General features: G+C 43.1%; 4 protein-coding genes across 20 annotated transcripts; 3 read left to right on the top strand and 1 right to left on the bottom strand.

Moving 5' to 3' along the window:
- The first annotated feature begins 78,385 nt into the window (after nt 1–78,385).
- Nucleotides 78,386–885,442, top strand: KCNIP1 (potassium voltage-gated channel interacting protein 1). 17 transcript variants are annotated; one of them, XM_039484937.1, is made up of 10 exons: nt 611,967–611,983; nt 622,979–623,059; nt 623,763–623,857; nt 848,114–848,238; nt 869,566–869,635; nt 871,499–871,569; nt 872,941–873,048; nt 878,492–878,596; nt 878,809–878,871; nt 885,156–885,442. In XM_039484937.1, the coding sequence occupies exons 4-10, from the start codon at nt 848,137–848,139 to the stop codon at nt 885,201–885,203; spliced, it is 567 nt and encodes a 188-aa protein (XP_039340871.1). In that variant the 5' UTR covers nt 611,967–611,983; nt 622,979–623,059; nt 623,763–623,857; nt 848,114–848,136; the 3' UTR covers nt 885,204–885,442. The 17 variants fall into 17 exon arrangements, with proteins under 17 accessions (XP_039340868.1, XP_039340867.1, XP_039340869.1 ...); XM_039484936.1 differs by lacking the exon at nt 611,967–611,983 and adding an exon at nt 615,776–615,920; XM_039484942.1 differs by lacking the exon at nt 611,967–611,983 and adding an exon at nt 615,776–615,920 and having other exon boundaries at nt 623,763–623,820.
- KCNMB1 (potassium calcium-activated channel subfamily M regulatory beta subunit 1) lies at nt 131,935–148,467 on the bottom strand. The gene is made up of 4 exons (XM_039484950.1): nt 148,276–148,467; nt 140,879–141,048; nt 138,303–138,498; nt 131,935–133,576 (listed from the first exon to the last, which is right to left on the bottom strand). The coding sequence occupies exons 2-4, from the start codon at nt 141,013–141,015 to the stop codon at nt 133,292–133,294; spliced, it is 618 nt and encodes a 205-aa protein (XP_039340884.1). The 5' UTR covers nt 141,016–141,048; nt 148,276–148,467; the 3' UTR covers nt 131,935–133,291.
- Nucleotides 885,443–948,268: 62,826 nt separating the features above from the next.
- On the top strand, nt 948,269–978,074 carry LOC120370595 (gamma-aminobutyric acid type A receptor subunit pi). Its single transcript, XM_039485608.1, has 9 exons — nt 948,269–948,324; nt 955,463–955,575; nt 959,662–959,729; nt 966,124–966,341; nt 967,172–967,254; nt 970,783–970,920; nt 975,192–975,344; nt 976,756–976,949; nt 977,772–978,074. Exons 1-9 carry the CDS (start codon nt 948,269–948,271, stop codon nt 978,072–978,074), a joined length of 1,326 nt encoding a protein of 441 aa, XP_039341542.1.
- Nucleotides 978,075–1,017,180: 39,106 nt separating this feature from the next.
- LOC120370221 (kazal-type serine protease inhibitor domain-containing protein 1-like) lies at nt 1,017,181–1,034,670 on the top strand. Its single transcript, XM_039484599.1, has 4 exons — nt 1,017,181–1,017,640; nt 1,031,237–1,031,397; nt 1,033,276–1,033,420; nt 1,034,540–1,034,670. The coding sequence occupies exons 1-4, from the start codon at nt 1,017,181–1,017,183 to the stop codon at nt 1,034,668–1,034,670; spliced, it is 897 nt and encodes a 298-aa protein (XP_039340533.1).
- Nucleotides 1,034,671–1,043,194: the final 8,524 nt, after the last annotated feature.

The following is a 1,043,194-nucleotide window of genomic DNA, read 5'->3' on the forward strand; positions in this document are numbered from 1 at the left end:
CTGATTATTAATTATTCTTTGCTTGACGGATTCCGTGATCATGAGAAAATATGGACCATGATGACGTCTCACACTAGAGTAAGGTGTTACTATAACTCCATAGTATGCAGAGACAAGGTGGATGAGGTAATATCTTTTGTTGGACCAACTTCTGATGGGGAGAGAGAGAGTTTTCAAGCTTACACAGAGCTCTTCTTCAGGTCTGGAAAAGAAAGAGGGGGAGGCAGCTATGAGGAGTAGTGTTAGTGGATTACAGCTGGTTGTAATAAACCATAAATTCAGAGTCTTTATTCAGATTTTTAGGCTATGTCTACACTATCAATTTGTGTCGACAAAAGTGGTGTTGACACCCAAAAGTTGACATAATAATAATCGCAGTTTCATGTTCACCATCATCAACAGTGTGATCAATGCACTGTGGGTACCCATTCCACAGTCCTCCTGTCACTAGGTGTTGTGGGAAAGCAGAGCGGATAGCAGCACATTTTGGGATCGGGCTCAATGTCCCGTAATGCATTGCTTTCTGTCCCAGCACTCCACAGGCTTCCAGCTTTCTTTCGTGGCATTTTTTAATGGCCCTTCTTTGTTATGCACCCTGGCATCTTTGTGAGAAGGGATGGACCCCGCACTGCTCATCTATGCTCTGTTAACTGTAATGAAGACATCACGATTAATTGCACTGCCAGCTGCGAAGTTCCTAACTGAGGAAGACTTGCAGGTACCTGACATTCTGCATGATATGGATAGGAGCAACTTTAGATTGGCATTCACAGAGCAGCTGCATAGGGTAGCCTGTCACTTTTCCACAGGTGAGGGTAATTCTAGCAGACATCTCACTGCTAAGGGTAAGCAGGGAAACGAGGGTACATCTACTCCATGCTTGTGGCTTCCGCCCTGCTCCCTATGCTGCTCACTTATGTGCCGATTTGGTCCCATAACAAGTGATTGCCAAATGGCATGGGAAAATTTCCTACAATGGGGGAAGGAACAAAGCTGGTCTGCCACGGAACCTTTTGCAGAGGATTAGCAAGTACCTCCAGGAAACTTTCCTGGAGATCTCTGGAGGATCGGCATGCATCAACAGCCTGTTCCACCATACTGATTAGCTACACAGGGAAATGTCCAACTCACAGAAACACAGCCAGCATCCCACATTTCTATGTCCTGAACCCACCTCCAGCACTACACAAGCCACAGCCACTTACCAGGTGTCTCATCTCCTGCTTCTTGCTCGCTGCTCAGACTGGCTAGACACCTCTGGGGTGGAGAACAGTTCCTGGCTGCCTGCCCCACCAGGAGCTGCACATCCTCATCTAACTCCACCTCTTCATCAATAACTTGGTCCTCTTTCTGCCACCTCTGTACCCCCTGAACTATCCACGGAGCTCTTTGCAATGGAGATGGGGTCACCACTGAGGATAGCATCCAGCTAATAACCAGCAGGTCTTAGGTGAAGCACCTGAGCGACGGTTTGCCTCCCTTGCCTTATGGTACATCTGCCTCAGCTCCTTTATCTTCACTCTGCACTGCAGTGTGTCCTGATCATCCCCTTTTCACACAAGCCTTGAGAAATCTTCCCATAGGTATCCCAATTCCTACAGCTCAAGCGCAGCTGGGACTGCACAGCCTCCTCTCCCCATATACTGATCAGATCCAACAGCTCTGCAGTGGTCCAAGTGGGAGAGTGTTTGCTGTGATAACCTGCCATGGTTACCTGGGAAGATGTGATCAGACTGCTCCATGCCAAGCCAGCAGGAAACAGAATTTCAATAATTCCTGGGCTTCTAAGGGGGAGGGGCAGATAGTAGTTTACCTGGCTGCAGGGCAGTGGAGTTCAAACTGCTGACCAGAAAGGTCAAGATGGACATTGTGGGACACCTCCTGGAGGCCAATTAAAGTGATGAAATCAAGCGTGGTGTCTACACTGGCACTTTGTTGACAAAGATGTAGAGGAAAAAGATGTAAATCTCTCATGAAGGTGGCTGTGTTTTGTTGCCAGAACTGGGCATTTTCCCCAACAAAAGTCACCTCACAGTGTGTACGAACTCACTGTTATGATAACACAGGTACAACAAAACTGTATATAGCTATAGCATGCTCACATGTACACTTCATGCTTTTTGCAGTATCCCTGCTGTGTTTAAAGACATCTGCAGTTTTCCTGTGATTAAGAGAGTTTGTGATAGGTGAATAGCACAGTGTAGCCAAGTAAAGGCAGCTGGACTGGAGAAACATAACTCCTGAATTTGAATATTCATCCATATTTTTGTATCAATGCAACTGATTTGCATTTAATTTTCTTTCTCTGTGTGTGTGTTTTGGTTTTTTTAAGAATCAGTGGAAAATGTTGATCACCCACTCCAATAGCATGCAGAGTACTGTCATCTGAAAGCTGGTCACATACACATATCTCTCATCTGTAATGTGGGAGAGAGCCCACGCTGCACAAGCAAAGGCCCTGACATAAAGGGACATTATTTTTCCTTTATTAACACTCATAGAATTGAAGCACATTTTCCTTCAATTCTCCATCATTTTCCAGTCACCTCATTGCTTAATCTGTTCCCCTTTCTCCTTAGTCACTGTTACCTACAGTCAGTGGTGGAATAACCACTGAGCCAATGGGGCCCGTGCCCAGGGGTCCTGGCCAATGGGCACACCCACACCCCAACCTGCTCCCCGGTAGGTGCACCAGGTGGGTGGAGTGGGGCAAACCCCTGCGTCCTGACTCCTTTTCCCTGGCAGGAGTGCCGGGGTGGGCAGGGGAGAACTGCAGGCAGAAGGGGTAGGGAGGGGCCCCTACTTGCTCTGGCCCATGGCCCTACAAAACCATAATCCACCTCTGCCTACAGTAGTGACCCTTCCCTTCCAATCATTCCTCATCTTCCCAACCTGCCCCGTACCTTCCAGCATCCTTAGTAGAGAAGGAGCAGACCAAGTCCAGTCCCAGTTAGCAGGAGAGGAGCTTTGAAGACCACTGGAAGGGGGAACTGAGTTGGTAAGACATGACCTCAAATCCCACCCAGATTGTGGGTGTTGCATTAGCTCTGCCTCACAAAATGGCAGATGAAGACCAGCAGACCCTAGAAATGTGGTACACAGAAGATGGAATCATAACTGTTCTCAGATGTACACACCATGCTTTGTAACTTTTTTGTAAAGAACAGAGTCTGGTGCAGCTGGTATCTCTACTTCACATTAAAGTGTGACTCTTTAAGCACTTGAAAATAAGGGCCAACAATAAAACTGTCTTCTCAGTTTGTAACTTCGGTGTGGTCGATATTACTCGAGACTTACAGTTTGGGAGCTGACAGTTTAGAAAGGAAGCACATGCTGCCCACACACTCCAGGGTTAAAGGAGCAGCAACACCTTCCACCCTCTCTTCGCAGCAGACAATTCCATCCACTGTGCCACCTTCTGTGTGGGAGGAAGGAGTCATTTCTAACTGCTTTCAGAATGATTTTTTTCTCATAATAGCTTGCTTTTCATTTCCACTTTCCTAGGTCCATGTGACTGATTACAGTGCAAAACAAAGTTTGTAGAATCGTGGAAACAATCTGAATTTTGTTTTGAAGCCTCTCCCCTTCCCAGTACAGATATGTTCCCTGTGCTACATTTTCTAGTTGACGATTTAGCGTAACAGAGCTTCCATCACTCCTCCTGTGGGACTGTTTCATATTCTGATACTATCTGACTAGATTCCTTCTTAATTTCATCCTTTTACTCCTAGCTATCCAGCTGCATACCACATTAAAGAATCCTTGGTATTTACACCTTTCAAGTAGCTGTACACTGTTCTGATATACGTTTGCCCATCCCTTAGTAATCACTAAGTCACACTTTGTGCATATGCCACTGCATTCAACTTTCATATTTGTGAATCCGTTCAGCATTCCAATCTCTTGTGTTGGCCCCTTCTGAGCTCTGCTGTTTCTTGATACCTTTCTGGTAATGTGATACCCAGAGTTGAATACAAAATATCAAGGAGCCCAAACAATCCAGCAGTTGGGTCCTGCAGTTCCCATTGACTTCAGTGTGCACAGGTGACAGGCTAATTAAGTTCCAGATGAGACATAGATGGTGAATGGGGAGTCTACATTTTCTCCATTGTATATGCTGACCTCTATCAAGCTTCACTGTAGATTGCGATTATATATTTTGCTGCAATTCCTTACACAGATTTTGTGCAGCTTTCAGTAAAACAATAGAGATCTGCAGTGCAGATATCAGTGAGAATTTTGCTTGCTTTCCTTTTTGGAAAAAGGACTGTATCCTCCATTTACAGATGGGGAATTGGACAAAGAAAGACTATGTGGCTTGCCTAAAGCTACACAGGAAATCTGTGGCAGAGCAAGAAACTGACACCAGGTCTTCTGTAGCCCAAGCTAATACTCTAACTACTGGACCATTCTTCACTTTAGCATCAAAATTCAGTTTCATCATCTGAAATGTGAAAATTCCTCCTTTCACAAGACTTTGAAGGTAAAGTAGCCATGTCATTGAAATCGTAAATCAAGCAACATTTTCAGGACCTGTGAGGTTGCACAAATACTAGTCTTAGGGTATGTCTACACTACAGGAGTAGTTTGATTTAACTTAGGTCAAATTTGTGGATTCGACCTGATGAATTCGAATTTGTGTATCCACACTAAGGACACTAATTCGACTTTGTGAGTCCACACTAACGGGGCAAGCATCGACATTGGAAGCGGTGCATTCTGGGCAGCTATCCCACAGTTCCCACAGTTCCCGCAGTCCCCGCTTCCCATTGGAATGCTGGGTAGAGCCCCCAATGCCTTCTGGCGGAAAAATGTGTCGAGGGTGGTTTTGGGTAACTGTCATCATTCAACCGTCACTCCCGCCCTCTCTCCTTGAAAGCGCCGGCGGGAACTCTGTTCGCGCACTTTTCTGGTCAGTGACAGCGCGGACGCCACAGCACTGCGAGCATGGAGCCCGCTGCGATCATCGCTGCACTTATGGCTGTTGTCAAGTCCTCGCACCTTATCGTCCACCTCTTCCACAGTCAGCTGCTGAGAAATCGGGCGAGGAGGCTCCGGCAGCGCGGTGAGGACGTGAAGTGTGAGAGTGGCACAGACCTCTCAGAAAGCAGGGTACGCCGCGCCGTGGAGATTATGGTGGCAATGGGTCACGTTCATGCTATGGGATGGCGATTCTGGGCCCGGGAAACAAGCACGGAGTGGTGGGACCGCATAGTGCTGCAGGTCTGGGATGAATCACAGTGGCTGCGAAACTTCAGGATGCGTAAGGGCACTTTCCTTGAACTGTGTGACTTGCTGGCCCCTGCCCTGAAGCGCCAGGACACCCGGATGCGAGCAGCCCTGACTGTGCAGAAGCGAGTGGCCATAGCCCTCTGGAAACTTGCAACGCCAGACAGCTACCGGTCAGTAGCGAACCACTTTGGCGTGGGCAAATCTACCGTGGGGGTTGCTGTGATGCAAGTAGCCCACGCAATCGTTGACCTACTGCTCTCAAAGGTGGTGACCCTGGGAAACGTCCAGGTCGTCATAGATGGCTTCGCCGCGATGGGATTCCCAAACTGCGGTGGGGCTATAGATAGAACTCACATCCCTATCCTGGGACCGGCCCACCAGGCCAGCCAGTATATTAACCAAAAGGGCTACTTTTCAATGGTGCTGCAAGCACTGGTGGACCATAGGGGACGTTTTACCAACATCTACGTCGGGTGGCCGGGCAAGGTTCATGACGCGCGTGTGTTCAGGAACTCTGGTCTGTTTAGACGCCTGCAGGAAGGTAGTTTCTTCCCGGACCACAAAGTAAGTGTTGGGGATGTGGAGATGCCTACAGTGATCCTCAGGGACCCAGCCTACCCGCTAATGCCCTGGCTCATGAAGCCCTATACAGGCGCCCTGGACAGTGACAAGGAGCTCTTCAACTACCGGCTGAGCAAGTGCAGAATGGTGGTGGAGTGTGCTTTTGGACGTCTCAAGGGGAGATGGAGGAGCTTACTCACTCGCTCGGATCTCAGCGAAACCAATATCCCCATTGTTATTGCAGCTTGCTGTGTGCTCCACAATCTCTGTGAGAGCAAGGGGGAGACCTTTATGGCGGGATGGGAGGTTGAGGCAAATCGCCTGGCTGCTGATTACGCTTAGCCAGACACCCGTGCGATTAGAAGAGCCCAGCGGAAAGCGCTGTGCATCCGGGAGGCTTTGAAAGCTAGGTTCCTCAGAGAGCAGGGTAACCTATGACTGTCCAGTCTCTTTACAGAGAAGCTGAACCTGCCCCTGTTTGAGTTACTATTGTCTTTTTTCAGCGGTTACATACCCCATTCACCAGGTTTCCCCCCTTCCAACAGACGTTTAAAAATAAAGTTATTGGAACATTTTTAATTAACAAAGTTTTCTTTACTAACAAATTCGCGTTAAAGGGTTCAAACAGGGACGCAGACTGTGGTGGGTATGGTGTGCAGTGATGTACAGACCGCTTCTACACTTGAGGACTGACAGGCTCCTGCTCCTACAGCGGTCTCTGGGGGGAGAACGGTTAGCGGAGGGTGTGCAGGAAGGGGTGGGTTTGCAGGAAGGGGTGAGGGGTGTGTGGGAATGGTGAGTAGGTGTAGGGGGATGAGGGCTCTTGCTGGGGCTCAGGGCATCGGAGAGGTTCATGGCTAGGGTGGAAGGGCATGGTAAGGGCAGCCTGCCTTGCCATTTGTGGATGCCAGGCGCTCGGACCCTGGGGCAACATACACCTCCCAGACTGACCTGGGGAAGCAGACACCTCGCAGAGTGACCCGGGTGCCTAGTGACTGCACTCTGTGTGTGACCTGCTGTTGATCCTTCCCCCATGTCTGTACCCTGTTAATGGTGGCTGTTCTATGCAATTAAGAAACCCCTCCCCCCCCTCACACAAAGTCTTCTGCAAAGAAACATGACGGAAACAGTAATGAACAGCAAACTGTTTTTAATACTCAACTACACAGTTGGGGGATGAAACTGGGATTTGGGATCGGGTGAGCCAGGAAGGGAAGCAATTCTCATACTTTAGGGAATGAGAGCTGTTTGGTACATGAGCGCTCTGCTGGGGTGGAGTGACAGTTTTCACGGCCCCTAGCACCCCTCCTTCTTGTGATTTTGGGTGAGGGGGGGACAGGACTTTGTGGCGGGGGAGGGTGGTTGCAGATACAGTTCAGGGGGGCTCTCTGCTCCTGCCTGCGGTCCTGCAGAACATCCACAAGGCGCCGGAGCGTGTCCGTTTGCTCCCTCATTAGTCCAAGCAGCGTTTGAGTCACCTGCTGGTCTTCCTGTCACCACCTGTCCTCCCGTTCGCTGTGTGAGCGCTGCTGCTGAGAGAGGGTCTCCCTCCACTGGCTCTGCTGGGCCGCCTCGGCTCTGGAGCAGGCCATCAGTTCAGCGAACATCTCATCCCGAGTCTTTTTCTTTCGCCGCCTAATCTGCGCCAGCCTCTGTGAGGGGGATGCCGGGGCAGTTCGGGAAAGAGCCGCAGCTGTGTGATGGGAAAAAGGAAGTGATTTCCTTCCAAAGATACATGTTTGCGAACACTGAACACAGTCTACTCAGTTTCTGTGAACAAGACCATACAGGGCACCTAATCTCATGTGTTCTCAGGACAAGTTCGAATTTTCGGCATTCGCTTTCATTGCCTGGGGTCTTGCACTGGAGATCGGACAAGCGGGGCAGGACAGCAGAATCCGTGTAGCAGCCAGGCCTGGTAAGCCGTAAACTTTAGGCTGCTTAACAGTTAATGGATAGCAGGGCCCTCCTGCTGCAGGCAATCTGGAAAGCATAAAGTCTGACCCTGTTCCAGCCCCTCGCGGCTGTCCCCGGGAAAGATCCCTGTATGCTTTTCCTCTGCAGCCTACAACACGTAGCTGTTAAACGACAGTCATTGTTATGCAAAGGAAAAGTCAAGCATTCACAATAGTAACATTAAAGTAATTCCCCTAATTAGATGCAGCAGTCGCCGAGTGAGATCACCCTGAGGCGGGTCTCCAGGAGAAACAGAGAGCGAATGCTGCGTGAATCCCTGCACAGACCAGGGCCCTATGCTGCCATGCTGGTCGAGGCGATGCTCCCATTATACCTCCTGATGGCCTGGCGCGGAAGAGTGTGCTTCCACGGAGCACCCAACAAGGCATCTCTCCCCAGGAACCTCCTGCGGAGGCTTTTCGAGTACCTGTCAGAGAGCTTCGTAGAACTGTCCCAGGAGGATTACTGTTCGATCCCTATATGCATAGACCTTCTTTTTATATAGTTTTTATTCCTGTTTTGTTAAAAAAGAAATGTTTACATGTTTATAGCACTTACCGACTGATCCTTCCCCTGATTCGGAGTCCGGGTTAATGGCCGGGGAGGGTTGGTAGGGGATCTCTGTGAGGGTGATGAAGAGATCCTGGCTGTCGGGGAAAGCAGTATTGTAAGCGCTGTCGCCTGCCTCGTCCTCCACAAACCCTTCCTCATCTTCCCCATTGGCGAACATCGGCGAGAAACTGCCCCTCGACACTGTCCCATCCTCAGAGTCCACGGTCACTGGTGGGGCAGTGATGGCAGACCCAGGGGCGGCTCTAGACCCCAGCGCACCAAGCAGGCGCTTGGGGCGGCCGTTTCCCGGGGGGGGCGGCATTTGGCTCCGGTGGAGCTCCCGCCGGCATGCCTGCGGCAGGTCCACCGGAGCCCGGAACGAGCGGACCTGCCGCAGGCATGACTGCGGCGGGTCCCGTCTTCCCGCGGCTCCGGTTGAGCTCCCGCAGGCATGACTGCGGCAGGTCCGCTCGTCCCGGGCTCCGGTGGACCTGCCGCAGGCATGCCGGCAGGAGCTCAACCAGAGCCGCGGGAAGAGGGGACCCGCCGCGGGACCGGGGAAGGGCGGCGCAGCGCTCCGCGCTGCTTGGGGCAGTGTGATTTGTAGAGCCGCCCCTGGGCAGACCCACCGAGAATGGAATGCAGTGCCTCGTAGAAGCGGCATGTCTGGGGATGGGCTCCGGAGCGTCCGTTTGCCGCTTTGATTTTTTGGTAGCCTTGTCTCAGGTCCTTGATTTTCACGCGGCACTGCGTTGCATCCCGGCTGTATCCTCTGAGTGCCATGGCTTTGGAGACCTTCTCGTAGGTCTTTGCATTCCGTTTTTTGGAGCGCAGCTCCGAAAGCACAGACTCATCGCCCCACACAGCGATCAGATCCAAGACTTCCCGGTCAGTCCATGCTGGGGCCCTCTTTCTACTCTGAGATTGCATGGACTCCTCTGCTGGAGAGCTCTGCATCGCTGCCAGTGCTGCTGAGCTCGCCACGACGTCCACACAGGAAATGAGATTCAAACTGGCCAGACAGGAAAAGGAATTCAAATTTTCCCGGTGCTTTTCCTGTATGGCTGATCAGAACATCTGAGCTCGGACTGCTGTCCAGAGCGTCAACAGAGTGGTGCACTGTGGGATAGCTCCCGGAGCTAGTAAGTTCGATTTGCATCCACACCTAGCCTAATTCGACATAGCCATGTCGAATTTAGCGCTACTCCCCTCGTCGGGGTGGAGTACCGAATTCGAACTAAAGAGCCCTCTAGGTCGAATTAAATGGCTTCTTGGTGTGGACGGGTGCACGGTTAATTCGAATTAACGCTGCTAAATTCGAATTAAAGTCCTAGTGTGGACCAGGCCTTAGAGTCCCAGACCGGTTTAAAAACAGAGTTTCATAGAGCTCTACTGGAGGGGTGGGGGTGGCTTACACTCCACCTGGTGGCCAAGGTACATAGCAGCCTGCCACCAAACAAGAAAACCGTTACTATTATTTTGAAGTGCATAGCTGCCACACTGGATTTTATTTTAACATATGTAGGTTTTAACATGTGTAAGGTTGGTGTATAGCACCTTCACAGATGATGTCAGTGCTATACACAACAGAAAAATCATAATCTCCACTGCACAAGAATATAACAGTTAGAATTAATTTGGTGTGTTAGATATTGACTTCATAGCCTACTTTGCAAAGAATTCTGCAACTTGTTTAGTGTTTAAGTGCAACAGAAACAAAGATACACAGACCTCGAGGAGCAGATTTTTCATTGCCAGTGATTTAGATTAGAACCATTAATTTTAAAGTAATTTTAAATCTGAAGTTGCTAAAGAGTGATTTATAGTACACACTTCATGCTGGATGAAGACAAAATGGTGAAAGGATATAAAAGGTTACTTACAATTGATGATACTGTATGTACAGATAGAAAACAGCAAATACAACTGTGACACATGGCTAGAAAGGGTTAAACATCCTGCAAAATAAATAACCCTCAAAAGACGTGGGGAGATAATTTTTGTGTATTTACATATGTGTGAGTAGGGTCGACAATGTAATCAACAGTCCCTGTCTATGCTGTATTCTGATAATTCAGAAATCAAAAGAACATCCTAGCATTTAAATGAATTGTAAACATGGGATATTTCTGTTTTCATCTCTCTTTGAGATGTATAGAAAGTAATCTGTGAATGGTGGAGGAACAAGCAAATTGCCTTATTTCCTTAATTCTATAGCTGAGTACTGGTGATGGACGTCCATCAAAGTCATGCAAATTACCTTTTGAACTCCAATTTGCAAAAAGAACATGAAATTAGATAAAAGATCCTTGGGTCCTGATTCTGTTATCTCAGATCTGCTTAGGCTTCATTAGGGGAAGTTTGAGTCACAAGACTGAGGTCCCAGTTATGCTGGTACGCCCTGAATATGATATTTGGACATTGGACTATAACCTATGAACTATTTCTAGAAGAACTCTTTACAACTACAAAGTTCACCATCTCTGCTATGAATCTGAATATAAAGAACTGAACTCATGTCTGTATGTATAGTGACCCTTTAACCATACTCTCTTGTTTTTTTTAATAAATTTGAGTTTAGTTAATAAGAATAGGCTGTAGTGTGTATTTGGGTAAGATCTGGAATATTCAATAAGCTGGGAGGTAATGTGTCCAATCCTTTGGAATTGGTAGAACCTTTTCTTTTATATGATGAAATAATATTTTCAGAAATTATCATATTTGACTTAGGTATCTGGATGACGGCCTGAGGCTGGATCACTTTAAGGGAACTGTGTTGTTTGGACTTTTGAGTAACCAGTAAGGTAATAAAGCAGCTGTTTTATGCTGGCTTGGTAAATCTAAGTATTGGAATATCCACCAGCTTTTTGCGGATTGTCTGCCCCATTCTTTGCAGTTCACCCTAATTGAGTGACCACAGCTGGCTTCCCACTAGGACTCCGGTCACAACAACTTACAGGTCATATTGCTGAAAGAGTTAAAGGACTGGGCTTTCCCAATATGAGATGGGGTGGTGGTTGTTATTAATGCCAATTAATAAATATTTATTATTTATTTGTATTATGATAATGCCTAGGAGCTCTGGTCATGGACTGGGACCCCATTGTGCTAGGCACTGTACAAACAGAACAAAAAGCCCCAAAGAGTTTTTATTCTAACTATAACTAAGCGAACTTTCTGCTCTCAGCCACATGAGACACATTTTACATGCAACATGGTATCTTTTCATCTTCATTGTAAAGATCTATTATTAATTGGAGCAGCTCCTTGCAAACCCACAGAGCAGTGGGACACAATAGGCACTAATACTAGTATTCTTGGACTGGGGCTGGAAGTGATTTAAGATGTACTTTTTTATTCAAAATGTTGAAAATGAATGGTTGATTTTTGGCAGGATGTGACACAGGCCATCAAATGTTCTGCCTAGGGTGACCAGACAGCAAGTGTGAAAAATCGGGACGGGGATGGGGGGTAATAGGAGCCTATATAAGAAAAAGACCCAAAAATCGGGACTATCCCTATAAAATCGGGACATCTGGTCACCCTAGTTCTGCCTCTGCCCAAATACAAGAAAGCCTAGCTCAAATGAAAGAATTGAGGAGTAGGAATCCTGGGTCTTAAACAGCAATGCTAAAATATTCAGTTTATGACCACTAGAGGGCCCCTGAACTCTATTCAGTGAACAGTGGCCCAAATATCTATTTGAAATTGCAAATATTGTGTTCCCCTCTCTCACTCTTTTACACACACACACACACACACACACACACAATCAGTTGGAATACAAACATATAAGGAAAGGTTCAAAGGAGAAAAGGGGGCTCAGGAATAATCCCCCAGGAATTATTTCTCTGCCTGATGGTTCTGTTACTTACATTTTTTTCTGTGCAAATATTTTAACTTTGAATACACTTAGGGTCATAGAATACCTTGCCATTTCTTTGTATTTTATTATGAATTATTATGATGATTAGTTACAAAACTCCTATTGCCTTCAGAGTGTTTTATTCATTGAATAATGGCAGAATATGGCATTTAGGGTTAATTTCTTTCTCCGTCTGAAATTCAGGATTTACAAATAGGAAGGAAACAAACTCTCCTGTTTTTATGTGTGTTATCAAAAAGGTTTGATGCGCTCTTCCATGGACATTTTTCTCACATAATTACTGTAAGCGTAAGTAAAAATCAGGAGACGGTGCACACAAGAAACTAGGCCTGGTCTCCACTACGATTTTAGGTTGAATTTAGCAGTGTTACCTCGATTTAAGCCTGGACCTGTCCACACAACAAAGCCCTTTTTTTCAACGTAAAGGTCTCTTTAAATCGATTTCTTTACTCCACCTCCGACGAGGGGATTAGCGCTGAAATCGGCCTTGCCGGGTCTAATTTGGGGTAGTGTGGACACAATTCAACAGTATTGGTTTCCAGGAGCTATCCCAGAGTGCTCCATTCTGACATCTCTGGACAGCACTCTCAACTCAGATGCACTGGCCAGGTAGACAGGAAAAGGCCCATGAACTTTTGAATTTAATTTCCTGTTTGGACAGCGTAGCGAGCTGATCATCACAGGTGACCATGCAGAGCTCATGCAGAGCTCATCAGCATGATGGGCACATTGCCGGGTCAATTTCTTGTTTTGATCCAGTCCATCTATCTTTTACATCTTAGGCTGGCAGCAGATGGGGCAGTACGACTGCTAGCCATCGTCATCTCCTGGGTGCTCGGCAGAAGACGGGAATGACCTGGCTGAGTCACTCCCATGCCCAGGTGCCCCTGACCAACCTCACCGAGGTGCTAAAAGAGCACCCAGGAGTACAACGATGATGGCTACCAATCGTAATGCACCATCTGCTGCCAAAAGGCAATGAGCTGCTGCTGTGTAGCAATGCAGTCCCATGTCTGCCAGCACCCAGGAGACTTACGGTGATGGTCAGCTGTGCGGGCTCCATGCTTGCCGTGGTATGGTGTCTGCTCAGGTAACCCAGGAAAAAAGGCACAAAACCATTGTCTGCCATTGCTTTCACAGAGGGAGGGAGAGGGAGGCCTGACGACATGTACCCAGAACCACCTGCGACACTGTTTTTGCCCCATCAGGCATTGGGATCTCAACCCAGAATTCCAATGGGCAGTGGAGACTGCGGGAACTGTGGGATAGCTACCCACAGCTACTCACAGTGCAACGCTCCTGAAGTCGATGCTAGCCTCGGTACTGTGGACGCAGTCTGCTGACTTAATGCACTTAGAGCATTTTGTGTGGGGACACACACAATCGACTGTATAAAAACGATTTCTAAAAAAACGACTTCTATAAATTCAACCTAATTTCATAGTGTAGACATACCCCTAGTTACACACTCAACTGGCCATTAGCTTATGCAGTTACCCAGTTAGTATGTGCAAGCACAATAAACTGCATGAAATATTAGTCCATTTTTGCACTTTAAAAGCCTACTTAACTGTTGTGAAACTTAAACCCCATGAGCCAGATCCTCAGCTGGTGTACATTGGTGTAGCTCCATTAACTTCACATAGCTATGCAGAATTACACTAACAGAGGATCTGGCCCGGATCATTCTATCTAGAGATTTGAAATATATATTGTTTTCCTTCTCTCAAGTTAAATTTAATATTTGGCATATATACAGAATTTGATCCATGTAGCTAAGTTTCATGAGATGCTAGAGCTGTGGCTGAGTCCCCCAATGGAATGGTCACCAATCTGTTGTAGTTGGACCCAACCTTTGGATCACAAGTGCATCCAAGCCAGCTGGGTCTGAACAGCATCCAGTCACTGTTTCTCACTGGGTCTCTAAAGTTACGTCTACACTGCAATAAAAGAATTGGAGCTGACCAGGGTCAGCTGACTTGGGTTTTCAGGGCTTGGGCTGCAGGGCAATAAAATTACAGTGTAGACAAACTGGTTTTGTCAAAATGGCATTTTCCCATGGAAAACTGCTTTGGTGAAAATTTTCTCACCAGCTGTAGTCCTTAGGCTTAGTCTGTGTTAGGTCGGTAGGTCCCTCTGGCCTGTATCTTTTTGTTGTCTGGAGATGATTTATATGGGGAGAGGGATCACTACTGGCCAGATCTTTGCTTTAAAAAGGTTTCAAAGAGTTCCCTCTGTCATGCAACTACCTGACCATCTTCAGAATCCCAGTCACATAGCTGAAGCCCAAGCCTCTTTAGGGACAACTGAGAGAACCAGTTTCCTTTAGCCTGTTCACTCTCTTTAGCAAACCCATTGTTCTGACACTCACCACCAATTACTTTTGTGTTAGTTGCTTCAGAGTGGTGTTCTGGTATTACAATAAGATGTCTTGGTCTGCCCTTTACCTCTCTAAGGGCTTGTCTATATGTAAAAATTAATCTAGTATAAAGTAAGGTGTGAATTTAAAGCAGATTAACTATTCATTGGTTTAATGACTTTGGCAAATTTGAAATAAGGCATTCTTATTTGGAAATACCTGTTCATATGGAGCGAGTCAGGATTCACAATGCCTGATAAATTCCCCATATAGGCGAGCCCTAACCAGTCACAGCTACACACTCTAAATGCAAACCAGTCTTCAAAATGGTGGGTACTGTGTCGAGGGAAGGTCACAATTTGTTACAGGTTTGTACAGACATATACCAGTCTGTCACACCTCATTCTCTTAAAATGGAAGCAAACTAAAGCTTATTCAATGGCTGAGAAATTTGACTACAAAAGAAAAATCGCTGAGCTGAATAAACTGTCTTATTGCTTGGATCATAAATACAGAGTTTTAAAAATAATTGTCACCCTTTCCTTGGGCTATGAAAACACCTTGTACAGTTGCATGGAGTTGCCTTTTAATTATGTAAAACATTGTGCAGTGTTGGACTCTTTTCATTGCTTTCTTACTCCATAAACGCCTCCAGTTATCCCTACCTGACAGGATACCATGCGTCACTATTCCTTTCTAAAGTTATTGCCATGCATCACTTGTGATCATTTGTGATGGGTTGTTCTGCTTTGTTGTATAACAATTTGTGACTTTCATCCTGGTGGAAAGAGCTAGATGGCCCTGAGGGATGCTGTGCTATACCTGTTCTGTGGAGGGTGGAGAAGCAGTGGCAGCATAAGATTCTGAACACTGAACTGCCAGTATAGGTTAACCTTAACTGGGTTGGGAATCAGCCAGGGCTGGTGCAACCATTTAGGTGACCTAGGCAGTCGCCTAGGGCACTAGGATTTGGGGGGCACCATTTTCTTCGGCAGCGACCACAGTGGCCAGATCCTCGGCCGCCCCGGTCGCCGCCGGCATTTAGGCGGAGGGAGCTGAGGCAGGGGGAGCATGGGGAGGGCTGCCTGCAGCAAATAGGGGGGGGGGCGGCACGCAGTGGAACTCCCTGCCCCAGCTCAACACTGCCCCCCCTCTTCCCCGAGCATGCTGTGTCTGCTTCACTTCTCCCGCCTCCCAGGCTTGCGGCGCCTAAGCAGATTGGCGCCACAAGCCTGAGAGGCAGGAGAAGTGAAGCAGCGATGGCATGCTTGGGGAGGAGGCAGGGCAGGGGTGAGCCGCTTCACTTCTCCCGCCACCCAGGCTTGTGGCGCCATTCAGCTTAGGTGCCGCAAGCCTGGGAGGCGGGAGAAGTGAAGCAGTGATGGCGTGCTCGGGGTGGAGATGGAGCAGGGGTGAGTTGGGGCGGGGGGGTGCCTCAGGGTGGAGGGGGGGAGTTGCCACGGGGGGGTGCCTCAGGGTGGGGGGAGCGCCTCAGGGCGGGGGCGCGGGGGGGGATGGAGGGCGCAAGGTGGAAGTTTTACCTAGGGCGTGAAACATCCTTGCAGCGGCCCTGGAATCAGCTATAAGGTGATGAGGTAGGTTAGTCTCCACACTGACTCCATCCTTAATTTCTCTTCTGCTACTGCCAGTTAGGATGGGATTTGTGGTATGGACACTTGTCTCCTCTGGAAATTGACTGAAGCCACTAACCTCTTTAGAACTTGCAAGAAAGCAACACATTTTTTTTCATTTGTTTTAATTTGATTCTCCTCAAACTTCTGACCAATAGTTCCTCCATCACAGAGCCTTTTAGACTCCCTCCCCCAGTATTAGACCAAACCATGAAGATGCAGGGGCAAGCTAAACTGATGGAGGTAAGGTGGGGATTTACATTAGGAGGAGATGTTATGAGGCAGGCCTGGGGTACATTAGGAGATTTGTGTGTTTGGGGGAAGGGAGTCACCCAAAACTGCTGAAGTCTGGTTAAAACCTTCCCTCCAACTTTCCCTTTTGCCCTCCATTTAACCCCCCTACTGCCTCCCCACGCTCCCCTGCCCCAGCTCCCTCTGCCTAAATGCCGGCGGTGACCGGGGCGGCTAAAGATCCAGCCACTGCGGTCGCTGCGGAAGAAAATGGAGCCTCCCAAATCCTAGCGCGGTCGCCTAAATGGTTGCACTGGCCCTGCTAGTAGGGGAATCACACCCTTAGCTCATAGCATAGACATAGTTTAAGTGAGGTAGATTAACATTAAACCTCCTATGAACAAATTATGACCTGCCATGATAAAAAGACCTGGGACTGTCCCATGTAGGGCCACAAAGCCACTCTGGATCAGAGCAATTTGTTCACATTCTTCCATGGTATGAGGATAATTACTTGAGAAGGGTCTGGCTCAAAGAATTTGGAGAATTTATGCTTCTTTGCCATTCAGTTAATTCTGAAACAAACATTTAAGATTCCATTTGGATACTTTGGAAACAAACAGGAGATTGATAGCTTCAGTTCATTACTCTTTCCTAGAAATAATGAAGAAAATACTTTATCACTATAATTTGGAATGCAGCCATTATGGGCCTGAGCAACCTATCCCTCAAAGGTCTTGGATTTTTTTCCATGTGCCTAAGTGCTTGGAAGAAAGCAGGATGTAAAGATTATTTCAACAGAACAGAATGGGGCAGATTCTGACCTTGGTCGCCCTAAAAAAGCATTCACTCTACAGTTACTCCTGATTTACACTGAAGTTACTGAGATCAGAATATGGCCCAATGTAAGTAAGTCATCATTACTATGGAACTTTATTTTTATTTATTACTATCCCAGGATATCGTAAAAGGAACAACAGATCCCAGCTTTATATACTATATAGGTGACTGCAGGGGTCTGATTAAATCACACACCATGAGTGTGCTGCAAGAGGGTCTGTTTCCCAGTGATTAAATTAGATTGATTATATTGGGCTGTTGGAGGTATGTTGCACATCAAAAATCCATTAGACATTGCTAACTGAGGCCATGATTCTGTAATTAGCCATGCAGGTGCACCCATGTACTCTCATGGAACCCCACCTCCATGGATAGAATAGCAGTGTCAGGCCCTGGAGCCAAAGCAAAGCAACCAATAATCATGAAACTCCTGGTTTAAGAGCTGGTTATGGAATCAAACTACTTTTACCAATGGCAAGAAAGCTTTCTAGTAAGTGTGTTAGGTAAAAAGCAAGTCCTTACTCACCTCTCCAGCACCCGAGTTTGTGCGGAGTTGGTATGGGGCTCACAAATCTGTCAGAGACCAGACAATTCGTTGATCAACGGGCTCACACCATCCTTAGCTTAAAAGCTTCGGAGTAAGTGTGGCAAGTTTATTAGGGGTGAGCATCAATATTTATACACAGAAGTAAACAAAGTGATTAACAGATCATAATGGTCATGCATAATCAATCAAGATTCTACAGGATAAAACAGGTTAAAATGTAAATTAGAAAAGACAAAGGAGGAGATGGCTGCTTATTGGGAGGGGGGGTGTCATGAGTAGTTCGCAGGTCAGAGCTTTGATTAAAAGTTTCAGATAGAGACATCAAGTCTGGGTTAAGTTTCAGTTCATAAAGAGTTCAGACTCAACATTCCTCCATTTGTAGCTATTGGGATAACTATTTACCAAAAGCTACACCCCATTTTAAGGAGCCAAGGGCCGCTTGGCAATTTCAGCCTGGGCCAACTCGAAGAGAGTAAGGCCTTTGGCTGAAGTAGAAAAAGAATAAACTGACCCACATGAGTTTATGAGGGAGGGAACACACTGAATACAGCAACACAGTATTATAAGGATTACTATGGCCCCAACAATACTAACATTATGTCTAAAGCCATTCGGTTTTGCAAAGCTAACTGGCGCAGCTGGGACATTTCCCCGGCCTGATTCTCAAATAGGGTCGCAGTTTCATTGGTTACCCTGAGATATCTGTTAATTGGCACTCCTGTTTTGTCCCATGTAAGATTGTGTTGGACTGGATCTTTTACTCTAGCCGGTGGCATCCAAGTCATATTAGCAGTGGTCAGGGGAATGGATGTGAAGGGGAGTCCCTGTTCTGCATTTACTGGAAATTGAGTACATACCCAGCAATTACTTCTATTTCCTAAAATACGAGTTTTAACCTCGTGGGAATATCTAATAAAAGCATTATCTTCATAAGCAGAAAATAAACTAAAAAGGCATAATAAAAAACATACAGTTGTCAGAATAAAAGGTCCTCTCATTTTTTTTCGAGTCAGTTTAAGTCTGATGTCTGAAAGAGGTAAGCTGGTCCACTGGTCAGAGGCAGTGTCCTCAGTGGTGGCAAGAGCTGCTGGTCCGTCACTGTGGTCCACTACGGCTGGCTTGACGTGGGAGTGGTGGATCCAGGATTTGCGTCCTTCCAGGAACACTGCAGTCTGGGTTGTTAAAAGAACCTGGTGGGGTCCAGTAAACCTCGGCTGGAGGGCGTCGCCACGAACGAACTTTTTGGCCCAGACGAAGTCCCCTGGTTGGAACGGGTGGATCTGTTCTTCCAGCGGCACGGTCTGGGAAAACTGTGAGGCTTTCCAAAGGGTACGGAGGCGAGCCTGTAGGGAGAGAAACTGGCACGCGGTCATATGATCCCCTCCCAATAGTGAAACATCAGCACGTGGTAGCGCCCCGCCTTTGAAAGGGGGATGTCCATAGAGCAGTTCAAAGGGGGATAATCCCAATACACGGGTTGGGCGAGTGCGAAGGTGAAACAGGACCAAGGGAAGTACCTGAGGCCACTTTAACCCTGTTTCCTGACAGTATTTAGCCAATGTAAGCTTAAGCTCCCTATTCATACGCTCAACTTTCCCGCTAGACTGGGGGTGGTAGGGTGTATGAAAGGAGTGTGAAATGCCCAGTCCTTGTTCTAAACGGCCAAGGACATTACCAGTAAAGTGGGGTCCGTGATCTGAATCAAGTATGAGAGGGATGCCAAAACGGGGTACAATGTCTCTAAGGAGGATCTTCGCCACTGTGGCAGCAGTACAATTAGCAGTAGGAAAAGCTTCGACCCATGAAGTCAGAGGGCAAACCAAAACAAAGAGGTGCTTTTTCCCAAAAGCCTTTGGCATATCTGCAAAGTCAATTTGAAGATGTTGAAATGGGGCAGCAGGCGGAGGTCTTCCACCCTTAATTTTGTTAAGAGGCAGAGCAGGTCCATTTCGCTGACATGTGCTGCATGCTTTCACTATTGACAGGCAGTAGGGTTGAATGCCTGGAGCATACCAAAAGCGAGCGATGGTGTCCACAAGGGCGTGCGTGCCGTAGTGACCCCCCTTATCATGGTGCCAGCGAACTGCCACGGGGTATGTGGAGCGAGGGAGGCAGGCTCGGCCATCCGGCATAAGCCAGGTCCCTTTGACCAGAGTGGCTCCGAGGCTCTCCCACGACTGTAGTTCAGCAGGGGGTACTGGTACGGGGTAAAAGCATACTTGCTATCAGTAAAAATGGTAACGGTCTTACCAGCGGCCAACTGGCAAGCTCGGGCCAGGGCGTAGAGTTCGGCGGCTTGGGCTCCCCAGTTGCCTGGCAGTGAGGCGGCCTCTTGAATCTCCCATTCAGAGGTGACTGCATAACCGGTGAAACGCTTGCCATTAACATAGAAGGAGCTTCCGTCCGAGAAGAGGATGCAATCAGGGTTGTCCAGTGGCACGTCAAACAGGTTGTTCCTTATCTGTAAGATGCTATGAACTACTTCCACACAGTTGTGCTGATCCTGGAGGACTGGCAGGTCAGGAAGCAAGGTAGCTGGATTAAGGGGCCCACACCTTTCAAAAATTAGGTTAGTGTCTTCTAGGAGTTCGGCCTCTAGCTGCTGCTGACGATGGGACGAAAAGACTTGGGTCGTGCCCCTACGCAGAAGGGCTGACAAGGCATGAGAGGTCCAGACCGTGGTAAAATGACCCAGGGTCAGGCTCTTTGCCTTTGTGATCAGCAGGGCAGCTGCTGCCAGAGTCCGGGTGCAGGATGGGGTTCCCTGAGCGACAGGGTCGATCTGCTGGGAGTAAAAAGCAAGCGGGAAATGGTGGGGCCCACTCAGCTGGGTAAGGACGCCACTAGCAATTCCGCCCCTCTCGTGGACAAAAAGGTGAAAGGGTTTGCTGTAATTGGGGGGGTGGAGAGACATGGAGGAGGCCACACTGTCCTTGAGTAACTGAAAGGCTTGGATCGTGTCTGGGAACCACTGCAAAGGGTCAGGAGCAAGGTTAGCAGTGAGTCGGTGGAGCGGTTTGCTCAACTCCCCGCAGGACGGCAACCAAGGGTGACAGAAGCCAATTAATCCTAAGAAACCTCGAAGTTGCTTCTTGGTGTTTGGCAGAGGGCAGTTTTGGATAGTCTTTATGCGGACTGGGTCCATTTGTCTCCCCTCTGGGGTTAACAGGAAGACAAGATATCGGACCTTCTGTGAGACCCACTGAATCTTGTTAGGGTCTACCTTGTGGCCTCTGGTGTGTAGGTATAATAAAAGTGCCTTACCATCGATGCGGAGGGTGGCTTCTTCGCGGTTACCTAGTAGGATGTCATCTACGTATAGGACTAACGTGGATCCCTGCGGACTGGTGAAGCCTTCCAAGTCGTGGCGGAGGCATTGGCTGAAAATCGTGGGGCTGTCTCTGTAGCCTTGAGGAAGTCGTTGCCAGACATAACTTTGTCCCTCCCAGGTGAAACCAAAGAGATATTGAGAGTCTGGGTGCACAGGAATGCTGAAAAAGGCTGATTTTAAGTCAATAACAGTGAACCACTCAGCATCCCAGGGGATTTGGCTGATGATAGTAGCTGGATCAGGAACTACTGCATGAAGAGGGACCACATACTGATTAATAACCCGTAGATCCTGTACAAAGCGCCAACAAATAGGGTCTCCGTCCTTTTTAGGAGGCTTTTTGACAGGCAGTATAGGAGTATTACAGGGAGTGCGCTGAGGGCGGACTAGCTTTTGTGCAGTGAATCCCTCGACAATGGGGCGGATGCCCTCCCGGGCTTCCAGCGACAGGGGGTATTGGGGGACTGACGGGGGGGCTAAGGAGGGCTTTACTTGAATTCTTACTGGCTCTGCCGAAAGGAGCAGGCCAACATCAGTGTCAGAAATTCCCCAGAGGGTTAAAGGCAAGTCAGTGAGGTCAGGGGAGAGAGAGGGGGGGGTTTCCCAATTACCCTGAGTTAGGGCCGAATCTCCTAACACTGTCATCAATAATCCTACCCCTTCAGGAGTGCAGGTTAAAGTAGCCTCAAGCTTACAGAGTAAATCCCGGCCCATCAAAGGGATCGGACAAGCTGGGGAAAAAAGAAAACGGTGAGAAAAACATTTATCAGCATAAATAACATTTAGAGGCAAAGTGAGTCCCAGAGACTGTGGGTTGCCTTCCACCCCAGTTGCAGTTTTAACCTCAGAGGATAGCCAGGGAGAGGGGGCATGATTTAAAAGAGAGAAAGTAGCTCCAGTATCAATGAGGAAACAGACAGGCAGTCCCTGGACTGAAAGGGTTAGATGAGGCTCTTTGCTGGGAGGGGAGAAAGTGAGGAAAGAGCCCGCTAAAGACATTAAGGAAATAAGACCATCACATTGTTTGCCTTCGCCCCCGGGGTACCGTCATTGAGAAGGCTGAGTTCGCTGCAGCTGCTGCTGTTGCCCGTAGTTGATCCAGGCCTGAGGAACGGGCTGGGCTGGTGGTGCAGGGATGTATTCGTCCCTGGTGTAAGTATCTGCGGATGCGACCGGACCCTCTGGGCGTCCCCAGGGGCATTCACGTTTAAAGTGACCGGGTTGTCCGCACTGAAAACAATTTCCTGGTGGCTGGGGTTGCCAGGACCCTCTCCCCCGAGCACCCTGAGATCCCCTGCCACGGCCACGGCTTCTGCCTTGAATACCACCGCGAAAAGCTAAAGCCATCAACTTATATTCTTCCTTTTTTCTTTCTTTTTACTACTTTCCCTTTCTCCCATGCAAAACTCCTCCCGAGTTGTGCCCCTCCATTTCCTCCTTATCCCTCTGCAGAGATTCCAATCTGGAGTCCTGCAGATTCCCCTCTGCACTCTGGAGAGAGTCCCCTTGCGGAGGAATAGGGGCAGGTGCAGTGGGGACCAACTGACGAGTTAAAACACGCCGTGGTTTACACCCTTCATCGAAATAACATGGAGGGGGTTCACTCTCGGAAGAATACCTGACTGCCATAATTTTTAAAGATTTCCACAGCTCTGCTGCTGTGTCCCAACAAAACCAGTAACATAACTGTCCCGGATGGTCTTTTTCGATCTGGCTCCTTACTCCTCTTAAGGCAGCCTGTTCGAAAGAGCCATACGAAGGCCACCTCATCTCCGGGTCGGCCAATACCGCGGTATACCCAGTCCAATTCCTTACACACAGTGTGTACAACTTCCTCCTAGACATTCCTGTCTGTACTGGGAGTTTCCCTTCATTCCATAACTTATTTACAATCCCCAGCGGACTCTCAAGAGGCACGCTAGTCCCTTGACCCATGGTGTCTGACAGGAGCCCTCCAACTGGCGTTTATCCTGCTGTCCAGTACACGACCCCTCAATATTGAATTGGCTGGGAGAAATCTCCCGTGGCGCCTGCCAATTCGTATGTGAGTGGTCTGACCACTGGACAGAGGCACCGCACCAGAAGGAATCCCGGACGAGCCCCCAAATTGTTAGGTAAAAAGCAAGTCCTTACTCACCTCTCCAGCACCCGAGTTTGTGCGGAGTTGGTATGGGGCTCACAAATCTGTCAGAGACCAGACAATTCGTTGATCAACGGGCTCACACCATCCTTAGCTTAAAAGCTTCGGAGTAAGTGTGTCAAGTTTATTAGGGGTGAGCATCAATATTTATACACAGAAGTAAACAAAGTGATTAACAGATCATAATGGTCATGCATAATCAATCAAGATTCTACAGGATAAAACAGGTTAAAATGTAAATTAGAAAAGACAAAGGAGGAGATGGCTGCTTATTGGGGGGGGGTGTCATGAGTAGTTCGCAGGTCAGAGCTTTGATTAAAAGTTTCAGATAGAGACATCAAGTCTGGGTTAAGTTTCAGTTCATAAAGAGTTCAGACTCAACAAGTGCAGTTAACAAATTTGACCAATGTGTGGTTTCGGGTTAAAATCATGAAAAATTCACTTTTGCTGTGAATTTTAGATTTTTTAAAACTTCAAAATGAAAAGGGAAATGTAGGGTTTCAAATCCAAGTGTACAGAAAGTTAACAAATGTTTGCATGAACCACTGTGACGTTTCATACATTTGTAATGCTCACTTCCATTTGTAACAAGTAAAAGGTTTTGAGTGTGACTGCTTCAAGACCACTAGATGGGACTAAACTCCAATGAATATTTCTATTTGTTTTACTTTATTTTTTTTCCTCCTGGATGTCAGTACACAAAAGAAAAGTGCAAGGAATGTTAATATTCAGCTGAGCTGGCTGAATAATGAGAAACATATTTATGAAAAAAGTATTTGGATAGAATATATTTATTTAATAAATAATATGCTTAATATTATCCAGCCATCTATAGAGCTGAATGAATGAGGTCAAAACTATTTGCCAATAATTAATTTGATAAAAATGCGAAAATGTGCCTAATGAATTATTCATGCCAAAAAATTTGATCAGCTCTGGTGATGACTATTAGAGGGTTTCTTGTTTAATACCAATAGATGGAGAAGATTATTTTCTTATGTAAACAGCCTTCCATGATACTGTGGCACTGTTTAAGTTCTGTACAGTTGACTGATGTCAGATGCTGAACATTCTACAATTGACATGAAGGAGTTTGTAACAGCCACTAACTCTCCACAGTTTTGCAGCTGTGGACAAGAAGGAAGAAAATAGTTTCAACTGCAGCCAAATTTGAAGTCTTTTCAGCTGTCTCAATGCTGCAAATGTACACTAGCCTGTCTGTGCATTAGGGAACAGGGGTTACTGTCCTAGCATAGTTTCAATTCTCTAAATATTTAAAGAGCTTGCTCAGCAATACAAAAACATTAATGATTTTGCAATGCTGCAAAAAAAAATTACTCAACTAGCTTACAAAAGTACTTTGTATCTGACACCTGTGCATTCTGGAGTCTTATGGAAATCCCCTGTTACCAGCCTTAAAGTCTCCACAAGTCAACTGGCAATTCATCTCACTTGCAATGTGGTACCCGCAAGAGTGCTTTGAGCAGAATAGTAATGTTTCAGCATCTTAGTTACCACATCAGAAGACACTGGCTTTAAGACATCTGAAAGCAGCTAGAATCCTCAGTGAAGCCTATTCCCGCAGCCTTCCCTACCTGGCACAGTCAGAGCTCACCCTTAGGGAGAAGAGGATAACTAGGATTAAGATGACTTGTATCTCTCTCTTCTCTCCCACACCCTGCAACAAATTAATAGTTGAGATAAGTAGGATCCCCCATCATTTGGTGTCTTGGTTGACTGGGCTTCGGTTAAACAGGGTTATGGTGTCTGTAGAAAACAGCAATATTGTCTGTTGCCAAGTGCTACCATCAGACTACTTGTGGTTCTCCAGACACTCATGCAACCGTGACACAAATAGCAGCAAGAGGAAACACAGCCCTTGGGGAAAGTTTTCAGTGCTGAAAGGGGTCTAGAAGGAGACCTTGTGGTGCCCTGGGAATAAGGAGTGCCCACCTCCTTGTTTTTATTTGGGGACCATTAAATGAATAGTCCTCACAGTACTTGAACCCCAGCAGTTTGAGAGGTGGCCAGATAAAGCATAGCTACATCTTCCTTTTCAAGGGCTCCAAATCATCCTCTGCTACTCCAGAGGCACTTCAGGAACTCAGGTGATTCAGGGCAGAAAGGTAAGTAGCAGATGAGGTCCAGGAACCTAGGTGGAGAGGCTCCTGGTGAGAAGATGGGCTCCTGTGAATGTGGTGCCACGTCCTCACTCATAGATCTCCTGATGGGTCCAAAATGCACAGATGTCCAGAAGAAACAAAGAACCACAGCTGACAAAGGGCCCACCAATGATGAGGCATAAAGAATTAGTTGGAGCCATTCAGTGTATCTACCTGCCAAAGATGAGTTTACTAGGTGGTAGCAACTCCTTGAGCTCACCAGAGTGGTGCAGGCCAACACGCTATTTAGGATGTTTTATTTTTCATGTTCTTCTCCTGTGATTAGCTAAGGCTTTCCAGAGAGGTGACTGAATAGATACTATTGCTTGTCAATATTGTCTGGTAACTTCCTTTGCTGATCTAGTGGCACCCAAATAAGAAGTAGGAGTTTCTCCTTCTTAATGGGCTCTTTTCACTGATTTTGGACCTGTATACATTTAATAGTATTACTGTACATATAAATGACTCCTTTTAATCTTATGGCTAATTAGTTTTGACTTGTGTGATCACTTTCACTTAATTACCCAGATTGGAATAGACCTCATCAGATGGCTGTCTCACTCCAAGCTGTATTATAAGACAACAAAGAGGAACTCTTGTAGATTACTTCCCCTCCCCCCTCCTTCCCCGAGCCTCCCAAGAACTACTTGACTTTGGGCCTGAAGCTACATGCTGCTGCTATCAGCTGGCATTTGGGGGCAGGCAAAATGCAGGATCAGCCCCTTTAAGAAGAAAGCCTTTACAACTGGAACTTCAATTTTCCCACTGCAGTACAGTGAAGCAAGTTGAGGCTTTCTTTTGCTTCCCTTCAAAAGCAGGTTCCATTGGGCCAAGCAGTTCTTCCTATAAACACGTGAATCCCTTTCATTTTAACAGTGGGGGTAGCCTCGTTCTTCTACTTCTAGCCCTCAACAAATCTTTAACCCTTTTGTTTCAGTCAGCGCAGTCTACCAATATGTCTCATTCATAACTTACATTTAACATGTTTTAAACAGTGGGTAAAATTTTCAAAAGTGCCTGAGTGGCTTAGGCACTTAGGAGTCTGAGTGTTCCTGAAAAGTCTGTTATGTGCTTTAGAAAATTTTACTCATTCTCTTTTATCTTTAACTTACAAGGGGCAGAACTTAAACCTCAGTTATTGGTAACCATTAAAGTCAATTTTATTGTTAACAATGAAGAAGAATGAAGGCATATGCTCAAATTACTGAGCTGTGGCTGTTCCTTCTTACCCCAGCTCTGTCAGAGCTGAAAAGTTCCTACTTAATATCCATCTGATCTGCACCTTTTCCACAGAGTCTCTAGTTGTTTCACATCCCCAAACGTAGCCCTTTTATTCCTAATTTAACTTGGACACAAGACGTCTGCCTCTACATTCAATCCTGGGCTGCTTGCACTGGTCCTGTTGGTATCCACTGCTAAAAGACCTCCCCACAGTCTAAGGGGAGGATCCACAGGTCCATGATACCAAATAATTACGGGGGACAACTAATGAGATAACAGGAACGGGAGTGAGGTCACAGGGCTAAACGAAGGGAACCTGACGGTGACACCGAGCAGAGAACCCTGGAGAGAGCCCACTGCTCCTCAAAGGCGTGAGCCAGCAGACGCCACCCAGAGGAACTCTGCCCAGATGCGTGAATGGATGGAGGAGTGGAAATAAGCCCCACAGTCGCAGGAAACCCTGTCGGCCAACCTCCTCTCCTTGGTTTTGTAGATGGCTATTTTGGCCACGGCTAGGAGGAGGTTGAGAAGGAGGTCCCGCGACTTTGTGGAGCCATGGACGGGGAGTGCATAGATGAACAGGTGAGGGTAAAAGTGCAATCAAAAACATAATAATATATCCAAGAGGAGCCGCAATAGGGGCTGCAACCTGGCACATTCCAGATATGTGTGCCAGGGTCTCCCTGACACCGCAAAAGGGCCAGGTGTCCAGGAGGGGAGTGAACCACGCCAAGTACACGCCCGTGCTCATGGCTCCATGAAGGATCCGCCAGTTAACGTCCTCGGTGGGCCTCGGGACCAGGGTGGAATATAGGCTGGCTCAACGGGGCTCCTCGGGACACGAGGGTGAGGACATGAAGGGTGTGGAACATAAGTGTGTACAAATGTTTTTGTGGTGGGGTCTGGAACTGGACCAGCTGCAACTTGTGCAGCCGGCTCACGGTAAAGGGGTGGGGTGGCCTGGTAGGTCCCCGGGGAAGAGGCCCGATGAAAAGGTCAGGAGGGCCTGGGGTGGAGAGTGGGTGGGGCGTGCCCTCTTGCAGGACCTGGTCGAGGAAGACCTGAGCAGTGGGTGGTAAAGCGGGCTTCACTTCCTGAAGTACACGCCGAGGAGTACGAGCGAGCATCGGGGATCCAGCCAGTCTCCCCAACTGTAGTCTAGGAGGTCTCTAACTCTGGGGATTTCTGCCAGGACCAACCTCTGGTGCACCGAGGGGGACTCCGCCACCTTCACGTGGAGCTGGGGGTTGTGTAGCAGAGGCTCTGTGAGGAGATCCACCCCCTCGGTGTCTGCCATGGACCTGGTGGCCGAAACCAGTTGCAGGTCCAGAGGAGGTCCTGGTAGAAGACCGGCAGCCCAGAGAGGTCTCGTGGAAGACCGCTCCAAGGGGGATAAAGGAGCTGCCAGTCATATTAGAGCCCTCAGAGATGGCAGAGCAAGGCGTGCACCAGTACACTCCACGCCAGACTACCTGCACCCTAAAGGAGCCTCTTCAGGGCCTGGAGGCAGAAGACATGGACCTGAGTGCGCAGGCAGGTAGGCTAGGTAGAGGACCCCTGTAGAGACCCAGGCAGTCCCAGCCAAAAGAACTCCAGAACCGACTTCCGGAGGTTGGCCAGGAAACCTGGGGCTGGGACCAGGGTGTTGAGCCAGTGCCAGAGCACAGACAGGACTAGTTGATTGAGCACCAGTGCCCTCCCTCGGAGGGAGAGGCACCGGAGTAGTCCAGTCCATCTCCAGAGCTGCTCTATCACCCTGTCCTCTAAACCTTGCCAGTTCTCCGGCGGAGATGGATGCGTGGCAGAAAGGTAAACGCTAAGATAGAGCAGCGAACCTGCACTCCAGAGGATGGCCTGAAGCACGGGTGGGAGGGAGCTCACCTGTCCCCAACCACCAGGCCAGAGCTCTTAACCCAGTTGACTCAGGCGGAGGAGGCCGCCGAGTAGACATCCCGGCAAGCCTCCACCCACACCAAGTTGCCCGGGTCCTGCGTACACCAACAGGACCAGTCGCAGCTCCGATTCCTGCAGCACCAACCCTGTCAGCCTCTGACAGAGGAGACAGAGGAAGGGCTTGATTGCCAGAGCGTACAGCTGACCCGAGAGGGGACACCCCAGCCGTACTCCTCACCCGAAGCTGACCAGCTCGATCAGGGTCCAGTTGAGCCTGACCAGACACTCTGCCTCAGCGTACAGCACCTGGAGAAAATCCACGAACTGGGGTCCGAAGCCGAACGCTTGCAGAGTGCTCAGGAGATACCCCTGGTCCACCCTGTCGAACGCCTTCTCCTGATCCAGGGACAGAAGGGCAAACAACAGACCATCCCCTATACCTGAGCTCCAAGAGATCTCGGACCAAATAGAGATGACCAGGACGGTGTAGGTCTGGTCTGGATAGACCACGTCTGCCAGCACGGACTCCAGACGCAGTGAGATGGCCTTCGCTACGACTTTATAGTCCGTGCTGAGGAGCGAGACGGGACACCAGTTATGAAGGTCACAGGGCTCCCCCTTCTTTGGGAGCAAGGTGAGCACGGCTCACCTGCATGACACGGGGAGGACCCCGCTCTCCAAGGACTTGGCCCAGATGGTGACAAGGTCTGGGCCGAGGACATCCCGAACATGCGTTAGAACTCCACGGTCAGTCCATCCATGCCTGGAGATTTATTGGTGGGCATGCAGCAGAGGGCTTCCAAGAACTCGGCCAGAGTGAGAGGCAGCTCTAGCTGGTCTCGGTCACCCAGGGGGACTGTCGCGAGTCCGTCCCAGAGCACTTTGCAAGCATCGGAATCGGTCGGATCTGGGGAGAAAAGGCCTGCATAGAAGGCCCTGGTCCTCCCGCACATCTCCGCTGGATCCATAAAGGGGGTGCCGTCCTCCGCCAGAAGGCAGGTGACGTGCTTCATGAACCCCCTCTTTTTCACTAGGGCGTAGAAGAAGCGGGAGCCATGATCCATCTCCCAAAGGAGGCGGATGCGGATCGAACAAAGGCACCCCAGGCCTGATGGTCCTCAAGGGCCTGGAGCTCCTCCCGCTTCTCCTGGCACGCTCCGCAGAGGGTTGGATCCTCAGGGCCGGCAGCCAGATGCCTCTCCAGCTCTAAGACCTCCCATTCCAACTGCTCTATCGTTGCATCCCTCCGTTGGCTGGTGCCCCAGGTGTAGTTGCGGCAGAAGAGCCAGGCGCGCACCTTCCCCACGTCCCACTACTGTCGTGTTGAAGGAAAGGCGCTCCTCCGTCCTCGCCAGGCCAGTCAGAACTCTCAGAAGGACACCACGAAGCCCACAACCTCCAACAAGCTGTTATTAAAGTGCCAATAGGCCAGCCCTGGCCTCTCCATGCAGAGAGAAGCCATCACGGTCACTAGGTGGTGATCCGAAAAGGGGGCCAGCTGGATGCTGGAGGAGTGGGCCTGTGAAAGGTGACAGCATGGTGACAGGGAGTGGTACTACTGATGGGCCTTCACACAGACGAAGGTGAACATCAAGACGTTGTCCGGGTGGTGATCACCCCAGACGTCCACCAGGGAGTGATGGTCGACAATCTCCTGGAGGACGTCCACGGCAGCCAGGCACTGTTTGGTTCCTTGAGGGTGATGTTAAAGTCCCTGCTGCTTACACTGGTGAGGGGCTCTTCCTCTGGCTATGTGAAGTAATAGATCTGTTCCTGTTTGTATTTCTAGCTTCCTGCTGTAGCAAGAATCCACAGTTTGTGACTAAAGTCATTGCTGTGGATAATTGTTTCTTTTCTCACCTCATTACCAATCTTCTCCCTCCTTGCAAGTCTGTGGCTTGTTCTGAGTAAATTGGGGCTTTTCCAGTATTTATCCTGAGAGCTTTAATTAAGAGAGACAATTAAAATCCCCCTCCTCTATGTCTGCTGGCTCCTCCGGTGGCGGTACCATCTTATTGCATGCTCACTTTTCCCACAGTTCAGTCCTATACGTAAGAGCTCTGTGCTCTTTATTTCTCACAATATAGTGCTCTGTGTCATTATCTTCTCTCCCTGTTCTTTAAATTCATATTCAGAGCACACTAGTGGGTCCTTCACTGTACCCATGATGCTTTTTGCAAAGTGGGAAATGCCTGAACTTGTCAAAAGGACCAAAAACCCTTCCATAGATGAGAATTTACTATCTCTACCAGTATGTCTGCGGGGAAACTTGCTGACTGACAGTACTGAGGAGTTAACTTACCTGCTGTTTCCAGTTGGAGTGGGAGTATTTCTGTTGGTGTTAATCTCTCTGGCCAGACTGAGTTCCTTGGGGTTAAGGAGCTCTTATCTTTCAAAAGCACTTAACATGCAATAAATGATATTAGCAGCTCTACACCATCTCACTAGGCATCTCTGCGCTCCACAGCAGTTCATAATGAAACTGTGTTAGTCCCAAGTTCCTCAGTTGAATGTCATTAGCGGCATTTGTCCTGTTCACTGTGGCATGCAGGCCTGAATTGGCTGATGAGTCTTTCATTACTGGGTTTTTATGCTTTGTTTCAGCTCTCTCTGACTGTGATTTGGAGAAGCTGGCAGGGCCTGAAAATGTAGTTTTATTAGTTTGAGATTGACTTAGCAGCAGCTGCTGGCCAACACTTCCTGTTCTGTTGATTGGTTCCTTCCATTATTCTATTTTCACACTTTAACAATGCTGTAAGCCTTGGAGATTCATTTCTTTTCTTGCAATATGCATCCCATCAACTCCTTTTCTAGATCATAGAAATTTAGGGCTGGAAGAGACCTCGAGGTCACTTAGTCCAGTCCCCTGTAAACCTAGACCATCCTGGACAGCTATTTGTCTAATCTTTTCTTAAAACCCCTCAGTGTTGGGGATTCCACAACCTCCCTGGGAAGCCTATTCCAGTGCTTAAATATCTGTAGAGTTAGAAAGTTTTATCCTAATGTCTAATCTAAATATTCTTTGCTGCAGATTAAGCCCGTTACTTCTTGTCCTACTTCAGTGGATATGGAGAACAACTGATCACAGTCTTCTTTATAACAGCCCTTTAACATATTTGAAAACTGTTATCGGTATCAGTCTTCTTTTCTCAAGACTAACTATGCCCAGTTTTTTTAACCTTTCCTCAGAGGTCAAGTTTTCTGAATTTTATGATTTTTCTTGCTCTCCTTTGACTCTCTAATTTGTCCACATCTTTCCAAAAGTTTGGCACTCAGAACTGGACACAGTAGTCCAGCTGATGTCTCCCCAGTGCCAAGTAGAGTGGGACAATTAACCTCCAGTGTCTTACATATGATACTCCTGTTAATACACCCCAGAATGATATTAGCCTTTTTCACAGCTACATCACATTATTGATTCATGTTCAATTTGTGATCCATATAACCCCCAGATCCTTTCAAGCAATATTATCACCTACCCAGTTATTCCTCAGTTTGTAGTTGTGCATTTGATTTTTCCTTCTTCAGTGTCAAAGTCATTTTGAATTCTAATACTGTCCTCCAAGGTGCTAGTAAGCCCTCCCAGCTTGGTGTTCTCTGCAAATTTTATAAGCATACTCATCACTTCATTATCCAAGTCATTAATTAAAATATTGAATAATATCGGACCCAGGACAGACCCCTGAGAAACCTCACTAAATATGCCCTCCCAGTCTGACACTGCATCATTGATAACAACTTTGAGTAGGGTACTTCAACCAGTTTTGCACCCACATTCTAGTAATTTCTTCTAGACTATATTTCCTTAGTTTGTTTATTATGATGTCATGTGGGACTGTCAAAAGCCTGCTAAAATAAGAAATATCACACCTTTTGCTTCTTCCCTATCCACTGGGCCAGAATTAGATTGATCTGGTGTGATTTGTTCTTGACAAACGATGTTGGGTATTACTTATCATCCTATTATCTCCTTGATTACTTAATGATTTGTTCCAGTATCTTTCCAGATAGCGAAGTTATGATGACTTGTCTATGATTCCCCAGGTCCTCTTTGTTTCTCTTACTAAAGATAAGTAATAATGTCAACAGAAGAGATGTTTCCTTAGCTGTAGTTAATTTATCTCTCCAACTGGTGGTAGCTAGGCATAACTAATTTTGTGCCTTAGCTGTCTGATTTTGTCCTTACACATTCTCGTAATAGAGATACTTGCTAGAATAACAAATTCCTTTGTAGACTTGAATTTAAAAATCTTGAAGATTGGGGAAAAAATTCTGAGATTTGCTTAGGATCTCCAGTTCAAGTTCAAGGGTGGGGGAACTGCAGGTGCTCACCACAAGTCAGCTTTTGGCCCTAAGGCCTGGTCTACACTAGGACTTTAATTCGAATTTAGCAGCATTAATTCGAATTAACCGAATTAATTCCGTCCACACCAGGAAGTCATTTAATTCGACCTAGAGGGCTCTTTAGTTCGAATTTGGTACTCCACCCCGACGAGGGGAGTAGCGCTAAATTCGACATGGCTATGTCGAATTAGGCTAGGTGTGGATGCAAATCGAACTTACTAGCTCCGGGAGCTATCCCACACTGCACCACTCTGTTGACGCTCTGGACAGCAGTCCGAGCTTGGATGCTCTGACCAGCCACACAGGAAAAGTCCCGGGAAAATTTGAATTCCTTTTCCTGCCTGGACAGTTAGAATCTCATTTCGTGGTTGGACATCGGGGCGAGCTCAGCAGCACCGGCAGCGATGCAGAGCTCTCCAGCAGAGGAGTTCATGTAATCTCTGAATAGAAAGAGGGACCCAGCATAGAGTGACCGGGAACTCTTGGATCTGATCGGTGTGTGGGGCGATGAGTCTGTGCTTTCGGAGCTGCGCTCCAAAAAACGGAATGCAAAGACCTATGAGAAGGTCTCCAAAGCCATGAGAGACAGAGGATACAGCCGGGATGCAACGCAGCGCCGCGTGAAAATCAAGGACCCCAGACAAGGCTACCAAAAAATCAAAGCGGCAAACGGACGCTACGGAGCCTGCCACCACTGCCCCACCAGTGACCATGGACTCTGACGATGGGACAGTGTCGACGGCCAGTTCCTCGGCGATGTTCGTGGACGGGGAAGATGAGGAAGCGTTTGTGGAGGACGAGGCAGGCGACAGCGCTTACAACGCTGGTTTCCCCGACAGCCAGGATCTCTTCATCACCGTCACGGAGATCCCCTACCAACCGTCCCCGGCCGTTAACCCGGACCCTGAATCAGGGGAAGGAGCAGTCGGTAAGTGCTTTAACCATGTAAACTTTTATTCTTAATATAACAGGAATCTGAAGTATGTGAAAAGGAGGTCTCTCTATATATGGGGATAGAACAGAAATCCTCCTGGGAGATCTCCACGAAGCTCTCCTGGAGGTAATCAAAAAGCCTCCACAGGAGGTTCCTGGGGAGAGCTGCCTTATTGGGTGCTCCGTGGTAGCACACTTTTCCGCGCCAGGCTTTCATGAGGTACTCAGGGAGCATTGCCTCCCCGAGCACGGCTGCATAGGTCTCTGGTTTGTGCTGGCTTTCACGCAGCATGCGCTCTCTATCTCCTTCAGTGACCATCCTCAGGGTGATCTCGCTCGGAGACTCCTGCATCTAATTAGGGGAATTACTGTAATGTTATGCCTGGTCCAAAGTATTTTTAAAAAATCTCCGGACAGACAGCGTAGCAGAGACTCAGCACGCTGCTGCGTGACAAGCGTAATGGAAAGCCAAAGAATCAAATGGACGCTCATGGAGGGACGGGGGACTGAGGACGCAAGGTATCCCATAGTTCCTGCTGTCTCCGAAAAGCATTTGCATTCTTGGCTGAGCTCCAAATGCTTCTAGGGTAAAAAACAGTGTCCGCGGTGGGTCAGGGCATAGCTAGGCAATTTACGCAGCCCCCCACCCACCCCCAGAAGTGAAAGGGAAAACAATCCTCTCTTGACTCTTTTACATGTCACCCTATCTTTACTGAATGCTGCAGATAGACGCGATGGTGCAGCACTCAACACCAACATCCTTGCTCCCCCCACGCTATGGATGGCTGATGGTACAATATGGCTGGTATCCGTCCTCATCATCAGCCTATTGGCACATGGGGCAGTGCAAAAGGACTGGTAACCATGCCGACTACCATCTGTCATGTCCCCCAGTGTCAGGTGAACCTAATTTTTCATGGTAGATGTGCAGTATGGCTGGTAACCATCGTCATCATAGCAACAGGGGGCTGAGCTTCATCAGCCCCCACCCTTCATGTGTAAAGAAAAGATTCAATTGCCCCTGGACTAGCAGCAGGATGCTGGGCTCCTCTCCTCCACACTCCTTAATGTCCTATCTGGACTATCATAGCAACTGGAGGCTGCCTTCCACTCATTTCTCACTAACAAGTCACTGTGTCTTATTCCTGCATTCTTTATTACTTCATCACACAAGTGGGGGGACAATGGTATGGTAGCCCAGGAAGGCTGGGGTAAGAACGGAATGAACAGGTGGTGTTGTTGCAGGAGCACCCCCTGTGAATAGCATACAGCTCATAATCTATGCAGGATCTGACACAGAGCAGCTGGGCTCTCTGATTCTCTGATACAGTGGTTCTCTAGTACACTTGCCCATATTCTAGGCAGGACTGATTCTATTTTTAGATACCAAAAAGGAGGAATTGACTCAGCGAGTCATTCCCAATTTTGGCTTTTGCGCCCCTGGCTAAGAGCAGCCAGGGGCACTTATGACAGCAGCAAATGGTGCAGTGCAAAAGGACTGGTAACCATGCCCATCTTATTACCAATTTATGGTATGGTAGATGGTACAGTATGGCTGGTAACCATCTCTGCTGTCATGCAAAAGCAAGAGCATGCTGCTGTGTAGCACTGCTGGACCGCCTCTGTCAGCGGCATCTAGTACACATACGGTGACAGGCACAAAAGGCAAAACAGGCTCCATGGTTTCCACGCTGTGGCGTCTGCCAGGGCAATCCAGGGAAAACGGGCTTGAAATGATTGTCTGCTGTAGCTTTCCCGGAGGAAGGGATGACTGACGACATTTACCCAGAACCACCCGCGAAAATGGTTTTTGCCCCATCAGGCACTGGGATCTCAACCCAGAATTCACTGAGACAGACTAGACTGTGTTCATTGTTCGCAAACATTTATCTTTGCAAGGAATTCACTCCCTTTTTCCCATCACACAGCTTCGACTGTCTCCAGACCTGCCACAGTATCCCTCTCACAGAGGCTGGCAAAGATTAGGCGGCGAAAGAAAAAGACATGGGACGAGATGTTTGCTGAACTTATGGGGTGCCCCCTAGACGAGGCAGACCAGCAGAGCCAGTGGAGGGAGACCCTCTCTCTGGACCAGCGCTCACACAGCGAACGGGAGGAGAGGTGGCGTGAGGAAGACCAGCAGGCGACTCAAACGCTGCTTGGACTAATGAGGGAGCAAACGGACATGCTCCTGCGCCTTGTGCATGTTCTGCAGGACCTCAGGCAGGAGGACAGAGCTCCCCTGCAGTGTATCTGCAACCGCCCTCCCCCGCCACAAAGTCCCATACCCCCCTCACCCAAAATAACCAGAAGGAGGGGTGCCAGAGGCCGTGTAAACTGTCACTGCACCCCAGCAGAGTGCTCAAGTACCCAAAAGCTGTCATACCCTAAATTTTGAGAAGTCCTTTCCTTCCCGCCTCACCCAAGCCCCCATCCCAGTTTCATCCCCTAACTGTCTAGTTGATAATAAAAAATACTTTTCTGTTAATTACTGTTTCCGTCATGTTCTTTTAGAGGAGACTGTGTTTGAAGGGGGGGAAGGGGGTTGGTAATTTGACAGGACAATCACCTTTACCAGGGTACAGACATGGGGGCAGGATCAGCAGCACGTCACACACACACTGCAGTCAGTACGCACCCTGGTCGGTATGGGAGGTGGTTTGCAGGTTCTGTGTGGGTGGGGGGGTACGTGACTTTGTAGCGGGGGAGGGGGGTTACAGATCTCATGCAACGGTCCCTGTCCTGGACCACAGAGCCACGCAGCAGAGGAATCTGTATCCGTCCTCCCCCGCCAAAAGGCCACATAGCCCTCGCACACAGAGTCCCAAAAAGGAGGGATGGCAGGCTCCGTTGAAACATCCAGTCTGGCACTGCAGACCGCTCTGGGAGCAGGAGCCTGTCATTCCTCGAGTTTACAGGCGGTCTTTACATCACTGCACACCCTACCCAGCACAGTCCGTGTCCCAGTTTCAACCCTGTAACGCAAAGTCATCAATAAAGAAACCTTTGTAAAGTTACAGTGGAACATGTATTTTATTTTTAAACGTGTGTTGGAAGTTGGGGAAGCGGGGTGGGCGGGGTATGTAACTGCAGATGCTAGTCAACAGTCACTTGGTAAAGAAACAGGGGCAGGTTCAGCTTCTCTGTAAAGAAACTGAACAGTCACAGGTCACGCTGCTCACTGCTCGCTGGTACTTGAAGAGTTCCTTGTCGCTGTGCAAGGTGCCTGCACAGAGCTTCACGAGCCAGGGCATTAGCGGGTAGGCTGGGTCCCCGACCATCACTATAGGCATCTGCACATCCCCAAGACTTATTTTGTGGTCCGGGAAGAAACTACGTTCCTGCAGGCGTCTAAACAGACCAGAGTTCCTGAAAACACGCACGTCATGAACTTTGCCTGGCCACCCGTCGTTGATGTTGGTAAAACGTCCCCCATGGTCCACCAGTGCTCACAGCACCATTGAAAAGTAGCCCTATTTCTCAGCAGCTGACTGTGGAAGAGGTGGACGATAAGGTGCGAGGAGTTGACAACGGCCATAACTGCAGTGGGATCCGTGCTCAAAGTGTTGTGGCGCCCGCGCTGTCACTGAGCAGAAAAGTGCATGAACAATTGCCCGCAGGCGCTTTCAGGGAGGGAGGGAGGGAGGGAGGGAGGGCGTGATTGATGGTTCAATGATGACAGTTACCCAAAGCCACCCTCGACACATTTTTCCCCCCAGCATGCATTGGAGGGAAATCCCAGAATTCCAATGGGCAGCGGGGAGTGCAGGAACTGTGGGATAGCTTCCCACAGTGCACCGCTTCCAAAGTCGACACTGGCCCCGTTACTGTGGACTCACACAGTCGAACTAGTGTATTTAGTGTGGATACACAACTTCGACTTCATAAGGTCGATTCCACAAATTCGAATTAAGTTGATTCGAAATAGTCTTGTAGTGTAGACGTACCCTAAGAGGAGAATGATTTAAGAATCCCAGTGAGGTCAGAAATTGGGGTGTAAGATTAGCAAATGAACTTTCCTGTTATGAATTTCCCATCCCCACTTCAATTGTTCTGCTTCCTTTTTGTTTTTCTCTCACCTGAGATACATATTTAGAAACTCCTCCCAAGTTGGTGGCTGTGCATTTTTGCTTCTGCTACAATGTGCAGAAAATGAAGGAATAAGACATCTTTCCTTTTTAATTTTATTTTTGCCATATATTAAATAGTGTGCATAGGAGTATAGTCTCCATTAGATTAGCATTACAATGGAAGTAACAAATAAAAATACTCAGAGGAGACTACGCCTCTTCATGTTAGTTGAACTAAGTTCTTTATTTAGTACTTCTGCCCACTTTTTGGTTGTTAAAGAGACTTTGAGAAAGGGGTATGAAATGGTTCTGGCACCGGGAGCTTTTCACTCAGAGAAACAGAATTCCCTTTCCATGGAGATCTGTGCTATTAAACTTGTGACCAAGGTTCGATGCCACTTTCTGTGTACTTCAAGGAACAGTACTTTTTCTCTTCACTGTTGATAAAGTAATGGGACTGCACCTCAGCTGGGGTAAAGTACTGTGCGGAAGCAGATGGTGCTACATCAGCTGAGGAGCTGGACTAATGAGTATCATTTGCCAGTTTATTAAGTGTCACTACCTCAGTTTCTCGTGGGATGAAGGTATTTGGAGCATTGTTTGACAGTACTTCTGTAGCAGGTTTCCATTTGTTGTATAAATGAGGGCATGCAGTGTACGTACACCATCATGCATATTGCTTTTAGTGCATTTAGGAGATGATTCTTCAAGCAAATGTTTGAACATTTGTAGCCTTCTCCTGTACACAAATGAATGCGCATATATTGTCTCTTGGCTGTTGAGCGCATTCCCATCTATTAGAATGGCTGCTCATAAACGGACTTTATTCACAGCCTAATGCATCAGGCCCCAGCAATAATGGGTCTAGCTAAGCAGTTTGCATAATATTACAAATGTGCTTCCTTCTACCAGATGTCTTTCCCCTGTACCAATGGTGAAGGATTAGCATCACGTCTCACCTTAGACTTGATAATACTGTTCACACTTGCATGTCCCCAAAAGAGGAACTGAAACGTGGAAGATATGGCAGTTTACAGGTACTTTCAATGATTGGCCTAAGACTTGCCTGCATCTCGGAAACCCTATCCCAAGGTAAGAGGCACAAAGGCAAACCCACAGCAGACAAGGCAACCCAGAAAAAATCCATCTCCTAAAGGTGTGTGGTGAGGGAGTGCCCAACAGACCCAAATCAGGATTGAGTTCCAGTTTTGTCCAAATACATAGGAAGACAGGAGCCCTTGGGTTTACAGACTACAAAAGCAAGGGGTCAAGTTGATGATCGATAAGCCTTGTGTATTTGTGGGAGGACACTTTATGGGGAAAGTCACCCTCTCTTAGTTGTTTTGTGTGCATTTGCTCCCCTTGGCTTCCTCTTCCTCAATCTTTTGTATGTGATTATTTTTGGTGGTGGGATAGGGCTCCTTTCAAGGGCTAAAGGATGTCTCTTGAGGCAAGTTCCCGTTTATTTGGGCAGGCTTGGTCCCAGTGACTAATTGAGAATGCTTGGGAGTTTTTTGAGTGAGAAGCCTTACTCATGAAATGAGACAATAATCCAAAAAGAGCAACCATTCTCTGGTCTGAGAACTACAAACCCTCAAATCCTTTCCTTTTTTATTTTATAAATAAGGCTTCACAGCTATAGAACTAGATGCTGCTCTGAGTACAGCTGTGAACCAAAGTCACTGTTAAATAGGTGTCATTCAGAGCAGAATTTGGCCCATTGTTTTCTTCCCTTTAGCAATAGCTTGAGATTATTTCTGTCAAAGACTGCACACTTTCAGTTCAAGTGAAACAAACCCTGACTTCTCTCTGTGCCATGTATTTTAGAGTATGAATGCAGTCCCCTCGGAGTCAAATTGCTTGATGAGAATTTGGCTTCAGATGACTTGCTCTGCCCTAAGCCAACCAAAACTGCGTTGATTAATACAAGGAGAGTGGGCTCCAACCTTTTGGAGGCTGATTTGGTTAGGAATCTTGGATTCATTCGACCCTGTCCCCCAAAGATCTCATTCTAAGGCAAATTATTTCTGTTCAGGTGGGATGTAGGTACAAGTGGAAGGTCTTCCTTAGGTGCAGTTCAGGTTGTGAGCCATTAAACTGCACAGCCACCTTAGCTGGGTACATATATGCAGCAAAAGCAGAGAGGTGGAGGCAGTTGGCACATGCTGACTTAGCTGAGAACTTGTGTATCCTATACACACCAGCTAAGCTCCAGGCCTGTTCTTCTCATGGATATACACCATTATTCATGTATTCATGATTGCTTTAGTATAGGTGTAGCAGGGTGGTCCCCTGCTCCTGCCCTGGGGGGTTTAAAAGCGGCCTGGCAGGGCTTGAGAGTGGTGGCTCTAAAAGCTGGGCCACACCCCATCAGGCCACAGCTGGCCCTATAAAAGGCCAGGGAAGCCAGAGGCAAACAGTCTCTCTCTGCCTTCAGAGGGAGATGGGCCTGGCTGTAGGGAGCTAGAGACCGGGTACCTGAGGGGAGCAGGGCTGGGGAAGGGCTGAGGAGCTGGGGAGCTCCAGCCTGGAAAGCCCCAGGCTGCAGCCTAGCAGTGGGCCAACAGGTTCTAGGGGTTGCAGAGGGCAGCCCAGGGGTAGTCCAAGGCAGCAGGTCCAAACACCTTTGCCTGTGATGAGTAGGCTGATACTGCAGTCTGCCCCAGAGTGTGGGGCTAGACAATGACTGGCAGTAGCCAATACTGAGGCAAGGTGCGGCTAGAGGGTGGGGGTTCCCCAAGGAGGGGAAACCCAGAGAGAAAGGGGTTACTGCTAGGGGGCAGCACCCCATGTAAAAGGGCACCGGGTTCAAGGTGGGACACGGGGGCCTGAAGACAGGCGGATCACCGGCCTGCAGAGGGCGCTCCAGCGCTGGAACTGAGCTAATTCCCAGAAGCACCAGTAGGAGGCGCCGCGGGGGTGAGTCTGACCCGTCTACAATAGGTAACAAATTTCTTATGCTTTTTGCTGTCTTTACTAGCAAATGTTTTAGGCTGGAAAATCCATTTGCTCAAATGAGCTCAAATGAACTCAGGTTTCCATTCACTCACACCACCAAGTCATGCCACATCAATACATCAATCTCTTTAAAAGTGAATATATAACCACACTTTCCCTCCATAAGAGACTGCATTAATTATACACTATAGTAATAATGATTTCAGTCTTCCCTGGGTCCTTCAGAGTTCAGGCCACAATTTTTTAACTAACAATCTATCAAAGTGCTTCTTCACAGGAGCTGCAGATTAGTAAAATAAAAGCAATCGACTCTAATTGTTTGGTAAGCGTATTGCTGTGCACACTCAGGCGCTGGTATTAGAGCACAAATAAATGCTCCCTCTATCCATATGTGAAAGGAACCTTCTATGTGAGACTCTCCCAACCCTGCGCAGCAGAGAGATGGGGGACAGGTATCAGCAGGCATGGCTGAGGAGTGGGTGAGCAGGCTGGGGGTGAACAACACACATCATCTTCTTGTCCAGCATTGTGGAGCCTAGAAAAAAAAGATAATACAGCGTGGACTATTGCTAAAGACAGCTATGGCCAGAGGGGGACCCTAGCAGTGCAGCTTCAATTAAGCTGTTTTGCCAGGGCTGGGGTGGGAGTAGACAAGCCTAGGTAGGAGTCACAGGTATTCTCCATAAATGAACCTAACCTGCCTATTATCCCTGGGCTTCCCTGGTGTTTGCAGACAGGCCTATGGGCTCTTTTGTTGTGGTGGGAGACAAATCTCTCCCTAACTGAATGTGAGTGAAGGAACTCTGTACAGGGGCAGAGGAGGTGGAGGTGGGGGATGGGCTCACAATGATTTCCCCTCCCTTAAGCTATCCGAGGGATAAATACCAGGGAGGGAGAAGAGTTATTTAACTGAAGTTAACCAATGTTGGCACCAGAACAAAAGGATATAAACTGTCCCTCAACAAGTTTAGGCTTCAAATTAGATGAAGGTTTCTAAACTCTGGAGGAGTGAAATGCTGGAACAGCCTTCCAAGGGGAGCAGTGAGGGCTAAAAACCTAACTTGTTTTGAGAATGAGCTTGTTAAGTTTATGGAGGGGGTGGGATGATGAGACTGTTTATGCTGGCATGTAGCTGATCTGCGACTGATTGCAGCAAATATCTCCAGTGGCCAGTGATGGGACACTAGATGGGGAGGGCTCTGAGTTACTACAGAGAATTCTTTGGCTGAGGGGTCTTGCCAAAATGCTCAGGGTCTAACTGATCACCATATTTGGGGTCAGGAAGGAATTTTCCCCTAGGTCAGATTGGCAGAGACCCTTGGATTTTTTTGCCTTCCTCTGCAGCGTGGGGCAGGGGTTAGTTGCAGGTTTAAACTAGTATAAATGGTGGATTCTCTGTAACCTGAAATCTTTAAATCATGGTTTGAGGACTTCAGTAACTCAGCCAGAGGCTCGGGGTCTATTTCAGGAGTGGGTGGGTGAGGTTCTGTGGCCTGTAATGTGAAGGTCAGCCTAGATCAGGGATTGGCAACCTTTGGCACATGGCCCATCAGGGAAATCCGCTGGCGGGTGGGGACGGTTTGTTAACCTGCAGTGGTCCACAGGTTCGGCTGATTGCAGGACCCACTGGCCGCGGTTCACCATTCCAGGCTAATGGGAGCTGTGGGAAGCGGCGCGGGATGAGGGATGTGCTGGCTGCCGCTTCCTGCAGCCCCCGTTGGCCTGGAATGGCAAACCGTGGCCAGTGGGAGCTGCGATTGGCCAGACCTGCGGACGCTGCAGGTAAACGAACCGTCTTGGCCCGCCAGTGGATTTCCCTGATGGGCCATGTGCCAAAGGTTGCCAATCCCTGGCCTAGATGATCATGATGGTCTTTTCTGACCTTAAAGTCTATGAGTCTATGAATCTGTGCTGCAGGCTCTACCGCATGAGGAGATCATCCAGGGCAAAGCACAGGCTTTAACAAACTCCAGGGAAATGCAATTTGCTGAAAACACTCACTAAGAAAGTGTTAGAAATAACAACTTTGTATGGAAAATACAATGAACTTTATGCTGTCCTCTGCCATCTAAGGCCTGCTATAAATTATTGAGCTAGACAGGCCAAACGACAGCTCATAGAGCCAAGAGTACTAGAGCACTGTTGAGGCAGAGAGTCAAAGGGCTGCAGGCAGATGGGGTGGACAGATATGGTATGCAGTGCTGTACTACTGTACCCAACTGATTTTTCAAAGCCCAGCTCTAGGTTTCGATGACTCTGAAAACTACTTCCGCATTGATTTTAGCAATTATACTTTCACCTTGCTTACCTGATTCCCTCATTTGTTGGTCTTTCCATGAAAGAGACTAAGGACCTGATCTAGAGCCACTGGATTGAATAGAAAGAGTCCTATTGAGTTCAATGGGCTTTGGAGCAGGCCCTAAGCAACTATTGTTTTCTCAAAAGGAATTAAAAAAGCAGAACGGTCTGGAAGAAGGAGTAAATTGCCTCTCACTTTCATGTGTCCAGTGGTTATTAAACTCCCTCTGCCAAACTGGTCTGGTGGAGGGATGTTTGCGGGAAGGACTTGCAAGGAGCTGATTGTAGGCAATAGACAAATGAGCAGCAAGGTGCCTCCCAAATCCATGAGTGAAGGGCATGTATTTAGTTGGAGAAGGCAAAGGGACAAAGCCACTGACGTTATTGTGCTGATGAGAATCAGCCACACCTACAGCAGGAATATATAGAGAGTAGGGCAGGTTGTGGGATAAAGGAGCCTGCTAGTCTATTGGTTTCCCGTTCACTGAGCTCTTCCTGGAGAGGAAGAGATGGTTTTAAATGGTTCTTTAAGTTGTAAAGACACCAGCTGATGGAAAACAGCATTACATTGTAAGCAGTGTAATATCATTGGCTAGGAAGTCTGACAGAAAGCTGTTAATCTTTGTGATTTTAGGGGAGCAATTTCATCCTAACTAGTAAATTTCAAAATAAATTTGTGAAAAAATAGTAAACAAGCTATAGATTTGTGAGGTGAACCAAAAACAAATCAAATTGTAATTTCAGGAAATGCTGCTGCATACACAGTTAGTTACATTCCTGTCTTCACACCTTCCAGCTTCTGGTTTTAGAAAGAGCTCAGAGACCCAAAGGGAAAAGCTGAATATTAAAGGGGGAAAAGATACCCATAATGGAGGGAAACAAATACAGCAATTGCTCAGTTCCATTTCCCCTCAGGCTGCCCATTGTTCGCTCAGTCCCAGTAGTTAATATTCATAAAGTACTTTGGAGATATAAATTGCTACACAAATGCTAAATTATATTGTCCATCTAACTAACTAATGGTAAATTACCTCCCTGATTTTCAAGCAATCAAAGTCTGAGAGGATCTGATCTACAATATTTTCTCGCTCTCATTTTCAGACTCCTGTTTGTTAGGCCAATATTGTGCTTGAATTAAAACTGGTTTGATTAATGAGCTGGCTCAGTATATGTATACCTAGCTTCCATCACACATACTGTACTCACCACAGCTTCAAAAAGCAAGTTGTTGAGAACAAGGCTTATATAGAGAGGGGGTAGGGTGTGTTCTGGTGTTCTAAAGAAGCAGCAGCATGCAAAAGATAGACTAGACTAGCAGTAGTTGCACAGATGTTTGCATGGTGCACTTATACCTTCTTCTGAAAGTTCATCACCCAATTCATGCTCAAAACATCTGTTAGTCTATAAGGTGCCACAGAAGGCTTATATAATACAATGTGTATATAATCCCTGAATTAGTTCTGAAATGCAGCATGTTGCATTTTCTCCAAGGATCCTACTTGCAAAGAAAGCAAATTGCTGAGATTATTGCTAGTCAAAGGTCAAGCAATGCTGAACTTTACAGGGAGAGGGCCATATGCAGCTCAGTGCCCTCTTCACATAAAGAATGTTCTTCATTATATTCCTTCCGAGCTCTGCATTATGGATGGAGGATGTACATCTAAAGATAAGAGAAGTATGTCTTGTTCCAGCTAGCACTGAAGAGGACTTCAAATTACTACTCTTACTATTTATGTTTCAATACTGCTTTGATGTCTCACCCAAGATCAAAGCTCATTTGGGTAGGTGCTGCACAAACAAGTAAAAGCTAGCTCTTCCGGGTGAAAACTTAATATCTAAAAAGACTAGGCACCTGAAGGAAGGATATATTCTTACTCCCATTTTACAAATGAGGGACTGAGTTCTAGTCCCAGGCTATGGATTGAGCTTTCGTAGGAATTAAGGACCATTGCAAACATCACCACCTTCCACTTTAAGTGCAAGGTGCATTTCTTTGACCTCACCCTTCTCTAATGTAAAGATGCAGCTGCGTGTGTGTGTTTATTTTAAAAAAAAAAAGAATCCCAAACAAAACATTTTATTTTACACACTTCCCTTGCTGCGAGGACGCCCGATCAACCACATGTTAAATATTCGTCACATTTCTTAATGTGCTACTGAAAGGTGCTCAGATGCTACAATGATGAACACAGGACAAGAACTTGTATAGAACAGAACTTGCCCAAGGTCTCACAAGAAGTATGTGGTGGAGCAAGTTTAACCCAGTTCTCCTGAGTTGCAGTCCAGCACATTAACCATGAGGCCATCCTTTCTCTTTGGTTGTCTTTATTGCTGTCCTGTGAGTTCTATTTATTTGTCAATAAAAGTATGGCAAACCTCTTCTGTTCCTTGAACAGTGGTTCTTGTGGGGACCAGGACCACTATGGTTTGCCAGCAGTTATCCAGGAGAGGGAAGAGGGTGGTGAGCTGTCCCTGTTCTGTCTTTTGCCTCTTTCAGAAGAGAATTTGCTTAGTCACTTGCCCATGTGGATTCACAAAAGGATTAGACATTCATATGGAGAGAAATGCAAACCTCATTAGCAGGGATCCTAGAAATCTGTTTGCCATGGAAAAATGGGGGAAAAACACTGATTTTGTGTTTTTACAGAGAATCTTTAGTTTTTACATGTGTGAAAAAATAAAAACATATTAACTATTAACTAAATTTTACTGAAAGCACCAGGGTCACTTATTCCCTCCTGTGGTTGATTTTAGAATGTGTTTTACATTTACAGTGGAACCCCGTTTACCCAATCTCATTGGGACCAGGGCCAGATCGGATAATCAAAACTTTGGATAATCAGGAGAACTGGCAAAAGAGCTTTCAATCCCTTATTTTATGATGGGGTGGAGGCTTGCGCAGTAAGTCCATAGTGGTGGGTGCTCAGGCAGTCAGCCCCTGGTGGGGCTGACTGCTGGAGCCCCAGCCACTGTCAGCTGCAGGCGGCTGCTGGTTTGGTTGATACAGTGAGTTGGACAATGGCTAAACTTGGTTCTACTGTAGCTCAGTAAAACATTGTGTTCAGCTGATACCTATATATATTGTGGCTAGGGAAACTGAAGTTCAGCCTTTCATTTCAATTGTGGAAAAATGCAGATTTTAAATCTTGAAAAACTAGGATCCCTGCTCATTAGAAAGGATGGAAAATTACAAGTGAGATACACCTAGCTAGCTCATAGAGCTGGAAGGGACCCTGAGAGGTCATTGAGTCCAGCCCCCTGCCTTCACTAGAAGGACCAAGATTCCCAAGTGGCCCCCTCGGGGAATGAATTTATAGCCCTGGGTTTAGCAGGCCAATGCTCAAAGCACTGAACTATCCCTCCCCTCAAAGCGCTAGAAATACTTTGTGCTTCAGAGTATAAATCGGTGACTAGTTGGCTGGGATTAGGATGAAACCTCCCACACTAGCAGTTTATTACATAATTCTCCTTTTCGGGAGTTTTACAACTTCTTATGAAGAATCCACTGCTGGTACTCATCAGACAGGACCACAACCTACATGGACTTTGCTAAAGTGGCTTCTTTTGCAGCAGCACCCGAAAACTTCTTTGAAGCTCCATTCAAGCAAATGTAGAGGATTCTGGGGTGCACCCCTGGATCATCTGGAAATGACTCAGTGAGGGTATTACAGTATTAAAGCACAAAGAACCCTGGTCTGAGCACAAAGGACACATTCATAGTCAAACATGCTTTAGGCACCCGTGAGAGATAAAAATAAGCACATTAAAGTAAAAAAGTGATCCTGAGAATGCAAAGAGATGTAATGTGAAAGTTAGAGACAGAATAAGGTTGAATAATACTAGTATACAATAGCTATTTGTACTCTATCAGAAACCAACCCTAGGAAAATATACACAGGAGCGGCAATTGATCTGGTTAACTCAACAAAAACACTAGCTATCTTCTTGTCATGAGACACTCTATGCCAGTGGTGGGGAACCAGCTGCTGGGGGCGCCGCACGTGGCCCGTCAGGATAATCTGCTGGCGGGTCGCGAGACAGTTTGTTTACGTTGACCATCCGCAAGCACAGCTGCCTGCAGCACCCAGTGGCTGCGGTTCACCATTCCAAGACAAAGGGAGCTGCAGGAAGTGTTGGCCAGCATGTCCCTGCGGCCCGCGCCGCTTCCTGCAGCTCCCATTGTTTCAGGAACAGCGAACCGCGGACACTGGGACTGCGGGCGGCCGTGCCTGCAGATGGTCAGTGTAAACAAACTGTCTTGTGGCTTGCCATTGGGTTACCCTGAAGGACTGTGTGCGGTGCCGCGGGCCGCAGATTGCACACCACTGCTCTATGCCCAGCTTCCCTGGGATAGTCTTAGCTCTCAGTGGTTTCTCTGAGGTCATGGTTAAGTCAAGATTTTGTCCCAGTTTTGGTACATGAGGAATGGGCTGCAGTTGGGCTCCAATACTCTACTCTGGAGTGGGCAGGTCTAACAACTGTAGAGGTTAGGTCAGGACATTGTGTGTGCATATTTTAGTCTGGTAACATTCAAATGAATTTTTAAGCTGTGGTTCATCCCAGGATGGAAATAAGGCTGAAGAGTGTATCTAATTATTTGAGTCTGAGCCGGGGAGGGGCTAAGCTGAAATCAATAAGAGGTGAGGGGACTCTGTGCATCCCAGCATGTTGCATGATAAGGCCCCCAAGGTCCATGGAAGTTAGGGTGCTCAGTACTTTGCAGGACCAGACCTTTGATAACCACCTCCCCCTCTTCCACCCCCAAGGCCTTATGCATGTCCATGGTCTCTGGTTTTTGAAGAACACACTCTGCATTCAGATTGGTGGAGAAATGGCAGGTCTTCAGAATGCTAATACATGCTTTATTGTTTGCTGTGCTTCATTCTGGATTGCTGTTTAGTTTTCTTGTCCTTCCCATTTCTCCACCTTGGTGAAATGAAGGATCCATGTGCTACAGTACATTGAATAATGTATCTCCACTAATTAAATAGCCTGAGTATTGAGCTTGTCACGACTATTTATTTATTTCTCAAACACAAAGGGCCAGATCCTCATCCGGTGCACAGCGGTGTAATTCCATTGACATTACACCAGCAGGGGATATACACCATAGTTGGATTTTGAACATGGAAGTGGCTTCTGATAGGTCAGGTTTAAAAGGAGTTCAAATGACATATAATGCACCTACATTTAGCTTTCACCTTCACAAAAGAACAATTCTGAAAAGCAAAATATGCTAAGAAATTGAATTAGGTGTCCTGTTGCTGGAAGCTTATGAACTGCCGCCCTAATGTACTGTAAGCCTGCTAATGAGGATGGAGTGCAATACTAGTGAGGCCTTGACATTAAAGGGGGAAAACAAATGATTCTGCAAGACTGCTGGTGTTGTGAACAAATGATCTGTATTCAAAAGAAAGCATAGAGCAAACATTAAACTTTAATGAAATAATCTCACGGGGGAGGTTATTTTCATGTAGCCAAACATTTTTCTTATTAACATAACACATGGTCACTTTTGCAACATACATAATATGCTGTTCATCATCCAGTTGTTTTCTGTAAAGGTTAAACCTGTTTGGAAGGGTAATCAAGTCAGTCAGGTGTACTGTTCACTTTAGGATGAAATCTGCCCATGGGCAGAGGGCCGGCTTAAGGTCTATGAATCACTTAAATCCCATTTTAGGCCACAAATGATATTTCTAAAGATTCAGAAAATAAAAAGCAGCCTTAATGTTTTGCATTAGCAGCATGTGTTTGGGGATCTCCGAGTTCTTAACGTATATTCATGAATTAAACACCATAATCCCCTGTGAGCTAAGGAGGAATTCTCATTCCATTTTACACACCAGAAAACATGAGACAGAGAGAGGTTTAGGCCCAACATTTCAAACTTTGCTGCCTCAGGACAGGCACCTCAGTCCATAGGTAGAAGTCCAGATGTTCTGAAGTCAGGGGATGCTGTGCATGCTCAACTCCTCTGAAAAGCAGATCATTGCTAGTAGTTGCCTTGCTGTAACTTGGGATGCCGCTTGTGTAGGGAAATCCCCTGGCGGGCCGGGCCAGTTTGTTTACCTGCCGCATCCTCAGGTTTGGCTGATCGTGGCTCCCACTGGCTGCGGTTCGCTGCTTCAGGCCGATGGGAGCTGCTGGAAGCTGTGCGGGCCGAGGGACGTACTGGCCACCGCTTCCAGCAGCTCCCATCAGCATGGAGCAGCGAACCGCGGCCAGTGGGAGCCGAGATCGGCCGAACCTGCGGATGCGGCAGGTAAACAAACCGGCCCGGCCCACCATGGGCTTTCCCTGCGCAAGCGGCGGAAAAAGTTTGGGAAACACTGGCTTAAGGGATTGGCCATGTCACACGGGGATAGACTGGGATCCTACCACGAGCTGTGAGCAAGGGTGTTTTGTTGTTCCAGGAGCAGATGAGGACCATTGTGACCGAGTCACAACATGGCCCCTTGGTTCTCCCCTTATTCCAGGGAGAAGTAATCTGACCCAGCCCCTTACTTAGTGCAGGTTACTGCCATCTCTGCATTGGGTTAGCCATGCTTCTGGCACACTGGGTGGCAGAGTTGAGGCTCCACCTGCCATTTGTCTCTGCCCCACCCACTCTCTGCCCATCTACTTGAGATGGCAAGTAGTGGCCCCACAAGGCTGGTTCCCTGTTACACTATGCCCTGCCACACAGGTGGCCCGTACAGAGGAATTCAGTTGGTCACAGGTAAGTAGCAAATGGAATAAGAAATCAGCAGGTCTGCTGCTCTAACCGCTAGGGGCTAGAAGTCAGCATAGCTCCATTATACCAGTGTAAACAGGGGAATGGTCCTGCTACTGTGGGGAACTCTCCTGGCTTCTGCACCACCCCGGTGAAATGGGCTAGTGGAAGGATCTGAGTCCTCACTCCCACTTCCTTACACAGAAGCCTCCCTGCCCTCGAGGACTCCCCTTCCACTCTCCTGTCTGGCAGAGTTCTCATAACCCCAACAAGGCTGGGCTCGGGATTCATCGGGGGCTCAACCCCCAACCTTGCTGTGGTCACTTAGGACAGGGGCTAAGGTGTCCCACTCCGGGGTGCTCTCTCTTCACTGGACAATTCCCTGACCCACTGATCATTACATATGATTTAAAGCAAATACAATTTATTTAATCAGCAATTAATTTTAAAAAGAATAAGGAAAAATGGGAAAGGTTAAAGGAAAGCACATCACCCTGCTCTGTGGCAGGGAACATCACAGACTGTGTCTCTGGAATGTCAGGGCAGTTCACAGTCTGTTCCTTGTAGGGCCCAGGCCTCCTTCTCAGGCCCTGGCTGTGCTGCAGGGATGCTGCGGGTTGGACACTTGCTCTGGTGGTGGCCACACACCTCCGGGCTTTGGGTGGTGGGACCCTTCTTCCCAGCGTCAGCCCCCCGTCAGGTTACGATCCCCCTCCCAGTCTGGCCTGCAAGGACCCTTGGCTGGTGGTGTCTTTCTGTGCTGGGCCCTTTGCCCAGGGTCCCCCCTTGGTTGGCTCCAGTTGCTCATCACACCTGGCTCCAGACTGCTCCAGCCCCAGCTCCACTGTTGTAACTCTGGCTCCACTTGGCCTCAGCACTGCTGCTGCTGCTCTGCCTCCAGCCCCCTGGGCTGCTTCTCTGGCCCCTCTGGCTCTGTGGCTTCAGCCCTGTTCCCAGCACAGGATCTGCTCTCCCTGGGCTGTCTCTCTGGCTGCAGCCCTGCTCCAGCACAGGATCTGCTCTCCCTGGGCTGTGCCTCTGGCTCTGTGGCTTCAGCCCTGTTCCCAGCACAGGATCTGCTCTCCCTGGGCTGTGTCTCTGACTCTCTGGCTGCAGCCCTTCTCCCAGCACAGGATCTGCTCCCTGGGCTGTTTTTCTGGCCCCTCTGGCTCTGGCGGGGCTCTGCTCCCCAGTTCAGTTCAGGACCCTTAGCTCAGCCCCACTCTGGGGCAATTCCAGCTCACATGGAGGACGGGACCCCCCTGGCCTCCTGACTCCCTCATTAGACTGCCCGCCCTGTCAATCAGGCTGACCTGGAGCATTGGTCTCTCCCCATTGTTCCTGGGGACTGTCAGTCTCAGGCTCCTGATTGCCCATCGACCCTTCCACTTTCTTTTGCTACTGGGAGCTAGCAACCAAAACACCTCCACAGCAGTCCCCTTACACCAGCAGAGGATTGGTCCAAGATAACTGCCCTCTAAAAGCCAAATATTTGTGGCTGTCACATTTTTTCTAAAAATATCCTTTTGCTCACCCCACTGTTCTCAGCTATATGCTTCCAGATTTTAAAACATGTTTTATTAAAAGCTAGAATGTGTGAGCTGTTACTTTGCACTTGATCAACAAACCCAGTCCTTTCATTTCCTTCCATTTTCCTCTCAATCACTCTTATCCCTGTGAGTGACAAAGCTCCTGACTCCTGGATATTGAATCCACACATGACCTTGCTACCCTCTGTCTTCACTTCCTCCTGCAATCATAACTGCTTTTTCTTTATTAATATTAAAATAAACCCGACCACTCACACTGGGAGTGCAGTTCGAATGCTGGATTTATGCTTCCACCTTCTTTCTCTCCACGAGCACTTGCGGTTTTTAAACATGTGTTTCAAAGTGCTGGTTTCAGTCTTTTAATGCTGATTTCATACTTCCCTTCTTACTTCCTTCTCTGTCACTCATGCACGCACCTAGGGTGACCAGACATCCCAATAATATTGGGATTGTCCCAATATTAGGGACTTTGTCCAATGTATGTAACTATATCCTCCCCCCGCCCCCACTCCAAAAAGTCTGGATTTTTCACACTTGCTATCCGGTCACCCTACATGCAGCACAGTTTGTCCTCAAAAGCTGCAAACCAAACATACACAGGATGGTCATCTGAACACAGGAGTGATAGGGATATATTCTGCAAGGAGCTGAATATCATCAGCACCTGCTCAAGTCCAGTGGGGTCTCTGGTTTTGGAAGCTACTCAACCCCTCCCAGGAGGCCTGAGAACCTTGTAGGATCTGGTTCTAAATTAATGAAATGTGCTATATGAGTACACAACACTTCACTGTTGTTCATTATGCAACATAATATATTTTCATTGCTGAAATAGGCTGTCGCTAACACATTTGTAGCTTTCCTGCTTTATGTCTGGGAATAACAGATGGTAAGTACATTTTTTGTCAAAACAGTTTTCTGTGAAAAATGCTATTTCAGAGAAACTGAAATTTCTCAAAAAATTGTATCAATGTGATGAAATTTTGCTTCATAAAAACAGGGGGGGTTGTTAATCTTGTTTTTATACTTTTGGTATGAAAAGTTTGAATCTTTTACTTTTAGATGACTTTGTGTTTACAAATTTATTTTATATTTTTTAAAAAATTAAAAAATAAAAAGGGTTGAGCTCAAAATGAAACATTTTGAATATATGAAATGAAATTATTTGATTGACTTGAAGTGATTTTTTCTGAATTCCTTTTTGCAAAAAATTGACTTATTGCCTTTTTCATCATGAGGCAAGGAGGAAAATAATTTCAAAACTCCATTATCTGATCAGCTCTACTGGTAATGCTATAGCAAGAGTTTAATTTTGTGCAATGAAAAAGACCCACGGGGGTGGGATTTGCAAATGGGCATAAAGCTCCAGCTCCTGGAGTCCGGTGATTTCAATTTCAGCTTTCCTTATTTATTCAGGGGGGTTAATTGATTTTTCATAAAGAAACAGGCAATGAAAAGTACAAAACCCCTCACTTCATGGGCTCACTAATAGAATTATGGAATTATGTAATTTTACATCTTGTCACAGCTTAAAGACCCGACAGTACAAAACCAGACAGTACTACATAGACATAACATGTTGGGATGGGAGTGACAGTAATAAAATAGGAGAAAACATAGTTGAATAAGGAGAGGAGAGGATTAAAGTTGTAACCCTCAAGGCTGAAGAGAAAAGCACAAAGTTAGCTTAGGCTCTAATTCGACAAATCACTTAAACACATGATTAAAATTAAGCACTTGGTTAATTACTTTGCTTAATAGTGGCCTTAAATGTTAAACCTCTCCTAGGCTGCAATGAGGACTCCTTAGCCACCTCTGAGGATCCATCTCAGTGTGTGTGATCTGAGTTTAGCCTTTACTTAAGTGCAGAGTGATTTCTTGGTGTCTGAGACAATGAGATGTTTTCCTTCCAGTCCTGTATGAGAAATGAGACTCTAAAAATTGAAAATGCCAAGCGACTGATTGTCTCCCCGTAGTTAGTATGGTATCTCTTTCTTTTAGCTATGTCATTAAATGAAACCATTACAAGCCGAGGAATGTTTTATAACAACATCATTCTTCTGATGGAGGTGCACATTCAGAACACTGTGAAAACAAACTGAACAGCAGCCGTAGATCTTGCCAAACCCCGGTCCTGCAGCTATTCATTCACAGAGAAGTTACACGCACTTTGACTCAGTTTCTATTTTAGCTGCACAGAAAAATCAATTGTGTTGGGTCAGATTCTTGGCTAGAATAAATCTAAGTAGCTCTATCAATGACGCGTAGGCTTTGTCTACCCAAAAAATGTAACAACATAGTTAAATTGGTGAAACTTTTTGGGATAACTAACAAAACCTTAGTTGTTCCATCAATGGTGCTAGGCTCATATACACCAGATGAGAATCTGGTCTATAGTATGGCCATCTGTTTAACCTGAATGAGAATGGAGTTTATAGCACACAATAGGAAACTCATGCTTGGAGGCATGTCACAAGGCAGGGTTCCCTCATCCTGGATTCTTACTGTAAACAGTCCTCTGCACACCAGTGGCAAGTGCAACACTAAGTCCTTTATTTACAGTGTGCTTTATAAATGTTCCCCCCCCGCCCCACAGCATATGACTTTTCCCCAAGTCTTTGCCTACTACCGAGGCACAAGGCAGATGGGAAAGTGAAGAGATCTCCTCTCTCTGAGATCAAGGGCTTCTCTGGCCCTTCCTTCCAGCCTTTCTCCTCTCCCATCTCTTCCTCTCTCTCTTTTAACCATCCTCAGCTGAGGAGTTGAAGCCCTCTGTTGATTTGTCAATCACCTGGTACATAATTAATTATCTCGTCACTTTGGCTCATGCAGGGACACTTATTAAACACACAGAATGGTGAGTCAGATGTAGGCTACTCACGCTCTGTCACAAGGCACAATATTAAAAATGAGAGCAGAAAGGAAGCTCAGCTAGTCAGTGGTCTCTGAGCAAATGTTCTTTTAAAGTTGAGATGCTTCATTAATATGTAAAGGCGAATTTCATGTGAGGTTTGAAACAAAGTTCAGATTTTTATGTTCTGGTTAGGTTAAATGAAGTTAACAGAGAGGAAGAGTTTATAACATGTACTGGCTTTAAGTAGAGAATTAAAAATTTACCTACTGTATTTAGAACACAGTCCTGTAGGAAGGTCGGCATAGTCTTGACTTTTAAAGCATGGATTAATTATTTGCCAGTTTTAAAATGTGGTTTATTAGGGCTTGTCTACTGTGTGTGGTGTTTAGCTGTGCTTGTAATTATTAGAACTGGGAGCACTGGCTGTTGGGAGTCTGAAAGGACAGGAAACAGGAAGGAGAGGGGAGGAGTTGAGAAGGCTGAGGGAGAGTTACAGAGGGTGCAGCAGCAGCTTGTTACAGAAGTTTCCACTGTAAAAATAAAGTCCTGTTGAAGTTGTTAGTAACTTGCCCGGTTGATACAACACTGTGGTGCAGCTGCAAATGCAGCTGCTGTAGTCCTTGAATGTAGACACTACCTACGCCGACAGGAGGAATTCTCCCATCCGTGTAGGTAATCCACCTCCTGAGAGGTGGTAGCTAGGTTGATGGAAGACAGCTGAACACTGTCTACCCTGTGGGGGCTAAGTTCTCTTAACTGTCACTCAGAGTTGTGGATTTTTCACACCCCGAGTGACATAGCTGGGTTGACCTAAATTTTGAGTGAAGACCAGGCCTTAGTCTGTACAATAGTGATACAAGTCACATCGCTAACATTGTATAAAACTAGATTGGACAAACCGTTTATCCAGTCCTGTTCTGTCCATCCTGCACTGGCAGTGTGGTGAACTTTCCCATCTCTAATTTCTGTGATCCTCCGAGATACTAAAAAGGACCTGTTCTTCCAGGTCACTAGGTAAATGTGGCCTATGTCAGTAGTAGTAAAAAGTAATTACAGGAAGGTGTCTGGTTGGATGGCCTACATGAAATTTTCTGGATTGGTCTCAGTGAACTTGCTAGTGATCAGGAGTTGATATCATTTTTGTAACAAAGGGTGTGATTGCCCCCGTACAGGTTTATACTCCAGTCTCAAAGAGGTGTACAAAGAGGATATAATTTTCCCTGCTTCTATTAGCAGCTAAAGGAAATTGCCATTTAGCTGAAGAGGTAGAAGCCTGAATTTTTTAGGAGCAGAAGGTCTGATTATATCATAAGTGAATAGATGAGGGACATGTGCATTGTGTCAGGATGTATGCAACCAAGGATTCATTGCAACAAAATAACCCATTTAAAAGGACGTGTGATGAACTAGAGGATTTATCGGATGATCCTCCAAGATACTAAAAAGGACCTGATCCTCCAGGTCACTAGGTCAAATGTGGCCTATATCAGGTAGTAAAAAGTAATTACAGGAACGTGTCTGGTTTAATGGCCTATGTGAAATTTTCTGGATGTGTCTCCGTGAACCCATAGACTCAAAGACTTTAAGGTCAGAAGGGACCATTATGATCATCTAGTCTGACCTCTTGCACAATGCAGGCCACAGAATCTCACCCATCCACTTCAATAACAAACCCCTAACCTATGTCTGAGTTATTGAAGTCCTCAAATTGTGGTTTGAAGACCTCAAGCTGCAGAGAATCCTCCAGCATGCTGCAGAGGAAGGCGAAAAACCTCCAGGGCCTCTGCCAATCTCCCCTGGAGGAAAATTCCTTCCCGACCCCAAATATGGCGATTAGTTAACTCGCTAGTGTCTATTACAGCTCTCTAATATCTTGTAACAAAGATAAAAATAACACAGTGAAGAACTGGCAAGTGCAAATTGCAAAATGAAATTAGATTTGCAAAAAATTAAAATGGGTAAATGAGTTTCCTCATCAAATTTACTGATTCCTAATTATACTCCCAGCAAGAGAGTAACAAGTTAGATCCAGCTGGCGTTTTTTAGCTAATGAAAATTACTAGCCCAAGTTTCTGTGAAAGGAACTCAGAAAGTGGGAAAGTAAAATGACATCCTAAAATTTTCTTCATACTTCAAATACAATATTGGAAGAAGAATGTTTGTCCTTAATATACACCTCTTCCTCTGAGTGACTTTACTATGACATTGACTGAAGGCAACTTGGTGTGTTCTGTCAAGTCCTCTCGAATGTCAGCGACTGTCCTCATCTGATCAGATTAGCATGGATTCAGTTTAGTCTTCTGAATTTCTTAAGCACATTTATTTTATTTTATTGATAGCACACATTCTAAATCAGTGTTTCCCAAACTTGGACACCGCTTGTGTAGGGGAAAGCCCCTGGGCAGGCCTGGCCGGTTTGTTTACCTGCCACGTCCGCAGGTCTGGCTGATCGTGGCTCCCACTGGGCACCAGAGGGGTTTGTTGGGGGAAAGTTCACTGGCACCGAAGACGACCAGAAGCCCCCAAGACTCACCACTGGACTGGAACTTTGCTCAGGCCTCCTGAACTCTGTGTGCTGACACATTGCTCAGTGTCTCCCCTTCCAGACTGTGCTACCACTGGGCCTGTGGGGCCTTGGTTTGAATGCAGCCCTGTTTTACTGCTCCCCCTATATTTCTCCTTGTTGTTTTTCTCCTCTCAGCTCTCTGTAAATAAATATCTCCCTTTGTTATATCCATTGTATTTTCCCTGTGGGTGTGTGTTCACCCTGGGGGGTTTGGAACAGGTGCCCTTGGGGTGGAAGGTATTTCTCCGGCTGCGTTCCTGCTCGTGCTTTCTCTTGGCCAGAGCTGCCTGCAGAGCAGACTCCATCTTGGCCACGAGGGCGCTAAAGTTACATCAGTATAACGACATTGCTCAGGAGTGTAGATTTTTCACACTCATGAGCAACGTAGTTATACCAATTAGACCTACCTAACAAAGTTAGGCTGGGAGCTGATTCAGACTCTGCCTTGCCCAGGATCAGGATAGCAAAAAGGTATCTTTAGACTCTCCTTTCCGCCTTGCCTCCTCACTACAGCTACATGACAGTAAACTCTGTGCAGCTGGGGATTCAGCTCTGCGCTTCCTACAATAAAGCAGGATTGACTGTTGTGGTGATGTGAGAGTTGTGTCTTGCAGGAAGACTATCAAGTATTTTTATTCATAGATTAACAGTTTCTGGTTTTTCACTTTCTCTTTCTTTGTAGCAACCCCTTAGATGCTTGAAAGCAGCAATTTCCTTCTGGAGTTTTCTCCTTTTCCATTGAACATTTATTTTGGCCACTGGCACTGACCATGTGCAAGTCACTTTGCTTCCCTACCTCTGTTTACCCATCTATAATGTTTACCTTGGTTCAGTTAATATTTGCAAAGCATTTTGCAATACTTGGATACATTATACTATTGATAGTGGTCTCAATTGTGCATTTCTCACTTAGTCCTGCTTACAAAGGCAAAATTCCCCCTGATGTCTCAATTGTAATACAGAAATAGGTTAATAACAATGTTATAACTAGAGCATTACAAAGGATAGAAATTTTGTTTCATGAAGGATTTTGAGATTGTGGAATTTGTTTTTGTTTTGATTCTGAATGACATCCAGAAAATATTTAAAAAAAAATTGGTTTGGGATTGATCTAAACAGCCATTTTAAAATGAAAAATCAAAATATTTCATTTTGGAGGACATGATTCTTGTCGTCTCATGTCCTCCCACTTCCGCCCCGTGAGTAACACAAAGCAAAATGAAAGCAGACAAAATGCAGAACACAGACTAACATTCTGTGTGACAAGCAGCCTGAAAGAGCCATCCTCTAATGGGGTCACTTTCAGGGCCAGCACTGTTAACCCTAGAGCTGGGGCCATTTTTCAAGATCCTGCATTTTGCAAATATCAAAACGGGACATTTCAGCCTTGTTTGGACTTTGTTCCTGGTTTTGCTCCTAAACAAAACTTCAGTGAAATCAACATGTTTTCATGAAGCATTTCAGTTTCAAGGGAATGCATTTTCTGATGGGGAAAATACTTCTATCAAAGTTTTCCCAACCAGCTCTAGTTATAGAGGTTTGCAGAACCTTCAGAGGGTTAAAACTAGCATTTCATATCCCTTCTAGTTTGTTCCCTTTCCATTTGACAAACATATCTTCACCGATGTATTTCTAACAAGCCCATGTGCTTTGACTGCCTTATTATTGTATCTATCAGTCATTAGGTCAGCTCAGTTCTGGGAAGTTGGACTTGTTGGTTAACATGTGCTTCCTTTGCTAACTGGATGGCTCTTTCTGCATCAGCAGAACCACTGCTGGAGAGTAAGATATTAAGAGCCAAATGCTAAAAGTGCAGAGAACTCCTTCCCCTACCCCCCATCAGCTAATGCAGTGTTTCTCAAACTGGGGTCGCCGCTTGTGTAGGGAAAGCCCCTGGTGGGCCTGGCCGGTTTGTTTACCTGCCCCGTCCACAGGTCTGGCTGATCGCGGCTTCCACTGACTGCGGTTCGCTGCTGGAAGTGGCGCGGGCTGAGGGACGTATTGGCCGCCACTTCCCGCAGCCCCCATTGGCCTGCAGCGGCGAACCGCCGCCAGAGGGAGCCGTGATTGGCCGGACCTGCAGATGGGGCAGGTAAACAAACTGGTCCGGCCCGCCAGGGGCTTTCCCTACACAAGCAGCGACCCCAGTTTGAGAAACACTGAGCTAATGGTTAATGAGAGTTGCAAGTACTCAGGAGGTGCTCTGTAACTAAAATTTTGACCCTAACAATGGCTATTGGGTTTTAAATTTTTCATTTCTTGGTGACCCTACAGCTTAACATGATCCATATTTATAATGAAATAAGATACCACTTCAAAAATCTGTCATAGTGCCTTAACTATCATCCCTTCAATGAGAAATTTCTGGTCACAGGACATGTGATAGACATCCAAAGTTGATCCATGCTGCTCTGTCACTCACAAGTAATGCAGTCAGTTTAAACTCATGTCAAAACCACCCTTATAACTAGAGTTGGTGAATAACTAATTTTCAGTTTGGTGGTAGTTCTGAAAATTTGAAAATAAATGGTTTGGATAGAACTAAATCCAAAAATGCCAAAAAAAATATGAGGAATTGAAAATGAAAATGAAATATTTTATTTGGGTATTTTTGAAGGCATTCTAGATTAACAAAATGGCTGGAGAAAGAGGGGTGGTGCCCAGCTTATAATTTTTGACCCAGTGGTTAGGGCATTCGTCTGGGATGTGGGAGACCCAGGTTCAAATTCTTCCCCTCCCTAACCACTGGCCTATGGGATGTTCTGGGGTGGGACTTAGCTGTTCCACTTTGTATAAGTGATTAAATATTCACTGGAGTAGAGCCTTGAACTTCGGTGTCCCCTCCTTGCAGATGAGTGCCATAACCAAGATGCTAAAGAGTCATTCTTTTTTTCTCCGCCTGGTCCCATGACTATTTAATTCTTACCCACAGGATGGGGTAAGATCTAGATGTGGGGATTTGATTTGGAGGGTATCGTATGGTAGTTCACATGTTAATTGTCAGAACTTTGTAGTGATTACTTTTTAAAATGTTGTCTAGTGCCAACAGTCTGAGATGGGTGCTAGAACACTGAAATAAATAGACTTTTGGCTAACCCATCAATATTGGTAATCGTGGCTCCTGCTCTGATCTCTCTCTTATACCTTCAGCTTTTTATCAGCATCAAGTATCTCATGAGATTTAATATTAGAACCATCAATCATAACATAACATTGTATTTCCCTCTATTGTTCTATGTCTAGAATGCTATATGCATATAAGATGCATAATGAATAAAATCTGGCTCCACTGAAGTCAGTGGGACTTGTGGAATGAGAATTCATTGTTAATTAACGAACAGGGAAGTCTCAACAACCAGGAATCCAAATAGCAATATGAGTGAATGTATATCTGGGCTTTTTTCCCTGCCGTGAATTTGGATCTAGTATTACACAGATATAATGTTGCATTTCATACTACCCAGCAAGTGGAATTATATCAAGGTTTTACTGTATTTATAATTATAAAGCTTTTATGCAGGATCAAGTGGTTTCCCACTGTCTTGTAATGTCTCAGTAACAGAAATCCAGTTTGTGTGTATTGTTGATTTGACAACAACCTGCATTTCTAGGATATATACTGATATAGTATGTGCACACTCCAGTGAAGGGTTACACAAACTAGCATTTTCCCAAGCCACACAATGATGTTGAAATGTATTTCTTTCTTGGGTTGTTCATAATTAATATTTTAAACTTCAAATCCTCATAAAGAATCTTGAGTTAAGATGGATTTTTTTCTCCCATCTTGTGAACTGTGATGTCTACATAGCCTTCCTTTGAAGTCCATTGTGTTAGGGTTACCTTCCATAATAGAGATTTGTAGATGCATGTCATTAAACTCAGCCAATCACTTGTTTCATTGGCACTAGATGCAGTGAAAATATTTTAGCTACTGAAACACTGAAATTCAAGACAGAATGGAAGTGAATAATTGATGGGATGGCATGCTGGTGTACGTTCAGCCACAGAGACTGCATATTCCTAAACCCTCTTCAGCTCTGAAGAATGCAGTGTGTTTCTGAAAGTTTATGTCAAGTGCAATTTATATGTTGAAGGAACAGCACTCATCCAGAAGGACTGTAAAGTGCTTCACCAGCTAACATATCTACTGTGCACAAGAGATCACTTTGGAGCTGTAAATGGCCAAGTAAAAGGGGAGAGAATCTGGTGTTCTCCCCACAACATTTTCAAAGAGGAAGGATGATCTTTAGAGGACTGGACTGGGACTCAGGAGAACTGGTCTTAGGTCCTGGCTTGGCCACCGACTTATTAGGTGACCCTAGACAAGACACAAATGCCTGGTCTACACGTACACTTTTCCCAATATACCAATTTTGGTCAGAGCCGTGGGTGCTGGTTTTCTTTCAGGCCCCAGTGTGAATGCAGTTACACTGGTATAAAGATGTCTTATACCCTCAGAGTTTATTCTCCTTCCTGAACGGAATAAGCTATACCCATATAAGCACCTTTTATAGTAGTACAACAGTGTCCAAATGGTGGGGGGGCGGGATTGGTGCTTTTATATCGGTATAGTTAAAGCAGCAAAACTTTCTAGTGTAGACAAGACCTTGGTCTATTTTAGGGCAAACTCCCACTGAGCTGCATGTATGCTGCAATAGTTAAAGCAGTGCAACTTTCTACTGCAGACAGGCCCTTAAGGGTAAAATTCTTGTTCCATTGAAGTCAATGGAAATTTTACTATTGGTTTAAATGGAGGCAGGATTTCACCCTTAATCTCACTTTACTTCCGTTTCCCAATAATTCTTTGTCTTGCCTATTTAGACTCCAATTCCGCAGGCTTATTCACACAGGTAGAGCCCTGTGGACTTCAGTGAGACTCTATGTCGGTACAAGGATCTGCCCCATGTAGGAGCCTGCAGGATTGGAGGCCTAGATGATAAGCTCTTGGAGGCAAAGACTGTCTCTTACTGAGAATTTGTCCCATACTAGGATGGTGCTTCTAGGTGTTACCTAGGTATAAACAGTGCTAATAATAATAATAATAATAATAATAATAATAATAAACAATTCTGAAATGGAAGATGCAGTTTCCTGCCTCTTAAATTATTTAAAATGGGAACAAAAAATGTTACACCAAGAAAAGGAAGACCATTCTGGGAATCCCTTCCTGTAGCCCATTGCTTCTCCACAACCAAATCTTCCAAGCCTTTTTAATACTGTGTCATGAAGTCATGTCGAGGTTCAGTTTTAGGATTTTGGAGGCCCAGTTTCAGGGAAAGAGTTTGGGGCTCATAACAAAGCATCAACATTATAAACATGCAGAAATCATATATTATCACAATGAGCTAGCAGCAGTGCAAAAATGCATCAAACACTCTTTACTAAGACAGGTTATTCCCTTTGCTCTCATCCTCAGTGCTCATTCCGTCACAAAGCAGTACAGAATAGAGCTAGGCAAAAATTTTTGACTGTACCTTTTTTGCGAAAAAATAAAATAAAAATGCAGATTTGGGTCACCCAAACCATTTTGTGAATTTGTGTCAATTTGGGCATTCTATCTAAGCTCATGCTGTAGCTCACAGCATCCTCCTGAAGCTTGCTCGTTTTGACAAAAATCAATATTTAATTCAGCATCTTTCAACATAATTGAGTGTGAAAGCTCTTCAAATCATGGAATCATAGCATTAGAAGGGTCCACAAGAGTCATCTAGTCTAACCCCCTGCCAAAATGCAGGATTTGCATCTCTTGCCGTGACCTTTATTCTACACTATGATGTTACCGTTAACTGTGTGCAAGGTGGAGTCAATAAAAATCCCCCATGTAACCTGTCACACACACACAAAATTATTGTTAACATGGTCAAATTAGGTTCAGCTGCAGCCGGGGCTATATTGAAGGGAGCAGTGCCCCAGGAATGCCCCAGCACTGTCTCCTTCTCAGACTGCACCACTCATTTTTAGCACTATTTTGATCAGCTCTAGGCTTCCCCCAGCTTGTAGTGGAATGGGAATAATAAGTGTCTTGAACCCACGAATATGTCCTCTCCACTTGCAAGGGCCATGTTTCTCTGTTCCCCTTCACCCTCTATTGTCACTTACACCAGAGTGTACCACATCATTACCAGTCTGATTTAATGGTGTTCTATGACCACTTGGCAGTGGGGTAAGTCACTATACAAGGTGCAGTGCAAAATAGAATCCATCCCACACACTTTAGACTAACTTCTTGCCACTAGTGGGAGTAGAGTGTGGTCTTGGGTTATGCCAGCCAAAGCCCTCTGTAATATCACTGGTGGAATCACACCCAGTAAAGTTCTTTTCAACAAAGTCTCATTTGGAGCAACTACAATAACAATCTAGCTGAGAGCTCGCCATGTGTTTCTCATTGATTTGGTCCGTGCAAGCTTAACTTTGCCTATTGAGCATCAATTCACATTTACTTTTTTAAGCCCCAAACTATCACATGCTGCAGTGCTGGAAAAGGGCTGATATAGAAGGGAACAGCCTACAGAGACTGAAAATCCAAATGGGATGGCACAATGTCAGTATTTTCATTAGGTTTCTCTGTAGATTCTGTTAGGTTTGGGGATTTTTTTTCTTTTCAGAGTCGATGACAGCTCTCATATTTTACCCCCAACTGATTCTTCCAGCTGGTCAGAAAGTCTTGACTCTTGGATTAGGAGTAACATGAAAAGAAACTCCCACAGTCTCTTTCTAATTGGATTTTACAGCCAAAACCCTGATGTTCAGGCATGTTTTCCAGACTACTTTTTACTGAGGAATAGCTGCAGTCCAGTAGATTGAACAACAGGGTAGAGGTTGGAAGACCCAATTCTATTCTTGTCTCAATGTGTGATCTTCTCTGTGTCTTAGTTTTACCACCAATAAAAAAGAACAGTGTTTATATACATGGAAAGTATTATTAGTGAGTCTCTGTGTTCAAATGAGTTCCTGAAAGTGTGATGCTCAAGGTTTAGTATATGTACTGTGAAGCAATGAGGTCAGGGAAACTACTTGTCCTGGCATAGTTTTGTAGTGTACAAATGCAATGCCTCATGGCTCTTGATTGGCTCTGGACATTAAGAGGTTTCAAGGCTGATGTCTGCTAAAGGAAGGAGAAAACCAGTGGTCAACCTATGACTCATGGTTTGGGCAGAATTTCATGTTTGGATTTGGTATCTCACTGCCCAAAGCCATCCACAAGTCTGACTTTCTGGTTCTTAGATTTTGAGAGGTGAGGATGTTCTTTCCAGTGATGGCTCCTAAACCCCAGCTGAGAGGGCTGGGGTGGGCCAGTTGGGAAATCTTTTTCCTCTCTCATTCTATTAAGACAAGAGGAGGAAGCAGTCAGAACAGTGATTTGGTTCCTTCTGCCTCCCTATGTGGATGGGAATGCAGCCTTGATACCCTGAAAGCAACTGCCAGTTGCTGAAGCAAACAATGGCCTCAGGGCCAGCTGTGGATACAAATTTAGAAGGCATAAAAAAGCTGGAACAGAAGATGGACTCAGATGCGCTTCATCTGAATCATCAGAAGGCCATTTTGGGAAAATTGATGGGTCTGTTAGGCAGCTGTCTGACAAACTGCAGGGTTTTCAGCTAGAATTAGAAAGCACTAAAAGCCATCATGCAGCACATGTGAAGGACACTGAGTACCACCACAGGAAAATTGGGAAGACCAATCAAAAAATAGTAAGCAAATGCTACAAGATCATGAGGACACCAAGGAACTCAGCCTACTGAAGCATGGCCAGCCATTTTTTAACATAAAATAAATAAGAAAGTGGATTCTTCCTCCCTTCCTCCCTGCTCACTCAATTTATATCAAAAGTTTTCTGAATCCCTCTGAAATTTTGCACTAATCTAAGCTCCCCCATCCCAAACAGTTGCTATTCTAACTGGTGCTGGAATTGACAATGAAACCATGGCACTGGTAGGTACTTTCTCTCACTGGCCTTTGACAATCTGTGTCATTTCTTGCCTCTCTGATAAATCTCAACAGCTATAATTCATTTTAAAATAGAAATGTCAAAATAGGATGAAAACAAAAACACAGCACCCCGTGCTTCCTCTGTTAATCACTGACTTTCACTCAAAGAGCTGCCAGCAGCAGTGATTGCTATGACAATACACAGAGGAATGTATGTGGATTGAGTCCTATAACTTACCAAGGGAGGAGATGGATTATCTGTCACTCAAAATTTTAAATAAAAAATGGCATGTCTTTATAAATTCTGCTCCATCAAGTCCACAGATTATTGGACTGGATGGAGAAATCAGTGGGTGAAATTCTGTGGTCTGTCTTATGTAGATGATTGCTGGGGTACCATTTGGCCTTAAAAACCTATGCAAGTCTTTCCAGTGACATCAATACAACTCCTCATATGAGTAAGGGCCATAGCATTAGATCCCTGACAGGAATGTTTTACTTCTCTTTGCCCAGTCTTTGCCACCTGCATGCTTCTTTGAGGACTACAGAAGGCCATAGGGATTCTCATACTGAATCACTCAGTGGTTCATCTGAGCCAGAATCCTGTCTCCAATAGAGGCCAATACTTCAGATGTGTCTGAGGAATGTGCAAGCTGCCTGCAGTAGGCATCTCTAGGATAACCTCCCCAACAGGGAAAGATTTAATCTGCCCTCTTTAGCTAGAAGTTGGCTTAGGCCTTCTGGTTTCTATCACCCTTGAGGTCCATTGCTATCTCCTTTCCAGGTAAATGCCAGTAAAACAGCCATACGTGCTATAGATAAGGAAAGACTTTATCCCAGGAGCCTTTGTAAATGAAAAAAGAAAGCTTTCAAAATTTCAGTTGCATCTGCTGAGCTTCACCTACACAAGGAAGGAATTCAGCATGGTGGTTGTGGTCAGATGGGTCCAGATGGGATATTGCTATATGCTGTCATTTGTTTTGCAGGTCCTCCATACTTCCTAAGATGCAACTGGAGGAAGGAGATGTTGGAAAGAAAAGATGACCACTAGTGACTTGTGCAGGAGTGATGCATCTTTGAGGTACAAGGCTTTCGATTTTGTTCAACATGAGTGCAGGAGTACCACTGAAAAAGGTACTGTGTGAGTCTCTCACTCTTTGGGGATACACTGTATTTGCATTAGCAAAGACAGCAGTGTGCAAAAATCTTCCTTATTATTGCTAAGTGAGTGCATTCTAAGAGAAAGCCAGTCAAGCTTCCTCCTAAAAGAAATAGAGCTTCGTTCTTCTATCAAGCACCTCTCTGTTTCTTTCTCTGAGCATATTTATTGGTAGATCTGGGAACCCATTTGAGGTGAGATTTCCTTGCTCCAAAATCACATAGGCATTCTTGAAAACCTCACCCTTGCCGGAGAGGTGAGGTCAGAGTGTATTTAAAGTGTATGCAGGAAATTTAAATGATTACAAAACAAAATGTAAATGCACATTAGAAGAAGAAAATGCATAATGCTCTGGCCCAGCGCACATACCACATTGCTGCAGCGTTTAGAAGGGGACCATCAGCTTCACTAACCTGGAAAAGGGACATCTGCTTTTCTAAATTTATTAAATTAATTTTCCAGGGTTAATTTTAAGCAATTTAATGAAGTTTTATGTAGAATTCCAAAAAATCAGGGGAGTTTTAAGGCTTTCGCTTTGTGTATACTGTAATGAGTATCACATATTGTACACATTACTCATTACAGTAGTAAATACTGTAATGAGAAATTTCTTTGTAAATGTTCCCTAGTGCACTTTAACGTAGTATTGTTTCAAAGAGTACTACATTAAAGTGCACTAGGGAACCTCTAGTGAGTAGCAGCAGGTTCTACATAGACCAATTAATGCGTAACACCTTAGTGCGCTTTGGAAATTACACTCATATAGGCTGCATTACTGCTCCATGGAGGCAAGCCTTTTGATACAAGTAACCATTTCTGGTGTTTATTGGATAAACACTAATTTCATTTTTTTTTCTTACTAGGGATACTTTTCAGTTAAAACAGAAACTCAGAAGACTTACCTGGAAATTACTAGCAAGCCATTTCCCAACATCTGATTCCCAGGAGCTGTGATTAAACTGCCCACCATTAACAGTGAGGATGGTCAAATAAATCATGAAACAAGCTTCACACTAAAAAATTACATTACTTCTGAGGCTTTGATCATATACAATGAAGGATCTCATAAACCAGCACTTTCACTACAAAGGGAGCAGGTCCAGCAGATAAAGCACATGACTGAGAGATTCAATAACATGCCTCTTAGTTCCATCTCTATCATTCAGTAGGTCCTGGAACAGGTGAATTTACTTCCTTGGGCCACAGCTTCCTCCTCTATATAATAGGAACAAAAATACCTACCTTGATGGAGCGTTGGCCGAGGCCTAACTTGTTAATGTTTGTGAAGGATGTACTTTGAGATACTTGGTGTATTTCCAGTGATTTCAGCGGAGAGATGTGTTGATTTACACCAGAAGAGGAACTGGCTCAAATTTTCAAAAACAATAAATAATTTTGGGAGCCCAACTTGAAGCTCCTGAAATGGGCCTGATTTTCAGAAAGTGCTGAACACCCAGGGCCAGATCATCAACATATTGTGGCACCGAACTCTTACAATTGGAGTTAAGTGACTAAATACCTTTGAGGATCTGGGTACCATCCTCTGACACCTTAAGCTGTCTCTAGTTTCCCACAAAATTCAAAAGCTGCTTTTGAAAATACAGGTTACAATGCATAATGGATATATCATCACCCAATTATGCTGAGCCAGATGGGGTGCTCTTGAGCTTTCTGAGATGCACCAATAGTAGCTTGCTTGACAGAGACTGAAAGGCTGTATCAGAGATGACCACAGTGCAATTGATTTGCCACTTTGGTTTGGGGAAACAATATTGTTCTGAGGTTGGGCCTACACACAATTTTTACACTAATGCAAAACGGTAGACAAGACGTGAGACACAATATATCTGTACAGAACTCCCAGTCAGGATTCAAGCTCATTGAAAAGTCTTCTCAAAATGAAGCAATTTTTCATTTTTCAAAATTTTCTGTGGAAATCAAAATTGCACAAGAGTTTCAGAATTTAGTTTGTGACTGAGGGAAAAAGAATTAATGGTGAGGGAAAAAAATAATCAAGAAAGATGACTCATGCTGCCATATCCTGTTTTACTGCACTTCTGCAAGTCCTCTTGTCTTGACCAGAATTTATTTTCAGAAATAGAAGTACAAGTTTTTGAAGCCTATTCAGATGAGTAAGTGGATAGCTCTCTCACTGCATTCAATGGAGCTTGATCTTTGTCTCGTAAATTAACACACTGCCATATCACGAATGGATGAAATGTAAAATAAAGTGTGAAGATTAGTGAATATCAGCCAGAGGTGAGGAACATTGGTGCGGGAGGTTCACTTAATCATAGTGCATATGACTAATATGAAAGTAGCTCATCATGTCATATGCCAAATCATAATCCTGTTTTATTAGAGTAAATGCGTTCTCGGGATACAAAAAAAACCTGTAAAATAGTTACATGTTATTAACATGGATCCCACAGATCAATTTCATTTAGATAAAAACAGATGGAGAGAAAATATTCGACCAAGTTTATTGATAATTATGGCAGTTTAAAAAAGAAATACTTTGTATAATCAAGACTCTCTAGACAGCCACATTATTGGATAATGTACAGAGCTACTGAAACACAACTGACATATTATCCATTCTCTTTTTCCTGCTTCACTCACGGGCAGCTAAAGCTACCAAGCATACATCACTGTTATTAGTTGTAAGTAAAATATATACGTGTAGATGCAGATCTATCTATAAAAATAGGCAAATACAGGAAACGGGGGGTGGTCCTGGGGAAAAGTGTGTGCTTAGGGAAAATCTGTACTACTCTTCCTTTAAGGGCCTGGGATCTTCTGGAGAGGGCAGGACAAGGCTTCCCTCTCCCCCAGATAAGCAGGAACATCTCTGGGAACAGGGGCTATGTGAATTCTGCCTCTTCCCTCAGACCAGGGACTAGACACCAGCAGGGGAAGTTGTTGCCTGCTGAGATCTCCCAGCGTAGGGAGAAAAGTACTAAAGTAAAGATGGGCCAACTGGGGAGAAGGTTGGAGGCCACAGCTAGCCTGAGTTAATGAGCACAACAAGAGGGAAAAGCCTGACAGGAAATCCCCTGAGCCCCACAAAGGAGAACTGGTAAGCCCCCTTCATCTAAAGGTGAACTATTTTGTGGGAGAAGCTGCTTAAACAAAACAAATTAGACCCCAGCATCAGGGGAGGAAATTGTTTAAAGACTTTGGTGGCAAGTGGCTTATTTTTGAATCCCAGAAGAGGGAGCTGAGGTGAGTGGGCCTGCAGGGCCATATTGTGCTACAAGAGGGTGTGCTGGATGGTGGTGCGCTGCCACAATATGTTATACCCGGGATTGGAAACCTTTGGCATGCGGCCCGTCAGGGAAATCCGCTGGCAGGCCAGGACAGTTTGTTTACCTGTAGTGTCCGCAGTTTCGGCTTATCTCAGCTCCCACTAGCCATGGTTTGTCTGTCTAGGCCAATGGGGACAGCGGGAAGTGGCGACCAGTACACCCCTCAGCCCATGCCACTTACCATGTACACCCCATGTTAAAACATTTTTAACGTTACATAGTTAAGCCCACAAAAGTTAGGGAATGCCAGAATTCAGGTTACCGGTTCAACATTAATTCACCCCCTTGTGCGTACACATTATGATATAGTCTTTAATTACATGATCACATACTATTTTTTCCACAGGTGTCCTGCCTCTTTCGCTGCATAGGATGGATGGTACTCACTGAATGAGCAGCTATTTAGTATTTTTCTTCTCATTGTTTAATGTGTGGCCCCAGGCCTTATCTACTGCACACTATTCAAACCCTTTTATGAAGACAGAATTAATAATTTCCTCCTGGGCTTCTCTCTGGTGCTCATCACTTTGGCATCGGAGTGCTACACAAATATTAATGAACCTATCTTCACAAAACTCCTGTGAGGGGAAGGGGTGGAATTATTCCAGTTTTACAAATGGGGATCTGAGTCACAGAAATTAAGGTAAAAAATCATAGAATCATAGGAGTGGAAGGGACCTTGACCTAGTCTCAGTCCCCTAGACTCATGGCAGGACTAAGTATTATCTAGACCATCCCTGACAGGTGTTTATCTAACCTACTCTTAAAAATCTCCAATGATGGAGATTCCACAACCTCCCTAGGCAAGGAAGTCCCATGACAGGAAGTTTTTCCTAATGTCCAACCTAAACCTTCCTTGCTGCAATTTAAGCCCATAGCTTCTTGTCCTATCCTCAGAGGTTAAGAAGAACAATTTTTCTTCCTCCTCCTTGTAACAACCTTTTATGTACTTGAAAACTGTTATCATGTCCCCTCTCAGTCTTCTCTTTTCCAGACTAAACAAACCCAATTTTTTCAATCTTCCCTCACAGGTCATGTTTTCTAGACCTTTAATAATTTTTGTTGCTCTTCTCTGGACTTTCTCCAATTTGTCCACATTTCCTGAAATGTGGCACCCAGAACTGGACACAATACTCCAGTTGAGGCCTAATCAGCGCAGAGTAGAGTGGAAGAATTATTTCTCGTGTCTTGCTTACAACACTCCTGCTAATACATCCCAGAATGATGTTTGCTTTTTTGGCAACAGTGTTATACTGTTGACTCATATTTAACTTGTGGTCCTCTATGACCTCCAGATCCCTTTCCACAGTACTCCTTCATAAGCAGTCATTTCCCATGTGTCTATTAATTTTGCATGGACAATTGCAGATGCGTAGGCCCTGATTTTTCAGAGTTCTTAGCCTTTGGACTAGACCAGTTTGCCTCAAATAGAAGATGTTTTTCTGGGGAAGATTCCCCTATTTCCCTCTGACTCTTCCACAAGGTCAAGATCATCACCTCCAACTCTCCATTGCCAAGCTGATCATGATCACTGTACTCAGAATATTTTCCACCAACAAACTATCAACATTTTCAGTATGTGCAGCTTAATATATGTTTACCCAGTAGTGTCTCTGTCCTTGGTTGTGCTGAGGAGAAGAGTGTTCTAGTTCCTCTCTCTCCTATCTGCAGCACACCCACCGCCTCGGACAAGGGCTTATCATTGGCTAAGGGGGAATATTATTGTGTGAACATGTTAAAATATCAGCAGTACCACAGTGGTGCAAGTGTGTTAGCTGGGTTTGAATTTAATGTGCAGGTTGCTGAATTGCCATCTAGTGGATATATTTGCTTCCCTCCTGAACATTCCTTCAGAGACTCTGCGCTGCTCTGCTTATCCTGCTACTTTTAATCTCCTGCTGACACGTGTGTATGTGATTAGGACAGACATAATGGCAGTGAGGACATACCACCAGGACATTGCCAGCCTCTCACAGCCAAGAGCTGTGAAGCTGAAACTGGTGTTTATTTGTATTTATGGTCTCATTCTCCAGGATAGGAGCTGAGCTATGAAACATTCAGGCATGCAGGGTACTAACCTCTGGTTTTAGACCTCAGGTTGGTTCAATTCCATCCTGAGGTCACAAGTCAGGAAGAGTCTGATGTTCTCATTCTAATCTGAATTACAAAATTGCCCGTATAGTTTGGCAAGACTTGCAAGTTTTTCTCAAGAGAAGCCCAGGACTGTGTGTCTGAACTTGGACCAAGCTGTGTGTGGGAAGCTTGCATGGCAAGTACCTCCAAGTGCTATGCTTGCCTCAAGAAAGGAGAGAGACTATTTAGGCACTGATCCTTCATTCTGCTCCATGTGGACAAACACCTTGGTGGGAAGTCGACGGGGCTCTGAAGAGGCATAGGTCTACCTGATTGAGGGATGTCCAGTGTTGGGATGTTGGTCAGTCATACAGAAATTTACTGCATTTGATGTACAACATTTGTGTGTGTGTTTTAGACCCGGAGGCTTTGCTCACAAACGCTGGCTTCTCTTGATTTATCACCTCTGGTTTAAAATTCTATTTTTGGCCATTAATGTCAATATTTCCCCATGTGCTCTTTGATTCCCTAGACTTCTGTACAAACAACTATGACATACATGACAGGCAGGTTATTACATAAAAAGACCATCCAATGAATGCATACAGCTTGGAGAAAAGACTGATAAATAGCAATCCACACATGCCTCTTAGCTGAGGAACATTGTCCGAGACCAAAGATAACTGTTGTGCTGTAAAAAACAAATGCAGTAATGCAAAGAAGTCTCCCCTTAATGTTCAGATGACTCCGGCTGATCATTCTGAATAGAATGATAGATAGATTGATTGAAAACGCAGCATGTCCATTATTTATCTACCTGTCTAGGCTGCTTATACCATGCTCATGACACTATGCAGCACTGCCTCCACTCTCCCCCAATCCCTGGCAGCATGGCTGCAATGGAGCTGCATTAGTAGTGCTTCCCCTGCCTCAGGGACTGTCCTTAAAGGGGGCGTGAATTCCTTCACATGCAAAGGGGGCTGCAGAAAAGCATGCAAGTTCACAGCCTGGTTCACCCATCCCTAACCCTGAGCTTACTCTCTAAGGAATCTGCTCTGTAGTTTAAATGGCAGGGATCAAATCCTATCCTGATATAAGCATGCTCAGCTACTCTAGAAATAAATAGAAATTGTAGCTGCTTAGGCCAAGGTTGAATTGAGCCAGAATTCGGTAAGTCTTTTATATATCCACAGAGCCCTTCCTTTCCTCCTGCGACCTCACCATGATCCTTATGAGCAGTTTGGGAATGTACAGTTTTCTACACATTACAACTGTTTTATGTTTCCTTGCAATTAACATTGATATAGGGCTCTGAGATTTTACATGTAGAAAACTAAACTAAGCATGTTTTTGTGTTAAATAGTTATATCCAAGAATGCTGTGTCACTGTACTACATTCTGTTATTAAGCATGTGGAAAATCAATGTAAAGGAAGTTAAAGGATTTAGTCTCAGTATTCCCTTGGTGGTTATTACATCAAAGCCATCAGGGAAAAATACCCTCTTTTACACTGTAAACTTGCCTTTAAATGTCCTTTCATCTCATACTGACCTCCTTAAGCCTCTGATCAAATAAGGAAATGTACAGTGTCCATATTTGGCTTATCAGTAATGGAGTATTGCAAAAAGTCCAGTAGGGAGATAAGGCCTTCGTTTCCTGAAGATATTGATTGCTGATCTTTGGAAGACTCTTATCCTCTATATTTGAATGGAGCACTTCACACAAGCAGCATGAGCCACCAGGAGCTGATGAAGTGCCTGCATCTGTACTGTACCATTCCTATTGTGGTGCTTCACCAGTAAAATCAGTGGAACAGCCGAGTGGGGAATTCAAGGCCCTACTCTCCCCCCCCCACACACACACACCGTACCTATCTTTTCTCATTCACTACAATGACATTGACTCCTGCCTCCAACTGGACACTGCTACCTGCCTTCATCATCCACTGGATACATTTTCAAACAAGTAGCCTTTCTTCTTGCTCCCATGCTGCTCCTAGCACCTAGAAGGAACATCTGAACAACTACCTCAAGTCTTCAGCCTCCTTAAAAATCTCCTTTGCTGTGATGCCTACAAAACCACTGGACAACAGGGCTATTGAGAACACTGCTTACTATGCTGACCAATACTGTCAGATTGTTTCCTTGTGCTCCTCTGTCTGTCTCTGTATCCACTATTGTCTCTTGCTTTATGCTTAGATTGTAAGTGCTTTGAGGCAGGTGCTTTTTGTTCTGAGTTTGTACAGCATCTAGTGTCCTGACCTCGGACTAGGGTTCCTAGGTGCTGCGGCAATACAAATCATACTAATTCCCTTTGCAATGGGGAATGCTCAATGGGAACAGAGCCGGTTTAGCAGCTCTGCACCACCTGCCTCTCAGCCCCATATGGAGGGAGTGTGCTGGGGAAAAAGGGAGCCTGCCTGGAGGAGCATTCTTATGCTCCAGATATTGCTACTATGTGCCCTTTGGCCCATGGGCAATGGGGCATATGTTTACAGGACATCTAGGCTGCTCTACCTTGTGCTGGGAGCCTGTTTAGTCCCCAGCTGGCCCCCAGAATTGTGGAGCTGCAAAAATGAAATAAAGCCACCCCTCTCCCCCCCATCTTAGGTCCTGAGACAAGGGCAGCTCTTGCATCCACAGGAGCCTACTGGTCATGGGGGATTCAGCGTTAGTATGTAATTGACTCCTTAGGATCCACTCTCCCTGCACAGTGTGGAGCATCAGATGCTCAATGCAGACATCTCTGAGATGATACTTTTTGCCCTCTAAGGAACTGGGACATCCCAGTGTCTATAATGGCTCTGGCTTGGGGCATGCTGCAGATTCCTTCCTCTTCAGGTTTAGCGGGAAATTTCAATGCACTGTTCCCCCAGCCATGCACTCCAGTTCTGGGTATGCTCCATTATCCCAACCCCACCTCTCAGCTGGCATGGCTTTGGAGATAGCAGTGGGATGGGGGAGCAAGTTGCACATGAGTGTTTTGCCTGGTAGCTATAGTGGAATCCCAAATTAATGGCTTTCTAAGCAGACCCAGATTTGCTCAGCCCAGCCCTGAAGTTAACACTGGATGCACAATGACACTTTAATTTGCTTTAAAAGTACATTGACATGTTGGATGCACCATCACGATTAACGTGATATCGTCTCTGGATGTAAGTGAAGGGCTGGTCTTTCACAGCCACTGGCTTTGGCCAGGATGCTAGCTCTGGTATCATAATACAGCACCTTCTTTTCTAAAATAAGCCTGAGAAATTGTATCACAATCTACATAAATGCAATTAAACATGCAACACATCTGCGATACAGAAATAGGCTAATTAATGACCTGCTGATTCCTTGATTTCCCTGTTGTGGTTTTATTGCTTTATTACAGCTTTTCTCTTTTATTGTTTTTATTTTGAAGAATTACAGGTTTGCTCTTCAGCCCTTCAAGCAGATTGCTGCTATGAAGCAATCGCTGGGTTATGGCAGGGAACAGGAGCCAGGAGAGTTGGCGTGTAATCCTGACTGCGTTAAAGACTCACTACGCCTCCTTCAGATAATCCCTTAGGCCTACATTTTGAAAGGCTTCCACTAATTTTTGCTGCCTCGGTTTGTGGGTGGGGTAGAGGATGTTCTAGAGGATAGGGGTCTAGCCTGGAGTTTGGGATACTGATATTTGAATCTTGCTTTGCATGGACTTTCTGTGTGAATTTGGGCAAGTTATTTAATCTCTGTGCCTCAGTTTCCCATCTGTAAAATGTGGATAATAGCACTTCATTACTGCACAGTAGTGTAGTGAGGATAAATATATAATAGATTCTATGATAATGGGGGCCCTACAAGTATTCTAGATAGCTAGAGAGAACCTGATTTTGGGGGCTATGAGCTGCAGCAGCTGCCATTAGAGATGATCTGTGCAGGTGTGTTAGAGACCAGGAGAGGACATAGAGAGACCTTTACCTCACCCCAATGCACCCAAAGAGTGAAGTCTGGCTAGCATTGTCAGTAGATCTTATTAGTCCAGGGGATATATCTGGGGTAGTGTGAAGATGTTCTGTGTATTGGACAGCACTGGGCTGCTACTCAGCGCACTACCTCCTGCCAATGCCTCCCCACAATGAAAGAGCAATTTGACTTTTGTGTACCTTGGGCCAGACTGCGCTAGGGTTAGGGTCACACCAGGAATAATCCCACTGAAGTCAGTGGAGCCACGTGTGGAATCAAGTGCAAGTCAATGTGATTAGGGTAGCTCAGTGGGGGTTTGGTAGGATTCCCTCCGGCACAGCTGAAACACTATAGGTGCTTCTCTCACTCAAGTACTCCAGGGGCACATATGTCCCTAAGTTGCCCATCACTGAAATGCAGCTGCTTCTGACATGGAATGCATCACTCACTAAACAGAACAGCATTCCAGGACTGGAAGTGAAGTGATCAAGTTGATCCTACAGATGAATTTTAAATAGAATGCAATTTCCCAAGTCAGAATATGAAGGGGAGGGACATGGGACTGAACAGCCCTACACAGGGGATAGAATAATGATGACATTGTGACTACTTATGGTGTTATTAAACAGTAGTATGCTTGGTTGTAAGTGTTTGCAAGATTGGGCACTTAGCCAATTGCAAGACTGTTGAGTCCATTGTGATCTCTGAATTAAAGACACTATATAAATGTCAGTATCAATATTCCCTTGAGGGAAAATCCAGTCCATCTGCTAGACACTTCAGTTTAAATATATATATTTTTAAATATAGGCACTTATATTGAAGGGAGAGATTTTTATGTGAGAGAAATTACTTTGCTGGCTTCATCTGTGTTGTGTAAAGTGTAATGGAGGAAAGAGTGGGTTCTTTGCTGAAATATTGTGTGGAATTTGTCTGAAATGTTGAATGTAAATTTTTACATAGTCATAGACATGGATTTGTTTATTATTTGCAACATCAGAGGCAATGAGCTTTAAAAAACATTAAATACAACTGAAACATGTGACATTAATAGGAAAGATCATTATTGTTTGGGGAAAGCAATCAGTACCTGGCAAATAGAAAAGAGAATGGACTCTTTGAGCAATAATAGAAGAGCAAGTGTTTTACATAACATTAACTTCACTATCTGAAAAAGAGACACTTTATTATTATTTTATTATCACTTATCAGATTTCCATTTCGAATGCACCTTCATCTTTTTGCATTTCCTTGAAACCTCGTTAGTGCTGCTAAAAGGAGCAAGCCTGACAGTGCTCAAGAAGTCTTATCAAACAAGTGCATCAGAAACACAGTCCCCCTGTCCATGTATTCTCCTCCTCCAGGAGCACCACTTCTAGGACTAAGAGAAAAGCTCAGTTTCTATTCCTACACAGAGCTTAGCCTCTCTGCTGAGACTGCTAGCTAGGGCCATGTTCCGGCAAGATACTCTGCATAGTTGTGTCCAGATCCACAAAAGGACTTAGGCACATACCTCCAAAATGTAGGTGTCACTGAGATCCTCACAACCCCCACTCAGCTGCCACTTAATAAAAGTCCCATGGCTACTTAAATTTCTGCTGCTGGGCATGCATACGACACCTAAAACTAGGCACCTGGGAATCTAGCTTATGCATAAACCCCAGTAGGATCCTCAAACTAGGTGAATATAGATGTTCCCCTACCTATCTCACATGTGGGACATGAGCTGCTAGACAGTCTCAAAGCATGCTTGGCTTGGCTCCACACAAATTCAGAGGGAGGAGATTTTCCTTTAGCTCCAGTGGTTAAGGAACTCACCCAATGTGGAGAAGATCCTGGTTCAATACCCCACTCTGCTTGACAAGGAGAGGGGATTTGAACAGGGTTTTTCTACCCATCTCTGTCTCTACTGGGCTGTAGAGTCCTACGCTCTTTCTCTATGACCCAATGCATATTTAATTATATATACAAAGTGGAATGGCTTTAACAGGAGAGTTGAGAGAGACCCATATCAGACTATCCCAGGGGTCAGCAGTGAGGATCTACTGAAGGAGATCAGTGATTATGATGCAGGGATTACTTGGTGGGCTTGTGCTAATATAATAATAGCAGTTTGTAAGACCCTAACTGCTCTGTTGTCTTTCTAATTAGGGTGTTTAAAATAGGGATTATTAAAAAAGAATCTCAGGATTTAAAAACCCCCACCTCTGATGCAGACCACTGAACAGCCATCAAATGGTAATAACTTGTAGTCCCTAGTAGTCAGGCCTGTCTTTGAGCTAATGACCTAGAACTAAAAGTTTCTACTCTCCACTCGTGAACCTAGCCTCAAACCTAATATACTTCCTATGTCCTTAAACATAGTGCTCCCTTCTGGTGGGGTAAACCTAGCTTGCACCTATTCAGGCAAGGAAGGGTTCAGTGCAATGGGTAGAGAGGAGAGACTGAGCTGCCAATTCTGGAGAAGGAGGACCCTTCAGCTGGACCTCAGTAAGGAGCAGGGACAAAGGAACAAGTCAGAGGGCGGCTGGAATTTCAAGTGAAGCAAGTACAGACTCTTGCTCTTTCCTGAAGCAAAGATGAACAAGTTGGTCATGTCCTGAATTCTACCTGAAAGGGAATTTCCACTACACTGCAAAGCCATTTAATGTTCCCTGAGTAAGAGGGATTATCTTTATTCCCTGCAGTGAGGAGCCATCTTTACATTTATTTTCTGGCGAGAATGTAGGAGTATGTTGTTTGATAGTTGCAGGCAAAGGTTTGCTTTCAGGTAGATTCCCTGAAAGAAAGGGATCATTTCATTATCCCAAGTGGAAGAAGCTGAGTGGGAGCAAGTGGCTAAGGCAATACTCTGTATAACACCCACCCACCCCTGGAAATAAGAAGACACTCTTAGTTTTTTAAGCCAGCAGGAGGGCTTAAGCATTAAATAAACCATAATGATGCCTGAGACTACTTAAGTGCCCTGGTGGGTTCTGAGCTGCTGAACTGTGCCACCTCTGGACACAAAACCTGTTTTTCCCTAAGTATTTCAGGCACATCAGAAATAATTGGTTGATTCAACCAAAGGAAGTGGCTCTTGCTGATGAATACACCTGCCATTCAGATAAGTGGGAGGCTTGCTAAGAGGGGGTGGAGTTATATGTTAAAGATAATACATAGCTCTAAAATGCCAACATCCTAGGCAGCGTTCTAGCAGGGAGCAGTTTAATCTCTGGGAAGCTGATGGTCACTCCGTTGCATTTTGAATAGTTGGCAAGCTGAGTAACATTTAGGTAGGCAGAAGAAAATCTGCATAGAGACTTTTCTGGGTGCACTGTTGCTTTATTATTTATAGCAAGTTCAATAAGGTAATCTCCACTACCCTGAAACTCATGCACAGCAGAGTCCAAACCTCTCAGCTTTGGTGTATGGGTAGGTTATCTGAAAGGAGCTGTACCTGGCTCTGACAAAAATAAAGTCAATAAACTTGCATGAGATTAACACAAGAAAGAGAGATCAAGCAAAAAGAGATGCACTTTAAATAGCAGCCTTTTTGTGCAGCAGTCACCACCCTTATGACTCCAGTATTAATTGCTGCATTACCACTGCCCTGTAAGACAGGCAGCAAAGCCTGGTAAAGCAAACTCCTCCTCTCTCTTGCTCTTTAGTGAGGTTTGCTGGGTGCCTCTGCTTATCAAGTTCCAATAGGGTACACTGATCCACAGGGCATAAAGTATATGCACATGCAGGGGAGAAGCTGAAGGGAAGAGCTATACCTTTAACAAAGGCAATACACTGCTTCCTCCTGTAATCATCCTTGAAAGCTTCATAGAAGCAAATCTCAATTAGGAGGCTGTGGTTCTGTGTCTGAGCCTAACACCAGAGTTTTGTGTATTGCACAAAGTGCCATCGAAGTTATAAAGGATTCTGCTTTTTCGTGTTCCTGGACTTTGCAAGAGATAAGATCCTTCCTCCACATTTGAATCATGAGTGGCTGTTCAAAGAGATGTAAGCACGGGATTGTTAAATTTGCCCAGACCATCTTTAAGATCATCACAGGCACTCTCAACAAAGGTAAGGAAAGCAATTTCCATTCACTTAGTTCTGCTTTGCTGTCAGCTGTGAAGGGTGATTTCTTTTGCATATTAGGAGATTTGATGTTGAGATTATTGGGATGTTCTGCTTCATTTCTGATAGGCAATTGCTTTTAAGGAAGTTGCTGTGTGCAGTGAGCAATGTAGTGATGCTGTGTAGCCTGATGTAATTGTTTCCAACTTCTGAAATGTAATTTATAGTCTGTTTCTGTATTGGTACAGCCAGACTACTGCATTCTAGTATGTTGTCAGTGTATCTTTTTCTAAAACCAATTTTGTGCAGTTTCAAGAAGCTAATGGTAGACAGTATTTATAAATAACAGGCTTCATGGCTAGATGGGTCAGTCTCTCACATGTGTAGTCATTTTCTGCTTGGATGTTTATAATATGCTTGTCCCGTAAGCATTTAAATAAGTTCTGTGGTTCAAAATCTAGGTCACTGCTTATCTCACACTTTTTTAGCATCTTTAGCTTGAACATCTTTACTTGTCTTCTTTACACACCTGATCATATGTAAGTGGAGCGCTAATAAAGCTATACTGTCATTTTTTTTAAAATGGCCAAATTCATCCCAGGTGTAACTCCAATAACTTCTGAGGTGTTGCATTGGTCAGAGTTATGATCTGGCCCCATGGGGATATTTCTCCCACTGCTCCCCTTCACTTATTTAAATTAACCACAGTCGTAGGTTATTCATACTTTTTAACTATTCATACAGGAGGATTTCTGCTCATGCTTCGCTTGCTATGTATATCTTCAGTAACTTGGACATGCACTTTAAAAGCACAGTTTATGACTTTTCTAAAGCTTTTTTGCATTGGGATAGCAAGTTTAGACCCATTTTAAAATCAGGTACGCTTGTAATTTGGTGATTCTAGTATTAATAATCTGTACAGTTATCTGTTCTTCTGTATAAATGTCTGAAGCTCTTTTTGATCTCTAAAATAGACATGGAACAGGGACATTATAAAAGAAGCACTCATTTAGTTTTCAGATAATTTTAGAAACCCTCAGAAGTGTCATATGGTTTTGTTTTTGTTTGGAAAAATGTGCTCCTGGATGAATATTTATGTTTCAGTTGTTTATTAGGAGAAAATGCAGTATTAGATGTTTTTTTAAATTAGTGCGTGCCAAACTGAACTACTGCCACAGCTTTGTTTAGTAGGGGCTAGGCAATTTATTCATTCTGCTCTTTATGTCTATGACAAACAGATACAAAAATGTAATAACTTTATCAAATTAAATTACTGTCTTTAAAAAGCAATCTGTACAAAACAATGCTCTGTTTCAACACCATAACATGCAGTGTATTGCTGTTTAAAATCCGTTCAGCTGAAGTTTACCTCTCTCCTTTTTTTAATTGCCCTCCTGCCACTTCCCTATTTTCCTAAGTCTGAAGATTGTTGAGCATCAAATTTCAGAGACAAGAGATTTTAAAAAAAGGAAGTCTGTCACAAATAGCTGTCAGACATCAGCTGTAACTCCTGATTGCTGCCAAGGTGCCCTTATAGAAAAGATTCTTGAAAAGTTTGTGGAAGAAGGGATGTGGTCAGAAAAGTCGCATGTTAACGTTTCTAATGCTGAAAGAGATGTGATTGTACAACACTTGAGTGAGCTTTCTCCACCGAATGAATTAAAACATCTGGGTTTACAGTTACTTTCTAATCTGTATTTCTGTTGAGGTAAAGGAGGTTTCCATATGGGTCTCAAAGTCTTGCAGCATAAGCCATTGACACTTGCCAGTTGTAGTCACCAAACTTTGTGTCATTCACCTTGAGCTGTCTTTCTTCAGGACAGCAGGGGTGAGAGATGATGAAACAGAAGCTTTGCTCTGATAGCCTATTTCCTAGCAGCTGATCTGGTGCAGCTTATCTAATGGGAACATCTCTAACAGCCTCTGTGCTTTTACTGCCTGCACAGTTTTGGCAAATGAGTAAATCAACATTAGTGAGCAAAACAACATGCCCCCTAAACAAATGGGACAAATAACAGTAGAAAATGTAGGATTATTTTTTTTTCTAAAAACCAGCAGCATTACTATCACTCTGCTTTTCTCTAGTGTAAAATGATGGTAATGCATGTTCTATTTTGCCCACTTCTTTCCTATAGCAATGTCTCATTTCAAAGCTTCTCAGACTAGATATTAATGATCCCTGAGTATTCAAAGAATTAAAAAACTTTAATCACGTATTTTCTTTGCTGCTGCTGCATGAGTTTTTGATTGGAAGATGTAGGCTCGAGAAGGAATAAACAGCATGAACAAGTTACTTTACATGGGTATCGAAGATCTGGTATAATTAAAGCTGCACATTTCCATATCATAAGCTAGAAAACTCCAACTAAAAAGAAAATGATTATGAAACTGGCTCAAAAGTTTTGATTAAGTCTATGTCAGCACTTAAAAAACAAAAAGAAATCTTGGAAGAAAAACACAGTATTCCTACCAACTGAATCCAGTCATGTAAGTAGAACCTAAAATGCATTTTTTTCAGCTTCCTGATTTTAGTCCTGCATTTTCTCCTATTCAAGAAAAGCGTCCTGTGTTCTTCCCTGCTTACCTTCACATTGTTTTAATATCTTATTTTTTCTCAACAGCTTGTACAATGAAGCACTCAGTGATGCTGTATAATCATTCCTTCCTTCCCACATATACTTGCCCCACAGGAGCATTCTATAGGCAATTGAAAGGGCAGAGGACATTACAGGGCTCATAAGCTGCATCAGTGGGATTCATCCCCTAGCTACCTGTCACTTCTGTTGTTGGTTTTGGTAGTAAGATTCTTTTCCTGACTGTCTGTGTTGAGAAATGCTGCCTGAACAGCCGCTATACAAGCTTGTAACCCTTCCCCTGCCAATACGGCCCAATGGGATTGCAGCAACACCTGGGATTGTGGGTTTTTTTACATTCACAGTAAGGAAACAGGCATGTTTATTGCTGTTGTGTTCAGGTCTGATAAAAAAGGTAGTTCGTCAGCGTAGCCCAGCCCAACCTGCCTTGGTTTTGTCCATGACTACGAACTTTTAAACTCCGAGCAGTCTCCAGTCAGTTGGAGCTGATAGCTCTGAAGAGCAGGGGTAATGGGTCCCCTGTCTGTCACCTAGGTAGAGGGTTCTTGTAGGGAGGGGTACTACTGACACCAAGCTGCCCAGCAGATGGTTGTGTTGGCAGGGAGGGCCTTCTTGAACCTCAGCAGAGAGTTTTGGGTGTGGGGACCCATGGGTTCAAGTAAGGGGACTGTGTGTGTGGGGTGGGGAAGCATGTCTCCTGCCCTGTTCATCTGCTGAAAGCAGAGGGAGAATTCCGTGTTCTCTCCCTGGCATGACACCGTAGCAACCTTTGTGGAATTGGTCTCACGATGGAAGAGGCACCAGGAAGCCAGTCTGCTTACATGTGGCTTGAATGCCAGAGGCACTTGCGGCACTCCTGTAAATAGTTGTATTGACAAAGAGCCACTTCAATTTTAGAAACACGGAGTCCTCTCATGCTCTCACCCAGCACACTGTTCTTGAAATAGCGTGAGACCCCTCTCCATCTGCTTCAGTCCTTGAAGGGGGTGAGGGGATTGTGTCACGGGGGCCCATTTCCACCAGCAGGACTGGCTCTAGGCACCAGCAAAGCAAGCATGTGCTTGGAGTAGCACAATTCTAAGGGTGGCATTCTGGCCATTCCCCCCCCCCCCCCCGTTTGGGGCGGCAAAAGACCTAGAGCCAGCCCTGCCTACCAGAAACCCCTGCCTGGGTCATGATGTCACTGTCTCTTTCCCTTCTTCCCTAGAGCCATTTGCTGGAGTGATCAGGAGCTCCCGCTTTGTCCCCTCTCCCAACTCTGCCCAAGCCTTCTCTTTTTTTTTTTTTTTTTTTTTAAACAGTAGCAGCGACTCTCACAATCTGCATGTAATCTGGAGGGAGAAGCCTGGGTTGCAGGAGGAAAGAGCATGAAGGAGGCACCAGGTGATCAGTCTGTGTGCACGTGGCTAGGAATGCTAAGCTCTATGCTTCTAGACACTCTGGAAATTGTTTTTTTTAAAAATTATACAGTTTAATTCAATGAGAATTGAGTCATCACATGTTATTACTCAGCATGTCATGTGTGAAACAGTGGCCAGGACTCACCCTGTCTTGGGTCACTTGAGGATGGTATGTATGGTTCTTGTAACCCAGCGTCCCTGCTGAGAGCCAGGACTGGATCCCTGAAGGGTTTCCTGTGGAGTGGAAGGCCTGTGCAACAAGTGTCCCGCTCCATGTCTGTTCCACTGGCTGTACATGAAGACATCACTGACATCATTTGGCCCCGTCGCAGATGTGAGCTGCTGAGTGGCCTAAAATGAGGCTGAAGCCAAATTGGGGGCTCTGGGATTTCTATTAGAGTGCTCTAATTCTTCTCACACAAGATGTGAGATTGTTTTAATGCCTGACGCGTCCAAGATTTTCCTTTGTAAAAGTAGATGAACTACTGTATGCTATCCCCCCTTCAACTCTCACTCCCTGATTTCTCTTGTTTGAGCCTTGCTAAAGGCTCTCATTTTTGTTTTCTTTTCCCATCTCCATTCTGCAGTGTAATTCCTCTGGATCTGGTAATTCGTCCACTTTTCATAGTTTTAATTGGAGCAGATAATATGGCAGTGCGACAATAAAGTCTTCAAACATCTTGCTTTCCCTGCAGACTCCCCACCACCAAGCAAATGCATTCTGAGAAATTCACTACCACAGTATACGTATGCATGCACAGTCAACATTCTCATCATATGGTGTGTTTAGTTTCCCCTCTCACATCCAGGTAGTGGTGGTTCTTCTGAGAGGATGTGAGGTGGCAGGCAGGGCACAAGGTGCCCTACACCAATGGTGAGCAACTTGCCATCACTGCCCTACACACATGTACCCACCACAGGAGCCAGTCACAATCATGGTGGGGGACACAGATATTTTGTAAGGTTAGGCCTTAGAAACTGTAAGCTGTCACTTTAAACACGCAGAGGGGTTTCCTGGTCCTGCTTTCAGGCAGGAGGCCCTGTAGGGAAATATGCAATCTGGGGCTAGCAGCAGTCAGTCTGCAGACAGACAGCCTAGAGTAAAGGGAGGAGGGCAACTTGAGCTTCTTTCTTTTAAGGAGCAGCCTGTTTTGTTCTCTCTGTTTTTGGATTCTTGTGTGCTATCATTCTGAATGCTAAGAAAGAAAGTAGTATTACATTGCAACCTTCTAGCATGAGTATTTTGTTTTTATCGAACTTCTATGTGTATGTGCTATGAAGATAACACTTCTGACCTCTGAAAAAGGGGGCTAGCTATGGTAGAGGCTTGGGATGGCATGCGGGAGATTGCACACTGCACCTGTTCAAAGTGTGACAGAGCTCCAGAACCACTGGAGGAATTCTGTCTGCCTCAGCAGAGTTCTCTGCACTGCTGTTGCTGACCCCACCCTCTGCCCCTCACTGTGGTTTAAAGCTGCAATCTGGCCCTTGAAATAAGATTACACTATTTAATATGTGATATCCAAAATATGTCCAAGCCCAGTTAAATGCAGTCGCTTCAGAGCTTGCTTATCTACATAGTTCTATGGAAATCCCCTTCCTCCCTTATTCAGCATTTCTACATCTACAGAGAGGAGGAGATTTTTCAGTTTATTGTTGGTTAGCTGTTTGTGATGGACTACCCAGTGTTTCTATGCTGCCCTGGAGCTGGGAGGGAGTGTGAATCCCATGGGTTAAGGAACTCATGAAATAAGTTTTGGAGAAAGATCAACAAAAAACGAGTGTGGGATAGGAAAGAAGAAGGAAAAACAAATTGTTAGTGCCCGTCCCATAGCAGAGCCAAAACACTTAAGTAGAAGCAGCCTGTGCTTCAGAGAACAATAGTAAACACACTATTGTCTTCTCACTCACATTAATGCTGCACTTTTTAACCCCTTTTGTTCTTCAAAATCCTTACAGAAGGAAAGTGGATCCAGAGATCTTATGAATAAAATGCATCCCAGATGAATATTACTAGAAATGCATGGACAGGATCTAACAGTCCTGAGAAATAAACAATCTATTTCTAAAAAAGAATAGTTCAGTGATTCCTGTATGTGATCAGAAGGCAATGAATGCTAATATTTGAGAAGAGCTCTCAGTGAGAGGGAGAATGCATGCATGTAGTACTGTATGTTAAGGAATTCAATACTTGTCCATGACTTGTGCAGGCTTCATTGCAGCTGTGACTGAGCCTAGGTCTACCCTAGATGGCTCTTCATAAACAGATGGGGCTTGATTTCATCCATCCAGTTGGTAGAAAACCCTACTCAGCCTCTTTCATCTACCGAATGTGGGGACTGGGTGGAACACTTCTCCACCTACAATCAGCCAACAAATTGTTTGAAATGTCAAAATTTGGTCATAAGCCTCACTGCAAAACAATATGAAAGCAGTGTCTCCTTCCTGTGGTTGACCACTAGGCATGGTGACCACACAACGCTCCCACTCACTTGTTCCCCACAGTGTGACATGTATCCCAATAATCGGTTTTATCTGTTTCCTTTAGTTTTTTCTTAGCATTTGGGAAGCTTGTGCCTTATGTCCACAGTGCAAATAACAGTTCAGCTTCCCCATATTCCTAATATTGACAAACATGCTGAGCCTGGGACTAAGAGTTACAAATTAGGGCTGGAATTTAAATATGAAGCAAATTAACAGAGAAGAGTAGTGTGGTGGGAGTTTTAATTTCACCGATTGTCAGTTAAATTACTTACTCTGAAAAGATGCTATTGTATAAATAAAGTCTAGTTTAACTTGAAATTGTTTGCCAGTTAAGTAAATGTGCTGATCTTTGTGTAACTGACAAGTTTATCCACAGATACTCTAACAGAAAACAAAAACTTGAATACAAACAATAAAACAGTTCTAACCGTGCTACATTCTATAGTTTGGTGCCAATCTACTGTGAATATTCAGTGTCCTAGAGACCTTTTTTAAACAGTGGGCTACAGTGCATAGCACACTGCTTCCCTGTGGGCTTAGTGTTCTGCAAGGAATTTTTTTTTCTTTGTTTACCCAAAAGCCATCTGTATTGATGTGTTAATTTTTCTTTTAATCTGTTTTACGTCTGGTATGCATAAAGTGGGGGCATAGATGACATTGAACATGCTACAGTTTAAGTGAGGCTATGGTTACTAAAAGGAGGTACCCGTCTGATGAATGGCTGCAGGTACAAGTAGATGACATTTTTAAAAATTACTTGCATTAACTGGGTAGTGTAGTGAATACACTTTAAAAATTCAAAGAAACCTACCAAAAAAACAAAAAACCTACCCACTGTAATTTACCTGTAGAGAGAACTGTAGCTTCAGTTATAACACAATATTTAATTCTAAAACTCTATTGCAAACTTAAGGAAATTTACTTCTCCACTGATAGATGGCTTTTCCCAGTGGAAGGGCATGCCAAGAGAGCACCTGGGTAGAAGACTTTGCACGAAATAAGGTGACTGTAAGGTTGTGAGTCTCTAGAATTGCAATGCATTGCTACAGTAAAGCTACAGTAAAATGTGCAGCAGCCTCTCTCCTGTTCATAAAGATTGCAGAACAGAAAGTAAATTTCTAAAACGTATTTGTTGTCTGAAACTGTACATGCCTTTCTTTAGTAAATTATCTTTGTGCTGCAGATTGTTTGCAGTTTGTTGCAAAATATAGTAGAACTTTGATTTTATGAATACCATTCTTATGAATGACCAATTATGCAAACCATTTTTCCCAATGACAAAGAAATCACACTACAAAAGTGACATTGATGATGAAGAGCAAAGTAACATCCCTTCATATTCCAATGCCTTCAATGCATTGGAAAACGCTTTTCCGTGGTCTGAAGGACAGGATGCAGTGCACCATGCTGCACTTATGCACTGTGCCAGCTGTAATTTTCAGTTGCTCAATTTTATGAAAGTTTCACTTTTTATTAACTCAGTCCCCAATTAGTTCATAAAATAGGGGTTCTACTACATTCCCAGTGTATCGTGTTAGTTGCCAAAGTCATGTGGTGATGGTTCTGATCCATGATTGCATGACTTACGTAATTAACCAATGTGGCGTGACCTGTGAATACTGTGGATATGCAACTGAAATTCTCTCTTGGTGCATATGTGAGTTTAAAATTAACATTAACAGAGTTCACCCACCCTAATGATAGGAGAAAGTGGATGCAGAGGGGTCACAAATACTGTGGAATCCAAACTCATGATCTAATTGGAATGAATATTCTTGTACAACTTCTTCCAGTATTTGTTCATCATTAATAAAATCCAATAGCATGCATATAAAATTGTGGATAAGTCTCCAGAATTTGACTTTCATTTCTCAGTTGATTTTAACTTCTAATTTAATTCTGTGTAATGACTGTTTCTCAACATTTCCTTTTCAGGGCATGTGGGTGGAATACCTTTAATGCTGATAACTAGGAGTTAAGTAATCTGAAGTTTAAAATAAGAGTGATTAATAGGGCTTTTCTAAATGGGAGATACAGTATAATAGCCTTATTACAGAGAGAGAGAATCTGTGCCACAGTCGTCTTGAGGTGCTAATCTTGTAAAGCCAAACCAGAGATGCAAGAGCATAAAAATAAAACGTTATGTGATTTACATAATTGCAACTAGGATAAGTTAATAAAATTTTCAACTATTGCCATTTAAAATCTGTTGAGGAGTTATAGACACTTCCAGTATATTTGGAACTCTGAAGATCTCCTGTGCAAAGTTATTTGGCAAAAGTAGAAAAGTGGCGCTGTGTTGTCTAATACTTTCTCCCAGTGGTCTTTGTTTTCTCCTCCCCCATTCACACACAGTTGTATTAATTTATACACTCACTTGATTCCATATATTTTCAGTAAGACTTCAGTTTAAATTAAATAATTCAACAAACAAAGAACAAATATAAGGTCTTCATGAAAAAGCACAGTGTGTGTGACTCTTATTGTATCAGCAACCTCTTTACAATGAGGCTGCCCTCTTTAAATGAGGGCATAACAGAAGAAAGACTGCTTAAAATTACTGTTTCCCCTTTGGTTGTGTTACACCACTACATACTCCATGACTTTTAGTTTTGGCTGAAATCATTTTACTCCGCCTTTCCGAGCTTGCTCTGTGGGGACTGGATTCTCCTGAATGATTCAAGAAGTTACTTTGCTCTCCTAATTGGCTTCAGTAACCATGTAGTCCTGCCTTTGTTTGATCTATTGGCAGCACTGGATTCTATCTTTCTCAATTTGGTTCACTTATTTCTTGTTTTCCTGACTGAATTTGATTTTTGTCATCGTAAGGGCTATAGAGAACAGATATGCCTTGAATGAGTAATAACTGTTAATTCCTCCTGACTCTCAAAAATTAGAAAAGCTGTCCATCTCTGTGTATCTCCAAACGGGAAGTAAAGTCAATATGAAAATGGTTCACATCCTGTGAAATGCTTTGTCTAAGCACGAATGTGGTCTTGTTTGAAGAGGACTGTTAGTGTGCACTAGGGCCTTTAAGTTTGCACCTGCAGCGTCCATGTAGGGGAGATACAGTGCAGCACTTTGGTGTATGCTGCAATTCACAGCCCCATAGCCTGAAACTTGATGCAATGTAGACATGCCCTAAAACTCAAATAGGGCAAACTCCCTGTTATCCCAAGAAATCCCACATGTTTTCACAACAAATTATAAACTATACATTTGTTTGCCTTATAAATCAAATATACCATGAATAATCTGTTGTCCCATCAATATGTCCTTCCTCACAAATTAGAAGCTACACATTTGTTTGCCTTGTGAGTCAACTCTATATCTCTCAGTATGTGAATAGTGTCTTGAATAATGTTGCAAGCCCTAAATAATGTGAAATTCTTATGTACAATCAGAAAATGTATGAAGTATGGTAATTAGATTTGGAAGATTATCAGGGATTTTGTTGGTTTTTAATTGTAAATAATTGCACTGTAGAAGTAATATAAATTGTATGGCACATGGAAAAAAGGAATATTAAAAATATAAACTAAAGTATAAATTTGGATTATTAAAAGAAATTTATTTAAAAAGGGTATCCCAGTGAATAATGTGGGCTAATATTGAAAGACAGTCTTGAAATTAATCAGACATAAAAAGCTTCCGATAAGAAAAGGACTGAAGAAATCTGTTATACACTGGTGTCATCTACTGGATACCAGTGGAAGCACCAGAGAAACAGTGATCCGAAATCTGAGCTCTCTGGCATGTGTCCAGTAGAAATCAGCAAGTGGCCCCCCTCCAACAAGCCCTGTAATCAGGGTATATAAAACTGAGGTCACCAATTGGATGGCAGGAGAGAGGCCACTTGAACATTACCTGTTAGGTTCACTCCCTCTGGGGCACCTGGCATTGGCCACTGTTGGAAGACAGGATACTGGGCTGGATGGACCTTTAGTCTGACCCAGTATGGCCGTTCTTATGTTCATATGTTCTTAATTTGGACTCCAAAGTTGACTAAACCCACAAGGAAGCTGCAGAATTCCCAGTGCATTTGATACCTGGACCAGCTGTGGGGAGAGTACTCTCCCCACATCCCACAGTTAAAAGGATAAAACAAATCTATAAGATTTAATTTCAAATATTATTTCTCCCTCTGTTCTTTAATATAAATAACTGAAGGTTATTTTGCTAAGTCTACACTCTAGCGTGCCTTGAGTAACCACAGTAGAGATTTTTAACTAATCATGCTGTCCTTTACATAAGTCATTTTATATTCATGCTCTCCTTTATATAAGTCAAAGTAAATTGGCCTAAGAGAGATTTGAACCATAACTTTAAGCAATTGCTTTTGATAGTCTAAACTTGTCCCTTTTGGACCAATCCACTCCAATAGCTGTCACCAGACTCTTAAAAAGTCCTTTAAGACAAGTATATCCTTACCCCTTAGAGGAAATACTGGATGGATGAACAATATGTTAGGTACTAAAGAACTGACGAGTATAAGAAAAGGCAATAAATCTTGGTGATTTGCATTGGTCATTGGTGTAAATCAATGATGGGCAGCCTGCAGGCCACATGTGGCCCGTCAGGGTAATCCACTGGCGGGCTGCAAGACAGTTTGTTTACATTGGCATGGCTCCCAGTGGCCATGGTTTGCTGTTCCTGGCCAATGGGAGCTGCGGGAAGCGGCTCAGGCTGCAGGGATGTACTGGCTGTCGCTTTCCACAGCTCCCAGTGGCCAGGAATGGCAAACCACAGCCATACCAATGTAAACAAACTGTGTGGTGGCCCACCAGCAGATTACCTTGATGGGCGGCAGGTTGCCCACCAATGGCGTAACTGCTGAGCCTCAACCCTAGTCTTTCACAATTTCTGGCAAGACTATATTGATGTTTTCTGTGCATACTTAGAACATTGGTTGTATCTACATTTGAATGGTGAACTATTGATTGTATATTGATGTGGTTCTGGATGAATTACAAAATTGATTGGTTAAGGATAACCAAATCTCCTGATTTGAGAAATACTGTTCAAGTTAAAAGTAACCTGAAAATAACCTAGTGTTAAATTTAGTAAACTAGTGCTCCCTGGACTAAATAAAAACAGGTAATCCTATAGATTCCATTCTAATATTGGCTATAACATAATCAAATTGCAGTTCTAATTTTAGATTTGAGCTCTAAAATCTAACTGGCATCTCAGCAACTTCACAAAATTGACCCCCTTTTATGCTTACATCACCACTGATGTTCTTCTATGTTAAAACAGATTGTTTTGACTATTTGAATGTATTCCATGTCTAATCACCTGGTGTACAGTTAAAATACAAGAGTTGAAAGTAGCCTCATATACAGGATCCAAACTAAAAATAGAAATAGGCATGTGATTTGCCAGGGATGCAATTTCTAGTACGCATGTGAGGACTGGAATGTCCATTTGCTTGGCCTAATTTTGTTGTTGTATATTGTCTGCATATTAAAGCAAGATGTAATGATGGAAGATGTTGTTTGGGGGTATTACTGTTAGGTGTTAATCCTTAAATAGCTCTCCTGCTTCTATTGATTCCCCTACTGCAATCCTGAAAGATGCTGTCTGCTCCTGATCTGTGTGTGCAGCTTGTCTTAACCTCAACAGGACTTGGGCTTGAGGACTGAAGGTAGCATGTTCGTGTCATTACTGCTGATGTCAGATACTCCTGTAGCTTCACGAAATCTCTAAGCCTCATCTCTGGTCAAATAATAACCCCCTGCTTTTTAATTTCAGACACAATTATCCTCTGATCATAAGAAATGGAAGGCAGCAGGAAGGCACACTGTCCTTACCTCACTAGCAAGAAATTGGGTGGTAACTTGTATTTATTTTCTCTTCTCACTATATATTTAACTGAACATTGCTAGTTTTTGCCCTTTTCTCTTTCAATCAAAACTCCATGAAATCCCATTTTGCTATCACATGGCTAGGCTAATGCGGTTTTCCAGTGTCTGTCTTCCATATTCCACCTACAGTGGTTCAAGAGTGGCACTGGATTCCAATCAAAGATAACTGAATTAAAATAACTCTTTTTGTTTGATTAGATATCGGTACTTACGTAGGGCCATAGGTACACATAGGAATAGAGAGCTTAGCCTAATACATATAAAATATGGATCTAATCGTATAATTCTTTGTGTTGAAGGTATTGGGAATTGAGTTTGAATAAGGTCCATGGCCTTGTTTAGCCCATACTAAGGGAAGGAGAGGTGTTTTTATACTGACAAAACTGGAAGGAAAGAATTTATATGATACTATTCAGTAGGTTTCATCACTTCTTTTCCTGTGTCTTGTGAGTGTTCTTTGAGTACTCCTGTGATACTCTGGGTGGCTCTTCCATGATTTGCCGTGTTCTTTACAAAACAGGAGGTGTCTTTTTCATTAGGGTACATCCAGTGCTTAATTTGTACTAGGACTTGTCAGGTTGAGCCCTGTCTCTTCTAGGCTTGGCAGTTAATAGCCCAGGCACCCGTGGGTGGCTTGCGAGTCCCTTTTGAAAGTAAAAACATTGCTTGAGCCTCGGTATCTAATTGTTTGAGCCTCGGGAACCTCTTTCATTACAAATTAAGCACTGGGTCCCCGTCTCGAAGAAACTCTTGTGTGAATGGCAGGGAACTTGGCATTTCAGTTTTGAAAACCAAGTTAGAAAGAGCTGAATCTCGCTTTTTAACTCTTGGTTTGTGTGTCGGTGTCCATGCTCAAAAGGGGTTTTATTTGATGAGATTTATGTCAAAACCTTGAGAATCACTGCATGAAAGGCACTATAAACATAATCCACAATGCAGATCTGGTAATTCAGGATGCTGTGCTGATTCCAATCAGCAATATGGCGAGCTAAGATAACAAAAGTCGTTTTTATATTCAAAAGGCCTGGTGCATGGAGTCATGGTGATTCTAATCACCCCTGCAAAGGCGAGGGAAGAAATGCTACTTGCATCAAGAACACACTGTTGCCTCCTGTTAAACGCTGTGCTTATCAGGCCGTTCCTGAATTCTTCTCCTGTTTTTATTTTTTACAAGTAGAAACACTTGCAAAATTAATGCTGCCTCTGCAAAAGCCTCAGCCCAAAATTGTTGTAGCTTAGGCATTAAGTGGAGGAATAAACAGCAGGATCACGTGAAGTCACAATTATCTCCTTGTGCCATTATAATTAGAGAGATGGGCCCCACTGCTGATCAGAATTAGTTGTTGCAGAGATAACTGTGATTGCACACAAAAAAGTGCATCTAATGTCAGACGAGTAATAAATGGCATGAATGGCTGAACTTCAGTAGCAAAGAGCTTGTTTATTGAAATGTCCTTAGTAATGGCAATAAAAGAGGGTAGAGTATAGAGAGAAAACCCTTCCTCTGAACCCATCATCTCCTTCCCCCTCCACAGAACAATCATCAGATTGGTTTCTAAGTGTTTTTGTTTTGATTGTCATTATAGCCTGTAAACAGAGCAGAACACAATTCACTTGTATGGATAATTGTCTATTCATGCTGTAAATATCACTGCAAGGAAACTGCCTTTAAATGTTTACCATTTTCTGCTTGCCTCCACAAGTAGCCTTATGAGAGGGAATGCAGCAGATGCGGGTTAAAAAGCATGTGAGTGGCCCCTGATATTGGTCTCCTGGAACACATTCTGTATGATCAGTGTGCTGTGATTAGGATGAGCCAGGGGGAGCAGGACCCAGGTGGAGTCGCTGTGGGCCAGATTTTCAGAAATGTTCAGCACTCTGCTCTTGTGATGACATTTTTGGCCAGACTTTCCAGAGAGCTGAGCCCCCCAATGTGCAGAACTCTTCTGAAAACCTGGCTCTTGTTGTAATGCTTTAATTGGAGCAGAGCTCATGAAAATCAAGCCCTGTGTGTAGTCTGCTGTTTTGCCAACTTCTGCATTAGATTTGACTGAATTGGGCATATGATGGGTGTCTGCCCCTGAGCAGTTACAGTCTCTGTCTGTCTTATCCCCTAATGCGTGAATGGACAGAGAAAGATAACAGGAGTGGCTGTACGAATGTAGGGCCGTTTTGCTACACGGAGATATGGATGTGGAAGGAATGCAATGCTTTCTCATGTAGAAGAGCTTGGGCTTTGTACACCTGTGCCCCGATATAATGCGACCCGATATAACATGAATTTGGATATAATGCGGTAAAGCAGCGCTCTGGGGGGCGGGGCTGCGTGCTCCGGCGGATCAAAGCAAGTTCGTTATAACTCAGTTTCACTTATAATGCGGTAAGGTGGGTTTTTTATGGCTCCTGAGGACAGCGTTATATCAGGGTAGAGGTGTAGGTTCTCAGTGCATCTTCGCACGGTCCTGCAATGTTGGTAACCCCACAAAGCTGCAAAAGTTTGGGTGTCAAGTTCTGCTGTTCCAGTAGGCTTATCTACAAGAAAAATGCATGGGACCCTGTTTATAATTGAGCATCTACAGTATAATACCACAAACTGAATTACCCAGTGTTCTCACTTTTGCTTGTATTTGATTTAGTTAACTTTGAAACTGCCTGTTCATGCATGGAGCTGTACAGGTTATTTTAGAACAGTCATTTCAGAAGCTCTTTGTTTTGACAATGACAATGAGACTTCATTAAATCCTATCGAATGTTAAATATTGGGGAATAAATCCTTTATGCTGAATAGAACAGATTACTCTTTCTGCCATTTTCAAATTGACAATTTTTCCAATACCCAGAAATACAGTGCACTTGCTGCTTGAGTAAGTTAAGGACAAAAATCTGACCTACACCAAAAGTAAGCAAAACCATATACGTGATACTAGCATAAACACAAACATTCTGCTAGATAAAACCATCTCATAGTCAACAGTGGTTCTCATTGCTTTTCATCTATACATTGTTTCCATTTTTTGCTTCTTGTGCTTTACTTACAGTCCTATGAACTAAATTTCTAAGACTTTTACATTTTAGCATAGGTAAGTCAGATGTACTGTTAAAAAAAAAGCGTATGTATTTTTTTATTGAGAACTTAAACCTATGTGACCGATTCATCCTTAATGTAAGCCTGTTAACTTCAGAGGAGTTAAACCATCAATGAATTTGGTCCATGGTATCTGTTTATTTCTAGTACTTCTAGTATTTGCTTTAGCTTAAGATATACACTGTTCAAAACCTCTTTGATATGTTTCACCTTGGTAGTAAATGGCATTAGAAAATCTTGCATAATGACTTGCCAATAGTCATAGCACCAGGAGTTGGAACTATTTTTTCTCTTTGTCTCATCACAAAATGTATCAGTACCACTAAAAAGGACCTATTCCCCCACCAGAAAATATGAACCGTGACCTAACGTTTCTCTGACAATGACCTAATGAGCAATTTCTTTGTATGAAACAAAATAATTTCTATAAAGACCACCTTTATAATGTACTGAGAGTTTCTATAGCCAGAGAGATAATTCTGCTTATTATGGGCTTTATGTAGTTTATTTAACTCCACTACACTTAAAGGTAACGTAACTGTGTATAGAAACAGGAGAAGTCAAAATGTAGAACAATGGCACAATCTAGGCTTCTCTTCCTCAATTCTTCAGTCTTCTTCAGACACACTCAGGCAGCGTATTTTTCTTTTGTCCCTCAGACAGTTGAACTTAGGGACTGGGTAACACATTACATTAAGTATCTATTCCAACAAGGAATCAGGTTTTGAATAATTTGGCATTTTAGATCCAAGTACATTTCTCCTAGACAGTTATTGACTCTTCATTTTTTTCTCATGTTTTCTGGAGCAAGGTGATTTTTGGACCATCGATCCATCTGAGTTCTAAACTAATAACCTCTTACTCTGTAGACCCTCAAACAATTTTTGCTGCAAATGGGCTAGATCCTCAGCTGATGTAAATTGGATAGACAGTGATAGACACCCCCCCTCCCCAAATGGAGAATGTGGCCCAATTATTTTTTACACTCTTCTTTTGATGTGACTAGCACTCTTTCTGTCAATGTCACTGGAGTTGACTTCTTACCACCTTCATCAGCTCTTTTAGGATTACTTTAGTCTGGCATCCAAAATCATGGGTTGTCTTTGAAATCCTTAGCCTAGAGGAGGCGGAAGGGGTGAAAAAAAAATCTGAGACATGCCAGAGGAACTTCTGGGAGACCATGTGATTCAAACTTTTGTCATACAAAATATAATCATGAAGTGTATTAATTAAAGGTTTCATCAAATCTGGTGGAAACTTTTGATTCAGTCCTGTACACGAATTTATACAAAATTTTGTATGTTAATGTGAAAACCATTAGCACGTGTGATGTTATATCAAGAAATTCTAATGTTTCAGTGACTGTCTCTAAAGTATGTAAACTAAAGAAAAATCTTCTTCCTCGATGTTCCGGTGCTCAAATATACTGTATAGATTTGTGTTCCATGCTGATCTCTGGAGTGTTCTGATTCCCAAGATAAATTAGACTGATGAGCTCTACTTGAAAATGATACGGCCAACTCAATTGTCCTACAGAGTTCATGACTCTCTGAATCTGCTCAAATGTTTCAAATTAAAAGCAGTTGAAAATAGTCCAGCTCATAAACAGAGTGGGAATCTGCAGAGTCGGATGCTACTGAGTGATGCTCATCCTGGGCAAGACAAGGCTTATAAACAAAATAGTCAAACCTTCCCTTTCTGGTTTGAAAAAGTTCTTTTAGATAAAGCCGAAAGAATCCTGTCCCTCTAACCATCTGGCCCCAAGACCTACATGTGCTTCCCTGATTAGGGAACAGTTGATTCAAGTATAGTAAATGTCCCGTATGTAAAATAAGTCCTTTGTGCTGAGAAACAAAAATGGCAAAGGGTCTGGAAAGTAAATTTAGTTGTTAAAATCTGCACTGAATAGGGACCTTAGTAGATACATGGTCCCTCTTCCATCTATGTAGGAGGCATTCATAACTTGGGTGCTTTTGTTCTTAGAGTGAGAGACTGGGGAAGCCAATCAGTGTTGCTTACAACACACTACTCCAAGGGGCATGTCTGGCTGAGGAGGGGGAACAACCAAGGCCCTGTTTTCCTGCACACCAGCCAGCATCAGCTAGTCTGCATGAGGGAAGAATTGTTCATGTTCCTCTCTGAAGGTATACCTAGCTGCTACTCTTCCTTCCCCAGTGCACAGTGTACTTGGTGTTCTCCATTATCATAATGCTTCCTTCCACAGTGCTCAGGTACTGAATGTGTACCGACCCCTCCTTTCTATTCACCCCTTCCTCCCCCAAATATTACCCCATTCCTCCAGTCGTTGAGCAGTAATTTAGCCCCTGGAATTCTAACTTTGTCTATTCTCTAAATGAAACACAATCAGATGCTGAGAAATACACTTTTTTTTCCTCCCCTGCATGTCTCACTCAAAAATGGCGGCATCAGTTCAGCTCAGATTTAAACTAAATGGTCTCTTCTGGGCCAAGACTAAATGTGGAAAGCTGTAGCCTGAAACAAAATTGAATTAAACTATTAATTAGCAACTGGCAAAAAGCAGTTAGAATCAAAGCTGGAAATCCAGGCTGACCTTCAGTGTGTTCTACCTACAGATGCTATTATGACTCCATCTAACCTTTTATTCCTAAGGTTTCTAGAGTGTGCTGCAGACTCTCTTTTCTTCCTATTAAAAAGTTGCATTAAATTCAGAAATATTAATTTAAAACTGTCTATTAAAATGGGCCCATTCATGAAATCCTTATTTACTCAAAACACCTTTTCATGTTATACAATTTAGTATTCATATGAGTTTGTCACGTGCAGTAGTACAAAACTGTTTGACTGCAGACCATTGACTACGAACCTCAGAGCTCTGTGTAATCAGGGAACTTGTGCAGTGTGCTGTTTGTGTGGTCTAGCTGCATTGTGGCATCTGTTTGTAAGAAAAGCACAGCATCCAACATGATCTCTCTTGAAAATCTGGCTACTTGGTGCCTAAATGGAGCTGAATTTACTTGAAAATCTGGTCCACAGAACATAGCACTAGTGATAAAGGCCAATTTTTTGGAAGCTCAGAGTCCAGGGCTGTCTGTCCTTGTGTCTGTTTATGGGCTGAAGATGCATAAGTTGATCCACAACTGTTGTATTTGGAGGCCTGGGAAATCCAAGGGCTCAGGACAAGATTTATCTAGATGTGTGTGGATTCTCTCCATAGGATTTGTTTCTCTTGTTTTTTACCTTTTATGCTTGGGCAGACAGTGTTCATTATATTCCCACTGATGTCTCTGATGTTACTATAGTGCAGGACTGTTCTCTGCACTTTCATTTAGTATCCGGTAGGGAGCTCCAGGTGTCTTAGTCATTCCCTGTGCATAACCATGTGTTGATTTTTTTTTAAGTTAATGTGAAAAGGCTAAGTAAATCTGCATCATCTCGCTATTAAAAAACTTGAGAACAGCCAACGGACAAGGACCGTTGGTGTCAGGATTCCTGTACATGTTTTGAGTACTGTTGCATTATATCTGATTAGCTGGTACTCAAACAAATTGATTGTTTCAGAGACACCCACAACTCAAACTTTGGTCAATTAATTCTTCCTTCAGTATCCACACTTCTGATTGGAATTCAATACAGTAAAAAAAATCATGCACTATTTTGACATTGGTTAATGTCATCATAGGAATGCGTAGTGCTGTGCAAATAGAACAGAAGAGGTCCCTTGGACAAAGAGCTTGAAAACTAGGTGAGCTACAACAGGCAAGGTTAAAGGGAAGACACTGAACACAGGGGAAGGGAAAGGTATCTTTACTTTTGAAGCTTATCCAAGGCTTCTCAGGAGCTCAAATCCTGGGCTATTCAGCCTTATTGTTGAATTCAAGACCTTAGGACAGGAAAATAGATTATAGGCTTGTGAGTGACTCTGCTGGCCACCAGAAGCAATAAAATTAAGACTGAAGAATGTGACAGTAACACATGCTCTTATAAAGATGGCTTAGCATTTGCAGCCAGAGAACAATTTGTACTAAAATCCCTTTTACCTATACGGGTGTTTGGCATTAGTGCATGGTTTCATTCTCAGGGGATTAGGCTAAATCAAATTTCAGCCATCACGGTAACATAATAGAGACCATGCAGACATGGCTCTCAGTGTAAATCTTAGGTACCATTGTTCAAAAGTGGCAAAGCCACTTGGGTGCCCAAGTCTCTATGAAAGTCAACAGGCCTTAGGAGCCTATTAGTGCCTCTTTGGAAAATGGAGCTCAGGCTTGTTTGCATGGTGTGCCAGAGTGGGGGCAAATTCTCGTCCGCACTAGCATGTTGCACACTAAATGGCATGTGTGGCCCAGGCTGGCACAGGCTCAAAGATCCGTAGTGTGCGTTAAGTTGGTACTATTTGAAATGAGACTGCATTAACTAGGGAACTGTAGTGCACACCAGCAGGGTCAGTCACATCCCTCTGGTGCTGACAAAGCACCATGTAAACAAACCCTAAGTCACTTAAGGCATTTTTGAACATTGTACCCTTTATCAGAATAGTCATAAAGTGAGAACCTTATTAGGCACAGTGTATCCAAGCTCACATGAGCTGCTCAGGCTGAGGAATCTGTCAGGATGTGAATCCAGAGCTGACTAACCTAGTCAGGGTGGCATTAGCCTGTACCCTGAGCACAGGGTGCAGAGGCTTTAGGGCGTGAGAAGTCTGTATTTGAGAAACAGACAGCAGCATAGTTCTAGACAGGAAACCATGAAGAAGTGCTGGCTGGCTGGTATGTATTGGTGGTGCCACTTTTGGCCTGAGCAGTTAGCCAATATTTGGGGCTTTGCTGGGTTGCTCCTGTTGGGAAGGGAGACAGATGATATGAGTCAGAGATTTCTCTGGTGCAATCCTGTTTGTTTGCAAAGAATATACACACAGTCCTGTTTCTCTGAACACAGTAGAAACAAACAGCAGGTGGTTATCCTTGCCCCCAATTTCCAAGCCTGCCTTTCTAATCTAGTCAGTCCTGTGCCCAAAGAGCTGTCTCTTTGCTACCTCTCATGGCCATACTCATGACTGCTTCTCTTGATTTGCGTTGCTTTCCATGTCTCACATCAGTCCTCAGGGAAAAGCTTCTTCTTTTCCCTGAGTTAGGCATTGTTCAGGCCTTTCCATGTAGACTGTGCTTTGGGCAGTGGCTTCTGTTTCAGCTATCTTACTCAATAAAGGAGCTTATTTACTTCTTCCATTTAGTCTGAATGAAGGGTGGCAAGTATGCCTATCTGCTCTAATGAAGTCTGTGATCACCTGTAGATCAGGCATGCTTGCTGGCAGCCATTATCACTTTCTAACACAACTGTATTTAACAGCTGTAGCTGTACCAGCTGTGACATGCAGGGTCCAGACATCCCAAAGGGATAACAGCAGGTCTGAACCCCAAAATGTAAGCAATTAAATCAACTGATAGTATATGTTGTTATTGTACTATAAAACTGTATCAGCTAAGGTCTTTTATGAAAGCTTGTTATGCTCTGAACTTGAGGGTCAGGACTGAGGTGATAAATCAGTGGATTTATGTATATAGAATAGTATGCTTGTGGCTGGTGGTACAATTTCAAGAACAACTCAGGACAGCAAGGGGCTCAAAAAACTAAGAGAGTTTCCATCACAATAGTCGGGGAGTGGGGCGGAGAACCCTTCAAACCATTAAAACAGGAGTGGTTTGATGTGAAGGATATCCAGAAACCAGGGGCCACCACTGAGGCGGGATGCTGTTCATGAAATGCTGGATCCCCGCAAAGACAGAGGGCACACTAGGAAACTGTTCAGAGGCAATAGGTAACTTTTTTTCTATTAGAAAAGGGAATTCATCTGACATACAATGTGAAGCCTAAAGTTGCATCTTGTTTTCTTGCGTCATTTGTATGTGTTTGCTTATCCTCACTGTTTCATCCTTGGATCCACGTTTTTTTCTGTTAAACAAACTTTTGTTTATTTTTACCCCAAGCAAGTCTCTCTTGGGCAAGCTGTGTGGAGTGTATCTGCCGAAGTGAACTGATAGCTGGGAGTCTTTTCACACCTTCAAGGGTGATGAACCAGAGATGAAAATTCTGAGTGTCTGGTCATAAAGAACTCAGGGTAGATGGATTTGGGGACCAAAAGGGCTGTTGGGGTCACACTGCAAGGAGTAACTGGGCTGGTGGAAGCCAGGGTGAGATTTTTATGCTTGTAGGGTGGCTACTGGTATCAGGGCTTGGAGCCATAGCAGCATGGCATTAAGTCACCCAAGGTTACAGGGCAGATGGTGACAGAAACCCTTACTGGGCTGGGTGATCCCCTAAACCATCATAGAGACCATGCTGGCCCTTGACAATGGAGGATTGGTATGATGGCCTAGCAGAGCAGGAAAGTACGTTAGGAAACCTGAGGGGGCAGAAAAGAGGAGACTGTGGGGATTGGAGAGGACGTGCTGAGCTAACCTAAGAACAGACTGCATGCAAAGCAACAGCTGTGCATAGTAGGAGTGTTGCATACCTTTCATTTCTGTGCTACACCACTCCAGTGGCACATCAGTATTGCATGGTGGAGTATGGAGATTATGGGGGCCCTTTGTGTACATCAGTCTTGGATGTATTCAGATGGTTCTGCCTATTGGGGAACAGCAATCTTGAACGTATACAGCAGCAAGTAGGCTTAATCCCCTTGGAACTGGGAGCAGTCTCTATAGGTTGAGATCCCAGGAGACCTGTATAGTTTCTGTGAGCATCTGGTCCTGAAAGCTGCTTCCAGCTGAATCAGGGCCCTAATGAAATATACAGCTGTTGTGATAATTTACCTTTACTGTTCTCACTATTTTTCTTCCCAAGTCTTTCTGCAGAAGTATTTTTCAATGCATCAGATGACTAAATCAGCTTTTCTTTCTGCATGAAAATGCAAGTACTGTATGATTCCTCTCCATTCCATTTTCTGTTCAGGAATTAAAGTTGTATGCAGTGTTGTGTAGCCTTGCCTGCCACAGGATATTAGAGAGACAAGGTGGGTGAGGTAATATCTTTTGTTGGACCAGCTTGTGTTTGTGAGAGAGAGAGAGAAGCTCATCTTCAGGTCTGGGAAATGTACTCAGTGTCACAGCTGCTACAGTGTAAGTAGTTAACACATATTTCAAGGAACCATTCAAAGTGAAGAGGCCTGTTAACACCCCTCCAGTCATAAGGGGACCAAAAAAAAAAGCTGGGAAGGTGGTTATATCGGTTATAGACTGTTGTAATAATACATTAATCCAGTGTCTTTATTCAGTCCATGATTTTAATTATCTAGTAAAGTTATGAATTTCTAAGTTTACCTACCTTGTCTCAGGAATTAAAGTTGGCATTTTCCTAATGGGAGTATCTGTAGCCCTTCAAAAAGCAGGGGATGAAGTCTCAAAAGGGAGTGAACTTTTTCTTACATAAGAAACCCTCTGATTTTTGGAGAGTAGGCACAAACTATAAATCAGTATGATCTTTGTTTGCTGCATTGAATTAGTGTATTGAAAAAACCACCAGTATATGGTGCAGTATTTCAAGCCCACACAACACAGTACATACAGTACCAACATATGGTTGCATGAGATGTATTCATGCTGCTGGAATGTTAAATGGAGATATTAACTTGAAGGTATTGTAGAGGCGGAGGCAATTAAGCAATTTTGATATCACTGCATGCATTTTATTGAGTGAAAAACCTGATATAACCAAAAGAATGGTCCCTTAATTTATTCCTCATTTTCAAACTCTTTTCAGACAAAGATAGTGATTCCCTAGCCATTTCCCTCATAGGTGAGTGTGGGCACAGTCATTCACTTTCTCATTACTATCCCTCCTTGGCATTCAAATTGCAAAACCTCATCTTTTATCTAAAACGAAAGACTCATATCAGCCTATTTGCATATTTTCTTTTCTAAATTCATTAGTTAGGCCTTTAATTTTGTCCTTGCTGAGTTTCCAGTAAAATAGTTTGAGAAAATAAGAAGTTATGGGCTGGAGTCATTTGTTTAAATGAATTCGTATTAATGCCACCAGACCCATGCTTAGAATTTCCCTGGTGAGAAGCTTCTAGACTCAGAGGGAAACTTTCGCCATCCCATGAGGCAAGATTTAGTTGTAATAAATATGAAGGGGAGGTGGGGGGGCTTATTGAGGCCACAGGATACAGACTGTAGTTCTGTCTGGCTCTCTAGGTCCCAGACTAAGGGTATGTCTACATTACGGGATTATTCCGATTTTACAGAAACCGATTTTTGGAAACAGATTGTATAAAGTCAAGGGCACACAGCCACACTAAGCACATTAATTCTGTGGCGTGCATCCATGTACCGAGGCTAGCGTCGACTTCCAGAGCGTTGCACTGTGAGTAGCTATCCCATAGTTCCCACAGTCTCCCCCACCCACTGGAATTCTGGGTTGAGATCCCAGTGTTTGATGGGGCCAAAAATTTGTTGCGGGTGGTTATGGGTAAATGTCGTCAGTCAATCCTCCCTCCGTGAAAGCAACGGCAGAAAATCATTTTGCACCCTTTTCCCTGGATTGTCCAGGCAGACGCCATAGCATGGCAACCATGGAGCTCGTTCAGCCTTTTTTCACTGTCACCGTATGTCTACTGGATGCTGCTGACAGATGCGGTACTGCAGCACTACACAGCAGCATCCCTTTGCCTTTTGCAAGTTAGCAAAGACGGTTACCAGTCATACTGTACCATCTGCTGCTTTGCAAGTTGACCAAGACGGTTACCAGTCATACTGTACTGTCTGCTGCTGTCATGGGTGCTCCTGACCAGCCTCAGTGAGGTCGGTCGGGGGCCCCTGGACAAAAATGGGAATGACTCCCCAGGTCATTCTCTTCTTTAAGTTCTGATAGAACAGATTAATCTCCCCATATAGAGATCAGATTCAGTATCTCCCGTAAGGTCCATGCTGGAGCTCTTTTTTGAATCTGGGACTGCATGGTCACCTGTGCTGATCAGCTCTCCACGCTGGCAAAACAGGAAATACAATTCAAAAGTTTGCGGGGCTTTTCCTGTCTACCTGGCCAGTGCATCCGAATTCAGATTGCTGTCCAGAGCGGTCACAATGGTGCACTATGGGATAGCTCCCGGAGGCCAATACTGTCGAATTGTGGCCACACTAACCCTAATTTGAAATGGCAATACCGATTTCAGTGCTACTCCCCTCATCGGGGAGGAGTACAGATATCGATATTAAGAGCCCTTTATATCGAAATAAAGGGCTTCGTTGTGTGGACGGGTGCAGGGTTAATTTGGTTTAACGCAGCTAAATTTGAGATAAACTCGTAGTGTAGACCAGGCCTAACTGAACAGCCTGTTTTATCTAGACTCACCACACAGGGTATCCCTAAGTCCTGGTCTTGACTAAGCAGTAATGGAAGGACCTGCTCATTTATGCTAGACAGCCATGAGCAGAATGGCCATTGTTAGAAGTGTGCACAATTTAAGATGCCCCTAACCTATGGGCTCTCTTCCCTGCACATACCAGAATAAAATGTCAAATGCCTATGACAACTGCTGGCCTTTGGCATTATTTTATGTTTATGTACCCAGCAGATGTGCTTGTGGAAGAGACATCAGTATCAGCTAGAGTCGGTGTTCATTGTATATTCATTTTCTTTCGGGAAGTGGTATGTGGGTAAACGGCATCCAGCTCATGACTTCCCCCTGCCCCATTTGCAGTATCCCTGTGTTGTTATGCTAGCTGATGATATAATACATGAGCAGCCAGGTGATGTCACACTGGATACTGCTCTTTTTGTTTTGACATCATTGTCTGGGTGAAATTCACCCCAGGGCAGAGGGCCTATTTTGAGGGCTTATGTGGGACTTTAAGTGGTGGGCTGGCTCTGCGCTGGTTCTCTGTGTAGAGAGTGAAATTCACCCTCTGCAGAGCTGGCTGTGAGTGAGGTCTCCACACTTGTCCTTCTGCATTAAGAATTCATTTCTGAGATTTCTACTCCAGTTCTGACCAGATGTATCAGATCAGCACTTTGCTGGGGATTAACATTACATGAGAAACAAATTTACAGGAAGGTCTTGACCCTATGTGTTGTGACTCCCTAGGCAAAGTGCAGCAACCTTCCAACTCCCTTCTCACCTGTGATGACCAACTCTTTCCACCGACACATACTTGTGCCCTGTCTGTGACCTCTCTCTCCAGCTCTGGCAATTCTCGGCTAAGTTGCTTGCAAAACTCTGTGTGTCTGGTGAGCTGCAGTCCTCAAAGCTGGATCAGGAATCAGGCAGTGCAGCCTTCCCAGTGAGGGGAGGGTCATTACTGAATTCATCTTCATTTGGTCCTGGCCCACTGTCACTGGAATTGCACAGAGACTAAGGGATAGCTATCTGGCTAGAGGGTGAGGTATGTGCATATGATATGGGGTTTCTGAGAGTATGTGATCCTAAGGCCATCACTGTAGGCACAGCCAAAGCCGACACATTGTAATGGGCTAGCCTTCCCCATTAGCTGGGCTGCAGGTGGGAGTAGTTTGAGAGAGCGGCTGACAGATAAGCATTGAAAGAGAGTCTCTTGTGGTGAGTGGTCCTTTCTGTCACCTGCTCTCACGAAGTGTCAGACCTCTGACTGCACTTGGATGTTTAGACAACGTGGTCGCATCTCATTCTTTCGGATATCCCTAATGTTACAATATGAAATGGGGTACCTATAATATAATTTACCTCCAATTTCTCTTTTTTTCTTGACTGTTCCAAGCAGAAATATACACTCCACCGATGCATTATTATGTTCCTCATTATAATTTTGCTGCAGAGGTTGTGGTGATTTGTGGCATCCCACTCAGTTTTATGCTTGTAGCATGCCTGGCTTCACTAAGGTGCATATTCATGCACCATGGAGTGTTCCATTTCCTACTGTGTTATGTTGCATGAGATGTTTCTCCTTCTGTGGTGTTCTCTTTTCCATGAGGCCTTGAATGAGTTAAAGTAAAACTGCTTCTTTAGCCCAGCTCACTAATTGCTCAAACAACAAAAACGCTTCTTGGCAAAAACAAATTTTGTGCTGTATTTGAAGATTAAAGTTCAAAATGACAGGGAAGAAAAATAATGCTATCATCAAGCCTTTTATTTTCCTCCTCTAAAGCTTTACCTTCAAATGTCTTTCACAGTCCGCTCAGGCTGAGAAGTGTTTCTTACCTTTTGAACTCCGACTGTTGAGCTGAGGAAACATTGGTTCGCTTTTTCTTTAAATAATCTGAGAAATATTGGAGCGAATTTATCCGTCACAGATGAAAATGCGATGTTTGTCTGTGTTGTAATCCATAAATTGGTTTATGGATCCAAAGTCCTTCAGGGAATGTCACAAATCCAAATGATGTGCTGGAGTGTTAGATTTTGCATTTAGATCTGAGTTAGCTGAATGATGTCTTTAAAAAAAATATATATATATATATATATATATATATATATATATATATATATATATATATATATATATGCATAGCCAGGTTGTTTAACACCGGCTACACATCTGAGGCAAATTAACAGTTGCAGTTATTCCATCTAGGCTAGCATGTAGAATAAATTATACTTAGGATATTTGTTGCAGACATGCCTGTTTTAAATAGCAGAATAGAGCTGTTGTGATGCAGCTACAGTCAACTTGACCCTGAAAAAGATTTAGGGGTTGTTGTGGATAATCAGCCAATCATGCACTCCCAGTATAGCATTTCGGCCCAAAGAGCTAATGCGATCCTGGGATGCATAAACAGGGGAATCGCAAGTACAAGTAGAAAGGTTATTTTACCTCTATATTTGGCACCGATTTACCTGCTGTTGAAATAATGTGTCTAGTTCTGGTGCCCGCAATTAAAAAAGGATGTTGATAAATTGGAGAGGGTTCATAGAAGAGCAATGAGAATGATTAAGGATTAGACAACATGCCTTATAGCAGGGATCAGCAACCTTTGGCACGTGGCCTGCCAGGGTAAGCCCCCTGGTTGGCCAGGCCAGTTTGTTTAGCTGCTGCGTCTGCAGGTTTGGCTGATCATGGCTCCCACTGGCCGCGGTTTGCCGCTCCAGGCCAATGGGGGTGGCAGGAAGCGGCGGCCAGCACATCCCTCAGTCTGCACCACTTCCCGCAGCCCCCATTGGCCTGGGATGGCAAGCAGTGGTCAGTGGGAACTGCAATCAGCCGAACTTGCGGACATGGCAGGTAAACAAACCGGCTTGCCCCACCAGGGTGCTTCCTCCAGCGGGCTGCATTCCAAAGGTTGCCAATCCCTGCCTTATAGTGATAGACTAAAAGAGCTCAATCAATTTACCTTAACAAAGAGAAGGTTAAGGGATGAACTGATTACAGTCTAAGTCTCTACATTGGGAACAATTATGTAATAATGGGCTCTTAAATGCAGCAGAGCAAGGTATAACATGATCCAGCGGCTGGAAGTTGAAGCTAGACACATTCAGAACAGAAATAAGGTGCATATTTTTATCCGTGAGAGTAATAAATTGGAAAAATTTTCCCAGGGTCATGGTGGATTCTCCATCACTGACCATTGTTAAATCACAATGGGATTTTTTTCTAAAAGATATGCCATAGGAATTATTTTGTGGAAAGTTTTATGCCCCGTGTTATACAGGAGTCAGAGTAGATGATCACAATTTTCCCTTCTGGTCTTGGAATCTTCAAATCCTCTTGAATCTGTGGGACCGGATTCCTTACTACACTGCTCCAGTTTTACATTAGTGTGCCTCAATTGATTTCAGGGGCATTATGTCAGTATAAAACTGGAGTGTCACACCCATAGGTTGCATGCATCTGGCGATGCACATTTTTTTTGGAGGACTGCAGAACTACAGGCATTAGAGGGGCTGACAACACCTGCTTGACTGAAATACCCAGTCACTATATAATTCCGGATCAGATGTAGAATTGGGATTACAGGCACTGAGAACTTGCTATAATTACAATAGTTGTGAGATTCAAATATTTACCGTTGAAATGTTTTTTTACTTAACTTGTAAGTTCTTTTGGCCAGGGACCATATTTATTTTCTGTTTGTACAGCACCTAGCACAACAGGGTCCTGGCACATGACTAGGGTTTCTAGGAACTACTGTATATAAATAAATAATAAGAATTACACTGAACAGCTAATACTCTTTAGGGCAACAACCAGATAATGGGTGATATGGTCAGTCTCAATTTTAAGAATACACCTTTAAATAGCACTATACTGACTCTGAAAGAGAATGGCATGCAAATGAGTCTTTTGGGGATGTTCTAACCTTTAAACGTCAAGTCCAGCAAAGCTCTCAACAGCACAGACCACGCAGACAGCCAGCTAGGGTTTTTTGTTTTTAATTGGCACCCCAAACCCAGCCACTCCCACTCCCACTTCTGTGGCTGTCCCGTGTCATAGAATCATAGACTTTAAGGTTAGAAGGGACCAATGTGATGATCTAGTCTGACCTCCTGCACAATGCAGGCCACAGAATCTCACCCACCCACTCCTGTATCAAACCTGTGTCTTCTGCCAATCTGCCCTGGAGGAAAATTCCTTCCTGACCTCAAATATGGTGCTCAGCTAAATCCTGAGCATGTGGGCAAGACTCACCAGCCAGACACCCAGGAAAGAATTCTCTGTAGTAAGTCAGATCCCACCCCATCTAACATCCTATCACACACCATTGGGCATATTTACCACTAGTAGTCAAAGACGAATTAATTGCCAAAATTAGGCTATCCCATTATACCATCCCCTCCATAAACTTATCAAGCTTAGTCTTGAAGCCAGATATGTCTTTTGCCCCCACTTCTCCCCTTGGAAGGCTGTTCCAGAACTTCACTCCTTTGATGGTTAGAAACCTTCGTCTAATTTCAAGTCTAAACTTCCTGATAGCCACTTTATATCCATTTGTTCTTGTGTCCACATTGGTAGTGAGCTTAAATAATTCCTCTCCCTCCCTGATATTTATCCCTCTGACATATTTATAAAGAGCAATCATATCTCCCCTCAGCCTTCTTTTGGTTAGGCTAAACAAGCCATGGCTTTGGGGTGACGGGGGGTTTGTTTATTTCTTCCAGTATACCCCAAACCAGAGGCCAGATGCTGCTGCCAGTGTATAGCTTTCCGGGGTCCTTCCCTTTTATAGGGCACCCTTCCCATACTAATAGCAGAGGCTGAAAGCCAGTGCATCTCTGTCCACCTATTGATCTGCTCAAGCCCAATAACTGCTAGAGTAGGAAAACTTCTTGCACCAGTCCTGACTCTTGGATAGGATACATGTTCTCATTGCTATTCTAACATCATGCAGTGAGTGCAAAAAGAAGGCAATAGCATTTATATTAAAAAAAAATCCTGCTATGATTATACAAATAGTAAACATTTACATTATCCAGGTCAATGAATGTATCTTAATCTGCCCATTAATCAGTATTTACTTTTTTTGGTGTTTTATACGTCTTTATAATACATTTTAAAAATCTCATGGGTTCTATTTTGGAAGACTCAAAACACTCTGGGAAAAAATGTGATTTTTCAGATCTCCAACTGACTTTAAGCCATTATGTTCACATCATGCCCCCACCCCTATATCAAGGCGAGCTTTCATTCAAATGTACAATTTTAATATATATTGTGCAGTGGCAGTGTTTTTATAAGGCTGGATTGTGTGTAGTTCATTGAACCTTTACAATATTGATGGTGAAATCTTGATGTGTAGGAGGCATTGAAGTACAATTGAGTGGTGCGTGTGCTGTGCAGAGCACTCCGTAAATACATGTCAGGACAGCTGATTACACACCACCTTTCCAAATAAATTAAAAAGTAAATTGTTGAGGATGCCAAACAGCAAGAATTGTCTAGATTAATGGCTGGGCTTTTTACTGTTTGGCTTTGTAAAGAATCAATGTGCTTATCTATTAGATGACATTGGGTTGGGATGCAGCTTTAAGTGAGGGAGACTGAGTACTGTCTGAATGATATCTCTGCTCCAGACCTCAGGAAGGGCCTGATTGATCAGCTTTGTTAGCCGTTTATTCGATTAACAATAAATGTCTTCTTCCAATTTAAGCTAATTGTTTTTTTGTTTTGTTTTTTTGCAATGCCTGTATGTGGATAGAGAGAGCTGCAGGCCCTTAACTTCCCTAATCAATCTAACTAAGGGTAAGAGCTGAAATCCTGTCTTTGTATGCAGAATAGATCAGGCTATGACCAGAATCTCTCTCCACTGGCAGCAGTAGGGTGAACTCCTGTTCCGAATTGGGCAAGACAGTCCTGAAAGGCAGAGTTCAACTCCTGGTCCCGGGCTGAATGATCCTGGGACAGTATTTGTCTTGGATTCCCTGCAGCACCGCTTCATGCCTGTCTGAGGCTTGGGTGGCACCAGCCTCTTCCTGGTGGGGGAAGGGAAAGGTGGGCCTTAGCCCCCTTTGCCATGAGATCCTGACCCCTGCTCCTCCTCCTCCGCCCTGAGGACCCACTCCTGGCCTGGCCAGGCCAGAAGCTGGAGCCTGTGCTGCTGTGGGGAGCACCGGACCCTGAACCTACCCTGGATGTATGGGCCAAAGGTTTTCTCTCAGGTACCCCAGCCCCGCGCCCAGGGCAGGTGGAAGATCTGGGGCTCCACACAACAGCTGGGTTCCCTGCGTGGTTCTTACCACAGCCTGGCTCTGGCTTCTAGCCTGGTTTGAGGGAGGTGGGGCTCCTGCATGTGTCCCACTTTTGCCTTTTGAAAAGGATGGTCACCTTAAAGCAGTAGAACAGTTAAATTCATATAAATAGCCAAGATTAAAATCTGGGATAAACTTGCAGGGATGCCACACTTAGATCAGGCATAACACAAACTGAATGTAGAACCAAGACATGCTTCAGATGGAAATGGAGACCATGGAAAGGTCCAGTCTTTCACCACTTGAGTAGTGCTTTTGACTAGTGGATTATCCAGGGGCTTCAATTAATCATGTTCTTAAATGCTTTGCTTAACTGAGGTTCCAATCCTTTAGGCACTCCAAGGACAGAACAGCCTTGGAAGTCAATGGAAGCTCTGCAGCTGGGTGCCTGAAGCATTCAAGTAGCATGTGTGTAGGGTGACCAGATGTCCAGCTTTTATAGGGACAATCCTGATATTTGGGGCTTTTTCTTATATAGGTGCCTATTAACCTCTACCCCGTCCTGATTTTTCACACTTGCTATCTGGTCACCCTACCTGTATGATGCATATGATCTATGAAGTTTAAAAAAACTTTAATAGTGCACAAGCAGCACTGACTGCTATAGTTAAGGGTGCAGAAGAGTTTCCATTCTGGACTGCAGCTCAGCAAAATGTTATGGGTCTGATGCAGGAATCACTTGGTGAAGTTCTCTGGCCCGTGTTATGCAGGAGGTCAGACTAGGTGATCACAGTGGTCCTATCTAGCCTTAATATCAATGAACTCCCTATTCAGTCATGTGGTAACTTTTTTAAACTTTCAGGTTTTGGGGATGAAAATTTTTATGATGCATCTGTGTCTGAATGTTTTGTTTTGTTTGTTTTTTTGTTTCAGCAGAATGTTTCAGCAGTCTTTGCCTATGAAGAGTGTGTGTGTGCACGTATGTGTATCTGGGGAGGTACTTCACTAAATATTTAAATACACATACACAAAACTTCATCTCATTTTGAATAGCTGTACAGCAGAAAAGGTCAGGTTTGGAAGTTGAATTTTAGCATGAAAATAGCTCAGACAGAAAAGTGCCTATGCTTGTTCCAGTGAAAGTTGGTTTTTAGTTTGTCAGTTTTATGCGTCTTTGATAGTTATGTACTAAGCAGAGGCAATAGTTTGTTTTTTTTCCCCTGCATTTACCAAAATTTAATAATCTTGTCAGATGATACAAGTTGGTATCCAGGCATTCTGGTAGCTGCTGCAACATGAATGGATGCATAAAGAACTGAGGAATTATGGAACTGTCCGGCAGTGACTCCATCGGTTTGCATCCTAAAATGGTCTTAGAATGGGGTGGGCTTTCTTGTCTTTCCCTCTTTTTGTTTTTTATTTGTTTTTTAAAATGTGACTAATGGGTGAAAAGTTTCACATGACATTTAATTTTTATACTCTTTGAATTTACTGTGTAGGTTATTTTGTTTTTGTTTTTCTGTTTATAAATTTGCAAAAGGAAGTATTTGAATTTGGGCTGTGGCTGAAATTTTTCCACAGCAGCTTTACTTTCCATCATTGACTGGTACTCGTCCCATCATCTAGCTACACAAAACTTGGTAATGAGGTGCATTCTGATTCGGTGCAACAGGTATGTGTTATTAAATTGGATGTAACGTCATGTTTTGCTGTTATTCATCATAAGTGAAAGCTTATGTGCTTTGCCCCAAAATCTGATTGATTGGGACTGAATACACATGAAATATTTTCCATCAGGAGCTACACTTTTGCATCAGATTTTATCCTAAAATGGGAAAAGGTGCATGTGCAACACTGATAGATGTAATCTTCTCTGACATCAGCTTCACTTCTAACTTCTGCCTTTGTCTAACACCCCACATCCGCTTAAGCATTAATTTTTGGTTTTTTTGTGTGCAGCATTTGGGTTGTTACATGCACACCACACTTAACATATATTCCCCACATTCAAGAAAATAAAAGTTAAGTTATCCAACAACTTATCCCTTCTACTCCACCACCCACAAACACACAGCTACTATTACCCCAACTATCGTACAACATGGATTTTGCGCCACAACCTTAACTTAACCCCTATAGAGATACCAGCCTTCCACATTAGCCTCTTTAGCTGTTCTTCTGCACCTGCCTCTTCACCAAACTACGTCTTCTTACATGACCAACTAGTGTACCAAACATCCTCAAAATTACTAGTGCTATGGGTAAGATCTTCTGGATGAATGTGGGATGAAGGGGGCAGAGTTAAGCAGTCTATAGCTTTCTGGTGAGTGGAAAACAGCAAAGATATTAGAAAATGTGTGTGTGGGAAACAGCAAACTAACTCACAATAACTCCACAAAATCAAAAGTGAGAGAAAATAGAACAAATGGAAAGAGGAAAACATGTACAGAAAGTGATTGTGCCCCTTATTTAGGAAAAGGAGAGACTCCATGCATGTTTCTGCCAGTGCTGCATTTAAACAGCAAAAATCCAAACAGTTTTATGATTCTGTCACTGTGCAGGACATGTTTTCCATTTAGAAGGAGAAACCAACATTAATTCTCGATCTCCTATACTGTGCCCAAGCCAAACAACAATAAAAGCACCGGGGAGAAAATAAACTCAAATTAAAGCCAATCAAATACACATTACTACACATCTGTGTCTTCTGCTGGGAATGTAGATTATTTTTTCCCCATGTCTAGTTGCTGTGTTACCTTTCTGTGTTTGCATTCAATACCTGGTCTCACTTCACTATATGTCAGATATTTTCGCCATGGGGAAAGATTACCATTCAAACAAAGCCATTGACTTGTGTTATCTGCTGAATATACTCTAACAGTTGCTTAACCCACTTGGCTCTACAGCAGTACTTTCATGTGTACTGTATGTATATTCTGTTGCAAGTGCTGATGAGCGCACCAATTTGCATATATAGAATGTCACAATAACTACCTGCCAGTGTTAAGTGTGAGAATAACCATTAAGAACTGATAATTAAAGGTGAATTGTCAATGAAGTGTTAAACTTGTTGACTAGAAAATGTTTATGAGGATCTCTAATCAGTAAAAAGAACAGGAGTACTTGTGGCACCTTAGAGACTAACAAATTTATTTCAGCATAAGCTTTCGTGGGCTACAGCTCACTTCTTCGGATGCATAGAATGGAACAATGTGTTTTTGTGGATACAGACTAACATGGCTGCTACTCTGAAATCTAATCAGTAACAAGCTCAGACTCAACAAGCAATTATTAAACATTTCTTTATCATGTAGAAATGTAGTGAAACTGTTTAATTTTTCATGGTAACCATGCCCCTCACATTCTATTTTGCTGGATTGCAGAATCTATGGAACTTTTTAATGGTCTTCATTACATTCCTTCTAATTTATTCTTTTTGGCCATATGTCTTTGAGAACATCTGCTCCATTTGGCTTCAGCAAATGAAGCAGAGTTTTGGCTTGCACAAGACTGGATTTGTTTTAAAAAATGTATGACTACTACTTACTCTTAGTGGAATGTGCAGGGTGGAAGGTCCTTGGATGTGCTGGGTAATATTTCTAGTTATAGAGGTTATGAACAGGAGTGAAATGAATCTCACTAGGTATTGCCAATTTGCATAATTACAAAACAGGACCAAGACTCTTGGAACAATGTTTTATAAAGTTTCATTTAACAAACATGTCAATTTCTAATGCCACATACAAATGCCTGATTTATTCAGTGTTAAAATAGGGAATATATAAAGGCAAACGTGAAGCAAAACTGTGGGCAGCATTCGATTAACTGATCGGTAAAATAAATACTATAAGAGATTAATTCTTTTCACAACAAAACACAAATGAAATAATCCAGCAGAAAGCCCAACTAGGCTTTAGGTCTTTACCCTGAAATTGTATCTCAAAATGTGGAATATTGTGGAATATTAAGTGATCAAAATCAAAACTTGGTCCAGCTCTGATGCTGGTGGTCATATCTAAAAGGTGGCAAAATGGCCTTCTCTTCTGCCTCCAGTAGGAGGTGGAAGCTGCATTGGTGAGTTTTCCATTGAGTTTTTCTCAGGACTACTCTCCCTCTTTCCTTATTGTTTGTATTCTGATACCACCCGGAGGTGCCAGTCAGGCATCAGGACATCATCATTATATTAGGGGTGTGTGTGTGTGTGTGTGTGTGTGTGTGTGTGTACGTACACACACAGGGAAATGAATGTGAATTGCTTTTCCTTATGAGACTATTCCTGTTTTCTCTCTGCAGTTCATGGTACATTCCTCCGCAACCCCTGATTATTAACTGTGGATACATTTGCTATATCATGCTAGTGACATTTTTGGTGGTTGTCACAGATTGTCTGTTACCAGTACTTCAGCAGGGACTGAATGCGGGGCTCCCTATAGGTCAGCCAGGCTAGTCTGGAGTTGATAGACGTGCGGTATTTTGGTGTTGTAGCCAAAGGCTTGGTGTTCATGGCGTGGAAAATAAATTGGCAGGAGTTACCATAAGAGCACTTCACAGGAGCATAATTTTTCATTTGTTCTGCTATAGTTATACAAGAGTGCTTAGAGGGACGTCTGTTAGTCTATAAAGTGCCACAGGACTCTGTCGCTTTCTAGAGGGATTAAAGGAAGAGCTCCAACAGTACATCTGCACATTACTGACATGCCTTTGTTTCTGTTTTGGTGCTTTACAGACACTTTACAATATATTGTTCAGCAGTGTCACAGTTCAATGCTTGTCGTGAATTTAACCCGTATGGCTTTTGATCTTCCTTGTAGACTCTATTTTCTCCATTCGCTTTTTGCTGCCAGCTAGATGGAGCATATGGTGGATTTTGTTTTAAACGGCACCACTGTCAGCTAAGTAAATTGTCAGGCTTTTGTTTTTAATGTTTGCCAGTTCTCTGCAAACCTTCCTCCTAAATGAGGCAAGAGCATGCCCCCCCCCATGGGTGGATTCTAAGAGCCTTGTTTCTATCTGCAATGGTGAGAGAGGCTGACATGGTCTCAAGTTGAATCTGACACGTCAGCCCTTAATTAGCCCTGTTTGTAAGGGGAAGGATGATTTAGTCCTGAAAGAGGCAGTTGGGAAACCAAGGAATCAGCAACCAGGTTTCATTGTTGTCAGCTTCACCCTTGGTAGCTGACTGGAATCTGAACCCACTAGTTAAGTATTGTGGTTGGTGCTGACAGATGCCATGTCTCTCTCGAAGGGTATGTCTACACTTACCGTGGATTGACGCTGCACTGATCGATCCACGGGAGGTCGATTTAGTGCAGGGGTAGGCAACCTATGGCACGGGTGCTGAAGGCGGCACGCGAGCTGATTTTCAGTGGCACTCACACTGCCCGGGTCCTGGCCACCAGTCCGGGGGGCTCTGCATTTTAATTTAATTTTAAATGAAGCTTCTTAAACATTTAAAAAACCTTATTTACTTTACATACAACAATAGTTTAGTTTTATATTATAGACTTATAGAAAGAGACCTTCTAAAAACGTTAAAATGTATTACTGGCACGCAAGACCTTAAATTAGAGTGAATAAATGAAGACTCGACACAGCACTTCTGAAAGGTTGCCGACCCCTGATTTAGCGGGTCTAAATCAACCATAGATTGCTCTCCCCTGACTCTGGCACTCCACCGGAACAAGAAGTGTAAGATAAGCCGATGGGAGAGTTTCCCCTGTCGACCCAGCGCAGTGTAGACACCGCAATAAATTGACCTAAGCTATGTCGACTCCAGCTACATTATTCACGTAGCTGGAGTTGCATAACTTAGGTCGACTTAACCCCGTAGTGTGGACCTGCCCTTGGCAGAGTGAGGTGGTGTTGGAAAGAGAGGGTGACACAGATGTGTAAGGAAGTGCAGCAAACACAGGATTGCACCTTGCATCTATTTCTCTTGCCTTAAATTCATTTTGCTGCTGTCCCTGGACATACAGTTTTATCGGTGTATTCATAAGTCCATTACTGTAAATGAATACTTTGTTTTGATTTGAGATCAGGAAGTGCTATCAACTAGATGCTTTGAATTTAATTTCCTCTTGTCATGCTGCCTCCTTTTATATTCTTGACATTTTAAAGCCACATAAAATATATGCTACAGGCATTGAATGAGGAACTCAAATGTCTTGAGGGATGATTTGCTGCATTTCTATGTAGATACATTCTTCATGAGTGCAAAGATAATCAGTGCTGATTTTCAGAGTGTAAAATAACTGAAGAATCACGTTGTTAATCATACCCTGGAACTGCACTTTTGGCATTTTACTTAAAATTTGGGGAAAAAAAATCTTCCTCTCAGCAAAATGAATGATCCATCCAGTGTGTTGGACTTTGCTTTTTGGCATATGCAGCAAGCTTTCCAGAACAGCTGTTTGAGAGTTTAAAGGAACGCCTAACTCATCAGGCCTAAAGTTTCAGAAGTGACCAGTAGCTTTGAAGACCTCATTTATTGGATACTTAGATTTTAGGACACCTGATTTTTAGAGCGTGCTTTCTAAATATCAGAACCCTTAGGTGTCTTCAACTGAGGACCCCAAACCATTAGTCACTATGAAAAATTTAAGCCCTGATTGCCTGTGTGATTTGTGTCTTATGCTTCTTGCTATCATGATTTATGTGCGCAGTAAGCCTTTTATACTGGGGCCAAGATGTTGACTTTATACTGAAGTCCATCAGTGAACGTGTTCCCTGGCAGAGTCACCAATCTCAACAAGTAGGCTAAGGATCTGAGCGGGCAGAGCTACTGAACTGCTTTCTTTAGTGGTGGGTTTTGACTGTGTACAACACACCTTCCGCTCAAGCTAAGCAAATAATTGATTTTTTTTCAGCTCGGTGGCTCAACCAAAAAATAAAGACATACGCAGTTTCTTTGGAACTGAAACTGATTGTTTTTGAGCTTTCTTGACAAAACAAAAAAAATTGCTCTGATGAAATGTTTTACCGTTTCCTAGGGGTTTTTCAGGGGGGTTTTGGATGTAATTGTTTACTGAATTCGACGGAATTTGCAAATAGATTTGGTACTCCATAACTTTACTATTTGCTGAAAACAAATTGAGCAAATTTACTCAACATAGAGCTGTGTACAGAGGAGAGGGGTACTGGTAAATTACAAGCCTCTGCCCCAAGGAACTTAGGCACAGTTCATGTAGCAACTGAGCAAGAAAACAAAGGGTTAATGGAGTAAAAGAAAGTAAAACAATTCTGTGTTTTCCACTTTGCCTTTCCTTCACAACAGGCAGCACATGCAGGAGGGTTTTGAATGATGCAATTGAAACAGATAAGACCAAATGATTTTTTTATGTCTCGTTGCCCTGATTTAATCTGTCCTTCTTCTCATGCAGAAACTGATGTTGAGATATAGGTGGATACAGTGTCAGAGAAGGTCAGATATCACCTTCCCTGATTTGCCTGACTCGTCCATTACATCTGTTTTGGAACACACAGTAACTTTGTGGTGTGCCTAGGATGAGACTGAACATCATACAGGAGGGCTTTAATTTTGGTGGTTTTGGCACTTACAATGTGTTCTTAAATTTTAGTTGAATGTTAATACAGAAGTTACTGCTATTTATTATTTGTATTATGGTAGCACCACTGTGTGCTAAGCACTGTCCACACATCAAGGAAGACCCATGTTCCTGCCCTGAAGAGCTCAGAAGCTATTACTAGAACTTGAATGTAGCCTAACACAGCTACCCCTCTGATACTCATCTTCCAGCACTCTTCCTCAACTCTGATCTGGACGTGGGGGAGAGGGTGTGGTCATCCTTATGGGTACAAGGTGAGATCAGTCCTTGTCCTCTCTGCTAAGACTGCCAACAGGGTAACACTACCTTTTGGGATGTGTACACAGAGAACACCAGCTCACTGCACCTTCTCTGCTGAATAGCTGTGAGAGCCTTCCACCTTCCTTTTTTTGACATGCCCAATATCTCACACCACGAGTTAGACTTATGCTATGCTGTATCCATATCTAAAGGTTATCCTCTCATTTTTGAAAAAAACCCACACATATGAGTTGCTCTTCATAATCTGGGGCTTGAAATGTGTGCCCATTAACTTTGAAGTTTGACCAGGTGGGGGAATATTTCTTAACCCAGAAGTTTTTGTTAAATTTTGTCATCTTTTAAAAAATAAACAGTTTAATTGTTTTAAAGAAAGCTTCTTAGGCCCAGAGATCCTATCATTTATCTGCTGCTCTACAGCTTGCAAATGACAATAGCTGTTGCTTCCAAGCCCAAAGGCAGCATAGACCATCATAGCGTATGTCCTTATATTTATGCCCATTCTTATATCCATTCTTATTATATAAGAATCCATAGGCAAAGCCTCATATCCCATGTGTTTCCTTATATCTGAATTATGAGAGAAGAACCAAGGAATTATCATTGGTATTCCTCAACTCCCCCGCCCCCTGTAAAACCCCATCCTATGAGGTGTTTCCCCCATACCAGCTCAGTACAATCAGTACAGTCTCCCTTGTGTTTAGCTTTCAGTGGGCTACATATTTTTCTATTTCTAACTAGATTGTGGGCGTGTTTGGGTACAGAGGAGCAGCAAGCTGGGTTTGACAGCTGGCTAGGAAACAATCGAGGTTTTGATAGCTAGCAAGCCCTGGAGGGTGGTTTTGTGTTTTGGAGCCCAAGAAACACATGAGGATTTTGGCACTGAGTAGGTAGGTGCGGTGGTGACTTTGAATTAGTGATGGGGGTGTTTTGAATCCCTTGACTCCCACCTCAGCAACCCCTGACAGAAATGAACTGCCCTCCAGCACCCCTGCCCTGTATGTGCCACTACATCTATCAACAGTAGGCAAATACTATAGACGATGTGATGCTGCTTCTGAAATTCAGCAATGAAACAATTGACGGTGTTAATTTTTTTTTAAAGTGCTGTCACTGGGTTTCAGCATTACTACCACGCTGAAGAAAGTGGGGTACTGATGCCTCTCAGCACTGTTTCAGGATGTTTGCAGACTGTGGCAGACAGCATTGCACCATTTTATATTTGGCTCACTTCAGAACCATAAGGGCAGAGAATTAATTTCCCATCTGTCTCCAGTGGCAGAACCACTCTCTAATATGCTTTGCTACAGTAGGACTTCAGCTCTCTCTACATTGGTGTTAAAATGGCCTGTAATTAAAATGCAGGCTTGAGTACACGTCCTGAGCTGTATTTATGCAACAAATGCTCAAGTGCCCCTTGGATTGACAGTTTTATGACTACAGAGCCAGCGTCTACAAATAGCTATTTTAATGCTAAATGAGATTTTCCTGAGACTTGCTGGCAGCATGGTGCTGGGAGAGACTTCTTGGTGCAGAGTTAATCCAGCCACCAGTCTCCATCCCAACATTTCTGAATGTACTGTACAGAGGGTCCTATCCCGTTTAGTTCTTCAGACCTTTGGTACACATTGATGACAATGGGAGTTCAGCCCCCTCCTTGAGGTACTCAACACCTTGCAGGACTGGGCCTATAGTTTGTGAAGCACTTTGTGGTGGAAAGGTGTCATGTAACTGTGAAATTACAGTAGCATCTAGAGGCCTCTTAACCAAAATCAAGACCCACTGTGCTAGATACTGTACAGACTCCTAGTGCAGGACAGTCCCTGCCCTGGCAAGCATGAAGTCTAAATAGACAAGACAAGTGAAGGGTGGGAGAGGGAACAGAGTTAGAGAGGGGAAGTTATTTGCCCAAGGGCACCCAGCAGGTTAGGGATAGAGTCCTATACAGTGCCTTGTCCACTGGACCATGCTGCCTCTCAAAGGATAATGCCAGCTAGCTCTTTGCTCAGGCTGGAGTGTATTTTGCTTTGCATTGTGCATTCCACTGTTCCTGGGAGGTGAAGACAAAGGTGGAGCCCACTTCATCAATTATTTGTTCCTGCTCAGGAGCAGCCTCTGAGTTCTCACCCTTTACTCAGTTTTTCAGCTGGGATGCCTGATTCACCAGGAGGTCAAGTGCCTGAACTGAGGTTACAGTGCAAGGATGGATCATCTAAGATTTGAACTGAAAATCCTTCCGACACTGTCTGACCTCTCCTCTGCCTTCCTAGACCTCCTGGCTCCCTTAATCTGTTTCTGTCAGCATTCACTTTGTGTTTCCTATGCTGGGATCCCAGGTCTCAGCTTTATTAACTAATTATCTTGTCTTATTTTGATACTTGTATTCTGAAAGAACACACCATTTAATTTCATTAAACTGGCACCCACTGTCCCTCTTTGGCCTGCAAGAAATGACAGATGCTAAGGTGCATCTCCATCACTTTGTTCAGCGGCTCTTTGATATTCAGCTGGCATCTATATTTCATGCAGGTGAAACAGTCTACAAATGTACCATAATAAGCTTTAAGTGGGGTTGAAGATGGACTGGAGGTTCGAACTTAGTTAAGGTGCCATGTTTGCCAGGGAAGGAATTGCAAGAGAGGAGAAGGGGAGAAATTCACAGGGGAGAAATCTAGACAGTAAGAAGTGTGTGTGTAATAGCGCTAGGGTATATTTTAGCTTTATATCCACTGCTATAGTTCAGATTCTGACAGCTTTTCCATTGTATGCCTCAATGCTGAGTGATTTATAACAGCCTTATAATTGTTCTGTGCTGTAACTTTATAAACAAGTTCACAGCCTAGACGCATACACAACAGCAACAAGGAAAAAGAACAAAATACACCCTGGCTGATTCTCCCTTTGTTGTGTTAATATAATTAAGTTCTGCTGATAGATTATTTAGGCACTTCTGTGGGTATAACTCACAACCAGCTTCATTCTGCAAAATTACCCTTTTGGTGGCACAATATGCAGCATTCTTGGCCCATCTGGTATCTTTAAAATAGGGATAATCTTGATAGTTTTTGTATTACACCTGTTTTAGAAAGGCTTTTGAACATGTTTTTGGATCAGTGCGCTTATTTTTAATGGTTCCCTTAGTCCAGATTTTCTCATTGTGGTTTCAATGGAGTTGTTACAATCTGTCTGGTAAATCTACATCTGCATAATATTTTTTTTTAAAAAAAAGGCTATAAAGCTAAATCCTCTTCCCTACGCCAAGCCCAAGAAATCAGGTCTGGCACAGTGAGGTAGAGTTATGCAGAGGCCAGGGAGAAGGAATCTTTATTCCTAGACATTGTGCAACTGCTATCACAGTGGCCAGTGGATCCTCTTTCTCACCCTGGCTCATCTCTTCCCTACATTCTGAGCATGGCTTCCCAAGGCACTCTGGGAATCTCTGAAGATCTTTGCTTTGCATATGTGGCACCTGCAACTTTTGCAGAAGTGCACTGGTTCTGCTACCTTTGTGGTTTACATCAGGCCCAGGTAGGGTTGTCAAGCTTTGTTGGACATATTCTGGGAGGTTTCATCACATAACATAATCTTTAATTCAAGATTATGTTTTTAATTCCTGGAGACTCCAGGAGGATTGGCAACCCTAGGCCCAGGGGAAGGAGAGAGGATTTGCCTGTAGTGTATGTGGTGGGTTAGGAGGGCAGCTCTGAATACCAGGCTGCAAAATATTTCAAAATTACATAAAAGGCAAAAGTGGGAGAGGTTAGTTGCTGGGTTGCAGCTCCAGGAAAGACCCGTAATTTGTTTAATGCATGCTCACTCTGTGTGTATCCATCAAGCCAGCATGTTTATTTAGGAAAAAAAGCATGCCATCTTTATATAGTGTTACAAGCCTTCCTAAGCACTGCTGAGCGCTGAGATCTTCTCTTTTTCTGCAGACAGCCTGCAATAGCATAGCTTCTTAACCCTGTCCTACCAATGTGCTTCAACCATGTCATGAAGATGCCACCTATGGGGTAAGAGGGGAATTCATCCTCTGTGCCTGTTCAGTCATTGGACTTTTTTGCTAAGGTTGCCATCATACATGCTAATTGTCAAGGAGCAATTGTCCACTAGGAATGAGACTGAGGCCACTGATTCACTTCATGCAGCTAGTAGATAGTAACTGCTGAACTGGGCATATCTGAATCAGTGACTAGAGAGAATATTAGTCATATCCCTGCATCAATCTTCCAAGACTGGCAGTCCCCTTGATCCTGTGATGTTTACACAGGTACCAGTGATATCAAGAATGGATTCCAAATTTAAAGCAAGCTTTTTGCAAACAGATCCGTTGATATTTGACCTACCTACACAGAGATCGCTCCAACAGAAGAATAAATTTTAACAATGGGATGCTTTAGCAAAACAGCCATGAAACAATGTACTCATCCAACATGTGTTTCTTTCCAAACATTTACCTTGCAACTGCTTCTGAGACATTCCTTTGGTACCTTGTGCAGTCTCATTGGGCTTCTAAAGTACTTGTATGAAATTATTTTTTAAAGACTAAGCAACACATTCAGAGCTGCCACATAACTCTCATAAATTTGATTGCATTTAGCAGTTCTGATTATTCAATAACAACCTGTGTTTTAAAATTACTTATGTGATGTGATTCATATATAAAAGACTTGAACATTTACAAGCAAAAGTAATTTTTAAGGATTTGTTATTGTGCTTAACTTGTCTTTCATTTGTTTGCTAAAATTGAGATGCTTCCAGGCCACATTTTCAAGTCCTTACTCCCCACAGTTGGCACCAGGTTTCAAAAAAGTACAGCACTCAACATGCTGAGCCCTAAACTGGCCTAGATTGTGGCTGCTGAATGCTTGAAAGTGTGGTCTTTAATATTCAGTATCACAGATACAGCCATGGAGGAAAGTAATTTGGATTAAAAGTATTCTTGTTTCTTTACTTTTGTGGCCAAGATTCTGTGGACGTGCCAATACACTGTCACTCCTGTTAAAGGGTTTGTTTTTTTTAAACCTGGTAAACGATATTTCTCCAGAAAGATATAGATAAACAAAAAGAGCTGTACTTCTGGTCTTTGTCTGACAGCATAATGAATATCCTTACTCCTACAGTAACATGGTTTCTTTGACAGTTGTCTCAAGACATTTTCACTGGAAGAAACTAACATTTGGAAAGCGGTACAGTACCTTGTGTTGTCATTTAAGGAGTCTGGATATTTGTATTTATTCATGAATACGTAAGACTTTTTCTTAGGAATGTGGGAAAGAGCAATTTGTCAATCACTTGCCTTTCAATGATCCATTGTCTCAGATTGAACTCAAATTTTCTTTATTGAGGAATCTTCATGTAGAGCATAATAGAAAATGAAGTCTTTTCCCCTTTAGTCTGTGTTGTTTTTCTTGACCATTCCTTGTCAGGGAAATGAAATGCAGTCCCCCTTAAATATTATGTTTCCTGCCTTTTTCCCTTTTGAACCCTTTTTGTGTGTTTGTTTTGAGAAATTCTAAAAAGGACACCTTTTTATGTTGTAACTACCCCTAACATGACTTCAGTACAACAAAAGTTAGCATAACTTAAGTACAACCACATAATGCAAGACAACCCTGTGATGGGTTGGGTCACAGATACCCCCTTGGGACTGCCACCTGATATGCTGAGACTACCACTGAGCCCATTTTCCCTAGCAGCTTGGGACTTCAGTACCCTGTCTCGTTGAACCAGACATGCTAGCCTGATACAAACATAGATCCAGGTCTGAACCACATCCCCCACAAGCTGCAGCTTTAACTGAAAATGGCTTAGAAAGTGCTTCTGTCTATAGCACCTAGATATCCAGTTCCCAACAGGATCCAAACCCAAAAGAAATCTGTTTTGCTCTGCATAAAGTTTATACAGGATAAACTATAAATTATCCGCCCTCTATAACACTGATAGAGAGAGATGCACAGCTGTTTGGCCCCCAGGTATTAATACTTGCTCTGGGTTAATTAATAAGCAAAAGGTGATTTTATTAAATATAAAAAGTAGGCTTTAAGTAGTTCCAAGTAATAACAGACAGAACAAAGTAAATTACCAAACAAAATAAAACAAGAAACATAAAAGTCTAAGCTTAATACAGTAGGAAACTGAATACAGTAGGAAACCTCACCCTCAGAGATGTTCCAAAAAGCTTCTTTCACAGACTAGAGTCCCTTCTAGTCTGGGCCCAATCCTTTCCCCAGTACAGTTCTTGTTCCAGCTCAGGTGATAGGGGATTTCTCATGACTGCAGCCCCCTTTGTTCTATTCCACTCCCTTATATATTTTTGGCACAAGGTGTGAATCTTTTCTCATTGGGTTCCCACCCCTCCTTCTAAATGGAAAAGCACCAGGTTTAAGATGGTTTCCAGTACCAGGTGACATGGTCACATGTCCTGTGAGACCCCCCAAGCCTTCATTCTTCCCGGCCTTACTCACAGGAAGGCTTCCAAGTAAACCGAGCCATCTACAGTCAATTGTCCTAGTTGATGGGAGCCATCAAGATTCTAAACCACAATTAATGGCCCACACTTTGCATAACTACAACAGGACCTCAGAGTTATATTTTATATTCCTAGTTTTCAGATACAAGAGTGATACATTCATACAAATAGGATGAACACACTCAGTAGATTATAAGCTTTGTAATGATACCTTACAAGAGACCTTTTGAATGAAGCATATTCCAGTTGCATTATATTCACACTCATTAGCATATTTTCATAAAATCATATAGAGTGCAACATCATGAATCCGCTGCCAACAACCCAAGCAACTCAAAGGCCTCACATTCTTACAGTTCATCTCTGTTTATAAATGCTTGTGGGAGAGTACATGTGGGAGATAGATTTGTATTGCAGTGATCCCTGAAGGTCCTTGGATGCCCATCTTGTACCCTGATCCTCAGCTTCTGGGTAACTTCCTCTGTGCCCGTCATCATGGGTTGCTACCTGAGAACAGCTGCTTCCCTTGTAGATCAATCTGCATTCCCCTGTGTGAATTCTGCGTCTAGTCTGTCTCACTCCAGCGCACCATTACCCTACCCAACATACTCCTATCCTTTAATACCACATGTGGTATTTTCCGTCCATCCCCTTTATCAGAAAGCATCCCCTTTATCTCCTCCAGGCTGGCTGCTTTTAGTAGCTGGCAGTTAGATAACACCTACTGGTATGATTTTTAAGTCTGTGGTGGAGGCAGTCACTGGCAGTGTGCTGGTCCCTTCATAGCTGGCTTCCTACTAGTATCTCCAAGTTTCCCACAAAGAAGGCAGCACTGTTGCTTTTTCCATATTGCAGGATGGTATGCTGAGTTAAAATGGAGCAGAGTACTAAATATTTTGTATCCAAAAAGCATTTGTCATGGTTACAGGATGAGCTGTGCTTTAGACCCCTTCTCAAGTGCCCTTTCGGCCTGGATCTCTGGGCCGCAGCCCTCCCATTTTCCAACCGTTTAGCCACGACAGGCTCATCTGTATGTGGTACATGCCAGAGAACTTCTCTTTGGGAATCTATGACCAGTGGTTGATTTAATGTGACTCAAAAAAGTTTAAACAAACCTACTGTTTATTCCCCCAAAGGAACATTACAAGCTGAGAAAAGGGTTAAAACAACAAAGGCCTATACACCAGGATCTTAGCTAAACCTTATCCTTTCTTTGCAAGTGTTTGGTAGGTTTCGCTCAGTCCAGGATCCCTACTTCTGAACTGGGAGAAATAGATTGGGCTGCTTCTATCTATCAGAGTCTCTGGCAGCCTCATCCCCACTCTTCTTTGCCCCCTGCCTCTCTAGGCAGGGTTTTTTTAGCAGTTTAGTGTCCCTTTGACCCAAAGCTCTGGCTTTAGGAAAATAAATATGCTAACCTGGCTGGAGCCAGGTAGCTAGGCATATTCCTGGTTAATATCCTCCATTGTTCTTGGGATTTTCTCTTAGAGGTATGTTATTTCTCTTAGTTTTGTTTCCTGCTTGTTCTCCCTAACGCGTTCCTTTGATTTAACTCCATGCAGTCAGGCAGAGCAATATCACCGGTGTCAGCGCATGATATTCATATGAATAATAGATGCTCATCTTACTCTCCACCGCATTAATCAAGCTCATTTGAGATTTTCTTTTAACAATGAATCTGAATCAATACGTATCATGCGATTGGTTCAGGTTTTTGCCATTATGCTCCTGCTGTTTTGCTAAGCAGCTTTTCTTGGCACTTACAGCATCTTGGTTTTTCCAGTTGGCACTTCTCACTTTGAATTCATTTTCCCAGCTGAACTGTGAATTATTCACTAGTCATTAAGAGTCAGTGAGGAGAAATACCTTTGTAAGCAGGCTGCACATAGAAATATCAATGCACAGTGATCACTGCTGGCTCTATCAGGGCTAGAACATGGATTGCTAAACAGATATTTCTAGGGATTAATTCTGTGGGGCTGTCTTTTGCAGAAACCTTAAAACAGAGAGGTCCCATCTTCTTTATATGGAAAACTTCAGACAACATGTTCCCTTGGTCAAAGTGTTCCCTCCCCACTCTTATGCACTATCCTGTATCAGCTATTGAACTGTCTCTCCCATTGTTGTGTGCAGTGTTGTTGTAGCTGTGCCGTTCCTAGGATATTAGCAAGACACGGTGGGTGAGGTAATTTCTTTTATTGTACCAACTTCTGTTGGTGAGAGAGAGAGAGAGAGAAGCTGTCTCTCCCAGACTATCCACCCTGGGAGTGGCTATGTTTCAGTGCTGCTATGTGTAGACAATAGAGTTGGACAAAGTTTGTTCAAAAGCCTGTTGATATGCTCAGCCCAAATAAGCTGCTTTACCAGGCTCCTGGGGAAAAGTGGGGCCTGTTATGTTAACACAGTTGGGAAACAAGGCGGCTGCCTCCCAAAGACCCAGTCCAAGAGTGGTTGAACCACAGGGGAGCGCTCAAGAGGGACTGAAGCACAGCTCGCACTGTGACCATGACACTATTACTCACAACGTTATCAGCCTTACTCCATGGCTTGTAGTTTTCTTATGACTATGCACATTCCTTGAGAGGTGCATAGATTATAAAGCCAGAAAGGACCATTCTGATCATCTAGCCTGATCTCCTGTGTGGCACAAGGCCATAGGACTTGCTTGAGATCAAGGGAAAGGAATTTTTTCATTGTTATATCGGGGCTTACTGCCACTCATCTCTTTTCTGTTTCAAAGCTCTGGTGTCTTTCAGAAATCTAACAAGCTATGAGATACTTGTCTCCTTCCCAAATGCTAATCACATAACAGCAATGCAAAACAATACCTGTTCACCTGAACTTGAAATGTGGAGTTTTGGTTACCGAATTGGTGACCGTGGCCCATAGTTATACCAAAACCTCAAATCAGGCAGGTTTCAACTGGTATTGGCTTCTGTTATGAAGTTTCTCCCATCCCTGCTATGTAATCTATTTTCTGGCTATACCGCCCATTGTGTTTCTGCTCCTGTCACAGAATGGTTTATCTTGCCGCATTAGTGTCCAGAAATACATACTTTAATACTGAAATCGCAGATATATGATTAAACTAAAAATTATCCTTAATAGAGAATTTATCATTTGTAGTTATTTTTGCATAACTGCCTCCCAGGAACTAAAGATGAGATTATGTGCCTATTCCAAATTTTCCTCTTCCTTCCACTTTTATGCATTGTATATCTCCCCTGTGGTGTTTTTGTTCTGCAATGATTGCCTCTGAATGTGGTTATCCTCTTTATGTCCTCTCTTCGCCAATCCTGTCACCTCATTCTTAGCCTTAACAGTTTTTTGAACATGCAAAACAGATTGTTTCATGCTCATTTATAGGTTGAATTCTCTTGCTCATGCAGTCTCTCAGAGCTGTTGGCAAGCTCCACTGTGTGATGTAAAACACACTTACTTGTATTGATTTTGGGCTAATTCCTAATACCAGCTTGATGACATGAGAGCATTCTTGTTGTGGATAGTTCCTTCCCTTTTTAGTGACAGGTCTCAATGTAATAGTAAATGCAGAATTATCATTCAAAGGCACTCTCTCTAACAAGGTCCCATGGGGATAACTGCTTGGCCTTATTCTATTTAATATTTTTATCAGTGACCTGGAAGAAAACATAAAATCACCACTGCTAGAGTTTGTAGAGGAAAAAAATGTGGGAGTGGTACATAATAAAGTGGAGAGATCAGTGATACAGAGTAGTGTGGATTGCTTGGTAAGCTGAACACAAGCAGACTCTATTTTAAAATGGCCAAATATAATGTTATACATCTAGGAACAAAGAATGTACACAATGCCAATAGGCTGGGGTCTCTACAAAAGACTTGGGTGGATGATCAGCTGAACATGAGTTCCCAGTGAGATGTTGTGGCCAAAAGGGTTAATGTGATCTTTAAATGTATACACAGAAATATTGTGTAGGAGTAGGGAGGCTTATTATCTCTGTATTTGGCACTGGTGTGACTGTTGCCAGAATATTGTGTCCAGATTTGGTTCCCACAATTCAAGAAGGATGTTGATAATTTAGGGTTCAGAGAATTTAGGGTTCAGAGAAGGGCCAAAAGAATGATATAAAAACTGGAAAATATGCTCTCGAATCACTCAGGGAGCTCGGTCCATTCAGTTAACAAAGAAAAGGCTAAATGGTGACTTGATCACAGTCTAGTACCTACATGAGGAACAAATATTTGATAATGGGCTCTTCAGTCCAGCAGACAAAGGTATAACAAGATCCAGTGGTTGGGAGATGAGGCTAGACAAATTCAGAATGGAAATAAGGCACATTTTTAATAGTGAAGGTGACTGGAACAATTTACAAAGGTTTATGGTGGATTCTCCATCACTGGCAATTTTCAAATCAAGATTGGATGTTTTCCTACAAGATATGCTGCAGTTCAAAGTGGAATTAATTCAGGGGAGTTGTATGGTCTGTGCATAGAATCATAGGGTTAGAAGGGACAGCAAGAGTCATCTAGTCTAGCCCCGTCCCAAGAGGCAGGATTTGTTGTGTCTAAACAATCCAAGGCAGATGGCTATCCAGCCTCCTTTTGTAAACTTCCTGTGAAGGAGCTTCCACAACCACAGGAGGTCAGACTAGATAATCACACTGGGCCCTTCTGACTTTGTAATTTATGAATTTTTTAGGGAAGGATTCTACAAAATCTGTGAAATGTAGCTCTGTTTTTATTAAAGTGACTGTGGACTTTGCAGTAATAAGCCACTAATGTAAGAGGCCAAATAGCCCTAGTGCTGTTGCAGCAGGAGGCATAGAGATGACTGTTGTGATTCACTGGAGAGTAAGAAGCTACAGCATCATAGCTGTGCAGAGGATAGAAAGATGCTTATAGAAGCTATAATGTAACTAGATAACTTGTCGATGTCTTGTAACACTTCCAGTTTCCACTGTAAGGCTGGTGGAACAATTATTAGGCAAAGAAAATGAACATCTAGATTTTTCTAATTAAATACTAGTTTTGAAAAATAACCCATGTATTTCACTTTTGCCAGAATTCTTTAAAAATAAGAACAGACTTCTATGATGCCATATGCTAATTTGTTTTTCTATGGCAGAATGTTGGGTTTCCATTCATTAAATCTGATCTGAAATACCACAACCTAAAAAGCAAAAGCCCATTCTGAAAATGGATGAGAGGCTGAAATTGGAGAGAGCCCACCACTAGTACACGTTAGTAATTTTGTAGTGAATAGGAATGGGATGAGTAGGCTGGTTCAGATGGAATTAGAACCTACCCATACATGCACCTTAATCTCCAGATGAGCACAGAGGAAAAGGTTCTGCAAAGTTGGGCTAACTCTGTGAGGATATGGATACTATATATGTTTTCTTGCATTTTTGTGGGGGAAGAGTTGATCAGCGGATCCCAGTTTGAGAAACACTTCCCTACTTTACAAATGTTTTGGTTTGTTGTATCCTTGGGGCAGCCGGTTTAGGAAGAAATCACTTGAGGCCAGAGAGCAGACAGCTAACCAAACCTGAAAACCCATGACAACCAAATACACAACATGGTTCATGTTAATTTAATGGTGGTGAGGAAAACATCTGGAAAATAAATTCATCCAGGCACTGAATAGGTACAGGCGGGCAGAGGCAATGCAAAGATCTTCCACATCCCCCTGACCTGGAGGGACCATCTCATTAAAAGTAAGAAACAAGTGCATTGTCCATGGAGATTTCATATTGACTTCCCCGACTGAAGATGCCAGCCAGGGTGTTAATGGTTAAGGTGTCTTTTGTGAACACTTGTACACAAGGTCTTGAACTAAGATCCCAACTCATGGTATATACATGAATAAGGAGTTGATGGTACTGACTTGTATTCAGCTGGTCTGCTTTTGAAGCAGTGTCCTAGAGATTAAAGCAGGGGTCGACAACCTTTCAGAAGTGGTGTGAGAAGTCTTCATTTAATCACTCTAATTTAAGGTTTTGCGTGCCAGTAATACATTAATATTTTTAGAAGGTCTCTTTCTATAAGTGTATAATATATAACTAAACTATTGTTGTATATAAAGTAAATAAGGTTTTTAATTTTAAATGAAGCTTCTTAAATATTTTAAATTAAAATGCAGAGCCCCTCGGACAGGTGGCACGTCCTGGGCAGTGTGAGTGCCACTGAAAATCAGCTCATGTGCCGCCTTCAGCACGTGTGCCATAGGTTGCGTACCCCGGATTAAAGGCTTGTATGTGGTCTTTGCTTCCTGACAGTGTACTCTTGTCACTGATCTACCAAGAACTTCAGAAAAGACATTGAGCAGGCTATAATGTGTGGAGATTTTTTTTTTATTGTTTCAGCATGCACCTTATACAGCAAACAGTAAGGAACTTTACATTTGAGTGAGAGTGGTTTTTTTTTCCCCCACTGGTGCTTGATGGTCTTAAAATCTGCAGCCTAGTCCTGATTTTTTTTTCTTTTCTTGTGATGCTGATATATCTGTTCACAAAATACATGATGAAAGGACAGATGCTTAGGGTTGCCAGGCATCCAGTTTTTGACCGGAATGCCTGGTCGAAAAGGGACCCTGGCTGCTCCAGTTAGCACTACTGACTGGGCTGTTTAAAAGTCTGGTGCGCAGCACAGCAGGACTAAGGCAGGCTCCCTGCCTGCCCTGGCTCCACACAGTTCCCCAGAAGTGGCCGGCATGTCGGCCCCTAGGTGCAGGGGAGGTCAGGGAAGCTCCATGTGCTACCCCTGCCCTCCAGCGCCACCTCCACAACTCCCATTGGCAGGGAACCGCAGCCAGTGGGAGCGGCGCCTGCAGACGCAGGCAGCATGCACCGCACAGAGCTGCCTGGCAGCGCATCCACCTAGGGGCCGGCCGCTTCCGGGAGCAGTGCAGAGCCAGGGCATGCAGGGAGCCTGCCTTAACCCTGCTGCGCCACAGACCAGGAGCCACCTGATGTAAGCGGCTGCCTAGCGGGAGCCCGCACCCCAACCCCCCTGCCCCAGGTCAGCACCCACTCCCACCCCCTAACTCCATCCCAGAACCCCCACCTACATCCAACCCCCTGTCGGAACCTCCTCCTGAACCTAAACTCCCTTCCAGAGCCTGCACCCCAGCCCTGACCTCTCTCCTGGAGTTCATGCCCAACCCCCACCCCAGGTCAGAACTCCCTCCTGCACTGTAACTGCCTCCCAGACCCTCCACCTGCACCTAGCCCCCTGCCCTAGGTCAGAACCCCCTCCCACACACTAACTCCCTTCCAGAGCCTGCATCCCCTTCTGCACCCCTACCCCAGCTCTGAGCCCCCTCCTGGAGCTCACACCCCGCAACCTCTCCCACTACAACCCCCTTCCCCAGCCCTGAGCCCCCTCCTGTATCCTGAACTCCTTATTTCTGGCCTTACCCCAGAGCCTGCACCCCCAGCTGAAGCCCTCACCCCCTCCCTCACCCCAACCCCCGCCCCAGCCAATGTAAGTGAGGATGGGAGAGAACGAGTGACAGAGGGAGGGGGCTGGAGTGAGTGGGAGGCAGGGCCTCAGAGAAGGGGCAGAAGCAGAGCCTTGTGGAAGGGGTGGGGCAAGGGTGTTCGGTTTTGTGCAGTTAGAAAGTTGGCAACCCTACCTGTGCTATCCATATCAAGAGAGCTAGTCAAACACAATACACATGGAATACTTTGGATTCCCATTGTATACTGCAGTGAATTGGAAACTGAGTAGAGAGCAGCAGTCATTTTCAGAGAACAGGCCATCAGTGTACGCATCAGAGCAGTCCCAAAAGCCTGGATTCTAGTTCCTAGACCTTTCTTTGCTGATGCAAATATCTTTGCAAGATGTGCGCTCTCTTTCTCCCCACTCCCACAAATCTCTTAAGCTCACATGAATTCACTGTACTCCTTCTCTACAGCTCCATGGGTCACACCACTTGCTCATTGTTTTAAGTACACAATCTTTACACATTTTTATCTTCTTTGGTGTGACTTTTTAATATTATATGTCAGATACAGGAGGAAAGAGAGCACTTTAAAAGGCAGACCTGGCATCTACTTCAAAAACTAAACCGAAGCAGAGACATAACTCCAAAAGCTAGTCTTTACAAAAATCCTGCATCTTTAAAAAGTACATATATATTTTTGTGGAGTGTTTAGAATCCTATAAAGTAAATGCTAATGGCTTGATTTTTCAGAAGGGTGACAGGGTTCATGCACGTTTCTGCACATATCTTTGTGTACTGTGTGCAATCAGCTCTTCTTCAAACTCAAGTAAAGGATGTTGTCGTGTATGTACATAGTTCCAGTAATTATGTAGGTGAAGTTGTTACGGAAGGATGCATTTAGATGTCTGGCCTCGACTTTCTGAAAATCAAACCCCAAATGTGCAACGTGCTCTTTGTCAGCAAACTTGAATGCTGAATTTTTAACCTACTTTCTGTAAAACAAAAAACATTCAAACCCCTCAAGAAACTGACTGATGCATGAAAACAAACAAAACAAAAAAATACCACCAAAAAAGCTTTGAATAGTTCCCATGCAATCCCTGGGATCCACAGATGCGTCTTATTTTATATCTAACTCATGGTAATCCATGGTATATAAACTCAGACAACATATCTCTTCTCTAGAACTCTGACCGCTGAACATGGTACATTTTAAGAATTGCAAAATACAGACTTAGAAGGCAGAGTGTGGGGAAAAGAAACTTCAGCTTGTTTTGTTGTGGAGCATTTATATGTTTGTTTTGTATTGCCAAGCAGAAAGTACAGAAACATATTGACTGACTTTTACCATGATGATAATCAGAACTCCACCAGTCAACATAAGGGAAGGCCAGAGGAAAGCGAAGAAAAGGCCCTTTGGAGGATATAACCTTATTAAAATGACACTTTTCTGTCTTTTTTCTGGGTCGTAATAACAAGGGAAAGTCTGATGATTTCGGAAATTTTCTGCGGCAGTTTCTATTAGCATTTTAACTTCTTTGTCGTTCTTCAAGTCTCGTGGAATATAGGAGCACTAAAAGGAGAAATCAAGATACTTGTTAGAGCAATTGTTCTACTGCAGGCTGTGCAGCGATGTGAGACCTTTCTTAAAACATCACTTAACTAGTTCAAACAAAAGATTATATGCAGATCTGAGAGTATCTCTAAATATTGTCTTGTTACCTTGTCCATCCCCCACCTATTTGTTGTGGTCTCCTGTCATACACTGAGCCCCCAATCCTGCAAAGGGTTACACACATGTGTAAACTCATGCATGTGAATAGCGATTTGGAGTTGGGGTGGAATTTCCCCCAAAGTCAGATTGGCAGGAACCATTTTTTGCTTTATTCTGAAGCATGGGATGTGGGTTGCCTGGTAGGATCATCTGGACATATCTCACCTAATCAACTCTCTACCGTTGCAGGGGCATCGGGCATTGGGAACACCTCAATCCCTCCTGTTCTCTGCCTACGGCACACAAATAGTTCAGTGTCCTGAGGACTGAAATGCTTTCATCTAACTAAAGACAGTGGGTTCAATATGAGGGGTAGCTGGGTGAAATTTAGTGGCCTGTGGAGGTCAGACTAATGATCTGCTCTAAAGGTCTATTCTGGCCTCAAGCTCTATGAATCTCTGAAAAGGTTTTATTGGAGCCAATGGGACAGCTCCTGCTCTTGGAGTAAAGCCCAGGCATAAGTTTTTTACAAAGCTCAGGGCCTTAGATTTTAAACATAGAGACAAGGGCTATACTTTTTCTGTGTGTGTACAACACCTAGCTCTATGGGCCCTGATCCCTGACTGGGGCTTCTGGCACTACCACAGTACAGATACCTTAGTTATACAGAAATTCCTACATGGGCTGGGCTGGAAGGGCAGGGACGGTGGAACAAAGGTATTTCACTGCTGATAGTGCTTTCACAGTCAAGAGTTAGGTGCTCCATGGCAGCAGTGGTAGACTATCTTGGGGTGCTGGAGTAGGCTAAATTCCAATTATCCAAGAGTACACGGCCAGTATTTGAGTTACTTCAGCGTGAGCCTCTCTCTGTAATTAGCGAAAGACGATGACCTACTTTTCCACTGGGGGAGAGAGTATTTTTAATCGGTTAAACTATGAAACAACTTTGAAGCTCTCTAGTGCAAGAAATAGATAGTGATCAGTGTTATTTTATTTGTATTAATGTAGCACCTATGGGTTCTAGCTGTGATTAGTACCCCGTTATGATAGGTACTAAATGCACACACACCCAGTGAAGGATAATCCCTGTACTGCAGAGCTTGCAGTCTAACTAGGTGAGACAGAAAAGAGTGGAGAGGGGAAATGAAATCAGAGAGGTGCATTTGCTTTCTCATTATAACACAGGAGTTCACTGGCAGGGTAGGGAGCAGAGCCCCATTCTTCTGAGTGTCTATCCATGTTCCTATCCATTGGGCTCACACTGCCTTTCAGAGTAAAGGTGTTGCTGGATTCTTAATTCAGCTGTCTGCTGAAAGCCATTCTTTGCCTCTGTAACTGGCTAACTTAATGGACAAGGGGCGAAAGCAGAGATCTGCTATCCTGGTGTACCTTCCTCATGGACAAGCAGGGGGCTTTCAAATGTAATTGAAAGTCTATTTAAAGAGGCATAAAATCCATTCATTGCTCTTAGAAGACAGGTTGGCAAAAACTGTGCTGACAGGCTTAATTTATTGAAGAAATTATACATCGGTTCAGGTTCACGATGTTTATTGCACCATTTCATTAGCACCCATTAAAGTGGGTTGGCTAAAATAAGAGCCCTTTACCCAAATCCCAGCTATGAGTTTGGAATGCTGACATTAAATTGCTGGAAATGCTAATTATTTCGGAGCATTAATCCACAGGCCATTTTGAGGTTCTTGCGTTGCTATTTTTTTCCATTTCTGTCATCTTGTTTTCACCTCCTGAGCTGATAGTGTTTGTTGATCAGTTTAGCCTAACCTGGCAGTAATTTTAAAATTTCAGCTGTAGAAATGCAGAAGCTTTATCCCAAAACCAATAACCTAAACAAATATAAGGTAAACAAAACGAGATTTTCCCCAAGCCAACAGTGACTACAAGACATTGAAAATCTGAAAGAAAATCCTCTATGTGCAAAAATAAAGTTGGCCCCATAAAACAATAACATTTATCTCACTGCAAATGAGATGTTTCAGGACTGCCCTTTGATAGAGCAAGGCCTGAAGAGGAATTCCAAGTTAATGTAGACAGGCTGAAACTAACCCCTGTGCAGAAATTCACCTTAAAGTCTATGTACCATTAAAGGTCCAGGTAAGTCTCATAATAGGGCTTAGCTGGGGTTTCTCTGGTGCATAAGGACTTGTTCTGGCCTCCTACAGAGAGATGAGTGTCACCCACTATGCTGAATATTGGACCCTAAGAGTCAACCACTGCTCTTGAACTTGCTCTCACAGCCTGCCTTATGGAAAGGAGAGTATTCAGTGCACTGTCCCTAAATGTCTGAGATTCTCTATAGCTGGAGTTTCACAGGGAGCAGAGAAATGTTTTCCCCAAAGCTAAAGGTTTTGTATGTTTACTTGATTTTTAATCCTGACATCTTAAATCCACCTCAAATCTGTGAGAAACATTTTAATATAAAAGCTAAATTGGCCACATTTTCAAGGACGCGTTGGCCAAGCCTATACATTTAAACACATTTTTTTCTTCTTGCTATCACTTGTGTGTGCAGCCCCTGTAATTGTGCCTGCAAGTAGCAATTCTGTACAATGAGATACTACATGTAGCTTTTCTACAACACTGATCTTAAAATTGCCATATGTTTGAACTACATAGGAATATAGACCTTGTATTTGCAAAGCTTGCAACAGCCTTTGAAGTTTGACCCTCCGCATTTCCAAACTCCAAACTATGTGCATGTTTAAATCCCATCGTGCTTCATAATGTTTAATATATATTCTTCAGCCTTGAAGTGGACTTTGAAGTGATGATTGACCCAAGCTGCTAAATTCAGATATGGAATTTCCCAGTCTTGGAAGGGTCAAGGGCACCTGGTATTTTGGTTTGGGTCCTTCTCTTATTTTGATGATATGCCAAGGAAATAAAAATCTCCTAAACTAATCCTTTCTGTTTTTCTTATGTGCACTCTTTCATAATTCTGTGCTTTTAACATTCAAAACTCACTCTACTCACAACACTCTTTTTCTTACTCAAAAGCAAGTACAAGACAGCATAATGGACTGAAGGCATATCTACAGCAATCCTACACTTTCTCCCCACATCTCACTTTAAACCATTCTGCAGTGTATGAAATGTCAGTCTTTCCATGAAACTGGCTGCTCATTCACATACCGTACATTCAGACACAGGCATTCTCACACACACATTTTTTGCTTCCTATCTTATTCTCGGATGGAATTGTATATTCCCTCTTAAAGCTAGCTTGCTGAGTGAGATTATGAATTTTCACTTCATATGCAAGAAATATTTCAGTGAATGTTCAGAAACTCACTACAGGGTGATATTTTGCTGTTTCTGTGGTTGAAAATGTCCCCCTCCCCCTTCACTGAAAATGGTGTAATTCTGGAGGTTTGGTTCAACTTGCTGTAAAGATGGGGACAAATTGCAGAATTCAGGCCTATATTCTGGTTTGGGTTTTGAACATCCTAAAGTTCAGGGGTGCTTGGATCTGAACATTTTGGTTTGCACCTGCCCCTTGAGATTTGAGAGCTTGTTTTTGTGAAAAAAAAAAAGCAGCCACCGAAATCTTCCCCCTGTTCAGGAACCAAATTCAACCCTCATCTTCTTGGCTGTTCTGAAATGGTTTCTTCGCTTCCAGTGGCAGGCTGGGGGTCCAGACCTTGCCATGATAAAACACTACAAGAGAGTTGATTCCAGACAGGTGCACAAGTGGAGGTATTGGAAATGACATGAGGACATGTTTCTTTGACTACCATCCCAGGTTTGACCAGCCAAGTTATTCACGACTTTGGACACTCCCTTGAAGTGAAGCTGAACTCCCAGCTGTCGTGGTTCCCACCGCCCTTACTGGAATGGAGCTCCACCACAATACATGGTGCAATCTCTGCACAGGTTTTGTTTCAGTAACACTCCCATTTATTCCAGGGTATTTCCAAGCTCAAATTTCTGTTGTGACAGTGGGTAGAAACAGTTGCAGATTACACCAAGAACAAACCCAGCTGCTGGATTAGGTGCCCACATTCCCAGATTATTGGCTTCCACCTTACGTGTACCAAACCCACTGGTGTTTCACATTCCCAAAGGCTCTGGGACTCCACCTTTTCCCCCTTCTACCTCCCACCTTATTTCCTGCAGTCCCCAAATGGGAGTGAACTTTGGGGCTTTGTGTTTTTAACCAGGGCCACATTTAACCTCAACCTACCCCAGGGTGGTTCAACAAACGCTTGGGCGAACCACACATGTTGATCTATTCCTCTGAATTGTGCTTCAGCTTGTAGAGATTTATGTATATTTTATGCTTATAAATGTTTAATAGTTAGTTTTGGTTGATGTAATTGCTTCTCAAATATTACCTTAAATATGTCTGATACCGCATTTATAATACATGCCAGATATGTCCTCACTCTGAATTTTTGAACATTTGCCTTGGTCTAAGCATAAGCATTGCCATGAAGAAAGACTAACAAGTCTGTGCTCTACTTTCAGTTAATTCACTAGTGCTTTGCGTGGTTATAAAAATAACCTGCTGAACCATATGTGACAAATATGGACAGGGATTCTGATGAATACATTTAAATCCCAGTACCTTGGGATTTCTTTCCTGTGTTTCTTCATTATGATAGAGCATAACTTCTTTTCCTGAGAAGTTAAAATCAACCAACACCTCTAGACAAGGATACTGGAAAATGTTTTCGTCACCTGCACCATTGTTGAATGAGCATTGGACTTTGTCCTTGATGTTGGTTTTGAGCAGTTTGCACGTAGTTTCTTCGGTCCAAACGCTATAAAACAAATCATACTGCTTTTAAATGCTTTGTTTACAGCTTTTTCACAGTGTGACTCTGTCCAAGCGCTGTTGACAAATTTTCCACCGTGGTGGTGTTTCATATGTCATTAAGCCGTCAGCAGTGTAGTGGGCTGGGGGTGTGAATGGAGCATGTATGCAAGTGCTCTGAGCCAAACCCAAACAGACAGACAGCATTGGTTGGGGTTAGAGGCGCTGCAGGGAAGATATGGATGTTGACTCATGCATTAGCCATTCATTGGATGGATTTAGAGGTAGATTTTAACTCCCGTGCTTGAATGTGTTGGAAGTTGCCGTCCCCCCCGGCCCCCAAAAAAAACAACAACAGAAAAACTAGGGTGGGTTTGTGTGAATACTAGTATTTGTTGGTAAATATTTTAAATGTGGATGCATGTGTTTTTATCTATGCACTTCCAGAGACCTGAATGAAAATTTGTCCTATGTTCTGAAATACAGTTTAGCATATTAGAGCTTTAGATCAGAGGTGGGCAAACTTTTTGGCCTGAGGACCACATCTGGGTATGGAAATTGTATGGCGGGCCATGAATGCTCACGAAATTCGGGATTGGGATGTGGGCAGGGGTGAGATCAGAAATGAGGAGTTCAGGGTATGGGAGAGGGCTCCAGGCTAGGGAAGGGGGCTGGGGTGCAAGGGTGGGTGAGGGTTCCAGATGGGGGTGTGAGCTCTGGGATGGGGCTGGGGATGAGGGATTTGGGGTGCAGGAGGGTGGTCTGGGCTGGGACCAAGGGGTTCAGAGAGCCGAAGGGGGATCAGGGCTAGGGCAGGGGGTCCAGGCTCTGGGCGGTGCTTACCTCATGCAGCTTATGGAAGCAGCGGCATGTCCCCTCTCTGGCTCCTATGCGGAGGCACTGCCAGGTGGCTCTGCGTGCTGCTCCATCCACAGGTGCCGCCCCTGCAGCTCCCATTGGCCACAGTTCCTGGCCAATGGGAGCTGGGGGGGCGCACTTGGGGTGGGGGTAGCATGTGGAGTCCCCTAGCAGCCCCTATGCATAGGAGCCGGAATGGGGACATGCCGCTGCTTCCGGGAGCTGCGCAGAGCCATGTGCGGAGTAGGGCAAGCCCCGGAGCATGAGGGCCAGATTAAAACATCTGAAGGGCTGGATGTGGCCTTCGGGCCGTAGTTTGCCCACCCCTGCTTTAGATGCTTCAGAAAAATAAAAAAAAACTTTGACTAATGTTGTCTGGTAACTCTCAAATCCTATATTTACTGGGGGTTTTACTTCTTTGTCTTTCTATTATAAGGGTCATTTGCATGATTGAATACACAGGAACTTTGCACGAGGCTTTCAGCAGCTTTTTTACTAAGCATTATCACCAAATGTTGTTAACAGCTGTGGCAAGCTAGGAACTTCATGGCTATCATTATGCTGCACGCCGTGGCCACTCAGATCTTCACGGTGACAGCAAGGATAAAACGTTATCAGCCTGATCCAAAAGCCCAAGCCCCCTACACTGGGCACTAAAAGAGGATTCTAGCAACAGAGGACTTGTGTGTGTGTGTGCATCTATGGATATAAATCCACTTACACAGAGAAGTCTGTCCACAAAAAAATCAAAAATACACATGCTTACTGATATGATAGATATCAAATTAGGAATTGAACTGGGGACCTCTAGACCCTAGCAGGGACTGCAACAAACATGTATGCTTTGCAGATTGATTGGGCATTTTTCCATGGTATGTATGTGGGAAGAGAACCTGTAATTAGTTCTGATGGGTGGGCTACACTAGTTTATTACAAAATGCTTCCAGTCGTTAAAGAGTTAAAGCTCAGGGCTGTGGACCTGGCTTATTTGCCAAAGGTCATACATTCTTGCTAGGGCTGGTTTGAATATTTTCATCTGAACTTTTTTTTAAAAAGGAAATATGGCTTTTGGATACCACACAACTATTGTATCTATTTTTGTTGAAGATTTGCAGTGTTTTTTGGTTAAACTGAAAAAATGTTTGTTTTCAAAACCAAAAGCAAAAATGTTCTCAGTGAAAACCCTGAAAAATTCCATGAGAAACGTTGACCAAAACAAGGGTTTTTTTCATTTTTTTTTCTAAACTTTTCACAGAAAATTAAAATGCATTTCTGGACCTGCTGTGATTCTAATCCTGAAAGGATGTCTTGCTGTGTCAGGTGCTTCCCCATAATTCTATTAACTATTCATGATTAACAGCTTCCCTCTCCACTTCATGCTATCTAAAATCCAGCTTGTAAGCTCTTTACGGCAGTATCCTTTGATTTGTTCTGTAAAGCACCTAAGCACGTTTGGGCTTCACAAAAATAATAACCAACAGCAGAAAAACACAGGCTGACGTTTATAACAAAAAAAGAACTGAAGTTACCTGTTTGTGTAGGATGGCATAATTGTGATCCCAATAAAAAAGTACATCATCACTGAGCATGCAACCATTCCTAGTCCCAGGCATAATGCCCTGGTCTCCCCTCGCTTCTGTGAGGTCACCAATTTTTTCCCCAACATGATTCAGTGTTATGGATTCTGAAATTTCTCGTTCTGGAGTGAAACATAAAAACAGGGGAAAATGCAACCAGAATCATCATAGATTTAGTGTTACATTTAATATAAACTCTTAAGAGGCTTTGATTCAAGATATTGCAAATTGTGAGGGGTTTAGTGAAACCTGATCCATTACATTCTTACTCATTAAAATTTACAAGGCAGTCAAGTAAGTCCAGTAAAAGAAAATACTGACTCCAAGTTTTTTTTAAAAAGGCTCCAGAGGTGATTCCGGCAATTACAAGCGAATAAGCCTAACTTTAGTACCAGGCAAATTTGTTGAGACTGTAGTAAAGAACAGAATTATCAGACATATAGATGAACACGGTTTGTTGGGGAAGAGTCAACATGGTTTTTGTACAGGGAAATCATGCCTCACCAATCTACTAGAATGCTTTGGGGGGGTCAACAAGCATGTGGACAAGGATGATCCAGTGGCTATAGTGTATTTACATTTTGAGAGAGCCTTTCACAAGTTCCCTCATCAAAAGCTCTTATGCAAAGTAAGCTGTCCTGGGATAAGAAGGAAGGTCCTCTCATGGATCAGTAATTGGTTAAAAGATAGGAAACAAAGGGTAGGAATAAATGATCAGTTTTCAGAAAGGAGAGAGGTAAATAGTTGTGTCTCCCAGGGGTCTCTATTGGCACCAGTACTGTTCAACATATTCATAAATGATCTGGGAAAATGGGGAAACAGTGAGGTGGAAAAATGTGCAGATGATACAAAACTATTCAAGATAGTTAAATCCCAGGCAGACTGCGAAGAATTACAAAGGGATCTCACAAATCTGGGTGACTGGGCAACAAAATGGCAGATGAAATTCAGTGTTGACAAATGCAAGGTAATGCACATTGGAAAACATAATCCCAACTATACATACAAAACAATAGGATCTAAATTAGCTGTTACCACTCAAGAAAAAGATCTTGGAGTCATTGTGGATAGCTCTCTGAAAACATCCACTCAATGTGCAGCAGCAGTCAAAAAAACAAACATGTTGGGAATCACTAAGAAAGGGATAGATAATAAGACAGGAAATATCATATTGCTTCTATATAAATCCATGGTACACCCACATCTTGAATATTGCATGCAGATCTGGTCACCCCATCTCAAAAAAGATATATTGGAACTGGAAAAAGAACAGAAAGGGGCAAAAAAAAGATTGGGGGTATGGAACAACTTACATATGGAGAGAGTAATAAGACTGGAACTGTTCAGCTTGGAAAAGAGATGACAAAGGGGGGATATGATAGAGGTCTATAAAATCATGAGGGGTGTGGAGAAAGCAAATAAGGAAGTGTTATTTACCCTCTTTCATAACACAAGAACTAGGGGTCACCAAATGAAATTAATAGCAGCAGGTTTAAAACAAACAAAAGGAAATATTTCTTCACACAACACAGAGTCAACCTGTGGAACTCTTTGCCAGAGGATGTTGTGAAGGCCAAGACTGTAACAGGATTCAAAAAACTAGATACGTTCATGGAGGATAGGTCCATCAATGGCTATTAGCCAGGATGGGCAGGGATGCAAAACAATGCTCTGAAGAGTCCCTAGTCTCAGTTTGCTGGAAGCTGGGAATGGGATGGGATGGATCACTTGATTACCTGTTCCATTCATTACCTCTGAAGTACCTGGCATTGGCCACTGTTGGACGACAGGTTACTTGTCTAGATGGACCATTGGTTTGACCCAGTATGGCTGTTCTTATGTATTGTACTGTGTGAAATACCCAGTTTGGCAAATTCAGTGCTACAGGGGGTCATGGACTATGTTCCCCCTAAGCTGTGCAGTTGGACGTGCCGACAGCATGTGTTAAGGTGCCCCCACCCCTGCTGCTTTGCAGCCACATTGCTCCTGCCCTCTGCCTTGGAGCCCCTGCTGCTCCTGGGACCCTCCTGCTGGTTGTGCAGAGCAGGGGGAGGGTTATGCTGACCTCCAGGTGTCTCCCCCGTACTTCATCTCTGCGGGGCAGGCGAGAGAGAACAGGGCTCAGGACTCAGAGGAGGAGAGGGTCTGAGGTCTGAAGCAGTGCGCGCGCACACACACACACACTCTCTCTCTCTCTCCCCCCACCCTTCCCACCTACCCCATCTCTACAGGACTCAGGAACAGCAGAGCTTTCAGTGAGAGTGCCTTAGAGAGACAGCACATGGTGTCTCTCAGAAACTTCCCCAGCAGCCAGCACACACCTTGTTTCTGTGACTCTCGCACTCACTCACCTCCCAACACATACTTGTATTATTGTTGTTGTTACTTCTTGGTACTTCCTGCAGTGCACATATATTCTGTGTAATTTTATTCTTTCCAAGTGCTGTTATTTTAGTTTTTTGACTAGTCCATGCATTTCATAACTTTTATTTCTCTTTTACACTTAAATTTGGAATGTTCTCCCCCTTTGTTAAATAGAAGTCTAAATGATAACCTCCCTGGTACTGATGATGATTGCTATGGAACTGCAGCAATTGAAATGAGTTCTGAAAATTACTGCTGTTCATCCCTATTCTCTATGCCAATTTAGCATGACTGATGTTTAGCAAATAAGAAAGAGCATTATGGTTGAAGTTCACAGTCCACAATATGGTTGAAGTTCACAGCTGGGAGTGTGTATATATATATATATATGCCATTGATGACCATCACCAGTATAATTTTTTTAATGGAAATATGGTGTAAACCACACTTGCAGAAATCATATTTTCAGCAGACTGATAGGATTTGCCAGGAGGTGGGGGGGGGCAGTAGAGAAGTTGGGTGGGGGAATAATCCAGCAGGCTGAATTAAACCCACATAGTCCCAGCCCTTTAGTTTGTTGTATGTGGATTATCCTTGAATCCATACGGCCTCATGCTGATGTCACAGAGTCTCTGCACAGGCTCAAGGGTTTGCCTAGGTGGAGTCAATTGTCAGCTTAGAGCAAATATCATCTAGTCAGAATTTAAAAGAGGTAGCTACTTACCATATTCATCAGTGGTGAATGGGCATAAAAAGGGTTGAGGTTCCGTTTTGGCAAGCCAATGGACCCTGATTCAGCAGAGCACTTAAGCACTTAAGGATATGTTTAAATCCATCCCATTCAGCAAATCGCTAAAGCACATGATTAAGTGCCATTGAGGTTTAACATCAAGGTGAAGTCAATGTCTAAGGCTGAACAGGTGCTCATGCACTTGGCTGATTAGGAATGGGCCGTTGAACAGAAATGCAAGAATTATTACACAGTGAAGGGCTAACCCATGTAACTGTTTTGTTGTTTCCTGCATTTTGGCCACAATCCTTTGAGTCACCCTTAAACGGGTCTCTCCCCCCCGCACCCTCCCTCTGAATCCACCGGACTTCAAAATGTCACTGCAGGAAGCATTGTCCGGAGAAGAATAAAAACCAAAACAATTGCTATGGTGGAAGGAACTTTAAAGATGCCATCAGCTTTTGAGAGGAAGAGCTGAAGAAGAATGTGATAATATTAGTATGTGGCTTTCTGTTTTAATTATCTTTCAATCATTCAGCCATGGCAGTATTGTCATTTGACTGGTTAATTTTGATAGTCAAAAGACAAGATATTTGGACAATTAAGACTTTGCTGCTGTTAGAAAAATAATTTTATAGCAGGCATTAGCATGGTTACTAACAACAAATATATTCTCCCATGTGATTTCAACATGTGTTGATGCTGGTATGTTGATAGCACAGCACACCCTGAGGTTAGTGGAACTGCGGGGGGTGGGGTGGGAGGAGGAAGGGAGTTTTTAGGTGTGGGACAGTTGCAAATATTGAACAAAGAGATGATTGGTGTTCTAAGGTCTCTTTGGGAACATAATTGTTCCTCATTGAGTACTAGCATTTAGTTGCAGTATGGAAGATTGTTCAGTTCAGTATAAAATTCCACACTAAATAGGTATTTAGACCCATTGTGAGCTCTGCTAGAGAGACCAGCTTTGAAGAGAATCAGTTCAATGAAGTTCAAGTACAATTTGCTGAGGTTCCTAATCAAAAAGCATGTTCTTCTTAAATTGACAAACTGACACACAAACCATACCTGATTTCTGAGGTGTGCAGCCATATGGGATTCAGACCTTGTGACTGCTATCAGATTTGTGCTCCCTTGTCCTACAAACCCCCCTCCCAGTCACACACATTTCAATGGCAGGACGCCGATGGAGCTGAATGAAAACCAGAATTTCCATCCTACAGGAAATTCTAACATTTCAACATTTGTTTTTATCCTGAAATGGGGCCAAGTTGAACCATCAATTTTTTTAACAGAACAAAAATTCCATAAAATTTTGACTTAGAAATGAAATAAAACATTTTGTTTTGAGTCAACTTGACGATAAACTGCACCATGCAGCTTGGGCAGAAGGGAGACTGTGGTGCAGGGCCGGTGCGTCCATTAGGCGGCCCTAGGTGGTGGCCTAGGGAGCCAGGATTCGGGGGGTGGCATTTTGTGCGCTCCCCACGGGGCGCACGGGAGCTTCCAGTTCTGCTCCTGTTGCGCTGCCGAAGAAGGACCTTCTGCCGACGTGTTGCGGAAAACAGCGGCAGGCAATTGAACAGCTCAATGACTGCCGCTGTCGCCTGCGGCATTTCGGCGGAGGGTCCTTCTGCGGCGGCGCAATGGGAGTGGAACCGGAAGCTCTCGCGCGCCCCGTGGGGAGCGCACAGAATGCCGCCCCCCGAATTCTGCCTAGGGCGCCAGAAACTCTGGCGCCGCTCCTGCTGTGGTGTAACATGGGAGATGTAGTCTGGCCAAGGAACCCCTGGCCCAGAGAAGCGAATGAGGACATGGGGAACCCAAACTGTTGTACAAACTGCTGATACAGCTTAATGATGCAGCAATGCTAAACAAAGTGCTTTGCTTTAGTTCAGTTAAACAACTGAAATGTTTCAATTCAGGTCATAGTGACCTCTCACAAAATATTTTGAGTTGATTTTTCTGATGGAAAGCCAAAAATTTTATGGAAACTGCATTTTTTACTGAAAAATCCTTTTGATGAAAAATTCTCAACCAATCACAAAGAATTCACCCATGAGGTCCTAACAGAGTCACTCCTCTGTCCTACCCCCCCACCCCCGAATAAAAAGCAATTTCCAGCGCCAGAATGTTGCCATTTGTGCCTATTAGCAGAATTGCAGTGGTTAAGTATCCATCCCAGTTATACTGTGAGACAATGCAGGAGACCAATCCCGTCATCATATATAAAACAAGAAGTTATTAACCAAAGAAATAATGCAATTATGAGAACTGTTAATCAGTAGCTCTGTCTCTTGGGATGTCTGCCACATCCATTAATTTGCACTTCTCTTGCACCTTTCATCTAATCATCTCAAAATATTTGCCAGTTTGTTTAAGCCTTATAGCACCTCTTGACACTAGATAGCTAATACACAGTGGTAAACTGAGGTACTGGAAGACCACGGGATTGAGCAGAATTACACAAACAGCCAGTGGCAGAACAGGAAATACCAGATCGCTTCACCTCAGTTCCCTTGTGTTAACTGCTGTATGATCCTGCCTCTCAAAATTCCCGAAGCAGTTCAGATCCATTTCTGCTCCAGCCCAAAACAAACAAATTATAAATTGTGCAAGGAATGTTAACAGGAAAGACTCACCTAAAAATATCAGACAGCACTGCTACAAACACCATGTGATGGGCCATTTGGATCTAACTAATAATATTCTAAATAGACCCTGACCTAATAGCCTCTAATTCCCCTGAATTACACAACACTCTGTGAGTTTGAACTTAATCAAAAAGCCATTTTGAAAGCAGTTTGTAAATAGCCATCTATTTATTATCTAAAATGTTAACTCTTTAACAGCCATCTGGTTTTATAGCCCTTGGAGTACTCTATTCTGGCCTGCATTAAAAAGAGAAGTGCCTCTTTCCCTGGCCTCCTAGGAAGAGGGCTCCATTTAATGACCTCAGAGAGATTATTGCCAGTTTATTGGTAAAGCAGTTCATGCATAGAATAAATAACAGGTAAATAAGGAGAGACAATCTGTATAGAATCAGAGCCATACATTCAGGTAGTTCGGGAGGGGGGGTTAACTCTTGACAGCAAAGCCATAGGAGCCTGTACAGTCACCAGCATCTTGAAATGGAATTATGGACCCATAATTCAAAATTTGCTGGCTTGTTTTTAGTTTATCGATTTTTAAATCAGTTTGGATCCTTTCTCTTCCAAGTACTCCTCTGACCTCCTGCCCTGCTCCCCGCCTCATGTCCTGTGCAGCTTCATGTGGTGTGTCCTGGCTTGGGTATTTGGACTGATGTTCAAATTTTCCTTTCCCTACTTTTGCATCTCCAAGCCCTCTTTTGCTTACTAGTCACTGTTAGGCGGTTTTGCCCATAATATTGAGAGTCACAGCAATCCCCATTCCTGAGAGACCCAATTATAACCCCTTGAAATCGAAAGTAAAAATATTACAAGAAAGCAAATGAAGTTTCTGATCCCATTCTGTGTATCTGGTATTTACAGTAAAGAGTGATGCTGAACCAAAGGAGAAAAAAGATAAAGTTTTACATCTCGCCACCATATAGGGCTCCTATCCAGAGACCTGGGTAACTATACCACTACTAGTTTATATCACGTTTGACATACGTGGGGTGTAAATTTGATCATGTGATTAAAGCATTGTTCATATAACAAGACTGGAGGAAAAAGCTGGATATTTCTTATGTCAAAAACTGTAAAGTAGGAGTGACATGTTGGAGTAACAACTGGGTAGCTTTGGTTTCCAACACTTTATATAATAATTTGAACAACTGCTCTTATTCAGTCTGGTATCTCTAATATATTTCTACAGTACTTCTTCTGAACACTCCCTAATATGATACTGCACTCCATTTGGCCATTTGAGACTGGGATTTTTAAAAAGTCTGAGAGAGGTGCTCAGCTCCCTTTAAGGCACCCAGCTCCCTTAAACTCTTTGAAAAGCCCAGTCACAGTGCTCCTGAAGCTAAGGACATTTGCTAATAAGTACTGGCCCTGAAAGAGCAGCAGTTTCCCCACATTTTGTTATTTACAAGCTATTAGCATCATGCGTATTGAAATATTCAAGTATATCTGAGAGAAGAAAACTAGATAACGACTTCCCCCTACCTTAAAAGTTAGCTGTGTGTCTAGAAGTGTTCCTGTATATTTATAAAATCTGTTTCTTCTCAAAAGACAAAACTGTCCCAGACATTCCTAAGGCAAAACTTTCTCACAGTGATACTTACAGTCACTGGCGAATGCTGCTCTTTCGGCGTCTTTAGCTCATGACATAGTTTCTGTTGTTTGACTGATCCTAGTAGGTGAAAACCTTTCCACACCAATGATAAAACAGCAAAACCCAGAGTTAAAAACTTTCCTTTCCAGGACTCCTCTGGGTTTGTTTTGCTGTAGCTGAACTCTGAGCTTATTTCCTTATTATGAAGATTCCTGTTGCCATAAATGGTAAGGTATGAACGGATGCAGTCCTCTTAAGATTAATTGCTGAAAAGCCACAATGTTCAGAGGCTTGACTCTCTTTTCCACTACAGCTCCTTTCTTGTGCTCTGGAAGTGTAAAGGTAATTCAGAGTAGGTCTGCTTAAGTTCTCTTTACACTGCCAGGGCACTAGAAATTGACTTTAGTGTAAAAGAGAACCAGGCCCTTTGTGTTCAATCTAAAAGCAATGACTTGCTACCAATGACAATTTAAAAAAAAAAAAAGATACATTACACCCATGGGCAAGAAAAGTAAAGTAAGTAACGACCCTGGATTTAAAACCTTATCTGAACTTATATTCACTATTCCAAAGTTAGCTAACTGCATTTAAGTTTTACTTTTGGAGTTAAAGGAGCCTGACCTTTTCTAAAGATCGAAATGTCAGGGTGATATGTAAAAACTGAGCACGTGATAACCGTTGCATATGCAATCTATACTCCATAGGTAGATGTCTATCTGGATCTCTACATGCACAAATGTAGATGCAGAATTGCAGTACGTGTGTTTAATATGCCACACAGTCATACTTAGCCTCCTGATATTTTGAAAATCAGGCCTTCAGAGAATTTAGACAAGTAATAAGTAACAGATTGATACAGAATGAAACTAGTTCTACACAGAACCAGCATAATGCAGACAGTAGTAAAACCAGCATTCCCTTCCAATGTGCCTGAGTCTTAATCTTGAATAGTCATGCTGAGTTGAAACTTTCAGGAAAAGTGCTTTAGTGGCAATAGTGGAGGCAATATTCTTTTTTATGTTGACACCTTATTGCCAGTAGGTCTTGAGTTAAGTCTTACTGTTCTTTCCATATAGGCCACAGAAAAGCCACCAGATGTTAATAGTTTTTTGTTTCCATTGATTTTGGTCAGAGTTGAGCTAATAGACAATGGAATTGCAGCAGTGTAAATCAGAACAGAGTTCAGCAAAATCAATTTTTTTTTGTAATGCTTTTATCTAGATCCCAGTGTGATGCTAGAATTTAAAGGACGAATGTGAGCCTTGGAAATATAAGCAGGGGAATATTCAGTATATATAGCTTCATTGAGACTATTACTGGATTACTGTGTGTAGTTTAGGTGTCAAAAAGATGTTGAAAAAATTGGTTCAGAAAGAAGCTTTTAAAGAATGAGATCTAGAAAACATGCTTTCTAGTGGGAGACTAAAGAAGCTCAAACTATTTAGTTTATCCAAGAGAAGCTTAAGAGGTGACTTGATGATGGTCTAACAAGTATCTACATGGAGAGGAGATTTCTGGTGGTAAACTACTCTTTAATATAGCAGAAAAAGTCATAACCTGCTTCATAAAGTAACAATCCAGTGGGTTGGAAACTGAAGTTATACAATTCGGACTATCAATGAGGTGCAAATCTTTAATAGTGAGGATAAAACCATTAGAAGAAACTTACTTAGAAAGATAGTGGATTCTCTATTATTTACCTCTTCATATCAAGACTGGATATCTTTCTAAAATACATTGTATAGCTCAAATAGAAGTTAAGGGCTTGATGCAGAAAAACACTGGGTGAGGTTTTTCCCCTGTGTTATGCAGGAGGTCAGAGTAGATAATCACAATGGTCTCTACAGCCTTAAAACAGATGAATCTTCACTTCTTGCTGTCTTTTTTCTCCTCATTCCAATCTCATCATGTCCACAGACTAATGCACTCAGGTTGATTTTAGTTGACGCATAGATTCACAGATTCCAAGGCCAGAAGAGCCCATTGTGAACAACTAGTCTGATTTCTTGTATAACACAGGCTATTGAATTTCCCAAAAAATATTTATAGAGCAGATCTTTTAGGAGGGAAAAATTCAATCCATACATGAAGGCAGTTCACTGCAAAAGCAATGGCAAAACTTGTGCACTTCCCAGGCAAAATACTGCTAGAGTGAAAAACCAAGATTCCACTAAGTGTAGCTGGGAATAGATACTCTTAGCATTTGACCGTGTAGCATCAGACTATTGTGGCCGTGGTTAAAGTTGACACCTTAGACTTGAATTATGCTGATGCTCTAGTTCCATTGTTAAAGGCTTCCTGTCCCCTCTTGCTCATATGTCTACGGTTGTTATGTGCACATTCATGTGTGGTACGGTCACACACATACACATACATTTTCCTATCTCAGTAGTACTGTATCTAAGTACAAGTAGGCATTGGAGACAGTATTGGAGCAAACAAAAACAAAATAAATCAATACAGGAGAGCTGGAAGATGATGGGATCAGAGATTCATATCTGATAAATATTCCAAAGTTGGAACACTTCTCTGAGACTTTATGGGGACTATGCACATGGGCAGACTGCTGTATCTGTGTGGAGCCCCATTGACTTCAGTAGTGCTCCTGGCAGGCACAGCCAGATCAAGCTTTTATCAGATCTGATCTGAACCTTTTTGGGTCTCCAGAATTGGACTGGAAATCTCATGAGATTTTTGTAAGCAACTGCCTCTGAGCTGGCTAGAAATACTGCATGAGGCCATTCCTGAGGCTTGCTGACACTTTTACTTCTGGTCCTGGCTGTAACTTGGTAGTGTGGAGGCAGCAAAAATAATGAAACAATGGGAAGAAGAGTTGTCCAAACTTTCCTGAACTTCCAATGTTCATTTTGGGTTCAGCTCAAGACACTTGCCAAGCTTCAGCTCAATTCTTGTTTTATCCCAGTTAATTTATCCCCTTCTAGCTGGAACAGAAAATGTGAGAAACTGGATGAGCTTTGATTGTTGTGAATTTTTCTAAAAAAGATGACAACTACAGCTGGAATGAGAAAAACATAAACCCTTAAGCTGTTTAGGGTTCTGGAGCTGGTGACTTCTAAATTCAGATCCCTCATTAGTTAACTGTCTAGTAAAAGAGAATTAGGTTAAAGATTGTATGGGGAATTATTTTCACTACACTGCTATGCTTGGAAGTTTAAAAGCTGTTCAAAGGGAAAAGCAGTGGAAGAGAGAAGGTGTGGGTGTTTGGATCAAAACTAGAGGAAGGAGGAAGCGCGTAAACATTAGCATGAAGGGATTTGTGAAATGTAAATAATGATATGATTGATTGGTTTTCTAAGTCTTTCCTGGCCAAAGGAGGAAGTGGCAGAGATAAGGAAAATAGTAATGCAAAAAACTTGCTTTGCCAATATTAACAGTTTTTCGCAGAGGGCAAACACACAAAGCCTTAGAGTGTACTGCCTTTGATCCAAATGCTGACTTCCCATTGTAACCAGTGGGAATTCCCTGTTCCTGTCAAAGGTGCTATGTGGCTCAGAAAACTAAGCTAAGCTAAGGTGGATGCGGCTTGATCTTGTGGGATGCTGAGTGTATGAATCTTTACTTCTCTTTAGTGCCCATATATTACAGTTATAATTACACCAGCAATACAGGGGAGGTGAGCATTTTAGCTAACACTTATTTGCATTTTCTTTTGATCCCTTAACATCTAAATAAACTAGTTGAACCATTCATTTTGGATGGTATGCATTAGGAATGGAGCTGCTCATAGAGTGTGTCAGTCTATCTGAAGCTAATCTTTACTTTTGATTTTTATTTGTATTTGCAATGTTGTTCTGTGGAATAACTTTCAGCTCAGTGGTTGCCTGCCGAGTGTTGCTTTCATTACTTGTGGTGTGTGATTGATCACTTGTCACATGGCATTGGTTCTGCTCACCTGCAGGATGACTGAAACTTTTTAAGCAGAAAAATAATTAATATCTGGTTTGAATTTTCATATGAACAAAAAATACTTGTGGGTAAAATGAATTAAACTTTTGTGATTCATTAATGTTTTGATGGAGAAAATTATTATGATTCCATGAGTCTCAGTGAACCAGAGCTGGCACGGTTATCTGCAAATATATACACACATTGGTATTCCTATTATATGGTCAGTTTTAGCATGTCTGTCACGCCAACCTCATCTCTTAACACTTACCTCATTTTATTTTACATATGATCATAATCACACACTTGTTGATGTATATATTGCACCATCACACGCACCATTTACATTTCACCTGGTTTAAAAGGAAGCACAAGAGGAAGTGCTGAGTAACTAATTTCTTTTTGTTTTTCTTTTGTCTATGATACCAAGGCCTGCATGGAATTTTTTTGCATGAGGGGGAGGGGTATAAGTTTTTCAGTGTAGTGAGTCTTAGGGAAGAGTTCATTGCTGAGTGAGATATATTTGTATGCCTTGTCTTGGGTCTGATCAAGTGACCTAGTATACTATACAAATACATTATCATAAATTAGTGTGCAGTGCTGGTTGTTAGTCCTGGTTGAAGTACATAACTAGTGTCTAAGGACCAACATAAATGCAATAGGTATTCCATAAATAGTAAACAAAGTCAAGTATCTCTTGCCGTACTATCAAGAGAATAGTACTCAGAAGTAAGGAAATGGCTCAAGTTGATAAGAACTGCCCATTCGTCCAGGCTGACCCTCCTAAAGAATTGTTTTTACACTGAACTGTAGGAACAGCTAATGTCTGTGTGGCCAAGACTTTTTAGTTAGTGTTGTAGTTTATTTACGGGAATTCTCCTAATGCCACTGAAGAGTCAGTGAGCTGTGAAATGAGAACCGTTGTTCAGAGCTTCATGAAGCCCTGTAAAGTTATTAGCTTTCCCCCTCCTAACTGAAACACATTAATAGACCGGATACAGAAAAGGAAAAATATATGGCAGTTGTCCAAGGAACATTCAGGCAACTTGAAAATGATCACTTAGTTGCTGGAGGGGGAAAAAGTTACCTTATACATGTCTCGATCAACGTAGTCGGCCAACATTTCTAACCCAGCCGTGTCGTGTTAAGCATCTAAATAAGTGAGTTGGCTTTCAGAGTTGTTGAGCACCCATAATTTCCCTGGGTTCTGTGTGGTGCTCTGCACTTCTGAAAATCAAGCCACATTTATGTGCATAAATATAGATTCAGGTGTTTCTCACTCGCGGTCAAAGTTTGGAAATTTTGGCTCCAGTGTTTTGATGATAGTTCATGTAAAGGTAAGATAACTTTGTAGTGATGATCTTACTCTGTGTAGATTTTGCACTTAGAAGAATGATATTCTCTCACTAAGAATTCACTTCTGTGTGAGAGGGGTGCTGGAACAATTTTTATAGTGGGAGTGCTGAGAGTCATTTAACTGAACTGTAAACCCTGCATATAATGGAAACCACTTCAAGCCTGGGATGTGGTAGCACTCCTAGCTCCAGAAACACTGTGTGATCATCTAAAATTTGCTGTACTCAAACAGCTGGAGGTACTCACTTTTTTTCAGGATCCAGGCCCACCCTGAATGTACATCACACCTCAAATCACAAATAAAATTCACACTAGAGCATATACTGGGGTCTGACTCCTCTCTTTGTTTGTACACCAATGTTATAGAATGTTATATTACCCATGGACTTCAGTAGCATTACTCCTCATTACACTGGTATGAGTGCGAAGATAATCAGGCCCTCTATATACTACTATTAATACCTAGCTCTTATAGTACTTCTCACCTGTAGATCTCAGAGCATTTTACAAAGAAAGTCAATATACCCCTATTACAGGTGGGAACCCAGGGGCAGGCACAGAGAGGTGAAGTGTCTTCCCCAAGGTCATTCAGCAAACCAGTGTCAGAATCCAGGAATAGAACCCAAGTTTCCCGAGTTTCTGTACTGCTTTGTCTACTTTGTGGGGAGGCAATTGCTCTTTGAGCTCATGGGTCTGTCTGGATTGGTGCTTTGTGGCTTTCACCATGATACCTACTGGTACCTAGGCAAGGGTATTGTCACACCTTGGCACAATATGTCCTTTCCCATCCCCAAATGGCACAAATTTCATGCCCCTTTCGCTACCATATTCCCAGCTGCACTGACAGTAACACAGTCGGTCTCTGTAATAAATTCTTAACACAAAGACAGGAATAAAGATAATGTTGCTTTGGTTTGAAAGTTGCAGTGTATCTTAGGCATACAACATGCAATTAAATATATCAGAATGCATCAAACTAAACTGAAGGGCATATGCTGAACTTTTACTGATGTTGGTGAGAGTTTTGTACAAAGACTGAGGGCAGCGAATGGCTCCAAATAAGCAAAAAGCTACAAAGAAACTACAGTGTTCATATGACTTCAGCTTTTTAATAATAAATAATAAATAATAAATTCTTAACACAAAGACAGGAATAAAGATAATGTTGCTTTGGTTTGAAAGTTGCAGTGTATCTTAGGCATACAACATGCATTTAAATATATCAGAATGCATCAAACTAAACTGAAGGGCATATGCTGAACTTTTACTGATGTTGGTGAGAGTTTTGTACAAAGACTGAGGGCAGCGAATGGCTCCAAATAAGCAAAAAGCTACAAAGAAACTACAGTGTTCATATGACTTCAGCTTTTTGCACACAGAGCTACTGGGATATTACTTGCTGAATACAAAATTCAGCAAAGCACTCTAGGGAATTTAGCAGGACCACCCAGAGGGGGGGGGCAAGAGGGGCAATTTGCCCCTGGTCCCGGGCCCCACAGTGGCCCCCACGAGAGTTTTTCGGGGGCCTTGGAGCAGGGTCCTTCACTCGCTCTGGGGGCCCGGAAAACTCTTGCGGGGCCGGGCCCAGGAGCTTCTTCCGCTCCCGGTCTTCACCGGGGGGGGCCCTTCCGTTCCGGGACCCGCCGCCGAAGTGTCCCGAAGACCCGCGGTGGGGGACCCCTGCCGCCGAATTACCGCCGAAGACTGGGCTGCACTTCGGCAGCGGGTCCCGCTTCGGCGGTAATTCGGCGGCGGGGGGGCCCCCACCGCGGGTCTTCGGGGCACTTCGTTGGCGGGTCCCGGAACAGAAGGGCCTCCCGCTGCTGAAGACCCCAGGCCCCTGGAATCCTCTGGGCGGCTCTGGAATTTAGTGTGCAGCTGCAAGGTTCACACAGACACTTAGCACATTGCAGGCTAGTGCTGGGTAAATTTAGACCCCAGTTTGCCTTGAACTAAGTGTTTGTGTAGACAAGCCCTAAGACTGTGTTTGCTTCTGTGGTTTTTTATTAGTTTTTGTGTTGGGATTATGACCAGTTTAATCCAAAGAGGAGAAGAACTCATTATGGACTGATTCATTATAACTCGGCCTTCGGTGCAGAAACATTATGAATGTTTGGTTCTATTTTCCGCCTGCTAAAAAAAATTGTTGCACCTGACCTTTCAGAAAGGAAAGAGTAAGAACTGTTTGTGTTATGAGGCAAATAGGAATTTGTGATTTACCTTGTCTATCACTTACTATGTTACCAACAGGCGGTCTCCATGGAAACTCCCGGGTGCTGCAAGAAGTGATGTGACTTTCCCCTCTGATTTCAAAGGAATAGATGACCTTGTGTGATGTTGGAGGAGGTACTGCTGAAAGTGGCCTCTTTTGGATGAGAAATAAAACCATAGTCCTGACAATCAGTAGTCATTAAAGACTTCATGGTGGGACTTGCAAGAGGACATAGGGCTCTATTGCCAATATTCTGTGTAAGCCGTCATCATATTGACAATTATACATTGACCCTACTGTTTCAAACCGGATGTAGCATTAATCTGCTCTTCCTGTTCTAAACTGTAGTGTATCTGGGGTAGGCCCAGCACAGCACATACATAATTTCTTTTCTTTATAAATAGCTTTAATTTTGAAATAAAATTAGAAACTGGGCAGGGAGGGGTTGGGGGTGATGTATGCAGAAAGCTATTGTATAGTGTTGCTATGTGCTGTTAAACAGCTGCTGTATTCAGTTCCAGAAGTGTCATAACATTATGTTGGTGGGTGAATTGTGGGGCCTCATTCATGTGTGTATGTGTCGATTCAGTAATCCTGGACCTGATTTTTCATTTTTTATTATTTTATGGGCCTCTCACCTTGTTGCCCACATTTTTGAAGACACTAATAAGGTGTATTTTTATGGCATCTTTTTTGTTGTGTTGGTATACTGCCTAGTTCTCATCAATGACTGGACCTTCCAGGCACTAACACAATACAAATAATAAATAATAGTAATAGAGCTTTTACTGCAGCGGTTTAGCTAGAGAGGAAGGATGGTCCTGCAGATGCAGCATTTTATCAGAAGGTCTGAGTTCTATTCCTGGCTCTTTCACAAACTTCCCAGGTAATCTTGTGCTCATAACTTAATTTCTCTATGGCTCAGTTCCTCATCTGTAAAATGGGGGTGATAAGTCTCCTTTTCCTTGTAGAATATTTGTGAGGACAGATCTGTTAACCAAATGTAATATGTTAATGTGGGTTTCTCAGATGATTTGGTGAACAGCTCCGCAGCACAGCCAATAAATAATGGCTTGCTTTCACATACTGGGCAGCTAAACAGGTAAGTGCTATAAAAAGTGTTTCAAAAAACGCAAGCAGGAAACAGAGGGACAGTTTGAGATTTTTTGGGGAAATCATTACTTCCAGAAGTAAGAGTATGATGTTAGTAATGTTATTTCTGATCAATGGAGCAGACTGCTTTCCTTTGAATTATGTAACAGAAAAGATTAGAGCATTATAAATATAAATTAGCTTGATGCCTGTTTGGTTAAATACAAGTTCCATACCATGTTTCACAGTTGCGACAACAAAGTGTGCTACACACAGGAAAAACATCATCTAATTCTCCAGGAAAATTCTACTCTGGGGTGGCATTTGTTCCTAGTCCAGTGCCAAGTTCCTCCAAGACGAAGGCTGAAAACGTTGGCAAAAATATAGTATAAAGCACTCTTTGTTCTGCTGGTTCCGTAGATCAAAGGCCACAATGTTTTTTATTTCCTGTCTTTCATCAGCACTTAAATTGTTGAAAGAAATTCAAAGGATATCCTTTTAACAAAAAAAGTTCCTTTTTCACACAAGTTAATGAAAATGTATGATTGTCATTCATAAATAATCACGTTGATCTTGCATTCCCTGGAGCAATAAATTGACTTTCAATGTGAAACCTCATTGTACATGCTTTTTAACTGCCTTATTACACACGTCTCATAAAATTAATAAGATTTCTTTGAGCTGTCTCTTCACCACTGGGAGTTGAAATCCACTACAAAGATAACATTGCCCAAAAAGTTAACTGCTGAGTTCTTTTGGAGCTTATGATAGAACTTCCACTGTGACTGCCAACTGGAATGCTCTTGATGAAACAGGCAATGAAGGTGATTCATTTCACTCTTGTGTGGATGGCCAAATAAGGCCTAAGACAACAATTATACCATGTGTTGAGGCTGCAGGTGGGGCCCACCAGTAAGCAGTCATGTCTTTTACTCCTTCGCTCCCACATCCCATTGATTGGGTCCCTGTGTTAGTCCACATAGGGCAGTGATGGGTGGCATCCCAGGAATAAGCCTTGTGCTCCACATTTACGCAGATACACTGGCCCTAAGTCACAATGAAAAGGTTGCAGAGGGACAGTGGCTGCTTTTATTCAAGGTCATAAGATAGAGGAGTAACCATTGTCTTAAGCTGCTAGTAATAGAAAAGAGGGTCAGTCACCTATAAGACACTGATCCAAGTCCAGTCCCGGTTGGCACTGACCAAAGGTGGCGTTTTGGTTTAATTCCAAGGATGGTGTCTTTGTTACGTGATTGTACAGTACCTAGCACCATGAGGCCCTGATCTCTAGGTGCTGCTATAATACAAATAATAACTCCTGTTCCTAGTAGAAACCTGTTTTGTATTACAAGAACTCAGAACAATTGTTAATAGCTGGCCACCCTTGTTGGTTGCCTTGGTGAAGCGGACAAGGATCAACAGTGGCTGGGCACAAACTTGAATCATCCTTTCACCATAGAGCTGGGTCCTCCAAGCAAGTTTTCAGCCTCTGTCCCCTGGAAGCATCAAGACAACCCTCCATCCTTAGCACTCAAGCGAACACTATGGCAATGTCTGGGGAGCAAGTTTACAGTACCGTCCAGTGGACTTGGATCATGGAGGAGGCATGGTCTGTCGTCTAGATGGCATATCCAAATCCCACACTTGGGGAGTACATTTGCTGTCGATATTAGCCCATGCTGCTACTTCTATGGCAAGAGAAAATTGAACCCAGCAAGTTGCCCCTACTCCACACCCGCAGCCTGCTTTGAGCCATCTTGCCTTCAAACTGCAGGATGGCTGTTGTCCCAGACGTGTAAACAAAACTGCTCTGCTCATCACTCCCGGGTTTTCCAATAAGACTACAACGTTCAACTATATTTAGTCCCTGTTGCAGACAGAAGCATGTCATCCTTGTGCAGAACTCTTATGGACATCGGTAGGAGTTGCGTGCCCATGCATGGAGAGAGTGCAGAATACTCCATAGGAGAGTTGCCCTGTAGAGTGGAGACATTTTGTCATGTATTTAATTTCATTATCCCTTATAATAATGTAAAACAATGATGAAGGTGGAGTATTAGGGTTTTTGCTCAGTGTTTAAAGGAGTCTTTTGCTGGTAAGCAGAATGAAAAGATGCTTAATTAGGAAAAATATTTTTGTCATTCTCCCAATTTAAAATGTGGAAGAATGAAAGATGTACCCAACTTTTGGTTTTACCACATCTTAAAAGTTTAGGCATGGTCCTTGTTTCATAAATGGATGTTTGTAAGCATAGAACTTCAGAGAGAATGTTTAAGGTGGACTGAATAGCTTTGCCCAGCTTTACTGTGCTTCTAACCATGGATGTGAGAATAAGCATGGATAACATAAAGACATCCTGCTGTGTAAGACCAGACTGAACCTTAGTTCAGGTTCAGAAAGTTCTGGTAAACATTTCTTGTGAATCTCTTCTTTACCTGTGAAAACAGCAGCAAATACTCGAAAGAAAGATTTTTCATTGGTGTATTTCTACTTGATCAAAAGCAGGAAGTTACTATAAATCTCATGAGTGTTTGAACTTGTGGGTGGAGCGATTCAGAAAAATAAAGAAAAAAAAAACATTTCAGGTTGACCCGAAATGAATTTTGTTTGAAATTTTTGGTGAAACAAAATAACAAATTTCATTTCATGTCAACCAAACTGCTTTAGCTGACTAGGAACAAAATCTTTCTTTTCAGTTTTGAGGTTTTAAAGATTTTTTTTAAATGATAATTGAATGAAATTGAGGGAAATTCCAAAAGAAACCATTTTGATATTTCCGAATATTTTTTACTGAAACACAAAATCAACCCAAATTTGTGAATTGTTTCAGCTGACACAAATATGCATTTTTTTCAGTGAAAAAGAACTTTCATTAAAAGTTTTGCCAAGCTGTACTCATGAGATTTCTAGCCCAATTTGACCAATAAAGTCCCTGATTCTGCAAGCTGCTCCATAAGGGAGAGGACCAATGTGCCCATGCAGGGCCCATTTGAAATCAGCGAGACATAACATGAGAAAAGCCTGAGCTTTGCATAAGCCTTAGGAGAATCGGGGCATAAAAGCCTGTTCCTTCCATGGAGGTTTTTAGGAGTTTTGCCAACCTAAGGAGGGAGATAAGATCAGGGTGACCAGATAGCAAGTGTGAAAAATGTGGACACTTTTTTGGGGGGAGGGTTGGAAGGGGGAATATAGATGTGTATATAGAACAAAGCCCCTAATATCAGGGCATCTCATCCCCGTAGATGAGGAGTTGAATATTTAATGCTATTTCTTCTTAACTGTCTTACTATCTACTGGATTACATGTAGTGGATGCTTGGGAATGAGCTGTATTTCCAGCAGCTTTTTTAGAAGGTAACGTGTAAATTGTAAGTTTTCCTTTTTCTACACATGAGCTCTCAGTGCAAAGTTGTTCTTTTTAACAGGAGCATGTGAAATATCCAACATTTAGTGCTGCATTTTTAGTGATCCCTGGACAGGCTCTATTCAAGATGAACTTAAAAATCCTTCCCTTAATATTAATAGTTTACTAATGGCATTTATGTATTTCACCAGAAGCTGGTATGAGGTTGTTTTTTAAGTCTCCTGGTGAAACCCCATGGCTCACTATATCAGGGCATTTTAGTGGTGAGAAAACTATTTAATCTTCATCTCTCCTTGTATTTGTGCAGAGGTTCTGCACTCCTTCTGGAGTTCTTTATGTTCTCAGTAACATTATTTTATCCCCCTCGAGTTTTTTCAGTCTGCTGTTGTTTTTTTTTAAATTTAATTTCTTCAATGAAAAAGTTATTTTCCAACTGAATGGAAGAACACTGTGAAGGATGAAAAGCACTCTCTAAAACCCTTGAATAATGCATATACATGATGAATTATGGTGAATAGCAGTGGATAGAAAGCTGGCTAGATTGTCGGGCTCAACGGGTAGTGATCAATGGCTCCATGTCTAGTTGGCAGCCAGTATCAAGTGGAGTGCCCCAAGGGTTGGTCCTGGGGCCGGTTTTGTTCAATATCTTCATTAATGATCTGGAGGATGGCATGGACTGCACCCTCAGCAAGTTTGCAGATGACACTAAACTGGGAGGAATGGTAGATATACTGGAGGGTATGGATAGGATACAGAGGGACCTAGACAAATTAGAGGATTGGGCCAAAATAAATCTGATGAGGTTCAACAAGGACAAGTGCTGAGTGCTGTACTTATGATGGAAGAATCCCATGCACTGCTACAGACTAGAGACTGAATGTCTAGGCAACAGTTCTGCAGAAAAGGACCTAGGGCTTACAGTGGATGAGAAGCTGGATCTGAGTCAACAGTATGCCCTTGCTGCCAAGAAGGCTAACGGCATTTTGGGACTGTATAAATAGGGGCATTGCCAGCAAATTGAGGGACGTAATCATTCCCCTCTATTTGGCATTGGTGAGGCCTCATCTGGAGTAATGTGCCCAGTTTTGGGCCCCACACTACAAGAAGGATGTGGAAAATTGGAAAGAGTCCAGCGGAAGGCAACAAAAATGATTAGGGGCTGGAGCACATGACTTAGGAGTAGAGGCTGAGTGCACTGTGATTATATAGTCTGCAGAAGAGAAGAATGAGGGGGGATTTGATAGCTGCTTTCAACTACCTGAAAAGGGGTTCCAAAGAGAATAGATCTATACTGTTCTCAGTGGTACCAGATGGCAGAACAAGGAGTAATGGTCTCAAGTTGCAGTGGGGGAGGTTTACGCTGGATATTAGGAAAAAAAATTTCACTAGGAGAGTGGTGAAGCACTGGAACGGGTTACCTAGGGAGGTGATGAAATCTTCTTCCTTAGAGGTTTTTAAGGTCAGGATTGACAAAGCCTTGTCTGGGATGATTTAGTTGGGGACTGGTCCTGCTTTGAGCAGGGGATTGGACTAGATGACCTCCTGAGGTCCCTTCCAACCCTGATATTCTATGATTCTATGATTCACACAGGACTGAGAATTTTGGGAAGTCTTCAGTGGACTTTGGCTCAGGCCCTTGGGGAGCTATCCCAATTTTTAGAATTTCCTGGGATATTGAAGGACAGTTGGATTTCATGATAGTTCTAGGGGACAGGTGAAGAGATGCAGGCAAAAGGCCAGATTCTGCTCCCACTGAGCTCTCCAAGATAGGACTTTTGCCATTTACTGAACTGCGTACATTACTGATGTGATTAGTCCGGTTGAATGTGCTTATTTTGAGTAAGGCAAGCAGGATTTGGCTCCAAAGAGGAATCTAAGAGTCCATCACCTATTACAGCATTGGTTTAACTGAAAGTTAAACAGAATGGGAAAAAAAAATTCAAGCGCTTATGGTACAAAGCCATAAAACAGGTCATACAGATCAATTACTATAGTAGCTCTTCTTTGACTGGCAGGTGTGTGAGTAGCTTTTGTCTGTGTGACAGTAACCAAAGGCAAAATTAGAGCAAATGGACCACATTCTGCTCTGTTACACCAGTCTGACTCCACTGTGTGTAAATAGAACTTGTAACCGCTGACCCAATGCATACATATATGCCAATGTATAACGTGAGAGACAAGGTGAGTACAGTAATATCTTTGGGCCAACTTCTTTTGGTGAAAGCAACAAGCTGTTGAACTACACAGAGATCTTTTGTTATTTCCAATAACTAATGAGATTAACCTTGTATTTCTTCTGTTCTCTCTGGATAAGAAACACCCTCTGCAGATGGCATCCCATGACATGTGGTCACTGTTTTAACAAGAGTTATACATTTGCAATCTGTTTCACAGAAAAAAATTACTTAAATGTGCCATTTTCTGTGCTGCCATAGCATCTTTCTTTTGCATTCGTAACATCGTAGGTTTTAAGGCCAAAGGGACCATTATGATTCTGTAGTCTGATCGTATGCACATCACGGGTCATAGAACTTCACCTGGAGATCCCTGCATCAAGCCCATAGCTTCTGGTTGAGGTGGAATGTCTCATTTAATCTATATTTAAATACTTCAAGTGAAGGAGAATCTGCCACTTCTCTAGCTAAGTTGTTGCTTTCTTCTCCGATACCAGCTTGAGCCACCCAGCCTAAAGCTGCATCATCAGCTGCATCACTCTCTTTCTTTTGCTGTTTCTGTCCATTGATACTGAGAAGACAATGCAGCAATATGCATTGGTCCAAGAAATAAGTGGGTCATGTATTTAATAGAAAACTTGATGAAGGCAGCAGATTTCTGTAATTTCTGTAATCACTTAAAAATTCTCTCTTGTCGGGCTCCAATATTTTACCTGCAACTTAGGACTGGTCAACACACAGAAATTGCACCAATTTAACTAAAGTTATATAGTAAATCAGAAAAATTGATTTAGTTCAATAGTATAATGTCTGTGGGAATAGACTGCGCCTAAATTAGTATGAAATGCTTTCACTTTGAAGCAGGGTAGCTGAAGTGAGTGGGGTAAAAGGGAAATAGGTGGATGATGCATAGATCTTGGGGGGAGGAACATAGAGTGCAGTACAGAAGAGACTGGTGGAGGCTCGAGGAAGCCTGTCTGTGTGCATGTGGCTAGAACATAAGATACAGCATCTCTGTAACTACTTCTCTTAATAAAGATTCAGTTTAGTTTTAGAAATATGGAGTCCTCTCATGTTATTACCCAGCACGAAGTACAGGAAACAGATGGGATTTAGGAGGAAAATAAGGAGGCTTTGGAGACGAGAGTGATGGATCAGTACCTGTCTCTTTGCTCATGAATAAGGGTCTCTGGAGGCAGATGTACTGCCAAGATAATTTTGATACTTGCATCTTCTCTTTTTGTGGACATGCATGTCTGGTACCTTCTCACCATGGTAAGCAGTGTTACTAGGTTCTCGGTTTTCAGAATCCACTGTTTCTTTTATGTATGTCATATTTTCTCCTTTCATTTATTTTAGTGCAGCTGATCCATTCCTGGCTGAAATTGACACCTTTTATGAGGATTCTTTTCATAGACACATAACTCTGGATTTAGTTCCTATCTTTAGGGAATAGAAACAAAGATGCATGTCATACTGCGTGTCAAAACCCTACAAGATATGGCGGCACACTGTTCATGACTGTAAATGCTAATATTATAGTGGGATGGCAGCAGAGTTAGGGTTGCTTGTTGGTATGTCATTCTCCTAAAGAACATTGAGTTGAGCAAAATTCAAACTTGTGAAAACCAACAAATGCAGAGATAGGGTTGGCCATGCAACCTTAACTCTGCCCTCTTTCAGAAATGTTCCAATATGCTCCATTAACATACATACTTTTACTCTGCCAATTCCACAGTTGGTGAAATATACAAGCACTTCACCTCCTCTTATAACCCATTCACACTCACCCACAGGATTCCATCTAACAGTGCTAGTAAAGGACCCTCCCCCCAAAAAAGGGGTTGCCCATGCCAAGTTCCTTTTGAGGACATAGTGACACGGGACCCATTGCTGGTTCATTATTATATGTCATTAACTTTTGTCAGGCCTGACATACTCAGTGTGTCCCAAATTATACTCTGCTTCTGAAGGGTGTCTTTTAATATATCACTGGAAGACTAATAACTCTCTGATCATTAATATTCATGTGTGATGTGTGTATCTTTGCAGTGTTCTAGAACTGTGAGTTATGATACGAAGAGGTCTGTGTTTTGCACCCTCCAAAGTGTGTGAGCAACAGGAAGAGCAGCATCTCTGCCTTCAGGGCAAAAGTAAGCCTGGCGGCGAGCGCAGCGCGCGCTCCCAGTCCCGCCCCGCCCCCTCTCCTTCCCCCCTCCTCGGCAGGGGGCGGCGGCTGGCCTCGGCGGGAGGCTCTCCCGCCGCGAGGCTGCGGCCGCCTGCGCAGCCGCCACGGCGGCCGGGCGCCCGGACCTGCGCCTGCGGAGGAGCTCAGAGCAACAGGGGCGAGGGGGCCGGACCCGGCCGCGGCATGCGGCGGCGCGCAGGCCCGCCCCGGTGACCCCCGTGGACCTGCCGCATGCAGCGCGGGCGAGCCAAGCCAAATTCCCCCTCCCTCCCAGGATGCCAGCGGGCGGCGCCCCGCTGGTGCCTAGAGCCGCCCCTGCTTCAGGGTCTAGTACACATAATTTCAGTGCAGATCTATGCACGTTGTATAATTAGCAGGACACAGGAGTTTTATTACAAAGGGTATTGTCAGTAGGAGCTGGAATATGAGAGCAGCCTAAGTATGTGTTATCTGCATGCACTCCAGGTACAGCGAGTGTGGGAAGTGTCAGGTGTGGTTGTACCGAATAGTGGAGGCAGGAGTTGGGCCTGCTAGGTAAAGGTGTGTTTGTGACATGAGAATGCGTGTGGATTGCTTTGAGGTGTGTGACAGAGCTGCTGTTGTGATGTGAAGAGATCTGTTTCCCCTTCTCTAATGTGCATGAGGAAAGGGTAGAGGGGCATTCGTACCTTCAGAATGCAGCATGCACCATTTCAGTGCAGAATTGTCTAGGTTATGTCAATAGCAGAGGGTAGGGCTTTTATAACAAAGGATGTTGTCAGCAGTGAGGCGGAATATGAGCAGATTCTAATACTTTAATGATGGGTAAGTAGACATATAGCTTGAGTTGGTATCCTGTGAGTTAGTGTAGGGGAGTTCTAAAAGGCACTGAAGTGACTCTTAAATTGTACATGTTGTGGTGTTCCTCCTGGGGAGCAGGCTAACTGTGAGTGTACACCGGGATCTGGAACTCCCTGAACCTTGCAGTGCCAGGGCTCCTGTGAGTATGTGCTATGTGCACGTTGAGGCATTGCTCAAAGAGTGGCGTGGACAAACTTTTTTGGGGGTCTTTTTATTAGTGTTAGATGGAATCCTGTGGGTGAGCGTGAATGGGTTGTAAAAGGAGGTGAAGAGCTTGTACATTTCAGCAGCTGTGGGGTTGGCAAAGCAAAGGTGTGGACATTAACATAGTATACTGGGGGCACTGCCGGGGCAACCTTAACTCTGCATTTCCTGACTTTTAGAAGTTTGAGTTTTGCTCAACTCTGCACTTGAAAGGGGATAACATACCACCAAGCCAGCTTAACTCTGCATTAAAGTAGTTTTTTGCCATTGAATTTACCATGTACTGTGCATTGAAGATAAAAAGCTCAGGGGTCAAGTCCATTCTCCATGTCTCATGTGACTACGTTGAAACTGATTGGAGTCTTAATGGGTGAACTTAGCTCAGTGATGCATTTATATATCCGTTTTCAAACAGAAGAAGCCCAGACTCTTTACAGACCAGGCTGGTGTTATGGCAACATACACAGTATCTCAGTGAATCTTTTTGTAAGTTTTCATACTTACTATATTGCTAATTAACACTTCCCAAGAGCATTTAATACCAACTCTTAATTTTTGGCATGAAAATGTTTTTGCTGTTGATGTGTTTCCAGCAAAAACAGCTATGGATGGTGATAGCAGTTGCATATGGGAACATCTCCACAATTTATTCTGGGCAGTATGATGGGAGGGGGGAATAGATAAAAACATGCTAATTCACTCCTCTAAGTATCCTTCAAAACCTGCACAGCTTGGCAGGCATCGTACCTTTAGGAATAGAGAAAACATTTAGGCAGGATTCTACAGACTTTGCAACCCCTTCCTGTATAGGGGTGGGTGAGACATGGAGGAGTGTGATGGGCTAGTGGATTGACATATGACCATTATGGCTTTGCAGTGATAATCTGGGCATAAAAGCCTGAATATACAGCAGTTGGCTGTACCTGGAGTTTGCCCCATAAGCCCCCTCTAGAATGCAGATAAGAAAATTACATGATTTCATGATGTCCTGTGGCTTCCTTTCACAGCCCTACAAGATAACATGTCCAGAGTTTTAAAAAAATCTGGACACAAATTGCAAGTGTTCATGGGAACAATATTAAAGAACCTGGATAGAATGAGGGACTGGAACTCTGGCTATTTATATACTGATATTATATGCTCTTATGGTATCAGCGCCAACTGCTTGAACATATTGCCTGAGATGCCAGCACCATGCTATCACTAGATGAAATTTGGCCTTTTCCAGTCTCCTTATGCTCTGTTTATGACAGTGATGCTGAGACCATATTGTGTCCCCTCAGCAGGTGCTGCAAAAAGGGAGCGTTTGCCATACCTATTGAGCCCTCCTCTTTCTTCTGAGCATTAGTACGGAGACTCCTACTTGATGTAGTTACACGTCTCATTCTCCACAATTGTGCCTCATTTTCTTTTGCCAAACTAATATTATGATAGTTACGACTATGAACTTGTCTACATGAACATTCAGTTTGCTGCAAGTTGGGGTGAAGAGATGGAAAGAAACTGCCATGTGTCACTCACAGCCTCATCCTCCTCTTTCATCCCAGTGACTGTTCCAGAGGTCATCAGTTTGGGTCTTTGGTGACTCTCCACTAAGAGTGATTGCTGATAGCTGCTAATGTTGGTCATAGGAAATTGGTGACAGCTGGGGTTCCAGGAAGCTTATGTCCAGCCCACATCTCTCTCTGTGCCTATTCTATTCACTGAACCTTTGAATTGCTTTCAGAAGTGGAAGCTTTCCAACTGGTTGTCCCACCACTTGATAGGCATTACGCTTAAATCACTCATCAGGATGTGAATAATTGTCATATCACAGTTTGCTTGAGTGAGGTCATGCGCTCCAGGACATGGCTGATTTCCCTGGTCTTCTCCTGCCACTAATTTGCTGCAGCTCTAAAGCATGTCGACACTGGATTGATCAACCCTTGGAATGCAAGTGAAGCATGTTTGCTCTCTCCCCTGCAATTGGATAGAATAGCTGTGGGAACTACGTAGGTTCTGGAACTGTAGTGCTTGCAGCTTAGCCCCTCTCACTTCTGTTGCTCTAAGGGACCCCTCCAAATAGAGCTTCTGTGAAGTTGTGGCCTGTTGCTCCCTCATCTGCCTCAGAGGGATGACATGAGATCCTAGTGGGCGCTGGCACTCTACTGGTGTAGAAGTAAAAAGGTTCCATTAAAAGAGTGATGGTCTGAGTTAGGCGAAAACCCAGTGGAAATGAGTCCCACATCCTCTGCCTGTACCTGAACAGTCAGTACATTTGTCATTGTGGAAGAGCTTCTCTTGTATGTATGCTGGTGACATGAGGGGCCTACTTGGTTAACATGCCCCTAAAAGCAAATGGCTTATAAAACTTGGATCATTCTTAAAACATGTCAGTGTTGCTGACTGCTAGTGCACTCTGGGGCATCTCAGCACATAGTGCAGTTACAGGGCAGCAGCAGGATGAAGAGGAGTCTTCCTTACTGATTTAGGAAGGGCATGTGCTATTGGGAAATAGACTCAATTTATTCACCTTTCCTAGAAGATGCTCAGGATTTAGGAGGGAGGAGACCTAATGGAAGACCTCAAATGGGCAGTACAAGCCACATAGCTGACCCCAGATGAGTGAGGAGAGAAATAAGAGCAGCACAGGGCCTTCTCCCACCCCAAAGACTGTTAAAAGTAAAGGACCTATGGGGGATCATTTCCATGCTTCAAAGCTGCTCTTTTCCTTTGTAAGTAGAAATATGCAGCAGGGCTCTTTCAGATCAATTAACTCCTCAGTTAATCAGCAATGCTCACAAAATACTCCAATTAGCACCAACAGAACTAGTAGTCAGAACTAGAATGGGTTGATTTTTGGGTGGGGGAGGAGGGTGCTTTTATGTAGCAAATAGCATTCTTCAGAAACAAAAAAATGCTGCAAAAACTGACCTGTTAAAACATTTCATTTTTTGCAAAATATTTAATTTTTTTATGAAACCCACTGTTCAGTAAATGAAGTTTGTATAAGATTTTGATTTTAAAAAAGTAATTGTTTTAGATATCTGTTTCAAACCCATCAAAATGGAAACCGCTTCAGAATTTTTAGATTAGTGACTTTTTTTTTTAAACCAGCTCTAACAAAAACTGTGTTGCTTACTGTGCAATGCACTGTATACACTATGATACAAATGAGGCCCCTGGATGGCAATGTTAATTATATGACCCCTCATCATGCCACTCTACTCACATGGACTTCCATGATTTTTTTTCTTTATTGCCCGTGACCTGTCCGTGACTTTTACTGAAAATATCCATGACAAAATTTACCTTTTAGTTATGCTGAGTAGATTAGATTTTACAGGAATGTTGCACCACAGAACAATATCACTTTCACCCAAGGTGCCTGATAATGTCTGACTGAGGCAGCACAGTACTCCAGGGGGGTGGGTAGGTGGCTATCCCCATTTTAGAAAATAATACTTGCCTGGGATCATAGAGTGAGTAGGTGGCTGGGCTGGGAGTAGAACCCAGGAGTTCTGTTTCCTAGTAACCAGCTGCACCTCCTATTTCCCACCTAGTCCCCCCACAAGTGTACTGCATATTTGTAGAAATACACAGGGACACTTTCAGAAAGAAACATGTTGGGCCTGTCTCAGCTCTGCAGTCAGCAGCACCAAGTCAGAGCCCTTCCATGCCTACCTGCTGCTGTGCTGCACAGGGGTCACTTTCACTCTAGCCCTTGATTCCATGAGTGCAGGGGCTTCCCACAGCATAATGGATGGTGTGTCTTGGATGGAGCTCACACTGCATTAGCCCCATAGGATAGGAATGCGACCTGAGATCCACCACTGAATGATCTCCCATCCTCAGTCCTGTGGTGAGACATGTTGGGAGCCATTAGGCTGGGACAGATGGCACAGAGAAACTCCACAATCTTGGGTATAGATTCCTTTGCCTCCCTTTCCTCACCCTTGTGCTCCTTTCTCCTCCTCCACCCCCAACCCCAGCTTCTCAGGCCATTTGCTATTCTGACAAAGTTCCTCCTCTACCTTGATGGGTCCTGTGCTTATTGGCGGATTTGCTCACCTCAGTAATCTTCCCCTCTGGTGGAACCCACAATCTGGGTCAACTCCTCCTGTGTCTGATCAGCAGTTGGGAGGTTTGGGGGGAACCCGGGCCCGCCCTCTACTCCGGGTTCCAGCCCAGGGCCCTGTGGATTGCAGCTGTCTATAGTGCATCCTGTAACTGCTGTGTGACAGCTACAACTCTCTGGGCTACTTCCCCCCCATGGCCTCCTCCAAACACCTTTTTTATCCTCACCACAGGACCTTCCTCCTGGTGTCTGATAATGCTTGTACTCCTCAATCCTCCAGCAGGTCTCACTCTCAGCTCCTTACACCTCTTGCTCCCAGCTCCTCACACATGACTTTCACTGACTAACTGGGAGGCTTTTAACTAGTTCCATCCAGCCCTTGATTGGCTTCAGGTGTCCCAATCAATGTAGCAATCTCCACTGCCTTCTAGAAAGAACTTAATTGGCCCCAGGTGTCTTGATTAACCTGGAGCAACTGCCATTTGGTTACCATGGTACTAGGGATTTGTTTAGCCTGGGGCTAACATACCTGTTCCTCTCTACTTTACTGTAGCCATCTGGCCTTGCCCCATCACACTATGTACAAGATTTTAATCATTCTGCAAAGCAGTTCCCAGTGCAAACCGCCTTCTCAGTGAGGGTGAAAGCCATTCTGATTACAGCCTGATGATTCGTTTACTTACTGTTTCATTGTCTCAAATGTGGTAAAAAGTCACATTTTCCAGATTCATACAGGGAAATGTACATACAGATTTAATGCTCTTCCTTGGAATCTACCTCTTTGCACGGGAGAGGACTGGGGAAACATAGAGAGGCTGGTAAAGTTCTGCAAGTCAAGCCTTTTAAAAACAAGATCTGAAAAAATTCCAAAACAGAGCCTGCAGGGATTTGGCCCTTTAATCTATACTCATTTTCTTTAAACCTCAGCAGCCCTTTTAAGTAGTGTCATATATTTTTATGTTCAGAAGAAGAATCTGCCTGCCAACTATGGGTCAAAAGCCTTGCTCATGAAAAATGCATGGTTAAAATTAATCTGATTTTTTTTCCCAATATTGCACTGTCTGTAGTGCATATGGGAGCTTAACAGAGAAATTCTGGCAGCATTTTTACCTTAGTTGTTTCGTTTGCTTTTCCAGCTCCCAACTTCCACTGCCTCAGCTACACATTAGTGAAATTTATTGGCAGTAATGGGTGGTTTCTGCCTCCATAATGCAGCATCTTTGGAGTTCAGCACTCCCTCCCTCCCCCATCAAAATATATTTCTGCCTCTTTCTCAGAGATGCTGAACATCTGCAACACTCATTGACTCCCAATAGGAGTGGTAGATACCACTGACAATTGGATTGTCCTATTTATTCCCTGGTTTTCCATATTAGAATATTTCACCTTTGCACAGGCTGAATATTTAACAAGTTGGTGCATGGACACTCTCTAACTGGGTCACTCAATGTGATGCTTGTATGAGGGAATAGCTCATCCAGCTCCTCTCCTATTCACTCACCAGAGCTTGGGCTCATGTGATGCTGATATTGCAGGGTAACTGAGGATGAAGAAAGTTTACACTGCTGACATGCCGGACCATATCAGGGACTAAATTGGTCCACTGATTACTGGCCTTGAAAAATCAAAGGTTCTATCTTTTTGGCAGCAATTTAGGCTTTTGAAGAGAAATGTGGGCATCTTTATAAGGGCTATAACAAAATACTTGAAATGAGCTTATCATAAAAGGGGGGAAATCCCCATACTGAGTACATTTACTTGGAGATTGGCCGACTAATTTGAAAACTTAAAAGGTTTAGGGTTTTTGAAATCTGAACCTAGTGCTGCACTTGTATTTTGCAAATGCATTTTTTATAATGGGGATTACTCAAAATACCGGATTTGCGGACTGCTGAATTTGAGTATTTCTAATCTGAAATTTGTAAATTTGGGCTTTATGTATAACTTTAATATGCTATTGGGAGATGAGGAAAAATACTCAAATGGTGGTGCAAAAACTCCAAATGCTCTTAATAGCTGGCACAATACTAATCTTAAAAACCTTTTTATGGGGTCCATAGGTTTATGGGAAAAATGCAAACATTGATGAGATTCTTGATAATACCAAATATACTGAAACTGCACTACTAACCATGCAAATGATACCAACATTTTTAATCCCACTGCTGCATGGTATTGAAAATTGCTGTTAACTTTTCTTCACCTTAGCTGGCATCTGAAAGAGACTTTCCAAGGAGATGCTATCCAATGGCTTTCAGAATTACAAGATTTAATTTGAGACACTTCCTGCTTCTAAGGAATATTTATTATCAATTGTTTATGAGCAAAAGAACTGGAATAAGCCCATTTGGGTTTAGGTGTATTTGTTAATTTTCCTACAGTACATATGCTAAGCTGCACCTGGTATCCTATGCTAGTGTCTTCAAGCAAGTGGAGAAGAAAGATTAGCTACAATTTGTAAAGAGAGATGTGGGTGTAAAATTTAATAGTGATAACAAAGGATCAGGCAGGAACTAGAAGAGTCCCAGCTGTATGGGGGAATGGAATAATCAATTGTAATACATTGCATATAATGAATTGTATTCTAGTATCTTCAGGGCAAGTTCACAGAGTGCTTAGTGGTGGCCAATAGAGAGCTGTCTGGTCACATGGTGCTGGCTCTACTGCCTTGCTTCCAGCTGCTAAGTTACATTAAATACGGTTAAAAACATATTAATATTTTCTTAATATTACTTTGTCACCTGAGCAAGTGCTGTGGTTCTCACCAAGATGCCATGTGATTGTGAATGGATGGAGAGGTGCTAAGGGATTCTCGCAGATGGGGCCACTGTTAAAAACACTGAGCACCTCCCACATGTGCCTATCTTATTCCTATCGCCATGTTAGTACAATGACACTTACTTCACCTGTTTTCAGATGCAGTGGTGCTTCTAATGAGAGAGACAGTTACTGTATAATTGTGGAGGAACATCTCTCAATCTTCTTATTTGGGGAATAGAGGGGAGTGTTGTGTACTAAGTCTACCAAGCATGTTTACAAACTGCCTCATTTTGTTAAGGATTCAGCTAAATGCTCTTTCATAAACCCAGTTATCAACTGGAAGAATCTAAAACATGCTGATGATTTTAAAAAAAACAACAATCTGAACACTGCAAGCAGTGAAGGAAGACAATGAGATTTGTGTGTGTATGTGCCTATCAAAAGGAAATAATACCAAGAGGATAAGCTTTCCTTTGAGAGCTCCCCAAGACTTGTTCAAGCAAGGATAACCTTCCACTGAGATATTCTTTGAGATGCTTTACTTGTTACTTGTTTGCTCTAATGCTGATAACTAGGATGTTTCTTCTATAGTATTGATTTCTTTTTTCAAATGTGTTCACTGTACCATTCTCAAATTCTAAGTGCACTGCAAAATTTAGCTGTCTTAATAAAATATTAAAATATGTGATGTTAGACATGAAAAGGTATTAAATAAGGCGAACAGAAATCCTGTGTCCAATTACCTTGAAAAGTATGAAATGTGCGGGGAAAAAGAGGCCTTGGTATCATCTCTCTGATCCTTCTCCATCACTTTCTTGAAGTGCCACTAGGACCAATCAGGTATCTAAAGCAACACCTTTTCTTCTTTGTTTTTCTGCCTGTCTTGTATTTCTGTATATTCTCTATCCTGTTGCAATTTCTTTGCTCTGCTGATTAGGCCTCAGCTGGAGTACTGTGTCCAGTTCTAGGTACTACGTTTCAGGAAAGATATGAACAACTTGGATAAAGTCCACAGAAGAGCAACAGAAATGATTAAACATGTAGAAAACATGACCTCTGTGGGAAGATTGAAAAAAATTGGGTTTGTTTAGTCTGGAGAAGAGGAAGGCTGAGAGGGGACATAACAGTTTTCAAGTACATAAAAGGTTATTACAAGGAGGAGGGAGAAATATTGTTCTCCTTAACCTCTAAGGATAGGACAAGCAGCAATGGGCTTAAACTGTAGCAAGGGAGGTTTAGGTTGGACATTAGGAAAAGCTTTCTAACTGTCAGGGTAGTTAAGCACTGGAACAAATTGCTCAGTGAGATTGTGGAATCTCCATCATAAGAACCGCCATACTGGGTCAGACCAAAGGTCCATCTAGCCCAATATCCTGTCTTCTGACAGTGGTCAATGTCAGTTACCCTAGAGGAAGGAACAGAACAGCTAATCATTAAGTGGTCCATCCCATTGCCCAAATCCAGCTTCTGGCAAACAGAATAGCCATTGATGGACCTATCCTCCATGAAATTATGTAGTTCTTTTCTGAACCCTATTATAGTCAAGCCTGTTATAGTCATCACTGGAGATTTTTAAGAGCAGGTTAGACAAACACCTGTCAGGGATGGTCTAGTTAATACTTAGTCCTGCCATGAGTGCAGGGGACTGGACTAGATGATCTTTTGAGGTCCCTTCCAGTCCTGTGATCCTATGAATATCTTTGAATACCAAATAGCTGCCTTAATGTAATTTGGCAAGAAAATCTTTGCAAGCTCCAGGCAATATTTTAAAAATTGTTTAAGACCAGTTACTGGAATTTTCTTCACATTATTCAGTCTGAGTTCTGAGAACTGCATATAGATTGCAAGGTATCAGCTGGGAGAAAACCTCTTGCCAGGTCTAAAAGGATCTGTTGTTTCACAGGGTTCTGTGTGTATCACTGTATGTCCATCTTACTGTTAGTATCATCTTACCATGTGTACTTTTTTTACACTGCTCTTTGGTGCCATTGAAGTACACTCTCTATAGAGAGAGAGTTTGTGGTGAACTCAGCACTGAACAAGCAAGCCTGAAAGCCACCATTCAGGAAAGTGTTTACCATGCACTTCTATCCAATACTATTCAGCAAAACATGTAAGCACATATTTAAGCATGTTCTTAACTTTAAGTTCCAATGACTTTAGACCCTTTAAGCTAAGCATGTTTTTAAATATGTCTGCTGAATAGGGATTCTTTACTGGACATCGGATTGACACTCCAACCTTACCAACAGCTAGCAAATTTATTTCTATTTCTCTTCCCTTTTATTGGGAACAAAGAGACAAATTATTCAGTCTTTAATTGACCAAAATTTTCCATGAAGCCAATACTGAATTAAGAATTACAGGATTTGGCTTACAGGCTTTAGGGACGTAGAGGAATCACACACTGATCATCACAAATGGCCCTTCTTGTATGTGATTTCAGCAGAGACCAGGCATTCAGTGGATCACGGAGGAGGTGTTCCCTTCTTCAATGCCGTGGAGGTGATGCCTAGGGAGGTTGTGGAATCTCCATCTCTGGAGATATTTAAGAGTAGGTTAGATAAATGTCTATCAGGGATGGTCTAGACAGTATTTGGTCCTGCTGTGAGGACAGGGGACTGGACTCGATGATCTCTCGAGGTCCCTTCCAGTCCTAGAGTCTATGAATCTATGAATCCTTTCCAAAACTGGGTTGATGTACACTACAGGGACAATGTGTGGGAAGACTGCTGTTGCTGTTGCCAGTGCTAGGGAGAAGCAGAGAATGGCAGGTTTTCCACACACAAGCAGCTCTACTAATTTCAGTCAGAGACATGCACAACAAACAGTGAGCAAGTCTGGTGTGAGTGTTCTTCCTGTGTAGCAGGTGAGGCAGGCTGAATTTTTTAGTCTGGTGGCAGTTCTGAAGAAAAAATTTGGTTTGGGTCAAACGGAATCTGAAAATGTTTGGAATGTTCAGTGAATTGCAAAAAGTCCATTTGGAGTTTGTTCCAGCGCGGAGATTCAAACCTGTGATTCTCACATCCCGGTTGAGTGCCCTAACCACTGGGCTAAAGTTTAAAAGCATGTGGGTGATGGGGGAGCAGCAACAGCATGTACACCACCCTTTCCTCCCCCTCTGGCCATTTTGTGACTGACCAAAACTATTCATATCAACTTCACAGTGTCAAGTCAACTCAAAAGGCATTTGATTGTCAAATAAAATATTTCTAATAGCAGGCTGTGTCTGATCACAAAGGGGCAGCTGCCTCTGCACCCAAGACAGGGCTTCACCATGTCAGGGTGAAGTACCCAGAAAACAAGCCATAACCGATAACAGCTGTGACAGTCGTAGGGTTGCTAAGTGTCCGTTTTTTGACTGGAACACCCGGCGGAAAAGGGACCTGGCGGCTCCAGTCAGCACCTCTGCCTGGGCTGTTAAAAGTCCGGTCAGCCATGCTGCAGCACTAAGGCAGGCTAGTCCCTACCTGTCCTGTTGTGCCCCGGAAGTGGCCAGGACGTCCAGCTACTAGGTGGGAGGGTCAGGGGGCTTCATGCACTGTGCCCGCCACAAGCACCAGCTCTGCACTCACAGTGGCCGGGAACTGCAGCCAATGGGAGATGTGGGGGCGGTGCCTGTGGGCGAGAGCAGTGCATGGAGCCTCCTAGACCCCCCGCCTACAAGCCAGACCTGCCTGCTGCTTCTGGGGCACAGCATGGAGGGAAGACAGGTAGGGACTAGCCTGCCTTAGCCCTGCTGCGCCACTGACAGGGAGCTGCCCGGGGTAAGCCCTTGCCTCAGCCCTGAGCCCCTCCTGCACCTCAACCCACACCCCCCTCCCGTACTCTTAACCCCTTGGCCCACCCCCAGCCTGGAGCCCCCTCCTATACCGCAAACCCCTCATCCCTGGCCCCACCCCAGAGCCCTCACCTCTCCCACATCTCAATCCCCGCCTCAGTTCGCAGTCCCCTCCCACAGTCTGAATGCCTCAGCCCCTGCCTAGAGCCCCCTCCAAACCCTCTCATCCCCAGCCCCACACCAGAGCCTGCACCCTCAGCCAGAGCCATCACCCCCTCCCACACTTCAACTCCTAGCCCAGAGCCCCTTCCTGCACCCTGAACCCGTCATTTCTGCCCCCGCCCCAGAGCCCGAAACCCCAGTTAGAGCCCTCACCCCAACCCCCTGCTCCAGCCCAGTGAAAGTGAGTGAGGGGAAATGTAGTGAGCAGGGGGTGGGGCCTTCGGGAAGGAGCAGGGCAGAGGGTAGGGGCAGGGCTAGGGTGTTCGGTTTTGTGGGAGTAGAAAGTGGGCAACCTTAGACAGTGGGATATATCTGCACCAACTCCAGTTTATATTGTGCCTTTCCTAGAAACATAGATTATAGTTCAACACCACTTGGTTTTAACCAGAACTCTCAGGGTACAGAAATATACACGACTTAAGCAGCCAAACTTTTATTGAATTTTACAGCTGAACATTGCAGATATTCAGGCTCTGTCACTGGAACCAAAATAATGAACTAGAGTTATAAATGCTCAAGAAATGACATTCTATTGAGAGTGGGAAGGGCCTCAAGAGGGTTAAGTTAGAATTCACTGAAGTGTCTGCTGCACTACACGCTGTGCAATTTAAGCACATGGGTGTGCTGCACAACTGCATTGCAGCAGGAGAGAGGCGTTCTGATCCCTTTTAATCACACTTTGAATATTGCCTCTGGGTTCCATGTCACATAAGAAAGGCAACAAATTCAATCATACCAATACTTTTGCTTATGGTTATTATTTTATACGAATTCTGACCGCCTTGTGCCAGGCACAGCCTGAACATACTGTGTTCCCACAATCAAGGATGGACAAAGAGTGGGGGGCACCAAGGGATAAAGTCATCTCCCAAAGTTGACACAAGTTCAAGCAGAGCAGGGAATAGGTCCCCAGTCTCGTGGGTCTCTGTGCAGTGCCCTGTCTGCTAGACCATCTGCTGCCTGGTTAATAGGCCTCCTCATCCCATGATCCAAAATTACAACACTATTTGAGAGGCCTTTGTTTCTCCCCACCCTCTTGCCATGTTCTTTCATTGTTAAATTAAGCCTGAAAATATAACCTCTGCCCCAATGTGATTTTCTCCCTTTATACATATCTATAACTCATAATAATTGTGGTTGTGGCCCAGCTCATTAGTGAAAAAATTCCCATAATGATGCTGGTTATCTGACCATGCAGTGAAGCCTTTACAAAGGTATGAGTCAGCTATAGATTCATTTGCAGAAACAGAAAAAAGTCTAATGGCACAAAATCCCTCTAGTGATCTGGGTTTTGTCATCCTGTGTCTTCACCCATCTGCTCGGGTGAGTTAATGTCTGAAATTCATTGCTTAGAAGTTGTGAACATCTCTGAAGGTTTTCTTTAATCCTTCCCTCCCTTCCACCCAAGCCATGAGCTTTAAAATTATTCTTTTAAAAGATGCTTATAAAAGGACAGTGCTGGTACTCAGATTGCTCTGTTTATCTGCAGAATAAATATGGCAGAAGCAGTAGCTGTGTTGCTAAAAGTATAGCCCATTGATTTTGACTACACTTCCAGTTCAATACTGACAATGTTCCAAAGACCGAATTACCAAGCTCTGCCATATTTAATGTCTCTAAACAAAACAGGTTGGTACAGGAAAGACAAAGTAACACATCACGAATGTGTCCGGGAAGTGAGCTGTCACAGCATGTTCAGTTCACCTTGCACCAAAGGAATGCCCCCTAAATACGACACCATACCCACTTGTGTCTATAGCAGGAGTTCTCAACCTGCAGTCCGCTTGCTGCATGTGTGACCCAATCAGCACACAGCTGCAGCCCATGTGATATCCTCAGGGACATACTGGTAGTATATATATTGTGTGGATGTGGCCCACATAACACAGAGAGAGCTGCTTATGAGAACCACTGATTTCTAGCATAGTTGCTTACAAGTTAGACAGCACTTTATATGTAACCTCAGATGCAACACACCAGCTTGTACCAGTTCCTTAACTTCTTGTTCTGAACCTTTCCTTATCTCTGGTTTAGATACTATGTTTTAAATCAGTTGCGTGTGTTGGTGTTAGACATTAGGATATAGAATGAATATCTTGCTTTTGACAGGTTTTATATTCACAAAGGCCAAAAGCTACATTTAGCTTTGCAGAGCATTGAGGGATATATCTCCCTTGACATGAGTGAGCATAATCAATTTAAAGTTAGGCTAATATAATGTATATAATGTTAATGTGATGTGTAATTCAGATTAATCTGGTGTGCAATATAACACATACATTGGCTAACAGCCATACCATTCCCCAGCCTGCCAACATCCTTCAACCATGTTTTTGAAGGGCCATTTCTTAGCCTCTCTGCTGAGAATGACAATTTGTGTGGTGCCGACACCAGTCTGCCAGGAAATGGACTGAGACCATGAATTCACTTCACATAGTTCATCAGCTGGCTGTTAGATGGATGATGAATTTTGGTCACTACTGACTGAGGCCTCGATCCATGCTGGCAGATCATAAGACCCACATACACTCTCACTTAAGTTAGCAGTACTCCATGTGGGTTATAGATCTGTTTCTGCAGATTGGGGCCTAAGGCTTCATTTGAACTGGTTTCTTATAGATGAAAGACACCATCTACAACAGGCAATCCTGGGAGCCAGTGCCCTACCAGAATTTTGTCAAATGTGCAACTGATAGAACTGTCTCTTTGGCTTGACACACCATTCTGTTTAGTAAGTGAAAACCTTTCTTTGTGTGAAGACCAGCTTTGCTTTAGCAATTAACCATCTGTGAAGCCATTACGCTCAATCCATCATTAGTTCACAGATTTACGAAGGTTCTAAAATGATGCCACAGTTTCTAAATAGCACTAACTTCAGAGCTGAGTGGGAACATAGGCCCTCCCATATTAGAATAGACCCAGAGTCTGTCTAGACTGGACTTTAACAATGCTTTTCTAGGAGGAGCCATCCTCCACCCAACCCTGGGCAGAAAGCACCGACTAGTGAATGAGGCACTAGAGTGGGAGTTGTTAAACTTGTTTTCTATTCCTGGCTCTACTACTGACCTGCTGTCTGAGTTGTCATCACTTCCCCTCACTGTGCCTCCATTTCCCTACCTTAAAATGCGGATATTGCTACTTGTCTTCCTTTGTAAAGGGCTTTCAGCTCGATGGGTGAAAGGGGCTATATTAGAGCTGAGTGGTAGTGTTATTGCAGATTTTGGCAAAGCAAAGTGGATGTTGGGGATATAATGGTCTCTGTACAGTTAGTGTCTTCTTACATTTCAGAATACATTTAAAAAAAAAGTTTTGCAATGAAATTAAGAAAAAAATAGTTCTGGTTGAACTTCTCCAAAGGTTTCCCTACATTTACATTCTGATGTCAGGCTGAGCTTGGGATAAGAATCCAATCTCTACATTCCTCCTGGGTCTTTAAAACTGGGTCTTCTAAGAACAGACTCAACAATATAGCAAAGGCACAGCTGATCACTGGTCCACTTGTTAGAAGTTAGTTCAGTCTCCGTGCCTATTTGCCTTTATGGAGGTATGGCCTATCTAGGCAAAAAAAAAAGAGGTGTGTTATCCAAATTTGTCCAAGCTTTTATCTGACATTTTACACACACAGATCTAGGGCACCAATGTGCTAAGTTACTGCTTTGGGAACAGAGAGGTATTTTTTTAAAGACGTGTAGGGAATAAAGTAAACTAGCTCATCCATTTGCTGAATCTGTTTAGAAGTGTCGTTGCCATCGCTAAGTAATGCTTTTAGTAGAGTTGGAAAAGAGAGAATTCCAAAGACATAGTAGTTAAGTGGTAGTTTGCAAGAGCTGCAGTGGAAACTACAACCTACTACCAAGTAAAAGTTCTAAATTCAAAAAGCCCATGCGGTTCCCACAGCTTCCTTAAAGCTATGTGTATACTAACCTTGGTACCTCACTAATCTCCACCACTGTGTTGCATCCCCCCCACCACACACACACACTGAGCAAATCTCCTGCCTAGCAGCATTACCTCTTCCTTAGTCAGGTTAAGTCCAGTCACACCTTTTACATCCCCATAGTTATTTTTCTCAAGCTGTCCGACAATAATGATGCTGCCTGAATGCGACTTGAAGTCAGACCTCAGCATGTAAAGGCTTCAGTACGTAAAGGTTTGTGCACTGACTGCTGGTGCTTCTCTCAGTTCCCCTTAGGGAGCCGCAGGCTCACCATGTGCTTTTAAAAAATTGCTATTATTATTCCTGTGCAACCTCTGCTGAAGTTACCTATTGATGCTCCGCAAGTTTCCTGGAGGGGGAGAAATGGAGAGGGAAGCACAGTGCGGCTGTGGCTGCTGTCTAGTGGTCTGCCCTTCGTTTTACTTTCCTTCCTTTTGTTTGGCCAGAGCTACAAATTCCTCACACTCCAGGGAAATAGGGGACTAGAGGCAGAGAAGACTTCCACTGTGGCCTACTTCTGTTCAATGGGTCTCTGCTTCTGGTCTGACTTCAGCCCATAATGTCTGATGCAATGATGCCTGACATCAGTGACCTGAACTATATGTTGTGAAACACTTAATCTAATCAGAAAACACTTCCCAATTAATTCTGAACCCACAGGGAGTGCTTGTGAGTGACTAGTTCATCTGAACATTGAATGGGGTGAACCTCTGTGTTGCTGGAGCTGTTTGTTCCTAGCCAGCCAGTAATACATAAAGTAATTAATAACTTTCTTCTTAGGACAATTAAAAATCATCCCTCCACTCATAGTTTCTTCAGCACTTCTTTGGAAGTACAACTTGATTGAGTAGTTCAAAAGCCTAACCCTAAGGCATTTGGAAGCTAGGAAGGTATGAACAAAAGTTAGGTTCTTATTTTACACCTCAGAAACTGCTTGATTTTGCCTAAGTCCAGCTGAGCTTAGGTGCAGATTCACCCTGCAGTATGAGGGCTGGTCTATACTACGAGGGGGGGTGATCTAAGTTACGCAACTTCAGCTATGTGAATAACGTAGCTGAAGTCAATGTACTTAGGTCTACTTACCGCGGTGTCTTCACTGCAGTGTGTCAGCAGGAGACGCTCTTCCGTCGATTCCCCTTGTGCTTCTTGAGGGCCTGCAATAATCCCTGACTGGGCCTGCAATACAAGTAATTAATAGTTTTGCTTTATCTTTTTTCTCTGGGACTGATTCCCCAGTGAAATCACAATCATGGCCCCGACTCGCTGGTGTGTCCTGGCTTCTTTGCCCCACTTCTCCAATCCCATTTGTCTATAAAAATGGTTTTGCCAGCCAATTAAGTTAGGTTTATGGCTGCTTTCTATTTCCTTAGTGGCACACAGTAGCCAGAACTGTAATGGTGAAATTAGCTTTTTAGAAGCAGGAGACAGTAAGTCCAGCTGGGTGTTACTCAACCTGATTGGTGAATTATTGATCAAATATTGGTTTATTGAGTTGTGTAATATACAGATTGTTCAGGGAGATAGAGCTTAGATGAAGGCATTTAAAAACTCATACAAATGACTAAAACAAGCACTGGATAAAGGTCTTAAATTGTATCCACTCCGTAAAAAGCCAAATTTAACTAGATCAGACCCTACCTATTTGCATCCAATGAAGAATCTTAGTCTTACAGTGACACTGGCTTATCTTTGTTTTGAGCAAAATCCAATTCTGCTGCCAGGAAGGTTTCTAGGATTAGATTATGATATAAGGGCTGTGCCCATGTGGCAAGGGTCAACTAGTGGTTATATGTCTCAATATATTATCTGCAGGGTTGTTGTAGCCATGTTGGTCAAACGATATTAGAAAGACAAGATGGGTGAGGTAATATTTTATTGGACCAACTTCAAAAGCTTGTAGGTATATTATGGTCCCCATTCCATAATAGAGCTAGATCAAAATGGGTTAAGGCTACAGATAGACAGCAAAGAATACTTCTCTGTGTACTAGATTTTATTTTAAGCAAGTCAGGTGCGCCCCCCCCCCCCTTGGGTTCTTTTGCCTGTTTTGAAGAACTGAAAAGGAGAACAAATGGGTTAAGATGCATCATCTACTAATCCTCTGCTGAGTGATTAGAAGTCTTGATATTTATGCTCTCATGCTTAAAACCATTTTATAGCGATTGCTTTTTGTGTATGAATATTTTATATATCCAAGTTGCATTCTGTATTGGTGTGTGGAAGCAGAAAACCAAATGTCAAATAAATAGACTCTGTTCAGGGACGTTAATGCTGAGGTTCAAATTTAAAAACAAAACAAAAACTGAGTGAGTTTGTGTTTTAAAATATTCTCTGTTGATCAATCTTGACCTGAATAACATAACTACTGGAGTGTGTGGCTGGTGTGCCTTCAATTGGTAGGCACTATTGTCAGTTTCTAGGGTCAAACTCCCCTTAAACCAGGTTTAACTGCCAGATCTACAACTACATAAGACTAGCATGTCTTATAAATACTTTCCCATAAAGTGTACAACAATTTATATCCTAATTTTAACTTTCAACTTCATTCAAAATTTCATATTGGGCAACATCAGGTGAACGTCTCAGATTCGCAAGCTCTGGCTGAAATTTCATATGCACAAGGTTTTGTGCACAAAGATTGGGGGGATGAACTTTTTTAGAGTGCCTAAATTTATATATATATATTTGCTATCCACACAGATAAACTTGCACATAAAACTCTTGGGTAAAAACCCCACAGGTGTACAGAAGTATGTATGGGAAATTACAAATGCAATTTTAGAGGCTGCTTTTAAAATGTCTTTTTATATATTTTTTTTTCGGGGGGGGTGGGAAACCAGAGCGCCTTCTATTGTCATGTGACCATTCTTACTACTGCACTGGAAGAGATAACAAAAATGATGTTCATGCAGTCTTGTGTGAAGAGAGCTCTATCAGCTTCCCAATTTAGCATGTATTAACACATAGAGTAGTAACTAAACTGCCAAATTTCAATTCAGCGAATCATTCTGGAGAGGATACCTGATTACTTAGCTTATTGCATAAACAAAAAGATACAGTAATGTTCAAATATTCCTTTGATTCCATCTCACAATGTGCTCTTTGCTGGTGTAATATAGGGGGTTTTGCTCATTTCATGGACATGCAAAACTGGCTCTTCTAAAACTTTCTTCCTGCGTTTGTTTATTTACATTTCTCTGAAAATGTTACTGGTGCCTGTAGTTTTAACATGCAAGCAGCACAGTAAAATTAAAAGCAAACAGATCATTGTCTAGGAACGATTAGATCAAAGGGAGTCACTTTAACGACGAACTGCATAATTCTGCAATAAGCCCAGATTTCAGTGCTGAATGGCCCTGCCAACCTGGCAGCAAGAGGCTTTCACTGTGCAAATAGCTCTGAGCTGTCATTACTTTGTTTCTGCTTCTATGAAATCCTCTTCATGCTTCCTGGTTCACCGTATGTGCTCTATATATTGAAACGAATAACTCAGTAGGTGCAGGGGTGGCACTTGGATATCTAGTGCTTTAGACTAACAAAATGTTCAGAACTGTTTCCAGGTGCTAACTAACCCAAATTCTGTGCTTTCAATACACCTTCCTCTATAGCACAAACCAAGCCCAGACACTGGTAGAATTGCTGGCCAGGTATCTCTCAGAAATGCTGAGGGATTACAGGCAAAGATTGAGATGCATTGGAAGAGGCACAGGGAGTGGGGCAGCTGAAATGGAATTTGCCAGTGAAGCTGACCATTTCATATGCTAATAAAACTGCCAATCAAAGCCTTCCCCTTTATTTAAAAAAAGAAAAGGGAGGGCAGGGAGTTCCAGATGGTGGCTGGCTTTTGTGAAGGTGCATGGAACGCAAGATGAGCAGTGCAAGGAGCCATCACCCCATGCGAGGGCTGGTTACAGTTGCTTTTCCAACACTCTTAAACACAACAACTTCACCCTGGTAGACCCACAGCTCAGCTCCCACAGGGAGTGGGTAGGAGACAAAGCCACAGACCTCCACTTTCCTATCTTCACTACCAGCAAATATGATTGGACACTGGGGGGAGATGCCCACACACCCTCCCTAGTAGCTGCGACATGTGACTGTGCCCAAATAGGCACATTCTTTCCTGCAACTCTCTGGTTTGGCTTTGGGTGAAATTCTCCCACTGCAACTCCCCTGTGTGGGCAGAGGTAGGCTGTGGAGCAGGCATGAAAGACGCTTCATTAATTTTATATATGGTGGCACCAGACTCTGCATCGGTTCTGCATATAGCTCAGCACAGTAGGGCAGGGGGCTTTGGGACAGGCCCAGGGAGGAGATGGGTGAGGTCAATAGGTCTGCAATTATAGTAATACCAAGCTCTTATAAAGTGCTTTTCATCCATAGATCCCAAAGCTCTTTACAAAGGAGGTAAATGCCATTAGCACCATTTTACAGATGAGGAAACAGAGGCACAGGGAGGTGAAATGACTTGCCTAAGATTACCCAGCAGGCCAGTGACAGAGCGGGGAATAGAATCCAGATCTCCTAAATCCCAGCCTTGTGCTCCTGTCTTGCTAGGCCATGCTGATTCCCCTACTTATACACATTCAGGGCCACAAATCTATGCACAGGAGGGATAGAGGAGCGGCCCCAGAGAGGCCGTGGAGCTGCCTTGTGGCTTGCTGGTGAATCTGGAGCTGGCTTCTGTCCCTCTGTGATTGTGTTAAGACAAGAGCTCCTTTATTCAAGTTTTGTGTAAATGAACATGTGTGGATTTCATTCAGAATAAAAGCGCTCATTAAAAGCAATAACAATGAATTCCTCAATAACTCACATCTGAACGAGGGACAGTTAGAAGGCAATAGACTGTTACACTTTATAAGCACTTCCTGGTTGCAACATACCAGCAGGAATATCATGATCATAAAGTTAGATGCTGTAGTTAAAAAACATCCTCAACTAAATTTACTTCCTGCTCTTCTGCCATGACCTGTCAATTATCCTTGCAAGGCTACAATAACAACAGATTTCACTTTTACAAACTGATCTCATATAGACGAACTCTGATTAAGCTATTGGGGAAACATCCAGAATATTCTACATACTAAGGGAGAGAAAGTAGCAGGGCAGCCTCGCTGAACTAACCTGTGTGTTTCTCACTGGAAATTTACAGTACAGTTGGTTCTGTACTTCAAGGCTTGCTCCTTCTAGAGACCTAAATTCTCTCTTCAGTAAAACGTTTTTCAGCTCTTCGTGCTGTTTTAGGCTGGGGAAGAAAAAAACTTTTTGCTATTGTAATTTTCTCCTCCCCAAAACGAAAAACTTAAACACAATCAATAGCCAGTTATATTGTATCTCAGGAATTGGATTTGTGTTGCCCTAGGGACAAGGACCAAACACAACAACATGCACTCTAAACATAAAAACAGCAAGCCTCAGCCCGTTGCACCAGGGATGGTTTGATTGATTTTTGCAGTGCAGTACACTGAATCATTTGCTATTGGGCTAAGCAGAAATAAATTTCCTGACTGTAGCAGACCTGTCAGAGAACCCAGTGGGCCACTGACCTCTGTAATGTGGTTAGGAAGTTAAGATATATAGGATTTAGCATTATTAATGTGCTAATTCCTCACAGCCATCCTAAGGAATGTTATCCACAGTAAGATTTTTCTTTATCTCTTTCTCTAAAGAACAGCTGAGTGATTTCAAGTTAGATGAGTTTGAAGGCCATTTCATTCTAGTGTTATCTTTGGATTGAAAGTCTTTTACTGAAGATGTCAGGGAAAAACTCACTCTAGGTTTGATCCAGATGGAGTTTGCTTCTGTTGCTGCTAGTCTCTGGAAACTATCTAGGCCTAGATGGGAGGGTCATCCCAATCACAAAAGAGGCTCCTCTAGAGGCTGCATTAGGTATTCTGTGCTGTTCGCTTGCTAGAGGCTGAGAGCTTGACTGTAGCAAGCTCAGTTCTCCTTGAAAATGATAGGAATTACAATGAATATGTTCAACCAGTGCTCTGCCATTCTAACAGAAATTGGCTGCAGAAAGCTGTCCTTAACTGCAGACATGGAGTGAGACAGCCTCTAGCTATTCTCCCTATACCTCTAGGTATTTTCAAGCTAATAGACGGTGGCGGTTGTTTGTTTGGCATTTTAAAAGCACTTAACAAATGTTCACAACTCCTCATGAGGATGGGTAAACTAAACCATAGCGGTCAAGTGAACTATCCAAGGCTTCACAGTTGGCGCCAGAGCTGGAAGTCAACTTCCTCAATGCCCCATCCTGTGCTCTAATCACTAGACTATTTTGCAACCCTACTAATGTGAGGGCAGAAGGCATATATAAAGAGACAAGTTCTCTTCCTGATGTTACAAGGAACAACTGGTTTAGGTACTTGTTGCTGAGGACATCAGAAATGTGTAACATTGAACACCCAATTCAGGCAGGGTTTTTTCTGGGTAATATTGTTCTGATCATCTAGAGTATTTGTTAGTTTCTAGTTTTTCCTTAGGGGAAGTAGTCAATATATTAATATTGCTGTAAGGAGCAGCCATATGAATAAATGTCATGTTCTTTCTATTTTTCCATTAGTCCTGGAAACTATAGATCAGGGGTAGGCAAATGATGGCACGCGTGCCGAAGGCGGCATGCAAGCTGATTTTCAGTGGCACTCACACTACCCGGATCCTGGCCACCGGTCCGGGGAGCTCTGCATTTTAATTTAATTTTAAATGAAGCTTCTTAAACATTTTAAAAACCTTATTTACTTTACATACAACAATAGTTTAGTTATATATTATAGACTTATAGAAAGAGACCTTCTAAAACATTAAAATGTATTACTGGCACGCGAAACCTTAAATTAGAGTGAATAAATGAAGACTTGGCACACCACTTCTGAAAGGTTGTCGACCACTGCTATAATTTATATGAGGGATCGGCAACCTTTGGCAAGTGGGCCGCCAGGGTAAGCACCCTGGTGGGCCGGGCCGGTTTGTTTACCTGCTGTGTCCACAGGTTCGTCTGATCGTGGCTCCCACTGGCCACGGTTCACCACTCTAGGCCAATGGGGGCTGTGGGAATCAGCGGCCAGCACATCCCTTAGCCCACTCTGCTTCCCACGGCCCCCATTGGCCTGGAGCGGCGAACCGTGGCCAGTGAGAACTGCGATAGGACGACCCTACGGACGCGGCATGTAAACAAACCGGCCCGGCCACCGGGGTGCTTTCCTTGGCGGGCCGCATGCCAAAGGTTGCCAATCCCTGGATTATATTTATACAGGTATTTGCTCTCCCCTTCAAAGTGAAAAAATCTTTTAAAATTAATACAATGTTTAATTCCCTGACTATTCAAGTAATATGTAATTGAGTTATTTTAGAGCAAAGTTCCTCAGTCTGTATTTCGTTAGAGTAATTTTTAAATATATTAGTAGAAAACAATTGCTTTTGCTAAATTTATTTTAAAAAAAAACTACAAACAAAAAATACTTTCAGATGGGATTTTCCAAAGTGCTCAGTATTTGCCCAACTCTCCCAATGGTAGAACTCCTATTAATTTCAGTGAGAATGGAATTAGGCTAATGCTGAATAAGTGTGAAAATCTCACACTTAGAGTATGACTTCTGTATCTGAAATATTTCTGTGAAGTCCTAAAGCTTATAGAAATGGAGTCTGTGCAAGAAATATAAATGTAAATATAAATCTGTGTCCAGGAGGGTTTACACAAATGCACATGTAAATCTGGTTAGTGTACATAAAGAACTAGCTAGGCAAATGTGCAAATGATTAGCACTTGAACCAGTTACTAAAATTCCCAGTAATGTGCCACAGCTGTCCATGTACATGTGTGTTGTATGTACCACCAATTATTATTTTATTATAATACCAAGAGATTTTAATTGCGATGATGACCTTACCGTGTTAGGCATCCTATGTGCACATAATGAGACAGGAGTTCTTCAGAACATAGACCATCTTACTAGACAACAGGCAAAGGATGGGAGAATGGAAGTGCTATTATCCCTGTTTCATTTGAGGGGAGCTGAAGCACAGAGAGAGTAAGGCGAGGTCTACACTGGGGGAGGGGTTGACCTACGATAGGCAACTTCAGCTACGTGAATAGTGTAGCTGAAGTCAGCGTATCTTAGGTCGATTTACCTGGCCATGAGGACGGCAGCGAGTCAACCGCTGCTGTTCCCCCATCGACTCTGCTTCCACCTCTTGCCACGGTGGAGTTCCGGAGTCAATGGCAGAGTGATTGGGAATCGATTTTATCGCTTCTATGCTAGACACAATAAATCAATCCCCGATAGATCGATCACCGCCGGGTAGTGTAGACGTACCCTAAGTGACTTGTCCAAGATCACATGGGAGGTCTGTGACAGGGCTGCGAATGGAATCCAGATTTATTGTGTCTCAATGTAGTGTCTTAACCTCCAGGACATCCTTCAACAATCCCTAGTATCGCCTTGGCAGCCTCAATACTAATAAGAAATGAGAGCTAACTGAGAAGTCAGAGGTTTTGAAATAATAGGAGCTGAGCTGAGCTTTCCTTAGCTATATGTCAATTCAGAATGTGGAACCAAACCAGTACAGGTGAGGCTCCAACTCATTCTGGTTTGGCTAAAAATATGTAGATGTTTCACCTACTGTAGATGCCAAAAGATAGTTCTGACCTGCACAGACTTGGAAACATCTTCAAGGCCACAGTCATGTCAATAAGGAAGGTAAATAGAGAAAGCATAATCCTCCCGGAGAGTCAAATGCTGTAACTAGAACTGTTTTTACTATTTGCTGACTTGTTCTACCTTCACAGTTTTTAATACCATTTTTGGAAACTACTCACCAACCTGTATCTCTGAAGGACACTCATTTGCTATGCTCATCAGAGGCTTGCACTGTCTGGGTTGTTAGAATTAAATCCTGCGAGGTGCAGAATGATGTCATCTCCAATCAATTTCAAAGGAGTTCCATATACCATTCTGGGAAACTTGAAAACAGCAATACTAATTTCAAGACAGAAAAGAATCCATTGAGGGTGCTCTTCAAAACTGAACAGAAACTAAACTGTGGTGGAACAAACCAAGGTTTGAAAAGTGCATTACTTTAGTCTCTACAGAGGGTAGTAAATCAACCTCCAAGCAAATCTCAAAGGTTTGGTCCATTGCCAGCCCCTGAGACTCAGTTCTACAGGGTCTGATTCATGTAGCCCACTTGAACTGGACACTAAACAAATTTCCCTAACTGAAATATGTCCTTGATGTATCATATACAGTATATATCGATAAATTAATGGTGGTTAAGTCCATTAATGGCTGTTAGCCAGCAGGGGTAAGGAATGGTGTCCCTAGCTTCTGTTTGTCAGAGGATGGAAGTGGATGGCAGGAGAGAGATCACTTGATCATTGCCTGTTAGGTCCACTCCCTCTGGGGCACCTGGCATTGGCCACTGTCGGTAGACAGGATACTGGGCTAGATGGACCTTAGGTCTGACCCGGTACGGCAGTTCTTATGTTCTTATTCTTACTAACCCATGAGGATTCCACCAATGTCCTTGAGAGATTATCCCATAGTTTGAGACTTCATCGGTAGAATATAATAAAATGTTCTCTCTAATTTCATCCAAATACTTCTGGTTATCCTCCAGTTAACACTGTAAAATAACCTCACCACAACCCAGAGAAACCTCCTTTCCTACTCTCAGGGGTGGCTCTACGAATTCCACCGCCCCAAGTAGGGTGGAGCGCCGGGCCGGGCGCCGGTCCCGCACCTTCGCGGGACCTCCCGCAGACGTGCCGCTGGTCCCGCGCCTACGGTGGAGCTTCCGCAGGCATGCCTGCGGGAGGTCCACACGAGCCGCGGGACCAGCGCACCCGCCGCAGTCATGCCTGCGGGAGGTCCAGTTGTCCCGCGGCTCCGTTGGACCTCCCGCAGGCATGACTGCGGAAGGTCCACGAGACCCGCCTGCCGCCCTCCAGTTAAAATGCTGCCCCACGCGCGCGCTGGGGTCTGGAGCCGGCCCTGCCTACTCTATCAGGTAGTAGAAATCTAGGATAGAAGGGTACTTTAGAGTGATTAACACTCTTGAAATGTTGGCTATCATAGCCTTCCACAATGGTTGGTTGTACTAGTTATTTAGTTCTTTATTTTCCTTCTAGTTATGATTAATATGATCCCAGGTTATAAAAGGCTTAAGGAAATGTAATTGATGACACACTTACAGGTGAAGATGTTTTATTTTTTGGTTTGGCAATGCTTGGAAATGAACTGACAGTAATAGGCAAGCACAGGGTCGGATTATGACATTCTGAGGCCCTAAACTATGTCAAATGTAAGAGGCCACATACCACTAAAAAAAAGAATTTATTATTTTCACAGAAAGGGCATTGTAAACAACGCAATATAAACATACAAAATAAAAAACCCACAGTAAATAAGACAATTTCTTCTTTGAGTAGTGTCCCTGTGGGTGCTCAGTTGTAGGTGTATGTGCGCCCTGGTGCCTCTAATCAGAGATTTTTGGTAGCAGTGTCCCTTGAGCCTGCGCATGTGCTCTTGTGGTCTGCCTCAAGGCTCTCTAGCATTGTGCAGAACCGCTCACTTTCTTCTCAAATGCCTTTCCTCTCTGTCATTTGCATAAGTAGTAGTTATTTTTATTTCTTTTGTTCTCCGTAATAGTTAGTTTCCTTTTTTTTTTAAACTCCTTCGGATTAAAAAAAAAGAGAGAGAGAGAGAGAGAGAGAAATAACTTTAGTTTCCTGCCCTGTCTGGGGCCTTTCCCCCCTCCCCCAGGCATTTAGTAGACTCTAAGTGTTTTCAGTTTTAAAAAAAAAGGGAAAAGAGGGGTAAAGATGTTTTTTTCTGGATTCCTCACTGCTAAAGGTGTCGTCCCCCCACCACCCTCACGTGCCTGGCTCTCCCTGCTCCAAGGGCTCCCAGCCTGGCTCTCCCTCTCCTGCAAGGAGTAGATTCCTGTAAGAGCCAGACACACTCATTGTGCCTGGGGGAGCTTCACAGAAGTGCTTCACCTGCCCCAGCTAAAAGGGAGAGCTGAAGTTAAAATTCCTTATGGAGAAGACACTTCAGTCTCCAGGGGATTCAGGTGCTGACCCAGAGCCTTTAACTTCAAAAGGGGGGTAGAGTGGTGGAAAAACCCAGCAGACTCCCCCGAAAAGGCTCATAAAAAGGGCTCTGAGTAGTTGGCCAGCCAGAGAGGTTCCCCAGTGCAGCCATCTCAGTACCGAGGGCACCAGCAGCTCTGAAGCAGGGTACCCAGAAGGGAACCTCTGCTGTGAGTTCCACTCTGTGGCCTGGAGAAGCCAGGGGCTCCCCCCCGTCAGGCTCTGAGACAAGACTACAGTGCCCTAAGGAGACAGACAATTACCGTACCGTTTCTAAAAGAGCAGCACAGAGAAACCCTTTGGTACCAGGTGCGACAAAACTCCCATCTAGGGAGTGTTCTGCGCCTTCCCAACCATCGGTTCTGACAACATACCACAGACACTCCTCTGCAGTACCAAATGAGCCCACGGTACCACATGAGCTCTGGGACCCTGGATACCTGTGGCCCTGGTACCCAGGGAAAGACAATCACCGTACATCTCTAAAAACCAACAAAACTTTCTGTCCCGCAACTGGAATCACTCTTGGCACCGGGCCATGTACCGCCAATAACCCAGTCAGTGCAGCCCTTACCCAGTGATGAGTCTGACAGTGGCCATGAGGAGGTCATTTTCCTTGCCCCTCAGCCCATGCTCGTCCTCCCCCGCCCATGGCTGTATTGCAAACCATGGGCGATGTATACACACATGTCGCAGCTGTCCAGGGTCTCTCAGAGAGAGTTCACCAGATGGTCTCCTACAGCCTGGCTGTCCAGAGTCCCTGAGCCGGGGTGGAGGAAACTTTTTCAGAACAGGAGGAAGGACTCGAAGGGGAAGCTACCCCTTCAGTGCACTTCTCCTTATCTTTAACAGATGAGACTGTACTGCCTCCCCTTGCATCATCACTAGGTGACGGTTTTAAGAACTTTCTGAATCTTTCCAAGATGGTGGCAGATGAGCTGCAAATTCCCCTACAGGAGGTGGCAGATACACATCACAGGTTGGTGGATATTCTGCACACTTCCTCCTCATCCAGAACTATCCTCCCAATTAATGAGGTGATTCTAGATCCTACCAAAGTCATCTGGCAGACACCAGCCTCCATAGCACCAACCAGCAACAGAGCCAAAAATAAAAATAATTAAAAAAAATACTACATCCGTCCCGAAGAAGCAGACTTTGTTTCAACATCTGCAGCCCAGCTCCATCATAGTGGATGTAGTTAATGCATGAAGCAAGCAACATAATGCCAACTTGACCCCATACAATTGGGCTTAACAAGATGGTGTATTTGTTGGCAACATTACTGTTTAGAATCACAAATTACCAAATGGTCATGACCAAATACAATTTATTAATTATGGGAAGCTCAGTATATTTCTAGAATATTTATTGGAGACACAAAATGAGCAGTTTCAGACTATTTCTTGAGAGGGTCACTTAATAGCCAGACTGGTACTAGAGAGAGCACTGGATGTAGCTGATACAGCTGCCTGCCCAGTCTCCATGGCAGTGGTAACCGAGGCAGGCTTCTTGATTACACCTTTCTGGATTGCCCAAAGAGCTGCAGAAGACTTCCAGTTTGAGGGCCCAAACTCTTTGCGAAGTAGACAGATTCTTCTCTCCACATCCTGAAGGATTCCCAGACCACATTACACTCCTTGGGAATCTACACTGTGGGACAGAAGAGAAGATATACCTCTCAGCCACAGCACAGGTCACAATCTCCTCAATACCCACTATCTCAGTGCTGTTACAAGCCATGGTGTAAGAGAACCAGGGCTCAAAAATGGAAGTAGTCCACACCGCAGTCTGCAACCTCTTAAATTGTCTCTTCTAAGCACTTTTGATGTGTTGGTCGAGGGCCTGAACAATTATACCTTGCAATATCAGCTGCCACCTACACACCTGTCACACCCCTTCAGAAATCACCTGGCCCTACTTCACACCTCTGACAGATGTGTCCTGGAGATAATTTTGAAGAGTTACACCACTTAATTGTACATGTATCCGACGAAGTGGGTATTCACCCACGAAAGCTCATGCTCCAATACTTTTGTTAGTCTATAAGGTGCCACAGAACTCTTTGCCACCATTCAATTAGTGTCCCTCCCCCATTTCAACCCTCCTTCCTTGCCCCCCTTCAGAATGACATAGTATATACATTTCAGTATACTTGTCAGATGTAAGAGTGGTGCAGTCCAAGAACAGAAATCTGTCATCCCTGTGGTGTATCCTTTATTAGAAACCAGCAGGCAGTTTACAGGAAGGGGAATAGATCATGGAGAGAGATTATGTGAAGTATACCACCCAATAAATGGTTCAATAAAGCACTAAAACAGTTTGTCTGAGAGTACACCTCAAGTGTTGTCTGAATCCATTTGGGTACAGATACCGAGCTATTTGGATCCAATCCCATAACAATCTTGGCAGCCTATATGCACCAGAAGTTTCATGTTGTTTCTAGATTTAGAATCACCTTGGGGATAAAACAGTCCTTTAACAAGTTTGAATTAATTTGAATTTAAACCTTGACACATATCATGTAATAGTTAAAAAACAAAAGGGCTGATTCTCAGCAGGTGTGTATTGGCATGGCTCCACTGGCTTCAATGGAGCTACAGTGATTTAGACCAGCTGAGGGTCTGGCCCATCATTTGTAAACGGTGGATATTAAAAGACATTTCAACTGGAGATTGTCCATTGCTGTAAAACTCTCATCTGGAACTGGATTAAGAACATGCTAAACATGAACATGGGTGTGCTTTTGAATGCAGGCTTTTAGTTTAGGTCTCTACAAAATCTCACAATTTTGGTCAATTTATGTAGCCTATTGTTCCTTGGTCAATATTTTTTTCAATGTAGTGTCTTCTAATTTGCATATGGAATAAAATAACTCATGTTGCAGACTATTTCAGCTCTATATGTAGTTTAATTGTATATACTAATGTTCCATCTTGAAAGTTTTCTCTTTTTCTGGTCCCTTAAATGAGTGGAACCTCCTAATTCCCCTCCCCCAATGTTATCTGGTATAGATTATGTCGGAAGTATGGTAAATGCAGGATTTTCACACTAAATTTCTTAGTTGGTTTGTATTTTCTTTGGGGTCAATTCTACATGCCTGAAAAACAAAAGCTTACATGGAATATAAAACAAATTCAATTCAGAAGCTGGATTTTTTCCCCCTTTCACCCATTTCAAAACCAGTAATATTTGCAGAATTTTTGTCAGTGATTTACTGCAGGTTGAATGAAAATGTTTATAATGCTTTTAAAATGAACCTCTGTTTTATTCTTTCATTTCTCTGTAGTCATTCCCCCCACTCCTTGATCTCTCAAGGTCAATGGTTTTTTTGTTTGAAAAGCAATTATGTTTTTTATGCCAACCAGTTCAGCATAATTAACAATGCTACTTGTTTTCGTTATGTATGAACAGGAGAATATGTAACTGGATTAGACTGAAATCTATAGGATTACCCACATGAGCAAAATTACATGTCTGCCAAATTATCTCCTCAGCTACACCTATTCAATCCCAGTACTTCAGATTATGCCATCCATGACACCTGTGAAACTCCAGTGTCTTCAGATTGTGCCCCTGCTGACATCTGTGCAAAGCTATGTAAAACAGATTAGATTGCAGAGACTGCACTGAGGCAAAGAAATAAAGTTAGATTAGTATGCAGTCATGTAGCTGAGGTACTCCAGGGTGATGAGAATTCCTAGATGACAACTGCTGAACCAACCTTTGAAAGGCAATCATAGTAAAAAGCTTCGAAGGCTGAAAAGCATAATGGTTTGAACCAACGATCTCCTTGCTTTCATGTTTTCAGTCTCTGAAGTAAGGGAGGGAAAATGAATAGGAGCACAGATAAATATCAAATAGAACTTTTAAAGAAATCTCTAATGAATTAAACACTCTCATCCAATCACATGAATGACTGGAAACAGGAAATAATTTGGAAGAGATTGCTGAAGATTACCTTATTTGTAGAGTATTAAGTAGCTTTCCAGCAGAGAACGATGCTAAAAATATCACCAAAAGTAGACTGTGGGAGAACTGATTGATTTAGAAAATTAGTAAAAGGGGGCCCCGATTTAACAAATTCATTAAGCATGTGCTTAGATTTAAGCATGAACTTAAACTGTTTAGATGAATCAAGGCCACAGTCTTTAAACTATAGGTCGCTAGTTTGTTTTACAGTTGCTTGGCTAGAGACTTTGTATTAGAAATTGACATGCTAGTCATTAAAGCAAGCACATAAAATAGATCTGGAGGTAAGTGAGTAAATAGCCTTCTGGGAGAGGCAGCAGGCACTTAGAAAAATATTCATTTGTAATTTGCAGGATGGAAGAGGTGCTTTTGTAGGCAGTTGTCTGGATCTTTTTCATGAAACATTTCTGGGTGCCCTTTGGTAGGAGGGGTTTGCAATAAAAGCCAGCTCCACAAATAGATTAAATTAAAGTGACAAATCCAAAATTGATGTCTCTACTTTCTCTCTTTTTGCTGTTTTTCCATTTCTTAAGCACCTTTCTCGGTCTTTGTCTCCATTTCCCACCATCTCATCAAATTTTCTTCATTTCCCCCTATTTTTCCTATTATCCTCTTTCCTTTCCCTTCTTTCTCCAAAAAGCAGCATCTCCTTTCCCCTCTTTCATTTTCTGTCCCCCTGTGACGGTGCACGACTCACCGCTGTGGCACCTCCTCCTGGTCGTCTCAGGGAATTAGCATTTCTAGCCTCCAGAGCGCCCTCTGCAGGCTGGTGTCCTGCTGCCGCTGGCCGCCATGTCCTTCCCAGGACCCAGTGCTGCCCCCTGGCAATATCCCCACAGTCTCAGGGACTCCCCACCCAGGGGAACCCCCAGCCCTCTATCTCCACTTTGCCTCAGTCGTGGCTACTGCCAGTCACCATCTAGCCCCCGCTCACTGGGGCAGACTGTAGTGTAAAAGCCACTCATCATAAGCAAAGGGGGTTTGGACTTGCTGCCTTCCTCTGCCTCTCAGTACCTCAGACCAGGCCCTGCAGTCTGGGGAGTTGCCAGCCTGGAGCGCTCCTGCTCCTCTGGCTCTCCCCAGCCCTGCTTCACTCCCAATACCCTTTCTACAGGCAGCCAGGCCCTGCTCTCTCCCAGCCTGAAGAGAGACTCCTCTTGGCTTCTGGCTCCAGCCCTTTTATAAGGGCCAGCTGGGCCTTCATTAAGCAGCTGTGGCTGCTTTCCAATCAGCCTCGCCTTTCCCTTGCCACAACCCGCTCCCAGGGCTGTTTTAAGCCCTTCAGGGCAGGAGCAGGGTAACCACTCCTCTACACCCCCATTTTTAACTGCCCATGCCCTTTGCTCTCTTGCTATCTATTGCATCTTATGACCTGATCACCATCTACTCTTGCATCCTCAGAGCTCACCTCATTGTCACTTGCTTTGATCTCACCTTATCCTCTTCAACCTTTCTTTTTCTTTGCCACTCCTGTGGGGCTCCCACCCCTCTTATCTGTTTTTTGCTGAGACTCCCAACTCCCCTTTTTTAATCTTCCTTGTGATGACCTGCTCCCCTCTTTCCCCTGCACATGCATCCGCTTGTGCGTGCATGTTCTCCCACTCGTACACTCTCTCTATCTCGCCCATGCGCTCCTGTAGAGATTGTATGAGGATAGTGAGAGCAAGAGAAGCAGGGCAGGACTCCGAAAAGGCGGAGAGGAGGTCAGAGCTGTGAGGTGTGGAATGGCTGAGGACAGGGAATGAATGAGGTAGAGGGGGAGGGAATGAGAGATACTGTTAGTAGGATATAAATTTGAGCTCAGAAGGCATTTGTTTCACACACAAATGAGGTGGCCCTCTGGTCTCCACCCTTTCACTTTCCCTCCCTGGGGCCCAAGAAAAGGGAGTCTTAGATGTAATTAATGCAATGGTGGCCTCACTCTTTTCATAATTTTTAACAAGTGCATTTCTTCTGCCCACAGAACACTTTCTTTTCAGTGCTATCTATTGACCATGGCAAAGAATGGTAATAAGACTGGAGACCAGACCTTGTGGACAAAATTTACAGCTGGTGTCAAAGATGCGAGGTTCGGGGGGACAAGTCTCACCAGAATTTTTTCCAAGTGGGATTGGGCCATTTCAGCTTGGTCACTCCCTTCTCCAGCTTCACAACTCCTCTCTGACAATGGATTCATCAGGAACCTATGTATTGACATCCAGGGGCACAACAATGTCTGTCTAGTCTAGTGTCCTTTATCAGAGTGTGCTGATATCAGGATTGATGACACTAGTGACTCCTAGAAGCCACAGATGATATTCTAATTGAGAGAAATCTCTTATTTTCCCCATCAAATTCGAAAAGCTATTTGCTGCCGGGTTTTTTTTCTGGCTCATAAGGGCTGGATGGCTCAGGGAACAGAAATAATAGCAGTATTCTCTCTTTTCACCATCTACTTGTACTCCAAGCCTCCCATTTGAGACTTGGGTCTGACAGAGGGCTAGATAGCTTGACCATCTTCTGGATCATGGTTGAAATTTAGAATGGGAAATGGAGATTAATCTGCCATTAGCCATCAGCTGTGTGTGTTGCTCTAAGTCAATGGACATCCTGCTACTAATTGCAGCTTGTCTTGTTGTTCAGCTCAATTGTTTCCGCAGTTCACAATAATACAAGCTTGCTGGAAAGCAGATTCCACTCTCATTATAATCAATTAATCATTGCCTTTTTCCAAATAGATTCCTACTGGATTTTTCTCAAAGCACTAAATAGAGCTATTGTCCAGCTGCAGACCAAATGTCAAGCCATGAAAGAGAGCCAGATGTATAGCGCACAAATAATTCTGCAGATCCAAGCACTTTCCTCATATTTTACACTCATCCAGATTTCACGTTTTTCTCTCACTCTTATTCATAATAGCCAAACTTACTTCTAAGCCCCAGGGGGCTGCTTCTGCTCCCATTGAAGGTATGGGAGTTTTGTCTTTGACTTCAATGAGAGCAGAAAACCATCATGGTTTTTAAATTGACTCGTGAAGAATTTTCCAGGGATTTCTGTTCAGGATGTGTTTTATCCTAAGGTGATGTGACCCTCTGATATCACATTTATCTGGATAGTTTGCTAGAATAGATGAATGGGGTGTAAGGGGTAATATCTTTTATTGGATCAATGTCTGTTGGTCAGAGAGACAAGCTTTTGATCTTACACAAAGCCCTTCTTCAGGTCTGGGAAACTCTGTGTACATTTTCTTGGTCTTACATTTGGTAAGAATATATGTTACTAATCCCAAATTCTAGGCCATATTATATTTGCCAGTGTCACTCAAACTGATAGTGTGATCATTGCATTGGAAGAATGGTTTCATAGGTACTCATTCTGTGTATTTTTTCTCTTAATAATAATAAATAATAACTACAACACATTGACTGTGAGCTCAACGCTCTGAAAGACACAGACGGAAGACACAGTACTTGCCCCAAGGAGCTTCCAATCCATGTTGTAGTGTATGAGTTTGACCATCAGTATTGAATGACACATTAAAACAAGTGGAAAATGATTGTGATGAGAAACCTTAATCATCTTGTTCCTTTTGCGTGTTGCTGCTGTTCATTTTAAGAGTCTTTCTTCCACCTTTACTCATGTTATGTAGAAACTTACTCTGTGTGTAACTCCTTTAAAATCAATTGGATTGTTGGGAATTAAGGTATTACTCCACTGTTCTCTGCTTTGTGTAGTCATTTACACCAGTAGAAAGTGGGTGTAAAATGCCAATAGTTTATACTAGTGTAAATGACTTTGCTACAGGGCAATGGAATACCAAACTCAGCATGAGAGAGGATGGCAGAAATTGGTTCTCTCCATCTTACAAAGTTACTGTGTTCCATATTCTCTAAACTTCTGAGATTGTGGGTCGTATTTAGCAGATTTAGAGTGCAGTATTGTGACAGCTATCTAGAAGATGTAGTCCCTTCTCTTTCTGTACACAACAGTTGTATGCCTGGGTTCCCCTGTATCACATAAAAAGTTAATTATTTGACTCAAACACACTGTAACTGATGTGGGCTTAGCACAGAACTAGATTTTTAGTTCAGAGAAGGCTTCATGTTAAACTTCTAAAATGTAGTCTGTTATGAGCCGGGAGAGTCGGGTGGGCAGTGAATATATGTTGATGGTTTGAATTCCCTGACAGTAGTGTATTTGCACTTCTTCTTTCTTGCACCGAGTACTTAGCAATTTAATATCTGCTGTTCTGCCATCCCTTCAGAAGTTTCACACTGTAACCATGCTTCCTTTCTAAAGGGCATGGACAGACAGACAGCGCTGATATAGTTATTCCTGTCTTTTAATTCCTGGCACAAGAGGACATTTACTTTTTGAAGGTTGCAATCTCCGACTCCACAGACAGCATTTTGTATGATTAATGGTTCTCCGGGAAGAAGTACTAAATAGATGCTGGGAAAGGCAAAGCCCAGTTAGTCTTTCTAATCTGGTGTCTGTTCTAAGCAGAGCCTTTCCTGTGCCTCTCTGAACTATCTTATCTCTGAATTTGTTCCCTGGTTGTATTCTCTTAGGTTATTCTGTCATCTGAAGACAGTCATACTTTCTGTGGAGGGGGTTGAGGGGTGTTTTATGCATGAGTTAGAGTGCTGTTTGCCAAATTTACTGAAATATATTCTAGAGAAGAGCAGACTAGGTAGGCCAAAGGGTTAGTCATGATTGTTTATGGTGATGTAAATTCAGAGATGTACTTATGCTATTTGTCTCACAAAGGCTTTTACTATGCCTTAGGGGATGCTGTGACTTGTACAAGCAATAGAAGTCAAAATTATTACTAAAAATAATATTACAAAGAAAACCACAACCAAAATCAGCAATAAAAGAGAGTGAGCTCATCTACAATCTTGTCTGTTCTGTGCCTCTTGTACACAGTTTCCAACAGACCCTCTGCAGCAGTAGTGGAAATGCTATATAAGTGAGAACACTGTCTGGCCCAGTGGTAGAACTCCAAGCATCCATCAAGACACAGATCACCAATGGTATCCCTATTGTAGAACTTAAACTAACATTGTTTGAAGTCAATTCCCAACCACTCTTCACCACATACCATTGTTGCTGTATGACTGATTCCAGAATGGGCATGTTTATCCAAAAAACGTGGATCATCATCTTTATGGAGAAGTCATCTAGAGTGTGATGGCTATCAAGCCAGTCATTTGTTAGAATAATTATAGATTTTTATAGAAGTTTTTCTATATACATGTAGAATAAACAGAGGATGACATGTTTTTAAAGAGTTTTTGAACCATGCTGTGTAATTCTATAGCAAGAATATAATCTCTAATAAATATTATAGGAATTTTCAAAATGTCGGTGGAAAGGTTACAGAGACACGATGGGTCAGGTAATAGCTTCTATTGGACCAACTGCTGTTGGTGAAAGACACAAGCTTTTGAACTTACACAGCTCTTCTTCAGGTCTGGGAAAGGTACTCAGAGTGTCACTGCTAAATACAAAATGGAACAGATTGTTTAGCATAAGTAGTTAATGCATATTGTAAGAGATCATTCTAGATGACGTGACCAATTAACACTTCTGTTTTCATAGGACAAAAAGTGGGGGTTAGTGGATTACAGCTTGTTTTAATACACCATAAATCCAATGTCTTTATTAAGTCCCTGATTTTTAGTGTCCAAAAAAACCTATAACTTTAAGCTACGGGCTTGTCTTTTGAAGGTTGTGTGGAGTTTATATTGAGGATGAGGATTGAGACATCAGATTGGAAGCAATCACTTTGTGAAAAGCGTTTGCCCTGGGTGATATGGTGTTTTTGTCATTTATCAATTTTCTACATGAGTTCATTCAAGAGCAGAGTGATTATCTCATTTCACCCACATAGTTGTTCCTGGGGCATTTAGTGCACTGGATGAGGTACATCATGTGTTGTGATAGACATGTGGAGGATCCAGGGATCTTGAAAGGTGAGTTGTGGGGGATGTTGATCATCATAGCAGTGGAGATATGTCTACAGAGTTTGCTTCTGAGCTTAGTAAGCTGAGGGGTTGATTAAAGGCCAGAAGAGGAGATTTGGGAAAGCATTCTTTCAGGATGTGGTCCCCATTGAGCATGGGCAGTAATTGTGTAATAATACTCCATAAAGGATTCTAGTGCACGGTGGTCTATGTTTGGTTGGAGGGTTGTGTGTTGGTGGGATTTTTTTTTCTGTATTTAAGCAGGTTCTTCGGGGGGTATTTAGATGGCTTGTTCCATGATGGAATCTACTTCTATGGTGGAGCCAGGGGCTCCAGAATGGGATGTGTGTGGCACCATCACTTAAAAAAGTGGGATAGCTATGCCCTCTGACTTTTTACTGGCTGTAAGGGCGAGCAATGGGAGTGGGTGGAGAGGAGCAAGCTGGGGGCAGGGTATTGGGGGACAGGTGGTGAGGGAGTGGGGCCTCGGGGAGAAGGGGCAGTGCAGGAGGCAGGGCCAAGGTTCAGGTGCCAGTGGTCCCCTCACACTTTTGGGGTGCTTCTGCTGCTCCTGGGTGGAGCATCCTTCTTTGATTAAGGCGATTTTAAGTGCATAAAGATATGTATTCCAGACTTTCTTCTCAAAGCATTTTCTGTGGTATGTGAGTGCATGGCTGTAGATAACAGATTTTTGGGTGTGTTTGGGGTGGTTACTAGATCGGTGACAGTAGGTGTGGTGATCCACGGGTTTCTTGTGTATATTTTTCTGTAGGGTTCCATTGTTGAATCTGATCATGGTGTCCTGGAAGCTGATGCTGGTGCATGAGTGTTTTAGAGAGAATTTTGTGGATGGGTGGTGGTTGAAGTTGTGGTGGAAATCTCTGAGGGAGTTTAGATCATCTGTCCAGATAATGAAAATATAATCTATGTATCTTATATGATTGGTTTCATAGTGCATTAGTCCAGAATGTTTCCTCAAGGTGACTCATTGAATGGTTATGATTTTCTGTTTAATTCTATGGAACTGTTAACTTGAGATCTTTGACCAGAATATCTAAAATTACAATGCGTAAAAGTAGAGGGTAATTTAGAAGTTAGCAAAACTCCAAAGTGAATTAATCAGGGGGGTTGCTCATTTAGCTCTGCACTGCCTTTACACATTATCAAAAAGGTTGCTTGAGTTACAATTCTTTCTTTAGTGTCGTGATAAACATCACTACTTCATCTTTGTCACATTTTACTGCAGTATTTTCCAAAATGAAACAAGAAAACACATAACATAATGATTGTGGGCTGGATTCTCGCAACTCTAGAAGCTACTCTAATAGCATATAGAGATCATAAAGGAGACAAAATGGGCTAAGGGAGAATCCCCTGGCATAGGTGCAGCACAGGGCTGGCATTGGTGGCTCATGTTACTGCTTTGCAGTCGGCAGTATAAGGGGAGTATTGGGATGGAGGGAGGTTGAGGAGATGTGGTGGTGTGCTTGTAGGCTAGCTCTTGGCACTATGGGAGTTCTGGACTGCAGAACAGACCATATGTTACACGGAGGGGTGTTTCAGCTCCTACAGCAGCCCATAATCTGGATGACATACAGGTGACACAAGTCCTATGCCCTCTCTTCCTGGACTGCACCATCCTTGCTGGGTGTCTTAGGAGATGCAGCACAGGTATCTAGCCTTGGTTATAAAAATCTTCTGCCCATGAGTGAATGCTGCATGTGCAACTGATCAAAAGGGAGTAAAAAACACCATTGAGTTAATACAGATCTAGGCTTCTTGAAATGAAGCCCAATGCTTTAATAATATTAGGTTGTTAAATAATCTTGGGTTCAAGTAGATCACTATTAACCAGCGATTAAAATTTTACAGGGCATTTTCAGTGCTAAGTAATCTATTGATTTTCCGTAGGATGAATGATACAGTCAGAGACCATCCTCAGTGCATTCCTCCACTTGCTGCTGTATACACGCACCTTATTTATAGCCCTTCTTGCAAGCAGAGACTCTTTCAGAGGCAAATAATATAATTAAAAGGCAATATACTAAAATCTGATGATGTGGTAGAGCTAGGGTGACCAGATGTCCCGATTTTATAGGGACAGTCCCAATATTTGGGGCTTTTTTTTTAATGTGGGCTCCTATTACCTCCCACCCCCTGTCCCGATTTTTCACACTTGCTATCTGGTCACCCTAGGAAGAGCTGAAAGTTAAGATTGCTGGGCTTATTACAATTTAGGGTCAGTTTGCCCCTAAACAGAGGTTGCAATAACTTGAGATTAAAAAAAAATTACTGCAGTGGTTTTCGGTACATCAGCAAAATGTAACTACAGTTTATTATAACATAACTGGAGCTTATAAGAAAGTGGTTGCAAATATATTGGTCTCCAGAATGTGGTACTCATTTCACTCCTGTTGTTTTCAGTGAGAAAACTGTGAAATGCAATGAGTAGTCATGTACAGCTTTACAGTCTGTAAAATGCACAGGATACTGGCATGGGAAGGGAGATTCACTGGTCCCATCTGTGCTTTTCTTAGAACTGTTCCCTGAAGTGGTTATAAACATGGCGTAGGGTATTTAACATGCTTATATATGAAATCATTGGTCCTCCCCTCCCCTGGCTCATCCTTTGTACCCCCTAGAGAGGCGCCACTACACTTTGGGAAATGCTGTTCAGTAGGATTTGATAGAGATGAGTCTAATAATGTCCCATAGAGAGAGTTCTGAAAAGCTGTTAGATGATGTGAAGGTAAGATAGGAAGTGTAGTGGGGCAGTTACCCCGCTCCTGAAGAAAAGGCTAGGCTGATTGGGGAAGCAGCCACAGATGGGGCATGGCCACAATCAGGCCACAGCTGGCTCTATAAAAAGGCTGTGAGCCAGGAGCTAAGTCAGTCTCTTTCTAGCAGTGGAGGGACAAGGACCTAGCTGCCTGGAAGCAAGGTACCAGAGGTAGAGAAGTGCTGGGGAAAGGCAAGAGGATCTGGGGAGCTCCAGCATGGCAACTCCCCAGGCTGCAGGCCTTGTTCAAGGCCTAAAGAGAGGTACTGGATGCAGGGAAAGGCTGCAGGTCCAACCCCCACCCCGCCTTGCCAGTGTTGAGTGGTTTATAGACTACAGTCTGCCTCAGTGAGCGGGGGCTAGATGATGACTGGCAGTAGCCACTGAGGTAAGGTGGGAATAGAGGGTTGGGGGTTCCCCTGGGAGGGGAGACCCAGAATGTGGGGGCACTGCCAGGGGCAGTACCCCATGGTAAAGCGGCACCAGGGTCCAGAAGGGACATGGAGGTCAGTGGCAGTCGAGATGCCGGCCGGGAGGAAGAGCTCCATACGCTGGAGAGCTAATTCCCAGGATGACCAGCAAGAGGTGCTGCACCAGTGAGTTGTCACTTCGCTACAGGAAGCATAGTAAGAGGCCATCATGGTTCCATCAGGAGCTCTTTAGGTACCTGACAATCAAGAAGGAATCAGAGAAAAAGTGGAAATATTGACAAATTTCTAAGGATGAATAAAAAAGAATAGCACACGCATATAGAGGCCAAATCAGAAAGCCCCTGGCACAAGATGAGCTAAATCTAGCAAGGGACATCAAAGGCAATAAGAGTGCCTATAAATACATTAGGAGCAAGAGAAAGATGAAGGAAAGTGTAGATCCACTACTTAGTGAGGAAGGAGAGCTAATAACAGATGACATCAAGGAGGCTGTGGTGTTTAATGTCTACTTTGTTTCAGTCTTCACTAAGGAAAACTATGCCCAGATACTTAACAATTAGTATTAACAACAAAGGGGAAGGTGCACAAGCCAGAATAGGGAAAGCACAGGTTAAAGAATATTTAGAGAAATTAGCTGTATTAAAGTAAACCAGGCCTGATGAAATTCATTCCAGGGTACTTAAGGCTGTAGCTGAAGCAATCTTGGAACCATTAGCAATTATCTGAGAGAACTCATGGAGGATGAGTGAGGTCCCAGAGGACTGGAGAAGTGCAAACATAGTACCTGTCTTTTAAAAGGGGAACAAAGAGAAGGTGGGGGTTTATATATGCCAGTCAGTCTAACTTTGATACCCAGAAAGATAATGGAACAAATCCATGTGTAAGTACCTAGAGGACAATAGGGTTCCTGGGTTGCAATGACCTCTCAGTGTGCCTTCCAGCCCTACATTTCAATGATTATATGAGCTTGTGAAGGGGAGGAGGATTCTACAGGTTTTTTGGAACCATCACTTAGAATTTTGCTGTAACAATTTTAACAAGGGGCTCCCATAATTTTTTGTCCTTTAGCCTGTGACAAATCCAGTTCTCAAAGGGTTGGGCCAGCCAGCACTTATACAGACAGGAGGCTGAAAGCAGAAGAGGTCTGCAAGGGAAGGAGTTTGAAGTCACTCCTTGGGAGAAGGGAGGCCTCTAGGAACAAGAAGGAAGTCCAGACGAAGAGTATGCATTGGGATCCTGCACTGGAGTCTGGCAAGAGGCTAGGAAGGGTGAAGTAGCCATGGGGAGTAGAGTGATCGCCAGTGGCAAACACAGGAACAGGCAACAGAAGATAGAAAGGCTGGATAGGAAATACCCCAAGGAAACAACCACAAGGGCAAGGACTCAACAGAGCTGCACTGCTGGTTGTAGGGTCCCTGGGCTGGAATCTGGAGTTGCAGGTAGGCCTGGGTTTCCCTGCAAACCACTGGTACAGGAGCGCAAAGCCCTGAGCAGGGGCTGAATATTGCCCAGAGAAGGCATTGGACAGTGATCCTGCTGGACTTGATAAGCCTGGAAGAGGTGGATCAGCTGGTGACCTGGCTGGAGGGTCAAGTTACCAAAAGGGAGGCTATCACAGAGTGAGCACAGAGAGTAGAAGGGGGCACTAGATGCCACTCTTTTCCTAGATCTACAAATGAGGAGGCGCACTAGCGGTGAGAGGGAGCCCTGTTACAGTTCCATATTTTGGAAATGTTCATATTTTGGTTTTGAAATCTATAAGGAGAATAATAACAGCAGAGCACAGTGTTTGCTGTGTCATTGGATGGGAGCTGTGATAAGTGAGGTGAAGACCTTCCATGAGCTACAAGCATTTCCTTTTTTGGAAAATACCTGCCATTTGGTGCAGACTCCTCCGCAGCACAGGTCAATGTGCGGGACAAGGGATACAATTTTCAAAAGTGATTTAGGGAGCCTAAATCTCACTGGAAATCAATGGGCATTAGACTGCTAAGTATGTAAGGGTCAGAGATTTCCAGAGACAGGCATGTAAAGATGTATACAGACATGGAGTATGAACTGGAAAAGCACCTAAGCAAGTTAGGTGCTTGCCTTAGGTGCCTAACCGGCTAAGGTTCTTTTGGAAATCCCAGTAGGTACCTAGCTGAATCTTTAGGCACCTAAATATATTTGAAAATCTGCCCCTACCCCACTTTTGAAAATGAGATTTTAGGTTTGTAAGTCACTTAGGGCCCTTTGAAAATTTCACTTTCAATCTTCAGCTAGTGCGAATTGGCATAGACCCTTTAGCATAAACAGGGATATGCCAATTTTCTCCAGCTGAAGATTTGACTCCGCAATAAGGAAGAGGTTGTCTCTGTCAGAGATGGCTGAATTCAGAGAGGAGTAAATGCCTTCAAAGACTGGGAAGTTTTACCCCAACCTTTTTCAATTTAGTGATGAATCTTTAACAAGGTGCTTTCAGAAATGCCATATAAATTCCTTTTTCGCATGCTTAGAGTAGCTACAACTCAAACTCCATTGGGGCTGACACCGATCTAGTAACTAAAAGGAGGTGCATTTGCATTAATAACTAAGTCTGGGAAGAAAGGAAGGGACCTTTGGGATCTGAGGCTGCTGAGAAGAATGTCTCAGAAAGTTTCTAAAGAAAATTACAGTACTGTACTTAAAAAAAGATGGGAGGGGAGCTTCTCCACATTCTCAGTGCTTAACAGAAACACAGCTTGATATTTCTGTGAACGCTCTCCTATTGCAGTTTGCTATAAGAAGGATGTGCTGTTATGACAAAGAATTTTATGTCGAATGCAGCCTTGAGGATCTCTCTCCACCCCCGTCTGTATTTTCTAAGGCTTACAACAAGCTGAATAGTATATTGGGACAGAGAAAATAATGATTATAACCCTATTAAAGTAACAAATCCCTTCAGCTTCCCAGTGGAGTTGACTAGTCAGTTTAAATATTGGTTTGGAAAAACTGAAAAAAGTGCTGAGGTAGCAAAGTTCCAGGCATGCCGCATGCTCTGCTAACAGTGTCCCCTGCTCTGCCCCCAAATTAAGGAAAGAAAGTGAGACCTCTAGAAATGTGCAATCAGAATAAATAGACTGTGGCTGTATTTTCACTGCGGCTGTTACTTTTTTAATTAACCTGCATGTTTGCTAATCACCAGACTGGAATGGAACTAGTAGGTGAAAATGTAACGTCCCCCTGGATGTCAGTGTCTCTGTCTCAAGGCAGTCTTCATGTGGAGACATTCAATTTGATCAGAGTTTCAGTGCTCAGGATGCTGATGAAGACACAACCTCCTAACACCCAGCCTCTCACTGCTGGAAACTCTTTCACGATGACGACTTGAACATTTTGCTTCATCAAATAACCATTGACCAGAGGTACAAGGAGCCATCTTGCACATTTAGGCTGAGATTTTCAAATACACCAATGGGATTTGGACACCCAGTGTGGGATTTTCAAAAGTGTCTAAGTGATTTGGAGATGAGTCCTAAGGTGAGATTTTCAAAGGCACAAATCGCAGTTAGATGCATAACTCCCATTGACAGTCAGTATGTGCTCTGTGAGCCTTTGAAAATCTACCACTGACTTTCAATGGGACTTGTGTGCCAAAGTCACTTAGATGTTTTTGAAAATCTCAACCCCTAATTCCCACTGAAATTCTTGGGACCTGAGTATCCAAATACCCTACGTGGCTTTGAAAATATCAGTCCTAAAGCCTGGTTCGGCCAAAGCTACATCCATAGAGAAATATCGGATTGATCCTGTCTCTACACCAGGCAAGATCCAAGTCAAACCTCTTTAACATTTAGGCCATTTGTGTTCTTTTGTCCTTCTGCAGCACATCTTTGTGATACTGGAGGTGAATTCACACTGTATGCTGGGCTAAGAGATCCTGATCATGCTAGATCCTGAATCCCTATTCCATTCCCATTTTAAAATGTTGGGTGTTGGGGGCTTCCTGTACCTCTGAAGAGCCTGATCCATCACTTGGAAGGAGGGTCTCAACTATGGGATCATTTCTCTTTGCTCCAGTTGGATGTTCTCCTTCCCTGAGGCTTTCATCCTCCTCAACAGCACAAAGCCTGTCAGACTGGGGTGGGACCATTCTGCTTTGTCCCGGAAAGTCTCATCTATGTACCTCTCTGTCTGTCTCCCTTAGCTCCTCCAGCTCAGCCATCCTGCTCTCCAAAGCCCATACACAGTCTCTGAGGGCCAGGAGCTCCTTGCACTGAATGTACACATACGCTACCTGCCCATAGGGCAGGTAATCATACATGCTGCATTGGGTGCAATAAACTGATGAACAGTCCCATTTATGTCTATGGGATTACTTTCTTGCTTAAAGTTAAACATGTGCTTAACCCTGGCTGAATGAGGTCTCTGGACAGCACCTCCCATTAGGTGCTGCAGAGAGAATAAACCATGAAGGAACCAGAATCAACAGTACTGAGATCCCTTGACCTCAAATAGTGTTCAGCATGAGCAGCATCTCCTGAATTTGATCCTGTGAGTTAAACCCTCAGCTGGTGTTAATCAGCACTGGCATACATTGAATCTCAGTGATTTACACCCGTGGAAGGACTGGCCCTTGTTGTTTGTGGTGGAGCAGAACATTGTTAAAGTGCTTACGTCAGCACTGGCAACCACATTGATTCTTTTTTTCTCTAAAGAAGCAAAATTGAGATCTTTTAAAAATCAGCAGTCACAATAGGCCATTGCTGTGCATTCTCTGTTTGTTAATTTAATGTATAGGGTGGCTAATGAACAAAACGATAGTGAACAAGCAAGCAAAAAGCAAAATTCTCTGTTTCATGCTGAGATATCAGTACTGGCATCACAGCAGTTAGCAACTTTCTTAGGCTATGGGTACAGTAGAGAGCTTTCAGTGGCACAGCTGCACTCCTGCTAACATAGTGCTGTCCACATGGCTGCTTAGGTTCATGTAACTTATGTTGCTCCAGGGAGTGGCTTATTGACACTCCTGAGTGACCTAAGTTATACTGAGATAAGTGCTAGTGTAGACATAGCCCTTCAAGGCTCTGTAAGTGAACATTGTGGACATCTGCCTGGGATCAGGCATGGGGCAGAGTTTGTTCTGAGACAAGGAGGATGGAGGAAGAAACATCTTCCTTGTTACCAAATGCAGATTTTTGCAGATAGATTCAGTGTATGTCTACATTGCAGTCAGAGGTGTGACTGCAGTATCTGTAGACATACTCACCTAGCTTCGAACTAGCTAGCTCATGTACCTATAGCAGTGAAGTCATGGCAGCACAGATTTTAGCATGGGCTAGCTTCTTGAGTACATACCCAGGCTCTCTGGCAGGCTTGTTTCAGGTGGCTATTTCACCCTGCCATGACTTCACTTGCATTGGTACCTCAGCTAGCTAGTTCAAAGCTAGCTTGGGTAGGCTTACATGTGCTGTAGTCACATGTTCTAGCTGCAATATAGGCATATACCTAGTGACTGATTTTTGTAAAGCACAAATGCTGTCATGGAAGTCACCAGGAAGAGAGCTTGCCATGAATTGAACTACACTTTACACTGTCTGAATACATTAAAAGCTGATCAGAGCACTACCTCCAGCTCTGGCAATCCATTAGCCAGTTGAAATTCATATAGCAAATAAACAGCACACTCCAGTGAAGCAAGTATGCAGTTCTTCAGAGGCACAGTACACAAACTCCCACCAGAAAAAGGTGTCTTAGTTTCCTCTTCTCCCCCTGCCCTCACCTTGCAACCCGCCCAGTAGCAGTTATTTGTCTGCCTTACAGAGAGATCTACTTCTCTCTTTTTCAATATTATTTAAGTCTCAAATAAGATTAATGGAATAAGATTCTCAGCTCTCTGTTCCCTTTGCCTTCTAATGACATTTGGCTTTCATGTACATCTAAACTTTTTTTCAGTTGTGGTTACTGATGTTTATTCCTTTTTACTCACCTACACTGTGAATGCAGAGACAAAGAGTTGGGATAGAGAAGGAAACATGAGACAAGGATCCTTTTTCATTTATTTCAAACTGGAGATGAGGCCACACTGCTAAAGTTCAAGCCCCATTCATTAATAATACTTTGAGCTGGTATTTTGACTTGGTCCATTACAAAGACATGGAGCTGTCACGATCTGCTGATCCCCAAACTCCTATGGTGTTGCTTGTGGATCTTCTTTATGTTATGGGGGAGACCTTGGTCTAAGAACAAACTCTGCCTATTTTTCAGACACAGAGGTTTGGATGAGTTCAGCTGAACTTTAAATGGACTTTTAGATGCTTATCTGAAATGCACCAAGAATTCTGATGTCTGGCCATCAATAGTTCTCATTTGGAATGATGTTCCCTCTAATATTTATTTCTAAAACAGGCATATTAACACTATCTTCCAGGTCTTCAGTTATCAAAAGCCACAGGCAGCCTTCCATTCCTGTGATCTCTGCAGCTGCTTGGCTTACTGAACTAGGAATATGTCTGGATTTTCTTTAAAAAATAAATTGGCCCCTGTAAATTGATCCCCTAACACCTCTCTAGCCGCTCCCCTGAGCATAATGTGGACAATGCTGAAAAGCTCTATATAACCGACACACTGTGAAAGTGTCACTAGTCCCTATGTTGAGGTATATTATTATTATTTATATTATGGTAGCCCTTATGAGCCCCGGTCATGGACCAGGACCACCTCATGCCATATGCGGAATAGTAAGATTGTCCCTGCCCCAAACTGCTTACAGACTAAGTCCCATGTTGATAAGATGCTTAAGAGTGGATAGGAGATGCTGCAGTTTGACATCAACCTTCTGACTGTGAGGTTTCTGAAATAAACTGCACAGCAAATTATGGGGGAAGGGGGTTCCAAAATATTAAATTCAGATTATTTGGAGGACTCAGAAGCACTGTAGCTCTTATTTTAAGTATTTGTAGTTTATAATTAGTAAGGCACAAAGGACGGGGCCCACAAAAAAGATAGAGCCATAAGTTGATCCTTTGGCCAGTAAAGTGGGGCTGGAGTTGTGGTGAGTTATATTCACTGCAATCCAGGCCTGGAATGGAAATGGTCCATCCTATACCCTCAACGCTTCTTGGTATCCTGCTCTGCCTGAAGCATTAGAGTGGGGAATGGACTCTCCAAACTGTGCCCCTCTGCATGCTGTGCCCGTATGCCTGCACCTCAGAAAGGGGGAGGCATTGCTGCAGAAAGGGGGGGGCTGTGATGTGACAGGCTGGAGGGGGAGAAGAATCAGAGAGGTGGGGAATCAAGATCTTTCTTTAACTGTCTGAATACGTAATGCACCAGTCATTATGGAACATAGGACCATTTTCCCCATAGGACATTTCTGAGGTTTTGTAACATACATCTGTGGAGAGAGAGATCTTTGGAAGGAAGAAAACTCAAAACCCTGTATGCTTCCTGAGAGAGCTCACGTTGGGAAGAACAAAACCCTCAGCATCCTTCCCTGTGCTCTCAGCAAGGGGAGACATGAACTCATCTCCTGAGCCAAGAAATGTCAGTTAATGTCACCTTCTCCATAGCTCCCAAGAGCTTTTTCCTGGGTACTGCCAGCTACATTGTCCCCATTAAAACAATGAGGAGTCCGGTGGCACCTTAAATACTAACAGATTTATTTGGGCATCATTCTATACACAGATACAAACAAGTTACACATCACTTCAGCAGGGGGGCCAACCTGGTTCAGATTATTACTTTTTTTTTATGTTAGCAAAGTCTTGACCATTACTTTAACCATCCATACACTCATGCCCCATCTGTCTGTTTAGTTGAAATAAATGACAGTCTTTTGGTAGTTTTTTTTTTTTTTTAACTTAATGTTAACTTAATTGTATATATAGTAAGTAGATGTATTTGACCAGTCTTTTATTTATAAATTTTTTTTTTTTTTTTCTTGATGCTTGGAGGTTTCTTTCACTGTATACAGATATGAACTGGTGTCTCAGTGGTGATTTTTTCTGCATCTTTGGTCTGTGGGATGCAAAAATAGTTTTTTTTTTTGTTTTTAGTGTGTAATAATAAGAACAATGTAATAGGGAGCCTTTTTATAACACAAGCTATACTTTTGCAATGTTTGTGTAGACATTCATTTTTTTTTGGTGCATTACTAATATTTCATAGTAAATATAATGCTTAACAGCTAAAATAAATGCTCACAATCTTCCATTTCTAACTGTTTAGAGCACAAACCTTATAACAACCATTTTCTCATTATAATATACATAAAAAAAAAAAGCATATAAAATTAAACCAACTATAAAATTAAACCAAAATAAATTTTAAATACAGATATATGCAAATACTTTGAGGGTATTTGAGGGAAAAAATAAAAAAAAATGTTAAAATTTTTTGGTTTTTTTTTATTGCTTTATTAAATTGTTATTTTAAACATCTCTCTTATATATAACTATATTTAAAAATAAAAAAAAAAAAAAAAAATAAATAAAAAACAAGAAATTTTTGTTTTGTTTATATTTACCTTTGTTGAGGTTGTAGGTTACATTTTTTTTTTTTGAATGAAATAAAAAAAAAAAAAAAAAAAAAAACTGTGATTGATAAAAAGAATATTTTTTTTTTGCAATTGCATTATTTTTTTGAGGCAGAAATATATAAAATATATTTGTAACTGAAACCTTTTTGAACTTAACCAATCTACTAAATATTATGGTATATATTTATTTTTTTTTTAAAGGGTATACAATTTGTTTTTGTTGCAAAAAAAAAAAAAAAAAAAAAAAAAAATAGTCACACAACACACATAGAACACAGACACAACACACACATACAACACAACAAACTTACAATTAAAAAAAATGGCGCAGAAATTATTCATAACTATACAATACAAAACAAAAAAAAAAAAAAAAAAAAAAAAAATTTTATTTATTTAAAACTTGTAGCATAAATTTGAAAAAAATATATTATATTTGCCAAATGTATTATATTAATTTACTTTATTTTTTATTTTTTTAAAAACTAATACGGAAAAAAAAAAAAAAGCCCATGTTTCAAATATTAGTTAGTGGTTGTTTCTGTTTTGTTTTGTTTGCTTTATTTTTTTTTTTTTTCTGAAAAACTAAAACTTTAACTTTTTAAACAAAAAGACTCCATACTCCATCAAGGTATTACAAAGGCAGCACAGCAGCAGCAGCAAGTTTAGCAACCGTCCTAACATATAAAACAAAAACTTAATTGGTGGTACAAACATTTAAGAAACAAGGTTATATTTTTAGATATGAGATCCATGAGGAGATTGGGTTGGGTGCCTGCCTAAAAAAAACCTGAATTTGTTTGTGTGTGTCTGTTTTGTGTGTTGTGTGCATGCAAAATGGATAGTGGTTTTTTTTGCTGCAGTTAACTCTGGGCAGCTCCATGTGTTATTGCATAATTTTAGGTTTTAACCGCTTAATTTTAGTTTTTTTTTTTTTGCATTCTTTTTTTTATTTACTCCCTGCGAGTCAGTCAGCCTGTCTCCTAATGTGCTGTGTGAAAACTGTCCATTTTTTTTTTTTCATTTGATTTAATTCAGTGTGAGAGTATTGTTTGCTACTCTCTTTCCTTCTGTGCACTTACTTGTCCCATAAGCTTTCATGGGTAAAAAACCTACTCCTTCAGATGCATGGAGTGAAAACTACAGATGCAGGCATAAATATACTGACACATGAAGAGAAGGGAGTTTCCTTACAAGTGGGGAATCAGTGTTGACAGGGCCAATTCAATCAGGATGGATGTGGTCCACTCCCAATAATTGATGAGGAGGTGTGGGCCTTCAGGTATTCTGGCTTTTGTCTGCTGACTGCTTAGATGAAGGGGACCAGTATCTTAAACTGAATCTGGCATTCAATGGGAAGCCAATGCAGTGAGCAGAGCACTGATGTGATCAGTTCTCTCTTCTACCCAGGAGTTGGCCTGTTCTGCATTGGACTAACTAGGGAAGTGGGAACCCTAAAGGAGGATAGACAGACCAAGGAGCATGGAAACAGCTGATAGACCACAAGGGAGATGGCCAGGAGGGAGGAATGGACAGGAGGAGACGCTTAGCAAGGTGAAGGAGGTACCAAGGGAGACCCAAACTGAGGGAGAGAGGAGAAGAAGAAGGGAGGATGAAGAGAGCAGACATGAGGGCAGAAAAGAATAAAACCAAAGAGGAGAGAAATAAGACCAGATGTTATCACTGTAGAGACTGCTCTACATGTCTGCAGCTTCCTCTCTTCCCCACATCCTATATCTGCCTATACTCAGAGCCTGATCCCTATATACTCTCAGTTCACTTTACATTGCCCTTGTTATATAAAAGGGCCTTACAATATACGAAAACAGCCTTCTGAGAATAGCTCTTGTGCAAGGCCTGTCTTGGGCCAGCAAAGAATTGTCATTAGGTTTCTGTTCTGGCTCTGCTCCCAGCCCCAGCATAAGGATCATAATGGGCTTTGGAAAGTAGACCATACGTTAGAGCAATCCTGATGGTGCTTTAAACTTACACTGGGAACCTGGCAGGCTAGTGGCTGCTCTAGAATACACAGCCACCTTCTCCCCACTCCGGCCCCCATCCCATGCAGGGATGTAGTAACAGAGAATTGGGGCCTAAGCTTCTAATGGCTATGGAAATCCTATAAAAGCATGAGCTACTAGTAACTTTGCCCACTGACTGCTCAGCAAGATTTCACTGGCTTCCCCAGAATCCTTCGCCATGATTTGTGTTGGAAATGTCCTCAAAACCTGGCATATATATTTAATGGTAACCACAGTTTGTGATTTTGATGTATGTGATTTGCAATAGATAAACTATTAAAGCTTGAACATCTGGATTTACACAGAACAGAAGCCTTCACCCTAAAAGATACTGAAACCAGCAGTCATCAATATGTGAGGGAAAGCTCCTGCATGTGGCTTCACTCATCTCTTCTTGTCTAATGGTGATAGTGGAAATTGCATCATTAAATAACCCTTTTAGTGGAGGGTAGGTATAGAGTGGCTACACAGGAGACCCTGCAGCAGTACAGCTGTGCCTCTGTAAGGTCCATAGTGTGGACGTAGCCTAAGGCTAACTAGTAGATTTAGCATTTGAGGGGGAGGAGTAAGAAACTACCAAAGAGATTTAAATTATACCTTTTTTTTAGCCCAAATTTTGAAATATGGCCTCAATTTTACTCAGGCAAAACTTTCTCTCTGAGTCTGAGACAGTTTTGGCTGTGAAATGAGTGTGATTCAGGATTTGGCCTTGTATGAATTAAATGAATTTAGTACTGGCTTGATGACGATAGTGACTGAAGTGCTCTTCTTGATCCAGAACAAGCAGAGCACAGGCAGCAGTAGCAACACATAAGCCTCCTATGTATTTCATCTCTACCCTCATCCGCTCTTTGGCCTCCATGTGAATATTGTCACTTAGTAACAATTGGGGATGTGGACCACCCGACGCCCTAGGAACTCACTCTCAAACTCGTTGTACAAAGGCCACTGAACCTAGGAGATCCCAATGGTTTTCACTCAGCAATCTGGAGGTGACAGGCTACCTTTCCCTTGTTGGTCCCTTGAGCCATCTCCTCCTCTACATCTGTAAGTTTTTAAAATAGCTGTTGTAAGTGCTCAGCCAAAATCCCATTCACAAGTGAAGAAATACACCCGATCACTGGGGCCTCAGAATTTCTGTTTGTGTGCAGTGACTGTGGGATCATTACAGCCTTGTTTTAGCCCTCTGTTCTTGGTTGCAGAGAGCCCCCCAGAATATCACCTGGAAGTGAACCAATGCTAAAGCAAGGCTGGCAATGGCAAAATCATTTAAATATAAATCTTTCGAGATTCCTTATTGTGGAAAAGATTGGCCGTCCTAACAGACACCAGCACATCAGTACTGACTCTAATACCTAATGTACTCATCTTAGTGAAATCCCATTAAAACTCCTCATAGGCATGATTGTTTAAACCCCTTGGCTGCTTTTTATAGATTTATAGGTGGAAAGTTGCTCCAGCTGAGATCATCATCATAAACATTTCTAAAGCAACACCAGTCCACAAAGCACTTCACAAGCTGGTACATGTGCCATCACATTTACCCCGGTATGGGTGACTCTAGTCTATGATGGGGCTAGCACCCTAAGGAAAGCAGTTACACTTGAAGCATGCTCACAAGCCCCACTGATATCCGTGGGGCTTTACCTTACCTTGCATATTAAAAATTAAGCCCATGCTTGACTGCTTTCCTGAATCAGGGACACAATTAACGGTTGGTATTTTTATCCAAACATCAGCCATCATCTTTAGTAAATTGGCCTTTGCTCCTCTGAGCCATTAGTCACCTTTGCAAAGAATAATTTTAACACTTCCATTTGCCCTGTGCTGCAAACCACTAATCTGATTTAAGGCAAGGCAGTCATCTGTTGCATTTGAATGTGCGTGATGATTTGTGATAATCTTGCTGCAAGCATAGGTCCGTTCTCAACGGCAATTGAGCTCCACATTGTTGATTTATTAAGAGTTTACTCGGCTTGAATAGTCTTGATAAATAGAAGGTAAATTAAAAAGTGATTAATTTGTAACACTAACATCAGTCATGGTAAAAATAATTATTAAAGAAAAAAAGCACCCACTCATTTCTGGCAGCTTGGCGGTATCATTAATTACAATAAATCAACATGAATGCTAGATCATGGATTTACTTTTTTGGGCTGGAAATGGGGCTAAAATGCTCTCTCTCTCTTTGGGAGTTACATGGAGCAAAAACATGATTTTGCACCATGTCATGGCTTAGAGACAAAGCATTTTGCTGAAACTGTGTTGATCAAATAAAAAAAAAAGTATAATGACTAAAGTAATTAATAGTAATTAATTAAACTTGTGAAATCTAAATAATGTTGATTGGTAAATTCACATTCAACTCTTAAAAGTAATATGGGGAGCTTCTGGACACTGATTTAGTTGGGGTTGGTCCTGATTTAGTTGGGGTTGGTCTTGCTTTGAGCAGGGGTTGGACTAGATGACTTTCTGAGGTCTCTTCTAAATCTATGATTCTATGACTGGTGCATCCTGAAGAGCCTTATTTTGTACCCCAGTGAAATTGGGAGGGAGGGTAAAGGTCTCTGGGCTCTCCTTTCCCACAAGGAAGACCACACTTTCCATACTAGCTTCTTTACCCTCCCAGAAGGGGAGCCAGGATCTGGTGGAGCAATTTCCCTACTATGCTGGAGGAAGTAGATTTGAATCCCAGCTGTCAGGCAGGAGGGAAGTCATCTAATTCAGTCATCAAAAGAGGTAGGGAAGGAGGAGCTGCAGAGTTTGCTTGGGGGTACTTCCCTCTTGTACCCCCATTATAGGGATATGGCCATCAGAGAAAGAGAGAGAGAGAGAGTATGTTGAGGGAGTGGAACACTGCCACAAAACTCCAGCTATTCATGCCAGATAGTAGATAGTCACACGTTAGACCCTCTCCAGGTAGGATTTGACTTATACTGTCTCCAGAACTGTAACTTAGGGGGGTCTGAAAAGGACACCTTCCCCTCTCACTATCCTCAAGGTTGCTCCAAGATCAGGTTCGTGGTCCCTGGTTCAGCACATAATATTCATGGTTCAGTGTGAGACACATATAGGGCCTTGTCTACACTGCTCATTTCCCCCCTTGTGTTTCCCAATGCTGCTACCACTGGTGCTGCTCCTCTTGTAACAGTAGGCATGGAAGCACTAGAATAACAAGCCCCAGCATCTGCTGCCACCCGTGTTTTAACCTGCTCTGAACTGAGTTAGAAGACACAGGGCTTAGGAACACCACTGAGGATCTAGACTCTGTCTCCCCTCACATTCCCATGGGTGGAGGCACTGGATGTAGAACTGATGTGCTGCATTAGGGTGAAGAAACTAGATTATTCAGTTTGTAATGTGTTCATTTCAATATGCAACATGTGTGATACATGCATTTCTGTGCAGAAGGTTCTGAATAATGTTCCCAACAGCCCCTTGTCCTTTAATGTCTGCTACAATACAAGTCTCTCCTCTTGTGGTAATGTGGCCTATCTATTTACCCTAATTGTGAGTGCAACTGTAAGAACCGCATGTATATTTATAAGATGTCACAATAACCTATAACAGCAGATATTGATGGGAAAAGGTGCGAAAGGGAGGCAGACTGAATTAGTCCAAACAAAAAGTCCCCTGATATAACTCAAGACTGGGCTGAGATCATGACTGGTAACGTGAGACCAAAAGTCAATGAACTAAAATTGGTATGTCCGATATTAGGCCTAATTGGTGGACTCAGTAATGAGGGGGTGGGCTGTTCTGCACGTCGCTCCCTTTTGGAACCCTTAAAGAAAGAGATTTTGGGAGGAGGCTGCAGGAATGAGTTTTACCATCACTGCTGCAACCCTCACCATCTGGCATCCTGAACCTTGTGTAACACTGTTTCATGTTTGACAGTGACTGGGTTATGTGAGCACCCTTAGACCACGTATTCCATCTAACTTAATACAACCCTACTCACAAGGCATGCCAAAATAAATTAAAATTCTTGGACCAAATTTTCTTCTCAGTGATGCCAGTGTAAGTGCAGAGTAACTCGACTGTAGGGAATGGATTATTTCAAGTATATACTATTGTCACTGAACACAATTTGGCTGGGCTCTCTATTTGCATTCATATATGGTTATGATATTTTATACCAGGGATCAGCAACCTATTGTATGCATGCCAAAGGCGGCACACAAGCTGATTTTCAGTGGCACTCTGCTGCTGGTCTGGGGTCCCGGCTGCTGGTCCCCTGCCAGCCAGGGTCCCAGCCGCTGATGTGGGATACCAGCCACTGGCCCAGGACCCTGGGTGCATTCTGAGGTACAGTGAGTCACAACTGCATTAGCAAGAGACCTATTGGTATTTTCTTTTCATGACTCCCTTCCTTGCAGTCTCAGTAGAAAAGCCAAGGGTAGCCAAAGGGTCTTCAAGGCTGGACTGCCCTCTCCCACTCTGCAGGCCAGCGTCAAGGCCCAGGAGTGTGGAAAGCTTTCTCCATGATGCTCTGCTGTACCTATTCTTTGGATAAAAAACAAAATGAAGAGTTTGACCTCCAGATCTGTCAGTCCATCACTTTGCAAGAGCACAACCTTCTTTTCATAACACTTTTAAGACCAATATTATAGTGATGTAAAGAAAATGCAAAAAAATTGATTGCATGTGTCGTTTAAACTGACATTAAAAGCTGATGGTTTGGTCTAGCCTAGTCAACTTACTCCCAAGTAACTTGCACACATGGCTACAATCTGTTGTAACAGGTGAGTGGCAGACATCTGTGCTGTCTTGAGGGAAGTAAATCTAGATGCATATGTTGAGAAGTAACATGGCATAGTCATGACATGCTATATTTTGCCCAATTTTCTGTCCTGTTGGGATCTATTTAGCTTTTTGATGTTTTTGTCTGCCCAGAGGTTATAGATGATGGTGTTTAGTCTGTGACTTAACTATTGCTTCCTTCAAGCATGCATGCAGATGGATGTATCCTGCTGTGCCAAGTTATATAAATTTTTAATTGTCACAGTAAAAATATTTGCTTTGAGTGGCTTTGAATGAGCTCCAGCCTCTGGGAAAGTGCCACTCTTCATTCTAATGAGGAAAGAAATCATCTGATTAAATCAAGCTCCCCATAGCGTGCGACCACTTCAATAAATGTTTCATGTTGACTGCATGATGCTTTTAAAATGTAACAGCTGCTTATGTAACCATTACATGGGAAATAAATAACCTCAGTTATTTATGACAATCAACACATAATTATTTCTTGCATTTTTATTACAAAAGATTCCATAAAAGTCACTTCTCGTTCCCCAAGTATATGTTTGGAAAGAGCTCGAGGCCATGTATGCAGTAGGAAATTTAGAGCAGTCTGAATCCATTCAGAACTATTTTATATCCAGAGATGCACAGGCTGCTTGTGAATTTTTTATGGAGAATTGTGAACAGACTCCTCCATGTGAATATTCCAACTCCTTTTTGGTTTTGATCCCAGATCACAAGTTCCTTCAATGTGGGGAATGCAGTTAATTACAAAGTAAAGGGATTTTTTAATACTTCAACCCTGAGGCTACATTAAAGGAAACTGTGCTGATATTTTTGACACCTTACTAGCCGGGGGGCGGGAACAAAAAAAACCACACCACCTTAGATGAGAGAATTATAAAGCAGTAATAAAAATACATGTCACTGATCCACTGATATGAACTGTGAAGTGATGTAATTTCTGGGGACTAGCAATTAAATGATAATTCCACCAGGAAACACAAATTAGCTAATGTCTCAAGAGATTTATACATTGCTCATTATAGTGATATCTTAGCATGTTTCCCATGAGGAAGCCATACAGTACAGTGTAAACATGGAGATCTAGGTTCTAATCCCAGCTTTGCCACAGACTTGCTTCTTGACATTGGGCTGGTCACTTAACCTCTCTATGCCTTTGATTCCCCATCTATAAAATGGGGATAATGCGCCTTCTTCCTTTGTAAAAAGCTTTGAGAGTTATAGATGGAAAGGGCTATGTAATACTTGCAGTATTATTAGAGCTAGTGAAAAATGCTCCCCCCCCTATTTTTGCTGGAAATGTGGAGCACTTTTAGTTGTTGTTTTTTTAACTATTTTTTCTGTTGTTCACCAAAAATTGAAACCAAACCAAACCGCAACCAACCGCAGTTTTTGAGAATAATTTCTAATCAAAGTTTTCAGTATGGATGCCTTATGCTTCATAAAGTCCCCTAGCGGGCAAACATTTATGCATATATTCATCAGTGCGACTCCTCGTGGTAGTGAAGTTAAGCACATGCAGGATTAGGGCCAAAGGCATATCTGATTCCCAGTCCTTGGGCCCTCAGATCCCTTCCTTCCAAAGCGATGATGTGGGAACCCAAGCACTGAACTCTCCTATAAAGTGTTTCCCTTCTCTGGGTTTTTAAGGGAAGGACGGCTTAGTGCTTACACCAGAACTTTTTTTCTAGAACACGGCCCGAGACCAGTCAGGCTAGTTGTGGTAGAATCGTCCAAGGCTGAGTGAGGAAGGGCTGAGCCTGCGTGCTGCTTAAACAACTCCTACCTTGGGAAATTGAGTAGTTGGATTGTCATAGTGGTAGATTCACTGATGCCCCATTCATTCCACCCCTCTCCAGGTACTAGCTGCATGCCATGAGTTCTGCAGCTTGCACGAGGTTTGCACTACCTCTGTGGGCTCAACAAATCCCGCCTCTTTGCACAGCAGAACTGCACTACAAGAGCAATCTGAGTGGCTGCAGGAAAAGAATGGGATTTAGATCATAAAACTCTTCTTGGATAAGATTTTAAAGCTGCTGCTTAAATAAGTGGTAAAACTTCTCTTAACTTCAATAGGACCAGTTAGACCAAAACACAGCACTTCAAAAATTCCATCTTCTGTTTCTCCCATTGCGGCTAACTTCTGTCTGCAACACTGTTGGTGTTTTATATCATTGCAATCAGCCTAGAAAAAAAAACTAAGATTAGTGGATACAGTCACAATCCCACTCTTTCTTCAGACATCACCATCTCCTAGTGTGAATAGCACTGCTATCTGTAGAGGAAAGTAAATATTGTCCTGGAGTGATTTCAGTATGAAAGACTTAAAACTGTGCTAACAGCCAGTAACCATACATGGCATGGATTCACCTGATGTGTTATGTTGCAGTTTTGTGAAAATCATTTGACATGCTGGCATAGAGTGCTAAAGCTATAAATGTTAGCAGGCTTCACTAATAGAGTTTTTAGGATTCACTCTTTATTCTAGATAATATGCTGCCACCTATGAAAATTTTCAAGTACTTATATAAAGCTGCTTAAGGCAGATAAAAAAAAAGTCATAATTGCTTCTGGTTTTGCAGGAACATTTTCCTCTGCAATGTCTTTGTTAGTCACTAAGTGATATTAGCATTTTCCCCTGAGCAAAACAGACTGACTATGTTGACTCAGGTTTTAAAAGTCTCGGAGCTAGTCAGTCACTGGCTAATCGGGTCAAAGCGTCTCATCTGAAGGCAGCTCGCAAGAACACACTCTTATTTGTTAACTACAAGGGCTCTGCCTAACTATAAATATAAGAAATCTTTAATATTAACCTTTGTAACATTTAATGTATTTTAGGGTTGTAAAAGGTGCCAGATCTGACAGACATCTAGCCACAGGACAGTCACAGAGGCCATACACGCCACCCAACCTGTGCGTTCAGCCCTCAACTGACGCCCATGTTCATGATTAGGAGCCTCTGACCTTACTGGAAGTTTTTCCATCTCTATTACCCAGCACAGTAAAATAATAACAACAGTACCACCTAGCTCTTTTCATCTGTAGCTCACAAGTAGTTCAGCATCATTTTACAGAAGGGGAAACAAGCCCAAGGTCATACACCGGTGGCAGAGTTAGAAATAGAACCCAGGGCCCATGACAGCCAACATGTTGCCTAGTCCCTGGGTCATACTGTTTCCTGAATAACAAAAGACCCATGTCTGCTAGCCAGGGCTCATCGCCCTCTTTATGGCCCAGCTATCATAGAATCATAGACTTTAAGCTCAGAAGGGACCCTTATGATCATCTAGTCTGACCTCTTGCACAACGCAGGTCACAGAATCTCACCCACCCACTCCTGTATCAAACCTGTGTCTGAACCATTGAAGTCCTCAAATCATGGTTTAAAGACTTCAAGATGCAGAGAATCTTCCAGCAAATGACCCATGTCCCATGCTGCAGAGGAAGGCGAACCTCCCCCCCCCCCCCCCGCCCGGGGCCTTTGCCACTCTGCCCTGGAGGAATATTCCTTCCCGACCCCAAATATGGCGATCAGCTAAACCCTAAGCATGTGGGCAAGACTCACCAGCCAGCACCCAGGAAAGAATTCTCTGTAGTAACTCAGATCCCACCCCATCTAACATCCCATCACAGATCATTGGACATATTTACCGCTAGTAGTCAAAGACGAATTAATTGCCAAAATTAGGCTGTCCCATTATACCATCCCCTCCATAAACTTGTCAAGCTTAGTCTTGAAGCCAGATATGTCTTTTGCACCCACTGCTCCCCTTGGAAGGCTGTTCCAGAACTTCACTCCTCTGATGGTTAGAAAACTTCATCTAATTTCAAGTCTAAACTTCCTGATGGTCGGTTTATATCCATTTGTTCTTGTGTCCACATTGGTAGTGAGCTTAAATAATTCCTCTCCCTCCCTGGTATTTATTCCCTTGATATATTTATAGAGGGCAGTCATATCTCCCCTCAGCCTTCTTTTGCTTAGGCTAAACAAGCCAAGCTCTTTGAGTCTCCTTTCATAAGACAGGTTTTCCATTCCTCGGATCATCCTAGTAGCCCGTCTCTGTACCTGTTCCAGTTTGAATTCATCCTTCTTAAACATGAGAGACCAGAATTGCACATGGTATTCCAGATGAGGTCTCACCAGTGCCTTGTATAATGGTACTAACACCTCCTTATATCTACTGAAAATACCTCGCCTGATGCATCCCACGAGCGCATTAGCTTTTTTCACGGCTATATCACATTGGTGGCTCATAGTCATCCTGTGATCAACCAATACTTTGAGGTCCTTCTTCTCTTCTGTTACTTCCAACCGCCTGTCCCCAGCTTATAACAAAAATTCTTATTAATCCCTAAATGCGTGACCTTGCACTTTTCACTATTAAATTTCATCCTATTACTATTACTCCAGTTCCAGATCTTCCTCTATGATATCCAGGTCCTTCTCTGTATTGGCAATACCTCCCAGCTTCTTGTCACCTGCAAACTTTATTAGCACATTCCCACTTTTTGTGCCAAGGTCAGTAATAAAAAGATTAAATAAGATTGGTCCCAAAACCAATCCCTGAGGAACTCCTTCCGGCCTGACAGTTCACCTTTCAGTACAACCCATTGTAGTCTCCCCTTTAACCAGTTCCTTATCCACCTTTCAATTTTCATATTGATCCCCATCTTTTCCAATTTAGCTAATAATTCCCCATGTGGAACAATATCAAATGCCTTATTGAAATCAAGGTAAATTTAGATCCACTGTGTTTATTTTGTCTAAAAAATCCGTTACCTTCTCAAAGAAGATCAGGTTGGTTTTTGGCATGATCTACCTTTTGTAAAACGATGTTGTATTTTGTCCCAATTACCATTGACCTCAATGTCCTTAACTACTTTCTCCTTCAAAATTTTTTTCCAAGACCTTGCATACTACAGATGTCAAACTAACAGGACTGTAGTTGCCCAGATGACCTTTTCCCCCCTTTCTTAAAGATAGGAACTATGTTAGCAATTCTCCAGTCATACGGTACAACACCTGAGTTTACAGATTCATTAAAAATTCTTGCTAATGGGCTTGCAATTTAATGTGCCAGTTCCTTTAATATTCTTGGATGAAGATTATCTGGGACCCCTGATTTAGTCCCATTAAGCGGTTCAAGTTTGGCTTCTACCTCGGATGTGGTAATATCTACGTGCATATCCTCATTCCCATTTGTCATCCTACCATTATCCCTAAGCTCCTCATTAGCCTCATTAAAGACTGAGGCAAAGTATTGTTTAGATATTGGGCCATGCCTAGATTATCCTTAACCTCCACTCCAGCCTCCGTGTTTAGTGGTCCCACTTCTTCTTTCTTTGTTTTCTTCTTCCTTATATGGCTATAGAACCTTTAACTATTGGTTTTAATTCCCTTTTCAAGGTCCAACTCTACATGGCCTTTCTTACTTTATCCTTACATGTTCTGACCTCAGTAAAGTAGCTTTCCTTGTTGATCACTCTCATCTTCCATTCCTTATAGGCTTTCTGCTTTTTTCTTAATCACCTCTGTGAGATGCTTGCTCATCCAGCTTGGTCTACAACTCCTACCTATATTTTTTCCCTTTTCTTGGGATGCAGGCTTCTGATAGTTTCTGCAACATTGCCAGACCTCCTCCACCTTTAGATCCCCAAGTTCGTCTGTCCAATGCACTTCCCTAACTAATTTCCTTAATTTTTTAAAGTTAGCCCTTCTGAAATCAAAAACCCTAGTCACAGATCAATTTTTGTTTAGCCTTCCATTTAGTTTAAACTGAATTAGCTCATGATCACTCGAATCAAGGTTGTCCCCTACAACCATTTCTTCTATGAGGTCCTTACTACTCACCAAAACCAAATCTAAAATGGCATCCCCTCTTGTTGGTTCAGCAACTACTTGGTGAAGGAATCCCATCAGCTATCGCATCTAGGAAAATCTGAGCCCTATTACTATTACAGACTGGAGGACAAGTGCTAGTATCTGGGAACTTAAAGTCTCCTATGATCACACAATTCCCATTAGTATTTACTTCATTAAAAACATTTAAAAGGTCTCTATCCATATCCAAATCAGATCCCGGAGGTCTATAGCACACCCCAAGCACTATCTCAGGGGAGGCTCTAGTAGCTTTGTTCCCCAATGTGATTTTTGCCCAGACAGACTCTGTCTTATCCATTCCATCCCTTCTTATTTCTTTACAATCTACCTCATCATTGATATACAATACTACTCCACCACCTTTGCCTTTTTTTCTGTCTTTCCTAAACAGCACATACCCTTCAATACCTGTACTCTAGTCATGACTACTATTCCACCATGTTTATGTTATCCCTATAATATCTGGTTTCACTTCCTGCACCAGTAACTCTAGTTCCTCCATTTTGTTACCTAGGCTCCTTGCATTGTTGTACAAACATCTTAATTCTTGCTGTTTGGCTTCGCTCACATTCTTTACCTGATTAGGCCCAGACATTTTATCACCAGTATCACCTATTAGAATGGTATCTACACTACCCTTCCTCCATATATCCATTCTCCTGCCCATGGCTGTATCCTTTCTTACTTCGTTTTCTTCCCTCTCAATGTTAAAATCCGGAGTGGAGATTACCTGGACATCTCCCAACCATCTCCCCCCAATTCCTAGTTTAAAGCTCTCTTAATCAGTTGTACCAGCCTCCATCCTAGAATTCTATTTCCCTCCCTACTCAGGTGAAGTCCATCCTGAGAGAACAGTCTTCAGTCCATGAATGCCTCCCAGTGGCCATACATCCCAAAGCCCTTCTTATAGCACCACTGCCCGAGCCATCTGTTGATTGTCATAATCTTGTCACACCTTTGTTGCCCTTCTCTAGGAACAGGCAGAATCCCACTGAAGATCACCTGGGCCCCTATTTCCTTAAGCATCTTCCCCAGCCGGGCATAGTCTCCCTTGATACATTCCAGCGACAATCTAGCCGTATCATTTGTTCCCACATGAAGGACAATCAGTGGAGCCTGCAAAACTGAATAACATTTTCAAAGCTTTGGGGTTAGGATATTCATCTACTCTTTCACCTCTGAAATTCAGTAAATCTATCTATCTAAAGTATTTATATGCCCTCCATTACTATGTTATCTAAATGTCTCACTATCTTCAGTTATTTAACGTCATAACATCCCTGAGAGCTGGGAAAGTGAAGACCGAACCTTCCTCAAAGAAGAAGCAAGGTGGGAAGAGCAATAGCTCAGTGGTTTGAGCATTGGCCTGCGAAACCCAGGGTTGTGAGTTCAATCCTTGAGGGGTCCTGCTAGTGAAGGCAGGGGGCTGGACTCAATGACCTTTTGGGGTCCCTTCCAATTCTATGAGATAGGTATAGCTCCATATTAAAAAAACAACAACAAAAATTTAGCACTCATTCAGCAGAAATCTTGGTAGTGGGAGATTTCCTTCTCCATTTGAAGGTCAGTTTTCAGAAGTGACCTGACATTTATCTTTAAAGGTGTCATATAAACCTAGATAGTGTCTCACATGACCTTCTCATAAACAAACTAGGGAAATGCAACCTAGATGGAGCTATTATAACGGGTGTAAAAAAATGGTTGGAAAACCATTCCCAGGAAGGACATAATGAGTGGGGTCCTGCAGGGATCAGTTCTGGATCCACTTCTGTTCAATATCTTCATCAGTGATTTAGATAATGGCATGGAGAGTACACTTATAAAATTTGTGGACAATACCAAGCTTGGAGGGGTTGCAAGTGCTTTGGAGGATTGGATTAAAATTCAAAATGATCTGGACAAACTGGAGAAATGGTCTGAAGTAAATAGGATGAAATTCAGTATGGACAAATGCAAAGTACTCCACTTAGGAAGGAACAACCAGTTGTACACATACAAAATGGGAAATGACTGCCTAGGAAGGAGTACTGTGGAAAGGGATCTGAGGGTCATATTGGACCACAAGCTAAATATGAGTCAATATAACATTGTTGCAAAAAAAAAGCAAACATCATTCTGGGATGTATTAGCAGGAGTGTTGTAAGCAAGACACAAGAAATAATTCTTCAGTTGTACTCTGCACTGATTAGGCTTCAACTGGAGTATTGTGGGCAGTTCCGGGCACCACATTTCAGGAAGGATGTGGACAAATTGGAAAGAATCCAGAGAAAAGCAACAGAAATGATGAAGGGTCTAGAAAACATGACGTATGAAAATTTGAAAAAAAAATGGGTTTGTTTAGTCTGGAAAAGAGAAGGCTGAGGGGGGATGTAACAGTTTTCAAGTACATAAAAGGTTGTTACAAGGAGGAGGGAGAAAAATTGTTTTACTTAACCTCTGAGGCTAGAACAAGAATCAATGGGATTAAATTGCAGCAAGGGAGGTTCAGGTTGGACAGTAGGAAAATCTTCCTAACTGTCAGGGTGGTTAAGTACTAGAATAAATTGCCTGGGGAGGTTGTAGAATCTCCATCTTTGGAGATTTTTAAGAGCTGGTTGGACAAACACCTGTCAGGGATGATCTAGATAATACTTAGTCCTGCCGTGAGTGCAGGGGAGTGGGCCAGACCAGTGGCTCTCAAACGGCCGCTGCTTGTTCAGGGAAAGCCCCTGGCAGACCGGGCCAGTTTGTTTAACTGCTGCATCTGCAGGTTCATGGCTCCCACTGCCTGCAGTTCGCCGCTCCAGGCCAATGGGGGCTTCAGGAAGGGCGGCCAGCACATCCCTCAGCCCATGCCGCTTCCTGCAGCCCCCATTGGCTTTCCCTGAACAAGCGGCAGCCCAAGGTTGAGAACCACTGGGCTAGATGACCTCTCAAGGTCCCTTCCAATCTTATGATTACTATTGTATCAGTGCAGATCTCATGAGAGAAGAAATCCCAATTTCAGTGTCTAAGGAACAAGAACTCTGGCTCTTGGCAGATTTGCCGGGTATGACAGAAGGAACTCCCCTGAGCTAAAAGACTAAGGCTGGGATTTTCAGTGGGGCCTTATGGGAGTTAGAAATCATATAATCATAGCAACCAGTGGTGAGAAAAAGCTGTTTACTGTTTTGTTCCCCCCTCTGTCACTGCATGATTGCTCCCTGCAGTTTATTTTCAGGTGCTTTGTCTAGTCAACTTTTAGATGTCTTGAGTAACAGGGCTTCCATTGCTTCCCTTGGGAAACTTTTCCATAGTCTTAATAGGTCTTTTTTCTTGTCATCTTGGTCTGTAGGGAATGTGCTCTTTGAAAAAAAAAAAAAAAGATCAGCAAAACAAAAATGTATCCTGGGCCTGGTCTCTCTCTCTCTGGGCTAAAGGCCATTTCTTCTGGTGGAGTTTTAAATAGCTGAGCTGTGGAAGAAGTGCCACTTTGACCCTGGAGGAGTTTGTGCTGGTATTCCCTTTGGATTCCATTGATGTGGGATCCACACCTATGTGATTTGAGTTCTGGCCTTGAATAGCTTGGAAATCTCAAAATGAAGCTCAGTTTTATCTGGTTTTGCAGTGATACCATGCAAGGCTGCACATTTCAAGTGATTTTGTGGCAGCACAGCTGGGAAAAGAACTCAGGTTGTTAACTGTTGGTCAAGTTCTCTCTCATTTCTTTTAGGGCATTCTTTACCTATTGTGAGCTGATAAGTCAACTTGTACCATCTAGCACCTGCTTAAGATTTTGGACATTAACAGAGCTCCAGTTCACTCTGACTTTTAACAGGTTCTCACTCCACAGGAGCAGACACCTGCTGAACAATGGAGGAGCTCACTAGAGAACTAATTTTGACACCTCCAAAATGTGAACTGAGAAGAACGTTTGTGTTGCTCAGTTTAGGATTTTGGTGCCTTGCAGGGAAGCTCCATGTCCAATCTCTGTGCTGCCTAGATGATGGAAGCATTAGGAGAGGTTCTTTTACCAGAGGAATTGCATAGGTACTCCAAGTTTTATTGATGTAGCTAACTACTCCTTTATAAATCTAGAGTTAGGGCTATGTGGACATAAGAACCTCCCTGAGACTTTGTCCATTGATAGAACTGAACTAGCTAGAGCTGAGCCCAACACCTAAACAAATATTTTGCCTCAGTTTTTAATGAGGCTTGAGAAGAGCTCTGGGGGAGTGAGGTAGAAATTACCACATATGAGATGGAAGACAAACTCTAGCAGCTTAATGGGACTAAATCAGGTGGCCTGGAAAATCTCCATTCAAGAATATTAAAGTAATTGGCACATAAAATTGCAAGCCCAATAGCAAGGATCTTTAATGAATCTGTAAACTCGTGGGTCATACTATATCACAGGAGACTTGCTAATATAGTTCCTATTTTTAAGAAAGGGGGAAAAAAGTCATCCAGGAAACTACAGAGCTGTTAGTTTGACCTCAATTGCATGCAAGGTCTTGGAACAAATTTTGAAAGAAAAAATAGTTAAGGATAGACGTGAACGGTAACTGGGATAAAATACAACATGGTTTTACAAAAGGTAGATTGTGCTTAGCTAACCTGATCTCCTTCTTTGAGCAGATAACAGCTTTTTTTAGGAAATTCAGTAGATCTAATCTACCTGGATTTCAGTAAGGCATTTGACACAGTTCCACATGGGAAATTATTAGTTAAATTGGAGAAGATGGGGATTAATATGAGAATTGAAAGGTGGATAAGGAACTGGTTAAAGGGGAGACTACAATGGGTCATACTGAAAGGTGAACTGTCAGGCTGGAGGGAGGTTACTAGTGGAGTTCCTCAGGGATCAGTTTTCGGAACAATCTTATTTAACATTTTTATTACTGACATTGGCATGAAAAGTGAAAGTGTGCTAATAAAATTTGCAGTTGACACAAAGCTGGGAGGTATTGCCAGTATGGAGAAGGACTGGAATATCATACAAGCAGGGCCGGTGCAAGGATGTTTCGCACCCTAAGCAAAACTTCCACCTTGCGCCCTTTCCCCTCCCCCCGTGCCCCTGCCCTGAGGCGCCCCATGGCAGTGCCCCCACTCCGCCCTGAGGCGCCCCCCTTGCGGCAGCTCCCCACCCCCCACCCTAAAGCACCCCCCTGCCCCAGCTCACCCCTGCTCTGCCTCCACCCCGAGCACGCTGTGGCTGCTTTACTTCTCCCGCCTCCCAGGTTTGCGGCGCCTAAGCTGATTGGTGCCGCAAGCCTGGGAGGCGGAAGAAGTGAAGCAGCCACGGCATGCTTGGGGAGGAGGTGGGGCAGGGGTGAGCTGCGGCGGGGAGTTCCCCTGCGTGCCGCCCCCTTACTTGCTGCAGGCGGCCCTCCCCAAGCTCCCCTGCCCCAGTTCCCTCCACCTAAATGCTGGCGGCGGCCGAAGATCCGGCCGCCACAGTCGCTGCCAAACAAAATGGTGCCCCCCAAATCCTAGCGTCCTAGGTGACCACCTAGGTTGCCTAAATGGTTGCACCGGCCCTGCATACAAGAAGATCTGGATGACCTTGTAAACTGGAGTAATAGAAACGGGATGAAATTTAATAGTGCAAAGTGCAAGGTCATGCATTTAGGGACTGACAGCAAGAATTTTTGCTGTAAATTGGGGATTTATCAGTTGGAAGCAACAGAGAAGAAAGATCACAGGAAGACTATGAGCCATCAATGTAACGTGGCTGTGGAAAAGGTTAACGCAGTCCTAGGGCTTAGTCAATAGGTCAATTAAGTGCCACACTGGTAAATAGTACAATGGGTCAATGATATGATATAACCTTTTTCAAGAGGGTATGGCTGGAGAGGCTTGCCCGCATGCTCGGGGTTCAGCTGACCGCCATATTTGGGGTCGGGAAGGAATTTTCCTCCAGGGAAGATTGGCAGTGGTCCTGGAGGTTTTTCGCCTTCCTCCGAAGCATGGGGCAGGGGTCGCTTGCTAAAGGAGTGGGTGGAGCGGCTTATGTGGCCTGCATCTTGCAGGAGGTCAGACTAGATGATCATAATGGTCCCTTCTGATCTTGAATTCTATGATTCTATGATCAAGCGAGGTATTTCCAGTAGAGACAGGGAAGTGTTAGTACCATTAAACAAGGCAGTATTCATCTAGAATACTGTGGGCAATTATGTTCTCCCATGTTTAAGAAAGATGAATTCAAACTGGAATAGGTGCAAAGAGGGGCTATTAGGATGATCCGAGGAATGGAAAACCTATCTTATGAGAGGAGACTCAAAGAGCTTGGCTTGTTTAGCCTAACCAAAAGAAGGCTGAGGGGAGATATGATTGCTCTCTATAAATACATCAGAGGGATACATGCCAGGGAGAGAGATGTGTTGTTTAAGTTAAAGGCCAATGTGGAGACAAGAACAAATGGATATAAACTGGCCATCAACAAGTTTAGGCTTGAAATTAGGTGAAGCTTTCTAACCATCAGAGGAGTGAAATTCTGGAACAGCCTTTCAAGGGGAGCAGTGGGGACAAAAATCCTAACTAGCTTCAAGACTGAGCTTGATAAACATATGGAGGGATGGTACGATGGGACTGCCTACGATGGCATGTGGGGTCCATTGCTGACTGCCAGAAGCAAAAATCCCCAACTGCTAGAGGAGGGACACTAGCTGGGGAGGGCTCTGAGTTACTACAGAGAATTCATTCCCAGGTATCTGCCTGGTGGGTCTTGCTCACATGCTCAGGGTCTAACTGATCACCATATTTGGGGTTGGGAAGGAATTTCCCCCCCATCAGATTGGCAGAGACCCTGGGGTTTTTTGCCTTCCTCCGCGGCATGGGGCAGGGGTCACTTGCAGGTTTAAATTAATGTAAATGGTGGATTTTCTGTAACTTGAAGTCTTTAAACTATGACTTCAGTAGCTCAGCCAGAAGTTAGGGGTCTAGCACAGGAGGGGTGGGTGAGGTTCTTTGGCCTGCAATGTGCAGGAGGTCAGACTTGGATGACAGCGATGAGCCCTTCTCACCTTAAAGTCTATGAGACCTCTCTTTCACCTCTGGTTTCTAGTCAGCACAGAACTGCTGAAGTCCCCCAGGGAAGTCTGTCTTTGAAGTATTTCCAAGAAGGACTGAAAACAGAAGTGTCAGGTCTTGCCTTAAAAAAAAAAAAAAGGGGGGGGGTTCCCCCTGGATTTCCAGCCGTACCTTGCAGACTCTAAGGGGGCAGAGAGCTCATGCAAGCTTTAGTGAAGTAGATGATTTTTTGGAGGATTATCTGAACCTTTTCAGGTTCACTCATCTCTTTTGGGCTCTACTGTGCCTTTCACAAACAAGGGGAAAGGAGACCAGGTGGGTTATTGGACTAATAACCAGAGGCAGTGTATATGCTACTCCAAGGTGGGGAGAATGCCTGAGGGGAATGCTCTCTGAGGTGGCTTCCACACCTCTGATTTGGAGGTACAACCTGCACATTTCCCTCTCTTCCTTGCTCTCCCCATTCCCCATCCCTTTTCGGGTATCTAGCGCTAAGACTCCTGGGATTCTTGCAATGCAGGAGTCCTAAGGCTTGGATCAAGCCTGCCACCTGTGCAGATGGGCAAAGGAAGAAGGCTCTTTGTGGCTGAGCTTTAACCCCCACATGCAGCCATGCAGGGCTAGCCAGGACCTGGTTCTTGGAGGGGATTGCAGTCATTGTTATCAGTTCCCTGTATGTTCAGTTTGATAGCTGTAAGAAACTTTTTTAAAAAAAATCTATAGTTAAAAACCAGATAATACTGCACTCTGCTGTCCATACATTGCACTTGTAGGGTTATGATAAAAATCTGACATATGTACAAAAAGAAAGTGGTCTCTGCAGGTGAATAGGAAGGAAACTTGTGCAAAAAAATGAGGCACCCAAAATTAGCAGACACATGTGAAAGATAAGGTCAGAGGATGCACTTCAGCAGCTGTTACTTTATAGGGCAAATCTTGAGCACCAGACTCAGTTTTTATTCAGTCCTCACCCAAGCACACTCAATTTCTCACTCAGAATCTTCTGAGCTCATTTTTTGAAGTGAATAGGAAGCTAAATGCAACACAGGAAAAACTTTAACAAAAGAAGAGTAAATATACAAGTGAAGGAAAATATGTCATTATAGTGTAATATAAATAGGCAAGCCATTTACAATATTCAATCAGTTACCATGTAAAGAAGAACTCTAAACTTTTTTTAAAAAAATATAACTGCATTTCAATAAGGGAAAATACTAGTGTCTCAAAATCTAATAATCTCACAGTTTGGTGAGTCAGTTTATCAGTAAAATATACAATGTAGCTCCGGCTACCCCAGAGCTACATTGTTGATACACTGCCCAGGAGGGCCGCTTGAAATGTGACAACAGCAGCAAAGATGGAACTCAGAGCTGCTGCTCCAAAACCACAGGCTTCTGCCTCTTGGGCTAAAAGAAAATCCCTAATTATTCCTGCAGTATTGGGGCCAATGATATGAAAGCAAGCAGTTTGGAATTCACCCAGTAGAGGGTAGTAGCATATATATTTGTACCCCTTTCATCAGTGTTGTCATAGGTTTATTCCCCACTTTGAACTTTAGCGTTCACAAGATGGGGACCTGCATGGACTCCTCTAAACTAAAATTCTAGTTTAGATCTGGTTTTTGCTGCCACCAGTCAAGTTTTAAGTGTCTGACACATTCCCTGTTCCCCCACAACTTTCCCTGGGGAACACAGATTCAAACTTGAATCTCAACACAAAGGGAAACAACCAATTTCCCCCCTCCCCTCTCCTAGTGCTTAGGAGAGATACCTGGATTCAAATTCCTTGAATCAAAACAAAGAGGGATTCACTTTTCCCCCCTCCCTTTCCCCTGAAAATCCAAACAAGGAAGAAATCAATTAAGTTCTAAAAAGAAAAGATTTTATTAAAAGAAAGAAAGAAAGTACATTATCGCTGTAATACCAGGATGGAAAAAATTACAGGGTCTAACTTATAAAAACTGGAGAGACTTCCCCTCCCTCCTCCTCAGAATAATCAAAGTAACAGCAACAGAAATAAAGATATTTCTCCAGCAAACACACAATTGCAAATGTAGAAATCAAATTATAAGACTAGTCCGCCTTTCTAATACTCACTATACTGAATAGAAGAAAATACTTCAGGAAACTTTGGAGAACTTGAAGAATATGTCTGGCCTCCCTTAAATCCAAGAGAGAACGAACTCAAAACAAAGAACACAGACAAAGGCTTCCCTCCACAGAGATTTGAAATTATCTTGTTCCTTGATTGGTCCTCTGGTCATGTGTTCATCAGGTTACTGAGCTTGTTAACCCTTTACTATCTGTTTATGACAAGTGTATATTACAAGGCCCAGTCTGTGCCTGATTCAGAGAGGATGCGAGTCTGTTACAGCACCTGCTAAAGAGCCTGACTTTTTAGCTCAAGCTATAGAGATTTATGGTTTCACTTTTGGATGTTCTTGGTTCAATCCCTAGCATTTCAACCAAGAGGGCAACCATTACATATATGCATTAGCCATTCATTTTAATATCTTTTCCAGGCTTTGCGTAAACTCTAAGAAGGTCTCAGAGACATCTCACATAATCCACTGCTTTGATAACATGTTACTAAAAGTCTCAATTATAGCATGTCACTCACAAAAGGCAACGTTTTGGTTACTAAAACTAACTATGCAATTGAGCCTTCAGGGTGATTGGATTGGTGTGAAGAACTCCAATCTTTAGTAGGGTATCTGGACAAGATCTAAGCTGATATATAATGGACACCATCCTTTCTGCTCGAGAGGGTACTTTGTTGTATACTATAGTACAATAAGAACAGCAATTCGTAAAGGTTTCTTTGTCAAACATGTTCCCCTCAAGTCACAAAGTAAACAGAAGGAAAAAATGCACCTGCTACTTCTGGCAAATCTTGTGAGTAATGATGTTTTTCAAACCCAATTGTAGTGGGCAAGAACTGCAGAACAAATACATCTGTATGCAGAGGAGAACCTGGGTGTGTTGTTTTGTTCATTCATTCACCCCCACAGCACCTTGTTCTCTCTTACTTTTGACCCTCCACAAAAGTCTGGAATCCATGCAGGGATGGTGGAGTGGAGACTGAGTGACCAGAAAGGAAGAGTTGGTGGGGTGGAGGTGGGGCCCCGGACACACACATTCCCCATCTAGCTCTGTGGAAACTAGGTGAAAAAGACAATATGGCCCTAGAATGTGTCCTCTTTTCTACATAGCCCTTTCCCTTAATCTCCTCCCCCAGGATTTAGGTTGCAGCTGCAGTCGTCAGGGAAAAGCTCTGGGACTATGTGGATGATACTTGCTTCTCTGCCATCTGTCACATTTGGATGTTTTATAAGCTGGGTGGCAAACTCCTCTCCATCTCACCCCCAAGCAGGGCTGCCCGGGGGGGAGGGAGGCAAGTGGGGCAATTTGCCCCAGGCCCTGGCCCCGCAGGGCCCCCCATGAGAATACAGTATTCTATAGTATTCCAACTTTTTTTTAAGGAAGGGGCCCCCAAAATTGCTTTGCCCCAGGCCCCCTGAATCCTCTGGGCAGCCCTGCCCCCAAGACAGGCTCAGTAGAGAAGAAATTTGTGGGCGATTCCTTAAAGGTCTCCTCAGAGTTCCCTCCCACTAGCTAGCCTCTGGGACAGGGTGACCTGGACCACTCAGGAAAGAAATTCCTTACTTCAGTACATATGTAAAACTGTTGTTCCTAGGAATGAACAAAACCAGCCTCCTTCAGTCATCAGTGATGCCGGGAGGCAGCTTGAACTTCTTCAGCTTTCTCATCTCCACTAATGTGCCTGGGTCTGTCCTGCAGTATCTTAGGGCTGCAGCAACCTCCACCAGCTCAGTGCAGGGAGAGGGGACTGGGATGTGTCAGAGGCTATGGGGAGGCACAGAGAGGTCATTTGCACAGGCTGAATGATTCTGCATCCTGCTCCTGTGGGGTAAGGGTGGATCCTCCCTGTTGTCAGTAAAAGCAGGTTCAACTGTCCTCAGCATTGAGTGTACTGCCACATTTAAGCCCATTAGTGCTGCTTAAGCCAGGTTCAGGATTTGCACCATCTTGGTCACTGTGGTCAGTTGACACAGGGGTGTGTTTTCCCCATATGCTCTATGAGGTAACTGGTTCAGCAGAGGTCAGTAAAACTACCCAGAAACACCACAGACTTGGTTCAGTGGTGAAGGTACTAAGCATGGTTCTAACACCCCCTAGATTCTCCAGGTACATTAACGCATGCCTGTGACAGTGGAGTCAGTTCAGTCCACAGTGAGACTTTCTGCTGCCCCCTCCGCTGGACAGAGGTGCCCCTCCTATGATTTCTCTTATACATTGAAACAAACAAGTTTTGTATCACACTCCTGACGTGGTTAGTTGCCAAACCTGCACCTTGCACCAGCTGTTTCAAACAAAACATCCCCATTCATTATTCTGTCCTCCCATCCTTGCCTTACTCAGGATCGGTGTGTTCCTGTACCATTTCCCAGGAATGTGTTTACATGCCTATCCAGTACCTAGTACTTAGAAGTGCCTGTGTTTTAGCAACGCTTTCCGTACCTTTGCCAAGTTCATGTACTGGACAGTGAACTTGTAAGCAAGCATCTGCTTTATGATAGGGCCTGACTTTGCAGACTGTGGTTCAGACCTCAGGCCTTGCACCAGGCCCAGTGCTCCAATCTGTCTCTCTCTCTCTCTACTATGGTCAGCAGTGCAGTTTGCCTACATTTCAAACTGCCATGGAGCTGTAAATTCTTGTAACAGAAGTGTTTTACACACCTTTGCCATTTAACTGAGCAATCATTCCGGGGCACAAAATATATTGGAAGGACAGAATAGGTCATGTGGCGGGGAAGGATGCAGGGGGAAGAGGGGGAGTGGCACTATATGTGAAAGAAAATGTAGAATCAAATGAAGTAAAAATCTTAAATGAATCCACATGTTCCATAGAGTTTCTATGGATAGTAATTCCATGCTCTAATAAGAATATAACAGTAGGGATCTGTTATCGACCACCTGACCAGGACAGTGATAGTGACGATGAAATGCTAAGGGAAATTAGAGAGGCTATCAAAATAAAGAACTCAATAACAGTGGGGGATTTCAATTATCCGCATATTGACTGGGTACATGTCACCTCAGGACAAAGTGCAGAGACAAAATTTCTCAATACTTTAAATGACTGCTTCTTGGAGCAGCTGGTACAGGAACCCCCAAGGGGAGAGGCAATTCTCGATTTAGTCCTGAGTGGAGCGCAGGATCTGGTCCAAGAGGTAACTATAACAGGACCGCTTGGAAATAGTGACCATAATATAATAACAATTAACATTCCTGTGGAGGGAAGAACACCTCAACAGTCCAACACTGTGGCATTTAATTTCAGAAAGGGGAACTATGCAAAAATGAGGAGGTTAGTTAAACAGAAATTAAAAGGTACAGTGACTAGAGTGAAATCCCTGCAAGCTGCATGGACACTTTTAAAAGACACCATAAATGAGGACCGATTTAAATGTATACCTCAAATTAAGAAACACAGTAAAAGAACTAAAAAAGAGCCACAGTGGCTTAACAACTATGTAAAGGAAGCAGTGAGGGATAAAAAGGCATCTTTTAAATAGTGGAAGTCAAATCCTAATGAGGTAAATAGAAAGGAACATAAACACTGCCAAATTAAGTGTAAAAATGTAATAAGAAAAGCCAAAAAGGAGTCTGAAGAACAGCTAGCCAAAATTCAAAAGATAACAACAAAATGTTTAAGTACATCAGAAGCAGGAAGCCTGCTAAACAACCAGTGGGGCCCCTGGATGATCAAGATATAAAAGGAGCACTTAAAGACGATAAAGTCATTGAGGAGAAACTAAATGAGTTCTTTGCTTCAGTTTTCACAGCTGAGGATGTTAGGGAGATTCCCAAACCTGAACCGTCCTTTGTAGGTGACAAATCTGAGGAATTGTCACAGATTGAAGTGTCAGTAGAGGAGGTTTTGGAATTAATTGATAAACTTAACAGGAACAAGTCACCGGGACCAGATGGCATTCACCCAAGAGTTCTGAAAGAATTCAAATGGGAAATTGCGGAACTATAAATTATGGTTTATAACCTGTCCTTTAAATCAGCTTCTGTACCCAATGACTGGAAGATAGCTAATGCCAATACTTAAAAAGGATTCTAGAGGTGATCCTGGCAATTACAGACCGGTAAGTCTAACGTCAGTAGAAAGCCTTTCACAAGGTCCCTCACCAAAGACTCTTATGTAAACTAGGTCAGTCCTAGGACCATCCTATTCAACTTATTCATAAATGATTTGGAGAAAGGAGAATATGATTGCCCTTATATAAATTGATGGTACACCCACATCTTGAATACTGTGTACAGATGTGGTCTCCTCATCTCAAAAAAGATATACTGGCACTAGAAAAGGTTCAAAGAAGGGCAACTAAAATGATTAGGGGCTTGGAACGGGTCCCATATGAGGAGAGATTAAAGAGGCTTGGACTTTTCAGCTTGGAAAAGAGGAGACTAAGGGGGAATATGATATAGTTACATAAAAGCATGAGTGATGTGGAGAAAGTAGATAAGGAAAAGTTATTTACTTATCCCCATAATACAAGAACTAGGGGTCACCAAATGAAATTAATGGGCAGCAGGTTTAAAACAAATAAAAGGAAGTAGTTCTTCACACAGCACACAGTCAACTTGTGGAACTCCTTGCCTGAGGAGGTTGTGAAGGCTAGGACTATAACAGCGTTTCAAAGAGAACTGGATAAATTCAATGAGGTTAAGTCCATTAATGGCTGTTAGCCAGGATGGGTAAGGAACGGTGTCCCTAGCTTCTGTTTGTCAGAGGGTGGAGATGGATGGCAGGAGAGAGATCACTTGATCATTACCTGTTAGGTTCACTCCTGCTGGGGCACCTGGCATTGGCCACTGTCGGTAGACAGGATACTGGGCTGGATGGGCCTTTGGTCTGACTCAGTATGGCTTTTCTTATGTCCTTATGTTCTCATACTTTTACTGTGAGACAGATTTAACATGTTATCCCTTTAAATCACTACAACAGTACGGAGGTATGCCTTTCAATATTATACTGATCACACATTCACTGATAGAATCCCTGTGGCACCTATAATGAAACAATCCTCCCTATAATCAAATTTTGTTTTGTAAATAATTGGTTTATTCTTAGTTGAAAACATTCTACAAACAGCTTCACCTTAAATACACACGATCTCCTAGATGGACAAGATAAGATCTGCATGATCCATGCAGCAAAAACTAATTGAAATTAACTATGTAATTAATGTCTTCCACAATTTAGCCCTCTCTAGTGATTTGCTCTGAACAATACTACAGGCACACAGCAGAGTGCAGCAGAGTTTCATGTGTACAATGTGATTTCTAGCTCCTACCCAATAGAATGCAGTACAGCATTTATCTGCCAAGTCTCAGGATAGAATATACACAAAGAAGTCAGACGGGCAAAATAATAACACTTCTCAAGAGGCAAGGCTATTTTAACCAGCAAAAGCATCCACATTGGCAATTGGCCTTTGGAGACCTGGTAATCACTTCCAGATGGTTAAAGTTCAGAGTCTCATGAACATCCTTCACTGACTTCCATGAGATAGACCCTTGCACCCTAAGGATCAGAGTTTGGTCCTTCATTTGGTCACTAGAGGAAACTGACCTTGCCAAAGGCTTAGGGAAGTGGTATTATTGAAAGGTGACTCCTACATTTGCAGTTCATTTAAAAAAGGAAAATCAAGCCAGTCTGATAATGTTTATAACTTAGGGATGGAGAGAGAACATTCTGCATATTGAAGCCTGCCTGAGTTTTCCTAGTTAATGTGTGAGCTTCAAAATGTTTTAAAGGGTCAATGTGAATAAGGTGCCCAATGTGCCCATTCTCATCCTGTGTCTTTTCTCCACGCTCCATCCATCCCTCTTCCTTCTCAATACAAATCCACCTCTCTCCTTTTGTCCCAAATCCTTCTCTTTCCTGCCACTACTCTGTGCTGGATACAAACAGTCTCTCCCTCACTCTCCCCTTTCCCCCCCACCTTTGGCCCCTTTTCTACATAGCCCTCACTTTATTCCCCCCTCACTCCACTCTGATCTAGTTTCAACTGAGGCCAAGGGAAAGCCCTGGTAGCATAACTCTGTTGAAGTGGCCTCATTTGGTCACATTCTGTCAGAAGATGTGGGGTCAGCAAGGGATTTTCAACCCCAGTACCCCATGGTAGAACACCTGTGCTACACAATGTGCAGGATTTTGTTTCTAGTTGCACCTTTCCTCTGAAACATCAGGCATTAGCCACTGCCTGAGGCAATATGTCTGACTAAACAGACTCACAATTTGATCCTGTATGGCAAATCATATGTTTGACAAGGGTTTGGCTTGGTTCTTAGTTTATCCAGACCATTTAACCCGTCCCCAGTTAAACTGTTCCTGTCTAATCTCCAAAGCTAGTTTGTTATCAGGGGGCACCCTAGCTATCAGCAAGCTAGACATCGGAGTATGGTGCCAGATCGCAACTCACATTTGACCCAGTTACCCCCCAGTTATGCAGACAGGGAAGGGACTTCGCTGTTATGCCACTTAGCTCCAATCAGATATTAAGAAGGGGGAGTTGGCCGCTCTGCCCCTCCCCCTATTTTGCCCCTGCCAAGTTCAGATTCTCAAAAATTAGGGGCCTGGCTCACCATTTAAAAAATGTTGGGGCCATTCCAAGGGAAATCCTTCTGAGCCCTCAAAGCTCTGGGTTGGAGCATGCTCAGTCACTTTATGGAAATGGGGCAAATGTAGGGAGACCAGATATCCTCATAATATCAGGATTGTCCTGATATTAGGGGCTTTGTCTTATATGCAACTATTCCCCCTGTGGTGGGGCGATGACTCACCTCCTGCTGGTTGCCTCGGGAATTAGCTCTTTTCAGCCCAGAGCACCCTCTGCAGTCCAGTGGCTTGCCTGCCGCTGACCCCCTTGTCCCTCCCGGACCCCGGTGCCCTTCTACTTCAGGGTTCTGCCTCCAGCAGCAACCCACTGTCTCTAGGTCTCCCCTCCTGGGGGAACCCCCAGCCCTCTATCCCCACCTTGCCTCAGAGGCTACTGCCAGTCATCATCTAGCCCCCATTCCCTCGGGTGGACTGCAGTCTTTAAACCACTCATCATCGGAAGGGGGTTAGGACCTGCTGCCTTTGCCTATCTGTGGGCTGCCTCTCTGCAGCCCCAGTACCCTTTTGTAGGCCTTTAACAAGGCTTGCAGCCTGGGGTTTTGCTAGGCTGGAGCTCCTCGGCTCCCTCTGCCCTTCCCCAGTACTGCTCCACCCTAGGTACCCTTCTCAGCGCCCAGGCAGCCAGGTACTTCTCTCTCAAAAAGTTAGAGAGAGAATCTCCTCCAGTCTCTGGCCCTCAGCCCTCTTATAGGGCCAGCTGTGGCCTGACTGGGGCATGGCCCCACCTGTGGCTGCTTTCCCCCAATCAGCCTAGCTTTTCCCCTGCCCCATGCCTCTCCCAAGGCTGTTTTAAGCCCTTCAGGGCAGGAGTGGGGTGACCAGCCCGCTACCCCCCCCCCAAAAAAACACAACCCTGCCCTAATGTGTCATGCTTGCTATCTGGTCACCCTAGGCATTTGCAGTCTTGTCACGTGTATGAGCTGTGAGGAGATGGAGCATCCTCAGTGAGGACAGAGTCTTCAAAAATTTTAACTGAAGCTCTAGCATGTCTCTACTGAGTATATGCAAACAGGCCAGATTTGGGCAGATTTTCCTGGGGCTGACACAAAGCATATCCCCATACACAAAGGCCAGCCCCTGCCAAATTTCATGTCCCTGCTCCAAAGTACATGGGCACTAGAGTTTTCCAAAAATGCCACCAGAAATTTTTAACATGGGCAAAACAATATATTTTTCCCTAGCCTTATTCTTGGAAATGGCTGAACAGTTTTGCTGAATGTTTGCCTAAAACTTCAGCCTGAAGCAGACCCCTGGCATGGATGATTTCAGTCCAAACAATTAAAGTGTGGCAAAGTTATAAGCAGCAGAAAACAAAGTCTTAAGATGGGAAGAGTCAGGTAGCCTTAATAATAGTGCTAATAACCTCAGTAGAGGATGATTTAGTGCTGTGTGTTAAATTGGAGCTGTGGGGTTTAAATTTATTACATGTCTGGTACACTACCCACGTGGAGGTGTTGGTATTTATGTGGTAAATTGTGACTCACTGGGTAGATTGCTGGAAGGTCATACATTGTTGAACAATACCATAAATTGCAATTTTTATGCACCTTTGACTGCCTCACCCACCCTGTGCTCACTCCAACATCTCTGCTGGGAGTACTTTTAATATTCCAAGCCTCTGAGCATCTTCAAACAACTGCCAGCTGAAAAAAAAATTGACCTGTTGGAAAAATGTTTCCATCTCTTTCCTCAAAGGTGGATTCATCCACCCCAAATTTCCCTTTGAACAATATTCAGTGCTGGACAAATAAGAGGTCTGGTACCATGGGCACCATGGCACCCACAGGGGCATTTAAATGCCCCCGCATCCTGGCCAGCGGTCGAGCATCCACCAAAATGCCGCAGAAATTTAGTGGCATTTCGGTGGCGATGCCTCTGGATGACGCCGGCAACGCCTCTGGATGAGGCCGCTTGCCACCGATAAGCAGCGTCTTCCAGAGGCGTCGCCAGAGGCATCACCGCCAAAATGCCGCCAAATTTTAGCAGCATTTTGGCGGATGCTCGACCACCGCCACGGTCCTTCCCAGATGAAAAAGGCTGGGAACCACTGTGGTAGACTGTAACTTAGCTGTGCTACAAACAGTAGGTTTATAACATTAGAAAGGGGAAATTGACAAGGGGCTCTAAGTTCAGTAGCTGAAACCTGTCAAATTTCATGTTCTTATCTTTAAAGAAACTGATATTTCTTTTCTCTCAATATAAGTTAGCATTTTACTATTATTAAAGAGTTTATTTATCATTTTGACTCATTAGTATAAAGGATTTGCTCCATAACAGAGTAAAAACTTGTACCGGTCAACGCAGCAGCATCATGCACAACAGCCTGCACCTCTCTCACACTTACCTCTGAGTGTGTGTGTGTGTGTGTGTGTGTGTGTGTGTGTGTGTGTGTGTGTTTATACGTACACACCATAACAGTGTCAGTTTAACATCAACAGCCAAAGTTCCGTGTATGTGTCTGAAGTCAAATATCTCAAATTTATTAATGAATTGGCAATGCCATGATTATGAGTACAAAATTCCTTCCTGACAAAACTCCATAATCTGAAATCATCTCCAAATACCTTGTAATTTAGTAGGAAATGTATATATCAGAATGATGCTGTATTTAGCAGCATGTGTCTCAGAAGATTAAAACACTGGGTTTTGATGTAACAAATTAATCTGTCATGAATTGAGTTCTGGAACTGAACTGGAATTTCCATGAATACTCCTGCAAGTATGGGTTTGCAAAAATGCTCATACTATGAACTTTGTTCATGAAATTTGTTTCTTCATCATCAGTTAGTGTCTTTGCTTATCGTCATATATTATTATTTAAAATCAAGCCATTAAATTGTGTTTAGATTCTTTGACCCATCAGGGGAACTATATTGCCTTAGAGTACCCTTGTATTGGAGAGTTTAAAAATAATCTGTGGATGCTTTGCAAATCAAAAGAATTGTTAATACCCCAGTGTCCAAATCAAGTGGAAATTCTACAAGGTGAGACTTTTTGAGAGCTTGGATTAATCTATTTAGGAAATGGTATTGCTAAAAAGTAGAACTTTGGTTTTTATCCATGAAAAAATAATTATGAAAAATTGATATGAAAAAGTTACCACATTGGTTTAATCCGAGAAAGCATGATTTCCCCCTGTGCTGAGGATATGAAATAGCTGCAGTATCTCAGGTACCACAGATTTTTATTTGCTTAATTTACATCCCAACTGAGAGACAGGTGAATAAGCACCCTTTGTCTGACAGAAAACCTGTCAGACCTTGATAAAGACTCTAAGAACAAGTTTTCATTATGCATAACTTCTTACATAGTATCTCTACATGCATTTCACAATGACATTGCATACCAGTCTTTCATTTAAGACCTCACATGGCATTCTTGGGTGAAACAGAATGTACATACTAGAATCATGGTATTCTGGTAACCCCTTTGCCAGATGGCATTAAGCTGTTCTTGGGTAACATTCCCTCCCTTAATTTTCTGAGGCAGGATCAGTGGCATGAGCCTTATGCTTCTCAGTAGCCCTTTAGGAGCAGCATTATATTTTCTTTGAGTACTTTCTTCCCGATAAAAGAGAAAGTGATGGACAGGCAGGGAAACAGAGTGTGACGGGTTGGATCACAGAACCCCCGTTGGGAGCTGCCACCTGATGTGCCAAGACTACTACTACCCTTGCTTTCCCTGCCAGCTTAGGACTCCAGACACTCCCATCTGCTCCAACAAAGACCTAGGGTCTGACTTACTTGCCCCAAAACTACAGGTTTACCTGAAAGCAGCTAACAGAAGTGTTCCTGTCTCTAACACCCAGATGCCCAACTCCCAATGGGGTCTAAACCCAAATAAATCCATTTTACCCTGTATAAAGCTTATGCAGGGTAAACTCATAAATTGTTCACCCTCTATAACACTGATAGAGAGAGATGCACAGCTGTTTGCTCCCCCAGGTATTAATACATACTCTGGGTCAATTAATAAGTAAAAAGTGATTTTATTAAATACAGAAAGTAGGATTTAAGTGGTTCCAAGTAGTAACAGACAGAACAAAGTAAGTCGCCAAGCAAAATAAAATAAAATGCACAAATCTATGTCTAATCTATGATAATTTCACCCTTAGAGATGCTGCAGTATGTTTTTTCCTCAGATTAGACACCTTCCAGGCCTAGGCACACTTCTTTCCCCTGGTACAGCTCTTGTTCCACCTGAGGTGGTAGCTAGGGGACTCTTCATGATGGCTCCTTTTTCCTCTTTGTTCTGTTCCACCCACTTATCTATCTTTTGCATAAGGCAGGAATCCTTTGTCTCTCTGGGTTTCCACTCCTCCTTCTCAATGGAAAAGCACCAGGTTAAAGATAGATTCCAGTTCTGGTGACATGATCACGTGTCACTGTAAGACTTCATTGCCCACTTGCCAGCACACATGTATACAGGGGGACTTACAGGTAAAACACACCCATCTGCAGACAATTGTTCTGGTTAACGGGAGTCATCAAGATTCCAAACCACCATTAATGGCCCACACTTTGCATAATTACAATAGGCCCTCAGAGTTATATTTCATATTTCTAGTTTCCGGTACAAGAATGGTACATTTATACAAATAGGATGATCACACTCAACAGATTATAAGCTTTAATGGTACCTTACAAGAGACCTTTTGCATGAAGCATATTCCAGTTACATTATATTCACTCATTATCAATTTTTTATAAAATCATATAGACTGCAACATCACACAGAGCTACCTCCCCTCTGCCTCTAAAAGAGAATATGCATTCATTGTAGCAGAGAAGGGAAGTTCTATTCTGGGATTGACATCTTCTCTGTTATGGGTATGGCACCTGACAGTGACATTTTATATTAATTGCCATATAGGCTCATGTATACGATTAGTATATGTATAAGAACTGTTTGAAAAAAAAATTCTCTAGCAGCTTGCAGAGATCTCATATACAGGTTAGTGAATTATGCATTGGTCTCTCTCTCTGTTCCACCCAGGCACTGGCCTATTGGGCAGCAAGTGCCATTCCCATCTTCTTGCCCACTGACAGACCAAAACAGAGACCATGAGACCCACCTGAGGGACAGGAGAGACTTTGCTCAGAGAGAGCAGATTGTTTGTGTCAGCTGTACATAAGCACTGGGATAATCAATGTGTGAAGAACATACTATGAACTGCAAGCAGTATATAAGATTTTACTCTTTAGATTTCCTATATTCTTTAAGAGAGGGACCATGTCTTTTTATTTGTCCATAAAGCACATGGTGTGCAGTAATCTACTGGTCATTAAAGATCCCAAGCCACTTTTTCTAAGATTTAGGATGATAGTCCAGTGTCCGGGTCAAGTTCCATCTTGGCTGATCTCTTTTGCCCGTCTAAATTCCTGCTGCATTTCAGTTGGATATGGAATTCTTCAGTTCTGCTTGTGTACTTCTTTTGGAGAATTGCTGTGTGCTGTTAAACAGTTATTGCATTGCACAACAGATGTAGGGTGCATTTCAGTGCTGGATGGAGAGATTAAAATGTAGTTTCTATTTCCAGATATATGTGGTCTGTTCCCCCCCCCTCCGCCCCCGAGAGGGTCAAAAAGTCAATGAGAGCAGCAAATGCTCAACAAGTCTAAAAAATAAGGCCACTTTTCTTTAGGTGGGCTAAGTGTGAATTTTGGTGTGAACTCTAGGCACTTTCAATTGAAAGTCTTTACCTAGGTTAATTCATGCTAAAGTTGCACTTAAAATAACAGCATTAGAAAACATTAAGGTTTCAGCAGCAGTATTAACTTGGGTTGACTGTGTGCACCTATATTTTATGGTGTATATTTTATGCCAATTGAAGAACACAATTCAATAAATGCCATTCGAAGAGAGCGAGAATATTATTGTATATGGGTCACTGAACCCGGCAGTGGGATTGTTCCTAAAATGCTGAAAAGAATTGGTACTAATAAAGTTTATGAAATGTTGTGAAGAAAGATATGGGCTCTCTTCATAGCAAGATCTGCACAACCCCCCTAGGTAGTTAAATGCGGATTAACCTCCTCCACCTACTTGGGCCTTGGAGAAAGGAGCCAGCCAGAGGGCAGGGACAGAAGCAGCCAAAGCAGGGAATTCTGGATATTCAGAGAACTTGCTATAGTTTTGACTGGACTTTCTATGCCCTGTGCTGATGGGCTGTTTACTTCCCCTTCCTTTTCTTTCCATTTAACTGATCCCTTCTTAAACAAACCCAAAAAACATTGTGGAACTAAAATGACTACTGACTGGCCTTTAGACACTACTGTAATAAGCATGTGGGGGGAAAAGAGATTAGGAGGTGCAGCATTCAGTGGGCAACAAGAATGCAATTCAGTGGTGGGACCTCCCCCGTTTAAGATATCACTTCCAATGCCACCACCTCACTCATAGAATGTGTGTAACCTTAAAGAACTTCAATTTCACAATTATATTCTCCAAAGGGCCTGATCCATGTCCCACTGAAGTGAATGGACAGAGTCCCATTGACTTCAGGGGAAGCTCAGTCAGGTTCTAAATCCAGAACATTTAGAAATGTCTTTTCAAAGAGTTCTTCTTCTCTGCTCTTCTGAGTTGTAAAAGCCAGAAAGATCATTTACCAAGTCAGCCACAGTCTCCTCTGAGCATGAAGCAATTTACATAGCTGTGTCTCGGGGGATTTACTGGTAATATAAGTGCATGATCTCAGCTTAAAGTTGAAAGGAAAACCTGTGAAGAGGCTGCAGGTGGAAGTACAATAGAAACTTGCTAATTATGGATGACCTCATTGCATGAGATTTTGATTAATGTAATAGTTCTGCACTATTCTCAATAAGTATTTGCATAAAATAACTCTGCTGTTCTTTGAGATGTGAGGTTGGGCTAGAAAATATTTCCAGTTAACTTCTTTTGACAGTTCAATTTTCTACTGTATTTACCTTTGGGTACACTGAAAAATTATTTTTTATTTGCCTTTGTCAAGTATCCTTTTAGGATTTGATTTTTAACCTATTTACATGTGCAGTTGCACCCGAGGAAGTTATATGCCAGGCAGCTGTGTACCTTATTTGCATGTGAAATATACCACCATTATGTGTAAAAATATGTTAAATTCATGTGCAGTTGAAGTTATTGTGCACATGAATGAGGCTGACATGCATTGCTTGATAATCATTATACTTGTTCAATAACTAAGCCCTTGAAGTGGATTTTCTTGCATGTAGTTATAGATGTAGCTCTGCATATGGTTAGATTTGCTGCACAGAATAGGCATTCTCTTAATAAGTGAACTGTTTTAACAGGTATTCAGCAGTCATGATTAAGCCTTTTATTGTTTTAGGACCATATGATGTTGTTGACAAAATGCCAGCTGCATCCTGTCTTGGGATGATATCTTGCAGAACAAAAAGCCCTGTTTCGAAAGTACTTGAGTAGCTTTCCAAACCATTAAGTGCATAAGAGCATATGGAAATATAAAATTAATTAATTTTAATGAGTCCCTATTGAGCATGTACAAGATGAGATTTTTTAGAGGCTTATAACTTGGTGAAATTTCTGTGTGTTTTCATGGGAACAGCAAAAGTCACATCTCTAACACAAAAGTCACTCCCTGACAAATTTTGAAGATGCTGCTTTGAAGTATGGAGGTTCTGGAGCTTCTCAATGAAATGGTTGAGAAGACTATTTTTTTAACATGGCCAAAACAATGTATTTTTCTACAGCCTTGTTCTTAGAAACAGCTAGACCATTTTGGCTGGAAAATTCTAAATAAATTAATAAATGAATCAGCCTGAGTCAGACACCTGGTGTGGAAAATTCCAGGTCAAATGGTTAAAGTTTGGAAAAGTTTATAAGCAACAGAAAACAGTGTCTTATAATAAGAGATGTTTGGCAACCATAAGTACAGGTGGCACTACCAGTTTTGCCTATAATGGCATACATCAGTGGTCCCCAACCTTTTTGTCTGGCGGGCGCCAGGCGAAGGTCTGTGGCAGCAGTCGAGCATCTGCCGAAATGCCATCGAATTTCGGCGGCATTTCAGCAGCGGCACCTCTCGATGATGTCGCTTGGTGGCAAGCGGCGTCATCGAGAGGCGTCGCCACCGAATTTTGGCGGCGGATGCTCGACTGCCGGCCAGGATGTGGGCAGCGCCCGCGGGCACTGCATTGGGGACCCCTGGCATACACAGAAAACAGATAATTAATTATAATATATGTAATATTATAAGATGCTATTTGTAATATAAGTATATTTGTTGGGGGGAGGGGAACCCCCCGTCTATGTTCCTTTAATGTTTAATTTTCGACATTACACTGGGATTTTTCAAATAAACCTAATGCCATACCCTGAGCGAGGGAATTTTGTTCCCTAGGGCATGCCTACACTACAATCTTACACTACAAATTCGATCTATGTTAGGTTAACTTAGAGTCACTGTAGTAATTACTACTAGCTCCTTCTGTTGGTGGTGTGTGTCCTCACCCGGAGCGCTTCCACTGACTTAAGAGGGGAAGGGGGGGGGCTGAGAGCCAGGGCGTCCAGCTCCGTGCAGCTCCCCACTGAGAGCCCAGCTGCCCCCACAGCTCCCCGCTCCCAGCTGGGATACCAGGGGGCAGCAGGGCTTCTAGTGGGGAGCCCAGGTGACAGCCTGGCTTTGGTGGGGAGCTGGGAACCACTTTCTTGTCAATTTGACAGCTCTAGCAGAGCCATGAAATTGACAAGACAGCCAACAGCCAATGTCTGTGTAGACACTGTCACCCTACCTACACCTTCGTAAGCCCTATGCCTCTCGTGGAGGTGGAGTAGTTATGTCTGCGTAGTAGGGCACTTACATCGGCGGGGGCAAGGCTGTAGTGTAGACACTGACATAGTTAGGTCAACAATTTCCATTCACCTCCACTGAAACCTCATCATTGTCCTTCTCCTAAGACATTTCCCGTTCATGTAGCTTTTGCCTCTACACCATACCATCAATTACGTACAGCAGTATCTCACTGTATAATGCGATACCATGATGTAGTCAGATGTGCTGTGATAAAACTAGGAAGGATTCGCTCTGAAGAGTGGTTCATGCCAAATAATAAAATGGCATCACTACTGGGTTGTATATCCTGAGGAAATCTCCCTTCTCTTTTAGTAGCTGTGTGTAAAAGGAAGAAAGTGTGTTTTTTGAAGAGTATTTACTATAATGGTAACTGATGCTGCAGTTGTTAGGCAAAATTCCAGAGAAGTGGAATGCCAGAATTCCCTTATTTATGTTCCCTTCAGTAATTAAAAGTAAATTGATTTTTTTTAAAAATCTGTTTACTATTTCCTTATTTGTTCTGTAAACAGCTGGTTTAGTTTTTCTTTTCTCTCAGTTTAAACACTGAAAGCAGACTACTCAGTTTCACTGAAAGAGCTAGCATGAGGCCATATTGTTGAGTTGCAAACACTGCAGAGGAATGGTTGCTGAAAATAAATTCCCACTGGAATTTTAATAGAAACAGCATCAAGACACTTCTATTAGATTTAGGTTTTATAAATGTTTATTTTCACACCATCTTAAATGTTGCCCTTTTTTGACCTGACAGGTCCATTAGTGTTGTGTATATAGCTATATAACTGCAAGGCAGCTATTCTATGTACTGTATCTGCCTCTGTCTGGTGAGCATTTTAGCCTGTCCTTAAGGGCTGTCCCTGTGAGTTCAAGAAGGCTTAAGCAGAAGTACAAGTCTCACATCCTATGCTCTCTTTTGGGCACTGTCTACACTATGAAAAGTTGCTAAAAAATTCCCATTGGGTCTAATCCACTTTGAACTCAACCAGCATTAGCAACATTGAAAACTCTCACATAGATAGACTGCCCTGGCCATTTTTAACACAGTATTGATTAGACCTGCTCTGTGCAGAGCTGTATGACATGGTGTTCAGAACACCTGGTAGAGCTGAGTGATGGGAAGAAGGTGGTGATAACAAGAATAGGAAATTTCCCCAATTCAGAGAGACAAGGTCTTGAAGACTTTATATTTGTTGTTGTTTTTTTTCTTGTTTCCTTTACTATAAAAGCCTTTTAGACTGAAGTACCTTTGTTCTTTATCCATAGGAAAATATAATAGTAAGTCTGGGTGGCCCTGATTCAGCAAAGGCCTTAAACCGGGAGCTTTGTTGACTTGGTATAGGTAACTCAAATGCTGAATGTTGATGAGATGAAATGTTTTGCTCAAGCAGGGCCTGTGGGCTTACATAAGTCTCTAAGACACAGAGCTGTGCAAGAAGGTGGAGGAAGGAGAAGTAATGCTATAGTGAAGGTGAATGGAGATATATCCCTCCAGGCAACCTGGAGGAAATGCAGTGAAATTTGTAACCAGTACTCTCTGGTTGCCACAAAAAGGAATTTGTGGGTGGAGGGGGACAGGGAAGTGCAGCCAAGCATGTGCTGTCTGCTTCCTGCTAAGATGAGGAGATCCTGGCAATTACAGGCCAGTGAGCCTTACTTCAGCACCGGGCAAATTGGTAGAAACAATAGTAAAGGACAAAATTATCAGGCTCATAGATAAAAACAATTTGTTGGGGAAGAATCAACATGGCTTTTGTAAAGGAAATTCATGCTTCAGCAACCAATTAGAATTCTCTGAGGGAGTCAACAAGCTTGTGGAGAAGCGTGATCCAGCTGATATAGTGTATTTGGCTTTAGACACTGTGGTCCCTCACCACAAGGTCTTAAGGAAACTAAGCAGCTATAGGATAAGAGGTAAGGTCCTCTCATGGATCAGTAGCTAGTTGAAAGACAGGAAACAAAGGTAGCAATAAATAATCAGTTTTCATAATGGAGAAAGGTGAACAGCGGGGTCCCCTCAGGATCAGTACTGGGAGCTTGGCTATTCAATATATTCATAAATGATCTGGAAAAGGAAGCGAGCAGTGAAGTGGCAAAATTTGCAGACAAAACAAAATTATTCATGAGAGTTAATTCCAAAGCAGACTGTGAGGAGTTAGAGCGGGATCTCACAAAACTGGGTGATTGGGCAACAAAATGTCCGATGAAATTCAATGCTGATAAATTCCAAGTAAGACACTCTGGAAAAAATAACGTAGAACCCATTATTGTATATGTATAATTGTGATTAATTGTTATCACCCAAGAAAGAGATCTTGACTTCACCATGGTTAGTTCTCTGAAAACTTCCACTCAGTCCAGAGCAATGGTTAAAAAGGCAAAGAGTATGTTAGGAACTATAAGGGAAGGGATAGAAAATAAGACAGAAAATGTCATAAAGCGACTATATAATTCCCTGGTCCACCCATATCTTGAATATCATGTCCACTTCTTGTTACTCCATCTGAGAAAGGATGTAGTGGAACTGGAAAAGGGCAACAAGGATGATCAAGGCCTTGTCCTAGTGGAGTTCCAGCAGCCAGCCACACACCATACACTCTCCTCCAGTTCAGGCAAGTACTGGATAAGTTCCTGGAGGATAGGTCCATCAATGGCTATTAGCTAAGATGGTCAAGGACGCCACCCCATGCTTGGGGTGACCCTATACTGAGTGGCAGCTGGGCCAAATCTGCCACCTAAGCCTGTGAGGAGTGGGGTGTCATGCTGAAGTTTTGACTAGGGCGGCAGATTGCCTTAAGTTGCCTCTGGAGATGATTTACACCATCAGGGAGGGTCTGACACTATAGCTGCAGGCCCTAATCAAGCCATAAATGGCCACATTTATTCGTGGAATTTAATTGACACACGGCTTGTTGCAGGAGACAATAGATATATTTTAAAACTGAGAGTAGGACAGATAAAAATGGCAATACCCCTTCAGGTTCTTTTCAGCATTCCAACCATATCCAAAGAGAACTCAAGGGACTGACACTTTGTTTTATATCTATCCCATATCTCAATGTCAGTCTTCCTCATTTATTTTTAAGCATTTTTTAATTTGTATCAATTTAAATGTTCATAGTTGTGCAAAATTTTACGAGAGTCAGATAGTTATTTAATGATAGTAGACAGTGAGATTCAAAAATTTCAAACTTTATAAACAGTTAAATCACAAATTGTCAACATCACTTCAAAATATACAAAGTAAATATCCTTGAATCAACAAAGCATGCTTGTTTTTACTATTCATTCACTGGTCCATTTGTAGCAGGCCTAATTCAAAAGTCTAAATCACTGGATTTTGACATTAATAAATTCTCAAGCAGCATTTTTCTTACTTTGTCTATCTGTACATTTTTATTATTATCAATGGAAATACTCTGTGTGTGTATATGTATGTATACAGTGAAATCTACATTTACCAATTTATAAAAAACTTTAATACTTCCAAGGCTACCTACAAAGGTCCAAACGAAAGCCCAAAATTCAAACTTCACTGAATGTCTTGGATGTGGTTTTGTGTCTCTTTTTTCCGAGTGGGAGATAGGGAAGGATGTCAAATTTTGAATCAATTTTTTGTGGTTCTGGCCCCTTTCTAGTTACCATGACAGTTGCAATGTTTGATGTGCAGACTGTGTACGGGCACAGAGTTCAGACTCTAGAATGTAGCTAAGCATTTTGAATTGCACTTTATTACAGAGGATTAAAATGCTCCCCTTCTTCTACACCAGACCTGACGCTTTCTCCCTGGGTTTTCACCAGTTCATTTTGCATGATTATTACACACAGGAGAATGTCCATGTTTATGACATTATGAGCGAATGAACATTGTCTTGCAAAGAAGCATGAGAACCACTGTACAGACACTTTGGTGTAGAAATGCACACTTAGGAAAAATTCCCTGCTTGGACTAGTGGCCTAATTGCAAGACTAGGAATCAGGAGTTTCAAGTCCTAGTTCTACCTCTTTGACTGACTAGCTTTAAGAATATATAGCACTTGTTAGAAATGTTGTTATTAGAGCTGAGTGAAAATCCATTGGGAAATCCCAGTATTTCAAGAGTCTTCATCCCAAATTGGGATGGAAAATTGAAATATTACATTTTTTCCTGGATTGAAATATTTAAAAAAATTGATTAGGAAATGACACATTTATTTTTTGCCGTATCTGATCAAAACAAAACATTTCAGTATTTCCACTTTGAAATGTTTTGTTTTGTCTTGTTGAATAGACACAAAGTGCTTCATTTTAAGTTAGCAAGTTTAACTGCATTTCCCTATGGCTGCACATTGCCTCATGACATTTGTAGGTGGGAAGCCTGAGGCCCCTGTTCTGCTCCCTGGCTGGGCTTCATCTCCAAGGATGCACCTGCAATCATGCGATTTCCATGATGCATCACACACTTCGGTGAGAGAGGAGTCTGTGTTGCATCATAGGAGAGACAAGGGTACTGAGGGGTAATGAGCCATAGTTTAATGGAAAGGCAGTTTAATGAGTGGTGCTCACCTACCTGTTCCGACACCGCGCTGCGTCCCGGAAGCGGCCAGCAGCGAGTCCAGCTTCTAGGCAGGGGGGCCACAGGGCTCCACTTGCTGCTCCTGCCCCAAGCACTGGCTCTGCATGGCCAATGGGAGCTGGGGGGTGGGGCGGTGCCTGCAGGCGAGAGCCGTGCAGAGCCGCTTGCGTGACTCCACCTAGGAGCTGGACCTGCTGCTGGCTGCTTCAGGCACAGTGCAGTCCATGGTGCCAGGATGGGCGGGAAGCCTGCCTCTGCAGCGTGGCTGCACTGCTGAATGGCAGCCACCGGAAGTAAGTCTGCACCCCAACCCTTCACCCCAATCCCTTGCCCCAGCCTGGAGCTGGAACCTTTTCCTGCACCCTCAGACCCTCATTGCCGGTCCGACTCCAGAGCCTGCACCCCCCAGCCAAGAGTCCTGAACCCCTCCCACACCCCAACCCCCTGACCCAGCCCTGAGCCCCCTCCCACACCCTGAACCCCTCCTGCCCCCCCAAACTCCTCATCCTGCCCCAACCCCAGAGCTTGCACCCCCAGCCCAGAGCCCTGACCCTCTCCTGCACCCCAACCCCCTGACCCAGCCCTGAGTCCCTCCCACACCCCAAACCCCTCATCCCCAGCTCAGTTGGGTCACAGGCGTCAACAGTTTTCTTCAAAAGTTTTAAAACCCCTGCACTAGACTTTACCATCCCTCAAGACAAGAGAGGGGCACAATGTTTCTGGGCCTCACTTCCCAAATCTTTAAATTGGGATGCATGTTAACAGCAGGTGAAATCCCAAAGCATAAGGGGTGAGAGTCTGTGCTGTGACTCTGGGAGGTGCAGCCTGGAACTCACAGCCACCCTTGCACCCTCTCTATTCTGGGCTCTTGGGAGCTGAAATGACACCTCCAAGAATCCCTGGAGCATTATAGAGCCACCCGTGGCGTGTCCCAAAGTGGCTCCTATCCTAGGGTCTGAGTGGGCCTATGTTGGGCTGTATATGGTTGTGGTGCAGAATGCTGCACAAGAGGTATTCTCCCCAGCCTAACTACAGGGCTCTTATGTTCCCATATGTTTGCACTGGGGACAGGAGACGTTCCCTGCTATCCAGCTTTCCTGACCCTTGTCTCTGTTGTCATTGCCTGGTCCCTGAATTAGTCTGGCACTCCTGCAGTGGTCTGTCTGTGCCTGGCTTAGGAAATGCTATCCTAGTAACAGAACTGTGAGCTGTATTGCTTTGGACCATTATTGCAGAATGGTATGACACAGCATGCCAATGGTATGACAATACAAGTATGTATTGTCAAAAGCAATGCATACTTTATGCCATGATCCTTAAGCTAGGGAATGATCCAAGCAGCCCTTTACAACGTTCACTTTCATTTCCCTATCCTTTCCCTTTAGTCCTAACCTGCAGGGAATAAAGTATCTGGGAGTAACAAGTAATGTCCTTCCCAGCTAGCTGAAGGCTTACTACCTCCTCATCAGTGGAGGTTGTCATAGTTACGCTTGGACAGTGAGTGAGAGTGTCTGACTGGAAAAGGGGGGGAAGATTAGCCATCCATCCATAATGAATGCTGGGGTGGAGGGAGATCAAAGAAATAAAGATGATCATAAGGGGACAGCAGGCCTTAGTGGAGAGACAGCTGTCTCCTGTATTAACTGCTGGCGGAAGTCTACCAGCTGCATATGAAGAGAGACTTGACTTACTGCAGACTCGTACCTCTGTTGTGATTAAACACAGGGTTTTAGAACCAAGTACTACTCAAACGGGACAGCTCAGGACTGTGTGGGGGCTGGGTATTGTTGGAAGAATAGTACAAGCCGTGTATACAAGCCTTAGAGTTGTGTCACAGTGGATGGATGTTCACTGTATATATTTCTTTTGCACCAAATCAGTATAATATATAATTAATTAAAAAGTTCCTCTGCTGTCATCTCCTTGTGTATTTTCTGCAATGTCCTTTTGTCATAAACAGATAGTTAAGAGTTAATACCTCTTTTACCTGTAAAGGGTTAAGAAGTTCACCTATCCTAGCTGACACCTGACCAGAGGAACCAATGGGGGAACAAGATGTTTCAAAAGGAAGGAGGGAAGTTTTCCTTTGTTTAGTCAATTTCAGTTTCAGCCGGAGTGAAAAAGATCAAGGAACCAGCCTCTTATCAGAGTAGTAAGTTTTAGAAAGGGATAAATAGTTTGTTTATTTTCTTTGTAACTTTTCTTGGTACCATTAAGGGAATTATCAAATTTGGGTATTCTTGTGTGTATTAAGACTTTTGCCCAGGGGAACATCTTCTGTGTTTGGAATCTGTTGTCTGTGAGAGTAGCTGGTATGCTAATCTCTCCCAGAGGGTTTTCTTTTACCTTTCTTTTCTTTAATTAAAAGCCTTTTTCTTAATACCTGATTGATTTTTTCCTTGTTTTTTTAGATCCAAGGGGGTTGAATCTGGATCCACCAGGAGTTGGTGGGAGAAAGGAGGGGGGATGGTTAATGTCTCTTTGTTTTAAGATCCAAGGGGTTTGGATCTGTGTTCACCAGGAAATTGGTGAAGTCTCTCAAGGCTACCCAGGGAAGAAAAGTAGTGCTTGGGGGTGGTGGCAGCGATACCAGATCTAAGCTGGTAATTAAGCTTAGAAGTGTCCATGCAGATCCCCACATCTGTACCCTGAAATTCAGAGTGGGGAAGGAACCTTGACACCTTTCTTGGGGTAGGACTGAGGTGAATTGTTCTTCAAGGCAGGTTCAAAATATGAGTATGGTAGGTGTTTAAAAGTGTAGCCTGTGTGGTCATGGAGTAATGTGGCTGGATCTAAACAAGGCCATATTTTGAAAAGGAAATCTGCCCCCCAGAATTAGTGTGGTGCAAACATGTAATTGCATGTGCAAAACATGTTTGTGTATACAAACAGGCACTGAAGCTGTGGCACTGCTGGGACAGACAAAGCATGAGGAGAAATAAGAGACCAGGTCTGATGACTAGATAGGTGTGGAGTCGTTAAAGTCCTTATAGGTGAGGATAAATAGTTTAAACAGGATACAGTGAGAAACACAGAGCCAATGTAGAACTCCCAATGGAAGGGTGGTGGAGACATGGTCAGATAGGGCAGGGAAGATAGTTTTAGCAGCTTTGGTTTGGTGGACCAGGAGTGTGCGTTTGTCTGTGTGGGGGATGATACAGTCATCAGGTAAACCAGAAAGGACAGGCTATAGTATCAAGACAAGATCTGACTAGGGAATAGACAAGTATTGAAGCCACTTGAATAGGGAAGGAGGGTTGGATTTTCCAATGCATAGTGGATGAAGTGGCAAGGAGGAGGAAGAGTATTTGCCATATTCCATGAAAAAAATTGTCTTATTTCCTCTATTTGATGTCAAGGAGGTAAGGGAATGAGCGTTCAGATTCAGTTGAGTATTCTAGGAATCCTGTAATTTGGGACACAATTGAAAATAACCTGTCTGTAACCAATAGATGAAGCATTTATTGGTTTGAACAGGTAACAGACTGAATTGTCTTGTGTACTGATTGCACTGTTTGTCACTGACCACCCCACCCCTGCTGAGGAGATGCATCACTCGGATCTGTGAGTAAGTTGTTACAAGGCAATATCTGCACTATTCTGGTTGATTGGCTGAGAGCAGAAGTCCGAAGAAACCAAACAAACCAGGCAGAAACAGCTGGGGTAGCTTAAGAGGGAAAAAGAGGTGAACCATGAATAGTTGTTGACAGTTTGGAGTTCTGCCAGGTTTTGTGTGTGGAAGCAGTTTTGGGAGAGTAGGAACTGTGTGAGCCAGGGCCGGCTCTACCACTTTTGCCATCTCAAGGAAAAAAACAAACAAACACCCAGACTGTGCTGCCCCAAGAATGGACAGAATGCCGCCCCTTAGCATGTGCAGCCCCAGGCACATGCTTCCTTTGCTGTGGCCTGGAGCCGGCCCTGGTCTGAGTGGCAGGAGAGATAGTGCTCTGCCTTGTGCTCTGATTACACATAATTTATGTGACAGAGATGCTCCCTGGGAACTTGGCATACATATGGGCTGGGATTCTTGTGCATGCTCTTTGACAACCTCATTTCAGAACTGGTGTATATACATAAATAAAGTACATTACAATTTGAATATGCCCAGAATCTGCAGCACTAATTTCTCCTCTGTTGAGAAACCGTCTTGAAAGACCCTGAATATTGGCTGCCCCATGGCAGAGTAGCAACACTGGTGTAAGAATGGGACACAGGTGCTATAGGAAGGGACATCAACATTATCTAAGGTACTTGTATGGCTCCCACTACTCTGATATTTGTGCACCTCAAGTTCTGTAATGTATTTATCCTCACAACAAGCCTGTGAGGTAGGGCAATGCTATTACCCCCATTTTACAAATGAGGAACGGAGGTATAAACAAATCAAGCTTATGTCTAATCTGTCACATGATTATTTTGGGGGCACTGCATTTCTTCAGGATTTCCCTAATAAGAATAAACAATAAGATAATGAAAAAAAGAACCACACAGTTTATTTCCATTAAGTCAGACACTACCCATGATCTAAAAGAGGAAATGGGTTCATTCTCCCCCCACCCTCCCGGTAAACCACTTTGCTTTTCAGGTCTCTATTTAAAAAAAAAAAAGTTACCCCACCGACAAGTACGGTATTTAAATATTCTCCTCTTTCTTTGATTGGGTTCACATTCTAAACTTTTCAATATAGGAACAATCTCCTAATGTTCCCATTCTGTGCTGTCATGCTGATTGTGTGGGTGTGAGATTTGTTATAGCAATTTAATATATAATCTGCTATTTGCTGTATTTGTACCTTAAATGGCAAACTTACAATTTAAATAATAACTCTTTGAAGACTAAGTGGCAATAGGGAACTCAAAGAGAATTGCCTTGAATATATTAGGTAACTATCCAGCAAAGGCACTTATTTTTTTCCTTTTAGTTGTGCGATTATTTTTTTGTAATTAAAATGTAGACCTTAGCCAGATATGAGACCTTACCCATGGTACCTTGCACTATGCACTTTTGGGACTGGAATTCAATAGAGTTTTCACCTGGCATTCACTGGCTTATGCGCACACACACACACACACGCGCGCGTGCGCGCATCTGCTCATGGCACTTTTTGCATAATACCTAGGAAGGCTGTTGCTAGCACCTAAGACCTTCACATACAGGAGTTGCTGCAGGAACTATACATGTTAGTACAAGTGTGAATAGCTTATGTGGAGCTGGTGGTCTGAAAACCAGTCCCTTTGGGTGTAACAATTAGGCACAGAATAAACATTCCCATCAATTTTGTAGAAGAACTGTACCAAATGTGGAAGGTGGTGCCTACTTTTGTGGTTTCTTTTATAATTAATTATATTTTGAAAACATATACACTGCAGTTTCCGACTAAGAAATTAAAAATGAGTCCTATCCACAGATGATTTTATCTTGTCCTCTGTCACACAAGACCCAGGTTTGTAATGGGAGCATCTTGAAAGGATGTTCATATCGCTCATGTGGATGTTAACATTGGCATCCAGACATGTAAAATGGACATTTACCTGCCGAACTCCTGGCTTCTGTAGCTGGATGTGATGTTTGGATGCTGTATTTGAAGCCCAGGTTTAAAAATGAGACTCTCAACATGTGTTACGGCAGATCTGGAGGTTCTCTGGTAAATTAAATGATCAAGATGTTTAAATTATCACAGGCACATAAGATTATTCCGCTCTCTCTCTCTCTCTCTGGGAGTTAAATGTGCATTACCGCTCTCTCCAGAAGAAGGCTTATTCTTATGCTGAGTAAACTCTACCAAATATGGGCAAAGTGCGGATAAATAAAACCATTGGGAAATAGAAGGAATGCTTCTCTTCTTCACCCTTCTTGGGGAAAAAAATAACCAGGTGCATGGCCAGCAGCTTTAATGTTCAGTGCTAAATAATAAGAATATGTCATTGCTATCTACATCATATCCCTTATATATACAGTACTGTAAACAGTATTATGTTTTCCCTGTCTTTTTTACTGTAGTCTAGACATTCTTAGTTCCATTAAGTTCTCATACACACAATCTCATATTCCAAATCATTTTTTTGCTCTCCTATGAACTCAGCTAACTTCTGTTCTCAGTTTTTCCAAGATCAGGGCATCATCAGCCAGTAATTTTAATTCCCACCTGCTCTGTTGGAGGTTTGAGCAGTGCAAAGCTTTGGCTACAAATTTCCAGAAGCCATGCGAAGCTCACCTGGTTTGGGAATTTGTTCGACTCCAAATTCAGATTTATTTAAAGACTGAGAACTGTACCTATTCATTGCATCTATGGGAAACTTGATAGATGAATCAATTTAAAACTAAGTTTTGCTCTGACTTTTTGGAATGTGTTTTCTAACCCCAACTGAATTAAAACCAGAGCAAAATTAGAACAAACACCTTTAAATTATTATTATTATTCAATTGCACTTACAATAATATGCATGCATGCATTTTAAAGACCATCAAAATCTCTAAGGAGAACAATTAAAATCTCCTCCTCTTGATTTTAGAGATAATTGCCCTACAGAAATTAAATGTGGGTGGCTTCTGACAGGTACAACATTGCTTCAGCGCTTCCGCTGTTAAAAGACTTGGATTTACATACAGCTCATGGTCTTCCCCATTGTCAACAAGCACAGAATGTCCTTTGGTGGTGAGTCATTGGGATTCTAGACTGCTGTTCCCACAAATGAGTAGATTGTTGAATTAGTGGCAGCAAGACTTGACCTATCCTGGGAATATCATTGAAGGAAAATGATTTAATTATGGGTCAAATTCAGCACTAAACTGCACTGGTGAAAATCTAGATGGTGTGGTATCAGTGGATTTATTCCATAGTTACACATACATAACTGAAACCAGGATTTGACCTTATAACTTTAGACCAAATATTCAAAATGGGCTCATGCTAGGCATTGCATTTGAGCATCCAGTTTCCAGCATGTTGGCCCCAATTCAGGAAAGCACTTCATTATGTACCTAACATAAAACTTGGGTGGGAGTTCTATTGATTTTAAAGTTAAGCAGATGCTTAAGTACTTTCCTGAATTAATAGGAGTCCTAACAGCCTGTCACCTAGTTTTCAGGGTACTAAATTTTCTGGGAATCCAAATATTTGACGTGTATGCAGCAACTGTGTTTGCATGCTCTGATCAAGCTGAAAGACTCACTCATTTTTTAATGCACAAATTTGATTTGGGGGCAGCTCCAGAAAGTTAGGAAACTAAAACTGGGGCCCCAAAATTACAGATTGCTTTCAAAATTGTAATGGCAGATAGCACATTTCAGACTCATACTCTCAGTCAAGCAAGGCCAAAAGTTTCCTGCTTGGAGAGAATATGCCCTTTGGTTTAGGATTAGATTTACAGAATTGATTTTTTTCAATATTTTTATGGAAGAATCTCGTGTTTGGTTCTGTTTCTCTTCTGAACACAATGCATTCATGGCCTGATACTGCAAAGTGTCAAGCAACCTCAAATTTTGCTGAAGTCAATATGGTGATATGTGCATTAGAAATGCCTCAAGACTGTTACATAGAAGCAGCTTTATTTGTGCTGCATTTCTACTTCCGTGGTTTTTTATTTCCCTCATTTTTCAGTATTTCTGGCAGCAACTGAACAAGAATACAAAAGTTGATACAATGCTGATCCCGTCTCATGATCGCTCTCGCAAAAGCATCTATGTCTGTGTCCCAGTGGAAAGGATTCGATTTTGTAGCTATCACCACATAGCAAACACGAAACCATACTGAATAGTGTTTGCCATCTCTTAATATGCTATTGAGTAAATTTGACTTCTTACGATGCATTCCATATTTTGCTGTAACTTTTTTATTATTTTGTTTCATTTTTAGAAAATAGAGGGACCATTATGTTGTCAGTTATTTATATGAGCAATTTGGTGATGAAATTGTGAATATAATTGAATTTCTTGGAAACCAATTCAATTAAAATGAGGGAACAATAGAAGGAGCAGAGTGATTAAGGAATTGGGATTCATTTGTTGTACATCATTACAGCAGAGGCTTTGTTGCTGGATTCCATGCAGATGGAGTCACTGAACTATGATTATATTTCAGAAAATGAAAGGGGACAAATATTAAAAAGCAATAAAACAAATTAGGAGATTTCTTGAGGGACAGGATTATTACAGACTGACTACATTTTGTATTGTATATGTTCCAAAACTCTTGCAGTTTAAATTGCACATCCATGCAGGCACAGTTTTTACTGGTATCAAAATCTTTATTATTTCACTGTTATCATCACATTCCCTTTGAACTTCCAAATTGGCAATTTAGAAGATGGTGATTTCTCATTTTATTTTAATAAGGAGTTTTAAAAAAACTTTACTGTGATAAGGCAGTCCTACCTGGAGTGCCCTCCTGTGGAACGCTGTGGTATGCCATGTGCACCTGCCTCAATTTCCCCTTTCAGATACCCCATGGCTCCATGACAGACTCTCCTGCCTCAATAATGCCCATCCTAAGGAAGTTTATTACAAAAATATCATAGAAATACAGATACAAATCATGGAGACTGGGTCAAGTTGCTGTGGATGGTAGGAGTGGGAAGTGAGTGGATGAGGAGCCTAGATAGGGATACCAGTACTGGGAGCTAAGGGGTGGCCAGGGAGAGAGAGATTGAACAAAGAGCTTGGAGGAAGGAACCATGATAGGCTGGGCAAGAGGATAGGGACCAGGAGCCAGGGAGTGGGTAGGGCAGAGACTGTGGTTGGGTATTTCAGATCTGAACGTGGGATTAAAGGCTGTATCGTAATGCATATGCAGAAGGGGACTGAATTAAGGTTGCCTGGGCAACCTTAATTCTGGCATTTCCTAACATTTGAGTGCTTGACTTTGCAACCTTAATAATATTGTTCTAATGAAGTTAAACATATGTAACCCCCTTGGGGTTTAGAGAGCATGGCCCCTTTAAATCTTTTTCCCAGGGGGAGGGGGAGAGTAAGAAAAAGGAGGGAAACTCCAGGGGGCAGGGCTGGAGCTCCAGGGAGAGAGCGAGAGGCAGCACGGCTGGCCCTGGAGAAGGAAGCAGAGAGAGAACCTGCCTGAGGCCTGAGGAGAACAGGCCCGACCGGGGACAGCCCAGGACAGGAGCGAGGAGGAGCCCTGTGCCGGGGGGAATCGCCCGAGAAGGACAGGTCGGAGCTGGACCCAGGATCACGGCTGCCCAGAGCTGCGTGGGGCTGTGAGTACTGGGGCTTGTGACTCTGCATTGGGAACAAGGAGGGAGGCTTTGCTAGTTAAGTGGGGAGGTGGTCGCTCTGTGTGGCTTTACACAGAGTGGTAGAAGAGGGCACCGGAGGGGTTTGCTGGGGAGAGTTCACTGGCGCCGAAGACGACCAGGAGCACCCAAGCCTCACCACCGGACTGAAACTTTGCTCAGGCCTCCTGAACTGTGTGTGTAGATGCACTGCTCAGTGTCTGCCCTGTCAGACTGTGCTACCACTGGGCCCGTGGGGTTTTGGTTTGAATGCAGCCCTGTTTTACTGCTCCCCCTATATTTCCCCTTGTTGTTTTTCTCCTCTCAGCTCTCTGTAAATAAATATCTCCCTTTGTTATATCCATTGTACTTTTGCTGTGTGTGTTCACTCTGGGGGGTTTGGAACAGGTGCCCCTGGGGCGGAAGGGATTTCTCCTGCTGCGTTCCTGCGCGCGCTGTCTCTTGGCCAGAGCTGCCTGCAGAGCAGACTCCATCTTGGCCACGAGGGCGCTAAAGTTACACATATATCAATCAAGGGCTGGCCTTCTCTGTTCCATAGTGGATGATTTGAAGGTCAGGTTGTCTTTTTTGGTGAGAGGGTGGGAAAGCCTATTTGCATATCTGGGGCCATTCAATTCTTAAAGGGAAGGCTGTATTAGAATGAGTGGAGCACAGAAGTGAGGAGTGGCTGCTTTTCAGCAGAGTCACATTAGTGTTAATCCATAGCAATCTGACTTAGTTTATAAAACCATCTCAAGCACCATGGTGCTGTTGGTAAAGAAATGCCAATCTTTGCAACCTTCTTGGAGTTACCACTCCTCTACCCTGTGGCGAAGAGAATATTGGACTGCATGTTTGGGATCTCAGTACATTAGCCACTCTGTCAGTGGTATGAAAACACTGGCTGAACTGTAGCAGGAAAGGAACTGGCCAGTGGAGCATAGGAGTTTATGGAAATGCTCTTTGTTATATGTCTGAATGACTCCAGAGCGCAGAAACCTGGGTACATGCGAAGCACAGGCAAACAAAGGAACACCAGTCACTGAACTCTGATAACCATCTTCCATTCATTTGAAGTGGTCATTTGGAAAGTCATTGCTGTCGCACATCTAAACGTAAAATGAGTTCTGCTCCTTCTCTGGTGTGAGCGCCTCCTGTCTGAACCATGGGAAAACACATTAGAAAGCAGAAAAAAATGCTGGCTCAGGGTTGAAGCAAATGACACAGGAAATGAAGAACATTTAAACAAATATTTTGTAAAAGTATGTGTGAGAGGGAGTGTGAGAGATTTTGCTAGCAGAATGCAAATGATAATGCCGTCTTTGGGCCAAATTAATCTCTGGCCTAACTCTTTAAATCAGGAGAGGTACAGTAGGCTTCAAGTTAGCCCAATGTATTACAATGGCCTATTTTGCCAATCTATCTCAGTAAACACATTGCCGGAGTGAGACCCAATTGTCGCATCCAAAACTAAGGCAAAATGATTGCAGCCAAACTTTGTCAAGTTTATTACAGGTATTTCATTTTTAAACTTCATGTGAATATTGCGCTGGTGAAAGGTGCTGGCTGGCTGGTTTTAGAGACGGAGGTGGTCTCCTCTTTAGCACAGCATGGTGGTACCATGGCAAATGCAGGGAACTGTTCCTGTGGCAGATGGAGCTGGCCAATTTTAAAAAAATCTTTTTCTTCCCCCAAAATGCCCCTTTTTTCAAAGCTGAAAAATTTTGCAGAAGAAAAAGTCTTTTGAAATTTTCCATTTTTTCCCTAATAAAAAAGAAACATTAGAAAACGGATGTCGTTTTGGTTTTCCTTTCCTCCTTTTCTTCCCTTATTTCCCCTTGTCAGTGGTGAAGAGGAAAAAAAGAAAAAGAAGCAGGGAAGAGGGAGAAAAAAGGGTAAAACATGATTTTTAATGAAAATGTTGACAGAAGTGTTCAGTCATGGAAAATAATTTCATTCTGCAGATTTTAAAAAGGAAAACAACTTCTAATTTTTTCTTAGAAACCTCTTATTTATTTTTAAACCTGTTCCAATGGACAGAACTGCAGCTTATACACCATGGCTACTCCCAAAAGCCCTCTGATCTAGCAAGTAATCTGGAGGAACTGAGCAAAACTCCCAGAAGCCTGAGATCAGACATGTCCGTTGCTGGCTGGTCCAGCCAGGAAATGGTTAGGAGTGGTGATCAGCACCCGTCTCCACTTACCAGTATTACAATAATTGCATGAGCGTGTTGTTGCCACAAAAATACCTGTGAGGAAGTTATTTATTTTATTCATGTTTATAGCACCCAAAATGTGCATGCTGTTTTAAGGCTACACACAAAGATATGGTCTCTGCCCCAAAGAGCTTACTCTTGAGGGTTATAAGGGCTCAAGATGCTAATTACAAAGGAGAGACCAAACCCTTTTAAAATCAACAAATAAGTAAGAAAAGACTTAATTGAACAGCAAATTTTTTTCTTTGACTTTTTCAGGTACATTTTACATACTTTAAATGTATGTAAACATGATGATTCATTAAAAGCAACAAAGAATCCTGTGGCACCTTATAGACTAACAGCATGAGCATGATGATTCAGTGTTCTTTGTTTTTTAATGAACAAAGCACATTGGTAACATTTTGAGTTCATGGTTTTATTGAACAAAGAGACCGTAGTTGGAATAGCCTAGCAGCATCCCCATTAGTACTCTGTGGTACCCTGAAAACGCCCTGGCCTCAGTTCTCACTCATTTAACAGGTCTCCTGAGTGCCAGCACATGGTTGGGAGCTACTGTAGGTTTGGATGTGGTGCTCTGCACTACAAGGGAGTTCAGGACTTTTGTCCCCAACATTGTCACCACAGGACCACCGTAGTTCCACATGACTTTTGTCCTCAACATTGTCACCTTTTGTATCATCAGGTGAATGCTCTGATTAAAGGTATATGTGGGTCAGCTCCTCAGCCGGTGTAAATTAGTGTTGCTCCATTGTCACCAAGTCAGACTTTGAAGTGAACAGAGCTGTGCTAATTTACACTAGCTGAGGATCTGACCCAACGTGTTCTGTGAAAACAGTTTCTAGGTTTGAAGCGATTAGTGGCATTATTGAGGGAACATTCTCAAAAAATGTTGCTCTTTAAACGATTTTTAACTCCTGCCCACAAGCAGCGGTGTAATAAGAATGTTAATATAGTTCAGCGATCAGTTGGAATTTTGAGAGTACTGCACTGTGACAGTGCAATTAATATTTGATTGTGTACAGCTCCTAGAGCCCAGAAGGGAATCATTATTTTGAAAAGTGGCAAAGTGATCACAGCCACAATTATAGCATATTAAGCAGCAAAGGGGCTCCAAAAGATGTAGCTATCTAGATTCAGAAAGTTTAAAGGGAGCTTTAGGTCATATTTGACAATTCTTAGTGGACTGGCTGATAGCGGCTGGCTGACAAAAGCTAATTAAATAGGGGTTGTATGTAGCTTCTGTATATTAAGCTTGTGCTTAAACAAAACAGCTGATTACAATTAGGGATCTGTTGTCCTTCTGATGTCTTGTCTCTTAAACTTAATGGGATTCAGTGGTTAATTGTATCGAGGATAATGTGTTGGAACAGAGGACTTGCTGTGCAAGATCAGGCTATTGGTCCATTTAATACTGCATCCTACAGCATGCAGTGGCCAATACCTGATGCCTCAGTGAAAGAGGAAAATGTAGCTAGTTTTGCAGAGCTGTACACAGTGGGTATAATTCCTTCCTGACCCCCACAAGTCTCCTTCCTACAATTTATCCCTTGAAGCCTGACATTTCATTAACCTTATTACTTCAGCATGTGTAGCTAGCTATGGCAGCAGCCATACAATTATCCAGCCCTTTTAAAAATCCATGTCTGATGATTTGACTCAATAGACCTTACAATGAACTTTATAATCCTTTGGGGAATAGCAAGGTTAATAGATTAAAGCAGAATTTGCTGGTGAACTATTTTAAATAGCTAGGTATGTTAGCTTGACAAAGAAGTAGATTAAATACCAGCTAGCTTGCTTGACTGTTTCTGTGATGATGGTGATGGTTTTCCTGATGTCTGGACCTATACCATCCTGATTATTATTCTGTAAGGTTTCTATAGTTGCAAGCTTGTTAGCTAATTGGCCCCTTTTCTCTTCTAGTATTTAGCTAGGTCTGATGTTTGCACAGTGTCCTTGCTACAGTTGAGATACGAAACAAGCATGTCTTCTCTTTCTTCCCCGGGAGGTACTAGCTTCATCCAGGAAGTGTGTATGCTGGAAACAGTACACAGCTCAGATTTAGACATAGATGCCATGAAAATGGGTGTCTGCAAGATAAAATATGGTGGATCCTCTAAAAGAAGAAAATATGCAGTATACCATGCCATAAACTCTTATGTAAAGGTTTGAGAGAACCACATTTCTAATCAGCAAGACATAAAAGAGACAAAGTTTATGATAGCAATTGACATAGCTATTACTGGTGATTATATAAGGGAACCACTACCATTGTCAGCTAACTACAATATAGTGTGTAAATAATTATATATTTTGCACTGCTTGTTTCTAAACACTGAGCACTGGGGAAAAAAAAAGCATCCGGTGCTCAAATGGCTCTTGGTGATGCCAATGGGAGTTAGACAGCCATTGTGACTAAATCGGAAATATGGGGTTTGCATGGAGGGCTTAAAATTGTTGCAAAAAATTAATGAAATGGTAGCATCCAGCTCCAGTTACCACCAAAAGTCAGATTCCCCATTGCATCTGGCATAGTCATTTACACCCGTGGGTGTAAAATGCTACCAAATGAGACAGAGAACATTTTACACCCTTTTGCGTTGGGATAAATGGTTATAGACGATGAAAAGCAGTAGAGCATCGGGCCCAAAGAGCCTAACTTTAGCTTGATCCAGTCTCTTACGCTGCAGAGATCCACTGCACACAAGCAGCAAGGGGGTGATGTTTGCTTGCAGATTGTGTGAAATGTGTTGCATCCTCTAGCCTTATGACACAGAGCTGTGAACTTGTCAGTGATCTCACAAGATAACTAGCCCCTGCCCTGGTCAGCACTCTGGGAGGAGATCTCTAGGGAATAACTGAAGTGCTGGAGGGGTGGCTCAGTAGCTATCACTCTTTCATTTCAGTCACTACTCAGTTGGTTCCACAACCTGGCGTTAAGCGAGACCTTGCGGCTGGAGGTGCCAGTTTTCGGATGGCATGAAGCACTGAGGTCCATGGCAATTTTGGCAAAAGTGATAGGTGTGATTTTTTGTCCTAGCCATATTCTAATTCAGGCAATTCAAATCTGCTTTTCTAAATCCCCCCTTCAGTTTCCGCTGGCTGCAGTATCCTTCAATTCATGCACCTAAACTGCTGGGTAGAGTTGCTGGGAATCACCTGCAACAGATTGACTGCTGCTGTCCAGCGTGATCTATGATGGGGTTACTCCTTTTGAGATTAGTCACTGTATAGATGTTGAGGCACAAAGGCTGAGTCATAAAGAGTGGCAGATTCAGTAGGCACACACTGTAATCATTTCCTCAATATCAAACTACATATGGACTCGATGCAGAAAAGACTGCCATTTGCACATCGGCATCTTTAGCCACAATCCTACTCACAAGGCATAATACTGTCATTGGCGTTGTCTTCATTGATGAAGGACAACCACAACTTTATGCACCTTACCTGCTGTGTCATGTTACTATGCGTTGTTAAACAGCCACCCCAGAGGTAGCTGCATTTCAGGACTCATGGCTGTGCAGAGTAAGTTTACCTGTTTACTAGTGGCTAGATAGTTACCAGCCTCTGGAAGAGGCAGAGGAGTAAGAAGCCAAGCTCCCAGGGGATTCAGCAGCATTAGCACCATTGTCAGCACCCCACCCTAGAGCTCCAAGGGCTTGTCTATGCTTGAGATTGTGGGTATGTGGTAATTTGAGCTCACTGACTTCTAATTTACTCACATGCTAATGCAGACACTCACCAAGTTGGAAAATACTAATGTAGACATTCACAAACCTTTGCCCCTGGTCCTGGTTCACCCTAGAACTCTGCCTAGGTGAATCCATGACCAGAAACAAACTTTTCTTTCCTGAACCAAACATTTGTGGAGTGTTTATGGCCTACACTTACAGGTTTTGCTGGTATATCTATGCTGGCAAAGCCAACCTAACCTAGACGCAGCTTATACCATTGTAGCTACACCAGCAAAACCCCATCTAGCATAGATGCAGCTCATACTGGTGTAGCTACACCAAGAAATCCCCTCCTAGTGTAGACACAGCTAAACCCATAATGTGCTCCTACAGATCTACACTGGGAGTGCTTGGCCAATATAGCTGTACCAGTATATGATACTGACAAAGTGTGGTTGGAGCTTATACTGGTAAAACAGTGCTAGTGCCACTATACCTTATTCCAACCCCTCTGCTCCCGAGAGAAACTAGATATACCAATAAAAATGAAGTTTTGCTGACATGCCTGCTTCTACACTAGGGGTTTTTCCTGGCAGTTAGGGATCACACCTCTTCATAGCCCTGACCAACATAGTTATACTGGCAGAAGTTTTAGTACACATATGGTCCTAGTGTAGACATGGCACATGCCAGTATAGCTATAGCAGCAAAACCCTCCTAGTGTAGATGCAGCTTATAGTGGCAAAAGAGTACTTTACCAGTACAGTTTATAGCAATTTGGCAAGAAAAATAAGCTATATTGGCAAAAGCACTTTTACGTCAGTGTAACTGGGGGGTACACTGGGGCTTTTGCTAGCATAGAAATATTATTAAAAAAACCCAACATCATCTAAGTGATGTTACCATACTGGCAAGAGTTTCTAGTGTAGGCCTGGCCAGTGCTAGAATTCACAGTCATGTTAGTTAGCTCAAGTTCACAGGCAATCTCTGAGCTCGAGTTACAGCACAACCAAAATCTCTGAAATAGGTACACTATTTTAAACCATGCCTCTCAGAGCTCCTGCCTGACCGGCGTGTCTCGGCCTAGCGTGACCAGATGACAAAAACAAAATATCAGGACACTGCCGCCAAAGCAAAAAAAAAAGAAAAAGAAAAAAAAAAGAGCGCCGCTGAAGCCAGATATCGGGACAAACGGTGTCCTGACCACACATCCATCAGGACGCGAGACAGACAGCTGAATATCGGGACAGTCCCAATTTTATCGGGACGTCTGGTCACCCTACCTTGGCCCCAGCCCCAAAGCAGAGCTATAGTTACACAGCCCAGCCCCAAGACCCTATCATACTTAGGCCTTGTTCACACATCATAGTGTTACTGCTTTAACTATACCAGTGTAGTCAAAGTATCAAAATGCCCCTAGTGTGGCTGCAGTTATGTCAGTATAAAGGTCCTTTTTATTGAGATATCTGTTCCCATTTGGAAATGGGAATAAGCTGCACTGGTATAGATCACACACACACTCCCAGAAAAATTATAACTGTAAAACTTCTCAGTATAGGCCAGGCCTTAGTGATCCTTTGGGGTGAGATGTGTTAGTAACATAATCTGCTATAGAGCCTGTTTAAAAGTTCATATGGAAAATGAGGTGCAAATTATCAATTGCCGCATCTGATTCTGAGGTCTCTCTTGGTTTGTTGTCTTTCTGCTGCTGCTGCTCAAGGCTCTATTTAGTCTCTGTTGCATCCTCCTCTTCTCTCTCCCTGTCTCCTCACTCTGTCCTTGTTTAATTTACCTGGCAGGTGTAGCAATTTCCAGTCCATCAGGGCATTATCTATCAGAAGCCTGGTCTACACTAGGTGTTTAAACCGGTTTTAGGAGCGTAAAACCGATTTAACGCCACACCCGTCCACACTGAGAGGCCCTTTATATCGGTATAAAGGGCTCTTTAAACCGGTTTCTGTACTCCTCCCTAACGAGAGGAGTAGCGCTAATATCGGTATTACCATATCGGATTAGGGTTAGTGTGGCCGCAGATCGACGGTATTGGCCTCCGGGCGGTATCCCACAGTGCACCACTGACCGCTCTGGACAGCAATCTGAACTCGGATGCAGTGGCCAGGTAGACAGGAAAAGCCCCGCGAACTTTTGAATATTTCCTGTTTGCCCAGCGTGGAGCTCCGATCAGCACGTGTGGCGATGCAGTTAAAAATCAAAATAAAGAAAGAGCTCCCGCATGGACCATGCAGATGTGATCGCTGTAAGGGCAGGCAAATCTGTTCTATCAGCGCTCCGTTACAGAAGACAAAATTCAAAATCATTTTTAAAAAATCTCCAGACAGACGCCATAGCACGGGCTCAGCGCACTGCTGCGTGACAAGCGTAACGGAAAGCTAAAGAATCAAATGGACGCTCATGGACTGGAGGACTCAAGCTATCCCACAGTTCCTGCAGTCTCCGAAAAGTATTTGCATTCTTGGCTGAGCTCCAAATGCTTCTAGGGTCAAACACAGTGTCCGCGGTGGGTCAGGGCATAGCTCGGCAATTTATGCACCCCCCCACCCACCCCCAGAAGTGAAAGGGAAAAAAATCCTCTCTTGACTCTTTAACATGTCACCCTATCTTTACTGAATGCTGCAGATAGATGCGATGCTGCAGCACTCAACACCAACATCCTTGCCCCCCCCCGCCATGGGTGGCTGATGGTGCAATATGACTGTTACCCGTCCTCATCATCAGCCTATTGGCACATGGGGCAGTGCAAAAGGACTGGTAACCATGCCGACTAGCATCAGTTAGGTCAATCAAGGGCGCCTGGCCCTAATTTTTCCTGGTAGATGGTGCAGTATGGCTGATAACCATCGTCATCATAGCAACAGGGGGCTGAGCTCCATCAGCCCCCACCCTTCATGTGTAAAGAAAAGATTCAATTGCCCCTGGACTAGCAGAGGGATGCTAGGCTCCTCTCCTCCACACTCCTTACTGTCCTGTCTGGACTATCATAGCAGCTGGAGGCTGCCTTCCACTCATTTCTCACTAACAAGTCACTGTGTCTTATTCCTGCATTCTTTATTATTCATCACACAAGTGGGGGGACAATGCTATGGTAGCTCAGGAAGGCTGGGGGAAGAACAGAATCAACAGGTGGGGTTGTTGCAGGAGCACCCCCTGTGAATAGCATACAGCTCATAATTTCAGCAGGATCTGACACAGAGCAGCTGTGCTCTCTGTTTCTATGATACAGTGGTTCTCTAGTACACTTGCCCATATTCTAGGCAGGACTGATTCTATTTTTAGATACCAAAAAGGAGGGATTGACTCAGGGAGTCATTCCCAATTTTGGCTTTTGCGCCCCTGGCTGATCTCAGCCAGGGGCACTTATGACAGCAGCAAATGGTGCAGTGCAAAAGGACTGGTAACCATGATCATCTTATTACCAATTTATGGTATGGTAGATGGTACAGTATGGCTGGTAACCATCTCTGCTGTCATGCAAAAGCAAAAGCATGCTGCTGTGTAGCGCTGCTGAATCGCCTCTGTCAGCGGCATCTAGTACACATACGGTGACAGGCACAAAAGGCAAAACTGGCTCCATGGTTGCCATGCTATGGCATCTGCCAGGGCAATCCAGGGAAAAAAGGCGTGAAATGCTTGTCTGCCGTTGCTTTCCCAGAGGAAGGAGTGACTGACGACATTTACCCAGAACCACCCGCGACAATGATTTTTGCCCCATCAGGCACTGGGATCTCAACCCGGAAATTCCAAGGGGTGGGGGAGGCTGTGAGAACTATGGGATAGCTACGGAATAGCTACCCACAGTGCAACGCTCCAGAAATCGACGCTAGCCTCGGACCGTGGACGCACACCACCGATTTAATGTGTTTAGTGTGGCCGCGCACACTCGATTTTATACAATCTGTTTTGCTAAACTGGTTTATGTAAAATCGGAATAATCCCGTAGTGTAGACGTACCCTGAGATGCAATTGAGAAGGGAAACCATTTCCTTATCCTCTTAAGGTCACTTTTCTGTCAGCTGGTCTTAGCTATGATTCACAGAGGAAGAGCTCATGCGCTAGACCTCATGGATGCAATGAAGAAGATGATAATAAGTGTCAAAAATGATTAGTGTCAAAACATCTTGGAAGCCAGGATGCAATAAAAATATCAGCAAACACCAGGCAGCCTTGGATCTGTGCCAAAACCCAGCCGCTTTTATTGGCATGGGAATTACCCAAACATTAGTTAGTTTTGATATGCCTGGTTTTCAACCCCAGAGATTTGCTTTTGAATGAACCAAAACCTCAAAACGGAGCTCAAGTGAAACTACTAAATCTGATAATGTGGAACTGCAAATTCTGTGGCTTCTGTATAAAATCATACTTGATCTCAGGGTTGTTCAAAACTTTGCCCAGGTGTGTGAACTTTAGCAAACCTTTCTGACAAAGATTATCTGAGTTTTGAGTCTGTAATGAAACCTGAGTTTCACATGGCATTGAGTTTTGCTGTGACTATTTCAGCACAACTGTACTCTCAGGGCTTCTTATGTCAGGGGAAAATATTGTATCCATTGTAGTTTGACCTGATATATCTCAAGAAAGATAGCTCTGGACTGAATGTCGTTCAAATGCTTATTCACATCTCTATATGGTTGAATTTAAAAAACACGTTCATGAACAGAAGCACCACGAAAGCTCAGATCACTGTTGTTAGAGAGGCCAAATGATCACTTTCTCCATCTTCAGGTAACTACTTGTATAAAGTTTAATAAACTGTCAAAAGTGTAATGAATTCATATGAAAATTTACACTAAAATACATTTAATAGTTTTTAATCCCAATTTCTCAATTGTTTTTCTCTAGTTCTAAAAGTTTGGTCGTCCAATCAGGCAACAGAAAAAATATGGCAGGGTTTCTCAAATGGGTCGCTGCTTGGGAAAGCTCCTGGCGGGCCAGGCTGGTGTGTTTACCTGCCCTGTCCACAGGTCCGGCCGATCGTGGCTCCCGCTGGCTGCGGATCACTGCTCCGGGCCAATGGGAGCTGCCGGAAGTGGCGCGGGCTGAGGGACTTGCTGGCCGCCGCTTCCAGCAGCTCCCATTGGCTCGGAGCAGTGATCCATGGCCAGTGGGAGCCACAATCGGCTGGACCTGTGGACAGGGCAGGTAAACACACCGGCCTGGCCCACCAGGGGCTTTCCCTACACAAGCGGCGACCCCTGTTTGAGAAACCCTGAAATATGGTCACATTATTAAATGACCAATCACACCCCAGAAATGACGAATAATAGATCTCAGTAGTTTGCCAACAGCAACCCATTGGGTGGAAATTGTTCACCCAAAGTATTCAGCAAAACTTGTGAACGAGTAGAAATCACATTTGACTTTACAAGCAGAAAACGTGCACTGTGACTATTATTCCACTGAATCAACTAACTAGCTCTCTTTACCTTACTCAGACCTCCTCCATCTGGGCAGCAGGTTGCACAAGAATGGTGTTTCTTGGCAGTATGTTTGTGATCAGGACAGAAGTGCGATAGCAGCCTGTAATTCAGCACTTTGGTTTCAAACTTTTAGTGGCTAGGTTTTCACAAGATTTTCTCTCTTGGACTTGACTTATTGGGAGAAGTGTTCCTCAATGGACTGTGTCACCCCACAGCAATTCTTCCACAGTGGCAGGGGGGTGAGGGAAAGTAAATGACAAACAGGAGTATGCTTGGTGCAGAAACAGTGATATATGCATGGCTACTATGGCACAGGTCGGTGCTACCATTAACTGACAACTACTGGTAAATTAGGACTCAGAGGCTTGGAGGTGAAATGCATTCTGAATTACCAGTGTGACTCAGACAGCAAGCTGACAGCAGTGAGGAGACAGCTGCCTTGCTCCTACAGCAAGTTGACAGCAGTGAGTCACCCCTCATAACCTTTGATAAACCCAATGCTCCCTGAGTGCTTCATACCGAAGAGCTGTTCCAATCCCCCAGGATGGAATATTGATCTGTGTGCTGGGACTGACAATCTTCTTCCCTGCCATTGTACACATGTCCAGGGTGGTGTGGCCATATCCAACCACTTCTCTGTTTGCTTCTTTTGGATGAGAAGCAAAACTAATCTTCTGGCATTGAGAGGCACTAACAATCCAATGCTACTTTCACCTTATTAAAAGTAGGGGTGTTAACCCTGTGTCCTGCTCAGATTTAGACCTGGCTTATTACATTCTGCCCATTTATTCTTTTATTGGGTATTTGGGGAAAATAGAGTTGTTAGAGGGTAGGGTGAAAGATGGAAAATGGTATTGGTCAGCCACTCTGACTGGATTACAACTTGACTTTGCGGTTCTAAGGTTGTGTGTGATTGTTAGGTAGGTATGTAATGGCAGGGCAATCTTTTGCATGGGCACCTTTTCATCATTGTATAGAATCAAATAAAGAATTAAATTATCTCTGTGTCTTTCCCTCCTTTAAAAAGGAAATACAATCAGATATATTTCCCTCCAGAGGTGGCCATGTTTCAGTGGTGGGTAATTCTATGTAGGTTTATATATTTTAGTATTCGCCATAACATTATAGCTCAGGCTGCAAGTATACATGTCCACGTAGCGTCAGGATTTTCAGAATATTGTTGAATATTTCTATACCTAATTGACACTTGCATTTGCATGTGTGATTACCATGACTGCGAAGGTAATAATGATGATGGTACTCAGAAACTAGTTGCACAAATGCTCATGCTGTTTTGCATGAACGTTTAACGTTGAGTTCAGAAACATTTTCTCTTACTTCAGTCAGTAAAGTCACTTTGCTTCAGGATTATATAAATCTGAGCTCCTACTATTACAATCGCTGTTGCACAGCTTCAGTAAAACTGGAAATGCTTGTTTCAAAAATAACTTGTAGGAGGAACATAGTAATTGAGGTCAGATGCAGCCGGATAGTTGATGAATCATATGCTAGGAACTGCATTAAATGGACAACATCCATCTGGAGATGAGTTTTGCAATGTTTTTATCTCAAGCCTTTGTTGCTTAGTGATTAACTGTGCACACTATTTCAGGGAGTACCTCTTGCCTTCTGAGAAGATGCAAGCAATTTTCCTCCAAAAGAAGATTCTGGTGAGGTTATTTTATGTTTCATAAAGACATTTTTTCACTCTTTTAGGCTGCAAGTTAGTTAGGGAGAGGGCGGCATTTTGATAAAAACTCAGACAATGCACGTCTCAGTAGGGGTCCCAGATTCTCACTAGCCTGTTGCCTCTAATCAACCAATGTTTGTGGCTAACTAAGAGGATACACTACATGATTTTTCGTCATCTTCTATGGAGAAAACAGGTTTGTGAGCCAAGATTAATTCACTCTTTTGAATGCAGACAGAAGACATAAGACACTTGCTTGAATGTGTCTTTAGATGACCTGTCCTCTGTGTGTGTGTGTTTTCTTCTGAATTGCACCCAGTTAGAAGGCTTTTTGTAACCAAATCCCATGTTGTGTAGTTTCTGTCTAACAGGTATGTTTCTAATTGGTTCACAGCACCTCATAATCTCATTTTAAATACATCTACCCACAGCAGTCTTTCATATAGTGCTTGTTGGTGTCTCAAAGAAAAATCCATCACTTTGCTCAACTCTCCTTTGGAAATGCTGGTTGCCTTTCTTCTGCACATATGCAAAGCCAGAAAAATGCTTGTCGTCTTTGTTGATTTATCATCAGTGTGTGGGTGGAGGGACTGAAAGAAGAGAAATGGGTTTTACTAAAGAAGAATGGTATGTGATAGGCTTTCCCTTTGCTGATGGGTACCAAAGCATATCTGGCCAACCTGGTACATTGATATAACTAAATGTATGTTGTTGGGTACTGTAACAGGACAGGACTCATCAGCGCGGCATCTCCTGCTGGCCATCCAGGGAATTAGCTCTCATTTCACGGGAGCACACTCATCTAGTGTCAAGGAAGCACCTTTTTTGGTGTTCAAGATGACAGCAGAAGTGAATTAATTGGGAGTCAGCATAAATCTGAGTGCCCTCTGGCAGTGATGTAGTGGGATGCACTAGATAACTGAGGATGATACTTTCCATATTATCTAGGAATCTAATGTCAATTGCAAATGAATTCAAAACAAGAATCACACATGTTATGATTGTCTTCTAATCCTGAGAATGCTAAACTGTGGTATCTCAGCATCTTACTTTTGCAGTCTCATTTCAGGGTGAAACCACATTTTAAATTGGGGGATTATTTTTGTTGGTATTGGTTTTTGGTTTCATTGCACCATGGTGAACAGAACCCTAACTGTCTCATGTAGCTGAAAAATTCTTATAAACCATGGGCTAATGTTCCCATAAAAAAAAGCACCAAGGAAGGAATTAAGGGGTATTTTTTTTTTACTTTGCAAAGCTCCAGACCCTCAGTTTTGTTTAGAGCCTCTTGTCACCATTCGTTGTCCGAAATTGCTAGAAGTTCTAGAAAAGCTAAGTATGAAAAGCAAATAGGCAAAGGCTATGGGTCTGATTATTTTCACATCACAACTAAGTTGAGGTTTAGCCTGAATTCAGGATGCATCCGACAAAGTGGGTATTCACCCACGAAAGCTCATGCTCCAATATGTCTGTTAGTCTATAAGGTGCCACAGGACTCTTTGCAAGTTATATTTGGTTTATTCCATCAATTCCCTTCTGAGGCAGGGTTAAATAACTACTTTTATTTGTGTGCAAAATGCTGGCAGATCAGAGAGAAAGCATATCTCACGGTACCAACAGGAACTCTTAAAGCACCAACTCCTCCTATGGCTGCCATCATTCTAGAACAAGGAGTGGAATTTGAGAAAGGGCCTCAGGCTTCAGGAGGGACGTAGATTTGTAAGGGCCCCAGAGGCTCAGGAATGCAACACTGGCAGTGACTGATGGGAGAGACAGAGCAGAGTCTCAGCCAGTAACACTGGCCTTTCCACATGTTTACTGAAACTCGGTTGTTTACAGCTGTCTCTTCATTTGCAGCATGAGGCGATGATTCTGATTCTAATTCAGATCCTGGATCTGTTCTGTAGTATAGCCAGTGTGTATATGTGACCCTTTCATGTGTTCCAGCTTACAGTAACATACATTTTCCTTCCTGTATGCAGTATAGATCCAGAATATTTGTGTTTTAACATCTGGATTATACAATGATACCATGAACACTTCAGCAGCTGTTTATGTGATGAGTCCATAGAAGTGTGCCTAGAATGCTAGTTCTTTTAGCTGTCATCATTGTACACACCGAATCCATAGGCCTTGGCTCGTTTGAGATTGTGCAGAAGATGACAATCTGGCGTCATGAATCTTTAGAATCATTTGACGCCAATGAATTTTTGTTATGGCAAGAACTGCATTCTGTAGCTTTCAGTTCCAAATGAAATCCCTGACATGGCTAAAAGGGGCACCTCAAAGTGACCGAGTCTTGTATAATCAATGTAATCTTCACAATGCTATAAAATATCTAATACATTTTTAATAGGACTGACTCTCCAGGCCCAATTCTCCTCTGTTAGCCCAGGTTTTACACCAGTGTCACTCCACTGATGTCAATGGAGTTACTCTCACTTTAAAGCAGTTAATATAGGGGAAGTCAGACCTAAAGATGTTAAAGAGAAGAGTTTAACCTGTGTACACTGAATGGCAAACCAAACTGTAGCTGAACTCACTTTGGAGCATCTGAGCTGACCCAGTCTCCTGCCTGCATGAGTTTTGCATAAAACTTATTGGAGTTTTAGTGGACTCTGCTCGTGCTACTGTTCTTTATCTTCAGCTGTTATATAACGCTGAATGAGACAGAGGTTCCTATGGGCTTTAGATATTCTCTGAGATGGAAACAATTAAAGGTCTCCAGGCTGAATCCCAAGAGACGTGCAAAATCGGAATCTGGCCTTTGATACATTTCTCTTTACTCTTCTTACAGTTGTAAGATCTGTGGATGTTTTACTTTTCTTTTGTGGTGGCAAAGAAATTAACCGAATCAATAGTAATGATGCTTTGCTTTACTGTCTTTTTTGTATGGCAATAGCAGTATACAGAGTTAGTTCTATACAACTGATTCTGCTTGTCTAGTGCTTGTTTGCAGTTCAGAGGCTGTACCCAGAAATCACTGGCTGGCGGCTGGTTACACAGACAAGAACTTATACAAGCTTGTAATTTGAACCCAGATCTCTGATATGGCAGACATAACTCTCCACCACTTAGCTACTGTGGGTGTGTATATACTGCAATTAAAAGCCTGCAGCTGGTCCAGGCTCATGGGGTTGAGGCTAAGGGGCTGCTTAATTCTGGTGTAGACATTCAGGCTGGGCCTGGAGCCTAAGGTCTTGTGAGGTGGGAGGGTCCCAGAGCCTGAACATCTACACTGCAACTAAACAGCCCCTTAGCCCAAACCCCACAAACCTAAGTCAGCTGGCACGGGCCAGCGGCAGGCTTTTAATTGCAATGTGGACATATGCTGCTTCTCTGAGAAATCTGCCAAATCCTAGATACTCAGCTATGCTGCATATAAAATGGAGCTACTGAAACATATTGAACCCATTGTGATCTACTCCTCCGAGTGGTTGGTCTGCAAAGGATAACAGCCCATTTCTCATGTAGTTAGTGTTTCAGCTCAAGTGGCATGGAGGTATGCTGCAGTGCTGAAGTTTTAGGATTGAAACCCTCATAATATCGCGGGGGGTGAAGTGATTTTGTTGAACTATTTTTTCTTCTATAAAAAGACTTAGGAAATTGCGCACAATAAATTTATTCAAAGAATGTTTTTGAGATTGAAAAGGCAAGCGCTCAAAGGCCAGAATTAAGGATGTTTGTGCAACTTTAATTGTGCCCCCTTGTGCATATACATTATGATACCGTCGCCAGTTACATGATTCCACATGATTTTTTCACACAGGATGCTATTTAGTGAACAGGGAATGAGGCAGCTGTGGTCCCGACCTTATCTACTGCATGTGATCCAAACCGTGCATTGAATACAGAGTTATTAGTTTCCTCATGAGCTTTCCTATGGTGTTTTGTGTGGGCATACATGGATACATGGGCACATGCAGACTTTGTGTGTCAGCTTGTTAGAAGAAGTCAGGAAGAGAATACAAGAATGAGAGAGTCAGTGATTTTCTGCTATAGACTCAATAAAATCTGGTTTACATCCTTCTCTCTGTTCAGGCAATTTGCAAGCAGACTAAAAGGGCTAAATCCAAGGAATGCATTGTTTACAGTAGCTCAAGACAACTCTATTCACTGGCTTGATGTAAAAGGCTTATGTGTCTAGACAAGAGTTAAAATAGCTATTAGACATAAAGGAACTGATGTGGAGCTTAGTGACCAGGAGTAGGTTCAGCAAAATATCTCAAAAAGCCTTTTTAACATCCCAATAACTAGTGGTGATCAGCCGAGTGCAAAAGGAAACCCTTTCTGTACCAAATGTACTTGGATCTCTGCCACTGGTCCTGTTTCAGGGCAAGGAGCAGTCATGTCTGTGGCTCTCATTGAGTAGAGGGGACATACCCCAGTCAGGAACATAGTCTGTGTTAGATATTCCTCCCCAGCTGTTATGACTATGGTGGCCATTATGATTTATGGAGTCCCAGCCAAGATTTCACCTTGGACAGTTAGTTATCTACACTCAGAGGCATGGGATAGTAGCTAGAGAAGCTAATGCTTTGAGAGATTTTGACAGTGAGGGAGTAGGACCTAAAGTTTTTATTTTTGTATATTTAAGTGGGAAGATTGAAGGTTACTTATCTTTACTTCTAACCCCAATGCCAAAATGGGAGGGCAGGGTGACTCTTCCAGTCCCTCTCTGTTCCTTCTGCCCCAGCAGTGATGCCAACCTTGATGCCTGATTCATTGTCTCTTCTCAATGCAACTCCATGCTGCCCCCACACATGGAACCCCCTGTCCTTAGTTAACCAAGCTACCAATATGTCTGAATTAAAATTCCTCCTAAGAATCCTTCTCTCTTCCAGCAGGAGTTAGAAGAGAAATGTCATCGTTCCTCTTGGCTTCCCAGTAGGTCCCATCTCCTTCTTGGGTTGGACTATAAATTCTTTGGGTCAGGGATTGTCTGCATTTGAAAAATCATTAATAAAAAAATAATGGGGTCACATGCTGCTGAACCTATAAGTTCTTCCCAGGTTGTTTGACTTAGTTTTTGACTGTGACACCCCCTAAAAGCACTCAGTTCCAGGCAGCTAATTGTCGTTAAGGCTAGCCCTGGTTTGATTGCCCACCTTTATTTTTTAATTGCTAACGAAAGTGCAATGCCATGTCTCCACTTAGAAAGAAAACCATAAATCAGCTTGGCGGGGGGAGGGTGGTTCTTGGGTTTTATATTTTGTTGCCTTAGCAAAGGGTTAACTGAGAAAATTGGCAAGGGGGGAATGCTGCGGAGGGGAGAGGATAATTAAGATCATTTTTTGTGCAGTCTGGATTTGGCAGGCTAATTGAAGGGAGATGCACATTGGACGTAGCTGCATGAGTATGCACCTCCACAAAAGTCAGCTGCTATTGCTGAGAACACTCTGCCTGCCAGCCCTGGTTTATCAGAGAGGTTGCTTTTAATGGTATCTCCTGCAACGATAACAATTAAGACAACATCTAGTGAATACCTCTCATAGTTTTCTCTCTTTTCCCACTTGCTACACATTTAATTTTCTTCTCAGGAAATGTCACAGAACTAGAATTACATGTGGAAGTGAAAGCTTCCGCCACAGGACCTTTGGCCTTGAAGGGACTGTATGTAGTGCTAAGAAGACAGACTTGTTTATGCACTCTCACACCTGGGCTTCTCATGCTGCTTAAAAGACAGAATGCGGACAAGTGGCCAACAGAAATTGGAGAGTAGCTGTGATGGTCCCGGCATATACACAGAGAAGGTATGCTGGTCCCTTCATGGTTTGGAAGTTGTGCTACTGCCATCTCTGCCATCCCAGCCCTGATACACTGCTCTCAAATATACCAGATCATATGAGACATTCTGCTGGTCAGCTGGATAAGGTATCTTGTGGCTTCACAATCAAGCAAGGCAATCTTCCATTGGTGAAGGGCGAGAGGTCCTCCCTCACAGAATACTCTGTAGCAAAGGGAAGAATGCACTCAGCTCTGCTGCGTGTTGTTTACATTTCTGTGCACAGCACAGCTTTTGTTATTGAGTAAAGCTTCCCATCCTGCTCTAGAGGACTGCTCAGATAGTAATCCCCCATTTTACAAATCAGTTAACTACAAGGTTGCACAGTGCAACTTCTGGCAGAGCTGGGAATAGAAACCAGGTCTCTGTGGCTACAGACCCAAGTCACAACTTGCGACTGCATAATATAGTTAAGAAAAAAATGCTCACCCTGGGAGCCACTGTGCAGGACGTGGGTGTAGCAGAGGCCGAGTCATGGCTCCAGCCTCCTACACGCTGGCCAGAATAGCTTGCTGGCTATACTGGGGTAGAGGGCAGGGCGAGGTAAGGTACTGAACCCATTATAAGGGGGGTTCCCCCTCTCTTCCAGTGCAGAAGGGAACTCTGGGGGTATTGCACCTCTCTGAGAAATTTCCCTATTTTAAAGGTTAAAGGGCAAGTGAAATATTTATACAGAGGAACAATTGAAATAACCAAAGATGGACACATGTCTCTTTAATTAAATTCTGGCAATGAGTCAAAACTCTTTCTTCGTGAAATTTAGACTGTTTACTGTTCTCAAAGGAGGGAGGAGAGATTATTTTTTTTTAATTATTCCAGAAATGTTCTTGCATCAGACGCTTGGAGTAAAATGCCTGATTCCCCAGCATAATGCATTTTCATTTCAACAAGTTGAACTCAGCATTTTTGTACCAATTTGTGAAAATTCATATTTTTTTCCCATTTATAATGTCGCCTCTGTGCCTTCCCAGCATGGTCCAGAAATGTATTGACCTGGTTAATAATGCAGAACTGTTTTGGGTTTTTTTTCAGTCTCATTAAAACCAAGCCCTCCCTCACCTCCAGTCGTTGAGAAATCATCATCTTTAAATCTTGTTTTTCAACAGGTGATCATTAATAAAACATTAGAATTTTTTCTTGCCCGATGTCTTTGAAATGTCCCAGTGATCATTTAGAGTCATCTGTAGTTTAAACCCTGGTTAGATCAATAAATAAAACTTGACTGAGTGATGCATAACCTTCACAAAGAGGTTCACTGAAGCATGGTCTTGTGGTTAAAGCACAGGAGTAGGATCCAGAGCATCTAGATTCACCAAAGGATCATTTGGGATGTGACTTCAGCCATACTGGCTCATTGGCTTGGCAGCACAAAGCAGGAGATACAGCTGAATCCCTTGGTTTGGGAGTCCTCAGCTTAGAGGAAGTTGTGACTTTTCCTGGTGGGGGCATCTAGCTACCACCTGCATTCAGCATGTGAAGAAGCCTTGTCGGTGCCTGATTTGGTCAGCTCCCCATCCCCACGGGCAACACAAGCCATTTCCCTCTAGGCCTGCACAGGCCCTTCTGTTTTTTTGCAGGTTAGCTATAGGCATGTTCCAACCCCACCTTCCAAGCATCTCCCTGAAGTGTCCAGCCCCTCTTCCAATGAGCACTCACAGTATTCCCAGATTCACTGCTCCCAAAGGAACAGTACGCCTCAGTTTACCAGTTCCACCTTAGATCTCAGCTCCACTTAACACACAGCACTTAGATATGTTTATAAAAGGAAACAAGCATGGATTTATTTAACAAGGGATAGAGATTCTAGCAATAGCGAGCAGGAGCATTGGAAACAAATGGTTATGTGTAAAATAAAATCAAAACACATCAAGCCTACAGTTTAATTAACAAAATGCTCTCCTGTCTTGTGGAGCATTGTTCACCCAAAGATCCTTGCAGTAATTACCAGCCATTTTGGCTGTGGCCTTCCATTCATGAAAACACATTGTCAGCTTGCATCCTTAGTGAAGGATCCAGTGTCCCTGGTTGTACCCCTAGATAACCTCTTTGTGGAGCGTCACCTCCTGGTAACCTGTCTCAACTCCAAGGTTTTAAGAACATAATTTCCAGTATAGATACATAACTCCTTAAATATTATTTTTGCATACATTTTGAAAAGATTATGATGACCAGTGGGCAACTGGGTCTGGGTTGAGACCATACAGACCACCCTTTGGAGAACTAAGGGTATATGCACATATCTGACCCAGAGGATCACTGTAAAACCCTGTGCATCCCCTATGCCCTCTGCCAGTTGGCACCAAGTGGTCCCTGGGTCACAGAAGTCCCAGCTGGCTTTCTCGCTCCCACTCCTGTCATGGGGTTGTAACTTGTTGTGTCTGTGCTCAAGTTGCACCGGGGCAAATTGGCCTGTGGAGGGCTCCAGAATGGGTGGAAGTGGGAGGGAAGAGTGCATAAAGATGGTGTGAAGCCACCTGTGCTGCTTCCTCTCATTGCACAGAACAGAACTTGGCCACAACTGACAACAGGCCACAACTGAGCCCTAGTATGCAACCTTGAGTAAATTACTTAATTGCACCTTTCTGTTCCAATCTGTAAAATGGGGATAATACATATCCCTCTCTCATGGGTGTATTGTGAGATTTATCTTACTGATGTTTGTGAAGCACTCTTCCAACCTTGGCTGGATCTTGTCCTATTAACGCTCACACTTTATATTGTCAGTTGTGGGGGCAGAGGACAAGAAGAACTACATGCTACATCCACCAACACCTAGGCACTGTGGGATTTAAGCCATTAAAGGAGGGCCATGTTTCAGTTCTTCCGCAGTCAGATGCCAGGACTAATGACATGAGAGAGGGCCCAATCTGGCAAAATCATCACAAAAATTTACTATCACCTGTTCAAAATCTGTTCACATGCCCTTTACCAAAATACTTCCTGATAATGGAAAAAGCCCGGTGTTTTCCCTTATCATCGTAAAAGGTTCCTTATGGTAGGCGAGTGGTTGAACAAGAGTTTGTTGTCTGACTGGGCCCATAGTATGCTACACCAGTCCTTCCTTTGGGGAGGTAGGTGTCTTCCATCTCCCAGCATCACTTAGTAAAGCTCATGTTGAGATTACTGTGTGATCTCCTGCTGTGGGAAAACCCATGGCGGGCTGAATGGGAAGAAATCTGCATGGGTTCATTCTTGCAAAGGTTTATTCCTGGTTGATATGTAATAGTGGGGGCTTCAGGAGCCAGCCCACAAAGCTAGCAGATCTGTAGGACCAAAGAGGACAGGACAAACTTGCAGTGGTTCTCAACCTATTTATCATTGTGGGCCACATATGTATTATGCGGGCCGCATCCAATACTCCCTATGTGGCCCTGAGGATGTCACATGGGCTGCTGCTGTGTGCTGATTGGGCTAGAAATGGTCTGCGGGTTTAGAACTACAGGTTGTGGAGACTCTGTGCCCCTGGAAGCTCACCCTATAAGACCCTTAAGGTGGGATCTTTACCACAGATGTGGCCTCACTAAAGATAATGCTTTGTCCTGTGATCTTCTTGGTACTGCTTGGTCCATGATTTGCTTCTATCAGGCCTTTCCCACTCATCTCACTCCCCATCCCCTGCTTGGTTAAAGTTCTCCAGAACCATTCAGAGTCCTCTTCAAGATCCAAAGGAATGAGAGAGATGCAGGGACACCCAAATCCTCATTCTGTATAGAAGGGGAAGGTTGCAGCTCATAAATTCGTGCATGGCTCAGGGTGCATAGCAGGTCCTACGAAATTACCGTACATCCTTCCTATTGCTTATCTTCTGGCCTGGGAACCACATGTTTTTCCCATTTACTTTAGTGGGGTCCAAGTGTGTTTGCATTGGAGAGGCCTGGGTAAGAGAGGGACAAAGTCTGTCCTCAGCTGCAGAGTTTAGAGAAAAAAGCTTCAATTATGCAGGAAAATATTGCTAAAGGTGAATGTGTTTTCCAGAATCCAGAGATGCTTGGGTTGAGTCAGGCAGCAAGATGGCACAAAACTCGATAAGGGACTGACTGTCAATCCCTGAGTCTCAATTTCTTAAGGTCTCAAGAACATTCACACCCGTTCTTTCTCAAGTTCTCTTGTCTGAGTCACTGTTTCTGTATGCCAGTGTAGGTATGAGTACCACATAGTTTGATCAGCAAACTTCCAAACAGGAAAGGAGAAAACAAGCCTAGAGCATTGATTTATTTTCCTACCCCTCATGCATGTGACTTCCATTAGTGTGAGTGACAGTAGCACATGCGTGGGGAGAGAATGGACTGCTGTATTGTTTTAGCCTCTGCAGGAACCTGAGTTTCCATGGTTTCACATGATTGGCCTAGTGTGCTTAGTGGAGGGCTCAAAGAAGAATTCAGAAGATGCCCACTTATGTCTTTGCTTTTTTTTTTTTAAACCATGGTAATGCATTTCCTCTAGGAAAAAAAGAAGCACACTTCATAAGCAAAAAGAACTTTCGGAGCTTTTAGGTATTGGTTTGGTTTCAAGGTGGAATCTCTTTTCTACTCTGGCACGTGCGAGGTGATGGTTGTCCCCTTCTGGAATCCTAAGTCTGCACAGAACTTGTGTCTGTGTCCCAAGAGATCTTGCTGTTTCTCAGCCGATACCATCTTTCTTGAAAGTGGCATGGTGCTGATCTGACTTACGAAATGCAAATTTGGCCCATGGTGCTCTTTACTGCCCCTTATAAAGATTAAAATTACATATATATAATACACTCCTAGCACTGTCAGAAAGATCATCACCCAAGAAACATAGTAGGTTACAATTCTACTGCATTGAATTCCTTTCTCAGTGTTAGAGCTAGTTAAATATATTGAGTTTGATTCCAAAACTGCATTTTGTTTGCATCTTGGATATCATTTTTGGTCGTGTTGCCACCATTTCCAAGAGCCCTTCAGCTTGTGGATACAGTGTCTAAACTGAGTAAATCAGTTGTATAGTTTGTCTCAGGCATCTCAAAAGGAACATGCAGTTATAGTATTGAAGTCTGGCTGACTTTTGCCCCCAAATCATGAAACTCCTGCCTCACAAGCTGTTGACGAGTCCCCTTTAAAGTTAGTGGACAGTTGCCTCCCATGTTTATAGACTGTTGTTGCTGGGTTTTTCCCTTCACAAATAGAGAATTGTGTTCACATTAGAGACAAATTCGATAACCCAGAAGGAGGAACGAATTAATTACAATAATACATTTGCTAGGCCCAACCTGTTTTGAGTCCAGAAGAAACATGAGGAGACATATTATTAGTGGAAGCCAGGAGGTTGAGTGCTTCACAGAAAGGTTATTTTCCTATTTCTCTCTCTTGCCTCACTCCCAAATCCCCTCATTCTCCTCTCACTCACTTCAAAAAAGAACTAGATAAGTTCATGGAGGATAGGTCCATCAATGGCTATTAGCCAGGATGGGTAGGGATGGTGACCCTAGCCTCTGTTTGTCAGAAGCTGGGAAGTAGTGACAGGGAATGGATCACTTGATGATTAATGTTCATTTCCTCTGGAGCATCTGGCATTGGCCATTGTCGGAAAACAGGATACTGGGCTAGATAGACCTTTGGTCTGATCCAGTATGGCCGTTCTTATGGGTCTCACTTCCTCTTGGTCTTTTCAGTACTTACTGAATGCTAACAATAAGAATAAACAAAAATAAAGACTCTGTGATAGAACTTTGTGCTCATGTCCTCTATAGCGGGTTCCAACCAGTCATTTTGATGGTTGCAGTATCTGCAGATGGTTCATAGATGTGCCAAAAAAACAAGGGCATCTCACCTTCCAGCCATGTTCACCACCTCACAGCATTAAAAATGAATTCTCCCAACTGTCCTGTGAGGTAAGTAAGTAAATGTAAGACAATCAAGTATAGAAGTTTTTAAATAAAAATCAGATGATTTTTTTGCAAAAAAACAAAACAAAAAAACTTTCCATTTTTCAACTAGTTCTAGTAAGTGCAGATTTTATAGCCTGTCAAACTATGAGCTAGCCAGGTGAAACAATTTGTCCAGGGTCACTAAGAAAATCATTGACAGGAAAGAAGAGGACTGAACAGTCTTTAATTCTCAGGATATAGCTCCAGGCACTGCACCATGCTAGTGCTACAACATAAACATTTATTGTGATCAATCCAATGAAATTCCCACTCCTTTGTGCTGGTTTGTTCTGTTTCACAATATCCAAGGGAGAAGATGGCATGATGGACTAAAATCTATGTCTACAGCTCCATCCTATTGCCATGGAAGTCAATGGTAAAAATTCCCACGGATTCTATTGGGAACAGGATTAGACATTTACTATATATACAAATGCTACCAGTGAAGGCGAGCAATGGGTAATTAATGATTTCAAGGATCAGGGCTTTTTCCTTTTGTGATGGGAACTGATTTTCTTCATCTTGGCACAGAATACCCCAGAAGCTGCCCCATTTAGCTAGAGTGCACAAGGCAGCATACAGGACATAGCCATCACTAATTCTTCAGTGTTGAATGAGGAAGCCAAATCAGCACAGTCTAATGAATGTGGAGGCAGCGTCTCTCTTATAGTGTATGGAGAGATTATGACAGAGAATAGGGAAATAAAAGCCTCAGCAAAGTAAATGCTTGCTCGGGGCATCAGTATATTTGGTGTGTGAAATCCTTTAGCAAGACTGGCTCAGAAAATCTAGGATTTAATGACACCGGAGGAAAATATTCCTTCTCTCCTTGTGTGATTCTTTCTTGTGAGATTTCCTGGTAAAGAATATTACATCTTGCACAGAGGAGTTAATAGTCACTTTTCAAAATCCTTGCAGATAAGAGGTGTGAGCTTGAAACCTGCAGGGGAGGGGTTCTTTCAACCTCTGCTTCTTTGTTGATTGTTTAATCAGAAACTCTCTTCTGTCATTGGTTAACATAGACGTGTGCAGCACATTTCATTAGGGTGTGCACCCAGGGAATTTTTTTTAAGGCAAACATCATAAAGGTTGGGGTGAAGGAGGGAGTGCAGGGTGTGGAAGGGAGTGCGGTGTGCAGGAAGGGGTTCAGGGCAAGGGATTAGGGCAGAGGAGGGGTATAGGGTGTATGAGGGGGCTCAGGAAAGGGGTTTTGGGGTACAGGAGGGGTGCGGAGTGCAGGAGGGGGCTCGGGGCAGGGGTTGGGGTGCAGGAGGGATGCAGAGTGCAGGAGGGGCTCGGGGCAGGGGTTGGGGTGCAGGAGGGATGCAGAGTGCAGGAGGGGGCTCGGGGCAGAGGGTTGGGGTGCAGGAGGGATGCAGAGTGCAGGAGGGGGCTCAGGTCAGGGGGTTGGGGTGCAGGGTGCAGCAGGGGGCTCAGGGCAGGTGGTTGGGATGTGAGGTGCACGCAGGGGGCTTAGGGCAGGGGGTTGAGGTACAGGAGGGATGCAGGGTGCGACAAGGGGCTCAGGGCAGGGAGTTGGAGTGCATGGGGGTGCAGGGTGCAGCAGGGGGCTCAGGACAAGGGGGTGGGGTGCAGGAGGGGTGTGGCAGGGGGACTCAGGGCAGTGAGTTGGGGGGCAGGGTGCAGGAGGGGTTTGGGCTCCGGCCCGGCAGCCTCCTGGCTGCCTTTGCATGTCTCCAGTCTCTCCCCCAAGCTCCCACCATTTCCCCCCCCCCCCCTGGGAGAGCTGGGGGCGGCTGGGAGCAACACATGGGACCTCTGCCCCCCAGGCCCCCCCCAGATGGTGCCGTTCTTCTGGCCGCTTGAGAGCAGCGCAGGGGCTCCGGCACCACGCCTGCCATGTCTCCAGGTCCTCCCAGCTCCTCCAGCTCCCATTGCCCCCATTTCCCCCCAATGGGGGCTGGGGGGGGTGCCCCTGCAACACACATGGATGGAACCCCCTGCCCCCCCAGGGATGTGTGGTGCGTTTGCCGCGCTTCTGAGAGCAGCGCAGGGCCTCCGGCACCACGGGGGGCACCTCAGGGCTTTGGATCCAGCCTGTGGGCACTAGGGTGTGCCTGGGCATACCCCGTGCGCATGCCTATGTTGGTTACTAATCACTTATCTCTTGGGGAAAACCTGCCACAACAACCAGGGACAAAGAAGTCTGCGGGAGGGGAGCGGGGGGAGAAGAAGCAAGGTTTCAGGACACTTGCAACGGAGAGGCTGCTCTGAGGAGCCTAGTTAAACATCAACATGGACCTGTGTGCGGGAGCTGGTCAAGAGATAGGCAAGTGTATTGAGAACTATGCAGATCCATCAGCCATTCCTCTCTGCAGAGAAGGGACACAACATTCAGCTGCTCTATCAGAGCCTCTGTGTCTAGGGCCCCACCAAATTTACGGCCGCGATAAACACAGCACGGACCGTGAGATCTAGTATTGCCCATGAAATCTGGCTAATCTAGGGGTAGGGACAGGGCTGGGGAATCTTACCATATGCCAGGCTCCAGATGCTATTCCCGGCCAGGCTGGGAGGGGATGGGACTTCCTCTTCCCCTTCAGGGGCTGCTCCTGGGGCCGGGTCAGACCCATCCCCGGGAGCTGCTCACAACAGCAGGAAGCTTTGCAGCTGCTGGCGGGGAGCCCACTCTGAAGGTAGCACCGTCAGCAGCAGCAGCTCAGAATACTGTCACCCTCTACAGTAGCCTTGCGATCCCCTCCCCACAGCCTCCTCTTGGGTCAGGACTCCCTTTGTTACAACACCATGAAATTTCAGATTTAAATATTTAGAACCATGAAATTTATGACTTTTAAAATCTCATGACCATGAAATTGACTGCAATGGACTGTGAATTTGGTAGATCATGGTATATATAAAAAATCATGTGAGTGAGAAGAAGTGGATAAGGAAAGTTAATTACTTTTATTTATAATACAAGATAATACAAAGGGAAAAAAAAAAAAAAATTAAGGCAAAAAGAAAAAAAAAAAAAAAGTTCTTTTTTTCTCAGCGCACAGTCAACACTCCTTAACCTTACCTGAGGAGGAGGTTGAGATAACTAGGACTATAAAAATAAAGGGGAAGGGGGAATGATCATGGTGTGGCTAAGTAAATAAATGGCTATAGCAGATGGATAAGAGAAGTGTCCCTAGCCTCTGTGAGGTCAGAGGATGATGATGGATGGCAGGAGAGATCATTTGATCATTGCCTGTTAGAGATTCTCTCTCAGGGGCACCTGGCATTGGCCACTGTCGGTAGACAGATACTGGGCTAGATGGACCTTTGGTCTGACCCGGTAAGGCCTTTCTTATGTTCTTATGTTCATGATAGAGTGTTGAAAAATATCATTGTCCACTCCCAGCTCCAAATAGGAAATTCTGACTTTCTTGGCCAAAAATCAAAAACTGAAACGTTTGTCAAAAAATGAAAAGTTTAATCTGAAAACTTGGACTCAGAAATGCTGCTGTGATACCTCATGGGAGCTGCAGGTTGGGTGCTTCATGCCTCCATTCTTTTGTCTGGGCTTGGCTGTCAGTCCGGATGGCTAGTGAAGGACCAGAGTCTTCCCTCTGGTCAAGCTGCTGCCATGCATCATAGGAATCCTGTGCCTGCCATGCATCATGGGACATGTAGTTTGGCCGAAGAGTCTGGTTATGCTTTTTGAGTGTTCATTTTTTGGCAAAAAGTCAAAATTTTCCATAGAGAGGAGACTATTTCCATGCAAATATTCATTTAATCGAAAAACTGATTGTCTGTTGAAAAACAGTTTTGTGAAAACATTTTCAACCAGCCCTTTTCTCCGTGATCTGCAGAGGGAAGTTCCTCTGCCCAACCCATGGAGGTCCCCTCTGCATCTAGCCCACAAACTGAAGCATGGCCCAGGGAACAGGATTTTCCTCAGTGTTCAGATTCTGATTTTAAATGCTGTGGAGACTGCTGGAAAGTGGTGCTGGTAATTTCCCAACGTCTCTTCCTCATAAGCATACCCCCAGCAGCAATGTGTATGTTTTTGGGAAGAGAAAATGCCATCTACATACTTTGCATTCCAACTTCCAGACACTACTCAAAGCATCTATGAGGCACGTTTGAAATGGCTGTTCAGAAACATGCAATATTTGCTAATGTTGTGTGTTATATTTGGATTCAGATGTGCTTCGAATTCAGTCTCTTCATCCCTGGGCTTGTGTGAAGAGCAGGGCCTTGCTGGATCCCTAGACATGGTTAATAATATGAACTAGGGCTGTCAAGAGATTAAAAATAATTTTGATGAATTGCGCAATTAAAAAATTAATTATGATTAATTGCATGATTAATCACACTGTTAAACAATAGAATACCTTTTATTTAAATATTTTTGGACGTTTTCTACATTTTCAAATATATAGGTTTCAATTAAAACACCGAATACAAAGTGTACATTGCTCACTTTATATTTATTGTTGATTACAAATATTTGCACTGTAAAAAGCAAAAGAAATAGTATTTTTCAAGTCACCTAACACAAGTACTGTAGTACAATCTATTTATCATGAAAGTTGAATATACAAATGTAGAATTATGAGAACAGGCATTCGCATGGCACTGTTGTAGCTGGCATCACAAGATATTTATGTGCCAGTTGCGCTAAAGATTCATATGTCCCTTCATGCTTCAACCACCATTTCAGAAGATACGCGTCCATCCTGATAACAGGTTCGGCTTGATAACAATCCAATCCAGTGCAGACCGACGCATGTTCATTTTCATCATCTGAGTCAGATGCCATCAGCAGAAGGTTAATTTTCTTTTTTGGTGGTTCGGGTTCTGTAGTTTCCGCATCAGAGTGTTGCTCTTCTAAGACTTCTGAAAGCATGCTCCACACCTCGTCCCTCTCAGATTTTGGAAGGTGCTTCAGGTTCTTAAACCTTAGGTCGAGTGCTGTAGCTATTTTTAGATATCTCACATCAATACCATCTTTGCATTTTGTCAAATATGCAGTGAAAGTGTTCTTGAAATGAACAACATGGTGGGTCATCATCTGAGACTGCTATAACAGAATGTGGGTAAAACAAAGCAGGAAACATACAAATCTCCCCCAAGGAGTTCAGTCACAAATTTAATTAACACATTATTTTTTTTAATGAGCATCATCAGCATGGAAGCATGTCCTCTGGAATGGTGGCCGAAGCACGATCGTTTTGATTTTGAGTGCAGTTATTGAACGAACAAAAAAAAAATCTACATTTGTAAGTTGCACTTTCATGATAAAGAGATTGCACTACAGTACTTGTATGAGATGAATTGAAAAATACTATTTATTTTATCATTTTTACAGTGCAAATATTTGTAATAAAAAATAATAAAATAAATTGAGCACTGTATACTTTGTATTCTGTGTTGTAATTGAAATCAATATATTTGAAAATGTAAAAAACCTTCCAAAAATATTTATAAATTTTAATTGATATTCTGTTGTTTAACAGTGCAATTAAAACTGTGATTAATCGTGATTATTTTTTTTGAGTTAATCTCATGAGTTAACTGTGATTAATCGACAGCCCTCGACCTAGTATGAACTAAAGTAGGCCTGGCCTTGGCAGACTAGTAACGTACCAGGTATTAATCAAGTACGCACATTCCTGAACAGGATGGTACAAGAACACACTGACCTTTCCAGTAACTATGAAAACAAATTCCTAAGAGATGGTACAGGGTGTGACAAAGTTACTCCTCTGCTTTGATGGGTCCTGCACTTATTGGCGGATTTGCTCACCTCAGAGATTCACGGCAGCCCTCAGTTTGGCCCCTTTTGCTAGTGACTCAAACCTGCCGTTCACTCAGCTAACCTCATCACTGGCCAGCATGGGGAAAAGGAGGAGAACAATCCCCACAGTCTCTGCTGACACACCTAGTGGGTTGGGGGATAGGCCAGGGACCTTCCCGTCTGGTGGGACCCACAGTCCAGGTCAACTCCTCCTGTATCAAATAGGGAGTTGCGGGGGATGGGGGGAACCCAGGCCTGCCATCTAATCCGGGTTCCAGCCCAGGGCCCTGTGGACTGCAGCTGTCTACAGGGTTTCTTGTAATGGCTGCGTGACAGCTACAACTCCCTGGGCTACTTCCCCATGGCCTCCTCCCAACACCTTCTTTATGCTCACTGCAGGACCTTCCTCCTGATGCCCGATGACGCTTGTACTCCTCAGTCCTCCAGCAGTAAGCCTTCCCACTCCCAGCTCCTTGCGCGCCTCTTGCTCCCAGCTCCTCGCACGCCCCTCACTAACTGAAGTGAGGTCCTTTTTAAACCAGGTGCCCTGATTAGCCTGCCTGTCCTAATTGATTCTAGTAGCTTCTTAATTGGCTCCAGGTGTCCTAATTAGCCTGCCTATCATAATTGGTTTCAGCAACTTCCTGATTGTTCTGGAACAGCCCATTATCTTGCTCAGGGAAAAGGGACCTGCTTAATCTGGGACTAATGTATCTACCTTCGATCACCCTCCTGTAGCCATCTGGCCTGACCCTGTCACAAGGGATATACAGACCTCTTGTAAGATAAGGATGACAGGATAACAGATGAGGATGGCTTGTTCAAATTAGCAGGTACAAGGTACAGGATAATAAGAAAAAGCATTGTAATATATAACTTGTTTTTATCAGTGTATAAAAGGAGAAGTCATAAGAGGGGCATCTTTGTATCGTGAGGCACTGGAATGGGGGACACTTTTTACCAGCCGTAAGGGTGAGTGATGGGGCAGAGGGGGCAGAAAAGAGTGAGCAGGGGGTGGGGTCTTGTGGGGAAGAGGTGGTGCGGGAACAGAACTTGGGGGTTAAGAGGTGGCATGGGGGGCAGGGCCTTGGGGGAAAGGGCCTTGGTTCAGTGTGAAGGGAGAGTGCGGGGGCAGGGCCACAGTTCGGACACCAATGGCTTCCCCACTTTTAGGGAGATTCTGCCACTCCTGCAGCATTTTGGTACTATACGTTGACTGAACCTTTACCTTGTCATGTTCATGCATGTTAGCATCCCTGTGACCCGCTGCACAGGATGCTAGTATCCTGGTTTGCTGTGGTCTGCTCAGTCGGCAAGCTGCACTCTCTGCTGGAGCTGAGCACGCAGGAGCTTCCAGAACCAGCAGCAATAGCAACACTCTGCTGCAGAACAGCTCAGCAATGCCTGCCTACTTTGATTTTAAGTTTCAGTTCTATTTAAACAAACTGAAACCAACAAACAGGCACAGAGGGTATCCCAGCCTAAGAGGTTAAAAAGCAGCGTTCAGATGACACACTTAATGTTAACATTTAGGAAGCTCATGATTAAAAGAGAAAAAGTGATTTCCAGTTAACTAGATCTCAATTGGTTTTAGAAACAGATCTTCAAGTTCAGTGACATTGTCCATCTCTCTCTGTAAGTTACAGATAGCTTGATATTCTAAAGTACTTGAATCTGCTTTGGTTACTCAGGACTAAATTAGAAGTACCCTCTACCCTGATATAATGCTGTCCTCGGGAGCCAAAATATCTTACCGTGTTACAGGTGAAACCGCGTTATATTGAACTTGCTTTGATCCGCCGGAGAGCACAGCCCCGCCCCTCCGGAGCGCTGCTTTACTGCGTTATATCCGCATTCGTATTATATCGGGTCGCATTATATCGGGGTAGAGGTATATAATTTTCTTACACATTATATAAGAGAAAACCACACATCACAGATGCAAGTCATGTCCCTTAATGCACTGTTGAAAAGCACTCACATAACAGGGTGCTGGGCACTATATAAGAACCTGAATAAAACATTCAATATGTAACCTTAATAATAATATTAATAAACAGTCCACTGTTAGGTTCCTAGATGGTGAGCTATTGAATTACAGGGGAAGTTAATCAGATGAAATGCTCATTAGGCAAGTAGAGAGGCCTGTAAGGGTTGCACTACAAAGACAGACATGGTAGAGTTAAATTATTTCCATCTGTCTTTATTTTATTAGCCTGCAGTATTCAGCAGAACACCATCAATAAGAGGATTAATGGGGAGGAGTTGGTGGTGAGACTTCAAGGTTCACATCTGAAGGCTATGAGTTTAAGCTAAAGAAGCCGACACAGTTAGACATAATTTTACCCATAATTATGTATATTATCAGTTTGATACCTAGACCAACATAAACATTTATATTCCTATCAGGTCAGTTATTTGCTGCAGGTCTTTTTTTCAAGCTAGTGTAAAAATGAATAATTGTGGTTCTTTCTCAAAATCTGTAATTATCTCCACTAATGGCTGATTAATTTTAGCTATAACATACTGTGAGTGTTGGAAAGTATAATGATACTCATGGCTTTAGTTACCTGACTCAGTCTTATGAGAGAATCACCCGAGAATATTTCTGAGCATTTAATTAGCATAGCTTGCGGTGTGGTCCTGTGTTCAGAAGATGAGGATTAGGAACCAGTAGGATCCTGGATGCTGAGCCAAACTGACACTTTGGGCCAAATTTTCAAAAATTGCCACCTAAGCTGCATCTCTGCTTTTTTGCATAACTCTGCACAAAATATGCATTAATGTGGGGTTAACCAAACAATGGTGCTTTTGTGTGTGTGAGTGTGGGATTTGCTGGTGTAATCTGAGCCCTGAACTTCACTAGAAAGTGACCTTTGTGTTGGTTACGTGGGGAAGTGTTCAGTAAACCTAAAGCTATTTGTGAAGCATGAGCTCTTATGGCTGATCAATACAGGGGAAGGGGACAATATGGAGGCAGGAGAATGAGTGACTTGGGGGCACAACATGGGGAGTCATGGAGGGGCAGAAAGGGTGAGAACCTTGGGGTGATAGAGGTAGCAACAGAGAGCTAGAAGAGATGACCTCTGAGTAAGTAACATTGATTTGTGGGAGGAGATGGTTAGAGGACCCAAGATAACAGGAACTGGGAGCCTGGATTGGGTATGGGCAGGGTAGTCCTTGAAGAAGGGTAGAAAGACAGCTGAAGGAGATATGAAACCATAGAGAAGGGTTACTGGCAGGGGCGGCTCTAGGAATTTCGCCGCCCCAAGCACGGCGGCACAGCACGGGGGGGCGCTCTGGCAGTCGCTGGTCCTGCGGCTCCGGTGGACCTCCTGCAGACGTGCCTGCGGAGGGTCCGCTGGTCCCGCGGCTTCGGTGGAGCATCCACAGGCATGCCTGCGGAAGGTCCACCGGAGCCGCCTGCCGCCCTCCCGGCAACTGGCAGAGCGCCCCCCCGCGGCATGCCACCCCAAGCACGCGCTTGGCGCGCTGGGGTCTGGAGTCGGCCCTGGTTACTGGGGAGCCAGGGGAGCCAGGCTGGGGATCCGAGAGGCACTAAGAAGAAACTACAGACACTCCTGGGGGTGGTAGTGGGGAGGGGGGGTTGGAAGAGCAATGGAGGGGTCAAAGTCTGCAACATGCAGAGAGACAGAAAGAAAGAAAGTAGAGCTTGTTGGTTGGTGGGAGAGATATGGACAGGTGGATGAAGAGAGAGAGCAGGAGATGCCAGCAAAACTGAGGGGAGAAGAGTCTGGCATTCCATGGTGAATAAAGCAATATAAATGCACAGACAGAAGGTATATGGGGATGGAAGACACCAGGGCAGAGAAAGGGGGTGAGGCGTTAAAGTCTGCGGGTGAGGGAGGAACCTGGAGTGGGGAGGGAGAGGCTTGTGGAAGCAGAGAATGGGACAGAGCTGGGGCAATAGAGATGGAGAAGGGGAGGGGAAAAGGACAGAAGAGGGATAGCTAGGAGAAGAGATTTCAAAGAAGGAGGGGCAGAGAAAAGGCTATTTGGGGTAAACAAAAGGATTGAGTGGAAAATAGGCAGGCAGGGAGAGAAGGAAAGAAGAAATAGGCAAAGAAAGAGAACAGAGCAAAAAGGGTGGGAGTCACTGTAAATAATCTCCTTAGTGATTTTGCAGAGAGGTGGGTGCCAAAGCCCATGTTATAAATTAAACACCCTGTTTGATTTCATAGTTCAAGGGAAGAGGTTTCTGCAGGGTGAGTAGGTTGATAAGGAGACATAGGACCTGCCACATATGGGGGAGGGCCAACCCCACTTTGCTTCTGTGCATTCCCACTATAGATGCTAGTGTGTGCATGCCCACGTGTACCCCACTCCCATTTCTACATGGCACTCTGGCCCTCTCTGTTGGTGACTGGGTCATACAGAAGTTGATGAGTCTGCTACTGCTCTAGCTAAAAGACCCAGTCCTGAATAAGTTACGGGGCGGGGAGGTCTGGGAAATAGGGGTAAGGAGCTTGGGGGCCATTGTTGTTTGGATATATGTTTACTGGTATGGTCAGAAAAACTTAGTCTACCCCACTGGGTAAAATGTGCCCCACTGAAGAAGGCCCGAAGAAGGATCTGTGCGCCATTTCTGCCTGCATCCTGGGTTTAAGTGGCACAAATGATTCAGTGCAGCATCTCTGCACTAGGCATGATTTTCACCCATACCAGGAAAATACCAGGTAACCAAATTAGCATTGTTCAGAGTTGATTTGCAATAGGTCTGAAGTAATCCAAGAGTACCAATGGACACCTCCGTTTAACCTCTGCCTCTCCATGGTGCTTCACAGTCCCTGTGCTTTCGCCTGTCTGGCTCTGGGTCCGTGACTGCTTAGGCCACACTGCCAAAGCTGAGACCAGCAGGGGAACTGAGCTGGAGCCCCACTCATGAGAGAAGGAGCAGCTGGCAGTGAGAGGAGCCCTTTGCCTTTGGAACTTGCTCCCTCCCCGGCCTTAGAGTCCTAGTTTATCAACCTGCAGGGCACACTTTGAAGCCCATTTGCTTTCCCCAATTGCATGTGATTGGGAGGGCTCCAGGAGCAGATTGTAGAGACTGGTAAAGCTGCTTGGTTCGGATGTGTTAATTATTGGGTATTGCAGGGCTTCTGGACTAGTCTGTTTGTACAACGTGTTCAGGAGCACCTAGAGCCAAGGGCAGAGGGGTTTTTTTATGGAAAAACCTTTCATAAAATTAAAGCTTGGACTCTGTGTTTCATCAATGTCACTTATTCCCATGACGATGTGAGGGCTAAACACGCAGCTTTGCTTGCCTCATATAAAAACCCAGGGCCAAAATTGTACAAGTGATGTGGGAGGGAAAAGTGCCATTGCTAGCATGGCAATACAGTTGTGATGTGATCATTCTGCAGGTTCCTTGAACTCTCAGCACATTGCATAATAGATGTTTGTGTTTTTAGTTGCATCTGATCAGCAGGACGTGTCTCTTGGCTAGCAGGCAGTACTGAAAAGCTCTCTGTACCAAAGCACCACACTTCAAATCTAAACCCTCGTTCACATACTCATATTCCCATCATCTTTTCAGCGCTGCAAGGCATGATGTGTCAAGAAATTTCATATTCTTAATCTAAATAGAATTCTTAATTATTAGGACAGCTAGTCAAGTCAAAATAGATTTAATGGCCCATTTTTAATATTCCTGTTAGAGTCCTTATGAGGCAGGTGGAACCATTAAGAAAGTGTAAAGTAAGCATATGTCAGCAGCCTGGATTGCACCCAAGTCAGGTCCAAAATGATTAATACAAGAAATCTTCTGCAAGTCTCCTCTAACGTCTAATGGCTGTAAGATTCTTTACATAAATATGTATTCCACCAACCCTAGAGATCAATGCATTTGCAAAAAGCCAGGGCCAACGCTGAGTTAACAGATGCTATGGGCAATATTTCAGTATTGTTGGACAAAACCACTAGTGGCACCCAGTTGGGAACTAACCTTGCTTTGGGATGTGTATTCTTTCATGGTTTATACTGAAGGCTTATACTGCTTTCATACCCTGTGGGCTCTTGGGTGAGGACAGAGCTGGGTAGGCTGATTTGAGATTTACAAATGCTACAGAATAAGTGCTGAGGTGACAGATAATAATGTTTATTAAGCACCCGCAGTAAGAATGTTTATTAAGCACCCGCAGCATGATTGATTTAGAACTGAGAGGGATTAAAGATTCCTGCCCCAAGGACAAACTGCAGAGGACAAACTGAACACCACAGGCATATTTTGCCCTCAGTAGTGTCTATTGTCCCTGCACTTTTCAAATAAGAACTAAGCCCTGCATCAGATCATTCTACCAATGGGTAAACTGAGGCCTAAGGAGGTTAACTGAGGTGTCAACAATCAAACAGCATCCCTGCCAGACAGTGAAAATTGCAGAACTTGGGCATCCTGGCTCCCTGTTCCTTGCTGTAACCACTAGAGAGGAGAAGAACATTGGACCTGAATACCTGTTAGTCTGCTTGCTGGTGCTCCAGCATCAGCCATACTGTGTCCCTGGATTGTCTGCTTTCCTCTTCCCTCCGTGCAGTGCTGACCATTGCTTTCAGTGGTCAGATGGCACCTCTGATCCCCTTCCTTTTGTTGTCCGCATCCTTTTCTTCTCACCATATCTTCTGTGTGGTGACAGTAGCGAGACATTCAGAAACTCCTTCCTTTGGGTGGTTTCTCTGTGGTTGCAAATGGGCCCTCACCCTGGGCTTTTGCCTTTTAGAACCTGATTCAGTTCAGGAGCTTTGATGTCACCTTTGCTTTCTGCTATTCCTGAGGCTGCCAGTCTGGCCCCACTGTGTAATGCAGAGCAGCCCCAAGGGACTGTTATAGCAGCTTGATGAGGCTGGGGCTGGGAAACACCCCTGCTAAACACTTGCTTCCCAGTCGCTCCCCTTTTACAGGGGGTTGGGGGATGAATGACGGAACACCCTCTACTTGAGTATTTTAGAACTAGATAAGACAATACACTGAAATAGATGGTAGAGAACGACCCTGCGTTATCAGGATGATGTAAACGATTATTTCATAGGTGTTTTATGTCTTTAACTACTATGACTAATAATTGTAGTAGGTTGTATCTTCCACCTGAAAATCTAAAATACCAATCGATTAACTTTCCTCTGCTTTATTTTCCCCATCTGTAAAATGGGGTTTATGATGCTCAAGGGTGCTGTGTGAGGCTTAAGTGATTTGCTCAAGACCACACAGTCTGTTGCAGAGCCAGGAATGAAATCCAAATTTCCTCACTCTGTCTGGTTTCCTGACCCCATCACAAGAATTGGTTGAATAGTTTATTGAAAAGAGCATTTGCAAATATTGGCAATTTCTTCATTAGGAAATTAATTGTGATTAAATGTTTTCCTTTCTACTAGCCGTGCACAAATATGATTCTTCATCCCCAAGGGGAAAAGGAAAATTCAAATTTAATTTGTGTTAAGATCTAAATATAAACACAATAAAAACTAGGATATTCAGTTAAGGCTGTTAAATTGCAGCACATCAGCTCATGTATGTGAAGTTTTGCATTCAGATAGCAGCATCTGATAATACTTCTAGAAATAAGGTCTGTGCTCAGAATGGCCTTATTATGGGCATATAAACAACTTAAAGCTCTCAAGTGCAATTTCTATATTTCCTTTCCTTTTTACCCCCTCTAAATGGTGCCAACTTCCATTCATTTGAATAGCATCATAATAAGTTTTAAGGCACAGGACCTGGGATCATTACACAGTGGCTAGGTTTACTAGGGCATTCATGCATTTTATTTAAATAACCAATGGTACAATATTTCAGATAACTACAATCCTGTGAGGTACTGAGAACTCTTAACTGCAATTGATGTCAATCGGAATTGATCCCTAAATCTGATACTACTTTTCAATTATCCATTTCGGAACCATTCTCTATTATGTTTTCTAGTCAGCACGTGGACTTAGTTCACTTAAATGCCAGTGGGGGCCAACAGACCCAATTCTGATGTCGCATACTCTATTGCAAATTGGGAGTTATTGATTAAGTTATGTTAGTGTGACATCACAGTCAGGCTACAGTGAAATATTTGTATTAAAAAAACTTATTCTAGATTAGAACCCTCCAAAGCTCAACCTAATTAACCTTGGTTGATTTTTTTTTCATATTGATAAATGGCAAGTTCTAAGAGCATAGTTGCACTTAAAATAAAACTGCCCAGCATTGAAACACACAAACATAAAACTTCCTATTCTCAGTCATAAAGAACTGACTCAGTTCCAAACTGTTACTTTCTTTGTAGGTTTTATTAAAACATTAATGATACAGATTAATGTAAAAAGCCAATGATTTCGGCTGAATGGCCTTCAGAGATTGCAGTTTAGTGTTCACTCCCTTAATGAGTTAACTAGATCAAAATCCTCTTTATAAAAAAGTTGAAATGGTGAGCGTGTGGAACACTTCATCATAAAGTTTGAAAGAATTTTTAATTCTTTCCTGCCCCTACTTATGCAATTTGTTATTTATATATGTATTGTATTTTTTACACCTTGCACAGTGAAATAATTAGTTTTTTTCCTTCAGGAGATTAAAAAAAAAGGGGCGGGGGAGGGGGGGAGAATATGTCTGGTTACAGCCCTTGACTAAAGCCATGTCTACACTATGGCTGCTGGCACAGCTGCCTAGTGCCGACACAGCATATACTTGCCAAATGAGTTTTTCTGCCAGCATAGTAACACCATCTCCCCAAACTACGTTAGCTATGCCGACAGAAGCAGGGGAGGAGGTTTTGTCTGCATAGCTACATCAGGTAGGGGATGCGATTTTTTTCACACTTGGGGCAGACATAGTTGTGCCAGTATAATTTTGTAGCGTAGCCCAAGCCTGGCTAGTGACTCTGGTATGTGTGGTAAACTCCAAAGTCTCTCTTTTAAGGGAGGAACCTTCAAGTTCTTTGAACATGAATAGAGGTCCCTGTAAAGAGCTGCATGGAGGAAGCCATTTGCAATTCACAACAAGAGGTGTTTGGGGCCTACAAAACCCAGGAACAGTGCTGCATATTCTTGAGCACCATCCACTAGCACTTTATTAACTAACTATGTACAGAAACAAGTACCTTTATTTCAGTCTGTCTGCAAATTCAGTTATGCAGTAATACAGTTCACATGAAGTATGATGTTGAAAACCAGAAAGTCTAGAAACTTCTCTGTTTAACCACAAAAGCTTAGACTATAGAGAATTCTGTAGAAATTGTTAAGGAGGCTTTAGAAGTTAAGAATGCACTACCCCTATAGATTTTTAGTGTCCAACATTGAACAGATGGTGGTATCCCAGCACTGAAGGCACTAAGGAAAGCCTGAGGAATACAAACAAGATCAAAGAAATATGTGTTAGTACTTGCTAGGAGCTATTTTGCTGTTTTCCTGATGACCCCGGAGATGATATTTGTTGTTTCCTGCACAGACTGGGGATGTTTAAACTTTTAATCAACAACACCATTCCTGGAAGATTTTAATTCAATGTGCTCTTTCTAGGCTATTTTGATATCAAGTGAACTTTTTAACAAGCAACAATTATCTACAGAACTGAACACGAATTGAAATTATGCCATGCAGTTTTGAGCTGACATTTTTATAATTACACACAAGAAGCTGCATGAAAATACTATTCAAGCTGAGCCATGAAGCCCCCAGCTATGGAGATTCTCTAAGCTGAACCCTTTGCACTCAGTATTACTACAGAAGACCACTCTGACAAGGCTGACCATGGACAAAAATAAAGGTGCAGTCACTGTGTAGATGCCATAGTTGCAGCTGCCTCTGCAAATACTACTGCTTGTTGTTTATTTTTGAGAGCCCTAAAATGTACTAGGCACCTGACAAAAAAACAATGAAAGGACTGGTCACCTGCCCCAAAGAACTTCCGGTATCAGTTCAACATGACCCAGTAAGTGAGGATCACAAAGAGACTGAGAATGATTCTGCTGTGAGGGGAGAACTTGACAACGCTATGATCAAGTGGTTATTCAGTAAAGCAAGCACACATGTTGAATGGTTTCATATTGCTTCCATCATCTCACGTCGGTGATATACACTACTGTATACACCATAAACATGCACTTGAGGGGCAAGTTTTGCTAATGGGCAGCAGAACAATGGAAGCTTGATCACTTGGTTTGTTCCTCTTCCATCAAAACCTACCTTATTTTTGTCCAGACCTTCTACTTCTCTGGTGATGTCCCCAGATCTCAAGTTGCCTGCCGTTTGCCTGCCAGATGCATTTGCATGTACAGCAATTAACATAGATTTTCTCACTGACCAGCTCATTAGCCAAAATAATCCTACCAAATCACTGGTGCATAATGCAACAGGGTTCCATAAGTTCTGTTCTTCTAATTGTTATTTTTAGTATCAAAATAGCCTTCATTAGAAGAACAGAACTTATAGACAATACTTCCAATGACGAGTGCAACAGGTATGTCTGAAATACACTGGCATCTGTTGCACCCTCTCACACCAGAATTTTCACATATAAAGTAGATAACTGTGCTAGCAAACCAATAAGTGCCAAAAGTGGTATAGGAAAGTTACATTCACAGATGCCTGCCTGTGTTGACAACTGAAAATTTGCAAATTAAGGTACTGCAGCCTCCTTTGAAAATTCAGTCCTTGAAATGCAATTGTCCTCTTACAAATGAGTATGCATAAATTGGAACCCTTTTATTCAAGAACTCCACTTCTAAGAACATAAGAATGGCTGTACTGGGTCAGACCAAAGGTCCAGCTAGCCCAGTATCCTGTCTACTGACAGTGGCCAATGCCAGGTGCCCCAGAGGGAGTGAACCTAACAGGTAACGATCAAGTGATCTCTCAAGTGACTGTGCACTGTGTTAAGAAGAACTTCCTTTTATTTGTTTTAAACCTGCTGCCCATTAATTTCATTTGGTGGCCCCTTGTTCTTGTATTATGGGAATAAGTAAATAACTTTTCCTTATCTACTTTCTCCACATCACTCATGTTTTTATGTACCTCTATCATATCCTCCCTTACTCTCCTCTTTTCCAAGCTGAAAAGTCCTAGCCTCTTTAATCTCTCCTGATATGGGACCCGTTCCAAACCTCTGATCATTTTAGTTGCCCTTCTCTGAACCTTTTATAGTGCCAGTACATCTTTTTTGAGATGAGGAGACCACATCTGTACACAGTATTCAAGATGTGGGCACACCGATTTATATAAGGGCAATAACATATTCTCCATCTTATTCTCTATCCCTTTTTTAATGATTCCTAACATCCTGTTTGCTTTTTTGACTGCCACTGCACACTGCATGGATGTCCTCAGAGAACTATCCACGATGACTCCAAGTTCTCTTTCCTGATTAGTTGTAGCTAAATTAGCCCCCATCGTATATGTATAGTTGGGGTTATTTTTTCCAATGTGCAATCCTTACATTTATCCACAGTAAATTTCATTTGCCATTTTGTTGCCCAGTCACTTAGTTTTGTGAGATCTTTTTGAAGTTCTTCACAGTCTGCTTTGGTCTTAATATCTTGTGCAGTTTAGTATCATCTGCAAACTTTGCCACCTCACTCTTTACCCCTTTCTCCAGATCATTTATGAATAAGTTGAATAGGATTGGTTCTAGGACTGACTCTTGGGGAACCCCACTAGTTACCCCTCTCCATTCTGACAATTTACCATTTATTCCTACTCTTTGTTCCCGGTCTTTTAACCAATTCTCAATTCATGAAAGGATCTTCCTTTTTATCCCATGACAACTTAATTTACGTACGAACCTTTGGTGAGGGACCTTGTCAAAGGCTTTCTGGAAATCTAAGTACACTATGTCCACTGGATCCCCCTTGTCAACATGTTTGTTGACCCCTTCAAAGAACTCTAATAGATTTGTAAGACATGATTTCCCTTTACAGAAACCATGTTGACTTTTGCCCAGCAATTTATGTTCTTCTATGTGTCTAACAATTTTATTCTTTACTGTTGTTTCAACTAATTTGCCCAGTACTGACATTAGACTTACCAGTCTGTAATTGCTGGGATCACCTCTAGAGCCCTTTTTAAATATTGGCGTTACATTAGCTATCTTCCAGTCACTGGCTACAGAAGCCAATTTAAAGGACAGGTTATAAACCATAGTTAATAGTTCTGCAACTTCACATTTGAGTTCTTTCAGAACTCTTGGGTGAATGCCATCTGGTCCCAGTGACTTGTTAATGTTAAGTTTATCAATTAATTCCAAAACCTCCTCTACTGACACTTCAGTCTGTGACAGTCCCTCAGATTAGTCACCTAGGTTTGGGATCTCCCTAACATCCTCAGCGGTGAAGACTGAAGCAAAGAATCTATTTAGTTTCTCCTCAATGACTTTATCGTCTTTAAGCGCTCCTTTTATATCTTGATCATGCAGGGGACCCATTGGTTGTTTAGCAGGCTTCCTGCTTCTGATGTACTTAAAAAACATTTTGTTATCTTTTGAGTTTTTGGCTAGCCGTTCTTCAGATTCCTTTTTGGCTTTTCTTATTACACTTTTGCACTTAATTTGGCAGTGTTTATGCTCCTTTCCATTTACTTCACTAGGATTTGACTTCCACTTTTTAAAAGATGCCTTTTTATGTCTCGCTGCTCCTTTACATGGTTGTTAAGCCACGGTGGCTCTTTTTTAGTTCTTTTACTGTGTTTCTTAATTTGGGGTATACATTTAAGTTGGGCCTCTATTATGGTGTCTTTAAAAAGTGCCCATGCAGCTTGCAGGGATTTCACTCTAGTCACTGTACCTTTTAATTTCTGTTTAACTAACCTCCTCATTTTTGCATAGTTCCCCTTTCTGAAATTAAATGCCACAGTGTTGGCTGTGGAGATGTTCTTCCCACCACAGGGATGTTAAATGTTGTTATAATATGGTCACTATTTTCAAGCAGTCCTGTTATAGTTACCTCTTGGACCAGCTCCTGCGCTTCACTCAGGACTAAATCAAGAGGTGCCTCTCCCCTTCTGGGTTCCTGTACCGTCTGCTCCATGAAGCAGTCATTTAAAGTATCGAGTAATTTTGTCTCTGCATTTTGTCCTGAGGCAACATGTTCCCAGTCAATATGGGGATAATTGAAATCCCCCACTGTTATTGAGTTCTTAATTTTGATAGCCTCTCTAATTTCCCTTAGCATTTCATCATCACTATCACTGTCCCGGTCAGGGTTAGATCCCTAATGTTATATTCTTATTAGAGCATGAAATTACTATCCATAGAGATTCTGTGGAACATGTGGATTCACTTAAGATTTTTACTTCATTTGATTCTACATTTTCTTTCACATATAGTTAAACTCACTCTCCCCCACCCCCACCTGCATGACCTGTTCTGTCTTTCTGATATATTTTGTACCCTGGAATGATTGTGTCCCGTCGATTGTCCTCAGTCCACCAGGTTTCTGTGATGCCTATTATATCAATATGCTCCTTTATCACAAGGCACTCTAGTTCACCCATCTTATTATTTAGTCTTCTAGCATTTGTGTACAAGCACTTTAAAAACTTGTTACTATTTATTTGTCTGCCCTTTTCTGAAGTGTCTGATTCTTTATGTGAATGTTTCTCGTTTGATCTGGCCCTTACATTATCCTCTTCCATTCTCTGCTCCTGACTATAACCTAGAGAATCTCTGTCAATAGACTCTCCCCTAAGAGATGTCTCTGTCCGATCCACGTGCTCCTCTGCAGCAGTCGACTGTTGACTTGAATGCCAAAGATACAGTGCTTTTTACACTTATTAGCTTTGCAGAGATTATACCTAAGACCAGAGGTGCTGACTTTCTAATTTCTCTGGGGGTGCTCAACCCCCGCTCCACCCCAGGCCTCGCCCCCACTCCACCCCTTCCCCCAAGGCCCCACACCCACCCCACCTCTTTCCGCCCCATTCCGCCTCCTCCCATGAGTGTGCCCCGCACTCCCGCTGCCCCCTCCCCCCAGCGCCTCCTGCATACCACTGAACAGCTGATCTGCGGCAGGCGGGAGGTGCTGGAATGGAGGAGGAGGAGCTGATCGATGGGTGGGAGATGCTGGGAGGGCCACTTGTGGGTGCTGAGCAACCACTATTTTTTCCCTGTGGGTTCTCCCGCCCCAGAGCACCCACGGAATCGGCGCCTATGCCTAAGACCATAAGAACTGGATTCTGTTGCTGCCCATGCATCATCTACAGAATTGTTTACGAAGTTCCAGTCAGTTACACCAATGCAAAGTCACTGACCACAGTGGCGGTTGCATAGGTATAACTCAGGGTAAAATCTGGGCTGCAGACACTTTATTGCTGCTGATGGTCTCTGAGAATGAATTACTTTTAGTGTTTCTGTGCTTGGGAAAACACTGGCTACTACCTGCCCTGACATTTCCCCTTACCCTTGTTAGCCATCCTTGTTGGTGCTGGGCAATTCACTCTCAATTTTTATTTAACAAGCCCTAAGCAACTCTCATTACCACTGCAGTAGTCAAAGAGAAATGCTTTCCTGTAGGTCTGATTGTTTAATTAAAAGCTAACGTCGACTCAGCACATGTGCAGTAAAGTTGGTGTTTAAGGCTGTTAAAATGCCAAAGTAATATTCCACCAGTGTTACTGTTGTTTGATTCTCATCCTCAGCAAAGTTGCAAATAAATATTTGTGAAAAGAATGCCACAGCTTTATAGAAAAATGAAGGTTCCCAGATTTGCTGTTAAAAGAATTTCAAATAGATTTAAGGACTAAACCTCCAGCTGGTTAATGGCAGCATTATGGCATGTTAATTCAAAAATGTGAGTCCAAGCTGCTATCTAATAAAGCATAATAAGTTGTCACTGTGATCTAATGAAGCCCAGAGCAGCTGCACAATGTGCTCTTAGAACATATTTGCGTTCCAAACTTACATTAACAGCACAACATTTCTCTGTTTATTGCGTGTATCAGCTTCCTGGGTTTTTTTTTTGTTTTTTTTTTCATGTTAGTTTCTTCCCCCTTCATATAGTTTAGTACTTATGGAATATCCTTCAGTGACAGGTCCAGTGAGAGAGATTTTTCTATTGTCCTCTGAAGAGGTAGAATGTATGCCTGCTAAAGGTAGATTTCATTATACCCAAAGTTTCCTTATCATTATCCCACATTGGTAAGTCATTTCCAAAACTCATCTCTAAACAGGATTGGCAATGGATAGGGCCCTACCAAATTCATGGTCCATTTTGGTCAATTTCACAGTCATAGAATTTTAAAAATACTAAATGTCATGATTTCAGATATTTAAATCTGAAATTTCACAGTGTTGTAACTGTGGGGGTCCTGACCCAAAAGGGGAGGTTGAAGGGGTCGCAAAGTTATTGTAGGGAGATCATGGTATTGCCACCTTTATTTCTGCTCTGCTGCTGGCGGTGGCGCTACCTACAGAGTTGGGCTGCCGGAAAGCGGCAGCTGCTGGCCAGGAGCCCAGCTCTCTAGGCAGCACCACTGCCAGTAGCAACGCAGAAGTAAGGATGGGATGGGATGCTATTGCCACCCTTATTTCTGCACTGCTGCTGGCGGGACACTGCCTTCAGAGCTGGGCACCCGGCCAGCAGCCACCGCCGTCTAGCCATGCTACGCTGCAGGTAGTGCACAATCCCACTACAATAACCTTGTGACCCCCTGCGACTCTCTTTTGGATTGGGATCCCCAGTTTGAGAAATGCTGGTCTCCCCCTTGAAATTTGTATAGTAGAGGGTAAAAGTACACAAAGACCAGATTTCACGGTCGTGACGCATTTTTCACAGCTGTGAACTTGGTAAGACTGTAGCTATGGAGTAAATACAGCAGGGGTGGGGTACTTACGGCCCACTGCTTCATTTCATTTGGCCCATGGCAAGTCTCCTTGCTGTGAGCTGGAAGCTCTGAGTCTCGGCGCCCTTCCCACCCCCCACCTGCAGGGCTGAATCTGCGAGCGCTGGCTCACCTGCTGCGTGGGGAAGCTAGGATTGGCTCCAGTTCCTGGAAGCGACCAGCATGTCCTTGTGACCCCTAGGAGCAGGGGTGATCAGGGAAGCTCTGCACACTGCTCCGCCCCCAGCGCTGGCTCCACAGCTTCCATTGGTTGGGAACCACGTCCAATGGGAACTGCGGGTGCAGTGCCTGCGGGAACAGGCAACGTGCACTGTGCAGAGCTCCTGGGCCCCTCTGCCTAGAGGCCGGACATGGTGCCGCTTCCAGGATCAGCGTGGATCCAGGGCAAGCAAGTAGCCTGCCTTAGCCCCACTGTGATGCTGACCAGGAGCCACCTGAGGTAAGCACTGTCTGGCTGGAGCCCGCATCCCGAACCCGCACCCCAGATTGGAACCCCCTCCTGCACTCAAACTCCTTCCCAGATCCTGCACCTGTACTGCACCCCAACCCCGTGCCCAAGCCATGAACCCTCTCCCACACCCCAAACTCCCTCCCAGGGCCCACACCCCAAACTCCCTCCTGTACCCCAACCCCCGTCCCAGCCCTGAGCTTGCTCCTGCAGTCCAAACCCCTTGGCTCCAGCCCAGAGCCCCCTCCTGCACCTCAAATCCATCATCCTCAGCCCCACCCCAGAGCCCGCAACCCTAGCCAGAGCCCTCATACCCTTCCATACCCCAACTCCCTACCCCAGGCCAGAGCCCCCTCCCACACCCTGAATCCCTCATTATTGGCCACACCCTGGAGTCTAGTGGAAGCCCCAAGCCTCCACCCTCCCCGCTCCCCCAAGCAGGGCTGTGTGTGGCCCACAACTGATTTTTTCTGTGGGTCAGTGGCCACTGATAGAAAAAAGGTTCCCCACCTCTGAAGTACAGGGAGGTCCATGCGCAACGATTTCAGAGTTACAGTAAACGAATGGGCTTCAGCCTTATTTCATTAGGGAAAAGCTGCTGATCATGTTATTTGTTAAACATTCTCCTTTGTCCTTGCCCTGTCAGGCACCCTGCACCTCTGATAAAAATATATCAGAAGAAACTGTATTGAACTATACAGATTTTTTCCTCTAATGTTGCTTGAATAAATAGGCCAGCAAATAATGTCATCCGTTTAAAACGGATGTCATTAGGACAAGGGATCTGCTCACTCTGCATTGGAAAGCCACCCTGTCTAAATTAGCAAAGCATTTTCTTATCCTCTTTAATCTCTCCTTCAAGCCTATTTTTTGGTGTGACACTGACAAATCACTACTCTGGCATGGTTAGGTTGGTGATCACCTCTGCACCTTTCTTTGCCATTACCTTGTCCTTCCAATCACCTGCCCCATTTGTTTGCTTATTCACCTGTTGCATATTGTGAAAATCTAAGTTTGTGAGCTCTCTGGGACAGGGATTATTTATGTTACTTGTTTGTACACTGCCTGGTACACTCTGAGACCCTGGTCCCTGACTAGGATCCTCAGGTGTATTGCAAAAGTAATAATAGTATCTTGATTATTGAGGAAAATGAGATCAGACCCATCATCCTTCATTCTTCCTTTCAACCTGGTGTGGTTAAATGGCAAAGGAATTAATCTCAGGTGTGTATGTTACATTGAAATTCATGAGGGAGAGAGAAAGAATGGGATATTTATACTCTGGAAAGCAAATTAACAAAGCATGAGCCTTTTATTTTCATATAGTTGTAAGTGTTCCCCTTTCCAATGATTCATTCCAAACATGTCTGGGCTCAGAGTTACCTGTAATAACTCAGAATCAATATCACTGGAGATTTTGCAATGAAATCTGAAGTTTTAAAATTACAGAAGAGAAAATAATGTAGCTACATTTTGTGGGTTTGTTCTGTCAATGAAGCCATGATGCTACATGTGGAAAGTCTTCCTGCCTCTCGTGGGAAACAATTAGAAAAATGTTATAATACGAGTAACTCTTTAATCCTTTTGAGTAACCATCAGGAAATACATCATGATATTAAACAGTTGATGATATGAGCAATCAAAAGGAAATAGGACTAGTCACAGCATTAATAATAGCAAAAACAATGAACTACCGAAAATAAAGTATCGAATAAGATGGGTTTCCTCCATTAGTGACCTGGCACTCTTCGAAGAAGGATCTCTCAAGTTAAATGACAGCATGGAAATGTTTGAAGTGTGCAGTCTCTTTTCCCTAATAGAAAGAGCAAGTGTCCAAAGAGGTGAGATGAATATACCTGCAAAGACAGGCACCCTCAGGAGCTCTCATTTGTATGTGCAACACAAGTGGCCATTTGCATAGGTGTTCATTTGCATATGCTGTAAGCAATTAAAGAATAGGCTCTGTGCATGTGCACTGACTGATTGGTTACGTGACCTCACACTGGACTGGTTGGTGGGTTAACACAAGCAGGCCCAGTCCTAGGAATCAAAACACAGGCATGAGTTCAGCATTCAGCTGCTTATTAGCAGAATGCCACTCTCCACTTGCTAAAACTGAACGTTCCCCTGTCCTCCACAAGGAAGAGCAAGATGCCTCCTTGAACTTCCTTTCAGCTTTTCCTGCCAGGGCTAAGGGGTCCTTCCCCTATGAAAGAGCCACACCCTTTCAGGGCTACATGTGCATATGCCATGGAACACCCACTTACCCAGGCAGCACAGCTTTTGCACATTTCACTTCTGGAGGCACATTCATTACTCCCTCCCTTAGGCTATGTTTTCAATACAGAGTTAGCCTGAGTTATCCACACTCAGGTTAAAGCCTCTCAGGTTAGTCTAGTTGAGAGAGAGCAGCTACACCAGGGTTTCTCAAACAGGGGTCACCGCTTGTGTAGGGAAAGCCCCTGGCATGCTGGGCCGGTGTGTTTACCTGCCTTGTTTGCAGGTCTGGCTGATCGTGGCTCCCACTGGCTACAGATCGGTGCTCCGGGCCAATGGGAACTGCTGGAAGTGGCGGCCAGTAAGTCCCTCGGCCTGTGCTGCTTCCAGTAGCTCCCATTGGCCCGGAGCAGCGATTCACGATCAGTGGGAGCCGCAATCGGCCAGCCTTGCGTACGGGGCAGGTAAACACACTGGCCCGGCCCGCCAGGGGTTTAACCTACACTAGCAGCGACCCCAGTTTGAGAAACCCTGAGCTACACTGAGAAATTACACTCAAACTACAGAGTGGATTAGCTGCACTGTATATGTGTTAGCAGCTGACGAGTTGTGCTAACTTGAGATGTACCCTATCTCCCCTAACAGGCCAGCTAACATGAGTTAAAAGCACCACCTTACTCTCACTTGTGTGTGAACAGGACTCTAATTAGGAGCAAAGCATGAGTTATAACTAAAGTTAACTCTACAGTAGGGCTGTCAATTAATCTCAGTTAACTCACGTGATTAACTCAAAAATACATACATTTTCAATATTGATTTCAATTACAACACAGAATACAAAGGGCACAGTGCTCACTTTATATTATTATTTTTATTACAAATATATGCGTGTAAAAATGATAAACAAAAGAAATAGTATTTTTCAATTCACCTCATACAAGTACTGAAGTACAATCTGTTTATTGTGAAAATGTAACTTACAAATGCTGATTTTTTTTAAGTATCAGAGGGGTAGCCGTGTTAATCTGGATCTGTAAAAGCAGCAAAGAGTCCTGTGGCACCTTATAGATTAACAGACGTATTGGAGCATGAGCTTTTGTGGGTGAATACCCACTTCGTTGGATGCATGTGACATGCATCCGACGAAGTGGGTATTCACCCATGAAAGCTCATGCTCCAATACATCTATTAGTCTATAAGGTGCCACAGGACTCTTTGCTGATTTTTTTTTAGTTACATAACTGCACTCAGAAACAAAACAATGTAAAACGTTAGAGCCTAAAAGTCCGCTCAGTCCTTCTTCTTATTCTGCCAGTCGCTGATACAAACGAGTTTGTTTACGTTGATGGGAGATACTGCTGTCTGCTTCTTATTTACAATGTCACCTGAAAGTGAGAGCAGGTGTTTGCATGGCACTTTTGTAGCTGGCGTTGCAAGTTATTTACATGCCAGATATGCTAAACATACATATGCCCCTTCCATGCTTCGGCCACCATTCCAGAGGACATGCTTCCATGGTGGTGATGCTTATTAAAAAAAATTGCATCAATTAAATGTGTTACTGTACTTCTTGGGGGGAGAATTGTGTGTCTCCTGCTCTGTTTTACCTGCATTCTCCATATATTTCATGTTATAGCAGTCTCGGATGATGACTCAGCATATGCTCATTTTAAGAACACTTTCACAGCAGATTTGACAAAACGCAAAGAAGGTACCGATGTGAGATTTCTAAAAATAGCTACAGCATTCAACCCAAGATTTAAGAATCTGAAGTGCTGTCCAAAATCTGAGAGGGACAAGGTGTGGAGCATGCTTTTGGAAGTCTTAAAAGAGCAACACTCGGATGCGGAAACTACAGAACGCAAACCACCAAAAAAGAAAATGAACCTTCTGCTGGTGGCATCTGACTCAGATGATGAAAATTAACATGCGTCAGTCCACACTGCTTTGGATAGTTATCAAGCAGAACCCATCATCAGTATGGAATCATGTCCTCTGGAATGGTGGTTGAAGCATGAAGGGACATATGAATCTTTAGCACATTGGGTACATAAATATCTTGCAACGCCAGCTACAACAGTGCCATGCGAACACCTGTTCTCACTTTCAGGTGTCATTGTAAACAAGAAGCAGGTAGCATTATCTCCTGCAGATTGTAACTAGCCTTGTTTGTCTGACTGATTGGCTGAACAAGAAATAGGACTAAGTGGACTTGTAGGCTCTAAATTTTTACATTGTTTTATTTTTGAATGCAGCTTCTTTTTGTAGATAATTCTACATTTGTAAGTTCAACTTTCATGCTAAAGAGATTGCACTACAGTACTTGTATGAGGTGAATTGAAAAATATTTTTGTTTTGTTTTTTACAGTGCAAATATTTGTAATAAAAAATAAATATTGTGATGACTGTACACTTTGTATTCTGTGTTGTAATTGAAAGTATTATATTTGAAAATGTAGTAAAGAGCCAAAAATATTTAAAATAATGGTATTCTATTGTTTAATAGTACAATTAATCGCAATTAATTTTTTAATCACTTGACAGCCCTACTCTACAGTGAAACCAAGCCCTGAGGCAGCTTAATCTTAAACATCAAAGGGACAGATTCCAAAAGCACATGTACATTTTTATACATATCTGATACGCACGTGGATGCATTCATATGCCCAGGAGGTATCTTAACACTGAGCAAAGGAAGCAGACATTTTCCACTGTACACTGTCAAGTAGAGTTGTATTTTTTAAAAAAATCCTGTATTACTAACAACTTAGGCCTGGTCTACACTAGGACTTTAATTCGAATTTAGCAGCGTTAATTCGAATTAACCATGCACCCGTCCACACCAGGAAGGCATTTAATTCGACCTAGAGGGCTCTTTAGTTCGAATTCGGTACTCCACCCCGACGAGGGGAGTAGCGCTAAATTCGACATGGCTATGTCGAATTAGGCTAGGTGTGGATGCAAATCGAACTTACTAGCTCCGGGAGCTATCCCACACTGCACCACTCTGTTGACGCTCTGGACAGCAGTCCAAGCTTGGATTCTCTGACCAGCCACACAGGAAACGACCCGGGAAAATTTGAATTCCTTTTCCTGTCTGGCCAGTTTGAATCTCAATTCCTGGTTGGACATCAGGGCGAGCTCAGCAGCACCTGCAACGATGCAGAGCTCTCCAGCAGAGGAGTCCATGCAATCCCAGAGTAGAAAGAGGTCCCCAGCATGGACAGACCGGGAAGTCCTGGATCTGATCGCTGTGTGGGGCGATGAGTCTGTGCTTTCGGAGCTGCGCTCCAACAAACGGAATGCAAAGACCTACGAGAAGGTCTCCAAAGCCATGGCACTCAGAGGATACAGCCGGGATACAACGCAGTGCCGCGTGAAAATCAAGGACCTGAGACAAGGCTACCAAAAAGTCAGAGTGGCAAACGGACGCTCCGGAGCCCAGCCCCAGACATGCCGCTTCTACGAGGCACTGCATGCCATTCTAGGTGGGTCTGCCACCACTGCCCCACCAGTGACAGTGGACTCTGAGGATGGCATAGTGTCGACGGGCAGTTCCTCGGCGTTGTTCGCCGATGGGGAAGATGAGGAAGGGTTTGTGGAGGACGGCGCAGGCGACAGTGCTTACAATACCGCTTTCCCCGACAGCCAGGATCTCTTCATCACCCTCACAGAGATCCCCTACCAACCCTCCCCGGCCGTTAACACGGACTCAGAATCAGGGGAAGAATCAGTCGGTAAGTGTTATAAACATGAAAACATTTCTTTATTAAACAACAGGAATATATACTATATAAAAACTAGCTAAAAAGTTGTCCATATAAAACTATATAAAAAGAAGGTCCACACATATAGGGATTGAACAGAAATCCTCTTGGGACAGTTCCACGAAGCTATCGTACAGGTACTCGAAAAGCCTCCGCAGGAGGTTCCTGGGGAGAGGTGCCTTATGTGGTGCTCCGTTGAAGCACACTCTTCCGCGCCAGGCCATCCTCAAGTAGAAAGGAATCATTGCCTCGACCAGCATGGCTGCATACGGTCCTGGTCTGTGCAGGGAGTCTCTCAGCATCCTCTCTCTCTCTGCCCGAGTGACCCGCCTCAGGGTAATGTCGTTCGGCGACTGCTGCATCTAAGTAGGGCAATTAGTGTACTGTTACTACTGTGAATGCTTGAGTTTTACTTTGCATAGCAAAGACCTTCGTTTAACAGCCACGTGCTGGAGGCCGCACAGGAAAAGCATACAGTGATCTTTCCCGGGCACAGCCGCGAGGGGCTGGAACGGGGTCAGACTCTCTGTTTTCCTGATTGCCTTCTGCGGGAGGGCACAGCTATCCATTAACTGTTAAGCAGCCTATAGTCTAGGGCTTACCAGGCCTGGTAGGTAAACGGATTCAGCTGTACCGCCCCGCTTGTCCGATCTCCGGTGCAAGACCGCAGCCACTGAAAGCGTATTCCGAAATCTCGAACTTGTCCTGAGAGCTCGTGAGACTAGGTGCCCTGTATGGTCTTGTTCACAGAAACTGAGTAGACTGTGTTCAGTGTTCGCAAACGTATCTTTTCAAGGAAATCACTTCCTTTTTCCCATCACATAGCTGCGGCTCTTTCACGAACTGCCCCGCCATCCCGCTCACAGAGGCTGGCGCAGATTAGGTGGCGAAAGAAAAAGACTAGGGACGACATGTTCTCGGAACTGACGGCCTGCTCCAGAGCCGAGGCGGACGAGCAGAGACGGTGGAGGGAGACCCTATGTCACCACCAGCGCTCACACATCGAACGGGAGGACAGGTGGCGGCAGGAAGACCAGCAGGCGATTCAAACCCTGCTTGGGCTAATGAGGGAGCAAACGGACACGCTCTGGCGCCTTGTAGATGTTCTGCAGGACCGCAGGCAGGAGGAGAGAGCCCCCCTGCACTGTATCTGCAACCGCAATCCCCCGCCACAAAGTCCTGTCCCCCCCTCACCCAAAATAACAAGAAGGAGGGGCGCTAGGGGCCGTGAAAACTGGCACAGCACCCCAGCAGAGCGCTCATGTACCACACCGCTCTGATGCCATAAACTTTGAGAAGTGCTTCCCTTCCTGCATCACCCAGTCCCAAATCCAAGTTTCATCCCCCCCTCTGTGTAGTTGAGTATTAAAAGTGGCTTGTTGTTATTCACTGTTTCCGTCCTGTTTTTCTTGTCAGAAGACTTTGTGTGAAGGGGGGGAGGGTTTTTTTAATCGCATTGGACAGCCTCCATTACCAGGGTACAGACTTGGGGGCAGGATCAACAGCAGGACACACACAGACTGCAGTCACTAGGCACCAGGGTCAGTCTGGGAGGTGTATGCTGCCCCGGGTCAGTCTGTGAGGTGTATGCTGCCCCAGGGTCCTAGCGCCTGCCATCCACAAATGGCAAGGCAGGCTGCCCTTACCATGCCCTTCCACCCTAGCCACGAGCCTCTCCGATGCCCTGAGCCCCAGCAAGAGCCCTCATCCACGGACACATACTCACCCTTCCCACACACCCCTTACCCCTTACTACGCCTCAACCCCCAGCCCAGAGCCTGCATCCAAACTCCGTCCCAAAGACGGCACCCCTCACCCCTTCCTGCAAACCCACCCCTTCCTGCACACCCACCCGCAACTGTCCTCCCCCCAGAGACTGCTGTAGGAGCAGGAGCCTGTCATTCCTCTAGTGTAGAAGCGGTCTGTACATCAGTGCACACCGTACCCACCACAGTCTGCGTCCATGTTTCAACCCTAGAACAGGAATTCATAATTAAAGAAAACTTTGTTAATAATCTGTGTTCAATTAACTTTATTTTAAAACGTGTGTTAGGAGGGGGGAAACCTGGAGAACGGGGTATGTAACCGCAGATCGAAGTCAACAGTCACTAAAACAGGCTCAGGTTCAGCTTCTCTGTAAGTCAAGTGGACAGTCATAGGTTACCCTGCTCTCCGAGGAACCTAGCTTTCAAAGCCTCCCGGATGCACAGCGCTTCCCGCTGGGATCTTCTATCGGCACGGCTGTCTGGCTGAGCGTAATCAGCAGCCAGGCGATTTGCCTCAACCTCCCATCCCGCCATAAAGGTCTCCCCCTTGCTCTCACAGAGATAGTGGAGCACACAGCAAGCTGCAATAACAACGGGATATTTTTTCGCTGAGGTCCGAGCGAGTGAGTAAGCTCCGCCATCTCCCCTTGAGACGTCCGAAAGCACACTCCACCACCATTCTGCACTTGCTCAGCCAGTAGTTGAAGAGTTCCTTCTCACTGTCCAAGGCGCCTGTATAGGGCTTCATGAGCCAGGGCATTAGCGGGTAGGCTGGGTCCCTGAGGATCACTGTAGGCATCTGCACATCCCCAACCGTTATTTTGTGGTCCGGGAAGAAACTACCTGCCTGGAGGCGTCTAAACAGACCAGAGTTCCTGAACACACGCGCGTCATGAACCTTGCCCGGCCACCTGACGTAGATGTTGGTAAAACGTCCCCTATGGTCCACCAGTGCTTGCAGCACCATAGAAAAGTAGCCCTTTCGGTTAATGTAGTGGCTGGCCTGGTGGGCTGGTCCCAGGATAGGGATGTGAGTCCCATCTGTAGCCCCACCGCAGTTTGGGAATCCCATCGCGGTGAAGCCATCTCTGACGACCTCGACGTTTCCTAGAGTCACTACCTTTGAGAGCAGTTGCTCAACGATTGCGTGGGCTACTTGAATCACAGCAAGCCCTACAGTAGATTTGCCGACGCCAAAGTGGTTCGCTACTGACCGGTAGCTGTCTGGCGTTGCAAGTTTCCAGAGGGCTATGGCCACTCGCTTCTGCACAGTCAGGGCTGCTCGCATCCGGGTGTCCTGGCGCTTCAGGGCAGGGGCCAGCAAGTCACAGAGTTCAAGGAAAGTGCCCTTACGCATCCTGAAGTTTCGCAGCCACTGTGATTCATCCCAGACCTGCAGTACTATGCGGTCCCACCACTCCGTGCTTGTTTCCCGGGCCCAGAATCGCCGTTCCACACCATGAACTTGACCCATTGCCACCATGATCTCCACTGCGCGGCGTACCCTGCTTTGTGAGAGGTCTGCGCCACTCTCCTCACTGCGCTGATGGAGCCTCCTCGCCCGATTTCTCAGCAGCTGACTGTGGAAGAGGTGGACGATAAGGTGCGAGGAGTTGACAACGGCCATAAGTGCAGCGATGATCGCAGCGGGCTCCATGCTCTCAGTGCTGTGGCATCCGCGCTGTAACCAACCAGAGAAGGGCGCGAACAGATTTCCCGCCGGCGCTTTCAGAGAGGGAGGGCGTGATTGACGGTTCAATGACGACAGTTACCCAAAACCACCCTCGACACATTTTTTTCCCCAGCAGGCATTGGGGGCTCTACCCAGCATTCCAATGGGCAGTGGGGACTGCGGGAACTGTGGATAGCTTCCCACAGTGCAACGCTTCCAAAGTCGACGCTGGCCCCGTTAGTGTAGACTCACAAAGTCAAATTAGTGTCCTTAATGTGGATACACAAATTCGACTTCATAAGGTCGATTCCACAAATTCGAATTAAGTTAATTCGAAATAGTCTTGTAGTGTAGACGTACCCTTAGATTGTTTAGAAAGAATGAAATTTTTAAAAAATCACTTCCTTATCACCCTTTATAGGGATTGTTTATGTATTTTGCACTTTGCTCAGCCTGGCTAGTCAGTTCAGTATTAATTAAAACATAGTGTTTGGAGGGTTGGTTCACATCAATTTAACTTACATTTCTAACAGACACTTGGGAGGTCTCTGTTAAAAATTCAGCAGTCTTGCCCCATCAGTTGATCCTAGCAAAATCAAGGAATTTCCAATTTGATATTTCTACAGTAAAAATAAATCAGAAAAAATATCTTTGTGATGGGTGCAGGAGAAAGGATGGAAATTTTGCCCCTCCAAAACAAATCAGCAAAAAGGGCCACCAAATCCAAGTTAAAAAAAATCCTTTCAGGTTACTTTTAGAGGAAGCCCTTTTGACCTTCACTGGAAGCTGCTGGCTTCCAAGGACCAAGTTTGCCCCTTAAACTCTCTGTTAATTTCTCACCGGCTGTCACATGCTGGCATCCATTCCATTTCCCTCCAAGGAGCCTACTGTAATTTAAATATGAATCAGAATGGAAATGGATGAAGTTCAGTTCCCACTCCCATGGTTTCATGTGAGCCATGAGGAGTGTTGGGCCATTCCTCTCTCTTTCAAACAATTCCTTACTCAAATCAACCCTGAATGCTCCATATACCAAAGAATCTCATACATGTTAAACAGACTAAGTGAAGGAGAACACCCTTCATTCCCTTAGTGCAAATATCTTTTTGCAATTCAACACCGATGAATAAGATCAGTGAAGCGGTACTGTCAGATCATTCTCCTAAACATACCATTATTTGCAATAAGTAGAACTGGCCAGAAAACAAGAATTCCATTTCATAAAAAAATATCTCTCTCTCTCTCTCTCTCTCTCTCATGTATGTTGGTCAGAAATTCTATGTTGGACCTGAGAACTCTTCCTGATAAAAGTTTAATCAAAACAGATACACTTCCACAAAAGCTTTTGGTTTAGATAAATAAGCATGTTATGATGGAAAAAAAATTAGTCCAAAAGTTCCCAGCCAGCTCCGATAATAAGATCTTAGAAGCCTAACATTAAATTCTTCCACCTTCTGTGTATATCTTGTCATTTGACAGATTCTGATTTTTCTTTTCTTCCTTGGCTTTCTAGTGTGTACCCATGTTGGCTTGGCAGCACGGGGAAAATGTCCATTGCTTCTGCCAATGTGTAGTGCCTATTCTGTGGGCTTCAGAGTCTGGGCACTTTTTAAAAGCACTAGTTTTATGGAAATGTAATAAAGCATGAATAGTAAAAAGCAACTGGACATGGGAAATACTAAGTGTTGAATGAGAGACTGCTGTGTGCCCATGAGTTAGATGGCAAAAAAATGCATTCAAATTTCTTAAATAGTTTCTGAGAAAAGTCAGAATGTAAAGGCAGGCTTACAGAGGTCTAGCTGAGCAGAGGCATTAGATGTAATTATACAGGAAGGCTAGAAAGACTAAAGACTAACACTGAGAAGAGTAAAAGAAAAACTGCAAAGCAAAGCAGGAGTAATGAAAAGAAGATTGTGCAAGAAGTTACGATGAATAAGTAGAAATTCTTTAAGTACGAAAGGAACTGGAGATGAGGGAAGAATTTCAGCAGGGTTTCAGAACCAATTTATTGACAAAAGAAGCAGACAGTCCTAAAAAGAATGGATGCATTCTTAACTTCAGTGAACTCCAGGGAAGGTGAAGGACAGATGCCAGATGTAGATAGAAATTTCTCATGAAGAAGAAGAAATGCTAAAGGAAATCAAGGCCACTCAGTGATAAAAGAAATGGGACTATTTGAAGCCTGGCAAAATTCTAGGAAGACAGGCTACTGTTTGGGCAGGTCAAAAGATCCCGGAGATTAAATCATTTCAAAGAAGAAATGATTTATTATTAATCCTTTCTCCCCATTCTCTTCTTTCCCTTCCTCTCCTCCTCATACTTATTCAACCCAGTCTCCATTAATGTGTTTTCAGCATTTGGGCCACATCTGCTTGTATCCTCTGATCAGATAGTTTGCACACCTGTCTATGTACGTGCACCATTTTTTCAGTGTGCACACTGAGGTGCCCACAAATGTTGTAGAAGACCGACCTAAAGGAAGTGTGACTGTAACCGATCTGTTGTGTTATCTTGTGCACCCAAATCCTCAACTCAGATGCCGCAACTCAGTCCTGTTCCTGCCCCCATCCCCATCCAGATGCCCTTTGCTACTTCTTAGCTATTCCAGGCTATATCACTACATCTGTCCTGAGTATACAGTATGTTTGCAGCCCCCTAAGTAGGATAAGTACCAAGTATGGGCTCAAGGCAACAGTAGACTGATTGGTAACTGTCACTCTGAGCAGATGGGATTGGTCAAGAGGAAAATGAGGAGAGGAGAGGAGGTAGATTGATAGGATGCCAGGTAAGATAGGGGTTAGGAGTTCTAGATGATATGGGGAAAATCAGATGAGTCATTAATTTGGGAGCTTCTTGAGGTTTCCAGTTTGCAATTGCCCACCAACTCTGTTACCCTGCAAGCGTTTGTGGGCTGGAACTGATTCCATTCTTCCTCTAACCGCTGTGCTGTGTTGCTGCTGGGCAGCTTGCAGTGACAGAAGATGTTAACTCTTCTCTCTGTGTCACAGCTTCTGAAGGCAGCGTTCCTCAGCAATATACAGTAATCTTGCCATCGATTTAAGATGCAGACTTCCTTTGTCAATGAATCTTCAGTAACCCAATAAAATGGACAGTTGTCCACCCTCCTCCACGCAATGAGTCCTTCCCTTCATTGATATTAATAGCATGGGCTTCAGCACACTCTGCTTCTGACACCCCTTTCTAAACAGTATTAATGTCAAACATTGTACCAAGGAGATCATTTCAGATGCATATACTGATCTGTTTTGCATCTTCTGTCTACAGCAATTGTTGTGAACATATGAATACTTATATAGTATGCAAATTCAGGCCTAGTTAATATTTTTGGAATATCAATGAAAGTAAAAAAGAATGTTGAATGCCAAAGCCCAGATTTCGGAATGTTTTGTGCCTATCACAGGAAGGTACCAAAAATAGGGGAATTTTTTTTGGCAAATAACTGTTATCAAGGCACAACAGAGAAATTGCTTTTGAATGGCAACAGAACAAATAGAACACAAGACCTATGTTTCAGTCTTGCAATATGTCTCTTCCCCAGACAGAGCGGATTTCCAGCAGGAAAGGTTTGCAGATTTACCAGCATCAAAGGAAATAAATTTGTACTGAAAGGTTTTCATTATGCTGGGTTTTTTTTTCTGCCATAAGAATGTGTAATGGTTAGGTTGCATAACTTGTCCTGTTTAGCTGACATACAACCCAGAGTGGAAAGGATTTTTCATAATGAAATGCACCTGGGTTTGAGTCTCATTTAAGACTGACATCTTAAACAATCAATCACATTCTGCCCTGAGGTAATGGGTGGGTACACTAGGTTTGAATTTGGGTACCATATATCACTGAAGACTCTCCAAAGGGTAGTAAGCTGTCCAGGCAACACTAGATCCATTAATACTTTTAGCACCAAAATCATTTGGGGCTTGTGGTTTCCAGGAGAAGGTTTTTTTTGAGATTTAAGAGTCATTCAAACTTGAACCACAAACTGAAACTTGGGTGTGTGAAATACACAAGGAGTGAAACCAATATAAATATTCATATGAATCCTTGCAAAAGAAAAAGCAAAATTAGACAGAGGAGCATCCCATGCTGGCATCCAACCAGAATTGTTGGCTTATACTCCACTGCAGTCCAGGAATAGCGGGTAAAGAGAGGGTGTATGGCCAGAATCTCCATGTGCTCCAGCAATCCTCAGCTGCCAGATGGTCTCTTAGGGGTTGTGACCAGCTGACAAAGTTTACAGTAACCCCCAGGCCATTCTATTCTTTGCTACATCTGGCACATATCCAACTAGAGAATCAGGCGCTGTAACCTTGTCCCTATGATTCACTAAGTGGAAACTAGTGTGAGCAGAAAAACTGCACCCAAGTGCAGAGATCTAATATATGCATACTCCAAGCATCATAGCAGATAGTTGAAGATATGAATAGTCCAATGATGAAAGAGAAATTGTAGTTGGCATGTATGACACAGATTGCAATGGAAAAGTCAAAATATTCAGTGGTTGGGACTATTGGTGAGCAGGTGGATGAACGCTGAGGCTTGTAAGAGAACAGCCCATAGGTCTGGATGTTGTTAAAGAGCCAGGCTCTGAAGCATCACTGCAAGGACACACTGGGCAGGCTGGGGGGAACTCAGCAAGTGCCCTTTGCAAGCATGAGATCACCAGGGACATAAAGCAAAGCTAGGAATTGGAAACAAAGACATCAAGGCACCACTTTAGCATTTCACTACGTTTGTGAAAAAAATAGAAAACAAACTGTCTATGTAGAAACAACAGCTTTCTTATGCAGACACAAGGGACTTGAGAAACCTGTGTTCAGTTCCTGATTCTGCCACCAACTTCCTCCGGCAAGCCACTTTGTGCCTCTTTTTCCCATCTGTAAATGAAGATAATACTTCCTATGCCACCCACTGTCTATTGTTTCTGTTTAGGGCCAGCTTATGAACCCTGTCTATCCTGCCATGCAAGGGAGTAGGGGGGCATGAGGAGTTTAGAGCAGCTGCTGCAGGGTTGCTAATCCACTTTCTGTGCAAGGTGGGAGTGTGAGGGTGATGGGACGTAATCTGTACCAGGTGTATGGCTGACACAGACTACTTCCTCTGTCCTCCCTAGGAGCAAGAGGGGAAACCATCCATCTCTGGGTCTGCTCCTGAGGCACTGAGGCTGCATTCTGCCCCTTACTCAGGACTTGTGGCATGGCCACAACTGAGTCCTTAGATTGCAATCTGTCCAGGACAGGGACTGTCTCTATGTACAGTGCCTTGCACTTGGGGATCCTGATCTCAGCTGGGACCTCTAGCACTACTGTAATGCAAATAATTATGGGAGGGAAGCAACTAAGATGCCTATGAGTCACATAGTACCCCTAAAATATATTAAAAATAAAAACTGAGGTTTGATTCTACTAAGACACCATGGTTATTATAGATCACATCTAACTTCTCCATAATTCTTGAACTAATTTCCATGTTTTATGAAACTATCATGACTTTCTCCCAAATTTACTATGACAGATTTACAGCTCTCATTCTGAGAGCTCAGTCCTGGGATTGTATGCTTCTCTCTAGTCCATGAACCCTCTTTTTTTCATGTCACTGGAATGGATCCTGTTTAGAACATGACACTTCTCTGTTCACATTGTCAGCCATATCTTAGATGGATGGGAAAGATCAGTGCATCTTGCTATCTGTTTTATGGTAAGCAGTCAGGTGAGTCTCCAATTTATGTTCTCTGTGTGCTGTGATACCTACAAGAGGGACAAAGAATGGCATTCTTTAAATCTTTACTGCCATTGCAGCTTACAGCACCCTAGGCAGGTGACAGTATCAAGATTTAAGGTCTGGAACACTGTATCCAGAGGCCCTAGAAGTTTACTTGATGTTCCAGTTTCTTTCTGGATGCTGTGAGGTGAATTGGAAACCTTGGGCTTTCCATCTGAGAGGACAGAAAATGTTAGGTTGCTGGAATTCTTTTAGCCACACCCCTCAGATAGATAAGAGAGAATGTATTTTAAAATGTTTTGCTCTGAAAATTATGCGAGGGTGGTATCTTCACATGCAGCAACATTTTCCCTTGTGTTTATTCAATCAGAGCTGCTTATTTCATAAAGGCCAGATGCTGCCTCTGCCTTCCCTCCCACGCAAACTGCCTGGTTTTATTTGCACTCTGGAGCACCATGCTGCACAAGCAGGCAGATTCATTTCAATGGGATTACTTTGGGAGTAAGTTTCTACTCTGTGAGGAAGAATGGCAGAGTCTGGCAATGTGTTACTAGTGATGTTTATTCAATTACCAAGACAAAGCCAGCACAGCCAAGAAAGACAGAGTTTGATTCCACTCTGGCTGATACATCAGCAATAAAATTACTAACAATCCATGAAATTAGCGGGGAGTTGTGATTTTTTTTTAAAAATCAGTGTCATGATGGGGCCCTTTGTTCTAAATACAGATATGCCGTATGCTGCCCTGAGTCACACCTGTGCAATCTCAGCTCGATTGGGTTGTAACGAAGAAGATGACATACATAAGAAAGCACCACAAAAAAAGCAAGGAATTATCCTTGACTAACAGTATCCTTCATATTTAACTGCCTGTGATAGTCACGGGGCTGTGAACATTTTTGTGAGCAAATAGAGTCTTGAATTCAAAGGCTGAATTTGTTATATTCATTATGTCTATTTGATAGTAAGGTCTTTTCTGCTGGGTTAATGAAATCCTCATAGCTTGAAAGGGAGTATTGCAAAAGCCCTGCCTCCTGTGATTTTGATAGTCTGTTCTTTTATTTTCATTTCTTTGACAAGAATTACATTCGAAATAAAAAATTACTCTTCTGCGTAAATCATATTGAGGGAATCAGAAAGGAAAACAAAGAACAGTCTGGAGCTTTGTGATCTACATCTGCCAATGATTCAGTTGTTCAACCAGCAAATTAGCAATGTCAAAGGAAGGACAAGTGTGGTCAGGCTTCCTAATGTGAACTTCAGATTATGACCAAAGCTTTGTCTTTCTTCCCTCCTTCCTTTCCCATAAAGACCCTAGCAGATCAGTGGTGTTTAAATGTCCCTGCTGATGTATATGTTCGCCCCTGCAGTCCATTCCTTCCTTCTTGGTTTCACTTTTTCAGTGTTGAATGTTCTTTTGTGAAGGGGACCTGTGAGAGGAGAAGGCAATCCTAAATCCACTGCGAAGCGCAGAATTAAAACCGGCTTACACACCTGAATGCTGAGCTTCTAAGACTATGAACTGCCTCATAAAAAATTTGCTAAGGTGGGCACCAAAATTCCATGCATAACATTAGTGCATCATAGAACTGAAGTCGGAGGGTCCTTGTAAGTAACTGTCCATGTAGTTGCGATATCCAACTTGGGTGTACTTCTCAGGCTTCTTCTTATATTTGGAAATGGCCTAGTATGCTCTGGACATTACTGGAAATAAAAATAAATAAAGACATTTCAATGTTGTGCACACCATTGTGAGAACTGCACTCCCAGCAGGAGAGTGGGTATCTGTTTTAGGAATGTTAGTTTCTGAGCTAATCTACTCACACAATTCTAGAACAAATTAGACACTGCCCACTATACACAAACTTCTTTACCTTTAATGGGAAACCTTTCTTTTCTCCATGTTTGTTTGCTTAGGGGGTAAGCATTAGGTTTGAAACATTCCGAGCCAGATCCTCAGCAGCTGTACAATCAGCATAGCTCAATGGACTGCAATGGGACTACAAGCATGTAGATCAGTGGAGGCTCTGGCCTGCGACAGCAGGATTAAATCTTGGCAAGGATGACTCTGTCCTTCTGCCTTCTGGGTCAGATAAACCATGTTGCATGCAGTGTGGGTCTCAGATTACACCTTATAAAAGAAACTGAGTCCCAATACAGCCAAATGGCAGAGATTCTTGGATTTGTGCTCCCTCTCTCTTAGTGACCAAACATATACTCCAGTCTCACCATCCTCAAACTTTGGTTTCATTTGGGCCCATCTTTTTTTAAAAGTCAAGATTCTGCTTCTTTGCAGGAATATTAAAGACATCTTTGCAATGATAGCCTGACTTCTGCCCCCTTTTTGGCAGTGTGCTGTTCCCCAGCTATATGCCTGGCTGTTCCTCCACCCTAGAGCTGGCTGCATTTTAAATTGTTCTTTGATTTGCTTATGAGCCCAGAGACAATCTTGATGGCTACATTTAACACAATTTGAAAATAACTGTCAGTGATGATGCATATATATAATTCATCAAGCAGTTCAGAGTCCTTCAAGATGAATGACTATACAATTGTAGTAATAATTCAGTCCACCAGCCAATGTTGTATTTACAGCATATGTCCCTTTTATTGGAGTCATTCTTCATCTTCTATTGTCCTTAATGGAATTCTCTTTTATAAACTCTGCTAAAGTTGAGTGACAGTTGAGAGTGTATATTTTTGACTTAGGGTGAAACACATTATAGGTATCTTGTAATTACTCCAAAACCAAGTAAAACTAATCCAGGAAATTAACAACTCCCTATTTAAGATTTTTTGGTGTCTCAACTGTGCATTTTCCATACATAAACTCCATTTCATAGTTCCTCCATGCGGTAGGCAGTCCCAATTTAGATTAAACTGTTTTTTAAAGACATTGGATTTTTTTCATATTCTTTACTTTTTGATTTCTTCTTCTTTTGGTTTATTTGTTCCTGTTATTTTCATAACTTGATGATTAGCTGTCAAAAAGTCTGGTGAATAAAAGCTCCTCCAGAGATGGTCACAAAACAAACCCCTCTTTCAAAGTGGCTGCCATCTATTCTTCTGAATAGAACTGAGAGACAGCCTGTTCCCAGATACATGCCCTCTTTCAAAATGACAACTATCTCCCTCTTGCTGTTATAAACGGGACTGAAGCAATAAAATGTCCTTTCAAAATGGGCACCACCTCTAATAACTCCCTACGGAGCAAAGCCAAGCTATTCTCAAGGAAGATGTCCTCCCACTGTGCTGTCTGCAGGTGGAGAGGAGAAAATGAAGAGTGGATGGGCATCTTTGGTAAGATCTAGATCCCCTTTCAAATGGCCACCTAATTGAGAGTAGTCTGTGGCCTCAGTACCATTGAGAATAGGAGATGGCAGCCATTTTGAAAATGAACGGTTCTTCATGAAATTATCTGACTATTATTCTTCAGCTGCTGCTGAAGAAACTTTCAGCTATAAGGAACAAAGGCAAAAATAACCATTAATCCTTCAAACATTTCTTCAAATGTAGCCTATGGATAAATTCTCAGTGAGTTTTAATTCTATAGGAAGAATGATAGGTCTGTGTTCTTCTGTTAAGATTGTTAGAGACAGATACACACAGGGACAAAGGTCTGAGACTGGGTGCTAAATTTCTTAACTTGTGTGGTGGCTGGCATGGTCCCCTATGTAAGGAAATTCCAATTTAAGGATCATACCATTCTGCCACCTTCTCAGGCCTCACTCTATATCTCTCTTGCATTTGGAGATTTAAAATGGAATCTAGCTCCTCTGGTGTCATTTACCTTCCATTCTTATTTGTTAGGCAGTTCAGCTGTTTGTTGGCAATCCCTGCATACCTGAGAACGCTTGGGGGAATGCCAGGGGGGTTGTGTGTGATTCTCCGTGATTGCTGCCTGCTCCTACACCACTCTAGGAGGTTGCAGCTTAGATCTGCTGTTCTGCTGACTGTGGGTCGACATGGCAGGATGCAGAGACATGGCCGTAGCCCTGCCCAGTCCCACCCTCTTTTGGGCACCATGCATAGCTAGGGGAGTAGGGAGGGAGCACGGGGTTTGCAATTGTGCCTATCTCTTGTGGATCCTTTAAGCAGGGAAAGAGGCTGCTTCCCACAGCCCATTGTGCAGCAGCATAACCTGCCTTTAGAATTAAAATAAATTCTATATCTTTTATTTGAAAATTGTTCATGACTGGATCACAGCAGAGGATCATATTCTCTGACTCCCATTCAGGGCCGGCTCTAACTTTTTTTCCGCCCCCAAGCAAAAAAACAGAGCGCCGCCCCACTGTAACACCCCCCCCCCGCCACGAGCGCCGCACCACCGAGCACCCCAGCACCGCACCGCCGGCCCCCGAGCACCACGCTGCCCAACCCCGCCCCTAAGCGCCATGCCGCCTGAAGCCCCACTCCCCAAGCGCCGTGCCGCCCAAGCCCCCAGCGCCGCTCCGCCCAAGCCACCCCACGTCCGTGCCGCTGAAATGCCCCCCCCTCCGAAAGGCCCCCCTCCGAGCGCCACCTGACGGAAACAAAAGAAACGAAAAAAAACCTCTAGCGCTGGCCCGCTGAAACAAAAAGAAAACACAAAAACCCGAGTGCCTCCCCACCCCAAGGTGCCGCCCCAATCACGTGCTTGATCGGCTGGTGCCTGGATCGGGCCCTGCTCCCATTTAACTAGGCCATGCTTCTGTGTATGGCCCTATTTATTATAACAATCAAGCAAACACCGCATTCCTGCACAGTATCTATCCCACATAGATACTAACTTTGTCATGGGGACCTGTGTGTCTTCAAAGCCAAATTATTATTTATCCCAAACAGGCCATAAGGCAGAGTTTCTGCAAGTGTGTGCTGAAAGGATGGACTTCTCACTGGCTCAGAACATCCTGATAATAATAGGTTCTGATGCTGATGTTTAGGGGAACCTGAAAAGTTGACCTTAGTTTTAGAGGATTGTTATATCCAGCCTGATCATAACAACAAGCCTGTTGCTGGAACATTTTTATTTCTGGATTTCTTTTTCAAATGGGAAAGATTAAGGTGCTGTGAATCAGTTTCATAATCTGCAGTCTTCATTAGTAACTCCATAGTGAAGGTTGCATTCAGCTTCAGGTAAAGCAGAGTTAAATTAGTAATTAGAATATAAGAAAATGTGACCTTCCTGAGACTCGGACTTAGCCAGGTGTATGTTTAAACTCTTGGTCTTGCTTGCATCCTTAACAAATTCACCACAAAACCAGACAAATGTACAAATACAGCCTCTCTTGTTTTTTTATCTGATGTGATTTACCCTGACACTAGGAGAAGCTACCTAAGGGTGAATAATGGCCATTCTAGTCTCTTTAACAAGACCCTGTGGTGAGAGGTGAAATGTTGTTATTATGAAGCAAAAATAGAAAGTTAACTCTTCACAGTACTTACAAACATCTATTCAGTGACCTGAATTACATGCGGTTAGTTTGGCACTTCTCTTTCAAGGGCATTAAGGCAGGAATACATGCCAGAAAGAGATCACTTGAAAGTGTCCCCCTCCCTCTCTGCCTGTAACCCCATCCCGAACAAGCAAACATAAAATAGTTACAGTATTTCCAGTTATCCAAGAAAGCAAACATTGTCTTTCCCCCCCTAACTAGACTTCTTGGCCTTTAGCTTACGGTGTAGGCAAGACCGAGTTATTAACTCTGTTCAACATTTAATGCTCATATTTCTTATGTCATTTTGATATACCTTTAGAACTCCTCATCTGCTTGTGTCTTCTGTTGACAGCTGAAAAAAAAACCCTGCAAACATGGATTCTTGCCTGTCAGTCATGTGCATACTATGTAAAAGTTCAAATGGTGCAGAGATTCAGGTTATTCTCAGCGAGTGTGTGTTTGCATGTGCGCGCGCACACATATTTTCTCTCTCAACTCACATATGAGATGACTCAGGTGTTTGGCAATGTAATCTTGTGGCTGAAGCGCAGGACTGGGAATTGATTGATCAGAATTTTCCTGGCTTTGACATAAAAATCATGTCACTTTGGGCTATTCATTTTAATTCTCTGCCTTGGTTTTCTCAACTGCAAAACAGCAGTATTTCTTCCCTACATTACAATTGTGTTGTGAGGATAAATCCATAAATATTTAGGGAAGACTCAGAGAATCAGGGAAGACCGGCATAGAAATGCTTATAAATAAAGAAAGTTACATCATTTGTTGCAGTCTAGTTTAGGGCTTTCCTGTCCAATCACTACTACTGTTTGATACCTGCTAGGTGATGTTTGGGCAGCTTCTAGCAGACAAGTGGCTGCCTCACAAAAACCACCATCACCGTTGGCAGTTTCAGCAGAAACACCCAGGACTGAACAGGTACAGAGAGACTGAACTGCTATCTTTCCCCTAGAGATGGCCGGTCCTGAGGCATGCTGTGTGTGGCACAGTTTACACTATTGCTGCCCCTGATCTATTCTTGGTAAATAAGGGGTTTTAGGATCCACTGTTGTACCAATCCTCCCAAATCCTCTTAAACATTCCTCCGCTACTCTCTTAGGAATCTCTATGAGTTCCCTATTGCCTCTGAGTGATATTACCTGGCAATAGCTTCTTGGTGCTACTAGCACCTGATCATGTGGTGGCAGTCACACTTCTCCAGCATCCTGTGCTTTATCCCGAGCAAAGCCATTATTTCAGATTGTTTCCTAGTTTAGAATCAAAAGCCTCTTAAAAAGTAAAGGAGGCAGAATTTGTTAAAAGGCTTCGTACAGTGCTCAGGCAGATTTCCGGGGGTAACAGAAAAAGCAGGTTTCACTACTGAAATGTGAGCCCTTTCCTTCCGATGCATTGCTTTAATGGCACTCTAGGAACAGCGATGGGATGAAAAAGTTGCAGTTCTCACCTAAAACTGATCATCAAGACAGAACTCCCACTTTTCCCCATTGCTGACAGATGGTACCCTCTGCTCAGACACACCAAAGCCCTGGTATCAGGATTGACTCCTCTGTCTTCTTTCCCCACCCATATCCACGTTCTCCTGAAACCGTAAAGAAAGGGTTTCCCACAGTCGAAGATGAGGTCCTGGGGCCCAGCCCTGTCTGTGTGCACAAACACCCACCATCCCTCCTAGTAAGTAAGAATCCATCCCTGGATCAAGCACCACACTTAGCCAGATTCATGTGCCTCCTCCCTGGGTACCCCAACCTCCTCACTAGGCATTTCCTCTGCCCCAGGGCCAGGACCAAGGTCAGGTGTTTCTAGTGGGGATCCCTCCAGTGGGAACCACCCCACTCATGGGAGCCCAGAGGCTCCTTCTGGCTCTGCCTTCTGGTGACTAGGCCTAGATTTAACTCCTCCTTGGGCTGAAAGGGGCAAGGCCTGAGCTTGTTTCAGTGGACTAAAGTCTCTAGCCTATCCACAGACGGTGCTCAGATCTTGTATACCCGCCATTTGGGGTACGGATCCCACAGACCATGTACAGTGTCCACTTTTCCTTTACCACATCACTACAATCCATCCTTCACTTTCAGTTTCCACTGCAGAAGCCGTGTCTCATTTGAGTGCTACAGCCTGCTCCTTTCTGGCCTCCATACAACTTTCATGCACCTCATCAGATCTATAAATCTCTGCTAGAAAAGTAATCTTCTGGCACCCAACACAAGTCATTCTTTTCTGATCCCTCCTTTGGCTCTCTCTCCCATTCTCTGTCAAGTTCAAGCCTCTTGTTTTCCTCTCTACAAGATTCTGCACAATCTAACTGTCATAAACAGATAGTTAAGGGTTAAAGTCTCTTTTACCTGTAAAGGGTTAACAAGCTCAGTAACCTGATGAACACCTGACCAGAGGACCAATCAAGGGACAGGATAATTTCAAATCCCTGTGGAGGGAAGGCTTTGTCTGTGTTCTTTGTTTGAGCTGTGTGCTCTCTTTGGATCTAAGAGAGGCCAGACATGTCTCCAAGTTCTGCTGGAGTATTTCCTACTATCCAGTATAGTGAGTATTAGAAAGGCGAATTAGTCTTATAATTTGATTTCTACATTTGCAATTGTGTGTTTGCTGGAGAAATATCTTTATTTCTGTTTCTGTTACTGATTATTCTGAGGAGGAGGGAGGGGGAAGTCTCTCCAGTTTTTATAAGTTAGACCCTGTATTTTTGCATGCTGGTAATACAGAGTGTCCTTTTTTTTCTTTCTTTAATAAAATCTTTTCTTTTTTAGAACTTGATCGATTTCTTCCTTTGTTTGGATTTTCAGGGGAAGGGGAGGGGGAAAAAGGGAATCCCTCTTTGTTTGATTCAAGGAGTTAGAATCAAGGTATCTCTCCTAAACACTAGGAGAGGGGAGGGGGAAAAGTGAATCCCTCTTTGGTTGATTCAAGGAGTTTGAATCAGGTATCTCTCCTAAGCACTAGGAGAGGGGAGGAGGGAAATGGTTTGTTTCCCTTTGTGTTGAGATTCAAGTTTGAATCTGTGTTCCCCAGGGAAAGTTTTGGGGGAACAGGGAATGTGTCAGACACTTAAAAATTGACTGGTGGCAGCGAGAACCAGATCTAAACTAGGATTTTAGTTTAGAGGAGTCCATGCAGGTCCCCATCTTGTGAACGCTAAAGTTCAAAGTGGGGAATAAACCTATGACACTAACCCTGCCCATCTGTCTGCTTTGATTTTCTCCTACTCCCTCTCCTGTAGAAGCATCACCAATACTGCCCTTCTTAATGCCACATTTGCACCTTCCTCCCACTCTCGTCTTCATTGCTCCTTGCACATCGCCTATAAACTCAGAGCTCTCTCCCTCTTCTTGTGCACTGAACCTCCTACTACTTCTTTTTCAAAGCTAGCCTGAAAACACATTCCTGCTGCAAAAGTCATAATCCAGCCCAATAGAAGTACATAGGGGAAAACCACCACTAGAAAGCTGAGGTTTTACATTTCTGAATTGTATCCGTTGTCTAATTTAGAGTGTAAAGTAAGGAGATCAGGGACTAGGTTTGTTTTATGTACTGTTTATGTACTAGTAATAGAACACAGTACTTCAGATTTTTAAAATCTCAATTATGCTGCCTCAAACAACCAAACCTGGACACCCCCGCCCATTTTCTCTCTCTCTTTCTCTTGCTCTCTGTTCAGCTTCTTTTTAAAAACTTAAGGTGAGAGAGGACAGATGAGATTTGAACCCAGGGTTCCAGGATTCTTTAACAGTTTTTTGTAACTAACACAAAGTATTATGCTAGTGCTAGTCATCAGTTGTCCTTTCAGAATATTAATGAATAGCAGTGCCCTTCATTTGCTGAAAACTAAAGTTATCTATTTGTTTTCCATGTCCCACTGAGTGGCATTAAATGGATGCTGCAGGTTGTCACGTTTTTGACTCATTTACTACAAACCGCATCAAGTCAATGGAATTCTGATACTTTGAATAATAGCATCAGTCCCTTATTTACATACAGCTTCACATGGATCCTCTAGCTTCACAGCATATCTATTTCATCTGATTTTCAGCATTATTAATTACTGACTTCAAAGTTACGAAAACTATATTACGGTCGTAGCAGAAACAGAGAATGGATGGCTTTTGAGATCTGGTAACATTAATTGTGTTAGCAATGAGAGGGCATCTTCAAATGATCCCAAATTGGGGGTAGGGTGTAGAGCATGTTCTTTATTTGCTGGGAGTTGTAGGGCTAGATTCTGCTCACATTCACATCAGTGAAATTCCAGAGTAACTCTGTGGAATTACTCTGGAGTTTCACAGTTTTAACAGCGATTGGAATTCAGCCTGTAACATTTTCAGTGAATGGCAAACAGAAGGTGAGACTCAACCACCTGTTTGTTTCAGACCTACTGAAATTAATGGGACAGCTTGTGAATAAATTCGCTACTCACCCTGAGAGAGAGTGGCACTGCTGGGTCCATTCAGTGATTCGTTATCACACCTACACAGATCCAAACAAAAGTCTCACTCCTGGTTTATTGCTATCTAGTTTGCTAGCTACTGATCCAATTATCTATCATAGTGATGGGTGCAATGTAAGAACTCAAATAGAATGGAATTAAGTGTTCAAAATTGGATACCTGGAACAATCAGATTGTGACATAGCTGCTCTACGCGACCCTGTAAACTCATTTGTGTTACCCTCAGAACCATGTGTCTACGGCTCCGATCCTGTGTTTGATGGCATACCAGCTGCACCTGTGTGGAACCTCACTGAAGTTAATGGGGCTCCACACAGGCACATTGCTCCAAAAAGGAACTGTCTGACAGAGATTTGCCTCTTTCATTCTGTAGGTTTCCCAGTAGCAGCACAAGGCATTCTCTAGCTTGAATATTACCCACAATTTAGATCTATGGGTGTGGAGGCCCAGTGTAAGGATTTTTCATTTATATCTGGTATGTTTTAGAGAGGGAGAATTTAAAGAAGCTTATGAAATATTTATAAGTGCAAAGGCAAATCATATTTACAGTTGGGTGGAAGACTCGAAAGAGCTGGTATATGGGAACAACGAAGCAAGGTTAGCTTTGAGACCAAGAGCCTTCGATGAAATGCAACAAATGGATGGAAATGTGATTGTGAGCAGTGTGGAAGCTATGCATGGACTGGAAAGCAAGTTCTGCTTCTTTTGCAGGTTTCAGTAAATACAAAAAGAGATTGGAGGGAGGATCAAATTTTGGGTGTGGAGTGTTGCTCCTTTTCACAACATATAAAGTTGTAAAGGGTTTTCTGTGTCACCTTATCTATAGTTATGCATTACTTTAACAAATTACCCATCCCAAGGTGAGGGTTTACCCCTAATTTAATCTGTGAGAGTAGAGTGCCCCCAAGATGGACTACAGTAGAGATGTTATCAATAGAACGGGGATTCCATGATGCACAACAGAGACTCAATAGTGCTCTATCAATAATAATTACTTCTATTAGCCGACCAAACAATACACATACTGCAGTCTGGTAAAGGAGAGCGAGAGCCTTGTACAGAATGCATAGTATTTGCATGACTCACACCATCCCTCGTGGAAAAACACAAAGTGTTAGCCCTTACCCTCATCCTCGCCATCATCATCATCCCCACCCCGGGTCATCATCCTGGTGTCTCCCTGACCCAGGCATGCAGGCTGGGATACAGCTTTTATCAGGGCCGGCTCCAGACCCCAGCGCGCCAAGCGCGCGCTTGGGGCGGCGTCCCGCGGGAGGGCGGCAGGCGGCTCCGGTGGACCTCCCGCAGGCATGCCTGCGGAAGGTCCGCTGGTCCCGCGGCTCCGGTGGACCTCCCGCAGACGTGCCTGCGGAGGGTCCGCTGGTCCCGCAGCTCTGGTGGAGCATCCGCAGGCACGCCTGCGGGAGGTCCACCGGAGCCGCGGGACCGGCGACCGCCATAGCGCCCCCCGCGGCGTGCCGCCCTGCTTGGGGCGGCGCAAATCCTAGAGCTGCCCCTGGCTTTTATAATGTGTTACCATCACACCCACTGGAGTTCATATGTTTTTATGAAAGCCTTTACCCCTCCTTTTCCTTATCTGAACTTCCACATCCCCACTACTTTTGGGGTGCCCCATTTTTCATAGGCTAACTCATTAGCTCCCCTTATAGTCATTAACATTTATGACATCTTATCCAAATAGTCACAGGCAGTTACCTTAAGGAAGTCTCTAACATTTCACCCCGACTACCAATGGTCATCTTGTGGTGTCTACTGACATAGACATTATTATCCAAATGCAGCAGTTGTTTTTGAACCATCAGCATATCACAAACATAGACGCAAGCTCAGCAGATTTATTATTAACTTACTCATGCAAACTTATCTTTTTAATATAGCTAACATCTCCTAAGTCCCAAGGCCTAATTTGGCTCATCTAAATAGCCCTGAGACCTGTATGCCCTGTATTACAACAGTAATTAATCCTTATATTTCAGCTCTATAGCCTAAATATATCTGATGCTTTTTATCCTTGGTTCCATGGATAATCTGTTTAGCATTGCCAAATGGGCGTGTGTCATGGTGGAGCTGTGGATTCAAATTCTCTGATCCTGAACTGCTTGGATTCCTCCTCTCCACCAGCACCCTCATTCTGAGAAAGGAACCCTGGTAGCAGCAAAGGGTCTGCAATCAGCTGTCTCTTCTCTGAGCTCTGAGTGAAGGCTATTCTTGACCAGCTGCTTTTGCCTGTAGATGTCCGTCTGCAGCCACTTGCTCTCTAGGTCTGAGCTCCTGGATTGCGTGGCCCTCCAGGGTAGAGCGGCAACGCAGCACTCTTGCAGGTCGAATCAACACACAAGGTTTGGAGTTAGGGCTAGATCATGCCATTGATTTATCTGCATTAAAGCAAGTAATGAGTTCTGGTTCAATAGCAATGGAATCCACATGGCTCATAGTTCACAAGGCCTTCTGCTAGCCTCTTGGCACAGCCGTGGCTCAGACTCATACATGGGGGGAAGGAACTAGCTCAGGGAGTTTAAGACAATAATCAGTTAAACATTTGCTAAGCAACAAAAACTCTCATTCCCTGCTCTTAAAAAAAAAAGGCAGCTGGTTGTTTTCCTCATTCTTGATTTTTAAAGAAAGTCAGTTCTCCCTATGGACTATTTTAAAAAATCAAAGGGGAAAGGAAGTGAGGGCAGGGGTGTAGGAGCAGCCATAGTGACTCATGAGCAGCATCTGCATCTCTATGCCTGTCATCTCAGGCAGTGTGTTAGTAACTGTACCAGAGGATACAGAATTAATGTCCTCTCTCCCGCCCCCCCAATATCTTTAGTGAAGGAAGTTGTGCCTGAATAATACTAGAAGCAGCCACAGCTATGCATTCCAGGGCAGTTCATACCCAGGGGCTTGCTCCCCAGAACAGAGTGGTATTTCTCCTAACATTGCAGATTTCTGTTTGTGAGCATCTGCCAAAGATGCAGTTCAGGGAACACAACTGAAATCATGGCCACTGGCATTTCTATCTTGATGCCAATGGTGGCAGCTCAATTCACTGCCTATTTCTTACTATGCTCCCAACTTCCCATCAGTGGAGGTGGTACCATCATATGTGCAGAGAGAGGACAGGCAGCCACAGGTCACCTAGCCTTGAAAGAAACAAGTTGCCTCGGGATGCGGCCTAGAGTGTGCATTGGGTATGGAATGCCCTCCTGAAACAGTCACATTATAAAAAAAATAACGTCCTGCCAAACATCATGCTTTGTGAATGGAAGCAAAACCCAGCAGCACTCTGCGCTTCGCCCTTCCAATGTTCCAAATATCCAACAGGCAAAAATTAAATTTGCCATCTAAATCTGTATGTAGGTACCTTCTTTAGTCAACCAAGAGTGACAATTCTGGCCTGAACGACAAGGGGCAGATGAGGCAGTTTTGTTTGTGCTCCTATTATGTAAGTTTACATTACTATACCTTGGATTAAATTAATAAGTAAAAAAAAAAATTGTCAGTGATTTTAGGATCCTGACATTTTCCGGGAGGTCCTTTGCTTGCCCTTAGCCAGCAATGAAAGTTCCAGATACCCGCTTTGGTTTATAAGAATGGGTGAATGTTTTGCCAGAACTCTAGTTGGCTGTTCCAGTTTTAGACCCTGAAAATGACAAAGGTCTGGAACCATGTGAGGCAATGGTAACAATCCCCTCCAGCAAAAATACTGCAGACCAGTTGCTAGAGCCATGACAATAAGGGCCTGGTCTCTCACCCTTTGAAACCAATAGTAAAACACCGATTGTCTTCAAGAGAGCAGGATCTCATCCTCTGACAGGGAGTGGGCTGTAAGGATCCCAATCACCCCGTTCCTGCAATTTCTGTGATGATTGAACTTTTCCCACAGTCGGAGGAGAGCATATTAACCCCATCAGTGTGCTCGGATCAGATCAATATTAATTTAATTCTGTAACTGCTGCCACTATATTTACATGTACTCAACTGTAATTAACTTCTACACTGTGGCCAAACCTACTGGCTATGTTCAACAAATGAGCATCTACTATTCTGTGAAATACAGAAGCCTTGTGGTAGCACAGAAGTAGGCAGCCATGTTAAATGCGGTAAAGGGGTTAATATCATGAATAATGTTTCATAGTGTGTAAGAATAATATTGTTGGTTCTATATTAGCTGGTAGGATAGTCATGCAACTGGTCAGTATGGACCACTGAAGAAACCGGCAATAGTTACTGAGGCCTGGGACAATGCTAGCCAATTAGACCACTGTATGCAAATAAGAGTTTCCCAGTTGGCTGCAGCCAGGATCAGCAAGGTATTTTTCTGAACTTCTCACTGCATCTGCCATATAGGGTGTTAACTAAAAAAAACAGTACTGCTATACTTCTGAAGTGCAGTGCCATGTCAGAGATTTTCACTTATCTTTGTTGGAAATGTTCTGAACATATGCAACAATACATATGCAGACTGGTGAGGTGAACATCAGCATTTATCAAATCACAAACAAATATTTACCTCTTGAATCCATAAATCTCCAAACTTATCTTGGTAGAAATAAACGTTCTGCCTAATACATCTGTATGCCATACATAGAAATTCATTAGAGACTGGCATGTCCTTGTTCTTCAAGGTCCTGCTTTTACGAGACTTATGCTGTGGGTTCATGTGTGTCAGAGGGTTCTTCAGACATAATGATCTGGGAACCTGTTCTCTTATACATTGCACATGACACGATCAAAGGCTGCAATTATCAGATATATACAGAACCTGGTTTCCCCATTTCAATGGAATGGCTTTATTTCACTGAAAGCTGTCAGTGTCGATTTCTTAGCCAAGAGAAAAATCTAGTCTCAAAGAATAATGAATATGGGGAGTATAGGGAACACTGTCTCCCCCATTCTGCCTAGCACCCAATTGCTATTTCCCACTAACGTACAGCAACAGGAGCTGGTCTCCTATCACCCAACATCCCCTTCTCCCACACATTTTCTCCACATGGGCAGGCTGATGTGTTATGCTTTCCTCTTGGACAGGGTCCAATATGTGTCAGGAGGAATTCTGAAGCGAGTTAATTTCCATCTGGCTTTTCTGGTGGCATCTCTTTATAATTAGTTTAGCTCTTTGTGACGATTCACTTTAGAGCACTTACATTTGTAATGTTGCTTTTCATAACGGGTGACTCACTGTGTAGACTCGTGTGTGGTTTCGTGTTTGAACGATGTGACAGGAGCAATTGCTCATTGATTTTGGAAAGCAACAACTTTATCTAGATCAAGAATTGTCCTAGTTTTTTCACTGTGTAAACCACACCTTGAAGAGATTGTTTCCTCCTACCCCATCACAGAGCATCCCTGTGGAAACACCAGAAGCTGCTTTTGAGGGTAACTAATATTAGTAAATTATTGATTTATTTTTTATTTGAATGTCGTAGTTTCACCTCTCCGGAGAATGTGATCTCTTAATCTTTTAATCTCACTCATTTTGCTCTTCATTTCTTCTCCCACTCCAATCTGTTCACTTCCTCTCTCGTGCTGCCCATGTTTCTCTGCTGCTTGGTCTCCTCGTCTGAATCTGTTCCTCAGCCTGGTTGTCATCTCTCCCTATTCCTCTGAACACTCTGTGGTTTTATTTTGTGGGTTTTGTCTGGCACTGTCAGTCCATGCTAACAGCTCTTGTTTCTTTCTCTGGTGTAGGATTAGCTCCCAGTAAAGGCAGCTAGTTTGGCTCCTCCTTGTTTCCATTGAAGAGCCTGGAAGCTTGTAAAAGAAGCTGGAAATAAGGTGGAGAACCAGAACCACATGAGCAACTAGCTCTTCATAGGTAGCAGCACCAGGTTCTTGGCACCAGTTACTCATGACTACAGTAACTGCCCTGTAATTATTGGTGTGTGTGTTACTCCTTCCCTGGTGGATGTGGGAGCATGTTTCTGATCAGGGATGCCTGACAATGTTTGCATAGAGCAGTGCATCTCCTATGCAAGAAAAGTTGATGCAAATACATCGACCTCTGCCAGAATTAAAAATCCCACTATACGTAAAGCTCTGAATAGACTGAGATTGTGTTACCTCAGAGACACCTGTGTGAAGCAGTTGTTGTTCTGCAAAGAGGTGGCTACGGTGACCTACCATCAACCTCCCTGCCCTGGGGTGCTGGGAGATGCAGTGAACACCAGATTTCGTTTGCTGTTCTTAGAGTTAGGTAATATTTAAATAAAAATGGTTTAAATGTATAATACAAACTCTGTGTACCTTAAGGAGAACTGTACAGCTCCCATGTTCTCCCTGGCCCTCTGAGACAGGTACGGTCCTCCAGTATAATGCAGCTTGGAGAAACCCAGAGTTAGACTATCAGATGGTAGAATCTATCAGTACCAGGATCTCAGCTATGGGACAATGTACCAGAAGAGCCCAAATGTGAATGACAATAGATGCAAATAAAAAACACCTTTGTGAGCTCACAAACATACTACTACACATCCCAGCCACTTGACTGGCTTATGGAAGGGGAAACAGTGCAGTAACCCGATTTCTGTTGTCAGTTCTGATGTGCCTTCAGTTAGGGTTGTGCTTAGATATCAAGGTCCTATTTCTAAAAAAGATGCTTCACTAAAAAGCACAAGTGCTCCTATTTTAAGTTGTAAAACAAACAAAGAAAATTCTCTATTTTCCATGAATGTTTTGTGATCAAGCACTAAATGAGAGCTGTTTACTGATGCACACAAGGGATGTACATATATATGTGCATGCAAGAAATACAGGGTAGGAAGTATTTGAATATTAACTCTCCAAATGCTTTATCCCCGGTAAAAATGGCTTTTTAGTACTTCTAATTTTCAGATCCACTGAGATTTGAATTTGATGAAATCTTCATTCAGAAGTTACAGGAAAGCAAAGGAAATCTCTTGGGACAATATACTTTAGTCTGCAATGTAAGAATGAATTTCTTCAAACAAATGCAATATTTGCACAGATGCTGCCTTACTCTAAGACACCATCTGTGAATACCAAATGAATTCTTCTTCTGACAGGTACCTGATGAGGCATTAACTCTTTCTCTACCTCCCTTTCCCCATGTTCAACGCAAACCTAGCAATATATAGCAAATCTTATGTCCTGGATCAAATTTTTGAAAAAAAAAATCCCACCAAGAAAAATCTGACACTCACAGGCGTTTGCTTCAATAATATGCTGTTTTTAATATCCTAAGAGTATGTGTCTCTCTCTCTCGCACATATGCACACTTTGAGTTGCACAGAATTAGGTTATCAGCAACTGCATTTCCCACGCATCTGACATGTCAGAAAGTGTACAGAGAGTGGCCGTGTTGAAATTTACTATCTGCTCCCCCCCACCACCCCATTCCACACTTGTTTCCTTTCCCTGGATCCTGTGCCTCAGAAGAGTTTAAGAGAATGTTATTTTCTACCTTTGTCTATGACAATATTAATCAGCAGGAGTGTGCATTCCATACAGCTGCAACTTTGACAGCTAGTTCACTATCATTTTCCACTGAGTAGATTTTCATTCATTCATGATTGGTACAGAGCCCAGGTCCCTAGCATCCTCCCGAGACCCTTACTATGCCTACAGAACTGTAGTTTAGTGTGCACTGGAAGAGATGCATTGATGCTTTCTCTGTAGACCTACAGGCTGCTGGTTGGAGCCATAAGGGAAAGAGAGGAAGAATTAGCCTGTGTGTTTATGTGGCTGTGCTCCAGTAAATATTTTGTTGCATCTGCTGCCAGCTCTGGTCTGAGGGAATCTATCTAGCATTTAAATTTTGATGGGGAGCTGTTTTGAATAATAACCGTGCAGCCGGCTGTGAGTCAGTGCATGTGTGTTGACTGAAAAAAAAAAAATCTCAAAGCTTAACGCTTGCTGAACGCTGAGCTGCAGTGCTTTGCTTTTACCCTCCTCCTTTCTTTTTTCCTTTTCCTCCCAATAGATTGTGGTTCATTGGGGGGTGGGGGGAGGAACAAAAAAAAAACAACCCTCACAAGTAGCTGTTGCAATGGGTGCAGTAATGGGTACATTCTCTTCTTTACAAACCAGACAAAGAAGACCCTCAAAAGGTAAGAATTTCCTCTTCGCTTTTTCTGCCTCTTTTGTGTATTTGTTAACATCGGGTTTGACAGCGGAGGGGGAAAAACACAAACATGTGCCACTTGAAACTAGCCCATCACTATTTATGTGAGGTGTAATTTACAGAGGAGGAGGGGAGTGGGCTGTTAAGGGGCTGCGGGGGGTTACATGGGAAGATAGTATTTGCTCTAGGTATTTTGGGGAGGAAGGAGAGTGCCTGATACACCTTCTGAAATGTTGTAATCCTTCACACAGATGTGTGTAAGGAGGAGAAGTCAGCGGTTTCACATGCAGAGCACTTGCAGAACAGACCTGTTTACTCCCAAATTCCATGCTTTGAAAATCCACTAGGCAGGGAATCAATTATATACATATGGCAAATTCTTCCAGCTTCCTTGTACTTTCTAAAAAAGTATCATCAGAAGGGCTGTTGTATTTTTAATAATACGACTATGAAACATTGCCACAGCATGTTTTATGTTAACTATCTGGAGAAAAAAATAGAGGATTTCTTCACAAGAAGGGGAAGGAGAAGAGGTGCAGAGCAGAGAAGAAAGCAAGCAGTAATCCAGGGATTTTTAATCCTTAAATCCACATGTCCAAAATCTAACATGCTAATTTTTCAGGAAATCAGTAATGTTGAGAGGATTCTCATTTGCTCAGTCTGTGCTCCATTCTCTTCATGGGGTTATTTCAAAAATTCCAGGATTCTGCTAAACTGAAAGTTGAAAGCACTGTAGGGAGCAGGACTGAAAAATATACAATGTGTATTGTAAAAAGCCCCAAACTTTAGGGAGTCTTTTTGCTATTGGAAAATAGTTCAGAGCAGAAGCACTGCAATTAACAGTCCATCAGCATTTCTAGGATAAATCTTTACTTCCACTGGATTTGTAGCTCAGTCCTGATGTATGCTTGGAGTGGAAGTTGGCATAGAATTTCCTAGCTTTGATCATGAGGCAAAATAAAAAATACTTACAACAGAACAAATCAAATGGGTTTTCTCAAGCTATCACTGTAAAGAGGAGAGGTGGGGTGCGGAGGGTGTGAGAGTGGATTGGAGTTGGAGGTGATCATTTTAAGTTTGCAAACAAATGTAAAATTGTAGAACCATTTCTTATAGGAGACAGCCAAATGGACTTTGGCGCTATTGACTAGACAGGGCCAATCATCACTTTACAAAGCGCCAAGGGATGCATTGCATCTCCTTTGTCTTTGCTATTTATAATGAGGCCATAATTGCATAGCATCTCGGTGTTGAGTCACACACCTAAACCTTTGGAGTCAATATATGTTTAGGTGCAGCAAGATACAGATGTACTGAATGTGCTGTGTTGAGTATACCAACTTCTATGACAACATGGCCTTCTTAGCCATTTTCCAGATATCTGAAAGCTGCACCTATTTTGCGTCTGAATCTGAATCTTTCCTGCAGTGTACGATAGCACTTAGGGCACGAACAAGGCTCCGCCACCCCTGTATCAGGCTGTTTGCCAGAACAGTTACCTTGTTGTGGTTCTATAACTTAAATGTATCCCAAGGAAAGGTGCTTAGTGTATTGCTCAACCCCTAACCAGTGTGCTGCTTTTCATCTGGTCCATGCCTTTTGACCTGTCCAGCTTGGGTAGCCCTACCAGGAGTTAAAATTCCTGCTTGCATAGCTCTCTGGTCACTAGGACACAAAAGCCTTCCCACCACATCAAGGTGCAGTCTCCAGGGAAGGAATTTTCATCTAAATATAGGTAATTTGTTGCTGAATCTATATGTTCCTTATGACAGCTCGTGGTTGGCTTTTCTCTAGTGGGTGGCTAGAAATTGCTTGTTGTTTGAGTTCATCAGCAATAAAAATCCGGCATCTGGTCACATACAGTAACATTTACAGTGGAACTCAGTCTTACTGATATCTGCTGGAAGTGATCTTTCAGTGATATGTACCAAAACATGTTTTCATAGAGCAATTTCTGATTGGTGCCAATGTGTTCTCCTCTTGCTATCACTGGTTAGCGTGGCACCCAGTTGTAAGGAGCAGGTCAGAAGTAATTCCTTGTAATTTCCTTTGCTATTTTCAAAGCCAGCATAGAATTTCACACCTTTAAGTTTCTGGGTACCACTCAGCTGCAGGTAGAGAACATTGCAGCTGTGGAAATGCTAATTGCAGCTGATTATAATAACCTGATGGACAGAGCCCATTTAGACAGTCCTGCCAAACCTGCAGCTGCAGGATGCCCCAGCTAATTGAGGACTATGTTAGGGACAAGTAGAACTGACAGTGTGATGTTTACAACTCCCACATCTGTTCTAGCTGGTGGTGTAGGCTGACTGAGAACTCTGCTGAACACTTTGAGCTCCTCATGGTGAAAAGATACATATGCCAGATTTGAATATGTTTCCGACTCACTCCCTGTCTGCCAGATTCTTAGCTGGTGTCAATCCCCATGGCTCTATTAGCATCAATGAAGCTATACTGATCTAGAGGACCTGACCCAGTGAATGTAAAATCTTCCCTAATCTGGCATGGAAGAGCTGTTTCAAACATTGATCAGGGAGAAGGTCATACATTGAATCTTGGACTTTACTGAAAATAGCCCAATTTTATAGCTTTTTGGGGAACCACAGATTTATTAGAACCAACCACAATGATGGACCAACCTTGGCATTAAAATGCATGGGAGAACTCTCTTTGCCATCACTTTTGTGCATAAGTCTGATCAGGGATGCTCTTTAAAAAAGAAAAGAAAAGAAAGATCTGGAAGCAGGGAGAAGTCAGATATATCAAAAACGGGGGGCTGTACAAATAGATCAGTGTAGCAGGATGGCCTCGCTCCTACTGATTAGTATGTATTGATCCTGGTACATGTATGCTTTTCAAAATGAAGAGTCTGATGACCAATTCAATTATCTTTCTGTCTAAAACTAGCACATGTGTTTTAGCTAAATGAATCCTGTGTTGTTATAATCTGCAGGAATTTTATTTTTTAAATCGCAGGCAAAATAAACAAAACTACATTTAATGTTAAACGTCTTTACTTAAAATTATCAAGGTCAGAAAATGTGTAGATAATGCTGGTACCCTGGGCTAAACTGATCTCTGATGTAACTACACTGGCTGCACAGCAGGGATGAATTTTCACCATGTGTTCCTAACCCCCCTATTGTGACTCGTCTGCCACACATACATTGGCATATTTCACAGAGTAGAGAGCCCATGTGATCTGTGAATTAGCTGGGGTTTTCCTGTAAGTGTTCACAACAGTGTTTACAAATAGCAGATTTAATTCCTTTCTTTAATGAAAATGTAGAGCCTGAATTTATTTAAAAATATGTAGTGGCATAAGAATTGAATTAAAGAAGATATAAGCGGCAAATTGTGTGTGTTACCTAGTCTCTGAGAGTGGACAGTATTGCTTTTTTAAGAGGAAGGCATAATTCTTGTTACTTTTGTTCCCTTATCTCAAACACACACCCCCTTAATGCACCATCCTCAGACATTTCTTCCTGACCCCAGCAGGTGATCAACCATTGCCATGAAGCATAAAGATTGGTAATTCTTAGGCATGGTCTACACTTAAAAGTTAAATCAACATAGCTATGTTGGTCAGGGGGGAGGGAGGTGTTGAAAAAACCCACATCCCTGAGCACCTAGCTGTGTTGACCTAATGCCCAGTGTACACACAGCTATGTCAATGGAAGAATGCTTTGGTCAGCGTAGATACTGCTGCTTGGGGAGGTGGTGTTTCAACAGAAAAAAAATCCCACTTATGCTACAGGGAGATAGCTGTAACAGTAGAGTCTCCATGGACATACCCTTAGATTTCTGTCTATATTAGTATAGCGGCAGAAGTTTTTTTCTGTTCACATAAGCAGTGAAACTTATGGCTATTGCCTCAATAACATCGTGTGGTAGTGTGTTTGTACATTTCATTAGAAATTGTTTCCTTGGATCGCCTCAATTTCCTGCCTTTTAATTTATTGGCCTGTCAGGATGCTGCATCATGAATGTATGCATGAAGCTTTGGAAATTGAAGTGATTTTATGGGCCTTCCCATCACATTGCACAGGTTCTGTTGCATAGAAGCAAGCAGAAAATAATAGAGGGACAGTTGCAGATTGATTTTTGGTTATGTGATTTTTGTTGTTTGTTTGTTTTTTTAAATAATTGACTGATTTAAAAAATTGAGCAGTTGACAACGTAGTTAAAACATCTTTAAAAACCCTATAGATGTAAGGGTTTTTCTGCTGTGTGATACTTAGGATCTTTTGGGTGGGTCTGCAAACAGTATTACACTTCTTTCTCCCCCATTCCTCACTTCTGTACATATGCCTGCTGCCTCTTCAGTTTCAGCTGAGATGCTGCTGCCATTACTGGTAAAATCTCTTGCAAAGCCCAAGGAAGTGTATAGGTGAGCTGCCCCCAAATTAGCGAGAGGATTTGGTAATATGCTAGTGAATGAGACAGGAAGTGCAACTGTTGACCAACTCATTATACACAAAGTGGCTGAGTTTGCTGAGAGCTAGATATGTTGCATGCTGTGCTCTTTTGAAATTCTTGCTTCAAGTGACACAGTGGGAGCTAGTGTGTGAATGCTGAACCCTTCTGACACTAGAATGCCAGGAGTAAAGAGTCTAAAAGAATAGGGAAATAGTGTAATCTTCCTGTTAATTACCTGAAGTGTTACTTGAAACAATAGTATGTACATTATGAGCTGTACATATGACTGTCAAATTGATGGTGTGCCTTTATATCAATTTGAGATGGTTGTATTTCTTGGTATGTCTACATTGCAATCAAATCATGTGATAAACAAGCAGTCAAGTTTTTTCCCCACTATAAGTAGGACTAGTAGAAATATCCCTCCGCTCAAAAAATAAATAAATACTTGATTTAGCTATATCACCATGGTGCTATTTGGGAGCTGTAATTCAAGTGCCTTATGAACCCATTTTCCTTTATGAGCAGGGTTTCTCAACCAGACTACATGTCCCCACGTGCACTGAGGCCATGGGATCCTGATGATGCACTGCCTCCCTATCCCAAGAGACAAGACCAGGGTTAGGAGAGGCAATCCAACCAGAGAGGCCAACCAATAGAAGAGAATGAGAACACGAGGCTGTTGAACTACAACTCTCATAAGGCACTCCAGTGGCATTTCTGAATTGAAATCTTGTGCGTGTTTTACCAAATTATTTCAATTCTTGATTTTTTTGGCTGAGGAGTCAAACATTTTCCTGGAGGTGGGGTGAGTGGAACATTTTCCAATTCTAATTATAAGCCTGATTTTAAAATAACTGCCCACCTGCTTTAAAACCTAAACTATGCCAAGTTTTCAGACTAGAGAGATGAGCCAAAAATCTAGGTAGATTGGTCCAGTAATTCTAAATTTGTGGTGTTCTGTTGGCACTGATCAGGGGTTATGTATTTTGGGTTGTGCTAGCTGGTGTATTGAAAAGCTCACCATGTATTTATATCAATAAAATAATCAATTAAACTGTTACATAAGATGTGGTGGCATGATCATTCATACTATAAATGATCAGTTTATGAGTGTCTGTCAGAGCTGCTGTGAAAATTTAAATGAAAACAAAATTGACAACAGTGAAAATTTTCAAAAAATGTCGCTTTCCTTCCTGCAATTTTCTGAGCAACTTGGGGCAGATAAAAAAGGGGTAGCGAAGGGGGAAAGGAAAATGAAGGCATGAAGGTTGGTGCAAGGATCTGAGGAAGGAATATGGGGGTTTTTGTGCAGATTAAATTGAGAGCTTTCGTTTGTTGGGTTGGCAGTGAGTGAAGAAAGCTTATGAGAGAGTGGGTAAGTGTACTACTGTGGTAGTATTACAGGCCAGCAGTGTTCTTCTGTGAACCAACCTGTGTAAGCAGTTGTTGATCCTGCTGGAAAACCTTATCTGTGTTCTGCTGCCTCAGAGACAGGTAGCTCCTTACAGATGTAAGTTAGGTGGGAGTGACTCTAAACAATGAGTAGATAGGGGGTGGGGCTGAGCAGTCCTAAGGGAAGAACCCTAGGAACAGTCAGGCTTACATAGTAGGTTGGAACTGAACTTTGTTAACAAAGACATTAACAAGATAATGAGGCCAAACCCCAGGCAGTGGAGTGGACCTCTGTTCAATCTACCAGGAGTAGATATCTACTAAATTTAGCTCTTTAGGGCTATATGTAACCTGCTAGGTGTAATTCTGCTAGTTTTCATACACTCACTTTCACCAGTACTTGTCTTTGTTCATTTTGGTGTTTTCAGATATGACTTGCTAAAGCTTCATATCCCAGTAACTAATTCGAAATTGCACAGAGTTTCTATCGATCAGGGGTGGGCAAACTTTTTGGCCCGAGGGCCACATCTGGATATGGAAATTATGTGGCGGGCCATGAATGCTCAGAAATTGGGGGTTGGGGACCGGGAGGTGTGGTGAGGTTTCCAGCTGGGGCTGTGGGCCCTGGGGTGGGGCTGGGGATGAGGGGTTGAGGGTGCAGGGGGTTGGGGCATGGGAGGGAGTTGGGAGTGCAGGCTTACCTCAAGCAGCTCCCAGAAGCAGCGACATGTCCCATCTCCAGCTCCTACACAGAGACGCAGCCAGGCGGCTCTACGAGCTGCCCTGTCTGCAGGAGCCACCCCTGCAGTTCTCATTGGCCGTGGTTCCTGGCAATGGGAGCTGTGGGGGCGGCACTTGGGGTGGGAGCAGCAGGCGGAGGCCTCTGGCTGCCCCAGGCGTAGGAGCCGGAGGGGGAACATGCTGCTTCTTCTAGGAGCCGCGTGGAGCGGGGCAAGCCCCTGATCCCGCTCCCCGGCAGGAGCTCGAGGGCCAGATTAAAACTTCTGGAGAGCCGGATGCGGCCCCTTGGCCGTAGTTTGCCCACACCTGCTATAGATGGACACATAACAGACTGTGCTCCATAAAGGTCAAAATATAGCCACAGGACATTTTATTATGGTTGAAACCAGCTAATGGAGGAGATGATTATAATGATACACTTTGTACTATTAAAGGTAGGTTTCCAGGAAACCTGAAAGATGTCTGCATAACGCTACTGAAAGGTACTTAGTGGAAATAAAAGATTAGGTCACCTTTCATAAGAGTAGAAAAAAACAGGGGGGAAAAAGATTGGAAGTGACTGTCAGTTGCTTTTAGTGCTCTAATAGAATACATTTTCCAGCCTATCAACTTTACGTGCACAAAAATATGGATGTGATAAACAGCATGCACAAAATTTGGGCATTTAGGTTTTGCAACAAGAGTTTGAGAAGTCCTACGCACTGTGGGCCACATTTTGCCTTAAGTCCTGTGCACCTGCAGCTTCTATATATCAGTTGGAATAGCATATAACCTACAACTCAGCACCAAATTTGGACCTATATGTTCAAAAGCAGTTTTTTCTCTCGTTCTAATGAGATGTACAGTGTATATCACTAAACCAGTTCCCTGAGATTTTGATCACCCAGAACTCTAGATAAAACTCCTGACTTACATTATTCAGCCTGATATGCTGTAGTTAGTCCTCTTTATGATCTGTACAAAGTGCTTCTAGGGATGACAGCTGTTAACTGACTGAAAAATGTAGTGAACCAATGTGGGAGCGGAAGAGGATGGCAATTTTCCCATAGGGAATCTGAGAGCCTCTTTCTTGCTGTGCAGGTGAGGGTCTTGGAGCAGTAGAGAGTACTGGCCTTTGTATGCATTCTTGATCTGTTCAGTTAAAAGGACTCGTACATTATCATGTGACCTAGAAGCAGCACACGAAACAGAAAAATTTAGCAAGAACCTTCAGTGTTAAGACAGAAAAAGTTGATGTCTGCTAATATTAAAGAATGGCTGGAATTGAATCTACACCTAATTTACATACTTTCACCATAAGCCCGGACAAAACTGTGTGTACCAGAGCCCCTAGGGTTTAGGGCTGTACACGTAGAGCTTAATTTTTTTTAACACTGGGTCCTTCTCTATATAGTATTTTCACTATTTTATTGACTTTATTTCCAGTGTTGTGCATTTGGAATTACCATGACTGCTTGATGGTGAACTGGCCATTTGTGAGTGGGAATACCCAGTTTGCATACATAATTGCAAAAAATTGTACACATGCATTTTTGTAAAAGAAAATCAGCCATCAAATGTTCAATTACTGTTTGCACTGCAAGCAATCTAACCTGTACACACAGCAATTCCATTGCCTGGATGAGAAGCCAAGCAGAAACCAACCTTAGGGTACGTCTACACTACAAGACTATTTCGAATCAACTTAATTCGAATTTGTGGAATCGACCTTATGAAGTCGAAGTTGTGTATCCACACTAAATACACTAGTTCGACTGTGTGAGTCCACAGTAACGGGGCCAGTGTCGACTTTGGAAGCGGTGCACTGTGGGAAGCTATCCCACAGTTCCCGCACTCCCCGCTGCCCATTTGAATTCTGGGATTTCCCCCCAATGCATGCTGGGGGAAAAATGTGTCGAGGGTGGTTTTGGGTAACTGTCATCATTGAACCGTCAATCACGCCCTCCCTCCCTCCCTTCCTGAAAGCGCCTGCGGGCAATCTGTTCATGCACTTTTCTGCTCAGTGACAGCGTGGGCGCCACAGCACTTTGAGCACGGATCCCGCTGCACTTATGGCCGTTGTGAACTCCTCGCACCTTATCGTCCACCTCTTCCACAGTCAGCTGCTGAGAAATCGGGCTACTTTTCAATGGTGCTGCGAGCACTGGTGGACCATGGGGGACGTTTTACCAACATCAACGTCGGGTGGCCAGGCAAAGTTCATGACGTGCGTGTTTTCAGGAACTCTGGTCTGTTTAGACGCCTGCAGGAAGGTAGTTTCTTCCCGGACCACAAAATAAGTCTTGGGGATGTGCAGATGCCTATAGTGATCGTCGGGGACCCAGCCTACCTGCTAATGCCCTGGCTCGTGAAGCTCTGTGCAGGCGCCTTGCACAGCGACAAGGAACTCTTCAAGTATCAGCGAGCAGTGAGCAGCTTGACCTGTGACTGTTCATTTTCTTTTCAGAGAAGCTGAACCTGCCCCAGTTTCTTTACCAAGTTACTGTTGACTAGCATCTGCAGTTACATACCCCGCCCACCCCGCTTCCCCAACTTCCAACACACGTTTAAAAATAAAATACATGTTCCACTGTAACTTTACAAAGGTTTCTTTATTGATTACTTTGCGTTACAGGGTTGAGACTGGGACACGGACTGTGCTGGGTAGGGTGTGCAGTGATGTAATGACTGCCTGTAAACTCGAGGAATGACAGGCTCCTGCTCCCAGAGCGGTCTGCAGTGCCGGACTGGATGTTTCAACGGAGCCTGCCATCCCTCCTTTTTGGGACTCTGTGTGCGGGGGCTATGTGGCCTTTTGGCGGGGGAGGACGGATACAGATTCCTCTGCTGCGTGGCTCTGTGGTCCAGGACAGGGACCGTTGCATGAGATCTGTAACCTCCCTCCCCCGCTACAAAGTCACGTACCCCCCCACCCACACAGAACCTGCAAACCACCTCCCATACCGACCAGGGTGCGTACTGACTGCAGTGTGTGTGTGACCTGCTGCTGATCCTGCCCCCATGTCTGTACCCTGGTAAAGGTGATTGTCCTATCAAATTACCAACCCCCTTCCCCCCCTTCAAACACAGTCTCCTCTAAAAGAACATGACGGAAACAGTAATTAACAGAAAAGTATTTTTTATTATCAACTAGACAGTTAGGGGATGAAACTGGGATGGGGGCTTGGGTGAGGCGGGAAGGAAAGGACTTCTCAAAATTTAGGCTATGAGAGCTTTTGGGTACTTGAGCACTCTGCTGGGGTGCAGTGACAGTTTACACGGCCTCTGGCACCCCTCCTTCTGGTTATTTTGGGTGAGGGGGGTATGGGACTTTGTGGCGGGGGAGGGCGGTTGCAGATACACTGCAGGGGGGCTCTGTCCTCCTGCCTGAGGTCCTGCAGAACATGCACAAGGCGCAGGAGCATGTCCGTTTGCTCCCTCATTAGTCCAAGCAGCGTTTGAGTCGACTGCTTGTCTTCCTCACGCCACCTCTCCTTCCGTTCGCTGTGTGAGCGCTGGTACAGAGAGAGGGTCTCCCTCCACTGGCTCTGCTGGTCTGCCTCGTCTCGGGAGCAACCCATAAGTTCAGCGAACATCTCGTCCCCTGTCTTTTTCTTTCGCCGCCTAATCTTTGCCAGCCTCTGTGAGGGGGATGCTGTGGCAGGTCTGGAGACAGTCGAAGCTGTGTGATGGGAAAAAGGGAGTGAATTCCTTGCAAAGATAAATTTTTGCGAACAATGAACACAGTCTAGTCTGTCTCTGTGAATTCTGGGTTGAGATCCCAGTGCCTGATGGGGCAAAAACCATTTTCGTGGGTGGCTCTGGGTAAATGTCATCAGTCATCCCTTCCTCCGGGAAAGCTACAGCAGACAATCATTTCAAGCCCGTTTTCCCTGGATTGCCCTGGCAGACGCCACAGCGTGGAAACCATGGAGCCTATTTTGCCTTTTGTGCCTGTCACCGTATGTGTACTAGATGCCGCTCACAGAGGCGGTCCAGCAGCGCTACACAGCAGCATGCTTTTGCTTTTGCATGATAGCAGAGATGGTTACCGGCCATACTGTACCATCTACCATACCATAAATTGGTAATAAGATGGGCATGGTTACCAGTCCTTTTGCACTGCACCATTTGCTGCTGTCATAAGTGCCCCTGGCTGCTCTTAGCCAGGGGCTTAAAGTTAAAATTGGGAATGACTCCCTGAGTCAATCCCTCCTTTTTGGTATGTAAAAATAGAATCAGTCCTGCCTAGAATATGGGCAAGTGTACTAGAGAACCACTGTATCAGAGAACCAGAGAGCACAGCTGCTCTGTGTCAGATCCTGCATAGATTATGAGCTGTATGCTATTCACAGGGGGTGCTCCTGCAACAACCCCACCTGTTCATTCCATTCTTCCCCAGCCTTCCTGGGCTACCATAGCATTGTCCCCCCACTTCTGTGATGAAGTAATAAAGAATGCAGGAATAAGACACAGTGCCTTGTTAGTGAGAAATGAGTGGAAGGCAGCCTCCAGTTGCTATGATAGTCCAGATAGGACATTAAGGAGTGTGGAGGAGAGGAGCCCAGCATCCTGCTGCTAGTCCAGGGGCAATTGAATCTTTTCTTTACACATGAAGGGTGGGGGCTGATGAAGCTCAGCCCCCTTTTGATATGATGAGGACGGTTACCAGCCATACTGCACCATCTACCAGGAAAAATTAGGGCCAGGCGCCCTTGATCGACCTCACGGATGCTAGTACGCATGGTTACCAGTCCTTTTGCACTGCCCCATGTGCCAATAGGCTGATGATGACGATGGATATCAGTCATATTGTACCGTCAGCCACCCATGGCGGGGGGGGAGTGAGGATGTCGGTGTTCAGTGCTGCAGCATCCCGTCTATCTTCAGCATTCAGTAAAGATACGGTGACATGTAAAAGCGTCAACAGAGGATTGTTTTCCCTTTCACTTCTGGGGGGGGGGTGCGTAAATTGCTGAGCTATGCCCTGACCCACCGCGGACACTGTGTTTTACCCTAGAAGCATTTGGATCTCAGCCAAGAATGCAAATGCTTTTCGGAGACAGCAGGAACTGTGGGATACCTTGCGTCCTCAGTCCCCCCTCCCTCCATGAGCGTCCCTTTGATTCTTTGGCTTTCCGTTACGCTCGTCACGCAGCAGCGTGCTGAGTCTGTGCTATGCCGTCTGTCTGGAGTTTTTTGAAAAATACTTTGGACCAGGCGTAACATTACAGTAATTCCCCTAATTAGATGCAGGAGTCTCCGAGCGAGATCACCCTGAGGACTGTCACTGAAGGAGATAGAGAGCGCATGCTGCGTGAAAGCCAGCACAAAGCAGGGCCCTATGCAGCCGTGCTCGGGGAGGCAATGCTCCCTGAGTACCTCATGAAAGCCTGGCGCGGAAAAGTGTGCTACCACGGAGCACCCAATAAGGAAGCTCTCCCCAGGAACCTCCTGCGGAGGCTTTTCGATTACCTCCAGGAGAGCTTCGTGGAGATCTCCCAGGAGGATTTCTGTTCTATCCCCATATATAGAGAGACCTCCTTTTCACATACTTCAGATTCCTGTTATATTAAGAATAAAAGTTTACATGGTTAAAGCACTTACCGACTGCTCCTTCCCCTGATTCAGGGTCCGGGTTAACGGCCGGGGACGGTTGGTAGGGGATCTCCGTGACGGTGATGAAGAGATCCTGGCTGTCGGGGAAACCAGCGTTGTAAGCGCTGTCGCCTGCCTCATCCTCCACAAACGCTTCCTCATCTTCCCCGTCCGCGAACATCGCCGAGGAACTGGCCGTCGACACTGTCCCATCGTCAGAGTCCATGGTCACTGGTGGGGCAGTGGTGGCAGGCTCCGTAGCGTCCGTTTGCTGCTTTGATTTTTTGGTAGCCTTGTCTGGGGTCCTTGATTTTCACGCGGCGCTGCGTTGCATCCCGGCTGTATCCTCTGTCTCTCATGGCTTTGGAGACCTTCTCATAGGTCTTTGCATTCCGTTTTTTGGAGCGCAGCTCCGAAAGCACAGACTCATCGCCCCACACACCGATCAGATCCAAGAGTTCCCGGTCAGTCTATGCTGGGTCCCTCTTTCTATTCAGAGATTACATGAACTCCTCTGCTGGAGAGCTCTGCATCGCTGCCAGTGCTGCTGAGCTCGCCCCGATGTCCAACCACGAAATGAGATTCTAACTGTCCAGACAGGAAAAGGAATTCAAATTTTCCCGGGACTTTTCCTGTGTGGCTGGTCAGAGCATCCAAGCTCGGACTGCTGTCCAGAGTGTCAACAGAGTGGTGCAGTGTGGGATAGCTCCCGGAGCTAGTAAGTTCGATTTGCATCCACACCTAGCCTAATTCGACATAGCCATGTCGAATTTAGCGCTACTCCCCTCGTCGGGGTGAAGTACCAAATTCAAACTAAAGAGCCCTCTAGGTCGAATTAAATGACTTCCTGGTGTGGACGGGTGCACGGTTAATTCGAATTAACGCTGCTAAATTCGAATTAAAGTCCTAGTGTAGACCAGGCCTCAGAGGGAAGTGCTTTTCATTTCCATAGCTTTGGGGCATGGAAGGGGCTATTTCCAGTAAGGGGTTAACCAGTCTGGAATGACTGAAGAAATTATAACTGAACTGCTGCACTATCATTTCTAATAATTTCCACTAGGGATCAGTGCACTGCACATGGCTCACCACAGCTCTCCAAGAAAGGAAGTTGGCAAACAAAGGGAATTTTTCTGATCAGGAGATCACATCTGGGAGATGCCTTCAGCTATAATACTTAACAGTACTTCATTTGGATCTTTTTTAAACTGTGGCTGTCTCTCCCCTCTATCTGTCCTGACTATAGATGTATTTAATAAATCTGCAGTTCAAAAGTTCATACCTTGTAGGAAATCCTCTAGGCATAGAGTAGCTTTTCTTCCTAGACTGTTTATTTATATATATATATATATATATATATATATATATATATATATATATATATATATTTTATTTTATTCTGAGATGGGCAAAGGAAAAACCCTACAATGGTTTTAGATGTCATGCATGACTTAGTTTACATCTAGACTTTAAGTCAGCACTGCTGTAGTACACCTCTACCTCGATATAATGCTGTCCTTGGGAGCCAAAAAATCTTAATGCATTATAGGTGAAACCGTGTTATATTGAACTTGCTTTGATCCACCAGACTGCACAGCCCCGCTCCCCCGGAACGCTGCTTTACCGCATTACATCCAAATTTGTGTTATATCGGGTGGCGTTATATCGGGGTAGCAGTGTATCTCTTGGACTGCCTGAGTTCCAATGCTAATGTACTAGACTTTCGCAAAAATTTGGTCACTAAACCTAAAACCCACACACAATTTACCTGTTTTAAGTTTACTGCAAACTTGAAACTCCCCCTCCACTTCAAAGTTCATTTCAGTCTAGTACATTTGTGAACAAAGAAGGTGCCAGACTGACACGATGCCTTTGGACTCTTCAGAAACTATGGGGAAGCACTGAACTTTATGACTTGCTCCATGACTGGCTTCATTCAGAATTTTTCCATGTACACTAGCAGTGTTGAGGATTTTAATGTAAATCAAGGTCTCTCACATAACCCCATGTTGATCAAAACTGAAGCAAAGGTTACCAAAGCCATTGTGATTTAAAACTGCCAAATTTAACATGGCTGTGGACACCAAACCCAATGCTTGTATCTAGTGGCCCTGATCCCTTGAAATGCCCACCACAGCATATGATCAGCCCCCCTGTGTTCAGTTTATAAGCCTGAGTTATATGTAAAAACAGCCAAGCATGCATGCAAATGGGAGAGCAGCTACCTTTGCATATCTGGTGATATGTCCTACAGGAGAACTGTGCATTTCAAATCCTATTTAATTCCTATAGGAAAGAACAAAAGAAACCAAGAGCAGACCTTTGATCATGTTCCTACATTTAAGTGCATCTGTGCAAAAAATGCAAAAATTGAGCTCATTTATTTAATGGCTGCACTTCTACAGTATGATGTGTGAATGCAAAACAATCTGTTTTGAAGTCCTCAATTTTCCTAGAAATCAAACAAGAGAAGAAGGATGAGTTTACAGTTAAGGCACTGAATGGGACTGAAGAGAACTGGATTCATTTTGTGGCTCTGCCAAAGACTTCCTGTGAGACCTTGGGCAAGTCCCTAAATCTTTCTGTACCTTAGTTCCCTCCTGAAAAATAATATTAACTTTCTTCCAGTCTTTGTCTTTTCCATTCAGATTGTAAGTGTTTCAGGACACAGTAGTCTTGCTATTGGTTTGTACAGCACCCAGCACAAAGTGTCTCTGATATTAACTGGGGCCTCCAGGCCCTACTTGATACCGAGCATCATGCATGTGAACTTTTGTTTGGGAAATGCCAATATTTTCTAAATGACCTTTTGACCTAAAGTTTAATATGCTTCAAAGTCAAGAGCCTACCACTAGCTGTGATGCAAAGTGAGAAGCAACTAACCACTGAGAAAACATAAGAACATAAGAATGACCATACTGGGTCAGACCACAGGTCCATCTAGCCCAGTATCCTGTCTTCCAACAGTGGTCAATGCTGGATGCCTCAGAGGGAATGAACAGAACAGGTAATCATCAAGTGATCCTTTCATAAAACAATTTAGTGTAGTGTAAATCGCATCTAAAACCCAAAGTTAATATAAAAATCTCTTTCCAGGTCTGATTCTCTGCGAATAACACATTTGTTAACTGAATATATATGTGTCAGTGAGAGTGCCTCACATTTGATTTGTATTTCACGGTCCATGTAAATCTGGAAAGGCTGCCAAATATGCCTCTCTCAATCCCATGATGCATGTTTTCATCTTAGCCATTCTGGAAAATTGAGCAAAATGTTTTTATCCTGTGCTTTTATTTTCATGTAAATACATTTGTGTGGCACATACAGAGGGTGCCAGCATAGAGCTAGTGTTGGATTCTTTGGCAGGATCAGGTAGTTTAAAAGGATGGGTCCTAAAAACTAATTAGGATCTATGAGGAATTAAAGGGAATTTAGAAGAACAATTACTCAGATTTTAAGTTGCTGTAAGTAAGTGTGGTCTCAGCATCATTAAAAGATAATCACCTGCTTCTCAATTACAAAGATATTTGTTGGACTGAAAGAGAAAATGGAACTGTTTACAAAATGCAAATACAACTGGGGGTGTTCCACGTATTTCCACAGAGAATAAGGCCAACAGGGACCATTAGATCATCTAGTCTCACCTCCTGTACTGCACAGACCCTTAAATTTCACCCAATTGCCCCTATGTTGAGCCCAGTAATGTGTGTTTGACTGAAGCATAATGGCCAGAAAGACACCCAGTCTTAATCTGAAGATGTGAATACATGGAGAATCCACGACTTCCCTTAGTAGTTTGTTCAAATGGTTAATTACGCTAACTGTTAAAAACGTGTGCCTTATTTCCAGTTTGAATTTCTGTATGTTAATAAGTCTTAGCTATTGTTACCTATCAGCTCTGTGTTCTTGGGGAACCAGGGTGCAGGATCCAGCCTGTCTGACTCTTGAGAGACCTTCCCCGCCCCATCCCCAGCCTCTGCTTGAACCAAAGCCAATCAGAAGAAAGACTTACAAAAAGCAATCAAAAGGCAGTGGGAGACACACCTAAGCCCCTCCAGAAAACGATGATAGGATTAAGGACACTCCCCTAGCGTCATCTGCATCAAAGACGGGACAGGAAGGCATCTCCATTAGCATACAGAATGGAGAACAGAGATTCCAAGGCAAGAACCACTCTGAACTCTGGGACCAGAAAAGCAGGAAAGCACTGCATGATGGGGGATATCTGCACTAGATGTTAATGAACCCACACCCAGCTTAGTAGTAATCAGACCAATTCTAGTAATAAATACTTTATTGGTATCCAAAATACTGAAGCTGCCTAATTGCATTGTGAGCTCCTTCGAAGGAACACCACCCATAGCCAGGAATTATCAGTTTCTATTGTCTAGCCTGAAGAAAACAATTTTGGTATACTCCCTGGAGCCATCAGTTTACCCATAAACAAATCTAGTGTTCTTCCTTGAACCATTGCTTTTTCCCTACAAAACCCCCAACTCATACTCAAGTAAGTGCTCTGATGCCTGGATCCAAAATCTGCATCAGTTGCATTGGGACTTCATCTTCTCCTGACTGATTGTGCTGGGGGCTCTGCCTGTCTCCAGCACTCTGTACCCTCAGCTACCACCACCACCTGGGACCTCTAATCGAGTCAAGCTTCACAGAGTGGTGAGAATCTAACTCTCTCTCTCTCTAGCTATAGACTTATGATCCTGACTTGTGTGATCAGTTATAGTTTTCTAAACCTGACTTTTGTAATCAAATTCAAACTAGATTAAATATTATAACTGTTTTGTTTGTTTGGCTTCTCTTGTATGGTTATTACCTGGCAACAAATAACTTTCATGGTTAAGCTGGTTGCTTCTCTCTCTCTCTCTCTGCAGAAACGCTCCTTGTACCTAAGCTAAAGATCCCTGCAGCACCCATTGCAAGGGAACTTGCGGAAGGAAGAAGTAGCTTTCTGTATGAGAACACAAGTGACATAAGTAGTACATTGATAGGCTTACAGACCCCCCCTCAAGAAGAGTAACCCTAATAAATGAGCCTACCCCAAAGTAACAGGCAAATCTGGTAACACTGTGAACTGTATCATGGTGTGTAGATTACTGTGGGGATTGTCACATCAGAAGTGGAGAGGTATCTGTACACAATTTTGACTGCACTACCGGCCAAAGCACTGCAGTGAGGAGACCTGTATAAATAAGCGCTTAGATTGGTTGCAGGTGGATATTGAAGACACAAGTATTTATGAACAAACATGCGCATAAGGAAATTGAACTGCAGTATTTTCAGGGGTACTGGGTGCTTACACTGTACGTCAACATGAATTTATTCCTTTGCTTTTGCAATGCTCTAGTTCAGGGGTTGTCAACTTTTTAGCAGTGGTGTGCCGAGTCTTCATTTAATCACTCTAATTTAAGGTTTTGTGTGCTGGCAATACATTTTAACGTTTTTAGAAGGTCTCTTTCTATAAGTCTATAATATATAACTAAACTATTGTTGTATGTAAAGTAAATAAGGCTTTTAAAATGTTTAAGAAGCTTCATTTAAAATTAAATTAAAATGCAGAGCCCCCCGGACCGGTGGCCAGGACAGTGTGAGTGCCACTGAAAATCAGCTCGCGTGCTGCCTTCGGCACGCGTGTCATAGGTTGCCTACCCCTGCTCTAGTTTATTGTCCCTCCCTCAACATGGACAAAAATGCAACATTTGACAATCCAACCCAGAAAATCTCTTTGCTTTGTAACTGAAGCACATGCAGTTTTGCCAACTCGAGGTTCTCTCTCAAGTCTCACAAGAATAGATTTTTTTTCTTTCAGCCCCAGCTCCTGGAGTCATGCAAATACAGGAAAATCTCAGCTTTCATTTACCTAATAATTAACTATCTAGCCCTTGTGTTTGTGGAGAAAATTTTCAAAACATGAACCCTAAAGATTCAAAACCTAATAGGAATAATAACAGAAATAATTACAGGAACCCACACTTGGTACAGTTTCAGATTTCAGAAAGGCCTGACTCAGTTTTTGAACGCTAGAGGACAGCAGCACAGTCTATGCCGTTCTCTGCCATGACTTCCTTTCTGACAGTTCTATTTATTCTAATAATCTTACACTGCTATGTCCCAGTGAGAGAGAAGACAGGTTAATTTACTAATTTAAGGTATTTTGCTCCCCTAGGTGGCAATAACCTACTTAGTTTCAACTCATCTAAGTGGGTTTGCACTCCTGCAGCTTCCCCCTCATCTTTCTGTTGGAGTGTGGAGAAGGTGCCATCTCCTCTTCCTTCTCTATGAGACAAAATATTTATCCTCAATGTCCTGCATATCCACCAGAAGTCAGGTGCTTCCACTTAGCACCTCCCTGAAGCTTTTATCAGCATACATCTGGGTAGAGCTGCTCCCCTAGACACTTTGTCCTAGAACTCCCCCAAAGCGGACCCGCTCTGTAACACAGCATGGGAAAGCTGCATAAGTAGTAACCCTGGGCACAGGGGCTTTTCTGGAGCAAAGTAGACTTGTCGCCCAGCAGTTCTGCATCACTTCCGTGGCTATGAAAGAGGATCTGCATTTTAGAACAGGCCTCAGAACTGTTTTAGCCTGCACTGGGGATCACACCAGCCCCATGAGCCCCTGAAATGGGGAGCCAGAGACTCCTTGCCTTGTCATTTGAAAAGAAACTGTCTCTTTCATTTAGTTAGAGAAGACACTGTAGCATGGCCAGCTGCTTCCCGCACAGTCCTCCCACCTTTACCCACCCTGGATTTTGGAAGTTTGCAGAGCCACAAAGAAGGGGGCTCAGGGGAAAACTGTAAGGAACCACTAGAACCTGCAATGGTGGAACAATGACAATCAGTGGGACACAGTAATACCAGGATACAAAATATACAGGAATGACAGAGTAGGCTGTGCAGGTGGTGGAGTGTCACTATATGTGAAAGGAAGCATAGAGTCCAGTATAGTACAAATCTTAAATGAATCAAACTGTACCATAGAATCTCTATGGATAGAAATTCCATGCTTAAATAATAAGAGTATAGCAATAGAAATATACTATCGACCCCCCCTGATCTGGATGGTGATTATGATGAAATACTCAGGGAGATTAGAGAGGGTATCAAAATAGAAAGCTCAGTAATAATGGGGGATTTCAGCTTATTCTCATATTGACTGGGAACATTTCAGCTCAGGATGGGATGCAGGGAGAACATTTCTAGACACCATCAGTGACTGTTTCATGGAGCAGCTAGTCTTGGAATCCACAAAGGGAGAGGAATTTCTTGATTTAGTCCTAAGTGGTGCACAGGATTTGGTTCAAGAGATGAATATAACTGAACTGCTTGGTAATAGTGACCATAATGTAATTAGATTGAATATCCTTGGGGTGGTGGGAGGGGATACCAGAGAAGCCTAGTAGAATATCATTTAAATTCAAAATGGGGAATTACACAACAATGAGGCAGCTAATTAAATAGAAATTAAAAGGAACAATCACAAGAGTGAAATGCTTGCAATTTGCATGGAAACTTTAAAAAAACACCATAAGAGATGCTCAAATTAAATATATATCTCAAATACAAACAATATTAAGAGGACCAAAAACATGCCACCATGACTAAACAACAGACCTAAAAGAGTCAGTCAGAGGCAAAAAATCATCCTTTAAAAACTGGAAGTCAAATCCTACTGAGAAAAATAGAAAGGTGCATAAACTCTGGCAAGTCAGGTGTAAAAGTATAAGTAGACAGGCCAAAAAAAGAATTTGAAGAGCAACTAGCAAAAGACACAAAAACTAATAGAAGAAAAAAAAATACATCAGAAGTAGAAAGCCTGCCAAATAATCAGTTGGGCCACTGGATGATTGAGGTGCTAAAGGAGCACTCAAGGAAGACAAGGCTGTTGTGGAGAAGGTAAATGAATTCCTTGTGTCTGTCTTCACTGCAGAGGATGTTGTCCCTGCTTGCAGGTATATGGGATCTTGGGGGACAATTACTGCACTGATGGGGTGCAAAATAAACTTTATTAATAAAATGCAAAAACAGGGAAAATTCAATAGTGAGGGGTATGGGGTTTGTTAAGGTAGACAATTGGGGAGGGGTTTCTTTTAGTGAACAGTATGGGGGTTTCAATAGTGGGGTACAATACAGTGGAATACAATACAATGGGTAACCAATTAACACAGAAATATAAATGTAACAGGTGGCTAACAATTTCTATGTAAAGGGTGTGTTACAGCAGCATATAATCAACTATCAGTTATGGGAAAATATGTTAAATAACAAACAATTTTAGGTAAAAATGTGTCACAGTGGTGTAAATGTAGAATGTGAGGTGTATCAGAGAGGAAAAAGTAACCAATGGGGTTTTGTGCTAGGCTTCAGCAATACAATTGAGGTTTGGCAGTAGGAGCACAGACACACAGAGAACAAGCAGACTAGGAAGACACAGAGAACCAACAGGCTGTAAGTTTAAGCAGCAAGGACTTCAGCAATACAATTGAGGTTTGGCAGTAGGAAGGAGCACAGACACACAGAGAACAAGCAGGCTAGGAAGACACAGAGAACAAACAGGCTGTAAGTTTAAGCAGCAAGGACTTCTGGGAAGTTCAGAGGGTGATGCAGACGTGGGGGAAAAAGCAGCAAGGGGTTTGGGAAGTTCAGAGGGTGATGCAGACATGGGGGAAAAAGCAGCAAGGGGTTTGGGAAGTTCAGAGGGTGATGCAGACGTGGGGGAAAAAGCAACAAAAACCTTATCTATCTTCTAACTTAATCAAACTTATAGAAAATGACAAGCAGCTTATACAAAGTAACAAAACAGATACAGAATACAACCAGGCAATGGCTTTTTAAATCTATCTTAACCAACGACTAGGCAAAACAACAAATATCACAATTCTAAGCAAACTATAACAAGCAGCTATATGGAGCAACAAAACAACGAACTATAGCAAGGCAGGTGAGACTTACAAGCTTTACAATCTTAACAAACTATGACTTATCAAACTAAGAAAGAAAAAACAAAACCTATGGTGCACCTTATGCTATGGGGAAGTTACAGAGGGCAGAGTGGTATGTGCCCAGAATACAGCTCCCAAGGCAGCCCCCAAGGAAGCTAAGGGATGGTGGCTGCAGCAGTGGATACAGCTGAAAGCAGTGAGCCCGAGGCAAAGCCCACAGGAGCAGAGCTTAGCAGCAGCACAAACTTATTTTTTAGAGTTTGAGAGGTTTTAAGACACAGACCAAGGTTTAGCTTGAGTCTGTGTGCTGGGGAGACAGAGCCAGCAGCTAAAATAATAAAATAAAAGTGTAGAAAGTTTCACAGAGGGATTCTTACCAGCCCCCAGGACAGCAGCAAAGGCAGAAGCAGGCACAGCAGCAGCATCAGAGGATGCAGAGAGGACTCAATTCGTTCACAATCAGGAGATCTCCAGGCAAAATTCATTGTTCATGGGAGGGGAGTTTAAAAACGGGGGTACGCTCAAAAATAAAACGAGAGCGGAGACGGGAACCCCCAGAACCCCTGGCTGATCAGACCAGGCAGCAATGCAGGAATCTTTCTGCAGTTTGATCAGAAAATGTCTGGTTATAAAGTCAGACTCAGGCAGCTTCCCGCCAGTAACTCTGCTTGGTTCCCCTTCTTACAGGCAGGGAAAAAACTGCAGGTAACCACAGAGGCAAGTCTGGGCAGAGTCCTGTGCAATAGGTGACTCAAAAGCACATGAGGTCTATGACTCATGCCCAGGATCTTAAAAAACACAATAGGTCTTGTAGCTCTGGACATTGCCTACCCTACACCAAGCCCAGATTTAACAAGGTGATAACAGGACTAACCCTTTGAACAGGGCAGTGGTCCCACTTAGCACAAGTGGCCCTCCCTTTGAGAAGGGCAATGGCTCTTGTTAAACAACTTAAGGGGCCCTCCCTTTGAGAAGGGCAGAGGCCCTAGTAAACAACTTAACAGCCAGGGAGGGGCGGCCACAGGAGGAGAACAAAAACAAAATGGAGTAAGGGGACAGCTGTAAGAAACAAAATGGAGCTGTAACAAACAGATGTGAAGAGGATTCCCACACCTGAGTCATTCTTTTTAGGTGACAGATCTGAAGAATTGTCCCAGATCGAGGTGTCACTAGAGGAGTTTTTGGAACAAATTGATAAACTAAACGGTAATAAGTCACCAGGACCAGATGGTATTCACCCAACAGTTCTGAAGAAACTCAGCTATGAAATTGCAGAACTACTAACAGTGATATGTAACCTATCACATAAATCAGCTTCTGTTACAAATGACTGGAGGATAGCTAATGTAATGCCAATTTTTAAAAAACGCTCCAGAAGTGATCCTGGAAATTACATGTGATATGCCTAACTTTAATACCAAGCAAATTGATTGAAACTATAGTAAATAATAGAATAAGCAGACACATAGAGGAACACAATGTTTTGGGGAAGAGTCAACATGGATTTTGTTACGGGAAATCGTGCCTCACCAGTCTACTATAATGTTTTGATGGCCTCAACAAGAATGTGGACAAGGGTGATCCAGTGGATATAATGTACTTGGACTTTTAGAAAGCCTTTAACAAGGTCCCTCACCAAAGGCTCTTAAGCAAAGTAAGCAGTCATGGGATAAGAGGGAAGGTCCTCCCAGGGATCCGTAATTGGTTCAGAGAGGAAATAAAAGGTTGGAATAAATGGTCAGTTTTCAGAATGGCGAGAAGTAAATAACAGGTTTCCCCAAGAATCTGTACTGGGACCATTATAAACCAATAAATAATCTGGAAAAATGAGAACAGTGAGGTAGCAAAGTTTGCAGATGATACAAAATTACTCAAGATTGTTAAACTGAAGACAGCCTGTGAAGAGTAACAAAGGGATCTCACAAAACTGAGTGACGGGGCAACAAAAGGACAGATGAAATTCAGAGCTAATAAGTGAAAAGTAATGCACATTGAAAAACATAATCCCAACTATACATACAAAATGATGGGGTCTAAATTAGCTGTTGCCACTCAAAAATGATCTTGGAGTCATTGTAGATAGTTTTCTGAAAACATCCTCTCAATGTGCAGTGGCAGTCAAAAATACTGACAATGTTAGGAACTGTTAGGAAAGGGATAGATACTAAGACAGAAAATATCATAATGCCACTATATAAAGCCATGGTATGCCCACATCTTGAATACTGTGTGCAGTTCTGGTTGACTCGTCTCAAAATATATATATTAGAACTGGAAAATGTACAGAGAGGGCAACAAAAATAATTAGGGGTATGGAACAGCTTCCATATGAAGAAACATTAAAAAGACTGGGACTATTCAGCTTGGAAATGAGACAACAAAGGGGAGATATGATAGAGGTATATACAATCATGACTGGTGTGGAGAAAATGAATAGGTAAATGATATTTACCCTTCACATAACACAAGAACCAGGGGTCACCCAATGAAATTAATAGCAGCAGGTTTAAAACAAACCAAAGGAAGTACTTCACACAATGCACAGTCAACCCATGGAACTCACAGCTGGGCATGTTGTGACGGCCAAAATTATAACTGGGTTCAAAAAATAATTAGATAAGTTCATGGAAGATAGGCCAATCAATGGCTATTAGTCAGGATGGGCAGGGATGCAAAACCATGTTCGGGGTGTCTAAACCTCTGAGTGTCTGTAACTGGGACTGGATAACAGGCCAGATCACTTACAAATTGTCCTGTTCTGTTCATTCCCTTCGAAACATCTGGCACTGGCCTCTGTAGAGAGACAGGATACTGAACTAGATGGACCATTGCTCTGACCCTGTATTGCCGTTCTTATGTTCTTAACCTTATTTAGCAGAAGATTAGAATTAATATTGCACCTTGCTAGGAATTTTGTCATTGTCTCCTTGAGTCACAGTAAGACTATCCAAGGAATGGTTCGCTGAGGGGATTGGAAGTGGGATATAAAGCAGCTCAGCCTAGGTCATTGTTCCTTCAAGTCTGTGATTGAACCATTGGCTGGACAGTGAGGGAGGACCTTGTACAGCCAGCGGCTGAGAGTGCTGTCCTAGCTCTGTGGCTAGAACTGTAGATGTCTGGTGCCTGAGCTGCCCATCTAACAGCCTTCACAAGCATTATTGTGCAAGAATAGCAGTCCCAATCCGACTCACAGATTTAGTATTTTTAACTATTAGGGCTGGTCAAAGAGTAAGAATTTTCTGGAAAAAATCAACACACATGGGAAATTCTGAAAGTAAAAAAATCATGAAATTTGATTTTTCATTACAAATGCATTTTGTGTAAAATCAGAAAATAGAGATTTGGTTTCTTTCCTCCATTCCTTTCCCATTTTTCTTACCCTTGTGTTTTCCTTGGAAAAAAGAGAGACGACAGGTAAGGAAAGACCCACCAAAATGTCTCATTTCAAATAGAATCCAAATATCATGCTGATGAAAAAATGCAAATAATAGAAACCTTTTCCTTAAAAGTTCCTATGTTGTTCAAAAAGACATTCTTCATCCATAAAGACTAACACAGAACTTTGACCAGCCCTATTGAACATACTGATATGGTAAATAACATTGTGTTCTGTAGGATTATCACGAAGCCTATTCGGTGATCCAAAATCCCATGAGACCTAAACACAGCTGGCTGGGAGATGAATATAGTTTCATCTTTAAATATAATTTTTCTGCAGCTGCAGGCATAAATCAGATCCCCGGTTGTTTTAACAGAGTTTCTGCGTCTGCAATGTACATATGCTGTACAGAGTCATTTCAATGACTGTAGGGACCAGCTCTCAACAGAGTTCCATATCTGCTGTGACTCTCATTTTCTATGGGAGGTTTATGGGTAACAGTGTCTTCTCTTCTGGAAAACAACCACAAAATGTAGTATTTTAAATTAATTACTGAAAATATTGTAGCAGTTCTATTGTCAGATGCAGTGTTTTGGATCTTTGCTGCAGAGTACTGGGAGGGAGCCAACCTGGCAAGTAATTAATATATAATTGAAAGCCAAGCACAGAATCAAAGCCATCAAATCCAATTGGAGTAAATATTTAGGACCAGGTTACCTGTTGAGGGATTAATGGGTAAAAATTCTACCTTGCCTGTGATGAGTGGCTTATACTGCAGTCTGCCCCAGGGAGCGGGGGCTAGTTGGTGATTGGCAGTAACCTATGACTGAGGTGAGGTGGGGCTAGGGGGTGGGGGTTCCCTGGGGAGGGGAGACCCTGAGACTGAGGGGTGTACTGCCAGGGGGCAGCATCCCAGATAATGGGGCACTGGAGTCCTGGGAGGGATGTGGGGGCCAAGTGGCAGAGGGACACCAGCCTGCAGAGGGCGCTCCAGAGGCTGGAGAGCTAATTCCCGGAAGAGACCAGCAGGAGGCACAGTAGGGGAGAGTCCACACCCTTACAGCATGTCTAGCTTATGCAGTGTCTAACCATCCATCTAGTACATGGGGATCCTGGTAGCTCTAAATTCCTATAGAATACACATCAGAACCTTCCTGTGCCTCTTGGAGTTTGTCCACGGGCCATTTTTTTTATCATCCCTTTCCCAGGAATCAGTCGCTTTTTAACTCTAACTCTTTGATCTGGTAATTCCCAGCTTAAGCAGCATGAAACTTGCAACTTGTTGGAGACAGGAGGTAGGATCCTCAAAGCAAATAGTTTTACCTCCATTGTCTTTCAAGCATGCAGCAGGATGTCCTTATCAGTAACCATTGCATTGCTTTCCTGAACATTCCACTAGCCTCAGCATACACTATATCATCTATCTCAATGACTAGCTTACAGTACTGCATATCAGCAATCACAAATTGTTACATAGCTCCTGTATGACCATCACAATATAGAAAAAGATTTAATACTGCCCAGGATGTATGGACACAAGTTCCCCCACATCCTTTGTCCAGCTACAGTGTATTACCATAGTTGAGTTCTCACCAGTAAAAATGGGCCATCCCTGTACTTACTATGGGGTATACACAGAATACTGTGGTGAGATTAGTTATCAAAAGCAATTGGCAAGGATTTTTTTGGCAAGACTATGTATGTGCCAAACACCTGAGCCATCTAGTTACATACTTAGTACAAGTACGTAAAATGTGCTTAATTCAATTAACTTAAAGTCATAAATAATAGATTAACATTTACTGAACTAGCCGTGCTAATCGGTCTGTAAATCATCACTATTGAAGATCTGAAGATCTTAAAGCATTATGGACATTAATTAATTGAATGTCTGCACTGTTAGGTATTGCTGTATATGCTTTATGAAAGGGTAAATGTGAGAGGTTATGATGCCTGTACCAATTCATAAGTCACAATAATAACAAAAATGGGAGTGAAGTGGTATTGAAGAAAATCCTTATATGCCTATTTGAAAGGCCACTGTAAAACCTGGCTGGGATAGAGACATTCTGGCTGGTCAGTGAAGTGTGGTATCTAAGTTAAGTCACTAAAGCCTTGGGAAAACAGCTATTTAATCTTCCCCTTTCCATTCTCAGTTGGCCAGGTCATAGAAGAAGCAGCAAGTCCATACCCTACTGGGTATGTAGGTAACTGGGACAAAACTGTTACAAAGTGGGAGTGGCTGTTCTAGTTCAAGAGCAGCATACAACACTTGTTGAGGGAGAGAGACTTGCATCTCTTTAAGTGCAGCTGCAGGAGCAGTCCGATAAAAGAATGCCAGAACAAAGACTGCTTTTTTAGACACATGAGATTTCTCTTCTCTCTCCCCTGCCCCCACATAACACAGCTAAGAATGCCTTATCTAGATTTACACTTCTCTCAAGCTTGACTGGATATGGTAATCTTGGTTTTAATAAAACTTGTTTGTTGACATTGCTGTTATGTGGGTAATTTCATGTAGACATCCCCAGAGAAAGATGTGATAGGGTTTACTGTAAGAGAGGTGCTGAAGGGTGAAAAGTTTCTGGAAGCTATGCTCTCCTCCCCCAGTCTTGGTTGAAGGGGCTTGGACCGAGGACATTGTGTTGCCATCAAGCTGTAGTGGGCCAACAGAAAGGGGGAAGCTGAAAGACCACACTGGGGTCAAGAGTTAGTGAGATTATTGATCAGAGTAAGTGTAGGAACTGGGTGGTTACTTGACTTACCTAAGGTCACAGCTGGGAACAAAAGTGCAGCGTTCTGGCACCTGCTCCTTTCTAAATGTATTAAGCAAAAGAGACAATCTTTTGAGAATCACACCTGATACTTCCAGCAGTGTGATCTGCATGACACAGAACTAGAAACAAGTTGCCATATGTTAGAGTGGGGGAAACTGGACAAGACACTGAACCAGTCTCTAGGTTAACAAGCAATGTCAAAGTGCATTGGGGATGGGAGAGGAGTTTTGAAACCCATTCCTTTGCAGATCTGAGCACTACTAGTATTGCAGGGAAAATGTAAAGCCACCTTGGAACAAGGCACATCTGAACTTTGCATTGATCTGGTTTGATACAGTTATGAGTACAATCTCCAGCAAGGTGTATGGGTCTCAATCTTGCATTACTTCTCCACCCAAATGTAAGTCAGTGGGAGCTTCAGGTGAACAAACATTCAGAATCAGGCCATTTCATGCACTAGGGCCTCCATTCAGCAGAACACTTGCTTTACATTAAGCATGTGCTCATGTGTTTCCATTGTACTCAAAAGACTCTTTCCATCTCCTTCAGTGAGCTTTGGATTAAGCCCTAACATAGAATATCAGGGTTGGAAGGGACCTCAGGAGGTCATCTAGTCCAACCCCCTGCTCAAAGCAGGACCAATCCCCAGACAGATTTTTACCCCAGTTCCCTAAATGGCCCCCTCAAGGATTGAACTCTCAACCTTGGGTTTAGCAGGCCAATGCTAAAGGTATTAACTCAATAGAGGTGGAAAGCGATCCCTGTATTGTGTATTTACTTTGTCTTTTTCCTTACCCTTCATATTAGTTCTACTTAGAAGAGCCTTGTGTTATGGAGAGAAATTCCATAATCTATAAGGCTATGTCTACACTGCACACCTTACAGTGGCACAGCTGCGCCTGTACAGCTGTGCCATCGTAAGGTGCAGTGTAGCCATTCTTTGTCAGCAGGAGAGAGCTCTTCCGCCAACAAAAATAAAACCACGACCCAACAAAGGACGGTAGCTTTGTTGTGGGGAGAGCATCTCCTGCCTACAAAACACTGTCCACACTGGCCCTTTTCGTTGGTAAGACTTTTGTCAGTCAGGGGGAGGGTGTGGGTTTTTTACACCCCTCATCGACAAAAGTTTTACAGACAAAAGTGCAGCATAGACATAGCCTTAGTGAATGGAAAAGCAGCTACAGGTGCAGATTGAACTACTCTATCTGAGCTTCCTTATGCATCCTCATTGGAACCCCTTCCCATTAATTCTTTGTATCAGAGTAGTCCCTAGGGGCCCCAGTCAAGGATCAAGGCTCCATCGTACTTTGCAAAGTTCGCACATAATAGATTGGCAGGTCTTCAGGACAGACTATCTGTTACATGATGAGATCCAACAAATGGGGAGAACAAATGGTTGTAGGGAGCAGTGGGAAACTCTTGCTAGTGTAATAAGCAGTTGTCTTCTGCTGTAGCTTACTCCACTTTTCATGGCTTCATGATTAAGTGCAGCAATTAGAAATGGAAAAGAGCCATTAAAACAGGTCACCTAGTCAATCCCCAGCCCAGTGCTGCATTATTCCCTACAGCTTAAACGCTTCAGCTATGGCTCATTGGTAGTCTGTGGAGCATGGGCTAGTCACATGGTGATGGTGCCCCTTATGTTTATCAGTTACATTGACTTAAAAGGTGTCTAAATAGACGTTAATCGCTGTTGTTGCTGCTGGGCTATTTCCTCACCTTGGGGAGAGGAGGTGGTCGAGGGAAGCAGTTGTCCATAGTATGAATCTCTGCCCTTCCACAGAACATGACTGTTTTATGCAGTCCCACTTGAAATGACTCAAGCAATAAGGCTTCCCTTAGGAGTTAGTTCAGCTCTCTAGTCTCCCTCCCTTGGAAATGGCTCCTGATAAAATATTCCCTTGCTTGGTTACATCACCACATTTCTACAGTCTAGTTAAGCAACCCTAAACCCTATGTTTTGTTTTTGGTTTTTTCTTTTTTTTTCTCCAGGCTATCTAAGGGACAGTCAGTGTCTTAGATGCTGCCTGCCTGGACTGGCAACCCAAATTAGTTTTTCCTAGGGTTTCCATGAAGACTTGCAGCTCAGTTCCCTCTTCCCAAAGAGCCGCTTCCCTCCCCTAAAAGCAGGGTGGAGTTAAGAAGCCACCCTTACATTGCGCTTCCTAAGGCAGTCAGGCTGCTGAGAGAATCTCCCCTTCTGTATGTGCTGCAGCCTCTGTACTTCAGGAATCCAGAGTGAGACCAGGAATATAAAGTTTAAACTACAACTCTCTTTATTAGTTAAATGACAGAATGGCTCCTGCAGACTCTAAGCATGCAGACCCTTAGTGCCTGCATCAGGTGGGAGACCCCCTCACTAGGCAGCCATTCATCTGTTTTTAACTGGACAGTTCTGCTTTTGTAATGTTTGTCCACCATCCAAGACTGAGAAAAAACTGGACATGGTTTTGTCCAGTATCAAACAGGGGGATGCCATAATGGAGAGCTCACTGCTGCCCCCTACCAGTGTGACCTCACACACACCGTGTATGCAAGCTCACACAGGCAGGGGCAGGGCAGCACTCTCTTCAAAATGGTGCTCCCCCCATGCAGTACGACCTCATGCCATGCCAGTGGGGGTGAGGTCACACCATTCCCAGAAGTACCGGCATGTCCAGTATTCCAGGAACATGCCAGTGGCCACCCTAGCCTCACTCTGCAACTCCCCATAGGGATGCCACATGACTCATTTTAAAGAAATGGTACCACAGTATCCTGCACCTACCATAACAAGTCAGCGAGAGTCAGTTAGGGGCTCCCTGCAGGGTTCCAAAACCTGCTAGCAGGGTGGGACAACACAAGAGCCCTGCCACCGCACGCCATTTCTTACTCGTTTGTTTAGTCTTTTTACTGGGCGGACGCCATTGCCCTTGTGTGCCCTGCACTCGCTGCATCGCATTGAGTGTATTTAAACTATTGTGGTTCTCAGCTCCATGCTCTGAAACGTTATTCACACAGCTGGACATAAGAGCATCTGCAGCCTCGCTCCCTCCCCCTTGCCCTAAGCCCTTAATGGAACAGACACTAACACTTGTTGAGGGAGGGATGCTGCCCAACTGCTGGAACCTGGGATAATACTTGAGTCATTAATGCCACATATTTCCCTGTAACGCTAAAAACAACCCAAGGAGATTGCAGAGGCAGATCTTGCTGCTGCCTGAGGCAAAAAGAAGAGATGCACTGGGCAGGGGTCACTAACCGACAAAGGCAGCACCCCAAGTAGTTTAATCCTGCCTCTGCTGTGGTGAATGCCCAGGGCCGCAACTCATGAAAGCTAGGTTTTTACTCAGCAGGGAGTAGTCCAGGGCTAATAAATGTGTATCTGCTCAGGACATTAATACATTGCTCATGGGCCAGCTCCAGAGTGCCTGTGCTTTAGCCAGGGCTGGGAGAGGCGTTGGAACAGCAGTGACTTCTGATCCAGATTCCCCTACATGTCTGTGTGCTGTCCTGCCGCCAAGCCACGGGCTGACCTCCAGGCATTTTGGCACCACTCCTTTTAATTGCCTTTTCATTTTAACTCCCCCACCTTTCCAAACTTCATTTCTCTTGCTTTCCACCTGTACTGTGTGTGTTTCCTCCCCGTCTCTGCCCTTACCCCTTGCTTTGACCTTCTCTTTCCCCTTTCAGTCTCTTCGCTCTTTGAGCAGTAGACTTTTTTGGCCTCTTCCAGCTGCTCAGACTCCTTGGTGCCAATGGGAGGGTAGAGATTTTCCAGGGGGTATTTGGTTGAATTTTAGAAAGGGAACAGCAAACCTCAGAATCCCTCTCCTCAGCTCCCGCCAGCCTCCTTCCTGTGGCCTTCCTGCTTCACAACTCACATCCAAAGTGCTCCTGCAAAACTTGTCTTCCTGGCTGTGTCTTTCTGTGTGGAAGTTCCTTCATGGGCTAATATTTATTAGCTAGTATTCATGAAGCACTTGAACTTGAGAAGTGTTGTATAAAGGCCAAGTATTATACAGTTGCCTTCCATATCAAGTGCAGGCTTCTCATCTCCAAAGAAGGCACTGTACAGCTCTGCTCCTACCTATGTCTCAGCCCTTGTTTCTTCCTTCTCTCCCCTCCTCCCCATTTCCTATTCCCTGGGCTCTTCCCAATACTCACAACTAAATCTCCCTGTCTTGTATCTTTCTTCCGTTCTCATCTTCATGCCGTCTTCTGTGCTGCCTCTGATGCTTGGAATAGTCTCCCTTTTCTTGTGCAACAGGTACCTCCAGGCCATTCAGCTTTGCAGTCTTCCACACAGAAGGAATAATGCAATAAAGGCAATAAAGCCAGTAATAAATTCAGATCTCTCATGAAAACTCATTTCTTTCATAAAGCCTCTCTGTGGCTACCATCCAAAGAAGAGGTTTGTCCTTAAAATTAAAACACACAAAAAAATTGATATCTGCATCGCTTGAATGTTTAACATAATTTGGTCAATCAGGGTAGAATTCACCCCTGTACAGAGTGCACCACTTAGACCTTAAAATAGGGCTTCTGGGAACTTAAGTGGTATATAAATATAAGCTTTGTGCTGTGACCCTCTGCTTAGGGGGTGAATTACACCTCCATTGTACCGTGTCTGGACTGTTTTGTCTTTTTAATGTTTTCTAAACATATCAGGGCAATTTCTGCCAGGGTTGGGGAGTAGTGCTGAGCACAGCTGAAGGGACATGCCTGGGAAAGGCACCAGCAACAAGTGCTCCTGCTGAGCCCCATTAGGTGGTGCCCAGAGCAGGGAAGCGAGACCGTGTTGGCGGCACAACACTCTGCCAGAAGGGGTGCAGGGAAGCCTGTGAGTCACATCCCTTCCTCACCGGCTGGCAGTTACCTGCTTGAGAACGTGTCTGGACTAGCCTGCCTGGAGCTCGGGGAGTCAGTCAAGGCAATGGGGGAAAGGCAGAGGGGTCTGAGAGAGGTGGAAGTCTGAGAGAGGCAGTGGGGCCAGAGCACCATTTTCCCTAAGGCAGGGATGGCCTTAAGGGTAGGCAACATGGGTGATCACCCAGGTGCTGTTGTCAGGGGAGCACAGTGGTCAGGAGGGTACCTGAGCTGTCACCAGGAAGTTGACCATGGCTTTGGTGGTGGGGAGGGCTTGCCCCCCCTACTATGAGCAGTTACCAGTCACCTATGGCTCTAGGTGCTGTACAAACATAATACAATGATTGTCACTACCCCAAAGACTTTGCAATCTACATGATGATGAGCTTGGAGCAAAATACCCAGCTGACTCATCCAAAATGGTACAGAATGGATCAAATGCCATACGGTTGCTTCACATAAGCAACTACCAGTAAGCGCATGCCCAGCAGGAAAGCAAGGGGAGAAGCTATGGAGAAGTTACTGCCTGGGTCATCTGCATTAGAAACCACTGAGTGATTCTGTCCAGGGTCTTGGAGTGAACAGGCTACATGTGTGCATACACATGGCAATGTTACCTGTGCACAAAACCATATATGTATGCTTCTATGCAGAGGGACTGATGGGCTGTTAAAGCCATTGCAGAAGTACAGGCTCTCCAAGGTTATCGGTTAGATTTAGGGTTCAATTCTACAGCCTTCTCCTTGGGGTGGCCAACCTGCCTCTCAAACTGACATTGTGGGCATTGCTCAGAACTGGCAATGGGTTAGGGTGCTCAGATATTGCAGGGAATTTCTTCCTTCTGAGTCCTGTTCTCTGGGTTGCATAGTTGGAGAATTGGCCTGGGGTGTAGAGCGTGGCCTTGCAATATATTTAATTCTTCTCTATGCCAATAATTTAAATAAACTGGAAACTGTGACATCAATAAAGTTTAGAGCCATCAGAACCAAGAAAGAGGGTCGCGGCCGCATCCTTCTAGCTGCAGGCATTTTCAAAGGCCATTTTTTATTAGTGCTATTCCTGTCACACGATTACACCAATATTTCCTACTGCCCCTTTGAGTCCACGCAAGAACAAAATTAGTTCTAATAGCATTTTTTTCAATGCTGCTTTCATAAAAGAATTGTAATTATTCTCTTTGCAAGAGAGTTAAAGGTTGGAACAAGTCCATGCAACTTTAACTGCTGGGAACACAATGGAAAGTTACAATCATAATATAAATGGAAATTGGAATTTGTAGGAGGTATAGCTGAGGTATAGCTCCTCAGGTATAGCTGAGAAAGAAATAAGCTACCTAAAAAACTTTGAATATCAGTCTACTGGCCATGAATTCCCTTGCAATCATATTTTAAGGCACTTTTTCAAAGTCAAAGCTTTTGCCTTAGTAAATATATGATCTGACATTTCTTTGGTGTAGGAACTTTGATGGCTCAAGCTTGTAGAGTTTTCCCGTGATTTTTTTTTCTTTCCTGCAAGCTTTTAGAGTGCATGGGTTACAAAAGTAACAGACTCCTTCATCTCTGCTTTGCAGCGGGGCCAGAATTCTGTGACCTGTGTGGCGTTGCCCTGACCATCAACCTTTATTCGGCTGATGGATATAGGCAGGGCTTCACTGGAGGTCACAGTGGGTGGGGGTGTATGGGCTTGGGCATCTGGTGGGGCTGAGGGTAGGGTGGGGTATAGGGGTTTTATTTCAAGGGAGAGTGGGGCCTCTGGGTGAACATATGGGGGTGGGTGTTCGGAGGTTTTATTGGGACTGGGCTGGCTAGCGGTAGGTGGTGGCGGCCCTTCCTGGCTGGGCTGGCTAACGGCCTCCTTGGCCGAGGCCGTTAGGGCCCCATGTAAAACGGTTACCTTATCAAGGGCCTGGGCCAGTATTTCATAGGCAACTGTGGCCACCTTTTGGGGTTTGTATACATCAGGCCACAGTTTCTTGGGCTTGCGGACCCCTTCTAGTTTTTGTACCAGGTCCGTTAATATTTGGTGGGTGGGGGACCCCTGCAAAATTCGGGGTTCAGGGGTGAGTTTAGATGGGGTCCCCCCGCAGGCTTTCGTGACCCTCCCCACCTCCCTCCAGAGGCGGGTAGGATCCGAATCTGCGGCTGGCTCTCCTGCCTTAGTGCAGGTTAGCCGGAGGCTGGAATCAGCGGGGCTGGCCCTGAATGTGGGGTGACAAGTTAAAAGGCACCCAATATCAGTGAGCCCCAGGTGGGTAGTGTACACCCTGGAGCTCTGGCCTTTGCCAATCGTGCAGACCCACTCTAGGGCCTCAGGCTGCTGCTCACTCTGCATTAAGTGGTACTGCAGGTGGTTAGTTTGGTCCTCATCTGTCCCAGAGATTTTGGCCTCTTTCCAGGGACAGGGGAGGCAGCAATTGTTACCCCAAGATCCTGTTTGTGACGCCATGTCCCTGCCAGCAGGTAGGGGATCTTGGGGGACAATTACTGCACTGGTGGGGTGCAAAATAAACTTTATTAAGCAAATGCAAAAACAGAGAAAATTCAATAGTGAGGGGTATGGGGCTTGTTAAGGTAGACAATTGGGGAGGGGTTTCTTTTGGTGAACAGTAAGGGGGTTTCAATAGTGCGGTACAATACAGTAAGATAGAATACAGTGGGTAACCAATTAACACAGAAATATAAATGTAACAGGTAGCTAACAATTTCTATGTAAAGGGTGTGTCACAGCAGCATATAACCAACTAACAGTTATGGATAAAATATGTTAAATAGCAAACAATTTTAGGTAAAAATGTGTCACAGTGGTGTAAATGTAGAATGTGAGGTGTATCAGAGGGAAAAAAGTAACCAATGGGGTTTTATGCTAGATTGGGATGGGGGAAGAGAAGCATGTGGTGGAGCAGAGAGCAAAGGCAGAGGCGCTGCAGGGGGAGATTTAAACTCAGAGAGACACAGAGAGCAGAGAGGTTGCAACAAGTCAGAGAGACACAGAGAAAGCAGGCAGGCTGCAAGTGACTGGGGAAGCCCGGGTGGGGGCTGACAGTGGGAAGACAGACTTAATCACAATTATACAGAACACAGCAAAATCTTATCTATGATCTAACTTAACCAAGACTACACAAATTAGCAAGTAACAAAACACAATGCAACAATTCTCTAAGCCTAACTTACAGAGTACAATGCAAACAATTTTCTAAACCTAACTTAAACACAGCTATGCAAAATGAAATTACAATTTATCTAGACTAAAGGCTAAACCTAACCTAATGGGTGCACCTTATACTAGGGTAGTTCCAGAGGGCAGAGTGGTGTGTGCCCAGGATAGAGTTCAGGGAGTTACAGCTTAGCAGCGGCACAGGCTTATTTTTAGCAGCACAGACCACGGAGTTAGCTTAGGTCTGTCTGCTGGGGAAACAGAGCCAGCAGCTAGGACAGGGGGAGTTTGCAAGAGGGAGTTCTTACCAATCCCCAAAGCAGCAGCAGCAGGAAGAGCAGTTTCAGCATCAGAGGACGCAGAGAGGACTCGATTCGCTCACAATAATCAGGAGATCTCCAGGCAAAATTCATTGTTTGTGGGAGGGGAGTTTAAAAACGGGAGTACGCTCAAAACAAACAAGAGCGGGGAGAGGGCCCCCAAAGACCCCTAGCTGATCAGAGCAGGTGGCAATGCAATAACCTCTCCGATGTCTGATCAGAAAATGTCTGGTTATAAAGGCAAACTTAGGCAGTTTCCCGCCAGTAACTTTGATTGGTTCCCCTTCTTACAGGGAGGAGAGAAGGCAGGGAAAAAACTGCAGGTAGGCATAGAACATGTCTGGGCAAGTTCTGAGCCCCCAGGTATGACTCATATGCTCAGCTATGTGGCCACTTTAGGTCTTGCATTCCTGGGCAGAGCACCTCTACACCGAGCCCAGGTCTGAACAAAGGAGCCAAAAGCCCCCCTCCCCTGAGCAGAGCAATGGCTCCAGTTAGTCTGCACAAGCCATTTCCATGAACAGCAGGGCCAGGCTGTGCCCTTTGTTAGCCCAAGGCCGGGAGGGGCGGCCACACAGAGCAACAGAAAGGAGAGGAAAAAAAGGAATGCAGCAGGGGGGACAGCTGTAACAGACACAGGATTTGGGCTTCCAAAAACGAATTGCTTCATCCACTACTGAAGCCACCTTTGGAGGTGGAATATCACAGCTCTTCAGCCATATACTATCAGAAGATAGCATGTCCTGTTGAAATAGAGGAAATGTTGGTAGGAAGAATGTAATTCTGCTTATTGGAGCCTGGCCACAAGACTAGAATTAATCTCCCTAGTCTATTAAGAATTGTCATGATGAAGGAGTCCATGATAAAATTGCCAGTACTTCAGATTAATATAATCTCTCAAACAGCACTATCCTTCCTAGCACTATGCTGGAGTACCAGCTCTGTACAAACTTCAGAGGATGATTAGCCAGTGACCAATACTGACCATATAACTAATGGGTGTGTGAAGAAGAGACTCAAGTAGGGCCAGGTTCTGCTCCATGTCCGAGTAGTGCAAAGTAGCAATCAAGGTGATGAATTTGGCCCCTGTGGTATTCTCCCTACATCAAGGAATTTGTAGGTGGCATAGAAGCTTAATCAACATTGATACACCAAAGAGAGTCAAGGAAGGAGGAGACCAAGGCGGAAGGATACTTAGAGATAAGAAAGTGGAGTCACAAACAGAGACATGCTTTTCAGCTCTTTTGTATCAGATGGCACAGGCACCTGCTGTGAAATGGGTGCTTCGGATAGGGAAAAGGATTCTGAAGTGCAAGTTGGAAAAAATGGGGGAGAGGTGCCAACTACATCTTCACTTATGGTGCTGGAGGTCGTTTGAGCAGGCCCTGTTTAATCTGCTGGGTGTTTCTAGCTCTGTGTTTGGTCCTCTTGTCTTTTCATCCTTTTATTTGTGCCAGTGGCCAGAGAGAGCCCAGAAACTACCATACTGATGCTAACACACTGGCAGAAAAGGCAGGGTTAATGCACTCAGCCAGCCTGCTGCATTGTCTTACTCAAATTTCCTAAGAAAGGGACATGATAGATTGAAATGATTTTCTGGCTTATTGCTGCATGTTTCTTAGCTAGTATCTGGGAAAGTGAAAATCTTGTTTAAAAAAAAATATAGTAAGTACATTGCACTTCCACTATTATGTAACAGCCTTTAATAGTGCTACCTGAAAGAGCCTGGGTTTCTGATATGCACTGTAGCCAAGAACTACTCAGTTAGGGAAAAACAGAGGATCCAGAATCCAATCAGTAGTTCTTTGTTTGTGGGTGAACTCCTGGATGGTGGAGAGAGCTGCACTATCTATCTGGTGAGATGTGCTCAAGAGGCATCCAGTTGTCACTGCCTTTTAGCTTCCCCTCCACCTTATACCAGCTCTGTAGTCTCTATATATGAAGTCTTTAATCTGTACAGAGTGCTAAGGTTGCTTCCAAATACTAATCAATTGCATGCCAGTCCCAGTGTGTTGCTTCCACTCTAAGATGGTGGCATAGAACAAGGGATTATTTCCATCTCTAACATGTGAACTATTCACATCTGTTTAAAGCTAGCCCTATGTAGCCTGTAAAAACCAAATTGCTTTATGCCTTTATGACATGTTTAAACTAAGAGTTGAGAATTTCTTTAACATTTATGTTACTGAAGCCATTATAACATTAACATTCAAATTCCATTGAGAGGACATGGCAGCTGTGCAGTCCTATGTGTCGATCGTGGCTTTGTTAAATTAAATGGTATTTTGTGTGGTTTTCTTTAAGTAAGAGTGGCACAGAGAAATTGAGAGAGACAGAGAATTTTAACCCTATGTGAGAGGGGGAAAGACATTCCTTCCTTCAGAATCTGGAAGGGAAACAAAAACTCTACATCTACAATTAACTTCTGAAAGAAAAAAAAAAACATTGCTGAGGGACTGATGTCATCTCAAAGCCTTCAGACACTGCAATACAAAAACCTAAGGTAATAATTGGAGATATACCAATCTCCTGGAACTGGAAGGGACCTGGAAAGGTCATCAAGTCCAGCCCCCTGCCTTCACTAGCAGGACCAATTTTTGCCCCAGATCCCTCGGTGGCCTCCTCAAGGATTGAACTCACAACCCTGGGTTTAGCAGGCCAATGCTCAAACCACTGAGCTCTCCCTCCCCCCTGAAACCTAGATAGATGTTTCCCCCATATATGCAAGTGGTTGAGTGTATGTAAAAAAAGGCCAGAGTTCTACAATATTTAAAGAAAATGACTGAAAAATGTTGCAGGGACACATTTACCACTTGGCAGAACAAAGCTGCATTGGCACAAAGTGTCTAACCTGCATTTCGTACCCTCATGTCGGTTCTCTCATCTGCTGATACCTTTCTTGGCTTTTATGAAGCATGGTAATCTTGCTCTCTGCAAATTCTTTCCACAGGAAGCTGTGGATGGGGGAGTATTCCCACAAGAATGAGATGATAGAGGGTGAATGATTGGTATGAATTTTAAGTGGATTCCCTGTGAAGGTTTGTTTTTAGTCATTAACTCTCATTGTACAGTCATGGTTTTCCATAACCTGGTGTAGTGCTGGATTTCAGTCAGTCTATTTGTATCATAGAAATGTAGGACTGGAAGGGATCTTGATAGGTCACTTCGTCCAGTCCTATGCATGGAGACAGGATTAAATATTACCTAAACCAGTGGTTCCCACACTTGTTCCACCGCTTGTGCAGGGAAAGCCCCTGGCGGGCCGGGACGGTTTGTTTACCTGCCGTGTCTGCAGGTTTGGCCGATCGCGGCTCCCAGTGGCCACGGTTCGCTGCTCCAGGCCAATGGGAGCTGCTGGAAGTGGCGTGGGCCAAGGTACATACTGTGATGTTAATCATTTTTGTTATTCTCCTCAGGACTTTCTCGAATTTGTCCACATCTTTCCCAAAGTGTGCTGCCCAGAATTAGGCACAATATTCCTGCTGAGGCCCTATCAGTGCCGAGTAGAGTGTCTTGCTTACAGCACTTCTCCTAATACATCCCAGAATGAAGTTTGCTTTTTTCCTTTTTGCAACAGTATTACATTGTTGACTCATTTAGTTTCTGATCCACTATAACTCTCAGATTCCTTTCTGCAGTACACCTTCCTTGGCAGTCATTTCCCATTTTGACTTTCATCCTATTTATTTCAGACCATTTCTCCAGTTTATCAAGACCAGTTTGATTCTAATTCTGTTTTACAAATCACTTGCTACCATAGGTGTGGGAACTAGGAGTACAGGGGTGCTGCAGCGCTTCTGGCTGCCAGCCCCGCATCCAAGGTCATGGCTGCTGGCCCCATGCCTGGGTCCCAGCTGCTGGTCCCTGCCCCGCAGCTGGGGCTTTGCTCCCGGCCTCAACTCAAGGTTGGGGTGCAGGGTAGACAGGGGTAAGGGGGCTGGTTTTCAGCACCCCCACTACTAAAAATATTCCAGTGCCACTGCTCGCTGCCCCTCCCAGCTTGGTATCATCCACAAACTTTATAAGTGTAGTCTCTCTATGCCATTATCCAAATCACTTATGAAGATATTGAATAGAGTTAGACCTAAGACAGATCCCTTTGGAACTCCACTCTATATGCCCTTCCAATTTGATTGAGAACCATTGATAACTACTTTCTTGATGGTTTTCCAACCATTTGTGCACCCACCATACAGTATGTTCGTCTAGGCCATATTTTCCTAGTTTGTTTATCAGAAGTTCCTGTGAGACAGTATCAAAAGCATTACTAAAGTCAAGGTATATCACATCTACTGCTTCTCCCCCCACACACATCCACAAGGCTTGTTACCCTGTCAAAGAAGGGTATTAGGTTGTTTTCACATGGTTTGTTCTTGACAAATCCATGTTGACTGTTACTTATCACCTTATTATATTCTCAGTGCTTACAAATGGATTGATTGATTGATTGATTGATTGCTGCATTATCTTTCCAGGTACCAAAATGAAGCTGACTGGTCTGTAATTCCCAGGGTTGTCCTTATTCCCCTTTTTGTAGATAGATACTATATTTTATAGATGGGTACTGTATCATCTAAAATTATGTACCATATTTTAAAACTCTGTCTAATATTATCAGTATTCCACATGCAGAGCGGGGGTGGGAGGATTGGCATACAGTTCTGGTGCAATACTACAGTGCTGGATGTCATGTATATACTTTATGCCCAGACCAGGGTTCTGTACTTAATTAGATATGCCTAAGTAACTCAGCTGTGTACTATTAGATGATGAGAAGGGTAGAGTATGCATGGTTCTTTACAGGCTTCCTGCTTGAGAGAGGGTCTCTTCCCCTGAGGAACTCAATCCTGAAGTTGAGGGTGCCCAGCAGTTCAAAGCTAGACCTAAGTTAGATAGTTATTGCAGTGAATATTTATAGACCATGTTTGCTGTTTAATTACTAGATCTAGTTAGAAAGAGGAAAAACTCAAGTATTTCATATTCCTTGCTCCCCACCACCTTTTTAAATTTGAAAAATTTCTACCAGCTCTCTAGAAGAAAACTGGAAATAGAGAGAATTTGACAGTATTTTCCTCTTCTTTTTAATTTTCACATTTCATATTTTGAATTTTTTATTCATGTTTTTGAAAATTTGCAATCTGCTCCATTTCTGGTAGATCCCACAGTATGCAGTCAGTAGTGGGAGGAGGAAAGGCATATGATACATAAGCAGACTGGACAAAGTGATGGTTAGCTGTGTCTTGGCAATAAGTTCTTATGGTCAGGCAGACTCCTGGGCCCATGCATAACCACCTGACTGAATCATAGGATCATAGAAGATTAGGGTTGGAAGAGACCTTGGGACATTATCTAGTCCAACCCCCTGCTCAAAGCAGGACCAACGCCAATTAAATCATCCCAGCCAAGGCTTTGTCAAGCCGGGCCTTAAAAACCTCTAAGGATGGAGATTCCACAGCTTCCCGAGGTAACCCATTCCAGTGCTTCACCACCCTCCTAGTGAAATAGTATTTCCTAATATCCAACCTAGACCTCCCCACACAAGTGCAGCAGCCCCTTCATATGTATGTAGTTGTGGGATCCTGAGTCTAAGTTAGCAAAGAGTCCCCCCTCTCCCACACTCTTCTCCATAGAGAATATATAAATGTATCCTCATTAGTGTCAGAACATGTCAGCTACTTGCTCCATAGGGATCACCCAAGAAAGTATAATAGACCAAGGTACAGGAATACTGACTTTGGGAAAAAGAACAGGAGTACTTGTGGCACCTTAGAGACTAACAAATTTATGTGAGCATACGCTTTCATGGGCTAAAACCCACTTAATTGGATGCATGCAGTGAAAAATACAGGAGGAAGATTATATTGTGTGTGTGTGTGTATATATATATATATATACACACATAATATAATATATAATATATATATACACACACACATGTTCTCTGTGTGTGTGTGTGTATATATATTATATATAGTGTGTGTGTGTGTATATATATATTATATATATATATATACACACACACAATACAATCTTCCTTCTGTATTTTCCACTGCATGCATCGATGAAGTGGGTTTTAGCCCATGAAAGCTTATGCTCAAATAAATTTGTTAGTCTCTAAGGTGCCACAAGTACTCCTGTTCTTTTTGCGGATACAGACTAACACAGCTGCTACTCTGAAACCTGACTTTGGGAAAGGACTGAATTTCCAAGCAAATTAGAATGAATACATAGGGGTGTTTTTATTTGTTTTTGTTTACACTTGTAATATTTATTGTCACTTCTCTTTACTGGTTATGCACCAAACAGGGAGAAGATAGCTCCGGAATAGAGATGAATTTGAAGGGATTTGTACTCTTACATTCACAGTTCAGATTTAAGCACCTATGTTTATATTAAGGGATCTGGGAATGCAGTAAATGAAGATTAGTAATTCACTTATGGGGCCACCTTTTCATAGAGAGTAACAACATTTGAATGTACAAGTAGGTGATTGTGAACGTTTCGGCATTTACACCTGCTCACAGCAGAGGATTTTTAAACATATTGTGCTTGCATGTGCAGTTAGCCTGTTTGTTTATATAATGTCGTTTGCTTTCCCACTCAGACCTCTCTAGTTCTATTTATTTCTTAGACCCAGATGGACAATGGGGGGTAAAACTTGCCCCTTCTCAGAGCTGAAGACTCTGCCTGCAGCAAAAGCTGGTACAGTGACCTGCAAACCTGGTCACTGCATATTCTCTCTATGTGCCACAGAACTCATCTCTGCAGAGGTGCAGTGAGGAGACTGTGGAGATGGTGGCCATAGTCTCAGGGAGGAATAGCATCAGCCCCAATGGATCCACAGAATCCCAGCAGTCATTGCCTAGGACAGTGGTTCTTAACCTGGGGTACATGCACCCCCTTGGGGTGTGAGATGCCCTTTCTGGGGGTGCGAAACATGCCAGATTTTTTTTAGAAGGTAAATCATCGAAAACACAAATTAAGCACAGGCATGTAAGTACAACTACTTTGTTTCATCAAACCTATGTATGTATTAACATTATACATTTTTTAACGATTACTGTAATATACAAACAAAAAATATATCTAGGTTTAAAGAACTGACCTACAACGATTTTTGATAAGGGGTGCAAGAACATATTTTGAGAACCAAAGGAGTGCAGGCTGCAGTAAAGGTTAAGAACCACTGGCCTAGGAGGTGCAAATCTGCAGTAGCAGCTATGGAGTGGCTTTGCTGGCGTGAGAGGCAAGATAGATTGCCTGTACCCTTCACATCCACCCTCCACCCACCCATACCCCTATGCATAGTCCAGTTAATCAGGGTTGGGCCCTGGAGACAGAACATGTCCCTGAGTGATCACCATGAGTCAGAAATCACTTATGCACAGCTGCCTGTCTGCTAAAGCATCTCTAATTCTAGCTGGTCTCTTCACAGGTTCTCAAATCCAGTAATCCCTAATATTCTTCACAGAATGTCATGATTCAAGAACATACTGTACAACCAGGAAAATAAATGCTGGTCTATGAGAATAATAAATCAATCATTTTGGAAACTGAGGCTAATTCTGGTGTATTTATCCATGCTTAATATTTTACTGATTGTGGCGCTGTGTGCTTATTTTATGCAATAGAGTGAAAATTAGACTTCATAAATCCAATTGTTATAGCAGTAAATGCAGTTATTTATTCTGAAAATCCTACCATGGCTAAACATTGCTTCCTGAGCATCATATTAACATATTAGTCAGTTAAATCAATAGAGCAAAAGCTTATTATGTGTTAAAAATATGGGCAACCCTTTTGGTTCAGTTCCTCTGTCTCACAATTTCCTCTGAATCTTTTATAATTACATCCAAGATTTAATCTCAGGCTAGTATTCATGAATTTCTTTGTCATATTGGGCTCACGTTATAATGCAGAAAAAGACAATGTTGACAGTGAAATACACAAGAGTGCTTGCTATTTGAAAGTACAGAGTCTCTAGTCTCAATATTTAACTGTGCAAGTGCTGGGATGGGGAAGGAAGGGTATTAGTTGTATACTGTGTGTACAGAATTATAATCATTCTTCTCCCTATTTCAATAATCTATTCATGTTTTCTGCACATTAAGTCACAGGAATTGGCAAACAATCCGTCTGCAGTCTCACAATTTTCCGTTAAATCAAAATGATCCTATCTTTTGCAGTTAGTTGCAAGGCTAAGCACCACACTGGTCAATTGAAGGTTAAAACTTTGTTCTAGCGGTTGCATTCCAATTAGTCATTAAATAGTCACCATATTATTAACAGCAAACAGTGCAAGGTTGTGTGTACAGTTTCTTTCCAGCTATAGGAGGAAGCCAAGCAGGAGTTAAAGTGGAACATGCTCAAGACAGAAGCTCTTTAACACTGATTTATTTATTCCAGCAAAATTCATTGTAAATGGAGTAATGTGATGGATTCTTCACCATTATCACTTGAAATATAGTTACGTAGGAATATGTTTGTAAGATAAAAACCCAGGGCATATGTAATGTATATATTTACAGCCCAGGGATAGCATAACCATTACTGCAGATGCATCTTGTCTGTACTAGGGCTCTCACATGCCATTGTAAAATATGTTAGACATAGAATCATAAAATGTAGGGCTGGAAGAGACCTCCAAAGGTCATCTAGTCCAGCCTCGTGTACTGAGGCAGGACCAAGTAAACCTAGACCAGCACTAACAGGTGTTTGTTTAACCTGTTCTTAAAAACTTCCAATGACAGGGATTCCACAACCTCCCTTGGAAACCTATTCCACTAGCTAACTATGCTTATTGTTAGAAAGTTTTTCCTAATAGCCAACCTAAATCTCCCTTGCTACAGATTTAGCTGTTTACTTCTTATCCTACTTTCAGTGGACATGGAGAACTGACCTCTTTATTAAAAAACAAGAAGTCCTTGTGGCACCTTAGAGACTGACAAATTTATTTGGGCATAAGCTTTCTTGGGCTAGAACCCACTTTATCAGATGCATGGAGTGGAAAATACAGGAGCAGGTATAAATACATGAAAAGATGTGAGTTGCCTTACTAAGTGTGAGGTCAGTCTAACGAGACAATTCAATTGACAGCAAGATACCAAGGGAGGAAAAATAACTTTTGAAGTGGCAATGAGAGTGGCCCATTTCAGACAGTTGACAAGAAGGTGTGAGTAACAGTAGGGGGAAATTAGGTTTTGTAATGACCCAACCACTCCCAGTCTTTATTCAGGCCTAATCTGATGATGTCCAATTTGTAAATTAATTCCTAAACCTAGTCTCTAAGGTGCCACAAGGACTCCTCATTGTTTTTGCTGATATAGACTAACACGGCTACCACTCTGAAACCTGACCTCTTTATAACATCCCTTAACGTATTTGAAGGCTGTTTTTGCAGTGTTGTTTTAGCCATTTTGGTCCAGGATCTGAGACCGACAAGGGTAGATGAGAAAATATATATTTATTGGACCAACTTCTGCTGGTGAATGGTACAAGCTTTCAAGCTACACAGGGCTCTTCTTCAGGTCTGGGGAAGGAAGCAGACTGAGCTAAATACAAGTTGGGACAGGTTGTTAAGCAGAAGGGATAAGGCATGTTGGAGGCAGTCACTTGAAATGAAGTGGGAAATTGGGCATTAGATCGTTATGCATAAAAAGTGCAAAGTGAGCCAGGGTAGCAGGTAGTGTGTTGTGTTACAAATTGTTGTAATGAGCCATAAAACCAGTGTCCCTGTTAAGTGCATGTGTTTTGGTGTCTAGCAGAGTTAGGAATTTAAATTCCCAGATTTGCTTTTGAAGGTGTTTGTCTGGTTTCGCCCACATAGTTGTTGTTGGAGCATTTGATGCACTGGATGAAGTACACCACATGTTATGATAAGCATGTGCAGGACTCATGAATCTTGAAAGGTGCTTTGTAGGGGGTATATATCATAACAGTGGAAATATGTCTGCAGGTTTTGCATCTGTTCTGGTAGGGTCTGGTCCTACTTTGAGTTGGTGTGCCCTAGTCTATGGGGAACTACTACTTCTGATGAGCTTGGAGAGGTCTTGCGGTTGTTTGAGACAGAACAGGGGCTATAGAAAAGATTTTTTTCAGGATATGGTCCCCGTCAAATATTGGTTGTAATAATTTAATGTTCCCCCACAGGGGTTCCAGTGTGAGGTAGTAGTTGACAATTAGGAATGTGCAGTCAGTGGGTTCCGCCCCCCCGTATTAAAGCAGGTTCTGATGGGCATTTGGGTGGCCCTTTCCATGTTACGATCTACTTCTCTGGTGGAGTGTCCCTGTTTAGTGAAGGCAGTTTAGGTGTGTTTAGCTAAGTATCCTGGGCTTTCTCCCTCACCATGACAACATGCATTACATGCAGAGAGACACCCACAAATTCCTAGTCCCAGACTTTCCCCCAGAAATATGCATCTTGTACTGATCAGTACGCTTCAGAATGGCTGCTTAAGATGGTGATAACTCTTTAACACCTGGCTGGGGTACTTTTGTGTATTTGTCTCTGAACAACTGGTTTGGGCCTGCTTTTCTTAAACTTGGAGCATGTTACAGCAATGAAACATAGTAGCATCTTATAACCTCACATACACTGTTGATACACATATGTTACCAGGACAATAATGTTCAGTATATTATGCCATTTCAAATGATACCTCACCAAGTATACTTTGTACAAAATGTATCATAGTCTTGTAAAAGCAGTGAACATAATAGTATAGACTCTGGTGGTGGAGTTTCTCTTGGAGTACATTGTTTGGGGTATCTTGTTGGATGGTATCTTTAAATTCCTGTATGAATTGTAGAGTGGGGTCATCTCTGAGCTCTTGATACTAGGCTGTGATAGAGGGTTATCTGTTGACTTCGTTGATATAGTCATCTCAAGTAAGGACTATGATAGCAGCCCCTTTGACTTCTGGTTTGATCATTATATGGTGGTTGGATTTCCTGGACTGCAATTCCTATCTGTAATTTCCTCTTTGTGGTAGAGAGATTGTGGTGGGTGTAATGTTTGTTGAAGATTTCACAATATTTTTGTTTTTTCTGAAGCAATCAATGTAATGACCCAGGGGGGTGTCCAGTCAATTGATTCTATTTTCTTATGATTGTCAGTGGGGATGTGTTGGTTGTGAGTGGTATTGTCTTTGTTATGAAAGGATTCCTAGAGGTGGAGTCAGCGGAACAATTCTTCTACTGCTCCATATGTTAATATGGTATCTGGTTCTGTGGTGGGGCAGAACTTCAGTCCCTTGGAGAGTATGCATACTTCAGTTCCGGTTAGGGTTAGTCTCGACAGGTTGATGATGATGGAGTGTTGTGTAGTGTCCATGTGGTGGGTCATGGAGTCTTCGTTTCTCCCAGGAACTGTTATCAGATGTAGCCACCTGGGCTATTGGTGGTCTGGCCTAGTAGTTAAAACAAGAGTTGAGCCTACCGATTAGAGCAGGGTCCACTGTGGACAGAGTCCAAGAATGAGCCATGGGTGAGTAATGGAGGGACAGAAGCTGAATGCCAGAGCCAGAGGGGAAACCCTAGTTGTAAGCCAGAGGCAGAGCCAGGGATCAAAACCAGAAGTCTGAAGCTGTAGGTCAGGGATCAGCAGCCTTTCAGCAGTGGTGTGCCGAGTCTTCATGTATACACTCTAATTTAAGGCTTCGTGTGCCGGTAATACATTTTAACGTTTGTTAGAAAGTCTCTCTATAAGTCTATAATATATAATCAAACTACTGTTATATGTAAAGTAAACAATGTTTTCAAAATATTTCAGAAGCTTTATTTAAAATTAAATTAAAATGCAGATCTTATTAGTTTAGTGTGATCCTTGCCCTTCCTTTTCCTTGCTGAGTTTTTCAATGTCTGGTGGCACGTATTTGGATACTTTAAGCTGCACACAGGCTTCTGAGTTATAAGTTGATAACTGGCTGGCAGGAGGTCAGTGGCTGGAACCCCAGATCTGCAGCTGAGGTGAGTGGAGCTGGCAGCTGGTAGGCTGAGCAGGGCCGGAAGCCTGGACCCTGTCTGGCAGGGGGCCTGTGCTGGAACTCCAACTGGAAGCAAGGTGAGTGAGGCTGCGGCGGGGACCCTGGCTGGTAAGGGGCCAGCAGCTGGAACCCCAGAGTGGCAGCGGGCTGAGCGGGTCAGCCCACCCAGCTCTGGGGTTTCAGGGGTAGGCTGAGCGTCTCCGCCAGCCCCCCTCTGGGGTTTCATCCACCGGCTCCTTCCAGCTGGGGTCTCAGCCCACTGCCAGCCTGGGGTTCCTTCACCCAGGCCAGAAGCGGGTGCTGAGTGGGACCGGCGGCGGGACCCCAGCTGGCAAGGAGCCAGCAGTGGGAACCCCAGAGCGGGGGCAGCTCAGCCCGCCGCCACTCTGGGGTTTCCACCACCAGCTCCTGTCAGCTGGGCTTAAAGCTGGGTGGGACCGGCTGAGTGGGACCGGCGGCGGGACCCCGGCTGGTAAGGTTGCCGACCCCTGCTGTAGGGTAACAAGGAAAGAAATGGGGCTGGGACAAGGGCAAGCGCAGCTTCCCACATGGTACATGCTGCTGATCTTCTGTGGAGGCCAGGCTTATAAGCAGGGTTGCTAAACCAGCAGCCAATCAGGGGCTGTGACTACTCTGTCAATTCTAAAGCAGTGCAGCTAGGCTCTTTGGTTAGCAGTCTAGTTAGTTAGGGAGCAGGCCAGCAGCTGATTCTAGCTGGTCTGGTCCCTGACATCAGGTTCCTCTTTGGTTGTCTTTTCTCAAGACTAAACATGCTCTTCTTTTTAACCTTCCCTCATAGGTCAGGATTACTAAAACTTTCCTCATTTCTGTTGCTGTCCTCTGGACTCTCTCTAATTTGTCCACATCTTTCATAAAGTGTGGCACCCAGAACTCTACGGAGTACTTCAGCTGTGGCCTCAGCAGTGCCAAGTAGAGCAGGACAATTACCTCATGTGTCTTACATATAATATTCCAGTTATACACCACAGAATATTACCCTTATTCACAACTGCATCACATTGCAGACTCATTCACTATTGCCCCTAGATCCTTTTCAACAGTATTACCACCTAGCCAGTTATTCCCCATTTTGTAGTTAAACATTTGACTTATTTTTCCTTCCTAAGCAAAGTACTTTGCACTTGTCTATTGAATTTCATCTTGTTGATTTCAGACCAATTCTCTAATTTGTCATGGTTGTTTTGAATTCTAATCCTGTCCTTCAAAGTTGCAACCCTTTCCTGCTTGGTGTCTCCCACAGATTGTATAAGTGTGCCCTCCACTTCCGTTATCCAATTCATTAATGAAAATATTGAAGAGCACCAGACCCAGGATAGACCCCTGTGGGAACCCCACTAGAGTCGCCCTCCCAGTTTGACAGCAAACCAGTGATAATTACTCTTTGAATACTGTCTTTCAACCACTTGGGCACACACTTTCTAGTAATTTACTACATTAACCACAATTCCCTAGTTTGCTTATAAGAATGTCAGGTGAAACTGTATCAAAGTTAATATACAGCATGTTTACTATCCACTAAGACAGTACCCTCCCAAAGAACTACAAATAGGATATTTATCAAATTGGCCTTAGAATCCTGGTAGTCTTTTCTATGGTGCTCATGACTGTGGCATCTTAGAGCTTCATAAACATTAATACATTTGTTTTCACAACACTCTTGTGAGGAAAAGGAATAACATTTTTCTCATTGTTCAGATGGAGAACCGAGGCACAGAGAGGTTAGTGCCAAAAATATACAGTAGTTTGTGGTGCAATTTTTTTAACATGGACAAAACAGCATATTCTTTCCCTGACCTCATTCTCAGATAGATCTGTACCGTTTTTGCTAATTTTAATTAGGAAAATGCCACCCCAAATGTTTGAAATTTGGCCAGATAGGTTATAAGCAACTGAGAACAGGGTCTTATAGTGGAAAATGTCAGGCAACCTTAACTGTGGGCGTGAGTACCAGTGCCACCTATAAAAGAGTGCTACCTACTGAATTATCTTGTCAGTAGTTTTTCCTGCAGCCTGTAAGTATTTGCTCACAAAGACCCAATGTGCTTGGGGATGTGAACAGTGGAATGAGCACAACATGCAGTGATGTAGGTGCACTTTCTAAACTGCAAACTATTGTATAGCTGATGCTTTTGTTAAACACATTTGCATCACTACCAGGAATACAGTGCCTCATCTGAAAGCTAAAACCTAATTCTACTCTATGATTCTTTAATAACGAAATTCAGTCTTTAATAAAAAGTGCATTTGAAGGTACTGCTGTTTATAATTCTGTGGTATGAACACACTGTAATTGGCTTATGAGTTATTTTAAACAGTATGCTACTTAATATTAAAACATAACACAATTAAAACATAACACAACATTAACCCCTTCTATGTCAGGTTCTGCCTGTGTGCTTCACCTCCTCCATAGGAAACCCTATGAAGAGATTTATGGTCCCATCTGTCACATAAAATTGTGTGGTCGCATTTTCTGCTGTCACTTTTTAGGGATTCTAACACACCTATGCTTTGCTGCAAGGGTGAAAATGTCTTAAAGTAAGCTTGGTCATATGCTAAATCACAAACTGAAAGGTCTGAGTTTGCAAGGCAACAATAAATCCTCAGTATAATGTGAGATGTGGCCTTGCACTCAAGTAACCATTTGCTCTTTATGTATCATTTTATTTAAAAAAGGCTCCAACTCCTCCCCCGCCCCTTTTGTAGGTCACCTCTCTTGTTACAATGAGTGAGAAAAGGTACAATAATTAGCCGTGCAACCCTGGTTGATGTCACCAAACAAAGTTATGTATTCTGTTTAATTCAATTAAAATCACCGCAATTGCTTTAGGTTCATACCTGTGTATCAGAGACCACAATTTGCACCATTGTTTTGACTGGTACTCATGATGCTTCTGTGAATTTTCATCTGTCCACAAAGTTACCATTGTAACAGGACATGTATTTTGCTGTTAGGAAGAGTTGCTGTTGCAACACAATGAACAGCAGATAGTGATTTGTACAGTAATTTTGCTGTAATCAGGCAACCATTTAAATTAATTCACAGTGTCTAGGAAATTTCACCTATTTGAATAGAATGCATGTTACTTCACTCGCAGAAGCATAAATGAGCCTCTTAGTGACTTACTGTGAGGCAGACAAAATGGACTCTTCTGGGCAGAACAGTGGTTCTGATCTCTTAGTGGGATTTATAATGATCTATCTTCATTCATTATCGAATTTGCTACATTATTAAATATTACACATGCTACCTTAAAAGAATATTATGAAGGTTGCAAAATCAAGTTTTCAAAAGCTAGAAAACTGCAGAATTAAAGTGGACTGAGCAATATTAATGTCCCCTTTGTGCACAAGCATTGATATAATCTTTATTTACATTATCACATACAAGTTTTCTTCTCATCAGATCTGTCCCCCTTTATCCCACAACCCCATGCTCCCACCCACTGGTTCCTAGTCCCAGTCTGCTTGTCCAGCAACAGTTTCCCTCCCACTCCAAAACCAGTCTGACCGGATTCTTTTTCTTCCACTGTCCTCCTCCTTTCCTTCTCTACACGTTCCTTAAGGGTGGGAGGGGGAGGTCACTGAGAGCACAGGAAAGACAGGCTTCCTGCTCTCACTTCCATTGTCCAGCTACAATTTAGCCTGGAGTATCTGAGAGTTGGCATTGCAGGAAAAGTCCAGCTTTGCCCCAGTAGCCCTGGGCTAGAGCATGCTCAGTCACTCTCTCGGGATGGTGCACATTTAGTCCTGTCACACACACAAGCTGTGAGGAAATGAAGCATGAACAGTTGCTCTGTGGGGATGACACATGCACAGTCCGGTCAGCACTAAGAGATGTGAGGTATGGAGCATGCTCAGTAAAGATGGACTCTTCAGGGATTTTAGCTGCTAAAATTGAAGAAGTTTGAGCATGTGCAAACTGCAATTTTTTTCCAAAGGCTTATAACGTGGCCAAAAGTAGATGGATTTTCATGGGGATATCACAAGGCACATCCCTGCAACAAAGGCCAACCCCCACCAAATTTCATGTTTCTGCTCCAGAGTACGTGGGCACTAAAGCTTTCCAAAAAAGGTCATCAGCATTTTTACTTCTGCTGAGCTCAGTGGGCGCTAAGGATCATCAGCAGTTGGCAGGTATAGTAAGGGGAGGAGTAAGGGCCAGCTCTGTGCAAATGAGTACGTTTGTAAGAAGGAGCTTTTCTGCCCTCCATCTATTGGGCCAGGTACAATCCTAGCAAAAATTCTGATGTAACTGAACAATCAAATTCTGTAGAACACTAATAGGGTTTTGTACAGAAATGGCTCCCATAATCTCTGAAACCGAACAGAGAATAAGATCTCTTCTACAGAAGCTATCAGGGAATTGGGTTGCATCCAGTCAGTTTTCCAGCATAGCTAAGGGGGTATGTGGAAAGGGCTTTAAACCACCTTTATGTTCCCATGACTCTGAGGTACTGAGTTGTCTCTTGGTGCAAATTAGAGCACCATAAAGACTATTGCAATTTATGACCGGTATCAGTAGACTGAAGAGTCTTTTCAGCATCTGACTATCACCAGGGTATAATGGAGAATCAGTCACTCCTGCTTGACTGGCTGCCAGTAGAGGGTGGGACCTATGCCATATGAGGATCACAGCGGTAGAATAATCCTGGAGGCTGTTAGAATGTCTCTTACAAGGTTGCTACTCTTATATGTTATAGAAATGTCCTTGAGAGCTCCAGAAATGCTCCTTACTGTGGCAGGGGGAAGGACCCCCTTTGGGTAACCATTCTTTGAATCAACAGGAGTGCAGAGCACATGCTGAAGCCCCTTAAGGTGTCATGTACCCATTGCACACTTTGTGGCATATGGGAGGTGTTGCCCCTCCAAACCAGTCCAATACAAGACTGGCTTAATGCCACAGTTTAGCCCTTAATACATGTATTTTACAAGTAAAGCTGTGTATGCAGGTAATTACAAAAGATTTCCAAGTTCAAGTTCATCCTTCTTAATTATCTTCACATATAGCCCTATCTGTGAGGGTGCAGTGTGTCTATACTGGTTCAAGATTGGTCTATTGACATTCAGGTGTGGTACAATAATTCAGATTCCCTTGAACTTTCTATAGACCAAAGAATATACGGAGACCCTATTGAATTCTCTTTGCTCTATGAACCACAATCTGGTTTGCCGTAATCATAACGAGTTAATATGGAAGCAATACAATGATTGCTATAATCATCCCTCTATCCCACTCTGGGGAAATTTTACAATCTCACTACAGCGCAGAAAACTTTCTAAATGAAGTGGACGGCCATCAAAAATAGGAAGTCGGCTCTAACAAGGAAAGTAATCCTCACAATAATCAGAAATGAACTCAGTCCTCTCCACTCTTACATAAAAGCCATTCTGATAGTCTTGTGTGCCAAATCACTGTTATATCAAAACATCCTGCCTCGCACTCCTGCGTATTTCTATGGGTATTCTCGAGTTCCACCACCATTAAACAGAGATGTTCCATAAATGTACTAGGGGCTTGCTCCAAAGCCCATTTAAGTCAATGGGAGTATTTCCATCAATTTACCCCCCAACTAAGCAATTCTGTTCCTCATTATTGTAGTTTCCAGAGTCTGAAGCCTATCACCAGGAGGTGTAACAGTTATGAGAATACAGCCATTTAATGAACAGTCACCTAGGATCTTAAAAATATAAATAAATAAAAATAAACACATTTTGGTGTGCTAATCCTGATCCTGTTTAATCCTGTTTAATTCAAAGACAATTTTTCATTGACCTGAATAGGAGCAGGATTGAACTCCTGTTTTATTAGGCTATAAAGCAGTATGTAACAGGACCACCCATGTTTTTGTCTACTGCTGGTCTGTCATTAGTCCTGCTCCACTAAGCTTTGTGTTGCCTAGCAATTATATGGGGTTATATAGAAACTTAATTTATTTAAATGTGTGCTCTCATTGCATTATTGCTTAGTTCTGGGTTTGTTCTGTGCCTTGGAAAGTGGCCTGAGGGTTTGAGATGTGCTTTCTTTCACATAGTCCATGCCTTTTCCCTGTAATATTTTCAGTGGTGTAGTTCTCCTAAGAGCAATACCATGTTAGCATCCACATTTTTAAATCGCTGCACTTACAGGGCCATGTTCAAGCCTAGTGCAAGTGTACTGAATTCACTAGATTTCCATTTGGGATTAATGTGCTCCACGGTGTCTAGAAATAGATGCAATAATCTCTGGTAGGTACCTCTACCGGGTTATGAGATTTTATTCAGGGTTGCATTATGTGCATTTTCCCTTTTCCATTCTTAAATATTTAAATAGTTTTAAATATTTACAAAAGATTAAAAAAAGGAAAACATAGGCCTTGGCACATTTATATAGCTGTAATAACATTTGTATGTACAGAATAAAACATCTCGCATGGTTATATATTATATACACGCATGACCCATTCTCCAATGCGTCCAGTTCCATACACATGTAGGTGACAGTGCTGGCCACAGGGAGCTGGCTACAGCTCCCCAATTCCCTACTGCTTGGCTCTAATGGAAGCTAGAGCAGCAGGAAGCCTACTCTAAATTCCATTGCTGGCATAAATGAGTTTATGTCAGCAGGGATCAGCTCAGTGAAGTGTTGTTCCAGCATGCTTCCTCCTTCCCTTGCTTTGGCGAAGGAGGAGTGGCTAATATGGGAGGTGGCTACATCACTTCCTACACCTTTAACCATGTAGGGAATCTCTCTATTTGGAGAGAATTCTCCAGGGAAAATATCTAGCCAGTTCAAGTTCCCACTTTGCACTGTGGATCCTGCCCACAGTGTTTTGTCAACACTTCACACTGGGTGTTGATACTTCCTGGAGTCAGTCCTAGATCTATACCTGACTTGCTGTAGTACATTGTGCAGAAAATTCTCAGGTTACCCAGTTGTGAAGTGGGTATAATTCTTTTGTAACATCTTACTGAAATTAACTAAATGTGTTTGAAGAAACTTGAGGTGTTTGAATAATAAACGTAGCATGTGGGTTTTTTTAATATACAGAAATATTACACACACATACAATCTCAGTGCTTTCATTTGAAATCAACAGCCTCATGGTTTCCAATAATTGGGGGGGAAGGAGGGGAAATCATGCCCCTTCTATTTTTTAATCCATATTTTTCATTGCATTCAATATTGCTCCTGTTCCATCTTAAAGAACATCACTCCGATGTTGAAATGAGTTTTCCACTGGCCATAGCTTTGGGAGTAATTATAATTACATTTGAATACCCAGGGCTACCAAATAACTTGATTAGCATGGGCACTGCATGCTTCAGGTTGATAATTTCTTCACAGGGTTATAAATAGGCATGTGAGAGCTTGAGAAACATATCGTGCAAACATGTGATCTTTAATTTGTTTGGTTTTGTTTAATCTTGAACATTTGCCAAGCTTGCAAACCTGGCAAAAGAGATTGATTAGTATATACAAAGGTTCCAGAGTGAGGAATAAATAATTTGGCAGGAAGCAATAATAGTCGTTAATAAATTAAATCAATTAGACTGTCTCTCATTTCCTGATGGGCATTGTAACTGAAAGGAATGCAGGACAGCATGCCAAGGGTAAGGAAAATGTCACCTGGGAAATGCAGTGAGACAGTGTAGTGGCAGCAGGGGGCAGCTTGCTAACAGCACAATATAGTGCTGAGAGAAATAGGGGATTGTTTGTCATTTGCTACAGCTTGATCTCACTGTTGGGAGTTGCTGAAGTGTTCCACCATCCCCACTCAGCTCTGTGCTTAACTGCTGCTGAACATTCCAGAAGCACCTATTCTTCTGCTCAGTGTTTCAGTTACACATTGGAAATATGCATCTCCTGAGTTCTAATATGCTCAGTATAAACAAGTTGGACACACCTGTTTACTGCTAACATTCAAAGTATGGCCCAAGTAAAATATGCTGCTAAACTTCAGATACATCCACCTGGAATGCACCATCTGTGCTGTTGAGAGTACCAGGTATGGTCAGATAGAATGCCTCCACTGCACTGCCTAACTCCTGGATACTCTGAAAGTTTCTCCTTCCTGGTATTGTAAGGTAGAATGTTCACAAGTACAGCAGATACATCCTCATGGAATGCCCTTGCTTTTCAGTTTGAATTCTGGGTACCTCTGGTTGATGCATATGCTTTGCTGCTAGATGTTCATAGTCATGGAAGGTGCATTGTCGGAAAGTGGACAGAGATACATCCAGGTGGATCCATGTTCCACAGATGTCCTAACATTCTATTCAATAAATGGAATGTCAATGGAGTAGGCAAACTAGATATGATAGAGGTTACAGGACCCGCGTGGACAGAAGTAAGAAATGGCTGGGGAATGTAGTAAGATCTCTTGTTTTGCCAAAGTTAATTCATCCTAGAGGAAGAGAGGAAAATGAGAAAAGCTTCATGAGTCCTTACAAAGGAACAGCTGTAGATGTACAGCTGCATTCACTCAGCCTAGCATCACCTTTCCGTTCTTTCATACATTGTCAGATGCCTCTGTTTCTCCACAACCAGGGAAGATGTGATTATGGCTTTGAGTTACATAGACACTGCTGGCAACTGTACGTTAAAGCTGAGTGGTTTGTCTTCTCTTTTGAGATCTTTGAGTTTCGGACAATGGGGCTGAGGAGGCTTCTGCTAATGAATACTCCTTACTGTCTACTTTAGATGGTGCCTTTTCTACTAGGATTGTGCAAAACACACTTACAATTTCATTATAAGATGAGCAGAATTGTAGTCACCTTCCTTGTTCCATTCTTCTTGACTCTTTTCCATCACCACAATCCTTTTCTCAATAAAAACTAGCTGTGGTTCAATTTTACCCTTGGAAATCTGACCATTTATGTTTACTTAAGAGCATGACTGTCATTTTCTGTAGCATTGCCTGGAATGTACAAAACTCTCGTTGCAATCAGAATGCTAGGTATGTACCACTCACTCCTAATAGATGGAGCCTTGGCACAGAGAATTAAACTAAATAAAAACTACTCTCCACTATTTCCACTGTCCTCCCTGTCCCCAAAGTGTATTTCCAGAAAATGGCTCAAGAGTGTCTCAAAATAACCTTATCCTGCTATGAAGCTCTACTCTTAAATCAGATGGAGCAGGACTTACAGCTCTTGTCCATTCATTACTTGTCCTCTCCCCCTTTTAGTGTATTTATGGCATTTCAGTTAAAGGTAGCTGAATGCTTCCAATATTCTGAAGCTATCAGTTTAACAAGTAGACTTATGGGCATCCCTTCAATGTACTTAAGTTCATGACCAGTGTAACACAGCAGCCTGCCCCTTTAAGATATGCCAGTCCTGGTCAGTTAGTCCTGCTCCATTATACCTGAGTCAGGTGTGAGACTTAAAAGGAGGACAGCCCAGCAGTTGAGGGCTCCCTGAGTCGGGGGTTTAAGGGGCAGAGGAGATCCACTCCAAATTTCTGACTCCAGGAGGGTGGCCCTGGGAGTTGCTGCTGGACAGAGAGTAGAAGGCAGCTGCAGAGAGTTGCAGGCTTCAAGAGAGTGGCAGTGGGGGCGGGATTAGTGCAGGAGATATCAGTGGAGGCAAAGACACTGGCCAGGTGGGGCTGGGAGGGGCCTACCAATGCAGGAAAGACTCCAGGCAGGAAGGCCTGGGAGTGGGTTGAAGAAGAGCTCAAGCAGGATGGAAGAACTTTTGTTTGTGTGGACGTTTGTTGGATTTTAGTTACTCCTGAAATGGAACTCGGAGAATGACCCAGCTATGGTATGGCTTTCATTGTCATAATCTCAGAGTGCTTCACAATCTTTCATATATTTATCCTTACAACACCCTTGTGAGGTAAGCAAGAACCATTATTCTCATTTTACAGACAGGGAAATGAGGCACAGAGGGACTGCAATCTTGTCTACACTGCACCTCACTGCACTGGGGATTACGGAGGAGTGAATTGCAGAGTGCACCAAAGCTTTGTGATCTAACTGTATCCATGTGGCTGCTTCTGCCACAAACTAAAAGATACCTAGTTTACATTCATGTCGTCCTGTTTGAAAGAGCACTATGTTACTGTGAACAAGATACTTTCTAGTATCCAACAGCAACATCTACCCAGGGCAGTTAGATCGCAACTCAACTCTGCAATTCAGTTTCACTGGTCTGTGCAGCAGCACTGTGTAGTCATAGCCTCAATGACTGACCTAGTGTCACACAGTCTGTGTCACAGCAGGAAAGTGAGGAGGTCAGTTGGGGATAATGCAGGAAACAGATGTGGGAGTGCGCTAGGCCATGACCAATGGATCCAAAACATCACAGGTCCACCTGTTAATCCTCTTCCTTCCCTGCCCGTCTCTCTTAGGACGGGAGGTAGGAACTGTGGAATCTCTACAGTGCCAGAATATCATAGCTACAGAGCAATCTAGTGTAAAGCCTGGTTATCACATAAGTGAAGGAGTTGGACCTTGGTGATACAGTCTGCTTAGATGCCTCCATCCATTTATTAAAAACAGTTATGCCTGCAAGTCCATATGTTTCACTGTATTTATTATATAATGCCCCCAACCAAGATACGTTCCCCATATATTAGGTACTGACCATACATAGAGCATAAGACTGTTAGAAGAGCTCATAATGCAAGTGTATGAGTCAGAGAGAGGACGTATTGCCCAACTTTAAAGTTGGGAAATTGAGGCACAGAGATTGTGATTTACCTGAGATCACACAGGAAAGTCTGTGGCAGAGGATAGGTATGGAACTCAGATCTCCCAAGCCCCATTGCCTTTACCATAAAACCATCTTTTCTCTCATTCTGCAACCTGAAAAAAATACACACTTCATCAACTTGAAAAAGAAAAAGAAAGGAAGACCAAGCAGTCCATTTTGAAATATATATATATATATATATATATATATATATATATATATATAGGAATAATTCAGGATCTAGACTGTGTACTAAGAACATACTTTGTTCCATGGCTGCATTAAGGAAAAATAAGCGCAGGAAGCTTACTCCCAGATGGAATATTACTCATGGAGTCATATTATCCTTTGGGAGTGTTAAAGATCTAATGTGACTTACATTTTCAGGCTAACATAGTATGATGAGCTTACTCTGCTGCCAGTTTTACATTTACAATTTATTACTGGAATGCCTTGCTGCAACTACATTGAGATACTTCCTAGGAAAAGTGTAACTCCACTCCTATAGTAATTCCCACAGAAATTCCCACTATCTGAGGTCAGGCAAAGGTATCTCAAACACCTAGTTCACTTCCTGACACACAGAGCCACCATCCTAATATCAGATGTTTGGATTTGCTTGTAACTCAGTAAATTTATCATAAGGAGTGTGAAATGCGGTAATACATGTGATAGCCTCCATCTCAGCCAACTCACCGGGAGGCGTGGGGGGGCACACTATAGGCAGCCAGGGCAGTAGTATGGGTTGGGGTCAAAGGCAGGAGTAGAGTAGTTATCAAGCCACATCAGGAAACAGTTAAGCCACACCAAGGTTGAAGGGAAGAGTCCGGAGCAAGACCGGACAAAATATGGGGTCTATAGCAGTAGCAAGCCAAAGTCCGCATTGTTGCTCAGACAACTCTCTGGCATGACTTCCTGGTCTAAATAGTTGGTGTAAACCAGCCAGGGATCTTCAGGGTTCTGTTGCTTTGTCATCTTTGGGCATTACTTCCTGTGGTGCCTAATACTCTAGTAGCGGTTTGAGACAGCTCCAGTGGTGATATGGAGATGTCAGTCATGCAGGGCTTCACAACCCCAGGCTCTAGACCTGTGGATCCTTATGCAGACTTTCTAGCTTAGAGCTGAGAGACCTAGATCCTCGGGATGTGGGGATGGGTAACACACTCAAGAGTAGGTTACACCTGGATTTTGGAAAAGGACTTACTGTAATATGGCCTGCCCAACTGGAGACTATTGACTTCAGTGGGCTTCAGATCAGGCCTGAAGAGAGGATATTTTTTCTTTCAGTGACCCTGCTGAGTGTGCTTTTTTTGTTTGTTTGGTTGGTTGGTTTTGTTTTAAGAGGCAACAAATGGCTCACCGCCTCTCATTTTATACAAATTCTGGGGTGTTTTTCAGCAGAAATGGTTTTACTAGCCTGATGTGTCATAAGTCATTCTGCCTGTGGAAATCTTACTCTCTCTCATCAATAGCCTTAAAATACAAGTGTGGTAGTCCATATTTTGGATATGTAAGAATTATCATTTTGTTCACTTGTATTGCAAACAACATTATTTAAAAAAAAAATTCTTACACTATCTCTTCAACAGGTGCACATCTTATACATATAAATAAAGCTGTATCAAACCACTCCTTTTGTTTTGAATTAATAATAGTGCTGGTGACAAGTGATAGATTGACACTCAGGACATTCACATGCTGTGTTAATCCACTGAACATCATGGGTAGGAAGAATAAAAGTTTTTCCACTCTGTCCCACTGCTATGTTTGAGTTCTGACCTGGAGGAACCCCTTCTCGTGGTTGAAAGGGAATCCATCTGCTTCTATTGAGATACTATAGATGTCAATGAAAACTTTCCTACTGTACCTGTTTGTCATTGAAGGACTTGTAGTGTTTGTAGTGTTCACACTTGTGAATCTTACTTTTCAAAGTCACATGAAAACATTAAAAATAAACAGTGGAACGCTGAACAATTCCCAGGGGGTGGTAAATAATTCCCTCTTAGATATTTATGAATTTCTCCAAAAGAATGAGCAGCTTTCTTAAGCCTCCTATATGTGCTCTTAAATTTTGGTGAAGTGTTTGATTTACAGTATTGAACATTATGGCAGTAGTACCCAGAGATAGAAGTGATAGTTCAACTTCTTAAAATGTTATATATAATTATTAGCTGTGTTAGAGGATTAGTCATCTAAATGATCAAATTGGACCAGACACATATAGGCTAATTGGATACCCCCTTGGCAGTATGGTGTGGCCTGCCTGGTGCGGGTTTTTTGAACCACAGGAAGAATTAACCTTTATTGTATTTTGTTTAACTTAGCAATTTAAATAGCCATCCCTTTTCTAGTAGGGCTGTTTTTTCAACCTTCACTTTTTTATGTGGCTCAAGTTTTTCCTCTAGCTTATGAACTATTTTTAATATATAGTGAACTCCAACAGGAGTTAAGCCTCAAAACTTACACTGGGATAAGAAAAAATAAAACATAATGATTTGACAGTTGAAATAAAAGGGAGTAATAATTCTAAATAGTGCTATAATGCCCAGCATTTGAACTCAATATTTTTTGAACTACAAGGCAGAGCTTTTATCCATTCTTCTACAACGCTTTTGGTTAGCACCAAAGCATCTGCCTACCTTTTCAAAGCTATTGAGTTCAAATCAACTTGGAGTTAGGATCGTTATTAACAAATCTTCATACTTTTATTGTTAGTGTCAAATGAATCACTACATTCCCCATGCTTAATTATCTTTTCCCTTTATCGCCAACACCATTGCAGTTAACTGAAACATTTGCACAACTTGCTTTGTGGAGAAATTAAGTATAGAACTTCATTCTTCTCTTACTGGTTTTACCCCATTAACTTCAGGTGAGTTGCTCCAGTCTTATTCTGCCTTAAACACGATTGGAATTAGGACTTCAGTTTGAAGTCTTTAATAGATATGGGCATTAAAATCTGCACTGGCATTTGGGCAAGATGCAGGGATGGGGCTGAAGGCAAAATCAGGACTAGAGCTTGGATTTAAAGGCAGCGAGGACTCTGAGATTTCAGCCACATATGGCAAATATCTTACATATAGCAAATGAGCTTATCAAACTTAAGTCACTTAATGGTAGATATCTCCAAAGACCTTAATATAAATGAATATGCAAATGTTGGCATGATAAAAGAAGAGTTCAATTCATTGTGTAGTTTGTGACAAAAGTTTATAGAACAGACAGGTAAAATTTGAGGTTATGAAACTCAACTTTCATTCACTTTGTTCTTTGATCCACAGTAGCCTTCCCCCATTCCATTTCTGTTCACCTGCCATACCATCACCTAGTTAAGTTCCTTGGCTCCCGCAACAGCCAATTCTTCTCCTGTTGCTTTAATTCTTTACAACACACCATTACTTTGAGGCATTACTCAAAGCCTCTTCTCTTTTGGCCACTCTGATTTTACCTTCTCCTGTAACCTGCATGTCTTCAACATTCGCTGCACCTTTAATTTTGGTTGAGATAGCATTTGGCTACAACAGATATAGTTTAAAAAACTGACAGGAAGAAATGTCCTGTATACAGTTGCAGACTATATATTTTTATGGTGGGCAGCAGAGTTGGCGGTGCTTTAGAGCTACCCTCACAGACAAGAAATTAGATGAGATGGGCAGATGGTCTGATCTAATCTGGCAAATCCTCTGTTCTATTGCACTCTAGGCTATCTCACCTGGACTAAAGTAATGACTATATTTGGATCATCACTGGATGAAAAATGCAGGACGTGTGTTTAGAATTCTCTTTCAAGACAGCATGCTCTCCCTTAAGAGACTATTAACACCTTCTAATAGCCTGAGCAGTTTATCATTATGCATTAGAAATTGTACTCCAGTTTTTCTAATCTGGATACACCAAGGGCTACACTATCTCCCCCTTCCAGGATGCACTAGTGAAGGGGAAAATATGAAAGCAAGTATTTCTTTCCACTAGTGTACCCATGGAGAGGGAGCCATTATCTGGTAAGCAGTGTGTGTTCAGGAAGTGTGGCTCAGGCTGTGACCCCATACACTAGAATGCCTGCAAGAGGGTGTGGGTGCAGACTGCAGGGATAGCAAGGCATATTTTTCAGCTCATTCCCACCACTGTCTAGGAGGCATTATGTTTTCCAGTAAACTCCAAACACCTGTGCTGAGGTGGTGTGTGTCTTCTCTCTCCCCGGTGTGGCTCAGTCTTGCAGGAGGCGTAATTGGGCCCTGATTCGAAGCCTTAACAAAGGTAACATTATTAACTAATTTTAGTACTTGAGTAGTTTTGAGAAATAAAGTTCAAAGGCCATATTCTCAGAGAGAGGTGCCCAAGCTGTGCCTGTGATTCTGGAGTTTGTGCCAGCAGGGAGGCCATTTGATTTTCTACACATCATTGCATTTCTGTGTGGGCAACACCTGTTTCCACGTGCCTCGGCAGGATTTGACACAATGTATATGTGCAAATTTTGCAGACAAAATGTAGAGGCTCAGCTTTGGAAAAAAAAAGATGTCCAAAAGTATATGGCAGCTTTCAAGAGAAATGAATGCATTTGGCCTAGCGTCCGCTGCTTGATTTATAACAAGCTAATCTGGATATGATAACTGCAACTGATTATGATCCCAGCAGAATGCAATGGGATGTCACAAAGAGGGCAGACATTGTTAGAAAATTTGCTGGTGAAGGGTGCAGTGTGTCTTTTGGAGCTAGAAATTGAAAGAAGCAGGTAAAAGCCCATGTCAGAATTGACTATCTAATTTCTCTGTATAGAAGTTGGAGGTTGGACTAGATGACCTCCTGAGGTCCCTTCCAACCCTGAGATTCTATGATTCTAAGTTCCCTCTGGCTCTATGCCTAGGCTCTGGCTACATGCCTCATGTTTCTCATGGGATTTACACAAGTAGTTTTACCTAGTTTAGTTTTTCTTTCTTCTACATATTTACTGAGAAGACTAAACCTCAGTTATACTCTGGAGCATACCTGAAGTACCTTCTGGAGCCAGTATGGTGTAGACCATGACAGCATCTTGAAGCTGCTCTGGGGAGTGGTATGTTTGTCTATGCCGGAGAGCTCAGCTGAGGATTGTGAATCATCTACCAACAATTACAATGCACATATACTTTATCTGCCCCACTGAGGCAGAGGACTATCAAAGCATCCAAAAGCATACAAAATCAGCTGCACCTGAAGTCAATGGTATTCCACCAGGGTGAATATTGTTTATTTGGCCTTGATCTGAGATATTCAGAGACATTGAATTAAACTGTGCTCCTGTGGATAGTATGGCTGGGTTCAATTCCTTGCTCAGCCACAGATCTGGGGCAAATCACATAGGACCAGATTTACAAAGATATTTAGGCACCTAAAGAGGCAGATAGGGGGATTTTTCAAAAATATCTAAGCAGGTTAGGTGACTAACTCCCATTGGAACTAAGAGCCTAATCTATTTAGGAAATGCATAAATTGCACTAGGCACACATTTTACTCTTTAGGTGCCTAAATTCCTTTGAAAATCTGGCTCTTACAGATCCCCATCTGTAAAGTAGAGATAGCACTACCTTCCAGGGGTGCTGTGAGGATAAAATCTATTCAGAATTATGAGGCGCTCATACAGTGCTGTGATGAGGACTAGGTAAAAAAAAATCTTCTACATTAAAAACAGTCACATATTCACTACGTGGGTCAGAGTTGAGTAATCCCCATTGAAGCCAATGGACATCGGATCAGACCTCGTGTGGCAATCAGTTGGCTACAGTGCTATTGCTTGAAGTTAGATATTCTCAGATAAATATTATTCTTGGTGATAAAATAGAAACAGGCTGGGACTGGTGGAGGACTGTTGGGAGGACTGAGAAAGAGATGAATCTAATTCAGCGAATATCTCTGCCATGCTAGTCTAAAAGGAAGTAGAAGATCTTCACTGATTAGTAGGATGGGAAAGAAGTTGCTCCGCTCCGCATGAGTAGCATTCAGTGATCCTCAGAATGAAACCATGGAGAGCTGCTGTTCACTTTCCGATGGTGGCATTCAATAACAAGTCAACTCCATATCCCTTTGCAAAAATCTTCATTTAGCATCTGGAAGCTATTCAGATACTCCATCACAGGTACCTTTTCAAGAGAATACATGAGTTCTGTGTTTAACTCTCACTCGATTTGCCAGACCTATTCATTTTGTAAAACACTCTCGGCATTAGCTTTATCTTAATGAAAAAGGAAAGGCACAGTAGAATTATTCAAATTCTACTGCCTACAATCCATATTAATAAATCTTTTGACTGCAAAAGCAATCTCCAGTCATTCAGGAATAGCCTGGAACCATTAAAAAGTGATGCGTTGCCAAAGAAATAAGTCATATATATTTTAAAAGTACTTTAACCTGCAGTGCGGCAAAATAAAAAAGATGACCTTGGTGAACAACTTTATTTACTGTCTAGCAAAAGGGGGAGAAAGCCATCAAAGATGGAAACATGATCTGGAAGATGATGCAGGTGGAAACAGAGGGCTTAAGAATGTACACTACTGATATATGCCATTGGGATATTGTCACAGGGTAACTCTGGTCCTTTAAGAGGGAGCTGGGCCAGTGCACCTGTGACTTGTCAGCTGACTCCAATTGGGCTTTTAGAGAGCAGCAGGGCCTGAGAGGAGGCAAAGAAACCAGGTGAGTCAGAGCTGACCGGGTCAGACAGGAGAGGGGCATGTGAGAACTACCTCAGATCAGGAGACTGAAGGAGCTCCCTGGAGGAAGCTGTAGCTGGAGGAAGGCTGAAGGCAGGGGATCAACAATTGCAGTTTGTTGACTGTCCTCCCCAAGCCACAGAGCCAGGGCTGGAGTGGGCGGAAGGCCAGAGACCAGCACAGTGCCTGCTGACTGCTAAGCTAGAGAGACAAAGCTGAGGCTGGAGAGGGCTAAAGGTAGAGGAGCAGTAGATGGGCTTACCTGCTGATGTCTCTGTGCTGGCTTGCTGGACCAAGAGGAACAGTGAGAGGGACAGGGGCAGTGACAGATGCTCCCTGGTAAGGATGATCTCCCAGCAGAGAGGCTGTGCGGGCTCTTGCTGGGAAGAGTGGGTTTTACTCCAGCTAGAAGGCTGGGGTGGCTGTCCTGGTGGATGGACAGGAAAGGACTGAGAAAGAGCCCAGGTATGGCAAAAGACACCGGAGTATGGTATGTGGAGCACTGAGGGACTAAGATGACCTGGCATATTAAGGACTATATGAACTAGGGGTGATAAATAGATTGTGTTAGGACTTATATTTGGGACATTTTGCACTGTCTTTATAATAAACAGGCCTCAAGGAGGGATATTGAGGGAAGAAAGCCTACTGTGGAGTTCCTGGGGACTCTGAAGAAGAGGTAGGCATACGTGATGTGCTGTGGCCTGTTGCACGAGGATGCACCAGGAATGGGCTGCCTTTTCCCAGGTGTCTCAATAGGATGTTGAGCATGGGTCTCAATGGTGCTGAGACCTTGGGTACATAGCACCTTGTTGGAGTTGCTCAACGTTTTATAGCCCTCATTTTTATGCATCATGAAAAGGTACTGTAGCTTCCTCTGGAAACCCATTGCGTATATATAATATTCACAAAAAATGTGAATGAATTATTTAAAGTGAGACATGGGATTCTTTGCCATCTAACCTGTGACAAAGTTCCACCTTAATAGAGAGTGGAGATGGAACACTCCTATTCAGCCATCTAGCCCACTCCAAGACCCACCAAAGTAGCACTGATACCTCCAATATATTTGTGAGTGCCTTCTCCAGTCTCATTTTCAATGGTTCTTCTAATAGGGCATCCACTGCTTCCCTTGGAGAAACTCCTGTAAGCTCTCATACTTGTGATTAGAAAATCTTCCTGATCTCTGTGAAAATATATATTCCTTGAAGACACTATTTACTGCTAGCTTGGTGATTGGTGTGGAGCAATCAGAGTAGAAAGCTGGCTGAGCCTCTTAATGGATTCATCTAACACTTTCTCTTTTACAAAGCCCTGAGTTCAAACCCTGGGGTAGGTCAAAAGTCACCAGGACATCAGTGATTTCTCTTTCCTTCCTCTCTGTATTGCTAGGATTATAGGTACTGTACCTAGCCACAATATGCTGAGATAATTCAGTCCCCTTAACCATAGCCTTTAGTGGGCATTAAAATTCAACTGACCTTCAGACTTAATGCAGATACTTAGTGTTTGTTAGTTTTAACTCCAAATTGCCCTGGTTTTTACCTGATGACTCATGAAGTCAGAAGGACAGCGTGGACTAATTCAGGGTAGAGTTTGCCATCTAATTTTTAAGTAGTATCATGTCAACATTTCTTTTAATTGATTCCAAGATCTTTGGAAGCCCTGACCTGTGCCTCTTCCCATGGCTATGTTACAATTTCAAGTGTGTTTTCTACTGTTCAGTCTGAACATATTCATCAGAACCTAACATTCTCTCTTGCTCTCATTAGAGCGTTTTTAAAGAAGTCACATTTAAAAGACTAAAAATCATTAAACAGGGGCCCTCATGACTCTGATGGCTGGCAGCATGTGTGGGAATATTAAGCAACAGTGCTTTGTGGTAAGATTGAAATGATAATGAAATATGTAGGACTCTGGGGTCAGGCATAGCTTGTAATGTATTAAATCTTGGACCCAGATTCAGCAAAGCACTTAAGGATGGGCATAAGTGCATTGCTGAATAAGAGCCCAAGTGAACACAGCCCATATCTTTGGGTCCTGAATACTTTCACTACAACCTGTTGATACTCAGTAAACGGTCTTCATGTTTCTTTAATGACTGTATGGTACTAACACTATTCTAGCCTCTTCCATCCAAGGATCTCAAAGCACTTCCCAAGTATTTATGAGTTAAGCTTCACAACATGTGGGTTTTCATGATATTGCAATACAGACACTCTAGCTCCTGTCTACAGCACCACTTACACTGTTGTTCACTGTTTCTGGAAAAGCAGACACAACATTTTCAACAGGTTTGATCAAGTGTAAGCATTGTGGCAGAACTGATATAGAGATGGAAAACAAGCTAGCAGAGGAGTTGGTTCTGGCTAAATTATGCTACTTATCTTTTATACATTAACTCAGAGGCGGGCAAACTGTGGCCCACGGGACCCTCCTGCCTGGCCCTTGAGCTCCTGACCTGGTAGGCTCACCCCCAGCCCCTCCCCTGCTGTTCCCCCTCCCCCTCAGCCTCAGCTCACTGTGGCACTGGCACCGGCGCAATGCTCTGGGCGGCTGGGCAGCACAGCTGCAGACCTGCGGCCTGAGCCGGTGCTCTGGGCAGCGCGGCTCTAACACCGCCAGCCACCGGTGCTCCAGGCAATGCAGTAAGGAGGCAGGGAGCGGGGGGCAGGAGGGGTTGGATAAAGGGCAGGAAGTTCAGGGTGGTGGTCAGAGGGCGGGAGTGTGGATAGGGGTTCGGGGTGGTCAGATGGCGGGGAACAGTGGTGGTTGAATGGGGTCAGGGGTCCTGGGGAGCAGTCAGGAAGGAGAGGGGGGGTTAGATTGGGTGGCAGGGGGCAGTCACGGGTGGGAGGTCTGGGAGCGGTCAGGGGACAGGGAGCAGAGGGTGGTGGATGGGGCAGGAGTCCCGGGGGGGGCGAGAAGCAGGGGGGTTGGATAGGGGTTGGGGGCCAGGCCACGCTTGGCTGTTTGGGGAGGCACAGCCTCCCCTAACCAGCCCTCCATTCAATTTTGGAAACCCAATGTGGCCTTCAGGCCAAAAAGTTTGCCCGCCCCTGCGTTAACTGTTGCCTCCCACTTCATCCCTGCTCTATAAGGCAAAGTTCCAAAAGGTTTATGATCAGACACAATGGCATCTAAACAGATGGTCCACAAGAGAGGCAGGCTATGAGCTGAAGATTTGTGGCGTTTCCAAATGGCAAGCTGCCTGGGGTTTATGTACCTGTGCTTTAAGAAATATGACCATGCTCCTAGCAGGTTTTCAAGACCTGGTTCAAGCCCTGAGCCATTGCTGACCTAAATGAAGCTGTACCATAGCTGTAGAATGGATACAAAGATTTCTAATGTGGACAAGTCTAAAAAAGAAGAATCCTTGACCATGCTTGGGAAACCCAGCCTGTTAAGGGTATCAAATGTATACTCTGTGAATGCAATCCCATGAATGGCACCAGCAACAGACACGGGTATGTTCCTCTAACTAAATGTAATGCAAAGTCTACGCAGCTACTACATGCACTTTCCAAGTTAAACATTTGAAAGCACAGTCACTGTTCACACCCCTTTTGTGCTTGCTTTCCCCAAATCTAGTGTAAGAGTTTCCCCAACAGCATTTTTAAATAAAACAAAAATTTAAACAAATATTGCAGAATTTTCACGGGAGGAACGCTTTAAATTCATAAATGCAAGTATCCGCACTTGAAACCTTATTCTAACAGCTATGTCCAAGCAATAAAGAAAAAAATGGTGCATGTGACCTGTTCCTCTACTCAAACAATTTGTATTTTTGATGTTGAATACTCTCACAAACTGCTAAGGATCAAGAATCATTTAAAAACAAATGATTAACTGAATTTCTTGAATTGAGAAATTTGAAATCTGTGCATAGTTTGTGAACAAAAAAAAACAAACAAGCAAGCAAAAATAAAAACCCACAAAACTTCACCAAATAAATGTTTAATTTATTCACCCAGGTCCGTGACAGATAAAGATTGATTTGTAAAGACAGCCTGTTAGAATAGCTTAACTCACACTAGTGAGCAAGAACAATGTGTGGGACTCTCAGGGAATAAACGCTAATAAATACTGTCTACAGGTTGTCCCAGGTGATTGGGTGCCTTATTTTTGAGATTCCTACTTATTTTGGTAGCTAAACATTGAGGCATCCAAAATTACCAGACACTTGGCAATATTGTCCTTAACTTCTCTCAACCCTCAGTTATCCAGTATGTAAAATGGGCACATGCTATAGAGCATTTTGATATCTGTACACCATATGTGAGTGCAAAGTGATTATTGTTGTTTATATATGGGGCAGCTGTTTTGAAATCCCCTGCTTTTCATCTGCTTGCTTGGGGTAGATTGTGCCCTCCTTAGTACTCAGAAATCAGTGATGTTACTCATAGTTAAAGCTCAGCGTTTTTTTGACAAATAGTTTATTTGATGGAAAATGCAGTTTCAGTCAACCCAAAACCATTTGTGAATTTGGTCATTCACAAAATGGCCTGAGGTGGAGGTAGTGATGCTGCTTTTCCCTCCATATCAATTTTAGCTCAGTCATTAGGGTACTCACCTGGGAGGTGGGAGACCAAGTTTGAACCCCGCCTGTAGAACAGACTCAAAACAGACTTTTTCAATTCACCAAAAATTAGAGGAAATTTCAGTTTCAATTTGTCCCTAACCCTTCCCCCCCCCCACCCGCTCCTGTTTTTCAGACCTGCAACTGAACTGAAAAATCAATTATTTGCCCATCTGTACTTACAATGTCTATAGACTGGGCTTTACTCAGTACGAGTGAGGGAACCACAAATAGGCCCTTGGGTAGATGATAAGCTGCTTTCTTTAAATGACTAGCTCTCATGTTTTGTCAGGGAGCTATAGGTAAACCCTGCCCCGCTTTGTCGTCATCGAATAATGCACTATCCCACCCTTTTCTGATTCTGTCTTTCTCTCATTAGCATGTTGGGGCAAAAAGAAGGTCAGCTGGTAATAAAGAGCTAACGCTTTGGAATTGCTATGTCAACAAGGAGAATGGGGTTAGTTCTGAGTCCTCAGTATTTTATAGGCTGTCAGTCAGTAAAGTACCTTGGGAATGATGGAGTGAGCTTTGCATGAGCACAGAGCAGGCATGTGAATCCTGTTTAATGCTGTGACTTGTCATTTTAATGACGTAGGATTAGGGGTGATCAGCTGCATGAGAGTCCATAACACAGTGTTGTTTTTAAATACCTGTAGTTCCATTATGCTGTGTAATTGCCAAACAAAGTATAGTCTGTAACACTGACTCTGGCACTGATGTGGGATAAATTCAATGTCTATTCCAGGGGTAGGCAACCTATGGCACGTGTGCTCAAGGCTGCACGCGAGCTGATTTTCAGTGGCACTCACACTGCCCGGGTCCTGGCCACCAGTCTGGGGGGCTCTGCATTTTAATTTAATTTTAAATATCCAAGTCAATGGGTGTCAAAGTTAAAAGGCTTTTATATGGAATTACAATTTTAACTGTAGGCATCAAGGTTTGACAAATGTTGGCTGCTATTAGAATAATGGAAACTATGTGCTTTGAGTTCTAAAACATACAGAGACAATTCTAACTCCATAGATCTGGTGTTAGCAGAGAGGGTGATGTCACTAGCCTCTGTTGCCAGAAGCAGGGAATGAGTGACAGGAGATGGATTACTTGATGATTGCATGTTCTGTTAATTCCCTCTGAAGCACCTGGTATTGGCCACTGTCGAAAGACAGGATACTGGGCTAGACGGACCTTTGGTCTGACGCAGTATGGCCCTTCTTATGTTCTTATGACTAACTCTTTGAGCCTATGATAACTCTAGAATAAGTAGAATATGAATGACAGTAACTCCTTACTTAAAGTCATCCCGGTTAACGTTGTTTCGTTGTTGTGTTGCTGATCAATTAGAGAACATGTTCGTTTAAAGTTGTGTAATGCTCCCTTATAATGGTCGTTTGGCAGCCGCCTGCTTTGTCCACTGCTTGCAGGAAGAGCAGCCCATTGGAGCTAGCTGGTGGGGGCTTGTAACCAGGGTGGACTGGCAGCCTCCCTATCAGCTCCCCATTCCCCCAAGTTCCCTGTGCAGCAGCAACCAACAGGCTAGCAATTGCTGGGCAGTTCAGCTGTCCCTCCCCCCACTGCTGTGTGCTGCTCCTGCCCTCTGCCTTGGAGCTGCTCCCCGGAGCCTCCTGCTTGCTGTGCAGGGGGAGGGGGAGGGAAGAGAAGGGGGCTAATGTTAGGGTGTCCCCCTTCCCCCTACTCCTGCACCCTGCTTACCCCATTTCCATAGAGCCGGGGGGGGGGGGGGCATGACACGACAGGGCTCAGGACAGAGGGAGCTTCGTGGAAGCAGCTTCTGTCTCAACTTGCTGATCTACTTAAAAAGGCAGTGTACTTAGAGTGGGGTCAGCAAACTGAAAAGGCCTTGTGCATCTCTCTCTCTCTCACACACACGCAGGGTGTGTGTCTCTGTCTGCTATGCTGTCTCCCCTCCCTCCATTCGTGCAGCCTTGTAGTGTGTGAGGCTACATTAACAACAATGGGTTAACCCTTGAGGGCTCAACTGATTGCTAGTTTATCATTTAGCAGTAAGGCATTCCCTGGGAAATATCCCACCCTCTGACTCCTCCACCTCAACCAAGCTTCACAATCATCATTGCTCTGTATCAGCATTAAATTCTTTGTTTAAAACTTTTACTGTTTGTGTGTGTGTTTATATATAGTCTTTTGTCTGGTGAAAAAAAATTCCCTGGAACCTAACCCCCCATTTACATTAATTCTTATGGGGAAATTGGATTCGCTTAACATCATTTCGCTTAAAGTCACATTTTTCAGGAACATAACTGCAACATTAAGTGAGGAGTTACTGTAATTGTTCAGCTGCTGATTGTCTTCTAATTCATTCTCTTAGGCTCAGAGAATTTAAGGCTAGAAAAGACCATCATAATAATCTAATCTGATCTCCTGCACAACTCAGACTACAGAACCTCACCCACACAGTCCTTCAATAGGCCATAACCTCTGGCCAAGTTACTTATACCTTCTAAATTTGGCAATACTTAATTGCATTATGTAGTCAAAATATAACTTGGGTACATGCAATTTATTTTCAAGGCAAACTAGTTTGTGTGCTAATGTGAAAATTCACACCAGAATTGAGATGTTTTCAAAAAGGATTTCGGCATACCCTGTCATAAGTGTTTTCTGAAGAGATTACCTAAATTGGTTGCTTAATTGAGATGAGTTTTTAATGAATGCAGAGTAGAATTTTTCTCTGCACACTCGAGAATTCTTTGAGGGGCATATTCTTAAGGGAAGACTTCATCAGGCTATTTTTTGGCAGTTTTCACTCAGCATTATGTCTAGTTATATTGTTATGCAAGTGTTTATATATTGGGATTCTCATGCATGTGCTTGTTTTTCTTATTCACTCCACAGTTTTATCAGTGTGGAATCAAATGTTGAGGTACTAAAATAGTCAATACAGTGGTGCAGCAGGAACACTCACTTCTAAGAGGAGATGTTCTGGATGCCTGAAATGAGAGGGAGGAGGAATGAACTTCTCCTGTGGTTTAAGTGAATACTAATGTTTAGTAGAAGTGTTATGAATTCTCAGAGCCTTCAAAAATTGAGATTTTCGTATTTCATTTTCAATTTCCAAAAATGGTGGATTTTAGTTGAAGGATTTCAGAAATATTTACCAAGAGATTTACAAAGTATATCCTGCCTCAACACCAGCCTTATTTGCAGCAAATTCATTACTTCAAGTTTGAGGGTAGAGAGTAGGAAAGTCCAATGACATGTTTGTACCAGTAATAAATACTCAAGACAGCTGAACAGCTAAGGAGGAATGTGCTACTTACCTAAGGAGTCTTGCCATAACCACAGTCCTTTGCATTCCTCAGCTTGTCCTCAGTTTTGCTTCAGTCCTAAAAGAGAGGCATTAAAGAACTGGCATAAATCACTGGAAGGTAGCCCCTCTTTTTTAAAAAAAAATCCCCGGCTCTACTCTAGGTGAGTTATAAACAAGCTACCCCTGCCTTTCAGCCAATGCCTTATCAGAGAGCATCCCAGCATCATTTGAGTGTAACTGTAAGCTGTGTAAGCCACTTAGAGACTGTGGCTTTCTTAGAGAATACCCATGCTGGCTATCTGTGCTCTGAAGTTAGGTTTATAAATTGTCACACAAAGAAAACAGAAACAAGCACTTCCATTGGGCAGACAGTAACTCTGCAGCACATTCTCATACTTCCTGTTTTTGTCTTCTGTTCACATCTGTTTGTTTCCACCATCTATAACCTTGTTGTTGAATTCTTCATCCATGCCTTTGTCTCCTATCACTGTGACTGCGACATCATCCTACCTGGCCTCTAAGTCCCAGATCCCCAGACTTCAACATGAGCAGAATGCTGCTGCTCATCCATTCACATGTAGAAAGACATACAGTCATATCTCCCTTACCCTCCAATACTTCTACTGGCAGCATACCCATTTCAGGATCCAGTCCAAAACTGACAGCCTTGTTTCTAAAATCCTCCCTAGCCTTGCTTCAGGCTCTTTTGTCCTTGGCTCATCTATCCTTTCCTCAACTAGCACTGGCATCCTCTCTTTACCTTCTCACTATTATTGGCACAAAAGTAATCTCCTTTGCACTTCCTGCCATCTGGACAGCCAGTCTCCCTATGGCCTTCTGCCTCTCTTACTATCCATCTCATTTCAAATCCTCTGGCTTATACCTCTGCATTCTCTCTCCCTTTGCTATTTATTCTTGATACTGGGTCTTTTAATTAAATCATTCAGGGATACAGGGGTTTGGTTTTGTTGCAGGACACTAACAAAATAAAGTTGCATTGAGTTTAGTGAGAAAGCACACATCATGATCACAGACCAGTGACCAGTCAAATGTATGCACAAGCCATTGTCTGAATTGTCTTCACATGCAATTTTGACCAGCTTCAGGTAACAAACAAAAATCATATCCACATCTCTTTGTATATAGTTCTTTTTCTCTTGATGAATTAACTTATCAAATCAATCAATAATTTTCCCAGCTCTAATAAAAACTAAAGCAGTACACAGGAATCAGCCATTATCAGTAACTCACAGATGATTAAGGATATACTAGTTCCCTTGTGGTAGTGGACATTACTACTCACACTACATCTGAGTAAAGGATAAACCACTTTTGAGGGAGCATTCTCACAAGGAAACAGCCTGACAATTGCTTTTACTTATATCACATTGTTTCCTCTCCTCTTTCCTTTTGTGGCTTTAAAATTGTATGCAAGCAAGTGATAGAAATGTACCAGTTGGAGGTAGTTAATCATCAAAAGGATAGTATTCCAGCTGATATCAGAAGGAGACATTGAATTTCACCTCAGGAACTCAGGGTAAAAAAATATTTTCAGGTTAGATTTATTTAAAGAGTTCATTAAGAAGAAAGCTGGACACAGAGTATTGAAATCTCTATGATGACATAAGCGGGAAGCATGCAAAATCTTTGAGGCAGGTCTCCTCGAATCTCATAATGGAGGCAGATTTATTGGATCAAATCTGGAAGTACTTATTTTATTCAGCCAAAAAAAAAAAAAAGTGGAAATTGGGACTCCTGAAAGTCAAAGTGATGGAGCCAGCAGAGTTCTGCTGTCCACCATCTACTAATAATCTCAGTATAAGCACTTGGTGAATCTTTAAACTTAAAGTCAGTGACCTAGAATAAGACTGTCTTGCAGTTACACCTTGAAGAAAAACTATCTATCACTCTTTAATGAAAGTGAGGACCCCTCACCTCAATCACAGTTCTCTGTGGAACAGGTTCATTACAGTGCAGGAGGAAGTCATCTTGCTGAAAAGCTATGAGAGCTCTTCAGAAGAGACCGCAACCGTGTTCAGTAATAGTTAATCATAAATAACATTCTAATGCATCAGAAAGAGGAAAGACTGCTATGCCGTGCCTAGCCACCAGGGGGCAAGCCAGCTGCTTGTCATTCCTTGACACCCCTAACTGGCTTTGAAAATATCAACCTAAATATTTTCCTCTGATTGTTAAACCAAAAATTGTATTGGGTTGAAAACTAGTTTACAGTTTCTTCTAGACTATTTGAATGTTAGTCCATGCGCCAGCAAAAGCAATCCAACAAAGCAAACAATCCAACAAAGCAGTGAAGCATGTGTTTAATTTTAGGCATATGAGTAGTTCCATGGACAATAAGTGTGCACTTAACTGCGCTCTATAGGATCAAGGCCTTAATCTCCATACTAAGGTCTCAGATGAGATTCACAGTAAGCGGTGCATAGGCCCTCTCTTTTTTAGGCCTTTTTCCACTGGGTGAATTTCATCCCAAAGAATATCTGCTGCCTGTCTCATTAAATCCTGCTTTTGGAATCAGGACTCCAATTCATAGCTTATTCGTGGTATCAGTGAACCTCCCCTTGATGGCTATTGGATTTTAAAATCGATTGTGTTACTTAGTAGTAGTAAACGAGGTCCGTTTTTTTGTTTTTTGGCTTTTTTTTTTTTGAAGGGATAGAGCTCTGCACGCAAGGAAATTGCTAACAGCTATTCTTTTTTAGAACAGAAAATGCTCTTTTGTAATCATATCATTCATGAACTGTGAATCATCATGGATTTTCCATGAGCAGAACAATATTGAAACACAAAAAACACAGGAACCTGAACTGAATTTTCAGATTGTCTGAGATAGCAGGTTATTTTGTATTTGTCAAGTACAGAAGCATTAAATGTTTCTGTTTAAATTATTTTTTCTCTCATTATTTAATTTTGTCATAAATTTAATGGACCACATTCATGCCTGGTGTAATTCTAAGGAAATTAATGGAATTACACTACAGATTAATTTACCCTTTGATTTTTGAACCTGCTTTACAGTGAACACATGTTTGGTGTCAGAGTCTTTGCCGCATTCGTCTGGCACTAGAGGGATGAGGATATAGTAGAGAGAGAGAAATAAATATAGCACATTTATGCTTTCTTTTTAATTTTCACTGAAATTCATCAACAACTAAACCTTTTTTTAGCAATATTTTACATTATTCTCTTCTTGGTCAGTGGTTACATTAAGCTTTATAGTATCTGCCACAGCAGACCATGACAACATCTTGATTCCTTGAGGCAGTGGATTGATTTTTTTTTCTTTTTAAACCACAGCACAATATAAGTTTATGAGAGGAGAAACCCTGAGACACTTTACCGAATGTCATCCTTCTCAGGGCCTGTGTGGTTTCAGTATTCCTCTGTTGAAGTGTAATTCACAAGCACAATGAAGAGAAGTGTGAGTGTAATACATATACCGGTATATGTCTCTGGAGGACTGTTTGACTGGACACAGGGCCTGAACCAAAGCACTGGATCCAAGCACAGCCAGGCATGGGAGTGAGAAGATCCTTTTCAAATCTGAATACATCAAAATGGGAAGGTTGGGCCCTGTCACTTCAATGGGACAAATCGAGACCCTGGATCTTAATGTCACTGAAATTTGGAGGTTGGCTGACTCTTAGGGTAGATTTTTTTCTAGTCCCATGTGGATGCACGAGGCATAATCTAGGCCCTTGTACTCCTGGCATTCAAGAAGCAGCAGAGATTATTGATCGCTGAATTATCCCCCCCAAAAGCATTGTGAAGGGGCAGGGTGCTGGCTCGAATTGCCTACTCTGGGCTGATGCAGGGAGGAGTGCACCCTGCAAAAGGGACCTTTCAGCTGTGCGTACACCTGATGCTGTTGAGACACCAGACCTCCCTTAGAGTTTAACATGGTGTAAAACTAACCTGCCATACGGGCATGCTGCTCTCTACATATATACCTGCAATGAGTGAATCTAGTACACTGCATCCAAGAGATTCATGAATTTTTCAGCATTCTCGATTCACAAAGCATCTTCCTCTCAAATTCATTCCATGTTTATTTTTCTGTAAACTAACAAAAATCTGCTTCAAAAGGGAAACCAGTGCATAGAGTAAAGAAATTTATGAAAGGGAGCCTTTAATGTATGCCACGTGTTCTTCTCAATGAGGCTATGACTAAGACCTGGCCAACCAGCTACCAGAGAGTCAGTTACTGTAAAGTTATGTGCCACACAAAAATAGAAAGAACAATGCACTATGTTCAGTCTTCAGGACTATGAAAACTACTTACACTATTAAAGGGAGGACTAGCAAATACCATCCTAGATGGTATTTACTGTTGCCAACAATGAGCGTCCTTGATATGTGAGATTATCTGAAGCTGTTGCATTTTTCTGATCCAAAATTGTGCTTTCAGGTTTTCCCTGGAGAAGTCTAAGTTTCTAACTGATTTGTGTTTAAGTGATTCATCAGAGTAGTAGCTCCCCACTACAAGAACTGATCATTTGGCCTGTGCGTGGAGTTGTGGAGAAGTAATCCAAGTGAGATTTCTCCAAATGCTGATGTCTCTGAGATCTCAGCCAGAACAGCTGCTACTAAGAATCAAATAGAGTGGCCTGAGAAGCAGCCACTGTCTGTCCTGTGCCCAGTTACACAAGAGATTCTTCTCTGCCAGCTGCTTTTCTGTCCTCCCTGAATGGTCAAAGCTCTCAGGGTATCCTGTTAGTGTATGAAATTTTCCAAGCCATGTTGGAGCTGTGATTCTTTGAACTCTCATTTTTTTTCATCCTGCCTAACTGCGTTATCTTGCATTAATTCATTTCCTCAAGCACCGTGCTCACAGAGCGGTCTATGCATCATGTACGCTTACCGATCAAAATATTACTTTATCAGTGTACTTTATTTGCCAGAAGCCTGGAGAGGTAATACTTCACCAGGCGGGCAAACTAACCAGAATCCACAGCTGAACTCAGGGTCCATTCTTCTAATTACTCTACAAATATATAGTAAGAGATTAAACTCGTTGGGATATAGAGTGGAAGGAAAAATGGGCATAGAGAGGTGAACAGACTTGTCTAAAGACATGAACCAGATCACTAGCAGAGCTGGGAATAAAATCCTGTTTTTCTGCCTCCTGGTCCAGTGACGGCCATACTGGGTCAGACCAAAAGTCCATCTAGCCCAGTATCCTATCTTATGACGGTGGCCAATGCCAGGTGCCCCTGAGGGAATGAATAGAACAGGTAATCAAGTGATCCATCCCCATGTCACCCATTCTCTGCTTTTGGCAAACAGAGGCTAGGGACAGCATCTCTACCCATCCTGGCTAATAGCCATTGATGGACCTATCTTCCATGAATTTATCTAGTTCTTTTTAAAACCCTGTTATAGTCTTGGCCTTCACAACATCCTCTGGCAAAGAGTTCCACAGGTTGACTGTGTGTTGTGTGAAGAAATACTTCCTTTTGTTTGTTTTAAACGTGCTGCCTGTTGATTTAATTTGGTGACCCCTAGTTCTGGTGTTATGAGAAGGAATAAATAACATTTCCTAATTTACTTTCTCAATACCAGACATGATTTTATAGACCTCTATCATATGCCCCCTCAGTCTTCTCTTTTCCAAGCTGAAATAGTCCCAGTCTTCTCTGATTCTCTGAATCTTTTCCACTTCCAAGATAGATAGATAGATAGATGTGGCGACCACATTTGCACACACTATTCAAGATGTGGCCATTCAATGGATTTATATAGAATCAATATGATATTTTCTGTGTTATTATCAATACTTTTCTTAATGATTCCCAACATTTTGTTAGCTTTTTTGACTACCACTGCACATTGAGTGGATGTTTTCAGAGAACTATCCACAGTGACTCCAAGATCTCTCTCTTGAGTGGCAATTGCTAATTTAGACCCCATCATTTATATGTATAGTTGGGATTATGTTTTCCAATGGGCATTACTTTGCATTTATCAACACTGAATTTCATCTGCCATTTTGTTGCCCAGTCACCCAGTTTTGTGAGATCCCTTTGTAGCTCTTTGTAGTCTGCTTTGGACTTAACTATCTTGAGTAGTTTTGTATCATCTGCAAAATTTGACACCTCACTGTTTACACCTTTTCCCAGATCATTTATGAATATGTTGAATAGAACTGGGTCCAATAGAGAACCCTGGGGGACTCCACTATTTACCTCTCTCCATTCTGAAAACTGACCATTTATTCCTACCCTTTGTTTCCTATCTTTTAACCAGTTACCGATGCATGAGAGGACCTTCTCTCTTATCACACCTTACTTTGCTTAAGAGCCTTTAGTGGGGGACCTTGTTAAAGGTTTTCTGAAAATCTAAGTACACTATATCCATTAGATCTCCCTTGTCCACATGCTTGTTGACCTCTCAAAGAATTCTAGTAGATTGGTGAGGCATGATTTCCCTTTACAAAAATCATGTTGACTCTTCCCCACAAATTATGTTCATCTATGTGTCTGACAATTCTGTTCTTTACTATAGTTTCAACCAGTTTTCCCAGTACTGAAATCAGGCTTACTGACCTGTAATTGCCAGGATCACCTCTGGAGCCCTTTTTAAAAATTGGCGTCACATTAGCTATTCTCCAGTCATTTGGTACTGAAGCTGACTTAATGTTAGCAGTTGGTAGTTCTGCAATTTCACCTTTGAGTTCCCTCAGAACTCTTCAGTGAATACCATCTGGTCCTGGTGACCTATTACTGTTTAATTTATCAGTTTGTTCCCAAACCTCCTCTAATGACACCTCAATCTGGTTCAGTTCCTCAGATTTGTCACCTAAAAAGAATGGCTCAGGCCTGCGAATCTCCCTCACATTGTCAGCCATGAAGACCAATGCAAAGAATTCATTTAGTTTCTCTGCAAAGGCCTTATTGTCCTTGAGTGCTCCTTTAGCATCTCGATCATCCAGTGGCCTAACTGGTTCTTTAGCAGGCTTCCTACTTCTGATATACTTAAAACAAAAATTTGCTATTAGTTTTTTAGTCTTTCACTAGTTGTTCTTCAAATTCTTTTTAGGCCTTCCTAATTATATTTTTACACTTAATTTGCCAGAGTTTATGCTCCTTTCTGTTTTCCTCACTAGAATTTAATTTCTACTTTTTAAAGGATGCCTTTTTGCCTCTATTTCTTTTATTTTGTTGTTTAGCCACAGTAGCTCTTTTTTGGTTCTCTTACTATGTTTTTTTTAGTTTGGGATATACATTTAAGTTGAGCCTCTATTATTGTGTCTTTAAAAAGTTTCCATGCAGCTTGCAGGGATTTCACTTTTGGCACTGAACCTTTTAATTTGTTTAATTAACTTCTTCATTTTTGTGTCGTTCCTCTTTCTGGAATTAAATGCTACAGTGTTGGGCTGCTGTGGTGTTTTCCATACCACAAGGATGTTAAATTTAATTATATTATGCTCATGATTACCAAGCAGTGCAGCTGTATTCACCCCTTGAACCAGATCCTGTGATCCACTTAGGACTAAATCAAGAATTGCCTCTCCTCTTGTGGGTTCCAGGACTAGCTGCTCCAAGAAGCAGTCATTTAAGGTGCCAAGAAACTTTATCTCTGCATCCTGTCCTGAGGTGACATGTACCCAATCACTATGGGGATAGCTGAAATTCCCCATTATTATTATTTAGGGTTTTTTTTATTTTTATAGCCTCTCTCCCTGAGCATTTAGCAGTCACTATCACCATCCTGGTCAGGTGGTCGGTTATATATCCCTACTGCTATATTCTTATTATTCAAGCATGGAATTGCTATCCATAGAGATTCTGTGGTACAGTTTGGTTCATTTAAGATTGTTGCTTCATTTGATTCTACGCTTTCTTTCAAATACAGTGCCACTCCCTCACCAGCAAGTAGACAGATAGGATAATACTGAGGGCTTGTCTTCACTATGGGGGTAAGTCGACATAAGTTACATTATTCCAGTTATGTGAATAACTGGGGATGGATAGCTCAGTGGTTTGAGCATTGGCCTGCTAAACCCAGGGTTGTGAGTTCAATCCTTGAGGAGGCCACTTAGGAATCTGGGGCAAAAATTGGTCCTGCTAGTGAAGGCAGGAGGCTGGACTTGATGACCTTTCAAGGTCCCTTCCAGTTCTAGGAGATTGGTATATCTCCAATTATTACCTTTTTTAGCTGGAGTTGACGTAACTTATGTCGACTTATCCCAGTGTCCTCACTGCGCTGCATTGACAGGAGACTCTGGTTAACTTGCCTTACTCTTCTTGGAGTTCTGGGGTCAACTGGAGAGCGCTCTGCAATCGATTTAGCGGGTCTTCACTAGACCCGCTAAATCAATCCCTGCTGCATCGATTGAAGCAGTGTCAATCTTCCCAGTAGTGGAGACCAGCCCTCAGATTCATAGAAAATTTTTAGGCTCCAGAAATAGGAAGAGGAGGTAGTGGTTGAGTTCCAAAAGACACATAGTCTAGCAGATTATAAACAAGAGCCAAGAAGTTTGATTCCCACTTCTGCCATTAACTGACCTCAAAACTTTGTGCTTATATGTCAACATCATTATCCTCATTTTCGCACACACTGAGACACAGAGGTGAAGTGGCACTAAATCATACAGGAGTTCATGTTGTAATTAGGATTAGAACACCAGTTGCTCACTTTGTCAGAATAATCCTGGAGTGCATTTTATGGTGGTGTCCCTGAGGCAGGGGAGAAATGTTTTGATCCACAAATGTTTGGCGGGGCGGGAGGGGGGGAAATGATTTAAAAAAAACACCTCTGTTTACAGGGTAACAATTTTCTTCTGCGGTCCCAATTACATCAGATATTCTGTGGAGTTAATCACATTTGAGAAGAGCAGCTAGGCACAAGTTGCTATTTCCTAACCTGTAATCAGCAGGCAAGAAATAATTATCATGTAAAAACAGCTTCATTATACAATGGGTCTGATTTACTGCTACTTGTTTTAAGTTTGCCTTTAAAATAAATAACACAAATAACAGGTTGTCAGCGGCAGAGTTTCATGGATTTTAGTGTTTGAAAGATTCAGAATGCACAGTAACAGTGTGTCACCATACATGCTACATATATGAATCTACATCTACGCTGCATGTAGGAATGTCTACATTCCGCACTCCTTATGGCAGAGTGGAATGCATACACTTCATGACTGTCTGACATGGGTATAAATAGAAGCTGTAGATGGTGAGGCACTGCTCAAGCACGAAGAGTAAAGAGATGCCTGAACCCTGTGGATATGTTCCCTACCTGGCTCTCTACATGCTCAAGCAGTGCCTCCCACATCTACGCTGCTATTTTCTGATAGCACAGCACCATTTTGGAAAAGATATTTTGGAAAAAAAATAGGCTGCAGAAAGAGGAAGAAGAGGTGGTGGTGAGTTCCAAAAGACATGTAGTCCAGTGGATTATGCTCAAGAGCCAAGAAGTTTGGTTCCCACCTCTCTGACATCAGGAAAGCAGTGGGACACTACTCTGGTAAAAATAGCAGTGTTGTGTTCCAATGCTTTCCTGCTGGTGGAGCTTTTCCTCACTGCAGGGAAGGGCTCCAACAGTGAGGAAAGGCTGTGGCAGATAGGAAGCAGCAGGGAAAGGCTCTGGAAGCTCTCCATTGCTGGAGCCTTTCCCAGGGGCGGCTCCAGGCCCCAGCAAGCCAAGCACGTGCTTGGGGCGGCAAGCCACTGGGGGCGCTCTGCGGGAGGTCCTCTGAAGCCGCGGGACCAGCGGACCCTCCGCAGGCAAGCTGCGGAAGGCAGCCTGCCTGCCGTGCTTGGGGCAGCAAAATGCCTAGAGCCGCCCCTGGCCTTTCCCCACTGCAGTGAAAGACTCTGGCAGAGGGGAAAGGCTCTGGCAGGGGGAGGTAGATTTACACAGATTTAAGGGCCAGGTTGTGCCACCTTTACTCACATCAAGGGGTTTTTACTCCATTAATCTTTACTTATATGGCCTCTTCAGGGATTTGTATATCCCATCTTGCCTTGTCCCTCCACACGATATCCCTTTTCTTGTAATTAATTATTAGGCTGTGTTGCTGGAGCCAATAAAAGCCCAGTTTCTACTGATCAGAGAATCACTCTCACTTGTATTTTTGTGGTTTTTCTACTGAGCCCTTCCCAACACCCTTTTATGTTTTATTGTGATTTCTTAGAGACAGAAACCTGTTTTAATCCAGCTTTGATATGAGATTTTACTCCTTGCTTTACTGAAATATAGGCAAATATATCAAATAGTGTTACACTATCCCAACAGATTTCATTCGGAGTTATAAAGGATTGCTTTATCAGCAGAGAAGATAAGAAATATTAATTGCTTTGTTCAGAATAATTTCAAAGTTAGTAAAACAAAAACCATTGATCAATAAAGGTGAGAGGAGGCTTTGGGCTTGAAGGGAAGAAATAATACATTCATTACAGTGAACAAATTCGATACAAGGAATGAATCAATGTCATATCTTGGTGGGAAATGTATTACATGCTGTCCTAAATAATCGAGTGAAGGCCAGAATGGAATTTATTTTGTGTGGTGTTTGAAAAATGACTCTACCTCCTTGAATGCACAGTTGTTTGATATTTTCCATAGAAGAAAACATAAAATAATGCTATAAGAGTCAAATTCTACCCTTTGAGGTACACTGTAACACTCACCGAAGTCAGTAGGCCATATCCTACCATCACCCTGTTTACACAACTCATATGCATATAGAATTTAATAGAGAATTAGGGTTCAGGGTCACGAATCACAGCAGCAAGTCAGGATGTGATGCCCATCACAGAGTGAGATAAAAGAATAAAGCACTTCTTTAAAAGGAAAGGGGATAGTTTTGCTCAGTAAGCAGAAGCATACACAAACCATTTCTCCTCCAAGACCACACAATGATACAATTTCTTAAAAAAAACCCCGACAACAACGAGGAGTCCTTGTGGCACCTTAGACACTAACAAATTTATTTGAGCGTAAGCTTTCGGGGCTAGTTCTTCTGCATGCAGTTAGTTTTTCAAGTATCTGGGTTAACTTTCTCCAGTGTGTATCTCCTAGAACAGTCTTCTCTTCAGCATCAATTTTCCCCATATTCACAGAATGCCAGTTGGGCCAGCATTTTATAGGCTTTCTGGCTCCTCTCCTTCCTAGAATGCTTTGCTAAAAAGGAGCTTGACAGGCAGGTTTTTTATCTTCAGCACAAGTCTGCTGTAGATCAGAACTTTGAGTCTATTCTCTAGGTACAAACAATTTTTTCAGGGCCTGCTTTCAGGTCTGTTTTCTTGAAAGCGACTGGCCTAGTTTAGTAACACTGGGGGGAAGTGGGAATCTTGGCCCACCTTTTTCTCAAGGCAAACAAGGACAGTTTGTTAAAGGGCAATGAGTGGTTCTTTCTTTCTGGATGCTCTTTAATCGTCGAAGGCTGCTTTTTCCATCATACCTTGCTTTAGACTTCTATATCCTTGAGAAAGGATTTCCTTTTCCAGGCCATTCTATACACTGTTTTAGAGTAATTTCTCCAGAACTGTTACATGCCTTAAAACAAGTGTATGGGCTTCATCCATATTGTATGCTGTAAGACTCTTCCATAATGGTAGAGAAGCCAATGAAAGTTTGTTGCAGACCAATATCCATGAGAGTTATTTCTATGCATTCTGGGGGAATATTTGAGTGATAGAATACCCATCTCTTATACAGCACTCTGCATCCATAGATCTCAATGCATTTCGCAATCTTTAATGTCTTTATCCTACAGCACCCTTATGAGGTAGGGGAGTATTATTGTCTCCATTTCCCAGATTGGGAACTGAGGCACTAAGAGTGTAAGGGCCTTGCTTGAGGTCACACAGGAGATCTATGCCAGAGCAAGGAACTAAATCCAGATCTCAGGCTAGTGCCCAGATAATTGGACCATCCTTGAATTCAAATTGGGCATGTGTAATATTAAATACCATTGAGTAAAAATAACACAACTCAAAAATCAGAGCGAAATTATCTCTCTTCACTGTGATTTGAAACCCTGTCAGTGCAGAGAAGACAGAACTTCATATCGCATTTCCTATCGTTCTTGTCTGTTCTTTTCATTAGTAGTAGTGTCTTGCATGGTATTGTCTGCTCCCTGACTGAATTATTGAATCTTTGTATGCCAGGGAATAACAAATAGCAGCAAAAAGTGACTCCTCTTGTTGCTGAAGAAGAACATCTCTTCCCTAAAGTCTTGTGCGTACAAAAGGGGCATGAACATGTAGCTGAAGTAAAATGTATCTTTGTGAGCATAGATATATTGGCAGAATTACCACCCAGCTGATGGTTGCATTTGTGGACGCTCACTCAGTCTTTACTCCCATTGATTTCAGTGGGTGTCTCCCTGACTTAAGGACTGAACCTGAATTGAGGCTTATTTCCCAAGTGACATTCAGTGTGTATTGTTATACCTGCTGGTTGTTCAGCAGAGGCGTAGTCCTGGTCTGTACTGGTCTTGGAGCTTCTGTTGGGACTCAGTGGGACCAATCCTGCAAGGTGCTGAGTGCTTAGAACAACTGAGCACCATTAACACCCAGTTTTTTCAATGGGAGTTAAGAGCACCCAGCACTTGGGCAAAACTACTCTTCGTCTCCCCAGATCCAGTCCATTCTGACAAGTAGCTCCTATGGTGTTATGTTAACAGCTGTAATTGGTGCATAGACAAATGCACATTTATTTTTTGCATTGTTTTGAGGTTGGGGCTATACCATCACTGATGCTAATCTGCATTTCCTGCCTGGAACATTTGATGTGTGCAGAAGTGATGATGGTGGCTAATTAGAAAACCTACAAATCTAATCAGTATAAATGAGAGATGTGGTTAAAATGATTCGGTAGGGGACAGTGGATGAAAATACAAAAAAATCAAAAAAACAAAAAAACCCTAATTTGTTATCCGTAAACAGAGTAAGACACTCAGATTAGTAAATACATTGTGCATATTTTATGTTTTTCCACGGATTTTTTCCATGGCTTGCTTGGGTTTAGAACATAATACTCAGCTTGTTAGCTGACAAAGGAGTTTAACACGTGTTTACTGTGTTGACTATTCAGTATTATGACTGATTTATTAACACTCTGACTACAAATAAAAAGCTGAGCAAACATGGAAATATGAAAGCATAACATGGGACTTGTGATACATTTTACATGAACTTGGCTGTCATTCATCCTCTGGAAAGTATATCTTAGTTTGATTTTTTGCTGCACATCTTGGGAACTACAGAAATTGTTTTTAGCTGTTTTGCTCTTCTGCCACCCATTTTACCAAAAAGGGGACACCGTTACAAGTTGGCGCTTCCCCTTGGAGAAGTTCATTCATGAACTGGTTTGAAAGAGGAACTTTGCCGTCTTTGGCATAGTGGAAGTTAGAAGCAGCACAGCTCCTGGATCCTAAATTAGCTCCTGGATCCTAAATTAGGTTGTTCTTTGGGATAAAGGGGGGCTGAAAAAAAATAGTATATTTTGCATTGCTTTAGCGCCTAGATGCCTCAGTCAAGGCTTGGATCCCCATTGTGCTCAGTGCTACTCAGATGCACCAAAAAAAGGAGCCCTGCCCCAAAGAGATCACAGTCTACATGTGTAAGAGATGACAGGTTAATGCAAAAAAATATATGGAGAGCACAAGGTAATAGTCAGTTACTTATGGTTAGTGTAATATGCAGTGGCAGCAGCACATTAGCTGCCCAAGCACCGTTAGGAGTTTTATAGATATCATGGCAGAGGTAGCTTGCAGGAGCTTCACATGTAATGGCTTTGAATTTGTACAGGGAAGTCCTGCCATTCCTGAGGGGCAGTATGAGGGGGCAGGTGTCTGTGGGAAAATCTGACTGGTGGACACTGAAAGCTGACTTTGGATTCCTGGCTCAATAGTGTATAAGAGATTTGAGTTATCTGAGACTTGCCAATCTCTAAATCTGGTGGGTTGAAAATTGGTCCTGCAACCCCCAGCACCTCCACTCAGCTGTCTCAGCAGTCATAGGAACAATGATTGCAGAGAAGAGAGGAAATTGAGGTTAAAAATTTGCATATTGAAATATCTGTAGATAAAACTAGTTCCTAAGATCAGCGGTTCACAGGAGTTCAGCTGCAGCATTTGGGTGGCACTGTGTAATGAACACAGGGGCTTCAGCCAGCAGATGCAACCATTCCATAAATCATACACAAACTGAAGAGCTGGGATTAGGACTTTGCTGCTTCAGCTGCCACTCAAAGCTATGAGACCTGTAATAGGTCCATTATTCTCTCTGTGGTCCAGTCACAAGAGGGCAATCTCTCTCTCATATACACAAAGTCAATATGTTACATACTCCTATTTAAAAGCGGTGTCTCATGAGCATTCATTGAATTGAACAGGAGACAATGAACTCAATTAAATCAATGGTAATTCTATTACAAAAGAGAAGAGACGAGACGAAGGGAGGGTTTAATAATTTGCAAGTTGCTAGTAGAAAGGTGATGTGCTTGGAAAAGCATTGCAGTGGCCAGACTGTGCATTTATCCATCGCTGCTGCGTTAGTGGGGAGTGAAGAGGGCTATGCCTTGGCAATGACTCCATAGCTGCCCTTCCTGCAGAGAACACAGACAGGCACAGTGCTTCTAGGGACATGGGGAGAGCACATACAGGAGCAAGCATTGTTTCTCCCTATTAGGGAGAGCATGTTTCTCCCTCAGCACTGGCCATGGGCCAATGGAAAAGGGGTTAGAGCCAGGGGTTCAGCCTTGCTGTACCCTATTTCAGGTAATTGGCATTGTTAGCAGCTCTATGACTCAGTCCTATTTTCTGCAGACATGCACAGTGAGTGGGGCTTCAGTGGCCAGATCTTAAAATCCTAATGTTGTCGGACCTTTGACAAGAGAAACTTGTATATGATTCCATCATTCACTTGGTGATACTCCCAAGAAATCCATACCATGTACACGTGTAGCTTTTCTACCCCATCTTTGTGAGTGGGACAGTGTTCCGGCAGTGGTTGGGAGTGTCCATTGGTGATGCGGCTATGGTATCCATTATAGCCATGTTCTCAATAGGAGCAGCACCTCTGAAAATTGGGACCTACAAAATGGGCATGGTGAGACCAGAGAAGTGGGTTTGGGATACAGCCACAGGGGAACACCCCCACCATGAACATTAAAGCCAAGTTCTGCCTTCAGCTTAGACTTGCTGGTGTTTTTAGAGTTGTTCTTTATGGCAATGGAATCACTTCAATCCCACTTGGGACCCAGGCAATGTCATGGTGTTGCATAGTAGTGATGATTGATGCTACATGATTACCCAGTCATCCTCATGATTTTGTAAGATATGCATTTGTCCCATTAGATTTTAGCCCAACCTTAGCTGTTTGTATACATAACTCCCATTAACTTCAGTAGGTGATGAGGCTGCATATCTGGATCTCTGGAGCTAGTTCCCTCGCTTGTGAGAAGTGCCACAATCTCAGTGGCTATAAACTTGGTAGAAAACTTTGATTTGCCTGCTCTATGCCCAACTCATGCTGCTCAAGGGTATGTCAGAAGCCCCCCTCATCACACAGGGGACTTGTCCTTTTTCCCATTATCAGTTTAGCTGCAGTTAAGGCCTTCCTTGGCCACAAAGGGAGGGTAAGATTTGATCCTAGGAATTTTAGAATCTGGCTTTTAAGGTGCCTGCTACATTGATGATGCTGATTTGCACCAGTTCTCGCAAAGTCCAGGGTTCTAAAGAAAGGACAGAAACCATTTAAAAAACTTTCACACACTGCCTTTAATCACCCAAGCCCTATAAAAGCTGCAAGATATATCAAGGAAATGGTATCAAAAGGTTTTCAAAGAAATTGTTGGCAATTTGCATAATTGTGCCTTCTACAATTTCAAGTTTCCTCTATGAAATGCTAAAGATCTTTTTGTTTCATTTCTTGGAGAGAATGAGCTATTCAAAATCAACCAGGTTAAGTCACGGTCTGGAAAACTCAGGGAATCTCACTGGGTAACTCACTTGGCCACATTGAACAGTACCATCCTGAGCCAGCGCTCCGATGGGAATACATGGGACCTCCTGAGAAATAAGGTACCATTCAGTGTAGGTCAAGGTGGTGGGATCATGCTCTTGGAGAGGAATTTAAACTAATGTTCAAAAGTGCTTGTGTGGTGAGCCCTGAGCCACTTACGGGCTCGGGGAGAACTTTAAAGTGCGGTGAAATGTTAAGGCAGCACAGAAAAAGGAACATTAAAGAAAATGTAAAGTTGTGAACAAGAGTAGTCACCATTTATTTGCCCACCGCTGCCACACACAGTGGTATGAGTCAACACCGGATTTCTCTATGCTTAGAATGGAGAAGAAAAGTAGAGTCTCGGACTCCCTTGGGTAGTAAATGTTATAACGAAGTTCACTATAGTGCAGCAGTTCTCAAACTGTGGGTTGGGTAGTTAGTTAAGGGTTAAGGTCTACCTGTAAAGGGTTAACACAGACCTGGTGAAACACCTGACCAAAGGACCAATCAGGGAAGAGAATTTGAAAATCCCAGAGAGCGGGAACTTGGGTCTCTGTGTTCTTTGTTCTGAGTTCTTAGCCGTCTGGACCTACACCAGTCTAGACGCTTAACCAAGTCTGCTCATCTTTCTGAACTAATTTCTTCTAGTCAAGCTAGTGAGTATTAGAAGAACTGGGTAATTGCATATAAGAATCTTGTGTCTGCAATTCTGTGTGTTTGCATTGATTATTCGTAATTTTGCCTGTATTGTTTGTACTGAGGAAAAGGGAGAAATTTCTCCAGGGATTAATAAGATTAGACCCTATGAAAGTCTATCTTGGATTCATAGAGATTGTGTATTTTTTCTCTTCTTTCTTTTATTCTTTTAATAAACTCTTTTAAGTTCAGGACTTGGTTAAGTTCCTTACCTGTGGATTCAGGGGAAGGAAGCTAGGCGCCACTCTGTGGAGACAAGAGTTGTCTCCAAGCAGAGAGAGAGCAGGAGAGGGAGGGGGGAAGTGGGCTGCTTCCCTGTGTGTAGAGATTCAAGGGATTTGAATCTGGGTTCCCCAGGGGAAGCTTGGGGGACAGGCCGTGCGTCAGACACGTTAACCTGACTGGTGGCAGCGAGAAGGAATCCTACCCTAAGGGTTAGGGTGGGGGGAGAATACCTGCGGGTCCCCTCTTTGAACCCACAAGCTCAAAGTGGGGGTGAGATCCCATGACATGGTGGCAGCGGAGTTTCGAACCCATTGTTAGAAGGAGTTTTTTCAGCTGGGCTACACTGAAGGAAGCTATTCTCTTCTTCTAGAGCAGGAAAGCAACCTGAGAGAAGAGTTGAGTTTACTAGTCTTCTGTTTCTAAGTGGTATTGTTAGAAGCAGTTTCAGCAGTTTGGCTGGAGGGAATTGAGTTTCCAGCAGGCTTTGTTGGAAGCAGTTTTTCTTTTGGGTTGCTTGGACAGGCAGCTTGAGGAAAAAGCAGTTTTCTTTCGGGTGGCATAGAAAAGCACCTTGGAGGAAAAGAAAGTGTGTGCATTCCTTAGGTGGGGGGAAGTGCCCTCACAGGTTTGCTGGGGAGATAAGGAATCTCAAGACAGAGGTTTTTAGCTCTGGTTGCAAGGAGGTGTGTCCCTCCTTTGTGTGATCAGGATTCCTTGGGTGGGGGGAGTGCTCCTCCGAGCTCATCCCGTCCAACAGGGAAAACAGGTTTGGCGAGGAGAGAAAGCTCCTGAAGCCAGTTTTTTTTTTCCTGTGACTTTTGAAATGCAGAAGCCAGGAAGCCAGTGAGATTTTCACTAGTCTTTTCTCGTAGAGAGACAGAGAGTTTTTTAGATTTTCCCTGTTGCTCAGTACAGAACAATAGAGAGTTGCAACACACAATTTGCTATACACAGGATTAATTACCCTTTCTTTACTCAAGTTATCATAAACAGGGAGGGGGTGTCCAGCACCCCAAGGCACAGATATGACAGAAACAAGGGACCAACTAGAGCTTGCTCGATTGCAAATAAAAATCCTGGAAGCCAAAGAGAGAGAACACAAGATGGCCATGGCAGCCATAGAGGCAGACCAGAAAGCCAGAGAGGCAGACCACATCAGACAAATGGAATTAAGAGAGAAAGATCTGGAAATCCAGAGGCAGGCTCTGGAAGTAGAACAGGCTAAGCAGCATAATCCACCACCCCATCCACCTACTGATCAAACTTTTCGGAGAAAATTTCCCGCCTACAGGGCAGGTGAAGATGTTGAGGCCTTTTTAGAAAACTTTGAGAGGGCCTGTATTGGATACCGTCTTCCTAAAGACCAATACATGATGGAGCTGAGGTCACAGCTCAGTGGACAATTATCCCTTGTGGCAGCTGAAATGCCTAGAGACCAGATGGACGACTTTCCACTGTTCCTAACCAAGGCCAGACTCAGAATGGGCATCACCCTGATCACGCCGTCAGCGTTTCAGAGCCCAGAAATGGAAACCAGAGATGTCATTTCCAGAGCACGCTGCTTACCTGGAAAAACACTATTTCTCATGGATATCAGGATCCAAGGTTAAGGAGCTAGACGACCTACACCTCCTGATGATGATGGAGCAGTTCCTAGATGGTGTTCCTGAGAACATTAGACGCTACATCCAAGATGGTAAACCAAAAACTCTCACTGAGGCAGGAGAGATTGGAGCCAGATGGATGGCATCGGTAGACAACACGAAAGCTACTGCCAAAGGGAGCGAATCACACAAGGTACCCACCGAGACTAAACCTTACCATCGAGGGCCAATCAAGCCCACACCTACAACCCAAGCACAGTCACACCCTACCTCTTCTTCTACCTCACCAGTTTCCAGTAAACCAACACAACCCCGTGACCCATCAAGTGGGCGATGTTTTGGATGCAATGAACTGGGGCATATCAGAGCCAAATGCCCAAAGAACCTGAACTGGGTCCAGCTCCTTGCACCTGCACACCAAGGAAACCCGGAATTAGATATCTCTCAAATACCCATATGCTTTAGGGAAACTTTGAGAGTGGACGGAAAGGAAGTTATCGCATGGAGAGACACTGCAGCACATGTGTCAGCTATCCACCGAACCTTCGTGGACCCCAAATTCATCAACCCGAAAACCAAAGTGACAGTTCGCCCCTTCATGTCAAAACCTGTAACATTACCTACAGTGCGTTTACCTGTCCAGTACAAGGGCTGGTCAGGGACGTGGACTTTTGCTGTCTATGACAATTATTCTGTCCCCATGATACTGGGCAACCACTTGGCCCATCACGTTGAGCCGCCAGAAACAGAGGGAGTGGTTACACGCAGCCAAGCCAGACGAGCTGCTGCACCCATCCCTGTTCCTGAGCCATCCACCAAGACCCCGTCTGTGTTACCAGAGACCCAGACAGACGTGGTGGAACCGGATCCCAGGCCAACACCGACAGCAGCCATAGTTCATCCAGTCCCAGAACCGGAACTGGAAGGGCACCCAGCGCCAGCACCGGCGCCAGCTATTACAACTCCACCGCCGGAGGGCGACAACGGGCCTGAACTGGAAAAACCAGCGGACAACCCTACCCTAGAGGCTCAGCCGGAGCCTGAAATAACACCTCGTGGACCAGCGGAGAGCGGTTCACAGTCAACAGAAACAATCTCATCACCTACATCACTTCCAGAGGAACTGGTGTCTCCCGCCTCAAGGGAACAGTTCCAGACAGAGCAGGAAGCCGATGACAGCCTCAAGAAAGCATGGGCGGCACGCAGCAACCCACCGCCTCTCAGCTCCACTAACCGATCCCGGTTCGTTGTGGACCAAGGACTTTTATACAAGGAAAGTCTTTATGGTGGACACCAGGAGGGCTGGCATCCTCAAAAACGGTTGCTAGTTCCGACCAAGTACCGGGAAAAGCTCTTAAGCTTAGCCCATGATCATCCCAGTGGCCATGCTGGGGTGAACCGAAGCAAAGACAGGTTGGGAAGGTCCTTCGACTGGGAGGGGATGGGCAAGGACGTTGCCAAGTATGTCCGGTCTTGTGAGGTATGCCAAAAGGTAGGAAAACCTCAAGACCAGGTCAAGGCCCCTCTCCAGCCACTTCCCATAATTGAGGTCCCATTTCAGCGAGTAGCTGTGGATATTATGGGTCCTTTCCCAAAAAGACCCCAGAGGAAAGCAGTACATACTGACTTTTGTGGACTTTGCTACCAGATGGCCGGAAGCAGTAGCTCTAGGCAACACCAGGGCTCAAACGGTGTGCCAGGCCTTAACTGACATTTTTACCAGGGTGGGTTGGCCCTCTGAAATTCTTACAGATTCGGGAACAAATTTCCTATCAGGGACCATGAAAGACCTGTGGGAAACTCATGGGGTGCATCACTTGGTTGCCACCCCGTACCACCACCAAACTAATGGCCTAGTGGAAAGGTTTAATGGAACATTGGGGGCCATGATCCGCAAATTCGTCAATGAACACTCCAATAATTGGGATCTAGTGTTACAACAGTTGCTGTTTGCCTACAGGGCTGTTCCACATCCCAGTTTAGGATTCTCACCATTTGAGCTGGTATATGGCCATGAGGTTAAGGGGCCATTACAGCTGGTAAAGCAGCAATGGGAGGGGTTTACACCTCCTCCAGGGACTAACATTCTGGACTTTGTAAGCAACCTTCAAAACACCCTCCGAGACTCTTGGGCCCTTGCTAGACAGAGCTTAAAGGATGCTCAAGCGGAGCAAAAGGTCTGGTATGATAGACACACCAGAGAGCGTTCCTTCAAGGTAGGAGACCAGGTCATGGTCTTGAAGGCGCAACAGGCCCATAAGATGGAAGCGTCCTGGGAAGGACCATACATGGTCCAGGAGCACCTGGGAGCTGTTAACTACCTCATAACATTCCCTGATTCCTCTTTAAAGCCTAAAGTGTTTCATGTTAACTCTCTAAAGCCCTTTTATCCCAGAGAATTACAGGTCTGTCACTTTACAGTTCAGGAAGGAGATGACACCGAGTGGCCTGAAGGTGTCTACTACGAAGGTAAAAGAAATGGTGGTGTGGAAGAGGTGACCCTCACCACAACCCTGCAACGTCTGCAGCGGCAACAGATCAAGGAGCTGTGCACTCACTTCGCGCCCTTGTTCTCAGCCAACCCAGGACGGATTGAGCAAACCTGCCACTCCATTGACACAGGTAATGCTCACCCGATTAGGACCCCACCCTACAGGGTGTCACCTCATGCCAAAGTTGCTATTAAACAGGAGATTGACAACATGTTGGAGATGGGTATCATCCGCCCTTCTACCAGTGCATGGGCATCTCCAGTGGTTCTGGTTCCCAAACCAGATGGGGAAATACGCTTTTGTGTGGACTACCGTAAGCTCAATGCTGTAACTCGTCCAGACAACTATCCAATGCCACGCACTGATGAGCTATTGGAAAAGTTGGGACGTGCCCAGTTCATCTCTACCATTGATTTAACCAAGGGATACTGGCAGGTACCACTAGATGAACCCGCCAGGAAAAATCTGCCTTCATCACCCATGCAGGGGTGTATGAGTTTACTGTGCTTCCATTCGGACTGCGGAATGCACCTGCCACCTTCCAAAGGCTGGTGGATGGTCTACTAGCAGGATTGGAAGACTGTGCAGTTGCATACCTCGATGATGTGGCCATTTTCTCTGATTCATGGCCTGAACACCTAGAACATTTGAAAATGGTTTTGAGCGCATCAGGCAGGCAGGACTAACTGTTAAGGCCAAAAAGTGTCAAATAGGCCAAAACAGAGTGACTTACCTAGGACACCAGGTGGGTCAAGGAACCATCAACCCCCTACAGGCCAAGGTGGAGGCTATCCAACAGTGGCCTGTCCCAAGGTCAAAGAAACAGGTCCAATCCTTCTTAGGTTTGGCCGGATATTACAGGCGATTTGTACCACACTACAGCCAAATCGCTGCTCCACTAACTGATCTGACCAGGAAAACCCAGCCAAATGCAGTTAAGTGGACTGATGAGTGTCAGGAAGCCTTTATCCAGCTTAAGGCGATGCTCATGTCTGACCCTGTATTAAGGGCCCCGGACTTTGACAAACCCTTCCTAGTTACCACTGATGCATCTGAACGTGGGGTAGGAGCGGTACTAATGCAGGAAGGACCGAATCACAACTTCCATCCTGTCGTGTTTCTCAGCAAGAAGCTGTCTGAGAGGGAAAGCCACTGGTCCGTCAGTGAAAAAGAGTGTTACGCCATTGTGTATGCCTTGGAAAAGCTACGCCCATACCTTTGGGGACGGCAGTTCCAACTACAAACTGACCATGCTGCGCTAAAGTGGCTGCACACCAACAAGGGAAACAACAAGAAACTTCTCCGCTGGAGCTTAGCTCTCCAAGACTTTGACTTTGACATTCAACACATTTCAGGAGCTTCCAACAAAGTTGCTGATGCACTCTCTCGTGACAGTTTCCCAGAATCTAGTGGCTAAAAAGTGTTCTTTACATGTTATATGCTTAGTAGTATATGTAAATAGTGCATGTGTTTATTACTCTGTTGGTTTTGCAGTTTAGGAGGAAATCACCGCCAGTGCTCCCACTGTTGGTGATTTGGGGGGCGTGTCATAAGTAGTTAGTTAAGGGTTAAGGTCTACCTGTAAAGGGTTAACACAGACCTGGTGAAACACCTGACCAAAGGACCAATCAGGGAAGAGAATTTGAAAATCCCAGAGAGCGGGAACTTGGGTCTCTGTGTTCTTTGTTCTGAGTTCTTAGCCGTCTGGACCTACACCAGTCTAGACGCTTAACCAAGTCTGCTCATCTTTCTGAACTAATTTCTTCTAGTCAAGCTAGTGAGTATTAGAAGAACTGGGTAATTGCATATAAGAATCTTGTGTCTGCAATTCTGTGTGTTTGCATTGATTATTCGTAATTTTGCCTGTATTGTTTGTACTGAGGAAAAGGGAGAAATTTCTCCAGGGATTAATAAGATTAGACCCTATGAATGTCTATCTTGGATTCATAGAGATTGTGTATTTTTTCTCTTCTTTCTTTTATTCTTTTAATAAACTCTTTTAAGTTCAGGACTTGGTTAAGTTCCTTACCTGTGGATTCAGGGGAAGGAAGCTAGGCGCCACTCTGTGGAGACAAGAGTTGTCTCCAAGCAGAGAGAGAGCAGGAGAGGGAGGGGGGAAGTGGGCTGCTTCCCTGTGTGTAGAGATTCAAGGGATTTGAATCTGGGTTCCCCAGGGGAAGCTTGGGGGACAGGCCGTGCGTCAGACACGTTAACCTGACTGGTGGCAGCGAGAAGGAATCCTACCCTAAGGGTTAGGGTGGGGGGAGAATACCTGCGGGTCCCCTCTTTGAACCCACAAGCTCAAAGTGGGGGTGAGATCCCATGACAGACCCCAAAATGGGTCTTGACTCCATTTTAAAGGGGTCGCCAGGGTGGATTAGACTTGCTGGGGCCCAGAGCCAAAGCCTGAACCCCACCACCCAAGGCCGAAGTCTGAGGGTTTCAGCCCTGCGTGTTGGGATTCAGGTTACAGGCCCCCTGCCTGGGGCTGAAGCCCTTGGGCTTCAACTTTGCCCCTCCCCCTCACCCCGGGTCAGTGTGGCTCGGGCGGGCTCAGGCTTTGGTCCTGTGTCCTGTGGTCATGTAGTAATTTTTATTGTCAGAAGGGGGTAATGAAGTTTGAGAACCCCTGCTATAGTGAATAAATTTCCCTGGCAACGCAGCTTGGGCTTGCTGAAAGATTTTCTAAAGTTATCTTTCAAACTAACCTAAACCCTGTGGACTTGACCCAGTTGATTTGTGGATTTCATGATAAAGACCACACACACTCATAGTTAAAGAATTATTGTTTAGAGCTAAAGCCAGCAGAAACTCAACAGTTTCCATAGAGATTCACTTTGCATTGCAGGGTTAACTTCTGCCGCTGAGCAAGCTCCTGGAGGCGTTATGCCTGCTTCTGGCCTCCAGCTATCCCCAGTTCAACAGCACATTTCTTCCTTTCCCCAGAGAACAGCTCTGCCTTTTTACGTGGTTTCCAGCATTGGCCACAAAGGTGGAATGCTTGGCTCTTGTGCTAGTTATTAAATGCTGCAGCACAGGCAGGCAACAGAACAGTGATCATAGCTAATAGCAGCAAAAAGAGATTAAATGAACAATGAACCTCAGGTTCAATTTGTGGATGTCATTAGACATTTTATTATAGTATATGCATGCAGGCTCAGGAGATAGCTTTAAGCAAATGCTTCCTTTATCATCAAAATCTTTCCCCCATACTTCACTCCTAATCAATACACTATCTTATTAAATGCTTTAGTTTGGCATTTGCCACAATTTGTTGTGTCGTGATATAAAAGACCACAATCCAATTAAACCAGAGGACCATATTGTGGATGGATAGATTAGATTGGAGAGAGAGAAAAAGAGCTCACCATTGTATGAAAATGCAAAGCTCAACCAAGAATGAAATTATGATGTTGCTCAAAAAGTACACAACTTCTTTCATATCTAAGTTATTAGGCATGAGTTCCTTAATTATTTAATATTTGGCATAGAGGAATGATGTCATGGTATAAGTATCATCTTTGAAATATGTTCATTCCCTGAAAACAAATGCTCACCCCCCAGCAGAGCTGATTCAGTCCTTCATCCTTCAGAAGTCAACAGTGAGGTTATTCCGGGCAGGGGAGAGTTGAATGATACCTTATAAGTCAAGGTCATGCATGCCCTGTCTGGCTGTGCTTCCAGCCGGGAAGATCTAGAGCTGCTTAAGTCCCAGGGTATGTGCTCTGACGACTTAGGGTAGTGACCTAAGCTTATTTTCCCCGGCTCCCTCCTCACTCCTGAATGATCTTTTAGCACTTCAGATGACCCAATGGAGGTGTCATTAGTGAAGCAGCAGTTTCACTGCTCTGTGACTTAGTTTCACTGCTCCGTGACTTAGAGAGAACTGAGATTTTTCTAAAGATCTTTTTCTACCAGTTCCTCTCCTTTGGGGCTTGTATTAAGAGCAACAATAAGAGAAATGGGAAAACAGGATGTGAATTAATTCCCTTATTCTCTTCCAGGGTGCTATAATATGATTGTGGGTCGGAGCAGCTCTATTTTCTACCCTAGATTTGTTTAACGGGTAATCATCACTCAGAAGACCCTCCAATACCATGGATTCCTCAAGCTCCTCATTTTTACTTACATCGTATATATCTGAAAACAAATACTGTACTCAACAGCATGTATTTAGAGCACTGAGTGCTACCATTTGGACGGTTGTTTTCATGCTGGTTGCTGCACTGCAGTTGGGGTTTCAATATTCAGCACAGACACAGAAAAGAGAAAAAAAGTAATAATTCTAGCCTGTGCGTGTTCTTTGACTGGTCAGTCTGATGTGATGAATTTAATCTTTTGACATGTTCTTCCCAATTATATTAATAGCAGTGATTACTGCAGATGACAGCAAATTAGATAAAGCAGGATCCCCCAATGCTTACTGCCTGCCACTGAATTAGTTTTGGCTTTAATATTTCATTTGATTGAAGAGTGGTGCTTCAAATCCATATTGTGCTCAATATTTTTAACTTTCTCTGGGAAGCAGAAAAATTAGGCTTTTCAGCCCTGCAGTACATGGGTTCTCAGGACTGTGCTGTGATGGCTTCAGGACGAATTGACAGTTTTTGAACCATGTAGGAGAAAATGAGTTCTGTTTACCAGGACAAGAAAATCTTATGAGTGTTGGGATAAGCAAACCTCTTGATTTACCTTGGGATTTATAATCCTAGGCCTGATCATGCCCTCTGTAATCAACTAGTTCAATGGGACACTGCAGAGGGGCAGGGTCTGCTTAAACAGAACAGCTCAACTGAGGCCCAAATCTGAGTCTGCCAAGTCTTTTTTCACTCTAAAATGTAACCCCATATTCTGTTCCCCTCCCCACACTTACACCCAGGTATATTCAGATTAGGATTATTTCCTCTGTCCCCACACTGTGAAGCCTGTGTTACAACAGAACTGCTCCCCTAAAATCTAGGCTGGTAAGTAATCTGTAGACTGGTCAGTTTAAATTAGCATAATTGTTTTGGTTGTTAATCTACCAACAGATGTCTTTCTAAAAAATATGCTCTAGCTTAACCACAGATATGGGCTTGATGCTAGCAGTTACTGAGTGAAATTCTTGGGCTGTTCTAGGCAGGAAGCCAGTGTAGATGATCACAGTGGTCTCTTCTGGCCTTAGTCTATGGGGGAAAAAATGGGTATATTTATACAGATATGCAGAGAACTTGTAAGTTTTCTCTCTACTCCTCTGTTCACAGTCTTCGCTGAATACATCACAAAACCAATAATATTTAAATTTCAAGTAGAATTTCCTAATTTACAATGATCTAAGTGGGTTCCAGTTTAGGCAAACTCTGTTAACTTTCCTTACCAACCCTTAGCTATTCACTATGCCTTGACAATGACTGGCTGGATGTCTGGGACTGGGGCAGTTATACCCAGTGATTAGAGCAGGAGACAGGGGCCAGATGCCAGAGCTGAGGGTCAGAATAGAAGTTGAGAATCAGAGCTTAGGGTCAGAACTGCAGTCAGAGGTCAGATGCTAGAGCCAAGCATCAGAGCAGAAGTCAGGAGTGAGGCAGGACTGAGAACACGTGGACACAGGAGCTATCACAGCCATGGGCCAGTGCTTTGAGCAGCTGGCAAACTGCTGCAGCTGGGTTTAAGAGTAAGTCTGCTAGCTTCCTCAGCCAATTAGGTGTGGCGTTCCATCAGGCTGTCTGACTGGTGCAGCCCAGCTGTGCTCATTAAACTGCCAGGAGACTGGGCAGGTGCATCTGCAAGGCCTTATTCCTGACACTGCATAAACTATACTTCAAGCTCCTGGCCTCTCTCTGCAGCTTGTGTTCCAAAGAAATAAAGAGAAACTGGATTAAAGGATAATTGTCCATTCCTTCCCAAATATCCCCTCCTATATGTTGCATTTACTGAAGATAGGGTGGGCTTCCAGAAGCTTTACACTAGGACATCGCAGCTCAGATCACATAAGAATTCATCCAGAGCCCAAACCAACCATGAATCGAACCTTGATCCAGCTCTAAAAGATCATCAGCCAAAGAGCATGAGCATAGACCCTGCTTCAGCAAAGCACCTAGGCATGTGCTTGGGTTTTATTGAAGTCAGTGAGATTTGAGCATATGCCTAAGGGCTTTGCTGCATTGGGGACATAATCTCTATACCAAAAGCTGGCCTAAAGACAGGTTGAAATGGAAGAATATTTCAGAGGATTCCAGATGATACCCGACCTGCCTTGGTAAAAGCATTGCAGTAACCATTCCCAGAAAGGGACTGATTACACAGAGGCAGACATATCCTGCACTCAGTTATAGAATCCCCCTTTGATTTAAGGAGATTTCATGGCCCCACAACATGACCTAGAATATTTTATTTAAATGTGCATGTATATTAAGTAGCTTATTTAGCAATAGAGGAATCCTTGCTGCAGATTGAAAGGAAGGAACAAATGGAGGGGGCACAGGTAGTTCTGCAGAGGAGCTCAGCTATCATTGACTGAAGGCAGAAAAAAGTTGACACTCTGTTGTTAAGCAAACACTTTTTTGCTGAAGCTTTCCATGTTGATGGATATAAATAATTGATCCCTGTGTGAATGCACAGGAGTCTGTGCTATTTAGCTACAAACAAGAGGGACACGATGTTAGTCCAGAACAGAGAATTGGGTTTAGTGCATTATTTATAATCATGCTGCCTACATTTCACTGACCCTATCATCACAGACACTTGCTTTCCATTTTGCTTATCGTTCCTGGATAAAATGCAGAGAGATCCAGATAAAGGATGTACATTGGTTTTCTTCTAACTGGGATTTTAAAAATACCTTTACATTCAGTCCTGAGGCCAAACTCTAAAGCCCTGAAGGTGTGTGGATAAGGATACTAGTTCAAAAAAAAGTTCCTTTTATTTGTCTCAGTGGTTTTATCTTCAACTTCACCAAATATCAGGTTGTTACAAATTGCTATGAATTCACAGTAACTCCTTATAGGTGTCGGGAAATTAACCATTACTCTTCCACATCCCAGGACAGTAGGTCTGATGTTATGCCAAATGTGGAAATAGCAAGATCTCTGTTGCTTTTTGCTAATCCTCGCTGGACTGGTAGCTAAAAGGCAGTAGTCAATTTAATAAGAATTATTTGATCAAAAAAATCATCTGTCCCTTCATTTCACTGGCTTCCCAGAGCCATTTAAAGAGGAATCAGTATTGATAGAGCTGGTTAAATTACATATGTGAGTAGTTTATTCTGAACCTTTTTTTTGTTAATTTTTGAATAATTTATTCACACATGCACTTCCCCCATTCAATTAGCTCTATAGATATCAACCACTAGCACACCCGAGGAAGTGCTCTGTGGAGCTCAAGAGCTTATCTTTTTCACCAACAGAAGTTGGTCCAATAAAATACAATACCTCACCCACTTTGTCTCTCTCAACCAGTAAAAAAAGACTTTTCTAGATCCTTGATTTTTTATGGATTTGCCCCCATGCCTAATTTTATAATTTTTAAAAAGTTAACATTGACCAAAGACTTTGACTCACTTAACATATGGCAATAGTTGTAGACAATATGACTGGTTTGTGCTTGACAAATCTAAAATCAGGTTATTTATGCAGTGTCCTTTAAATATTTTCTTTCTGGGTTCTGCTGCCCATCCAGCAGACTTGAATCCAGGACTTGATCTCACATATAGTTGTTTTGGTATGTTGTTAAAAACGCAGTACATATCATGAAATGTTTTCTGGTGCCATCCCACCATTCTTAAAGCATTTTGTAAAAGAAAACTTATTTCTGAATTTGTTAATGACAGTTCACCTCCCAACATCCAGGATCTCATCCATCCACGTTAAGATCTTGTCTTATTAAAGCATAGTTTTTGTACCAATTAAACTAAAAAGGTAGAAAAACTGATTAAATCTGTGCTGTTTATTGAAACAAGCTATACCAGTAGTTCCCTAACTTGTTCAGCCGCTTGTGCAGGGAAAGTCCCTGGCGCGCCGGGCCAGTTTGTTTACCTGCCCTGTCCGCAGGTTTGGCCTATCGTGGCTCCAGTGACCACGGTTCGCTGTTCCAGGCCAATGGGAGCTGCTGGAAGTGGCAGCCAGTACGTCCCTAGGCCCACACTGCTTCCAGTAGCTCCCATTGGCCTGGAGCAGCGAACCGTGGCCACTGGGAGCCTCAATCGGATGAACCTGCAGATGCGGTAGGTAAATAAACCAGCCTGGCCCGCCAGGGGCTTTCCCTGCACAAGTGGTGGAACAAGTTTGGGAACCACTGAGCTATACCAATATAAACACCACTTATACTGGTATAACTGTATCCACACAATACTGATTTAATAACCTCTGTTTTTCTACCAATGTAGTTAAATTGGTGTAAAAACTGTGCATAGACAAGCCATAAATGCTTTATTTTACCTACCCACCTCTAACAATAAAAATATAATCTAGTTGATTTCAATTAAATTGATTCCCCTTTAAGAAAGAAATCAAGAAAAAATGGTAAAAGTATAAAGACTTCTAACAAAAGCCCTCTGATTTAGGTAAACAATTTGGGCCAGTTTTATCCCTGCTGTAGATTCATGAGATTCAGTAGTTACACAGGGAATTAATTTGGCTGATTGTTTTTGCCTTTCCTAGGATGATGAAACATTGACCAGCTAAGTCAGCCACAATAATAATCCATGACTAAAAACAGCTGTGATGCAGCCCGTTAATGCCACATGTACCCAGGAAATACCAAAAATAAAAATAAATAAATAAAAGGCTAGTTTACTAAGGTCTGCAAAACTGTTAGAATCAAGTATTAAGAAGGTGATGAAGAGCAAAGATGTGCAAAAGCTGAAGGCAGCCCCGAGACCAGTAGACAACTTGACACAATTTTCAATAGGTGCCACATAAAAGAGGACACCATTCTTAGGACATCTCTGTCTAATGGTCAGAATTCAGAGATGTGGTTTCTCCATGAAGGGGCCAGTTTTCAAAGGAAGAAAGGGTTCCAGAGAATCTAAATCCATCTACCACAGTGATAGGTGACCCACCTACCACATACAGTCTAGAAACTAACTGCATTCTGCATCCTGCATTCCTTCTATAGATCAGGGACAACCACTCATATTTTACCCTTCCCATACTCTCTCATCCACTGTCATTATATGCTGGAGAGTCTAATTTACTTTTGTCCACCTTCATGGCATGGAGTGGAAACTCCAATGTATGGACACCATTCCCCTTCCCAGAAGTGTCAGAGACCCTGCTTTCCAGAGATGGGCTAAAGGGCAATCCATAGCCTTCTGAAAAAGTCCTGTACAATTCATTAGAACATGATAACCTTTCCGGTCCTTTTACCCATCTTTATGGCATTTAATAAAGAATCATGTCCCTCTATAGGTATGTAACTTATGTTTTATATTAAAATTTCAGGTCTGGAAGCCTCTATGGAAAGCTGGTAGGTTTAAGACAACATGGATACCATGGAGGAAGGAAAGGGATTTTAAAAAACTCTCTTGTTTAGATCCTTGGTTGCAGCCATGGAATGCACAGGGCAAGGGGTGCAGTGACTGCTTGCAATTAAATTGGAGCACTCCCAGTCCTGGCCCTGCTGTCCACTTCCCCAGTACCCCAGCATATGGTGGAGCAGACTTCTCTCACTTACCTCATCTGCCATTGCAGCAGTTGGGTATCGTCAATGTGCAAGGAAGTCCCGCCATACCAGCCTCTGGAAAGGGGAAGGGAGAGGCTGGCATAAAATCATTAGGCTGCCTCTTCCTCTCTGGAGGATTTCCAGCTTCAGGGTTTGTGCTAGCTGTGAGAATGGGGGCCTCTGCTTTTTGTTAACCTATTTAACTCCATCATTTAAATACCAAAGGAAAGGAAAGCTTGTTTATTAAAGATTCAGCACCCAAACCCCTTCTAGTAAAGGACAAGAAAGATTCTGGTCCTTAGCACTGGGTCCTTTAAGAAACTCCTCCAGGAAAACAGGACTTGTTACTGATGGTGTTTCTTAAATATCAGGACTACTGTATTCATAATGAAGAAGCAAATGGAGTAGGGGGGGGAGGGGCACTGACCCATATTATTCCTCTTACAGTCACCTTTAATTTCTTTCATCTAATGGCTCCTTTATATCTCCCTTCTTCCTGCACCCTAATAAGTACAACATAATGTTACCTGTGACATGCTTCTTTATTTATCAAACGCCATGCATGTTCACTAGTGCAATTCACTTATAGCCAAAAGTATTACTGTCCTGAATGAGAACATTGACTATGGTGGTGGTGATGATATGTTCTGAACCAGATAATGTGAGTTGCTGAGTTCCATGTGGTGAAATGCAACCAACATAAGTAGGTACCAAATAACCTTGGCAGTAGCAGCTTCTGCGGAGCTCCAAAGCCCATGGGAACTCTCCATACCCCTGCAAGAATGGCAGGGATGGGACTCACACCCATGTTCACTGATTTTTTTTTTGCCTGAATCTGCAATTTAAAATTATGAATCATTCATGAGGCACAGTCCCTCTCTACAAGGCCCACTGACAGTTAGCATCTGTGACACGGGCTCTATCTGAAGAGATAAGATGATCTTTACTGAATGCTGATAAATCAGACAGTTACATCTCTTGTGATTGCAAGTCAGTTTGTCTCCCCTCACTTAAGGTAAGGGAAAATCCACATGAAGGGGAGTTAATATTTTACCCTGAAGCTTTTTTTAGGGAGTGGCATCCATACTGGGCTGCGAAAATGCATGTTAGGTGAACGGGTTATTTTTAAAGAATATACTGGTTACACATGCTTGTCATGCCTGGTGTGGCTAGGGCAAGCATGATAAAACCATTTCAGAAACCTTTGGCCCCATCTTACCTGAACCTCTTTATAAAATTGTTTCAGCTAATGTTTCATTCCACACTGAGCTATACAAGCACAACTCCTATTGGCTTCAATGGCAACTACACGGCTGCATCTGAGAGCTGAATTGGACCTGTGGGCCCTAACCTATGGACTGAGGGGAAACGTCTGAATTTCTTTGACAACTTTTTTTTTTCTGCAACTCTTTACTCTCACTGATGTTACACTAGCATAATGAACACTGTTATTAAACTTTCCACCCAGAATGGATTGCCGAAGCAAAGCCTCCAATCTTGTTAATCTATGTGGGCAAATCCATGCAGTGTGGAGTCCCATTGTCTTCACAAACCTTTGTCCGTGTGAGTTGTTTTGCAGGTTCAGGGCTGAAAGAGAGTTCCTCATCTTCATTTTTTCACTTTTTACCACCTCTTCAGGGGCATGAGAACCTCAACTGCTTAAAGAGCCATAAAGTGTAATGAAAATATGGCTCATATGCATGTAGAATAGGGGTAGACTACCTATGGCATGTGTGCCGAAGGCGTCACACAAGCCGATTTTCAGTGGCACTCACACTGCTCAGGTCCTGGCCACCGGTCCGGGGAGCTCTGTGTTTTAATTTAATTTTAAATGAAGCTTCTTAAACATTTAAAAACCTTATTTACTTTACATACAACAATAGTTTAGTTATATATTATAGACATAGAAAGAGACCTTCTAAAAACTTTAAAATGTATTACTGGCATGCAAAACCTTAAATTAGAGAAAATAAATGAAGACTCGACACACCACTTCTGAAAGGTTGCTGACCCCCGATATAGAAGATATTTTATTGCCTCTTCCTGCCTGGGATCCATGTTTTCCAATCATAGGACAAGTATTACTCTTGAATATCTCTGGGCCTTCAAGCTAACATTAATAAATTCACAGCAATGATTAGTGATTCTTTTCAAGACATGCAGACTAGCACAACCAGATTGTGCCATCTCTTCATTCAAGAGAGGGGTTAAAATCTTTAGGAATGTATCTTCTTCAAAACCCAGGGAACGTGTAGTAGGTTGTTGATGTTGTTTTTTAATCCTTATTGCAATAAATCATATCTGGTAGTAAACAGGCCAAGCGGTTCAGAAGAATACAGGATTTTAGGGTGGGGAAATCTCCCAAAGCATCATTTAGAAACACTTTCTTCCCACACAGGTACACTGAAGCATTAAAAAAAAAATCTTCTGGTCTGTCCAAGTATTAGTGGCCATTTTTCACCTGCTTCTAGAGTTCACAGAAATGCAAGGAAGATGTTTTCCAAAAACCTCACTCATAAAATTCCTGCAGCATAAATATTTGCAAGTCATTGGAGCAGCACCTAGGTGTGAAAATACACAGCTGAATCTTCAGTAGCAAGTGATCTTAAGAAGAATTGGGAGATGGAGCACGGTCCACAAAAAGGCAGTGATGGTGTTGAGGGTTGGGTGCAGGGGCAGCTCTATGTTTTTTGCTGCCCGAAGCATGGCAGTCAGGCGGCCTTTGGTGGCGTTTCTGCAGGAGGTCCGCTGATAGCGCGGATTCGGCCGCAGTTCTGTGGGTGATCTGCCGGTCCCGTGCCTTTGGCATACCTGCCACCGAATTGCCGCTGAAGCCGCGGGACTGGCAGAAACACCGCCGAAGGCTCCCTGACTGCTGCCCTCATGATGACCAGCACCCCCGCCCCCCGGCTTGCCGCCCCAGGTTGGGTGGGAGGGAGGGAATGCTGATAACAGTGGGGAAAGGGATGGAGTTCAGGGTCCGTACTGAAGGGAAGAAGGTTGTGGGTGCTTCACAGATTCAGAGGTTCAATTATTAAACAATTGTTTTATGCTAGTGTCTAAAGAACCTATCCAAGTCCCAGCCCCTTTGTGCTTGGTGCTATATAGACACACAGAGACCTGGGCCCAGGTCATCAAAGGTGTTGGAAGTTAGGCACCTAAATACCTTTGAGAATCTGGGCCATAGTGAGTACTCAAGAGCTTACACTTTAAAATAGACAGTACAGAGTGAGAGAAGAAACAAAGCCAGAAAGGTGAAATGTCTTGCCTAAAATCACCCATCTGGTGAGTAGCAGTGGTCGGAACAGAACCTAGTTCCAACAAAGCTTTGTATAGTCATCCAACCTCAATTTTTTGAGATTTGTCACTATTACATATCCTGCTGCCATTCGGTCGTCCCCTAATAGAATAGCTCCAGCAACCCTGGCCTGGGATATCAGAACCTGGAAATTTGCTGTCATAGTAAATGTAACACTTGAATTGATTAGGGGCACTTCAGCCATCAAGCTAATTTCTTAGTCCTGGAGCATTGCATATTTGCTATGTTTATCATACTACATTAGGTGTTTAATTAAAAAGAAGTTCCCAAAGGATTAGCCAGTTTCATGTTGACAGCAGAATCTGATTTGTAGCAGATTTTGTCAGGTAATTATAACATGTAGCTGAGGGGCTTGAATTGAATATCTCATGACAGCAACTTAACAAAAAAAATCACCCTTTTTATTAGGAGAAAAAAATCAAACTGACAAAAAAAAGTTTTCTTCTGCTGTAAATTAGTTAGCAAATTAGTGTAGATATTATCCAGATTACTATAGATGTGCTTCTCTGCATGAAATATGTGAGGCAGATAATCAGTGTCACTCACCATTTGCAGCTATTTTGGAAACACCTGCTTCTCATATGCTTATTAGGAAACAGTGTGTGGGTTTTTAATTTGTATTGTCTCATGTTATGTTGCATTAAGCAGGATCAGCTGGAGACAATGTAAACCTACATGCTGATGCTGCGAACAGAAGCTAGCAAGAGCCTGGGTTGAACATACCAACTGGCATTATAATACACAGTTGGTTACTGACCAGAAATGACTCAAGAACATTATTGAAATGAAAGAAGAGATTCATACAAGAGAGAGGGAGAGATTCAGCCCAGTACAGCCAAAAGTAGCCTCCATAAAATGGACCCAGCTATATCCCCACCTGAAGCTGATCAGGGCAGTTGCCTGTACCTCTAAAGCAGGATTAAGATTTGTTGGCTTCATGGCCCAGGATGATGGTAGCAGGTAGGATGGGGACAGAGAAGGGAAGAGATTGAGATTTGGATGAGAGCAGAGCTGGCATGGAACAAGCTCATTTACACGAGCGTCTCCTACCGGACAGTTTTACATCTTCCCACCACAAAGCTGTTTCTTGTTTGGGGGGTTCTGTGGTGGGCCATTCAGACAGGTTGGCATCTTGCATATTCAGCATCCATTGCCTGTCATAGTTTGTGCTGCTCGGAAGGCTGCAATTGCAAATGAATAGGAACAGAGAATTTGCCATGCAAGATCAATCCATTTGGTTCTTTTAGACTGGCATCATTCCTTTGCTGATGCCCCATATCTGATGTTTCGCTGGGAAACAAAAAAACAGCCATTCCTAACACACCTTGCCAACTGTCCAGTGCTGTCAAGGGACTCATGGAGAGTGCTTTATACATTACAAATCTTCAAAATAATTCATTATATCAAATGACTTTCTCTCAGTACAGTGTGGTCCTATAAGCCACTGATGATTGGGACGCTTACTGAGTTCTGCTTATTCTAATCACTTTCTCTTCCAATTGAAATCAATAAGAATTCTAAAGAGCAAAGTGAGCAGTAGTTTATGGCCCTTTAGTGACATATTTTCATTGGCTCCAGACTCTGTACTAAGTTAGGTTCTTTCTTAATAATGATCATGGTGTTAAACAGGCATCTGTATTACTAGGACTCTGTGTGTGTGTTTTCAGAATACTCACAGTTGATTATCAGCAGTAGACACTAATTGATTCTGTCACTAACCCTTCACATGCAGCTATGGATTGAACATGGACAGATGGATTTAGAGAAGCCTTGAAACATTGGTGTCAGCATTTTATGGGCATTAGACTAAAGGAGATGATATAAGGGCAAGGAGAAAACAGACAGTGTGGGGGAACATTTACAAAGCAGCTGTCTGTTAACCAACAATTTGGTACATTTCCTTTTTCATTAAGCCACATGGATGTCTCATTTTATGTGAGATGCATGAGATGTTCAAAATGCTTAGCTATAATTATACAAATGCTGTAAGGGAAAGGTGTTTTCTATGGAGGGAATATATCTCCATCCACATTTTGGAGTGCAGCTTCCAGACTTGGGATCCAGGGGCCTTTTAAATCCATTTCTTATTTCTCAAGCTCTTTAAACAGTTATCAAGGTAACAGGGTGTAACGGATCATTTGCAAGGGAAGTAGTTAAAAGTCAACCTTTGTCAATCACAACCTTGTCTCTCTCAGCAACAGAAGTTGGTCCAATAAAAGACATTACCTCGCCCACCTTATCTCCCTTGTCAGTCACAATAGAGAAAGGGTCCAGATTCTGATCTGAGTTACACCAATGTAAATTCAGTAGAACTACTCTGTATTTACACAGATTTGTCTCTCTTCTGTGCGAATATGGGGAAATCTGAGATACCGCAGCATGGTAACAGCTAGAAATAATCAATTTTTAATAGCATGTATATAAGCCCTATTAGCCCTAATTTCAAATAGAAGCTTAAAAACTCCCAAACAGAACATTTAATTTGAGAGAGATTTTTTTCATTAGTTTGTTGTCTGCCCTCTTGTTTCAGCTGTTTGCTAGTCATGTCATTACAGGCTGAAATATTCACTGCTGGCTGCCAGCCTGTTTGCAAAAGAATGGCCATCACCACAATAGCTGCTCAGAAGTTCCATTCTCACACTGAGGGTATCACAAGATGACAGGTTTCAGAGTAGCAGCTGTGTTAGTCTGTATCCGCAAAAAGAACAGGAGTATTTGGGGCACCTTAGAGACTAACAAATTTATTTGAGCATAAGCTTTCGTGGGCTGAAGCCCCACTTCATCCTTGGGGCTGTAGCCCACGAAAGCTAATGCTCAAATAAATTTGTTGGTCTCTAAGGTGCCCCAAGTACTCCTGTTCTTTATCCCAAGATGTTTCCATAGGCTTAGAGGCAAGGATAGGAATGCTGCATAGCTGCTACTCTCTATTTTTTTGCATCTATCTTCCTGGTGGTGTATTTGTCTCCATACAGACAAAGCGGAGGGGAGCATCTGACCCAGTGTTTGAAGTTGGTATTACCTGTTCCCTGAGCAAACTTCCTTACAGAGAAGTCAGATGGTGTAGAATGCCAGATTACGTGGGAAGGAGAGAAATGGTTTGAATGCACTATTAAACTGACCTGAAATTACACTGGCTTCCAGTCAAAAAGCTGCCCTGTGCACCCAATAGCTGATATAACAAGAAGCTCAATAAACTGTCTTTTAATAATTGGCTGTGTCAACCAATCAGACCTTAATGCTCACATTTGCCTCAAAGCAAAATCTGCAAACTGAAAACTCATATACTTTAAAATTAAAGTTAAAATGAAACCAAAAGCTTTCTAATGTGTTTTTTATGCTATGTAATGTAACTACTGCTCTTAACTAAATAGCTGATTGGGGTTTATATTTGTAATCTGTTTCCATTTGCTATTAAATATTCTTTCAAGTGAAGTTAAGTACATTTCAGTTCCCATTCAGTGGGTGTTTCATGGTTGTTATTGGATTAGGAGAGCAGGGGGCAGATCCTTTGCTGGTATCAATTGTCAGAGTTCTGATGGTGTCACTGGACTCTCATGGAGCTATGACAATGTACATCAGTTGAGGATCTTTCCCTTAGGCTACTAGGATTTACTATGCCTAGGATTTCCTATGCTGATGATTTCCCAGATGATCTACAACTTGTCCGTTAATCATGATGTCTGCTCGAATCCCGTTTTTGTTAGTTATTTTAAACCTATGTGCATGTAACTGATTTCTCAGTTACAAATAACATAAATCTTCACAATATGATAGTCTCTCTCCTTTTTACATGCTGTGATCAGCTTTGATCATCTGTGAAATAATAAATCATATTGATGTTTTAAATTGCTGTTCTTGGATAACTGAGCTAACACTCCCATCAAGATGAATGGAGAACTTTGCACCTCTCAGAGCTATTGTGTCAGGCTCCCTGAAGACTCAGGCAAGTTTTACTGCACCGAATATGAATGGTTCACAATTTCAAGGTTTTTTTCACAGCTGTAAGGGGGCAAAAAATATTTTTTTCAATTGAAGACCTAGGCAGGCAGTGTGACCTAGTGGAGAGCACACTGGATTAGGATTCAGGATTCCTGGGTTTTATTGTTTCCTCCTCCACTGCTTCGATGGATGAACTTGAGCAAGTCATTTCCCCTTCCTGTGCCTCAGATTCCCCATCTTTAAAATGGGGATAATTAGGGTATGTCTACACTATGGGATTATTCCGAATTTACATAAACCGGTTTAGTAAAATAGATTGTATAAAATCGAGTGCACGCGGCCACACTAAGCACATTAATTCGGTGGTGTGCGTCCACGGTCCGAGGCTAGCATCGATTTCTGGAGCGTTGCACTGTGGGTAGCTATTCCGTAGCTATCCCATAGTTCCCGCAGTCTCCCCCACCCCTTGGAATTCTGGGTTGAGATCCCAGTGCCTGATGGGGCAAAAATCATTGTCGCGGGTGGTTCTGGGTAAATGTCGTCAGTCATTCCTTCCTCCGGGAAAGCAATGGCAGACAATCATTTCGCGCCCTTTTTCCCTGGATTGCCGTGGCAGACGCCATAGCATGGCAACCATGGAGCCTGTTTTGCCTTTTGTCACTGTCACCGTATGTGTACTAGAGATCCAGTGTATCAGAGAACCAGAGAGCACAGCCACTCTGTGTCAGATCCTGCAGGAATGATGAGCTGCATGCCATTCACAGGGGGTGCTCCTGCAACAACCCCACTTGTTGCTTCCCTCCTCCCACAGCCTTCCTGGGCTACCATTGCAGTGTCCCCCCGTTTGTGTGCTGAAGTAATAAAGAATGCAGGAATAAGAAACAGTGACTTGTTAGTGAAATAAAATGAGGGGAAGGCAGCCTCCAGCTGCTATGATAGTCCAGGCAGTACAGAATCTTTTCTTTACACATGAAGGGTGGGGGCTGATGGAGCTCAGCCCCCTGTTGCTATGATGAAGACGGTTACCAGCCGTTCTGTACCGTCTACTGGGAATGACCGGGAGGCCAGTCAGGAGCACTCATGGGATGATGACGAGGATGGATACCAGTCCTATTGCACTATACCATCTGCCACAAGGCTGATGACGACGACAGATATCAGCCATATTGTACCATCACCCACCAAGGAGGGGAGGCGAGGATGCTACAGTTCAGTGCCGCAGCATCGCATCTACCAGCAGCATTCAGTACACATAGGGTGACATTTAAAAGAGTCAAGAGACGATTTTTTTCCCTTTTCCTTCTGGGGGTGCGGGGTGGGGGTACATTGATGTGCTATGCCCTGAACCACTGCGGACAATGTGTTTGACCCTACAGGTATTGGGAGCTCAGCCAAGAATGCAAATGCTTTTTGGAGACTGCAGGAACTGTGGGATAGCTTGAGTCCTCAGTCCCCCCTCCCTCCATGAGCGTCCATTTGATTCTTTGGCTTTCCGTTACACTTGTCACGCAGCAGCGTGCTGAGTCCCTGCTATGGCATCTGTCTGGAGATTTTTTAAAAATGCTTTGGACTTTCATCTTCTGTAACGGAGCTCTGATAGAACAGATTTGCCTGCCCATACAGCGATCACATCCGTACGGTCCATGCTGGAGCTCTTTTTGGATTTTGATTTCGGACTGCATCGCCACCCGTGCTGATCGGAGCTCCACGCTGGGCAAACAGGAAATGATATTCAAAAGTTTGCGGGGCTTTTCCTGTCTACCTGGCCACTGCATCCGAGTTCTGATTGCTGTCCAGAGCGGTCAGTGGTGCACTGTGGGATACCGCCCGGAGGCCAATACCGTCGATTTGCGGCCACACTAACCCTAATCCGATATGGTAATACCGATATTAGCGCTACTCCTCTCATTAGGGAGGAGTACAGAAACCGTTTAAAGAGCCCTTTATATCGATATAAAGGGCCTCTTGGTGTGGACGGGTGTGGCGTTAAATCGGTTTAACGCTCCTAAAACCGGTTTAAACGCGTAGTGTAGACCAGGCCTTAGACTGAGCCTCCTTTGTACATTGCATGAGATTTACAATATAATTATTCTGGGATCCAAGGTGCTGTGCACATGCCTATGCCTTAATCCAACTCTGCTCAAGGATGTGTTCACACTCCATTGAAGGGAACCCCAGAGAACCCAAGTGATTACATGTTGAACATCAGCATATTCTGCTGCAAGTCATGTGTCGGGGGCAGAGCTTGGATTCTTGGGGAGCTTGGGAGAGTACCAGGACTACTGCTTCAATTTGAGGCCTGCCTGTTACAACTATGAAACCACTGAGAAGTGGAAATCAGCAGTTTGGCACAGCTCTGTTCACCATTTTTGACTACTTGAAATGGTGATTGTGCAGTACTAAGTATTACTACAGTGTGTGTGATTGTTACTGTGAGCCACCTACCCATTAGCTATCACATACTCCGTGGGGTGGATTTAGGATTGTTTGTCTTGCCAGTCAAACATTGATTAGAATCTTTGATTGGCAGCTTTGGCACATTTCCTATTTTATAATCTTTTAGCTTCATTAAACATGTTTTGGCAGCTCTGAAGGCTTATCTTAGGACTTCCCAATGTCTGGCTTGTTCTATTTAAGTATTTGTCAGATCGCAGTTAGTTAGTTTGGTTTAAAGTGGTGATTACTACCCACTGTGTGTTTAATTCAGAGCAGGTGTTTGCAATCATCCTAGTTAAATACAGGATATAAATGAACTAGCAAAACATGTACCATTCTGGGCATCCTCATATTTATTCAACTCAGGACATGTGTTCAGCTACAGACCGTGGGATTTTCAAAAGTGCACAGTGTTGGTCCAACTCTCTCCCCACTTACGTCAATTAAATGTCTTCCATTGACTGCAGTGGTCAAGGCTGAGTTCTGTTTAAAATTGTGTGTTTTATGTTCATCATTTATTACTAAAACTTCTAGGGCCACCCAGAGGATTCAGAGGGCCTGGGGTCTTCGGCAGCGGGGGTCCCCCGAATTGCACTTTGGCGGCGGGTCCCTGGGTGGAAGGACCTCCTGCTGCCGAATTGCTGACGACGACCTGGAGCGGAAGAAGCTCCCGGGCCCCGTGAGAGTTTTCCGGGGCCCCTGGAGCGAGTGAAGGACCCCGCTCCAGGGGCCCCGAAAAACTCTTGTGGGGGCCCCTGCAGGGTCTGGGGCCTGGGGCAAATTGCCCCTCTTGCCCCCCGCTCTGGGCGGCCCTGACAACTTCCATATCTGGAATCAGCAAGATCAAGCCCTTTACTACTTCTATTTAATTAACAGTAAATGGAAAAGGGGATTCTGAAGACCAAATCTAACTTAGATTCACTTAGGTGAGTTCATACTGTCTTGGTGCAACTGACCAAAACTTAAAATAAGTAAAACAAATGATTTGTTAGATGAAGATAACATAAACCACCCTCCTTCATGAGAATACATGGAGGTGATCACACCAAAACTCCAGAAGATTTAAATGTTCAGTTGGTTAATCACCTGGACTTCATTTGTACCGCAGGGATAAATTACAGGCAGATGGCTGGGCTCGCATAAGAAGTGGAGACCAACAATATATATATAATATGGGAAACTCTAGCCACAATCCTATAGACTCCTGTTCAGTGTGTAGATGTTAATTCCTCTGCATATCCCACTGAGATCCCCTCACCCTATCTGGAGCAGCATTGCCGGGTTGCCATTCTCCCACCAGCTTACTGCCCTGCTTATGCTCTCTGGGACCCCTCTGACAGAGGGAAGGGGGTCACACTGGCAAGTGAAATTAATGTGCCTCCAAGCCATATTATTATTTGATATAGAACTTGCCTTGTGTAGCAGGGGGCAAATGCCACTCACAACAGTTCTTCTGCAGCTTCTCCCCTCTTCCTGAGCCACGAGAGTGGATGGGATGCAGATGGCTTTGGGGCACCATGAGAACATCCCAAACAGCCATTTTTCCTTTCACACAATCCTCTCCAACCTTTTCTTGTGCTGCGGAAACTCCAGCAAGCCACATCAATGGGAGTCTTTCCATTGACTTCAGTGAGCTTAGGATCAGGCTTATTGTGGGTGGGGCACAAAGGGTTTGGCTATAGTGCATACTAAGTCCAGGTCTGGGGGACCCAGGCTCGTGGACTCAAGAGTTTGCAAGCCCATCCTGAGTGTTTACATTGCATTTTAACCCTGGATGTACAGTTGCTGGACCTGGGTCTCACAGCAGTATGAACAGGTCCATACTGCACTACAAAGACCCTCTGACTCAGGTCTGCCACCTGACATGCATCCACATTGCAGAATGACAGGGCTTGGACCCACCTCCCTAACAGGATCCTAGGACCTGGGTCCTGAGTGCTTGCTGACCCGAGTCAGACTGATTCATGTGTACATGGAAGGGGGTTCGGGCTCAAACCTGAATCAGAGCCCAGGCTAAGTGTGCAGTGTAGACATACCCAGGTGGTCCAAGATAACTTGGGGAATAGAAATCTTTTTTTTTAATGGACAATTCTTTAGATTATTTTGGTAGATCAAATAGGTGGCCACAGTTGGGGTAGGGGGTGAGTTTGCATTCCTGCCATTGTATTGGCCAGGCATCAGAGAAGCCTTGTCAAAATGTTTCATCTGCAGTTGTTTTTTTTTTTTCCAGATAACAAAGCCCATCAGTAATTAACATGGCCAATTATTAAGGAGCTTGTGATCATGTTTCTCCTGGGCTGAGCAATGAAGCGCCTGTGACATTTAACATAGTAACCTGACATTTAAATGTCAATTGAAAAGTGTTTGCTAGAGTTGGTAGAGATTTCCAGAGAGACATGCTAGTTTTTGCTGTCAGAATGGCTTCACAAATACTTAGATATTTCAGCTGAAACATCAGGTTTTTACCACAGTTCTGTTCCCACAAAGATTGAGTGCCCAGGGTCTACATTGCTTAGGGAGCTGATAGTGGTATGTGGAGCACTTCATCTCCTGAGCATTGTTTCAGTGACAGAAAGCTGCCATGTGCTCTCTCTCATAAGAAAGGAGTCTGCTGATTGCAGTCCAGTTCCTACTGGGCAGCTATCTCCATCAGATACACCCTCATAGCGAGTGCTGCCTGGCACCCTCATTGGCAGTTTCAACAGAGAAGCTAAGGTTTGAATGGACCATGGAGACAGACATTCTAGAGATTCTCCCTCCAAGGCAGGGATGTGGAATGCTGGAGGGATGATATGGGGAAATATGCCCTTGTGGGTGCTCTCACCTTCTGCTGGCCGCGTGTGAATGGGTCAATTTTGCCCTCCAGGACTAAAGAGTTCTAAGTTCTTGTGATCTGTTATGAACATGACACTTAGTTTTAAAAATTGAAATTGCTATTGGAAGGCCAGAAAAAAAACCTCCTTGGCATATCTTCCATGGCAAGAGTTGTGGCTAGTAGCTTGTTGATGCTGCCTGAAAGACAGACTGATTGAAGACACTTGGATATCAAAGGAGCCCTGCATTAATGCTCTGATTTGCTCTTGCAAAACTGATCACAGGGGAAACATGGCTGGGCTCTGGGGAAATACAAGGGAAAAAAGCCTCCCCTGCAAGCCACGGGGCAATGTGAGACTGCTACTGTAACCTTAAGGCTACAGACCCTATGACAGCCCTAACTCATGAGTCCAGGAGGACTGGCATAGCAGCAGATCTTTCAGCCCCCCCGTAGCCCACCCCTTTCTCCCCTAACTTCTCCCTGCATATAGCAGCTGGGAATTACCACAGAGCTATCCCCATCCATGCAGAGAGTTGACACTCCTTGCCTACCCCTCCAAAGCCTGTGCCTCTTTCCTGTGCAGTGGAATAACACCAATCCCACTGCAAGGAGACACTGGGTAGCAATAGAGCCAAGGCTCAGATTTGCCCTTCTAGGCATACAATAGCTACAGCAGCTTTCTGTTTAATTTTTGCTGATTGCAAATCACCCTATTTATGAGACTACTGAATAATCTACATTGTGTGAAAGCTTAGCAGGTCCAAATAATGGTGTCTTTCCTGCACCCACCCCCAAATCAGCGGGTGGAGGGGAATTGGAGTCATAGCTGGCATTTCAGAAAGAGGCAGTAACAAGTGCTTTGAAATCCTACTTAATGAACTAATTGCTTTGTTACATCCCTAAAAATTCATCTGTGTCCTACCAGTAATTGTGCTTAGTTTAAAAGCAATTAAAGGTTTACAGCCTAGTTTTCCCAGACTCTGAAATCACATTTAGGAAGGGGAAAAACCTGAATGTAACAATGAGTTGCTACGAATGCCTCTCATAACTGCTTTATCTCAAGGAGGCTTGGGTTCCCTTTCCTTAGGAGAGCGGTTGTATTTAACACTGAGAACAAACCTGATATGGTACCAAGTGCATAACTGGGAATTTCTTAAACATAAAGTCATCTCTTTAGCTACAATTCAGGCTAAAGAGGTCAAAACCAAGGAAACAAGTCCACCAGACTTCCTTAAAATCACACTGAGTTATAATTAAAAATGTATCAGCACATTCACTGTTATATTAATACTTAGATTACCACTGTGTATATATTCCTTGTGCTCTTGTAGCCTGGCTGACGTATCATTTTAATTATACTTTGGTTTTATATTTTCAAGACCTGTGAGAGGTTGCAAAACAAATCAGTCGTACAACTAGAACAGAACCCAGGAGTCCTCAACAGGCCACTCAGCTACACAGAGCTCAATACAAGAGAACTCACATGTTAAAAACATGTTTCTAGGGTTTTTTTCTTTGCTGACATTTATTTACTGAAAAGGTCACTTAAAGAACTGAGTGGAAATATGTTCACTTATCATTTAAATGAGTCTTTATGTAAGCACAAATAGCATTACATTCTCCTGACCATAATTCAAAATCACCTTTCAAATGTTGTAGGATTTCTGTCTGTCTTCCAGGGATTCCTGAACGTGTTTGGAGATGTCTTGTTTAAAGGAATCTGTGCCCAGACATATAATAACTACCAGCATACGGTGGAAGAAATAAGGGAGTCAACATTTCAGCAAATCCTGGACAAAAGTCTTAAATGCCCGTTTTTGTTATTATGCAATGTTGTAGCTGTGTTGGTCCCAGAATATTAGAGAGACAAGATGAGTGAGGTAATGTTTTTTATTGGACCAATTCCTGTTGTCAAGAGAGAGAAGCCTTCAAGCTGAAGAAGAGCTCTGTGTAAGATCAAAAATGTGTCTCTCTCGCCAACAGAAGTTGGTCCAATAAAAGATATTACCTCACCCACCTTGTCTCTCTATTCATGGTAGTAGCATAAATATACTAAGGATTTCAAAAAAAAACCCAAACCAAAACCTCCAAATGTTCAGTGTCTCAGAGAAATTCTAGCCAAAATGTAAAGAAGAAAATGATGGGATTAGAGAATAAGAGCAGATTTTATTGTTGTTCACTTGCTATAAATGTATAAGATTTCACTGTTGAAGACCCTCTGTAATAGTCAGGCTGAAAGATGTGTGTAGTGCGGCTGTGTGTTATTACATTTGCTCCATGCCATAGCAGAGGTTGCTGCCTTTCAGTTGTTGGTAATTCCTGAATTCTCAATTAATAGACCCTGATATTCAAGTTTTCAGCACCCACAAGAGGGCCAAATTCAGAACAGCTTAGCTCCCAATTAGGCATCTAATTAAGGGCCTGATTTTGCCTGTGCAACTTTAATTTGGGCTGTTACATCTATGATACAGTTTTTAATTACGACTATATAACTATTTTTTCCCACAGATCCTACCTCATTCAGTGTGCACAATTGGATGATGCCCACTTAATGAGCAGCTGTTGAATATTTTTTTCCTCATTGTTCAATGAGTGGCTCTAGGCTTTATTTATCACACACTATTAAAACCCTGCTCTGAAGACAGAATTATTAATTACCTTTCTGGGCTTTTCCACAACACTTGTAGTATCTGAGTGCTTCACAAACATGAATGCATTTATTTTCACAACACTCCTGTATGAGGGAGTGGTATTATCCCCATTTTACATATGGTGAACTGAGGCACAGGAGATGAAGATAAAAAGTATTCACTATTTTGAGTGGCCAATTTGATATGTCTAGGACATGATTTTTTTCATAATACTGGGCATTACAGAGCATTATAGAACTCTATATATTCAAAACACCGCTCTCATTGACTTCAGGTGCAGCTGTGGGTTCTTAGGACTTGTGCAAATCAGACCCAAGAGTCTCATATCAGGCACCCAGAAAATGAGGAACACATAGTGACCACCTGTGAAAAGTTTGGTTTAAGTGACTTGCCCATCATCACAGATAGGCTCTTTGAGGCAGAGGCGGGGATATAATTCCCTTATCCAGAGCAGCATTCAACTGCTTTAATCATGAGCCTGTACTGTCTCTTCCTGCACTCCCCTGCCTCATTGTCTACCCACCACTGTATCATAATGCATATTCACAAGAAGGCTGGATTAAAGTTGCACAGGCCATTTTAATTCTGCCATTTCCTAACTTTGAGGGCTTGACTTTGCAACCTTCATAACGTTCTTTTAACATCTTTTTTTGTGATTAATATCAGTGTAGTTTGCAGAAGTGAGTATGTTGGTCTGCCTTTTTGCCTAAACACGATGGGTGTGATCCATAGCCTACTATGGATGAGTGGTTAGACCTCTAATCTGAAAGGAAGTCATTCATCTCAGCTACCCATCAAAGAGAGTTTCATTGTGCCACAGCATTTTTGGCAACCCAAACATGTGGTCTGCCAGACGTTGAGAAAATCAGGATGCTGGATTCTTGCACTGATCTCAACTGAGCTACCATTACAATGGGATGATAGAAAAATATGCAATAGTCAGTCTGATTCTTAGTCAGCCTATTCCAATTAGTGGCTTTTGTGCTATTATTCAAGCTATATGCAATGTGAAGCTGTGAAAATGATTCCTTATTTTATTTCACCTTATTCTTAGGGACTTAGAGTAAATATGTTATGTATATGTTTGTGGTATTCACACCGATTTCACAAACCCAGAGATTAACATTTGTTTCTGTTTCTATTTAGTCTGTGCAAGTTTTCTATGGCATTTCACATTTCAAATGTGTTTTATTTGAAAAAATTCAGCAGTCTTTTCATCCCACTATTACCATTGACTTGAAACTTATCTCAGCTATGTATCAAGTTTAGTGACATGTTTCCCACAGAAGAGCTGAAATTACAAAACCAGTTTTCCAGATTTCTTGCCTGATTTGTGTTGTACCATGAGAGATGTAACAGCATTCCTACATTTCCCTCTTTTTTTCAGAGACAAATTGTTCTTTCCCACACATATAGTAGTGCCTCATTCTGTACAAAAAGAAATTAAACTACAGGCTTCAGTTTTTGTGGCATAGTCTTACCAAAATGTAATTTGTGTATATAGTTCCTTTTGTGATGGCGTGTTCATTGCCCTGAAGGGGTTAATGTAGCCTAAGAAGGGGACCAATTAACCAGACAGGCCACAGCTGAGGGGATTCAGGAAGTTTATGTAAAGTAGTGGGAGACAGATATATTAGCCACAGGCTAAGCAAATCCCAGTTATCAGGATCAGCAAATGGCAGCTGCTTCAGGTCAATTAAGAAACCTGGGGACAATTCAGATCTTTCCAGAAGGCAGGGAGGAAAGCTAGGTAGATTGGGACACCTGAAGCCAATCAGGGGCTGGCTGAAACCAGTCAGTCAGGTGGGGGCGCGTGTTGTAGGAGGAAGCCACGCTGTTGGAGAGACTGAGCAGTACAAACCATATCAGGCACAAGGAAGGAGGCCCTGAGGTAAGGGTGAAGTATATATCGAGGAAGTGGGGGCTGCTGTGGGGAAGTGGTCCAGGGCATTGTACATGTCCTATTTCTAAAAAGTCAGCTGTCATAGCTGATACTATTAGGATCCCTGGGCTGGAGCCCGAAGTCGAGGGCGGGCCCAGGCTCCCCCTTTTACCCTCTCATTAATCACTGAGACTGGGAGACAACAGAGACTGTACAAGGGAGAGTTGCTTCTCCTCACCTCCCTTGCTGGCTTATGATGAAAATGGCTCAATAGGCTGTGGCCCTTGCCTCTAGAAAGAGAAGGGCTACGTGGAGGGTCACAGTGAGCCTCTGAGGCTAGCAAAATCCACCAGGAAATGCAGGACCCATGGAGATATGGACAGAGCTTTGTCACAGATGGTGGTATAGCTTTGTCCTGGGGAACAAAGTTTGTTACTTGCACTTACATGCTGGATAGCTGTCTGACCACCAGAACAGTCATAGCAGAGATAGTCCTGACCATGCACTCAAGAGAACTGTGGAAGTTTGGATACATACCCAGCATTTCCAGCTCTTCTCTCTCTTTCTCAAAACAACAAATACCCCCCCCCCAACTTTGTACTTAAATAGCATCTCTTCTCTGAGAACCAGAAACTCTTTAGAAATAGTAGGTCACTCAATGCCTTCTGAAAAGTAGGTGAGTATATTACATGAAATGTTTACTGAGAAGTGAGCAGTGGTGCAGAGAGGTTAAATGACTGTCCCAAAGTCACATACTGAGTCAGTCGTAGGGTTGGAGGGGATACCCAACACTTCTGAATCCAAGTCTTGTGCAGTATTCACTAGACCACACACCCCGGGACATGGCAGTGGTTAGAAGCTAGAGTGATTCAAACTACAAAAAGCATTACGTAGAAGGATCTCACAGTTCCTCTGAAAACTCCCAAGTGACTAAGGCCCTACAGAGGCTGTGGCTGTATTACACCCTCTGCAGTGACTATTTCTGCTTTGAGAGGGTCCCAGGGGAGCCATCCATTGACACCCCTATCCAAGAGCAGATCCTACAGAGGCATGATTCTGTGAGCAGAAGGACTTCCTACTTATTCTCTGGGATATGTGGAATTTATGGAAAAACTTGTCACCTGTTGCAGTATGTGGGTGCAATTTTTGTCCCCTTACTTAGCCTTCTTGCATGAGGCTTCCTTTAGGAGGTGGCAATCAGATAGTGTATCATGTTCCTTGTCCAATAGCTATCATTTTTAAAGGATATTATACATTGCAGTTATCACATGGTTACTGTAAATACAAGGACACTCCATAAATATCCTATGTCAGCACTGTAATTTCTTCTACGGAAGTGTTAAAATTGCAGCAAAGCTAAGCAAACACAAAGTTCAAATGGGAGTTTTGTCTAATGGCTCAGAGGGCAAAATCCTATTAGTCAGCACCTACATCTAAATTGGCCAGTTGTTGGTATTATCAGTACTACAGCTCGTGTGTCAACAGCAGGGGCCACAATCAGCAAACTCTCTTAAATCCTCTTAAATCACCCTCAAATCCTATTAAATCTCAAAGCACCCTCTTAAATCCTATTGCTGTTAATGGTATAGTAACTATCTGATTGTGAGAATTTCCTGGACTGCTTCTCTGTTCACTGTTTGTGTCTGAAACCAGGAATGTTAGGGATGGGTAGAAGGGCCATGTATAAGAGCTTCACTGGACTGAAGCCAGAATTATGTTTCTGCTGCAATCTTCAGCATTGAAATCTCAAACCTGCTAGCACCAAAGACAATCAGGCAGATAACATACTGTTACTGTTTACTGTCATTTATGGTTCTGCCCAACCGTGTTCTCTCTGGTACAGCAAAAACTGCCCTCATGCGCTTGTTCTACTACAGTGCTACTCACTCAATACATTCTAATTACAGGTAAGAGAATTGCTGCTCTTACAGCCCACCCACTCCTTAAAGCTCTAAAGAGTAGTAGTTAAGAGACTTGAAGGACTAGTCCAGCCTTGAAAAAATGAGAAGATTGTAGTGTACTGCTGCTAATATTAATTTGTCAGCCTTCCTGGACAAGCATTTCTGGAAGAGATATTGTTCGCTAGTTAACGTAAACTGAGTGGCTACGATACACACCAATGAGTATCTCAACGTCTTTTTATACCTTACATGTAGGATCATTACCTAAAAATCACAAAGAGAAAATAATATATTCACTAACAGCTTTGTAACTCGATAAGTAAATTGGCATTTACAGTGGAATCTGGCACATTCTGCGTTTGTCGCCTGTGCGCACTCCATTCCTTTTTCTACATCTAGTTGTATAGCAGTCATCATTGAAATTGAATGGCTATCAGTTGATTGAAAGAGCCCTGAACAACTTCTAATCTGAACACAACAGACTAAGAGTCTGGAGGTGAATTGGGAAAATAGCAAGCGTAAGAGATTAATTCAACTTCATGGTCAAGTCTCCTCTAAGCTTTACAGAGAACTTCATTAAGAGATTACTGGGTGATAACATATTCAGTAGAGCTGCTCGGGAACTTTCCATCTGAATGATTTGCTAATGGAAAATGCAGTTTCTGCAGGAAAATGTCAATTTTGCCAAAAAGTTTTTTGATTTTTTTTGCCTTTTTTTCCCATCAGGAAAATCACAACAAAATATTTTGTTTGGGGGTGAGTTCAACGCAAATCGGAATATTTTGTTTGTTGAACTGACTCAAAACATTTTGTTTCAGTTCAGCACTAGACTGCATTTCCTTATTAGGGCTCATTGCCTCAGGGGAGCTGTGATTTGGGATCTCATTATCTCCTATGGCCTGGGATTGCTGGAGGACTATGTTGCATGGTGCAACACAGATACCCCTCTGATTTAGCTGTCTGGTGCATCATGGGAGTCATATAACTGACACAAGAGATGTCATCTGTCCAGGGAGCCTTGACCATAGGGGAGAATGAGGACCTCAGGCTCCCAAACTAGGACTCCCCTGAGGCAAAGGGAAATAAAATTTATTTTGAGTCAGTTCCACAAAACAAAATAAAACATTTTGATTTTGGAATGTCAATGTTTTGATTTAAAAAATCTGGAAACAAAACACTAAAACATTTTGGTGTGCAAAATATTTTGATATTTCAACTTTTTGTCCTGATCTTGGACAAAACCCGATGTTGAAATAGTGACATTTTCCTACAGGGAAGATGTTCTGAATTTTGCCCAACTCTAATACTCAGCTAGTGAAACAGAAGATATAAAGACAAATTCATTCTTTTCTCTAAGTCTAGACTGTGTGTTTGGCTGAGATCTTCTGGTGGTTTGGCTTAGGAAATATCAGAAACCTAATGTTTTCTCTACCACAATACTGTTTCTGCTTTTAAATGTAAAAACACATGCTTGCGTATGTACTTTTAATAGATCCCAGGAGATGTCAAAGATTGTAAGTCTAAAATGCAGTGCAGGATGCTCTCCCTTCCATCTTTACCATTGGTTCATTTAAGCAGGTAATAAATACTATGAAATAGCCCTTTCACCCAGAAAAAATCACTTTACTAACATTTTCTTTAGCCTGTTGCTCAAAGTGATATGTTTGGACTCCGTAATTACTGCTGCAGCACTTGATTAGCACTAGATTTCTGATAGTATCATTTCAACAGAATGTAGCCTTGCAAGAGAACTTCTTTTGCTGGTGGGGGAGGGAGGGAAGAAAGCTATCTACAATACCTTGGGAAAACAAACTAATTCATTTCAGCTTGTAAAAAAAAAAAAAAGACTTCCAATTCCTGAGGTGCTTTGCCTATTTTATCCTGGACTCCACTGAAGCAAGTTTGCCCCTTCATTCCCAGTTTATGATTTGCTGTCTGTGATCTATCTGTCAAACTGATTGCATCGATGTACATCAGTGCAACTCAAGTCCAATTTATCTTCCCTATGACCAAGGGGGCAATTCTCTTTTGATGTTGAGAGTTTTTATGAGTAGTAGTGATCCAGGAACTGTAACTGCGGTACAGGATGTACTGTTCTCATCTCTCTGAAAAAGGAATCAGGCTACGTTTCTGGCTTCAAACTGCTCTTTAAACAACACTTTCAGATCTCTACTCTAGGCACGTATGCAGCAAAGCTCCTGAAGTCATGGTATTATTGACTTCATTTCTGTCTTTGAAATTCTGTTTTCCACCAAATGAATAGCTTTTGCAGAGGGAAAACATGAAGAAAAAAGCATCTTTTATATTGTGACGGATCAATTCAGGACATTGGCTCCAGTGTTGTAATGCTGAAGAAGCTGTTTCTAACTAAGTAAACTTTTAAAATGTTTAATCTTAGCAGCATGTTAAACACACCCGATAAACCACGCTGTCTCCAACTTATGTAGATGAAATTACTCTGGTGTTATCATCAATAATTCTTTCTGTTTCTACTAAGAGCTGTTCAGCATTACTCACAAGGATTGAAAAATAGATCCAGAGGCTGCATAAACTACTATGAATGAAAACAGACATGACAAACGGAGGCTATATCCCTTCATCACCCTGGGTATCCTGCCTTCTAACTTCCTAATGGGTGAAAGCAGCCTTTGAGGAAGCTGGGCCAGAGAAAGTTGGTTTTCTGGGCTGTATTGATTCCAGCAAGGGATATGTGGGGCAGGGATAGGACAGGGTCTGTAGAATTCAGAAATGTGGACATGTATTTGCATGTTATCTTTCTCCTCTCCCAACTCAGTAAAGCAATGCAGCATCCTGGCATGCTACTTTGCTTTCTTCTGTATAGGTCAGTCTGCTTCAAAGGCATTATTATGGTCTTCCATAGCTTGCACAATGTGGAAAACCACAATTAAGTGACAAGGCATGAAAGATAAAATTTTCAAAAGGGTCCAAAGTCACTTAGACATCATGGGCCAGATTTTAAAGGTATTTAGGCACCTAAAGATGCAGATAGGTGCCTAGTGGGATTTTCAAAAGTGCCTAGGTGCCTAACTCCCATTAAAAACAGTTGTAGTTAGGGGCTTAGGCACTTCTGCCCATCCTGAGAGGCATCCATCTGTATCTTTAGATGCCTAAATTCCTTTAAGAATCTGGCCCAAGTCCCATTTTGAAAAGTCAGTTAGGCCCTTAGGAACCCAAGTGCTCTTGATTTTCAATGACACTAAGTCCCGTTTGAAAATGATTTAAGAAACGAAATTCCATTTAGTTACAGTAAAATGTTTTAAAGTATATGCCACCAACTTTCTTCCTGATTCTCTCTTGTGCATGGGTGTAGCACAAAGTTTTTCTGCATGTGTATAGTGCTAAGAGAATGTAACAGGTGGCATAGCACTAGGCTCTGCAAACATTTGGGCATCCAGGTAGTTTTCAAGTACTCTGATACCATGGTGAATTAATACAGTGGTATAAATACCTTGATAGGAAATAGCTAATTACACTGTATTCTGTGTCTCTCCTTCCAAAGAGCTCAATCTTGAACCAGACTGTGCAATGGAGTATGGAGTAAAGGGTTGTAAGGAGCTCCCTTTCTCCCCCATGTCAACTGCCACTGAACTGCTGCTTCCCATTCTGCATGGTGGGCAGGGCTGGAGGCTTGGATCAACACCCCATGGACTGGCCAACACAGTTGAGCCAGTATGAAGATGGTAGCAAACTGTGTGGTGCAGCTGAATTCCTGCGTGGAGCAAAGGGGAAGCAGGATTATTCTGTGTCGCTATCTGGTTCCTGTTCTACTCCCAGGGCAACACACTGCACCTTATCTGGACTGCATTGCGGAGTGCCAGCCTAGCCCCTGTGTATGTGCACAGAATGTTATGGCCTTGCACACCTTCCACAGGCAGAGCTCCCATTGGTACCGGTGTCCCATGAAAGCATTCCTAGATGTTAGGTTGCTGTTTTTCTTGTTTTTGCTATTTGAACTGCCTGTTTCATTTCCAAACAAACTGGCAGCCCTTCCTCCTTGTTGGCAGTTTCTTGATCACATTTAAAAGCAAAGAACTGCAGGGAGCTGGTCTTAGCATATAGCCTTCTCACCCTTCCATCAGTCTCAGTGCTCCGCCCAGAGGTCTATGGCTATTGTGAGTCTCCCTTGGGTGAGCTTGCTCATCGTGGGTGTGCGAAGATGGAGACGCAGAGCAGCTCTTAGGAAGGCACTAGTGAATAAATCATTATAAGTTACTGGGAGGAAGATATTGAAACCAATGTATAATTTACAACCTCTGGTGTAATTTATAGGCCAGAAGCATGTTGAAAATAAATACATTTACTTATGTAGTACCACACGATTGGCATGCATGACTCTGCAGACATTTTTTAATTCTAAAAAAGAGCTTAAAAGAAGATTCAGGTTGCAAACCAAAGTGTTAAAAACTTAGGATGTGCTAGAATTAAGGTGGTTCCCTCTGTGTATATATGATTCCATCTGTAATTATATGTTCCCATACTATTTTTCCCTGCCTCCACATACCACACATGGGTAAAGTCCATCCCAGAATAGATTTGGTTTGGATTGGTTTTGAACCTTTGTCTATTTTTTCCTTACTTTAAATCCTTTTCTACACGCATACCCCCTCTGTGTGTGTACCTGAATACAGAGAACCTCAAGACCTGTTGTAAGGCCTTTTTAGTCAGCCATGACTTTAAATAGTGGCAGTTCACCAAAAAGGCCCATTGGGGGCATCTTGAAGGAACCCCAACTCTTTTATCTGAAAGGTAGATCCTGGAGCTTGCACGGTTAATCAGTATAGGCACATCTGACTTTCTTCCTTCCAGGTGGCTGCTTAGCCTCAAAGCCCTGCCCACACTCTGCTGTCTCCCCCCAGCGCCTCCCACCCACTGCCAAACGGCTGATCAGTAAGGCCACTGGCCTATCAGATAAGCGGCAGTGGGTGGGAGGTGCTGGGGGATGGGGTAGAAGGGGGCCTGCCAAGCAGCTGATCAGCGGTGGCTGGTGGGTGCTGAGCATTTTTTTTCTGTGAATGCTCCAGCCCCAGACCACGTATAGAGTCAAGTGAGGCTTACATTTATTTTAATCATTGAGCAACACCCAGACAATGAGCACCCTGTAAAAAAAAATCATAATTGCTAAATGCCAAGATTCTGCTACCACTATGAAACTAAGGCCTGGTCTACACTAAGGGCAGGGGTCGAACTAGGGTACGCAAATTCAGCTACGCGAATAGCGTAGCTGAACTCGAAGTACCCTAGTTTGACTTACTTACCCGTCCAGATGCGGCGGGGTCGAACTCCATGGCTCCAAGGTCGACTCCGCCACCGCCGTTTGCGGTGGTGGAGTTCCGGAGTCGACCGGAGCGCGCGGGGAGTTCGAACTATCGCGTCTTGATTAGATGCGATAGTTTGAACTCGGAGAAGTCGAACTCACTGCGTCGACCCGCGCGGTGAGTATGGACCTGCCCTAAGTAGCATCTTATTCAGCAAGTAGCTTCCCCAGAGGAAGGTATTATGTGACCCACACACCTCTGGGGTGTGGTGTTCTGTCCCCTCTAGTGGCACTTTGAGAGATTAATGAGTCTGCTCTATAGCCTTAGCTAAGGGCCATGTGGATTTTAGCTCATGCAGCAGAAGCTCGTGCATTTAGCTCCAAAGGTTCCAGGTTTGATTCCACTCCCCAACAACTGGGGTCTGTCGGTGTTACAAGTAGGGGCTCATGTGGGATTTCAACTGGGAAGTCTCTGAAGCTTCATCAGCTAGGGGGAAGTATGTACTGAGACAACTTAGAGAGAGGGATTAATGAGTCTGCTCTACAGCTTTAGCTAAGGGCCATGTGGATTTTAGCTCATGCAGCACAGGCTCATGCATTTAGGTCCCAGGTTCGATCCTGCCCGCTGACAACCAGGGTCTGTTAGTGTTACAATTACTCAGTATGAATAAGCATGACAGAATCTGGTCCCCAAAACATAACTTTTTTAAATCTTACGCTTTTTACTGCTAGATTTTTACCTAATTTTATTTGCTTTCAAAATATATTGACAAAATAACATCATGAGTAAAATCAAATGACATTCACTATAATTACTAAAGCCATGAAAATGTTAGCAATTTTTTTAACTTTCCATTTTTAATAATTTTTCATGCATTTTCTTATTTTGCCACTGAAAAATGGATCAAAAGGCAAAGGAAAGAAAACAAAATTTTAAAACTCACAAACAAACAAAAATAACTTCTTTGGTATTTGGAAAAGTGGAAAATAGAGAAAAACAAATTATTGGGAATTTTTTTTAAAAAGGCCATTTTTTCTGATATTTTGTGTTTGAAATATTTTAATCTTCTCTAATTCCCTTCTGATGATAAACCTATATTATCAGGACAGTGCTTCCTGTAACTTATGCCTTTCATTATTCAAATTTATTGTCAGACTTTATGATCTAGATTAAGCCTGTTTAGTGTAAAAACTTCTATATTGCCTCATAGCTACCTATTATATTTGTACTACTGGAGCAATGTATTCAGACAGAGGCTCGAGAGCTGCAAGTGGCTCTTTAATGTGTCTCCTGCAGCTCTTTGCATATTAAAACACGTGTGATTTAATTATTAAGCCATCTAAGTTATTAATCAATCAAGATGTGTTTACTATGTTGTTAACCAATTGTACCTGATAAAATAATACTTGTTCAGTCATGTTGCTGTGAGAATATATATCTCTATATATAGATAGATACACTTCCCCTGTCATACTGTTAAATATGAACATATAGTACTATAGTGAATGAATGAACTGTGCCTCTTTTGGGTAATGTTGATGGGTAATTTGGCTCCTGAATCACTGAGGTCTGAGCATCTAGGGGCCCTAACCATTGATCAGGACCCCATTGTGGTAACTGCTGTACGAACAGCGCAAAAAGATGACAGTCTTTTGCCCTAAGAGCTCACAATCTAAGTAGCACATGAGACAACATATGGATACAGACAAGACAGGAAAGTACATAGAAACAATGAGACAATACCGGTCAGCAGGAAAGGCAGTGATCTCAGTACACCAGTAGCCGAACTGTTGTCAAGCGTTTTGTAGGCTCTGTGGCACAGGAGAGTTTTTAGGTGGATAATGAAGTAGCGCTGCAGATGTTTGCAAGGAGCACCTTCCAAGCATGTGTGGAAGCATGGGAGAAAACATGAAGTTGTTTATTTGAAAATTCAAACACAAGCAATGGAGGCAGGCATCAGGGGCCGCTCAGAAGCGAGCGTTGACAGCTCAACAGAGAATGAGAGAAGATAGTTAAGGTGTGTGGTGCCGGGGTTCCCTGGCTGCAACCTAGGCTGTGGAACCACTGAGCCCTCTGTCCCACCAACGTGGAGTGTCCCCCTCACACTGTGATGCTTTGTCAAGCCACAAACCTCTGACAGGTATGGCACTTACACAGACATCCACAAGCAGAGACACACCCAACTGATTTCAGAGTAGCAGCCGTGTTAGTCTGTATCTGCAAAAAGAACAGGAGTACTTGTGGCACCCTAGAGACTAACAAATTTATTTGAGCATAAGCTTTCATGGGCTACAGCCCACTTCATCCGATGCATGTAGTGGAAAATATAGTAGGAAGATATAGATAGATAGATCTATATATATACACACAGAGAACATGAAACAATGGCTGTTACCATACACACTATAAGGAGAGTGATCAGTTAAGGTGAGCTATTATCAGCAGGAGAGAAAAAGAACAGTTTGTAGTGGTAATGAAAATGGCCCATTTCCAGCAATTGACAAGGAACTGTGTGTGGGGGGGTGGGGGAGAAATAAGCATGGAGAAATAGTTTTACTTTGTGTAATGGCCCATCCACTCCCAGCCTTTATTCAAGCCTAGTTTGATGGTGTCCAATTTGCAAATTAATTCCAATTCAGCAGTCTCTTGTTGGAGTCTGTTTTTGAAGTTTTTTTTGTTGTAATATTGCGACTTTTAGGTCTGTAATTGAGTGGCCAGGGAGATTGAAGTGTTCTCCAACTGATTTTTGAATGTTATAATTCTTGACGTCTGATTTGTGTCCATGTATTCTTTTACATACTGACTGTCCGGTTTGGCCAATGTACATGGCAGAGGGGCATTGCTGGCACATGATGGCATATATCACATTTGTAGATGTGCAGGTGAACGAGCCCCTGATGGCGTGACTGATGTGATTAGGTCCTATGATGGTATCCCCTGAATAGATATGTGGACAGAGTTGGCAATGGGCTTTATTGCAAGGATAGGTTAGTGTTTTTGTTGTGTGGTGTGTGGTTGCTGGTGAGTATTTGCTTCAGGTTTTGGGGTTGTAAGCAAGGACTGGCCTGTCTCCCAAGATCTGTGAGAGTGATGGATCGTCCTTCAGGATAGGTTGTAGATCCTTGATGATGTGCTGGAGAGGTTTCAGTTGGGGGCTGAAGGTGATGGCTAGTGGTGTTCTGTTACTTTCTTTGATGGGCCTGTCCTGTAGTAAGTGACTTCTGGGTGCTCTTTTGGCTCTGTCAATCTGTTTCTTCACTTCAGCAGGTGGGTATTGTAGTTGTAAGAATGCTTGATAGAGATCTTGTAGGTGTTTGTGTCTGTCTGAGGGATTGGAGCAAATGCAATTGTATTGTAGAGCTTGGCTGTAGACACCCAACTGAGTTACGCTAATGATCTCCCAGACACTCATGAACCATCAATAGGGAGGCTCCAGCCAATTCCTCCCCAGCTTTGCATCCCAGAACTGTACCGTCTTGCACTGGTCAGAAGCCTGGCCAGTATAAATTTGTTACCTAGTTCACCCTTCCCTCGATGAGAGAACACACACTAGCCTTTGTAAACTGAGCTGAGATTTCCCAAGCACTTCAACCAAAACACACTGTTTAGGTAAAATATAAAACAGATTTATTAATTACAGAAAGATTTTAAGTGATTATAAGTAGCAAGCATAGAGATCAAAGTTAGTTACCTAAGAAATAAAAATAATTTTACAGACTAAATTCTATTAACTAAACAGGATTTGAATCAAGTAGTTGTGACAGGTTCAGTCACAGAGACCCTCTGGGGACTGTTACCTGATGTGCTGAAACTACCGCTGAGCCCGTTTTCCCTGTCCGTTTGGGACTCCAGAACCCTGCCTTGTTGAGCCAGACATGCTAGTCTGCTGCAACACAGACTCAGGATCTGGACCACGCCCCCAAAGCTGCAGACTTTAACCAAAAACAGCTCAGCAGGTTACGTCTCCAGCACCCAGACACCCAGTTCCCAATGGGATCCAAACCCCAAATAAATTTTACTTTATATTACTTTACTTTACTTTAAAGCTTATACAAGGTAAACTCATAAATTGTCTGCACTCTATAACACTGATAGAGAGTTTGCTCTCCCAGGTATTAATCACTTACTCTGGGTCCATTAATGAACAAAAGTGATTTTATTAAGTATAAAAAGTAGGATTCAAATAGTTTCAAGTAATAACAGACAGAACAAAGTAAGTCACCGAGCAAAATAAAGCAAAAACACGCATGTCTAAGCCTAATACATTAAGCAACTAATTACAGGTAATATCTCACCCTCAGAGATGTTCCAATAAGCTTCTTTCACAGATTAGACTCCTTCCTAGTCTGGGCCCAATCCTTTCCCCAGTACAGACCTTGTTAGTTCCAGCAGACATTTCAGGTGGTAAACAGGGGCTTTCTCATGACTGGAAGCCCCTTTGTGCTGCTCCAACCCCTTTTATAGCTTTGGCACAAGGCGGGAATCTTTTCTCTCTAAGTGCCCACCCCTAAATGGAAAAGTACCAGATTTAAGATGCATTGGATTTCAGCATCATGTGACATAGTCACATGTCCTGTGAGACCCCAGCCTCCATTCTTCCTGAGCTGGCCCACAGGTACACAGGAAGGTTTTCAAGTAAACAGGGCCATTTACAATTCATCGATTCTGAAACACCTTTAATGGCTTCCACTTAATATGATTACATCAGTAATACAAGTTTATATCTTAATCTCCTAACTCCAGACATAGAAATAATACATGCAAACAAATAGAATGAACACACTCAATAGATTATAAGCTTTGCAATGATACCTTACAAGAGACCTTTTGCATAAAGCATATTCCAGTTACATCATATTCACATCCATAAGCATATTTCCATAGAGCATATTGAGTGCAACATCACAGTAGTGTCTCACCCTCACAGATGCTACAAACAGGTTCAGATCCTCAATAAACAGACTTGGGACTCTTTTCCAGTCAGGAGCACCCTCCACTAGTTCAAAGTCTTTGTCCTCCAGACGTTCCTCTTGGTATTGAGTTGGGGGAGAGAGAGAGACCAAATGATGATGTCACTTCCCCTCTTTTATAGTTTCTTCCAGTTTGCTGGAAAGATCTTTTGCTGTGACATGGGGATCAAGCAGTCCCCATTGGTCAAGTAGTCTCCATTGTTTACATGCTCTCCTTGAGGAGTCTCCATTGCATATAGTCTCTGGGGTAATGGATTCTTTCCTTGATGGGTGTTGATGAGCCATTAACTGCTGTCTGGCTACTCCACTGTTGTACCTGAAAGACTGGTTGTGGGTGTTCCAAACCTCACAACATATTTCAGTAACACACACATACAATAATTGCACATACACCATAACAGGATAGTAATGTTCAACAGATTAAGACTTTTAAAATGATACCTCACAAGGCATACCTTGTACAAAACATATCATAATTATATGACAACATTGAATATGGGGTTTCCAGGGTGCTACTCTGAGGAACAGAGTGTCACAGTGGGAGAAGTTTCTAGGATGCCACATTTGTCATTCCCCTTAATGTTTCTTCCTTCACAAGTGATATTTTCTTGGTAATGTTAGCTATGCCATCAGTAGAGCTAGCACAATCCAGGCTAAATTTCTGGTTCTGAGGTTATCATTTAGACCTATTCACTAATCTAAAATAATGATAATTGCCCATACATACAGAGACTTTCTGTACATTCCATTTATTCTTGCTGATTGCTTTCTCTTGGAAACTGAGTGTTAGCACGGCCCATTTCTTTCCAATCAGCCTGACTTATAACACAGGTGCTTCAGATGTCATGAATTATATATTTTTTTAATCTGAAGGGAAATGTGAGCATATGGAAAACAACCACTTCAAAACTTCTAAAGCTGCTGTGCTTTTCCTGATTGCTGCTTGAACACACAGGCTGCAATATATTCTAACTAGATATAGGATGGTTAAGGTTAAATGTACTTAAATATGGAAGTGGTTCCATTGAGATGGTATCTATATAACACCTGTGAATTGAAATAACCAAACAAAACAATACTGTATCTAAAACAGTTTTTCACATACTAATGAATAGTTCATTCATCATAAATTTTTAGGCTCCTCTGCTAGATTGGAGTCTACTAGCATGGATCCCTGTGTGGTTAAATTCACTGGGACTTCACAAGTTCAGGGATCTGCGCTAGTAGACCTTGATGTATTGGTAAACTGAGTGACAGACTCAAAGAGCTCAATTTATTTGGCTTAACAAAGAGCAGGCAAGGGGTGACTTGAGTACAGTCTATAAGTATCTATGTGGGAACAAATGTTTAATAATGGCTCTTCAATCTAACAGAGCAACGTCTAACAAGAGCCAGTGGCTGGAAGCTGAAGCTAGACAAATTCAGACTGGAAATAAAGTGTAAAATTTTAATGGTGAGAGTAATTAATCATTGGAGCAATTTACCAAGAATCATGATAGATTCTCGATCACTGACAAGTTTTAAATTGATTGGATGTTTTTCTAAGATCAGCTCTAGGAGGTATTTTGAGGAAGTTCTACAGTTGTGTTATACGGGAGGTCAGACTAGATGATCATAATGGTCTCTTCTGACCTTGGAATCTATGAAGCTATGTAAAACAAAAAAAGGGTTAATTATACATATGAAATCAATGGGAATTCTGCATGTGGGGGCCAGGCTGGGCCGTGTCTCTTCTTCCACAAGTGAGCTAAGGAAGAATTATCAAGCATCCCTGAAAGTTATTTTGAGAAGCCCGGCAGACTATTATCACAATATAAGATCATACGCTGTGCAGAAAGATGTAAACATGGAACAGATTTTTCATGATCAATGAACCTAAACATACCAAGTTTAGCAGATGCCAAAGTGAATCAGTGTGTCTTTTGGTGAATGTACAAATGAACAGAAATGTAATGTAAAGTAAACAGTGCCTGTCCTGGCTTATATAATGCTGTGTTAGTCTCTTCTGATTTCCGTGGGTATTGCTAAATTGTGGTCTGAACATCTGTTATTGAATTCAAAGAGTTCAGTTGCCTGGATACATACAGTCAAATGTTGGATCAGACGAGAGAAATCCTTTTATTTGTATGCTGACGGCGACTGTCAGAGCTCCTCTCGTTTGTTTGTCTTCATTCTAACTTTGTCCTTCAGGGACCAAGCCTTGACTTTTAATCCTGATGCTCAAGATGACAGGCATTTACTGACATCTCATTTGAAGGGAACTGGCTAAAGCAAAGAAACCTTTTCTTATAAGGCCATTCAATTGAATGCTCTATAAATAGGATTCTCTGCTCTCTCACATTTTCTTTTTGAAGTCAAAACAGGGTAACTTCCCTTCTCCCCTTTAAACTCTACAGTGTATTTGAAATAAAAGGTTTTTTATTTAAATGTCCCAGTCTCCTGCTGGAGGGTGCAGATGAGTGTAGGTCACATATGATGCTATCTATAACTCAAATAACCATCTGAAGTCACTGGTTCCAATCCTCTTCTAATACTTTCCCAACAAACGGATGATTAAAAATATACAAAGTAATATTGAAACAAAAGTTTAATGTATTAAATAACATATATTCCATATGCCATGAATACGCCTTCAAAAATGGAAGGAGATAATAGGAAACAGTGATAAATGCTTTGTTCTTCTTCTATAGTTCATATGTTTTTAATATTTCCTCAAGATGATTCTGTTACTGTACTGAAGTGGGGGATACTCCCCAAAGTTTCCAGATATGATCCTAGTCCAGGAAATAGAGTATATTTCAATTCCTGAATAAGAACCGTAAGGTTTCCTAAAAACATTGGAACTTGGTTGTGGCTTTGCCAAAAGCCCTAAGCAAGGGGAAGTGTGAAGTGGTACTGTCCTCTGAGCAGATCAGGAACCAGATTACAAATCTAATGATCTAATCCCTTGATCCCCTCACAAAGGGAGAAAAAACTACCAAGTCCCTGCCCACTCTCCTCTCCCATGCTGCTACTCACAGTAGCAAGTGCAGGGATGAAGCCAGGATCGTATTTTTACCCTTGTTTGGTTTGTGTTCCACTCATCCCTGGTTTTTCTACCTCTGTAATGTTGCACATTTTATACCAAATTAGACAGCTGGATGAATGTTAATTCATACTTTGCATTAGCAGGGCTGCTAGTTACAGTTCCTAGTGAAAAGAGCTCTGACAATTTTTTTTGAAGGAAAGATAAATCCTGAACTTAATAGACCAAACTGTAGTGGCATAAGTGGGCACAAATCAATGGACATCAGTGGGCTTGTGCCCACTTTCCCCAGTGGTGATTCTGGTCTGAGCTCTCTAAATAGCATTCCTATAGTTATTGAATTTAAAATGAACATAGACAATTGAACACAATATCCCTTATTTAATGTGACTGGGCAAATTAATACACAAGTAATGATCATGCCACAGTTCCTGCATGTTTTCAAAACCTTCCTGTAAATATAGCAGATTGGAACATGGTCAATTAAATGTCTTTTGTGGAATTACAAAACAACATGCACGAGTCACAAATTTTTAGGGTTAGTTTAATCACGTATTACAAATAAATGAACTGACAAGTGCGGCCTTTTTTCTTTTGCAAATGGTTCTTGGATAATCTCTGATTCACACGGATGTATTTGCAATGCACAATTTCAGAATGGTTTAGGGGGATCAATCTTGCATGGTGCTAAGGTATCTGCTGGACTGGGGTCACTTTGTGCAAGATAGAGCCCTATGAACCATATGAGATACCACAATAGTCATCTCCACTTATGGAAAAAATATTAATAACCTTTCTCTAGGTGTTTATATCCATAAACTAAAATAGACAATGTCCCTAGTGTACAATTCTAAAGGGATGATTCAGAAACTCAAAGGACTGGAAGTTTTGGTCTGGCTGATCTCTATTTGGCACAAAAAACAAAAGGGTGAGGTTAGGGGTTATGGGCTGTCTTATACTGCTTTTACGTCCCCAATCCTAGCACCAGCGGGAAGCCAGTTTGACCCCCAGTGCAAGTTACAGCAGCCTCAGGGTTCCTCTAACTTGCTTCAGCTGGGAACAGTCCCCAAGGGGGTCATGACTATGCAAGAGAGGGATCTCTGGAGTGCAGCAGTACTTTAACAGTGCTATGCATCCCTCACCACGCCCCTGATGCTCCCTACAGCAGGGTCTGTGAGACGGAATGGCCTAGAAGTTGTTATGCCAGCTCTATACACTGGGGGAATCCTGTGGTGCTCTCTGGGGAAGCCAGGTTTATGTCCCCTTTGTGCCAAAGATCTGGCCCATAGAAAAAATATCATTCTCTATTCAACTTGATAGGGTATTAGAATAACTTCTATAGGACCCTATTGTTACATTCATCTTAAATTCAATAGGGACACAATAAATAAAACATACCAATAAGAAATGTAGCAAGTGTAAAGCCCAGACAGGAACTCTGTGGCATACAATGAAGAGTACAAAGAAGTAAAATAACTGTGGAGAAAGGAGACTATCAGTCATAGATAGTGGAGACTGACAGTTATTATCACTCATAATGACATCTCCATAGCAGGTATGGACAAATCCCAAAGGCAATTCATCAATGCTGCTCTCTCTTGCTTAATGATACACTGGTACAAAGAAATGCTGCCATCTGAAAGTGAATGGCTTAAATCCATCCATCCCTTCGGGGGAAAAAAACTATTAAGTGTGAAGGGCTTATCAGGATTTTGATAGTGTCTACATTTCATGAGATGAGATAAGGTTGCATAACTAAGAGTGTGTACCTCTATCCACAACAGCTGTGCTCAACTGAGCCAGGGCAAATCTTTCAGGAGAAGGGGACAGAATAATCACAGCTGATGGTCCATGACTATGGAATTTCCTACCAGTGGACAGCAGAATGTACACAACCTTAACCCTTTGCAGAACACAATGAAAGGACTACTATAACGTTTTATGGTAGCGTTCCCACACAACCCCTGAATGAAGAGGGCTGAAGAACTATGCATCTCTATTCATAGATCTTAGAGACATACCAAGGAACAGTTGAACAGTAAGATAAAGAGTCCCTTGCAGATATTAGTGCTTATTCATGGTATCTTCTTCTAGATACCATGGTGATGGGAATAGATAATAGAAATTCCTCAACACAAACTCAGGGTATCCTTAGCCTAATTTCGTAAGTGTGACATTTATGTAATCCTTTTGTCCCCTCAATAATTGGCTTGCATTGTGGAATTAATCTGTACTCCCTAACTATGCCTAAATCTGAGTCCTGGCATGGGTATAATCCATTATTCCACATGTACTTTAATGTCACAGGGGGTTGTTTTCATTTTTTAAAATGTTGTTTTAAAATGGAATTCACGAATTCCAGTTAATTTGAGATTGAAGTTTAGATGAAAAGTATTTGGTTACTCTTTGTGTGGAAAGGGGAAAACTGCTAAAAAGGCATGTGCTTAATTTTTAATCCATCTCTATTCAGCAAAATGCAAATCCAAGGTATGTCAATGGGATTTAAGCACATACTTAAGGGAGAGACTTTCAATATTTGGGATCTGGGTGCTCAATTGCCTTTGGAAAATCTCCTCCTGTGTGATTTGCTAAACAGAGCTGGATTGAAGCATGCTGACTTGGGGTCCTGATCTTCTTGTTTATATATTAAATGCCTAATAGATTTTGGGCTCTATATAAAAAAAAGTAAACAATGAAATTTGCGGCCATTACACCTGCAAACATAAAATATAAATCTGGCAAGCTACTGCTCTTCATAATTTGTGTGTGTGTGTATGTGTATGTGTGCTTGGGATGTTGATGGGGAGGTTACCTGAATTTGGTACCCACCTTATTTTATGATTATGAAAAATAGATACTGACAAAGTATCTGGAGCAAAAGCTGCAACCATTTGACATGAGATGCCTGTGTCATATCCTAGGGACGATAAGGCTAGATAGACTAAGAAATGACATCCACAGAAGACTGAAATCACAGAGCATGACTATAATAATCAAAAGGCATCAACTACAATGGCGTGGCCATGTTGCTACAATCATATCAACTGCCTAAAATCGTTCCCTATGGAAGAGTGCATGGAGAGAGTAGCCGTGGACATCCAAGGAGACAGTAGTATAACGTGATATATAAAACCATCCAGGCAACGCACAAACAGGTTTAAGTGGCAGCTCAAAACAGATATGGATGGAATCTGCACATACCCTCCACTGTATCCAAACTTGGCATTGGTGGTGGTAGTGGAGATGTTACCTGAATTTGCTATCTGTCTGCTACCAAGATTCTTAAGCATTACATTCAAGTCAGATGTGTCTTTTTGCTAAAAGAAATGGAAATGCTGGCAAAAAGTTCTTCATTCATAAATGGACTTTGAAATTTCACTATAATGTCCAAGGGACTGACATCTTTCTCCTGTTCTGCACAATAAACTGAGCACCTTCAAATGTATTTTCCTTTTGGACATCAGTCTCTTTTTCTTTCATTTTTCTTCTGACTCTGGTTTCTGTAGCAGTGCAAACATTGAGTCACAGTGCTTCTGAATAAGAAAAATTCCACCCCATAACCAATAAAACAAAACAATCCCCCTCTCTAGCTCACGATTGTCCTCAGAGATTTCTCAATGTAAAATTAATTTGAAAGGACTTCTCTTGATGCTGGAATCTAACTGCTCTGAAAGGGTTTGAAGTCATCTTAGAAAAACTCCGAACTTTTACCTGAATCTACATGGGTGAAGGTTTATCTTTCACTAATATTGCTATAGAATGTGTTGTACTGTTGGATAAATTGATTAAAGAATATCAATCAATAGCATTTTAATGCAAACTTCTAATACAAGTTAAAAATATTTTGCAGCTATGTCAAAATTCCATGAGTAGGAGGAAAATATGAGAAGAGCAATTGCTTATAAATATGTAGCAGTTATAGGGAATTGCTGAGCATTCTATATTTTGCTGATGCAACTCATTATTAGGCTACGAGAAGTGGGATAAAGAACTTAATATTGCCAGTGGAGAACTCCATATGTATAGCTGCAAAATGGCTTTTATTCTAGCACTTTATTTTCACTTGTTCATAACTATTAAAAATGCTCTAGGGGTACCAACCTCATTCTGGGGAGAGAGCTGAATTCCATATTTTAAATATGGTCTGAGGTCTGGGATCTAAATAATACTCTTTATCCACAGCACAAGTCCCTCTCCCCTCAATGAGAGGTTTGTATAAAGAGAAAGTGCAGCTGAGTACAATATCAATTTTATGCAATAACTCACCTCTTAGTAAAGTATTCAGTGACTTGATATCAGCCCCAAAAGCTAGAGTTATTAATCAGTAATTTCAGTGAATTTGCCTTGTCACCAGCTCAGCAAGCTGGAGCTGCCAAGCTAGACATCATAGCAACAAGTATGAATGAGGGTTCCATAGCTGGGCCCTAAACAAGGGATTTTTCTATTTAAATGTGATTTCTGCCCAGAATTCCATTGAATTCAATCGGGGATTCATGCTCAGAATAAGGATAGGCTTACACAGTAAGTTTTAGACATTATACACATCTGAACAAAAGTTAGATGGAGAGGGGGGAAACAAACTAGATGACTCAAGGGACTGCTAATGGTTTATGTGGAGTCTATCCCATCTAGGTTACTGATCTGAGTCTGGCTGAGGTCAGCCATTACCCAAAGTCTTCCCCATCTGACTGCTTTTGGTGGCCTATCTATATAATAAGATTCCAGGAATGTCACCTTGTGTGTCACTTTGAAGTCTAAACTGTCTGCGTCAGTGTGAAGCAATGAAAGCAGCTACAAGCAAAAGTGAGAGCTCTTTTTGCTCAGATTATCAGCATGTTGAATCATCACTAAATTTAGCAATTTGCTATGACCAATTCTTTAGTCCTCAGAAATTTTAACTTTACAAATTACACCTGTCTGCCAGCACAGGCTTTCAGCCACAATAAGGCATGTATCTATACCAAGCCAAGTATCCTTGACCACTGTGATATCAGAGGTAACTCAACCAATCATCATCCTTCCTCAGCAACTAATTTGTTTGTGACAATTTCATTGGTTGTAGGAGGAAGACAGCATAGATGGTAGATTAAATGGGCCATCTGCCACACCCCTGTGACAGCACAAGCTTTCAGCTACTAGTTTGAAATTAATGGTTTCAGCTCTCTTTGTACTGAACAGGGGTCCAGTTACAAAACCCATCACCACAGCTGTATCAGAGAAACCAAGATCTGAAAGGGTTTAGAGACTGACCCTCCTTGTTAGGGGCAGAGGCATATCGGTAGAGAATAATGTAAGAGAAATATTCATGGCTCTTTTCCAGTGTGTCGATGCTATGGATGAACAGTCAACAGGGCTGTTCAAACTATTAGAAATAAGAGAGTGAGATGTTACAAATGGGAAAAGATTTTAGTTAAAGCAGATTAATCTGTGGTGTTCACTTTTTCTTTCCTTTATAAATCACTTTAGATTATGAATAGTATTTTAGTGATGAAAACTTATTGTTGCACGGAAATATGAAATCACTGTCACACCTGTAGCAATTTGGTTGGAAAATTTTACATATATGCTGTATGTAACTGAAGTATAATGAGAAAAAATAAAAAGGGGAGGAGGAATTAGTGTGTCATATCTTGAAATATATAGACTACACTATTTAGAAGACTTCTGGGAACATTTCAGTTGGATTGTGATTGCTCAGCACCTCTGAAAATCAGGCCCAAGGTGTCTTAAGTTGTCCAGTCAACCCAGAGGCTACTTGTGAAATAGTTCTGAACATTTCATTAACTAAAGTTTTTCATGTAATTAAAATATTTGTCTAGTTTTTTTCATGTATTTACAGATGTAGAAAGCTAGTTTCAGGCTCAAAGTTCTAGTGAAGTGTTAATGTAGTTGGTGAAATACAACTGGGGGAAATTTTGGTAGTAATCTTTGGTTTAATAATTCAATAGCAATAAACAGTTTGAGATCTCGTGTGTAATAATTGCTCCTCTTCCCCCATTGTTCCTGAAATTGGAAGTAATTTGGAATTGGTGAATTGGGTAATTCTTTAATGCCACTTGACTAGTACTGGAAAGGAAAGCAGAGGAGTGGAACTGTCACTCCATTGAGTTTTTACTTTTTGGTGCACAAAAAGATTGTGCTTGATTCTCATAATAAAGAAATAGATAATGTGTCTCCAAGATGGTAGTGTATGGCATGAACGTCTACATCATTCATCATATTACCCTCTGAAAGGTGACTATGGAGAAGGGAAGGGAAAGAGAAACAAATCATATCTTGTCTGAAACTTACAAAAAGTCATTCAAAATAAATGTCAGGTCATCTTATCTAGACTTTCTCCCTACTGTGTGTGTATTTAATTCTCCTACAGAAGGATCCATTTTATATTCTTTTACACTGGCATGTTAGGATCATATGAAGTTTTTAAATGTTCAGCTACCTCTCTCAAAAGAGGCATGTTCTTTTTAATAGCATCTGGACAGACTGACACCTTGTAATAAACTCAAATCTTAAGGTATGTTTATTCAATTAAGTTAAATCTTACTGAATGAGGGCTAATGCTTTTGGGATACATTGTATTAAAAATCCAATTGGGTATGTGTTATTGTGGCATTGTATATACCTTCTCTAGCAAGGATGGGGGATGCTAATGAACTTCTTTAGCTATCAGCCTTTGAAGCCCCCCGAGGCAATATTATACATCTGTTAATTCAAACAGGATTTTCCAGAGACCCACAGACAAAGAAAAGACTTCTGCATAAAAACCTTGAGTTTAGGCTGACCTAAGCCCTTTTCCCTGATCCAGCAAATGGATGGGACCCCTGGTCCATGGAGGCCCACCATCCTTACGGGAGGACTTGGCCTGCTGAGGCCTCATATGACTGTGTGCTTATTCTGAGTTGAAGCTCTGATGAACTTGTAACCAGAAGGATGCCCCTAGGGCAGGGTATTAAAAGACTGCATCTGCCAGAGCCCATGTGAGAGTTGGGATGAACTCTGGTTAGCTTATTGGCATGTGTATAGATTCTTTTATTAGTTTTAATGTTTCTCTGTAATGCTTTTTACCTTAGAAAACCAGTGCGGTAAAAGGTATATCTGTAGCAATTACACTGTTATCCGCTTCTGAAGAGAAAGCCAGCAGGTGGCCTAGGGCAACCTGTCTTTGCTGGGAATTACACAGTGAAGGTAATGGAACTGTCCAGCCTGGAAATACCCTGGTAAGAAGGGAGAGAGACAAGTGTCTCCATCCAGGAGAGGCAACAGCTGGGGAGCAGAAAGGCAAGAGTGGGTGTCCTTGTTGAGGAGAAGTAGAGATGCCATTGCTCTGAACTGTGACAGTCCCATCTACTGTATCTAGTATGTGTCAGTCATGCCTACCACAGCATGCCTGGGCCAGTCAGACTGGAAAACTGGCACATCTGAAGCCGTGATGGACTCAGACGTAGTTCTGATAAGCACATTTTGGGTGCCCATTCAAACTCTCTGAATCTGCTGGATCTCCTAAATTGAGCTGGAACACTTATGAGAACAGACTTTAATATAAGATGTCCGTTGTTTCCAATTTATCACAAAAACAGCCTCATTCATGACTGGCTGTCCTGCATGGGCATGCGTGATGTTCTCCTGTTATCTGGACTGGTGAGATGCTAGGTCAGTCCAATCCTCGACTCTGGGAGCCAGCCTTACCCTGCTCTGCTGTGAGAACCCCCACTCCCGGGTTGTTCCTGCACAGCCTCTAGCATGTAAGCTGCTCCCAGCTATGTGAGTGAGCACATTTGGCCAGCGGCTGCTTGGATTGTACAACCAAATGACACTAGCCAATATCTCTGGTCCCAGACAGAACCCTAGGAACCTCCATCTTGCAGTGTCCAGTTATGCCATCTGGATGCTGCAAGCTTATAAACTTTTATCAATAGTGGCTGATTGACTACATTAGACAGCACTGCAACTCTGATGAAAAATTATCTGACACTTTAAATCTCTGTAAGTTTAATATAACAGGTAAAGAGTGTCCCAAGGGGGTGTTACATCTGTGAAATCTCAGTTTTATGAGGTGATTATAATGCAAGCAATTGATTGCCATGTGGAGTACATGCTAAATGATATCTTGAATGATAATGATGGTTCACACTTGGCAGTCTGACAGCGTTACAATCAATTTATAATTCCACAGAAACTGGAATGCATTTGTTACATCCAGATGGCACTGGCAATACAGTGTGACAGTGTGATGAAATGGCAGAAGTCAGCACTGCCTAGCAACTTACCAAGGACTTAGTAACAAAAGGGTTTAGCAGCTTTGTCATCAACATAGCCAGAAATCTGAGTTCCTATTCCCAACTTCCCCATATGACCCAGCACAATTGTTGTATCACTAACAAAGCATTTAGACCAAGGTTTTCAAAAGGGACACGTGATTTTGGGTGCCCAACTTGACACGTTGAAAGGGTCTAATGTCCCAGAGGATAGCTACTTAATATTTTCTGTTAATCAGGTCCTCTTAAAGTGCCTTGAATTAGGGTGACACTTAGAAATCTTGGCTTTCATTTTAAACAATATATAACTGATACACTTTGGTCAACAAAGAAAGCCAGCATTTGCCAGCATTCATACTACAGCATTAGAGGACAATAACCATGGCTTCTCTGTTACCGCTGTTAACAGTTGGTATAAGCTGACGTTAATGGGGACCAGTTCATCACAGGTGCATGAGAGGGACCAGAGTTCTTGAAACAACTGTGTGCTGAGAGCTTGGCACCAAAACAAGACATATGAATCCTGCATATAGTTATGAAGATTATATTGGTGCCAAACACTCAGCTAATGGATTTGGATGTCCTAGCTAAGTACTCACATTTGAAACCTGCTCCTTGTAACCTAATTTATCCTGGCTTCTACATTATTTTGATAGGTTTGTATATAACAGATTTGTTCTTGGAAGATCTAAATTATTATTTTGTTTGTTTGTCCAGTGTAACTTGTCAATGGAAAGTCATTTGTACTTGGATGGAGTACAATGCATTGCTGAATGCATTGCTCCTGTTTATGTGAATGGGGGCCCTCTGAATACCTTAAAGGCCAAATCCTACCTTATAAGTATAAGCAAGTCCCTTCTGAATGTTAAACTGGTAACACATCACAGCACAGTTATGACCATTTCACCTTATTTTGGAAGTTCAACCTGGGAAAACAATATTTTGGTGAATTATTCTTGAGTATTTGAAATGCTGGTTGTTTAGTCCTGGGAGTTGATGTTATTTTTGAAGGTGCAATGTCTGGGTGATGTAACTTCATGCAACTGCTATCTACTATCCAGAAACCTCTTCATCCATGTAAACTTCAGAGCCTGAAGGCTTAGAGGGAATGGAATTCTCTGCTTCCCCCCATAGGAGAAAAGGGAAACTAGCTTCTCAGGCTTAATTTAAATTCCTTATAATTTATTTACACATAATTCTAGGAAGTGTGTGTGCTGTATTATTTGAATTTGATGTTTTGATTTTAGGAATGATAGTAGCTTGTTAATGTGACTGTATTTTTGAATGAGCATATCACTTATGAAAGATATACCCTGAAAAAAGTTGGTCACCCTGAGTTGACAGGGAGTGGACTCTGGCTAATTTGGGAACCATAATTCAACTAAGGGACATGAGTGATATTGTCCATGGATCCAGCTTTGCTCTGGGTTTATCAACCATAGATTTGGAACCCTGTATAGAATTGGTGTTGCATGATTAGACTCCCCTTGTGGTACAAGAGTGGACTGGTGTGACAAATTGGGGTGGGGGTGCTCTTTGGTGATCACTAATACTGGATCCAGATCTGACACTAGCATGGTGGGTCTATACTATAAATACAGGTGGGCATTTCATCCTGGGAAAGAGGGAGAAGGTCCTTTCTAATATTCACCTAGCTGCTTACTTCTAAGAATTGTTAAGATACCATGCTGAAGTGATTAGCCTTAATGGCTCTAACCCTTTCTGGCGGGGAGTTCTCCAACTAGTTTTGAACACGAAGGAACCAGGCTGAGACCCACAGACAAAGGAGCGTCTGAGCTGGCTAGGAGGATATAAATGGATTCAGTTCTATTCTACTGATTTACGAGGAAGAGCCTATCTAATTTAGCCTGTAGTCAAGCATGAGTTTAGAAGAGACTAAATATATGTGTTGTCTATTTTAATTTTTTTCTCTAATGCTTTATTCCAACTACTATTTTAAAATATTTGGTTGTAAGAAGGCTGTAAATCAATCTCATCGGTCACAGATTTCCAAAGGGAGAAAATGCAGGTGCCCAAAACCTAGCTGAGCCTGAAGAGGGATTAGCAGTTGGTATACAAGGAGCAGTGTACCTGGGTCATGGTGCGAGAATGGAAGCAATCTGAAAATCCATACTAAGACAGGTCCTGGCAAGAGGATGAACACCTAGGCTGGCATGCTCTCAGAGACCAGAAAGAGGGCACAGAATGTTAACCCTGTAATAGGGATTGGATTAGGCTGGCAGTGGCAGAGCTGATGTATGGAACTAGGTAGCAGCAGATCAGAAGTGGACTTGATGATGCTTCCTTCACTGGACTGAAACAGTCAGGCAGAAGTGAGTCACCATTGGAAGTCCAATCAGCTACCACCAAATCACTCTGTATGAGTGTTAGCCATCTGTTTTTTATTTTAGAAAAGGTCCCCTAGACATATTATTCAACCTAGCCCTGGTTACTGCCACTGACATACCTAACTCACCCACCATTGAATTGTAGCCAGGCACCAATGTCTGATATTACACGCCAACACTACCCCATCACGTTGGGACATGAAGTGAAGAGGGCCACTGTAACCAAGTGAAATTACAGGAAAGAATTTAGGTAGCAAGAGTGCAACTAACCCCACAAAAAATTAATGAGGACAGTGGTAGCAACAGCCTATTTTGTGTGAAAAGTGAGATGGGTTCATTGAGGAAGAGAAGTGGCCGATAGGATGACATGATATGAAGTCTCTTGCAAAGGATGGCACTCTCCTTTAGAAACATGGCAAGCCATTGTTTCAGTAATATGGGCAGAAAGGCAGCCTGTTCCAATTCATGAAGCAACCTGTGTTTCTTTTGGAGATCTCCTTTTCAAGTACTGACCCAGCCCCAAACCTATATAATTTACAACATTGAACAATGCCCTATCAAGAAGTGATATAGCTGGAGGCACACTCATCCCTCAGAGATATGAAAAGTGCAATAACAGTGACTAGCAGGTTGTAAATATCTAAGGCCTGGTCCACACTAGGACTTTAATTCGAATTTAGCAGTGTTAATTCAAATTAACCGTGCACCCGTCCACACCACGAAGCTATTTAATTGGACATAGAGGGCTCTTTAGTTCGACTTCTGTACTCCTCCCCGACGAGGGGAGTAGCGCTAAATTCGACATGGCCATGTCGAATTAGGCTAGGTGTGGACGGAAATCGACCTTAGTAGCTCCGGGAGCTATCCCACAGTGCACCACTCTGTTGACGCTCTGGACAGCAGTCCGAGCTTGGATGATCTGACCAGCCACACAGGAAATGCCCCAGGAGGGAGAACCTCTCTCAGTACCAGCGCTCACACAGCGAACGGGAGGACAGGTGGCATCAAGAGGACCAGCAGGCGACTCAAACGCTGCTTGGACTAATGAGGGAGCAAACGGACACGCTCCGGCGCCTTGTGGATGTTCTGCAGGACCGCAGGCAGGAGGACAGAGCCCCCCTGCAGTGTATCTGCAACCGCCCTCCCCCGCCACAAAGTCCCATACCCCCCTCACCCAAAATAACCAGAAGGAGGGGCGCCAAAGGCCGTGAAAACTGTGTTTGAAGGGGGGGTGGGGAAGGGGGTTGGTAATTGCATAGGACGGTCATCTTTACCAGGGTACAGACACGGGGGCAGGATCAGCAGCAGGTCACACACACAGTGCAGTCAGTAGGCACCCTGGTCAGTATGGGAGGTGGTTTCCAGGTTCTGTGTGGGTGGGGGGGGGACGTGACTTTGTAGCAGGGGAGGGCCGTTACAGATCTTATGCAGCGGTCCTTGTCCTGGACCGCAGAGTCACGCAGCAGAGGAATCTGTATCCGTCCTCCTCCGCCACAAGGTCACATAGCCCCCGCACACAGAATCCCAAAAAGGAGGGATGGCAGGCTCCGTTGAAACAACCAGTCTGGCACTGCGGACCACTCTAGGAGCAGGAGCCTGTCATTCCTCGAGTTTAGAGACAGTCTTTACATCACTGCACACCCTACGCAGCACAGTCTGCGTCCCAGTTTCAACCCTTTAACGCAAAGTCATTAATAAAGAAAAGTTTGTTAAGTAACAATGGAACATGTATTTTATTTTTACACGTGTGTTGGAAGTGGGGGAAACGGGGTGAACGGGGTATGTAACTGCAGAGGATAGTCAACAGTAACTGGGTAAAGAAACAGGGGCAGGTTCAGCTTCTCTGTAAAGAAACTGAACAGTCACAGGTCTCGCTGCTCGCTGGTACTTGAAGAGTTCCTTGTCGCTGTCCAAGGCGCCTGTATAGGGCTTCATGAGCCAGGGCATTAGCGGGTAGGCTGGGTCCCCGAGGATCACTATAGGCATCTGCACATCCCCAACAGTTATTTTGTGGTCCGGGAAGAAACTACCTTCCTGCAGGTGTCTAAACAGACCACAGTTCCTGAAAACACGCGCGTCATGAATCTTGCCTGGCCACCCGGCGTTGATGTTGGTAAAACATCCCCTATGGTCCACCAGAGCTAACAGCACCATTGAAAAGTAGCCCGATTTCTCAGCAGCCAACTGTGGAAGAGGTGGACGATAAGGTGCGAGGAGGTGAAAACGGCCATAACTGCAGCAGGCTCCATGCTCGCAGTGCTGTGGCGGCCGCGCTGTCACTGACCAGAAAAGTGCACGAACAGATTGCCCGCAGGCGCTTTTGGGGAGAGAGGGCGTGATTGACGGTTCAATGATGACAGTTACCCAAAACCACCCTCGACACATTTTTTCCCCCAGCAGGCATTGGGGGCTCTACCCAGCATTCCAATGGGCAGCGGGGACTGCGGGAACTGTGGGATAGCTTCCCACAGTGCACCGCTTCCAAAGTCGACGCTGGCCCCATTAGTGTGGACTCACAAAGTCGAATTAGTGTCCTTAGCGTGGATACACAAATTTGACTTCGTAAGGTCGATTCCACAAATTCAAATTAAGTTGAATCGAACTACTCTTGTAGTGTAGACATACCCTAAGAAAAAAATACCATAGTTGTCAAGATACTCACTGTTTTAGAAAGTATCTCAGCTATTTAAATTGTGGTATCTGCCTATTCCAGAGTATAAATTTGTAAATTCTCCTTTAGTGTGTTAGGTAAAAGACATAGTTACAACAAAGAAACATTTCTTTAATAACTCCTGTTAGAGCTAAGCACATAGATCTGCTCTGGCCAGTGAACAGAGAGTCCCGGAAGATTTTTCAAGTCAACAGGAAGTTATTTTTCTGACTGAAGGTTAATTTAGGCAGTAAATTCTTCAAGGCAGTTTAGAGACAGTTTAATGGTCAATTAGAACACACACTATATATTATTCATTTATAAAAAAACAGAAGCATTGTTTGTCTGTATGTTTACTATGGATGAACCTGAGCTGTGACACTTAATTCTGGATCCAGGTTTCAAAAAGGACAGAGTTCAGGATGTTTGGATCCAGGATTTTTGTTCAGCCCATTCTATAGAGAGAGGCAGGGCTTTGGAGCTGTGCTCTGGCTCCGTTCCAGCTCCAAGCAAAAACCTGCAGCTCCACTGCTCCAGGCTCCGCTCCAAAGCCCTGAAGAGAGGACCATGTATGAAATTCAAATTTGGAACTGTGTTCGGATTTCTAACTGTGGGGATGTTCAGATAGATGGTTTCGGTTCTGACCAGTCTCTAATATTTACCCAGAAAGTATCTACGTCAATGAAGCTGTTCGGAATTTGGACAAGTACCAAAAGTAAGAAATATTCATCTTGTAATTTATTATAATTTATTTAATTTCTCACAAAAATATAGCTGTATTAGTCTTGCTAATATAATGAATTCCACCAACCTGTTTGTTAAAACCAATAGCTTTGTGATAAGACATATGGGTTTTTTAATCCTCTCCATCACAGTGTGTGGGTTTGGCCAACTCCCACAGTAAGTAGCATACTTGTCAACTTTGTAACAATCTTGTCAATGATGCAACATAAATAAGAAAACAAACTCCCTTGAATTATATGCATCTGAAGCAGCAGTGATTTTGATTGATTGTTTCTTTGTTTGTTTGCAAAGCAGTTCTATTTGTGAGAGTCAAAGACATATGTCACAACAACTATGCTACTTAATTTATGCAGGAGAGTTCAGCAAATGCCTTTTTGACATTGAGCTGTTTTATGAATTCTTTTTTAATATTCACAAAATGAGATGCCTCACCAGATTGGGCAACTAGACAGCTCAGTTAGATGGTGAAAATTAAAGAGCAGGGAAAGTTTGATGTATTGAATATAAGTTTTATTCATGAAAAGTTAGAGACAATTGGGGAAAAAGTGGCTGTGCAAATGACTGCAGTTTCAGGGCCGTTTGAGCTTCATCCATCAGTTTGGTTTGTTCCAGTAGCCCGTGGGATATATTGTCTGGAAGATGTGGAGCCTCTTATTACATATATACCGTACATGCATATGTCAGTACATCACAAGCATGCTTCTTATGCTCATAAAATAATGTGATGTGGTTGTATAAAACATGCACTGTTCCTTTCTATCAATTGTCTTTAATATTCTGTTACCACCACTTTTATTTCCCCTGGTATTTTGGCCGGTCATTAGGGATTAAAAGGGCTCCAATAATTTCACATCTGTAGTGCAGCTGTGCGCTACATGTTGTAATACTGCTTGCTGCCACTAGGGGATGGCTGCTGGGGCTGAACTGTTCCAGCCCATGACTACAGGGAATCCCACCATCAATGGAGGACTGTTGGTCCTGCCATGCATTCTCAGCTGCCTGCAGTCTGAGGAGGTCCAAAGTAGAAATACAGCATTTTGATGGGGCTAGCTTTACAGAAGCAGCATACAGGGATATCTGTGTCTGCTCTTGCTTTTCCAGAACAGCCGCAAGAATGGGTGTGTTCTGAGCCTAGCGGTGTGCATCATGTGCAAGAGGATGAGTTCAAGGACTTGTGTGTATGGGGAGAGAGTGTGCAGGAAAGAGAGCTGCTAAGGGTTCTCGTTTTGGAGGATAGGTGGGTGCTGGGGATCAGACAAGGTTCTGGCAGCAAAAAGATCTCAGTATAAATACCCTCATGACACTTAGGATTTTGTTAGCATCAACAGTCAAGAAAGGGAGATTCCTTCTTTAAAACTTGTGGCCAGCAATGGTGTATCCCATGTGTCTGTGTCCTGGTTTGGACCATGTTGAGTTTTTCCTAACAGCGCTGGCACTCTGGGGGCAAACACACTTCTCTGTGCTGCCCAATTTAGCTGGTGCTGGAACATGACTATTGACATGGAGTCAAACCATCTCAGTGCCTTAATGAATCCTGCTGCCATGCAGAATCCATAGCCAGCATTCTGTAGTGAACAGGTTAGTACTTCATTCTGGGCAGTGAATACCATATAGCCAGTGTGCTCAGCTGTCTCCCTGGGGACTCTGCTAAAAACAATGTCCCAGCTCAAATCAAATCCTGATGAATTAGAGCCTTTGATGTCTTGAATGTTACTGGATTTCATGATAAGAATAAAAAGAGCAAAATATTATTTCAGAGCCTTTTATGGTGGTTCATGTGGGAAATTATCTGGGAGCAGATAATTTAATGCTCTCACTTTAACCAGCAGCAGACTCTGCAATATGACATGCCAACCTCTTTTTTCCCATGAGAAATGGGTTCTACTTTTTTACTTGAAATTTATAAGCCTGGTTGCCAAAGTGACTTACAATTACTAATGACAGAGGTCAACAACTTATTTCTTAGTGGTGAGGCATACCCGAAAAGTTTGAATTTTAGACAAAATCTGTTTAAGACACATGGGATAAACTGTATACATAGTATGGTTTGATTGCCTATATCCCAGGGGGCAGGTCTTCAGCTGGGGTAAGTTGGAATAGCACCACAGACTTCAAGGAATAGAACCTAACAATGATGACAGGCTCTGGTAACAAAGTGACACTTATGGAAGAGCTATTCAGGAAAGGGTGCAGCAACAGGAGAGTGACAGAGTATGAATTTGCAGGTGTTGCAAGCAGGAGAGAAGAGAACAAAGTGAAACTAGGCCAGGAAATCTAAACAAGAGAGTTCCCATGGACTTTAAGGATAGGAAGAGTGTGTCTTAAATCTGTAGTAAATGGGAATAACTCATGATTTTAGCTATCTGGACCAATCCTTCAGTAGTAAAGCAGAAAAGATCAATTGAAGTCAATGCTTATTCTGATTTGCCTTCTCTAATGTTAGGCCCCATTTACTCTAACCACCTCTTCCATGGCCCTTCTACCTTCTAGGGACCTGATCCTTCCATCAGTTGTACAAGAGCAACTCCCATTGACCTCAATGGCTGGGAAGCTACACTATCTCTTTTCTTTTCATCAGCACTACTTCTGTTCAAAGAGTATTCCATCATCCATTGGCCAGCTTCACAAATTCTCTGCTTCTCCTGCTCCCATCACTGTCACTCAGCCATGCTATTCCCAGCCCACATGAGCACTAAAGAGTCGTGTTTTATGAAGTGCAAACTAACAAAAAGTGCATTTCAATGTGGAAATTGCAAATGGAACATGTTCCATTTGAATTACAAAATTCTCCATCAATTCTCCTTCAGTTTATGATTGTTATCCAGACCAAAATTGAGCCCAATGGTATTCTAAGATGCAGCTAGTAACAAAAGACTGAATGGAGTGAATTAGAACTAAATACATTTTGTGATCAAAATTACCCCTAGGCTTAATGTGTACTATTTTCCTCATGTCTCATGACAAATAGTAGTGTGAAGTACATTGCCAGAGAAGTTTCAAAACCTAAGCTAACTCCATTTTCTTCATGTCAGAAAGTAGTGCTAAATCATTGCCATTACCTTCATGCAGGCAGGCCCATGGTGTGGAAACTATACCTATATTATAGAGAAATAATTGAAATTGTAAGGCTAACTGCAGATTGTACAGCATCAAGTCTTCTAGCTGTAAGTGGGAGGTAAAGGAAATGAAACAAGTGACTTTAATACACCTGCAGATCTTTTATTTCTGTCTAAAGCTTTCTTAGTCATTAAATAGTCCATAATAGAGAACATTTTAATTTACTGGCTTTATTCATAGTTTTGACGTAATGTGCTGTGTTCCGAGAAAATCTTTGATATAAGTATTCTCTTCTCCATCCTTAACATCCTGTGGCACAAAAGCAAAGTCAAGAAGATCATTTCGTAGCAGAGAAGTAATTTAATTTTGACAGTGAAATGCAGGAAAGCGTGTTTTGGCTTTCAGTGAATTTTATTGACAAGGTTTAAACATCAGCTAAGACAAGAGGGAAATAGGAAGGTATATCGGACATAGTGTTTAACCTAGACCTCACTACTTTATCAGTGTTCAAGACAGCATATGGAATCTGTTCCTCCGGAAAGCTTTTTTATAATTCAGACAATACTGAGTATAAATCAAATGCAATATACAGATGCAGGAGTTTTGCAAAACTACTATATCAGGGTAAAGGCTTGGCAAATTGATTTTTTTGCCTGAGCTGGTGCATTTTTAGGGCAATTTTTCAAAATTGAAATAAACCCTGAAGATATCTCATATTCTGATGTGGCTTGGTATTTGACAAGGCCTCATGGCTATGCGTTGATCCTGTTGAATAATCATTGCTTGAGAGGAAAAGTATTTTCCCCCACCCACTCTTAGAGTACGTCCAGACTACCCGCTGTATCGGTGGGTAGCGATCGACTTTTCGGGGATCGATATATCACGTCTAGATGAGACGTGATGTATCGATCCCCGAATGCGCTCCCGTTGACTCTGGAGCTCCACGGGAGTGAGCGGCGGTAGTGGAGTCGACACGGGGAGCCACAGACGTCGATCCCGCGCCGTGAGGACCTGAGGTAAATCGATCTAAGATACTTTGACTTCAGCTACACTATTCACGTAGCTGAAGTTGCGTATCTTAGATCGATACCCCCCCTAGTGGAGACCAGCCCTTACTCAAGGATATAATTCACCCCAGTGCAGAGGGGTGATTTCTGTCTTTCTGTCCGTCGTTCTGTCTTTCCACAAACAAGATGCTGACACTCTGCACAGGGTTGAATTTCACCCTTGGGCATAAGCAACTGGATCCTTTTTGTCTTCTCCCACCTTGTTTTTTTTTAAATCTTCATGTGTCAATTTTGGCAGGTGAGAACAAAGAAACAACCCACTACTATGGAAAGCAGGAGACGGGGAGAAAAGATTGCTAGTTTCTATTGTTAGCCATGCCACTGCCTCACTGTGTGAGGTTGGACAAGCTCACTGTGCCTGAGTCTGCCCATGTGTATACTGGGGTTAATATGTACCTTACTCAGAAGAATGTCCTGAGGCTAATGATTGTTTGTAGAATCTCAGCTGAAAAGTGCTAGGTGAGTGAGAAATGCAATAAATCCCAGACACACTTGTGTTCACAGCTTAATGGCCCACCCTTTCCAATTTTTCAAAGTTTAGTTACTTTTAGCGTTTCCACTTTTAGATTTACATTGTAATACATTTCCTAGGTTCTGTCTCCCTCTAAAACAATGAAGTTTGGTATATGCGATGTAAGGGCTGTAATAGGAGTAATGGAGACACAAGTGTTAAACAGAACAATGCATTTGGAAGTCACAAAGTATTCTTGGACAGACCAAGGAAGAAAAGGCAGGAAACATAATTGATTCAGGTGGCCATCCAGTATTCCTACACTCATTTGCTTTTAATATCATCTAATTAGGATGCAGCTAAAGGCCATTCTCAATTTTAATTGCAATATAACTTGAGATATTCAGAAGTGGTTTGAGATGTTATATAAATGCAAATAATTATGCTCTGGTTCGACCACAAGTTGTTGGGCTCAGTAAAAGAGTTATTAGATAAATATGAATTGCCTGTGTCATAAAGAGGTCAAACTAAATGATCATAATGGTTAAAATCGATGACCTTAGTGTTATAATTAATAGTGATGTAAAAGTCAGGATTTGGTGAGATTATTAAATTAAAAGGTAGTAAATTTAGGCTTCATTTAGGCACAATTCCATGGCACTTATCTGAATACCTGCATGGGGGGAGGGATAGCTCAGTGGTTTGAACATTAGCCTGCTAAACCCAGGATTGTGAGTTCAATCCTTGAGGGGGCCACTTAGGGATCTGGGGCAAAAATTGGTCCTGCTAGTGAAGGCAGGGGGCTGGACTCAATGACCTTTCAAGATCCCTTCCAGTTCTAGGAGATTGGCATATCTCCAATTATTACCTTTCTTTGTGCAGCATACAGCAAAACACCTCCTGTGTGGCTGGATGTAGACAAGAACTGCCTTCATCATATACACTGCCACATTTATTCGGAGCAGCAATGACAATTGACAGACACAAAAGACATTGGAGAGCTTCTGTGGCAGGGTTTTGAAGGTTCCTGGAGAATAATCTAATATGTCTGAAAGAGAAAACAGATAGAGCAATGCTGGCATGTCCTGCTCTTTCAGTGACAGGAATCAGCAGTCAGGTCATTCGCTGACCCTAACTGTGATCAAATGAAGCTGCCTGCTGCTCTCTTGCAGCTTGCAGGGAGGCCATGTCTGTGGCTCACTTAGGCCTTGTCTACACTACAGGGGTAAGTCGACCTACATAATGCAACTCCAGCGATGTGAATAACGTAGCTTGAGTTGACGTAGCTTAGTCAACTTACTGCCGTGTCTTACCTTACGCTTCTCATTCCGGTGGAGTACCGGAGTCGATGGCAGAGTGATCTGCTGTCAATTTAGTGGGTCTTCACTAGACCTATTAAATCGACCCCCCGTGCATCAGTCACAGCAGCGTCAGGTAAGCGTAGACATGCCTTCAGAGACTGGAAGTAGCATCCCAAGAGTTCTCATGGAAAAGAGCTGTGTGCAACTTCAGCAGTGAAACACTGAACCAGCTGCCTTTTACCTACTTTTAGGCATCACATCTCAAAATTAGGCCCTGAAGGGGAACAAAACTTCCTGGGAACAAAACTTCCCAGTGAACATGAGAATGGTTTAGACTTTCCTTGGCTTGGAATTAATGGCTTCTTCAAACTCTGTGATGGACAAGTTTCCCCATGGTTTTGACCCTATCTTTATTTTTTAGTTTTGGGGTTTTAAACTGGATACTCTATGAAATCAGGGGGATGTAAAATGAAAACTAAAATATGTTTAAATGAACATCAACCCTCTTGCCTGAGTTACATACATCCATAGGGAATTCCCTGTGTTTTAAGGAAGCAGAATGACTCCTCAGTGGCTGTGGATGAAACAAAACTTCGAGCACCAATGTTAAATGTGTCTTGAGGAACAACTGAATCAGTGACCCTCGGAAACACCTGGACTTGAGCTGTGGAAATTCCGCTGGGATCAGACAGTGGGGAAAAGACTGAGGAGGTTCTTACAGCTGGCTCTCTTGCTGTATCAGCAAATTAGGCTTTGAAAGTAAACATTCAGCAGGAGAGCTCATCTACAACTATTCTGTGATAGTTTCAGAATCTAGAGAGAGATTGTTCTCTACTATGCATATACAAGGCTTCCTGGTCTGTAATAATCATCCAATTAAGTAGTGAACCATTACACTTTGTGTGTGTGTGTGGGGGGGGGGGGGTTAGAAACTTTAAACTACTTCCCTCCATTTGACAACAAATTCATTTTTCAGTATAATTAAAGTGTCATTTTGATAAATAATTCAATCAGCCTCCTCCCACCTATGAATAGTTTTTCCCTGTAATTGTTCTTATTCTGCTGAATTAAAACTATTCAAGAGAGAATAAGAGGTATTTAAGCAACAAAGATGAATAGGCCTTATTTACAATTCTCCTGCAATCCATTAACTGAGATATCAGGGTAATACAAATTTCACTCCTCTGCTCTCAGTCCCTGTTTACTAACTAAATGCTTTGAGTAAGTTACATGAGAAGATTTCTGCATATAAATGCTTAATCGGAATTCTACCTACAAAAGACAGTCTTCTTCGAGTGATTGCTCCTATGCATTCCAGTTAGGTGTGCGCGCCGCGTGTGCACGGCTCTTCGGAACATTTTTACCCTAGCAACTCCAGCGGGCCGGCTGGGCGCCCCCTGGAGTGGTGCCGTTATAGCGCTGGATATATACCCCAGCCGGCCCGTCCGCTCCTCAGTTCCTTCTTACCGCCCGTGACGGCCAGTTGGAACAGTGGAGTGCTCCGTTCACCTCCACAACCCTAGTGTTTCTCCATTGGATAAGTGTATATAGTTGGTTAAGTATAGTTAAGTTAGTTAAATAGTTAGTTAGTGTAGTGAGGGAAATTAGGGGGGGTGGCCCCTCTTTTTTCCACAACCGGTGCGGGCCCATGCCCAACACACCGGGGTTCAAGCCCTGTTTGGCTTGCCAGCGGCACATGCCGATTGGGGATCCGCACGACTCCTGCTTGCGCTGCCTCAGGGAGTCCCATCGGCCAGATAAGTGCCCAATTTGCTCGGCGTTTAAGCCTCGGACAAGAAAGGAGAGAGACTCGCGCTTGAAGCAGCTCCTTATGGAGGCGGCACTTAGCCCGGCCGCGTCGGCCCCAGCGGTGCCGAAGTCCTCCTCGACGCGCAGCGCACCAGCGGTCCTGAGCCAGTCCGGTACCGAGACTGTCAGACCTCCGCAGCCGGCACCGGCGTCCCGGCACCGTTCCCTCTCTTCGACGAGGAAATGGAAGACGGCGCAGATGGCCTTTAAGGCTCCTGCACCGAGACCGCTCACCCAGCCTCCGCCGGCCCCTCTGGCACCGACTGTGGTGGTGCACAAGCCGTGCACGGTCCCGTCGACTCCAGCGTCCGGAGAGCCGTTGAGTCCGGGGCCTCCATGCTCCCCGGTGCCAACCGCGGTCGAGCTCCCTCTCCCATCAACGCCTGAGACCTTCTCGTCGGCGAGAGAGCTCATCGAGCACACAGAGGCACCGTGCCTCCGGCCCCCGGCACCGCCGGTGCGGGCTGTTCAGTCAGCGGGTAAGCCGGCTATGATGCGGCCCCCTTCCCCTGACATACGGGATAGAAGGCGTTCCAGGTCCCGGTCCCGATCCCGATCCCGCAGACGGTCGCTGTCACGCCGTTCCAGGTCTCGGCACCGATCACCGTCACGCCATTCTAGGTCCCGGCACCGATCACCATCTCGGTACCGCTCCCCTTCTCGGCGCCGGTCGCAGTCCCGGTACCGCTCCGCATCGCGGTACCGGTCGCACTCCCGGAGACGAACCCGGTCCCGGTCACCCGGCCGTCGGTACCGCAGGACATCCGGATCCCGGCACCGTTCCCGGCACCGCGACTCGCGAAGCCACTCCCACCGACATCGGTTGAGATCGCGGTCGACCTCCCGGCACCAGCACGGTAGATGGTCCCACTCTCGCTCCCGGCACCGCGACGACCGGCACCGATCCCCGGCACCGTCCAGGGACAGACCGGCGGCATCGACGGCACAGTCCATGAGCGCCTCTGCCCCCCCGTGGCCTTCTCGCCAAGCCTCGGTCGCCTCTCAGGCGGATAGCGGTGGAGATCTCCGGGCCGACCCCCAAGGGCAGGACCATGGACCGCAGCAGTGGGGCTTTTGGACCCCCTGGGCCTACCACGAGGCTCAAGGGCTTCCCCCCCCTGCCGTGCCCCAGGGGCTCCGAATGCAGGGTGCCGGAAGCAACGCTCAGCAGGCTCCCTCCATCATCACAGGGTGAGGCCCCACCGCCACCTGTAGCGGCCGAGTATCCTCTAACCGAGGTGGCTTCACACCCCCTGGAAGAACCACCTCCAGACACTGTGGTCCAGGGTTTGTCCTCGTCTTCTTCGCCGGACGAGGCGGTGGCAGGGGCATCTACAGCGGACCCCCCTCCGATTGACTTGCAGGCCCACCAGGACCTTCTTCGCCGTGTAGCGCAAGCGATTGACCTCCCCATGGCGGAGGTCGCTGAGGATGACGACCCGGTGACCAGGGTGCTTGGAGCAGAGGCCCCCCTGCGGGTAGCCCTACCCTTCATCCGCACCATACAAAAGAATGCCACTACCATCTGGCAGTCACCGGCGTCCGTCCCGCCCACCGCGCGTGGCGTAGAGCGCAAGTACTTGGTTCCTCCTGCCGGCTATGAGTACTTATATACCCACCCGACTCCGGACTCGCTCGTGGTGCAGTCCGTCAATGACCGGGAAAGACATGGGCAGCCCGCTCCAGTGCCAAAATCCAAAGACGTGCGGCACCTGGATCTGTTAGGCCGCAAGGTCTATTCGGCAGGTGGCCTCCAGCTCCGGATTGCCAACCAGATGGCTCTCCTTGGTCGCTACACCTATGACATTTTGGTGTCCCTGTCCAAGTTCTCGGAGCTGATCCCAACAGCCTCCCGACAGGAGTTCTCGGCCCTCCTTGAGGAGGGCAGGAAAGCCTCCCGGTCCTCCATACAGGCCGCTCTAGACTCGGCGGACTGAGGTGCCAGAACTCTGGCCTCGGGAGTGACCATGAGGAGGATCTCCTGGTTACAGTCCTCCACCTTGCCGCCCGAGGTGCAGTACACCCTGCAATACCTCCCCTTTGATACTAAGGGTCTCTTTCCACCGCGCCGAGGGTCTTCACCAAGTGCATGGCAGTAGTTGCCACCACCATCCGCCGTCGTCGCATACACGTCTACCCGTATCTCGACGACTGGCTGGTTCACGGGTCATCCCGACAGCTAGTAGCAGACCAAATGACCGAAATCCTAAACCTGTTTCGGTGCCTGGGCCTTCTCGTAAATACCGAGAAGTCCTCACTCACTCCATCACAAAGAGTGGAGTTCATCGGAGTGGTCCTGGACTCCAGTTTAGCCAGGGCCTGCCTCCCTCGACCTCGGCACCAGATGATGGTCTCTGTCATCCGGGACCTGCACGCTTTTCCCACGACAACGGTTCGGGCCTGCCTGCGCCTCCTGGGGCACATGGCATCCTGCACGTTCGTGACCGCGAATGCGAGACTGCACCTTCGCCCATTTCAAACTTGGCTGGCGTCGGTGTACCGTCCGCACCGCGACCCTCTGGACATGATAGTCACGGTCATGAAGCCTATCCTCGACTCGCTCACCTGGTGGCTGTACCCGGCGGTCGTGTGTGCAGGAGTCCCGTTCCACCCTCCTCGCCCATCCGTCACTCTGACCACGGATGCCTCGGAGTTGGGGTGGGGGGCACACCTCGGCGACCTACACACCCAGGGTCTCTGGTTGCCCCGAGAGCTCTCCCTACATATCAATGTCAGGGAGCTGCGGGCGATCTGCCTTGCGTGTCAAACCTTCCACGCCCACCTTCAAGGGCGCTGCGTGACGGTGTTCACGGACAACACGACGGCGATGTTTTATGTAAACAAGCAGGGTGGGGCCCGATCCTCCCTGCTTTGCACGGAAGCGATGCTCCTGTGGGACTTCTGCATAACCCACTCGATTCACCTGGTAGCGTCCTTTCTTCCAGGAGTGCAGAACACGCTGGCTGACCGTCTCAGCAGGTCGTTCCTCTCCCACTAGGGTCCCTTCGTCCAGATGTGGTGCACACAAATTTCCGACCTGCTGAGACGGTGGGGGTTTCCCCGAATAGACCTGTTTGCCTCCAAGGAGAACAGGAAGTGCCACCAGTTCTGTTCTTACCAGGGTCGCTCCCAAGGCTCCCTGTCGGACGCATTCCTCTGCTCCTGGACGGATCACCTCCTGTATGCCTTCCCTCCATTCCCACTAGTACATCGGGTGCTACTCAAGCTTCGGAGGGACAAGGCCCGACTCATACTCATCGCTCTGGCCTGGCCGAGACAGCACTGGTACATTCTGCTGCTCGAGCTCTACGTGTGGGATCCTATTCCCCTCCCGTTGTGGCCGGACCTGATAATGCAGGACTTCGGCAGGCTCCGCCACCCGGACCTACAGTCCCTCCATCTTACAGCTTGGTACCTGAGTGGTTAACCCATGGGGAGCGTGCCTGCTCGGCTGCGGTGCAACAAGTCCTCATGGAAAGCAGGAAGCCTTCCACTCGCTCGACCTACCTCGCGAAATGGAAGCGTTTCGCACTCTGGTGCGATCAGAGAGGCCTTAGTCCTTTCGTGGTCCCTATTCCTATGATCCTGGACTACCTCTGGTCCCTTAAGGAGCTAGGACTCGCGGTCTCCTCCTTGAAAGTACACTTAGCGGCCCTGTCCACCTTTTGACCAGCCGTAGGAGATCGATCCATCTTTTCCAGTCCGATGGTTTCCCGTTTCCTTAAGGGTCTAGATCACTTGTACCCGCCTATACGGCGTCCTATCCCATCCTGGGATTTGAACCTAGTTCTAACCCAGCTTATGGGAGCCCCCTTCGAGCCCTTGGCCACGTGCTCCCTGCTATACCTCTCATGGAAAACGGCCTTTCTCGTTGCCATAACCTCAGCAAGACGTGTTTCCGAGCTTCGTGCCCTAACGGTTGGTCCACCGTATACCATCTTCCATAGAGACAAGGTGCAGCTTCGACCACACCCGGCCTTCCTCCCTAAGGTGGTGTCGGCCTTCCACCTCAACAAGGACATTTTCCTTCCGGTCTTCTTCCCGAAGCCGCACGCCTCACCTCGTGAGCAACAGCTTCACACCCTGGATGTCCACAGGGCCCTCGCTTTTTATATAGAGCGGACGAAGCCCCTCCGGCGTTCGCCCCAGCTGTTTGTAGCAGCTGCTGATCGCATGAAGGGCAAGCTGGTCTCCTCCCAAAGGATTTCCTCGTGGGTGAGGGCATGTATCCAGACATGCTACGAGCTTGCTCGCGTGCCAGCACGCCGCCTCACCGCTCACTCTACGAGAGCACATGCCTCGTCCGCCGCCTTTCTGGCCCAGGTCCCCATCCAGGACATCTGTAGAGCGGCCACCTGGTCTTCTGTTCACACCTCCGCTTCCCACTACGCATTGGTGCAGCAATCCAGAGACGATGCAGCCTTCGGCTCAGCAGTCTTACACTCTGCCACGTCTCACTCCGACCCCACCGCCTAGGTAAGGCTTGGGAATCACCTAACTGGAATGCATAGGAGCAATCACTCGAAGAAGAAAAGACGGTTACTCACCGTTGTAACTGTTGTTCTTCGAGATGTGTTGCTCCTATCCATTCCAGACCCGCCCTCCTTCCCCACTGTCGGAGTAGCCGGCAAGAAGGAACTGAGGAGCGGACGGGCCGGCTGGGGTATATATCCCGCGCTATAGCGGCGCCACTCCAGGGGGCGCCCAGCCGGCCCACCGGAGTTGCTAGGGTAAAAATGTTCCGAAGAGCCGTGCACGCGCGGCGCGCACACCTAACTGGAATGGATAGGAGCAACACATCTCGAAGAACAACAGTTACAACGGTGAGTAACCGTCTTTTTCATGACACTTCTCTAAGTAGAAGAAAAGAAAATGCTCATGTCCTCCCCATGATTCATTCATTCATTCAAAAAAAATTCTCAGGTACAAAGCTTTGAGTTATTGCTGAATGGACTGTGAATCATGAGCTAAATCATTGAATTTTTATGTATCAATTTATTTATTTATAACAGTGACCTGGATAGAGTAGTATTTATGAAAATATGCCTCAGCTAGTTCATAAGAATGGCCATCTTGGGTCAGACCTTCTAGTCCAGTATCCTCTCTTCCAACAGCGGCCAGTGCCAAATGCTTCAGAGGGAATGAACAGAATAAGGCAATTTTGAGTAATCCAGCCCACCATCCATTCCCACTATCCACTTCCTACTCCTGTTATAGGAGAGTAACTGTGGTATCTCACAGCCACAGGGTGATGACTGCTGGTGAATATTGACCTTTTAAATGGCAATGTACAGTACTTCATTGCTTTGAAAAGCATGTTGGAATTCTTTGAGTGACACTAGTAATAGTTAGCACTGTGCATTGTCCTAGTCTTAACAAACAATTATCTCAACATACCCTAATGAAGTAAGGAAGTAGCTGTAATATTCCTATTTTATAGGCAATGAATCGGAGGCAGAGATGCTAGAACCAGCACCTAAAGTTTGGTGCCTGTGGAAGTGACCTGCTTTATTCATAGGTGCCTAAAAGTTGTTTGGACAAATTTGACTCAAGTCACTTGATCACGGCTACTGTGGAAGTCAGTGGCCACGTCAGAACTAGAACTAGGAAGGATTTGGTACACTAGATCAATAGAAATACAGCTGTCAGTCAGGCTCTTGGCACAGCACCTCAACTGATTTCCTTTGGCTGTCAGTCATGCAACCATCCGCACCAATCCACACCTTGAGTTTGTATTGAAAACCTTTTCTCCTATATCCTGCTTACTGGTCAAACATTTTGCCATTAGCTGAAATAGTGAAATTACTCTGAAGAAATACAGCAATGCAAAATAATTCACAAATGAAAGGAGGAATGAACTTGCCACCTTCTTTGCTGCATTAAGCTGCTGTTACAGGCAAACCTTGATGGATGGACATCAGACCTGCTTTCCTACAAAGAATGCTCTCAGAATTCAAATAACTCTGTAACAGAAAATGTTTTCACTGGCAAGTGTTGGTGGTTGGGCTTTAAAACACTGTAAAACTGAACATGATCAGAGCCAAATGAATATTTCATTATGAATGTTTTTCTAAAAAATATAGCACCTTTTTTGGTTTATAGAATATCTGTGACCAGATTGTAATTTCCACTGATGTACTCAGTATTCTAGGTTGATTTTTTCTCCATTTACTTTAACACTGAATTGGTCACAAGTAGCTCTGAGTTAGCTAATATTCAGTAGAGCCTGGACTGGCACCTTGCAATTCACAGAGGGAGCAGTGTGTCTTTGCACTGCTGTAGTAGCTAGATAGGACCAAATTATGACTCAGCCACACTTTGGTCCCTGCTTCTACCTTGCTGTATGAGAGAAGTAAACTGTGCCTGCCCTTTTCCGGTGTGAGCTCTGATCCATCCAATAAAGCATAAAGCATTTCTGTCCCCTCCCTGGCTAAGCATGCAAACCCTTTCAGCGTGGACATGACTGCAAAGCTAATCTTATATTATACGGATATACACAAATATGCCCTGTGTTAAAGACCTTCATTAAGATTGCACAGTCTGGCATTCAGAAGCTGGGAAAAGTCAGAATGAAGGTTGCCTGTTCAACTTTGATTCAGCCACCTTGTGTGTATGCATTGTGATACAATCTTTAATTACATGATCACACACTATTATTTCCACAGGACCCCTGCCTCTCTCAATGCACAGGATGGATGATGCTCACAGAATGAGCAGCTCCTATATATTTTGTTTCCTCCTCATTGTTTGGTGTGTGACTCCAGGCCTTATTTACTGCAAACTATACAAACCCTGCTCTGTAGAGGGAAGTGTTCATTTTCTCATAGGCTTTTCTGTGGTGCTCATCACTACAGTATCTGAATGCTCCAAACATTAATGAATACATTTTCACAATACCCATATGAGGTAAGGCATAATAATCCCTGTTTACAGATGGGGAAGTGAGGCATGGAGAGATTAGGGTCAAAAGTATCCACCAATTTTGGGTGACCAAATAGAGACACCTAGAACCTGATTTTTAAGACTATATAGCATGATATAGCACTTTATATGATCATAACACAGTTCCCATTGAGTTTATTTTGAGCCGCAAGTGCTCAGCATTTCTGCAAATCAGACCCCAGGGCAGAGGAGAAAGTAATAATCTCTTACTGGTATGAGGGCCAGCTCCAGCCCCTGGAAGGGGTGGGGCCACAGGGGTCAGCCTCCTCCAGCCAACCCATCTGCGCTGCCTGGCCCCCACTGCCCAGGGCTCTGGAGGTGATTTAAAAGGGTCCGGGGCTCTGGCCTCTGCTGCAGTAGCAGGGGCCGGGAGCCTTGGGCCCTTTTAAATCGCTGGCCCTGGAGCAGCTGCCCTTTTGCCTCCCCTGTCAGTGGCCCTGCCGGTAGGATCCCTACAGGACATTAAAGCACCGCTGCTGCAGTGCTTTAACACGGGCTGTGTACAGGCCGGTACTGGCTTCTTACCAGTACACCATACCGGCCCGTACTGGCCCACTGTCCCCCTTGCCCCAGGGTCAAGTCAGGCACCCAGAAAGTGAGGAAAACACGAGTGACCATTTATGAAAAGTTTGCTCTACGTGACTTGACTGGCTTCACACAGGAACTCTGTAGCAGAGGCACAGATAGATCAAATTCCCCAGGGTAACATTCAACTGTCTTAACCACGAGACCATCCTTTCTCTTCATTCATCTCCCTGCATCATTCACTACACACCTCCCAACTTCTGCAACAAATGGGACAGTGCTCCTACAGACAATACCCTCTGTCACTACACAACCCTGATTGATTCCCTTAGTACCAACCATGTGCACAGTGAGGCAGAGGTCCTGGGGAAAAAATAATATGTGATAATATAATTAAAGACTTTATCATAATGCATATATACAAGGGACACAGGATACCTGAATTCTGATTTTTCCTAACTTTTAAATGCTTGAGTTTGCAAACTTAATCATGTTCTTTTACCATGTTTTTTTTGTTTGTTTGTTTGTTTTAATGTAATTTCCTGATTTTTAAAAAATCAATATGAATAAGAAAAAACAGAAATTTGATCATGGGGCAACATATGGTTCAGCATGGTTCATCAGCAGGATTGGAACCTTTAGCTCCCCTGCCACTTGAGCTAATGGAGTAACTGATGCAATACTAGATTGTCATCCTCTATGTGGAGGAGGTTGGGAATACTTTGCCAGGGAGTTTACACGTATTTGCTGACAGAAGAGGAAGGATGAGACTTGGGTATCTTGAATTCCACTGCAGGCTCTGAACGGTAGAGTTCTCTAATGAGCAGACTCTTTTGCCTCATCCTCTCCAACATGGCCCTCTCCCAGTATTGTCTCTTCCACACACCTGGCTTCTCACCCACCCCATTGTCCTCATCTAGCCTTCCACACCTCAGGCTTCTCATTCCAGTTCCAGATTCCATGTCCAGCAAGTCCTAGTCTCACCACTCTGGCCTCTCCTTTCCAGTCCCCCCAGTCCCCTTTCAGACTCTTTGCCCACCCATTCACAGCCCTATATCATCCCCTTGCTGCTTGCCCAGCCATTCCGTTTTCTCCCTACACCTTGAATCCTCACCACCTCTGGCTCCCTTCCATCCACTGGCTCCCTGTCCCCCACTCCCCGTTTTCCTCACCAGTTTCCAGTCCCAGTCTTCTTGCCCAACAAGTCCTAGTTTCTTCTTCTGCCCACTTGGCAGCCTCCAGTCCAGTTTCCCCCACCCCAGGCTCCTTGTTCAAATCTACTCCCCTGTCAGGTCCAGAACTTGCCTCCTCTGTTTCCTCCTCTGTGCTCCCTGGGACAGGAAGGAGAGACATTAAGAGCACAGAAGAGGCAGGCTCCCTGCTCTTATTTCCTAGGGCTGCCCCAGCCCACAGCAACCCAGAGCTGCAATTGCAGGGAAATTCCTGCTCAGCCCTGGGCTTGGAGCATGCCTAGCATGGACTGACTTTTTAGGGAATTTTGCTGCAAAGCTCCAGCAAGTCTCTAATGAGGGTGTGCAAATGGCAGGGTTTTTTTCCCAGAGACATATAACTTGAGCAGATTTGGGTGGAGTTTCACAGGGATGGCAAAAGGTGCATTCTCAACACAAAAGCCACCCCATGCCAAATTTCAAGACAACTTGGGGGCAGTAGAGCATCTCAAAGAGCTTGCCCAAATCTTTAAATATAGGGGAAACATCATATTTTTCCTAGCCCCACTCTTGGAAATAGATGAACCATTTTGGCTCAGATTTAAAACAAACACCCAAAACCAAAATCATCCCGAAATACACATATAGCATGTAAAATTTTAGCCCAAATGGTTTGTCGGACAAAGTTATAAGCAAGTGAAAAGAGGGTCTTATAATGGGAAGTATCAGGCACCCTTAATAATAAATGATGCTCCCAACCCACCTATAAGTTACACATGCATTTATCAACTGTTTTTACACACAGTGGAGTAGGTATAGTGGAGTGTCTTGTCTGCTGTAGTCCCATATTTATAAGTACATAGTATATATAATTCTGTAACTAATGTTTTCATTCTTACTGAGTCTTATCTAGCTATTTCTTGGAAGTTATGCTGAAGATTGGTTGAAAAAATAAAGTAACTACAATCAGGTAGCTCTGATCAGAAAGACTTTTCAAAATTGCTCTTCTGGGGGGAAAACTTAAATAATAGAATGACAGTATGCAACCCATTAAAAAAAAAAGCCATGCAGTTTCCTCCTGCCAACATCCTCAACTGAATTTGCAAAGCTGATCATATGTTTAAAGGATGGGATATCAATCTTGTACCTGTAACTGTCTCATAAACCCAGTACACTTTTGACAATTTGAATTAATGCAGATGGATTGCAAAAACATGCAGTCCCTGAATCTGGTGAGGCAAGTACTGAAGTGAAGAATATTCTTAACTACTTTCACTTGGATTGATTTCAGACTGCTCAAAGTTCATCTACTGAGGAAAAAAAGAATAAATGAATAAATGTCAGTTAAAACCAGACTGAAACTGTTTTCAGTGGTGCTGGAACAATTTGTACAGTGGGGGTGCTGAGAGCCATTGAACCAAACTGTAAACCCCGTCTATGATGGAAACCACTTCAAGGTAGGGGGTGCAGCAGCACCCCTAATACCAGCACCTATGTCAATAATTGATTTAAATAGTATTTGATTTGAACAAACATAGACACTTAAGGCTTTATGTACCCTGGCCAATATTTCAACAATCCACAAAAAAGCAAACCAAAGACCAGTCTTGACACGAGAGCTGGTAGACACTTTTTGTTCAACATTGTTTTTATTAAATATTGACTCTTTCAACATGCAAACTTCTGTGTATACCCTCCTTTTTTTTCTTTTCTGTATTTTAATTGAAACTAAATTTAGAAATTTTGAATTTTGGGGTTTTCTCATTTCTCTGCTAGAATTAGTTTTTCCCTTTTTCCTCTTTTAAACCATTTTTCTTTTGTTAAGCTATGCTTTTCAAAACTTCCTCCAACTTTCAAAAAGTTAATAGAAAAGGTAAAAGTGAAATGAACAAAATTAAAGATGTAAAGAAAACCCTGGATATTATTGATTGCACTCGGTAGCAAAAAGGAAAAGAAATTTCTACATTTTTTTGAAAAAATATTTAATGAAAAATATACACAATTTGTTCTATTCAAGCCCTGAAAATAGAAACAACAACGATATTTTGAATATTTTTATGAATTATTTTACTTTTTTGGCCACCTGTACTTGGCACAAAAAATTAGCTAGTCAAGAAAAAATGAATATTCATGCTCAGTTCCTATATATATCATAAACAAATTTGTATTTGACTGCCTATATAGCTTTTCTCAAATGTTGGGCTTGATAGGAAATGATCCTACTAAAATTTTTGAGATTTCAAATTTTTTTTCTCATCTTTTGATGAAAATTGCAATGAAAAGTAAAAATCTCAAAACATTTCGTGATCTGACAAACTGAAAAAATGTTGGTTTGGGTCAATCAGAGCATTTATTTCATTAATATTGAACCATTTCTTTCTGATTTCAACCTTTTTTTAGTGTAAATCATTAGTTTTTTAAATGAAAGATCATTCTGAAAAAAAAACCTGAAACTTTTCATTTCAAAAATGTCAAAATGGGACATTCTGAACATTTCAAAACTTTTTTCATTTTTTTTTTTTTTTAGTTGGGAAGTTAATCAAAATGAAGCCATCCCTACATGTAGCTTCCGTTTTGACAAATCTGCATTTTTCTGAAAGAAAATAAAAAGGTTTGTTGAAAAGTTCCCAATCAGCTCTACTCAGGTGCCAGCTCAACTAGATTCTAGAACACTAGTGACATTCTTGCAGCAAGATATGGTGCGTAATAAGTTGCAATCAGTTCTTGTTATAGTTGCTAAGTTGACTTGAAGCATAACCTAGTGCAGAGCACATTACAATAACCAAATCCTGAAATAAGACACATGAGCAATAGTAGCAACATATTCCCCTAGAAAGAGAATACAGCCTCCTAAGCAGTTGTACATGTCTGAAAAAAGCCGTTCTGGTCACCACTGCTGTATGAGTGTCTAACACCTCTGAATCTAAAAGGTTCTCTAAATCATGACTCAGCTTACAGCCCGTAGCGGGGCTGATAAAGGCCTCTGGTTGCTTCCCCCAATCTATCAATGTCACCTTTGTCTTCTCTAGCTTGGGCTTCAGCTGCCATGTGAGAGCAGCCTCCCCAATCACTAGCAGGCTGTAAGACACATTTAGCTGCACCCTCCGAGACTGAGCAAAAGGAACAGCAAAGCAGGGTGTCATCAGCACACAGAAAAACCTCCTCACTTCCTCACCCAAAGGGTTTCTCTGTGCATTGAATAGGAGGGGCAACCCAGCTGGGGAAGCTCCCCCAAAATATTCTCTGCACTCCCTCCAAGAACAGAAATGATAAATCATGGATTATCCCCTTCATTTGTATTGTTCAAGTATATTTTGTGCAGGTATCTAGATCATCTGGCATACGGGCCTTTCAATCATTATGATTAGATAAATATTTCCTTTTTAGAAAAGAGTGCATGAAACTGGGTTGACAGCAGAGTCCCTTCTCCACAATGTAGGAATATCATTACCAATTAAGTCTTCTCTCAAAGGAATCCACTGAGAAGATTTCATATCTGATTTCATCTCTATGTCTAGAGGTGAAAGGTTACTTCGGTCTCCATGTCCTTTTATATTTTGTTGTGTCTGCTGGGATGGCCTGTTGACCTGAGGACCCCTAGGAACTGGACTGAAGATCACAATTTAATATAGCACATGGCTCAACTAACATGTAATACTGACTTTTTGGACTCATTGACTTGGGCTGGTTTGAAACCAGTGCTTTAGAAGTTAAGGGCACTAATCCCAATTCATCTTCCCTTCTTATAATATATGTGCCTACACTTATTTTACTCCGTACAACAGAGGGGTGAGCTGAGCTAATGTGTGAGCATATTGTGCATGACTAGTGTGCATTTTAGAGGTTTGCTAGTGGAATATACTTTCAACAATTCTATTACAGCTATACTTGGCTTAAGTCTTCTCCTTTCTCCCCATGACAGGCCAAACAAAGTCCGCCATTTAAACCAGGTGAATTTCATAAGAGGCCTGTACGGAAAGTTCATCTCAAAGCCTTACTCCTAATAGAATTATAAAAACCTATGAATAGCAATGAGGGGATTGGAGACGCTAAGCTGCTTGCTCAGAATGTGCATCCATTGTAATGGCAGGCAAGCTTATTAGGGGTCAGTGAGCTGAGGGAGAGAGATGACAAATGGGAAAACATTTGTCACTCAGTTCCATGGGAATTTGTGAAAGGGCAGATTTTTCCATATATTTTGCTAGATTTACCCAGTCATTTAGAAACCCACATAACTGAAAAATAGTTTTTATTGAGGATTCCATTTGCTAACTGGAGAAAGTATTGGTAAACATATATTGATTATTGCACGGTGTAATCAGGTGCCCACCCCACACAAGGCCTGGTGGGGTTAAAGGGCTAGGCAGGCCGATTAACTGTCCAGCTACACCTGAAGAATGAGACAGGGAGCAGGTCACTAATTGTAAATGGGCTCAGCTGGGCAGGAACAGGAGGGGTCTGTATAAAGCCCAGGAGCTGTGAGCAGCAAGGGGTTGGAAGGAAATCGTCTACAGTCACTCTCTGAGAGGAGGAAGCTTGGGCTGGCAAACCCAGAAAGAGGGGTAAGCTAGATAAATAGGAAAAAGCTCAGGGAAACAGCAGCCAGGGGCAGGATGGTACAGACCTTGGCTGCTTGTTATAGAGTTTCTGGGCTGGAACCCAGTGTAGAGGGTGGGCCTTGGTTTCCCTACCAGCCACTAGGAAGTGGTACAAGGTGTTGGAGATGCCAGCCAGACAGCTGGTCCAGAAGGACTTTGACTTCCCCAGAAGAGGAGGACCTTAGTGACTGGCCAGAGGGCCAATCCACAAACAGGAAGCTTCAGCTCCAGGAGTGAGAGGAGCCGCAGGGTGAAAGAGACAATGGGCAGATACACCCCCAGAGGAGGGAGGTGCCTAGCAAGAGCTAATCCCCAGAGCTGTCAGGAGGATGCACCACCAGCGGTGAATGAATTCTGTGACACACAGTGTATTAGAAATGGATTTATTTTTTCTTCTGGAGTAATAGTTCTAGTTTAGCCATCAGGGAAGTGTCTGTAGATGGTGAATCTGAGTCTACTTCATTTAGACTGGTGTAAATAAGGAGCCATTCCACTGAAGTCAGTGAAGTTTCACCATTTACATCTGTGTAAGAGAAAGGAGAGTCAGACCTAATGTATCCCTGCGTGCATGAGAGATATAGCTAATCCATAACCACCTGAGGTATCACGCTTATCATTATGCTACAGACCATGAGTACTGTGAACTTCATGAAGACGAAATGTTGTGTGTGCCATACATAGACTAAGTCTGTCTTCAAGCTTCTGAAGGTTGCTGTGCTTCAAGTCCTGTGTCTAATGTAATAAATCCCCAGCCAACTAGAACGTCATGGTTGTCACTAGAATTAGACGGAGACAGGTCATTCCTTTTGACAGGATTTTTCACAATATGATTTCATTCCAATTTGGAACAACTCCTCCAGCATTTCAAAATTCTCCAGAAAAGGGAATGGAGCCACAGCTCCAGAGCAGTCCACCTGGACCCTGGAAGTCTGGGCTACTGAGGTCCTGGGATCTTGGAAACCGGGACTCCAGGGCTTCCAGGCTCTTGGTCCCCATCAGCCTACCAGGCAAGCTGGCAGGAAGCAGGCTGGCAGGCAAGGTTCCATCAGAACTCCATGAAAATGGATGAGCCTCCACAAAGTGTTTTGATTTTGGTGAATCAGCACATTTCAAAACAAAAACATGTAATTGGAATTTCTCTGATTTTTCTCTAGCTGCTGCAGAGTGTGCATTCTCAGAACTCCTCAGCTGCAGTGACAATAGGTGCCTGTGTTGGTGGAGTAGAAGGATTTTGGTCATAACACTTGAGGTGAAGGGGCAGGCTCTTCATTAGCTGTTTAAGAGTGTCGGATCTATGACAATTGTACATTTCCAGGCCCATCCAATAAAAGGGAGTGGTACAGATATGCACTAGCCTGCTCATTACAGTAATTGTGTAGTCTTTGTACATGAGTCTATATCTTCAACTACCATCGTCACAACATATATTATTCATAGAAGACTTTTCTGTTAAGTGCACAATGTGGGGACAAAATTGAACATTATCTCATGTATACATAAACAGGACCATTCTCTGGACAATTGTGCTCATTTTCTTGAGATGCAAAGTTTTAATATGGATCTGATTTCTCAGTCTAAAGAAAATAGGGGGAAACATTTAAGACAAAATAAATTAGATGCAGAATAAATTCACTAGGTTGTGTTTGCCAGAATTGGTCTGTAGTCAAACTTCATTAACGTTACAGTCTCATTAGTAGGTTTACAAATGTAAGCGTTCTAACAACTCTCCAGTGACCTCAGCAAAAGCCAAATACCAAGCAGTGCAGTCAACTTAGAATGAGAGCGTGGTTTCATACCGCAGAAGCAGAGAAGGTATTAAATTCTTTATCGGCTCAATGCACTTGCTGTTGATCAGTGATCGCCCCCAAGGCCTGTTAGGCTTCTTACAATGATAGAACAAATCCACTCATCTAGTTCTATCACTGAATCTTTTTTGAAAGAGAAAAGATAAACCCGAATGCAAATCATAACATTCAAGCAGATAGTACAGCTGCTGCATCTCTTCTCTTCTCTTGATTCCTGGTTCAATAGAGTGAAATCACCTTTTTACAACTTACATTTCAGAACATACATGGCACAGTTCTGTCAATCCACAATGGTAATCAAGCTGGAGTCGAGTCAAGAGTGGTACCTTTAAACAAAGGAGATGCCTAAGAGGCATATGTGTAATGTGTCACTCACTATATGACCTCCCTCCCAATCACTGTGTGCCACAACCTAGAACAATGCCATTTTCAGAAGCCTTATCCACTGGGGGCTGGGGGGGTACTGCATTTAAGATATCCAGTACTTGCCAATACTGATTAGCAAGTGCTAGTGTCCACCGATGGATTTGTAGTACAATAATCATACTTAGCACGTACACTTTCTTACTTAGATCTCAGAGGTGGACTGGACTGGATTAAGGCCAACACTATGATGCCTCCCCCCTCCCCTTGGAGTGTCAGTACCAGAGGGCTCCCTTCCATGGAACCCTCTTCTCCCTACCAGGAGTGGCAATTGCATCTCCTCCACCCCCAGGGCAGCAGAGGTCCTCTCCCCTCCCAACTCCCAAAGGTGCAGGAATGGCAGTAGGGCCTCTCCAGTACTCATTCCAGCATCTGGTGAATAGTCTGTGTTCTGTACTCTTCTCTAGCCACACACAGAGTTCTCTGCTGGGGTGGTGTTGGCAGAGGTGCCCAGAGCAATGGGTTCTTGGTGTTAACACCACATTATGATACAAGGGGCAGTTCTCCTCTCTCAGAACTAGTGATTCAGGCTGTCTGCAGACAACATTGTATTAGTTACCCACTCATCATTTTTTGAGTCTCTCTCTGCAACCATGAGGACTAGAGACAAAATAATTATAATGATAAATTGAGATTCTGCTGTATTAATGTGACTGCAGGAGCTGGAGCCCTTGCCCTGGGCCTAGAGTATCTTTACCTTAATCCAGCTCTGGTCAGTATGTTTCCTTAGCCTCATTATACAGACAGGTAAAGCAAAGCACAGAGGTTAAAAGGCTTGTTTGCAATCAGACAGCAAGTTGGCAACAAAACCAAAGATTAAACTGAGGTCTCCTTAGTCCTAGTCTTGAGTTCTCGCCATTGGATCAGACAGCTTCTCAGGATAAATGTGATCCAGATCAATTAAAAATATTGTCTCCTAAAACCAACTCAAATGTTTCTAAAATAAGGTGAAGTTACACATATTTGAGGACCTCTTGAGAGACTTTGAGGGCCACTTCAGAAGTGTGGGGCCTCAAATGGCTTCTGTTTCTTGAGGGGGAAATTTAAGGATCAAGGAGAGGACATCCTGTTCCTCTCCCCAACACTCTTGTCCTAGAACCCTTCTTAATATCCTAGATTCCATATCCCTTAAACTTTCTCATATTGATCACCTCTGCCCTTCCTGTGAAGAAGATCTGAAGAGCAAGGCCTATCACATGAACAATTACAATTCTTTGCTGTGAAGAAAGGAGAGCAGGTTGAGTAGGAAGAGCATCCAAAACTTCCATCATTAAGGATTTATTGAAGTTATTCAGATAGCAGTTTGTTTCAATATTGCTGTCATTTAAACATTAAGGTTCCCTGGAATTAAGATATTAGGCCAAGTGTGGAAAATAGCTGGGGATTTTAGGATACATCAAGAAGAATATGGCTCCATGAAAATAACATTTGGAGTTAATTACAGGACCAATGGGTTAGAACAACAGGCAGCTGCCAACAGTCCCTAGATATTTACTTATTCATGGTGAAATGAAATCCAGTGACTGAGCAGGGAAATGTAACAGACAACATGACCAGAATATTCATAGATAAGTGTATCTAGCATTAGAGTAATGCAGAAAATAAAGTACTATCATTTAAGGGAGTTGGATATGTCTTTTAGGACACTTTTCTCATTTTACTTTGAGCTACATGATCTTTGTGTAGCAATATGTTTTAATTCAGCACAACCTGCTTATTTTTAAAAAAGATATTAAAATTAAAAAAAAGATGATATCTAAGGCAACACAAGGAAAGAGCATCATATTAATATCAACTATGTGTACAGAGGTCTGGGAATGCATTAGAATATTAATGGGTTCATTTTAATCTATATGCATCTATTATTTAATCATTACCCCGTCATTGTTAGTAGACATTGCACCATGAGAATTCTGTGCCTACCCAGCATCAAAGAGTAAATTCCCTCTTGTATGAAGGATCAGCACAAGGTCTAGGTCTAGACCCTTCTTAAGTCCTCAAAATAGAACTTAAGTGGCACTAAGTATGCATAGCCCTTGTACGGACTCTCTGCAAAAGGGTGAATTTCACCTCTAGACTGTAATTGTGTTTTCTTTTCATTATGTTTGTGTGGTTTTCTTTTGAATGGAGTCGTTGGGCTTTGGGTCCCTTAAATATCGTTGGGAGCAGGGTAAGTCCCACGTTTTCTAGAATAGGAGGCTAGATATGGTTGGCTTTTCTCATAGTATACACTTAAAACAAGAGATGGTCAGAAAATTGTTTTTTTTTTTCCCTTGTGCAAAATTTTTTTGTTGAGGGGAAAAAAAATTGTCCTCTGAAAACATTTTGACTTTAAAGTTTGAGGGGGGTGGGGGTATGAAAAGCCAGAGATTTCCATGGAAAGCAGACCCATTCCATGAAAAGTCTCATTTAATCGACAACCCAATTTCCTATCAGAACAGTTTTGACAGAAAATTTTCTGCCAGTCCTACTTTAAAACATAATTTCAACGGATTACAGTCCCCCTTTCGGTAAATGGGTACAACTCCCAACTATGTGTGTTAGGGCTCAATTTGGTACAAGTTTTTAGGTATATTGTCTTAACTTTTCATTTTATCGCTAATGTATTCCTCACCATGATTCACAGTAACACCCAGTCCAGCCAGCAATTTCAAACCTGCCATTTGGAAATTAATAACTGAGCCCCACTACAAACATTTTCCATGCCAAACCTTACATCTGAGCTCTAACTACACATATTAGTATCACATTCTGTTTCTGCTGATATTTAGCAGAAAAACAGTAGATTCAGCCTTTGCCTAATGTAGCTCCTCAAATCTCAGTTTCTATTAGAGCTAATTTTCCAGTGACTTCAGACTGGTTTTGGCCTCTGGGGAGGGCCTGCCCATTATGGGAAAATTGATTTTTAACAGCTACTGTGCATGTTAGTTCTTGCTTCCATCAAGTACCACTGAATCTCATTCTCCTTAATATAAACAATAGTTGGGAAATGTTTTTTGTTTTTTTTTCCTTTTGGCTGGATTTAAGTCAGAGTTTTAGAAGGGAGTCAGAGTTTTACAACTATCATATCTATCAATATCTGGCATGTCACAACATGAAATGCCCACTGTGAAGTTTCACATTAGTTATAACTCAGGTGACCAGATAGCAAGTGTGAAAAGTCGGGACAGGGCTGGGAGTTAAGAGGTTATCTATATAAGACAAAGCCCCTAATATTGAGATGGTCCCAATATAATTGAGACATCTGATCACCTTGTTATAACCCGCCTACATCTTGGATATTAATTTGCTCACAGAATTACCCCTCTGTGTCTGTTGCCCCTCCCCTCTGTCTCCCAAGCTATGTTCGATATTTACAGCACTGTTCATATGAAGAAAGCGATCACAGTTTGCCCACTGTAACCTACATTTTTACAATGGAGTCTCTACTTTCTTAATGAATTAATTAGAAAGGAACCTTTTACCCACGGGCCTATCCAACGTAGAGAAAACTAAAGCAATTCAGTTAACGGTCAAGATTTCAGTAATTCATGAGAATCAGCATTCAAGGCCTCAGTATGGGACCATACCACCTTGTGACACTTGGCAACAGTACAGAAAAGCAGTATAGGAATCCATTCTTTTACTTCCTGATGATGGGCCAAATCATGGCCTCCTATAGAGAAACCCACTGTAGAGCTTAAGGTACTTTGGAGAACTTTCCAAATTTACATTCATTCTGTGTTTGAGGGTTTATGTGGTGAGAGGTTTAGATGGTGTTTACTCTCCAGCCCCTCATGGAGTGCCCATATACACAGAGATCTGGGAGATAGTTGGGGCTCGAGTGGAGTAGGAGGGAAAACAAAGGTCTCAAAATTTGGAATAGCTATAAAGAAACACTAAAGGGTTCCTAGTTTTATTAACTTGTTTTTTATCTCAAAGGGTGGGATTAGCACTGGGCAGGGGAGATAGAACAAAATATATTGAATTTACTGCTACATATGCAGTTAGTTACAGTATGGACTGCATAATTGTGATCAGTAGTCCAGCTATCTTTCACAAACCCAGGCACTGTTCTGATAAGCTGATGTATTTCAAGTTAAGGGGCTTCAATCACAGCCTTGAATCTTGGGTGGCTTTTTATACCCAGGCAGAATGGATGTAAACTGCTACCTTTCTTGACTGGTTGTATTGTACGCCTACTTTGCCTAGGTGAAAAGTGTGCAGGGAAATGGAGAATCAAGTCCACATATTCCCAGTAAAACTTAGTGAAACATGCTCTATTTTCCTATTCTGGACCAATAGTCATGTAACAGAGAATCCCTCATGCACTGTAGTTTAAGGATAGTACTGTATTTAATGACTTGGAAGATTTTAATGTTGGTGACACCTAGTCACATCTTATATTCAAGTTATTTCTATGTTCAGGAAAAGCCACTTTAAACAGGTATTGCAAGTTTCTTCCTAGTAAATCAAGTCATTCAGATAAAACTATGTCATTCCTCTGACTGTTTTGCAATGAAAACTTTTACCCGTTCTATCCATCTCTGTATCTCTTTGTATAGTGTCTGTCACCAGAGTGTCTAGAACCCATGGTATTATTTAATCTTCAATGTTCCGTAGGGAAAGCATCTCCTTTAATGGTATAGGAATAAAATGGATAAATACTAGTGTTCCATTTAGATGCTTCTTACTTTAAGAGAACTTTAGTCTTCTGTTAACCCAGATCAACCTCAATTTTAGTTTCAAAGCATACAGTATTGCTGTTCATTACACTATATTAAGGAAAAATGCTTTAAAATCAGACCTCTAATCTATAGTACGTCTCACATAGTATGTGATTGAATTATGTTGTCTGTCCTCAGAGAGGTTGAACAAGTTACAAAGTCAGTGGGCTCAGTCCTTCAAGCTGCTGAATGCCCCCTAAATTCCTGTTATCTTTACAAGTCCCAACCACTATTGCTTACCATCTCTCTGGATTTAGTCCATAGGGACTGATTTTGCAAATCTTAATTTGTGTAGGCCATGCTCTGTGAAGAATCTCATTGACTTCAGTCAGACTGTTTGCATGAGTAAGCACAATGCTTGTGTAGCAGGGTTTGCAGAATTCTGTCCTGTATTTGCATGATGCTGACCTTTCTGATAGTGCCCAATTTAACTTTAAAATTAAACTATCTGGATAAAGCAAAGTAATTTGCAATAATTGCTTTCAAATCCAAAAAATGCACAATTTCAAACTTAACTCCCCAAGCACTGAACTAAATTAACCTCTGTCTGGTAAATGACAACTGTTGTTTTGTTCTCTTGGAGAGCAATTCCTCCCCATCTACCTTCTGCAAAACCTTGCTTTTTCAATTGCCTGATAGATGTGATTTTTTTTTTATTATTATTATTGCCAGCACTAGGCTGCCACAAGTGTACTAGGTTCATGGTCTTGTTCTGCTAGTAAGTGGAGACTGTCTACATTCCAGGAAACCTCTCACCCTTTGATTGCACAAACATCACAATCACTTATAATGAGTAAGTAGCTCTTTGTTCCTATTCCAAAGTAAATATAGACAGCCCCTCAGAGCAGCTCTGCTTTCTCTCCTTTGCACTTCTCTGAGGTCTATTTCATGTAGTTTCAGTCCCTTAAAAACCAAAATACGTCTGTACTTCCACTCAGGTTGAAAAAGTTAAAATGTTTGATTAGGAAACATAGGATGAGATGGCCAAGGATTTGCTGAAATACAAGAATGTACCACACTCAAAAAAAAAAAAAAAAGTGAGAAAGATCAAAAGTGGAGCTGCTTCATTTATTCATTACCAATTTAGCCCATTTTTTTTAGTTCACAAGTTAGTCATGAACCGATCCCAGTTTCCACAAATGCATTTGTTACTCCTAAGTGTTCATAGAGTTGACATTCGTGGGCTATAGATGGTTCACCCTAAGTATTTATTGTGTATGGTTGATCAAAGATCAAAAGATAGGAAAGATAGGATGTATGGCAAGAGACCACCAGGAAATCGTCAATGATCTAAAACTCAGAAAAGAGCCCTACAAAAAGTGGAAACTCAGTCATATTACAAAGGATGAATATAAACAAATGACATAAGTATGTAGGGACAAAATTAGAAAAGCCAAGCCACAAAATGAGATCAAACTAGCTAGGGACATAAAAGGAAACAAGAAAACATTCTACAAATACATTAGAAGCAAGAGGAAGATGAAGGACAGAGTAGGCCCATTACTCAATAAGGGGGGGAAAGACAAAAGAAAATGTGGAAATGGCAGAAGTGCTTAATGCCTTCTTTGTTTCAGTTTTCACCAAGAAGGTTGGTGGCGATTGGACGTCTAACATAGTGAATGCCAATGAAAATGAGGTAGTATCAGAGTCTAAAATAGGGAAAGAACAAATCAAAAATTACTTAGACAAGTTAGATGTCTTCAAATCACCAGGGCCTGATCAAATGCATCCTAGAATACTCAAGGAGCTGACTGAGGAGATATCTGAGCCATTAGCAATTATCTTTGAAAAGCCATGGAAGATGGGAGACATTCCAGAATAATGAAAAGGGGAAAATATACTGCTCATCTATAAAAAGGGAAATAAGGACAACCTGGGGAATTACAGACCAGTCAGCTTAACTTCTGTACCCGGAAAGATAATAGAGCAAATAATTAGAAGATAATAAGATGATAAATAACAGTCAGCATGGATTTGTCAAGAACAAATCTTGTCAAACCAATCTGATAGCTTTCTTTGACAGGGTAACAAGCCTTGTGTATAGGGGGGAAGTGGTAGATGTGGTATATCTTGACTTTAGTAAGGCTTTTGATACCATCTCACATATTCTTCTCATAAACAAACTAGAGAAATACAACCTAGATGGAACTACTACAAGGTGGGTGGATAACTGGTTGGAAAATCGTTCCCAGAGAGTAGTTATCAGTGGTTCACAGTCATGCTGGAAGGTCATACTGAGTGGGGTCCCACAAGGATCGGTTCTGGGTCCGGTTCTGTTCAATATCTTCATCAATGATTTAGATAATGGCATAGAGAGTTTGCGGACGATACCAAGCTGGGAGGGGTTGCAAGTGTTTTGAAGGATAGGATTAAAATTCAAAATGATCTGGACAAACTGGAGAAATGGTCTGAAGTAAATAGGATGAAATTCAATCAGAACAAATGCAAAGTACTCCACTTAGGAAGGAACAATCAAATGCACACATACAAAATGGGAAATGACTGCCTAGCAAGGAGTACTGTGGAAAGGGATCTGGGGGTCATAGTGGATCATAAGAAAAATATGAGTCAAAAGTTTAACGCTGTTGCAAAAAAGCAAACATCAATTGGGATGTATTAGCAGGAGTATTGTAAGCAAGACACAAGAAGTAATTATTCCACTGTACTCTGCACTGATTAGGCCTAAACTGGAGTATTGTGTCTAGTTCTGGGTGCCACATTTCAGGAAGTATGTGGACAAATTGGAGAGAGTCCAGAGAAGAGTGACAAAAAAGATTAAAAGTCTAGAAAACATGATCTATGAGGGAAGATTGAAAAAACTGGGATTGTTTAGTCTGGAGAAGAGAAGACTGAGAGGGGACATGATAACAGTTTTCAGTTACATAAAAGGTTGTTACAAGGAGGAGGGAGAAGAATTGTTCTTCTTAACCTCTGAGGTTAGGACAAGAAGCAATGGGCTTAAATTGCAGCAAAGGAGGTTTAGGTTGGAAATTAGGAAAAACTTCCTAACTATCAGAGTGGTTAAGCACTAAAATAAATTGCCTAGGGAGGTTGTGGAATCTCCATCATTGGTGATTTTTAAGAGCAGGTTGGACAAACGCTTGTCAGGGATGGTCTATATCAGAGGTCGGCAACCTTTCAGAACTGGTGTGCTGTGTCTTCATTTATTCACTCTAATTTAAGGTTTTGCATGCCCGTAATACATTTTAATGTTTTTAGAAGGTCTCTTTCTATAAGTCTATAATATATAACTAAACTATTGTTGTATGTAAAGTAAAGAAGGTTTTTAAAATGTTTAGGAAGCTTCATTTAAAATTAAATTAAAATGTAGAGCCCCCCCACAGACCGGTGGCCAGGATCCGGCCAGTGTGAGTGCCACTGAAAGTCAGCTCGTGTGCCGCCTTTGGCACGCGTGCCATAGATTGCCTTCCCCTGGTCTAGATAATACTTAGTCCTGCCTTGAGTGCAGGGGACTGGACTAGATGACCTCTCGAGGTCCCTTCCAGTTCTATGATTCTATGAAATAATTACATGATATTGTTTCTGTTCAGTGACTGGATCACTGAAATTTTAAACTAGACCAATGAATAAGTAATGATAAAGCATATTTCAGTGTGAAATTTAGGATGAGTTTTCATTTGTACAAGACTGTGTGAAACTTAGGAGTAATGAACGTTCTCCCAAATACTCATCAGAATACTCTGTGAATAATATGAGCCTATGAATAAAACCACTCCTATTTAATGTATTCGTGAACCACTTTCATACCATTTGATCAGCTCTGCGGTAATTAAAATCTTGAACTGTTTAATTTAGAATCATAGAATTGCAGAAGTTAGTGATTATCTCATCCTCCCATCATCACAGCACTGTTTTCTACTGTACATGGTCCAGCACCTTAGCTGATCGAGTTTTAAATGTATCAAGCAATGAGACTTCCACCAACTCCCTAGGGGAGACAACACATATTCAGATTAAATGGTCCTCTTCTTAATTACATCTAATTACATTGTTATTCTTAGTTATAACCTGTGTAGCCACCCTGAACAATTCTTCCCACTACTTGGTGTTCAAACCTTCGAAAACTGTACTTGAAGGTGTCTGTATGTCCTGTACAGAATGTTACGTACCTCTTATCTAATGCTTTTTATCAGTATAGATTGTATATTGTACAAAGGTGGTTGGTATCATTAGCCCTATTTTACAGGTGGGGAAATTGAGGCACTGAGTGGTGTTGTGCCCAAGGACACACAGCAGATCAATGGCAGAGCTGGAAATAGAACCTGGTCTCCTGAGTCCCAGGCCAGTGCTCTATCCACTAGACAAGACTGCCACCCTACATGCAATACTTAAGGCTTGAATTTTCAAAAGGGAGTTAGATGCCCATATTCCACTGAAATTAAATGAATTCAGGGTCTTAACTCTCCAAGGCTTCTTTGCAAATTCCAGCCTAGTTCCTGAAAGCTTCCATTTATCTGTCCCTTCAGAACCTTCACTGTGTAATTCTATTCAGAAACTTTAATTTTAAAAATATATATATTATTATTAGCCAAAGGTGTATGCATTTAATGTAAGTCAGCATTTGGGGGAAAGCTCACTGTGCTAGGTTTCTCTGTAACTTGTGTGAAAACATTTCTGGAAAGAGTCTTTTATAATTGAACAACAAAGCTCTTGCTTTCACCCTGAAGTGGCATTTCTGCTTTAGTTATTGCTACGATATATATTTCACAATACATCTAAATCCAAATTCCTGACTCTTTGTTTCTGCACTTTGATTCTTTCACCCAATGTACAGAAGTATTTCAGTAACATGACTTCTGCACTGATCATAAAAATTCTTGAATTCTTCCAATTAACTGTAAGATAAGCATCATGGAGACCAGTGGGAGTGACTGAACAGAAGATGTTTTCTCTCTTGCTTCGATAAGTCTTCTATGGGTCAGAGAAGCATTCAGGACTTTGGACAGTTAAGCAAACTAAACTGAAACGTCTGTGCTTTGCCTGTTACTAATTCTGATCCTTTGAATGCAATTGTGTAACTATACTGAGCACCCCAAAACTCTTTACCAGACTAGTGCTAACAAAACAGCCAGGGAAGAGTTCCTGGGGAAAGGTTGTAGCCCAATTAAAAAATCTATCCCCGTTTTATTTTACAAGTCATTTTTAATTGTGACTTGAATACAAATCAGATTATATCAATGATTAACTTTGGTTTGAATCAGCACCATTGTTTATCAAAAGAGTGAGTCTATTGTGATGTCCACTAGGAACTGAACTGTGACAAGTAACTCATTTCATATGATCCACAGCACACTTGCTGGACAAGAAGTGGCTTTCTCAGAAATTCAATCAGTGGCTTCAAATATGTGAAGTAAATACAGTGCTGGGAGAAGAACAGGATTTGGAGCAGTTTTTTGTATTAACAAAATCCGTGTGCACAATACTTCATGTAGAAGGTTAATCCATATGTTTGACTAGTGCTAATGTGCCATTCAGGGCTATGCTACAATTGTTGTCAATGAGGTAATTAGCATTCAATTTGAAAGCATTTTAAAATTGTTGAATAGATAAGTTATGGCAAGCCAGACTGGATCACTGGCGCATCTCTTTCCCAATAGTCTCTAAGGTTATATCTACACTGCAGCTGGGAACATGCTTCCCAGCACCGGTAGACAGACATGGGTTAGCTCTGCTCTAGTTAGTGCATTAAAAATAGCTGCAGGTAGTGGAGGCAGAAGGTGTACATACCCAGGGGGTCCAGGCGGGTTTGTGCGCAAGCGACTAGCCCAAGCTGCCACCCATGCTACTTACTTGACTTCAGTGAGAGCAAGATTAGGTCAATAGTGAGCACTTTTGAAAATCCATTTTGTTCTTCCCTCACTGGTATTTCTTTGGGCCTTTTGAAGAGGGATAATCATACTTTGGGCTCTGTTTCTTCCTATGCATGGAAGCCTGCTTTATACTGCTTTTGTCTCCTTCACACGTACCAGAGGGATGTTGAAACCCTGAAGACCTGATCCTACTGATGTGATTAGATTTGTCAGTGAACTCCCTTGAGCAAAGGCTGCAGAATCAGGCCCCAAGCACCTGAAGTACTCTCTAGTTTGTTGCTGTAGTGGTCAAAACCAGATGAGAGATTTGACTTCATACTGAGAAGTCAGAAAAATGTGACTTAAGCCTACACGCAATTCTGGTCAATGCTAGTGAAACATCATGAAGACACTACAGAAGAATATCTGTAAGGAGCTTCCATACGCACTGTATTAGAGCTGGATGAATAATGTAAGCCTTTGTTCACGATCAATGAACAACAAATGCAAAAAGCTCAGCAATATTTCACTATGGATCGATCAGCCAGCTCTAGCTTGTCTACAGTTTCTCTCTTTACTCTGTTTACGGAACTGGTCACATAGCTCAGTGATGTTATTGTGGTAACTGGCAGCTGCCTTCTATGCCCGTGTAACAGTTTGGAGAAGGAATTCCATTCCAGATTTACCAACTATACATTGAAGACAGCTGGAAATTTCCTGACTGTCCCTATGGGATAAATTGTGTTACTCCATTGACTTGACTAAGGAAAATTTGCCTCCCCTCCCCCTATCTGAGAAACCCAGTGAGAAATTAAGGAAAATCTGCAGGACAGTAATAGTGTTCCCTTCAGTGAGGGCCCAATATGCATCAGAAATGGATAAAGAGTTTTGTATTGCACCTGTTTGTTACCCTGAAGATAATAGGGTATATTCTTTTCCAATGTGATCATTACATTGTGTGGAAGCATAGTGTCCTGCACATTCAGATCTTTAGAAAAATGTGTTGACGATCTTTAGTTCCAGTGAAAGATGCCAGACTGACTGTTATGAAGAATGAAGACCTTCCCATATGGGAAAGACACAAAGCTTGGGCAAAGGTAGTCCAGATTTGTTCAGCATCTGTGTGCCTCAACTCTATGCATAAGAGACAACCTCTCGTCTTCAGAAGATAGGACATGAATTTATAATTCATTCAGTCCTTGTCTTTTCTGCAGAGATTGCTAATTACCATTGACTGTGCTAGTGGTTTATGTTGGGGATACTTTTCCACAAGGAACTGCTCTGAAGCCACCAGGTCATTTCACTTAGACCCATGAAAGGCCATGAGATAGCAATTTTGTTGCTACCAATCTTGGATGTATTTGAAATGGTGGCCTGTTAATTGAAGGGAAAGGTCCATGACCTCCTATGCATTTATGTACACTAAATGGACTTAGAAATATAAAGGGTAAACATGTTTTTTTCTGAAAATCCTTCTTTATAATAATTATTTTAACACCCTGGGTGAATCATAACACAACAGAAATACATCAGTTTTCCTGTAGTCACATTGCATTTGAGTGATGTAAATTAAAATATTTTGACTGAACAGCATTAAGAAGAAAATTGCATAACCATATTAAAACAACAAAAAATGCAATTTTCAAAGTACAAACTTTAAAAAAGAATTTCTGTCTACATGCCACAAAAAATGGTCTCTTTCCCTTGCTTGAATTTTTGCACCTAAATAGAAATAATTACCCTCAAGAAATGGGTATTTTCACACAGGCAGTGGAAAAATCAAGTATGCTTGATCTACTGTATGTACATTTAACACCTAAGAGTTCACAACTGACTGAAGAATCAATTACTGTCACACCCATGAGTAAGATGTGAGAGTTTTTGAGTGTCTCTTTATTAAATTCATAGACAATTTCAATTACAATTTCAAAACCACATTTGGTCTTCCAATGGTAACATTCGTTTTTAATAGTAAATACACTTACTGGGGATAATGTCTTCAAAGAGGTTTTTTTCTGTTTGAGATTCTACTTTTCATTTATCTGTTTTCGATAGTAGCTAACTTCATTTTTCTGGGATGGCATCTGTAATTCTTTGCCTTTACCTTGACTCTTCCGACCCTTCCTCAGGCTAAACCTCCTTTACGGAATTTGCAGATATTTTCTACATCTCTGGAGCATGGCCATTTTTACAATGCATGTTCACATGAAAACAAACCAGAAAGGAATTTGTTGGTTGTATGTAGGATCTGAAAGTAGACTATGTAGCAAATAGCTACAACTTATGACACAGAAGGCCCAATAGCATAAAGCTTTAGGTCTCTGGGGTTTTAACAAAAAATTTAGGTTTGGTCAAGGGCTCCTACCTAAAATAAAACAATATATAGGAAACCAATTTTAAAATATTGTAATGAAGTTCCTAGATCTTAACAGCCCAACTATTAGTAAAAATTGTTTTATGACAGCCATATTGTCGGGGGTGGGGGAGGTGGTGGTGTGCACAGAGTGTTCCTGTGTTGAAGCAATACAGCTGGAGCAAACAAATATGCACAATATCATATATGTTTTTACTATTTCAATTCTCATTACAACCAAGTTTTTGTTCTAATTAATTGACATTCACTGCCATGAGTTGGTATGTACAAAGCAATGCCATATCAATTCCTTAAGAGTTTTGTGATGATCTGAAAACTGTGCAGGTGTACAGTGTATGCACATTGTATTTGTATGTATTTTGAAGGAAATAACTATACTGTTGGTCTTTAAACCCTGTCTCATGCATTCAATTCTCTAGCTTGGTCATATTGTAGGTAGGCACAATATTGAGCAACCTTAACCTTTGGCTTGTACTGATAAAAAACTTCCAGCATATGCACAGCTCTAGGGGCTAGGTCAGCAGGGCTGATGCAACCATTTAGGCAACCTAGGCAGTTGCCTAGAGCACTAGGATTTGGGGGGTGGCATTTTCTTCGGCAGCGACCACGGCGGCCGGATCTTCTGTCACCCCGGTCACCGCCAGCATTTAGGCGGAGGGAGCTGGGGCAGGGGAGTGCAGGGAGGGCCGCCTGCAGCAAGTAAAGGGGGGGTGGGTGGCATGCAGGGGAACTCCCAGCCCCAGCTCACCCCTGCCCCGCCTCCTCCCCGAGCACGCCATCGCTGCTTCACTTCTCCTGCCTCCCAGGCTTGCGGCACCTAAGATGGGAGGCGGGAGAAGTGAAGCAGCGACGGTGTTCGGGGTGGAGGCAGAGCAGGGGTGAGCTGGGGCGGGAGGGCTGCCTCAGAGCGGAGGGTGGAGGGTGGGGAGCTGCCGTGGGGGAGGCACCTCAGGGCGGAGGGGAGCTGCCGCGGGGGCACCTTGGCGGGGGGCTCAGGGACTGGGGAGGGCGCAAGGTGGAAGTTTTGCCTAGGGCGCGAAACATCCTTGCACCGGCCCTGTAGGTCAGCCCCACTAGTTCCATACACAGATCTTCTTCTAATATGCAAGATGCCAGGCAAGCCTTAAGCTGTTTTGGGTTGCTGCAGCAATTGGAGCTGGTGCTACAGAATCTCCTAGCCAGCTATCCTTGACTACTTGGTGCTGCAGGGTGAGCGGCAAGTCAAAGTTTCTTGGCTGTGCTTTTTCCAGCTCTGACTGGAGTAAAATATGATGTCCAGGAATGTCTCCAAGAGGCTAGTAAATCAGAGAAACAGGAAAATACGTGGTGTAGGGCTGGCCTCCCTCCCCCCAAGTCGATCACCCCTTTCAGCCTGCCACAGTAACCAGACATTTTTCCCCTGGTGTTCCAGGATGAGCCTTGGCCAGTCCTGGTTGTGGTAATTATGTTGAACCCATTGTCTCCAATATGGTTCAGACACACACCCGTTCTCTGAGGGCAGCTCTGACTCCCCAAGATCTGAAACTAAACCAAAAAAACCCCAAACAAATCACACCAAGAAAGCAAAACAACCCTCTCAGAATCTCTGTGCTTCTTCCATCAGGGCAGACTGAGGGTTGTAGGCACTGATCCTCTTCTCCTGGCAGCCCCCTCAGATAGGTGGACTTGTGCAGTATGGCCTTGCTGGCCATTTTCCCCACTTTTTCCACTGTTTTTTTTTGTTTTGTTTTTTTCAACCCAGTGAGCCATCAGAGCAATATGGCCCATAGTGCCAGCCTAGTGGGGCCAGTTAATTCTCTGTTCGCCTGAAGGGACCAGGTTTCTCAGGTCCAGGATAGAATTATTTCTGATCAAAACCAGAGAAAAACCATCCCCCAGAATAGTGAGTGGGGGAGTGAAAGAGAGAGTGTGTGCGCAACACTCCATAATATCCAACAGCTCGTTGTCAAGGAAATGACCTAGGATGTGGGAGTTCTGGATTCTGGCCCTTTCTCTGAGGCAGTGACTTGAACCAAAGTATCCAACAGCCCAGCTGAGCTGAGTGCCCTAACTGCCCGGCTATTGGCTATTTTTTTGGGTGGCGGGTGACAGGGAGGTTCTCTTTCTTTTCATTGAAGATCTTTAAAAAGTCTGTTTCATCCTGAAGTGGGATAGGAAACATTTCTGAACACCCAAACACAGGATGGGAAAACCATTTACTGTCAGCTCTACCTATGACTGCCACTGACTTCTGTGATCTGATTGATTATAAAGGGAGCCATGTGAGTGGATCCCAGGGCAGAATTTGTCCCTTTCTCTGTATGCAATTATAAATGTCTGTAATAACTTTGCAGCTCTCAAAATTCCCAATAAAGTTTAGCTGTGGGATGACTGAGCTGGAGTTTCTTACAACACTGCAGTGGAGCTGGGTACAAGACCTGTAGGCCTAGTGGTGCCTTTAGTTTTCCAAGTGGACTTTAATTCTTCCTTCCGCCCCATCACTTGCCCAGGGTAAAACATAACAGATCAGAGTCTCAGCAGGTGTGAACTGAAGAATCTCCATTGGGGTCAGAGCTGCACCTAGATACAATATTCTCACTCTGTTCATTACATAAAAAATCAGCCAGGGAACTGAAAGAATACTGCACGAATGTCTAACATGAAATATTTGCAATGAACTATTCATGAAAGTTAGTCAGACAACAATTCCTCTGACAATTTAGCTATCTGCTTGAAAATGTTTTATGAACAAAAGATGTGGCTAATACCTTATTTGTTATTAATAATGCAGTCAGCTCTGTTTTCTAGTTTACAGTGTTAAGGAGAGGCAAAATCAATAAATAAACTCAGTGCAACAGCTTTGCTGGTAAACCACCTGTAGGGTTGAGAAGCAGCATAGTTTAGTAGAGGGGGCACTGGGTTGTGAGTCAGATCTGGGTTCTATTCCCAACTCTGCCACTGATCTGCTGTGTGACCTGGGGCAAGTCACTTTATCTCATTGTGCTTCTGTTTCCCCTCCAGCCCACCATCCATCTAGTCCACTTAGATTGTGAGCTCTTTTGGGCAGGAGAGCGTGATTGTCTCTTACTATGTGTTTGTGCTGTGCCCAGCATAACAAGGTCCTGATTTGGTTGGGGCCTGTAGGTGCTACCATAATGAATGTCAGCCTTAGAGAGGCCACCAGAAATCAAGCAAGTTAAGTTGTTAACGGTGACTTGCTATTCTCTGTTGGAACTGTGATAGCATTAAACTCCATCTTATGTTCTTATGTCCATTGCTTTCTACCAAAATCAATAAGTGGAATGCTGTAATCAACATATATGTCCATGCGTTATTAGTTATATTTTTCCTTATACACTCAGCAATCACATACTTTCAGTCAGTATGTCCGTTAGTTAGCATTGAGAATGCTACAAGAGTAAGGTCTTAGAGCATGGTATTTTGGCTCCTCTCTGGAAGGCTGGCATTGAACACATTCAGGAAGCTGCCTCCATAGACTCAGTAGATTTCTCTCCATTTAAAGGTGCAGTGCATATAAATATAAGATACTTATCATGTATCCCACACTATACATCACTTGATGGCGCCATACACTATTTGTGGATTCTCCAAGGAAATGCCTATGGGGGTAAATTGGATAAAGTAAACAACCTTCCCAATAAGAAACCTGTGTGTCATGGCAATTGGTCACCAGTGGCCATATCGGAGAAATCAGAGCCGCCTTTGTCTTCTACAGATCATGAACATGTGCTTGACACACCAATCAGCAAATCAAGAAAGAATGTGGGACACATGAACTGTGGGCCATACACTCAAATACTGTAAAGAAGAAAGAGCCAGAAAGACTCAGGAGCATTAAAAATATACTTCCCTTAATGTAAGGTCCCACAGAAAGTGACATAACTTCAGTTACAAAAATTCCTGTAGCATCTTCACAACATTTCAGCTCCCAGCTAAAGTAAAAAGTCCTAGATTTAGAACAGACCTTTCAAGTTGAGCTGATCTGAGTCTAGCATCAATATGACAAACACTGCAGCTTCCCTCTGGAGCAGAGGAACTCCATCAGCAGCACGGTTTTCCTGAGGTAAAATTACCTCACAGTAAGAGACTAACCAACCCTGCTGAGCACATGGTGCAGCTGGTTCTACTTTTGGAACTAAAAGGAAATTCATAATGTATAAACTTACACCAACCAACCCACTCACTCATCCCCAGGATTTCCCCACTGCTAGAAATGGACCATTCTGTCACAGCCTTGATGGATAGAGTCATTTCTTTAACATAATTGATTTTCTACCACTAGGCATGTTGGATGTTGACCCATGATGATAAGTGTTAAAACACCCACTCTCTGGGTGTAAAATGTGGGAAAGCGGAGAGCCATGATTCGGTCCTTCAGGGAAAACCTTCCCTTCTAAATTTAAATTGATGCACTGTAGGTCAAATATGAAGATTCACCAGAAGATTACCTTGAAGGGAGATTCATCACTTTGAGGAAGTGTATTTTATTACCAGCACAAATTACATATAAGAGACTTATTTTGAAATTAGTACTTTCTCTTAAATTAAGTTGTTGCTCAGAAACTTCTGTCTGGCTAGAAGGGTTTTCTGTTTTATGAACACATCTGCTATGAATCACACTGCACCCTCCAGCTATACAGAATGATGCTGACGATTAGAGGAACTCTCAAGCCCTTAATGATAAGAATTTTAAACTGACGCCTCTAAGACATGCCATGAATAGAAATCACATGATCCTATTACTTCAGCAGAAATGTTAATTGTAAGTGACACTTCAGTAACTGATTCACAGAAGAATTTGTTTAGATATTCCAGATACAGAGTTATTAGTCAGAATATGTACAGGTATCTAGCCATTTCCCTATTTGCCATATCCTGCTATCTGTTTCTTTTATGCTAAACAGTAACTGATTTCTTGGGAAGGCTCACTGTCAGGAAAATAGCAGAAGAGGACTTATTTTGGGAGGAAGCTGTGGAGAATGAGCCATTCTGCCCAAAGGCAGGGGTAATGTGTTTCTAATAGTGGCATAATTTAAGCAGCATGCAGAGAGCTGAAGTTGGATGCCAATACTAAAAATGCTCCTTTTTGGAGTCCCACCATCAGAAATGCAGGATTTCTGGAACTGTCCATATTTTAGAGTAATGCAGAAGCACATATATCCTAACCTGAATATTGTAGCTCACAGGAATTCATGCTAGCTGTAACTGAGCCACTTTGGGATTGGTAAAAACAACAAGGAGTCCAGTGGCACCTTAAAGACTAACAGATTTACTTGGGCATAAGCTTTCGTGGGTAAAAAAACCAAACCACTTCTTCAGATGCATGGAGTGAAAATGACATATGCAGGCATTATATAATGACACATGAAGAGAAGGGAGTTACCTCACAAGCAGAGAACCAGTGTTGACAGGGCCAATTCAATCAGGGTGGATGTAGTCCACTCCCAATAATAGATGAGGAGGTGTCAATTCCAGGAGAGGCAAAGCTGCTTCTGTAATGAGCCAGCCACTCCCAGTTCCTATTCAAGCCCAAGTTAATGGTGTCAAATTTGCAAATGAATTTTAGTTCTGCTGTTTCTCTTTGAAGTCTGTTTCTGAAGTTTTTTTGTTCAAGTATCGCTACTTTCAAATCTGTTATTGAATGTCCAGGGAGATTGAAGTGTTCTCCTACTGGCTTTTGTATGTTACCATTCCTGATGTCCATTTATTCTTTTAGGTAGGGGCTGTCCAGTTTGGCCAATGTACATGGTAGAGGGGCATTGCTGGCACATGATGGTATATATAACATTAGTAGACGTGCAAGTGAATGAGCCCCTAATGGTGCAGCTGATGTGGTTGGGTCCTCTGAGGGTGTCACTAGAGTAGATATGGGAACAAAGTAGGCAACGAGGTTTGCTACAGGGATTGGTTTCTTGGTTAGTGTTTCTGTAGTGTGATGTATAGTTGCTGTTGAGTATTTGCTTCAGGTTGAGGGTGCTGTCTGTAAGTGAGGTCTGGCCTACTTCCCGAGGTCTGTGAGAGTGAGGGATTGTTTCCAGGATAGGTTGTAGATCATTGATAATGTCCTGGAGAGGTTTTAAATGGGGGTTGTATGTGATGTCCAGTGGGATTGGTAGAACTTTAAGTATTTCAGTAACCCCTCACTATATTAGGCTGTGTCTACACTGACACTTGCAGTGCTAAAACTTTAGTGGTTCAGGGGTGTGAGAAAACATCCCCTGAGTGACAAAAGTTTTAGTGTTGAAAAGCGCCAGTATAGACAGCACTAAATCTACCACCCCTTGTCCAGGGTTTGTGTGTTTTTTTATCACCAAAAGAGCTCTCCCCCAGCAATAAAGCATGTCTACACTGCCCACATTACAGCACGGCCACAGCAGCAGCCGCTCTGTAACGTGGGCAGTGTAGACATACCCTGAGACTTGGTTGTCGAGATGGGAGCCTAAAGGACTGAAATGCCTAAAGGACTGTCTTTGTTTGGCTTCTGGTTAACAAGCGTGGTACAACAGAAGCTCTTTTGTTACTGGCTTGGTGAATTTAATTATAGAACCACCAGTTTTGGTGATTGCCTGCCCTATTTCTTGTAATCTGTCCTGAATGTGGCCCATGCAGGCACCTACGCACAGCCTTTATTTTAGAACTTTATGATTCTTCATCCTAACTTGTTTCTTCATACTGAGAAATGTAATCTCTTATAAGGACCACCATTTTTTCCATTGTACACTTGGATTAAAAAAAAACACTTTGTTGCTAGGACTGCAAGGTATTCTATTTTAGTACTCACAATAAATATTTTTAATACACGTCCAGCACTGACATCAACACTGATTTATTTAAGAGTCTTGTGTGGATTTTCATATGTGCTATAAGTTGGTGTTGACACCCCTTTCATTGTGAGATAGTTTTACTCACGTGGGGAAAAAAAACAAATGACATTTGCTCTTTAAAAAGAAATTTGTTTTGAAATGACTTTTCAAGCAGCAACCTATTTCAAGAGATTTATTTGCATTTGGCTGAAGGCTTTCCCATTCTGTCAACAAAGTTGATTCCATGAACCAGCAGTGATTCGTTCTGCCCCCTCTGGCTATTACAATTAATCTGGTGAGCATTCTGGCTTCCAATAATTATTGCGCATTGAATGTGAATTTGGAATGATCCTTTAATGTGGGTTACGTGCATCAGATACACATGAGGCTTGCTCTCAGAACTCTTTTTTCCTTAGTCCATTTGGTGTCCCAGCTTAGCAAATCAGACACGCTGATTTGTGTAAATAATTCAGATGCCTCGGTTTTCATCTTTGGATTTTCAACCCACGTTAGATTCTCAAACGTATTGAGGCACCGTAATGGGCCAGACTCACCCCTGCGGCGCCTCCGGCTGGTGATCCCGGGGAATTAGCTCGGTTTCCAGCCCCATAGCGCCCTCTGCAGGCCAGTGATCCGTCTGTTCTCTGGCCCCAAGTCCCTCTCTGGACCCCAGTGCCCTTTTACATGGGGTGCTGCCCCCCCCGGCAGTAACCCCTTTCTCTCCGGGTCTCCCCTCTCAGGGAACCCTCACCCTCTATCCCCACCTTGCCTCAGTGTATGGCCACTGCCAGTCATTGTCTAGTCCCACATCCTGGGGCAGACTGCAGTATCAGCCTATTCATCACTGGCAAGGAGGGTTTGGACCTGCTGCTTTGGCCTACCCCGGGCTACCTCTGCAACCCTCAGTACCTGTTAGCCCTCTGCTAGGCCACAGCCTGGGGCTTTCCAGGCTGGAGCTCCCCAGCTCCTCTGCCTTTCCCCAGCCCTGCTCCACTCAGGTACCCGGTCTAGCTCCCTGCAGCCAACCCATCTCCCTCTGAATGCAGAGAGAGAGACTGTCTGCCTTTTGGCTTCCCTGGCCTTCTTATAAGGCCCTGTGGCTCAGGTTGGGGGTGGCCCCAGCTGCAGCCACTTTCCCAATCAGCCCAGCCTAAAGGCTGCTTTCTCCAGCCACAGCCCCTTCCCAGGGCTGTTTTTAACCCCTTCAGGGCAGGAGCAGGGGTCCACCCTGCTACAGGCACCTAAATACCTTTGAGGATCTGGTGCACAGGTGCTACTGGCTACCATCATCCTTAAGTTATTATAGCTGCAAGGTGATTCAATTTGCTTTATCCTTTGTTGAGTTTCCCTTATCTAGAGACGGTTTTAGACTTCCATTCCAGAGGGCTAGTACTGAGATAGGGAGCCTTTAGTCCCTTAGTACCTCGTATAATCGTGGTCCAGGCCTAAAGTCACTTCCATCTGTTCTCTGATTGACACTTGATGAAAATAGTTGGTTAAATCAGTCCTGTTTCAAGTGCGGAAAGGGTTTTCATACCACAACTGGCACCCTTGTTGTCAGGGTCCGTAGAGAAGCCAACAGTGGTAGAATGAATTGCACTCTGACCCTTTGTCTCCAGCTTGGGGTTCAGACATCTCGGTAGAATAATATGCAGGAGGCTGGCCATGTGGCTTGCTGTACTGTGGTTCTGCAGTGAATAAATCCAGTAGAACACCACTAGTCTCCAGAGCAATCAAACCAGCAGCTTTCAGCAGTGTTAAATTGACTATACTTTTCAACTTCTTGTTCCAGATACACCACACACATTCCAGACAGTTTTGGCACTCTTCTACCAAAAGAGCCCTGTTAGAGAATAGTGTTTAAAAAAGCAGCTCACTGTACAGTGGTATAAATGAAACATCCTCCTGGAATCCTTAGAGTATTAGGCCAGGCTGTGGAAGGTCCTGAGTAGACATGCAAAAGGAAGGAAGAGGATTTCTATGCCTTGACACCTTACACAGGGTCCAACACAATGTGACTGGGGAGTACAGTGCATGCTGGAGCAGGCCAGGTGTGGTGGGAAGCATACGTATCACCTTCTCCAGTGATGGCAAAGCATGTTTGGGGGACTTAAGAATTTTGGCTGAGCCAGTCTGAATTCTTCCTGAGAGTTCCTGCTGCAGCATGGCCCTTCACACAGCTGGAGCTGTGAACAGCATCTATCCCCTAAAGAGTTAAATGTGGAAATGGCTGTAATGCGATTTGGTGATGTGTGAGACACTGTTTGGTCCTGTCCATAGAGTCTAGGCCTCTGTTATCAGTCTTGGCACTAACAAGTGATAATGCAATCTCTGAATATAGTCAGTTGCTTTTGTAAATGGGCCCATAAAAACTGCTATTTGAAATTGTCTCTTGCACTGGGGAGTTAGCCGTTAATGCACTGTAGACCTCCTGCATGCTACAAACTTATTTCTTCAGCCATCCAAAATTTTTCGTTGCTGCCACAAGGTACCTGTCTAGTTCCATCACACTGACTGATGATCCTGCCCAGGTTGGGCCCCTTGTGCATAGAGTGCTTTCATCTTGGACTACTGGAAAGAGGAAAGGGAATATGTACTGTGGACCAAGGAGTGTTCAGTTCTCAGACATCATAGCACTGATTTCAAAGTCGGATTTGTCAGCATTAAGGATACTAGTTTTCCTGTCAATGATACCTTTACTGGTTTACCCATCCTGAAAGATGGAGAAAACTGGCTCAAACCACCATCTTTGCAGCTCTTAGCTTCCGTTGGGAGTTTAGACTCTTGTGAGGTTTCTTACCCCTAGCTCACAGGAGGACTGACCCCATATCAGAGCCTAATGGGAGAGAAACCCAACACAATGCAGAGCCAACCACTGCTGCTAATTTCCGTAACTAAAGCTAAGCTTTTAATGGCTGCATATTAAGTGAAATAGCGACTGCTATTAAAGATGCAGCAACAGTCTGCCTGCTGCCATTCTGGGTCTGACAGAGATCAGCGCAGATGCTGTAGTTAATGAGGAGGAAAAACAAACATTCCATGTGAAGTGACTCTTCAGATGCGGTACATTAATACCTGCTGCTGGGGAACTTCAGCAGGTTCAGTTCTCACCCTGCTCCTACATACACAGTCCAGACATAACCCAGTCCCTGGGTTTGACTTTATCAATAATTAGTTTCAAGACAGACTTTAGTCTCAGCTTTCTCCCATGTCTTAATTGTTCCAAGGACTTTGTTTCATAATCTAGACCAGGGATCGGCAACTTTTGGCATGCAGCCCATCAGGGAAATCTGCTGTCGGGCCGGGCCGGTTTGTTTCCCTGCAGTGTCCACAGCTTCGGCTGATCGCAGCTCCCACTGGCTGTGGTTTGCCGTTCCAGGCCCATGGGGGCTGCGGGAAGCAGCGGCCAGCACATCCCTCTGTCCATGTCGCTTCCCGCAGCCCCCATGGGCCTGGAACGATGAACTGCGGCCAGTGGGAGCTGCGATTGGCTGAAGCTGCAGACGCTGCAGGTAAACTAACTGTCCCGGCCCACCAGCAGATTTCCCTGACAGGCTGTGTGCCAAAGGTTGCTGATCCCTGATCTAGACCTTAGTTACTTCTGCTTCCTAGGGATGCTCCAACCTCTCTAGTATCCTGGGAGCTAAAGTAGTCCTGCTATAATATGCCTCTATTCCACTGCAGAATTTATGTGCCTGGACACAGGATACCCAACAGCAGGGGTATCCATCAGTCTTTGCAGTGTTATGTTTGTTATGAATTTGTTGCAGAGGCTATGTAAGATGAGCACTAGTTGCCTAGATGAAACAAGGAGGCCACATTATTTCTGCTGAGCTTAGCTCTGGTGCTATAATTTGTATGCAAGTTAAATTAAGTGCTTCAAACCAATATCTATTTTGCTGTTTGTATTACAGAAGTACCCAGAGGCCCTTACTAAAATTAGGGTTTGTAGAAGGGTGGTCTGCCCCTGTAAGGGCCACAAGGCATGAGGCAAACCAGCCCTGTTCAATTATCAGATCCATCTGGAAAGGTGTCAGGTGATGCCTGCTGCAGTTTGACAGGTAACTGGACCATTAACCCCCCTCTATGGTCCACTCCAGGAATGGAGACCTTTCTCCTTCATTTCTCTCTGGGCAAGGACCACATCCTACTCCCTTCTGACCGGTTTTAGTCTGCAGTCCCCTGCCGTTCACTATGATATCTCCAGCAAGGCAGTCTGCCTCAAGGCCAGCACCTGGTTCTTTGCCTTTTCTCCAAGAGCTATGAAATAGTGTATCGCCAGCGGTTATAATTACTACCCAGCTCCTTCAAAGCAACACATTTTTTTTAAAGGCAAAAGCATACAGAGAAAACATCTAAAACAAAAAATGGATCTACACACACAATAAAGATACCAGAAATCGCCCATCTTACACATGGGGCCCTGGCAGGCTAAAGTCCCTCTAACCCTTCAGCAAAGGGTGTCCTCCCCCTCGTCCTTTTACACAAATGGTTATGTCCATTTGCTGGACCAAAAAGAAGTCTGTTGAAATTAAATCTTTCTTAGCAAAATTCTTGCTTTGTCTCCCAGATTCTTCAAAATAGGTAAATCCACCCCCTCCCCATTCACCAAGTGGGTGAACGTCAAAGCCTGGGAATCTACTTAGCCAGCCTTGGCATTTTGCATTAATCACTCCCTAGTTCTTCCAAATTCTGCACGAGCCACCCCACTCCAAACACACACCACCTATATTGATACAAAGGGCTGACTATTGTAAAGCTTACACTGGCTGGCCCAACTAAGTCATGGCTTTTTGAGGTTTTCATGCTTCCAACATAAACTATCCTGTGGCCCTCATAGATACTGCAACCACATGCAGTATCTGCCTTCAATAGCCATTGTGACAGAGAGGGCTCAGCTGGAAGGAGAGCTGGAGGAGGGAGGTTGGTGCCTGCTCTAGGAGCAGAAAGAGTTAAAAATGGAAAGGCTGCTGGGCCCCTGGAGCTGTTGTTGGCAAGGGGCATAGCTTTGTTTTGTGTTATTTTGAGAGTTTTTGTGTTTGCATTAATAAACCGTGCTCTGAGAGAAGGGCCTGAAAGAGACTTGGGTGGGGGAAACAGGCCAGCAGCATTACAGAGTCCCATTGCTTAGGCACAGCACAAAGGGCTTACACTCCAAATAAACTGGGCAAGACAAATGGGGAGAAAAGTATTGTCAACCCCGTTTTAGAGATGGAGAGAACTGAGGCAGAGATTAAATGATTTGCCCCAAGGTCACATAAATATGTGGAGGAAGAGCCAGAAATTGAACCCACAACAGCTAGGTTCCCATCCAGGGCTTCAACCACCTGACTGTCCTTTTCATTTTCAGTATTAATGAGAACCACTAAAACAGGAGTATTTGTAGAGATCAAAGAATAGTTTAAGGTTACTTATACAAACTTGCTGCACAGTGGGTAGGGAGGAGGGAAGAGTATTTTAATCAATATTATTTAGAAACAGCACGGTCTAAACTAAAGCATTAGCATGGTACATTCCAGCCATTTTTTTTTAAATGGCCCTAAGATTTAAAGGGGTCTCTCATTTTGAGAAATATTTAAGTATAGTAGTTTTGGAGCAATGTCTTCCTCCATGCATGAATCAATCAGCTATAGGCACAGAAACTATTATTTAAATAATTGTATTGTTTAGGAACAAATTGGATATGTAATAATTTAGTGATCTGATCAAAAATGCAAACTGCTGTCACAAAATGGAGCATTGCCTTTTAAAATGAATATAGGATTATTTTTAAGTGTTAACCTGTGGATCCAGGACAGTCTACCTTTCTCATTATTCAAATCCCTTCTGAACACCCATTTCTTCTACGGGACTCACAAGTACTAAACGATATGCATTACCTTTCCAATTTACAAGAGAGGAGATTTATACCCATCTTCAAAATCTCCCACTGTGTGGGCATTTTGCCTGCTATATTTTACTCTTAGCTTGTAAATTCTTTAGAGGCAGAGACAGTGCCTTTGCTTCTTTTATAACACGGAGCATATTGCTGGCACGTAAGGAAAAAATAAATGTCAGAACAGAAGAAACCTTCCTGTTTTATGAGTCAGGTGCTAGTCCATTTCTTTTAGCAGCTGTCAGCAGGTGACTGGCCTTACCAACTTACTGGGTATAGCCTCCTCCTGTGGCACACTTAGCTTACCTTCCAGGTAGGTAGATCACTGATTAAATCCGGCCTCCTTGAGGTGCTGAGAAGATTGTAGCCTATGGAGAGTTAGAGGGGGGAAGGAGGATTCCAGGTATGTGGTGTTTGTAGGTGTTGTTTGTTAGTAAATGACCCAAAGTGGCTCAATAGTTGTTGTGAGTATAGCTGAGTAGAACTGAAAACTGGTTTGGAGTCTGGACTGAAAATTCCTGAAACTTGAAGGTAGACTGGCCTTTGGGAAGGAGAGGCTGTGCCTAGCTTGAGACTAGGGTGGAAAGGCTGGAAGGTTGGGGGATTAACCTGAATATGGGGATATTGAAATAATAGTTAACCTAAAACTGGCAAAGGTACTTTTTCCCACTCAGTTTTCAATAATCTGCTCTACTTTGTGATTAATTCTCCATTTGATGTTTAGAGGGGGAAACAAAAATCTGCCTTCCAGTGGAAACAGCAACTTGGCATTCCATGCTTGATGATGAGTTTCCTTCAGGCATATGTATGTTGATATTCCCCGTGTCATTTTGTATGAACAAAGCTTCCCCAGCAGAAAAGTCTGTCCTCCAAAAGCAGCTAGTTGCCTGTAACGAGGTTAAATTTATTGCTTTGAGCAAAGTATAAGACCCAGCCCAGAACATGTAGCTTTTATTATTGGCATGAGCCGCAAATAGCAGTGAAGCCTCTGCCTGTTTGAAGAGCTGTGGTCTAATTACTAAAGCAATGAGTTTCTGAGTGATGCATCAGAGAGGAGCAGCCTGTGGAGTGAGACTCATCAAGACATTAATGTGGAGAACTATCCCTGTTAGTGAAGGGATTCTCCCTGTGAGTCCCATGTTTCCCTGGCGTTGCTCCTTTTGAGCAACACCATCAGCAAAACACTTCAGTGCATTGATAAGGCAGTAAATATGGAAGAAAATAGCAGAGAAGTGCTAACAATGGATATTAAGCCAGGTGGAAAGCATTGTGTTTCTTCTGCTTTCTAAACTGTGCCATCTGGACTCTTGAGTTAATGCTTTACAGCTAAGGTTCGAAGACTAGAGGTAGCACTTGGAAAAGCATTTCCGAGCCCAAGTCCTATTTTTAGAAATTGCGGGGAGGGGACTCAGATCCTCAAAAGAGTATTTAGGCACCTAACTTCCATCTATTTCAATGGCAGTTAATGTGGTGTATTGACAATTGTGTAAAAATTGTGGTTATCACTTTAAAATCTCAATGGTTTCTTGGTCGTGCTTGCAGGCAGGGCTCTGTAGGGAAGTGTGGGTCTGGATGTAGTGGCAGTCAGTCTGCAGATGCCCAGCGTAGAGTAAGGTGGGTTGAATTGTGCCTCTTGGTTTTAGGGAGCAGCCTTCCAGCACAAAAGTATTTAACTTCTCTATGTGTATCATGGAACATAACAGGTAGGAGCCTAAATACCTTTGAGGATCTGAGCTCCACCTCATTTAAATGCTTCTCAGAATTTTACCCTGGCCATCTAAACTGAGGCCTCTAAAATTGTATTGAAGCACCCGAATAAGTAACCTGACTCTCTTTTTTTTCAGAAGCAGCCAGCAGCTTCAGTTGTAATCAATAGTCACTGTTGTGTACCTGGCACTTTTACTGTGTACCAGGCCAGTTATTCGGGTGGCTAAATATGGATTTAGGAGTCCAAATGTAAGTACCCAGTTTGGGAAGGCTTGACTTACAAGTGGAAAATCAAATCTGCCTTTCAAGGAAGGAAGATAGCAGGACTCAGAAGGCTGTATGTAGAGCTGAGTGGTTATTTTGCTGTGCCTAAGTATTAATTTTGCTCTTTTCATCAGTGGTTTGGACGGCATATATATACACCCATGAAAAGAAAATGTCAGTTTCCTCAGTGAGTAGTTTAGGCTGCAGATTGCTCTTAATTGTGTGCACACATTTTGCATCCACTTTTCAAACAGAGTTAAGGCTACATGAAAATTTTCATCTATTTAACAACTCAACATGTAATTCCTTCAGAGACCGTGCCCTACAGACTTCAACTTTAGTGGTAACAGCAGCAAAGGGATGTTCAGCTTGCACTGCATTGCATATATTTTATGTCCTTTAAAAAAGCCAAGTATGCAGGGCTAGGTTCTCAGCGGTGTCCAGTGTCTGCCAAGAACAGTTGGGATGAGGGGTAATCTGCAAAGGAACCACTTGCACCTTCCAGATTCTTGGGCTAGTTCTATACTGGCCAGAGCCCCATTTAGAGCAACATCAGTGCTGTGTTAACTATTCTTTCCCAGGCCTAGGGCTGAATGGGGTGGTGCGGCAATTGGCTCTTTCATAAGAACATAAGAACAGCCGTACCAGGTCAGACCAAAGATCCATCTAGCCCAGAATCCTGTCTACCGACAGTGGCCAATGCCAGGTGCCCCAGAGGGAGTGAAACTAACAGGCAATGATCAAGTGATCTCTCTCCTGCCATCCGTCTCCATCCTCTGACAGACAGAGGTTAGGGACACCATTCCTTACCCATCCTGGCTAATAGCCATTTATGGACTTAACCACCATGAATTTATCCAGTTCTCTTTTAAACGCTGTTATAGTCCTAGCCTTCACAACCTCCTCAGGTAAGGAGTTCCACAAGTTGACTGTGCACTGCGTGAAGAAGGACTTTCTTTTATTTGTTTTAAACCTGCTGCCCATTAATTTCATTTGATGACCCCTCGTTCTTGTATTATGGGAATAAGTAAATAACTTTTCCTTATCCACTTTTCTCCTCATCACTCATGATCTCTATGGCAGATGAGGAGATGTAGCAGCTTTGGTGCAGCGGGGCCTGAGCAAAGAGGAGAATGTGGCCCATATAGTAAATTAGTTAGCTTCTCCTTCTGTGTTGTTCAGAGACATCAAGATGGTGGCTGAGCTATTAATGTAGGTGATGATTGCAGAGAGATTAAAGGTTCAGTTATGTTTGTGTCATAGACAGTACTCAGATGATAACAGTTATGGTAATAATTTTTCAAATAAACTCTTGAGTGAGTGTTTCCAAGTCAAGCCACAAAATGTAAATATCAAAATACAGCTTAAAAGGGTAAACTGTGGGTGGTAAATGGGAAGGCTTGTAAAACCATGCCTGATTGTTCTAAACTCTCAAATTCGTGTTGGAAACCTAAGAACCTGACTTTGGTTTGACTACAATGTGTGCATAGGGTATACACAATGGGGCCCTGCATGAACGACACTTTAAAAGCATTAAATTGCTGAGATGCAAACACACATAGGAATAGCTATTACGTCAGCACTAAACTGTATTCTCCCTGACAGCCATGCAATTGCCATTAATGTTAATGAGATAGTAGGGAAGGGAACAATGATGTATTTTGGGGAGGCTGAGACATCAGAATGAATTTCAAATGAGATTAACAGCATCACTTTTGAAGTGGTCTTAAATGCCTGAGAATTATTACAGTCACGCATGATCTGTCCCAGTGGGCAGTCTTTACCCATCTAGCCTTTAATAATCCTTGAACACATTTTTGATGTGCACTTTCTGAATGCACGGCATGTGGCAAGACTAGGTAACTGACAATGGGCTAAAGGGTGTAAAGGTGTGCTAGCAGAGAAGTCCTCATTTGGTTAGCTGTAACTATGCCACTACATGCTCCTGTCTGTTCTAAACATCAAAATGTTGATGGGGAACCATTGGCTCAGCATAGCAAAGCACTGAGCAACTCCCTGCTGTGGCAATTACCTTCTACCCACTGGCTTTAGTACAATAGCAGTGTCTCAGTGGTGAAAGTACCAGCTCAGATTCATAAAAACATAAGAATGGCTATATTGGGTCAAACCAAAGGTCCATCTAGTCCAGTATCCTGTCTTCCGACAGTGGCCAATGCCAGGTGCCCCAGATGCAATGAACAGAACAGGTAATCATCAAGTGATCCATTCCCAGCTTCTGGGAAACAGAGGCCAGGGACATCCTCCCTGTCCATCCTGGCTAATAGCCATTGATGGGCCTATACTCCATGAAGTTATCTAGTTTTTTTTTGAACCCTGTTATAGTCTTGGCCTTCACAACATCTCCTAGCAAGGAGTTCGACAGATTGATTGCATTGTATGGAAAAAAATTACTTACTTTTCTTTGTTTTAAACCTGATGCCTATTTCATTTGGTGATCCCTAGTTCTTGTGTTATGAGAAGGAGTAAATAACACTTCCTTGTTTACTTTCTCCACACCAGTTATGATTTTACAGACCTCAATCATATCCTCCCTTAGTCATCTCTTTTCCAAGCTGAAAAGTCCCAGTCTTATTAATCTCTCCTCATATGGCAGCCATTCCATACCCCTAATCATTTTTGTTGCCCTTTTCTGAACCTTTTCCAGTTCCAATTTTTTTTTTGAGATGAGGTGAGCACATCTACATGCAGTATTCAAGATGTGGGCGCCACGTCTTATTTATGGATTTATATAGAGGCAATATATTTTCTGTCTTGTTATCTATCCCTTTCTTAATGATTCCCAACATTCTGTTCGCTTTTTGACTGCCACTGCATTGAGTGGAAGTCTTCAGAGAACTATCCACAATGACTCCAATATTTCTTTCTTGAAAGGTAACAGCTCATTTAGACCCCAATCATTTTATATGTAGAGTTGGGATTATGTTTTCCAATGTGCATTACTTTGCATTTTGTTGCCCAGTCACCCAGTTTTGAGAGATCCTTCTGTAGCTCTTCGCAGTCTGTCTGGGACTTAACTATCCTGAGTAGTTTTGTATCATTTGTAAATTTTGCCACCTCACTGTTTACCCCTTTTTCCAGATCATTCATGAATATGTTGAATAGGCTATCCCAGTACAGACCCCTGGGGGGCACCACTATTTACCCATCTCCATTCTGAAAACTAACCATTTATTCCTACCCTTTGTTTCCTATCTTTTAACCAGTTACCGATCCATGAGAGGACCTTCCTTCTTATTCCATGACAGCTTACTTTGTTTAAGAGCCTTTGGTGAGGGACTTTCCGAGGGTGCTAAAGGAGTTGGCCGATGAGATTGCAGAGCCATTGGCCATTATTTTTGAAAAATCATGGTGATCGGGGGAGGTCCCGGACGACTGGAAAAAAGCTAATGTAGTGCCCATCTTTAAAAAAGGGAAGAAGGAAGATCCAGGGAACTACAGGCCAGTCAGTCTCACCTCAGTCCCTGGAAAAATCATGGAACAGGTCCTCAAGGAATCAATCCTGAACCACTTAAAGGAGGGGAAAGTGATCAGGAACAGTCAGCATGGATTCACCAAGGGCAAGTCATGCCTGACTAACCTAATTGCCTTCTATGATGAGATAACCGGCTCTGTGGATGAGGGGAAAGCAGTGGATGTGCTATTTCTGGACTTTAGCAAAGCTTTTGATACAGTCTCCCACAGTATTCTTGCCAGCAAGTTAAAGAAGTATGGGCTGGATGAATGGACGGTAAGGTGGATAGAAAACTGGCTAGACGGTCAGGCTCAGCGGGTAGTGATCAATGGTTCCATGTCTAGTTGGCAGCCGGTATCAAGTGGAGTACCCCAAGGGTCGGTGCTGGGGCCGGTTTTATTCAATATCTTCATTAACGATCTGGAGGATGGTGTGGACTGCACCCGTAGCAAGTTTGCAGATGACACTAAACTGGGAGGAGTGGTTGATACGCTGGAGGGTAGGGATAGGATACAGAGGGACCTAGACAAATTAGAGGATTGGGCCAAAAGAAATATGATGAGGTTCAACAAGGACAAGTGCAGAGTCCTGCACTTAGGACGGAAGAATCCCATGCACTGCTACAGACTAGGGACCGAATGGCTGGGCAGCAGTTCTTCAGAAAAGGACCTAGTGGTTACGGTGGACGAAAAGCTGAATATGAGTCAACAGTGTGCCCTTGTTGCCAAGAAGGCTAATGGCATTTTGGGTTGTATAAGTAGGGGCATTTCCAGCAGATCGAGGGATGTGATCATTCCCCTCTACTCAGCACTGGTGAGGCCTCATTTGGAGTACTGTGTCCAGTTTTGGGCCCCACACTACAAGAAGGATGTGGACAAATTGGAGAGAGTCCAGCGGAGGGCAACAAAAATGATTAGGGGGCTGGAGCACATGACTTATGAGGAGAGGCTGAGGGAACTGGGATTGTTTAGTCTGCAGAAGAGAAGAATGAGGGGGGATTTGATAGCTGCTTTCAACTACCTGAAAGGGGGTTCCAGAGAGGATGGATCTAGACTGTTCTCAGTGGTAGAAGATGACAGAACAAGGAGTAATGGTCTCAAGTTGCAGAGGGGGAGGTTTAGGTTGGACATTAGGAAAAACTTTTTCACTAGTAGGGTGGTGAAGAACTGGAATGGGTTACCTAGGGAGGTAGTGGAATCTCCTTCCTTAGAGGTTTTTAAGGTCAGGCTTGACAAAGCCCTGGCTGGGATGATTTAGTTGGGTTTGGTCCTGCTTTGAGCACGGGGTTGGACTAGATGACCTCCTGAGGTCCCTTCCAACCCTGAGATTCTATGATTCTATGACTTTGTCAAAGGCGTTCTGAAAATCTAAGTACACTATATCCACTCAATCCCCCTCGTCCACAAGCTTGTTGACCCCCTCAAAGAATTCTAGTAGATTGGTGAGGCATGATTTCCCTTTACAAAAACCATCTTGACTTTTCCCCAACAAATTATGTTCATCTGTGTGTCTGACAATTTTGTTCTTTACTATAGTTTCAACCAGTTTGCCTGGTATTGAAGTCAGGCTTACTGGCCTGTAATTGCCAGGATCACCTCAGGAGCCTTTTTTAAAAGTTGGAGTCACATTAGCTATCCTCCAGTCATTTGGTACAGAAACTAATTTAAATGATAGGTTACAAACTACAGTTAGTAGTTCTGCAATTTCACATTTGTGTTCCTGCAGAACTCTTGGGTGAATACCATCTGGTCCTGGTGACTTATTACTATTTAGTTTATCAATTTGTTCCAAAACCTCTTCTAATTATACCTCAATCTGGGACGGTTCTTCAGATTTTCCATTGGGGCCCCATGTAATTAACGTGCTTAAATTACTTACAGGTTTTTGTATAGCAGAAAGATCATTTGCATATGCCTATCACAAGCTTGTGCTTTTTCATGAACACTATTTCAGCCACGATTAGGCACTTGCAAATTTTTATGCAATAGTTTTAAAGTTGGGTGACTTCATTTTGCATACCCCAAATCTTCAGGAAATAGTAATTTGACAAATACCAGTTGTCCCAGTTTAAGCACAAAAGGGTGGGGAGGTAAATTTGTAATTTAATGTGAAAGTGCTAAGACTGAGCATTTTATATGCTCTAAACTTCTGCAAACCTCTAATGTGCGTATATATGATTTTGTACACAAGAGTCTATACATAAACTAAGCATTGCATTTTGAGAACTTAGTCCATTTATATCTTACGAATTTTGTTTACTATAACTTGCATGACAAACTTATAAAGAGGAGAAACTAAGGAACAAAGAGACACGCAATTCTCTTGGAAGCTCAATAGAAACTGGGAGCCTAATTCCCTTGTTGATTGAGGACCTCCCAGCCTAAATGAAATAGATAATAAAAACATGAAGCACACTTGTTACAAAACCTGTCTAATACTAGTTCTAGGGGTAACTTTGTTCTGGAGTTTAGGCTAACAGTCAGCAGAGAAAAATGGAACTTCCAATAGTATAATTGAGGAATTAATTAATTTCTTTTCTTAACAAATAGTTCCATTGGAATTTCTAGTTCTTTACTGCAAGCATATAGTACTCCAACATTAATAAATCTGTATTTACATTTTAATGGCTCATATTCATTTCCTGCCTCCCTCCTCTTCATTTTTCCCCGGTAATGGAGTCAGTATCTTCATATTCTGAATGGATGACCTTCTATCTCACTGGCAATGACTCTAAAATAACACAAGTGTAACAATGGGGTCAGAAGGGGTAAAATACAAGAACCAGTAAAAGCACTGGTGTAAAACAGATGTGGTTTCAACATCATGCAATCTAACACTGTAAGAGGACATGGTAAAAAGGCTTTCTCCAGAAGGTCTATATAAGCACTCTTCCTACCACAGATGGAACTGCCCTAGGGATAGACCAAAGGTGAGATGTGCTAGTGTTGCCTGAGGCAGGCCTGCATGTGGAGTGGAAGGAAGTGTATTGTCTGAATCATGGTATAAGGCCTTATGCTTCAGGAATTACTGGGGCCAGCCTGGTGCAACTCCGTAGGGGACACTGGGGCCATGACCTTACCCTTCTCTGGGGCTATAGCACTGTGTTCTGAACTCCACCTTCCCGTTCTTCCCAGCAAACACTGACTTCTGCATGGGCAGGGTGGCTGGCCCTCTAAGAAGAGCGGGGCCCAGCCCCACCTGTGAATGATCATCTGCCTCCCAGCTGGGGCCAAAGGTCATGTGAGAACTGTTGCTAGATTAGACTGTAAACTGAAGTCAGGGACAGACTTGTTTGTACAGCACCTAATACAGACTAATCTAGCAACAGCAGAGGCTCTGTTGTCCACTTTCAAATGCAACTTTGGTATGATGCAAAAAATAAATAATGGAGAAACTAAGACCTATCTTGGACTTGGTTCATTCAAACACTACTGCTACTTGTACCTCCTACTAGTGCATACAAAAGTATATTTACCTGTGAAAGACATGTTTGAAGTCCTCTAAATATTTAGTGCTATCAATACAACTTCATCTCAATATGATCAAAGTTAGATCTCTTTATGTACCTTTCATTCAAAGTAACACATGACTTAAGCTGGTTTATAGAAATATTTGGAGGGAAAACTCTATTGAACAGAGTCATATGCATGTGAAATTTCTTCCCTTGTATTCAGAGTATGGCACTTGGAATCAGAGCATAACTAGCCTTAGGGATGATGGAGAGTAAAGACAACCATGAGAGTGCAGTGGGGTGGGGGGGCCTGATAGCCATAGTGACCACTTTCTCTAGGGGAAGATCCTTTTGGGTACCAGGGAAGCATGAGACTGATGCTAGGGAGCCAATGTGTCTGTGGATTGTGGTATTTATTATTTGTATTACATCAGGGGCCCAATGTATAATCAGGCATGAGTTAATGAAAAGTAGTAAATAGACCGAGAATAGATGTCACAACACGAAGGTGTTCCTCTCCATTAGGGTGACCAGATGTCTTGATTTTTATAGGGACAGTCCCGATATTTGGGGCTTTTTCTTATATAGGCTCCTAATACCCCCCACCCCTGTCCCGATTTTTCACACTTGCTGTCTGGTCACCCTACTCTCCATTCCCCTGCCATTTACACTAGTGCAGAGTGACTGTGAAGCACTAGCATTATGATGTAATGTGTTTACATCTCCTCACACTACTGTGAATGGCTATGCAAGGGGTAGATCCTGCATATGTAGGTAAAAGTATAACTCTGTGAAACAACGTTTAACGTGTCATCGTACAGTTCAAATGCTACAAGTGGCTTTTAGGTTAGTAGTGTTTACTTATCTCTCATCACGATAATATTCCAAAAACAGACCTTTTCATATTTCAATCTCAGTTACCAAAACACCCTTGCCAGGCAGCAGAAAACCAATTTGTCTTATTTCAAACAATGCAAATGTCAGTCAGAATCACTAACACAATGGAACAGTTTCCATGCCTTCTGCTTAAGAAACATCTGCCAATGATGTCTTCACTCAGTCTGTGCTATTTTCTAAATGTGTGATGCATTCTAAGTTGGTCCACTGGAAATTGGTATGACAGTTTGCCAAGTTCTTCTGAAATGATGTGGTGGGAGGGTTAAATTTATTCATTTAACACACACACAGAGAGATGCACAAAATATTGAATAGTCATTCTATTGTGTTAGCCTGTTTAAAGGTTTACACAGAGCTCTCAAAATCTGATGAAAATGAGTTGTGCTCATGAAAGTCTGACTGCACCTGCTGTTCCTAGGAGAGAGAGAGAGACTGCATTTGCACACAAATAGGTTGCCATGCCTCCCATCATCTTCCTCCCTGCCTCCCCCACCCCCACACTGTTACTGATATTTTTAGTGCAAATAATAGTTGGTGTCCACAAAGGTGGGTATTTGTTAGCAAGTGGGTATGTATGTATTTATGTAGCTGCCTTTCTTTTACCCAGCTGTACAAAATTGGTGACTGAAACTTCAAGTCCCTCAGTTAAGTGACAATTGAAGGGGCCCACTTCTGAGACTGTTTAAAGCACAGCAAGTCAGAACGTCAGCACATTTTTGCTATCAGGATAACTCTAGATATAAGAGCTGTAAAAGCTCTTTGAGAAACACAGCTCCATAGCCACACAACACTCAGATACTGTACATGTGACTGCCCAGGAATCTTCTTATGAAGTTTTTAGGTGAGCTTTTAGTTTTGCGCCATTGCTTGTTCATAGAAGATCTCTAACATTGCACTACTTTGGTACCAGAACTGTATGTATTGTACTAGGTACCATTCCATGTCACTGACTGATACTCTTAAGAGTCCCTTGCATCTGTAATAGTAGGTAGATAATAGGGCTCCAAAAGCGTATAGGCCTATTCTATGGGTGCTAAGTTTGCAATGTGCTTTCTAGCTTTGTATTTGAAATTCACAGAAGTCTGGCCTGTGGACAATAGAAGTTTCTATTCTCTGTGAGGTAGGTTGAAATTGGCAGGCTTTCTCTACTGTGAAGAGAACAAGTAACAAAAAGCAAATAAATCCTCAGTTTAACATTTGTGAGCCTTTGATACTTTTAGAGGATATAATGCCAAGACATGTTCTGAAAATATATGTAAACTTCTTTGCAACAGACAGATGAATGTAATAGTTACAGAGTGGATAGTAGGAGTGTAGCTTCTGGATTTTTGTGATACTTGGAGCTAGTTAAAGTTACTACATTTGCAGTTGTGCTCAACTTTCAATTAAATTGTCTGGTTTGACAAGCTTAAATTTTAATGCCCATTGGATAGTTGTGAATTTGATTGCTAAGTTTTGTATTTATGGAGTATTCATCTGTGCAGTGTACATGTCAGTACAAATAAAAAGCTCGGTGATTCAGAGTTAAGGTTGAAATGCATTTTCCTGTAAATCATCACTAAAAATCTTGGAAGTCACTAGTCAAGGAAATAGCATCTAAGCCACACATCCATAGTCCCATTTAGTGTGCATCCACACATGCAGTTCCTGAGACTATTTCTACGCTGCCCTGCAGTTCAGACTATCGGGGTGTGAATAGTGGTGTGCACGAGGCTGCGCTGAAACTCCCGCATGTAGACACTACAGGCCTGAACTAAAAGGTTCCTAGTTCACATTAACATAGTCCTGCTTGAAGAGGACTATATGAAATGTGAACTAGGAAACTTTTACTTCATGCCCACAGTGTCCACACCGGGAAGTTACAGCACAGCCTTCCAGTGTGCACGTCTTCACACCCCCACAGTCTGAACCGTGGCTCAGTGTAGGCCCTCTAGTATCTGAAGCAGATGCACAACTTTAACTCTGACCTTGAATTCAAACTGTCAGAACTAGCTTGTGGCTTCAGTATGATGGATGTAAAAAATTCAGTTTTATGGAAACAGTGCTTCCTTGAAACATATTTTCCAGATTGCAAACCTGCCAGGCTCAGAGGAGGCTATTGTTGCTATATGGCAGAGCAGCAGAGAGAGAAGGCTGGAGGCTTGTAGCAAATGTTCTTTGAGAAGTGCAACTTCTAGCTCCTAGTGTGGCCCCTTCTCTGGCTGATGGACCTCCAGTTCTTTGCCAGAAAGGAGCCCCCATCTAACAAATGACAATTAGCCATTCAGTTCTTCTTTATATAACTTTATGTCAGGCATCACTAGGTGTCACTGACAGATTTTTTTTTAGTGTGTGAGCAAGCATTTGGTCTTAAAGATTTGCTGAATTGGTGCTAGGTTTTTCTTTTTTGTGGAAGTGGTGGTCCTTGGAGAGGTTGCTGTGTGAGCAGTAGGAGAGTTGTCTCTTTGCTTAGCTTTCCTGGGAACTGGGCATTGGTGTTGGGCTGAGATTGATGGAAGAAGGGATTCCCCAGCATGTTGGATGACCATCTCACTTCAACGGTGGCATACGTGTAAGTAAATCAAGTTGCATTTGGAGTTAGGCAGACTCCACATCACCAACTTGGAAAGTCCTGAAATCTGTTACCACACAGCAGAGGGGTGACACTACTGTCAGAATGGAAACTGAGTTTTGAAAGAATGGGCAGCAATAGAATAATTTAAGCTACCCTATATCTGAGATTGTCAATAGCTAAATGCACCTAAACTTTGTCTCTCTCTAGCCAGCAGTTGGCTAGACTATTATAAAGTTCTAAGAGTATGAATTTAGAATGGGACACAGTCAGTTAACTGCATCTCCTACCTTTCTGATTGCAATATGGATTCCCTCCCACTCCCACTAACTTAGCTTCCTACCCTGGAAGTAAGTGGTCTAGGTTTGTTGGTGTAGTTTTATAGACGACAAATGGATTTAATTGCGGCTAAAACAGTGTCTCAGTTCTGCATTGGCTATGGAGACACTGGCAGTATCACCATAATAGGTAAATGAAGACAATACTCTATTGGATTGACATTTGTGCCTGAGAACGAATGTATTGATGACTTCTGTGGCTTTTGTGAATGGAGTTGGAGGTCTCATTCTAATTCCTAGCAGACAGATACCCACATCATTCACCAGTTTAAGTTGTTACTACTTAGTGTCTTGCTGGCCATTGTAGTAGAAACCAGGGGTTCCATGATTATAAAGGCTATTCAGATAGTGCCAATGGCACACGCACAATTGTAGAAAATCAGTTACTACAGCTTGAACTGAGCAACTTAATATGTATTCCTATTTATATTCAGAGTTTGTCACTGAGAGGGTCCATTCTTAAAGCCAGTTATCAAAATCAGTTGAGTACACATAGTAAGATTTATCCATTGTTCCAGTAATTCTGACAGCTCGTTTGCTGAGTAGGGCACTTTGATTATTAACGAGGGAATGATGCCACACCACTAATGTGACTGGATTATTAATCACTCTGCACTGAGAATTCACATCAGAAGAAAGATCTATCACCTGGAAAGAGGCCATTGTGCCAAAGGAATAGTAGTCTCCTCCCTTCTTATGACTTGCCTCCCACCTACTGATTTGTTACACTGGAGAGTGTGCAGGTCAGTTTCATGGAGGGGCCCCTTCCCCTTTATAAGTGGCTTCTGTGGTGGCAGCACCACCGTACTCTGCCTGGCTTTATGCGCTCCTCGATACACAAGCTGTTCCCCCAGGATTGTCGCCTTTGATCCAGTCAAGGAAAGGTTTTGACTTGCACCTGACTGAGGCATCCCCAGTAATCTACCCTGATGCTGGATCATGCTGGCAATTCTGCTTTAATGAAAGCTTCATCATCTGCCCCTTCCAGTCCCAGGAGGACTTTCTTGTGCAGGTGTGAGGTCCCAAGATGGTAAACCACTCCCCAGAGAGATGTGAGCTCACGAGGTTGCTCAGGCCTGGCTCACTGAAGGTCAGTCAAAATAAGAGGTCTTGTAAATTACACATTACTCAGGATGTGACATTTGACAGGGAGAAGAGCAGAATTGTAGTGGAAAGGGCAACCTAGAGGAGGGTATCAGATAAGTAGGCTGCCTGCTGTACGCTCCTGCTCAAGCCTTGTCATGCTGCAAGGCCCCTTATCATAGGGTGGCTTGTCCTCTAAGGAAAGCTGGGCCCAGCCCCACTTGTGAATGATCAGCTGCCTCCTAACTTTGAACTTTGAGTGGGTTAGAGCCCTATGAATGGGGGAATTCCTAGCAGGCCAGATCTCCATTAAAGGGGGGGGGAGGGGAAAGGGACTCCTACTTTTTGGTGGGAGTGCCTCCATGGTGGCAAGAACTCTGTTTTGGGGTCCTAGGCCTCTGATTCCCCGCCCCTCCCACAAAGACTTTATGCAGAGGTGGCTTTTGCAAACAAGAGGTTGCTTTGTGAATGGCAGCTCCAATGTGGTAGATGACCGAGGTGGCTGTGCTACCCGTGGCAGTGAATGATGTGGAGGGGCACTCAGGCAGCTTTGGCTGAAGCTGCCATGGGCAACAGCATAGCTGAGAAACTCCTAACCAGCCATAATCACTAATGCTGGTATAACATAGCCATAATCACTAATGCTGGGATAAGTGGTAGACCCTCAGGAGCAGACTAGGCAGCACTTCCGTTAGGTGTCGGAGATGCACCTGCCCAATCTCTGGACTCCTCCAGCCCCGAACAAGAGTGAGTGGGATGCAGCGAAGAGGGAAGTGACTACTGCAGGAATATGTTGCCTTATTGTGCACTTGCAATGGGGAGGCGGAAGTCTTAGGGCTTGTCTACACTTGGTACAGCTGCGTTGCTGTACAGCTTCAGCGTAGACACTTGCTACACCAATGGGAGGGATTCTCCTGTCAGTGTAGGTAATCCACCTCCCCTGGATGGAATTCTTCCACTGACCTAGCACTGTCTGAAGAGTCGGCTTAACACTGCTCGTCAGCAGTATAGATTTTTCACATGCCTGACCAATGTAATTAAACCAACCTAATTTTCTGGTGTAGACCAGGCCTTAATATATATTTCATTAGTGGCTTTCCCAAGTTGTGTGTCCCACTTCTTCAAATAAATTCTCTTTATTTCATACAATGGAGTGCTTCTAAGGGAAAGTACTTCCTGTCAAGGGCACCTGAGTGTTATGTAGTTTACCCAGGTTTTGGCAGAAGGTGAGTACCTTGTGATGGCATTAAGTTTTCAGAAGGAACCACTAACCATTTGAGCTTGGTCCTTTTCTGCCACTGACAACACCTGGCAAAAGGGTTACATTTTTATGGCTGCTCCAGGACGAATTCATTGCTCTTCTTTAGTATTGAATGCTCTTCTATGTCTGACCGTAATTGCTGTTAAAGCAATGATTCTTTTTGCTCACACATTAAACTCCCAACATTAAAATTTGTCAAACTCCCAACATTAAAATTTTAAATTATAATTAAAATGAAATAAAAAAATCACACACTGCCTCCAACAGCCTCATTATTCCAGTCTGATTGATGTTGCTGCAAACTACTATGCAAAAATTGAAGCTGGGGAGTGAGAACATCTGATCTTAGGTATTAAAACCTTAACCTTTAAAAGCCCTATAGAAAGGTTATTTCTCCTGATTAAATTCTATGGGATTTTTATACTGATCTGTATTATTCCAGTAGCAGGATGTCATTCTCTATTTAATTACAATGGATGGTTTAAAGAGTCTGCATAAAAGTGGCTTTCCATTAAAGTCTGTAGGCTTGTAGTCATTTCTTTAAAATCCTATTTATGTACAAATTTATTGGTGTCATTCCTATTATAATATAGATTAGTTTTCCATAAAGGCATACCACCTATCCAGCACTAACCATACAGGACCCAGTGGGCTTTGGATAAAGGTGCGAATTTTATCCAATCATACATTTCATGTTCTTTATGACATTCAAGTCACAGAATATCATAGGTGATGTTGCATCCTGAGTCATTCATGTTATTACAAGTTTTAATAATGCAACTTCTTGGGTAACAAATGGGAGGAAGATCACTCATGAATAGATGAAGATGATATATTTTTAGAGCAACAATCCTAGTAGCTGAACACTTTGAATATATTCATGCCTCTTCAGTTCAATTTCCACAAGTGTTCTACAAATAAGGCTGCAGACAGCGTTGTTTTAAAGGAATCGTACAGAAAGTTGGAACCTGGGCTTTAAGAATTATGCCCATAAGTGAGGGTACAGAACCAAACCCCGTGATCTAGTTATCCCATCCAATAAGGTCCAGTTTTCACTTTCAGAAGCTTGCAATGAACTGCTCAAATAACTGAGGCCAAAGGAACTGTAGGAATTCAGCAAATAACTTTCAATAATTAAATGTGATTGTGATCCACTCACAGAAGAGTCATCAGAATCTATCACATTCTTTAATTATTCACCCACTTTCACTTACGAGAAGTAGCCTAGTGATGAGTGTCAGCGTCTGGGAATTAAGACTTGTTGGAGTTGTTCCTAATTTTGCTGTTGGCTCAGCTTGTGATGTTGGGCAAGCCACTTAGCCTCTGCCTCAGCTACAATGTCTGGCAAAAGGTGATAGTGTTTGTGGTACATAATTGCAGTAGCATGAGAATTGTTTGTCAAATCTCTTGACAGCCTCAAATTAAAGGCATGAGGAAAGCACAACTTACAGTTTTACTCAGTATTGCATATACTGGCTCTGAGCTGGTTTTGATCTTGTGTTGGCTGAATCAACAGCAGCCAGTGGCCGGTCTACATTAAAGCTTCTCTCATTGCTAACATCAGTGGATCTGACACTGTCTTACTGATGGGAATTCTATGAGCTTTCTCTAATTTAGACAAGATCAAAGACTAGTTATCCTAGTAATATGATCTTAGAAATTAATGTTTGACTTATTTTGATTTTCCAATAAAGGTTAGCAGTATCAAGTTATACCCCATCTAAAGGCTGGTTAACAGCCTCTTTGGGTAGCATTGGACCTGGCAGTAAAAGTTGAGTTATTCTTCAAAATCCTTTTTTCAGCCAGTGTCTCATCACTGCAGCCTGAGTCACAATCTCCTGTCAATAAAGCTCCTCAATAGTACTGTTGAGACATTGATGTTTAGACATAAGCATCCTGCATTAGTATTTGTCATGAAGCAGCAAATGGGCAGCATTACCACAATGTCACTACCCTCAAATACAACTTTGGACTATTCTCTGATTGTATTTATATGAAGCTTGATTCTGTCACTGCTGTGCTTAAACTGTGTAAATCAGAAGTAACTATTAAAGTGATAGAATCAGGCCATTTATAATTGTAATGAAGTTATGAACACCCAAATCTAGATTCTGACAATTGGACCACACCAATGGCTAATTCCAAATATGCAAAAGTGAGTACGTAAAATGCCCTTGGGTGCCAGCCAGTTGATTGCCCCCTGCACGTGCACATACTGGCTTCTCTAGTGAAGGGCTAACACTTCTATAGCTTTGTGTCTGATTGCTGGTTTAATCAAATACCCTTGGCGGGACAGGAGGTTGGAAGCTTAGTTTGAAATAACTAATAGACAAGCAAGGATATGGCACAACCAGGCACCAGAAGAGCCCTTTATTTATATATGCATCAGATATGCCTGGAGTAATTCAGATAATAGAGAAGGTGATCTCATTCCATTTAATAAAAGCATAGAGTTTAAATATTTTAGGGGTTGGAAGAATATTGATCAGTAATCAGCTTTCAAGATGGAGCTATGAGAAAGGATATCTGTACATGCTCAAAAACCAGAGAAACACCTTTTTACCCCCTTAAAATTGCCTTTTCCCTGTAGCAAAAAGCCTGAGTCTTCAGCAGACCTTTAAAAAGACTGCCAAACACCTTGGTATTTGTATTAGCATTGTAGCACAAATGTCAACCAGCAAAAATTGCTACTTACTATTCAGGAACCCTGTGGGAAAACAGACATAAAAGGTAGTACAGACCTGACATAGATTGTTCTAGAATAGTGCATTTTTATCTTCCAAAACTATTTTGTATTCAGAACTAGTGACTATTTCATACTTCATTTAAGGAAGCATCTAAACTGACTGTTCCTTTACCTTGTGCATTGATTTTTTTCCTGAGGTTAAGGTAACAGAGTAGGTTGTAACTTCTAAAAGTTTCAACAAGGTATAGCCATTAAAGCCTTTACCCAACATGTTGCTTCTAATCAAATTTTGTAATAAGGAAGAATGAACTAGTGTATATCATTAAAATGTTTTATTAAAACTGGAAATATGGAGAGACCTGCTACCTGTTGGTCCACATGGAAGAGCCATGGTCATGTAGGGTAGGCATATGACTTTCTTCTGAAGCACTAATAGAGGCGGAGTCATTCCAATTCATATGTCATATTGATTGGCAGACTTTAAGATAATGTAATGCTCATGCCTACAGCTGGAGAATTAAGGCTGATTTTATGAATTTACCTTTTTTTTTTTTTTTCTAATTTCAGTTCTTCATTTCTCCATCTGAATGCTAGCTGTTTGCCTGTTTTCATGGAATGTCAGTGGTCTAAGTAACTCTTAATCTATTTTGTGTTCAGAGTTGAAGTCTATTTGAGCTCTTTACAAGGCCTGTGGAACCTGAACCACTTTTCTGAAATGCATCTCCCACTCCCTTTTGGTACCAACTATCTCCAGTTTTTCTTTGAGAATGTTAGTGATTTCCAGGATTAGAGGTTTTTTTAATGGGTTCTAATAAAAGAATGTGTCTTTCCCATGGGGTCAAGTTGTATATTGTGACATATCCCCATCTGGCATATTATTCACAATGCAGTGAGTTAAGTATGCAAACTTTCAACAGGTAACAGTCCCCCAGTGGCTATTCCTGGGTCCCTTAAATGATCAGCGCAGCAATCTAATAGGCTTCCCCATTTTCTTGGCTAGTAGGAAGCAACATCTTTCAAACCATTTCCTTTTAAATTCTTTGCAAACATTGTCGTGCCTTCAGAGAAATGTGCACAGCTGAGACAGATACTATGATAAGAATTCAGCTTGTCTGTGCAGCATCAGCCTGCATTTCCTTTATCTTCTGTGTTGTGCAAGTTTAAAAAACAACTTGTACAAGATGCTGCTTAAATGTAGCCTTCATCTTTGGCAAGCCAAGATGACAGCAGACTTTAATCCATACCAGTCAGACAGGTGTTTCCTTTCAACTGTTGTGCAGAGGATAAACCCTTTTCATTTTGAGGTGTACCCTCTGACAGACATAATTAATCTTTACCGAATGCTTGATACTCTTTTCAGAGCAATGGTGGCTTTAGGGGAAAAGGAGTGTTATGCAACTTTAGTGCAACGCTTCAGAGCTTGATTTTGTTCAGATGAGTATATCCTACTTTTGGTGCTAATCTCCGTCTGCATATGAATGGAGTCCACACCCCCCCCTCCGAACCCGCCGCTATGCAACCCTTCCTCCCTCAGGCCAAAGAATTCCCTTCTCTCAACACAATAGGTCATGTTCTTCCTATCTGAGCCACCTACTACTGTTCACCTAATGCTCCAGACTTCTATTTGGGCAGCCACTAGGTCTGCACACCAGTTCAGAGTTCATTGAATAGTCATGACTTGCCACTGGACTTCTAAGATTTTCTCTCTCATATCTAGTCAGCTGCTTATAAACTCTTGGGCATAATATCAGTTACAGTGAGATTGGAGTTAGGCCACTTTGAAAATCCAAGACACCTTTTTTTAAAGAAAGATGTCTGTTACTTGAATTCAGATATCTCTGTGCTCCTGTACCAGTTTATTTAGAGTTTAAAAACAATATTTTCTCCAAAATTTTAAAAAAGTGGTGTTTGCTGATAAACGATACCTGTGATAATGGTGATACCCAGCACTGATCCTATCAGGTCTTTGTTCTGTGAGCTTTGTACTACTTTTTGAAGTATCAGGCTTTATACAGCCATTGTGTGCTCTTGATCCATTTCATGTTTACTAGTTAGGTTGGGGGCACTTGAAAAAAGCTACTTTATGTCACTATTAATGATGCCTTAGACATCTGAGATACTGTCTGGGACTAGATCCACCAAGAGATTTAGATACCTAATGCCACTTTAGGCAACTAAACCTACAATTTAGATCCTTAAGACCTCCCCGCTCAGTTGCTGCCTAGCTCTGAAGTGCTTAACCTCACTAGGCACCTACAGTTTTGCTTGTAAAGTCCCCTAGGCCTCTAAAATTCTACCAGTGAGCATGTACACAGCTGCCTGAGTGTAGGTGCTCAGCTTGTGCCTAAGTGCCAATGCAATCCTCAAACTAGGTGTTCCCCTGCCTATCTCACCTGCAGTACCTGATCTGGTAGCCATGCTCAGAAGCTGTCTACTGGGTCAGGCCCTGCACAAAACACAGCTGGTGGTGCTGCTGCCAGGGAGAATTGAATTAAATTACCAGGTGGAAAGCCTTGATTTAAACAAATGATTTTATTCAACTTTTCCATGTGTACTTCCTTATTTTCTAAAGAAAAGTGCATTCTCATTGGTTGATATAACCATTCAAACATATTGCTTTACAATTAGAGCTTTTATGCTAGACTTGGTACATGTTTTTGCTACCTAGGAGGTTACACTATGACTATATGTTTAAGCAAATATGTACCTAATATTTTCAGATTAATTATACACTTTTAGTATGTTAGAAAATGAGTGATATTGCTTATTTACTCAACAGTTAATTTTGTGCTCATGATTTGTGTAAAGCTACAATAGGATAGTAACTGGAATTTAATTTAACACAAACATCATTCAAATTTTTATCAAACTAAACTTTAAATGTTTTGGATACATAAACTTCTCATCAAAACATTTGACATTTACAACTAAATGATTTATTAATAGAACAGAGGGATTAACTGTAGTCAGTGAATTAAACTGATTTCAGGTCAGCCTCAGAAAATTTTCAAATAGGCCTAAGTGAAAGTGACTGGAGCTTAAGTTCCTATTTGTTTAAGTCTTTTGAAAATGAGACAACAGTTTCCTAAATTACTTAGGCTGTCTTTTCAAACTTTTAAAACTGGTAGATCTCATCAACTCCTTCCTCCATTTTTATTCATAGACAGGAAGAGAGACAACCCAGTGGATTTTTCTCCACTTTGAATGAATTAGTACAAATGAAGAAAATACTCATTGTGCCTGGAATAGACTACTGCTGTCAAAAGCTGGTTTCGTACTTCTCCCTTCTTTCATAACTCCCCATTCTATCCCCCTAACCACCACCACCATGGAAAACAAAAGAACTAACAATCCACTTCTGCTCCTGTAACCCGCATGCCTTTTGCGCTGCAGTATCTTATTTGTTTAGCAACAGAGGGGAGGCAGTTGAGAAACTAATGGATTTCTGTTGGTATCTCTATGTACCCATGTCAGGAGACAGAGCAAGGTCATTCATTTAAAGGGCCATAACCATCCAGAAGCAAGGGCTGGTAGTCAGTGGTCAGATCAGTGTTGGGTTTTTTCAGTGAGCTGGAGAGTAAGTTTCCATGGTGAGTAGAGTCTTAAATATCATAACTTGAGAACTGAGCCAACCAGTGCTCAGAAAGAAAGAAGCTATAAAATAGAAGTATGAGACCACCCAGGTGAGCTCAGTGGAAAAGGTGTGCATTAAAAGCTTTGTTAGTGTTAGATGCACCATGAGTCATCTTGGACATCTAGGCTCTATCATCTGCCCTGGCATCTCTCAACACACAGCTGCTTTATAGCACAGCACAAAAGCCACACGAGATTTTTAACATGCTCATAGTGTGATTTCTTAACCTAATTTTGTTTTCTTCCCTTTACCCATTGGTTAGTTAATGGGTAGGGTAGAGGTATATGGTAGGACAGCCATTCATTTTAAGTCAGCATTGATTTGCACTGGGACAGAATAGTCTTATAAAGATGCTAGAATGAGCTGAAGAGGCAGTAATAAGTGCATAGTAGGACAGTGCATGACCATCTTCACCATCTGACAACTGTTCAGTAACTCAGACTCTAAGGTTAAAAGGGACCATCATGATCATCTAATCTGACCTCTTGCATGTTGTAGGCCACAGAACCTCACCCACTCCAATAATAGACTTATATCCTCTGGCTAAGTTACTGAACTCCTCAAATCATGACTTTTAAAGACTTCAAGTTACAGAGAAGCCACCATTTATTCCAGTCCAAACTACCAGTGCCCCATGCTGTAGACAACATGGCTTTATGCATGCTCTCCTGAGGAAAGTGGAAACCCCCCAGGGCCTCTTCCAAATACAGTATGACCTGAGGGAAAAATCCTTCCCAGCCTCAAATACATTTATCAGTTAGATGCTGAGCATGTAGGCAAGACCCAAAGAGAGAGGCCTAGGAAAGAAAACTCTGTATGAACTCAGAGGCTTTCCCCTCTAGTGTCCCATCTCTGGCTGCTGGAGATATTTGCTAATAGCAGTCATAGATGGACCACATGCCACTGTAGGCAATGTCATCATACCATCCCCTCCATAAACTTATCAAGCTCAGTCTTAAAACAAGTTAGGTCTTTTTGTCCCCACCACACCCCTTGGAAGGCTGTTCCAGAACTTCACTCCTGATTATTAGAAATCTTCATATAATTTCAAGCCTAAACATATCGATGGCCAGTTTATATCCATTTGTTCTTGTGCCACCACTGACCCTTAACTTAAATAATTCCTCTCCCTCCCTGGTGTTTATCTCTCTGATGTGTTTATAGCGAGCAATCATATCTCCCCTTATCAGTGGTTGGCTTGTTTCCTGGAAAGCCATCCACATCCTAAGTCACCATCCTAATTGGCACTTTTGCAATAATGATGTGCCAGGTTAAAAGTGAAGCAAGTGAAAATTAGTTTATGGGAGAACACACAGTAGTGCAGTAACATAAAAACATACAAGTAGTATTTAAAATCCCTACGGCATGACAAAATTAGCATCTATGAATAGTTATGGACTCTGCATTTCTCTTTCCTTCCTTCATCTAAATTGAACTTATTTCCATCTGTCTTCCAGCCCCGTTGTTGCCATTTTCCCCTTGTTATGGGCAAACCCCGATGAAACACAGATGGGGCCTCTAGTTCCTTCTCTTGTCAGTCCCAGTGAAAAGGGTGGAGCAGGTAACCTACCTATCCTTTAGAAGTTAGCCTAGCCAGTTTCTATAGTGTTGCAACAGAGGCTTTGCAGTCTGCCTTCCATCTAGACCTAACTCATTTCCAAAGAGAAGCCAATTGCAGTGAGCATGGAGTAAAATAACTTTTCCAGATGTATTTAAACATTTTAAAAGGCTGTCTGTCACTTCTGGGCAGCTATTATTGGAAATAAAGGGGGCTTGCTACAGCACAGCCTGAAATCCAGAGCTAGCAACAGTGTCTCATTTTAGGCAACAACTCTGCCAATGTGTCATAGTCTCCCTTGTGTCCGCAACCTGGCAGAAGCTAAAGCATGAATGACCATGGAAACTGAATTACTTCTATTCCTTGTGGAGGTCTCTCCAGTCCTTAGTGGAGGCATAGCCTCAAAGCTGCGTGAAGCTTGCTCTGCTGCTGTCCAATATACCTGCTCATAAGCAAGGGACTTTATTCCCCAATTCTGGTAAGCCAGAGCCTCCCACTCAAAACCAAATTTACCACTCAGCATAGTTCTTTGCTGTGATTGATTGATTGTTGTATTTTTCAATATACTGGCAAATACATAGCATATTCAGTTTGTAACAGCAGCAAGTTTCTTCAGGAATCCAATTTCACCCAACTTCTGCTCTACAAGTGGGTATTGCTTTTTTACATCCAGTGTGGAGATTGGAAAACCTGTCAACCTGCTGATACAAAGACCTTCAGTAAATTGCTAAATAACCTTGTCAGAGCAGGACATTTTAAAATGAGAGCTATGCTGATCCCTGAGCGTTATTGTTTGACTAGCCAATACTGGTCACATCAATACTAAGAGAGATTCGGTGATATATTCAGAACCTGCATCGATCTGGAAGACGCTGAGCCCTTGTTAGAGCTCTGTATTGATGCAGCTGCTGCTCTGAAAGACAGTAATGTCCCAAAGGTCATGTTTGCATAAATTGCTCTATAAATGTGAAATTAATACAAAGGTCACTGAGTTGATTGTGAAAGCTAAGCCACTTACTAATTTATTCATGTCTTTCCCTAAATGAGCTTGTGACTCTAGAGAACACTCAACTAATGCCCTAGCTGCATATTTGCCAGCTGGAAGGTTGGGGTTTTTTTTTGTTTGTTTGTTTTTACATTGCAGTTGTGCTGGATCCTATGGGATAAGCACTTGCTCCCAATTGGAGCAGAATGCTTTGTTAAGATCAGTGGGAACTGTACGTTCAGGTTCAGAAGAGGCTGTGTCTGAAAACCATCAACTTTCCAGATGTGGTAACTGTTTCCCTGTCTTGTTGTTTTTATCCCAATAAGATGAATTGTGGATGGGCTACTTCAAAGGCTATGGGGCTACTTACAGTTCTGCAGTGACTGTTATGTCCCTCTTCCTAGTTACCTCTTTCCTACAGAGCCCAGACCACAAGCCACTACTATTAGCACTGACAATTTAACTTTCCCCGTGCTATAAAGGCATTCTTGCCAGTGCCATAGAGGCCATGCATCATCAAATGATGTGGGGAACACACACTCACACTCACACACACACACACACACACACACACACACACACACACACACACACACACACACACACACACACACACGTACGTCAGACTCCTCCCACCCATGGGTGGAGAATACCGCTATCTTCTGCAGTAATAGACCTATGTCAGTAACACGTTTCCAATAAGAAAAGCCATTTTGTAAGGCTTCATCTGATTAACTGTCTGAACATCTTCTCTCAATGCAATTTTGATTGCAAGTGATAAAGGCAATTTGATTTTTTTCCAATTTCCCTGGAAGATTCACTTTCTGACAAGTAATATCACAAGCTCTTCAGATAGCAACACGAGGAGGACATGGTCTGACAACATTTCATAAAGGAGTGTTGAGAAGCGTAATGTTATTTCCAACACAAAAGGTTCTTTTGTAAAGCCAACAGTGTGTGAGTGAAGTGATCCTTGTTATTGCTTTCCTATTTAAGACACAAATAAGATAAGCACAGACAATAAGAGCTGAGTTAATACTGCAAGATGGTATTCACCAACTTGTCTAAATCAACTCACTTTTGGTCTTTACCTGCTTTGTGTTCACTTTTTGCCAGTATTTTAGTAAAAGTGGGACCTGGCAGCATAGTCTGAATAATGATTGGGGTATTTGCTATTCATAATTTGTTGATTTGGTAGCGTAATTCATGTGTCCCTATAACACACCAAATATCCTCCTGTAGCAGGGTGACACACTCACTACTCCGTAAGGATGCTGGGATTCTCTGCTAAGTCATCGTGACATCACCTGCTTTGACTATCCATAAGGCTTCAGCAGGGCCGGCTCCAGACCCCAGTGCGCCAAGCGCGCGCGTGGGGCGGCATTTTAACGGGAGGGCGGCAGGCGGGTCCGGCGGACCTTCCGCAGTCATGCCTGCGGGAGGTCCAACGGAGCCGCGGGACGACCGGACCTCCCGCAGGCATGACTGCGGCGGGTGCGCTGGTCCCGCGGCTCGAGTGGACCTCCCGCAGGCATGACTGCGGAAGCTCCACCGTAGGCGCGGACCAGCGGCACGTCTGCGGGAGGTCCCGCGAAGGCGCGGGACCGGCGCTCGGCAGCTCGAGCGGTGCGGCGCGCCGCCCTGCTTGAGGCGGCGGAATTCGTAGAGCCGTCCTTGGGCTTCATTGTAGCGAACAGGGATTCAGTAGTAGGACCAACCAGGATATATAAATATAGAGCAGGGGTGGCCAACCTGTGGCTCCGGAGCCACATGTGGCTCTTCAGAGGTTAATATAAGGCTCCTTGCATAGGCGCTGACTCCAGAGCTGGAGCTACAGCCACCAACTTTTCAATGTGCCGGGGGTTGCTCACTGCTCAACCTCTGGCTCTGCCCCAGGCCCTGCCCTCACTCCACCCCATCTCCCAATGCCCCCACCCCTTCCCCAGAAGGTGCTGTGCCCTCCCTCCTCTCCCCTACCCCCCCCCCCCAGAGCCTCCTGTGCATGCAAATCAGCTGATTACAGCAGGCAGGGGGGGGAGCTGACTTATTCATGTGCCTCTTGGGCAATGTGTATTGGTAAATTCTGGCTCCTTCTCAGGCTCAGGTTGGCCACTCCTGGTTTAGAGCCTAGGGCAACAGGAATTATAATCTGGCATTGAGAGAGCCTGCTGGGAAACACTAGGACTAGCCACGCATGGGGAGAAAGGTATAAGGTTGAAGTTTAAATTTGGTAATAGTTGTATCAATTACCAATTAAGCCAAATCCCAAAAAAGGGGGTCCTGGATTGACTACAGTGTGTGTGTGTACACTGTTCTCCATTTGGAGCTGGGTAGGAACTATATCTGCTTGTAGGTTTTTTGTCTGCATCAGCTTGCTGTGACTCAAGTCTCCAGAGGACATGTATGTAGAAACTCCATGATGCAAATTCTAGTGTGGTCACGTTAGATTTTTATGGCTAACGTAGAAAATGTGATGCTGCATCCTTGCAGTTAATTAAGATTGTGATAGAATTGCCTGCCAAGTCAAGCAGTTCAGCAGAAGAACAGAGGTTAATGGGCAGTTGACAGCAGCGCAATCAGCTGTTCTCATCGCCCACATAGTATACAATGTTTTAAAAACTTATAACTGGAAGTGTCTGTCCAATTTAAGAGGACTGTGTTCTCAACTGTAATACAGAAAATAATATAGCATTAAGACACAGATATAATGGCAGATACTTTGTAAAGCATTTTGAGATCTACTGATGAAAAGTGCTGTCAAAGAGTTGGGTATTATGACTGTGCCATTTGGGGAGATCAAACAGATTGCTAAGGGACTCTGTCACTGCCTGCCCTGTAACCTTGGGGCTTTCATGCTGTATAGCTATGGCTCAGATCCCCGACACCAGCAACCAGCCCACAAGCATAAAGTCTCATCTGGGCTCTCACCAGCCTAGTTCCTCCTTGCAGGGTGACACCAACAGTTCTTCCAGTCCCAAATCTCCCCAAATCCATCTACTCTAAGTACTAGACCCTGGGACAATTCTCCTCTGGTTTGTCACCCTCAAAAGTGTGCAGCCAGCCCCTGCCAGCTACCCACTTGCTTTGGCTGGTGCACACACTCTGCACAGCTTGTACACCAGAGACCTGCTTGGGATAAAAATAACCAAAGTGTTTTTTTTAAATAGAAAAGCCACAGGTTCAAAGATGGAATAGGAAGGGAGAGAAAACATATACAAGTTATGTAGAAAATGAACAGATGCAAACTCAGGCTTTACACTTAGATATTCAATAAAATCCCTTCTTCTACTGCAACTTACGTGTTGCCTTTGAATAGTTTTGTAGCATACCCCTTTTCTATAGGGGGGATCCAGCAGCTACTGGCAGCCTCCAACCTTGAAACTGGCCCTCAGATTCTGGATGAAAAAGCCTCAGCCCCAAGCCTGTTTTTAATTTTTTTTAAAAAGGTTTTTGTTCCTTTCTCTCTCCTGGCGTGGTGATTCATGGTTTGTCAGAGTGGGGAAATTCCCTCTTGACTTGAGAGCTGGGATGTCTCCATGTCTTTCCATTCACTCTTCCTGGGCTGGACAAGGAACATAAGAATGTCCATATTGGGTAAGACCAATGGTTCATCTGATCCAATATCCTGTTTCTGGCAGGGGCCAATGCCAGATGATTTAGAGTGAATTAACAGAACAGGACAAGTTCAGCTGATCCATCCCTGGTCATCTACTCCCAGCTTCTGCCAGTTTGGAGATTTAGGGACACTCAGAGCCTGATGTTGTATCCCTGACCATCTTGGCTAATAGCCATTGACTGGAACTAACCTCCATGAACTTATCTAATTCTTTTTTGAGCCATTTATACTTTTGGCCTTCACAACATCCTCTGGCAACAAAGTTCCACATGTTGACTGTGTTGTGTGGAAAAAGTACTTCTGTTAGTTTTTAAATCTGTTACCTATTAATTTCACTGGGTTCTTGTGTTTATGTGAAGGGCTAACTGACACTTTTTCTCTCCACAATGTTCATAATTTTATAGGCCTTTGTCATACCGCCAATCCCCCCTTAGTCATCCCTTTTCCATAAACAGTATTAGTCTTTTTAATCATTCCTCATATGGAAGCTGTTCCATCCCTAATAATTTTTTGCCCTTCTCTGAAATTTTTCCAGTTCTAATATATCTTTTAAATGAGGCAATCAGAACTGGACACAATATCCAAGGTGTGGGAGTATCCTAGATTTATCAAGTGGCATTTCTGTCTTATCTATCCCTTTCCTAATGCTTCGTAACATTTTCGGTTAGCTTTTTTATTGCTGCTGCACATTGAGTGGATATTTTCAGAGAATTGTCCACAATAACTTCAAGATCTTTCTTGAGTGGTAACAGCTAAGTTAGACCCCATCATTTTGTTTGTATAGTTGGGATTATTTTTTTCAGTGTGCATTACTTTGTACATATCAACATCAAATTTGTCTGCCATTTTGTCACCCAGTTTAGTGAGTAACTTTTCAGTCAGCTTTGGACTTATCTAACTTGAGCTATTTACAATCATCTACAAATTTTGCCATCTTACTGTGTGCCTCTTTTCTGCAGATCATTTATGAATATGTTGAACAGCACTGGTCCTGGTACAGATCCTTGGGGAATCCTGTTATTTACTTCTTTCCATTGTGAAAACTGACCATTTATTCCTACACTTTGTTTTCTGTCTTTTAACCATTTACTGATCCATGAGAGGCCCTTTCCTCTTATCACATGACTGCTTACTTTGCTTAAGAGCCTTTGGTGAGGGACCTTGTCGAGGCTTTCTGGAAGACCAACTACCCTATTTCTATTGGATCCCATTTGTTCATATGTTTGTTGACAACCTCCAAAGGATTCTAATTGGTAAGGCATGATTTCCCTATTTAAAACCATGTTGACTTTTCCCCAACACGTTGTGTTCATCTATGTGTCTGATAATTTTGTTCTTTACTATAGTTTCAACTCATTTGTCTGGTACTGAGGTTAGGCTTACCAGCATGTAATTGTCAGGATCGCCTCTGAAGCGTTTTTAAAAATAAGGCATTACATTAGCTACCTTCCAGTCATCTGGTATGGAGGCTGATTTACGTGATAGATTACATGACACAGTTCTGCGATTTCATATTTGAGTTCCTTTAGAACTCATGGTTTGGATGGTTACTTAGAACTGGTTTTGTGTAAACACCTGGCTAGGAGGTGCCCCTGCCTGCTCTGAGTTGTAATTGAAGTGGTAGTGCAGGTTGTGAGCACAGCTTTCTATATACATAAATGCATAGCTTCACAACCCTAGTGTATATACATATCTCATAATGATCATCAAATTCAGAACATCACAAGCTTTCATACTAGACTTTACTCAGATTCTTTTATGGTAAAAACTACAGTGTGCATCAGTTGGTTGAACTGCTAATTTTGAGGGGTTAAACCTTCCATTCTCCCCTTGGGTGTCCGGACCCTGATTGTCACAATGATCTCGAAAGGTAACATGCACTCAAACTTCCCTTTAGGGCAAACTTATCCTGAATGTATGTTGAGTTCATTCTGGCACTGTGTAACAAGGGTTTGATGTCTTTCCTCCACAAAAAGTGAAAGTCTATGACACATTAAAGAATAGCATCTAGAGACTAATGGCAACTTTGGTGGTGGTGGCAGTGATGATGGTCTCCTGTCCATTGGCCAAAAAAGAAGAAGAAAAATATCAGTAACTTCACTCAGAGGGAACCCAGTGGAGAAAGAAAACGTGTGGTCTGAGTAGCTCATTGGTCTGTTTAACAAATAGATTACACTGTGGATCCAACAAACAACTTTCAACCCAACAGGCCAATTTAATCAGCTTCAGTGGAGTTACACCAGGCTGAATCTGGCTCAATAGAGTGTGTATAATATACACTACCTTACAGCCTGTATCATTGTCAGCTCAGAGTCATTGAATTAATCTAGTTTCTCTTTGCATCTGACACCCCAAGGCTGGAGTTCCTGTGGGGTGGAAGAAGTTAATGGAGTTGTTGAACAGTGGTGAGCAGAAGGTTCATGCCTAACCAAGTAAACTGATCCCTTTAAAAAAGGTAACAAAGTGGGCAACCGACTGTAGTAGGTGGAAGCAGTGCTCCTGTGCACCCTCTCTAATAGCAGGACTTGCTTAGCATCTCCCAGTAGAGTTAGCAACTGCTTGAGTCACTGCTGCAAGAGACTTCACTCTGCCCTGGATATAAGGGAGATGAGAGAAATTTGGGGTTGAGCTATGCTAAGGAAGGTTCCCTAGAAACAGGAACCTGTGGCACATTTGTGGAGTAGGCTGTGTATTTGATATTAACTTATAAATGGAGCCAGACCTAAAGAGGAGTGAGTTTCTACCTTGAACAGCCTGTGCTGACTGATCTGATTGAGGAAATTGGGTGCTTGCATCTACATAGCAAGTCACAATATTAATACTCAAAATACTGAAAGTTACTTTTACAGGAGTGGGAGGGATTCAGAAGAACACGCTGATGGCCCAACTCTCTGCTTCCGCTGAAGTCAGTGGGCATTTACCATCAACTGTAGAGGGAGTGGAGTTAAGCCAACACTGACTACTTTTTGAATATCTCAGCCCTAATATGAAATGACAGTTTAAAGATGTGATTTTTCATCAGCAGTGCTGGATATACCAATCTTATCCCCAAGGAGAGGTGGTATTATAGGCTTAGGGATCTGGACACATTTATATTTAGCCCTGGTTGTTTTTACTATATTTAACTTTCAAATTCCAACGCCTTTATTTATATAAAAGCTATTTCAGATATTTTAGTGGGATTTAAAATTTCTCATGTTTGGTCCTTCTAAAGCCTCTGCATGGTAATTAAGGCAATCTAGCTCAACAGACAGAGGGATATAAATACATGCCAATAAAAAACTATTCTTAGTTATCCAACAGAAATTCTCTAAAGTATAATCTATGGTTATTCTACCTGTGAGTAATGCCATGATTCCAAACCCCAGCCAATAAAACCTTTATGCCCTTACAATCCATTGTCCTCTCTCTCTCTGTGCATGTAAAGGTGTACATGCATACCAATGAATACCTAGCAATATATGCCCCAGTTTAGTAAATAAAGATGTATGCAGCCTTACACACAGAGCAAAAGGTGCTTTCAGTCTATTTCTTTCCTTAACTTAAAAGGACAGGAAAGTCAGAGCCGTGTTTCTCTCCTTTGCACATGCTGCAGCAATCTTGAGAACAGAGGCCCAGATTTGCAAAGGCATTTAGGTGCCTAACTCCAGCATTCAGGTGCTATCATGATCCAGATAATGCCCCTCAGCTGCTGCTAACCCTATAGGCACCTAAACACATTCATGCCTAAATCTTTGCTGTATAAGTTCCATAGGTGCCTATGTTTCTGCCCCGGGAATGCACGCTGCTTCAGGCAGGTACCTGGATATCTATTTGATGCCTAAGACCCAACATGATTTCAAACCAGGAGAATATAGGCATTGCCCCATCTCTCTTGGCTGTGGGGCCCGATGCGGCAGCTGTGCTCTCAGCCTACCTTGTAACCTTTAGCCCAGTGGTTAAGGAACTCGCCTGGATGAGGGAGACCTAGATTCAATTCATCCCTCTGCCTGATGAGGAGATGGGATTTGAACAGGTATGTCTTAACTACTGGACTATGGATATTCTCATGTATGTGTGTAGGGGGTGTCAGTCTCTCTTTAAAGCCATTCCCCTTTGTATTAAATAACGTGCCAGAGAGAAAGAGTGACTATAGCTCACAGGGCTAGAGCGTTCAGCTGGGAGACTCTTGTTCAAATCCCTTCTCATCAGGCAGAGGGAGGAGTTTTACTGGGGTCTCCCACCTCCTGGAGCAGTGATCTAACATGATTGCATTTGTGGATGCACCATTCTCATGTTCCTGTCCCTCCCCAGGAAATGTATAGGGAGCCTAGGGACCTTACCCAGAGTTTGTGGATTCCATTGATTTTTTTTCGCCAATGTGTTTAAGTCCCTTTGTAGCTCTAGGCCAAAATGCCAGCATCTCTATACACAGGCAATACTTATAGTTAAACTTCCAGGCAAAGAAAAAAAGCCCAACATTTTTCCAGTTACTTGCACCACACAGACCTTGCCTTTGCAGACTAGTACCTGCTGGCTCTCTCTTAATTGCATGCATTAACCCTCCTTGGCGTTTGGGCTGCTCTCATTCTGTACCCCAGGCCTATTGCTGGATCACCCCTCCCCCACCATGGGCATAGCAGAGGGTGGGAAGCAGAAGGGCATCCAGGTATTTCCTAAAGTTGTTGTTAAGACTCAGGGTAAGTCTACACAACGGTGGGTAGTGTTCGATGCATCAGGGATCCATTTATTGTGTGTCGTCTGGACACGATAAATCGATCTGCTAATCGACGCCCGTACTTCACCTCAGCAGGAGGAGTAAGCGCAGTTGACGGGGGCACCGCGGCAGTCGACTCACTGCCGTGAGGACGGCCAGGTAAGTCAAACTAAGATACTTTGACTTCAGCTACGCAAATAGCGTAGTTGAAGTTGTGTATCTTAGTTTGAACACCAACCCCTCCCCCAGTGTAGACCAGCCCTCAGGGAGAATCTAGAGGAGCCGTTCCAAAAGCAAAGCCACCACTCCCAGTATACCTACCAGGGGATGGGAGCTACTATTCTAAGTGTCATCGGGGGGAAAACAACCCATGTGAAAGTAGAAACTAGATCAGGGGTAGGCAACCTTTCAGAAGTGGTGTGCCAAGTGGTGTGCCACTGTAATTTAAGGTTTCACGTGCCGGTAATACATTAACATTTTTAGAAGGTCTCTCTATAAATCTATATTATATAAATAAGCTATTGTTGTATTTAAAGTAAATAAGGTTTTAAAAATATCTGATCTTATCAGTTTAGTGTGATCCTTGCCCTCGCTTTTCTTTGCTGAGTTTTCCAATGTGGGCTACAGCAGGGGGTGACTGAAGAGCGCTGGGTCGAGGCCAGGAGCAGAGCCCTGGGCTGGCTGGCAGTGGGATGAGCAGGGCTGGCAGCCGGAACCCCAGGCCAGCAGCGGGATGAGCCGCTCAGCCCACCGCTGGCTCTGCTCAGTCTGCTGCTGATCTGGGTTCCAGCAGGGGTGAAAGTAACTTAAATTTCTTACAGGTACTGTCATATTGTAACCCCCTCGGGAGAAGGAGCTCAGGGGCTGGGGATTTGTGGGGAGGGTGGGGAGAGCACTCAGGGCAGGGGTTGGGGTGTGGGGATCAGGGTAGGGGTGGGGCTGTGGGGGTGCAGGAGTCAGGGTTGGGTGGAATGAGGGGCTCAGGGCAGGGGGTTGGTGTGGAGGGGGGGACATCCTGGGGGGGCAGGGGCTTGAGGCTGGCCTGGGACAGTCCCAGTTGCAGCCGGGTTACCTGGATGGGTCCCTGCCCCACACTGTTCCTGTTCCTGCCAAGGGAGCTGTGGGCCAGCTGTGTGGGGGCACTGCATCTGCAGGCAAATGGGGGGCGGTGGCAGAAGACCCCCTGGCCTGCTGCTCCCTTCCTCTTCCCCCCAAGGGGCCACAGCTGTGCACGTCGCAGGGACGGCACATGCCTGTAATGCCCTGGTATCCAGCCACAGTGGCGAGAGAGGGGCAGCAGGACAGGCTGGGATGTGGACACCTCTACTGTGCCTCCAGCCGGCCCCTTTCACTTGCCTGACTGCCTGCTGCTTAGTCTGGGTGCATGGGGCCGCCAGTGCCTCTCTGGCAGCCAGCAGGACCCCAGCTGGGAGCGCGCTACGTGCCGTGCCTCCAGCCACAGCGGAGCGCCCCAGCATCAGCCGTCTCCAAGCGTGCACGCTCCACCTTACTTTCACTTCTAGGTTCTGGCTGCCGGCCCCTTGCCAGCCGGGGTTCCAGCCACTGGCCCCGCTCAGCCCACTGCCAGTCTGGGGTTCCAGCCGCCGGCTCCTGCCAGCCGGGGTCTCAGCCGCTGTCTGCGCTCAGCCTGCTACTGGCCTCGGGTTCCCTTCACCCAGGCCGGCAGCAGGCTGAGCGGAGCCGGTGGCCGGGACATCAGTATGCCATTGAAACTCAGCTCGTGTGCCATAGGTCGCCGACCCCTGAACTAGATCAATTTGGAAGAAACATGAAGGTTCCAGCCTGAGCTACATTAGGCATAAGATTTATTGAGCTCACTACTATCCAATGCTTTTCTCTTTGCTTATAGACACTGTTGTCAGTATTCTACTGGCCCTAAAGTATTTGTATTCTAGGAAAAAAATGACCCTCTGGACAGGCACTGGACTGGGGGTCAAGACATCTGGACTCTATTCCCAGCTCTGTCACAGGCTTCTCATGTGATCTTGGGCACTTAATCTTTGCACCTCAATCATCTGTCTATAATATGGTGAAGTTTCCCTACCTTGTAGGGGTGCAATAAGGACAAATCCATTGACATTCATGAGGTACTCCAGTACTGGAGTGATGAGCCAGAGAATGAGATTCTAAGGGGAAGCAAAATCCTGAAGCAATGAAATGTGATAATGTCCCCCTAATTTGCCACTATTTATTTTCAAATTAGTGTGGAATCATCAGATTTTTAAAAAAAAAATGAATAGCTTGCATCCTGTGAATGCTTGAATTCCTCTAAATGCTTCAGCAAGCTGTACAGAGCAAAAAAATGGAATACAAATGAAAAGCATCAGTAATAGATGAAGTACCTGCACAGGCAGCAATTATGCATCATTTTCTTTCACTCTGCACCAGCAGTAACACCTGGTCCTACGGAGGTTTTTGTAATGTTGTTTTGCACTATTCAAGTTAACTAGCTTTGCATTTTCTATTAAGGGAATGCACCATTTTAGGCTGTCTCCATTTACTGAATAATGCTCACAAATCTAGCAATGCATAATTGAGAGATAAGGTCTCATGTCTAAGTGTAGGTTCTCTCATAAATATTGCTGTTCAGATGCTTCCTGATGTATCAAACTTTTAAACTGAATTCTCTCTTAAGGCAGAGCCTCCAGGACCCCTCTGCCCACCCCATCATATGTAAAATGTTTTTCTATCTATAGCATGGTTCACCCACCACTGAGGTCCATCAGCCTCTGGCAGGAATGAATTATCTTAATTTCACAACAGCTTACAATGACAGGAGTACTGGATCTGATTGCAATTGCAGAGAGAGCAAGTTAACTCTCATATGCTTGATAGCCAGGAGGTTCTCATTATCCCAAACACAAAGGGTCACTATTTTAAATCTTGCCCCAATGAGGCCATTCCAGCAAAATAGTACTGTCGAACATGAAACTGGGATGTCAGTGCTGTACTGGAGGGAAGAGACTGCCACCTAGCACATCTACAATGTTATTTCCTACATAACTGGGTTCTAATTACTGACCCAGCCTAACCTTGCTCAGAGATCAGATCATAATACAAAGTGATATAGCTGCAGGTACTAAAGTGTCACTAGGCTTTTAAAGAGAAGTATTGGAAATGGGATGGGATCTTTTATTTTAACTATTCTCACAAGGTTACGAAGGGATAATTTCTCATGAACTCCTAAGCAGAACTTATTTAGCACTGTACGGTGTGGAAAGCAGAGTTTCTGCAATTATGCCTAGTCACACAAGACATTAATCTATTCCACCAGAAACCTGATTCTGATGGACAATTACCTAATTAGGGAAAACTGGCCACACAGGTAATGTGGTGATTATCACAACTAAGAGCTCACATTTAAATATTTCACAATGAAGTAACCATAGATCAACAAAAATTGGGCAATAGTTTCTAGGCACCAATACATTCAAGGAAATCATAAACCATGTTACCAAACAATTCACCAACAGAAAACGGGAGATATTTATTGAATCTATCTTTCACTCTGAGTTACTCACTCAGAACTGGATGGATACCCTGCACAGGACGTAATCTCCCATTATACCTTAAAATAAATAGTGAGCAATTGATAAAATAGAAATGAAAATACCCCTTTTTCTGGGGCATATCATTCTGCAGAGCCTTTGACTCAAAATAAGACAATGTAAAAGCATGACATGTGTAAGCGTGTGGGACTCATCCCTCCTGCTGGTTGTGTCCGGGAATTAGCTCTCTAGCCATCGCAGTGCCCTCTGCAGGCCAGTGTCCCACCTGTCATTTGGCCCCCATGTCCCTCATGGACCCCAGTGCCCTTGTTTTGGGTGCTGCCCCCCTCTGGGTCTTCTCACCCAAGGGAACCCCCACCGACTATCCCCACATCACCTCAGTCATGGCTACTGCCAGTCACCATCTAGCCCCCATGCCCTGTGGCGTTCTGCAGTCTATCAGCCAATCATCACAGGCAACAAGGGGTTTGGACTGGCTGCCTTTACCCACACTCAGGCTGCCCCTCTGCAACCCCAATATCTATGTGGGGCTAGGACCAGACCCTGCAGCCTGGGGAGTTGCTGGCCTAGAGCTTCCCAGTCCCTAATGCCTTTCCTCAGCCCTGCCTCACTCTGGGTCCCGCAGGTGAGTTCCCCAGCAGCCAGGCCTGTGTGTCTCTCTCTCTCACCAATCAGAGTGAGACTGTTCAGCTTCTGGCTGCCCTGGCCTTCTTATAAGGCTGAGTTGCTCTGTTTGGAGCATGGCCCCAACTGCAGCCACTTCGCCAATCAGCCAGGGTTTTGGTCCGTGCCCCAGCCCCAGTCCTCTACAGGGCTTTTCCAACCCCTTCAGAGCTGGAGCGGGTGCTCACCCCGCTACACATGTAACAACTCAGGTGCAGTAGCAGTGACCCCAGCATCTTTCCCTTTGACAAAACACCGTTCCCAAACAGATAATATTAACATTACAGAAGAAATAGGTATTGCTTTTTCATCAGTAGATCTCAAAGTGCTGCACAGTGTTAATGTCCCTTTCAGTATAAAACTACAGAGAAAGCCCAACACCTTGCCTTTTAGGGGAATGTGTATGTCTACAGCAGTTCTCAGACTTCATTGCACCACAACCCCCCTCTGACACCATAAATTACTACATGACCCCAGGAGCGGGACCAAAGCCCAAGCCCTGCTGAGCTCCACCTCCCTGGGGGAGAGAAAAGCCAAAGACCGGGGCAGTGGGGCTTGGGCATTGGCTTCAGCCTCAGGCCCCAGCAAGTCTAACGCCAGCCCCCACTAAAACGGGGTTGCGACCCACTTTGGGGTCCTGACCCACAGTTTGAGAACTGCTGTGCAAGAGCATTCTAGAATCCCAGCCAGCTACTGTGGAAGCCCAGCTTCCAGCTTTGACAAGGGATCAGAGTCACTAGTGCTAACCTCTGCTGTTAAGGGTCTGCTAGGCTGCTCATCACTGTGGCATCAGCTCCCATTCAAGTGAATAAATGCTAGCAGACCCAGGGCTTTAGGATGCATTCTCCTCAGAGCAGGGCCTCCCTCTTAATCTTGTAAGGGTCTCCCATCAATCTGCCAAAGCCATCTCAAAATGCTATGTTTATAGCGCCATCAATGTGCTTGGTCAAAACGTTTCTTTTAGTCTTTAATATTAAATACAGAAGTCAAAATGAAATTAATTGAAATGTTGACATCGTCAAGACTCAAAATGTCAGGCCCGCCAACAGCAATTCCAAGCCCCAGGGCAGAACAGTCAATGAGCGCTCTTCCAGCATGGCCAGGGCTTCCACATTCTCGCCCGGCTGCCTTCGCCTCTGCCAGTACCACCCCATGTGCTCCTAGGAGCCTTGCAGCCCACCCGGGCCCTTTTAAATTGCCCAGGCCCCTGGGCAATTGCCCCCTTCCCGTGCCCCCTCTTTGGCAGGCCTGCAAAATGTTAGAACTCCCCCCCCCCCCACACACACACATAAAAATCTATAGTTCCCACAAAATGTTTTGATGAAACAGTATTTTTGGACATAACTGTTCCATTTAACAAAAAATGACTAGCCCTAGTCAGAATGTTGTCTGAGCTATCCAGGTCTCTAGGATCTGACACACTGGATTGGAACTCTCACAGGAACTGGATTTCCCTTTGAGGTTTTGGATAACACACAAGAAGAGTTAAAAGGCAGACTCAGTTATTATTTACTGCAATATAATTATATAAACATTAGCACCCAGTGATCTCAGTCAGATCAAGCCTCTGTTATGCTAGGCTCTCTACAAACATAGTAAATAATAGTTCCTACCACAAAAAGTTATTATCTAAAGTACAAGATATAATTAGTAGATGGAAGTACCAAACGTGTGTGTGAGGGGAGAATGAGAAGATTAATTAGAAAGCTTTTGCACAAATTAATTGTACCTCAGTTTTTAACCCATCAGTTGCACTAGTCATGTTATAGTACTTTAGCTCCTCTGCACTTACTCTCATCTAAAGACTAGAAATGAAAGACCTTAGCCAACAAGATAGGATGCTAAGAAAAACAGATTAAAAATGGGATAGTTTGGGGGGGAGGGGAATAGGTGCTCTTGTATAATTAAATAGGAACTTTAGGTTGTTTTGTGTGAAACCTTTGAAATATTCTAATTAAAGTGTTCCTGAGATGAAATTAATTTGTTAAATACATGTACCTATTAATGGCTCTGAAAGCTGACACAAGATCTTCAGAACAAGGTTTCTTGTAGAAAGAGTAGGTACAGTATCACCAAAACAAAAAAAAACCCATGCACCACACAAAAAGAGCACCTCCTTTCAACAGTTCTTGAACTGATCTAATTCTCTCTGTGTTGCCATTTCCCCCCCCCCCCCCGCATGTCTTTTTGATCTGGTCCAATTTAGCAGATCCAAACAGCTGTAGTCCTTGAAGGATGCCCTTGTCAGTAATTGCTGCTTGCTGTATCTTTTTCTCTTAGTTTGTAAATATTTTCAAATTCTAATATATTTTTCTTATTATTATTCTGCCAGAGGTAACATGATCTCCTAGCATTTTATTATTATTTTTGGAAGAAGAAGCAGTTACTTTAATTCTTGTGTTTTTCTTAAAGAACAAAAATGGTTAGTTTGATAGCCATAGAATGTGTCTTATCCTCTACTACTAGGGTTTTTCTTTAATTCAGCTGAGTAATGTGTTGCCAACTTCTGCAATTTTATTGCAAGTTTTGTGATATTTGGTATCTTTCTTAAAGTCCTAACTTCTGGGATCAGGTGACTGTGGAAACCTTAGCTTTTGGGCTTGGGGTTTTTGTTTCTAAGTAAGTTTCTAGTCCTTGAGGCTGCAAAGCAAACCCTGGCAATATGAACTAGAAGGCAAATGAAAACAGCAAATTTATTACTTTTTAAAATATTATGATTTTTAATCCAGTCTCATCATTTTTAATACTCCCTTCCTTATAAGAGAGACAATAGCTTGGATATTACAGTTTTAGGTCAATGGGTATTGTCACGTTGACACAAATTTTCACTACAAGGACAGCTTTTTGTGTGTGTTGTAATGGGCTGGTAGGAAAGATTTCATTACCTTTTTTGTTGTACTAATTGTCACTTTAATAATTTGACTTAAGTTTGGCATGAGCTAAAATTCCTAATACAAGGGAAAGAGTCATCTAGCTTCAAACTTGTAACAGAACTTAAATGAAAGAGCTCCAGAACAGCTGTTGCAATAGTTCAGCTACTGGACAGCTTCTTTTCCATCAGCATTTGCCTGCCACTCTGACTTTGAGCTTTTTTTCTGCAGCAATCAGTCGTGCTAGTCCGCTAGCCCACTAGCACTAGTATCTCACTTTGTGAAGCAGAGAGTAGTTGTTTCATACTTCTCCATTTCCGGTGATTGTTTTGCTAATGGTATTCAGCTATCTGAAAAGCTGTGTGAACAACTTAATTCAAAAGGACAGTGCTATATTTCCACCCACTGGCACAGTGATACTGAGGCTATGTCTACACTACCGAGGTAAGTCAACCTAAGTTATGCAACTCCAGCTATGTGAATAACGTTATTCACGTAGCTGGAGTCGACGAGCTTAGGTCGACTTATTGCCGTGTCTACACTGCACTGGGTAAATGGGAGACGCTCTCCCATAGATTTACCTTACTCTTCTCATTCAGGGTGGAGTACCGGGGTTAACTGGAGAGCGATCTGCAGACGATTTGGCAATGTGACATTCCCCTGGTGTTATCTGGACTGGTGATCTGTTAAGTAACTCCAATCCTTAACTCTGGGAGCCAGCTTTAACCTGTTCTGCTGTGAGAACCCTCACTCCTGGGCTGTTCACGCACAGCCTATAGCATATAAGCTGCTCCTTGTATTGTGCAACTGAATGACCAATATCTCCAGCCCCAGACACAAGCCTAGGAGCCTCCATCTTGCAGTGTCCAGTTATGCCTGCTGGACGCTGCAAGCTTATATGAGTTCATCAATTTAACAAAGAAATCGATATGTACCAGGCTTGTTTTCCCAAGGGGAGTCTCTGACATGCTTCAAACCAAACGCACTGCTACAGGTAGAATAAACAAACACATGTATTAACTACAAAGATAGACTTAAGTGATTATAAGTCAAAGCACAACAAGTCAGATATGGTAAAATGAAATAAAAGTAAAATGCATTCTAAGCTGATCTTAACACTTTCCTTACACGCTTAGATGCTTCTCACCACAGGATAACTGGTTGCCCTTCAGCCAGGATCTCCCCTTTGATCAGCACTTCAGTCACTTGGTGGTAATGTCTGTAGATGGAGGTAGAAGAGAGAGAGAAAGAGCATGGCAAATGTCTTTTCCTTTAATCATCTGCTTTCTTCCCTCTTGGCTTTGCCCCTGTCAAGATTTCCTCCCCACTCTGAACTTTAGAGTACAAATGTGGGGACCTGCATGGACCCTTCTAAGCTTAATTTCCAGCTTAAACCTGATAGTGCTGCCACCAACCAAAAATATAGTGTTTTTGGTACACTTTCCATTCCCCACAAACCTTCCCTGGGGAACCCAAGACCCAAACTCCTTGGATCTTAACACAAGGAGAAACTAACCATCCCCCCTCCTTTTCCCCCAGATTTTCCCCTTCCTGGGTTGCCTTGAGAGGCTTTACACAGATCCAAACTCCTTGGATCTTAAAACAAAGAGGAATTAACCATCTCCCCTTCTTTTCCCCCCCACCATCTCCTGGTGAGTCCAGACCCAACTCCTTGGATCTTAAAACAAAGAAAAATCAATCAGGTTCTTAAAAAGAAAGCTTTTAATTAAAGAAAAAGAAAAGGTAAAAATTATCTCTATAAAATCAGGATGGGAAATGCATACAGGGTACTTAAATTTATATAGCCAGAGAAATCCCTCCTAGCCTCAGGTTCAAAGTTACAGCAAACAGAGGTAAAAATCCTTCCAGCAAAAGAAACATTTACAGGTTGAGAATACAAACATAAGACTAACACGCCTTCCTGGCTGGGTACTTACAAATTTAAAACATGAGACTGATTCAGAGAGGTTTGGAGAGCCTGGATTTATGTCTGGTCCCTCTCAGTCCCCGAGAATGAACAAAACCCAAACAAAGAACACAAACAAAGACTTCCCTCCAACAAGATTTGAAAGTATCTTGTCCCCTTATTGGTCCTCTGGTCAGGTGTCAGCCAGGTTTACTGAGCTTCTTAACCCTTTACAGGTAAAAGAGACATTAACCCTTAACTATCTGTTTATGACAGCCCCCCTCTTCATAGTCAGGTGAGCATTACCTCATCGTAGTCCCAAACTGACCAAAAGAAGGGGGGTGACTCACTTGAGAGTCCAACAGATCCTTTGTTGCTGCCTAGGCCAGTGTCCTTTGTTCCTGTGAGGCTGGGCTGGGTTTGTCCCATACATGCCCTGATGAGGTGTGAACTGCCCTTCTGCTCTTGGAGAGTTTTTGCCTGGGCTTGTTTTAAGCCATGAGGACACATTTTCAGCCTATATACATGAAATTACAACCTATAACGTGACTCTAACAACAATTACTATAACATTACTATCACAACAATGCTCAGTGCATCATGAGCTTTCCGAAGACACCTGACATGACAAACTTTGCATTGGATACTGCACAATCATTTTATAAGGATGAACATGAGGGTGTAGGGTACAGAGTGTCACAGGCAGATTTTCACTAGACCCGCTAAATCGACCCCCGGTGTATTGATCTGGCAGTAGTGTAAACATAGCCTGAGGAACAGTAACAGGAAAAGCCCAGCAACCCCTTTTTCTAAAGGAGTTAACTAGGGATGTTCAACCCCTATTACTAGAGGAAAGCATTTTGTGTATTGCTGGCAGAATCTTTTCTTCTACTGTGGCCGCTCAAGGTTAATGTGATTTATTGGTGTTTGGAATTCCTTTGCTTTCTGTGTTGGAAACACACACCTACGAGCAGGAGCTGTTATAATGCAAGTTTCATCCACTCTTCCACATAGAGAGGTACCAGTTCTGTCCCACTATGATGCATAACCCCAGTGATACATCCCATTAATCAAAATAAGCCAAATGCTCCAGCTCAGTATTGCAAAATAACTTTATCTTCCTTTTATTTTCAATGTCCCAAGGTTCTGCTGCTCAAAACTACATCTTTTCTCTCCCACTGACAAAGTTATTGATCCCTTAGCGGAGAGTGATGGTTCTGATCGCCTGACTACTTTAACTAGCTGTGGTGGAAATCAAAGGGCCCGTCATGTGCAATGGGTCTAGCAACGAAAGTATTGATACTTATCTATTATTATTTGAGCACTGATCGATTGCAACTATTATTAATTGAGCAATGATTTGTGTGTTTGCTATGCGAACAAGGAAGTAAAGGCCCGACTAAAAGACTCGTTGTGGTCAATTTAATGCAGTCGGGGAACCTATCTGTTTATAGGTACTTGTATTAATTTTGTTTCTAAATAAATTAAAATATCAAGTAGCTATGCAAATACATTATTATTTCTGTACCCAACTAATCCTATACTACCACCTAAACATGCAATAAGTGCCATCTTGCAAAGTGCTATAAATTCTTAAGACATTATTGTACAGTGCTAGAAGCAGAACTAATGTTACTCACCAGACAGAAACCTACACAGGACACAGCAGATATGAGGGGGAAATGTAGTGTAAAGGGACAACAAAATCAGCAACAGAGGATTAGATCTCCAGCAGGCTCCATTAGGCAGGGGATTTGACTATTCAAGGAGAGAGCAGCTAACCAGCACTGGGGAAGATAAGTACTTGTTACTGAGACTGGAAAAGGAGGAGGGAAACTGGGACTGAGAGAGGTTAGGGAACATGGGTGGGAGGAGGGATGACTGGAGGCCAGGAGGGGGGAAAGAGACAGATCAGATGACAATCCAGGAGAGGCAGGAACTGGGACTAGTTGGTCAAGAAGAACCAGGGTAGGGGGTTGAAACTGGAAGTGGCTGAGGAATGAGACTCGGAGCTGGAAGGGGTGTGTGGAATTGGAAGTAGGAGGGGACCTGGGGCAGTGACTCTTGAAGAGTGAGACTAAAACATGCTAAGCAACTTGGGATTCCAATGAGAAGCCGGTGGAGTGGAGGCGGGACTGGCTAGATGAGCAGAATGGGACTGTGATGAGGAACCAGAGACAGGTTGAAGGGATGGAGAAAATGGGTCAAGCATAGGTGCAAATACACAGAAGTCTTTGCCTACTACATAACACTCCCCTCCAGAGACTGGAATGGAACCCAAGATCCTTGAGTCTGATCATTCCTCTGCTGTCAACAAGTATCTGTGGAACCCACGGTCTCCTATCCCTCCATTATTGCTTGTACATGGCGGGATCTCATCGCAATGACAGAGTCTGTGCTGCCTCAACCCCCGGCACCGCCGGTGTGGGTCATACAGTCTGTGGGCAAGCCTGCCCTGATAAGGCCATCTATCAGCACTGCAGATTGGCACCGCTCACGATCACGATCCCGCCAGCATTCTCGGTCCCATCGCCGCTCGCAGTCCCGGCACCGATCTGCTCCTCGGTACCGGTCATACTTGCAGCATAAATCAGCGTCCCGTTCGCCGGCCCGGTACTCTCGGTACCGATCCAGCTCCCGGCACTCCCGTAGCCGCTCGCAACGTCGAGCCTCGAGATCTCGGTCGACCTTCCCCTCACCGCTCCGGTTGCAGGTCCCGATCTCGTTCCTGGTACCGGTATGCCTCCCGGTACCAGTCCCCGGTGCCAAGTAGAGCAAGGTCCGCTAGAGACAGGGACTCTGCCCAGGACTTTTCAGCCCCTCCATGGCCATCCAGACATGCATCAGTGTCGTCCCATGCGGACAGCTCTTATGCACAGGACCGTGATCCCGATGTGTCCTCCAGAGTCTGCCAAGAGACCCAGGCCCAGGACCAAGGCCCCCATCAGTGGTCATTCTGGACACCTTGGGCGTACCACCAGGCCCAAGGCGTACCAGTAGTTCCGTCCCGCTCTGACCCATCAGAGCACCGAGTGCCAGAGGCGACAGTTAGCCGTCCCCCTCCGACTGCTACGGAGAAAGCCCCAGTTTACCCACCGGACTCCCAGGTTCCACTGGAGCAGGAGGTTGCCCAAGAGCAAGAGGCCACACAGGACCCACTCGTCCCCAGCATCTCCTCCTCCTCTTCTCCAGATGAGGCGGTGGCAGGAACATCCTCCTCAGGCCCTCCTCCAATCGACCTGAGAGCCCATCAGGACCTCCTGAGGAGGGTAGCACTCAATATGAACCTCCAGGTGGAGGAGGTCCCGGAGGTAGAGGACCCAGTAGTGGACATTCTGTTGGAGGATGCCCCCACCAGAGTGGCCCTGCTGTTTATTCGGACCATCCAGGCCAATGCCGATACTATATGGCAGTCTCCAGCCTCTATACCTCCTGCGGCCAGGGGAGTTGAGCGTAAATACATGGTGCCCTCTAAGGGGTACGAGTACTTGTATGTCCATCCTCCTCCCTGCTCACTAGTCGTCCAATCTGTTAATGAGAGGGAATGTCATGGCCAGCAGGCGCCAGCCCTGAAATCGAAGGAGGCTAGGCGAATGGACTTACTCAGCTGCAAAGTGTACTCGGCAGGTGCCCTACAGCTCCGGGTGGCAAATCAACAAGCCCTGCTTAGCCACTATAATTATAACACCTGGGCAGCGGTGGGTAAGTTTACGGAGCTACTCCCTCAAGACTCCCGCCAAGAGTTCGCTGCCCTCTTGGAGGAAGGGAAAAAGGTGGCCAGAACTTCCCTCCAGGCCTTGTTGGATGCAGCCGACTCAGCAGCCAGGACTCTGGCCTCGGGTGTTGCCATGAGGCGCATCTCATGGCTTCAGGTTTCAAGCCTCCCACCGGAGCTGCAGTACACCATTCAGGACTTGCCATTTGATGGTAAAGGTCTCTTCTCCGAAAAGACTGACCCTAGGCTGCAAAGCCTGAAGAACAACAGGGTCATAATGCGTTCTCTCGGCATGCATATGCCGGTGACCCAACGCAGGCCTTTCCGTCCCCAGCCTCACTGCCCGTACTCTGCGCCTAGACAAAGACAGGACTTTGGCAGGCGGCGCGGCCGAGGTGGTCGTAGATGACAGTCAGGACCACAAGGGGGCTGGTCTTCGGTCCACACCTTTGCATCACATTATGCTTTGGTTCAACAGTCTAGAGATGATGCAGCCTTTGGCTCAGCAGTTTTGCATTCTGCAACATCTCACTCCGACCCCACTGCCTAGGTAAGGCTTGGGAATCACCTAATTGGAATCGATCTGAGCAAGCACTCGAAGAAAAAACGACGGTTACTCACCTTTGTAACTGTTGTTCTTCGAGATGTGTTGCTCATATCCATTCCAAACCCGCCCTCCTTCCCCACTGTCAGAGTAGCCGGCAAGAAGGAACTGAGGGGTGGTTGAGTCTGCCAGGGTATATATCTGGTGCCATAGCGGCACTACTCCAAGGGGCGGCCAGACGACCTACCGAGTGTTGCTAGGGTAAAAATCTTCCAACAAACATGCACGCGGCGTGCGCACGCCTAATTGGAACGGATATGAGCAACACATCTCGAAGAACAACAGTTACAAAGGTGAGTAACCATCTTTTCTTTTCATGCATTTTTGTGCATAGTATGGACTTGGAGTAAAATAGTATGGATCTAGGGATAGAGAGTTCTTTTAGAACGTCTGACAGGCTTAATCTGGAAATGTGCCAGGCAAGAGCAGCATGCTATAAAATGTAAAAAAATATACAGTAATATAAAATGTATGATGATAGAACTATTTGTTTCCTAGCAATAGATAGCTTGTAAGCTCCCAGGACCACTAGTACATTGATTAAACAAACATTTACTGAAGGCACGTTTTATAATACAAAGCATGTATGGACTTGAGTACAAGTATTCTATGGGCATAAGAAAAGGACTCTTTAGTTCCCACCTGTTCCAATGATTTACCACAGTGGTTTTCAGACTGTGGGTCGTAACCTAGTACTGGGTCATGGAATGTAAGGCACAGGATCCCAGCGGCTCTGGTCAGCACCGCCGACTGGGCCATTAAAGTCCCGTCAGCAATGCTGTCCAGCTAAGGCAGGCTAGTCCCTACCTGTTCTGACACCGCGCTGTACCCCAGAAGCGGCCAGGAGCAGGTCTGGCTCCTAGGCAGGAGGGCCACGGAGCTCCGCGCATTGCCCCCACCCTGAGCACCGGCTCTGCACTCCCATTGGCCAGTTCCCGGCCAATGGGAGCTGGGGGGTGGTGGTGCCTGCAGGCAAGAGCCGCGCTGAGCTGCTTGCATGCAACCACCTAGGAGCCGGACAGGCAGAAAGCCTGCCTTAGGACCCCCACTGCACCACTGACCGGGAGCCGCCAGAGGTAAGCGCACACCCCAATCTCCTGCCCCAGCCCTGTGCCCCCCCCAACCCAGAGCCTGCACCCCAAACCCCCTTCATCCCTGGCCCCAGCCCAGAGCCTGCACCCCCAGCCCATGGTCCTGCCCCCCTCCCACACCCTAGCCCCCTGCCCCATCGCAGAGCCCACTTCTACACCCAAGCGCCTTATCCCCAGCTCCGTTGGGCAGGAATCAACAATTTTCTTAAACTGGGTTGCCAGAAAAAAAGTTTGAAAACTACTGATCTAGATTCCCTAGGGCGGGGACGGGGGGAGGAGGAAGGAGGGAAGATGTGGAGTCACGTGCCCCCCACCACACACACACGCCCAAAATTTGCCGCTTGGCTTGGACTGAGCATGCTCAGTAACACTGCTGAAGCTGGCTGCCCTCACTCTGCTTCCCCACTATCAGCAGGCACCGGTTGTCTCTGCCACATTACTTCAATACTAAGCTATACTCTGTACAGTGCCTAATTATTGCAATACAAATAGTAACAATTCATTGAACACGACATATTCTTGGGTTTCCATCACAACTTAAATGCTTTCTCTCTCTGTTGGGATAAGGTTGTCCCACCACACAGCTATACATATAAGAGAAAGAAAATGCAAACAAACCTAATCTGGACAAGAAAGAAACAGGTGCTGTGCTCCTTTGATAGCTACATAACAAGGTACATACTGCAGTGCTTCGATGAACTAGAAAGAAGGAAAGCACAAACATTTCAATCACAGAATAAATTGTCCTATCCCTGATCTGACACTGTTCTAGAAACCAGTGCTACTGCTAACTTCCTGGCTCATAGAAATGTCATGGAATCATCTGGATTGTGGAACATGTACAACTGTGCACTGCATTCGTTAGAGACACACTTCCCGCAGCTCCCATTGACTGGGAATGGCGAACTGCGACATCTGGGAGCTGTGGGCAGCTGTGAAAATGTAAACAAACAGTCTGGTGGCCCGGCAGCAGATTACTCCAATCAGGGCCAGCTCCAGGCATCAGCTAAATAAGCAGGTGCTTGGGGCGGCCAATACCAAGGGGCATCACTCTGGCCGCTATAGGGGCAGCATGTCCAGCACATCCGGGTCTTCGGCGGCAATTCGGCAGCGGGTCCGTCAGTCCCTCTCGGAGCAAAGGACCTGCCGCCGAAGAGTGAAGTGGCGCGATCACGCTGCCGCGGTTGTTTTTTTTCTGCCGCTTGGGGCTGCAGGAAACCTGGAGCTGGCCCTGACTCTGATGGGCCGTGTGCAGCCCGTGGGCCACAGGTTTCCCAACACTGAACCAAATGCAGCTTAGAGTAAGCAGGATCAACTTTCATTGAGATCTGTGCCTCCATGGGAAGCACATAATGGAGGCTGGGGCGGGGGCAGTGGTGGATTACCACACAGGCCCATGGGGCCCAAGTCCAGGGATCCCGGCCAATTTAGGGGCCTTGGAAAAATCTCCCCCCACCATGGCTCTGGGGCTGGAGGAGCTCCTGTGGCTGTGGCTGGGGCCCAGAGCTTTTCCAGTCTTGGGGCTGCAGTGGGATTGCGGGGGGCAGAAAGGAGTGAGTGGGGGCAGAATGGGGCGGAGCCACAGGCAGAAGGGGTGGAATGAGGAAGGGGCTCTGTGCTCAGCTCCAGCCAAGGCTAAGAGCTCTTAGTATCCTCCTCACCCCACAACTTAGCTCTCAGCGCCCCCCTCCCCTTCCCTGGCTGGGGCGATGGCGTTGGGGGGCTGAGAGCAGTGAGTGAGGGCAGGGCCTTGGCCAGAAGAAGCTTCACCTGCTGCTCATTTGTGTCATTCATCAAAGATGCAAAAGAGCAGAAAAAGTTGCATATCAGGTGACAGTGACAAAACTCATACCAATCTGACAATTCCACGGGTGTGCAAAATGAGTGTGATTTGCTTGATGATGGGGATTGCAGTGGGGGGTGCAGCAAGACCATGTAAGACAATGCAGCGCATGCTACTGTCATTAGCATTGCTGGGGTCAAATCTGACTCACACTGCACAACTCTTATTGATATGCTTAATCCAGGGCTGGATTCTGCCCACATGGTACCACACAGGTATAAATTCACTTGTTTTACAAACCTACTGAGCACCAGATAACTACAGTTTCTGTTGCTTTGTCAGTTACAATCTTTCAGAGACCACTGAATTTAGCCCTAAATCTGCATACATCTCTGGTTGTGTGAAAAGAGTTTATCTAGTGGAAGTTATGAGCTATAAGGTTCCCTCTGCTTTTCTGCACTGGAAGCTCCTGATTTCATACAAGATGGGTATGTATGTGCAGCTCTGAGGGGAAAGATGGCTTCACAACATACTAACTCCCCCAGTGCTGCTTCCTTCCCCTCTGTGACTGCTGTGGTGCATCTTGGCAGTTCTTGATTCTTTGGCCACACTCCTGCCACAGCCTTGGTGGCAACATAGCAGCATGCCCATGAATACAGCACCAGGTTCCCTTGTACTCCCTGACCTGTTCATCACAATGTACCTTGCGCTTATAAGTGCAGTCCTCCGTACAAGTGCCAGTGCGAAAAAGGAGTAAAACCCCCAAATATCAAAATAAAAAAATAAAATGAAAAGTGGGTGACAAGGCACTCTGCTAAACTTGTAATTCAGTCTCCCATCACCTGGCCTGAAACTGACCACATCAGTTGACCTTCAGGCTCAGCTGTTTTTCAGATATTTGGAAGCACAAAAGAATAGGTGATATGAAGGGAAATGGGTTTCCTATTTCAAGCTTGATTTTGTTGTGGGAATGAGACTGACTAGGGTTTGTGTAATTTGTGCTTTTCCGTAGCAGCAGGACACCCAGAGCATTTAGATGGTGCCTTTTTGTTATTTTACAAATCTAAATAAATAAATGCTCCCTACCCATATGTCTATGATTATGTGTTTAGCATAGGCAGGGACCAGACATTTACATACTGAACTACACTGTGCTCATGCATCGAGTTCACTATTTCTGCACATTAGGCTAATGAAGAATGAGAACTATTATAGTCTGACACTCACAGAATATTATAGAGGCTGCTTTGTTCGGTTTTAATTGCTCCTCTGCTGGAAGAGAATGGCTCACTCAGGTACACAACTAGCTTCCCAGAAAATATAGGTTCAAATCTTGAGTGTGTCAACTCCACCTTTCAGCCTTCCAAGGTGGATGTTCAATACCATACAATTTACTTTAAGGGTGGTTTTTGGAGGCTATTCCAAAAATGAAGCCAATTTCCAATGGAGCCCACAGCAAGTTATGTAAGAGAAGGATTTTGCCTAGTATGCTTGGCCAACATTTCTTTTTCCTACTGTTGTGTGGTGTGCCAATTGGCTGATGTGGTCCACTCCAGCAGTGATTCCCTTTCACTTGTGTCCTACAAAACATATTATTTACACAAAGTGCTTTCTGATCCTTTAGGCTGCATGATGCTACATAAATAAAAGTTATTCTCTCACAATTTCGCAGACAGTGCTGTGAAAACAACGCCGCTTTCTTATTGAAAGACAAAATGGTTTTCAAGGTGTGTTATTGGGAAATTCTTCTATAAGAGCAATTATTTAAGATACAAACAGTGTATGAGACTGGATTAACAGCTATCTACAGGCACAGTACACTTGTGACTCCCATTAGTGCAGGGTTACAAACCATGATTGTGGCCAGGTTTTGATAGATAGATAGATACAAAGATTTTGGCAACTCTGATGTCAGTGAATCCGGCAGGCTCTGCTCCCTCCTTGGTTGTTTTGACTTCTTAAAAAACGTCTGTAACATCCAAACACGTTGATCAGTAAAAACGGAATTCCAAGGTTATTGAAAAGAGCAAGCAATGGGAGAAGGGCATAAATCCTGGATGAATACAAGGAACTCTGCCCGTATCGGTCCAACGGTCTGGCCAGTCCCGCCAGCTGTAGCTCCTTATTCCTGGATTAAGGTGCCTCTGTTTCTCTGGGCTATGGCAGACTCTTGTGTGTGGTGCAAGCTCGCATTCCCAGGCTGCTGGTTCCTGGGCCTGCCTCCCAGCCCTGAGCTCAGCCTCAAAGCCTGCAGTGTCCTTACAGCCTGCGTTGCAATCCCTCTTGCAGATGATACTAAACTACTCAAGATAGTTAAGACCAAAGCAGATTGTGAAGAACTTCAAAAAGATCTCACAAAACTAAGTGATTGGGCAACAAAATGGCAAATGAAATTTAATGTGGATAAATGTAAAGTAATGCACATTGGAAAAAATAACCCCAACTATACATACAACATGATGGGGGCTAATTTAGCTACAACGAGTCAGGAAAAAGATCTTGGAGTCATCGTGGAGAGTTCTCTGAAGATGTCCACGCAGTGTGCAGAGGCGGTCAAAAAAGCAAACAGGATGTTAGGAATCATTAAAAAGGGGATAGAGAATAAGACTGAGAATATATTATTGCCCTTATATAAATCCATGGTACGCCCACATCTCGAATACTGTGTACAGATGTGGTCTCCTCACCTCAAAAAAGACATTCTAGCACTAGAAAAGGTTCAGAAAAGAGCAACTAAAATGATTAGGGGTTTGGAGAGGGTCCCATATGAGGAAAGATTAAAGAGGCTAGGACTCTTCAGTTTGGAAAAGAGGAGACTAAGGGGGGACATGATAGAGGTATATAAAATCATGAGTGATGTTGAGAAAGTGGATAAGGAAAAGTTATTTACTTATTCCCATAATACAAGAACTAGGGGTCACCAAATGAAATTAATAGGCAGCAGGTTTAAAACAAATAAAAGGAAGTTCTTCTTCACGCAGCGCACAGTCAACTTGTGGAATTCCTTACCTGAGGAGGTTGTGAAGGCTAGGACTATAACAATGTTTAAAAGGGGACTGGATAAATTCATGGTGGCTAAGTCCATAAATGGCTATTAGCCAGGATGGGTAAGAATGGTGTCCCTAGCCTCTGTTCGTCAGAGGATGGAGATGGATGGCAGGAGAGAGATCACTTGATCATTGCCTGTTAGGTTCACTCCCTCAGGGGCACCTGGCATTGGCCACTGTCGGTAGACAGATACTGGGCTAGATGGACCTTTGGTCTGACCCGGTACGGCCTTTCTTATGTTCTTATGTTCTTATGAGTGGCAATCCCATCCTCCAGTCAGAGGAACACTGGCAGCAGAATGTAGGGGTGGCATTTCCTGCCAGATCTCTTTAGCCAATCAGGACTGAAGGGGCATGCGGTGGAGCAGCCAACTTCTTTAGTCTGCCTCTCCCCGGCTCCAGAGGCAGTGTCAGACCTCCCAGTACTGCCTCTTGTAAAGTACTTGCTTAACAGACACCTTACCTTGCTGGCAAGGAGGGAACAAGCATTACCATTTCACAGGTCTGGCTTATAATTTTTTATACAGATATCACTGAAGCTGGGTGTTTAAAACCAAACATACTGCAGTGTAGAGACAATAAAACTCAATATGACCACACAGCAAGTGTAGGTGTGATAGTAAGGTGGGTAGGCATACTTGTGCTAGCTTTAATCTATTAGTGAAGATGTGGCAGTACCTTCAGCCTGGGTTAAGAACCCAAATAAGTTCCCAGAGTCCCTGACAGGCTTGTACTAGGGCAGCTAGACCATGCTCAAGCCCATGCTGCCATGTCTCCAGTCCTAGCTAGATTAAAGCTAGGGCAGGTATGCCTACCTGCAAGGCAATGTCACCTTCCTGTGCTGCATGGACATACCCTCAGTGACCCAAGCATGTGGTCCTCATAGGTGGAGGAGGAACAAGAATTACTGCAACGATGCTCATAGGAGATCAACTCCATGCATCTCCCAGTTCTGCAGCCACAGCAGCCTTTCTGCACTCCTCCCCCTATGTGTAGCAAAACACAAGAGTAATGTATGAAGCTTCATAATTCTCAGTGGACTTTAACATATGATTTACAGCAGTTGTTCTCCTGGCTTATCCCCCTTTTCCCATCCCTGAACCAATACTCCAGAGCTCCTCATTAGCATCTTGATGACCACACTTATTTACACCAATGTGTCCTAGGAACTCCACGTGCACCCCAGGCCTTTTTACCTCGCACTTGAGTGTAAAAGCTGACACATGAGGGGCTGTTCACTGCCATTAAATGTAGAGGGCTCGACCTAGGGCCTGATTCTTCACTACCCTGAGCCTTGTATGGTGACACTTCGAGAAACACTTTCAGACCCGACCATATGAACATCTACTTTGCACTAATGTAAATGACAAAACATGGTGCAAGCCAGTGGATAATCCATCCCCTTTGTGTCTCCCTTAACACTTACACTGAAGTGCAATCCTCTTTTGCTGAATGCAGCCAAACACACAATCTTGCATGAGTACGACCTACAAGCTAAGAGAATTGTGGTTTCCTCTATTACTTTGAGAATCCCAGCAAACAAATTCCCATACCTATACAACTAGAGCTGCACCTGAACTCCAAAGGTCAGTCTGTATGTACTTGCTCAAAGTTCAGAATATGGGAGCGTGGTTTGGACCAATCTCTACAGTAGATTACATAGATCTTTATCTAGGTGTTTGTAATGCACTCAGCCCAATAGCATCAGGGCACCCAGACACTTTAGACTACTATTTCATGTGTATGTAGAACAATACACCTGTCTAAAATCTTCAGCAGGTAGATGTAAAAGTGCCAGTAGCTTGATGCTGAAGGGATAAAGTTGGAAGAATGGTTAATAAGCCTGTTCACAAGTGATAATATGTGGGAAAAACACTGATTCTATATTCAGGTGAAAGAACAAGTAGCACTTTGTTAATTATTTGCACTACCGTAGTGCCTAGGAACCTTAGTCATGGATCAAGAGCCCATGGTGCCAAGTGCTGAACAAGCCCAGAACAAGATTGTAAGCACCATCTACTACATATTTGAACACCACATCATCATTATTCACTTGCACTAGGTGTTCTTGCTTTCAAAGAAGTTACTGATCCCAGATTTCCGATGTGAAAAGACTAGATCAAAATTTTCTCATAGTTGCCAGATGCTTTTTCCACTCAGAATTGTGGTGGTTTCTTGTAATATTTGTGAAGATAGATAAATAAGATCAGTGTGTGTTTTGCTTCGGGGGGTGGGTAGAGAACTCTGGAAGTATAATATCATTTTTTCCTCTAACAGACACTTTTTTTCCTCAAAACATCATGTATGAGAGTTGAATAAATCCTTTACAACTTTGCTCAGTTTTGTTTTCCAACCCTCTTATTGCAGTAGAGAAAATATTTTTAAGACTGTGATTACAAACAGTTTTGTATTGGTGAGCTAGCTAATCCAAGCCAATTGTTTTCTGCCCTTGAGAAAGACCTACCTCTGTAGGGTGTGCTAATTGTATCATAAAATTAATGCCTCCTGTTTGAATATTTAGACCAAGGAGTGAATGAGAAATGAATTCCAAGGGGAAAATACCCAGCCAGTTCAAAGATGGTTTTACACAAGTAGCTTAGGAACAGCTCAAATATTTCCCAAGTCAATCCAGTATTGCTCATTGATCCCACGATCACATAGCCAACTACAATGTGGGTCACCTGGCCATAGCTGAGTCCTTACAAAGTTATGTTTCTGCATTATTCCTTTCCTATTGCTCAGATTTTCTTTTCTGTCTTTTCAACTTGCTTCATATTTTTGACTTCTTCTTTGATCCTTTTTTCTGGATTTATCTTTCATAGAGGTATTTCCATATTTGTACAACATGGTGCCATAATGTAGGACCAAATTCCTGCTGGAGCTCACCATATAGGTAAGAAAACCCTTTGTCAGCCACAGAAAAAGAGCAGTAGGAACTAGGACGAAGGTGGTCATGCCTAGCTGTTGGAGCAGGAGTCAGAAAATGGAACAGAGGATCAGAACTAGTCAGAAGCCAGAGCCAATGGTCAAACCAGAGTCAGTTGGTTTGGTTTTCCAAGCTCCTCTTCAGCTTGGAAAAGAGGAGACTAAGGGGGGACATGATAGAGGTATATAAAATCATGAGTGATGTGGAGAAAGTGGATAAGGAAAAGTTATTTACTTATTCCCATAATACAAGAACTAGGGGTCACCAAATGAAATTAATAGGCAGCAGGTTTAAAACAAATAAAAGGAAGTTCTTCTTCACGCAGCGCACAGTCAACTTGTGGAACTCCTTACCTGAGGAGGTTGTGAAGGCTAGGACTATAACAATGTTTAAAAGGGAACTGGATAAATTCATGGTGACCAAGTCAATAAATGGCTATTAGCCAGGATGGGTAAGAATGGTGTCCCTAGCCTCTGTTCATCAGAGGATGGAGACGGATGGCAGGAGAGAGATCACTTGATCATTGCCTGTTAGGTTCACTCCCTCTGGGGCACCTGGCATTGGCCACTGTCGGTAGACAGATACTTGGCTAGATGGACCTTTGGTCTGACACGGTACGGCCATTCTTATGTTCTTATGTCAGTAGCCCACATGCCAGGGGGTCAGAGTCAGATTTGGTACCCAATTGCCAAGAGTGAGGTGTAGGGGCAGGAACCAGAGACTAGGCGAGGATCAGGCATGGAACAGAAGCAAGGCAGGAAGTGGGAGTAAAGGGTAGGAGCAAGGTTGGAACCAGAAACAGGGTTGGATGCAGATCATACAAGACAGGCAAAGAGCAGGGTCAGATGTGTCAGTAACAGGGAGTCTGTGCAATTGCTTAGACAGCCTGCTTGGGTCACTCCCTGGCTTAAGTAATAGGTGCAAGCCAACCAAGTGCCCAAGGCTTTGGGTGTCTAGATAGGACTTCCTGTGAAGCCTGACCTTCTAAGATTAGTGACTGTACACTGCTTTGTCTGTTCACTTGGTGGTGACGAGGACGTGTTGGAAACCCAGGGCCTATAGTGCTCTGGGTTCAAGACCCTTTGAAACCCTCCGTAACCTCTAATCCCTACACAGTTAGCTTCTCCTATTTTGTCATCTCTGAAACATTACAAAGGGGCTGATCTGCAAGCCCACAATTATAAGAACGTAGGAAAAGTCTAATGGGGCAAGTCCTACCTGTTTATTTGCCTACTGTTCCTGGACTACCTAAGGGCTCTGTGCATAGCTTTCCATGCAGATGATTTGGTTTCTGTGCATTAATTAATGGGTGTTTGATTGGAGGGTTCAGTTATTCTAGGTACCAGTCCTTATGTGGCTCATTATACTCGTATTTCATCATCCTGTTCTGATGCTTTTGAATACTTTGGAAGGTCATGGTCCTGCAAGTGCTTGAACTGCGCACAGCTGGGAACACAGTGTTGCTCTCCAGCATAAGGCAATTACAGGCGAGATATCCCTGCATATCTGCTCTTACTTTCAAAGGAACACCAGACAAGAGGGCGAGGTCTGAGTACAGAACGGGAGCTAGTTAGTGACGGATTGAACAGGACAAATGCTTAGTCTGGGGTTTCAAAGACGCCTATTGGACACCCAGTTCCCTTTGAAATGCCTCAACTAATACAGCAGCTGACTTTCTGTGGGAGTTGGGTGTTTGATTTCTTAGCACTCTCTTGAAAATCCCAGCTTCGGTACCAAAGAAATGGCCTCAGACCACCACCTCATCTCCTCTATTCCTTTCTACTTATGGTAACAAATCAAATAATTACTTTTTGGCCACAATGGAACAGCACAAACTTTGTATCTAAAGGTAAACAGTTCTGTGTATTATTATCTGAGCCATTCGGTTTGTTTTAAAACATCCTTTAAAATGAAGGTGAGAATGCTTTATCCACAACAAAATAAAAACATCTTTTTTGTTGCAGAACACTTGCTGTATCAGCCATGATCATATGGCTATTATAGTAGACATCAAGTACAATTGAATGCTTAAAAGGTTCTGACTGTGTTGCATGAATATTGAACAAAGGCTTTTTGTGCCTTTCTTTTATCCTTCAGTGAATGCACCATTAAACAAAAGTGTTTTTTGGAAAGAAAACGGTTCTCTAAGCACCATTGTGATGATTCAGGAATCTATCTGTAATTCTGTGGGAGCATATGAACTCTTTGTATGTATCTTTACCAAACCCCAAACTCCATTTTGAATTTGAGGTTTAGTTGCTTTCTCTGTGGTCTCTTTACTTTCATATTGGATTGACATTCCAAGGTGGAATGATACAGGGCTGATACAGGGCTGATAAATTGGTATGGTCTTCTATTCAAATCCATATATTCTAGACAACAAGATAGCTCCTACCCAGGACAACTGGCTAGTCAGAGGAGAGGCTATCTGGCAACAAAGTCATATGATAGAGGTCTCTGGTCACCTGAAGAGTATATCCAGGAGTTACCTCAACCACTTTCGCCAGTGCAAGTTGAGAGGAGTTGGTTGACACGGTCATGCAGATCTTCTCTATATTTATCCCGGACTTTCTCCTTGGAGCATATTCTGCAGTATCTGAATGCCTGGTTGTAGATAGAGTTACCAGATAGTAAGTGTGAAAAATCAGGACACTTTTTTTTGGCGGGAGGAGGAATAGCTGCAAATTCCCCAGTGTTGGGACGGTCCCAATAATACCAGAATGTCTAGTCACCCTAGCTGTAGATAACAGATTTCTTGGTGTGTTTGGGGTGGTTTCTGGGCCTATGAAGGCAGGTATGATGATTGGTGGGTTTCTTGCATATGGTTGTCTGTAAGGGTCTATTATTGAAGCTGATTGTCTTGTCCATGAAGTTTGATGCTAGTGTGGGAGTGTTCCAGATTTAGGGTTTATTGCAACAATCTGTAACCCACTAACCCCCACCTTCTTGTCCTATGACTACAGGAGAGTTAACGGGCCACTTCACCCAGGGATGAAAGTGAGCCAGTACAGGCTGGCACAGTGTACTGGTAAGAACCCAGTACCGGCCCATACGCAGCCCACATTAAAGTGCTGCCGCAGCAGTACTTTAGCATCCCTGCCCCTTTTGCCTCCCCTGCCAGCAGCCCTGCTGGTAGGGTCCATACCGGCAGGGCCACTGATGGGGAAGGGGCAGCGACATTAAAGCGCTACCATGGCAGCGCTTTGAGGGTCCTTAAAGCGCTGCCATGGCAAAGGACCATCCTTAAAACGTTGCTGCGGCAGTGCTTTAACGTCGCTGCCCCTTCCCCTTCGTCGGCCCTGCCAGTACGGACCCTATCGGCAGGGCCACCGAGAGGGGAGGCAAAAGGGGCAGGGACATTAAAGTGCTGCTGCGGCAGCGCTTTATGCAGGGTCCTTTGCCATGGCAGTGCTTTAACATCGCTGCCTCCTGTGTCGGCAGTGGCCCTGCTGGAATGGTCCCTACCGGCAGGGCCGCCGACGGGGGTGGGCAAAAGGAGCAGCTGCCCCTGGGCTGATGATTTAAAAGGGCCCGGGGCTCCGGCCACTGCGGCTGGTACTGTGGCAGTGGCGGCTGGAGCCCTGGGCCCTTTAATCCTCAGCTGGAGCCCTGGGCAGTGCAGGCCAGGGAGCGTGGATGGACTGGCTGGGGTATGCTGACCAGAGCCCGGAGAAGCAGTCAAGTCTGCCCCTCGCACGTTACCCAGAGGAGCTGTCAAGCCTACCACTCGCCAGTTACTCTGAGGAACCCATGGTGCTTGACTCCTTGGAGGACACCGTCCGGACACAGGTACCTCTAGAGGGGGAGTCAGGAAGTAGCCCGGGGGAAGCCGACCCTAGTCTGGCTGCAGTTCTGCCAGATCCTATGTCAGTGTGTTGCGGCCAGGATCCCCAGTGAGGCAGCAGCAGGGCCTCTGCCGCTGCTAGGGCCCCGGGCTGGGACACAGTGGAGTGGGTGGGCCTGCCTCCACCGTGCCACCCAACGTGTGGGTGGCAGTCTCCCCCTCTCCCGGGCCCTTCGGAACCAGGGCCTGTGCCTATTGCTTAACTGTTTGCTCAGCCCCTGCCTGAGGGCTTGAGCCACTGACTCTTTACTGCCCTGCCCTGATCCCGGGCCTGGGCCTGCTCAGTAAATAGCAGCTGCTCAGCTCCTGTCTGAGGACTGGAGCACAGGACTCGCTACTGCCTGCCAACCGGGCATGAGTAACCGTTTGTTGTGCCTCTATCGCTGCCATGGCGTGAGACCCCATGGCCAGACTAGTTCCCCAACCCAACTGAATGGACGTAGTGAGGCGGTGTGGTTCCCCACCACCCCGGGGAGGGATGAGCCCCAGCTGAACCCTTCTACAGATTTGTAAGCACCTAGAGGATAATAAGGTTATAAATAATCCCCAACATGGATTTGTCAAGAACAAGTCATGCCAAACCAACCTAATTTCCTTCTTCGACAGGGTTACTGACCTAGTGCATAGGGCAAAGCAGTGGGCATGATGTATCTGGACTTTGGTAAGGCTTTTTACACAGTCCCATACGATAGCCTCATAAGGAAACTAGGGAAGTACGGTCTAGATGAAATTACTCTAATGGTGCATGCCTGATTGAAAAAATATACTCAAAGAGTAATAATCAATAGTTTATTGTCAAACTGGGAGGCGTACCCAGTGGGGCCCAGCAGGGGTCTGTCCTGGGACCAGTACTATTTAATATTTTCATTAATGATTTTTATAATGGAGTGGAGAGTTTGCTTCTAAAATTTGCGGATGACATCAAGCAGGGAGTATTGCAAGCATTTTGGACAGGATTAGAATTCAAAACCACCTTGACCAGTTGGAGAAGTGGTCTGATGTTAATGAAATTCAATGAAGACAAGTGCAAAATGCACAAACACAAAATGGGAAATAACTGGCAAGGCAGTAGTACTGCTGAAAAGGAAATGGTGGATATAGAGGATCACAAATTGAATATGAGCCAACAGTGTGGTGCAGCTGAGAAAAAGGTCAATATCATTCTGGGGTGGTTTAACAGGAGTGTAATCTGTAAGGCCCGGGAGGTAATTGTCCTGCTCTACTCTGCACTGACAAGGCCTCTGCTGGAGTATCATGCTCAGTTTTGAGCACTACACTATAAGAAAGGTGTGGACAAATTGGAGAGACTCCAGAGAGGAGCTACAAAAATGTTAAAAGGTTTAGAAAACCTGACCAATGAGAAAATGTTAACTGTTCATGTTTAGTCTTGGGAAGAAAGGAAGACTGAGGGGAGACCTGATAACAGTCTTCAAATATTCTAAGAGCGGCTATAAAGAGCATAGTCATCAGTTGTTCTCCATATCCGCTGAAGGTGGGACAAGAACTAATGTGCTTAATCTGCAACAAGGGAGATTTGATTAGATGTTAGGAAAATCTTTCTAACTCTAAGGCTAGTTAAGCTCTGCAATAGGTTTCCAAGGGAGGTTGTGGAATCCCCATCTATTAAATTCATGTCAGAGATGGGCTTAATTTACTTGGTCCTGCCTTAGTGCAGGGGGCTGGACTAGATGACCTCTTCAGGTCCTGTCCAGCCCTGTGTTTTATGATTTAACAGTTCACTGATACCAGACAAAAGCTTTTATAGCTTCTAGGACAAAGGACACAGATGAGCTAGAAGAAGACCAATAATAAACATGGACAGAAACAGGGAATATCCCTAAATGTGCACACAGGCTACTCCTATTCCAACTGACATCACTGAATCTCATTGAGCTCAGTGGGAGCAGGATCAATCCATGCATCTAGCTGTATGAGGAGTTTACGGATGCACTGCTGAGCTGATGCAACCATTTTATTGTGGCCAGGAGAAAAGGGACACCAGAAATCCTTGGCTGCCACTTCCAGCCATTGGCAAGCAGTGGATTTTAGAGTAGATGTCTTGCTGCTTTGAGTTGTGCCTGGGGGATATCCCAGGGCACATCTGCTCAGGATCGGAGGAATGCTAAGTAGCTTAAGGGCATCTCTTGCATACCACCCTCTTAGCTAATCCCCTTGGTGCCAAGGTTTTTATGTTGTCAAATAAATTGTAATATTTAACCTAATATGCATGAAAATGCATATTCAAATATACTTCAATAGCTTTGCACCACCAAAAACCTGCTGAAGTCCCGTTATGCTCCGCAGCAGCCCTAACAGCTACACACACACATGCTGTTGGCATAATTATCTGAGGTTTTTCAAAAGTTTCCAGATCTAATGTTTTTCCCCTCTGTAGAAGAAGCGAGACCAGTGCAGGGGAAATTAGCATTTTACAGCTAGAGCCAACATTTCTATACATCTCACAAGAATGACAAACGTGGCGTATAAGCATTTTCCCCCAGAAGTACAAAAGGTGTGAGAATAGCAGGGATGCACAGCTCCATTTCTCTTAAGTGTTACCCATCACCCAGTAACTTACTGACACTGGGGAAATATTCATTCGTTTCACTTGTTTCCTCTGCAAAGTTCTGGGGAAAGTTCCGCAGGAAAGACACTTTGTGATTTGTGACACCCACTCTGTCTCTGCCTCTTTTTGGCAGCTCAGCTCTCCATGCAGCCCAAAACATTATGAAGCCTCATCAGCTTTCTGTATGTCAGTTTTACAGACTGTGTCAGTATGGTACCTACCCAGACTCTGATGTGTCAAGAGTTGGCTAAACAATATATTCATATTTTGGAGCCACACATAAAACCTGATCCTGGGAGGCATGGATGACCAACATTGAGTGAAGTTAGCAGCAGGTGCTCTGCATCTGTCTTGCAAGGCAGCATAATTCAGCTCCTTCCTTTTAAGGTCTCTTTCCCACAATTAAACCAGAATCACTGAATACATTTTTTGCTCTTAAACCATCTTTATAGCCCTACTTTTTCCACTGCAGAAAGCAAATGACTTATCTAGGATCTCCAAGAAGCTCTGCCCTGGGACTTGTCCTACCATTGGTTTAATGAGATATTTTTCCAGTTGGTACATGCTGCTTTGGACAACAGCTGTTCATCCTTCAGTCTAAGCACCCTCCACCTTTTTATCCTTTTTAAACCGTGCCACATTAGCTGTTTCAGTCTACAGTGTGTTCCTCTTGGTTTGCCCTCTTCTTCGTTTAATCTTCTCTGTGTCTCCATGTGATATAAACTATGCTCTGTTCTTGTAACCTTCTCCATCTTCTTACTAAGGGGCCAGGTTTCTGCTCTGTCTGGGCCTGGCACAACAGCGTCTTCCATAACCAGATGGACAGCTCTCCATACTACCTTTTGAGTCTCTCAAATGTTCCTTATCTAGCCTTGATTTCTCTCTCCACCTGATGTGCGATAGCATGTCAGTCACCAGGCAAACATACCACTCACTGTCTTCTAATTCATCCCTTTTCCCCCTGAGTGCTTCCATCCAAACTGCCTCAAAGATCCAAGTGGCTTGTTTCAAGCTCTTTTCTACTTGTCAACCACATCAAGTCCTCTTAGTTTTCAGCTCCCCAGTCATTATTTCTGAAATTCTAAGGTGCCCAGGTGTTCTGTGCTGTCGTGGGGGTGATCTTTTCCTCCTGAGTAGGTGTATTTGCCTGAAACATCAACCAAATAAGTATTTCACCTCCCTAGATAGCTTGTAGAGCACTTGCACAGAAGCAGTTCAACTTCAGTTTTTTTGGAGTAACAGTGACATATGCCCCGGAGCACACTCCTGTCCCTGCATTCCACAGCTACCCTGCCCTGCATGGCTCAGAGGCCCTTTGTTCAGCTCACGACCCCCCATTGCAAGAGCAATATTTTGACCAATGTGCTTTACCATGGCCTTGATTTAGTCTTTGTATACAATATTAACATGTAATGAAACCCATAGGCTTGTGAATGAAAAACAGCCAGTATGAAAGTTTTTGGTTGCCATCTAGTGTTCAGACAAGATTTAAACATGCCTCAGCAAAAGCTGTGGAAATATCACCGGACTAAGTCATGCTGATAGTTCAGTGTATATATCTTTCCTTGGGGAGCGAGGCTCCCCCAGCCTCTCCCAAACACAAGCCTGTGCCTTAACAGCACTGTCTGACCTTCAATAATTAGCAGGAAGAAAGAATTTAGAACAGAGGAAAGAATGAAGCAGAGAGACAGGAGATAAGAATGATTTGGGAGATGAGCATAATAGGAGTACCTGCCAGACTACACTTGCGGGTAGGGGGCATGGAGACAGGGGGAGGATATAGCTGTGTTCTAGAGGGATACATAAGGTTATTCAGTAATATTGTAGAAGGTTCCATGAAGAACAGAGCTGGTTACTGTTTTGTCCCAGGGCTTTTTCTTGACTTCCTTGGTTGGCTGGATGCGATCCTGATTCTTCACTGCTGTACCCCTTGTGTTGTCATGGTCGCCTGAGCAAGGTGAGGGCACGACTTTCTAATGAGCCTGATTAAAGAATTCAGTTGGGTGGTGTTGCATCTAGTTCTCACACAACTGCCCGAGGTTGTGGAGTTCTCGGTCAGGGCCCTGCATCCAAGGGACTCAGAAGAAGCTGTTTCTCTTTGGGAAAGAGGGAGGAGCTATACCCGACTTGGGTGGGTCCTCCATCCAATATGGTTATCAACCACTGGCAACTCTAGGAAGAAACACTCCAAGGAAGAAACACAGACGGAGAATGATAGTGTAGATGGGTGGACCTGCTGAAGGAGAGAGGAGTAGGTTGGGGGGGAGGAAAGAGGTCAAGCGGTTTCTAAGAGTTCCAGTGCATAAAGCAGTCATTCTTCTGTACTCTCTTCTGAACCTTTTGAAGTCCCTCCCCATCTCTAGTTTTCAAGGTATCTTTAAGGTGACAATATGATTTTTATTCCTAGTATTGGGATAGAGAGGTCTTTTACAGAGTGCTTTTTATATGTACATGGAGGCTGGCTTAGTAGATACCATTTTATAGGCAAATTTTCTAATGCTAGTGTTGATATAACATAGCCATTTTTCTGCTGGCTTTGTTTATAACCAGGGCAAAATATCTTAAATGGGCAAAGGGAGTTTTATTGCAATTTGAGTGACAAATTCACAGGAAAACATGGATAGCTGGAATCTCTTCTCCCTTCACTCGTAGCTACTATAGTCGTATACTAACTCATGACAAACCACTGACTAAGCAGCAAATATTGTAGCTCTATACCTGGGGATTTTTTAAAAAAACATGCTCCAATCTCTTGCACTTTGAACTTCTTTGTGTTGAAGCGGAGGTTTAATACTTTTTCTCATTTAGATGCTCTTGCTACAGAACAATTTTCACATCCTCTGAGGTGCACAGGAGTGTGAAATGAAGATGGCCTTTGAGACCACAGAAAACTGGAAGTCTAAATGAATTCACTGGAGATAAGTTAGTTCCACAAGTCGCCTCAGAAGATCGTTTCCCTTGGTCTCTTAAGATTATCAGCTGCTATGCCAACTGCCCCTGATAACACAGGAAACTGAAAAACCTTGCTCGGGAACCACTGGCTGTTTAAGCCCTTTGTCAGAAATCAAAGGAGCAATCTATACCCCTGGTAAGATTGCCTAATCTCTTAGAAGCACAAGCTTCTAGCTCCGCTCTGCAGAATGTGTAGCCTCTGTGTCACTCTGATTACAAGATGCACCTGGCAACTGAGTAATAAAAAATAATTTTCAGGGTTCCTCTTTAAATAGATTTTTCAGAAGCCATGTGCGGAATGCTGTTTCTCATGCTGAAGTAGCTTTGTGCCATCTCATCTGAGCATGGCCAGAGATACTCTCTGAGAACAATTAAATAAAATTAACTTCTTTGCAAGTTAGAAGAAGGGTTAAAAGATACCATAGAGGCAACACTCCTTTCTTCCATCTCCCAGCAGGGATCCAGCTGTTTGTGTCCCTTGTGGCCATGAATAAATATACAGGCTAACAATGAAAAGAATTAAACCCTGTGCTGGGTTAAAGCATAAAGAAAAACAAATGTTAAGGAGAATTTGTAATGCCATAAAACTGAGGACTGTATGTCTTCATTCAACATGTGCTAACTTATGGGAACAGGTAGACACTGTCGTTCTTTGACCTTACCAGTTGCAGCAGGGTTAGCCAATTCAAGTTAGCAGCAGGCTTTTTAAAAGAATCATGCTGTCCTTTTGGTTTTGGTAAAGTGTCCATCACTGTGGTATTCATGACTCCATTTCAATAAAGCACTTAAGCACATGTTTAAGTGACTGTAACATGAAGCACGTGCTTGAACGCTTTGCTGAGCAGAGAAGGGATTGCTCACATGCTTAAGTGCTTTCGTGGGTTGGAGCCCTAAGTTCTCATCACCACAGAATCTATGTCAAAAAGAAACTGTGTCTGAGGTGTGATGGACTATACACAATGCTAATAAGAAGTAAATTCTTATAGTACTATCTGCATTATTTAAATCAGATAGTATATGTGCTATAACATTGGGAGAAAAATCTCTTTCTCTGCACTGCAGGTGATTACATATTCTGCACTTCTGCTCCACATGGAATGCCTATTATAGTCAGTGAAGTTCTGTGCATGGGATGCAGTAGAAGTCCACTGTAAAGGACGCATTCTGCTATCAGATTTCCTTGGAGTTCTGTATTGTTCAGATAGAGATGAAACTTTGGAAGAAGGGGAAAAGGCCTCCTGTGAACAGCTGGGCTAAAGCTAGAAAGAACTGCATTTCGGAACAAATTCCCAAAAATCTCCTCTCTCCGGCTCAAGGTTCCATTTCCAAACTCACACTATCTCTACTGATCCAGCCATCCATCCTGGAGGAAGAACATTGCAATGGAGCTTGGCAATGGAAAGGCCTTCCCTAAAAGGGGACGCAAGGCCAGACACTGCCATTGGGGCCAGACACTGCCATGGGGGCTGCAGGAAGGGCGGCCAGCACATCCCTCAGCCCGCGCAGCTTCCCACAGCCCTCATTGGCCTGGAGCGGCAAACTGCAGCCAGTGGGAGCTGTGATCGGCTGAACCTGTGGACGCAGCAGGTAAACAAACCGATCTGGACCGCCAGGGGCTTTCCCTGAACAAGCGGTGGCCCAACTTTGAGAAGCACTGGTCCAAATAATACTTAGTCCTCAGTGTAGAAGACTGGACTAGATGACCTATTGAGGTCCCTTTCAGTCCTACATTTCTAGGATTCTATGATCAACTTGATCTTCTATGGTGTGCTAACCACCACTCATCTCCCATTTGTTCCCCTAAAGGAGCACTAGCAATCCCTAGAACTATTCATCACTATCACAAGAGGTGCAGAGAACTGGTTAGAGACAAGCTTGGCTAGAGGGATTCTCCCTGTGGGAACTGGATGCTTGTGGCAATTCAAGAGGGAAAGGTCAGACTTCAGTGGCTGAGTGGGATCCATACACATGTGTAACATCTGACTTATTATCTATGCCTCAGGGATATTATTCAATGAAGAATGGGAGAAGAACTTGAACATGTATTAAGATGTGATCCTCCTTATGAAAGCCTGAGAATTCTAAAACTATGTATGGCAAATGCACATCTCAAAATTCCATGTGGAAAGAGGCACTAACAGTCCATATAACAAGACCCTTTGTAATAGGGCTTTTTTTTTTTTTTGCCTTTTTGTGATTTCATTGTTCAAGTGAACTGAAGACCAGAGTATGTATTCAAGTGCCAAATTGAAAACTTGGTAGTGAGCACTTGTTTGAGTTACTTTTCTGAACATGGATATAAATACAAAGGGAAAAAAAGGCTTCAGCATTAAAGGTGCAATTTTGCAAAATGGTGGCATTAAGCCATGCATAGTCTATAATTTTTGGCGGTGATTAGAGAATGCCTGCTGACTAAGTATAGGCTTTGCACTTCCTTAAGAAGCCCAGATTAAGACATCTGCAGTTCTTGCTGATTTTAGCCAGCACACAATAACAACACAATACCATCAATTAACTTAAATTCAATTCTATACTTTCTCCAGCAATCAATCCCCAGGTAACTGTGGTGGTTAAGGACTTTGTCTCACTCTGACCTCACATTATCTCTATCCCAAAAGGAATAACAGTGCCCTGAGCTCTTCTTAACACCATTCTTAGGAAGGAACTAATGACTATTTTGAATATCCCTAGCTTGAATTTCATTCAAGTGACAAATCTCAAATATTTCAGCAGGCAAGCAATGTGAGGAATGGAATCTCTGAAGCACCTTTGTGATTAAGGACTATGGTGCTACTCTCATCTGCGTCCTCTTACTTGGTGCGTTTTTTTTCCCCCCTTTCAGTTTGGTTTTCTTATATTCTGTCTAATTAAATATCCCCCTTCTCTGTTAAAGATCTTTCCTGCTTCTCCTCTTCACTGACCTGATCCTGTACTGGTTGATCCATCAATGGGAGAAGGATCAGAACCATAATCTCTTCCTTCAGGACTCCTCATCACACTCTTCCTCCATTACACACCCTTTCCCTCTCTCCCTGTAGCTTGTCTTCTTCCATTACCTCTCAATAACCAGCCTGAAGAGGAACTCCTCGGGCTCTACTCTCCCTGTTACCACCAGCGCCAAACTTAGGCCAAAGAAAGATTTACATAGGCCCTTTGAGATTTTTATTACTTCTCAGCCAATTGTTACTTGTTCTATACTTTTTAAGGCAGAAGGTCCAGTAACCTGGAACCTTAATGCCCTCATTTGCCTAGTTGATGATTGGTATGGGCTTTGCTGGATGACAACAGCCAACATTGATCACTTCCCCCCCGAAGGTACACCGTCACCTAATCACTTGTGCACGGTTTTACACCCCATGATGAAACACAAAAAGCATTTAGTTTTATCTCACTTTGTGCCTGTTGCTGTGCACAGTGGTCTATTTTGCCATTGTGCACAATTTCAGAACCAATCCTGGTGTTGGTATTGGTGATAAATACAAATTACTGTAGGTAGGAAGGGTCACACTTTCAAAGGATTGCACATGCAGGCACCAAAGCAATGTGCACAGATGCAAGGAGCCATTTCTCTCAGCAGATGTGGATTTTGCATGTACAAAGGAAGCAGAGTGCACATCTTGTGATCACACAAAATATAGTCCCTTTATAGTGCACATCAAGGCTTTGATTTTCAAAGACAACAAATCAATGAAGTATAGAGAGATGAAGTGGAGCCACTTTCCTTCAAGAAAATGGAAGGATTTTTTAGATGAATGAACCCAAATCTACATTATTGCCATTTTCTATGTCCTCTTGCACTAGCTATCATTTGTATGTCTCTGGAAAAAAATCTGTACAGGGAAATGTGTGTTTAAATTGTTGGGTTTATGCTGATGTGAAATAGAGGCAGCAGAGGGCAGCAGTATACACATTATCTCACCCAGAGTTAAGTTGTTTCCATGAATGTATTTGAATGAACCTACTTAAAAGCTCTTATATGATGTGTGGGTGTTAGTTAAATATTGGTGATGGTAACGAAGTCCTGCTATTAAATATTGTAATGCTGCAGAAATCTTAATAGTTTGGGATGTGGCAGCTGTGTTCAGTATTTATCAAACTCTAGTCAATTATATTAAGGTTTCAGTACAGTCTAAAATATATAGTAATTGAAGGTTAAGGGTGACAATTGGACCTGATCTCTTGTTATGGAAAAAATATGCCAGCACTGTCAGTTAGTAACACATTTATCTTTGAGTGTTAACTTAGAATTGCTCATCAGTTGCCAGTTAGATTTGGGTTTCAGGTTCCATGGCAGTGTTAAATACTCCTTGGAATTTGTTGTTTTTTATTTTGCTGTCCTCAAACTGAAATAGAATATATAGATCATATATGCAGTGGTCTGAAGGGCTTATTTAGAACTGCTTAGCTCCTGCCTCTAATAAGCACATTATCTTCTTCTTCTGTCTACATATCGTAGATACTTACGTGGCTCCCATCTCTGTAGTATCTGAGCACCTGCCAATCTTTCATGTATTTTTCCTCACAGCTCCTCTGTGACACAAGGAAGTGCTATTATCTCCTTTTCTCAGATGGGAAACTGAGGCACAGGAGGACTTAGGGCTTCTCTATGAGGCAAGTTACTGCACAGCAAGCCAGGATATGAATCTCCAGCACAGCAGCTTGCTGCCCAGTCACATCCCATGTGGGCTTTCCTACTGGGCACTGAAAGTTCTGAGTGCATACTACTACCTGTTGCATTCTGGGGCTTTAAGTACACTGTAGTAGTGTCCCCACAGGATTACTGAGGCATGCTGGTGTGCTATAGATCCTGGCTTGCCAGGCAGTAACTGTTTGTGTAGACAAGCCCTAAGCACAGCATCACACAGGAAGCATGTGGTAGAGCAGAGAATTGAACAAGGTCTTTGATGCACAGGCTAGTGCCCTACCCACTGGACCATCCTTCCTCTGACCTCAAAGAGCTGAGAGATACATAGGAAGCCAGAGTTACCTGATTTTCCCTGCTGAACTGCATCTATACCACTGCACTCCCTGAGGTCTGAAGGAAAAGAGCTGTTACTTCCAGAGACTTCCAAGAAAGTAACTTTTTGCTCTGTGGCCCTGAGGCGACATACCTTCCCTTCTGGCCTGAGGCTGACCATGGATTTATCACCATTTAAAAGCAGACTTAAAATACTTTTTTTCCCCAGAATCTCTCGGGTGCAGCAAATGGATTTTATTTAAGGTAACGTGGTGTTTCATTGCTTTAATTTCTCATGTTCTGGAACAGGCTTCCAAGGGGAGCAGTGAAGGCAAAAAACCTAACTGGCTTCAATACTGAGCTTGATACATTTATAGAGGGGATGTTATGATGAGACTGCCTACAATGGCAGATAGCTCATCTGCAACTGCTCGCAGCAAATGTCTCCAATGGTCAGAGATGGGATACTAGCTGGGGGGGATCTGAGTTACTACAGAGAAACCTTTCCCTGGTATCTGCCTGGTGGGTCTTGTCCAAATGCTCAGGGTCTAACTCATCATCATATTTGGGATCAGGAGGGAATTTTCTCTCAGGTCAGATTGGCAGAGACCCTGGATTTTTTTTGCCTTCCTTTGCAGCATGGGGCAGGGGTCACTTGCAGGTTTAAACTAGTGTAAATGGTGGATTCTCTGTAACTTGAAGTTTTTAAATCATGATTCAAGGACTTCAGTAAATCAGCCAGGGGTTGTGGGTCTATTACAGGAGTGGGTGGGTGGGTGAGGTTCTGTGGCCTGCAATGTGCAGGCAGTCAGGCTAGATGATCATAGTACTCCCTTCTGACCTCAAAGTCTATGATTGAAATGAGTAGGGGCAGGTGGTGACAGAGTGCTATCAGCAGCACCCTGATCATTGACATTGCTGCAGGCCCAGCTGAGGGCAGTTATACACTTTCTGGTGGGGGATTGTGAGCACCTGGGTGACAATCACTGGGATAAGAAGGTAAGTTGGGGGAGACTATAAGGGGAGGAAACAGAAAGGAAGGGAATAGCTCAGAAGGAGGCTCAGAGGGTGAGTTTGGGCTGAGGAATGAGGGCTGTGTGGAAGCCTGTCCTTGCTATACACCTGTGTTGCATTGTATTACTGTATTACGTAAGGGAAATAAATGCACACCTTGGAGAAAGATAAATGGCCCGGTGTGCATTTGTGACTATGAAAGTCTCTGAATTGGCCAGACAGTGAGGTTCACCAGGTAATGACAGAGGTTCCCTGTGGCACATGCTTGTCTCCTAGAGAAGCCATTGGTGAAACTCCATCTTATTAACAGGAGTAGGCTTTAAGGTCCAATCCTGCAGCCCTCAGACCATGGTGATGGGCACAGTATTAATTCCTAAACAGACACTTATATGCATAATCCCACTGGAGAGATAAGACTAGTTATATTTGCAAAGGATGCAGGAGTGGGAGTACAGTCTTTCTTTTACTGTAAAGTACTAAGAATACCTCTGTATAACCAGTATAAAAAAGGCATTTTTATTTAGGTATATGAGTGTTTCTAGAACCCGTAACACTCTGATATCTAGATGTCTTTTTATTTTTAATATAAGAACATCCAGCCCTTACGCCAAGAGAGTGAGAATTTAGATTCTCACAACAGTTGGGCCACGGAAGACTTCACTCTTTCTTACCTTAGGTATACCAGTTGCCACTGTTGTTGCTCAATATTTATGTTGTGTTTAAGTTTTGGAGGCCAACAAGGTCAGAACCTCATTATGAAGTGTGCTGTGCAAACATAGAGTAAGTCGGTTGTCTTAAAAATCTCCTTTTCCCATCTTCATTATGTGGTCATGTCAACCCTTATGTGAAAAGGCTTTGGGGGAAAAAGTGGATCATTACAGTGGAGATCTCAGGCTGACTTCTGGCTTTCTGGAGAGCCTAGTAGAAGGCCCTCCAGTCAAGTATGCTCTGCTCTGCTCTGTCCGAAAGTTTCATACTGGGTTCTATCAACTAAAACACCCCCATTGAGCTTATCTGTCTCTGTGAATGGCTGCCTGTTGTTATGCACCCTTGATCCAGGAATAGCCGCTCTGAATATTTCCCTGTACAGGTTTTGCTCCTTATGTTAATATTTAAGCAAATGTGGTGGAATGGCAGAAGTGAGAACTGTGTGGTTGATGCCAGCCAGGATATGGATGCACACATTCTGCACAAGTGGTGTTAATGTGCCAGTTTGCCCAGTTGTATTTTCCAGGAGTTGGCCCATAGATATGGAAGGAAGCTGGAAAGAAATAAGACACTAGGGTGCTAAATGCTTCTTGAAGATATAATATTAACTCTCACTGTCAACTGGTAATGCAAAATTTAGAAGTGACAGAGAATTTCTTATTGCTGTCTTAGCCAGCAATAACTACTACAGATTTCCCCAACTAGATTTTTTTTCCCTAGAACTCTCAAAATCCAATCATAAATGCCTCACAAGATGCATTCTCTCCTCTGTATGCTGTAGCTTATCAGTCTTGTGCAGTTCACCGAGGAAAACATAGCATCTTAAATGTATACCTGAGTAATGCAGCCCATTGGAATCAATCTAAGCTGAGCAAACCAACACTGGAAATCAGGAGCTTGTACAGACTTATTAATAACTCTCTTTCAAATGATACCAAGCTATTACCAATATGATCAATCAAGAGGCTCAAATTATATGCCCTTGTTTGCTCTGTTTCCATAAATGTTATAAAATGCACCAGGAATGAGAGGGGATAATCTGGTGTTATCTCAAACTTGCACAAACTCTGCAGGCCTTGTTCTAATGTTCACTAAGTCTTTTTCTGAGTGTCTGTTTCATAGATGTGTCACCTTTTTTATCTAGGTACTTAATAGCCCTTGTCATGGTAGTATCTCAGCACCTCACAGTCCTTAATGGATTTATCCTCCTAAGGCCTACTGAAGAACAAGTAGAAGAAGAGACTTGTTCAAGATCACACAGGGACTCTGCACCTGAACTGGGAATTACAGCCAGGTCTGTTGAATCACAGTCTAGTATCTTGTCCACAAAACTAGCCTCCTTATCTTACTTTGAAGCACTAGCTCCTTCAAAGTTCATCAGAGCTACATGCTGAATGAAGCTATCCAAAGTGCTGAGTGAAATTCCATTAGGAAGGTTAAGTGAAGAACAGCACTTTAAAGGGTGTAGTTAGGGGAGCAGAGAGCCTGGGAGAAGAGAGTGCACAACTTTGAAATTAGAGAGTGATTAAGTGCAGAATCTTTATGAAAAAGATTGATTTTGTTTCATGTAACCCATGCTGGATAATAACACAAACAGATTCTGTGCTTTGTAAACTAAACTGATTTGTTAAGAGAATTATTGACAGAAGAGATGCTGCAGCTATCATTCTAGCCATATGTACACAGACTGACCTCCGAGATATTGCAGGAGATAAGAGTATGCGCGGGGAGTACAGTCTTTCTTTTACTGTAAAGTACTAAGAATACCTCTGTATAACCAGTATAAAAAGGCATTTTTATTTAGGTATATGAGTGTTTCTAGAACCCGTAACACTCTGATATCTAGATGTCTTTTATTTTTAATATAAGAACATCCAGCCCTTACGCCAAGAGAGTGAGAATTTAGATTCTCACAACAGTTGGGCCACGGAAGACTTCACTCTTTCTTACCTTAGGTATACCAGTTGCCACTGTTGTTGCTCAATATTTATGTTGTGTTTAAGTTTTGGAGGCCAACAAGGTCAGAACCTCATTATGAAGTGTGCTGTGCAAACATAGAGTAAGTCGGTTGTCTTAAAAATCTCCTTTTCCCATCTTCATTATGTGGTCATGTCAACCCTTATGTGAAAAGGCTTTGGGGGAAAAAGTGGATCATTACAGTGGAGATCTCAGGCTGACTTCTGGCTTTCTGGAGAGCCTAGTAGAAGGCCCTCCAGTCAAGTATGCTCTGCTCTGCTCTGTCCGAAAGTTTCATACTGGGTTCTATCAACTAAAACACCCCCATTGAGCTTATCTGTCTCTGTGAATGGCTGCCTGTTGTTATGCACCCTTGATCCAGGAATAGCCGCTCTGAATATTTCCCTGTACAGGTTTTGCTCCTTATGTTAATATTTAAGCAAATGTGGTGGAATGGCAGAAGTGAGAACTGTGTGGTTGATGCCAGCCAGGATATGGATGCACACATTCTGCACAAGTGGTGTTAATGTGCCAGTTTGCCCAGTTGTATTTTCCAGGAGTTGGCCCATAGATATGGAAGGAAGCTGGAAAGAAATAAGACACTAGGGTGCTAAATGCTTCTTGAAGATATAATATTAACTCTCACTGTCAACTGGTAATGCAAAATTTAGAAGTGACAGAGAATTTCTTATTGCTGTCTTAGCCAGCAATAACTACTACAGATTTCCCCAACTAGATTTTTTTTTTCCCTAGAACTCTCAAAATCCAATCATAAATGCCTCACAAGATGCATTCTCTCCTCTGTATGCTGTAGCTTATCAGTCTTGTGCAGTTCACCGAGGAAAACATAGCATCTTAAATGTATACCTGAGTAATGCAGCCCATTGGAATCAATCTAAGCTGAGCAAACCAACACTGGAAATCAGGAGCTTGTACAGACTTATTAATAACTCTCTTTCAAATGATACCAAGCTATTACCAATATGATCAATCAAGAGGCTCAAATTATATGCCCTTGTTTGCTCTGTTTCCATAAATGTTATAAAATGCACCAGGAATGAGAGGGGATAATCTGGTGTTATCTCAAACTTGCACAAACTCTGCAGGCCTTGTTCTAATGTTCACTAAGTCTTTTTCTGAGTGTCTGTTTCATAGATGTGTCACCTTTTTTATCTAGGTACTTAATAGCCCTTGTCATGGTAGTATCTCAGCACCTCACAGTCCTTAATGGATTTATCCTCCTAAGGCCTACTGAAGAACAAGTAGAAGAAGAGACTTGTTCAAGATCACACAGGGACTCTGCACCTGAACTGGGAATTACAGCCAGGTCTGTTGAATCACAGTCTAGTATCTTGTCCACAAAACTAGCCTCCTTATCTTACTTTGAAGCACTAGCTCCTTCAAAGTTCATCAGAGCTACATGCTGAATGAAGCTATCCAAAGTGCTGAGTGAAATTCCATTAGGAAGGTTAAGTGAAGAACAGCACTTTAAAGGGTGTAGTTAGGGGAGCAGAGAGCCTGGGAGAAGAGAGTGCACAACTTTGAAATTAGAGAGTGATTAAGTGCAGAATCTTTATGAAAAAGATTGATTTTGTTTCATGTAACCCATGCTGGATAATAACACAAACAGATTCTGTGCTTTGTAAAACTAAACTGATTTGTTAAGAGAATTATTGACAGAAGAGATGCTGCAGCTATCATTCTAGCCATATGTACACAGACTGACCTCCTGGTGCCTCCTTCAAACTCTTCCCTCCTGTACCCTCTGCTCCTTCAAACTTCCATGCTACAGGTGATGTTACATGATGCTTCTGCTCATGTTCTGAGGTAAAAGGGAACCAAAATAGTAAACACCTGAGACAAAATTGCTGCCAACACATCAACAGTCACACCAAGTGAAGTATACCGATCTCTAACAGGCACTAAATATGGCAGCCATTTTGTCTCAGGTATTTACTATTTTGGTTCCTCTTTATCTTTATATTTCTCTCTCTTTCTCTCTCTGCAGACAGAGTTTTCTCCCTCTGTGCTGTACAGCACATAGCTGAAGTCTTAGGGTATGTCTACACAAAAAAGAAAAACCTGTTCCAGCCGGCTTGGGCTTGTGGGGCTATTTCATTACTGTGTAGACTCTGGGCTTGGGCTGGAGTCTGAGGGTCCTAGAGCCCAGGCTCCAGCCCTAACCTGAAAATCTACACAGCAATGAAACAGACTTGCAGTCCAAATCCCATGAGTCCGAGTCATCTGGACAGGCCAGCCACGGGTTTTTCTTTGCTATGTAGACATACCCTGAAAGCCATTACCAGAGGAGGGAATTATTCAGGGTCTCTGACTGCTCTCTCCTTGCTCCTCTTTCCCATAGCTTCTTTCAGGCAGCCACCTCCTTCCTCTTTTCTATTTTCTCTGCTTTCTCCTTGGGACCAAGGAGAGTCTGTGCTTTAGGGTCCCAAACTCCTCTCCTTTCCTCAGCATGTTCAGTTAGTTATAAGGAGTGGTAGGCAGACTTTTCCCTTTCCCACTACTCCTGATACTTTGGTGATTGTGAGGTATTCAGATACTATAAGTACCTATGATAGACCAATCTATTTATTCTCACAACATCCCTGTGAGATAAGGAAATACCCCCTTTTTCAGATGCTGGGCACTGATGCACAGACTATGACTTGTCCAAGGTCACACAGAAATTCTGGTACAGAGCAGGGAGCTGAGCCCAGATTTCCAAGCCCCAGGCTACCACCCTAACCACTGCACCATCCTTCTTTAGTGTCTAAACTATTTAGGATTTAGATAAGCTAAGTCCTTTTTCATCCACTCTCCTGAAGAGCTTGTCTACCCAGTTCCATGATCCCTAAATGCTGTTGTTAGATACATTCCAGAAGGTAAACTTACATTGGGGCCCGCTTTTCTGTCTCTTCTCTAAATCTGGGACTGCTGAAGTCTCCTAATATTGGGATTACCTAATTTAGTATTCTGCTAATACTCTATCCCTGTCTTCTCTGAGCTCCTAGCTTGGTTCCTAGAGAGTACATAGCGGGAGAAATAAAACAGACCTGGTCTCCCATGGCAAAGGCCTCCAAAAAGGGATGGAGAGTGGAGATTCTGGAGGCATGTTGAGCAGAATGATACTGGGACATGGAAGCCTAGAGGAGGCAGCTTGTGAAAGTGGTAGATGAAGCATGGAAGTGAGGGAGTCCAAGATATGGGCTGGGATGAAGACTAATTCTGCTATTGGGCTAACTAGGAATTTGCCCTACTCAGGAAAAAAAGAAAAAGTAAAATCAGTGTTTTAAAAATTGCTTTTTTAAAATTAAATCAGCTGTTAACAGCCTTGGGCTTCCATTGTCTGGGTGGAAGACCCATGTGAGCAGTTCCTCCAGTGCCCAGACTGCGGTGTGCATTCCATAATGGGGCTGCTAGCAGCAGCAGCATTTCAAAGAGGGTGTCCTCAGACAACCCAGCAGCTGCCTGTGGGCTGTTTTTCACTGTCACCACATATGCAGCAAAGGGAGGGTATAGCCACTGCCTCACCTAAAACTGTGACTTTGAGCTGCTGCTGGATGGGAAAAGAAATCTTGAGAAGAGACATGCGTTCCTAGAAGTGAGAAGAGTAACAGAAGTCTGAAAGCAAACAGAAGAGGTGGCACTGGAAGGAAGTTGATATAAGGTTGACGAAGCCTTGAGAGGTGTAATGAGTAGCCCTCAAAGCAAGGAAGATGACAGAGGAATATACAGAATGTGGAATATGGCAGGGGTGGGGGAGAGGCTACGTTCGTTAGTAGCAGAGCAATAGGTTGAGGCCTCTGTGCAAAGACCCACCAGTCCAGGTATGAGCCTGAGATTCTCTTACTTGGCTTTCTTCATGTGGAAAATATTGGGGATGGAGGTAGGGAGGCAGTCATCCCTCCCAATGTCCCCTTGGCAATGGTCATGCTGGTGCAAAGGGGCTATCAAGCCCTTCTGGAGGAATATCCTCCTCCCCAGGCCAAGAGTACTTGCTGTAATGTAAAGTTTTGCCTGAAGTTTGTCTCCTAGGACTAGACATTCAAGTCAAGTAAAAATACCCTTCCCCTGGGTGTTGAATCTTAATTAGCTGCTGTTTCTAAAGTGCTTCAAATATGTATGTCTCTATATAGATATAGTGTTGTTTTTTTTACTGCCGTATGTGTAAGAGGATCCCTATATGCAGATGTAACACTAAAAATCAAACATTTAAGGCCAATAGTTGTGAACACTCTCTAGGTGTATGTAAAATGTGAGTTTCAGCATGTTTGGGTTATAAATTATCCAAATGTCATTAGAGGGCTTTGAGTAAGATACTCAGCCCAATATCAGAAAGAGTGTATTGCATGCATTTTGGAAATGACCAACTTCACCTCTTGGATTACATGACTATTCAGAGTGACACTTTTGCCAAGTAGACTAGACCCTATTCTCTTAGTATGAAACTCCACTTCAGGAAAAGATACCTTGAGCCTTATCCTGGTCCCTCTGACTCAATGGGAGTTTTGCCATTGACTTAACTGGGAGCAGGACTAGGCAGTGTGATGGAAAATGCTTTGTAAGAGGTTTCCAATGCACAAATGTAGGTATCAGTGTGTAGTGAAAGATGTGCTCTTCTCCCAGTGCCCTAGCTGCAGTGAGTCTGTGATCTTGAGAGAAGTGGTTCTGGAAAGTCATATTTTCACTCCTAGTGGGGGGTAGCTGTAGCAAAACCATGAATCAGGGCTTATTCCTTAGCAGCTTCTATATGGGTTGCAGTGACAATTTATTCTTTTCCCCAGCTCAGCTAAAGCAGACTAATAGGAGGTGAAAATCCCTTGGAATGCACGATTTAACACCTAGACGGTAGCCCATAATTAATTGCTGCTTTCCAAAGTAATTAAGTGTGTGCACGCTGTTTTCAGCAGACTGGAACTTCATATGACAGTGTACCAAGTGCTAGGGTCCTGTTCAGAGCTATGCTGCTATTTTACTTTGGCTGTAAGTGGCGTCTTTTTAGCTCCACATCTGCAGTATAAATGGCTTGAGTCCCTGGACCAAGTTATTTGCAGGCATAATTCCATTCACAGCAGTAAAGCTGTGGAGGGTTACCAACACTTGAAATATTGTCATGATTTTGGACCAATTTTGGGAGCTCTTGAGTTAAGATAAGAGACAGCTCAGGAATTTTGCCTTAGCTGCCCGTAGCTTCCCACTTCAATCAGAAGAGGCTGCAGGCAGGCTTGTACTGCAGGCAGCTGCAAAGGCACCCTCACCCTAAACTCTGTCATCAACAGCAGTGGACTCGCTTCCCCTTCAGAGTGTGGGAGGAAGGAATTACCAGGAGTAGGAGCCCAGGCCCTGCAGGCTGTGGACTCAGGACAACTGCCAGAGTCTGCCAGGAGTGTGGGGAGAAACTGGGCAGTGGGGTTCTTCAGAAGTCTGTTTTGGAGGCATGGGAGTGGCTGGTGGAGTCAGCTAAAGGAGTCTGTTAATGGGTAGCCAGGGAGGCTTGGAGAGGATGAGGAGAAGAGAACTGGTCCCGCATTCTTTGTATGTGCTTTTTGTATGTGTGCCTTTAAGGTTGAACTTTCACCTCATGATCACTGAACACACATGGGCACAGGCAGGGGGAGCAATTCTTCTTAAAATTTCTTGGGGTTTGGTCATTCTTGGGAAGTTTTGGGGTAGTGAGGTTCTGATGCCTGATTTCTGAACTCGTGGAGTTGATGATGCTGGCTGTGCCAGCAGAGAATTTGGCCCCATTGCTAAATCACAGGGTATTAGGATAAAGGAACAGATGGGACCAGCAGGGAGAAACCCTAGGGACAAGCTAATGAGGAAGCTCAGGCTGACTCTTGCTTGCTACTGTTACTTGTTTGTGGTAGGATGAATCCCAAGGAGAAGGGGTGAGTTTGCTCAGATCCAATGTGTGAGGCGGGGTGTGTGTGTGTGCGGGGGGTATGTTACCATCTGGTAATGTATGTGTTACAGAGTCCATTCTGTGCCAATCCACAGAAGAAATGAGTTAGTACAGTCTCTAGCTCCAGTGTCTTGGCTCTTTAGCTCAAGCGGTAGCAGCTCTGCATGCAGTCAAGAGCAGCCATCACTTGTGCGCTGTTAGGAACATGGTGGAAATAACTTCCTCTTTTGTTTCCAGGAAAAGCAGATTAAATCTTTGCTACAAATGTGTCAAATTCCATTGAAATCACAGATGGGACAAGGAAGCCAATTTGTGGGTTTACAAAAACCTCAGCAGTGAGCTTTTACTTTGCAAAGCCCAGATAGGTCTGGTTTGAATCTGGTTCAGTTTATCAATCTTACAGAGTTTTGGTTATTTGGATAAAAGGTTCAGGTTTGGTTACTCTCTGAAAGAAACTCAGTAAAACAATTTGGCATCTAAACTCCTATTCTTTTAAAATGGTCATGGTAGGGTTAACTCCCTTGTTTATTTAACTGCATCATAACAGACTGTGCAATGGGGGGTGAACTCCCACTAACTAAAGCTGTAAATTCCCAGCCTGCAGTCTTGTGAGTAGATTTGTTTGTTGCACTGAATGGTCCTTTTAATAAAACCTGTGTAACTGGAGAATCTTTATAAGTGGATTCCTGCATGTGTGTGTTTATACAGTTACGGAGAAAAAGAGACAGAGAAGGGGGAAGTAGGAGGGTGAGTTCGAAAGTTTTGTCAGCGTAAATTGGAATACAATTACTTAGAGATTATCCCCCTCTTAAAGTATGTAAATTCATACCCAATGTTTTTTACATGCATTCTTCAAAGCACTTGGGGATAGTTTAAAATGTCTGACACTATACAAATGTATACTCGGGTTTTAGTTATTGCTACTCATAAATTGAATAGATATAGTGAACTAAATAATAAACAGGCTTGGCCTTGATATCCATGCTGCTAGTAGTGGGAAGTGTGATGTTCCTTATTTCTCTAATGATTTATTTTAAACTGTGCAAACAAACCAAACATATAGACCAATACTTCAAATGTTTGGACAGTGTTCCCTCTAATTTCTTCCACGCATGTGCAGAATAAATTTTGTATGTGCACCAATAGGGAGGTGATGTGTGACCCATCACCTCCCCATTGGTGCACATAACAAAATTCATGTGGTGGGGGTGGGGCCGAGGGGTTCGGAGTGTGGGAGGGGGCTCAGGACTGGGGCAGAGGGATGGGGGGTGTGTGAGGGGTGAGGGTTCTGGCTGGGAGTGCAGGCTCTGCAGTGGAGCTGGGGATGAGGAGTTTGGGGAGCAGGCTGTCCTGGGGCTACAATGGGGAGAGAGGACTCCCCCTAGCTCTCTCTCTCTCTCCCCGCAGAAGCACCTGGGCTGAGAGGGAGAGGTGCCTCTCCCCTCCGTGGCAGCTCTGGGGCTGGGACCACAGGATAGGCACCTCTTCCCGAGCTGCGGCAGGGCCGGGCCAGGGCTGGGTTGGGGCCATGACAGGTCCGGGCCTGGGGGAGAGGCATCATTTCCCTGTCACAGCCCTGAGCGCCTATGCAGCAGTTAATAGGCTGCTGCACGGCCATGCAGCTCAGAGGGAACTTAGCTTCTGGAGACTCCTGAATTGCTAATAATGAGGTCCCAGGAAAGTTATACTGTTAACTTCTCTCTGATCTTAGGGTATAGTTCTGTAACCTATTATGCTGTGGGATATTTAACTCCTTCAAGTCCTGCCATTGAAATCAGTGGGACTATTTGAATAAGTGCTACTCGATATTTCAGTATTTCCAACCCTGAACATTCAAATATCATGGGACTGTCTTAAAATCATAATTTTTAATGGGGTTCTTTTTATTGATCTACTGGTTCTGAGTCTTTAGGGTTGGGTTTTCAAGCTTTTTTCCCCCTCTGCAACTGTCTTTCTCTGCAACTTCTTTTTAAAATGAAAGCTGAGATTCTCATGCGATTCCAGGAGGTGGGGCTTTCAGAACAGCAGCACATTTTAAGAATCTCACCATAAAATTGTTGACTGGTAGGCCCCAATCTTGCAGACACTTAGGCCCATGTTTAAGCCTGGGAATAGTGCCACTGAATTCAGGGAAGTGACACCATTTTAAAATGGGTGTGGGTGGAGAATCAGGCCCCACTTCCGGAGATTTTGCCTGAGTGATGTTGCCTTCTTGGCTGGTCCATAGAGAAGATAAGGGTCTGCTACAAGCAAAAGAGTTCTTGAGCCCTGGTTGTAGCGCCCTGTGTTCTGGGAGCTGAAGAGTTACTGAATAACCCCTGTTCCTGGCGGGCTCAGGGTATACATGATTTATCTAGTAATTATGGCTGGGATTTCAAAGAGGTGTAATGGGGTTTGGTGCCCAATTTACATTGAAAATAAATGGTAGTTGAGCACCCAACTCTATTAGACCCCCTGAAAACCACAACCTGTGTCCTCTGTAGGCAGCACCTTCAGATGCAAGTGGCAGCATGAAGATGATCACAGAAGAAAGATACAGAAGAGCTGATCAAATCCTAACTACAGTAATATTAGTGCACTGCACTGTGCCTAGTGAACCATTAATATATTGTGCTTTTGCAAAAGCTGAGCATGTTTGTCAATTTTTCCCCTCCTCTACTCTCATTCTTTAATGTAAAGTGCTGGAGGGTTGATATGGGAATGCTACTATTAAAGCCTTCCTGACTCCTCCTGATAAGTTGATAGTGTATGATCAAAATATTTGTTTCCAGTTTGAGTTCATGAGGTGTCAGATAGGTCGTTACCTTTCCTCCCTTAAAAAATCAATTAAAAGTGAACAAAAAGGAGCCTTGCCATCATGCCTGTCTGCTCTTTGATATACTTGCCTGTGCAGTGTCACATTGACTAAAAAAAAAAATGTTAAGCACACTGTATTGACTTAATAAAGGAGAAAAATCAAAGGCAAGACAGACTGGTATAAACAGAGTAGACTACACTTCAGAGTAGGAGAAATCTGAAAATCAATAGGTATACATTTTTGTCCTTTGGCTATGCAACCTTTTATAATTAAATTGTCAGGATTAAAATGCTATTTCAGTTATTTAAGTCATGGGGAAAAACAGTCAAATTTATTATACTATTGAAAGTTATTTGAGCTCTTACTAGTGTGAAATTTCTTAAGGATGCATTATTTATTTTCAGTTCTCACTGACATGTTTATCTTAAGTTTGAGCTGTAATCCAATATTTGTATTCTCTTTTCTTGCAGGTAAGTCCGGATTGGGCTATTTGATGAAATTTGCGGTTTGGGGATATAAGCAGACAAAGTAAGCCTTCCTCAAACTGTCTCAGCCTGTTAACAAGGTCAGATTGTTGTCTGAATGTTCAAACTACAGCATTCTAATTAAAAATGTAGTGACTGAAATAGATGGTGTAGTTTGCAAACTGGTGGTAACTGTATAAACTCAGTGTTTTTTATCTGGTAGGTTAGAACTCTTTACCATCAGTAATTAGCATTTACAATACTTCTTTTACAGTTAAACTTTTAAATCTGCAGTAGCTGGAGATAATATGCAATTGTATATTGTTACATATATATTAAAGGTGGTATAATTTTTTCCCCACCATCTTTAAGATAATCACTTTATTGGATTCTCTAATTTTGGCTCTTTGCCATGTGGAGAGATTGAAACCTTTAGAACTTGAGCAACAGCCGGTTAACAGGTCATACACTGAAAAGTTTACTTTGTGGATCATTCAAAACTGATTACCTTTGAGTAATCATCTGGCAAAAGGGCACTGCTATAAACCATTAAAATACTGCTACCAAACTGGCATGCTTTGCTTCCTACATGACCCTCGCTGCTCATAGTGACTCCTGATGATACCAGGCAAGTCCTCATGCTTTTTCAAGCTTTCTTGCATCAGATTCAGCCAGTTTGAATCATTGACATAAGTGTCATGTTTATTGCTTCAGTGATCTAACTTGATTCTGTTTCAGTGTTTTCTTCTGTTCTCCTCTCTCCATCACCTCCAGGAACAGTTAACCTCTTGTTGAATCTTTTGTTTTTGTTTTTGTTTTGCTTTTAACTATTACTGCAGATAATCAAATGGCACCTTCTTGAGAAGTCAGCAGTAGTTGGCAGGTGTCCATACCACAAGGAATGTTTCTGATGCCCTGAACTTTAATGCTGTCTTATCTCTCTACAGAACATCTTCATACAATATTTATATACAGAAATTTTTTAATGTCTGATCAGATCAGTGATATTGTGATGTTAATAGTTATCACAGACTATCGATATTCAATTTACAAAAAATGATATAAAAGATACCTTCCTGTAATCATCCGTGGAGTTTAGAGTTGGTTGTTTTTAAAAATGAAGAGCTTTATGCTTTGTCTGTTGTAAAGACTGCTCATTATGTTAATATTTTTGTGGTAGTTCCACCACACTTGAGATTTTATGTTGTAAGTAAACTTGTCTCAAACACCATTCAGATCAGCCTGTGATATTTTATGCAAATACTTGACTAAACAAATACTTTTACTCTTGGTTCTTCTTTTACTTTGCTTTCCTTTCTGCTTCTATTGTTATGGTAATGCACATCAACCAAGAAAAGGGGCCATATGTTCCTATGCCAGTTTGAAAATGAGATAATGAATGCCCTGCAGTATGAATGACTGGGTCACTGCAAGAGCAGGGCTGACTTTTGAGGTGAAGAGAAGCCTGGGGAAAGTGAACCATATGGTACTGTACATACATATATTACATCCACCATTTGGGATGATCCATAGATTTCAGTGGAAGGAAGATTAACATTACAGAGAAATGCAAGTTATGGTTTTCTGTGTCCTCTGATGAATTAGAAGTTACCTGCTCAATACCCCCAAGATCCATCTCTGGAACGAGTAAGGGGAGATACGATTGAGGTGTATAACATCATGACTGGTGTGGAGAAAGTAAATAATTTACGTTAATAAAATTTACTTTCTCCACACCAGTCATGATTTTATACACCTCAATCATATCTTCCCTTCCTCGTTCCAGAGATGGATCTTGGTGCATATTGAGCAGGTAACTTCTTATTCATCAGAGGACACAGAAAACCATAACTTGCATTTACTCCTAAGCTATTATCCAAGATGGTCAGGGATGGTGTTCCCTAGCCTCTGTTTGCCAGAGGCTGGGAGTGGGCGGCAGGGGATGGATCACTTGGTGATAACCTGTTCTGTTCATTCCCTTTGAAGCACCTGGCATTGGCCACTGTTGAAAGACAGAATAGTGGGTTAGGTGGACCTTTGGTCTGACCCAGTCAGGGCCGGTGCCACCATTTAGGCTAACTAGCCTAGGGCACTGGCATTTGGGGGGGCGCCATTTTCTTCGGCAGCGACCGCGGTGGCCGGATCGTCAGCCGCCCTGGTCGTCGTCTGTATTTAGGCGGAGGGAGCTGGGGCAGGGGAGCGCGGGGAAGGCCGCCTGCAGCAAGTAAGGGGTGGGGACGGCACGCAGGGGAACTCCCCACCCCGCCTCACTCCTGCCCCGCCTCCTCCCCGAGCACACCGTGGCCGCTTCGCTTCTCCCGCCTCCCAGGCTTGCGGTGCCTAAGCTGATTGGCACTGCAAGTCTAGGAGGCAGGAGAAGTGAAGCAGCCACGGCGTGCTCGGGGTTCTCGTGCTCGTGGGTGGAGCAGGGGTGAGCTGGGGCGGGGGGGTGTCTCAGGGCAGAGGGTGGGGAGCTGCCGCAAGGGGGGCACCTTAGGGCAGAGGGGGGGAGCTGCCGCGGGGGAGGCGCCTCAGGGCGGGGACATGCGGGGGGGAGGACGCAAGGTGGAAGTTTCGCCTAGGGCGCGAAACATCCTTGCACCGGCCCTGGACCCAGTATAGCCGTTCTTGTGTTCTTATATCCGTTCGACACATGCTTTAGCTTTTACTCTGCTCATAAATTTTGTCCTCAGAAGAATTAAATCTTAAATTCCCACTAGAAAAGTTGCCACACTGACTTATTCTAGTTTTTTACAATTAAATTTATTTAATTTATAAAATTCTAGTTCACGCTCTTTCCCCCTTCCTACCAGTCATAAGTTTTCTTCCTCCACCATTACCCTCCAGTGTATGCACCATACCCCAGAGACTTCACACTAAAGGCAATGTTACAGAGAAGTATTTCCATGTATTTAACATTTTCCAGGAATATATTAAATACATGACTTAATGTATCTAATGCGCTACTAGACCCTGATTCTATATTCCTTATACACTGAAACGCCTACTAACATCAACAGAGGATTTTGGCATGAGGCTTTGTGTTTCTAAACACTGATTCTAAACATTGATAGCCCTGTTGTGTTGATTTTGATGGAATGAATTGGCCCCAAGAATCAAGGTGACCACATCACTGTACAATACTAAAGAGTTAAACATGGTTTGGAGTTTCAAATACAGAGACTTCAAACTGCTTAGTTCCATGGCAAAGCTACTATTAAAATGTGCATACCCTCTTATTAAAGATACAGAAAAAGAGAGAAACATTTAAAGCATTTGAAATGTAAAGTATTGAGAGGTTTTTATTTTAACAATATCCCTTTCCCTATACAGCAATTTTATAGTGAGAACCTCCTGTCTGACAGTCTTTTAGATGGTGGTAACTGTCCTTTTTGGTGGGGAAAAGAGAAACAATTAGTTGAGATGGGCTGTTGCTATTGAAGTCTGATCCTGCTTCTCGTTAGACAAAGCAAGACAAACACAAAAGGAATGGGAGAAGAAAAGAAAAGATAGCAAATGGACCATGCTGACTCTCTGTCTCGCTGCTAGAGAAACATAGGCCTAACGTATGCTTTTTTTTTTTATTAGCTACTCCGAGACCTGGCAAACTTGTACCAGCATCTGGTTCTTCAAGGCATTGTTTTTAATTGCCTAACTGGTCACGGACTCACAGCAATGTTGCAAAAGGTTCAGTCTTGGCCAGCTAATCCAGACTCTCATTAAACAGAAAGCAAAGAGAAAGGAAAGAGGAAAAAATACAGTGTAGAAGGAAAAGGACACATGAGGGAGGGAGATGACAGCAGAACCACAAGACTTGCATTCCTGGGGGTGTTGATGACATTGGTGTGTTCTCTCTCTCTCTCTCTCTCTCTCTCTCTCTCTCTCTCTCTCTCTCTCTCTCTCTGGCCTGGTCAGGGCACCTTTCAGGATCAGGATGATGGAGGCTCAGTGGTGTCATGGTGGATACCGAATCAACAGCAGATGGTGGGGACAACAGCCATGATGGTAGAGCTTGCTCCTTCCAATCTATCTGGCCTCCAATCCTCATGATTCCCCTCCACAAAGTCTCTTTTTAAGGACACCAAAAAAAGGGTGATAGTGGAACAGACTATCCTCTCATTATTTTGTTCACCAATTAGGCCTAACTTTTGACACACCAATTTTGGTCCATTAATTGCTGATTTCATTCTCCTTTATTTACCAATTACAGTCTTAACACAGCCCTTGAGTTGATTAATTCAGTCTCTGTCTTTTTATCTTTTGCTGACTTCTGTGTAACAGATTGAGTTAGATTTTTATTACCTTGCACAACTTAGTATAGGCATCTTCAAAACAACCCCTGAGGGGAATAAGTTAGGCTAGCATTGCCTTGAACAACCACATGAAACATCCATGGAAAAATATGTTGTAGCATAGCAGGGCTCTATACTCTCTCTCATATTTTAATGAATGTGAATGCACAGCTTTTTGTTTTCATCACTGTGGAGCTATTAATAGCAGAGTCTGTCTGTGAAAGATTTTGAACAGCAGTGCCATTCCTCATTTCAAGCAGCAATAAAAGGCTTATCCTTCAGCTTTTTTGTTTGGAATGTATAAATGCCTCTTTCAAGGCGCTTCAGACATGAGACGATAAGAAGTGGTTAGACAGGAGTAAGAATAGTTACACACCTAAAATAAAGCTTTAAAAAACTAAGCACTTCTGGCTGTAGTGTAGGGTTATAAATGACATCTTTGGGGAAAATCAAGACAGGGATTGTGGGACTTCAGTCTCAAGTTTAAACAAACAGAATCATAAGACTGGAAGGGACTTCAAGAGGTCATCTTGTCCAGTCCCCTGCACTCATGGCAGGACTAAGTATTATCTAGACATACAAAGTAACTGCGGAAATCCACTTAAATCAGAATTTATAATAATATACATGGCAGGATTTTCAGAAGTAATCAGTAGTGGGCTAATTTTACTTACATTGAAGTCAACCGCAGCTTTACCACTGACTTTGGAGAGTGGAGATTTAGATCAGTGCTTAGAGCTTTTGAAAATTGTAGCCAGTACTTGCTCTACTTTATCCAATAAGAAATCAAGGCTGAAGTAGGTTTTGTTCATACTTCAGAGAAATTACCATATGTTTGCTTTTTGTATATGTTAAAGCCATATCTCTCAAATGTTTTGAAGGACATAATTCCTCTGAGTCCCCAGGTTACCTCCATTTCTCACTCTCACACACACAATCATAGAATCATAGATCATTAGGGTTGGAAGGGACCTGAAGCGATCATCTAGTCCAACCCCCTGCTCAAAGCAGGATCAATCCCCAAATGGCCCCCTCAAGGATTGAACTCAACCCTGGGTTTAGCAGGCCAATGCTCAAACCACTGAGCTATCCCTCCCCCTCCACCCTATAGAAAAACTGTCCCCTAACCCTGCTCCTCAGGACTCACAGCGACTGATTCTACTTCCCTATCAACGGAGCTTTGCTCCAGCCACAGCCCTTGCTTGATCTTCTCATGCCAGGACGGCTCGGCTCGGCGACCTCAACCAAAGCAGGGTTGGGTCAAGTTGACTTCGACCGACGGATGGCGGGAGGATTTGCCCTGACGTGTGAGGCCGTTGTAAGCAAGTTCTTATTATCGTTTCCTCCCTTTGATTGTAGAAACTTTATCTCAGAAATAGAATAATGGAACTGAGTTTGTAGAAAATGTTTGAATCAGTGGAGGCAATCTCACAGCATTTAACGTTTCTTGTATGAATGACTTGTGTGCCCACTCATTTTGGCCCTCTCTCACATGCAGCATCCCAAGTTTTGAGCCTTGGCAGGTTGAGAGGAATAAATAAAACCCTGACTGAAGGGTGGAGTGCACTGTAGCACAAGCGCAGCCCCTCCTGGAGCTCACTGGTGCACAAAGGAATGGGTATGCAAAGTGCCATCACCACCTCCATTGGGTGGTTTGCACCAATGGGGCAAGCACATTGTAATGGCTATTTTGGGGCATGGGGGTGTATATACATACCTTTAGATGGATGGTCAAATCTCCTTATTTACAACTGGCCTTCACCCTTGTTCTGGTAGAAAACAGGCATTGAGTTATAACAATATATGGAGATATACCTATTTCATAGAACTGGAAGGGACCCTGAAAGGTCATTGAGTCCAGTCCCCTGCCTTCACGAGGAGGACCAAGTACTGATTTTGCCCTAGATCCCTAAGTGACCCCCTGAAAGATTGAACTTACAACTCTGGGTTTAGCAGGCCAATGCTCAAACCACTGAGCTATTCCTCCTCACAAGGTTGTGTCCTATTGATGGAGTAGAGGGAGGATCATGCCAATCATCCAGGATTATTTAGGACATTGGAATGCCATGAGGGAACACAATGAGGGAATTTAAGGTGAAGGGAAATGATTGGAGATAGATCCATTTTGTGATACATGTCAGAGTAGAATCCAACCCAAGTAAGGGTATGGCTTGTGTCTGAGTATAAATCTAAATAACTATCTGCACGGTACAGGCCATGTTTAATCATAAAGGGCGATGTCATTTACTGGGGAGCTGGGTAGTTTTGGAAGGGAAGTCCCACTATAAAATGCAAAGCCGTAATTGTTTTTTTTTTTTTTGTTAATTGGCTGATGGATTTTGTGGGTTGTTTTGAGGAGTGTGGCAGGGAGTGGGGAGCAACTTGGATCTGGTATTGGATTTCAGTCTCACAGCATTTAATGCAGCAAACAACTGGTCTGCCTCCCAAGCCCAGGAAGGAGTCTGGTCAGTCCCTTTCTTCATGGCACCATCTATCTGCAGCGCTGGCAATCTTTAGCAAACCCCAGAATGAGGCCTTCCCCCGATGCAGGGCATTCCTTGAGGGAGCTCCCAGCTCCTGGCAGCTGTTCCCTAATCCTTCTGTAGCAGGGGCGGGCAAACTTTTTGGCCTGAGGACCACATCGGGATTGTGAAACTGTATGGAGGGCTGGGTAGGGAAGGCTGTGCCTCCCCAAACAGCCTGGTCCCCGCCCTCTATCCGCCCCCTCCCACTTCCTGCCCCCATCTGCCCCCCTCAGAACCATTGACCCATCCAACTTCCCCTGCTCCTTGTCCCCTGACTGCCCCGACCCCTATCCACACCCCCGCCCCTTGACAGCCCTCCCGGGACTCCCACGCCTATCCAACCACCCCTATTCCTCGTCCCCGACCGACTCCCGAACCTCCACTCCACCCAACCGCTCCCTATCCCCTTACTGCCCCCCCGGAACCCCTGCCCACTATCCAGCTAAACCTAGTTGCTAGTTTGGAACCAACTGAAAATTTCCCTCTGGAATTTCCAGTAAAGATAACATTATTTTAAACATTGAACTGATGTACATTTGCTGTTTAACCTAGATGGAGCTACCATAAGGTGGGTGCATAACTGGTTGGAAAACTGTTTCCAGAGAGTAGTTATCAGTGGTTAACATTCATTTTGGAAGGGCATTAAAAAGTGGGATCCCTCAGGGGTCAGTTCTGGGTCAGGTTCTGTTCAATATCTTCATCAGTGATTTAGATAATGGCATAGAGAGTACATTTATAAAGTTTGTGGACAATACCAAGCTGGGAGGGCTTGCACGTGCTTTGGAAGATAGTATTAACATTCAAAGTAAATCTGGACAAACTGGAGAAATGGTCTGAAGTAATAGGATAAAATTCAATAAGGACACATGCAAAGTACTTCAGAAGGAACAATCAGTTGCACACATACAAAATGGGAAATGACTGCCTAGGAAGGAACACTGCGGAAAGGGATCTGGGGGTCATAGTGGACCACAAGCTAAATATAAGTCAACAGCGTAACGCTGTTGCAAAAACAGCAAACAGTATTCTGGGATGTATTAGCAGGAGTATTGGAAGCAAGACACGAGAAGTAATTCTTCCGCTCTACTCCACACTGATTAGGCCTCAACTGGAGCATTGAGTCCAGTTCTGGGCACCATATTTCAGGAAAGATATGGACAAACTGGAGAAAGTCTAGAGAAGAGCAACAAAAATTATTGAAGGTCTAAAAAACATGACCTGTGAGGGAAGAGTGAAAACATTGGGTTTGTTTAGTCTGGAAAAGAGAAGACTGAGAGGGGACATAACAGTTTTCAATTACATAAAAGGTTGTTACAAGGAGGAGGGAGAAGAATTGTTTTTCTTAACCTCTGAGGATAGGACAAGAAGCAATAGGCTTAAATTGCAGCAAGGGATGTTTAGTTTGGACATTAGAAAAAAACTTCCTAACTGTCGGGGTGGTAAAACACTGGAATAAATTGCCTAGGAAGGTTGTGGAATCTCCATCATTGGAGATTTTTAAGAGCAGGTTAGACAAACACCTATCAGGGATGGTCTAGATCAGTGGTTCCCAAACTTGTTCTGCCACTTGTGCAGGGAAAGCCCTTGGTGGGCCGGGCCGGTTTGTGTACCTGCCGAGTCCACAGGTTCAGCCGATCACGGCTCCCAATAGCAAGCCACCACTTCCAGCAGCTCCCATTGGCCTGGAGCAGTGAATCACGGCCACTGGGAGCCGCGATCAGCTGAACCTGCGGACGTGGCAGGTACACAAACCAGCCCGGCCCTCCGGGGACTTTCCCTGCACAAGCAGCAGAACAAGTTTAGGAACCACTGATCTAGATAATACTTAGTCTTGCCATTACAAGGGACTGGACTAGATGACCTCTCAAGGTCCTTTCCACTCCTATGAGTTTATGATTCTATGACTCTATATTTGTGAAGATGAGAAAACAATTCTTTATCTTGCATTGTTTTGAATAATTTCTCAATGTTACTTTCCTCTCCACAATGCCTCCTTTGTGTCAGATGAAAAGCTTTATGAGAGAATTTTTCCTTCTATAACTTCTTATTGGCAATAAAAAGTGACAAATACATCAGGATGTCTGCAAACAATTATCTTCCTCTGCTGCCATAATTTTAAGACTTAAATATCAGTTTATGAGTTCCAGTAGGTATTTCTGGTCAAAGGAAATGTTATTTGACAGAAATTAAACAGGTTGTATATTTCTTTGTGACTCCAGACTTCTAGGGAGCTGTGTAGGCAGAAACTGGGGATCTTAATCACCCTGTGCCACCACCAGAGTTTCATTTCAGGCCTATCTGAAGTGACTAACATCTGCAAAAGCTATTAAAGTGCAGCAAAAATGTGAGTTTTATTTGTATTTTTTCATCTTCTAGGCTAGAGCTTGCCAATAAATGACATTAGTGAACTGATCAAAATCCACTGAAGTCAGTCCCCTTGAAGGAAGTATAGCAGCAATGCTGGTGGGGAAGAGTTTTTTGTGTGTGTGTGCAGTATATGAAATAAATTAGTGACAAATAAATAACACAGATCACTAGAGTGACAATAGTGTGTTTTCACTTGTGAACTGTTCTAAACCTCTTATTCTGTTAGCTCTAAGTGAAAGCTACACTGAAAGCTTCGGTAATTAAGGAATTTGGATCTGACACTCCAATACTCCCCTTAGTGCTTGATTTATTGGTGAAAATTTGGAGTTAGCCAAGTGAAATATGTCAACATATTTACATTTAATCAATCTCCAGTGTACTGGCCTGAATCTATGTGGCACTCCATACTAAGGAGGACTGGGTCCATTGATAGACACGGTTGTAAACCTCTGTGTCATTTGAGATTCCTTTTCTTTCATGATCATGAAAGGAAGAGAAGTTATGCTCAGAATCTGGGGCCTAATTCAAAGCCCATTGAAGTGAATGGGTTGTCGTCAGGCAAATTGTCATAGTTATCTATGTATGTTGCAGATTTCCAAAGGAGGGCTAAAGACTGAAATAGGTGACTGATTTGTTCCTGATGGATGCAACTTGAACAACCAGTAGTTTTGCTTCCACTTGAAAAATTATATATAATAATCCTCCTTAAAACATCTTTTGTTGAAGCACAAGTATATTAAAGCTGGTAAACAGTGAGTACTGACTGAGGCTAGCCTTTTCCAAACAAAGAAGACCATGAGTCTGTTTTATCCTGAAGTATATTTGCTGATATTTGTTGCAATATAAACCTCAGAATGCTGAGTATGGATGTGCCCAGAGAGGATTGCCAAGCTGCAGATGACACCTTGACATGCAGCAGTGTCAAAAATACTGAGAAAGACAGCTGTGTATGCATATCTTCAAGCAGGGCATCCCATAGAGTAATTGCAGGAGCTGAGGAGAGAGACATAGGAGAGCAAGAGAAGAAAGATTATTAAAGGCAATGACCTATGCTCGAATTACAGTTTTACTAGACATGTTAAGAATAATAAAACTGTAATTAGCTGTGCAGGTAAAGCTGCATACGTGAGCTAAGTCATTTACTGACACATTTAAGATATCGTACTCATAAATAGATGAGCAGGAGTGCTTGGTAGAGGCCAGCTCAGAGTGACTAAGATGGCGAGTTGGAAGCATGAGATCAGAGCTAGAGGTCAACTCATGAGGCTCAGAGGACAGAAATTGGGGTCACTCTGTTCATGAATATGGAAATGGCTGTTGTTTGGGATAAGGGATGTAAAAGACTTTCTCAGACTGACAGAGTTCTGTGTGCAGCACTTGCTTGGGCAAACAGGAATTGCACAAAAATGTAATGCTGAGGTAATTAGAATGAAACCACACAAATTGTTTAATTTAAGGGAAGACACTGGATTAATACATTTAAATGTGTTTGCATTGTTTCCAACCAGCTTTTACATGTTCCTCATTGAGTTCTGAATTTATACCCCCTATAAAATACTATAGAGCAGTAGTGGGCAATCTGTGGCCCACAGGCCGCATGCAGCTTGTCAAGGCAAGCGGCTAGAGGGCCGCCAGACCATTTGTTTACATTTGCATGGCTGCCGCAGCTCCTAGTGGCTGTGGTTCACTGTTCCCGGACAATGGGAGCTCCAGGCCCCAGTGCAGGAAGCGCGTGCCTGGGACGGCAAGCCATGGGGGGCGACCTGCCGGTCACTGTGAGGGCGTCAGTCAGGCAGTGGGAGGTCCAGGGGCGGCTCCAGGCACCAGCACGCCAAGCGCGTGTCTGGGGCAGCAAGTCACGGGAGGCGCGAGGGTGGCAGGCAGGCTGCCTTTGGCGGCTTGCCTGCGGAGGGTCCGCTGGTCCCGCAGCTTCAGCGGACCTCCCACAGGCGTGCCGCCAAATCTGCGGGACCGGGGACCTCCTGCAGGCAAACCACTGAAGGCAGCCTGCCTGCAGTGCTTGGGGTGGCAAAATACCTAGATCAGCCCCTGGGGAAGTCCGCCAGTCCCGTGACTTCGGCGGCAATTCAGCGGCGGGTATGCCGAGGGCATGGGATTGGCAGATCACCCGCAGAAACGCCGTGGAATCCACGTGACCAGCAGACTGCCCACAGGTATGCTGCCGAAGGCCGCTTGACTGCCGTGCTTGGGGCGGCAAAAAACATAGAGCCGTCCCTGAATGGGAGCTGCAGAAAGCAGTGGCCAGGCCCGCGCTGCTTCCCGCATCGCCCATTGGCTGGGAACAGTGAACTGTGGCCACTGGGAGCTGCGGATAGCTGTGCAAATGTAAACAAATGGTCTGGCGGCCTGCCAGCAGCTTGCCATGATGGGCCATGGGTTGCCCACCATTACTATACAGTATCTAGTCCTAAGGAGTCTCTGCTGCTGAATGTTCCAACAATTACAGATGGTTCCACCCCATAAAATCCAGATCTCAACCTTCCTCAGAAATTCAGGGGTGTTTGGATCTAGGGATCTGGTTTAGGCCAAAGGGAAATGTACAAGAAATAGCAATTATCCTGTGTGTATAATGATATATAGATGGCAGCTTTTAAATGGAAGGCTTAAGGACTTAATAATGAGCTATGGAGGATTTCACGTCTAAATTCCCGTTGAGGAATTTATCAACAGTAACAAATCACCAGCCGATGTCCGGGGACTTTCAGAGAATGAATTGGTGATATTAACTCAGTACCCAGTCGTGCTGTTTATATATAAAGAACAACTTCCACCCTTCATTCTGATTAGTTTTGATCTCTGGCTGGCATTGTGGTATACGCTCATTGGCTACAGAAAACTACCATTCATCTTAGCAAGGAAGGCTAGGATTTTAAGACGACAAGAAATACGCGCACATGAGCCATCTGATAGAACTGTCTTAACTAAAGCATTATTGAAATAGGACAGGAGTAGTAGTGACACCTTAGAGACTAACAAATTTATTTGAGCATAAGCTTTGGTGGGCTACAGCCCACTTCATCGCATGTAAGGTTATTGAAATTGTGTATCATTTCAATGTGCTATGTAGTCTGTTATGTATTAGCATGCTCATAGAAAATATCAGCCATGTATTTCATTGTAACTGATAGATATGGGCTGGACTGAAATAAGAAGGTACCGGTCTCAATCCTTTAGAGTTTGTTTTTTTTTTAATTGGAAAATAGGAGAGGGAAAGGGGGAGAACAGATTTTCATCTGGTGTGAATCTGTTAAAGCCCAGGGTAGTCAATGGAGCTATATGAGATTACACCACCTGGGAATCTGGTCCGATGTGTGCTATTAATTTGCTGTTATGGATTCAGATGATAAAAGAAGAACCAGTGATGTGCACCTGAGTGTGTCCACTGGCAGACAATACTACAATAAATAATAGTGTGCTCTAAATGAAAGGCTTTCTTAACATACCCCTGAACAACATCAAGCCTGACCATAATCCAGAGAGCATTGTTAATCGTAGACATTTTGAAATGTACAAGTGGAATTAGACTCCCAGCTCCCATTAACTTCAGTAGGAGTTGGGCACTTAACTGCTCTGAAAATCCTAGTCACTGTATTTTGAATATGTTCTGACTTTCTAAATAGTCTGCATTTTTGTTTAAAAAACAACATATGTATACTGTGATACCTGGAGTAAATTTCTGTCCAAACATTTCAGGAATTCAGCACATCATCCCCTTCCGCCACCCCCTTCTCCCCAAAAAACCCACAAAACAAAACAAAACTAACAACCACCAACACAGAGTTATACTCCAGATTGGTCAAGGCTCTGGTTTATTTTCCAAATTGAGTCCTCAGGCAATAAGAATAAATGTAATCCTGCCTCATCTCCCTTTTGAGATTTAAGGACAGGAATATTTTTAACAGGAAGAAAGAGAAGGCTAAGGGGTCAGATACAGTACAGTTCCCTGGAGAAAGAAAATGAATTTCATACTTTTCCTCCTTTTTACCTCTATCTTGTGGTTCTATGAGCCAACTATCCACATGTCAGATTAGGACTGGACAGCAACTAGAAAATTTAATGATTGCTTGTGAAAAGAGAATTAATTAACAAACACAACCAATACATGTATATCAGAGCAGAGATCCATACTTTTCATAGTGCCACGCCTTTCTTAGGAGATAAACTGCTGCATGAGCCTGAGGTTTATTAATCTCCTTCGTGGTGAATACAAGTAGAGCACTTTGCACTAATCTAGCTTGGAGATGGCAAGACCTTACTAATAAGTTGTTCAAAAGCCTACTAAAATCTTCTATCAATCTTCTTTCATCTTAACTAGTTCACGGTAGCTATTGATAATTTTTCTTTAATAATGGGGAATGATCAAATTTTTTAAGTCTCCTTTAAAGTTTGAGTACAGTTATAAAAATGACTATGTGAAATCAACACCTTCTTCCACCCCTTGTTTGGCATAGAGTATGGCTGCACTGCAAAAAACGACCTGCAGCAGTGAGTCTCCAAGCCTTGGTCAGCTGATGCAGGCTCAAACAATGGGGCTAAAAACATGTGTAGACATTCAGGCCTAAACTGGAGCCTGGGTTCTGTGATCCACCCACCTCGTTGGGTTTCAGAGCTTGGGCTCCAGCCCAAGTAGGAATGTCTACACTGCTATTCTTAGCCCCATAGCACAAACCTGTGTATCTGAGTCAGTAGATCTGCGCTCTGAGACTCTCTGCTGCGGGTCTCTCCTTGCAGTGCAGCCATGCCCTTAGTCAGATCTACCTGTTTGATTGCCAGACCCAACTTTTTATTTCTATCCTTCACGCTGATACAGCTATGGGACAGTGAGCTGGTATCTTGTCTACCTTGTTTATCAGTACAATTTGTCAGTTAAGTCTGAAGTCCCCAACTCAGTAAAGCACCGAAGCATGATCTTAAATTTAAGCATGTGCTTAGATGTTTCACTGGCCAGGAATAAATTTAAATCACATGGTTAAGTATATGGCTGAGTTTGATTTCCCCCCCCCCCCCCAGCTGATGGATGCAAAGAAAGCAACTTGATTCCATGTTCCAACATAAATTTGTAGAACAGACAGAAAACTGTTAGCATCTTTTGTGTTCTCTAGCTGTTCATGCCCTTTGTTTGCCTTTCCCTGTTTATTTGTTATGCAATGTTAGTTAACTTGAAAACAAATAAACTGTTTAAATATGCAGTAAGGAAAAACATTCTTTTGACTTGTAAGATGAGCACACGTGCTTGGGTGGAATGGAAAGAGAACAATTAGAGTCTTACAATATTGTTTTCCCAAAATCACTTTTCTGACTACAGCCTTGAACATGAGGGTTTCGCTGATATCGCTTTCTGAGTCAATAATTGGATTTCCATCCAAGTAAAACAAATTCAACACAACATATGAATAAAGAGATAAGGCTTATGAATATTCCTGATGTAAAGAAACCAATAAAATATCTGCTATGCATGGTTAAATTAAAAATAAACAAACTTTTCATCCTAAAAGCCACTCTCCAAATTATAACAATTTCAAATAGATCTCTTAAAAAAACAAAGGCTAAGCATCAATATGGTTTTAGTCTCAACTGTTGTAGCCTCAAAATGTAAATTTGCAAAGAAAAATCCACACTAACTTTTGAGAGGACTATATGTATTTCACAGTCTCCAGTTCTTACACAAGCTTAGTTTATTTCACATAAAGGGAACATAATTCCTGCAAGTGTAATATCAAAGTCTGTGAAGACCAAAAGTCTTCACAAATTGCAAGAATATAATGTGGTGTGCAGCATCTGAAATTACACTTCTAAACTTGTGAAGAGAATGAAACTAGCATATTGTGTTCCTGTTACTGTACAGTTAAATGGTGACAGAGATAATATAAGAATGCAAACATAGCCAGGCCTCTTCATATAATCCATTCCTTTGTGATGAATATCATATTGGCCCTAAAAAGTTATTCTTGTGATAATAATTATAATAATGGGTGATATTCACCCATAGTTAATCCAGTTCCAAGTAACCCGATGGCCCTTTACACTTTCTAATTGTAGGTTCCTGAATTTATGACCTTTTTCAATATTTCTCTTCCCATTAACCTTTTGTGTCTAAAAACACAGCACTGTCAAAGAGGGATTGGGGTGGGGGGGATATGTACAAAAATGGCAGGGTTTTTTGTGCATGTCTCCTGTATGCCAGCAACATCCTTACAAACAGTTGATACTTATCAGCGGTGTTTGGAAACTGTCTGATATCATCCATCTGCTTTACAGTTCAATCACAATGTTGTTTGCTATAAAATGGAAAACACTGAGAATAGAAGCACATTTACTCATGCCAATCAAGCTGTTCTGAGTGTCTAGCTTGCCAACAGATTGCTGATAATAGATGCAACATTCTGCTGTTGAAGAAGTTTAGCGAAATTTAGGAAGCAAGTGCCCTGCACAATTCCTGGGGCTAGAATGGATGGCCACAAGGCAGGCCCTGTGTAAAGCTTTTGGCAACAGGCTAATTCTCAAATTCAAGTTGGTCTCATGTATGTAAAATATCAGGCAATTCCTCTTAGCAGCCTGATTGCAATCCCTATGCTTTGTTTGATACAGCTTAAATGAGTTCCTTTTATGCAGATGATGGTGTCATGGGTCTTTTATTCCTTGAGGATCTAAGGCTGGATGCTACTATTCTGATGATTTGATCTTCTGTTTCAAACATCTAATTAGTGACTATTTTCCCCCCTAACCATCTCCCTCTGGTGCTTTAATGTAACCTTTTCATGCTTTTGTCATCTCAGCTCTCACTGTAAGAGTGCACGATCTCCCCAGGCATTACAGCCACACACTGCTTTACAGGTGCATTCTGCTACCACCACAACAAAATGTGTTACTTCAATTCGTTCAGTTTTCTCTTTATAATGTACATCACAGTGAAGTCTCAAATCCCCATGCTCATTCCTGTAGGCTACTGCACAGGAACAAGTCTTAATCTAAAAAATAATAAAAAGAGCAACACCAAACCCATCTTTTTTGTTCCAATTTTGCAGGTCTTGAAGGTGACAGTAGTTCAAAAGCTATGTAATGTCTAGAATAGAGATTTGTCATCCTTTTCATGCACTCCAGTACCAGGCAATACTGTCTGGTGATGGGAAGCCCATGCAAGCTTCTGCTCCAATCCCCTCTATCTTGAATAAAGTTCATGTAAACTTAATTTTTGTATTTTCATGTGTGTAAACCCTTTTAGTTTCTGATGATAATGCAGAAAACCCTTGAGTAAGAGGCTGTTCTTTATAGATTTCTGGTCTAAGATGGAAGTATAAAAATGTTGGGAGAGACCTGTTTTTGTGAGATGTTGAGTCCAGTTTTTGTAGATACAAAGAAGTGCAAATAGTGTGAATAAATGCATGCATTGGGTGATTCCCAAACCAAATGCATTAGTCTTTTGAAGCCCTCCCATCATTAGTTAACAGTGACTCATATTTTGTTAATATCCCAGACTAACCAAGTGAATAGGAATGAAGGTATGGACAATTTTTACATAGAAAATACAGAAATATGACCTGTTATACAAAGTCGTTGGTAAGACTTAACATTATTTGGCCCACTAAGTAGTTAGCATTAAGCTTAATTTCTTCCGTCCTTGCACCCTGGGAACATGAAGACATAAAACATTGAGTTATAACAGCGAAAAGTCAGTAGGTTAATATTAAAGGCTACTGTCAATGTATTCACAGTCTCCTTTGATCAAATTGTGCTTAGTGCTGGTAGAAAAATAGACATTAATATTCTAATTCTCCATTATTACCTAGTAACCAAGTAGTCTTCATTAATAAGGATCAAAACATAACATCAGACTTCTTGTACATTACATAAATGGGATATGTGTTTTCTGTGTGTATTTGTATATGTATCAGTATCTATTGTAGGCGGGGGTACTACATGACAATTTTCTGTTCAGATTTCTGACCAGGACCCTAGAAAAAATGAAAGGCGATACCACACTGCACCTGGGACTCCATTTCAAATATCACAGTAAGTCCAGCACAAACTGAGACAGTACTTAAGGAGTTGAGTCAATTCTTCACAAATGTGCATAGTTGACAGACATGATCAATAAAACTCATCATTGATATACTTCACTAACGAGTGCCAAGCTTGGTGAACACTTCAAAAGAACTTCGATTCACTCAGCTGGGAGTAGATCAAAACACACTGCAGCTCATTTAATGCACAGTAGCAGGGTCTGCACGGCCAGTTAGTGCGCGGCAAGTTAATGCACTTATACCCCAGCTTACAGATAAAGAACTCCCTGCCAGTGGAATGCCATGGATTTTAATGGGAGTCTTGCCTGAGTAAGAAAACTAGGATCAAGCCCTGAATTTTCCTATGGATCAATTCCCTCTTATTATTTCTAGTTATATGCTTTAAATCTTCCTAAACAATTCCCCTCCCTCCCTGATGTTTATGCCCTTCAGAGAGCTATGTAGACAGTTATCACCTTCTCCTTAGCCAAGCTATAAATATTTATTTCTTTTAATCTTTCCCATAAGTCATTCCCTCCAGCCTCTCTGAATGCGATCTTGTCATTACTGTTAATATACAGGATCAGCAGCTCAGCTTCCTCCTGTGCTTGGAGCAGTTTGAAACTGCCCTATATCATGGCGCTGCCAATATTGTGTAGATGGAGAGCCAATATGTGACCATCCAAGACTTTGTGAGCTGGAGGGGGGCATGTTTGTTGCCAGCATTGAATGTTTCTGCTGCACCACTCAATTTTTGAAAGGGAGGGGCGGGGGACAAAATACACCACTTGGTAACCTTGAAAATGCTTTTCAGTGGTCAAGTCTAACAGAAAGTACTACAATAGAAATGAGCTTTTTGGCACAAAAGACAGGCTATTAACCTCCTGTCAGTCTGGCTTGTCAGGCAGCCTGCTGAATCTTCATTTATTTGTACAATGCTGGCTTTTTTTGAGCTATAAGAAAGGGAACATGTCTCTATATATACCCTGGGAGATTTTAGTTGTGAGATGTGACTTCGCTTGGATTTCATTTTCAAGCAAAAGAGATCTGAGTTCTATTTCCTCCATTAACAGATGAAAATGGGAGCAATGGTAGTAAACTTCCATTAAGTTTGCTATTTCAGAGTGACGCTTAAGTTTGCTACTAGAGACTTCCCTTGATGAGTCTGTGATAAAATTAAACAAACAGGAATCTTATAGGCACTTCTGAATGTTCTGTATATTTCTTTTCTGAGTTAAAATTTAGTCCCTGTCTAGACTATTTGAAGTAGTGATGTAAGCAATTGAAATAAACACATCTGTAATTCATGGATAAAGAACTATTTTCACTTTGGAACCTGTTCCCTTTGATCTGCTTCAGAGAGACAGCCCTATTGAAAATGGGGCTATTACATTGTTATTACTGTGCAGTACTTTAGTTCCTGAGAAAGTCTTGTGCTTTAAATATAAAGATTTAAATAAGTGGTTTGAAATTCTGAATATGCTGAACTATAGTTCCAGCACAAGGTTAAAAGTTGATTGGGCAGCTGCAGAATGCTTTCAATTATATCACTGGTTGTACAATATGCCACCAGCAATGTTGCTAGCTATGTAGATTTGATTCCTTTGAATGTGATATGAAAAATTATAAAAACTAAGTGAAATTAATGATTTATCAGGAGATAGAAGATACTTTTAAATGAATGTCCCTGCCCAAAATGCTTTCAAAGTGACTCATGGGAATTTAGATATGACTCTTCCTACAGTTAAGGAACTCCAGTGGCAACCGGGACAATGCATCAGTGTACCCATGTCTTCCAAAACGCATATACCTGTGCCAGAATGATAACATGACAGAATGAGCCCTTTTCTGTAGGTAATAGCTGCATGTTCAGCACAAGAATTGTAGTAGACGTAATGTTGGTAACAATGTAAACTTCCCCATCATGTGGAAATGTGGAGTTTTCAGATTACATATACACCACTTAGATCTCCCTTTTCTGTAGGAGCGTGGTTTTCTTTTCTCTGCTTTAGTTAAGGTTCAGGAAGTGAAGGCAACTGCCCTATGCATTCCAATCTCTTCCAGTATATTCTAGACTGTTGCAGTTCCTGATGTCTTTAGACTTTTAAAAGGGCATAAATCAGTCTACAGCTTCCAAGGTAAGCTGCTTGTATATCTCCTCCCTTGCTTTCCCGGTCAGGTTTGCTGTTCTTGTACCAAATTAGCTTTTAGTTGCTTGCATCAGTGTTGCCGCCTTCATGTTACAGTTCAAAAAAAAAAAATCGGGCCCATTTCTTCAGGCAATGCAAGTATAAAGATGCTTGTACATGTTGCCTGCAGCCAGCAGTCTCTCAGCTGAGGACATTGCATTGTGTAGTTAATCACTTGATACTTCATTTAGAAACTGCCTAACATGTTTCCTTCCACCTTCTTCAAATTTGCCAGGTACTCAGTATTTCTCTTTCTAGCTCATTCCATCAGTAAGGCTCAATATATTGAATAAAGTTTGTGCTGAGAAATAATATCCCCCTTAAATTTTCAACTAAGTCCTGAAACCTGTTTTTTTTTTTTCAATTTCAATATACGACAGGTCGTCTTCCCCATTCTGGCTAAAATATGCAGCCTTATGGCTTTCGTTAGCTGTAATTTCATCTACACAGATGGACTAATCAAGGTATTTAGCATGCTGTACATGTGGGGAAACTCTTCACTGTCACTACATTTAAACAGCCATCTTAACTTTGTGGATCCGATCTGAGGTAATTGTTCAGGGAGCAAATAGGAATCTTTTAGCCAGTGGTTTTCAGATTAGTTCATGTTGTTGACTGCTAAGCAGCCCTTGTGTGGTTACCTTCTCTCCAAACCCCAACTCCACACCTTCCCTGCAACAAGTTAGAGCTCTGTTTCCAAAATAGGAGACAAGATAAAAATCTACTTGTTCTAATGTGACGGGCGCGCTGCTTCTTGCTTATCACCCCCCTTTTTGTATCTCTGTTGCTTGCCTCCCCTTGCAAGATGTAGGACTTCACATTATATGTTAATACTGAATCCCCCTTCCCCACTTGCACTTTATATTGCCATCTTGTTTATTTGCTTCCCTTCCAGTTGTCTGCAAATCAGATCACAGCTGAAAAACACCATCAAACACTGGCTTAAAGCATTCAGCAGGAAGGAACAAGGGAGCAGCTGCAGCTGCTTTTTCTCCTGTTTCCCTGAAAATCTTCTTTAAGGAAATGTAGTTGGTAGGGCTATAATTAAGAAGCATCACTGCTTGGATACTGCTAGCTACTTTGCTGTGTTCAAAGAAGTAACTCTGGGCCACATAAGTGCTTTGCAGGCCACCAGTGATCTCTGGATCTCAACTGGAGAGTCACCGGCTTAACCTATCCAAACAGGATCCCTATCTGATCATTCGCTGTTGTCTACTGAAACAGAAAAACCTTCACCTGGGTTTTCTTAATAATCATTTAACTTTTATTTAAACAGAGAAAATCCCAAAGGGCTAGCAAACTTGGACCAGTCCTTCTAAGCAGTTTGTGTAAAAAAAAAAAAAAAAAAAAAAAAAAAAAGTCTCTTCTCAGCTGCCTGAGCCCGCTTTGCAGACCTAGAGAAGGGTTCAACCTGTGACATTAGCTGTAACAACATATCATATTATCCTGTTTACAGGCAGAATTAGCAAATAGTAACCTATTTCAGTATTTATGATTGACTGACTGTTCCTCGCTTAAAATTTTGGGTGAAGCATACTTAATATTCAGGGGAGGTTTGTCAATCCAGGCACAGACTAACCAAGAATCCCCAAAAGCTACAAAACACATTTTATGTATTCTTTATTTAATTGATAAATTCATACAGATTTAGGGATAAATTGTGTGTGGGGGGGGTCATTAAAGTGTCCACCTGTCTGTCTTCAGTAGCAAAACACAACAGCGTGACATTGGCAGAATGTAGTGCTGTGTGAAGCTCAAATCTCAGTATAGCTAATAGCACCTCAAGAAGCTGCCTTGTTACCATGGCAATTGACCATGCCCAGGAGTCACTTTATAAGAGCATTGCTGTGGTAACCACTGCTTGGTGGTGCCATGGCAGGATGGTAGCAGTTAAGCCCAGGCTTCTGGGGGGCAGGGATGGGGTTGGTAGGCCCCATGTGTGTGCTTGAGGCGCTGTGGCCAAGCAAAGAGCCTGTCTCATGCACTGCAGGCCCAGGTAGCAGTCGTGGTGGTGATGGCTCCTGCTTCTGGATCTAACTGCTGTTGCTTCACCTATAAAAAAGGTGAACTTTAATAGCTATGAAATTATAGATTGAGAGGAGGTGGACATAACTGTTTTGAGATTTGTTCCTCCCCTATTGGAAAAATCACAGACCACCAGTGCTAATGTTACTGATATTATTTATATCAAAGTATAGTCTTAAAGTAAAATGGGGTTAGGCGTCTGAAAAGGAGAGAGGTTATAAAATACTGAACAGCAATGATGCTGCCTTGGCCAGTTAATCATTATCACAATGGCTTTTCATTATACACCATACAAATTATGAAAATGATGGCTGTTCTCTTCTGCCCAGGCTTAATTCACATTTGCATTAAATTCTCACTGCATCTTATTGTACCACTGTGATATAAAAGACATTGGTATTACTGGGTGTGGATTTTATTCACTGAATAAATTGTCCTTGAATTTAACACTTATTAGCATTTGAGAAAGTACTGGAAGCATTTGAGGAAAGGTTGAAAAAGCAGGAGCTGACATACTTGCCATGATAACTTTAACAAAGCTGTATTAAAAAAGATATGCATGCAGAGATACAGTGGCATAATGAAGCCTCCCACACATATCACAGAATGAAATATTTATACTATAATCATACTATTAATAAAATGATGGATCAGCCAACTCCTACTGTAATAAGACTTGGCTGAAAGACTGGGTATTGCCTTGGGGAACAAAATTCACATCCAGACAACTAAGAACTGGAAATAGGCACTCTGGACTAGCAAGGGAATTCCTGCTTCTGAATTTACCACAAGGTTGTGCAATACACGGGCTTTGTGAATACAACTGTTTCCCTCCAGTATCTAGTCTCAGTGACCATAACAGCCTTATTTCACGAGAAGCAGAGGAAAGCCTCTGCTTCTAGTGCTGATGGTCCTCCTGGATTGGCAGGATGCTGAATGCTCAGGTCATTCTGCCATGGCCTGTCACGTTTGAACTATAGGTCAAAGATTATTAAGCAAGGTTGGTCTTGTGGGTAAAGCACTGGACAGGACCTCAGGAGGCTTGGGTTCAAGTTCCTATTTAATGCTCTGTTTAGACTTCCACTATGACTTTAGGAAAGTCACTCATGCCCTTTGGACCTACCTTTGTTCTCCACTTGTAAAATAAGGTCATACCCCTTTTCTCTCATCTGTTGTCTATGTATTTGGATTGCAAATGCTTTTGGGCAGGGAGTGTCTGTCACAGTGTTTTGTACAGCACCTAACACAGCTGGGGCCTGGAGGTGCTATTTTAATTCAAAATATAAATAATAAATTCAGGACTTGGTCCTCTTCTCATTTCTTTCTTGAGTCCAAAATCCATCTTTCTGTCATTTGGTGTATGTGAAATTAGCCTGGTGATCTTATTTCAGTTCCCAGTGAATGAGTGTCTGCACTCCCAAAAATCCACCACCACAGCACGGAGGGGCAGAATTTTTGGCGATACTAGCAGACGGGCCAAGAATGGAATAGGGCCTAAATATGAACTATCATCTCTTCCTCATCAAGGTTAGGCACACTGGCTTACGTTGCTGCACATGCTATACCTATTCTGTAAACAGAGGACTTTGAACTTAACCACTGACTATCTGGCCACCTTAGAGTCTTAAATGCATACTGAAATTTCCACCTACCAAAAAGGGCTTGTCTACATACAGAAATTGACTGGAATAGCAATTGTGGAATAAACTATTCTGGAATAGCTCCTCTGTGATAGCTTCCCATATGGGCTTTACTCTGGAATAATTTAGTGCCCTTTGTGAGCTTCATGGGGAAGGGACTGTCTTTGTTGTACAGTGGCTCACATGGTGGGGCCCCAGTCCCTGATGAAGTCCTTTAGGCACAGCAGCAAAACAAATAATAAATGTTGTCCCTATACTGAGCTGCGGCAGGTTTTTGAGGCCTCCCAGGTCAGTTTCCCGCATGGAGCAGAAATGGATGCCTCAGGATATGTTCTTTGTGTAATTAGTTTATTGACAAAATGTACAGAAATCCTGAAGGACGAGTGGAAACAAATAGCACATAGGCAACCCCCTATGGCAGAATCCTCAGGCCCAGTACCTCTGCCTTGTCTCAAGAGGCAGTTCTCTTCCTTGGCCTCTCCCAGGTACTCACACAGACTCACAAGGCAAAACTGTTTGCTGCTGCTTCTCTCCAGCTTCTGCTGACTCACTCCCACTGCTTAAACACATGGGGAAGCAGCCCCTCACTCTCCGGTGGCCGCATGGGTTGGTCAGGTGAGCCTGGGCTTCATTATACCCCTTTTTGATACCAACCTTTTGGCTGGTTACATGCTTGTATTCACCTTTTCCAGTACAGAACATTGCTCTTACAGCAGTGACCCTTAATGGCAGCCCATTACAATAATATGTTGGTGTAACATTCCTGGCAAGGAGTAGGAGGGAGGGGTAAGATAAAATAACAATGAGGGTACATTGTTTTCTGGCTCCTCAGAGTGTTGTTCTACATCAGTACAGCATTTGCAAATAGTTCTGAGGGAGGCCAACCATAGGGAAGCTTTACGTGTCATCTGTGCCTATGACCCAATGTATGTATTCTCCCTGTTCTAATTTTCTTTTTTGTTCTCGCATGTCCTCCTTTATGCTGTGAAAACAGTTTGCCAAGGTGCTAGCACTTGATGCTAATAAAGCAGAAATTGGGGTCTGATTTCTGTGCATATTGCACATCCAGGATTTTTGATTATGCATTTGTATTTTGGTGGTAAAGATAGAGAACTTGATTTCTCATTGTCTTATGACTCTTCATGCTAGTAGGCAACCTAACGGGGGTATAAAGCCAGATGATTTCCCCACTGGTGCAAACCTACTTTAGAGGACAGAAAAGCCCCAAAGATCGCCCAAATTTGGGGAGGCATAAAGCCACCTTTATCCCCTCCCTTCTGTCTTGTACTGAACGTAGCTGGGCCTGAATGGACAATTTGTCTGAGGAATCTGAGTAAACTGGATATTTTGCTCCCAGAACACACTTCTATTTGCCTGGAATCTTTTTCCCTGGTATTAAATGGCTGACTCTCAAAGAGCAGCTGACAATTAGATTAGGAGTTTGATACATATATTGCTGTAAGGAAATAGCTGGCACATAAATGCACAGACTACAGCCATAAAAACCTTGTTTTATCAGATCTTATAAGCTAAGCAGGGTCAGATTGTGTCACTGATAGATCTCCAAGGAAAATATAGTCATTGCTAGGAATGGCATTGGGACATCTCATTTCCCTCTGAATCTGTAATAAACCAGTGCCCCAGCACAGGTAAAGTGTGCTGCTGGAAATGCCATCTTTCTAGTGAGAAATGAAATTGAGGTTCTGACCACTTGTGTTCATGAATGATCTAGCTGATCTTACCGTTTGAAAGAAAAGAGGCTTTAACCTTATGATGATGGCCAAATGCTAACTTCAGGCATTTTATTCCAGCTAATTTCTGCCATGAGTTTCCATCAAATATGGTATTCTTCTTTGCTTCTTGTCCTAAAATATTGTAATATGTAGATGTGCAGTTGTGATAGAACGTACCCCATATTCAAACCCTACACAGTTGTAATAATCTGTGTATAATTTACACCTTGTATGGTATCATTTGAAAACTCATAATTTGCTGATCAGAATCATCCTGACAAAATCTCTCTCTTTGTAGTTAATAAACTTGTTATATTGTTTTATCTAATCCAATGTGTTTAAATTGAAGTGTCTATGAAACTCCATTTGGAGTGGCAAGTTGTGTGCATATTATTCTATTAAAGAAATAACAAACTTGTGTTGTCCAGGAGAAGGCTGGGCAGTACAGGGCATACATCTCTGGGAGAAAATCTTGGGGTCGCCCTGTAGTATAACCAAGGCTGGTGAGAGCCAGAGTGTAACCCAACGGTGGCTGGCAGTCTCCAGTTACACACAGACACCCAGGGTATGGTTTGCATTCTGGAAGATTGTTTGTGAGCAGCCCAGATGAAAGCCACTTCAGGAAGGCATTGTAAGGCACCTAAGGTTTTATGCAGGGGTGACAGAACTGCTCATCAGTATGGATTGCACCCTGGTATGTCACAGCAATGTTGAACACAGGTGTTCTGCCCCAGAAGCAGCGTCACTTCCATGGTAAGTAAAGTGAAACTGGGCGGGAGGGGGGAGGGGGGGTTACCTACCTTACAGGGATGTTGAGCTTCATGTGACAGATGTTGGAAAAGAGCTTTGATACCCTTAGAGTTTTATTTTGAAGTGAAAGGGGGTAGCATTAATATGGAAAGCTGATATATTGTTACAGAGATATGGAAGTTGTAGATACTTATGATGTTTCTCATATGATAGCAAAATAATGGCTCTGAAATATTACTGATTGTTCAGTGTAACAGAGTAACCATATAAGAAAGTGCACTTTATTCAAATTGATAACAAAAAGTGCCATTCACCACCCTCCCCATCAGCCCAATACAAACACTATGAAAACTAAATAAGAAGAACAATCACCAGCTTTCTAAATGCCCCCTCAGCCTGCTTCTGCTCCCATCAGTCAGTGGCAAAAGTCTCACTTAAATGGTAACAGGATTGGTCCCCTTATATAGGCCTAGAAAGATGAAAGTCTTCCCTGTACAGAGAGCCTCTCCAAGACCCTACAACGCTATTTAAAGCCTTAACATAACTTTGTTACAAGAGTGTCCTGGGAGACATTAACACAGGGTTTCTCAAACAGGGGTCGCCACTTGTGTAGGGAAAGCCTCTGGCGGGCCGGACCAGTGTGTTTACCTGCCCCGTCCACAGGTCCGGCTGATCGCTTCCAGCAGCTCCTATTGGCCAGGAGCAGTGATCTGCGGCCAGTGGGAGCCGCGATCATCCGGACCTGCGGACGGGACAGGTAAACACACCGGCCCAGCCCGCCAGGGGCTTTCCCTACACAAGTGGCGACCCCTGTTTGAGAAACCCTGCGTTAACATAAAATGTTGATAAGAAATAGCAGCACACAGATCATTAGCATGCAGTTACAGCCTGAAAATAATTAGTCAGATTTCAATCATTCAGATGAGTACAATATAATAATATTCTAAATATAAATTACAGCTTGTTGGGGTTTTTTTTGTATAGTTCTTTCTTATAGTCGAGTTATCCCAAAGCGAGTTAAAATAATGAGTTGAGAAGTTGTAATGCAGTGAGTGACCTTGTCAGCAAATGCAGCAGTCATTGTGGATCATATTTTCAAAGAGTTCTATTTGCATTTAGTCACAATATAAGTGGCCAGATTTTCAAAAGCACTTTGCATGTGGAGTGCACACTCCTGAAAATCTGGCCATACGTGTCTCAAGGGGTGATGCTGGAGGGTCTTTTGAAAATCTGGCCCTTATATAGGTGCCCAAATGGGAGCAGAGCTCTTCTGAAAGTCTGATTTGAATGGTGGGTGCTGTGCATTTGAAAAGCCAGTCATGAGCACTTTTCATAAGTGCTTCCCTTGTGTTGAACAATAGGTTGCACACAGCCTTGGCAATGAGGGTATGTTGTCCTTGACACCATTGTTTGCCCTTTCTCACTTGGAACCTGCCATGAAACAGGAGCGGAGATAAACTAAGTGCAATTATCCCACCATCTGCATATACAATATGCAGCAATATCCTATGCTATTTTGCTAGTTTGTTAATCCTCAAACTTTAACACTTCATTTCTAAATCACTCAGCACTGACTGTAATATTTGGTAGATTCATATATTCAACAAAAAAATATGCCTATACTGGGGAGGATAACTGGGTCAATATGTTGATAAACCCTTATAATTAAAAGCAGATGGGTTTCTGTCCATGTGGCAAAGCTGTGATAGCTTGTGTTGTTTGCATGTTATTGCTTTGTGTTTCTTAAAGTTTCATTTTGGCACCAAACAAATCATGTTTGGTTGTTACTAGGCACTACAGTGTGAGAGCAGTTTGTATCTGTAACTTATTTTTGGGGGGGTAGGGAGGAAGCATCAGATTTAGCCAGATATTAAAAATGATTTGGTGAATTTTGGCTTACACGGAGGGGAAATGCTAAACAAAGTGGCTACTGTATATTCTGTTGCCTTAGAGACTGAAACATCTGTATCCATGCAGGCAAGTGATGCAGACATGGTAAGATATGACTTCCTTGCATTCCTTGTGTTCATTTTGCTGTCAGCAGAAATGTTTTATGGTGGCAATATGCTGGAGTTCTTTTGCACAGTATTTCTCTGGTTCTGTGGCATATCTTGGACTACAAGGGCTTTTTAATTAAAGTCTAACTCTCAAGTCAGGACGCTCCCTGAGAAAAGATGCTTTCACGTGAATAATTTTTCAAGATGAACTTGGAAGGACTTGAAATGATTGTGGTACTGGTGATAATTGTTGCATTTGTGAAAGCACTTGAGCATCTGGGTCTCCTAGAAGGCAATTATGAAGGTAGGACATTAAGAAAGAGAAAATATTTGGTTCGGAAAACCATTTGCTGCAGAGCGTTCTACTTTAATCTGTGTGTATGCAGTGTTTGGGTAATAGATGAACTGAACAGAAGCTCAAATAACTTAAGATGCTTTCTTTAGATAAATGAAATATGTAAGGTGTTTTGTATATCTCCATACAGTAATGCAGCTCTGATTTTAAGGAGAGTTTGACACACAGGTAATCTTAGACAATTATCTGTCTCTAATTAAGCTGGTTTCAAGAACTTCCATGCAGATCTGTATGGTTTTGGTAAACTATAAATTGTATACTGGAGCTCTGATCAAGATGAAGCTTTTCATGTTAGTAAGTTTATTGTTATAACTTATCATTTGTTCTAATTGTTTGAAGCACTATTTATTATGAGGTATTGGCTAAAGTTGCCGGTACAATAGAAAACACTAAGGTTATTTGCAAGCACTTTTCGATGATAAACAATTCCTTTGTCAGACCTTCGTCGTTTTTTAAGAATGTTTATCGTTAACATCTCTTCTTAGCCTTGATATCTAGCCTCATGAATGTTTCAGGAGAATACTGATTGCAATGTAAATATCCTTTGTTGAAGATACTTGCAAAGGATTGACTGTGAAAGATGCTCTACTTTTAGTTTCTTCAGTCAGTTTTACAAACAGTGTCATTCATGCAGAAACATGGAAACATTAAATAGATAAAGGCATGAAGCTGAATTTTGTACAATGATCTTTTAAACCAAAATATGGCTGTGGCGACTGCTTCATTGTTTAAAGCAAGGAGTAGATTTACAGTGAAGTCTAAGTGTCCCTGAATTTGATATACCTTGGAACAGCTGCTTTTTATGGGAACTTTAGGGCCATTTTTCATGGTGAGCTACAAGTACGCAGGTATTTAAATAACCTTCAGCTAACCACTGATACTCAACAATTACTCTTCCCTGTTTCAGAGCTTATGACAATCTACAAAAGATAAAGTTGGTAGCCCCATATGAACTACTTGACAAAGTTTAGTACAAGGTTACCAGGAAACTAGCAGCAAGTACTTAATTGGGAGAACAGTTTATAAAACTTTGTCAGTGATTGTGTGCTTTACTTACTAATTCTAGTATGCATACCTGGTTCTCATTCTTGCTGTCTTTTGAACATCTTTTTCCTAACCTCCTAGGTGCTTAGAAAAATGAGAGGTAAGTGGAGATAACATTTTGAAGCTATATCTATGTCCTTGAGCAACTGCTTTATTTATTGGCTTTAGCATTGCAACTTATGTTAAAAGAAGATGCTGCAAATGAGACTTACTGCTTACAGAGAAACACAATTATTTTGGCTTTCATCAGCCTTTCAAAGACTTTGCACTCTTTATCATAGGATACATCTTCCCTGATATATGGTTAATACTGTCCAGCTTCAGCAAAGTCCATTTGTTTAAATGCAACAATTCACGTATTTTCTGAATTCCTTTGTTGTCTGAATAAATATAAAAAGGAAATGCTATTTTGCATCTTGGTAAGCAATGAGAACTGAAGGAAATTTAAGAAGAAAATGCTACTGATTTGTTAGCATTAGGTGGGTACATGGTCCCCGTGTCTGACCACCTCAGATAGTTTCAAAGAATGCTGATATTATCTGTGGGGAATTGCACATTTGGTACCATTAACTTTTAAGGGGTGATTGCTTGGCATATTTGCATTTCTTAGAGGAAAATATAGTTGGATATGATTGTTTTCTGAAGCAGGTTAGTTTAAGATGTTTATCTGACAGTAGGTCAGAGTTATTTTCAGCATAATACAAAAAATAGCATATGGCAAATTTTGTTTGATGCTATAACATCAAAGGACCTCCCAGAATAATAATTAGTTTGAATCAGAGTCAGTATTTATCTTAATTTCATGACATAAACAGTTATTTTATGTAGTTAAACAGATACTGTTTCTCCAGATGGGTGTGAAAGTACATAAACACCTCCCCCCATGCACACACGTGTATGTGTGTACCCTATTTTTCTGTGTTTTTAATATGCCTTTTATCACTGTGGTATCTTAGAGATAACATGGAGAAACACCAAATCTGCTTAAATGAGTTGTTGCATAGCATTTTCATGTTGCGCAGCAGAGGATATTGAAATCTCCATTAGAATGCATTGACTCTCAAATCTTGTGTACAGTGTTGGTACAGAAAAGCATTACATTTCATACAGATCCTGTGGTTGCTGTTCTATTGGACAAGATGCTGATACCTCTTTTACTAGTCCCATTCACGTCAATGGGATTTCTGTAGAATAAACTGCTACTCACCATGTGTAAAGGTATAGTAATCTAGTCCCATATATTTAACTTTTTGGAGCTACGACATACTAAAATTTATGAAGTGCTTGAAACCCAGGTATGTTGGTAGCACTTCATCAAGAGAAGAATAGAGAAGAAACAAACTTCTGTGGATACCCTTAATTAGGCAAGAACGAAATGTATGTGTAATACACCAGGCAGCAGAAATGTGTGCACTAAAACTCAAATATGCATATGGTTTGCTTGGTAAATTAGATGCTTAACTAGCAAATAGGCAAAAAGGTAATTTACACTGAAAACATTTATTAGACTATGCTGTATACAGACAAAGACTTTTTGTTAATATTTATTTCTTATTAGCACCATACATTGAAGTGGGCAGGGGTGGCTCCAGGCACCAGCACGCCAACCTGGGGCAGCAAGCCACGGGGGGCACTCTGCCAGGCACCGCGAGGGCGGCAGGCAAATTGCCTTTGGTGGCATGCCTGTGGAGGGTCCGCTGGTCCCGCGGCTTCGGCGGACCTCCCGCAGGCATGCCACCAAATCCGTGGGACCGGGGACCTCCCGCAGGCAAGCCGCCGAAGGCAGCCTGCCTGCCGTGCTTGGGGCAGCAAAATACCTAGAGCTGCCCCTGGAAGTGGGTAAGTATTATATCCAATGTATGTACATATTAATAAATTTGAGGCAGAAGCTCAGATTTGCCATTGATATAAGCAGGCAAAGAGCTCTATGGAACTCCCACTTTTGGGAGAAATGATATTGCCTTTCAGAAATTAAGGTAAACTTTTCCAAAAGTGGCCACTGACTTAGTGTGCCTTTTGTGAGTTCTCAATTCCAGCTGCCCTTCCACATCTGAGGTTCAGAACAACTGGGTGTTCCCAACTGTAGCTGAAGCCCAGGGTAGCTGTGGGTTCTCTGTGCTTCTATGAAATTGTGTCCTTAGTAGTGTTAAGTGGAGTTCCCGAAATTAGAGGCAAGTGTGGACATTTAGTCTAAGCCATTTAGGTTATGTCTACATTGCAATTAAACATCCACTGTTGGGCCAGGTCAGCAGACTCAGGCTCAGGGGCTGTTTAATTGCAGTGTAGATGTTCAGGCTCAGGCTGGAGCCCTGTCTCTGGGACCCTCCCCCATCATGAGGTCCCCCAGAGCCCCGGTTTCTGGCTGAGCCTATATGTCTACACTGCAATTAAACAGCTCTTTAGCCTGAGCTCCTTAACCTATGTCAGCTGACAAGGGACAGGTTTTTAACTGCAATATAGACATACCCACAGTTTCATTGGCAGAGCTGATAAGAATTTGAGAGTTCCTGGTTCCCAGTCCCATGTTAGTTCCACTTGTCCATGCTGTCTCTGTGTATTCAAAGGGCATGACTTTGTGCATTTTGTTTAGAAAGAACCAGCAGCTGTAACTCACTAGACTTTCTGTGCCCTATCTTGAGGTCCTTACTCGGGGAAATTACTCTTGAGTCAGGGTTTGATTTATTTGACATAGACACAGAATAATGAGCATAGTGTAAAAAAAAAACCCTGAAGGTTTAAAACCTGTTCAGAAAACCCAGAAAACATTTATATCAAATAAAACCCTCAACGCTCTTCCCTGACTGCTCATGCATATTAAAAAGTACTGGTGAAAGTTTATGCCATCAGTTTACTAAACAAATTGACATTCTAATCATAGAATCCTAGAAGATTAGGATTGGAAGAGACCTTAGGAGGTCATCTAGTCCAAACCCCTGCTCAGAGCAGGATCAAAACCAACTAAATCATCCCAGTCAGGGCTTTGTCAAGCCAGGCCTTAAAAACCTCTAAGGATAGAGATTCCACCACCTCCCTAGGTAACCCATTCCAGTGCTTTACCACCCTCCAAGTGAAGTAGTTTTTCCTAATATTCAACCTAGACCTCCCCCACTGTAATTTGAGACCATTGCTCCTTGTTCTGTCATCTGCCACCACTGAGAACAGCCTAGCTCCATCCTCTCTGGAAGTCCCCCTTCAGGTAGTTGAAGACTATCAAATCCCCCCTCACTCTTCTCTTCTGCAGACTAAATAAGCCCAGTTCCCTCAGCCTGTCCTCATAAGTCAGGTGCCCCAGCTTCCTAATAATTTCTGTTGCCCTCTGATGGGCTCTCTCCAATTTGTCCACATCCTTTCTGTAGTGGGGGACCCAAAACTGGATGCAATACTCCACATATAGCCTCACCAGTGCTGAATAGAGGGAAATAATCACTTCCCTGGATCTGCTGGCAATGCTCCTACTAATACAGACCCATATGCATTTAGCCTTTTTGGCAACAAGGGCACACTGCTAACTCATATCCAGCTTCTTGTCCACTGTAATCCCCAGGTCCTTTTCTGCAGAACTGCTGCTTAGCCAGTCGGTCCCCAGCCCGTAGCAGTGCATGGGATTCTTCCTTCCTAAATGCAGGACTCTGCACTTGTCCTTGTTGAAACCTCATCAGATTTCTTTTGGCCCAATCCTCCAGTTTGTCTAGGTCACTCTGGACCCTATCCCTACCCTCCAGCATATATACTTCTCCCCTCAGTTTAGTGTCATCTTCAAACTTGCTGAGAGTGCAATCCATCCCATAATCCAGATAATTAACTAAGATGCTGAACAAAACTGGCACCAGGATCAACCCCTGGGGCACTCCGCTTGATACTGGCTGCCAACTAGACATCGAGCTGTTGATCATTACCCATTGAGCCCAACGATCTAGCCAGATAATAGAGCTCAGCACTTTGAAAATTTCCCCTGGATGAAACTGCCTTCTCTACAGGGCTGGCTCCAGCATTTTTGCCACCCCAAGCAGTGAAGTGAAAAAAGAAAAAAAAAAAAAAGCCGTGATTGGCGGCACTTCAGCAGCAGCTCTACGAAGAGGCACTGAGGGACTTGCTGCCGAATTGCCGCCGAAGACCCGGATGTGCCACCCCTTTCCCTTGGCCACCCCAAGCACCTGCTTTCTTCACTGGTGCCTGGAGTCGGCCCTGCTTCTCTAGCTTCAGTGAATGGGTTCTGTGAGGCAGAACTAGATGGACAATAAAGGTAATAATTAGAGCTATACCAATCTCCTAGAACTGGAAGGGACCTTGAAAGGTCATCGAGTCCAGGATCAATTTTTGCCCCAGATCCCTAAGTGGCCTCCTCAAGGATTGAACTCACAACCCTGGGTTTAGTAGGCCAATGCTCAAACCATTGAGCTATCCCTCCCCCACAATGGAAGACTTGGAATCCTCCACAGGCAGGCCCTATGGCAGCCCCCATGGCAGCCCCCCAGCTTCTCTGTGACTGGTGTGAAAAAGGGGTAACTATCCCTGCACAAAGGGTTATATGCATTGGATTTGCATTATTATGGACCCTCCTCCCCAAACCCTAAACTTGCACTCTGTGCTGGCCTAAGCAGAGCTGGATCACACTTTGCTGTAAGCGGGAGGGGGGAAGTATTAACAACTCCACACATGTTTTTTTGCAGCTGTTCACCTCCTGTACAGTGGAACCACGAAGGTTCCAGTTGAATGGGTGTTGAGTAGTGAACAAACTGTTTAAAACAAAGTAAGATCAATCTGGGGCACTCTAAAATCTGGACTACTGGCTCCAAAAATCTGTGTGCATTGTTAAATGGCAGGTCTAAAATACCACGTCCCACTCTCCTTTAACTTGCCCTCTGCCTCCTAGCTTGAGATTACCACCCTAATCATTATTTCTATACCATTTTTCATAATTATTTCAAATATGAAATCTTAGCCCCTCGCAGGGTTTCTGCCTGGCTGACAGCCATCCTGTCATGCTGATTTCAAGTAGCTGCTTCAGTGTGGAGCCAGATTCATGCTCAGCACTGAGAGTGCTCATTGGTGAGCAGGAGCAGCTGCCACAGTTTCTCAGTCAGACAGGAATCTAATGGGACAGCAGCAGTAACTCAATGAGCTTGGAAGAACTTTGTTGCTAGAGTCTAAATATCTCACAAACTGCTCCCTGCGGGTTGTAACATTGTATCAAATATATATTTATACTGTATAATGGGTTGTCTGTAGCTGCTAGCTTCCCTGCATGATTCTAGATGGCTGTAAAGTGCATTAATGCTAGAGAAATAGACAGCACCCTAGCAAACTCCAGAAAAAGAGAGCTACTATGCAGATCCTGCCATTCAGCCACAAGCACAAAAACCTGCCCGGTATTGGGCAGAGGTACATCAGGTGAACAGACACAAAATTACATTATATATGGCCACACACACACTATGTGCCAATTAGAATTGAGTGACTATTTTGGGACAAATGGTTTATTTGCCAAAACCATGTGTCCATTTGACAGAAATTTGTCCAAAACAATTCTGGAGGAGGACTCCCTGACCATCTTTATTCCAGTGGTTAGGACATTCTCCTGGACTGTGGGAGACCTGCCTTGAATTCCCCACTCTGCTTGAATTAGAGAAGGGCTTTGAACTTGGGCCCCCACTGAGTTATGGGGTCTTCTGTGGCCCATCTCTCAATCTCTGCTGTTTGAAGCTTTTCTACTCTATAAATAAACTGTCATTACAGGGTGGGACTCAAATTTGCGTCCTCACCTCCTAGGTGAGTGCCCCCAACCACCATGCTATAGAGACAGTCTCATTCTTTGTCCCTGGCCCAATGACTCGTCATTGTCATCACAAATGCCTATGTATTGCCATTATGAAGAGTAATCTTTCATTTCACCCAAAACAGATTTTTTTCAGTTCACCAAAATATTTTGCTATTTTTTGATTTGATCAACCTGAACAGCTTTTTTTTTTAATTCATTCATTTTTCAGAACAACCAATTCTCATGGCAATAGGCTGAGGTTAGTACAGTGTAATTTTGCATTTTTAAATGGGTCAGATTCTGCTTTGTTACATCAGTGTAAATGGAGAGTGATGCCACAGAGCTCAGAGCACTCGCTGGCAATCTAATAGGAGAAAGGACTCCCATGGCTCCAAGAGGGGTGGTTCCCTTGGAATAACCAAGCACTTTGCAAGTAAATTCAGGGGAGGGGCTGTTGAGGAAACCTGAGGGAGGGGAGGCTGGAGAGTTGTTCCTCATGGCAGCTGGATTTCATAGAATTCAAATTGCCATTGGAACACGCAGGGCCACTCCCCCTGTAGATTTGCCAGGGTACTTACATTAATCCGGCTTCTATTTATTTTCTTTAGGAAGTGTGACTGGATGACTCCTCCCTTCACCTGTAATTTTAGGGCTCAATTCTGTCACCTTCATTTCGTCTGAGCAATCTCTTACTCATGAAGTAGCTCCACTGAAGTCAATAGGACTAACCAGGTACTACTGAACATGAGAGAAGGTCACAGACTCTGGCCCTTTGTGGAAATGTACCTCTGCCCAATACCGGTTCTGAGGTTGTAGTAGGGAAACTTGGAACCAGGAGTTTATGAGATGAAACCATATCTCTGAGCCTGCCCATATGTTGGGGAAGTTGAGATTCAGATGCAGATGCTGCAGCTCAGACCCATCTGTTTTAGCGATAACTTTTTTAATTAATATCATTGCAATGGAAATGCCAATAAGCTCTTGATCCAGGGACACACATGACGGTATTGCTACATGCAGAGCAGAGAGTTTGGCTGACTGGCATAATGAGATCAATGTGAACAAGAGAACTCAGATTAGTATCAGTAGGGTTGTCAGAAGTCAAAGATGTTATGCATCCAAAGAAACATAATGTCAGTAGTGTTGGAAACTCATGATCACAAATAAATGGAAAGGCCTGATTTAGTACTGTCCAATGTCCCATGTTCTCTTAGTTGCTGTCTGTCACCATATAATGGAAAATGATGATCAGAGTTGTACTAGTTTGTTTATAATGGCCGTAGCATAACTATTTGCAGTTTTCAGAGTAGCAGCCGTGTTAGTCTGTATCTGCAAAAAGAACAGAAGTACTTGTGGCACCTTAGAGACTAACAAATTTATTTCAGCATGAGCTTTTGTGAGCTACAGCTCACTTCTTCGGATGCATAGAATGGAACACACAGACAGGAGATATTTATACATACAGAGAACATGAAAAGGTGGAAGTATGCATACCAAAAAGAAGAGTCTAATCAATTGAGATGAGCTATCCCTATGTTAAGTTCTCCTCATACCTTCTATTATCACTTCAAAAGTTTTTTTTCTCCTGCTGATGATAGCTCATCTCAATTGATTAGACTCTTCCTGTTGGTATGCATACTTCCACCTTTTCATGTTCTCTGTATGTATAAATATCTCCTGTCTGTGTGTTCCATTCTATGCATCCGAAGAAGTGAGCTGTAGCTCACGAAAGCTCATGCTGAAATAAACTTGTTAGTCTCTAAGGTGCCACAAGTACTCCTGTTCTATTTGCAGTTTGTTTTCTCTATATGTTAGAAGGTGGAAGATACACGCTGTGTCTTTGCCTTCAATTTTTTGCTTACAGAAACTGCTCTAAAGAAAGTCCTCTGGCTGTTAGGTTTAGCTGCCATTATCTAGAAAGAGTTGGTTGAACTATTCATCACTAACAATTTATTTGAAAAATTGTACTATTTTTTCCTGTTCATGAAACTGACCGTGCAACAGCTGATGATTTTTAGGAATTTGTTCATTATCCCAAGTAGTTAAATTAATAGACTTTAAGAATATATATTTGAGCTTTGGATTCTACAAGAACTGTTTGTAGCAATTGCTCCATCAATTTGCTGTTCAGGCTTTATGATTGGTCACTTACTCTGTTACAGGGAATTGTTTGTTTCCTGGTTGACTGACCTAACCTTTAAACTACTTACACCCACAAGGAATTGAATCATATCTGGAAATGCACTGCTTCTGAACATCCATAGAGATTAAACAGAAGTTGTACAAATGTTCAGGAACAGTGAGTAATAGAAGGGTGTGAACATGCAGAATAGAAAGCAAGTTGCTAATTTGTTAAAGGATTTACTAAAAAAGGTTTTTTACAACTAATTGACATTTCTAGACCTCTAAACCTGAGTGGCTTGTGAGATCTGGCTGTCAACACAAAGGACTTTAAATAAAGATGTGGTTCCCCCACCCCATGTCCCATGGCAAGCCTTTTAATCTCTATGCCCCAATTCATTCATGTGTAAAATGGGGATAAAAAGTCTTACTTGACTCTCAGGTGCACTGGGAGGCTTAATTTTGTTCATAAAGCACTTTGAGGTCCTTGAATGAAAGGAGCAAAATTATTAAATTCTAAAACTATAGAAGTTGGTAACACAGAGACTGAACATGTATAATATAAGGCTTTCCCAACTCTAGTGACAGAACATTTACATGATCAACTAATTATTTACACTGCAGTGACCAGGAATGCAAGTGTCATGAGATTTCTGGGCACTGTATGTGAAACACAAGACTAGGGACCAAAATTCCATTCTACTCACCACAGAATTTGTATTAATTTTGGATTGGAATAGTTAATGATAGAGAATACCTTTTTGTTGATTGTATCTACCTGCAAGGGCACTATCGACTCATCTAAGTGTGCTTGGTGCTGTACAAGTAAATACAGAGAGACAGGGCTAAATGCTCAGCTGATGAAAACTGGTGTAGCTCCTGTGGCACGGCCTCTGCCCTTCAGATGTTAAACTGATACTACTCAAATAAATAAAGGCTTTTACATATATTTTTAGCTTCCGCAAGTGGATGAGGAGAAAAGAGGAAAAATGGGGTGAAGAGAGAGAATATGCCCCTCTTTTGTTAGGAGCTCAGTTGAGGTTTGAGGAGAGGGCACTAAAAATATAACAGTACAAATAACAGGTTCTCTTTAGTCTGTAGTGGTTTCAACCCAAGCCATACAAGGCTTATCATTCCTTTTGCAATCCCCTCTAAAGATTTATCCTTTCTGGTTAGTCCCTGTCTTCCACTGTGACATAAATTGAGAGCACTTTTTTTTTAAAACATGACTGAAATTCTATGTTGTTTCTTTTAAAATTAATTTTCAGTATCTTCCCATTCCACATGGACTGAATGGATTTGATTTCACTCTCTGCCACTGTGCTATCATCCCATTCTTCCTTCATATCAAGGAGAAAGTTAATTTTTACTCTGGCAGGCAGCCTATTACATTGAAAAAGCAGCTGATATAAGCATAAACATCCTAGACCTGGGATATCAACAAGGACAACAAGAAGGTCAGATAAGTTTGATAGGAATGTGATTGACTTCTTTATTCTTTTGATGAGAGAAGTTTCCTCCTTAAGCATAGTCTAGACACATACTTCACAGTATGTGGCAGTTCCTAGTACATAAGGAGGAAAGATGTGAATGGGGCTAAACTGTTTCAAATATCACAGGGGAGATCTAGAGGGAAGTGCATTTAAATGGAAGACTAAATGCAGTAGATGGGACAGAGCAATATAGACCCTTGGCAGTGCAAAGGGATAAGTAGACATTTAAACAGGAAGCATAAATGCCGTTTTCAAAAGGGTAACATGTGCAAACCTTTTGCACTTGAAAATGCATGTGCATTGTGGTTGGCATGCCAAGGTCATGCTCATTGCTAGTTCTGTCATGCAGACTTGTGTGGAAAATTAATTCTCCAATTGTGGGTCTCCAGAGTGCTGACTTTGTAGAAAGAAGATGTCATGTCAAAATATTGGCATTTTTCTTCCAACAAGTCACTGATTATTATTTCTGATTCTGGTCCAAACCAAGATCAGTGTTCCACTGTGCTAGATGCTGCACATGGAGACAGTCCATGCCCAAAGAGATTACCATTGAAACAGACAAGACAAGCAAATGCAAAAAAAGGAAGTAGCGTTATCACCCTCTTAGAGAGGGGGAACAGAGGCACGGAGATTAAATAACTTACCCAGAGTCATGCGGAAAGGCTGTGGCAGAGTCAGAAATCAAACTCAGGTTTCTTTGAGTCTATGTCCAGTACCTTAATCACAATACCAAACTTAATTGCTTACATATAATTTTCCTAAGCTTTCAGGCATATGAACAGTAGTGGAATTCATCGTGTCTGGATGTGAAGATATTTGCACACGCATCCCATAACCTGGGTTTTCTTCTGTGATCTGTAGCTTAATTTCTCACTGTCAGCAAGAACATTTTATTATGGACCTGCTTTACTGTGAATGTGCCCTTGATACAGGTTCCAGAGATGTTGTGTGCATAGGAGCTGCTTGTTTCCTCACTTTGATTCAACTGATCAGCCCTGGTATAAAATTAGTCATGCAGTACTTGGAAATCAGCTCAGCCCTTATATATGAAGGGTATTTGTATGGTTTCAGAAGTATAGCTCCATCCTCTTAAAGGACAAATAAATAGGCATTGAGGAGGGTTTATGGAGCAGTTTAATAAATGTTTAACTCAGTGATGGGTTATAAGTTTAGGAAAACTAATGTAAAAAATGTTGTGTGACAACAACGCCCTAGAAAGTACTTTAAATACAGATTAAACCACTGCTTATCACCTTCCTCATAGGAAGATGAACCAGCTTGAATTTTACTGTACCATGGCTTCATGTAGGCCTACTTGCAGGTGAACTGCAGAAGTGTCTAACTATCCCAGGTAACGTTTTGTAGGAAGAAATTTTAACAGTTCATGTGTAAGTTCCAAAGGCTTGATTTTTAGCATGGACCTCCCACTGTCGCTAGACGGTGCTTGGGGGCTTGTGAAAATGTACTGTTGTCATGGTTTAGTTATGTTTATGATCTGGGACTTCTATATGGTTATTGCAGCTGGCCAATTATTTTCATCCAAACTTTGCAATGAAAAATGGCTTTTGATTGAACCAAATTTTTGTGAGAATTTTTCATTTAAGTATTCCACTGATTTTTTTTTTCTTCGATTTTTGTTGTTCATTCAAATTTCAATTAACATGGAATTTTTGTGTGTGGAAAATCCAATTTCAACCTGCTATGATGGTAGTTAACTTTTTTAATTCTTTAATTTCTTTTTCACACTGGCCTCGGGGGGGGTGGGGGGGAGTAGTTGAAAACTGAGTGCAAGTTAAAGGAACCCTAAGGCTATTTGAACTTACACTGGGTGCCTAGCCGTCCTTTGTTCTGCACAGACTAGGGGAGACACAAAGGTGCCTGAAGCATCCATAAATCCTTAGTTTCTGCACTGAGTAGAGCTCTGGTACAACTGAGCATTGGGCCAGAGATCATGAATGTTTAGGGTTTGGCGCTAAGAGCTACGGTGAGGAGTCAGACCCTGACCAATTCTAGGCCCAACAGATTATAACTCAAAGAGGGGAAGTGAGGGAACTCTGGCAAAGAAAGGAAGTGGAACTGGGCTGTGTTGTGCTGATTTGTCTTCAAATGTGGAACTCTTTGATTTGAACTGATTATTGACTTCCAAATATTTTTCCTGCCATTACAATTCAAGTTTAAGGGACATTGTTGCTTGTGGACAGTTGATTTCATGGATAAAGTATACATGTGAATTGTTGGAAAATTCTTGACCTCAGACAATTCAGCTATACATTTGTGATGGTGAGGTCCAAAATGTGATGAGATGCTATGCAGGACTATCACTTCTTCACAACTGACTGTTGTTAGTCTGGAGGATATTTAAGAAAGAGTAAATTGATTTTCATGACTTTATTCTTCATCCTTCAAGCATGGGGCCAGACTTCACAGTTGTGCAATTTCATTGTCTTTAATAGCATTATACCAAGTACAGTATGAATCTGGCCCACGAAGCATGTGATGAGAACAGTGGTAGTTTTGTACTGAACATCTTTCAGGTGGATACCTCATAGGGACAGAGCTCACTATTACTGACTTCATACTGACAGAATCTCAATTATTTTGATCTCCTGAAATCCCTGGCATTGGGCTGGTTATTTACCTGAGATTTGCTGTTCTGCAAAGTGGAAACAAACTTTTTTTTTGCTTCACTGAGTGCTTTTCCATTAAACATCTGACCCGCTTTTGTCCAAAGCTGATGCTGCTGTGCTTAAAATTGTTTCATAGTTCAGTCCTCTGGATTCAAAGGATTTTACCAGTAGTCCAAATTGTCCATTTTTTGCCTTTTGTCCTGTCCTTTAAATTGTTGTTGTTCTTGATGAATTTGTTCTGCTGTATCATGCAGTGAGGTAGGTAAAAAATGAATTGAACATATATCTTGGCAAAAACAGACTGTGTTTTTCACCTAATTGTAAATATCTTCAAAAGATCCCCCACTCCAGTCCATGCTTCTATTAGTTTTAAGTAGTGAAAAGAGACAGAAATTATACAATATACAAATCTAAAGAAAGAGGGAAGGGGAATAAATATTCCAAGAGGCTATGATGCATATTATTCTTCATTTGTTCACATAGCACACGGAAGTGATGCTTTACAGAATATACTTTCTAATCATAGACTCATAGACTTTAAGGTCAGAAGGGACCATTATGATCATCTAGTCTGACCTCCTGCACAATGCAGGCCACAGAATCTCACCCAGCCACTCCATTGAAGTCCTCAAATAAATGGTTTAAATACTTCGAGGTGCAGAGAACTTTCCAGCAAGTGACCCGTGCCCCACGTTGCAGAGGAAGGCAAAAAACCTCCAGGGCTTCTGCAGTGAGTCCTGCTCGTACATAGGACTGTGTGAGCTCAATGGAATGGAACCTGTCTAGACCAGGAAGGTAACTGTGACCATTAGCAATTAGTTGTGTTCTAATTTTGTTACTAGGAAATTTTCAAAAAACACTTTCCAATAAAAGTGTCATTAAAAATTCCATTGTTGAAATTGACAATATTTGAATTTTTTTTTCCATTTTATAATTTTTTCACCCAATTCTTCACTATCTTTCTAGTATTTCTTACCCTCCCCACCTTTCTTGCATGAAGCCCTCAAGTGTTAGATGCCCACATGGCCTAGAGGTAGAGTGTGACACAAATGTTCTTTGTTTTGATAGTGTGGTTGCCACCAAATGTGGGGGTTTCACAGTTCATGTGGGATCAGGAGCAGGCCTAAGAGAGCCATCAACTGGTTTGATGCAATGTTACAAAAGTTTCCTAGGATAAAGGTGCAGATCCCAAAGTAGGGTGGTCTTGTCTCAACCACAGGACTGGAACTCAGGAGACCTGGGTTCTGTTCACAGTTCTGCTCCAGGCTTCCTCTCTGAGCTTGGGCAAGTAATTTAACTCTGTGCATTAGTTCCTCTTACCTTAAAACAGGCGCAGCCCCTCACAGGGCTATTGGGAACTTACTCTAATTAAAAGTGATTTCAGATGGAAGATGCTGTACGTTGCAATTTGAATATCATTATTTCCAAAATTAATTAGAACTGGGTTAGTTTACAAGTCTTTTGTATGGGCATCTTGCTTTGTTTAACCATGTTGAATTAGTAGCCCCAGCATGTTCTCTCTCCCCGTCCCATCTTGAGATTCCTCTTACTAAATCCCAGCACCAGATGTCTACCTTCTTCTAGTTCCTCCTCTGATTCTCCCTCACACACCCCACGCCCTCCCCCAGGGGAACTGACATTCTGACAATGCTTCCTAAGGGGCGGGAGGAAATATCCATGGACTTGGGAATGCTGGCCCAGGAGAGGGGAAGGTGAGAGCAATGGAGAATACAGGGAATGCAGGAGCTGCAGTTATAGCAGTCCCACTTGGCAACTTCTAGGGCTGAAGTGTGACTTGAACCCATTTTCTTTTGTCCCATTTGCCCAGAACAGACTGACCTATAATACAGTGCAGAAACCAACCCCTATTGGCAAGTATGCAGCCTTGTATGAATAAATTATTTGGTGGGGAATCAGCTGTTTGTCCTTGAGAGCTGATACTTCTGCCCATCATCCAACAGTTTCAGTAGCACTCCCTGAAGCTGTTTGCACTTTTGCTTTTTAATTCCAAAAGCTTCATTTTGGGCTCAGCTGTTTAAAATTCCCAACTGAGCTTTTTAAATGCAAAATGAAAAGGTTGAAAGCTGCTGCCACTAGCTCTGAGCACTGCCAACAGCCCCAGAAATAATGTACTTATGGGGAAAAAAAGAGAGGAAACAAATGAGAGAGGAGAGGAGTTCATAGCCAGCACTTGTTCAATGTCAGACAACATAAGGTTTGCATGCAAAAATTTAAAAAGAATACGCTGTGGCTTTCTGCACTGAGCCACATACTTTAAACAATAAATACCCTTTCTTTGCTCTTTAACCCTCCGGGTCTGATTTTGCAATTCATGTTGAGTAGGGATTGAGACTACTCATTGTTAGTAAGAGCGGCAGAATGTTTCTTCATTTAGCAATGTGTTCACAATGCACCTGATCCAAAGCCCACAGAAGCCAGAGAGAACCTTTCCATTGACTTCAGAAGGCTTGGTATCAGGTCCAGTGTGCTAACAATACTGCCTTCTTCTCCCCCCATTCCCTCTTCACAGTAATCATACTTACTTTGCAAACTACAATTGAATCCTCACAAATGTGAGGAAGGATAGTCCTATAGTTAGGGCATCAGGCTGGAATTCAGAAACCCTGGGTCCAATTTGCTGCTCTGTCACTGACTTCCTGTGTGGCCTTGGTCAAGTCACTTAGTCCAGTGTTTCTCAAACTGGGGTCTCTGCTTGTGTAGGGAAAGCCCCTGGTGGGCTGGGCTGGTTTGTTTATCTGCCCCGTCTGCAGGTCTGGCTGATCGTGGCTCCCACTGGCCGCGGTTCGCCGCTGCAGGCTAGTGGGAGCTGCTGGAAGCGGCACGGGCTGAGGGACTTAATGTGTTTTCTAGAATACCTACACTGGTCACTCAAATTTTCCAGCTAGATAACGGCATGTCAGTATTCCCTGAACCACGTCTAAGTAAGTAAATGTAATGGAAAATCTTCAGTTTCACAGCTAACTTTAATTTGACTTTTTTGTTTGGATATGGACAAGATGTAAAATTTTCAAAAGTTCTTAAGTGCCATTTTCCGAAGTGGCTTAAGCATTGAGCATTGAAAGTCAATAAAACTTATGTGCAAAGTCATCTAGAGGCTTTTGGAAATGTTATCCAGGGAAATATTGTTTCTGTGGAATGAACTGAAATTCCTTGGTTCCTGTCAGAACAAGGGCCAAATGCCTTGCTCGTTATCTTGTTGGTTAAGCAGCAGAGAGCCGATCCAAAGGGACTTCGCTCCTGACTGTGCTCTATGGAGGAAGGACTGGCATGTGGAAAGGAGGATGTTGAGTCTGATGCCACTGGATTTGCCTGCAGTGGGCCAAATCCCACTTTGAAGAGGAGTAGTGAACTATCTCAGCTGATCCTTCACATCACCTTGCACGGCCAGCCAGAGACCAGTTTCCTGGGTTTGATGTAACTGAGGCATGGGTGCTATCACTGTAGGGAAGATTTGAGCATCTCCCTAACTCTCTACTCTTCAGTATTACCCCTCTGAATGGGTTGTAGGTTTAATGCTTTCTCATTCTCTCTGCCTCCCATTTTGTTTTAATGGGTTGCACCTTTGTCATTGAATCAAATGTTAGTACTGAGGATTCCTTCCCTCAGCCCTTCTATTCTTCAGACTATTTTCCTTCAAGCGAAGCCCTCTAATTTGTGCTTGTCTTGGCTTCTTAGGGTGGGCCCATAGCTAAATCGGAGTCCCTATAGTACCGCAATGGACTTAAATTGCATGCTCGTGGCACCCAGGGGCGGCTCTAGGTATTTTGCCGCCCCAAGCACTGCAGGCAGGCTGCCTTCGGCAGCTTGCCTGCGGGAGGTCCCCGGTCCCACGGATTCAGCGGCAGCCTGTGGGAGGTCCGCCGAAGCCGCGGGACCAGCGGACCCTCCGCAGGCAAGCCGCCAAAGGCAACCTGCCTGCCGCCCTCGCAGCAACCAGCAGAGCGCCCCCCGTGGCTTGCCGCCCCAGGCACGCGCTTGGTGTGCTGGTGCCTGGAGCCGCTCCTGATGGCACCCTCTCTAACTTTGTTTCAATAGAGGTGGAGGTGCTTTTACCCAGCACTGCATATAGGCTATATTAAGGTGTGTGTTAGAGGACTTAGAGTTGCCTAAAAACTAACAGTATTGCAGCTATCGGCAAATGCTTAACCAGCCCTCAGCTAGAAAAGCACGGATTTACCACAGGTCATAGAAGGAAACACAAATGCAGCAAAACCAATTACTGTGGAAAATCAAACATCCAAGTGAGAGATGAAGGAAGTCGTACATGAATGCCTGACAAGAAATCTATTGAACATATTAAATTATACACGTCTCCCAGAATAGCTAGAGCATTAAAAGAAACACAGTGCAGCAGTGCTCAATCAAGAGCAAAACCACAACCCTGCTGCATATCAGACTTGGGACAACTTGCACGCAAAGACTACTCTTTGAAAGCAAGAAAACATCTTTGAACTCTGCATCGCGCCATTAGCCAGATGCACACACATGCAAATTATAAAGGAATTTCAGGGCAAAGTGAACTATGACAACAAACTCCCCTCATAAAACAGGACACTGAATATCCAAGTGGAGTAAAATAAAACAGTCACTAATCAAAATCTGTCCCCTACCCAGGCCCCAGGAATAGCATTTGCTGTCCTCAAAATAAATTAGTTTTGAATTGATGCATGAAAAAATATTAATAATTATCCAAGCAGCCAAGAAAATATGGACCTGAGTTTCTGGTCTATTGAGAGAGATTAATGAACGTTGTACTACAATGTTCAAATACTTTATGGGGAGAGAGTAATCAAGAGGTTAGAGTAAGGAAATGGAGATCAAATTAAATGGATTACATTCCTTGCTCTGTCCCTAACCTGCTGTACGACCTGTGCTACATTTTTTCCTGTCCATAAAATGAGGTAGATAATAATTAACCAGCTCACAGGAGGTTGTGATATTTAAGGGTTTAAGTGCTTTGAGACCCTTAGAGGATATGGACTATAGAAGTACAAAGTATCATAACTTATAGCCGTGTGTGTAGAGCATCACTCTTTGCAGGATGGAAATTCTTATCCAAATGTAGAACAATTCTGCCCTCCGTTACTGGGGTATTGACCCCACTGAAGTCAACAGAGCCCTACAACCAAGGGCAGAATCATTCTGTAATGGCAGAAGCCAGGAAAGTCTAAGGGCAGTTGTGTTCAATATCTGGCTATTTGCATTTTCTAAGATTTTTCTTTTGTCTCCTGTCATCTAATCCTATTTTCCAATTATCCTCTGCCCCTGCTCCAGATGTGGGGCCGGATTGTGGGCATCAGTCTACAGCCTTGTGGCAGGGTGGCTATGGAGACACTCGACCACAGTAGCAGCTCCAAGAGGCATTATGGCTAAGGTTCAGGATTATGGGAAGCATAGCTCAGAGCAGCTCCTACAGCTCCCTTTGAACAGGTGCAGCAAGCTCCATGCTGGCCTAGCTATAATAGTATGCACAGGGACTATGATCCTATCTTGTTCCTCCCCTCCTCACTGAAGAGCACTGTTGTTGGTATGAGACTTAACAGGTGCTCAGTGACCCAGCAACTACTATTATGACATGCCCCTGCAAAGGGATTGGGGGGAAAAGCTGCTTGATCCCTCTCACACACCCATAAGGGGCTAGTCACAACAGCCTAATGTTGCCCTTGGTTGGTGTCTGTGGGGACTAAACGTACAACCTCTGCATCTAAAAGCATGAGGCTGAACTGCTTGAACTCAGTCACCAGAGCTGTTAATGTGGAGAGAGTAGCAGATTCTTAAACCTCTTAATCGTAAAACCTTAGTCCGGCCACTAGAGGAGAGAAAACTACCGTGGTTGATTATATGTTACAATAGCATATATGTTGGGGTGGTCTGGTCCCAATATAATAATGGGATATAGGTCAGCCTAGGTGGTCCCTTATGTGGACTGACCCTGTGTTACTCATGGATGCATATGCAAAAATTAAAATTTTGGTGGCAGCCTCTGGAATGATTGTTTGTTTTTAAAAAAAACACTATAAATTGGAATGAGTCACCGGGAAGGAAAACCCATAGCTTTCTGAAGTGCCAGAGTAGTCCATGAATTTTCCTTTAAAAGCAAACTTTAAAAGTTTCAGAAATCAGAATAAACATGATACTAAGCACAGTCTCAGCTGCCATAACCCGCTGTGCTACTGACACATGAGACAACAAAAATGGAGATAAACTAGACACTAGCCCTCCAGCAAACCTCCCCCCCCTTCTTTAGTGGGATTGTTGTTGTTATACATAGATACAGCAATTGGACATTATATTTTATCTCTCTGGCTGACAGTGAGATTCTCAGATCCCTACTCAGCCTAGAAGCCTGTTTAACCTTTGTCACTGTTTAATGACTTCCACACTGTCCTCTGATCTGCTGAACAGAACCCAGGCAGAGAAGTCTGGGAAGATTTTTTTTTTCTGCTCATTTTCTTCACTGGTTAAGGTTCTTTTGACTGTAACGTTACTACGTGAAGCTGATGGATGGCCGCATAGCTATAGGCTAAACCAGCAGATTTCTGTACAGCCAATGACATTCCTGGGCATATTATTCTCTATAATTCAGGGGCATCACTCAGGTTGGTGGATGGTGCCAAAAGCTCTTTCCTCTTTCTTGACAGCCACCCAAAAAATATTTTGCAGCACCAACCTTGAAATTCCATGCTGTATGTGCCAGCCCCATGCTGGTGGCTTTCTGTTCTACCTTCTTTGTTAGCTACTGGGCTGTCCCCCCTACCATCTGCTTCAGAGCATGCAGTAAAATCCCCCTGGACAACTGTGCAATAATATTCCCATGAGGAAAGCACCTTCCTAACCCTGTGCACTTAGTTGTTGGCTTATGTCCTAGAGTAAAAGAGAGATGATGATTTTACAGTCTGAACAGATTAGACAGACTCAGGGTCGGGGAAGGGGTAGAACACACCATCACTGTGACCAATGGGATGGCAGCAAACATCACAGACTTTACGGCCAGAAGAGACCACCATGATCATCTAGTCTGACCTCCTGCATACAACAGGGCACAGAACCTCACCCACCCACTCCTGTAATAGATCCCAAACCTCTGGCCGAGTTATTGAAGTCCTCAAACCATGATTTAAAGACTTCAAGTTACAGGTAATCCACCATTTACACGGGATTAAACCTGAAAGTGACCACTGTCCCCTGCTGCAGAGGAAGGAGAAAACTCCCCAGGGTCTGACCCAAGGGGAAATTCCTTCCTGACCCCAAATATGGCAATTAGTTAGAGCCTGAGCATGTAGGCAAGACCCACCAGGCAGACACCTGGCAAAGAATTCTCTATAGTAACTCAGAGCCCTCCCCATCTAGTGTCCCATCACCAGCCATTGGAGAAAGTTGCTGCTAGCAGTTGCAGATCAGCTATATGCCATCGTAGGCAGTCTCATCATACCATCCCCTCCATAAACTTATCAAGCTCAGTCTTGAAGCCAGTTAGGTTTTTTTCATGGTTAGTTTCACGATTCTTGTTGGGGTAGGTTATTTAGGAGGGGATCAGCTAAATGGAAAGAAGAGGGGGGAGGGAAAAGTTGAGGATGGGGTACAGGGCAGAAGAGACAAAGAGGGGCAGGTGTGGACATAGGCGCCGACTTATATGGGGCTCTGGGGCTTTAGCCCCATGAATAAATCCCAAGCAGGGGCTCTGCCCCACCAATGTTTTTTCTCCCCTGCTTGGAGCGCCCCCACCCGCCGCTGCCGCCGCCGCTGCCAGGGCTGCCCAGAGCCCTTTAAATCCCAGCCGCGGGCCGGGAATCAGAGGGCTCTGGGCTGCCTGCTGCAGCGGGGAGCCCAGAGCCCTCTGATTCCCGGCCGCGGCTCGGATTTAAAGGGCTCTGGGCTCCCCGCGGTTGCAGGCAGCCCAGAGCCCTTTAAATCCCAGCCGCGGCCGGGAAGCAGAGGGCTCTGGGCTGCCTGCTGCGCGGGAGCCCAGAGCCCTCTGATTCCCGGCCGCGGCTGGGATTTTAAAGCTCTGTGCTCCCGCTGGTGCAGGCAGCCCAGAGCCCTTTAAATCCCAGCGGCTGAGATTTAAAGGGCTCTGGGCTCCCCGCTGCAGCGGGCAGCGCAGAGCCCTCTGATTCCCGGCCACGGCTGGGATTTAAAAGGGTCTCAGCTCCCCCCGGTTGCAGGCAGCCCAGAGCCCTTTAAATCCCTGCCGCGGCGGAGTTTTTAGGGCTGCGGGCTCCCGCGGTTGCAGGCAGCCCAGAGCCCTTTAAATCCCAGCAGCGGCTGAGATTTAAAGGGTTCTGGGCTCACGCCGCAGCGGCAGCCCAGAGCCCTCAGATTCCCGCCCCGGCTGGGATTTAAAAGGCTCTGGGCTCCCTGCGGTTGCAGGCAGCCCAGAGTCCTCTGACTCCCAGCCGGGGCTGGGATTTCAAGGGCTCTGGGATCCCCGCGGCTGCCAGCAGCTCAGAGCCCTTTGAATCCCAGCCTCTGTCCGCTGATTGCCCCCTCCCCAGACCCCTGCCCCTACTGCCCCCCCGAACCTCCACCCCCTATCTAAGCCCCACTGGTCCTTGTTCCCCACTTACCCCCTCCCCAGACCCCTGCCCCCACCTGCCCCTTTGGACCTCAGCCCCTATCTAAGCCTCCCTTCTCCTTGTCCCCAACTGCCCCCTCCTGAGGCCCCACCCAACTTCCCCCCCCCCAGGACCGCAGCCCCTACCTGTCCCCTGATAAACCTCTTAGACTCCCATGCCTATCCAATTGCTGCCTGTCCCCTGACTGCCCCTTCGAACCTCTGCCCCATCCAACTCCCCCTGCTCCTTGTCCCTTGACTGCCCCCGAACTCCCTACCTCTTCTCCAACCCCAAACTGCTTACTGTGCCACTCAGACCAGCGTATCTGGCTCCATGCAGCTCCAGACAGTTGCTGCCATGCTCCCCATGGAGCCCACAGCCCTCTCCACCCCCAGCACCTGCCTTCCAGATTTGAACACCTCAAAATTCAGGAGTGCTCAAGCTCGGTTTGGGCAGCTTTTACTTCATTTCTCCCAAATCAGTTTCTGCAAGGTGCCAACTGAAGGTGTTGGAGAACAGAGAGATCAGGTGGCCTCCTAATGCCTGGAAAAGAGACAAAGGCCGGAGGAGGGAGTGTCAGTGCCTGTGCGGACTTCTGGGAAGTGCACGGTGTGGAAGGGGATGCTGTGATGCTTTGGAACATCTCCATACAAAGCCAGTCAGGACTCTGGGGGAGCCTCCTCTCTCGGAGCACACTGTCTCCAGGGCAAGAAGCTTACACCTTCCTGGGTCTGACCTCGGAGCATTCAGCATACCCTTCCACGTCATGCACTTTCCAAAGTGAGTCTGCCCAGGCTGGTCCTGGGGCAACCAGAGGTCGCTGCACCCCAACTCTGCAGTCAGATGTGACTCTCAGCCAGACAGTAAAACAGAAGGTTTATTAGATGACGGGAACACAGTTTAAACAGAGCTTGTTGGTACAGAAAACAGAACCCCTCTGTCAGGTCCATCTTGGGGGGTGGGGAGCCCAGAACCAAGTTCTGGGTCTCTCCCAATTTCCCCAGCCAGCTCCAAACTGACACTCCCTCCTCTGGCCTCTGTGTCTCTTCTGGACAAGGAGGCCACCTGATCTCTTTGTCCCCAACACCTTCAGTTGGCATCTTGCAGGGGAAACTGAGGCACCCACACAGTATTCAGAGAAAATATTAAGAACATTCCCACTTCATCACAACAGATGCAACAAAATATAATACTGTATATTGAAGTAGGCAAGTGCTGCTTCTGACTTTCCACTTTTAATTGACCCTTGTAATCTTGTGGCACTGACGCGTTGTAGCTTCATTTTATATCGGCTTACAGGGCGGGAGCGGGGGGGCACCACCATTTTGGGCCCCACCAAAAATTATACAAACCTGCCGCCTATGGGTGTGGAGTAAAGCTGGAAGAAGAAGAGGGTGGGTTAGGGTTGCACAAAGAGTCAATCAGCACAGGGCAGAGAAAATCCTGTCAACACTATAGCAAGTTCTTTGCCTTTCCAGAGGTCCCTGCTTTGGCTGCCTCTATCCCTACCAGCTGGACTCTCTGGCTGGCTCCTCTCTGCAGTTTTCCCCCCAAGGATATGTGGAGGGAGGGGAAAGCCCCAACTGGGTCCTAGTGCCCACAAAGAATGTGTGCAAGGTCTCCCCTACACAGGAGCCTGCTGAGGGAAGGGGTGGTCTTGACTGGTCCCTATGTTACTCCCTCCCCAGTGCAGCAGTCCCTGTTATGGCTGAAGCTGCTTCTACTGGATGGAGTCTTGAAAGCTTCTTGCTATATGGAAGGTTTTAAAGATGTACAAATTATTTACTATTGTTTGAAGGAATAAATAACAAAGCCCAGTGCCTGGAGAGTGAATATTAATTGTGTATGCAGATAAAATAGATTTCAGCACAAGCATCTAATGCTAGATCTGCACCACATCAGCTGTAACAACACACTCCTACTTAAAGTGAACGGAAACATAAGTATCACAATTAAATTCCCATGATTTAATTGGCAGATTCTCTTCTTTCATTTGTTTTGCAATAACATCCTATGAGCCACCACCATCCAAATCCTATATCCAGCAGCTTTGCCGTCCGGTACAAAAGTGCTTCTGATGAAACTTTCTGCTCTGAAATTTATGTTGAACTTTGTGTGAAAGAATGCTCACCAGCTGATTTGTCCCATCATCACCATTTCTCCGAGTCATTAATCCTAAAAATGGCCGACACTAATGTCTAATGCAAAGACTGAAGCACTATCTTTCACTCAGATTCAGTGCAGTGTGTGTAACTTTGGAAACAGACAAATCTCTTGCCTGGGGATGAACAAAGAGGTTGGTGTTAAAAATCACATCTCCGTGGAAGATAAATGTTGATAACGCAGGTTCCAGGTTTGGTTTTGAATTTTTCCAGCTTGAAGATTGTCTCCTCCAGAAAATTGGAACATATAATGTTAACCCTTGCTGTGTTCACTTCGCTTGCTCTGCAGCTATTTGACAGGCACAATAAGCCCAGCTGCAAAGAATTCTGGTCTTGGAGTATGATTGGTCTCCTCTTAGGCCTGGTCTACACTCCGGGGTCGAACTAGATGCGTGACTTCAGCTACGCAAATAGCGTAGCTGAAGTCGAACTACCTTAGTTCGAATTTCCTACCTGTCCAGACGCCGCGGGATCGATCTCCGCGGCTCCCCCGTCGACTCCGCCACCGCCGTTAGCAGTGGTGGAGTTCCGGAGTCGACGGGAGCACGTTCGGAGTTCAAACTATCGCGTCTAGATTAGACGCGATAGTTTGAACTCCGAGAAGTCGAACTCTCCGTGTCGACCCGGCGGGTAAGTATGGACCTACCCTTAGATTCAACCCAGTAGATCCCTTTACTACTTGAGGCATAAGAATGAGGCCTCCACCCCTGCAGGACATACGCAGAAGTGAGCCTTTGAATAGTCCCCTTTACACACTGATGTCAGTGGTGGCCCCTTGCTATCTAGAGGGTGTAACATGGCTTTGGCCTGGGATGCATGCACATCCACTATGCCCATTCCAAGACTGGCTGTATAAGGGAGTTATTTTCCAGGTGACGAAAATGAGAAACTAGGCGGCCAAGTGACAGGATAAGGTACAAGGACAAACCAATAATTGAGTTAGGAAGGGACTCTGAAGAAGAGGCCAAGCTGGAGATTATTTGCCACAGTTCCTAGGCAGAAGACTTAAGGAAAGAGAGCTAGTGGGAATGGCATTGGGCTTCCCCACAGCAGAGACCTGTAGGGATGAGAGGGGGTCAGAGAGGAAGACTGCTCAGCTGAGAGAGACTATATAGGATGGGGAAGCCCTGGTAGTGGGGGGAAGCTCTCATAAGAACTGAGAGCACTATTGGGGATGCCAGTGAAGTAGCGGTAAGGACTGAAAGGACCGTTGAGCTATGGGAAAGGCTTAAGGAATTGGGAAGATGGGAGATTTTGGCTTAGTTTTACATTGTTCTTCTATCAAACAGAATCCCCAAGAGGTGGATCCACTGAAGTGAAGAGAATTTGAGGGCACTCTACACCATACAGATTTGGGCCCTAACAATTTGATCTTATCTTACTATGGAAAGTGTTTTTGGTTTTTTTAAAAAGCCTTCAATACCATTTGCAGCACACTGACTTAGTGCATGTGAGGGTCTCCCTCTCCTGGCTTAGTGAGAATCAGATTGCACCTGTTTGAGCTGAGAGGTATGTTTCCCAGCCATTTAGATCCAAGTACCTGTGTTAGCTCTGCTCAAACTAGTGTGCTAAGAATAGCAATGTAGCTGGGGAAGCATGGTGGTGACTATGTACCCAGGGGAGCTTGTGGGCACGTGCTCAGGCGGATAGACTGAGCTGCCACCTGTGCCACCCTGACCATACTGCCATTTTCTGGTGCTAGTTCAGGCAGCACTAGTACAGGTATGTCTATGTGAGCTGGGAATCCCACCTCCTAGCTCAAGTGTAGAGTTGCCTAAGGGTACATCTACACTGTGATAACAGACCCATGGCACATCTGCAGCTGGTGTATGTCAGCTGACTCTGAGTGGGGGGGAAGGGTCTCGGAGCCTGGGCTCCAGCCCAAGCCCATATGTCTACATGGCAATTTTTAGCCCCACAGCTCAAGTCTCACAAGGTCGAGTCAGCTGACCTGGGTTCAGAGACTTGGAGCCATGGATTTTTATTGCAGTGTAGACATACCCTAAGAGTCTGCTGCTTATGGACAGCCGGGGAGGTTAATCTTTAGCTCAAGTAGTAGGGGCTTTTGGTGCTAACGGTCACACATTTTATCCCTGCTGATTACAATGGTGTCATTTGGCAATGGGTTCATCATACATTGGGTTTAGAGAGCTGTTGTTTTTGCAACTAACTCTGTCATAGTGTGATGTTGATATCTGCTCATGCATTGGAAACAGCAAAACCTGACTTTCACAGAGGGAAGGGATTGTTGACTAATGGATAAAGCACTGGGATGGGACTCAGTAGACTTAGCTGCGATAGCTGGTTCTGCCCCTAGCCTGCTGGATGACCTTGGGCAAGTCACTTCAGTGCTCTGTGCCTCAGTTTCCCCATCTGTAAAATGGGGATAATGATACTGAACCCCCCCTTTGTAAAACACTTTGAGATCTACTGGTAAAACATGCTATGTAATAGCTATTTGCTTTTTATTATTATTAGATGATTGTTACTTTCTTTTTTAATTGTTTCAGCAGCCTACAGTATTTAAGGCTTTTGCAATCCTATTAACTTTGCAAGGAGGATGAGATGCAGGCTGTCTATAAATTTGTGACAGCACTTCATTTTTAATTTATTTCCTATTAGGCAACCCAGCAAAAATAAATATAAGCAGAAACAGCAACTTGAATGATTTCAATCCCCATGTTATTTCCATCATTCTTATGCGTTTTTTGTTTGTTTACATTGCAAGCTGAAAATACGCTTTGGGATAATTTGTTTTCTCAAGTATATTAAAGTATAATTACCTTGTTCTAACCATTGGAAAAACAGTATTTCAGAACTAGAATTCTTTGTAAAACCAATCACTCACTTTGTTCACTGAATAATGCGATGCCTTGGGGTAGGAAATTAGAAATGAAGTCAGGTAGCAAGAAGGGGTTGAAATCCTTATACTGCTTTCTATTTTGTACGTTATTAGCCACATTTTCAGAAGTAGCCACTGACTTTGGATGCCTCATTTTTGGGGTGTCCAACTTGAGACATTCAGGACTTGCTTTTTAGAGAGGCTGAGGACTCATACAGTCCCTTTGGGAACCACAAAGCTGACCCATGTGGAAAATGTGGACAATTGTGAAAAGCTTTAGTCCGTATTCTTTTTTTGTTACAAAGCATGCTGTGGGAGGAAGGGAAGCCTGGTGTGGTGCAATGAGGAAGAAGCATTTTGCAAGCTTGACTTGGGGGGGGTGTGGTGTGGTGGGAAAGGGTTACAAAGGCCTAGATGTGTGGAAAAGAAAGGAGTCACCTTAGGGAAGCAGAAGGAAAGCAAACAAAAATCACTTAAGAGCATGTAACAACAAATGTAGGTATACTTGCAAGAGGGCAGAGTTAAGCTTTCACAGGCAACCGAAATTCAGGCATTTTGTAACCTTTGTGTGCTTGACTGTGTAACCTTAATAATCATTTCTGTCTCTCTGTGAGTTATATCTGTATTATACACCATTTTTTAACTTTAACCTTGTCCCCCTTGTGCATATGCATTACAATACAGGCTTTAATTACCTGATCAGAGCCCAGAGTAAACCATGCTCACTCAGTGAGCAGCAATTCAATATCTTGTTTTATCCTCATTTAACAATGGGTGGACCTAGGCCCACTATTCAAACCCAGCTCTGAAGACAGAATTATTAACTACCTTATGGGCTTTTCCATGGCACTCATTGCTATAGTATCTGACGGCTTCACAAACATGAATTGATTTATCTTCACAACACTCATGTGAGACTTTCACAGGAACAACCAAACGCACATCCCTGACACAAAGGCCAGCCCTTGCCCAATATCAAGTCCCTCATTCAAAGAATGGGAGTCTTTAGAGCTTCTTAAAGAAAATGTCACTGGAATTTTTTAGCATGGGAAAAGCCTTTCTCCTAACTTCATTCTCAGAAACAGCCGAACTGTTTCATCTGAATCATTTTCCAAACAAAAATCAGAGGCAGGCATCCACCATGGAAAACTTCAGCCAGAACAGTTAAAGTTTGACAAAGTTATAAACCACTGAAAACAGATGTATTGGACAACTTAAATAGATGGTGTTGCTAGCTCCATCTATAATATGTATATAGCAATGGGGATGTAGCCTAAGAAATTAGCAGTTAGCACTTGTTAGGGGACTGGGATACCATAGACAGTTGCTAATGAACTTCAGTCTGTCACCAGTTTGAAACCAGCTCAAACCAGTAGAGATTAAAAACTATTCCATTTACTGGATGTTTGGTGTTGTGAGATGAATTTGAGCTTTCATTCTAACCATCACATCACAAATTTTATACTTTTCATCAGTATTAAATCTACACATTTTTTGAAAGCAGGAATGTTTGGTTATATGCAAATTATTTGCAAATATGCAAATTATCTCAATTAATTTCCATTAAATGTCAGTCATAGAGCTGCACAAAACATGGCAGATATGTCATGACACTTCCTTTTGTTCTCTAGTATTATTTCTTTAATTAAAATATAATTTAGAATAATTTTAGACTTGAAAGTATGACTTGCTCTTTGTGCATGGAAAAACAGCACTGAACTTTGAGATCAAACATTTAAGATCATGCCAGTGATCTAACATGAAATCAAGGGCAGACTCGGTACTGGGTACTGCTCAAAACAAATAAAACAAAAATCAACCTCACATAAAATCTTGAGTGTCAATATGTATTATCAAGTCTCTAGCCTGACCTTGCAGTGCCAGGAAAATAGGAAATCAGGTATAGCAATAGGACAGAAGGAAGAAAGGAGAGGGGAGGGGGGAAACCCAAAATCCTAAATCCCAGCATATGTTTAGCAGGTGAGAGCTCCTAAAAATTAAGTTGGCAACTTTTGAAATGAGATAATTAGGCCTGGTTACACATGATTTAAACTTGGGCAGGATACTAGTATTTCTACTGATGCTGTTAGATCTTTCAGATTATATCTTTGGACAGCCATGCTTTAGGTGCTATTAAATGTAATGCTCTTTATCTAATTAATTACCTATGTAAGTCATTTGGCATTTAATTGTGGAGTAATGAAATGTCTAAGCCTCCATGAAATAAATACACTGGGTATAATTTACTAGTGGATGTTTCATTATTCTAATCGACCACAATTTTCCAGTGCTAGTAGCTATGCCTATAGTTCAAGTTGCCTGACACATCTCATTATGAGACCATTTTCAGTTGCTTATAAGTTTGGCAAACTTTTAACCATGTGGGCTGAAGTTTCCCATGCTGGGTGCCTGCCTCAGTCTGAATACTTCTGGAAAATGTCAGCAAAAAATGTCAGTCATTTTTCAGTGCAAGGGTAAAGAGAAAATATGTTTTGCCCATGTTAAAAATTTCTTACAAGCACCTTGTTTAGAAGCTCTAGTGCCTCCATGCTATCAGGGGCGGCTCTAGGCACCAGCAAAACAAGCTGGTGCCTAGGGCGGCCAAAGCTAGGGGGCGGCAGGCTGGGCCGGCGAACCTGCCGCAGTCATGCCTGCAGGAGGTCCACCGGAGCCCCGGGACGACAGACCTGCCGTAGGCATGACTGCGGAGGGGGCACTCGTCCCGCGGCTCGGCTGGACCTCCCGCAGGCATGACTGCGGCAGCTCAAGCGGAGCCGCCGGACCCGCGAGCCGTCCGCAGCCGCGGGGGTCCAGCCGAGCCACGCGGGACCAGCGGTCCCTCTGCAGTCATGCCCGCGGGGGGTCCGCTCCTCCTGCGGCTCCAGGGCGCCTCCCGCGCATGACTGCTTAGGGCGGCCAAAACGCTAGAGCCGCCCCTGCATGCTATGGAACAGGGATTTGAAATTTGGCAGGGCATTCACCCTGTGGCCTGAATTTATAGAACACTGGATTGGGACTGGATTGGGTTCTATTCCCAGCTCTGCCATTGGCCTGCTAAAAGACATTCAGTAAGTCACTTCATTGCTCTGTGTCTCAGTCTTCCCACCTGTAAAATGGGGATAAGCATACATAGCACTCTTAGGAAAGTACTTTGATATGTACTAATGAAGAGCACTAAGTAAGTGCTAGGTATTATTATATTGACACCCTGAGAAAAAAATCCCCAAATTTGGCCAATTTATGAGCCTCTGAATATCAGTTTGCACATGCTCAATAGAGGTTGCTTAGAATTGGGTTGCTAAACTTTCCCAAGATTCTGTCTGCACTGAGTATGCTCCATCCCAGGGCTGCAAGTATTGAGCAGGACTTCCGCTGCAATTACTCCTGGCTGCTGTGGGCTGTTGTGATGCCAGGCAAAGGAACTGAAAGCATGGAGACTGTCTCAGTTGCTTCTGCTGCTGATGCCAGGCAGCAAGGAGATGGGAAGCTATCTGACTGGAAGGCAGAAGGGTGAGGATCCAGGCCTGGAAAGGTAGCAAGGCTGGACACTGGGACAATGAGGGGAGAAGTGAGATGAAGGGTTGGGGGGTGGCATTGGGACATGGAACAGTGGGAGGAAACTGGAAGTGTGATTAAACAGTCTGGTGGTGAGAAGGAGACAGACTGGGAGAAGAGCAAGTTGGACATGGCAGGGGAAGAAGAGTTCAGGCTTGGGATATGAGGCAGAAGGGACTCTTACCACTAGAGTGTACACCCATCTTAGAACACAGAATAGAATCCGGGAGGTCTGAGTCTCTGTATTCCTCTGCTGTCAGCATATAACTGAAATTCTGCTGGCTAAATGTGCGTCTCATCCCCTTCTATTGGCTGGCTCACATAGAGAATGACAACCTCCTACTGCTTTCAGTTATTCCATTAGCTCAAATGGCAGAGGTTTGTGTGGTGGATCTAAAGGTTCCAACCCTGTTAATCAAATATGTGGGAATCAGTATGGGTCCACGTGATGGGATTTCTGGTTTTGTTTTGTTTTGTTCTTTTTCCAGTTTGCTTTTTCAAAAACAAACTTTGGAAATTATACACACACAATATTTAAAAACATTTTAAGTTGCAAAGTCAAGCAGTCAAAAACTAGGTTGCAACTGATTTGTCTTGTACTGAAGTTAGGCAAACCTGCCTGTAATTGCTAGGATCACCTCTGGATCCTTTTTAAAAAAAATCATGTCACATTAACTATCCTCCAGCCGACTGGTACAGAAACTGATTTAAGTGATAGGTTATGTAACACAGTTAGTAGTTCTGCAATTTCATATCTGAGTTGTTTCAGAACTCTTGGATGAATACCATCCAGTTCCAGTGACTCATTCCTGTTTTGTTTATCAGTTTGTTCCAAAACTGCTTCTACTGACAGCTCAGTCTGGGACACTTCCTCTGATCTGTCACCTAAAAAGAAAGGCTCAGGTGTGGGAACCTCCCTCACATCTTCTGTAGTGAATGCAAAACACTCCTTTAGCTTTTGCTCAATGACCTTCTCTTCCTTGAGTGCTCCTGTAGCGCCTTGATCACTGAGTTGCCCAACTGGTTAATTTTTGCAGTTAGTTTTTGAGTCTTTGTCTAGTTGCTCTTCCAATTTTTTTTTGACTGCCTAATTATACTTTGACTTGCCAGAGTTTATGCTCCTTTCTATTTTCCTCAGTAGGATTTAATTTCCAATTTTTATAGGTTGCCTTTTTGCCGCTAACCACTTCTTTTACTTTGTTATTTAGCCATGATGGCACTTTTTTGGTCCTCTTACTGTCTTTTTAAATTTAGGATGTACATTGTTTTAGGGTCCAGGTGCCCAGCACCACTCTCAGGGTTGCTGTAGTCCCTGGCCAGCTGACTCGACAAGCTACAGGAGTCAGGTAGCTCTGGGAGCAGTTGGCCTGGGAGTTTGGAAGCACTAGGGACCCTGGCTCCAGAGCAGTCCATGTGGAAATCTGAATTTCAGCCAGCTCCAGTCCTGATGTTTCTATTTCCTTTGATGTGCTATGCTGTGCATAGAATACCTTAATCTGAAGGTCAACTAAGTGCATTTAAAATAGGAATGAAATGAATTAAGCTTTACAACATACTTGTAAAGCAGGCAAATGTAATGCCCATTTTTACCATTTCTGTCTGGGAAAGGAGACTTAAGTTCCATAGTTACATTCACTGCACCTATAGATGGAGAACTGAGGTACAGAGATGGTAAGGGAGTAAAGCCAATACAATAACCCAAATATGCACCAGAAAAATCCCCTTTTGAAATTTTCCAACAAAACTTTGTGTTTTCAGGAATTTTCATTTAGCTTTGTTTAGAAAGAACACTTCAAAATGAATTTTTACTTGGTCTTGTTTGAAAATGTTAAAACAAAACAAATTTTGAAATGACTTATTTAGAAATTTCTTGAATTTTATTTTTTAAAATTTAAAATGAAACCTTTTGGGCAACTAGAAACTATTTTTTTAACCTTTCAGTTAACATTACCGAAAATGACAAATTCACCTAACACAATTTTATTTCAGTTTTTCACAATTGCCAGTGAACCAAAAAATGTGTTATTTGCCCAGCTCAAGCTGTGAGCTCTTTTCAACAAATTGGTCTACTTTAACTACATTGACCAAATTTGACTCTCAGATATGTTAACTTACATTTATAGGAAGCTGTATATGCATTTGAGTGTAATTTGGCCCCATGTCTGCCTGGTGCCTCCTTCACTTAAGCTGCAGCTTGTTTCTTCTGTGAAACAAGATGAAACTGATGATGAACATCTAATGTTGATTTGACAATGAATTCTAGACTGTAATGATCTAAGAACTGCAACTGTTGACCAAGCAGAAACTTTATCTCACCCCTGCCAGCTGATTTAAAGCAGGGTAGGGGAGGAGAGACAGGAGAGATGTCTCAAGTGAAGACTGCGGTTTGTCTTTAGACAAGAACACGTTTATTTTTTGTAATAATTGTCACAAAAGTAGTTTGTGCCATTCTATATTTTTGCTACAGGCTTTGGCTCAAAAATGTAGCTTTCAAATCCCACACATGGTCTATTTAAGGTAGGACCATGGACTACTTTGACCCTTTCAATGTTCTTTAATTTGATTGGTTGGCATTTCATGCTCTTCCTTTTTACACTCATTGCAAAGTGTGTGCATGAGAGATGAGCCAGCTTATTAAAGGCAGAACATTTAAAAGGTTAAAGTAGGATAGTAGGTTGCTGTCAATCACAGGCTACTATCCCTGGCTTAGACAGTGCATTGTCAATCTCTCAGTTTCATGACAAAGACTTCAACAAGAACAGAAAGAATCACCAGCATGACAATGTTGTGCCAAACAGACAGGAAAAGTGGAAGCTTAATTCATTCTTGTCTGCATGGATTAAAAAAAAGGCACCAAAAACACAGCCACCGCCTTGAAATGGGAGACTTAAGGCACGTCTACACTTCTCCACCATTTGGACTGTCGGGGTGTGAATAGCAGTTTGGACCAAAGGGCTGCATTGTAATTTCCCCATGTGGACATTACAGGCATGCACTAAAAGGCTCTTGCTTTTCATTAATGTAGTTCTGTTGGAAGTGGATTACAGTAATGTGAAGTGGGAACCATTTAGTTCACGTCTGCAGCATCCACACAGGGGAGTTACAGCGCAACACTTTGGTGTGCACTGCTTTTCATACACCTGTAGTCCAAACTGTGGGGCGGTGTAGACAGCACTTGAGGGAACAGACACAGCCTAATGAGTGTCAAATGTTAGGAAAGGACAGTCTTTAAGTGCGCGTCCAAGTCTTTTTGTTCGTTGCCCCAGGGAAAATGGACCAGCCTCATAAAAACCCTCTGATTTGAAACATCTTATTCCAATATATTCACAAAGATTATTGACCCTGGCATTCACTCTGGTACCCCAAAATATGCCAACATCTTTGGCCCTGTTAAAACCTGGGAAAGCTGAATAAAAATACAAGTAAGTCACCTACAAGATGCTCAAACAATTCTAGGCAGGAGTCTGGCAGACTTCTTGGACAATAATTAGTTGACCAATCTGTTTTGAGTGGAGTTTTGCTTGAGTAAGGACTGCAGGTTTTGGCTCCCAGGGGCAAATCCAGTTTCCTGGTCCACAGCTCAAGAATTGTAGGTGGTCTCTGGATCTGTAGGGGGGTGGGGATGAGCCACTCAAGGAAGAGCCACGACAACCCTAATACAGAACGTACATGAGGAGGAAAGGACGGGAGGATCCATGCAGACCTCGATGCCTCAGCCCCTGAACCAATTCAGATATTTCATATAGCATTCCTGCTGTTAGGGTGCCTTTAAGTCCCATGGAAGTAAGGACTAGATTTGGTTCCTAGCACATGAGCTCAATTGCCTTGTAGTTCTCTTTGAATGAGCAAATTATAGTTAAGTGTAGGTAACCACGTGTTCCTTTATTTTTCATGGACAAGGTATCCTAACAATTTGGAGCTGCTCATATTATACCCAAGGGGGACGGGCCTAGTTTGGAGGAAAACTGCTAGAAATCTATTTAAAAATAAAGAATGAATACTGAGGCCATTAGGAGATTATTGCTTCAACAATCAGCTACCTGCCATTTTTCTCACTAATCAGCAATTTAAATGCAATGTTTTGCCCTTTTAATACAGCATAAACTAACAAGCTAGTGCGGTCCATTATTTTTCTTTTTCAAAATTTGCATACAGTTTTTCCAAAGCAGTTTGATATAGTAGTTCTTAATCTCTGCATATAAGCTCTGATTCAGCAAGGTATTTACTCATGTATCTAAGTTTTAAGCAGGTACATAGTCCCATAAAAGTCAGTGGCACACCTCACATGCTTAAGTACCTTGCTGAACCAGAGCCTTAAAGAATGCACACTGGACTCGAATTGTCTTCCATAACTCAGGTAAGACACCCGTTGTCTTTAATAGATGTTTCATCTGAGCCAGTTCTGGAGGATCTTGTCCATCATATCGGTAACACAATTACGTAAATTAACCATTACTCTAGAAATTAGTGCAAACGAGATTCCCAGTATGTACAACAAAACTGATTTCAACTATTCAGTTTGTCAGAACATAAAATATACATGGCATTGGCAACAAAATCTGATGTTCAGTGTTAAAAAATGTAAGAAAAAGCTCTGGGGCTGCTGAATGCTTGTTGAGACATGAAGAACAATAGCGTGTAGACACAATGGTAGAGATTTGCAAAGCAGACAAAGAGATTTAGCCTCATAATTTCCATTAATTTTAATGAGATGTGAGGCTAAATCCTCTAGTTGGTTGAGATTTGCAAAGCCAATGTTGGTACATCATCCAAAACCCTGGATGGGTGCTTCCATAAATATAAGGATTGATGGTCTGTTCCTTATTTGGATTTCCATAATTTCTTACAGTTAATGCATGGCATCAGTCATTTGATTTTTAGTTTTTTAGGCTTCATTTTTTTTCTGTGGTACAATACTAAGTATCCAAAAAATGGTAGTACTGCTCACAGAGCAGTGGTGGCATTTCTTGGATTGGAAACGAGCCTGTATTTGAACATAGATAGATAATGAGGGGAGGGTCACATTTAAGTTCAATGCAGAGCTGATCAGGATTAGGCCATTCATCGTCAATCCCTTACTATGTTTTGCTCTAGCTTTATTCAAGAGGGAGTACTGCCTGAGTAAAAATGTGGCAAGGGCTTTCATTTTAACCCAGTGATATTCACTGCACATTTCAGGAACAGAATAAGCCAATACATCTAAATGGCTGGCCTTTTTCTTTTTTAGTTAAAAGAAATTTTAAAAACTCATTATGTATTAATATCATCCCAGCATCCAAGGAGGAGAATAGTTTTAGGCTATACAACATGAGTATTTGTAATTGAGAGAACACAGATGCCTCTCTTTGGGTCCAAGCAGCATAACAACCTAATTTGTAAATGAGATTTCTGTGTCTTCATAACACTCTCAGTAATTTGGATCAGAACACCTAGGGAAATGCAGTCATCAAAATGTGAATTGCTTCTAGTTCTTTCCTTCTTCATCTCCAGAGGGGAGAACATGTTGACTTCGGTGGGGGGGGGAGAGCTGGTGAGCAATATCAACTTCTCTAACAAGCATTGCTACTCAGAAAATGGCCAGTTACTCAGGGAAATTCCAAAGTAAGCAGTGAGGTTTTGTGGAGAAAAAAACACTACAAATATGTCGGTCATACAAAGGTCCTTTTGTGGTGTGCAGCAAGGAGTACAAGGTGGGTTGTATAACAATGCAACTGAAGGCTTCAAATGGGCACAAATATGGTCAAGTAAGATTACTTGTGTAAAGGCCAATCTGTGCATCCAGTATTGGATCTGCTTACTCTCTAATATGTCAGCATTGGAAAATTGTGCTGTCTGAATCCAGCTGTGAGTTTTTCAGACTAGATATTTTGAGCCAGGTTTAACTAATCCTACCTTTTGCAGCCTGGTGTATCGCTAGATATCTGCTGAACCATTAATGCTGTGTTGCATCGTCCTTTTGCATCCTCCAGGCAGATCATTTCAGTTCACAGATGACCTGTGTTGAAGGGAGAGGAGGTGAATGGTGCATCAGTGGTGGCAGTTTAGGGATGACTTTTACCATAAAGGGTTTATGGTCCTAGAGTATGGTGTACCTGTGTAGTGGAGATGCAGGCTCCTTTAGTCCTCCTACACTGCACCTGTGAAGTCCTACCCAGTTGAATTACTCTGGGTGTGATGGGATCATCTGTTTAATCCATGTTATCGCCAACTGGCATGAGTCTACTCTTGCTGTGTGTGGAGTTTTCAAACTACATGGCAGAGAAGACCAATTGGATATGGCTTTGTCTCCCTAAAACTGTTTGGTGCGATTATTCCTTCTTGCCTTCATACCACTACATCTTCCCTGACCTGACTGGGTTTCACCAATGGTTTTAACCAGAGGTCCTAGATGCAATGCAGAACTTCACTCAGCTGCATGCCAACTGGATCCATGTCCTTTGTGGATGGGAACAGACGGTCTGGACCTGTTATTGGCAGAGAGCGCACAATAAGGAACTGCCACGCTCTCTGATGATTTGGAATGCTTAAGAATAACTCCAAAGGTATAGCCTGAATGTCAGGGCATTTTCAATAGTGGATGATCTTCTCTGGAATTTACTACCAGGGAAACACCTATATTTGAGTGTGGTCACACTCAGAAAGCATTGCAAGATACCTCTTCGTGCAGGTTTTGGTAACTGCCATCTCCCTTTCCTCTGTCACTTAATCTACTGGGTCCTCCTTGTCTCAGTCCTCTTACAAGTCATTGTGCTGAGAAGGCTCTTGCAGTATTATCTCCCTATATATGGAAAGCATGCCTTAATCTAAGAAGTGGGCTTTATGCCCAGGTATTTTGGTTACCTATTTTAAGGTTTTGTATGTGTTCCTATCACCATAACACCATGCCACTGCTTTTAATAGTCAACTGCTTGTGTATGCTTATAATCTAAACATTTCTTTATAAATCACATAGGTTTTCGCATGTCCTCCTTCAAATAGTCTCTTTCTCTGATAATTAGGACAGATTAAGTTCTCGTTTTACATGACCACATTTGAAGTTTTAAATTGTGATAACAAAAAATAGTGCTAATGGGAATAACTTTGTAAACCGTACAAGCATTTAGGTATCAGAAAGCTATAAGACTCTTACATTGCACTTATATTGTCCAATATGTTACATGTCTAATAAATGATGGTAGGCTGATATTTTAAAAATGTGTTTGCATTGAGTCTGTGCTGCCATTTCAATTGCTCAATACTGTATGAAGGCTGTGATTACGGAACATTAATGTTTTGACACACTGACAGAAGCCAGGCAATTCACCGTTAATGCTGGTATTCCTCTTTCACTTGCCTCTAATGTGTGACAGCTTTAGTGTAGGCAGTAATTGACTAGAAATGACAATAGCAATTAACATGTAACCTTCTGTTTTAGTACACTTTTTACTATTCATTCTGAGAGCAAATATTTTTGCATGTGTATGTGACCTTGTGATTAAAAACTCATACCGGTCTGACGATCTGCTTTGAATATCAATGCTTATGTTTTAAATATAGGAGGATTTTTAATCTCTTTACTATGAAAAAGAGTGTATTATGCATCTAGTCACTTTTTCTTGATCTAATTTTGTGCCTCCATGATTGTGGCAGTTGGTTATTTTTTAAAATGCCAGTTTTTTTAAATGCCAATGATTTCATTACAAGGCATTGCCAGCACTGATTTTAAGAACACATTAAAAACTTGTGCCCTGGCTCATTATTGTTTGTAGTGATTTAGGAGGCAGAACTGGGAAAATAAGAACTGGCTCACATGTGCCTTTATGGGTTATCAAATAGATTATGATTTATGTGTCCTGACCAACAGCTCCATACTTCTGCTTGTTCTCCATCTGCATTACTTAGAGCCTTGCTTATAAATGAATAGGTAGGATTTCTGTGCCACCTCAAGGCTATTTATTAATCAATGATGTTGTTATAGGACAGAATATTGAATATTTTAAAGTTTCCAGTTAACCTCCTGTACATGCGCTGTATCAGAAATCAGAGCAGTGATTTACAGCGATACAAACACACCATGATAGAAACTTGACATCTTTTTACTTGTCTTTTCAATTTTGGGTGAACTTTATGCTCATGAAAGTGAGGGACTTAACATTGCTTTGAATCAGACATAATGCAGAGATGCACTCTCAAGCTTTCCCCAAAATGTTTGCTAGGGCATCTCAGCCAATATTTTGTTTTAAAGTTGGTTCCCAAGTCCAAGTTAGACCCCTAAATATAAGTGACCTGATTCTGAAAAGTGTTGAACTGCAGCGCCCATTGATTTCACTGGGAAAACTGCATGGTGTTCAAAACTTCTGAAAATCAGGTTCCTTAATTAAAAGCTTAATGTTAGTGTCTCCCGCTTTTTTTAAATCTTGACCCTCAAGTCCAGCCAAGACCTGTTAACTAGCATGCAATTACATAATATTAACCCACTTTTGATGTGCAGAGGTTGCCACTGGTAAGTTAGCATTTTCCAACAGTTACCACATGGTGGTATCTGCAGCTGCATTATTTTTTCCTTAGTTCTAGAGTAAAAAGAATCTGTGTAACTGTGCAGTAACAGATGGCCACAGTTAACTTTTTAATGCCTTTTATTGTATGCAACAGAAACTTTGCAAATGTAATCTACGCAACTACTAAGCTTTCAACCAGATTCCCCCCTTTGATGCACTACTGCTAGTCCCACTGAAATGAAAGGGGGTTGTGTGTGCATCACATATTTCCATTTTGGGAGATAAATGAATGGTCAGAGAGTTAACAAATGATTCTACTTTGCCTGTCTACGATATGTACACATGCACAGAATATTGCTCTGCAGGACGAGGTGAAAGGTTTGAGTTTTATAAAAATGACATTAAATGGTCTTCACCTACTTTTGCTTCCCAGTTATTTATTCATTCTTCATGAATTTACTGCATGTGTAAATTAGGGTTGTGTGTACACTACGGTATGTAGTGTGGACAAAATTCAGTCAATTAAGCTATTATAGATTTATATTGGTGTAAATTAAAAAACCCCCGCTCAAAGTGCAAGATCCCCAATTTTTATGTGCATTAAAATCACAAGGGAATCTCTGCTCTCTACAAAATGAGGCCCCAAATAGCACAGTTTAGCCATATACACCTGCTAGGTCTTTAAAAAGCCAATCAGCCAATTATATATTTTAATTTAACAGCAGTAAACTTAATTGGATCAGAATACAAAGAAAAATAAAAGCTAGAACAGTGAGAGGCCCCTTGTTTTCAAGTTATGCTCAGTTTCATTCCTAGATTCAGTCTCCAGCCACCTCCAGCCTAAAATGTTTCAAGTGTTAAAGGTGCAGTAACTAGAGAGTCACCATAGTTCATAAAGATCCAAACCCACAAACTGAAGCTAGCTGGCCCAGGTACACAACTCCACCCATCAGTCTCATGCAGTTTATTTGTAGCTGCTCCTGCTCAAACCTATTTGAATACACCCAGATTCATCACAACTCCCCTTTTAACGCACCCCTGTGCCTCAAGTGTGTCTCAATTTAGAATATCCTTGCAGGGTTGGAGTCATTTGTCTGCTAAATGAAAGGGCGCAGTCAGTACAAATATTGTTGTTGCGGGTTTTGTATTATAACTTATTTTTGCAACTTCTCCAGTTGGAGGATGCATGTTATTGTGCAAAAGGTGACACCTATAGGCCAAGTTCAGATATAGTGAAAGCTGGTGCACTTGCCATGCAAATGCCTGGGCCAAATTGAGCAATGACACAAGTGATGAAGGAACTTTACTACCTATCCACACTTTTTCTTGTTTAAGTAGTATAACTTCCATGGATTCTGATACTTTGGGGGTATGTGTGTGTGTGCAAAACTAGTTTCACTTAGAGGAGGAGGAAGTGGAAGGGGTAGGGATATTTCAGAAATACTTATTTTAACCAGGGAAAATAGTGTATTTAGTATTCCATCTATTTCTCCAAACTCTAGCCTTTAAAAACAAAAGAAACCTGTGCACCTAAAACCTATAGACACTTTTGAAATCTCCTGTAGTATTGCAGATTCCAGAAGGGACCGCTGATTATCTAGTCCTCTTCACATTATCAATTACTTTTGATTGGTCTTATTATTGGTTTTTGTTTGATGCTTCTACTTTTTTTTGCTTGCATCTTAGTAGCCATATGTGTGTGTGTATAAATTGTCTGATTCACTATTAAATCCAAATTTGGCACCAAAATATGCTACATTGCACTCGATGAGGCATTAACTCTGAACAGTGATTAATGGCCTAGAGCTGTGGAGTTGTGCAAAGGGTTTCAGCCTCATGTATATTGAAATACTGAGGCACAAATCCATGCTGTTTAGTAACCAGGAGGGCTTGTGGCAATTAGTTTGCATACACATTGATTATAAAAAACAAGCAAACAAAACTTTGTTTGCATGCTTTTGTCACAGTGGATCCAGCTGCAGTATGCCAAAGGTGCAGATTGTGCTTTTGAGATGCTGACTTGCTGTGGGGTACCACAGCCTATCTTGGAACTCCACAGTGGATGGTGCACCCTACTCCATCCCCCACAGCTCATGAGAGTGGAACAAGTTGCTCCACCAGCAAATCCAGCCAGTCCTAGTGATGTGCTGATATGGGGAGGTGGGGGGTAGGGGAGGAAGGCATGGCCCCTAAGTATCACCTAGCAACTCCCATCCTTAGTCAGTTCCTCCCTTCCTTCCACTGGTCCTGAAGAGTCTAGTGATCTTGATGCTGGAGGGTAGAGAGGTGTCTCCTGCCAATGTGTAAATGCCCCACAGGGGAAGGATTTCTTGTCCCAAATTAAGTCTCCATCTGTTCGGGCTTGGTGCAGGATTTGGTCTTCAGTGCATGTTGTAACTAATGGGGAGATATATAGTTCTTTGTCTTGTAAAGTGCCTCAGGTGTCCAAATTTGGTCCAAAGTTTTGAAATTGTCTCGATGGGAGTAGTTCATCGTCTGTGTCCTATGTAGGTAACTACTAACCCAAAACAGGATCACAGACTAGTAAGAGTAGGTTGTAGTGACAGTCTAGCAGATCCTCAGGAGAGGTCCTAGCGTCTATTAGTGTTATGAAACATCAAGGTGAGAACTGATGCCTCCCTAAGGAAAACCAGGTAAAGTGGGAGTTTTTTGCAGTTGTTGCCTGAGCAAGGTTAGGTGAATTGATCGGTCATTATCTTCTTTCAAAACGCTGTATAAGAGGGATCCTGCTGTAGTTTTTTAAAAAAATGTCCAGAATATCCTATAACTCACTTTTAAGAAAACAACAATTCAGTTTAAATGCACTATGATGCTCTCCATAAACAGTCCCCTTCTGGCTGTAATATGCTTCATTGACAGCAATTAACAAAGGTCAGCAAGCTAATTTACCACTGTTTAAATTACAGTGTGAAAACATGACACTGAAGGGCATAGAAAATTGAGCAAGATTTAATGGGGACCTGGGAACTTGATCATTAAGCACACAGGGGGTATAGTCTATACTCTCTGACTGCATTTCCCATTAACGCTAATAGTGTGTTGAGAAGCAAATATACTCAAACTTTCATTACTCAGTTTATCTCTTCCACTTTGACAAATGAGGTGCTGGCTTAGACTTGGAGCTGGGTAATGCATCTACTTCACTCTTTGACAGTGTTGTAACAGAACTGGAAACTTTTGTGAATAAACACATCCTTATACCTCTGACTAGTTTTGTTTGTTAAACAAGTTTGGATCTGCTCAGTATTTGGATGGTAGACCTTCAAGGTAAACAGATGAAGTGGCTCTCTTCCTTCAAGCTGGTATTGCACCAATCAGCCCCAGTGCCGACTGGCTAAGCGGCAGTTCTGCAGAAAAGGACCTGGGGTTTACATTGGATGAGAAGCTGGATATGAGTCAGCAGTGTGCCATTGTTGCCAAGAAGGCCAACGGCATATTGGGCTGTATTAGTAGGAGCATTGCCAGCAGATCGAGGGAAATGCTTATTCCCCTCTATTTGGCACTGGTGAGGCCACACCTATGTCCAGTTTTGGTCCCCCCACTACAGAAGAGATGTGGACAAATTGGAGAGAGTCCAGCGGAGGGCAATGAAAATGATTAGGGGGCTGGGGCACGTGACTTATGAGGAGAGGCTGAGGGAACTGGGATTATTTAGTCTGCAGAAGAGAAGACGGAGGGGGGATTTGATAGCAGCCTTCAACTACTCGAAGGGGAATTCCAAAGAGGATGGAGCTAAGCTGTTCTCAGTGGTGACAGATGACCAAACAAGAAGCAATGGTCTCAAGTTGCAGTGGGGAAGGTCTAGGTTGGATATTAGGAAACACTATCTCTCTAGGAGGGTGGTGAAGCACTGGAATGAATTACCTAGGGAGGTGGTGGAATCTCTATCCTTAGAGGTTTATAAGGCCTGGCTTGACAAAGCCCTGGCTGGGATGATTTAGTTGGTGGTGGTCCTGCTTTGAGCAGGGGATTGGACTAGATGACCTCCTGAGGTCTCTTCCAACCCTAATATTCTATGGTTCTATATTACTAGGGGGTACTGTGCTGTGCATTGAAGGAGACATGAACTAGGGGACACCTGCCCATTTCTGGATATTAAGATTGCTATATTTTACAAGGGTGATAGCACTGGAATCTTGGCCACATTCCAATTCTGTAATTTCTTTCTCCCCATCTAATTTTCCCATGCATTGTTCAGCTGGATACAGCATTGTTCTTCCTTTCTTGCTCTAAACTGGGGTATTGCATTTTTGTGCACTGTAAAAAGTTTCCTCATGAAGGTAGCGGCAAGCTACCAGTCAATGTTTGTAATGAGTTACTGGTATGGGATTCTTAGGAATGAAAGCTTCAGTACATTATGTACCTGTCAGGTATAATTACATGACTTCTGCCAAGAGCAGTATGAACCTTTTCACTCAATTTTGTATGGCTGTGCAAATCTGTCCTTATTAATTAAATTATGCCAACATTTTAACCAGGAACGCTGAAACTGTAGTGTAAAAAGAAAGACTAGAGAGCTGGAGGATGGGCAAATGGTAGCACTGAATGTGTCATTCAGGAACTGAGGGGTTATACATTTACTTTAATTGCTGAACTTTTGATGTTGTGTCACATATATTGCATGCCACTTCCAGCCCAGGATCATTCTGCTCTTCAGGACTCCACGTCCAGGTGCAGTACAAGGGGGGACCCAGGCCAACCCACTACTCTGGGTCCCAATCCAGGGACCCTCTAGCAGCAACCTCTCTGCCCTCCTTCTCTCTCTTTGTCTGACTATCTTCCCTGGACCGCTTCCCCTTTGGCCCCTTGCACCTTCTCAGCCCTTCTAGTCAGGGGCCGCGCAGCCTGGCAGGTAATGGCCCGGAGTTCTCCTCTGCTCCCCGGAGCCTGCCCAGCACCGCTCTGTGCAAGGTGCTACCTCCTTACCTCAGGAGCCAGTCCTCCTCCTTTGCTAGTCAGGGAAAAACTTCCCTCTCCTTTGCTAGGCAGCCTTTATATAGGGCCACGCTCGGCCCTGATTGGCTGCCTCTTTCTTTCCCCTGATTGGCTCTCCACGGGCCTTTGCTGATTGGCTGCTGGTCTGCGCAGCCTCTCTGGCCTGTTCCAGCCCTTTTTCTCAAGGAGTGGGGCAGCCACCTCACTACAGGGAGGAAAGCCAGTGGTCAGTGTGTTAACCTCCTAAAAGGCTTTCTTTTTTTTTTCTTTTCCCTATTTTTTTTATCTGTGGAAGCATAGGGCCTTCACAGCTGAACACAAACGTCTGTCAATCCCCTTTTGTTCTCATTAAAGACTCATAATGGATGAAACTGAAAGGGTGGGACCAGTCCTGGGATCTGTGAATGACCTATAGAGGGAGGATTCCTCCCCCTTCCACCCTCGGAGCAAGCCCCATTTATTCAGGATTTGTTTAGGGGAGCAGGATTTGGCCCTCAGTAAATGTTGTAATTGAGAATTTGTGTAGCTCAGATAAGCATCTCACACTTCAAAGGAAAAGTAGGGGAGAGGGTCTTTAACTGTACTCTCCTGTAGAGAAAGATTCCAGTTCACTGACAGAGATGGGGGAAAAACTCAGAGTCTTGGGTGCAGGGACATTTAGAGCGGTATTGCTATTGTTGGGGTAGTATATACAGACTGGGATCCTTACAATCCAACTTAGCCTGTTCAGAGGATTTCCTGTTCAGCTGGAAAAATTCTGCTGAGCAACATTCAAAACATCTAACCAAGCTACGATTTGAAAGCTCCAGCACTTCAGACGGGTCTTCGGGGCATTGCTGTCTGTGGAATAGAAGCGCAAGCAGATGTAGAAATTGTGTGTGTTATTGCATGCGGAACACTTCTGTCTTTAGCTATAAAGACAGGAGGCCAACTTGTTGTATGAGAGAAAGTGAAGCTTGACATTTATGTGCTTCTCAGAGAACGTAAGCACTCCATGCCACATCCACTACCCTCATGAATACTGAATGGACTCATTATTACATTGTAGGGCATACTAAATGAATTAGTAATGATTAGAAATAAATGTTAAAATTGATGTAGTGGAGCTTTCTAAAAAAATATAATTACCTTTCATACTTAAATCAGCTGCAGAAATGTACAAGCTTATTTTATCCCCATTGGGTAAAGAGAGAGAGGTCTGCAATATTCAAGTCCTCAGCAGGCCTGAACTATCACAATAAAAATGGTATATTCCACAAGAGAGCTGTCAGAGCACTGCAATTCCCATATTATAGGGGAAATGCAAGCAGATCTATAAGACTGGCTAGGCCAGATGGTACTGGGCTAGGGGGCATAAGCTATAATAAAAATCTTCTATAATACACGATAGACTCCTCTCTGCTGGAACACCCAGTGCACATCCAACTGTCTTGATTTAGCAGCTGTCCTGTTTAAGGGGCGAATCTTGGCCACTCCTTCCATCCAAGACAGGATTTGGGGATCGTAGGTAAGGGTATATGTTACTCCTCAAACACTGCAGAACACAGATCCATGAATGGCTAAAAAAAATTAGTGGATAGAATACCAGGGGAGGATTTAACACAAATTCTCAAACCACATCTGAGTCTTGAAACTGCACTGAAATTTCAAAATTTAGAAAATTAGACCAGCTCTACTTTAAATGACATAATACAATATTGTTATGAACAAAAACCTAAGAACCAGAGTTCATCCTTATGCCTTTATTTCTTCTACCTCTAGCCATCTTTGAACAATTTTTTACTAAAATAACTGAGCATGGAGATTCATACTTATTCTATCTATCCTTAGGTAAACATCACCTGCACACATATTATAAGGATTAAAAACTGGCTAACGGGTTTCAAAATGTAATTGTAAGCAGGGAATCACCTCTGAGCAACTGTGTTTTTAGGGGGTCCCTGCAGTTTTGGCCCTACACTATTTAATATTTTTATCAGTGACTTGGAAGAAAATGTAAAATCGTCACTGATAAAGTTTACAGATGACACAGAGATTGGGGAAGTGGTAAAGAATCAAGATTAAAAGGTCACCGATGCAGATCAATCTGGGTTGGTGTACTGGGTGCAAGCAAACAATGTGTATTTGAATTTGGCTAGACGTAAAGTTATACATCTAGGTACAAAGAATGACATGAGCTGCTAGTGCGACACCATGGCCCAAGCTAACTGTTTTGATTGGGGGGGATGAGGGGGTACCCAAACAATTCTGTGAATTGTACATGAATTTGTGAAATGTTTCAGTCAACCCAAATCTGCTTCCTCTGGTGAAAAAAAGTTGTGTGTGGAAAATGTTGCCCAGTTCTACTCCCATTATCTATGGAGGATGAAAGGGAGTTGTTGGGAGTGCTGATTACCTGAACCAGGAAGAAGGGAAGGAACTGTCCTGCTGCTAAAAGCAGATGGGGATCCATGCTCCCCTTCTACTACTGTCTTCTTTTACCCCTGGTATCAGCTTACTATCAGATGCAGCTGTATACAGAAGCTATCAGCACCACCACTGCTTACTTCTGGTCACAGCAGAATGAAGGTCTCCACAACTTGCTATTGAGCATCCCTGTCATAGATCCAAAGGGACCACTTGGAAGGGTTGGGCAGATAACCGTAGAGATAACTGTCCTAGCTCCTAGGAAGGAAGATGCCTTGTTTAACTGACCCTTGTCTTGGTCAAAAGTAGGGGTTGAACCTGGACCTTCAGTTCTGAAATAGTGAGCATATGCTGCCTGAGCTAAAGGATTTAAAATTGTGATTCAGTCCTTGGGAAGCATTCCATTAACTACAATAGACATTAGTTCAGACCATATGTCTCCTATCTGGCAGCTGAAGTAGCATCATTAATCTGTATATATGGACCAACCCCAGAGGGTGAACACAGAGCATGAGATTACATTTGCAGTTGTTGTTATAGCAAATCAGATCTTACAGTCTGAAGTTGGCCACTCAGAAAATTAAGAACACACAAATAGTGACCATCTGCCAATGCTTGCTTTAAATGATTTGACTAGCATCACATAGGAACTCTGTGGTAGAGGCAGGAATAGAATCCAGTTCTCCAGGAAGGCATTCAACTGTCTTACCCAAGTGACTGTCTGTTCTCTTCCTGCAACCCGCTGCCTTATTCACGACACACCTTCCAGCTTCTGTAGCAAATGAAAGTTTCCACTGTGCAACCCTGTTTCATTCCCATAGCATGGTCAATCGCATGCACTGACTGAGGCAGGGATGCTGTGGGAGAAAGTAGTATGTGGTCACTTCATTGACTTGGCAACCTTCTTTTAAGTTTGTTTTTTGTGGGTAATTTTGTGTATATCACACAGATATATCCTTGTGCATCCTATGCATAGTTTCATACTTGGACACCTTCCTGTGACAATAAATTGATCACACTAATAGATATTAACTCTAAGTGGGCTGATCAGGTACCCAACCTAGGGATCACTTTTGACACGTAGCTGAAGCTGGAGACCCAGGTTTTAGTGATGATCAGGAGTGGCCCCCTTTTTTTTCCAGTCTCTCAAACACTCAGAAGTTGTACTTGTTCTTGCCAGTGTAGACCATGGGTTTGTGTCCTGGAGACTGCATCATCATAGTGAGTTCTATTTGAGGCTTTCCTTGAAAAATACATGCAGATTGGAGCTATCCAATGACGCGGAGGTATGGCTGCTCAATGGCTTTCAAGCCCATGATTCAGCAGTGCACAGTCTTCAGATCTGCAGTGCTTCACTGTCTTACCACTGGTATTTAATACCTTACTATCAGTTTGGCTATCTGAGGGACCATCTCTCACTATAGTAGCTAAGAATGGTGCAAATGGAAATGCTGATTTTCCTAAGGCACAATGTGGGATGATAGGAAGCAGTGCCATCTCCACTGCAGGCCCATGAATCTGCAACTGTTCTATTATCTTTTTTGATGTATGAAAAAATATACTGATAACTATTGCATCGAGGAAATAACAATAGTCATTGTAGCATACATTTTGCTTGTCTCAAACGCTTATCACATTTTCCTAAAATTTCATATATAAGCTACACAGTAAAATGTATCGATCCAGAATAATATAATACCAGTTACTATAATGTTGATTTTCTTTATCTTGTATCTAATTTATACTTCCTTATTGATTCAGGATTACTTGTAAACAAATGTTCTACTTCTGATTTTTAATATATTGAGGAAGGATCTTCATGCACATTCATAACTTTCTAAGTTATCCTGTGTTTTATCAATTGATCTTTCTTGTAGATTCTTAGATTCCAAGGGCAGGAAAGGACCATTGTGACAATCTAGTCTGACCTTCTGTATAACATAGGCCATAGAACTTCCCCAAAATAATTCCTAGAGCAGATCTATCAGGAAAACATCCAATCTTGATTTCAAACAGCCAGTGATGGAGAATCAATCCAACTCTTGGTAAATTTTTCTATGGTTAATTACTCTTACTGTTAAAAACGTATGCCTTATTTCCAGACTGAATTTGTCTAGCTTTAATTTCCAGCCATTGGATCGTGTTACACCTTTCTCTGCTAGATTGAGGAACCCATTATTAAATATTTCCCCCCATGTAGGTATTTACAGACTGTAATCAAGTCACTCCTTAACCTTCTCTTTGTTAAGCTACATAGATTAAGGTTTCTGAATCTATCACTATAAGGCAGGTTTTCTTAGCCTTTAATCACTCTCATGGCTCTGGTCTGAACCCTCTTCAGTTTTTCAGTGAGGTAACATCTGCTATTGCCAGTCATTCATTTCCTCTTTGTCCTTCAACTATTATTTTTAACCTCTAGGAATGCTGATCTCACATACAATTTGTATGTTCAGCCTTTTAAATATTATGACATCATTGCAAGGCTCTGGTGGCACCATCTGGGGAGCTGGGTGAAAATGTTCATATGAATAATTAATTGGCCAAAAAAAGCGCTTTGTTAAACCTGAAACTAGTCACTTTCTTGTCAAATTCACCCAGTAGTTTCAGCCATGTTTTTTCTAGATAAATTTGCAATAGGTGCTGTTCACAAAACTGAGAAAGGGAAGCACCACCACTTCCCCCTTATGTCCAATTGTCCAGCAGTGAAGGCACTCACCTGGGATATGAGAATTCGAGGTTCAGATCCCTGGTCCAGAGCAGGGACTTGAAGTTGGGTCTCCTGCATGGCAAGTGAGTGACCTAACTTCAAGGTTACTGGGTATTCTGCAGTTGGGTTTTGGGCTGGCCTTGTGTTCTGGAACCAGCAACATCCCAGAAGAAATCAGTGTCACATATTTGCCATCCTCTGGGCTTACTATAAATCCCACTTTTGTCATAGTTGTCTCCAAAGAATCTGAGAAGAAAAAAATGATAGTAACAACCCTGATTAGACTGGGAACCTGGTAAAAAAACAAACCATCCTCAGAAGCTTTTATAACCTTTGTATGGATGCTTGAGAAATGCTGATGATCTCAATAGATAGAAATAAAAGATCAGGGTCCTTGGAACATTTAACCGCTGTAAGAACCAAATGTAAAACTATGAAGGTGGCTTTTTTTGTTGTTCTTTCCTAAGGGCAAAGCTCAAGACTGTGTTTCTTTTTAAGTTTTGTGTATGTTTTCTTTATTGAAGGCTTGTTTGGTTTTGATCCTGATCTGGGATGTATTCCATTTATACCCATGTATTTGTTTGATTGTTCAAATTAATATGTAAATAATTTGCTAACTTGCTACTTCATGTTTTACACTATACTGTTCAAGATGATTTAGGATGACTAAGTATCCTTCATTCCTGCTAAATTAATAGAAGTTGAATACATTCAATCTTGCATCTTTAAAGGTATTTAGGCATTTCTCCACTTTGTGTCACAAGGCCTAAGTGACCTAGATTTTCAAATGGGACTTAGGCACTTAGGATATGTCTACACTGTAGCTGGAAGATGTTATTCCTAGTGTGGCAAGACAGATTAATGATAGCTTGGCTCAAGTCCTGATCTGGTTTAAATGAAACATGAAGATAGGATTAGTTAGCACTCCTCTTCAAAGTGCTTTACAAACACTAACTATTATTCCTCCTATCATGTTTCTGAACTCCAGAAGGACCTCGCCAACTTGTCTAGATTACATTTCACCTGTCACCAAGTGCCAAGTAGTGCACATTGCAAGGAACTACTTGAATTACTCATGTGTTCATGATTTCTTAATTAACTGTAACCGAAAAACCAGGTGTCACTCTGGACAGCTTAATAAAAACCTCTGCTCAGTGCAGCAGCAGTTAAGTACATCAGAGACTGAGAAAATGGCAGAAAATTCCATTATATAAATCAATAGTACACTCTCTCCTTGAATATTCTATTTTACTCCGGTCACTATCCAAAATAGATTCTGAAAGGACTAGAGAAAGACAATGAAAATATAATGGCATGGAGAGACTTCTGTATGAAGAGTAAGTGAAAATGTGAGTGCTGCTTGGTTTAGAAAAGAGATTAATTAAAAGGGAACATGAGGGACTTGTTAAAAATAACAAATGGTTTTGAGAAAGTCAATCAGGCACTCCTGTTGCCCTTTCCATTAATGCCAGAACAGGAGGATATCCAATTAAACTGAATATTCCAAATTTAAAACTGAGAAAAGGATATATTTGACTTGTGGAACTTATTGTCCCAGGATATTATTGAGGAAAATAACTTTGCTGTTTTTTAAAAAAAGTATAGGAAAAATAACAACATATAGTTATGATAAAAAAGTATAGGAGACATAAGCACTTATAAGCCAACTGTCTAGGGTTAGCAGAAACCTTTTCCAATGGCCTTTCTATTGCCTAAGTATCCAATATGAGTATTTTACCCCTTCCTCTGAAGCAACTAGAACCAGTGAGTTTTGGGGGCAAGATACAGGAACCACAGAGACCAATCTTAGCTTCATTTGATGAATAGCCAGTCTTTGGCTATATGGATTTCTAGAAGCAATAAGTCTATTAAAGCTGCCGTGTGAAGTGATATAAGCACCAGCTGCTGTGACGCAGAGTAATAAGTAAACACATGAGTAGGGCTACAGTTTCTATATCAATGTTTTGGCTGAAACTTCAGCACTCAGTTTTAGCCAATGTGGGTCTGACCAAGAAATGCAAGATAACTCCTGCATCTTACTCTTAATCTTTGAGTAACTTGAATTTAGAGTATTATAATATCAATTTATCAAAAAGCACCTGGTGGCTGTTATATATAATCATGTACAGAATGAAAATCTGATCAGTAGCGACCAAAATAATTTCCTGGCATACTTCCAACCCATTCAGACCAAATTTGATCCTTCTCCACCTTAGCCCGGGGATAAGAAGTCTTCCAGCGTAACTTGGAAATCAAGAAATCTGACTATTGGACTAAAAGGACTCAGATTCCTCACTTAGTGTGACTTGGCCCCAGTCTTTTCCATTTAAATATGGAGCTGTTAGCTGGAGTGTTTCAGGTAATCACCGTTGTTTCTGTACAGCACACAGGGAGTGAGATGGCCTCTCTGGTAATTGTTATGTAGACAAATGTAAGTAATCACAGTAGGATACTTTTCTCTAAGACTGAACAAGAAATTTTATTAGAATAAGAAAAATCTCTAACACTACTTCCTCTCTGTTTCCCTATAGAGCTTTTCCTCACACCTTTCCCAGCCCCTCCTTTCTAGCGTATACCCAATTTATATGTATCATTTATGGGATGAGGTGTACTCAAGAACCATCATGCAATGTGGGTGGGGAGCAGTTTCCCACTCTCTTGTATTCTCTTCTGCATTCTGAAGCAATTAACAGCAAACTGTACACATTTTTTTCCCAGTCCAACATCCTGGAGCTTCAAAAGATAGGCACTTCTCAGCATGAATCAACTGTGAAATTTATTTGAGAATGAAGCTTTTGATGAGAATTTACATCAAAAAAACTAAACTTCCCTTTCAAATATCTCTCTGTTTATTCCTGCTTCTTGAATTTTCAAACTACTGAACTGAACAAAGTTTTTAAAGACGTTTTTAAACAACAATTGGTACATAAAACAAAAGTTTATTCTTAGTTTTCCCTGCTGCAAAGAATTTGCAATACCACATTCCCTGCTGGAGCTGCGTTACCAGGGGCTTTGGTCCCTGGACTGCTGGGCTGAGCAAAATGGGTGGAGTTGGCCTTTATATGATATGTCAAACATTGGTGCAGAATTATCATTACATCTCCAAGTAAACTCCTTTCTTGACTGAGGGATCTAAAATTCTTCCAGAGGTGCGACAAATCCCCGTTATGATGGGGAAAGGTGAATTTTGCAATGGGATCACTCAACTGGTTGAGCTCCTGAAAGCTAGTTATTCCAGCCGGAATGTAGCATAAATTACAATACAACAAAGTGGGTCGCTTTGATATTGGCAGAAGCAGAAGCAACACAGACTGATTAGTACCACTTGTATAAATACGAAGCAACTGTATTAAAATCCAGGGTTGTCAATCCAATGCCTTTCACGAGCACTAACATCACTTTAAATGAAAGGGAGAGAAATTATATAATAAACTCTTATTTACATTGACATCACTTTCTATTTAATCTAATGGAGTAAACTGCAAGAAATTATTGTAATTCATTTTCAGGAACACAACTGTGTATTATGGATCAGACTCTCTCTCCATGGGTGTGCAAGGAAGGGAGTATTCAGGGACCCTTCCTCACTACACTCTTTACTACAGTCCAGGTGCCAGATGCAGTCACAGCCCCTGTGCTTCCATATGCTACTTCACGGAGAGGGTGGGTTTAGGGCTGGCCATGGACCCACTCCTGCTCTGGACTAGCCAGAGGAGCTGAGCTGACATTAGGAGGGAGTGTATGCAGCAATCAGTAAATGGGTAGCAGTGCTCCCACTTCAACATACTCCTCCATAGTGCCCTCAGGAATTCTGTCTGAGACAAAATTCCTCTGGAGATTCTTAATGGCTGCTCCATAGCACCATCACACCTTCCCACTCTCTCCCCCTCCTCACCCCTCACAGCCTCCCAATGCCATCAGGGGCTTAAAACCACAGGCTCACATTCTCTCCTGCTCAGAGCCATGCTTGGCACAGGAGATGAAAGACACTTCCCTGATTCCCATGATGAATTCATGCCAGCTCTGGGCACCGGCTTTAGTTAGAGCAATGCTGGGTTGCTGTAACTTATGCCACTATTTATGGTCTCTGTGGGACTACCCTCCATTTGTGAATTGGCACAGTGAATGGCCCCCATGACTAACATCCCCTCTGCTTCAAGCCGTGGGTGGACAGTTAATGTAGGACCTGGCTATGCCACTTTATGAATGCTGAGAGATGCTTTATACCAGGACAATCCTCAGCCAGATTCTGCCACTTAGTGAAAAATTGCCAGAAAATAAGGTTAAAGGCTGGGCCTTGGTTAGGCCCTGTTTAAGACCTCAGACATCTGAAATATCTGTTGATCTAGGTTTAAAAGCACCATTGTTCCCAAATGAACATGCATCCAAAATGACTGCCTAGCAGGGACCATACATCTTGCATATTCTTATTCATCTCTCAGCATCCTGGCGTGTTCATTGCACACAGCACAGGGAAGTTCAGGCTGAACGAGATGATTCATATTTATAACTGTATTTTAAATAAAAAGACTGTGTAAGAAATATACCCATAAAATGAAGAACTAAAGAAGTTAGTGATTTCTCTAGGGATTCAGAGAGTCTGTAAGACTAATGAAGTCTATTAGTGGAGTGAGGTGATGAGTTCCTCTTGAAGTTTCTCTAAGCAGAGTGATTTAATTGAATATATATACATACATACATAAGTTCTCAAACTTCATTGCACCACGACCCTCTTCTGAGAACAAAAATTATTTCACAACCCCAGGTGGGAGGATGGAAGCCTGAGACTTGCCAAGCCCCGCTGCCCCGGGTGGGGTGGTCAAAGCCAAAGCCCAAGCCCAAGGGCTTCAGCCCCAGACAAGGGGCCTGTAACCTAAGCCCAGCCACCCAGGGCTGAAGCTCTCAGATGTCGGCTTCGGCCCCGAGCGGTGGGGTTCAGGCTTCAGCCCTGGGCCCCAACAAGGCTAAGCCAGCCCCGGTGACCCCATTAAAATGGGGTCACCACCCACAGTTTGGGAACCCCTGATCTAGAAGGTTCCCCAAAAACATTTAAGGAAACAAGTACACCAGTTAGTCAGTGCATATGATGGGAAAAGCTTTTCCTTTCTAGTACATAACCATTTGAATGAGTCTCCTTGAGGAGTCTCATACCTGGTAAGCAAAGCCAGTTTGGGAGGAAATGGATTGTAATAATGGACAAGAGAAATTTGATCCAGCCAGATGAGTAACCAGGAGAAATAACTTCAAATAGATGAAATGTGGGGGAGAGGTAGAGAAGACTGTATCTGTCACTATTCTCAACCTGACCCTTAATTCATTCCAGCAACAAACCATCCCTCTCTCTCCTGCCACCTCCAGATTCATATCAGTGCCCAGTATCACTATGATAGAATAGGAGGCATTTTGCACAATTAAAGAAGACCAGTGCTCCCGCTGGGTTAACTTTAGGCACTCTGATAACTGTGACATAAAGAAGATTGATCAGATGTCTCTCAATTCTTAGTACCACATACTCACTAGAGTCCCTATAAAAAAGATGGGGAAGTAGAAAGCAGAAGTCAGAAAATGACAAGAGGGGAATTTAAGGATACAATTTTAAAAATAATAGAGCTAGAATAGGCAGGTTTGATATGCCATACATTTGACCCCATCCATTTGGCCTTGATTTGGCAGTCAAATCTCTGCTGATATCAGAGAAGAGTTTTGTGTGTAGAGGAGGAACAGAAAACATAGGTCTTCACGCTGAAATGTTGGCTTCAATACTGCCCTCTTTATGCCAGTAAAACTCCAGTTGACTTCAGCAGGAGTTTTATGGGGAGTAAGAATGGCAGAGGATGAGCCCCTTTTACTCAACTGATGGAAAAGTATACTTCTTATTGAATGGTGGATCCATACTCACTCTCTGTGTCTCTCTCATCCTCTCTCCCTCATCCTCTCTCTCTGTGCTCAGACTTCTTGCCTTGGACACGAAAGTATTCACTTTATGGATAAGACGATGCAATCATCTATTCTCTTTATTTCAGTTATCAAAATAAGCAAAGTTAACTCTGTAGACAGTAGTCACTTTTCATGGTGCACCGACAGTAAACAGTAATCATGACTATGCTGCAGTTTTGGATTTAGTGCAATACAAAACTAAAATCTGTAGGAAGAAAATAAAGTAGAGATGTAGAGATGTTGCCACTGCTACTTAGTGAATACTGTTTATGCTTTGTGGAGGATATACATCATTTTTAAGAATCAAGAAGGAAAGGTTGATAGCTGAGCAATAGTTAACCCATTGCATAGAATAAAAACTGACTCTTATGTCGCACTTTTCTTCATATCACAAGATGCTTTACAAAAGAGTCAGTAGCATTGTCCCCATTTTACAGATGAGGAAACTGAGGTACACAGAGTAAACAATAAATCTGATTGACTAATACTTAGCAGTGGATAAGACAGAGGTACAGTATCTAGCAGTAGCTTCAGTAGGAAGCAAGGTCTTAGTTATGGAAGCAAAAAAGCTTACTTTAGTTGTTAAAATGTGATCGTATACAACAGTGTGTTTGCTGTACTTTTTGAACTGGAAAGTAAACACTGCTCAATAATAGAACAGAGCAGGTGAGTGCGATCATGTATTTCTTGTTTTCTATTTATTTATTTGGAACTGCTGAAGCTCTAAGTCAGGTAATAGAGTTGATATTGACTTATGTATATCTGTAGATATGTTTAGTAAATACTGTTTTTAAAATGTACTGTAATTGATAAAAACAATGAGGAGTCCTTGTGGCACCTTAGAGACTAACACATTTATTTGGGCATAAGCTGTCATGGGCTAGAACCCACTTCAGCAGATGCATGGACTGGACTAACACAGCTACCACTCTGAAACCTATAATTGATAGGCAGTTAATAGTGGAAAGACATCTGTGAATATAGTGTGGGGGGAGAAGAGAACTCAGGGCTCGTCACTAAGGCAATGACTTGGAACAAACAGGGTGATGGAAAGGAGACCAACTGCTGTAACCCATGGCTCCTCATCAGAAGAGACAGATTTCAGAGATCTGACTGACGTTTGAATACACTTTAATACATTTACTCCATACGTCACTCTAATACTCCCCCTTTTAATTTGTTTGTTCCGTTAACACAGAAGTCGCTAAAGCCTCTTCCCTCAGTCACATAATAATTTTCCGACAGTAGCATCAGGACCGAGGCATGTTGGTGCAGTGGAAGGAAGCATGTTCTGCTGAACTAGGAAAAATAGCAAAGAATCCTGTGGCACCTTATAGACTAACAGACGTTTTGCAGCATGAGCTTTCGTGGGTGAATGCCCACTTCGTCAGATGCAAGAGTGGAAATTTCCACTCTTGCATCCGACGAAGTGGGCATTCACCCACGAAAGCTCATGCTGCAAAACGTCTGTTAGTCTATAAGGTGCCACAGGATTCTTGGCTGATTTTACAGAACCAGACTAACACGGCTACCTCTCTGATAGGAAAAATAGAAGCCCTTCAGTCTCTAGGGCTTTCGATCAGGTTCAGGTCATTTGCTTTCCCTGTCACTTCAAAGGGTAGAAGTATCAGTTCCTTTGGTTCAGAAGGAGCATTCTATGAAAAAAATGAGTTTCCTAGGTTGGGATAAGCTTAGCCAGTACTTAAGGGAAAGGATCTAAATCAGAAATTGCAATTTGTCTGTCACCAACATATTATTAAACTGTCTAATTTTCAATGCTATCAGTTTATACTATATTCCTACTATTCATAGTCCTCAGCGTAATCAATAATACAATTATGCATGAAATAAAACGGCGTTCCTTTTTTATAGTGCAGCTTCTCAATTACCACTGCACTTCCAGTATACCCTGATTTGGCAATTTTTAATATGCAGGAAGGCTGCCTATGGGACTTGGTATTTATTTATTTTCATTCAGTGGGAACAGATAACTCAGAAGCCTAGTAATGGCTTTCTGTGCCTTTCATTTCCAAATCCCTAGTTCAAATATGGTCCAGATTGTTCAGTCCCATCTCACAGCTGTATGATCTTAGTTCAATTCCCAAAGACGGATGCATGCCTAGCTCTTCATGCTTCCGGTGTGAGGAAACTGCAACTTTTCTCCCTGTTGAAAAGGCGAGTGCAGATGTCTCTACATTGGAGCAGACCAATTTATAAGGCTGTGAGCCTCTCTCTTTTCTATATCAGACTTTGTTTTGAAGGCATGGCATATAAGTGAGGGATAGTACCTTATGCTCCCTTTTAATATTTCTTTTCCCCCACTCTTTCTCCTTTACAATGTAAGTTTAATAAATTAGGTACAACACTTCTGCAAATAGTTCAGTGATTCATAAATGACATAAGTGCATAATCTTTCCCATCACAGACTGAAAATGATCTTGTCTTTTTAGATCTTGTAGGCTTTTCAGTTTTACTGTGTGGCTGATAAAAAACCAAGGTAAGAAAATATTGTCTTGAGAAAAGACACAATGAGGCATATATCTCTATGCTTACTTTTTTCCTATAAGGGCCTAAAGCCCTGAAAGAGAGATGAATGGTTAAAATGTAATTGAGACCCAAAGGTTGCTTCAGAATCAGCTGTCTGAAAGGAAAACAGAAACAAACACAGGGTCAACTGCCTTTCTGCATTTAATCTGTGCCAGGGTTTGCCAGGCTGAGCACCTTTAGGCTTGCTGCATCAGTTATGAAAGTAAAACAATTGCTTGAGCCCCGTCACCTCTTTCATTACAAAGCAAGTACTGATCTGGACCCATGAACAACAGCCATGTGATACTCAGAATCTCTGCTTATAGTTAATCAAGGACCTCAGGCAGGTCAATGGAGAGGCTGCTGAAATTTCAGAAAGGGAAACTACACAAAAATGAGGAGGTTAGTTAAACAGGAATTAAAAGGTACATCACCGAAAGTAAAATCCCTGCAGGGTGCACGGAAACTTTTTAAAGACACCGTAATAGAGGCTCAATTTAAATGTATATCCCAAATTAAAAAACATAGTAAGAGAACCAAAAAAAGAGCCACTATGTCAAAACAACAAAGTAAAAGAATCAGTCAGAGGCAAAAAGGCATCCTTTAAGAAGTGGTAGTTAAATCCCAATGAGGAAAATAGAAAGGAGAATAAACTCTGGCAAATGAAGTGTAAAAATATAATTAGAAGGACAAAAAAGAATTCGAAGAACAGCTAGCCAAAGACTCAAAAAGTAATAGCAAAAAAGTGTTTAAGTACATCAGAAGCAGGAAGCCTGTTAGACAAACAGTGGGGCCACTGGACGATTGAGATGCTAAAGGAGCACTCAAGGATGATAAGGCCATTGCAGAGAAACTAAATGAATTCTTTACATCGGTCTTCACAGTTGAGGATGTGAGGGAGACTTCCAAACCTGAGCCATTCTTTTTAGGTGACAAATCTGAGGAACTGTCCCAGATTAAGGTGTCATTAGAGGAGGTTTTGGAACAAATTGATAAACTAAACACTAATAAGTCACCAGGACCCGATAATTTTCACCCAAGAGTTCTGAAGGAACTCAAATGTGGAATTACAGGACTACTAACTGTGGTTTGTAACCTAACATTAAAATCAGTTTCTGTACCAAATGACTGGAGGATAGCTAATGTGATGCCAATTTTTAAAAAGGGGTCAAGAGGTGACCCTGGCAATTCCAGGCTGGTAAGCCTGACTTCAGTACAGGGTAAACTGGTTAAATCTATACTAAAGAACAAAATTGTCAGAAACATAGAATATATTAAGGTTGGAAGAGACCTCAGGAGGTCATCTAGTCCAATCCCCTGCTCAAAGCAGGACCAACACCAACTAAATCATCCTAGCCGAAGCTTTGTCAAGCCAGGCCTTAAAAACTTCTAAGGATGGAGATTGCATCACCTCCGTAGGTAACCCATAGATGAACATAATTTGTTGGGGAATAGTCAACACGGTTTTTGTAAAGGGAAATCATGCCTCACCAATCTACTAGAATTATTTGAGTGGGTCAACAAGCATGTGGACAAGGGAGATTGAGTGGATAGAGTGTATTTAGATTATCAGAAAGCCTTTGACAAAGTCCATCACCAAAGGATCTTAAGCAAAGAAAGCAGACATGGGATAAGAGGGAAGGTCCTCTCATGGATTGATAACTGGTTAAAAGATAGGAAACAAAGGGTAGGAATAAATGGTCATTTTTCAGAATGGAGAGGGGTAAATAATGGTGTCCTCCAGGGGTCTGTACTGGGCCCAGTCCTATTCAACATATTCATAAATGACCTGGAAAAAGGGGTAAACAATGAGGTGGCAAAATTTGCAGATGATACAAAACTACTCAGGATAGTTAAGTCCCAGGCATACTTTGAAGAGCTACAAAAGTATCTCTCAAAACTGGGTGACTAGGCAACAAAATAACAGATGAAATTCAATGTTGATAAATACAAAGTAATGCACATTGGAAAACATAATCCCAACTGTACATATAAAATTATGGGGTCTAAATTAGCTGTTACCACTCAAGAAAGAGATCTTGGAGTCATTGTGGATAGTTCTCTGGAAACATCCACTCAATGTGCAGCAGCAGTCAAAATAGTGAACATAATGTTGGAAATAATTAAGAAAGGGATAGATAATAAGACAGAAAATATCATATTGCTTCTATATAAATCCATAGTATGCCCACATCTTGAATACTGCGGGCAGATGTGGTCACACCATCTAAAAAAGATATATTGGAATTGGAAAAGGTTCAAAAAAGGGCAACAAAAAATATTAGGGGTATGGAATGGAGAGATTAATAAGACTAGGACTTTTCATCTTGGAAAAGAGACTACGGAGGGATATGATAGAGGTCTATAAAATCATGATGGGTGTGGAGAAAGTAAATAAGGAAGTGTTATTTACTCATTCTCATAACACAAGAACTAGGGGTCGCCCAATGAAATTAATAGGCAGCAGGTTTAAAACAAACAAAAGGAAGTATTTTTTCACACAATGCACAGTCAACCTGTGAAACTCCTTGTCAGAGGATGTTGTGAAGGCCAAGACTATAACAGGGTTCAAAAAAGAACTAGATACATTCATGGAGGACAGGTCCATCAATGGCTATTAGCCAGGGTGGGCAGGGATGGTGTCTCTAGCCTCTGTTTGCCAGAAGCTGGGAATGGGTGACGGGATGGATCACTTGATGATTACCTGTTCTGTTCATTCCTTCTGGGACACCTGGCATTGGCCACTGTCAGAAGACAGGATACTGGACTAGATGGACCTTTGGTCTGACCTAGTATAGCCGTTCTTATGTTCTTATGTCTATCACTCATAATGACAGGGAAGAAACCACAGGCAGTTCTGTTACCAAACTAAATCTAGCTCTACCCCCAATTTTTCCTCCTTCCTTAACCCACCAAGATAAAAGAAATTGTGTAAAATATATTTCTGCTACTCTACATAACACGTTTGACTGAAGTGCAAAATACCCTAATAGGGACAATGAGTTTCTTATGGTTGCAAATGCCTATGAAAAAGGCAACAAATGGAGCTGAGCATTATTTGGAATGATTTCACTTAAGGTTAAACAACAAACAATAGAAGCCAATAAGTCAGTATAATACTAGTGCAGTATTAATGTGAATGAGGTACTGGGAAGCTTGAAAAATGCAGACTGTCATCAGATGGTCTGACTTGTGGTATTTTCTGGACCTACTGTTTATAGATTAGTAAGTGTCTTATAGTTCTGACTATTATGGCATACAACCTCCAAGTAGCAAAAGTTTTAGACTTTGGGGCAGTGAATTTGGAGAGGAAGAACTCTTCCAAAGACTATCTCAACATACCAGACAAGCTAAAGGCTAGATTCTGGTTTCACACTAATGTAAACCAGAGGTAACATATGCCATTGAGGTTAAGAAAGTTAAACCAGTGTCAGACCAACATGTGGTCAGAGTCATGACCAACAGGTCTAACACAAAATCCTCTCAATAAGAACCCCTTACAGATACTGTTCTGTGATAAGTGTGGGTAAAAGATTCCATTTTAATGGTGACCACTATAGTTGGGACAATTTTATAACAGCAAAACATTTTAAAATAATACAGTGACATATCGTGACTGTGTGTGGCCAAGACAAGTAAGGAAAGGTTTAGGTAAAAATACCCAGCTAAATGGTCTTGAGCAAGCCAATAGCCTCTGAGTCAGCGATGTTCAGCTTGGGAAGACCTCCAGAGAGACCAACACAAAAAGAGCAAGTAACCATCATGTGTGCCATGTGCTCCACCTCACCACAGATGCACAGTGGGATGTCCTGGATGCCCCAGGCATGGTCAGTTTTGGCTCAGCAATCCATGTTGCACCTGAACCTGAACCTGTTAAACTAGCACCAGAGGCAACATAGGAGCCCAAAGCCAAGTATGCAGGACACAGACTGTGTACTGGAATTGTCCAAGTCTGTCTTTATCTAGTTTCAGCATAGATTTGGGCTAGTAGTAACAAATGGTATGGTAATCCCTATATGGATGAGGATGGGGCAATTCAGGCTGTGTGGGAAACTTCCAGAGACCCTATAGGTGGCTAGTAGATGGTGATCTCCAACACAAGTGGTCCAGCTGAGGTCAAGGAAGTATCCCTGGTTCCAGCGGGCAGAGTGAAAAGTTGCTGGTTTCCTAGGATCATGAAGAAGGTGTAGTTGATTGAGAGAGGCCCATTTTGCAAGGTCCCATTTTGATCAGACTTTCTATAGCCCCAGGTGCTGTGGTACCTATTAAAGTCTCCAGAATAAATAGCAGGATTTGAGTGGTGGTAGAGCAGAAGCATGGCCTAATTAGTTAGAGAGCTTTTAGAAATTAGCCATTTTAACCTGACGTATCCTTATGATGTCACAGTAGTCAGACACAATGGGAAACTCTCCACATCAGCTAACTTGGATCTTACCTAAATGGGTTGGACTATTTTTCATGTAGGCAGTAGTTTGAGGTCAAAACCAGATATTGTGAACTGACTGCTAATAGGGGAATTAATGGAGCATTTTGTGGCTAATAGGCTCTCAACATTCAACTGCAGTACCGTAAGGGAAGGGCCAACACTTATGGCATTGCCTTGTCCTTGTCAAGTAACACAGTAACCAGGATTCCAATAAATTCAGTTCACTGGTTACAGCTTTGGTTTCACCCCAGGCTAACCACAGGGTGCACAATGACTGTAACTGCATGGTACCTCATACAGTGATCGGTCAAATCAAACTCAGTTTTCATCATAACAACACTTTGTAACTATAGCATCTTGCATTGAGGATCCTGTGAATGGGCTGGGCATCTCCTGAACAGCCCCTGATGGCCTGAGGTCACTCTGCAGCAGAGGTCTGTTCCAGTTTATCCTCTCCTCAGGGCTTTCTCAATCAGACTATCAAAACAACTCTTCTTTGCTTCAGCTACACTCCATCCAGGGCTGGATTTATTAACATAATGAAGTCATTCCAAAATAAAGTTATCAAATCTCCATCTCATTTGTATTCCCAATCTTTCCTTGCTAAGGGTCTCCCAGGCTTTCCCTGCATGGAGACTATTCGCTCCCGGAAGTCTCTCATAGCCACTTCATTCTGATTGTCTCTTTGCAGCTTCCTGCTGCCCTTGATAGGGGAATCAGCTCCTCCACACCCAGCTGGTTCTATTAATTCAACCACTTGCCCTATCTCATTTGTGGCAGGCAGAGCATGTTGGATGTGACTGGCCAGCTCCGGGCCTGTAGCCATTAAAGGCCACCTTGTTACAGATCTAAAGATTCTTCCTCATAGTATCATGCTTTTACCGAGGGGTAAACCTATAAAATAAAGAAACATTTTCAGAAGTGGCCTCTAAATTTGGGGCTTTAATTCTTGGCTACACAATTTAACAGTTAGGTCCTGGCTTTCAGGAGTGATAAGTGCCTGCAGCACCCTCTGACTTCGAACTGGAATTGTAGGCATTTTTTTCTGAAGAGAAGGTCCTGTATCAGCTCTTTAAAGTTAGGTACCAAAAGAGGTACCCCCTCAACTTACCTGCCTTTAGATTTTTATACTGACACCCATCATTGTAGTGTCTGAGTAAACCGCTGGCTTAGATGTGCATATCATGGTGCTTAGTGAACATCATGGTTTTTTTTTCTTTCCTTTTTGGTAATGGGAAGCTCTGCCTGGACTAGGGCGAGTTTGGTTTTTGAGTGGCCATGGACAGTTGTTGTATTTTAAAATATATTCTGGTTATAATGGAAATGCTTTATTAAAGAGTAAGGTCTTGCAGTATGACCTAATAGTGATCAGAATCTGGATTTGTCTAATCACCTCTGGAAGTCAGAAGCTGCTCTTGGATATTTGGCTTCGGTAACTTGCCCAGTGTCACACATTAGATCAGTGGCCAAAATGGGAATAGAATCTGTGAAGTTTGAGTTCCTGTCAGGGGCGGCTCCAGACCCCAGCACGCCAAGTGCGTGCCTGGGGCGGCATGCCGTGGGGGGCGCTCTGCCGGTCACCGGGAGGGTGGCAGGCGGCTCCGGTGGATCTCCCGCAGGCGTGCCTGTGGAGGGTCCGCTGGTCCCGCGCAGCTTCGGTGGAGCCGCGGGACCAGCGGACCCTCCACAGGCACGCCTGCGGGAGGTCCACCGGAGCCGCGGGACCGGCAATCAGCAGAGCGCCTCCCGCAGTATGCCACCCTGCTTGGGGCGGCGAAATGTCTAGAGCCGCCCCTGGTTCCTGTCTCCCATTCTAATTTCTAGGCTGCACTGCCTTCCCTATATGTATTAATCCTGCTCCTCAGCCAACTTGTCCCCCCTTTTCCCCACCCCCCAGGCCTCAGCTAACCAGATTAGAAACTTTTCATCATCCACATCAGCCACCCGTGATCAATCCAATTAAACAGTACAATTTGCAGGGCACTGTTGTCATGTTGACTTTTAATTATGCGACTACCAGAACGTTTTCCTCAGAACCCTGACTGTTACTGAGTAATTAGGTGGAACATACTGGGATAGAACACTTTTTAGAAAAAGGCTTAAAATATTGAGTGTATTTATTAGAAGCATTTACAAACCATTAGGAAGACAGCACAATGAAATAGTCATCTCCACTGGAAAGAAAAGATTATTGTTGTCCTCTCTAATTTTCATAATTGCTGAGTGAAATAGTTTGCCTTGTTGAAGGATATAAATTGACAAACTGCAGTAATAAAATTTTGCTGAGAGACTCCAAGCGCAGGTGCCTTCCGGCCACGTGGATTTACCACACTTTTCATCTGCCTTTTGCAGGGCTCAGTGCAATCGTGTCATCTTTCAGTTGCATCTTGGTTATGAAGTGCTTTACTTTAATTAAAAGTATCAGCACTCTGTTAGATTCCGCTTTCATTCAGTCTGTAATTAAGAACAAAAATAATGTTATGAGCTGTTTGGCACATGCAGTAAGCAAAACAAATCATAGAGAACTGTACAAATCGACAGGTGGAGCCTTGCTGGTTGTTTTTACCTTTTTTCTTCATTATTCCATAGAAGTTGCACATACTTGGTAGTTTTCTTGTTGATGAGGTGTATCAATCAGTGTGATGAAAGAGATTTTTTCATTTCCACTTTCTCTCTTTATTACTTCTTCTTAAAGTAAGAGTTGGAGTGAATATAGTGTGTTTGAAAGGATATATCTGGAGAACGCCCTTTCTTTCTTCATGCACATACTTACTTTACTTGCTGAACTGAGGCCATACAAGCAAGAAGAGCACAGAAATCAGTAGTACACATTTCCCCTGTAGCTGTGAATGCTGTCTTCCAGTGGTAATTGCTAAGGACAAAAGGGATCTCTGTTAGATCCTTGGTCATTTTACTGATGCTGCCAACAAGGGAGTCAAGTGGTGTTGGCTTTTGATTTTTCTCCAATAGCGAATAGTCGGAGACTTACCAAATCATTTTATCTTTGGTAATATTACTTATTTTTCCCCATTTTTGAGACATTACCAGTTATCCCCCACTTAAAGTATAAGGAATATCCTTCAAACAATAGAATATTTTCAAAATGCAAAACACTTCAAGCATAACCACTATAGATCATCAGCTGGAAATGATTATGGGCTGCTATTGACCCATGCGTGATTTGAATTCATCAGCATGGGTGAAAGGCTCTTGATTACTCGTTCTATGCCTTTCTTTTGTAACTTCTTAAATATTTTTATTGTCCCTTTCTATAAAATGGTGGCTTCCTGCTGTCGACATCCCTTTTAGGCTTCTATTTCAACTAATGAAAAATGTGCATCGGTTTTTAAAGAGTTAGCTGTTCCAATTTTTTGCTTACGTGGGGGGGGATGTTATTTAATTGTAGACGTGGATCTTCTGCTAAGCCATTCTTTTTGTATAGCACAATTTGAGCCAGTCAGCTAATGCCCATAGTAAATGAAATCTCTTCATACTGTTGTTACTTGAAAGAAGGAATATGTTAAGTGCAAGACATTTTTAATTGAAACCATTGTGTCCTAAAAGCAAAGGCAACTAGACAAATTGTGAATCAAGGCAGAGAATGAGATCCTCATTCTTTAAACTGCAGATTAATAGAGTATATTGGGGAGATTTACATTGCACTTTGATCTTCAAATGAAACACAAAGAATTAATAGATAAGCAGATTTTGAGCAATAACCCACGTATTTGAAGCCCCTTTGTGCTGAATGATTACTACACTGTGTATATAACCACTGAGCCAAACTGGTTTGTAGAGAAATAGGTGAGTACCTCTGAAGCAAAGACCAAGATGAATTAACTACAGACAGACTCCAAGCTCTTTCTATAGTATTTGTGAGCGCAAGTAGGGCCTTGATAGGGCCTGACTCAACACTAATTTAAGTCAATGGATGAACTCCCCCTGACTTCAGTGGGCCTTGGATCAGGGCCATAGACCATTGTCACTCAACCTTTGTCATACCCCTTTCTAAACTTCTCCTTTCACAGTGTGTTAATCGGGGATGCTGACTTGTGTAAATGTTTTTAAAGATACATGAAAACAGATAAAAATCTAGATATATAACAGATGCAAAAACACACCTCAGGGTGAATATATAATGGATTCAAAGCAACCTCCACAAGCATCTCAATACTATTTCCACGTGCTCAGGAGAAGTACACCTGTGCTTTGCTAGCAGATCATTTTATTGTAGTGTGGCATGCTCCCAAATTCAAAGCCAGACCATGTTTTTAAACCCTCATTGAAGTTTGGCTTCAAATCTTTACATGGCTTCTGTTGCCTCATAAAACATCCCAGAAATCCTTGTTTGCCCTCTTTTTAAAAGTTCAGCAAAATAAAACTGCATTTAAACCCAGACATATACATAGCAGACATAAAGGACTCTTTTCAATAAGTAACTTACAAATACTCAACTTCCGAAGGGTTTGTCCCAGTCTGGCTGTGTATTAAGGATATACTATATATGGGTATTTTAGGGTGCCAGAAAATACTTTCCTCATTGTACAGTAAATAGGGCATGAAATGTCTCTCTTTTGTGTGCTGTATCTAAGACCCTTCATTTTCAGTTTTTAACTGTTTGTTTGTTTGTTTTTACAAAAAAATAAAAAATAAAAAATCCAGTTCTACAAAAGCTCTTTGTTTTTAATTACTGATTTTCGTCTGAATTTTGGACCACTTGAGTATAAGAAATTACTGATTTTGTTAAGAAAATAAAATGTTACATTAAGTAGATGTGTTAATTATAAATTAGTCTGTCTTCCACTACATTGCCTTACTCTAATACACACATGCATACACATACGTGTATGTACTGTTAAAATACAGTTCATGAAATAAACCACAGAATTAACCTATTTTTACTTTCAATACTCTTATTTTCTCTATTTCTTCTTTCTGTCCTCCTGTGTCCCAATATTAGCCCTGATATTTACCCAGTTAATTTTTGTACTGATTTTTAACCCATTTTTAAATTTTTGTAACAAACATGGCTAAATCCCTGGAGATTCAGTAGTATTAAGCTAATTTGATTGAAAAAATCAGGTTTTTCCCCTATAAACAGAATCATTGGTATGTCTATACTAGTTTGTGGTCCTGTTTTAACTTGAGTTAATGGATTGCCAAATAACTGAAGCTAGTTGACATGATTGTAAATAGATTGTAAATTGTAATCTAGACTTTCCATAAACATTTATTACCCATGCTGAGTCCTAGGATAAGTCACAAAATGCTTGTGAGGTATCTAGACTGGCATTTACAATCATGTCAACTCAAATTAATTGACAAATGACTTAAATTGTAACAGGTCTATACACATATCTAGACAAACTTTACATAAATAATGTAATAATGGCTATTTTCTGGCTGACTTACCTTATGATAGGCTACAGATTTATACTCCTTTTTGGGGGGTGGGGGAGAAAGAGAAGCATTTTCTTAAATGTTCAGTAAAATAACTTATTAAAAGATTTTTCAAATTCAGCAGCTGACATTCAAGGCAATTTAACTGAATGCTAATGAACCCTTCCTCAAAGCTAGTATTCCCATTCTAGGTTGACATTTTTGACTCTTCTTATGAAGTCTCACATAATGCCAATTTAGTATTCTGAGGGGATGCTTCATCCTGAGAGTGTGCTTTATGTAAGTGAAAAAACAAGTGCTAGATATTGTGCTGGGATCTCATGCTAGAAGAATGAGGAGATGAATCATTGCAAAATTTCCTTCTTAATAAAGGAAAGAAAAGAACTTGGAGCTTTTAAAATGAATGCTGTATTCACTCAGGAATGAATTAGTTCTGCTTGTTTGTCTTATTCCCATGAAATGAACATTACTGACAAGTATAAAGCATATATAAGCATTCTTCCAATATTGGGGAGAGACAATTTGCAAACTTCTGTAGCATGTGATGCTACAGGTAATAAACAACTTTCCTCCTCCCCCACATAATCTTGTAGCTGTTATTGTAAGTACAGTACAATTACACATCCAGATTTTGTTAACTGAGCATTTTATCATCGGTCACATATTAAATGTTGGCCATTAGTGAGTAAGAGGCAATACTATTTATGACTGTTTGGTTTACTGTGTATGGATTGACAGAGTGGCCCAATGCTATGTGGGATTGTGTATGTAAAGGGAGTATTTTTCCTCCTTCTTTCATAAGTTTCTGTAGTCTATAAAACTCTTACACAGGATGTGATATGAATGGAGTATGAAAGATCATCTTGTCTTCATTTACTTCCCTCTCTACTTTATATCTGTCTATGCTGCAGCACTTCTGTGTTCCAGTACCTTTTTCAATTTATTTTGGGAATCAAATGAGCACCAGGGAGTGTGCTGACACCTGGGAACCAGTGGGGTTGCTTTACTGACAATTAGCCATGGGAAAAAAAAAACGGGCTGATTGCCCTGATTTAATCCTGAAAGACCAGGTCCAGTTGTTGAAGAAACCAGTCTAGGGCCAATCAGGAGAGAAAAACAGCCATATAAAAACAGCTTTCTTGAGTTTGGGGATGGCCAGTTTAACAGCTACAAGCATCCTGACCCTGAATACTGGGGTAGTTCAGCATCATGTGCTGGGGCTACTATGCCTTGGGGACTGCAGGCTGGAAACCTGAATTTTGATTCTGGGTGTGAGCATTTGGAATGTGTTGTACATGTCCTTTCCCAGCTTGAGAAAGGATGAATAAAACTTTAATTAAACTTGAGAGAGGGAAGCAACTGTTTTTTGCTTTTATTAAAGCATGACCCACCACTTGAGGCAGGGACATAAGGTGGTCTGACTCCATTTACCAGTCTGTACTCATCTTAGGGTGACCAGATAGCAAGTGTGAAAATCAGGATGGGATGTGGGGGTAATGGGTACCTACATAAGACAAAGCCCCAAATATTGGGATTTGGTCAAACTAACTCATCTCTGTCTACTCCCATCATCATCATCATCATGTTCCTATTACGTCTCTGGTGTTTAGGGCAGTGACGAAGCTCCTCCACTGCTGTCTGTTTCTGGCAAGTCTTTCAATGGTTCCCCAGCTGTGCCCCAGGTTTTTCAGCTTGGCTTCCACAGCTCTTTGCCATGTTGTTTTCGGGCGACCTTGTTTTCGCTTGCCTTTAGGTGTCCATCTTATTGCTACTCTGGTGATGGAATCGGTTTCCATCTGAAGCACATGATCGATCCATCTCCAGCACCTCCTGGCAATGATGGTGCTCAGATCCTCTTGGCTGTATTGTGTCAATAGATCTTGGTTTGAGATTGTTCTGGGCCAAAAGATATGGAAGATTTTTCTGAGGCAGGTTGTATGGAATAAAGACAGTTTGGACATGTCATACTTTCTCGTTCCCCAGCATTCTGCACTATAAAGTAGTGTTGAAAGTACGCAGCTCTGATAAATCTTGAGTTTGGTTTTGCTGTTGTATTTTGATGATTTCCAGACTGTATTTAAGCTCCTGAAGGTGTTCCTGGGTTTTTGTTCCGGGTGTCCTGGCTTTTTCACCATTCTGGCTGGTGGTGCTGCCCAAGTATGTGAATGTTTTTAGATTGATGAGAACATAATCCTCTATCCGTACTGGTGATGGTGAGGCAATATTAAAGGTTATGATATCTGTCTTATTGTGGTTGATTTTCAGTCCAATTTGCTGGCTGAATGCATTGAGTCAAGTTGTTTTTTCTTGTATATGTTGTTGGGTATGTGATAGGAGAGCGACATCTGTGAAGTCCAAGTCTTCAAGGGATGAGAAGAGTGTCCATTTAATGCCTCTTGGCATGTCTTCTGTTATACGCCACATTACCCAGTCGATGGCAATTGCTGAACAGGGAGCCACCTAAAGAGGAAGCAAACATCCAGGAGGCAGAAGAAGATCTTAATATCAACACAGTCACCCCAACTAAGGAAGAGATCATTCAAGCCATCAAATCCTTAAAAAATGGGAAAGCTACTGGCAAAGATAACTTGAATGCAGAATTGTTCAAGGTAAATCCTAAATTAGCAGCATCTATCCTAGCCCCTCTATTTACATCAGTCTGGGAAAGGGGAAAAGTGCCAGATGAGTGGACCAATGGGTCTATAGTGAAGATACCAAAGAAAGGAATTCTCAGTGATTGTAATAACTGACATGGTATCCCAGTTTTATCTGTGCCAAGCAAAGTATTGTGTAAGATCATAGTCTAGCATATATCAGAGGCAGTTGATAGTGTTCTCAGAAAAGAGCAAGCTGGTTTTCGGAAAGGGCGTGGATGCACAGACCAGATCGTCACTCTACAAAACATAATAGAACAGTGTTTAGAATGGCAACAGCAACTCTACATAAATTTCATAGACTTTCAGAAGGCTTTTGATAGCATTCATAGGACCAGTCTATGGCGCATTCTGCTGGCATATGAAATTTCTTTCCATATAATCAACGTCATCAAAAGCTTCTATTTCAACTTTACATGCAGTGTTGATCACAGTGAGCTCAGTATTGAAGTTAAAACAGGAGTACGTCATGGGTGTGTCATGTCTGCAATCCTCTTCAACATTGCCATTGACTGAGTAATGCAGCATACAATAGAAGTCTGCTCCCATAGCTGGAGCTAATTCACATCACTGTTGAAAGTCTCAGCAAAGAGGCCAAGGACTGAAATAGCCATACACAGACTTTGCTAAGCATTTAATATAGGATTTTTAAAAGCCTAACAGTGTCATGATAGGAAGTAAGAAAGATGCCTGATCATTGTTATGTGCCTAGTAAAATTTGAATTAAAGCTCAAGTATCGGTGTGATTTATAGTCCCCTCCAGATTTCCTGGATGAGAAGTTTAAAGAAACACTGTTACTAAAAAATGTATGCCTAGTTCAAAGGCTAATTGGCCTCAGACAACTGCCGTTTATAAGTAAACATGATGACTTGTGGTTTTGATGCAGCAGTGGTGGATGATCTCTGATGGGACAGGAAATCAGTCGTGTAAGGGTGAGTAGTCCTAATTTGTCTGGGGAGGTGGAATCACTTGGGCAATGATCTGAAGAATCTATTTACAGTTTGTGAATTCTGTTTGATATTAGAGGCTCTTTAAGTGTGTTTTGAGTCAGGCTTCAAATTCCATATTGAATGTGGGGCTTGCAGACTTTTCTGTTGTCCTTCCACCTCCCTCCTGTACTGAAATTCCAAAGGATGGTGGCAGAGGCAGAATAATGGTTCTCTCTTCACATAGAAGCATGCTTGGACAAAGAGTTGACTGACACCCAGAGGAATCATTCTGCCCAGGTGGGCTGATAACTAAACAATGGGTCACATGGTGAAGGACTCTAATAACCTGATGAGACTGAACAGAGGGACACCTTACAAAGGGGCTGGGAGGTTATAAAAGAGAGGATCCCTCACCAGGTATTTGGAGGAGAGCAGAAGCAGAAACAGAGAAAGGTTGGACAGGCGAGCAAAAGGGCACTGACTGTAGAGATCTTAGTCACGATTCTGAAGAGAAACCATGTGCAAGAGGGGGAACCAGAGTGGTGAGGAAGCTGAGGCTAGACATGCAAATAGGTATGTTTACTGTTTTGTCTAGATGTATATCTTTCTTGTGCTAGCTACGTTCAGTACTTGTGTTTAAAATCCTGTGCAAAGCTTGTGTGTCTGTTTGCTTTCACAGGCATGTGTCCCTGAAGAGGTAAACTGTAAACCGAGAGAACCCGCAATGTGGAATTCTAGGAAAGATTGTGCTTAAGCTACAATGGAGTCTGGGAGTGGGTGAGCAGCATTGGTCCCAGGGACTAGTCAGTTGGACCACCATTCTCAGCTCTCAGGATGGGCTTCTAGACACAGGATCTTCACCCAGAAAGCATCCTTTAGAGACCCAAAGCTGAGGCAAACCCTGGGATCTGTTCATACTAAGGAGGCATAGAGTACACAGGCCTAGTGAGGTGGGCCCCAAACACAACAGCCTGCTGAATGTTCAGCCAGGGACAGCTCTATGGGCAGTGAGGGGGAGAGAGAAACACAACTTATTTATCTAATTTCTGGAATTTTCAAATGTGTCCCTGTGAATGATTTGTCTGTCCACTCCATAATGCTCCTTTCTTGACCTTCTTGCTTTTATTTATACCCTTAACAATCTCTGAGAAGCACTAGTGAGATTGTGGGGGGAAATAGCACTAAACTCTTCTAAAGAGGTCTACTGAGGTTCAGAGAAGCTCTTCAGAATTTTCTTCATCAAATAGAAGACCTCACCCACTAAACAAATGAAGAGAATGATCTAATAAATAAGATTTTAGCACTCAAATTCAAGAGACCTGAGTTCTATTTTCAGACTCTGCCAGTCAGAATTGATCAGCAACCATGGGCAAATAAGATAGGTCTCAAATTTTAAAGGTGTTCACTCAGTATGGGTTCTTCAATTTTGGGGTGATCATCTTAAATTTATTCCTAAACAGCTGCTAGTGCAGAATTTGGTGCCTTGCCTGCTATAAACGGTGTAACAAATATTGCAGCTGAATGCAGTATCTTTTGAGGAACATATTATATTAAGTCTATGCATCACTGTGGGTCAGGGATTGTATGCCCCTCCTGGGGAAAGTTACCACAGTTCCAGGAACTAGAAACAGAGGGAGGTGATTTAGGTGAATCACTCAGATAATAAACACCTCCAGAGAGGTGATTCACACTGGGTTTTCCAGAGACCAACAGACAAAGAAAGTGGTTTTGATATAAAAAGGATTTGTTTAAACTGACTCAGGGCCGTCTTTCTCATCCAGCAAATGGACAAGACCTGTCCAAGGGGGACCTTAACCCTTACAGAGGGGTCCATCCCTACAGAAGAATTGGAAAGACTTTGGCCTACTCAGCCCCTGTGATGTGACATGCCCCTGTCCCACTGACAGCAAGTCTAATGATGTTCCCTGCATGGAGGCATGCCAATTAGGCACACCTGCAGAGCATGCTGTACCTGAAGAAGGGGAGCTGCAAAAGGTGAAGCTGGCCACAGAGTGGGGGAAAAGGGGGTGTATGCCCAACAGGAGAGAGTCCTAGAGAGCCCAGTAGCCAGAGGAGCCCAGCCCAAAGCAGTGACTAGCCTTCCCTCTCTCTGCCCCTGTTTTTGGGGCAGACAGACACTGCAGCTCTGAGTGGGGCTCTGGACATCTGCTCTACATCACTGCCTTGTAGTTGGAGCTGAGGAGCTGCACCAGAGACTGGAGCTAATTAGACTCAGAAAGGACCCCAGGAATGCGCTAGACTCCTGCACAGGAGTGGAGTGGGCGTTCTGGAGGAGACCCGGGGCAAGAGATGTAAAGAGATGATGGGTGAGCACAAGCTGAGAGCCAGTCAACTACCGGACTCGTAAGACTGATGGGCGACTTCTGTTATGTTTAGTGTACGTTTAAATCTGTTTATTGATTTTATATGTCTATAATGCTTTTACCTGAGGAACAAATGTGCTTGCTTAGAAAGAGCAGGGTGGTAACGTGTGACTGCTGGCAACATGCTGTTGGTAGCCCTTGAAGAGAAAGCCAACTACTAGCACTGGCCTTTTGGTAGACTGGCTTGCTGGGAATGTCTCAGTGTAAGGCAGTGAGCTGTGTAGCCTTAAACAAACACTGTCATAAAGGAGTGAGAAAAGGATCCCTGCCCAGAGACAGGAGATTGCTGCACACCTGGGATCTGACTAGGAACTCCTGGAGTGGACTGCAGAGGTGGGGAAAGAGGTGCAATTACACTGAAACAGTAACAGGTGGTATTTTGTTTTTGTGAACATATCATACCTATGCAGTATGACCCATACTGGCTGCCTGTTGGCTTCTGGATAGATTTTAAGATGGTGTCTTTGATCTATAAAGCCCTAACTGACCTCAGACCTACCTATAAAACTGCCTCTCTCCCCATGATATACTGCTGTAGCTGTGGTCAGCAGAGACCCGTGAACAGAAGTTCTGTTGTTTGAGAGAAGGGGTGACTGGCAGAGCATGCTCTGGTAGGGCCCCAGACCTCTGGCACTCTCTTGCTCCTCAGGTTGTAACAGCCAGAGTCTGTCAGCTGTCACGGCACATTTATAAGATGCTTCTTTTCCTCCTTCATCATGAGGAGACGAGGTCTGAGTAGAGTTAAGTAGTGGTGGTCGGCAACAGGGTTGTGTGTGAGGTTGATCGATTTCAGTTATATTTATCCTGTCACTGGGCTATTTGGTCTATTTTGAGAGAACTGATGGGTCTGTTTATTAGTGGGTTTTTAAAAGATGTCTAAAGGTGTGCAGAGCATGGCATGGGTGTTGTGGTTTGCAAAAATCCCGACAAATCAAATAAATGTGAGGACTCTGCCTCAATATAGATTGAGGTGCCTAACTTTAGACACCATAGTACTAAATTAAGAGTAATTGAGTTTAGACCAACACAGCCCCCTTCTAGAACTATCACTGACTGTGAAACACCTGAGATGCTCCAGTATAGTACACCCAGCTGAGGCCCTGTCTAGCCAATAACAGAAAACCAAAGGGGAAGTTAAGATACCAACACTCTATCCATGTAATCAGTTTTCATTGCTGCCAAAATCTCTTTCTCATTGATATCTTGTGACAATGAGTTCCACAGGTTGGTCAATTTTAAATGCAACAATTTAATTTAATCTAATAGAATATTGTTCTTTTATGAGAAAGGATAAAAGGGACCCCTGATTTACCTTCTAAATATCATTCATTATTTTGTATACCCCCTAACACATCCCCTCTCTAAACTAAACAGTCCCAATCTTTTAAAATCTTTTTCACTGGAACTCTTTCCATGCTTCTGATCATTTCGGTCACCCATCTCTGTGTAGTTTACATTTTTATGTTTGAAATGAAAACTGCACACAAGAGGTAGCTGGAAAACCCATTGTTATTCCCTCCCCAAAAATTCACCAAAACCAATTTTGACTTTTCAGTTTAGGTCCAAAAACTTTTCTATTTCAGGCTGAAAGCTGCCAAAAAGGTGGATGAAAGATTTTCCGTTTTCCAAACAATTTAGAAGTATGAGGAATGCAGACTTTAAAAAAAAAATTGCAAACCCATTTTCCATCAAAAAAACTTGACTGGAAATTGACCAACTCAACTAAACAGCATTCTAGATGAGTGTGTAATATTGATGTGCATTATGGTGTTATATCTCATTCTCGTAGAGCACCACAATACTGCCTGACAGAGGATAGAAAGAAAAATACTGATATCTTTCCATCTTGATCATAGTTCAGTTGAAAAGTTACCTCACTTTAAAACAAACAAACAAACAAACAAACAGTTGAGAGCATGTATAGGGAGTGGAAATCCTATTGAGCTGGACTACCCTTTTAATTTTATGGGACAGGCCCAGTCCATCTGGAGCGCAGGAGAAACACCATGTAGCTTCCAATATGTGACCTAGCCTAAGGAGCTGGGGGCAGACTTTAGATTACCAAGATCAGGACTATTGCCAGCCCCTCTGCTGGTGTGGAAGGATGAACGGGCAAGCACAGGAGCCTTCCTCTCCCCTGCAACTTGCATCACAATCAAAATGCATGCTCTTTACTTGACAAAGCAACTGCTACCTGCTTATGACAATGATCAAGCTCCCCCAGGAGGGATGGGGCTATGGACTAGCCCCACCCACACGAGCTAGCAGAGCTGGCTGGTCACCCAGAGGAGAGGGTACTGCATTCCTTACAAGCCTAACAATGGCTGTGCCTCCCCATGTGTATCTGGGAGCAGTGATGAGCTGCCAAAATCTTAACAACCGGTTCCCTATAAAAAGTTCTGATTTAAGGGGGGGAGTGGAGGAAGGGCCAGGGGAGACATCCTCGTGGGGCCGGGGGCCCCTATAAGGGCCTGGGCCAATTTCCCCACTTTTCCCCTCCCCTCTCCTCTGGCCAGCCCTGGAGCTTGCAGCAGCCCCCCCCCCCACACACACACACCTTGCTGGGCCATTCAAAAAGTGGCAGCAGGATGACTCCAGAGCTCAGTTGAGCTGCCCAGCTGGTGCCGGCGGCTGGCCACGCTGCAGCTGGGGGGAAGCGGGGGAAGGGCCAGGGGAGCCTCAGCCTCCCCAGCTGGGAATCCTGGGAACAACAGGATGGTCCGGCCCGCAGACCAGAGTTCTTTGCCCACCCCCTGGCCCTTTAACAACCGGTTCTTCACGGAGATCTAATTTTAGCAACCAGTTCTTGAGAACCTGTGGGAACCTGCTCCAGCTCACCACTGTCTGGGAGCTTGGAGAGGCTCTGCACTGCTTCCACATCTGCTGCAGCTGCACACTGCCAAGGCTGCAACAGAGCTCCCAGTGAATGGTGCTCTGAGAGACCATGGGATTTGACAAAGTAAAAATGTTTGCAAAACTTTCTGAGAACAGTAGGTAGAAACAAAGAAACTGAACAAACAGGGGTGGTTCACACACAGTTCAGACTCCAAGACAGGCAGATTTCAAGCCAGACCATGCACAGAGCCTTGCTTACTTTATCTAATATTAAATGTAGTTGTAAATTTAGTTTAATATTTATAATTAAAGTTATTAATCAAAACACAGCTTTAAAAATTATGTGGTTTTGTATCCAGTTGCATCTATCATGACCAATTTTTAATCAAGTCTTATCTACCTGTACTTCTTCTGGTGAAGTGCATGTCAACTTATGCACACAAGCTTTCAAGCATAGTGAAAGTAAATGAAAATGCACTGTGCTGAAAGTGTGTCATTAGATAATGTAGCAATCAAGCAATCTGAAAAAGGTGGATGGAGACAGATGGGAGAATAGCACTCGAGGCCCAGGTTTCTAAAAAAAATAATAATGGGGGGAAACCATTTTGCTTCCTAAAAGAAGTACATGTGAGGTCAACTCTACATTTTAATTTCTCACTTAATGAAAATATTTGGACGTCTGTAAATTAATATTCTTCTGGGACTGAAATGAAGTGAGTGTCAGGGTAATACAGAGCCCGTATATCCACTTTAGATTTAACCTCACTTTGGATTTAACATACATATCTAATTAGCATTCTTTACACACACACCTCTGAAGGTGGGAAAAGTTAATTATATTGTATTAACTACTTTTGACACATTAAGCAGCAGACATTCACTCAATAAATGGTAAGAAGCCATCAAAAAGACCCTCTTTGTGATGCTTTTAACATGGCTCAGCTAAGAACAGTCTGGCCACGGAGTCAGAAAACTGTGTATGTGTGTTGCATAGATTCATTTTTCTCTCAGGTATTTCCTATCCAAGTACACCTCTACCCCGATATAACGCTGTCCTCAGGAGCCAAAAAATGTTACTGCGTTATAGGTGAAACAGCGTTATATCGAACTTGCTTTGATCCGCCGGAGTGCGCAGCCCTGCCCCCCTGGAGCACTGTTTTATATCCAAATTTGTGTTATATCGGGTAGCATTATATCAGGGTAGAGGTGTACTGACTAGAGCCAATTTTTATTAGCTAACGGACTATGATAATATAATACTTTTGGGTGGGTTTGAATCCTGTATTAAAACTAACATGTAGCCCTGATGCTGCAATGCAAGAGAATTTTGACAACCTGAGGCATCAAACTTCAGGTGAGTTGTTGTAATAGAGAATACATCCCTTCTAATTTTTTAAAATCCATCTCTATTGTAAATGGGTAAACTCCCTTGTTCCAGGGCATACCCCACTCACCAACTAACGGTTAAACTTTTGTCAAGATAATTATTCCATAATTGTGTACTGTGGAATTTCTTGCATCTTCACCAGAAATACCTGATGCCAACCCTTCTGAGAAAGGAAGGATACTGGAGTTGATAGACTACTATTTTCTCTCGTATGGAAATTCCTATGTGCCAGTATATTTTATAATCTTCTGTAATTCCCGCATTGTTTCATTATCATTTTATAATTTGGCTCAAATGGTGATTATATCCCCATTACACATGGAGAAATTTGGGATCCAGGTATTTTGTCTTTGTGTCACACCTGAAGCCTGTGACTCTCTTCAGGTTCTAACAAATTGATGTGAATGGTCATGTACCTCTGGGGCACGAACAGAAGATTAGGTTTGTAATAAGATTTCAGCCAAAGGGAGATCAGGTTTCTTCAGTTGCAAACATTTCTGAACTCCAGGTTTTGTGAGCTCAAACTTGGCACAAAAAATTGCCTACCTTTTCCATACCAAACTTGGAAGACTTCTTGGAGCTCTGAAAAATTAAAAGGTTAAAATCTCAGTTAAATAACAGGTAGATTGTGCCCTGTTTGCAAAATTAAAATTCATATCCAAACTTTCTCCAAGAGTAAGAGTGGTCAGAACCAGTGTTTAGTTTCTGGCCTGGCACTGAGAGAGTCACACTGCACCAGTGTTTTCCCCAGGAATTGAAATGGAGAGGGGGAATGTTTGAATTTACGGGGGGGGGGGGAAGGGGTGTCCGGGCCGACGGCGGGTGAGACCGTGAGGGTGAAGATGAGCTGTATGGCACCATAGTAAAAACTGAAGAATGTTTCATGACCATTTTATTAGATTTAACTCATGTTTTAAAATCATCACACAAATTAAAGTTGGCTACTCAAGCCATCTATGAAGCACTACATCTACATCCTTCTTGGTTTCTTGTTATAATTTTGCACAATGCTGTTAATGAACTTCTTGAATGCAATGCGTTCATCTTTGGTGGCTTCTCGTGTGTCCGGTATTTCCATTCCTTCAATTGATATGCTCATTAGTTCATTCACATGATCAGATAGAAGACGACTTCTTTCAGACACAAAATTCTATTCAGTGATGAAAAAGGATGCTCAACTGTAGCTGTTGTGACTAGGAGTAGCAAAAGATGAATTCCTACTTCTTTCATCCCAGGAAACATAGCACAAAGATCGGGTTGAGCCACTAGTGATGATAATAAAAAAAAGAAGTTGAAGTCAAATCTTCATTCATTCATTGTATGATATTCCACTCTGTGTTCAAATTCTCTAGTCTGTCCTGAGCACATGGCAGCCCCCTTTCTGGTAGTGCCTCACTCCACTCAACTGTTAGTGTTTTATAGGACAGGGATCTGTAAAAGCTATTTAGAGGTTAAGTAGAATCTAGAAGTCGCTGTTGTAGATTTTTAAGAATCAAATCTGTGTACTTTTTCAGCTGTCTTAACAAACACTTCTTGTCCTCTTCACTTAAGGATTTAATATAAATACCTTCATTAGTCAACTTCTGGACTGAAGTCTTTGCTTCTTCAAGTACTTTTTCAATGGGTAGCTCTCTGATTGATCCAAATGTAGCTTCTGTTGCTGGACAAAGATCTACTACTCTTGTAGTAGATGCCTGGATGGCATTGTTTAATGACCCAGTGGTTTCAACTGTACACTTACAAGAGAGAGAATGGCAATAGTCTTCTCTGAACGTAATAGCAAAAGTAATCCACCAGCCTCACTACTTAGATCCATCCCATCTTGGTAGATACTTTTCCAAAGCCAGTAATAACGGCTGGAGTAATTTTAAGACAACAGCCAAGGATCGCTCATGAGAAAGCCAGAGGGTTTTCCCAGGTTGGACTAATTTGAACTTCAATCCCAGTTCATCTTCTATATTTTCCAAGATATTTAGTCTTTTTGGACACTTGCTGAAAAAAGAATATAATGAAAACATTAAATGTATAGCTTTTTAAATGTCTTTTGAAGAGTCTGTAGCTCGTACTAGTGCTAGTTGGAGTAGATGACCTCTGCAGTGTGTATAGGAGAGATTAGGGTTACACTTTTCTCTGAGCAAAGCTTGTACTCCACCATGTCTTCCAGATAAGTTTGCAGATCCATCAAATGCACAAGCAGCCATCTCTCTGGGGTCCAATTGACAACCATTTAACTCTTCTAAGATGTGGGTTGTCACAGATGCAGCTGATGTGTTTCTATAACTTGAACATCTAGAAATGCTACTGGCCTACTACTGACATCAAGATAACATACACAGTGACTTAATACTTGATGCCCATTTGCATCGCTGCATTCATCAGTCATGTATGCACATTTTCTGAATGTGGTGAGTGAGTTTTTTTCACTTTTTCAACTGTTGAGTCTTTGACTGTTGGACCACATGCTTCTAGCCCATCAGTTGAGTTTCTTGTAGAAAGATAGTGAGCATTTGCTGGTCTTGTTCGGAACCAGTGTTCAACTTCAGGATGAACAAGTGACAATGCGCTTAACATTGGCCTCCAGTTTGTAGTGTGTGGTATCTCTTGCTTAAATAGAAAGTATGATGCCACAGACATGTTTGTTCACATGAACTGTGTTGTGTCTCCAGCATTCTTAACAGCTTCATTAACACTCACTGGTGTTATCCTTGGTCAGTGGAGAATCAGAGTTCACATGAGTTCACCTCCCAGGTAGGGGGCAATAAGGCACCTTGCTCGTTCCTCCATCTGCTCATTGTTCGCTCTGGCCACTGTTGTTCATTGTGCCACCATTCACTCCATTGCTCTGTTGCCAGTGGCCCTGCGCTGTCACCTTCTGCTGCCACCTGCCACTGTGATCTCTGCTAGTTGGTCTCTTGAGGTTCCACCAGCTCTCAGTGATTTCAGCTGAGCTCTCAGTGGGGGAACCTAGCTGCTAGTGCAGACTTGGCCATCTCTTCCACAGAAACACTGTCCCACAGCAGGTCTAAGCACTTAGACCTGATTATCAGTGATTTCAGCTGTAGTGATCACTTAACAAAACAAAAGACTATCTATGGAGCCTAATCAGCTCTGTCTTTAAACAGTGGAGAGGGGCAGGTCAAATAGTACTTGTGACTCAGGCAGACCATCAAGAAAAACACCTGTCCCCACCCTCTGTCTTGATGCCCTCAATCAGCCAGGCTAAGTACAGTTCTACTGCCCTTTACTCATACAATAAGAATAACATTTCATTACCCTCCACATTCAAGTGGTTTGTAACCCAACCCCAGCCAAAATCTATCACTTGGGCAACACAGCTCTGTTTGCTGGATACCTAGGCAGATTAGGTGTGAATGTAAATAAATCTGGTCCTGAAGCCTTTCTCCCCAGCCCCCAGTTAATCACTAGCTGTCAGGGAGAGCTCATTTAGACTTTGCTTACGAATCATAATTTGAAATTATTAGGTTGACCAACATCACCAAAATGAATGCACTGACATTGTTATAAAAAACAACAGCTATATAAAGAAGCCAGTCTATGTTAATACTTTTCAAATCTATTATACTTTTTCAGATATACGTATTTTATCATACACTTTATATGCTTTTAAAGTGTGTATTAATGTTTCAATTTCAATTCAAATATTCAAACAATCACTAAATTGGCAACACTGCATGTAACTAGTTCACAAAATTGGGGAGGGGAGATTTTTTGGGGGGAGGGGTATTAGGAAATCCCTGCACTGCCCAGTCTCTCTTGTGTTTGAGCACTCTATTTAGATCATGATCCTGTAAAGACTTACATGTGTACTTAACTCTATGCACTCAGAGTATTCCTGTTGATCAGTGGTACTGCTCGCAGTACCTGAAGTTAAGTATATGCTTACGTCTGGGCAGGAGCTGGGTGTTGCAAATTTTGGGCAGCAGAGGGCCTCTTATTAGATGTTTGTACTGTGGCTGGCCTTGAGGGACCCTGATCTTGACTAGGAACTCTAGCACCTAGAATACAGTAATCCCTATTGTATAATAACTCTAACTCTGCACACTGTTCATTGGTGTCAGTGAGGAAATTGGAGTGCAGGTTGAAGAACAGAATTTCACCCAGTAGTTGCTGCTCTTTTTTTCCCTTCATTTTCTTTTTTCCCCCCAGAGGTAATGACTGGGCTCATATGAAAATAGCCAGCAGTGTAACCACCTCTCTGCCAAGCAGTACATTGTCTCCATATTTGTATACAGTTCCAGCTTATTCTACAAGCTCATTTACAGCTATAGCACTAATAATGTACAAATGACATTGTCTTACTGGCTTCTCAATTTTTTATTCATCAAAAGCAACCAGTGTATTTCTCAGAACAAGCCTAGAATTACCCCCTGCCCCCCCAAAGGAAAATGGATATAAAAGGTAATATTAATCTTCCCTGGAGTTCACACTGGCTTGTAGAGATTAGATAACTAATAGGAATTAAGTGGAAAAGCAGCCTATTTAACACACAGTCCCAATTTATTTTTTCTTTCCTTAGAGCATTGATTATTTTTTTAAAGAGGGTTTTTTTTCCCGTTCACACGGCACAGGCAAATTAGTTCTTCTGCGAATATTGCTGAAAAGGGAGCTAATATGTGACAGAAATGTGCAATGTGAAATGTGCAACACTTCTGTTTTCTGTTAATTAGAAACTTGAGATGTCTCATTACTAAGAGAGCTTCAGGTTTCTGTTCTTTGAAGCAGGCAATTTTCCAATCAGACATAATTACTGAGGAAAAGCTCTCTGGCTGGATCCATTAAGCTTCTCCCTTTCCCCCGCTCCCCAATATCTTGGTCTGGGAGGCAGTAAAAGATATGGCAAAACTCCAATAATTACCTGAATGGAAGGCATTTAATAGTTTTATAATGTACCTTATTGAAAGTTATTAAATCTGCCATGCTGGGCTTTCCAATTTACAGCTTTTTCAAGCACAGGAGAACTTCAAAAACTCTCAGTACAGCAGGGGCAGCGTTGCTTTCCAAATACATGTTAATTAATTATCCATTTATGTTGACATCAGACATTATTCATGAATCTTGCCTATAAAGCACTTGCCCTTGAATGGTATTCTGGAAAGACTGTTGAAAGTAGCTCCCCTCCCCTTTTTTTTAAAATACAGATTGTCTGGTTCAGTATCAGTTTTGTATCATCACTTGCTCTAGTCCTTTAATGATTTTAAACAAGTTTTCTGGTGGTTGGTTACTTCCGATCCATTAGCCCTTTGTCTAGTGGTGGTCTGCTCCGGTAATGCTCCTGCCGTTATAACTCAATGGTCTGGAGCGGATTCTCAGCTCCTGTTATCTGATGTAGCTCCATTGAAGTCCATCATTGAGTTACGCTGATTTACAGAGGCAGCTGAGAATATGGCCCAGGGTGCTTTTGATGAAATAAGAGCTTTTGGGGGGTAAGAGTGAATCTTCCAGGCCAGGATTTGCACTCACTTATTTATGGATTCAAATGTATTTAAAATGAACCCATTCAAGTCATGTGCCAGTGTTGTCACCCCAAAAGTGCAAAAATCATAGTCAGACTTCCTCCCACCCCCAAATCACAGGTTGATAAACCTCACTATTTTTAAGTCAAAGCAAAAATTGTTGGGTTCTTTTTATTTTTCTTCTGGTTTCTGAGCAGTTTGGTTTCCTGGGATTTTTAAACTTTTCTCTACAGCCATGAGGGCTAGAAATGTAGGTCTTTTTTCTTTTTAAATGGAAGCTGAAATGCACATGCAATCCCTTGATTCCAGCAGCTGGTAGTTTATGAAGAGCACCACATACCCTGTGACTTGCAGTAAAGTCACAAGTTAGCAGCGATGTATGCACAACTCTCATTTCTTTCAGAGTCTACATTCACTGCTGTCCAAAAGACCTGTGCACACTTAAGGCCTATTGTGAAGGTATCACTGATTTGTGCTGACTCTCAGAATAATTTCTGTTGGCCAAAATATCTAGGGTTCTATATGTATTGGCAATATCTGTTAATTATGTCATGCACAATTTTTCCAGGGCTTTGATTTGGAATAGTGCCTAAAAAAATTTTCAACCATTAAAGGTTGATTCTTTTGTCATAAGTGACACTTATTCTGTCTGGAATCAATTGCTGAACTTTTTGGCATTTCAGAGGCATACTCAATCTGAGAGTGAAAATAATGTTATGAGCTGGGTGAAACCTTGTTATGGGATTGAGACTGATAAGTCTCAACTCACCTTACAGTTGATATAGGTGGCATTTATGCTTACAGTTCAGACAAAAGGAATGTGTAAAATCTACCCAGCAGCTTTTGCTGAATATTGTTTTGGGGTGGGTATTTGGGGGAGGCAATGCACACACAAACTGAGAACAGACAATACTGAAGAGAAAAAGAGCCATCAGCAGCAGCTGAAGGCACTGTGGTTGACCTTGGAAGAAAGCTGGGGAGGGTTTTTTGGGGTTGGGCTATAGGCTGAAAAAAGATTTCTTGGTGCTGTGAGCAAAAGAAGCTGTTTACTGTTATCTGGGTCCTTCTGTGTTCAGAGATGCAGGACTTTGTATGTTTGTGTAAATAAAAAAAACTGCATCAAAGAAATCTCTGACTACCACCAATTTCTGCTCCTAACTGTAACACCCCCAGGGCAACAAACTATCTGACTATCTGCTCACATCAAACGGGGTAACAATAATTGTTGAATCCCAGGCCGTGTTGACAGGTTGGGAAGCAGGACACTCTGAAGCAATGCAAACGAAATGATCAACTTCTGGTTGACACAGTATAGTAGCTTAGATTGTTCTTACCTGTAAATTTAATATTAAGTTCTAACTGATCCCTCTAACACTCTAAAACCACAGATGGTATGCACAGGAAGCACTCTTTTGCTGTTACTCTTTGCACTTGCATACTCTAGTTGAACCTGTTTTTCTCTGATCCCTTTAGGCCTCAACCCTACTGTTGTAAGCCCTATGGTAAGATCACCACAGAAGGGGTCCCATCTGGTATATTGTGGTGAAAATGTACAAACTTGGAAACTGAAAGTTGGTCAGGGAAATTGGCTATGCTGATTGGGAGCTGAATTGCCGGAGTAAGGCTCTGGGAAATATTCTGTGAGAATTTAAGCCCTGGCCTAGAGTTGACGAGATTTGGGTTCAATTCCCTCATTTACCACAGACTTCCCACATGACACTGGGCAGGTCACTCAGTCTCTCTGGGCCTCCATTCCCTTTCTGCTAAATGGATGTACTTCCCTACCACACAGGGGTTTTGTGCGGATAACAGATTGCGAGTCACTAAAAGATTCAGATGGTGTTTGAAGGACAGCTGAGTTTATAAGATAAGCCACTTTCTTAAATAAGTGGCAGAAAGTGAAATTCAGACCACACCTTCCATGCAGGCAGCTGGGGAGCTGCCATTTTGATGTTCCCAAAAGAAAATTTTAAACAAAATTGAATTTTTCCTGTGAAATTTTGATTTTGTGAAAAGGACACTTTCCATCAGGAAATCATTGTGATGGAAAATTCCTGACCACCTCTACTTGGCACCCAGTGTGGCTCCTACCCAGCAGTCCTCAGTGGGAGGTGAGGGGTGCTCAACACTTTTGAAAGTGAGCTTGCTTATTTTGGTGCTTAAACATGGATTGAGGTACCTAACTTGCAGGACCCAAGTCAACAACATTGGCTTCTGAATAATATAACTGTCAGAACTCCAGTAAATGGCTGTGTGTGCAGGTTCCTATTCAGGTCATTTCTCCCATACACCAGCCAATGTGCTGTCTCCGTCAGGGAATTGTACATAAACAATCCCATTGGTGCCACTGTAGATACAATTAATCTCACCACCTACCTTTCTTGTCAGTGAAAACTGCCCCTTCAGACTGGGGCTGAAAAGGCTGAGTTCGACACTGGGAGAGTGGGTCTTAGTTGCTTGACATGCTAAAGGAAGCTTATTTGAATATATTGACCCTGTCTCATAAAAACAAGGGGACAATTCTTCCAAATGAGTTAATGGAGTCATGCTGATTTATGCCAGCCCAGGGTGCTGGCCCACATGCTTAAATGACTGTGTTAACAGCTCATGAAGTTCACAGGCATTTCTTGATCTTCCTAACTAACCCAACTTGATACTAAGCTAGGTGTATCTTCAGGGACTGACTATTAACCCCCTTCAGCATGTTCCCATCTCAGATATTTATTTCAGTATGGATATTGATTCTGGATCATTACCATTTTGAATACAGTCAACCCCTCTCGCCTACTGAGTCCTAACTATCAAAGGATGGATTATTAGCTATTAGTCTTAGAGTGGCATCGAGTGAGAATTCTTTCCTCTCTCTAGGTGGTATATGTGGGTAAAATCCTTTAATAGGAATACAATATTTGTTTATCCTTACAGCTAAATGCATCTTTTCTGTTAATCTAGTTATTTTGTGAGTTTTCTGTATTATGCCAGAGTTATCTCCAAAAGGGTCTTTAAAGGGATAGTAGAATTTGCAATACAATTTAATTTTCCATTCAAACTAGCTGCTTTCAAACACAGTTAAACCCTTTTATTGTTTGGAAAGAAATTTGTGTATTTTGCATTAGCTCCTCAAACAAAGCACTCAGCCCTGAGACACAAGTAATACCACTTTCTGCTCCATAGTCGTTATTTCACTGTCAGCACTCTGGCATCAGTGCCTCTACTTTTCTTCTCTATTTTTGCTCTGCCTCAGGAGTTCTAATGGCTTCAGAGGGTGTTGTCCTGTGTATGAGCTCAGGGCCTCTGGAGTTGACTTTAATGAGCTCCTGTGCTAGAAGCTCTGAGTCCAAAAGAAATTTCAGTTCAAAAGAATTTCAAATATGGTTGTAAAACAGATGCAATTGTATGAATTAATTTCATAACAGGAGTGCCAGATAATGGTTTAAGTCAACCACCTCCTTCCGAGTGGACTCTCCTTTACCAGGGGTCTCTGCCACCATGGGCTGGACCCACGTTCATCAGTATTCTAAAGCATCTCTGTACTAACATCATGCACAGTCCTAGCGCAGTGGCAGTCACGCTTTGGAGTATTTGATAGCCAACTAAAGAGCTCTAAAATTCCACTCTGTCTTTAGCAGGGCAGATTTTTCACTAGTAGAAGGAGGCTGAACCCCAGGGGATTCACCCCTGGGTGTTCCAACACAGAAGAGCTGCTTTAAGGTATAGCTGGCATTTCTTAGCAGCCTCACATATGGAACTTGCTTAGAGGATTGTTTCAGGGCATTATCTGGATGCTCTGACCAGATCCCTTTCCCTGTCAGTCCTGTCTATTTCCTGACTTCTGCTAGTCTGCTCTCTGTATTGTGGATATCTACTTTAAATCCCAGTCTGAGCAAATCTTCTGCCCCAGGAGACCTGGATCCTTGGGTCATGGTGATGTAAGGTTGTTTAACTGGTGGGAAAATGTTGAGTGTGGACAGATACAGACTGATTTCTTTGTGTGGAACCATATTCTGAAAACCAGATTTCTTTGTCAATATGCATACCTAAAAAGAGAAATTTCCAAATTAGCATATTTCACATGCATTTAGCAATTTATATTGGGCTAAGATTTAGTTTGCAAATATACACAGAAATTGGCAAGGGCGCCAAATGAGTTTTATAATATATTTATTTACCAAATGTTGAAGGTGAGAACGATTCATATACAGGGAATTAAATGATTATACCTAATATGCACTGATAGGTTAACTTTTAGCACGTGACTAGTCACATTGACTTCAGTGGGACTACTTGCAGGCTTAAAGTTAAGCATATGCTTCAGTGTCTTGTTGGATCAGGATTGGAGTACTCTTCACCTTCATAGGTCTGAGCTGTGGATGAAAAGCCAGTGACAACCTTACAGTTTGGTCTGAGGATATTAGTTCCATATGCAGAGAACATTAGATGTGCAAAACATTCACACCAGGCCACAAACCCTATCAAACTGGTCAGAAGGAATCTGTTCCTGTGAAACTAGGAAAGGATGATTGCACAGCAGGAAAAATCTGTCAATTGTGCTCAAAGTCCTTAGCCATTCTCACCTAATAATCATCCTTTCTCTCTAAACAATCCCCATGACCCAGCTCCTGACCTGACTTTGTGTTTCTCAGTGAACCTGTGGCAGAGAAAAAAACATGGACATAGATCCAAATACTGAGGTCTCCAGGTTAATTTGCTGAATGCACACCACAAATATCAAATAATCAGCACTGGAGTAAAATTAATTAGAATTATCACCTGTTTCTGCAGTGCTTACTTATCCAAGCATTGCCATGTGTCACTGGATCTAATTGTGGGAGTAAGGACAACTGGTGTGAGGTAAAGGTTGCAAGAATAGGCCCTTCATTTGTACTTTTTGCTTGTGAGTTAAAATTGGGGATGGCTGTTGATATAGCATTCACTGATTTTAAATTAAGGTTTCCTTATATATTGCAATGATTGAGAGCATCATGGTGGTTCTTTCAGTGGCTGTGTACTGCACTACAGCTGGTTGGGAAATGCTTTTTTCCTCCATTTCAAATTTTGATGACAATGAAAAAAATGTTCATGTTTGTCAAAACTTTTCATAATGATTTGGGATTTTTTCACTGAAAAATGCAATATTTACATTTTGGTTTTTGATACCCTCCTCAAAAAAGAAAAAAAAAATCATGTCAAGTGGACACTTCTAGCAGAAATTTCTATGTTGAGAAAAAAAAACAATTTCCATAAAAAGTTTTGAGCAGAATTTTTGAGCAGCTCTACGTCGTGCCCAGTGGAAATGAAGACATGCCCAGCTATAATTGAAGCAGATGCTACTTTGCTACATATTCTTTATAGTATAAACTTAGCAAAATGGGAAAATACTAGAGCTGTCAATTAACTCGTGATTAACTCAAAAAATTAATCGCGATTAAAAAAATTAATCACTATTAATCGCACTTTTAATCACACTATTAAACAATAGATTACTCATTGATATTTATTAAATATTTTTGGATGTTTTTCTACATTTTCAAATGTATTTATTTCAATTAAAACACAGAATACAAAATGTATTCTCACTTTATATTATTATTTTTATTACACATATTTGCACTGCAAAAATAACCAAAAGAAATAGTACTTTTCAATTCACATCATACAAGTGTTGTAATGCAATCTCTTTATAGTGAAAGTGCAATTTACAAATGTAGATTTTTTTGGTTACAGAACTGCACTCAAAAAAACAAAACAATGTAAAACTTTAGAGCCTACAAGTCCACTCAGTCCTACTTGTTGTTCAGCCAATTGCTAAGACAAACAAGTTTGTTTACATTCACGGGACATAATGCTTCCCATTTCTTATTTACAATGTCACCTGAAAGTGAGAACAGGTGTTTGCATGGCACTCTTGTAGCTAGCATTGCAAGGTATTTATGTGTCAGATATGATAAACATTCATGCACTCCTTCCTGCTTCAGCCACCATTCCAGAGGACATGCTTCCATACTGATGATGCTTGTTAAAAAGAAAGTGTTAATTAAATTTGAGACTGAACTCCTTGAGGGAGAATTATGTGTCTCCTGCTCTGTGTTTTACTCACATTCTGCCATATATTTCATGTTATAGCAGCCCTCAGATAATGACCCAGCACATATGATATTCGTTTTAAGAACACTTTCACTGCAGATTTGACAAAACGCAAAGGAGGTACCAATGTGAGATTTCTAAAGATAGCTACAGTACTCGACCCAAGGTTTAAGAATCTGAAGTGCTGTCCAAAATCTGACAGGGATGAGGTGTGGAGCATGCTTTCAGAAGCCTTAAAAGAGCAACACTCTGATGTGGAAACTACAGAACCCAAACCACCAAAAAATAAAATGAACCTTCTACTGGTGGCATCTGACTCAGATGATGAAAATGACCATGCGTCAGTCCACACTGCTTTGGATTGTTATTGAGCAGAACCTGTCATCAGCATGGATGCATGTCATCTGGAATGGTGGTTGAAGCATGAAGGGACATATGAATCTTTAGCGCATATGGCACATAAATATTTTGTGACGCCGGCTACAGCAGTGCCATGAAAACAGCTGTTGTCACTTTCAGGTGACATTGTAAACAAGAAGCAGGCAACATCATCTCCTGCAAATGTAAACAAACTTGTTTGTCTGAGCGATTGGCTGAACAAGAAGTAGGACTGAGTGGACTTGTAGGCTCTAAAGTTTTACATTGTTTTATTTTTGAATGCAGTATTTTTTACATAATTCTACATTTGTAAGTTCAACTTTAATGATAAAGAGATTTCACTACATTATTTGTATTAGGTGAATTGAAAAATACTATTTCTTTTGTTTTTTACTGTGCAAATATTTGTAATAAAAAATAATATAAAGTGAGCACTGTACACTTTGTATTCTGTGTGGTAATTGAAATCAATATATTTGAAAATGTAGAAAACATCCAAAAATATTTAAATTCTATTCTATTATTCTTTACTAGTGCAATTAATTTTTTTAATTGCTTCACAGCACTAGAAAATACCCTTAAACTCACCTGTGTTCTTCTAATAGCAGTGGGCCTGATCCTGCAAGGTGCTGAGCACTTCAGCTCCCAATGCATTGTCTGTAAATGTGAATACACTCAGGATAAGTCCCAGACTCAGTTCAGGCAGACAGCTCTATTACTGAACCTTACCCTTCTCTGGCCCGCACTATGAAACCCCTGTCATGCTAAAGCAGGTAATAATCTCTCTAATTACACGGCAATTAGAATTAGTCAGAAGGAAAAAATTAGGAAACAAGAATATACAATTTCCTAATGAATTAAATCCAAGATAATTAATTAGCTCATTATGGCAGCTCTTGTTAGTTAATTGGTTATTAGTAGTGCTACGCTCCCCTTGATAGCTTTATTTTAAAGAGAAATATTTGTATATTCCTCCCCTAAAGTCATAATTCCTATTACGACAGCCCAGCTGACTGATGTCTTATTTGATAATAGGCATTTGCACAAATTTAAGAGGGCCCAGTTCAGGCAATGTCTGGAATTGAAGGTATGGGGAAAAGCAGAAAATATAACTGTATTGCAGAGAGGTTTAGTGCTAATGGTTAAAAGCATTTCTCAAGGCAGCATCTGTCTCCAAAGATCTACTGGGGAGATCTAGTCAGTCCAAACTGGTGTATAGACATTCAGGCATAAGTGTCTTTTAGTGTAGGAGTTGACTGGTAATCTTCCCCACTTAGAGACTGTTTAAATGTATTTTGTAAAGAGCTGCTTGCCTTGTGTGAACTGTAGGAACTTGTTCAAATTTAGTGACTATGGTTAGAGCAATGTATGTTAGATTATTTTTTTATAAATATTTTTGTCTGTTTTGGCTTTTTGTTTGGCCACAACATGAAAAGGTGGGAGTTGCCCTACCAACTCTAAGAGGCTAATTAAGTAATTATTAATTAATAATTAACTCCCACCTTTTCATGTTCTCTGTATGTGTATATATATCTCCTTACTATATGTTCCATTCTATGCATCCGGATGAAGTGGGCTGTAGACCATGAAAGCTTATGCTCAAATAAATTTGTTAGTCTCTAAGGTGCCCCAAGTACTCCTGTTCTTTTTGCAGATACAGACTAACACGGCTGCTACTCTGAAACTAAACAATTTTTAACGTATTTGTCCTCACAGCACCCTGTGAATTAGGGAAATGCTAGTACCCCATTTGACAGAGAAAGTAAGTGACTTTCCCAAGGTCACAGAGGAATTCAGTAGTAGAGCAGGAAATTACACCCAGGTCTTGCAAGGCCCAGGCGAGTATCCGAACCAGTAGACTATTCTTCCCTTCTCTTGTGACTGCCGGCCTGTGACTCCTTTTTCTCTTGAAGGAGCTGAACATGCAAATTTAGCATGCAGCAAGTGAGTGGATCAGACACAGACTGATGCTTTTCAGGAAAACTAAAAGTGTATACTTGGAGGATCCAGAAATAACCGAGGGGGAACAGAATGGCATGACTAAGGGTACGTCTACACAGCAAAACAAAACAAAACACAGCAGCAAGTCTCAGCACCCAGGTTAACTGAGTTGGGTTTGCACTAAGGGGCTAAAACTATCAGTGCAATATGCAAGCTTGGTTTGGTGCCCTGGTTCCAACGCTTCTCCCTCACAGTGTTTCAGAGCCTGGGCTCTAGCCTGAGTCAAAACATCTACTTTGCGGTTTTTAGCCCCTTACCATGAGCTCAAGTCAGTTGACCCAGGCTCTGAGACTCAGAGCCACAGGGTGTTTTTTTTTCAAGGGAAGATGTACCCTTAAGAGGGAGTTTCAGGCAACTATGACTTATGCAAAGGGGAGAATACCTGCTTCAATACCACAGTGGTTGTGCCTCAGAAATACCTCAGAGAGAGAGAGGAGCAGTAGCTATATGGTACTGTAGTAAAGTAAAGCTAATACAAGTTTAGCGTTTACTACTTAATGCAAAGGAGAGGTGCTCCAAAACAGAGCCCTTTGCACCACCATTCCCAACACATGATACCAATCCCAGGCTACACGCAATTAGCAACTGCCCACCTATGGCCCCATAGTGTACTGATGAGTGCACTAACTGGCACCATGAGAATGAGTGCTAGGAGTTTATTTTGCCCTGTTGTTACAGCCCTGGACTAATGTGTAGGAGAAAAAACGGTGGGTGCTAAGATAGGTTTGTAATACATTGGCGTGAAGGGTTAATTTTAGCTTCCATAATTCAGTACCATCCAACTGAAACCATCTTTCACCTGAGCTTAGCCAGGCTTTCCATTCAAATAAATCCACTGTGAGATTACCACACTGGTATTAATACCCAGAGCTCTGCTAATGTACATGTTTCTGAAGTCTCACAGTGACAAAATATGCTGTTCTGTATAGGTTCTTATACATTGTTACATAGGTTCCCTCACTGTAGTATTGAAGTGTCCAATCAAAGCCAGATCTATGCACATAGCTTATAATGACCATCTAGTTCAAAACATTACAAGGTTTCATAAGAGATCTTATTAGACATATTTTTGTACACAACATTGTGTAAACCAGTTGATTAATTAACGCTTATTCTTTGGAGGTGCAGACCCCTTCTTTTGCGCCTTGGTCTGTCTGGACAATGATTGTCACAGTGTGTGTTTGAATGGTAGATCCAAGATGATGTACTGAGTAGATGCTGTTTCTCTCCTAACTAGTACTCTAGATGACATTGTATTGTACAGTAGGATACATAGATATATATTTTAGTTTATACTATGGTCTATAAAATTCTAAATATTAATGGTTATTCATGCTTGGGTGTGTGTATGTTCATATCCTAACTGCTAAGGACTGCCTGTTTGACATTCAGAGGAAGATATGTTAGCACAAATGATTTTATTTTTGAAATCTGGACAACTAGACTCTTGAAAATATCCTTCCTGCTTAGACCAATTATGTAGTAGAATCCATGCCAATTTGCCCATGTGCAGAATCAAATGTGTTTCCACAGTTCCTCGTTTGATGATATTGGAGCTGATAATTGCCTAGGGATTGGCATCCTTTGTGGAATTTGATGTTTTGTGAATCTCGCAAATTATTTTTGGTTCCTAAAACTGGTTCAGATTAAAATTTAAAAAAAATATAATTGTGTATTTCTTCCAGAATAATTCCTTTAAAAGCTTACTTAAAGAATTCTTTATAATAGCAATCTGTACCATGCATCCATATAGATGGAGGAATGCTGAAAGGTGCTCAATATTTTGAATATTGGCTAATCATGAGGACAGAAGGAATAACAGTATAAAAGAACCCTCAGACAAGTTGGAACAAGTGGTTGATCTCACATGCATTGATAGACACCGTATATTTTTCTTTGGAATTCTTCTTTCTCCTCCTCATTTCACTGTTTCCAGCCTAAACTGTTTTTGACATAACCGTTTGCAGAGCAACTTGGGAAGACATACATTTCAAAAAGTGAAAACCTCTCAAGTTGATCAATTTCTATATTAAAAAATACTATGTCTAAATCACTCCAATTTTGCCAAAATATTCTCATCTCACTGAAGATTGCACTTGAGAACCCTCTGATGGACTGGTTTAGTTGTACAGGTTAGGTGGTTAAATCTGGCTTACATTGGAAATCTAGTTATGGACTGCTTATTTTTAAAGCCCACTTAAAACTTTCCTTGGTACCATAGAAATTCTGGCAGTTTAGAAACCTTAGAATTCTGGCAGCATGGGGTTTTATAAACCTACAGAGTTTGATACCCCTTTTATTAATGTTCTTTGTTATATCAGGTTTGGTGGTAAGAGAACTCTCTGATCTATTTTAGAAGCTAATATGTTGCATTTATATTTTGAAGAAATAAACCATGGTATTGTGCAATATCAGTGGCCAAAATCTAATCAATAGGCCTAGTTTGACATTTATTGGCCTTCCCATTATGGAGTTATAATGTGCCAAAAAGGTGGTAATTAGGGATTTAATTTAATCTGGGGAAACTATTTTTCCCCTCGTATGTCTACATTGATTTGTCTAATGCACCCTAAATTTGGCCCCAACATCCCTCATCACTTTCACTTTGTGTATTTATAGAGTAAACAACTTTTCCTGAGCATATTAGAGAGGTAGAAAAACTTTATAATAGTAAGACTGATACAACCTTCACCATAGTGAGGTTGTTGCCTCTCCATGATCCTCGTGGTCCTATCAGTCTCGATTTCTGATCCTGAGCATAGGAGCAGCTCTAGTTTACACTTCAGGCAGGAGGTTCCTGAGTTACCTTATGCCAGTGGTTGGTTGGTTGTAGCTCCATTTTGCAATGGCCTTCCTTTCCACAGGATGTCTCCAACACATTCCTTCCCTCCCTCTTATGCCAGGGGGAAAGGGAGTGGCTGGCACAGCAGGTGGTTATGAGTTGCAAAGCAGCCTTAGAGGATGACAGAATCTGGCACTAGGAATTATTCACCCAGCTCTAATATCAATTGAGAAGCTAAGGCAAGGCTTGCATGGCTAGTAACCATTTCATGGACAAAATAATAGGCTTAAATTTGCAGAGCCAGGTGCAAATCTAGCATCTTTGACCAACATTAAATTGACTTGAAAAGTTACTTTTTCAGTACATAAAACTAGGCAATTAGTAGTGGGAGCTGGGAGAGCTGATTTGATCAACTTTCTTCTCTTTGGAAGCTGAGGAAAAGTGGTAAATGGTTGCTAGAATTCAGATGAACTTTTTGTGAAGATCTGACTGGGGATAAATCTCATATCAAATGAATTCACTGTAGCGCATGTTTTATCAGTCATTTAACAAAGGAGCTAATCATAATTAGCTACTCATTATGAATGTAAAGTGCTTAAGGATCAAGAAAGTGCTAGCCAAGAACTTTTCAATGTATTTGCAGAGTGTTTTGTATTTTTGATTAACTAAATGATCATCTCCAATACCTCCGGACATAATTTGGCACCACCACTGTGGGTTCTTTTTCCTGTGCCTTGCAAAGCTCAGAACTGCATCAGTACTGACAACTCAAATAGTCTTTCATTTCATCAAAGCACATTCCCTCCAGGGCTGAGCTGTGATCCATTGGTACATCAGTAAAGCATACTCTGGCTTATCCAAACCGATATTTAGTTTAATAATGGAAATTAAGCGATGTTCTATTTTCACAAGAACATGTCTTTGCAATTAATAAGCTGCTGTTTTATCAAACAAGGAGAAAAATGACTGTCCTTAAATGTAAGGTTTTCTTAATGTAGTACATTTTTCTAGCACCAGATTTTTAGAACATTTTAAATGGAGTCAGAGATATTACTAAAATCAGTGGCAACAACATAAAATTAATAACTTCTAGTGATAGATATAGAAAACGTCTATATAATAAATCATTCTTCTTACAAGAAAGGCATTGGATACAGTCAGGAATGGCCTTCTCTAATATATCTATTTATAAAAGGTGTCAATTACATAGGAACCTCAGATCTAGAGGAAGCACCCTCTGAATAGGACATCAAGAGCTTTGGCAGGGCAGTCTGTGCTGCTGCTCCTTGTGCTGCTCCTGCTCTGTGGATAAATGAAGGGTTTCACACAACAGTCATGGAGCAGGATGCACTGCAGCAAAGATTACTCAGGCAGCTCTAAAGAGCACAGGCTCATGAAAATCACACTCAGAGAAAGCATTCAAAATGCTAAGTGCTAAATACATCCTTTGGGGGAAAAAAAAACAGCTTGTGATTTTTTTTGACCATGGGTAAAAGCAGGACAAGTAGGGATGCAATATGTAACCTACGGGTGGTCCTGTACCTGCAGAGGCACAATTGCTTTTTTAAAATTTATTTATTTATTTATTATCTATATTCTGGAAGGGCCAAACATGATCAGTTCCACATAGTGTTGGGGGAGTGTTAAAACACTCCCTGCCTCGAATAACTATCCCACCTGTGTCTTGTCATAGAGGGTCAAAGAGTTGAATGGAACAGCAAAAAGCAAACGAGTATGGGTAGTAGTAGGAAACGTGGTATGATATGTGAGCTGTGAGCACAGCACAAGATGGTTTAATCAATTTTATTTCTTTGATTGCTTTTTTGAACCTACAAGAGAGAAACAAGTGGCTAAAATATATAAGTTCCTAGTGGTCATTTACTTAAGAGTTTTCAGTTAGAAACTATTAAAGGCGTTTAGAAAGGTAGGGTACCTGTAAATAACAAAGTACTTCTGTATCCATATTTATCATGTCCTAGAACTGATACAGAGAAAGCATTTTATGAATGACAATCTTGTGTCAGTCTTCATTTGTTAGAAAGAAAATCCCAGAATATCTTTTAAAGTGTGCTGCAAACTCCCCCAAAGCACCATGTTCATTATCACCCTCAAGCACCAAATTCAATGTGTCTTAAGGTTGTGAAAGCACGTCCTGTTAAAGAGATGTCTGGGAGCAGGGGGTTACATGTTACTAAGCACCACTTAGTAAAACTACAGATGGAAAAGATGACATCACTGAGCAACAACTATCATCCTCTGTCCTCTGGTGAGTTCCACTTTGTACCAGCTTCTTTTGGCTCCTGCTTACTGCATCCATTTGTACTTCTTTAAAAATAACAATCAAAGAATTGTTCTTATCTCAAGTGGAAGTTCTAATAGAAAATGCTCATCTGGTTCCTGTTGACCACTAAGGTTTGGAGCCAAAGAACAGGTCATCTAGATGGAACGTTGCAGTGGAGTATTTTTATTATTATTATTTATTTTTTTGCCTGTGAACCAAATAACCATCTGAGCTAAAGTTTAAAAACTATGACCACAGCTGCTCCAAACTCCCATTCTCTCCTTACACCTTATCCCCGCTCTCAATCCTCGCTCCTTATTCATTCCTTACCTCCCATTTCTTACTTTCTCTCCATCACACACTCTCCTCTTCACTTTCCAATCCCTCTTTCCCCATCTCATCAAATATCTGTGTGTGCACGTGTTAGAATGGAGGAAGAGAGGACAACAGAGCCTAGGAGGCCTTTCCCCCTCCCCCATTTCACTCTCCCTGAGTAGTGAGAATGACCTGGAAAATGAAGAATCCTGGAGTTCCTCCTCCTCATACCAACAGTGCTGGAAGTGGAGAATGGAATTCTGGATTGCTCCCCAGGGTAGTGTCTGAAAGCAGCTTCCCTGTACAACAGGTATTCAAGTGCCAGGGGTGTGCCAGCAGGTTCACAGCCACGGTTTAGGGGAACTCTGGATTACTGGTTCTTGGGACAATACTGCTCTACCAGTAGCGGTCAGGAGTAATCAAAGAGAGCTAGTGACCAGTAGACAATTTCTAATGGAATTTCCACTATGGCTACTTGATTATTGGCACAGAATCCAGGTTTTGCAATATGCAATTTTCATTGCTTAACATTTTAATTATATATCTCCTTTGATCCAGTTTCCAGCAGTTAGTTAACTACTTCATGTCCATGGAACACTCTCATGCTGTGCATCACAAGTGAGCAAGAGGAAGACCAAGGACAGGGCAGGCCCATTACTCAATGGAGGGGGGCGGGCGAGAATAATAACAGAAAATGTGGGAAAGGCAGAGGTGCTTAATGACTTCTTTGCTTCGGTTTTCACCAAGAAGGTTGGTGGTGAATGGACATCTAACATAGTGAATACCAGTGAAAATGAGGTCAGATCAGAAGAGGCTAAAATAGGGAAAGAATAAGTTAACAAATATTTAGACAAATTAGATGTCTTCAAGTCACCAGGGCCTGATGAAATGCATCCTAGAATACTCATGTTGCTGACTGAGGAGATATCTGAGCCGTTAGTGATTATCTTTGAAAAGTCATGGAGACAGGAGAGATTCCCGAAGACTGTAAAAGGGCAAATATTGTGCCCATCTATAAAAAGGGAAATAATTAAACCCTGGGAATTACAGACCAGTCAGCTTAACTTCTGTACCCAGAAAGATAAAGGAGCAAATAATTAAGCAATCAGTTTTCAAACATCTAGAAGATAATAAAGTGATAGGTAACAGTCAGCGTGGAGTTGTCAAAAACAAATTGTGTCAAACCAACCTGATAGCTTTCTTTGACAGGGTAACAAGCCTTGTGGATAGGGGCGAAGTGCTAGACATGGTTTATCTTGACTTTTGTAAAGTTTTTGATACTGTCTTGCATGATCTTCTCATAAACAAACTAGGGAAATGCAACCTACATGGAGCTACTACAAGGTGGGTGCAAAACTGGTTGGAAAACCACTCCCAGAGAGTAGTTATCAGTGGTTCACAGTCATGCTGGAAGGGCATAACGAATGGGGTCCCACAGGGATCAGTTCTAGGTCCAGTTCTGCTCAATATCTTCATCAATGATTTAGCTAATAGCATAGAGAGTACATTTATAAAGTTTGCAGACAATACCAAGCTGGGAGAGGTTGCAAGTGCTTTGGAGGATAGGATTAACATTCAAAGTAATCTGGATAAACTGGAGAAATGGTCTGAAGTAAACAGGATAAAATTAAATAAGGACAAATGCAAAATACTCCATTTAGGAAGGGACAATCAGTTGCACATATACAAAATGGGAAATGATTACCTTGGAAGGAAGTACTGCGGAATGGGATCTGTGGGGTCATAGTGGACCACAAGCTAAATATGAGTCAACAGTGTAATGCTGTTGCAAAAAAAGAAAACACATTCTGTGATGTATTAGCAAGACATGAGAAGTAACTCTTCCACTCTACTCCATGCTGATTAGGCCTCAACTGGAGTATTGTGTCCAGTTCTGGATGCCACATTTCAGGAAGGATGTGGACAAAAAAGATTAAAAGTCTAGAAAACATGACCTATGAGGGAAGATTGAAAAAATTGGGTTTGTTCAGTCTGGAAAAGGGAAGTCTGAGGTGGGACATAATAGTGTTCAAGTACATAAAAGGTTGTTACAAGGAGGAGGGAGAAAAAATATTTTTCTTAACCTTTGAGGATAGGACAAGAAGCAATCGGATTAAATTGCAGCAAGGGAAGTTTAGGTTGGACATTAGGAAAAACTTCCTGTCAGGGTGGTTAAGCACTGGAATAAATTGCTTAGGGAGGTTGTGGAATCTCCATCATTGGAGATTTTTAAGAGCAGGTTAGACAAACACCTGTCAGGAATGGTCTAAATAATACTTAGTCCTGCCATGAGGCAGGGGACTGGACTAGATCAGTGGTTCTCAAAGCTGGTCCGCCGCTTGTTCAGGGAAAGCCCCTGGCGGGCCGGGCTGTTTACCTGCTGTGTCCGCAGGTTCGGCCGATCGCGGCTCCCACTGGCTGCGGTTTACGGCTCCAGGCCAATGGGGGCTGCAGGAAGCGGTGTGGGCCGAGGGATGTGCGATCGGCCGAACCTGTGGACGCTGTAGGTAAACAAACTGACCTGGCCCACCAGGGGCTTTCTCTGAACAAGCAGCAGACCGGCTTTGACCTCTAAAGGTTCCTTCCAGTGTTATGATTCTATGTCATACACTATGCTTTTACAATGCTGTCTTTGGTTAACTGTTGGATTTGTACCTTTTGTTTTGTGTGCACCTCAAATGAGTGAATTTTGTGTATGATGAGGTGCTCTGTATTTAAGAGAAATTAGGGTCTTTCTAGGAATGAAGGCAAGACTCAAGATGAAATCTTACTGAATCTGAATTGTTGCAGGAAGAGGATATGATGCGGAGAGTTTGGACAGAATTATAGCATAGGCTGTGGTTGAAATACTAAGATGGAGAAAAAGACAATAGAATATAGCTGAAGATGGAAGAAAGATAAAAGGAAAATAAACACTTTCAAATCGTATGAACCTGGCAATTGTGCGGGAAGAGCTTGAGAAGTTTATTCTCAATCTTTTGTAATCAGAATTCTTCTCTGGGACTCTGCTGCTTACTATGTGGAGTATATCGATATGGAAGAAAAACGTTCACTATGGATCAGAGATAAGAAAGCTCCCTTAGAAAAAGGGTACTTTAATAAACGATGGCTAATGGATTGCCCTTGAAACACCTTGTTTAGTCCAAACATATATCAAGACTTCAGGGTAGTATATCTAATATTGCTCAAGGAGTTTTTTCTAATGACTACAAGACAGGACTCCTTGGTTCTGTTCCTGGCTCAGGCCGCCTAGTTCTGGGGCTTGGAACAAGTCACTAATAGCTTGAATTTATTATAGCACCTTTCCTCCAAAGCTCTTCAAGCACTTTGTAAAGATGGAAAAGTATTAATAATCCCATTTTAGAGATAAGGAGGCAAGCACAGAGATGCCTGATGGTGGCAAGCGCTGTTACTAGCCTCTGCTTTCCTGCAAGGCCTGTCTACATCTTTCCTCAGGCATGTTGGCTGAGCAGGGAAGCAAGTGTGTGTGGAGTAGACAGAGCCTTGATTGCCCTCTCCAGCTCATGGATGAGGGAGTGCTATACCTGGCAAAGGGATGTTGCAAGTTATTCCCCTGGCAGTAATAGGGCAGCAGGGAAAGTAGTGACTAATTCACAGGTTTTTATAGTTTCATAGATTCCAAGGTCAGAAGAGACCATAGTGATTATCTAGTCTGACCTCCTGTACAGCACTGGCCATAGAACTTCACCAAAATAATTCCTAGAACAGATCTTTTAGAAAAACATTCGATCTTGATTTAAAAATTGCCAGTGATGGAGAATCCACCATGAACCTTAATAAATTGTTCCAATGATTAAGCACCCTCATTGTTAAAAATGTACACCTTATTTCTAATCTGAACTTGTTTAGCTTTAACTTTCAGCCATTGGATCATATTATACCTTTGTCTGCTTGACTGAAGAGACCATTATAAAGTTATTTTATCTGTGACTGCTGCTGGAATTCTCTATTAGGTTCTGGTGTCCACAATTCAAGGAGAACATAGATAAATTGGAGAGGGCTCAAAGAAGAGACACGCAAATGATTAAAGGATTAGAAAACCTGCCTTACAGTGATACTCTAAAAAGATTGAGTTCCTGGAGCCTAACAAAGAGGATGTCAAGGGGTGACTTGACTACAATCTATAAATAGCTACATGGGGAACAAATAGTTTTCTACTCCTACTTGAGATTTCTCTATATATTTATACAAGGGCTGCATTTGCCCTTTTGGCCACAGCCTTGCATTCAGAGCTCATGTTCAGCTGATTATCCACTATGACCCCCAAATCTTTATCAAAGTACTGCTTCCCAAGATAGAGTCCTCCGTCTTGTAAGTATGATCTAAATCCTTTGTTTCTAGATGGATACATTTACATGTAGCTGTATTAAAACACACATTGTTTGCTTGCACCAAGCTTCCAGGTCATTGATAAAAGTGTTAAATAGCATAGGTCCAAGAATCAATCCCTGTGGGACTCCACTAGAAATACACCTCCCCACTTACAATTACATTTTGAAACCTGACAGCTAGCCAGCTTTTAATCCATTTAATGTGTGCCCTGTTAATTTTATGTATGCAATATTCTTGTTGTTGCCGTATTGCACCCAGAATATTAGACACAAAGTGGGTGAAGTAATAACTTTTTTATTGGACCATGTTATTTTTATATCATTCTAGTTTTTTAATCAAAATGTGGTGTGGTACCAAGTCAAATACCTTACAGAAATCTAAGTACAACTCTACCTCAATATAACGCTGTCCTCGGGAGCCAAAAAATCTTACCGTGTTATAGTTGAAACCGCATTATATTGAACTTGATTTGATCCATCAGAGCACGCAGCCTCGCCCCCCTGGAGCGCTGCTTTACTGCATTATATCCGAATTCATGTTATATTGGGTGGCGTTATAATGGTGTAGAGGTGTATATTAATCAGCTCTTTTACCTGTACCAATCAAACTTCTAATCTCATCAAAAGAAGGTAGTTGGACAGGATCTATTTTCCATAAACCCATATTGATTGGCATTAATTATACTATCCTCCTTTAATTCTTTATTAATCAAGACCCATATCAGCTGTTCCCTTATTGTGTCCAAGATTGATGTCAGACTGACAGGCCTATAATTACCCAGGTCATCCAGTTTACCTTTTTTAAATATTGGTACAGCATTCATTTCTTCCAGTCTTCTGAAAATTCCCCAATGTCCTAAGACTTATTGAAAATCAACATTAATGGTCCAGCAAGCTCCTCATATAGCATTTTTTAAAACTCTTGAATACAAGGTATCCCGACCTGCTAATTTTAGAAATATCTAACTTCAGTGGCTACTGTTTTACATCCTCCTGAGATACCAGTAGAATGGAAAGAGTGTTCTTATATGATACAACTACATAATTTGTTTTCTCCCAAATACAAAACAGAAATATTTATTGCACATCTGCCTTTTCTGCATTATTATTGGTAGTTCTACAATTTCCATCTAGATAATGGACCAATACCATTGTCAGCATTTTTTTTTGTTCCTAGTATATTTGAAAACTCTTTCTTGCTCTTAACTCTGCTGACCATAGATTTCTCCTTATTTCCCTTTGCTTCCCTTATCTATTTTCTACAATTCCTAGCTTCCTGTTTTATATTTATCAACTTTCCCTTTCTTTTTTGTTGTTTTTATTTTCTGTAGCTACCTTCACTTCCCCTCTAAACCAGGTTTGTTTTTTTAATCAATACAGCCTTCTTCCTAGATTGTGACTTTTGGGTCTTAAACGTTTGCCAATTATCATTCACATTTCTCTGATTAAATTCTTCCTTCCAGCTCAGTTGCCTTATAATTGTTTCACAGGAGTTCTCCCCGGGGCAGGACAACTATGCAGTTCAAGACACTATCTAGCTGTTGCTGATTTGCCCATGATCACACGTGGAAGCAATGGTACAATAAGCATAAGACAGAACTCCTGATCCCTAGCTCTCTGCACAACACAACCGGAGAAGCATCCAAACTTCTGTGTTTTATTTGACCCAAACCAATGAAACAATTGTGGTTCACTTATCACTATGCAGAATGTATCCTCAAGTGATAAGAATAACTTGTAATTAGGCATTACTTCCAAAAACACTGAAGACTATAGAAGTGCCAGAAAACAAAAATGTGATATTCCTGCCTAATTGGTGTGCAGCTTTTAAACCAAATTAATTTGTATCTGTGGCGTTGCTGTGGATTTGCACTGGCGCAAATGAAAATGAAACGTGGCCCATTTTCCCTAAATAGCTAGTGATTGCTAATACATTAAGCTAGTACCCTAAAACATCAGTTCCCAATGCACCAGCTCTGCTAAAATCCTTGTAGTTTTGCAGCTGTCAGCAGGCATCAATCAATAGCTTTTTATCCTCAAACTTTGCAGATGGTGGCACAAAATTATTTAGAATTATTTAGCAGGAATTGAGAAACTCTAAAAGGACCTAACCAAGCTAGATGAATAGGTAGCATGATGTCAAATGAAATTCATTGCTGAGAAATGCAGGGTGATGCATATTAAAAGAAAAAAAACTATTGATACACACATCTAGGTTCTAGATGAATTATAATTACTCATGCAAAAGATCTGGGCATCATTTTGGCCAGCTCCATGAAATCCTCTGCTTCATGCACAGTGGCAGTGAAAAAAGCAAAACAAATGTTAGGCTGGATAAACTACATGGAAAATAATATTGCTGTATTTTCAGTATTTTATATAATTGGATGTTATGCCCCCACCTGGAATACTGCAAATGATTTCATCACCCCCATCTCAAAAAGTACAGGAGAAATAGGGTGTCAGGGAGTGGGGTGGGGGTGGGGGGTAGTTAATGAAAATGATTAGAGCGATAGAAAGATTTCCATATGAAGAAATGAAATTATTTGGGCAGTACAGTCATCTCAGCATATGTGGAATGTGTCTAATGTGGCATATTACCAGAATTCATCACTGAATTTGGAGCATGACATGAATGCTGATCCATGCCCCCAACTGTACAGTGTAGAAAGGAGATTAACGAGGGGGGATGTGCTAGAGGTATATGAAACAATGAATATTATAGAAAAAATCATTCAGATGATCCTGTTTGTCCATTGTCATAATGCAAGAACAGGGGAACATTTAATCAAACCTAAGAGTTGATTAAAAAAAAATACTTTTCTACACCACATATAATTAACCTGTGAAACTTACTGCCACAAGATTCAGTGAAGTTTTTTTAAAAATATATATGGATAATAAGAGGATCCACAGTTATTGTTGATACATTCCTTATTTTGTTTTAAATGTAAACCTCCCATTCTTCAGAGCACAAATCAATTACTAACTGCCTGGGCATAGAAAGAAACTTCCTCTGTGGGAAGGTTGTTCTGCGTTTGTCCATTGCAGGGGTTCTTGAACTTTATGATGCATTTCGACCTGGCTGATTTTAAGGACTAAATAGACCATTCTTCTTATCCACTGTAGCAATTCCTTTTTTCCTACAAACTCCTTTTCATTGTACATTATTTTGAATGATCTTTATATAATACCAACATATGTTCCCAAGAGATACATGTTTCACACACACAGCAGAAACTTTTATTGCAATTAATTGCAATATTCTAAATATTTATTGCCTGCAGGAGCTATTATATGCCAGGCACCAGCAAGTGTATCTATCATCAAGAGATCTATCATTTTTGAATGTGTTCTTGATTTTTTTTTTTACTCTCAGTGTCTTTGTTTTCATTTAAGTTGCTGGCAGACATACAGCTTTTTCTATTGATTCATCAGGGAGTTTAACACTTTCATATATAATTGAAAATATCTGTGTAGTTTTTGAATGCTGTTCTGCAGGAAGTGTGATGCTCTGGTTAGAACACAGGACCAGTAATTGCTGCTCGTAGATCCTAATCCCTGCTCTGCTGCTTATTTTCTGCGTCAACTTGGATAAATTGCTTATGTGTTCTCTTCCACAGTTTAACTGTATGTAAAATGGGAATATTAGTACATATCTCACAGGCATAGTTACTGAATATTTGTGAAGTGCAGACTCTCTAACTGAAAGCTGTTATAGAATTTCAGAAAGTCTTATTGTTACGGAATGTAATTAATGCCAGAGAGCGCCAAAAGTTTGGAATCCAAGTCAAGTTTGAGGCTCATTGAATGTTGGGTTTTACTTGAGGCCCCATGAGAAGCTCTTATAAAACATCTAGGTGTAGATAAGCTATATGTTCCTCACCTCTACAGCTGATCAATATTTTTTCATCTTCTGAAGATCTGACAATGTGCTTCTGTGCAGGGTCCTACGGGGAGCTAAGCTGAGCAGCACCTCTTCATCTTGTTTAAATCCCAGCACAAGTATATCTCAGTAAGAATGCAGCCAACTTCCTGCTCAATTATTCCTGACAGTGTAAATGTTAAAGTAGAACCAGAGAGCTCATCTTTTCAGTTAGTTACACACCAGAGGGCCTGGATTCTGTGTGAGGAGCTGCATGCTGACAGTTGTCCATGCAGCGTGATGATCACAGGGGAAGCTGCTTCCCCATACCTCTCTACCCCAGTAACCCCCAGCGGAAAGTTCATTGCGGGTTGGATAGGACAGCTTCATGGTGCATGTTTTCTCCCTTAGCAACCAGCAGGGAATTCAGCTTGAGGCTATACCGAACTGAGTGGAGCCCCTCAGCACTGTGAAACCCACATTGTAGTGGCTGAGATGCTGTGGTGACTGTGTGAATCTCAGGCAGCATGGCCGAAATTGGGCTATCGGGGTAGAGAGGTCTTGGAGTTTATGCAGTGTGCAGCCGCCACAGGCATGGTGCTGGCTTCAGGTAATCTCCAAGATCCTTGGATTGTGGGAGTTGTCTCCCTCCCCCAACAGAACAATATTGAGGAAACTCTGATGGAACCCACTATTGCTAACCCCAAATGTTGAAGAACCATGAGTAATGCCCCCCAAATCACAAGACCAGTTTACAAATGATGAGCGTTAAAAAAAAAACTTCATTGTTATTATTTTCTTTCTGGTTTTTAAATTCTTAGGACCTACAAGGTCAGAATTCCAAGTTTTCCTCTGTAACCATGGCTAAAAACTTACTCTTAAAAAATGAAATCTGAGATTCTCTTGTCATCACTCATCTTGTGGGGATGGGGCTTTAAGAAAAGCATCAAACATCATGAAATTCATGACAAAATTGTGGTAGATGGAAATTCTGGGAACCTCAGAGTTCCCTACTCCTTTCCCTGATAAGCTGTCCTGTATCCCAATTATCCACGTTCCAGATCCAGGTGTAAGTGAAGCTGATTCAAGCTGTGATCAGAAGCAATAAAAATACTGACTAGAAGAAAGAGAAAATAAAGATTAAATAATGATCCCAGAGAACTGCATGTGGATAGTGCATAATATTTAGAGAAAGGGAATAAATTGTAAGGAGCAATTTATACAACAAATTTCACCTCTCTTTGCATGTTGTCTTTAAAAAGATGGCACTTTTCTTGACTGTATTGTGCAGAATTACTCACCAAGCCCTTACTGTGAGTAATTCTTGGGTAATAGCTCATTCAGCATCATTTTGTTGTGTGTATTTGATATTCAAAAGTGGAGTTGTTTTGATTGGATGTGTCGATCCCATGGTATGGTTTGGCTGCCTGAATGGATGAGCATAACTTTTACAATCAAGTTGCAGGTTTAAGTAGTACTCATGGTTGCATTTAGTGGAAACTCTAATTTAGAGGTAGGTGGAAAACTGTTTTCCTGTTACCCAAAACTTTTTGAGATTTTGAAATTTTTCCTGTCCTGCCTAGAGTGGGGGCAGAGGGAGACATGCATACACACACAGCAACCCACCCACCCCAGGGTAGCTGATAGACTTGTGTTTAGGGAACTCACTGGGGATGAGAGAGACCTGGGTTTAAATCTCTGCTCCAAATCAGGCAAGGACTTCAGTGTGGGTTTCCCACCACATCCAAAGTGAGAGTGCCCTAACCACTGGATTATTCTGTGAATGTTATATATTAGCTTTTGTTTGTATGATTGGGAAGAATCTTTTTTTGTGCTAATACAGGTATTTCTTTGTGGATAAATGTATTTGTGGACAAACTAGTATATTTGTTGTCAGTGTACACATTCATACCAGAAGGACTCCCTTGACTACTGTATACAATGTACATTCAATTGCTTGGTAGGAAGTGACATGAGACAACGGAGTGCAAGTCTACTAGACTGCCAGTAAATCTGCCCTATATCTTTCTCCTTTCCTCTGGTAGAAAGGAACCCAGCTATTTTAAATTCTGTGGTTCACATTAATAATCAAATATAATGATATTTTTGTGCAAAACAGGACAGAATAAAATTTTAAATACACTAAGAATATCTAGTCTTGTTTGTTGTGTATTTCTCCTTAAAATGCTCCCACTCCTTTCTGAGAGACTCAGTAGCTTATTGATTTCTCCAGGTGTTGCTCCTCTTTTGGTCACTCAATCAGGGAACAGAAACTATAGCATGTGACTTAATGAACCGTCATTCGGCCAGAATATTGAATATCTCATGAGGTGGATGCTACAAACAGTGCACAAAACCTCTTTAGAGTAACTACATTCTTAAATAGGAATGGCTCGTATATCATACTGATGAGCGCTGTGTAAGAATGTGGATAGATGAATACTATTGATTGAACACTTATGAATACTAATAAATTTGCAAAACCCTGATCTGTTCATGGGCCATCTGTGTATGGGAAAAGATAAATTGTTCACAACTAATAGCACGGCCACCTATAATATTTGATAATATTACTTTTAAGATGGCTTCTTTTGGAGGATCTCAAAGTTCTTTAAACACCAACCCTCCCAACGTCCCTTTGGGGTTCTGGTAGCACACATTTTTCCTGTTGCACCAAAGGAAAACTGAGGTCCAGAGAGTTCATGTGAAGAAGAAGAAAGTCTTTAGCAGAACTGTGAATAGACCCAGAACTCCCAAAACACAGGTCAGTGCTTTGATCCCCCAAACCATTCTTCATGGAGAGAAAAGCCACCTCCTTAGTTAGCATCAGAGGTCTCTTTTGTCACAAAGATAGTGTTTAGAGATGAAACCAGGTAATGGGTATGTTTACCCTGCAATCGGAAGTGTGACAACACCATGTGTAGACATAGCCAAACTAGGCTGCATGAGTACTGTACCAGTAGCAGCGAAGATGCAGCAGCACTAGTTTAAGCATGGTTTGTACAATCCTGACAAGGACCCTGGGTATTTGCTCAGGTGGCTAGTCTGCACAGAAGTCCATTCCGCCACACCTTCACTGATATTGGCACCTGAACTAATTAAATTAAAGTTAGTTCAGGTATGATTGTACATGCAGCAATCATACCTCTGATTGCAGCACAGACATACCCTTTGTTCTGTTTCTGCTCAGGTGCTTTAATTAAAAACTCCTTTGGCCTTACTGAATATTCATTGGTCCAGACTATTACATCTGGAGAAATACTGTCTTGCTCTGTTCTACAATTTTTCCAGTGTTATTAAGTAACCTTGTTATCTATACAAATAATCATAAAGAAGGTAGAAGCCCTGCAGTCAAGCACCATAGTAACACTGTGAGGCTCTATTAGCTGAGCATGAACATGTCATCTGTGTCCCTGAAAGTGTTGTTAAACAGAGACGAGGATTTTTGGAGAAGCAACGAATGAGCAAAGGTAGCAGCGGTGAGGGATATGATTAGAGAAAAGTGTGAGATAATTCCCAAAGCATAAATATGGGACCCAATGTTCTAATTCTGCTCCTGACTCATTCTTCGAGTCTCTACTCCTGTAATATGGGGATAATAAAATGTTGTGAGACTCACTTGATGTTTATAAAGTGCTTTAAAGATGAAAAACATTCAGTATTATTGGAGCCCTGCAACAATAGTCCCGAAAATTACCAGCTGAGGCACAAAATTTATTTTCCCATGGTGACGATGGAAAAAAGACATGACATCTTTACTCATTAGTGGGGAGAAAGTAGCCAGCCCAGTAAAATGTTGCAAGAATAAGCTATAACAAACTGCAACATTATTAGTCTTGTTTGCCTGCCTCCAATTGGTGCCCATGTCAGGCCAGATTTTGGTCCACAGAGACTTCTGTGCATATGTTACAGAATGGCTAAGTGCACTGTGTTCCTCTCTAATAGGTAATCCAAAGAGTATCAGAGCCTACTACAGCTACCAGCAAATGGAGTTGTTCCTTTAGCTCAAGTGGTAGTGGTGTTTTGAAGTCCTGATTCCTATGCTGATTTACAAGTGTGTGTGTGTGGGGGGGGCTCATTGAATATATCCTGACCTGTCACTGGTATACTTTGAATTCTTCCTGCTGAATGTCTTAAAATGTTTCCCCCCAAGCTTTGCGTTTCCTTTCCATGCAGTACTGCAGAAGAATTTGCAAAAAGCATCTACATTAGTAAGGTTACAAAAAAAACCAAAGCAAAACAGAAAATCATTGTTTACACAGATTTAAAAATCATGTGTAACGTTGCCGAGGTAGGCAACGTAATGCTAAGTTGTTCAGGAGCAGAGTAAACTCATGGGAGAATTGCCTGAGGGGGGAGAGAAAATAAAACCATAGATTACTGTTAAATGCAGAAATTGCTTGCATGTGAGAGAGAGAGAAGAAATGGAAATAGGGGGAGAGGATGAGAAACGCAGAGAGAGAGAGAGAGACACACACACACACACACACACGAAGAGAGAAAATGAGCCAGATACTTACTGAGCAGCAGGAAGAAAAGCTTCAAACAGATGATTTCCCAGCATTAGATGTCTGCCAGTTGTTTGGCTAGCACACCAGTGGGTATCTGTGTGGTGCCTTAAAGGATGTGGAATAAAGGAGAGTCAGAGGGACTCCAGACTTTAGGGATTGTGGTGGTGGTGTGTTCTTCTCTGAAACTTTTGCACTACCTCGGGCTAATTGACTTGTCAGATGGTAAGAACCTCCAAGCTTTCCAGCTCCTATTTACCTTTATTTAAGTGTATTTCAAAAAAATCACTGTGAGTAGCAGGTTGAGGGAAATAAAGCATCAGCTTTTCAATGCTCTTATTTCTCATCCTCATCTTCATGCTTTGTAAGTCATATGGTCTTTAGTGCTGGAGTTAGGCTTTGTGCTTTATTTCAAGGACTTGTGTTAGCTTTTGGAATGTTACCATAGCTGAGGGGCATTTTATGTTGTGATTTTTGCCCCACACGCTACTTTTCTTTTATCTAAGTATTATTTTTGTTTTACCCTCTCTTTGGGAACAAAAGTCTCTTTTCAGGTAGTGGAAGCACTACTAATAATTAATTCATTAGTTTGGTATGGTTCACTAGACACAGTACTCCTGTGACTCTTGTGACCTGAAGAAAATAAAAACCGCTTGAATGTATGTAGTACAAAAGGAACTTTTTTTGTGAGTATTTCTTATTCTAGATGCTTCAGAGACTAATAAGAGAAACCAGAGACAAAATAAATTAAGTAGAAAAAATGTTTCCCATTTGAAGAACTATCCTGAGGACTGACTGGTCTCTCTCAAAGAAATATTTTTTCTATGATATTTGATAGGAACAGGCAAAGCATATGTATTTGAATTATTTAAGTAAATTTAGGCAATAGCAGAATGTTTTCTAACCACACAGTGACACTCACCCCAATGGTGAAATTCATTAAAAAACAACCATTGGTATGAAACAAATAAAAATTAAAAAAAAAAAAAGAAGAGGGAAGCCAGTAGTCCCTGGCAGATCTCTAGGAGTTCACTCATGCATAGATGATTAACGCTGCCAAGTTTTCCTAACAGAGGAGCAGAATTGTCTGAAATAATAATAAAGACAGCAGTTTCTTGACAGAGGTTTCCTTTGAAATATGGGTTATGTAAAATTGTCAGACTATTTAGAGAGAAATTAAAGAAAGAAATGCATCAATTAGTATTCTCCTTAAGTACAAGTTTTATCTTTTACTGAATGATGTTGGGAGGAAAGGCAGCATATTAATTTTAACCCAGTCATTGTAAAAATCACTGTGCTATAAGATACCGGATGGGTAGAAAGTTTTCACTGATGGTTAACAAAATTTTAAAATAAATTGTGATCTATAGAAAAGATTTTTTTTATTTAGAATATTAGAGTAGAAGATTTAAGTTGCATGTATTGTCAATACATACATGCTTGCATTTTCCCTATAACAGGAGTGAAACACAACAGCTTTAGTCTACCCTTACATGAATTGAACTCCAATAAGATCTGTTCCCCACCTCCCGCACCAGAAAAAAGGACATAACAGTAACTATCGATTTCAAAAGATACACTCACCTTCATAAAATGTGTTGGGAAGAAATGTAAAATGAAGTGCGGAGGCAGTTGCACTGCTACCTGTTTAAGTGCCAGGACATTTCTATATATTCTTTCCAGAGCTACTGATAGTAAATCCACTTTTAAAACAGATTACTTACCCAGACCAGTCTCCACAATGTTTCCCCAGGAAATTCAAGTAAGGGACAAAGGAGAAAGATGTCCATTCAAAGGTAAAGGGAAGTAATAAATGTTAAAAGTAGCCCTGTTGTAGAGCAGTGCCATTCCTCTAGTCCAGCTGTATCCTATAGTATATTGGTATTTTAGTGAGCAATTAATCCTTAATGAATTGCTTTCACTAAACAGTCCTGGATGCAGGTTTCTAACCAATGTGTAACAGCATCATTCAGCCCATTCAGGTGCAGAACGTGGCATTGTTGTGCCTCATAAATGTTTGCAGTGAGCACCCTAGTTAGAACGTCTCACAGTACTAATGGACTATCTGACAAAGTATAGGCGCACCATCAAATAAACCTCTTCTTTGAGTGTTGCTTTTTTTTTTTTCCTTCCTGACTTCAGAATTGTCCACTTAGGATTCTGCAGGAGTCTGAGAAATGTACAGTTACTGTTCACAAGTTATAGGAGCTTTCCCTCCCTTTGGGGCCTGAATTCTTTGATCCCTTACTTATGCTGAGTAACACTTACACTTGCAGGTAGTTGTACAGATGTCACATGAATAAGTATTGCAGACATCAAGCCCTTAGAAATCTTTAAGTTCAGCATGAAACTTTTTATTTGATCTGTTAGGTAACAGTGGGTAAGTGTGGTACATTATTATTATGATTTGTATTCCCATAACATGTTGGAGCCCTGGTCATGGGGTTGCAGCATAAATATTTCTAGCTTGCCTTTACATTCAGTGTAGATGATCACTGCTTTTGTTTATCTAGAGGCAAGTGATTCCACGTGCGGTTTCATGACTGTGTAATAGCCCTAAAATTAGACACTGCACTATTTAAGCAAACTGGCTCCCAATTGCCTGAAATTGGTCATGCTGTTATTTCCTTTTAGAATTTGTATTATGTCAACTCTTGCAGGTAAAACATGCTTATTTAGAAACTACTCATTCATGTTGCTTTTTCACAAGAAGTGATTGGATACCAATTCTGCATTAGGGTAATATGAAAAGCTGGATTTATGGAATAGTAACTACTGTGTGATTGGCAGTTCAATAAGTATAAGACACTTCTTAGAATTTCCTGCAGTTCAATATACATAATGCTCAGTATCTTGACTCTCAGCTACTGTTTCCTAGTTATATTTCATAAGTAAGGTCTGGATCCTGCAATGAATGTCGTGCAGGTGAGTCCAATGGCCTTTGGCACAAGTGCAGAGGTCTACCCATCCTGAGCTTTGTTATGGGATTGCAGCCTAAGAATCCAATTGGAAATCTGAGAAAAACTTAGACCTGCATAAAAGTCTCTTAACAAAACCCTAAACTAGGGGGAACAGAACAGTTTCATCGGCGATTGGCTTTGGGATTCTGCATTCCTTCCAACCTGAAACAGAAGGGATGTGAGAGCCACATAACCTGAACCCAGTAAACTTCCCTGCAAAGAGCAACCCCTTGCATGATCAGCGCTGTGCCAAATGAATGATGTTCATTTTACAGAATTTCACATTACAGGCTTCACTGTTTCCTGTTGTTCAGCCTCTCCCATGCTTCCACCTCATTCATAATTTCACAGTTTCATGTTGATAATACCAAACTTGCTTGCAGGAGACAACCAAATTAAAAAAGAATGAGGTAAGAGTCAATTATTAGTTTCCTAGCAAGTGGTGGGGATGTTGTCATAATTAATGATTCACATTAAATGGCATTCAAGAAAACATTTTGTGAATTTTATGGTAATCCTTGGTTGTCAAAGGACCAAGAACTCTCCTCATAAGAGCAAATGCCGGCTATTCTAGAACTCCTTTCTGAGTTTGGCTCTAATTCTTCTTGCTTTGTTCCATCCATCAATCATTTGGATATCCTTGTAGTGCTGATAAATTTTATTTCTTCTGAATAGAGAGGGATCCAGATCAAATATGATGTGTGGTTTTGGACATCTATCATCATTGATTAAATAATACCACCACCAGGGTTTAAAATCCTGAGAACTAAGTACTCTTTAAAGGTACCACTTTAATATTGCGAGCCAGAGATTTAACTTTTAATGCAGAAAAAATTGTTGTGAGCCCCACAGTATGTGTGTTTCTATCTGGTAGGGCTGTCTTCTTGGCTGTTCTCAGTCATTTCACAAGAGAAAACTACACTGGTGACAGATTTCTTCTCAGCTGAATGGGTTGTGGGTTTTGCTCTCTAAAACTGTCTCAGTGTAAAAGGATAGCAACTACTCTACTCTGGTGCATTTACAGCAATCTGTAAATAATGTATAATCAACCAGTGGAACTCCATTGTTTCATCATGTTGCTGAGACAAATAGTTTAGTAGAACCCTGAAAAGAATTAGACACCTGAAGTTTGTGACTAGGAATAGCACATCTTGTTACACTAGAATAGGGCAACAATATGACCATTCACTCAGGGGCGGCTCTAGCAATTTCGCCGCCCCAAGCACGGCGGCACGCCGCGGGGGCGCTCTGGCGGTCGCCGGTCCCGCGGCTCTGGTGGACCTCCTGCAGACGTGTCCTCCTCCCGGCGACAGGCAGAGCGCCCCCCGCGGCATGCTGCCCCAAGCGTGCACTTGGCACGCTGGGGTCTGGAGCTGGCCCTGCATTCACTAGGGCTGTCCAAAAGTTCATTTGGAACTGTGAAGTCACCACAGATCAGGAGGTATTTGGGTCTGGGCCTAGGTCCATGAACTGTTGCAGACCAGTACTGTTGTTGTTTGTACAGTCTTCATTCCCAGCCTGCTCCCCCACTCAGTGACCTGTTCCACCAAACCTGGGACTCAACCAACCTTACCATTACTAGATATCGGCCACCATTCCTGCCATCTCTGTTGGCCCTGATACCAGATCCTAAGGGTCTCCAGAGAGCACTAGAAAACTTCTCTGCCACTTTATGTCATCAAGGGATTTCCAGCCCCTTGACCACATCCCAGAGGCAGCAGAGGCAAGAGTTGGTAGGGTGCCAGTACCTGGACGTAAAGCGGGGTAGTAGAGGACAGTGTAAGGAACTCTGGGAGGTGAGGGGATGTGGGTGTGCCCCTGCATATTTGAGTTCTGTATAACCTGAACCTCCCAGTGAAATCTGAAGGATTTTGCTCATTGACCCTGTGGCATCTGGCTTGTGTGTATCCTCAGTTAAGGAACTCTGCCAGATTTGCTGACCTCCACCATCCATTCTTAGATTTCAGGTTGCAAATCTTTAATCAGTTGTATTATTAGATATATTATAGGGTGCTTAATCTTTCCTTTGAAGCATCTGGCATTAGTCATTGCAGGAGACAGAATGCTAGATTAGAGAGTCTGTTTGGGTATGACTGTTACTAAATTCCTTTTCGCAACAACTATAAAGTAATTTCCAAATAAGGCAGTAGGAATCGGCAGTTACAGGCTTGGTTTCCAGTGTGGTGATGCATACCTCGCTGTCCCCACTATGGCATATTGCAGTGTACTCTGCTCTATGCCTGCATTATGTGCAGAAATGCAAAAATCTTTTTCACTCCTATTGACAATTGCCAACTAGCAAATTCCCTCAGATCTTATGGTCCATGGACAAGGGCAACTTGCTCTTTAGAAAGCACAGGGATGTGCCTTTTTAGTGTTGGAAAGAGTCTAAAAAAAACATGAGCAGGAATTATGCCATGGCCCTTCCTGCAAATTCAAACATCCCCACAGTTGGGATCCAGAGGAACCAGGGGGATGTCACAATTCATAATCAGATCGTTGGCTCCTGCAGTCCTTCCAAACTCAGTTTATTTTTTCTGGGGTTGTTGGTTAGACACAAGCTTCAGGTGGGACTGGGGATTGTCAGAGAATGTCTGTTCTTGACTTGATGTGTGGGGAATTTTTATGCATGCAACTCAGAATGTATAAAGATAAGAGCTACAAGAGGGGAAATGGGAGCCTAGACTGAACTCCAAACCCCACTTTTGCTTGTGTTATTTCAAAGAGCTTTAGAGAGCCCAAAGGGAGAAGAGAGAAGAAAGGAAGTGTAATCCAGAACTGGAGCTTTGTGTTTCTGTGACCCCCATTAAAAAAAAAACAATACTGAGGAGGAGAAATAAAGTGAGACATGGGGGAACCATTTGTAGCACACCTAACAGACTCTGAGCTAGTGCTGGTTTGTGCAAACTGCACCACGGGAAAACCCTCACTAGGGCTTCCTGCGCTGGATAGGGGAAGTGCAGTTTCTGCTGCTGCCCTCCTTCTGGGGATTCTGGCCAGGGACAGCAGTGTCTGAGGCTGCACAGCAGCCTGCTGGAAGAGGCTATATCATAGATCAGTGGCGGGCAACCTGTGACCTGCGGGCACAGCCCCCCACAGCTCCCAGTGGCTGCAGTTCGCCAATGGGAGCTGCTGCAACCACTTCCCGCAACTCCCATTGGACAGGAACAGTGATCCACGGCCACTGGGAGCTGCGGGCGGCCATGCGAATATAAACAAATTGTCTGGCGGTCTGCCAGCGGATTACCCTGATGGGCCACAGGTTGCCCAGCACTGTCATTGATGCACTGAATCAGCCCATCCCCCAACTGCTCTGACCACGTGCCCTCCCCAACAGCCCACTTTTCCAGCTTTGTTGGCAGGGCTGGCTCCAGACCCCAGCGCGCCAAGCGCGTGCTTGGGGCGGCATGCCGCGGGAGGTGCTCTGCCTGTCGCCGGGAGGGCGGCAGGCGGCTCCGCGGGAGCAGCGACCGCCAGAGCGCCCCCCGCGGCGTGCCGCCGTGCTTGGGGCAGTGAAATTCCTAGAGCCGCCCGTTTGTTGGTCTACTGTAAGCCCACCCTGCAATGTGAAAAAATGAACAATGCCTCCATTTTCTGTTATCCTAGCAGACTGAGAACCCAAGTGGGCCCTTGCAAGAAACTGGGGATGAACTTAGGTTTACCACATTCATACAAAGAAGGCTATTTTAGGTTCTTTCTAAGGTACCAATCACCGTAATATCAAAGTACCATCTAGTGCTGGTAGTGGTCTGAGCAGCACATGGAGACAGGACTCTAGGTTTAGAGCTGCACAAAATTTGGGGAGGAATAGTAAATTTGCCAGAAACTGCAGTTTCAGAGTGACTGAAGCTATTTAAAAAATTCAGATCAAATTCAGCAAATAGTTTTGACTGAATAAAAAAGAAAAAAAATTTAAAAAGTCCAAACCAGTTCATATCGTTTTCTAAATGAACCATTTGAATATCTTGTTTAGATATAACCATTTTCAAAAATGTCATCTCTAAGTGACATTTCGTTTAGAAAAAGTCATTTCAAACTGAACCAATGAAATCTTTCTGGTTTTTCATTTTGGTGAAACAAACTGAAAAAATTCCGTTAGAAACTAAGTGAATTATTCTGTTCAGCCACCAACCAAAAAATCAGTTGTTCATTTAGCTCTACTCTGGTTCTGTGTCCCACTGCGTCAGTTTCCCTGTCTGTTAAATCAGGGCAATGCTGTTTACTTCAAATAGAAGTTAAGAAGCTTAATTAATGTTCATAAAGCTCTTTGAGCATCTGAAATGAAAGATGCTGCAAAAGTGCAATGTATTATTACAATAAATCTTCTCTGAGGTTGAGGGTGATGGTGATCAGTGATAGCTGCTTAGATGACCTGGTGCAGAGTGTAATCTGGTTCTCAGTTGCTTTTACTACAGAATTATGTTTATGCTTTATGATTGCTTGCTATAATCTTTCCCCCTCACCCTCATAGTTGTTTAGTTAGTAGGATGTAGAAATAAAGTTTGGTGTACCTGCTGACATTCTCTTGCTGGCTAATGCTTCTTGTAATGCTTTGTGTTTCTTAGGTACTTCTGCATCTTGTTTTTCTTGAACTTCATTTTTCTATCTGGAGCTTCTTTTTTCTGAACCTGCTTCAACAGGTGAAAGGAAAACTACAATTCATTATAAAAAAAATATCCTTCTGGTCTCTGCCATTGAGAACAAAGGGGAGTAAATGAATAAAAAGTTTTGGGGGGTTAAGTGAAAAATAGTGTTCATTCATGTAGGAACCTGCTACCATGGCAGTTTGACACACAGTAATTTGATGCACATGGAATGCAGCACAGTATTTCACTATATAAGAAAGCCAGGAGTCTCTAAAACTTTGAAAGGTAAAAAATCACTTATTTCTTTGGGCGGGGGGGGAGGGGGAGTTAATTGAAGTATAAACACTGACAAACCACCCATTTGAGAACTTAACCAATGGTAAAATGTGGAAACTTTATTGTAAAATAACTTTGAAATGAGAATTTAAAAACACGGGTCTATTTAGCTACATAAATGTCCTACCTTTATTTTCCATGTACTAAACCTCTATATTTTTAAGGACTCTACTGTCTGCCATGATGGGCAGCCATTTTGTATTCAATGCAAAGTATTGCCAAAGAGATGCAAACTGTGCTATCTGATGGAGATTTTTAATTTTTGTTGTTTTTGATGATTATTTTGCTCTACAATGTATCATTCTTGGTGAATTGATATGGTTCGCTCCCTGCTTATGGCTGGAAATACATAAATTCAGTCTATAAGAAACATAGACTAAAACTCTTATTGTGATTATTACATCCCCGCAACTTTGCTGGACCTCAATGTTTTATGGAATGCCAGAGTGGGGTGAGATAATCTAAGTGTTTTAAGGTTAAATTAGCCAGGAGGCTTTTCTAAAAAATAAAGCCATGTATCTTACAATAGTTATGAAGTTCTTCTTTCTCATGCATTCAGATCCTGTGTCTCTAGCTTCAGCAGCAGCCTGGACTTCCGTCAGGAAAGTATCAGTGAAACAGTGATATCTTAGAAAACAATATTTGACAATGCATCTAAATGTGCTGGAAATGTCAGTGTAAGTGGGTCTGTGTGTGTGCGCGTACACATACGTATATACATAATTAATATTCAGTTGTAATGGAGGCTCCTTAACTGTCAGAAAAAAAACCCTACGTTAAAATAAGTGAAGTACGCCTGTCAGGAAACACCAGAATTAGGGCCGCCTGTACAATCTTAACTCTCTGTGCATTTTGTCCTCATTATTGTACTCATTATTAAATACAATATTGTAAAGTATACAAATCAGGGGGAAGAGCTAAGGTTGTGCAGGCAACCTTAATTTTGGCATTTCCTAATTTTTGATTGCTCATATGTTCAACATTGACATTCTTTTTACATAGATAGGTGTTCTGTATGGGTAACTGGCGTGTGCATATATGCACTTATGAATTATATTCTATTATTTAGCTATCTGTTATTCTAACTTTTAATCACTGCTGGGTTCCTTTAATGAAATCACTGGATTTCTCTCAGTGTTCTCAACTTTCAGTATTTTATCTCTCACATATTTCTCTGGCTGCTAGACTTCATTAGACAGTCTATTGCAGAAACTGCCAAGGATTGGTTGGCTTATACCCAGCCTTGGCTGTTGCTTGCTGATCAGCGAATGGAGGGGAATTCTATGTGTTGCACATCATTTCCTGATTTTCCAGTCCTGGTGGCTTTTGTTAGCACTTGAGAATTCTCTCCAGATTAGCTTTCGACAGTTGCTTCTGGTGTTTAATGACTTTTCTCTCTGTTTCAGCTATGCCAAAGATATAAGGAGGGGTCTGACTTTGTGGATTAACCGCAGAGTCACAGACTACATTTTGGGAACTTCATTTGAATTATTCATACCATTTATTTTGTGTTTTGTTTAACACTGAGGCATTCAGCACTCTTTCAGGAAAACAAGTCCAGCCTTTTTACTCTTGAGTTTCGTAGAGGGATCGGGTTCTGCTTCTACTGTATGAGTCTGTACTGATTCAGTTAAGCGTAGCAGTAACTCATTAGTACTTGCTTACAAAATGATGCATGTAGAGCTACAGTCGTGATTATACTTCAATCTATCTCATAATTCCGCTGCTTTCTATTAAACCTTTCTATTAAAACAGGAATTTTCTGTTAATTTACAGTGTTACTACACCAAAACTGCCTTTTCAGCACGTGTGTGTGTGTATGTACGTACACATCGTATGGCTTCAAATCTGCTAGTCAAAGCAATCTTACTGTTTTCCTTCTCATACAGCCTGTTGCTATTTTGCCTCCATTCTAGCTTGCAAATCACCTGCTGCTGCTTCCCCCACCCCCCATAAAATCAGGGATCTATAACTCTTTTACACCCGATGCCCAACTAACAAGATATTATTTCCATCTGAGATCACTGGCATGAGCTAAGTTGGTTTGCTCCATATTCTAGAAATGTGACATTGCCTTACCAGTTCTCATCCTTTGTGCCAGTTCATGACTGTATGCCTCTTCCTTCTATCAAACATATGGAAAGCAGAGCTCTTAACTGCAGAGGTTTCAATGCTTTTGAAAATCTTACAGTCAAATTTCCAGTTTCTCTTTCTTGATTATTCTCTCTCCCCAAGCACAGCTTTGCCTTTCTCACTTTGTGTTTTGAATTCTTATTCTTAGGCAGCACTAACGCAAACTAAATAGACAAATCTGGTAATTTTTAAATTGCAGCCATTTCAGTTACTTGGGGTATATAGTGCATTGATCTTCCTGACCCATTTTAGGTCATACTTTAGCCCAATTTATCTTTATGGGGTTAGTAGCTTCTGGTTTGAACACTCAAACTTAATAATTCTGATGACATTTTTATTACACTAGGTGTAACTACATCCCTTTCCAACTCCTATTTAACTTAAGACGTTTTTGCTATTTCTCTAGATGTAAATCCTATTTTGTTGGCTTTGTGCCATGTTCTCCTCCTATGTTTTGGCTTTATCTTTGTTCCCTGGTTTTTAGTAAACCCATCTGTAGTGAATGATATTGTGAAACTGTGCAACACATTTTTAACTGATATTATTCTCAGCACTGCAGCAAGAATGCACTGTGGGCCATGTACCACCTTTGATTCATTCGTGTATGACATCAAATATAGCTTTTGTGTTCCACCATCTGTCAAAGGCAGTATGTAGCCCAGGATGTGCCACAGTCACATTGTTCTTTGATTCACTGACCAGCTCAGAGCCATCAGTTCATAGGCTCGAGCATCACCACAGGTTGACAGATCATCATACTGCTGAATGGGAAACTTCTAAAAGTCAATTTACTGCCTGTAAATAGTATCATACGTATAGCACTAGAAACTGTATTTCTGTTTATCCCCAGGAAGGACAAATGCGTATAGCATAAGCAATGACAGAGTAAACTTCCTTGACAACATTGTTTCATCTCTATCTTGAAGCAACCATCTCTAGAAACTCTCCTCTGTTGTGATGCCTGTAAAATACTCCACAGTGACAAGGGAGCTGGCCTATGGTGATTGCTGCTTTCTCATGCTTACAGCATTGACTCATTATTTCCTTATAATCCTCTGTCTGTCTGCATCCACCTGTTGTGTCTTGATTTATACTTAGTTTGTAAGCTCCTCTGAGCAGGTCTTTATGTTTTGTACATTGCCTAGCAAAATAGGGTCCCAAGTGCTACCATAATGAAAATAGCTGTACGGACAATTAGTTAACAAATAGCTTGTATCTATAAGTCCTCGTTTTAAAGAGGGATTTGAAGGAAGACAATGAGATCGGCAGATCCTTGTACCTCTATATGGAGCCAAAGGAACTATGCTAATTTTCCCTAGCGGAGGTTGTGGTCTTGAATCTTTTGCAACCATTCTTTGTCCACCTGACTTGGGAGTCTATTCTGACTATATGCAGAAGCAACTTTTTCTTAATATCTAGCCTAAGCTTTTTCCTTCTTTAGCTGCATGCTCTGCCATCATCTGAGACTGAGTAACTCTTTCTTTACTGATATTGCTAAATTAAAGATATTTATTGGCTGTGCATATGCCACCCCTGAATTCTTTTTAGACTACATAAACATATCTTCTTCAATAACTCCCTGTGTATCTTAACCATCTAGTGTTCTATCAGTTTCATTGTCCTCTAGATTTTCTATATCCTTTCTAAACTACAATCTCCAGAATTGCACACCATTTACCAAGGTTATGCTAGGTAGCACATTAACCTGTGATTCTCCTTTATGTATATTCAGGAACAGCTTTGGATTTCCTTGTTAACTGCATTCCCCTAGAAGCAAGTGGAAAGTTCTCCATTCCCACTGAAACTTTGGCTTCTCACTCTAACTGCCCAGATAGCTGCATTGTATAATTTTAGTTCTAGTCCATCAGATCTCAACCTGGGGGTTGCAATTGCTCAGCCCATCCATATTGCTAAGTGGGAGGGGACTCTCGGGATGGTCCTGTTATGGAAAAGGTTGAGAACCGCTGTTCTAGTTTATTATGAGAAGAAAAAATATTCCCGATGTATTCTAAGATTCTTATCTGAGAAACAAGCTATGCTTGTATGTGGTCCTGTAAGTCAGATTTTCATGCAATTTAATGAGTAAGGTAGAGGTACATGTCTGTAACGCATCCATTGAGGCTGCAGAATGTTTTCTCTCAATATAGAGCAGGCATTCAGCAAACCTGGATTCTGTTCCCAACTGTACTTCACACTGACGGGGACCTTGGAGGAGTCAGATGATCACCCTGTGCCTCAATTGCTTCAGCTGTAAAATGTAAAGTGTAAATTGAGACCTACACATTAAGATACCACTGTTTATTTATAGTTATACCATTTAAATGAAAGCACTATTGGAACAAAATTGTAGTTATTTTAATATTTATATTGTGGTAGAACCTATGGACCATATAATACTTTGATTTTTCACTGATTTTAGACAGAACTAATCACCAGTATGCAGTGGAGAAAGATGTTTAAGTCAAACAGGGCTACCTGGAAATTATAGACGAGGAATAACTTGTTTCTGAAAGAGCAAATTACTCACTAACAAATGTAACATGGGCCATCAACATAAAGGCCGAGTACAACAGACTCAACATAACATTTCAGAGGAGTTGCCATGCCCCAAAGTCTTTAAGGGACTTCCCTGGATCTTCTGAATATTGACCAGAAAAATAAACGGACCTATTTCCAGAGTGACTAATAAAGTGCTAAAGGGGGAGGTGAAAGACTAATTACTCTGTTAATTAGAAGTGGTTATTGTGCCATTAGCATGAGGTGTTTGAAAAAATTAAGTTTTGAGCTGACTCAGAAGTTTGTTAATGGTTAGAATAATGCAGTGGGTTACACGTGAGATATTGATGAGTCAGCTGACATAAGTGTCTTAGTTATTTCACTGAACATAGCTTGGAACAAGATGCTTGTCCTGAGATGCTTGTTTTCAAATTATGTCCAGAAAGAACATATACTATTGTATGCAAGAAGTATTAAATATCTCACACAATTCCTAGATTTATATCCATAGTTGTGGTAAATGCAAATTCAAATAAGTCCTTTAATTGCATATGGATTTTGTCCCTGCCTGCAGGTATATGGGATCTTGGGGAGCAATTACCACACGGGTGGGGTGCCAATTAATTTCTTTATTAAAGGAAAAAGGAAATGGTGAGAATTTAACAATGAAATATGATGGGATGGGGTGTATAGGGTGTTTACAATAGACAATGATGGTGGGGGGGTTTCTTATTGAACAGTGTAGGGAGTTCTAACAGTGGGGTACAGTAAGTGGGGTTTAGTACAATGGGATACAGTACAGTTAATAAGCAACTCAACTTTATATAGGAACAACTCTAGATACAGTGTGGAATGTAAAGCATACCAAAAACAGATGCAGTTTCAAATGGTAGCTTCTATATAGAATGGTCAACAATCTTAGACAGAATGTATTAAGTGGTTGGTGGCCTTATACACAATGTAACACAATAGTATTAATGCAAATACAAAGTATATCAGAAAGGTGGAAGTAGAATGTGAATCACAGTGCAATAATACAATATGGGTGATAAGTGAAATTATGCAGTGTAGACTTAATTTGTGAGGCTGTGATAGCAAGAGTGTGCCCAAAGGCTGGGTCAAGAAACAGGAGGGCGGGGGGTGATAGTGGCAACTGATGAGAGATGCAGCTGCAAGCAGTGAGAGACTCTGAAGCCCTGTGAGGTAAGGACAACAGAGCAGTGTGTAGGGGGGGAATTTGGGAAGTTCAGATGGTGATGCAGACACAGGGGAAAAAGGCAGCTAGAGGTTTGGGAAGTTCAGAGGGGGAGATTGGAGCAGCAAGAACCTTATCTATCCTCTAACTTAATTAAACTTACATAAAAAGACAAGCAGCTTCTACAAAGTAACAAAACAGGTACAGAATACAACCAGGCAATGACTTTTTAAGTCTATCTTAACCAGTGACTAGGCAAAACAACAAATATCACAATTCTAAGCAAACTACAACAAGCAGCTATATGGAGCAACAAAACAACGAACTATAGCAAGGCAGGTGAGACTTACAAGCTTTATAATCTTAACAAACTATGACTTATTAAACTAAAGAAACAAAACCTATGGTGCACCTTATGCTATGGGGAAGTTACAGAGGGCAGAGTGGTATGTGCCCAGAATACAGCTCCCAAGGCAGCCCCCAAGGAAGCCAAAGGAGGTGGCTGCAGCAGTGGATACAGCTGAAAACAGTGAGTCCAAGGCAAAGCCCACAGGAGCAGAGCTTAGCAGCAGCACAAACTTACTTTTAGTGGCAGATAAAAAATAAATATTACCTGTCATTAATTCAAAAACTAAAATGAGCACAACCTTGCTGAAAAGTTATGTTCTTGTATTCAATTTAAAAATCCATATATCAAAGCAAGGTTATTTTTTTCCTTAATTCCCTGTGATCATTGGGGGATTTATTTTCTTCGAGTGATTTGCAAAAGATTATTTGGTTTTAACTCTCATAGTAAGAGGAATATTTAGGGCTTTATTCTGGCTTATTACAGACAGATGCTTTATGGAGGATGGGGGCAGTGGGTATGATCGAAATGTTTGATAAAATGTTTTTGTCAAATGGCCTTTTTAGAAAATGAAGTGTCATGTGAAAATTGTTCAAATTTTAATTGAAACAATGTTATTGATGCTTTTAAATTACTGAATGCTAGGATTTTGTTAAACAAAACATTGGTAATCTTTTTTTTGTATTCATAAGAGTTGAAAAAAAATGAAAGGCCAAAAAAGGGTCAGTTTTTTTGAATCCTTCAAAATGAAAATGATGTTGGGGAAAAACATAATTTAACAAGTTTGTTTGGTTTTCAGCCAGCGGTTTGCCAGAGTAAGGGCTGTGGCATCTTTTTATAGGGTGCTTTCACCTTGTCCTTGTCCATTGGTTTGTGCGCTGTGTACACTGCGGAATGCCTAGCATCAGTGTTAACACTCTAGATACTTCCAGTCCTTGCATATTGGAGAGTAAAGGGACTGAGTCTGCAGGCACCCTTTGCTCAAACACATGGAGGCAGAAGGCTTTGCCGGTATGTCTACACTACAAAAAAACCTAAACATTTGTCAGCAAGTCTCAGAGCCCAGGTCCACTGACTCAGGCTCTCAGGGCTCATGCTATGGGGATAAAAATAGCAGCATAGATGTTTTAGGCTCAGACTGGAGCCTAGGCTCTGAGACACCCTCTCCCCCCACACACACTGGGTTTCAGGCCCAGGCTCCAGCCCAAGAGGGAACATCTACACTGCTATTTTTAGCCCCATAGAGTTAGCCCCACAAATCCAACTCACTTGACCCAGACTCTGAGACTCTCTGCGGTGGTTTTTTTTTCATTGTAGCTGTACCCTGAGTCTTCTCCTCACTTTCCCTCTAATTGCACACCCATGCGGGGCTAGCCACAATCCATCCCTAATCTTTGTTGGTTTTTTCAGCAGAAGTTTCAACAATAAGGTAAAAAATAAGACAAGTTATCATAATTCAATATAGATAAGAACCACTATCAGCATATCAAAGCACCCAAGTAAATTATTGGGCCTAAGATGAGTATGTGCTGCTGCTTAATGTGGTAGTCACTTAAAAAGTGTTCTTTCTTGGTGCGTCACTGAAACAAAAACACTGGAAAAATTCAGTGTTGTTCAAAATAAACCATTTTGTTTTTCAGTTTGTCCACTAAACTGAAAAATCAATTATTCACTTATTCATATCGTTGAAGAAAAATGCAAGCATTCATCTGAAAAGCTGCCAAAATCAGTCTGCATATATCAGCTTTAGAAGAACTAGATGACTAAGTTAAACATTCCTTAATGCACTGAAGTGGGGACTGGACTTTTCTGTAGGATGTTCTAAATTTGTGCTGTGGTCAATCAACCTCAATAAACTTCTTGTTTATTGCTCAGCCCTCCCACCCATGTCATTTACTGCCCCCCTTTGAGACTTTCATCCCAACATGTATTTTGGCCAACTGTCCTATTTCATGGTGAGTGAGTCAGACTCTACAGTACATCGATTTCATGAGAGTTGCAGTAGGAGTTGTTTCTGAACAACTTAACCAAAAAATTGCTCCCCACAGTTAAAAAGGATTGTAAATATAACCTGAAGTGTTTCAAGAAATTTTATTATTTTTTTCAGGAAGTTTTTCTTTCAGATAGTTTGGAGAAGCACAATTGCATGGCATCAACAGAGGTGAGAGATTGGGCTTCACATTCTTGTTTTTATCTATTAATCCTCATGGGTTATGTACAATATTCTGTGCAACGTATCTTCACCAACAAATTTAATCCTAATTAATTAGCAGGTGAGGAACACGAATTTTAAAAATTGCTAAACACAAACTAAGACGACTGGGATGTTCTTTGACTTAGTATCTGCTGGTGTTGGTGTTTGTTGTTTATTATTATTTGTATTGTGATAGCAGGACTCATTTTTGAGAGCTGGAACAGTGGGGAAGTGTGAGCTACTATACTTGAGTGAGATTCGTGCCTCACTTGGCTGTTGACAGTCAGCAGGAAGGTTTTTGGGCCATTAGTGGAGTCAATTGTCCATGCCTATAAGGGAGGGCAAGATATCAGTGTTTTAAGGAAGTGACTGTTAGACCCTTGGCATTGAAAGTATTTCCAAACATCACTCTGCCTCAAACCCTTTTTTATGTGCAAAAAACTGGTGAGAAGACTATTTGTTCTAGCAGTGTCTGGAGCCATCAGATCTCTGATGCCCTGTCAGCTTGGTTTAAGGCCTAGTACAATATGGAGACTATATCAGGTATAGGAGGGACATGGAATGTCCTTGCTGATTCTTTTAGCTCTGTCAGATACCTTGGATACCTTTTAACCATGAGATGTTGACATTCATGTGGACTCTCAAAGGGGTAGATGGGGCCAGCTTGAGTGTCTCCGTTCTTTTTCCGTGCAGACTGATAGAAGGGACTACTATGACCATTTGGTCTGACCTCTTGGATAATACAGGCCGTAGAACTTCCCTGAAGAAGTCAGTGGCAGAGCTAGGAATAGAGTTCAGATTTCCTGGCTTCTAGTCTTCTGTTTTAGCCACACAACAGTCTCTCCTTCTGGAAGGTCAAGATCCCAAAGGGTAGAGTGATATCCCGAGGACTCTTGTTTGGGTTCCCTTACATTTAACTACTCAACAAGATTATTCAGTGGGTTAGTGTGGAAGTATAGGATGCAGTGTTACTATGTGCTGATGACATGACAACATTTAGCTCTGTGCTTTCATCTGTTCCGATCCATCTGGAGCAGTGGAATAATTTACCCCATCCAAAGGAGACTGGGGTATGGATGAGAGCTCGCTTGGCTGAGGGAATACTGAAGTAATGATGGTCAAGGGAGCAGGCTGACAAAATGTCAGATTATTTATGGACCCCTACTTGTTGCTCTGATTTGAAACTTATGGCAGGTCTACACTACTGGCTAAGTTGATCTAAGTTATGTCAATCAAGGGTGTGAAAAAGACCTGAGCAATGCACATTACAGTGACCTAAGCACTGTCTATACTGATCTACTTCCACCTCCCATAGAGATGGAATAATTATCCCAATGGGAGAGCGCTGTCCCATCAATATAAAGTGTCTTCATGGATGCGCTACAGCTGCACCAATGTAGCTCTTCTAATATAGACCTGTCCCTAGGCAGTGTGGCCGAGTGGACAGAGTGCTGGACTGAGCCTCCAGAGAGCTAGGTTCTATGTCCAGCACTGCAATTGGCCTGCTAGTTGACCTTAGGCAAGTTGCTTCATTTCTGTGTGCTTCATTTTACTCATCTGTAAAATGGGGATTATGATATTGACCTTTTTGGTAAACGCTTTGAGATGTACTGGTGTGAAGAGCAAAGTATTATTTTTTATAATGAAGCTCCTTTTAACTGCCTAAGCAATTCATGAGAGAAGTTGTTTCTGGGGCAAAGCTAGAATGAGGCATGGTTTTAATATCTTTTACTCTACACTGTAACTAATACTCAGATAACAGCTGTCATATTTTGATATTTTTACCTATCAATGATTAAGTCTTTTTCCTCCCCCAAATACTATTTACATGGCTGTCTCTTTGCCTTTTATTAACAGCCTACAGAACCAACAGTACAGAGAGAAACGGGTCTTACCTGTGGAATGAGTTCCCTTCAATCTGTAATGTGTTCATTCAGAAGCTCTTAAATTCTTCTGGTCTCAAGTGAATCTTTCTTTTATACAGAAACTGCAAGTCACTAATCTAATATTTATTCCTGATAATGGATTTTCTGGGTAGGTGTAAATGATATGCAGATTAGGCACATAATACAACAGAGAACTAGAAATGTGTTGTTAGTTAGTACACCCATAATAAAAAATCTTAGCATGACATCCTGTAGGAAATGTCAGAGACAGGTTATCATTTTAAGCTTAACATGTCCACAACTGCATTCTGTGTCTTCCCTTCTGAACCCACTCCATTCTTTCTTTCTCCATCATGGTTGAAAACTCAGCCCTAATCCCCATCACTCAGGCCTGAAACATGGTTATCCTCTTTGACTATGCCCTCTCTAGAACTTCACAACCAAGCCATGTCCAACTCTTGCCATTTCTTCATTTATAAGATTTCTATGACAGGCCTTTTCTCTCTGTCTGCACCCCTAGAAGTGCAAGTCCTCATCACTTCCTGCCTTGACTGCTCCAACCAATTTTTCCCTGGGATTCTCCTCTCTTCCATCAGGTATATTCCAAATACAGTTGCCAAGGTCATGTTTCTGGCCTGGCATTCTTAGAACTGGCTGGAAAAGAAGAATTCTATCTTGTGAAAAATGGTAAGGTTTCCAAATCTGTATTCCTTCCAATATGGAATGAAAAAGAGACCTGAGATTTGTCATGCAAGGAAGAGGCAGAGAGAGACTGAGCCCAACTCCAGAATAGTTCAGTGGTTAGGGCATGCACCTGGTATTTGGGAAATGCATGTTCAAGTCCCTGCTCTGAATCAGTCAGAGTGGAAACTTGAACCATCTCCCCATATTGCAGGTGAATAAATGCCCTAACCCCATAGCTTTTAACTACCGTGGGGTGTCTCTCTCTTTCTTTCCTGACAACATTTGTCAAAATGGATATGTTTCTGCCAAAAGTTTTGGTTTTCATGAATCTACATTTTCCAATGAAAAAACATTTTTAGTTAAAAATATCTTGGCTAGCTCTAGTAATTCTAGCCATGCCACTCCATACATGTGCCCCTTTAAATCCGTCCACTGACTCTTTTCCACAATGCAACATGAGCTTCTTGTTCTTTCCTTTTGAGGCCCTTTATAGCTGAATCCCTCGCTACTAATCCATTCCTGCATTGCATCTCCATCTCCTCAATGATGCCAGCCTCCATCACCTATTTTGCTATGGTTTCCATGAACACTTTTATCTTTACTTCAGTTTTGCCTCTTATATGTGGAACACTATTCTTGCACAATGTAGCAAATCCTGACCTGCTTTAATCCCTCTCAAGAGCCATCAACACTGTGTTGCATACAAGGAACTGCTAATAACAGCTAGGTAAATGCCCAGTAGGGACTCCTGATATGTAACTTGTTGGGTCAGTGTAAACATGTTCTCAGCACAGTTTCCTCATTCTTCTGATATGTAACTTGTTGGGTCAGTGTAAACATGTTCTCAGCACAGTTTCCTCATTCTTCCCCTCATTCCTTCAGTTTGTTTGCTACACATGTTTTTTTGGTCTTGTCTTGACTTTATTCTGCAAGCTTTTGGAGCAGGTTCCTTTTTTTACTCCATTCAGTATCTAGAACACTTGGGACTTTGAACACTATCATGATGCAAATATTTTTTTAATATATTTGTCTGCCTGAAAGATACCAAAGTATTTTGTAAGCATCTCTACATTTCATCTACCCCTCACATGTATCCACCTCTGGATGAAGATCAAAGCACACAACAATAGGTTTATGGAAAAGCTCTATAGAATTCAGTGAAAAAAATCTATTTCTGCTATAGAATTCTACAGGATGGCTTTAAAAACAGTAAGAGAGTTATCATTCTGTAATCATGTGACCAAATGCATCCCTGTATTCACACCCTACACACTGTTGTAATAATCTTTGTACAAAATATACCTTGTAAAGCATCATTTGAAAATGAATAACTCACTGGTCAATAATATCATGGTGAAATGTAGGTAGCAATGTTGTATGCAAAGTTATGAAATCCCACACCCTCCGTATAATGTTAAAGGGACCTGTTCAAACTCACATAGCCGCAGTTAGGCACACCCAATCAAGCAGGTCTTAAACAAAGGGATGTATGGTTACCTCCATTTCCATATGAGCTGTAAAGAGTCCTCAGACAGCATGAGAGAAAGGAATGGAGACAAAGAAAATCTTCATCTCAGCACACCCAGGTGAAAGAAAACAGCATGAAGCATTTTTCCTACTAGACACAAGGTCTCCTTCTGCTCAGCTGGATAGAACTTTATAGGGAGGACTGAACTATAAAAGTGAGGGGCAAATACCCAAAGGGATCTCTCTCCCTGTCTATCCCCCTCATTGCATCTAAGAAGACAAAAGAAACAGCCATTGGATTGTGGTGGAGAGGTCCTGACCTGAAATGATTGGTCAGTAATGTTAGAAGGATGTTATAAGGACTTTGAATCAAGTATAGTTTAAGTTAGGCACTAGGAAGCATTTTATCTTTATTTTTCATATAGCCATTTCTAATACTTATGCCTCATTACTTGTACTCAAAATCTGTATCTTTATAGCTAAACTTGTTTCATTCTTTAATTGAAACTAATCTGCGTATTGGTAAGTTAAATTGTCTGGGTAACTCCATTTAAGGTGGCAAGTTGTTGTGAATTATTCCCTTTAAAGGAACAACAGGCTTAATATTTCTGGAATGTTCTGGAAAGGGCTGGACAGTACAGAAAACACATTTTGGGGGGGAAACCCAGGACTGGGAGTGTGTTGAGGTCACCCTGCAGCAGTAATCAAGGCTGGTAAAAGCTGGAGTATGACCCACATGTGGCTGGCAGCCTGAAGTTATACACACTCACTCACTGAGGGTGTGGCTTGCATGCTGGAAGGCTGTTTGCGAGCAACCCAGATGGGAGCTACTGCAGCAAAGCATTGTAAGGAACCCAATGTTTCAGGGATGACACAGCCCTCCACTGGTCTGGAATCCACGGGAATGTCACAATGCAATATCATATGTTTTAGAATACCTACTCTAGAATTGTTTTCAATTCTACAAACACTATGGAATTTAAAGTGCATAGATGTTTAGGGCAGAAAGTAAATAATACTGTAGCTTCAAGAAAACTGTGGAGTGAAATTACACTGGTGGAGTACTAGCTTTTTATGTCTGTGAACCCAGGATGTACTATGGTGAAGGACATAAGTATACAAAAAATTGGCCGCATCTTAATCTTGATTCTCTTTTCATTTACACTGGTTTCCCACTTGTTTAACTCCACTGTTGTCAATGGAATTATTCCTGATTTACACTAGGGTAACTAAGAGGAGAATCAGGCCCTTAGCGTCCATTTGTCTATTGCATAAATCAGCTTAATTCCCATTTCCCATTCACATTTCATAATTCCCATTTCCTACCTGAATCATCTGGGCTTTTGCTGGTCAAGTCATATATGTTAGACATTAATCACAATGGCATTTACAAATCAGCCATATGGTTCATAATTGCATGATAGTTACAATTTAATATTGCATCATAAGATACTTGCTCTCACAGCTATAACTTCATTGGGTAATTGTTTATATGTTAAACAATTCAAGGCCAGCATCTCACTACCCACTTTACTGCAGTTTATAGCCACCTACTAAGCCCCCCTAATGCCTACCCATTTTATTCACCTAACTTGCCCACATCTGCTCCCCCTTTGCCTTGTTCCCAAAGGCCCCTTCTTCATTCTCACAAAGAAAAGCCAGCAGCAAAAAAACTAATTATTACAAAAATCAACCAAAAAAGCAAAAAAAAATAAAAAAACACCAAAACAAATCAAAACCAAAACCAAATAAAACAAGCACTTAATAACTAATAAATAAATACACCTTCTGCAATACATCCCTCCTCCAGGTAGCGCCACAGTGTTCTGCAAACCCAAGGTTGCACCAAAGGAGGTGCCACACACAAACACCAAGCCACAGCGGCCACACAAATAAAAAAATAGCAAGCAAAACACAATAAAAGCACAGCATAACTAGCAGCCAAAAAAAAATAGCAATGTGCAGCCAGAAACCCCAACATGGCAGCCCACACAGCCAGAAATCTCCCTCAGAAAAGCCCCAGCCCTCCCACGCGCATTTCGGCCCCAAATCGGCATCAATAGCCGCACCGCTGTGGCCCATCCATCATGGCTGAACCCAAATCAAGGCCCCAATAGCCTTCACCAGCATCAGGTGCAGCTCTAATGGCAAAGCCAGGCTCCAAAGTACACCTCTCCACCCTGCAACATTTCCAAAACAAACTCCATTTCCACAACACTGCCTCCATAAAGGGCAGGCACAGGCAAGCAAGGCACAAAGCAATTCACCAAGGCACTCTGTGCAGCATTCACTGGGGGTATAAACATGGTAGCAGCAAACACGTGGCAAACAAAAGCCGCCAAGCAAAAACCAAAAAAAAAGGAGCATGCCCATGGAAAAGCCAAGTGGAGTCCAACAGAATAGGCGCTGCAGGGAGCAAAATGGGGCTCTGGCCCAACTGGAGTGAAGCCCAACTGCCAACCCTCCCAAGGGCAACATGAACAAACACAGGCAACACACACACAAACAATGCAATCACATGCAAATCAAGCAAAGCAGCCAAGGTGTCCAGCGGCCCACACAAAGCTGTGGGGGCTCTGGTGTGGCGCTCGGCGTCTGGGCTGCTCGTGTCTCCTGGCTCTTCCGTATCTGCCTGCTGGCCGAGGGCGCTCGTGGGCCAGCTGCACTTCGCCCCATCCACCTTGCTTACTGATTTCCCATTCCCCCATCCACCGGCTCTCTCCCCAGCTTGCCACCTGGCTTTGCCTCTCTGCTACCCGTTCCCTACTCTCATAACAACTATCTCATCTCTCTCCTTTCTCCCCACCATTACACTTCTGCACTCAACCAAGCAATCTAAACAAGCACAACTTCCACAAATCACAACTCCTCTCTAGCATGCAAACACAAAAAAAAAAAAAAAATAACAGTAAAAAATTACACAAAACAAACAAACACCACAAAAAAAAAAAAAAATAAAATAATACATAACTATACAAACTATAACATAACATACACAAACACAAACAAAACCAAAAATAAAACACCAAAAAAAAACAAAAAACATAAAAATAAAACAAATAAATGGTGTAAACATAAAACACAAAACTAAACAAATTTCTATTACAAAATGCTCCTCAAAATGTCACAATCAAATGCACACCAAACTCAGGTAAATTTCTACACCCACAACATCCCAAACATAAACAAAAATAATTTCAAAAAAAAACAACAAAACAACACTAAACAACAAAAAACAAACAAAACACACAAAAACACAAAAAACAAAAAAAACACAACAAAAAAAGTACATTAAACAACAACAAAACGCTATTCAGCTCAAACACTAAAACATTAAAAAAAATAAACAAATACAAAATTAACATTAATTAAAATGCATCAGGCTAATTAATAATTCATTAAAGCATTAATCTTATTACAAAAAATCAAATGGCTTCTGGAATTCAACAATTCAAAACAGGAAGTTTCTATCATAAAATTAAATGATTTATAAAAATACTATTGCATATTTATTTTTTTCAATAACAATTTCAATTTTAATTAAAAAAAATCAATTTAACAAAATCATAATTAATAAAATTAATTTATTTTTTTTACTAACATTATTTTTCATTTAAAAAAATTTTTTTAAACTTTTTTTTTTAAGCATTTTACAAAGCTTTAATTTTTTACTCAAACTTTAACCTTTTTACTTTTAAATCTGCCTTAAACTTGCTCTTACCTACCTCAACCACCACCTTCTCACTTCTCAAATATCCTCTAAATATTTTTCTTACCTTTGAAATTGCTTAATTACCTTTCTCTCCTTCTCCAACCTCACCACCAATACCTTTTCAAATCTCTTTGAATCTCTTGCCTTTCTCTCTGCCTCTCCTTTTTTCTCAGCACCTTCTCATCCTTTTCTCCAGCCATTGGGCCCAGCCCTTATGCCTTCTTCCTTATTCCTTTGCTTCTCGGTTACCTTCTAGATACCTTATTATTTTAGCTTTTATTGAGAAACTTTTATTTTTAACTAGCCCCCACCCTTCTGGTATCCTTATGACTTTTTATTACAATCTTTTTTACTACCACACTAGGTTTCTCATTATCTATCTAATAGATTAACATTCTGCAACATATTTTAATTACAACATATTTTAAACATTTATCTAACAACATATTCACACAATCTATAATCATTTAAAAACACAAAACACAAAAAAAATATAAATAAATATAAAACATACAAATATCTAAAATAACATAAATCACAAAAAAATAATTCAATTTAAAAAATTTACCTAAATTTAAAATAAATAACCCATCAACAACCCTAATAACAACTCAAAAAAAACTTTCAAGAGTTTCTCAAAAAAAAAAAAACAAAAAAAAAAAAAATTAATTAAAAGAAAAAAGTCAATTAAAATAAAATAATAATATCATTTTCCATTTAATATAATATCAAATTTTCATCCCTTATCAATTTCTTCAGCCAATGTAGTGTACAATTTCTTGTTTCCATTTAATTTTTCCTTCTTTCTTTCCTTTTAGTCTTCAATTTCCTTTTTAGTTGTGTTTCTTTTTATGTCTTTTCTTCTGCTTCACCCAATGGAAATTTCCAGGACATTATTTCTACAGTGGTTATTTCTCAACAAAAAAAATTTAATAACACAAAAATAATAAAAAAAACAAGATGAGGACAAGGGGCTGGGAGGACACAATCCAGCTGCTTTGAAGCAAGTTTCCTGCACAAGCAGCTGCCAATTAGAAGCAAAAAGGAGCTAAAAAAAAAGGAAAACAATCAGGGGAAAAAAAATCCCCAAAAATGCAGGGTCCAAAAAGTCCTGGGTCCAATCAGTCCTGGTAGGGTTTTTCAGCCTCTTTTCTTTTTGGCTTTCAGTCCTCCCCCCTTAGTCTTGCCTGTCCAGGAGTCTCAGCTGTGAGCAATGTGTCTTCTGAGCTTAATTGCAGAAAAAGAAGGCTCCCCCCTTCTTTCTTCCCTGCTTGTCTCTTTTTCCTTTGCTTGGCTTCTTTTGCTCTGCTCATCCTGTGTCAGAACATACATGTTGTCCTGTATTTTCCCGCAGACCCCCCAGACACCGAGCAGCACACCAGGGCCATGCCCAGGCCAACCCTAGGCCCTGCCTGAGTTTCTACCCAAACAACCTACCCGCCACCAGCTCGACGGCCCTGCCGGCGCTCTGCCGAACTGCCTCCCTCCAGGGCTCGTCCTCCTCCTCTGCGCCTCGGCCTCGCAGAGCCCCGCTGGCGGGAGTCCGAGCACCTCAGCTCCAGGCCTCCTTCTCAGCCCTCTTGAGGAGACGTGACCGCGACCTTTGATTTGGAAGACCTTGCATTTTTGTTATTGGCGAGACCGTGTTGCGCCAGCTCCAGAACATTTGACCATTTTTATGATTAAGCGCAAGTCTGAATGGCAATAAGGGTAGATGCATACCTGTGATGGCACGATGGCACCCATTTCCCCACCCTCAGGTCTGTCCCCACCCCGACCAGCTTGGCCCGTGGGCGTGGGAGGTGCAGCAGGAGGGGTGGGACGTGGACGCGGGAGTTCGAATCGGGGGCTCGGGCGGGGTGGGAGGGGGCGGACACGGGCGAGGGCCGACGGGCCAGGGGCAACTGGCGGAGGTGGCATGGAAGGACAATGTAACCAATATCACCGCATTAGGTGGTACATCACCGTGTCCTCACAAAAAAAAAAAACGTCGGGGCAGCACTGGCAGCATGGGGGCATTGGCGGCAAAAGGCGGAAAAAAGGAAAAGGGCCACCCTAACTGCACTCGACGAGTTTCTTCTCTTTCTTGTCTTATTTCCATCTTGGACTCCTTAAAGGCTTTCCTTACTTCCAAGGCTTAAAGCTTGCAAAGCTTTAACCCCACAGCTTACACATTGTTTGTATAAAAACACAAAGTTCCCTTCTCTGTCCATTTTCTCTGTCTCACATGCGGACAAACAACGTATTTTTCTCCTCCGTTTTCTCGCGAGCGTCTAAATATTTATGCACCGTTTTTTTTTCCGCTTATGCAGCCTGTTTTTCCGCTGATAGCTGCCTCCTTTCTTCCGCCGCGCGACTCCTTCTGCTCCGCGACTCCGCGCGACTCGCTTCTCTGCTTTTCTCCACCTTCTCCGCGCCCTTCCCCTCTCTTACGCTTTGCTCGCGCTCTCCGACTTTCTTCTCCCCTTCGCCCTCCCTCTCTCCGCGCGCGGCTCTCGCTCTCCTCAGGGCTCAGGCGCGCCTTCTTCAGCCGCCCTTCTCTTCCACTTCTCCCGCGCAGTTCCTCCGCCTGAAACCAGGCCACACACACTATCACCATTATCATCATCATTCGTTCGGGGGTCACGGGTGTTTTTTTTGTTGTGTGCTCCAGTGCCGGCATGGACATGGACCCAAGAGCCAAACAATGTGATTGCATTTATTTTATTTATCTTCTCTCCAGCATGCTCTTATATATGGCAGGCATCAGCAATCAAGCATTGCTTAATTGTTAATACATACACACAGGCACAGCTATAACTTCATTATAATTGTCATCCTACAACTTCTTCTGATTTGATTTATTATACTGCCCTGGCAGATGAGAACCAGCCCAAGGCCAGCATCTCACTACCCAGTTCACAGCCTAATTAGCCCGTCCTTGAAGTCTAAACACTTCGGCTTCTCACATACCCATCTGCCAAGTTCCCACAGTCAAGACTGAGGCCACATCTATACAGTGATGTTACAGTGAGGAAAGATGGCATGGCTGCACAATGTCCCTGTAGGGAAAAATTCAGGCACCATTTATTTTTTATTATATATTTGTAACATCTATGATATCAGGCTCTTGGAGGAGAATTGCATATGCCTGGGTGTCCTTGTTGCTTCCCTCCAGGGCAGCTGCTGGCAAGAACACAACCCTGGGATGCCTTTGGCTTCAAACATCTCAATTTAAATGCTTTAATAACTGGTTTTGGTTGAGTATGAAACCTCTTCCTGCAATAACTTGAGAGGCACAAAGCAGATCTTTCCAGGTAGTCAGCAGCCAGATGATACCATACTAGAACACAAGAAAACTTTTACCTGGATCTTCTTGTAAGAGTTCTTTATATATGAAAGATGTGTAGAAAGAATAGTAAATATGGCAGGCGACCAGCTTGACTTAACAGTGAAATCCTTGCAGATCTTAAACACAAAAAAGAAGCTTACAAGAAGTGTAAGACTGGACAAATCACCAGGGAGGAGTATAAAAATATTGCTCAGACATGCAGGAGTGAAATCAGGAAGGCCAAATCACACTTGGAGTTGCAGCTAGCAAGAGAAGTTAAGAGTAACAAGAAGGGTTTCTTCAAGTATGTTAGCAACAAGAAGAAAGTCAAGAAAAGTGTGGGCCCATACTGAATGAGGAAGGCAACCTAGTGACAGAGGATATGGAAAAAAAGCTTATGTACTCAATGCTTTATTTTGCCTCTGTCTTCACAAACAAGGTCAGCTCCCAAACTGCTGACAGAGCAGGCAGCCAGGAGAGGAGGGAGAAAGAAAGTGGTGAAAGAAGAAGTTGAGAAGAAAGGTTTAAAAGCTGGATGAGCACAAATCCATGGGGCCAGTGATGAGGTGCAGATGCGTAATGGAGGAGTTGATGGATGTGACTGCAGCCATCTGGCCCATTATCCATTGAAAACTCACACTGATCATGGGACATGAAAGGAACTGGAAAACTGGAAAAAAAAAGAAAGAAAAAAAGGAAGGGAGGGAGATCTGAGCTAGGGAGCCAGTCAGCCTCTCCTCAGTCCATCAAAAAATCTCCAAGGAATCAATCAAGGAATCAATGAGAGAGAGAGAAGAGAAGAGGAGAAGAGAAGAGTCAGCATGGATTCATTCACAGGGCAAGTCATGCCTGACTAACTTAATCCTTCTATAGAGATGGAACTTCTGTGGATGAGGGGGAAGCAGTAGATATATTATATTCTTGACTTTAGCAAAGCAAAGCTACGGTCTCCCACAACAGTATTCTTGCCAAATTATTAAAGTGTTGGATGAATGATGAATGGACTATATGATGGATGAAAGCTGGCTAGATAGATCATCAGGGGTAGTGATCAATGATCAATGGTCCCTGTCTAGTTGGGTATCAAGCGGAGTGCCCCCAAGGGTCGGTCCTGGGGTCGGTTTTGTTCAATATGAGGAGTTGTTGAACCTGATGAGGTTCAACAAGGACAAGTGCAGAGTGCTGCACTTAGGACGGAAGAATCCCATGCACTGCTACAGACTAGGGACCAAGTGGCTAGGCTGCAGTTCTGTAGAAAAGGACCTAGGGGTTACAGAGGACGAGAAGCTGGATATGAGTCGACAGTGTGCCCTTGTTGCCAAGAAGGCTAAGAGCATTTTGGGCTGTATAAGTAGGGACATTTCCAGCAGATCGAGGGACATGATCATTTCCCTCTCTTCGGCATTGGTGAGGCCTCATCTGGAGCACTGTGTCCAATTTTGGGACCCACACTACAAGAGGGATGTGGAAAAATTGGAAAGAGTCCAGCAGAGGCCAACAAAAATGATTAGGGGCCTCGAGCACATGACTTATGAGGAGAGGCTGAGGGAACTGGGATTGTTTAGTCTGCAGAAGAGAAGAATGAGGGGGGATTTGATAGCTGCTTTCAACTACCTGAAAGGGGGTTCCAAAGAGGATGTATCTAGACTATTCTCAGTGGTAGCAGATGACAGAACAAGAAGTAATGGTCTCAAGTTGCAGTGGGGGAGGTTTAGGTTGGATATTAGGAAAAACTTTTTCACTAGGAGGGTGGTGAAGCACTGGAATGGGTTACCTAGGGAGGTGGTGGAATCTCCTTCCTTAGAGGTTTTTAAGGTCAAGCTTCACAAAGCCCTGGCTGGGATGATTTAGTTGGGAATTGGTCCTGCTTTGAGCAGGGGGTTGGACTAGATGACCTCCTAAGGTCCCTTCCAACCCTGATAGTCTATGATTTTATGATTCTATGATACATAGTTTGTGAATAGGTAAGGTGCCCATACTTGGTGCTGGGGAATATGCAGCATATATCCTGGGATTTGTAGACCCAACAGTAGGGGTTGTTCACAGCAAATATCATCTTGTGTGCAGCTCCTTACATGGAGCTCTTAACATCTCCAGCTACAAAGAAGAAACTGAGGAAGCAATTTTGCAGTGCACTGAACATGCCATAGCAGTTGAAGCAAATCTGACATTAGGCTGGCAAGACTGTTCTAAACCACCAAGGGATTTTGACCTAAGACCAGCAAAAGTGCCAGGACCATAGCTGGATGATACAAAGCATTTGAGAATCAATGTAGTCAATTTAGATGTTGCAAATAGAATGTTAAATTAAACCATGCTCTCATGGCATTTCAAACCACACATTTTGCCAAAGTGGCTTTCAATCTGTACAAAAAGATCTATGCAAGTCTAGGTCTTAATAATAGTGCCACCGTCTATATATAGTAGTTGGTATTATTATTCATCTGAAGTAGGCCTTAAGAACATAGGAACGGCCATCTTGGGTCAGACCAAAGGTCCATCTAGCCCAGTATCCTGTCCTCCAACAGGGGCCAATGCCAGGTGCCGCAGAGGGAATCAACAGAACACATAATCATCAAGTGATCCATCCCCTGTTGCCCATTCCCAGCTTCTGGCAAAGTGCAAGGTTACAGGCCCACATGTGGGAAAAAAATATCTATCCAGAACTTCCACAGATGACTTCCCCTTAAATCTTAACTTGCATCTCTATACTGGCAAAAGTGCCACAATCGTGCATGATAACATACTACAATCTTGTGGTAGTTCTGGTCATTCCTGTGTCTCTCATATAAACATCTTAGCTGCATTCTGAAATAAAGTTGTCCACTGAACAGTCATAAAAACAAGTCCAACCCTGCACCAAGCACATTAGGACCCACACACTAACCACCATACTGTCTTTCATAATAAATGGATGACATTTGCAGCACTAATCTAAGCACAATCTTGTAGATAATATACTGTATTGTATTATAGGCTGGTATTATTATTGCAAAGCGAAGATGCATCACGAAATGACTATTTTTCAAGCCCAGCAATTCATCACCAAGGTTGGTTTTATCACCTGTATGATATGAGCTTGCTGAGATGGACGTTTAGGAGCTAAACCTGAGCTTTATTTTCAGTTTATTTGTCATAACCTGAGAAGCCTGAAGTGGGAAAGTAAAGGAGGAAGGCTGTTTTGGAAGTAAAATGTAAAAATTGAGATTCTTTTCTGTGCCTCTTTATAGTAATTCATAACTCATCTGCACAAATATACTCAGGTCTGAAGTTCGGCAGTTTAGATTTCATTCTCAGAGGGCATATCTCTGATGAAAGTTTAATAAAGCAAACTCTGTTTAGCCAAACTGGAGTGGCCGAAGTAGAAAATAGCATTTTTCAGATGCTTATCACAATCGCATCACATTTAAATCTTTTAAAAGAGTACTTTGTGTTCAGTTACATTGGATCATTGTTTCTTGGTGTCATACGATTGTGTAACTTGGTTTTTGTACACTAAAATGGCTAACGTAAAAATTGTCTTTTAGATTGTCTTCTGTTTATGATTAAAACATTTCTGATGACATTTCACAAGTTATGAAAGGCTTCTTTTTTACACCATAGGTGCAAAGATTTTTTCATGTATTACATTTCTATGGATTTGAATTATATAGTAGATCTTAATTCTTCCATTTAATCTAATTGCATGTCCATTAAAGAGGTGTTGAGTTCTATCTCATGTACTTAAAATGGTTACAACAAAACATGAAAATACACAGACCACTGAAAGTAGGCCAACAGGTAACTACAATTCATATAATAATGGATTAAAGCATGAAAATTCAAAGTTAGAGGGATGTGTGAATCTTGTAATATGCAAGTACAATGAAATGGCACATTAATGATTTCCATAATGAGCTGCATTATGCCAAAACAATGGGAGACATACAGTCACATGTCTATCTTGAAAGCTGTATGGTCCAATCACTGTGCCATTAAGCACCATAGTATAGGTGCCTGTTAACTGTGAATTTAACAGATTTAATAGATTTAAAGAGCTCAATCTGTGTAGCTTATGAAAACAAAAGATTGAGAGGTGACTTGATGGATATGTGTAAGTACCTTCGCAGGAAGAAAGTACTAAAGGGCTCTTTACTCTAGGGGAGAAAGGAATAAAGGGCCAATGGTTGGAAGCTGGAGCCAGACAAATTCAAATTAGAAACTAGGCACAAATGTTTAACAGCAAGCGTGATTAACCATTGCAAAAAATTACCAAGAGAAGTGATGGATTCTCCATCTCTTGATGTGTTTAGATCAAGACTGTGTGTCCTTCATGAAGACATGCTTTAGCCAAACAGAGTTATGTTTTAGTCAGACAAGTTATTGGGCTCAGTTCAAGTAATCATTAGATCATTTAGTCGGACTGTGTATATCACAGGCCATTAGCTTTCATCCAGTCAGACTAGATGATCTAATGATCCCTTCTGGCCTTAAATATTTATTGACTCATATAATTTGTTTCTCAGAGTTAGGGCCTGGCCCCCATCACATAATTCTTACTGAAAGCTAATGGAGTTATTCTCATGAGTGAGACTTTGCAGGTTTAGGTCTTCTGTGTTGGAAAGGAGTGGGACTTTGGATTGCTCACACAACTAGCTACTTCATATTATAGCCAATGATTTTAGTTGATCATTTATTGTGTGATGTTATGATTAACTAACATGTTACATCATATATAATCATTGTATGCTAAATAGAGTTAAGTTGTAGGATTATAGAAGTATAAGATTGATCAGTAGTTAGCAGGGGAAAATTGAGCTTCCTACAGGAAACTCCAGCAGGAACCATCCCTCTACTGATGATCAATCTATGAGAGACCCGTCAGACCCTAATACTGTTGTTAAGGATGCAAGTATAACTATATTTAAAACTTGTGAATAGCTCTTTATAGAATATATGCTTAGGTAATCATAACTTTAATTGTAACTTTAATACAACTTGTAAAACAAACTAGGCCTTGTACTTGTGAATGTATGTGTGGTCTCTATCCTTGACCTGTATGTGTTCCTAGAGACTTTAAATTAAAAGCAAGTAGCAGATGAGACTTTCACCCTGTTAAGCGTGAAACTGTAGCCACTGTATAGCGGAGCGCACAGTAGTGTAATGCCACATTACTAAATTCACTTTAAATAAAAAAGGCTACAATGTATATTCATATTTTATGGGCCATCCCATATCTAATTGCAATTAACAATATTAGAATCATTTATAGTGCTGTTGTAGCCCTCTTGGTTCCAGGATATGAGCAAGACAAGGCAGGTGAAGTACTGTCTTACATTGGCCCAACTTCTGTTGGTGAAAGAGACAAGCTTTGGAGCTACACAGAGCTCTTCTTCAAGTCTGGAAAAGGTACTCAGTGTCACAGCTAAATACAGAGAGGAACAGACTGTTTAGCATAATGGGGAAAACATGTTGCAAGAGACTATAACACTTCTGCAATCTTAGGACAAAGGAGGGTTAGCGGGTTACAGAATGTTGTAAAACCAGTATCTCTGAGTCCAGGACTTTTAGAGTTAATAAGCAGGCTTATCTTTTGAAGGTGTTATACAGGTTTCCTGTGGGGACGAGGGATCCCATACGGAGTAATTGCTTTGTGAAAAACCTTAACTCATGGGTGATAGTGTCTTTGTCTTTTATAAATTTTCTGTGTGAGTTCATTTGAGAGCATAGTGATTTGTCTGGTTTCACCCATTTAGTTGTTGTGGGGCATTTGATACACTGGTTGAAGTACACCACATGTTGTGATAGACATGTAGGGCTCTGGGATCTTGAAATGTGTGTTGTGGGGGTATTGATCATTGTACCAGTGGAGATATGTCTGCAGGTTTTGCAGTTGTTGTTATGGCACTGTCTGGTGCAGAGGTGTTAATTGCCCACTTCATCTTAAATGGTCTCTTGTGACATATTTCCCCTTTATGCTAAACGATCTGTCCCACCTTGTATTCAGCTGTGACACTGAGTACCTTTTCCAGACCTGAAGAGCTCTGTGTAGCTCTAAAGCTTGTCTCTTTCACCACTAGAATTTAGTCCAATAAAAGATATTACCTCACCCACCTTCTCTCTCTCTCTCAGTATTGGGATTGGGTGGCTAAAGCCCTGAGCTCTGCCATCCTGTGGGGCAGAAACCTTGAGCCTCTTGCCCTACTGGGCTAAAACCCAGTGGCCCGAGCCCTGGTACCCAGCAGGGTAGAAGCCCGGAAACCCCCCCCCCCGCCACTCCCCCCCATACTTTTGGGGCTAAAGCCCAGAGTCATGGTGCCCCATGCCCTGCAGGGGAGAAGCCCAGAGCCCTGAGTCCCAGCACCCAGTGGCTGGCGCCCTCCCACCCATTGGGCCCTGGAGTTTTTATAGCATGTTGGGTGGGCCAAAGTAAGAAAGAAAGAAAGGTTGAGAAGCCATGACTTGAACAGTACCTTGGCTTTGTGGGGGGCTTTACAGATGAAAAAGACACACTACCTGTCCTGAAGAGTTTACGATCTAAAGCCCTGATTCCGTGATTTAAGTAGTAGAGACTGAATGAGTAAGGGATGTAAAATCCAATCTTGAGCAACATGACATGAGTGAGTATGAAAATCACAGTGGAAGCAGTAGACAAATGGAGAAGGGTTATAAAAGATCACATGGCTGAATGCACCTAAATTGGTTTGTTTTCCACTTCCCCCATCCTATTTAAAAAGAAAAGCATAGTCATTGTGTTATTTAAAATGGTTGGAATTAAAGACCATTACATATCTTTGCTGTTAGTTCATCAGTTCTGTAGAACTATGACCTCTTCATCTCTGCTTCACAAGTAATCACCAATTCAGAATGGCAAAAAATCTCTTCACTAGGAACAATAGAATTACCAAGCTGAGAAAAAGATCACTGCTTTAAAAGAAGGAAGAAAAGACAAAACATGTAGTATTTGTTAAAGCTGCCAGATTAACATCCCTCTGTCATAGGGCAGATACTGCAAAAGCTTCCCTCAACACTGTGAAAGTAGAATGAATTATATTGTAAAAATAAGAATGGATTAAAGAAATGTTGTATGTACCTTTAAGCAGAAATAAGAAATGCCAAAAAAGCATTAACAGGCACAAACATTGGTGCTAATGGTAACAAACAGAAGGGTGTACAGTTAGTAAGAAGTAAGAAAATGCATGCCCAGCCCAGGTAAACTTATCTCTTCTCTGATTCTTTGTTATCTTGTTAAGTTCTCACCCTTTATCTTATCTGTATATATAAGTTTGTCTTGCATGGTGCTCACGTTATCTGGGTGTTATTAGCAGAGCGCTGTGCTAATAAAACAGAGTGGTCTGACAAACTGTGAGTCCTGAGTCTAACTTTGACAACACCCATCAGTGAAGGATGTTCTCTACAGACTGTAAATGTGAGAAAATGAAAATCTGCCTTTAGTTTTTCCACAAAAATTGGAGCAAAGAAGAGAAATACATTTGTGTGGATCTGACAAATTATCTGCCTCTGTCCTGTTCCCTCTCCCTCCTTCCTTTTGGCATTTTGAAGGTGCCTGTCATGATATTCAAACATCAGTTTCACTACCACCAGGATTTTTCCCCCTCCCCATACAACTGGAGCTTCAGATAGCAAATTCCAATTCCAACCAGATGTTCTCTGTCTTCTTATAAATAATGGTGGTAGATTTAATTTATGAAATAAATGTGCCCTGTCCTTGCAGAAAAGAGGAATATAATGCTGAATGTTTGGTTTGTTTGTTTTTTTAATCTGTCTTTGTATGACAGGGCAGAAACTCTTATTTAAAACTTACCTACACTTCTCTGTATTAAAAGGTTGAAAACCACTGTTTAAAAAAATCTTGTGCCATCAGTAACATCTTAGATTATTATAGCTGAAAGGATTTTTAAGATCTCATTTGCATTTCATCTGTTAGGCACTTTATTTTTGTTCCAATATAGACCATAAAAACATAGATTTATTTATATTTGGAGCCATATTCTGACAGTAGGATCTCATGCACTAACCCTCTGTTGCAATGTTGCTGAAATGTTGAAATCTGCATTTTTTTTTCCACTGACTTTTTGATATGTCATGGAAATATGTCTCTGTGTGAGCCTCTGGAAAAACCTGTTACAAAATCTGAAACCACAGTTACATACCCAAGAGGTGTCCCTTTGTTTCCAAAAGAGGAGAATGGGTATGGAGATCAGGCTCTTTCTGAAGCCCTTGACTTCCCCAAATTCTCATGCAGGCCAACTGGTATTTTGTAAGTGGGAAAATAGCGGTTGAAAGATGTGTAAGGCCCAGTTGTGTGAGATGCCAAGTACTCTCAGTTTCCATTAATGGCAATGAGAATGCTCAAAACTTTGCAGAACCAGTTCTTCCCCCCATGCATAGTTTCTTGTAGGAGGAGAAAACGTGGAGGGCGGCAGCTGTGGAAGGGCAGTAGAGATTTAAGAACATAAGAACGGCCATACTGGGTCAGACCACAGGTTCATGTAGCCCAGTGTCCTGTCTTCGGACAGTGGCCAATGCCAGGTGCCCCAGAGGGAATGAACAGAACACGTAATCATCAAGTGATCCATTTCTTGTCATCCATTCCCAGCTTCTGGCAAACAGAGGCTAGGGACACCATCCCTGCCCATCCTGGCTAATAGCCATTGATGGACCTATCCTCCATGAACTTATCTAGTTCTTTTTTTGAAACCTGTTATAGTCTTGGCCTTCACAACATCCTCTGGCAAGGAGTTCCACAGGTTTACTGTGCGTTCTGTGAAAAATATTTCTTTTTGTTTGTTTTAAACCTGCTGCCTATTAATTTTATTTGGTGACCCCTGGTTCTTGTGTTATGAGAAGGAGCAAATCATGCTTCCTTATTTATTTTCTCCACACCAGTCATGATTTTATAGACCTCAATCATATCCCCCTTAGTCGTCTTTTTTCCAAACTGAAAAGCCCGTCTTATTAATCTCTCCTCATATGGCAGCCGTTCCATCCCCTTAATCATTTTTGTTGCCCTGTTCTTAAGCTTTTCCTATTCTAATATATCTTTTTGGAGATGTGGCAACCACATCTTTGCAACTTGTGGTATTTTCCTTCGAACTTGATAGCTTCAATTAATACAATTAACCAAGATGAAAAAATGTGTTGGATCGGACCACTGTGCCCTTAGAGAGGTAACAAACCTCATTGCTCACAAAGGACGGGAAAGGCAGAGTAGTATAGGCTGAGATCCTCTATTTAAGTTACAGTTAACATAATTGGAACCATCTTCTGGAAGCCACACACTCTCTGTATGAAATACCTTTATAGAAAATAAGTTTGTCCATTTCAGCTTCAGTTTTCAGTATAATCACTAAGTGATCTTACAGGGGTATTCCCAGATAAAAGACTGTAGTGTGGGTACGTGTTAGGCAAGGGAATGGGTCTGAAGGGATTGCACCTGTTAAGACTAAGTGCATGATCTCTGGCACTGAAAGAGTTGCACCTGATGGGGAGCAGTGGGGTTGGCGCACTACTCCAGCACTGAAAGGGTAACTCTTCCAGAAGAGTGAATAGAGGAACTGGTGAATTGATCTAGTGCATGGCTTCTCAAACTGGAGGTAGTGAACGGGTCCTCCAACAATCACCGTTCCTTCCTTTAGGGCTAGATGGGGACGGAAGGGGCATGCAACCTTTTTCTGTTGTAACATGGGATTGTGCTATGGAAAAAAATGAGAAACACAGCTCTAGAACAGAAAAGGGGGATGCCTGGTGTGGAATGACTTGGAAGGAAGGGAGACATCCAGAACCATGGCTGGCTGACGAGGCTGCTCTCCCTCATTTGGCTTTTAACTGTCTCTTCTCACAATCCTCCTAGTGGTTCTGTCTCCTTATGCTCCATTCCACTCTGTCTCCTTTTTGCCCTTTCCCGTTCATCTGTTCATTTCCAAGACCTTCCCATGCCTTTGATTTCTCTCTTAATGGAAGCTGGGGCCCAGCTTCTTCTGCTAGGATCTAGTGAGGTCCTCAATCTCCTTTCAGTTGTACTGTGGTGAGGCTTCAAAGTCTGACTCAACCTGCCTGCAGAGTCAGGAGAGTAAAAAGCTTATCTATTTTTTCTAAACTGCTGGAGTCTCAAGGCCACAGGGCCAAAACAGTTCTAATATAACTTGACATGTTTTCAGGATCTGACATATCCAGTATGTATAGTCCAAATGACTTTAACCTGAGAGGGCAGGGAGTGGGATGGGAAGGGCTTTATAGCAAAGGGAAACTTCAGCATAAAACAGCTTTTGTTAAGGAAATTGAGATAAGGAGGTTCAAAACTGGATCATTGAAATTGTCTATTTAAATTGAATTGAATTAGCACTACCTTAATCCCTCTCCTACAGTTTTTAAACCCACACATGGGAGCTCTGAACGGAGGAGGCAGGTCCAAGTTTGTTTTAATTGGCTTTATATAATTTGATCATTTTTACAGCAAATACACTTTCTTCTTTTAATTGAACAGAGAGAAGTACAGTTTGCCCATTTTATACAGCCGTACACATTACCTAGATACAACTGCACTAACTGTCCGTGATCCCACTTTGCTGGATTATACAGCCAGGGGTCTTTTTTCACTTGTCTTCTAAGATTGAGAGGCTCAGCATGAGAATTAGAAAGGAGAGAAAGAGAGAAAATACCAAAGGGCCATGAGGCACTGAATGGCAAAACACAATAAAATTATCTTTGACAGCAGTAATTGTCCCATGAAGTCTTCTTAGTAAAAATGGTTGAACCTTAGGAAATAGAGTTCAGGTTCACTCTCACTAGCTGAAGCTGAAAGAGAGAGAAACTCTTGATTTTTAATATTTTTGGGGGGACGAGGGGATTTAAAAAAAGTCTCATTTTGAGTGCTTCAGATTTAATTTATGGATACTTTTAATCAGACGTCTCCAGATAAATATTAAATATCACCTTATCACCAGCACTGTGGATTGTGGATCTGGGTTCTCTCCAATTTTTAAATCTGATAACATGACAGATAGTTGTCAGAGCTCAGTGTGAAATGAAAAACTGCCAAAGGGCTCATGTACTCTAAGAGTTCTGTGTTTGAGGGTGTCTCAGGAATAGCATACCGAAGAGTTTGTCCTTAGCATGTCACCGTGATCTCTCTCTTATCCATCAACAACCCCCATTTCCTCAGTCATTGATCTGTTACAGAGTTTTGCTGATGTGAATGACAAAAAAATAGATGAGAACAGCAGGGTGTATAATACTATTGGCACATCAGATCCTGAGACAATATTTTAGTTTAAACATGAATGTTTTTTTCTTTGCCTAATTTTTATTGTTGTTCTTTGCAGTTATTACATTCTTATCCTTTCCTATCTCTTCACTTCTTTAACTGCTCACCTTTTTTCACTTTTTAAAAGGATATCCATCTTAGTTTGTGGCTGAGTTCCCTTAAAATAAGGGTTGAGGATAGGGAATTACAAAACCTAACGTGAAAGAAATGTTTCCATGGCTCTTTTTTAATCAAATAATTGATACCAGCTATTCAAACATCTAAACAAGTTCCTGCACTGTTGTGAACTTAGAGGTCTGTAGCAGCAACATGTATTGGTTTCCAAACTCATTCACATTCTCAGCCACTTGTGGGTCCTTTTGCTCCTAAATCTGAATTCCACACCTTTCCTGCTAAGTGCTTGATTACATGAAAAGTAACAGGAGTCAATGTGAAAATAAACTGTATTTAATGTGATGGGGTCAGTTATTTGGTCATGTCCCAATCATAAATGCTGTTATTGCCTTGCCCAGGCCAGATCCTCAGGTGGTGTAAACCGGTGTAGATTTACTGATTGTAAGATTTGACGTTTGTCCAATCTGGTTTGGAATTTATTGATGAAATGTTTTTATTTGGAAAACTGAAACGTTTTGTGGAAACGTACTGGTTTCAAGGAAAATTTCATTGGGAAGGGTTCTCAGAATCAGGATGCAATCTCTGGTCAAAACAGGGGAGAGCGCAACAAACACTGGTTGCTCCGGGATGTGGGAGATCCAGGTTCACGTCCCTGCACCGAATCTGGCACAGCAGGGCTATAGAGTCTCTCTCTCTTTGTTTATGTGGAAATTTTTGAAAGCTGTAGTTTGCCTTCTAATGTGGAATGAAAACGAGTGTTGAAACCTCAAAATTTTTCATGAAACAGAATTCTTGTTTTCAGGTCAAACAAGAATTTAGTAGTTTAGAAGTGCCTGCAGTGTTTGTATTCCTCCACTGATCTATACTCCTTAGGTCAATTTGCAGTTTAATTTGATTTCCTTGTGTGTCTGCTACTGCTATTCCAGTTTTGTCATCTGCAAGTTTTTGGTTTTTTTTAATCAAGGTTGAATTTAAACCATAGGATACCTGAGAAAAATATGAAGCAGCTGCTCAGGATGCACAGGGGCTGCTTAGTTTAGCAAAAATGGTCTGAACACCCTAACTAATGTTCCTAAACTGAACTATGGTTAAGAAGTATCCTTGCTCAAAGACTGACAAGTGCTAATCATTATAATAGAAGTCTCTCCGTAGATGACCTATCCATGGATCAAAGTTTGAGATCCTGTGCTTGTTCATGAGGTGCTAAATATGAAACTGATTAGAACAAAAGTGAAACTAGCCTGTCTATGTTCATTGCCCGAGCTGTGATATTTAAAAGTAACAGCACAAATGGCGATTTCAGTGTTTTATTTTCAAAGCAGTGCAAAATGAGTCTGAGAGTTTGCAGTTTGAATAATTTAAGATATATTTGTAGTTGAGGGCAGGAAACAATATTTCTCCATGAGTTTTATGCTGACAGTGTTCCTTTAAGATTTCTGTACATTTTCCTCTTCCAAGTTCTCCCTGTGTGTCCTATCTTTCCATCCCCACTGGTAACCTCCAAAGCTCTCTGAATGTTGCCCTCCGATAATTAGACAGGCCTCCTTTTTTCCGTTGCAGGACAGCAGTGGAATCTTAAAGAACTGTAAGTCTGAGGGCTAGAGCAAAGCCAGGATACATAGTACAAAGAAACCTACCTAAGCATATAACTAGAAAGAAGGAAAAGAAGTTCACTTATTGTGCAGAGGGCCTCCCATAAGTCATTGAGGGGTAGAAAGGGCCATGCAAGAGGTATGAATAGGCTATGCATAAGGGACTTGGGGTGGGAGGTTAGCTGGAGCCAGGATTACAGAAGTTCATTGGTGCAGACCCTTCCAGAGAGATTGCAGAGTATCAGTGGCTGTTATTCCAGCTTCAGTGGAGCTGAACTGCAGATTCACAGCCTGCTGACAGTTCTAGAGAGGTAAATTTAATCTTCCCACCTCAGCTCCATGGAAATCCCCACAGAAACACTGATAACTTCCTTTGTGTGAATGACTGCAATGTTGTTTTCACCTTGTTGGTCTGAGGGTATTAGAGAGAGACAGTGGTGAGGTAATATCTTTAATTGGACCAACTTCTGTTAGTGAGAGAGGGACAGTTTACACAGAGCTCTTCTTCAAGTCTTGTGTGAATGGGGCATACCTAACATTTACTGAGGATATAATTAATTACTAGTACTGGTTGAAAATTGGAGAAAGTGTCATGACAAATTTTTTAAGTTGTCTATTTCACAGGATTTGAAACAGAACAATTTTTAATTTTGTGATTTGTTTTTCCAAAAAAATGTTGAACTTTCAAAATGTCATGGGTCTTCCCCTTTTTGCTACTGCATGTAATGAAATTAATACCTAGGTTTTTCACTTTCAGTTCTAATTTTTCAAACTTCCTCAACTTTTGACATAGTGTGGCAAAGTTACAAAGTTGCAATTGAACTTTTCCAAAGTTAAGGGAGTTTTTAATTTAGTTGACAAAGGAAAAATGAGAAAAAGTGTGGTGGAGAGGAGATACCCTTCTATTTTAATTACGCCAATGGCAATAAAGGAGAAGAAATGAGAGGAAAAATAATAAATTTCATTTCTTGAAAACAAAAAAGATTTCATTTTAAAACTAAAGAAAATTTTCAGTTTCATTTCATTTAGAAATCTCATTTTCCCACAAAAAATTCCTTTTTCACAAAACTCCAGTTTTTTGGCAGGAATATTTTTCAGTTGACACATTTGATCAGCTCTGCTAATTAAAAAGCCATTTTCTTTAGTTACTTGTGAGACTGTCACAAATATAAATAAATTACTGCTAATTTAATAGAACACACTCTCCAGAAAATTTTAATAAATCTTGACATTTGCTGTACGTTTTGGAACCTAGTTTTACAATTGGATTCATACAATCAGACCTCTGCATCTAAATGGACTCCCATTCACTTGCACTGGGGTCATCTGAAAGGACTGAGTGTTGAGCTGGATGCAAAATGTCATCAGTAGAAGCTAAATCACAATTCACTCAGAGACACCAAACACATGCGGTGTTTTGCTTCAGTGACCTCATCCTCTCCATAAAGCATCTTAAACTGTCCAGACCTCAAATTGCCATTACTTCTGACAGATTCTGATCATTAAGCTTTGACACCAGAGGCCAAGCTCCACACTGGGAAGTCACATCAGCGGTTTAGCAGCTCAGTGAACCCCACAAACACAATTCACCTCCTGCTCATCTCAAGATTAATACGTTTCAGAGACTCGAAGTCTCTCTAATGTATTCTCCAACTATTTGGACTAATTAATTCTGGCCTCATTTAACCTAATAACTTTAAAAAAATCATTCACTTAGCCCCATTGTGATTCATCAAACCGAATGGTTAGTTATGTTCACATCTCAGCATAGCTTTTGCCATAAAGCACTCACCACTAAGCTGGTATCTTAGCTGTTACCTGTGTGATTTCTCCCTAAGCAAAATCCCAGCTGGGCAAATGGGATCAAATTCTGTGCTGACCCTGGATGTCCTTTGCTGAAGGTGTAGAGCAGAACGTGGGGCCAGGTTTCCAAGTGCTTACCACCCACCACTAGGGCAAGTTTTCAAGAGCTCTTCTCTTAGTGAGGCACCGACATAGGACCAGATTTTCAAAAGTGTTCAGCACCCAGCAGCTTTCATTGCAAAACTGTTGACCAATTTTTCATAAAAGCACAATGCCCAACCTACTGAGCCTTTCTGGCAATCTGGCCATTGGTTTTGGAGCCCAAATGGGAGCTGAGCAATTAGAAAAGCTGATGCCAAGTGTGGGAGATAGGGCCTTCTGAATACTGTGACCATGGTGTGGGTCAAGGCAGAATTTGGCCCCGTGATTTCCAAAGCTCTAGTGACACCATAGGGAAATAAAATCACACTTCAGACCTGATTCTGATGATTGAAGTCTGTGGGAGTTTTGCCATTGACTTCAGTGAGCTCAGGATCAGACCCGTCATCCTGCTTCTTCCATTAATATATCAGTGGATGATTTTTGTCACTTTTGTTTTAAACATTGCCTTTCCGTTCAGTAGAAAATGAATCTTGTCCAGCAAGAAGAGGTTAATCATTAGCAGCACATTCAAACGGAAGTAATTCTTGCTTTCAAATTGTCATAATATTTCCTAGATTTTGGGGGCAAACATCTCAGTGGGGTGCTGAAAACCTGGCAAAAAGTTTCCATTCTTCTCAATAATGTAGCTTATTTTTTTTGTGTAAGACAGAAGAAAGCTTTGAAGGGCACCTTCATAAATGCATAGTGTTTGCATTTGCCTTATGCTTTCAACCATACAACACATCACTCCGGGGTTCTGACTGAACACTTGAGCTTTGCAAAACAAGCCGTCCCAAGTGATGGAGATGTGAAATCCTCAATCTGTGAAAAAGAGCATAGCTGCAAGCTGTTAGCTCCCTGGGGCCTTATTTGTACCGAACACTGTTTAGTAACTCTTAGTAAAACCCACCTTAATTCTTAGAGGATCTGTCTAATCCTCTTTCAATCACTCTTCAGAACTCTTAGAACTAGATGGAAAAGCTCCTGTGAGATTCATTCTTGCCTCCATATGAAATTTCAAAGATTCTTTGATACATTCAGCTGCTTATTGACTAGCACAACTTCTAGGCCCTTTGCATAACATTACATTATTTGTTGTTGAGCTTTAGAGGAACTTTTGTATTACATTTGTCTGAAAATTGTTGCATTCTTTGTACAGAGGAGCGTTAGGAAGCAGAATAGAGAGAGAGTAATCACATAAGCCAGGTTTCCTTCACTGCCTGAGATCTTGTCTCATGTTCATAGGTACAACCACTTTGGAAATAAGGGGACATGTTCCCCATAATATTGTTAAAATACTGTTTATCCTCATCCATGTGAGTGGAGAAGCAAAGCATTCTCACCTACCATTGGTCCGTCTGACCCCAGATTTTTTAAAAATGTGATTGCTCTGCTGTTGTGTTCAGAGCAGGCTGCTGTTTTGCATGAGTCTGGCTAGATAAGGTCAGAAAGCCATTGTCAGTGGGCATATCTGAACTGTGAAATATTAAATATTAAACAAACAACTGCAACTGAAATGACTAACTCTAGGAATGTTACAATGGGCAAGGTATGGACCTGGTGAAAGGATAAAAGTAATTCATTGTATAGTAAATACAATTCCAGTCGAGTGCATTGCAATGTGTTATTTCTTTCAAGCTGGAGCCTTGCCAATCAACAAAGACTCTAGAATGATTTTTTGTAATTAATAATAGAAAATGACATTTATTTGGACTGAGAATTTCAAAGTTGGTGAACAGCCCTTTAGATCCCAAAATACAGATGTTGATGCCTAACTTTTTTGGAATTTTTTACCAGAACAGTTAAATGCTTGTTTACTGTCTCTGTATTTCATGTGAATAATACAATATTGCATGTGATAATACAAATCATTTGCTGAATTAATGCAGGTTATGAAATACATGTTAAAAATCACAATTGATATAAGACTGTGAATGAAACTGATTTGTTAATTTATGGGGGGACAAGGTTGGTGAGGAAATATCTTTTATTGGACCAACTTCTGTTGGTGAGAGAGACAAGCTTTCGAACCACACAGAGCTCTTCTTCAGGTCCTGGTCCAATAAAAGATATTACCTCACCCACCTTGTCTCTAATTGCCTTGGACCAACACAGCTACAAATACGCTACATATGTTAATTTATGGGGTTGCTCTGCAGGTTTTGCCACCAAACCTCCTTTGTGTTGATTTGCTTCTTGAGTCAGAGTAGGGCACTCCTATTTGGTACAAGCAACAGTGCCTTCCTTACCTACTACTGACCAGTGTTTACCGCCGCCATCTGCTGGCTGGGATCCAACTGCTCTAATGCACATGATACTGCCCCGTAGTGACTGGTTTACAGACAGTGCGCCCTACTGCTGCTCCAGTTGGTGACAGTTCTTTTGTGCCAAGGGACAGATCCTCAGCAGGTCTAAATTGTCACAGCTCCACTGACTTTAATGAAGTTGACATTATTGAAGTCAATGGAGTTATGATGTTCTGTCCCTGAACCAATACAGTTCAGCTGGTGACTGTGTTGTCTGTATGTGTACAGCACATAGCTATATTGTGTATGCATATATTTCTCTGTCAGAATTCTTCATGGCCCTTCAGAAGATCCTGGCAGGAGCTGCATGTTAGGACAGTATTTTCCAAGCAGTTTCTCTGTGTGTGAATAGAGCTTAATTGGTACTTATGCTCCATTTAATTATACTTCACGTTTTGGAACAGCTTTGGTGCAATCTGCTTAACTTAAACACCAGCTTTGCTAAATGGAAGGAAATAATCTTTTGGAGGATGTTGTCTCATTTTTATGTGGTAAATGTTGTATGATTTGATTTGCAGTGTTTATCCTGTGCTCACTCCACTCTCTCGCATGGATTGGGGCTGGCAGGGTATGCAAGGGGAGTGCCACCTCAGCAATATGTTGCCTCTTGTCCCTGACTACACAGAAACACTGAGTTGAGACCTCATGGAAGGGCAAGGAGCTTGTCAAGACCTGTTAGATTCCCTTTCCCAAACCTATGAGTCACAGCAGAGTAAGTTACTGCAGATGCAGTTCCTTCCCACCAAGGCATCAGCCATCATAGAGAAGCTCCAGGTATCCTGACTCTTCAAAGAGCTTATGATCCAGTAGCAGATGGGACCAAGCAGTAGTGCAGAGGACCCTTACCCCCAGAGTTTCCATGGAAATCTGAGTTTGGGGTGTGATATAGAGGGATAAGTGCAGATTTCACAGGATTTGCAAGTTAAAACTTGTGTATTCCATTCTCTAATGTGGGTTATTTCCAGAGAAGGGAGAATGGTTCCCTCTCTTCTCTTCCCTCTAGTAGACAATGGCTGAGGTTTTCAGAGCTATGTAAGGGACTTAGCTGCACAGTTCCCATTGAAATTCATGAGAGTTGTTCATTTAAACCCTCTGGGCACCTTTGAAATTCTCAGCCAACATACTGCTTGGACTGGAATAGGCTCTAGGTTGTCTTCTATGTTTTATTCAGAACTCTTAATACTCTAGGTGCTCAATAAATAACAAAAATGAACCATGTTTTAGCAGAATAATTTCCCTTTTCTGCTTTCCTGTGGTTGATACTCACTGGTGTTATTCCAGTTAGTGTAAGCAGAGGGTAATCTATACCATCTCCTCACAGAGCAATGCACAGGGTTGGATCCAAATTTATCCCTTCTGGGGATTTGCCTAAAGAAACAACAAAACACCAACCTTTTTCTGGGGTTTGGCTGTCCATAAATTGACAACTCTATCCCTTTCCTTAGTCCCTTCTGCCTCAGAGATATTTAAACATTTTTATGATTTGGTGTTGGAGTTCACAGGACCCTCACGCTCTGGTTCCAGGGTGAGCCAGCAATTCTCTCTCTGTGTGCATGGTCCTAAAACCCAAACCCTGTTACAGTTATTTTGAAAATCACGTGTTAAAAGCCCTTACTTTCATATGCTCAGGACCTTCTGGGGGGAAAAAATCCTTATTGACTGAAATTTTTCATCCTAGTCCTCAACCCAAAGATGATTTTCTAAGTTTGAGCAGTCTAGTTTATGGGGTTGTGGGAAAAAAATCTTGTTTCTGTTGTGAAGATTAAGATATTTTTTCACTCACACAATTCAAAAAAGCTAAACTTTACAAGCTGAAAATTCCTAGATAGTGAGTAGTACAAGTGATTGCAAAAATAGTTTTCTACACATGCAGTATTAATCTCCACTAAGAGCAGTTATATTATTTTACATGACTGTGGGATAATGTAAATACATGATACTGCTGCTTAAAGTTGTGTATCACTTTTAATAAAAAGAGTCTCACTGCTGATTTCACTTCCACAGTTGCAAAATCAAAAAATCATGCAACTGGGGAACTCCACAGTCTACTAGCAGCAGAGAACTGTTGCTCTGTAAACAGTTGCCCATGGAATTTGCTCATGTACATGTGTAATTACTTACTTTGGATGCACAATTGCATATTTTGTGTGCAGAGGTACCTGTTTTGTTTCAGTCTGTCATTATCTTGCCGGTACGCCTGCAGTGCAAATAATTCAAAATTTAGTCCAAAAAATTCTTCTCTCACTGTCCCCTCTAGCCACTGGAGGTGGTGGGATCATGACCCCTATCTTTGATGCACCTTCCAAAAATGCAGGTGATGATGAAGGCATTTGCGGGAGGGAGTGGTCCTGTAATTGTCTGGCCCTGTCTTGGGGTCAAAGCACGTAAGGGTACTTCGATGAGTCCTCTTTTCACACACATTCAAAGGCTAATTACAAACTCATCCTATGTTTCTACCTTGGTTTTGGATCTCCTGAACTATTTTATAGATACATACTGCAGCAACTGAAGGTTTTTAAATAGAGATGGATCTGAGCTTCAAAGACTGGATTCCAGATCAGTCCAGGACTTCCCTAAAATTGACTGATATTCAGATTCAAGGTGCCAGTCCTTTAAAGAGATGGGCCCATCTATGAAGTTTACATATAAACTTCACCAAAGTCCAGGTTGGGAAGGGCCACGTTCACCATTGTCCTCCACCTTGTGTCAGCACTTTATACAAGGTGAGTGTTACCATTCTGACTTGGCAGTGTTTTACACATCTATGCACATGACACAGGGCTATGGTGAATTGGACCTCAAGACTGAGATTTTCAAAGGGGCCTAAGGGAATTAGGTGCTTAGAAACCAGTGACTTTCCATTGCTGGCTCAGTGTCTAGCCCTCAAGCTATGCTCCTTCAGTTTTCCTTCTACCTCTGTTATAGTGCAACACAATGTATGAAAGCACCAAGGTCTGAGGTGAAGAGACTTACATTTAAAACTCAAGTTAAAACCTTTCTGAGTGCATGTATCAATTTTTATGTATTTTTCTTCCATTCCAGGAGCACTGATAACCCAAGGGCTGTGTGTCCTTGAATTAGGCAAGGCTTTAATTATCGCTTCTGATTGCTTGATTCATCCTACATTTTATTTACCATTCATTGATTGTTCCCCCCCCAGCTCTCTGCCTGAAAGCTTAAAACATGCTGACATTTATAGAAATCAATGCATTAATAAATCAGGAAACTCAAAATGTCTGATTTGCTTTTCAATGAAGTAGAACTATTATCACTGCCAAAGTTCTGCAGAGAGAGAGAGAAGGTCCATTTGTAATGCATTGTCTAGGCTCATCATAGGTAGTTGATGAATAACCTTTCCAAGAGAGGGGAAAAAAACAATTAAAGTTGAATTACTTCATTTATAATTCAGAGTGCTTCTGCGAGGGTTTCATTTAATAAGTGCATTGTGAAGAGTTTCCCAGGCTTTCTCAAAAGCGAGCACAGTTTGGTTGCTTGACATATTATTTCTAGTCTCACTTTTTGGTGCTATTTTAAAATTGGAATTGCAAGTGGTGGTGGTGGTTGTTTTTTTACTCATGGTCCCAGCTTAACTCTGCATCAGTTACTTGAAAGCTCCTCTAGCAGAAGATCCCTTTGAAGGCTGGCTGTTTATTGAGTAACAAGTGTCAGCTCAGTGGAGAAATTGGCTTCCTTCCTTCATTTTTTTTTCTACATTAAGAAAGTGCCTGCCTTACAGGCAGCAGGAGAAGACTCATGAGGGCTGGTCTCCACTATGGAGAGAGCCACACTACTGCGATCATTTTAGCGGATCTAGTGAAGACCAGCTTAATCGATGGCAGAGCACTCTCCGGTCAACCCTGGGAGTCTAGCTCTCCAAGGGCTTGTCTCCACTTACTGGGGGATTGACATGCGGTGATCAATGCCCCTGGGGTCGATTTAGCAGGTCATGTGAAGACTCATTAAATCGACCGCTGATTGCTCTCCCGTAGACTCCGGGACGAGAAGCATAAGGTAAGTCGATGGGAGAGTTTCTCCCATTGACCCAGTGCGTTGGAGACACCACAATAAGTTAACCTAAAGTATGTCAACTCCAGCTACATTATTCATGTAGTTGGAGTTGTGTAACTTAGGTTGACATAGCCCTGTAGTGTGAACCTGCCCCGAGAAGAGTAAGGGAAGTTGATCAGAGAGTGTATCCCGTCGACTCAGCTCTGTGAAGACACGGGGGTAAGTCAACCTAAGCTATGTCTGTGACAGATTAGATCACAGAACCCCCCTTGGGAGCTGCCACCCAATGTGCCAAGACTACTTCTACCTCTCCCTTCCCTGCCAGCTCGGGGCCCCAGCACCCTGTTCTGCTGAGCCAGACACTCCCGTCTGCTCCAACAGATACCTGGGATCTGAATTACTTGCCCCAAAGCTGCAGGTTTACCTAAAAGCAGCTAACAGAAGTGTTCTTGTCTTTAACACTCAGATGCCCAACTCCCAATGGGGTCTAAACCCAAATAAATCTGTTTTACCCTGTATAAAGCTTATACAGCTTTATAGAGGGTAAACTCACAAATTGTTCACCCTCTATAACACTGATAGAGAGAGATGCACGGCTGTTTGCTCCCCCAGCTATTAATACTCTGAGTCAATTAATAAGTAAAAAGTGGTTTTATTTTAAATACAGAAAGTAGGATTTAAGTGGTTCCAAGTAGTAACAGACAGAACAAAGTAAGTTGCCAAGAAAAATAAAATAAAACGCACAAATCTATGTCTAATCAAACTGAATACAGATAATCTCACCCTTAGAGATGCTTCAGTAAGTTTTTCTCAGACTGGATACCTTCAAGGCCTGGGCACAATTCTTTCCCCTGGTACAGCTCTTCTTCCAGCTCAGGTGTTAGCTAGGGGATTCTTCATGATGGCTCCTTCTCTTTGTTCTGTTCCACCCCTTTATATATCTTTTGCATAAGGCGGGAATCCTTTGTCCCTCTCTGGGTTCATTGCCCACTTGCCAGCACACACATATACAGGAAGACTTACAGGTAAAGCATAGCCATCTGCAGACAGTTGTCCTGGTTAATGGGAGTCATCAAGATTCCAAACCACCATTAATGGCCCACACTTTGCATAATTACAATAGGCCCTCAGAGCTATATTTCATATTTCTAGTTTCAGATACAAGAGTGGTACATTTATGCAAATAGGATGATCACTCTCAGTAGATTATAAGCTTTGTAATGATACCTTACAAGAGACCTTTTGCATGAAGCATATTCCAGTTACATTATATTCACTCATTAGCATATTTTTATAAAACCATATAGACTTCAATGTCACAACATCAACTTTAGATAAATTATTCACATAGCTGGAGTAGTGTAATTTAGGTTGACTTACCCCCGTAGTGAAGACAAGTCCTATCAAATCTGTTCTTTAAGGCAGTGAATCCCAGTCTAAGATTTATCCTAGCAGCAGGATGGTCATGTGCTTAAAGCTCTGGATCAGGTTCCTAGCTCCCTGTGCGTCCGTGGGCAAGTCACACAGTGCATGTTGACATTGCAATAAAACCCACAGCTGGCCCAGGTCAGTTGGCTCAGATTGACTATAAAACAGCAGTGTAGATGTTCAGGCTCAGGGTGGAGCCTGGGCACTAAGACCCCACGAAAGGGGAAAGTCTCAAAGCCCAGGCTCCAGCCTGAGCCCAAATGTCTACACTGCTAGTTTAGAGTCCTGCAGCCCAAGCCTGCGAGCCTCAGTCATCTGACCAGGGCTCTGAGACTCGGTGCATGGGTTATTCATTGCAATGTAGATGTTGTAGACATTAGTGTGTATTTGTACGGCATGCAGCACAGTGAGGCCCTGATCTCTGTATAAGGGCCTGTAAGTACTACTGTAATATAAATGTAACATGCCTATCCACCCGGTTACCTCCTTTAATGCCAGTCTCCTTATGGGTTTGGATAGATGGGCCTGAGTTCATTGGGATTCCAGCACAGCAGGGTGTAACTTCCTTATTCTCTTCCCAGATGTATTTACTTGGCACTACCTCCACCCTTACCTCTTCCTGGGAAGATCACCAGGGCAGCTTGGAAGGAAAATTCTAAGCACAGGATGGCCCTGAGTTTCTTGCCAGATAGTTGAAGACTCCCAGGAAATAACACAAATATACACAATATATTCACAAGAGTAATTTTATTAAAAAGGAAGTAAATATATCATAATAGGATAAAGGGTCACTGAGGCCCTCTCTCTTCTGATAATACCATGAATTTCCCCACTCACGTGACCTGATATAGCAAGAGTAAAATTTAGTGTCCCGTTGATACCGGTATTTCGTAGGTGCCCTTGATGACCTATGATGACAGTATCTTGTGTAGCAGCAATAAGCAACTTGGCTGACTGAGTTCAGAGCAGCCCAAAGGACTGTCAGTGGGGCTAAGATGGAAAGTCACTCCACAGATTTAATAGGACAGTAGGTGATGAAATCCCCATGTCTTGAGGATACAGTTCAGGGAGTAGGGGGTCTCCCAAACAATTTCCCTGACTGTCTGTCTAAAAGATGGTGCGCTCACAACTCTGTGAATGATCCCCGAGTTCAGAGCTGAATCTTGACTGCTCAGCTGTTGCAGAGGGGCTGACAGTGTCATTTGTCAAGTGTCTTCTTCATACAGGAGTCAGGCTTCTTCTGCTCCCAAGACAGCCCCTCCCCATAAAGGGATGCAGGGATGGGGTGTAGATTATAATAATGTATACTAAAAATCCTAACTCCTAATCTCCGGCCCTGGAGCTCTGATACAGTCACAGCAGGTGGGCAGCCCTGAACTAGCCGCCAGAGCAGTATACTTACCACATGGTGACTGATTTACCTAGGGAGCTGAAGGACTACCATAATCTAATGGGATAGGGAGTTTTCCCAACACAATTGTATAAACTGGGAGTCACCTTGAACAGGAAACAACCAAGTTTAGGGATATTGCTTCCAGGTGCCCAAAGGCCAGTTCGGCATTTTTCTCCTCTCACAGCGCTCCTGGGCATGGGCATCTCACTGAGGACCTTCCTTATTGGTCAAGCTAGCTTTACATTCCTGGGCTTTTTTTTTTTTTCAATCATTTGAACTCTCCTTTTTCTCTCAGACACTGCTCCTCCTCTGATCAAACATGCTGGTGACCATACAGGAATGCCTCCTATCACTCCCCTGAGCTGCAGGAATGCCCATCCGTAGAACCAGCAGACTTTCCCTGCGTTACTAGCACATAGAAACCCAGGAACCCTGGTACATTCCATGGGGGTTACACAGATGAAATCTATGCATCTTCCAAACCAGCCTCATTATGAGAATCATGTCAAGTTTCAGATGTTAATTTCTCTCCAAGCAGCACAAACCTTGTGTGTCCTCACTTTAGTGGATTTCATTATTCCTATCACTTTATTTATAAAGCATGTAGGGATGCAACTCGCTTTATATGCAGGCCTCCACACAAAGACACTTATGTTCATTATTACTGTAAATAATGTACAGATGACTGTCCTGCCCAATCCTGCAGCCAGTAAGAATTTGGGTGGGGGCACCGCTACTCCACTGAGGTGCCAAGCACTTTGCAGGAGCCGGCCCTAGTATGGTGCTGGTATGTCAAACCCCATCCATCAGTCTAACTGTGTTCTATCATCTTCACTTTTACTCTCCTGTTTTTACCCCACCGGGAAAGATATTTATTAACCCATTTATTGACTTCATAGAATTTAGACTTGTAAAGCCCAATTCCTGCAACTACACTACATTGGCACTTGCATAGAAATACTGAAGTGGTTCCATGCACTCGCTTACTCTTTTCACCTTAAATCAATATGTTAACAGAAGATCTTGCTCCTGAATCAATTTTCTGATAAGCAGAACAAACCCACATTAATCATCTGGAACAAGGTCACTTTGGTGACAATTGCTAGCAATGTGTGTTAGGTTATTTCATTTGGTAAGCAGCCCAGCTAAACAGTGATACAGGTAGTGTCTACACACGGGGTAAGCAGAAGCTTTCTGATATGTGTCTGGTAACTCATGGTGTGTGAGTAGCACCAATAGTGTGTACACAACACCTGTTCCATTTTCTATTTGCATTGTGTAAACATGTGGCAGCTGTTTGTTGCAAACAGAGTATGTAGCATTCTGTGGGGTATCCCATGGTCTTTTGCTTAGCTACTGAGAAGCATGCATCCTGGGATTGTTTTCACTGTGAATTGTGGGAAACCAAGCAAGTTCAATTTTTTTTAAAAGGCATGGTTCTGCTGTCTCCACCCTATATTTCTTTTCTGGGCTGTCTCATACCATTTTCAAACAGCTGTGGGCCAGCATGGACCCAACAATGCTCCAGGCCACTATGGTGACAAGAGCAACTATGCACAGGATGTTTGGCCTATACTGCAGCACTCAGAGCTGGCTGGACCTTGCAGTGGGCCTTGCTCATCACACCTCTGAGATGATGATGTGGGAGCAGGAGACTATTCTATGGCAGCAACAGGAGGATACTCTGCAGAGGTGACAGCAGGATAAGGCAGAAGAACAAGAGAACACCGAGCTGTTGGAACAAGAGGACCGGTTCCTGGATTAGCTAAAAAGCGTTCAGTGCCATTTCTGCATCTGGGAAACCAGTATAGACTGAGGTGCTGCGGAGCTAGGATGACCAGCAGCGTCCAGAGAACTTCAGGATGGGGAGGGCTACCTTTCTTGTGATGTATGCAGAACTGATCTAGTATTCTCTGGAGGTATCCCAGAGCTTGAGCAACAGAGTACCAATTTGCAGTGTTCCATACTCATGGAGAAATGGGTCGCCATTGTCATCTGGAAGCTGGTCACCCCAGAATGTTACCAGTCTGCAGCCAAACAATTTAACATGGGGTGATCAACTGTTGGAGCCATTTTCATGCAGGCATATCAGGGCATTGATAAGGTGCTGTCTAACCAGACCGTGAAGCTGGGTAATGCTCAGGAGATTATTGATGGCTTTGCATGCATGGGTTTCTCAGAATCTAATGGGGCAATTAATGGAACACATGCCATCATTTTCACACACACACACACAGACATACCAACAGGGTGCAGAATTTATTTCTCCATGGTGCTCCAAGGACTGGTGGACCAATGTGGCAGGTTTACAGACCTGCAGGATGGTCAGGAGGGCCCACGAGGCTAGGGACTTTCAGAATTTGGTAATATTTAAATTAATGGAGATAGGACTTTTTGCCCCCAGGAGCACTGTGGACATTAATAGTGTGAAGGTTGGTCCAGTTATTCTGGGGGACCTGGCTTATCCCCAGTGCTGTAGCTAATGAAACCATACACAAGCCATATTCACAGAAGGAACATTTTAACTGTTGCCTGAGTAGTTGCAGAATAGTAGTCCAGTATGTATTTGGCCATTTGAAAGGCAGGTGATGCTCTTTATGGAAGAGGTTGGAAGCCGCAGAAAAAGCATTCCTAACCATTATAACTGCACATTGTGTTTTGTGCAATATTTGTGAGAGCAAGGGGGGGAAAGGCTAACTGAGGTGCAGAGACTTGATTGGAGGTTCGAGCAGCTAGCAAGGCATGCCAGAGAGAACACAAACACCCATGAGAATGTTGTCAGGGATGCCTGCTCTTTGTGTTTTGAGTCACATGCTTGAGCATTTTAGCCAATCGGGATGATGGGGGCCTGGGATGGAGATATTGCCAGCACTGGGACATTGAGTGTGGGTGGCTGAAGTTTAACATTCTCTATGTGCTTTGGTAAAACCTATGGATTATTGCAGCTTTATTTAAAAGATTTTCTGTGTTAAATACAAAGATGACTCATAATGGATGTATTTTAATGGCTTTGTTATGAAAAAAGAATACCCAATAACAGAGTTTAAATGAAACCAATGGGAAAAAAATTCCACTCTTCTTAAGTAATGAACTTTACAAAAACCTTTAATTACTGCAACTGTGCAAACAAAACTTAAAGTGCAATGGTAAGAACATTTCAAATATAACAATTTGGAGAGCGTGCAAAAAGTTGAAGGGAAGTATACGTCTTGGCTCTATCTCTTCTTGTCCACATGGGTTCTGGGGTTGAGTGCCTTGCTTCAAAATTCTCAGGGGCATTGCCGGATTCCAAAGAGCTGATTCTTGGCACCCAGAAGTTGGATCAGAGCAGTAAATGGGAGCCTCTTGGAGCACTGCTGCTGGGAGGCGGAAGTTAGGAGTTCCTGCTGGTCCCAGTAGGCAGCTTTGTCCAAGGCTGTAGAACATGGCTGGGTCCCAAATAATGGGCCTGCAGGGACTAATGGCCTCCCAGGGGCATGTTTTTTGGGAGGACATTCTAGCTCAGGGTAGCATCCCCATGCATTGCCTCTGTAGCTCTGTCTTTTTCCATGCTCTTCTTCACCATGATTCTGCTGTCCTTGGCCAAAGCCATGCTTTCCCTGGGCTCTGTGATGTGGTCTTTGGTCACTGCCATGATCTCCTGGACAGCTCTATTTCTTTCTTCATCTGGATGCTCATGTATAGCCTCCGCTTCTCAGCCAACTTGCTTTTCCTCTATTATCTACCATGAATTCTGCAAATATCTTGTCCCAAGTCTTCCTTTTGCTCCTCCTCCGCTTAGCCAGCCTGTCAGCATTACACAGAAGCCCTGTCTTTGATGGTCTAGTTATTGAAGGTGCTGTGGCTGGGCGAGTAGAGGGGGGAAAACAGTGACATATTGTTCATACTCCAGGCAAGTCATGATAGATTTCTTTAGTAGTATATGTGACCTTACCTCCCCGAAACTCATTCTCATTCTTGGGGGAACCTCAGAGATAGTACGTGGTCTGCATTTGCAGAGCATGCTGGGTACATTTGACTTTCAGTTTTCTGTAAATGCTTTTGTACTGCTGGAGGGAGGTGGAGTGGTCAGAGCTATGATCCAGGTTTGGTTCTGCAGTTTTGTTTGTGCCCTGAACATTCTCTTGTGGTGCCAGAAATGTAAAGGGGGGGATTATGGAGGGTGAGCTGGATAGTAATCCCATCTACCTCCCCTTTATACTATCCTCACTATCGATGACCATACATTGAGTTGTGTGAATAGGAGGTAGAGCAGCGGTTCTCAAACTCTGGGTCGGGACCCCAAAGAGGGACTTGCTGGGGCCCAGGGCCAAAGCCAAAGACTGAACCCCACTGCCCAGAGACGAAGTCCACGGGCTTCAGCCCTGGGTGACAGGGCTCAGGTTACAGCCTCCCCTCCCCTAAGGCTGAAGCCCTAGGGATTCAGCTTTGGCCCCCCGACCCAGGACAGCAGGGCTCAGGCTTCGGCTTTGGCCCACTGGCTCAGGGTATCAGAGCTTGTGTAGGCTTAGACTTTGGTCCCGCCTCCTGGGGTCTTGCAGTAATTTTTGTTGTTGAAAGGGGGTGCAAGCCTGGCAGGAGTGGAAGAGGCTTGCAAGCTATACTGGAACCAGGAGCGTGCAGCTGTTAGCTATAATGTGTGAAACAGAATTGAGCTATTTCTCAGTATTACTTTCTGTTATATCTCCCACATCGACATCGAGAAGTGCAGAAAAAAATAGATAAACTCCTACAATAATTGTCAACTACAATGCATGTCACAGGGCATTTGTACCTCTGCAGGGACCGGCATTGTTTGTGCCTTGACCAGGCATGCTCTGTGCACTGATACCTCATGTAAATGAGGAAAACTAACCACATACCTGTAAGCATGGTCTCAATAAATGTTCAATGTTGCATGTTTTCAGATGAGCAGGACACAGGTCTGAACATCATTTGTCATATACGCCTAGGCACAGTGCTTAGATACCGACTCCTGGGGGAATTCTGCACTGAAAATTTTTGTCAAAATAACACTATATAATCATGCCAGTTACAAATATTTTGGTAATTTATTTCAGAATACTTGCCAGCAATTATTTCTGTAACAATACAGACACACATACAAATTCCCCCAGGTAGAGAGTTAAAGAAAGCCCTAGGACAACCCAGTTCCCGTTTCTGCCCTCACCCCCCTAGAGCCCAGCTAGGGGGGCCAGACACTCACACCCCCTCCTAACCCCAGAGCCCAGCTGTGGACCCTCACCTGCTCCCCCTAGCCCAGACACTCACACCCTCCTAGAGTCCAGGGATCCAGAGGGAGAAACAACCTGATGCTGGGTCCCGGGCTTGCATGGAGTTTCCTGCGCACCCCCCACCCCCTGGCAGTGTCTTCTACTTGCAAGCTGGTATCTGTCGGGTACCAGCTTGCACCTAGTGGCGGCCAATATCTCTGCAGCCTATTTCGGTGGGTGGGTGGGGGAAGAAATTCTGTGCATATAACATTTAATTTCTGCAAAATTCTGAGTTGTGCAGTGGTGCAGAATTCCCCCAGGAGTAGATAGCAGGCTGCTGGGCACACTGGAAATGTCTAGATAAGTGAACCGATACATGTGAGTATTCCTACTATGTTTACATGGAAATAGAGGGTGGTATATCTCCAAATAACCTAAGTAAGTCTGATCAAAAGTTTGTGTTATGCTAATATTAGAGTCAAAAGACATTTCTTTCAAAGAACAATAACAGCCAGTGTACTATGACTCCTAAGCAATGGATTCTGAAATGTGAAAAAAGAATCTACTGCAGCTCTTCAAACTGGGTCACCATGGTTAATTTAGTTTAATCAAATCCATACTTAGCTTTAGCACTATTTATTAGTCATCTGATTGCTACCTCATTAATTAGTATTATTAGATCAATTCCTAAATATACTGCAAACAGCAATCCAAGAGCTGAGTAGGGGAAACTATCAAGTGTTTTAAGCACTGAATTGATTTCTACATTCCAATTAAGGTTTTGAAAAAATGCATATCACAGGAACCCTTGCTGTAATGGATGGTGCTCTGTCCTACAAAATGGTAACTAAGGTACAGAATTGCCCATTTGAAATGAGGGAAGATTTATTTGCACAGGTTACGTGAGTGCCAGTAAAGCTGTAGGGGATTTCTATGGGACAGCTCTGAACGTATACATGAGGTTTGATAAGGCTGGTAAAACTCTGATGCACCTCAAAGTGTGTAAGCGTTATTATTTTCATTAAACCAGTAAAGATTTACAAAATGTCTGTAGATCAGTTCCTCATCTGCTGAAGTGCTATGGAGATAGTTCATTCACAGCTGTGCTGAAAGGGACTCCAACGGACTTTTGATATCTTGAAATAGCTCTGTTTAGACTTAACAGTACTGTGAGAAATCAGTCAGGTCTGGTGTTACGTTTTTGGGGTGCAACCTAGACCAGTGAGAGGTAATATCAAGGCTTGTCCTGTAACTCCGAGTGCCCTAAAATACTCTGCTGCTGTAGTTGCTTGTCTGGATGCTCCCAGCCATCATACAATCATGCACTGAATGTCTGTGTGTTAAGCAACTTTGGTTCAACAACTCTGACTCCAGTTATTACATGACAACCACACTCTTGTCTTCACCAGCCTTGGTTACTACTAGTCAAGTGACCCCCAACACACCCCCAGGCCTGAATTTCCCCCAAACCATCTGCCCTGAAATGTGCAGCCTTCTCGTGGAACATTTAGAGGTCCATGATTCCTTTAAAGAGACAAAACCACAGCAGCTTGTTGCTTTAACTGGAGCTAACAAACCCTTCAATTCAAACACAGCACCAGTTAGTTTAAATTAAAAGTATAACAAGTTTATTAACAAGAGAGAGGTTTTAAGTGAGTTGAAGTATAAGGGATAAAGTCAGAAATTGTTACAAGCAAATAAAAGTGAAAAAGGTTTCTAGAGACTGACTTAACAAAACTACAAAATGAAGGCCAGTTCTTTGAGGGGAGGGGTCACTTAAAAAGCAGCAACTTTAGTTTGGAAAATAAACATCTGCAAATAAATGTAAGATTCTTACCCACCTCCTTCCAGCAAGATGGCTGGCCACACCCTTGGTCAGGATCTCCCACAAAGTCCAAAGTGCTTGGTTTCTTTGTCTTTTTGGGTGAAAGATGATTTGGCGCCCTTTGCCCCTCTCTTTTATAGTCCAGTGGACTTTTAAAATGTATTCTTCTGAACGGTATCCCCAGATAAATTTCATTAGTTCCTGCTGAATAAAAGAGCCATGAGGTCTGGAAGATAAGGCTCCCTGCTGGTTCTTTACCCTCTAGTTGTTGTTACTATGCCAATTATCTCTGTCTGCTGCAATCTGTGATACAAATGAATAGCCCATTGCACTTGGACACACCTGGTTTGAAGGACACACCTCTTTCCTTTGTTTGGAGAAAACCTGTTTATCAACGCGCCTTGACATGCCTGGCTTAAACATCTTTTAGTCACAGACATTAAAAGAGTATCCATATTTTCACTTTCATTTGGCTGCTTAAGGCAGGAGAAGGTTGAGCCTCCATCATCTCATTATCTTCAGCAGCTGCCAGGGCTGGAGTCCAATTCAACGCTCGGTGAGAGTCTTCCTATTGCTTGCAATAGGCTTTGGTGCCTGAGCTTGCCTGCACCCTAAAGTTACCACCCTCGCTGCTTGGTTCTGCTGCCCCAGCTTTCTGGACAGCTAGAACTGGCTCACCAGTGCGTTAAGCTATTCCCTTGCCCACCCCATCTCTAATTCAGTACCTCCAGTCTCAGACAGCCTACAGGCTTGGGGGCTTGTTCCTGTAGGGAGGGGGGAATCCCTCCATCCCTTGTGAGCTTCTGGGAAAGGAAAGCAACCACTGTTATATTTTTCTATTGTCAAAGCTGTTAGTGAGTATCCATATTTTCACTTGTAGCATTGTTATATATATTTTACAATGATATTATTGACCTGTGTGGTATTAGTTTTCTAATACCTAACAAGTCATATTTTGTACAAAGAAATAATTGTGGCAGTGCGTAAGGTATGAATACAGGAATGCCTAGGGTCACACCTGGTCTACATTTAAAAATTACATTATCCTAGCTATGTCACTTAGGGCTGTGAAAAATTTTGTGCACTGAGCACTGTAGTTAGATCAACCTAACATCCAATGTAGACATGGCTAGGTTGAGAGAATAACAGATTTGTTGACCTGGAATCCACCTCTTGGAGAGATGGATTAACTATATAAAAAGAAAAACCCCTTCTGTCAATATAGGAAGCGTCTATGCTACTGTGCTACATCAGCACATCTGCAATGCCATGACTATGCCACTATAGCCTAGACATGGCTCTAGGATAATATTGCTGTAGTGACTAGAGGCATGAAGGAAGCTATCAGTGCTATCAAATCCTAAAAATCCTGGAGCACCTACTGAAGAGAGGAAGCATGAAGTTATATGAACTTTTCCAGGAGGTGTTTTATATATATAATTTACATTTTATGTAAATCAGTCCTTTAGAGGTGAAAAAGCATCTTTATATATATATATATACACACACACACACACACACACACACACACACACACACAGTCCTCTTGCAAGTGCTTTAACTTAATTGGAACCATGACTTATTTAGCACCACCTGTGCTCTTTCAAGGGGACTGATTGTAGGCTCCTGCCTTTGGATTGCTATTTCAGACTGGGACTTTTTCAGGGCCCCAGGGAGAATTAAGTTGCATTGCTGCCCAGCTGAGACACTCATTTGAGGTGAAGTTCATTACTGAAGGCCCAGTACAGGCAGTATAAAATGAGGACAGTTCTTTTATTTTTGGGGGGTGAGGGGGGGCAGAGAGAATTACTTAAAAAAGAAGCAGCTTTAGTTTGAAAAATATATAGTAAATATTCATCATAATACACATAGAACTCCTAAAATCAAGCTGTAAAACATTAATGTCACCAAACATGATTATAATTGCCAAATATCCATTGTTGACCCAGAAAAACACTTCAAGTCACATAAAAAATGTGGTTAGTTAAAACTAAACTTTCAGATAAATAACACAAGAGGTTTATTTAAAACTTAACATGGTTACTAAAAAGGCACATTGATGCATAATATTTTAGGGATGAATGATATAGCAATTGTACATTGATTTTACCAAGAAAGCTGATGTTGATAAAGATGAATTCGTCAAGATTACTTTTTGGGTTAATGTTCAACTTCAATTAAATGCTAATATACATTCCCAACTATTGTATTTCAAATATAAATAACACGCTGCAGGATTTTATTAGAGGTAAATCAACACATCTAGAATTTCCTTAGTGAAAATGTTTCCCCATTCACAAAAGAGAGTATTTTAAATCTCACTCTGAAGCTGTGTCATTACCTAATCACAGTGGCCTGTACTGGGATAAAGATAATATAGACACGATCCACTCAGACTGGTTTGACAGGGACTATATGAAATCATTCCTTATTCCATTTCCTCCCTGACATTCTCAGCAGCCTGTCTGGAACAAAAGGGTTCTCAGCAATATAAGTCATGTTCTGAATTTGGAGGTTCAGACTGGTGAACATCAGTATGGTCTGGACAGAAATGTAGCCATTGGGGAGATAGCCACCTTCATAATAGTATAGAAAAAGTTGTTATGGCCCAGCTGGATTAATAGACTGAATATCCATCAGATACTGTAAAGTGGGCACTCCTGAATGGCTGAAATGTGTCTTAGTTTCTTCACCCACATCCTGAACTGGGTACACCATCCCTCACACCAACCCTGTGAAATTATCGAGCTTGAGAGCAAGATTTTCAAACTAGTGAATTTGGGTGCCCAACTTGTGAAGACTTTAAAAGGCTTTGATCTTCAGAAAGCATTGAGCCACCTTACCCTCTAAAGATCAGGCCCCTTTAAGGTATTGCAAGTTGGAGACTCACAATCACTAGTGGTTTGGCAAATGTGCACCAGGGATCTGTATATTGCTTTTCCACAGATCCACCTTTGAAAGGAAGTTTAAGTCTGCTGAGGCTAATCTTCTTCCAGGGAATGGGGCTCATGGAGTTGGTATGGAAGCACAAAACCTCTGATCAGATGCCCTTTGAATGATTTGAGGATAGCCAATAAGGGGCTGTATGTGTTGTTTACTCCATGATGGTTCTGGAAGGATGCTGCTCTTTCTCACATGTTAGAGGGTCCTGTAGAAAGAACAACACTCATAAAGTCTGCAGCTGAGGCAAAAGTTGGAACAACTAATGATTATTATGGACCCACTCTCACATTGCTTACTGAAATGGAACACCCAATGAGCATCAGGTGTTGGATCTAGCCCAAAATGGAGTGTGTTCTTCAGAGTCCCATATAGACATTTCTGTTGATCTCTGTAGAGCATCCAGCTTAGTCATTGATTAACATTTAGAGGAGAGACATAGGTTAGCCCATCAATATCAGGGAGAAGAGAGAACCATCTCAGAATGTTAGTGAATCCACACAAGAATCCTCACCACAAATATTAGCCATCAGACTATTAATTTGAAGTCTTCCTAGACGCTAATCAGTCTCTTCATTTTGAGAAAGTTTGAAGCTCTCCATTTAACCCACTAGAATTCTGTGCCTTTATTTTATTTTCTTCTCCTTTCATGGTCTAAATTACAAAATTTTAGTAATCAAATATACTTTATGCTTCAATATCTAAGAGCAGAGATTGACTGTCCTGCTGGGTAAAAATGGGGATCAACAGCAGGATATTTTAACTGCCTTCTTTCTTACTGCTCTTTGATGTTCATTTATTCTTTGCTTCATTTGCCTAATTGTCTTTCTAAGCCACAGGGGATATTGCTAAAAGTAAACCATGGGTGGGTAGATGAACAAATAACCAAACCTTTTGGTTCAAAAGATGGCTTGCAATGATAAACAGACCCCCAGAGGCACTCATTGGGGGTAATTTTTACACCCCATTGCTGTAATCAAGAAAGGATTCAGACTACATATGCAGAAATTTTCCTACAATGGTCAGTTGTGCTAGGTTGCAATACATGATGCACCCAGGGATCTGAACTTATCTTGAGTTTTTCTTAGCCAGAAAACCCACTGAAAGTATCTGCAAAATTATTAGTAATGTTTCTGAATGACAATGACAGTTAAGTCCCATAGGAAAATACTGATTAATATTTATCTTACATTTTTGTGTTTGTTACTCTATTAGCTACCTTTTCGAAGGAGGTCTTACTACTCAGTCATACCAACAGTTATGCCAAAGCCCATGGCAACCACTGGAATGAAGTTAGAGCAACTGCAGAGGCTGCTGTTTGGCATGGCCATCAACGGACTAATCCACAGCACAGAATAGTTGGAAGCATAAAGCACTTTGTCCGCTTCCCCCAGCGTACCTCCACCTCCTCCTTGACCACTTTCTCAGCATGTCCATAGACTGTGGATTATGCAGTGCTGCCTTACGCTGTTCTTGCACTGGGAGAGTTCCCAATACCCAAAGCCAAGCACGCTAGCTCTGTGGCCAATTTTGGTTGGCTGAGCCACTGTAAAGGGGCCACAGTGATTCCAGAACCAAGCCCAATAGGTTTGATTATTGATATCACTTACATTGGCGTAAGTCTGCTGGAGTCATTGGGGCTACACCAATGTGAAACTGGTGGGAATGTTAAATCAGACCTAATGTTCTATTAACTTGTGGATACCATAACTCTCATAAAAAAGAACTGTTAGATTCTCTTGTTTTTCACCCATTATTTCATCAGATCACTGAGACTTTGTGGTTTCTATCAGGTAGAAATAACATGTGAAATGGTGTTCTTGAAAGTCATACCCCATTTCACATCACTCACTTATAGTCGGTTTACAGGCATTACCTAGCTGGGCTGGACTTGTTAAATTAGAGATGATTTGCAGCCTCCCAGAACCAGCAAGTACCCCAGTTGTGAAACGGTTTCTACTTACACCAATCTACATCGTAATAAGAATATTGTCTTGGAGATGGCAGTGCTCGAGAGCTTTATATATTATGCAGATTTTAATTTTTGCTAGGCATGCCATATGGAGCCCTAAGGTATAAACTTGTACCATGCTAAAACAATATAAACTTGGGGAAATTATCCTTTAAGATCTCAGTAAAAAGCACAATGTTGAATTATTTTCTTAACGCTGTTCTGTGTCAATCTGAGCTACCTTTGGTGCAGAGAGATGCATAAAATTGAATTGAAGATGTGATGCCGAATGTATTCAGCTTTTCACTTTAACAGACTGAAACTAAAGGTGCAGCTAGATTCTGCGGTCTGTGAAATATGGATATTGTAGGAAATACATTAGCTTAATAAACCATGCAAAAATTATTCAACTGTGTAGAGAACTGCCATGTAAATGTTGTTCATTTTTATTTCATTTTTACTGAGACTAGTGTGGTGCCAAATGGCATTGCATCATCTTGTTTCAATGTACAAAGTGTGCTGTCCCTGTTTGAAAGACAGGGACACAATCAGAAGAGTTTTGGGCTTCAATTATCATTGGTAGTGTAAACTGAAGCTTTATTTGTGCCATAAAACACAGTGTTGTGACCCTGCAGGCAAACTCAAACGTATCTAAACAATACTGGGAAACACTGAAAAAAGGGACATTTTCATTCTACCCCATTCTCAAGATACTTCAAAACTAAATAGAACTGGAAAGGCGGGAGCACTTGAAAAGAATTGTTCACCCACAGATGTGTTTCTAGTGCAGGATGGGATGGGGTAGTGGCTTAGAGATTGTGATTGCCCCAAGTAAGGTGAGCACCTCATATAATTGCATATCTCCAACCAGTTGTGTCCTCTCACTAGATCTAAATTAATCAAGTTAAAATCCTGCCTTATTTTGTTCAAGAGAGTATGTAGGTTCCCTTTAATCACTTGTGCAAACAACAGGGCAGGAACTTTCCATAGCATATGAGAAAGGGGGTTGCTAAGCGAGGGTTTGTCAGCCCCCACTAGATAAGCTAGTGTTCATCCCCAGAAAATCAGCTAGTGCTGGTAGGCAAATGGTGTATGTATGCATGTGTTATTTCTGCTGAGAGAAGCAGCAAGATGCATCACATAGCGAGGTTTCCAACTATCTTTGAAAGCTATTGTATCACAAGTAATGAAGATGTCTGATATTTTAACTGCTTTCTTTCCCCAAACAAACTAGACTAGGCTGAGAAAGGAGACTATGTTGTGTTGTAACTTCCACAGTATAGCTGGGGCCTGAAGGCTTTTGTATGGGGGGGTCCATGTGTTTGGATCTCCAAAGTGCTTTCATACAAAATGAGCAAAGATAAATTTAAAATCTTTGCACTTATTCAGGAAATGCATACAGGTATCCTTCACAGGAGCTGAAGTAAGTACACGTATTAGCTAGTCTTTCAGTGGCACCTTGTTACTGTTAGGATGAACTGCTGCAGCTCACAGGTGGTGTTGCAGAATGGAAGTTCAGGATTGGGGATTGTAATGTAGCAATATAGCCAGTGAACTTCAAAATGCAGAAAGTTAATTAAGTACATTGCTGATTAGTGCAAACCAGTTACTAATGATGCTGTGTTTATATTTTTATAATAATAATGTTTCTAATAAAAATAATTATGTAAAAAGCTAAGGTATCTTGGTATGTAGGTCAGCAATTTTAATGGTGCATACCTTGTATGTTGTATATGATTAGTAGACCTCTGTAAATAACTGTTGGGGTTTTTTGGTTTGTTTTTTGGTTTGCTAGCAATTCCACAAACTTTTGGGAAAAAATACATTTTGGGTTGACCTGAAACACATTTTTCAAACTTTTTAGCTAATCAAAAATGATATTTTTTGTTTTGAGCCTCTTTAAAAAAAACATTTTAATACAATTTAAGGAAATACCTAAATGAAAAGTCATTTTGAATCAAAGTCAAAATGTTTTTTTTTTAAATGTCAAAATTAAACGTTTTGACTTTCAAAACAAAATTTCCAACATGAACAATTCAGTGAAATGAGCACGAATCTGCAAAATGTTTGTGTGGCTGAATCTGCGTTTTTCACCAAAAAAGCTTTCAGATGAAAAATTTCTCCCAACTCAGTCTCACCTTTATGATTAGAGCAGTCTCACCTCATGTTCTTATGTTATGTTGCAGGGGATACTTGTAGGCAGAGACTTTGAAAGCAGTCAAAGAGATTTGGATGCCCAGTTTTATGAAATATAATGGGAATTGGGCAACCACATCTCCGAGGCAGTTTTGAAAAATCTCCCCACTGAATGTCAGATGTTTCCGTGTGATGCCATTGACTATATAGGTTAGCCTCTGTCCCATCCATTGACAGTAGCACTGTGTGATCCTGGTAGTTGTCATTTGGAGGTTGTGCGTGATTGTAGTGCACATACTGTAACAGCAGTTGTTCTCTTCTGGAATGAGAGAACACATCACAGGAAAGAGCTGTTTGTCATTCTCAGCTGTCACTTGAGTTTGCATTGATTGCAAGCTGTTCCATTGACCAATGGCCTATGGCTACCGTGTGGAGGTCTGGCATGGAACGTCAACCATGCTGCATTTTCCCTGACAAAGATAAGGTTGTCTCTTCTCATAGCTACTTTAACTTGCTAGATGAGTCCTACTAAAGAAAGTACTGTACACATTTTCTTTTTTCAGGTCATATGCTCAAACGAGAAGGGCCAGTCTGCAACACCAATGACGGAAATAAAAGTTTAGGGGTCTACATTCTAGAGTACGGCAGAGGGAGATGAAAGCATAGCCAGAGGAACATATTTGCTTAGCTTAGGGCTATAACCACACTAATACTGTGGCTTACTTCTTACAAGCCAATCAAATTATGTTGTTCCCTTGTATACTAGCTCTGTAGTACCCCCAAGTGAATCATATGAACTTAGTAGGATAGTTTGTTTTCTTGGACAACAGGAACATGGGAACAGCTGCTCGCCACTTCAGCATTTTTCAGTGCACAACACCCCGAAGGCCCTGAGGAGTGGCATATGCAGCAGGATATGGAGTTCCAGTGTTGTCACCCACATAGAGTTTGTGCCTTTAAGAGGAATACATGTGAGAGTGAATAAAAATGCAGTAAATGTGGATTTCAAGGGGAAAATGTAGCAATTTTATTAGCAGGTCTGCAGAAATAGGTTTGTGGCAGTAAACACTTAAAAAATGTATCAGCTCATTTCTATACCTGGCAGCTTTTCTTCCGCTAGCTCCCAATAGGCTGTAAAGGCCCCCAAAACAATTTTATAATCAAACTACAATGAAAGCTGCATTGGCTTTTTAAAGTTTTGGGACATACTCTTTTGCTGGCTTAACTATTACTTGTTGTCCTTAATAGCCTGGTCATTTATAAGAGGAGAGTTAAGTTTAGTGTGTGTGGATAGGATGGTTTGAATTTGTGAAAGAAGAATATTATTGCTAAAATTATGGTGATTTTGTCTATAAATAATCAAACTATTAGTGTATTTTTTTATAAACTGTTTTGTTCCTCTTCATTGATTTTATATTTACCATGGGCTGATGCTAATGGCATGACTTCTGTCAACTGAGTAGTCCTTATTCATGCATGTCGTCTTATTGAAGAGAACGGGGCGATTCTTGGGAGGACAGTTTACCTGAGTAGTAAAATAACATTAGACAACATTAGACCCCAATACCACTGTGACACTTTGTATCTCAAAGTAGCACCCTGCAATCCCATATAATTTATATGCTTTGTATAAATTATGCCTCGTGAGGTATCATTTTAAAACTTAGTCTGTTGAATATTAATATCCTGTTAGATTTTATGTGTTATTATATGTCAAGTTATGAAGTATTGCTAGACGTGTTACTGAAATATGTTCTGACGTTGGGAAAACCCACAATCAACCTTTCAGTTACAACAAAGGAGTAGGCATCAATAGCCAGATGGGTGATTAATGACTTAACCTCAATCCACTATCCCAGAGACTTCTCTGAGAAGTCATGTTCGCCATGGGGGTGGACTAACACATGTCACAGCAAGGATCTTTCTAGTAAGCTGGAAGAAGGTATAAAAAGAGAGATAGTAACATCATAACTTGGACTCTCCCCCAAGTTATCACTGGGAAGAATGTCTGGAGGACAGAGACTGAACTGGAGAAGTTTGGTCCCAGGCTGAAAGGTAGTCCCAGCCTGTGTATTGAGGAACTGTAACCTACCTGCTTGTATCATATGTTAGGGTGAGAAAAGCTGTTTGATTCAACTCTTGCTTAGACTAAAAGTTTAGGATTTAGAATGAATGTTTACTTTTTATTTTCTTAAGGTAACTGTTCTGGCCTTTATGCCTACCACTTATAATCACTTAAAATTGATCTTTCTATAGTTAATAAACTTATTTTAATGTTTTATCCTTACCAGTGAGTTTGTCTAAAATGCTTAGCAAATCTCAGTTCAGGTTACAAAGGCTTAGAATCATAGAATATCAGGGTTGGAAGGGACCTCAGGAGGTCATCTAGTCCAACCCCCTGCTCAAAGCAGGACCAATCCCCAGAAAGATTTTTGCCCCAGATCCCTGAGTGGACCCCTCAATGATTGAGCTCACAACTCTGGCTTTAGCAGGCCAATTCTCAAACCACTGAGCTATCCCTCCCCCCCCCTCCCCCCATGTACTTTCCTATGAAGAAGTGGTGAACTAGGTAATGAGCTAACACTGGCCAGGCTTCTGACCAGTGCAAGGCGGTGCAGTTCCAGCATGCAAGACAGGGGAGTTGAGGGAATTGGCTGGAGCATCTCTATTTTAGGTGCATGAGTGGCTAGAAGAAGCATTCATGTAACTCAGTTGCGCGTGTCCCAAGGGATAAGAAATGGATTCTGATATTTCACATTCAGCTATTTGTATTTAGGCTTCTGAGGAACCTTCTCCTTCTTGGGTGACGTTTTGTCTTTGTCTCTGGGTTTTAGGGTTGTTACTTTACACCACTGCTTTCTTTTCATGTTCTTATGAAAACTTTCATGGACATTATCTGCACCTCTGCTGTTTTTCTGAGGGTCCTTTTCAAAATTGTATGTGTTTTTACATCTATTCCCAGAACTTGGTTCAGTGCCTATGTATGCTACAAGATGAAATATATATTGAGATTGGGGGAGGGGAAGTGTGTGATATTACAGATTGAACTAGCGTCAGATTCATTTTCATCTTGGTTGGTTTGTTCAGTAGCCCTCACTTTATTTCTTGAGGGGTATAGGACAGAGAATAATTGAGAATGAGCTGGACTTTGGCAGTTTTGTCTGAAGAGAAAGCTATGATACAATTGCAGAAAAAGATGTAAAAGTATTAAAAATAATAATTTGTGTTTAAATGAATCAATTAGGTCTAGGGCCAGATTCTAAAATATTTCCATCCCTGCAATCATTAAATATGCAATCACAACTATAATTCTAAAGGCTTTGTCATCTAATCATGTTGTCTACACCCCAGTCTAGAACTAGCTGAAACCCATCCATCAAGCTGGGCTCAAGGGAGAGTGAAATAGGAAAGCGTGTGATGATTGCCTAGCTCCCAGCCACTTTCCTGTAACAGTTCCACAACTAAATGATATATTTGGTCAATATGAATAAAAATATACGCTCCCCTTTGCCCCATCCTGGGTCCTTATAATTCCATTTATCCTGTTGGAAGGGAGGGGATGTATGCTTGTGTTTTTTACAAGAATTCAATGTTACTCCATGAAATTCAGCCTGGCCTAAGAATTTTAGGGGGCAGATCTTCAGCTTGTGTAAATTCATCAATGGAGCTATGAGAACAGTAAGGGCAGGCACAGATGTGCCATAGCAGCATCAGCTTCCTTCACACACACTTCCTTGCCTATACAGCTGACCTGCAGGACTGCTCCCATAGGGATGAGCATGTGTGGTTTGGTGTCTATGGCCCATTTGATCTTTGGCCTCAAACTGGCAAGGGAATTCCTACCTAACTCAGATATAACACAGATGGTGACACAGTCACGTATCAGCAGTAGCTGAGCAAGTTGTGCTCGTTCGTGTGTTCCGTTAGTCCACAGGAGATCCTTCTGGTGGTGCATAGTGATTGGTCAGGAAGAGATCAGGTGTTCAGAACTGGAGAATGTGATGAAGGGGAACACAGAAAAGCACTGCATGCAATTTTGGTATTTTTGTGTGGCACTAACTAAATGGAAGCTAAGAAAACAAATGCAAGCTGAACTGACCCAGAGGTAGGAGCTTCACAGCATGGAATGAAGGCCAGGAAACCTATGTACTTAGAAATGCTCTAAAGATCCATGTGACTCTTCATAAATGGTTGCAGACCAAATCTCAGAGCATAGCCTAAGGTAGAGACTGAGACAAAGTGCAACTAAATACAGTTCTAAAACAAACAAAAAAAGCCAACCTACCTCTTTTTTTTTAAAACCTAGTTTACTAATAACACTTCCTCCCAAGGTGCATGAGAATTGCATCAAATTACTGTGCTGCAAGTGTGGTGATTCTGAACAGGCCACCAGCCCCACGGACATTGTTATTCCTCCACTAACCGATTTTCATTTCTACAGCCAAAGAAGTATTCTGACCAGGATGAGGAAGAAGATGTGAGGCTCCCACCATTGGAAAAAAGGGAGCCCTTTTGTCCAAACTTTTAAGATTGCACGAGGGAGAGGATTTGCTTTCAGAGGCGCTCAGTATCAGAGCGTATTGCTCCTTCAGTGTCATGTTGCATCCCCGCCTCATTGATCTCTGCCACTGATTGCATGGTTGCATGACCATTGCACATCTTCCTTCATGCAATGTCCTGTGTTTCATTGTCATGCAGGGGAGAGGGAGCCTTGACTTCCTTAACTGCCCTTCTGCATAAGAGAGAGACGCAACGGAGTGAGATATGGCACATCCAAATAAGAACCAGAAGATCCTGGATCTGTTTAAGAGCCCATCCAGCTTCACTTAAAAAAAAAAGACAATAGTGTATATGGTTTTAATTTTATTTTTGTTAATTTTTTTTATTTTTGTTAAAAATTTTTCTTACTTTTTCCTAGACTTCGCCCGATGGTCTTACCTGTCTCAGAGAGGTAAAATTTAAACCAATTTGACTATCTTGGTCATATAACTTTTAAAGGAAGCAGTTTCCTAAGCAAGAGCAAGGTACTACTTGATCAGCTCTGCTCCCCCTTCACATGTTTGTTAGCAAATAAGGTAAAGGTGGCTGAAGATTACCTACCTCCCAGGGTATTTTTTCAGGTTGTTCAATGCCCCATACCTGGGTAAGAAGTGTCCTGTGTGTAGCCAGAATCTGCAGTTATCCAACATTCTTCTTTCTATGCCATGATTTATTCTGTGATGTGATGTGCTGTGCAGCTTTAGCTGCAGCAGGTTAGTTCGTTTATTTAGTGCTTTGTTTGGTATGAGTGGAAACCACCTAAAAATGTGTAGAGTAATACTTCTTCCTGCCCCCATTCATTCAGACTTACCCTGACTTTCATTTTTAATTCACCCGGTGGAAAGAAGCTGGAAAAGTAGACGGAAGACAGAGAAGAACATAAGGTCCTGATCCAAAGCCCAATGGAATAAATGGGAGGACTCATACTGATCTTGGGAATGGGCCCTCCATGTATACAGTGAATACGGAAAATCTATAAAATAATTTCAGAGCACATTCCACAGTTCAAAGTGCGGGAAGAACAAGTGTCTGAATCATTCCAGCTCTCCTGTATATAAAAGAATGAAATGTACCAAAAGGAAATAGAAGGCAAAGTGTTTGTGAGTAAGATAAGTTTACATGGGTCATTGCAAATATTAGCAAAGGGATCCCCAGACTGTATTTCTCTATGTTCTGTGTCACATTTTAATACAACCTTTCTCCATAGTTGCTTTTCACCAAGGCTCTTACAGGCATAATATGCTCATTAAGCTTAACTGTTTGTGTAATTAATTACAGTGTTGTTGATTTAGTGGGGAAAATGGAACTGAAATGATCTTTCATGTTTCCAAGAAACAGGGTGGATATTGAGAGGCCACTTAGGCCAATGTAGAACCAAAAAGGAATTAGAGTCTCTTTGGTATGGAAATTAATCTCTCCAACCAGGCAATAATAATAATGATTTATTAATAAATTACAGTTCAACTTTAATCAAACATGTTTCATATTAAATTTATATTTCAGTGGGTACTTAATGCAATATTTTTATTAACATTTACCAAGAAGAAATTCTACTTAACCCTTTCCAGGCTGTGTGATATATCAATATGACTTCATAAGACATCACCTAAGATGGAAGTCTGGAAAACATCACAGTTTGTTGACTTCCATGGGAGCAGGATCGAGCCCATAGCTGACTCCCAGTCTAGTTCTGCAAGCATACCCAATTTTACATGTTTGCAGGATCAGGCCTTTCAAAGACAGGGTTGACCACACAAAAAGTTAGTGTGCAGCAAGCCAGGGTGTGACTCTACAGCGTACTAGCTTGCCATGCAGTCCCTGCTACTGTGTACTGAAAGTTCTGTAGTGCACTTTGATGTACTGCTCTTTAAAATGGGAGTAACTCAAAGTGGACTACAGAACTTTTAGTGCACCTGAAGCAGGGTCCACAGAGTGAGTTACTGTGCAGCAAGCTAGTGTGCTGTAGACTCTCACCCTAGTTTGCTACAACTAACTTGCCATGTAGACAAGCCCTAAGGCTCACTTCTTCTATTTATGCAAACACTTACTATTGGGTGTAGAGCTTATTAATGTTGGAACCTCACTTAACTTCAGTGAGACCACTCATTGGGGTTCTGAAACCATTCATTTCAAAGTTCTTTGCAAAGGAACATATCATTACCACTATTTTTCTGATGGGGGAAACTAAGGTGACATGTCTTGACCTAAGTTATGTACCCAGATCAGCAGTAGAGCTAGAGTCATAACTCCTGACTCCCCAACCTTATCCACAGAACCATGTTGCCTAGTAAATGTTTTCAAGTCCTGAGTGATTTCTTTATGAAACTTTCATACATTTAAGATATTTTACATAGGTAAAATTTAGCTTACTTTCCAACTAGGATGTAGATCTAGAAATTCTGGCGAAAATCACATCTTGGTATCATTAATTTTAAGCCACAGTTAATTAGCTAATTCTCCTTGAGGTTCTTGTTCCTAAGTATGGGTAATTTTTTTTAAAATAAAATTAAGGTACACTGACCCATAATTTAAATCTTTCTGCTGTAGCTGTAAAACTACCCATTTCATCTAATACTTGGTAGTTTACAATTAATGGTGGCCTCTTTAGGTATATTTTACATCACTAATTTTTGTACAAGGGAAATAAATTTATTATCAACATTTGTTAAAAATTCCAAAGTTAATTTGTCCAGTGCCACAGTGGCATAGAATATTATCTCTGGAATCTCAGCAGTTGAGTGGGAAGGAGGCCTTGTATTGTAACCCAATCTGGAAAAAGATTCTGGATTCCACCAAACTCAAATTGTTGTTTAGTTTCTGTTCAAGTCAGGGAATGGTCCCACCTAGCCCACAGGAAAAAAGTCCCTTTGGTCACTCTTAATATTAAGGGTACATTTAAACATAGTTCTAACTAGTATTAATAGATATTTTAATGATTAATCGATGGCCATAGAGTCCAATGGATCAGTAGGTTGCTTAAAACCATGTACAACACCTATGACTGATATGCTCATAACCATCTTTAACACGTAGTACACATCTGTAACATGCTTTGGGCAGGTATTAATCATTTATTAACATTTTATAAATTGATTATAAATGTAACTTTAAAGGAACAGTCACATGACATATTAAGAACTCAGTGTTACTCAGTAGAATTCACAAGCAGGGCCAGAAGTCCCCTGAGGGGCATATGAAATGTTCAGCTTCCAGGGCTATATATGGTCAGAGGTTCAGACATGTGACCTGTTCATGTTTAAATGGTTAGTAGCATCATATACCTTCTATGTGTGTCTCTGTTGTTTCCCAGAAGACCAAACTCTGTTTACCTTACTTCTTTGAGTAGTTTTAATAGACCACATTTGTTCCTGGTGTCACTCCATTGGCTTCAATAGAGTTGCAGCAGAAGATACATTTGACCCATTGACTTCAGTGCAAGTACTGGTGAGAGTAAGGCAAGCAGAATATGGCCCAGTGATGAAGCCACAGGTGGCCTCTTACTAAATGTGTCAATATGGTATTTCAGTAAGGCAATACTTAAGGTGGAATGATAACCAATGCTTAAGTTGTGGATAGTTTTAAGGTTGAGTTAATTAACATATGGAATGTCCTGACGAAAACCCTTTCTGTACCCTCATGACACTGTCACAGAAGGGCTACACTCCTAGTTGGTAAGTCCTGCATGCATAGTTATGTTGTTACACAAGGGATGAATCTGGCCCAGTTTAATTAAGAAATGTAAGAGTGGCAGCGAACCAGCTGAGTGTGATTTCGCTAATGTTGATGCAGTAGCTTCCATGATCACACTTGTACTTCAGTTATTTTTTTCCCCTTAATGCTCCTTTCTGATAGATTTCAGAGAGAGGTGGAGGTGTCAAGTGCTCAGTCACCCCGATGAATTCATGTAGGGTCTTGCATGGTTCCTGTCTATCACTCCCTACTCCGCCATTTCATCATGTTTTTTTAATCTACTAGAGGAGACAAATATGTTGGGCTGCAGTCCCACCACTATTTTGATGACACTCAGCCGTGTGTCTCCTGGCCAAGATAGAAAGAGCCAGCTAAGTTTCTGCCATTAAACGAGTAAAGCAACTTGAGCAGTCGATGGGCTTTGTGGTTGCATCATCTTTTGGTGGAATGTGTCCACTGCTTCCCAAATTGGTTCTCATTCATGGAGTTATTTTGGACTCTTAAGTGCCATTGGATTCCCAAGTAGCAGCAAAGTTTCAAACCGCTTTTTATCATCTGTGATGAGCTAAGCCTTACGTCACCAATTCAGGCCTTTCCAGAGTCACCTCCAGATTAGACTGTAACAATAAACTCTACTTGGAGTTATCCCTGAGGTATTCTGAGACTTCAGTTAGTGCACAATGCAGTGGGCTATGTACCCAGTGGAATGGGTTATTCTCAAAACATTACAGCTAGGTTCTGTTAACTGTACTGGCTCCCCATCTGTTTCCTAGTGCAATTCATGATGCAGGTTCTGATCTATAAAGCTCTCTATGGTATGAAACATGGCTAGCCTGGGGTACTGCCTTTGTATCATGGTGCATAGGAATACTGAGGTATTTCTGCTGCCAGTCCCTAGATGTGCCATCTTTGAGGATTGGAAGATGAGGTGTTTTCAGTAGCGATGTTTGATCCTCAAGAGTATACTGCTTCACCAAGAGTTTACTGACTGTGGCTTGGCTTGAAACATCTTTATTCAAGATTTTGCACTATTAGGTACAACCACTCGGTCACCTATTTTCGTTGGTTACAGTGACCATGGCAGGAGGCTGTTTATGCAACCTGTTGTGGCACTGTATCTGAGTCTAACATCTGCCCATGCCCAAGTGATGTTGAAACTGATGGGTCTATTTATTTATTGAGTGTATCTTTACCCAGAACATTGGTTAGGCATTCTTTCATAGTTTGCAAAATAAGTAAATAAACATACTTTAATATTTAATCCCAACAGGGTTTTTGAAAGCAGTGGTATCTTATTTTCAGACTAGTGGTATATTATCTGCCCTCTAGTGCTAGAAGTAGTGTATTACTGAATGCTTTTCTATTTCATGGATACTGCTTGTCATGGTAACTGATTGTTCTGTTTGACCTGGAAATATGTAGGCAAGTGTCTGATGTGCATTAAATTTTTAAGAAATTAAAATTAATTGAAAAAGAAAATTCAAGAAATGGCTTTTTGTCTAATATGACAGTTGAACATTTTTCTTTTCTTGTAGGACAGAATATAGAACCCTTAATTCCAGTGGCACTGAAAGATTTGTGGGGAAAGATGAAATACTGGACCCACTCCTACTCACTGGAAATCAATGGAATTTTTTTTTCCTTTGATGTCATTGGGAGCAGAATTGTGCCCTTCTGTCATTTCTTGTGTATAAATAGCGAGTTCCATTTGTGCTTGAAAAAATCTCCTTTCCCCCACGACGAAATGATATATATTATCAGGATGTGTACACAGGTTGACAATTTGATGTTATCTTGGCTCTTGCAGAAAGAGGCTTAAATCACTCTCTTCTGATACTGGAGGTTTACAAAAATGTAAATTCCACCAGTGTCATTTATAATGGTAAAATTCACTTTGAGAGACTCATTTTCAAGGGGATCTAGGTAAGGAAATGCTCAAATTTTAAAGGTAATAAAGGTATAATTAGAATAAATATAAGGGATTATAAATCAGATCTGCAAAACCCACCCTGTTAAATAATTTCTAAACTGTGTATTTAGTTAAAGTATCATGCTTGAGCTATTTTAAGGAAAACTCCATCTCCCTTCTCAAGCAAACAGCAAAAGCAAATAGAATGCAATAATTTTCACTAGCAGCAATCCATAAAACATTCATGCTTATGTAACAGTGTTAGGGTTTTTATTCTTTGTAAAGTAAAGCCATATTTATTCAGTTTGATTTATGAAAAAATACATATACCAAAAATTACAGTCTTGACCAGAAAGAAAATCTCTCCTTACTCCATCCACCAGGTTAATAATGCCCTCTCCTGTCTCTTACAGACAAAGGCCTGTAAAAACCAATAAGCTTTCCAATATGTCCTGATGGTCAGTAGGCTTCAGCTCCTTTCCATTAAGAGGAAAAGCAAATTCCAGAGTGGAAGGTACTGCTGCCAATCCCACCTGTTTAAACCAGTTTGCTCTTAGCAGCTGAAATTAGTTAAGGTGCTGAAGCTATGGCATGGCATGAGGATCTTTCAGGGTGACAGGACTCAGACCAATTTGATCTGTAGTCATCAAAAACACTAACGAATTACATCCAGAAACATAACTAAGAAAATATAACCTAGATAGAGCTACTATAATGCAGGTGCATAACAGGTTGGAAAACTACTCCTAGAGAGTAGTTATCAGTGGTTCACAGTCAAGCTGGAAGAGCATAACAAGAGGGGTCCCACAGGGGTCCCACAGGGATCAGTTTGGGGTCCTGTTCTGCTCAGTATCTTCATCAATGATTTAGATAAAGTTTGCGGATGATACCACCCTGGGAGAGGTTACAAGTGCTTTGGAGGATAGGATTATAATTCAAAATTAATGGACAAACTGGAGAAATGGGCTGAAGTAAATAGGATGAAATTCAATACGGACAAATGCAAAGTACTCCATTTAGGGGAGGGATAGCTCAGTGGTTTGAGCGTTGGCCTGCTCAACCCAGGGTTGTGAGTTCAATTGTTGAGGGGGCCATTTAGGGATCTGGGGCAAAAATCTGGCTGGGGATTGGTCTTGGAGTATTGTGTCCACTTCTGGGTGCTACATTTCAGGAAAGATGTGGACAAATTGGAGACAGTCCAGAGGAGAACAATACATTTAATAAAAGATCTAAAAAACATGACCTATGAGGAAAGATAGACAAAATTGGGTTTGCTCAGTCTGGAGAAGAGAAAACTAAGGGGAAGAGAGAGATACTTTTTCAAGTACATAAAAGGTTGTTACAAGGAGAGGGGAGAAAATTGTTCTCTTTAATCTCTGAGGATAGGACAAGAAGCAATGGGCTTAAATTGCAGCAAAATCAGTTTAGGTTGGACATTAGGAAAAACTTTCTAACTGTAAGGGTGGTTAAGCATTAGAACAAATTGACTAGAATCTCCATCATTGGGGGGTTTTAAGAACAGGCTAGACAAACACCTGTCAGGAATAGTCTAGTTATTACTTAATCCTGCCTTGAGTGCCAGGGACTCGACTAGATGACCTCTCAAGGTCCCTTCCAGTCCTACACATCCAGGGCTGGCTCTAGGCACCAGCAAACCAAGCACGTGCTTGGGGCGGCACAATTTCAGGAGCGGCATTCCGGCCACCTTTTTGGCTGGAATGCCAAAAAACATAAAGCCGCCCCTGTACACTTCTATGATTCTATAAAGGAATAAATGCAGATCAGAGAGAACAGTTGTAATGTGTGTTCTCTGCAAGAAGGACTGCTAAGCAAATGGACAATCACATTGTACACTTGGTGGAGTTTCCATCTTGTCTGTAGAAATAGCTCCATATAGAGTTCATTGTAGTAGTCCAATATAGAAGTGTCAAAGGCACAGATCACTGCTGCAAGATCTAGATCCAAAAGAAAAAGCTAGCAACATTAATCACTAAGCGCAAGTGGGGGGAACATACTGCTTAGTTACTATGGTTGTCTGCATCTCCAGCAGCTGCTGAGGGCCCCAACAAGAACTCCAGGTTGAGTAATTAAGTAAAACTGTCTGTTCAAAGACAATTTTCAAACAGAATAAGAGGCAGATTTCTCTAAATTAAGAATTATTCACCCTGTTGTATTAGTTAGTGTTCACTTAAGTAAGTGAGAGACCTAGCTTTGACTAAAAACTGGCAGGCTGTGTTAGGTAGGCTTCAAACTAGGTAGCGAGGGAGGGAGAGCTTTGGTCTCACACCAAATAGCTGGCTTATATTTCCAATTATAATTAACAAGATGATGTACAAATAAGATGTCTACAATGAACAGAGAACTACTTTATTGAAGAGCTATAGCTAAACACACATGTAAAGAGCCTGATTAAAAGTTATGAATTACAGTGCTGCCGAATTATGATCCATATCTAGCCAGTTTTATTTAAAACTCTAGAATGATTCTTACTGGTGGGATGTTCATAATGGTGAATGCAGTAAGTTTGCATGGGCGAAACATAAAAGGAAAGAGGTGATAACGAAGGCAGTAGGAAATGGTAGCAATGGAAAGCAAAGAAAAAGCGCCAAGTTTCAGTTTCAAATAGCCTAGAGTGTCATCACAATTCCTGGACCAACTACCATGATATTCTGAGTCATGGGGAACAGTACTTTGAGTATTCCTACTTTGTGGTGACACATACAGCTAAATATGGATCCCCAAATACATCAGGTACAGGAAGTAGAAGAGAACTATGAGCCAGGAAATAGGAAATCCACCCAGAGAAGAACCATCCAGGATGTATTCTTACCCATAGCGAGGAACTGGCTGAGAATTTGAGAGTACACAGTGACCACAAATTCCTGTCGAGAAACAGTATTAAGAAATGGATTCACTGAACACTTGAAAGAGTAAGAATTCAGTAGACTATTCTACAGACAGGGCCGGTGCAAGGATGTTTTGCACCCTAGGCGAAACTTCCACCTTGCGCCCTTCCCCCCCACCCTCCGCCCTGAGGCACCCCCCCGCCCCAGCTCACCCCTGCTCCATCTCCACCCCGAGCACACCATCGCTGCTTCACTTCTTCCGCCTCCCAGGCTTGTGGCGCCAAAGCTGATTGGCGCCGCAAGCCTGGGAGGCGGGAGAAGTGAAGCAGCTCACCCCTGTCCTGCCTCCTCCCCGAGCACACCGTGGCTGCTTCACTTCTCCTGCCTCCCAGACTTGTGGTGCCAGTCAGCTTAGGCGCCGCAAGCCTGGGAGGCAGAAGAAGTGAAGCGGCCACGGCATGCTCGGGAAGGAGGCGGGGCAGTGGTGAACTGGGGAGGGGAGTTCCCTTGCATGCCCCCCCACCGTTACTTGCTGCAGGCAGCCCTCCCCGCGCTCCCCTGCCGCAGCTCCCTCCGCCTAAATGCCGGCAGCAACTGGGGCGGCTGAAGATCCGGCCACCGCAGTCGCTGCTGAAGAAAATGGCACCCCCCAAATCCCAGTGCCCTAGGCGACTGCCTAGGTCACCTAAATGGTTGCACTGGCCATGTCTACAGATATCAGAAACCTAGGCCCCCAACAAATACTTATGTGTGTGTGTATCCCTGAAGCTAAGTATGTGTGTAGGTACAAAAGTGAAGCAGTCAGGTGCTATAAGAGGACATATTAAATTCCATGAGTGTGGTAGATGACTGGAGCATGTTCAAACAAACATGAGAATTAAATTGCAAGAAATTATGTTACCACTGAAAAACATGAAACCAAAAGTGGCCAGTATGGCTTCATGAGCAATTTATTGAAGACCTGGAAGTACGAAAAAAGCTGTACTACAAAGGGACAAAGTTGGAAAGAACTAGACCAGGTTAGTTAGTTAATCAAGACTTGTATGGAAAACATAAGGACTAAAAAAGAAGCACATGTAGTTAATGCTAACCAAATGAAATAAGGAGAACAAGTAAGGCTTTTACAACTCCATTTGGAGGGAAGGTAGGCCCAATGAGGAGAGGGACCACGCCAGTGACATGTCCAAAATGGATGAACTACTTGCTTGTTAAAAATCTTATTTTAACCAGAAAAAAATAAAAAAAATGTATGGGCAATTAGGAAGAAAGGAAAACTTTGTCGCTATAGCTGCTGTTCTAAAAATAAGGTATGGGAATGAATGGGAAAGATGAATAAATCATCAAGTCTGCATGATAGATATCTCTGGGCTAACAAAATAATTAGCTAATGACATTATTAAACCACTGGCTATTATTTATTTATTTAAAAGTCCTGAAGAACCAGTGATACACTAGAGGATTGGAAAAGAGCAACAGTGTTACTGAACTTTTTATTTTTAAAAAATCACTCCTGGCATTTAGTCTCCAGTAGCACGATGGAATAAATATTGAGAGAACCTTGTGAGACACTCTTATGTTCACACATCACTAAAAAGTGAGATTCAGCATAAGAAAAATGCAGCTTTGTACATCTGAGGGTCAAACACACCCAATTTCTATACACAGAGATTCTATACACAGAGTACTTGAAAAGCTGTGAGTCTGGAAAAGACTGAGCTGATGTGTGATAGTGGATAGCAAATTGGAGGAGATTGCAATATACTTAATAAAGACAATGTGATTTTTAGACTATGTACAGGAGCATTGTATCGCAAATAAGGATACTGAGATTATCGTGATCAGATTCAGGAAAATGTTGATTAACCTGGAGAAAAATGAAGGAATAGAGGCCTGGAGAAACTGACAGAAATGACTGAAAAGAACTAAGCGATGACTAAAAAAAGCTGTGAAAACACTCCAAGAATTTTGGAATATAAACAATGAAGGCCAAATTCTGTCCTTAATACTCATTTTGCAGCTTGTTAGGGGACTGTTGCCCTCCCTGGGTTCTTGTCACGTTGTCAGCAGACATAAAACAGAAGACCAGAGTCCAAAGTGCGGGCAATGCAATGTCTATTGGACGTAACAAGGAAGCATAACCACAGCTCTGTACACCAATAGAGCTTTTCCTTTTCCCCTCCTCCTTCTTAGCAGACTTAATTATACTGGTAGTGCCCGCCCCTGGTACCACCCCTTACAATTTATGGTCATGTTCCATTTTGGAGGGTCTCGAGTCTGGAGGTTTCAGTACCACCTCTTTTGTACCCCATGGGAGGGGTAGGGAGTTAGGTTGTGTCCTGGCCAAGGCTACTTTTCTTTTGGCTTTTAGTGTTTCTTATACCTCGCCCCTCCCAACTGGTTGCTTGACCTTGTCTTGGGAAATGAGTCGATGCAGTTGTATATTAAACTCCCACCATATATCCAGCAACATTTTAGCTCTAGTTCTTAATTTTTTTTAGTACTAAAAAACCCATCTGGTTGTAGGCAGAAGCAACACAGAGTTTCCTTGTTCCTTGTTCACATATGTTGATAAGGATATAAGGCACAAACAATTATATTTGAAAAACCTCAAAATTCTATCTCAGGCAAATAAACAGGCCTAAATACTATACTACCATCACTAACATGGCTCTTAATTGGATGGCTGCATATAAATGCACAACACCACTACAGATCTTTAAAAGCTACAGGTGGAAATAACTATGAAAAATGGGATCCAACTGAGCAGAGTTCAAATGTAAATATCAGATGTATATCAGAAAAAAAATCCTAATTGTGAGATCCACTGGAGTGGGGAATAGTTCCTCACACGGGGAGTGTTTGGAGACTACATCATTTTGGTCCTTTAAAAAACAGACCAGACAACAGCTTTGAAGTGACAAAGGGAAAATAACACAGTAGGTCTTTTCTGCTGTATGCAGTGTGATTCTGTGAAATGACGTTTGTTGTCCTGTCGGAATGACACCTTGTTGGTGTATAGTAGGTTGAACCCAAATGTTCAAATCCTCACGAAAGGAGAAGTGGATTATTATATTATTAGGATATAGCACATACTTTGGATGGATTTTATTATGAGAATTATTGTCTGCCATTTTCAGAATGTATGTATTTGAAAATAGTTGATTCTATTTCTTTGTGGCCATCTTCTTGGTCACATTTGTTTTGGCTAAGTTTCTAAGTGCTTCCTGAAGGAAAGGATCATAGAAATTATAGAAGTACAGGGCTGAAATGGATCTCAAGAGGTCATCTAATGCAGGATGAGTAAGTAGAATGTGAAAGGGACAGCTCATACTGTCTTCATCATAGACTTGAGTGAAAGATCCCGATTCCTGAATGTAGAAAAGAATGTGTTTTAAAAAGGATAGATTCTTATTTTCCCTAACCTTAGTCCTGGAATTTGTTAAAAAAAAAATGTTTAGAGAAGTTAAGCAACATAAGTGCAGGGGACTGGACTAGATGACCTCTTGAGGTCCCTTCCAGTTCTATGATTTCTTAGCATAGGGAGTGGAGAAAGTTGTTATATACACAGGGCCAGCTCCAGGCACCAGCGAAGGAAGCAGGTGCTTGGGGTGGCCAATGGAAAGGGGTCCCTCAGTCCCTCTCTTCCTGTTTGAGCCGCCGCTGAAGTGCCGCCAAAGAGGAAGAAAGAGAACGAAGGACCCGCTGCCGAATTGCTGCCGAAGAATGAAGAGGCGCGATTAAGCTACCGCTGAAGTGCTGCCGGTTGGCTGGCTTTCTTTCTTTCTTTCTTTCTTTTGCTTCATCACTTGGGGTGGCAAAAAAGCTGGAGCCGGCCCTATATATACAGCAAAAGTCTGCCTGACGTTTAATAAGAAAAAATCTGTCCTCTGGGACCAAAGGTTGTGAATTGGAAAGAATCTGTGCATGCAGGACAGGCTGAAATAGATGAACGATACTCTGATATTCCCATTGAATGAGGCTGGGGTTTATCAAAATCTAGCATGCCACTACTGAAATATTGTGTTTACCAAGTATTCTTTGATATGGGAACATTTTTAATAGCTGGGCTGCTGGTATTCATTCTTCAGTTCATACAAAATATGGCTGCATAAGCAAAATAAATACGTTTTTTAATATCCAGGCCTTGAAACCTTATTCATTTAAAACAAACATGCGACTGCAAATGTAGTTTTGCATAAGTAAAGTCTGCCAGATCTTTCCCTTTAATTGTTGTTTGTTATTTTTAGAATATTAATACCAAATGCTCATTTAGGAATCTGATTGTCTAACAATGGAAAAACCAGTGATACTGTGAATATGTAATTTTACAAATGGTATCAGTCTTCCAAAAAGAATAAATCAACCTGAAAATTGCTTTCCAATGAGCCTGCCTTAAATCTTGCTGAAGTCATTTACAGCTGTGCCAAAGGGTTGTAAAAAAGCTACCATATTGACTTCATAGCATTTTTTCACTTCTTTTGCAGAAGTGTAAATGACAACACAAGGTGTGAAACAACAGGGAATTGGATCCATTGAGACTAACTTCTATTGCCAGTAAATTTATCATTCCTTTGACTTCTAAACATTGTGTTAATTTTTCTCTTTCAATATTTGTTTTATTATTTCATTGAGAATCAAAAAGAGATTTGCAAATGATATTAAATGTAGGATTTTTTAGTTTTATTTTTGAGGAAGATTGGCACTAGATTTAGTTTTCATAATTTTCTGGTACATTCTTAGTTCTCCATTAGTTCTGAAAAATAATTCAAGGTACAGTAATTGTATTTATACAGTTCTCTAATATCCTAGGATGCACATCATCTAATTTGTATATTTTCAAATAATGTTCAAAAAGCACTGTTTATAGAACTGTTTTACTGTCTATACTGTTTACAGAGCTGCTCATCCTGTTCCCTTGTCTGACATAGTAGTCTATAGCACAGGCCTACTGGTACCCCATCTTGTGACTTAACAGTTAGCACTTTGATCCATAAGCATTCCAGGTTCTGTCCTTCTGAATTCTCAGTAACCCTAAAGCAGACTCTGGAGAACCAAGGTGGGAGAAGCATATTCCACAGGTGAGAGCCCCTTGTGGAAAATACCTACAGCCTCTCATTTAAATCAAAGGGCCTGAGTTCAAACACCTCATTGGATTGTAGCACTGCCTGTCATGGAGTAAGACATGCAAGATCTCGGAGATGCAAGAAAAAAATATTTTTCAAAGTCAAGTTGAATTAGTCAAATCCTCATTGGGCAAAAGTAGAGTCAAATTAATTGTTCGTATTTATCTTCCACCTGCATTTTTCACCTAGATTCTACATTGATTGACACTATAAATACCTTAGATTAGATCAAACCAATAGGCAATACTACCAGAATGCTGACCCATGAGAGGTCACAGAAGAGTGTGTGGAAGGTGAGCAGTGCTAAGGGAGATAAGTTCAGAGAATGTGAATTCAGTAAGGGAGAGAGTGAGCAATGCTTAATCCTAAATATTGTCTTTGTGCTGCACAGTTTATTAAAACATGGGAGGAGGGACACAGCTGACTGTGACAGGTACAAACTGGGTGATTGTACTGAGCAGGAGAGAACCTGGAAATGTTTGGGCAGATTGAAAATATAAAGTTTTTAATTAATTTATTTTGAGGCAAATTATACCTTTTACTTATGAGAAATCATGTTTAGACTAGAGGTGTCTCCCTAGGTTGGATCCATTGATGACTGATATTCTCTTTCTGTTTCCCATTTATCGTCTCCTTCCCTCTTTAAGACCTTTTTCTCCACCACACTCCTTTTTTCCCTCCCTCCTTCCTCCCCCATATTCCACCCTTTCATCTTGGGACATCTTCCTCCCCACCCATCCTTTTTTCAAAGATCTGTCTTTCTCCTCATCTCACAGTTCCTTCTTTTTTACTTTCTTCTCCAGCCCCCTACTCTTCCTTCTAACAGTATCTCTTTCTTCCAGACTCTCTCCTCTCCGTCGTCTTTAGTGGTGTCTCTTCGTTCTTCTCCTTTCCAGGACTCTGTCTCCCTTTGCTGATGGTCCCAACCTCTCTTTCCCCTTCACTATTTCAACCACTTCTGCAGACCATTGCTCTCTGCTCACAGTTTCCTTTCTGCTACTGCCTCTCATTTTTCTAGATCACTAATCAAATATGCTGTTCTCGATCTAACTAACCTTATAACTGATTCCCTTTGCCTTTACTCCCTGTCAGTCACTGAGGATCCCTTTGACAAGATGTTTCCCTCTGCTGTAGTGTTACAATTAAACGTATCTGAAGCTGAGTGCTAAAAAATCCCCATTAGACAAATTTTGTAACTATGTGCAGTGGCATTCATCTTAATTAATCTACACAATCCCAAAAAATGATTATCATATCTGGAAGCATACTGGTGACCAGCCTGAAATTTCTTCTGCTGAACAAACATTGTGGAGGTGCTGTGTGTGTTTGGGGAGTGGGGAGAAGTATTTGTCTATTGATTATACATATTTCATAATGACACGGACTGGTGATGTGATTGTCAGCCTTCAGATTGGGGTTGATTACTAGATCCATGCGGCGTGAATACTCAGTTAATGGAAAAAGAAGGAAAGAGGAAAACACCATAGAGATATTCAAATTCCTCTTTTCCAGTCAGGAATAAGAATATTCTACGTTGTGGCATCTAGTGACCTGTAGAAATAACTAGTGAGAGGGAGAGTCTTGTAGTGCTTCCTGTATCAAAATGCACAGTCTCTTTGATATAGCTTTTCAAAGTTCATTCAAGTCCATGCCCCCTCATTTTGGCAGGACTGATTTTATTATTGCTGATGCATGAGTGAGTGTCAAGTCTGATAGCATTTAAAAACTCCCCATATCAGTTGGTTCCACTACTGAGCTGTTTGAAGAGTTATACATATACCAATGTTTAGGCTAAATTTTCTCAGCTGTACCTTAAGCCTAGTTCTTATTGCCCTGTTTTTATTGACTAGGAGTATGTGTATGTCTCGACTAGAATCACAGGGTGTTATTGCAGCTCAGGTAGACATACCTGAGCAAGCTTTAATCTTGCTAGTTTGGGTCCCAGAGCAGTGAAGCTGTGGCAGCATGCATTTAGCGGAGGCTACACAAGCCTCTGCAGAACCTTGGAATTACCCATGGGGCTAGCTCACACTGAGGTGTGTGCCACTGAAGCTTCTCTATTCCATGACATGAGCTTGCTAGATTAAAGCTAGTTTGGGTATGTCTACGCAAATTGCCATCACGCCCGATAATTCCAGTATAGATGTACCCTAAGACTCGTGGTCCAAGAGAAGATTAGGTTAAAAACAAATAGTCAAAGCTTAATTGATCTTTTCCATAGATGCCATTATCCCAGCCATTAAAACTATGTGTACATACTATTATAGTGGGAAAGCCATGAAAAGCATAGTTAAAAGCATTGGATCACCCCTACTGTGCATTTTCTGTAATGATCTGCTGTTGATAGCTTAGACTGGAGATGGGCCCTCACTCCAAAATTTGGACCTGGATTTGATACTTTAAAATTCAGCACCCACAGATTCTGACTTCTGAAGAACACAGACATAGAGGGGGGAAAAATTCCCCCATGCTCTGAGGCCAGTTTAAATTCACAAGGAATCTAATGCATAGGATAAATGGCCAGCAAGGTTTAAAGGGCTGATCTCTGCTCACAGCTCCAATGTAGACCAGGAGAATTTTCCTTCACAAACTCATATTTGACAATTAGTTTATCATTTCCCTGTGCATTTGGGCAGGAATCAACCATAATTCACATAGTGACCCAACTGATTTTTACAGGTTGTGAACTGAGTAGTTTTGCCATAAGTGTGTACGACAGTCATTGAAGGTCTAGTATAGATGACATTTTTCTGAAGGTGAGTTCATACTGGAAGTGCTCACTGACCTTTATACCATAGAGGAGGTGTGGGTTCATGGCTTAGGGAGGATTGAGGCTTTTGGGACAGCTGTGATGAATAGTCACATCTGGCTTCAGAAGTATTTTTGATAATCTCAGACTGGCATATAGTAACCATCTGTTCATATCTATGCTTTTTTGGCACTGCTAGTGAAATGAGATTTCTATAATCTACAAGTCACATGGGAGGATTTGGGTGGAAGGATGTATGCATGTGTCCAAATCCATGTACTTTCACAAGAAAAGAACTTTTATACCAAATCCACATGGGCACTTCATGGCTTACCTGTTTCCCCCAAAAGGCCATGTAAGCTTAGGGCCAAATGCCTCCGGGACATAGCTCCATTGGACTTAACCTGAATTACACCTGGAATGAATGTGATCCATAATGTCCTTAACACTTCAAGCTCTTTTGATAATGTACAAAAGAGAGAGAGATTCTTTCTGTTTCCACTCAGTGTAATGTCATGTCTTTGTATAATACATTTAAGCATGTCTGCTCTGTCACTTACCTCTGATGCTTGCATGCTCTTCTTTAAGACTAGCACCCTAGAAGGATTACTCCTTTGCATCGTGCAGGTATTTAAACAGATAACTTCCACCATTCTTTAGTGGAACTGTGATTAGCTACTTGTCCTCCTAGTCATGTAATCAATTTCTGCCCTGGGAGCAGATATTTACCTCTTAATAAGGAATTTGGGGTATTGCTCTACTCTTTAGTTTTAATTATGCTTTTAAAGGATTGAAACCAGTTGTATAGAGAAACTCCATGTTAGTTTTTCTCTCTTCTTTTTGTTCTCGAGATACATCAATATTCCAGTTATTTGACCTGTCCATCGCTTTAATATAGCAAAGGTAGCAATCAAAGTAAATATTTCCATGTCTTTTCTTTTAGATAAAATTGAAGATGAATTAGAAATGACCACGGTGTGCTATCGTCCAGAAGGACTGGAACAGCTTGAAGCACAAACCAGTTTCACAAAGAGAGAACTTCAAGTGCTTTACAGAGGATTTAAAAATGTAAGAACCAAAGCATTGCAATGAATTGGCTAGTGTATATTTCACCACCACCCCTCTGCTGTACAATATCCAAACTACTCACCTGTGTTCCATAGCTTTTATCCTGGTAACAATGATACAGAGATTCATTTTGGAGGCTTGGCCTTTTGAAGCAGGAGGATCTGAGTTCTAACCCTCTTATTGCCACAGCGAAATATACATGAGTAAAGCCTTATAAATATTTTTTCTTGGCATCATAATCTGCTTTAAACTAGAGTTGAATGAATATTCATCACGTGATTTACTCAGCAAATTTAGTTGGTTTGTCCTGATTCACATGGCAATTTCCTCAAATGCACTTGTAGGTTGAAATTACCTCACAATATTTTTGTCTCACATTTTTTTAACTCTTCGGATTGATCACAAAGAGTTTGCTTTAATACGTTCTTGATATTAAAAACTGAGCTCTCTTGGTTAGTTGCTACATATGCTTGAATACATTTATAGGTCCCTACCAAATTCACAGTCCATTTTGGTCAATTTCGCAGTCATGAGATTTTTAAAATTGTAAATTTCATGATTTCGGCTATTTAAATGTGAAATTTCACAGTGTTGTAATTGTAGGGATCCTGACCCTAAAAGGAGTTGTGGAGTGGTCATAAGGTTATTGTAGGGAGGGTTGTGGTACTGCTTTCCTTACTTCTGCACTGCTGCTGGTGGCGGCCCGGCCTTCAGAGCTGGGCAGGTGGAGAGCAGTGGCTGGTGGCCAGGAGCCCAGCTCTGAAGGCAGAGCCGCCACCAGCAGCAGTGCAGAAGTAAGGATGGCATGGTATGGTATTGCCACCCTTACTTCTGCGCTGCTGCCTGCAGAGCTGGGCCCTTAGTCAGCAGCCACCATTCTCTGGCCACCCAACTCTGAAGGCAGTGCAGAAGTAAGGGTGGCAGTACTGTGAACCCCCTAAAATAACCTTGCACCCCTCCTCCCCGCAACTCCCTTTTGGTTCAGGACTCCCAATTTGAGAAACGCTGTTCTACCTCGTGAAATCTGTATAGTATAAGGTAAAAGAACACAAAAGACCAAATTTCATGGGGGGAGACCAGATTTCACAGTCCATGACGCATTTTTCATGGTCATTAATTTGGTAGGCCCTACCCATATACTAACACATTATTAACTATTTGAATATAAATCAAAATTTCTCTTGTATAGGCAGGGCCGCCCGGGGCGGTGGGGGAGGAAGTAGGGAAATTTGCCCCGGGCCCTGCAGGGGCCCCGCGAGCCACTCCGGGTTTTCGGTGGCACTTCGGCAGTGGGCCCTTCACTCGCTCCGGGTCTTCGGCGGTGGGTCCTTCAGTGCAGCGGAAGACTTGGAGCGAGAGAAGGACCTGCCGCTGAAGTACTGCCAAAGCCTCGGAGCGCCACCCGGTGAGTACAAGCGCCGCAAGCAGCGGGAAAAAAAAGCCGCGATCGGCAGCACTTAGGCTGCTCTACCGCCACCGCTTCATTCTTCGGCGGCAATTCGGCGGTGGGTCCTTCCCTCCGAGAGGGACCCACCGCTGAATTGCTGCCAAAGCCCCGGCCTTGCCCCAGGCCCCCTGAATCCTCTGGGCAGTCCTGTTTATAGGTCATAACTGTGATGGCGGAGCCAGGCAGCTCTCCCACCCCCTGCTGTGTCAAATACTGCCCTATCTCATTACAAATATCCTGTCCAGTGCTAAGAGATCACAAAAGCAAGCTTGATAATCCCATTCCTCAAGTATTAACTAGAGCAGTGGTTCCCAAACGTATTCCTCCGCTTCTGCAGGGAAAGCCCCTGGCAGGCCGGGCCGGTTTGTGTACCTGCCGCGTCCGCAGGTTCGGCCGATCACGGCTCCCAGTGGCCACGATTCGCTGCTCCGGGCCAATGGGAGCTGCTGGAAGCGGCGTGGGCCAAGGGACTTACTGGCCGCCGCTTCCGGCAGCTCCCATTGGCCCGGAGCAGCGAACCACGGCCACTGGGAGCCGTAATTGGCCGAACCTGTGGATGTGGCAGTTATACAAACCGGCCCGGCCCGGCCCGCCAGGGGCTTTCCCTGCACAAGCGGCAGAACAAGTTTGGGAACCACTGAATTAGAGTAACACTTTGTTAGTGGAGTACTCGCAGACAGTAAAAACAAGATGTGCAGGCCTAGGAGAAAATACATTTTTAAATCCAAATGAATACCCTGAGCTTTTTTTGACATAATGCCACCACAGCTCTGTGAAGAAAACTTTGTCTACACATAGCTCTCCCCTGATTCCAGCCATCTGCATAGCTACGCTGGTACACCCCCTTCATGTGGCTTAGTGTAATTTGCACTGTTGATATTTACCCCAAGGTTTGGCAGAGGTGAGATCCACTAGTGCAAATAGCAGCTTTACCATTGTAAATCCATAGTGTTGATGGGTAAAGTTGCATCAGTGGCTGGCACTGGAGCAGATCCCCAGAACCCTTAAGTACAGCAATCATACTTCATACTAAGATTCTACATATGCAAGGTTAATCAATGGTAGATGTTGTTAGCACGTTACATACATGAGTAGGTTGTTTTATAGACCATTATAAGCATATTAGTAGAAGGTATTGTAGTTGGTTATAAGCCATGGCTGGTAAGCAAAGTTTTGGACGCTCTAATAATGATTCAATTATGTATTAACACATCTATTAATAATTTATTAACTGTAAGTAGGACTTTCACCTTAATATAAAAGATGACTGCTCTGTCTCTCTCTGTGCCCCATTCCTGTTGTCTCTGCTCTCCTCTACCCACGTACATGCCCACAAAGTCTCACACTTTCTCTGCTCATTTGACTGAGGATGCAATCAGATTCACTTATGATAAAGTACATCAAATGTCTCCACCAAACAGATATGTTCTTTATAATATAAAGTAAATTTCACTCTACACTGATCATATATTTTCATTAACATTTCTCCTTTCATAGAGTGTTTTGCCATATATTTGCCACAGGAAGTAAATGTCTTTTGCATGTGTATTTCCCTCTTATCTATCTATGCGTGGTTACATTTTTTAATATATAGCATACCTTCATAATATGTAGATTTTCTGGGACAGAGTTGGGCTGAATTATTAGTTGTCTCATTTAGTTGAGTTTTCAAAGAAAAAATATAGCTCTTCATAAATTTCACATGCAGCATATACACAATGGGCCATATGCTGTGGTAACTTACACCCTACCCATTCTAATTGATTTAAGTGGAAAATCTGGTTCACTGTCAGTAGTATCTCCTAACCTGCCTGTCCCATGGAAATTCCAGTTTGCAAGCCCTGGCTGCTGGCCCATGAAAGCTCTGTGGGACTGAGCCCGATCTTGTAGATCAGTGATGCTCAGATTACAGTGGTTCAGGAGCTAAATTACTGATCAACATTACCCTAAAGAGCTACAGTAGTGTGAATTCATTGTTTCATTTACTGTAGTATTATATATTCGTATTTAGACAATATGATGGGAAATATTTAGTGTGTTTGTGTGTGTATATAGATTAATATATATCTATATCTATATCTTTCTCACAGGAAAATGACTGACCAAGTATTATTTTATGAGCTACAATTGGTTAATAACATAGTAAAAGCATTCTCATTGGTTGTTAACTTAGACTGGTTAATCATTTAAATCACACGGTATTTTAATATCATGTTGAAAAGAGCTGCAGGAGACACATTAAAGAACTGCTTGCACCTCCCAAGCCTCAATCTGAGTACCACCGTGTTAGATTCTTGTTACCAAAGGTAATCCCATAGAAGTCAAGCACTACTCCACCGCTAAGTATTACTCTCAGGAGCAAGGGTTTGTGGAATCAGTTTCTGAGTCTGCCTAGCTACAGAGGCAGCCCCCATTTTGAGGAAGAACCTAACCCCAACCTACAACTGCAGAATGCTGCTTGTGGGTGGAATCTGTCTGTCCACAGCCCACTGGCTGCATTCTAACTTGTGAATTCTGTTGAAATCAAAGCAATTACCCTGGGCTGGATGGTGCTCTGAGCAAGGGGCAGGGCCGGCCCACAACATTTTGGCATTTGACGTGGGGAGCTCAAATGATGCCCCCCAAACCCTCTCACTTGGGCCAAAACTTTGAAAGGTCTCAATTCTGCCTTCTTCCTGTTCTACTTCTCTCATGGTACTGCTCTGCTACCTACCCCAATAAAGGAAAACTAACAACTTAAATGCCTTGTTCAAAAAGTTTAAGTAACACTTAACTTTCAAACACCTGAACAGCAAATGTAACTTTTCTTGTCTGCATAGTAAACACTGGCATTTTTATCTGTTTAAATAATCAAAGTGGTGTTTTCTGTGCCTTCTTAGTAGCAAAGATTTGAACTGCTTCCTGAAGGTCCACAGTCTGGGCCAGCTCATGCTCTATTGAGATGGTTGCAAGGCCACCCAGCCTCTCCTGTGTCATTGTGGAGCGTAGATGTGTTTTTATTAACTTCAGCTTGGAGAAGCTGCGTTCTCCACTTGCAACTGTTACAGGAAGTGTTAGAATTATGCACAGAACAACAAAAGCATTTGGAAAGAGGGTGGTCATCTTATTTGTGCACATATATTCCAGAACAGCCTTTGGAGTTGATCCTGCTGGAATGGATTTCAGTTCATCACCTAAATCACTCGCATCAATATCGTGCATGTCATCATGTGTCATCACTATCTCTAGTGCCCTGCACTGCTGGTGTAGGTCTTCTTCAAGTATAGTGAGGAGTTTTGGAATATCATACAACATCCCATATATACTGCTGTGTTTCTTGAGCTGCATAAAACATTCTTCAACTGACTGTATTGCACAATCTAGCACCTGGTTAAAGAATTCAACTTTGAATTGTTGTTTGGGGTCTCTTATGGGATTATCCGTGCCTCGTAATCAAAATGTCTTCTTCTTTGGTGACACTTGTCTTCTTCAATGGGTGGGAAAATAGCTTCAGTGTGAAGTTCCTCTGGCAACTTCTGTGCACTCTTCAGAACATTTTGAAATCCCTCATCTGACCGGTAAGACTGTAGGTATGACTTTGCTTTGTCCAGTTGTTCCATTGCTCCAGATATATCAAGGTCAACACCTTGGAGTCTCTTGCTTACAATATTTATTTCAAACATGCCACAACACTAAGCCAGACAGAAATTTGAAGTTATGTATGTTTCTGGTGATTCCATTTCCCTCTGCCACTGTTCTTCCACGAACAGTTCCTGTCATAGCATTATCCTCCATAATGGCAACTATGGCATCATCTATCTTCCCAATTTGGTATTTGATAGGCTTTATCACCTCCACTTGATTTTCCCATCCTGTGGCACTCAGTGGTTTCAGTGTAGAGAGGATGTTCCCAGATGTTGCTTCAAAATTTGCCATTGATGAGTTGATGCAGAGAAAACATACATAGATGCTTTGAATTACATTAAAAAATTCAGCAGCCTCACTAGAAGCTGATGCTGCATCACTGACCACCAAGTTCAATGAATGAGAACTGCATGGGACAAAAAAAGCTTGAGGGGGTTGAACTCTCGGATCCATGTCTTCACTCCTCTGTTCTTTCCTCTCATGTTGGCACCGTTATGGTAGCCCTGACCTCTCAGGTCAGCTATCGCAATTCCTGTATCTTCCAGCTTTTTAAGAAACACATTTGTCATACCAGCTCCTGTAGTATCATCAATGTCAATACATTCTAGAAAATGCTCTCTGACAGTCACCATTCCAGGGACATTTTCACTAGGTTCTGTTGTTGTTACAAAACGCACCATTAAAGTCATTTGTTCCGTATGGCTGATGCCAGGTGTGCAGTCCAGAATAACAGTAATATCTTGCTGACTTCAGATCTGCCACAGTCTTCTGTTTGACTTTTGTTGCCAGTAACTGTATGATCTCATTTTGAATGTTTTTTCCAAGGTAGCGGTGTGTGTACATTTCTTGGGTGGTGACTCTTCTTAGATGCTCCTGGAGTACAGCATCAAACTCAGCCATCAGCTCCACAATTTTAAGGAATTTTCCATTGTTTGGCACATACAGCTGATCTGAAGTACCACACAGTGTTAGGTTTTGGGTAGCAAGCATTCTTACAATGGCAATGAGCCTTTTCAGAACATTTTGCCAGTAAAGAGACTCTGATGCAATCTTTTCTTGATGCTGATCATCTATGGTGGCCTTTAACCTTAGTCTCATCTCAAGCTCTTTCCACCTATGGAATGCTCTCTGGTGATTTGCTGTCTTCTCATGACATGCCAGATTTCTAGCCAGATTTTTCCAGTCCTTTGTTCCTGTAGAACCCAATGTGACTGGAACATTAGACTGGAAGAGTTTGCAACAAAAACAGTATGCAGCATTCTGGGGTTTTGAGTATATAAGCCGTGGCATCTCCACTTTGTCACCATTGGGGATTTCACGCTAGTAATGTGTTGGATGGAAACTTCTATTTTAATTGTCTTTGGAGAACATGAAGTTTTTCTCTTGCTGTGGCCCATGCAGTACAAGAAAGTCCCTCAGGCTACTGCTCAAGTGGGTCCACAGTTCTGGATCATCTAGACTTAAGGAACTAAACTCAGCAGCAGCCGTTTCTTGCACCTCCTCTACACTTTTCTTCAAGAATGTGCATGGTTACATCCATTTGAGATGGAGATATGGATGCTGCAGTAGCTGCCAGGTCACCTGCACTGTGACTAACTGGAAGATCAGGCATCTCCTCACCACTCACATCCTCACTGGGGTTGGAAGCCTCACCATGAACATTTGTGTCTATGTATTTCAGGAGAACACCTTCCTGCTTAGATAGAAAAGCTTCCTTTGCTTTCTTTCTTTTTCTGAATGCTACCCCAGAGGGGCGTTTTCTTCGTTTGCTCATGATTGCTGTTCTGTTCCAGCTATAGTGGCTCTCAACACTCAGTTGAAGGGAAAAAATAAGCAGACTGGTAGCAGGGCCTGAGTGAGGGAAGACATCCACGTCTTAAGGGCCTAACTGGCCCCTACTACTTCAGTTGACTGCCTGTTCTCCTCAAGTGGGTTCAGGGAAGCAGCATGAAACAGGAAGCTCCCTGAGAAGCTGGTGTTAATCAGTCCAGGCTTTTGGGGTGCTAGAGAAGTACATAAGAGACTCCTCCTCCTCTCTGTCCCTGCAGCTCCTGCTGCTTTCTGTTATTCCCTCTCACCTTTTCTCCTGTCTGCCTCTTATGTCTCTTGTGCCATCCCTCCTCCAGCACAGCACTCCACCATGTCTGTGCATCTAGAGCAGAGAGATACATATGCACCAGCAGCAGACACAATTTTCTACACTCTGGGTCCTAGTGGTGCCCCCCCACCATCTGGCACCTGAGGCGTCCTCCTCAGTTCGCCTCATGGTAAGGCCAACCCTGCCAAGGAGTGCTGTGCAAGCTGCCTCACCCCAGCACTTGCCCTAAAAGGCACATGTACCTGACAAACCAGTATGAGCCACAGTTGCTCCAGAGGGTGGGGAAGCAAGTTACTGCACTGTTACTTGAAAAGATGCAGTTCACTTCCCCCACCCCAGCTGGACAGCATGTGTAGGGTTGGTGTGGCCAAAATGACATCAGTTCCTGCCCATTTGAATGCAGGGAGAATATTAAAGGTCGGACCCAAGATCTGAGTGATAAGATGTAAGGTAAACCCATATTTCCCTGCTCAGCTGAGAAAGCCAAAGACAGAACCTAGCCTTCAATTTCTCTGTGTAATTTTTCCCCATTAAATGTATGTTTTACTTCATTCTAAATACATTACAAAACACTTTTTCCTGTATTGGCCACAGGAGATCAGGAATTGTTGTATACCTCTAAGGTCTCTGAAATACCTTGTTATATTGGCTGCAAAATCTGTGTGTGTTCAACTTCACTGAATTTTATTGCTTATCAGTGTAAGCGATTGGGCCACGTGCACTGTAAAATGGACAGGTACTGCAAATTAATAGCACATTTCAGCATGGCAGCGCTGTCAATGCATCTGATTCTTGGCCCTGCCACTTCTGTGTTCAAAGACTAATCGTGCTATTGTTTTGCAATATGGAGAAATTACCACTCTGGGCAAAAATAATGATTAGCAAGTTCATTTAATCAGTGACTTAGCCCATTTTCTAAGTTCAGCATCATTGAAGGTCTTGCTATTAATTCACATTGCCAACACAATCATGTTTTGCTCCAGGACAAAGCAATATTAGGACAAAGCAATATTAATGATATGCTTTTCTTCTGCTAAGCGCTCAGTGTGCTTAAAGTATTAATATGTTGTGTTTCAGACAAAACAAAAGGGCAGCTTTAGAGTTTTTCAATAAATCATCATTGCGATGGGATGGGTAATTATACACGGCAGGCTCACTGACTCAGCTGTTCCCCTATTTCCTATAGCTTTTAGCCATCTGTTTTTTGTGATGGTGTTATAGTGCCATCTGGAGATTCAAATCCCCAGTGGATATATGGTCACTTTTCTATATCTTGCTTACACTTATTCCCTTTTCTTGGATGATTGTGGTGGTCCTGCTTAATTTACATGATGGCACCTAGCTGTTATGATGATGGGCGCTTTACAAGTGCATATAATGGGCCAGATTGTCTGCTACATCCAATTTCAACTGGGTGAAGTAAATGGGAGTAGAGGACTATCAAGAAGTGACTCATGGATACCCTGCTTGGCCCTAAATCCATTTTAGAGCATCCTGGAGGCTGCTCTAACCTGAGCCAGTTTATTACCCCCACCTCTCCAAGCTCATCATCAGAAGCAAAATCTCCACAGGCCAGGACCCAACAACTTAAAGTAGCACCAGACACTGCCAGAAGAACAGATACAAACCCTGCAGCCATATCTCCACTCCTATGATTTCTTTCTTTTCTTTTCTTTTTTTGTTCAAAAATGTACCTGCCATTATTTTCATCCTACAAATATAATTTTAAAACAGCTTAAAAAGGTAGGAACTGATCAGTTGTCACTCTACATTTTATAATTGTAAATGCTTCTCTGAAGACTCTCCTCTAACCTCTTCCTTTTCCACAATAAATTAACAATCCTGGCTTGATAAAAGTCCCAGCCTGCCACTAGCCCCCTTTGTGATTGACATGCTGCTGTGAAAGACTGTAAAGACTAGAAACTGCTGCTGTGGGTGCTCACTGTGTCAATGCTTCTATAAGAAGCAGCTCGTGCTGTGACAGCAGTTCTGGCCTGCATGCATGATTACACTTTCTGAATTCCCACATAGTTATTTTTTGCTTCTGAAACTCCATCTGGAAGCCGTGTAAGGCTTTGAATCAAACCTTGAGGAATGCTTCAGAAAGGCATTGCTGCCATTGATCATCCTGTTTCAGCTTTCTGTAACTGGATTGTGTTCAGATGCGTATGCTAGTGCCAATTCATTTGCACTTAATTGATCACAATTTTGTTTTATAAGAGCCAAATAATGCTCAAGAGTCTTCATTAGTGCTTCAACGTGACTTAATCAAGCTGACTTAAAAGATGTAGCTCTTGTGAAACAAAGCAGGTGTACCCCATGCTCAGTTTAAATTCCACGGTAGGCAGCAAAAGTTGACCTACTCAAGAATAGTTTCAGCACTTTGGTTCATGCTGAAAGGAATTGGTGTTCCAGATGCAGGATATTTACACTGGTACTGGTATGAGAGTACATGTGGCTTTGGTAGGAGGAGGGATAGCTCAGTGGTTTGACCACTGGCCTGCTTAAACCCAGGGTTGTGAGTTCAGTGCTTCAGAGGGCCACTTAGGGATCTAGGGCAAAATCAGTACTTGTTTCTGCTAGTAAAGAGCAGGGGGCTGGACTCAATGACCCTTTGGGGTCCCTTCCAGTTCCAGGAGATAGGATATCTCCAATTATTTTTTTTCATACTTTTGCCACATTTCTACACAACCTGTGGTGTGCAGCAAGGATACATTCTCACCCCAGCACTATTCTGTCACCCATCAACTAGATATTAGGACTTGCCACTCCACACATCGGAATCGAGGTTGGTCAAAAAGCATTCACTGACCAAGACTATGCCAATGACGCTGCTTTGCTGTGGAGAAGTCAAATAACTTCAGCCCCACCCTCCAAGGTCTGCAGGATACCACCTACATTATGGGTTGAACGTCTCATGGCAGTAGACCAAGCTACAGAACTTTGGAGCTGGGCCACCAGAAGCCCTACTGCAGGTGGGGTTGAGTACTGTGGAGAGCACTGATGAGTTAATCTGCCTAGGCTGCAAGCAAAGTTCAAACAGTCACAGCAAACTGGACTTTCTTTGACAAATAGGTCTCAATGCCTTCTGCACAAAGTCCACGTCTCACTTATGGATACAGCAAAGTCTTTGCAATGAGACAAAGCTCAGGATTGGTCAAACCTGTGTACCACGTGTATTGCTGTATGGGTCAGAAACTTGGACCCACTTACACACAGAGTTGAGGGGGCTAGAGGCATTTCATATGTTCTGTCAGCGCCAAATAGGGTGACCAGATAGCAAGTGTGAAAAATCAGGATGGGGTTCAGGGGGGTAGTAGGCGTCTATATAAGAAAAAGCCACAAATATCGGGACTGCCCCTATAAAATTGGGACATCTGGTCACCCTAATGCCAAATCCTGAGCATGAAGCAGGTTGACTTTGTGAGAAATGTCATAATATTGCAGCGATCTGGCCTTCCTTCAGTCGCTCATTATATTCAAAAGTGGCATTGCAGGCTCTTCGGCCTTGTTTCCAGGATGGATAAAAACGCCCCAGTACAGATAAAAACACTCTTCAGCTCCCCATTGACACATGAAGTGCATGTCCTGACCCTTCCTGGCGCCACCCAGAGGGCGGCCCCAGAGATTTACTGATTTGCAGGATTCAGCCAGATTTGGGAACTTCACTGCACAATTCCTGGTGTGATGCCATCAGCAGTGGTCATTGTTACTGGTACAATAGTCCTCAGGACATTGTGTGTGTTTGATGTTTGCAAGGCTAAGATTTTATCACAGCTATTTTTAGTATAAAGTTATGGACATGTCACAGGCAATAAACAAAAATTCACGGAGCCTGTGACCCATCTTAATCTAAAACTAATCTGGGGGCAGGACTAGGTAGTGGGGAGGAATGGAGTCCCATGCGGAGGGATTGACAGGACAAGCCCCCCACTAGCAGCTGCAGTGGCGGGGGTCGGGGTGCAGCCATAGGGGGCACACAGTCCCCACTCCATAGCTGGCCGCAGCTACAGGAAAGAGGTGCGTGGCCTCGGCTGCAGCCTCCAGCAAGCCCAGCACAGGCAGGGAGCTAGGGGACACTTGGCTCTGGGAAGCTGTGAGGGGGGCACACAGCCCCTGGTGCAGCCCCTGGGGAAAGCTGAGGGGCTGGGGCTCACGGCCCTGGCTGCAGGCCCTGCCAAGCCTGGGATGCCATGGGGCTGGGGTGTGCGGCCCCAGCTGCAGACTCCCGCCAAGCCCAAGGACGCTGCAAGGCTAGGGTGTGTGACCCCAGCTGCAGCCCCTGCCAACCCTGCGACACCACGGTGCTGGGATGCACGGCCCCGGCTGCAGCCCCTGGCAGAAACCACAGGGTCCTGGTTCCAGACAGCCCCAGTTGCAGAGCAGGGGTTCACAGTCCCACCTCTGTCTCCTGAGGCCCTAGATGTCACAGAGGTCCGGTAAAGTCACAGAATCTGTGACTGCCATGACCTCCATGACTAAATCATAGCCTTAATGATTTGATCATTTGGATAGTTTCTTGCCAATATTAATGCACAGTCTTTTAGTCTAGTAAAGAGTTACAGTACTATTTGCAGGGCTAAATGCTGCTCTATTTATGACAGTGGGAATGTTACCTTTGACTTGAATGGCAATGGATTAACTTCTAGCTGAACATTGCTTCTTTTTTATTTGCACTCTTACATATCTAACAAGGTGTCTGAATCCATGGAAGAATGAGAAAAGTGACCACTAGTGGCTTTGTTTTTTAAGGTGCTGAAACCAAATGCACTTTTTCAAGAAGCCCACTAACTACTGAACATAAAAAATACCACAGGGCAGGTGTGAAAATCCAGCATCTTGTATTGCTTTTGAAATGCTAGACCACTAAAGAGCTGAGTTCACATAAAGAGAACCACTACAGCAGTTGCAATTCTTTTTGCTGTTTGAATAAGAAATTGACTTTGCGTATTACTTTCAAGGATAGTCAAGTGATGTCAAATGATGACTAGCAAGTGCTTAGAATGGATGAAAAGAAAAAAAAACCTAGCAGTGTTCAAAAGTAAGTATACACTGGGACTATGTATATACCAAGGAGCACTAAGAAGTCAACATTTATCTCCACTGAAATAGAAGACAGTCGTTCCTGTCATCTCAGTTATCTCATCATGGGTAACAACAGCTCTGGATTGTATTGACATTGTCTCTTTCCGTACAGCTTTGGAATTTAAATTAGAATTTGTAAACCCTCAGATTTTGTTACCTTCGCTTCTGTTTCCAGGGGCTAAAATTTATTGTCGGGATTATATTCTGTTGGAACACCAGATTTTCATATGGCTCTTGGTTTCAGTCTTCAAAGATGTGATTTTGCAGATGACGCTAAAGCATTGCGTTATACCAGATCTATTAGCCATCACCACTACAACTGGACTGACATTCCCACTGAAAGGAAGACCAGAACATTTGGAATCAAGGCTGATGGTTTTGTAATTTTGTTTTTTTCGTTATTTAACATTAAAGAAAATATTTTTTGCAGTCAACAACTGATTTCCTTAACTACCCAGAACCCTTCACAAATCAGTAGATCAACTATAAAAGGCCCAGCCATTTTAGATTCATACAATCAGTCCCCCAAAAAATAAGACTTTAAAAGTGTTTCTGAATGGCTTGTTTCCCTTAGGAGAGCATCCCACTACCCTGCGTCCTACCTTTCTTTTTATGTAGGCTGCTGACTGCAAATTCAACACAACTGGAATAAGACCAGTTGATTGCAGTTTAATCTTGCCCCTTGTTTATACCCACTATGAAAGCTGGCTAACTCTAGGAGTATAAATAGGCTACTCTGAACATGAGAAAGACAAGGTGGGTGAGGTAATATCTTTTATTGGATCAACTTCTGTTGGTGAAAGAGACAAGCTTTTGAGCTCCACAGAGCTCTTCTTCAAGTCTGGGAAATGTACTCAGAGGGTATGCACACACTGCAATTAAAAATTTAAGATCCTAGACTTGTGTTTTAACAGTGTTGTGCAGGTTTCCTTTCAGGATGAGGACGTTGTTGTCCTGGCCTGTGGAGATTTTTTTAAACTAAGCTGTTTTAAAAATTATATTTGTTGATGAAAAATAATGGCAGGTAAGTTTTGAACAAAAAAACTGACACAGTTCACCGCTCCAGGCCAATGGGGGCAAAGGGAATGGTTAATTTAATGATCAATATGTTTGAAGATATGTTTATTGCCTACAATAAAGGCAATTAGGTTCTTTAGGGCATAAATTTATCATTTTAGAGGGCAGGAAGGAATTTATTTCCCTGGAATTACTATTGGTAGAAACATATCTCGAAGAACACCAGTTACAAAAAAAGGTAACTGTCTTTTCTTCTTTGAATGATTGCTCATGTCCATTCCAATGAAAGCCATCTCTTGCTTGCTGGGTGATGGCATAATGGGTCGTGAACGTGTGTATCAAAGACCACGTCATGGCGCTGCAGATGTCCTGAATAAGGACATAGGGCTCAGCAGAGCCAGATCATAACAGGTCCGAATGCAGGTGGTGATCCTCTGCCAGGACACCGTGAGGCCCTTCAACCTATTCACTGTTGTGATATTAATGCACTTTTCAGCCTGGAAAAAAAAAAAAAACTAAGGGGGATGACAGGAGGTCTAAAAAAATCATGACTGGTGTGGAGAAAGTAAATAAAAAGTTTTTTTTACTCCTCTCATAACACAAGAACTACAGTCACCAAATGAAATTAATAGGCAGCAGGTTTAAAACAAACAAAAGGACACAATGCAGTCAACCTGAACTCCTCCTTGCCAAAAGATGTTGTGAAGGCCAATACTATAACAGGGTTCAATAAAGAACTCGATACATTCATGGAGGATAGGTCTATCAATGGCTATTAGCCAGGATGGGCAAGGATGTTAGAGATGGGATACTGGGCTAGATGGACCTTTGGTCTGCTTCTTATGTTCATACTTGGAAATGAAGTCAACATGACCTGAGTTTAAGACACAAAAATGGGAGAAAGAAACATAAAACAGCCCACTTCAAAAGAAATCACCAGTAGCTGTTTTATTAGGAGCTTCTCACTTAGAAGATGCTGGTCTAACTGGGAAGTTTGCCATACAGTTGCTATATTTAGCAAGCATCGTTCAGTCTCTGCAAAAAGGAAAAAACAAAGCCCTGATCTTGCTGCCAATGAAGTGAGATACAAGATGGGCTTTTATTCTTTGCTGGAAGCCTAATTCTGTAAGGTGCTGAACACTCCTGTGGGAGCGTTCAGCACCTGAAAGGAGGAGATCTCATGCTGAGTTTGAGGGTTGATTTTTGTGGCACTCGAGCTAGAGTATGGAGAGGACAAATGTCATGACATTCAGACACAATTAAATATGAATTCAGGTCATTGAAAGGCTGGTTTCTTTTTATTTCATTGAAATCTGTCCTAAATTATTGACATCCAGATAGTGGGTGGATCAGTTTTAGATTTCTTTATATACAGGAGGAAGATGGTCTAAGAGACTGGGATCTGGTTGCACTAGTTTCAGTGGACGAGGGATATGAACTTGTCTGCGATTCGTATCTGTCCATTGACAACATCCAATACAAATCTCCTCCTTTCTCCCCTTTGACATTATCTTCAGTGGTTTGCACAAAGTAAGGTGTTCTGAGTTGATTAATTAAGTCCGTTTGTTCAGATTCCCTCTTCCCTTTGGTTTATACATGCACATTGTCAGCATGTGGTGTCAGCAAATGAGAGCTTTTAAAATTCTCCCTTTCATGCATTTTCTTTCCTTCATATTCTGTGCTTTGTGTGGGAATGTTATGTCAAAGAACTTTCTGTTATTTAAAGCTAGCTAAAGAACTCAAAGATAAGTAAAACATGACTTGACTATCCCACCCAGCTTTTTGTGGCTGCAATTAAAATTGATTTGATCCCAGATCTCTAAATATTATCCATCCCTAATTAGGCACTCTTATGCTACTTGGGAATGCATCTGGCTGTCTTTGAGAATTAACCTTTCTGGATGCATTGACATGTAGGAATGCATTCATAAATAAATAATGTCTTTCCTTTTGGGTCAAAGACAAGTGTAGGATGAAAGCACTATGGATTTTTTCCCACTGTGTGGAACCAGACAAGCTTTGTGCATAGAAGGGCTGGCCTAAACATTTTTGGGAGGGCCTGCGAAACAATTTTCATAACTCCAAACATAACTGACTCTTTTAAGGTTGGCTTAGCCCAGGATATGAAGTCCCTCGCCAGCAGCCTAGAGCTCTGCTGCTATTCCTTACAGTCTTGGCGACTGATTTTCCCTGGCTGTTGTCATGCAAAAAAGGGCTGGACTTTTTTTAAATTGAAAATTGAGGTGGTATTTCTAGCTCCCCCAAATCAGAAGACTTGTAGCCTTGAGCTTTGCAGGGCCTGCAGTCTGGCTCTCTGCAGAATCAAACTTTTCGATCAAAACCAGGTGTTATCCTTCACTGACTACAGTGGTGAGGTTGGGTATGCAAGGATTTCAGAAAAGGGCCCTTTGTTAGGACAGTACGCAGGTGGGATGTTGTCATCATAGCTCTAGATCTTCCACTCATAGCCACCTTCTGAACTGGTCTAGCTGTGCCTCAGTTTTCCATCTGTAAAATGGGGATTGGTATTTCCTTTCTCCCACCCTTTATATGGTTTATTTAGACTGACAATTCTTTCACTTTCAAACTATGTATTTACAGCACTTGCCTGATCTTGGTGGTTGTAGCCTCTAGGCACAACTGTAAAATAAAAATAAGCCGTGCTGTTTGGACGGGGAGCAGGCTATCTATTCATCCAGGTGGAAAGATCTAGTATACATTGTACCGTAATCAATGTGGAGTGCTTCACTGTTGTTGGGTTGACAAATGTGGAATCAGGCCATAAATGGTTCACAACTTCATGATGGATATTGCTAACTTCAGCATAGTAAGGCTATCTTATCTTATCTTATCAAAGGGACTTATTGTCATTATATCTGAGGACGTCACAATCTGTATTGTATTTAGCCTCACAACACTCCTATGATGTAAGGAAGTATTAAACCCATTGAAGAGATGGGGAGCTGAAGCAAAGAGAGGTTGAATGGGCTTGCCTAAGGTCACCCAGGATGCCTCTGGCAGAGCCTTGAACCCAGGTTCTTATAATATGTAATTATTGTTTCTACATGCTCTGAATTTGATAAACACGTGCCAATGGCAGTTTTTATGTTACCTAGAAGTCTGTACAGTGTGTGGACATCAATATCTTATACACGATTTGAGTCAGTTCCCATCTTCAGATATATGTGTGAGGTGTTCATGGAAGTCAAGTTCTCTGCTGACTTCCACTGGATTGTATGTCACATGTAGGTCAGCACAGAATTTGGTCTTCTGAGATTTGTGTGTGCATATCCAAGGACGGAACTGCACTGTTAATATGAGACATGAGCAATTGTTTACTTTGGCTTTTCCATATCTAAAATGTTACCCTCTGCCTCCTGAAAATGAGTTAATGCCACAGATATTTGCGTTATTGATATCCAATATTTTCAGATGAACCATTTCAAAAATTGTTAAGCTGCCAGAATTGTGGGAAGGAACATGAATCAGGAAACATTTGAAATGTCTGGGAATTTTGGATTACTAAATCATGGTGCAAAATGCCAATGAATCTTACTGAAGTACTTAGGCAGTAATTTAACTGGCTAAAAATGCAATACATTTCACTTCAAAATGCAAAGAATTGCTAACTGTATTGGATGTTAACATAAAAAGTATTATAATTGAATTCCAGAACATTTTATTGTGCCACAAGCTGGGTGACCTTTTTTTAAACAAACTTCTTTAAAAGGGTTTGACTATAATGGCCGGAAGTAGGCTTTGAAGTTCACAATCCATTAAGATGAAAGGAGAAGATTTTTCTGTCTTTCTGCAGAGGAGGCAGAATAGCAGTGCATTGACTTAAAGGAGACTGAAGTAGGAGTGAAAGGTGCCTTCACAACCCAAAAACCTAGAAACTTTTCTCTTATTTTCTCCATTAGTTTTCTTTAACAGGGCACCCAAAAAAACCCTGTAGCCTATACATTACCTCAAAACTCAGTGCAGGTTTGCAAACCTATATCAAGTCGGAGTGTGCATTCAATCCCTGAACTAAGAAAAACCTACTGATTTTCAGGGTTCATTTTGAAAGTTTGCATTACCCAAATCCAAACCAGTGTGTGATCCTGGAATGTAAACAAAATCTTACTAGGACATAGATCAGGCAAGTGATTTGTATCTTTTTTTTTTCTTGATTTCTTACAATTTAACTGTGGTTTATTGCGTAAGTAGGACAAATAATTCTGTCTACAATTCAGTTGTTGTAAAACCTAGGAAACACCATCAATTTGTAGTTTATCAGTCCACAGAGCACTGGGACCCATATTAGAAAACAGCAACCCTAACTGCAGAAATTAGAGGGGGTGTGGCCTTAATGCAGACCAGAAGTTAGAACCAATTGTGTTTACATCCTGGCTCTGGCAATATCTTTCTAAGGGTGTGACCCAGTTCTCACAGAAGTCTCACATGCCATAGTCAATGAAGTAGCCTTGGGTGAATGTTACTTAATCTTTCTAGGTCTAATAGTGGTTTCTATTTATCACCACTACCATCACTCCCATAACTGCATTGGTCGTTGGGGCACCATCATTGATGAGCAATCAACAAATTGTCTCCACCCCTTATGATTGTGTGTCCATGCTTGAGTCGCCATAAAGTCCATTCCTGTCCACTCTTTAATGTCATCAGTCCATCTCTTCATCTGTCTACCTCTTCTTTTCTTCCCCTGTACTGTCCCTTGGAGGATGATCTTGGATAGGCCACAGGATCTTGTTACATGGCTGTACCACTTCAGCTTGTGCTTCTTTACGGTCGTCAGGAGGTCTTCATATGACCCAGCGCATTGGGTGTTGATGTTGCAGACCTCTTCATTAGTGACGTGGTCAAAGTATGAGATGCCCAGGATTTTACGGAAGTATCTCATCTCTACTACCTGAATTTTCCATTCAAGTTCTGCCATAAGGGTCCATGTCTTGCACATATACAGAAAAATGCATGTAGCAGTTTAAGTCTGGATTCCAGGGAGATGTTCTTGTTCCTCCAAACAGCTTTGCCACTGCTGCTGTTGTTTGTGCAGTTCTTGCCCAAATTTCTGCCTTGGATCCTTCATCAGTGATGATTGCCCCCAAATACTTGCACTGTTTCACTGTCCCCAGCTCTTGTCCACTGACAGTGATATGTGAGCTGATCCCATCATGTTTGTTTGTCATCAGCTTGGTTTTCTCTGAACTGATTTCCATGCCATATTTTGCAGAAGTTTCATCCAGTCGTTTCACAAGGTTGGCAAATTCATCTTCGCTGCCTGCCAGGCCATCAGTGTCATCAGCGAACTGAAGATTTGAGATTGTTCGCCCCCCCAATGCTGACTGTGCATATGTGATCTTCTAGGGCATCAGTCATCATGCACTCAAAGTAGTAAATGTTGAACAGTGTGGGTGAAAGAAGGCAATCTTGCCAGACTCAAACAGTGGTGCGAAACCACTCTTCTGTTGTGCCATTGACAAGAACTGCACTGCTGGCCTTGGCATACAGTTGTTTAATGGTAAGAATAAGCTTATGACCAACATTGTACTTCTTCATTGTTGCCCAGAGAGCTTCATGCCATACTCTGTCAAACACCTTCTTGAAGTCAGCAAAGACATGGTAGATGTCCTGATGGTGTTGTAAATACTTCTCACATAGAACACGAATGTTGAAAATCTGTTCAGTGGTATTTCTTCCAGCACGGAAGCCAGCCTGTTCTTCAGCGATGATATTCTCTGCTTGTGGCTTCAATCTGTTCACTATGACTTTCAACATCACTTTACTGGGATGGCTAATTAAGCTTATAGTCTGGTAATTTTGACACAATTGGCAGAATGATGATCAGTGACTGTGTCCACATAGATGGCCACTCACTGGTCTGCCAGAACTTGTTGCAGATCTTGGTGAGTACATCTATTAGTATTTCTCCTCCAAATTTCATCAGTTCAGCTGGGATGTTGTCAATACCTGTAGCCTTTCCGTTATTGAGTGATTTTGCAGTTGTGTCCACTTCTTCACACAGTATTGGAAAGTCATCCTCCTCTGTTGAATCTGGGCTGTCTAAGACACTAGAATCTCCATTTGTCTGATGGTTGTATAGATCAGAGCAGTAGTTTGTCCACCTATGGATGATGTCCCTTTCTTCTGAAAGACTGTTCCCTTCTTTGTCTTGAATTGTGTGAGCTTTGATCCATCTTTCCTTCATCAGATCTTTTACAGCCTGGAAGGCTCATTTGCTATTTTTATGATTGATACACTCTTCAATATTAGAGCATTGTTTTTCAATCTATATCTCCTTGGCCATCTTCATTCCTTTCTTGATCTTTCTGCCAATCGCTCTGTATTTATCAGCTCCCTTAGTGCTGTTCTTGTCTCTCTTAAGTTCTCTTCTAATGTCACACATTTGTAGTATTTCATTCGTGACCCATGGTTTTGTCTTCTTACGATGTTTCCCAACAATGTCCAGTGCTGCCTCATTCATTACAGCATTGAAATTGTTGGTCATTGTTTTTACGTCTCTCTCTAGAGCAAGCAGCAGGGCAAATTTTCCACCGATCATTGTGTGGAATGACTCTGCAATGTTTCGGTCTCTGAGTCTTTCTAAGTCAAACTTGGTTCTGGTGAACTTTGGCCTGAGAATTTTCCTTATCCGCAGCCAAAAATTTAGCATCATAAGGTTGTGATCACTTCCAATATCAGCACCAGGGAAGTTCCTTGTTTTAGCTCAGTTAATCCCAGAATGAAATCGGTTTTGCACCATGATGTAGTCAATTTGGCTGTGATGTAGACCACTAGGTGTGTGCCATGTTGATCGTCTGGATGCTTTTTGTGCTCCTAATGTGTTTGCAAGAACCAGACTGTTATAGCTGGCAAACTCCAAAAGTCTCAATCCCCGCTCATTGGTTACTGCATTACAGAAAGGCCACAATAATCTCGCCAATCTGCATGTGCGTCAGTATCCACTTTAGCATTCCAATCTCCTTGTACAATCAGAATATCTTTCTTGTGTACTTTACTGAAGATGTCTTGGAGCTGATTGTAAAAATCTTCAGTTTGCTCATCATCATAGTCTGTTGTAGGGGCGTAGACTTGTACCACTGTCATATTAAATGGTACTGACTTTAGACAGATGGAAATAAGCCTGCTGGACATTGGGCAGCATCCTAATACTTAATTTTTGATATCTTTATGCACAAGAAATCCTACACCGTGGACATGTTTGTCTTCTCTACTGTAATAGAGTGCATGGCCTTCTTCCATTAGTACTTCTCCAAAGTTCTTCCATCTGACCTCAGAGATTCCTAAGAGGTGCCCTATTTGTCTCAGTGTCCTTACATTCCATGTGGCTATGGTGATGTTCTCTCTTCCAGTGATCTTCTTTGTTGGGGTTACACCAGTAGTATACTTGTCGCATCTGCCCTGGTGGGAGATGGATGGTGCCGTCATTATTAACCTGGGCTGTGACCAATCCGGCATGGACAGAGTTGACTTGCTCATCATATGGTGTGTCTTGGGCAAATTTCTAAACTGGCGGAGCCCATCCCTCTCCAGTCAGCCTCTTATGACATGCAGGAGGAGCAGTGGGCCTATTCTGTCCCTGGATCCACAGGGGGCGTTACTATTTATAAGGACTTAATAACACTTACTATTAACCCCATACGAGGCTAACTTCACTCACTTACCACCAGGGTTCCATTGAAGGTTAATGAGTTAATGTTTGTGTAGGACATCGAAGATGAAATATTACTTGGTATTAATCTTGTTCATTATCATTATGTGAAGGCCTTACATGGCCAAAGGCATGAATCAACTTCCCAGGTTGTCCTACAAAATGGGGATTGAACTGTGGAGGATTTTGTTGGTTTTCTTTTAAATTGTGAGCCAAGCTTATGGGAGCTAGAGAATTCTAGTCTTAAGTTTTTTAATTTCTTCAGCTGCACAAATCATGCATACAGTATGCTGCAGGAACAGGAATGTAATTGTGTAAATGCTCTCTTTGGGCATGTAGTGCTTTGCAAATGAATCTTGACAGGGTTTTTCTTGGTTTTTCCAACAGGAATGTCCTAGTGGGGTTGTTAATGAAGAGACGTTCAAACAGATCTATGCACAGTTTTTTCCACATGGAGGTGAGTAGAGTGCTTTGTGACTGTCAGACTTATTGAAGCATGTCTTAAAATTCATGTCTGCCAGCTAGCAGCAAAACTATGTCATACTGTAACTTTGAATTGATTTTTTGAGTTTTACTGAGAGTTTTTAAATATAAAAATACAAATGAGTAAGAAAATAAATATAGACCCCTTAGAATACCTATTGCACAGAAATACAAGTAAGCCAGAACTAAAGATCATTACTGGGGTCAACCACCTTTTTTTAAGATGAACACTGGTACAGTGCTTAGGGCATTTGACTGGGAGTCAGGAAACCTGGGTTTCATCCCTGCTCTGCCTCCCAGCTGCTGCATCACCTAGAACAAGTTATTTCCATTTTCTCTGCCTCTTTCCTGTTCCACACACAATCTCTCCACTCTGTATAGAATATCAACTCTTTGGGGCACAGACTTCTCTTACAATTGTCTTTACAGCACCTAGCACAGTGGGGTCTCTGTGATGGGTTCGGTCACAGAGACCCCCTTGGGACTGTCACCTGCCATGCTTAGACTACCTCTGAGCCCGTTTTCCCTGTCAGCCTGGGACTCCAGAACCTGTCTTGTTGAGCCAGACATGCAAACATGCTGCAACACAGACCCAGGGTCTGAACCACGTCCCCAAAGCTGCAGACCATAACTGAAAACCACTCAGCACCCAGACACCCAGCTCCTAATGGGATCCAAATCCCAAATAAATTTGTTTTACTCTGCATAAAGCTTATACAGGGTAAACTCATAAATTGCTTGCCCTCTATAACACTGATAGAGAGATATGCACAGCTGTTTGCTCCTTCAGGTATTAATCACTTACTCTGGGTTCAATAATAAACAAAAGTGATTTTATTAAGAATAAAAAGTAGGATTTAAGTGGTTCCAAGTAATAGCAGACAGAACAAAGTAAGTTACCAAGCAAAATAAAACAAAATATGCATGTGTTTCATCTTTCTTCATATTGTTATGGTTTCTGCTATTAAAAGCTGCCCTTCATCTGGCCTTAGAATCTGTTCTTGCTTTAGATGTAAAGACTTCTAAAACCATCTTTAACAATGTTTAAGGTTCAGTGCAGGCTCTGTAGAAGTCCTCTGGGACTTCTCATCAAAGTCTCAATAAAATCTGTTCAGCTTTTCAGCCTTTATCTTATTGTTTTAAATGGAACTCAAGTGATGTGTCAAAACACTCAGTAAACAGGACAAATCCAGAGTTCAGATGGCCCTATTATTTTTCCTTTCTAACTAATCACCTGTTCTGTTGTATGGCAGAATGAGCTTCCATTAGAGATGGGACTTGCTGCTTTAGTGAACAACTGGATTAGACAGTGAGGCTTTTAATCAGTTGGTTATATGGACTGCCCAGCAATCTATGAGCTAGTGGAATATTCTTGTTTTCATAATTCCTTTCTAGCCACATCCCAGTGAAGGCTAGCACCAAAATTTGCTACCAGTATACAGCCTTATAGAGTATTGCAACTCTAGAATACCTCCAGTGCATTTTATATGTAGAAAAAAGATGGATGTGAAGGGAACATATGGGCTGAATAATTTGTTGCCATACTTGAATTGCCCCATGGGCTTAAGTTTCCTTTCCCTCGTTATTTTCCCAGCCTTAAAATCCAGGTCATTGCCATGTTGATAAATTCTTGTTTATTTCATGGGTCTTTTCCAAGTACTCTTAATGAGCCCTGAGTTGTAATTCTTCACTTCTTTATACCAGTTTACAGAAACAATTTCCAAAGAAGCCACATTGGTTACTGGAGGAAAATGAGGCCATGAATGTTGCTAATAGTCATTAGTGAAAGTGTGTGCATAATAAGCTTCAAGATAATCTATGTCTTTGTGTTTTTCAGATGCTAGTATGTATGCCCATTATCTTTTCAATGCGTTTGACACTGCACAGACTGGATCAGTGAAGTTTGAGGTAATTAACTTGCATCATAGTTCTCAGACAATCTTAGTGATTTCTACATCCACTCTTCACTCTGAACTATTAGTATTTTCAGGATAAATTGTTGGACTCTTTAGACAAAAATCAACCGGATATTTTCTGCAGGTGGCATTGCATTTTCTCTTTATCTAAGGACCTCATGTTTAATGTTATCAGCACCACAGGAAAAGTTAGTTGTCAAAGGTGGAGAAGAGAGAGGAGTGGAGAGATTTGAGAGGGATGAGAGTGGGGGAGGAGGATGCAGACTGGTAGAAGTGTCAGTGACATGGATAGAACAGAAGGGCCTGTGATGCTTATGTCTTCTATAGTGGTTGAGGTTACTGATGAACATGCAGATGTAGGTTAGAATTAGATGTATTGTCTTCTGAATTCCTTTTTAAAAAAATAAGCTTATTTGTATAACTAATTGAGCAACCATCTTCAGGCCTCTGGCTGCCAAAGGAGAAAACATCCATTCATTAACCAAAAGTTGGTCTGGTGCTCCAGCTACAAAAATCTAATTCACCTTTTAATGTATACAAGGATTTGTGGTACATGGGCATGAAGTAATAGATCTAAGCAGGAAGGACTAAGGAGTTTGGAACAACTGTGTGTCCTTCATTGTGTGTCCCAGAATAAAGCCATACTCTTCTGCCATATGACTAAGAATATTACTATGTTCTAGAAGGGGCAGAAATGTTTTTGTTCCATTTCTTATGTGTGTGGTGGAAAAGGTACCACATGAGTAGAGTGGTTCTCTGTGACAACACCTGTGCAGATGTGAGGTGGACTGTATAACATGAGCTATCAAGTTATTCATATGGCAAAAATTATACTAATATCTGAGTTATCCTCTAAGCATGTCCATTATGAATTAGATGTTTCTAGAGAACTAGACTCAGACCAAACTAAATGCTTAGATAGGGAAGGTGTATCATTAACTATCTTTAATACTTATTAGTTTGTCCCCATTATTGAGCTTTTCCTAAAGCTCAACAAATCCTAATTCCTCCCTGAGCCCTAGCAGTGAAGTTTCTTATGGGCTGCTGCTGTAATGCCAAGCCCTTTCGGGGTGGGAGGGTCATTGCCAGCAGGCATTGATCTTAAAGCATGAGCCTGTGCTGCATGAGCTAAAAAGAAGTTTTCTGTTAGTCAAGGCTGTAGCAATCTGATCAACCTCTTTATGTGGCCCAGCGGCTACTACAGGGTCGGAGGGAGGGAGAACAGAGCCCTTATACATTTAGTGGAAGGAGGGGCCAAAGAGTTTTATGGTGACAATATTCTCCGAACAGGAAGTAAAGATGTTTTAAGAAGTTACTTTTTTTAAAAGGCTTAAAATAACGTATTTCTTCTTCACTGAACCAGGGTTTTGTGATGGCACTATCAACTTTGTTGAGAGGAACAGTTCATGAAAAGCTAAGATGGACATTTAATCTTTATGACATAAATAAAGATGGATATATAAACAAGGAGGTAAGGCATTTTATGGCATTGACATCTGTTTAATTTCTAAAAGAACTGACTGGCTCATGTTGCACAGAGTAATTCATGTTTCATGCAGCTAATTAAGTGCCAGTCAGCATTGGGTTTGAGCATTTCCTTTTATTAGTATTCAAGGAAAAGTGCATCGTTACTTTGTATTGCATAATTGTGGAGCCTATATTTTTCCTGTGTTGTGATGTGTCTTAAAAAAAAATTACTTAGCCAGGAACAAATTCTGTATTCATAAAGGTATCTATTGATTCACAAAGGTAACTCTTGGGATAGGTATCAAATTACTGGTATGAGAGTGACTATGCTAATACCTGTAAGTCCCTGAACATGCCTAGTGTTAGCTAGAGATTTTCTGAAGCCCTAGTATACTCAGACAAAGCTGAGTGTTTGCCCATTTTATAAAAAGCACGGTGCCTTCTCTCCCCACAAGCTTGCCCCTGAATGATTTACTAGATCTACAACAAAATATTCTCTGGAGAATGTGCATTGAACAGTGGTGCTGAATTCTTCCATCCGATGCGTGTACGCTGTTTATAGTCATATACATGTAGAATTGAAGGGTGGTTTAATGGCTAAAGCATACAAGTGGGAGTCAATAGACCAGGGTTTCATTCTTGGCTCTGTTTGAAGCTTCCTGGATAACTTTAGGCAAGTCAAGGTAGATTGCAGTTTTTAAAAGGGTCTTAACGGATTTTTTTATACCTAGAAAATATAGACAGAAATAATGTGACTTAGATGTTTATTGACCTGAATGTGTGGGCACAATCAAATGATTAGTCGTCCAGGTCACATTAATTTACACAATCACTTGCAGGTACAAAACCAGAAAGCAGGTTGGTAATTTTTCTCTTCTTCAATTTCCTTATTTGAATATTGAGGCTGATACTGTTGTGGCAGCTGCCACCAGGTGGCGATGTTACACGAAGTCTTTCGCATTTTTCTTTGTGCAAGTAAGATTTTAATCTTGGTCTTGAGGTTTCTTTCTCTTGGTAAAGTATCTTTGGGGGAGCTGTGGGAAGCAGCAGGGGTGTTTGCTCTTGCCTTAATCTCCTTAACTAGTCAATTTCTGGAAGTCAGGCATTGAGGTTTGGCTGACATCCCTGAGAGAGGTATTCGCCTGCATGCTGTTTGTGGGAGCACCTGTGATGTCTACAGTGTATAAATAAAATAAGATACACTCAAAATAAACCCAGACTCCATGTTACCGATTCCTCCTCCAATAGAAAGGTGACATACAGGGCCTTGACATCTGCTGTCACTCACAGAGGCGTGACAATGCTTACTTCTCCAGAGTTTTGTGGGGCTTAATCAAATAAAGCCAGAATATGCCACATTAACCCAGACTGAGTTGCACATTACTGCACCAAATTGATTTCAATAGGACAGCCCACAGAATATAGTACTACTCAATGTAAGGGTGGCAAATGCTAGCTCTTAATATCTAACGAAAGACTTTGACATCCTTGGATTTCAAATCTTTGGCACTAGGGAACTGCAAAGGGGAGAGAAAAACTTGGCTCGTAGACTGTATCGGAGGGAGGAGGTTAATGATGTGAGATACTCATTGGGAGTAATCAAAGAACCCGCCCGTGACACCAGCATTTTTTCAAATAGTTCTAGCATGATACAAGTGTCATGTAATGGGATGGAATTAGTCAGTAGTGTAGTTAAGACTAGCGCAGTTCTTGGGAGCCCAAGTGAGAACAAACCCCCACGATCCCCGTCCTCCGTTGGCCAAGGAAACAGTGCCTGTGTTGGAAAATTTGTCCAGTGTGGTGCAGGCAGACTGAGTGCATAGATTAACATTACAGTATATTTAGTCTGGGATTTTCAAAGGAGCCAATAGGCACCCAACTCCCAGTGACTCTCAGTGAGGACTTGAGCATTTAACTATGTTAAGGACTAATGCCATTTATCCAGGATCCTACCCCCAAGAAGTCTGGAGAATCTGAGATTTAAAAAAATATACCATAAAGCCCCTCTTCTCCAACCTCTCCCCGTCAACCCTACCTGTGTTACATTTACATATGGAAAAGATCTCGTTGAAAGTTTATTAAATTATTCAGTAAACAGGGCCATGTGATTAAAACACAGGGAGAAAAAGCAATACTTCAGTGGGTACAAGAAACATCAGCTGACAGCTCCATAGCAGAATTATCTAGTTATTAAAGTGCCGATGATAATTTCTGTGTTTTCTAATTTCTTCCTAATACTAATGACAAAAGCTAGAAAATGAACTAGTTATTCTCGTCTGTTCACACCAAGGTGAGGGCCCTTGTCAAATTTTTCTTTGTTTCCCCTATCACCAAAATAAGAAAGTTTAAATTATTTCTACACATCTCTGTCAATGAAAGTTAAGCAAGCAAATAACATAATGGCTTTACTGCAGCATGGTTGGATTTATAGATAGGAAGACCAAAACAAATGGGATGGCATGCAGCTACACGCCGTTTGCACGATCTCATTTTCAGAGTAGAATGATCAAACACATGACGAGCCCAAACTAGTTGGAAGTGGTTGCATCTACTTCAAAATAAAAGTCCTCCTTCCAGCCCTTTTCTTCTTTCTAAGTGTTAGTTTGGTTTGGAAGGTTTTGTAGTCGAGTAGCAACCCAAGCCCCTCCTCATTTTTTGATTACTTTTGCCTTTGCACATCCATGTTATAGATAAAGAAGATTATCCTGAGCTTAATCTTGATCATTTTCTTCAAAGTAACCTGTACTTTCCCTTTAATCAAGTCTTTATTACAGAAGATTTGTCACATTTGATAGTGGTACAAAAACAAAGAAAAATCCTTTCCCCAGCCCAAAAGAGCTTCATCCAAATACTTTATCCTCAGGCTTTGAGAATGTGGGCTGTAACAGAAAGATACTGTGACGGGTTAGATCCCAGAAACTTCTTGGGAGCTGCCAACTGATGTGCCAAGACTACTTCTGCCTCTGCTTTCCTGCCCTGTCAGCTTAGGACTTCAGTGCCCTGCCTGGTTTGAGCCAGACTCGCTAGCCTCCTGCAAACCCAGACCCAGGTCTGAACAACATCCCCTAACAGCTATAGGCTAGACTGAGAGCAGCTAACAGAAGTGTTCTTGTCTTTAACACTCAGATGCCCAACTCCCAGTGGGGTCTAAACCCAAATAAATCTGTTTTACCCTTTAAAACGCCCATACAGGGTAAACTCACAAATTGTTCACCCTCTATAAGACTGATAGAGAGATATTCACAGCTGTTCCTCCCCACCCCCTCCCCCCGCCCCCAGTATTAATACATACTCTGGGTTAATTAACAAGTAAAAAGTGATTTTATTAAATACAGAAAGTAGGATTTAAGTGATTCCAAATAGTAACAGACAGAACAAAGTGAATTACCAAGTAAAATAAAATAGAACACGCAAGTCTATGTCTAAGAAACTCAATACAAATAGCACCTCACCAGTTCCAGTAAACTTCCTTTTACAGACTAGTCTCCTGCTAGTCTGGGTCCAGCAATCACTCACACCCCTTGCAGTCACTGTCCTTTGTTCCAGTTTCATTCAGGTATCTTTGGGGGTGGAGAGGCTCTCTCTTTAGCCAGCTGAAGACAAAATGGAAGGGTCTCCCACAGGTTTAAATAGACTTTATCTTGTAAGTGGAGACCCTCTCCTCTCTCCTATGCAAAGTCCAGCTCCAAGATGGTGTTTTGGAGTCACATGGGCATGCCACATGTCCATGCATGACTCAGAACTACAGGTAGCAACCATTGTTCACATGCTACCTTGAACGTCCTCAAGTAGACTTCTTATGTGGATTGGAGCATTCCAAGATCCATTGTTCCTTAAGTGCTTCTTGACCGGGCACTTAACTTTGCAAATTCCTTTCTAAAGAAGCTGACCTAATGCTTTACAAAGCTTACTTAGAAATCAAGCAAGTATACAGCCAATATTCATAATTTCAAGTACAAAAATGATATATGTGTACAAATAGAATGAATAGATTCAGTAGACCATAACCTTTACGCAGATATGTTACATGGCACATATAACATAAAACATATTCCAGTTATGTCATATTCCCATAAAGCATTATGGGATACATTATCACAGATACAAGTATTCAAATAGAAAAGAAAAAACAAGGGCCTAGCTCAGATTCCACCACCACTAGTTCTTCAGCTGCCAGTTGCAGCAGATTGCCTCATCTAAAGCTGTTCCTTCTCTGACTGCCAAGGTACTGTTTATATAAAATGCTCTAATTTAACTCTGAGCTTCCGGTTGTGCCTTCAGCCACTTGGCCGCCTCATTAACCCCAGCTTCAACCTGCAGGACAGATGAGCAATTAGTTAATTAATTTGGTACCAGTCCTAAGATAAGGCCTGTGCACCTGCCCAGTGTCCTCCTGATGGCATGTTAAACTTCCCTCCCTTATGCATGGCTCTGGCAGCTAAATGCAAGTTAATGATCATGCCACTGAAAAACTGTGGTTTAACACAGGTATCCTGCCAAAATTGCCACTCTCAGACAACAGATCTGCTGTCCAAGAGTGTATAAGATTGCTGAACATGTAGTCTCTGCTCCTCTTGCCTACTGGAAGCCCTACTTTGAAATATGTTCACCTTAATGTGTCTAAATGTTGTATAAAGGCATATATGCAAGTAAGACCAAATCCGAGCATCCAAAAGATTTCAGAAAGGCCCATATTTGACACTAGGTTCTGAAAGTCTTCCAGTAGCTAATTTCTTACTCTTTGTAGTGTGCTTACTGACAGTCTCTGCCCACCCTCCTTTTAGTGTGCTGTCGTCCAGTGTTTTGGCTGGTCTGTGATCAGTTTTGAGCTCTTCCCGATAGGAATTATGTCTTGGTCTATATTCTCTAACACACTGTGTTCATCTGTGGTTTAACACAAATGCTTAGCAATAATAAGTGCATTGAGACAACTGAGAAAGATGGAGTAAGATTGTAAGATTTTTGGGACAGGGCTGACTACTATTTTGTGTCTGTACAGTTCCTAGCACAATGGAGCACCATTCTTGGTTGGTGTTTAGTCACCACTGTAATAGACCTGATTAATAAGCCAAGAGACCACAAGTTCTATTGTGGGGCCAATTCTGATCAGTTTCTGTGGATAATGCCAGAGGTGATTCTTCCCAATCACTGGATGAAATTGGGGAAATTATAGTGGTCTCACAATTGCTTTTGCAGCATGATTGACAAGTGATAGCAGAGCAAGAGAGATCCATTTGTAGACTAGCATATGTATGATGACGTCCGAGTGTATCCCAATAGAGGTTTGTAGTATCTAGAACTATGGTAGAAATGCCAAGAGTGAGACCTAGGTCTAGGCCTTCCTTAACATTAGGAAGAGAGCGAAGAACTGGGCCTTATTCAGTAAAAGAAAATAATGCTTGTTTGTATTAATTTCCCTGTTGTATGTTTGCATGTCACTACTCCAGGAAATGATGGATATAGTAAAGGCAATTTATGATATGATGGGCAAGTACACATATCCTGTTCTCAAGCAAGATGCTCCAAGACTGCACGTAGAAGTTTTCTTCCAGGTACTTAGTTGATTTCTAATGCATTTCTCTTGACACTTAGCTACCAGCAAAACCTGAGCAATGACACTCAATCATTCCGAATTTCAGTGGTAGCCTCTGTCTAAGTTTGGAAGATACTGTAGTTTTATCCAAGTTACAAAATGACGTGCTACATATGCAAAAATATATCAGTGTTATGAGAACTAAACATGTTTCTTTGTTTTGTTTTGCAGAAAATGGATAAAAACAAAGATGGTGTTGTAACTCTAGATGAGTTTATTGAATCATGTCAGGAGGTAAGGACATTCTTTTTGCTGCCATGAAAGCAGAGAAGATGGTCTCATGCCACAATGTTCATATCCGCTCTAGATTTCAATCCACCTCAAGTCTCTGGGTGCTCAGGATCCCAGGTTTCATTCTATTAGATGTTCAAGCCAGCTGCAAAATTCGGCTCTGGGTTCTGATCTGTGAATCTCCCTAAAGATCAGAGTGCTTGCTACCTACATGGATTTGGTGCAAACTGGTCACTGAATACAGTCTGTTCATTTCCAGTGCTGATGGCCAGTGCTTTTATTTTCCCAAGTGAATTCCTGATTCCCTGTTACTGTACACAATTCTTAGGGAAGCTCCCAGAGCCTTTAACTTATGTAGAGAGACATTGTCAGCCTCTCAAAAACAGAAAAATACGCAAGTGGGTTTTTTTTCTGGATAACATTAACATGGACTACCACAATGTCTGAACTGTCCAAAATCATAAAATCTGCCTAGGAACCTTTCAGTTACAACACTGACTCATAAAACTCATTGATGTTTAAGGTCAAATGTTAAAAACAAGTGCTGTAATCAAAATGATGATTTTTCCAAAATGAACATCTTTGGCAAATTCCATAAATTCAACTGGCTGTGGTAATTATTTACTGTTATTTTTAGCACCTACACAAAGACCAGCATCTGCATGAACATGCAATTAGCCCAACGTCTGTTTTCTTGGACTCCAATTAACTGTGTGACTGTTTGGTCAGGGATGTTTCCAGTACTTAAGCAGTGCAAAAAAAGTCTTTGCCTTTTATAGAGTTTAAAACAGCACTAATTATCATTTACCAAGCATCAAGCTTTCCCTAGAAACTAATTCTTGTTCTCTAATCAAAACGTTTCAATTTTTTTCAGGTATTTTTGTGGGGGGCGGGGTAAGGAGGGGAAAGGGAGTTTTCAACCAAAGCAGTTGAGCAATTTCGGTCACCCAAATCTGCATTTTTTTGGTGAAAAAAGTTTCCCATGAAAAATTTCATCCAGCTCTGCTCAGGAGTGTGCAACTCATCCCTCATTATTAGATGACTAATGCAATGTCTTGTCAGTTTGGTTGCTTTATTCTTGACATCTTCGATTTCTTTGCTTGGGTTTTGGCCCCTACCTTAAATTTTTTTTATCTGTTGCTTTGTTCCCCATTTTTGGTACCAGTGGAATATCAATTTTTTTTACTGGTTATGTTGTCTTGTCTTGTGGTTACTAAGTTTGCCTTGGGGCTGGATGTGTATGATCATGATATAAGAAATTTAAGCTGTTTCACTTTCCTCTGAGAGATTTTTTAAATGCTCTGAATCTGAACTGTGGTTTCTGTTCAGTGCTTGAATACCTTGCTGTCAGAATGCGTCCCATGCCATGTATTGCACTGCACCATCCCCCCTACTACATTGAGTCACATCAGTAGCTGGAGTCTACTCCTATGCTCATTTTGGGCTGGTGCAGAGGTATAAGTGTGTGTGGTAGGGAGAGTGGGATTATGTTGGCCTCTAATCTGCTACCTGTGGAAGACTGGGTTTGAGATAGCTCTTTGTTTCATCCAGTCGGTGTTTGGGATTGTTGGAGGCCTCCACAAGATTGATCTGCAGCTGATGGGAAATGGATCCAGCAGAGACAATCCAAAAATGGGGGTGGCAAAAAACTGGATTGTATTGGACCTCAAACAGTTCCTCTGGTGGCTGTGGGGGGAAATCTAAATTGCCCTGTGAGCATGGGATGACAACAAGAGATTCATTGAGTACATCAGAAGCAGGAAGCCTGTGGTAAAAATCTAAGGGTCCCCTGGACTGCAAAGAGTTAAAGAGAACAATTAGGGACATTGCTGAGAAAAAACATTAATGGGAATCTAAATGATTTGTCTGCATCAGTTTTCAACATCCAGAATGACTGTGAGAGTCCTGCACTGGACCTGATCTTTCCTGGTAACAAAGATGAGGTACACTCAGAGATAGAGGTGACAGCTGAATTTGTGCTGGAGCAAATTGTTAATTGATTTAAAATATGGTAAGCTGCCAGGCCCGGATGGTAGACACCCAAGAGTTCTGAAGGAGTTGAAGTATGAAGCACCTGAGCTGCTAACAAAAAAATATAATCGCTCATTAATAATAGCTACTGTTTCTGAGTATTGGGAGGTAGCAAATGTTTTTGCATATTTAAAAAAAGGTTCATGGGATGATCTGGGGAATTTTAGACTTGTAAATTTTACATCTGTATTGGGCATACTGGCTGAATCAAACATTGCAAATAGAGTAACAACACATTTGATAGTTCGTGATTGGATATGGTCTAACCAGCATGGATTCAGCACAGGAAAATCATGCTTCAGTAATTTCTTAGAATTCTTTGAATGTGTCAGTAACATGGGTGCATAAAGGACAACCAGATAACATAATTTATTTAGACTTCCAAAAGCCTTTGCAAAGGTGTAAGAGGTGAAATATTTTCTTGGATTAAAAACTGGGTAGGAGTCAAAGTGAAGACTAGGATTAAATGGTCAGTTTTTATCATGACAAAACGGTTAACAGAAGGGTGCCTCAAGATTCGTACTAGGGCCCATGTAGCTTAGAATTTATTAATTAACTTGTGGGGGTGGGGCTTGAATACTGAGGTAGCAACATTTGCAGATGATACAAATTGATTTGGGTTAATCAAGACCAGAGACTATGAAGAATTTTAGAGACCTAAACAGGCTAGTCAGTGGACAGCATGATGGTAGATGAAATTTAATGCTGACAAATGCAAAATAAGGCACATTGGAAGGGGAAAAATAAACTATTCTTGTAGTTAATTTAGTATAAGGTGTAACAACTCAGGAAAGGGACCTGGGCGTCAGTGAAGAAAATTCAGTTAAATCCTGTGTTCAGTGTCAGCTGTGGTCAAAATCCCAAAATGATGTTAGGATGCATAATGAATGGGATAGAAATAATACCAAAACGAATGCCTTTTATATAAACCAATGTGCAGCGTCCTCTGGAATCCTGTGCGCTGTACAGGTCACCTCATCTCAAGAAGGACACTTTAGAATTGCAGAAGGTTCAGAAAAGAGCAGCAAGAATGGTCATAAGCCTGGAAAAACTCTCCATGCAGAGAGATTGAAAGGATTGGGGTTGCTTACCTTAAAAAGGAGACAAATAAGAGAGGGCACAATAAAGGTGTATAAAATGACGACTGGTCTAGAGAAGATAGATTGGGAGCTTCTGTTGTCCCTGACTCATCAGACATGAGCAAGGAACATTAAAAGGTGGGAAATTCAAAACCAATAAAAGGAAATACATTTTCACATGACTTGTAATTAAACTGTGGAATTCAATGCCACAGGAAGTCATTGACACCAGGAATTTAATAAGATTCAAAAGGGGATTAGATATTTATATGGCTATCAAGAATATTCAGAGTTGTTATAATCAGTGATAATAGAAATTTTGGCAGGGCTATGAAGCATTGTACTATCTCTAACTATTAGAGGTCACATATGTGGGGGGGACAGATTATCCCAGATTATATGTCTGCTTGTGGGGTTCTTACACCTTCCTATGAATCATATGGATCTATCTACTGCTGGAGATTGGATGGACTAGATCCTGAACTAGGTGGACCTTAGGCCTGATCCAGTCTGGCAATGCGTATCTTCCTATGATAGGCTCTTGGGGAATTAGAGCAGTGGTTGCCCTAAAAACAGGGGCCCTGATTCTCCACTGAATTGTACCTTGTGTAGCCATTTATACCTGTGCAAAGTGAGGGCAAATTGCTACCAAACCAGACTGCACAGGTGTAAATGATGGATAAAAATTGGGACAAGAATGTTTGGCATCTGCTGGACCTTTAGATGTTGGGTTTCGAAGACTGTCACCCCTTGCACACCTGATTTTGAAGTGCTGTAAATGGAAAAGTGATAAACTATCATCCTCCGGTTGGATAACACTGAGTGACGTGACTGCTCTGTCTAGCTGTGCTGAGCCCAGTGAAGATGCATACATGGATGTTTGCTGGTGAGAAATCAGATGGGGGAAACAAAGTTTGCCTTTGCATGGGACTAAAGCAGGGGTGGCCAACCTGAGCCTGAGAAGGAGCCAAAATTTACCAATGTACATTGCCAAAAAACCACAGTAATACGTCAGCAGCCCTCCATTAGCTCGCACCCTCCAGCCCCCAGCACCTCTTGCCTGCCGCAATCAGCTGTTTTGCATGCGTAGGGGTAGGGGGAGGAGTGAGGGCATGGCAGGCTTGGGGGGAAGGAACAGGAGCCTTGGGGGAGTCGGGGCAGGGCCTGGGGGCAGAGCAGGGGGTTTAGCAGTGAGCACCCCCTGGCACACTGGAACATTACCATCTGTAACTCCAGCCCCGGAGTCAGCACCTATGCAAGAAGCCGCATATTAACTTCTGAAGAGCCGCTCTGGAGCCACAGGTTGGCCATACCTGGACTACAGGAACTGCTTGTTCTGGACCAGATTCAATAAGAATTCTATTCTGTGGATGCAAAGGATCATGTATCAGAGACCATGTGGAATTTTTATTGAATCTGTCCCGTGTTCATTAACAGTGGGTGATTTCTCTGGGTTTTATATTGCAAAATCTGTATAGGCATGAATGATTCCATGAGTGTATCTGACTGTGTCCATTGCAGCAATTGCCCAATCTCAGGCATCATATCATTCAAAGAGGAAAGATGTTCTTGTGGGTAAATCATTGAACTAGGATTTGGGAGATCTGCACTCTGTTCCCACCTCTGCCACAGATTCCCGGTGTGACTGTGGGCAAGTCATTTAATTTGTGTGTGTCTGTTCCCCATCTGTAAAATGAGGAAGATATTTCCTTCCAACCATCCTGTGTGGATGTTGCCTGTTTAGATTTTAGGCTCTTTGAGGCAGGGACTGTCTTCTACTTTGTGTCTGTACAGCACCTCTCACACTGAGACCCCGATCTTGGTGTGTCTAGGCGTTACACAGCGATAACATCAGTCATTCAAATTGCATAGTGTTATAACTGTTTTTAATTTAACAGCAAAATATGATTTTCTTTTTTCAAAATATACAGCCTCTCTTTTGTAAATCTGGCCTAATCCAAAGGAAGAACAAATGAAGAGCATGCCTTCTAAAGGCAGAAGAGAGAAAACTAGAGACCTCTGCTTTATCATGGCAATTCAGTTGAAGACTAAATATATGTCACATTACCATTGCCTTGTAAAACCCACTTCCCTTGTCTAAACATTGATAATCTGATAGTATGAGAGTATTTGACTTAACTGTGGTAGAGTGCAGGGGCTATTCCTTGGTCCATGGAGAACAAGGGGTCAGCCTCAGTTCAGCTCCTGCCCCCTTCCCCTGCCATTCAAGGAAAGGACTTGGGGATGAGATGGCAGAGAAAGGAGTCTGTTTGAGAAGCAAAAATTCCTCTGTTGCAGAAGAGGGGAAAGAGGGAAGGGACTGAGTCTGTTCAACTACCTCCTCACAGACCTTTCCCTGGTCATTGATAATAGCCTTCTTAAATGGCTGCCAACCAAGGCTAAGATCACTGGTATCTTGCACTGCCGCTCAGCTAGTTCACAGTGCGTCATAGATCAGACCAAAGTCACAGATTTAAAGAGACAAGTGGGTGGAAATAAAAAGCTCTATAATTTGACCCAGCTTTGGGTACATCAAACATCAATCTCCATAGTACATTTGCCTGATGGGAAATGTTTTAAATCAGGTTTTCCCCATGTATAACCCTAGTTTTGTCATTTGGATTGAGGAAATCAATGGCGCTTGAGACTTCATGTATTTCAGTCAGGAAGTGGCTGCATTTTAGTGGTGAATCAAGTAATCCCTGGGTACAGTTTGCACATCAGTTTAAGGCCTATGACTTCAATTGGACAGTTCAGGCGTGTAAAGTTAAGCACATGTGTAAGTGTTCAAAGTCAATGGGGCTCCATGCAGGCTGCAAAGTCTGCCCACAGGATGCTCAGAACAGGCCCCACTTCAGTAAAGAACTGAAGCATGTGCTTCAGTCTCTCATTATTCAGCAAAGAATTTAAACCGGTGTTTAACTTCAAGCATATGCATAAGTCCTACAGACACCCACTGTATGCTGCCTGATGTGCCCAAGTGCTGTGCTGAATCAGGGCCTAAGCTTGTAAGCATTTCAGGGTCACCTAGGATGAGTGGTGCTACAAAAATGTAGCCACCACATCTTGCAGCAATGAATATTTGGTACTGGCTGTGCTGCAAAGTGCCATAGAAAGCTTTAAGAACACAGCTTTTCAATATCACTCTTAAGTGTATGTTTTTCTCATTGCTTCCAGGATGACAATATTATGAGATCCTTACAACTCTTTGAGAATGTGATGTAACAGCATCTGGAATGCAGCATAGGAACCAGAGACTTTGTACGTAATGAAAACCTTCTTTCTGGATGAAGGCTTTTTACAACTCAGCTATGTTGCGTGAACAAGGATTGTGTAAGGCATCTCCAACCGAGCTTCGTTTCCGAATGCAACAAACTCCCATCTCTCCTCCCCAAGAGACACTAACTGGAAGTTATTTCATTTTGGAAGCATGCTAATATTTTAATAAAACCTGATGAGTGAGACCTGCTGCTTGAAGTTTAATGAATAATATACAACATTCTGTTTGCTAGTCACAAATTCTGCTGCTTTTAACCTAGCAAATTTGATTACATCTGGTAGCACCATGTCAATAGCTTGCTAAGCCATCTATTGTGAGTGGAAGCTCAGTCCATTCCATCATAGAACAGCGTGTTATATAAATGTCCTCTTTATTTTGCTTTGGCAGAAACCTAATGTAGCAAGTCATCTATGTTTAGATTTTGAAAACTAACACCAGATTTATTTACTGTGTTAAATGGAGGGTCTAGTTCATTTAAAAACCAAATATCCCACTTTAATCAACATTCCTGATTTTTTCTCTCACATACACTGGTGTTACTCCATTGAATTTCATGGAGTTGCTTCTAATATATACCAGCCAGAGGAGCATCAAGCCAATATATATTAGAGGAGCAGAATACACTTTTCCATATACAGTTTCTACACTACAGAATGAATCCCATTGAGTAACATTGAGTTCCTGTAGGACAAGATGGTTTTAATGGGCTGGAACTGGGGGGGAGGGCATGCTTTTACCATTAAATGCCCACCAGTGTTCCCAGCTACAAAGTGGGCCTCTAGCATACAGTATGCATCTCCCACCAGAACAGCTTCTGTGGACCATGGTCCTTTCTGTATGGTTTGAAACACCCTTAATCAATACATCATTTGTAGTTTTACATTGTTTTAAAGCAACGTATTTCCCAATGTTTGGATTTATTTGAACTTTTATATTTTTCTTCTGAGACCCCTCTTGGCTGTGAGAGTAAGGGAATATGTTTGGCCAAATGCAGAGAGGCAAATTAGATCTTAGTACTCAGCAGTCCACAATAAGGCCCAGATCAAGTAACTGTCTCCACATAGGTTCACAGAGGGCACCGGGAAGGCTGATTGCACTTGTACAGCAGAAAGCAGTTGTGACAGGCAGGCAGCTAACGGCAGAGGAACCAAGAAGGAAAAAAAGAACAACCTAACATAGTCCAGGATTGCCATAGGCCTCCCATATAGGAAACACCTATATTTTTATTATATCAGAGACTATATTACAAATATACTGCCAGCACTGAAAATATATTTTAAATATTAGGTAAGTAGAAACTTTTTATAATATGCAAAATATATGCTATCACTTGTTTCTAGAGCCCTATATTTTATAAAGCCTATTGATCCACAGACATATTGCTGATGTAGACATAGATCTGATTGATACCTGTGTGATGCTGTGCTTGCACCACCGTTGAGGACACCCCCGTAATATGTTCTGGCATACGCTTACACAGGTGCTGTGCTTGATTCATGTGAGTAGCCCCATTGAAGTCAGCAGTGCTATTCAAGTGAGGAAAGTTTTAGTGCAGGCAGGACTGGAGGCTTACTCTGCTTTTCTGGCTACCTCACACCAAATACCACCAACGAGTTTGTTCCTACAAAAGATGTAGGACATGGCAACTCCCACCAGTGTGCTGTGCCTTGCAACGGGGGTGAGATGCTGTGAGGGTAGCACAGTCCAGTTGTACTATTATCTAGCTATTATCTTGATAAATAAGTATGTAGTAAATCAAAGGTGGAATAAATCAGAAATTGTATCTTATTGCCTCTTCATTTTTCTTGCAATCCTAGTTTAGGTACAGAAGCTTAGATTTAATGCAAGGCCAATTTATTTACACAAAGTGCAACTACAGATTCTCAGTCTGAATTAGTAATTTCATTTTAAGAGAAAACAGCCAAATAAAAAAGGAAAAAAGTGACTTAGAGTGACAGACAGTATCTATTTTCTGTAACATGCTGTATCAACTCTGCTCACAAAATGGCAGATGCAACCTGTGGACTCCTAGAAATTTAAAGGTGCAGTACACAAAATAAGATTACTAGAGAGACAAGGTAGGTGAGGTAATATCTTTTATTGAACCATCTTCTGTTGGTGAGAGAGACAAGTTTACACAGAGCTCTCCTTCATTTCAGCCTCACCCATCGGGTCTCTAATATTCTGGGACCAATGCGGCTACAAGACTGCATACAAAAATATGATTATTTATGCAAATAGTCAGTTACATACAGCCGCATGTGTGTGTTTGTGGGAGGAGCGGGAGGTGTCACAAGGGCCCATAGACTGGGAAAAAACACTAAATCAAGCCAGTTCACGGAGAGGGGGTGCATTTTAGGCAATGTCTTATCATAATCTTAGACCAGTAGCTTTGATAACCACCCACTGTTTTCAGACCACTGTAAGCACAGTACCTGAGGCCACACCACAATACCTAAGGCCAAATTAATTTCTTGGGTAACGCCATTGAGTTAAGTAGAATTACATCAGTGATGAGTTTGGCCCTTGAGGTTTTTGTTGGTATAAACTTTCAGAACTGCTATAATAATGATGCAAGTTATCTTCTTGTTAGCTGGAGACAAAACTGTAGTGTGTTGATTTGTTAATCCATGTACAGAGTCACTGCTGTACTAGGGTGTACTATTGTCCAGACTGTTCTAATGTCTATAAGTACCTTCTGCTGAGTTTGGCCTTGATTCAGCAACACACGTAACTTTAAGCACCTAAGCGTGTGAAAGGTCCCATTGACTTCCACTGGGATCATTCATGATTGCGTGTTGCTGAATTGGAGCCTGAGTTAATGGCAATGCTGCTATAGCTTCTCTTGTTGGGAGCCAAACGCCCTGGGTTCTGCTACTGCTATTAACCATGGATTCTGGTTGTGTAGGGTGGCCACAGAACGTCACGGCCCTAATTATGCTCCCACTGAAGTCAATGGTAAAACTCACTTTGATTTTAGTGGTGAAGGATTGGGCCCTATGACAGCATGATAATGTTTCCACCCTGGGTGATACTTCAGTTCCAATTACTGTTACTGATACCTAAAATAGCAGGATTAGCACATCTGGCAGCTGTATCTTCACATATACGGTAGAAAGTATCTGAAGCCATTCCCCCTGATTGAACAGTTCTAGTTGTAAATTCAAATCGTGACAGAGTAACTTTCTTTATGAAACCATGTATTGTCTCTTGTATCTCATCCCACAATTTATCTGGCAATGTCTCATCCATAGGCTGGTATGCACTGATGCACAGTAAGCCTTCTCTTTATGAACTGTGTGCAAAGCATGTGTGGATGAAAAAGAGCCAGTAACTGTGAGAGAATTTTATTCTGCTTGGAAAAGTCTTTTGGTTTTAAATTCTCTATGAATGTTAATTTGTAAACTTGCAAACCCTCCCATGATTCATAAATGGGGTTTGCAATATTTATGGCAAATACTTACTACTACAGCTTATTGAATAAAACGTATTGTGATAGTCTGATCTCATCCCATCATGAAACCTACTACCTGTATTTGGAAGGCAGTGACTGTGCTGGCTTCTAAGTTGCAATTAGAATATCCATCAGTGCTATCAGCTGTACACATTTTCTCAAAATTGTGAATGTTTAAATAATGGCCGGATGATTTGTCTGGCTTAATTCATTAGTTAATCTACATAACCGTGCCAGCAGTTTTAAAGCACATAACATGCATATTAGGCAACAATCTATTGAAAATAAGAATGTCAATAATGACGCAACAAATGTAATGTGTCTGCTACTTTTGATGTTAGTTTTCCTGTTACTTTGAAAGCATTGCAATGTTGTGAGTAATCATGAATAATGTGACCCATGATGATACTGATATCATAAGAGAAATGGCAATGTTCAAATGCTTTAAGCAGAATATTAGTATCCCTGGATTGTGACACATGCTGAACAACAAACCACCATTGTGTCAGCCTAAGAACTCTGTTGATCCGCGTGCAGCAGTGTAACTTTTTTCTTCATCATGGAAGTCCCATGATTGACTTAAGGACGTATGGGCAAATAATATAAATTGTGCTAACTGAAGCCATTTTACTGGAGCAGCAATGCATCGCTTCACAAATGCTATTATCCAATGGCAATTTGTATAACATTTTGTTGAACAGTTTTAAAGAGTTTGAGTTTAATAATAAAAATAAAAGATGTACAGGAGGGTGTCTTTTTGTAGCTTGGGGGGTGCTCAGGTCTTGAAGGGACACTGTCAGGTTAAAAATCCTGGATCAGATTTTTTTTTAAAAAGGCTCCTGTTCCAAACACACATACCTGTGTATGTGCCAGATGGTATTGCTGAACTGGCACTGTGAGCATAACATTTACCTGCACATGGGTTATGTGCATGTTTAACTTAGCTGCATGCCCTTACACCCATATATTGATGCAACTCTAATTCTGAAATTTTTCTCCCCAAACACAGAAACTAATCAATGCCTTTACCTGTATCACTCATAATACCTTGGATTAGTAAAACTGTACATCTTATTTCTTGTGACTATTTTGGCTGTTTTCATTGCAATAATGTCAAGAAAATATCTAAACAATCTTATTTCTTGGGCTAAAAAGAAGGCCTATCCATGTCCCTTTAGCCACAGTCTGGTGACAATAGCTATCCTGACACTTAGATAAATGCAGACAACATTTTGTATTATACATATTTGCTAAGCTACATATTGTAGGGCCTGAAATATAGACAGACATGCAAAGGCGAAAGGGTTCTCTTGCATACATGCAGAAATGCGACAGTTAGCTGTATGAAGTATGCTATTGGTCTGATTACGCTTCCTAATGGATCGATTTCAGCACTACCTTGATTGGCACCCTCCTGTGTTCCAGTTCTTAGCAGACTAGGCAGGCATTGGGAGGACATGAAGAATGAAGAACGCTCTCATCTGCAATAGGCGGGGTAAGGTACGTTGGCCAGTCACTGTGGAGAAATTTGCCGCCCGACTTCTACCTGTTCTTGGGTTTAAAAGGGCTTGGGGCTAATCGAGCGCTTTTCATTAGCACTGAAGTCACTTTTACCAGGAGGCTGCCTGTAGGAATGGCAAGGCACGGTGGTGTTTGCACCATCTAGTCACATGCCCATGCTGTTTTTCTAATTTTGTTCCTCAGCTCCTCCCACTCAGACCAGAAGATCAGGCTCATTCTGCTGTTTAGCTGCCCCTCTCTGCATCCAAATTAAAACCACATGTTTACATACATCTTTGCAAAGCATGTTTTGAGGAAATTCTATATGAAATTGGTGCTGCTGCAAAAGGAGCAATAGCTTGAAGCTGAGGCAGATTCATTCACAGCAGCAGAGGTGAACAGTTAGCCTTGGAATAAACAGTGACTCTGCTGAAGTGTGAAATTGTTTGGCAGTCCATTTTCATATGGTGCAGTCGCACTGAAGTCAAAGTGTGTGTGTGTGTGTGGGGGGGGTGTTGTGTAACAGGAGCAGGCCCAGCAGGCCTGTAAACACAATTCCACTTCAAGAAGCAAACAAAAAATCATCACCTGCCCTTGTCCTGAACTGTATGTGTAAATCACAGAGTAGTCTACAATACGTTCATCCCTATTGAGTCTGGCAAGGAAAGTGAGAATTAGGCACACGGAGAGAAAAAGAGCAATTGCATCTATATAGACAATCAAATCAAACACGTTAGTCTGTCTTCAGCAGCTGCGGGAAAAGCATTGTGTTGTAAGACCATGAAGGAACCAGGCAGTCCTTGCCAGATGGGTGCAGCCTGCAAATATGTGGCCTACTTCTTCTAACTGGCCACAACAGCAAAGGAGGAATTACCAAAGCCCCACTTACAGTCATTAGCAGGCAGGGGTGGCTCTAGGTATTTTGCTGCCCCAAGCACGGCAGGCAGGCTGCCTTCAGCGGCTTGTCTGCAGGAGGTCCCGGGTCCCGCGGATTCAGCGGCTTGCCTGCGGGAGGTCCGTCGAAGCCACAGGACCAGTGGACCCTCCGCAGGCATGCCACTGAAGGAAGCCTGCCTGCCACCCTCGCGGCGACCGGCAGAGCGCCCCCCGCGGCTTACCGCCCCAGGCGCGCACTTGGCGTGCTGGTGCCTGAAGTCGCCCCTGTTAGCAGCATAGCTGATCACCCCAAATCAGCAGCGATTGAGATTTACCCAAAGGTGGCTGGATTGCTGGATGTGTCATGAGAGAGACCTGGGTGCTGTTGGAAGCTTGTTCCTGACACCCACTACACCACCTGGAGGCGAGATTGAGGTTCTGTCTGGGAACTGTCCATGGAGCGTACCTTCGCGCTAAGATGGTGGCTCTGTAGATTAGGCACTACTAGAATGGGGAACTTGAGCTGGGCTGTGAGCTAGTAGGTACAGAGTCTGAGATCCTAGATCAGCTTCTACCACTGATGCACTCTGGTAGAAATCCTTGAGCTACATCTGGCCAAAGCTTGGACAACCTATGTGCAGAGCTATTTAATCATTGCACTAAGGGTTTATATGGGGCGTCAGTGGTGTGGTTTCACCCTCTGGGACCTGGGGCAATTTACTTTACCTTTCTGTACCTCTGACTGCCCTGCTGTGAAATGGGGAGGATAATGGCAGACACACAGGGGTAGGGGTGAGGGATTGAGTTTGTTTACAAAGTGTTATATTAGTAATGATTACACGTGTTGATGAGACAAGCATAAGCATAATAATAGCTGGAATCTCTACAAAAAAGAGGCTATGTTCTCCCTTCGCTCTCCATATTCAGCAACCAGACCAATCAGAGCCAGGGATAATTCCAGCCAGGCCCTGATTCTTCCCTGCATCAGCCATAGGGTCAGCGCCAGCAGAGCAGGGAAGTGACTTGCTGCCAGAATGCTGGAACAATTTTTATAGTGGGGGTGCTGAGAGCCATTGAACCAAACTGTGAAGCCTGTCTATAATGGAAACCGCTTCAAGCCAGGGGCTGAGGCGGCATCCTCTAGTCGTTCCAGCACCTATACTTGCAGCTCCCTGGTTGTGGAGATGCGGAGGATCACTCCCTCATGCAGAACATGTAAGGGCAGTCTGAAGTTGCAGTCCAGCTGAAATAGCTGTAACTGGAGAAAAGGGTCCATGGAGCAACCAGACATGGGTGCCTGAGTGCAACTGAGCATTCAAAACTCCCATCAGCAAGAGTGACATTGTGATCTTGTTCTTTATGAAGATAACACTGTCCCCTGGAGACCACTGTCATCTTAAATTAACTTATTTCCTCAATTTTAGTTTTTTACCAGTTTCAGTCAGTAGCTTATGAGTCTGGTTCTGCATCATTCAGCTTCTTTGTGCCACTCTGATGTTGCAAAGCAAAACTAAACCCAGTGGAGCCAGACACATCTTGCATGGGGTGATCCTTGTGTGAACATCATAGGGTTAACTTAAAGACACTAACTAGACTCCTAGGTTACTCAGTTGCTATGGACAAAGATTTTCAGTGGTTCCAACCTGGATTGCTAGTGGAAAGAAAAATGAATCCTTGATATAAATGTTATTAAAAATAAAATCAATAAATCCTATCCCTAAGACAAAAACCACTGTAAGCAGAGTCTGAATGAGTTCTCCCTTGGCATCTAGTGGTGAGCTGTGGAAAAAGACTTCAGAAGCTGATCTCATTTGCATGGACACACGCACCCTGCCTAGGTGTTCAGCATGTGGGGAGGGATAGCTCAGTGGTTTGAGCGTTGGCCTGCTAAACCCAGGGTGGTGGGTTCAATCCTTGAGGGAGCCATTTAGGGATCTGGGGCAAAAATCTGTCTGGGTATTGGTCCTGCTTTGAGCAGGAGTTTGGACTCAATGACCTCCTGAGGTCCCTGACATTCTATGATGGGATTGCTTGCCCAAATGATCACTTGTGGCTGGTGTTGGATCCCCAGTCTCCTTGTTATGGGGCAGGAGTAATAAAGGGTGGTTATCCTTGTTGTGTGAACCAAGGACAGCAGAACTGTACCTGGCATACCCCAGTGGAGGGACTCACCCTCAATTGAACAGCACGCACTAGGCAGGGGACATGGGTTCCAAAGCCCAATGAGGTGAGGGTGGGGAAAGGTATGTAGGTGTGAGTCAGTCCTGGACACCATTTGATCTGTCCTCTCTCTCTGGTATACTGAAAGAGCTAATTTAGATTCAATTGAGAGTCTTGTTACAGGCTGCAGAGCGGAAATCACTGATACCTAGGTCTAAGTACTAGACCTACTTTGGGATAGTGTCTCTAGTGCAAGAGACTTCCCAGTGTGCACCAGCAGTGAGGCTCCCTCACTGAGAGCTGTGGTAAGTTTGGGGGGCCCTGAAGACATCTTGGCGAGTGGGTGGCTGGCAGAGAGGGCCAGAGCAGAGCCCCACAGAGGCATGGCAATCGGCTATTGGGGCAACAAGCAAGTGCCTGAGCAGTGGAGTGTGTAAGGTGCCTCCTTACCCCCCTCACACACAGGGTGGGAGGTGAACTCTGCGGATGAACCTCTGAACTCTGGGGCTGCACTGGCCAAGGACAGCAACTGTGAGTGGGGTGCAGAGAAGGGACAGGCACATTAAAGGGACTTTTGGGATGCTGGACTTTAGAACCTGAGGGGAAAAGGACACTGCCCAAATGACTTGGGGGAGGATCTTTTGCTCATGGGTTATATTTATGAACCCTAGTTGTGGTGTTTTCCCAAATTAATGCTGAGTTACTTCCCTCCTTTTATTAAATGTTTTCGCTGCACTCAGACTCTATGCTTGCAAGAGGGGAAGTATTGCCTCTTAGAGGTGCCCAGGGGGTGGTGTGGGGGCTCGAGCCAGTTTTGTGTTGTATTGTTGAAAAGGAACCCCTAGATACTGAACCCAGCCCTTGTTGCTGCTGGCTTCACCTGGCAGAAGGGTTACACCACTAAAAACTCTTCTTTAGCTGAGGGTTAAACTATAATCAAATTGAGGTCAAAGTCATGTCAAATAAACAATTTAGCAGCAATACTGCAATTAAGGGCTTGTCTACATGAAGGGTTAAACCAAATTAAGTCAAGTTAAACTGATTTGAAAACACTTGCATGCACACAATGCATTCATTATGGCACACAGGCTCCATATTTATAGCAAACTTGCGAGTCCTCTTTCCAGAAAGCCCGGATCGTCTCAGAACCATGATGCTGGCCAGATAGAAAGCAAGCCCAAGTCCTGCTGTGTAGCAACCAAGCCGAATTCCCAGCAAGAAAACCAGGCTGGCATTGTGGAGGCAGATCCTCTTGAGAAACTCTCAGCAGGTAAGTCTGTCCTTACAACTTAAAGTCATCAGTTCAGGCAAAGCATGAGATTAACACAGCAAATCCTTATAAATCCTAAAACAGGAAGTTCAAGGAGGTAGCTGTTTGTTTAGTTACAAACCACCAGTGGAGAATTTTTATCCATGGCAGTGACATCAACTCTTAGGTGGGTAAATATCGTAGGATTGATACCAAATTATTGTTTATATCTAGATCACAGTCTCAAGGGCAATGGAGGTTTCCTACTTACATTTCATTCAGTGGTGGCCAATCCATTTCCATCCACTGTCATCCCCAACACAGATACAAGTATCATTTAGAGGCTTTGACAAGCAGAGGTTTCGCAACTTTCACTCAATTCACAACTGGCAGTTTAGTTTCTTTGGACACTCACAAAACACACACGTTCAACCACCTTAAGGCAGAGTCTGGGGCAATTTAAATTTAGCAGATTAAGCTTTTGTGCCTCCCCATGTAGATTCTTACAGAGGCTAATGCACTCAACCACATGATCACATCCTAAAATAATAAACACTGGGATGTCTTCCAGTTAATAGAAACAAAAAGTAAAAATAGAACAAGGAAAAATAAGGCACTTAAGATAAAAATGGGTTTGAACTCTTCAGTTCCCTTAGTCTTTGGACTCATGCTTCAGTCAAAGGCCCGGTGATGGTTGCTGGTAGTATAGTTGTTCTTGGCTACAAAGAGATTGGGCAAGGCTGGTAGCTGGTATGGATGTCATGACTCCTTTCCTCCGTGGTAATCAATCTCAGGCTCCTGGAACTTCAGTCTCCCTTAGCTGTCTTGGTGACCTGAAAGGTAAGGTCTTCTGCCTTTCTCTTTATCTGATTCTAGCTTACTCCTCCTTGCAACACCTCCCTTGGAGCTCTTGGGCAAATCAGGTGTGAAATATGCTTTGCAGCCAAACAATGTGGTCCAGTCACACTGAAGTGGGTAAGCCTTAAAATATGTGTTGTTAAAATGAACACCAACAATAGAAAAACATGAGGCCATTTTTGAGGAAGTTACACTAGCCTCCGTGCTCCAGGGTAAAATAACCAGAGGATGCCTCATGGTATCAGTATCTGGCAGAGGTCTCAGCAGGTCTATACAAATAATTGATCACTTAACGAAAAACAATCTGTCACCTGCACTTCCAATGCATTCTAAGCATTTCTTAAAATAAATTTGAAGATTTGATGGCAGCTGCCATATTTTTCCTTTTCAAGAAGCAAAATAGGGAGCTAACATTGTGCTCGAACTACGTAAAAGGACACAACTGAGACTTGCTTTTAAGCTCACTAATATGAATTCCATTTGAACCAGAAATAATGATGTTTATACCAAGGCTGTATTCTCATATATGTTAATTCTCTCATACTTGGACAGTGTGGAGCAAATACAATCTCTCCTACACCACCCTCTCCCATCTACCAGTGCAGGGGGGATGGTTGTGGGCATCTCTGACTGTCAAAATGGCTCCTTGGGACTATTGCTTTCTGGTATAAATTATAGCATATATATGGATACTGCTCTAATTTATGCTGTGGACCAGTCCAGCTGCCAGGGAGCTCCATGACCAGGGCAGGGCAAAGGTGTCCATAAGCTTCCTTTGCCTTCCTCCCTCATAGCTGTGCTGACTACTCCTTCGCTGAAGAGCTGAAGATCTGTCCCTGGATTACTGGATTCTGAGAATATTTCTTTTACCAGCATCAGCCTTTGGACAATCCTTCCAAGGAGCAGGGAACTTGTTTGCAATAAATTAAGCCTCGCTTGACCATCATGAGTACAATCATTTGATTCTGACTAAAACTTTATTGGCTGCATGTTCTGCTTAGGAGGGTCAGTGAAAAGGAGCTAGGATAACTAGATTCATAGGCTTTTATGTCTAGAAGAGACCACCATGATCTTCTAGTCTGACCTTTTCCAAAACACAGGTCAAAGAACCTCACCCAGTAATTTCTGCAACCAACCCATAAGTATAGCTGTAGCATAGCATCTAGAAAGACATCCAGTTCTGATTCACAGACTTCATTTTCGTTGCCCTCTGCTGAATTCTCTCCAATAGCCTTTCTGTAGTGGGGGACCCAAAGCTGGATGCAATACTCTCCAGTGCTGAATGGAGGGGACCCTGGTCAAGTCATCTCTTTACTTGCTCTCGAATAAACTAAATAAATTGAGCTGCTTTAGTCTCTCACCATATTCCAAACCTCAGATCACTCTTATACCTCATTTCTGAACCCGCTCCTATTTTTCAATATCCTTTTTGAAATGTGGGCCCAGCACTGCATACAGTAGTTCAGTAATGGTCTCACCAGTGTCCCATTCACCTTCCTATTCCTGCTTTATATTCCCATATTTATATCTCTGAGGACACATTCTCCTGCTTAGCCACAGCATTACACTGGGCGCTCATGTTCAATTGATTATCTGCCAAGAATCCTAAGGCCTTTTCGGAGTCACTGCTTTCCAGGATACAGTCTCCCCACATCCCTCAAACTTATAAGTGGGCTCTACATTCTATGTTCCTAGATGTATGACCTTGCATTTGGCTGTGTTCAAATGCATGTTGTTCAAATGAGCCCACCTTCCCAAGCAAATCAAGTCAGTCTGTATAACTGATCTGTCCCCATTATTTATCACTGCACTGATGTTTGTGTCATCAACAAATTTTACCAGCCAGGATTGTATATTTTCTTACAGATCATTGATAAAGTTATTGAATAGCATTGGACTAAAAACAGATCCCTGTGGGAGCCCCACAGAAACACGCCCATTCAATGTCAATTCCCCACTTACAGTTATTTTTTGTGAGCTATCGGTTAACCAGGTTTCACCCATTTAATGTGGGCTACATTGACTTTGTATACTACTCATTTTTTAAAAGCAGAATGGCATGCAGGGCTAATCAAATGCCTGGCAATACTAACCAGACTTTTCATGCCATTTAAAAAAAAATCATCGTTTGGTTGCCATGTCATATTTGCCTTAAAATCATGTTGCTTGGCATTAATCATTCTACCATCTTTTAATCCTTTACCGATTTGTTCCCCATATCAGCCTTTTCATGATTTTGCCCAGGACTGATCTCAGGCTAACCAACCCATAGTTTCCCAGGACATCACGTTTATCCTTTCAAATACTGACACAATATTAATTACTACTGCTAAGAGCTTCTTCTAGCCTTAGTTCAAAACTCAGGCTTCCCCCATAGCGTCAACTCCCCTTTAGTTAGACAAACAGATTTGGTTTCTGTAAAATGAATTTCCTGTGGAGGGAGAAAAACATGGGAATACAAACTAATCTTGTGAACCCAGAGAACTCATATTTATATTGCTCAATCCATGTTTGTTCAAGCAGTGAATAGTAGTATGAATATATACGGGGCTATACAATAGCACCAATATTAACACTTTAAACTTGTATATACTGCGATGTGCACAGTTTTCATTTGTAACACTAGATGTCACTGGAACCTCATTGAATAGCCAACAAACAGCTTACACTGCTGGAGTTGATCTGATTACTTGAGGGCTAATGCCAAGTATCATGTGGAGCTAAGTCAAATTGTGGCTAACAAACATATGTTTAAACAAATTTTGCATGTCTGGATTTGAGAAGTAATTTTAAAAAAATCATCACACCATATAATTTGTGCTAGCATGTCCATTAAATAATTATTGAATGTGTCTAAAATGCAGAAAAATCCAGACTTGGAGCAGGTAAAATTTGGAGAACAGGAATTGCATTGTTTTATGTGCACAGTTTTGAAGCTGAAGCAAAAATATGCTCCCTCGTTCACCTCTAGTGCCATGCCCAGGGCTAGCTGAACTCTGCAGCAGTCAGTGTATGGAAGCTGCATGAGTTGAATCTGGGGTGCCGGTTCTGGTGGCAAAATCTGGCAATGAATCAACTCCTACAGCTTTACTTGGAGGTTCTTCACAAACACAAATCCCTCAAATTTCAAATCCAGCCACAATATGTGACTGCATGGCCAGCTTTAAATCTCGGTTACACATGTGTACTTCCAGAGTAAGCCCACTGAAGTCAATGGAATCATTCTGGATTTACACTGGTGTTGCTGAGTATCTGGCACCCTACATTCTGCAGCTAAAGTACTTTAGATGGTGCATCAGTGGAGAGGGAAAGACAGCGGTCTGTGAAATAGCAGCAACCCCCTGAATCTATCCAGGGGTTAGGATAGATTCCTAACTAAGGGTACGTTCACACTACCAATTTACATAGATTTTATTTAAGTCGAGATGGAGCCTCTGATTTAAGCAAGTCGATTGTGCATGTCCCCACTATGCTCATAGTGTCAGCGGAGTGCATCCTCACTAGCAGGGCTTGCATCGATGCACAGAGCGCTGCGCTGTGGGTAGCTATCCCACAGTGCATGGAGCCAAGTGGAATTTTGGGTTGGGCTTGCAATGCCTTATGGGACCAAAACATTTGCACGGGTGATTATGGGAACATGGTGTTAGCCTCCCATGATGCATTTACCTCCCTCCCTCCCTGAAATGAATGGCAAAGAAACCAAGCCTTTTTCACGCCTTTTTTCCTAAGCCTGGGTTATGCACGCAGACGCCATAGCACGGCAAGCATGGACCCCTCTCAGCTGTACACTGTTGCTGTGAGCATTACAAATCCCTTGTGCCTTATCCTGCAGCATTTGCTCAGCCAAAGCAGGAGCCGCCACGAAGAACAATGTGATGCCACTCAAGCAGCCATGCTGGATGGAGCAGAGCAATTTGCAGATGCTGGCAACAGTCACGCATCACCTTGACACAGTGGAGCATCGCTTCTGGGCCAGGGAAACAAGCACTGACTGGTGGAAACGCATAGTTATGCAGCTAAGAGCTGACGAGCAGTGGCTACAGAACTTAAAGCCACTTTCATGGAACTGTGTGAAGAGCTTTCCCCAGCCCTGAAGCGCAGCAATACTAAAATGAGAGCTACTCTGACAGTTGAGAAGTGAGTGGTGATAGCTCTGTGGAAGCTTGCAACACCAGACTGCTACCAGTCAGTGGGGAATCATTTCGGAGTGGGTAAATCTATCGTGGTGTCTGTTGTGATCCAAGTTGCCAGAGTAATCAATAGACTTCTGCTGAGAAGGGTAGTGACTCTGGGCAATGTGCAGGACGTGGTGGATGGTTTTGCCGTGATGGGGTTCCTTAATTGCAGTGGGGCGATAAACGGAACATATATCCCTATCTTGGCACCAGACCACCTTGCTAAAAAGTAAAAAAACATACTTAGGTAATCTGCAAGTTGTGGTGGATCACAGGTTCCAGTTCATTACATCATATAGCATCATTAGGGATAGTCATGTTGGTGCATATCTTTAGCAGGGCCAGGCTGTTAGAAAGAAGCAAGCAGGGACTTTCTTTCCAGACTTCAAATTTTTCCACACATGATTATTTTATATCACAGATTTTAGATTTTTGGGGATGTGAAAATGCCAGTCCATCCTGATCTTGACCCACCAGACCTACCTTACCCTCCCACCATGCCATGGAGGGGAGGGCATGTGCAGGAATGGTTCAACCATAGGCATGCAGAGTGCAGAATGAATGTGGCAGAATGTGCTGGATGTTTTAAAAAAATCCAAAAAAAAGTTAATTTAAAAGCTTGTGTTGTAGGTTAATTGTGGTTGTTTGTTGTTGCTGTGCAATGTACAAAATCTGTGGGGAAAAGGGCAAAAAAAAAAAAGGGAGCAGCCAAGCAGCCTGGCACAGCAGTTGAGCAGCCCAGCCAGGCAGGGACACAGGGCATGTGTTGAGGTGTGAGTTGAGGTGTTGAGGTTTGATGTACAGTTTCAGTGATACTTTTACTGTGTAGTACACCCCTTAAAGCTGTATATACTGTCCCTTGCTTTGTCTCTCATCCTTAAAACAATGCCAAAAAAATGTAAATGTGTAAATGAATGAAAATGAATTTTTTTCTCTTGATGAATTTCTAATTTATGATCACAAACAATGAGACACACAAAACAATGAAAAAAGGAAAACAAAGGGGGGGGGGGGGGAAGGGGGGGGGGGGGGGGAAGGGGGGCAGCTTTGGGAGTGCACTGCACTTGCTAACAACGCACTGCAAACAAAATCCTCCCTGTCTTCCTCCCCTCCCTCCTGGTGCTGCCCCCCCCCAATGCTGTGCAAGGGACCCTGATCCTAGGACGTTTGAGGAGGAGGGGATTTGAGGAGCAGATGCAGCACAGTGATGTGCAGCAGCAGCTCAGCCAGGACTGCAGCCAGACCAAGCCCACCAACTCCCTGCACTCCTCAACCCTCAACACACACCTCATCATCTCTGTGCTCTCCCGTCCATCACATCCTCGTCCTGTGTGTGCTCTCCTCTCTCTCCCACTCCTCTCTCTGTCCTCCCACAGGCTGTGCCTCCAGTGTGCTCCTCCATGCGCTGAGCGCCGACTTGTCACACTCCACAAGCCACGCATTAACACAGTCAAGTCTTCTCTTCTCTTCTTCTTGCTTCTATCTTTATCTGTGGGGGGAGGATGGAGGGTGTGGGAGGAGTACAGGGAACAAAACAACAAAATACAAAGTACAAAGCAGAAGAAGACTTACTTGTTACAAGTCAACTTAATTAATTATAATATTTATTTAGCATAAGCAGCCATATTCACCAGATCAATATATACATATAATATAATATATAAAATATATATATATATACATGACACAGTGGAAGACCATACCAACTGTAAGAGGTTATTAAATTAAGATGCAATATTATCAGCAGGAAAAAAAAAAAAAAAAAAATGTGATAAAGATGGCCCATTTTTCAGACAGAAGAGAGAAAAAGTGAGGATACTTAACATGGGGAAATGGGATTCAAATATGTTTAATGACCCTCCCAGTCTCCAGTCTCTTCCAGGTCCAGGGTATGGGGGGTTACTAGTTTAATTATTAATTCAGCAGTTTCTCACTGAAGTCTATTTTTTTTTTTTTTTTTTTTACAAAATTGCCACCTTTTAAGTCTTACTGAGTTTTACCAGAGAGAGAAAAGTGTTTCTCTACTGGTTTTTGATTTATTTATGATTGATGATGATTTCTGTCCATTTATTCATTTGTGTCTGGTTTGGCCAATGTACATGGCAGAGGGACATTGCTGGCACATGATGGCGTATATAACATTGGTAGATGTGCAGGTGAATGAGCCCCTGATGGCGTGGCTAGGTCCTATGATGGTGTCATTTGAATAAATATGTGGACAGAGTTGGCATCAGGCTTTGTTGCAAGGATAGGTTCTTGGATTAGTGTTTTTGTTGTGTGGTGTGTGGTTGCTGGTGAGTATTTGCTTCAGGTTGGGGGGCTGTCTGTAAGCAAGGACTGGTCTGTCTCCCAAGATCTGTGAGAGTGAGGAATCATCTTTCAGGATAGGTTGTAGATTTTTGATGATGCGCTGGAGCATTGACAGTGCATACATTGTTTCTGGTGCAAGATTAATTCTTTTTGCAAAGGAAACACCCCTCAATGCACTCTCCTGCAAGCCACAATGTAAGCAGAACCTCTGGCTACTGCCAGAGTTGGTTTGCTGCTCCAGCCATGGTGAGTAAGGCCACGAGGCATGGCGAGAGGTCTTGTACTGCAGCTTTTGTTAAGACAACAGAGATCAATGGTTCCAACCTCAGAATAGCCCCCTTTCCTATAGCAACCAGGATGGTGCTTGAGGACAGGCACCAGCGTAAAGCTCTGCAAATTATTTGATTGTTACAAAAGCAGCACCAGGTTTTTTTAAATGCTGGCTGCAATACGCAGTGATCCCTTCTCAGCCAAGTAGGGCACGCTTGGGAAAGCGTGGTTGTGTGACCCAGAATTCACTGAACAGGGGCGGATTGCTTGCGGTTTAAGGGCTAGTATTTAAAACTTCCCCCATTTCCCCTAGGTGACCATATGCAATATCACTCTCCTGAGGGTAACAGAGGTGGAAAGGGAGCAGATGCTGCAAGTCTGGGTACAGACCCGGTCCTTATGTTGCAATGCTGTGTGCCGCAATGATGCCAGAAAAGTTAATACTGGAGTGGCATGCGAAAGTGTCTGCCCATGGTGGACAAAATAAGGCAGCCCTTCCCAGAAACCTTTTGCAAAGGATTGCGGAGTACCTCCATGAAAGCTTCCTAGAGATCTCCAGGGAGGATTCCAGGGACATCCCCGTGCACATAAAGTGTCTTTTCGGAGAGCACCTCTGCATAGCTGGAGTGGTCAATGATAACCGCTATCCCAATGTTTTGTGTTCAGATTCAATATTAAAAATAATGGCATGTAATCCCTACAGTTTGATTGAAAATGTGTACTCACCAGAGGACCCTTCCCTGCATCACGTTCCGCCAACAGTTGGTCTTGTGAGGGGATGGGCTCCAGAGTTTAAAAAAAGTTCTTGGCTGTTGGGGAGAATGGATCATCCACTTGCCTGCCTCACATTCTCTTCCTCCTCCTCCTCCTCCTATTCCTCATCAACAATGTCCTTCTTGTTGTTGCCTGAGGTTGCCCAGGGCTCCTGGGAGGTATCCATGGAGCATTTTGGGGAAGTGGTGGGGTCACCACCAGGAATCACATCAGGGGGGCCGGGGGCAGGCCGGGGGGGGGGGCTCTTCCTGGGGGGCCCCCCGCCCCCCTGAGACCCCCCCGAAGCAGGGGCCCGCCGCCGGCGCCGGCCCCGCCCGCCGCGCGGCGGCCGGCCCGGCGGTCGCGGCCGCGGGCGTCCCGGCCACGGGGGGCACGGCACGGGTCCTCAGTCCCCCCAGGGGGGGCGCCCCGCCGACCCGCACCCGCCAACCTGAACTTCGCAATGCGGCAATGGGGTCGGGCCCGCGGCGCGGGGGGGTCCTCCTGCCTGAAGGCGGAGGCGAAGCCCCGAGCAGCAAGAGAAGAAGAAGGGCCGGGGCCCCCGGGGAGAGTTTCCCCCCCAGAGCGAGTGAAGGACCCCGCTCCAGGGGCCCCAAAAAACTCTCGTGGGGGCCCCAGCAGGCGGCCCTGATTCACATGCAAATCCTCATAGAAGCGGCACGTCTGTGGCTCAGAACCAGAGTGACTGTTCGCCTCCCTTGTCTCCTGGCATGCTTGGCGAAGCACCTATATTTTCATACGGCACTGCTGCCTGTCCCTTGTGTAGCCCTTCTCCTCCATACCCTGCACGATTTTGGCATAGATGTCAGCGTTTCTTCTGTTGGATCGGAGTTCTGCCTGCACAGACCCTTCTCCCCACACGGTCATCAGATCCACCACCTCCTGTGTGCTCCATGATGGAGCACATTTGCGGCCTTGAGCATCCATGGTCAGATGTGCTGACGAGCTCTCCACACCGATAAAACAGGAAATGAAAATTCAAAAGTTCCCAGGGCTTTAACAGGGTGGTGGCTGTTTCCTGTGTACCTGGCTGATGTGCAGTGGAGTTGAAAGTGCTCTCCAGAGTGGTCACAGCGGAGAACTGGGGGACACTTCCTGGAGGCCAATTCATTCAAATTACACAATGGAGTGTGTACACTATCCCCATGTCAACGTGTGAATGTTGACTCAAGTGCTACGCCTCTCACGGAGGTGGAGTACAGAAGTCAACTTTACAAGCCCTTTAGGTCAGTGGAAGGGACTCGGTAGTGTAGACACATACATTATTAACTCGACCTAATATGGCATATTTGGACTGAAAATCAACCGCAGTAAGACAGATATCATGACCTTTAATATTGCCTCACCATCACCAGTCCGGATAGACGATTATGTTCTCACCGATGTAGAAACATTCACATACTTGGGCAGCACCATCAGCCAAGACGGTGGAACAAGTCAGGACATCCGGAACAAAATCAGTAAAGCCAGGAACACCTTCAGGAGCTTAAATACAGTCTGGAAATCATCAAAATACAACACCAAAACCAAACTCAAGATTTATCAGAGCTCCGTACTTTCAACACAACTTTATAGTGCAGAATGCTGGGGAATAAGAAAGTATGACATGTCCAAACTGTCTTCATTCCATACAACAAAAATGAGGCCACCCAAAAACAACATGGCGAAGAGCTGTGGAAGCCGATCTGAAAAACCTGGGGCACAGCTGGGGAACCATTGAAAGACTTGCCAGAAACAGACAGGAGTGGAGGAGCTTCATCACTGCCCTAAATGCCAGAGGCATAATAGGAACATGATGATGATGAACGTGGCATATGTCAACCTAACTTTGTAGTGCAGACCAAGCCTAAGATATAGTGGTCCATTAAACTTGCAGTTCAGATACTTCAACAGCCAATGTGAAATCCTGGCCCTTTCAAAGTCAATGGCAAAATTTCCATGGACCTAGAAATTTACCCCTAAGTGGTGGAATTTGGACCTTCAACCAGATGTAATGAATGGTGAGCATAAAACTGGGTTGTAGTAGGGCCACCCTAAGAAACTAGCCCTGTTGTCAAGTTTTGTTGGATTAGCAAATCCATCCAGGTACAGACAAAACTCGTTCTGGGTCATGAATCCAGGTAAAAAGTTACTGGGGGAATAAGATCATTCTGGTCAGCCCAGATCCTCATCGCCAAATCCTTTGACCTCCCTTCTTCCCTCCAGACCTTCTCTCCCCATGCAGAATCTCCTTCGCCCAGTAGCTGCTTCCTGGCAAAGCCAAACCTTGGGCTCCTCAGGCTTGGGGCAGATGATCTAGAAAAGTAAAACGGAATCTCTGCTAATCTGCTTTTCTTAAAGCATGTTTCTAGCCTTTTGCCTTGCGACAACAGCCTTCAAATTGATATAAAGACCCCCTCACTAGCCATGAAAGCAATAAGCAGTGGGGCGGGGGTGAGGAAAACCTAACAATGCTATACACCCATTTTTAATGTTAAATTGAGTCCATTTAAAGCAGATCTAGTTGAAATGTTTAGATCAAGGGAACAGTTTTCTGTCAGAAAAAGCTGATTTGATTAAATTGAAATGTTTTGTGGGAATTTATCAATGTCATCAACATTTTTGATGGGACCTTATTTATTTTGACTTATGTCATAAAACTGTAAAAATCAACATGGACATTTGTTATATTATAAGCCATAATAGAATATAAAAGTAATAACAATGATGTCACAATGAAATAGTTCAGAATATGTCATTTCACAAAAAAAATGTGCAGCTTGCAGCTTTTCAGCCTGATTTGGGACAAAACCAAATTTTGATATCTCAGAATTTCTCATTGGACTGAAATTCCATTTTCCAGCCAGCTCTACTGAAAAGAATTCTTTTGGTGACATGGCTGTAATGGATACTCATCCCTTCCGTGTGGCAGGATGATTGATCTTTTTTATCCCTGACCCATGACAGGGGGCCGGTGTAGGAAATCAAGTTCAGTGTCTTGGTGACACTCCTGTTTGTTGCACCTTTATTACATGGCATCTGAAAAAAGCTGTCATCCAGAAAAAAAGATCAATTTAATTAGCCACGTTCCTTTCCAGGTGAGTAATGATCTCATGAAGGTGGTTGCTACACTTCCCATTTTCTCTGGAAGTAAGCAGTACTGAGGAGAAGTTGGCGTGTGTATGAAATCCTCCACAGCTGTACATGTGTCAGGACCAGAGGAGAGCGGGGTGACTAACAGGGTTTTTTTTGGTTTGCTGGCAATTCCAAATTCAGCTGTCTGGTGACACCCTGGATCAGTATATTAAAGATTTAGGTAATAAAGCTAAGTTACATGGACTTTAATAGCTAAGAGTTGCACTAATTAGAGAGCAAGTTAATGGATAATCAGATGAAAACAAAGTTATGGCTTTGACTTTGTAAAAATCAGTGGATAGATGTAGTGCTAGTGGAACCTGTGCTTGCCCAATTAACAAGCAGTGAGAAATGGGGTAATGATGTACCTACGGTACTTATGTAGCCCCCATCACCACAGCACCTCACAGTCTCCAGTGTATTTATCGTCAGAACATCCTCGTGAGGTAGGGCAGTGCTGTTGGCCCTATTTTACAGGTGGGAAACTGAGGCGTAGAGTGGCTACGTGACTTGGCCATGGTCACACAGAAGTTCATAGTGTTCTAGGCTAGCACCCTAACTGCTGGATCATCTTGCCTTTCAATGCCCACTTTACAGAGGTTTGGCAAGAGTTAATTGATTAATGCCTGGAACGTGTTTTAAGATGCTCAATAAAAGTGAAATGTAGTTTGTCCTAGAGAAAGAGAAGGAAATCAAGTCAGAACTTTCTTCCCCCACACCTGGGCTCAGCCATAGTGTTTACACTGACACACTAAGCAAACCTGCTCCCTGTGCCGCTGCTGGGACTTGTTGCCTTTGATTTTATTTAGCACTTAGGAGAGAAAAAACCTTGTAAATGTTATCTGTCTTGTCTTTTTTTATGTTCCCCCTTTCTCGGTATCTATAATGCACCCATCGTGGTGGTATCTGGGCACTAGGTACCCAGAGATTAGTAGAAGGTAAGGCTATGTCTATGCTAGAGAGCTGAACCCTTGGTAACTGAGCTGGTGGGAATGCAATGGGGTGAAACAGGGTATTCACACAAGATACACTCTTTCAAGTACAGTTCTACCCTGTGCCTACAAATGGCAATCAAATCCATAGTAGTAGCTGCACTGCTTTCTGGGTATCGATCTTAGATTCTTTGGCAGAACTTCTTGAAGCAATGGCTTAAGGGGAATCTTGTAACACCTTGTGGGAGTCCCAGGGAATTTTGGGAGAAGGGGTCAAAATCCCACAATTCCTTTGGAAACTCAGCCATTTCTGAGGCATATCCTGAAAATGGGGGTTAGGAAAGGATGGGGTTTGGTTAGAGAGACAATTTTGTGTTGGAGACTCTCTCTCTCTCATAAGTTTGGTGAGAGCCCCCCGGGTTTGTCAAGTCCCAAGTCAGAGAACCCTGTTGCCTCTCACAAGGCCCAAACACCCTGCTTCCCTTCCACAGTCTTTGAAGAGGCAGGGATTAGCCCTAGAAACAAATGCTGAACCCAGGTATAAACCAGCACCCATGTCGGGGTGGAGACAATCCCTCAGTTAGAACAAGGGACCATTGGGGGATGCTATGGGGAGTCGCACATATCTCCCCGCAGCAACAGTCCCCAGCACCCAGATGGACAGAGGGATGCTCTGTGACTCAGTCCATGCAGCCCCCAACCCCAGACTGTTAGTCCCAACCAGGGGCCCTCCCACGTCTTACTGGTCATGGGTGCTTGGGTGCAGTGTGGGCTCGAAGGGTGAATCCCAGTCTCTGTGATGTCCATCACCGTGCTGGTCAGGACTTCAGTTCTGAGCCTAGGCTGTTCCTGCAGCCTGGCTGCGTCCATGCCCCGGGCCTGCTCCCTGGGCCAAGCCGCTTGTGTCAGGTTCCAGCCGTGTTTGGGCCTGCTCCTTCCAGCAGCTCCAGCCAACATGTGTGTCTCTCCAGTACTGAACTAGTGATGCACTGATGGTAAAATATAGTATGTTGATAGATTCTTGACACAGAGCTAAACTGTGCATATCAGCTTTATTGAATGCACCAACGTGCAGGCTAGCTGCAACCAATGCACTAGAAGAAAACTCAGCAGAAGTATGACTTGCAGACTATATGGGCATGAAATGCATGTCTTGGAGATTTCTATTTTCAGTACCTGCTATCAGGTAGGGGTAGAGTTTCCTGAGAATTCACAGGAAGGAGCAGGTGAGGATGGGATAATATATCATAGGTTCTTTGCTGCCTGCTGAAATCTGTCATTCAGAAACCCTGAGTCCCTTTCTGTGTTCCTCTGCATTAGCAGGAACACAGCTCCTCTTCTTTTCCTCAGGATTGGTCATATGCTTGGGCATTTGTCACCCAGACACCTGGCTCTGCTCCAGGTCTATGATATCCTTAGCTGCAAGGAGTCTCTCTTTTCCTGGACAGCTAGGCATTGACTGGGTAGATGATTTTTGGTGGCTTGAAAAGGAGGCTTGAATTTCAAGGCAGATGGTTTTTGGAGCTAATTTTTCTTGAATGCTGACCCCGCATGTATATTGCAGAGTGACTAGATTTTCAGACTGGTGCTTGACTGGTGCTGCATGACAAATTGATTTTTTAGTTTGGCGGCAATTCTGAAAAATTAAAAAGAATTCATTTTGTATCAACTCCAAAATGAAAATTTTCAGAATTTCTGGCAAAATCAAAAAGTCAAAAAAAATCATTCTTGGTTGAACACATTAAAATGAAGCCATTTTGAGCTTGCTTTCTTTTATCAAAAAATAAAATTAAAAGTATTTTTAAAACAAAAAGTTGAAATGTTTCATTTTTAAAATATTGAAACAAAACATTTTGACTTGTTTAGATTTTTTCCACAAGTGAAACAATTTTCTGAAATCTACAAAAATTTGCAAAATAGTTCAATCAAAACAATTCTGCAAATTGGATGGATGGCGTGGATTGTACCCTCAGCAAGTTCGCAGATGACACTAAGCTGGGGGGAGGGGTAGATACACTGTACGGTAGGGATAGGATCCAGAGTGACCGAGACAAATTGGAGAATTGGGCCAAAAGAAATCTGATGAGGTTCAACAAGGACAAGTGCAGAGTCCTGCACTTAGGACGGAAGAAGCCCATCAACTGGCTAAGCAGCAGATCTGCAGAAAAGGACCTAGGGGTTACAGTGGACGAGAAGCTGGATATGAGTCAACAGTGTGCCCTTGTTGCCAAGAAGGCTAACGGCATATTGGGCTGCATTAGTAGGAGCATTGCCAGCAAATCGAGGGAAGTGATTATTCCCCTCTATTTGGCACTGGAGTATTGCATCCAGTTTTGGGTCCCCGACTACGGAAAGGATGTGGACAAATTGGAAAGAGTCCAGCAGAGGGCAAGAAAAATGATTAGGGCACATGACTTATGAGGGGAGGCTGAGAGAACTGGGATTGTTTAGTCTGCAGAAGAGAAGAATGAGGGGGGATTTGATAGCTGCTTTCAAGTACCTGAAAGGGGGTTCCAAAGAGGATGGATCTAGACTGTTCTCAGTGGTAGCAGATGACAGAACAAGGAGTAATGGGCTCAAGTTGCAGTGGGGGAGGTTTAGGTTGGATATTAGGAAAAACTTTTTCACTAGGAGGGTGGTGAAGCACTGGAATGGGTTACCTTGGGAGATGTGGAATCTCCTTCCTTAGAGGTTTTCAAGGTCAGGCTTGACAAAGCCCTGGTTGGGATGATTTACTTGGGGATTGGTCCTGCTTTGAGCAGAGGATTGGACTAGATACCTCCTGAGGTCCCTTCCAACCCTGATATTCTATGATTCTATTATTCAACCCAGCTTTGCTTGTAATAAATAATGACAGCAATTGCTGGTCTGTTAATTGACAGTGCACATCTAAATCCATGGGAGTTTTGCCATTTAATTCAATGAAGCCAGGATTCCATCCAAGCTTTTCATTCCTTACAAAGCAGCCTCTCCTCCGATCCCCCACTCCTCAGTATCAGCTCTACTTTTTTTTATTTTTCAGCTATGCCTCCAAGACTCATTTATCTGTATGACAAGCAGCATCCACCCAAGCATCCACCATATTCAGGTCATTTTCAGTAGGAACTCCTGTTTGAAAAAAGGGTGACTCGTCATGGCTAGCTTCAATGACTGAGTTGGCTGTTAGTGGATTCAGACCGTGCTTATTATCTAGTAGTAAGGTGAGTACCAGGGCAAAGCGAAAAGTGGAAGGGGAAAATATTTTGCTAGTGGCTGCATGATTGTGCTATTGTTCTGTAGAAGAAGCCTCAGAATAAAATGCTAGGTGGTGGAGGGCATAGTCCATAGCTGCATGTAGTTGTGAACTAGTTCAACATATTTCTTTTCAAGGATGGCCTTGTGGCCATGCGCCTCAGAACTCCCAGAAACATTGAATCTTCTTCAAATGCAATGCCTTCCTGAGCTACTGCTCAGGCTGTCCCCAGCAGTGCAATAGAGCCCTTAATTGGTTCATTTGGATTTTAGGTTTTGGTTGCTGTTATAGAGGGCTGGAATAACACAGGGTCCTGAGGCCCGTAGGTGCTGACTGTGTGGGTGCTCCAGCCCTGGAGCACCCATGGGGAAAAATTAGTGGGTGCTCTGCACCCACCAGCAGCCAAGCTCCCCCTGGCTCCTCCTCCTCCTCTCCCCCTCCTGAGCATGCCACATCTCCACTCCTCCACCTACCTCTCAGTGCTTCCTGCTGGGCCACCACCAAACAGCTGTTTGGCAGCATTAGCAAGCTCGAGGGGGAGGGGAGGAGCGGGAACATGCTGCACTCAGGGGAAAAGGCGGGGCCAGGGTGAGGATTTGGGGAAGGAGTTGGAATAGGGGCAGGGAGGGGGTGGAGTTGGGGTGGGGACTTTGGGGAAGGGGTTGGAATGGGGGCAGGGAAGGGGCAGGAAGAAGCGAGTCTGGGGTGGGGCCTCATGGAAGGGGTGGAGTGGGGGCGGGGCCAGGGGCAGAGGTGGGAGTCGAGCACCCACAGCAAAGAAGGAAAGTCAGCGCCTATGCTGAGGCCTAAAAGAAAATGCAAATACACATTGTAAAACCATATCACTAATGTGTATCCTGGGCTTATGGACAGGCAGGGTGAATATTAAATAAGTCATTAAAGTACTTGACACTGCTGTGCCCTGAATCCCATAGTTAGTCCACTAAATCAGTGGTTCTCAAACTTTTTTTTTTTTTGCAAACCACTTGAAAATTGCTGAGGGTCTCTGCGGACCACTTAATGATCTTTCCAAATGTCATTTGTACCGTTAACTAACTATTGTAAAGTGCTTTGGATAAAAGCGCTATATAAAAAAAACCCAATAATAATAAACTTTTTTGTTCTACAAATAAAAGCACACAACTCATATTTTAATATCAGTAGTCTTACCTTTCTAATGCAATGGATGTGCCCTCTCTCCCACACCGTGGTAGCCCCCGAGCTGGGGCTGGGGAGGTGGGATCTCTCCCTCTCTCCCCTGCTGTGACAGTCCCCAGGCTGGGGCTGGGAAGGAGGGGGGTCCTCGTAGCCACAGCCCTGGAGCTGGGGAAAGTCACCTCTTTCTCTGGCCGCTGCAGCCCTGCACGTCCCACATTCCCCTCTTCTCACCCCACTGCCCCATGCCTGCACGGCTCCATTAATTAGGTGGATGGCCCTTCATTTTCTTGTGTGCGGCCACCCAGGTGCACACCTTAGAGGGAATTATCCGCGGGCCACCTGAATGGAGCTTGCAGACCACTGGTGGTCCACGGACCACAGTTAGAGAATCTCTGCAGTAGATCATGCTCAGTTCAATAGCTGTCAAGCAGGGTAATCCAGCACTGCTATCAGTAAGAAAGCAAGTTGTCTTTGTCCATGTTTCAATTGGCTTGATCAGAGGAATGGTCATGGGGATTTCCCATCACTGGCAATTTTTAAATCAAGTCTTGATGTTTTTTCTAAAAGATCTGCTCTAGGAATTATTTTGGGGAAGTTCTATCACCTGTGTTATACAGGTGGTCAGATAGACGATCATAATGGTTCCTTCCGCCCTTGGAATCTATGAATGCAGGAAAGGGCTACAATGGAACTGGGCATGGCTAACTGTTTGTCCCAGCCTGGTGATCAGACCCATCCAAGTGCACACCCCCACATACTGGACATGCCTGAATTTCAAAGTGTGTTTCCACCCCCCTATACACAATGTCGGTTTCTGAGCATCTGTGGGTGGAATCCATGACGGCTTTAGTGGCTTGCTCTGTACAACTGCTAAATGGTTGAGTTGATTTGGGTGATTGATGATGGGAACCCTACTGTCATGATCATATATCCAAACCATATGACATCTTAAATCACTTTACAGAATGAAATGAGTCTCATTTCCTCATGTGATTTATCACTTTGAAGCTAAGCCAGGTATCTGAGCCAGCTGATCCTCTCTATTCTCAGCCAATATATCTTCAGGAGCAGTGTGCACATTGCTGGATTTATTATTATTGGCCCAGTGGGTAGAACTCTGGATTGGAAGTCAAAGGCCTTGGGTTCTCATCCCGGCTTGGTCACTGACTTGCTGTGTGACCTGAGGCAAACGTCTGGTTCTTCTCCCACCTTTGTCTATCATGTCTGTTTAAATTGTAAGTGCTTCAAGACAGGCACTGTCTCTTAATATCTGCTTTAAAGTGCATAGCCCAATGGGGCCATGATCCCAACTGGGGCCTGTAGGCAATGAAACAATAAAGCGGGGTAATGGTAGGCCACATTGTGTGAGGCATGGGTCCCACATGAGACTGTAATCAAGTGAGCTCCACAATTATTTATGTCCCATGTAACCACTTTCAAACTACTGCTGTTTTGGATAGAGGCCTACTGACAAAAGAACACAGCAAGAATTTGTCTAATGCGGGGGAGGGGTGGTATTTTTTTATTTTTTTCTTCCTTTTTTGCCCACTCACAAACAGCTGACTAGTTTTTGTTCAAACTTTGCACAAAAGCACCTCACTTTGGGGCATAGGCTAAGCATTGGAAATTTTAGACTCCCCCGCCCCCCAAGCAGAAGGGACCTGAGTGCTAGGAGTACAGTGGAATCTCAGTGTTGACGAATACAAACATCAAGTTGTGCAAACTGTATTTCCTGATGAAAAATCACACAACCACATTGATGTTGATGAAGAACAAGTCCACATCGCTTTACATTTTGATGCCATCAGTGCATTGGAAATTGCTTTGCCGCAGTATGACGGACAAGAAAAAGTGATGCAGTGCACCATACTGCAACTTATGCTCCTGTAATTTTGAGATGTTCAATGTTATGAACTTCTTGATTTTATGAACTCATCAATTCCCCCATTAGTTTGTAAAACAGGGGTTCTGCTGTATTTGAAAACAGGGTTTTATCAGTGAAAATGTTTTGAAACCTCAGCTATCGCAAGCACTAGCAAACACCTGCTATAATACCCATTTTGTAGTTAGGATACAGAGGCACAGGAAGGGTCAGTGAAAGGTCCATGGTTACAAAGAAAGTCAGTGGCAAGGTCAGTCTACTGCATTGACCATTATGAGAATAAACTTTCTCATGTAACATATAACATGAAATAGTGAACAATATTCCCACAGCAGGTATCAGTTTGCAATGATATGCCTAACCCAAGCCCCTACAGCAGTGGTCCCCAACCTTTTTGTCTGGTGGGCACCAGATGAAGGACCGTGGCAGCGGTGGAGCATCCACCGAATTTCTGCGGCATTTCAGCAGCGACGCCGCTTGATGACGTTACTTGTCGGCGGCATTTCGGCGGATGCTCCACCGCTGGCCAGGACAGGGGCACATTTAGATGCCCCCGCAGGCGCCATGGCACCCGTGGCATTGCGTTGGGGACCCCTGCTCTACAGCATCTCAGCAACTCAAACGAGTGATCGGAGACACTCCTGTTGTCAACGTGTTGTTCCTACACTTTAATGAAATCTAAGAGCTGTGAAATAAGGCTTTCAGTCACCCAAAGGTGCCAAGCTGGAATAAAAGCTACAAAGCTATTTTTGTGATAAGTCACATAGACGTGCACGTGCATATTTGTGCCTGTTGCACGTACCACAGTCAATGCCCATGATTTGCCAAGGTGTAGGGGGTAGGCTGCCTTTGCATTACTAGACACCTTGGGGAGGCTGAAGAGAGCTTGTCTGGCAGCAGTGGCTACATAATGGGGGCCAGATCCTCAGCTGGTCTCAATTGTCCTAGCACCATTGATTTCACTAGAGCTAGGCCTGATTCCTGATATGCAATTTCAATAGAGCACTGACAATTGACACCAGCTGAGGGTCTGGCCGCCAGTAACTGGCCCAGATGTCCTTGAGGTTAAGGGTGATGCACCAGTGTAGAAGCTGAACTGGGCCTGGCATCTTAAGAAGCACTGAAGCTACTGTGCACATCATCAGCTTCTGCAAAGCCCTTTCACAAGGTGCAGCGACATTCCCCCTGCTGGCCCAGTGTGGAAGGGGGAGAACATGGCCTCACCCTGGTCCCTCTACTCTCTGCACCCGATGGCATTTCTGCCACTAAAGTGCCCAGATCTTTGCAAGCTGGGAGCATAAGAACCAAAATCCCCTTTGCACCTTGCTCAAAGGGAATGGGATGAGTCTTCCTGGGTCATCTCTCCCCTCTTCACACTCTCACACCAGAACAGACCTGTTCTGCTTTTATTTTTTGACACTAAGATCCTGAGCCTGCAAGTTGTTTCATGCAGGTGAATTGCTGAGTGGCACAATTTGCAGGATCGAGGCTGAAGTAACAAAAAAGGAAAAATAAAAGGAAAGCACAGATGTTGGCCCAATGACTAGAAATAAAATGTGTGTATTATTATTAATATTATAGTGGAGGTTAGAGGCTGCATCTGAGATCCAGGCGCCATTGACTAGATTCCACCATCCCTTCACTTTCTTCTCAGCAGCATTAGACCCATACATTAAGGGATAGCTGATCTGAAACTTCTTGTTAAAATATTGCCAACATATCCCTGCTAAACTGTGGCGTGTTTTTTGTGACCTGGGAAAAAACTACATCAGTGCCTAGGAGCCTTCTCCACCAAAGCCACTATTATTTGTGACAGGTCAACATTTGAATGTGGGTGGAGCCCCAGAGGTTAAACGCCGTGTCATCCAGAATGAATGGTCTCTGCTTGATGACATTTGTTCATACTCAGTTGGGAATGTTGTTCACTTAGAAAACATGACGTTAGTGGTTGAATCGCACAGCTCAAAGTCAAGAAAGCTGGATTCTATTTCCTCTGCCACTGCCCCCCCGACCTTGAGCAAATCATTTCATCTCTCTGAGCCGCTGTATTCTGAGCTGCCAAATATGGGATTTTAATACCAACCTACATCACAGGGTGGTTGCAAGGCTGACTTCATTAATTAATGATAGGCTGAAGGTGCTGTCGATGTCAACTGTCCTGAAGTTTGGATCTGGGATTTCTATTTCATCTATGATTAAATAGAGGCCACATGGAAAATTCAGATCCAGGCCCCATTTTGGGTTCACTTTCTTAAGGGTTGGAATGTTTGTCTGCAGAGTGAAGGTTTGGGCATATTTCTGTTAGTAATGCTAATAATAGTAGATATTAGTGATGCAGCAGTAGTTATTAATAATGTCCTTTCATAAACTCAGGTTATGTCTACATTGCAATCTGGAGGTGTGATTGCAGCATGTGTACGCATACCTGAGCTAGCTGCAATCTAACTCAATGTTAGCTTGAGTAGCAATAGCAGTGAAGCTGTGGCTGAACACAGCAGCACAGCCTACCCTCACTGACCTTGGGTACCTTCCCCAGTTGCTACCATGGCTTCACAGCTATTGTTATTTGAGTTAACTTTAATCTATCTATATATGATTACAACATATATAGAAATATCCAATCTAGCTAGATCAAATGGGTCATTTCTCCATGAAGTTGGTTCTAGCCTGCCATCCAGGCTCTATCAGCAAAGTGAACTCTTGCGGTCCAATCATGATTTGGAGATGTTGACGGCACTGTTGTCAAATTGTCTTCAGGGTTTGCTGACCTATCTGTTTAAGCCCAACACCTGTTAGTATTTGCTCACTCTTCATTTTCCTGTTTACTTCCATGAATTCAAAAGTATTCCCTTTAATGAACGATGACATCCTATACAATTTGTTTCACTTTTTCAAACTCAAATACTATGGCTGGGTTTTGTTGTTTGTTTGTTTTTTAAAGGGGCTGGGTAGTTTGATGGCAACTAATAATATTATAGCTTATAAACCTAAGATAACGACGGGGGCAGTCAAATGGCATCTTCTTGAGGCATAGCCTGCAGGAATCAGGATGGATTTTTGCCCCTATGTACAGCACTACATAGTTAACAGGATAAATTATGATGGTTTGTCTTACTCGGAGCTATCAGGTATCAACCATTACCAGATGGAGCCATAGTATGCTCTGATACTTCAAAACAGTCAAACACCAGTTACAACCATCAGAAAGATTATTTTCTTCACAGCAAATTTTCCTTCCAGATACATATTTCATCACAGCCTTGTATATATTTAGCAATTTGCCAAATTTGGCAAAGGGCCCAAAATCTACTTTTCAAGCACGTGTTTAGGAACAAAACTTCATGTTCATGAACATTGAAATGAAAATTGTTCCAAACATAATGGAAATAAAATGTTATTAAAAGAAGGTGCCTGAATATGGTTGCAAATAATTTTTCCCACTTGTCACTCAATGCTAGTGTAACCCACACACCTTCTGGGTGTGGTGTTCTGTCCCATCTAGTGGCACCGAAACCACTTAGAGAGAGGAGATTAATGAGTCTGCTCTACAGCCTTAGTTAACAGCTATATGGCTTTTAGCTCATGAAGTAGAGGCTCATGCACTAAGCTCCAGAGACCTCAGTTTGATCCCACCTGCCGGCAACCAGGATTTGCCAGTGTTACAAGTGGGGGCATGTCTGAGATTTCTACTGGGAAGTCTCGGGACACGCTTCCTCAGTTAGGGTAAGTAGGTAACCCACACACCTTCTGGATGTGGTGTTCTGTCCCATCTAGTGGCGCCGAGACCACTTAGAGGGAGAGAGATTAATGAGTCTGCTCTACAGGTTTAGCTAACAGCTATATGGCTTTTAGCTCATGCAGTACAGGATCATGCACTATGTGCCAGAGGCCCCAGATTCAATCCCCCCCCACCGACGACGAGGGTTTGTTGGTGTTACACTAGGACAGTGCTATCCCTTCTGCCTTGGAACATGATGTTCAGCATTAATCACCAGTGTTTTCACAATTAAGTTTCTTTTAGAACTTTCCTTTGCAAGGGTTCTGTTTGGTGGCTGATGATTTCCATTGTACTTACTTTGCGGTATATTTTGAGACATCACACATAATTTCCTTCAGGATTTAGGTTCCTATTTGGTGATCTGACCTGTCTCCAGGTTCAACAGTAAATAGGCCACAGTTCCTGTAAAAATACCAGACTCAGATAGGTGTCAGGTGTGACGCAAATGCTCATAATCTCCCTAGTTCCAACTTGTTAACACAACTGAACAACATCACAAAACTTGTATCAATTTATTAAAAGTAACTACAATTCTAAGACTAGAGCTGAATGAGTATCTTAGCAAAAGTAGCTAAGTAGGTTAACAGTGTTAACCTGATATTTTTTTTTCAACTCTTCTTTGGTTATTTCCTACTCTTTTGTTTCCTATGTAAGTATCAGAGTGTACGTGTTCACTAGCAGAAATGTACACGGAAACAGCAAATGTTAAGGGTTAGATTGTGCCTTTAGGCACAGCCTTGGGTAAGGCCTGGTGTGAAACTAGCATTACCTCTATAACATAGGAATTGCCAGGCTGGATTAGACCCATGGCCTATCGAGTCCAACTGGCAACACCAGATGCTTCAGAAGAAGTTGCAAGAAATCCTGCATGTGGCTGGCATAGGATAATCTGCCCCTGGGAGGTCTCCTCTTGCTCCCTAATCGTTAGAGATTGGCATAAATCCTGAAAGATGAGGTGCTATGTCCCTTCACAATGTTTGTTAGGAGTAGCCTCAAGAGACATAGTGCCTCAGGGAAACCCCACTCAATTAGAATTCCTCCCGTTTTGTCTCCTGACACCCCTGGGGTGGGGATAATAAACCATCACAGTATACAATTTTACCGCAGTATTTCTTATTCTTATATATAAGCTATACCATAATTACAGCAATAAAATCAAAAACCTTGCCATGATACATATTTAGTGACAATTGTAGTATCTGAACTCAACCTTCAAACTCTTTGGGGTTCAACCATCCCTAAAACCCATTGTACATTTTAGCCAAACTATTTTACATCCCATCATCTTTCAAAACTAAGGTAACGTTTTACCTTGGAATGCAGTAAATTAGATACAGCAATATTGCCTCATTCATATTGCGACAATAGACTAGTCCTTTGCATGTTATCCTTACCACTATGCTATGTTGAGAAGGGCAAATGTATTGCTTAATGTCTCTTAACAACAGTTGGAACTATATTTAAACACAAAGCATGTTTCTCTATGGCACTTCATACTGACAAGGCATTTTTGAGATTATTAAACTTCACCTATTCTAGTTAATAGGGTAGTCTCCTTTTTGCATGCCGCACCTACTACAGCTACTTAATAATTTAAATGCAAAAACAAACCTATGTGATCTCCTAGCGCCAATGTTTCACCTAATTTCGTTTCTCTTGGAAATAAAAAAATGTTAGTTCATGGGAAAGACCCATAATTCATCCCAGTAACTATTTAAAATACTCTACAATTAAAGTTTTGCAAGATCTGTAGTAAACCCTTTAACCTCCTTGCACCCATCCCCTCAAGCTTTTTTAATTACTAGAGCCATGTATTTACTACCACAGCTAACCATAATACTATGCGAGGTCAGAGAGAAATTCAGTGTCAGAGCCAAGAGTAAAATCCAGGAATGCTCTGACCAGCAGACAACATACAAAGAGAACCTACCACATATGGCCAGATTCTCAGCTGAGGTAAATCAGTGTAGCTCCAGTTGAAGTCAATGGGGCTACTCTGATTTACTCAGCTGAGGATCTGGCTCTAAAGCTCTGAACACAAAGAGCAACTCCTAAATTACTAGAGATGGCTTAAGCTGATGTTTGAATTATAACTACATCCGTACAGGCTGCTTCTGGTAAAATAGTCAGAAGATCAATCCACTGTGGAGTATGGCTAGGGTGACCAGACAGCAAGTGTGAAAAAGCAGGACAGGGGGTGAGGGGTAATAGGAGCCTATATAAGAAAAAAAACTCCAAAATCAGGTCCCTATAAAATCAGGATATCTGGTCACCCTAAGTGTGTCCTACATTTTTAAAAGTGCATGCACAAAGTGTATGCATCCACTTCGCCATATGCTTAAATTTTGCATGAGCAGAAGTGCATGCTCAAGTCAAGGATTTTAGGCCAAAATCATTATAGCAATTGTCTTTTGGAATGGAAAAGATGCTTGGGACGAGGACTGAATGGGCATGTTTTATGGATAACAAGCTGCCACAGCATAACTTTTGTGAGACAAGCTCATTCCTCAGGTGGTCATTGAGGCACAAGACCTAAGCTCTACTGCCAATACCAGCCAAGAAGTGCAGCTACTCCTGTCTTCAGCTGAGCCTTTCCTCCAAAGAATATAAAGAGCTTTATATGGGTAACAGATGTACGAACTTGTGCCCTGATCCTGAAAACAATTATGTACATGAGTAACTTTAAACATGTAAATAGTTTCATTAATTCCACCAGAACTATCCATATGCATAAATGTTTGCAGGACTCAGGCCTACTATATGACCCACTGAGTAGCCTTTGGCAAGACATTGAACATCTCAGTGCCTTGCTTTATTCATTTGTAAATGTGATATAATACTATTTTCACACTCCACACGGTGTTTTGAGATTTACTTTTATAATGCATTTTGAGCTCCTCAGATGAAAGGTGCTGCCACAGTACAATGTATTACAGTTTCGTAGTTGCAATAGTGATAACAAAAATATAAACAGGCAGCTTTTTACCCACCACCAAAATGCAGCAGCCTCAGGAGCAAAACACTGCAGCTAGAGCAGTGCAACTCCATACAAAAGTTCAGGGCAAGAAATGAAATTTACCTTTTCAAGTTGAAATTAAGAACCTGTCATGTAGGTAGACTCTAGTTAATTACAGAAAATAGACTATGAACTAGACACCAACAAGCCTGCTCTTGCTAGAAGTGCTATGGGATTTTTAATGCATACACAAGTCATCAGGACCTTAGGTTCTATTATTTCAAAAATATATTATCCATATGCAGTAAGAACAACATAAATTTTCAGTCTAGATCACCTTTAACAAAAACACTCTGTTCCTACCTCTCCATCTGAGAGAATGAGACCAGGATTCATTCCGTAGCATTCTACATCAAACCAAGACACACAATGGCAGCTCTCTATGCTGATTAGAGACAGATTCTTATGCGTTTAAAAGCGCAGTATGCAGAAAACAAATTACAACCGTACCTTTTATTTATTACATAGTGACAGGTCAGGCAACATTTACTGAGGACACAAAATTATTCAGATCAGCATGTTAGGGAAGATTCTGTGAGGCTCCAGAAAGATCTAACAAAACTAGGAACACGTGCAATGTGATGACCAAAGCAAATTCATCATAAACAAAGGCAAAGCCAAGCACATAGGAAGGAGCAATTTAAACATGTACACATGGAGTGCTCTGAATTATCTATAATCACTCAGGGAAAAGATATAGGCATCACCAGACAGAGCTCAGTGAAGATAGCTTCATGTGCAAAGTGGGTGTAGTATAGTAACATAAGCTATATTAGAAAGGCAATTGACAATAATACATGGCCAAGCCATGAATCCCCCTAATAGGGCTGATTTAAAAAAAATCTGTCTAACCTATTTTTTGGAAGAAAAATAGGTTCTTGACTATATGAAATTTTCCACAAAAAGTGTCTTCTTCCCACAGAAAACTTAGGTTTTTTTTTACTGAAAAACCAAATGCTCCAAAAACCATAACATTTTGATTTGTATATGCTGCCTCCAGTGCCTCCTGGGAGTTGTAGTTTGGTTGCCTTTGGTCCTCATTCTCCTCTATGGGTCAGGTTTCCATCTGGACCACACCTCCCATGACACATGACAGCCAGGGACTCCTATGAAGCACTGCCTCCCAATGCTACCATTGTACGTCATGGGAGATGTCATCCAACCAGTCAGTGTGGATGATAAAGGACAGCGGGAGCATGAGGCACCCAAACTCCACTCCCATAAAGCACATTGGCAGCATTCTAAATTAATAATTTCAGTATTTGCATTTCTCCCCCAAAATCATAATTTTTCACAGGAAAAAAAACACATTTTCCAACTGGCTGTAGTCCCTACTCTGTTTAATTTTTTTTTAAAGGGGGCGGGGCGAAGCATGAAGATTTGTTACAATTCATCTTATCTCATGCTGGTCTTCAGGGTGGATCCTAAAAAAGTCCAACACCAGTAGATTTTACCTCCCTCATTCCAGGTGAGATTCATCCCAGTGAAGAGAGCCAGCACAAAACAGATGCACAATGTACATCCCACTTAACCCTGCAAACCAGCTTATGTGGTGTATAGGCCTTGATCTGGCCTTCTGCATGGGGTGAATTCTACCCTTTAGGAATAAGGACATGTAAAGATTTCCAATGAATAATGGCCCACATCCTCATCTGGTGCAGATCAGCATAGCTCCATTGATTTCAATAACAATATGTAATATAATTTAAGGAACTCTAATGAAAATAGCTCACACCTTTCAAGATTTGGAGCTAAGATTAAGTAACTATTGTGTATTGATACGAGATGGAAACAGAGTATTATGCTCCTAATACTGATTAACCAATTCATTGTCTATGTTCTGTGCCTTATTCTTATGTCTAGCAACAGGTTGTACTGACCCATTGTTGTTGTTTTAAAATGTGTTTTCTTTATTAACAAAAATTTAATTAGAAAATCCCATATGCATCTGGGCACGAACATTCAGTGCTGATGTGCAGACAGATAAACTAATCCCTTCAGGTTGTAATTATTAAGGTCACCAGGGAAATAATTAAATGACGTTTCAAGTGGAGCAGTTAAACCATACCTGATATAAATCAAGCATTTTTGTTCCTACTTATGGTGTTTATTGAGCCTGTAGGAGTATAGTCAAGCAACAAAAATGTAAAGCATTAGACTGTTTAGGTCAACAGAATACCTGTAATGTGCATTTCCCGTTATTGTTATAACTGATTATTTATAGAACAATCAGAATGTGCAATGTGCTTTACAGACACATAGAACAGACATAGTCCATGTCCTAGATAGTTTACTATCTAGGCTGGGATTTTCGAAAGTGCTCAGCAATGAGCTAACTCTGCTTTCACTGTATTCAATGAGAGCAGAGTTAGGCCAACCCTGAGTAACACTGTTCTCCGTGCTCCATTTGTTTCACCAGTTCATAAAGTATCAGTGCATGTGATCATTTTAAACAAATACAAGACAAACCATACAGGCTTCATATTGTGAATGGATCTCAGCTATCACTTTTGTGATGAATAACTCAAACCTTCATGTAGTGTCCATAAATACTGCCTAACAATAGTACATTTCATCTGTAGATCTTAATGCACTTTACAAAGGTGGAGGGGAGCCCTTTAGTCTATCAGAGAAATGCATAGCAAGATTCAATGGCTGGAAGTTGAAGTTATTTTTTTCTAAATAAGATGTGAGTTCTCGACAGGAATGGCAGTTCCCAAGGGTGGTGGCAAATTTATCATCACTTCATCTCTAAAGACCATAGGGATGCAGAGAATATTTTGCCTGATGCCCATGGAAATTAAGTAACTTTCTCAAAGTCACTCAGGGAGTCTGTAGCAGAATTGGCAACACATACAGACTAATGTCTTAACCACAGGCCTATTGTTCCTCTCTGATATACCACAACATGAGTAGTCAGGAGATCTGAGTCTGATTCCGTCTTTCCAAAAATTCCCTGTGTGACCTTGGGACACATTTGAAGGGCTGCAAACATTTGGTAGCCATTTTTCTCTTTTTTATTTCAAAGCGGGGTTAGATTGCTCAAATGGTCTTGGTTCTAGCTCCTTAATAGGCTACTGCATATGCTCACGAAGCGCTAGCAGAAGGTATTTTGTCCGCTCATTTCTATAGAGAAAGTGTCTGGACTTTGTGAGCTCTCTCTGAACCAGCCATGAGCAGCTCGCTCCTGCAGTATGCGGGAGGCGGTTGTACTATCTGATGGCTCCCTCTGATGAAACCATAGAGAAGACTGGTTCATTTACCACAGACACTGGATGGGGATACGGGTAGTAGGTTATCGGCCTTCCAGACAAGAAAGCAACAGAAGGGGGATTGTGTGGGCACAGGGCTGTGTAGCCTAATGCTGGTTGGGTGAATTGGGGGTTGAACAGGGAAAAACCCAGAATTCATAGAATCATAGATTATTAGGGTTGGAAGGGAACCTCAGGAGACCATCTAGTCAAACCACCTGCTCAAAGCAGGACCAATCTGCTAAATGGTTCCCTCAAGGAGTGAACTCACAATCCTGGGTTTAGCAGGCTAATGCTCAAACCACTGAGCTATCCCTCCTCCCTGTCCTCAGGTGATTTGAAGACAGGAACCAGACCATGTAAGAACCAGACCATCTCTAGATCTGTTGAGACCATATGTTGGCTGCAGCAAAGGAAATTGTGGAGGAAATGGCGCTCACTTGGGTTTATTCAAGCCTGAAAAAAGGTTTCAGCTTGTTTATTCGTTCATTCCTAGGAACTCCAAACATTGTTCTAGTTGCTGTACACACAGAGAACAAAAAGACAGTCCTTGACCCAAACATTTTACAATCTGGCTTGAGGGGGTCTGGTCTGAGATTCAGATATGTTCTTATTTTAGCAGTTCGCCCATGAGCCTAGTTTACACACTGTAATGGTTATCTAAGTCAATACAATTCAATCGTTATTTTGGTTGTAGCTTTAGAGACATTTGCTTGGCTCTGGAGTTTGTCTTAGCTGGACCTTACAGTAAAGAATGATTTTCCTTTCAGCAAATTATAAAAGATTGGAACCTACGTTTTCAGTCTCTCAGTGGAAAAACCTACTGTTGGTCGTTCAACTATTTTCTAGAAAAACAACCTGGAAAGATAAATTATTCAGTGGGACTAGCTTGACAGTTGCCTTTGAAAATGCAAAAACTGGGCAGCAATATCTTGGGTTTGAAAGGTGCTCTGAAGGATTCAGAAATGCCAGTGTGCTTGTGTTATTATCTGAGTCTCCCCTGTAGGTGTTAAGCTGTCAGGACTGAGATTTACCTGTATATTCTCCCAGGCTAAACAAAAGAATCAAACAAGATTTCTATAGGTGGATTTTGGCAATCGTCTCAGTTTTGCTGCTGTTTATGGCAAGAAAGAGTGGAAGCTGTTGCCCTTCTGTAGGTGGTAGGAGCAGAGCGTTTGCCTGGCACAAAGTGTACTTACAAAAAATAAATGCGATAGAAGCCAACTGATTTTATCTGCACGGTCTGGCCTGGCAATTAATTCTCTTTTTGTGAGCCAGAGCTGAAACTGCAAAGATGCTGTAATGCTAGATTGGAACTGATAACACATGCCTCCATTTTTAAATCCTTTGCCAGCATAGAAATCCAAATCAGTCTACTGTACATAGGCGATAATCTCCTAAACACATTTTTTCAGAATACCTTTTTTTCCATTATTCTTTATAATAACTATGAGTAAAGCCATCTGTTCAATTAATGGAGATCTTTTCTGACCCCAAATATAACTTAGTGCTTCCCCTTCCTACACATACCACCTGCCCCCCCCCCCAACAATAGTACCCTAGAATAGCCTCAGAGGCTGTACTTCCACTGGCAGTTCGGGGTCCCCAAGGAGCAGAAGCCTACAAGGGAAGGAACAGAACTAGACAGGGGAGGAGAGAGGGAGCAGGCTGAGCAGCTACCATGGGAGGGCCTAGGGGAGTAAGTGAAGTGGGAGCCCAGCAGCTCTGCTCCCACCAGAGCTCACTCTCCTCTTGTAAAAATGGTGTCATGCCAACCTGCAGGCATTTCCTGGACAGGGCCGGCTCCAGGCACCAGCGGAGGAAGCACGTGCCTGGGGCAGCACATGCTAAGGGGGCGGCATTCCATCCGTTTTTTTTGTGTGTGTGTGTTTGTTTTGCTTTGGCAGTTCGGGCGGCTTTTTTTTTTTTTTTTTTGCTTGAACGGCAAAAATGGTAGAGCCGGCCCTGCTCCTGGAAAGCTTTTTCTTTCCTCTTCCCTCTCAGACCTCTCTTTCACTTGAAGGGGAGAGGAGGGGACCCAGAGCTGCCCAGGGAGTGTGCCACCTCCTTCCCTCACCCCTGCCAGCTGCTCCCCATCCCTGATTACCACCCAGTGGATTAGGATGGAAGCAAAATGAGGTCCAGTGCCAGGTATAATAATGTCATGTGGGAGAGAGCGCTCTGTCTGCTACAGAGAGGATGGATGGCCTGGGAGGTATAGCACTGCACTAGGCCTTGAGAAACCTGGCTTCACCTGCTGGCTCTGCTGCAGAGAGCCTGTGTGCCCTTGGGGGCATTTCCCCTTTCCGTGTCTCTGTTCCCTCTCTGCAAAGGAGGATATTAATATGTCCCTGTCTCACAAGGCTGCTGCAAAAGCACACCCGTTATTTCCTTGTAAAGTGCCCAGACACCATGAAGATGAGCATCATAGAAAAGCATACAAGGCAGCAGCACTCCTGTCAATGCAGGAGCAGGTTCTCCTGATCATCGTTTATTCCCACAGCACTCGGCACCCACACAGTGGATCAATGCCTGTTTTGCTATTTATGTAAAACAGCCCTGAGGAAGACTCCTTGTTCCTTCACTGTTGTCCTTTTGAGAGTCTGTCTTGGGGCCAGTCTTGAACAGAACTTCTTTCCTTCTGAGACAAAACAGTGAAAGTGATCCCCTGGATGGATCTCCTTCATAAACATTCCTGATACTATCAGGTGGAATAAATGGGATGGTGTGGTTATTTCTCTACCCTGACTTTTATCTTCGCAAGACAGCTTGCATTTTGGAAGTCAATATTTCAATACATTAAAAAAAATTAGGAGTTGAAATGTGAAGACCCTTTTGAAAGACTCTCTGTGGTCTTGATCATCACTTCACACAGATTTCTCTTTAATCTTTAATGGAGAAAACAACAGTGCTTTGGCTGTCAAAAATCAAGATTTCATCCATCCATCATCTGGAGGAAGAGAGAAGCCAGAGAACTGCATTATTTTCCTGATATTCCCATTTAGATCTTGTCTACATACAAATTGCATAGATTTAACAAAAGGAGTTTAGAAACTGGTTTAAGACTGTCCACAACGGGGAGTTGTATCAACTTAATTGATGTGACATGCATCCGACAAAGTGGGTATTCACCCACGAAAGCTCATGCTCCAATACATCTGTTAGTCTATAAGGTGCCACAGGACTCTTTGCTGCTTTTACAGATCCAGACTAACACGGCTACTCCTCTGATACTTAATTGACTCAGTTTTTAAACTTCTTTTGTTAAATCAGCACAACTTCTGTGCATAGGCATGGTTTTACCCTAGAAATGTAATGGGTAAACTAACTTCCCTGCAAATTAGGAGCCAAAAACCCAAATGATGGGAATCAGTCTCCTAAACAAAAGCCCAAGTATTGACATACCATTGTTCAATATTCATTTCTGCCCCATGTTTAGCATTAGTAACCCTTAAAGGACAAACGCAATGACAAAACTGCATATGAGATGACATCAGGGCTCCTTGGTGTGAAATACAGCTCTAATGGAATGCGACAGCATCTGCTTTCACGTTGCTGAAGTCAATTCATCAATATGATGAGGGCAAATGTTTTGACAGGAAGCTTGAAATGATTAACGAGCAGGCACACATTTTATGTGTAGTTAAAATTGCAAACACCTGCTAAGCCTGAAACTTTATTAAATATAAAGGTTGAAGCAACCAGTACGTGGACTATGCTTTTTTTTTAGGTGTAAATCTAGGCTGAGGCTTATGGGGCTGTTCCAACACTGAACTCCTAGTGACTTTAGATCAGGCCCTCTATTATTTACATTCTGTGGTCTTCTTGGCAAAAGTTAGACAATTCGAGGCCAGGTTATTAAATAGTGTCACTAAAGGGTGAGCTTGCAGACTACCCCAAATGTTTCTGTTCCATGACATGCCTTTAACACTGAGAACAAACATGTTAAATTGTTGTCAGTAGAACTATCCAGTGCTGAGCTAGTAATGGCCAACTAGATTAGTGCCCTTGAAACACACAGGCAGGATGGGGAAAAATGCCGATGCATGATGATGTGCCTCAGTGTAATGCTATGTAGGACAACTTGGATGTTGTTAAACGTGAACCTAACATCAGCTGAGGCAGCGTAAGGGTGTGACTAGATTAGATGGCTAGATTCCAGTCTTCTTTCTCTGTTTATTGTAGATAGATTTCTTTTTTCCTTTGTCTTAACATAGTAGTTTTGTTGGTATGTTCATCCATAGCTGTGTCTGGTGTAACATCCACTTATAATTACATTTGTGCTGTAAGAAGGTGGGGCTAAATTCATCACAGTTACATCAGCATCACAAGGACTGTCTTTGTGTTTGTATAGGGTCTCACTGTTCTATATTTGGGGCTCCCAGGAGCTCCCACAATACTGATAGTAAATAATAATGATCATATATCCCTTCTATGGGTAGTGGAATTGTGCTGGTCTAAAAGAGAGCAGGATTGGCCCAATTCCTTCAATTTTCCACAGAATCAATATGACAAGGGCAGAGCTAGTGCAAGCTTCCCCTGGACTACAATTCAACTTGTCAATCAGAGCTAGGCTGAGACCACCTCTGAGCACTGCCAGGGAAATGACAGACACTCCAGCATATGTTACCCGGGATTCTTTCAACCCAAAGCTCTTGGTAACTTTACTATTTGCGAGGAGGTGTCAGGAAATAAATCAGGAGAGACACGGCCATCCGACCAATAGATGGCTGGCACAAACAGGACAACACAAGAGTGCTTTCACTTAAAGCTAAACTTTACTTAGTCTCAAGCACTTACACACATCCGCAACAAGTTAGTAAAACACCCCCAACCCTTGATAATTACCAAAGCTGAGTGTGGTTCTCAAGTGACACAGCGGCAGCCCTCCAGTGGCCAAATCTTCCGTCTGCCGGTGGGGACTGCAAGATGTATCCAGAGGGAGAGTCCAAAAGAGTACCCAAACGAGTTCAACTATCTCAAGCTTTTTCCCCTTATTTATACATTAGTCATAGAATGACATATCCCTTAAAGAAACCTTGTCAAGTAAGCAGTTTCAAGCAAGAGGTTCCTTCTGACTATTGATTAACCAGGTGTGGGTTTTCCAGAGTCTGCAGCTCTGAGACCCCAATAAACATTCCTGCTCTTTTTTAAATGCATGTATCAACAACTTCAAGACTAGTCTTATCAGGAAGGATGCGGGGTCAAGCTGCCCTTTCAGTGGCACCCAAAACCCTCTCCCCACCTGCCTTGGTCAAGCTGAGTTTGCTGAATGATCAATTTACAGCTTGCTGACTAGGTTGCTTTTTAAGAATAAGCCATAGTGGTTTAAGGCACTTTACTGGTTTGCCAAAGTCTCCCCCTACACATGGAAACTGTGGATGCCTTTCTGGAAGATATGTTTTAGCAAACACACGTTACTGGACTCAGTTCAGGGATAAGTGGGTGAAATTCTGTGGCATCTAGTCTGAAGGAAGTCAGACTAGATGATCTAATTGTTCTTTCTAGCCTTAAAATTCACTAATGACCAATTCACAACACAGGGTCACTAACCAGCCATCTGATTGTAATGACTTGGGGGTTTTGGTAGCTTGAGATGGAGTTGAACCAGTGATTTTCTGATGAAAAGGTCTCTATCTAGTTATTAGTTCCCTGAACCATCTAGTCTCTCAAGCAGGTACTACTACAGCAAAGCACATAAGAACATGCTTAAGCACCATTGACTTCTGTTAAAGCTAAGCATATGCTTAAATGCTTTTCTGATCTGGGACCATACCGTATGCTTTGAGAAAATGCAATCACACTATTACTCCTTCCTAAGCCCTTAAAAAAATGAATTCATTTATTAAACAATAAAGAAGTGCCTGCTTAAAACAAGAGGCCCATGAATATGGTAGACCTCCCCTTTTTTTGCAAGTTGAAGCATCTCATCTTTCTTAGAGAATAGATATAAGTCACTTTGGTAGCAAGCCCTGAGCAGTAATTTGTATTCATAGTAAGTCATTTATTGAGTTAATTTATTTAAGGCTAGGGCATAATTTCTAATAATGGAAGAGACTCTAGGCCCAGTGAAATCTTCCCTCTGATAGGACATTAATATTTTAAGGGATTATAATACTCTGTCAATTGATCTATGTTTTTTAGAGAGTGAGTTAGAAGTTATTGATGATCAGTCTTATGAAAGATCACCTTCAATGTGACTAGTACTCTGCAGCCTGAAGTCTGCATCATGATCTTGAGCAGTGGGTCTCAAACTTTTTTACTGGCCACCCCTTTCACATCGCAAGCCGCTGAGTGCAACCCCCCCCAATAAGTTAAACACACTGTTTAATATATTTAACACCATTATAAATGCTGGAGGCAAGCAGGGTTTGGGGTGGAGGCTGACAGCTCGCGACCCCCCATGTAATGACCTTGCAACCCCCTGTGGGGTCCCGACCCGCAGTTTGAGAACCTCTGATCTTGAGTGATGGTAGGAAGGTATTTTACTGAGGGAATGAGTACAGGTGAAATGGGGAGGCTTTCATGTGTTGTGGGTTTGCAAGGCAGCTGATTGTCTCAGATCTCTACATTTAGAGTGCAATGAAGGGAGAATTTAATTCAGAAAAATTCACCAACTATCTTGAAGGTTTATTTGATAATCTTGTTGTTGATCTCAATTGCCAAAGACTTTAGACATGACAAATGAGATAGTGATTTGGGCATGGAGATGTTGTCACATACTCTGAAGGAGCCCCTGCGGCACCTTAGAGACTAACAAATGTGTTTGGGCATAAGCTTTCGTGGGCTATAACACACTTTACCAGATGCGTGGAGTGAAAAATACAGTCGGCAGGTATAAATATACAGCACATGAAAAGATGGGAGTTGCCTTACCAGGTAGGGGGGTCAGTGCTAATGAGCCCAATTCAATCAGGGTGGATGTAGCCCATTCCCAACAGTTGACAAGAAGGTGTAAGTGTCTACAGAGGAGAAATTACTTTAGTAGTGACCCAGCCACTCCCAGTCTTTATTCAGGCCTAATTTGATGGTGTCAAGTTTTCAAATTAATTCCAGTTCTGCAGTTTCTCATTGAAGTCTGTTTTTTTTTGTTGAAGAATGGCCACTTTTAAATCTGTTATTGCATGTCCAGGGAGATTGAAGTGTTCTCCTACAGGTTTTTGAATGTTACTCTTGATGTCTGATTTTTGTCCATTTATTCTTTTGTGTAGAGACTGTCTGGTTTGGCCAGTGTACATGGCAGAGGGGCATTGCTGGCACATATATCACATTGGCAGATGTGCAGGTGAATGAGCCCCTTATGGTGTGGCTGATGTGGTTAGGCCCTATGATGGTGTCCTTTGAATAGATATGCAGACAGAGTTGGCAACAGGGTTTGTTGTAGGGATTGGTTCCTGGGTTAGTGTTTTTGTTGTGTGGTGTGTAGTTGCTGGTGAGTATTTGCTTCAGGTTTGGGTGCTGTCTATAAGCGAGTACTGGCCTATCTCCCAAGGGCTGTGAGAGTGAGGGATTGTCCTCCAAGATAGGTTGAAGATCCTTGATGATGCACTGGAGAGGTTTTAGTTGGGGGCTGAAGGTGATGGCTAGTGGTGTTCTGTTACTTTCTTTGTTGGGCCTGTCCTGTAGTAAGTGACTTCTGGGTACCCTTCTGGCTCTGTCAGTCTGTTTCTTCACTTCCCCAGGTGGGTACTGTAGTTTTAAGAACGCCTGCTAGAGATCCTGTAGGTGTTTGTCTCTGTCTATTCTAAGTGCAATGATAGTAATATGGGACTCATACTAATAGAAAGGGGAAATCCCATGATAGTGACTTGTACTGCAAGATAATAGGGAGGTTATCTTGACATACGAAATGTCATGCACAGGCACCCTGCTGAAGTTACAAATGTTAAAGCTCTTCAGCCAGGCTTGCTTTTGACTCTGTCTGTGATAGTTTTTGACACTCTGATGTCCTGCAAATAGGACAGCTTGATAGCTCCTGTGTAAAAATATAGTTCCCTTTAATTTAACTCCCACTCACTTCAGTGAGATGCTGCATACAATAGTGAAGTGACCTGGGAAAACAGAGGGTCTGATGCTGTGAGCACTTGCTACTGGATGCAGTGTTTGCCATCACAAGTAGTCCCATTGGCTTCAAGTATATATAATTAGTTATGCCTCTTAATGCATTGTGTGTGTGTTTAAAAAAGGTATATTTACTAAGAGCTGAATTCTGCTCTTGGCAGATTCCAACTCTACCACTTTGCGATCAATACCCCTACATGTATGATATCCCACTGGCATTAATTATCATGATTATTTTATCCTTATTGAGCAAAATGACTGCTGGCCTGGAAGGGCGTGCAGCCATAATGCACTGCATTTCCAACTATTGTTTGGATAAGATTGCATAAATAATGTTATTTATAAAGAGGAGCCCATGGAGGCTTTCAGGGGACTACTTAGTCATATAAAGGCCTACTTCTGCCAACACTTACTACCAGACATGGTGATTCATTGCCATGCAGAAATTGAGTTTGCTGTCCAAATAGAATGAATGCTTGTGTCTAAACTATGCTCCTTGGGCACCATCTGACTTTTCCTATGTTTGTGCATTGCTGTGCACACTATCAGTGCTAGAGCCATCACTTAACAATCTCATCTTTTCTATGTTCTACTTTATCTCCATCTTCAGAGAGACCAAACTCCAGTTCCCCTTTTCACCAGTGCTGCTGTGCTGTGCCAGGCAGGCACCTATTCAGTGATGGACCGTGCTCCATAGCAGCAGAGGCAAAGAGAAGCCAGTCAAACCCGTGCACCATCTCATTGTCCCAAACTCCAGGGAGCTCTTCCTGTGTCTGCTGCCAATGAAGGGCCTTTGCAGGGTCCCAGGAAATGGAGAAGGGCACCACAGCAGAAACAGACTGGATCATGCCAATGGCTTATGTGTTTGTGATGGGGTGTCCACCCCACACAAAGGCTGAAGGGGTTAAAGTGGCTAGGTGGGCCAAGTAACCACCTAGGCAGCTCCTAGAGAAGGAGCCAGGGAACAAGAACTAATTAGAGATTAAGCTCAGCTGGCCAGGAACAGGAGGGGCCTGTATGAAGTCCAGTAACTGAAAGTAGAAAGGGGCTGCAGAGAGTGAGGCTGCAGTCGCTCTCAGGGTGAGGGTATGTCTACACTACCAGAGTAGTTCGATTTAACTTAAGTTGAATTTGTGGAATCGACCTTACAAAGTCGAACGTGTGTATCCACACTAAGGACAGTAATTCGACTTTGTGAGTCCACACTAACAGGGCAAGCGTCGACTTTGGAAGCGGTGCACTGTGGGCAGCTATCCCACAGTTCCCACAGTCCCCACTGCCCATTGGAATTCTGGGGCGAGCCCCCAATGCCTGCTGGGGGAAAAATGTGTGGAGGGTGGACTTGGGTAACTGTCGTCATTCAACCGTCACTCCCGCCGGCGGGCAATCAGTTCGCGCACTTTTCTGGTCAGTGACAGCGCGGACGCCACAGCACTGCGAGCATGGAGCCCGCCGCGATCATCACTGCACTTATGGCCGTTGTCAACTCCTCGCACCTTATTGTCCACCTCTTCCACAGTCAGATGCTGAGAAATCGCGCGAGGAGGCTCCAGCAGCGCGGTGAGGACATGAAGTGTGAGAGTGGCACAGACCTTTCACAACGCATGGGATCCCGCGCCGTGGAGATCATGGTGGCAATGGGTCATGTTCATGCTGTGGAATGGCAATTCTGGGCCCGGGAAACAAGCACGGACTGGTGGGACTGCATAGTGCTGCAGGTCTGGGATGAAACACAGTGGCTGTGAAACTTTCGCATGCGTAAGGGCACTTTCCTTGAACTGTGTGACTTGCTGTTCCCTGCCCTGAAGCACAAGGACACCCGGATGCGAGCAGCCCTGAGTGAGCAGAAGCGAGTGGCCATAGCCCTCTGGAAACTTGCAACACCAGACAGCTACCGGTCAGTAGCGAACCACTTTGGCGTGGGCAAATCTACCGTGGGGGTAGCTGTGATGCAAGTAGCCCACACAATCGTTGAGCTACTGCTCTCAAACGTAGTGACCCTGGGAAACGTCCAGGTCATCATAGATGGCTTCGCCGCGATGGGATTCCCAAACTGCGGTGGGGCTATAGATGGAACTCACATCCCTATCCTGGGACCAGCCCACCAGGCCAGCCAGTATATTAACCGAAAGGGCTATTTTTCAATGGTGCTGCAAGCACTGGTGGACCATAGGGGATGCTTTACCAACATCAACGTCGGGTGGCCGGGCAAGGTTCATGACGTGCGTGTTTTCAGGAACTCTGGTCTGTTTAGACGCCTGCAGGAAGGTAGTTTCTTCCCGGACCACAAAATAACTGTTGGGGATGTGCAGATGCCTGTAGTGATCCTCGGGGACCCAGCCTACCCACTAATGCCCTGGCTCATGAAGCCCTATACAGGCGCCTTGGACACTGACAAGGAACTCTTCAACTACCGGCTGAGCAAGTGCAGAATGGTGGTGGAGTGTGCTTTCGGACGTCTCAAGGGGAGATGGAGGAGCTTACTGACTCGCTCGGATCTCAGCGAAACCAATATCCCCATTGTTATTGCAGCTTGCTGTGTGCTCCACAATCTCTGTGAGAGCAAGGGGGAGACCTTTATGGCGGGATGGGAGGTTGAGGCAAATCGCCTGGCTGCTGATTACGCTCAGCCAGACACCCGTGCGATTAGAAGAGCCCAGCGGGAAGCGCTGTGCATCCGGGAGGCTTTGAAAGCTAGGTTCCTCAGCAAGCGGGGTAACCTGTGACTGTTCAGTTTCTTTACAGAGAAGCTGAACCTGCCCCTGTTTCTTTACCCAGTTACTGTTGACTATCCTCTTCAGTTACATACGCCGTTCACCCCGTTCCCCCCCTTCCAATGCACGCTTAAAAATAAAATACATGGAACATTGTTAATTAACACCGTTTTCTTTATTACTGACTTCGCAGTAAAGGGTTGAAACTGGGACGCAGCCTGTGGTGCGTAGGGTGTGTAGTGATGGAAAGACCGCATCTAAACTCGAGGAATGACAGGCTCCTGCTCCTAGAGCGGTCTGCAGTGCCGGACTGGTTGTTTCAATGGAGCCTGCCATCCGTCCTTCTCGGGACTCTGTGTGCGGGGGCTATGTGACCCTGTGGCGGGGGAAGACGGTTACAGATTCCCCTGCTGCGTGGCTCTGTGGTCCAGGACAAGGACCGCTGCATAAGATCTGTAACCGCCCTCCCCCGCTACAAAGTCACGTGCCCCCCACCCACACAGAACATGGAAAGCACTTCCCATACTGACCAGGGTGCCTACTTACTGCACTGTGTGTGTGACCTGCTGCTGATCCTGCCCCCGTGTCTGTACCCTGATAAAGGTGACCTTCCTATGCAATTACCAACCCCCTTCCCCCCCCTTCAAACACAGTCTTCTGTACAAAAACATGACGGAAACAGTAATTAACAGCACAGTATTTTTAATAATCAACTAGACAGTTAGGGGATGAAACTGGGATTGGGGCTTGGGTGACTCAGGAAGGGAAGGACTTCTCAAAATTTAGGGAATGAGAGCTTCTGGGTAATTGAGCACTCTGCTGGGGTGGAGTGACAGTTTTCACGTCCCCTGGCGCCCCTCCTTCTTGTTATTTTGGGTGAGGGGGGTATGGGACTTTGTGGCGGGGGAGGGCGGTTGCAGATACAGTGCAGGGGGGCTCTGTCCTCCTGCCTGCGGTCCTGCAGAACATCCACAAGGCTCCGGAGCATGTCCGTTTGCTCCCTCATTAGTCCAAGCAGTGTTTGAGTCGCTTGCTGGTTTTCCTGCCGCCACCTCTCCTCCCATTCGCTGTGTGAGCGCTGGTACTGAGAGAGGTTCTCCCTCCACTGGCTCTGCTGGGCCGCCTCGGCTCTGGAGCAGCCCATAAGTTCAGCGAACATCTCGTCCCGTGTCCTTTTCTTTCGCCGCCTAATCTGCGCCAGCCTCTGTGAGGGGGATGCTGGGGCAGGTCGGGAGACAGTCGCAGCTGTGTGATGGGAAAAAGGGAATGAATTCCATTACAAAGATACATTTTTGCGAACAATGAACATCGTCTAGTCTGTCTCTGTGAACAAGACCATGCACAGCACCTATCTCATGCGCACTCAGGACAAGTTCGAATTTTCGGCCTTCGCATTCATTGCCTGGGGTCTTGCACTGGAGATCAGACAAGCGGGGCAGGACAGCAGAATCCGTGGAGCAGCCAGGCATGGTAAGCCGTAGACTTTTGGCTGCTTAAAACTTAATGTATAGCAGTGCCCTCCAGCTGCAGGCAATCCAGAAAGCATAAACTCTGCCCCTGTTCCACCCCCTCGCTGCTGTCCCCGGGAAAGATCCCTGTATGCTGCCCCTCTGCAGCCTCCACCACATGGCTGTAAACCAATGCTTATTGTTATGCAAAGGAACAGTGAAGCATTCCCAATACTAACATTACACTAATTCCCCTAATTAAATGCAGAAGTCGCCAAGCGAGATCACCCTGAGGAGGATCACTGAGAGAGAGAGAGAGCGCATGCCGCATGAAAGCCAGCACAAACCAGGGGCCTATGCTGCCATGCTCGTGGAGGCAATGCTCCCAGAGTACCTGATGATAGCCTGGTGTGGAAAAGTGTGCTACCACGGAGCACCTAATAAGGCAGCTCTCCCCAGGAACCTCATGCGTAGACTTTTCGGTTACCTCCAGGAGAGCTTCGTGGAGATCTCTCAGGAGGATTTCTGTTCTATCCCCATATATATTGACCGTCTTTTCAACTAGTAACTATTCCTGTTCTGTTAGAAAGAAATGTTTACATGTTTAAAGCCCTTACCGACTGATCCTTCCCCTGATTAACGGCCGGGGAGGATTGGTAGGGGATCTCCGTGAGGGTGATGAAGAGATCCTGGCTGTCGGGGAAATCAGCGCTGTAAGCGCTGTCGACTGCCTCTTCCTTCTCATCTCCTTCCTCATCTTCCCCGTCTGCGAACATCTCAGAGGAACCGGCCGTCGACACTATCCCATCGTCAGAGTCCACGCACACTGGTGGGGCAGTGGTGGAAGACCCACCGAGAATGGCATGCAGTGCCTCGTAGAAGCGGCATGTCTGGGGCTGGGATCCGGAGCGTCCATTTGCCACTTTGATTTTTTTGGTAGCCTTGTCTCAGGTCCTTGATTTTCACGCGGCACTGCATTGTATCCCGGCTGTATCCTCTGTCTGCCATGGCTTTGGAGACCTTCTCGTAGGTCTTTGCATTCCGTTTTTTGGAGCGCAGCTCCGAAAGCACAGACTCATCGCCCCACACAGCGATCAGATCCAAGACTTCCCGGTCAGTCCATGCTGGGGCCCTCTTTCTATTCTGAGATTGCATGGACTCCTCTGCTGGAGAGCTCTGCAGCGCTGCCAGTGCTGCTGAGCTCGCCCCAATGTCCAAACAGGAAATGAGATTAAAACTGGCCAGACAGGAAAAGGAATTCAAATTTTCCCGGGGCTTTTCCTGTGTGGCTGGTCAGAGCATCCGAGCTCGGACTGCTGTCCAGAGCGTCAACAGAGTGGTGCACTGTGGGATAGCTCCCGGAGCTATTACCGTCGAATTCCATCCACACCTAGCCTAATTCGACATGGCCATGTCGAATTTAGCGCTACTCCCCTCGTCGGGGAGGAGTACAGAAATCGAACTAAAGAGACCTCTATGTCGAACTAAATAGCTTCGCTGTGTGGACAGGTGCAGGGTTAATTCAAATTAACGCTGCTAAATTTGACATAAACTCCTAGTGTAGACCAGGCCTGAGAGAAGGCAAGTAGGAAATAGCCCAGGGATACAGCAGTATGGTTCAGGACTGGGCAGCCCTTGACTGCTTGTTGTAGGGTCCCTGGGCTGGAATCTAGTGTAGAGCGCAGGTCTGGGTTCCCTTACCTGCCACTGAGGAAGCAGCACCATTAAGGGACAGGGAATGAGAAGACTGCCTGGGACTGTGGGTCCCAAGAGACTTTGAGAACACAACACACACACACACACACACACACACACACACCCGCCCCACCCCAGAAGAGGAAAACTAAAGAGGGAGCAATTGAGTCCTGAGAGGGAGAGAAGACCTGTAGGAAGGGGTGTCAGACTGGCAAAGCTAATCCCCAGACATGACTAAGAGGAGATGCTCCAGCAGTGAGTAGACCACCCCATGCCAGTGCTCTAGTATTCTGCCTCTGAGAGTTGCTAGTAATGGATACTTCAGGGTCAGGGACCAGAAAGCCTATAATGAGCAAGTCTGGAATAACCTGCCCATAAGGAAAGTTGTGTCCTTATCCCCTGCCAGGCAGAGGTTGGTGTATGCCCAGCAGCAGAAGGGCTTAAATTCCATCTTTCAAAAAATAATTCTATCTAATGTAACTTTGGGTGTTCTCATGATCCATATAAATCTCTCACCCTTTTTTGAATCCTGTTTAGCTCTTAGCGTCAATGACATATTGTGGCAGTGAGTTCCACAGGGTAATGGTGTTCTGTGTGGTTTTATAAAAGTATCTCCTTCTATTTGCTTTGAAATGGTTGTCATTCAATTTAATAGACTGTCCCTTTGTTCTTGTATCATGAGAAAAGAAACACAAGTGCCTGACTTACCTTCTCTATACCGTTCATTACTGTGTATGTATCATGCCCCTTTTATTATTCCTTTCTTCCCTAAGCTAAACAATCCCAATCGTCTCAACCTCTTCTTATATGGAAATCTTTCCCTGGTACTGATCAATTTTATCTTCCATTTCTGAACCCCCTCCTATGTCTGCTATGCTTATTCTAAGATGGTATGGCCAGAACTGAACAAAGTACTATAAGTAAGGCTGTCCTTTTACATTATAATTTCTTTCCCAATTTTTATGGAGTATAGATGACATTGGAGTGGCCCCATTTCATGCCATGAGGGCGAGTTAAACTTGTATATGGTAAAGGAATCATTTGACTGATATGAGCAGAATAACATTGTCCCACACCTGTGCACAAACAATGGAGAGGAATCCGATGGGAGAACTGCTGAGGTAGGAGGTACTATGAGTATAGGATTACAGGTAGAGCTCTGAGGAGGGAATACAAAGCTTTGCCTGCAATCTGAGTGCCTGCTAGGGAAGGGAAGGTGAGCTATCTGCACCTGCTGCTGGATCCCTGCCTGCCGTGGATTGGTGAGGGGACAGGTTTAGTGAATGAATGAAATCTCTGTTCTGTAACAGTCACACGATGTGACTGAGCTCAGACAGCAGGGAGCCGACTAGATCCTCTGTTGCAACAGACGACTTCACACAAGTTTATATTAGAAGTTGAGTTCAGAAATCTAGTATCTAGAGAGAGATTGGAAAATAGTTGGTTGGAGTGATATATATTTTTATAAACAACCTCATTTATATACATACACACACATATTTTGCTCAAACAGCATAAATGAACTGCCTGCCCAGGAGCAAAGCTTGACATTTTGGAGGAAGACTTTATTGCATGTAAGTAAATCTTGGAAATCCTCATTTTATTTTTTCTTTGTCTTGCTGCATGTATTTAAGAATTCAATCCTAACGCTCCAGGCAGGTCTCTATGCCATTTGAAGTCCCTTTTAACTTCAGTGGGGGTCTGTGCAGGCTCAGGTTTCCACTTCCACCAAGCAATGTGAAGAATCAGGGCTTATGTCCTGGAATCTTACACTATTTGGGGCGGAAGGGTTTCTTCTCTTCTACATGAAAGGCTTGTTTCTAATTTCTTTTGCACTGATCTTAAGCCGGTGTAAGATCATCAGACTTCTCCGGACTCTTTGACTGGTGTAACTGACGGCAGAGTTCTATTGTATTGAAACTGGCATGATTCTCCTCTTTCTTATGCTCTTGAAGGGAGTGGTGTGAGTGTGTATACCATTCACTACACTAGTGTAAATGAAATCAGAATTAGGCCCTATATTTTAAGCTATTCACTGTGGATGTGGGGGGATAGTTAAAATTGGACGATGGAATGTGTGAATGCCTTCGATTGATTGTTCATATTTGTTTTAAGCATGCAGTCCTTGGACTTCCTGTACGCCCACTGAGCTCAATGGGAGTTTGGGCTGTGCAAAGAATGTAGGCACAGGCTCCAAAGTTTAAGACATTGGTAGCCTTGGCTAGAGCTCAGTGTGGCTATTTGCTGTGAAACTTCCCCATGCAACTGCCACAATTCACCTCGATGGTGCCAATTATTTCTGGAATTTAAAGGTCATTTTTCATATGATGTAATGACAGTCGCTTCAACCGAAACTGTCTATTTTGAGCAAGAACAAAGTTCACATGAGTTTGTATAGGACTCCTGAGAGTGCCAGGAAGTCACTCATTTGTTGTTCATGATTTCAGCCAATCTTTTTCAGCCTAATGAAAACTAAATGCATAGGAAAACATCAGTGTCTAGCATTGTGAAGATAGTTCTCAGTGCTAGCATAACAATCCTACCCCAGGCATGCATGGACCTTTGCCAGCGGAGTCCAGGTGACAGTACTGCTGCTTCTGCTTATCCAGGGCAGTGTCAGGCCTGCCCTACCTGTCTCAGTGCATAGGGACACAGCTCCCAGCTCTCATGGCTCTGTACATGGGTGAAGGGGACATGCGTATACAGAAGAAAACTCTTCAGAACTTTCAGATTATCTCCTTACCATGTCAAGTGGGGAACAAAGAGAAGACATAATGGTGGGGGAACTATTAGGTCTTTTAATCCATCCCTCTGTTGGAATAGGATTGTTGCTCAAAGAAAAGTATCTACAGTAGGAGTTACCAAACTGTGATGAACAGAGCACTGGCTGCTGGTGTGTAGAAAGTTGGCTGGTTAGAGGGTGTTGGCTGCTCTTGTTTCCAGTTGTGAAATCACATTAAAAGAAGCTAAATATATAAAAAAAACTTTCCTAATATCACTTCTCCATGTAATAATTGCAGTAGTTGTTATAGGGATGCTGTGCGATCACTAGTGGGAGACAAGGTGTCCATGGGACAATCTATTAATGCATGGTCCAAACTACGTACAAGTTTGAGAACCTCTGACTTAGAGACTATTTCCTTTTTAAAGGGATGTTTCCAGCAGTAGTGCTCACCCCAACCCCACACAAAGTTTTGTCATTCATTCCAGTTTAGTGTTTAAAATATATTTTCATTGTCAAATTCACTCCTGTGCAGAGAGCCAGCAGAAGCTCTGTGCATCAAGTCAGTCCCATTTAAATTGCTCACTAGATGGACTTCCATTGTGGCAGCAACTCTCCCATGTGTTGACAGGCTGGCAGAGTCCCTTTAACGCCTCAAGTCCATAGCAACATGTCCATGTCCATTCTAAGTGATTGTAAAGTTAGCTGATGAAAAGTTCTGGGAGGATTAGCTTGAATATCATTCAGTTTTATACATAAACTAGCTGCCTAATTTTCCTCCCATGTAAGTAATAAACCAGTGTAATTCCATTGCCTTCAAAAGAGTTGCTCCTAATTGACACTTGTGAAGAGAATCAGCCGACTTGTTTTTCAAGTCCACAACTACAAGAGGATGTGCCAAATTTATCCAAAAATTCAGAACTCCATTCCCGCAGTCTATAAACTTTGTTTTTTCCATCCAATATATAAAAACGGCTTTGATAGTTATTTGGATTTTAAAATTGTAGCCTTGTACCTCAATAATAATTAGAAAATGGGTCCTTTCCAGAAATCTCTCTTGCATAATATAACTTTTATATGACTGGCTCTTCTCCTGTCATTGCAACAGGGCCCATGTGTCAAACTGGATTTCCATACTCTTGTACGGTAAGTATATCCTAATAACACTTGGTTCTTTCCCAATTGGTTGGCAGAGAAGACGATGCATTTTAGGAGCCCTTGCTGACAGTCCCCTGCCTACCCACATTCCAAAGCCGGTTTCTTTCAAGATCAGTTCAGAGATACCTACTTAAAATTCAGGCTTTGGGCAAAAAGACAGACAATCTCAGGTTTGAATCTCTTCATTTCCTCTTCTAGATGGAAAACTACTGAAACATACTTGATGTCTAGAATTCTCCAAAGCCAATTAAATCTGATCCCAGAGTGTCTGATGGCACGGAATGATTAGGAAAACAAGCAGCAATCATTCTAGTCATACCAAGGACCATTGTCACAGGGCAGTGTGATTACAGCCATGGGACACTCACTCTGAGGGAGGACAGGGGACATTCTCAGCAACACCCTCTTTAGTGTTCTCTGTTGGAGGAGCAATGCTAATAAATGGGGACACTCTAAATCTCTGGCTATAAGCCTTTCCCTGCCACCAGTTTCTAATCTTGGGGGGTTGCACTGACTCCCAGATAACCTCTAATGTCTCTGTACCGGCTTCATTTGAGGACTATGCTGTGCTGCACAGAAGCTGACATGCACTCAAGGTGAACCCAAATTTCTTCACATTCTATCACTGAGTTATCACTTCCTTGCGAGACTTCCAGCTATTCTAGTCATGGTCAGGGCAGCACCCAGCAGAGGCAACATGGAAATGAAAAAGGCTGTCCTAACACTTCCGGAAAAAAATCATTCAAATTTGGTTCTAAAAATGGCTGAAGGCTAAGAGGAGAGAGAGATCTCAGGAGCTGCGGAGCCTGCACGAGACACCCAGGACTCCAAATAGCCATTTGTGCCTAAGGGCTGGATTTGAACCTTTTGCAAATTATAGGGTAAACACTGATGCTGAAAGCAACCTGGTTGCAACAGTGCCTTGCCAAGCTTTCACTTGGGCAATAGAATGGATCAGGTTGCGCCTGAGTCGATAATGAGACTTCATTTTCTGCAGTAAACAGAGGCAGCTCTGAAATGAGCAAACAAAATGCTAACTGTTCTCGGGTCAGCATTTATTTTAGCTGTGCCAATGCTGGACGGCAAATTAATCTACTTTCTTGCAGTGCTTGTCTCTGTCCAACTCCAACCAAATTCTCCTCTGTTACATACATGCAACTGGGATGGCACCAATGTAAGTAACAGATGTATAGGTTCAAATTCTGTCTTAGAACAAGGCAGTCTGACAATCCCAGTTCAAATTCCCACTGACTTCATGGATATTATAGGTGCGTAAAGGCTGCAGGATCAGGTTCTAGATTATGTCTTAAATTAAAACATTAGACTGGTATGTGTTGTTGCATAGTGTTATTCCCAGCATTCATGTGGCAGAGTCATTACTGAGAAGGTAGTGTTGTATAATTTTGCTGTACTCACTGGGTAGTGTTTGGGTGGCCTTATCTACCCCTTTTCTTCAATCATAGAGAGAAAATAATCATTTGCACTGAGACCTCTATGCACTGGTTTGGCAAAGAGGCCTGAACGTGGGAGTCCTTTACATTTACTGTCATGTAAAGCAGCCTTGATGTAAGTGAGAAGCAGGCCCCAGAGACGTACAATGTATACTTTTAGAGAGATGAGGCAGGTGAGGTAATAGTCCAAGAAAAGATAACTTCTGTTGGTGGAAGGGTCCATCTCTAGAGCTTCCAGAAACTCTTTTTCAGCTCTGGGGAAGGTAACTAGAGAGTCTGAGCTAAAAAGTTGGGACCGATTGTTAGGCATAAGGGGTTCACCCATGCTGTAGGAGACAACTTAAAATGAAGTGGGCAGGTAAGACATAGCACGCAGGGAGGGCTGGCGTCAGGGGGTGGCAACCAGGGCAATTGCCCAGGGCCCCATGCCACAGGCAGTTGCTCAGACTTCAGCTTTAGGCCCAGGCGCCGGGGCTCGGGCTTCGGCTTTCTGCCCTGGGCCCCAGCAAATCTAATGCCAGCCCTGCAGGCAGAGCGGGTGTGTTACAAATTGTTGCAATAAGCCAGTTGTAATAAAACCAGTGTCTTTTTAGTCCATGTTTATAGTGTCTAGCAGAGTTATGAATTATACCTCAAAGAATGTTTATTTTTCTTACTAACACTTTATTACAGATAAACAGGATTGATGACATTACAAATTATTTTGTGTGTGCGTGTGTGTGTGTGTGTTTATCATCCTCTTGAACTAACGCTGCTGTATTCCTTACCTTTGGTGAGGCAGCATAGGCTGAGTTACAGTAGATATACATATTGGACCAGATCCTCAGCTGGTGTAAATTAGCTTAATTGCATTAACTACAGTGGAGCTACATGGATTAACACCATCTGGGATTCTGGCCCCAGGTGTTTTTTCACAACACTTGCAATTTGTATAACCTTAAAAATCCACAGGGAAAGTATTATTTTTAAACAAGTGAATTATTAAATTCTCAGCATCTTCAATATAACTGTGAAAGACTAAGCAATATATAACTGTGCTGCATATCTTCTGGAGTTGGAAATAATTTCCCCATCAGTGAATTTATGTACTAATCTTGCATTTGTTGTATTTTTACTGACAATATAAGAAAAACCCAAATTAAACAGAGCCTAACATTGCTCCTACAATCAACTAAAATTCTTGACTAGTTAATTAGAAAAACAAAAATATATTGTACCAGATACAATCTTTTTCCAATCTGCTTAACTGCAGTAATTGGTAATCTTTGATTACAGCTCTTGGAATATATAAGTGAAAGAGTATGTGTATTTATTGGCCTGTTGGGATTCTTGTGCTGAAATAGTACCACACAAAGCAATAGTTTTGGCACTCCCCTCTCCCTATATATTTGGGATCAAGAGTAAATCATAGATAAAGGGCATCATTCTCATTTTAATCAGGCAGGTGCAAATCAAGAATAACTCCCGTGAAATCAGTGAAGTTATACTGTAAAAATTCTTTGACATCAGAAGCAGGCACATATTTAAGTGTATAGAATGGTAATGCACTTGGTTTTGTGCATTTATTCTCTTCCTTCATACACTTTCATTACAGACTTTGTGTCTAATCCCCTTAGTTTTTTATTAACATCAAGGTAATTTAGGATTATGACACTGTTCAATCCTTTTTATGTCATGGGAGAGTTGCAATGAAATCATTTTGCCCTGGTAATTCTATAGTAATCAGTTATCTAGATGCTGCACTGACATAACATTGTTCTCTCTTTGTAAACTCAAATCACAACAGCATTTCAATGATAGATTTTGCTCTGATGTAAACTGGTGCAACTTCATGGAATTCAGTTAGGGTCCCTTACACCAATACATTTTGGCCCAATGTCTCCAGGTCCACTGAAATCCATTTTGCCATTACAGCCTACATTCTAACAAATGTATAATGGCATCACATACGGAACTCAATAGACTTCCAGTGAAATTGTTTCTTTTACTGTTTTAACCTTATTTGGAAACTCAGTCTCTGTAGTAGTACACTGGAACCATCGTGAGGCTGTTGTGACAGGAGTGAACAGTGACTTAACATCACTAAAAAAAGAAGCCTGTAAGAAAGAAATATTGTACATGTTCTCTGTCATTTTTCAAACTTAAATACCTCCTTTTTCTGAAAGAAGTTGAACTTGGGGAGAGAGGATGTTTACACTCTGGCTGTGTTTGGTTCTAGGAACTGCTATCTTTCATACAAATACAGTACTATCTAGCTATCTTTGGTACTTATCTAGAGCCCATTACCATCACACCTGAGTGCTTCACAGTCTTTAATGTATTTCTCCTCACTACTGCCCTTTGAGGTAGGGAAATGCTATTAAACCCATTTTACAGATGGGGACAAAGCAACAGAAATGCTGAGGCCCAGAGCCTTAAAGGACTGTAAGCTTTTAACGGCCATTGAAATCAAGGTCATATCAACTTTCAAGCAAAAAGCCTCTGAGTAATTTAACAAGACATCAAAATTCATGAAGCCACAGGACGGAATAAATAACCCATTCTTTTAAATCTACAGTGTAACATATTCTCTTTTGGAAAATTATATTTTTGCCATTTTACAGAATGGACTAACTGAAACCATTTTAGGAATATGCATTGAGACAGACATAGTAGTTTGGAATGGCCTGATTCTCCATAGCCCTGCACCTTATTTTGTGATTTCCACTGAGCAGAGTGAGTGTAAAATGTTATCACATCCAAATGTTCACTGGTGTAAATGATGACACAAGTGTAGGGCAATGGAGCTCAGGTCTTATGCCTTGACTCCCATCTAGCTGTAGAGGAATGAGCGACTGAATCCTCAGAACGAAAATGTCTCAATGACTTAGTTCCTTATTCTGTTTTCAAGGATTAAAAATGAATTGGGTATCTTTTTTTATAGTAAGATCTTCTAAGTTTGATGTTAGGAAGAGAATGTAAGGAACCCAGGATGCTAAAATTCAGTGACCTCCCAACCATGTGTGTAAAGCAAAGGCTCTGTAACTTGGTGAACTTGCTAGCTTGTTTTTCACTTGTGGGGAAAAAAAACAAAACAAGAACTGGCCTATCCACAGGGCAAAATTAATCAGGTATTACTTCATGCCCACAATACTCTTTAGATTTTAATTAGCCTTCAAGCTGCGACAATGTCAGCTTTTTGTCTGCTAACCAGAGCTAGAGTGGGTCACAATCTGGACACTACTAATGGGAATATGTGCATTGCATTGGTAATCTACCAGGTGATGTGCCCATCATGGCATTTATGAGCACTGCTCTTCTGAAGAGGCCATCTTTCACATGAAATGAGAATACCAGGCCTCGACTCCAGCACTTTATTCTATTGAACATCTCACGGCACTTTTCAGGAGAGGAGCTGTGCTAATCCTAGTGCTCTGGCCCAATGCCAATTTGAATAATTGAATTCTGCCTCCATAAGAGCCCTCCCACCAGTAATTTCAACTGGATACAATGTTCTCCACTTTCCATCCTAAACTGTACAACCACCTCTGCCTAGCAATCGGGTAGCAGGATGGCTACTGCTGGCATCACTTCCTTAAAGAGAAGTGGCATCCACTCTTGCATTGGGTGGTTTGCGATCCCTGCTGAAAACTTACAGAGCCTACCCCATCCAGGGCAAACTCTCAGCCTTGCCCAAGCTAGTCCCAAGTCAGGACTTCTGGGTGCTAACAGTGGGCTAGATTCTCCCTTTTCACAGCCTGGGCTCCACACGAGTTAGGCCACTGGAATATGGTCCCATAGAGAGACTACACCAGTGAAGCCTGGGCATATAAAACAGAACTTGATGATGCTTGCGCTCTGCCCTGGTGTGTCTTTTCTCTCTCTGGGAATGCTCTTTATATGGTGGATTGAGCAGCTGGTGCAGTAACCAGCTCTGCTGTCTTTGTATCAGCATGGAATACCCCTTTGCCCAGGGAGTTCTCCACTGGCAAGTTACAGTCTGAAGCCAGCCCCTTTGTACCACCTGAGCAATGCAAGTGGGCAGGATTGTAATGCACATTTGGGCCACAGTGTGCTAACTGAGATGGCTTTAACTGCAAAGTAGGAAATGTTCAAAGTTTGGGGGTGTTTTAGTTTGGGGCATTATGGATTAAGGGCCAGCTCTGAAGTTTGAATGCAAATTTCAGGCCATAATGAGAAAACACATTGAGTTAAATTCTGTTCTCAGTTGCTTTCACTGGCCTAAATCCAGAGTAACTGCACTGACTTGCATAGAGTTATTCCAGACTTACATAAATGTAACTCAGTGCAGAACATGGTCCATCAAAGCTGAATATTTCCTTGCCAATATCTGCATGAAATCACTCATGTACTCAGACATATTTACATGCTCATTTGGAGTGGTTTAATGGGTTTGATGGTACAACATCATATTCCCAACTTGATTTCAGCATGGCCAAGAATGAGAATGTCTTAGCAATCACAGTGTGTGAAGATCAGCTAACTCCTAGTTTGTTCTTGTTAGAAAGGACATTTGTTGGGAGTGTGACATAGCCATCCATATGCTTTAGGGAAGCTTTTTAACTGACCCACTCTTTTGTTCAGTGAACTAAATACTGGAGATAGGCTGCAGGTACATTGTAGTCAGATGAAGGCTAGTTGATTGTCATGTTGTTCCTTTCAGAAAAACACAGACCTGAGGAACTCTAAGGCTGAAAGCCAAGATTCAGTTCCACTCCCAGAAAAGTCAACAAAACTATTTTAAATAGAATGATTTCATCTTGTAGTGAACCCCGAGTTACCTGCCAGTGGTGCTATTAATAACCATACGTTTATCGCAGGCATGACCTAATGGAGTACAGAGACTACAACATTTTAAAGCAATATTTGGGGCCCAGTTATGTTAGAAGCTAAAACCCTGCTGTGAGGAAAGGAGATCAGATGAATCCAGAGTTGGATCACTGTTAGGAAATGCCGAAAAGCCTTCCTACTTAATAAAGTTTTTCCACCGTAGCCAGAAAGCCATTCACATCAATCCATTTCTCTGCCCTTCTTAAACTAAAAACTCAACCCCAAGCCACATTTTCTGTGGGAGAAATGGTATCAAATCCAGAGCCTCCATGAAGTGCACTGAGCATTGCCAGTCTATTTTATGTGGAAGGCATTGCTGAGAGACCATGGTGATGGGCATCATTACAGAACCGAAAGAGAGAACAGATTCTGGAGTCCATGTGTGTTCAGAGTGCTGGATCAGGCCCTGATGTTCAGATTATAGAAGAAATGTTTAACTCTTGTCCCCCATCCACTCCCCCAGGATCATATCTCTGTGTGTGCTTGTGCTCATTTAGGGCCGGCTCCAGGCAGCAGCCGACCAACCACGTGCTTGGGGCGGCACCTTATAAGGGGCAGCCAATCATGGTTCGGCGGGGCGGTGCTCCGGGGGGGAGAAGGTTGATTTTCTTTTTGATTCGGCGGGGCGGTGCTCGGGGGGGGGGTTGTTTTTGGTTCGGCAGAGCGGCGCTGGGGTTTTTGTTGTTGTTGTTGGTTTTGGTTCGGCGGGGCGGCGCTCCGGGGGGGCGTGATTTTCTTTTTGGTTCGGCGGGGCAGCTCTCGGTGTGGGGGGGTTGGTTCGGTGGGGAGGCGCTTTTTTTTTTTTTGGCTTGGGGCAGCAAAAAAGTTAGAGCCGGCCCTGTGCACATTTTCCTTAAACTGCTGTAAATTACATGCCGTTCCTTTCTGCTTCACAGATGATCAGTAGAAGTATCACAGCCGGCACTGAAACAAACTCCAGAAATGTACTGCAAATATTTTGTCCTCATCTGTGTGTGGCTTTTTCTTCCAACTCAAAGGTAAGGTTCCTGACAAGGATACCATCTGAAGTGTAGTTGATATAAATGCTGGGGGCAGGAAGGAAAATAGCCATGGTCCAGACTCCAATCCTCCCATCCCTTCCTAAGAGGGCTGGATGCATCAGAGGAGAGCTGATTACACCATACCAAAGGATAGTGCAATGGGAACAACTCCCTGAGTCACAATCCCTCACTAGGGAGGTGCTGCCCCCTTTCTACAGCTCAGTCCGGCTCTTGAAAGATTGCAGCTTTGTGTAACTTCCATTAGAGAATCTGGAACCACATGACCCTCCCCTAGTTTTGAGTTTAATTAAAGTGTAGAAGTCTATGAATTTTTCAAGTGACCCGATGCCCAGCTCCAAGGGAGGCTGAAACCGTTCATGCCTCAGTCCTGAAACAACAGGAAGCTGAGCAGTTCTGAACGTTGCTTTGGGATTTGCGGGTTCTTTCAGATCCAAAACCTACAGTGAAATTCCAGGGCTATGAAACCCACAGAAATGAGAACTGAAGAAAAAAATTTCACCGAAACCTCCAGAACCCAACCTGCTGCATTTCACACTGCATAGCACTCGCTGCCATTAGGTACTGGCAGTGGGATGATGATGAACTGCCTTGGACTTTGTTTTGCCATTTCCACCAGAATAAACACCATAAGACCAGAATTATCCATTTATTTACACCGTTGGCAATTTTTTTTCCCGACTTTATACAGGGTGTAAGTGAGCACACAGGGCCTGGCTCCACTGGGAAATTACACCATGTTAGAACACGACCCCTCTCTGTCTTTCTAGCTAGACACTTTAGCTTGCCCTGGTCACCTCAGTGTCTAAGTGCCTTCACACACATTAGTGATTTCTCTTCAAAACGCCCCTGGGTCAGGTTTATCATCTAACTATGGAATGCTAATTTTTACATAACTAGCAGAGATAGGTCTGAACGAAAACTCTGCATCTGATCACCCCTGGAGTGACTCTGCACATTGGCGCTCAGACCCACTTCTGATCATCGGCCATGCAAGCACAGAGCCGAACACAGCAGCTTGATTGTGCTCAGTTTGAAAAGCTTTGGCTCAGGCTGTGAATGTTTAGTATTGGCTGCCACCTGCACCTCCCAACCCAATTCACCCAGAGGCTGAAGGTAGGATTCCTCCTTCTCCTGATGGCATTAGCTGTGCAGGGACACTCTGACAGTAGAGGATTGTCCGTAAACAATAACAAGCGAGGTGCAAAGAATTTCCTGGATATCAGTGACCACCAAGGAGGAGCTGATGGCCTGAGGTACAGCTTTTGGCTATCAAAAGGTGATGACTAGGGAGGGAGGAGGAATGGATGTACTCACATGTGGGTTTTATAATGAGCAGGTGCAGTTTTAGATCTTGTAACCAATCAGCTTTGTAATGAGGGATGCCATTTCATGTGTTCCATACTGGACAGTTTTAGAGACTTCTAAATCTCCTCCATTTCTAGGCTGTCAAACCCCGTGTTCCAAATGATTGCAAAGGACATTGCTTACACCCTATACTTATTCATCAGATGGGGGTAGTGGGGGGCAGATCTGCAGGGGCTGCTGACAAAATCTCAGGCACTTAATTAACCCACTCCTCATTGGGCTGCTAAGATAGCTGCAGAGGGCCCTATCCTGTGATGGACAGACCTGTAGATGACACAAATAGATTGCTTGACTCTTCTTCAATATTGTCTTCTACCTTTATAAGGACTTTATCCTTCCACCCACCAGGGTGGTATCTGAGCATCTTCTGTGTAAAATCAATAGCAACAGCAAATCCCTAATGACTTCATGAAATGAGTCTCTGGCACTTTTCTCTTCCTGGGGGCAACACACTGCTTGTATCTGGGTCATGTGCTATATTTTTAGGGGGGAGTGGGGTAATTGGGTGTATGAACCCCATTCTGTCACACCCACTAAGGGGTTAAGAGACAGAGTAGCTACCTCTCCAGCTGCAGCTGATTGGCAGATCAGCAACACTTGGAATAAGAGGCTGCAGCAAGGTTGGGAGCTATCATCAGGAAACTGGGAAGAAGCCACCAAAGGAGCAGGACCAGGACGAGAAACACCCAAGGACTGGAGTGAGATGACTGGGGCAAAACCCACCAGCGTAAGTGGGTATTCCTTCTCCTGCACTCCATGAGCTAGAAGAAGACTGGACTTGGGTGCTGCTTCTAGGCCCAGAAGAAAGACAACATAAGGATTTGATGATTGTGGGAACTGAACTGAAAGACTAGGAGAGCAAAGTCTGAAAGGGCCAGCCAGGGCTGGCCCACAACATTTTGGCACCTGAGGTGGGGAGCACAAATAGCACCCCCATACCCCCTCACTTGGGCCAAAACTTTGAAAGGTCTCAATTCTGCCTTCTTCCTGTTCTACTCCTCTCATGGTACTGCTCTGCTACCTACCCCAATAAAGAAGAACTAACAACTTAAAATGCCTTGTTCAAAAATTTTAAGTAACACTTAACTTTCAAACGCCTGAACAGCAAATGTAACTTTTCTTGTCTGCATAGTAAACACTGGCATTTTTATCTGTTTGAATAATCAAAGTGGTGCTTTCCGTGCCTTCTTGGTTGCAAGATTTGAACTGCTTCCTGAAGGTCCATAGTCTGGGCCAGCTCATGCTCTATTGAGATGGTTGCAAGGCCGACCAGCCTCTCCTGTGTCATTGTGGAGCATAGATGTGTTTTTATTAACTTCAACTTGGAGAAGCTGTGTTCTCCACTGGCAACTGTTACAGGAAGTGTTAGAAGTATGCGCAGAGCAACAAAAGCATTTGGAAAGAGGGTGGTCATTTTATTTGTGCACATATATTCCAGAACAGCCTTTGGAGTTGATCCTGCTGAAATGTATCTTGAAATGGCTTTCAGTTCATTACCTAGATCACTTGCATTAATATTGCGCATGTCATCATGTATCAACACTGTCTCTAGTGCCCTGCATTGCTGGTGTAGATCTTCTTCAAGTATAGTGAGGAGTTTTGGAATATCATACAACATCCCAAATATACTGCTGTGTTCCCTGAGCTGCATGAAACAGTCTTCAACTGACTATATTGCACAATCTAGCACCTAGTTAAAGAATTCAACTTTGAATTGTTGTTTGGGGTCTCTTATGAGATTATCCTGTGCCTCCTAATCAAAATGCCTTCTTCTTCAGTGATGCTTGTATTCTTGAATGGGTGGGAAAATAGCTTCAGTGTGAAGTTCCTCTGCCAACTTCCGTTGCACTCTTCAGAATGTTTTGAAATCCCTCATCTGACCGGTAAGACTGTAGGTATGACTTTGCTTTGTCCAGTTGTTCCATTGCTCCAGATATATCAAGGTCAACACCTTGGAGTCTCTTGCTTACATTTATTTCAAACAGTATGTCATGCCACAACACTAAGCCACACAGAAATTTAAAGTTATGTATGTTTCTGGTGATTCCATTTTCCTCTGCCACTGTTCTCCCATGAACAGTTCCTGTCATAGCATTATCCTCCATAATGGCAATTATGGCATCATCTATCTTCCCAATTTGGTGTTTGATAGGCGTTATCACCTCCACTCAACTTTCCCATCGTGTGGCACTCAGTGGTTTCAGTGTCAGAGAGGATGTTCCCAGATGTTGCTTCAAAATTTGCCATCGATGAGTTGATGCAGAGAAAAATACATAGATGCTTTGAATTACATTAAAAAATTCAGCAGTCTCACTAGAAGCTGATGCTGCATCACTGACCACCAAGTTCAATGAATGAGAACTGCATGGGACAAAAAAAGCTCGAGGGTTTAACTCTCAGATCCGTGTCTGCACTCCTCTGTTCTTTCCTCTTGGTAGGAGAATCTAAATCCAAATACTCTGAATACTAGGGAGGCTGTGATCCAGAGTTCCAGGCCAAGTTTGGATCCAGAGCCGGAGACCAGACCTGTGATGTTGGTTCTGACCTGTCTTTACCTACTGCCAAAGATGGCCAGAGGCATTAAAAATGAACCAAAAATCTCAGACGCCTAGCCTAGCCACTGCTCCTCTTCTGTTTAAGAAGCAATGGTGCCTCAGCATCATTACCATGGTGCAGACACATGTAGCCAGAGACCATGGCTTTATTTGGCAAGGCTCATGAATTCAGCTACAGAATTTCACTGAGATCCTCCACTCTTCTCTGCAGGTGACAGGCCCACGCTTAGCAGCACAAGTCACTTGAAAAATATTACTTCAATACTGCATGCTCTGCACTGGTATCCCACTGAGTCCTATAGCATCACCTACTGGCCAAGAGTAGCTCTGCAGCACCCTGCCTCAGTTTCCTTTTATGTTTGGGGCCCCTTAAAAGTCCACATACTTAAAACATTCGCCATCACACCATCTTTTTAATAGACTTCAAAACCTATAACTTTCACCCAGTTTCAGCTGGGCTCAAGCCATCCTCCCTGAAGATCTGTTCTCTCTCTAAAGTTTACTTCTTTCACCCTAGTGCCAAGCTGGGCACATCCCCTCTGCCCCAGGCGTCTGTCTTCCTGCTTTGCCACCACCTTTTGTCTGAGGCTTGGCCTTCCCCACCCCTACTCATTCAGAGCCCTCCAGGAACCTTATCACTCTCTGACAGGATCTCCCAACCACCTGCAACTCTGTCCCCCTTTATAAGGCTCAGGTGCCTTCCCTTAAGTCCACTTGGGCAGCAGGTCATGGGTCCAGGAGCACTGGACCCCACTGCCTCTTAAAGGGGCCAGTTCAGTTCAGGGTCTCTGACCTGGTTTTCAAAGTCTCGCATTGGATTAGTCCTGGCTACTGGAGAGATTGTCTCTCTCCATCCAGCCATGGCCTACTTTGAAGGCTGTATTGCACTTGAATGAGGAAACTACCAGCCAGCATGGTGAGGCTGACAACTGGGGCTGGAAGATGCTTCCCAAGACCAAGACACTGGATCTCCCTCTCAGATGAGAAAAGAACAGCCACTAACCCCGCTGCATTCAGAGTTAAGTGCAACTATCACTGACAGTACTCTGCTCGTGCTGACAGGGGCATTTTCATATTCAGAGTAGGAAAGGAGGAGACAGAAGCCCGTCTGTTGCTGAAAGGGGCTTGTTACCGTTATTTTTGTTACTTGGACTATAAACTCTTTGGGACAGTGGCTATCGCTGTGTTCTGTGTACAGCACAATGGGGTCCCGGGGCATGGTTGGAGCTTCTAGCTCTTACTTTAGTTAGTCCATCCCATGCTTTGCAACATATTGGGCTACCCACATTTGCCATTCTTGCCTGTCAACTGCCCATCTCTCCAAATCTTCCGATTTCATGTTGGTTGAGGTGCTTGATGTCATTCAGAACTGTTCATTTCCATGTTATTCACCATCTTTCTCTTTCTTCTTGCGTTTTCTGGCTTCCATTCAAGGGCAGTATTTTGTAAGCATTCTTTTTCCATTCTCAGCACGTCCCAGCCACTGATGTCTTCTTTCGTAGATTATTTGTGAGAGGGTACCTTGTCCAGTAATTTTTCTGACTTCTTCATTCGTCTTCCTATCTCTATATGTTATTCCCAATTTTCTTCTCAGACATTTGTGATGACATGCATCCAGCTTTTGCATATCTTTCTTGGTAAGTTGCCATGTCTCACTGCTATATATTGTGATGGCGATAACAATTGCTTTGTACACATTCAGTTTTGTCTTGAGGGAGATGTTTTTGAGTTTCCAGATGTTTTTGAGTCTTCCAAATGCAGCGTTTGCCTTCCCAATTCTTCTTATTATTTCCTTGGAACTAGTACCATCTTGATGGTACTTCCAAGATACGTAAAATTGTCCACCTTCTCCAGTTTCTCTTCTTCAATTTTGATTTCTGTCCCTATAGTCCCCATTAACATGACTTTACTTTTCTTTGCATTGTATCTCAAACCTATCTTCTCCATTACTTCTTTTACTTGGTTTGTGCTTTTTTGTAGTCCATTGGCATCTTCACTGATAAGAGTGATGTCATCAGCAAAGTCTAGATCAAATAGCCTTGAATTGTTCCATTTTAGGCCATATGTATCACTGTTGCATTGTTTTAATCCATAGTCGATGACTAGCATAAACAAAAAAAGAGACAGGATGCACCCTTGCCTTACACCTGTCTTGATGCTGAATGGCTTACTCAATCCATTTTCCATTTTAATGCAGCACTTTGAGTTGGCATAGAATGTCTTCATAATGTTAATTAATTTGGTTGGAATTCCATATTGTTCCACAATTTTCCACATTGTTTCTCTATTTACACTATCTAATGCCTTTTGAAAGTCCACAAAATTGATGACAAGACTGCCTTGGAATTCAGTTGTGTTCTCAATAATCCCTCTCAGGGTGAAAATAGCGTCTGTGCATGATCTCCTTTGTCTAAATCCAGATTATTGTTCACGTAGCTATTACCACAGTACAAATAATAACTGTGGGAAGCATTCAGCTACTATGGTGATAGGCACTAATACAAGAACCCACATAAGTAAACATTAAGGAAGTCATAAGCCAATTCCAGCTGTCACCATTCCAACTGTTTCTGGACATAAGCATCTTCCCCAGACAACCACATCTCTCCTACACAATTGTAAAATACCCCAAACTTTGGATTGTCTGTTTAATGAAGTCACACGCTGATTGCCCACAGTCCCAGTCCTGCACACAAATTAAACAGCAGAATCAAGTGCTGCTGGCTTTGATGAAGTGTTTTATGCAGTTTCTGTTGGACTGCTGTATAGATGCAGGCAGTGTTTCCCAAACTTGGGATGCCACTTGTTTAGGGAAAGCCCCTGGTGGGCCGGGCCTCTTTGTTTACCTGCCGCGTCCGCAGATCCGGCCGATCACGGCTCCCACTGGCCGCGATTTGCTGCTCCAGGCCAATGGGAGCTGCTGGATGCGGCGGCCAGCACATCCCTCATCCCATGCCGCTTCCCACAGCCCCCATTGGCCTGGAGCAGCGAACTGCAGCCAATGGAAGCTGCAATTGGCTGGACCTGCGGACGCGGCAGGTAAACATTCTGGCCCGGCCCACCAGGGGTTTTCCCTAAACAAGAAGCATCCCAAGTTTGGGAAACACTGCATGCAGGGAACACAGCTGCAGCTGCACAACAGATGCTCCCAGCATGACCTACCATGCCTAACAATATGTATTTGTATATTTTAGAAAGTGCACCCTGGGCCATAAATCGGACACACACAGCAGTGACACGGTATCGCTCCCTGGATTTGAGAACCTCACAGAGGGCTACAACAAATATCTCAGGCCATACTTTGGTGGTACGTCAACAGAACATTTCAGTGTCTGATAAAAGGATTATATAATCAATAATGTTTGCATGGAGAGAATGATGTTTTATGGGTTTTCTTTAGCAAGCACTAGTTTATCTGTCCCTGTTAAATTAGCTGGGATTGGGACTATGTGCCCAAAGTCCATCCTCACCTACCCCCTCCAATTCTGTTTGCTCAGTGGACTCCATGTGTATGACTGAAGGCAGAATTTATTCCCTTGGAACATATTTGTCTGTGGAATAAAGAACAGGAAGCTTAGAGAGTTTTGACACCTGTCAGATTAGTTACCTTGGGCTAAATTCTGGTCTGTTACAACCATGAAGCCCTTTTGTTTCAGTTTGTCCCCTTGGTGTGGCTGTGTATTTAACGGACATCCATTTTATAAGAGTCATTGTGGCTGCAAATGAATGAGGCCTGCCTCCTTAAACTGCAGTGTTGCTCACTTATAACTTCCTTCCTGTTTAGTCCCAGTCTCTGGGGATTTGTTTCCACTGTGGAACCATATACACTAAATTCTAAACCACCTATGCCCAGGCTTTGCCTTAAATTTTGTGAAGGAACAGCCTTCTCAGTGCACAGATCATGTCTGGATGTTCTGTGAAGTGCAGATGACCAAGCCTCATGCAGTCTGATTACGACCCCTATGCCATGTAATGTAGCTGGTGTACATTGGCTTTGTCTTACACCTTTTAGCGTCTCTCTCTTTATCTTCCTCCTGTGGTGATAAATTTCTACAATAGTGGACTTACATAGAGTAATGACCACTACGTCTGGTACTGTGGAATAATACCAGCTCTTCATTGAAATTTGTCCCATAGGACAACAGATGGTTATGAAATAGAAGAGAGAAGTTTAAATGCATGCAAGTCAATATCAGCACAAGTGTAATGTGTCCATAGCATGTTGGGTAAAAATTGTCAGGACTCTGGCTCCTAAATAACTATCACTTTTGAAAATGGGATCTAGCTCCTAAATCACTTAGGCACTTTTGAAAAATTGTCCTTTTTGCAACCAGAAATCTTATTAGGCAAATGAAAAATATGAATTCTAGATACATTTTAAAAATCTTGTTAAACCTAACTGACTTTTAGAAAGTGGGTAGCTTCAATTCTAACTGGCAAGATATATAGGATTGAGCAAGTCATATAGGCGAAAAAAGTACACGTGTTGACTACATAGATATATATGGCCTGTTCCTGAAACATGGTGACCACCTGCAAATCCTGTTGACTTCAGCTGAATTTTTGGGTGCTCAGCACCAATCAGGATCAGGTCCCTGTGGCCCTAGGGCTTAATTCTGCCTTCCTTATGCACCCGAATCTCCCACTGAAACCAATGCGAATGGAGTATTGGCCCCAGTGCATATGAATGTTTGTGATCTGTTGGTTATGAAGAAAATGTTCTAATATGTTACTGTGCCATATATTTGCTACTGTGCTGACGGGATTTGATCTTCCTCGAGTTCACCCTTATTACAATAAAAAGAGGCAAAATATAAACTGACTTACACTAATGTCTTTTGACATTTGCTAGGGTGGAGCTGCCCTCTTGTGGTGAATCCTAGCTTCAGCGCTTGAAAAGAGGCAGCCACACTACCAAGTTATGTAGTTCCTTCAATGTAAAATTGTGTGTGTATCGACCCACTGAAAGGGGATATTTTGCCTCTATTTTGTCATGTGTTTTAGCCACCTCCTTTCTAGCTAACGGCTGTTCTTTAAGGGTTTCACTTTATGGGCGCTGAAGTGAACTCCACAGAGGGCTCACCCAGGCCCATAAGCACCAAGGAGGCCTGCTTTGTCATCTTCTGTGCTGAGGAGAATTTCGCCCCGTATGTACTGAAATCTGCTAACTAAATTTCTAGTAGGGCCCATTTCCTGACTTGGGAAACACCTGCCCAGGGGACAGGAAACCCCACAAGTTCTGACTTCATTTTTCTACTAAGTGGACTGAGTTTTCTTCCACCTCTACAGAAATGGCAGGGGTTTGGCCTCCTAAGCCCACAAATCTTCCTAACCCCAATGCACCACAATTCATGCTCCCCATAGAGTAGTGATGCCCACAGACTGCTGTCCCACTCAAGCCACCCCTGGGGGGGCTGGGGGAGAGACAGGGTATTCACTGTGCACTACCTCTGAAGGGACAACACATGAAGATAACGTTGTTTTACACAGCAATTTCCTGTGGGTAAGGAAGCTGGGGGGTAGGGAGGGCAGGTGGGAAACAGTGGCACAGACAGCAGCAGTCTCTATCTGGCCCTGCACCTGGCCCATACCCTCCTAAAGTACATCTACTGAGAGGCTTTTATGAGATCGGGCAAATAAGGAACAATGGCAAAGAACTGGCAATTCCTCTTCCATCCTCTCCAGATAGGCTCCTGCCATCTGGGTTCTCTGTGCTCAGTGAAGCAGCAGGGTCAAATGGGCTCTATCCCAGGAGACAGAGAGCAGATTTCCAAAGCTGGGTGTGCAAAGGAGAACATGTATCTTTTCTCCATAAAGCAAATCTCTCTTCCCATATACTTCCAGTGCACCTTACAGCACTCTGTCCTCTGTTCAACTCCAGTTACGAGGCAGGACGGAGGTGGCCACATTAAAACAAACCTAACACGCTGTCTGTTGCCAAACAATGGTTCACTGGGGCACAAAGCTCACTCACTGTAAAAGATTTCCATAGATCCCGTTTGGCAGGTTCTCAGGGTGCCGGGCTCAGCACTCTGGGATGGGGGAGGTCAGACTTTGTGCACGGACAGTTGGGAGGGTCCCTAGATCAGGTCTCCCCTATGAGCGTGTGTGTACACTGCAGTTGGGAGGTGTAATTGCAGCACATGGAGATGTACCTGAGATAGCTTTGATTTGAGCCCAGTGATCACTTTCAGTGAGTGGTGCTGCTCACATGAGAGGCCATGGCAGTTGATTAGACTCACAAAAGGGTGACACCCGAATCTCTTATAAATCCCTGAATAACCAGAATTGTAGGGAACAAAATCTCACCCTCCCAAACTCTGGGACAGGCTGCAGGACTGTAGAGGGAGAGTGAGGCTGGGGACTCCGCCTTGCTTTGCATCAGGAAAAGGCTGTGTGGTTCAGTGGACAGGACATGGCTAGAAGTCGGGGGGCTCAGCTCTGTTCCTGCTTCTGGTTCTGACTCACTGGGCAAGTCACTCAATTGCTCCAGGACTCAGTTTTCTCATCTGAGAAATGAGGATAATACTTCTTACGCACCTCTCTAGAGCGCTCTGAGAGCGAGCCACGGAAAGTGTTATATAACACCTCAAGATTGTTATCACTACATATGCTGAGCCATGTGTGGCTCTTGATTTCTGTGGCTGATTGCAATGGAAATATTGCCTACCTGGATTGCCTGGGTGTATGGCCACTGGTGCTGCACGTGATCATTTCAGTCCGCTCATGCCACCAAAGAAAGAAGTGCTGCTATTGGCAGCACAAGTGAAAAGTTTTTGAGCATGAGATTTCACAATCTGCTCATGTTTAACTCTCTGAAATTTAGTCTAGTTCTTTGGTCGCTGGCAGCCATAGGGACACCCCTATATGTAGGCTTGGAAGGATTAGACTTTTATAGGTAAATGTTGATTGCATCATACGTGTGCAAACCGATGAAAAAGTATTTCCATCAGTAATAATCAAAATAGACAGTTAGGCAAAGTAAGACAAATGCTGCTTGAGAACTTATTAGAGTTTGATTTTAAGGCTGTTTACTTTGTATATTTTGATGTTGATAATTTGGTTTAATGATTACAAAGCTTTAACTTTTTTAAACTATGTCTACTATCATTAAATAATTGTCTGACCTCCCTATAGTTTCCCACAACTGTGAAAATTTAAATAGCTAGATAAAAATCTTTAAAAAGCTTTAAAATAAACATTGATATTATGAATCTAAATTATAAAAAAAATCTAATTCTTGCAAGACTACCTATGTGTGCTGCTTGATTGAGTGCAGAACTGAATTCCATACTGAATTCTAAGTGTCCATTTCTTTTGTTTAGTACACAACAACATAGTGTTACCTTCACCGTTTCTTCGCTCTAATCTAAGCCTCTCTATCCCTCCCCAGGGAAACCTGTTCAAATAGCATTGAGCCTGGACGTTGCAAGTATTTCAAGTATATCTGAGAGTGACATGGTAAGTGACTCAGTCTCGATTACATACTGAGGAGAAAGGGGCCAGTTTGGCTCTGTGCTCTGGAGGGGATCCAGGTTTGAGACACCAGAGTTGGAGACCAAGAGTGACTGATGGTATTGGGTGCCTCTGTTCTTGGGAGCCCAGTATGGCAATTCCCAGCTAAGCCACAGACATCCTGTGACCTTGGGACCAGATAGTCACTTGGGACGAAGTCCTCAAAGGTATTTAGGCATCTAATTCCCTTTCAATGGGAATTGGGTGCCTAAAAACCTTTGACAATCTTGGCCGTGGTCTCCCTGTGCCTCAGCTGCTCATCTGCACAACGGGGATAATAGCACTTTCCTCACTCACAGGGCAGCTGTGAGGATCAAATCCATTCGCAATTATGAAGCACTCGGGTGCTACAGCCGAGGGGATATAAGGACTGAGTTAGAGACAGAGACAGGGGGCTGACTGTCAAAAGGCAGGAGCTCAGCATGTCCTGAAAGTCAGTCCCATTTGAGGGCTCCGAAGCTGGGCACCAAAAATGGTGGCACACAAAGTTATTATTCACAATGGAAGATTTAGCCGTGGGCTGCAGCTGTTGTAGCATTTCATCCCCCCTTCTGTTTCCCTGCAGAGTCTCCTCTTGCAGGCTTAGGCATGACACTGAGTGTTGCTCCAGAAGCCACCCCCAGTCCTCCTCTTTAGCCTTCAGATTGTGGAAGAGTAAAGTGGATTAAAGCTGAGGAGAAGCCCTAATGTTCAGAGGGCTAGAAGGGCCATCACCCCAAAGGGAAATATAAAGGGAAACCTTCACCAAATATAGGGTATTTTCACGAGTCCAGTCTCCCACCCCTTGTAAAATTACCCCTTTCTACAAAATATATTCCCTCCCCATCCCACCTAAATTCCCCTTGTGTCAAGGAGAACATTATAGAGACATACTCTATGGCTAGATAAATAATTGAAATGACCCAGAGGTTTTCCCCTTCATCACCAGTATTAATAATTCACTATACTGAAACTCTTAACAGTGCATCATTTCAATCATTTAAGTCATGGAGTAGAACTTACTCCCCCCCCTCCCCCCCCCACACACACAACAGTCTGAGAATCAAATCTGAAGAATGAGGATAACATAATTTATTTAGCACCTTTCATACCAAAGGATTTTACAAACCATCTATTAAACATAAGGGAATCAATTCATCTGCCACTGAAATGCAGCCATGTCTGGGCAGGAACATGGTAGCTGTATAACAATGCACAACAACACTACACAATCATGAAAGCTGCATTTAGTTCATCTGCAAACTAGAGAGCCAAGGATTGCCACAAAGTCCTGTTATGTACCCAGGAGGTTCAGTAAAGAACTGTCTTTGTATCCATTACAACTGAGCCCTGATTTTCTCTTTATCATGGGCAGGGGCGGCTCTAGAAATCGGGCTGCCCCAAGCAGCGCGGAGCACTGCGCCGCCCTTCCCCGGTCCCGCGGCGGGTCCCCTCTTCCCGCGGCTCCGGTTGAGCTCCTGCCGGCATGCCTGCGGCAGGTCCACTGGAGCCCGGGACGAGCGGACCTGCCGCAGTCATGCCTGCGGGAGCTCAACCGGAGCCGCGGGAAGACGGGACCCGCCGCAGTCATGCCTGCGGCAGGTCCGCTCGTCCCGGGCTCCGGTGGACCTGCCGCAGGCATGCCGGCGGGAGCTCCCCCAAATGCCGCCCCCCGGGAAACGGCCGCCCCAAGCGCCTGCTTGGCGCGCTGGTGTCTAGAGCCGCCCCTGATCATGGGGGCACTATAAAACTACTTCATCCACTTGAAACTGCTGGGGGGATTTTAGACAGGCTGGATATTGCAACCAAGTTGGAATTTGACCAGGACACTAGACCAGGACACCAGTTGGTCAAGATCTTGTTTTTTTACTCTCCTACCTAAAACTTCAGTCCCATCGCATCCCTAGTCCCTGGCTTGGGCTCAGTTTAGTACCGACCTGACAGAAGAGTAACACTACAAGCTTTGACTGCACTTCCTACTTTATTTGGCTTAAATAGCATGTTATTTTCTTACATTTCTTCAACATATCACCCCCAAAATAAGCACAACCCACCTGCCCCGTCTGAGTGATCTGAATATAGCTCCCAATAAAACTGGTCTACAATTTTTGAGAAGTTGTCTGCTTCAGAGATAAAATGTGCTATTTATTATGTATTTTGATGTGCTGAATTCAAATATGACAATTAAAACAACTGATTGGCTACTGTTTCTAAGTTATTTAAGTTTTTACATTTTATGTCTATGTATATTGTGTAGATAGTAGAGTTTTAATCATAAATTGTAAACCTAGGTCTTTTCATGTGTTTATGGTTGCTTTACATGATAATACTTCACCTGTCCTGTTTATGTAACACTTTAAAAATCAGCAAAAGGGTTATATAAATAAAATGTATTATGAAACAAAAGGCAAAAAACTATTATGTACATAGTTTAGTCCTATTCAGTGTCTACTCGGCGCTTCTTGGCTTGTCTCTTGTATTCATTAAATGGAGCATCTCTTGTCACTGTCCAGCAATAGTCTGCAAGCATTGATGGGCTCCATTTGCCCTGATAGCCTTTCTCCATTGTTGCAATGTCCTGGTGAAATCGCTCACCGTGCTCGTCGCTCACTGCTCCGCAGTTCGGTGGAAAAAAATCTAGATGAGAGTGCAAAAAATGTATCTTTAGTGACATGTTGCAACCAAGGCTTTTGTATGCCTTGAGGAGGTTTTCCACCAACAACCTGTAGTTGTCTGCCTTGTTGTTTCCGAGAAAATTTATTGCCACTAACTGGAAGGCTTTCCATGACGTCTTTTCCTTGCCACGCAGTGCATGGTCAAATGCATCATCTCGAAGAAGTTCACAAATCTGAGGACCAACAAAGACACCTTCCTTTATCTTAGCTTCACTTAACCTTGGAAATTTTCCACGGAGGTACTTGAAAGCTGCTTGTGTTTTGTCAATGGCCTTGACAAAGTTCTTCATCAGACCCAGCTTGATGTGTAAGGGTGGTAACAAAATCTTCCTTGATTCAACAAGTGGTGGATGCTGAACACTTTTCATCCCAGGCTCCAATGACTGTCGGAGTGGCCAATCTTTCTTGATGTAGTGGGAATCTCTTGCACGACTATCCGATTCGCAGAGAAAACAGCAGTACTTTGTGTATCCAGTCTGCAGACCAAGCAAGAGAGCAACAACCTTCAAATCGCCACAAAGCTGCCACTGATGTTGGTCATAGTTTATGCACCTCAAAAGTTGTTTCATGTTGTCATAGGTTTCCTTCATATGGACTCCATGACCAACTGGAATTGATGGCAAAACATTGCCATTATGCAGTAAAACAGCTTTAAGACTCGTCTTCGATGAATCAATGAACAGTCTCCACTCATCTGGATCGTGAATGATGTTGAGGGCTGCCATCACACCATCGATGTTGTTGCAGGCTACAAGATCTCCTTCAATGAAGAAGAATGGGACAAGATCCTTTTGACGGTCACGGAACATGAAAACCCTAACATCACCTGCTAGGAGATTCCACTGCTGTAGTCTGGAGCCCAACAGCTCTGCCTTACTCTTGGGTAGTTCCAAATCCCTGACAAGGTAATTCAGTTCACCTTGTGTTATGAGGTGTGGTTCAGAGGAGGAGGATGGGAGAAAATGTGGGTCCTGTGACATTGATGGTTCAGGACCAGAAGTTTCATCCTCTTCCTCTTCCTTGTCTGACTCAAGTGAGAATGATTCTGGTGCATCAGGAACCGGCAGTCCTTCTCCATGGGGTACTGGGCGTATAGCTGATGGAATGTTTGGATAATGCACAGTCCACTTTTTCTTCTTTGACACACCTTTCCCAACTGGAGGCACCATGCAGAAGTAACAATTGCTGGTATGATCTGTTGGCTCTCTCCAAATCATTGGCACTGCAAAAGGCATAGATTTCCTTTTCCTGTTCAACCACTGGCGAAGATTTGTTGCACAAGTGTTGCAGCATATGTGTGGGGCCCACCTCTTGTCCTGATCTCCAATTTTGCAGCCAAAATAAAGGTGATAGGCTTTCTTAACCATAGTGGTTATACTGCGCTTTTGTGATGCAAAAGTCACTTCACCACAAACATAGCAGAAGTTATCTGCACTGTTCACACAAGTACGAGGAATCTCTGCTCACTTTGGCTAAAGAGAAATGTGTCCCTTTGCAAAATCAAACACTGACAAATAAGAGAGCACGACACTGTGTGATTTCTAGAGCTGATAGACGGCAATTTGTTCAGCAGAGTGATGTAAGCTTCATTATGATTGCATCATCCATGACTTCTAGGAATAACATGATGCAATTCATATCATGTATGACGCAATACCAGCTTCAGATTGCATCATTCATTGTTTTGCCTAAAAAGCAAGTACTGTCCAAACCCAGTCATAGATTTATTCATAGATCCAGTCAAAGATGTATTTTAGTCATTTCTGGTTTAAATTGAGATCCCTTCCCTTTATTACTCACTTATCCTCCGCTATTCCCAAGTCAAGGGTCATATATACTGACCCAATAGCATACCTTGAAAACTAGAGCCAATCAGCAATTTTAAGCATCATTTTCGTTCTCAGTGACCCAGAATTAGTAAAGTTTGACTACATTTATTTCAGAAGCATTTTGCCTGTAGAGCAGTGTAATGAATAAAGGGAACAAATATTGTACAGGACCAGTGGCATGACTCATCCGTGGTCCTGCTTATCTCCAGGGGCGGCTCTAGGATTTGCGCCGCCCCAAGTAGGGCGGCACGCTGTGGGGGGCGCTCTGGCGGTCGCCAGTCCTGCGGCTCCCGTGGACCTCCTGCAGACGTGCCTGCGGAGGATCCGCTGGTCCCGTGGCTCTGGTGGACCTCCCGCAGGCACGCCGCCGGATGCTCCACCGGAGCCGAGGGACCAGTGGACCCTCCACAGTCACGTCTGCGGGAGATCCAGCGGAGCTGCGGGACCAGCGGACCCTCCGCAGGCATGCCTGTGGGAGGTCCACCGGAGCTGCCTGCTGCCCTCCTGCAGGACGCCGCCCCAAGCGCACGCTTGGCACGCTGGGGTCTGGAGCCGGCCCTGCTTATCTCCATTACTCCAAACTGTGTTATTCTTCTCATCATCACTGGATTATTCTTCTCATCATCTACTATGCATAGTCTTTCCTTCCCTTACACAATTGCCTTCCATGGCTTAAACAAATGAACTTTCAATAGGGTGAATAGGTAAAATGCAGGTGGTGTTTGCTCTTGGACTTTTAGCTCTGGTGAAAGGCCAATGCAGCTGTATTTGCATTCCTGCTCTCCCTCTATGTGGCTATTATATATATATATATATATATATATATATATATATATATATATATATATATATATATATATATATATATATATTATATATATATATATATATTATATAAAATTATATAAGTAACCTACACACGAATGCAGTATATATATACTGCATTTGTGTGTAGGTTACATATATATATATACTGTACTCGTGTTGACTGGCTTACTCAAGACCCTACATCAATTACATATGAAATAGCTTCCAGTGTGGGAAAATTATATAAGTAACCTACACACAAATGCAGTATATATATATATACTGCATTCGTGTGTAGGTTACATATATATATGTACTTATATAATTTACTTATATCATTTTCCCACACTGGAAGCTATTTCATATGTAATTGATGTAGAGTCTTGAGTAAGCCAGTCAACCTCTTTGCTTAACTATGTTAAGTTCTCCTCACACCTTCTATGGGTCATCTCAATTATCACTTCAAAGGTGTTTTTTTTCTCCTGCTGATGATAGCTCATCTTAATTGATTGGACTCTTACAGTTGGTATGCATACTTCCACCTTTTCATGTTCTCTGTATGTATAAATATCTTCTGTCTGTGTGTTCCATTCTATGCATCCAAAGAAGTGAGCTGTAGCCCATGAAAGCTTATGCTCAGATAAATTTGTTAGTCTCTAAGGTGCCACAAGTACTCCTGTTCTTTTTGCGGATACAGACTAACACAGCTGCTACTGTTATTATGATTATGATTGTTTATTGGGTATGAATACATAAAAAACCTCAAGCAAACAGAGGAACTATGTTTAGAATTCAAGTCTACCGGCTTTGTCCTGTGTGTGTTAAGCTGAGTTTGGTGTGTTACGTGCCCTACATTTAATGCTATGGCTGTATCCTTCAGGAAAGACAACTAGATGTTGTAGCAAAGGAGGGTGAAACAAACGCACACACACACAGTTTGTGAAGACTATGCCTCAGCCTCCTTAGTATGTTTTGGACATAGGAGGTGGACACCAATGCCTCATAAACATTCTTGCTGCGTGTCTTCTCACGCCTGCCTTTCTCCTTCAGGACTACACTGCTACAATATACCTGCGGCAGCGCTGGACGGACCCCCGCCTGGTTTTTCATGGCAACAAGAGCTTCACTTTGGATGCTCGTCTAGTGGAATTGCTCTGGGTGCCAGACACATATATTGTGGAGTCTAAACGGTCTTTCCTGCATGACGTTACCGTGGGGAATCGTCTTATAAGATTATTCTCCAATGGCACTGTCTTGTATGCATTAAGGTAAGTCATGTACTGGTGGTGAAGAGCAAATTAGTAAAACCACACAGGATCAGAATGTGTGTAGGCTGGTGTGGCCATCACGGTTAACAAGAGCTATGGAGTCAACAGGCCCCTGGTTTTGACATTATTTTCTGGATCTCAGCATAATTTAATTGCTCCTTCACTGCAGTTGCACATTCCTCCCAGTCAGTGCAGTTGTTATCTTGTATTATTTCTATTGCATTAGTCCCTAGGAACTCCAGTCAAGGATCACTGTCATGTCCCGTCCTCCCCCCACCTCCCACTCCCGCCTCCTCCTGTACAGAGCAGTAACACAGAAGACTGTCCCTGGCCAGGGAACTTACAATTTCAGTGACAGACAGAAGATGGCAGGTGAATAAAACAGAATGGGCTGGAAGAATGTGAGGGGCGGAGGTAACAAAATGAACAAGCTTTAGCAGAAAACTGGAAGTCTTGGCTTGCTGCTTGCTTAACCAATACCAGCCAGTGGTGATCTTTAGGTATCACATTAATATTCAGTTAAAGCCACTTGTGTCATTTCCCCATTAATTTCCTATGCTCATAGGGCCAAACTGTGCTCCCTCTTACACCAGTGTTAATCCTGAGTCACTCTATCTCCGCTGACTTAGACTACACTGGTATAACTAAGCTCAGAATTTATACCTTAGGATGCAACTTCTCTGGTGTTATTAGTACATTGATTTCAAAAGTCAGAACTATCCAAAAACCTGATCAGAATCTTTGGGGTCTGTAGTTTGCTATGAAAAATAGAGACATCCTGCGGTATGTTTTTATTGCACAGCTTCTGAATTTTCTCTCTCCCCATGTAGAATCACTACTACTGTTGCATGTAACATGGACCTGTCAAAATATCCCATGGACACACAGATGTGTAAACTGCAGCTGGAAAGCTGTAAGTATAGCATTCTACAGATACCTGAGAATATTTGCCTGGCCTATCTTGAATCTGTTTATTCGTATGTAGGTGTCCATTCAAATATTTGGTTTCAGCCAGAACAGCCTCTGAAAATGTACCTTTATTTCTGCAAATACAGAAACTTTTCAAGAAGAAAACAGTTCAACTTAATTCTTCAAATATAAATTATTGTTATTCTAGGGTTTATAAGGTTACTGTCCTCATGGTCCCCATGTACACTTTATAGACATCAGAATGGTAATAAACACTACCTTCCCCCAAGCAGTCAGCAGGTATTTCAGTCTTTCACATAGAAGTAAATTATACTGTCTTTCTCTAAAATCACCTCCTTTTGAGCACACTCTTTCATTAGGGCTAGCCTTTGGTACAATAGGTGGATAATAGGACCCAAATTTTCAAAAGAGTGCCCTCAGTTATCATCCATATTGCACCCCATTCACACATGCAGTTCATGTTTGTGTATGCAGAAATCTCTGTCTTGAACGCATGCACTGGACAGTAAACTTGCATAAGTCAGACATGCCCACTCGTGAAAATTAGAGACTAAGTGGAATTGCCTGGATTGTGGCTAAGGAAGAATTTGGCTCTACAGGTTTCATTGCTGGGCTGATGGCTTCCCCTCTGACTAGGTCTGTCAGTTATTGATGAAACAAGCAAATGCAATGAGTTGGTGATAATCTCACTCTGGGTGCTAATGGACACATTTCCACGTTATACAAAAAAAAAAAAACAAATCTTCAATTAACCAGTGCCTTTGATGGTATGGTTTGAACTGTTGCTTTCACTGATTCCCTGGGAATGAACAGTGCATGTTAGTCTCTAGGGTCCTCAAGTCCAGCATCTTTCACCTGTCCTAAATTACTTACCATATGTTATTTTCAAAGCAGAGAATGTTTTTTACCAGGGGAAAGAGCTGAATTCAGGAAATGTGTATTGCCTGTGAAATTGGTGAGCTCAAGCTAGAGCCGGTCCTAGCACAGGAAGGCACAATGAAAGCTTTTCCATCTGCACCCTTTGTTACAGTAACATAAATGTTGGCGAGCATGGGAACCCACTCCTGCAAGCCCTCTGTGCACAGAACCCCACAGTGTCCTCTCTGGGACTCCTGGCTGCAGGGCACTTGCAGGAGCAGTGATAGTCAGTGAGAAAAATGCTCTTGGTTACTTAAACTCAAAGGCCTGGATATTGCAATGCTGGCCATTTATTGGCAACAGACAATGCATAGATAACCCAATGGTATTCGCCAGAGAGAGAGACCCAGGGGACTTGCACCAATACACCGTGGCTTTCAGGAGAGGGGATCTCTGCTCCGGATGCTGAGCAGAGGTCAGCTGACTCCCCCACCATTCCACCAGCAGTCTGCATGTCCAGACACTGCTGCTCCCTCGGGAAAGAGTCCGCTCAGATGCGGCGCACTCAAAATCTCAATGAAAAGAAAGAAATTCTTCACCTCCTGCTGGGACAAAAGGGAGGGGAGCTCCCACCTAGCCTCTAATGGAATCTCCGTTTTCAGGCATTCTTAAGCTGGGGCACCCACACAGGGCTCCCAATTCCCTGCCTCAAACTGAGCACCCAGAGAACTCATCTCCTCCTTCCTCCCTGTCTGTTTCTTAAATTCAGCTGTGCAGGAAGGTCGCTGCCCAGTGCTCCAGGTGAAGCGAGACACTCTCCCCGTCACACAATAGTTCATCAGTGAAGATGGAGCTTTTCTTAGCTCCATCCTTGAGAATCCCCAGAGTAAAGCAGGAGCCAATCTCCTGTTTCAAGCCACAAAAAATAAATGCCTGAAATCTCATTATTTAAAAACCAGGTTTGACTTGCCAGCTTCTAGAATGGAGCTCCTATGGAAGCGCATATTATTTTCACATTAAAATCCTATTAGTTCACCATGATTAACTTTATTACAAAGACTAGCACCTGAAATAATAATGATTGGCCTCTTCTTTTAAAGTGTAGCTGGCTTCAGACTTTTTTTTTTAAAGTAATTGGGTCTTACGTCATGCTCAGTTGCTGTCTAATTCCAGTGAAATTACATGCATATTGCCAGCTGGAGATTTCATTAGGATAAATGCCTGGAATTAATGCTATTTAAATATATGCTAGATAAATTAACAACCTGTCATTTATTATAAAGTTTCCCTAAGTAACTGCAATTGCTATTATTACAAAACTGTCCAGAAACTTTGAAAAGTCACATGATTAGGGTTTGCACGCAGGGATTCAGAACCTGTCCATAGAATTTATGAATATGTCAGAGGCATGCTCCAGTAATTTGTGTTTAATAGAAAACACAATTAGATAAACAATACAGTAGGAAGCGTGGTAGTTTTCCTACAAGGTGTGAACTGGTGACTATTGGCCGACCAGTGTCACTAGTAATTTTTCAGACAGACATTTAATTAAAATAATCAAACTAATGGGCTTATTCACTAAATTAATATGACCTTTTTGAGCTGGATGGCTATTCGGTGAGTGAGTAGGAACGTCATGTTATCAAAAAGATCACTCACTTTAATTTGGGGTCATGTTATGCTGTCACTTAAACTTCCAGAGCCAGATCCTCAGCTGGTGTAGTTTGGGGTAGCTTTGCAGAAACCAGTGGAACTATGCTGACTTACAGAGCTGAAGATCCGGTCTGGGCCCATTGTTTTCAGAGGGAAGTTCTATTTCAAAATCAATGGCGGCCCTGATAAATGAGCCTCACAATATTTGAATAGTCCAGTTCAGGGTTAATAAGGTCCCAGATGTTTAGATGCTTGTCCAAAGCATCTTTGAAGTGTGCATAAATGGGTGGGCCGTTTGGTTAGGAAAGCCACACACACACATAAGATTTCTGACTCTTCTGCTTCCAGTCATGAGAATTTGTAACAGTTTACAGAATTGATTCTAGAAGAGGGTGAAGGGTTGGGGATGAGGATTGTACTTCTTTCATAATTTTCATCCCTAGTAAACCCATATGGCTGACGTAATTATGCATGGGGATGGTTGTTATTGACCAAGCTCACCACTTGCAATCAAATTAGAGCTGAGTGGGATTTCCGCCTTTTAAAAAATGTTAGAATATTTAAAAAATAAAATAAAATTCTGTATGTAGATGATATGAAATAGGAGCTGACTCTCCACTGCCTTGCATGTTGTTATTTGCCGCTGGGCAATGTGGATGCAGATCAGAATTCGCCAATCATTTACAACAGTGGCAGAGACTTACACCCACATGAGCAGGGATAACTGACTGCAACAGGCACTGAAGAATAAAGCCCATACAGCCTAATTTCAATTTAAATTTGATCCAGCAGAATAAAAATATGGCTAATATAAGAGCAACCACTTTCACCAACATTGTAAAGTAATTATACCTATAAAACAAAACCTGTAGCCACCTAGTAATCTCGTTGCTTGTGGCTCCATTGCTGAGTATTTCTGATTCTCTCCAGTAGAGGGCAGTATGCCACACATGGACTAGTTGGTTCATTACAGTAATGTGGCGCTTTATGTTGTCTGTAGGGGGATATGATGGAAACGACATAGTGTTCACTTGGTTTAGGGGAAACGATTCAGTCCATGGCCTGGAAAAACTACGTCTCTCCCAGTACACTGTGGAACGTTATTACACTCTGGTCACGAGATCCCAGCAGGAAACAGGTAAAGCAGGGAGGTGGGACTGGTGGAAGAGCAATGTGTATCTCGCAAGCGTGTATAATTTTTCTCTTTCCATTCTATGCAGTGATGTCTTTCAAGCCAAGAGGACATGAGTAGTGAGATCATTAACAGATCCTAGTCCCAGTGGAAACAAGGCAGTAAAATTGCTTCTATAGGAATAGGTGATATGTTCCTTAGGTGTTAAATAATAATAATAATACCTAGCTCTTGTATTACACTTTTCAATGGTAGATCTCAAGGTACTTTACAAAGGGAGGTAAGTATCATTATTCCCATTCAAGTCATGGAAAATATGGACTTCACACGTGCCCGAAATCCACTTGATATTTTTATTACATCAGAAAAACCTAGATTGTGCTTTCTGCATCTGCAAACTATAAATATTGCACTAAGCATTCCAGGAAACACTTAAAGTAACTGGGATCAAAACTAACTTGTTGAGTATTTGTTTCCAAACGTCACTTCTGGCTTGATGCAATGGGAATGTATTTCTCATTACCAGCTGGTTTAAACTTCCTTCCCTAGTGTCAGAGATAATATGAGGAGCAAAGCAACCTTCCTCAGGGTGACCAGATTTTCAGAATGAATCAGGACCCAGGGTGGGGGCCTAGCAGCGAAGGATCAAAAGTTTTAAACATCCTGGCCTTGTCAAGATACAGGCCGTCCTTAAGCATAGGCAGCATACGCGGCTGCGTAGGGCACCAGAAAATTTAGGGCACCCCGGGGTCTTAGCATCCACCCTTCTGACCCTTCCTATCTGTGTTCTGACCCTTCCTGCAGGCTCCCACCACAGCTGGCTGCTGCAGCCTGGTGAGTCTTCCTATGGAGGTTTCAGAGTAACAGCCGTGTTAGTCTGTATCCACAAAAAGAACAGGAGTACTTGTGGCACCTTAGAGACTAACAAATTTATTTGAGTATAAGCTTTTGTGGGCTACAGCCCACTTCTTCAGATGCATAGCATCCCCTGTGGAGGGGATCTAGTAACTTAAATGTGAAAAAGCCTTCCAGCCTGCCAGATCTATTAGCACAACATTGAAACTGTTAAAGAGCCATTTAACAGGCATTTGCCACTCTCCAGGTATATACTGTCAGTTTCTGAATTTACTGACAAAAAAAGTTGTGCATTATTGTAATATTTACTCAAAACATGTTAGTCTTCAGGACCTTAGTTTAAAATTCGCTTTAAAAATATTTCATTATTGTGTTAAAATCACATCTCTAAAACAGCCTTGCATAGATTTTTAGATGCACAATCTGAGTATTCATCTTTAGCCTTAAAATAGGGATCGGCAACCCTTGGCACATGGGATCGGCAACACTTGGCACATGGCCCATCAGAGAAATCCGCTGGCGGGCTGGGACGGTTTGTTTACCTGCAGCGTCCACAGGTTCGGCCGATCGCAGTTCCCACTGGTCATGGTTCACCGCTCCAGGCCAATGGGGGCTGCGGGAAGCGGCGGCCAGCCCATCCCTTGGCCCGCGCCACTTTCCACAGCCCCCATTGGCCTGGAACGGTGAACCGCGGCCAGTGGGACCTGCAATCGGCCAAACCTGCGGACACTGCAGGTAAACAAACCGTCCCGGCCCGCCAGCAGATTTCCATGACAGGCCGTGTGCCAAAGATTGCCGATCCCTGCCTTATATGCTTGAATCTTCAGACATATAGTTTTTTAAATAAATCCCTCAAAAGACCACCCTTATCTAAAATACACATTTTAATTTTAATTACTATAGTACAAAAAACTTGCTTCCAAAGTCTTCCTGTCCTTTCTGTCCATCCCTTTTTCCCTTCACCACCTGTTGAAGAGAGCCCTTAATAGGACAACACCCCTTCCTTCCAGATAGCTGGACAAACGAGTTTCCTTTTCTTTACTTCTGACTATTTGATGAACTAGTTTTAAGAGAAACCTCCAGCAAAATCAGTATCTTAGTAAGATATAAAATCCTTTGTTGTGCCTAAAATCTTTGGAAACATATTTTTTAAAGTTGGTGAAATTTCATAAACATGTCTATTGTTATGGACATCACACAAAGTAAATTAATGTTCTCTTTGTCTAAAAGCAATGAACATTGTTATGAACACACGAAACCTCTGTGACTGATTAATTTAAAAGAATATCTTTGTTTCAGAGAGTTAAATATGTAGTGATCTGGAATGATTACTTTATGAAGGCTTAAGAGTACATTTAAAATATAAAATCATATTAGAAATACTGATTCATAAAATGTAAAACAGAAGAGCTGCATCATGTTTTCCATAATATTTAATGTTGTATTCAGCAAGACAGCTGACTTGCCCTTACTACAAAGTTTTTACAAATAAATCTCTGACAAACTTCAGGGTATATCAAAAAACCTGTGACTGATATTTTTTATTCCCAAGTTTAGTGCTTTTAATTAGGTACCTTCTGCATGTCCAGTCTTCACCATCCAGCATGCAGTGGAAAACATGCTCCATTTTCTTTAGAAAGAAATTGCAGACAAATCGATTTTTCAAATAGCATTTGCTTCATTTGGGTTCAGGGATTTGGCCGGAAGGGGGTGAGCGGGGAAGGAAGAAAGGAGGGAGACAGTGGGGAGAGGGCGGGGCCTGGGCAGAGTGGGGCGGGGCCTGGGACAGAGCAGCAGTGGAGTATGGGTGGGGCCACAGGCAGAAGACGTGGGCTAGGAAGCTAGCCTCCTCAAGTGGCAGCTTCACCCACTGCCCATGACAGCAGGTAAGAGCGGGTCGGCTCCCGCACACCCAGCACGTGGTGCAGTGTCCTTAGGCAGTCGCCGTATTCAGAGAGTCAAATGCGCCAGCACAGCGCATTCTGCATGAGGAAGAGGGTACGGGGCTCTCTGCGGGGAACTGTGACTCTCCGCCACCGTGAGGTGCGCTGGGCGGCTCAGTATCCTTTGCTGCCTCGTCCCTCCCCCCGGGCTGTGAGCCCGAGCTGCCATCAGGCATAGGGGCACCAATTTAATAATAATAATGCACAGGGTCCCATAAATCCTAAGGACAGCCCTGACAAGAGGTGTTTATTTAAGAAAACAGCTACAGGCAAACAGATGAGCTTCCACACAACTTGGTTCCAGTTTTGGTATCCCTTGTTTACTAGAGATCACATCCTGTCTGGAACTCTATACAGCACACAGACACCATTAGTGGCTATATCATATATTGTATTTAACCAAATCATTACAGACATGCTTCAGCAGATCTATGGTACAAAGCAGAGAGCTGAAGTGAGAACACAATGTTACATCCAATTGTAATGGCACAAAGCATTCCCCATTTCCCTTTGGCTTTCCATGGTTGAGAACTTCAATTCTGTGGTGATATTCCCACTTCCTACCAGCCTATGAAGCAGAAACCTGAGAGCACCTGGACTATTATTAAGCTAAAGGCCAACCAGCTACCACCCTTGCTGTTTGCTGTAGAAAACCTAAGAGGCCCACATTGATGTAGGAAGCATTGTAACAGGTTAACCGGACTTAAAGACATTATGGGACACATGTTAACAGAGTGGGGTGTTATTTCTGGGCCTGATCCATAGCCCACTGGGTTCAATGGAAAAAGTCCCATTTACTTCAGCAGGTACTGGATCAGAATTTTAACCTGACAAAGTCCTTTTAAAATGCTTCCTTGGGAAAAATACTCTGTGCTTCTTGTTAGAGATTAAATGAAGGCATCAACCTGTCTCCAGGCTTTGTTAGGGTAATAGTGTGGAATATTGCCTGTAAATAATAAGTTGGGTAGTCCTTAGTGAGCTGCCTATTTGTTTTAAATATCTCTTGCTTACCATACATTGTTAATTAACTTACATTGTACATTGGTTTGTTTAGGAAATATGAAATGAATAAAAAGACAAGATGGGTCAGTCTCTCTACTGATGTAACTTGATGTCACTCAAATTACTTCAATGGAGCTGGGCTGGTTTACATCAGCTGAGGAGCTGGCCTATGATCAGGGGCGGCTCCAGGCCCCAGCTTGCCAAGCATGTGCTTGGGGCGGCAAGCCACGGGGGGTGCTCTGCCGGTCACCCCAAGGGCAGCAGGCAGGCTGCCTTTGGCAGCATGCCTGCGGAGGGTCCGCTGGTCCCATGGCTTCGGCGGACCTCCCGCAGGTGTACTGCCGAAGGCAGCCTGCCTGCCATGCTTGGGGCGGCAAAATGCCTAGAGCCGCCCCTGCCTATGATATGCTTGAATCCTAATCAAACTCTCTCTGGAAACCTTGCTTTTGTGGCATGTGTCCTTGCTTTGCCTAACAGGCAACTACCCGAGACTGATACTGCACTTTGAGCTACGAAGAAATATCCTGTACTTCATTTTGGAGACCTATGTTCCTTCCACACTGCTCGTTGTCTTGTCCTGGGTTTCTTTTTGGATCACCCTGGATTCGGTTCCTGCAAGAACCTGCATTGGTGAGTGTAGCGGGGTTGTCATCCGCTCCTGCCCTGAGCGGTTTAAAACAGCCCTCTCCCAGGGCTGTTGCAGGAGAAAGCAGCTACGAGACTGATTGGGGAAGCAGCCACAGCTGGGGAGAGCCCCAATCAGGCCTCAGCTGACCCTATATAAGAGGCTGGGAGTCAGGAGGTCAGCAGACTCCCGCTAGCTTCTGAGAGGGAGGGACCTGGCTGCAGGGACCTGAGCAGAGTACCTGAGGGGAGCAGGGCTGGGGAAAGGCATAGGGGCTGGGGAGATCTAGGCTGGAAAACCCCAGGCTGCAGCCTAGCATAAGGCCAATGGGTACTGGAGGCTGCAGAAGACAGCCCAGGGGTAGGCAAAGGCAGCAGGTCCAAACCCAACCTTGCCGGTGATGAGTAGGCTGATACTGCAGTCTGCCCCAGGGCGTGGAGGCTAGACGATGACTGGCAGTAGCCTTATACTGAGGCGAGGTGCGGGTTCCCTGGGGAGGGGAGACCCTGAGAGAAAGAGGTTCCTGCCAAGGGGCAGCACCTCAGATAATGGGGCACCGGGTCCGGGAGGGACATGGGGGCCAAGCGGCAGTGGGACACCAGGCTGCAGAGGGTGCTCTGGAAGCTGGATGAGCTAATTCCCAGAGACGACCAGCCGGAGGTGCTGCAGAGGTGAGTCCCACATTGCTACAGTGAGCTTCTGCCAGGGGAAGGGTACTTGAGGCGTGTGCAAGTGAGTGGGCAGAGTGCAGTGGGCAGTACAGTCAAATGCCAGCTTTTCTCAGATGAGCATGGAAATGGAGAATGACAAATACAAAGGGCCTGGTTGCACTTCAGCTTTGGCATGTGCAGAAGAGCCAAATTAGGAGCATGGAGGGTAGAGAAGTACATTCTAGTTGGAACACTGCCCCTACCAGAGCTCTTCATGGCCAGGGCTCTGATGCAATACAGGACTTGAGGCGCGCCTGCTGTCCATTTCAGGCTCCCCTCCATCTACCAGGGTATCTGCATCCGGGTTATTATTGCAGGAAGTGACATCACTTAGGTTCTGTGCCTCCCCCAGAGAGGGACTTTTTGCACTAGCTGAGAGTAAGAAAACAGCCTAGGGGAGGGAAGAACCTGAGGGGCTGCCCTTTTACACTGCTGCACTTCAGTATCCGTGGGGCAGGAACTTCTCTTCCCATTGGATTCCCTGGGTGGAGAAGCTGAATTCTCTGCTTCCCCCATCTGTTCAAAGTGGTATGAAGTGCTTACCATTATCAGTCAATGGAGGATTTGGATTTGGTGGTGTTATACCCACTAGGCCTTGGTATAAAGGACTATCCAATGAGTAAGAGAACCAGGCTTTTTGTTTCCTGAAGTACGGGTGAAATGCTTTCCCATTGGACCTGAAAATATGTCCTTCTCCGCCTTACAGGAGTAACAACTGTGCTGTCGATGACAACTCTGATGATTGGCTCCCGGACCTCGCTATCTAAAACCAACTGCTTCATAAAGGCCATTGACGTTTATCTTGGCATCTGCTTCAGTTTCATTTTTGGTGCCCTGCTGGAATATGCAATTGCTCACTACAGCTCATCACAAAAACATGCAGCTAAAGAGCCTCAAAAGGTACACACAGGGGTGCCTTAATGAGCAAGGTGATCTTGAGTCAGCCGTAGTTGGTCCTTGTTAATGGCATATCCAGTGAAGAGTGAACTAGAGAAATAGTATTCCTATTGGGGGACGAATAAGAGGTACATGAGTCTCTCTTGTTCCTAAACCCATTAAGCAATGGTATATACAACTCTCACAGTCTCATGCAACACTGGCCCATAGCCATGATGCTAGTGTTTGGCAACACTTGAGTGCTACTAGCTCCAGATCCTAACAAATCTGACTGTGTTCACGGATTGTTTAGATGCATGTTAATAGTCAGAAGAACCTTTCTTGCTGGCAAAATTTGGTGAGTAACTGTGTCAAGCCAAAGCATTACACTAGTGGGGAAGACCACCATGACCATGGGGAGAACTGCATGTTGCAACATGAAGCCTGCAGGGGCTTTTCTTTCCTATTGACATGCAGCCTTATGCTGTGCACCCAGCTGATTTTATAAGCTAAGAGGATTGGGCTGGTTCAGGGCTTGGAATAGAGACCTCCATCCTTCAGGAAATGCTGCTGTCATCCATAAGATGGCACTTACTGAATGTTTAAATTTTGCATGTAACAACCCTCGCATTACAGGTCATCAACAGTGATAGACCCTTCAGGTCTAAAGCATAGAGCTCTACCACTTAAGCTAAAGGAGTAACTCCCTTAGTTGACAGCTGTGTGTAGTCTCTTATCTTCTGTACAGAGCAGCCAATAGAGGAGGATATGACACACTTAGCCAGTGCATTACATGTGTATCCAAATCACATCACCTAACATTAATTGCATTCTATCATCTCCTAGGGGCCTACCAAAGAAACTGAAGATGTCAACATCACGAACATCCTCAATAGCTCCATCACCAGTTATAAGCAGAAAATAAGTTTAGCTAGCACTGAGATTTCCAGCGATAACGTCGACTATTGTGACCTGACCATGAAAACCCATGACAAAATTAGGTTTGTGTTGAGAAACAAAATGCACAGCGTCATAAGCTATTTCACAATTCAGAATCCCAGCAATGTTGACCATTACTCAAAGTTACTTTTTCCTTTGTTTTTCATGCTAGTCAATGTATTTTACTGGGCTTACTATCTGTATTTTTAGAAAATGACACCTCTTCATTCTCAAACTTCAAAGGAGCTTGAAACCAGGTGGGACCAACCCACCTTTATTCCTTGATACCCCTTACTGGACAGAAAACTCACTGAGCTAATCCTACCACATTACAATTGTCCTGGAAAGAAAGGTAGATCTTCCACAGCTCATAGAAGGAGCTACAATTCTCAGAACTTTGGGAACCAGGAATACAGCCAGTGAACCCTTATTATTTCTCTGTAGCCAGCATTTTTATCCTGCTCCTTGTCTTGAGTTTCTTTTAATATGTGTGGGTCAGAGTGTAGTTGTGATTCAGCCACTTTTCTCTCCATAGAATGCTATTAATCTATGATGGCAACTGTGACGCTCTGTACCTTGGGGGAACACCCTGCACCCCCATGTTCATCCTTATAATATGATTGTGTGGTATCCAATGCAAAGTTTGTCATGTTAGGTGTCTTCGGAAGGCTCGTGATACACTGAGCATTGTTGTTATAGTAACGTTATAGGTTGTAATTTCATGTATATAGTTATGAGGCTGCAAATGTGTCCTCATGGCTTAAAACAAGCCCAGGCAAAAACTCTCCAAGAGCAGAGGGGCAGTTCACACCTCATCAGGGCATATATGGGACAAACCCAGCCCAGCCTCACAGGAACAAAGGACACTGGCCTAGGCAGCAACAAAGGAATCTGTTGGACTCTCAAGTGAGTCACCCCCACCCCCCTTGGTCAGTTTGGGACTACAATGAGGTAAGGCTCACCTGACTCTGAAGGGGGGGCAAAGCTAAGGGGGAAGAAACAACATGATAAAAGGGACAGATCTTTGCCACGCTCTCTTCCACTTCCATCTACAGACACCACCACCAAGCAACTGAAGCGATGATCAAAGGGGAGAGCGTAGCTGAAGGGCAACCAGCCAGCCTGTGACGAGAAGCATCTAAGTTTGTAAGGGCAATGAAAGTGTTAAGATCAGCTTAAAATGTGTTTTGCTTTTATTTCATTTGACCAAATCTGACTTCTTGTGCTTTGACTTATAATAACTTAAAGTCTATTTTTTGTAGTTAGTAAATTTGTTTGTTTATTCTACCTGAAGCAGTGTATTTGGTCTGATGCATGTCAGAGACTCCCCTTGGGCTAACAAGCCTGGTACGTATCAATTTCTTTGTTAAATTGACGAACTCATATAAGCTTGCAGTTCCAGTGGGCATAACTGGACACTACAAGACGGAGGTTCCTAGGGTTGTGTTTGGGACAGGAGATATTGGCTAGTGTAATTTGCTTGCACAATCCAAGCAGCAGCTGGCCAAAAGTGCTCATTCGCATAGCTGGGAGCAGCTTACATGCTAAAGGCTGTGCGTGAACAGCCCGGGAGTGAGGGTTCTCACAGCACAGCAGGGTAAGGCTGGCTCCCAGAGTCGAGGATTGGAGTGACCTAGCAGCAAACTGGTCCAGATAACACTGGGGAATGTCACAGCAACCCTGCTGCAACTTTTGTTACCTCTGACAATTCCTCTAACGTTGCACTCCAAATATTGTTTGTGCCAGCTTCCGGGCAACTGTTTTTCTGATGTCTGTTGTATCATATGGAAAAATGCAGAGTTGCACACACACACGCACACTGGATTTGCAGACGCAGGGAGGGTCATAATGGTGCAGTTTGCACCAAATGTGCACAAAAATGGGTTCTCCATACAACACCAGGTCCATGTGAAAAATATATTGCCCATACAAGATTGGAGAGGGTTGTTTTAAAGGCCAGCTTCCACCCCCTTTGAAAATCATTTCTTATCTTTCATTTTAAAAATTAGTCAATTTCTAGCCTTCGTAGTTGCAGAGAAAAGCCTGAAAACATATTTAAAATCTCGTGATCTTTAAGCCAATCTCATGATTTATGTGGGACTCAGTCCATGATTTTGACCACTTGAGGTTGGCAATAGGGCACTTGTTTCTGTTCTTGAATAAAAGCCCAACAGCACAAACAGTACATCATGCAGGTGTTTAATCTCAGTAGAGTTCTCTCGTCCTGCTTTTAAAAAAAAAAGTTCCCCTAACATTCTCTGTGCCTGGAGATTTATTGAGATCCCTCTTGAACTCCTATACTCCTGGATTCGAGTGCTTAAAAACTCAGCATCTCCATGTCTCATTCTTTTTCTACAGTGTGACACATCACTGACTCTATAGATAATTCTTTGTATGACTCTTTATAATAAAATCAGAAATCTAAATAGTAGAATGATAATGGGACAAATTCCACTTTGTTACGCTGGCGTAAATGCTGAGTAGATCACCAGACGTCAGTGGCATAACCCTGGAATAACACTGGTGTATTGGAGAACAGAATCAGGCCCCTGTGGTTGCAGAGTGCATATGCTAGAAACTTCAGGTCAAGTGAAGTAAAATTCTTAATCCCATAAGTTTTCCATCCACATATTTCATCAATGGTCAAAGACTGTGAAATAAATACAGAACTGCAGATTAAAACTTTGTACAGGAAAATTGCTCCAGATATGCAGAAGCTGAATGTTAACCATGCATTATTACTGAGTTGGGTCCCTCTTGAATATTCCACTCAAAAACCCAGGCATATTTTACAGGCAATTTGGTTTGGAAATTGGGCTAGAGAACTCTATAAATCAGACCATTGCACACAATGGCCAGAGCTACCTAGACTCTGCCATTATAGACATATCTTGAGAATAGCTCATCTTTGATAATATTTTTGTGCTTGCTTTTCTAGTCCTGGCAAGAAGTGAGAAGGAATGTGATTTATTTTTAAAGTTACCTGAATATTTTTAATCCTCTGGTTCTGGCTGTCTTTGTTGTTGTTTTTTAAAAGTGGTCTCTGTTAATTCTGCTACTGTCCATGCCCAATCATCGATCTCTGATTAGAGGGTCAGTCATGCCCCGAGATCTGTGTATAGAGGGAATCTTCCAGTGCCAGACTTCACCGTTCCAGTGTGCGAGAAGGGGATCAGCTGGCTCTGTGGCAGTATCTCCACCCCAATGACCACACTGAGGGGTCTCTGCAGGGTCAGGCCCTGCATGGAGGGAGAAGCAGGGCCTCGCTGGGCTGGAGGTAGGGAGCTGTCAGTCTCACACTGGGTAGGGCCAGGAAGAGCACACCTTGTCCTCCCTTCAGCCCCATGGAATTTACCTGGAAAAATAAATATTTCCTAGGGCTGTATTATGTTTCCTGTGTTTGTGGTAGGGATCCTCCTAAAAGGGGCCAGCTGTGGCCTGGGTGTCCCTGGTTGCATGGGTCTCTAATACCCATGTTGCCAAGGTCTCCTCAGTTCTGTGGCTCACCCTTTGTGGCCCTCAATGGGCTGATTGAAGAGAAACTCTGCAAAGTGGTCCTTGGAGACAGCCTTTTTCTCAGCTCCCTCCCTCAGGTCTCACCACAGGAAGGGCTGATCCAGCCCCACAACACTGACTCCCTAAATCCTTTGTGTTGGGTGTGAGGGCACCTGTTTTTAGACTGCTGGCTATTTGACCTCGCTTGGCGAGAGAGCCCTTGAGGGTATATCCACAGAGCAGCTGGGAGTGAGCCTTCCAGCCCTGGGAGACAGACTCCTGCTAGTTTTGCTTGAGCTAGCATGCTAAAAATAGTGCTGTGGATGTTGTGGCACAGGCGGTGGCTTGGGCTGGCCACCGAAGCGTGGACCCAGGGCTTGGGGGACTTGGACTCAGGTGGCTAGCCTGAGCTACCGCCCATGCCACAATGTCCACACTGCTTTTTTTAGCGTGCTAGCTCAAGCAGAGCTAGTGCAAATCTTTCTGCCTAGGCTGGGAGGCACGCTTCTAGCTGCAGTGTAGCATAGACATACTCTGAAAGGCCTACCTCCAAAGAACCACCTTGGGCTGCACCCTCAGAAGAGGGGAGGGGCTAAAAAAGAAACTGGGGTCAACTGATTGCTTGTGACAAATCAAACAAGGGCAGGGATGGGAGTAGGATCAGAGGTTCAATAAAAGGGAAGCAGAGAACTTCAGGCAGCTCCCATTGCTTCAAGATGATGGCACAAGCTGCCAGAACTGAAAGCCCTCTAGCCCAGTCCTCTTTACAGTTACAGCACAGATAACAGCAGCTGTGCAAGCTGCCCTGCCAAGCTGACGCGACTCTGTGAATGTCTATGTGGCATGGAACTAGTACAGTCTCTGTGGTCCACACCAGCCTTGGCCCCTCTGCTCAGACACAGAATAAAGTGAGGTGATGGGTTTTATAATGTAATCAGCTGCCTGCTAGGAACTGGATTGAGTTCACATTTCACCGAACAGCCCTGACTGGATCTTTAATCAAACACAGATAGATTAAAAACTGCATCGTCTCTCAAGTTCCATGTTCTATTATTAAGCCCTTTGCCTCTTGCCCCTAGACTTACTGAGCAGGTGACATTGTGAGAAATGACATTTGTCAGGGTGCTGGACATCACTGAACTCCAGAAGCAACATCCCAAGTCGCCAAAGCTGTGTAAAGCATATTCTGAGCATGGGGAAAGAGTAGCACCATGCAGATCAATGGGTTGTTTAACAGTGAAATGCCATCATTAATGCCTCCTTCCTCAGCAATAATATATTCTTAATGGTCTTTATCCATGCAACCTTGGTAAGGAACATGCTGCCTTTCCAGATGAAGGCAGAGATGGAGTAGTATGTTGTTTAAGTGTACAACACTGTTACACTTCTCCAGAAAGTCAAATTCAAAGCAGTGCTCGGGAGCTAATCCTGTTTGTCGGCTCTATTTTGCTCACTCCAAAATCAGCATGACTGACTGCTTTGTTGTAGAAATGAGTTAAATGTGTCCGTCCGTCCGTCGTTCCCCGCACACCCACACACACACTTCAAAGCACTGAGCATTTGGGAACCAAATTCCATTTGGTATTGTGTATCCTTAGGCTAGGGAAGATGGTTTAATTTCCTGATTTTAAAGTAAGTCTCTTAAACAGATTATATATGGCTGATTTTGTTTCCTTTTGGTATATGCAACTTTCATTTCAGGCCTTCACTAAAGGCATAATCTAGAAGTTCTTACTCAGGCAAAACTACTGTTGATTGCAATGTGTCTTCAGTTGGCGTTTTGCATGCATATTTGCACGGCCGCCCAGAGGATTCCGGGGGCCTGGGGTCTTCGGCGGCGGGGGGCCCCCGCTTCGGTGGTAATTCGGCGGCAGGGGGCCCATCCGCTCCGGGACCCGCTGCTGAACTGCCCCGAAGACCCGCGGTGGGGACCCCCCGCCACCGAATTACCGCCGAAGCGGGACCCGCTGCCGAAGTGCAGCCGGGTCTTCGGGGCACTTCGGCAGCGGGTCCCGGAACGGAAGGGCCCCCCGCCGCCGAATTACCGCCGAAGACCCAGATGCACTTCGGAGGCGGGTCCCGCTTCGACGGTAATTCGCCGGCGGGGGGTCCTTCTGCCCGGAGCGGAAGGACCCCCTGCCGGGGAAGACTGGGAACAGCAGAAGCTCCGGGGGCCTGGGCCTCACAAGAGCTTTTTGGGGGCCCCGGAGCGAGTGAAGGACCCCACTCCAGGGGCCCCAAAAAACTCTCGTGGGGGCCCCTGCTGGGCCCGGGGCCTGAGGCAAATTGCCCCTCTTCCCCCCTCCCCCCCTGGCGGCCCTGCATATTTGTATTAGAGTTGTGCAAGCATGAGTGTTTGCTTGATATGTGACTGACTAAAGTGAGCTACATCTCTTACTAGGGTTTGTTATAGAAGGTGGGCAAAGTGTGTGAAACTTTATGGATTTCTTACTTTAATAACTTTTTATTGATCCATTTTGCTACAGTACATTGTGAAGGATCAAAAACCACATATTCATAAATCATACCTTGTATTAAGTGCAGCACCAGAGAAAAAAATGAGAACCGAATGACAATGGCAAGTGAATAAACAAAATTCCAATAATGAAATGTAGGCTTGTACATAGTGGCATTTAAACTCTATTCCATAAAATGTAATAAAGTGAATGTTTGAAATATAAAACCCAAGCCCTGGAGAGGTCATCTGTTTTTTTAAAAATCACCTCTTTCTTTTTGCATCAATTTCTTCCTTTAATCCCAACTAAAATGCTGTTGTTTGTTCTATGCTGAGCTTCACACACAAACACTTAACAAAGGGAACTTTCTCTAATATAGTGGCCGTGGTTAGCAGCTCCCACGGTTGAGGCTGAACACTCTATTTGACAACACTCCCTTTTTAAGAGGGGCTCATAACTTGTTCAAAGAAGTTCTCGTGTGAGCTGAAATTCTTCACCCACAGCCCCTCCCCCAACTCAGCAAAAAAACCCAATATTTTTAAAAGTTTCAACACAATTCATTCTACGTGTTACTGGTTTGGGGTCTACGTTATATAGCATACACACTATATGTATAAAATAGTACAATACACACATATCCCACAAAGAAAAATCATTATTTAAAAACCAGTTATGTTCAGGGGAACATCCACCTACACAATTCCTTACAAGCAAGGAAATGCCCAAAGGAGTTTGCATTCCCATTGCGTTGGCTTTCTGCAAACATTCCAGCAAAAGAGGTTACTGGCCAGATTATTCCTGGAGGCCCTGATTCAACAAAGCACTTAAGCACTTGCTTCACTTTAAGTGCAGGATCCTTCTTTAATGTCCCTTAACCTCCACAATCACTTTCAGTGACAGAGTCTAACCCTTTATAAATAAGTTCCATACACCTCCAGCATGTACAATAACACAATGCGCACACCCAACTCCTCACAAATACACTGTAACACAAAATCTTAAATCGGACCTCAGCTGGGTGCAACTGGAGTGGCCAAGAGGCTGTTCTGTTGGGCTGAGCTCAAACCAGCCTCCAGCTAGGTCCAAGATTTGGGAGAAAGGGAGATAAAGGTGACATAAAGCCACCTGTGCCTCACCCCACCACACCTGCCTAGCATAGCTCCAGAACAATGGAGGATTTATTTGTCTCTGCTAGTGTAAATCAGTATAGCTCCACTGATTTCAGTGGAGTTGCACCACTTTACACCAGCTATGGATCCGGCCCCAAGGGTGCAGACTGATTCTTGTAGCTCACTTACCTTTGACACTAATGATCACAATGTGTTGTTCACAGTCATCATGAGGCATAGATAGAGTCACTCTTGAGATGCTCTCTTCTTTTCTCTCTCAGGCCTGGTCTACAGCTAAAACTGAGGTTGACCTAGCTATGTTGCTCAGGGCTCTGAAAAAGCTCACGCCCAGTGTGACATAGTTAGGTTGACATAACCCAGTTGTTCTCAATGTATTTATCATTGTGGGCCGCAGATTGAGAACCACAGTACCCCCGCAGTCCCTTATGCCCAGTGTCCCCCACCCAGAGACCCCTCCACCAAATGGGACCATGAGCACAACTGGGTGTGGAGGTGGGCAGCCAGCAGCCAGAACCCTGCTGAGTGGGGCCGGGCAATCAGGACCTGGACCCTTCCATCCCCTGCCAGGAGCACGGGCTGGCAGCCAGGACCCGAGGCACAGGCCAGGAATCTAGGGGTTCTGTAGCACCCCTGCTAGCCCCTAGTTCCCAGGGCCCCCCACCTCCTCAGTGCTTTCCTGAATCAGGACTCCAATCAGGAAATAATATCAGCTGACCAGTTGACTTAGATGACTGACCAACCACAGTGAAAAGTTCAAATTTTGGCAGCCAACTATTCATGAATAATCAGAGGGATTAGTCACTGAAGAAATGTACAAATAATGTTCAATTTTTCCCTATACACCTCATGTGATATTGCTTCTGGGCACTGCCACATTTCATGGGAAGCACTGAATGTGCACTTCCAGTGTAGTATGCTACTTAGCAACCTGGTCAAGGAAAACTGCATTCTTTGCTTCTGCTGTGCTAAGCACAACAGATGGAACCACCAAATCTAGCATGGGCTCTGTAGATCTTTCTCTTATTGGTTTGTACCAAAGTCCTGCCCTTGGATTTTCTGCAGACAATTTTGTTTCATTTATTTTCATTGATTTTGTAATTATCATAATTTGTAAATGCTAGCACTGGGGGGAGGGGTGATTTGCAGCCAACCATTTAATTTCTGTTTCGTTCTGTGAACTGCCTGCAAGCAGGGTGCAATTTTCTCTCACTTATGCAGTATTCAATATTATTTGCTTAATAATATCTGTGAATAACTCTTGATCTATAGTTTGTTTGCGGGCACTTAGTTATGAATACTTGATAGTCAAAATTTGATCTGCTTTGATTGGACACAGATCCCATGGTGTGTTTGTTTTGCCTTAATTGGGACAAACAAACAGATAGAATCAGGTTTCCTTGTGAATGCTCCTGTAGCTACTCTGCTGAATCTGCTTAAATCTTGCTGTTTCAGACCCTGACTTAGCAAAGCAACTAAGCACATGCCTAAGTGTTTTGCTGAATCAGGGCCTCCATAAACATTCTGGCCAGTAAACTCATTTGTTTGCAGAAACAAGTCAAACACAAAGGAAATGCAAACACAATCAAAACTAAATTATGAAAACAAAGTGTGAACTAATATTCACCAAAGCTTTGGGTAGTAAATTCCCCACTCTAGTAAACATACATATTTCTGAAAGCAACAGTAGATTAGGGGAGTGGAAACACCTTAAAGTAAATTTAAGTATTTAAGCAAATCTACTGGCAAGGAGGGAGTAAGGAGTACAGAGATAGAAAAAATGAAAGGGATTTGAAAGTAACAAGCATGAGGAGCAGTCAGGCTATTCTAACCAATCTTGCTCACACATATGAACATGTGCCCACACACATACATACATACATAGGAGGAACTTTCTTAATATTACTGACATCTCATCTGTGATTATCCACTTTCCTAGTAAAGCCCAGTATGATGGAGTGTCCTCTCCACACTTGCTCTGAAGGGGTGAAGGTAGGCCAGAGGGGTCAATTAACCTATTAGGCAGCAAGTTGGGGGGAATTATGGCTGAGAGGACAGCCCTAATTAGAAGAAACTCACATGTGCAGGAACAGGCTGGGCTTTCCTAAAGCCAGGGAGCAGACAGCAGAAAGCTACAATTCCTCCCTGGAGGGAAAAGGAGGTGTGTTGGGGCTACAGAGGCAACTAGCTTACTACAGTTACTCCATGGGAGGAAGGAGTTTTGAGGCTGGCAAACCCAGAGAAGAAGGGGAGAGCCAGCAGGTTAGGAAGGGGCTCAGGGAAATGCAGCAAGCTTCAGGATGGAATAGACCTGGCCTGCTGACTAGAGTGCCTCTGAGCTGGAACCCAGAGTGGAGAGTGGGTCCAGATTCCCCTGCCAGCCACTGGGGAAGTGGCACCAGCAGGGCAGTGACTAGGAAGACTGCCTTAGCCTGTTGGTGGGAACAGACTTGGGAAACCACTTGGTGACCTGGCTGGATGGCTGTCATGAAGAGGACAGTGGTTCCTGGAGTAAGCATGGTGCCCAGGCTGAGAGCATGATGGCGGGCAACCGCAGGAAGGGGCATCAGCCACACACAGCTGTTTCCCAGGGTGACTAGGAGGAAGCGCTACCAGTGCTGAGTACAGCACCCCATCACATGGTCCTGTGCTGATCTCCATGCAGGTTGAGCCCTTTGCCCTGACGGAGCCCCACTGAGTTCAGCAACTGCAGAGCTCATTGTGGGATTTGGAGCTATAATAAGTAATCTTGTTTTAATTTGGGAGTGTCCATGGTCCAAAAGCCTCTTCAGGTCTGTCTACACTGCAATGAAACACCTGGGGCTGGTCCATGTCAGCTGACTCAGGCTCACGGGGGCTCATGCCAGGGGGCTGAGTCAGCTGACCTGGGCCAGCCCTGGGTGTTTCATTGCAGTGTAGACTGACCCTGAGGTCAGAGTTAACTCAGGTTACCTACACATGAGTTACTCCTTTCAAGTTAGCCTAGTGTCAGTGAGCGCAGCCACACTGCGAAATAGTTGTTAGGGTTTGGGGTTTTTTTTGAACTTTCACATGGGTTTATTTCTGTAACCACTATCAGCTTCCAGGAGGTATGGCCCAGCTGGGGATTCCTCTTCACTTCTTGCTCAGAAATCTAAGGGGCTACAAATGGCAATAAGGAGACGCCAACATTGCTTACAAACTCCATTCAATGCCACAGAACTCTGCCTAGCAAAGCAACGTTGCTACTGCCACCCTAGTACATGTTCGGCTCTTTCAGGCACCACATGGCAGCCATGTACTTGATCTCGCTGTTCCAGCATGGGAAGTACAGTCTGCGGTCGGTGTGGTCCATGCTAACCAAGGATGTGGTGTTTCAGCCAATTTCCTGTTTCTCTCTGTCTGTGGCTCTGTGTATTTCTTGGTTGGCTCCAGTGCAGTATGGTGAATAAGATTTAGAAACTTGGCATCTTCTATGTTAGCATGTCAAGACATTGGCTTCCTGGTGATCATGTGAACCCATTTGAGGAAGTTGACTCTGTACTCCATGTGCAGATTTTGGCACTGCAACTCCTTCTGAACCATCTCATAGAAAATCTGGTTCTGATACATTAGGTCAGATGACTCCTCCTTGCGGCCCCACACAGCAGTGAAGTTGCTGCATTCACAATAGCACTACACTCACTCATTTGTGACCCTAGGAATTCTGGGGGCACATCCCATGACTCTTAGCAGTAAGCTGCATTGCACTATGAATTCCCTCTGTGTATTGTGGGAGAGCTAGTCTGTCCTTTCCAGGCACATGGCAGGGAGAAAGGGGGAATTGTGAGAAGGCGTTCAAGGACTAGTGACACTTGAGTGGAGCCAGCCTGCATCTATACTGCAGAATGGTCATGTCAGCAGCTGACACATTGTGCTTGCTTATGTTTTAGCCCATAACCCCCAACTGGCTGGTCAACATGAGTTAAAAGCACCATTACATGCGGATTGTTGACCTGAATTTGATGGGTGAATTTTTATGGCTTGCCACTGATCGCATCTGACCAGAAGATTTATAGGTTTTTATCCAATTCAGACTACAGAGTTTAAGAACTCAGAGTTCTATAGTGGGACACAATTCTTGGGGTGCTTGGCAAGAATGCATACACTGAGGACAATACCAAATTGATAAATCTTTATTTCCATTATCATAAAAACAAGGAATGCAATGAAACTTATAACTGCAAAACAGTAAAAGAATTCCAAAACTCCTGCTGGTAACATTTCTATTATAAGTACCTTAACCTAACATACTCACACCCTTCCTTGGGAGCCCGGAAATAGGAGGTGAAGAACCAGCCTCACTCCTGGCATGCCCGATTACGTGATGGTGCTGGCTTCCCCGATGGTTAGGAATGTTGAGTAGTTATACTATACTGCATAAACCGAGCTGATAGTCTCTAGAGTAAAGTACTCCAAGAAACCAAAGCTTCTAAGTATAGAGCTTAGAACCAGAACATAGAATTTAGAGGAGTGAGAGCCTATCCCTAAAACTCTCCTAAAAGACTAACTAACCCAACCCTTACAGGGTAATTTATAGGATCCTGATCTATGTAAATCAGGCTAATCTACTATACCCAAATCTTGTTTCTGTACCTTAACAAATGTATGGGTACCCTTCTCCTATAGGTTAGTGGATTATGACACTTACATTCTAAATATATTAATAAGAATGATCTCACTCCAAAACTGCCAACCTAGGCTCTCTTGATGACCTTGAGTTGTGGTGTACCCTGTGGTTACCAATCAGTTGTAGGAACCGGATAAACCTGCGATGTGATGTGGATAGTTCCTCTCTTTGGCTCCCTAAAGTTCAGGGACCATTCTTAACGGTGCCAAAGGTTGCCAGCTTTTATGCTACATATTTATAACTGATTATACTTTTTGCTATATAGCAGATCTTACAAGCCGGTAGGCTTCTTGCATTTCAGCAAAACTACTTATTAGGAAATACATGTTGCAACACATCCTAAATTCTAAGGAATTAATACTGATAAAATATAAGAATAAAATGGCTTAATAGTAGAAAAAGAAACATATATTAATTAATACTGCTGGCTGAATTAGTAGGATATAATAGCTAGCAGAATAATCCTATGGGCTACAGGGTTTTTGTGTGTGGGTGGGACTCAAGTTAGGGGCAACACTCTAGTTACAACTTTGCAGTGAAGACAAGCCCTGTGTGTATTAACAGGAGATAACTAAGAACTTCCTCTTCCATGGAAGAGCAACATAGAATAGCAGGGTTGGAAGGGACCTCAGGAGGTCATCTAGTCCAACCCCCTGCTCAAAGCAGGACTAGTCCTCAACTAAATCATCCAATTTTTTGCCCCAGATCCCTAAATGGCCCCCTCAAGGATTGAACTCACAACTGTGGATTTAGCAGGCCAATGCTCAAACTACTGAGCTATCCCAAAGAAACTATAGATAGGAGCTAAACAACAGGCCCCAGCTAGTTTAATGGGCAGGAAGCTTGCTTAGATCTGTAAGGTGCCTGCCAGCTTTAGAACAAAAGGAGAGTGTATGCACCGGCAAGCCCCCTCCTCCCCCTAAGAACTCCACTACCCATCAGCCAGCCAGAGAGAGACGGAAGCTGATTGACTCCTTGCTCCCCACAATCATTAATTTAAACCCAGGCCTGGGATTTCTTGAGTCTTACCCCTTTTAGGGGCCCCTCTGCCCCTCCCCCATAATTATATAGTAAGGAACTATGGTTTTAGGTGATGTGGGTCTGACTGATTGCCTGGTTTAGGGGGTCAGGAAGGAATTTTTCCCATTGGAGACAAATTGACTAAAGCTGGTAGGTGTGTGTGTGGGGGGGGGTTGTTGTTGGTTGGTTTGGGGGGGGGTGTTACATCATAGCATTACAGAGACACTGGTTTAAACTGAAATAGGATTTAGAAATTTAGTATTAGGAATTGTATGAATGTCTAGTTCATAACATGTGGCCAGTGGGGATAAAAGGCCAAGAGGACAATTGCCCAGAAATAAGAGCGATGAAATTTCCCTGGGAACTGCAAGCCTAAAGGAAAAGGGGAGACCTTGTAGTCTTCAAGGGCTGGTATCCCTCTTTAGTATCTTTTGCCCCCTTTGCAGGGGGGAGGGTGAGAGGATTCACCAGAAGAAAGTCAGTCCTCAGTTACGGGCTGTATGATAGGAGCCCTGTGAATCCTGCATGGGACCCACTCTAATGCCTGGAATGGGGCAATGGGGTAGATGTCACCTCTCCCCAGTGTGAAGTTAATAAAACCACAGCCTGCCACTTAAATACACCCTTCTGTCTGGCCTTGTTCACTGACACGTCCTGATGGAACAACAAGTAATGTACACAAAGGAAACAAAACAGTCTGTGCTTTACCTTGAAGGATCATCTTTGATATAGGTGGAGGCAGGCAGGCCCGCTGATGGGGTGGGAGGCAATTACCCAGTGGCCCGGGTGATTTAAAAGGGCCCAGGGACCCCCGGCTGCTGCCGCCACAGTAGCCATGGCCAGAAGCCCTGGGCCCTTTTAAATCGCCTGAGCGGGCAGCCGTGCTCCTAGGCAGCGACAAAGGCAGCTGGGCGGGCATGTGGAAGTCCTGGCCATGCCGGAAAAGCGCACCCAGCCCAAACATCCAGCGGACCTTTCTAGGGAGCCTATTGACTGTTCTGCCCTGGGCACAGAGCCATCCCTAGGGTACGGTGAATCAGGGTGACCACTTCAGGCCCTGCACTTTGGAGGGGGCCCCGCAGGCCAGCGCGTTTGGCCAACGTGGCTGGTCCTCAAAGTGACAGATTTGTCACTTCTGCCCAGGGCCCCGCATCCCCCTAGGGACGGCTCTGGCCCTGGGGCCCAAAATTGCGGTCAGCAGGCCTAAGAGCAGGAGAGAGTTTCTGAGTAATAAATCCTGGCTGGGAAAGGGTCAGCCTCTGTCCAGGTTATCCTTGGGGTTGGTAACCAATCAAACCCCACTGATCTCTTCTGCCCAAAGAGGAGGGAGGGAATAAGTGATATTCTGTGTGGAATGTAGAGCTTTGAGGGACCACTACTTACCTACAAATCACATGGAACTCCTGTACCTTCTATTGTTCTGAGTAACCCCTAATGCTGCTCTTTACTGTTCCTTTATATTTTCAGATTGCATTTGACAATGCTGCAAGTATATAGGGGGAAAGAGTGACATTTACCATACACAGTTAGTTAGGATTTATGAGAGTCTTTTTCACACAGCATCAGAGAGATAAAAGCGTATTAAACATAGGAAAATAAGATGGCAATCCATAAGAAGGGGGATTGAGGGACAAGGGACAACCTGGTTAGATTTTTAAGTTAATAGTGTCCGTTGTACAAGTGTGTGACATTATTGACATGAACTGTGACCGTCTAGATTGTTGCAACCACTGTTATATATTTGCAGCAAATATTGTACAAAGATTGTCACGTGAAGTGTCTATGAAAAGATTATGATCTGCTGGTTATGATTATGCTATCTGTATGCATGTATCAATTTTGTAGTTGAAATTATGAATATTGGCTATGTACTTGTATCTCAATGTTTTTTATTCTAAGTAGCATTAGTGAAGGAATTGATCAGCTTAATCTGCAAATTTTTTTCTGAAGAAGTGCTCAATCAAGAAACACTTAACTAACAATGGACCTTGGGAGACTCCAATACACATGGGAAGCCTTCTTGGGAACATTCAAGGTAGCATGTGAGCAATGGCTGCTCTCCCTGTAAAGAACTGTGTCATGTATGGACATGTGACTTGCCCATGTGACTCCAAACTCCATCTTGCTGCTGTGATTTTTTTTTTCCCACAGTAAGAACAAAGGGGTGTCCTTTCACATGGCAGAGAATATAAAAGGCCCTGGAAACCCCTCCATTTTGTCTTCAATCCTGCTTCTTACTTCTGGAGGAAACTTGCTACAAACTGAAGCTCTGAACAGAGGACTGAATGACCCATCCAAGCTGTGGATGTACTCAAGAGACTTGATTTGAACCTGCAGTTTATTCCATCACTGCTACAAGCCTGAACTAAGAACGTTGCCATTACTGTATGTAATTGATTCCATTTAACCAATTTTAGCTCTCATCCATATTTCTTTCTTTTTTATGAATAAACCTTTAGATTTGAGATTCTGAAGGATTAGCAACAGCGTGATTTGTGGGTAAGGTCTGACTTGTATATTGACCTGGGTCTGGGGCTTGGTCCTTTGAGATCGGGAGAATCTTTTTTCTTTTACTGGGGTATTGGTTTTCATAACCATTCATCCCCCATAAGGAGGGGCCCCGGTGGTGATACTGAGAAACTGGAGTGTCTGAGGCAATGGCCCCCAACGCAGTGCCCATGGGCACCATGGTGCCTGCTGGGGGGACTTATGTGCGCCCACCTAGTGCCCAGCAGGGGAGAGAAGCTGTGACCCCGCGCCTGCCGGGGACAGAGAACTCAGGGGCTGCAGGCTGCGGGCGCCAGTGATCTCTGTCCCTGGCAGGTGCAGGGCTGCAGGCTGAGGGTGCCGGTGTTCTCTGTCCCCAGCAGGCGCGGGGCCGTGGCTTCTCCGGGGCTGCAGACTGGTAAAAAGCAAGTCCTACTCACCTCTCCAGCACCCGGGTTTGTGCGGAGTTGGTATAGGGCTCAGAGATCTGTCAGAGACCAGACAACAATTCGTTGATCAACGGGCTCACACCATCCTTAGCTTAAGAGCAAAGCTTCGGAGTAAGTGTGGCAAGTTTATTAGGGGTGAGCATCAATGTTTATACACAGAAGTAAACAAAGTGATTAACAGATCATAATGGTCATGCATAATCAATCAAGATTCTACAGGATAAAACAGGTTAAAATGTAAATTAGAAAAGACAAAGGAGGAGATGGCTGCTTATTGGGAGGGGGGGGATGTCATGAGTAGTTCGCAGGTCAGAGCTTTGATTAAAAGTTTCAGATAGAGACATCAAGTCTGGGTTAAGTTTCAGTTCATAAAGAGTTCAGACTCAACATTCCTCCATTTGTAGCTATTGGGATAACTATTTACCAAAAGCTACACCCCATTTTAAGGAGCCAAGGGCCGCTTGGCAATTTCAGCCTGGGCCAACTCGAAGAGAGTAAGGCCTTTGGCTGAAGTAGAAAAAGAATAAACTGACCCACATGAGTTTATGAGGGAGGGAACACACTGAATACAGCAACACAGTATTATAAGGATTACTATGGCCCCAACAATACTAACATTATGTCTAAAGCCATTCGGTTTTGCAAAGCTAACTGGCGCAGCTGGGACATTTCCCCGGCCTGATTCTCAAATAGGGTCGCAGTTTCATTGGTTACCCTGAGATATCTGTTAATTGGCACTCCTGTTTTGTCCCATGTAAGATTGTGTTGGATTGGATCTTTTACTCTAGCCGGTGGCATCCAAGTCATATTAGCAGTGGTCAGGGGAATGGGTGTGAAGGGGAGTCCCTGTTCTGCATTTACTGGAAATTGAGTACATACCCAGCAATTACTTCTATTTCCTAAAATACGAGTTTTAACCTCGTGGGAATATCTAATAAAAGCATTATCTTCATAAGCAGAAAATAAACTAAAAAGGCATAATAAAAAATATACAGTTGTCAGAATAAAAGGTCCTCTCATTTTTTCCGAGTCAATTTAAGTCTGATGTCTGAAAGAGGTAAGCTGGTCCACTGGTCAGAGGCAGTGTCCTCAGTGGTGGCAAGAGCTGCTGGTCCGTCACTGTGGTCCACTACGGCTGGCTTGACGTGGGAGTGGTGGATCCAGGATTTGCGTCCTTCCAGGAACACTGCAGTCTGGGTTGTTAAAAGAACCTGGTGGGGTCCAGTAAACCTCGGCTGGAGGGCGTCGCCACGAATGAACTTTTTGGCCCAGACGAAGTCCCCTGGTTGGAACGGGTGGATCTGTTCTTCCAGCGGGGACGGTCTGGGAAAACTGTGAGGCTTTCCAAAGGGTACGGAGGCGAGCCTGTAGGGAGAGAAACTGGCACGCGGTCATATGATCCCCTCCCAATAGTGAAACATCAGCACGTGGTAGCGCCCCGCCTTTGAAAGGGGGATGTCCATAGAGCAGTTCAAAGGGGGATAATCCCAATACACGGGTTGGGCGAGTGCGAAGGTGAAACAGGACCAAGGGAAGTACCTGAGGCCACTTTAACCCTGTTTCCTGACAGTATTTAGCCAATGTAAGCTTAAGCTCCCTATTCATACGCTCAACTTTCCCGCTAGACTGGGGGTGGTAGGGTGTATGAAAGGAGTGTGAAATGCCCAGTCCTTGTTCTAAACGGCCAAGGACATTACCAGTAAAGTGGGGTCCGCGATCTGAATCAAGTATGAGAGGGATGCCAAAACGGGGTACAATGTCTCTAAGGAGGATCTTCGCCACTGTGGCAGCAGTACAATTAGCAGTAGGAAAAGCTTTGACCCATGAAGTCAGAGGGCAAACCAAAACAAGGAGGTGCTTTTTCCCAAAAGCCTTTGGCATATGTGCAAAGTCAATTTGAAGATGTTGAAATGGGGCAGCAGGCGGAGGTCTTCCACCCTTAATTTTGTTAAGAGGCGGAGCAGGTCCATTTCGCTGACATGTGCTGCATGCTTTCACTATTGACAGGCAGTAGGGTTGAATGTCTGGAGCATACCAAAAGCGAGCGATGGTGTCCACAAGGGCGTGCGTGCGTAGTGACCCCCTTATCATGGTGCCAGCGAACTGCCACGGGGTATGTGGAGCGAGGGAGGCAGGCTCGGCCATCCGGCATAAGCCAGGTCCCTTTGACCAGAGTGGCTCCGAGGCTCTCCCACGACTGTAGTTCAGCAGCGGGTACTGGTACGGGGTAAAAGCATACTTGCTATCAGTAAAAATGGTAACGGTCTTACCAGCGGCCAACTGGCAAGCTCGGGCCAGGGCATAAAGTTCGGCGGCTTGGGCTCCCCAGTTGCCTGGCAGTGAGGCGGCCTCTTGAATGTCCCATTCAGAGGTGACTGCATAACCGGTGAAACGCTTGCCATCAACATAGAAGGAGCTTTCGTCCGAGAAGAGGATGCAATCAGGGTTGTCCAGTGGCACGTCAAACAGGTTGTTCCTTATCTGTAAGATGCTATGAACTACTTCCACACAGTTGTGCTGATCCTGGAGGACTGGCAGATCAGGAAGCAAGGTAGCTGGATTAAGGGGCCCACACCTTTCAAAAATTAGGTTAGTGTCTTCTAGGAGTTCGGCCTCTAGCTGCTGCTGACGATGGGCCGAAAAGACTTGGGTCGTGCCCCTACGCAGAAGGGCTGACAAAGCATGAGAGGTCCAGACCGTGGTAAAATGACCCAGGGTCAGGCTCTTTGCCTTTGTGATCAGCAGGGCAGCTGCTGCCAGAGTCCGGGTGTAGGATGGGGTTCCCTGAGCGACAGGGTCGATCTGCTGGGAGTAAAAAGCAAGCGGGAAATGGTGGGGCCCACTCAGCTGGGTAAGGACGCCACTAGCAATTCCGCCCCTCTCGTGGACAAAAAGGTGAAAGGGTTTGCTGTAATTGGGGGGGCGGAGAGACATGGAGGAGGCCACACTGTCCTTGAGTAACTGAAAGGCTTGGATCATGTCTGGGGACCACTGCAAAGGGTCAGGAGCAAGGTTAGCAGTGAGTCGGTGGAGCGGTTTGCTCAACTCCCCGCAGGACGGCAACCAGGGGCGACAGAAGCCAATTAATCCTAAGAAACCTCGAAGTTGCTTCTTGGTGTTTGGCAGAGGGCAGTTTTGGATAGTCTTTATGCGGACTGTGTCCATTTGTCTCCCCTCTGGGGTTAACAGGAAGACAAGATATCGGACCTTCTGTGAGACCCACTGAATCTTGTTAGGGTCTACCTTGTGGCCTCTGGTGTGTAGGTATAATAAAAGTGCCTTACCATCGATGCGGAGGGCGGCTTCTTCGCGGTTACCTAGTAGGATGTCATCTACGTATAGGACTAACGTGGATCCCTGCGGACTGGTGAAGCCTTCCAAGTCGTGGCGGAGGCATTGGCTGAAAATCGTGGGGCTGTCTCTGTAGCCTTGAGGAAGTCGTTGCCAGACATAACTTTGTCCCTCCCAGGTGAAACCAAAGAGATATTGAGAGTCTGGGTGCACAGGAATGCTGAAAAAGGCTGATTTTAAGTCAATAACAGTGAACCATTCAGCATCCCAGGGGATTTGGCTGATGATAGTAGCTGGATCAGGAACTACTGCATGAAGAGGGACCACATACTGATTAATAACCCGTAGATCCTGTACAAAGCGCCAACGAATAGGGTCTCCGTCCTTTTTAGGAGGCTTTTTGACAGGCAGTATAGGGGTATTACAGGGAGTGCGCTGAGGCGGACTAGCTTTTGTGCAATGAATCCCTCGACAATGGGGCGGATGCCTTCCCGGGCTTCCAGCGACAGGGGGTATTGGGGGACTGACGGGGGGGCTAAGGAGGGCTTCACTTGAATCCTTACTGGCTCTGCTGAAAGGAGCAGGCCAACATCAGTGTCAGAAATTCCCCAGAGGGTTGAAGGCAAGTCAGTGAGGTCAGGGGAGAGAGAGGGGTTTTCCCAATTACCTGAGTTAGGGCCGAATCTCCTAACACTGTCATCAATAATCCTACCCCTTCAGGAGTGCAGGTTAAAGTAGCCTCAAGCTTACAGAGTAAATCCCGGCCCATCAAAGGGATCGGACAAGCTGGGGAAAAAAGAAAACGGTGAGAAAAACATTTATCAGCATAAATAACATTTAGAGGCAAAGTGAGTCCCAGAGACTGTGGGTTGCCTTCCACCCCAGTTGCAGTTTTAACCTCAGAGGATAGCCAGGGAGAGGGGGCATGATTTAAAAGAGAGAAAGTAGCTCCAGTATCAATGAGGAAACAGACAGGCAGTCCCTGGACTGAAAGGGTTAGATGAGGCTCTTTGCTGGGAGGGGAGAAAGTGAGGAAAGAGCCCGCTAAAGACATTAAGGAAATAAGACCATCACATTGTTTGCCTTCGCCCCCGGGGTACCGTCATTGAGAAGGCTGAGTTCGCTGCAGCTGCTGCTGTTGCCCGTAGTTGATCCAGGCCTGAGGAATGGGCTGGGCTGGTGGTGCAGGGGTGCATTCGTCCCTGGTGTAAGTATCTGCGGATGCGACCGGACCCTCTGGGCGTCCCCAGGGGCATTCACGTTTAAAGTGACCGGGTTGTCCGCACTGAAAACAATTTCCTGGTGGCTGGGGTTGCCAGGACCCTCTCCCCTGAGCACCCTGAGATCCCCTGCCACGGCCACGGCTTCTGCCTTGAATACCACCGCGAAAAGCTAAAGCCATTAACTTATATTCTTCCTTTTTCTCTTTCTTTCTCCCATGCAAAATCAGCTACGTCCAACACTGAAGTGACTGACTCACCTCCCCAACCAGGGCGAAACTTTAAGAAATAATCCCTTACAGGGGGTACTGACTGATTCACAAAAAATGAAATAAGAGTAGTATGCATCCTGCTGCATCTGCTTGATCTTTTGCCTAGTAATTACTCCTCCCGAGGTGTGCCCTTCCATTTCCTCCTTATCCCTCTGCAGAGATTCCGATCTGGAGTCCTGCAGATTCCCCTCTGCACTCTGGAGAGAGTCCCCTTGCGGAGGAATAGGGGCAGGTGCAGTGGGGACCAACTGACAAGTTAAAACACGCCGTGGTTTACACCCTTCATCGAAATAACATGGAGGGGGTTCACTCTCGGAAGAATACCTGACTGCCATAATTTTTAAAGATTTCCACAGCTCTGCTGCTGTGTCCCAACAAAACCAGTAACATAACTGTCCCGGATGGTCTTTTTCGATCTGGCTCCTTACTCCTCTTAAGGCAGCCTGTTCGAAAGAGCCATACGAAGGCCACCTCATCTCCGGGTCGGCCAATACCGCGGTATACCCAGTCCAATTCCTTACACACAGTGTGTACAACTTCCTCCTAGACATTCCTGTCTGTACTGGGAGTTTCCCTTCATTCCATAACTTATTTACAATCCCCAGCGGACTCTCAAGAGGCACGCTAGTCCCTTGACCCATGGTGTCTGACAGGAGCCCTCCAACTGGCGTTTATCCTGCTGTCCAGTACACAACCCCTCAATATTGAATTGGCTGGGAGAAATCTCCCGTGGCGCCTGCCAATTCGTATATGAGTGGTCTGACCACTGGACAGAGGCACCGCACCAGAAGGAATCCCGGACGAGCCCCCAAATTGTTAGGTAAAAAGCAAGTCCTACTCACCTCTCCAGCACCCGGGTTTGTGCGGAGTTGGTATAGGGCTCAGAGATCTGTCAGAGACCAGACAATTCGTTGATCAACGGGCTCACACCATCCTTAGCTTAAGAGCAAAGCTTCGGAGTAAGTGTGGCAAGTTTATTAGGGGTGAGCATCAATGTTTATACACAGAAGTAAACAAAGTGATTAACAGATCATAATGGTCATGCATAATCAATCAAGATTCTACAGGATAAAACAGGTTAAAATGTAAATTAGAAAAGACAAAGGAGGAGATGGCTGCTTATTGGGAGGGGGGGGTGTCATGAGTAGTTCGCAGGTCAGAGCTTTGATTAAAAGTTTCAGATAGAGACATCAAGTCTGGGTTAAGTTTCAGTTCATAAAGAGTTCAGACTCAACATCAGTGACAGAGAACTCTGGGGCTGCAAGTGTCGGTGTTCTCTGTCCCCAGCAGGTGCGGGGCCCACCTAGTGCCCAGCAGAGGAGAAAAGCCGGATCCCCGCGCCTGCCGGGGATAGAGTACTCTGGGGCTGCAGGCTGAGGGTGCCTGTGTTCTCTGTTCTCTTGGCTTCTCTCTGCACTGCCCAGAACTGGCGCCAAAAACAAAACAAAAAAAAAACGCTCCAACTCTGCAGAATGGACGGAATGCCACCCCATAGCATGTGCTGCCCCAGGTACGTGCTTGATCCACTGGTGCCTCGGGCAGCACATGGGGACAGCCCTGTATGTGAGTAATTGTTGGCGCCCACCACACTCTTCTGAAAACATGAATGTGCTACTGGCCACAAAAAAGGTTGGGGACCACTGGTCTGAGGGAATTGCTTGTATGACTTCTGGTTAGCCAGTGAGGTAAAACCGATGTCCTCTCGGTCTGGCGTGCCGTAATAGTAAAGGAACTCCGGTTTTGGGCTGCAACTGCACTGCTCTAAGCAATTTGCCCTAAATTGATACTCTCAGTAGTGTCCCGCCAGAGGCAGCTTTGTTACAAACTGTAAATGATTGCCCAAGGTAAAATACAGAGGAGAATCAAGCCATAATCACCCTTGGGAGTTTTCCTGACACCCCTTTAACCTGTGGGCCATGCTTGATTTTGGGGGGGGGGGCGTTCCTTCTCATTTGTTTCATTTCTTCTTAAACTTTTTCTGCCTGCTTCACCCCTGAGCCAGCATAAGCAATTCTTCGGTGGTGCAGTATCGGGCACTCCTGGTACAGCTTGAACTCTGCAGTTTGAACTCAGAAGCAATTTTTTCACCAAGATGAAAGATCCCAGATGATTAATCTTATTGCCATACATGTGGCTTACATTACCTCAAATAAATTTGTATATGTAAACATTACCATCTGCGGCCAGGAATCTTATGCATTTTTAAAAGGCGAACAACATGCTCAGATACACTCCTACTGAACTGGTGGCAGAAATCTTATTTGTTTACTGTATAAAACATGGCAGCATGTAGAAAGCCATAAAGCCACGTCAAGGAAACGTGCTTTGGGAAGCACCCAATTATCATGGTGCTGTTTGACCAGCCAACGTTGTTGGGCGTTTTTTTTGTTTTGTTTGTTTTTCCCCCTCCAAATCCTCACATGGAAATAACTTTTCTGTTTGGTGGAAGTCAATAACAGTAATCATTGTGATGCACAGCCTATCATGGAGCTGAGATTAGCCAATGAGCATGTTAACTAGAGTTGGGTGCTCAGTTTTTCTTGAATTGTTTAACAAATTTTGCTCTTTTTTTTTTCCTCTTTGTAGCAGTATATTGGTTTTAAAAGATCACATCCCCAACTGATGTAACTTTATATCAGTACAAGCTCTCTATAGACCAGGCATTAGAGTAAGAGCTAATACTTTTTAGAAATATTAGCTTCAGTTGTCTTCTGTACTGTGTGCAGTCTGGTATCTTAGGTAAAAGCCCCATTGCTTTTACTGCCTAGAAAATGATTGTGGTGCAGTATCTCTCTCTGATCTTGCTGCAGATGGAACTGATTGGAAGATTTTCATTGTAAAATGTTTCATCAGCCTGGGCAAAAAAAAAAAAGAAAAAGAAATCAATCTGAAGTACTCCCCGGTTGGACAGAGACAAAGGCCATTTGTCCTGCCAACTTAAACAGGAAACTAGCTAAGCTAAAAGCACTGGGGGTGAAATCCTGGCCCCATTGATTTCAATACAGACAGGGTTTCACCCTGGGCAATTCACTGTCACACATTTTTATTTTATTCATATTCACTTTATCTGAGGTTTTGGATTCCAGCTTTTATTTCTTTTATCAATCTTTTTATCAGGTGCCTGTAAAACATACAGATCCAAGGAGAATAACAAACTGCCTGCCACTCAGCAATCATAAGAAACTGGGCTATCATAGTAAAGTGGATATAATAATGCAAACGAAATGGGTTTTTTGATAAGTGAATACCTAAATCAGGGGTGGCCAAATTGTGTCTCTAGAGCCACATGCGGCTCTTCAGAAGTTAATATATGGCTCCTTGTGTAGGCACCGACTCCAGGGCTGGAGCTACAGGTGCCAATTTTCCAGTGTGCCAGGGGGTGCTCACTGCTCTGCTACAGGTCCTGATCCCGCTCCACCCCTTCCCCTAAGCCAGCCATGCCCTCACTCCTCCCCCTCCCTCTCAGAGCCTCCTGCATGCCATGACACAGGTGATTGGGAGGCGTGGGGAGGGGAGGGAAGCACTGATTGGCAGGGCTGCTGGTGGGCGGGAAGCACTGGGAGTGGAGGGGGCAGGGCCGGTGCAAGGACCTTTCGCACCCTAGGCGAAACTTCCACCTTGCGCCCTTCCCCCGCACCGCCGCCCTGAGGTGCCCCCCCCCCGCAGCAACTCCTCCCCTCCGCCCTGAGGTGCCCCCCTTGTGGTAGCTCCCCACCCCACCTGCCCCAACTCACCCCTGCTCCGGACACGAGCACCCCGAGCACGCCGTGGCCGCTTCACTTCTTCCGCCTCCCAGGCTTGTGGCGCCTAAGCTGATTGGCGCTGCAAGCCTAGGAGGTGGGAGAGGTGAAGCAGCTCACCCCTGCCCTGCCTCCTCCCCAAGCACGCCGTGGCTGCTTCACTTCTCCTGTCTCCCAGGCTTGTGGCGTCAATCAGCTTAGGCGCTGCAAGCCTGGGAGGCAGGAGAAGTGAAGCAGCCACAGCGTGCTCGGGGAGGAGGCGGGGCAGGGGTGAACTGGGAAGGGGAGTTACCCTGCATGCCGCCTCCCCCACCTTACTTGCTGCAGGCGGCCCTCCCCGCACTCCCCTGCCCCAGCTCCCTCCGCCTAAATGCCGGCGGGGACCGGGGCGACCGCAGATCCGGCAGCCGCAGTTGCTGCTGAAGAAAATGGCGCCCCCCAAATCCCAGTGCCCTAGGCGACCGCCTAGGTTGCCTAAATGGTTGCACCGGCCCTGGGAGGGGGGCTGCTGATGTATTACTGTGACTCTTTGGCAATGTACATTGGTAAATTCTGGCTCTCTCTCAGGCTCACCCCTGACCTAAATAATGGTCAACAAGTCAAAAAACAAGCCATATAGGAATTGTTACCCTGCAGGGAGCTGTATGTCTTGGCTTAAATTAATTACATCTATTATTATTTAAAAAGGCCTTTCTTATCTGATATGCCTGTATATATTATCCATCCAGTTACATGAGCTCTTTGGTGCAAGGACTGTCATTTGCTAAATGTTTGTACAGTGCCTAGCACGGGCACGGCTAACCTGGTTGACCTCTAAGTGCTGCCACAATGTAAATGTTGTTAAAGTCCCCAGGGCAGTTGGGACGGGGTTGTCCCAGTAAAGCCAAGGCCCAACCCTCAATGTCAAGTCTGTGTGGTGTGGAAACAGACAAGGAGGGGTTAACTGGATGTGGAGCAGATACATCTGGGGTTTATTAACCTACCAAGTCCTATTGCCAGGAAAATGAGGAAGAAGTAAGGAGTGGCTAGTCTGGGAGGGGTGAGATCAAACTCCACCCAGCTAGATACTGCTTCCCTTCTTGGACCTGAGAGGGGAGGGTGGGGCTGATGCTTGGCTGTGATTAGGCCCTGGAGAGAGAAGGCATTTTGTTGAACTATTTACACCCTGAAAGTTAGTGGATTTCTTTGTCTGTCTCTACAACACTGAAATCTATGGCTCAGTTATTCTTGGATTCCCATTAGCTCTCACTTTATAGGAATTGACTAAATAACAATTCATCATAGCAACAGGCTGAAAAATGATCTCTTAGAGCCAAATTATGCCTGGTTCTTGGAGGTGTACTAGATGAGGAAGGAGAGAAGGGTAAAGTACTTGGACAGCCTATTCATCCTGCTAAACCCCTTATCTCTATTGCCCTTTCATATAGGTGCCAGTATTTGGCAGCTGGTGTTAGGGAGTGGTGTCTGCTATTGCTACCTGCAATGCTAATAATGACCCCAACATGGCAGCGCCTGTGTGGGCTCTCTCCACCCCTCTTCCTACCCCTAACCCAATGCTACACAGCAGCAAGCACTGACAAGAGCACTGCCAGACCTTCTCACGGGTGTAGCAAGTCCTGCTGTTTATGGAGCTCTGGAGGCAGCATGCCTGGTGGAGTTACCCCAGCGCTACAGCTCTCCTAGCCCAGTTCTGCTTCACCAGAGACATAATGAAGCCTTTGGTGTTTGTGATTCCACCTTTTGATTTTTAATTTTATGCATTAGGATGAATGGACAACTCATGGATCATCTTGTCTGGGTAGTGCTCAACACAGGCAAAATTCTGCACTCTTCTCTTCAGTGTACCGTGTGTGCACTCGAGCATCACCACATCAACATCTCATAAGAACGGCCATACTGAGTCAGACCAACGGTCCATCTAGCCCACTATCCTGTCGTCTGTCCATTCCCTCTGAAGCATTGGCCACTGTCAGAACAAGCAATCATTGAGTGATCCATCCCCTGTCATCCACTCAGAGCTTCTGGCAAATGAATGTTCCTCACAAGAATCCAGCAAGATCTATAGCTGATCTATTAGCAAGATCCAAATACCCTTGAAAACTCACTGCCTTAAACAATGACCGTATGTAGACTGTACTCTCATTTGACTTCTGTAGCTAGTGTACATGTTCCTAAAGAATGAGTGTATGATATAGGTTTGGGCAGTGATATTGTCATATCACTGCACTGGATCCTATTAAGAAAGACATGTGGTGCTAAAACTTGGCACATCCATAATCCTCAGAACAGAGATGGGCAAACTTTTTGGCCCGAGGGCCACATCTGGCAATAGAAATTGTATGGTGGGCCATGAATGCTCACAAAATTAGGGGTGAGGGTGAGGGCTCTGGTTTGGGGGGAGACTCCAGGGTGGGGCCAGAAATGAGGAATTTAGAGTGTAGGAGGGTGCTCTGGGCTGGGACCAAGGGGTTCAGAGGTCAGGAGGGGGATCAGGGCTGGTGCAACGGATTGGGGTGTGGGAAGGGTTGCAGGCTCTCGTTGCAGGTGTGGGCTTTGAGGTGGGTCTGGGGATGAGCAGTTCGGGGTGCAGGTGGGTGCTCTGGGCTGGGTCAAGGGGTTTGGAGGGCGGGAGGGAGATGGGGGAGGGGGTTGGGATGTGGGGAGAGGCTCAGGGGTGCAGGCTCTGGGCAGTGCTTACCTCAAGTGGCTCTGGGAAGCAGCGGCATGTCCCTTCTCTGGCTCCTATGTGAAGGCGCGGCCGGGCTGCTCTACACGCTGCCCCATCTGCAGGCACTGCCCCTGCAACTCCCATTGGAGCGCCAGAGGGGGCCCTTGGAGTGGGGCCATGCCGCTGCTTCTGGGAGCTGCATGGAGAGGCCCCCAGTCCTGCTCCCCGGCTGGAGTGCTGGAGCAGGGCAAGCCCCACGCCCCAGCGGGAGCTCAAGGGCCAGATTAAAACGGCTGTTGGTCTGGATGCAGACCGTGGGCCATAGTTTGCCCACCCCGCCTCAGAAGCATCAATGGGGATCTATTAGTAAAGTCTAATAATTAATACTTTTCTTTCTGTAGATCTCAAAGCACCGCAGGACTGGATACAGGCTCTCCCACCCTGAGACAAATGGTCATTCCACCCACAGAATGAGCACATTGTACAGTGGGGATAAGCAGGGAAAGTTTTGCCTTAAACCAGTACTGGCTTCCAGTTTTTGCTTCAGTACGGAATCTCTGCAGCATCTTTTGTGCCCTCCTTGTAACAGAAAGCAGTGCTTACTTGAATTGCCTTGTGGGATAGCAGCTGAGGCTAAAGGAAAGTCCTCAAAGCTCTCCTTTTTAATGCCTTGCCTGCTGATTGCATGTTTTTAGGGACAGGTAGCTTTTGCTAATGAGACTTTTAATAATAAAGTTTTCATTGCTTTGGAAAATGTTAACTTTGCTGGGTAGATTAAACAAGCCCTGCAGTTATAGTTACAATATCCTAAAGATTTAGCTTCCCAGTAATAATAGGTCTAAGCCTTCGCACTGCCAGAGGCTATAACTATTTTATTTGAAATGAAACCTCTCATAAATATCCAACTATGAAGTCACTTTATATCAGTTGCTGTTATATAAACTGGACAGGGCTAAATATCCGATCAGCCAATATCAGGGTTGCCAGAAAGAAAGGCGGTATGCACAATGCTTGCAAATTGACAGAGCTCCTTCTCTTTATTAAGCCATCCTAGGAAGTGTTTTGTTTTGCACATTATAGCAACTTCTGTGACGATTGCAGCCATAGGCCAGTGGTCATAGCAGAGTTATCTTCTCTAAGCCTCATAGGGTATGTCTATACTTTAAAAAAATATAAAATAAAAAAACTAACAACCCCATAGCAGTAAGTTGCGGAGCCCGAATCAGCTGACAGGCTTGTGGAGCTTCTGCTATGTGGCTAAAAACAGAAGTGTAGCCATTACTGCTCAGGCTGGAGCCCAGGCTCTGACATCTCCCTCCTCCCCCTTTGCCAGCCTCCAGCCTGAGCGGGCATGTCTGCATTGCTATTTGTAGCCCTATAGCACCAGCCTGAGTCAGCTGATCTGGGCTCTTACTGCTGTGGCAAGGGAGGAAGGGACAGTTTCAGTGTAGATGTAATCAGAGATCTAATCTCCTCTTGATGTCTGTCTGCCCTATCAGCCCCACAATGGGCAGAGATACTAAAAGGAAGCTGTGCTTAAGTTTTAGGAATATGCACACTGCATCCTGTTCTGTCAGACTAAAGTTCCTCGTGATATTGCCAAGAACCAGCATTCTTTGGGGCCCAGGGGCTGGAGTCAAATAACAGATGTTGATTATCACTTTAATCTTAGTTTTGTACCATGCCTAAATTTGCCCATTTTTTAGTAGAGTGAGATAAACATGCATCTGTTCCAAGCTCCAATATTTTCTTTCTTAATTCAATCGCTAAATTTCTGGGTGGCTAAACTGCCCTCTTTCCCCTGCACATGAAGATCTGAGAATAGGTACTGCATTTTTCATGACAAGTGAGCTGAAAGGACCATGGGCCAGATTTTAAAGGTGTTTAGGCAGATTTTTAAAGGTACAGAAATAGGGCTGTTAGATGCCTAGGCACCACTGAAAATCTGTCTAGCCAGCACTCTGCATCTTTAGATGTCTACATAGCTTTAAAATCTGGCCCTATATGACAATAGCTTGATTAAGCATGTCCATGCTTCAAACATTTGCCTTCAATAACATTGGAATATTGAGAAGGGTGGGGGACTCTGACATATGAGTAAGAGCTAGAACACAGCAAAGTGATTTGGACACTAGCCCAAAATATTGCAAATTTCCAAATTCAAACCCTTTTTAAAAGGTTCGACTCTGTTGTGCAAGAGTACGTCTACATTGCAGTGAAAAGCTCATGGCTGGTCCATGCCAGCCAACTTGGGCTGGTGGGGCTCTGATTGTGTGGCAGTTTCATTGCAGTGTAAACCTCTGGCCTAGGGCTGGATCTTGGGCTCCAGGATCTTGCAAGGTGGGAGGGTCTGAGAGTTTGGGCTCCAGTCCCAGCATGGAAGTCTACACTGCAATCAAACAGCCCAAGCCCTGCAAGCCTGAGTTATGGGTATCTAGTTGCTGTGTAGGCATAGAGTCCTGCCCTACCCCCCACTACCACCTTGACATCATCCTGGCATTAGAATAGCTACCCATCAGCCCATCTGTCTCCCCTCTCCCCCCACCCCGCATGCCCATTGCTATAAGCCCACTCACACACAACTTACCACTTTTCTTTCCAGGAGGGCAGCTCAGTTGGGTCTGTGCTATCCCTGGCAGCTCCTTATTGAATCTTCGCAAGTGCTGATGCATTCCAGAATCACCTGTGCCCCTGATTTTAATATTAATATGCATGTATGTGGCAGCTCTCATATCAAAGACCTTTGAAAACTATCCATAAAGAATCATTTCCCCCATCACTGAAGCCCTGCTGGGGTGAAGCAAGGCAATTGTTCCACAGCCACGCGATGCAACAGTTTAGAACAAGAACTGACTATGACTATTTGTGCATGGTAGAGAACAAAAAGGAGAGCTCCCTCTCATTTCTCTGCCCCTCTCTTGGGAAGTGAGAGCTCATAGGCCAGTGGTCATAGCGGAGTTATTCTTCCTCTTGGGAGCAGGAATAACAGCCAAATTGTAGATGTACCACATGGGCCCTAGCATCTCTGCTTTGAATGTTCATAGGCTATGTTATGCACCAATCCAATGCCAGTGATCAAAAATCTAAGGGGAAAAGCCTGTCTAAGTGACTGACAACTGTCATCCTCAGTAGATAGGCATTGAGTTTTTCTAAGCATAGCATTACTGTGGGCTAGCTATCAGGCAAATGAGCAAACTGATGGCACCTCCTTTTAATCTTTTGAAGAAAACAATTAAAATATATAGGCTGTATTATTAAAATATGTAAAATTTATAATTTAATTATAAGGTTAGAGCTTTATAGTCTAATGGCCCCACTGTATTTTGCATATTAGTGAACAATTGCTTCCTTAAAGCACGCAGTAGAATCATTTACTTGATACTGGAGAATAAGTTAATTATGGATCCCCTGCCTTTGACTAATGGATTTAATAATCACGTTACTGTAGAATTAACTTCTACTTCTCTGTCTTATAGCACTAATGAGGAGATTCGTAAGTTATGTTTCCTAAAAGTAAGATTGGCGTGTGTGCATGCGCACAAAGCTACCCGTACAGCTCTGGCTTCCAGCCTGCAGTTCCCCCAAGAACATAATGGTATCCATCACTTTTGCCTACATCTATCCTTAATCTCCCCCCACCCCCCAGCAGCTTGCCATCCCCTCCACTGGCTTTGCCAGAAAACTTAGGTTCCAGTATGAAAGGATAATTTCCAATTTAAGGGCCAGGTTGTAAGAGAGGATGTGAGGAGCTCTTCCCCCAACACACTTTTGCTCACTTATGCAGGGGCCACCCACAATCTGAGCCAAATTCTGCTCCCCATAACACCAGTGCAAAGCCAGAGTAACTCCATAGATCTCAATGGAGTTCTACTAATATAAAACTATCCAGAGCTCAGAGTCATTCCCTTACTGCTTGGGCTCCTCAAGCAGATGGACTAACAGACTCCCACCCTGGAGGTACCAAACTGTGTTAGTGAAGAAATCTCTGTAAATTGCAAAGAATGTGATCAAAGAAAAGCCCTGGCACATTGGAATGATTTGTATGTAGCACTGTGAAAATATCACAGCACACCTCACCATGCTTGATTAGGATCCCCAGCCTGGAGACTTGTGGGCAGAAGGACAAAAATCTTAGTGCCAACAGCTAACAAGCTTCGGGTGCCAGGGACAATTAATGCTCCATCCAAAGAGTTATAAGGCAGGAAAGTGGAGAAGTAGTACAATGACAAGGATGCCCAGCCATTACCGCAGTGCCAGTGGGAAATAACTACATTTCAAAGAGAACTTGCTTGACAAGTGGTAATAGCTATTCCATCAGGACTAAGGTCATATAACATCACCACCCCCAAGAGTCAGACCTACAAGAGGAACAGAAGGTTTCTAAACAAACTCAAGTACAGTGGCTCTCTTGAAGACATTCATAATGCTGCCAACAGAGGTAATACAAACCCAGCCAGTCACTGACAATGAAAATCAGCAGGAGCAGCAAACACAAGCTCAAGGTAGAAGATCAACCTTAGCCACCAAACAAGCTTCTACAGAAGAAATCGTTTTGACTTCAGTAGGACTTTGTCTGAGGGAGGATTGAAGGTCCAGCCCACAGACCACATGGAGTACTACATTTTCTTGGGTATGGTCTCCTAAACTCAATGCCTCTTTCACTCAAATAGCCTCTTCCTGAAACCAAAATTAATCAAGACATGCAATGTTTACAGTGGATAGTCATAAAACCATGCATTTGTGTCAGGATACTAGGCCTGGCATCTTAAATGCACATAAATAACAGCCTCTGTACAGAGCCCTTTCTGTGATGATAACAAATCTGACAAGGAGCTGGGATGCAGTGAGAGTACTGGGACTGTGTGGTGTACAAAGAGATGGGAACAAGGAACTAAAGTAATGGGGGAAACTGAGATTGGATTAGCAGTGCAATAAGGGGCACTGGGACTGGAAGCCAGTTCGGGGTGGGAGGAGTAGATTTGAATTCTAGCCCTCCCTCTGCCACAGAGTTCCTATGTGATGCTGGGCAAGTCACCTAAATCAAACTTTTTACAAGGGGTCACTAATTGTGTTTCTTACTTTCTGGGTGCCTGACTTGAGACACTGGCATCTGATTTGCAGAAGAACACAGCTACAACTGAAGTCTAAGACCTTGTCTACAGTAACAAGGTAAGTCAATCTAAGTTAAGCTAGTTAAGTTATGTAAGTAACGTAACTTAAGTCGATGTAGCTTAGATCGACTTACAGCGGTATCTACACTGTGCTATGTAGATGGGAAAGCACTCTTCCATTGACTTATTGTGTTTTCACCAGACCAACTAAATCAATGCTGCTGCATCGATTTAGCGCTGTAGTGAAGAAAATCCCTAAAGGAGCTTGGTTTTGAACATCAAATGCTAAGTACTCTGAAAAAGCTAGTCCTGGGCATCTCAAATTAAGTGCCCAAATTTAGGGGAAACTTTTGACCTTAATCTCTGTGCCTCAATTCCCCATCTGTAAAATGGAGATAATAGCCTCTTACCTCCCAGGAGTTTTGTGAAAATAAATGTTTATGCAATCAGATCCTTCAGCAATGAGTGCCATGGAAAAGCCCGTAAGGTGGTTAATAATTCTGTCTTCAGAGCAGGGTTCGGACAGAGTGCGGTAAATAAGGCCTAAGGCCACACAGTGAACAATGAGGATACAACAAAACATTGAGTAGCTCACTGAATGAAGGCAAGGGCCCTGGGGGGAGGGGGGAGGAAATAGTATGTGCTTATGTAAATAAAGACTGTATCATAATCTATGCATGCAAGGGGGCTGAATTATAGCTGCATAAGCAACCTGGTTTCTGGCATTGCCTAATTTTTGAACCCTTGACTTTGCAACCTTAATATTTTTTTAACATTGGGGAAAGAGAGTAGTGCATGCAGTGTAAATATAGAATTAACATGAATATAAACTACAATTTCCTGGCCATTCTTTCAGATTCCTTGTGAGACCACAAATGAAGATTTGTGCAGGGCTCTCAACCCTCCCTAGGGCTCTGCAGGGGAAAACACTGGAGGAGGGACCTGGTCAACGGTTACCTTTGGAACCCTAGTGTAGCCCCATTCAGGTCTAGGGGAGCTGCTGTACATGTGTATATCCAAAGGAAGAATTTGGTCTTTGGGTTTTTTTTTAACAGAGATCTATCCACTGAGTGCTTACAGAGATAAGGGGCCAGGCTCTGAGAACCATACACAAGCAAACTTGAGTAAATATTTCTGGATCTGGCCCACAGACTAGAGCACCTGACTCCAATGTTTTCTTCAAAAGAAATAATATGATAGGGTTGTCAAGACACAGTTTCAGGTTGCATCCACCATATACCATGTATTACCATGTAAAGCCAAGTAATGCAGTGTAACCCTGCAATTTAACATAATACTGTGACATGATGAGAAGGCAGGAAATGAATAAAAATGTAATTTCCTAAACAATTCTCTTAAAGTAATTGCTGTGCAGGGGGATTATGGTTTTGCCATTTATCCTGCTGGAAGAAGCATTGCTACTACTCGTAGCAGGATATAATGTGTTCTACTGGAGGAGTTCATGATTTTTGCTATTATCAATAAGTGCCTATTCCGTGGGGCTCCAGTCATCAGCCTGACAGCATTCTGCCCATTCTTGCCCGGTTTTAAGTGAGCTGCATTGGTGGAACAGCTCCTCCCAGCAGGGATACGGAGCCAGTTTTTTCAACTCCACAGTGGTATATAGGGACCTTAAAGCCGTAAAGGGAATGCTGAAAGTTGCAGTAGGATGTGTTCAATGGGTGGCCCAAGCTTGTGAAATCTGCTCTCTCTGGAGCACCCACTGCTCTGGAAGTTCTTCCTTCAAGATAGCACATCCATCTGGAATCTGCTCCCTCCAGCACATGCCCGATTCTGGAACTTTCTCCCTCACGTGGGTCTCCAGAGCCCAAGCCTGGTGGGTCTCAGGAAAAACCTACTTGTGAGGCTAGGATTTTGCTTGACTTTATGGCAGGAAATGATGGGGCTTTAACGGGCTAGGGGTTCTGCTATAGTCTGTGGATCTCTAACTGGTTTCACTGCAACAGCATGTACAAATGCCTTAGCAGTGGGAGTAAGTACAAGTTTCTATAGCAATAAGATATAAAAATGAATAAGAATGTGATTTATTTATTCAGGGATCCCATTCCACCGATGTCTCTCCAATCCCAAGCGATTTAAAATGGCTTTTCAAATTGTCATGAGAGGGCACCAGCCCAATGCATGGGATGAGGCTGCCTGCCATGAATCTGGGCAATAAGGAAATACCAATGATCTTTCACTTTCAAAAAAATCACTCATTGGGGCAGTTTGATTCTGCAAACTGACTACATGAAAACTGCAACTTGCTCTTCAAATCCATTACCTCCATATTCACATTTCAGCAACACAAATATCTCACTTCTTTCTCTCCTGTTAGCCCTAAAGAGCCAACACAACTTAGAGACAGTCAGCTGGAGTGTGTTACTTCCTGCTTGTCATCAGCATAATTGTCAGTTATACATGAGCAAGCACATGGAAGGCATTAGGGTTGTACAGGTACCACTGAGGTGACCATCTGAGGACTGTGAGTTGCACAGGTTTGGCCTGCAGTCATGGTAGCATCCATGGTAGAGATGGACATACCTTAAGCTGCTACTTGTGAAAATTATTTTTGGCAAAGCTATTGCCAGTGAAAGATGGTTCATGGGGTGTTAGGCAGACGTAAATATGGTCATCTGTTCATGTTTCAGTCTTGATCACTTTTATATTACAGTAAGAAAGGAGGCTCAAATACACATTGGATCAGCCCAAGACCATGTTAACACTCCATTGTGTTTGACTGCAAAAAGCTATCCAAAATGACCCAAGAAATTCTTATCCGGGATCTTCTTCAATTTTATGAAGCAGCAGCTTTTTAACAGCTTGTTGAATTTGCATTGTGTACACCATAGGTAGTGAGAAACTCGATGTTTTAAAAACTCATTTGACATGGCTTTAGAGACAACCAATCTGATTTTCCTCTCACGTGCATTCATTTATTTTCATTGACTTCAGTAGAGTTAATCCTGAGTTACACCAGTTTAAGTGAGAGCAGAATCAAGCCTAATTTTTAATTACCTTATTTACAGTCATAAATCTTCAAGAAATATCTGAATTAAAGTGACATCGTGTTTAACATTGGCTATTGGTGAAAACCTCAGGCAACTGCCTGGCTATATTAAGGAGTCCTTCCTAGCATATTTTTGTTTCACAGTTCTTTATGGCTTTGAACTCATGTGTTACCTATAGAAAGAGAAGTGCAAAGGTCTTTCCTACTTATTAACATCCTGAATGTCTGCACCGGGATCTTCCCCGGTCTAACTTCTCTCTGCAAACATGGATCCCTACAACAAGGTCCATTCATTTTTCACTGCATACAAATCTCTGAAAACTTCTGTGCTTTACTGTAGATTTTCATCCAGTGCATTTCCAAGTAATGAAGTTGACATTGGCATTTAGAATCTGTAATGCGAAACAATATGTACAATTATATTTCACACTTCTACATCAAATTCTAAAATATATTAAATGGATCAAGAAGGTGGGATAAGAATCTGTTTCCATTAATTCATTAGTCACGTATTTGCTGATTCTTAAAGTTCAGAGCATCACTTACATATTTAATTTACTATTTTATAGTGTGACCCTACAGTCAGAGGCAGTGCACAGTACAGAATATGAATTAGCCCAGTCATGATGTAGACAATATGAAGTGTATCACAGGTCTCTTCCAAGTAGGCTTTAAATGTGGGCCCTCAGAAGTTAGGAAACAAATGAACCATTTTAGCTGACATTCCACAAAAAATTCAGTTTGAGGCAAGCATCCAACATGGAAAATTTGACCCCAAATGGTTAAAGTTTGGCAAAATTATAAGGAACTGAGAACATGGTTTTAAAAGGGAATGGGTCAGGCAACCTTAATAACAGGCTGCACTTTTATAGTACATCATTTACAGAAAATAAATAATCTAATAACAAAAAAAAAATCACAAGATCAAGAGTACAGCTCCATTATTTATCAGTCATGCATTTGCATTCCACTGAAGGCAACAGTCTGTGGGAGACTCAGGTGGGAACATCACTTTTGGGGCTGGTGCTGGAAGGTTGAAGCCCCTGCACCTGCACAAGGCCCTGAGCTTGAGTGGTCCCCACAGGGTTAGAAATGTATTTTTTAAGCACACATAGAGTCATCTCTTCACACAGCATTGAAGCACACATAGAGTCATCTCTTCACACAGCATTGAAGCACTGGGCCTCATTCTGAGAGCTCCACCTCAAACATGCTCTGGTAAGACATGAAGGGCAAGACATTCTGAGGTGGGTGATGTGTCCCAGTGCGGGGGTGGGGGAAGGAGGAAACTCCAAGGGTAAATTTTCTCCAGCTTATCACCCACTGACAATGGTGTTTTAGCCTGGAGGCCTTCCAATAGGCTTCCCTGTGGTGGGTGAAGGGCCTTAGTGTTGGGCTTTTCTGTTACATGAGAGGCCCTAGCAAGTGGGTCCAACAGGGAGGTCCCCAGTGTTCTTGAACCTATCCTGATCACTATGTTGAATGCCAGAAAGAGCATTAGCAGAAGGTCAAAAGATGCAAAACTCATTACTAAATTACTAAAGCATTATATTTTTGAATTCTAATCCTGTCCTCCAACATGCTTGCAGCACTACCCAGTTTGGTGCCATCTGCAAATTTTATGAGCATACTCACCACTCCATTGTCCAAGTCATTAATGAAAATATTGAATAGTATCAATGCAGGACAGAACCCTGCAGGACTGCACTAGATACACTCCCAGTTTGACAATGAATCATTGATAATGACTCTTTGAGTATAGTCTTTCAACTACTTATGCACCCACCTTATAATAATGTTATCTAGGCCAGATTTCCCTAGTTTGCTTATGAGAACATCATGTGGGACTGTGCCAAAAACTTTACTAAAATCCAGCTACATCATATCTACTGCTCCCCCTCCCCCGATCCACTAGGCCAGTAACCCTGGCGAAGAAGGAACTTGAGTTGGTTTGGCATGATTTGTTCTTGACAAATCCATACTGGCTATTTCTTATACCTATTATCTACAAGTTGCTTACAAATTGATTGTTTAATAAATTGTTCCAGTATATTTTCTTCCAGGTATCAAAGTTTGGCTGATCAGTCTATAATCCCCCAGGTCCTCTTTGTTCCCCCTCTTAAAGGTACTCTGTTGCCCTTCTCCGATCTTCCAGGATCTCACCAGTCCACCATGAGTTCTCGAAGATAATTACTAACTGTTCCAAGACTGTGTCAGCCAGTTCCTTAAGTAACCTAGGGTGGATTTCGTCAGGCCAGTTTGACTACATCTAACTTATCTAAATATTCTTTAACCTTTTCTTTCCCTATTTTGGTTTGTGTTCTTCCCCCTTGCTGTTGATATTACTTGTGTTGAGTATCTGGTCACTATGAGCCTTTCTAATGAAGACTAAAGCAAAATAGGCATTAAACACCTCAGCCTTCTTGATGTCATCAGTTATTAGCTCTCCTTCCCCTCTAAGCAGAGGACCTACACTTTCCTTCATCTTTCTCTTGCTATGAATATAGTTAAAGAACCCCTTCTTGTTGCCTTTTATGTTCCTGGCTAGGTAGAACTCATTTTGTGCCTTAGCCCTTCTGATTTTCTCTCTATATATTTGTATGATTCTTTTGTAGTCCTCCTTCATAATTTGTCCATGTTTCTGGTTTTTGTAGGATTACTTTTTGCTTTTAAGGCCATTAAAGAGCTCCTGATGGAGCCATGTTGGCCTCTTACTATTCTTCCTGCCTTGCCTTTGCACTGGGAAGGTTTGCAATTGTGCCTTAAATATTGTCTCCTTGGGAAACTGCCAGCTCTCCTAAATGTCTATATCCCTTAGATTTTTGTCTCATGGGACTTTATCTACCAGTTCTCTCAGTTTGTTAACGCTGCTTTTTTTTTTAAGTCCACTGCCCTTATTCTGCTGCTTTTACTCCCTTCTCTCCTTAGAATCATGAAATCTATTGCTTCATTATCACCGTCACCCAATTTGCCTTCCACCTTCAGATTTGCCGCCAATTCCTCCCTGTTGGACAGCATCGGCACACTAAACTGGCTGTCCTCTGGTTACTTCTGGAACATAAAGTTGTCTCCAATATATTTCAAGTATTTATTGGAAATTTTGCATTTTGCTATGTTACTTTTCCAAAAGATGTCTGGGGAGTTGAAATCCTTCCCTTAGTGGGGCGTGCTCCATTCCTGTCCACTTGCACCGCAAAAAACAGTTTAGACTCTACTGGTTAGGTAGCCATGTTGTGCAGTTTATTTAAATTCCCTCCACCACCTTTAAATTTCCACACAGAAGTACAGTTTACAGTGTGCCTTGTATCATCAGCCCTCTCTCCAGGGCCTGAGAGAAGATGAGGTCTCCCTTCCTTGGGAGCTCTGAATCTGGGCTCAACTAGCCCAGCTCCTCTCCCCTGTCACTTTCTTTCTGTGCCTTTTTATCAGTCCTCTGCTTATGAACTAATTAATCCTGGAGCACCACCCAACCTGCCAGCCTGATTAGATAATTACATTCCAATGACCAATCAGACCACTCTGGGGGAACCTAATTAGTGCTACAATGATCAGTGCTGTCTGACCTGCCAGCTCCTAGCAGTGTGTCACCCCTATTACTACTATTTTCACAAAGGCAGGGAGACAGAGCCAGAACAATGAAACCAGGGACCCACCTCCAAGTCTGAAGTTCAGATCTGGCTCCAAGTGTGATGGCTTGGGGCCATCTCTATAAAGGATCCATAATGGAATTATTAATTCAAACACACACAGACTAGGGAGATATTTGGACCTCAACCTTGATCCAAATGTCCTGGCTCTGGCTCAGCTCTATGCCCTGCTGTTTTGGGCATTGATTTCCATCCATGTTTAGCTCTTTGTGACTAACATTATTAAGGGAGTTAGAAAAAAGAGGGAAATAGAAAAAAGCATGTACTTCTCTGCTCTTTCATCAGTTCATTCTGTACCTCTTCCTACAGCGGCTACAATATAAGGTTTTTCAATAGAACAACTCTGCAAATTTGGCTCAAGGAGACCCTGAGCAAACAGCATTTCACAAATCTTCAACTTGGCTGTCAGAAGGGAAGTGTGTTTCATATGTATGCAAGACCTGCGTTCCAAACTACATTAGAGAAAAGCTTCTAGGTTTGTATGCATTTTTATTTATCAGTTCCAGATCAGGAACCTGATGCTAATTTCTCTTTAAAGCCTCCACAGTACATTTATATTCCAAAAACAAAAAAGGAGTGTGACGTTTTTTCTCGCTCGCTCACTCTTGCTGAGGAGGGTTCCCCCCTCCCCTTGGTTTTACTCCAAAGACCTTTGCATTTCATTACATTCTCAAGATGAAGATTCTGGAAGTTACAGTAGTGTTGGTAGCCCTGGTACAAGTTTCTCAAAGTTTCCCCACCTTGTACTACAGGAGTTGGTTGAGATTGTTAAGGGAAGGAGATAGCTGTGGAAAATGCAATTTAGAACTTTGCTCCAAGCCTACACACTGTCCAGCTGGGACTGTATTAGATCAGTGTGGCTGCTGTCTTGAATGTGGGAACGTGGAAGGACAGATCTGTGACTTGGATAAGGTCAATCATTTCTACGGGCAGTGTGGGGAGAACTTGGAGTGCAGGCTGGATGCCGACGAAACCAAGTTTGGGGAAATCCCTGAACCACAATGTGTCTGCAAATCCCAGGAAAGTGTCTGTGGACCCGAAGGCAAGACCTATGCAAACATCTGCCAATTCAATGAGGCTTACTCTGAGAAGAGAAGAAATATCAACATGAAGCACAAAGGACCATGTGAATCAGGTAACATACATAGACATGTATACCAAGGAGACTGGTCGCTAAAGCAGATATATAAAGGAGACAAAGATTTGATGTTAATTTCTAGAAATATCTTTTAATGTTTCAGCCTCCTTACAGCAAAATAATGCTTCAGCATCATTGTAATTACTGTACTACTTCTTTGAGATTTAAACAAGTAGTTCATCAGCTGGTGTTTAATCTTGCGTGTTGTAAGCTTGTATATTACCATAGTGGATTTTATATCACATGGTCCTCCGAATATGTGGAATGTGAACTTGTATATTAAACAAGTTATATGTAAAGTTATATATGACCATAAGGGAATTAATATCACAAAGTCACTAATAAGTGAAAGATGTTCAGAATAGCTGAGCAGAAAGTGAAATGTGGTGAGGGTCAACCACAGAGATAAAAAATCTTTAGAATTATTATTATTTAATGCCTGAACTGATATTGCAGAGGCGGGTAGCAAGGCAGGTCTCAGTTAAAAAGGTGATGGAACCGGAATGGAATAGAATATAATAGGGTTTGGAAATCACTTAAATAAAGTTCCATTCTTGGTATAAAGAGTTAAAAATAATGTAACAATGATTATTAAAAGATCTAAACATCCACTGATGATTACAAATCCACACATAATTTCCCTAAAGCCATTTGCATTCATATTGATTCTATAAAATTATGAACCTCATTTCAGTTTGTTGAGGCTTTAAACTAAATACACCTTTGGCTATATTTTATTTGCATAGGTAAGAAACAAGCATTCAAATGCAGCTACACTGCATGGCAGGGTGGTGGGAGAGAGAAGGAAGTGGTTAGGGTAGTTACTTGAACACTGTCTGTTTTTACAGTCTGATTTTAATGTGATTCATCCTTCAGGAATTAGTATCACCATCTCACATAGCAGATTTCTGAGTGACCTAATACACAATATGGAGAGAGGTCCAAATTACACACAGCTAGACACAAACAAGGACTCAGAATGCACATACAGAGGGACTTTCTATACAAGATCTCAAAGTGTATATATGTTTGCAGGGGCGGCTCCAGACCCCAGCATGCCAAGCAAGTGCTTGGGGTGGCATGCCACGGGGGGCGCTCTGCCGGTCGCCGGGAGGGCGGCAGGCGGCTCTGACGGACCTCCCGCAGGCGTCCCTGTGAAGGGTCCGCTGGTCCCGTGGGTTCGGTGGAGCATCCGCAGGCACGTCTGCGGGAGGTCCACCGGAGCCGCGGGACCGGCGACCGGCAGAGTGCCCCCCGCGGCATGCCGCCGTGTTTGGGGCGGCGAAATTGCTAGAGCCTCCCCTGTATGTTTGCAGTTTATGTGAGATTATATGTAGAGTTCTCACACAAATCTGTACACATGCATATGAATATTCCTGTTTAAAAATGTAATGATGCATCACCTCCTATCAATTGTTTTATATAGTACAAAATGTTGCTTGGAAGTAGCCTCATTTCTCTGCAGAGAATTTTAAGCTTCTTGTCTCTCCATGACTTTCTCCCCTGAAGTTTATTTAAATTGTTTGCTTGTTTTACTGAGCTGGAATAGTAAGCGCTGAGTGAAAGCAGAACCAAATGTACAGGATCCTCAGGATTGCACATCAGCAGACATGCCAAAGAAAATTCTCCAAATGTTACAACCCCACTGCCCCTTGGAACAGAAAGGATATTGCAGAAGACTAAAGTTGCACTGAAAAAATGTGCTTGAAACAGGAGAATACCAAACTGTTCAACAGATAACTTCTTGCAGGGCCAGATTCAGAGGTGATAGACATGATAGCTTGTACTTTGGTTACTGGTACAGCATTTGGCACAACAGCCTATAGTCCTCAAGGGCCATGTCGTATTCCCGCTGGGTTCTTCCCATTCTTGGCTGTGAACAGACAACTCTGGGCCAAATTCAGAAGTGATATAAATGATGGGTTTTGTGACACTCAGGACCACATATATTTGCTCCCTGGACCCAGGGGGTCAATTGCATGAGGGTGGAGGTTCATTGTCAGGGGAGGGAACACAGCAATTCCCTGCTCCTGTAGAGGGTTTGCCAAGCATCTTGAATTTGTGGCCTTGGCTCCATAGGAGTGTGGCTGGCCAAGTTGCTCAGAATGTGCACATCCATTGATTGTCCTGCTCCCACCCTCCCTCCAGCCATTTCAGTGCCCACTCTGTTGGGGAGTTCCAGCTCCCCAACAGAGTGGGGATTGTTGTCTGCCAGCCCAGCACCCACTTCAGACTTTGTCATGAGGATCCTACATGCTGGCAGGAGGGAATCCAGCTACAGGGACTCCAGCTACATGAATTTACATTCATGCTGGAATGGAGGAATTGTTGCAGGAAAAGCAACCAACTAGAGGATGCAAGATAAAGTCGCTCCCCCTGTCTCCATCTTACCTTGTCCTCTCCAACTCTACCAGAGTCCTTGTTGGGTAGCACTGCTGTTCTAGCCCATCTGTTCATTCTCCTCTCGTGGCATTAGGGTGACCAGATGTCCCAATCTTATAGAGACAGTCCTGATATTTGGGACTTTGTCTTATATAAGCACCTATTACCCCCCACCCCCATCCCGATTTTTCACAGTTGCTGTCTAGTCACCCTACCTGGCATGCCAGAGCTCCATGGGGAAAGGTTGATACTGACTCTCCTAATGTTCCACTTCAACCACGCACACGGTGTTGCATACATAGAACTAGTCACTTTAAAGAGAACCTCAGTGGCTTTAGTTTATATTCTCCTTGCAATTTACCAGTCAAACATTGGAGTGGGGAGCATGGAGAGGGGGCCCTCCTCTGGCCACACCTTCTGTTCCTTAGCAATCCCATTTTCTGCTGCCTACACACTGGTGTGAACAAGGGCAGCATATCAGCACTCCTCTATATTTACAAGTGCTCTTGCAGGTGGCAGGCAGCTCAAGCCCTGATTCTGATCCACTTTGTAACTGTGTAAATCAGTAACTCCTGAATCCTGGGAGTTAGACTACATGACCCTTTCTGTCCCTTCTAACCCTATGATTCTAATACTGATTCTGCCCCTGTCTGTCTGGTCTTGGACAAGTTATTTAGCCTCTGTGTGCCTCAGTTTCTCCAAGTGTAAAATGGGCACAATAGTTCTTGCTCACTTTTGTAAAGCACTTTGCAATCTAAGGATGAAATTCACAGTATTGGTATAGCAGCAGGGTAGAATATACACCTTATTTTATACTTGTGCACCGTGCAATGGACAGGATGATGGGACTTTATAAGAACTTCAGCATGTTTTACTTTATGGCAATAAAACTATATGTGATCTTAGGGGAAAACATTAAGAAGTTACCAGAGGCTGCCAAGCTGTCATGCAAAGCTCTTTGAATTGTCTTCCGCCATGTGAAAGAATAGATAGGATTTCAAAGAGGAATATTTGCTTAAAAGCCAAGTTCCAAAGGGTTAAAAAGGCATTTTAGCGCTAAAGTGGCAGAAAAAAGTAAAAGATTAAAAGATATTTTAAATCTTATGTCACTAGCACAAATGCCCAATGATCTAGATGAGGATAGTACATTGAATGTGCCATTCACCATTGCTCTGTGAGCTTGTTTACAGTGCTGCAAAGTGTGTGTAAAAGGCCGCCATTATGTTGTGGCAGTGCTTTATACCATTTTCACACAGTTACAAGTAACTCCAAAAGGTGTAAGGCAATGGAAAGTCTAGGCCCTGAGATTGGCAATTTATCTGTGCCTAGGCATTCTGCTGGTTGTCCTTTGAATGAGAAACAGATGCTGAGCACTGATCTGTATCTTTTGGTAGCATTCTGTAAATATATACATCATTAATCTCAAGGTACATTGTTTTCATACTTTTCCTTCAAAGCATCTCCTGTCCTAGGGATGCCGAATAGATTAATTGTATACAGCAACTGATGAATAAATAAATAACAATAAACTCCTTTCATCACAAGAGCAGACTTTTATCTTCTGTCTGCCACAAAACCACACAAAGTCAAAGTCACACATGAAAAAAGGCCCTTTTTCCTTCCCCAGAACGTTGGTTTGATCGATTTCTAGCTTACAAATACTGTAATAGCTTACAAAGATTGTTAACTGTATTGATGACATGCAGATTCTCCACACTTAATCCATCCTCTTTCAAACCTTTGCTGCTGTTGATTTCACAAAGCAATAGACCCATCCCAGAGCATTTCTCTTTACAGTCAGCAGCACAAAATACCAGATTATTTTAATGGGAATTTTATACTAAAGGAGCAAAAGAATAGCTTACCACCTTGTGTGCATTGTGTTACAAATCAGACAAATAACAGTAAACATAAATATCATATAGTTGGAGAAATATACCATTTTGTTGTTACCAAATCAATATTCTTTAGTTTGATGTTGGTTTGAAAAAAATACAATATCACTTAGAAAATGATTTGTTCACTTTTTTCAATCATTTTGGGGCTAATGGCTATTTTTCTCACATCTGTGGCGGCAGCGATAGGTGACAAATACATAGTAGGGTAAAATTCATGGCCAATATTTTCAAAAGCAACTAGTGATTTTGAATACTCGCTCTCCCTCTAAATCAGGCCCCCTTAAAGCATCTCATGTTGGGCACCCACAAATGGAGGCACCCCAAATCATTAGTCGCTGTTGTAAATCCTGGACCATACTGCTGGCTCAGAGTGCAAGTCCGCTACCTGGTCCATGGAGAACTTGGGGTCATCTATAGCTCATCTTCCCCAACCCTTTGCACAGGTGCTTAGGAGAGAGGTTTTAAGGGAAGCAGCTGGGGGAAAATGTTGTTTGGTAGGTAATGCTCCAAAGTCAGAAGTCTGGGAGCTTTGCTGTTTCGTCTCTGATTGTGTTGAATGATCTTCCTGTCCCGTCATAAGCATTTCCCTTTGCTGAAGGGTAACTGTGTCCTCTTCTCGTGAAATAATTCTACAAGTAAATAGGCTTTCTGAGGTGACCTATGTGGGGATTTGAGAGGGAACATACTCCCCTGCAACCCAGACTGAGCGCCCTGGTCACTAGTCTTTGGCTACTACTCTAATCCAAGTAAGGTTTGAAGCAAGTGGATTCATCCACTTGGTAGACTCACTGGGTGTGTCTATACTGCATTGTATACCCAGGTCTGTGGGTATACAAGCCTGTGCTTGAGCATTCACATTGCATTGTAAAAATTGCTGGGCTCAGGTCTCACAGTCATGCTGATGTGTCCAACTGCACTGTGCAGACCTTCTGACTTGGGTCTGTGGCTTGAGCTGATTCCTCACTCCAGAATGACAGGGCTTGGTCCTGAGTCTCAGTGGGACTCCAGTTCTTACTCAGCACCGCGAGCAGAGTCCGGGGGTCTGAGTCCAGAGGGAATCCAGGCCCCAATCAAACTGATTTCTGTTTGGCTGGAAGAGGGGCTTGGGCTCAAATTTCTGTCTGAACTTGAGGTTTATAGTGCAGGATAGACATACCCACTGTGGCTGTTGCCCCGGCCTGCTCAAGAACTCCCCACCCTTATTCCCACAGAATGCCACTCTGTGGCATGGAAGGGGTTGCAAACCCCAACCTCCCTACCCCTGCTGCCTCTTCAAAACTTGTCCTCATTGACTCCCCTACAGAAGCACAACTGGGTTGTTTCAGGCCTTATGCTGTTGGTGGAAGGGGAGGCTGGATTTCAGTCATAAAGACTGTGCCAACCTAGAATGAAGTGGAAGAGATACACTGCATGTGAGATGCTCCCCTCTGGAAATTCTAGAGTAAGGTATGTGTATTAAGGGTAAAGGCACAGTTATGTGAACACAGATACACATGCAAGGCCAGAGTTGGAGGTATGCAAGACAGGGCTGATGAGAGGGGCGGGAAGCCGGTACAAATTACTGGGGCCCGGCAGTCTGGAAGGGGGCCCGGGGCCCAGCTTCGTCAGCCCTGTTTAGCCGGTCCGCCCTTGCTGGGAGGCCCAAAAATTTTTTTCACCGGGGCCCAAACCTGCTCTCATTGGCCCTGATGCAAAATCAGAAACACATGCAAAGGGAACTTTTAAAAATCTGGCCTTCGATACATATTGTGCTGGATTATTTGAGTTCACTTTGCCCTTGCAACAGGCAGCAAGATGTTTTTGCAAGACCAGATTCTTAAATCATTCTGGGTTATTTTTGAATCTGTTACCACCTCACTTTTGATTGAAATTGTTAAGTACTGCAAATAATTTGTGAATATTCATTCAAATTCCAAGTGCCTGCTTGGTTTGATCAAGTCCATATACCTTTCTATTTGCTATGGGTGTGTGAGCTTGCACATGCTGAGTGTTCTGGCCCAGCAATATTCTTAAGCACATACTTCACATCAATCAATCAGATTGCTCATGTGCTTACAGTTAAGTCTGTGTTTAAGTGGTAGATGGGGGCTAGAGTGCTCAACACCTTGCAGCACTGAGCACTGTTTGCAAACAGCCACCCAGGCAGGGTTGTGTTCACAGGAATATCTGGAAAATTTGAGTTCTTCAGATGAATACTTGGATCAGCATCTGAGAACAGGTATCCAGAAGTAAGATTCACCTGTTTAAAAAGTTTCTCATCCAATCTGTGAGCAGAAATAACTATCTATATAATGACTAGTGACAAGTCAAGGCTCCCTAGGCTTACCTGTACTTCCATGTGGAGTCCCATTAAAGTCAATAGAACTACCAGTAGTAAAGTTAAGCAAACGTGAAAATTTCTCATCCCAACTGTTCAATGTATCCTTATGAATTCTGAGACATTAGGCAACTTTGAAAATCTCAGCCCTAAAGGTTTTGAATGCCTAATTCCCATTAAAGCTCATGTGAATTAGTTGTTCAAATACTGTAGTCAACTTTGAAAATCTGAGCTTAGAAGAAAACCAGGATTGTTTAATGAGCAATACATAAACAGAAAATGAGATAAATTTGCTGGATATTTTCTCTGCAATGCATAATTTGATCTGGTCTGTATTTGATGTTGTCAGCACCTAACTAGATCAATTATATCTGACTGTATGTATTGAAGCTATTGTTTAGAAATCTGGAGCATTGCTGTGACAATTTCAGCTGCTGAAACATTCATTCTGCAGAGACGTATTGACTCAAATATTACAGGCAAAAATGTATTTATTTACCAAAGCTCCCATCTCCAAGCATCTGGGACACAGGACAAAAACCAACAATTAAACCCAAACTGGACCTAGTGTCCCAGAAAATACAGACAACTTTAAAAAAAGATAGGAAACATATGTTCGACTGAAAAACGTGTGTTAGTTGTGGAAAAATGCAAATAGAGTGCCAAAAACTAGGCTACAACAATGATCATGTTGTTTTTTTCTCTGATTGTTGATGTAACAAATCATATAGTACGTTCGAAACATGTGTAGTACATGCTGCATATGTACATTCAGTAGATGCATTCATGTACATTCAGCCTGACTCTTGTGTTCAAAGCACTGGATAGGCTCCCTCTTGTGGTTAATGTAAACCTTTCCTTCTTTCAGCCAAACGTGAAAAGTTAGTGACTAAGGGTATGTCTACACTACAAGAGTAGTTCGATTCAACTTAATTCGAATTTGTGGAATCGACCTTACAAAGTCGAATTTGTGTATCCACACTAAGGACACTAATTCGACTTTGTGATTCCACACTAACGGGGCCAGCGTCAACTTTGGAAGCAGTGCACTGTGGGAAGCTATCCCACAGTTCCCGCAGTCCCCGCTGCCCATTGGAATGCTGGGTAGAGCCCCCAATGCCTGCTGGGGGAAAAAATGTGTCGAGGGTGGTTTTGGGTAACTGTCATCATTGAACCGTCAATCATGCCCTCCCCAAAAGCGCCTGCGGGCAATCTGTTTGTGCACTTTTCTGGTCAGTGACAGCGCGGACGCCACAGCACTGCGAGCATGGAGCCCGCTGCAGTTATGGCCGTTTTCACCTCCTCGCATCTTATCGTCCACCTCTTCCACAGTCAGCTGCTGAGAAATCAGGCTACTTTTCAATGGTGCTGCAAGCACTGGTGGACCATAGGGGACGTTTTACCAACATCAACGTCGGGTGGCCAGACAAGGTTCATGACGCGCGTGTTTTCAGGAACTGTGGTCTGTTTAGACACCTGCAGGAAGGTAGTTTCTTCCCGGACCACAAAATAACTGTTGGGGATGTGCAGATGCCTATAGTGATCCTCGGGGACCCAGCCTACCCGCTAATGCCCTGGCTCATGAAGCCCTATACAGGCGCCTTGGACAGCGACAAGGAACTCTTCAAGTACCAGTGAGCAGCGTGACCTGTGACTGTTCAGTTTCTTTACAGAGAAGCTGAACCTGCCCCTGTTTCTTTACCCGGTCACTGTTGACTATCCTCTGCAGTTACATACCCCGTTCACCCCGTTTCCCCCACTTCCAACACACATGTAAAAATAAAATACATGTTCCATTGTTACTTAACAAAGGTTTCTTTATTAATGACTTTGCGTTAAAGGGTTGAAACTGGGACGCAGACTGTGCTGGGTAGGGTGTGCGGTGATGTAAAGACCGCCTCTGAACTCGAGGAATGACAGGCTCCTGCTCCTAGAGCGGTCTGCAGTGCCGGACTGGTTGTTTCAACGGAGCCTGCCATCCCTCCTTTTTGGGATTCTGTGGGGGGGGGCTATGTGACCTTGTGGCAGAGGAGGACGGATACAGATTCCTCTGCTGCGTGACTCTGCGGTCCAGGACAAGGACCGCTGCATAAGATCTGTAACCGCCCTCCCCCGCTATAAAGTCACCCACCCACACAGAACCTGGAAACCACCTCCCATACCGACCAGGGTGCCTACTGAGTGCACTCTGTGTGTGACCTGCTGCTGATCCTGCCCCCATGTCTGTACCCTGGTAAAGGTGACCGTCCTATGCAATTACCAACCCCCTTCCCCACCCCCCACCTTCAAACACAGTCTTCTGTGAAAAAACATGACAGAAACAGTAATTAACAGCAAAGTATTTTTAATAATTAACTAGACAGTTAGGGGATGAAACTGGGCTTGGGGCTTGGGTGAGTCTTGAAGGGAAGGACTTCTCAAAATTTAGGGTATGAGAGCTTTTGGGTACTTGAGCACTCTGCTGGGGTGCAGTGACAGTTTTAACGCCCCCTGGCGCCCCTCCTTCTGGTTATTTTGGGTGAGGGAGATATGGGACTTTGTGGTGGGGGAGGGCGGTTGCAGATACAGTGCAGGGGGGCTCTGTCCTCCTGCCTGCAGTCCTGCAGAACATGCACAAGGCGCCAGAGCATGTCTGTTTGCTCCCTCATTAGTCCAAGCAGCATTTGAGTCGCTTGCTTGTCTTCCTCATGCCACCTCTCCTCCCGTTCGCTGTGTGAGCGCTGGTACAGAGAGTGGGTCTCCCTCCACTGGCTCTGCTGGTCTGCCTCGGCTTGGGAGCAGCCCATAAGTTCAGCGAACATCTCGTCCCGTGTCTTTTTCTTTCGCCGCCTAATCTTTGCCAGCCTCTGTGAGGGGGATGCTGTGGCAGGTCTGGAGACAGTCGAAGCTGTGTGATGGGAAAAAGGGAGTGAATTCCTTGCAAAGATACATTTTTGTGAACAATGAACACAGTCTAGTCTGTGTCTGTGAACAAGAGCATGCACAGCACCTATCTCGTGTGCACTCCTGCTGCAGGCAATCCGGAAAGCATAAACTCTGCCCCTGTTTCATCCCATCGCAGTGTCCCCCAACCCTTGGAATTCCGAGTTGAGATCCCAGTGCCTGATGGGGCAAATTTCATTGTTGCGGGTGGTTCTGGGTACATGTAGTCACTCATTCCTTCCTCCAGGAAAGCAACGGCAGACAATCATTTTGAGCCTGTTTTCCCTGGATTACCCTGGCAGATGCCATAGCGTGGCAACCATGAAGCCTGTTTTGGCTTTTGTCACTGTCACCATATGTGTACTAGATGCCGCGGACGATTCAGCAGCGCTACACAGCAGCATTCATTTGCTTTTGCATGACAGCAGAGATGGTTATCAGCCATATTGTACCATCTATCATGCCATTGTAAATTGGCAAGGTGATGATGGTTACCAGTCGTATTGCATTATACCTTCTGCTGCTGTCATAGGTGCCCCTGGCCGAGATCAGTCGGGGGCACAAAAGACAAAAATGGGAATGACTCCCCAAGTCAATCCCTCCTTTATGGTATCTAAAAATAGAATAATCCCTGCATAGAATATGGGGCTAGTGTAGTAGAGATCCAGTGTATCAGAGAACCAGAGAGCACAGCCACTCCGTGTCAGATTATGCAGGAATGATGAGCTGCATGGCATTCACAGGGGGTGCTCCTGCAACAACCCCACCTGTTGCTTCCCTCCTCCCCCAGCCTTCCCGGGCTACCGTTGCAGTGTCCCCTGATTTGTGTGCTGAAGTAATAAAGAATGCAGGAATAAGAAACAGTGACTTGTTACTGAAATGAAATGAGGGGAAGGCAGCCTCCAGCTGCTATGATTGTCCAGACAGGACATTAAGCAGTGTGGGGGAGAGGAAAACAGCATCCTGCTGCTATGAGAGTCCAGGCAGTACAGAATCTTTTCTTTACACATGAAGGGCGGGGGCTGATGGAGCTCAGCCCCCTGTTGCTATGATGAAGACGGTTAGCAGGCCGTCTACTTATGGGCTGATGACGAGGACGGGTACCAGTCATATTGCACTACACCATCTACAGCAAGGCTGATGATGATGACGACAGATATCAGTCATATTGCACCGTCAGCCACCCATGAGGCGGGGGGGGGGGGATGCTATAGTACAGTGCCGCAGCATCGCGTCTACCAGCAGCATTCAGTATACATAGGGTGACATTTAAAAGAGTCAAGAGACGATTTTTTTTTCCTTTTCCTTCTGGGGGTGGGGGCGGGGGGTACATTGACGAGCTATGCCCTGAACCACCGCGGACAATGTGTTTGACCGTACAGGTATTGGGAGATCAGCCAAGAATGCAAATGCTTTTCGGAGACTGCAGGAACTGTGGGATAGCTTGCGTCCTCAGTCCCCCCTCCCTCCATGAGCGTCCATTTGATTCTTTGGCTTTCCGTTACACTTGTCACGCAGCTGCATGCTGAGTCTCTGCTACGCCGTCTGTCTGGAGATTTTTTTAAAATACTTTGGACCAGGCGTAACATTACAGTAATTCCCCTGATTAGATGCAGGAGTCTCTGAGCGAGATCACCCTGAGGACAGTCACTGAAGGAGATAGAGAGCACATGCTGCGTGAAAGCCAGCACAAACCAGGGGCCTATGCAGCCATGCTCGGGGAGGCAATGCTCCCTGAACACCTCCTGAAAGCTTGGCGCGGAAAAGTGTGCTACCACGGAGCACCCAATAAGGCAGCTCTCCCCAGGAACCTCCTGCGGAGGCTTTTCGATTATCTCCAGGAGAGCTTTGTGGAGATCTTCCAGGAGGATTTCTGTTCTATTCCCATATATATAGACCTCCTTTTCACATAGTTCAGATTCCTGTTCCATTAATAATAAAAGTTTACATGTTTAAAGCACTTACCGACTGATCCTTCCCCTGATTCAGGGTCCGGGTTAACGGCCGAGGAGGGTTGGTAGGGGATCTTCGTGAGGGTGATGAAGAGATCCTAGCTGTCGGGGAAACCAGTGTTATAATCGCTGTCGCCTGCCTCGTCCTCCACAAACCCTTCCTCATCTTCCCCGCCCGCGAATATCGCTGAGGAACCGGCCATCAACACTATCCCATAGTCAGAGTCCACGGTCACTGGTGGGGCAGTGGTGGCAGGCTCCGGAGCGTCTGTTTGCCGCTTTGGTCTTCTGGTAGCCTTGTCTCAGGTCCTTGATTTTCACGCGGCACTGCGTTGCATCCCGGCTGTATCCTCTGTCTGTCATGGCTTTGGAGACCTTCTCGTAGGTCTTTGCATTCTGTTTGTTGGAGCGCAGCTCTGAAAGCACAGACTCCTCGCCCCACACACCGATCAGATCCAAGACTTCCCGGTCAGTCCATGCTGGGGCCCTCTTTCTATTCAGAGATTGCCTGGACTCCTCTGCTGGAGAGCTCTGCATCGTTGCCGGTGCTGCTGAGCTCGCCCCGATGTCCAACCAGGAAATGAGATTCAAACTGGCCAGACAGGAAAAGGAATTCAAATTTTCCTGGGGCTTTTCCTGTGTGGCTGATCAGAACATCCAAGCTCGGACTGCTGTCCAGAGCATCAACAGAGTGGTGCAGTGTGGGATAGCTCCCGGAGCTACTAAGGTCGATTTCCGTCCTCACCTAGCCTAATTCGACATGGCCATGTCGAATTTAGCGCTACTCCCCTCGTTGGGGAGGAGTACAGAAGTCGAACTAAAGAGCCCTCTATGTCGAATTAAATAGCTTCGTGATGTGGACGGGTGCACGGTTAATTCGAATTAACGCTGCTAAATTCGAATTAAAGTCCTAGTGTGGACCAGGCCTAAATTAAGGTAGCTTTGAACTATAGCTGCTTATTTTTTATTGGGTAAAATGGTTCAGATAACTGGTCGTTCATAAGACTGAGATTCTACTGTATTCGTATTTTATTACCTTTATGTAACATGCAAAAATGCATTCTTTGCTTTTTCAAAAGAAAGCACTGATATGTGCTCAAAAATATGAACAATTTTTAAACATAAGTTACATTAAGCTGTGGTCAAATAGAAAAGGCTTAAGCCCAGGTATTTTAAGAATTGCTCCACTCAACGTTGCAATTCTTCATTCTGCATGTATTGATCTCATTTATATCCTCTTTAGCCTGGTATAAGGTTATATTGTGTGTTTGCATTGTAAACTTCTGTAACTGTGTAACTCACCAAACAGGAAAGAAGCATTAATTAGTGTAAAGTGCCGGTCTTTTGGACCATGGGGCCTTTGGAAGCAAATGAGCCGTTGTGATATCTCAGAAGGACAAAGACTTTGATTACCTTCCCCACTAGCACAAAGAGGAGTCAGGCACCGACACTTATTCTATCAGTTTGGAGTCTGGGGAGAAGGGGATAAAAATCTCTGACAAGGAGAAACTTAGTTCTTTTTGCTGCTTGGACTCTAAAGGGGCAAGAATCACTAAGCAAAAGCCCCCCAGCTGTTTTGCCTGGATTAGCCCCAAAGGACATATAAAGTCAGCTTATGACAGCAATTTCTATTATCTTTTGAAATTCAAGACTGATACTAATTTGTTTGTGTATGTTACCTACTTTAACCTCATAACTCCCTTTTTTTTCTTTTCTTATTTAATAAACTTGTAGTTAGTTTATTACAGGATTTGCTACAGGCAGCATCTTCAGGTTGAGATCTGAGTAAGGGCCTGGAAGTAACCTGAATATTGTTGGGATATATGGTGTAAGTGACCATCTGTGATGCCTGGGTAGCAAGATAGACCGGAATGCCCAAAGGGACTGTCTGTGCCTCCATGGTAAGACTGTTATAGTGCATTCGGAGTTCACACTTGTTACTGGGTGGGTGAAACATAATTATAGAACATACCACCAGTTTGGGGTGTTTGCCAGTCTCAGGGCAGACTGTGAGCTGCTCCAGACTGCACGACAATATTGTTTGACATTTTCTTACTGTGTATAGGCAGTTGCGTTTTACCACGTCCATCTATCAGGCTCTTTTCATATTGGTTCCTTGCAGCTCCTGTTATTTCTTTGCCACCTCAGGATGCTCAGAATTTCACAGGTAACGACATCATCTTTGGCTGTGAGGTGTCCGCCTATCCTATGCCACACCTTGAGTGGAAGAAAAAAGGGAATAAAATGTTTCTGCCAGGAGATGATGCCCACATCTCAATCCAGGTAGATTATGCTTATTCCACGGATCATATTTTTTACTATTGAGTTGTGGAGAGAAGATGGAGGTTTAAAGAGGCTATCTCATTTTTACTGCCTTTCTCCTGTTGCAGAGACAAGTTGGGTGAGGTAATATCTTTTATTGGACCAACTTCTGTTGGTGAGAGAGACTGGGTTCAGATCTCCTGTTGCTTCACTACATAGCCCAGTTTATCTGCATATGATAAAAGATTAAAAAACTGGGCATGTTGAGTCTTGAGAAAAGAAAACTGAGTGAGGATCTGATAAGTCTTCAAATATATTAAGGGCTGTTATAAAAAGGATGGTATCAATTGTTCTCCATGTACACTGGTGGTAGAACACGAAGTAATGGGCTTAATCTGCAGCAAGGGAGATTTAGGTTAGATAGTAGAAAAAACTTTCTCATTACAAAGATAGTTAAGCCCTGTTGTGGAATCCTCATCACTGGAGGTTAAGAACAAGTTGGATAAACACCTGTCAGGGATGGTCTAGGTTTACTTGGTCCTGCCTCAGTGCAGGGGCATGGGTTCAATAACTTCTCAAAGTCCCTTCCAGCTCCACATTTTTATGATTCTATGAACGTCAAAAACAGGATACAACACTATTACAAAGCCTATGTTATTATGATAAATAGCTTGCTAGCAGGGGGTGCTACAGTATGGTCCTGCCTGGGGAATTAAGAGAATTCTGCTTTCAGAAATGCTTGATGAGAGAGGACAGCATATGTAGAGGAAGAAGTAAACCCTGAATGTCGCACTGTCTTGGCTCTCTCTAATGGATCTGATCAGGATCTAGAAGTCCTTACCAGGCAAAACTCCCATTAACTTCATTGTGATTTTTGCCTGCATAAAGACAAAGAGGATCTGGCTCTCTGATCATTGGCAGTTAAGTAGCTGCTGTCAAGAATGAAAGTGTATATTAAATCTAATCCAAGAGTGTATGCAAGGGTGGTGTACCCCATGCTGAGGAAGAAGTTCCTCCACCTCCTTGTATGGCAGGAAAAATAAGAGCTTTCTGGCCTGGAAGGTGAAGTGACTGCAGGCCTCGGTAGGGGCAACAGCCTTTAAAAGGAAGTGTTTGGGTTGTAGGAGGGGCCTGGATTCCAGAGGTGAGAAGACCTCGGCCTGGACCTGGGCTGAGATGCCCTTTGTCACCTTTTATGCTGTTCAGACCTGGGCACTGTAGGCAAAGTGAAACAAGTTTGCTTTGAACTCCCGGCCATATTTGGGATTCACCACCCTTCTGGAGCCAGAGCTTTCATAGACCCCTGCCTGGAAAACATGGAGCCAGCTCAGTGCAGGATCCAGCTCAGTGCAGGAGCCAGCTGGTCCAGTCCAGCGGGAAGGGCAGGGTCTCCTCCCCTAAAGACAATACACCGCCTATGATTAGAGGGGAGTGGTATGCCCTGGAGAATGAAGGTGGGGTTGGGCCAGCTGGTCACACCAGAAGACAATAGAGGGACAGAGATCTAAAAGCCACGATTTCCACCCACCTGTACCCTCACCCCCAAAAGACTTATAAGGATGAGAGGTAGGGCCCAGGAGGCCTATGGAGAAGCTGACATATGGAGCAGAAGTGGAGTCAGGTGCGGGGCTGGGGATGCAGAGCAGGGAGGGGGTCAGGGCTGAGTGTTGGAGAAGTTTGGGGAAGTGGGCAGGGGCAGCATGAGTTGAGGGGGCCCAGGGCAGCAAAGGGGAGGGGCACACAGGAGTAGATAAAGCTTGGAGGCCAAGGGGTAGTGGCAATGTACAGTAATGGAGAGCAGAGTTTGGCCCCAAACATAATCCAGGTAATTACCCTTGTGAAAAGCATCCTCTTCTCTGGTGTCTGCTAAATCTTGACAGTGTATCTGCCTTCTCTCAGGCAAGAGGTGGGCCTAAGAAGTACGGTGTGACAGGGTGGCTGCAAATTCAAGGCATCAAGAAATCGGACGAAGGCATCTACATCTGCCAAACAAAAAACAAGTATGGCACTGCATATGCATCTGCAAGACTGAAAGTCATTGATGGTAAAGTGTTTTTCTTTTGAGGTGAACAATTTTCAGCATTTGGTTTCAAAATCTAGAGCCTGGGTTTCAAATGCTTCTGCCTCACCTGGTAATGCAAATCCTCTGTGTTGGCACTTGAACTGATGCTCAGGTGCATAAAGCAAGCAATTGCCCATCAGACTGTGTGGATCTGTCAGGGGCTGAGCACCCTCAGTTCCCACAGACTTCACCTCACAGGGATTGGCCCTTATGTGCTAAGCTGAGTGTCCAAATGTGAATGTCCTATTAAGAGGCCCACATTTGAAAACTGTGTTCTGTCACTATCCTTATCCCTTATCTCTTAGGTATTTTTAGTCAAAAATGTGTATGAAGTGCAGTAAACAAAAATAGATAAACTGGTTAATATCATGGGGGTTTGCTACAATTTTCACCTTTTTCCAACTGAAAGACACTGTGGATCACAGCTGTAAAGTTGTGCCATCCCTTTTTACATAACCCGCCTTTGACCACAGGTAGAGTTCCATACCAGAAACATAGCTGCATGTGGCTCTGAGCAATTCTTAGAACTTCAACAATTCTGTTTAATCATTTACTTTTTGAAAAATTAGGAAGGAATTTGGAATTGCTTTTAATAAGGGTGCTTAGAGAAACATATGAAGTAACTTTTACTATTTATTTTTGATTAGGTCCAGTCCTGGAGGCTAAACTCCTTTTGACTCTAAAGAGAATTGTGCTTGTATTGCATGGGCAGAAGCAAGCTACATTGTTCATATTTCCCTCTTGATAGGGGCCTCTTCTCTTTGCCAAACAATGGGCTTGATGCTTCAATGGTAATTTCATGTGCAGAGCACTTGCAGGATCAGTTCATGGTTTACTTGTGTTTGGAATAGAGTTAAAATAGGTGTATTTTCCACATTTGAGAGTGGGAGAGAGAGATAAATATGGCAAAGCTCCCATTGACTTCAGTGATACAGAAACATGCCATCAAATGTTGCCTTTCTCTCCAAAAGAGAACTTGCTAACCCATTAACAAGTGTGTTAACATGACTTTAGAATTCTACAGTGAGCTTATCTTCCTCTTAGTTCTTGCTTTGTGTATGTTTTTTTTAATGTGGAGACAATTTATGTCTTGCTGTGCAGGTTCATCCTCTACATTTCAGATTTCTGCTGGCAGCAGAATCACAAGCTACACTACAGATTATGGAGACTATTATGACCATACTGAAGAGGATGAGGAGGAAGAATATGAATCTGGGGACTATGAAAATTGAAATAAGTTCCTATGATAGTCTAGATATATTAAAGGTCCAATATCCTTCCTTTTCAGCTGTATTTACCAGTGTAATCTGTTCTGTAAAGAGCCCCTTCCTTCCCACAGTTTATATAGCACTCCTCTGGAATTTTCAGGATGTGCTCAGTTATTTCACCAAAGAGTACTGTACTACATATCGGTAATAATAATCAGATAGACCATAGGCTGGTATTGTCAGATGATTGAACACAACTCTTAAACATGGACCTGCCTATTAAGTATTCTGAAAAGGATCATCATCTCTGTTTTAATTTTTTTCAGTGTTGAAGATTGGATTAACAAAATCAGTTCTGAAACTAAATGAACTCTTTACCTCCCATCCATTATCCTCTTTCTCCATTGCCCATGTAGATATCAAGAGAGCAGTCACAAACACAAGTAGTTACGATTGCAAAATAGTTTCAAATTAAACTCCTTTAACGCTTTCAGGGAGACTTTCTTTTCTGGTTTGGTAGCTTCCAGGGTTAGTCTCAGCCAAAAGTGAATTGTCTGTCTGTCTTTTTTTTTTTTTTTTTTTTTTTTTGAGCTGAGTGCATGAAACAATTACACTTTTCCCACTGTATAAAAACAGCAGGTCTCCTAAGTCGTCATCCTAGTCAGGGGCAGAAATTTACTATCTGACAGAAGGGATCTGGGACCCAAGGAGCAGTGAGGGAAATCTAGGGCTGCCTGTGTAACCAAACTGACAGACATACTGTATGGCTTCACCCAAAATAATTTATTTACCTCCTATTCTTTCCCTCAATCATCACTTATGCTTTAAGCAGCATTGTGTAAGGTGGGGATTTCTACGAATTAATGTGGAGTTAGCAGGAGTGGCTACTCTTGGTCTCTGTCCAGGCCCTTCAGACACATGGAATTCCAACTGTATTCCAATTTTGTCACATAGACAAAATTCTGTGGGGTCCAACACTCACCTTTTCTGGGATGCTTCCAACTAGCAGTGCGTTTTAGCTGCACACACTTCTGATCCCTCAAGATATTGCATTTATGGAAATGCCAAAGGCATTTTTAAAAGCACAAAATTATTTCTTTTTTAAAATATTCTGGGAAAAATCACATACATTTCCCAAGCAATCTAAATCATTGGCCATGTTCCATATGGTCAATCTAATGTGACTCTAGATGCCTTCAGTCATGTTTCTCCACACATTTAAAACTGTAACATTTGGGAAAATGATAGCCCTTAAAAACTTGCCAATAAGATTAAGATACCTGAAGCCAAGATATTCAATAATTGGTTCCTGTAACTCAACTCTTAAAGCCAAATTTTGGGCGCTAAATAAGTGTCCTGGTTTTCAGGCATGCTGAGCACTCTGCAAATCAAGCCACTTATTTAGGTGCCTAAATATGGACTTAAGACTTAAACTCTAGGCACCCAGTGTTTAAAGTCTTGGCCTCAGTACTTGCAATCTTCCCTCAGTATTTCCTATACTAAATACAGTGATGTATAATAAATGCTGGAAGTAGTGTGCTAATATTCTCTATTTATCCAGCTTAAAGTTAGGAAAGTTTTAAGTGCATCCACTGAAAATGGTGTATTGACTTTACATTAATTTAGTTTTTTGCATTTAGTGTGTGTATAACGTGGGTGTTCTGAATGTATGTACAGTGAAGTTTAAACATCTCCTTTACTCTTAAGGTGTTGATTTTTCTGCCATATGCCATTGGAAAATTAAATTTTCCTTAGATTTGCAATAAAGTCGTAGGCTGGATATGAACCCTGTTCATAGGTGCTGGAACTAAGGGTGCCGGGGTGCTGCAGCACCCCCTGACTTGAAGTGGTTTCCATTCTATACCAGGTTTACAGTTTGGTTCAATGGCTCTGAGCACCCCCACTATAAAAATTGTTCCAGCACCCCTGCCCCTGTTTGCTATGAGGTATTAATGAACTTCATGCAGATAATAAAGAAATATTTGGGGTTGTTGGTTTTTGTTGTTGTTTTTGTAGATTTCCTAGCATGATGTTAATTTAGGAATGAAGTTCATGCCATGAGGTCATTGACAAGATCATTTGACTTAGGTTTAAAAGATGGCTTTGGATTTAGCCAGTGGCCTTAGTGTTATAAGCTATTACCAATCTCTCTACAGATAGGCCAAACAGCTTACATTTTTGTATATTAGCTAAATGTTTATTAATTTAAAAAGAAACTTGATCAGTAGATTTTATTAATTTCTAAAATGTAAAATCTATTTTTATTGAAAATACCCAATCCATAGACATGGAGTTCCATGGGATTTATTTGTTTATTTGTTCATTACTACAAACAAGAGATTACCAAAGCAAATCATTTAATTGTGGTAAAGTACATATCAACGCAGGGGACCAAAAGATATTATCTTCAAAACATTATCCATGGAGACAAACTAGAATTCTTTATGGTCTCCTGCTGCTAATGCAAAATGAAAAACAGAAAAAGAATGACAGCTGGAGGAGAAAAACATACATCATACTAGAGATGTGTCAAAAACTGTACAGTTGTATGCAAACTAGATAATTCGGCTGGATTCTTTTTGACCACCGTCAGAGAGCATAGTTTTCACAATTAAAAGTATTTTGTTTGCGGATGTGTGTATTTGGGGTAGTTTAACCACTACATTCAGGGGCGGCTCCAGGCCCCAGCACGCCAAGCACGTGCTTGGGGCGGCATGCTGCGGGGGGTGCTCTGCCGGTCGCCGGGAGGGCGGCAGGCGGCTCTGGTGGACCTCCCGCAGGCGTGCCTGTGGAGGGTCCACTGGTCCCGCGGCTTCGGTGAAGCATCCGCAGGCACGCCTGCGGGAGGTCCACCAGAGCCACGGGACCAATGACCGGCAGAGCGCCCCCTGCGGCATGCCGCCGTGTTTGGGGCGGTGAAATGGCTTGAGCCGCCCCAACTACATTGCTGTGTTATTTATTGCCATGAAATTCTTATTCCTTTCAGTGGAAATATTGTGCAAAAAAAAGGGAAGTCATACAAGAAAGAGGGCATACAACAAGCCGATCTTTTCTTGGCTGCTTTCTCTCTCTCTCTCTTTTTTTTTTTTTTTTTTTTTATTATTTTTTTTTTTTAAATCAGACCTTTCTAAATTCAGCCTTTTTCAGGTGGGATAACAATATGCATAAACACAAACAAATAGATCCAATTTAGGGATTCTCTTTAGCAAGAGGTGTAGTAAAATAACCCCGTAACAACAAATTCAGTAGGATGGTGCCATTCCACACAGGAGAAAATGAGACACACCTGAGCTGGAAATAGTACATTAAAACCACAGAGAAGTCCAAGTGAGCCCTCTTATTAGGAACACATACATTCTTAGTTCCTAGTTCTGCTCCCATGGAAGCCAATAAGAGTTTAGTTATTGATTTCAGTGGAAGCAAGATTAGCTATGATGCCAAAACCATGCAGCACGTTCAGAACGGCGTCTCCAGTGTGTCCTACTGTCCAGCTTCCAGTGTAAAGGTGGACAAAAGACATAAAAACTCTTTACTAAATTGTTATTTTTAAGAACCTGAAAAAGGGTTTTATTCTTTATATTCTATTTTCGGTGATAGAACCGCCCCACAAAAAGCATCTGAGTCTTGGTTTACATTTGCCCTACTATCCTCTGTCTGGGTCTCTAATGGGGTTAGGAGGTGGTTTCACTGAGGGTTTAGAAACATACACGCACTTTCCCGCTGGTTATGTTTAATTTTAAATCCCTGGAGCTTCCCATTTTTTCTGCCCTTAGAATGATTGTGCTTGCTCCCTATGAAGACCGGATCCTCAATGCAACCAAGACAGGCAGCCATTTTAACTGATACAGCCACACACTAGAGAGTGCACAAAATTGGCATGAGTTCCACATTCCCACAGGTGAACAATGGTGTCACTCTCTAATACTCTCAATTCCACCCCGCCCAAGAAACAAGAGCTTTAAGTTTGCTCCAGCATTGCATGTTGACTGTCTTTTGAGCAAGGCATTCACCCAGAAAAAGGTTGCTTATCTTAACACTATGCCTATGAATCTCAGTGCATTTGCAGTTATTTTTTTAATCAGTTCTATTATCACATTATTGCTGCCTCACTATGCAAATATCCTAACCTGTTAATATGAATGAAGGAGTATTGTAATATACAAACAATTGTGTATAACACAAAACTGAATAAAACCAAAGGCTTAATAATTTACTGTGAAAGACATAATACATTTAAATAATCCAACACTAACACATTTGATTAAGAGGGACCCTTAATATTACAAATCTTAAAATGGTAAAGGTATTTATACGTTTTTGTGCAGCTAAACGTTACCTAGTCACTGTAGTCAGTGGACCAAGCTCAGAGTTGAGATACAGACACTTCTGAGCTCTAATCCTCTCTCCCTGTGTAGCCTTTTGGCAATTCTCTTCACTTCTCTATCTTGTCTACAAAACGGGATGTTTGTGAGGTTTAATTTGTTGCTATCTATACAGTGTATGTGTACAGCACTGGACAGGAGCTAGTTCTGCTAGTTTCTGAGGTGACTTCCACGTGGATTACCACATCATACAAGATCCCAGGAAGAGATGACACAACCTTTGGCCAACTCACAGCTTGATCAAAATGTTTTGCCACTACAGCTGTTACTACATGTAGATAGTGGCAGGGAGCTAGAGTATTGTTCAGTTCTCAGAGGAGTGTATGCTGACGGTGAGGTGTGTGTTCTAGTTACTTGCAGAAAATGTTAGGCATTATCCACTGGTACAATGGCCTCCTGCAATGTCTGGGGCAAGCGGTAGAGAGTGTCAAGAGACACTTGCCAAGAAAGCTTGCTGAAAGGTGAGGCACTATATCATGGGATAGAGCTGGGACAGCCCTCTGAACTGATGCAGTTACAACATGTGACCTATCCACAGTGAGGAAAAAGCATCATTCTCAGCATTTGTCCACCCAGACCAGAGTCTTGCTCCTGAGTAGTACAATCATCAATCAAAGGGACCAATGCCTATAAAGCTCCTGGAGCTGCATTTGTATGTGGATACAAGACATTTTACTGGTGTTGCAAGTTCTGGGCATTACACTTTGTTGTTTGTAATGCTGTTCTGCCTAGGGTAGACAGGGCTTAAGAAACTGTATTTGGAAGCTTGCATTGGTTCCTCATTCAGCTTCTTAAGTAAAATTCAAATGGAAAGGAGCTCATCCATTTCTCAGCTGCTACCAAGCATTGATGGAACAGAAGCTTCCTTTGGAAGGAAGGGGAGGGCAGACAGAAGAAAGAGGACAAGGAGAGGAGGTGACTATTGTTGTTATAGTTACTCCATTAACATTTCCCCATTGGCCAGAGGGATATTTAATGATATTTTGATGATGAGGTCCCAGCCATGAACCACTGGACGTTTGTACGTGGCTGTGACAAACTCAGGAAGACCCAATTGTGACGCTATATGGAATATGTGGAACATTTGGTGATATTATTGATACCAATATTATAAAATTGCAAATAATCTGACCAGATATGCCCGGTAGGGTATCTGCAAAAATGTTATTTGCCAAGTATGCTAATCTTGTTTATATGTTTATCACCTTTGTATTGTGAGTCATAGATATGTAGGGTATATCTGTATTTCCAAATGTGTGCTGTGTTTCTGTGTGACACCCTCAGACAGGTTGGCATCAGTTGCTCTGCATCCTATGCCAGCTCCTCTCTGCTCTTGCCCTAGCCTATTTGATGGCCCATTAAGGGTCATGAGCCATACAATGAACCCATTGAAAGGAGGCAGGGGATATGCTTATGAGCCAGCAAGGCATTTAAGGGTGCTGGACAGCTTTTCCATGCCATGTTCTGTGAAGCTTGTGTTTGGGACACAGAAAGTACAGGCCGCATGGCAAAGGGAATATAAAGGGCAGTGGCGTCTTCTTCATTTTGTCTTCATTTCTGCTTCTTACCTCTGGAGTAACTTTTTTCTACAAACTGAAGCGCTGAACAAAGGACTGAATGAACCACGTGGATGTGTTCCAGAGGGACTTTCAAGCCAGCAAACTTGCCAAGTGCTAAGAACCTGATATATGGACTTTGAAGTCTTATGTATGTATCTGAGTGCTTTACCATTTAACAATTCTCTTCTTGTTCTTTCTTTCTTTTATAATAAACCTTTAGTTTTAGATGCTAAAGGATTGGCTGGCAGCATGGTATTTTGGGTAAGATCCAAACTAATATTGATCTGGTAATGTAGCTGGCCGTCTGGGGTCAGAAGAACATTTTGTATAGTGAACAGAGTTTTTAAATAACTTCCTACTGTACTGGACTTATGTGCTGATTGGGAAACAGAGTGCTGGAATACAATAAGGGGAGGCTGTATGATTTCTTTTTTAGCTTCTTGATAACAAGTGTGGGGGATCAGGAGCACAGTTTGTGACTGGTTGGTGAGTCTAACTTCAGCGTTAACCACCAGTTTTGGGAGCATCTGCTTTCCTTTTTGCAGTCTGCCCTGACCTTGGCGTTTTCAGTGAAAGCTACCCTAGGCACCCAAGGTCACACCAACCAAACTGAATGTGATTTTGGATAATCACAGCCCATACTTCTGCAACGGAATGCTAGATTATCCAGTTAATATCCACCAGGCTTTATATTGATACAAACACCAAGCAAAGGTGGACAATAAGCACCCAACCAGCATAATAGATGTGTGCAGCTCAGAAAGGGTCTACACTGTCATGTTAACTGTGACCCAAGTGGATCCTTGCCTTACCATACACATTTGATGATGAGTGATGCCATGTATGACAGAGCCATTAAGACCCCTTCATAAATATATGCATCTGTGGGTCACATCTTCATCAGGGGATCCATGAACCCGCTAACCTGAGTTGCTGCCCTGCCCACAGTACTCAAGATACAGACCTCAGACTTCTGCATCAGAAAATCTGTTCCAAAGACCCAATATCTTGGCCCTGTCTGGTAACTATGGCAGGTAAGATGAGGAAATTGTTAAAGCAGGTATATAACCCCGACAGGCAGATGATTGCACAATGCTCCCTGCCCATCTCCTGCTGCCAAGCATTGCTGCCTAAAGTTGCTCTGCATCCTGTGCCAGCTCCTCTCTGCCCTCCTAATGCACACTACCTCTCTCCTTTGTGCTCAGTCTAAGGGAGGAGGTGGCAATACACATGGGGGAAGACAGCTCAAAACGACAGGGCAAGGCAGGAAGCAGTAGGTGTTTTGGCAGAGTAGACATAGGGCTAGTTTAGACTTATTTTAGACGAGAGTCCTGACCTGGCCTTGTCTTCCTGAGGCTGCCAACGCTCCCGCAACTTGTCTGCCCACCTGATCCCTTACCAAATGCTCAGTTCTTAAATTATCATCTCATTGGCTTTGTTCTTTAAAAAGCTTTGCAAAGCAGGAAGCACGGTTTAGTAGCATACAAGCCTGAGGAGAGCCTATGCATGAAGCACATGTGGTTAAGAACCAGTGATCCAAAACCCCTATGCATCTGGTTCCTAACCCACAAGTGCACAGTACAACAAAAGGGCAGGGCTTATGCAGAGAATGGACGTATCTAAGGAGGCATGGGCTGATGTGTGCGGGTTATGGCATATGAGCGCTCTTATGCCTCACTCTTGATACGAGGCAGAAGTAACCTGTTTTCTGTACAGCAGTGCTCAATTTATGCACGGTCATGATTCCCTGCATTTCCAGTCTTGTTCATTGCTTTTTAAGCTTATACATACCACACTTTGCAGTTGTCTGAGTAGGCCTAAGGTCTTTCAGTAAAATGTAGAAGTTTTTAATCTTATAGTTACCACTTGTACTGACAAGTTTCTTTTAGCAGTTAGTCCGAATCATTGCTACACTGCATCAGATCCATAGCCAGAAGACAAGCATATACAATCTCCACACTATAATTAAGCAATTGGCCATTATTTTTATTATCCCTGAGACTTTCTTTTCAGTTTCCATTCATGGTAATTCTCTCTATTTTGGGGATATTTGTTGAGCTCCTGACCCTTGTTTTCCCTTTAAGGTTTTTTTTTGTATTATTATTATTATTTTATGATTATTATTACTATGATTATTTTTATTATTTGTATCACTGTAGCATCTAGGAGCCCTAGTAAAGGACCAGCTCCCCCACTGTGCCAGGTGTTGTACAAACAGACTAAAAAGACAGGCCCTCCCCCATCCCCCTTTCCTTGTGTGTATCTCTGTGCCCTTCTTCTGTGCCATTTTGCATTTTTTGTGACTTTCTCTTTCCCCATTGTTTATGATCATCCAGGTACTACTACTGCTCTTCCATGTGATAAAGAAGGGGTGGTGATTTTGGTGAGGTGCATGCATGGGAGTGAGGGGATCTGGGCTGAGGCCAAAATTTTTTAATGTGGCCTTTGATTTTTGAGGGCCCAATTTCAGACACTCTAGCCTGATTTTTGGAGGTGCTAAGCACTGACTTCAGTTGGGACTCAACAAGGAACTCTGTTTGTAGCATTTTTTCCCTTGTTTTCCCTCCATTCTCAGGCAGCTGGGCCAATTCACACCCTTATTGGGAG

This window comes from Mauremys reevesii, linkage group 8, assembly GCF_016161935.1.
Source record: "Mauremys reevesii isolate NIE-2019 linkage group 8, ASM1616193v1, whole genome shotgun sequence".
NCBI classification, from domain to species: Eukaryota; Metazoa; Chordata; order Testudines; family Geoemydidae; genus Mauremys; species Mauremys reevesii.

Excerpts from the sequence above, each read along its gene's own strand:
- KCNIP1 (XM_039484932.1), top strand. The coding sequence starts at position 651,500 with ATGAACTTGGAAGGACTTGAAATGATTGTGGTACTGGTGATAATTGTT. Across the intron at positions 848,239-869,565 it reads TTTACAGAGGATTTAAAAAT|GAATGTCCTAGTGGGGTTGT; the intron begins GTAAGAACCAAA and ends TTTTTCCAACAG. Across the intron at positions 878,872-885,155 it reads TTATTGAATCATGTCAGGAG|GATGACAATATTATGAGATC; the intron begins GTAAGGACATTC and ends CATTGCTTCCAG.
- LOC120370221 (XM_039484599.1), top strand. The coding sequence starts at position 1,017,181 with ATGAAGATTCTGGAAGTTACAGTAGTGTTGGTAGCCCTGGTACAAGTT. Across the intron at positions 1,031,398-1,033,275 it reads ATGCCCACATCTCAATCCAG|GCAAGAGGTGGGCCTAAGAA; the intron begins GTAGATTATGCT and ends GCCTTCTCTCAG. Across the intron at positions 1,033,421-1,034,539 it reads AAGACTGAAAGTCATTGATG|GTTCATCCTCTACATTTCAG; the intron begins GTAAAGTGTTTT and ends CTTGCTGTGCAG.
- LOC120370595 (XM_039485608.1), top strand. The coding sequence starts at position 948,269 with ATGTACTGCAAATATTTTGTCCTCATCTGTGTGTGGCTTTTTCTTCCA. Across the intron at positions 955,576-959,661 it reads TCTCAGGCCATACTTTGGTG|GGAAACCTGTTCAAATAGCA; the intron begins GTACGTCAACAG and ends ATCCCTCCCCAG. Across the intron at positions 959,730-966,123 it reads GTATATCTGAGAGTGACATG|GACTACACTGCTACAATATA; the intron begins GTAAGTGACTCA and ends TTTCTCCTTCAG.
- KCNMB1 (XM_039484950.1), bottom strand. The coding sequence starts at position 141,015 with ATGTTGGGGAAAAAATTGGTGACCTCACAGAAGCGAGGGGAGACCAGG. Across the intron at positions 138,499-140,878 it reads ATGCCATCCTACACAAACAG|CGTTTGGACCGAAGAAACTA; the intron begins GTAACTTCAGTT and ends TTTGTTTTATAG. Across the intron at positions 133,577-138,302 it reads CACAGGAAAGAAATCCCAAG|TGCTCCTATATTCCACGAGA; the intron begins GTACTGGGATTT and ends TTCTCCTTTTAG.